The 1,050,359-nt window shown below is 39.1% G+C and overlaps 1 protein-coding gene and 2 long non-coding RNA genes across 8 annotated transcripts; 1 reads left to right on the top strand and 2 right to left on the bottom strand.

The window, feature by feature from the left end:
- Positions 1-343,818: 343,818 nt before the first annotated feature.
- Positions 343,819-1,035,508, top strand: CTNND2 (catenin delta 2). 6 transcript variants are annotated; one of them, XM_054816775.1, is made up of 23 exons: positions 343,819-344,271; positions 471,364-471,497; positions 606,597-606,709; positions 708,966-709,000; positions 709,455-709,571; positions 732,078-732,250; positions 741,185-741,317; positions 763,268-763,462; positions 781,644-781,896; positions 858,377-858,509; positions 881,626-881,839; positions 897,546-897,729; positions 931,423-931,540; positions 938,183-938,368; positions 948,954-949,127; positions 960,563-960,713; positions 994,316-994,526; positions 997,902-997,986; positions 1,004,376-1,004,501; positions 1,017,901-1,018,027; positions 1,022,062-1,022,193; positions 1,029,737-1,029,810; positions 1,033,116-1,035,508. In XM_054816775.1, exons 1-23 carry the CDS (start codon positions 344,235-344,237, stop codon positions 1,033,374-1,033,376), a joined length of 3,366 nt encoding a protein of 1,121 aa, XP_054672750.1. In that variant the 5' UTR covers positions 343,819-344,234; the 3' UTR covers positions 1,033,377-1,035,508. The 6 variants fall into 6 exon arrangements, with proteins under 6 accessions (XP_054672750.1, XP_054672746.1, XP_054672748.1 ...); XM_054816771.1 differs by having other exon boundaries at positions 740,747-741,317; XM_054816773.1 differs by lacking the exon at positions 1,004,376-1,004,501 and having other exon boundaries at positions 740,747-741,317.
- On the bottom strand, positions 625,878-644,506 carry LOC129202980 (uncharacterized). The gene is made up of 4 exons (XR_008575882.1): positions 643,818-644,506; positions 637,446-637,587; positions 631,180-631,228; positions 625,878-626,055 (listed from the first exon to the last, which is right to left on the bottom strand). It is a non-coding gene; the product is annotated as an uncharacterized LOC129202980 (long non-coding RNA).
- On the bottom strand, positions 730,089-741,359 carry LOC129202981 (uncharacterized). The gene is made up of 3 exons (XR_008575883.1): positions 741,226-741,359; positions 733,386-733,572; positions 730,089-731,082 (listed from the first exon to the last, which is right to left on the bottom strand). It is a non-coding gene; the product is annotated as an uncharacterized LOC129202981 (long non-coding RNA).
- Positions 1,035,509-1,050,359: the final 14,851 nt, after the last annotated feature.

The raw sequence follows: 1,050,359 nt of genomic DNA, 5'->3' as shown, positions 1-1,050,359 counted from the left end.
ATATATTGCTTGCTCTCTGGACATGAACTAATTGCTTTTTCCTAACAGCTTGACAGAGATGTATAGCTTTTCCTTAGTTTATCTTGTGCCGTAATCTCTTCTGCAGTTTTGGATCTCCAGTTCTGATCACTGTCTGAGGTCTTATAATGGGTTGTTGTCTATCTATCTGAATCATTAATTCAATATAACGGATAGTTGTCTATCATCGGAGTTGATATCCAATAATGGATAGTTGTCTGAGTCATTAATTCAATATAAGTAATAATCAAAGGATTCTGTTTGTGTATGTAGTCTCTAATGAAACATGTATTTTATAACAGGCTCATATTTCTGTTGAGGTGTTATAATCTTTAACCTTACTAGATACAATTTCATAACTAACTCTCTCATCCTAACAAATCTATTAGCATTTTTAGTTTCACGTAACTTTCTGAATATTGTTATGTGCTGCAATTCTCTTTCTCAAAGAGTCTCTGTGCTCCTAGATAGGTGTCAGATCCTTGCTTGAATACTTTCAAGACTGCAACACTTCCTGATGTTCCAGCTCCTTGGGAATTCTGTTTCCTTCCCCTGTCTCTCTAGGGTAAGATCAGAATAACATTGTCCTTTCTGTGACCATGCTCTCCTGGAATATCAGTGAGTGGTAACGTGTTCTTGAAGAAAGAGCTTAACTGGATTCACAGTAAAAGCAAACGCTGGAGCTACTGCAAAATCTAAAATTCTGTTGCAGCCAGACTGCTCTTAGGGGCTCAGCAATTTTATGTGCACTACAAGGGAATGTAGGTAATCTCCCCGTTATTTTAGTAACATGAAAATTGTTGACATCAGCATCCTTTTAAGTCTTGGCCTTCACAGTTAGTGGGAAGTTGGTTGGAAAATAGTTGTCTAGTTGCTTTATGCATAAATACCAAGTCAAAAAGTGATGTTTGCTGCACTGAAGCAAGGCTCGGTATGACCTGATTCTGCATCACACCTAAGTCTTCCAGCACTCTGAAGACTGCTGGATGTTTGTAGCTGTACAGACTAACTGTGACAGCACATAGTCTACCTAGTGGAAAATGGTTGAGACAGCATTTGATTTTTCCTGGGGTAAAGAGATTAACACAATATAGTGCATAAACACTGCACTGAAAAACACATAAATAATCTCATTTTACAAGTCATAGAAAACAATGTAATTTGCATTTTGTCCATTTATTTAGCAGCAGCAGCATTAAATAACTTCCATGTTTTCCACAGAGAAGTTTGAAGCTCAGTAGTCTTTGGAAATGAATGTGAACCCTTTCAGCATATTGTCTGTTTCTCTATATCCATACTTTGGGTTTGTCTCAAGTGAGTATACACTGCCTTCACACTGAGTCTTACAGCTCCTTGACAGAATGGATTTACTTTATGAGCACCGTTAAAAATATTTGGCTGCCCCTTTTTCACAGTTTGGTTGTTTTCCAGAGCTGCTTATGCAGAGTTGCTGTTTCTGTCAGATGAAATATACAGGCACGTTACCTTGTCTGACAGAAACAGTAAGCATCAAGGGTTTCCTGAGAAGAAACATCAATATGCAGCATGTGAAGTTTCACATTTCCCAACACTACTAATTACATTATCACCTTAACATTGTCTTCTAATAATAGCTATTACTGAAATGTGTACTGCTGTTTGTCGTCTTTAAAGATAATTCATCTGACAGACTGCACAGCTCTTTTATCTCAGCCATTGCCTTAAAGTGACTCAGAGCCTATTCCAGATGAATCAATGGCAATAATCCAATTTACTTCAATGGTGGGAAGGTTAGAACCAGAGTGACAGGAAAAATGTCCTCCCTATACATATAGTATGATGGGACTTAACATTAGTGTTTTCAAATTGTGTTCTTGGAGGGGTTTTTTGCAACCTGCAACAAAGATAAGTAGGGCAGCTGTCATGAAAAGTGAAGTTTATTGCACTGAAAAGATTCCATGTTATACCCAATCTTAGTTATCTATTCAGAGACTTTTTTTAAATTGTGGCTGATATGTATCGTTTGCTTCTGAGAGGGAAAGGATGTAGTAACTAATGAGAGGGCAGCAATATACGGTAAATGAAAAAGACAAACCATTCTGTGGATGAATATGAAAGAGACAACTTGTTCTGCCTACAAAGGTATGTTTTATATATATATGAATGTTATATATATGTATGCTCTGCAGAATAGGTAGTGAATTCAGGAAGTGACTAAAGGAACAAATGCAACCAAGTGCAGCACAGTGTTTCCAGGATACTTTGAAGATACCAAAGGTTCATGAAGTACATGCACACAGTGGTTCATAGCAAGTGGCACGAGTGGTCAACAAGCAGCCTGAATGAAATAATCTGTGCTGAAAAGTCTAGATAAAATCCCGAAATACTATCAGTAGGAATAAATGGAAAATTATGGATGCTGAACACATTGAGGAAGAACATCAACGTCTAAGACTAACTTGCACATAAGCATAATTTCCAAAAATGTCTGTTTCACAGTTTAACTGGAAAAGCGGAGAACTAATGGTATAGAAAATACAAAGTTTTATTAAAACCTGCTGTTAAAATATCTAAGAGAAGCCAGAAACAACTGCAAATTTAGCAGGGAGAGGAACTGGATGTATCAAGGGTGAGAGTTACACTGGAATCTGACCTAAGGCGTCTAAGGCACGGCAGCACATAAAGCTCTGCATGAGTGAGGTGGAATGAAGAAAATGTAAAAGAAATCTTGGCATCTTGCTGGAAGAATATGGCAAGAGCTACTGAAGTAAGACTGGAGCAACAGGAAAATCAATGGAGCACAAAACCATGAAAGCCCAAGGAAGCAATAGGTAAGCCATAAATAAATTGCAGTGTTTGAAAACACTTCAGTGATCAAAGGGGGAGGAGAGCAGAGAGAACATCTTTGGGCATAGCCAGCCCCAGTTTATTGGTGAACACTAAGAAAGTAGTTCGGAAGAATTTGAGAGGTGAAAACAGCACACTGCTTATTTTTCCTGACATTATAGAGAATTAGAGTGAAGAATGTAAACTGAGAGCTTGGACAACAACTGTTAAGTATACACAAACCAGGACTGTAATAAAGATTCTGAATTCAGTTAACAGTCAATCATGTTTGGAAAGCCCTTAAACTCTGAAATTCTGCACTAGATGCAGAATAAAAGAATGTAATTTTTCGTGCAATTATTCACCCTCTGCTCCTTTCCTTGAGTACCAACAGAGCTGACACCAAACTGCTTAATGCCTCTGAATGATCACTTCATATCACAGCTTTTCCTTCTTCACCCTATAGAAATCTCGTTAAATAACCAGTTGTGTCCTGGTAACTTGTTTGTGTTTAGCAAACATTAGTTATTATGCTCTAACACTTTACAGTGCACAGTTTACAAACTACAGAAGGCTGTTACACACAAATTTTAAAAATGTAAAGGTCTGCAATACCCATGTTTCTGAACTCTTCCTAAATGAGTATCTTTCAAGTCATACACACCAATTCTTTCAGCATAACAATTATTTTAAAGCTCTGCTGCCCCTAGTTTTTTCCATAATTTCCATAATTGCATAACAACAGGGATTTAACATCCTGTGATACTTAATGTGGATTTTCTTAACAAAACTCATATAGAATGTGTTGATATAGGCATGTCAGCTATAACACACAAAAACATGGAAAGGATTAGAAACATAATAACATTTCAGGTGTACTCTTGAGCAGGAGAGAAACTGAAGCTACCACACCGTGATACAGAAGCCTATTGCCATTGCAATTACTGTAGCTTCTCCATAAAAAGAGCAGAGTTCAAGTCTATTAGTTATGCCACAGATTAAAGAGCAAGTCAGGCTTGTCTACACTGTGTAATACTGCTCCTCCTAAATATCTTATAGTACATACTACAACTACTTAGACTGCACTAGGATTTCAGAGAGGTTATTAGATTTATTAGTCCTGCTGGAAAATAAACAAACTGAAACAGTATCTTGAAAGTAATGAAGTATCTGTTGACTTTCTTCCCACAACCTGTTTGTTAGTACTGTAGTTTAACTGCCCTTGTCTAATAGCTAAGGATAGCATAAATATACAAAATATACTAATTTTCATATGAGTGGCTCAGTAGGATAGAACATACATACCCTGTCATTTATCTACCATTCAGAAAATTAACTCATTACATATAGTTGGAAGGACTGACATTTAGGGGAAACAAGGTTCAGTTTCTCAAAACAGCTAAGAAAACCATAATATTTAAGTTTATCAATCCATTTGGAAAAGAAGTAGGAGTTTCTCTAGTGGTAGTGGGTTTGGTTTTAGTCTCTTTTGTAATTTTTTAAATTATTTTTTTCCTGAAAATAACTCTTATAGCCAATGGTTCTCATTTAGAAAGATGTTAGACTGATCAGAAGCTCTCATACTAATTGCATTATATGACTATTTTAGGTGCATGGACAGCATAGTGAAGGCAAACCTCTTGAAATATTTTATAAGAACAAAATGGAAGAAACAATCTTGGACCCATTACAATAAAAAATTGTCATTGAGGAGGAGGAGGTTTAGATGGCTTGGGTTTTCATGGGGATGCAAAGCAAGATTGATGTCTTTTCCTTTGGCAGAACACAAAGCAGTACCAAAGAAGATAAACTGAGTATATGAAATTTGTTATATCACCCTTAAGATTTATTTCTATAGAAATGTTCTTAATGTTGAATATTTCCTTTGATTCAAGGAATCTATTATATTCCAACTATTTTCATGAAGACTGCCTAGACTGCTAAGGCTTGCAGTTTTAGGCACTAAAGATTGCCTGTTGTGCCAGGTGGTATAATGGAGGGTATAGATAGATTCTGGAGATTGTAGCTTCAATTCTCTGCTCCATTACCAGCTACCTTTTTTTTTTTTTTTTTTTTTTTAAATGTATCACACAACAGGGTTGTCTGTTCTAAGGGGAGAAGAGGTGGGAAAGATCAAACAGGGTGAAGCACGCAAGAAACTCCATTTTAGAAAAGCCCTGATCAGTTTGATGAAGACATACCCAAATGCAGCCTTACAGACTCACCTTCTGCCTTGTCCTCTCTGGAACATCTTGGTTCATACTTGGTTATTAGAAAGTTTGAAATGTGGAAGGAAGTAGCAGCATCCTACAGAATAAGTCATGGCTACATCAAAGAGCCTTTCATTGCTAAAAGATTACTGGAATTTGGATGAGATTGTGTTGAAAAGTCTGGTCAGCTTCAGCCCATGTCTCATCTCAGGCTGAAGTGCTTGAAATAGCCCTGAGGTTTCCTATGCCAAACCTACTGTGCGCAATCCGTGTGGCTGAACAGCATGTGTGTACAACCTGTGGCTGAATAGTAATGATGTCCTTGTCAAGCTGTGGTTAGTACAACCTCTACTAAACTGCACAATGTTAGTTGCAATCTCCATGTAGAATGTATTATGCTCACAAGTTGTACGACGGCATTGCAGCAGGCTTCTGTTGGCTAATGGATCACCTAAGTGAAATGACTGGGAAGATTGCCGCTGAATTCCCATTTGACAAATGTCTTAATCATAAAATGTAATAAAAAATGTCACTTCCGCCTGTGGTGCCTATACTTGGAGAATGGTGGCCTTGTCACACCAAGGTTAAATTACGTAGATAAGCAGCAAAGTAATTAATGGTGACTTACAGTCACCTACCATAATTATCATTATCACTTGTGGTCCCACTGTTTCTGATTATAGCAGTGTAGTATTTTTTCATAGCATTAAAATTCAGTCTACATTGTACTGTGAATAAACTCATGTCAAATGCATCAGTGGTGTCTGATACACAGGGACAGTTTTTAAGGTATTCTCTCAGATTTACTGTAGATATTAATGTTCATTTTTTAAGTGGCTGTGGAACCAGTTAAAAAGTTGAAGTGCAAAATAAAGAGAGGAAAAAAAGAAATTAACATGAAACATTCAACATTGAATCCAGTGAAAGATGCTTTTTGCAAGCAACCTTGAAATGATTGTAGAATTTAACAATTTTAAGCAATCTGGATTTTCAGTTATATAACAAAATGGAATTTGAATTTTCCTTGTTGATAAATCTGAATTGTTGGATTTTGCATATATGTTTATGTAAATATACTTAGAAACACTGAAATCATATCAGTTTCTAAAACGACATTTGACAAGTAAAAAGTCTTGACATGAAAACTTTCTCATGTTACTGCGAGACCCTTTTCTCTTATTTTCCACATATAACCATTGCATTAATCAAGGTTTGCTTGTGACAGACCTTGCTGAGGATAACTGCCAACCCATAACATAATACCAACTATGAAAATATCGTATGAGACTATTGCTGTTTCTCTAATGGTCAGATGTTACAGCTAGTTATCATTGATGCAACACCTCTGGAGACTGACAGCTTTGCCTTGTGCCTAAGACTGTTGTAGCGTCAGGACGGAAGCAAATACACATCTAACACATAGAACGCATGATATCAATGCAATTTGTTTAGTTACAGAGATGAGGAAAATTGTAGCATCTTTAAAAATAAAAAGAAACATATTTTTCAATATCTGAATATTTTATACTTTGTCTTGTATGTCAACAATATAACTAAGACGAAATCACTGTTATTCTGTTTCTGATAAAACCATTAAATGACCCTCAGCAAAACAAAAGGTCCTACACTATCTCAAGTGGCATGAATCCATATATATGTATCTAACAGAAATAGCTATGCCAGTGTATAGTCAAGGTGCATTACGTTCTAAGAAGTAATCAGCGATGCTGTTTACCCCTTCAATAGATAACTCTTAATAGGATAACTTCACTTAAAAAGTCTTATGTAAATAGGCTCACAGCTTGAAAAACGATGAGCATTTAGGTCTGCAGATACTCCTGTAACCCACATTCATTTGAAAAAATATGGCTTTATTTATGGATGCTCTTTCAAAAAGTCAAGTTTTCATCTCAAAGAAGATGAAGATATGACTTTTTTTTTTTTCCTCCCATCCCTCATGCATACAGGCTTTGTTTTCTCCATGTTACCTAAAGAAGCCTTTCTGTTTTCTTTTTTCCACATTTTGGAGCACAAATTTATTAATTGCTTTTCCTCACAATTTCAGAAAATTTACAGTCACTTTTCAGAACTCTATGAAGATCAACTAGGCCAAACCAGAAGAAATGAGAAGGTAATAGACTCTTCTATATGCAGTTTAACCCTTCACAAAAGGAAGGAAATCACAGAACATTAGTAGTGACAATGGCAATACTTTGATTTTGATATAAAAAATAAGGAACACCTATGATTAAGAAAGCATTGATGGTCACAGCAGGTGCAACTGTTGCCTTATTCTTTCCTTCTAATTTTTGTTATTCCTGTCACAAAGAAATGTTAAAGAAGAGACTGATGAGGAGAGTAGGAATGTGCTCCTAAAACTTTGTTTTTAATATAACTGACATAATTTTTGTTTTGTGTTCTGGTTTGTCTTTTTGTTGTGTTTCTTGTTGTTGGGGTTTTTTTGTAACATGGTTTGCCTTTCCACTGAGCAATAGCAAACTGTTGGGTTTTAACAGGATAGCTTCCTCAGGAGGAAAATTGCTCATGTAAAGTGTCAAAATATTTTAGTTCACATACAACAATTCTCAGAGTGATGGTCAAGCAAACAACAATTAAGTCTCTCCTTTTTTGTTCCTCATTTAAATGTCAGTGCAGATGTCCCGTCTGAAGAGACAAAAGTCATCTCAGGAAAGAAAATTAGTCAAAAACAAATAAACAAAAACTTCTGAAAGTATTTCTCTTTCTTTTTCAAAGTTTCCTTTCTCTCTAGGGGCTTTTCAGTCATTCTGCATTTAATATTTCCTGATTGTGTGAGCCTTGATGAACAATAAAAGTTGCCCAAACAAAGATGATCCAACAAAGGGAAGTTACATGACTTTGGGCACTATGTAAAGTAATGAAGACTTTGGAAAACTATTTAAGAATTTCAAACAATGTAGCTGAGAAGTTGGGTGTTTTTTGCTAAATACTGGTGATGGTTAACAAATCTGTGTAAGATTCTAAGAAATCACAGACCAAGGCCACAATAGCTATTGAAACAGAGACTGCTCACAGATTAGTATGAATACATGGTGCTACTTCCCGAAAAAAAAAGAAAAAATATCTTCTATCACTATCTGACATTTACTTCTGCAAGTTTATTCATTCTCTGTCATTCAAAGGGGTTCTTGTAGCTATCTCCAATATGCAGCAGGAGGTTGTCTGACAGAGCAACAGGAAAACATGCAGGACTGATAAAATTTTATTTATTCTAAGTGATTTGAAAGAATGTGGTAACCTAAATATTCCATACAGATGACAGGAAAGAAATAATTCTGTGAAAAATTATGCCCTTCCAGAATGATCTTGGTAACTTTTAAGGACCAGATAATTAATAATAGATTTTCTTGACACTACTTTGTCAGTTTGATTTATGTAGATTTAAAAAACAGATACATTTATTCTTGGAGGTTAATCGTAATTTCAAGTATTGATTTTCTTACCCAAGAACATGACCATTTTTTAAATCAAACATTATCTTGAAAAGTTTCTTAAACTTTATTTTTTCTTCTGCTTAGAGTCAGTTAATTTTTTTAACTTAAAAAAATCTCTTCATTTTTAATCTTAAATGTAATCCTATAAGAAATAGAAGAGGAGGTTCTTTTAATAAATCAGAGACTATATAACCCTTAAACTAGCAAAGTATATGTCCTGATTTCAGCTAAGATAAAGTTAATTTTCTTCCTAGAAGCAGGTACAGTGCTGTGTTTTGGTGCAATATCATACCAGCTGAGACTCTCTGATTCCCATCCATAAACTGATTCATCGACTGGAGAGCGAAGTGATCAGCCAGACTCGTTCACCCTGTAATAGTGCTACATGGCCAGTGAGAAAATATAACAGAGAGCAGAGACTGACAGTAGAGTATCATGGCCTGAATGAAGTCACGCCAATGATGAGTGCTGCTGTGCCAGACGTGCTGGAAATTCAGTATGAACTGGAGTCAAAGGCAGCCAAGTGGTACGCCATAACTGATATCACAAATGCATTTTTCTCAATCCGTTTGGCAGCGGAGTGCAGGCCACAGTTTGCCTTCACGTGGAGGGGCGTCCACTATACCTGGAAATGTCCCAAGGGTGGAAACACAGCCCCGCCATTTGCTATGGGCTGATCCAGGCTGCATCGGAACAGGGTGAAGCTCTCGAGCACCTGTAATACATTGACAACATCATTGTATGGGGCAATGCAGCAGTAGAAGTTTCTGAGAAAGGGAAGAAAATAGTTCAATCCCTTCTGAAAGCCAGTTTTGCCATGAAACAAAGTCAAGGGACCTGCACAAGAGATTCAGTTTTTAGGAATAAAATGGCAAGATGGATGCCATGAATCCCAATGGATGTGATCAACAAAATATCAGCTATGTTTCCACCAACTAACAAAAAGGAAACACTAGCTTTCTTAGGTGTTGTGTTTTTCTGGAAAATACCTATTCCAAATTACAGTCTGACTGTAAGCCTTCTCTGTCAGGTGACCCAGAAGAATAATGATTTCAAATGGGGCCCTGAGCAATGACAAACCTTTGAATAAATGAAAAAGGAAATAGTTCATGCAGTAGCCCTTGGGCCAGTCCAGGCAGAACCAGATGTGAAAAATGTGCTGTACACCACAGCTGGGGAGAATGGCCCTACCTGGGGTCTCTGGCAGAAAGCACCAGGGGAGACTCGAGGCCAACCCCTGGGATTTTGGAGTCAGGGATACAGCAGATCTGAGGCCCACTGCGCTCCAACTGAAAAGGAGATATTGGCAGCATATGAAGGGGTTCGAGCTGCTTCAGAAATGATTGGTACTGAAGCACAGCTCCTCCTGGCACCCTGACTGCTGGCGCTGGGCTGGATGTTCAAAGAGAGGGCCCCTTCTACACACCATGCAGCTAGTGCTACATGGAGTCAGTGGGCCGCACTGATCACACAGCAGGCTTGAATAAGAAACCCCAATCGTCCAGGAATTCTGGAAGTGATCATGGACTGGCCAGAAGGCAAAGATTTCAGAATATCACCAGAGGAGGAGGTGACGCGTGCTGAAGAGGCCCCGCTGTATAATAAACTACCAGAAAATGAGAAGCAATATGCCCTGTTCACTGACGGGTCCTGTCGCATTAGGGGAAAGCATTGGAGGTGGAAGCCTGCTGTATGGAGTCCTATACAACAAGTCAGCAGAAACTGCTGAAGGAGAATGTAAATTGAGCCAGTTTGTGGAAATGAAAGCCATCCAGCTGGCTCTAGACATTGCTGAATGAGAAAAGTTGCTGATGCTCTACCTCTATACCAACTCATGGATGGTGGCAAATGCCCTGTGGAGTTGATTATAGCAATGGAAGCAGAGCAACTGGCAATGCAGAGGCAAACCCATATGGGCTGCCCCACTGTGGCAAGATATTGCTGCCTGGGTAGAGACCTAATTGTAACAAGCAGTTAAAGCCTCTCCGGTATGTAGGACAATGGTTGAAATTTAAATATGAGGAGGCCTGGCAGATTGATTACATCACACTCCCACAAACCTGCCAAGGCAAGCATTACATACAATGGTGGAAGCAATCACCACATGGCTGGAAACATATCCCGTGCCCCATGCCACCACCCAGAACACTATCCTGGGCCTTGAAAAGCAAGTCCTGTGGCAACATGGCACCCCAGAAAGAACTGAGTCAGACAATGGGACTCATTTCCAAAACAACCTCAGAGACACCTGGGCCAAAGAGTGTGACATTGAGTGTGTGTATCACATCCCCTGTCATGCACCAACCTCTGGGAAAATCAAATGATACAATGGACTGCTAAAGACTACACTGAGAGCAATGGGTGGTGGGACCTTCAAACATTGGGATACACATTTAGCAAAAGCCACCTGCATAGTCAACACTAGGGGATCTACCAACTAAGCTGGCCCCTTCCAATCAAAACTTTTACAGTCTGTAGAAGGAGATAAAGTCCCCATGGTGCACATAAAGAATATTTTAGGGAAGGCAGCCTGGGTCAGCCCTGCTTCAGGCAAAAGCAAACCCATCCATGGGACTGCTTTTGCTCAAGGACCTGGGTGTACTTGGTGAGTAATGTGGAAGGATGGGGAAGTCCAATGTGTCCGTCAGGCGGATTTGATTTTGGATGAGAATAATAAATGAATTAAATTGTATGAAATTAATTGCTAAATAACCCTGCCATTGTATGTCATCACTACTATAGTTGCTATATGCCATATCAATGATATTACAGTAAGAATCACCTAGATTAATGAAAAATGAACTTTGATGAAACCGAGCAAAGTGCAGTGGTGATGGAACCATAACTGGCTTTAGCATGCAACAGTCCAATACCACACACCATCTCTCCTGCCCTGAAAGACTGTTATGACATTTGGAGCCCAAAGTCATCGACTAAATGAACTGCACAGACATTTTAGAGGGATGGCCCATAGACTAAGGGAATGATATATCTGTGTGTATATATCAAAAGACAGGAAAAGTGGGGGTGATTAACTGGAATGTGTTGGGAAGTTTGGGACCTGGGTGTGACATAGATGGTACAGAATAAGGGGTGAATATTGTCATAGCTTTGGCTGGAATAGGGTTTATTTTCTTCCTAGTAGCAGGTATAGTGCTGTGTTTTGATTTAGGGTGAGAATAATGTTGATAACACACTGTTATTTTGGTTCTTGCTAGGCAATGTTTACACTAAGTCAAAGACTTTTCAGCTTCTCATACTGCCCTGCCATCAAGGAGAATGGTGGTGCACAAGAAGCTGGGAGGGGACACGGCCAGGACAGCTGACCCCAACTGGCCAAAGGGATATTCCATACCATATGACCTCATGCTCAGTGTAAAAACTGGGGGAAGCTGGCCAGGGGTTTGGACCACAGCTCGGGAACGAGCTGGGCATCAGTGGTTTGCAGGTGGTGAGCTATTGTGCTGGGCTTCACTTTGCTGTTGTTGTTGTTATTGCCTTCCATCTCTGTCATATTAAACTGTCTTTATCTCAGCCTACAAGTTTTATGGTTTTTTTCCCCAATTGTCTCCCACATCCCACTGGGGATGGCGAGTGAGTGAACAGCTGTGCAGTTTTAACTGCCTCCCGGGTTAAACCACAACAGTGTATTAAAAAAACCCAACGACAACCACCTTGCACAATTCTGTCTAAAAACTTCTCATAAGAATAATTACAAGTTATTTGTTCATCTCTTATTATCATCACAGACTTTTAAAAACTAGAATGCAAAGCTCTTAATTTGTACACACAGAATTTGTACTCTGGAAGGTTGAAGTTAGGAACCTGACCAACCCTGGCATTTTCTGATCCTCAGGAATGATAGACTAACAGTCCCCCTGTGGTCCATGAAAGATCGTGGCAAATCCCTGAAAAGCAAGGCAAAGCCTGAGGATATTTTTGTCTGAAGACTGAACAATAAATAGAGGGATAAAGGAAGAAATCCTGTAGCCTTCTGTTTTCCAGCCCTGAAGATTCTGCTGCCATGAATCTCCAGCCATGCGATTCTTTTCCTACCAACTGTCAGCCTGACCTTCGTTTGCACAAAGGCTGTGTTTGTGATGGCACCATTGGGAATGTATTGCTTTAGCTATTAAATGTGTAGACTTCTGAGCTGATTTTTTTTTTTTTTAACTCTTCTTCCTGTTAGAATACAAGGTGCATATTAGGGGCAAGTCTCAGTAAACTTGAAGAGAGAGTGGAGCTTAATATAACAGGTCTTGACTGAAATTCTTCTGATCTCATTAACTTTTGCTGTAAAGTTATTGTTTGCAGGACTTGTGTTTATCTTGAATTTTGAACTCTGATGTTAGTTGAAAAGGCTGGCTTATTTTTTCTCTGACTGTCTGATGCCCTACACAGATGTAAGTGCTGCTAGTTCCTAACGGTGTTTCTGTAACAGATCTGATGAATGGTCTAAATTTTGTAATATTCAACCTATCCATGGTTCTTTGCCCCAAAACCTTTAATAGGTGCTTCTGGCAGACGTGATTTTTTCTACACCCCTCCTTCACCACATTAATCTGAGATGTCAGAGAGAACTGAGGTGAAAATGCTGAGCCAAACTAAGACGTCACAGCCCATGACTTTTTTGTGTCTATGTGCAGAAGAAGAGATGTGAAAAACATCCAGATGTTATGGTCAATTTTCTTTTATGGTCATTTTAACTTTTTTAGGGATTTTACTTAACGGTAGAAGTCACGTTCCTACTTTAATGGAAAACTCAATAAGGTGGGCTTCGTTGCCTCATAATAATGAAAAGGGAATGTCTGTTACAGAAATCCTATTAATATCTAGCCAATCATTATGTTGGTCTATAGTTTGTGACCATACTTACCTAATATGAGATTTTGTTTACTTGCATGTATTATTAAAATCCCAAATTAATATAGAAGTTTAATAACTATTTCTTCATGAAGCTTGTGCCTGTTCAAAACCATTATATGCCACACTTAAAGACTGGCATCAGATGAAGACACAAGGAAATAAGCATGTTTCTGCTTTATATATTGCTTGTTACTTTTTAAAGTTTTAGTGGAAGTCAGTGTTCTAAAAGACTTTTGCCCTTTTAAGTGATTGCGTTTGACTTTCTTAACACCAGAAGTTTTTAAAGGAAAATGAACATGTTTGTACTTGTGACTGATTCGAGTACTCTGTAAATAACAATTTCTCATAATACCTTGAATTTGCTTTGAAGATTCATATGCTCTATTTCATTCCCTAACATAACATTTGCATACAAATGTTTTCCACATTACTGACTGCCCACTGTATATCTGTAAAAAGATAACCTTTCACTTGTTAGTGACATTTCTAGATTCTTTTAATATATGATGTAGCTTGTTTAATACTTTCAAGAAACAAAATGATGATACATACTGGTTTTATTCTGCTTAAAGAATTTAGTTTTCTTTTTTTTCAGTTGTGCTTCTCTCTCACACTGTTTCAGTGCTAGTTCGTGTCTTACAGCACAGTCCTCAAGCCTATTCATTTCATCTCAGCTCTTCTACTTGCAGATTCTTCCTAGGCTCTGTTATTCTTTTCCAATTTCAGAACAACATGGTAGTGATGAAAGTCATCTTTGCGAGGCCTTGCTTTGCTTTACTATACACCTTAACAGGAGTAAACTCAGTAGAGTGTTAAAAGATTTTAAGATAATTTTCTGTAGTCAACAGCTGTTCTTGTTTTGCAGAGGGTGTGATTTGGTCCAACAGAGGGACATTTATGGTGTCTTACGCTTGTGCTCTTCCCGGTCCTGGTTTATCACAGTAGCTCAATGAAATCACTGAAGTTAAATAGGCATAACACTGTAGAGACATAGTGATGAATTAGGTTTTTACTGTAGTCGTGCAGAGCAGTTCAGACAACTCCAGAGATAATAAAGTATGTTGTTCTCAGAATTTGGGAATCAATCTAAAGTTTGTTCTGTAAGCTTTAAGATTCTCAGCTTGATTGGTCAGTTATATTGGTTTTTTGGTGGGTTTTTTAGGTTTTAACAAGTTTTGGGGGTTTTTAGTTGTTTTTAGTTATCAAGTATAGCTTTGTATAGGACACTGCCACGACTGTTGCATTGTGCGTCTGTGTGGAGCCTAAACATCTGGGGAGCTCAATCAGAACAAATAGAGGGTAGAGAGAGAAAGAACGAGCTATGTAACCGTTTCTTACTTGTCAGTTTTTAACTCTACCAAAAATGAAGGAGTACAAACTTCCTGAGAACACTGAAAGGCAGAGTTGTTAATCTTACACAAAGTATTTAACATCGGGTTGAATCTAACACATCTGGGGTTTTGGCAAAGGACAAACAGTATAGATTGCCTCAGTATGCCAGGCAGCATCACTGATCATTTGATAAATCTATTTAGATTGCAATTGTGGTTAGTGCAATTCATGTCATTAATAGTAAAAATAATAGTAAAATTTGAAATATTTATGATGGATTTATAAATATGTGCCTTGATCTGTAAAGAAGTGCAAATGGAAACTTAGCATACAAATTTAAAGAGAAGAAACAAAAGCTTTCTTTTGACACCAGTCAAAATCAAAAGGGTAAATATAACCTCTTTACCATATAAATACATGGAATATATCTGCAAAGAAAATAATGATGTTATAGTAGAATTTGGCATGCCTGTGCTGGTCTAATCAAGCTAGTATAGATAATAGCAGTAGTGTTGATTTACTGAGAAGACTGAGAGGGATGTTATTGCATCCATAAATCTAGGCTTCTTCCTTCTTTACCCCATCATGTGATCTGGTGCCACAGCAGAACTCAAACCATATGCTGATATTCCCATCAGAACTGCACCCATCTTTGTATTATGAGATTACTTTTGTAAAATATTTTGTGAACCAAGTAAGGGTCTTAATGCAAGAAAATGTCTTGCTGACATTCCTGGAGTGAGTGGGAGGAAGAGTCCATGGTGGTAGTCCACTGTCATACCTAGTTTTTAGTTTGCATAACGTAGGGTATAGCACTTTGTTATGCCTCCTACAGCATCCAAGGATGTCCTTTGTATACAGGCATGTAAAAAGCTAGTCTTTTAAGGTCCACTGTGATGCAAATGGGGAAAGAACAAGACACCAGTCTTTTTTCAAACACAGGAAAGTTGAAGGCATAAAAATTTGTGTCCTCATATGGATATTTCTCATCATACTGCTAACCACAGCACAAAATAAAATGTGTCAACAGTCATTTTGTTTCTTTACGTCAAAGAATATTTTGTACAACTGGAAAAGGGAGTAGGAGGTATAGGTCTGTGGTTCTGCTGCATCTGTCAGCTTAGATTGCCTTTAAAGTATCCAGTGATACACGTAAAAAACACAGACTATCCTGTGTGTTTATGAGAAAAGGTAAAGGGTGCAAAGAGAGACACACAAGTGATTTTTCTGTACCTGGAACAATTATATTTTATGTGAACAATATAAAAAATGAGTAAGCTGCGATGAATGATTCACCTAAAAAAAACCAAAAACAAAATAATAAAAAAACCCCCACCAAAAAAACAACAAACAGCAGGAGGCTAGTCTGCTTTGCATCGTCAGTCTGTGTTAAGCAACTGGGAACCGACAGCCATAAGGGGAAAGTATTCCACTTCCTTAGGATACTGAGCTTCAACTGATTTCTGTTTAAGGTTGTGAGGATTCAACACTTAAGACAGTTAATGTCACCTGCTCAGAAAGACATTTGCAGCAAGTTGAGGGGGCTTGAAGGACATTGTGTGATTTGTCCTCAGTTCTGATTTCTCACCTAACATAAATTTTGGGGACTTGGTCACTCAGTACGTGAGAGCCCTCCTTAAGACTTCATTCTAATGCAGAACTAAGGAGGATGTTTCTAGCAGTCCAAAGCTGAAATAAAAAGTCGTTCTGAGCCCGCATCTTCTTCTACTGTCATTTTTGTACTTTTATGCACCAGGTTAGTGGCTATTTTTGAATAGCTAGTGTCTGTATGAGCTCCCCTCCTACTCCTTCTTTATTTAATTTCAGGGGTCTTGGTTCCACCTGGATGTGGAATAGGAGAGATTTTTGCAGCATATCTTACATGGATCTTGTCAGGATCTATTTACAGATCTTAAAACAAAAACCTCAGAAAATATGCTGTTGCTCTGGAGCTCTGTTTCAATTTCTGGTAGTTTTTGAAGTCTTATCTTTCTACTCATTTTGTGGCCATTCCTGGTTTGATTTTGGATTTTGCAGAGTTTTCTGTTTAAAACAAAGGCTTACGCAATCATGTTGTTTCTGGCTGTTTGCATATGCTGTAACAAAAGACTGCTGAGTAATGACTAGCAGTTTTCTCTTTTAAGTCCACACAAAACAATCTGTCCACAAACCTCCAGATCTGTAAGTGCAATTCCCCTGGCATTTTCAGCCTCTTTCCTATAAAATAATAGGGGTTTTTTTTTCAGGAAAATGCAGCAGTTTGTGCATGTGCCATAGCACAGTTGCTACAGTAAATAGGAGTAATTAATATTCTTAATCCCTTAAATGTCAAACTAAGAAAACTGTTTTCACCACCAGAAAAATACTGTTACTATACCATTCTTTTAGCTGTACTATAAATAGCAGGAATTACAAACTTCAGTGTTGACTGGGTATGCAATTGTATTAAGTAGCGATGGGAAAAAGTTCAGCTCAGACTATAACAGTTTTCCTGCTCTTTGTATGATGCAAATGAGAATCTGTACTTTGGTGCTGAATGATTTTCAGTTTGGTTGCTGAATGGTTTTGCTGATTCAGCATTAAGAAAAAAAATGCTGAATCTTGCATGATTTTTTACTGTTTCTGTCCACTGTACATTACCTTTCCGACTAGTGCCTTAGGGATGATATGAACGGTATATAAATATACAGTTTGAAAATATTTTCCTTTGATGTTGAAGAAAAGACTCAGTGTGGGACCTGTGAATAAAACATTTTCCCCCCTCTGAACTTACAGTTCAAGTGGTTCTCCTTTGTCTTCAGCATGAGGTCAGACTTCTGCTTCTGCTTTTGTACTTGCAATAGGTACAGAACTCCTGAAACACAATCCATGAAAATAATTTTCTAAACTGAAGTGCATTGCTAAACAGCCTGGTTTTAGTCAAACAGGCTATCCAGGGTACAACCGGACATTCAAATGGTGAATCTAATGAGGCAATGGAGACATCTGACTTATGCCATGTTACTTGGAGAATACTACCAAAGGTGCTAAGTCACTTAACTCTAGGGCTAATCTTGAACTTGTAAGAAATTGTTGTTGTTTTAATGCTTCCAAATTTCCTTTCCCTACCAAATAAAAAAACTTTCCTTTTTTTCATTTCATATTTTTATTGAGAAGCTAACTCATCTGGATGTAGCCAAAAGTGAATGATGTTTCAGCAGTTTCTCATGAAATCTGATTTCACTGTAGGCCCCCAAAGTACTCAAACCATGATGAGTGCTAGCTGCTCCCCTTTATCTGCAGTTAGCTATAGCCCTGAAAAGAACCCTGTATTCTCCCTGTTGCATAATCCATTGTTCTTATATTTACTGAGTTTGTGAACTTATTTATATTGAAATAAATATAGTATCCCTGAGGACATGAAATCTTTGTGAAACATCAGGACTACATTATTATCGTTGTTCAGATACCTCTTTCTGTTTACATTACCCTATGAGTCATATAGTATTAGCTTTCTCTGGAGCATTTATTTTCTATGAAACCTGCAGAAACACCCACTCATATATGGCATTACTTCACCAAATCCTATTCCTTCTAGCAATTTTTCATGTTATATTTTTCATGGATAGTGATATTGAATTGTCTAACACAATTTCTTCTTTTTTTTCTTATTACTGATTTTTCATTAGCAACCAGGGTTACAAGAAAAAGAAAAGGATTAGCTCAAAGTAATGGCTAGAAGGAACAATTGAACTTATGCATGTGGGAAAACAAAAGCAAAAAAAAAAAAATTTCCCCAGCAATGTGGTGTTGCAGGGTGCTTATTTTGGGTTGTTTTGTTTTGTTCTGTTTTTCTTTTCCCAAGGCAAGGTTCAGATGTATGAGAACAACAGCATTAGCCTTAGCAAAAGATTTGCTTTATCAACCAAAAATTACTGGAAAATGTGTTTTGCAGTAACTATGTTGCAAACCAGAAAAAGCAGGTTAAATACCAAGAAGAAGAACAAAGAATAAAATACATTCATGAATAGTTCAGTGAAAAAAAGAAGTCAATATGTTTTACTTATATCTGTAACCTTTTTAATATTTCAATTTATAAATGTTTGGCTAAGTCATTGTTTATTTACAAGAGTATGTGGGGGGAGAGGGTGGAAATGAAGAGATTACTTGCAAATTCACCACATTTTTACTGGTTTTAGAAATATTTTAGGAAGTCTTTTATTATCTACACAATATATTTAAAAATTGTGAGTATGAGAATTCTTTTATAGCACAAATTGTTATTAAATTAATGTGATCAGTGAAATAACAAACAGTTAATAGCCATTTAAAATAGCAAAGAGCAAATATTCTAGAGCTGAAAAATAGACCAGGGTTTAAAACTTGCTGCAAAAATGCACCTCAAATTGCAAAGAAGAGAAAGAAGCTCTATCTGCAAATACTGCATAAGCAGAGGAAAATATTCACTTTTGAAAATGTTCACATCTTTGAGCATATTTGAATTGGCATGCTTGTGTATGGTTCATGAATATGTTTGTTCTGTAAGAATTCCAAATCTACTACGATAGTGTGCATGCCATATCGGGACTTCCACTGAAGCCAACTAACATTCCTAGATAAACTCTTATTAACAACTTTTTTTTTTCTCTTTTTGTTCAATGAAATGCATTTGTATGTGTAATGCCATAAATGAATCTGACTTGTTTAAGAATGATGTTATAGCACATCCTAATGATGTCCCTGTTTTCTTTTGAATGTGATAGAAAAGCATCATTATTTAGAAATTCATGAAAACTAAAAGAGCCTTCAGATATTTTTAAACGTTTTAAAGCAAGATGTTGCAAGAATATATAAACATGGGATATTATTTTTATGGCATTATATGCAAAAAGGTTTCTCGTTCTGTAAGAAACAGTCTTACAAAATGGACCTGTTAATCTTGACATGCAGTATCTACATCTGTATATAAAATTCATTGAAAATTCAGTAAACACACTGAAGGCACAAGATAAGAGTTGAAAGTTTCAGAAGAAATGGGAATTATACACACTACTGAGCACAATAAATCAACAATATGGAAATTGTCCAGTATAAAAATAAACTCTTTTTCAAATACCCTGAATGCAAGTAAGCTATATAATATATAACAGAGAGATAATTGGATTGCATTGCAATCCAGATTAAAAAAAATAAATCTTGTAAATTCTTAAGAGTGATGTTATCCATTCCCCATAAGTCTTGGAAATGATGACACACCTGGATTTCCAAGTATCAGCTGAAAGAAACAACAGTAGTCTCAACAACATAGTGTAAAAGAAAGCTCCCTTCCATTTTCACTTTTTAACTACTTTTCTTCTTGAAGGAAATCAGGGGACATTCATGGCCTGTAGAGGAGGGAGGAAGTAAAGGTATAAGAACAGATATACTATATGAAAGCAAGAAGTCTGCCTAATCACTATTTTGTGGCCAAAACTAGAAGCTTAGAGAAGATGATGAAGCAGTGTAAATATACAGTGATGCATCCTCAGGATTCTCCAGGCTGAAAAGATTAAAGATTTGGAGATTCCATGCATTATAAATGATCTTTGGTTTTACTTACATAAATACTAGTGTTTTTTACAGTACACTCTTATTCCATGAACTTATCTGATTGATTAATGAACTCATAGCAAAGAATTCTTCAGCTTAATTACAGCGTGCCAGGAAAACCACCTCCATCTGATTGTTTTGAACCTGTCACCTCCTGGCTTTAATTGACGTTGTCATTACCTGTACTGGAGGAGAGTGAAACGTATTTCCTAATTGGCTTTTCCGTGCTGCTCATGATTTTAAAAATCTCTATCCTCTTCCTCTTTCCTCTTACTTTTCTCTCTGTCAAGATTTAGAAACAAACGAATGAACCCACAACACCTATGTATAGAAGTGTTTGATATGGAATTCATTCTAGACCTTCAGTCATCCTTGACACCCTTCTCTGAACCATTTTCAGTATTATCTGCTTTCTCACGAGAAAATACAAGAATGCTACAAGGTCTTGAAGATGGGAGAGAGACCTGGATATATACAATGGCAAAATAATGATCTTTTGTCTCCTAATAAAGTGCTTGGATTGATGTAGCAAGGAGACAACATAAACTACTCTGAAGATCATTATATCCTCCATGGAACTTCTTGTGTCTGGTGTTAAATAAGGCTATCACATTAGGTTGCTAATTACAAATTTTTTGAAGGAGTGGAAACTTGTTCAATTTCTCTCTCTCTCGACTGACGTATCACATTGTTCTTATTGAAAACTTAGGTCCTATTCTTTTCAAATACCAAATGTCTTGCTTAAATTGTACCTCTGCAAGTTTCCCATCTAGTAGTTTAATCTCAGACCAATTTTAATACATAATTGCAATTGATGCAGATATTTCACTCTCTCAAAGTGTAGCTGGTGGTAGCAGGGCCAGTCACACTTGAAACTAGATGGCACAAAATGTTTTCAAAAGAGACGTGCTAAACACCAGTTAAATGTCCGTGGTTTCAGGAGCAACTGAATAGACTAAGGTAATTTCTTTGGTAATTCCCCATGATCCTCCTCAAAATGTCAGTCCATGTCCTCCGAGAGTTAAAATAGACAAGTTTTGTGTTAACAGTTGTGCTTTGTCAAAAAAACAGCAAGTTTGGGAGCTTTGAGACTGAGCTACTTTTTGCTCAGTGACACTAGAACAATACTCAGCCCTACCCTTAAAGAAGGAGCAGAGTCATCTCGCAGTTGTGCAGCAGCACAATGTAAGCGAAACACTGTGACTACAACCATATTTCACGAGGAGGGCTAGCTCTGCCTGAACGATGCATTATACAGTATTAGACAAAAATGAATATGTCATATCCTATAAGTACATAAAACACGCACAAGGGGCAGAAAACATATGGCAAACTTCTCCATGTTACCTGAATGCCTAAATGAGTTCTTAGACGTACCAGATTTTATGTGGCTTAGAACAACTCAGTAATATGCTTTCTCATGCACACATTCACACACACACCCCCCAGTAACATCCCACAGCACTGAGATTTTCTGTTACTAGGCGCACTCAGGCTCAGGAAGCCTTTTTTCTAGAAACACAGCATTGCTACTCCTCTACTATAGTTTTCAAGTTGTTGGGTTTTTTGTTTGGTTTTGGTTTTTTTCATCTCCTGGTAACAGAAAATAAACTGACTTTTCATTTAGCGTTTATCAAATTGTATATTCTTTTAGCTGGTACATGATTTTTTTATAATTTTAGATTGCCAGATTTATTTGTAATTAATTGTATTTAAATCCTTTAAGCCTGCTGCATCAATTAGGAGTAATCTCCTTGCTCTGTCTTATAAAACCACATCCAAACATGAACTGTTCTTAGGAGAATCTGTGACAGAGTGGTTCCAGGGACAATTATTTACTACATCCATCATTTATGTCTGACTCACTGTAGGTATCTCAGGGGGCACTGAACGATGCACTGAAGACCAAAGTCACCAGCCTCACAGTGTTGCTATCTGTACATCTTGTCTTTAAATCCTAACCAAGTATTTCGTTCCCTGGCTGCCCCTGACTTTCTATGTCACGGACCTGTCTTGTTCACATTCACATCTCCGTAAGGTTGTTTTCTGATTGTACTTTGATCTGTAAAAGTGATTCTTTTTTCCTACTTACAGAGTCTTTCTGTAGGCCTCCTAACCTAATAATCTGGAGGCAGCTATATCTTCTATGCCAATACATTATTTATAATCTAATAATATAGTTGTTTGTACATAGTAACAGATGGTGTGGCCTTTCTCGCCTACAATATAACATTTCTTTATGTTTGTTTTAAACAGAGTTTTATTACTGTGTTACTGCAAGGCAAAGGACAGTTTTGAATTTTTGTTTTAGAGCTCTAAAGGGAATCTTTTTAAGCTGGAGCACTTTTTATAGCGCTCTTTTCACATCAGCCACCATGCCTCCTCCAACTCCTCTCTGTCCTTCCTTTCCTCTCCTTCATCACTTCAGAAGAGGGGCCCTCTCCCAAAATCCCATTTCCCAGTCCCACACATGTGCCATTCCATTCACCAGATCAGATGCTTCAGAAGAGGGCGGAAAACCCCACATCTTTGCTGCTGTAACTGATGCTGACTCCTTACCCTCAACTCCAGCTTATGGAAATCCACCTTTCATATTCGCTCATCTTTTTGCAGCCACAACTATTATATTCATGCAAGCCATTAAATAAGCCAGCTTGCAAGAAACTCAGAAATCAACATGAGCAGGGGGAGGGATCATGTTCTAAGAGCAAACTTCTTTTCTTTTTTTTTTTTTTTTAATATAGCAGTGTAATTGTTCACACTGTTAGGTGGCACTAGAAGTAAGACTTCAACACTAATACCAAATATTGACTTAAGATAAAATTAAAAAAATTAGCAATGCTTTATGGACAAATTAGAAAGAGTTTTTGTTGCTGATGGATTTTTTTACTGGCCTAGAAAGTAATGGATTTTTTTTACTTTTTTTTTTTGTTCTCATGAGCTTTCTATCAGCTACTGCTTCAGGTCATAATAAATCAACTTGGTCCATTAGAGACAGATCAAGGGAATGTTTTAAGGCATAATTTTGAGAAGTTAAGAACAAGACCTCGATTCTATAGGTAATGATGCCTGGCTCAGACTGAAACTAGAACAGGATATCTGTTGAATTCATATTTGATACATTAATTTACAAAAATACTTCACAAAGGAATATCATTACAATTTAGATAGTCTTTATTTTTGGAGTTTTGTGACTGTCAGTCATAGTTGCTTATGCTTCCAATCTTAACGAGTAACGTATGCCAAAAATTGTTACCACCATGAGCTTCCTACTTTTAACATGCTTGCTCTTTGCTTAAACTCAGCTGTGGTGTAAATGGGAAGAATAAGAAGAGACGTAAGAAAAAAATTTGCAGTTTTCTTCCTCGCACAGACTGGTGCTCAGCCCTGTGACCTCTGTAGTTCATACTGTCTAGACTGCATAGAGTAATAGTAGTCTTTCTAAAGAGAGACTTGTTTGCAGTTATTTGTCCTGTGCTTTTTCCATCAGTTTGGGTGTGAAGTGCAGGCATCAAACTATAAGGCTGAGGGTAATATTTTGGCATTTGAATGCAAGTTTCCAGTTTTTCAGTTTAAATTGAAAAGGTATGTAGAAATTAATTTATTTACCCCAAATAGTTCAGCTGGTGGCAACTTGTATCCAAAAGCAGATGACCATAACAACCAAAGTCTGTCTCCAAATCTGTTATCCCTGTTTACTCACATAAGTCTTTGATTATCAGTGCGGTTCTCTTAAAAACATCGGTTTTACTTGTTTACAAGAAAAAAAGGGTTATGAAAGTAATAAAATGCATTTTGTCCTTCATTGTATTATTGAGAGTATGGTTTAACACTGTTACATTTCTAAATTGAGGCAAGATGAAATTTCTAAACATGCCAAATATACTATTTCTTGTTTGCTCCTCATTCAGCCTTCATTTTCTGATAGATTATTTGCCCACCCATACAATTCAGATGAGGTAAAAAAGAGTAAGAAGTTTTTAGTTTCTATAAGCTGTTACTCAGAGGAAGGTACTGGTTTTGTAATGTTAGTTCTGATACTGTAATGGTTACTTTGTGAATTAGCTTTTTCTACAGATTTTACATTCACATTTAGCGTGTTTAGATCCTGCTGAAGATTTTAAAAAACATACATATTCTAGATACCATGTATGGTGTCTACAAATCTGGCAAGTCATAAATGCACTAAGGCTTTGAATAGCAGTTATGTTTTGAAATTGAATCTTTATTTTTCATCCTTCCCTCTTAAAAAATGTATTTTAAGTGCTATTTTATAGCTCTTCCTTAAATACTATTTCATAACACTTCCTGTGCTTCAAATTAATACATTTGAATCTGGTAAATCAAAGTTGACACAAAATTCATAGCGGAATAGATGAAACAATTAATAATGGTGCTTTTCTTAGATCGGTAATAGTCCTAAAATAACAATTAGTATGCAAAATAAAGCCAGCCATGAAATCCTGGTACACAAACAGTCAATGGCAAGGATTTAACTAAATATTTGCAAAAAAGTCATAGCAGCTTGACTTGAAAACTATCAACTGTAAGGTCCCCAGATTTGGAATAGATATTTACTTACAGAATCTGTCATTCCTGACTTCCTAATATGTCCTTTTTGTATAATTTATTTCATTTGTGGCCTTATTAGACATAAATATTTTCTGCCTTCATTACACCATTGGTAAAATGAACTTGATATTTCTTTTTCTTTCTCCTAGGTATTAAAAAGATGATCCTGGAATATGTTTGTACAGATAATGAATGACAAACAATCTTAAATTTCTTTCTATTGTCATAGGTAGACAGATCTCTACCTATCTCTACTAGGCAAAGAAAAATAATCTAATAACTAAGATAAAGAAGGTAGAAACAGGTATTGGCAGCCTGCTTTAATTTTCAACACATTCCTGGTGCTATCCGGACAGTGATCTCCTCAGTAAGGCTAATGGATTTACTGAGCAAATCGGTAAAAATGAAAATCACCTGTAGAGTTAGTGGATATATACAGCATATTAGACAAGTTTAAAGGCAGGAAACTAGGTGAAAATAAATAGTCAGCCTTCATGTTGAAAGCAGTTAGCAGTGAAGTCGTGCTAGAGGGTCAATACAGATATCTGTAAAATCATGAGAGGCTGGAGAAAGTGAATAGGGAAAAACGGTTCACTTTCTGTTCCAACACAAAAAACAGATGATGTCATCTGAATGTAGCTAATGGTAGGTTCTAAACAAAATAAGGAATAACATTTTTTATAGAACATGGAGGTAAACTGCAGAACACTTTGCCACAGCTCACTGGGGATACCAAAAGTATATGTGACAGATAGAAGTCCAGCATGAGTTTCTCTTTGTGTAAAAGTGATTTAATGAAAAGGAGTTAAGAATAAGAAAGCATGTTCTATGAGTTGGGGGATAATACATTGTACATCTTTTCTTGTACCTCTCTGGAGTTTTTTGGCTAATAACAAGATAAGCAACCATGTCTTATTTATGTCATTATTTGTAGTTTGGCCATTGTTTACACTGCTCATGACCAAATGTAGTGCAACTTGGGTAAAACAGTACTGTTTGATAGTGGTATATATCAATAGCTCCCAGTACATACATTTTTAACATCTGTAGATTTTCAGTGTCGCATTTATACATTGGTAAGTCTGTAAGCTCTTGTGGCACTGCACCTCCAGTGGCTTATTGACTGCTGGTTAGGCAAAATGATCTGCTGTGGAATTGCTGAAGGATATTTCAGTTCTGCTACACTGAAATACCTTCAATTTCTACAGTGCAGTAGTACTTGATGTTTACTAAAATTTATTAGGTTTAGCCTCTTTGGGTACCCTAAACATTTTCTCCATTTTCTTATTTCAGATAAAGATAACAGTTAAGAATTTGCTTGTTTAGGAACTTGGAAGATTGGTTGGTTGGTTGGTTTTTGTTTGGTAGGCTTCTAGCTATATGATTACACCAGTGCTGATGGCTATCAGACACTAGTCTAACGATAGTGCTGATACACTATCGTTATCAGTGTATTGGATAAACCATTGATTGGGTAATTGCTATGCTCCTGATGCAGGCATATACAAAGGTATCTATATTTATAATGATTAATCATTGTATACCAATGATTAATGTCAGTTAAGTTTTGCTTGTAAGTTTATAGCAGCCTGTGTTGGGTTTGCGTGGCAAGGTTTTGGTAGCAGGGGGGGCTACAGGGGTGGCTTCTGTGAGAAGCTGCTAGAAGCTTCCCCTGCGTCTGACAGAGCCAATGCCAGCCGGCTCCAAGATGGACCCGCCGCTGGCCAAGGCCAAGCCCATCAGCGCCTCTGTGATAACATATTTAAGAAGGAAAAAACAAGTTAGAAAGAGCTTTTGCAGCTGGAGAGAGGAGTGAGAAGATGTAAGAAACTCTGCAGACACCAAGGTCAGTGCAGAAGGAGGGGCAGGAGGTGCTCCAGGCGCCGGAGCAGAGATCCCCCTGCAGCCCGTGGTGAAGACCATGGTGAAGCAGGGATCCCCCTGCAGCCCATGGAGGAAAGATGAGGGGGTGTAGAGATTCCACTTACAGCCCATGGAGGACCCCACGCTGGAGCAGGTGGAGGCACCTGAAGGAGGCTGTGGCCCATGGGAAGCCCACGCTGGAGCAACTTCCAGGCCGGACCGGTGGACCCGTGCAGAGGGGAGCCCACGCCAGGGCAGGTTTGCTGGCAGGACTTGTGACCCCGTGAGGGACCTACGCTGGAGCAGTCTGTTCCTGAAGGTCTGCACCCCATGGGAGAGGGCCACGCTGGAGCAGGGGAACGATGAGAGAAGTCCTCCCCCTGAGGATGAAGAAGCGGCAGAAACACCGTGTGATGAACTGACCGTAACCCCCATTCCCCATCCCCCTCTGCCGCTGAGGGGGGGAAGGTTGAAGCCGGGAGTGAAGTTGAGCCCGGGAAGATGGGAGGGGTGGGGGGAGGTGTTTTAAGAGTTGATTTTATTTTCTCATTCCTCTACTCTGTTTTACCTAGTAATAAATTAGATGAATTCCCTCTCTAAGTTCGGTCTGTTTTGCTCGTGAGAACAATTACTGAGTGATCTCTCCCTGTCCTTATCTCGACCCACAAGCATTTCGTTATGCCTTTTCTCCCCTGTTTGGTGAATGAGGGGAGTGAGAGAGCGGCTCTGGTGGGCACCTGGCCTCCAGACAGGGTCAACCCACCACACAGCCGCAACAGAAATTCTTGTAGTCCTAAGGTACTCAGAAGACATAGATGTGAAAAATAGTTTTATAGTTACTGAGTATGAAGTGTACAGTCATTATGTAAATTACTTCCCTTAGCAAATAAAAGTTTAGGGATTTACATAATTGAGATATGTCTGCAGTTATGGATCAGTAACTGTATAGCACCCTGTCAGTGTGACGGGATGAAACTAATATGCTTAAGTATAACCTGAAAAAAATTTGCGTCTATTCAACTCATCCTTGTTCTTTTCAATTTTCTAGTCGAAACTACTGATAAAAATTTTTGAGGAGGAGATGGAGGGCAAAAAAAAGGAATAAATTCTGCTGTTGATCCAGGACATATCTTAGCTGTACTCTTTGATAGGCTTTGGACAGTCAGTTGACCTTTTTCTCCTAATACCTCCCAGCATTCATGTACTTCAGAAATGACGGCTTTTTGCTTGTTTTAGCTATACTTATTCTTATGAACATAGTGTTTATTATCTTTCTCACTGTAATGTCAAATTGAAAGGCAAACATTTGCTGTGCTATTGCCATCTCCTTTCAGTATATCAAAGGCTTAAACTATAAACTCTCTATATACTTAAGGTTCCTAATCATATGAAGTGAAGTTGGATATCACTGTTCTTTGTCAAGCTAATACCAGCCAGAAAGCAGACAATAAGGTCACTTCAGGTAAGATCAGTACAATTGATCTTTCTTTATTGGTTTGGATGGCCTCAGTGAGGTCACTAAGGGAAAGATGCTGCTGACCAGTGGCTGTTACAACCTATGAAATAGGAAAAGTGTTGTGGATCATGAGTAGAGCAATAACAGTTTTGCCTAGAAATGGAAATTTAATTCTCAACGTACAGTTAATGAGACCATTATCGTGTTCTCCATAGTTCTGAACACTTAGAGGCTGTTGTGTTGAATTCTAACTGATTTGTATCATTATGTTCTGTAAATGATGGAAATTAGCATAAATCGCCTGAAATGTGCCATCTGAAATGCAGTGCAGAGTGATGCTGAGGATATTGTCTTTCCACTTTGCAAAGCATTAGAATATAATGACTTTGTATCCCTTGTGCTAATATTCCATGTATGTAAATGTTAAATGCTGCCAACGAAAATTATAAAGTAGAAAAGTTTGTTTGCTTTATGTTATATTCATCCTGGTAATGAGCGATAAATTGTGTTAGGCAGGAAAAACACTGCTGGTTAAAGAGGCACAAAATGCATGAATAGAAAGTATAGTTCATACAGTTCCATATGCTGGCTAAACTCAGTGTAAGGAATTTAACGGTAACATATTTTTCTAAGAAGTGATGTTTGTGATGAAAAGGAATCTAATGTCAACGTTTTTCTCTCAGGCTTTGGGAGTAAGGCAAGGAATCATAAGCTTGCACACAATTCTTTATGGGTAACTGCTTGTTATTAAAGTTTCTCTTGGAGAGAGCTTGAAAAACTCCTTGGGAAAAAAAATGTCATCCGTATATTATTTTCACATATACTTAGGAAATTTGTAATGGTTAAAAAAAAAAAAAAAGGTGAAGTGAGTTGAATGCTCTGAAGAACAGTGATTGTGCAGTTACCATATAGGATTGATTTAACTTTGACTACATTTGGACTGGTGCTACATAAAGCAAAAAACAGTCAGTGAATCTTTTCATGTAATGATAGAGAAATTTGAACACTCCTCTGAAATTTTAGATTTGTCCTCTTTCATCAACCTGCTAAGATTCCCGTTAAAATATTACATTCATCATCAAGGCTCCTTTATTTTAAGCTCCTTTGCCTTATCCTCCCAACTTATGGTAAGGAAAAGATAGGAAAAAGAGAAAGACAATTTTGTCTCCACACAAGTATGTATGTAATTGTACAGGCATATCACAAGTTTCTATATGCTACTAGCTGCTCACCCACCTATAATTTCTAGCAGACATACCAACCGTCTTCTTCCAGAGTTAGCTCTACCTTAAAAAACTGTGAACATGAATCTCTTCATAGTTTCTTCTGTTTTCTCAAAACCTTATAAAACAAAGTCTTGCCTTCAAATTGCATATAAAAGCAAACTTGAAACCTCAGGAAAAAAATAATAAGACTTTCTGCATTACAACATGAGTTAAAAATATTTCTCCCTTTCATCTAGCTTTCCTGTTACCATTGAAGCAATGCACCCAATACTATACAAGCTATAGAATACTTATTTTGTCAAATTTATTAGCAGCATAAAAAAAAACTTTACTAATTAGCTCTACTGAAGAACCTCATATTTTCATAGCTTTCCATATTTCCCCTTTCATTTCTGAATGGTTTTAAAGTTGTATATTGGTTATAGTATAAATTTCTTCAGTACAAAATCTGATTTATTTGATATAGGCTTTGACTGCCTAAAACTGCAGTTCCCATTTACTAAAAATTTAACATAATTTTTAATGCACTACTACATATAGTAAAAGAAACAGACAAAAAAAATCTATGGAACATGTACTGAAAGTTTAGTCTCCTCATATCCATTTGGAAGGCACAATATACCTAAGACTTGGTTTATGAAATCACTGTAGTTGTTATTAACAGTGAGAGAAGGTGTTCTTGCTCCTTCTATTCTTCATTACATAGATAGCACTTGTTCCTTGTACTCTTTATTACAAACACAGCATTTTGAAAGTTGTGAGGTGAATGTTCTTGGACTTAAAAAATCAGAAATACGTAGCAACTTTGTCTATAAGACTTCATGCTCCATACTCATGACAATATTACCCAAGAGTGTCTTACATGAATTTTCTTCTTTGTCACCTAGGGGAAATGTATATACTTGTTCTTCACTTTTGATAGCTGTATTTTTTTCAAGAGTCTAGGATGCACGGTTTATTTTACTGTTTCCTCTTTTATTTTAAATTTTCATTGGAGAGCTTTTCATTTTCTTCCTATTTCAGAATAGTCTGGTAGTCTCAATAAGGTCTCAGACCTTCAAAAAGCAGGCAAACAAACAAAAATAAAATAATTAAAGAAAAAATAAATCCAAAAGTCCAGTGAAATGAAGCTTCTTTACTTTTTGTCTGACCATAATTTACATTTTAGCAGCTACAAGTAAGAGGTACTGCTGAAAATACTGTATAATTCTCCATAAATTGTGATTTAATATTAAAGTGATACTCTTGAGAGCATCCCTCAACAATACATGTTTTTTCAAACTTTATTTACATTAAAATTCTTTGGAGGAGTCAACAGACATGTGGATAAGAAAATTCTTTTTCATATAGCCTACTTGAATTTACAAAAAAAATTTTAATAGTGTCTCTCACCAAAAGCTTTCAAGGAAAGTTGACAGCTGGAGTATGAGAGGGAAGGATTAAAAAACAGAATTAAACCAAATAAAAAAATGTTGACGTGATGAGAAATAGAAGCAAGAACAGGTCAGTTCACATCATGAATGAAGTCATAGAATCATAGAATGGTTTGGGTTGGAAGGGACCTCAAAGATCACCTAGTTCCAACCCCCCTGCCATGGGCAGGGACACCCTCCACTAGACCACGTTGCCCAAAGCCCCATCCAACCTGGCCTTGAACACTTCCAGGGAGGGGGCAGCCACAGTTTCTCTGGGCAACCTGTTCCAATGCCTCACCACCCTCATAGTGAAGTATTTCTTCCTAATATCTCATCTAAATCTACCCTTTTTTAGTTTAAAGCCATTACACCTCATCCTATCACTACACTCCCTGATAAACAGTCCCTCACCAGCTTTCCTGTAGGCCCCTTCAGGTACTGAAAGGCTGCAGTAAGGTTTCCTTGGAGCCTTCTCTTCTCCAGGCTGAACAACCCTAACCCTCTCAGCCTGGCTTCGTGAGAGAGGTGCTCCAGCCCCCCGATCATCTTCATGGCTCTCCTCTGGACATGCTCCGACAGCTCCATGCCCTTCTTATGTTGGGGGGCCCAGAGCTGAACAGAGTACTCCAGGTGAGGTTTCACAAGAGCAGAGGGAGAGCCCAGATAGGGGCCTCCCTGCTTTTGATGCAGCCCAGGACACGGTTGGCTTTCTGGGCTGCAAGTGTACATCGCCAACTCATATACAACTTCTCATCCACCAACACCCCCAAGTCCTTCTCCTCAGGGCTGCTCTCAATCCTTTCTCTGACCAGCCTGTATTGGGGCTTGGCATTGCGCTGACCCAAGTGCAGGACCTTCCACTTAGACTTGTCGAACTTCACGAGTTTTTCACAGGCCCACCTCTCAAGCCTGTCAGGATCCCTCTGGATGGCATCCCTTCCCTCCAGCATGTCGACTTCACCACACAGCTTGGTGTCGTCAGCCAACTTGCTGAGGGTGCACTCAATCCCACTTTCCATGTCGTCAACAAAGATGTTAAACAGCGCCAGTCCCAACTCTAGCCCCTGAGGAGTGCCACTTGTCGCTGGTTTTCGCTGGATATTAAGCCATTGACTGCAACTCTTTGAGTTTGACCATCCAACCTGATCTTCTCCTAAAATGGATGTGTCCTGGTTTCAGTTGTGACAGAAATAATTTTCTTTCTTTCTAGTAGCTGGTATAATGCTGTGGGTTTTATTTAGTATGAGAATAATGTTGATAATGCACTGATGTTTTCAGTTGTTCCTGGATAGCTGTAGTGTCTACACTAAGTCAAGGACTTCTGAGCTTCTCATGCCCTGCCAGGTGCACAAGAAGCTGGAAGCGCACAGCCGGGACAGCTGGCCCAGGCTGAGAACAGGGATATTCCCTACTATATAACATCATGGATTATTGTTATTATTGTTATTACTATCATTATTATTCTCTTCCTTTGTTATCCTAGTAAACTGTCTTTATCTCAATCCACAAGGTTTTTTCCCCTCCTGGCAGGGGGGATGGGTGAGTGAGCAGCTGTGTGGTGCTTAGTTACCAACTGGGGTTAAACCATGACAGGGTGGTTCGTCATTCTCCCAGTCCCTGCCTTTGTCTTCTGTGACTTGGGCAGTATGGCTTGAGCACTTGCTGGAGAAGACTGAGGCAAAAAAGTCATTGAATACCTCAGACTTCTCCATATCGCAGTGTGGTGGGTTGACCCTGGCTGGGGGCCAGGTGCCCACCAGACCCGCTCTATCACTCCCCTCCTTCACTAGACAGGGGAGAAAAGGTATAACGAAATGCTTGTGGGTCGAGATAAGGACAGGGAGAGATCATTCACTAGTTATTGTCACGAGCAAAACAGACTGAACCTAGAGAGGGAATTCATCTAATTTATTACTAAGCAAAACAGAGTAGAGGAATGAGAAATAAAATCAACTCTTAAAACACCTCCCCCCACCCCTCCCATCTTCCCGGGCTCAACTTCACTCCCGGCTTCAACCTCTGCCCCCCTCAGCGGCACAGGGGGACGGGGAATGGGGGTTACGGTCAGTTCATCTCACGTTGTTTCTGCTGCTTCTTCATCCTCAGGGGGAGGACTCCTCTCATCGTTCCCCTGCTCCAGCATGGAGTCCCTCTCACGGGGTGCAGACCTTCAGGAGAAAACTGCTCCAGTGTGGGGTCCCTCACGGGGTCACAAGTCCTGCCAGCAAACCTGCCCTGGCGTGGGCTCCCCTCTTCACGGGTCCACCGGTCCGGCCAGGAACTTGCTCCAGCACAGGCTTCCCATGGGCCACAGCCTCCTTCAGGTGCCTCCACCTGCTCCGGCATGGGGTCCTCCACAGGCTGCAGGGGGAATCTCTACACCCCCTCATCCTTCCTCCATGGGCTGCAGGGGGACAGCCTGCTTCACCATGGTCTTCACCACGGGCTGCAGGGGGATCTCTGCTCTGGCGCCTGGAGCACCTCCTGCCCCTCCATCTGCACTGACCTTGGTGTCTGCAGAGTTTCTTACATCTTCTCACTCCTCTCTCTGGCTGCAAAAGCTCTTTCTAACTTGTTTTTTCCTTCTTAAATATGTTATCACAGAGGCGCTGATTGGCTTGGCTTTGGCCAGCAGCAGGTCCTCTCTAAGTTCGGTCTGTTTTGCTCGTGACAACAATTAGTGAGTGATCTCTCCCTGTCCTTATCTCAACCCACAAGCTTTTGTTATACCTTTTCTCCCCTGTTTGGTGAATGAGGGGAGTGATAGAGCGGCTCTGGTGGGGACCTGGCCCCCAGCCAGGGTCAACCCACCACAGTCCTGCAGGCGTGCACACGTTTCCAATTCCTTTCATTTATTCCCCATGCTACATGCGTTTGCATAAAGGCATTTAAGTCAGGCCTCCAATGAAGCTGACTTACTGGCTGGAGTGGGTGGAATTCCTTTGTGCTGCACTTCATGTGCTCTCCTGCTGACCTGTGATCCTTCTCCCAGCTCTGGGCATGTATTGCTGGTAGTGGCATCAAACTGTTAGGAGTGGGATGGATTGAGGCTCCCCTTCCCCACCAACTTGAGTTTAAAGCCCTCTTCACGAGCTTGGCAAGCCTATGACCAAAGATGCTCTTCCCCTTCTCTGACAGATGGACCCCATCAGCCCTCAGTAGACCAGGTTTCTCAAAATGAGTCCCATGGTCTAAGCAGATGAACCTCTGGCTGTGGCACCCGTCCTGTAACCATTTGCTGATTTGCCAGTGTGTTGGGTTTGCGTGGCAAGGTTTTGGTAGTGGGGGAGCTACAGGGGTGGCTTCTGTGAGAAGCTGCTAGAAGCTCCCCTTGTGTCTGACGGAGCCAATGCCAGCCGGCTCTAAGACGGGCCCGCCGCTGGCCAAGGCCAAGCCAATCATCGCCTCTGTGATAACATATTTAAGAAGAAGAAAAAACACTGAGAGAGAGAGCTTTTGCAGCCGGAGAGAGGCTTGAGAAGATGTAAGAAACTCTGCAGACACCAAGGTCAGTGCAGAACGAGGGGGAGGAGGTGCTCCAGGCGCCGGAGCAGAGATCCCCCTGCAGCCCGTGGTGAAGACCATGGTGAAGCAGGCTGTCCCCCTGCAGCCCATGGAGGAAGGATGAGGGGGTGTAGAGATTCCCCCTGCAGCCCGTGGAGGCCCCCACGCCGGAGCAGGTGGAGGCACCTGAAGGAGGCTGTGGCCCATGGGAAGCCCACGCTGGAGCAAGTTCCTGGCAGGACCTGTGGACCCGTGAAGAGGGGAGCCCACGCCAGGGCAGGTTTGCTGGCAGGACTTATGACCCCGTGGGGGACCCCACGCTGGAGCAGTTTGCTCCTGAAGGTCTGCACCCCGTGAGAGGGACTCCATGCTGGAGCAGGGGAACGATGAGAGGAGTCCTCCCCCTGAGGATGAAGAAGCAGCAGAAACAACGTGTGATGAACTGACCGTAACCCCCATTCCCCATCCCCCTGTGCCACTGAGGGGGGAGGAGGTTGAAGCCGGGAGTGAAGTTGAGCCCGGGAAGATGGGAGGGGTGGGGGGAGGTGTTTTAAGAGTTGATTTTATTTTCTCATTCCTCTACTCTGTTTTGCTTAGTAATAAATTAGATGAATTACCTCTCTAAGTTCGGTCTGTTTTGCTCGTGACAACAATTAGTGAGTGATCTCTCCCTGTCCTTATCTCGACCCACAAGCATTTCGTTATGCCTTTTCTCCCCTGTCTAGTGAAGGAAGGGAGTGATAGAGCGGGTCTGGTGGGCACCTGGCCTCCAGCCAGGATCAACTCACCACAGCCAGATTCAACTAACCCTTTTCAACCCCTTCCCTTTGACCAGGAGGATTGATGAAAAAGCTACCTGCACTCCAGAGTCCCTTACTGCTCCTCCCAGGGCTCTGTAATCCTTTTTGATTCTCCTCAGCCTGCTCCTGGCTGTATCACTGATGCCCATGTGAAACAACAACACCTGCTAATAGTCAGTGGACTGTATGAGACATGCTAGTCTCTTGGTGATATCCCTGATCTGAGCCCCCAGCAAGCAGCACACCTCTATAAAAAGTGCGTCAGGTTGTACCTCTAAGAAGAGAGTCACCTACTGCTATCACCCATTGCCTTTTCTTACTTGCACTGGTTGTTATCTGGGGAGCAGGTCGGGCTGCCTTACTCAGCTTCAGCGTCTCTCCTGATGTGGTGGGGTTTTTCCTCTTCAGTCTGCAGAGCGGTAAAGTGGTTCTGCAAGGGCACCTCAGGCTTCGGGGGAAGTCTCTTTCTCCTGCTGGTCCTTGCCATTGAAAGCTTCCAATCTTCTGTATTATTGCCCCCCCTTCTCTTCTGTGTGTGCCAGTGGGGGAGCATTTGGCTGTTTGGCTGTGGGCTCTGGGTCCACTGCAGACTGCACTTGGAACCAGCTATCTACGTCCCACAAGGATCTGTAGGGACCTGTGCCATTAAAAAGTAAAGCACATAAAAAAGGACTGAATAGTGAGACAATAAGTTTTTTTGACAATACCAAATTATCAGGATAGTAAAGAAAGGCTGACTGTCAAGAACTGCAGAAAGACTTTAGAAGACTGAGCATTAAAGTGGCAGGTGAAATTTACTGCACGTAAATGCAAAAGACCTTACAGTGTGCAAAAACAATCCCAGCTTCACATATAAAAAAAGGGTACTAACTTAAAAGTTATTACTGTAGAGGACAGGTTAGGACAGACAGTTTCTTGAAAATTCAGGTTAGTCATGTCATTTGTGGTCACTTGATGAGAATTAGTCATAGTCATAAAAGCAAATCAAATTCTAAAAGTTAGTAGGGCAGAAACAGAGAAGAAAACTAAGAACAATGCTATATTGTACAAATCTATGATCCACCTGCATTTTTGGGTGCTGTATGCAGTTTCTTAACTAGTACCTTCATCTCAAAATGGATATATTAGAACTGGAGAAGATTCAGGGCAAGTTAAGAGGTATAACTAAAGGTGTGTGTGTAAAGAAGAGTTAAATAAGACCATTCAGCTTAACTGAGAAGGTCTATACTTTTTCTGATAAAGGGGGCTAGAAAATCATGAGTGAGGTAGACAGCATAGACCAATTATCTGGTATTACCATGAAGGAATTAAGGGGATATCAAATAAGCTAGAAAGATGAAAGTATAAAATGTCTGCTCTCATGCTCTGTTAAATATTATAATTAATAAAATAGATTATATAATTAGTGTAATTATTATTATGTCTAAGAGGCCTAGCTATGGATCAGTGTACATCTAAGTGTATTAAAATAGAAAAACAACTTCCTTCATTTATAACATGGTAATCTTCCCTCTGTATTTCTAGGTAGCAAATACTCTATGTCCCCACTATGCTAAAAGTTACTAGTCTTCATTTTAATGTGAAAATGGTTATCTTTAAACTGTTTTTGAAAATTCTTCCTGAAGATTTAGAAAGAGTTCCTACAGCTTTGATTTCTTTTAATATCTGGACTGATTTAAATATGTTTTAAAGTCCTGAAATGAATGTAAATGAAAATTACAACCAAAACAGCAAGAATGATTGATTTCAGTTGAAACTGTAGCCATATTTATCCAGCAAGTGTATGGTAATTTTACAGTATCATACTGAATTCAGAGCAAGTTATTGATTTGAATGCAGACAATTTATGCATTTGGAAGAAATTGTATACATACGTTGCAGTGCTACACTACCAGTTAGCGAGACACTGATAATAAATTCTTTGATATTATCAGAGTGATAATACCTAGTCTTCACGAATCTCCTTTGTCTTCATCCACGCTTTTGTAAGTTAGCAACTTGCAAGATATCTTAGCACTTGTTTGTCTCATCTGGCTTTTGAGGAGTAACACATGACAGCACACAAGCTACTAGCATATGGCTGTCATTTACAAGGTCTGAGCTAATTGCAGTATACTATCCTTTTATAAGCACCAGTGCATACTAGAATCTGTGGCTACTTCTTCAGGATTCTAAACTGAATAGAAATTAAACAAAAGATATAGTTAAAATACTTTGCAACATCAGAACATGTGGAATTCAAGTGGTCTCAGGATTAGATACCCATCCAAAAGAACAGGAAGGATGCAGACATCTTCTTATTCCCTTGTGTGGTACTCTTCAAAACCACCAAATGTGATTTCTTTTTAAGTCTGAATTTATTCAGGTCACAAAATGCCACCATAATAGTTTGATACTTCAAGTTCTGGGAGGGGAAAGACACATTCCTTGAGTTCAGCTCTGTTGTGTCCTTTCAGTGGAATTTGAGAAATATTTTGAATAGCAAGGATAGGCTTAAACAGTTTCCCTCAATAAAATACTTTCTATCTTTTTAAAGTGGTATTAAGTGGCAGGTATTGCTATTACTTTTAAGGTCTTATGCAATTGATATGGAAGGGGTCTGCAAAAGGGACAAAGTTGCATATTACTTCCCAACCCAGGTAATACATCAGACTGTTCAAGAATGAACGAGAACTTGCACAGCATGCGTGAGGTGCTTGGCCAACCATGGCTTTTAACAAGGTGGAGGAGGAGACAGAGCTTTTTATGCCAAAAAACCCACACATAGAAAATAAGCAAAAAGTCAAGAATGCAGTTATAAGAACAAAAGAAAAATTAACGAATAGTACCTGTAGTTCCATACTAACTGGAACGATGTTTCTAATTGTGAGTAAAGGTGGGTGTCCTTGCTGACAGCTTCCTACTGTGTTCATGGAAATAGAACTTGGTACCTCCTTAATCCATAAACAGGATTGCCTTGAATCCACTTCCCGTTTATCATTTCCTGATGCTTACCTGCCCCCAAATTTGTAGCTGATTCATAGGTTAATAATCTAACTCATTGATTAATAACCCAATACAAATGTTCTGTGAAATAAACATACTTTATAGCTTTATCAGACTCTTATTTTAGATTCTCTTATTTTTAGGGTTCAGGTAGATTTTTTTTTTTTTTAGCTCTTTTTTAGCAGTGATTTTGAACTTTATTACTAAAATAATGAACTTGAAATGTTTTCCTGATAGTGCTAAGCCATGACTTCAAAGGTCTAGGAATGCCTGCTGAATGCCAGTGGGAGCTGTAAGAGGTTAGATCTACAGTTTCTCCTGGCCCTTTACAGGACCACATCATCTTTATATTTCTCAAAATGTGGTCTTACATAACATGCCTTTCTCTGCTGTACTCACTCCATTTTTTTATAAGGAAGACAAAAAAATAAATTGCAAATATATTTTCCCATTTTAAGGGAAACATTTTAAAATTAAAAAAAATATTTGGTTTTATTTAGTGTGCATGTTGTATTTTCTTCTTATAGTCCGCTGGGCTGGCTGAGGTCTGCTCCCAGTACCTAATCGTGACATCAAAATGGACTACTTTATTCCAGAAGTCCAAAAGTGTATGAGTCAAGCAAGCCTCACTTCCTTCAAAAAATATTCAGAGATAAATCCATATATAAAAAAAAATATCCTAAAGCCAAATGTGTGGTTTTGTTATGCTAACAGAATAAGAGTTAACTTAAAAAATACCTGATTACTACCTCTAAAATTGTAAATTTGAAAGTTCAGTTGTGCAATCAAAAGTCTGTTTTCATTCATTTTACTGACATACAGAAAAACAATACCACTAAAAGCAGTAGTTGTGGATCCCTATAGATAACTGGAATGTCAGCCTTAATTGTTCCTTGGATTTCTGTTTTCTTCAAAAAATTACATAGGGCATTAAAAAAGGCATGGGAAACTCTTTTGTTTGTTTGTTTGTTTAAGAGAAAAATAGTCTCAGCGTAGTATTTCCCTTGTTTACATCACATAAAAACCCCAAAAGCTTGGGATGGTTTTGGAAGTTTAGCTTCAAGGACTGCACCAGGCTATCTGGGATGAAAGTGTCTGGGGAACGTGAGATAAAGCAAAGTACCAGCATTTCCACTGCCCATGTGTATGTCTATGTTTACATATATACTGTAACATTTGTAGCAACCGAGGTAGAATTCAACTGCATTGGGGGAAAAGGAGGAAAGATAAAAGCAAATAAATCTTCCTGAAGATCTGAAAATCTTCATAAAACCCCCCAAGAATTTTGCCACACATTAAGGGGATTCATTAAATTACCCTGGAAAAAAGCTGACACATACTGTTTCAGTTAGCAATGAAAGGTCAAACATAGACACTTTGGATCATATATTGATGCTGAAGTGCTTTCTCTGGGCGACTGAGGCCTCATCCACTTCAGCAGCGTGTCCAATTAGAGGTACAAAATGCCAGCCTCAGTGACTGTGGTCAGGCACATTAAAAAGTGGCCAGTGTCACCTCTCCTGGCTGATGATCTGTCTCATTTTCCAGAATACAAAAAGTCTTGACCTCATTTACTTACAGTGAAGAAAAAAATGGAAACTGTGAAAGAGAACCACATGTCTTTTTAAGAGACAAAATGATGACATAAACAGGAAAATTACGGTTAGTGGTAGGGCATACATATTGGGCAGTTCCTGTTCAGCTTTTGACCACTGAGAAAGACTGGCGCTGATGGCACTTCTCCAGCTGAGAATCATCGTGAGGATGGGATCTCCTTTGCACAGAGTCTGTGGGTCCACTTCCCTTCTCCCCACCCACTGCAAGGGATTTGGCATAGGAAGAAGAAAGCGTTTCAGAAGGAGAACGGTTAAGCTTCAGCAATTGCCTAGTCATCTTTGGGAAACCAGCTACACCTTCGTCGGGGCTACGCTGCTCCGCAACTGGAGAGCTGTATGCGGTCCCTCGATACACAGTCACTAACTTCGCTTTTTGTAACCTGCGCAGTTTGGAGCCAGTGAAGAATTCATCCCTGTTTCATTTGTTTTATAAGAAGAAGTAAACATATGTTTTAAAGAGAGATGAAATAAGCAAATTTGGACAATCAAGTCTATATGCTTAGGTATTTTTAGTATAAATGAATACTATATGTTTGATCAGTCTGTGTCCAAATCCAGATGTAGAATGATCTTTTAGCATGAACATTTTTCAGAAATTCTGTTCAACAATAAACCTGTTCTGTAGTTTCTCTGACATGTAGAAAACAAAGTCAAAATAACAACAGTAGCGCATAGTGAAAGAGTCCATTGAACCACAGATCAAGTTGTTGTCAAGAATATATATTAATTTATATTCTGTAAGCAAAAGTTGTTTTCTTATGTTGACTGTGAAGTACATTATATTCTTGTACATTCATTTGTTCGGTTTTCCCCTTCCAGTGCTTTTATTTCAAAGACAATATGATAAACAAAGACACTGTTGCTTAGCAACTTTAAATATTTCCTTTTTAAACTGAATGCTTATAGTTTGAAATACAATGTAAGTTCATTGTACACTGTATGATAAGTTATTGGAAAATAATTAGCTTCCTCTTTCTAGGACTTATTTCTCAGAAACACATTTTATGGGTTATTGTATCTACTATTTGTCTTGGGAAAAGGAATTTGTCTAAACTATATTCATGTACAGAGATTTCATTAAAAAGGCAATTTATTATCATACATATTGAACAATTAATTTTTAAGTAATTAACATTTAAGTAAAATTTGTTTTCTTTGATGTGTATTGAACAATCTTAAATCAGTAGACTTCTATAGTTTAAACGTACTCCATGTAGCGTGACTCCAGCTTGTATCTCTCTGAGTACCCAATGATATAACCTGTTCATGCTGTATAGTTACACTTTGAACATTTTGGCGTTTTGTGAAATAATAGGCTAGACTTTTAGTTAATTATCAGTTCAGTTATACTGAAGTCAGAAGCCATTCATTTTCTTCTAGCAGAAGGTGTCCCAACAGTTTTTGCCTGCTAATGAAATCAACCTGCTACTAGGGGCTAGTAGGGATATAAGACCACTAGTACAAGTAGGGATATGTGGTTGTTGTTATTTTTACTATCCTTCTTACTTAGAATGTTCTTCTGTATATCCTGAAATTATTTTTTGCAAAAGAAAGACTATATGCAGATGAGTCTATTTTCGAGGAATTAGAAGCCATGTGTTTGTTTAATTCATATCTTGTATGCTAGTTAAAAGTTAAAAATTGACCATGCCTACTGCTCATTTTTAAATCCTTCCTGGAAACAGATTTAGGTAGTAAGATTCTAAAATACAAACCAGCAGACACAGACTTTTCCTCCTCACTGGTAAATCACACTTATAGTTTGGATTTTTGAAAAATCTTTTGCATTCCTTTTTTTAGGGAGAATGAGGTATCTGAATTTTGATGGATTTATAAGTCACTATTGTGAATAGAAGTGAGACTTTCAGTGGAAGAAGAAAATTATGGAAGATTGCTGCATTGTGATAAAAAAGATTTTCAGTATAGGGAAGTGAGAATGGATGAAGGAAACAAGGAAATGCTTATTTAGGGCTCATATTAAACCCGGATGCTGTCACATTATGGTATCTATATCAAAGAAAGGGAAAGGGCATTAGTTCATTATCATATAATACTATGCAACTTCTGTATAAGTGTTAATTACTGTATTTTGGGCATTTATAAACAAACCAAGTATTCCCCACATAGTAAGAAGTTGGCAGTAATTTAATAGGCAAAGATGAAAACTATTTCTTCCAATTATTAAATATCTTGAAAGGCAGTTTAGATAGTTTGAATTGCTGGGCTTCTCTTTGCTGAATTTCTCTTTGAAGAAAACTAGATCTTCAGTTAACTACCTGGCAGAAGGGCAAAGTTTTGTAGATTATCCTTTCTCAACACCAGCAGTTTAATCCATGCATCATGGCATAGGTAACTCTGGAATTTTGTATCCCCTGGGTTAGAATCACTAATTATGTTTTCCTCAATAACTTTTCTTTTTTTTCTAAGTGAAGAAGGAGATAGCTTTCTTAATTTTGAATAAGAATTGGTAATTTTTACCAATATATTTTTGCTTTCATTTCCTTCTGACTTCAAAGGGTAGAGCAATTTCTAAATAAATTAAGACATAAGAAGCAAAAATGTTGTTAGTACTTTCTTTGATCAGAAATTGCAGACATGAAATAAGTATAGATTGGAAATACTTCCTCTTTGAGTCATTAATCGTCTCTTAAAATTTGGTGACAATTACTGCCTAACAGTTGTACAATTCTGTGCGCAGCCATCCACTTCTTACTGATGCTAGAATCCATTAAAGGGAATAAAATTGTGGAAGCTAGCATTCTTGATTTAGAAAATGGACTATCAAATTGAAGAAAGCTGAGCTGCAGTATCGTTAAGTTGCCTAACATCGAAATGTCAAGCAGAAGCCCAATTAAAATAAAGCAAAAAAATGTTATTTATTTTAGTTTCAACTTACACAGTTTTCTGAGTTGGTTAACAGCTAGATTTGATCAAATGTCAGTAACACCAAATATCAGTAACACAACAAAATACTATTATCAGTGCTGGCAGCTAGGATCATCATTCCAGAGCTAATGATGAATACAAACATTTTGAAGCTTAGGATATTTTTACCTGGCAAGTCTTTGAGTAACTTTTTAAAAATCAGTACTTTCTCTTTTTCTCTTTTTTTCTTTCATTTTTTCTTCTTTTTTTTCTTTTGTTTTTCTGAAAAGTCATTATAAGATGAATAGATATTCTGCAGTATGATTGTTTCATACCAGACTCTCTACATTCTGATCTCTGTTTGCAATATAATTTTGTATGGCTTGACATTAGCTCTCTGTAGATATTTTGCATAAGTCAAGAAATGCCATTTGCCCAGGAAAAAAAAAAGCATCTTGTGATTCAAGAGAAGTGCCTAAAGCTATAAGGAAAATTAATCTTGCAGTTTCTCTTAAGCCATATTTATCATGAACATCATAATTAACCATTTAGCTCAGATTGCCTAGCAGCCCCTGCCATCCTTGTAGTTCTGCTTCACAACTTTTCATGAGCCCGAACTGGCTGCTGGTTGCACACCTGCATGCACCTTTCTCCATCTGGATGTATTTTGCTTAGCTCAGGAGTTTTCCCTAGAGAACATTTGCAGCAGTTCTAGAGTACATGCATTCCTATTCTTCAGCTTAGCTGCAATAATTTTTCTTGTCTTCTACCTGAAAGAAAAAAAAAAGAGAATGCAAGAATACTTTTCTGTATAGGGTACTATTCTCACAATGGAAGAGAACCTAAAATATTATGTTAACATTTTTTCTTGAAAAACAGAATGGGATATAAATTTGGCATGACAAGTTGGTGTAGAAGAGGAAGGGTAACTCATGCAGCTTTGGTTGATGGAGGAAGACATGAAAGATGGTTCCACATGTTCATACAGAAACTTCCTGATTTAGGGACTTCTATGAGTAAACAACTGACATCTTTTCAAAACTTAACTTTGTAATGTGATGAACTGATATTTGGTAACCTCACTAATGTACCTCTATTGGTGTTGTAGAGAAGGTGAATTTCTGTTTTAGAGGTCCTTCAAGAAATTGTTGCCATCAGTTCCCAGGATTTTGGAGTACTGACCAGATGCCCATGAGCACTAGTTCATTCCTGTGGAGTGGCTGCACATTAGGCACTTTGCATCATCAGCTCCTGTTCCCTGATTTCAGTTAAGTTCTGGCTCAAACCTGATATAGCTGAAATACAGATCAGATTGCTGTTGGGCTAACCCTTATGGGCACACAGACACACTGTAATGGATATATGTTAGACCATTAAGCTCCATCATCATGAAAAAAGCCATCGCACACCTGAACTTTCCCCAGTGAGAGAAGCTCTCACTTCTGGAGCGCAGCACTCTTGCTCCCACAAATTTCAAAAAGGTGCTGGCAGCTGGTGAGTCTGGAGTCATAATCCAGGAGGTGAATGGAGAAAAGGCACTCTGTTCTGGACCAGAGCACATACCCTGCCAAAGGCACTACATGCCCTAAGCAAACCACTCATAGAATGGGGCAAGAGGAGACCATGTGGTGTCAAGAGGCAGAAAGAAACCATGAGGCAGTCCACCTCAACCTCCCACGCTGTCTTCCACTTTACCAGGGGAGTCCTGACCCACTGACTGGGACCTCCGGCTAAGATACAGGAAATTTAAACTGGGGAAAGGGTAGGGTACACGTCTGTCTAAGTGCTGGTGTTCTGCTTCTTGCTACCCAAATCAGTGACTGGCGGTTTGTGGTGGCTGGCAAAAAATTAAGTAAAATTACATTCCCAAAATCCTTTCTCAATGACATACGGTCCCATTATTTCCTCCCTCTCCTTTTTTACCTGGATTTTTCTATTTGTCTTTCTTCTGATTGAGTTCATATTTACTTGCAGTGAGGCAAAGTTTTTGCCTACAAAATGCTGAGCATTGTACAAAAGAAAAATTATAGACAGCAAATATTCATTCACGATGGTTAGTTTTCATATAGGTAGGTTACCTTACATAATTTTTAAAACTCAGCTGTTTTCTCCAAGAGATTCTAGAGAAATGGTACTTTTTAAATTGGTATTTTTCTGTTCTTGTTGTTTTAAAAGTAGAACCAGTTAGCACACTTTCCAGAGAAATATTTTTACAAACCATTCTTCAAGAGTGATAGAAACAGGTTTCAGGAAAGAGTCTAGAAGATATGCTTTCTCCTGGTTGTTTTGTGTCTTTCTTCCTGTATCCCCCAGCCTGCCAATCTTGAAACAGTTTCCCTTCTGTGCTCAAAACAACTTCACATTAAAAAATACCATATTCTATTTCTAAGGCCAAGATTACATTTTTATTCATATGAAACTTTAATTTTCAAATTTTTTGTTCACAAAACCTTTGTGGCTTTCTGTTTGTTTTTTTGTTGTTTGTTTGTTTTTTAAGTTATATTTTAGTTCAGGAGTATTTTCAAAATCCGAAGTTTGTGATATGACAAAAACATTGTTTAAATAATAACAGGACCACTGTATTTCACAATCATTGAGATAGAATTCTAACACAGAAGACAGAAAAACGGACAATGAGAAAAGAACCATGCATTTAACACAGCATGAAAATAAGATGTCATTAAAATTAACAGTGAGTTTTCCACTAGAAATAACAGGATGTATATTTCTGAACACTTATCTCTTTATGTGTATTAATATCCTTTTTTTTTAGTTTCCTATGACAATAGGGTAATATTGCTATAGAGAAAAATTGTAGAAGAAAGGGCCTAGAGGCCAAATAAAACATGCAGCTCACAGAAAGGAAGCAGATGCAGCAACTGAGTGAACATTTGTGCTTACTCAACTTGAACGTGTGTTCAGTAAATATTTGCAGCCATATTAGAAGGGATTGAATACTTAACTTGAGATTCAGATCACACACAATAATCTTCTAAAACCAGGAAATCTCAAAATACCAACAGATAAAGAAGATATAATTGACTTCTGATGAACAGAAAAACTAACAGAAAAAGAATGAAATATTGCAGAGTCACAATTTGGGAAAAATGGAATTTCTGAGATAGTGATTTGAGAAAATTATTGTTTCAAAACCAAACTTAAATTTATGTCTTTGAGTCATTGTTTTATTGAAGTCAACAGTTGTTAGGATGAGATTATCTATACGATTTAAAAGATTTAAAATATTTAATGTGCTTATATATTTCACATTCTTCACTCTTTAAGGTTTTATTGGGTTTTCTCTTCATTGACTTGTGGTACCAACACCTAGTTTTAGTCATGAAATGATTAAGTAGAGATTATTTAAATGTGTTGTAAAAGGAAATGCATTGCTTAACCACGTCCATGGTGTCTGGTGCAAGACCTATCATTTGGACTATGTTTCAGCATTTATTACCGAGCTTCAAAACCAGAAGTTACATATACATATTGCGCCTTTAAGTGAGAACATCTTCAGTGTTCTCCCATCTTGCCACTGCTTCCCACCACCTGTCCTTAATAGAGTAGTATTTTCTTTTCTCTTCTGGCTCTGTCCTTCCCTCTAAGTACCAACTCACACACCTTGTACTCCCTACCATTACTTTCGTGGTCTTTCAGTGACCAACCTCAAGGATTTATTTTCCCTATTCTACACTCACAAAATCTCTCTCATATTATCTCCAAATAATCAGCCCTAGAACACCTCTCTCAGGTTCTAATAAGTGACCAGAGGAAGGGAGCAGTTACCTGCATATCCAAAGAAAGAATTTCACAGGAACTATCTGGTATAGATTTCCTGATATGACACAGTCTGTATGTATGTAGGATATCTCTGCACTCTGGGGTCTTTAATGGATTGTAAAATGGATTTGCAAAATAATAAAAAAATCTTTTTCCTTTTAGCGGCAGCATCAACAACAATTTAGCCCATGCGTCTTTTATTAACTAAGTACCAAGTTGTATTAGAAACTGTTTACACAGTATAGGCAAAGTATTTCTCACCACAGGGACACCCTGGTCCTGAAAAACTGCAGATCTCTGAAGGCAGCAGCTCTTGTACTTAAGAAATCTTCTGCTTATTGAAATTTTCTCGTTAAAATTTTTTGATGCATTTGCTTATTCATTTGTCCATGCTTATGTTTGCTTATTGCTTCTGTAGCAAAGTGATGGAAAACGGTGCCTTGGGAGACCCTTTGAAGCTCCCAGTAAAGTTCAGTTCCTCAGAATACTCTGCTGAAGTTTCTCATCTTTCCTTTTATTTCTCTCATTAGATGGAATAGAGTCCATTTGCAGTTAATACTTTACATTTGTGAGACACAAAATTCTGGAAAATTAAAATATATAGGTTTTTCTAAGTTTGCCACCTTCCCTAACAGTTTCAAATGAGTATTGGTTATGAAAAACTTTAGAAATGTCCAAAAAGAAAACTGGAACCAAAAAGTAATGCTACAGTCATTTTGCAGTCTCTCTTCTAGTCCTTCTTTAATTTTGTGCCTGAAAAAAAAATAAAAATAAATAAAATCCTTGAAATTTTGAATGCAAAATAACCTTCAAAATGAGAGATTTTCTTCTCAAAGTGGCCAATAATATGCCATTTTCATACTTTTTCCCCCAACATTAAAGATTTGTAAGTTGTTTCATTTTGAGTAAATCCCAATTTTCTGACTAAAAATATCTTTCTAAATTTAAAAAAAAATCATTTCTTAATGTATCAATTTTTATTTTATCTTCCTTCCCTATCTCTATTTGTGAGATCCATGTTCTGCCTTTATTCATGCAAGCTGCTTCTTACATCTATGTGGTAGAGTTCATGGATATGTTTTTTTTCTCTTCCCTCTCCTGTCTCCTTCATAATGTCATGAATGCGTCTATGAAGCACTTTACATTCTTTTGGATTCTGAAAAGATAAATCTGTAACTATTCTGCTTTCATTTTAGATTTTTTTCTTTTTTTTTTTTTGAGGTGGTACTCTACGGAGTGTTAAGGGTCACAGCAGATAAGCTAAGTTGCAAATTGAATTTTTTCTTATCCATATATTTATCTTTCAGCATTTCCTTTTTCATTGGGTCCTGCAGAAATATATATTTAATTCTTCCCATTCATTCATCAGTGTTAGCTCATCATTCAGATGAATCAGAAGTCTGCTCCTAGAAAGGAAAAATGCATGTCATATGTTTTATTAAAAAGTAAGCTCTTTGAGTTTTGATCCTTTTTATTGCAGCTGAAGGGAAAGATGTTTGCTCTGAACAAAAAGGAAAAATAATGATGAAGTCTTTATGAGAAAATGAAACACCTACTGGGAATTAAATGACAGACAGTAGAAAGGCTTCTTTTGTGAAGCTGTTGTATCTCCTCCCAAGAGGCTGAAATCGTCTTATTTGGCTTCCGGGAGGTACCACACAGAATTATTTCTGCCCTAAGAGAAAACTTTCCATTAATTTGAAATGATTTAATGTTGAAGTTTTCGTACCCACAGTGATAAAGGCTAGAACAATTCTCCCTGCAGGCTATCAAAATATGCAAGTATCATTTCTACGTGATTTCAAAATGTATGCCTGCATCTGTGTGTGGTATGTACACAGAACAGAAGCTACAATAAACTATAGGTTCAGATTCTTAAGTGGTGGTAGCTGTCATCATCTTACAGGTTTTATATACTGGAAAAACTGATATGATATTTTAAGATAATGTCACCCACTCTAATTAGACAAATCAGGAAACTTTCTAATTAAAAAATAATTATGAAAAGTAGAAGAAATTTCAGGGCTGAATGGCATAATTTTCTAAGGCACTACAGTGAAAAACAACTGAGTGCCCAGAATGTACTCTTAATGTGATCTAGCAATTATGTGTTTCTCACCTTCTCTAAGACTTGAGGAGGCTACTTTGCTTTCAAACATAAAGCCATACAGAATAATTTTATATTCTACAGACCCTTCCTCTGACTGTCCCTTTGATGATGCTCTAAATAGTATGGGTCTTTCTGTATTACCTATCCACTGTGAAGAGATAAGGGCTGAATAATATTCATGAGTTCAGAATAAACTCCACTAGACAACACCTAGTAATTTCTAAAAGTATGAGAAGGCTAGATATTCCCTTTTTCTTTGCACAAAAGACAGTATCAAGTATTTCACTGTATGGACTAAAAACCCATGTTAGGACACCATCTTTAAAACCTTGGTGTCTTTCCTTCCTATCCCTCTCTAAAGTTTTGGCTAGAAGGTCTTTCAGTCAAATTTGACCAGTCATGATTATAATGCATTCCATGTATACCATGTGCAACAAAATAACAGGACAGAATTTCATTTCTCAAAATAAATTTCTCATTATTAATAGAACTACTGCAAGAAATGGTGCAAGTGGGCTGGCTGCCTTAGTAAGCTTGCAATCTGTCTGGCTAGTTTGGTGTTTCCCTCAGGTTTTTCACCGCTGCTGGTTGTACTCTTCACTCTAGTATCAATGATACTTGCTACAATCATAATTTTTTAGAAGTTATCAGTTTAGTTTTCTTAAACCAGCAACTCATAAGAGTTAATCAAAGAACAAGTGAATGGTGGTTTCTATAAACTACAGCTTGTCTCATGTAGGATTCATCAAAATCAGGAAAGACTAACGAACTTCTTTTTCCCTTCTGAGATTTATTTGCTATTTCAGACAGTTTCCAGAATACACTCTATTGTCATTTGCAGGTCTGCACAGCATTCAAAAGCAGTTAATTGAATTTGTACTCGGTATAATTTGATTCTTACTGTGGCAACATAAATCAAATGGAATTTCTTCTGCTTCCTGATTGGATGAAAACGACTTAGATTCTGTTGTGAAAATGCTGTCTTTATGTATATAATTACTTTTTCTTCCTTCCTTTTAAAATTTGCAGGTTTAGGAACATTTTTCTTAGTAAGTTCATTTCCTAGGACAGTTTCAGAAAAAAAACCAAACCACAAAGTAATGGACACAACAAAGCTATTTGAACTTTACATCTGAAGAAACATTAAAGGAAAATATTTTAGCAAAAGCTTCCCAAGGTTACTGGTAAAACACACAGTGTGTACTAAAGAACTAGGAAAAGATGAAAAATATTTAGTTCTCCAAAATCTATGTGTGTGTATATGTGAGTGTGCATGTGTGCTTTAGAAATAGTTGGAAAATATTTGAAGGATAGTCAGAGAACAGGTACTAATTATTCTTTTTGTATCACTATAGTACTACGTGTGATTAATTAATTTGTTTCTGGTGTTTTTCTTGGAGGAGAACAAATGCATCCATAAAACATGAGGCAATGATGTCAGATTTAGGAATGCTTTATTACACGTGAATGTTCATATACTAGGGGTTTTTTTGTTTTGAATTACAGTCAGATTGTTCTGTTCTGGAAATTCCTTACTCCTTTGAGTTCCTTGATCATAAGAACATAAAATTCCCTGTCAATAAGGATTTGAGAGATTTTTACTCCTTAGGATCATACAATAATTTGGGTTGTAAGGGACCTCCAGTGGCCATCTACTCCATCCTCCTGTTTTATTTTACTTTGTATGGAAATAGTCTTTAGTGTCAACTGATTAATATTCTAGTAGTTTTAAGATGGGACTTTTGTAGAATAGACAAACAAATGAAAAATTAAAGTCTTAAATTTGTATTTAAAATGTTAACATTTTAAGTAGAAGCGATGCAAAATAAGGGAAAGTAAAGGAAAGGGTGTTGCATTTAGTTGACTAATCTGTGTAACTATCCTTAAGGGACCCTATTCATGAATCAGTTCTGTAGTCTGATGCTTACTGTGTAATTACACACAACAAAATGATCCCTGCCCCCAGGGCTTTTTAAGCTGTATAATCTACACACAAGAGAGTCAAAGGTACACAATAATACACACAACTTTAATAATCAACATGACCAATCCTTTCACACATCATCAAACTAATGATTATCATGGGTTTTATAAAAATCCACAACAAAGTAGTGTATGAAGAGATGGTTTTTAAGAAGATGGATGGTGGAGAAGTTTGTAAATATTGATACAGAACTTCTGTGGTAGGTTGATCTGCTCTGGCTGCCAGACGCCACCCAGCTGCTCTCTCACTACCCCTCCTCAATAGGAAAGGGGAGGACAGTATGATGGAAAAGCTCATGGGTTGAGATGAAGACAGGGAGATCACCAATCAGTTACTATCACAGGCAAAAAATGCTTGACATTGGGAAAAATTCATTTAATTTATAGGCAATTAAAAATAGAGTTGGACCATGAGAAACAAAGACAAAACGTAAACTACCTTCTCCCAACCAAGCTCCCTTTCTTCCCAGGCTCAGCTTTGCTCCATCATCCCCAACTCCTCTACCTCCTCCCCCCTGAGTGGCAGAGAGGGATGGGGAATGGGGCACTGCAGTCAGTCCATTACAGCTCCTCTCTGTCTCTCCTTCCTCCTCACGTGCAGGTCTGGAAAGGGCCGCAGGGGCACCTCAGCGGGGGCGCCTGGAGCCCCTCCTGCCCTCCTCCTGCTCTCCCCTCGGGGCTCGCAGGGCTGTTTCTCACCCCGTTTCCCTCAGCCCTGGCTGCCGGGCAGCGCTTTGCCCTTTCTTACCCAGGCTTTCCCCGAGGCGCCTGCCTGTGGCTGAGGGGCTCAGCTGTGCCCTGTGGTGGGGCCCTTGGAGCCGGCTGGAACCGGCTGTATCCGGCACTGGGCAGCCCCGGCCGCTCCACACAGGGGCCGCACCTGCAGGCCTCCCACTCCCAAAACCTTGCCGCATAAACCCAAAGCAATTTCTCAAAGATGTAAGAATATAATACCAAAGGCATGAAGATTAAAAACAACAACCCCCCCCCCAAAAAAAACCCAAAAAACCCCCCCAACAACAAAAAAATAACCAACCAACCAAAAAACCCCACAGACTATCTAGAGGTTGAATATTGGCTTCATGGGATAATTGGAGTCCAAAGTCACACTCTTCATACAAGTGGAGACGATATATGACATAGGATAGATGAAGGATAGTGAAAGCAAAGATAAGCAGTTTCTTTGAGCGTAGTGCAAAATAGCAAGACAGTGGAAGAGGACAGAGAGAGGCATAAAAAGTCTAAAGCCAACTGGGAAAACAGTCTTTGTTGCAATGTTCTAAATAGATTAGAAGAGAAAGATTTAATTTTTTTTTTTTTTGCCAAGGCCCTGTTGTAGAAAATTCAGATGCAAATGGGACTCTGAACAACTTTTAGCTATGTATTTGAAGAGAAAAAGTCGTTGCTTATATACGTGTCCTGGTTTTGGCTGAGATAGAGTTAGTTTTCTTTATAGTAGCTAGTATGGGGCTGCGTTTTGGATTTGTGCTGAAAACAGTGTTAATAATAGAGATGGTTTTCTTACATGGAGATGTTTTTGTTGTTGTTGAGCAGTGCTTACACAGAGCCAAGGCCTTTGCTGCTTCTCACACCACCCCACCAGCGAGGAGGCTTGGGGTGCACAAGGAGTTGGGAGGGGACACAGCTGGGACAGCTGACCCAGACTGACTAAAAGGGATATTGCCTTTCTGGTCAGAAAGACAGTAATATAAACTCAATTTGATTTTTTTTTTTATTCATCTAGGTCTGGACTTCTAATCAACAAGGATTTCATGTTATTTGTTGACAAATTTTGCTTTTTAACTTGATTTCTCTAGGCATTTCAACATACAGCTCTATACCACCATCTTCATGGCCTGTTTTTTTTTTTGTTTGTTTGTTTGTTTTTCTCATGTATTCTTTATGTTGTAATCTAGCACTGTCATGCTTACTCCCCACCTTCTACCAGGTGTTAGATATGTCTATTAGGTTTACCCTCACTAAGGATAATGAAGTTTTCCCAATAGATTTCTTTGGTTTAATAGCCTTTCCATAGGTTTCTGTATATCAACAAATTGTTCTGTTGTTTTGCATTCTCTTTACATGGTATTTTGTCATCTTTACCATTTGATTGTTGCCATGCTCTGGTCTTTCCTCAGCCTGTTACTTTACTCTCTGAGGTTGCCTCTTTCTACATGCATAGGCTTTCTCCCACTCTTCGGCTTGAAGACTTGATTCCAACCTTCTTAATTTAAAACACCAGAAACTTGGGTTTCTTATCGGTCAGATCTTGTTCCATCTTTGCAAGCTTTTTTTATTCCAAAAGTACCCCCACAACAAGATCAATCTCAACATCTCTTCATATACCATTGTGATGGGTTGACAAAAAGATTTATTGTCTACTTCCCATCATCAGGTGATGCCCAGCCACTTCCTGGGAAGTAGGCAGTATGCATAGTGATTGTTATGGAAGACAAGCTCCTTAATAATGAATGCCCCTTCTCCTCCTTCTTTCTCTTAGCTTTTATTGCTGAGCAGGACATCATGTGGTGCAGAACATCCCTTTGGTCAGTTTGGGTCAGCTGTCCTGGCTATGTCCCCTCCCAGGCTCTTGCCCACCCACAGCCTACTGGCCTTTGGTGAGGAGTGGGGAAGGGGCCAAAACATTTGTGTGTTATCAACACCATTTTAGCTACAAGTACAAAGCACAGCACTATGAGGGCTGCTGTGGGGAAAGTTAACTCCATCCCAGCCAGACCAAATACTACTATGTTCTCAAGGAAAAACTTAAATCTTACCTTTCTGCCTCCCTACTGGCTATATAATTGTGTCTGGAACATTTAGTGTATGTCTGATATGGGCTTTTTGGTCTTCAGTTTAAACCTGACAAATCAAAGTTTTTCTGAGAACCTCCCTCCTTCCTATACTTTAGCATCTGTGCAGCCTGTAACCATAAGCCCATCCTAATATTACTTCTACAGCCTATTCAGACACCTTGGAACCTCTGCCACTTGTGTAATTTTTACGGAAATCGCTGTGTAGTCCTTTCTCGAGTCTATTTGTCTGATGAATGCTTTGTGTAACACAACAAGCTGCTTCTTCCATTTGATCGTAATCCCTTCTTTCAGGGGTGTATCTTTGATACATAATCTTGGGCTGGACACAGCACTGGAATAATTTTCCCTTGTAGAAGATACCATCCTACAAGATTAAAGTGGGATTCTTAAAGGAATTATTGGTCAGTGATGTCTGCAAACTTGTCGTTAATAAACTTTTCAATTTCCCTGAACTTCTTCAGGTCAGTAACCTTGGTCTCAAGGCACAGATGTGTACCTCAAAGGATGATAAGCAGTCTACACAATTTACAAGCACATAGCATTCCCCTTCCCCCACCAATAATACATATGACACTTAATTCAGTTAACTTGGAAATCTATTCTCTTGAAGGGTTTCTAAGTGGTCATTTTACCTATTTCAAATGAAGAGCGATTACTTTAGCTAACCTAAAGTATCCAGCTGATCTAGCTGACTTTTCTTAGTAAATTTGTCCATCAAGTTAGGGAAGGAGAGTCTTTTGGACTTCATTCTCCTCCCATTGCTCCATTCATTCCATGTTAAAAATCCTTTTTCAGCTCATTAAGATCCAGGCTTTCTTTACTGCTGATCTTCACTTGACCAAGATGGCTTTGATCTGCTTCAATGCTATATTTATGGCAATATATGTGGCAAATGTGTGGTTGAGTCCACACGTCAGCCAGATTCTTTCTTGACTGTTTTGCCCACCCCTACATCATTATAGATTTATAACACCTTGGATCTTTTTCAGTGACAGGTCAAGTCCTCAGGTACAATGGCGATCATAATTCTCAAGGTACTGAAGGTTTACAGCTTACTTCTTCAGCTTCTCTGTGCAAGGCAGACTGTTGTATGTACAACCTCTCCTCAGCTAAGTTTATATTAAAAAATTTGGTAGTGTTTTAGTCTGGTATCTTACATCTTTAATGAGTGGTTTTGCTTGAAGTTAGAGAATTTAATTTGCTAGCTCGACATATTTAAACTAGATTAGATCCTCCTTTGATAAGGAAGCCTTAAAGAAATTAATGAGATTGTGAACTTCTTTTTTGTCCCTAGCTTCACTTTGCAAGGAAACACAATTTATAAAATGAATGAAAAGTTACTCTGAGAAAACACCAGGACATCCCTTGGGACAAAAAAATCCTACATTCCACAGTTGCAGTTACATTATGCATTGAGATGGACTACATCTATTCAGAACAACAATGGACTATGAGCAATAAAGCAGAATCATCTATCTGATCTCTGCCTCCTCCCATCTGCTGCAGAAACTTCATGCATATTTCTGCCCTGCTCTCATCCCGAGGGTGCTGAACTGCAGCACTTGCATAGGTATTCTGTGAAGTCAGTCTAGCCAGCTAGATGAACGGAGTCATTTGTCTTGGGGAATCTTCTGCTTTGGCATCAGGTAAAAATTAAGTCAATAATCTACTTTGACACGGTGATCCCAGGATAATTCCTCATTTTTGGTATTCTAGATGCCTAATATGTGACATATGTCTGTGTTCTGCCCAGTCAGCTACAACCAGTTAGAGAACAATTCACCTGAATATTTAAATATACAAGAAAATGTCATTAAAGCCACATGGCTAAATCAGATCTTCAAAACACATTAAAAATCCTTTTTTCTAACTGCACAATCTTGGCATCTGTAGATACTCAGTTTGAAGTGTACATTGCACCTGTGTCCTGATTTCAGCTGAAATAATAGAGTTAATTTTCTTTCTAGTAGCTGATATAGTGCTGTGGTTTGGATTTAGTGTGAGAATAACATTGATAATACACTGATGTATTTAGTTGTTGCTAGGTAGTTGTAGTGCCTACACTAAGTTAAGCACTTCTGAGCTTCCCCCGCCCTGCCAGGTGCACAAGAAGCTGGGAGAGCACAGCCAGGACAGCTGGCCCAGGCTGGCCAAAGGGATAACGTCATGCTCTGTATATAACTGGGGAAGCTAGCTGGAAGGCAGATTCACCGCTCAGAAAAAGACTGGGCATCGGGTTGTTTTTTTCTGCATGTGGTGAGCAATTGTATTTGTGCATATTATTACTATTATTATTGTTGTTGTTGTTGTTGTTGTTGTTTTGTTGTTGTTTTGTTACTGTTGTTGCTGTTATTACTATTATTGTTATTATTCTCTTCCTTTGTTATCTTATTAAACTGTCTTTATCTCAACCCATGAAGTTTTTTGTCCCTAGCTTCACTTGGGAGGGGAGGGGTGAGCCAGCAGCTGTGTGGTGCTTAGTTACAGGCTGGGGTTAAACAATGACACCCTACCTCAAGAAAGCAAGATCACATAGTGGTACTCTTGAGTATGTATTTTCTCTTCTTCTTTATCTCTGATTTTCTGTGTTGCTTGCTTTTTTACAATTTTAATAATTTTACTTTTAAATTGTAACAAGCCTGTTGGATGGTATGGTATTGTAGCATTTTTAAGAGTCTTTATTCAAAGAGGAAATCATGCACATTTGATGTTCTCATGGCACACCACAAAGGGCAGAGCTGTTATTTCTGTGGCACTTGGTGGACAATAGAAAGGCACTAGGACTTTAGCTCCCCAACACTCACCAGAACCTTACTAGACTGGGCATCCTGCCCATCACTACAAATCTATTAGAACTACACAATTATGTCAGCAAAGGTATTGGCACCTTTATTCATGATAGGATTCAATACAAATATGAGCTCTTCCTAGGTAGAAGGTGTTGCTTCACAGTACAAAAATCAGCTCCTGCTATTGTTTTTGATGAGGTGGTCTATTGTCATAAGGTACGCTGATAGTGATTTAGAATTGGGTATAACAGTTCATCAATAGTCAATTTTTTCTACAATATAGTGCATGTACGGGAGCCAAAGGGGACTTCAAAGAAATGCTCCAAGTTTCTGAAGATTATTCTTTAAGATCCCTCTTTTTGGGAAATCAAGTCTCCAAAATATTTCATCTCTGAGTAAAGCTTATTACATTGTGTCCTCCCATTTTGGATGGGAACCAAAGCAATTAAAATGAAATAGCAACATGACAGTAACATTTGGTCCTTGCATTTTACCAGTGCAAACATGTCTTTGTGTATATAGTTATTTTAGATTTACACCACTGTACGAGAATGTATGAATTGAAACACTCAGCAGAGATTAGCTTGAGAAACTTCTTTTTTAATAAGGAAGACTTTTTGTAATAGTGGCTGCTTGAGAAAGAGTACATTGTTTCAGAAATTCAGACAAAATAGAAAAAATTGTTAAAGATCCTGACTTTTGGCACTGTAATTTTTTCATTTGCTTGAACAGTTCACATCCTGCTGTTTTTCAGGAGTATGGCAGAATGCATTAGGTCTACACTTTTCTTATTTTAAAAAGCCGTGTTTTACAATTAAATGAAAAAGGTAAACTAATTTAAGGATCATATTGTTTCTTGTTTGCAGCCTGCAACAGTCACGTCTGTCTCTCAGTTGTGGCTAGTGCCCTCGGAAGACTGCTGACTGACAATCTCTTGTACATGAATAAGCTTTAATGATCTACAAACCTTTCTTGAGCAAAACTATCAGAGAGAAAGCTGAGAAGGCTGATCCTCCTTACCCAATACATTGAAAAATACTGTAGAAGAGCAACAATGCCTTGTCATGAAATTGTTATGGTTTAATGAAAATATTATGTAAATGAAGAACATTAGATGACCTCTTCAGAGCCCTTCCAACCACAATTATTTTGTGATGGAGAAAAAAGATAAAGTAGTTATTTCCAGGAAATGACTTAAAAAGGAATTTTTCCCGCCTCCTGCCATTAAACCTAAAATAGGTATTTAGAGGTCTCTGGATCTCTCCTTAGGGTGATTGCCATAGGAATGAAGGGCTTGAGGAAGATTTCACATTCTTTCTCTTCCAGAAGGTGAAATCTTTATTCTCCTTTTTATTCTCCAGCAGAAAAGTTCCTTAAAGACAAAGAAATAGAATGTAATTCATTAATAAATATAAATAAAAAATAATTTAAAATATATAATTCATAGATAGCTATGTAGATACTATAATTTGGTTATGAATACAGATAGACAAATATAAAAGCCCTTGACAAGTCTGTAACACCACCAGTTTGAAAAGAGCAGAAAAGCACTCTCTGAAATGGACAGACTCTTTACCTAAAACAGACTTAATGTCTTGACTTTCATTAAAAATATCTGAGTTTACTTGAATTTTACAGAATCACAGGATTGTTGGAGTTGGAAGGGACCAATGGGCTTGTGAAATCTCCATCCTTCAACATACTAAAAACTAAACAAGACAAGGCCTTGAGCAACCTGATCGATTTTAAACTTATCCCTGCTTAGAGCTGGAGTTTCAATGATCTTCAGAGGTCCTTTCCAAACTCATTAATTATATGCTTCTATAAACTTTGTGTCAAGTCCATTTTTATTGAAAAAATTAAGTGTAATGTTGATAATGACATGAAAATTTTGAGTTCCCTCTGACTATAGTGCTTTGAGGGTATTTTACTTTTATAAAAAATTACCTTATTTTGAAAGATAAACCAGATTTATTGCTGCAAGTGATCATTCAGACTGCATATAGAAAAACTGCTACAAAGGCAGTTTATTGTCATATATTTATTGCCAGTAATTTCTTGTGAACAGAATTTTTTTTACTTTATTATATTAAGAAACACATATTTTTAGTAATTTAGTGCTTGAAAGAATTCCAGATCTCAGGATAGCTGCTAAGAAGGGAAAGCAAAAATCTGCAATGATAGAGGCAGTTTCCAAATTAAGAAAAAAAGTCTGTTTCTTAATAAGCAGTTTCAAATTTTCAGAGCCTGCAGAATAAATCTCTGATCAAATCAAGGGAGCATATTTTGCCTATTTATGTGAGAAAATGACCAGAAAATTTAAAAACCCCTTGAACTGTAGATGTGTATGACCCTAAATTTTTTTTGTGAGGTTTTGTTTCTAATCTTCTATGTCTCTCCAAAGTGTTTGTATTCATACTGTGAATTCAATGCACTTGGAAGAGTATTGACCCTACAGTTGTTTCAGTTGTTCACATTCCAGATTCAGATGCTATGATGGTGCTTGAGATTAATGTGTACGTTTTATGAATACAAATGTTTTAAATAAAGTTTTCTCATACACTTTTATTGCAGCAGGTTTATGGTTACAGCTTATATTCATATATTTCAACCTAGTATGTTTTTTAATAGCAGCATTTGTGAAACTGAACTTTATTTTAAAATATGCATTCATTAAAATTTATACATTCATGCATAATTTGCATTATAGGTATAGTCTCAGTAAAAAGATAACATGTCTAATATCAAGTATCACTACTTTAATACAATCACCAATGGCTCATCCATCTTGAGATATCACCAATTCAACCTTTGTCTTAAATTTGCAGATTCTTTCTTGTCCTAGTTTCAGCTGAGAGAGAGTTGCCCAACTGGCAACTAAGCCCCACACTAAGTAACTAACTAAGCTCGATCACTCCCTGCTGGTGGAATGAGGGAGAAAATCAGAAGGGTAAAAGTGAGAAAACTCATGGGTTGAGATAAAGACAATTTAACAGGTAAAGCAAAAGCTGCACACACAGGCAAAGCAAAGCAAGGAATTAATTCACCACTTCCCATGGGCAGGCAGGTGTTCAGCCATCTCCAGGAAAGCAGGGCTCCATCACGGGTAACGGTGACTTGGGAAGACAAACGCCATCACTCTGAACGTGTCCCCCATGCCGCCTTCTTCCCCCAGCTTTCTATGCTGACTGTGATGTCATATGGTGTGGAATATCCTTTGGTCAATTTGGGTCAGCTGTCCTGGCTGTGTCCCCTCCCAAATTTTTGTGCACCCCCAACCTCCTTGCTGGTGGGGTGGTGTGAGAAGCAGCAAAGGCCTTGGCTCTGTGTAAGCACTGCTCAGCAGTAACGAAAACATCTCGGTGTTACCAACACAGTTTCCAGCACAAATCCAAAACACAGCCCCATACTAGCTACTGTAAAGAAAATTAACTCTATTCCAGTCAAAACCAGCACATTTCTGAACAGCATTTCACTAATATTGTGGTTAAGGTTGTCCTGTGGACTTTCCCTATTTTAGCAGGTATGCTTTTTTTAATGAACCAGGAAATTTTGCAAGGACAAGGAAAGGAACAGAAGAAGCTGAGGAATGGAAATAAATCTCCTTCTCAGATTAATGCAGGAGTATCTTTAAAAGAAAGTACTAACAGCCATAGAGCTGGAGCTCCTGACTTTTTCAGCTCAATAGTGAAAGATTCAAATGAACAGACAATGTGGTTCTCTTTATGGTAAAAACTCAGAATAGAGGAAGGAGTAGAGGATAGTTCTGAACTAAAGAAAGAGTCTGTTCATATGTGTAGTGAAATGAGAGGTTTAACCTGGAGATCAAACCTTGATCATGTAATGTCTAACTTACAAAAAAAAAATGAAGCCTACAACTTCTGTGAATAGTACAGGCAGCAGGGCCAAGAAAGTTCTAGAGAAGACATTATAGCACTCCTGAGTGATGAAAAAGAAGAAATCTAGCATCACTGAAACCTTCTTTCTTGTTCTCTGCTAGAAATAAATGCAGTAAAGTATCTTGAGTGTATTAAAGTATCTATTCATACACACCTAATCTAGAGGAAAAACACTTGCAGAAATGTACCTTGTACTTGTAGGTATGAAGCAGTGGCCTTCAGAAGGTCACAAATTCTTGAAAAATTAATTCCTTGTCATACTATAACAGGGAATGTCTTTGCCAGAAGTAAGCTGTGGTAACAGAGATTTCTAGAACAATGCGAATTACTTGCTGATAGGGAAATTAAGGATTTTCTTTCATGGGGATGATTAACAAATTCCTCATAGACTTGCATCACTGGAGAAACTTCATAGAACTTTTATCTTCAGAATTAGAGATAGAATTTGTCTTTTTGCCTTTCAGGTTAGATCATAAAAGAATCACTGAAATATGCCAGAACAGTAGTAGAAAACTTTCACATCCACAGCCTTAAATGAATACACTGAGGCATAACAGAGACGGAAAGATGGATGATCTTGCAATACGTGAAAGAAAGTAGAGTCTAAGGAGGAAGAAGTACTGTCTAGCAGAAGAAAATCATGTAAAGAATAATGAAAGAATAAAAAGACTTTCAGTTTAGCCACAGGAAGTCTTTTTCACCAGAAGGGTAATGCAGAACCGAAACAGGTTACCCAGAGAGGCTGCGGATTCTCTGTCCTTGGTGGTTTTTAAGACTCAGCTAGACAAAGCCATGTCTGACCTGATGCAGTCTTGGTTTAGTCCCTTTTTGAGTTTGAGAATGGACTTAATGACCTCCAGAATTCCCTTCATACTGCTACTTCTGTGACTTTATGAAAAAATAGGAATGTGGATTATTTGAAAAGAGGGCAGATAATAGGAGTTGGAGGGGAGTGAATGACAAAACAATATGGGGGGGAAAAATAGAAATGGTAAGATTGGTAGAGTACAGCAGAGATTTAAGAATTGCCTTCTCATTCCCTAATCCTTCATCAAAATGAAATTGTCCTGATTCTAGGTGTGGCTAAAATCCTTTATCTCTTTTTCAGAATAGATAAAAGCAGCTTGTACTCCCATAGGGCTTTCGAAGTTTCAACGTCATCAGAAATTTAATTTAACAAATGGACTAAGAATGGTAAAAACATATTCATGAAAAGAAAAAATTGCTGAAGAGCATAAAATATTCTTGGGTAGCTGACCATAGATAATTTCAACCCCACCAGATGTTTAAGTGTGCAATATAACATCAGGAATATGCCTAGCAAACAGTTTCTATTTGCTATGGGACTGGGGTTTACAGCAAAGACTTCTGTTTGGAAAGCCTTTAATTCTTATTTAACACCCCCCCTTACATCAGGATTGGACCATTAGAGTACCTCTTCTTGTGAAGGAGAATAAACACAGTAGGGTTCACTACGGTCCAGTGTGAGGGAACAGGCTGATGTTTACACTGTCAACCAGCTAGACAGAAAATTCTTCTCAAGAACAGTATTAGAAAATGCCCTGGTTCTGTCCATTGTAAAATAGATGCTACATTATATGGAGTTTGTTATTTGACAAAACCTTAAACTAAATGAAGAATAGTACTAATCTGTTATTAATAGGTTGAAAATAAAAATTATCATATGGTACTCCTGGAAGCACTAGAGTCCAAACATCTAAAATTAGTCAACATTATAACTTTTTATGTTTTTATATGGGTAGTAATAACATTGGAATTGCCTAATAAAATGTTACTTTAGAGAAATAAATAAAATTAACTAAAATTATTTTGAAAGATTGATTCTACTCTAAATTTAATTGGAGAGATGATAATAAATTTTTTTTTCAAATATTTGGGAAACCTTATTTTAGGGAATAGGTTGAAATCTTAAATACTATATTTAAGTATTCTTAAGTTTACATGTTAATTAAATATTTGAGCACTTTGTAAACTAAGATCTAATCACTAAGTCACCAACCTAGACTGATTATGTCTTCATCCTTTTTCACAGGTAATTGAAACAAAACTTTCAAGCTTAGGCTTGAATATAGCAAATTTGCCATAGTAGTTCAGCATTATATAGTTTTCCTCATACAAAGCATTACATATTTATTTAAGTATTTCAGAATGTTTAATTGGGATATGTACAGTATCTATAGTCTTTATCAGCTGTTAGTGAAATTTAACAAGTTCAGATCATGAACATTGTAAGCAATTGTTCTTTCGGGGGCATGAAGCATATAAAAAAAAAGGAATATAAATATAGAATACGACATTCTCTAATAGAGTATAACAGAGCATAGAGACAATTAAATAGATTGAAATGTAGTGAAATAGAAAATAAAAGCTAGGAAAGGCAAGGAGGGACATGTCATCATTATCTATTATCAAATTATGAAATGTTTCTAACTTGTCACTGGTAACTTTTCATTGTGTGAAAATAACAAAACAGAATTTACCAGCCTTTTATCTTCTTTTAAACTACATTTCTTAAAGATAAATGAGTAGAAAATAGTCCAAAGAAGAGGGATCAGAGATTTAGCAAATATGATCTACAACAGATTAAGCATGTCTATCAATATGTGAAAAATTGTTTTAAAAAAAAATGTAGTAGTTTACTCCAATTTGTGCGTATCCCTGAATATGCACACATACTAAGGTACTACAGAAAGGCCTTAGGAAGGTAAACTACCACAGTGAGATGTCTCTGGAGGATTTTTCAGAACAGATGAGACAAATATCTATGTAGTGTATCCCAGCGCATCATAGAGTTTTGATTTGCATAAGCTTGAAGACTAAATCGGAAGTAGAATTTATTTTTATGAACCAAATATGAGTTATTTCAAGCATTATCACTACTATTTAGATATTTAGATTTGTAGTAGATTTTTTTTTTTAATTTAGTTACTCTGTGTCTTCAATGTAGTGAAGCCTTAAAAGCTACTACTTTTTGTTTGCCTCTGTGTTTTTGAGCAAAGTTCATAAAACAATAATTAAAAATATAGTAATGTAAAATAACTGGTCACTATATTAAAGTTGTTAAACGCTCTTGAAAGCTAAGGAGGGGAGTGTGTGTGTGTGTGACTGAGATTTTATCACTGTGTGTTTGTACTTACTTTCAAACTTAGAAAACTCTGAACGAACCAATATTTTGCAAACTATCTTCATGCTCGGTCTTTTTTGTGCTATGGACTTTTTCTTAAATGTTCTAAAAAGGGCACTTGTCAGTGCGATTGTTCACATTTTTCTTCTCATTTTATGCAACTAAAGAATGCTAGTCATTAAGCTCAGGTCTCAAGTGGCATACTTCAGATTGTGACTTTCACAAATTGGATGGGGATGTTGGATGTGAAATGAATAGAGAGTGTGACAGCTATTCATTTTAATGAAGAATTTTTAAAGTCCCATGGATGACTTCCTTTATTAACATAGTACTCAGACTTAAACTTTTACTAAAATATAATTTTTTTATATTGATACTAGTAGTAGACAATATTGAAGTAGAAAATACATTTTCCTCACTGTACCATTAATTTAACAAGTGCAAAAGTTTTGCTCTACTAAGCACTTCTCCATATGTTAAATAGCATTGTGACTTCAAATTACTAAACCAATGTGAAACAATGCTATTCACTCTATGATATTTGGCTCTTCTGTCATTGAATCTTTATGGGAGAAGTAAGTTTCTGTATGCATATCATGAATTGTACTCTTATAGACAATTAAGATGAAAAGTTGTACATAAAAAGGACCGAACACATTCAGTGATCAAGGCAGTACACACACACTTTTTAAAAATGCATATAATTCTATGAATATGTAGACTTAGTCTAAATATGTTAAAACTACAAGTTCCCATGTAATGACAGAATTAAGTCTGAGAGCATTATTAAATGGCATCAGAATGTAGCATTAAAAAAAAAAAAGAATTCAAACTGTCAAAGAATCATAAATTCTATAAAATACATAGATATCACACACACAACCAGGATTTGCATTTCTCTTTGATGTACGGAACCTCACTGAGGAAATGAATACTGTCCTGATTAGATTTTCCAATTGTCTGTTGAGAACATCAGCTTTGATCAAGAATAGAGTTGCTTGGAAATACTTAGAGTAGAATGTGAAGAAATCAGATCATTCTTGTCACATCATTATGGAGTGATGTTTTAAATTCAAATTTAAAAGATACATCAGGAATAATGGCCATGACAATAATACCTGGCATAAACAAAAAAAGCAGCTGGAGAGCTTTCTGTAGTTTGTTTGTAGGATGTAAACAGAAGCACCTGCCATTTACAGAAAAAACAGATAGGTTTCAATATATACCAGATCTCCTGCTAAGTTTAGAAAAGAAAAATGTTGCAACTTTTTTTAATATTAAACCATTAGCTTATTAAAGTGATTTACAACTTTTAATAGCAGCTATTTACTTCAAAGTAAATTATATGTATATGATAATGCAAATATATAAGTATCTAGATTCTGTGTTCCTGTTTAGTCAGTAGGGACTAGTTAGCTAGGTAAATGCTACATAACCCAGAGTAATCATGAATGAATTTTAACCTAATGAGACACTCAGTCTTCTGAAGAAACCTTTGTCTTAATATGTTGCTTACTAAGAAACACCTACTCCGGCATATTCAGGGGAAAAAATTGCTATCAGCACAAAGCAAATTTTTCTCAAACCTTATGAAGTTTAGCGTTGTGTCAGATTACTGTAATGTCGCAAATAACCTCAGTAATTTTCAACCCTACTTTTTTTCAGCTGTAGAAACAGAACAAGGCACAAAGCCTTGACTTGACATGACATGACAAGAAAATGGCCTAAACCATGTTGTTCACACAGAATTATAAGAAAACAAGGAACCAAGACATGCATTTTTCATAGTCTTGAAAACTGTACAAGTAGAAGCTACGTCTAGTAGCAGGCAGGTATAAAACTCATGTAAAAAATGAAAGGAGTGAAAAAGCACCTGCTGAAAGTATGTTTTTAAAAAATTTATATAAAGTTGAGGTATTAGCTGATCATAATCTTAACAGTTCCTGCCTGGTCTATTTATTTAATTTTTTTTTTAATAAGGGAGAAGAGCTTAAATGTTTGACAATATCTGTGTTGTGGGATATGGAAAAGAGTAAATATTGTGTAAAAAAGAAATGGCAAAAATTTCACATGAAACTAGCTCTTCCATGTAATTATACCTATACTAAGCATATATTCTCACTGGTTAATCACTGGACTCCAGTCTGCCAGCACATCTGTTATTATTCAGCTACATTCCTTCCTATTGCCTGTGTACATAGATTTCATGCAGAATCGAGGAACAATCAGATTTGTGTGGAACAGAATTGTAAATCAGTAAAAAATTAGTGAAATTTCTCAAAAATATTTGAATTCACTTTCTTACGCAACAGAGCATTTTAAATGTTCAAAGAAATATTTATCATTAGATAGCTTAAGCAACTAGCTTTAGTTATGAAACCCATTGGTTTTTCTTATGCACTGTGTGAGGTAGTACTTGGTGATTATACAGCAAATTCAACTAAAGTGGAATTTACATTCCTGATTTTCATTTGGACTAGTATCCATTAACTATATCACCATGTACTATTATGGATTCCTGTGATCAGAAATGTCTGTGTGATTGTAAACTACAATTTATTTCCATAAATGAGAGTTTCTGAAAGAAGATTAAGTTATCTAAACAAAGAAAGAAACAAATGAAACAAACAAACAAACAAACAAATGGTATACCATATACTGCTATAAAGGTATGTTCACAATTTGAGGAGTATCCTGAATAGTTGATAGGCACTGTCTGTAAATAGAACAATAGAACTGAAAATTGACGATCAATGATGAGGAAAGGTAAAAATGAACAAATCTTGAAACCCCTGCAAATGGGATCAAGCTATTTAAGAGGAGGGAATAATGGAAATACTTTTGCCTTGATGTGTGCAAGTCAGTGTTTTGCAGAAGTAAGTCTAGCAAAAACTAGATATGAAACAAACAAATACACACATCGCTCACTCAAATCGTTTGGAACAGGTCCTTACCAGGGAGACATAATATTTCTTGTAGACAGAAGAATAGAACGTAATAGTTCTAGCATTCCAAAACCAAGGTCATTTTGTATATAATTACCTTAAGATGACAAATGAATACCAACAGTAGTGGAATAAAGTAGGCAAAGTAAACCAGACTTGTTTTTCCTTAATGAATATAAGTTGCATTTTAATAAGGGGTAATATTTTTCCTCAAATCAAAACAGACATTGGATATATAATAAGCGTTTCATAGCACCTCTACACATTGCAGAAACTGAAAATACCTACCTGAACTGTGAGTTCAAATATGTTGATTTTTTTTTATTAATGTATTGATTTATCCATTAAAATATTTGACTTTATGATATTTTTGATACTTAATAATTCTGCTGTAATTATTCTGATACTGTCCTGCACAGACACAAAAAGTAAATCATTAACAGTAACTTTTTTCTGTGATGGATATCAGTGTCTATATTGCATGAAGGACTTCAGTAAGAGTCAGAACCTGCAGGATTTACCTGAAGATGTGAAACAGGAGGTAGGGAAAAGCTGTTGAAAACACAGGTTCTGGCAGTACAGTGGGATGAATAGTGGATTGGCATCCTCGCCTGGAAGTATGGAAATGGGGTAGGGTGAAGGACTGTCCCACAGTTTAAGTCAAATTCTCCAGTTAGCTAAATGAAAGCAAGAAAGGAAGTATGTTTGTGATACCCCTGTCCAGATAAAACTGTTATTCTCCTCCTTACTACATTACTGATCCCAATAAACTGAGAGAGCTTCTGCATGAAGTGCTTACTGATATAGTTATTCTTCAGTAACATAATAGGCCTCCTAAATAACTCAGCTTTTTAAAGAATATGATTTTTTATATCTGTAATACTCTAATGGTATGAGGTGATGCAGCAGTATGGTATTGCCACCATCAAAGCAGTACTCTTTCAGGTAAAGCAGTTAAAGTTGTATCAAAAACACCAGCTGGTAGATGCTTGGTGATTTGCATTCAAAAAGGTAAGTGAGGTTTACCACATATATCAAACTAATATGAAATTGAATTCAAAAAAAACGTCCCTCAAATCACAAGTTGGAATGCACAAAATAGTGATTTGGGGATATTACCTTGGTCATTGACAAAATTAATAGCAAGCTTTCATAATTCAACTATATTTCTTTAATCAATACATGTGATGTAAATTTGTTATTTGCCAAACAAAAATACAAGCACTGCTGATGGAGGTCATGCCAAAACAGACAGATCCAAAGCCAAATGTTTACTTTAATCACCTATCACAGGTCTTAGTTGCATGTGATAAATAGAGTGCAGAAACGTTCTTGCTATCCTTGAAATGATTCCACTTACTCAGTTAGGAGCATATAGGGGTGATTTGATTTGCTTTCTGAAAAACTCATCAGGATTTCAAGGAAAATTAGGAAAACTTTCAGGATTCCACTGATTACTTCCCTCCACTAAGTACTAATTCTTTATTACTATTCAACATCTTACCATTTAGTCACTTTTTTTAATCTGTGCAAGATCTTCCCTCTATTCCATAGTTACTGAGTTTTCGTAAGAGCCTTTGGCTCCAAAGAGCCTCGGATTTCTCTTTGGATTAGAAATTCAAGACTATAGTATCCAGATCACCCTTTCTCATGGACTTCCTTTCCCTTTCAGAGAAGTCCCATAGGTTTGTGGAGCAGTACTTCTTTTTGCCAATGCCATGCTCACTCTTTCTCCCTCTCGGTACATTGTTTTTATCTAGGTGTCCGTTATTTCTTTTTCTCATGTTTTCCACTTATTTGTCCAATAGAGTCTTGCAAGAATGTAGTTGCCAAGATTACCTTTGGAATGCATTTAAAAGATAGCATCGTATTTGCCATACTCCAAGGCGGTTTTAAGTAAGATGTTTTAAATTCGTCACTAGTAATTTGGCTATTTCACCCAAATTGTTCCTTTAAACTCTTGGGTTAATACCCCTCAGTACTGGCCGTGTATCTCTTCCATTTTTATCTCTTTACTCTGTAACTTCTCCCAGGCAATCACTTCAAGTTTAGATAGATCCTCTGAACAGATTTCAGCATTAGAGTCCCCACTGCTTTTTCCACAGAGAACATCATTGATAAGAATGGATTTAGCTCCTCTGCAATGCTTTTTTGTGTCCTGATTATCCATTCTTCCTGCAGACTCTCTGGCAGCCTTACTGATCTTTGACGTGTTTGGAGGAGGGTCTGTTATTTTTTTATTCCTTTTGTTTAGATATTCCTCAAAATTTTAGTGTTCATTTATTTGTTTATTATGCCCTTTCTGCAAGACTTGAGCTTTTCTACTTTCTTCATTTGGAAGCAATTTCAGATTTTTGAAGAATGTCTTCTTGCTTCCAATAACTTCCCTTACCCTCTTGCTTAGCCTTTTCATGTTTCTTTCATCCTGTCTTAAGCCTTTCCACCTGCAGACATTTAAGTGTCTTAGCTGGCCCTTGCAGCTCTTTGACAATTTCCTCATTTTAATGCAGTGTCCCTTTTTTGAGATTGAGTTCATTTACATACATAACAATTGCTGTTATGGTTGAGGAGGCACTCTAACATATTGAAGTACATCCTGCATTCTACTCGGGACCGACTGAAAGACTGCATGTTTTCTTGTGAAGCCTCTAGCCAGTTGCTAGTCATTGGTAGCGCATAAAAATGTGGTCTCTGCATTAGAGCCCGATATGACATTTGTCTAGTCTAGATGGAGTCAAGTCGCCCATGACTGCTGTATTTCCTGCCTCTAATCTCTGTAAGCAGATCACAATCAGTTTCACCATCCTGTGATATCAGGAAAATAGATTAAAAAATATACTCTTCCTATCTAGGACCTGGCATTTCAATTTATTTATATTCTGTTATCCTCTGAGGTAAGTAGTTTTTCATATATGCTGAACTTCAGCATTACTCTTGTATGTTTTGGAACCCAATTCCGGTCTCACACTGATCAGAGAAATATTCAGCATCCTATTATATGTGTCTTTATTTAGGGCTAGACTAAGTAGATCATCCACACAATTTCTTAAACTTCCCATTTTGATGCAGAAGCATAAGTACTGCTGCTTTGATTCTTGTCTTCACATCCTGTATGAACAGCACTCTGCCATTCCTAATTTCTCTGCTTGAGTACTGAGTGTGCATGTCTTCTTCCATAACAGAAGCAGCATTCCAAACTGTGTGATATTCAGCTTTGGGAAGCTTTCCTCCACTCTTCAGCTCGGAAAAGTAACTCACCTTTTTGTTATTTATTTCAGGCAGGAGAAACCTGGTTATCCTATCACTGAGCTAAAATCCATTTCTTCTGTATAGGTGCTCTTTAATCCACTGTGTCCCTGGTTTATGATGAACCCAAGTTGTTACTCTTGCACCTACTAAGCCAGACAGTAAGATTCTTCATCTCCTTCGGAACATATCACTAACGCAGGTGTACCGGCTGTCATCTTTCTTCTGAAGTGTCTGAATTTACCTCCAGATTCTTTCTCTTGCTCTTCTCTGTCAGCAGTACCCATGTAAAATGTGATTGCTGGCTTCTCTCCAGAACTTACTAGGGTGAATCCAGATTCCTTATGAGATCAGACACTTCTGTAATCAACAGACAAGTCACTATACAGTACTCTCTGGGATGAGAGGCTGTTGAAATAGCATCTTCTACCACTAAAGTTCTTTCCAGCTTGAGTTTCTGATTCCAAAGAGATGTCCTCAGAGCAAGAGGTTAAATGGCTGTCTTTTAATAAGGAAAGGAACACTCTTGTCTCCCAGAGGGATTATTTCCCCTTTCTTCAGTTTGATGTCCTCTTCCCAGAAGATGGGACTGCTATCTTGAATTTGATTCTGCTGTGTGATGTTCCTGAAAATATCTATGAAACTCTACTGTCTTTCTGAGCACAGGGGATTGTTTGCTTTGAGAATAACCTGCTCAATGGTGTTATTAAGCTTACTGTGAGCGAACCCCTCCAGTTCAGCTACTCTGCTTTCAAGAGCTAGAATGTCCTCTGCGGACTACAAGTGGTCTGTACTATACATATATTTGTGCTATGTTTTCAGGAGGCGGTGATAGCAATGAAGTGAATAATTTTTTTATACTATCTACAAGTCCAGTTAGGGCTTTTTTGAATTGCAAATATTATTTTTCAATTTTTTGTCATTGACACCATTATTAATATTATTCACTGTTAGTTTGCTTTTATGCCAATAAGTTAGAACTAAGGATTGAAAACATGCACCTCTTCACCTTAAACTATGACGTCTGCTGTTATTATAACTCATAGCTTGGTAAATCTGCATGCATGTATTACCATAAGACATAAATAAGTTCTCAGATTTAGGAGCTCATGGGCCAAATGTAGTCCCCAGAAGTGCAAAGGGTTTTTTCCCTTGCTATCCTATCTCTCCATGCTTTGTTTTTTATGCTTTGAAGGTCCAAAATGTTACCTATCATTATCCAATGGATATATTCAGTTCTAGCCTGTTCACAGCAGTCAGCAGAGCACTCACTCATATTCTAGCATCTCACTCACCCTAGAGAGGAATGATGGGTTGCCTAACAGCAATTCTTATTCAAGATGATATCAGGCCTATGCAAGCTTCCTTGTCAAGGTCAATTCTCAATAAATAACAAAAAGTAGCATCAGTCTGCAGAAAAATACTTTCCTGCAAATCACCACTAACTTAGTTTTGCGTTAAATCATATAAATGTTAACTTGAACATGTAATTAAAATGTATTGAAGAGAACTTTCAGAAGGCAAACAACTGACAAACTATGCCTACTATGATCAGTTCACTTTTTAATGTGATTTATTAGCTATCAAGTAAGACTGTCTAACAACTAGAGAAAGCAGTTACTGTCAACAGCAGAAACCTCTGTTCAACCTCTAACAAAGTGAACACATTAAAACACCAATCTGACTATTGCTTCCCAGTAAAATTTATTTGGAGTAAAATAAAAGCATTTGTAGATTTTAGACTCCCTTAGAATGATTTAGTGAAACCTTATGGCGAGACGTAGTAAAAAGGCAGAGAAATCTGATACTGTGAAATTTTCAGTGAAAGGAAAAATAAAAGAAACTTTTAGAAAAGGTATATTCTTCTTTTCACATGAAAAGACTCTAAGGAAATAAGCACTGAATATTTTCTTTTATTAGCAAAGTAGGCTCCATTAAAATGTGATTTGACAGTAGATATGAATGCAAGCACATGCCTGGATAACGCTTTATACTTCAAAGTTGGAAATAACTTCACTAGATATTTCTTTTCTTCCCAAATTTCCATCACTGTGTTCACAGAGCTGATTCTTCTTTCCATCACTGAACCCTAATTCAAGAATCAACCAAAGTGCCAGTTGTCCTGTCTGTATCCACACTATATCTTCTAATCAAGTCTGGAATGTCCCCCAGAAGCCAAACTGAAACTTTTTTCTAAATGCAGTATAGATTTCTGAATGATAACAGTCATGAGTCAAACCAAGATACCAGCTATCAATCTCAATTTACTACCTGAGAGGTGATGAGGAACAAATTAAATTCTTCTTGACTTTAAGTAATCATATCAGGCTACTGCTTCCCTTCCAGTAAAGATCAAACTGATTATTGATAAAACACAGTACAGGTGAACTCATTTGATTTTGTGATGAAAAAGAGTAGACTAACATGCCACTAGTTAGAGTTGACAGAGATTGATGGAAAATGTAACCACTCCATTTCAATGCAAAGTCCAATAGGCAGTAATTTTTGTTCTATTGGTGATGTTAATAGAAAATCTTTGCTTTCCTGCAGGACATGAATGGCTTCATAAGAATTTATTTGTTTTGAGCCACACATGGAGTTGAACAAGATTAACCCAGGAAGGTACAGCTAGTTATCTAGACATAGATACAGATTAGGAGGTTTGTTGGGCCCAAGTCTTAGTTAATACTCAAAGATATACCCCACAGAGATATAGCAATTTGATACACACCAGCCCACAGGACATGAAGGGGTAATCTAAAAAAAAAAAAAAAAAATTTCATTAGATTTCATTTTTCTTCTGTGTAATTTCAGTGTCACAGGTGTGAATACATGGTTGGCTTGTACATAATGTCAAACCTTACTTTTAAATAAAGATGAGACTGATTGATTATTTCATTTTTTGCCCTTTCAGGAGGAGAAAGACAGCTTGTCATGAAAAATAAAACCAGTTGCCATTCTTGTTCTGACAGTGAAAAAAACATACAATAATTTCCTTTTTTATTTCTGTCAACCTAGCAGTTGCTTACTGTTTAAGTGAGATGAGGGGAAACTCTTACATTAAAAATAAACTACTGATCAAGGCTGGTAGCATAAATTCTTAGCTTTTTTACTTTCTATAGCATAACTGTGATTGTATTATTTTAAAATTCCTTGCCATTATATCCATCAAAACTAAACTGAGTGCATACTGGGATGGGGTTTTGTTTGGTTTGGTTTGGTTTGGTTTTGCTTTGTTTTGTTTTCTTTTGTTATCTATAGCCCTCACTCAGAGCAGTTTTGTTTCTGATAGAGGTAAGCATCTACACAAATTCAAAACAGCCAGACCACTGTTCCTACTAGTACCACTAGCAATTTCCAGGTTAAATTTCACCAAAAGCATGTTTGCCTGTGAAGAGAAATTTGAGGCTCATTTTAGAAGTTTTTTCAAATTGTAGCAGACAGCAGCTTGTTGTTCACCTGATGACATTTCACGTTTTTGGTATATTGTCCTACATACAGTTAGTTTTCCAAATTCTTCTAAAAAAAAGCAGAATCATCCTGATCATACCTGAATATTGCATTGTTTATATAAGCACCTGACAAGAAATGTGAGTTCCTTTATGGTCTTTATAACTTGGGAATCTGTTGGCTTGATTCATGTCTCTCTTGCTCAAGTTCGGTCATTTACCTCAAGGTAGAATATCAGACAGATAATTCAATAGCTTAGTTGCTAATGATTGTATCCCGTGATCTATCATCTTAGCTTACTTTCTATTCTTTGACATTGACATTATCTGGTTATTACAAGAGCCTCTTCTACTGATATACAAAAATTACACAAAATCAGTATTCATCTTACCTCAGTAACTTGGCTGCAACTGACAGAAAGTGAAAGTAATTTTTGAAGGAAAATAAGAATTTGAATGCTACTTCATGAAAAGAATGTAGTATGCTTTGACAGAGCCTTTTTTTTAAAAATAATATGTGTTCACAGACTTCGTCCTGCAAATTAGAAAAAACTTTCTGAAACCAGTCAGGTTTAGAGGTTCTAAGAACCTCCAATACTGCAGGTAGGTTTTCACCTAGATGCATATATAAACAGACACCAAGGAGCTTGCAACTCACAACAGAAGTTTCATGATCTCTTACAGGAGTAAATACAATGCAACATAATAAAAATTGTGGAATATAAGTTCTCTGGCGTTACATTTACATTATATGAGAGAACCCAGAATTTTATGTCACACAATGTGAAGCGTACATAAAAATATCTCCTTGGCTTATGGAAAACAAGCAAGTTCAATTAATTTGAATTAGAATGCCAAATTATAGCAGAAGACAGCTGACTAGAAAGGAGGGATTCATTTTCTGTTCTCTCTCCCAGAGGAGGCTGGTTTTGGTTTGTGTTTTATTTAAATAAAGGAAAAAGAAAGCTGGAAACTTACCTTTATCTTGAGCAGCAGCAGGAGGTTTTGGAATATGGAAAACATTGCTGAGAATTATGGAAATTATATTATAATATATAACATACTTTGAAAGAAAAATAGTTTCTCATCCTCCTAACAAAGCCAGAAGTATCTGTTCATGATACACTCATATACACGTACCCCTTGTTTTTACACATTGAATCAATCTCCCAGGTTATTGTTCTTAAATATGTGGAGTGACAACAGTTTATGTTCATACACATAATATATTTCAACACCTGAAGGCTGGGGGCAGGGGGGGAGAGTTCTCTTTGTTTTGCAGTACTCAAACCCTTGGGTGTGGGAAATGCAGTTGAGATTTCCTGCCTGAGGTTGCTGCTGATACAGCTTACTGTCTGATTCTCACTTACAATAGAAAGACTAAACCTACACTGTGAAGGGTGATACATTTAGATATTGCAGTAAATTGAGATGTTATCCTTATAAAACTGTTATAAATGTTCCAAGTTACGTCCAAAATACAATAAAGGCAGTAGATATGCTTTGAACCTGCTGATCTGTGACTGTGAGGAATAAAATCTAATCCATAATTAGATTTGTACAGATTTGGTATTTTCAAGCAGTTAATACAAAATTTTAGGGGTTTTTTCCTACCTACCTGGAGCAGATCAAGGGCGATATAAGTAATCTAGTCCAAGTAGAACAGACTAGATCCTGTGCAGACTGATGCAGAACTGTTGCAACTATGGATGGATATTTAGAAATTGCTCTTAAACCAAGCAAAATTATTTAGAAAAAATAATCTTTTAGACACAGAATGATTTGACCTGTACTGCTCGACGTAAAAGGAAGCTCAGAAAAGAATAGCAAATGAATTCTTCCTTTATTGTGAATATCTCAAAGTAGATTATATATTAAATGATAACAGTAAAAATTTTACTTTCTCTATTTTATAAGAATTTCTTCACTTGGCTTACATTTTGCGCTAGGAAAACTCCCTCAGTCTATTTACAGAGTTAGTACAACTTAGGGTACAAAAATCCTTATTTGTATGAAACAAACACACCAAAAATTAGAGAAATACATCTATCCGATAAATCTGTGTACTGCCATAAAGAAGGGATAAGGGATACTTTCTCCCCTCTCCTCCACAAAGCCCTTTCCTATTTACAGCACCTGTAACAACAAGGGACATCACATGGGACAGTAAGAGAAAACTTTTGTTTTCCCTTCCTATTTTGTGTGGTGATATTAATGAAGTTTTGGTCTGGCCACATCTGGGAGACATGAGCTGCCAAATATTTGGTATTAATAAAGTAGGGTGTTATTCTATTGGCCTTGAAGTATTTCTCCAGAGTAATTTCAGATATATATAAGAAGACATGCATAAACACAGTTTCTGCTGTGGTCTAACAGGGCTTAGGATTGTTTTGTATTCATGTCCAGAAATCATATTTCTAAGGTATTTTTCCAACTCAATTGCTATTTAAAAATTAGCTCTGCTATCCTGTATAACAAAACCAATTCCTTGTTTTGTGGAAATATCTCTTCTTAGATTAACTAAACAGAAACTATTCCTCTGCTGAAGAAGAGTTCTTAAGGTTAGCAGGAGTCTATTAGCTGTTGTTCGTTTTCCAATTTAATCTTCTCTGAAAGGTTTTCAAAGATACAGTGCTTTCTCATTCACAGACCTTAAATTTATATGAAAATATGTTGTAATTTTGCTTTGGAGCTGGTACTTATTGGAAGAAGAGGGTTTTTTTCTGGAAAATTGTTTAACAAAGTTTGAAATATTGTGACTATATTATGCATAGAAACTTCATAGATTGGGTCAGTTTACTGCCAAGCCATCTAATACCATGCTAATATCATAAGAATGCTTTCTTTTGCCTGGAGCTCCTGGTGGATCTATAGAACGCAGCATGAAATCTAGTTTTTATTTCATTTCTTCTCGAGTTCAATCCTTCTGTTTTAGATATATATATATATATTTAGCATCTGTAAATGTCTGTGCCTCAGGTCTGTCTCAGTTTTCTCACTGTGATGATTGAAGTTATAAATGTATATGTCAGAATTTACTTTAAAGTGTAATGACATGACAACCGCCTAAAACTTTTATCAGTGTTGTGGTCTAAGCCCAGCAGGCAGCTAAGCCCCACACAGCCCCTCAAAATCCAAAACACAGCACCATACCATTTCCCCAGGGAGGTGGTGGAGTCACCGTCCCTGGAGGTGTTCAAAAAGTGTGTAGACGTGGCACTTCGGGACATGGGCTAGTAGACATGGTGGTGTTGGGTTGACAGTTGGACTTTATGGTCCTAGAGGTCTTTTCCAACCTTAAAGATTCTATGATTCTATACAAGGTAACCAGATACAGTACAAGCTGGTTTTGAAGTTCTTATAACATTGAAACAAAGCTGTCAGAGTAGTTAATGCACTTGCTCCACAGGTACAGAGTGTTGCACACAGAATGTTGGGACAGGTTCAAATGCACAAAGATTTATTAGTGCGGTCTATAGCTGACACCAAACAGCCGTTCTAATGGTGAAAGTTGCTTTGAGGCATTAAAAAAAGAAAGAAAAGAGAAAGAAGAAAAGAGAAAGAGAGAGAAATGAAATGGAATACTCTTCCCAGTGGCCAGTCTTGAAGCAACAGGGAACCCCAGACAAACATCCTTCCCTGTGTGTCTTCTCTGATGCAGCAGGTGATTCCCCCCATAATACTTCTCCTATAGCGACTATACAGTTTCCATCAGGCCCTGCTCAACCTCCCGGCTGGTTGTTGCTGCTTATGAAGCTGCCAGGAGCCCCTAGATGAGGGGCAGGTACTGCACACAGCTTGGCTCTTAACCTCTCTGGATGCATCTTACTGTCCCCACTAATACAACCAAGGGGTAGCGTGGGGCGGCAGCGAGACCGGGAGGTGGGAAGAAGGGTCATTCTTACACCAATGGCAACTGCTTCCCATGAGAAGCCACAGCAGCGACACTACTGAGTTTGTGGGAGCAAGGCCGTGGGAATAACAGCACCAAAACAACAGCATGAGAAAAACATAGGGAAAACAGTGTCACAGAAGCTGTGGAAAATGCTGCCACACCAGCTTGGGCGAAGAGGTACAGAGCTGGCAGGTTGTAGAGTGGGAAGAGTGAAGGCCCTTAGCAATGCAAAAGGCTAAGGCACCTAAGGGACTGTTAAACAACAGGCTGGTAACACCTGAAGAATAAAACATTCTTTCCTAGCTGGAGAGGAGGGTGAGGACAGAAAGGAGAGTTGAGATCGTGTAAAATGATGGCATGGTTTTTTCAGTTTGGGGTTTTTTTTCCCCCCGCCTAGTAGAAAAATATGGAATTGTTTGGAACTACTGCATGCTTTAAACAGAACTGAATAAAATTCTAAATGCCTACCTAATTTGTACAAACTAATCAATCGAAAGGCTGAGGGTCATTTTGTGGAACAAAGTTTGAAATACTCGTTTTGAAAAGTGGAGACTTTTTTTATAGTTTGACATTGAATTGCACCTGCCTAGAGTGCTGCAGGCAATTATGGTTCAATCAGCTAATATTGTCTTTCTTCTTTGAGGACAGCATCTCCCATAACCTACCAAGCACAAGGTAAAACAATGTATTATGGAAATCTACATAGCCAAAAAGAGAAAATGAGGCATGAACTATATGAACTGAAGATACCTGGAAGACATACAGTTTATATTTACTGTTTCTATTTAATTTTTTATATTAGATATTGTATTTAGATAAATCAAAGTTCAGTTTTGTCATTGCAACACACCTAATAAATTTTCTGTTGAAAAATCATAGCAAATTTTTTTCTATCACATTTACTGTTAAGATTAATCTTATATTAGGAACCTAAAATTTCTGTTTAGAAAACATATTCTAAGTTTTACAAAGAGTGTCACACAGACATCAAGAGATTTTATAAAATCAGGAATTCATAGTTAATTTCTGTTTCTTGATACTTCAGCTATTATCTTCTTTTGTTGGTGCCAACATGCTTTATGTACAGAGAAGTCATGTTATTTGCTTTCATTTAAGGTGTCAAACTGTTAACCTGATTTGCAGCTCTTCCGTAGACGTATGAATAGCATCCTGTGATCCAGGTCACTGCCTCTGGGTCACCAAAGGTGGAATTTTATATGACTAGGTAAAAGAAGATTGCTTACTTCACAATATTGTGACTCTTTAAATTACATTGTCTGTGTACATGACAGGGCAATCTTTGATTTTATATTATTAGCCAAAAACAACACCCAAACATTAGAGACCCTGTTCCTTTTTTTTCTTTTGAATGGCAACTGTGATAAAACTCAGAAGGTGTTACAGTGTGAATTGGAACACGTATGTAAGTAAAGTTCCTTTAAAATATGAGGGGTCAAAGTTAAAATAAGAAGTTCCACTGAGTATGGATTTTTTGAGGCACGTACCTTCATCAGGGAAGAGGAAAGAGAGTTGGACTGTGGTGAGTGCTTTCAGTTTCAGCAGTCAGTGCTTGGGGACACACCACTGCTATGCTCACACCAGTTTTCCGGAAATTTAACTCCCACCTCTAACAGGTGATGTCTTCTTCCATGTCCTTCATAATGATTATAAAAAGTGCTTGCTACCTTGTCTTCCATTATCCCACATTAAGCAGAAGCAGTCTGGATATGAGAAGGACAGAGACATTCCTTGTACAAACTGCTTTATGCAGTAAATAAGAATCACAATTGTCAGCTGCCACAGATAGCAAAGCTTGTCATGGTAGATATTATAGATGCATACCATGATTCATACAATCACTGGGTAGTTCAAGCTTGGAAGGGATCTCAGGAGGTCATCCAGTCTGACCTCTTACTCAAAGAAGGGTCACCTATGAGGTCAGGCCAAGTTGCTCAGAGATTTACCCAGTCAGGTCTTAAAAACCTCCTGGAGACTGCACATCCTCTCTGGGCAACCAGTTCAAATGCTTACCTGTCATCATGGTGAAGATGAACAATTTTCTCCTCCTTTCAGATATGAAAACAAATTGAAAATAAAGCCATGAGTTTATCCAAGAACAATAACTTGGTCTACATTTTTCTACTGAGCTGTGAAAAATACATTATTTTTTCCAAGACCAAACTCTACTTTTTAGATCATTTTACTTTTTCATATGTTCCTGTTTCCCTAAAGTTAAAAAACAAAACAAAACAAAACAAAACAAAAAACCTGTAAAAATTAATTTCATCATATTCTTGGATCCATTATTGCACAAAAGTAGTTCTTGAAGTATGCCTGTTATCTGGGATTTAATGTCTAAGTTCTTGTGCCTGGGGGCTTGCTTCGCTTGTTTGTCTCATGCTCTGTGTGTTTATTTTGTTATGTGCCATAGGATTTCAGCATACCACAGTACCGAGAAATGTACTCACTCTTCATATTCTTCATTTTAAAAAGTCAACAGTTTGTTATGGCTTTCTAATTTTCAGAAAGTGGACAATTACAGAGAACCACAGCCACTCCATTTGAATTTCCTGTCATGTGTTATGTCTTTCTAGCTGTATTCTTAGCCATACTCACAAATACTCAGCTAATAATGTTTATTGGCTACTAGAATAATGCAGCTAGGAAAGAGAATGTCTACTGTCTTTTAAAAATGTGTATTTCAATCAACATTTGCAGCATGTTTTAAAGGTAATACAGGCTTGCAGCTGTATCGTCTGAAGGTATCCAAAATTTTCATGGATAAACCACAGCAAATAGTCCTTTTGACTATTGTCATTTAAGAAAACAAGAAGGACAAAAGTGAGATTTTTTTATTTAAAATGTTTATCTGTCTGAATTTCTCTTTTTGCTACTAAGTCTGCAGCATTTGTTAAATGAGATGATACATTTAATACCTAACTGACATTAATAAAAAGTACTTCATTGTACTGCAGATTTAGAAAGGTTCTATAGGCTGGACATTACGTGATATGACTGGAACAATCTCTGGTTATCACCTTTAGATGGATACAAGGAGTCAGTGATACAGCATAGATTTAATATCCTATTACTGCTAATTAGGTTTGCTTCACTTGCTTCACTTTCTTTTGCATCCTTGTCCTATAACTTGTCTTGTCCTTGATAGATGTAGGTGTCTAGAGACGAAATACGGTCATTGCCAGATATACTCCTGCTTTCATCAAGTGAAAGTTCTTTAAATGTTTTATAGCTCATTCTTTGCCTCTTCTGCTGTACAGACTGCTGTATTAAAATGATACAGTAATGGTAATATCTGTTTAGGTACAGCATGTAATACATCAGCTTAGTAACTCCTTTGCCATCAAATAATGCTTATCTAGGACCATAAAGACAGAGGTTTTATTTTCCTCTGCAAGTGTGTGACCTCTCTACCAATTATCCCAGGCTCAAGATCAGCCAGGCAGCAAGAGAAACAGCATGAGACAATGGCTCAGTGCTGAAGAGAAGCCTAAACATTTCCCAAAAAAACAACGGGCTGCATCTTTACCAGGCAGGGGGTCAGTATCATCAGCAAAGGATGAATGGTTACCTACTGCGGGATAACCAAGGTTTCAGAAGCATCCAAAGCTTTTCTGCTGCTCCAAAAGCTTACCACTGTTTAACAGCTGTCACAAGAAGACTAATGACCGCAGGGAATGCATCACGTTTCCCATCTCTGAGACAGCAATGTACGTATCTATCATTCTATATATAGATTGAAAGATACACACATTCGTTTGTGGGGTTTTTTCACTACTGTTATTCACCAATGGCAGTATTAAAAATGGAAAAAAAAAGAGACATAGTTCCAATGAGTATGATTTGAGAGGGACAAGATGCACAAGGTTAATGAATCAAAGGCAATGAAAACCTAAATAACACTTTTAGATGTAAAATAGATGTATACGATATACCCATGAAGAAGTCTAAATGCAAATAATAGGGTTCACTTAAGTCACTGAAAATCAGAATAGAAATAAAATATATAATGTAGTAGTCTAAATTATAAACCAAATTTGTGTTATAATTTTTGGTACTGATGTCCACACAAGCTTGCGCAGGTCTTGTGATGGTGAACACAGACAGTAAATTGTCAATGAGGTTTAAGTTTAATGTATTTCAGATTTAACTTTTTTATCCTTCTACTACATATATATAGAAATCAGTAAAAGTCTCTCTTTTCTTACAGAACTTATTTTTCAGTCTGTTCTTGTAGTACGTAAGTACAATTGTAAATTGTACCTTATTTACAAAACACTTAGAAAAAGTTAGAGGAGCTTACTGGTGAACAGGAACCTTTTTTCTGAGATTGGGCAGGGGTTTTTTGGGTTTTGGTATTGGGTTTGGGTTTTTTAAGGCTCTTTGGGACATGGGACACTTTGACTGCATCTTCTTTACTTAGGTAAATGAGGATGTGCTTTGGGGTTGCCCTTTGCCTATAGCTGTGCATATAGACTACACTACATAGTTTTGCTCTATCGATTGCTTTTTATCAGACAAGTTTTTTTGTTTTGGTTTTGTTTTCTTTTGTTTTTACGAAGTCCATACGTATCCTTACTGGTAAGGAAATAGGGACTGATTTATTAGATGATTTGTCCAAATTTCCATCATATATTCACTGACTAAGACTCTAAAATTTCAGTTTTCTGACTTCTGCTTATATATTGTCCTGCAGAAAAGCTGTTCAATAATATTTGTAGTCCCAAGTATGACTCCCATATACATCTCAAATGCAGAGACGTGATTCTACATGCAGCACGTCACAGGCCTCCAGCATCTAGAACCTGCACTGGTGGACACCTGTTTCACACCTTGGAAGGGAGAAATAAGGATTTACCTCTGTGTGAATCAACTGTGGGGACTGATGCCTATCAGATTGTTCCCTGAGCAGGTGCAAAAAAGCCATAATGTCTTTTAAAAAGCATAACATCTTCAAAACTGTTTTCTGCACTGTGAGTTTCAAGTCATTAATTAGTGTCAGTTCAGACCTTCACTCTTCCAGGGTAAATGGAATTGGATTTTCTAGCTAACAAGTGCTAGAAGTCATGTCTTGTCTACCCCATTGGACAGTACAAGACAAATTTCCAAAACTCATCTCCTTCAGTTTGAGAGTTCTAGGCTCTATCTTCAACCTGTAAAACTGAAATAAGAGTTTTTTCACTTTGCAGCAGCATTGTGAAAATGAACTTTGTAATGCTTACAAAACACGGGTACCATGGAAATGACCAACATATAATCAATTAAATAGATGTATGATTCTTTGGTCTTCATGAGACAAAACTTTTTCTAATTAGAATTTATAAACATTTCACAAATAAGAAGAAATTAAGATTTCAAATTTTGGCAAACAAATATTGCCTAGTCTCCTGTCTCTTGCAATTTGCCAGGTAATGGTAGCTTAGCTGTATGCTCAAGACAGATTATTTCACAGTGTGCAATGACCTGCTTTTCAAAAATGTCTTAATAATGTCTATCATGATATCCTTTCCCTCTTTTATGAAAAGTTACTTCAAAATTTTCACTCTCATATGCCTTTTAATTTTTTACTGATATGACCTTCCCTTTAAGATCATGATGATGATGATGATGATGATTACTACTACTACTATTATTATTATTATTATGTGTTGATGGTAGCTGTTTGTCTGAATCAAAGTAAATATTTTGAAATTTTTCTTATATTTTATTGTCTTTCTATAATAAACTGAGTTAAAACATGATAGATGTGAAAAAGGCAAAAGTAAAAAAGTTGTTAGCTTCTTTAGGAAACATTAGAGGAAAGAGTCTTGCTACTGTTATGATTAAATGAGGGCAAATTTGGACAAAGGAACCATATTTCTGCTTGTACGGTGAGGGTATAAGGAAGACATTGCACCTTTAAGCACAGCACAACAACATGTGACCCTAAATGATTATTTGCAGGAGTGATTTGACTGCTTCCTGACCACCGTGGAGCAGACTGTGGCCACTGCAGGGAAGCTATGAGATTCAAAGTAGCTCCTTGCTTTCTTATGGTGACTATGAAGTGATCTGTGTACAGATGGGGCAGGTTAAGGATTTAAGTCATGATCTGATCCTTTTAGCTGAATACACACTGGTTCAAGTTTAAAGTTTGTGGACAGGCACAACTGAGTTTGTAACTGAGGAAAAAAAAATGAGATTACCAAGGATTTGATCAAAGATCCTGATACCCGTTTTATGTCTTCCCATTTCCTCATATGAGCTTTTGATTACAAAGCGCTCAGATTGGAATTTTCAAGTCAGTTAACAAAAAGAATGTGTTTGTAAGGAGACAGGAGAGAAATTCAGTTAGGAAAACCTTCCTTAGTTTCCCTTGCCATCTTGCATATAGACTAAAGATTTGAATATTGGAATTCTGAAATACTTGATCCACAAATCGGGAAGAATGTGTTGTAATCAAGAATGGAAAGTGGAAGTAAATGGAGGAATGGAAGGAGGAATCATGCATACTAATAATCATGTTTGTATGGCTTATGATGGTTGGTCACATGAAGAGCAGTTAATAGTATTACACCTCTGGCTTTTGAAATACAAAACAGCAGTGAAAGTCATCCTAAGATGACTATATAAGATTTTTATATAAAGCTGCATTATGTCTCACGGAGGATGGGTAACCTGTCCAATATTTGACTCAAAGGTAACAAAAGAATTTAGCCAGGAGTAGGGTAATCCTTTGCCATGCAAACAGAAAAGTAGAGTGGAACTTCATCCTAGACAGATGAGTATTTTGCAACTGAAAGCAAAGTAGGTAAATAGTGACTGATGGAAGCTGCTGGAAGAACAATCCAGTTGGTGCCAAAGGCACCTTCTGGTGCAAAATACTGTTGCCATATTTGTCATGTGTTTGAAGCAAAGCAATGTGAAATTACAGTGTTTAATTTTCCTCTTATGCCTTACCTTTGGCATCTCCTAACTATATTATACAATCAAAACAGGGAATAGAGCCTAAAGGCGATGAAAACTCTTGTTGCTGCTCTCTAAGCCTTGATGCATATGTTTCTGAAATACAGAAGAAGTTTACAAAATGAATTTTGGTTTATACAATGGCTGAAGAGGTTTCACCACCTTTGAGCAGGTAGTGAAATAGGGGTCTCTGTTTATGTGTAAGAGAAACAGAAAATGAAAGACTTCTCTTAAATCATTAAGAGTCATATAAGCCTCTCTTTAGGGGAAAAGTGATGCTGAAATTTAGATCAAAGTGTAACTGCAGATTCATTACTTCAGAAAGGGCCAAAAGCTCATTTTACTGTATAACTGGAGCTGCTAAACAGCTGTAGATGGGACTGCATGTATCCGTTACTATAAAACAACCTATGCTCCTATGCTCTGTAAAAATCAGAAAGGCCTGATCCTTGGGTGTAGATCAAGCAAATTAGTTACATTAAAGATATTTAATCTGGTGATGTTCAGTTTGAACAGAACGTTATTACTTGTTTAACTCACCTTCATGTTTAAAGTGAAAACAACTACAAGAAATGAAATATTGCTTAAAATATTCAGGGCAGCAGCATATGCCTCAAGAGATAAGACTTTCACTGTTAGTTTAATTAAGAGACCAAAAAGCAAGCTTCAAGTGTTATTTACAGGTTCTTGACATATTCACTAATGAATCATAGGATGCTGTAAAGGTTATTCTGCCTATTACAAAAGAAGTGCACAATAATTGTTTTTTAACTAATTTACTTTCTTCGCAAAGTTTTATTCCATTCATGATAGATCAATGTGCTTGAAATGGGAAACAAAGATTCTTTTTTTACTGTTTCAGTTAGCTAGCTAGCCAGCTTCATATGCGAGATAGAGTACAATGGTACATTGCTGTTCATTGTTGTACATTAAGGAGTTAAGCATACTACCAGTACAATTTTTACTGCTCTGTATTTTCCAGCACACTTAATATATTTTTAGGAATATCAGGAATGTTTGGTGCCACTGCCAGCACACCAGATAATGAAGGATTTCCAAAATCCAATACATTCTTTGCTTTACTGCAATCAATCTTTATTCTTTCTTTATTTCTATTATCAACCTGATTGGTTTCTTTTTCCATTAAGACTTTTCTCATGCACACAAATACACTCTTTCTTCAGTATTTATCTGTTGCATTAGGCAATCTCTCAGATAAAACAAAACAAGAAACAACTCTTCTTTTCCAAGTAAGTGATTCCATATAGAGATGATAGTGCATCCTGCATCTGATATAAGGGGTGCTAGTCAATGTATAGCAGCATCTGTGTTAGCATTATGTCAGATTTTAAAGTAACAGCTCTAAATACAACATGCCTTACATAATAATGTGTTGCTCATCTTCTTCTGCCTTCTGAAGAACAGGCATCAGCTTACTTCAGCTGTGGCTTGCTACAGAAGGACAGATTTTGAGATACAGTATTTATAGTTCTTGTTTTTATTTAGAGTGCTGTCTAGATTAGATAGCCAACATTAGAGAGCTATTGACTTGTCTCTATGAGCAAAGAGCCTAACTGCACCAGAAGATCAAAGATTCTGTATTTTTCTGTTTGAAACATCTTTGTTTTTTCTCCCTTATTAAAGGGAGGGGGAAGAGATGATTTTATAATAATTCATGATTAAAATATCATTTGTATTATTCATATTAAAAATAAAAAATTAAAACCTTGTCTCTCTTCACATCACCAGCAATTAAAGGTTAAGATTTTATCTGAAAAAAATGACTGACCATACTGGGCACTGAAGGGAGAAACAGCCACCTGAGCTAATCTGAGCTGTACAGACTCAGAGGAAAGGAAGAAAAGCTAACATTCAAAACCTATTTCAAGGGTGACTGTAAATAGCAAATTGGATACAGCTTGTGGTAAAGTGTGGCTGGAAAAAGGCCATACCTCTCCCTGCTGAGGTCCTTAGATACATTTCCATGTCTGCTTCAGTTTCCCTGCATTTTGTGCAGGGATCCAGATTTATCAGTCTCCGGCAGCCAGCAAGGGTACAGAAAAAAACTGGAGGGAATTACATTTCCCTCAGCAGCAGGTGGTTTCCCTCTGGCAAGAGATTTTCTGAGGACCATAAATGGGCCCATTTAATTTCCAGCAATGTTCTAAAAGCTGTGTTTAGTTTTGGAGGAGACTCTCTTCAGCTCAGACACTCATTCTGATGTATTTGTGTCAGGTTGTGCCATGGAAGATTCAGTTACAGTCAAAATTAATGGATTGTATCCTCTCCACCTGCCCCATAGCCTCTTCCACCAGCTGTAAGCTTGTCCACATTAGGAGCTGTACCACATCTGCAAGCACCTCTTCCCTCCAAGGGAGACAGGGCAGTGAAGAGCTCCTTCCACAAGCCAAAAAGAGAAAATTAGGATAGAAAAAGAACTGGCTTTAAAGTCAGGAGACCACTTTTTTTAAGACTGCATGCCTCTGACAACAAGGATCAGAAATACTATCATTTATCTGTGTGTGTCACATGACAAATTCTTGATAAAAAAGAAATACATTGAGGAGTGAGTCAAAACAGCACAGAATAGGTAACTTGCTGTCTGCGGGTCTCCCAAAATACTCTGTGTAAATTAAGCTGTTGTTTTCTACCCGTATACTCCCTTGCCACATGCACTCATCTGGATGAAATTATTTCTGCTTGTGGACGAAAACACGAATGGGCAGTTTTTATCAAAAGCCTTCAGCCAGATATGCTCCAGAGTGCCTTAGGTTTGAGGACCTACTTTGTGCGGAGAGGACTTTGTACAAGAGGAAAAAAAAACAACAAGCCAAACAACAAAACACCTCTTTTTATTTCTCTGTCATTCAGATCCCACTGTACATTGTTTATAAATAATTGTGATCACATCTGAGAGACTCGACTTCATTACAAAATTTTGCTCCTAACTGAAATAAAGTACAGAACTAAAAATTTTGGTTAAAGTTTAAGAGCAAAACCAAGTGCTATCTAAATGAAAAATGAGATTTATTTTAAACAAACAAACAAAAAATCAAACACAAATTATTCTTATAGATCCTACTCTTTCACACAGGTGTATTTTCAACACCTTTTGGTTAGTTCTGACTATGGCTTCCACATCTTTCCCTCTCTTCTTTTGACAGAGAATGAGAAGCAAACGCCTTCTTGAATCCCAAAGTGAATAGACAGGAAAGCAGAATAAGCCAAAGGGATGATGTGTAATTTCTTTCCCATACAATATATTTTAACATCTTTGTGGTATTTTTCATGACCACTGAAAAAAGTAGATGTGAAACAGCAGTTTGAATACTGCATAGGACTTTCTGAATAGAAAGCTGTAACTCTCATGGTAGATTTGGATGTTTCTCTAACCATTCACATTAAAAAAAGTCAGTTCTCCACTTGGATTTAAAATGAAGACCTAAATGAAGCAATTATTGTTTTCTGAGCCCCAAAAGAGCAATTACGCTTACTTTGTAAGCTAATATAAAGTCTGTAATTTAAATACAAACTTTAAATGGGTGAAGCATGCTTTGAATTCTTCTACAATATGCTTATTACAGGTATGTAAATTACAGTCTAGGAAAAAACAAAAAAGTAACTCTCAATAGTAGAGTTCTCAGAATAGTAAAGGAGAGATGCAGTATACTAAAAATTTCATTATGGTATCAGTAGTTGGCCTTGGAAACGGGCCTTGGAAATGTAGATCTAATCAGGTGAATCTTCACCTGAAGGAAGGATAATCTTTATTTATTTGCTCTTTTGTACTTCTAATATTAGCACATAATTCTCACAAATATTTGAAAGCTAAGAAAGAATTCCTCTATCAAGAAAGAAAAATAGGAAAATCTGAAGAATGCTGACAGTATAGCTATGGTCATCACATGGAAATCTACTAGGCAATCCCTTGCATTTTTAATGAAATATTCATCAATTGATTTCAAGAAGTGGCATTGCTTTTCTTCAGAATCCAAAGAAAGATAGAGTAAATAATATATAGAAAATATAGAAGATTGCTGAATTAATAGGTAATTAACATTGTTATAGGATTTTATTTTTACTCTCAATATTAAAAATTCCACTAACATGGTACTACTAAAAAATGTACTGTCCAAAAAACATGAAAATATAGCAGCATCTAGTTGTGAATATTCTTTTATTGAATAGTGGAATCTACAGATCTCACCTATCTAGAAGGAAAATCAGATTATCCAGAAGCGACAGAAGTGGAAATTAAAAGGCTCATGGATTCTTGTCATTAAATGACACTTGCTTTGCTCTGTAGTGATAGCAAGTAGAGGTTCCTCTCTGCCTCAAAGTTAATATAACAATTATTTATTTTGTAAAAGTTGATTTGATAGTAGAAGTTGCCTCAGATGGAGGGAACCTATGTGAAGAAAATACTTGCAGGATGCCAAAGGCTGCCAGCTGTTGTTCTTCAAGATGCAAACAGGCACAGATATTCAGATATTCAGTAGAATGGGAGCTATGGAGCTATTCAAAAAGTGAGGTTTTTTGTTAATTTTATGTGGCATGGATACATTTTTCACAGGAATTTTTTCACTGTGTGTAAAATGGATCATCAGGATAGCATCCTTTAAAAACAAACATTAATGCAATATTATGTACAGTCTTGGACAGCTGGTACTGGGTAATTTCAACAATTTTAGAGAAACAGAGGGGAATGTTTTTAAATTGAAAAGTTGCTACAGAGAAAGCTGTTGTTTCATGCACATTTTTCCATCTTCTTTGGAATTTCCTTCAGTGCCAACCACACTGCCATGTGCTCATGATAGTTGAGTCTATTTGGATTTGTTGAGGGTGTAATATCTTATCTTGCTTTTCTTCTGGAGTCTTCAAAACTTTATGAAACTTGTTTAGAAGTTGCTGCGTATTCTGTTCTTCAGTTCCCTAGCAGGGAAAAAACATACTCTGTTTCATATTCTTATGCACAATGTAGGGGTGCTTTCTTTAATATAGAACTATTTACTAGAATTCAGACTTCTCTAGAAAATTTACTAGCTTCAGACTTCTTTCTTTGCATTTTGTAACTTTGTGGCTACGTAAGATTCACCCTAGTTTGAATTTCTTTTCATACTGTCATGCTGCTCTTGGTGTGCAAAGGGGAGGAACAACTTATTAACAGCTTTCTCTATGTTCCCACTGACCATTGTTCTCATTTGGCTGAGCCAAGGATTTCATATCCTTAGGCAGAGAGAGAATTTAACAAAGAAAGTTTTTCCTCTGTATTCGGTCTGGCTGGGATGAACATAACTTTCCACAGCAGCCCTCGTAGTATTGTGCTTTCTATTTGTAGCTGATGGAAAGTAGAGAGTAAGTCAGAGGGCTGGAGCACCTCTCCTGTGAAGACAGACTGAGAGAGTTGGGGTTGTTCAGCCTGCAGAAGAGAAGGCTCTGGGGAGACCTAAATGCAGCCTTCCAGTACCTGAAGGGGCCTACAGGAAAGATGGTGAGGGACTGTTCATCAGGGAGTGTAGTGACAGGACAAGGGGTAATGGGTTTAAGCTGAAGGAGGGTCGATTTAGATTAGATGTTAGAAAGAAATTCTTCACTATGAGGGTGGTGAGACACTGGAACAGGTTGCCCAGAGAAGTTGTGGAGGCCCCCTCCCTGGAAGTGTTCAAGGCCAGGTTGGATGGGGCTTTGGGTAACGTGGTCTAGTGGAGGGTGTCCCTGCCCATGGCAGGGGGGTTGGAACTAGGTGATCTTTAAGGTCCCTTCCAACCCAAACCATTCTATGATTCTGTGGTCTTATGAATCATTTTGCTTTACTTTTCTTCCACACTTGGCATTTGCTTTTCTTTATTAAACTGACTTTATCTTGGCCCATGAGTTTTTCATCTTATTTTCTCCCTCTGTCCCACTGAGGAGAGGGAGTGAGAGAGCAGCTTGTTGGGCACCTGGAGGCCAGCCAAAGTCAACTCACCACATCCTCCCATGTCAACATATTATATCTCCTAATACAATCTATTGTAGGAGATGGAGTAGGCTTGTTACATAGCTATGTTGTAAGTGCATGTAGGGTATAGCAGAAGGACCTTTCATTCTGAAGACTTCCAAGAGGTTTTGGACAATGTTCAGAGCACCATCAGGCAAAGGTACCTGCCAGCTCCACCAGTAGAAGCCATTTAGGCATATCAGCCTGGGGCTTCACACAAGCCATCTAGGTTCTCATAATTTTGGAGACAGCACAGCACATTAAAAAACATGTTGGCATTTATTCTGGACTCCTGGTAGACCATGAAAAAAAAAAATTCATTTGTAACAAGTCCATGTGCATAGGAACTTCATAGATGCCATTCTTAGATCTATTTTAGATATCTTATCCATTCATAGATCTATCTTTACTTGTAGTGTCGCAAAAATTTGAAGTCTGAGAGCATCTTTTACAAAAGCTTGTGATACACCCCTTTCTCGTTTCAACTAGTGTCTTTTGCTTCCATGACACAAGAGAGATCTGTTGCTTTGACTCTGGAAATGGAACTAATATTTGGAACTAATATTCCTATTACACTTGACTGAAGCTCTGCCACTCGGTGGCATGGGAGTAGAATTAGGGCCACCGTATGTTAACGGTTCTTTTACTGTGTAGTATTCACTATAATTAAAGTAACTAAGAACTTGTTTTTTAGAGGCATGCTGAATCCAAGATGACTCAACACGTAGCTTCAAAGCAAACTAGCTAAATGTGTATGTTTGTATAACTTCGTTCAGTGGTATGATTCAGTTTTCTTTAGACTGGAAATAAGAATAAACAAAATTACAGACATTTCCATCCTAAAGTACTGTTTCTATGCAAGGCTTTGTTGTTGCTTAAGTAATATAAAAGTTAAACCAGGTCATTTTTCTTCAGTGTGTCTACCTAGACAAGGCTTAAATGATTGTTTTTGGCAAGCATGTCATCACATGATAAAATTCATGTTGTGATTAGGGTGGATGTAGGCATTTATCTTCTGCTGACAGCTTCAGACAAAAGGAAGATAAGTGAAGCTATTGTAATTGTAAAGTGACCTTTCCGCTTTAAGGATATTGACAGCTATCCTCTTACTTCTATACAGTATATTTGCCATCATGATAATTAGGCTTTTGTTAGTCTATTGTTGGTTTTTATACTTACAGTGCTCTCTCTTGAAATGTTTGTAGATTTCATCTGGTTTCCTCAAGATAACATTTACTATGTACCTCACAAAATGTCAGCAAATAGTAGTACATGTTTTCTTAAAAGGACTCTTGCTTTTTTTATGTTCATATCAAGCCATAATTTTGCTGACCAGAAAAAAATATGCTCTTTCTTTTTCAGTTTTAAGAAATGTTTTCTTCTTTTATATCCCTTTGGGATCCATCTGGTTAGAATGCAGAAGAGTAGACCAACTGCAAAGATTCATGTATAAAATAAGAAGGCATAAAAATGTCTCTTAAATACAAGAAAATTAAGCTGTATTTGCAACTCAATTTTCACAAACTGCTTAAAAACTCAGGCAGCTAGAGGATGGAAACATTTATTTTGTGATTTTTAAAATAAAGCTTATCTTACTGCAAGCTTGTGATGGGGGCTGTTATTCATTTTTCCAGTGACAGAGTGCCAAAAAGTGCTAGACAGTAAGGAGTAGACTTGAATTTGATTTGGCAACCAGTCAGGTAACTAAGAAAACCCTGTTACATTTCTGTTGTTCAAGTACGCATGAATAAATACGTCTTTCTGCCCTGCTACTCACACTTTAGATGGGATTTCTGGTAAGGTGCTGCCACTGGGCATAGTTATGGCCTGACTTGCCAACATCTTGGTCAGTATCACTGAATAAATGCAAGGATTATCCTGATTTACTGCAGCTGTAAACCATCAGAAATTTACCATCCTTCTTTCCTCAGGGGAAGGAGGAATTTTGACTTAACGGTTTGGCTTAAGTCGTAAACTAGATGTTAATGTAACTCGTCTTTGACAATGCCACCCTGTGGTAGTCAAGTTGATCCACTGCTGCCCAGAAATAGAGCTCAGCAAATAATTCACGGGGATTCTCCCTCAGCTTCTACAGTATATGTGACTACCCTGCTGTTTCACAGCATAAATACATTATTTGTTTGTTTGACAACTAACTTGTAAGTGACTGCTATTTGGATTGTTCATGTATGATGACTTGTGAATAAACAGACAAATCCCATGCCTGAGAAGAAATGCTATAGTCAATGAGAAGATGCTTTCCCCATAAATTTTGCCTTCCTTGTATTGTTAGAACACCGCTACTTCAACACTAGCATTATAATTTATCAACATATATTTATGATTAAATTTTAGACCATTTTAATCTCTTTATAGAGAGATTGCCTCCTATTCTGTTGTGAGTAAAGTGACTTTAACAGCAAAAGATTTTCAAAGGCACAGGTACCTCAATCAAAATCCATTGAACTTCAGATAAGGAACTTAGAGGGAAGGTAAGCTCTTCTACATTTTACTTTGATTTTTATCTTTACATACTGTGTATATGATTTGATTCATGCTAGAATCTAAAAAAAAAAAAAAAAATTTAAGAAAGCACTCTAAAATGTATCTTCAGGAAAATATTCCTGAAGCTATTCCAACAGTTTTTAGCTTTCCAAGTCAGCTACAGATGTGGAAACATAACTGTCTCTTTAGAACGATATATTATATAAAATTGCTTACATTCCTCCGTTTATGATGAAGAAAACATCCTATATGCTATAAAGACACCGACAGTAAAATTCACTGAAAAAACGCTTTCCTTATTTCGTCATAAAATATCCTTATTTATGTCTGATGTGCCATGGAAGAACTTGTTTACAACAATTTCCCTTTTATAAATCCCAGGAATAAGAGCCATTTATTTTCTTAATAACTGGTAATCATTGATCCTTTGCATCAAATATGTAGTCTTACCTTCCTTTTGTACATGTAGACTTCAAAGTTTTTCATTTCTTCAATATTTTAATTACTTTCCATATACTTCTAGTATGTTTGATGCCTTCTTTTTTTAAAAGACCATCAGTAATATTTGACAGTAGGCTACTGTCAGGCTACCGTAGAAAGGGGAAGGTTACTGGATTTATTAACATGAGAATATTGTATGCCAACAATGACGGGCTTAATGTGTGATAAGGACCATGTGTCAATACACCCTCTACCCAAAAGCATCACTCTGTTCATACAGACGGAGCCTCTCAGAACCACTGAAAGACCCCAGGTCGCATGAATCATACATTGTCAGCTGCTGTTACTTTATTTGCCTTAAGAAGGAGCTGTCTTCTGTCAATGAGAGTGCTTGCCAAGGAAAGAAAGAAGCAGATATAAAGAAAAATTAATTCTTTTACTTTCAGATCCTTAAAGGGCTCTCTGCAATTGGAATTCTGACTGAAATTCTGCAGCTGTGGAGAGCCAGATAGGTGCTTACAGATCATTTTGTATAGTGGTGTTCAGGATTTTGATACACATTACTCATTTGTTTACTCTTTGGATCATCCTTATAGACTCCGTTTGCTGTTGTTGGAGGCAGACAGATAGAAAAATATACATGCATATAAAATCTTTATGGACAGCAGACCATATACAGTAAAATTCATGAGATAATCTATGCCTTACCTGGAAATATTGACAATCAGTCCAAATTGTGTTATTTTTTTCTTTCAAATCTAGCAAAGGAAGACCAAAAAACATGTCTGTTTGCTTTCATAAAAAGTCCTTATTAGGGAAAGGATAGAAGGTAGATCACATTATTGGCAAACACTATAGCAATATGCAGTTTAATTCGCCAGGTACAATCATGGTATTTTAAAGTTTATTTTTCCACTTAGGAAAAAACCAAACCAACCAATGTGGATTTTTTTTTTTCTTTGATACTATGATCTGGACACCTATGCCAGGGACACAGGCAAACTCATAAAATTTAGATCTGGAACTGGATGCACGCTTCTTCAAAAACTGCAAGGATCTAACACTGGAAGTTAGGATCAACTATTGCTTCAGTTTCATATGCATATTCTAACTACCTGCCTTTTATGAAGAACAGACAGGATTAATTTGGCCTTGCACTGTCAATATATCACTGCCTGTAGTCAAAATTGAAGTAGTTTATGCATAATATTATAAAAGAATTTGTCATGCGCTGTGATGTTTACACTTGCTACATGCATTTGCTCAAAGAGCCTGCCATTCCTTAGGGTAATTCCTCTATTCTTATGGCAGTAAACAGTGAGGGAGGAACGAAAAGAGAAGTATATAAGTTGCCTAAAAGTCTCATCCAACTTCTCGTTAAATCTATACTTTGAAACTGTCAATGCCAAAAGCTATGATATAATGTATAAGAAGAATACGGAATTATCCATGCAGAAAACATAAAGAAATGTGAGTCTAAAGATGAGTTTTAGAGTAGTTACTTATTCCAGATAGCAGTCTCTATAAAATGATATTTTCCCTGATGCCAGTAATTTTAACAATAAAAGTGAAAGGATAACAAATTGGTCTTTAAAGGTGACAATGTGGTGATTGAAATGAGTGATGTTCCTAAACACATAAAGCAGCAAGAGCTTTTCTTCTGTCTTTAGTGGTATATAAATCAGTCTTGCAGAGCCAGATCCAGAATTTTTTTTCTCATGATTAGAAGATCCTTTATATATAAACAGATTCCTGTAAAAATAAAAGACATTTGGCTGACTAATGTCTTAGCATGGCCACAAACAATATTGCTGTCTCACCTGTTGTGATATATATAAGCAATAAAATTGAAATTGGTCATTCTCGGTTAATAAAACATATTCCTTCAAGAATGTAAAACTGAAAACAAACTCAATACATTAACTTTTAAATTACTGTCTGGAGACTCCACTTTATGACTGTGGGAGGAGTTCAACAAAACACTTCTGTAGATTTCTTTTTTTCTTGGAGAGGGATCAGATTTGGTGATATCCAAGCATTCTGCAAGATCACTACAGATTTGCCTGATGTAGCAAAATAGCTGCTAATAACATTCAATGTTAATACATTGAATCTATAAGGAAATAGTCTAGATTTTTCTCTCTCAGATGTCATCTTTGCAAAATGATATTGTTAAAATGAAACCTGTGTTTTGTTGAGGAAAATTCTTCTGATGCAATTTCTTTTTTTATAATTGCATTGAAAGAAAAAGTCAGATGTTTTTTAGTCCCCACAGCAGAATGAGATTTTATGGTCCATTCACTGCAAGAACTGTTTCCCCGAATGTTTTAATTCCAGGAACAGTCATTCAGTTTTGATGGGCAAGTTGATAAGAACAAGAGGGAAAGCATTTTGCTGATCTATCAGTATAGGTGAGCAACCTCCCATTTTAAAAAATAAATTTTAGAAATGTAATCAGATAACTATGTCCCACAAAGGACACAGCAAGCCATACCCAGTGAAACTTATTAGAGAAATATCTACCAGAGCTAGAAGTATCCATATTCAGAATCATAAAGATATTTTAATACAAAGAGAAGAAAGAGGAGGAAATTTCAGAGATGGACTCTGAAAAGTAAACAATTTTTTGGCAATAAAAATAGTTAGCTCAAACCAAATTTCAGACAGCAGCAGTTCTTGAATTTTTCACATACTTGGGTCTGGAGCTCCATCCTCTTTTGCAGACGCAAAATGGCGAGGTAACAAGTATTTGGACTTTTGTGCTTGTGAACTATGATACAACAAGATATTCTTCTGCTTATCTTGCATCTCTTTTCTTACAGCCTGATTGCACTGATCTTCCAAAGCATTGCTTAGGATCCCGAAGCAAGTGTTAAACAATTGTCTATAGTTTTCTCCTGATTACTTTCTACTTTAATTTGGCTTATCAGTCCTCTTCATGTTCTTTACTTTTCAGTGATACAGTCCAGAGACTGTCCAGCAGTCTCAGTGGGTTGAAGACGTGGGAGTTAATGCTATACAGCCCTGTAGTTTGGCTTTCCATATTTACTTTTGATTCCCATAGTCCCTGGTACAAGACTGATTTTTTTTTCTTTTAATGCACACACTTTCTTAACTACTAGATCTAATCAGATTATCTTCTTTACTGTTGTGCTAGCTGATAAACTATACCAGTGATACTAAAATAATATGCACATTTCTGCCTCAGCCAATCTTTTCTTTTTCATTGGCTTGTTCACTTACACACTTTTACATCTGTTTTATGGGGATTAGCTTTAACTCTGAACATTTACTTATATAGAGCTGTAAGTGAACAGAAGGTCAAAGAGAAGAAAGAGGAAGAATTCACAAGAAAGAAAACTAGAAAAACTAGCTATAAGGGCTTGTAGAGACCCTGTCTATGTAAAGATGAGTTACCCCTATAATGTACAGGGCAATTTCTTTCCTAAAAGCTTCTTTCATTTTACTTTTGTACCTTTGCCCTGACTCAAACTTTCATCTCTTTTTTTCCAAAGAGTCTATTACTTAATCTTCTCATTTCTCCATTAATCATTTGGCTCCAGCAACATTCAGTGCTGCCAGGAATTTAAACCTTTTCCTGTGTTGGCTATGATTCTTAGCCTTGCTGACAGGTCTAAAATATAGCCTCTTGCAGTCTATATAAGGATGAGAAGTGTAATGATGTTTGAACAACAGTGTGATCTGGAGTTTGAGCTTTGAGCTTTGTGAATTCAGATTTTAACACAACACTTTTCTTTTTCCCACGTAAAGACAAAGGAGCAGCCCTGATGCAAGACTGGGGATCTTCAGCTACTCACCGCAATATCTGCTCTTAGAACCAAAAAGATATGCACGTGCTCATGAGGGGGTGAGAACACAATATCAGTTTGACTGTATGCTAAGGGCTAGATTGTGTCTTGAAAAACAGGAAGGAGAAACACAACAGCAAGGTTCCTTAAGGAATAATGGTAGACTTGTTTCTAAGAATTTTTAGGACAAGTCAGAATGCTGTGAGGCTGCAATTCTGCCTTTGTTTCATACTGCCTCTTCAGTTATCCCCAAACAGCTAGAAGATTACACAATTCCAGTGTCTAAGCAAACTGGGTTAAATATTCAGAAAGGTTTAAGAGGTCAGATTTTTCCTTATATTTGATGCTTGCAGATGAGTTGTGTTCCAAAAAAATCAGTGCACTGAGTACTATGCTCTTAAATGTACGCAGGATTCAGCCTGGAAAATCTGAAACCTGGAAGTTAGTATTAAGGCATGATTCTTGGGGCATGGAGCAAGAGGCTAGCTACCTCTGTACTGGTGAATTCAAGCACATACAGAAATGTCTGTGGGCATGAATTTGGCCTGTGCTAACTACTGCCTTCCCAAAGAATTCCCAAGCCCACTTTGACAGCTAAAATGTAATCACAGAAAATCACAGAATCATTCATGTTGGAAGGTATCACAGAGAAAAACTATTAATTTTGCATAGTTTAAACCAAGAGCAGGTTTGAAATGGTCTATTAGTTTGCTAATGACATGTAATTAACCAGCAATCAATGAACTATACATGCAGGATGAATATTGGTGATATAACTGATAAAGCAGAACACTAGACATTTACAAAATGTTAATAAATCCGTACAAATTTCTAAACACATCTCTATAACCAATCCCAAGGCGTTCTAATCACACACATATGCACAGTGTTACATGCACAACCCCTGCCTAACAGCACGTGTGGGATAGAGGTACCCCCCTGCCCTGTCTGGGTGTGTAGGTTCCCGTGCTTGTACCCACGTCCTGCGGGAGCTGTGGGTGCTCTCACCTTGCAGGACCCCATGCTGCTCCCTGCAGCTGGTGAGGCTGCACCCATGAGCTCATTGCACACCAGGAGGTGTAGGTCCTTGCTTGTGGTAGCCTGTTTTGTTGTCCCCTGGCCAGAGACCAGGCAGATCATGGCACCTGACCAGACTGCTCTGCCTGGCCAAGGCGGAGGTGTGATGCAAACAAGATGACTTCTAGCAGTGTCAAAACAGGTTTTTACTGTTGCTGTGTCTACTCCAAGGTCTCTACTGACAGGCTACAACTTGTCATGATTCTTTTATATTTCTTCTAACTCTGACTCCTGCTTCGTTTCAGAAGTGCCTCTGTAATTCCTTGGTTATTCTTTTTCCAGCTTATGTCTGTCTTCCTATTTTACGTGATTAGTTGGGGGCTGATAGTTGTCTTTCTATTTAAAACAATGAACTGTGGGCAAATGCTCTCTAGTTTTGCATATTCAACCCAGAACGCACATTAAATAGCCTCATGTTCTTAACAGATGCTGTTATCATCCAGGCCATTTGACAAGGGTAGACTGTGAAAGCACCCCACAAAAGAGACCTTGTGAAACCATCTAGTCCAACCATATGCTTAAAACAGGTTCAACATGCAACTCAGATCAGATTGCTTAGGGTTTTGTCCAGTTAGGTCTTGGAAACTTCCAGAGCTGGAGATTAAACAATCTCTTGGGGCAACTTGCTCCAGTTCTTAATTATATTTAGCAATTTTTTCCTTGTATCTACTTGGAACCTGCCCTGTCATAATTTAAGACCATTGCTGCTTGTCTTCCAGTCATGCACCTCAGTAAAGAGCTTGGCTCTGTCTTCTCAACGACTTCCTTATAGGACTTGGAAGGCTACCAGCAGGTCTGCTCAAAGCCATCTCTTCTTCAGGCTGTACAAGCCCAGTTCCCTCAGCTTCTCCTCGCATGGCACATGCTCCAGCTCCCAACCTTCTTGAGGGCCCTCCAGCGGACACATGCAAGTTTTTCAATGTTTTTCTTGTACTGGAGGGCTCAAAGCTAGGTGCAATGCTTAGGACATGGTCTTGCAAGTGTTAAGTAAAGGGGATTCATCATTTCACAGTGACATTACTTCCCAGAAATATTGCCCAGGATGCTGCTGGCCGCCTTTGCTGCCAGAGCACACTGCCCACTCATGTTTTGCTAGGGCCTTTTCAGTGAATCTGATCTCTGGTCACTACACTGTAACAGTGCAGGGAGTATGTCTGTTCCTAGTGTAGGACTCTGCATTTGTCCATCTTCAATTTAAAAATGTTCTCGTCAGCTCATTCTTTTATCCTGTCTAGGTCCATCTGAGTGGCAGCCCTGCCTTTGAGTGGATTGACTGCACATCCAGTTTGTTGTCCACATTCTGGGGAGCATTCCTGTTTGCTTCTATAGATGTTACTATGCCACTTCGATGTCCTCATTCTCCCACTGCCCTCCAACAGTGTCACAGTAGGCATGACAACTTCATGTGTTCATCCAATGTGATAAGAAGACACCGGAGAGCAGCAGATGTCTGAGCTACACACCAAGAAAGGGTTTAGTTTCTGCATAGGCTGAAGAAGATACAAAAAGTCATGTAGCCTGAACGTTATCAACAAAAGGGGGAGCAACAGGACTTTCAGGAGCTGGAGTGTCCCAAGGCATGCTGGCAGCTGTTGTGGGCTGTGTGCTGGAGTACTGAAACCTCACCAGGGACTGCAGACCTAGGAAGGGTGGGGGGAGGCTGTTGCATAAGAAGAGGAAGGTGTGATAACAGCAGATAATGGCAGAACATGGCAGACATGATTTACTCAACAATTGTATTTCTGAATAGTCACAAAAGCCTGCAGAATATGTTCTTTGTCAGGATCTGTGTGAGCTAATTTTCAGTCTGATCAAGGCTGACTTGTTTTGGGAAACAGGAAGTTAAAATCACATAGAAGAGGCTATTCCATGCTGGTGGCATCAGTGACGATGTTCCTGAAAATGTTTAACTTACTAGTGTAAATGCAAACTGTATGCCTTTTTTTTCTTAATTCCTTTTCCTTCAATCACACTGTGCAGTACCTCAAGACCCATGTTTTCTCAAACATTCTCTTAAATTGATTGTCAGTGGAGACTAAATTCTGACTTACATGTGTGGCAAACCATTGGGATGCAGTGGGAAATTACACTGAAAGATGAAATTGTAAACTGAATTTTTGTTTAGAAATACTACAATATAATTCCTTTTACAGTATAAATAATACAGCAGTGAGACTGCTTATTTCCTCAGAATACTTTGTTTATATATTATCAGCAGCTGAGTTCAGTAGACAGAAAATACAGTTTTCTTTCAAAGACTGACAGTTCCATGCAAGTCCAGTGATCAAAAATTCCCAAGGGGAAAGAGTTTCTATTCCCTTTGTGTAGAAAAATGAAAAAAAGCATAAGACATATATCACCCACTCACACCTCCTCTAGGGATATTTGGAGAGGCAGTCTAGCAATCAGAGCTGATGAGCAGTGGATTTTTCACTTCAGAGGAGAAGCCAAAGTTTTGCATTTCATCCCCTTTTTGAAATGGAAACTAGAAGTGCAACCACATTTTCCATCTGAAAATTTCCAGGCAGCTCTAATACCTGTATATGAACTTAGACACTGGGAGGGTAATGGAAACCCAGGAAGGCTCAGCAAAGGAAAACATCTCTTACTCAAGAGCTCATTTTTCAGCAGCCAGGCCTCTATTCAAAAGGACTGGCTGCTTGTTACTGCTCTCCCATGAGATATGTGTTGCTGCATGTTGCACAGACGATAAGAAACAGTGCTGACTGAGACAACTTTTCTCAGAGACATGACATAGAGGACACACTGTAAGAAATGCCATAACTAATCAATTTACCGTGAATGTCACAGAGGTGGCCTTACAGCAAAAACAAAGATCTTCAGTACAGGAGCAGAGGTGAGCAAACTCTGGTTAGCCTTTCTTTCGTCCCTCCACAAAACAAATACTTGGTGCAACTTTAAAGTGGATTCTGTGGTTATTCCTCCTGGCAGAACCAGAGTGTCTGGAAGGCTCCTATCTAGGCTGCATCTCATCAGATGCCCCTAAGACTCTTGAGCAACATTACTGGTTATTGAGTTTGAGGCTTGCTTGATTAATTGTCATTATTTTGTACAATATTTTCTGTACTAACTAGCATGACTGACACTGTGAAGATCTGGGCAAAAGAGGAAACTTTGATTTGCAGTAACCATGTCTGCTAGTCAGTGAAAATTTTGCAACTACTCAGAAGAGTTGACTGTATTAACATGAAATATGCTAGTACACGTGCCTTTGTGTAGAGGGAATAGTCTAGATGCATGTAATGTCTTGTTATTTTATGTTAATAGAAACCTAGTAAGAATGGGACATTAATAAGGTACAGACATAGCTGACACAATATAAAATAGCACCAAGAGATTTTGAGGTATTATAGTCGTTTCCAGAGAAGACCTGTTCATGCCTGCTATCTTCTTTTCAGGATTTCCTACCAAGTATTAAAATCCTTTACCTACTCCAGCTGTAGCCTGTCACCTTTTCTGTCAAGCTCTGCGTTATATAAAGATAAGGTCAACCTTTTAGAGACCGTTTGGGTGGTAAATTAGATAGTGCAATGTGTGGACTCTTTCAGGGGGTAAATGCACCTTCCTTCCTTTGAGGATTGATAGTAGGAACTAATGCCTGTAAAATGAAAAATAGGGTGCTGAAAACAAATGTGAATTTTATGTCTTCCTCCACGTTATGATTATGAGTGTCACTGTGCAGATGTTAATCCAGAGCAGGCAATGCCTGTCTCAGCCCAGTGAGCCTTGTCAGCTGAGGTCGGATAGGAGCTTGCAGCTGGGGAGGGTCAAGCTGGTGAATGAGAAGGAAAAGCTTGCTGAGACCGTAATCCCTTCCCTCATGTCAAAACAGATTTGAGCTATTGTTCAGCCTGTGGAACCTCTATTACCTTTAGAAGTCATTCTCTTTGAAAGCATTCAGAAGCCTATGGATGGGAAACTTGAAATGAGCACAGTTTAAAGGAATTCACCTGTGTCACTTCAAGGAGAGAACAGCCTGTGCCCTACAGTTATGAACATAAAACACAGGCACAGTTAAAGTCCACTGCTTTATGAGTTTTGGTGTCAGAATAATAGCAATCATATCAATTTTTCTAATTGTTATCTTTTAACATATAAAGAAAGGTAATTATTTGCCTTAATCTTGGTCTGAGGGGTAAAGTTCCTTTAGTTATTGATGGAAGCAGTACATGTGAATGAGATATAAGCTGCCAAGCATAACCATAATGCACAGCTGAAAAGGTCTGCTAAGTGAGACAAGAAACCCAGAAGAAAATTAGAATCCATTGCAGGATGAGTACAGCCCACATAAGGGATTAAAAAAAGACAAAAGGTTGGAAAGTATCACTGTAGACTGAAGAGAGCTCAAAGGTTATATGGAAGAAGGGATGCCACATGAGAAATAGCTCCTAAGGCTGGCCATATATGAGCTTATGACTTCTAGGAAGCTAAATATTAGCTTTGTAAAGGGGAGTAGAGGACACAGGAGTTTGGAGACCAATCCATCTTCTTTAGACCAAAGACCAGTAAGGCCTAAGCAGGCTTTTTCTTGCTCTCTGAAATCACTGTTATGCCGAGACAATTATCAGCATTTAGTGAATATAAATTACTAGCAAGTACATGAGTATCAGTCAACACAGCTAAAGTAAAAATTGATGAAGTGATTTGATAAAAATCACAAAATGTCTAGGTCTAATGGTCATAAAATAAAGGGGTATATGGTCCATTTCAAAGAATCCAAAGGAATGGCTTGTTTGAGTTTACAAGAAAATTAGGTACATATGCTGGTTCTCAGATCAGGGCCATAATTCTCAGCTGTATAATTTAAAAAAGCTTCTAGGTAGAAGGAGAAGAGAGGATAACACATTTTATTCCTTGGTGGGAATGATCCTAGGAGACTTGATCTCATAGAAGTTGATGGAGAAACAGAGGAGAACAGAGCAGAGCAAAGGCAGGTTATTGCTTTTGTTTGTAAGTGTACTGAATTGTCTCTGTTTTCAGCTTGTTTGGGGAAGAAAAGAGAAGAAAAAATAAAGAAAAAGGATTTATCAAGAGATTTTGAGTGTGATACTGCCCAGTTGACAGGAAATGTTTTTGCTCCTCTCCTCTCTTCTTTTACACCCTCTTCCTTTACACTCCCCATCCCAAGAGAGTCTTTTTCACCTCACAGGAAGAACAAGGCTAAAATCTAATTCCAATGCTGAAATGATATTATAAGAACTTTAGTAGATCTGAGCAACCACAGAAACTCCTAGCGTCTGTGAAGGCTGCAAGTAAGGTTTTCAGGTTGCAAAAAGGAATGTAGAAAATAATACAAACAAAATAAACAAACAAAAAATAAGGGAAAATCCAACATAAAAAAAAAAAAAACCCAAAACAAAACAGAAGAGGTAGCTGGCTTACATGTCAAATTTCCTTAAGAGTTACATGGGATTTTTTCAATATTAGTAAGAATAAATAGTCCATCTGAAAACCCAGTGGAACTCAGAGTCTCACAAAAGACTGATGGAAATTAAATTGGAAAGTTCCTGCTGTCTTACTGGTGATAGTTTCATATAAGGACCTCTTTGAAAGTGTAGCAGTGAGAAAGATGGATGATGAACAAGAGAGATTTAAATCACCTTATTGGTGTTGAAAATTTACATTTTGCCAGTACATTTTCCAGTAAACCAGCAGTAAACCCAGGACCATCTTATTCACCATTTCAATGACATTACCATGTTATTCCAATGCATCTATTACCATAGTTTTTACCTCCTTTATTAGAGATTAATCAGGTCAAACGCCAGCACATGCAGATCAACTTTCGCAGATTTGTGGAAGCCACTCTTGAGCCACTGAAGTCTGCAGAGACTCTTGTAGAAAGTAGGAACTACTTATGTGTCAGCTTTTAAAAGGGATCCTTAGCAATTACTATTGTCAGAGGTAATCTTCAGTGGTAGGAGAACTGAAATGGACCCCAATATAAATGCCCACATTCCTTCTTCTACCATGATCCTGAAAGGCTCGCATTGGGCGTGTGTTGTGTAAGTCAACACATCGTCACCAGTATTCCATACAATACTACCTTCAGTATCTAGAATTGCAAATAATGTGGTTTCCTTGGAAACGTTTCCTGCAAAAAAGATGTATGCTTAAATTTGACTGTCAGTGAATCAGCACAACCTCAATGGAGGGGCTAACAGAATTGGAGGCACATGGCACAAACCCACTTCTCTGATGGTAACACATTCCTGTTGCTGAGTTGCACTGAGATAGCTGGTCTACATTCTACAATTGAAAGGATGAAGAATTAGAAAAACCACCAGGTGATGCATGGAACAAAAAAGCAAAATACCTTTAGTTTCTATTATGGAAACTTCCATAAAATACATTGATTACAGAAGTTGAGAGGGAAAGGGAGAGGCAGAAGGAGAGAGAAATTGTAATATTACCTGAAATAAAATCATCTCAATTGTTCCACTCTGTGTGGACAGACTGGTAACATCTTTCAGTGTATTGCAAAAAATGCAGTCAAAGAAGGATCAAAGCTACCTTTTGAAACTTCAAATTTCAAAGGGCACATGAGCCCTATGACTGACTTCAGATTAAACTAGACAGCTGCCTACCAGATCTAAAAGAAGTTAACTTCTACCAGTAGCGGTCACAACTTTCACAAAATTATCTGAGACTCAGCTTGAGAAAACTGACAGTCTTATGTCCCATCAAATAAATGCCCACAGTATACCAATAAAAACATGTAATATTTGTTGTGACGTGTATTCCTAGAATCAGATTAAGAATTCAATTTCAAATAAGATTAATGCAACTGAGCTGTGCTTTGTATGGGACAAAATAATGATTCCAAATATTTAACCAGTCTACAATTGTAAGTTCAGGCAGGTGTCCAAAAAAATCAGTCCTAATCAAGACACGGACTGAAGAGTACCAGAAATTCTAATACCTTCCTGAGAAGCTGCAATGGCTCAACTGAAGAAGGCTTTTTTATACTAATGGCAAAAGTGAAAATGCAGTTATCAGATACCTTAGTTTGGTGCAGAAAGGCAAGGAGCAATGTCAACCAATTGATTTTGTAAAAAGATCAGCTTTTTAAAGTAAGTAAAGGAGCACCTCAACATTTGGCTATGGCAACAGATATTATTAAGGGAACAAAACCACAGCAAGGGATTAAATTTGAAATCAGATAATGTTAAAAATACTAAGGAAAAAGGATCTTGCCTTCTTCCATCATGCAGAAAGACCCTATGTTATTACTGACAAAATGTTCTCTTCCATCTAGTGTCTATGCTCACTTGAGAAATAGAAGGCAATTGAAGAGGTAAAACCCTTGTCTCATCAAGTCTTCTTCTGAACAGAGTGAAAAGTTCTTTTCTCCCTTTTTTGTCCTTTTTTTTACAGCAACCTTCCCTGCTTCCTTGGGATGGGGGGGAAGTGGCATTTTATTTGTTCAAAGCCCTGCCAGTTCACAACACTGAATTAATAGGCTAAAATTAATTTGTCCATTGGTCAAGCCTTCTTGGAAAAATCAATCACATTCAACTAAAAAACCTTTCATTTTAAAGTAGTGAACTTTAAATTTATATAAGGAAAGGCAAAATATTCTCTAGAATACACAAAGTTTTAACTTCTTCCTAGTGAAACAATCTCAGTCCTGCATTGGGTTGTAGAACCTTTATAGGCCTGTAATGTAATTCAGGTGCAGCACGATCTGCATGAAAGTGGTGGCATCAGTGGTTGATAGAACTCATCGATAGTGTACTATTTTTTCATTGAAATTGTGAAGATTAACCTACAGGAGTAGTGAGGTTAGAAAGCTTTTGTCCCAAACCCAAGGAAGTAGAATATTTTTGTGGGGGCAACAAGGACAAACTCTGAACTTATATATCAAATTATTGCATACTGTATATGTGATAAACTTAGATACGTGCTTGGAACTGTGAATGATACTAGCACTCTGATAACATTGCAAATAATATATATGGCTACGGCAAATACATTGGTTCCTAGCCCCAAATTAATGACTAATGTTATGTAGAATTTCAGTTCTGTCTCCCAGTACTGTATTTAGTGCAAGATGGGAGCTAAACCAAAAATAAGATTCAAATTTTATCCATCTTGAAAAAAATGAAGACTCTATGGTATTTTTATACTATGTAGTTCAGTGTATAGTGAGCCATAAATTCAGAAATATCTATAGAATGGTGCTGTTTATGAAAGAATAAATCTACAATCTTGTTTTCTTACAGTGTACTCCTTGTTCAAAGGAATCTATGGTACTTTTCATTAAGGGCACTGAGTTATCACGTGGTTACATCACTCTAAGATAGTATTTTTCTGTCATTTTATCTTATTGTTGCCAACTCTAAAACCCATTTGCTTTGATAAGAAACATCACAAAAGAATGTTCAGCAAATCAACACTGTCCAGACTCCAGCCATTTAATTATATATACTTTCCGCTGTACCTCATGATGATAGACTGTCATCCGTAAGGTGAAGAATAGAGAAAACTGAGAGACTTATTTTTTATTTATCTGACAAAGATACATATCTCTGATAGCATCACTTTTATTCTAGAAGCATATTATCTCAGCCTGGAAGACTGACAGCATGCTTCTCCTGGTTTCACTCATCGGTCTGAAGATTTTTCATGGCCTTGGCCTCTGTCTTTTTGTGAAAGACAGCTATACGTCTAACAGGACAACAGAAGTGCAACTTTATTGTTTCAGTGAACTCCCAGAAGTGTAAGAAAGACTTCATGTCAATGTTTTAAGCACATTCACTTTGAGTGCGGAGGGAAGGGGAGGAGTGTTTTGTCTGTTAAGATTTGAAAGTCTCTGAAGCTTGATAGTAATGTGTATGTCTCTTTCCAGCACATAGTAACAAAAATCACACAAGTGCACATATGGCAAGATAGGGTCCATGAGTGTGTGCTACCCTGAGTTCTGTTACAAGAGTGGAGCCCAGAAAAGTCTGTAGAAAAAAAGAGTTCTGCAGAAAGAAGGGGACCCACATTGCACACTGTAGTGGCTGAGGCTAGCTGACGACTGCTAACAATCAGCCCATTGTGGATCGGGAATGTGTAATTAGGGAAGTACAGAAAAATGCCTGATCTTCACCACTGGCACCTTTTTACCCCTCTACCATGTTGGTACTAGCAATGTTTTTCCCCGAGTGTATGGAAAGGCTTGGCATCAGGATACAACTTTAGTGAGGAAAACTCACTAAACTCAGCCTATATCCTGTGGGTTTGCAGAGACTGAACTACAGCTTGCAGACTTTTTTGGCAGTTAGAACAAACTAAACCCACTGAAGTTCACATGAGCTGGCTACAGCAGCATCATGAGGTTTGCAAAAGGAACTAGAGGAAAAACAACAATCCAAAATAATTTCTGTACCTGTTTCTGAAGTAACAGCTCACCAACATCATGGTACTCTCAAAGACTGGAGCCAATATAATGAAAGATTCAAGTGATGCATGTTGCAGACTCATTGCTGTTACCATTCAAGGACATTTTTAACTCATTGCTGAAGCTGAAGAATTAACTTTTCAAGCATGCTAAAGTTACAGAGGTATTCAAGCTGTTACTTCCAAGCATAACTCTACTTTCAATTTTCAGTGACAACTGCTCCCCCTTTAAAAAAAAAAAAAAACAAAAACGGAACTCAAATATCTCCCATCTTGTTTGCACAATAGCTGTGACATCATGTTGGAGATGATTTTGCTCCTGATGCTGTTGGAAAAGAAGCCTACAAAAGCCTTCATTTTTATCTAGAGTACATTTCTATGGTAAAGTCAAGTTTATATTCTTATCTTAATTTTTACCATTCACAAACCACCTAAACTACAAAACAGTGGGCAAATATTTAACATTTAAGGCAACACTAAGATTATGTACTGTGTAAGGCAGGGGTAACCTTTCTTTCCCATTTTACGGTAGTTAAGGTTGGAAGTGAGCACAGGGGCTGTTTCCTAGATATTGCTGCCACCAGTTGTGTTATATTGGATGACTTCTCAGAAGAGACGAGGAGACAGTTTGAGAACAGGGAAGAGCCTTGGTTCCCACCTACCTGTTCACTCCCACCTATCTGGAGAACCCATGTAGTAATAATGAAAATCTTAGAAATGGCTGCAATAAGTGCAAGAAATGTGCTTTACTGAGCTACTTACTGGTAGCGTGCGGACTCTCAACAGCACTTGCAACAGATTTTTAACTACTTCATCAGAGCTCTACCTTTTCCGGCCAATTCAGTGACAAGTCAGCAGCCATATGTTTTGTTCTGTGCTGAGGCTACAGCTGAAATACATTCACTTATTTCAAATGGGATCTATGCTGTTGCAAGATTGTCTGATCTGGAAGCCAAGAGAATGAAATAAGCATAGGAGAGGCAGGGCAGAGAAACAAGGTGGGAGAGAAAAAGTTATTCTGAAACCTTTTAAAGTATCTTAAAGTGAAGACTTAGTGCAAATTCGTGAAGCTGCTGAGAGCAGATAACAGCCAATTCCCAGCTTCAACAGAATGGAACTTATTTGAACAAGGAACACTGTGAGTCAGTCAGCATCCAGTCTGCTGGGGCCAGCTGACCACTTAGGGTGTCTAGAACAAATTTCAGTCAGAATTCAGTTCTTGCCTTCTTTTATGTAACTTTTCACTCACTTCTGCCCACACAGTGTGCTATTTAAACAGCAGTGTAAGATACAGCTGCATGAATCATATACAGACTATTCCCAATTAGTGGGGAAACGTGAGGGTCCCTGAAACAGATCTTATCCATAGAAAGTGCTAATATAAAGTAGAGATTTAGAATTGGATTCGGCTTAACCATCATGCAAATGTCCCTATGGAAGCAAGAAAGAGGACATACATAAGACACATATACTAAAAAATAAAAAGACAGCAGAGAGCTAGCTTTGTGCCAGGCCTGTCTTCACCAAAAGGCCTACCTGGTTAGACAGGCAACGCGTGCGAGACATAATACAGCAGTGCTAGCACCATGCATCCAGAAATCGTGCTGGTTGCCCCACACATCAAGTCATAACAACGGCTAGAAAAAAGTAAAGAATTTTCAATACAATAATGTTGGATTCAAAATCTTTCTTGGTGTTCAGCCTTCAGAATTCGTACTCTTGAGTAACTAACTCTTCTGTGACTCTGAAACTTGCCTTGCTTTTAGTTCAGAACAATTTGTCATTAAAGAATAAAATCATATCATGGGTCGTAATGTGCAAGTTCACAGTGTAAATGTTGTTTTACAAATCACAAGAGAATTTCAGGGTGATGACCCAAAGAGAGACTATAACGTCAGCTTGTTCTCTGTCTCCTTTGTGAATAGTTGTCACTCAGTATTACTCGTTTATGTTTTTCCATGTTCTTTCAGGTTAAAGAGCAAAAACAGTATAAAAAGATTCATCTTACACTTCGGTCCAGATTGTAATAAAATGTTCCAAATATTGACTGCTACGCAAAATCCAGCTGCTTTTGTAATATTGTCTCTGAGGATTTGAGGAGTAACAGCTCTCGTAGCTCTTTTCTGCTCTGATGCCTTCACAGGGCCAAGGGTTAAGACTGTGATCATATGGTAAGAACAAGGTAGATAGAAACAAACTTTCTCCTGTATATGCATACAGAAAATGTCTGGGGAATGCAAGCCACTGCTGCTATGCCAAGTGTGGACCTCCCTGAACTACATGACAACATACTTCTTTCCTTGACTACATGACAGCATAGTTCTTTCCTTGACTTTGCACCTACAAGATACCATGAAAGAGTACGTTGCTTCTCCAGACACAATACAGGGAGAGGAGGAACAATATACAGTCAGTTTTTAACACAAAAATCTGAAACTTTTTTATGTGTAAAAATTATTAGGTAAAGGAAACCATAATATTTACTTTTTATTCAGCCACTCAGGTGTAAATCCATTAAATTTCACGGAAGTATATAACTTCTCTCTAAATTTAGACAAAGTGGTACCAGAAGGTATCCGGATGATAACCTGTCTTGAAAGGAAAATTTAAATGGCTGTCCCTGTTGGGACTTTATCCCTGCCTATAAGAGCTGTGAGACTGGTGTCATAAACCAATGTTCCTGAGTGTGATTTCTTTCTGATAGTAAATATACGTTCCAAAGCATGCTTTCATGAACTGCGTGAGAAAACTTGTCCGTGCTTTTAAGTGTAGTGAAAGCCATAGATACTGCCCAGAGTCTATACCTATGTGCTTTAGGTCCAAATCTTATTACGGGGAGATATTTTTAATTTTAATGGTACTGTATATGCAAAATATAAAGAAAAGCTCTGTAGCTATGAATCAAGTTTTGTTGGTTGGTTGGTTGGTCTCTTCTTTTTTTTTTTTTTTTTTTTCATCTCTCTTCTTTCCTATGTTTCAAAACTCCAGGTTTGGCCTTATTCTTTTACAGGACATGTTCCTGTTTCTTTAATCTTGGGAGCTTCTTTTTTTCTTTTCTAATTCTTAGGTAACTTTGTTCCTTTTTTATTTCCCCCCCCACCTCAGACATCTTATTCTTCTCATCTTGATTCATTCCTTTCTTCAGTGCCTCCTGTAGTGAAATTCATAATTATTTTTACTCATTATTTCATTGAAATTTATAATCAATTATTTACATTATTTAGGTTGGTATGCTTTTTATATTTATTTTATTTTCTCAGATGATCTCTGCCCTGAACAAGGATAATGCAATATCCTTTGACATCTTTCAATTTGTATCCCAAACTCAGAGAAAAGTGTTGAAATTTTTCTCTGAATTTTTTTTTTTTTAAATCAATCTTTTTTATTTAAGCTTTACTGTGGCTTGGCAACATATTGTTTCCCTGGTTTTGTTTTTCTTAAAAATGTACTGTCACATTCTAGAACTGTGCAAAAAGTCAGGCAGCAAGGAACTGGAAAAAGATCTTATTAGAAAAGTTATAGTGAAGCAAGTAATTCTTCCTTGATCCTTGATCATTGCCATATAGTAAACATCTAGTTTCCTTTTTCTTTTTTTATTGTTTTAAAATAGTTTACTGAGGTGGAACTTCAGAAGAAATAATCAGTAGTGGACAGGTAACTCACAGTTCAAGTAATTCTTGCCCTTTCTGTTTGCGTTTGGCTTTGGTTTTTTGTTGGGTTTTTATCCGCTTCTTCCTTTCTTTTCCTATTTCACTTAAAATGTGAATGTCACTAAGGAATATAAGTGAGCACAAAAGAGTTCTTTTCCAGTTTTGACTTTTCGCTTGTTTTTCAGATTTCTTCCCCAGCTTCCTTCTTCACAAATGGGAAATATAGAAAGAAAAAATGGAAAGAAAAAAAAAAAAGAGAAAGTAAAGCACAAACACCAAACCACTTTTTTCAGCTTTTTCATCTGAACTAAATGCAGCATATTTGAATATGAAAAAAAAATTACAAAAATTAAAATTTTTCAATGGTGATTTTTTGAACTACAAAGGATAATATTTTCATGAATAATTGGTTTCCTCACCAAGACATGCAATTCACCTTTAACAGGGAAATTTTCTGGATAAAAAAGTTGTAATGTTTTAACAGTTCACATGAAGTTTTATTGATAATAAAGGCCAAAAGGAGAAAAAGAAGTTGTAAGTGGTAACATTTTCTTTATTTGTTTATGCGTTCCACAGGGCCAGGAAACTCAGAAAGATGTTTTCATACACTCATAATGTTTTGGCTGTTGTTTATTGTCACCACTGATCTTGCACACTGCTCACTGATGGAAAATTGTAGTATCTGATCTAGGAACAGCTAAATATGCATTGACTGTAATCTGACTTTTCCTGTGTTATAAATGTCATATGCTGAATTACATAATCTAAAAATATTCAAATTGTCTTAAAGTAATAACAGATTTCAAACATACTAGAAATATTTCTAATTTAAAGGTTGGAGAGTAGTTACATCAGTTTTAAAGCATGAGGTTTCCACTTTATTTCAGCTCTATTTGACTGAGAACATGCACTGCAAGAAGTTACTGACATTACAAAGATCCAATCAGGTTGTACAGTATTTGATGATTGCACTTAACATTGATTGACCAAAATATATTTAATTTCATTTTAAGCAGGTAATTTGGAGGTAACGGATCAAATGGGACATTCTTGCCCTAGATAAGATGGTGGCATGATGTGAAAAATTATTTTTTCTAAGCTCTTAATAAGTCAATGGAAGATTAGACTACAGCCTGCCATTTCCTGGCAGTTCATCCCATACCTTCACCATTAACCTGACTGCCATTATGTAGGGAATACTTGGGGTTTTGGGTTTGGGGTTTTTTTTGTTTTGGGGTGTTTGGGTGTTTTGGTTTTTTTTTCAGCAGGCTGCTGAAGCTCTGAACCTGTAGAAACTGACACTGCAATCTTATAAGATTGTTTAATTTTGCTAACTTTTATGATTCTGATAATCTCTAAAGCAGCAAAAATCTAAGAGAGGGTTCTTGAGAAAGTACATGAAATTGAGAAAAAAAATTCTTGCTGAAAGTAAAACATAAATCATAAGAATGTACTTGTGTGCATAGGAAAGCATCTTTATGAAGGTTCAGGGAAGATTTTACTCTTTTGTGCCCAACAAAACTATAGGGGTTTTTTTTCCTTTTTATCATGTAACCAGCTTTAAAAAGACACTGAATCATGTTACTGACTACTTTTTCCAACATTACTGCTGAAGTATGATAGTGATGACTAAGTGACTATTAAAATTCTCTCCCCAGTTCAAATAACCAGAGTTCATATTAGTGTCCAAGAGTCAAAGAAATAGACAAGATACACATTTTTGCAGTGACTACATAACTAAAAATCTTTGCATATTAATGATATTAATATTAATGAATATTAATGGTTTTCAAGAGATAGTGATGTCATCAGCAATATGCCATTTTTGGTTTGCATTGCAGTTTTAAAAGTGCCTTTGGATAACAATCTGATGCTGAACTGAAAGTCTCTGCTAGAGGTAGAGAAAAGATTTGAAGGACTTTTCAACATTTCTGTCTGCACCCTGCCTATACTTATCCCCTTTTCCACCTCTGTTCTATTGCTTTCACTTTTAACTTTTCAGTCTTAGCCAAGGAAGTGAATTATAAGCTCAGCTGGTTCAAATCACTATAGTCATTACAACAGAAACATTCGACACCAGGGAACAAATAGTATTTCATTATAATTAGGATTTGTCAATATTACAAACACGAACTGTACAGAATTTGATTAAAGTGCTGCTGTGTCCTGACCTGGTTGTGAGGTGATTCTAATTTGCAGTGTAGACAGTTGGCCTTCTTTTTCCCTTTATAACCTTCTCCAGTCCATTAATGATAATGGGATCCGATTCTTTCCATTTTATTTTGGTGAGGAGGTTGGAGGTGTGCACCATGGAGAGCTGCTGAATTACTGTCACGTGACCCAAAACAATCAACAAGAACATAGTACAGTAAATTTCATTTTCAACATTCGATTTTAATCCATAATGTTACACTACATGACCAGATAAAGAGCTAGTTTAATATTAATTTTATGCTCTTCTTATCAAGGTTTCTTACCCTGTTCGATCTGCATGTTAGCAAATTCAGTTGTTTCAGCTGTTTCTCAGTAATTTCTGTGAAGTGCTTTACCAGTTATGCTTATCTCTATGTTTTCATTTTCCTGATCTTAAAGTACTTCATTTTTAATAACATTTTGCCTTATTTACTTCCAGGAAAAAATAAACAGAACAACAGACCCTATGGAAACAGGAAAGTGTTTTATGTCTCAGACAACATAAAATGATATGCCACCTGTGGATCAAAAAAAAAAAAAGAAACATTAAAACCAGCATTTTGTTTCTATCCTAAATAGCTTTAAAGCAGGGTCAGTTTCTGGACTGCTGCAGGTATGGATACCCATAAAGGTACAGAGCATTTAAAGTAAATCACTGTCTCTGATTATACGGTGACTGTGTTCACAACCCTTGACATCATGTGCTGTTGCACCAGTTTATGATAACAGCACATCAAGCCCAGACTACCTAGAAAATGTGGGAACCTTATGAAATACCTTGTTAACAGTTTACTTCGAGTGTTCACCATTCAGAGTGAAAGTCCCTCATGAGTGGTTTACCACAAGGGTCCGTGATGGGAACAATACTATTTAATATCTTCATCAGTTACATAGGCAGTGGGACTGAGTACAAACTCAGCAAGTTTGCAGATGACACCAAGCTGAGTGGTACAGCTAATGCTTGAAGGAAAGGGTGCCATCCAGAGGGACCTTGACAGGCTTGAGAGGTGGGCCCATGCAAACCTCATAAAAATCAGCAAGTCCAAGTGCAAGGTCCTGCATCTGGGTCGGGGAAAACCCAAATATCAGTACAGTCTGGAGGATGAAGGGATTGAGAGCAGCCCTGAGGAGAGGAACTTCAGGGTGTTAGAGGATGAGAAGCTCAACATGAGGCAGCAATGTGCACTTGCAGCCCAGAAAGCCAACTGTGTCCTGGGCTGCATCAAAAGAAGCGTGACCAGCAGGTCGAGGGAGGTGATTCTGCCCCTCTACTCCACTCTGGTGAGACCCCAGTACTGGAGTACTGCATCCAGCTCTGAGACCCCTGGAACAAGAAAGACATGGACCTGTTAGAGCAGGTTGAGAGGAGGGCCACACAAATGATCGGAGGGCTGGAACATCTTGCCTATGAGGAAAAGCTGAGACAACTTGAGGTTGTTCAGCCTGGAGAAGAGAAGGCTCCAAGGACATGCTATTGCAGCCTTTCAATATATAAAGAAGGCTTATAAGAAATATGTAGAAAGACTTTTTACCAAATCTTGTAGTGACAGGACAAGGGACAATGGTTTTAAACTGGAAGAGGTTAATTTTAGATTAGATATAAGGAAGAAATTTTTTACCATGAGGGTGGTGAGGCACTGGAACAGGTTTCCCAGAGAAGTTGTGGATGTCCCATCCCTGGAAGTGTTCAAAGTCAGGTTGGATGGGGCTTTGAACAATCTGATCTAGTGAAAGATGTCCCTGCCAACCCAAACCATTCTATGATTCTATGAAAGAGATGGAAGAGGTAAATTCTAGATAAATTGTAGGAATAAATGAATAAACAGGAAATACAATAAGAACTAAAGCTGTTGAGAAAAAATATAGGAAAATATTGTCAAAAACTCTTGTGCTTTTGGAATAAAATGCTTTGGGTCTTAATTAAACTGAAACTAAAGATAAAATGAATGTTAGCTTAAGCAAAAGAATATTTAGATTTAGTCCCATGAAATTGGAGGTTTAACAAGTTTAAATGGTGATTCTTGATCTTCATTTTGTTACATACTTTGATTTTTTTAAAATGACAGAAGTCAAGACAAATCTCAGTCCTATGCCAAAAATCAGTATTTTACATGTGTGTGGATTTATATGCACATGAGTGTGTGCATGTATGAATATAAGGCAAGACAGAAAGGCAAAGAGAAAATTAAATCCAAAATGCATTTTTTTGTAAAATCTTAAATTCTGTACCTTATCAGTTTTTACTTAGGAGGGAAGTACTTCATAATCTACTCTTTCTGGAGATTTCAAACCCCCTTTCACAGGTCTCTAACTGTAATAAATCCATATTTCAAAACAGAAAAAGAAAAAAGAAAGTAACATTGGGAGAACATATAAAATTGAACAAATATGTATTTAATGAAATGCAAAGGCTTTGTAATTAGTTGCCTGTTACAAAATGATATTAATATCTTGTATTGCTCTTATGAATAGCAAAAAATTGGAATGTGGCAAAGCATAGGAAAGTATAAGAGTCATCATTTTGGTCAAGACTGCAGAAATTGTGAAATCACTGTTTTTACACATGCTCAGAACATGTTACATTCTGAGGCTGCAGTCTAAACAAGTGAAGGAAGGTGAAAAACATATTGTGTTATAAAGGATGCATTTTAGAAGCAAGTACAGTTTTAGAATTAAATTATAAGCCTCAGGTAAAGAGGTTGTGGGTTTTTATCCTTGTTTAGGTAATGCAAGCTATTAACTGCCATGAGAACTCTTTCCATACAAAAAAAGAGGGACTTGAAGCCCCTTTTGTGATCTTAGGAAACTCATTTGACTTCTGTGGATGAAATCCTGGCCTCATTCATTGAGGTCAAACTGCTGTTGAGTTTAGGATTTCTTTTGCAGTGTCCAACTTCTGCATCTGCATGCTGGAGATAAAACTAATTCTATACATCAAAGGGATGGTAAGAGACTTAATTCATTAATTGTTCTAAATTGCTTTGAGGTCTTCGGATAAATGCTGTGGAGTTGGTATTAATTTATTCGATTTATAAAAGCCAGTAGTAACTATTCACACCAGGTATAGCACACAGTTGCAAAAATTAACATTATTAATTATGTGTCAGAGCCTTGAGTTTTCCCCCTGTTCCCCACTGGGGTTTGGCTGCCTGTGCTCAAGGCCAGCTCTGATCTGGTGCAGCTGCGGGACGCAGGGTCGGAGTGCTGGGAAAAGAGCTTGGAGAGAAAAGGCTGTGAGAAGCCTTTTTGGCATCCTGCTCCTCTTTGCACAAGAGGTGCTTTTAAGCCAAGATGCTTAGCCTTGTATTTGCCAGAGCTATCTTACAGCTTTGCCTGTGGTCACCCACATGTCTTGCTGCTCCTGACCTGTGGACTTGAATTTCCAGCTTGACCTTGGACATGGCTGGTGGCTATGGGCTAGCCTGGTGATCTGAACTGTCAGCTGAACCCAGTCACTGGACCTGCTCTTTTTTCTTCAGTACCGTGGTACTATGCCCTTTAACTTTGAGGGTCCTGCCCCTCCTGCCCTGCTGTAACTCACCTGCTGGCTTGCCTTCTCTTCTGGAGTAGCTGGTTCCTGCTGCCCTCTGACTCTACAGCACATACCATGAACTGCTCATCACCCCCCCCGCCTTTGAAAATAAACACAGTCATCATGTGTGGTAATAAAAGACAATCTATTGTGGGGATCTAATAATAGTACCCTGGGGGTTTTTTTTCTAAAAAATATTCCCCTAGGTTGTTACAAAATCTGGAACAACTTCTCAAAATAGACATTACAAAAAATATCTCCTTTCTTCTGCTTGAGAAATAGAATTTTATTGCATATCCAGAAAGTAAAAGATCGCAACTCTATCTTTGCATTGTCCAGGTGGTTGACTGGATGATGGAACCCTAATACTGATATCTTAGTGTGTTTTGTTTTGAATGCTTCAGAAGACAGAAGCTTAAACCAACCCTTAGATCCAAGGAGACATAAACTTAGTGAACACTTGTGACTCCACTCTTGTTTTTAAAAAGTGTTAGTAGTTTCATAACTACTGTGTGCAAGAGGTACTTCCAATGAACTTCAGTAAGTTAAACTGTTTGTTTGTTGGGGGTTTTTTTTTAAAAAAGTGATCATCTAAACTATCTTGCTGCATTGCAATGCACTAATTAATATTGTGGCTGTAAGGAAATTTTTTTGTGTAATTTGCTTAGTCAATGAAATGGAGAGAAAGACTCTACAAGAGAATTTAGCACTTTGAAATATTAGCCAAATTATCTATCAACATCTTGTTTTTTCATGGGTGGAGATGGAAGCACAAGGAATTGACCAGATGGAGCAGAACAGATGAAGGACAAAGAGAAAAAACTTTGCTAATGCTTTCTGTGAATTTTCAGAAACTTCTTCATACACACTTCATTTGCTGGGAGTTCTGCAACTTTGTGGATCATGCAAGAGTTGCCAATGTCAGTGTAATATAAGATATATCCATGATATTAAAAGGACCAGATCTTGTAACATCCATACAAGATTTTCTGCTAAATTGTTTTCTTTGGGGACCACGCAGCTGGAAGCCTATTTCCCAGAAATACCCAGTAGAGAGACAATTCTGTAGTGACTGATTTGGAAAAAGATGGACTTTAAGAAGTAATGAAATTCAAGATTAATACAGTAATACAGATGCAACCCAGACTGTTACCAGAAGAGAGTAATGTAGTTGAAAAAAAAAAAAAATCACACATTTATCATGTAACCCACATAAGCAGATGACACTTTTCGTCCTCGTAATAACAAAGTGCTCTGTGTATGAACTGGATCTCAGACATCTTCCTGTGAAATTCACTGGGACAGCAGAAGACCAAGACATCAAAGTTTTTCATTAAAGATCAAACACCAACTCATATGTCATATGCTTAAAATGCTTCAAGATGCTCTTCTTTAACTGAAGAAAAAAATACAGTATAGTGATCATTTAAACAGAAATTATGAGTGAAATTCCATTTTTGCTTTGTTTGGTTTTATTTATGAAATTGTTTTACAGGTTTTGACAGTAATCATTGCAGGTGATAATTGCCAGAATGTCAACATACGCAAGAATTCAGCTGAGTTATTTGTACTCTAAAATCACATAAACAGCAAATTTAAGGTATTTTGCATGTAGCTACCATTGCTTTCTCTTCTGACCACACCAACCATACTCATTCTAGCTACTAAGCACCTCCTGAAAGTCCAGACTTTCCTAGCTTGTTTTGGCTTTAGATCTCAGACTTTTCTGGAACTTTTCGGTTGTGTGTGTTTTCTTATAGCTACATGCATTAGCCTGCACTGCCTCTTACCTGAAATACACAAGCAGGAAACATTTGTTTCTTGCTTTGCAGCCCAAACTCTCAATTTTTGTAGCTTTCTCAATTAGACGTTTACTATGTAATCTGGAAATTATTTTTGTCTCTGTATATCTTTCCCGAGTATTACAACAAATCATAAAAAATGGGAGTATTTTTGGAAAGAAACACTTTTCTTATTAACAGCCAGAGCAGCTGCAATGCTGCCTGAGCTGCTTACAGGAAGCAACCTTTCACAGTTCTGGTTTCGTGCCATTTGCAGCAGGACAGACTGGCAATGATAAGCTGATAAACAAAGTGATTTGTTTTGTTCTTCAACTCCATTTATCCAAGTCATGCTCCAACACCAGTCCTCCAATAGTTGGCTGTGCCAACTTCAAGGGCTTCTCTCTGCTGCACTGTCAGTCAGTCTTATTAACCCTTTGTGCTGAAACTCTCACCTCATGACTGAAACACAGGGGATGCCAGTCCTATATTATCAAGGACAATGTGCTTTTTCCCTTAATTCCAGTGAAGGAGTGGGCTTTTTAGCTACTTAGTTAGTTAGCGTTTTGTAGACTTTACAGAACTTTAACTTCCATGCCACATACTTGGTTTAGTTAATGATTACCCTGTTGACAATTCGTGCAGAGCCACTAGGTGGATGATGACGGGATTTTTCTGAGCTGAACAAGTAATGAGGAAATATTCTGGCAAAAAGTCAACTACTTCATAATCCATTAGGGAAGATAGAAAAATATATCTGTCAGTTTCACACACTGTGCAGTACATTTCATGCAGGTTCGAACATTATTATTTCTCATTCAGAAACTTGAAAACAGAGGTACAGAAGGTACCCTTCCCACTCCCCAGTTATTCACAATTTAATTCAGTAAAATCATTTAAACTGCATATCACATTGGGAAAAAAAAAAAAATGTTCCAATTAAGTAATTGTCAGAGTTTCTTGAAGTTATATCCACAGACAATTGTTTTTATTAGATGAATTTCCAGAATAATACCTGCCAGTATCATCCAAAGCATTTGAATGCTAAAAGAACGTTCTGTAATGAGGTTGACTATATGAAAGCTTTAATAAAATAGGACTGTTGGAGAATTGTAAGCCCCACGGATGAATGCATACATCATGGTAAGAGAGAAATTCTTGTAATTAGGTTTACCAGTCCATTTAAGAATGAGGTCAAACGTCGCCATTCAGCTCTTTCCATATGTATAGCAGTAAAAAAAAAGTATAACCACTAAAAGCTACCAACAAACCCTACTAAATCACATACATACATACATAAAATTGGTAACCAATCATGAAAAGAGCCATTTTGCAATGCTACAAATTTGTGTCATAAATGCTACACCAGTTTAAAAAATGTCCTTTTTATAAGAGTGTATGCTTTGTTGTTTGCCCCAATACTGTTGTAAACATCCCCTTTACAGTATTGATGGGATGTACAGTACAGTTACTGTACTTTGGAAAGAAGTTATTTTGCTGGAAATTAAATACATGAATTTAAGAGTTTTACAAATACTGTAAAATTTCATACAGTTTAAATCTGTCACAACAAATTTCTATAACAGGTTGTATTTTTTGATGTGAACTGGAATTTTTATTATAAATTGAGTGACGGGTACATGAAAGGGAATATAACAGTCTACAGTTCTTTCCAATATCTGACAAAAAAAACTACAGCAAAGTGAAATGCACAGCTAACATACGCTGATAATGAAGAAAACAAATCTTTGAAGAATTACAATGCTGTAGTTGCTTTTTAAACAACTTTTGCAATTTTTTTTTTTTTTTTTTAATAAACATCCGTACCATTATAAGGAGGTCCACGGAGAATACAGAATACCCTTATTCATGGTCTCTAAACTGTACTCCAGGAATAGTATTGCACAAATTATTTTCCCATTAGCCTTTGCAAAACTGATAGAATCATAGAATGATTTGGGTTGGAAGGAACCTTAAAGATCATCTAGTTCCAACTCCCCTGCCATGGTAATTCTCTATTCTGGCAAGAATCTTGTCTAAACAGTGGAAGAATCAAACTCATAGGAACAGTGGCTGCCTCTCCTTCTGCCTTCCTCACTATAAGGAAAGTGAGCATTGCGTGTGTCTACTTTCCTAAAAGATCAGTATTTAGTAACAGGTGAATCCTTTGCTAGCAGGGAAAACAACGTTAGCTAACTCTAAAGGTGGCACATTACTGAAATTTTTAGTATAGACTTTTTTGTTTCTACCTTTTTTTCTAGAACATAACGGGACCTCATTGACCTCCAGTCAAGGCAATTGTCATTTAAAGGAATGACAGTGATGATTATCTATCATTTTCTTGGTTTAGATATAGAGAAAAGCCAAGATTTAATTAGCAAGGTGTAAGAAACAGAAGGGGAGGAGGTGTTATTCAGATACAAGCCTGACACCCATATCAAACTAGTCCTTAACCTCTGCAGCTGGTCAAATGAGATGAACTATCCAGGGAAACAAAGTGGATGCATGTGGTCTGTATGCTATAGAGGGAGAACCATATACCTAAATATCTTTGTACAGATTATGATAGCAGGAAAAGGAAAAAGAGAGTACGACTCGGGAGTGCTAAGGCTAGACTACATTGACACTATTCAATCAGATCTCTCAGCATGTAACATGAACCTTTTTTATGCCCACTTACGGCTTCTTACCAATAAAACAAATGATGGTAGTAAGTATGTGGCTAGAATTAGCCACATATATACTGGAACAACATAAGCAAAATCTTTGGGAGGGGACAAGGAAAGAAGAGAACTCAATGTCCAAATAACAGAAATCACAGCACCTTAGCTACGGTTTGTAAAGTGGAATTCTAAAAGTTACCAATTCTCTGGAGAGTAAAAACCTGGAGTGCTTTAACACACATAGAACCAAATGTTTCTTCAGCAAGAATTGAACAGAATAGCAAGGCTACTGGATGTGTCAGTAGAATTTTGCTGACTGCATGAGTTCAGTCAAATTTAGGTAAAATGCTTTTGTTTCGATGTTCAGGATTTTCTTGGTTGGTAGTGCTTCCTACTATAAGGTGTTGATCTCTTTCCCTGAGATTCTCTTAACCTGTAGTGAACACGCTTGAAAACTGTGAGAAAGCCACATCTCCAATCACTTGTAAAATTATTAAGAGTGGCATCATATCTGTCCATCCTGATATCATCATTTTAATGTTACAATGCTCTGTCCTTTTGAAGATCAGTGGAAGAGTCTGAAAAGAAAGAGGAAGTGACTGCTGATGTGGGAAGATGAGCTGAAGGAGAAAGAAGGGATCACTCCGGATCAGACAGTCTGAAAGAAGAAACTGATTGAGGTAAAGGAACTGCATTGGCAATACCTTTTCAGACATGAAAAGTTGGGAAGGGGAAAGATGAGTAGTCAGAAACATTGTTAGGGAAGAGGGGGAGTGAAACTGTGTGCAAAAGACTCAAAATTGAAGAAATATAAGGTGGGAAAGGCAGAAACATAGGAATGGTTTTGATGAGCCATGTTGAAGACAGAGCTTCAACAGAGCTATGGAAGAGGAAAAGAAAGAAAAAATATTGAGAGGAGAAGAAATGGTATCTTAGAAGAAGGACCAAACAAAATATTGCTATGATCACTCACGTAATGAACTCTATGTTTTGTGCTGTTTTTTCTTAAATGTGAGTTTCTGGAGACTTCTAAGGACAGGAATGGTCCCTGGGGAGCAATTGAGTTTGTTCATCATGAGCAAAGGTTTTAGGACATTTAGCATGCAGCGGGGAAAGGAGAGAAGGAGGATTCTCCTCAGAGGAGAAGCAAGTAGCCTGATAACCCTCAGAGATGACTGAAGGACCAATCTTGAACATGCTGAGTTTGCTACAGTTTCAAAAATAATTAAGTTGCCTAAAACCACTCCTGGAAGGAAAAACATCATGGACAGGGTTAGCTGTAAACCCTTCTTTACTTCTGTTCAGTCTGATCTAATTTGAACTTTCTCTATTTAAAAAGTTAATTACTTTTCTATAATAAAAGCAGATTTTTCTGAGCTTAACCTTTCTAGTCTTCATTGGGGGCTCACTACAGGGTATCTATGTCAAAGGTCTGATGACTCAGGTTATGGTATGTTTTTGAAAGACACTGAATTTATTTACAGGAATGCAGAGCAAATGTCTGTGGAAAGACATGGGGTGGAATAGAGAAGATTTTTTTTTTTTTTTTTTTTTTGAAAGCTATAATCTCACCTGGAGATTCTGCTTTAGATTGTATGTTGAATTCAAATAGTGTGGATCCTTATGTAGAGCAACTTTGATTAAGTCCTCAGTTGGATTATTCTGGATTTACATTATTTTAACGTATGTTCACCTATTACTATGCTGAATTGATGTGAACACAGTTTTTTTTCAGTAGGATCTATGAAATGTAGTTGCCTGAGACAAATCTGTTCACGGTGTACATCAGGGTTTGATCCCCTGGGTCATCTGTCAGCAGTATCCATTACTGACACAGCAGTGGATAGTTATATATCACAGTGCCATCTCAGCTTTTTGCCTCTCCTTGGTCTCAGGGTTATTGTTGCAACACTTCAGATAATTCTTTATGTAGTGGTTCGCTTTTAAAAAATGATGGGTGTTACAACTCAGAAACATTTATCTTAACATGTTTCCTCTGTTCACATATTTGTTATACCTAATGTAGCACAGGGTGAAATAATGTTTTTCTAACTACGGATTTATGAGCAAAAATCCTTACAGTATTAATGGAAAGGATGTGCATAAATTCCCTTGTGCACTGATGGCATTATATTTCCCAGAACGTATGTGCATTGCATGTTGTTTGGTGCTTTGCTTGGCTAGAATCCTCCCAGCCGTTTCTTCAATCCTCTCAAATTCAAGCCATTAAGGTACCATCACATGCACAGGGAGATATTTCTGAAAAACTTTCACATAGCTACTGTTGCTAGGTAAATCACTCCCTTGACATCCATGTGTTTAGATATGCTTCTCACTTTCTTTGTCTCAGATCTGACACAGTGACATGACTTTGGGGGTGGGGGTAAGAAGAGATGCGTGCAGCCAAAGCAACTGCTGAACCATGGGAATAAAAGAAATAAAGTTAATTTCTTTGAGGTATTTTAAATATGTCTTAATTATATCTGGACAAAACTTATTGATACATTGGCTAGATATTCTTCAAGTGCAAGGGTAAAGAACAGCAGTTTCAGCTAGAAAGACATGTAAGCATAGGTCAGTTCTGGCACTACCTAATTGTTTAGAAATTACACTTTCCAAGCTGAACTTGTCTGTAAGTTTTTCACTCCTAATGTACTTCTAATCCATACTTACATGTGTTTTATGCACCTATGTTTATACATGTCTGCATTTAGGACAGTTTTAGATGATGTAAACAATGCAACAAATTATTTGTCCATGTCCTGAACTTGAAAGCTCCAGTTTCAAAACTGAGACATCGGCATTGATTTCTGACTGTTAGGATTTATGGAAGGAATACATAAGATAGGCTAAGGAACAAAAAAGACAAAACATTGTTTGAAAAATACGTGGGTGGTGAATGAGAGAGGGAAACCTCTTTTTCATAAAGGGAATAATAGATTCAGTTGACCTTTGATATTCTACAATAGTCATCTAGACATTATCCTCAGAGCCTTGGAATTAAACAGGCTTGCAGTAGCACATTAGTTCTAATACTGACTTTCTGTACAAGGGTAAAATTGACCCTTTGTGAATGTTCAATGTACTTTTAACTGTCCTGGTGATATTTCTAATGGATCAGTTACCATTCACAGAAAGCAAGATGCATCTCACAGCTTTTATAGAGATTACTTAGCCAAACCTTTTCAAAAAGTACATGAAAACCTGAGGATTTAGCTCTTAGACTATTATGTAAACAGTAGTGGAAAAAATCTTTTCTAGAACTGATAGATAAAATAAAAGTAAAGTTCTAGACCAGCTCATTATTTAAAGAAGATTTTAATGAAAACATGACAAGGTAGTTCATGTGATCTCAATCTTCTTTCCTCAAAAGTCTTTCTAATTTTTACCCTGAACCATTCGATCAACTTCTTCCTTTTCTGTAAGCCAAAAATAGTAAGTTCAGAAGCAAGAATACATGTTGAGAGACTTGAAATGTTTGATTTGCAGAGCCAAAGATGTTATTAGTAATTAGGATTTTTTATGTCACCTTGTCACTTACCAATAAACCCCTGCAATGGAAGAAGTCTCAGAGGAGATGGGCAAGGAGGATGTGCCCATGAAGCCCATGCAGGCTGTGACTGACCACAGCTGCTGCACAGAAGCTGACTGTATCTCAACACAGGGGACCAGAAAGATGCCTTTGTTTTAGATAAAGAGCTACCAACAGTTCAGTGCATCAACTAGTGGTGTAAATGTTTCCCCCTGAGTTCATTAAAGGACTGTGAATGTCCCCTGAGTTATCCAGACCAGCATGGGGAGAGTGAATACGTGGCTCAGCCCAACACAGGGTATAAAAACTAAACAACTAACAAAAGTATTTCAAAGGCAGCAATGGGCATTATCTGGCTTCAACCCACGTTTTCGTTCCCAGCAACTGGGGACATCCACCATCGTGATGGTGAGTATATTATAGAGACCGGTAATGGGTACCACATTGGTACTGCGATTGAACCATGTTCTGCAATTGCTATTTTTCGCTAAATGTAACTTACATTTGTATTGTGTTTTCAGTATATTTCTTATCACTCTGCTAAATTGGAAATCCCATGTAACATCAACTGTCTTCAGACAAGTAAATTTGATATTAAACATTACACCCTCCACTCATGGAATATCTAAAAGAACCTGGTTAGAGAGTGTTGGATTCTGACACACTGATTTCCTGCTTATTAAGCATTTGATTTCTCTCTGTTAATGTTCTATTTGTGAATGTTTAAATTTTAGTTACATTCATAATAGCATAACTAGTAATAACATAACTGAGTATTTTTATGCATGCACACACACGTATGTGCTATATACCTAACTCTATGAATTAAAAACGCTAATTAACATAAGCCACATACTTTAGTATTTTTCATCATGATCTCCCAACGTGACATTTTTAAGGAATCAAAGCACTGCTGCCAGAATTATATTTTTTCCTGCTTTCTCAGTGTCTACATTTATCTTCACAAGCTGCCCATCTCCAACATAAAATCCGGTAACTTCAGTGTTGTCACTTGTATCAGTATTTTTCCACTTTGAGGTTTAATTTCTCTGATAGAAGTAGTATCTCAATTTTATGATATTTTTTTTTTAGCCTTACTGATTAAAGACAATGTAACCTTCCGAATCTGAATCTTTTCATTCAGCGGTTTTATCCACTGGCAAAAGAAAAGCTTAAACTAAACTGGGATAAAAAAAATGCAACTGAGTAACTTAAATGCCCATTAATTTCAAAGTGGTTTGAAAAGTGCTACTGACTAACTTATATGGGACATAAAATATTTATTGATATTTAAAAATAACTAGAAGGGAAGAAGATTCTCTAGACTTAACCCTTCAGCATTTTCTGAAATACATCATATCATATTACAAATAAGAAAGCATTCTTCTGAATAAAAATAAGAAAGCAAAAAAAATATTTGTCCATAAAGTACCATCTGAAGCTTGTAAATCTTTGTAAGATCTTCAAACATCCCCAGACTTACCAACAAAAGATGCGTGGTCTCTTTTCCATCGTCTCCATCTCCCACCCTATGCCTTTCTAAAGCCTTTGGCTTGCTATTGCTGAAGGGCAATCAGTTCTGGATTTGAATGGAGGTACGGACAAGATCCTGATAATCCTGTAAGTGTGCAGGGAGGAAACAGCCCTGGAGATCTCCCCCTGGCCCCCGACTGACACCTCTGGGCTGCTGCTCGGCGCAGAGCAGGATCCCGCCGTGCCTGCTGCTTCCCCGCTGCGTGGGCAAGCTCACGGCTGGGCAGTACCAGGCAAACGGCTCCTCTGGGACGGCTGGGAGGAAGAACTCGGTCCTCATTCACCACGAGCACCAGAGTTACTAGTTTCACAGGTCTGCCTATGCATACGTATGCCCTGTGCCTAGGGCTTATCAGCCACCAGCCAAAAGCTCCATCAGGGTTTGGGGTTTTTTTTCACTGTGTATATTCTCAATGCATTAGTAAAGCATGTAACGTCCAGATATTCTTCACTGAGGAGTGCCGGTTGTGATTTAAGGTAATTTGAGAACAATGTGATATTTCTATTGGGTCTGGCAACTCTGTAAACCAACAAATGTTACCTCTTGTTCCAACAAGCAACGAAAAGGCAGTCTTCAACTTTGGCAAATAAGAATCACAAAGAGAAGTGTCCAGAGTTTGTTATTTATGCAGGGGATTGATAAGCTTTAAAACTAATCTTAATTTAGAAGACAGGACCCCAGAGTATTCAATTCCTTTGCTGAACACTTTCGGGTACTCTTAATAGCAGCAAGCTAGAGAAAGAAATATAGTGATATCATACAAATTGTCCACTTAGTATTTGTGGCTACTTAACAGACTTCATTAGGAGCACAAATAATGGCTTTATACGGCAGCAAGCGCAGTTCAGTTTACATAACAGGAAATAGAAGAAGAAATAGAACAGAATAGGAAATAAGGCTATGTCTGCAAAGACTGCAAATTCTCCGTCATTCAAGATCTTTGGGAAGAGGTTGTATAGCACTATCTGTCAGGAATTTTGTAGGTGCAGCTGACCCTGCTTTAGGGTAAGGGAATTAAATACAAGACCTTATTTACAGTGTTTCAACAGTCAGCTCTCAGGAACTGTAATGCAGATTTTCCAACAGCAGACCAGAAGCAACATGAAAAGCTAAAAGCTGGGTTAATTTGAATTACATGTGCCAAGTAATGAGAGGTAACAGCATTTGGCTTTTAAAAAGGAGTGTGGCATTAATCCTTCATAGTGCTTTTGAATTTATATAGCACTTTTCATCTCAGAGCACTTTGCACATTATTCGGTGCATCACTGGAAAGGAGTTTCTTCTGAATTGGCCTGGGGCAAGGATAGCAAAAGCAACTATATACAACTGAAACCCTGTGCTGTTCAACATTTTTAAAAAATTATTATTATTTTGAATCTTCCAACATGGGCTTTCTATAGAACTTAAAGTATCTACCTTACAGGCATGAAATAAATAAACTCTGCTTGTATATTGATGTTTGGATTCAAGGATATTATTTAGTATTTGTTATTGCTGTAGGAGTCCTCATCACAAGTTGTTTGCAGCTATGCTAGACATAAAAATATGTGTTGTTTTTGTTTTTTACTTTAAACCATATATTGTTTAAAAAGAAAAACAGAAAATGTAAAGCAACAGAGACATTCATGAATGCTCTAAGAATGAGCAATCATGAGACACCAGCTGTGTACCTCTGTGGAGTATTTCTGTAGGAAAACTGAGAGGGTTTGGGTTTGTTTTGTTTTGGTTTGGTTTTTAGAAGGGTTTTCACTGTGGATACCAAATTGGTTGTCCGTTTATTTATGAGTTTACAAAGAGCTTGCCACAAACCCAGGAACAGAATGTCAGCAAAAGTAAGGGTAGTTCTTAGAAAGAAAATTATTAAATTGGCAGTAAAGGTTCGGCATTGCTGAAGTGGAAGAAAGAATCAACATCCCAGTAGTGTGCAAGAAATTCTGGGGAGAATATGCTGTGAAAAAAAAAAAAAAACAACAGTTGTTTGACACATTTGACAATACCAGTCCTTATGATTTCTGCTTAAACAGGACAATTTTAGTTGTATATAAAAGGGAATTTCTTGAGATTGGAAAAGGAAGATGGCAGTACAGAAATCATCAACTGATGAAAATATTCTCCATAAAATTGTTTGTTGGAATAAAGAATCAAGTTTGAATTTTAAATACATTTTAAGGGAAGGAACAGGTTCCATCAGAAGTCTCATTCTCAGGTTGCATGGCTTCACTGTAGTGTAATCACTAACCTTGGACTTTAGGTCCATTTCAGAAAGCTTTACTTTTTTTTTTAGTTTCCCTGAGATATTATGCATCTGATTATTTCTTTAGTCTGTTCTTGTGTAGGATCTACTCTACATATGTTCTCTTTCTTCATAACTTTCAGTTTATGCCCCCCAAGAAATTTCTTACTACTTTTTCAGCCTGTAAGATGTCAATCTTGATTGTATTCTGGGCAATATGAAACTTGACTACAGGAAGGAATAACAATTCCTACTGTGTAAAACAGCTCTGCCTTCATCCACATAGAAAAATAAAAGGATAATATTTGTGGAATACTTTATTTTCCCAGCTTCCCAAAATTACTCAAATTCTTCTTCTCCATCCATCTCCGCATTTATCCAGTAGATACTGAATGCACGTGCAACTACCTAGTGAGAAGGATCCATGTTGGTTTTGGGGTTTTGGGGTTTTCAGGGGAAAGGGGTAATTCCCTGGGCAATGGTGAAAAATCATCTGTTTCTTTCTTAGTTTACTTACCTATATTTACATTTTCAAAGCACTGTAGAGTCAATTGATAATTGTCCTCACTTTTGCGGGAAAACCTATTGCTGTTATTCCAGCCTTACAGAAACAAAGAGAAATGGTGACTAATCAGTAGGATTTACTGCACTGACAGTTTTTGTGTCTTTCTGTGTTTAATTACACAAGCGCTGACTTTGATTCTCTTCTAAAGACCCATTTTAGTTAAAATGAAATTTGCCTGGGATGAATGAAACAATTCTTGTTGACCTCGGTTGATTTTGTCATCAGACTGAGTGTGTGAAATAAAATCTAGCATATTTTTTTCCATACAAGCACCTTTTCTTTGGGAGGTTTTGTGGGTTTTTTTCATTAGTCAGCTGTTTTTTTACTATTCCTTCTTGGTATTCTTGTGATAAAAACTGTCTTAAAATCACTTAGAAAGCACTTAGAAACCTTGGTAAACTTCTATTCAGTGTCACGTAGTGTTCTAAATTAAAAACTGCCAATAAGTATCCTTTGAATATTTAATAGTAATAATCATGGCAAATGTTATCATTCCACTAATTATTTGGGTTTGTATCTGTTTGTCTTGTGATGTATAAAATGTATATTCCAGGTGCCTCTTGGAAAAGCTGAAGATTTCCTAAGGCAGAGTATTAAAATAGTACAGGACTTATCACATGACTTTCTTTACCTTGGGCAAAAAAAAATAGACCATAGCGAGGTCCTTGACATTTATCAGATACTGCTTTTTCAAGTTCAAGTGAGCTGGATATTCTTCAAGGGTGTTTAAAAATGGCAGAACTATGAAGAGATTTACTACTATACAGCCCCATCACCACTCTGATTACAGCTAGTGGGAGTTTTGAGTAAGCAAGGGCTGTAGAGTCAAGTCCACAGTGTTAACAAAACATTGGAGGGAGAAGAATGAAAGTACTTAATGACACAAACACTTCTGTGAAAACTTTGCCATCATTGTGTTCTTGAGTGAAAAATATTCTAAATCAGCTGTAAGGCTTTTTAGAAGTGCACATGAGCTGGGAAAGGCCAAACACTGCCCTTGGTTTGTGTGCTCTCTGCTCAAGCCTGGCCATGGTCAGGTCAGAGTGTTTCCTTTAGCAATGCACTAGGCTTAGAATCATAGAATCATTTAGGCTGTCAAAGACCCTTAAGATCATTGAGTCCAACCGTTAACCTAGCACTGCCAAGTCCAGCACTAAACCATGTCCCCAAGCACCACATCTACGCGCCTTTTAAATACCTCCAGGTGACTCAACCACTTCCCTGGGCAGCCTGTTCCAATGCTTGACAACCTTTTTGGTGAAGAATTTTTTCCTAATATCCAATCTAAACCTCCCCTGGCACAGCTTGAGGCCATTTCCTCTTGTCCTATCCCTTGCTACTTGAGAGAAGAGACCAACACCCACCTTGCTACAACCTTCTTTCAGGTAGTTGTAGAGAGTGATAAGGTCTCCCCTCAGCCTCCTTTTCTCCAGGCTAACCAATCTCAGTTCCCTCAGCCACCCCTCATAAGACTTGTGCTCTAGACCCTTCACCAGCTTCGTTGCTCTTCTTTGGACACACTCCAGCACCTCAATGTCCTTCTTGTACTGAGGGCCCCAGAACTGAACACAGTATTCAAGACACGACCTCACCAGTGCCAAGTACAGGGAACAATCACTTCCCTAGTCCTGCTGACCATACTATTTCTGACACAAGCCAGGCCTTCTTGGCCACCTGGGCACGCTGCTGGCTCATATTCAGCCAGCTGTCTACCCTGGGGATGGAGGAGCTGAGCCATTACCTCATCCCTATCTTTCAAAACAGTGGGTTAACCAAGAAATGAAGCCTATAAATGTTTTCTGAAGTCTACAATTTTAAATTAAATCTCATTAATCATAAATTAAATCCAGGTAAACCTCCTGAAGTAATTCTGCCTTGCTGACTATTGATAATTTATCTGAGACTGAAGATTACAGTCCTAACCTGGAGGATCAGAGCTGTGCAAACAAAACAAAGAGCCTACATGCCTTCCTCATGCAGTACTCTGCAGAGGTGCCAGAGGACAAATATTGTGCACTAGATAGATAGTATTAAAAGGCTTTCTCATTTTCTGTTCCTCAGAGTTTGACTTTATTTCATGTCATGGTGAATACTTACACGCAAAGAATTAGAAATAGGCATGGGCTAAAAAGTTTCTAAAAGGATGACGATAGTCCTCCATTGATCTCTATTTTAGCAACCCACCAAAACTACCACTCTTATTTTAATGTGTATCTGACATTTAGATAAGAGGCCAGGGAGAAAAACTGACAATGTGATGTTGGTTAGATGTGGAAAATAGTTACCAAATGAAGATAAAGATACCATTATCTGCACTAATATTTTTGGTCATGCATGGAATCATGGAATGGTTTGGGTTGGAAGGGACCTCAAAGATCATCTAGTTCCAGCCCCCCTGCCATGGGCAGGGACACCCTCCACTAGACCAGGTTGCCCAAAGCCCCATCCAACCTGGCCTTGAACACTTCCAGGGAGGGGGTTTCCACAACCTCTCTGGGCAACCTGTTCCAGTGCCTCACCACCCTCATAGAGAAGAATTTCTTCCTAATATCTAATCTAAATCTGCCCTCTTTTAGCTTAAACCCATTACCCCTTGTCCTATCACTACACTCCCTGATAAACAGTCCCTCTCCAACTTCCTTGTAGGCCCCCTTCAGGTACTGGAAGGCTGCTATAAGATCTCCCTGGAGCCTTCTCTTCTCCAGGCTGAACCACCCCAACTCTCTCAGTCTGTCCTCATAGGAGAGGTGCTCCAGCCCTCTGATCATCTTCGTGGCCCTCCTCTGGACTCGCTCCAACAGCTCCATGTCCTTCTTATGTTGGGGGCCCCAGATCTGGAGGTAATACTCCAGGTGGGATGTCACAAGAGTGGGGTAAAGGGGCAGAATCACCTCCCTCAACCTGCTGGTCACACCTCTTTTGATGCAGCCCAGGACCCAGTTGGCTTTCTGGGCTGCAAGTGCACACTGTCAACTCATGTTGAGCTTTTCATTAATCAATACCCTCAAGTCCTTCTCCTCAGGACTACCTTCAATCCATTCTCCGCCCAGCCTGTAGTTGTGCTTAGGAGTGCCCCAACCCTTGTTGAACTTCATGTGGTTCACTGGCTCTACCTCTCAAGCCTGTCAAGGTACCTCTGGATGACATCCCTTCCCTCCAGCATGTCGACCACACCACACAGCTTGGTGTCATCAGGAAACTTGCTGAGGGTGCACTCGATCCCACTGACCATGTTGCTGACAAAGATGTTGAACAGTGCCAATCTCAATACCAACCTCTGAGGAATGCGACTTGTCACTGTTCTCCACTTGGACATTGAACCATTGACCACAACTCTTTGAGTGCAGCCATCCAGCCAATTCCTTATCCACTGAGTGATCCATCCATCAAATCCATGTCTCTCCAATTTAGAGACAAGGATGTCGTGCAGGACAGTGTCAAATCCTTTGCACACATCCAGGTAGATGATATCAGTTGCTTTTCCCTTATCCACCAAAGCTGTAGCCCCATTGTAGGCGACCACCAAATTTGTTATGCAAGATATGCCCTTAGTGAAGCCACGTTGGCTGTTACCAATCACCTCCTTATTTTCTGTGTGCCTTAGCATAGTTTCAAGGATGATCTGCTCCATGATCTTGTCAGGCACAGAGGTGAGACTGACTGGACTGTAGTTCCCAGGGTCTTCCTTTTTTCCCTTTTTAAAAATGGGTGTTATGTTTCCCCTTTTCCAGTCAGTGGGAACTTCACCGTACTGCCATGACTTCTGAAATATGATGGATAGTAACTTAGCAACTTCATCTGCCAGTTGCCTCAGGACCCACAGATGCATCTCCTCAGGTCCCATGGACTTGTGCACCTTCAGGTTCCTCAGATCTTCTAGAGCCTGATCTTCTCTTACAGTGAGTGGTTCTTCATTCTCCTAGTCCCTGCTTTTGCCTTCTGCAACTTGGGCAGTGTGGCTAGAGCGCTCAGTGGAGAAGACTCAAGCAAAAAAATTGTTGAGTACCTCAGCCTTCTCCATATCCCAAGTAACCTGCTCTCCCATGTCCTTTCAGAGAGGGCCCACATTTTCCCTAGTCTTCCTTTTATCACCAACTGCATTGGGTTTGCATGGCAAGATTTTGGTAGTGGGGGAGCTACAGAGATGGCTTCTGCAAGAAGTTGCTAGAAGCTTCTTCTATGTCCAATAGAACCAATACCAAGCCAATCAGCAACGGGGGTAGCACCTCTAGTATAACGTATTTAATAAGGAAAAAAAAAAAAAAGCCGAGCAGCAGCATTGTGCAGTGGAGAGAGGAGTGAGAATATATGAGAGGAACAACTCTGCAGACACCAAAGTCTAAACAAGAAGGGGGAGGAGGTGCACCAGGTGCCAGAGCAAAGATTCCCCTGCAGCCCATGGAGAAGACCATGGTAAGGCAAGCTGTCCCCTTGCAGCCCATGGAGGTTAACAATGGAACAGAAATTCACTTGCAGCCCATGGAGGACTCCATGCTGAATCAGGTGGTGAAGAACTGCAGCCCATGGGAAGGACTCATATTGGAGAAGTTCATGGAGGACTGTCTCCCATGGGAGGGGCCCCATGCTGGAGCAGCGGAAGAGTGTGAGGAGTCATCCCCCTGAGGAGGAAGGATCGGCAGAGACAACGTGTGATGAACTGACCACAACCCCCATTCCCCGTCCCACTGTGCTGCTGGAGGGCAGGAGGGAGAGAAAACTGGGAGTGAAGTTAAGCCTGGGAAGAAGGGAGAGGTGGAGGGAAGGTGTTTAAAGACTTGGTTTTATTTCTCATTACTCTATTCTGATTTGTTCAGTAATAAATTAAATTAATTTTCCCGAGTTGAGTCTGTTTTGCCCTTGATGGTAATTGGTGAGTGATCTCTCTCTGTCCTTGTCTTAGCCCACGAGCCTTTCGTTACATTTTCTCTCCCCTGTCCAGTTGAGGACAGCAATGATAGAGCAGATTTGGTGGGCACCTGGCATCCAGGTGGGCAACCCACCACACCAACATACCTTGTTGCCCTTGATGTCCCTGGCCAGATTTAATTCTATCAGGGCTTTAGCTTTCCTGACCTGATCCCTGGCTGCTAAAACAATTTCTCTGTATTCCTCCCAGGCTACCTGCCCTTGCTTCCACCCTCTGTAGGCTTACTTTTTGTGTTTGACTTTACCCAGGAGTTCCTTGTTCATCCATGCAGGCCTCTGGGCACGCTTGCCTGACTTCCTGTTCGCTGGGATGCATCTCTCCTGAGCTTGGAGGAGATGATTCTTGAATATTAACCAGCTTTCTTGGGCCCCTATTCCCTCCAGGGCTTTGTCCCATGGGACTCTACCAAGCAGATCCCTGAAGAGGCCAAAGTCTGCTCTCCTGAAGTCCAGGGTAGTGAGCTTGCTGAGTGCCCTCCTCACTGCCCTGAGGATCTTGAACTCTGTCATTCATGGACACTGCAGCCAAGGCTGCCCTTGAGCTTCACATTCTCCACCAGCCCCTCCTTGTTGGCAAGAACAAGGTCCAGCATTGCAACTCTCCTCATTGGCTCCTCTATCACTTAGAGAAGGAAGTTATTATCATCAATGCATTCCAGGAACCTCCTGGATTGCTTATGCCCTGCTGTGTTGTCCCTCCAACAGATATCAGAGTGGTTAAGTTCCCCCATGAGGACCAGGGCTTGTGAACGTGAAGCTACTCCTATCTGCCTGTAGAGGGCTTCATCTGCTCGGTCTTCCTGGTCGGGTGGCCTGTAGCAGATCCCCATTATAGTGTCCCCTGTCCCTGCCCTCCCTTTAATCCTGACCCATAAGCTCTTGGTCAGCCCCTCATCCATCCCCAGGTGGAGCTCCATGCACTCCAGCTGGTCATTGACATAGAGGGTGACATGCCCTCCTCATTTGCCCTGCCTGGCCTTCCTAAAGAGCCTGCATCCTTCCATTCCACCACTCCAGTCACAGGAGCCATCCCACCATGTCTCTGTGATGTCAATAAGATCCTAGCCCTGCAGGTTTGTGCACTTCTCTAACTCCTCTTGTTTATTTATGCAGCATAGATGATTTGCAGTTTGCACAGACCCATTTTTAGTAGGAAGCCGAAACTGTAGCTGTCTACTAGATTGTACTCATCAAAAGACCAGAGCAATCCACAGCCTCGTGTTTCCTTTTGAGTAGGAAAAAAAGCACTGCAGTCAGAAGGCTGGGATAAAATGAGCGCTGCTATGGTATACATCCTTGTCATAGCTGGGGAAGCTCAGCTTCCAGAAAACAGTTAATCTGTCAATTTTAACAATGTTCGTGCTGTCGTAGCTATGCCCTCCGAAATGTTTTACTGTGCTGTGGATCAGTTGTATTGAACGTACTCATTTTTGTTTATCTACACTAATCAGCCTCACTTAGCATTTAAAGCAGAATAGTTCAAGTATGCTCATAAAAGTACAGCTTTGCTGTTGAGGCAGTTATTGCTGTCTCATAAATTTTCACTTAACTGGCTGTACTTTCTGAAATGTATTCTCTGCAATGGCCTTGTTACTGCCACAATATAATTTTGGTTTTAAGTTGATGCATGTTTTAAAAATTGTACTATTATATCTCCTGATATTGACAAAACATCTTATGCTCCTGGACTCTGCCATGCCCTCTTTAATGTACGCCAGGATTGGACACAGACCACTCCGCTCAGTTTTATTCATTTAGTGGAGAACCTTTAAATATACTCTCTGTGAAGAGCAGGTTCCCCAAGCCATGCACAAAGGCCGAATCTCTTACCAGGATTTCTTCGTACACGGAGCATCTTTCCTGACTGTATCCTGATCCAGGTATCTGGAGCAGTTATGTGAGCTGTTTGTAGGGCAGACTGTTTTTCTAATGATATTCTTCATCTGTTTGAAGTCAAAGTCTCAGTATTATTTTTTTTAAACTTGTGCTTCAGGACATTCTTTGTTAGTGTAATCTGTTAATCTGTTAAATGGTTTTGGTTTTGGTTTTCTGTGATTTTCAAGATCTGCTTATTTCATTTTCTTTAGTCACAAGGAAGATAGCAGTTAAACCCAATGTATTAAATGTAAATAATAAAGGGAAGGGGGAAGGGGGGAGGGGGGAGGGGGGAGGGGGGGGGGAGGGGAGGGGAGGGGAGGGGAGGGGAGGAGGAGGGGAGGGGAGGGGAGGGGAGGGGAGGGGAGGGGAGGGGAGGGGAGGGGAGGGGAGGGGAGGGGAGGGGAGGGGAGGGGAGGGGAGGGGAGGGGAGGGGAGGGGAGGGGAGGGAAGGGAAGGGAAGGGAAGGGAAGGGAAGGGAAGGGAAGGGAAGGGAAGGGAAGGGAAGGGAAGGGAAGGGAAGGGAAGGGAAGGGAAGGGAAGGGAAGGGAAGGGAAGGGAAGGGAAGGGAAGGGAAGGGAAGGGAAGGGAAGGGAAGGGAAGGGAAGGGAAGGGAAGGGAAGGGAAGGGAAGGGAAGGGAAGGGAAGGGAAGGGAAGGGGGTGTATTCCTTTGATTGATAGATATTCTCTCTGTATAAAATTTTAAAGATTTCATGAGAGTGCAGTAGGCTTCCTAGCAATGAAAAAAAAAAAATCCTGAAGCTAGCATTTCAGGACTTTGTGTTATCTCTTCTTTTTGCCATACTAGAAAATTTTAAAAAGTAGTGACACTGTTTCAAATATTCATAGGGTAAAATGTTTTACAGTTGATTTATTATATAAGTTTTTGAGTTGCTGCAGAGGAACTTGTATGGGTGCTTTTAACAGTAGGACTGAATTACTGCCTGATGAGAAACCCTTTCTTTAGTGGAAACCTCAATGGAGCTTCAACAGAAAGTTTTTCTTTACTTCACATGAAACTGTGAAAAAGATCTTTCCATAAACTCTGATGTAATCTACCTGCAGTACTTTGTCCTTTCATCATAACACTTTGATGACTATTTGGATCTTTCCATGATTTTCCTGCAGAGCTCTATTTCATATAAAATAGACATTCACTGCTGTGAATTTTTAGAAAATATTTTCTAGTCTTTCCTCAAAGTTTTAATATTTTGGCAAACATGGCTTTGACAGTTGCGACAGTTTTGAGAACAACATCTATTGAAGAGGCAGCGCTGATTACAAAACAATTACTCCAATAATTCCAACAATATGTAAAATTCTATCTATAGATTTAAGCAGGTAACTGGTCATATTGACATCCATTGGCATATTCAGAAGACTTAAATTGTACATAAACTTGGAAGATTTGCTAGACGGTCACTTAAAGAAATTGTTGAAAAGTGTGAGAATGTCCTAGTACATAGCCAGGTCTATATCAAGGTTAAGAATCTTTAATGCGTTTCTTATTATTTCTGTCACTGTACTGTTAGAGATTGCCTGGTTTCTATATTGTTAGAAGTGCTAAATATGCGTTAAACTTTCTGTCATACGGACTGTAAGAGCCTACCTGATGTCACCCTAGCCATATTCCTCAGCTACCAGTTACAAGGAAATTGTCCTGGTTCTGGCGAGGACAGAGTTAATTTCACAAGGAGCCAGGACACCTCACCCAAGCTGGCTGGGGCGATATTGCATACCATGTGATGTCATGCTCACCACAAAAGGGGGCTAGTCGGGCAGGGGCGGGTTAGGACAGGGGCGGTTTCAGCGTGGCTCCGGGACGGGCTGAGCGTCCGGTCGGTTGGTCGGTCGGTCAGTCAGTCAGTCAGTCAGTCCGGGGATGGGTAAATTGTTCTTTATTATCACCCATTGTGAATATCTGTTATCAGTACTGTTGTTGATTGTTTCCCTCTCCCTTGCCAGCCCAGTAAACTGCCCTTATCCCAACCCTCGAGGCTTTGCCATTGTTTTTCCGTTTCCCCTCCCCATCCCGCCAGGGGAGGGGTGAGCGAGCGGCACGTGGCGCTCAGCTGCCAGCTGGGGCTAAACTACGTCAGAAATAAAAATGTCTGAAAATTTAAAATTTTTAAAAAAAACACCAAAAAAACCCTCCTATTGTTTGAAAGGGCTTTTTCACTGTTCTGTTCTTTTGATCTGCAAAATGCCTGAAGCATTTAGCAGAGGTTTGGAATTTTTAATTTTAACAAATATTCTCTTTTTTTAAATTAAACAATAAAACTTTACTAAGCATAGCAAGAAATGAAAACTTCACAAAACTACTCTTACGAAGTTTAGATAGCAAACAACTCTTGAGCTGTAATATTACATCATTCAAAGTTTCCTTCTGATCATTCTCTAGAAAGACTGTTGTCTACTCACAAACTGCGGAGTCCGCAGGTCAGTTCTATTTGGTTTAGTTGATTTAGAAATTGTAGGCCTTTGCACAGGGAAACTGCCATTGGAAATTATTGTTGCCACACTTGTTGCTAGGTGTAGTAAATCTTCTCTGGCTAAGTCTGGCTAGCTAATTAATGAAACACACCTTTTGATTAATTTGATGGAAACTTACAAAAATTATCAGTATGACATTACATACTGAACTGTTCTCTACTTAATCCTAAACTTCTCAGATTTTACATACTTAAGAAAATATGAAGGCATTTAATCAATATGGATTTATGTTGAGCTTAGTAAGTGTCCACACTCCAGACAACAGAGGTAAGCTAATTCTTTCTTTTAGGAGCTTATTATTTTATGCCCATATCCTATAAAAATATGCATGTATCTTTACCTTTAAAGAAAGACCTTTAAAGAATGACCTTTGAAATAATCCCATTGAGATCAAGAATGGTAGGGAGCCTAGGAGGAAAAGAACAAGTCAGATATACAGCATTTCTGTTCATACTTAAAATCAACTGTATTAGTTAACTGTGTGTTTGCCATCTCTGTTCCTAAACATTTATTTTTCCCTTCAGCACCCCTTGTGAATCAAAATCTGAATAAACGCATAATGATTTCCTGTCACGTACACTGGACATTAACTTCAGAGTTTTGTTCAGTGTTTTGTTCAGAGTGTTTAAACATTATTAGCTTCTCTGTATTTATCATACAGTTCTGCTTACATGGAAATGGGAACTCTTATGACATCGAACTAGGCCTTTACTTCTTGTAAAATAGCAATTTGATTTTCTGAGTAAGCTACTATTTCCCTAATTTTGTCAGAGTCCCATAAATAGGGATTCCCACTAGGGCACTGGGTCCAAAGAAATTGTTTTAAATCAATCAATCACGTTCATGCAACAGTTTCTTGAACAAGACTTTCTCTGTAATTGATGACAGCAGTGGAAAATGGCCCAGGTAAGTGGGTATGAGAGAGGCAGTCTGAGAGGGAATACTATTCCTGGACCTTATTCTTTTTGTTGCTGGCTGCTAAAAGAGTATCTTGCAGAAGAGAAAGCATCTTTATTTTTAGTGATAGTGAAAGCACTGTCAAAACAGGGGTAGCAATCGGCATTTACATTTTCTCTCACCTGAAGAAATATTGAGTGATTTTCAAATTTGCGAGCACTTTGGGACAATACATATCATGTCAGGCAAAAATCTATTCACTTGACTAGATCCATAAATAGAGATGAGCACCAAGTTGAAAACATAACTTCTCAAGCCCTCTTCTTCCCTGCCATCTAACTTTCCTAGACAGTCAAGAGCATGCTTTTATCGTACAGCATGATGCAGATCAGAGACCTAAAACGAGCACCCAAAAGCTGCCTCTGGCGTTGCAAGCACTACAACTTCATCAGCTTGGACTGAAATGATTTAACTATTCTACGTTTGGACTGCATTGCAGAAACATACTTGAAGTGTCATCAGAAAAGTTCCTTTAAATCATGCTATGCATATGTATAACTGTACACACTCATGACCTGCCTTGATGGCACCAGGCCACTGTCACTTAACTGCTGACAAGCACTTCATGTGCTGGACTGCACTGCCTCTTGTGTGCAGCCCCATGGTATTTCACCTGAGCACTCCCCATGAAATTAGGCAACAGTACCAAAGAAGCCACCACTTCTAGCCCAAGCAGCTTGAGCACCTCTGAGATCTGGCTTAAGCAACATACAGAGTTCAATGCACAGGAAAAGATTATATGCAGTCTGCACCATTTTCTGTCACTCTGCATAAGTCAGAATGATGTGCTCATCTCCAACAAGAGTGGAAGTCAAGCCAGTTTTATTTATATTTTTGTTTCTCCATAACCAACCAGAACACTGAAATCTTCATTGTAACTCAACTCAGACTTTCACATTGATGTCATGTGTCATTTCAGATGACTTCTTTGACAGCCTAACTGACATTTCCTTCTACTAAGTCTGTAAATTTGTATTGTTTGACCTAATCGATACCTGTCCAGTTAACAGTTCTGATACAGAAGTACATGAAGTTGCTTTTATCTTAATTATCTCCTGAATCAGTTCGGGTAATCTAAATTTACCACTTCAGCCTATATCTTCTTCTCTCCTCCATCCTTCTCCTGCTGCAGCCCTGGAAACGCAGTCCATCTGTTCTTTGCTATTATAACATTGCAATTTAAAATTGTACCTGAAGCTGGTTGGTTTGTTGGTTGGTTTGTTTCCCCTTGATGCCAGTGTTTAACATTTAACACTTGGGGCTACAGAAGAGGTGGAAGTCAATCATTGATACTTGCAGTGTTTAATGTTTGAGTGTTTCATCTAAATCCTGCAGGAAAAGTACCCACTCTAATCTGTATGCTTAATTACAATATAAATAGAATTTTAATTACTATAACCAGAAACATTGGTTTTATTCTAATATCATGAGGTAACATCAACAAAATCCCATGTAATACCATCAGTACTGCCCCACTGCAGTGTTAAAGCAACCCTAACAGCATTAACTATTGGGCATTTTTCAGGCTAGAAACATATTGGATTCCCTAGGTATCAGTTTAAGGATTGCATTATTTCTCCTTCCAGCTTAATCACTCCATACACACCTCATCTTGCTTGACTGAGAGTTTTGACTGTGCACAGTTTACTTTTATGTTCTCCAGGAAATTTAGGGGAAGATGGTATCATCTCTACCCCCAACCCAAATAAGTTCTCAGTCTGTTCAATCAGCAGTCAAAGAGATTAAGATAATTTACCTTAAATTAAATTTTATAACTTCTAGTACTCTGTTCTTGAATGATTTCTGAATTATTATGGCAGGGAACTAACTTAAGTAATAATACATATATATAATATATATATAATTGTTTACTATTTATTTATTCAGAAAAGTACGTTGATCATGAAAGCAGGTGACTACAGTTCAGTCTGAGCTGCTCCATGTTACCAGATTTATTTTCTAGCTTGAAGGATAAATTACGTTCTTTTATTATGTCTAATAGGCAAGTTGCAAATCTCTTGCTGCAGTATTCCAGGATTTATTTTATTGTAAATAACTCCTAACATGATTTAACTGAGAAATAAAAAGTTACCTCTGTTCTCTCCTCTATTAAATTATTTTCTCACATCCTAAATAATGATTCACTTGTCCACACAAAAACATTTTCTAAAATTTACTCTTTCCTATGTGCATCATGAATTACTAACTTTTGCTATTGTGATAAGACTCAGTGTATTTACCTCATTAATATTAGGATACACAATGCAACAGTCATTAATTTAGCACTGCTTGAGATAAAATGACATCTCTTCTGTTTCAATCATATAATTGTCTTAAGTATTGCAGTGTTAACTACATTACAAATGTTGGCTTGAGTTTCAGCTTTAGTATCTTTTTATTGACAGCTATAAGACACAGCTACTAATATAACAGTAGCATACAGGTTAATCTTTTCATATTTATTTTCTAACATTATAATAAAATGAAAACTTTATTTAGAACTGAATAAGCTGCCGATAGCACAGATGCTTTGTGCTTCAGTTTACTACCCATCTGCTCTTTGGCACTAGAGGTATGGACCTTGTATGGGGTACACTTAGAAGTGTGTTCTCAACAGAGTGCATTGAGAATTTTGTATGCAACTTGCTGAAACTTGACTTGGAAATTACAGCTGTCAGCTTACCTCACTAAGATGAGAATACCCTCTTCCACAAGGCAGAAGAGGTATTTTTGAAACTCAGGTATGCTAGTCTCTGTGTTCTTCTCAATGAAGATGGTAGATTGAAAGGAAATAAGACATGCCATATAGTTTTTTCTATCATCATAAAATAAAAATGTTGTATTTATGTCTGTCCTCATTCTAATTTTGACACCCCATAAAATATATTACTGAGAATTGCATGAGCACAAATTGTCCTGGTGATAACTGTATATTATTCCCCTTTAGTAAAGTCTGATCTCTTATAAGAGCCTATGCGCTCGAAATTGTTGGGTCAGAGTAAAACAGAGCTAAAGAATAATTATAATGTAAATGTAAGCAACATTTTAGAAGAAAAGATCAGAGTAGCTGATCAATAGATTAAGTGTGAACAGAAAGAACTGATTCCACTTTAAAAAAAAATAAAAAAAAGTTTGGGTGATTGAAAAATGGGAAGATCTAGAGTGTAACAGATGGCCTTGAAAAGCAGAGTGGAAATTCACTGCAACAGAATTGCATCAATAAGATATAGAAAAGACCAAAGGCAGTAGACAGCTATGGAAAAGTGAGTAAGTTCTGGTGGTAAACACTAAAAGTGAGCAGCAGCACAGCAGGAGAAGCCACGGAAGAGAGGGATGAATTGTGCAGGTTACCATCAAATACTGTCTGCTGTGTTGTATGGCTGAAGAGAAGACCGTAAAGAGTTGTTTAGATGATGTTAGAGAGATGAGGTGCAGCATCCCAATTGCACAGACCAGGAGTTTTATTCTTACAGGTGTATTAGCTAGGACTTGAAAGATACAGCACACACAATTGATATGTTTTAGTTACCTGTCAAAAGGGCAGCTTAGACCTGCTGAGGAACTGTACACACGGGCAGAATGCCTCTACGAGATGAGTACTATTAACACTTTACTAGCTAGCTTACAACTGTTTGCACGTGACTTTTGTACGTTTCAGCTCTGTGTTTCAAGAATTTGTACTGTGTTGAATTCACCTAGTACAGAGAAGGTACCTGAAGGACATAAATTAGTGAAGCTGTTTATTTTTTGCCAAGCTTCCAACTATGAAGGAGAGAACTATTATTTGCTCTGCACTGGATTGTACTGGAGTAATTTATTCATATTCATGAATATGTGAATACCTTCAGTCTGTGTTTTGTTCCTGCCATTATCTGATTACTTCAGGGTCTTTTTCTGGTTCCATTTTCCTGAAGCTTTTCAAACACAGATGTTTAAGGGTAGTTTGGTGCTTAATTGCTGTGGAAAATCTGTGAAATACCATTGTAATAGATATTAAATACAGTCTTTCTCAATTTGGGATTTTTCAGTACTGACTTCTGTGAAGAAAGGTGAGCAGTCTGGGTCAGATTGCTGGATAGATACATTTAAACACAAGACTTCAAGGAAAGACGCTGTGCTAACCGAAGATGCAGAGGTTCTGTACCCATCCCTCCTATGATACTCAGGATCAAAAGGAACTGTATCAGCTTTCCTGCTCTTGCTTTTAGAAATGCAGCTCTAAAAGTTCAATTTGCTTTTGTTATTTAATGGCTATGCAAGACTTGTGATCATACAAGCATTGTACGGTTTTAAGAAAGAAAAGAACATTTTGATTTCATATTCTGTCTTTTACGCTTGGAAATGGTGAGTTGTCCCTTACTGACATCTGCCTTTGATTATCATTCATCCCAATGCACAGACAACCTGTTGGAATTGTGCATTAATAGTGCAGCATGTACAGAAGGATGTCACCAGGGTTTTCACAGATAATAAGCTTTTTAACATATCTGTCTGATTTCAAATATAAACCTGAAAAGATATTAATGACCTTGCTCCTAACCTGGAATAAAGTGAGATATTCATTTGTTGCAAATTGGTACAGCTTTGACTGTTTGGCACTAACCTGATTTGCACATAAAAAGAGTCTGGCCCAGCGATGGTAAATGTATTTCCTGCACCATTTTAGCTGTTTGTTCTTGTTTCATCCCTGATCCTGTGTTTGGGTAACATGAAAAAGAAATTCAGAAATACTGTACTCATGACTTGGAGAAGATTTGTTTACCTTGGCTGGCAGATTCCATCCTCATGGGTGAATTATAACTCCCACTGAATTTTCACTCCCACTAAAATCTTGGAAAAGAAGGGCAGGATAGCTTTCAGAATTTATCTTGCAAATAAATGGGAGGGCCGCTTGCTGGCAAAGGAATAATAACATAGCTAATTGTGAAGAGGTACATTCTGGTTTAATTCAAATACAGCATTGTCTACCCACATACCAAGAAATTTTCAGTAGCATCTTGCTCACCATGTATCCACGCAGACATTTGAAGGCTGTGTACTTTTGTGTAGCAGGCAAGCACCGAGTGTCTTGTTCCATGCTGTGAGGATCTGCGCCTCTGTACCGTTAACAAAATCTATTTCATTATAGTAACAACATTACTCTGCAGTTGTAACCATGAAAAGAGCTGAATCATGTTCCCCTGAATGTTTCCCTGTATTTACAAGGCCTCCTACAACGCAGCTGACTAACACAACAGCGAACACTTAATAGTAAGGGCAGTGCCCCGGCCAGCGATGGGTGTTGCTGTGAGAATGACCCAGAGGGAGCAAGTGCATCTCTGGGACTGTGGAGTGAGCTGCAGGTAGCAGGGAAGCCTTTTTCCTTCTCTGTCTCGAAATCTTGTTTTGCTGCTTTTTTTTTTTTTCCTTTTTTTTTTGGGGGGGGGGGGGGTGGAGAGGGAGGGAGAAGGGGCCAAGAGGAATGGTTAGTAATTTTTCAGAAAATGACAAGCACGATTTTCACTTCTGGAGGAAGATGCGGAGAAATACACAAATATTTGGGAAGGTAAAGCAACAGCTGAGTCTGCTTGTGTTTTGGTAATGAAAGTGCCATTTTTTATTTTCTTTTTTCAGCTGTGGCAAGGCCAAGAGTGAAGGAAAATAACATGGGCTAAAATGTATCAAGAAAGCCATTAACTTTGAAATGTGACAGAATGATCCAGGACCTCTGCAACTGTGGTGGTCTCCAGCCTGAAGACTTTCCTACTTGATGAAAGAACAGGGACGTGATGAAGAAAGGAAGGTCAGCCATTTCTGACCAGAGGTGGATTCTCTCTCCTGCCAATTCTGTCCCCCACCCAGTGCCATGTGGCAACTGGTGCACCAGTTCTCTGCTGGGCAGCAGTGAGGCCGGCTGGTCCCAAAAGGACGGGACAGTCAGGGCTGGCGGTGCCTTCACGGCCATGAGGCTGCCAGCCAGGTTCTGTCTCGTGTAGACTTTTAATTAGGAGTATGTTTCACTGATAGCGATGGATTTTGTGAATCATCTATGTTGTTTCTGATGTTACATAGGAATAAGGCAAGATTTTTCAAGCAGTATAAATGACTGACATACTAACTGCCCATAATTGCCCATGATTTCATCTGCTTTCAGTATAAATTTAGTAATATTTAAATCTCTTCACCTTTGGAAGTAAGCTGTGTTAGGTCCCCAGTCAGCTATGGACAGAAATTAGTTCTGGGTGCTTCTTTGCAAAGCTATCCGTCAGTGAGGTGACTAATAACTAGGATGGTCTCCAGCTAATGGCACTGTATCGTGACTATGAACTCTGTGAACTTTTTCTAACAGTTAAATTTTTTTTTTTTAGTGTTTTGGACTTCAGCTACATCCTTTTTGCCTTATAATCAGACTTATGCAAGTTGTAGACCACACATGGTGGAGTGATACTTTTGTACGTAATGAAGGATGAAAAGAGCTATGTGAATTTTCCTCCTGCTAGAACACTAATTCTTGCCTCACTTAATTCTAAATTGTAATGTGTAACAGTGAGAGAGCTTAAATATGGAAATAAATGACCCAGCAACATAGTAGTTGTTTCCTTGTTTTCAGTCAAGGTATTTTTCTAAAACATTTGTTGGAACTAAATCAGAAATTAAAGATTTGATAATGAAATGAACAGATGAAGTTCTGTTCCCTGCAGGCTGCAGGAGGAGACTAGATTAATCTGGATCACAATGAGCACTTTGAGTGTTAAATGCTGTCAATGAAATTGAAAATTAATTGTACATAGTCACGCTAGTAATTAGAAAGATTGAGAAGGTTTTGTTACATCTCCAGAATGTCTGGCAATTTGCTTTTATAGGTCATAGGATATCATTTGTCATGCTCACTGGATGCCAAAACAGATTTTAGTGGGAATACTGATTTTGTGCTTTGACATTTGTTTTGGAAGAGGGAGAGGAAAGAGGTCACTTGTTTGATTTCATTTATTTACAGCCACCCAGACAGACTGATCGAACTTGGCTCTGTTGCGTGGTAACTTTCACTGCTGTCTCCATGTGACAAGACCCTGAGGTGGCCTAAGTTTTAGATGGGTCTGAGGAGACTCTTATCTTTAGACCAAAAGCTCTAAAATAAATTTGTATTTGAACATAAGCTAAAACCCCCAAAGTTTTGTAAATAGACTAACCAGAATGAGTTGGAACAGGAACAAACCTAGTTCTTTTCTTTCAAGCTTGCTCTTAGTCAAGAACATCTGCTTTATTTTTTTTTTTTTTTTGATTGCAACAATCTCTTTAACGTCTCCTCTAAGTCTCCAGATAAAGTTTCTTTTTTTTTTTTTTTTTTTTTAATTACGTCTGTGCTCTGGCCATGTTTCTGCTGCCTGCTTCTGTCAGCAGTCTCTGTTGCGCTCCAGACACACAGCTGGCTGAACGCTCCTTCCTGGGCTCCCCTACCTCGCGCTCAAGGAAGTATTTTTTGTCTTTGTCTGAACATACTCCATAGCAAGCGAAGGTGAAGTCTCCCATGGTGATCTGCACATTTCCCACCCTTTTAGCCATCATTTTGCTGTTGCTTCTGGTTAAACTAAGTGAGAGTGCTAGCAAGGAGGAGTTCATATGTTTTTAATGGACTGATAGATGAATCACATATCCTGAACATCCATTTGCTTTGTACTGTAATTTAACAACCTGCGTTGTCTCTATAAGAAAATATTTTTGCAGTTGACATGTTTTTCAGTGCCTAAATTTTAGGTTCCTAAAACCACCTTAAGCTTCCAAAATAAGGCATAACATTGTTTAAGGATTATTTTTTTGACAAAGTAATTAGTCTTCATTTTAAGTTTCCTAAATAAATTGCATGTCCTGATACTAGTTTTCACATAGCCATTGGATTAAAACTCCAAGTTCAATAAAATAAAAGTAAAAAGTAATAAACTATCTTTCCAAATCTACAAAGAAATAACAGAATATCTTTTGGTCAAGTACATTTTTAGCACTCACTTAAATTTTCAGGCAACTCACATTACAGCTTTCATTATGCATTCATATATGATTTTTTTCACAAATTCACACATTCAAGATTAAAAACATAAAATTTTTTTGTCCCATATTATTTTATTATTATAATAGAGTGCTTTGGAAAGTTATGTGTTTATGACCGTGTTCTGTAACCAAAGCATAAGACTGTTCCACCCATGTAGCAGAAGCATACTTCTTCTAAGGTAAGTAAATAGACATAAGTACACCAAGATAATGCGATCCATGGCAATGCATATGTATACATTTTCACCAAAGCCTAAACGCTGAACTCTGGAAGGATTTGCTTGTGTTTATGCCTACAGTAAAATCTGCATGGTAGATGAGTGGGAATTTTAGGGTCCACTCCTAGAGCCATATTTCCTGTGTTCTTTAACTTCACCTACCTGATGTGATCTCCTGGGGTTTTCAGACAGAAACAGAGGAGACAGAAAGCTCATGATTTCATAACGTAGTATGTAAAGCGATGTCGCCTTGTTGGAGGGAAAGGGGAATACTAGACTTACAAACATAGTTATGTTACACTTATGTAACTGTTCTATGTATGTATATACTAACTTTCTATGTATGTATGTACTAACTATACATTTGTGTAGTGTGTTGCTATACCAACATAGTTAAACTTAGGACTTCCAGTGAAACACTCCTTCAAAAGTTTGTTGTTGGCACCAAACAAAAAACGACTTGCACTTTTGGAGAAGGGAAAGTATTTTATACCTGCTTTGTATTGGGTTCTATGGAGCATATGGCTCTTAAACAAGGCAGGAAAAGTCACAGAAGCTGAATAAACAGCTTGTACATCTACTTGTTTTTACAAAGAAATCAATGTACATTTCAATGAATTTAAGTTTAGGCAGACAGATGAGGAAATACTAAGTTAAAAATCAGTAGGGAAGCCATTAATACACAGACAAAGGTAAAAATTGATGCAACTTTCTGTCTGATGGCTCATCAAACACAGGATTTTGGAGTTAACAGCTAAACACTTGGTACGGATTCTGATTAGGCCTGTTCAAGATCAGTTTTTCCCTTCTTATTCTAAATCAGTTTTTGAAAAATTTCATAAGCCTGAGAGGCCATTCTTTGTTTAGTGAAACACATCACACATCAATCTTCTACACACTGTTAAGCTTTCTTACATACTTACCCTGCAACAAAAATGAAGGTAGATTGCACCTGCAGATGTGAATGTGGACACTTCATTAGATACACTAATGGTCCCATTTACCAAGCACATTTCAATACAATTAAAATATGCTTCCAACAGAATGTGGGATAAATTAGTCATGAGCTGGTATGAGACACAGGGTAGGTTCAAACGCAATGCATCTTATATATGAACCTAATTTCTACTTCCCCGGGTTTTGGTTTTCTCCCTTTAAAATGCAAACCTTTCAGCCCTAGAGGCATAGTTCCTAGCTGTTAGCTGTTGTACAGAACCTTAGCATTTTTGGTTCATTAAAGGCATCTAATCCTGTACACCGTGCTTAACTTGACCTGTGAGTGAACACTACTGTGAGTATCAGCATCACGGTGTTTCATCAATCCAAGAAGCAGTTTTGCTGGACTGTGGTCCTCCTGTCTCCTCCATTTCCTTCTCAAAAAAAAAAAAAAAAAAAAGGACTCATCTTCGTATGGACCTACCCAGGAATCCGAGCCCCCCCCCAAGGTACTTACAGACAGAAGCATCCTTTCTGAATTTGTCTTGTAAAATTGCAATCATCCCTTGGAGTGTCCTCTGCAGCTCTCTTCTCACGAGAGAATCTTTTTTTGTGGCATCGTTTTCCATGTACAGAACCTGCAAAGCCTTGTTATGCCGTGCCTAAAGCTTTGATGTGGTTATTGTACATCTCTTGCCTGACACTTCCAATATGGAAATTACCATTTAGAATCGGTTTTAGTACCTTGATCAAATAAACCTGTGCTTTCAGATTAGTGGACATGATCCTTTATAACTTGCATGGGGATTGTATCCAGAGGCGTGTGTCAGAATCTCATTTTCTTGGCCACTGTGCAGACATACCATAAAAGACCACAATCTCTCTTAGAATGAGTGTGTGTAAAATGTGAAAACGCAGCATGGGTTGGCAAGAATGAGGTAGCAGTGAAAGCAAGCAAATTGCTGTGACATTACTGAAGTCTCAACCTTACTCTGCTTAGATGTTGTCAGTATGCAGCACACTCTGTACTACTGTTTTGGGGTTGCGTGGCAAGGTTTTGGTAGTGGCGGGGGGCTACAGGGGTGGCTTCTGTGAGAAGCTGCTAGAAGCTTCCCCATGTCTGACAGAGCCAATGCCAGCCGGCTCCAAGACGGACCCGCTGCTGGCCAAGGCCAAGCCCATCAGCACCTCTGTGATAACATATTTAAGAAGGGAAAAAACAAGCTAGAGAGAGCTTTTGCAGCCGGAGAGAGGAGTGAGAAGATGTAAGAAACTCTGCAGACACCAAGGTCAGTGCAGAAGGAGGGGGAGGAGGTGCTCCAGGCGCTGGAGCAGAGATCCCCCTGCAGCCCGTGGTGAAGGCCATGGTGAAGCAGGCTGTCCCCCTGCAGCCCATGGAGGAAGGATGAGGGGGTGTAGAGATTCCACCTGCAGCCCATGGAGGACCCCACGCCGGAGCAGGTGGAGGCACCTGAAGGAGGCTGTGGCCTGTGGGAAGCCCACGCTGGAGCAAGTTCCTGGCCGGACCGGTGGACCCGTGAAGAGGGGAGCCCACGCCAGGGCAGGTTTGCTGGCAGGACTTGTGACCCCGTGGGGGACCCCACACTGGAGCAGTTTGCTCCTGAAGGTCTGCACCCCGTGAGAGGGACTCCATGCTGGAGCAGGGGAACGATGAGAGGAGTCCTCCCCCTGAGGATGAAGAAGCGGCAGAAACACCGTGAGATGAACTGACCGTAACCCCCACTCCCCGTCCCCCTGTGCCGCTGAGGGGGGGAAGGTTGAAGCCGGGAGTGAAGTTGAGCCTGGGAAGATGGGAGGGGTGGGGGGAGGTGTTTTAAGAGTTGATTTCATTTTCTCATTCCTCTACTCTGTTTTGCCTAGTAATAAATTAGATGAATTCCCTCTCTAAGTTTGGTCTGTTTTGCTCATGACGATAATTAGTGAGTGATCTCTCCCTGTCCTTATCTCGACCTGCAAGCATTTCGTTATGCCTTTTCTCCCTTGTTTAGTGAATGAGGGGAGTGAGAGAGCGGCTCTGGTGGGCACCTGGCCCCCAGCCAGGGTCAACCCACCACAACTACACAAAGAAATTTGTAAATACGCACATCACTCCTATTGATAATTGGCATAAACACAAGATTTTTGCAACCCTTTTCAGAAGGATTAAAACTTTAGTTTTAGCATAAGCACAACAGAAAAATAAGAGCTTTATTTTCTGTGGGGTGGGTGGGGTTTTTTTTGTTGGGTTTTTTGGGGGGTTTTTTGTGACTTGAAATAGTAAGAATTCTGTTTTACATATAGATTCAGATTTGGGTCTTTAAAGTGTTTAAACTGCTATAAATTAATCTAAAAAATAAAAGCATTCGCAGCGCTAGGGAAACCCTGTCAGAGGCACCAGATGCTAGACTTGTACATATTCTTCAAAAGCAATCAGTCTACTTCTGAAAACCACTTCTAAGATCTCCTCTTATGACGAAACTACTATTTTTTTTTCCCCCAGGAGCTCCTTAGGAGAAGCTTTTCTTCTTTCAAGTACAGTTTCCTGTTCACAGAGATTAAAAATGCACTATACTGATAACAAGTACAGGTCTTCTGAGTTGGTGTTGTTTAGGCAAGCCCAGGCCTGATCACTTCTTGGTCTTTTGTGTGGGTAGTGACCGTGACTGAATGAATTTGGCACCTCAGTCCAGTTATCAATGAAATGTATCTTTTTCACAGGAAAAAAACAACAGTATTGTCACCTCTCCAAGTAACTGCCTTAGAGAAGTAAAGCTCTGAATGAAATTGTCAGGTGGAACTTTTTCCTTGAGTGTTTTGATACCTTACATCTGTCCTATACCCCACAAAATACCTGTTATCAACAACCTTATTAAAGCGTTTCAGTTGAAAACATAGCCAAGCGCCAGCTTGCCGCATTTCTTTTTTCTATAAAAACTCTTCTTACATAAAAATACTCTTACTATTTATTTAGTCAGATGAAACATTGTTTCTGTATAGCTTGTATTGTGGGTAAAACATCAACATATATGCCTGAGCACCGGAAAAAAACCAACACAGTAAGATTTACAACGCTGTCCCACAGACATCTGACTGATGAGAAATGGTTGCAGGCATTTGTCTCAAATCATGAAAAAGGCACAGCCGTAATACAATTAATGCATAATCTTATCTTTGTAAGTACATTAAATTGTAGTGTAGCGGGTAATCTCGTTTGTTAATGATAATTGCCTTATTCCTAAAGCTAGCTATGCCGGATTAGTGATTAAACTATGCTTTCCATGCTGAGTAGTCTGAGAAAATGTATTTTTTTTGTTTCTCTTCTGTTCACACTGAATTCATTTCTATAAATATATATATCATTAAATCACTGCCTTTTTCAAAATCTTTTATAAAACGTGAAAAGAGCACTTGAAGAGAGGTCTTCTGGGAGGCGCCTTTGAGTACTCATCAATCTAATCTTATGTTTAAAGATCTGTTTTCAAAATCCCACTAGGATTCAGTATACCTCGGATTTAACGATGTTTAAATTCATTTCAGTTCTCCTGGATGAGAAGCATCACTGCTTGTACTTGAAATTTGAGATTAGCTTGGACCAACCATGATTAATATGAAATAAACTAAAACAAACAAGCAAGCAAACAGGGTTTTTTTTGTTTTCTAGAAAAGCCCGCCCAAAATTTTTAGGAGCTTTCTCATTGCTTGGCTGGCCCAGCAGTCCTAACCCTCACATATTTCGTATTAAAAAATTAGCATCGGATTGGCTTGTGTATCTCAGCTTGCATCCTAAAAGGCTCTGTTATAAGTTCTCGGGATGGGACAGATGGGAGATTTAAAAAGCAATATTAAAAGCTGAATAGCAGGAAAACATTAGTGGGGATCAAGACATTTTGCAACAGAGGTATCTAGCTGCCTTTTGTGTTGTCTCCTGTAATATTAGTAATTTCTAGATAAGTAGCTTGCTATTACTGAAATCCTAATTAAAGTCCATTGCTATGAGTTTTATTCTTGTCTACTTTGTACTTATGCATTTGTGCATAACTAGGCATATGAGGTTTACTTTTTAAGGTTTCTTAGAAACGTTGCCTATGGCTTGCTGACATATGTGTAGAGTCAGAAACTGCTCTAAAAGAGCAGCAGCAAAACACTTCCTGCTGCTATACCCTAATGGAGTAATCAGAACAAACACCAAGGAAATAAATTCTTTTAGTCTTGAACAGACTTGTCAGTGAAATTGCACAACCTTTGATTTTTTTTCTCCCTTAAAATAAAGCAAATAAGGCTCCTTGAGTGTCTGTTGTGATGACAGTATTTAAGATGGTTTTGGAATATAATTTGTAAAATTTTTTTGTATTTTCAGCTTTATAGCTGCTTCTGTCTGTAAATAACTGGTCTCTGGAACTAAAGTTGGAACACACAGAGAAAAGGGTTTTCTCATGTCAATTAAATTAAAAAGGCTTTGTCAGCTCCATAAAAAAAGTATTTAATGCATGAACTAAGCTGTATTTAATTGGTTAAGTTTGTGAGTGCTCTGAAGTGAAAGCACAGTATCAATCTTAAATTATATTATTAATATAGATGATGTCTCTATTACATTATTTGTGAATATTTATAATAAGTAAACCTTTTCAAGCTTGACTCATAATCATAAGCAAATTTATATCATAACTCTTTTAAGAATAATCAGAACTCCACTTTTTTTTTTTTTTTGTAAAAGCAGACCAAATTACTCCATCTCTAATGCCACAGTTCTTTTAAAAATATGAAACAGTAAAATTAATACCCAGATTTTTTTTTTAATCACTCTATTATTTTAAGGAAAAATGATCACTTCAGCTAGCTATGAAAAGAAGAATGTCATCATATTAGCATGTGATGACATGTTAATATTGTCTGCCTGATTCAAATCTACTCCTTCTGTAATGCCAATCCTGCTGTCCTAAGGAAGCTTAATTTAAAGGGCTATTAGTTCTGTATACTTACACCTTGGAAATCATATATTCTGTGATTTTTCTGCATACAGTTACCGCTCTTCCTGTACTAGTGATAAAAATTAAATTTAGATCTTATATATCCAGGTAGGTGTTAAAAAAAGCTTAGGAAACTGAGTACCTGCTGAAAGAGAGTACATTTTTCTTCACTAAGTGCCACAACTGACACATTTTGAAATTTTTGTGTATCCATTACTGAAATATTTTTGTTATTCATATAAATGTCCAAGCACATTTTTAAACATCTTAATCACATTTTCTTTTATATTTATTTTTATTTTAATATTTATTGCCATGGCTTCATTGCACCCATAGCTTTTGTATTATGGGAGAAAGTGTAGAAGCAATCATGATACAGAAAATCACACATGGCCAAATTCAAGTAAATCTGTATGAGGTAATATTCATCTTTATGTCTGAGCTAACACTGCTTCATCGTTCAAGGGAATACTGGTGACTGAAGGTAATCCTTTCATACTGAGCATCCTATGGTATGTTACACTTTTTTGTTTCAAGGACCTGTTCTTTTTATTTTTGACTCTTCTTTTTATTGATAATTGATCACTCTTTTTGAATAATTTGTGCAAGACCATGCAAAACTGTGATGACAAACAATGTAAAAATCTATCAGTAAATCAAAAAAGCTACCAAAAAGCAATCTACAATAAAGAAGTTTCTTTGGGAAACAAACTTGAAAACAAGAATCCCCTTAAATTAGATTTCCAGCCTCACTCACATATTTTAGACCTAGAGCACAGCAGAAAGATACCAGTAATGTGGGAAATCTGAGGTTTGGATCAGTTCCTAAGTTTTCTTTGTTGCATATCTTGGAGGTCAAAGTACTCACTGTTTTAGGAAGGCACAAAACTATTGGAAATCAATGAAAAGGCTTAGACTTCAATGAAGCTAAGTTCTGTAAGAGCATCGTGCTTATCCCTTGGATTGTAGTGAGTTGTCATGCCAGCTGACTCTCACAGTCTCATTATGAGTATTTTGGCTCCATATCCCCGCACTGCTTCTTTTCTTGTTCTCTGTTCGCACTGTAAAAGTGTAACTAACTCACACCCTTTTTTTTTTTTTTTTTCCTTCCCTTTGGTAACACTGTAGACATTCCTAGTGTGAAGCAAATATGTAAGCAGCATAATCCTGGAGCAAAATCATAAAAGGCCTTGTTGGTTTTTTTCAGCTGCCCTGGATAGCTTGTTTTACAGATTGTCCTGTATCACATTTCTGAAAAATATCAGAGAATACTAAAGATGTTCAACACAAATGTAATTTCCATGGTAAAATTGTAAGGTTACAGTGAAGCTGGTTTATTCACTGGAAATTTGTCTATGTGTATTTTGTGCTCTTTTTCCTGTTTCCTTTACCCTTTGGTTTGCATGACATGTTAGATAGCTTGATGTATATATTCAAACAAATTTCTTCTTTCCAGAAATTGTTTGGTATCTGTTCGCCCTTGTTGCTCATCCCCCCTTGATTTCAGTGATGTCATGAAACACCATCCGTTGCCGTGGCAACGATCAGCGGTGTGTGGCGTGAGCTGCGATGATTACAGGTCTGCACTGCTCCCATGTTTTTTCCAGTCAGTTCACAGAAACATCTTTTGTTCCACAGTATATTCCAAGTTGTGTTATTAACACGCTTAACCAATTTTGTACCTATATAAGTGCCTGTCACTGCAGAACATACATTCCCCAAAGGGCTTCCCGTACACCCTTTTGTGTACGTGCAGACACACTACTTGATCTAGCATTTGTGCCTTTGAGTGGCATTTCCTTGTATGTGTGGAGAAGGGCATGTGGAAGGGTTAATTTCTCATGTGAAACAGCACTTAAGTAAATTCATGGTCCCAGACCTAAAGGCAAACAGGCCCAAGCAGGAAGAATAGGGCAAGTTGTGAGTAGTTATTAAATGAGGGGGAGAACGCTGCGCAGGGAGCTTTCCCTTAACAAACACTGTCACAGAAATCCTCCTCTTTTTTTTTTCTTTTCTTTTTAAGAACAAAGGTTGAGCTGTGATTTACAACCCACATCCATGTTCTGAAAAGAGAGAATTTCCTGACGACGTCTCTGCCTGCAGAAGAACTCCGATTCAGCTGTTGGAGACACACAGCCGCGGCTCAACCTTTCTCACGTGGCATGTAGCAAACATTTCTTTCTAAGCTTATTTAGTTACAGTTGTCACTTGGAGGGAAGGTGGACAGAAAAGCTCATTCTGCTTAATTTTGGGGTCATCAATGCCTCATACCAAGATGTAGCTGTGAGCTCTCATGCACAATTTATTAACGTGAAATAAGCTCAGCTAGCATTTATCTGCACTTTTGCATTGGGTTAGCAAATTCTTTTGTCAAATTGTTCCCAAATGCTTGCCAAGCACAGTAAAAAAAAAACCATAAAGTTTTCTGCTTGCCAAGTATTTACCTAAATCTCCCTCCCCAAACTTTATGACCATGATATGTAGTATCTTTTGTACGTAGTATCTTTTGGAAAATTGAGGGGGGGAAGAATACAAATTTTCTATCCATTCCTTGTCCTCCTTAAGTGCATCACTAAATTTACCTTTCGATCCCCAACCCACCCAAAAGCCTCATGAAAAGTGTTGAACAAAACCTGCATAGGTGAGAAACAAGACCAGTGGGAGGAAGCGTTCTGCTACGTGGTGCAGAGGTGCAACACTCCTGTACCTCGGCAACGCTGTCAGGGAAAGGATCTGTGCGTGGCTTCTTATATATGCTTCTTGTTTTCAGAGCCGTGGGACTGAAAATATGTTTAGTTTAGCAAATCATGTGGTGCGAAAGAGCGGATGCATAGAGCAAAAGAGTTGGCGTACTCCTGCAGCACATCTTCCAGTTTTGATGCAACCAAAAGGTTGCAAAAGGGGAGAGTTTGCTCACTTGAGACCAAAGTACAGCAAATGGGGACAATGAGATTCACTTCAGAAATGTTTTTCTCATCTGAATTGAAATTTGACCCTGAATTGAAAGCTGCCCAGAGATGTTACAGCCCCTGTCGCTAGTGCCTTTTTTTAAAGGAAAGCCATTTTGTTTGTCGTTGGTTTTTAGTTTAAAAAACCAAAAGTGTTATGTGCTCACATTCTTTGGGTAACACTTGAACGACCCTGAACCATGCCTCATCATATGTTTTGTTCCCATATTTAGATTACAGGCATCTAGGGCACTTAAAATATTTCAGGGATTTTCTTTGTCCCCAAAGAGAAACTTTAAATATATTTGAAAAAGATCATGAAATAATAATTTTAATGCTATATAAACATTCCTAGCATAGTATCTTAAAACACTAATTGAAGAAAATACTTTGCGTTCATTTCTTCATTCACCCTTTACTCTCAAAATGGAAGCCTTAGGGAAAGAAACCTGCCTTTTTAAAAAAGCAAGTCAGCCAAACAATTCCTCTCTATGTTCTTTCCCCTTAAAAAAACCTACAAGAAATCGTCATAAATATGTGACGAAATCTGTCAATTAATTTGGCCAGTTTCTATTACTGTTTTAAAATTCAGTGAGAAAAGGAAGGATTTATTGCTCCTCTGCTGGAATCAAAGATACTCTTTGGTAAGCAGTGATCTTTCTTTATGCCTCTCAGAAAACAGTTTACCTTGAGATCAGTGTACATTTTAAATTGCATAATGGAGTTTATATATATATATACACACACACACACACTCGTACACATTGTTCCTGATTTAACCACTGGCTCTCATTTTCTTCTCCAGTCTTTTGTTCCTTGACAGTACGGAGGTGAACTGCTATGAGAATTAGAAGTTTAGAAATAACTTTTTAATGTCCAAAGGATATGAACTTTTCAAGCACTGGTTTTATTTTTCTTTGGTAAGGAAGGTGAACTGCATTGTTTATTTCCACTAATTCCTTATGCTCCTAGGTATGAACAAATGTTGTCTGCTCCTGGACTGCAGGTGAAGGCTGCTTTCTCTCATTTATTTCCATCTTCTCTATCTGTTGCTTTTCTAAGGCTAGAAATAAAAAAGGAAGAATAAAGGACATCCTTACATATCCTATGGTAAACTGTCCTCTTTCTTCTAAATTTCTGTTCTTCCTGAGTCTCAACAGTATTTCAATGGGAATCATGTGCTTGCATATATGGAGAGAGAACAACAGTATTTGTGCATGAGTGTTAGTCATGAATTCATTTGGGATTTTGACAAAAAATTGTAACTAGTCATGTATCTAAGAATGGTGATGCCCTAACACATCAATTAATTATACAATAGAATGAAATCATAGAACCATCACTGATTATTTCCCTGTCTAAATGTTTGGCATTTAATCAATGAAATGAGACTCTACCAAAACCCAGATACTGATGTAAATTAGCCTGGTTCTTTCCACTGAATTACACATTTTTGGGTCGTGCTTCTCCTTGTCATTTCCAGCATGTGTCCTGTGGAACCAAAGCAGTTAGTGTGTGTTAGTTAGTTAGTTAGTTAGTTAGTTAGACCTTTGCAGGCCTCACTACTCGGTAAACATTTGCAGCACAATTTAACTAACAAAGGAGTGGGTTATTTGTAAAAGGATGCACTGTTGCTGTTGTTATTTCCCATACCCTGTGTGTCCAGCACAGTTTTGGTGAAGAACAGGTTGTGTAACCTAATAGTACGCAAGGTAACTGCTCCACACGGGCAGAGCTGGCGTTGGCGGAGTCCTGCTCTGCTGCCCTGTGTTCCCTCCCACAGCTACAGGAAAAAAACTGCTTCTGCTCTGAGCACATCTCAGTCGCAATTCCAGCTATTTCTGTGACAGCCTTTTGCCACTAAGGAACCAAAAATATCTGTTCAAAATAATGCCTGTCTGAGTGTAGGCTGATACTAAGTCAAACTAGCAGGAAAGGGGTAGTTCCCAAAGACAAGGTAACGTCACTTTACTCCGACCACTGGTGTGAAGACCGGGTAAATACCTGATGACATTCATGCACCTGTACTGATGCAAGGGCTCGCAAGGGAGCAGAGCAGGCGTTATGGCTGTGCTCTTTTTCTTCACCCTCTTAATATCATTTCAAGCAATTGATCATCCACTGGGAAAAGAGCATGTAGGAAATTTTCCACGTGTGTTGTGACTGCAATTAGCTGGAGTTCTGAGTGAGGAGCAAATTGCTGGAGCCTATTAGCATAATTAATACACAAACAATACTAAACAAATATTTTGCATTTTAACAAGCATTTCCTCAGCTAGGATAAATGAACCAATACATATCTTTTTTAAAATCGTGGCTGTCTCAGTAGCAGTTGTGGCAAGACAGTTTTGCTGTTTGTATTCTGGCTGGGGAAGAATACCGCTCTCCCTTGCCATGGAGCGACTTATTATGTAAATATCACAGCGCTCCTAGTCCCTACTAAACTCCACTTAAGATGTGCTGAAGGTCTGCTGGTCTATATCGTAGTAACAGCGAAGTATCAAAGCATTATTACTAGATCAGCTACTTGCTGTTGGGAGGGGGAGGTGCTGTGCCGATGGTTTAAAAGATTTTACTTTCCATGTCAGAGCTAGCTGAATCCACAGGAGAGAAAGACTTAAAATGTATCATCTGTTCCCCTAATAATGATGCTTTATCTCTTTCAAATGAGGAAAAATGTTTAATGCAAATGGCTGTCTGCATGAAAGATACTATTATATGGCACACTTGGGATTTCCTCAGAGACCTGTATACTATAACTAGGTGCCCCAGGTGATGTTAACTTTTTGACTAAAGTATTGAAATTTTCTCCTGAAGAACAAAGGGTATCATTTCAGCAGATTTGTATACTTCACTGGGTTTTTTATATTTAATTTGTCAAGTTCATCTTTGTAACCAAAATTTTTTGCATTGAATTTTTGGCTTGTATTTTGTATTTTCTTCTTTCTAGCTTTTTTTGAACTGTTTACAAAACCTGTCTGTCTTTCTCTCATATAACCCAAGGAACTGATAGCTACTAATAAATATTCCCCTTAAAAAGAAGTAATGAAATAACCTTTTGGCTAAAATGAGAGAGAGAAAATAAAATAAAATAAAATAAAATAAAATAAAATAAAATAAAATAAAATAAAATAAAATAAAATAAAATAAAATAAAATAAATAAAAAACTTATAAATTTCGACTTCCAGATATTTTGCCTTTTACCTTGATTTCCTAAAACTTCATCAAGGTAGTACTCCACAGTTACAGAAGTAGTATAACCTGAAGACACACAGCAAACACATCTCATGCAAAATTGCAATTATTACGTATCATAAATAAATCTGATTGCAAAAGCAGGATCTTCTATCGATACTTTGACTTCAGGATACCTTTCAATTTGTTATTTCTCACATTAGTCAGAGTAATTCCCGTAAGTCTATCAAAAAATAGAGCCATACTGCAGCTTACATCAATAATCAGATAGTAAGCAGCTCTAGCTGTCACTCCTTTTTTTGAAAACTGGTCAGTAATTTCCTCTCTGCTGTGAAAGCATTAAAAAAAATTTATTTTTTCTTTCTTAATTATAATTTCATTCATCAAGGAACTACTAGGTTTTTATCTATAGAATGCATACTCTTATTTTTAATACTTTATGTGGGTTTTCCACCACCAGGTATTAAGCACCCTTAGATGCTCTTGCAAACAGAACTTAAGATGTAGGTTAGAAATTCCACTGTTTTCCTGTGTTTAAGAAAACAGGCAATAAGCTTTATTGGGTAAGGCAGAAACACGAATCTAAGTAACTATGATATTTCCACCAGCTGGAATTTGCATATATATTTTTCTTATTACTATTTTTATCAAGAAAAATAACCCACAGGAAAAAAAAAGCAATTATTTAAAATTCACATTGACTGAAATTTTTTTCTGCAATGATTTTATATGGATAGTTGAAATTTGGTTATATAAAGCCTCTATTTAAGGAAAATAATTAAAAAAATAATAATAATTGTTCCAGTTCAGAAAACTGTTTATTCAGAAACATTTTGTTTCATTATTGAAAATGTTGGAATATTTAGTCTATATGGAAAAGATAATTTTGCACCCTGTTTTAGAGACATATTCTTAAAATCTATATTAAATGTTTAACTTTTCCTTCCTGATTCTCCTCAGAATAACAATTTGCAATTTTGGTCAGTGTTACTTAATTCCAGTCCAGTTAGACCTATCTGCGATGCAAAAATAAGACAGGATTTATGGTTTTCTTGTCCTAACAGTAAAGTACCCCAGGGAAGGCAAAGCTTCTACTTAGCTAAGCAGAAGAGTTAAACTTGGCTGTTGTCTTTTTCAGCTCTACATTCTTGTGACAATACTGAAAATCTCTCTTTAGTGAATATCACTTCGAACCAAAATTGGCAATATATGGTAGAACCGATCCTATTAAGGCATTCACAGCAAAGCAAACCAAAGACTGCTTCAGCCTTATTTGACTTAATCTCTCCCATTAACAAACAGAACAAATCAGTGTAAGAGATACAGCAAATACGGCCAAGAAATGGTACAATGGAAGAGCTTTCTGCTTTTGATATGTGACAGTCTCCACTACCTTCTTTTTTTAGGATGGATTATAAATTTAAAAATACTTATAAATTAAATTTAAAAGTGAGTTTAGAAGCCTAGTTATAACAATTTAGAAGACAAAGAGGAATATCAGATAATTCCACAATTAAGCAAAAGTAAATAGACAAAATTCTGGGCTGTAAAGGTGTCCAAGCATTTACATTCTAGCATTCTGTAACCTCAGAATTATAAAACTACGTTAGATGTTTTTAAAATCTTTTACAAAGAAATAAAGAGTATTGGAATTTGAGTATCGGAGGGAAACAAAACAAAACAAAACAAAACAAAACAAAATAAAATACAAACCAAGCAACCTTTTAATGTGCTTGAGGACTTAGTATAATTACATTTTTAATCCACAAGCTAAGTATACTTTGCTGTATTTGTTACCTTCATTAGGACTTCATACATGGCCATGAAAATGATCAGAGGGCTGGAGCACCTCTCCTACGAAGACAGGCTGAGAGAGCTGGGGTTCTTCTGTGTGGGGAAGAGAAGGCTCCGGGGAGACCTTATTGTGGCCTTTCAATATATAAAGGGCACTTATAAGAAATGTGTAGAGATTCTTTTTACCAGGGCCTGTAGTGACAGGACAAGGGGAAATGGTTTTAAACTGAAAGAGTGTAGATTTAGATTGGACATAAGGAAGAAGTTTTTTATGATGAGGGTGGTGAGATACTGGAACAGGTTGCAGATGCTCACCCCTGGAAGGATTCAAGGTCAGGTTGGATGGGGCTTTAGCAACCTGATCTTACAGAAGACAACTCTGCCCATGGCAGGGTAGTTGGACTAGATGATCTTTAAAGGTCCCTTCCAACCCAAATCATTCTATGATTCTATGATTTTATGACTTAAATTTTTTTCCAGTAAAGCTTGAGAACAAGAGACAGAGAAATTCCAATAAATGCAAACTGTCTTGAGTTCCTTTTGAACATTCCAGCTGTTATTAATAAAGAATGAATTCACCAAAATCTACTAACTGGAATCCAGTGAATGATTACTGAAAGACACAGTATTCTTTAGTATCAACTTTTTGGTTGTTTGGTTGTTTTTTTAAAGGGACTCCCATTTAGCCTCTTGTACCTTCCATTTTTGCATGCACAGGGTTTTATAGAATTGTATTATGCTACACTCTGAGTAAACTAAATAAATCAAAGTGTTCTTTCTTGAAACATTTTTTCTTCAATTTGATTGAGAAAAAAGCAAATTAAGAGTAAATCACTAGTGTTTGGACTAGCTGCTTTCCACTCAGACTAAAACCTATTAACTAGAACTGGGGTTCAGGTTTTGTATTGGGTTTGCATGGCAAGGTTTCAGGGGGTGGGGGTGGGGGGAGGAGATGTGCACAGGTGGCTTCTGTGCGAAGAGACCAGGGGCTGCCCCCATGTCAGAAACGGCCGGTTCCAGCTGGCTCCAAAACAAACCCACCACTGGCCAAAAGCTGCACCCATCAGCAACTCTGGTGGAGCTTCTGTGATAACATATTTAAGAAAGAGTAAAAAATGCTTCACAGCAGCTGTGTGAGAGAGAAATGACAAAAACGTGAGAGAAACAACTCTGCAGACACCAAAGGGAGAGAAGGAGGAGGGAGAGGAGGCGCTCCAGGCACCCGAGCAGAGATTCCCTTGCAGCTCCTAGAGAGACCATGGTGGAACAGGTGTTCCCCTGCGGCTCATAGAGAGACCACATCAAAAAAGATACCACCCTGCATCCAGTGGAGAGACCATGCTGGAGTGGGTGGATATGCCCTGAAGGAAACTGCAGCCCATGGAGAGCCCATGGAGAGCCCATGCAGGAGCAGTCTCCTGGCAGGAACTGCAGCCCGTGGAGAGGAGCCCACACAGAAGCAGGTTTTCTGGCAGCAGCTGTGGCCCATGGAGGACCCACGCTGCAGTGGTCCATTCTTGAAGGACTGCACCCCATGGAAAGGACCCACACTGGGGCAGTTTATGAAGAAGTGCAGTCCATGGGAAGGACCCATGTTGGAGAAGTTCCTGAAGAATTGTATCCCATGGGAGTGACCCCACACTGGAGCAGGGCAACCACCTCAGGGAGGAGGAGAAGGGGTAGAAGAGTCAGGAGTGGAGCTGAGCTTGGGAAGATGGGTTTGGGGGGAAGGTGGGTTTAGTTTTGGTTTTGTTTCTCACTATCCTACTCTATTTTTAATTGGCAATAAATTAATCTTCCCCATGTCCAGTCTGTTTTGCTCATGACAGTAACTGATGAGTGATCTCTCTGTCCTTATCTTAACCCATGAGGTTTTTTATTTATTTTCTCTGCCTGTCCTGCTGAGAAGGGGGTTGAGAGAGCAGCTTGGTGGGCATCTGGCAGCCAGCCAAGGTTAACCTATCACAGATTTACACGAGAGAAGAGAGGTGAATAATTATTGCTTACCTAAAGTGTGTGTGTGGCTTGTATTTTGCTTTTACTGTGTTAATATTTGTACTTCTTTCTAGTTATGCTGGAAAAGTGTTATGTTGCATCTTTTCGGTCTTTTAAAAGACTGTTTTAGAGTAATATTTGTTTTAGTCACAAATCCTTGCTTTTTCCATTAAAATCATAGAATCATAGAATGTTTTGGGTTGGAAGGGACCTCGAAAATCATCTAGTACTTTACTTCATAAATTATTTTCATTAGTTACAGGTTTGTAAGCTTCAATAATGCAGTAGGTATGACAGAAGAAACCTCTTCTTAAGAGATTAAAAATTAATCAATTTCCTGATCACTGGATTGAAATACTGCAAATTCTTGGATAGTTTATGTTCTGGGTTTCAACCTTCCTCATTTTTCTTTTAGTACTCTCCGTTCCCACCCAGACATTAATGTGTTTGGCAATCATTATTATTTTCATCTTACCTAAGAAGATTTGAAACTTTGGTTCTGCAGCAGCTGACGCTCCCACATCCAGCTATTCTCTGCTCAAGAGCTGGTTCTGCTGCCTCAGTACTTTCCTGGGTTTCATTCCGCACCTGCCCCACAATCTTGGGGTGATACGTTCTGCCTCTCATGACCTTTTTCCTCTCCTCCTAATATTCTCCACCCACTTCTGGAGGGATCGGGACAGAGAAGCAATATCCCCCTCCCTTGCCCCCAAACGTCTGGACTGCAGGGAGGGCAGGGGAAGCATCTCCCCGGGGTGGAAGTGAGTGGGAAGGATGGGAGAGCTGCTGGGCTCATTGCAGTCCCCCTTTCGCAGCTTGTAAGAGCAGCACTAGGCCGCTAAGCTGGAGTTCATTCTGCTTGCCAAACAGGTCTAATCAGATGCCTCCACCTTGAGAGGCAGTAGACTGGGGCTAAACATCAACCTGAGGAGTTGTCTTCCACCTTCCCAGTAATTATTGATTATTTGTTCACAGTTCCCACAGAAACGCAGATTTTCTTCTCAAAGTTTGTTTACATGAACGGAAGGTAACTTACTTTAGACATAAGGAAAAACTGCGTAGTTTTTCTAGATGATAAATCCTTTTGGGGATGCTCTCTCCTAAGAGAGGGATGTTTAAAACAAATACTGGTTGTCTATTAAGATACAGAAACCCAGCAAGTAAACAGAACTTTGTTTTTAATATTTGGTGCTGGTTGCACCACTCTTGTAAATCTATGTTTAAACAGTCGCATTACATGAAGCGATCACTAAGTCAGATAAGGAAAAGTTGTCTTGTACCAAAATACTGGACAGTTAGCCTTCTCAATTTTTTCACTCTTAATTAGTGCCCACCACAATAGACCAGACTGTAGAAGAGTTGGAGTATAGGCCAAATCTGCTACAGCAATTTCTATTCCTGCTTAAATGCTACCTCTTGCTATCAAAAGCTAGAAACTGCAAATGCATTAGCTGAAGGCCAGATCTTGGGGAAATATATTTGAAATTTAACAGCAGTCATGAGGTTGACATACTGAAAAGGGACTTTGGGATGGTTGGAAAGCGATAAAAATGGGCAAGTGAATTCAGAAAGCCAACTATTCAGAAGCCAACTGCTTTCATAACAAAAAGAAACTTCAGTTAGAGGAGCCATTTTTAATAAGAATATCGTTTGCAGGAAGAAAATTGTATGAACTAATGGAAGCTCAGTATGAACTTAATCCTTAGACTGAAAGGGTGGAAAATATAAGAACTTGTGGCTTGTCCTATTAGGAGTGAGAGTTAATGTGACCATTCTGCAGACATATCCACAGCATGTTAATCACTGGCCATCTTTCAGAAGAAAGAATAACACCTCCTTCCTACTAAAAAAAGAAGTTAAAAAAAAAAAGGAAAAAATGATGTTTTTCTATCATGTGTTAATGTTGCACTATCTCTAAGGATTTCAAAGTTATTCTGAGAAAAGTCAAGCTCCGAGGACTTTAAGGATTCAGATTGGCAAAGGATTTGTGGAAGAAAAGCACAGAACTCATAAAATTAATTAAAAAATGAATAAATATTGCAACCACAGGCAATGAGTTGTCTTTTGAGACCAGACTGGAATTATTTCTGTCCCTTGATGCATAACTTTATTTTTGCATTTTTGTTTCTTGATTCAGAAGTACTAGAAATGTGATATAAAATTGGGCAGTTAGGTGATGACCTAGGACCCTAGAGAAATTAATGTCTCTCAAGTATTTTTTAATATTTCTTGCTAAAACAGTTGGGGTCCCATTAACTCTGCTGCATGTTACCTTCCTATATGACTGCTGGCGGTCACCAGAAGATACTTCTGATTCCTATGATATCAAATCATCCTAGACCATAAGGGTTCTTCAGATTCATGGGAAAAGCATGCTGTGGAGTGGGGCACTTGTAATGCTGTTCAAATACCCAGGATTTCCTTAACATATCCCTGTGTGACAACTGGCTTGATATTAGCCAGTAATCTTGAAAATCACCCTTAGGTCAAGTGAACTAAGGTAAAATATAAGTGAAGGTATTAATTTACCACATCCAAAATAATAATCAAATTTAGAAATATACATTAAGATAAAAGTGAAGCAATTTAAAAAAAAAAAAAAAGACTTGTTATTCACTTTAAACCAAAATTATGTTTAAAATGTCTCTTTTTTGATTCACAGGGATTTTCTTTTCACAAATGCCTGGCACTGCAGGCTGTGCACCTCAGACAATAGCATTCATTGCTGAAGCATGCTGGTTTTACAAACTATTTCTGGCTTCTTCTCAGGGTCACCCAGAGGTTCTACTCAAATTTGGTGTTTTATTATCAAAATGTAATCCAACCACCAGTAAAACCCTTCACTGCCTTCCTCTGCTGACAAAGACTACAGTTTCATATTGGGTTTCATTCAGCAGCACACTGCCCAATTCCCATATTCTTCTCAAGCCAGTTATTCCCCCACACATGGCACCATCTCTGATTTTTACTGGCTCTTGGTGGTTGAGGCTGGACACAACAGATGCCATCCCCTTTGAAAGATGGTAGATCTAGAGTGGTGGAGTCTGCAAGGGTAATTTTCAATGTTTGCTGTAGCGTGGGAAGCAATGATTCCTTATGATTTTGATGCTGAGGCAAGTAGTCTGCTTTTCAGCATTGTCTAACAGCCTTTACTGAAACTGTCCTCAGCCTTGACCTCTTGTTCCTAGATCCGCATCTCTTTCATATTCCCAGAATTGTAAGGATGGATTCACCTGAAGTTTTTGTGCTCTTTCTTTTGCAAAAAATGAAACTGTGGCCTAATTTAACAAGTCAAAGGAATGTAGGAAATTGATGAGGTTCTTGATCTGTATTTCTCGTTTCTTGTGGATTATGACCTATCGCTATAGTTCTTAAATCTGTTTTAAGGTAACAGGAAGCCTTTGGTAGCCTACGTTGCATGCAGCTAGCTTTATGTGTGTTCCCATGGACTAAACTTCTACACCATTGTTGTTTGCAACAGTTGAGAGTGGATTTGAATTTCATTCCATTTCTAAAGTTGAATGAACATAACTGGGGTTTGTAGGTGGCAGTCTTCCAAGACAGATGGACATCTGTCATTTACAGCAGGACAAGGTTTGGGTGTGGACCACCAGGTATAATTTTTGTTAATACTTAATATTTGCCTAGGCACTATGAACTGGAAGGTTTATATTGTGTACAATAATATCAACTTGAAAGGACATATTTGGAAATAGTCTTTGGGAAGTCTACTGAGTATGAAGTAAATATAAATAAATGAGCAGAGGAAAACATTCAGATTGCTTTAATTTGGACCATGTATTTGTTTTGGGAAAGTGTGAGGGAGATATATGTGTGCTAAATAGTTTTATTTTACATATTATATCTTGCAGATATAAAGGATCATATATTTCTAGCTACTTAGCCTTTCACTAACAAAGAGAATATATTAAAGTCCCTGAGCACTGAAGAAAAGCATTAAAAATGGAAGGCAACGGTGCGGTATGACCTATCAGTATAAAATTGCAGTATAATATTGCAGCAGTAAATATTAATTCATTGCCTCAGGACTATTAAATGTTCTGATTTATTTCAGCACAAGGTCTTTGCACTTATTTAACATTTACATCTATGTACGTTGGTTTGAACAACAGCAAATTACAACTGTAGCATCTAACTGCTCCTTTATGTTGAATTTATAGTTGTGCAACACCTGCACTAAAGCTGGAAAGAAAATGAGACTGAGGCAGAAGAACCATGTGGGAAGGGTGTGGTACAGGGAAAGGGGTGGATGCTGATTCAGGGGCATATGGCCGGATAAGCAGACACGAAGAGAGCGCTTGCATTTGCTGTATAAGGAGAGAAGAGACATTAATTTGGCCTACGTTTTGTTTAGTACTAAGTCCACATGTGGAAACGTAAGTGTCGTTCAGAAACAACATGAAGTATTTGCAAAGAGGTGCGGCTGAACTGAACAGACTATTCCAAGACTCCTGTTTCTTGATTTTTCAGTTTCATCCTTTGCCACCGCAGACACATCCAAAAATCTATAAAAAAGGAATATGAGTTATTTCTTTTTAGAATGGTAACAGTGCCAATAACATACTGAGGAAGTCAAAAAGACAATGAGATCAGGAAGCACAGTATCAGTAGAGGATTTAGCTTACCTTGCTACAGACTGGAGGAAGACAACACTGAAGCCTAATGCTAAGGCTGAAGTTTTAGATACACATCGTGACTCCTCCATGAAGTTAACAAAAAGAGAAATCCAGCACAGCTGTACACAGTTTTCAACAGAGGAACCACAAGAAAATGAGGAAACTAACAGGAGCAGTCAAAAAAGAAAAATATTTGAAAGCAACATGGAAACTGTATTGGAGCCATAGAGCAAAAACACACCACCTGTCAACAAAGACTTGAGAAATGACAAAGAGAAATAGCTAAACAGCAATATAAAGAAACCTAATTAAGAAGGCATTTTCCCAAAAATTTAGTTTGTGCCCAAGAAAATATCATAAACTCCAACAGGCTCAGTGTAAAAGCACAGCGAGATGGATCACAAACACATCTGAAGAACAACTTGGAAAAGTTCAAAAACTGATGCTACACATTTTTTCAAATACAACAGAAGGAGGAAGCTTTCCAGAGTATCTGCAGAGATAATAGAAAAACTGAGACATAGAAAGAATGTCCTAAATAGACAAATGTTATAATATTGATTTTTCTTTTTTTTCTTGTTTTTTTACATCCGTGTTAACTATGGAGGAGTTTGAGGTGTAGAAGCAGGGACCCTTCTTTTCAGAGTATGTGTCAGAGGCTTTGTCTAAAATTGAAGTATTGGCAGAAAAGGTTATGGATCAAGGAGACGATGTGAGCAATAACAAATCACCAGGAACAGATGGCTTCTGCCCCAGAGTTCTGAGGGAACTCAAGTGTGAAATAGCCAAACTACAAACTGTAGTGTGTAGAAAACTGACACAGTGTCAGAGGACTGGAAAGCGGTTAAAACAATGCCAATTTTTTAAAAAGAGCTCCAGGGGAACTACGGATGAATAAAGACTGGAATTAAGGGACATATGGATAAATACGAGATGTCACAAACCTACTGGAGTTCTTTGAAAAGACTAACGTGCATTTAGATGAAGGAGATCTGACTACCATTCCTTTGGATATGCAGAGAGCTTTCACTCACGTACCTCACCAAAGGTTTTAAAGAAAACTAAATGGGGAAAGTACTTTTAAGGGTGAATGCTAATCAAAAAGTAGGAAACAGACAACAGGCGTAAATGAACAACCATCCTAGCTGTGGAAGACAGTTCACTGCAGAATCTCCATGGAGATCTATGCTGGGTTCTTTGGTGCTCAACATATTCACGTTCGTTCTGGAAAAGGGAGGTGAATACTGAAACGGCAGAAGTTGCTGATACTGTTAAGCTCTTCAGGGGAGTAAAGATGATGTCCAGCTGTGAAAAACTGCAAAAAGTGAATGACTGGGAACTGAACTGACAGCTGACAGGCAGTGTAGACAACTGTGAGTTAAGTCAAAATCCCTGTCTGTACTCCTTTCCTTCCAAGAACCAAATCCTATCCTGCAGCAGGAAGAATGCAGCATAGGTTAGAAAATGACCTCCCTGATTCTCCACCTCCCAGATTCTCAAATTTTATACTCCATATGTGTACTGCAGCTATCTTGAAACAGTTGTAAAATAAATGTACTGGACCTGATCCTTATTCACTTGGTAGAAAAAGAACAAACCTTAAAGGAGGAACAAGCACTTAAACCATTGCCTGCCTGTGAAAATACGTGGATGATTTGGTCTTTTCCTCCCAGGCCTTCACTCATGGCAGTTGCAAACATGACTCACTTCATTGTGACTGTGTTAGGATTCAACCATGATCCGTACATTTTTATGATGGCAAAATGCAAATCTCTGAAAGATTTTTCATTTTCTTTTCTTCTTTACATCTGAAGGGGAGAGTAAAATGACAGACAGGGCTAAATTACTTGCTTTTCACGTGTGGAAGCACTTAATTGCTGTATGGCGTGGTTAAAAGCAGAGAGAATATACTGTCAAATTACTTTGCTTTACTGATTGGAACCCAAACTCTGTGAAAAGGCTGCAGAAGCAAAATGCCATGGGGAAGAGGAGGGGCAAGAATGACCGTCAGGTATAAAATTCGAGTTGGAGCATTATGCATTGACTGTGCAATTTCTGAAATAAATTACTTTATGTATAACTTTCCATACCTATTTTTAAAGCAACATGGAAACTGATGGTGTAAGACATTAACACTATATTCATTGCTCAGGTGAAAGCATTAGACAGACCTGAGAGTTTTATTTTAGCTGCCACGCATTTATTCAAAACCACTACAGTGTCAAATATTCACCTGTGTTCTGACATGATCTTTTCCTTTCTTAGTTTAAAATGAAAGAGAGTCCTTAGATACAAGTATATAGGTAAAGAGAGTTAAAAATACAGTCCTTGGTCAGAACTGTTTTCACCTACGTTTGTGTTCTGCGCTACTATTAAGCTTCATGAGCTCCACAGTTAGGTGTCTGTTCTAAAATTGGATAATCTTTTTGTTGGCTGTTGGCAAAAGATGACATGAATGGAAATAACAGTCAAAGTAGACCATTATGTGTGTGTACCTGAGGTTATGTGTGCATGGTTATAGAAAGTATTTAATACATCCTAATTTTCACATTTGATTGCATTTTATGGGAATTAATAGTCCATTTAGTATGACAAAATTCAGTAGTTGATACAACAGAACAGTTTTCAAGACAGTGGACTCAGTATGAGTAAACCTTATTTCTTAAACATTAATTTCAGCCAAATTCTTTGTGGACAGCTTGATTCAATATGCAGTTTAAATACATTTTGTTGGGCAATGAAGGAGGTTGAAGAGCTGCCACTCATGTTGACTGATTTTTGTTACTCTTTTAAAATTATTTTGATGGAAACTAATGCTGCAAATAAATCTCTGTCCTAATGCTCTTACTTATTTATGGTATAAGTGCAGGATTAAACTCAGGATTATCAGGAGCTATTAACTGTGGAGAAAATAGTCTGAATATTCTGAGCTTTTATATTTCTCCATCTTCGCATTTTTATAGCTCATTAGTTGTAGGACTCAAAAGACATATCTGCGTTGCTGTAATGTGTGGCGGGTCTGTGAAGTTTCATAATGGCCTATGTAGATTATGACTGTAATCAAGCCAGGAGACCAAGTATCGTATACAGTAAGCACATATGCATACAGTGATGCAGTCATACATTTTGGTTTAGGCCTGTGGCAAGAGCAGTGGAATTTGAGTTGCAAATGACATTTAAGGATGAAATTAAAATTTGTCCTATAGTTGTAATCATGGAACAGCTGTGTCAGGGCTGTGCTCGCATCCACATCTGGTCCATTTATGTCATTAACTCCTCAGCTAATAACTTCCCAGTTATTCAGTTGAATAGATGAGGCATAGGACTAATTTGGGACAATAGACCAACTTCAGATCAAGTGATTGACTGAACTCCTGGCCACCTTCATAATTACGTACTAGAGTAGTTGCTGCGGCCCCTACGACTGCCCTGGAAATCCCCCTCCAGGCAGCTCCTTCTGTACCCAGGCCAACTGGTACGTTTCAGTGTGTTCATTAACATCCTGGGTGGAGAATCTGGCCATCCCAGAGAGACACATCCCATCCAGAGACTCCCAGAGAGTTGCTGATGCAGCAATTACCATTGTACATAGGTTAGAAACTTGTAAATACTCCGTGAAAATGCCTCTACAAGTGCAAAAATGGTTAAGTAAAAAGGTCTCTGTGCAGTAAAGTAGTTCGGACGTGTTTTGTACATCATTTAGTAAATTATTAACAATACATCATGCATGTGGAGAAATCTCAAAGAATTGTAGGCCAGCTGGATAAGGGTTAAGCAGCATAGCAGTTCAGGGAGTCTCACCTGATCCAGCTGAAAGCACCATAAAATTTCTCACACTGTAGTTCCTTCAGTGTGTTCCTGACCAGACCTTTTTCCAGTCAGAAAAGAGTTGTGAAAAATCAATATGTCCACCATTAAAGTATTGTTATTCCTTCCTTAAACAGAAAGGTACTAACTCTATTACTTCTTTAATAGTAATTGCTTGCATTCTATATTATGAGGTACACTCTAAATAGTAGTACCACAACTTTCACAATAATCAAATCTACGTACCACAGATTTAAGATGGATGTTCTGTAATAAATTTAAAAAAAGGTATCATTACTATTACATTTTAATAGTACCTCCATTTAACAGCTACCAACAGGACCTTTCAGTAGAGAAATATTCCATGCTTTCTTTTGTGGTTTAAGAAAAAAAAATCTCTTTTGAAGATTCAAACCTGAAAAGTGTATAATAGACTAACATTATACAGATAAATGTGCGAGACAATTATAACTGAAAAAAAGCAGTGTATCAGCCAGTATCACCTCTAGTGATAATCAGTCTAGAAATAATGATGAACAGAACAAATAAAGCTTTTCCTTGATTGATCTTTAGTGTTTCTGATTAACTCAAAATTGACTTTTCTTTTATGCCAGTCTAGCACCATGAAACGGAGGTGTAACCAGGCAACGTGCCATATTACTCAGAACTGAAACGTTGTTTATACAAAGGAAGAATCAAGTTCAGGAGATGAGGCAATTAACTTAAGATGTTGCATTTAACTTATTTTATGATTATTAAACTAGTGCTAACTAAAACTGATCTTGTTGGGAGAGAAGGATGTGATAATGATTTCCCTTTCAAAAAGAAGACCTGAAAGTAATGGCATAAAGAGGCTTTCTATTGTTACTTATCCTTTCAAATCCAATTAATGAAGCTATTAGGAGTCAAGTTAAAACCAGCAAAGAGGTGAGACTTCATGCAACATTTAGCAACCTTTCCAGAGGTTGTGAAAATAAGACTACATTAGTTTGAAAGTCTGGTTCATGGGAAGAGAAATCCTATCAGTACCTTGGGTTCATGACACTTAAAAGGTTGGAAGGTATTAAGAGGAAATATCTTGTATTCTTGCCCTGGCTTTACTCTTTCCTGACTATTAGTACATGCCTACTTTGCTTGTTTTCTCTTGCCAATGCAAAGAAGATACTTCTCTAACATATCCTCAGAGATCTCCCTGAGAATGAGGTTATAAAAGATATCAGAGGGGGGGGAAAAAAAGTGTTCAAGACAACAAATTGGGGGTGGGGGTGGGGGAGGCAACGAATGAACCTTCACGTCAAAGGCTCAAAAGCAAAAGAATGAGGAACCCCAAAAGATAACCCAAAAAACAGACACCCCCCCAGCAGCACCTCCTGCTCCCTGAAGAGTCCGAGGAGCCGACCGACGGGCACAGCTGGAAGGAGGATTCTGAGGTGGGGGAACCGTTGGTCTGACCCATTTCTGTGTAGCCTGCTGAAGTGCGTTATGAGCTCATATTGTCTGTTATCTGTGTGAACTCAGAACAGTTCCCAGTGGGACAGTACTTAAGTTGACAAAGACAAAGTGCGTGTGTTGGCAGATCCGGCAGTGGGGCTGCAGGCTGAATGGGCTATGACGAGAAAGGTGATTCTAGTTGTCCGCACCAGAGCAGGATCTTCTTTCTTAGAAAAGAGATTGATGACGTACAGAACTCTGAAGGTGAGGTAGACGTGAAGATGTTTTCCTTGGTTATCCAGGTTCCCACTACAAGTGGTTGATATGCCTAGCCACATAGCTTTGGGCTTTTTTTGATTGCTTGGGGGTTTTTTACAGAACAGTAAGTAGAAGTTTTTCAGTGACTCAGAGAGGTCAGTTCATTTTAACTTACTTCTATGAAGGATGTGTGAAATATCCAAGACAGTAAAAAAAGACGAAGCCAGATATTCCACTGGTGTTAATAAGACTTACTTTAAATTACACCATTGAGGTCTTTGATCTTACAATATCATTAGGTAGCTACAAACTGTCTTTTTTTAAAGATGATACTATTTTTATCTTAGAGCACTCGGTATAGATATTCTTATGGATTTGTTTCACTTGCTGAACACACATGCAATAAGGAGGTCGGTTTGTCACAAACTAGGTGCATTTTTTAACATTACTTTTCTTGATTTCTCATATTCCTTTTTTTTTTTTTTCTACAGTAAGTCTTTATTCAATACCAGAAAGCTTATATAATTGCAAGGGACTGTAATAATTAGACACTCAGGATTGAGAGCATTGCAAGCTTAGCTGCTTTGCTGGTAGAGTAGGGATGCTTTGTAGTATAAAATCTTCAAACTTAATTTATTTTTGGTAGTCATTCTGTTTCTTCATCTGTGTTTCTTGTGTTGTCAGCCACAAGGAAAAAAATAAAAAAGCTACTTTCAGTTACACAGGTGATTGTTGTTGCATATAATGGACATGAAAATGCTAAACTTATCACATCTAGTTCAGGAGCAGGATCCAAATATGGTTCTTCCATGATTCAGGTGAAATAAGACATCCAGTTAATTAATAGCAAGTAATTCAGCTTTTTCTTTTCCCCCCCCATTCTTTTAACATTAGTATCAAATGAACCTGAGGTTGAAGAATCAAAAGCATTACTAAAGAACTACACTGAAACAAAGTCTTGCAGAATACTAAGGTGTACAGAATAAAAATTCAGCTAGCATGTTTATTAAAAAAAATCAGAGTTAATAGCCATATCAAAACTTTTTTTCTGGAAATTTTCAACAACATTAATTTCAAAATTGTATGAAAAAAATCTTGTAGAACTCTGCTATTGGCCCAGCTTCTATGCCTACCTAGCAAAAGTAGGTTGTTTTGGTTGGGTTGGTTTGGGGGGGGGGGGTGGTAGATTTAGCATTGGTTTATAGAATATTGGAATTTTTCTGAAAGGTGTTCATGAAGGTGGCAATGAAAGAACTTTGTCAATGACTATCTGCAGCTAGGATTCCATCCAGCAATAATTTTAGCGTGTCCTTTTTCCCCACTGTAGGATTGTTCCATACAATATTTTCTAACGTATTGGTCTTGCTTGAGTTTCTTCAAGCAATGAGCCTTTCACCATTCTGCAGTCTGACAGAAATAGCTGTGGTAAGGATTTCTTTAATCTTAAATTCTAGCTAATAATGGTTAGCATTTGGACTAGTCACTTCATTCAGGAATTATATAATTTGCAATAATATTATTTTTTATTTTCATTAAAGTGCAATGATACTTTTAAAATGCAGTCCTACCTTCTATCTTTATTAGTTGCTAACTTGAAAGGAACTGCAGATAAGGCACAATCAGCTCACTTGAACAAGTTCATAAGTAGGGTTGAAAGTAACAATTACAAATGAGAGACCTGGGAGCTTAATTCTGCACCATTAGAACCACTGAGTATTTGGCTTTGGATCAAGCATCAAATTTATATTTACTGTCAAGGAGCAGAATGTAGAGAGAGCTGCTGGAAGTATTTAAAATAGAACTTAAAAGTAGAATAAAATGGCACTTAATGTACTAAATCTCAAACACTGTGTGCATATGCAATTCAACCTTCTACCACAATCAGTGTAGATTTCTTAGGGGCTATGATTTCTTCTTACTATGTATAGGAAGGGTGAACTTCCCTTCTGTTGCAGATTTTAATCCTTCTTTCATGGTGTTTACAGGTTTCACACCAGTTACTATGAGTTGAGGTGTCCCACAGTGACCATACGTAAACACAAATTCAAATATCACCTGTTGATTTCCAGTTTCTTTTTTCCATATTTCTTACATTCCTCGTATCATTCAGAGTATGTTGTTGAGAGATTTCAGTTTAAATATGTGATGTACTTCACGCCTTGGCCATTGCCTCCCTCTTGTTTTTTTTCAGTATTACTGTCTCCCCCTGCCCCCCAAGCATGTTTCCTTTCCTTTTCTTTCTCCTTATGACTAGCTATCTTGTTTTATTAATTTTAACCATAATTCAAACCTTTCTGACTCGTATTGTATTTTATTTATTTGATAAATCCAGAATGAAAAAATAATCCGTTCAGCCTTTGTTAGAGAGTCTTCTATCTCAGTCTACTGTTCGATATCATTACACTTTGCATTGAACTGTCAACAAGATATCTGTATTTTCGTGATATAATGATACAATGACACAAATTGATCTCTTTTCAAATTGTTGAGGTGATATTCTCTAATATTTCAATAAAATTTGAATAGTCTGATGCATTGCATTCATTCAATATTGTCTTCTGTAATCTGTTGAAGGAGAAATTATTTACCCATCAACTAATTTATAGAACTGTGCATTTACTTACTCAGAGTTTAATTTCTTCCCTCTGTCCTGATTCTCTCAAATCATTTATACTTAATTTTATTGCCATGATCATTTTCATAAGAAGTCTTTTAGTCATAATATGTCATAATAAAATTATCGGAAACCAGAATATTTCAGGAGGAGGACACAATAAATTTACCCTCCACTAACCACTAAAAGCAGTCTTTCTCTGGTGAAGACAGATGTAGCAGTTAGTTTCCCTTCTCATTTAGTCTTCAGTCTTAGTATTCTTTCAGATTCCTCTGTCACCAATATTCTTATAAAAGCCAATATATTTGTTTGGCATTTTAATAAAACCATACCCCTTGTCTTATTTTAACTGTATTATTTTCTAGGAATTTCTACTACAATCTGTGGGAAAAAAAGTGGGGGGGGGATGTTGTTTTGGGTACTTTTTACAATGAACATTGAGAAGAAACATTGGCCTTTCAGCAAGTAGTTATGTTTGTCTTTTTCCATGTATTTTGAATTTAAATATCTTTTTTGTCCTTCAGTTTTATTATGAGGAGTCATTTCAGTACTGTTGCTCTTCCACAATTAGTGGAGTTTTACTGGATTTTGATAGATATGTGCTTTGAAATGTTAATATAGTTCAATATTTATTTTCATATTTTTAATATAAGTTAAAATGTATATACGGTATTTACTTATTTATGTACTTGCAGAGGAGGTACTCACCTCCTATCCTTATTGTTTCTTATAATAATGTTGATCAGTTTAAAACTCCCTTTGTTTTTCAATATGTTCTTATCTACCTAAAGCAATTTGCAATATGTTTCTGAAAACTGTACTTTCCAGAGAGGTGACATATCCTACGTAATGCTTTGGAACAGACTGAATTGGCTACATAAAAATTTATTCTATGCTTTCTAAACGTTTTTGTTTAAACCACATTTGAATTTCACATATGGAGGATCATCATGTTAGATCTATTGGGGAAAATAAAACTGTTAAACCGAATAGTCTATTTTTATGACAAAAAGATGGAATCTGACACATAATGAAGAAAAGATGTCTGCAAGAAATGTACTCTGTTTACTGAGTCAACATAGCAACAGGGTGAGAATGAGCTTATTTCAATGTCATTTTAATTTAATTGTTTCTTTCAGTGGAATCAAATTCCTGAAATAATGTGATGCATCTGTGAAAAAGGCAAATCCAATCCTAAGATGCTCCAGGCAAAACATTTCCAAGAGAAGTAAGGAAGTATTAGTGCTATTGTGTAAGGTCCCACTCCAAACTCATCTGGAAAACTGTAAAGTTCTAATCAGCCATCTCCAAGAAAAAATTGACAAAATGGGAAGAGGTACACAGAAGGGCAATGAGGAACATCAGGGGAATGAAGAGCCTGTGCTTGGAGAGGATTCTGGCAGAAGAGCACAGCTTGTTTGAGCAAAATAAAGGTTGAAAAGGGGTATGATTACTATCCTGGAATACATCACAAGGGGAGATCTTAGAAGAGAGAAGAGCTGTTAAAGCTAAATATCAGTGTTGGCACAAACACAAATGGGAATGGACTGGCTTTAATTAAATTTAGCACAGATATTGCAAAATGCCTGACCATCAGAATAAAGAAGTTCTGAAAAAGCTCTCACACCAGAGAAAAGGGCCAAAAATCTATTTTTAAGAGAGTGTTTAATCAGTATTATGAAGGGACTTAACTGGATGTATACGATTGCAGGGTCTTAGTGAGTTGCCTGACTGCTAAATATGCTTGCCTGTATCATCATGGTATCATACAATTAAATTTAAAAAAAAAAAAGCTAAAATTGCTCTCAGTTTCAATATGATATTTGGAGTGATTCTGTTTGAGGTACTTTGATTTTGAATGATTCTCTTTTACCTACAACTGATGTATTTTGTGCTGGTTTTGACTCTGAAGAAACCTAAGAATACCTTCCACTTGCTTTCAATGATCAACATTATTTTTTAAACTCTCATTCTAGTTGTACCTTATAAGATGTACTAGTTTACCACCACTTGTTCCTGCAGGTTTTTGTTCCCTTCTGCCCATATGCTAAACTAAGGGGAAGAATGTAAAATTTCAGAAGAGGTGTGGAATTTCCTTAGGTGAACACACAGATTACCATTTTTTGAAGACCACTGTTATGCTGTTTTAAGCTCAAATTCATTGCATATTGAAATCCAGAAGATACATAACCAAGCAACAGCCAAAGGGCAGGTTCCTGAAAAAAATTATTGCATTTCCAATAGTGATAAGTGTCCATCATTTTACACTGAAATCAGGATTATATTTTGGATACTGTCATATTGTAGTGAGTAGCTGCTGGTTTAAATCTATATACTAAAAGACAAACCATGTGAGGTTTGAGATGTACTTGTAAGGTTTCCTCTCTTGGCAACAATTTTCCACTGCATAATCAAATTGTCAGTAAAGTGGCAAGTAAATGAGTAGGAAGGATCCATATGTTTAACAAACAGTGTTAAGATTTTGACTTTGAATAATTTCCAATGTACTTTGTTCATCGACTAATAAAAAACACTTTTGGAAGAGAAACACAGAAGAATTCACTCAGTTCTGAAGTTAATATCATAATCCACGCAATGATTATGCTCAAAATTCTTGAGAGACTTGCATTAGCAAATGCACTGAATGTGTCTGGTTTGAGTATCCTAGACCTTTCACACACGCATCACCAGAACAGGAGTAGGGGGAGGTCAGTCTTCTGTTGCGTCTGTCTTTCTGTTCAGCGTGCCACAAAATACCAAGGAAACAGAGATTCCAGAGGCCAAACATACTGTTGATGCAGATACCAGATATGAAGATGAAATCTGTCAGATATATTTTCAGCTCTTCCATAAAGCTTAGTTCCTGAGCTCCGTCAAATATCATAGGAATGCTTCATCCCTCAAAATCTTGCTATTGTAAAATATTTGAGGCATGTTCTGAAACTTCAGCAAAGCGAATACAGGTGACTGACTGAAATATAATACCATCAATAGTTTCTGAGAAGTGCAAAGGCACAGGATAGGTAAAAGCTTAAAGCTCCCCTACCAAAATTATACAACGTAAAGACTTTCAAGAAACTGCGTTTTGTCTGGTACCAGTCACTCAATTCTGAGTGGACAGAAGACACAGTGAATATATGCCACACAACAGGAATTAGTTGCTCTCAACTCCACCAGCTACCATTATATCTTTCCAGTACCGCTGAATTCCATTAAATTGTATCTTAATTCAAAATAGGATCTGTAAAGTATTAGTTGCGATCTCTGAGTCACGATGCATTTCTGATCCACCAGTAGTGCCGTGTTGCTCGGCGGTATTGGCTGACTCATCTGCAACCTCGGCCCTTAGGGTTGCCCCTCAATCTTCAGGCTTCTGTCCGGTAGTTTATCTGTCAAAACAGGATGATTTCTGTCTGACCTACTTAAATATTGCCAATTCATGTGTTTAAAGCACCATGACATGAAACTAGTTCATTAACTTTAAGTGCAGCAGTGATGTGATAGAAGCACTTGTGATGAATGGAAGTGTCCAAAACATGGGTGAAAAAATCATATTCGTTTTCACTTTAAGTATTATTCCTATTAACTAGAAAAATCAGATCATCAGACAGTTAGTGTCTGTTACTCATATATCGCAGTTGAGATTTAAGTATACAAATAGAACTTACACCTTTGTAACATTTATCGAGCACACTAACTGAAAAAATGATAGAATGGGTATATGCATATATGTGTGTGTGTCTATATATGCATATAAAATGTTGTTGCTTTCAAACAGAAATTCTAAAAATAGTACTTAAGTTCCTGATATCTAAATGAATCTTCTATCTTTCAAAATTGTACCACTGTCTGGTTTTTTGCTTTGCAGGGGGCTAGTCATTGAAGGCAGTTGCCAGTATTTTTTTAAAAACTTTCATGCTAAATATTAACTTATGATACCTTCTGGAGGTACTAATTTCTGAAAATGCTGACCATGGCTGGAAAAGCAGAGTAGTGTTCAAAGCAGTAACACATTCTAACACAGTGCAGCCTTTCATAAAAATGTGCAAGGAGGTTCACGAACTACTCGAGAAGATGGCAAAAAGCATTATCACTGAATTAAATGAAAGAGGTTTTTTGTCAGATATTTACAAACAGAAATGTTTGGAATGTTTTGCCAAATATTTTTGAATGTTTGTTCATAGAAATATAAGAATGAAATCAGTCTTCAGTGGGCAGAATAGATTTGTAGAGTTCAGGGATAAATTGTAACATGCCAGGATCACTCCTCTGTTATCCTTTTGTGTTCCAGGTGAAAGTTCTTACAGGTCCTGTTTCGTGCCTAATTTCTAATCTGGTATTTCTTCCACCTACATCTTGCCATTCAGTGCTGAAGCTTTTGCTTCTTTCACCCACATCACTCTACCACAGATCACATGTTTATCTCTAACACTCCACTTGTCTTTCACAGATTCCCATTATATTAAGACCGTTCCTTTCCCAGCCTCTTCATCCTGCTAATAACCTTTCTTTTCCTCTCAAAGACATTATCTTGTTAATCCTTCTTTCTAGAACTCTTTCCTATGTCTCCTGAATTTATGGTCCTGGACAAAAATAAATTAATTAATTAAGATCAAAGTTTTTAAATCACAGAACATTAATGTGTATCTAAATGCGTTTTTTAAAAGCTATACTTGTTTGCCAGACAAATTAGAGAGAGCCATAAATCTGTACATGCCCCTGTGAAATCACTTTATTTTTTCCAGTTAATCTATCTTCTATATTCTCAGTAGCAGTAATGCTCCAAAATAAAACTCCATATATATATATATATTTATATAGCTTTTTTTTTTTTTAGGAAATTCTACCTGTCAAATGGGGTGTCTTTCTTAGTTTTTCTGTATTGTTTTTACCTCTTGCTTTAAATCAGATGAATCTAAATGCTTGTAAGGCTCATGCATCAGAAATGAGAAGAGAGTGCAATTACAAATGTGGTGTAAAGCCACATCTAAAGATCATAGAAAATCAGACTTCAGGATACTTCACAATTTACACTTACTCCAAGGATAGTCAAAATTAATCTACCCTTAAATTAAATTACAGTTAGCTCACTCGAACCTTGACTTTTTCAAAAACTTCATTGCATTATCCCCACTCAAAAAATATTTGCCACAGATTTTCTATAGTGTCAACTCGCTTCTTTACACAGCATGAAAAATGGTGTGTGTTTGTAATGTTGTGGGTTTGATTCTGACCTTTTCCTAAGAAATTTTAGAGAGGAATGTTTACTGTTCACATACAGCCATACGATGTATGTGCCAGCACAATGTCTACAGCACTGCTTCGGAGGAACACATAGAAACTTCACAGCCAATTATTATCCAACAAACTTCCCTAGGGGGAAAAAACCCAAACAAACAGACAAACAAACAAACAAAACCAACCACCAAACCAAAAAACTCTTAGGGGAGCTACTGCTTTTTTTTCTTCTGTTCAAGCCATATGGAAAATAATGCTGGAAGAATTCGTGTAGTTTCTCGCACTGAGATATATTGCACAGATTACTCCCCTACAAAATGGCCATTCAGCATTGCCAACTGATATTAAACACTTTTTTTTAATGTCATCCTATATCTCAGATGACGAATGATTCTTAATGTGTGAACTTTTAGAAAGCTTGACTTCATGAAATGCGAGCAGTTTTCCTTTAAGCTACACGAAAATGTCACTTCCCTCCTCTCAGCATGCTGGACAGATGCAATGTCATGTGGAAATGAGATCTGGGCCTTAAAAACAATTCTGTGTCTACAGGATTTTTGAAAACTGAAATATGTGGCAAGTACCTTGATGACAGGCAGCATGAAAGAGAGGAGATCTTTGAAAGAAATTTCAGCTAACAAAGATGAAACTTTTAAAAAGACAAGATACATTTGAAATGCAATAAATTATTTCCTTAGCAAAGAAATAGATTTTTTTTTAAATGGTCTGCTGGCAAATTATAACACATACACAGGTCAATGGCAAAATTCTATTCACTTTAACGGGATCAGAATTACAAGTTTATTCACAGCCTTTTTATAAGCATCTGCTAATTATGTTTCATTGAGATGTTTAATCTCTATTTGCTGCTTCCTAAATGGGAGCTCATTTAGCTCATAACTTGATTTTTCTCTGACAGTATCTTGTGTCTTGGAATATTTCTATGAAATGAGGTTGAGGTATAATTACTTACTTTTAATGTATGAAGCAGCACATATCTTAATACATCATTAAGACCTTAAACATCTTAAATTCATTCAATATTAGTATATTTTTTCTGACACAATTTCATCAGAATTGCTAATCCTAAAAATTATCTGTATCATCTGTTCTCACCTTAACAAAGACATATCTTTTTCTGCCTAACTTTCTAGTTCTTCAACTTATCTCCAAGAAATTGCACTATACTGCAGTTTAAGAATAAATTGTGTCATGATAAATTAAAAATAAGCTCCTGCTACAATAATACACTTTACTTGTCTTTTTATTATAATAACAAAGAAAATGTTATATTAGCTATTACCGAATGCAAATATTTTGTGCAACCTTCCAATATTTGCTTCATAATAATCACGCTATGTGAAAATAACAGTACATTGTGCTATTTACTGAAAACATTGAGAAGAACCAGCTGGTCAATTAGAGAAAAATGCCATCGATCTTTCAGTATAAAAAATATTTTATTCAAGCCAGAATCTCTAATTTGAAACATGCTAGTAAGCCTTCCAAAATGTACAGGAAGGATAAAAGTAATTCTGTGTAAATGCTATTTTCTCTAAGACTTCTTTCTTAGGCATGTTCTTTGTTTTCTCTGGATATTCCCAAGAGAAGCAAAGCCATTCCTATCTCTGTGAAACTGGTTCAACCATGTGTTGGGTTTGTGTGGCAAGGTTTTGGTAGTGGGGGGGCTACAGGGGTGGCTTCTGTGAGAAGCTGCTAGAAGCTCCCCCTGTGTCTGATAGAGCCAATGCCAGCCGGCTCCAAGACGGACCCGCCGCTGGCCAAGGCCGAGCCCATCAGCAACAGTGGTAGCACCTCTGGGGTAACACAGTTAAGACAGGGTGGGAGGTGGGGAGAGGAAACCTGCACAACTGCAGCCGGAGAGAGGAGTGAGAAGATGTGAGAGGAACAAACCTGCAGACACCAAGGTCAGTGCAGAAAGAGGGGGAGGAGGTGATCCAGGTGCTGGAGCAGAGATTCCCCTGCAGCAGCCCATGGAGAAGATGATGGTGAGGCAGGCTGTCCTCCTGCAGTCCATGGAGGGGCTTAATGGTGGAGCAGATATCCACCTGAAGCCCCTGGAGGACCCTGCGCCGGAGCAGCTGGAGGCACCTGAAAGAAGCTGTGACTCCATGGGAAGCCCACGCTGGAGTAGGTTTGCTGGCAGGACTTGTGACCCCATGGAAGGGACCCACTCTGGAGCAGCTCATGAAGAACTGCAGCCCATGGGAAGGACACACATTGGAGAAGTTCATGGAAGACTGTCTCCCATGGGAAGGACCCAACGCTGGAGCAGGGGCAGAGTGTGAGGAGTCCTCCCCCTGAGGAGGAAGGAGCAGCAGAGACAACGTGTGATGAACTGACCACAACCCCCATTCCCCGTCCCACTGTGCCACTGGTGGGGAGGAGGGAGAGAAATCGGGAGTGAAGTTAAGCCCAGAAAGAAGGAAGGGGTGGGGGGAAGGTGTTTTAAGATTTAGTTTTTATTTATCTTTACCCTTCTCTGATTTGATTGGCAATAAATTAAATTAATTTTCCTGAGTTGAGTCTGTTTTGCCCATGACGGTAGTTGGCGAGTGATCTCTCCCTGTCCTTATCTCGACCCAGGAGCCTTTTGTTACATTTTCTCTCCCCTGCCCAGCTGAGGAGGGCAGTGACAGAGCGCCTTTGGTGGGCACCTGGCCTCCAGCCAGGGTCGACCAACAACAGACCATACAGCTAGAAACAGATTCCTCTGATTTTTGCTATTATTTTTTTCATTGTCTGCTAGAAAAAGGAAAACTGCTACCTTATTTGGTACCTGAATATTCCTTTCTACATAGCAATAAAGCCTTGTCCTAACCAAGATGAACAATGGTCTGTACTTCAAAAATCATGACTGACCTCTGAGCCACACTGTTAAAGACCATGCAAAGATAAAATTTTTCGAGTGGAATTCAGCTGCTGTGTATGTGTTATTCCAACTATGCATGTATGGTGACGGATGCACCTCTGCAGCTCTGATTTATATTTCAGTTCAGCACTGCAGTACCCAACTGCCTTAATTTAAAAACATATATAAATTTGTCATTCTAAAATGAAAAGATGCAAAAAGGATAGGGATGAGAGTATCAAACTGACATCCATTTGTAATGAAACCAAAGGATTGAAGTTCACCATTCTTGAAGTGAAAGATTAATCCATCCATTTGCTCCCTCTACTTTTTTTGTTTGAACGTATCTAGGGAGAAATTAAAGAGTGAGATGATACTAAGTCCATTAAATATGTTACCGTGATCTTAGAGAAGTAGAGAAATACTTTTTGTCATGTCATTTTCTGGCTGCAACCTCTGTTTAGCTCATGTTGGGATGATAAGGTGCTGTTGCTTCTGCTGCTTCTGCATCTGAGAAGTGTTATCGCCATCTGAGTTGTGTTTCTGGGATCTGTGATGAATCCAAGTCATGTTTCCACTGGGTGGAAAACTTTGCTGCTTTATAGGGACTGTCCATCGCACATAAAGGTGAGTATGCAGAAGAAATAAATATGTGCTTCCCTGCCCATAACTCTACCTGGTCCTGCTGGGGTTTGGTGGCATCCCCTTCCCACTCCCACAAAGGAGTGGTAACAACATGACACTGGAATATGGCCTTTATCTCAGGGTATACATTCTTCAGAGCCCAGGAGCCTGGAAAAAAAACCCATAAATTCCTTTCCTAGTGGGAAGAGTCAAAGCTACCGTTGATACCACTTTTCACTTATACCTTTTGGAGTTGGGATTCAGCCCTGCCTGCCTTCTGAACCAAAAATATTAACATTCGGACTGATGAACTGGACAACTATACGCTGAGTTTGATGAAACATTCATCAATTTTACATTACACTTGTTAAAAAAAAAATCAAGGGCAAAACAGCAACCTCTCCTTATCATCAAATCATAGAATGATGGAATCACAGAATCATAGAATGGTTTGGGTTGGAAGGGACCTTAAAGACCATCTAGTTCCAACCCCCCTGCCATGGGCAGGGACACCCTCCACTAGACCACGTTGCCCAAAGCCCCATCCAACCTGGCCTTGAACACTGCCAGGGAGAGGGCATCCACAACTTCTCTGGGCAACCTGTTCCAGTGCCTCACCACCCTCACAGGAAAGAATTTCTTCCTTATAGCTAGTCTAAACCTTCCCTCCTTCAACTTAAAGGCATTATCCCTTGTCCTATCACAACAGGGTCTTGTAAACAGTCCCTCTCTAACTTCCTTGTAGGCCCCCTTCAGGTACTGGAAGGCTGCTCTAAGGTATCCCCGGAGCCTTCTTTTCTCCAGGCCAAGCAAGCCTAACTCTCTCAGCCTGTCTTCATAGGAGACGTGCTCCAACCCCCAATCATCTTTGTGGCCTGGACCCGCTCCAACAGCTCCATGTCCTTCTTATGTTGGGGGCCCTACAGCTGGATGCAGCAGTCCAGGTGGAGTCTCACAAAAGCAGAGTACAGGGGCAGGATCACCTCCCTTCACCTGCTGGTCACGCTGCTTCTGATGTAGCCCAGGACACGGTTGGCTCTCCGGGCTGCAAGCGCACACTGCCAGGTGTTGTTGAGCTTCTCATCCACCAACACTCCCAAGTCCTTCTCCTCAAGGCTGCTCTCACTCCATTCCTCGCCCAGCCTATAGCTGTGCTTGGGATTGCCCCGACCCAGATGCAGGACTTTGCACTTGGTCTTGTTGAACTTCATGAGGTTTGCACGGGCCCACCTCTCCAGCCTGTCAAGGTCCCTCTGGATGGCATCCCCTCCCTCCAGCATGTCGACCACACCACACAGCTTGTTATTGGCAAACTTGCTGAGGGTGCACTCGATCCCACTGTCCATGTTGCCGACAAAGATGTTAAACAGCGCTGGTTCCAGTGCCGACCCCTGATGAACATCACTCATCACTGGTCTTCACTTGGACATCAAGCCATTCACCACAACTCTTTGAGTACGACCATCCAGCCAATTCCTTATCCACCGAGTGGTCCATCTGTCAAATCCATGTCTCTTCAATTTAGAGACAAGGATGTTATGCAGGACAGTGTCAAATGCTTTGCATAAGTTTAGTAATTTGAATAATTACAAAATCATTCAAATCATCAAACCAAAATTTATCAACACCAAAGGTACAGCCACCAATTTTCCAGACCCTGGTCACATGTCTGATCTTGGCCATGCTGACTGTAGCACTGGGGAGGTGCAGTCTTCTCAACATGTCAGGCCTCAGCAGAGTAACCTTTACCAGTAGCAATGCAGGAAGAGGTTTTTACTTACCTTGAGTATATTAGTACCACAGGTGTTGCAAATACAGAAGATTCTGGAAAAAGGGTGATGAGGAAAACACCTATCATAGAAAATGTCAGTCCCAAATTCCTTCTTACTTCAGGAAGAGCTACACTAGAAAAATCCTATCCTTCAGCTCAGTGCTCTTCTTGCATATGCTCCTGGCAATTGTCTTTGTCCCAGTAGATGAACTCCGCTCTACTGGAAAAGCTTTTCCTCTTCCTTCCCTTTATCTCTTGTATTCAGGGTGTTACACAAGGTGCGATTTTTAGTCTGGAAGTGGCTGATGCTGGTGACTTTTCTTTGGATGTGTTTGGGAGGAGACATAAAAAAGGCTTGCTCTTCCTGATTAATATCTGGAAACACAGAAGAGTGCACCCATCCCCTCATCCACCTTTACCTCAGCTGCTTGCATTGCAAAGCCAAAGCTCACAGCCTGTGTATGAAGAGGTTTGGATTGCACTCCTTCCCTTTCACTTTTTTGTCTCAGTGAATATTCACTACTTATTGCTAAGGTATAGTGTGAACTTGTGATGGCCTTCTGTTGAGAAAAAATAGTGGGAGCCTGGCATGTCAACTGCTATTCTTAAAGCAAAAGAGTCGATGTGTTATCACCATGTAGCTGAGTCATTTCTTTTGAATAAATCTATATGCTGAAGACCAGCTGCTTGTATTTGGTCAGTGCAGGACTGACAAAGATGGTTTCTCTATGGAGACTTGCCTCTCATCATCCTAAGTAGTTTGCTATAAGTTGTGAAGATTTTCTGTATTTGCTAGGCTTTGCTCAGTCTCCAGCTCATGAGTCCTGCTGCCTCTCCCAAGAGCCACAGAATGGAGTCCTGGATGAGTTCGGGTTGCCAGGGACATCTGGGTGTCGTCTCGTCCCTCTCATCACTCAGAGCAGGGCAGCTTAGATTAGGTTCCAAAGGGCATTCGAGAGTCTTGACCTGCCTAGTTTGGCATTCTCCTGAAATGGAGATTCCAGCATTCAGTCCCACTGATGGGTCAGATACAGTCATCACAAGGAGTGAGTCATGGCTTTTCTTTAGTATTTTTTCCATAATTTTGTTTTAAATGTTCTATCCAGAAAGTCTGCATGATGTGGAGGTTCTTACGTTCCTTTAAACAATTCCTCACTTATTCTGCATATGAGGAGAGCAAATAATGCTAAATATCTATATATATATTCTATATGCAATATATATTTTTATATATTCATATTTATTGGCAGGGGAAATTGTTTTGAATTACCCTTTTATTTGCTTTTTTTTTTAAATTGCAATTCTTTTACAGTAGCTATCATAAATGGTCAGTTAGAATAACTAGAGAGAAAGCAAGCTACCAGATAGCAAAGCAATGGGAATATCAATTGCAATATTAACTTTCAATTAACATTTAAATTTGTTATAATATCTATTATTCTGATTACCAAAATAATTACCAGCTATAAACTCCAGTTCTAGTCATAAATAATGAAAAGATATATATGTCTTTTAAGAAAACAAATTAAGCATACAACAATCCTATATTGAGTAATAATGGAAAAAAAAAACCCTAAACAAGATTGAAAAACACATAAAATAGATAAATGACTTTACATGTATGCATTTTTTCATTTTATAAAAATCTTGAAATCCTGATGCTTTTTGGTTCCGAAGAAAAACATTTTTACAAATAGTATTTACTTTATACCTATCATACGTATTATGTATAACATATGTTCAATATGATATGTGTTGGTGATATATGTGTATACAGGTATCGTGTATATCTTACATATATGCTATGGATATATCTTGTATGATATAACATATATGTATATATACATATATATTCTCTCTGTGTGTATGTTTAAATATCAGAGTCCTACAGACTACAAATTTTTAACTTGCATAATTTTAAAAATAGTAATATGATTAGCAAAATTCAAGTCATTATCATGCCTTTTTGTTGGTACCCCCTTGAAAGAAAGTTTATTTCTGGTAAATCAGTGTTACCTGTGGCACTTTGGATTGAAATGAAAGTGTCTTCCCAGTCTTATCAGAAATTTATTATCACAGCAATTTCTGAAGTAATATCACATCCACATAGGACTGGAGACAAAGATAATGTCTTGAATATCAAATACCTATATTTTTTTTAAAATCATAATCTAGATTTTTATGTGTCATGTTCTGATAATGGACTTTGGGTCCCAAACAATTTAGGGCATACGGTTGAAACTCTTCAAATTCTCAGTTCACATCAAGCAATTAAAAGAAATTATTAATAGAGGAAATCTGAGGAGATTTCTTTTTTTAAAATATAGCCATTCAGAAAGTGGCAGCAAAAGCAGTCAGACTGAACAGAACTTCAAGATCAGGATGCCTGCAACACAAAAAAAAAACCCAGCTAAAATTCACAGTGTAATTTCCTTTCACTTCATTTCTTCTTTGGACTCTGTAATTCAGAATAAATGAAATTTAGATTACAGTAGCTAAATCTCTGCCCTTCATAAGAAAATCAGGGAAAAGCTATGAGATTTTCAAGAAATAAAGGCAGAGAATCAGTTAACAGAAGATACATATACTTAGAAAAATTTTAACCAAGTCAGGATTGCAAGACAATGGCCAGGGTGAGAGAACATGAACTACAAGGCAGTTTCAGAATGCATGTAATTTTACTGAGCCATTAATAGGATCTACCTTCTCTATTTTTGCCACTTCAGCCACATTTTTCACCATTAACATCACTTCATCACTTTGCACAGCAAATATGGCTGCAGCAGGTGAGAATCAGTAGAATAGAAAGCTCTTCAATGTTAATTGGTGAAAAATTAAGTGTGTAAATCACCATGAATTCTGTTCCTTCAAGGATAAAGCAGAACATAAGTTACCTGTTTTCTGATTTTGTATGCCAGTAAGCTGATATTTTGCCTCACTTAATTTATGATTTGTTTCTTGATTATGAACCTTTGAGAAAGGCTATGAATGTGTGTGAAACAAATTGATTATCATGGAAAGAAAGATGCATTCTGCTTTGGAGAAAAAAAGGAAGAAAAAAAAAAGATCAAAATAAAAAAGCTGAATTGAGCTAGCTCTGCAATAATTTGACATTCCAGGATAGGTATCTGAGTATCAAGTACAGACTAAACCCACTGCTCAAGCGTATCGTGCCCACACCTCCCTCTCTCCCTTCCCTTCTGTTCAGTTCTCACACAGACGATAAAACCTACTACACCCGTGACCGTGCCACTGCTGGAGACTTTGGTCTGGGATTTCCCTTCGGCCCCCAGTTTGTCACCATTTTCTGCATAGTATTCTTAGACTTATCCAAAAGTTGGGAGTTAGGAACCTAACTCATAAGGTTTATTAGACAGTCATAAGGTTTATTAGACTTACCAGATCCTCCCACACATAGGCTGGAATCATCCCTTTACAATGGGCTGAGCTTCCAGCTCCCACATCTAAAATGGGTGGTTTGGTACTTGCTTTGCTAGATTGTCATAGAGGGATAACTCTCTTCCTTTTTGTCATCTTCTTCACCCCTTTGCTGTCTTTTAGCTGAGGCTTCTGAGCATCCTATGGAATCTTTCTCCAGGTATTTCTGTTGTTGAGAACAGGACTGGTTATTGAGTAATGCTCTATGCTCAAAAGCAAACACTTCCCAAGAAGCCTGCAAGTGGCTAATGCACATTGCAGTGGCATTACCAGTGCAATGCGTAAATGCCAGTCAGCTCAGAAGTTTCTGGTCAGCTTAAACTGGGGACTGCAAAGGTAGTCCTGCTAAGAAACTATCAAATCTCTGCAAAACTTTCAAACTTTTACTGGTAACACTCAGATTCTTGAGCCTACCGACGCAATACCAGGGTGTTCAAAATGAAGCCATTAACACAATTACAAAAAATTCAAAAGTCAAATAAGTTAGCTTGACTAAGACTCAGCCTTATTTTGTGCTACTTCAGGATTTAATCAACAAGATTTTCTGGCTCAGTAAGATCAGCAGAAAATAAACCCATCAGGATTAGCCCCTGTAAGAAAACTATTAACCTTTGTTTAAATGCACACTGATTTAGGACTCAAAGTGGTAAACAGGAGTTACAGAAGATTGCTGTGAGCATTAAAGAGTGGAAGTTTAGCAGTCATTCTCTACATTTAGAACAAGTAATCTCCATCATAAACTCTCTCAGCGCTAATTGTGGGAGCAGTTACTCAGGCTTCAGCGATGTGGAAATGAATGAAAACAGTTTATGAAAAGCTACATTTTGTTCATTTTTGAGCCAGAAGGAAAGTGTCAAAGAACCAAATCATTAAATTTTAAAAATTAATAGATTTGTTTTGACATTTCAGGTTTGGGTGCTGTAATTTTTGCCAGAATTTATGATTAACGGAACACAAATCTTACAGACATAAGCAGCTAAAATTGAATATTTCTCTGGGCATGTTACACATGTGCAGTCCAGTGCAAACATTGGTACAGTAAACCGATATGGTCATTGTTTCTTGTTTCTTTGGGTTTTTCAAGAATATACGTCAACACTTCCCTTCTATTAAGCCCCATCATTGTTATTTTCAGTTCATGGTTTCATGAGTACTAGGAAAGTGTCAAGTGTTTGTTTCCTTAAATAGAAACTCATACTGCCCTAATTATTTAAGTTGCTAAATTAAACATTAAATAAACTTATATCATTGTTTCCTGGGATAAGCAAGTTCGCCAGAGGATATTGAGGCATAACGAGCAGGTCGAGGGAGGTAATTTTCCCCCTCTACTCCACTCTCATGAGACCCCACCTGGAGCACTGTGTTCAGCTCTGAGGCCCCAAAATAAGAAGGACATGGAGCTGTTGGAGGGAGTCCAGAGGAGGGCCACAAAGCTGATCAGAGGGCTGGAGCACCTTTCCCATGAAGACAGGCTGAGAGAGCTGGAGTTGTTCAGCCTGGAGAAGAGAAGGCTCCAGGGAGACCTTATAGCAGCCTTCCAGTACCTGAAGGGGCCTACAGGAAAGCTGGAGAGGGACTGTTTACAAGGGCTTGGAGTGACAGGAAAAGGGGCAATGGCCTTAAGCTGAAGGAAGGTCAATTTAGACTAGATGTTAGAAAGAAATTCTTCACTGTGAGAGTGGTGAGGTACTGGAACAGGTTGCCCAGAGAAGCTGTGGCTGCCCCATCCCTGGAAGTGTTCAAGGCCAGGTTGGATGGGGCTTTGGGCAGCGTGGTCTAGTGGAGGGTGTCCCTGCCCACGGCAGGGGGGTTGGAACTATATGATCTTTAAGGTCCCTTCCAACCCAAACCATTCTATGATTCTGTGATTCTATAATTCTCTGATATTGGTTGTGTTTGGAGTGCTTGTCTGGAAGGACATTGAATATCGTGGAAAAAGCATGCCTATTGTCATTCCATTAATTAATGGATTAATTCAAAATACTGGTGTTTCTGAGATGATTCTAATACATCTAGGAATCAGAAGTCCTGTTTGTAGGAAGGGGAACAAAACTTCTTCCTGGAGCATGGTAGGCTTGCGAAAACAAGAAGATTAAAGGTATAGCCAGGCATTATTGCAGAGTGAGGAGAAAATCAGAAAATACTCGGATTCCTTTTGAAACATTTAGCCTGCCAACAGCTTGCAAACAAACTTTTCTCAGAAAATTTCAATGTCTTCTAACTTTAGGTGAGATAGAAATAACTAGAAGATCAAGCAATACTTTCAGTTCTGGTTAAAGTACAAAAGTTTAAGAGTGTTCATTTTTCCTGATTTTTTTAAAAAAAATAAAATCCCGTTTTGAAGTCTAAACTTTTCCCTCTTATTCTCTAAGTATATAGATGAACATATCTGTAAATGTTTACCCATTAAAGCTGACAATTAGAACTGAAAGTCACTTGTACAATGGGCATATTTTCTTCTTGGCAAAGAGGGCAGAATGACTAATTCTGTCACGTCACATGACAGTGCTACAGCACCTGAGATTACATGAGCAGCTGTCTGTTCAAAATGGAGATAACCAAAAAGGAATTTTAACCTCCCCCATTGACTTTAGGGGGTGATTAAGTCAAGTGATTTGCAAGTGGAATGTTATTTCACCATTCCTGGAGATTCAGTCAAAGACAATATGTACTGTGTGATGTCATTTTTTATCTACATAAGCACTTGAAAATGGACGCATTTAGATGAACAATTCGGAAGCTTGCTTTTATCTTTCATACTACCATTCTGTACCAAGGGCAGGATATACACTGTTTTTTTAATGTGCTACTAACATGACATTTTATTTTTTTTCTCCAACTAATTCAACAGTTTGGACTTTTCAGACTGTGATTCAGTAAAGCTCTAAAAATATTCCTGAACAGATTTCACTAAACCATATACATGTTCAGTTATGCTTGTTAATCCTAATCGTCTGTTAGATATGAATGAATATATTTTGATCTTTAAAGCTAGAAAGACATTATAGGAATTCTTTTGGAAAATAAATTTACTCTAACAGCTATTTCCTAAAACAGCAATGAGAAAACATAATTTACAATTACAATGCTGAGCTCTTAGAGTTGGCATTGTTGCTCTGACACACAGAAAGGCCCCTGAGATTAATTATCTACTGTAAAATATCACTGTGTATCTTTGTGCTTCTTTTACTCCTTAAATAACTAGTTTAAAGACATAGTAACTGACTAGATTTTTTTTTTTTTTTAGGTACCTAGACAGGTCCATGTAGTATTTTTCAGTTAATTTGGTGGCTTTTCTTTAGACATTCACTCGTAAGTGCTTGTTCTTTAAGATTACTGAGGTGTACTTTTTTTGATTAACAGCTCAAACCCATGGATTCTCACCATGAGCCAAATTACCATAACTGTATTATTCCCTTATAGCATGAGTCACCAAAGCATGTGCCATTCATGTGGAGTTCAAATTATTCTGTCAGGCATTCAAATTTGAAATATCTGAACTTCAGTTTGCTATATTTCATATTATCTTTTGAATTAATCATTCTTGCTAGGTGTTTCCTCCATCTATTTAATTTTTTTTAGTTATTGAGTTGTTCTACATAAATTATTAATTGCTATGGAAATTCAGACAAAGGGCATACCAGGGAAGATAAAAAGAGTATCTGGCTTTGGGAATTGGCAATGGGAATGGAAATCTTTCCTTTGCTAAAACACTGATATAAATTATCTGCAACATAGTCAGGAAAATGTTTTGATCCAGAATTGTCCTGAATGTGAAAGGTTCCTGAACCTGTGGAAAGCCTCATTTTCTTCAAAGCAATTCTGCCTAACCCTAGGACAAACTCTGCATTTTCTGGCCAAGTTCATCTCTGGGATCAAGGAGAGGAGGGAAAGAAAGAGGGAAAGATTTTTGTTAGTCCTCCACTGAATGCTGCTCAGTTGAACTGAGGAATACAGCACAGCAGTATTTGTAACAGCATGATACAGTAATAACCTCATTAAGTAGCTTGGAATATGCTACTATTAATATTTATTCTTTCAAATAAATGTGGAGCTTTTTCTGCTGTATAAAGAGATTCTGCAGTATAAACAGGTTCTTCTTGCAATTCTTCGGTTTTACCTGGAAAAGAAATGTTACCATCTCCTGGGGTTTTCTTTGGATTTAAAGAAAGCCCTAAGGTTTCCTTTGAAGGGGGATTCCTGGAGACTGGCTGGTATTCAATGACTTTCAGAGTGCAGGGTTTAAACTGACGGAGACAATCTTATAAGAAGTGGAGCTGTTAACTCACATCCTTTCCTTCCATAGATCATAGTCCAATAGATGAGTAATTGAATGTTTTTACTTCAGATGTTTCATATATTGCAACCGTAGTTATTCTGGCAGGTTTAGGTACGCCGTTAATATCAGCAGAGCATTTTGCTTGTTTCCGTATGTGCTTAAGTTCAATATTTTAATTCTAATAGTTTATTTTCATATTCTGATGGTAATTGTGTTAGGGATACCTCTAAGATATGAGTAAAAAATACTGCTGTATTTCTCTTAATGACTATCTATATCACCAGTGTATCAAAAAATTTAATATTATCTATACTTTTCTGAAAATGATTAAAGAACTGGTTCTGAAAAAAAATAAATTGGCTTATAAAAATGTTATACCTTGCACATTTGGAATACTGATGTATGCAGAAGAATTTCTTGCAGTGCAGGCCAAAATCTTTAGCCTTGATAAGGTAGATATTTCACTGTCTTATCGGAGTGCCTCTGAGCAAGTAATTCACAGTCTTCAAGGAATAATCCCATGAGCCTTCAGTAGAGCAGTAAATATTTACTCTTTTCTTTAGAAATTATGTTGCACTGGCTAAGCAGGAAAGGTTGCCTCATGGAGGGACAATAATAGTGAGGGAGCAGGAGGAAATGATGCAGTTAAGATACTCATAAGTGCTTGATAAAGAGGGTGGGTAACAAGGTTATGAAGTTTGCAGTGAAAAAAATCTCTCGGGTGACAGTCCAAATTAAAACTGACTCTGAAGAACTGCATCAGGATCTTATGATGCGGAATAAAAATCGCAAATGGAATTGTACATCCGCATAAGAAAAATAAAACATGGGAGCACAGACAGCACCATACACAGGTTCAAAATTAGCTACTACTGCTTAGGAAGGAGATCTTAATCATTGTGGATATCACCTCACTGCTCACAGGGTGTTCAAAATCATTACAGAAATCAAAACAGAAATTAGCAATATCCCACTGTACAAATTCATTGCTACCACATCTTGTTACTGCTGACAGTTCTTGATTGTCCAACCTCCCCATTGTCCATGACTACAGAAAAGGTAGCAAGGACGGTCAGAAGTATACAGTGCTTTCCACAGAAGAGAAGAAACCAATTGCAATACTTCTGCCTAAAGAGAGGAAAATTGAGAGATATCATGAAATCATGAACAATACAGAGAAAGTGAGTAAGGAATTCACTTTCTGCTTAAATGGTCCTTAAACCATTGAGTAACAGAAGCTATTAAGTCAGACCAAAAAGATACCCGAGTTGTATTTTTCTCTTTTTCTTAAACTCCGATAAAACCAGTATGTGCTGCCTACACTTTTGATGTGAGAATCACGATACTTCTCCTGCAGTCTTTCAGGATAAACCTGCTCCAGCGCGGGCTGTCCACGGGCTCTGTTCCCTCAGGGAATAACCACCTGCGCAGTGAGGTTCTCCAGGGACTGCAGTCTGGATACCAGCTCCACCACGGGTCCTCTCCAGGGGCTGCAGGGAAACACCTGCTCCACCAGGGTCTCTGCAGGGGCCACTGGGGAATCTCTGCTTGGGGGCCTGGAGCCCCTCCCGCCCTCCTCCTGCTCTCCCCTCGGGGCTCACAAGGAAGTTTCTCACACTTTTTCCCTCATCCCTCACTGCCTCTCCTCACTGAGGCCGCCCCTGCAGCCCCTCGCTGCTTCACACCTGCACTAAATACAATTACTTACTTTCCAAGTACTTGAGGTCAGAATTCTTTAAAAACATTCCTTACATTATTTTAATTAGATTATGTGACTGAAAGTTGATATCTTATAATTTTTAAATAATGAAATCTGTGTAATTCGATATAGAAATCTCCTAGCTTGCTTCAATACTTCTTAAAAAATACTACATATTACTTTACAGATTACCCCCCTTTTGCTGTACCCACCTTCTTTGACTGTACTTGTTTGTTATTTTGTGGCCCAAAATTTTTAGGTTTTTGTCAACATGGAACATTCTTTTCAATTATTCCCTCACATCTGTATGATGTATTCTAATCTCATGTTTTGTTGAGCAATTATGTCAATTGAGCAATAATGGTACAGAATAAAGTAGCTAAAAGATATTCAGATATCATTTTTCAACCTTTCTTCTCAGTATTCACCATATTATGTTCTTTAGTTGACACAGTAAAATACAGTAAATCTTTACAATTTTTTAAATTTTAAAAATGACAGAGTCCTGGCTTCTGCTGAAGTCATGATTTTTCTAGAGATTTCTCTTACGCCCCAATTTTAATCTATATATGTTCTTCAAAGATATAACGATCTCTTCCATGACTTTTTGGTGACAAATGGTACTCAATTTTTTTCAGAACTTGAAAAAAATTTCTAAAAATGCATATTCACAAAGAAGGCTTCACTAGAACTTCTAACTTCCTCCCTCCAATGTTTCATTTAGTCTTTCATAGCAGATGTGTCTAAGTACTGTCTAAATGCTCGAGGAATGATCACAAGTCAGAAGAAAAACTAAGTCCTTTCACTAATTATAAATATCAGTGATATGAAGATCTCAGTGACCTACAGTTCCATAAAAAGTCTCTGATTATTTCAAGTAATAAGCCAATTAATACACTCAGATTATTAATGAATAATGTATGAGAAGAAAAATAGAAAGCATTACTGTCTTCGAAGAGCTTGCTTGCTCTAGTCAAAGATCTTTTTTAAAGATCAGTTACTGTACATCAATACCTTTTTAGATGAAATACCACTGTCAGCTACATGAAGCTTTCCATAAGAGCCAGAGCTAGTAAATTACAACTGTGAACAGCCTGATCAAGAAATGTCTGACGGAAATTCAACATCTGCTTGATGTTGTGCAACACTGAATTAAAGAAAAACGCTAAATGAATATAAGCTTGGACTCCAGCACTGGTGTACAATCAGAGATTTTTATATCGTACTTTTTGTGTTTTCCTTCTAAGAGTCTTAGGAGGCTTTCGGATGATCAGGAACAGCTCAGTGCAGAGCTGTTCTTGCATCTCACCAGTACTAAGTGAGCCTCTTACATATTGTATCTCAGGAAAGAGCAACCTGAAAAATACATGCTGTGATTTCTTGTTTTACCATAATGTGTAACATATGCCCCCTTTGTTGTTTCTAGTTTTCTTTATTGACAGTTTTAATTTCAGTGCCTTTCCTGCCAAAATGAAAGTCATATTTTATATTAATTACATGCTAGAGCTATGACAATTTAAAGGCACAAAAGTAACATCTGGTAGATAAAGATCAACTAAGAAACTGGCATAACCACTACATGGCAAGAAAGCAACGTGCACAGAAGTTCCCTGGTGAGGACACAGATTTTCTATCTGAAAAGAGCTTATAAGGTAAGAACACCTTTTATACAACTCAAAGCTACCAACATTTGTTGCACAGCTAAAACTGACTTTTTCCTCTGCAATCAGATGTAATTTTCTCCAACTTTTCCTCTTAGAGGTAACAAAGAAATTGATAGTTTTCTCTTTTTCACTGCTGTAAATTTTGGGGCTCTTGACTACTTTGGGGAATAAAGTGTTTTGAGATTCCTGTATGTGGTTCATCCTCAACTTCTTCAGAAGTTCTAGTATTTTCTGATACTTTTACTAAAGTTTAACAAAGATGCAGCTATGAACTATATTACTACAAGCACCAATCCTCTTTAACTTTTAATTTAACTCTATCTGAATTCTGTAGCAATTCAAAGAAATCCCAAATGTTTTAATTTTTTCCAAAATTGTTTGTTGATTCAGTGAAATTACAGGTATGCACATATTATTCCTTACCATGCAGCGTCTCCACTGGAGCTGGAACAACCTGCTTTTTTCTGAATCAATCGATCTTCTTCTCAAAGGTAAAGTTTGAAAACACAGAATAATTCATGCTGGAAGGGACTTCAGGAGGTCATATATTCCAATCCTCTGCTCATGAAAGTCATAGGGTAAGGCTGCAAACCAAACTTCCTGTATTCTGAGGACTGTTTGACCTAAATCCTGCGTGGGGTTTCAATGTTGTTCTTGGGATTTTGAGAGTTACACATCCATTTCAGGAAAACTCGTAAAGTTGTTTAATTTATTGTCTTCAATATCATCTGAACTATTGTCATGTTTAATGGCAACTTTTTAAAGTGTAGAATCAGCTGGTTACTTCTTGCTGAAGAAAGCCAAAGGATGTTCAAAAATTCCCGTCTTTTGGGAAGTTTCTCAGGTATCTAGGTTCTTGTTTGATGAAATATGATTCACTAGATGGAAAATAAGAATGTTACTATACACCTCCGGTTTTGTGCCCAGTGTTCTCCAATGTTTGAAAATTCTTCTAACTGCTTATTTTTAAAGATACATTAATATTTTCTTTGGATGAAGGAAGAATTTCTTTGAACTATTAAATGCTTTTTAATTCCTATAAATAATATGAAAAATATATTCAGAAAAAAAGTACCCACTTTAAAAATAACTGAGATTAGAGTAACACAGAAATCAATCTCTTTCTCTATTGCACACATATCTGCACACATACCTTCCTTAAAGCACAGTCAAAAATTTCAGAGCCTAATGAAACCCAAAATTAATTTAGATATATATAAATTATGTTGTGCAAATGAAATTAATATTTTTTCCAGATATTCATTTCATAATTTATCATATTACACAGCTTCTCATTTGTTAATGTATTGTATAGTCTGGGGGAGGGACAGCTGCTGAGTAATTTCCAGAACTTCTCTGACTTCTTTTCACAGGCTTGCTCCTTCCAGTTAGACTATAAGCCAAACCTCTCCCTATTCTGAACTTGTTTCTTTTCCTTCCATCTCCATCCACCCTCAAAGTCCAGCAGGTTCACTAAAAGCTTCCGGGGAAAAAAGCTAAATTTCAACAGAAAGCATAGATATGAAAGGAGTCACAGAATCACAGAATCACAGAATCACAGAATCACAGAATCACAGAATCACAGAATCATGGGGGTTGGAAGGGACCTCTGGAGATCACCTAGTCCAACCTCCCCCCGCTAAAGCAGGATCACCTAGAGCAGGTTGCGCAGGATCACATCCAGGTGGGTTTTGAATATCTCCAGAGAAGGAGACTCCACAACCTCTCTGGGCAGCCTGTCCCAGTGCTCGGTCACCCTCAGAGTAAAGAAGTTTCTCCTCATGTTCAGATGGAACTTCCTGTGTTCCAGTTTGTGCCCGTTGCCCCTTGTCCTGTCACTGGGCACCACTGGAAAGAGTCTGACCTCATCCTCTTGACACCCGCCCTTTAGATATTTATAAGCATTGATGAGATCCCCTCTCAGTCTTCTCTTCTCCAGGCTAAACAGACCCAGCTCTCTCAGCCTTTCCTCATACGAGAGATGCTCCAGTCCCCTCATCATCCTCGTAGCCCTCCGCTGGACTCTCTCCAGTAGTTACCTGTCTGTCTTGAACTGGGGAGCCCAGAACTGGACACAGAACTCCAGATGTGGCCTCGCCAGGGCAGAGTAGAGGGGGAGGATAACCTCCCTCCACCTGCTGGCCACCCTCTTCTGAATGCACCCCAGGATGCCATTGGACTTCCTGGCCACAAGAGCACATTGCCAGTTCATGGATAACTTGTTGTCCACCAAGACTCCCAGGTCTTTCTCTGCAGAGCTGCTTCCCAGCAGGTCAACCCCTAACCTTTACTGGTGCATGGGGTTATTCCTCCCTAGGTGCAGGACCCTACACTCGCCCTTGTTGAATTTTACCTGGTTCCTCTTTGCCCAACTCTCCAGCCTGTCCATGTCTTGCTGAATGGCAGTGCAGCCTTCTGGCATATCAGCCACTCCTCCCAGTTTAGTATCATCAGCAAACTTGCTGAGGGTACACTCTGTCCCCTCATCCAGGTCACTGATGAGTATGTTGAATAAAACTGGGCCCAGTACCGACCCCTGGAGCACACCACTAGCTACAGGCCTCCAACTAGATTCTACGCTGCTTGTCACAACCCTCTGAGCTCTGCCATTCAGCCAGTTCTCAACCCATCTCACTGCCCACTCATCTAACCCACATTTCCTAAGCTTACCTATGAGGATGTTGTGGGAGATGGTGTCAAAAGCCTTCCTGAAGTCAAGGTAGATGACATCTACTGCACTCCCTTCATCCACCCAGCCAGTCATGCCATCATAAAGGAGTCAAAGACCTCCTCAAACTCTGGTGAGAAAGGGTAGTGTAAGCTACATTGCCAAGTTAAATACAGGAAAGCTTCCAGAGGGAGACAGTGGGAACAATGCCAGAATTTAGCTAAAGTTGGGATTGAAAGCATAGGACAAGAGAAGATAATTAAAAATCTCAGAGCTAACCTATTTCCTTACCTCTTCTATTATGGTCTCTGTGGACCATCTCTGTAAAGGCTGAGATAAGCATTTGATGGATCTGTGTAGGTTCCATGGGGTTTTGACAGCAAAATGACAGCAAGAAAAAAAAAAAAGTTTGATGAACTATGGGAATTTTTTTAGTGTTAAATAACCGGATAGGTAAACAGGGATTGTGGAAACGAAGCCTTGAGCTACGAGAATATTATTGCACCAAACAGTGGCCTTGTATGTCACTAGGCTCCCTATGAGTTTACTCACACTGAAGCTCTCTGCAAAGCATATTATTTTGCAGTGAGGATATCTGGCAGCAGCATGCTTTGTCTCAGAACTCAGTGATGTACTGACATAGTAGTGGTGTTACAAGCCAGTAAAGCTTTATACTGCTACTCTTCCCTCGGGTAGCCAGAAGCAGCTCCAGACAAGTTTTGCAAACTTAAACAGTACTCACCAACAGTTATTTCCACTTTGTTCTGCATTGTCTGAGCCAGCTATAAGTTCTGTCTCACTTTGCTGAAATAATAACCCTTAAGCATATGGCATGTTAAAAGTAACTCACATGTTGCTTTTAACTTTTCCTGGTTTATACATACATTGCTAACTCAGTACAGAATGATTTTGCTTAATGTATATACAAGTTCAGAACAACATGTATACATTCTTGTGAAATTATCTGATTAGTTCATACAGTCCTTGCTTATTCATTAAAATGAGAAATTATTTTAATCTGTTTTACCAGAACAGCTGCAGGACTCCTAAATACATCTACGTGAATATTAGCATTTGCATCGTGTGTGACCAAAGGAGTGATATATGGGTCACTTCATCTGAAATGCAAAAAACACATAGCGACACAAACCTTTGAGTTCTAAATGCATAGCAGTTCTCTCTTTTCTACATAAATTTTCTAAATAAGAAAGAGAAGGATAGGACTTTCCACTGGAGACCATGGAGAAAGACTGGAGCAAAGAGGACCTACCCTTGGTGGAAGATAAGGTCAGAGAATACTTAAGCAAACTGAACGTATATAAGTCCATAGACCCTGATGGGATGCACCCACAAGTGCCGAGGGAGTTGGCTGAAGTCATTACAGGGCCACTCTCTATAATCTTTCAATGATTGTGGTGACTGGGAGACATGCCTGAGGACTGAAGGAAAGCAAATCTCATTGCTATCTTCAAAAAGAGCAAGGAGGATGCAGGAAACTACAGACTGGTCAACCTCACCTTGATCCCTATGAAGGTGATGGAGCAAGTAATCTTGAAAACCATTTCCAGGCACATGAAAAACAAGGTCATCAAGAGTAGTCAGCATGGATTTACAAATGGGAAGTCATGCTTTACCATATTGATAAGCTTGTGTGATAAAATGACTGGCTTTGGAGAAAAGCAGCAGATATTGTCTACCTAGATTTCAGTAAGGCTTTCAATGCTGTCTGCCATAAGATCCTTATAAAGAAACTGATGAAGCATGGGCTGGATGAGTTGACAGTGAGTTGGACTGAAGTCTGGCTGCACTGCTGGGCCCAGAGGGTGATAATCAGTGGAACAAAGTCTATTTGGAGGCCAGTAACTAGTGGTGTTACCCAGGGGTCAACACTGGGTCCAATCCTGTTCAACATCTTCATTAATGATACAGATGATTGGACAGATTGTGCCCTCAGCAAGTTTGCAGATGACACTGCTTAATTACCTTACATTACAATAATTTTTATTAAATGGCATGCATGGAGACAATTTATCCTAATCCAACACTGTTTTTAGTACTGTGTACATTACCAGATTATTTCATTTCCCTACAGTGATAATTAGCACAAGTTATGAGGTAAACTTAATCTTATGTTGAGTAAACAATTCTTCGAGTAAACATCTGTTCATGCAATCATAAGTAAATGAGGTAGATGTTTGATACCAAGCTTTTTTTTTCCTTTCTTTCTTTCTCACACCCCTCACTACCTGATTCTAGAAATGCCAGCAATTAGCAGTTAAGATCATCTTTATGCTTTTTCCATTCCACTAAAAAGTAACATTTCTGAGTGTATTATAAAGAAGTAGTGATTTAGACATCAACTGAAAGATCAACTGGTTCCTGGATGATGGCAACTGTTTTTGACTCTACCACATGGCTTGCACTGTGTTTTAAAGATAGAAGGTTATTTTCTCCTGTCGATTACTGTCATGAAAAATCCAGTAGTGCTCCGATGGATGGCAAAGTTTAAACTTTTTAAAGGCATTTTACTTTTTCAAGAATTGTCAGTGAACCACAGGGAACAACTGTGTGCCTCTACCCCGCCTCCAGATCTATAATGTTCTTGCTCCCCAAGGACTCCTTGCTTCTGCTCCAGCTATATGTCTAGACTCATGGAAGGTCAGAGACATAGAGAGGTTGACACAAGGACAGCAGGTCCTTGGCAAGACAAGGCCTGGAGAGTAAGTATGATCTCAGACTGTGGTGCAGTGTTGATTAGCAGAAAATAGTCCTTTCACAATGCAATGTTAGAATTAGAAGGAAATATTTTGGCTTGACTGAAAATCCACTTGACAATGCATTCTTTCTCCCCACCCTGCCCTGACCATTTCTGAAGTGCCTGCTAGGTGTCCAGTGGTAGACATAATAAGAACATGCTCCTATAAAGCCAAGAGCAAAATACCATTTGGAATTCTAACTGGGAATATATTTGAGAAATTATTTGTGCCCTAGGTGATTTCTTTATTTATTAATTTATTTTTAGATAAAGTGTGAAAGAGAAGGATATAGTGCTGATTGTGTGAAATGTGTTCTATAGGGAGTATTTAAAAAAAATGTACAAAGTTAAGGAAATTTACAACTCAAAATCTAGACTAGTGGTTTCTGACCTTTAGCTTGGAGATAAAGTTGCTTACAACACATTTTGAAGTTGTTACCAGCCACTGGAAATTAGAATGAGAAATAGACTATGATTGCTGTAGGATATGTTTAAACTTCAGTTTTCTTTCATGATTTAAAACAAGCCAGTGGGCTCAACTGGTGATTGCTAAATTGTGTACATTGCCACGCAAGTTAATGATGATGGCCATTGCAATCACGTGATGGAAGTCTCTTTACATTGTGCTACAGCTGTCCACTTGCACACTTGTTATGTCATTACACCAGGAATTATTATAGAAAATGGATACTCTGGAAAATTTATCTTACTGCTGCTACCATGTCTTCTGAGATCATTTTGCCCATTGTATCTTATGTCATTACTTCTATTCTTGCTGTGCAAACCAGAAGAGTGTCCGCTGAGAGAGCACCAGACAAACCTGGATATGTACATGTGCTGTACACTGATATCTTTTCAGATGAAGTTTTGGGTGACCTCATTATGATATGAGTACATTCGACAAACTTTTCCTGGCCATTGGTTGTTGTCCTTGACCTTCATTCAACTAGCTTTCATTTTCCTGAAACAGCACCATTCTACGTTTCTGTCAGAAGTTACTCAACCATGTTTCTCCAGGTGTTCCTACTGGGAAATTCTCCAGGCAGCAACTCTTCTTCCAGCATAATCAGACCAAAAATTCAATTTATTCCAGTCCCCAGGTTATCCTTCTGTGCTCCTAGAACTGGGATTACAACTTCTTCTTTTTCTTAGGTAGCAGCTGTAAGGCGTAACAAAATGCAATGTAGGACCAAATACTAAAACAGTTGTTTCCCAAAATGCAAGACCTGAGTTTTTATAGCTTTTCAAAGCCTTAGGCTTGCTAGGTTAAAAGACATTTTGGAAGAAAACATTGCAGGACTGTGGTGGGTTGACCCTGGCTGGAGGCCAGGTGCCCACCAGACCCACTCTCTCACTCCCCTCATTCACCAGACAGGGGAGAAAAGGCATAACGAAACGCTTGTGGGTCGAGATAAGGACAGGGAGAGATCACTCGCTAATTGTTCTCACGAGCAAAACAGACCGAACTTAGAGAGGGAATTCATCTAATTTATTACTAGGCAAAACAGAGTAGAGGAATGAGAAAATAAAATCAACTCTTAAAACACCTCCCCCCACCCCTCCCATCTTCCCAGGCTCAACTTCACTCCCGGCTTCAACCTTCCCCCCTCAGCGGCACAGGGGGATGGGGAATGGGGGTTACGGTCAGTTCATCACACATTGTTTCTGCCGCTTCTTCATCTTCAGGGGGAGGACTCCTCTCATCGTTCCCCTGCTCCAGCATGGAGTCCCTCTCACGGGAGACAGTCCTTCATGAACTGCTCCAATGTGAGTCCTTTCCATGGGCTACAGTTCTTCATGAACTGCTCTAGTGTGGGTCTCTCCCATGGGGTGCAGACCTTCAGGACCAGACTGCTCCAGCGTGGGTCCCCCATGGGGTCACAAGTCCTGCCAGCAAACCTGCTCCAGCCTGGGCTCCTCTCTCCACGGGGCCACCGGTCCGGCCAGGAACTTGCTCCAGTGTGGGCTTCCCATGGGCCGCAGCCTCCTTCAGGTGCCTCCACCTGCTCCGGTGTGGGGTCCTCCATGGGCTGCAGGTGGAATCTCTACACCCCCTCATCCTTCCTCCATGGGCTGCAGGGGGACAGCCTGCTTCACCATGGTCTTCACCACGGGCTGCAGGGGGATCTTTGCTCCGGCGCCTGGAGCTCCTCCTCCCCCTCCATCTGCACCGACCTTGGTGTCTGCAGAGTTTCTTACATCTTCTCACTCCTCTCTCCGGCTGCAAAAGCTCTCTCTCTCTAACTTGTTTTTTCCTTCTTAAATATGTTATCACAGAGGCGCTGATGGGCTCGGCCTTGGCCAGCGGTGGGTCCATCTTGGAGCCGGCTGGCATTGGCTCTATCAGACACAGCGGGAGCTTCTAGCAGCTTCTCACAGAAGCCACCCCTGTAGCCCCCCCGCTACCAAAACCTTGCCACGCAAACCCAACACAAGGACTCAAGTAGCAAAGGAGAACAGGAGCTTGCAGGCTGTTGGTTTATTATATTCTGTGGAGAGTGGTACGCAAACCAGGGTATCCTCTCATACATGATTTTTAATTTTTTTTTAATGTGACCAGAAAGTGGGGGTTTGTGTAACTTTCTTCCCTAGCATGTGACACATGCAATATGGGTCATCAGGTAATAAGATACTCTAAGTAACTCAGGTACCATTGCTCAGTACATTTTCCAGTGTCCCAGTTGAAGTTGGAAAATGCTAATGCAGGTAACTGAGACTGTAAAATCACACAAAAGATATGGGGGAATCAAAAATGTGAAACAAAATTATCAACAATAAAACAGAATAGACTCCAGAGCAGATCATTTTAATAAGTGAAGATATATTTTTCAGAGATACAGAGATTTCCAAGAGGACCATCTGGATTTCTCAGAAATTTTACAGAATTATTGCAATAAAACTTGAAACTTCACTGGTTCAGAATGAGCTATTGGTACTGTCATTTATGGTAAATTGAAGATTTCACACACCATGACATACAGTTAAAATATTATTGGGATTTTTATAAAAGAGTAAAATGAGGAAACACAATTGACTAAGAGAATTGTCTAAACAAAATTGTATTTAGTGAAGAACAGCATTCACTGAGATTTACACTTGAAGGATTTAGGCAGAATCATTGATATTTAACTGTCTGTTTCAAAGAACAATTCACGTAGTAGTCTGTGGAGACATTATGGGAGGAGCAGCCTTTCTTCCGGAAAAGAGAGGTGGCTTCAACTCTTCGATGACAAAGGTAATTGGACAACAAAGTGGAGACACCGATGCGTGGCTGGCGATGGGTTTAAGTTTGACTAGGTGATCTGTGATGTCCCCATGAAATCAAACTCTCAGCAAATGCCTAATGGTGTAATAAAAACAATGCCTTGAAAGAGTTGTGAGCTGAGCACGTTCTTGGGGCTTCTACAACATATGAGAGTAATAGGACTGAAATGGCTGGGAAAAAAAAAAGAAAATTGTCTCAGTGATTTTTATTGTGCTATTTTTATTTAGCTGAACAAATTCCTCTGTACCCACAGTTGTTACAAGGGGCCAGCTACTGTAAAAAAGTGAAGTTTATTTGAAGCTATGGTGCCTTTTAAGCCAAAGTGTTTCAAAACTGTTCAGAACAAGGAAATATTGTAGCTGATTTCAAACCTTGTTCTAAACAGGCCAGAGCACAGAGATGTACTGAAAATGCTGGTGCTGGCAGGAGGCTCTGGCAGTGGCATCAAGCAGATTTGGCACTACCTGTTTTGACGACGACGTTCAGCCTTCTGCATGCTTAATGTCTGTGTGAATGCGTGTGGAGAAGTACCTCTTTTAAGGAGTCACGACTCCCCTGAGTCTCCCACATTCCCTGGGTGTTCCCATCTGAACCGCTTCATATCCAGACAGCAGAGAAGCAGCTTGCTTTCAGATAAGAGCACAGAATATATTTGAAATTCTGGAAAGGGGGCTGTTTCAACCTGGTACAGACACTGTCCCAGCTGTCAAGCCCAAACAATGACAAAACAATGCAGAATTTCGTGGAGTTTTGATGCTCATCCAGAAACCATGGCAGCTGGGTTATCAGTAAAACACAGCGACAGAATTACCTTTTATAGTACTCTGCTGTACTCGATGTAAGGCCCTGAATATTTGTTATGAGACAAACCCAGTACTTTGCCAGTAGCAAATATCTGCTTTGAAGTTTCTGTAAAAATAGAGACTTAGTCTGACAATGGCTGGCAAGTGGCTGTCTTATCTCATAATACCTGCAGTTTAAACTAAGAGGATTGCAATTTCCAGTTCCAGTGACATAGTAGATGTTTTTTATTGGAAGGATGACTGCAGACTTTGGAAAACTCATCTAACATAAGTAATGGTAAAATTACCATAAAATTAGAAATATCTTAACATTGAAGTGGAAACATTTGAAATAAATTGGTCTAAAATCTGCATTTCCTTCACATCATGAAATAGGTATGTGTAGGACAAAAGTGAGAGGAATTATAGTATCTCCACCTATGTAAAAGGAAAATAAAAAATCTTATACTGTGTGGTTTGGTTTTCTGTTTTTAAACTTTGAAGCAAGAAAGTAAGATTCCTTAAGTGCCAGATATGCAGGATTTTCCACAGACCTTATTTGCATTTAGTCAAGCTTACTTCTCCTGAATTAATGTGGCTTTGTCAGAAGAGCAGCCAGAAGATCTATTCAATGAAGAGGTTTTCCTTGTATGTTTTAAAGCTCTGAAACCCAAAAAAGCTGCTCACACCACCACATGCCGTGGCCTGGGCAGCCCTCAGGCTTCTCTTTACAGCAGTTGATGTTGTAATAGATGGCTTTATGCACTACCACCGTTGACACAGTTTTCCAATGTGGTTTGGTTGCAAGAAGCAGAATTCTTTATAACCGAATAACCAGTTCTGCAAGGAAACAACATAACATGTTCCACAGTCCAGATCTATATTCAATATAGAAACTCCAATATTCAAAATCCATGATTTGAGAGTATTTACAAGTGTAGTGAAATTCTTCATCCTGTCTTCCTGCATAAACGAATCTTTGCATTTCAAATTTATTGCAATGAATGGTTATGAGAAGTCTTTCTAGTGGGCAGAAATATTAATCATACTTGCAAAACATAAAAGGCAGTTGGAATGAAACTGGGCTATTAATGAAGATGATTTTAAATCCAGAGCACCTTTAATTGCATGGATTTCCATAATATTACAGATCTCAGATGGTGGTTGTTAAGAAACAGTCACCTGAGCATTTGAATTATGTAACTGTTACTGCACAGAATAGTTAATTTTAAATCTAGTAATCAGAAGAATGCTATAAATACATATACATATGTTAAAAAAAAATCAGTGCAAGTGTTTCTTCCTCTGCAGCTACATGTTTTAATCATTATAGTTGAATACAACAAAATTTGTGGAGAAAAGTGTTACCTTTTATTAGCTTAGCTGATGTTACTGGGAAAGACAGACATACCTTATTACATGTTATACCAGTCTGTGATATCAGACATGCCACTAATTTAAAGGGGGGGGGGCAGGAAACTGGAGCTATTAGGCAAATGACAGTTACCAAAAATCTAAATATTGGTTACAGAGATGTTTTTAGGGCTACTTCAAGTTTGGAAGAAATGAAAAATTAAGTATAATATGACATCAAGATTTTCCTCAGTGTTGTTCAAAGATGATGATCTAGCTGAATTCAGGCTTATTCCTGGAGGCACCGTCTTTATCAAAGTCACCACTTAATTCATTTCACCTTTCAAATGTGAAATTCATAACCACACTATGGAGTGAGACACGATGAGTGCCACCTTGTCCAACGGCAGCGCATGGTCCAGTCTGTTCTGATAGAAAGGGGTTGGGAAAAGGCAGTAAAGGGAAAAGTATGGAAACCTGCCAAGCCTGCTGAGCAGGAAGGTTAGCCAAGAATTAACTTGTTTCTTTATATGGGCAATTCAGGAGGAGATGAGTAATCCAGCTGAACTGTGCCAAAAGAAGTACAAAGGATGGGTGAAGATGATACTTCAATAAAGGCCTGTTGGAGGTTGTTCAATCTATCCTACCTTCCTCCCTTCAGATTAATTTTCTTGTAATTGAATTTCAAAAGAAAAGTGAGGATCAACTTTAAACAGTGTTGAAACTTTAAATTTAAAATTATTTTTATTTTTCATGTTTTTAACTACTTTGTACCGGGGGGTGGGGGGGGGTGGGGGTGGGGGTGGGGTGGGGCGGGGGGGTGTTCAATGTTACATATAATAAAATTATTTGTTGGTTTTTCTATTTTATTTTATTATTTCCTGATTTTTATTTTTTTTAGTGCAAAATCAAACAATAAAACATAAGAATATTGTCGCTCTCTTTATTTCCAGTAGATGAAATAATTTGCAGATTTTCATAGCACGGAATTTTTTTATCCATGAGTGGTTTTTACTGGTTTTCTTTACAAGTATTTTTATGTGTTCCTGTTGTAAGAAATAATGCGAGCATAGTTTGATGAGGAATAGCTAAGAAAAAATTGTAAGTGTTTCAGCTGGTAAAATAGTCCATAAAAATGAGGTTTGTACTTTTTTTGATCTTTCACGGTCTAAACTTTTGTGGTGGAGAATGCTGAAAGGATTTCTGAAATCAAAGCAATTTTCAATACCTAAATTCTAGAATTTCCAAAAGAAATAGTTTTGTGCTAGCACTATACTCTGGTTTTGCAGGGACTTAAAATTTGAACTGCTTATTTGAAACAATATGAATATATGTTGAGGTGAGACATAAGTCAGGATAATTTGAATCGTAACAGATATATTAATCTTATATGTATACATATAGAAATTGTACACATATATGTATTGACTATTAAAATTTCATTTAGCTAATATTAACTCTTAAATGTTCATTATAGAAAAGAAGGTGGATTAAAACTATTTTGGTATAACAGCTTAGAAAAATTACCATCTAAATCTAGTTCTAAGAAATGTCATTTACAGAACACTCAATACTGCTGTGAAAGTTTAAAAGCTTCTCGTACTTTCATATGACAGTTGTAACATTAGGGTGCATGAATGCTATACAGTATAAGAATATACTTTCTTCTTTCTATGCTTTCAGAAGCTGCATGAATGGGACACATATCCTTGTGATATCATGCATGACTCTTATAAGTGCATGAACATTGAATGGAATTTACACTGTACTATATTTATCAACCAAACGTTATGTACAGCAAGCTTCCTGTGTAATTTTGAGCTGTTATATGTGCACTACTAAGAGAAATTCAACATATTGTGCTCAGAAAAATTGTTGCAGCTGACTAAATATAGGATGTTGTTCCACAGCAGATAAAATGGTATTCTCAGAAACATGGGATAAAATCCTGTCCTCTCTGCTGTGTGTTCAGGAAAGGAACTGATTCAAGCCACCCAGACAAAACTACCTGCAAAAAAAAAATAATAAAAAAAAATGTCATAAGTCAAAATCCCTACACTACTTTGACCTTAAGAGTACAAATGTTAGTATAGTGGAGGGAAAGGCAACATATAGGGGAGGGAATGGCAACATATGGGGAGGAAAGAGGAAAAACTGAGAGTAACACTGCACTAGTCCTAACTTAGATTGCTGTAAATTGCCAGGCAGTTCTTCCTTGAGACTTTTGAAGAGGCTCGTCTCTGTGACGTTTTCTACGTTAAAATGAAGCTGTAAAATATAAGCTAAAGGAAAGGAACCAAGAATAATCCCTTATCATTTATTAAAAAATTGCTGTTCACTGTTTTTAAAAAAAAAATCTATATACTCACTACTCTTTTCTCCCCCCAAAAAATCAACTCAGAAAAACCAAGCTATCAACTCTAGTTAGCACATGAGAAGTCAATTAAACTTATAAGGATATGAGTGAAAAGTTTTCTCTTAGTCAAAAAACTGTCACTAAAAGGTACAGATTCAGGTCAGTCAAACATTTTACATGTTCTTTTTGAGTGGATTTGACAGGAAAATGCAATAAAAAAGGGTAAAAGCCCTTTTGGAAATGTTTTAAAATTTAAAAAATTCATCCTGAACAGGTTATTATGTCATCTTACTTAGCTAAGCTACTCAGATTAGTTATTCACTAACTTAAACTTGTACTATATGTTAGCATATGTATATGCATTAACTTACATCATTATTCAGAGTTGTTATATACTTATTCAGAATACACTAACAAAAGTGAAAAAAGAAAAAAGAACATTTTCAGAATTCTTTCTTGCCAGAAAAAAAAATATTAAAAAAAGAAATGGAATTCATATCCCAATAAAGCATTTGTTCTCCTTCCTCTTTTCATTGAAGTTTTTTGTTAGTAATTGCTTAATTACACTGCTCTGTGTAGTGTTTGACATGCCTTTAGTGTTCGGTTATTATCATGGAGAAAAAAGTGTTCCAACAACAGCCCATATATTTCTTCAAGAGCCTAATCAAAATACAGCTGATAGTCATGAGAAATTCAAATTAATCTGAATATAGTAAGTATTTCATATATACACTGTAAGAGATTTAATTTTAGAGAGAATATTCTGTGATGGCATTCCAAGCTAAAATGCCAACTTGAGCTTTGACAGTACACCGGCAACAGTGTCTTTCCAGGACTTATTGATCATGTGTGACCCTTTGTATTATTTAGTAGACAATGTATGTAGACAGACAGAAAAAATTAATATCTTGAAAGGTGCCTTTTACCTTGAGACGTGTTTTAAGTCTTAGCAAGCTGTTAAACTCTTCTGAATGGTATATATTAGGGATACTTTTGAACCAAAGGACTTCTTTTAAACATACTATAATAACACACTGTAATAACATACTGGAAGGCTTAGCTTTGAACGCTTGCAATAGAGAAGTGGAAGGTCCTTGTGCCAGGTTTTTGCTCAGGAGATCATGCATACATTTCAGAAGATTTTGCAGTCTAACAGAGGATGCTGTAGCAGTCCCTGCTCTTACGAAATAGAATTGAAATTACACAGTATATCTTTTTGTTGTTGTTGTTGTTGTTCTGGGAGTTTCTGAAAACACTGGGAAGCACAACAAATAGCTGGTTATAGCCTGTGCCTTGATGGGGCACCTGCCCCATGCGTACAGCCCTTGCGATTGATTCCTGTCGCACGCCAGCCTTCCTCTGTCAGGGTGAAGGAAATGTCACTACTCTTTAGGTCCGAGACCTACCAGTGCAGGCTAAGTTTCCAGTACCTTTCTTGGTCCATGGGACATAAAATTTGGGTATGATAGACACCCAAACCAGTGCGGTTGCCCTTCTGATCCTCTGCTTGTTTAGAAGTACCATGATCTTCCTTCCCTGCCACCATTACCCGCTTCCCAAGGCTCCCCATGTACTTAGATTCTTAAAGAACAAGCTGGCAATTAAAAAAAAAGATATAACCTTAGAAATTTCTTACTCTCAGACGTATTAGTTTGTAAGAAGACCCAAGGTTCCCACCAGGCTACTTCTGTATAAAGAGACAGTCACTGCATCTCCACAGAGAGACTGAATCCTCAGTGTCGAGCTTTAACCCCAGCTGGTAACTGAGCAGCACACAGCACTCGCTCACCCTCCCCCCACATCCCCCCAAGGGCATGGGGACGAGAATGGGAAAAAAACCTCATAGGCTGAGATAAAGACAGTTTAATAGGATAACAAAGGAAGATAATAATAATAATAATAATAACAATAATAACAATAACAACAATAATAATAACAATAATACAAGTGATGCGCAAATGTAATTGCTCACCACATGTGAAAGGAAAAAAAAGAAAACAGCCCGATGCCCGGTCTGTTACTGAACAGCGAATCTGCCTCCCGGCTCGCTTCCCCAGGTACATACGGAGCGTGACGCTGTGTGGCAGGGACTGTCCCTGTGGCCAGCCTGGGCCAGCTGTCCTGGCTGTGCTCTCCCAGCTTCTTGTGCAGGGTGTGGGAAGCTGAAAAGTCCTTGGCTTAGTGTAGGCACTGCAACTACCCAGCAACAACTACATACATCAGTGTGTTATCAACTTTATTCTCACACTAAATCCAAACCACAGCACTATACCGGATACTAGAAAGAAAATTAACACTGTCTCAGCTGAAACCAGGACACTCAGCTTTAGCTTAGAAAGAGTAATTCTGGTTTGATGGAACTCACTGTTGTTTGCTCTCTAGCATGCCCATTCCTCAAAACAAAGGAATGCCCTAATTCTAAAATATAGCTTATGTCACAATATAAAGGTGCAATGAAAATCAAAACTGGGTCTGAAATATATAATTCTGACCATACAGTAAGTCTCATTTAACTATTCAGTGCAGCACAGTCTTCATTCTCTGTTCCTGCACAGCATCAAATGTTGCAGACTTATTCCTTATTCCCTGTTTAAAGTGTAATTAAAAAAAGATCATGCCATATCCAGAGGTGCTAAAAAATGAAATAAAATAACTCTGAGTGACTGAGAGTGAGAAATCATTTGTTCAAAGAAATTGTTCTCTCATCATATGACCTATATTCTTCAAACAGTAATATGTATGTAAGATATAGGCCTGTATAAATATTGTTATATTTTTGTTGATAAGGAAAGCAGTCTTTGCAGGTTAGAGGTAGTAGATTAGATTTTAGCACCAAAGAGTGTTTGTTCAAATGTGATGAAACCCATTGGTGAAAAACAGGTTACAGTACTGGTTTAGCTATATTCTTTAAACAATCTAGTATTAAAATGCTAAAATTGAGATTATCACAGCACTTATTTTTTTTCTTTCAAATTACTTATATCACTTATTCCTGTTAATGTTGTATGTCATGTATATGTGGAAAGATTAAAACTCTTGCTGTCATTATTAAGTGCTGGGTTGCGCTCTACCTTTGGTGGATCATAAATACCCTTATTTTCCTTACTGTCTGTGAGGACTGCTGAAGGAGTCCTGTGCAATTTGTTCACTTCAAATTGTTGTTACAAAGTCTACAGTCGAAAACTCTAGAATTAGAGTTCAGAATTAAAACAATACTTGGGTTTTATTGGTTGGTTTTTTTTTTTCCTTGAATGAAAGCTTAAAAGCTTCACTGAGAGTTAGAAAACTTGTTTATCTGGACATCAGTGGGACTCATGCTACATTTATGTCAGAATAAAGCTCTAAGCTGTAAGATGTGCGGGCAAATATTAGGTTTCTGTGTATCAGCACCTATCTTTGCATTCACTTGGAGAAATCCTGAGTCCACTGAAACTGTAATTTGTTTCCACTAACTTGATGCCAGTCCATATTCTAACCTGAAACATGTCCCTCAATATATGCAATGTGGAGGTTACGGTATAGAGAAAATATGACAGAATTCAAGATAGTAGCTAATAGGAAAAGAATAAAATTTTGAGAAGCTTGCTTGCTTTAAGATGCTGCATCAGTCTCAAATGCATTACGCCCGATGATAAACCAATTGATTTCTAGGGGATTAAAACTCCATTCATGGCTCATCTTTGAATTTGAAAGATATAGTAGTGGATAAAGAAAGATACATTGCCAAGTAGGTTAAATTTGTTAAGTATATTTTCAAGGGCTTTACATGAAACAATAAATAGTCTACTGATGCATTGGCAGTTGAAAAGAAATAAATAAAAATATGTCAAAATGGAAAAGCAACCAAATAAAATAAAACAGATCACTTGAAAAAACCAACAAAGAATTTGTGTTTACTTGGGAAACTGTATTTTGAGAAATTTACTAGGATAGGAATGTCAAAACCTTAGCTGAGCAGAAGGCAAAAACTCAAGCCCTTTAAAACTGTTTTGACATACTGCACAACAGTTCTGTGAGCCCTTGAAGTGAGCGTCGGTCAGCGCTGAGCTACCGGCAGTGGTCTCACTGTCATCCCCCCGCGCTACTCTCGCCTCGCGTGTCAGCAGCATGCCTTCCTCCTCTCTTCTCCTGCACCAGGGAATGCCTCTGCTCCTGCTAAAGCTCAGCTGCTCTGCAGTGAGGAGCCTCGCTCATCAGGCCAGAGAGAAACGAGAAGTTCATGTTCAGGAAAACTAAAACCCAACATTACTGTAGCTTTACTTATTAAAGTGTTTATTTGGAGAGAGAGCCTCAGCCTTGCTCCCTCCTTCCTCCCCGGCGCCTTTTGTGAGTGATTTAAATTAATGGTTGCAATGGGCCTTCCTGTGATCTTACTTGCTCCTAAAAAATTTGTCTTCATAAACTAATTTGATATAGAAGGTGGCTAGTCCCTTGTCATATTCGTGATTTGAGCCGTTAGAGCTTTTGTTCTGAATATAAGTCCAAACCACGAGGCCCAGGACCCTTTTTGTGTAATAAGCTAGACTAAGAACAAGGTGAACAGTGTAGGGGCTGGAATGCAATCTGAAACATGGTATCTCTAGAAAAAAAAATTCCTACTTTTGCTTCCATTACTTTACTAATACTTTAGGCCAAATAGATTTTTTAAATTTAAAAATAAATTTCTCTTTTAGGTTAAAGCCTTTTCTTTTTTTGTGAGGTCAGTGTATTTGTTACCCTTTGCTGTTGATTAAAGAAACAGAAAATGAATGTAATAGTAAAATGTGAGAGACCTGCAAGTTCCCAATTTAACTGCAGCAGAACCTGAGATAAATATGTACATTTGCATATTTGTAACTCTAAAGCTTTTCTGGTAAACAGAATGAATGTTTCTGAGCTGTCCAGCTGCTTCAAGTAAGATTATTTGTACTGCATATGTTTAAATTAACCACAGAAGAAGGTTAATTCCGGTAGTATCCAGGAGCGATAGCTTCCTTTTTTTTGAACTGCAATTAGAGAATGAGGTATCCAATTTAGTCATTTATTCATTAGCAGAGTATAATAGACAAATGAAAGACACAAATTAATGTCTGCGATGTTATGTAAATAATGAAAAGTCTATTTTGCTGCCATAGTTATATTTTTGATGAGTAGACTAAGATAGTTTTCATTACATGAATATTACATTGTGCTGCCTGACTAAAACAATTAATCTAATTTTGGTGGAAGAAGGCATTGTGTTTATTTCAAAGAGATTGCAAAAGGTGATATGGAGAGCTAGTTTTGTTTCCCCTCGGTAGTATAATACGCCTTTGCAGTGACAAATGTAGTCCGGAAAGCAAAGCTAGGCATTGTGCCAGACTTGCAAGCACTGCACAAAAGGTTTGTTGTCTTGTTCCATCAGTTTTCACTCTAGGCAAAATTATTTTTGCCAAACACTGGATGTTACAGTTGAGTAGAAAAAAAGGGAGGTTAAAGAGCAAAGTTTAATGTGACTTATTTTCTTTGTTGTAGAACTGCTGCAAGTTTGCGAAGCACGGCAGTCTTGCTGAAATAAGTACACAATTAAGCAGGCTAGCAGGGAGAGTATGCTGGGCCCCTATTGCCCCTTCCCATTGAGGTGTCCTAAAACGGGATCACAAAATGAGGAAAGGATGAGGCACGTGTTTTCTTTATGGAACTCTTCTCACATCTTACCTTGTGTTTTACTGCACCTATGACAGTAGGATATGGCACAACCCATCTAAAAACAGATCCTGAAGTTTTGCTAAGTCTCACAGTTTTTAATGCTGTTTCTTGCTGATAAGACGGGGACAGGTCCCCTGAGCTCTGTGGAAGGAAGTCTCCATAGATCACATGGCTGCAGAGGTGAAACTGGTTTTCTTCCTATGCTTGATATCTTAGAAGCAGGGATGATTACCACTTTTTGGCCCTGGTATAATATAAACCTTTTTCTGTCTGCCATTAGCCACTAAGAGCATAAAATTATTTATAAATAATGTTTTGTTCCAGGAGCACTTCAGAATTTCCTGATCTGTAAGAAATAGACAAAAATTTGAAAGAAGTTAGCTCTGCTATCTATTAACCTTTCTGAGTTCTGCTTTCTCTTAATGTCCACAGATACTGTTTCTCATGCAAGTCATTTTCTGTAGCACATAATGCAAATTTATTGTGAAGCTGGACACCAGGGATAGGAATTGATTCCAGTTCACATCGCAGTTGGTTTAGGCTTTGTTGCTAATGCAGCGGAAAGTATAATTTCTTGATTTCTTCCAGTGGGCCACTTTCAAAAGGGCCAGCACTGTTTTGAAATAATTACGTGTATGTGTTTTTCTCTTTGACTGAATTTCTGAATTTTCTTTGTAGAATGCTATACTCTTTGAATTCTTTCTGCAACTTGTAACTTCCATGAGTTTGCAGATAGTCTGTGCTGGTCATTAGATTGTCACCATACACGTGAATGAAAAAATGTTTTTATTAACACATGGAAGTCATGTGATATTTGTGTTTTATATCTAATCCAAAAGATCCCTCATAGTGTGTGACTGGCTGCGTGTGTGCTGATCATCTGTGAAAAACTCATGTCTGAGGTTTGATTATCAAAGGTGCAGTGAGCACAGACAGCAACGTCCCTGTGTATCTATTCCTGGAAGTATAACAGTGTTTCTGTTATCATTGGTTTTTTGTGGAACTGATAAGGATTTAAACTGGATAGTATGGATGTCATTCGATCTGGGAGGGTTGCTAGGCTGTGGGGTTTTTTGTTGGGTTTTTTGTTTTTTTTTTTTGGGGGGGGGTGTTTTGGGGTTTTTTGGGTGGGGTTGTTTTGTTTGGGGGTTTTTTGGTTTTGTTTTGGGTTTTTTGTATTGCCAAAACTAAGGAAACACCCTGTCTCCAAATAGTTGAGAATATTTATATGCAGGTGACATTTCCATTTGGGCCCGCTCCCCCCTTCACCTCCAAGCTCTATGACGAGTAACTATGGAGTATCTGGTTATTTGGGAATTTTATGGATGTCTTTCCTTGTTGACTTTTTTCTTCTTGAAATAACCTGGAAAATTCTGCTTTTCTGGAAAATGTTAATGTATGTTGCCCATGTCCCATCTTTTCTTGCCAACGCAGCATGAGATATGAGATTTGTAATGCAATAGGATACCTGTGGAGTTCAATCTGACCTCATGCATTTGTATGAAGCTCATTTATCTGAAACACTCACTTCAAGAAACTTTTTGCTTGAGACTAATAGAAATTATATTGTCCAACTCTTGTTTTACAGATGAATGTTAAGGGCATTTTTCATCCAAATTTTCATTTTAATAGTATTAGCCTACTAATTGCTCTGATTTTTCAGCACTTCGGTGTTAGCCTTTGCAAGTTGCTGCTCCTTGCTAAATGATATGTGTTTTTAATGAAATAATGACTAATGCATCCTTTCCATGCATTTTCTGTTTTTTCCTACATGGAGAGAGCCAAAAGCAGAAAAAAACCTGAGGTGGCTGTGTAATGCCTGACTAAACAAACTGCTTTACATAACAGATTTCAAATTCTCAATTTATATTATTTTCTTACAGTATAGTGAAAGCAGGAATAACATTTATTTTATTCAAATTCATGTTAATTTAGGTTGGATTTGCTATTAATTTCTTCTGTCTTTGCATACAGACAGACAAACCAAGTAGAAGAGCAATACCAAAATGAAGAAGGGGTTGACCGTAACGAGGCATCTGAAAAGCTTTGCAGTCGATAGATTCTCTCTTTTAGCCCGAGCACTGAATGTAATGAGGAGCAGAGGGAGAGGGACAGGAGAAGAGCAGACACCTGCTGTCTCACTCTGCAGGTAGCAGTGCGTAGATGTCCAAGCCAGCTTTTAACTGTTGAGAATTTAAAACTGCATCCACGACAACCTCAGTGCAGGCTAATTCTCCTCCCTGGGGCAGACACACTCACTTTCCCGCCTTAACACAGGAGGTGGTTCAGGGAAGAACCAGATGGCGGGTTGTTCCCAGACTGGATTACTGTTTTGACATTCAGGTGGTTTGTTTTGGTAAAAGTGTCACTCGGGGCTGGTGTTTAAAAGGGTCTCCTCAGAGCCACTCATTCTTTCCCAAAGTAGAAATTCTGTTGAAGTAAACTAGGTAAAGTCCAAATAAATGCTTTAGGGTTATCAAAAAGTACATATGATCAAGAGGTCCACAACAGCTTGTTCTTTAGGCGGTTTGTGCCATGATCACAGGGGTGTGATAAAGCTGCGCTTCAACGATTAGGTAATATTTACAAAATGGCTTTCTTTCCTGCTTCTCACTGAGTAACCATTCATAAAACTGAAGCAAACTTTGATTTAGTTCTCAGTTTTTACCACGTCCTTGCCTAGGATAAGTTTCACTATTCACTACAATTTAACAACTCAGCACACGTAAATAGGAAATACATCTGGACCCAGAAATAACTGACTATTTTTCTTCTTTGGTAGCAAAATATATACTTTGAGAACTATCAAAGCACTGTTACTCTGGAGTGGCAGGTAACAGAAGGATAGCTGAAGTAGATCCAGAGGACATTTGCCAAGAAAATGCACATCCTTCCTGGTTTGAGCACCTTAAGTACTTGGGGAAATGCTTTTAAGCTAGAGCAGGCAATATTCCAGCTGCAAAATAAGAACTTTAAAGAGGTTTGATTAATTCGACACTCAGACTCGTACTATGTAATTATGTTTCTCTTGGCTGTTTGATTAAAGAAAGGAGTAAACCACTTCAGCATCAGAGGCATTAATATCCAACTGGTGGGAACTTAGTACTTCCTTCCATAGAGACAGTGATATAATCACTTGGTAGATAGGAAGTGGCATCTTTGTCTTTCAGTGTCACATTGTAACTAATGACAGCAAAAGCAAAGTTGTTTTGCCATGGCCAGCTTACTGAGTAAAAGAGGCTGAGTCATCTCTGCAGACAGTCAGAAAGTAGAGGTCTTCCTCCATAAGAGCTCTCTCATTCTGAAAGATTTGTGCCATGTTTTTCGACAGTAGACTGAAAAAAATTAAGCGAAAATAATTAACTCAAGACAAATAAGGAGATTGTAGCCAATGCAGAGACCTGTGACACTGATAAATTATAAATGGACCAATCAGGAAATAATTAACATTAGCTATACTATAACTATTAAACTATTAAATGCTATAATGAACAGTAGTATGTATTTATTACACTGTGATGGCATAGACACACGCAATTTTGCTTAAATGTGTAAGTAACATAATCATCAAAGAGGCAAACAAAGCTAGGTCTACTTGCACATGAAAGGCATCCAGACAACTAAAGCTGCCAGACAGATAACAAGATAAGCACAAGGGACATCCTTCCAAATACACAGGGGTGACTGACAAGAGAAAAAGATAAACAGTATGGGAGTAAAGGAGGACCTCTTTCCTCATTTGATGGGAGGACGCTAGCATAAACACATGAAGCACAAGAGAGGCGAACTAGAGGAACTGAAGGAAGACAAGCTCACTTCAGTTCTTTCTCTTGCTGACTAACTATCAAGCCTGATCAGTGGGACCACTGCATCTAAGAATGACCAAGGACTGTACCCATCAGTACTAACTATATGGCATCTGCTCCATGGTATTCAATACTCACAGCTAATTTAGAATGAGACTGTCAAAAGAGAAAGAGCTTTGCATATGTATTGGTGATGATTAATATTAAAATTTGACCATTAACAAGTGTGTTACTAATGAACAAATTGAGTAAAAGTTTATTTTTACAGTCCAAAGCCGGCCTGATTTTCCACTCTTCTAAACAGTTACATCATGATGTTTCTCTAGTTGATATATATATATATATACACATACATAGATGCATATATAGATCATATACATGCACATATGTAAAATATATACACATATGTTCAGAAGCAATAAGGTATTGAGCTATTTTCCCATTATAAGATAATTTACGCAAAAGGTACAGAGCTGTTTGGTAATATTTGGTATAAACATAGTATCATTTGCAAAGAAGAACTTCCACATTCTTGCAAGCTAGGACTTGCAACACCTGATGCTTAAATCTTAGGGTATAATTTAAAGCCCAATGGTGTTACAGCTCCTACCTGGAAAACATAACTGAACAGCATTAACATTTTTTTTCTTAAAGAACCTCCAAAGAAGGCCTGATTACCTCTGCCTGCCCTTCATACCACTGTTAGAACACTCCCCCTCCTGAGACACTCAGGATTCAAACCAGATATCTCATGTATCTTAGGAGCATTCCCTAATTTACTTCATTTTTATTCAGGAACTACTTAATACAAATTGCAAAAGCAAGTTGCTTTATTACTAGATTACAGAGGCAGGCTCTCACCACCATTATTGTGCCTGGATGCCATGAATCTTGAAAAGTCTTTCATACCCTTTCCCCAGTAGTAGCACAGCTGCTATTGTGAAGCAGCCTGACCATTCAGAGCTCTCCAGAACCACAGGAAATTGTCTTAAGAAGTGTGAGCTCAAACCAGTTCCAACTCAGGTGAGCATAAGCCCTTGGGCAAGTGCAGTAGTCATGTGTTTAACCCCGACCGGCAGCTAAACCCGGCTCAGCCACTCGCTCACTGCTCCCCCCTGGTGGGATGGGGGAGAGAATCAGAAGACTAAAAGTGAGAAAACTCCTGGGTTGAGATAAAGACAGTTTAACAGGTAAAGCAAAAGCCGCGCACACAAGCAAAGCAAAGCAAACCAAGGAATTCATTCACCACTTCCCATGGGCAGGCAGGTGTTCAGCCATCCCCAGGACAGCAGGGCTCCACCACGCGTAATGGTGACTTGGGAAGACAAACGCCATCGCTCCAAATGTCACCCCCTGCCTTCTTCTTCCCCCAGCTTTCTATGCTGAGCATGACATCATATGGTACGGCATATCCCTTTGGTCAGTTGGGGTCAGCTGTCCCGGCTGTGTCCCCTCCCAACTCCTTGTGCACCCCCAGCCTCCTCACTGGTGGGGTGGTGTGAGGAGGAGCAAAGGCCTTGGCTCTGTGTAAGCACTGCTCAGCAGTAACGAAAACATCCCATCCCAGTATTATCAACACTGTTTTCAGCACATATCCAAAATGTAGCATCATACTAGCTACTATAAAGAAAATTAACTCTATCCCAGCCAAAACCAGCACAGCATGATGGTATTTTCTTCCAGCATTTTTAAAAGGAGTTGTTGCAATAACATTTAGTGGGAAATCTGCCTGTGGGTTTCTGCCAAATCTGCTCTGAATCCACTCATGGTCCAGGACCTCGCTGGACCTTCATCTGCTTTCCCATGTGGTTGAAACAGAAAAGGAGGTGGCAAGTCATCCTAAGTGGGCAGCGTGCAGAATGAGAAAAGAAATACAGCAAACTTTCAAGGCAATCAGAAGCACACCCAGGAAGTGGTATTTTTTTGATATTGTATCTAACGCATGGATTATATGTGGGTTTCTTAATTCTCCCTAAGATGGAAGTGTTCAAGGCCAGGTTGGATGAGCAACCTGATCTAGTGGAACATGTCCTTTCCCATGGCAGGGGAGTTGGAACTAGATGATCTTTAAGGTCCCTTCCCACCAAAACCTTTCTAGGATTCTATGATTCTGTGACTTCTTTTTTTAATTGCTTTTGCTATAGAGAAGGAGGGATGTGAGCCTTTGCCACAGGATGGGCTAGGATTTACACACAGATTTATCAATCCTTAAACTTGCAGAGAGTTACACATAAGCTTAAGTGTTATTTACCTGAGTAAAACTTCTTGAAAGTAAGACCTGAAAAGAATCAGCTTGAAGTGAAAGAGATTATTTATAGAGGTAAACTCATATTTTAAGTTTTTTTTTAAGAGCATGCAACCTAGAAAAGCAGCATGATACGAAAACAACTCATTAGTCCAAAAGTAATCATAAAACTGAACCTTTGCCTTACACAGCTCTTCAATGAAACTGCATTGCTTAACTACTGTTTTCTAAAATATGCATAGATTTTACATGTATTTCAGTATAAATATTTAAACCATTTGATGGATATCTCCATCTGGTTGAGGCATGCTAGTTTTTCTGTTCCTATTCTGGCACCAATTATTGGCACTGAAATGTTTTTAAGCTGTGTTGCATTTAGGCCTAAATATATATATCACTTCATCTAGATTTAGGGCGTGAGGTATGTTAGAAGAATTTGAGAGGTCGAAACAGTTCTTAAAATTACTATCATCTACAGTACAGAGAATTTCAAATTGGAATCCAGGTTTCCACAATGATGGCATAATGCCCTGATTTATAATATGCTTGAAAAAAGTGTAATAGTAGCATCACAGTTACAGGCTTGGATGTTTAGAAACAGAATTTCACCTGTGATAGTCGTATTCGGGTGCCGAATCTTCAGAAGTCAGAGATCTACAAATCATATTTTGAGTTTCAGTTGAGTTGTGTACACACCTCTGTATCTTGACTCTTCACTTTCAATTACAAATAACATTTTCAAACTTATATTTTATAAAAGTTAAAAGATGTACTAAAACCTCTCACAAAAAAACCAGCCTGTGAAATCACAAAAACAAAGGCTTAAAGACCTGATATAGTAAAATGTTTAGCATCCTTAGCAGTCATTATTTTAGTGAGAGGGTTAAGGGCACTTACTGATTCACGACATTGGATTAAAGACTTCAGGCAATCATGGTATCATTTTTAGATGACTGTAAGTTTATACATCTAAATTTGAAGTCATCAGCTCCTTGGAAAAATTTGATCCTGATCTTACAAGCATCTTACAAATGTGTCTTTCTTTAGACTCACTGTCAGTTTGGATTTCATTTGTATCTTTAAGGTTTGACTTAGGCATATAGGTAAGGACAGCAGACTGGGCTCCATCATCATAAACAGTGATACCCAATGAAAGCGTCAAAACTACTTTCAAGAGAGAACATATTAGACGTGGTATTTAGGCTGAAGCAAACTCCTCCCTGATGCGCTGAAGTAGGAGTTGTCTGGATAACTTTTAGCAGATTACATACAGGAAAGCAGATTTCCAGTGCTCTGATCAGAATCCCTATTGGCAAACTGCAAGGAATAATAAAAAGCCCAATAAATAAGCTTTTACCATTACTAGTAAGCACAAGCTCAGTTCACAGCTGGCAGCGCAGGGACTCAAGATATGTCTGCCTGCCATGGCAGGAGCTGGATTTAGCCATGGCAGCAATTGCCTGGTGGCCACGTGCCTGTTGCTTCCCTGCACTGGCTTCACCCTGGGGGCGCCGGGGCTGCGGGAAGAGTAGCCACTGCAGGATACACGGACTCACTGGGAGACAAACAGCCCCTCTGGGACAGCTGCGCTGGGGAAAGTGTAGCACGTGGCTAACTAACTCTGCCTGGGGAGCAGTGAGAAGGAGGGACACTGTGACAAGACAATATATAAAAATAGCTCCTAGTTGAGGCCGAGGAGGAAGGGATCCCACCTATAAACATTGTATGCCCCATGGTGGAGAATTTGGGATGACAACTGCTCACTGTGTCGCCCATGATCTCTCTCTTTGAGGAAGGTGATCACTATTGATGTTAGTACCCACTAGGACATTACAAGGGTAAGCACAATACCCAAGAAAAGGAGCAGATATTCGGAGGCTTTCCTGTGTAACTCTTTCAGGGGTATTAGTCTTAATAAGGCTTTGCTGTATTAATTAGGACTATGCATGTTAACAGTGCCTAATGATAAATAACTGATATATTTTGATTAGACTGTTAAGATTTCAATTAGTTTATCAATGAATCCATGGCTTCATATGTATAGCATATTCCCTTTTGACTGTAACAGGATTTTGAGTATAATGAAAGTATTTCCAGCATTGTTACCGGCTGAATGAACACCATACTCAGCGAAAGTAATGTTGAACTTCATCAGATTTTGGTGAACTAACCAATAGAAGGAATTCAGGTAGAACACATTAGACATTTAAATGTTTGCACTAGGATTCTCTCAGGAAGCTAGACTGAACCGAGAAGAATGATAGGACTCAATAAATGGGCAGAAATGAGTAAACAAGATGACAGAGATCAGTTGGCCTGGGAGTACTATGGTGAAACGTGTATCAGATGTACAAGAATTTGCCTCATAATCTCCTCTCCCTGGTGCCCCAAAATTATCACATGATTGTGGTCTGCAAAATGAAGGAACACCTAATAATGAGGTTTCTCTAAAGCTAAGGCATTCAAAATCATCATCTAAAGGGAACAACAGCAGTTTTCATAATCACCCTGCTAGAAGACAGCCTGAAATATCACCTCTGAGAAGGCTGCTGCCGCCTTAGTGTGAACTTTCAGCAAAGGCATCTTGGTCATGCCAAGTTTCCTAATGTTGCATCTCCATATCAGGGATCGTGCGGCCTCATGGAGGTGACATAACTTGCTCCACAACACTGATCTTCTATTGACACATAAATGTGTTTTCTTCCACTGTCTTTAAACCAAGAAGAGTCAGTTTGAACACATAACTTACACATCAACTCAAAACAACTCAGGAACTGAAGAGAAAGGATCTGAAATCTTGCTTTACAACCAAAAAACTTGGTTATTCAACATCACAGAAAGCTGGTGAAACGAATCAATAGAATTGGAAGGCTGGTAAAATAGAAATAGTTTATTCAGGAAGCACGAGTAGGAAAAAAGGAAACCAATATTACACTGTAGAACAAGAATGCTTTGAAGTCACTCTCTGAAGTTGAGAAAGAGGTGAGAGGCAAATTTGTTGCATTTCTCTGGGTGAAGATAAAAGGAGAAAGAACAAAAGAAATATCCTTATCAAAAAGAAGCTGTAGATGAAATTTTTGATCAGGCAACAGCAGCAACCAAAGGATGACAGCGATGTGGGACTAAGTACCTAATTATTTATTGGAAAACAGTATGTAGGGCACAGTACTACAAAATCTATGGAGGGTGACTTTGGGTAGGGTAAATTAGAGAGATTCAAATGTGCAGAAAGTGATAAATTTCATCCTGGAGTACCTGATAAGTAATCGAGACCATTTCACAATTATTCTTGAAGAAATGGTTAGGGTGTGATATTTCAGGACTTTTACCCTCCCAAAGGAAACTCTATAAATGGAAAAAAAACGTAGATGATTAACTTTAAATTTATTGCTTCAACTTCTCTTCTCAAATCATTGAATAATCAATGTATAAACAACTGAACGACAACAACAGTAAAGAACATGCACTATTTCTGATTGTTGCAATTCCTTTTCGACAACATAACTGGCCTAGAAGAAAAGGATGAAGCAATACTAGTGACATATTTTGACCTCAGTAAGCTTGCTGGTACCAGCCCATGTGACATTTGTAACATTAGGAAGATCGGGTTAGATACTATGGCCTTAAGTCAAATCCCCAACTCAGTGTGTACTCTTAGAGTAGTAATGGTTCACTCATGAGCTGAGAAGATATTTCAGATAGATATCTGTAGGGATCAGGCTTGGCCAAGTTCTAATTGATATTTTAATTAATGGCTTGAAAGAAAGATTCAGGAAAATGTTTGTAACATTTGCAGAAAATGCCAGTCTAAATTGAGTGGCTAGTTCAAAAAACAAGACGGAAAATGAGGAGGTGGTTGGTGACAGCCAGCATGGGTACACTAAGGGCAAATTGTGCCTGACAAATATGGTGGCCTACGATGGGGTTATAGCATTGATAGATAAGGAAAGAGCAACTGATGTCATCTACCTGGACTTGTGTAAAGCATTTGACACTGTCCTGCATGACATCCTTGTCTCTAAATTGAAGAGACATGGATTTGACAGATGGACCACTCCATTGGACAGATGGACCACAGTTCATTGGCTCCTGCTATGTCTTTCTGAGTTGTAAAAGCTCACTCTCCTTTTCCAGGGCTGGTGTCAGGAAGAGGGGTGTATTCAGATTCTATTGGAGTGCCTCTTCCTCTTCAAGAACAAGATTTAGATCCTCTTATTATTTGAGACCTTGAGGAAAGCAAATTTCAAGGCAAAATGCTGTTTGGCTGATACAGGTTCATGCCAAAAAATAACCTTCTGCTGTCACATAGACCCAGTTTTGGGCTCAGGCCTCTAAATCTAACTATTGAACAGAAACCAGAAACAACCCACCTGATAAGTTTCCAGCTTTCATACTTTTCCCCTAGAAAGGGACTGCTTGTGTTGTTTAACCTTACTACACAGTGTTGCTCAGGGTTGAAAACTCAGTGCCCCTTATCTGGAAAAAAACAGTTCCAAGCTTTGCAAAATGACTCAAGGAGAACTCCACCTCTCTCACATGGCCATCCTTCACTTTTTTACTGGAGATTAAATAAACTTCTTCATTAACAAAGTGGTTAAGAATCTCACTTTCAGCAGCTACCAAACCCAGACTCCCAGAATAGCAGGAAGAGTGAGCAGAAAGTATTGCACTTTTTGCAGGCACAATATGTGTGTCTTTTTATGCCTGGCCTTTACTGCTTTCATAATGGCATGGGTAATTAAAGTCACCACAGGGCAGTAAGAGGCTGGAGAAAGGCCCAAGAAGACTGGACTTTTCTGGGTATGAGATCCTTCTCTTCTTAACCACTGAAAAGTAAGATCCAAATTAGTGGTTAGCTACAAATATTGTCGTGAGATCAATTATACACATGCTCCTGTTTGATTTTAGTGTCTGCTCTACTCTGGAGAGAGAACACCGTAACGTAGTAGTTAGCGGTCTGCATCTTTCTCAAAAGACAATAAATGGAGCAAATGCAGCTTCTTACAATTGAAACAACTGTTACAGAACGCGGGTGCTTTGTTGCAAGGATCCTGGCTGCCAAAGAAAATGGTCAATTTGGCTTCATACAATAAAACAGGCCACAATACCAATTTAGATCCTATCAATCCCAATTGTAATAGCTGGACCCTGCACTTGCTAGGGGAAAGATCATCACTAGATCACCCCTGATTTTATTAATACTATTAGCTGGTACGGCCCGCTGCTTGCCACAGACCTCTGCCTTCTGGTGCTAAAACTAAGTTTAGGGTAAGAGCCTGAAATTCTTTTCTTGTGTCAGCCATTTCCTTTGCTTTTCTTTCCTCCTCATTTCATTTCATTGCAATTCTTACCGGATTAATAGAGATTTGTGAAGCTGTTCCTGCTAACAAGAAACCTTATTTCTCCACAGAATTAAACTTGATACTCTACACACTTGGAAATTGTTCATTACTCTTTCTGTCTGTGAAGACAGTTTTTCTGGAGGCTATTTCTTCTGCTAGGAAGTGGGAGATTCACATGGTGGCAATCAATCCCTCTTACATTGTTTCCTTTATGAATAAGGTCTCTGTCACAATTTATCCCAGGTTCTACCTAAGGTGAAATAACTGACTTGGGACTAATCCAAGTCTGATGGAATCCGGACATTAATTTTTTTTTTTTTTCCCTGGTTTTATATTTCTGAGCTTAAGTCATTGTTTTTTCTGCATAGGCTCAATCTTCAGTCTCATTGCAATAAATTTCTAATTTGCTGAGTGATATCTCCTTTAACATCTTTCCCAAAGAATGCTCCTTAAAATAAAAAAGGAAAAAAAAAAAATCACCCACACTGCGAAACCATACATGGACATGTATTCAAAGGAGAAAAGTATCTGGAAATTTTAAAGGTATTTTATCCACAAACATATTAATTATTTATGCTTCTTCGCATCTTCCTCAGGATCTCGTTAGACACTTGGGACTCTGCTGAGATGAAACTGGGAATGTGCAGACTGCACCGCCCCATATACCCAAGTGTTAGATTAAAATGAGAAGAAAAGGTGGGGGGAAAAAAATTGTACCTGGATTTCTAGAAAGTATTAACAGAATTGTTGTTACAGTGTGGAATAATTGGTTTTCTCTACTTGCCAATACTGAAACCTTGGCAAAATACTGTGTGTATGTTGGCAGCAGAGGGAATTAAAAGAGCCTAGCAAGCAATGTAAGCTATTTGGTACACTGACCTGTAAGGACTGAGTCAAAAGATTTGAGTTATACTAGGTCCAGAATAGAAGACACTAAAAGAGGACACAAGTTTCCCTAGAAAACAAGCTTACTAAAAATGATCAGTCAGTTGTTCTCTATGTTGGTTGGTGGGTTGGTTTTTTTAGAGAGGGGACTGTTAAAGTATAATTATCATAGGTGATCAGTTATTAAGATAAGTTTTCCACCTGCAAGGTTAATTATAAACAGGAAAAAAGGTTTCTTGGGGACTTTATAAAATCTTTTTCACTGCAAATTTTTGTTAAAAGGAGATAGTCAAACAACTTTCAGGATATAGGTTCAGGTATATTTATCTTCTTTCATATAGGACAGACTGAATGGACCTCCTGAGGTCCCTTTGAGGCAAGTGTGTTTAGAGTTCTTTTAGATTTCTGCTTTCTTCTCAGCCTGTGTGAGAACCCTATATTGTGCTACAGCCTGATCATCATGAAGTAACTTGTGTTAAAGTTAATTCTTGTCAATCTCTAGTACTGCAGGAGCATTCAGATTGTAACATTGATAATCTAGATTTAGAGATGTTTTAAGATTGTTTGCAAGGCCAAAAAATATCCTCAAAGCAGTTCTTAATAGTTTCTTGCAGTCGTTCCCTGATTTTACTATCCCCAAATCAATAACAGTATACATTTTGTCTTTCTGCTTTTTAATATGAGGAAGCTAGATTATTTTCATTTCCCTTTTTTTAAGATTGGCTTTGTTCATTTTCAATAGACTCAGCGTGTTATTTCCTCTGAATAGATAGATTATTTTTTTCCTACACAAGGTATCACACTGTATCAGACATCTATTTCAAACAAATAACCTCTGAAGTTAATTTTTGTTTCTGGTAGATCTTTCTAATCTTTCTTTTAAAATAGAGAGTCAATAGCAAGGACAATCATTTCTACCCTTTGTTATTATTCTCACAGTCTCCTAAAACATCATATCTATCCAAACATTTCCATCGTTTGGATTAAAATATCTCTCTATACAGGATCTGAACTGATGATAATTTCTAGCAGCCAGAATCTATGCTTAAACCTCAAAAATGCTAAATAATTTTAACTACTGATACATAGATCATTCCTTGTCATTTTCTAGTGGTTGTTTAGTAACATAGAACTACTTAATTTGGGAGAATTGCTTTGAATATGATTACCCTTTTCTTCTGGAAAATGCAGAGTGAGAGTCTGGGAAAGAGGGAAAGCTGAGCCAGACTTGGAAGATGTCATCAGCAGAGTGTCTTGCAAGCCCTCCTGTCCTGGGCTGCGGAGCTTACCTGCCTACCTCGCTGGCTTGCAAATGAGAATAGGCTTCAGACTGAATGAAAACAGATCAGTGAAGTCATGCATGAATCACAGAAGATCTGCACGAGGGGAGGGCTTCTCACAACAAACCCTGTATATTCATTCATTTTTGTTAATGGGACTTCCTCTCAAAGTGCTCTTACCCAGACAGCAAAGTCGTCTCCTGACGTCAATACGCACATGCAACTTCACACTCAGTCTTTCAATCTTTTGTCCTCACAGAAGGATGTCTTTAGGATAAAGCTAAAGGGAACAGTGATAATGATTTAGGATAACCGTCTTTCCTGGAGGAAACAAAGGATAATAAAAAAATAAAGCACAAGGATTTCGATTCATTTTCAGCATTTCTGAAAGCAAGACTATTTTCTTTTTGTAGAGCACTTATTTTTCTCTTAAATGTATGTCTCTATTTTCCGCAAATAACCATTTCAGGTTTTGTGAACTCAGTCTTAAAACAGTCATTCTATAAAAACTCTCAGCGCTGCACAAATCTCTTTGACCAAAGAAGCCATTCTCGCCTGCCTCATATTTAAAATAGGAATTGATATAAAGTTTTGTGCAATAAATAGAGGCAAAAGAGCTCAGATATGATTAGGAAAAAAGTAGACCACGCAAGGTTTCTAAAACGGCAAGCTCACGCTACCACACCTGTAAGTACGTACTGTTCTGCACACAGACAATTTTTGTACACTTTTGTTGTTGTTGTTGAACTGCAAACTTTAAACTAGATTTGTGTTTTCCTGAAAGGTCAGCATCTTCCTCCAGAGGGAGCAACTGAACTGGGGTGATGATTTGGATGTTTCAGTCTTAATATTGATATCAGTAATGAAATCCTCTGCTGTTGATGATTTTTTTTTTCCCCACACTGTTTCAAGTGCTTTTAAGAAATGAGTTATGAAGTTTGCCCTATTTAATGTATTGCATCATAAACTTCAACACGCAAACATGTATTGGATAGGATTTTAAAACTAGAATGAGAAAACCCATTGGCATTGTGAAAGAAATAGCCGTATTTGCTAACAGCATCTTTTCCTCATGACCTGTACAGTGTGCAGCATTTAGAAAATGCAGTTGGATTTGTTGGTTTTGGGTTACTATATAAAACTAACTTCAACAGGTTGGAGACTATTTCAAAGACCTTTACATCTCAGGGTATGGAGATAACACTCTGTTAGGAGATGTTCTTCAAGATGCCGTTGTCATCAGTCAGGCAAAGGCAGTGTCTCCAGAATTTTTGAAAATATATTTAGAGTTTAGTGGAAGAGAAGAAATAATGGAAAAGCTCTCTCAACTTCCAACTCTTTCTAGTGATCTTTAAATATACCTCTAAATGATGACTTGTCTGGAATTTATTTACCTATTTTGCACAAAAAGATAGTTGGAAACAAATGGTTCTTTTCACTTCTCAGTTGTTCATTACAGACAGCTCTAAAAGTTAATGTCGAATTATTAGCAGATAAAGACAGAGTGTCAAGCTTCAAATAACTTTACTGTGGCACATCATTTCGTCAAATATTCTTAACGCAGTTTAATTTCTGTCCATAAAACTAGCAAACAGAAAATAGTTCATTCCTTTTTGCAATAGTGTAATAATGGGCAATTGTTGGAAATGCAACAATATTTCCATGGATGCCATTTTCATTTAAGTCTTTGTCCTTCTCAAGTAGAAGAGAAATTAATACATTGTCCTACCAAGATGTTGTAGTTTAGCTTTAGGTAAATCTTCAGTGATTATTTAACTTATTATTTTATTAACAGTCCTTTGATTTGTCTCCATTGACTTGATCGACTTTTGTTGGTTCTGTCATTCAGTTTTAGCTGGTGCTCCTAGCAATAAGGGGGAAAAAAGTCCCAGAGTCATTAGAAACTGTTATGTAGCTGGCTTAGTGATAGACTTCATTGGCATTCTGACAATTAACCACAAGCAATGGAAAAACCTCTTCTTTATAAATGATAGTCTTACTGCAGCAATTACCTCTAAAAATTCATAAAAACATCTCAGTTCACCCTTATGTGATTGATTACTCTCTCTGCTCACCATCACTTGTGTTTTCGGATAAGGCAGCCGAGACTCGATGCCCTGTAAAACCAATCTTTACTCCGCCATGGAGTAAACCAGTATTTACTCCACCATGTAGGAAATTAGCAATGTCTAAATAGCAAAGCATTGAATAAATGCAATGATATTTTTGGAGAACAGTCCTATTCAAGAAATAAATTTTCGCTTCAGTGGTGACAGAAGGCTTTTGTGCAGAGTTGTATAAAATATGAGGCATCTAGATATGTCTTCTGAGTTACAGTGAGGTGTCTTATCTTTGGTGTGCTTATAGCCACTTCCAGATACTTAAGAAAATGAGGCTATCTTTAATAATGCACAGAGCAGCTAATTTTTTTTTGTTCCATCCAGTGAACTCTTGGGTTTATTAATTGTTAGGATTCACTATATGTTAAATGCAAGGCAAGAAGTCATCTTAACTTTTAGCCATCAATTCCTAAATGCTGAAGTCAGGCTGCAGTGAGAGGCCTAATCATAATAATTAGCTTTGCACTCCTCAAGATTTACTGTGGCAGGGACAGTTTTATTCTGTAATGAACTCCTACAAAAAGGAACGCAACGAAAATGAGAGGCAGTGCATGACAGTGCAAAATGTTCTTTGGTCTTTTTAATATAATGACAGTTTTTTAAACCTTAATATTTTATATACATGCATGTGAAGACAATATTAGATTTTGTGAGTAGAGCTTAATAAGAGTTTCAAATCAAAAACTTGTTCTGTTGACCTAGGACAAAAGCTGAAGACTAAACTTCATTCTGAGCATACCTCTTAAAGATCTGAAAATCACAGCTGCTGAAAATATTTGGTTTTGAGTATAGCTTAGCTACTGGTCATGTTTTACACAATATGTTCAAGTCAGACTCTATTTTCAATTTTTGCTTCTCTGACTTCATTATTTTCCTAGGAATATTTTTTGATTTCATACTAAAGAACAGTTTTCTCACTACTAAAGATGCAGTACATCAAGATAATGACAGGTACAAGCATAAGTCATCACATTCTCTCAGCACATAATACATCCACCAGAACGTGATTTTTATCTGCACAGTTCTTCACTTCTCTAAAAAGCACAGGACAGAGTCATAAAGTCTACTTTCAGCAAGTGGTGATGGAGAAGTCAAGACGTGGGAAAAGCAAATTTTAACATTAAATAATCTTGCTGTATATTTAAATAGTTACATTTGATTTAATCCTTTGATTTTATTTTTTTTTTCAAATTGTATACAGCTTAACTGTAGGGATTTTTAATTAGTTTTTGTTGATTTTCCATCTGTTTTTATTTATTCAGAAAAATTTTTTTTCTTGTTTTATTTTCCACCATTCTATAGTATACATTTATGCTTCTGTTGTTATTTTTTATTTGCCAGAATATTTGAAAATATCAGACTGCAAATAAAAATACTTGTATAAACAGGTGACCTAATGCTATAGTTAAAAGGAGCAACTTCCACTAATTTCATTTTATGTGAAATCAATTATTCTGACACCTTGAAAATCCTCAATGTCTCACTTATTTTTTCTAAAGATGAGAGGATGTTCTTCTGTTTTCCCAGCTGCTGTAAATGTATTATTGCTTTCCATCAAATTTCATTTTTACAGGAGTGAACATCTACATTTTACCTGTATACATATATTAGGTTTTTATTGCCCCATATTAAAAGTTTACTCTTCATAGATTTGATATTCATGTCTGATTTTTTCTCTTTGAATTAATAGGTTATTACTCTCATTTCTGACTTCTTTAGCTATCTGTGGTCAAAACAACAACAACTGTACTTTTATTGTGTCAATGTATATGATGAGTATTTGATAATCAAATTTGCTTATGCCTTATTTGTATATTTTTTTAAGATTCTACACCGTCATGGGTGCCATAGTCCCTTGTGCTTCCCTTTTTCATAAAGATACATTTTTTCATAAGATGAAGCCAATCGAAAATTTTATTATGCTTTCTAAGAAAATTCCAAAGGAAAAATGTCCCCTGCTTTTTAGATATTTGGATGCTTGAAGTGAGCCTTTAATTATATCCCATGTGGAAAATAAGCTTCAGATCCACATCTGAGAAAAAAGGGACAAAATCATATCTACTCTCAGATACGGAATACCTTTACAATGCACGTATTTAATACATAAAAATGCACTCTAAAATCAGAAGTTAAATTTGAGAGACCCTGCCTGGTCTGCTAACAGAGAAAATTCCCTAGGTAACACAGCTTCAACGGCCAGTCAGCCCATGCGGCTACTGGCTCGAAACTTACATACTCAGTTAAAACCAGAGGAATCGGGCCAGGGAGGGCGAACCGTCTCCATTGCACTTCTGGCACATTCGTTTCATAAAGCACCAGCCGTAGGAAAGTTGCCACTGAGCAAAGCTTTGCTGTTGAAAAGGAGGACGTGATATGTTTGGAAAGAGAGATGAAGCATCCTGAATGGCATTAGCATTGGTCCTCCATTCTGGTCTGTGCGAGCCTTTCAAAACAGAAAGCACTGAGAAGAGTTAAGGCAAATTTTGCACTAATCTTTGCACGACTCTGTGTTGTGCAGTGTGGAGTCAAATGTCTGTCCCAGCAAATGCAAGATAAGTGTATGGAAAAAATTGAGAGGGTTTTTTTTTTTTTCTTTTTTTGGCATTTGAAACCTGAATGAAGATATAATGCAGTACAGAATACTGGGCACTCAGACTCAAAAGCCTTCAACCCAAAATTTTGTGAGCCAGTGTACAAGCTCTGTCTCCCTGTTATTGCAACAACTGGGATTTTCTGCACCCATTAAGTGTTTTGCAAAGCCAAGTGAAGAGAAAATCAAGTATGGAGTACAGCTATCCTTCCCCTCCTGCTTGAGTAACTGCGAATTCTATATAACTGAGAGCTACCAAGAGTTCCTAATAGTTGAGTACCACTGCTTACTAAAAGCGACCTGTAAGACTATTGAAAGAAAAAATTATTTTTCAATTGAAGTTTTTTGTATGGTGCAGTAAAACACAAGAATTAAGCCCTTCCAGGAATAAAGTGAGCAGCCTGTTAGAATTATTGCAGACGGAAGCTTTTCGTTACTGCAGGAGAGGAGAACTAACGAGCTAAATCCATAGTGAGTACCCCCAACCTCCTTCTCTGCAGGGTCTCAGCTACGGTCTCACACCAAGGGAAGCAGATGCAGGTCCTACAGGGGCTGTCTGGTCAGTTCTTTTGTGGTGTTGTCAACACAGCCTCGGGCTTCTGAGCCAGTGGTTCCTGCGGGCTGCGATGCAGCGCACCGGTGTGCTGCTCGAGCGGTGGCGCGGTGCCCCAGCAGCAGCCCGTGTGCTCTGCCTGCCCTTCAGCGCCCAGCGCTGCCCACAGCCTGGCAGCAACGAGAAGCCCAGGGGATCCAAGCAAACGAGTCTGTTGGGCAATAGGCCCCGCAGCCAGGCGTGAGGCTAGTGCTCCATTATTTGGGCAGGGGCCAGGGTAAGGCAGCACAAAGAGATCTGCTGTGTGCCTTCAATTTTAATTCAGAAAAATCACTGGCACAGGTGTACTTGTCAAAGCATTGTCCTTCACAATGTCCCTTAAAAAAAGATAGATTACTCTAGACACACAGACATGAAACACTACATCATAATAAGTGTCCCATAATTCAGTGACCGGGAGGAGAAAGCATATTGTTAACCATTTCAAAATACCAAATGGGAAGTTTAACTTTCTCATTCCTGTCTCAGGGTCTACCTAGAACTCTCTCACTCTCTTTGTCAGATGCACATGTTAAAATCTCTCCTTAAAGCATCTGAGATTGAGAACATTTTATGCAAAAAGAATTAACAGAATTAGGTGGAATGATTTTGATAGATGATTTGTGTGAAAGCCGGGTGCCATGAAAGCTGCTGGGAGTTTCAGTATTTATTCTGCAAGAATAAAGGTTATCCTTCCTGACATTTACTGGTGTGGTGGATTTGGCCCAGCTGACAGCCAAACACCCACCCAGCTGCCCATTCACTCCCAGGGGGACAGGGAGAAAAAATAGTAAGAACATGAATGAAAAAGCTTGTGCACCAAGGTAAAGACTGGAAGATTGCTTACCAGTTACCATTGTGGGCAAAACAGACTCAACTCAGCGAAAATTAACTTAATTTATTGCAAAATAAAGTAAATATTTCATTACTAATTTGAGTAGTGGGAAACAAAAAGACAGACACTTAAACACCTTTCCTTCCCCCTTTCCCAGGCTCAACTTCACTCCTTCACTCTTGATTCCTCTCTTCCCACCCTTGTCACCACCACAGTTTACCCTCAGCCCTTCATTGAGGACATAGGCAGAGAAAAGGGGATAGCAGGGGGTTAGGGTCAGCACATGGTGGTTTTTCTCCTTAAACTGCGCAGCTGTGACAGTTTCTGAGTCTTTATGTAGTGATCTTTATAAGTACAATCTGTGTGATATCTGTCTGTGCATATATATATATGTACTTACATATAATTTAAAATTTTGTAATTTTAAATTACTTTAAATGAGAACTATTTATTTTGTCTTCCAGAATCTGAATGGATAAGGTTAATTTGGTTTGTTCCATACAAATATATGTTGCAGTATTGTATAACTACTGTTGAATGACCTCTGTGCTTAGTACATATAAATCAAGGTATTTTCATGAAACGCATTCATTTCCTACCAACAGAGGGTCTGGTCAAAATATTTATTTCACAAGGCTATCCTAGTGAGAGACTTAAATAAATTGATCTAACCCTAATGTTGCCTATATACTCACCATATGCTTCAGCTTCTGAATAAAGGATCTGCTATCCCTCTGAGACTAGTTAGATGCAGTTAGCTTATCTTTCTTTCAGCTATCCTGTTTAAATTCTCTAATAACTAAACTCAACAATCAAATAAGACATGTATTTAACCGGCACAACAGAAAGCTTAGGATAAGCTGGCACAAATTCTGTGCTTACGCCAAAGCAAAGGAGACTCAGGGGTTATGTGCAAATCCTGTTCTCCATCCTGCCTGTAAATGAAATTCAAACCTTTCTTCATCTGGCTTTTCTATCCATAGAAGTGTTCTGTATATTGGTAGATGACAAAAGCATTGCTTATTGCTTTGCAACTGACACCTCTTTCACCTCAGGAATGCAAATGTTTCATGAGAGGTTCTAGCTCTTCACAACAATCAACGACTCTTGTTGACTTCCTGGAAGCTAATCATTGGTTGGAGGAGCATTTTTAGTATTTCATATTTTTAATATTTCTTCTTAATATCCTTGCTTGCCAATGTTCTTTTTTTTTTTTTTTTTTTTTTTTCTTAGCACTCTCTTTTCTGCTCCCCTTTTTGTTTTCCTGGATCAATTCACTTTTCCTGTCTTGTGCTTTCTCTTCACGGCCTGGTGTCCTGCTGCTGAGCAGTGCATTATCCAAAGGCATCCCTTCTTTCTCAGACTGCACCACAAAAGATTACTGCAGAAGGGTACATAGCTAGTGCTTTTATCAACAAGTAGATCGGTTATGTATGACACCTATAATACTTATATTGATCACATTCAGAGCCTGAATGAATAAAAACTCAACTACGGAACACGAAGGAACAAGACCAAGCCACCCAAATCCCAGCCTCTTGCCTTATCTTTGGCACCACTCTGCATAGTAACATTTTTCTTCCACATCTTTTGCATGTCTATGTCTTCCTCCTAAATTTATAATCTTCTACTCAGTTTCTTCTCAAAATTCTTCTTAGCTCTCTCCTTTACTTCTTGTGTCCTGTCCTATCTTATTTCCTCTTCATTCCAAATCTTTTCCTCTTGCTTCCAAATTCAAATTTCTTTGAGTCAGCTGGTTTCCTTACCACATCAGACACCAAATAACCTTTGCTACCCACAACTAGCATGTACTGCCAAAAATGTGAAGCTTTAATTTTAATGTATCTTACCTTCTAATGTTCCACTAGTAGTGATATTGTTGGGTGGATTATACGGACTGGGTTCTTTTTAAGGCTTTGTCTACAAAAGACTGTTTTAAATAACTTTTTTATTATGATAAAATCAAATGAGAGTATAACTAATCCCCACCACCACCACCCCTGCACAGTGTAAGTTATTTTCTTTTGTGAGCCCTGTGATTTTTTTTACATTTTTTATTTAGTCACATAATCACATTCTGAAATGATTGCTTGGCTCAGTACAGGGTGGGCTATTATGGTACTTTGTGAGAAACTTTCTGGATTTCTAAAATACAGGACTATTCTTTCCACAACATTCCATTTTTTTTCCCTCAAACCCCTACTACAATCAAATTTCTAATTTCATATAAATGTTAAAATCGGTTGCTAGACAACATGTAGGAATCACTTCTGAATGTGTGTAGGTGGCTTTTTAGGAGGCCCTTTAAGAGGCAAAAGATCACCAGCACAGTCATTCAGTTAGAATGAGGAAAGCAGTCATATAATTATTTATGCCTGGTATTTTGTTAAAATGTCTGTAGTTGATAGAATGGTATTCAGTTTGGACCTAGCCGAGGTGAACTGACTTGTAGGATCAGTTAGTATGACAAAAATTAACACAGTGTAACAGGGACTGCACACTTGAAATGTAATCATATTAAAAAGTATTGAAAATTCCAAGAGCAACAAGAAAAAACAATAACATTATTACTGAAGAGTACTATAGAGTACCAATACTGCAAAGTATTGCTATTGCTATCACTAAAGAGCTTTCAATTTAAGTAATGCAAGTAAGAAAAATTTTACATGTTCTGGACAATTGGTTAGGGAAAAAAATGGGATTTCCCAGAGAAATCATTTCATTGAAGTTTAGATGAAAGATCTAGAATGTGAATTAAGGACATATTAGAAGTTAATGTTCCGTTATTCAACCAGCAGACGGACAGTGTTGAGATCTGATTTGTCATGCCATCGAGCCTCAAAATTAAGGGCAGGTATTGTTAGTACTATAACATAGTCTATAACATAGCAAAAACAATCACAATAGCAAAACATAGAAAATAACATAGCAATTAATGTTTACGGGATGGGATCTGTTTTAAGCTGCTGTTTCTCAGACTCTCTGCACAGTTGGGCCTTCTTGGCCATAGATACCTTACCTGGTTGATCTTTCCCATGGCAGAAATATCTTGTTGCTTTTGTAATTAGTTAAATGCTTTCTAACTTTTAAAGCTGTGGCCAAAGCGGACAACTTCATAGCCTGCCTTATGAAAAAAAAAAACCCAAACTTGTCTTATGTCTTCAAACCAAGCCCCATGCATTGAAACACAGTCTTTGGGGTGCAGGTGCAGAGCAGGGATGCCCTGGTGACTCTAAGCTGGGTAGCTCCATGGAGTTTGTCAGCCAGAAAGGCTGATGACTGCTTGTGCTTCTCTAATCAGAGGGTACAAAGGCCCAGAGCATTATGTCATGATGTCATAGAAATATAAAGAAATAAGGTTGTAATAAGCTTTCTGATTCTGAGCTGAAGTTATATTTTGCTGTATAGCTGGATTCAGCCATAGGTAGAGAAAAGGAGGAACTGTGTGGTTTATTTTTCTCTTGCTGTAATTATCTCAACAAATGTGACTTCATATTGGTATTCGCACTCTTCCTTTGTGAGAAGAGTCACGAGTTCAGTTAATGATCGGCAAGCCCTCACCAAGAAAAGCACTGTTTACTCAGGACAGCAGCATTACAGTGAAAATGAGGTCTAAGTGCCTGTCTTGCTTAGGAGTGGTCTATTCATATCCCAAAGGAAATATAAATCTAAGTGTCTTCCCTGTGACTGTTCACTCATCTCCTGCCCAGATTTTGGCCTAACGCACCGCTCACACTAAGTCCTGATGTATGCTGGGAGCAGCACCGTCAGGTCAGTGCAAGAGCAACACATAGGCAGGACAGGATGGACGGGGAGGGATAAAGGTCATTATGCAGCTGTTACCACCTGCAGCTTGCTGTCTCCAGCAGCCATTGTCTCTTTTCATCCTTTACCCATACTAATTGCACAAAATTTCTTCGGTATCCGCTAATTTATGGAAGTGGTATAGACCAGACTTCCAAGCTGGGGGTTATAAACACACCAGCTTACCCAAAGAGGTTCTGAAGCAGATCCAACAGCAGCCGGGCTGCTCAGGGTTTTGTGCTTCCCCACGTGATATGGGCGACGTGCACTGCGAGGGAGAAGGAAGAAGGAGTGCTCCCATCCTTTGTGAGGTAACGGTTTTGCTCATTGGCGTGTGAGTTACAAGTTAGAGAACTTGTAGGTCATGAACTACTGAAGTGATGAATGAGTGAATTCAGGTTAGACTAGTCTGTACAAAGGAGATTGACCACAGATTTGATATGTTTGTTTTCCTTCCTCATGACTTCATAAAGTTTATTTTACAGAGTATGTTGTCCTGTAAATTTGAGAGATTTAAATGGACTATGACACTGCCCTTAGTGCTTGTTACACCTGCTACAGTCCCAGGCTAGTCATTTGCAAACAGTGTCTGTTTTTTCAGGACAAGACTGCCAATTCGGTAAGTTTTAAGTCCTATTTGCTCTTCTGCCTCTCTGACTACATTTAACTATTTCAGGTATTCCTTCTGGGGAGAGAAGATTTGGACAGTGACACTTCAAAAGACTCTTCACTTGCATGGTTTCACCACGAGGATGTGGTATTAACGGCTCCTAAATTTTCCAGACTCTTGAGGACTGTCATTTAGCTCACCGGCTTTCTTTTGGGCTTGCTGCTGACTGAATTCCTGGCTCCCTGGGTATTATTTATATCACTAACACAGTAGCCTTTTGCTGTTCTATAGCATCTGTCACATTGGGTATTGATCACTTAAATCCAGGAATATTAAAAACAAGGATTTATTCAGGTTTCCTGTAAGCTGTACCAATTCAATTATTCTTCATCTAAATAATTCACAAGTAAATAGAGCTTCTGTACTGCATACACCATCCACCCCCCCTTTACAAATTTCATTTTGCTAGCTTTTGTAATTGTTAACTTTCTGAATTCCTATATTTATAAGTGAAATCACCCCTTGCAATTTAACAGAAAAAGAACATTTCTTGTAACAGTCATTTCTGAAGTAGCAGTTGGTTTCTGTTCTCTGTATGGGAACTGGAGTTTTATTTAGGCAATGAATGTAATCCTCAACTAAATCTAGAAAATGTTGCTGTCAAATACTTATTCAGTGCTATTTCAGTACTATGATAATAAATTAAAATTGATAATAGCACATATTGCATCCTACTGAGGATACCTAAGAGATCTAAAAATGACAGTGACTTCAGCCACAAGAATCCTGTAAGCTATTACACACTTTAACAGGAAACAAATACACCATGTTATATGGCAAATTGGACCAAGATCCAAATAGAATTATTATTTTGTGGTTAAGGAATATGCTTTATTTCACTGTATAAAGTAGAAACAGTAGCTAATTTTCACTTGTTTGTGCTTTTATAATTTAAGGTAAATTTAAAACTGAGGGCTTTTTTCTGGTACCACTGCTGTGAATAATGTTGTCACAAACAGGATCACGTATTTTTTCAGGTCTTTATAGTTGATCAGACTATTAATTTCTTCTATCAAACCGTAGAACTGTACAGTTCCATCTCCACTTAACTAGGTAATATCCATCATTTTTCAGGCCATTACCTATAAACGAATAATGGAAAGGTTTTTCAGACAGTGAAGTAGCAAAACCTTGTCAAGACCCTAGAGTTTATTGGCTCAGTTTACAGAAACATGATGTGTTGTGGAAATTGAAGGAAGTATGCTAGAAAGCTGTGCTTCTCAAGATATCTGTTTATTGCAGTCTAGGAAATACTGGATCCTATTTAATTTGGGGATTATCCTTATTGGGACATGGACCTAAATAGGTATTTTTTTATTATGATTAATTTCATTTTGGTTTGTGGATTTATTTTTGTCTGGGTTAAGGGGTAAAATGCCACAACCTATTGAAGCTTTGACCAGGCCATGTGAGACTTGAAAATCAGCAGTAGTAGATGGTATGGTAATGACTTTTCCTTTTGAGTTTATCACAAAAAAATGCCTACTTCTTATCTTTAAGCAACATTTTGTTATCATTTTAGAGCATCTGAAATTTGACTTCAAGACTACCTTTTAGCAGTCTGTTTCTTTCCAGTGATTACTTCCAAATATGAGGTGAATATGTTATAACTTTCTTTAAAAATGAGGTAGAAGCTCAAATGTCAAGGATTATTTTTTTTTTCCATTCAAGGCAAAAGAGCACAAAGAATATCTACTTTATCTGGGGAAGATAAGCAGTGATAGAAGTTTCTGACTGTACTGTAACTATGCAAAACGTGGTAAACATGGTGAGTCATTTTTTTTCCAAAAGGATAGCTACAACGGTTAAGCAAATACCCATGAAAGACTTAAGTCTCAGTAGACCCTACAGAAAATATCACATAGAAGATTATTTTTTTTATTAGAAAGAAAATTTTGTCCTGTATTTACAAAACTCAAAACAGATCAAAAGACTGAATCACTTGTTCAGCTTTTTTGTCCTAAGAAGTGAGTCTTTTTTAATATATATTAACTTTTTCCAGTGAAAGTCAGGAAGTTTAAATAACACCTTGTCATCTATACTAATAGAAAGGCATAGATCACATTCCCATTGCAGATGAGGTTGCATAAAAATTTAGCTGCTGAACACTAAAGAGGCTCTTCTAAGCATGAGGAAACTAAGTCTTGCAGTAGTCCTACAACTTGATAAGATTTCATGGAGCACCATAAGACCTGAGACAAAGGTTCAGTTTGTTAACAGAACAACTGAGGATAGCATATTTTTCTTCTCAGAAATGACCATTATAGAATGGCATATTTCTTTTCTTTCCTTAGCTGCAGAAATTTCAGCAATTTAATGAAAAAAAAAAAAAACAACCAAACATAAAAGGCAGAGGGAAGCACATGAAATAAAAATGTTAACCCCGAAACCTTGATTTCAGCCATGTTGTAACCACTGTAAACACTTTCTTATCAGGAAAAAGATTATCACCCACACTTATGATAGCATGCTCAGATATTCAGATATTTATAGAACTTTAGCCGACAAAATCCTAGCAGATACTCTTGTGAATGCATTTTCCTTAGTTGGACAATTAATGATCTGCTGTCCGATTACTCTTTTTTAATAATGTGGTGGGAGTGATCTAATGTGTTATTTTTTGTTTTCCCTTTACACCCAGAATCTCAAAGGACAGTCCCCACAGCTAGTCTTACTAAGCCTGCAGTGATTTGTTAGCTATTCAGAGATATGGTTTCTAGGCCAGAGGGTGTGAGCTGGTTACATCCATACTGCTTGTAAGGTTCAAGTTTTGAGTTCAAACCAGTCCTCAACCTGTGGCAAATGTTTCCTTGCTTGGAGACTGACACTTCTCAAGCTGGTGAAAAACCCAGGAAGAAAGCACTAATAGAATTTATCCAAAGTAAATTCAAGCTCAGCCCTAAGGCCGCATAATACCATACTGAACTAATTAAAGTATGAAATAACAGACTGGAAAGAGTCCATTGAAGTATCACTGAAATGTCTAGCATCAGATATACATAAAGATACTGAGGGAATTGGATTTAATACGGATGAGAGAAGACTTGGGGGGGATCTAACTACAGCCATCCATTGCATTAAGGAGGGGTTGTGCAAAAGAGGGACCCAAAATAGTCTCAGAGCTGCACAATGAAAGGATGAGAGTCAATATTTATAGGCTGCAATAAAGAAATTCCAGTTGGACACAAGGAAAAGTTTCTTAACAAATGTAGTGGTCAAGTACCGGAACAGGTAGGCCACAGAGACTGTAAAATCTCCATGCTTAGAGATTTTCACAACTCATTTGGACAATGTCCTGAGCAAACTAATCTAGCTTAGAAGCTAGCCCTGCATTGCAAACTTGGGTCATCCCTTCCAAATTATTTTTTTTCTCTAATTTCTATGAAGTATGCCCTGAACAGCAATGTGGCCAGTTCTGGGCTCTCCAGTACAAGAGGTCTAAGGAGCTAGTGGACAGAGTCCAGCAAAGGACTACTAAGATGATGAAGGGACTTGAGCACCTCTCCTATAAGGAAAGTTCAAGAGAGTTGGGGCTGTTCAGCCTGGAGAAGAGAAGGCTCAGGATGCGATCTCGTCAATGTATATAAATACCTGAAGGGAAGATGCAAAGAAGAGAAGATGCTCTTTTCAGCGGTGCCCAGTGACAGGACCAGAGGCAAAGTGCACAAACTGAAACACAGGAAATTGCTTCTGAGCATCAGGAAACACTTTTTCACTGTGAAGGTGACTGAGCACTGACACAGGTTGCCCAGAGAGGTTGTGGTATCCCCATCCTTGGAGATATTCAAAAGCTACCTGGACACGGTCCTGGGCAATCAGTTCTAGGTGGTCCTGCTTGAGCAAGGGGGTTGGACCAGATGACCTCCAGAGGTCCCTTCCAACCTCAAACCTTCCATGATTTTGCAATATATGCTATGTTAAATAATTGTCCTGTTACTGTGTTGACAATACAGATTAATCCTGTGAGTTTCTCTTTTTTTCTTGGTTACATTTATAAATTAACTGAACGGCAATGGTACCCGATATTCAGTGAAAGTTTTTGTCCATTTTATAAATATGAAAGTTTTATTACATAGTTATTATTAATTACTTGACAATTAATTGCATAAATTTCAGTGAAAACAGGTGTACTGAGTATTCATGAGCTTTATAGGCTTTAACAGAATTACTTTTTAAAAGCGACATTTGTTTTAGTCATAGTAAGTCATTATTCTAGATAATTGTGGAAATGTCTTGCTAGATCCCTGAAAATATTATATAACCAAACTTTATAAATAAATTGAAGAACGCCTCCTTCCCTCTCTCCATCACAGCAAACTTTTCTCCTGTACTCAACAAAAATCCAAGAAAAAAATAATAAATCTGAGCTTCAAACTGAGATTCAAATTAAATGCACTTGGCAATCAAAATTTATTCCCAGTTTGAACTCTAATACAGAGTTCTATCAAGATTAGGTAATAATTTAAAGAAATAAAAACCAATGATATCTGCTGGTCCCTGTGTCAGTATCAGCAGTGCAATTAAATAATTGAACCGTTCTATCTTATGCTGTTTTCCCTGGAGTAATTAATGTTCAAATGGAAGCAAAACCAAATGCAAACCAAGCAACTGTATGTGACATGGTTAAGATAGCCTTAGGTATTATTTTTCTAATAGTGTTGGCTATAAAAAGGAAAAGGTCAAGTGAACATCTAGGTCTGTTAGTTAACAAGACTCTCAACTACAGTAGCTGTCTAGTATGCTTGCTGTCTGAAAAACTCTAAACTTGTTGGAAGTTCTCTCTTGTTTGTACTTTTTTCCTTCTTTTAATAGTTCTGGATGAGATAAACCAGAAGAATAAACAGAGCTTTTCTGAGGAATCCATAGGCAATTCACCAAGGTACACAACCTAAACATGAATTAAACAAACAGGTTGGCTGATAAGGATTCTTTTTTTTTTTTTTTAAAGCTGATTTGAATTTTTAAATAGGCTTTTTTTAGAATAATGTCCATTTATGTCTCTCTTAATTATTTCTTAGAAGTTTTTTACTACAAATGAAACTGAAGGATTAAGTACCTAGCATTTAATTCCTAGCACATTCCTTGGCACAGTTTTGGCCTGTGCCAAGTATCGTTCGCACCAGTGTGCAGTCCAAGGGATGGTATGGGCCAAGGACTCTTCCGAGTTGGCATTTTGTGTACGGCTTCCCAGGGAGTGCAGCATTGTGGACCTGCCTCTTGACTCCAGAGCCATAGAACTGACCCTGGCCTGTTTTGAGCTCTTCGTGTTGGTTCTACACCTTAAAGTCTGTAGCTGTCTGTGTTTCCTCCACTCATGAATTCCATACCTAAATTGTTGGTGCTGGATATACCTAGAGTTGCCTACCTACTACTGACAGAAGTGAGTGGCAAGGTTCCAGTCATTTTATTCCCATGTTGTCTGAGGCGTAAGACCCAACTCATCAGGATGTTCCTCCAGTTTCAGAGCAAGCAGCCTGAGTGGAATCATGGCTTCCACAGTTTTGGCACCCAATACTGCAGTTTTAGCCCCGATTCAAACTAAACCTCTCTCCTAGTAAATTTGAGCACATAAGAAGAGCTCAGCAGTTAGTCCCTAAAATGTTTCAGACTGGTAAAGTAAAAGCTAAGGTTTCAGGTTTTGAAAATTTGTACTACTTTCTATTGTCATCATAGGAAATGAAAGGCCTATTTCTGACTATATTAAAAGGAGACAATCAGGACGTGACCCAAGTACGTTTTTATTTGCAATAACAAAAACTTACACTTAGACAGTCAGGCTGCTTCATGTCTTGCTGCCTGCTCAGCAGTAAGAATGGAATCAAATTAAGTCTTTCCACTCATTTGTTTTTTTGTTATTTAACACCTGCCAAGTATTGCCAACCATAATTCCTCGGCTAGTGCCAGGATTTCTTAACTACATAGATAGGAAGAGACTGGTACATGATGTCCAGCATAGCTGTGAGTGTGAGAGTGATCATTCTTGTTTATCTATATATTTCAATTTTTTTTTTAGGAAATTATCTGCTTTCCTGAGAAAAAGAGATGAATTTAGTGTTCTGCTCTCTACGTACTCTTATTTCTCTTTTATTTATTTGTAACTGGGGCATTAAAACACTGAAAGGATTCTTCATTTTATTTTTATATGAGAGTATAAATACACACTACAATTGTTTCTCATGGATTCACAGTTCAATGAAACACTGAAGTGCTATATTTTTTACGTGACAATTTTGTAAGCTAAGCAGTAAAGTGGTCTGAAGGTCTGCTTGATTTGAAAGATAATTGCAAATACTCCTGAGTCTTTTAAGAATTGTGATTTATTACTGGGCAGCTTATATTTGAATTTATTAATAATATTCAGAAGTAATGCAAATTCTTGCCTATGAAGGATTCATGAAGACAGTGTTAGTGTTTTGTGACATGATGAAATGACAGCTTTCACTTCAGTGTATGCAAATTGCTATAAATATAGTGTGACACCTTTGCTTTGCTGTCAAAGGTTTTCCATCTGAAAATACGTCCAGTTCTCCCCTGCTGCTCAGTAAGACAAGCAGCATATTTTGGTTTCTGAGGAAAGCAACAGGGAACTACCATCTCAGTTTGCTGCTTTAAACACCTTTCTTTTGCTCCACTGACGCTAGTTCGTATGGAAAACAAGGCAACAATCAAGGTGGAGAATACAAAATGCAAAAGTATTTACAGAGGGTATCCAGAGTGATCAACATAAAAGTGGCAAGCCTGCTCTAGAAGTAAGTGAGCAGAGCGGAAGCTGATTTAGGAATGGGTTGAGATTAATGAGATACAAAATGACTAAGCAGATAAAGGGCCTAACTGAACTGAAAATGGCTGGGGAAGTGTAGGCTCCATATGGTTCCCAGTGCACTTCCTCTTTATTCATACAAGTATTCAGAAAGAGGCTGTGAAAAACAGTGCGGGAGGAACCCAGCGTCTCAGGAACACCATGGCCTCCTTCCAAGTTTCAGCAAAGACTTCAGTGCTTTGTTTCTGGATGTGTTAAGTCTCTCTCCAGGTGGACAGATCTCACTCTTGGTTCCTCCAGCAGGTTTCTGATCAAGCATCCCAGGAAAGTGCTAAGGGAATCTTACTCACGATGGTCTGACTTTTGCCTCAGTAGAGATGACAAGCAGTATATTCATTTTGGGGAAGATAATATCTGACACTGTAATGAAGATATACATTTAATTGAGGGAAGCATTTTTCAAACGTTTGGTACAAAAGATGGAAATTCCTTCACACGCACCAGTGGCTGGTGTTAAGACATAGCCTTTGTTTACTTTTAGCTTTAACCTCTCTCCCCTTTAAATTGTGCAGTAGTTTTACCCAAGTAAAGGCCATGAAACGACACTGCACCAGAACAGGAGCATGTCAGAGACTCCCTCCTGCAGTGCTGTACGGGCTGGGGGCTCCCCAGTCAGGAGCACGGTCGAGGTCCGTCCCACCACCCCAATCAGGGAGCAGGGCAGGCTGGGGGGGTGGAACCATGGGCAGCACCAGCCCCACGCATCGCACACCTCCCTGGGGAAGGGTCAAGGGATGTGAGAAGTTAGATGGGGCTAGAAACGCTTTCCCCAAGGAGATGAGGGGGAAGTTGGGACCAACAGGGGCCCGGGGCCATGGCACTCACCACAGTGCTACACAAGGTTGTGGAAAAGGCAACGGGACCTGGCTCCAGTTCCTCACTGTATCAAAATAATGTCAGCAAACTCCTACTGTTGCTAATGGTGCTGTCACTCTCCTTAAGGAAAAGTGAAGAATTCCAATCTGCTTTCTGTTTTGATCTGTTTCTAACAAATTATGTATTTTCGACTTATTTTTCACCCATTTTTGTTTCAAATTTTTTTTTTCTTTTTTTGTGAGTGCTTATTTAACTACTTCTCTTTGTTTATTACTGTTTACAATGCACTTTTGAACTTGTGTCTATAAATTGTATAGGCTAATGAATGTCCTTCATTTCCTTGGAATGTTTTCAAATATTATTTTCTGTAATCCTTAATGCTGAGCTTGCTTCTGCTACACTAATATTTACCAGACTGAAAACATAAAAATGTTTAGGATGGTTGATATAACATTTTTACAGCCTCTAGAATCTTTAAATCCTGATTTTGTATAAGAGAATAATATTGAAGTTGGAAGGTGGAGAAAGAGGGCTAAATTTTCAATTGTATTGTAAAAATCCTCTTTTATCTGTCCGAGGTATTCTTTCCCATAATGGATTGGGGGTTTATGTATTATCTTTTCCCTTAGCAAAGTGCTTATCCGTCCCCTGTCAAAGCAGATACAAAATCATTAGAACATGAGGAATTGGGCTCTCCTGCTTCACCATTAATATTACAGGCTGAATTGAAACAATTATAACAATTATGAAATTCAGTAACAAGGACAGGGATCCATACCCTTAAAATAAAGTATGAGTTGTGATTATAGTAACAGTGATTTCATTATAAAATTGAGTTGGGCCAATGATATGGCTTTGGCGGCTCTGGGGGACAGAGGTTGTTTCTTCTTTAGGATAGGATACTTTTGGCGCAAGCCATGCAATATTATAAATAGGATACTTCACTGGATTCAAACGAATTTGGATTTTCAGCATTTGATTAGGTCTTCATTTGTAAATGTAATGGCACCCAAAAGATCAGGTAAACTGTTACTACGAAATTTCAGACACAATGATAAAGATGCCATCTTTGTTCAGGCCAGAATTGGGTTTTTAGGCTTTTCTAGTTGGAAATGTGTTAACCAAAACTATAGAAAAAAGAGATGGGAGAATTTTGCTATAGGAAATCCAGCATTTCTTGTATTTAGTCTGGAGCTATAATTATACTGTAATACAAATATTGTCCCTTATTTATGACCAAGATGTTAACATAGCCATCGGTGGATGATAGTGTTATGTAAGTAATTAATTATTGAAAACTTAATATGTATTTGTACATGATACTTCCATTTACATATTTTTTTAACTTTTCTTTGGCTTTGTCTGGAAAATTGGACTATAAAATTATTTTCTCTCTGGTTTATGTACAAAGAAACAAAGGGCTCTTTTCTTTGAACCCATTACTCTTCTTTTGACCTGAAACACCTTCCTTGTGGCCGACACAGGCTTTTTTACTGAAATTCCACGTAAGATTTAAACCTAGTTCTTGGTTTCTATTTTAGCTGCTGCTTCTATCATTCAAAAACATTTAAATGGATTTAATCTTGTTTATAGATCTAGGATTTAATTTTCTATTTACTTTTTCTGGACATGGTGTTGCTAACCCTTTTGCAGAGAAGCTGGCTTATTGCTAAAGCTTTCCTCCATCCCTACTTATAGACTGCAAAGAGACAGACTTACTTACAAAGAACACTCCCATCACAAGTGTCTTTGAAGATGGTTTAGCAACAAGAGGAAGAGAAGGTGTGAAAGAGGATATAAATGTGTAGCTGTATAATTAAGAAGTCATATAGGAGATTAGAAATTGATTAGGAAAGGCAAGGGAGAATACAGAGTAGTACAATTTGGGTAAAACATATTGTGTGGCTATTCCTTTCCTTATTTGTATTCAACATATGAAGACCCAGAGAAAATACTGTCTCCCTGATGAGCTGTTAACACTAGCCAGTATTACCAATGAATAGATAATAGCTTCTGTCTAACACTGGAGGAGAATTAAATTTCAGTGTGCAATAGTATGTGTGTATATATATATATGAGTGTACAGTTATATTCATATAGATGCCTATAGTAATATTGTCGTGGTTTAACCCCAGCCAGTAACTAAGCACCACACAGCCACTTGCTCACCAATTTGCCCCCCAAGGAGATGGGGAGAAGAATGAGAAAAAAACACTCATGCTTGAGACAGTTTAATAGGATAACCAAGGAAGATGATGATGCTGATAACAATAATAGCAATAAGACAAGTGATGCACAAATGCAAGTGCTCACCACATGCGGAAGAAAATGCCCAGTCTGTTACTGAACAGTGAATCTGCCTCCCGGCTCGCTTCCCCAGGTACATACGGAGCGTGACGCTGTGTGGCAGGGACTGTCCCTGTGGGCAGCCTGGGCCAGCTGTCCTGGCTGTGCTCTCCCAGCTTCTTGTGCAGGGTGTGGGAAGCTGAAAAGTCCTTGGCTTAGTGTAGGCACTCCAACAACCTAACAACAACTGAAAACATCGGTGTGTTATCATTACTCTCATACTAATCCAAAACACAGCATTATTCCAGCCACTAGAGAGAAAATTAATTCTATATCTCAGCTGAAACCAGGACAAGTATATATATTAGTAAAGTATAATATAATCTATCCTATTAGTATAGTATATATGTGTTAGTATGTGTATATATACACACATACATTCAGGCAAAACCCTATAGTAACATAAATACATAATGTTATGTGTACTTGTAACATGTGTTTACTTATATGTAAAGAAATACACATATTTTTGCCTTTGAAAGTATAGCTAGCAACGGAATTATTTTGAGTTGCAGGTATCAGAATGGCTAAGGACATCACCTGTCCAAAACTCTGTTCGGATTGAATCTTTGTGTATGATCTGCCTCTGGTACACCAGCAGCTTGTTGCTGAAACAGAAGTGACTAAATCTAAATTTAGAAGAGGAGGGAGAAGGGAGCAACCTTCAACTGCTCCTTTTCCCCAAGTGCCAGACAGTCCTTGCGGTACCAGTTTATAGATGTCCATTTGCTTTAACTGATTTCTCAGTCTGAAAATTAAGGTTTCTACTGCTCATTATTCAGACTTTAGGAACTATGGAGATACTCAGGAGACTTCATAGCCAAAGCTACCTGTTAGTTAAAGCAGGAGTGAAATAATTCTTTTGTATGTTTAATGTTCTAGATTGGTATTTAAACTTACTCATCCTTCTGTAGCCAGCTGAAGTTTCTAGAACAGCTTTTAGTCAAATGATTACTGCCAAACATTTAAAAATTAATTTGTCTTGAATAAGACAGATTGGGGAGGTTCTTCAAGTGAAGGCACTCTACAAACTTCCTTGCCATACCTCCTACATATGAATTCATATATAAGCACAAATACTGGCATTTCTGAACTGAAAATTACCTTTCCCCAGAAGAAGTTAAAAAGTAAGACTTACACCTTTCTCGAAGTCTCTCATTTCTTCTAGGCAAATCCTTAACATGCTAAGCTCTTTTTCTCAAGCCTGCTAGCCACTATCCTGCCTCTTAGAGCTTCTCACGTTGCTTTTCACAGACTCTGGGAAATCAGGGATGCAGGCAAGAAAAGCCTGTGGAGGGATCCCTAGGGACCTGTGTAGGGCAGGCTATAGGAGCTGTCGCCTTGCAAGAAGGAAAGGTGGCACGTTGCCCTGCTGCCTGCAGTCTGGCTGTGGTACCACATGGAACTGGTTACAGAAAGTGAAAGTGAGACTTGGATGTGGGATGGGCAGGGTATCGGTTGAATTTAGAGGGGAGTAAGGGCTGAATGAAACTCTTAAAATGCTTAATAATGTAGAGAACTTGTAGAGAAAAAAGTAATGGACGACCCTTCTTCTTGGGAGAAAGAGTTTCGTGACCACATTGGTTGTATTGGCTGGAGGGATTTCACAGAACCATCGAAATATTAAATGTTCCCCACTCCCTGCATGACAAGTTGAAAGACTTAATCACAACTTCAAAATTTTTAACAAAATAACAAGGGGTATTTGCCACTAAAGCATATTTAAGAAAACAGGCAGGATATATAAAATAAAGTGGTTTCTTTCATTCAGTCTGGAGCTGTGCAGGTCTGTTAGTTGCATACTAGGGGATTGTGTAAGTGCACAGGCAATATTATACAAGTGTGTGGACCCAAAGAACATATGAAAGTAATTAAGATAATACATTTAAGGCTTTCGGAGACATGAACAGAGACTGTCTTCCCTGTTTCTCAGCTACTCTTTAACTTACAGTAGAAGACACTCTTGGTTTTGAGTTTATAAATAAAGTGAGTTTTAACCGTCTGTAAAGCTAGAATTGCTGGCACAAAAGCTGTTAAGTTTTTGAGGAATAACAATCTGGGGAGTCATTAAAAAGAATCCTGGAATGTCATAGAATAATCAAACATCATGATGGAGCATGCTGCAGTTGCTGTTTTTCAGAAGAAACTGCTTTCAACCAAATTTCCAGCACCACTTCCTGACACATCCCGCACGCTCTCTTGGGTCTCCGGTTCAATCCATTTTCTCCAGTACAGTTCAGGATGGGAGGGCTTGAAGCTGGTGTGATTACAGTGATGTGGTTAAGTCAATTGAAGCATATGAAAGTTTACAGAATTTCTGTCTTGTTTAAATAAAGCTTAATTTCATGGAAAAAAAAGCAAATGATCAGGGTTTACAGGCAAAGTTGGGAAGGCAGAGAAGGAAGAGGAATAAGAGTGGATATAGATTTAATTGTAACTGTCAAGCTTTGAAGACCTCACAAGTCATCTATAAGTGTGAAGAAAGGATTTACAAATCTACTCATTTTAATTTAGGATTTATTGGGATTATTTGTAAATTAATCATAGGAATTACGTATAGAAGGTAGGATTTATAAGCCTAGGGGAGGATTAAAAAGTATGATGTAGGATTAGTAAATCTATTGTATGTATATAAATATATTTCCAGAGTTCTAAAGCTATTACACATGTAAGCTAAATCATACAGTTAAATTAATGATGTCTAAATCAAAGCTGAGTAAAATACTTCTTTTTTTTAACCTACTGGCAACATAAGACAAGTTGGTACAAAGTCTAAAAAAGGAACATTAATGCATACAATTTATAGAATGAAGTCAATATGGAGTACATTTTACCAGTGTAAATATATGGGCGGAAGAAGCAGAGGTGATACTGAAATAGAGACTTCCCAGAACTGGTTTCGACTTTTGGAAACCTATCCAGCCGGAACAAAGCAGCAGTCCAAACCTATGTATTCAGTGGTCACACACATGACGATGAGGGGAAGTCGGGAGAGGGTAACTGAATAAAGCTAGGGAAGCCTGCATACATTCTCTTGACTAAGCCAATTAGAATAGATAATTCTCGTGACAGTGCAGTGATCAGAAATAACAGAGAATTTACACTACTAGCCTGATAACGAATTTGCCACCCACTGTAACTTTTGGATCTCTCCTCTTTTTTTCCTTCTCCTTAAATCCTAGACTAAGGGAAGACTGGCTTGGTAAGCAACTGACACTGAGTCATTTAAGCCTAAAGAACTGATTTCATCTTCCAGATGGGCTAAATAACCTGTAATGATAGCATGAGCAATTTAAGATTTTTAGTTGCACAGCTTTCTAGAACAAAAACCTTACATAAAGATAAAAATGAAAGCCTTGTAGTAACCTGCAACCATTCGGTAGAAGATACTGCAAAGTAGCAGTTACACTCAGATTTAAAATGCAAAAGAAAAACAACTGGCAGCGTTATCAGAACAATCTGAGCAATTTGACTCACACCACGAAAGTGTTTGAAATCTTCCTTGGCTGGCACTCAGATTGCATTTGCCAACTTGCAGCAAGTTGCTCAGATCTGCTCTGTGTTTGTAAACACCCTACAGATTTTATTTTTGTTCCGTTACACAATCTATTTTTATTCTGTTTTTAAATAAGCACAATATATAAGAGGGGAAGAGAAATCAAGGCAAATATGAGACAGAAAGACCTTTAAAGGAAGAAAGTAAATGAGGAAGAGGCCTTCATTATGTAGAAGTCTTAATGGTAGAAAAATCATAATTCTCTGTAATTAAGTGAAAGGGATTGCCTATTTAGGCTCCTATATGCAAACAAGCTTCACCAAAGTTTTAGATCTAAACAAATTAGTCAGCTGTTCCGCTTCATCCATTAATAATTCAACAAAAACAACTCAGGAAGAAGTGCAAGTTTCCCTTTTTCTAATGATGACTTTTGCACCAGTTCTAATTTTTCTTAATCACAGTGTAGTTGTCTGCCTGACTAAACAGACTGTGATGTAAAGGATCACCGCCTCAGGTCTCTCTAAGTCCTGTGACTAAAGCAGGATAGATTTTTAATATTCTTTATTCTTTGCTAAAGCTTATCTATTAAAGTACTATCTTTGGCTCAGGAAGTCCTGACTCACACGTTCAGTCTTCAGTAATTTCTGCTCTGAGGGAAAGTTGTATGATGTGCTTACCTTGGGTGTAGGTTTTTTTCCTCGTCATCTGTTTTTGATGACTGATGGAGACAGACTATTTGGCTAGACAGATGCGGGGTCTGACCTGGGATAGCTACTCTTACCTATTTTTTAAGTTTCTCACTGTTGGCTGCTTGTTTGCATTAGCCGTGACCAGTGCTTTTCACCACTGTGGCACAATGTGAAAAACTATGTGTGAAATGGATGGCTAGCCAGACTGACAGATTTACCTCTATGTACCTCTATCTGTTGACTCTTCTTAGCCCTTGAGGCTGAGAGGTTGTGAGATTAATTCAGCTCCCTCTTTGCATCAAGGGAATGTCTTAGTAAATTCCAGTAATGGACTCAATCACTTATTCTGCAAACGCATTCAATGGTCACAGAGTAAATGGAGGAACAGCTTCTCCTTTAAGTCACTGACAAGGTTTAAGATTCAAGGAAAGGCAGGACTTGATTGTGAGGATCCAGAATGAACTTGCAGAGTGGAAGTTAAGGAAAAATGCTGTTTCTTACTAAAAAAGAAGTTCTGACTCCAGATAATTGGAACTGAAGACTTAGGATGCCATTTTTGTAATTGAATTTTATATTTATTCCTTCTTTAAAATACAAAGGCATGAGAAACATACAAGCAAAGTGAAAACAATGAAGCAGCAAAAATTGCTTGAAACTGAAAGCCAAAACAGAGTAGCATTTAAGCATAAACAAGGATGAAAAGTTAGAATTGTGATACCTGACAGGTATTTACCTTCCCCCTTCCTGCTCTTTCTGCAGTGCAGTCGTATTTAAGAAGTAGCATGTTATCACTTCCCAGTCATCTGGAATGTTAAATCCTGCTTTATAGTGCTATTTTGCAAGAAACCAGACTGCGCCTTAAATATTTTCCTGTAGCTCCAAGTACCTTAAATTATTTCCGTCACGTGCATATATTGCAACTGCAAAGTGCAGGAAGACCATCGGTTAACAGCTCCCATCTGGTGCTAACCTTACTGCCTATTTCACTTATGCTGTCCCATTCTCTTCTTTTTGTGCTTTTGTTATATGCTCCTTTCTCCCCTATAAAAGGCAACTGAAGAGGGTTTCTTGCTTGCATCTGCTTTTCATAGGACTGTAGAATTGTAGAATCACACAATTATTTAGGTTGGAAAGGATCCCCAGAGGGCAATCTCATCCAACTCACTGCTCAAAGCAAGTCTCATTAGGTCATGTTGCCCAGGGCCATGTCCAGTAAAGTCTTGAACAGCTCCAAGGACAGTTTCTACAATCTCCCTGGACAACCTGTTCCTTTATTCTATCCCACCTTGTGGAAAACAAAAAATAATCCTTGATTTCTATCAGGTTATTTCTCCAGTTTGCCCAGGTCTCTGTGTCCTCCAACATATTGACCACTCCCTACAGTTTGTTGTCATCCACAAATTTGCTGAGACTGCAACCTGTCCCATCATTTAGGCTTCAACAGAGACATTAAAGTGTTCATCCCAGTACTGATCCATGATGATGTAACTAGTTACTGGCCATCAGCTGGACTTCACAATGATCATAACACTTTGAGACTGGCAGTCCAGCCAATTTTCCACCCACCTCTCCAGCCAGCCCATATCTCACCAATTTGGTGATAAGGATACTATGGCAGACTGTGTCAAAGGCTTTGCTAGATGAAGTATAAAACATCCACTGCCATCCTTCTGTCAGTCATGCTAGGTGTCTTATCATAAAAAGCCATGAGGTTGTTCAAGCATGATTTACCCTTCGTAAATCTGTGCTTGCTGCTGCTTGTCACCCTCTTGACCTTCATGTATTTGGAAATGGCTTCTAAGAGGACTTGCTCCATAATCTTCCCAGGGACCAAGGTAAGGCTGATCAGCCTGCTAACTGGATCCTCCTTCTTGCCTGTCTTGAAGACGGGTATGTCACTTGTCTTTTTCTAGTGATTAAGAACTTCTCCCAACTGTCATGACCATTAAAAGATGATAGAGAGCACCGTTGCAATGCTATCAGCCAGCTCTTTCAGCACTATAGGACACATCCCATCTGGTCCCAAGGGTTTGTGCATTTCTAGCTGGCTTACATGATCCCAGACTCCTCCTCTGCTGTGGGTTCTGCTTCACTCTTATAGACTCTGCTAGTGAGCTCAGGGACCTGGGATACCTGAGTAAATATTGTAATTTTTTCACTGATAAATATTACCAGTGAAGCTGAGGCAAAGAAGGAATTTTCCATACCCCTTGTCACTAGGTCTGCCACCCTAGTGGCGTCCAAAAATGGACCCGCTTCTTAGTCTTCCTTTAAGCTACCAATGTACTTACAAAATACTTTCACGCTGTCCTTCACCTCCTTTGCTATCTTCAACCCCAGCTGACCTTCAGCTTTTCTAGCTGCGTTCCTACACATGCAGGCAACACCTTTTTATTCTTTTTAAGCAGACGGTCCCTGTTTCCACCTTCTGTGTATTTCCTTATTGTGTCTGAGGTCAGATGGATGCTTCCTGTTCATCCATACTGGCCTTCTGCTGTGTTTGCTCAACTTTCTGCACATCGGAATGGACCATTCTTGCACTCTAAGGAGGCTGTCCTTGAAGCCTCCTCTGAAGCATCCGCTGAGGAGGCTGTCCCAGCTTTCCTGGGCCTTTGACATCCAGGCAAGTTTCCCAGGGGATTTTGCCAAGCAGGTCCATGAAGAGGTGAACATCTGCTCTTCTCAATTCCAAGGTTGTAATTCAGCTGTATGTGTTGCTTACTGCTCTCAGGATCTTAAACTTCAAGTTTCACAGTCACTGCAGCCAAGGCTGTCATTGACCTTAACATCTTCAGTCAGTCCTTATTTAGAAGTAATCGGTCCAACAAAACATTTGTCTTAGTTGATTCACTGATCACCTTCATTAAGAAATTGTCTTCTGTACATTCCAGAAGTCTCCTGGATCTCTTGCACCCTGCTGTATTGCTTTTCCAGAAGATATCAAGGTGGTTAAAGTGACCCATGATTATCAAGACCTGTGAATGTGAGGCTTTCTCCACCTCTTAAAAAAGACTTCATCTACCTTATCTTCTTGGTCAGAAGGTGTGTAACAGAGACTTACTACAACATTATCTTTCCCGGTCTGTCCTCTGCTTTTTACCCACAAGCACTCTCCTGGTTCTTCACCTGTCCCAATGAAAGCTCCATGCATGCAGGTCACTCCTTTGCATAGAGCACACCACCTCTTCCTTGCCTTCCAACCCTAACTTGTCTGAAGAACCCATATTCTCCCATTGTAGCACTCCAATCATGAGACCTATATCTCACCATGCCTCCATAATCCCAATGAAGTCAAAGCTTTGTAACTATGCATACACTTCTGTTTCCTCTTGCTTGCTCCCCATCATATGCACAGGCATTCACGATGAGCCTCAAGTCATGCTGCTTTCAAAATGGGAATGTGAGAGCCTCCTCTGTCATGCTGTCCCCTGGATATACCTGCTCTGCCCCTTGTGTCCTCACTTCTTTCCAAGTTATGGTAACACTGCCCCAACAAACATTAAAGTCCTCCTCACCAGGTTAGCAAGCCTGTTTGCAAAGATATTCTTGCCCCCCATGATCAGATCTACCCCATCCCAGCTCAGTAGTCCTCATTCTTCCAACAGGGTCCTATCATCACAACAAGCCAAAGGCCTACCTGCAACACAAGTCATTCAGTGAGGTCTTGATCTGAGGGATGACCCCACTTCCACTCAAGCCTTTCCTCTTCACTGTCAGGATTGAGAAGACACCACCAGGCTCCCCTTCACCACCCCTTCACCTCACCACAAGAGCTCTGTAATCACTCTTGGTATTCTCCAGTTTACCAGGTTAGCCCTTGCAACAACATTGTTGTAAACACGGAAGAGTAACAAGAGGAAAGAGTCCAAATGCTGGCCATTCCAAATCCTGGCTCCAGCAAGCACCAAACCTCCTGAGCTATCAGGTCAGGTCAGGTCAGCAGATAGGTCCTTCCATGCCCCGCAACAGCAAGTCTACTATAACTATCATTCACCTTTCCCTCTTCATATGCGCTGGTCAGCTGGCTCTGATGCATCCGTTGATGGATCTTATTTGTCCTCATCGCTACCTGTTCTGAAGCTGAAGATGTGCAGGTGAAGCAGGAACCAGGAGTCATAAGCTTCCATCTTGCTCCATCTTGACAGTCTGCTTCCACTGCTGGTTTGACTATGGCCTCTGGCTGTCCCTCCTTTATTGCTTTGTGTTGGCTTAGGCTCTCGTCTCTGCCAATTTTCTGTGAAGACCCAGTAGATCTCCTCTTCGTCCTCCCTGATGACACATAGCCTGCTCACGTCTTCCTTCCAGCTCCTTTATCAGGTGACTCAGTATCTCAATCAAGCGCATTTCCCACATGAGAGGTCTCCAGCACCAGGCATTCACCACAGCCCCACACCTGGACAGTGGTATCACTCCCATGGAGGTCTGTTGGGAAAGAGGCCCCCAAAGCATCAGTGTCGTTTGTACCAATGAGTGTACCCACAACACGCTGAAACCATCATTGCACAGTTTTCAAGCAGCCTCATGCAGTCTAGAGTAGATTTTCTGTGTCCTTCTGCACCCCTGCTGTGCCATAAGAACTGCTATACCTCTGGTGTGCTCAAAAAGCTGCAACAGCAGCGTTTCCTCCTCTGCTGCTCTGTAGCCTGGTTTGTCCTTGCTTCTTGGATATAGAGATAGTATCTGGACCTGGCAGCAAAGAGGAAATATGATATGTGAAGAACATGGGTTAGAAGAGGATTTCAACATAGGACATGAAAATTAAAAAAGGTGATAAGTGAAGTAATAATCCATTAACACTTCTCCGTCATTACAGCTAAGCCTTGTACCTAGAAAAATATGTCATATATTGCACTAAGTGCTATGGCTAATTTCACTGTTTTAGCAGTTTCTGTTTTGATGTGAATAGATTCCTTTGACATTCTTTACGAACCTTACTAGAACTGACCAATTTAAAAAGCCGTGTCACTGTTATGCTCAACTTTCCATCTGTCAACATAGCACTGGAAAACAGACTAAGGAAACCAAGGTTCCAGACCTTAATTACTCACAAATGTATTTGTATTGATTTATTGAACACATTGTTCGTGAGCTCTTGTTGCAAGGATTACACTGTTTGTGATCTTTTTACCTTTTTCCTGACACTTGCAAATCAAACATCTATTTGAAAGTCAAGAAAGCATGTTTACATTACTGTTGCAATCTGACAAAGCACACCTGTTATCCTCTCAATGGATAAATTAAACCACTGATAGACCTTGGAAGTAAGGCATGAAAGGGAAATGACAGTTATGTGAAATAACACGGAATATGAAATGTAGGAATGAAAACCTAAAAGTAAACAGCATGAAATACGGTGTATGAACATGTGTCAAACTTATGCAGCTTTGTGTTTGGATTAGTTATTCTATTTTTTAAGTAGGTACTTCAAAGATAGTGAAAAGCTTTTTGTCTGTGTGTCTTGATTTTTACCTCCTGACAATGACATTCTTTCATCTGAACTATGGGGAGAAGCAGTCCTGTGGAGCACTAGTAGTAAAATCATGAACAATGCCAAAAGTGAAAAGAAGTGAAAGAGGGTAGAGGAAAGAGCAAATGACCTATGACGAGCACAATCATACCCATCGTTTCTTAACAGATGCTTGTCAATCCCTTTCTTAAAAATTCCCAATGCCAGCCATTCCAAACCTTTCTCAGACAGTTTACCAATGTCTAAGTACACTTAACTTTTGAGTTTTCTTTATATCTAATAGAATCCTATTTCCTCCTGCAATTAAAGGTCCATACTATTTTCTACATTTTCTTTACAGTGAAAGTGCAGGACAGTTTATTTCCTTCTTCTGTGTGGCAACAAAGAACATTCAAAAAACATCACTGTGCCAAACTGGAAAAGAAAATAGGCAGGAGTTCATGAAAATTTATCTATTATAAATATCTAAAGGGTGGATGTCTAGAAGAAGGGGCCAGACTCTTTTCAGTGGTCCCCCTGACAGGACAAGGGGCAACGGGCACTAAACGGGAACACAGGAAGTTCCATCTCAATATGAGGAAAAACTTCTTCACTCTGAGGGTGACCGAGCACTGGGACAGGCTGCCCAGAGAGGTTGTGGAGTCTCCTTCTCTGGAGATATTCAAAACCCACCTGGATGTGATCCTGTGCAACCTGCTCTAGGTGATCCTGCTTTAGCAGAGGGGTTGGACCAGATGATCTCCAGAGGTCCCTTCCAACCCCTACCATTCTGTGATTCTGTGAAAAATCAGAATTTCAGAGTTAGGTACCTTTGCTACCTTTCAAATTATAACTTAAAGAACTTTATTCCATGGTACTTTTTTACTACAGTCATTTTTGAAAATTCTCAGTTGGGAAACTTTTTCTTGGTATGTTAATTTTGTTTGCTTCATAGTAACTTTAGTAAAAGTATCTTTAAAAATAGGCTGCTGTTTATTATTCATGATTTTGTACTCACTGTTTTTACAGACTACTGGGTCTGGCTGGGATGGAGTTAATTTTATTCGTAGCAGCCTGTATGGTGCTGTGTTTTGGACTTGTGACTAAAACAGTGTTGATAACACAGCAGTGTTTTGCCTATTGTTGAACAGTGCTTACACAGCATCGAGGCTTTCTCTTTTTCCCACTCTGTCACCCTAGTGAGTGGGCCGGGGGTGTGCAAAAAATTTGGAGGGAGCACAGCTGGGACAGCTGAGCCAAACTTACCAAAGGGATACTCCATATCACATGATATCATGCTCAGCTGGGGGAAAGACAGAGGAGTGGGGAACCTTGGAGTGGTGGCGTTTGTCTTCCCAAGTCACCGTTACGCGTGATGGAGCCCTGCTTTCCTGGGGATGGCTGAACACCTGCCTGCCCATGGGAAGTGGGGAATGAATGCCTTGGTTTGCTTGTGTGCGTGGCTTTTGCTTTACCTATTAAACTGTCTCTATCTCAGCCCACGAGTTTTCTTGCTTCTGCTCTTCCAATTCTCTTTGCCATCCCACTGAACAGGGAGTGAGCTGAGTTGGTGCTCAGCTGCTGGCTGGGGTCAACCCACCACACTGACAGTACATATCAGAAGATACATTGCCAATCACAAGAGTTTCCATCTAGATTTTTGCCCCACAGGAGTATGAATATCAAGGTCTTAGTAATTCTTAATGGCACTTTATTATTTACTTTTTTCCATTACTCTTTTCCCCCCACTTCAAGTGATATTACTGGGCAATTTAGGAGTAAAAGTCAAAATAAGCTTCATCCAGTGTGCTAGGTACCACCATAGTAGCTAGTGAAACTAGGCAAGCAATATGTACCTGAACGAACCCATACAATTACTAATAAAGACATTGTGAGGACACTTCCCCCAAAACAATCACACCATTGACTCCTCGGCATGGCCATTCTGGCAGAGCCTAGGAGTCCATCTCCCTGTTGGAGATAGACTCTCCAAGGCCACTCACCAGGGCTCCCAGTGCCAAAACTTCACTGAGGCTGTGCCTCTGCCTTGGGGAGGAGGTGTACAGCCATTTGGTGAGTAATCAGCGTACGTCCCAGCATTTCAACTTCTCAGTTAAGTTTTCACACCCCTTTCCTCATGTGCTTTCCTTTATATTCATCTACGTTGACTATCAGCTGACATTGTATTGCCTCTCAATTTCCCTCCTGCAATTTCACCAGCAATCCTTACATTTCATGTCTTGAATAACCTGGTAACATCAGCAGATTTTCTTACCTCTCTGCTTGTTCTCCTCATGGGTATTTGGGATTTTACTAACTAGCATAGTTCCTGCAGAAGGTGACTGCCGACTACCCTCCATTCCGAGGGTTGAAGATTTCATTTAATATCCTGTTTTCTACTCTATAAATAATTGTTGGACATGCTTGTACTTTTTCTCTTACTTCTTTCACATATTTATTTTCTTTAAATATCTTTTACGAAGGATTTTGTTGATTTTTTTTTCTGAAAATCCTTTGAATGAAGACTCAAGGACTATCTGGATTATAGGTACTAATATGGAATGTCCTACAATTAATAGGTACATTATGAAATGAGAAAGTAGACCAGGATTTAAAACCAACAACAAGTCATCTAAAAATATCAGTAATTAGGACCATACACTTGGCTGCCTCCTGCTGTATAAACTTGTGCCCCAAGTACTAAGTTTCATAGTTTTACTTAATGTCTAAAACTGCAGACTCATTACAGATACTAGTTTTATGGAATGTTGCAATCTTTCCCCCCTCCCCTCACTTCTTTACTTGGTAAAGACCATAAACTACTTGTCTCTCCCCTGCCCTTAGGAGACGGATACCCTACAGGCTCTTAGAAATGGAGTTGTTGAGAACTAGAAGTCACTCCCCAAAAATCTTTTCCACTTCACAGGTACCGGCTGCCTTATCTTTCAGAAATAGTCTAACTGATACATATCAAATTAAATTCCAATTGGGTCTTCCAAATTTGCTTTTAGTTTTGAAGTTTGTTTCTTCTGTTCACTGACCTGAAGAAGGATTTGTTTGCCTGCAACCTTGTCTGATTTTCTCTACTATGGCAGTGGATGTAATAAAAGAAGTGTTACCGCCGCTTGTAAATTTTGTCTGGCCTGTATCTTTATATTGTCATTGCAGCAGCAACACTACTATTATAAAGAGGTTATCCGTTTAAATTCGCTCAGCCAGAAGAAAACAAGGCCACCTTGTTTCTCACTCTTTAACTCAAAGATTACATACAGGATTACACAATACAAAATTTTCCCCTTAACTTCATTAATTCTGGAAAACACTATGTGAAGAAAATCACCATTTTATCTTTCATTTCCTTTCTATACAGATTTTTAGCCATGCAATGAGGTTTATGCTGCTGTTTTCCATAATTAACAACTCGTGATAATAAATGTACAAGAAAAAATGTATGGCTTGTCTTGTGTGCACCTTCAGTAAAAGGTTTATTTTCTAATATTTTAACAGTAAATATCAATAATCTACCATATTTTCTTTTTGATACACCAGCAGAATAAAAATTTGATAAGATTAAAAATTGGATAAAGACTGATGTTCTTTACAGACTTAAAATTCTCAATGAAACCAGTATGAGGTTTGGATAGCCAAGAGCTGTAAGAATAATTAGAATTCAGTGTTGCAAAAGGTACATTCTAGGTTTTCTTAGTGTTTGGTGATACTAATAACAGTGTTGCTGCTCTGATTTGCCTTGAGTTATGACTATGACTCCCAATATACTAAGTTTTTACTTCATTTTTAAAAAATGGCTGAGTGACAGAAATGGCTTTCTGGCCATACCTGACACTGTACTTCTCACATCTTCTACATGATTAAAAGTGAATGGAATTCTCTTTTACTCCTGCACACAACCGTAAGGTATGAGGCAGACTCTGAATTCAGTGTGATAAGTTCTTGTGGGATTTTAAAATATTTGCTTTTCACATTTATTTTGCATTTGTTTGGGGTTTGCATTTATTTTGCAGTAACCTATTTTCTTTGGGGATGTCTATTTGCTCTACAGAAGTTTCTAAACAGGACTTAGAACCTCATTTGTGTTTTAAAACATTCTTAAAAGAGGGATAAATAATTCAATTTTTTGCCAGAAAAATATATCAGCTACATACAATTTAATAATTTATCTAGTTTCCCATTAATGTGGTGTTCATCAGAAATCAGCAGGAGGAATCCATCTCTGGAAGGTGCAGTGAAAGTATTGAATCTAATTACTACATATAGCACACTGCATGTCAGCTTCTAGACAGCATCCCCAGCTAATTCTTGGGGTAAAAGAGGCATCGTGTGAAAAAAGGAATAGCTCAAATCTTCAGTGCTTAACTCTTGATGTATGCAAGTGTTTTTTCTTAGGAAGAAGTGGGCGTGAACAACATATGCTTTTATACACACATTTGTTACATTTTTAATTCTGGGACAAAGTGCAATATGGATCAGGCAGTGCTTTGTTTCCAGAGTGCTGAAGACTCACAGCTGAAGCAGATTTTCAAAAACCTCAGCAAAACTTTCAGGCGATTAAATACAGTCATCTTTTCTAGTACACAGCACCCACAAAGACTGTAATGTCCAATTTTTCAGAATAACTTAGCACCTTGTCTACTAGTCTATTTGGCAACCTGACCATTCATTTGGATACGTAAGTAAAACCTCGACCATTTAAAAAATCTGCACCTTCATATGCACAAGTTTTTTCTTGGGGTTCAGGACTGAAGACAGACCTGACTTTGAATTTTAGTATAGTCAAACAGCTGAAGTTTCTTCTGAATCAAGGGAATTCAGCTCCAGCACTGGAGAGTTAACATCAGATTTTCATTCCATTCACAGAGACAAGACTAATCTTTCCCAGTTTCCCTGATCTGTGAGCCATCAATAGAGACTAATTTTAGCTGACACTGGATTCCTATCCATTTCTGACACTCTGGGAGAGTATTAAGACATTAGTGACAATGAAGAATTACTTGTCTGCATAGCATGTTGTGTATTGCAGCATTCACTACATGCAATAAACTCTGAGCAGTGACAATGATGGCTTGATATGTACAAGACTTCAAAATTATTGATGTCACACACAGAATACCAGGTTTTAAGTGTGGCTCATCTTGTTACCCAATTTGTCACATCCTTGCACAGAATTAAGAACAGCATATTTGTCATATTACCTCATACCTCCATTGATATTTCCAAAATGATTTCACAAACATAAAACCATCCAAGCAATGCTGATAATTTTTAAATGCCTACCTATCTCGCTAATGTCTGCACTAAATTTACAGCAACAGATTTTACATTTTGTCTTCCATACTTAAACACTGCACATACAACCATAAAACCATTACTATTCCCTCATTTAAAAATAGATTACAGAAATACACAATCATAAAATCATAAATAGAATTTAACATTTTCAATCTTCTTTATGATTACTATGTTTTTTCCTTATAGGTCTACTTGTTTGAGGGTTTGCGTAAGGTGAGAAGCCTTGAAATATTAATATAGTTATAATTACAAACTTTTAATAATCTAACAGGATGTAAGATAAAAGCCACTTGAAGCTCTTTATAGCCTGAGGGACTATGTTGATTCCTTTTTGCACTCATTTCTCAGAGTATTAAAAATGCATTATTGGGAGTGCTCTGATAACTGCTTACATGTCTATTTATTCAACTCTACAATTGTTTATGTTAGAATTATGGACTCGGTTTCCTATTCAGACAGTTAGTTTGCTTGCTTGCTTGCTGAGTCTTGAAGCTATTTTAGTTCAAATTATGTTAGAGAATCACATACAAAAGAATTCTTTGTTCACAGCCTATCAGCAAAATAGAGAGGGCTTCAGAGGCATCTATAGCTCCAGGGGCCGGTAAATTAGGTCTTGACTGGAAAAATAAAAGGAATAAAAATTGTCATATGTAAGAGGGTGGATTGGATGTGCTGTCTTCCACTCACAGAAAGGAACTGTACTCTCTTATAAATTGAAAGTGTGTTTATTTTATATACTTTTTCAAAAAAATCACATATTCTTAAATAATAGGATCTACTCTAAGATAAAGTAGTCCTGTTTATACCCTTTCTGTGGCCCAGATTACATTTTCCTATGATGAAAGAAGTCAGACTAGAAATCCCTGCGAAATTTACATTATCCTGGCAACAATCCATTTTTGTACCAGCCATGAAAGATGTGGAGGAGAGTGGCTCCAGAGGGCCTAAATTTTGCCACACACTTATTGACATACAGCAGTACGGTCAGAAAACAGGACGTATTTGCTGAGGCTGTTTCAGAATAGAATGGTTTTCTGCTCTTCTTTCTCTGTTTCTGCCCTTTTTCAAAAGTCTGAAAATTGATTTGCAAGATATGCCTCTATTGAAGCAAGCACTGGAAGACAACTTTGGAAGGTATAAGCCAATGAAAATCCTGATATCATCAAAATGTTGCTTTTTGACCCTTACTCTTTTAATGATCATATTATGAAACTGATATCCCTTTAAATATTATTCAAAGAGTAGAACATATTTTAATTGTTTTCATATAGAGGTCTTATTAGCTATCCCATTTTCCTTAATATTTACATTTATCAGGCTGATGCATAGAAATAAGTGGAAATAATAAATTTAGCTTCATGTACAATTTTGATAGTTTGTTTTACATGGACCATTACTCTTCTGTGTTAATACAAGCTGTAGACAGTGGATTATTGTTAACTAAGTTGATTAACCCTTAATATTATAGTGAGACAGGATCTGATTTTAGTCATGTCTATGTAGGGCTGTTTGCAAAATTTTCTACATTGTTCTAAGTTGCAACTTCTATTTTTTCAGTGTTAACTTGCATGCATATTGTATGCACGCTACCCTTTAGTCCCAGTTAATAATGTTTCAATTTCTGCTTTCTTCCATTCACACTTCCCAGGGATGAGGATCCATTTTTAGTTTTATTCCAGAGCTCATTACAAAGACATTTTCTTTCAATCACTTTGAAGTTCTTTAAAAGATCAGAAACCTGTATCTGATTTATACATTTGCAAAAAAAAGCAGGAGGAATTTTGTTTTACTGGAAACACTGAAAAAAATATAATAGTATATAGGAAATATACCAGGTGCTAGTTTTGATTTATCTGTATTATACCCATGCATCTTTAAACCAGTATAAGTTACTTATTTAAAATTTGATATACCTGTTGAATTCATTAATGTAGTAAGCTAAAAACTCATTCTTTAATGCTTCATGTGGTGTTACTTTGGACCATGAAGGACGTTTCTAATTTAAGAATCTTTGTTGGAAGCTGTCAATCATAATTATAGATAGCTTTTCATTAGAGCAATGAGGTATTGGGTTTTTTCTACAATGATATGGGCCAATGCTTTTTCCCTAAAAAGTTTAATGCCTTTTTTTTGCTTCAATCTTCACATAAAGAAGGATATTCACAACCTAATATGTTAAACAATCAGTAGTGACAAGGAAATAGAAACAATGACAGAACAGGGAAAGAATAGGTTAATAAGCAATTAGATAAATCAGTCAGATTTCAGGGCAGATTTCAGGGTTTACTTTGGGGTGCTTAAAAGTCAGTCAAAGAAATGTTTTTATTGTTTAACTTTGGGAGCTACAGGAAGATAGACCTGATCTCGGAGGCAGGGGGGCTGAAACACAGCAGCTATATTTCAAACAAGGAAATAAAAAAAGGAAATCTGAGACTATTTAGCTTCAAACTTTGAAAGATATTAGTACTAATTAAGTAATTGGGCTCTGCATATGTAAAAGATGAGAGTATAACAAATGTCAGGCATGAATTTGCTGAGACTCAATGTCCTTCTTTGCCAGAATAACTGGCTTACTGAATGGAAGGAATGGCAAATAAAGCTTCATTTCATGATGGGACCATACTGTATGAAATTCCTATAAGCAAACTAGGAAAATATATTTTAGAAGAATCTGTTATGAAGTATATGAACTATTAGTAACACAAATTGCAAAGCAATTATCAAAAATTCATTGTCAATGGCTGAGCCATAACTATACCTACAGGCTCCAAGTACCATGACCAGTCTCATCTGGGGAGTCCATCCAGGCATGCTGTCCCCCAGTGACCTGAGAGCTGCATACAACGCCTGACCCTCTGCCTTGGTCCCTGCCTGATCTCCAGAGTGTGAACGCTCTGCTGTGCCACCTGCCTTCATGCTCTGCTCTGCTGTGCCACCTGCCTTCATGTTCTGACTTTGGGCCTCTCTCGTCACTACAGACATGTCTGCTGGGCACTGCACTGTGGCTGAAACCCGCTACTGTCATCAGACCTGCTCTGCTTACCATGCTCAGGTACTGTGGGACTGTACCCCTTTTTCGTGAGGTATCTCCCTGTCCTGGTTTTGGCTGGGACAGAGTCAATTTTTCTCACAGTAGCTAGTACAGGGTTGTGTTTTGGATTTGTGCTAGAAACAGTGTTGATAACACAGGTATGGTTTCGTTACTGCTGAGCAGTGCTTACACAGAGCCAAGGCCTCTTCTGCTCCTCACACCACCCCACCAGTGAGGGGGCTGGGGGTGCTCAAGGAGCTGGGAGGGGACACAGCTGGGACAGCTGACCCAGACTGACCAAAGGGATATTCCATACCATATGACATCATGCTCAGAGTGAAAGGGGTTTGGGGAAGAGGAGGGAAGGGCGTTCCAAGTGATGGCGTTTGTCTTCCCAAGTCACCGTTACACGTGATGGAGCCCTGCTGTCCTGGGGATGGCTGAACACCTGCCTGCCCATGGGAAGTGGTGAATTAATTCCTTGCTTTGCTTTGCTTGTGTGTGCGGCTTTTGCTTTCCCTATTAAACTGTCTTTGTCTCAACCCATGAGTTTTCTCACTTTCACTCTTTTATTCTCTCCCCCATCCCGCCGGGGAGAGTGAGCAAGCAGCTGCGTGGGGCTGAGTTGCCGGCTGGGGCTAAACCACGACACTGCCGCTGGCTGCCCTGGTGTCACCCTTGTCTTTCCTTGCAGAGCAACTTCACGCTGGCGGCTCCCTGACGGTCAGTGCAGGGATCATCTCAAGTGGAATCTGTTCTTCATACGCTTCCACTCTCCACAGCACTGAAAACATGCCAAAGATAAATGCAGTAGAAGTTATGAATACTTGGGAGATCCAAACTGGACAGGAGAATCAAATCCAAAAAGAATAATTAGGTCAGGGTCTGATATGCTGGGTATGGTCAAGAAAGGTGAGTTCCTCACTGGATCCAATGAATAGTGCTCCTCTCCTTCCAAATAAAAGAATTAGCTTAATCTCCATCATGTTCTGCTTGGCACAACAGTTCTTGCATATTTATAAACCTCAAAATAAAAAAAAGAAAATGCTTAAGCTACTGCAGAGCATCAGCTTGAAGAGTTTTAGAATGCTATCTGTGCCTTTAAATCAAGTTCTTTCTAACCAAAACTTAAAGTTAATATAGCTTTAATACACTGCTTAATAAAGTTAGTGCATTTTATGAAGGAAAATAACTTAGCTTTTTACCTTTCTAGGCCTGGACAACCTGTACAACCTTTTCTGAGATGAGCAGAAAGAGTATACAGATACGTCTTAAAATAACTGCTTTTGTGCTGAAGTTTTATTCTGAGTGTACCTGTGGATAATGGCTTCTCTGCTCAGTCCTGAACAGACAGTTTCAAAGTAAGTGTAGACTACCAAGAAACAGAAAGTGTCTTTCAGTCGTTAACCAAGATATAGCATGAAGGCATCATGGATCTTTTTTTTTTGGCCCGTACCATTTTCCACTCATTCTTGTAGATAACTCTAGAGTCAGACATTTTACAGTGATGCACGGCGGGAGAACACAAGACCACAGACACTGCCAGAAACTAGAGAGGGTCCAGCCTGATAAAAGAAAAAAAAAATCAAGGTCTGGAACAGGTTTCCCAGAGAGGGTTCACTGTTGAATGCTTTCAAGAACTAAGTGGGAAAGCCATGAGTAGCCTCGTCTGATATCACAGCTGACCATGCTTTAAGTAGGGTTTTGGACTAGAAACCTTCTGAGGTCCTTTCCAACCTGAGTTATCTTATGATCATACAACCAGCAGCTTTTCATATCACTGGCTAGGAGGGTTTTCCTCATGCCTCTGGTCTGTTTTTTAATGTACTTGATAATATAACCAAGTATGGATTACAGCCTGACGTTTTTCGTGAAGTTAAAATTCCCAACTTCTTACAGATTGTGAGCAAAAATGCTATGCACGGACATACTATTTTGGACCTAAAACAAGCTCACTAAGTGAGACAGCACTCATCTTACTTTGTATTCTCAATGACACCTTTCTGTGGCCAATTTAGTGTCTGTTGATGTCTGAATTGTATGTGTTGGTCTGCTGCTTTCTGGCTCTCAAGGCATCGTATAGATGAGTTACAGTACACCTGTGAGAGAATTCCTTTTGTTAAATAAACGGAAGTAAATATAGTCTTTTCTGTTTTGGCTTTCTCATTCATACTCATGTTTATTTTACTACCCTCTCAGCCTTTCTTTTTGCTCCCTGCTGCTAAGAAACAACTTTCTATATCAAAAGAGAAAACAGACCATCTCTTTATATGGCTTCTTACTTCCCCAAACCTTATTTTGACCTAAATGGAATTTTGGAGAGGAGGGGGGAAAAAAAAGTTATATTAGAAATGTTTAATATCTGGGCAGAGTGATAAATATATTTGGCAGGAGAGGGGAATAATTCACGTTTCTTTCTTCACACTAAGAAAGATCTTGCTAATATGATACCATAGAGAATTATCAGAGTTAAATTAAATAATACCTTAAAAATGAATTGGTGCTCTATAGACTGTTATTACTGAGATTCCACAGTTGCAGAGGTCTGTAGAGATACCCTCACAGCATCAAGAACTGACACCATATAGTAATACAAACTATATACAGTGACTGTAGTGAGTTAATTTCTTATTTGTTTCTCTAACACTAAATGAAGGACAGTTCTGTGATCCCTCACTTCCCGGTCTGCTTCCCAAAAATGTTAGTGATTTGAACAAAAAGGATTTAGAAAGAACAAGTTGCAGCATTTTCACATTCTTTCTATTTGTGGTGAAAGTTTGATCAAACCTGCCAAAAAATAAAACTTGATGTGGAGATGTCTGGGTTGTCATAACCATTCAGTCTTGGCCAGTTCTATAGCTGTAATGAATCTGTCTCAGCTGATCAGAGACCAGATGCTTTAGCAAGGTGTCATTTTCCAGTTTATATTTTTACTGTGATGTCTTATGCTTACATTTTGTTATCAAACTATTAATTACAAGTAAATATAGATAGCCAAAAAACATAAAAGTAAATGAGATTTCAAATGCATTCCTGCTTACTCTTCATAATTCACACAGACTTAGCCTTATTTATATAATACAAATATTCACTGACTGAATTATTTTGTTGAATCTTTTTAGTTTTTTAGATTTTTAGTAGATTTTTTAGATTTTCTGGCTATTAATAAATAACTTTTTCTTTCTTTCCTTGCATAAATCTTATTTCTCAAAAGAACGCAGTAATGTATCTATATCATCTATATCTATATAGTCATTCCCTAAATATGGCTAAAGATTTTCCAGAAACATCAAAGACTTAATTTTCTTGAAAAGCATATCTCAAAAGATGCAATAAAGCTAAATATTTCCCTGGAATATAAATATTTGTACTGCATGTAATAACTTCTGTTGGGAGTTATAAGCTAACCCTTGATACAGTCGCAATGTGCAGGAAAGCTTCCCTATCCAATTTCTGGCCCTTGTAAAAATGCTTCAATCCTTGCTACAATTGCCAGTTTGTACTACCAGTTTCCAGTATGCCTATATAGAAATAATCCGTTATCCACATTCTGGCGTCGTTATTCTCAGAGCATTGCTTAAGGTGTGACTCTCTATCTATAAGAAACTTTTGTCATGGCTGTAAGACAACTGTTGTGCTTTAGAGAGCACAGACACTTCTGAATATAATGTTTGGTGACTTTTACACGCTTTCATTATGAAGTATTTGGAAGACTGATTGAATGAGATGGGTAGGTTTGATGTGTTCCTAAAGCTATATCAGACGTAATGAGCTTGACCTTCAGATTCATAACAAAGACTTTGTTAGCTTATTCTTCAGATTTTTTTCTATACAAATTTAACCATTGTGACTGCATGGATGTGCAGATATTTCAACCCACTTGACCTTTTAGGGAGAGAGGAACCCTGTATAGTGGAATGCTTTTTATTTTGCTTCTTAAGTTATGTTGTAAAAAATTTATGATTCGAGACTTGGATATATTCTAGGAACTCAAAGAAGTAAAGCATCTATTTTTCTCTTCCTAAAGACAGCTGATAGGTCTACATTTCAAATTAAAGTGATGCCAACCAGGTAATGCTACAAGTAATTCTGTACAAAATTTTCCTTTTTTGCATTACAGAATTTCAAAGACAAATAAAATTTTAATCTGTCATTCTTAAATGAGTTATTTAAAAATATTTAAAGTTAAATAGCAAAAGAAGCATTGGAAGTCTATTATGAAACAGAAAAAACCCTCAGCAACAAAATCAGGAACCAGACACTGCACAGTTGGTCCCATTCCTAAGTAAATATTTGCAAGACAAACATAAGCAATGGTGAAAACAGTTGCAGATTACTTATATGAGAAAACTGAGAGCTGAGTAATTTTTCACACAAAATATGTTTGATTGAAAACTCTTCAGAGTAATTAAAATGCATAATTAAAGCGAGATGTGGTAAGATAGTCTTTGAAATGCCCAGACAAGCATCTAGTTGAAGGAACATGAAACAATATACAACACAGAATAGCATTATACATTAATATACCGTGATTCTCCTCCTTATGGTTAACATTTATTATCTATGGACTGTGTTGCTTTTAAGTATTGAAAAGTTCCTTGTCCTAACAATCCACTTAGAGGAATCATATTGCTCTTGTGATAAGAAATGATCTGATATATACAAATATTTAGAAAGGTTTTTCATTATTTCAACAAACATTACTGAAACCAACAAGTTATATGTAATCATTTACATTAATTTATTAATAATTAATTGTTGCTTTTTGCATTTAAATTATACAATCAACAGCAAAGCAACTGCTTTATGAAATAGAACTGATATGTGCATGCAACAAAGCATCATTGGAATTGAATGCAAAAAAACCATATTTCTTAGAAAGCTTTCTCATGCTCTTGTTACCATTTACTGTTCTCCACTACATGTCTTACATACTGGTACAAATCTAACTGTTCTATAATCATAATTACAATATAATTATTGCTTCTAATAAAAATTGTTTTAAGAAGAGCTGGGAGAAATTAGAAAATTTTAACATCTATTATTCTTACACTTTAGCAGGTGTACATAGTATATATGCACTTCAAAATCACTGCAAATAACTAATTGTTGAATATCTTTTGAAAACACAAATATATTATCAAATAATGCTTGCAATGTTTAGAGTTTCCCTACAAGAATTAAGATTCTAAAACAACGTTTACCTTTATAAATATACCCTTTCTGAAGACTAAGCAGTTTAATGTCTTTCAACAGAAAGTTGAACATCATAATTTTTAAGAAAAAGTGAAACCTAAAGGAAACAGTAAAAAGATTATGTAGTAAATTTAAAAGACAAGAAATTGTAAGTTAAAAATCCTCACACAATTTTACTTCTGCTTATTAGGGCTGTATTGGGTTTGTGTGGCAAGGTTTTGATAGTGGAGGGCTACCGTGCTGGCTTCTGCGAGAAGCTGCCAGAAGCTTCCTCCATGCCCGACAGAGCCAATGCCAGCCAGCTCCAAGATGGACCTGCTGTTGGCCAAAGCCGAGCCCATCAGCAACGGTGGTAAGTGCCTCTGGGGTAACAGTCAAGAAGGGCAGAGAAAAGCCACCAGGAACAATTGCAGCCAAAGAAAGGAGCGAGAACATGGGAGAGGAACAACCCTGCAGACACCAAGGTCTGTGAAGAAGGAGGGGGAGGAGGTGCTCCAGGCACCAGAGCAGAGATTCCCCTGCAGCAGCCCATAGAGAAGACTGTGGTGAAGCAGGTTGTCCCCCTGCAGCCCGTGGAGGGGGTTGATGGTGGAGCAGATATCCACTTGCAGCCTGTGCAGGACCCCACGCCGGAGCAGGTGGATGCCTGAAGGAGGCTGTGACCCCGTGGGAAGCCCTGGCAGGAGCTGTGGCCCCATGGAGAGAGGAGCCCACGCCAGAGCAGGTTTGCTGGCAGGACTTGTGACCCCGTGGAAGGGACCCACACTGGAGCAGCTCGTGAAGAACTGCAGCCCACGGGAAGGACTCACATTGGAGAAGTTGGTGGAGGACTGTCTCCTGTGGGAGGGACCCCATGCTGGAGCAGGGGCAGAGTGTGAGGAGTCCTCCCCCCGACGAGGAAGAAGCGGCAGAGACAACGTGTGATGAACTGACGGTAACCCCCATTCCCTGTCCCCCTGTGCCACAAGTGGGGAGGAGGGAGAGAAATCGGGAGTGAAGTTGAGCCCGGGAAGATGGGAGGGGTGGGGGGAGGGTGTTTTAAGATTTAGTTTTTACTTGTCATTATCCTTCTCTGATTTGATTGGCAATAAATAATTTTCCTGAGTTGAGTCTGTTTTGCCCATGATGGTAGTTGGTGAGTGATCTCTCCCTGTCCTTATCTCGACCCAGGAGCCTTTCGTTACATTTTCTCTCCCCTGCCCAGCTGAGGAGGGCAGTGACAGAGCAGCTTTGGTGGGCACCTGGCCTCCAGCCATGGTCAAGCCATCACAGGGCACATACTATAATTTTCCACAGTATTATACCTTTGTGTAGTCACCTACATGGATACAAAATTGATGGAAAAGCTCATCATTCTGATGAGGTTGTATTTTTTGCTGCTGTGTTGACCAAGTTATTTTTATCTCCCTCTGTATCATCATGTGTCATCTGTTTCCCAGGCTCATCAGAGCATATTCACCTAAAAAAAGTTATCTGCCATTCCACTGACATAGGGATTGCTGATATACTTGATTGTTCCTGCCCTCCTCCTCTTTTTGTGATCTTTTACATGAAAGATCTTAATTTCTAAGGTACTGAAGTGCTTTGTGATGCAGGGTATGTCAGTATGGCCCCTTCTAGATGAGATATTTATTAAATGTCTGTCTGTAATCATAGCTGGGTGGATTTGATGGGTCAGGAGGTCTTCCTGAGCACTATAGTCCTAAAACTAAATGTGATTACATAAGGTGCGAAGTAGTAAAGGATATTTAATTACTAAATCACATAGGCTATTATTCGTGAAGGCAGTGATGCATCATGAATAAGGCAGTGGAGCACACTGCTTTTATCCTCTCCTTTCAGTAAGCAAGGACATCTGCATCATTCCTCTGTAGGCTGTTTATCCCATCAGTGGGGATTGTTCTCGTGAGCGTAGTACAAATGAGATCCTTACTTATTCTTTTAAACAAGACGAGGGTCTAAAATGTATTGCCATAGCTGTTGTTAAAACAGGTATTTTCATCTTTCTTAAGCAATTTTTCTGAAACTCAGTCTGATGTTCTGCATGTATTAAAAGGTATTCTGTTCTGCTGATTATTTTTGGCATTCAGGCTATCTGCACTTTGCTGGGGCCGCAGGCCGATGACTGCCAAAGTCTTGGCCTGGGGTTAAGATACCTCAATGGACATGGAAAACTGCTGGACAAGAAAACCTCCTCGATGTAAACAGATGGATAGATGGGGATCCAACAAAAGTTACGGAAGTGCCGTGAAGGCATGGCTGGATTTCACTAGTGGTTCAGGAGTAGATATGCAAGAAACAGCCAAACTTCACAGGAGGTGAGCATGGGGGACCTTCGGGGAGGGGAATCTTGTAACGCCTAGGAAACCTAAGAAATCATGTCAGCAATACCCTATGTGGCTGAGATCACCTGGTTAACAGTATCAGAAATACCAAATTAGGATATAGATGTACCAGAACAGGGACTAATGGGGAGAAAAGTAATTAGGGATAGGTTATTTATTTGGTAGGGGTCAGTGGTAAAAAGGAAGAACCTAGGAGAGAAAAAAAGGGAATAGAAATCAGCAGCCAAGAATGCGATTGGGGCTATCTGGGTGGACCAGTCAGGCGGTCTCGGCGTTTGATTACCATACCTGGGGCAGGACAGCAAAACAGAACTGTTGTTCTGACCATATAAAATGTGGTGAACCTGCCTCTACGCTTAGGTGGACCAAGGGGATCCAGATACCTTTGCTTGCTAGCAGGGGAATGCCCAGGCAAGGCTCCTAGTGTCACCTTGTCAGCACCCCTTCCAGGCCTCACGGCACCAGCACTTTCCTCACAGCTTCCCAGTACACTTCCAGTCTGACTATAGGAAATATGTGATTAAAAGCCGGGAACAGGATATGGGTAAGGAGTACTCTCCTACGGCCTTGGGGCTGGTTTAGATGGATGCACTGTTGCAGATAAAGTTATATTAACACTGAATCAGCCCCTGGAAAGCGTAGAACAGCAGGACGGGAAAATTACATGAAATTATACATGAAAACCAGTCTTCTAGTTCTGTTCTGGTACTTTGCAGTCCAAGCACAATGAAAAGGTGAGAGGACTTAAGGATAGGTTTCCTTTGAATTCTTTCTTTGCTCTACTTACTTCATCCTGTTCTGCCTCCCTGTGATCTAAAAAAACACTGATTCTGTTTCCCCAAAGCACCAAAGAATTTTCCTAATCAAACAACCTTATAGCTGGATAATGCCCCAGCCCCTCCAATGCAAGTTTTTAAAGCCTTCAGCAGCTTCCACTGAGTTTCAGACTGTTTGATCCAGGACGATATGCTGAAGAAGTCTCCCTGGAGGACAGCTCTGCTTTTACACTCCTTCCCAGGCCTCCTCTACTGACCACTGCCCAGAAGAGGCTACTGAGTCAGGTTGCCTTTGGTCTGGTTCTGTACAGCTAGTAATAGATGCAAGGGAAGCCCTGTCAGCACATTTGCATTGATGGCTTACTTTCAGGAAGGCTCCTTGGAAGCTCCTGGCTCGATTTTACATTAGTCTAGGCATTGAGCAGATCCATGGATTTGAAGATGAACACTAATATTTCATATTCCATGCAGTCTCCTCCTCTCCTGCCTAATGGAAGTATTAAGAGGAAACGTCATGAAGCATTTCTCCCTTGGTAGTCTGCTAAAGGTTTTTCCAAATGTCAAGCTGGTCTGGGTGATTAGAGAAGATATACGATAGCACACCCTAAAAAGGCATTTTAGATGGGAAAAATGCATTAAAATACCTTAACCAGAAATTTGAAGATGAAGTTAAAACAAACACAAACTAGTCTTATGGAAGTGTGTTGAAAATACAAGCTTAAAAATTCTAAAATTTATAAAAGGTTCCATCCACTACACTACAGTCTAGGCAAACACTTAAAAAAATTATTGTCTCACCTGCCCACTAATGAAAGCAAACATCAAGGTAAATTAGATTTTTGTGTGTGTTTTTCCAGCGTAATGGCCAAATGCATCTTGGCTTCTTTTAATCTGACTACTCTGAAACCATTGTACGTAACGCAGTTAGTTAGACCTAAGCCGGACTAATGCAGCCGGTGTCTAGCCTGAGGTCAGTGGAGCACGGCTGTCCTTCTCCAGGGCCTGATGTCAAAACAGCAAAACATTTTGTGAACAGGTGAAGGTAAAATGCAATAATCTTTTCTCAGAGTAGCAACATCAGGGACAGGGACATGACATGATTTCTGAAGTGAGGAATATTTTTACTTAAATGTAATACCCTGCCTTTCAATGCTGACACTAAGTACCTTTTCCACAGAGTCCTTTATGGTTACCTGCATATGAAGTTAATACATTCAGTTTTCAGGAGTGTCATTCAGTCTCATGATGATCTGGATAACACACTATCAATTAATTAAGTTCAGAAACAAAGTAGAATTCTCTGAGCAATTATTTAATTTCTGCCCAAGCAAACCGACTTTAGCTAACATTGTGTATGTTTTCCTGTAGTTAGCTGTGCTTCAAACAAAAGACTATTCACATATACTCTGTATGGCTTTTTCCTCTCCCATCCCGCACATACTAAAACAGACTTTAAATAATATTGGATTTATCTGCACAGAATACATCCGGTAGAATGTGCTCAAGTACACAACATAAACAGTGCACATGATATACAGACAATTCTGTCAAGTATTGGTTAATACCTTTGCTGCATACACTGGAGAAGACTATTACAGCTAATACATGAAAACATTTATTGGCATCTATTTTTTTACATTTACTTTTTCACCCCAACACATTTACTTAAGATTTATGAGAAGCTTAGAAAATGGTTGAAGTTCCTCTGCATCCAGTATATTTTAACACGGTTTCTTTGGAGCAGCATGAAATAATAAATCAGAACACAATGAAACCAATTGTGCTACCTCCACCATATGCAAAAGCTGAAACATTTACAAATGCTGTTCTAACTACCTGACCGAGGGACGTGCATATATTTTCAGTATTGCTGCCTGAATCAGAATGCAATCATTCACAGTAGTAATCAATCTGCTTCAGCACTTGCTCATGTTTCTAGGCTCTCATAACCTTTTTTTATAATGCAACAAAATTTCAGCCTTATACGAAAGTAAAATGCAAATTCCAAATCTTTCGTTTGTAAAGGCTGTCTTTACTTGGAACACAGGTGCAAAATACTCACATATCAGTCCTTAGAGTTAGATAAAAACTTCAATTATTCTTATCATTTTTTGGTTGGTTTTGTTTGTCTGCTTGCTGAGGAATGGATTGCCTTTTTTCTCTTTTTCCTTAGCTTATTTTTAAGAAACATATTTATGACATCTTTTCAAAGGAAAAACTTATGTCAGACACTCTTCCAGGACTGATGTGCCAGCTCTTCTTTTTCTGCTGGAAAACTAAATACATATACGTGTAAATCTGTTTGTTTTTTCAAGTATTCTTTGGCTGTCTCAGTGAACAAACTGTAAAATACAGTTTTATCTTCCTCTTCCATGTCCGTTCCTATACATGTTATCTCATTTCCCAGTCTTTCAAAAGGAAAAATTTTTGCAAGGGAAAGATGTGCCATCAGGAGAATTAACAAGGATTATAACAAAAAATGTTCTCCTACATGGAAATGTATGATATGAAGAGGCACAGTCTGGTGGGTTGACCCTGTCTGGGGGCCAGGTGCCCACCAGAGCCGCTCTCTCACTCCCCTCATTCACCAGACAGGGGAGAAAAGGCATAACGAAATGCTTGTGGGTCGAGATAAGGACAGGGAGAGACCACTCACTAATTGTTCTCACGAGCAAAACAGACTGAACTTAGAGAGGGAATTCATCTAATTTATTACTAGGCAAAACAGAGTAGAGGAATGAGAAATAAAATCAACTCTTAAAACACCTCCCCCCACCCCTCCCATCTTCCCGGGCTCAACTTCACTCCCGGCTTCAACCTTCCCCCCTCAGCGGCACAGGGGGACGGGGAATGGGGGTTACGGTCAGTTCATCACACGTTGTTTCTGCTGCTTCTTCATCTTCAGGGGGAGGACTCCTCTCATCGGTCTCCTGCTCCAACATGGAGTCTCTCCCACGGGCTACAGTCCTTCACGAACTTCTCCAACATGGAGTCCCTCTCACAGGAGACAGTCTTCCACCAACTTCTCCAATGTTGAGTCCTTCCTATAGGGTGCAGACCTTCAGGAGCAAACTGCTCCAGCGTGGGTCCCCCACGGGGTCACAAGTCCTGCCAGCAAACCTGCTCCAGCCTGGGCTCCTCTCTCCACGGGGCCACAGGTCCGGCCAGGAACTTGCTCCAGCACAGGCTTCCCACAGGGTCACAGCCTCCTTCAGGTGCCTTTACCTGCTCCGGCGTGGGGTCCTCCACGGGCTGCAGGGGGAATCTCTACACCCCCTCATCCTTCCTCCATGGGCTGCAGGGGGACAGCCTGCTTCACCATGGTCTTCACCACAGGCTGCAGGGGGATCTCTGCTCCGGCGTCTGGAGCACCTCCTGCCCCTCCTTCTGCACTGACCTTGGTGTCTGCAGAGTTTCTTACATCTTCTCACTCCTCTCTCCGGCTGCAAAAGCTCCCTCTAACTTGTTTTTTCCCTTCTTAAATATGTTATCACAGAGGCGCTGATTGGCTTGGCCTTGGCCAGCAGCAGGTCCATCTTGGAGCCGGCTGGCATTGGCTCTGTCAGACACAGGGGAAGCTTCTAGCAGCTTCTCACAGAAGCCACCCCTGTAGCCCCCCCCACTACCAAAACCTTGCCACACAAACCCAACACACACAGTAAAAGTCTAGGGAGTCTATTAATTTGCCTTCCACTAACGTGAGCATAAGACAGCATTCAGCTGGTGTAACTCCTCACTGGGGATTACTTCTGAGTAGAGGTGTAGAATTTCAAGATTTTTTTTTAATTGCTGATCGCTTGTATTGTTTGGTACTTTCCTACAAGTAAATAGTCTTCAGAAGTTAATCTTTCCTAATCAAGATGATTTTGAATTATCTAAAGCAACTACGTGACCTATTGGAGTCAAGAAATTATCCCAGCTGAACCTCTTCTTAAGATTTCCTAGGAGAACTTCATTAAGGGAATATTAGAAGATCTAGGGAGCACTTTCTCTGTATCACATGGAACAATGAGTCAGAAAAAAAAGATTACTTCAGAAAAAAAGAAAAAAAAAGATTGATGCCTCAACTTTTTCACACAGCATGCTATTGCCAATTAGCATTCCCATTCTTTTCCACTATCATCAATAGATTTTTTTCAAACCTATTGTCAGGTTTTCAAATGTATTAGACAACTAGAATAGAACTTTTTTCCACCATGTATATACTGAATTAATTTCTTCAAAATTTTCATAATTCATATGTTCTAATCCCTTTTATTATTTTGTCATCTCTTTTGAATTCTCAATGTATTGATATAAAGTTTTATGATGAACTATGCCAATCTGTAAGTTTCCACATTTTTCTTTCTCCTTTTTGATAAATCAAGGTAGTTCTGAGAAAATATGTCTATGAAGCCCAATCTCCAGAATGGTGACGCTAGCTAATATCTCAAAAGTCACAAGTTTTGCACCAAGAACTCTGAAACATCCCTTGCTTTGCCATCAGAAATAATGCTCACATTCCTAAAACAAATAAAAAGGGAAAAGACAGTCAAGGGAACAATAGTGCTTTCAAAAATCAAGTGTTAATTAATTTTAATGAAGCCTTCAATTTTTTCAGATCAAATGAAGAAAGTTCAGACCTTAACTGTTTATAATTACAACTACTGTAGAAAATAATTCACAAGTTTTCAACTTGACCATCCACAGGCATTTTGAAGAAGGTGCCAGGTGCTTTTTATAGATGTTTGTGTTTAAGGCAAATAAAAGTTTCTAAGGAGCAGAGTACAACATCGGTAATAAAAATTCTATGTGTAAATATAGGATTTCTTGTTGATAAAAGGGCATACATTCAGAAATATGAATACAAGGGGCATGGAGAGAGAAAAATCAACAACATGGGAGGAATTTCAATTGACACAAAAAGATGGGGAATTGTACACAACACTATGAATGTAATTTCTTTTGATTGTATTTATGGTAAAAGAAACCATAAATGTAGTGAACGGTTTTAACTAAGATGGGTTGAAAAGGGCAACTAACAGAAGGGCTTGCATCCTAAAATTAGCTAAAGTCACTATGGCTTTGACAAATTCTTCCAGTCTAAGTCACTTGCATGGAAAACTGAGATGTCAAGAGCTAATGAAGATCACATCTCAAAAATGTAAATTTTCAAATTCATATAAGTTATGTTAATATAGTCACTTAACATTTGGGATGATTATTCTCATATAGGATCCCACCGGGATCCTATGTTGCTCTGCCCTCAACTACAGCAATTACTCTCTTCCTCGCATTATTTTCCTGCTTTTTCCTTTGTGGTAATTGAGTAGATGGGAAAACTGATATTTCTTTGCATGTTATTAGCCATAGATCTTAGAACAGAAGTCCAAATGCAGGAAGGTGTAAGGTAGCATTATCATTTAGAAGCCAAGGGATGTGGCAGTGTAAAAATTGAGGATATTTGTCAATAGGATGAAGAATTTTTGAGGATGGATCTTGCTTAACTTCATATATCAGGTCTAAGCTACTTCAGAGAGAAATGAATCATTCTTTGAAGGGTCCTGCCTCTCCCCATGAGATGTAAAGGTAGTCTTAAGCACCAGAAAAGACTTGGTGCTTAAGTAAAGGTCAGCAAGATTTATCAAGTTCTAAATTACTGAATGTAAGCAACTGATTCTATGCTCTTTATTTGGCTTCATCGTTTTTTAAAGTTACCAAACCGAACAGTGTTTGTATATCACATTACAACGTTCTGATCATTATGGTTGCTATGGAAACTTAGCTCAAGTTTTATCAATATAGACTCAAATAATTGAATTCTGATTAAGCACAGTAGGAGAAAGAAGAGCTCACACCACACCCTTATACTTCAAAGCAAATTACTAGGTCATGAGTCCAGGCATGCAGGAACAGGACCTTCGGATACTCCCACCGCTCCCATCAAGGTGCAGCTGAACAGGAGTGAAGGCTACAGAGGCCAATGGCTATGAGTCTCAGTTGGTACATGCTGTTGGTAAAGTACTGCAATAATTTCTTCTGCCTACTGCGCTTCTCTGCAGGATGGAAATGGAGCTTCTGGAGCCTTGCAACAGCAGTGAGGGCCTGGATACAGCTGCAGAGTTATCCATTGTTCCATCTCACAGCTACAGCCTTGCCCCTAAATGTAATGTTGATTTAATGTAGTTTTGTGAAATCTTATTTGCATAATTAGCTCTAATTATCAAATAACTAGGTGCATAAATTCAGTGGGGGAAAAAAGAAAAGAAACGTTAAACACTTACAATATTTTCTATCTGTGGAAAGGCACAGGTTTTCAAGCCAGCACTACAAAAATTCAGTGCAGTAATTAATGATTTAGAACAGAATATAAGCAGAAAAGAGTCAGATCTCAAATGATTAAAAAGGGTTTGGGCCTGCAGCAGTAGAATGCATCGTAAAGGTTTCCAGGGCTGCTAGGTAAAGGCAAGAGATTGTGAAGTATTTGCCATGGGAAGACAATGTTAACAAGTACAATGCAATGCATACCGCGAAGGTTAAGATGAGCAGCTTGTGCATACTGTGGGGTACATGCCATTGCTCAGGCACAGCCATTCGGGAAACAGAACTGGGTACCAGTTACACAGCTCAGCTGCAGTACAGTGCTCAGTCCTGGTCATCTTAATTAAGAAGGGAAACAGTGCATAAGGAGTAGGCTCAGTAACAGTTGATGCGAACCTGTAGAAGCAGTGAAAAATCACAAAAGAAGCTTTTCTGAAATGCGTCTGTTTATTTTAGTGAAGAATAAAAATGTATTGTAGTATCAAACAAAACAACGAATACCAGCGAGAAGAAAAGGCAGAAAATTATAATTCCCTTTGCTATTTCTTTTAAGAGACAAAAACGGGTAGTTAATTTGGTGCCACTGTGTGTCATTCACTGAAAGAACTCCTTGCCACAAAATATCACTGGGACAAAGGTTTTATTTGAAAGTAGAAGGGAATATGATGCTTACATGCTTAGTGAGTACTTCTGTAGTTAAATTCTAAGCAGAATTTTAAAGCAGAAAAGTTTGTAAACTGACTCTTCAGGCATAAATGATCAAATGTGCTTCCATCATGTGCCACTTCTAGACTCTTTCTTCTGGATTATTTCATGCTGGCAAATATCAAACACAGCATTACCAGGTTATGGTTAGCAGTATAGTTAATTAGTAATGGTCTCCAACCCTTTCTCCGATTTGTTAACTCCTTTATTTCTATGATGATCTCAAATCACAACAATCCCTATGATACTGTAATTACGTATTAAATTGATCAGCAACAAATGAGCAAAGAAGAAAATCCCATGAGGTATAATTCTTTACCAAGTTTTATGATGGAAAAAAATTTGCTAATTTATTTAAAAATATGGAAAATTATTATATAAATTACATACTAGAACAGTCAAGCATAGCTGTGTGGGGGATAGCAAGTTTGTGAAGTACTTTTTGGTTTTTTTCCTTTTGACAAAGATCAGAACAACCCTGGTCTAACTGTGCTCCTCAACATAGATTCAACCTGATCTTGTACTGGAATCCAATTTCTGTGGAACACGGATAAGAACATGTAGCTGTCTCATAAGGATGCTGTGAGAATTAATTAGTGCATAAAAAGCTCAATGCTACAAGCAATATTTTTTTAAAAAGAGTTTTAAATGAGACAAAATACTGCTGCAAACTCATCAATAGCACAATATCAATCCAGAAGACAAATTTCCAAGGAAAGCAATAGGAATTCTGTGTCAATAGGAATCCAGATCAAGGACAAAGGAAATTAAGTGGATTGTTTTATGATCGATAAAACAATTAAGCCTTTTTTCTTTCTTTTTTTGGGGGGAGGGGAAGGGGGCACAGTGAGGAAGGTGAGTAGGGTTGTTGCCTGGTGTCAGAAGGCTCTGCATTCTTTGTCCCTCACTGAAATAATTTGATCTGGCCAGCAAGTGCTGTAACTAGCTTTACAGCTGATTTGTACGAACATGTTAACTGGCCGGTTGTCAGACAAAGAGAAAAGGTAAAACTCTTGTACTCAGAATGTGATCTTTCCCTCAAGGGGACACTAATTTGAACCTTCAACTTCTATGTGATAGTTTATTTTCATGAAGCTTGTAGGAACTTAATAGCTTTGAGTCCTCAGCTGCACTTTCAAATTTGGTTGAAATTGGATACTGGGTTCGAAAGTTGTTGGGGAGACTGACTGACTGACAGACAGATAAATGAACACGGACAACATGATTGCATAAAACTTTTCTTCTTAGGAAACCAGGATAAAAATAAACTCACATTATTATAACACCCAGTAGACTTTCAGAGTTGCTAAGAAAGCTTCCATAATTACAGTACTATACTCCTAAGGCTGTTTGAAGGTATATAATGGTTATAACTGTTATTCTTGTCTGACTGCCTGTGAAATTGCTGCATGTCACTCATTCCTAATGGCTGTTTAACAATTATTATTGTTGAATATGTGCAACCAACTGATTGTAGCTGGAAAAAACAAAAGGCAAGACGAAACAAAAATCTCAATATTCATTTAGGGTCGTCTTTACCGAGGTCTGTAAACAACACCTATTAACTCAGCTGGGAATATGATAAACCCTTATAAGCTGTGTAGTTAAAGTTCAATCCAAAAGAACTGAACTCTTACAGGAAAGCTCTCACAGGACAAGTCAATTGTAATTATTTTATGATGTCGCCTTTTGAGAATCAAGCAAATACTTGATTTTGAAGTACACCAGGAAAAGCTGAGGCCTTTTTGGTCATTTAATAGAATCCAAAAAGCCATTAAAATAAACTATGGTCCTCAAATGAATGTTTATTCATATTCTAAAGTGGCTTACTTCAAAGACTTTGAATTTTAAAATTCGTCTTTGCTGCATTCCAGTTGTTATTTTCAGTAAACAGATTGGCGCTTACCTGGAGGGAGAACATTTACCTGTAAAAATAACCCATTCCAATGAAATTATGAAGGTTATAATGCATGCAGCATTCAACAAAAGTAAGTCACCTTTCTGGAAAATCTCGGATGCTTGGTCTGATTAAATTATTTACCATGTGAAAAGAAAGGCCTGAGACAACTCACCCAAATGTAGATTTGCCTAGTGTTTGGTTTTGTCAGGGAAAAGAAACCCCTGCTGGAGGTGATGTGGACTCCACTGCTGGCATGAACGTTACAATTTGGGTACAATTTGGTCCAACATCACTGCAGCTTAACCCTGCACTAAATGTTTTTGAAAAATACCAAGAAATTTTTTTTTTATGTTTTTATCTCCTATTTTTCAGTAGCATGGCCATAAGATACAAACAGATCAGATCTTGTTCTTCTTTATGCTTATGGAAAGATTTCTATTGTCTATGGCAGAAGTCATACCTGCCTGAGTTTTATCATCTGTTTTCTCTTGTCTTGCAATTGTCAAGCACAGAACAGCTGAGCTGTAGTGGGAAGACAGTAGTGGGATAAAAAAAGGAATATTTTAGTTAATCAAATTCTCCATTTAGTTAAAATAACTTTGTCCATTCTTACTTATTGATTTACTTTGTGATATTTTTTTTCATCTCTTTAGTCCTGGTGCACGTCCAGTAGTTCAAAAACAAATTCTCTATCTGCTGATGAAGAACCTGGCATAGTGGCATTGCAACTGTACCCTAGAATAACATCAGATTCAAATGTTCTGCCCTTATCACTTTCTGGCGCTTTAGTCTCTCTCGTAACAAGCAGCAACCTGGAACACCAAACAAAGGGGGCTTTTTTACATCACTGGAGAAGGCTTGTTGTACTGTAATGATCCTCTCTGACCAAAACCTACAAATGATGCAATACAGTTCAGCTTACCTTATGTCTGAAACCAGCCCTTAATACTCATCATTACATTGGCTTTCCTGATGAGAGAGGCGTGGCATGTATTCCTGCATCTAACTCAGTTCAGCTACAGTTTTTGAATGAGTTTGCTACTAAGTGCAAATAAGAGACAAGATGTCAAACTTGAGGTAGAGACATTTTTCATGACTCTGTGTGTGTGTCTTTTTACATATATATATATATATATTTCATCTCCTGCTTGCATACATCCATTTCATCCAATGGCATCTCAGTGTTTTGCTTCTATTAAAAGACCTTGGAGGTGAGATTTTCTTTTTGATGAAGGACTATTCAGAGCTTAGTGTTTCCATATCTTAAACCATTCCACATTGAAAATATATACACTTTCCATCGCATGCCAGAAAGAAGACAATAAAACTGCCATAGCAGAATAGACTGCAAGGTAAGTAACTGTTTTCTAGTTCTTTAAGACAACTTGTAAAAAGAAAATGGGCAGTTTTTTATAACCATAGTTGAAAGACTTGATGTATTTATCTTGAAACCTGGAGGAATTTTTATATCATCAGTAAGTTCTGACCTATTGATCTGCCTTCCATCTGGTGACACCATTTATACTCATGCAGAGCACAATCAATATTATAGAAAAACCATATTTTTCCCGTATTACAGTGATATTTTAAGTGACAGTAAAGTCAAGGGAGAAGCCTTCAATAATAAAAAAAAATTTAAATAAGAAATATAGTTTGGGGTTTAATAGCTTGGCCATATTGATTTTTACCAGGGTTATTTGCCATATTTTACCATCAGAGGACCTGTCATCTCCACAAAAGCCATTTTTTTTTCCAATTAACTATTTTCAGTTGGATAAGCAAATAAGCATACTGAGGGTTTAGTATGCTTTCCTGAACTATAACAGGCCAAACTTTCCTACCCCAGGGTCCTGGCAAATTTCTGCCCCATATCCTCTGACTCTTTGGGATCCTTTAAGCTAAACATTTTTAAAAAATATGAAAAAATCCCAGTTCTTTCTCTAGTCTGAGCAGTGTAGACAAAGATGTTTCCATGCAGAGGTTGTGTTAGGAGGAGAGAAAGCAAGAGGATCAGAAAGAGTTTAGAGAAACATAGATTTAGATGCTGGTCTTAGGCAAAAACTCCTGTTCAACGGCTCAATACTGCAGAGGAACACGAAAAAACCCCAACGTCTCAGCCAGTCTGACCTGTAAGAAAAGTCCTTCCTCACTTCAAACCCAGCAACTGATGCTCCACAGAGTATGTCTCATGGGGTAAAGCTCACCTGAAAACACCGCTCAGATAGATGAGAACTTGACTATACCTTCACAGCTCTCACTGGCTATATCAATCCAGTACATACTGGAAAATAAAAAAGGACAGATAAACTTCCTCATATTGCTGTTGTCAAATTCACACCCTTGTAACAAGTTTGGGGGCAGGAGACCAGAGTGTGATAGAAATTCAGGTAGAAAATGCTAACTGGCCTTCAATATAGGGAAACAAAGAAATTGGCTTGGGCTACATGATTAGCAGTTTACGTAATCTAATTTAGAAAGCAGTAAATACCGAAAATAATAGCTTCTGGGGAGGTGAGAGGAACTTTATACATAGATGTCCAACTGTGAAGAAGACTGAGTCCAAGGTGGAACCACTATGCCCAGGGGTCAGGCTGCCCACAGACTCGGACATGTTGAGTGTCTGTGTGTCATGTTCCCCCAGATCTGTGATGCTGGTCACAGCTGGACTGCAGCGTCTCGATTATGGTGAGCAAGAAATCTGTGAGTGTTGTTGAACAGAAATCTTAGAATAGAAATTATTATTCACCTTCTATAGCTTATTAAATAAAATGGGCTTTATGTGTCACTGAGTGGTGTGGGTTCTGTTCTCATGTCCATCTGATTCGGATTTTCTCCAGGGCAGCACGAGAGCAAGAACAGCACAGCTGACATTTTGGGCCATTGGATTTGCTGAACATTATCTGAACACTGGTGCTGCCTCTTCTGGGGTTCCCCGTATTCATAGATGGCCAATATCTGATGCTTCAGAGGAAGAGGGGAGGCAAAATAAAACATAATTCAAAAGAAGGAAAAAAAATCTTTCTTGCCTCTGCAGTGCCACTCACATCAAAATTTGTTGTGTTGTTCCCTTACAAGAGTAGCTGGTCTTGTGAACAAATATCAAGAAATAATAATAATAAGCATTGCCTGAATGAAATGTCTATACAGATGACGTGAAATGCTGCAGCTCTACTTTATTCATCTAATTATAGCCCAGTGTACACATATGTGCTTTTAACCATTTCTTGGAGGACTTTGCAGCTCTCTGCTGAGGCACCGTGGCTTCATGCAACTCCAGAGAGACTGTGCAGTGCCCCGTCTCAGCTATCATTTTCTTCACTTTAAGAAGTCAGAGAAACTGCCAAGGAGTTCATCTTGCACAAAGTAGCTTGACTCCCTCTGGACCCTGAAGCAATCAGCATCAAGTGGTGAAATCCAAAAAAAAAAAAAAAAAAAAAAGAGATAACTCAGGTACAAAAGGTATACCTTAAAATTTAGGAAGAAAGAGAAAGGATTGTAATAGGTTGTCTGATATAGTTCTAACAGTCATCCATTGGGAATCGTAAATTCCCTGTAAACTTCACAGGAAGAACTGAAAGATTATTCATCTGAAACCAGTGAAGAAAAACACATCTGCAAGAGTAAAAACGAAAAGTGTTCACTTTGCAACAGCAATGAATTTATTAACTTCAAGAGGAAGCTGAAAGACACTGTCAGTACTGGATTTGTACCTGTGCACTGCACAACAAAAAGTAAGGGAGGTGGGGCAGCTGAAAGTTTTGCTGGGGCCTAAATAAGGAAACAGTCAGATTTGATACAATGAAAACTCAAGGTTTAAACCATTGGGGACATTTCCTGTAAAATGATAGAAAAACTAGACACTCCTTATTCCAAGACTGATTGTTTCTGTTTTGTTTTACTAGGCTCATTTTAGTTCTTTTGCTATTAAAGAGGAGATGGAGTGACATGGATAACAGGAAAAAAAAAAAAAATCCAATAGGTTTTGCCTGAACAAAAGAAAACCTCAGATTTAAGTGCAATTTTATGGGAAAGATAGACAAAGGCAAAACACTGATTTACCATGTGTTGTAAATATTTTAAAGTAATTGAAGAATGCCTTTCTTCCTACAGATTTATGAATGATGTCTTTATGCATAACTTTGTTCATTAAGCCAGAAATCTTCAGTGTTACACAAATGTCTGAACACATTTTCAAATTAATGAAGTGACTGTAACTTCCTTTGGATTAGAGACAACCAGCATTAACATGTAGGCCTGAATGACATTTACTTTAAAAGGGTATCTGAAAGAGCTTTCTAAAATAAACATGTTCAGGCTACCTTCCACTGTGTAAAAAAAAAGTATGAGGGTCGTCCGACTGCTTTGAAAATACCTGTAAAAATCAAGTAGGGCACTTGAAACATAGATTTATTTAAGAAAGTGAAAAGTAACAGAATCATTTTCACTTAAAAAAGCTTGAAATAGTTTTATCCTGTATTATTCTGTGTTTACAATAAAGTTACAGCCCAGCTCTTAGAAAGGTATTTGAGCTTGGATACTATGAAAAAGGGAAGATGTGAAGTACAGGAACAGTACAAGTCATGAAGCACTAGAGTAAAATGGGAGAGTTCTGTCATTATAATGAATGTTTAGACCCTGATATATGTTAATAGACTATTGGATTTAGGGTAAACAAACCTGCTCATAATGATCTAAGTTCCTTTTATTTCACCACCTGTTCTTACTTCAAATCTTAAACTTACCTTACAAATAAGACTTACCAACTCCAATACAGTGAGCATAACTGAAATAAATTTCAAATTTGCGATACCTTTGCTTATTTTCCAAACTAGAAATCATAATTAAGTATACTTGAACCGTATAACCTAACTGATGCTAAGACTTACTATTTCTGTTTTAAAGACTTTTACTCCCTGGGACCAGGTAGAATCTGGGAACAAGGACCCATTATCACATTTTCATCTTCACAGGAGATCTGCTTAAATCTATTGTGGACTGAATTCACAATAAGTGTGACTGTTTATGCATTCTGATAATAGATATAAATGGCATTTATCATGGCACAAATAGAAGCTCATCCCTGCATAAAGACAGCCTCTCTCGCAATGCTGATCATTCTCTCTGAAGCAACAGAGTTGAGGGAAGGAGATGGGGAGGAGATGACTATATATATGTATATATGATGAACACATTAACCAATAGCAACGCGATCCCATTTCATTATCTTCCTTCTGGATGTTTGATGATTTCCTTTTGTTCTGGTTCAGCGTGAGCTTAAGCAGAGCAGTGTAGCAGGCAAGATGCAGAGTGCTTCTACAGCTCTCAAATTCTGGCACTGTGTTTTTACCTCTGACACTTCCATGTGTCATTGGATTGTTCCTGTTTGAGAAAAGCAATAATGAAATTATTTTCTCATGGATAGCTGTCTTCAGTTTGGGTGGTACAGGTTTTTTTAAGTATTCCTGTTAAATCAACTTGTTGTTCAGAAGGTGTTGAACATCTTCATAGTTGTAGAAATGTGTAGATAGAACAATACCTTTTAATCTGTTACTAGCTAACATTAAAAGGTTTTTGCCCAATAGTGTTTGGTTAGATCTCATAGAAACTACGTAGACAAGACAATTGAAAGACAAGTTAATGTACAACAGCTTCACTTAGCTGGATTTTAATAGCGGCCTGTAGTCATCTGGATCGTCCCTCAGGAAGACAGATGTGATTGTCTGTATTTATCATCCCCCAGAAGAGCACCGCGTGGTGCTAGGCTTTAAGTTTGACATAACATTACAGTCAGGGAAGGGTTTGGAAAATAATCTTGTGACTCTGTCTTAGCGAAGGAGAGACCCGAGAGCTTTACTTGAATGTGGCCTTCACATTTTAAAAACCTATAGCCACTTCCTCACCCAGCTCTCACTGCCTTTGCCAGACAGACTCCTACATCGCAGCAGCCATTTAACTAATTTAATCTACCATATTCCACCAGTACAGAGAATGTCCACATATGAAATCAGCAAACATGAAGCAGACACTTCTCTGATGAATATCCTCTTGCGCAGTTAATGAGACAAAAATCTTACTCTCAGCTGAGTGAGATGGCAGCTGGGTTGCACAGCTTACCAAGAGCAAGGGACGGGCCCCTCTGGACCCACAACGTGCCAGGGTTTTCATGTCTGTGGGGTGCTTCTGTCTGAAGGGGTCAGTCACAGTAGCACAGGCATCCACAGTGTGAAAGTCAGCCGCATCTTCTTCTTCCTCTATGGATTATCTGCCTGGAAGACTACAGCCCTCAAGATGCAAGTTAGGGGAAGAGGATGGAGAGCTTTAATAAATTAGGACTCTCAGGATATTAGGTCAATATAAATATAGGCATTTAGAAATAACACATATTTATCATAATTTGCCCAGCAGTTTGCTGTTCACTTTAGAATTCTTTCAACATAAAATACATATAGATATAATGCTTTATGTAATACACCTTGGAAATAAACCTGGGTTTATGCTTGATATATCACAGTTTTAAAGAACTTTTATTAGTACTTAGTGGACCACACCTGTCCAAGCCTTAGCAAGAACCTTCTACAATTTTCCTTCTTTGGGTGATTTTTTCTCTTGTTTTGAAGGGATTTGAGAGGATACTGCAATATGTTTAAAACATTAACTCCAATTCAATCCTATATGCACTGATACTGTCTTGAGATGCCAGACTCTTTTCAGTGGTGCCCAGTGACAGGACAAGGGGCAACAGGCACAAATGGGAACACAGGAAGTTCCATCTCAATATGAGGAGAAACTTCTTCACTCTGAGGGTGACCGAGCACTGGAACAGGCTGCCCAGAGAGGTTGTGGAGTCTCCTTCTCTGGAGATATTCAAAACCCGCCTGGACATGATCCTGTGCAACCTGCTCTAGGTGATCCTGCTTTAGCAGGGGGGTTGGACTAGATGATCTCCAGAGGTCCCTTCCAACCCCTACCCTTCTGTGATTCTGTGATTCCGTGAGATAGTTTGATATCAATTAAACCAGTATAATTCTCACCCAAATAGAGCCCAGAAAAACTACTGTGAAGATTTATGTGGTCAGGAAAGTGGGATATCTTGCAACATACCCACTTACAACATAAAAGGAAACCATTTGAGTTATTTCTCATAAATTTCTCATGCTACAATCTTTCCTCTTTTTTTCAATTTTCCCCTCCTTTCCAATTTTACAATGTCATATTTCTTTTGTGTCTTATTTTTCACATTGGTGTGTGATTCGAAGATGTGAGTTAGTAGAATATTGGAAATGTCCACACAGACAGTGCTCTAAGAGAACTGAGTGGTTTTCAAATACCAAGAGGTATGCAGAGTAGTATATTGACCAAAAACTGGTTACAAACTATCCTGCATCAATGCATACAGAAGAGGAAGCCACAGTCACAGAACTACCTGTTTTATTATTGTATATTTTTCTTGCATTTGTACTTTGCAAAGTTGCACAGAACCGAACAAGTGAAACAGTTCTCCATACTGAATGCAAAATCCATCTGGCAAAATATTCCAGAACCATATTAGAAAAAAAAAAATTTCTTAGGAAATTTTTTTTTACTGCACCTGACAAAGATGTTGACAGTGGCTTCACAATACTAAAGGAGAATATGGAACCTGAAAGGAAATGCAGGAGACAAGAGAGTAAAGTGCTTGCTCCCTGATAGCCTGGGTGAACATCACATCTGTGTATGATTTTAAGATTCAATATCTAGACACTGTCAATGACAGATTTTTAGGTTTGGCCCAGACGAATGTGCAGGAATTGGTTCAAGTGATATCATTAGAAGTCACTGTGTAATGAATAACCACAGGACACTTGGATTTCAAAATCCTGAAGCTACTAAATCAAAAGGTCTACTGCTGATTGATTTTAAAAAGAGAAATCACATATAAATGAGAAAAGTTATTAGAAAAAGGTTAAAGAAATTAATCATTCCCAGTGGCACAGAGACTGGTATCACCATATGGCTTCTCAAAGTAAAGGTATACAACCTACTAGCAAAGACTTGAGAAAATCCGACAGGCTAGGAGCTATCATCAGAAAGGAAAATCCTTTAAAAACCTGAAACTGTTTTGAAATTTGGAAAATAGAAGGAATAGTAATCACTAAGAAGTCAGTTACATGTAAAACCACAAAATGGCAGCACTAAAAAAAAAGACTTTGAGAAACTATCTGCAGATATCACAAAAACAAAGAATAAATCAGTTTTCAAACAGATGAGGAAGAAGCCTTCTAGGGAGTCTGTAGCACAAGGAAATGAATCAATGCATGAAAAGAGCACACTGAGGAAAGGAGGCCATAGCAGAGAAGAAAAATTACTTGTTTATATCCCTGCTTAACATGGATAAATTCAGAAAGATTTCTGGGCTGAACCTTTTTTTTAACTGTAGACACATTAAATAATACACCCAACTGTCAGCAGAATAAGTTATTGAAGGAATAGATATAAATTAGGGTAAAAAATTTGCAAGACTGATTGGTATTTACCTTTGAGCTCTAGAGAGACTTGGAGATGAAACAAGTAAATCACAAACCTCTCTCTCAGAAACAGTGTGGAGGCGGAGGACCGACACACAGCTAATGTGACACCAATTATTTCAGAAGGCTGTAGGGGAATCCAAGGACTGACCAGCAGCTCAATGTGTCCAGCAGGTTAATTAGTTGAAACTGGCTGAAAAACAGAATTAATGTGTACCTGAATAAATACGAACCATTATGGTTCATAAATATGAACCATTAGGGAAGAGCAGTACGGCTTTTGCAAAGGAATAGCACTTCTCACAAATAGACAGTTCTCTGAAGTAGTCAGCAAGCCTCCAGACTGGAGCAAGCAGGCTGATTTAGTGCACCTTGACTTTGAAAAGGCGTTGAACAATGTCTCCTACCAAAGGCTCTCAAAGAAATGAAGATGACTGTGGAAAAGTGGACTAAAATGGGTGAATAAATTATTCATTAAGAGATAGAAAACAAGTGGCAGAAAAGTTTTCACGGGGGAGGAAGATTATCAGAAGAATCCCTCAGAGATTTGCACTTGACTCTATGATTTTTAATTTAGTCATTAATGATCTTGAAAAGAAGATGAGCAGTGAGGTGGAAAAGTCAGTCAATGTTAGTAAGTTATTTGGAACAATGTATATGAGCAATGGCTGCAAAAAATGCAAAAGAACTTCCTAGGAGTGACTGACCAGGTAACGAAATGGTGGGTGAATGTAGAGAAAGCAGAAGTCCACTTTATTACCTTAAATGTGCTTTAATTAATCTTTTGATAAATGAAATTTGTAGAAGTTAAATACAAAATTAAAGTCATCAACCCACTTCAGAAACAATACGGAACCCTTAGAAAACTCTCCAAAATGCTGCTTCAGTTCAAAATTAGTATTTGCAAATTGCATCTTTAAGTCTACAGATATGCTTCCCTTGATTTTCATGTTTTGGACAAAATGAACTAGACTGAAACACCTGATTTCTGCTCTATTATCTCTGGCTATGAAAACTTCTCAGGTAATATTATAATTTAAGTTTTATTTTACATGTGCATAAACCATTTGATATCTTTCCAATGTAAAGATCCGGAAACAATGTCTCAGTCATCATTAAGCTACTGCAACCTCTAATGATCTTTTAAAATAAATATATTGCAACTGTTTTACGAAACCAGGCCAACAGTAAGAGTACCTAATATATATCTTAAAGTAATGAATACAACCTTAAGCAAAAAAATCTCCTAAAACTGAACCTGAGAAACTTTTCTACATATTTCACCCCCACAGGGCACTTCAATCAATAGAAGTTCATGGAAACTGTTGTTTATGCATATTTTTCTGTCTAACAAAAAAAAGTTTGGTAATTTCTTTCTGAATAGCTTTGGTTCAGAGAATTTGCAGAAAGCCTGCACTGCTTGACCTCTCAGTAGGGACCACACAGGCGGTTGGGAACAGCTACACAGGATTATACACAAATTTCTTTATGACAAAAAAGGGGGGAAAAAGAAGGAAAAAGGAAGAGAAAAGATGCCTACCTGCCTAGGTCAGCTGAAAAAGCCACAAGTCACAGGCAAGTCATGCAAGCATGAGGAATACATGTAGCTGCAGCAACTGGTGTCAGCAGAGCCTCTCCAGGCAGGTGGCCACACGCAGCACCCAAGCTGTTGTCAGGCTCAGGAGCACAACTCCATCAAGGCTGGGCATGTCTATGGCAAAAATAAACTGGCATGAGAGCAAAGTCGTACTAGGAAAAATCCTCAGATGAACATTGGTTCCCCTTTTTCTGTCAGATCATCACTTTTTTATTTAGGGGACTGATAGAGCAAATAGATCCTCTTGTTATACTGAGAATTTGGAATTTTCTTATTTTATTATACCCTTTCAATATTTTATCTACACTATCTATGTATCCTGGGGTGCATTAAGAAGAGCGTGGCCAGCAGGTCGAGGGAGGTTATCCTCCCTCTCTACTCTGCCCTGGTGAGGCCACATCTGGAGTTCTGTGTCCAGTTCTGGGCTCCCCAGTTCAAGACAGACAGGGAGCTACTGGAGAGAGTCCAGCAGAGGCCTACGAGGATGATGAGGGGACTGGAGCATCTCTCGTATGAGGAAAGGCTGAGGGAGCTGGGTGTGTTTAGCCTGGAGAAGGGAAGACTGAGAGGGGATCTCATCAACGCTTATAAATATCTAAAGGGCGGGTGTCAAGAGGATGAGGTCAGACTCTTTCCAGTGGTGCCCAGTGACAGGACAAGGGGCAACGGGCACAAACTGGAACACAGGAAGTTCCATCTCAACATGAGGAGAAACTTCTTCACTCTGAGGGTGACCGAGCACTGGGACAGGCTGCCCAGAGAGGTTGTGGAGTCTCCTTCTCTGGAGATATTCAAAACCCGCCTGGACTCGATCCTGTGCAACCTGCTCTAGGTGATCCTGCTTTAGCAGGGGGGTTGGACCAGATGATCTCCAGAGGTCCCTTTCAACCCCTACCATTCTGTGATTCTGTGATTCTGTGACTCTCCTCAGTGGTGCCCAGTGCAGGACAAGAGATGGTGGGCACAAACTGAAATACAGGAAATTACATCTGAACACAAGAAAACACTTATAATGTGAAGGTGGTGAAAGACAGGTACAGGCTTCCCAGAGAAACGGTAGGGTCTCCATCCCTGGAGATATTTTCTAAGTACATGCTTATTTATGTTGCTCAGAGGTTCTAGAAGTTTATTTTCTTATCATTGTCTCATTTTTGGCATTGTAAGTAACAAACACATCTGAATATTGATGAACTAATTAGAGAGGTCAAGACTGGTGTCAGCCTGGGCTGCACTTATCATGGCCTGGTGGAATTCACAATCTTGAAGGATATGGGCCAGCTGAAGAGTAGAGTCAGGACCCTGAATTTTAGAAGAGCAAACTTTCAGTTAAGGAGCTAGTGGATGGGACCCCCTGAGAAACTGCTCTCAGGGATAAAGGAGCTGAACAAAGCTGGCAGCTCTTTGAGGATAGTTTTCTTAGAGCACAAGTGCTCTCGATTCCTATGTATAAGAAATCAGGAAAGGAAGGCAGGAGATCAGCATGGCTGAGTAAGTACCTCCTGGTCAAACTAAAGTGTAACAAGGAAATGCATACGCAATGGAACCAACAACATGTTTCCTGAGAAGGATAGAGGGATGCTGCCCAGATGTTTAGGGATGAGATCAGGAAAGATATGACACAGTCAGAGCTGAATTTGGCAAGGGATGCAATGAATAATAAGATGGACTTCTACACGTACATTGTCCAGAAAAGGAAGATTAAAGAAAATGTATCCATCCTGATAAATAAAACAGGACAACTGGTTACAACCAGCATGGAGAAGACTGAGGTACTCAACAATTTTTGTGCCTCAGTTTTCAGTGGTAATCTCTCTTCCCACATCTCTCAAGCCCCTGAACCTCAAGATAGGGTCTGGGGAATGAAGTCCTTCCCATTGTGGGAGAAGATCAGGTTTGAGACTATCTGAGAAACCTAAACATACATAATACATGTGACCTGATGAGATCCTGAGGGAATTAGCTGACAAGGCCTTCTATGATGGAATGACTGCAACAGTGGACAAGAGAAGAGCTACAAGTGTCATCTACCTGAACTCCTGTAAGGTATTTGATAAGGTCACAGTCATTGGCTCAATGTCCAAGTGGAAACCAGTAATGAGTGGTGTCCCTCAAGAGTCCATACCAGGAATAATACTATTTAATTTCTTCATCAGTGACATAGTGGGATTGAGTACACTCTCAGCAAGTTTGGAGATGACACCAAGCTGAGTGGTGCAGTTGATACGCTTCAGGGAAGGGATGCCATCCAGAGGGACCTTGACAGGCCTGAGGAGTGGGCCTGTACGAACCTCATGAAGTTCAACAAGTTGAACTGTAAGGTCCTGCACATGAGTCAGAGCAATACCCAGCATCAATACAGTCTGGGGGACAAATGGATTGAGAGAAGCCCTGAGGAGAAGGACTTTAGGATACCAGTGGATGAAAAATTGAACATGACCTGCACTTGCAGCCCAGAAAGCCAACCGTGTCCTGGGCTGCATCAAAAGAAGCGTGACCAGCAGGTCGAGGGAGGTGATCCTGCCCCTCTACTCCGCTCTCATGAGACCCCACCTGGAGTGCTGCATCCAGCTCTGGGGTCCTTAGTACAAGAAAGACATGGACCTGTTAGAGTAGGTCCAGAGGAGGACCACAGAAATGATCAGAAGAATGGAACACCTCTCCTACAAAGACAGGCTGAGTGAGTTGGGATTGCTCAGCCTGGAGAAGAGAAGGCTCGGGCGAGACCTTATAGCAGCCTTTCAGTTTATATAAACTGGACTTTTAAGAAAGATGGGGACAGACTTTTTAATAGGGCCTATAGTGACAGGACAAGGGACAGTGGTTTTAAGCTGAAGGAGGGTAGATTTAGATTAGATATAAGGAAGAAATTTTTTACGATGTGGGTGGTGAGGCGATGGAACAGGTTGCCCAGAGAAGCTGCGGATGCCCCATCATTGTAAGTGTTCAAAGTCATGTTGGACGGGGCTTTGAGCTACCTGATCTAACAGAAGATGTCCCTACCCATGGCAGAGTATTTGGACTAGATGATCTTTAGAGATCCCTTCCAACCCAAACCATTCCATGATTCTATGATTCTATGACCCGTAAAGTGACAATTGTATTAGTATACAACAACTTTTTGGTTCTTTAGGAAGAAACACACAGTAACATTGTAAATAATGAGATTTCCCCAAATGTTCACTTTTCTATGATCTTTCTCAAACTTATCTATGACTAATTCAAGTTGAGCATTTCTAAATATCTGCTCGTCATATATTACATTGTGCCTAAAAATGAAGAAAAAAAAGATAGCTAAATGCATATCAAGCATGCAGGGGACAACTAGATTAAAAAATATAGAAAAATATGCTTTGAAATAATAGCAATATTTAAAAAGAGTTTTAGGGAATAACCCGATGAACATTATCTAACACATGTAAACTAGATTAAAAAAATATAGAAAAATATGCTTTGCAATAATAATATTTAAAAAGAGTTTTAAGGAATAAACCGATGAACATTATCTAACACATATAAATAGCATTGACACTTTCTTATTTGGAGCCTGTATATTCAACCATGTAAACGATGCATATGTTTCTTCTTCCTTTTCTTAAGTTGATGTCCTCTCAGCTAAAATAATTTTGCTTAGAAGTGCTTGAAAAGTAGACCAATTTACAGAAATTACAGAATGTAATTGCCATCTAGTATTCCAGGCAGATTTGCCCATCCATGGGGAGAAAGAAATAGATAAGGGGGGAAAATAAAAGACAAGCAATGAGAAAGAAGTGGAATTATAGACTGCTGAGAAGAAAAACTACTGCTATCAGTCCTGCCAGTTCATGAGAAACTGATCTGCAATTCATGAATGTGACAAAACACATTCTCCTTACAAAACAATAAAACACAAAGACGACAGATAAATAGGGACATAAGGAAAGGTGCCCTGGCATACTCAGTGCAGAAGTGTGAATAGTATTTCCATTTAGGCAGATCCTTTGTGTGTTTCCAAAACAAGGGCATGAAGAATGCAGAAATAAGAAAAAAAAAATCACATTTTTACAACTGAAAAAATGAACCCCACAAAAATGAAGAGGTAAATGAAAAACTTTGAAGTGATATATAATCTACTGATAAGTGGGGAATCCTGGAAGCCTTGCATTTGAGAAACTATGAGAAAAACTTTACTTTTTTCTTGTAATCTAAGCTTCTTTCTAGCTGATAGAAGCTGAGATTCTTTTGTGTGGTTTCTATTATTGTTTTGCTTTTTTCATAAGAGTAGAGTTCCTGTGATCCTTTGTCTATGACTCCTTTTTTGTCTGTTTGCTCCAAAGTAACCAAGTGTCTTTTTTTCCTTCTTTGTATTCCCATGTCTTTAAATGCGTTGGATGGCAAATTGCTTTTGCTTCTCTCTGTTGGAAATGCAGGGGTGTTGTTTTGCTTTTGGAAGCAAAGAAAGGAAACTTCAAGGATCAGACTGAGCAGAGTTTTTATGATTCTAGGCATTTTAAAATCAAGTCAACTAATATATGTGTGGGCAAATAACGGAAGATTGACGAGGAGGATTATAAACACGCTCAAGTGACCTGCAGCTGAGGTGTAGAAAAGCACATATATCATAATAATTGTTCTTTAGCCTTGTGTGTTGGACAAGTAGAATGTTTGTGTTTCAATAGCATAGGCCTGTGAAAGACTTAGAGACACCCTGTTGAACATACTTGAGATTCCTGCCCTACTGTGGGAAAGATCAAAGCACAGTGGTAAACTACACCTGCACGAATCCCTGAAATACAGGTGAAAACAGCAGGTTCAGTGATCCTCTAGCATGGACCGAGCTCCGCAGTGCCTGCATCCCTACTTGTATGTCTTGCTGCCCAAGTGCTGCTCTGGGAATCCCCCGGTTGGTGAGGTAACGAAATAAATTTACTCCGTTCATTTCATCCATGGTTTTGCGGTTCTTCCTGCGTCCTGCCTGTGCCGGTTCACACAACATGCTATTGATTACTTATTCAAAAGCAAGTGTGGTACTCTTAACCGGTACTTTCAACTTTATCAACTTTGGCCTTTCACAGATTTTGGCATTACTTCTTCCTCCATGAGATTCTTGGTTCATTTTAAAACCCAGCTGTAGGACTTCTAGCCTTGGATCAACATTCTGTAGTTTCAGATTAACATGAGGAAGCAGGAGAATCTCTGATGGAAGAAGTCTTAAACAGCTATGCCCATGTGACATTGCAGAAAGCCTTATTCTAACATATTTGTCTGCTCAGTAAGACCTTTTTAGAGCATAATGGCATCACTGGTTCCAGAGCAAAAGTTCTGCGTGTTCTTGGGCATTAACGCTTCCATTACATGCTTTTTTCATCTCTTTTTCTCAGCTAACAAAATCCTTCTCCTTCTCATATCTGTATGCAGAACAAATAAGGGCAATATCTCAAAGGAATTTCAGTAACAGATTAAAAGTAATGTACGGGATCACAGTTATGTTGTACTTGTCCAAAATGAATAAAATGGAATTAATTTCAGATTTATAATCATGAGGAATGAGGCTAATGAAAGGCACTAATTATAATCCTTTGACGTGCTAAGCATAAAATAACTAAGTATGGATAATGTATAATGATTTTGATTAAGATCAAGAGCATAGGTTTTCAGGAAATGTTCCATGCAATGGAGAAGAGCCTATACCTTTAAAATTAGCAAAGACATCTGGCATATGAGATCTTCTATTTGGTCTCTGGAGATTATATTTTTCAATACTGCATTTTATATCGCTGTAGCAAGGCCAGGAAGAGATAACTGTCTAATCCCCATGCTTTGAATGTTCTTTGGAGCATCTTTTTTGACGAAAACTTTGACTCCTTTCACATCACAATATGTTCATTCTTTACAAACATTTAGCAAATTATTATTTTCTTAGAAATGCCTCCAAGTACTGATTTTAATTTAATATCTCAACTTTCTCTGGAAGAGTAAATTTTCACTTATATAAATGTTGCCACAAGAAAACTATAAAAGTTAGGTCTCCGTGCTGGAAACAGATATTCAGAATTAGACAAAGGTATGGAAAACTAGTCCATCTTAAAATTATAATATTGAATATTTACAAATAAGAGCAAACAAAAGCATTCAAAGAAATACTGAGGAAATCATGTAAATCAGAACCTCATTGATTAGCAAATGGAAGAGGAAAATTAGCTTGTTCTTTAACTGTTATTTCTGAAATGTGATTGAACCAACTTTACACTAAGGTCCATAGGAGCTTGTCAGCTTGCAATAAGTCTGTCAGCCCCCTTTTCTCTACTTGTACTATTATTTTAATATCTATTATCTAAAATATTGTTCCATGGTATATTGTCATACTCAGAACTCAAAAAGCCTCTCTGCAGAAATTATCTTCTGAGCATACCTAATTCTAGTAACCAGTCAGTGACAATTTGAAAAGGAATATCTCTGAAGAAGTTTGTTTGTTTTACCCTGCGAGTGCTCTTTACACTATCGTGTTAAGGAGTTTTTCTCTTTAAGTGATCAATTCATATAATAATACTGCTTGGGAGCTTTACAAAAGTATTTCTGAAATGAAACAGTTTCTTTAACAGCTGTTGAGGTTTGCACCAAACATTCCAATGCCCATTATCCTTTTTATGTGCAGTATTCTCCTGAACTAGCAGATGCAGTGATGGGCAGCAGGCTTTGCAGCCATGTCCTGTGGCCTGCTTATCTTTAGGTGCTGCGTCAAAAGCATGTTCTAAATGGCATGAGTGTCGCCTAATGGAAGAAAAGGTCTTTTAAAAAGTACATGTTTCCAAGTTGTTTTGCCAGTGTTGTATTTAGCTCTATTTTACAAACAGAGGATTAAATTCTTCCTCTTTTTTTTGGCAAAGTAAAGCTAAAGCTGGTGAAACTTGGCAGGGGTATGTGGACGGGGAGCAGCAGCATCTCTATTTATGTTCCATTCTCTGTGAAACCACAGAGTCTCTCAACCAACTTGCAGCTGTGTCAGGCTTTAACCAGTCTGCAGGAATTACGACAGGACAGGAAAGGACGGCAGCTGAAAGATGAACTGCTGTATAGTACACCTCAGGTGAAAACTTCCCAGGGTGCAAATAATGTCTCTGAGCAACATTAACAACCTCTGCACGTTTTCTGCCCAGCACTGAGGAGAACCCATGTTTGTGCAGCTCCCAAAGGCAAAGCAGCTTTGCTAGGTGACCAGAAATGGAGATCAGCTGAATATATCTTAAATCTCAAGTAGCAAAGCACTGAAGCGGGGGCTTATTCTCCACATAGCCCGACCACGCTGGGGAAGCCACGTTCCTTGGGTCTGGTAAGAATGAAGCATGTGCCGGAGCAATTTGTTGAACTGATGCTTCTGGGTTCATTGAAAGCAAACTAAGTAAATGAAAAATGTTGCATTAGCATTAATAAGCTTCAGAAACTAAAATCCTGTGATCTGCAGAGCATGAGCCTGATTTCACAGTAAATCGCCTCATTGCAGTTTTTGAGCTGAACAAATGTAATGAGATTAGCAACCTCCTTTCATGGATATTTCTCATTTCACAATATAAATGGATATGTATTGCCTATAGATTTATTCCTGTCTGTTCCTTACCACCAACTAGTAATTCCATCAGATGTGTATTCTTCTCTGATAATCCCTTGAAACTGGGTGGACTCAACTAAGCATTATGACTTGGAAAAGGTAACAGCTTTGAGTCAGTACTTCCAAGAATAAATTTGAAAAGACAGACATTTTTATTACTCCTGAACAGCAAAAACACTGATTAGATTGTGACATTCTGAATGAAGAAATTATGAAATGTTGGTAAGCAAGTGACATTACAAAATTCTGTTGAATTATTTCATTGATCAACATCTTGAAAGCCAAATTTGGCAGCATCAGTAGAATAAAGAAGCAGAGAGACTCACAAAAGAAAATATAACTCTTGAAGGACAAAGCTTCCTTTTCTGGACATGAAAAGATCTTAGTGAGAAAGCAAATCAAACTCTTGAGAAAATGAAAACTTCATTAAGAAATGAAAGCTGGCAGCAAAATAAAATTGTAAGCCAGGTTGCTCCTCTTATCCCTGTTGTGTCTTTAGCTGGATCAGAGGACTGGCTTGCTTTGAATAGCGTGCTCTGAACTGTCAAAAAACCTGTGGACACGCTCTGCATCACTTGGGACTTACCCAGCAGAGGAAGGAAGCTGAGGTGACAGGTCTCCGCTTCCAGCCTCACACTGCACCATGTGGCAGAGTCACAAGGGACAGTGTCCTAGGGGAGACAGCCAAAAGGTTTGTTTTATTCCATAAACCCTAAAGTATTCTTAAATGAATGCTAACAGAGAAGTGGGAAAGCAGCCTGCAGTCTTGGTACTGGGCAAACTGAGGATCTCCCATTCCAGTTTATCTGCAGATATACCAGTTGTAGTAGATTGTTTTGCACCAGCGGAGCATTGCAGAGGTGTCGCACTGGAGCAGTAAATCTAGCCCAGCATATTTCATTGTGGAAGGAACTGCTGAGCCTGACATTTGCATGACCTGTAAATTATATTGGTCTTCCTTATTTCACAGTAGACTAACCATGTTGGATGTCACCTCAGGGTGAAATGGGTATACTTGGGTATATTTATATGGTTTTGTGAAGGAACTGTAGTACCAAACATTTTGGTAGGAGAAATCTGCTCATAGCAACTCTGATTCTTGAAATAAGCAAAATTAACATTGAATAAATCCACATTTTGTTGGACAAAGGATCACGGGACTTGACAAATTATCTTGGCCTATCCTAGACATAGGTAACAAGGGGCTGTTTAGGTGCTTAAACATAGTCATCTAGCACCTTTTATGTGCCCAGAGGTATCTGAGAAATATATATGAGACAAACAGGGATAAGCACAGGGCCTGTTTTTCTTCTGGAGTGGCAACTGGAAGCTACACAGGATACACTGGGCTGAAACGGCACAGGAACCTACCTTCAGATACCTGAATAGCTCCCCTTTTGCTTATGGGAGAAAACAGGAGAAAATAAATCAGTTCAGCAAACCCAAATGCGTATACTGCCAGTTATAAAACTTTTGGCTGCAAGCACTGGCACTGATCACCTGCCAAGTGATTATTCTGAACCTTTAAAAAGAAAGCCACGAAGGATTTAATGTGGCACCAGTATTGAGATTATCAAACATATGCAGTGCCCTCCTTGCTTCACAGCGAAGCCATCCAGCCTGGCCCCTGAATTGCACAACGCGTGTTTTTGTTTGGCCAGGGGTGGCTGTGGGTGTTGGGGCGTGGGGAAGGAGGAAGGGAGTGCATGTCGCCCAAATGCCCCGGAGGGAACTGGGCTGCCGGTGATCTTCATTCCATCACTCCCACGTCACTCTTGCCTGTTCATCTGCTTGTCAGCCTCACCGCCCTCCTCCCTCGTTCCCCTCCATCCTCCTCACCATGGGGTGTATATCAAGGTGACGGCGAGGATTCTGGCTTCAAGGTCCAACGAAAAATCTTTCAGGGAAAAGACAGAGACTAGCTTGTCATTTGTAATTTTGTGTGAAAGGACGTTCCATATTTCAACAGGTTAGCCTCTCCTGTCTCATGAGATCGTTGGACACCACCTGCATAAGATAACAGATTCTTTCTAAACTGCTTGCAGGTTATTTACAACCAGTCACGCACAGTGATTAACCACACTTTTTTTCCACATTTTCTCACTCTGATTTTTTTAAACTTAATTTTTCACCTATTTTTGTCTGTGCTGCTCATTCTTCCTTCTGCCTTCTGTCTTTATCCTATTTCAGGAGCCTTTTTTTTTCTTTTTGGAAAGAGGACAACAGAAGAAAATATTGATAATTCTTTAAATGGGCCCTATCCTTAAGTGCTCTCACAGTAGCTATTGGTTGTTGGTTTGTTTTTTTTTCATTTGGATGTATTAGACAAGGACTAGGCAAGCATACACAGACTTAAAGGCTAGGTTGAATGGCAAGGTTGGTATTCTCATTTATACAGCTATCTTATGCAAGCTGGTAGATGAGCATCCACAGTGACATACATGTGATTTATGGCAATCCCAGCTGAACAGTAGCAGAATCCGTGCCAAAGACTACTTTTAAAAAGGAAAAGGAAGAGAAAATTTACTCCTTTCCCAAATGTGGAGTTTATTTTTAATTCATTCTACTTTGCATATACTGGAGTTATCCAGGAATAACTACAGAGTCATCAACAAACTTTATGCATAAAAGCATTATACAATACATATTATCAATGACTATGCAGTTATACACCTGGAATACAACATTTAAAAAAGATAAAAATGTTTCTTGTTTTGTTCATGTAAACTCCATTAAGCTTAAGTATATGAAAATATCTTTGACAAATTGAACTGTTTTGAAAATTGAAAAACACAACTCAGAATTGAAAAAGCTGAAAAACTAAATACATAATTCCTCTGCCTCTGTATCATTCAAGCAAGTTGAACAATTTATTTCCTATCAGCTCATCTCTTTTCTTCTCTGCCTGGCATAGTTTTCTTTTAACCATATGATCAATTTCACTCCCTGTTTTACATTAGCATTATGTAAAATTATTTTATTAGGTCCCTGTTTTCACTGTTTGCATACTATGTGCTTTAGATTTCATGTACATTTAACTTAGAATATGACATTTTGCAATATATTGTAATCTTCTATACTCTATTGTATCTTTGTTTAGTCATACACTATTAGTTACAGATATTTATTAGGATATATAATTACTATATGGTGGTATATATTTGTCAGTTGAATTCTCTCTGACTATCCATTAGAGGTAAGATCTTGTTAAAGAAAGCTATAATGAATTACATAAAATTTCATTTCATATCCTTCAGTTCTGCTAAAAATATTTTTTAGGTTGCTGCATAATTAACTTTTACCCCTCCTTAGGTACAGGCTGAAGTTCTCAAGGACCCACAAGATTAATGTACCATAGAACGTGCATCCTAAAGGAGAACGACATTACCGTTCAGCCTCTTATACTTCAGATGAGTCAATTATAAAATTTCAGTGACAACAACACTGCTAGTTTTTTTTACTTGAAGAGTGGCAAAATAATGAAGTGTTCCTTCCATTTTAATGCTTTCAGATACGTTTGTTGGAAGCACTAGATTCATACTGGATGCAGACTGAAAACTGATGAATTCAGAGAGCTTGTGAGGGAAGAACAAAACATGTTGGGACTGTGTTGGAGACAGTGGAACGAAGCAGGGGTCAAATAAGTCAATAGATTTATATGAGCATAAACAGAGCAGCAGGAAGAGAAAGGAGTTGGAGGAACCAGAAAGCAGCAGAAAGGAAATTTTAGGACTGAAGCACTGGGAAAGGAAATAAAAATGCAGGGAGAAAGAGACCTGAGTACAGTGTTAGGGCTGGCAGATTAGATATAGATTAATGAGTGCATACTCAGTCTAATTACTTTAATGTTAGTTTCAGTAGCTAAAATTAGGTACCTCTGGCCATTGCAATACCAGGATTTTGTAACTATTTGAGACTGAGTTTTAATAAACATATAGGTAAACAAACAGCCTCAACTAAGTAAAAAAATGGAAATCAAAATAAGGAAAGAAAAGTGTATCTTTTAATGTTTTGTTTAAAATTTATTTTTAGCCTGAGATCACGATTTATAATGGGTAGTCTTTCACACTTTTTTACATTGCAGTACAATGCATGTCACTGTCCTAAATGTATGTACAATGTCCCAAATAAATAATATTGACAAATAAAAATACTTCTTCAGCAAGCTAAGACAGGAGGCAGATCTGTGATCGGCATAACAGAAACCTATACCATATTTATGCAAACACATAAACGGAAGTAGAGTCAAAGGGACATTTTAGTTAAATGGTTGATTGTAAAGAATTTAAGGCTTGAACCAAACAAGTCTTTTTTCATGAGACATGGTAAAAATGTCCCAAAAGTTAACGTGTGTGGTTTGATATAGAGGATTGAGTTTTGGGATGGGCAGGAATTTTTACAACATTATAAGACAAATAAGTAAGAGTGAAAATGGAGGGATTATAAGTAATTTTAATTTCCCAAACATAGACCTACAGAATGAATGCACCAGTAGCAGCACATATCACATATGGTATCCTTGATATGATAAAAAAAAAAAATTCCTTTATCAAATAGTGAAGTTATAACAACAAAACATGATGCTGGTTTTATTTTTAGCGAGAGAAAATCTTGCAAAAGTGATAGCTTAGTATACCAGGAGTTCAAATTCAGTTGGAATTTTAGAAAAACAAACTTTGAGAAATACTGGAAATCTTCTAGCAAGGTTGCCTAGAATAATGAGTTCATGAGTTGAACTTGAAGAGGATGCAGAATCCTGTTGTGTCCCAAGTACTAGCATCACTTGGTGCTTGAATTTCAAGAAAAAAACCCAAACCCAACAAAGCGAAACCCTGACAGGACTACAGACTTCCTAGGATGATTAAGCAGTTGCAGAGATGAAGGGTAAGAATAGAGCATTCGAACATGGAAATAGGAATGTAGCAGTTTTCTACATCTAGGTAGTTTAAATATGCAGAAAAGACCAACAACCTTTTGTGGACTTAGATCTTGCAAAGAAAACGAAAAGATGACACTAATCTTTTCTTTAGCCATAAAGCGAGAAGTGAACAGAAAGAGTAAAACCAGCGTACTGCAGACCGACATTAGATGAAAGATAAAAATAATGAAGTACAACCAAATATTAAAAGATGATAAGGGGATCAGGTAAGAAAAGTGAGGCTAGAATGGAAACAACAATATATGGCATGGAAAAATATCTAGATTGCTCAGGATAACAAAAGGAGAGGCTGAAAGATCAACACGTGAAACCACAGGTATAAATACCTAAACGCTGCAGAATAGGGGAAACAACTTTAAACACCACCACCACCTTTTTGTGGGACTACACATTTATTCTAGAAATTGTTGCTCAAATTTTTCAATGACTTGGTTATTTTTCTGTAGTGTTACACTTTGTACTAGAGAAGTGATATGCATCATACAATAAAAGCTTTTTATATTCATATGGTATCATAAAACTGTAATACTGGAAATCTTTGGAGTATTAGGCACATAACTTTTCTTACAAGATACTGAGAAGCCAATTAAAATAAATATTTCTAACAAATCCCCACTGTTATCAATGAAAGAGTTCTTTTGCAGATATAAAATAAAGCTGTGCAGTTTTACAAGTGTGTCTCATAAACAACAACAAATTTGTCACTACTGCATCAATTAAACCGGATCAGTCCCAACAGTGTTGTCAAAAGATGATCCCCCTCCTTTCTGACAACTGTTAAACTCTCCTTTTTGCTGTTGTTCTTTTTTTAACCTACCTCACAATTCGTTAGCAATCTCTGTCATCCACACCTCATTTTGTAATTGTACAGGAGTCATGTAGCAGATGCTTAACTTAAATCTAGATCAGTGACATTCTCTGGATTAGATCCCTTCTCTGAGAAATCAGAAATATTAAAAAAAAAAAAAAAAAAGGAAAGAAGGAAAGAAAAGAGATTGGTCTGTCATGATCTACCTTTACTAAAACCATGTTGATAATGGGGATAATTGCATTTCCCTCTTTGTTCCTACTCACTCTTTCCTTCAAAATCTTAAAATAATGCCCAGTACTGAGGTATATTATCAGGGAGATTGTTGGTCGATAATTTTCCACATTTTCCGGAAAATAATCAAGCTGTTGAACAACATCAGGAGCAAGTTCTGAAATAGACAAATTTTCTTCCATGGAAAAAACCAAAACCAAACAAAACCAAAAACCCACAATGAAGATTGTTTTTGCTATTTTTTAATCCACTTGATAAAAGGAGCTCAAGAAATCCTGGTCATACTCTGGATTTATAAAAACTGTATTTATTACAGAACAGCACTGACATGTTCAGGGATTAAAGATTTTATTAGCTCTTGGTTCCTGCGTATTTTCGATTAGCCAATTTTAAGGCTAATGTTCACACAAATAACATTGGGGAATGCAAGAATATTTATCTAAGCTTGCTTGTGACTCTACAGACTACCATGGCATAAAAAGAGTGCACCTGAATTTAAAGTAAAAATTAGCTTCTTTCTTAGAAGATCTTTTCTTAAAAAGAAACAAAAAAGTTTGCTAAAAAAGCATTGTCAGAGATATTATAAGACGCAAGGAAGAGGAACCGAGAGCAACTAAGAAAACTGAGGTGAGGAAAATAGCCTTACTGTTACTTTTTCAGCAAAGTTCACATTCAAAGAGAAAGAGAAGTGAAAATAAAAGTTCATTGCTATTTTCACAACCCATCATTAGCTGACTGCAGATACTTGCATCTGCTAAAACCAGTGGCAAAATGCCTGTTGATTTTAAAGGGAACAGAATTTCGAAGTCCCTGTGAAAACAAACAAACAAACAAACAAACAAACAAACAACAACAACAAAAAAAAACCAACCTGGGGAGTTAAGGCATCGGACAAGCCTGGACAGAAAAAGAAAAAAAAAAAAAAACCCACAACAAAACTTTGCTCTCCTTGGTCACACCCACCAAATGTCGCACTCCACAATATAATGGAATACAGACACAGATACCCAAATTACTTGGAGTACTGGAATTGACACAGGAAAATCATAGCAGTGCTTTCCCTGAGATAATTTACCCTCTGTTTCCAGTACTGACATTCAGGACCTGAGAGATTTAGATGCCATTATCCTGTTGAAGTGTGATTTTCCTTTTCCTTTCTAAAGTCCTCCACACCATATTCATGAAACTACATATGATGGCTTAGTCGTTGCAGGGAATCTTGATTCTCAGCTACTATTTGTCTTGGAAAATCTGCTTCTATGAAACATCAGCTAAACCAGATGCCTCCCAGCTTAGACTGAGAGATCAGAAATGAAGTAATAGCTAGAAAATCACAGCATCCTCATGAAAGCTGGCAATGCAGCTAGCAACAGGAAACTTGAAACAGGGTGAGAACTCAGCTAACCGTGTGATTGCCAAGCAGATAGTCTGTGATACGCTGCATTCAGCAGGTATAAGTCTGAAAAATGCATACTCGATAGCAGAAAGCATATAGTAGCTGTGCTGAAAAGCAGCCAAAGCTTTCTAATCAGTCATCCAGTTTGAGGTAGGCCAAGTATTTTGTATGGCTACAAACGATGATCAGGGAACATTGATCTGTATGTCTTCAGATCAGTAAGACAGGTTACACCTACCTGTTATATTTTTTAACTCCATAACATACCTTAAGAAAAATACATTTTGGTCAGAGGAAATAAAAAGATATAAAAAGAAAGAATCTGGTCCAATTTTCCCTTGTTCATTGAAGTATCCATGTTGCGTGATATCATGGATCAGCTGCAGATAAACTAGCATACATTTGTGTAGGTCTTACTGTTTCCTCATGGTTTTTTAGAGATACACATTGCTATCCCATGGAAAACACATGCCAAAATAATCAAACAAGAATAAGAATGATTCCATGATACAAGAAAACAACTTTTTAAAGCCAACACTTTTTCAACACTTTTCTAAACTGCATTGCAGGAAGATTCTTTGGGTGTGTCTGACAGTTAAGTTTATGATGCAGGCATCAGAAATTAAAAAGGTTGCCCCAAGTTGCCCCAAACTTAAGGTAGATTCCTTAATATTTAAGAATACAGCAAGTCTAGCCTGATCCCATGACTCTTAGTGAAATCCCAAAACACAGAACACTTAACTACCTCTGAGTTTTGATCTCTGAAAGGTTCACGTGGATCGAACATAAACCAGATTCTTCTCCTGCAACAAATATACACAATTAGACAGAAAGCATTAAAATTAAATTAATGTGATGTAACCTTATGCACAAGAATTCAACTGCTAGTGAGTACATAGGGACAGAAAATAGAACCCATGGTCTCTACATTCAAAGACTCGTACACTTCTAGCTCAAGTATGAGAGCTAAAAGTGAATCTGTTGGTTGTATGAAAGTTTTGTCATGTACCTTAATTACTACCTTGCAGAACACAAGTGTAATTACCATCATATTCTTAGGGAGAAATTTCTTGCACAAATACATTTTGTACATTAAAGTTAATCACAGAATCCATAAATTACCACATGACTGAAATAAAAGATGAAGTCTCGTAAAGAGAAAACTATTGAGAATCACTTTCTATAATTTACTCAGTCATGTGATGACTTATAAGACATGGTATGGTCTCTAAATGTGGCAATAAATAAAAAGCGTAATGCTAGGAGAAGTGAGATTTTTTTTTTTTCCTTAATTTATTTTCATCCTGCTCTTTTCATTTCTAAAATATAAGGTAGTTTCAGCCAAAAGCTGCTCTGGGGTCTGAAGGACTGCAAAAATACTGTGTGCTTCACCATTCGGTGCCTATGAATGATTGTCTGAACCTGAATTCCCCAAATTTGTAGAAACAAAGATCAGGAAAAAGCCCATCTGAATGCACACATCTTCCTGACTATCTAACCCTCAAATCTATGGAACCATGGGCATATACTAATTTCCCAATGTACGTGTGATGAACAGTATGAGTCCCTGTCCTGAATTATAAGAATTTTATTTTGGACAAGGTCCATTTAAGCTATTTTTCCTCATGAGTGATCTGTCAGTATAAAACAATTGTTACATGCATAATTTTACTACAGTTGGCATTTTCAAATCCTCCATAATTTGTAACATAAAACTTGGAACACTTTCCAGAGAATCATAATTCAGAATGTTTTGCTGTCTACTGTCAATTTAAATCAAAACTAAAATTCCGCCTATTCTTACCTCTACCTTTTACTTCACATTCCGGTTTTTACTTTCTTATGCGTTATTTCCTACTGTATGTTGTACTTAATGAATGTAAATTGTGAGTTTTGAATTCAACTATGATTTAATCTTTTAGTTCTTAATATCCTGATATTTTCAGGCAGTAGGTGCTTTGTAACTGAACAAAGTAGGAAGGGTTCGGAATTTACATGAATCTGGCACAAAATACAGAATGTGATTGCCTGAGGAAAAGACAGGACATTAAAGATTATACACTGACAGCTAATCATGCGTAGCTGTTGATGAAGTACCTAGCTGTGCTTTACGGTACACAAAAATATATTGGAAGACCCATAAAAATGCCAGGAAACCGGTAAAATTTTCAGAACTGTTATATGTATGTGGGCGTTATCATTTTTTTTTCCACTAGAAAGTACAAGTTCATTTAAAGTTACTAATAAAAAATTGAATTCCTAAGTAGTTTTCCTAAGAGTAAGATCCACATTAAGTAAAATCCACATTGCAATATGAATATTTTAAGGAATATAGAAATTCAGAGTACCACCTGTTGGTGAAAAATAGAAGTAACTTGGTTTCCTGCTGAATGGTAGATGTCATGCTTTGGTGAAGAGCTGGAATCAGCCATGGTTCTTGACAATTTGCCAGGCTACATAATGTGAAGTAGAATTACAAGAAAACCTAGTTATTTATGATTTAATTATTTCAGGTTGATAATATGTAGTGCTGATTTAGCAAGCCACATTTCAAATACTTTGCAAACATTATCTAATTTGTTTATAAATATGTCTCTCTGGTTTGGGTTTTTATTTATGCCATACTTTGTTTTGGATAAATGTGTTAAATTAAAATTAGCCACCCCAATAAGCAATACAGTAAAAAAAAGAGAAGCAGTAGAATGTAAGAGGATTTAATGTAGCAGAGAGGCCATTCTAATAATAACTATTATGTCAAAATTGAGTTTTTGAAAGCTGCAGAACTGCAGGCCAGACTGTATCATTAAGGCACATCTGTGGAGATGGTAGAGAGAGGCTACTGAAAGCACTGAAAGATAGTTTTTTTCCCTAAAAGAGGTGTAACGCACACGTATCTTAGCCAGCCACCGAAGTCAGATAGGGACACAGTCACACAAACACACACAGGAAAATAAGCTGGCGCTTGAGCAGTGCGAAAGCTGCTGTAGTTTATAGCTGCTGCAAACGCCTCTGCCTGTTTACAGCACAGAGTTTTTCCGTGCATCTCCACACCACAGGCCAGGAGGTTTCTAATGGTACTCGGCTACAGTCAGCTTGAAAGGCTTGAAAGTTTTCCTCAAGTTTGTCGTTCCATGAGTTCGTGTCCTGGAGCAACCACAGATAGGAAATTCAATGTATCCTGTGTTAAAAACACAGCGTAAGTATCAGCTGACTTTTAACTTCTTTCAGATCTAAGAATATATCCGTCCACAAGGCCTGTTTTGTTTTACTAAACTGAGAGTGACGTTTCTTCTAACTCAAGTACATGAAATAAATAATAAACCAAATATGAAGGAAAAAAAGCATCTATTCAACAAATTATTCAAAGAACAGTACAGTCCATTTACTTTTCAGAACTTTACTTAAAATTTCTTCTAATTTTCAATGAATTTTGGCTAATTTTTCTTTAAAGCTTTATTTCACTAATCAGGAAGAAAAAAAATACAAAATTTCTGTAATGAAGTTGTCCTCATGATGGATTTAAATTAATTACAAGAAAAAAGGGGGACAAAGAGGTATATACTTGCACTCATTTTTTAAGCAATATTCTTTATCATAATGTAACTCAGATTTTAATTTACCTTGTCAATGTCTGCAACAGGGGTAGGCAGATTCTGACACCCAGGGACCAGATATCCTTGGAGTTAACAAAGCTTGCTAAAGCTTTCTCTTTTTTTGTTATTTTTAACTTGAAAGTTCTCAAAAAAAAATGCATATATCTAATCCTGCCTGGCTAAACATTTAGAGTTATGACCCAGGTCTTGGTCTGAGCAAACAAAAACTCAGAAAGAAAGAAGTGGCATATAAAGGCTTCTGCAGGCGTGCTTACAAAATAGCTAGCACGTCCCAATGCGTTCAGATGCCTCAGAAACTGCTCCAAGTAAAGAGGTGGCTGCTTCAGACCCTGGGTCACATCAAAATTGTCTGAAAGCATTTTTCCCATTGGTGTTCTGGTGTTTTGGATCGCCTTTACACGATCCTCCATCTCTGCCTGAAAGACACATGCAGTATATGTGCATGTCTGCATGCCTATGTACGTGTATATATACATATTTACATATACGTAGGTATACGGTACGTACATACAGACATACATAACTACTGTGTGTATGTATATGCTTACCACTGAGCAATAGGTACCGCTCCTGGGGCCCACTTTCTTGGCAGGCAGTCACTAACCTGTTAGTGCTGGAGTCTTTTACAGACCCGGCCGTCTCCTTCTAATGACCTCTCAGAAGCTCAGCCATCCAGTGCTGAGGCTCCAAATGCTTCACCGCCAAAAGAAAAAAAGAGAGGCAGACCGCATCTGAAATATTTCTCTCTACCGTATATACATGCTGCAATAAGAAGTGCATTATGTCAAGCTTGGCTTACGAACTCATTTTCACTATTCGACAGGATACAGTATCACTGGGATTTGCTGAAACCACTAAAAGTGTCTTTTGGGGAATGGAAGGTGCTAAGCACAGCTATAGCATATTTCATTTCATTTTTGAGCAAGGAATGCATCTTTCTTATGCTGCCACTGACACAAAAGTGAGTCTTTATTGCTGCTTAGAAAAAAAGGCTTCATAAGAATCTACTTGCCACTCGGACACATCTTTCTATGACTGTCAGGATCTTTAAAATAAACATGTGACTCCTGACGGCAAGCTTCAGCAAAAGAACTAGCCTACGTGCATATATCAATCAGTATATAGTAGTCAGTTTAAAACATATATATTGCTGGAGATGTTTTGTTATTTACTTCTTGTCACGAAATCATGACCTATAAGAATTCAACTTTTTCTGTATTTTCTCAATTCACTTACTAAAATATAACCGGGATCTATTTAATCTTATGTGGTCAATGAACATTGCAGTGCATTTTCACCACATTTGACAACTGGAATAAAAATAGGTATTTGTAGGTTTTTATTAATCAATTCATAGAGGGTCTACTACTTGTGACAATCAGAGGGCTTATTTTCTTCTTCCGTTGTTCAAACAAATGTTTTCTTTTACCAATAAGAGTAGACAAGAATGGGAATAACCACTTCAAATTTATCTAGACTAACAAGCACCCTAGATCTAGCAGAGGCCAATATCACATCTTTCAGGTAGAAAAGCTGCTAGGGATAAATAATTGAATGCTAGCAGTAAGATGAAAAAGATGAATATCACAAACAATACCTGACCGTATTTGGCCATTTCAATTGGCTAGTAATCCGAGCCAACGATTTGTTGGTACAATAAAAAGCAGGTGATGAAAATATCAAGAGGAAAAAAAAAAAATGAGTCTTCAACTAAGGCAAGCAGCTGGGTTGAATAGTTTCAAAAAGCAACGGCATTCTATTCTGAAAACTGTTGAGTTTTCTCACCCCACTTCCTACCAGCAACATGGTTCAAAGTCTCATTTTGTTAAAGAATATCTTCTTATTTCCAACCTAAACTTACTTGTGCACAGCATACAGCTATTTTTTTTTTTCTTGGACCAATATTATCTTTCAGCTTTAGAAATACCTCCACAGTTTTCACTCTAGAAAAGCAGAGAGGGAAGTGAGGATCTCTCACAGAGGGATCAAGTGTGTGTCATTCAGTCTTTGTTTAGTGAGACTGTTAAACCATAGTCTGTTAGTCACTGTTTGCAGAAAATTCTGCCCTTTCTCTGAGCAGTCTCTGTACTCCTTTTAATACAAATTCCATTTTCTTGAACACGGACAATCACAATATATGTAATGCTCTTCACAATGATTTTCTAGGGCCCTGCATTAATACTTACTCTCCTGCAAATTCTTCTGATATGTTTAATTACATTTCCTTTCTCTGGGCCACACCACACTGATAAATTATAACCCATCTTGATGAACTCAAACTTTTCTCCTCCACTGTCATTTCCTCTTCATGAACCTTTCATTTATAGAAGAAAATTATTTTATCAGTCCTTACTAGCAAGACCTTGTTATTGCATTTTATACCAATTTCTATTTGCCTCTCTAGTCTTAATTACTTTTTCTTTGACAATATATTCCAAGTTTTGCATACTGCAGAGGTCAAAGTAATTTATCTGCAGCTGCCTAGATAACTTCTTCCTTCTGAAAAGTTACTGCTTCATGAACTATTTTTGATGCCATACAACATCAGACTTTTAGTAAAAAATGTTGCAACCAGACTCGTTTGCGCACTTTCCTGTGTTTCTGTAGTCAGAAATTTAAAAACTGGAGGTAATCCATCCCACCAGGTAGTCTACTCATTATACCGAGGAGGTACCTGATGAGGAGGTACTGACCTCCTCAGTTTTTCATGTCATTTTATATGTCTGCTTCCACTTCCATGTCATTGTTCTCAGAGCCACCCTGCTCCTGCTACATATTCAGCAATGTCCCATTTTCTGCAAACAGAAGCAGAATGCTAATTTAGGCTGGAGCCACACCTGTAGTTATTTTGAACCCTTCTTCACTGACCAGGATGAGCTCAACTTCAGTTAATTATCACCTTCTTAACTTTCTGACCTCCCTGATAAGCTTCCTTGATAATCAATCTTATCTCTCTGTTTCATCCTTACAGATTTCCATTTTTTTTCTTAGTTTCCTGCTTCAGCTGTCTAGTTACCCAGCTAAATCTAGAGCTCTCCCCTGCAGAATTTCCCTCGTGCTTGGCAGCATACTCCAAGTACTCTGTGTACGTTTCCAGAGGCTTTGAATCTTTTCAGTCTGACCTCTCTGAATACCTTTATAAACCTCAAATCCACGATTTTGAACTAGAAAACATTATTCAGCAGCCTGTTTGTTTATCCTTCATTTAAATTTAAGCTGAACAAGCTCAAGGTATTGGATTGTGTGCCTAGTACTTATCAGCCTTCTGGAATAGCTTTATTTCTTGACGTTGTATCACTCTTCAGTGACAAAATCTCTCAGTTATCCCAAACAGAAATGACAGCGCTATTCTTACGAGTAATTTTTTCTGCTATCCATACCTGGGAAATTAAAAATCTGGTAAGTACACAAATATAAATACTTGTACTATTTATATAATATGAAGAACCACAGATTTAAATTCCTGGAATCTGTAGAATATTTTTATGTTGTTGCAGTGGTACTAATTTTTTGCAATCCTTTCCCAAAATTAGTTTAACTAATATCTTAATTCAGGGCCTCTTCTCTTTTTAACATCTAGCTCAGTCATGCTTGAGCCATTTCAGTGAGAATATTCGTCTTCGATAACAGCAATTTGAAGATTTTTCTTTGTTTCCATCAGCATCCTTTTTTTTTTTTTTTTCACCTTATATTCACCTTTCTTATTCTGTCTGGCAGGCAATTCATTTTTCCATTCTCTGATTCTGCTTTGGCTTCAGGATTGTCAGTTCTTTCCCAGAAGTCCCCAGTAGCAAAAACTTACACAGATTTGTGATGTTTGCAGGCCTTTACATTTCGCAAATATTTCACTTTCAGTTCTCTCTTACATTCTCTTTGACATCATTCATCTTTTGGGGGGATTTCTGCTCCAGTCTGCCTCCATTTTCTCCTTCCTCTCCTCTGCTGGAAAGAGTCTTCTTTCTCCTTGTCCTTGTCAGCCCGTCTCCTACCTGAGTCTCGTTTTACTTCTCCAGCACAGCAAAGCTTGCTCCTCAGGGAACGAAAAGACTTTTTCTTCTTTATATCAGGAATTAGCCAAGCCAGACCAGGGAAGAATTGTGACCTATTGGTTTGAGCCTGCATTCAGCAGTGAAGAGAGGGAAATATGGGAAGCTGCTGCTGGAGTGGGGTGAAGACTACATATGGCAGAGTCCCAGAAAGCAGCTGCTCTTTACTTCTGCTTAGCTCCTGTCAGTCATTTGTCATTAGTTGTCTTATTTAATTAACAGTTTATGCAATTATGGGACTAACAGTGCAGGCCTTAGTCAGGCAAGCCTCCTGCTGAGTTTTTAAAGTTACTTTTCTCCGAGTTTTTCCTTTCTAGATTTCAAGATCAATCACAAGAGAAATAATAGCTAGGTTCCCTCTCTTTTTTTATCTGGACTGATTCCCACACTATCTGTAATAAGCATTTTTAAACAACTTGTGTGAGCTCTAGGGTTCTGTACAGAAGCAACATCCTGAGTACATTACCGAATCACTTCTGTTTCAAAAAGGGATGAGGTCATTTTCTAGCTAAGTCCTAGCAAACTTCCAGTGTCAGGCATTACTTCAGAGTTTCACTAAAAGAGTTTAGTCATCAGCAAACATAGTAGCTTAGGTTCTTGAGATATAATATTAAGTTTTATATTTATGTAATAACACAAAGATAACCAACAATCTTCACCGTTTATGAGAAGCTTCTTTTGGTCCAGGTTTGACCCTTAGTCACTTTATGTAGTCTCCCGCATAATGGAGTAATTTCCTGATTAAACTTCCCAGAGCCTGGACCTTTGAACGACAGTGGAAATGACAAGGGAGACTCTAAGATTATTTGGAAATGTCAAGCCCAACAATGTAGCAGCAAGTACTTTCATTTTTTCAATTTTGTTAACTGTACCATTGAATCAGCTTTACACTGAGAAAATAACGGATCTATTTCTGATGACTGTAATAACTGAGGCTCATGAGGTCTATCCCAGTTGTGAGCTCAAGTGCTGCAAAGTCAATGAAAGTTTATAAAATGTTCTGATAACTGTTAATAACATATACTGAGGGGGGGAAAGTTCAAAAGAGAGAGAGAAAAGAGAGAAAAAATAACCTAAGAACAAATTATATCAGCCTGTGTATACCATAAAAGGACTGTATTGAAGCCACCTTTGGTAAAAAAAATCAGTGTGGAAATGAATTAACAAAAACTGGTGCATTGGAAACATGGTTCAACATCTGCCCTTAATCACTGCCTTTTTAATGGTCTTCAAAAAGGCAGTTTGAAAGGAACAGGTGAACACAAAATCCAACCATTAGGAAGGCAAATAACTCATTTTTTTCACTCCAGAGGCTTTGGCTTTTGTGAGCCCTGAACTTTCCTCCCTAAGGGTGTTACCAGATTAGCTCATTATAAAGTTAGCAAATACTCCTTCCTGATTAATGCAAGGCCTTCCTTCTCTGTTATCTTCCCAGGATCCAGGGGAAGGACTTTGGTGACAGAAGCTGCTGTGAATGAGCTCCAGCCTTGGATGTTAAAAGTCATACCAAAAAAAAAAAAAAAAATCATATTTCTCCATTACCAGATTTCACTTTCCCCATATGTGTTTATTTTCAAAGAAAGAAAGAAAGAAAGAAAGAAAGAAAGAAAGAGAAAATTACCATCTTTCAAAGAACTGAAAGCCAGAAATAGCCTCTTTTTTCCTATGACATATGTCCCTATGACACCATATTAGATTTTAACTAGTAGATTCTTATATAAAAAAAGTCTTTCATGCTTTTTGGCCATAGTTTTCACTTTTCTAATCTAGTTTAATTCTTTTTTTTTTTTAAATCATTATTTTTTTATTTTAACATGTATTTCCTAGTTTCTGTGAAACGGTAACTAAGTTCAAGTATCTCTACTTCCAACCTGTTTACCATCTGACACAGCGTTACAATGGAATTGCCATATGAATATTGATAATTCACAAGGCTTATTTATCCTTTTGGAATAAAGGCAGTTGTGTAGAAGCTCAAGTAAAACTGAGCAATCCAACGTGACTCCAGATCTGCTACATCATGCCACTGAACAAACCACCCTTCATGGGCTGTGGCAGAAGGTCTGAGGCTCTAGCAGAGACTTGGCTGAGAAATAAGAGGACATCAGACCGTGGAGACAAAGGACACTGTTCACACTGCAGCAGCTGTTGTCCAATCTACATTCATCCAGTCCTGGAAAAGTTTTTGCCCTTGCTTTCCTTGCCAGAATACAGCTGCTGCCGACTAATGAACGCTGCTCAGAATAACCACATTTTGCTGTAAACACAGACACTATGCTTTCCCCGTGACTACTGATAGAGAATGTAACTGAAATATAAGTTCTCTTTAAATAGCCCTATGATAGTTTAAAATAGATTTTAATTTGATAAACAGGTGGGGGGCTTATGGAGAACTATGCATTGTATACTTTCCTTTATAAGAATAGTGCAAAACAGTGAGGGTCTTACTGATGATATCTGAATAATAATTTCTGTTGGTTACAGGAGATTTCCAATTTTTCAGTGTAAAAGTTTACCATGGTATATGAAAAAAATGCCTCTTCCTTTCACATGTAGCAGGATTGCAGCACAAATACAACCCAAAGTGAAATTATTGTGAAATCATATGATCTTGTTAACGCTTCGTTAATTTCTCCATGAATTATTTACAAATCTCTGTTCCTTGGACGTGTTCCTCCCTGCCTACTGAATACATGATTCAGGTTATTTCACCTTCATAGAATCACAGAGTCATAGAATGGTTTGGGTTGGAAGGGACCTCAAAGACCATCTAGTTCCAACCCCCCTGCCATGGGCAGGGACACCCTCCACTAGACCACGTTGCCCAAAGCCCCATCCAACCTGGCCTTGAACACTTCCAGGTTGGATTCAGGTTATTTCACCTTCCTTTTGAATTATCATGCACTTCCCACAGTCTTGCCACAGTCTTATTTCTTACCACATTCAACCATTTATTCTTATGTTGTATTTTAGACAGAATTCATTCCAGGGCATATGACTCAACTTAAGAATTCAATTGCATTTTAGCAGGTAAAGTTTAAGAGTTTTGAGTCAGATGTATCACTGGGTAATTTTTACATCACTCAGTATAATATCACATATCAGTTTATAGTAATACACAGATCTCTTTATTATATGAATATATGGCTTGTCTCCTCCTTAGATGACACAACTATTTAAATCCTGTATTAAGAAGGATTTAAATAAACATATCTGCTTTATGATTGCTTGCTTTATGGTTGAAGGGAGTTCAGTTGGCTGGTTGTTCAGCTGTCATTCATCATCGTGAAACAGCACTGATATTTACTGGTTGTTGAACCTTCAACAAGCTTGGATATGCAGTATTTCCTTACCAGCTGACACTATGATATATTTAGTTGCTAGTAAATTTTTATTCTGCAACTAATGTTATGAGGCAATTTGGTTTCATATTCCTGAAAGTATGTATTACTGTAAAATGCAAGTACTAACTGGCCATGAATCGTTCATTTCTTAATGGCTTTAAATCATTGTGAAAATTGTTCAACTGAAATGATTTCACTTTTTTTTCAGCCTCTAATGTTCAAAGTGTATGATATTCTTTAGTTGCAAGAACTAAACTCCTTATTAAATGCTTTATATTAGCTCTGAGTTTATCATATTCAACATATTGTTCTTCTGTACCCAATACTTGCAAGATGTGATGGAGTTAAGTGATTTAAGTAGACTGAAAATGAGGAAAACTTCATTCTCTGCAGTGTGACCAACAACTCTCATACCTGAAGTTTATTGTCAGTATTTTCTCCTATATATAAAATTCTTCAACCAGACATCAGTTCCTAACAATGCTTAGCCAATTTGAATGAATTTTTCATTATATTCTGAAAAAAAGGTTGTGTGAAGTAATCTCCAAAGAGCACTGAGGTTTACATAAATGGAAGCTAAGATGATATTTCAGTTCAAATGAAACAACATATTGATTTTCCACAAGAATTCTGATTTTTGATTCAGCTATGCACTCACATGATGGTGCTATAGGAATATACTCATTCATGGATAGGGATCCTCAGACTTTTATCCATCAGGCTAAAATGGATGTTTAATGGACAAAACATCATGGTTCAGAAAAAAGGTAAAGCAGCAACCAACTGATTAAACACAGAAGGGATTTATGCAGTGTTTATAACATAATTCAGATTATGCTTTCAGGAAGTTGCTACAAAGGCCATCTTAGTCTGGAAAGGGTACAGAAGGAGCTGACAGAAAACATTCACCCAGAAAAATTCTTCTGTCATAGTTACTGGTTTTGCTCTTAGTCTTTGTTTTAATTTTAAAGATAAGAAAGAAGAGATTTGCAGTTAGCAGGAGAGGGTCTGTCTCATTGCAGGCAAGGTTTCTACACACACAAAAAAAGTAAAATAATAATTAAATAATTAAATAAAAATGATATTTTTATTTTGCTCAGGAAAATTGTTGATATGTCTGTTTTCTCTGTTTTCAAGAACTTTGAAGCACTGCTGTTCCCATAAGAACAGAAACTCTCCTTTGTACCTATAATACACAGACATATGCACACATGCACAAACACGCACACGCACCTGTTTATGCCTATCAGTTTATGAATAATTTCAGATAGATTTCAGATAAATCAGGAGTACTCATATTCTAAGCACTTTTGGGACTGGTACTACAAATGAGACCCTCTGACAAACACTGCAATTAGGGATTACAAGAAAATGGGAGGAAAGCATTGGAGAGGCTCTTTGCTTAGTCTGAAGGAGGCTAAGGAAAACAGCCGGAGTAATCCTGTGACATCTGTTGGGAAAGGCCTGGAAGGAAGAATATGGGTATGAGGTCTTTTTTAAGAGTAATGGAATACGAGATCTACAGAGATGAGAAGGAAATAAATAACAATAACGAGTGGACTGGGCAGGTAAAGTCCACTTGTTAGTCCTGCACTAAAGCATGATGGTAGAAGGGTCAAGGATGATAGAAGTGACCCTTTGGTGTGTTGTCAAATGCATTCACTCTCACTGAAGAGCCTGCCCAGGCACCACAAGAAGGTCTTTCTCTACCTCTTCTCATTAGTGAGGAATATCCAGGTAGATGATAGACAAATGCAGCGGGGAGAGTAAAGTAAAGATGAGGTTTCATTGTCTTTTGGAGAAATGATCTTGTTACCATGAGAATTTCTTGTGGCATAATAAAGGTGCTAGCACACATTAATTACTCATCAAGGAAAAAATTACAGTTTGATCATCCCCAGTGTAGGTATGTATGGAAAAAGGATGGTAGCTTCAACAGCAGAATACTAGCTCATGGTTTAGCTCATTGGCTCATTAAATATCCTTGAATTTTAACTTCCTCATTCTTCCCCCCCTCCCACCCACCCACCCCACCCCAGCATCTACATTTTTTAACATTGTAATCAAAATTGTGCATAAAAAAGAAGAAAAATCTGAGTTTGAACAATACTTTTTGTGTGGATTATAAGAACACATGGTTCCACCTTTTTTCAATCATTTTGTCCGAACAGACATGGGAGAAGACATGCAAATCTAGAATTTAAAGAAAATTTAGTGTAATGCAGTATCTAAGACAGAATGACAATTACCCAATTTCTTTTCAGTCATTAAAGAATAAAAGAGTTTCAATGATCATAAAGTAGAAGAACATGGAAATGAAATTTGACCTAGCAGAATATATGGAAGCATCTCTTGAGAACAAAAGACATTTTAGTAGATCATATAAAAAAGAGAGACAGACTGCTATACGGAGGAAGCAGAGATCAAATATATATGGAGGTATTTGGATGTTTAGGTGGCACTGAATGTTGTGAACGATTGTTACTCACTCTTCTCCAGGTGAGCAGCAGTCAGCCAGAAGCATCCTGTAAGCCACATCTGGTCCAGAAGCCACTTCTGAACTACGCTGATATGTCAAAAGCAGATAATGCTGCAGGCTCCTGAAATGAATTTTGATTCATAAGTAATGGAATACTTAATCACATTTTTGCTTAGGTTTTTGGTTGTAAATAAACATTTTAAAAATCAGATTGAGGTCACTGAGTGATAGGTTTATTCAGTAGGAAAGGACATTGGGAGACCGCCTATGCCCAACCTCCTTCTCGGAGCAGGCTCAATGTTCAATACAGACCAGACTGCTTTGGGCTTTGTCCAACCAGATCTTGAAAACCTCCTTGACGCTGTTTGAGATATCTGCCATATGAACAGCAGTAAAAGTGCTGTGAGAACTCTTTGGACATTTCCTTCTGGATTGATTCAGAAAAAGATTACCTCGGAGCTATTTCAGCAAGAAAGTTCCTTAGGAATTTTCCAGGGGATATCATTGTAGCAGAACTGCAGTGACACCTTCCCAGTCTAGGAAATGTGAATAGGTTACCTGCTCCTACTGTCTGTATTTGTTTATGAACCAGTGTTGCACATGCTGGTGAGGCAGGAGAAACATTTTGTTAAACACCTATCATTTTTCTTTGATCTCTAGAGTCTTTAGCAGGGCTCCTTTTTGGAATTACAGAAATACCCATAGCTTCTATTTTAGCAAAACATGCTTCCTGCACTGACATCAACCCATAGTCTGCTCTTAAGTATTTTGTTAAGTTGTTTTGCTGATGCAACCGTAGGCTACAGTTTTAGGGAAGCAGTTCTTCCTTAAGGAAATTAACAAAATTAAAATTGTCTGCTTGATCTTCATTCATAAATAGCAGACAGATGCTTGTTTTGGCACTACTTGGCTTTGATGCTCTTAAGAAGTGCTGTGTTACATTGTGAAAATTCAGGAAATGATTAAAATAAAAGGAATTCATAATACATTTATTTATCAGGTAGAGTTACTTTCTAAGACTTACATTATTTCTTCTTAAAATACATTCCCCTTTTCTAACATATGTCAGAATTAGGATCTATAAAAAATTAAAATTGGTAAGAAAACTTCTCTGTGACATGTATGGCATCACCTATAAAAGCACAGTAGAGTACAATTATTTAAGTGATTTTTCATCCCTGTGGGACATGAGATTCTTCTTCATGAAGAATAAAAGTTTGACCTAGGCTAAGGCAGTTCATAATATCACTAAATTGTAACTCATAACGTGACATGAACAAGTTCCAATTATCTTTTTTTCATCTTTCCAAAAAAAAGATGAATACTATTTTTAGCAAATGGAAGACAGTAATTACTTATATAAAAGAGAACTGGTACAAGACAAGGGTTGAACTGTTTCAAGGATTTCACTGTTTCATATGAAAATTCTTGAGGTGTTTAATTAATTGCAAAGCCATTTCCTCACATGTCAAAATGTATAGTTTATATCTTGTATGAATCTTAAATCTACTTCCTCTACATTAAACTCACTGAGAGCATGAAACTATAGCCTAATGCTTGTGCTTACAGGAAAGAAGCAAGTAATGTGTGGATGACAAGCAAGAACTAGAACTGAGGAAAACCTGATAATTTTCAGCCTATGGACCCATTCTTCCTATTTTCTATTTTTTTTAAACCTGGTAAATTCTGATTTTAGTTTTGAACTGGGGGAAAGCACAATTATAAAATGTAGTTGCTAAGTCACGGGTCTAAATGTAGAAACATGAATATCAATTTAGATATGTACTTTTAAATTTTCTTGATCTGGTTTATGTTAGAGAAGGTTACACTTGTGAAGAGAGAAATCTTGTGATCAAGTTCTGCAGTTCCTGTGCTTTAGCTGCTGAGATGGACATTCAACAAACTGCATCAAGAAAAACTGCACTGATGCTTTATGCTTGTAACAGTGAAATGGTAATTCTATTTTCAGCTCAAGTGGAGCCTTATAACTGGATATTCTATTCAAGAGCTTCTCAATCTTTTTTCCTCCTACATCTCAGTATATGTAATCACACTTTCCACAGCTTTCCATGACCCTACAGTCAACTCTTTGCAGCAACTCATCCTCAGATTCAGAAGTGGTCCAAGATATTTTCTGTATGTTTTCCAGCGACACAAAAGTAACACCCATGACCCCAACAAAAACACTGTTCTCTGCTCTGGTCATAGGACTAAGTAACTCATAAATTGAGATCTTCTGATCTACACAAAAATTGGCAGACTAGATGAGTTAGAGGAAATGCTGAAATACTTCAAGACTTTATCTCTTAAAAAAGCAGAGGGAGAAGTGTGAAGATCAAGCAGATGGAGATTGTCAAAAGCTTTTATTAATGTTTGATTTTATGTATCACACTATATGAGGCACTGATACACTCAATCTTTTTACTGCTCCAGATATACATTAGATTGGATCTGTGTTGTCTGGAATGGCTGATAAACATAAAACACCTTTTGTAATTGCAAGAAAAGAAGTAGTAAGAGTTATTACACAGGAAGAAGATTTATAATGCTGCCACAGGGCACATTACAAACAAACAGGAAAACAAATGAACATTAAAGGCCAGAAGATGATGACTTTATTGTTCTTCAAGGTCTGCCCTCACCATATGGTCTATCTAACAATCTATGATTGTTTTTACCTTTCCCAATTTTTTATAGTCCCTTTGTGTTACACACATAAAATGTTAGGAAAATTAACCACTGGCACATTCTGATAAGATGGTTTCCAAACATAAAATGAAAAACCTTTCAACATTTTTCCCTTTGAAAATAATACTGGCTTCATTTTGCGTCTAGATTGAAAAACCTTATTTGTTTTCTAGGAGCTGCCAAATGGTGTCCAAAATGATACCCGACTGTATCTCGCAACGCAAAAATATCTGTTCTAATGCAATCAGAAGCAAGTCCTGCCACTGCATCAAAAATCAGGTGGACAAGAGGGAAAAGAGGTCCTGCAGCAGAGGTGATAGCAGCTCACGTGCAGGCTACACACTCCCCACCGTTTGAGTACATCCAGAGCACGTATGGCCCATGCTCCATGTGGATGTCAGGACAAGGAAGTCTGACGAGTTCTCTCTTCTGACAGAAGAAGGATGGGAGGTCATACGGACCCTCAAAGACTTTCTTCTCAGATAAAATGTGGCAATATTTCACAGCCTGAGGCACGTAACACAGACATTCCTTCGTTGCTCACTCTTTGCGTGTATGACAGAACGAACTTAAGATCTTTTGTTTTCGTTGCATTGTATTTGTTAGAACAGTTTTGGGGTTTTTGTACAGGGAATGGTCATCTTTTCTCCAAAATTAATAACAAAGATTATTAATTACAAAAGATCAAGATACTGTGCCTTGCTAGATATCATTTATTATGTAAACACAGAGGTTATTTAATGCTTTCAGCATAAGGGGACCCACCCTTGTCCAGCAATACTGAATTCTGCAATTCTCTTAATTATAATAATTCTTAGAGGCCGTAGTGACAGCTTTTAATGAAGGAACAGCTGATCTGCTGTAGATGCATCAGTTGCCAGACTGACTCAACTTTCAAGCCACAATGAGCTGATGAGTCCCGCTTACGCGCATGTGTGTGTAAGTAATCAAAACAAAACCAGTCAGAAACGCTTATAAATGGAAATGCCAGCATTGGTCGTATCTGTAAATTCCCGCTCATGTAGTGATTCAGTTGGTAACCTCTAAGGTGTTTCTAGGTCTTGTCAAATGCTAGCTAGTATAATTGACTAGTATTAGCACTGTTTGCAAAACAGAGTTAATAAACTAGCAGTAGGGTTATAAAACAGACTTTATAAAAACAGGTGAGAGACAAAAAAAGGCATTAATGCTCTCTTAGACAAGGTTATTGTATTAATCTTAAAATATTTAATTGATAAACTCCAACAATTCAAATGACTCTACGTGCTGTGTAAATGAGATGTACAGCTAATTTAGGAAAAGCTAACTAACTCTGTATTTTATTAGCTATATATCTCCCTCTATTAAATTTGTATCTATATCTCATCTACTTCCATGTAGGCATCACCTAGGCATTCCGAAAGAATGTCACGTTACACGTGACTTGTAAGCCAGAGTCATATTTTCACGCAATCTTATAGTGCAGTGAAGAGGAAATCACTAAGAAGTGATCGATTTAACTAATGAATTCTTCAGTTATTTCAACCACAAGAAGAACTCAGGACGTGAAGACTAAATCAGATTGCTAAAGCTGGATACAAAATAACACAGGCAAGCATGTGGAAACAAAAGACGAAGGCATAAATGCCATGAAGCCAAGAAGACATATCACAGTAACAAATGCCCAGCATGACAGCAAAAGAGTAGGAAAAAAAAAAAGTCCTGGCTCATTACCCAACAGAGAACATTAACAGCTAAGAAAACCCATGTATTTCGTGCCCTTTTTGAATCTTGCCTCCCCAAAATCCTCCCGTCTGTCAGCATTGGCTTCCACAGTTGATTGCTTCACACCAGTGGGATAAGATCTCAGCCTAGAGCAAGAGGAAGACAGGTATGAATACATTTAGGTAAGATAACTGTTTGGAGATCAGCTGGCCCTGATAGATTTAATTCTAAAACATTTATGGAACTGGCTGAAATAAACACATCCACCAGCAGTTATTTTGGAAAATTCATAGGGACAAGGAGGAACCTAAATGCAGGCTAACCCTAAGAATGGTAAAAGGAAGCAAGCTGGAGGATTTCATGGGGATTTTACAGACTTTTCAGCTTCATTGTGGACCCTGAGTAACCTTGACACAAGTAACTAAACCATTTGCAAGTAGAGGAGACTGAAAAATTACAGGATTAACAGCAGTTAATGTGGATTTGTAAAAAATTAATGTGTCAAATCAGTATAATTTTATTCTGCAGTGGGTTAATGAGCCTCGTGGATAGAATGGAAAGACACAAACATAGAAACATGTTTCTTATCACGATAATAATGAAACTTCCAATGATGTCCTGCATGACACTCTGATAAGCAGGTTAGGGAGACATGACCTAGACAAAATTTATTACAGGATGATATGGATAAAATTTGCTACAACGTGGGTGTAAGTCTTGCTGGAAAAATTAATCAGAAGGGTACCTATCAATTAATTACCACCCACAGTAGAACAGGTCTGCCCAGAATCTGTTTTTACTGAAATCTTGACATTAATGAATTTGATACAGAAGTAAAAAGCAAGCTTCTTAAATGCACAAATGATGGAAAACCAGGTGAGGCTGCAAGTACGTTGAAACATAACATTAGAATTCAAAATGACTTTGACAAATTGCAGAAATGATCCGACAAAACAAGAAATTCAGCAGTGAGAAATGCAGCGTGCAGTTGTGCAAGTAAAAAGTGAAAAGCAACCTGTTAGAAATCAGTCCTATGGGAAGAGATAAACAATGTGAACATAAAAAGGTTACTCTCAGAGGATCCTTTTTGAAAGACAGTACACTTCTAACCCATCGATGTGTCCACATTGTGCACCTGTTATCTAGTCCTGTTCTCCATATACCATGAAAGCAGGAGAAAATTTAGTATCAACTATCTACACTAAATATTTTAGGCAAGGTAAGATCTAATTTGGGGTATTTAATAGCTTTAGATATACTTGGGAAAAGGATGAGATCTACTCTATGGAAAAATAATGCTAAAAAACCCAATAGTTATCTAGACAATAATGCTTCTTTATTAGGATTTTGAACCTGAGCAAGAGATACATGCCCTTTAAAATATTGCCTCCAGAAGCAATTGTTTCTTGCCTGGGTTTTTCAATGTGGAGCTGCAGTAGACCTGGTGGATATCTTGACCTCTAAATTGGCTGGCTGTGTTGGCATGTGGGGATGGACTTTAGAGGGAAATTACTTTAATCTATGGACTCTTAGGAATCTGAGATGAACAAAATCATCACCAATTTCTAGGAAGATACATTCTTTTTTGTGTTGTGTTATGTAAGATGCAATACTGGTCCTTTCCACGGGAGTTTTTAAGGTTTGTAGGCTGTAAAACTCTATGCCATTTAATTCAGAAACCATTTTTATTTATCCATGTATTTTTCTATATCTAGGAAAATTTCTGCTTTTCTGATGTAATTCTTGGAAAGGACAAAATGGCTTTAAATCTGACCTTCCTACTCTTTGACTCCTTTGAGCTCTAGATCGAAGAAGTCCCTCAAATCTATAGTGCATTCAAAATTCTGATTGCCTCAAGGTGAGGGAACAGGTCTGGCTTGTGTCATACAGAGACAGAACAGGGAAAGGTAAGCTGCCTCTGGGAAGGGGTTGGGATCTATAGAATATCTTGACAGGCTTTCTACAGCAGGCAAAAATGTTTTAATCAATCAAAAATGAGACAAAATTGTTCAGTTTGTTTTTTTTTTTTCTTCACATAACAGTGTGTGTTCATCAAGTATCCTCTTTCTGTAGGAGAAAATAATTATTGAAAACTGAGCTTTTCAATAATTTCAGATTGGCAGCTGAAGAACATCATGTGAAATGAAGTCTCATGTGCAACTTCTTCTCACATAAGGCACTAAAGCAGTGAAATTGCCAAGAAACAGCTCAAGAAGATACTCTGGGAAATGTAGAGTGTTGCAGCTAAAATATTCTGGCTTTCCTTTTTTTTTTTTTTTTTTTTTTCCTGAATACTAGGAGTTCTGTGCAGAATACAAAGAGTCTCTCAGTTGCTGTTGTAGAAAAGCTGTCAAAGCAGCACTAAAAGATCTGAAGATTACTGGGTATTTTAAAAGCCCACAGGACTGGAGTAATTCTTGAGTCTTCATGTTAAATTATGATATAATCCAAATGGCTAGTTATTTGTTGTTACCAGAGGTGTTTTTTCTTTTAATATCAGCGTATTTCTTCTACCAGTAAAATATCATGTAAAAATCAAAGTAAATTTCTGTAGCTGTTGCTCTCTTCAGAGTCTACAAAAGGTACATTGTATTGCTTAGAAGAACATTGGGTGATGTTATCATCAGAATCTTGTTAATAAATTACTCTAACAAAGAGGATTGACTTTATTTTTTGGTTGTAGAACAGTTTTCTTAAGCACATGAGCTCTAGTTGCTCAAACATGGCAGAATATTAATAAGTACTGTAAGGATATGTGGAAAGTAAAAGCTGTGTGAACTGTAAAGGATATGTAGATACCTGTAATGTAAGGACATTTCTTGAGAATATTGTTGAATAACAAAAAGAAGAGACAGAAAAAGTAATAAACCTCTCCTAGTTACACAGACCCTAAGGAATAAGAGATAACAGAGACAATATCAAAGACCAGATCTCTCAGGTCACAGATTGAGGGAACACAACTGAACGAAACACTCAAGGCCTTGGAGAGGTTCCACCAGCTTTTTGTAACTGGTAAGAAGGGGTGCAGAGGGGGTACAAGACTATCACGGGTTTCACAGGAAAAATAAAACCTATTCTCAGACCCTTTAAGGTGCTTATGAGAATGGGTGAAACTTATTACAGGACATTTAGGGGAAAGAACCAAAGGCAGGGAAAGAGTCACTGCCCTTGTCCAGCTGAGCTCCACACCTGATCGCTGCAGTGTGTCCTATCTTCTTGAGCCCTGTTCCCCACTCTTTTCTGTGTGGCCTTGCTCTCTGTGTGGAGGCATGTGGAGCTGACTCACTAGCACACTTCAAGCTGGACTAGCTGGCAAGTTGAAGAGACCAGAATCTCGAAAGATACAAAGTCAGACCTGGAAATGGGTTAAATGGGGCCATGGGTTTGGACATGGATCCTGGGCAGACCTTTCTGATCTAGGACCCACGAATTTAGGAGTGACTGAATGAAGAATGAAGGTTTATGCATGTCCACTAGTAAACTGATTATCTGGAGAGAGGGAATGGGACTGCACCATGTTGTTAATTTCTGTGTGAGTGCTGTTGGTGTTGATGCGGGTGCACACTTTGTCCATCTGTGTGGCCTGCTGTGTGCGTATTGTGCCTATGCGTCTATTGGGAATGCATGCTAAGCCTTGCTGACAAGTGATTCTACTGACAGGAACACCAGAAACAGACTGGGTAGGAGAAATCTCCTGGGCTTTAAACTACACTGGATTTGGCAACCCGTCATACATACCCCAAAATTCCTCAAGTAATAGCTATGTTATAACTTCTGTTCAAGAATGAGGAGGAGGAGGGGGAAGAGGCAGCAGTTTTGAATCGCCAGATGTATAATCTTCTTGTATTCTCACCTTTTAATTATACACTATCTTTCCATTAAGACACTGAAGATTAGGTACAGACAATGGACTACATGCTTCAAGGGAAACAGAGAGCTAAGTCTAAATGTATTGCTAACCAAGTAGTCATAGTTTCCTACATCTGCTTAAGAAAAATAGGGACATGATGATGGACAGAGAAAAAAAACAGGGTCCCTGAGAAAAAGCATGAAAGACTCTATAGTCTCTTAGGATAAAGGAATATGGCTTAGAGTCAATAGGGTACTGGAAATTAAATTTGACCTGAAAGTAGCAAGAGGTCTGTAGAGAGCTCAGTAGCACAAAGGAAAGAAATTTGAAGGATGACAGAGCTGGCTGTGGTAGACAATAACAGTGGAAAGAAATCAGGTGATGGTAGATCTACAGAGACAGGAAATCAAGAGCAAACGAGGCACCTGTGATACAGTAAGTGAAAGAGCTTTCCCCATTGCTCTGGAAGGCTAATGAAGCTCCACTATCTGCGCTGGTCTGAAAGAGTAGTCAGGACTGTTACCGTAATGGTCAGGAGTACATCATTTTGGCCATTCTCCACAACAAAATATAGCAATTTGCAGTATATGGGTTGCAACCTCACCTCTTCCAGTAACATCATGTTTCTTTGCCAATTACTCCTAAGAGGGAAAGCCGAGACCACCTGACAAACCAGTGTAAGAAGAGAAGCCTACCAGCATAACAGCCATAGTCAGTGCAGTCTTCTACATATAAAACTTAAATGAAAGATAAAATGTACATATTGTTCAAATTAACGCTCACCTTTTTAATACTTATAAACACACATTGCATTCTCTAAAGAGGTATTCTTTCTTTTGAGCTCTGTGTAAGAAAGCAAAGACTGTAGCTTTTAAAAAGGGGTTTTTTTAGCCACTATGGACTACTAAAATGACATAGCAGCAAGATAAGATCCCTCTCATCTTGGTCTTGTGGCTTCATAGTTTATTTTTACAAGAAACAGAGAGCCAGCTCTACAAAGTGAAAATCCATTCTAAACTTGAAATTCATATTAAGGGTATGAAGATCAGAGTCTACATTGTGTCAAAAAATTGCTTGATGCAGTATTAGGTTAAATGGGCACCAACCTTGTCAGTCACTCATTGGAACAGACAACAGGAAAAAAAGAATCCAAAGATGGCTAGTTGCTCACCAAGGTTTTTCTACACAGTATGTTCAAATTTCCAAAAGCACATTACTATTCTCTGCTGCTATGTAACAGCTGAAAAATCTCCCAGGCATCACAAAATAACATAAACATAACCAAAGGCCACCGAATCTAATACGATTTTCTAAATTGATATCTTAGAGTAAAAAAAAGGAAAAGATTTGCCATCTGAACTCTGTATGTGACGATAGTAACTTATTTTAGGGACACAGTTGACATGGGAAATGTCAAAGATTTTTTGTAACTTAGTTAAAAGGTTTTACCACTTTAAAAATAATCTTGCTGTTGAGTTTATCATAGCTGTCACAGCATACTTTTAACGTCTCTTCAATAGGACTGATGCTCAACTAACTATGCTACTTTTGAACACCTACATTTGTTCTCATAGCGTATGGCCACAGTAGAAGTTGTGGAATTCCAAAATCCAGCCAAAAGCACTGGCTAAATAATTTAAATAATTTAAATTAATTAGTTAATTTTCTAATTAATTCTAACATTTTTTATAATTCCTTGATTTAAAAAAGCAAATATTTACATTAGGATTTAGAAACATCTTCTTATTTCCTTCTTACTACTTTGTACTACTTTACAGCTTACTACTTCCTTTTACATTTTTCTCCTTGCATGAAAGGTAAGAGAATACAAAACTCAGTTATCTTTTCCTTTTTAATTTAAGCATGTGGTGCTGATAAAACATATCTTTCTGTTTTCCACTAAGTTAAAAATAACACAAGGGAGGTCAGGTGTGCAGTAATACAGAGATTTAAATAACAGGATTAGACAAAAACAAGCAGTTACTTTTTCAGCTGGAAAAGCATGGAGTAAGAAACTCAAGTCTTCCTGTTACCCTGAAACTGAAAGAGCAGGAGCAGAACAGGAAGTGGGAGAAAACACATCCTGCCACATGTGCTCCATGTATTTTCTTGACACATTTAAAAGCTGTGCTGAAAACTATCACAAAGAACATTAAAGGATAGTGACAGCCTTCGACAAAGGTACCAAGCCAGACAATTTATAATCATTTAAAGGTGGTTTCACTCATTTTTTTTATTATTTTTTTATTATTTCCATTTTTACAACATCATTGTGAAAATCTAATTTCCCAGGTAGAAAACCGTGATGCTGGAAACTTTCATAAGAAAAATTCAGCATTGTAGCTATCCATTGCACGCTCATCCGTTCTACTCTCAGGTGAATGGCCACTTAAACTGCAGCAATTGATGCTCCTTCATTGCTGAAAATTATTCTTTCTAAACAGGTTAGTGCATAGAAGTAAGATTACTACTGAAAACTCTATGGGATGATGACAAACACATCTCTCTCCAATACAAATCATATCAAGGACTAGAGATACCAAATTATGCAGGATGGCCTGTAGGGAAAAGCAGTAAGACTGGTTAACTTGCATGAACCAGGTGATGCGACTCAATCTGACGTTTTTTGAGACAAATTAGTTCTGGGGCCTGACAGAGGGAATTATCAGGTCAAAGCGTGAGACAATCAGGCATCTGCTTCACAGCTATGAAGTACAGAAGAGTTCAGCTGAGAAAAGAAAGGAAATGAAGAAGTTTTGGTTCTTGACCCACTTGGCTGAAATGCCCTCGTTCCAACAGGGAATATCTAGACTACTCACCGGTACAGTGTAAAGAGAGGAAAAATGGGGGTCAGTTTGCTGAGATCTATTAAGGTTACAAGACTGTTCACATTACATCTATATCAGCACTAAAGTTCGCAGTAGTTGCTGGGCCACAGTAGTACAGGGCAAGCTGGAGGACCTTGGGTCTACGTTGCAAACAGAGCTCTCTAGACAAGACCTGTCTATGACTTCAGCCTTGGTGCCACTCGTGGGGGAACCACTTTGAATGCACCAGGAGCGTACTCGAGAAACTCCAGGTATGGATGCAAGGAATATTACAAAGTGTCCTCCTGAACACTAAATCATTAATGTACATGCCACATCAGAAGACTAAGAAAAACCTTTGAAGAGCAGGACAATTCTTGCAAGGAGTCCTTGCTAACTGTTGTATACCCATGGAGCTTCAGTGGTTTGGGCGTTCAAAACAGTTGCTAGTGTAATTATCAAATGATACTGAGAAAAAGGATCTGAATAGGTGTCAGGTTAGACACTAGTCTCTTGAGCACTGGGAAAACAGATTAAAAGTCTCCAGGAACTTAAAGCCATGCTGGATGGAAAAACCAGAAGCACGTGACTTTTGGAATGCAATATTCATGGATTTAATAGACAAGGAAATTCAGTTTCATCTTTCCTGCTACTGACTAAATATAATAGAGAATAGATTAGAAAATGAGCCAGCAAGCCATAATTGCAAGATATGGCAAGTCATTCACTTAACTTCCAGGGTAAGTAATATCTCAGTCTTTACCGAGGTCTAACTGGATGCTGAATCTACTGGTTCCTTGAACTCTAACAGTCTTTCACATTGTGGAAAAACATGAAGTAAACCTCACACATAATTGGATTAAATAAAAGGATAATCAGTATAACAACATTTCACTAACTGTTATTCAAACAGCATAATTTTCTGAATCTGTGGCAAGATTTCTAATTGGCCTTTTCCGGGATGGTCTTTATTGTTGAACTGGACTTGCATGATGCATAGTGTATACAAGTACAGCGGAAAGGGAAAAGAATCCGAAAGGTACGATACAGTTTTATAAATGCTATACCTTAATCCTAAACACTTTTGCAGCTCTAAATGTATTAAGGGATGCATTCTGAGAATGGCTTGGCATTTCAACTGACACTAATAGGGATAAATGTGTTTTGAACTATTAAAACTAGATTGTAATTTTCAACTGAGTTGACATCGTACTGCTCGTAAGACTGGGTTCATGTGAAGATAGATTGAGATTACTTTCTTTCATGGGATTAGAGTTTAGAAAATGTTTCAGAACATTCAGCTCTTTGTATAGCCTGTACATGTATAGGATATGAACCTATAACAGCAAACTTTCTTTTACTGGATGCTGGAAAGAACAATTTTTACATTACACTAAATTTTGTTGCAACTTCTGGCCTTTCATCTTCTGAAAGACAATATACCAAAAAGTTTTAAAAAAACCCAAACAAAACCCCACATAAAACCCCCAAACCCTCTTTAATTCAGATGTGTTTAGTTGACAGGAATAATCAGCCACATTCGTTCTCACCCCCTTAGTATTTTCTGTATGTTTTTCCTTGGAGTTGAATAAAATTCCAACTGGCTTATTAATTGGGAACACTTAGATAAAGTCCTATTATTAAACAATGCAGTCCCCTTACTCTACCTTGAATAAGAGTGCTGATTGTTTGTGACTGAGACAGACAACTGAATTCAACAAAATTTTTACCTTTTTATATAATTTTACATGAAAATCCAAAATGCTGAAAATGCCGTATTTCTTAGGAAACTAACGGCAGCTATTAGCTAAATAATAATTCTTAAAATTATTTTTTAAAGTTGAGCAGGTCCAAAAAAGATTTTAACCCAGCTGTTTCAGAGAGAATTTGTTCATAACTGCCTATCTGATCATGTATGGATGAAGCTGGAAAGAAGAAATTCCCAGTCAGGTCCTAGGGAACTGAGAGTTGTCTTCAGTACCTCCAATCCAACTCTCCCAATGCAAATATAGCTTCATTTACAAAATCTGCAGGTACCGCAAATACAATTGTATCCTCCTATTGCCAGTCAAGCTTAGCACTTCAACAGTAATTTACTCATAACCAGACTGAGACAAAGCCAGCTGTGTCTCAGAATAGAAAATACCTTATATTTCTTTAAGAGACTACTGCTAAAAAATATTTCCATGAGATCAGGACACAAGCTTATGCAAATATAACTGTGCAAACATTCTTTTGTTATTTTATTTTTGTTTTCTAGAAAGCCATCCTCATCCCAGGATTTACATGTACTTTGCTGTTAGGTAAGCAATGTTGTACAAAATATTGTGTAAGAATTTAGGAAAAATGGAAAATAAAAATAATATTACTATAATTCAATGTTGACTTATTAAAGATAATGCCATAGTGAAATAAGAGAGAAGAAATTTGAATTAGTTATTTAAATTCATTCCCATTTTGGTTTCATTAAGACACCATACCGTGTGTCTCAAGAAACATGCTCTTTCCTATCTGAAATATAATTCAATGGATGTTGTCAATTTCTTTTAATAATTCCACTTTTAAGTAATTCTTAGAAAGTGATAAGACATTAATCACAATAGCTTCTTCAAAGTATTGCTCTAAACTTGAAAAACGAATTATGCTTAGCCGATTTTTCAGTTCATTAAAAAGGGCAAAAAACATGTTTGCCTGATTTTATTCCAGATTTGCTAAAGATTGCCTGAAACATTAATCTGTTTCATAAACCTAGTTTTACTTCAGTTACATTCTTAGCATGGACAGTTCCATTGACTTCAGTGTGACAAAGGACCCTGACCATGACAGAGGATCTCAGTAATCTTCATATGAAGTATACATTTAATTTTAGACATGATCTAAAAGTAAACAAGTCAAATCAGACAAGAAATGCTTTCCCTTCTGTCCAAAAACTCAGAAAACAAACTCCCAAACTCTGTTCCAAGAAGGTTTAAACTAAGATTAAATATGGTTTATACTGAGACAGAGCACACAGACACAACTAGTGCTTGGGTCTAGGTACCCCATCATTTAGATGCCTTGTCTAACTGCTGACCAATGGACTTTTCCCTGTGTTCTTCCACAGATAGCTTCATCCTTTACCTGAACACAAAACTTTCCACAAAGAAAAAGTTATATTTCTGGTTACCAGGATGGGAGAAGAATCACTGGCAACTAGCTATAGTAACATGCAACTCTTGAGCCTAAGCTTAAACAATTTGTTGTTGTTATTGTTCTTTATAATACAGTCATTTAGAAGACAAATTATCTGGAAATTCATTACTGGATTTAAATCTATTCATGTTACTACATTTTTTACTCTCTAAAATTTTTACTTGTCATTATTTTGACCAAATAGAAACTTAAGGCCTCGATAACCTTTGTAAATGTTACAGCCAAATATAAATGGTAAAGATGTTTTTACACCTCCTGCGATTGAAAATGTTTGCCTTGATATTATAATAATTTCCTTGTCTTTTTAAAGAAACAAACAAAACCAAACAAACCCTCAAGGAAGTTAACCAAGGATTAGGGTAGATACACCACTCCCAGGTACAGACCAGGTCAGCCTAAGATAACAGACTGCCTATATCAGAGCAGGCTGGGACTGACAAAAAAGGTGAACAGCCTCCAGCTATCTATGCTTTTGGCTTGTCAGAACAAGAGGCTTAGTCACTGAGAAAGAAGTAGGCAGGCAGTACCTACTATAGAGGGGGAAATCCCTGCCAGAAGTCGGTCCCACTCCTTTTTACCTTCTTTCCCCTCACTGCTCTCCCTTACCCTTCCTCCATGACAGCAGCAACGGGAGCAAAAAGCCATTTCTGGAGATCTGGTTTAGTTCCCTCGTCCCACTCTTTGTCCATATCCACAAGCAGGGCTCAGTCCTGGCCCTTTCTCTGACCTCCCCTGGGGTCAGAGAACGCTGGAAAGGTGATGCAGGGAGAATCAGGGGAGATAAACAGTAAGAGAAGGAGTGCCTCTGTGAATCTTGCGATGTCTTAAGATGAATGCCCTGTCATGAAAGATAGCAATGGGAAAGGAGGAAATCTTGTGAGAAAATCAGATGTCTTCAGATACGTCCCAGATTCCTGAACAACCCTTCTGCCTCCAGCCCTCACTTCCCCTACAGAGGGTCCTCATTGCTATATACCTCTATTACTACTATACTTCCAAGCTTCCAGACTAGTACTTATACATCAGTATACATACCTGGGTAACCGTTACGGTGTGGGGAGAGCCATGTGTCTTAGGTGCATCCTTCACTAGCACACTCTGCTCATCCTACAGTTAGGCCAGATGTGTACAATTCCCAAGGCCACAAAATGCCCCTATTACATGGCTGTATTTCAGCAGGAAGGAAAGGAGGACACAGCCTGTTTCTAGCCCTTCTGTCTCCTCTCCCTTTATTAACAGAGACCTTTCAGCTCTGAAGAAGAGAAGAGGTTGGGCTGCAGATGGTGGATCACATGATGCCATGGTGGATCTAGGATGCTATGACACCCAGTAATTTTATTATCAAGTACATTTTGAGGTTTAACAGTAAGATAATGACTCTAGGCACCTACTGGGTAATATAGTACTTTCAGTTCAGAATTATATGCCTATCTCTGGCTGGGAATCACAAACCCAACGTCTTGCATTTAACAGACATTATATTCTTCTTCCAGATGCAGATGATGAGATGCTTTTTTCTTTTCTCTTTCTCTGTGAAAGGGTAGCTGCTGGTGGGTCTCCCCTTACTCTGCAATACTTTGGAAGTTAGAACATCTTTCAAGAAACGAGAGCGCTGAGTTACATGTCTCATTAAGAGTTTCAGACTGGAAGATCACTCTGCTTCCCAGGAAAGAGCCCTAATCATCAAACAGTGGGCTAAGGCTACTGTGTAGGCATGTTTTTATACCTCCAGCTGCTAATTTTTCCAGCTTCAGACAGTCAGGGTAGGCCTGATACTGCTGTTACAAGTTTGGACAAAGACAGTTGTAGTGGGTTTACCCTGGCTGGAGGCCAGGTACACACCAAAGCTGCTCTGTCACTGCCCTCCTCAGCTGGGCAGGGGAGAGAAAATATAATGAAAGGCTCCTGGGTCGAGATAAGGACAGGGAGAGATCGTTCACCAATTACCATCACGGGCAAAACAGACTCAAGTTAGAAAAAAATTAATGTAATTTATTACTGACCAAAACAGAGTAGAGCAATGAGAAATAAAACCAAATCTTAAAACACCTTCCACCCATTCCTCCCTTCTTCCCAGGCTCAACTTCACTCCCAGTTTCTCTCCCTCCTCCCCACTTGTGGCACAGGGGGACAGGGAATGGGGGTTGTGGTCAGTTCATCACACGTTGTCTCTGCCGCTCCTTCCTCCTCAGGGGGAGGACTCCTCACACTCTGCCCCTGCTCCAGCGTGGGGTCCCTCCCACAGGAGACAGTCCTCCACCAACTTCTCCAACGTGAGTCCTTCCCATGGGCTGCGGTTCTTCACAAACTGCTCCAGCATGGGTCCCTTCCACGGGGTGCAGACCTTCAGGAGCAAACTGCTCCAGTGTGGGTCCCCCACAGGGTCACAACTCCTGCCAGCAAACCTGCTCCAGCCTGGGCTCCTCTCTCCATGGATCCACAGGTCCTGCCAGGAGCCTGCTCCAGCACGGGCTTCCCACAGGGTCACAGCCTCCTTCAGGTGCCTCCACCTGCTCCAGCATGGGGTCCTCCACAGGCTGCAGGTGCAATCTCTACACCCCCTCATCCTTCCTCCATGGGCTGCAGGGGAACAGCCTGCTTCACCATGGTCTTCACCATGGGCTGCTGCAGGGGAATCTCTGCTCCAGTGCCTGGAGCACCTCCTTCTTCACTGACCTTGGAGTCTGCAGAGTTGTGCCTCTCATCTTCTCACTCCTCTCTCTGGCTGCAAAAACTGCTGCTTCTTTCTTTTTTCCCTTCTTAACGATGTTATCCCAGAGGTGCTACCACTGTCACTGATGGGCTCGGCCTTGGCCAGTGGCAGGTCCATCTTGGAGCCAGCTGGCATTGGCTCTACCGGACCTGGGGAAAGCTTCTAGCAACTTCTCGCAGAAGCCACCTCTGTAGCCCTCCTTGCCATGCAAACCCAAAACAACAGGAGAGTCAACTTTTCTTCTTTCATGAGGGAAAGATTCAGATGGACAAACTATTAATTACTATATATTTGTTTACATATTTACTATTACAGTTTCTTGAATTGCTTAAGTAGGCTTCTCTAAATACTAATTTTCTCTCCTGTTGCTACAGTGCATCTTTGAGTAGATGAAAACAAGCATGCTTATTGTGAGGCTAGAGACAGCTGATAACTGAGCTGGCCTCAAGACAGCGCACGCAAAAATCTGCATTTAATCCTTCCCCAGGTAAGCAGCAAAGGTAAAATGAATAAAAGTTATGTAGGTGTAGTGGGTTGACCCTGGCTGCAGGCCAGGTGCCCACCAGAGCTGTTCTCTCACTCCCCTCATTCACTAAACGGGAGAAAAGGCATAACGAAATGCTTGTGGGTCGAGATAAGGACAGGGAGAGATCACTCACTAATTATCATCACGAGCAAAACAGACCGAACTTAGAGAGGGAATTCATCTAATTTATTACTAGGCAAAACAGAGTAGAGGAATGAGAAAATAAAATCAACTCTTAAAACACTTCCCCCCACCCCTCCTCCATCTTCCCAGGCTCAACTTCACTCCCGGCTTCAACCTCCTCCCCCTCAGCGGCACAGGGGGACGGGGAATGGGGGTTACGGTCAGTTCATCTCACGGTGTTTCTGCCGCTTCTTCATCCTCAGGGGGAGGACTCCTCTCATCGTTCCCCTGCTCCAGCATGGAGTCCCTCTCACGGGGTGCAGACCTTCAGGAGCAAACTGCTCCAGCGTGGGGTCCCCCACGGGGTCACAAGTCCTGCCAGCAAACCTGCCCTGGCATGGGCTCCCCTCTTCACGGGGCCACCGGTCCGGCCAGGAACTTGCTCCAGCGTGGGCTTCCCACGGGCCGCAGCCTCCTTCAGGTGCCTCCACCTGCTCCGATGTGGGGTCCTCCATGGGCTGCAGGTGGAATCTCTACACCCCCTCATCCTTCCTCCATGGGCTGCAGGGGGCAGCCTGCTTCACCATGGTCTTCACCACGGGCTGCAGGGGGATCTCTGCTCCGGCGCCTGGAGCTCTTCCTCCCCCTCCATCTGCACTGACCTTGGTGTCTGCAGAGTTTCTTACATCTTCTCACTCCTCTCTCCGGCTGCAAAAGCTCTCTCTCTCTAACTTGTTTTTTCCTTCTTAAATATGTTATCACAGAGGCGCTGATGGGCTTGGCCTTGGCCAGTGGCGGGTCCGTCTTGGAGCCGGCTGGCATTGGCTCTGTCAGACACAGGGGGAGCTTCTAGCAGCTTCTCACAGAAGCCACCCCTGTAGCCCCCCCCGCTACCAAAACCTTGCCACACAAACCCAACACAGTAGGGAAATAAAATAAAAGAAGACACCACAGGCAGAAAATAAGCCTTTCTGGCGCTGGACACAGCATGAGCAATGCAATTAAGAGAAGGCTCTCGAGAAACGAAACAAGGGTAACTTCACCTAAACCCCCAGTGAGGTGAAGCTCCCGCTTACAGGAGTGTTTGGGAAAGCTGCGAAAACGCCAAGCGAAAGGTGGCAGCAGCGAGTCGCTCTGCAACCCGACCGCGGCGGGAGCCCTACCGCTGTTGAGTCGGGCTAAACCCGCCCGCAGATACATCTTTCAAACCCGCCGCTGTTAATAAAGCGCCTGCTATGATTTATTCAGCCAACTACGCGGCCGTTCGGTAGCGGAACGGACGAGGTGTGACTGCCCGGGAGGATGAGAGCACGGGAGCCCACGCTCACCCGCGCCTTTTCCCGCGGGAGCGGCCAGCCGCCTCTCACACACCCGCAGGAGAGGCCGGTTTCGGCGGCGCGAAGCAGGTGCCGGGGGCCGTGGGTTCAGGCAGGCAAATAACCGGCTTGTAGGCGTTGCCCTGACGTCTCAGCCGAGTAAATGGCTTTCCCGATTGCTACGCTGATATTCAGATCGCTGCGAGCGTGAATTAGCAGTAATTGCCCCAGGCAATAAAAAGAAAAGAAAAAAATAAAATCGGTGTTTTTCCTCAGATACCAAAACTCCGCGCAGCAACTTAAAAGGATCAATGGAATGGCAACTTTCAGGTGAGTGCTGTAATTGCATTTCACACAAGTTTCTCAGTAAAGGGTTAAGCGCGTATAGGAGTAAACATGACTTCCATGTTCCTTACCCTCTTTGCTCGCAAGAAGACTTCTAAAAACATGGTAGACTTTCCACACAGGGTTCCCAAGGATGGGGAGAGAGAACCGAGGGAGAACCGAGCAGGGAAATAAGCTCTTGCTTCCCTGTTGCTTTTACCGTTTTGGTTAGCAGACCTCTAAGTTTCAGTCACCCAACCCAAGGCGGCAGGACCCTGCTGAGCGGCTGCTTCCCCCCCGCCCCGACGCCCGCCACCCCGCACCGGCTCCTCTCCCCCGGCCCAGGGCGCGCCCCTACACCGGCGCCCTCAGCCCGCCGCCCTGCCTCCCTCTCCCCCAGTAAACCAGAGCCCCACCGGCCGCGGGGGTTGGGGGGGGGAACGGGACACGGGGACGCGCCCCTCTGCGGCGAGGCCGCGGCTCCTCGAAGCGAGGCCGGGGTACCTGGCCCGGCCCCTCCCGGCGCAGGCGACGGCTCAGCGGGAGCGGGGCCGCCCGCCCCCATCCCCCCAGCGCCGGCTGCTCGGCCGCGGCGGGCGCGCTCCTGCTGGGGAGGGGACGGGGGAAGGGAGGGGCGGAGGCAGGCGGGGAGAGAGGGAGGGAGGCAGGGCGGGAGGGAGCGCGGCGGCAGATGCTGCGGCGGCGGCTGTGTCTCCTTCGGCCACATCCCGCGGCCGGTGCGCCCGCCAGGCGCGCTGCGCTACGGCGGCGCCGCGCAGCCTGCCCCAGCCGCCGCCGCCGCAGCGGCCCCGCACCTCGCCCGAGCGGCGGGGCGGTGGATGCCGAGCCCGCCTCGCCCCGGCAGCCAGCGGGCAGCTGTCCTGCGGCGGAGCCCCTCGGAGCCGGATCAGCGCGCTCGCACGGACACGGGGACACACGGGCGCACACGGGCACACACGCACGCCTGGGGGGGGGCAAGCCGAAGATGCTGCAGCTGGGCAAGGTCAGGACCTTGCGGTGAAGCCCGGGGCCGTCGCTCGCCCCCCCCCCCCCCCCATCTTTGCCTAGCGGACTGAGGATTTGCTGTTGGGTTTTGGTATATGTTTGGGAGAAAGCAGGCTGAACCGGCGACGATCGGTGAGTACGACAGGCACCGTAATGGTGCCAGGTTCCCCCCCACACACCCTTCCTGCTTGCGTGATATTTCTTCTTGGTGCGGGCTCCTGCACTGCTCCCCTCGGCGAGGCAGCCCGGCCGGGTTGGGCTGCTGGGGGCTGTGTTTGTGCCTTCAGCGGAGAGGTAACGAAGTGCGTTATTTTCCCTTGTTTCTTCCTCCCGCGCCTCCCCCCTCCCCATCTCTTTCCTCCCTTTCTTTCTATGTTAGTCGTTGCTTATGTAGGGCATCCGCGGCACCGTGTCTCCCGACGCCTTGCACTAATGTACTCGTTACGGCAATGAAGTCATGGGCCGGGGAGAAGGAGGAGGAGGAGGAAGGGGCCCGGGGACCCGCGGGCGGGGGGCAGTGCCCGGCCCTGCGCGGAGCCCGTGCGGGAGGTGCCGGCGCGATGGCCCGGGCCCTGGGGCGGCTCCGAGCGGCGGCTGCTGCGTGCGTGTGTGTGTCTCTGTGCGTGTGTGTGTGTATGTTCTTCCTTTGAAGCCACCGTCTGCGAAATCCTGCGCTCGAGGAGCGGGCGGAGGGGGGTGGGGAGGGGAGCCGCGATGTGCGCTGTGATGTTTCGTTGATCTATATTTAATGGCTGAAAGGAAAGATGCTTTTCTTTCCTTTACCCTTACCTTACTCTTATTCTGGTGTGTAATGTGCTTGCATCGATCGGTCAAAGCGTAGCTTCAGCTGAATCAAGTCACCACAGAGGAGGTGCAGCAGCAGCAGCACAGGCAGTACATGTAATACACAAATTCATCTGGCCGGCTCTCTTGGAGAAAAATAAAAAACCCCACACTGAAAAGGGATCATTTTAGAAACCATGTTAAATTTCTCCTGGAGGGACTGGGGGCACGAATATATGAAAGACTGGAATACAGGATCTTGTGCTGAGACATTTTCTTTCTCGTACTTTGAGTGTTAGGGTGTGCTTTGTTCAGATTTAGGGTGTCATGATTAACCCTCTGCATTATAGAAAAATATCCAAAACTTGCAGAAAATATTTAGAAATGTATAGGCCCCTTTAATAAACACCCAGCTGGTAACTTTATCGGCTGTAGTAACTGGTATTCGTGCCCCTTGAAACATGTATGCCTTTTTTATTGGCAATAACAAGATAAAGTAAAAACTTCATGTTGCAGTTTGATGGTCTGTATAGGTAGTCTGTATGTAAAGTGAAAACAGTGAGTTGGTCTGAGCTGTGGTTTGTAGCAAACCTCTCCATAGGGTACGTCAAGACTTAAGTACCTCGAGATAGCGAGAGGACTACCCAGAATTATATGGAGTTTATGTAAGTCTGCTGTGGGCTTTTGCAAAATCAAGAGAGAAAAATATTTTTGTCACCCTGTATTTCAGGATGTATTCATCCTGTCTTTAAAAAATGAACGGATTATCTAACTCATGTAGGCTGGGTTGATAATTTTCAAACAGCCTAGTTAGTTGGTTAGTGTGTAAATGACATGGCGTGAGAGAGTGAGGTGCAGGTCTCCAGGGAAAGCTGCTGCATATCCTGCTTTTGGGCCTCTGAGACTCAAATGGCTTTAGGGCTTTTGTGAGCCTATTTACCTTTACACAGGTTATCTGGGGAGGAGCCCCAACCCTAAACCCAAACCACCTAGGAAGACTGTGATACATAAGGAAAACTCAGCCATTCTGTGATGATCAAATACCCTTGTAAGAGTAATTCTGAGCCAAGTTGGTGGAGCTGTCTCTCTTCAGTCTGCGAATGACTTGACCCTGTGGGAGCCTTGACGGACTATCAGTCTGCATCCTGCAAAACTGCAGAGAACTCGCAGTAGATCATCCTCATTAGTAAAAAGTTGATTAATGGCTTGGGACTGCGTTGAATGTGATTATGTTGAGTGTTGTAGTACTGAAACAGGAGATAGCGTCTTGATCACGTTGTTCGGAGATGGTTTTTGCAGTCTGTTATATAAGAGAGGCTTGGGGAAAAAAAAAAAACGAGTAGCGGGCTGTGCTGTGTATATGTACCAAAGGAAATACCCCTCAAAGCTGCTGGTAGGAAGCAAAGTATTTATTTCTGAATGCCAGTTGCATGACTATTTGTGGATTGCAAGAAAGATGCTTTTGGGAGGCAACTCCAGCTTCGGTGGGAGTACTGTTTGTCAGGTACCTTAACGGACGTTAAAAGTGATAAATAGCTCATCAGTGACACGACTTTGTGACTTTTGCTGTGGTTTTTTGAGTAATGCTACTAAAATAATTTCATCCTCACATAATGAACTCTGACAGACAGCTGCACAAAATAGAAATAGTAGCAACTAAAAAAAAATGTTTGCATAATTCTCATTTGCATAATTTACCTTTGCTGATGGATGATATCGATTTAATGGTTGTGATTCAGTGTTAAGTATTTGTTTCTCAAGACACGTGTAAAATCAACTTATGCTACAAAGGGAGTGCCGGAGCAGCTTATTTTAAGGGTTTTAAGAAATGCATTTTTAGGTAGGGCTGTAGATTGGCATGTAAATGGAGCAGATAACAGAATCAGCAGAACTCATGAGTGTTAAATTTTGCACTAAATTTCAGATACATTTTCTATTTCATGGTTCAGTGTGATATGATTTTTAGAGCCTATCACTTGTGGAAATTCTAGCATATCTTTGTTAGGATTTCAAACATAGATTTCAACAATTCCTAGAAGCAACTGTTTTCAGGAGTATCAGCAAGATAGGGAAAATACATTATTACAGTACTCTTTACTTAAATAAGGACCTGTAGTTTTGATGCTTATTGATTGTGCTTGTAAGTCATAAAGAGTTTGATATTTCAAGTTACAGCTGAGATTTGACAAAAATGAAATTGATTGTTTCTCCCCTTTGAAGGTCTGAGTAAGATCTTATTACAGGACGCTTTTCAGATGCTTATTTAACTGTGCAATATTAAATTTAGTAGTCTAATTGTTAATAACATGTGAGTAAACAATAAACCTTAATGGAGGCAGCATTTTTAAATATGGTGCATTTATTTTTTAAATGACAGAATGACTCTGAAATAGGACTAAAACACATTTGCTTTTAATTAAGAGATTGATTCCCCCCCCCCCCCCCCCGACATTACACCTGCAAAAACATTTTTTTTCTTCCTTTTTTGATGGGGGCATGATGGGAAAAGTTATTTCTCTTATGCCAGTAGGAAATCTCCACACAGGATAGGTACGCAGTCTTCTGCCTATGCCCTGCAGAGCCACAGGACCCTTTGGCTAATGGCTGTTCTCTAGTTAGGCTCACTTGGAAAGAAGTCTGAATGCAGCGTGACGCACTGAAACCATTTCTTCGATCCCCTTGGAATGTGCTAACTCGGTGTCATGAATGGGTTGTAAAAGCAGATTGCCTGACCAGATTCTCTGGCAGTATGCTGGACAAAATTTAAGTTCAATAAAATTGAAAAGGAAATATGGTATCTGTTTATATGTAAACTGATAGCCATGTTAATAGATTTTTATTTTTTTTTTTTAGTTTCCAGTTTAGTGTGAAACTGAGAAATGGAGAAACATCTCATTATCTATGAGAGCAAGTATTTAATATTTGTTTAAATTGTTCTTGGCATGCTAACTTCTAGTGCATCCTTCCGGCTCTTAATCTGCCTGCTCTACTTTAGAAAATTCAATTATAGTAATAAGCAATAACTTCAAGAGACATAAAGCATGTCCTTTTGGCCACTGCCTATTTTATTGAAGTTTCTGGAAAAAAAACCAGGCTTCTAATGAAACTTTAAAACTTCATACTTCTCAAACCTACCAAAAAGGTGGTAACTTTTAAAATTTTGTATATAAAATAATCATGTTTGATGTTACATTTTATTATGGCTTATTACATTAGGCATAATAGTTCTACTGTATAGGAAACCATTATTTTCCACTTACTTTCATTCGTTTTGAGAAGCCACAAATATGCGAAGTCCACTTTGAGTAGTAACATCCAAAATCAAGAACATCTGAGAGCCAAAGGGGCTTTTCATAAATGGTTCTCTAGGGCAAGATTTTGCATTTCCCCCTCCTGTTTTTTATACCTCCCCCTCCCCCCTTTTTTTTTCTTGCCAAGTTTGCAATTGATTTCTTCATCTCCCAAAAATCTTCACAGTACAGCTATATACTTTTGGCCAAGAAAATTACTTCTGGAAACTGACAATAAAACTTTAATTTGTCTGCTTAGTGTAACATAAACGTATTCTTTTTTCAGTGATAGGTACTTTCTTGTGTCCTAATGCAGTCAATTATTGTTCAATTAAGTAACACCAAAATATCCCTTTAAGGCTGAATTTTTGAAGGGAGCCAAATGAAATTAGGCAGGTAGCATAAATAGGAATTCTGATGGGGTTCTTAATTGTTTTAAACCCGCTGGATGAGACTTAACTCTTACATGTTTATATCAGTTTAATTTATTTTAAATGTTTTGGGAAATAATTAGAAATAAATTTCAGTGTGGTGGTAGAAAATTGCTGTACCTTTTAGCACCACTAGGATTACTAAAACTTGTAGTAATCTGCGTTCTGTAAAGGTATATGCCTTTCATCACAACCAGCAGTTTGGAAGGGGGACTGGCAAGGGTCTTGTAGGTAACTCAAGGCTCCAGACAATGAATTTCAAGGAATGTATTGTATTTTAATTCCTGTTTCCCAAGAGAGTACTTCTACAATTTTTGAAGCTGGATATCTGAAAAGCAAGGAAATATGCATTGTATGTTGAAAACAGAACATATGAACCTTACAATTTTTGTTTATACGTTTCCACCAAAATACTGAAACTCAGGAGTGTGTGTATTTCTGGTATGTTAGCTGATCTACAGGTGTTTGTTTTGTTTTTTTAAAAATATTTACATTATTTTAGATTTATCCTAGGGAGGAGTCTAACTTCTCTGAAGATGACATACACAATTATGTGAATCAAGCTCTGGCATTCTGGTATTTTCTCCTAATGTATTTGGCTGGGTAGTAACCAGGTTTTTTTGAAAGCAGGTGGTTGTTGTCCCAGTCAAATTTGCTTGTTTAAAAATAATCGTTCCTCTTGCCAAGAGGCTGACTGTTGCTTTACCTGTTTGCCATATGGGAAGGCAAAAGCCTTTTCATGTGCATTTTTTGGCATGAAAAATGGCATGGCATTTGATATGGAGGTTCATATTCGGTGAAAAGCAGAGAGAGAAGGGAGAAGGCTAGGTTGGAGAAGGGTTATCTAAGGAAACAACAGCTTAAAGGTTTTCAGCAATGGAAATGGCTTAAGGTCAGACATGGAAAACCTGCCTTGTCTTGTGTTTTTAGAGAAATTGAGTTCTTTAAATAAACAGATACCTGAAAGCATTCTTAACACCATCTCTTTCTCACTTACATTTCTTACAAGAACTCAGGACAGCTTTCGAACACGCGTAATGGCATCATCTCATTTCTGAATGGCGCGATGCCTCTGAAAGTGAGATTCTGTGTGATCTAGAGGCTGAGGTCTCACGGAAAGTGGGAGTTGGGCTCCTAAATGGTGTAGATGCTAAATACAGAGTGGATAATCCAGTGAATTCTTGCAAATCAAAATCTAGGTCAGTCTATGAGCATTTTGACAAATTTTAACAAAATGATTAGTCATATTTGACACTTTCTGAATATTTCTGATGAAGAACCTGTATCCTTGATCGCCACATGATGGTAACCTGAACCTTCAGTTCAGTGCCTAGCCTTGTCTGACCTAATGTGCTTCGAAATGCAGTGAATGGAACAAAAAAGCTTTGGGTATTTAAAAAAAGTTTGTGCTTTAATGAAGGAGGTTGACAGTAAATGATGAATAGCATAGTTCTTGCTATTCTTACTGCAAATGGTTTTGAAGCTTGAGTTACAAGAACAATGTGACTTTATATGTGGATTTCCACTGCAGTGCTGATGTACATCATCTGGTGGTACAGGGGAAAACTTGGAAGTGACAGTACATCTCTTCTTTATAAGTATCAATAATATAGAAGGCCTAATGCATTCTCAAAATTTTTGTTAAAATTAAACCAACAGAAGACAGTTGGCTTCCGTTTTCTTTATTTCTGTCACTGAACCACGTTCATAGTATTAATGCCTAACAGAAGGATTTTTGAGTAACAGGGTTGGAAGTCCTGCTTAGGGATCACCAAGTTAATTCCCAAATGCCTCTCAACTATGTCTTTTCCAGAAGGTAAAGTTTGGTTCATTCTTGGAAAAACAGCATTTGTAATCTGGCACAGACCTTGTTAAGGATTAGCTACTACACATGCTTTTATTTTACTGATTACATACAGCATCCTATAGTTGAATGCATTTGAGTTGTGCAACACCATTTCCTCTTTTTCTCCTGTATAAATATGATGGTCCCTTAAAACTTTTTTAGGTTCACAAGTACATATTTTTGTTTGAAAGTGTTTCTTGGCAGCTTATTGCACTTATTTTCCACTTCTGACTTCTATTGTCTTTACAAAGAACAAGTAATGTATTGCACAAAGCCTCAAGGGTCTTGGGGGACTCTGACTTTAATCCCTTCAAAGAAGGATGGACAGGTTGAGCTTAATTAGAAACATGCATGTCTAATCAAAAGGTAAATTTAGAATTGCAAGTTTTAAGAACTGACATTAGAAACAGTCATGATACCAAGAAATCTTTTGCTTATAAATGGGGGCATTGAACAAAAGCCATAATATATCTGAGAAGCCTAATGCACTATTCGGTGAAGCAATTGTTTAATATTCTCAGGTAAATAGGTCTTTTTAGGATGTGTCCTTGCATGCTTTTTTCAATAAAACCAAATTCCAAAGCGTGCATTTCTGGTCAAATTAGGGAAGTTCGTTAGCCCAGCTCCACTGGGATCCTGTGCACTTAATTCTCAATGCTGGCTGTCATAATGAGCACTCGGAGGATGGGTAATGCTCCTCAGTTCAGAAAGGAACAGACATTTCCTTCTATTCTGCGTCAGCTTAGCATAGGTCTGCGCAGCAATTACTTTATGAGGATGAAATGCAAAGGTATGGTGTAAAACTTAACCTTTACATCTCTTCTTTGCCTTTTTGAGGTTGTTTTGATCAGTTGTCTTAAATGTCTCTGTAAATAATTTAATTAAAAGTAGCCAAGATTAATCAGCTTTGTAATTTTTACTTTTCTGTCTCTGAATCTAGGAGGTACAGTGCTTGTATAGGTCTTGCTGTCTGTTTTTTTTTTTTTTCCCCCAGTCTGTTTAGAGAGATGTGAATTTTTGGTAGCAATAAATATTTTTTCTATTTTATGTATGTTAATATAAAAAGACTTAAACTGAGCAGAGTAGACACCTGGTTTCGAATGGTAAAAACAAAATTCTAGACTTTGATTATGTTTTATGCCTTCAATTTAACTTAGAATGGCTAAAACTTTGTACAGTTAGCTTAAGTAAAGCAATTTAGTTTGATTTCCAAAATAAGATTTTTTTTTTAATTATTATTTTATCTTTTTAGCAAGTACAACATTAGTATTTGAGGAATATGCTATACCTGACACTTAATGCCAGCCAAGTGCCACATAAACTTGACCTACTTTTAGGACTTCGGGACATCTTGGATTTTTAAGATCTGGCATCTCTGACCTCGTGAACATGCTAGTGTCACTTCATTGGAAAGCCTACTGGGTAAAGTTACTTCAAAGAGCCTGATTTTCTTGTTTGTGTCTGAAATCCCTGTATATAATTTACTCACACCAGAACCGGCCGGCGAGGGGGAGCGGGGATTTCCTCTACAACGTTGCTCTGCCCACCGGAGTCCTCAGGCTGACATTGCTGATGGATTGCTCTGTCTGAGACTCTCTCAGCATGGTCTCCCCTCTAAAAATATCCATCGAGGAGCTACTTGGCTTTTGTGCTGGATCAGTGGTGACGACAATATTTCAGGTCCCCAAATGACAAATTGCTGGTGATCTATTGACAGAACAGACTTGGAGCAACGATGTTTGTCAAGGAGCCAAAGGCTCTGCAATATAAATTGCTTCTGCATTTTTTTTTTTTTTTTACCCTGTATCTAGTGTCCAAAGCAGAGAAAGAGATCTGGGATACTGTTAATAGCAAACCAAAACAAAAGTGTGGGGGAGGAAGACGGAGCCAGGAAGACAGGCTGGAAGGCACAATTGCTGTATTGTCAATGAATAGCAAAGATGATAATTCGATCTTTTAACATAGGCAGTTGAGCCAGTCTGATGATTTCTAGCAAATACTTTTAGAAATACATTTTCAGGAGAGTTTTATTTATAAAAGTGTATCAGATCTAATGGGACATCTTGCACAGATACAATAAGCAAAACACAGTTTGCACATGGTTACGAAATGCATATTCTACTCGTATGGTATAAGCAGGTATGGAATTAGTTGCACCTGTGTCAAATGTTAAAATTCCACTCTTGCATGTGTGTTATGTAACTTGGATATTAACCTCAAAAGCAATGTAATTTTGTATTTTCCTCCAGGCAATTGCCTCTTGTTGAATTTGGTAACAGAAATCCAACTGATTTAGCAGGAGGCCTGTGCTTTACAAGATGTACCTTAGTAAAAATATTTTTTTCTCTTTATTCAACCTTCTTTCACTTGACTCTTCAATAATTCAATAATCTGATGTTTGTCATGACACAGTTGTGGTTTTTTTTCTTTTTTTTTTTTAAAAAAAGAAAAGAAATTTACAGGTATTATAGTGTTACCAGAGTTTCAGGTGGGGGGAAAAAAATGGTGGAGGAGTGGGAAAGAGAAGGAAAAAATCAGAATGCTAGTTTGTTTAGCTAACTCATCTTACAGACATATCCTTCCTGACCTGTAGAACAGTGTAGTTCTGGAAGTATAGAGTTTGTTTACCTGATACTGTAGCATGCTTGTCAATAAATGGTATTGCTCTTCAGAAAGTCGTATAGACCTCTAAGCCAAGTAACTAAGATTATGGAAATATGTGTTCTTGGGAATGAAGCAATTATTTCTTCCCCTTCTGCTGTTTTTAAATTCACTTGTTCATAACATATTTAGCATGCCTTCAGTAAAATACCAGGACTGTAATAAAGAAGCAAGGACTCCCGATTTTTGAAGGGCTTAATATTCTCATAATAACATTTAAGTATCCATGCTTTTCAAATATTTTTCGGATAAATCTTTATTTCAACATGGTCTTTCGGTTCTACTTTGGATTTAGTAACTACATAGTATTGGCAGGTGGCCAAAAGTTAAGGGGTTTTGTCACATGGTTTTATTTAGGAGTGTCTAATTGGTAGTGCTATGCAATACAGTATATTTTTGCTTAACAAAAGAGAATGAGTGGTTGCTACAAAAAAGCTGAGTTGGCCAGGAGGAATGAGACAAGCTGAAAAGTGAAGCAGTCCCTAAAACTGAAATCTGAGGGAGAATGGGAAGGAAAAGAGTGATTGCTCTTGAGGTTACAAATTTAAAAGTATTTCCCTAATTGTTCTACCTCTTGTTCCACATTCTGAAATGCATTAGTCCTACACAGTGGACTGTAAGGATCCAGGTGAATCCTTACTCTATATAGCCTCTTGAACTGTTTTGTCTCTGGAGAAGTAGGTGCCAGGTTTTCTCCTCTGTGCACATTCAAGGTGGTGCTAGTTTGTGCTCTTTGTGGTTCCACTCTTCTTTCATGCTTACCTACCTATCCAGCAAAACCATGTGCTGGTAAATGCATTGTACACGTTAGGATGCTGTCACCCTGCAAATAAGCTATATTGGTGTTTACATTGAAACTAGGGTTAATGACTTTGACCTTTTAATGATGCGATTTAGTCTTCAGGTCTGGAATAAGCTATTGGACTTTAGGTTCAACTTTTTCTATTCATCTGAGAATAGAAGTGCAAGCTTTGGACACTGAGAACACATTTAGAAATACCCATTCTTCTGTATGTTTGTTGAATGCACATATATTAATATGTGGGATATTGTTATTTGAATAAACCTTGTAAAATAAAAATGAGAGAGAATTTGAACTCTGTAAATTTCCCTTCTTATTGCTAGGAAGCGTGGTGGCTACCTGAAACTCAGGTTAGATGAAGTTCTTCACTTTATTTTTAAAGTTTTCTTACAGTGAAACAACAAGACTTAATAACAGTACTTAATAACAGTTACAGTACAACTAAATTAAGTAGATGCTATAAGAGAGACAGACATACTTTAGGGTCTGTATCAAGGTGGAGAAAGATACGTAAAGGTAGAAATGTCTACGTAGAAGTGTGGTATGGGCTTTCAGTGGCTGCTCCCATTGAGAAGGGAGATCAGCGTCAGCAGTAAGTGGTAGCTGTGGCACCTCAGATATTGCCTGTGTAATTCATCAGGAATCTTGCCTGTTGGAATGGTGTGAGTTGAGACATATGGTTGGTTTTGGATCAGCTAAAGGAGGCAACATCACTGCGATAAATCCTCTACTGCTTCAATGGAGTTTGAGGATAGCTAAAATAATTTTAGTTTTGTATTCCATTACCTTCAATGTGCAACTTACAGTAGTTTATGTGAAAGGGTTAGAGACTTGTGATTTATTTCACAATACCAGGTTTTAGCTATAAAGTGTATTTCTGAAGCACAGCTATACATCTGCATTTCACAGGAACAGTTGGAGAAAGGAAGGCCAGCACAAAGCTTTTTCTTCTTTGCACATGAATCATTTTAGAGCTTCTTCAAAAAGGTGACTTACCTTGCTGAATGAATTTATAGAACATTGTGTAATGTTTCTCATGTTTTAATCTTCACCTTTTTCTGATACGTGTAGAAGAGAAGAATAAAAAGGGACTTGCAATTTAAGGTCTGAGTATTTATACATCCAAAACTTTAGAAGTTTGAAGATACATGCACAGTTTTTAATAATACCTAAATATGACATTCAAATATTACCTAAAACATAACAGACTTATAAAGAAGTACTTCCTGTCTCTTAAATTATTTATTTCATTCAGGCAGGCTTCCTCTTTTCTAAAGACTTTTTGTTCGGTTCTCTTGAAACAGTCAGTGATGGCCTAAATAGAATATCATGGAAGTTTCTGTGGCCTCATGAAATTCCGTCGTTGCTTTTTCTTAAAAAAAAAATACTTTAAATGTCTGGCATCTCTCTTGCTCTCTGACAGGATGTGAGTGCTATCACTTGTTAACAAATGTGCATGCGTTACATATTGCATCCCTCTACAGTTTATGATACTACTTTATACCCAAAATAATTTTATCATGCAAAAAGGTGTTGTCAAGGGGCTGAAGCTGCTACCTCTAGATGCAGGCTAGCTTGGGTGGAAGCCCCAGGAAACTCCTTCAGTTGTCCTGTTTGCAGCTCCCATTTCAAACTTTCTTATCATTATACTTACATGAAACCAAACTTCTCAATGTTTGTGTGGAAGTGTATGCACTTCTTACTGACGGTGAATTTCAGTAGGCTAATTTTGTTATGAAACTGGACCTCAGACCTAAGTTGCAACAGGACCTTGAAGCTAGTTGTAAATATCCCAGTGTTTCCTGCCTTGAAATACGGAATGAGCTCAACAGCTCTGAGTTAATCCGTGACCTTTTACAAGCAAATAACAAACACAGTCAGGACAATGCTTCAGCACTTTCTGCCTATGCAGAGTGGCATGTAACCAACTCCCTCCCAGGGCATGTTTAGAAAATTGCGTAGATTCGTTAACTGTACCATATATGAAAGCCCATATGCAAGAATGCTGATGGAGTAACAGACTGTAATACTAATTTATCAGTCATCAAGGAATCGGACATAGCGGTGGGTATTTATTTTGTACTACATCAGTGTTTTGAGAACTGAACTTAGATCACAACCCTGTTGAACTGGTGCTGTCCGAAACATACTCTCAAATGGTCCGTGTGCTGAAAAGTTCAAAAACCTAGCTAACACAGCTGCTGAAGGGAAAACAAGTCTAGAGAGATTGAAAACAGGTCAGGTACAAGCATGAAAATAAGATCCTGGTTGCTTATGTACTCTGTCTCCGAGACCATATAGCCCTTTCCATGTTGCTTAAGCAAATATTTCTCTCTTGTTATACTGCTCTCAGTGCATGGGTGGCATAAAACTAACTTTTGCCTGACTTCAGATGACATTTTCCCAAGCAGGTAACAACATGTTTTCTGTGTTTTAAGAGGCTTTTTTCCAAAACAGATAATGTCATTACTGAGCTTTTGTCCCTTCTTTAAAAAAATGAAAATAAGTAAAAAGGGAGTCATTTGGAGGGGGGAAAAGGAAGTGGGGAGTAAGGTAAATGGTACTAGGTCCCTTCTCCATGAGAAGTTTAAAGAACAAACCCAAAAGTCGCTTTTGCAGGAATAACGCATCTGTACAAGATATCAGCGAATGCTCTGCTGCTGGTCCCTTACTACAGCATAATACTACTTTACTAACACAGAGTGTGTAAGGAATGGTATTAAACTCATTTGTGAGCAGGAGCCTGTTGCTATTGTTCCGTCATGTACTAAGAGAGAGAACTGGACAGACAGCTTCCTTTCAAGCCTTGTCATGGTACCAGTAATAATTTCTTTCCAATCCTTTCCTTTTCCGTTTCAAGGAAGAAGCAGCAGTCTCAGAGCAGGAAGATGAAGGACAAATGTTTGAATTTCCTATATCCATAGGTTGTCGTCTTCAAATAGGGTCAAGTTGATATTGGAGTAATTAAAGATTCTTTCAGAAAAATAAGTAGCATAGGTAAGCCCTAAGATACATGGACAGTCTCTCAGCAATTTTCTCTCACTTTCACAAAACATTAAATGCTACTCTAATTCTTGTTTGTGCTGAAAATATCTCAGAGCTTTTAAGATGTTTTCTTAAAAGTGATCTTTCCTGACAGCATTTTTCTTGACATGCATTTTGTAAGGAGAAACAAACAAACAAACAAACCAGCCACAAAAGAAACAAAAAGGAAACAAAAGGGGAAGGGGCCAAGGTGGCTGAGCTCCCTAGGCTTTGACTCAGTGGATCAGAAGGTAACCATAGACTTTTCTTTGCACTTTGTATGTTAGGTAAATGTTGCCCTATCACTTCATGTGTTGGAAATGAAGTAAAATATCTCAACAAATACAGGTAATGACTTTGGTGACAAGAATGTATAGTGATGTTTTTGGGATTTATGGATTGTGTTTATTGTTCTGGAATAATTTACAGGTAGTAATATAATACACAATCAGAAATGCATTTAATGCAATATAATTTGAAAAAATAAAATTTGTAATATTTAACAAATTCCATGAAACATTAGTTGTAGCTTTTGTAGCTTCTGCTATTTCAGTTAAAATAATAATTAAGAAAAGGTTTGCTGAGCAAAATTAATTTATCAGAGAAATCTAATTTTCACAACTCTGATCCATTTATATACTTTCAGTCAGCCTTGATAGTATGGTCTATTGAAATGTACAATGAATTTTAGAACATCTGCCCTTTAATTATTCTAAATATCACTATCCTAAATGCATGTACATAAGGCGATTACTCCTTATATTTTTATACATTTCCCTTCTAGGAGCTGCTCAAAGCATGTCTTTGTTTTTCTTATCCATTGTTCCTCTAGGTTGTCAGATTACAATCAGCAAGACTTGTGTTGTTAAGAAACGACTTACACCTCAAAAGGGTAAATACAATGTGAATGACAATGGTATTTCCTACAGATATAATCTGAAGAGAAATTTCAGTTTAAAAATGTAGTTTCTAGGAGATAAGCTTGTTTACCAGTATGTGTGGATAAGGCAGAGTACATTATCTCCTTTATCCATGGTAGAGATAATTTTGGGGGTTTATGTGTTCAGAGGATGGTTTGACTTTGAATCTTTTTTTATTTTCTTTTTTTTTCCCTTTCTTCCAATAGGCTGTTCCACAGTTGAGCACCCTTCCCTGACATCACTTAGTCTCCTGCTCTCATGAGCTTTGTTCTAGGCTTCGTTACCTGTGTTTTCAGCTACTAGCTGGCTTGTTTGGGATTCTGCTTTTTGCTGAGTTAGGGCACAGGCTGTTGTTAGTGACAGAAAACCAGAGCTCACTCCTCATGACCGTGGTAACATGAAATTCTGTGGCAACTCATTATCGGTCTGTGATTATCAAGCTGTCTCAGAATGGTTCCAGTAGGGCTTTTCCTTTTATTCTGGTGTGAACTCTGTTACAGATGCAAGAATGTATCTGATCAAATGCTAATAAACAGCTGACTTGGGCTTCAGAATTAGCTTGTAGGCAACAGTGTATTTGCTCACTGAAGAGAGGAGGAGTTTGTACTGATCGGCTTCATCATGGCATCTGCCCATCACCTACATTAAAAATTCTACTTTTGTACTTGATGTAGGAGATTTAAAGTCTCTAATAATTATCTTTGAAAGGTTATGGCGATCAGGGGAGCTTCCTGAGGTCTGGAGGAAAGTGAACGTCATTCCTGCCTTCAAGAAGGATGATCTGGTGAACTACAGGCCAGTCAGCCTCACCTCAGTCCCTGGGAAGGTGGTGGAGCAAATCTTCCTGGAAATTATTTCCAAACATATGAAGGGCAAGAAGGTGATTGGGGGTAGTCAGCACCGATTTATGAAGGAGAAGACATGCTTTACCAGTCTGATAGCTTTCTATGATGAGATGACTATGGTGGATGAAGGGAGAGCAGTGAGTGTCATTTATCAGTGTCACTGACTTTTGACAGTCTCCCATAACATACTCGTAGACAAGCTCTTGAAGTGTGGATTAGATAAATGGACAGTGTCGCGGGCTGAAAACTGGCTGAACTGCTGGGCTCAAAGGATTGTGGTCAGCAGCATGAAGTCCAGCCGGAGGCCAGGCACTAATGGTGTATCCCAGGGGCTGATACCGTGTCCTACATTGTTTAACATCTTTGTGATCTGGGTGATGGGACAGAGTTACACTCAGCAAGTTTGCAGATGATACAAAACCTGAAGGAGTGGCTGATACGCCAGAGGATTGTGCGGATTGACAGGTTAACAAGTTGGAGAAAAGAGCTGACAGGAACCTTGTGAAGTTCAACGAAGGCAAAATGCCAAAGTTGGAATAACCTCTTGCACCAGTACATGCTGGGCCCAGCTGGGTGGAGAGCAGCTTTGCAGGGAAGGATCTGGGGTTCCTGTGGACGAGTTCAATACGAGCCAGCAGTGTGCTCTCATAACAGAGAAGACCCAACAGCTTCCTAGGCTGCATTAGGAAAAGCATCACCGTGAGGTGGAGGGATGTGACTCTGCTTCTATGCAGCACTGATGAGGCCGCATGTGGAGAACTGTGGACGGTTCTGCTGCGTTTCTAGATAATTCACAACTGTTCTTTGACTTCTGCTTTGGCATCGGAATTGTCTCAAAGAAATTCAGATATTAGTGGGCTGTAGTATCAGTTTAACTGTTACTTAACATCAAAGGAGAAACATGGCTTGAAACTGGGAATGAAAGCCATTTGGGACCAAGGAAGAGTCTTGGATTTGGGCCTGATGTATTCCCACTGACACTTGCTTCTAACACAGTAGGCAACTGGTTTCTCTGCAAGTGAGAGTCTTTGTATGGTCTTCAGATTGAACACTGGATGCGCCGATCATCCCAAGGATGTCAGTTGCATTGGTTACCATGGCTTGTCCAGCGTGCAGGAGAACTTTCTTGGCAGGCAGATGGCAAATGAATGTTCTGATGCTGCCTGAAGACTTAGATGTACCAGGATGTAAAGGAGCTCAAAGCTTTGCATGGTTTCTAGCAGGGCCCGTATGCCCGCAGCAAGGGTGTCTGCGTAGCACCATTCAGCTTTGCCTGAGACCAGCTCTTCTACATTCAAGAGCTAGTCTCCTGAAATTAAAAATTCACAGTAGCTAGAGCTGGATCCCTGAGGAGCCATCATAAGGATATTTCAAGAGTCTCATTACAGTTTTCTCCGAAGCAGACGCTGTATGATTTCGTTAGCAATTGGTCTTCATTTCATTTCACCAGTCACTGATATGGCAGTCTACTTCGAATAAAGTGATGTGTATGTCTCAAATTACTCTGATACTGGAACTGGAGAAGTATATACAGCATGCTTCCTCTTTTCTTTTGCTCCTGGCATACCCTGGACACCCTGATCAATTTTTTTTTTTTTAATTTGCTTTCTCAGCAAAACCAAGGAGACATGTTTGCAGCAAAAGACCAGTGGTCTCCGAGTTGGAAAGCTGTGGATTAATGGCTTGCAATTTCAAACTGTCCTAAAAATAAACACTTCACAGTTGGAATTTACATTTCTGCAATACCATTGATGATAGGAAATGCCTCTTTAATATTGAGATTATAGATTTTTTTCCCCCATTTTTTTTCATAATGAAGCTTCTAACATGAGTTATTGTTCTCTACTTTGTTTTGAGGAAGTTGCTTAAATCTGCACAACTGCTTGAAACACCCTGTATTTTCAGACTTACGGGGTGATGATAGCAGAAAATGAATGTTTAATGTTTGAGCACATTTGTCTTGGACCTGGAGAGCATGAGTTACTGAGATCTGAACAGGTAGTTCCTCATTATATAATATAGGAAGTTGCATCCTAACACCAACTTGATCAAAAAGTCAGAAGGCAGTTTTGTAATAGAAAGTCCTTTTCCCATCGTATTTTACATGGACAGGGTTTGGTGGGAAGGGAGAAGTGGCTAAGCAAATGATGGCAAATTGGATGATTAATACTGCTTTTATTCAGAGAACACGAATAAAATTTAAATTCCACTTTATATAAAAAAAATAATCTGTATGACAGTAAAGGTTTGGAATATTGTTTTACAGTGGTGCATATTTGGGTAATCTGTTATTTTGCTAGCTGTCTTTGATTTTCTTTTATTTTTTTTTTTTAAAAACTAAACAAAACATTAAATTTTATAAAGCTCCAGAGTTATGTGGTGGAAACTAGATTCCTCTGTCTTTTAACAGGGGAATATTAATTGTGTTGTGTTTTTGTAGTTTTTGTTCCTATGGACCCAGAATTCCTGGACTAATTGAATGAGATGAGCAATCTGATCACACAGAATGAAACCAGAATTGATTCTCTAATGTATTGGTTTTGCATTGTCACATAAACCTTTTTGTACCAGTCTCCACTGGTTACAGGCTTGAGTTCTGGATCGTAAGCGTTCCCAAAATTTATGATAATTATAATTATCTATCTTCTGAGTTATTCCTCTGTGGGAGCAAAACCTCTAGAGGGTGCCAAAAAACTGATTTTGGTTAAAGAAGCTGTTAGGTCCTGTACTACTAATGTCAGAAGTGTAGGTCAGAGGTCAGATCCTGAAAGCTCTTCCTGCTCTCAGTAATTCAGGTGCCTTAAAAATGCCTGCTCCCTTCATTTTTGGTTCTGAAGTCTTTCTACTCTGTGATGACAGTCTATTTTGTAGAGTTTTTTATATACTAGGCACTAACTGTATGATTGACAGGACTGGTTTTGGATTATTTAAAAAAAAACAAAACAAAACAAACCAACTTAATCTTTATTCATGTTTTCTACAAATGGGAAGAATGCATGATATTTCTAATGATGTCACACAGAGCATACACTAAGATAAATACTGTTTCTTTGACCAAGGCTTCCTATAACAGCAGGGTCTAGATGTCTATAAATTATAGATTTTCCCATTCCTTTGTAACTCTTAATCTTGCCCAACATCGTGCCCTTCACTATTGCCAGGTTTTCAAAAGCCCCAGCTAGCTTTAGGCACACGCTGCATTTAAAATTAAAGAAAAAAAAACAACAAGAGGGAGGGGAGGTGTTCAAAACTGGAGAAAGGTACAGAGTAGAAGCTCCAGCAACAGGTTGTCTAAGTAGTAACTCATAATTGACTTCCTGACATATAACCACAGTTTAAGAGAAACTAGACCAGATTTTTTTAAGAAACACCGTTTAATAGCAGTTAAACATGTACAACATGACAAAATATTGCCAGCTGGGCTATATATCAAGCAGTGTCACTGCCAATCAGCTGCAGCTAGTGATGAAGAGGACACTTTCAGAAGCAGTGGACTAGTAATTGCTCCTGCTGCACCTTGTCAGAGGCACAAAATTTGGTTTGTTTCTTGTCTCTCTCCATATAGGAGTGCCAAAAATACCTGGATATGTTCACATATTTTAGTTCGAAATATTCCTAGGAATTCTTCTCAACTGCAGCCTTGCGTACAACCTCAACAGACTTAAAGTGGTTGTAGATAGTAATGATGTGTGTCTTTAAAAATAAGGTGGTATATCAAAGTTGGAGTCATCAACACGGATTAAAAATTGGGGAAGAAGGTTCTTAGGGGTTTTATAGGTATTTGGAAGCTTCTGCTATATAAGATATGATTGTTTGGGAGTTTTGTATCTGACCTAGGACTATTTCCCTCACCCCTCAAGGTATGGGAAATCTTTGTATTCTGGTCAACACCGTCAAATCCTGTTCATATTTACTCTCAAAATTCTGTTGACATCAGTGGGACTATTTACATGAGTGAACCAAATAGGATTTGCCCCAAATTATATAATCTCCTAATGAATTTGATAATTTATATGTATTAACAGAGCATTTATAGTGAGTCATGATCAAGATCAATTTAGTCTATAGAAATTCTACTGCATGTAAGTTAATTACATGACCTGCCTAAAGAGGACTTCAAGAACATTGCAAAATTAAACGCCTGAAAAAAAGCTGTCTTAAAAAAAAAAATCAGCATGTATTCTTAAGTGGGGATGCTCATTTTGCTGAGTGCTGGGGAAATATGGTGAGAGAAGGCTAGCTAAAGAGAAAAGGTTGTCACGGTAAAATGTAGACTTGTTAGACTGGTGAGACTAGTGAATACAACTGATGTAATCAATTGGTTCTACCAAAAAGTTAAGATAGTTTTCTCTGGACTCCCATGACTAGCTTCAAAAATAAAATCTTGATTTCATTTCTAGGAAAGAGCAAAACTGGAGGATTAAGAAAAAAGGGAAAAGGGATGAATCTGTCCCAAACAAAATCACATGGTAGGCATTGGATTAAAAATTAGTTGAGTGATCTCCAAAAAAAACCCCAAAAACCCAGTTTAAGGATCCTCACCCTTCAGTGCAATCAGCTGAGACACTGCAAGTGTATTGAGAAGGATCTTATGGGAGTGAAACATGATCTAGAAAACACACCTGCAGATGATGATAAAGAAGCTTAAGCTATCTTTTGCCAGCTGAAGGGAGTAAATTGATTGCAGTCTGCTAGTACCTCACAGGGAAGTGATTTCTGTTGGAGGTCTTTGGGCTTTTTAATTTTGTAGGAAATAAAACAATGAGAGTTGGAGTTGGTGGTTAATATTAAACAAATTGATTTTAGATGTGAGTTTAGGCTTTTAATACTGGTAGTAGTTCATCATGGAAATAAAATTATCAAATGACGGTAGTCTTAATACATTTATTGAAGGCTATATATCTAAGATCTATAGTCAGATTGGTAAACTATTCTATTGTGGATATCAGATCAAATTATAGTATTTTCTTGCCTTACTAATGAATTCATTACTGAACTAATGCATTTCAGAGGTTATTATTTAAATTCTTCTCTGTTGCTTACTAGTGTTTAGTGTACTGGTTGTACATTCTGTCCTTCATTTTGGAAAAAACACTTGAAGCTCATTTATTTCTACTTACATTACCAGTGGTACTGGTGGTATTACATATATTACTGCTGGTTCTGGGATGATTCCAAGAGAATCATGTATTTGTAGGTACAGTAAACCCTGGTTTGTTTGTTCGTTGTTTTTTTTTTTCTCATTTCATGATGCTGGAATGTTAGAATCTTATAAATTTCAAGTTATGAACAAAATCTCATGTGCAGCCCTAAGGACCTGGTTCTTTCTCCATCTGAAATTCACGAACTATTGGAATTTCATCTTGCTGTCTAAATACTACTCAAAGCTAGCACCAGAAGGCATATCATAGCATTTGATTGCCTTTTCTGATTGTTTCTATATTTTTTACTTCTGTCCACTTCTTAAGAGTGTAAGGGAGAGTTTGCTTTAAATAGGATCCTTGCTAATATATGGTAAAAGGTACTGGAAGTATGCTTTTGATGATGCCCTATTTTGGTCTTTTGTCAATTTGTTTTGAAATATGTCTTGGAGCACTAAGGGTCATAAATGTTCCAAATTTTGGCTCACTTATTGCATAATGAATGTAGTAAGAGGGTTTTTAGGAAGAAAAATAAAGAAGTGTAACTGGTAACAAAATTTGCTGAAGCAGGAATTAGTTTCGCCTCTGCTACAGTTGTTTGCTAAGCTACAGAGGTGAATTTCTTCATAGTGTGTGTATGATGTCACCCAGTAAAACTGAGGAACGTGGGGAAGACCGAGCTGGGTGTGAAATTATGTGGGTTTTTTTGTAATAAATGTTTTTTGACAACTTTCTAAAATAATTCAACTACTTCAGTGAGGTAGCCTTAAAATGACGCCACCCTGTTCAGATGCTGACACAAGCACCTCTGCACCTTAGTGTAAGAATTACTCTATATAATGTTTTCCTTTTGCGGTAACTTCAGAACTTGTTCCTAAACCTGACTCTACAATCAATACAGTCTTAGTAAGTATTTTGGTACTTGGCAGTACCTGAATATCCAAATACCTGAAATAATACATGCCACTTGTTTATATTATTATTAAGAAACTAACTTGTGTTCGGAGGCTTAAGCTCTTCCATGCATCAGTACAGTGTAGGCTCGGGCAGCTGTGTAGAACACGGGTTTCAAACAGCCTTGATGCGTGGTGAGACCTAGTTTTGCAGTGTAAGAGTAAGCATGTCTGTCTCTTCTGCAGCTACGACTACTTATCTGGCTGGCACTTCTGAAACTTAATTTAGGTTTCTCAGGTGTGCTAATTAAACTTTATTAATTTTAAATGTCTTAACCATGTTATGAAGAGGAAGAGAGCGTTTGTTTATCTTTTAAAGGGGGGGGGGAAAGGGATTGATATTTCTAGTTTATTCTTCTCCAAATCCATTACTTAAGAAATAATTTCCTAAGATTGCAGTAGAAACTACAGACAACTTTTATAAAATCAGCTGTTAAAGACTAGTGAGTAGCTTTTGGTTTTTAACAACCTGCACACCTACAAGTTAAACTTTCATTCTTGGGTTTTAAGGTTTCTCTTTTCCAAGCCTTGATGTGTCTCCTATAGTATCCACTGGATTTGTAATTCTTGAGGGTAGAGAATTAGATTTCAGGTAATTTGTACAAATTCTGATACACAGAGATAGATTTATTACCAATATAAAGTCATAGCTCTCTCTTTATCATTAATTTCTGCCATATCAGTTTAGTGTTAAATCCTTATATCCTGGCATTCTACTTTTGGTAGTGCTGATTAATAGGTAATATTTTGTATCTACCTTCTAGGCCATTTCCCAGTGTTTATATCCATCTGTGATTATTTTGTTGTTTGTCAAGAGTGAGTCTTGTTACTTTTTTTTTATGGGCAAGGGGTGTGCGTACGTGCGTGTATTTAAACACCCAGTGGTGTCATTTACCTGTGCATTAGGAAGAACAAGCTAAATCTCCAAGGTAGTGAAGAACATCCTGGAATTATAAACCCTAACTGATGTGCGTGTGGGAAGTACTTGTGAGGCGCTTTTTGTTGTTGTTTGGTTGCTTGTTTTTTTTTTTAAGAGTTTTGACATTGGGATTGAAATCAAAGAACTTGAATTATGACTGTAGTAGTGAACTCAGTTCACACTAATTTTATTTATTTTTTAATATTTTATAGTATATTATTTAATTAGTAATATGACAGTAAGATGTTTATAATATAGTGAAATATATAGTGTTTAGAGTGTCTTCTCACACTTACAGTGGAGACATTTCAATTTTACTAAATTCCCACAAATGGCTCCTTTGCCAAGGTATTTACTAAAGTAAATCACAAGAAGTTACCTTGGCAAAGGAGCCATTTGTGGGAATTTAGTAAAATTCCAGTGGTTAGAAGTGCTTCTTGGGAAATTATACTACCTGTTACAAATAATGGGGAGCTTGTCAAACAACATAAATTTTGTAATTTGTAGTGTGCATTTTATTGCTTCCTAAATAAAGGGAACAGGTGGGCCCTTTGAGTGCCTGTGTCCAGCTCATTCCAAGGCAGCACACACGTTAGTCTTCTAAATCCTGGTTTTCCCCAAAATATAATGGCAATTGGTGATTATGTTTTCTCTGAAGAATAATGACCGATGTAACCTAAGCACTTTCAAATGATGCAGAAATGATTTGTTATATGATGATACGTGGTTTAGAACAAGGTGATTCTTTTAAGAGTGTAATGATGAAACCTGTCACTTTTTGGTGGTTTTTAATCGTTTACACTTGTAAATTGAAATGGATCAGATAATAATGAGGCTTCAGTATTTTTCCCTGAATTATAGTAGTGACAGCTCTTTAGTGAACTAGGAGTTCAGAAATAGAGCATCTCATAACTAATTGAGAAATGCACGTGCAAGTAGAAAATGATTCTTGTACTTATTTTTATACTCATGTTTTAACAGCTGCATATTTCAATTATGTGTGGCTAATTAGAAGCCTGGCTTAAAGGCAGTACTGCTTCTGGGGTTTTTAAAAGTACACTGGGATATTTATTACAAAAATAAAGTTCTGAGTTGATTTTCACTCTGCACTTCTTCCACGTCGCAAACAGTGCTTTGGTGCATGAATGCTCCATATTTGTCTCGAGGGATGTGGCGTTGCCTTTGGTTGTATTTTGGTTACTCAACTGCTTTTTTTTTTTTTTTTAATAGGATCCTTTTTTTCAGGGGATGCTAACGTGGTCCTATCATCACTGTATTTGGATTGTCAAGCTGTTGGCCTCTTAAAATAGACTCTTTATCTGTGGATATTTTTTAATTTTTTTTTTTGTAGTAATATGTGCACCCAAATATTTGTTTCAGAGAATTTGGAAGAAACTCTGACTGGTCTCCTGCTTGCTCCAAGCAGAAGTGAAGTCTCAATGTCTTAAGTAATTTTCACTATTTTCTGAAGGGCTCTGTGCTGGTGGACCTTGAGCAGTTCCTGCTAGTCAGAAAGTCAAGCGCTTGTTCTCTTGCTTCTTGCACTGTTCTCTGAGGTCTTTGGCTAAAGCATCAAAGCTTCTCTCTTAAGCAGTGGTAGCGTAGGTTTCCTTGAGCCGGTTTGGGCTTTGTCAAGAGAGATGTGGTTTTTATGCTGCTGTTGGGCTGTGTGGTCTGGATGAGTTGTGTCTTCTGAAAGGTGCAAGGACCAGCTTTGCACCGCAGTCTGGGTCTAGAACTGTCACTGCGGGGGGAAACTGCCGTGTCGAAGATGAGGCTTTCGGAAAGGGGAACTGAAGATGCTTTCTCGATTTATACAAATCATGCTTGAAGGAGCAATTGCAATGTCAGGTGAAATAAAAGAGCATTATGTAAGGGGTCTTGAAACATCCCCAAGCTGAAGTAATCAGGACAAGACTCAGTCTAGTTTGCTGACAGTTTGCTTTCTGCATTCTTCCTTATGGTAAATCTATTAAAATTCACTCTGACTTTAACAGAGGAGGTAGTGGACTCAGTGATTAACTGCTGGTGTTGTAAGACTAGCTTTATTTCGGAGTGAAATGGTATCTCTGACAATTTCATACAAATAAAATCTGCATCTTCCAAAAATACCCTTGTGAGAGTGTGAGATTTTTTTTTTTTTTTGAACCTGGTGAAATATGTTGATGTATGGGAAACAATAAGCAATATTGCCATATTTTTCAGCATTCAGAAATATAGTAGAAAGTTCAGCAAGAAGCACAGCAGACTATAAAAAGTAATTTGGATTCTGTTCAATTCTGTTTAAATAACCCCATTGTTAGTTCTAAATAAACACCCATTAATATAACACACTTGGCTATTAGTGGAGTTCATACTAGTTCAGAAAGGCATTTTAGCTATATTAGGGTGGGGGGTTTGGGGCGTTTTGTGTGGGGTTTGTTTTGTTTGTATTTGGTTGGTTGTTTTTTTAGCTTAGTCTAAGAAAAACTGCTTCTATCTTCAGAATAATTAATGCTTATGTTCTTGGTGCCCAAAGACACCTAATTCCACATAGGCACTTGCTGTGTGCAGTTGCAAAGAGTCATCACATCTTATGATTTATTTTTTTTTAAAGACATGTTAAGACCATCTCTTTGAGTGGATTAAGAACAGGCAAATAACTCACAAAAAGGCTACAGAAATGCTCAAGAGGAGAACAAAAGAACAAAGCCAGATTCAAACGTGATTTGAAATGACACTGGTAGAACTTTATTTTCACTTTTAGCATCCCGCTTATACAATTGTACTCTCTCCTGTGCACAGATAGCCATTGACTTCATAGGGGAAACTTGATAAACATGGACAGAATCAGGTCCACAAGCACTAACATCCTTTTTCATTAAGCATAAAATACAGTCTCTCCCAGATGTTTCAAACATTTTCATTGTCATCTTTTGAACCTGGTTTTGATGCAGATAATTAAAAGATTCATTGCTTACTTAGCAAATAGGGGAGAATAAGTGTTTTACAGTGTTTTTATTGTGCATGGCCAGATGTCACATTATCATGCTGTATTATTTTTCTTTGAGATTAATAGTGCTTTGTCTGTCTCCCAGATGCATGCTAAACACCTGCTAGTTTAATATCTGTCTAGGTCATTGTTATAGAAAGTCTTTTCACTACGTGTACGCTGTAAGGATCTCGCCTGTAAAATGGCTTTGCTCCGTTTTATGCTGCTTTTGTTTTTTTGGCCTTTAGAGGATATACGTACTGATTCGTGGAAACATCCTTGTCCGACATCTGTCAGAAAAGTCCTTATCTCCCTTCTCCCTCTTCTGGTGGTGAGAGGGCTCTTCTGTGTCTTCAAGCCCAATTTTACAGTGGATGTGAGAGAAGCAGCTGTTTCCCAGTTTGGCCAAAACCTCCGTGCCGATGCAGACATCGGGACGGAGAGTAACAGATCTGTCTCTTCCACCTACTAGTCCTGTCAGTGGAGAAGAGAGGTGTAAATTTCTTTTGCTATCCCTTTATCCTCTACATGGTGTTTCTGGCATCCATTTAGCTCATGAATAACTGCACCGCTTGTTTCGGATGCTCTTCACAGGGTCTTGCCAACAGCAGCGCTGTGAAATAAGCGTGGTTCATGTGAGGTGTCGTGGCTCCCCACTGGGCTCTCAGTGGCAGCACTCAGTGATAATAACATGGTCTTTTTGTTTTCACTCTGCTGCGGTTTAACAAGCCCGTGTGTAACGGTGGAGATTAATTCAGCTTTCTGTCTGCTGACTTGGGACAGCATTACAGCACTTTGCATTAGGAAGCTTAGGTTTATTATTATATGATGTAGTAGGATTTATCGTTGTTATTATTTTTTAGGTATAATTTGGCACAGGAAAGCTGTCAGGCTGCTTGGCTGTCTTTGGGAGGCTCTACCCCTTGATAATTAGGAAAGTAAAATATAAATTTAGGAACCTCTTTGTGCTCCGTAGTCCGATCAGTGTAAGTGTTTTGGCTGATTCCTACCAGGAGAATGACTACTTATGGTGGTGGTGCTAGTGATAATCCCAGACGGAGTAGGGCTCGAATCAAGAAAAAGCTACTCCTTCAAATGAGCCACATTTACTTAATTTAAACATTCCTATGGATGTTGCTTTTTGAAGTGGTGAGGGTATGTGTGCTGTTGCTGGTCTAGGGGAAAGGAAAATGAGCTGCTGTCCTCCTCAAGTCCATTACTGAGAAAGGCCGCAGCCTCTTTTCTCTCCTTGTAGAAGCTCCGGCTGTTGCTTCTCTGCCCAGGCAGCATGACGGGCTCTCTGGTCTCTTCTGTATGGGATCACCGGAACTGCTGCTGCTGGTTTAGAAAAGGTCTTCCATTTCCCAGCTCTTTCTAAGGTTTCAAGACTTCTTGCATCCATGTCCTGATCTCATGGCTTTTTCTTGCGGGGAGGAAGGGTACAAAAGAAAAAGTCTCAGCAGGATTTTTGCAGCTTTTAGTGGATGTCTCACTGTACAGTGGCTTCCTCGTTTTTAATGCGCTTTTGAAGTGCTTGGAGCTGATCAAAAATCATCATCTTCAGATATTTCAAGATGTGGTCTGTCTCAGACCCTCTGAAGAAGATATTTAGTTTTTTATCCCTCGTGAACCAGGATCTGTTCAACGCTGTTATTCTCGAATACCTCAACTGTAGAGGGCAAGAAAATTGCATGAAAATAATTTGTTTCCCCATTGTGGCCTGCGTTGTACTGGTGATGCTGCTGTTACAGCACTTTGGTCTTCCTGCCTCCCTTTCTGGGGGCTTGATCGCAGTGCTCTCTCCTGTCATGAAGGCAGAAAATTCACCTGCTTAACATGAAATTATAGAAGAAAATGCATAAATCTCCCATTCTGCAGCACTGCATAAAGATGGAATCTTACTTTCAATACTGCGAGATCTGCTGAGCTGTGATGCTCCTACAGTTATTAGTTCTGTTTTATTTTAATACCGTAGTGTAATGTCCACAGCCCAGATTACCTGCCTTTGCAATGAAATAAAAAAGATGGGGTGGAAGATCCATGTGCAGATCTGAGATATATGGGCAGATCTGCTTACCTCATTCCATAAAATGTTTTCAAAATTGCTGTGGAAATGTGGTGTAAGAGTTAGATGTTTGCTTTCGCTGATGAAGCTGGCATTTGTATTTGCTATGGTGGAGTTTATTGGGTTTGTTAATTAGTTTTACTATGTGATTGAGGCTGCTTCTGGTACCTACAAGTAGATAGGGACTGAAGTTGCCAAAAATCAGTTGTCGTTGCAGCTGCTTCCACTTTATGAAGAGATGGAGTGTATTTTTTTTCAGTCTCCGATGAGCGTATCTGTGATGCAGGAACAACACTTGCAGATAAACGCCAACTATTTGTCATTTGCATCCAGTTCAGACACTGTTCAGAAGTCAGTTAAAATTAGTCAAAATTAGTTCCTAAATGTTAAATTAAAATGTGTCCTTTCATTTAATGTCATATTTATCTTGAAGTTTGAGGAAGAACATGAAGTTGCATGTTACTACAGAGCTTTAATAAGCTTCTGCAGCTAATTTTTGGAAAATAGAAATCACTCCATCTGCTTGCTGTTATTTAGAAGTGTGTGATTTCTCAGGTGTCTAGGTGACAGAGCCAAGCTATTTTGGTGTGCACAGAGTAAACTCACGTTCAAATGTCAATATAAAGTTTCAAGTATACCTTTAAATAAATTCTCAACCTTCAACCTTTCATAAATTGAAATGATCTTTACCAGATATTAACTAATATTTTAGTATCACAAGTGTTGAAAAGGAATGGAAATTTGTTTTAGGGGCAAACATTTGAGATGTGGAGTTTCTGAAATCTTGATAAAATAGAAGAGTTAAATGAAATATTTTGTTTCTATAGCAGAGGCATTGCATTTCATGTATTATATGATTTTTAATATGGGAAAAAAATCATTTTGAAACATCACTTTATTCTGTGCCTTTCTTTTCAACGTGACATTTCACTGAGATTCAGATTTTTTTCCCCCACTCTAAAACTTAAATCCCACTTTGGTGTTCTAGCAAATAATTTTTGGCCAAGCAGAGGAACTGTGCTGCAAATAACTGCTTACGGTATTTTTTGAAACGTTTGGAGAAGGTGAAGCAAAGAGCTGTAAGGGTGAATATTCATCAAAGCAGCAAGCCTATTACATGGTCCATCAATGCGGTCAGGCGCCTTAGCTGGAGTCAGAAAGCAAAGGCCAGCTCTGCGTTTCCGTGTTTTGCTGGGCTTTTTGCTGATGTGAGGAGCTTGGGTTTCTGCTGTAGCTGTGAAATATGCCCTTTTCATATGTTCAGCAGAAAGTCTGTGGATCATATGAATCCTAACTTGCTAATATTTTGAAGGCTTGACAAGGGCTTACGTGAAGCGTAGGCTCTCGGCTGGGCCTCTTGGCTGAGGTGTATTTTACTCTGAGTATGAAAGGTATCCTCATATTTTTATTTTTTTTTATGTCATGTTGAAGGATGTAGATAGTTGGTGTAAACTGGGTCCTTTATATTTTTATCATGTTGCAAACCAAATAGCAATGTGTTTTAACTGAAGAGAATGTGCCTTTTGTCTTCTTCCCCTGGTAAGTCCCAGCGGTCTGCGCTCTCTTCAGGATGTGATAAAGTGAGTTTTTCTCTGAGGTGGTGGTCTCCTGTGTGAATTACCCATCTGGTGTATTAGATTACTGCCAGGTTTTGAAAATGCACTGGCTTCTGTTACCGGCTTTCCCTTTGCGTGTGCTGTTCCAGCGCACGTGGTGCTCAAGTGTAAGATGGAAGCATTTTGCTGGCTGGGGGATACCAGGTTCTTCCTGACCGATGGTGGAAGTCGTCTCTGCGTGTAATCCTGCTATTCTGGCACACCCAAAGTAAATCTGACCCGCTGAGACTATGCGGCTACCTACGGTGAACCCAGACGCGTTTGCCTCGCTGTTTGTGCGTGTAGGATGGAAGTAGTAAGGGAAGCACGTGGAGTTAATGGAATGTGACTGCGTTGAGCATGTAGCTCTGAGGTGACCAGAGCTTTTGACATCCATCTCCCTAGATCCTCCCCTCTTAGGAGGTCCTCAGAGAAGCCCAGATGACTTCTACATTAAGAAAGCATCAAGTTTTACTAGGAGGACAGACACCTCCTTGGTTAAAAAAAAGCTAAGTGACAGGCGTAAGGAGTAAAAGAGGAGGACTGTGCGTAACTTTTTTGTTGAAGCATGCCCTGGCAGGGAGAGCCCTTATGGCTGGGCTGAGCTCTTGTGGCAGCAAACTGCACGGTCCCATCTGATTTTGAGGAAGTTTTTTTTTCCATTTTACAATCCTGGAAGAAGTACTGTTTGTCATAAAGATCTTCAGTATAGGGTAGTAATGACTGGTAGGTCATTACTAAACGTTTACGAGTAGTGCTGGATTAACTTAGGCAAGATATTAGGCTAAGTAAGCGGCAAACTTTTTAATCTATTGTAAAATGATATATTTAATTTTGTTCTTACTGAGTATTTTAGTTGTTTAGGTGTTTTTTTTGTTTGGTTGTGGGGTTTTTTTTCCTTTGCATTCTTTGCAGTTTCTTCAGTGTTTTGTCTCTCTTTCCCTCTTTTTTTCTGTTTGCAGTTCTACATTTCTTTTTATGGTACCAATTTATAGTAAGTAAAGAGTGGCTGCTGCTGATTCTTAGCATCTGTAAATAATCTTTCATTGTTCAAGTGAAAGAGAGAGCTAATGGAGGAGTGACTGTGTATATACTGCCTAATGATCTCAGGCACTTCAGTTTAATTGTGGGTGTAGCTATTTACTCTCTAAATATTTAAAAGAATCAGAAAAATTACATTATGGGGAAAAAATGGTCTGCATATTGAGATGGTCATATAATGTTCAGATGTTTAAAAACTAGCATAAAAGTACTAAAATATCTTTTGAAATGGCTGATTCAATGACCAACTTCATCAGCTAGCATGTGCGTTGATTGTATGCTGTTTCCATTGTAAGCTTCAGAAAAAATACTGCTTATTTGCCAGTGATTTCTGTGTCTAGTGGGATCTTGTGGTAAATAAACCTGTGGAACACTGTGATACGGGGGTCATCAAGACTCTTACATTTTTTGCTGTGTACTTAATTAACCCCACTGTGCACTTCTTAAATTGAAGTGTACACAATCATGACTAAAGGAATACCACAATATAATTAGCAAAAATTATGTTGTGGTATTTTAAGGGTAATTTTACAATGAATGTAAGTTGTAAAGCAAATATCAAATCCTGTGTATTAGTTGGTATGTTACATGATCTGTGTAAAAAATATTTTCTCCTTTCTCTTTATTAATTAAAAAAAAGGAAAAGAGAAACTATGTATTTCTTTATAGCTGTCCAGAACCTTTTATATATGGTTTTAGTTTATACTGATGAATTGTGTCTATTTTGATTTTTATTATTGAGATGTTAGTGAGAAGATGAAAAAGGCTGACAGGTTGGTGGTTTTTTTTTTTTTGTTTTTTTCCTTTAAATGAGTGTTAAATGGTAGTGTAGTATGCTAGAAAGCCCTCCTCCCATCCCCCCCAAAAAACCCCTATCCCTGAACTCACAGAATGAATACTACTGGAATGACCATACAACTTGAACTTTGCTGAAAAATATTAGATAAACTGTTCTTTATGAGGCAGAGGAGGAGGTAGAGAAGGTAGTATAGGTCAGAACTCTTTATCTAGTGTAGAGGGTAAGCCATGCTACACACAAAAGATATTTGGCTGAAAAATTTAAAGATGTTTAAGCTTGATAAGAATACTAGTTACTGCTTATGTGGTATTGTAGTATTAAATTCAAAGTTTATAGGACTAATGAATTCAGGCTGTTGCTTCCAATTATGTTTTGACAGGATTTGTGTGACCTCCTCTCCCCTTTATGAGTTATGAGCAAAATTATTGGAGATCACAGAGAATGAATAAACTTTAGAACTACAATTCCGGTAGTTTTATTTCTCTAAATCTAAACTAATAGAAGTATATGAGGTTTTATGGGAGTGTTTGAACAGAACATGCCTTGCATATTTTAGCTGATTTATGGCCAGATACGCACACATCCAGGGAAAAATAAGGAGCTTGCTTCTCCTGTCTATCAAGATTGTACATGTTTCTTAAGAGGGGAGGGCGCAAAACCCCAACAAAACCCCAACCCCTCAGCCCCTAACTTATTTACTTTCCTTGATAAACTACGGTATTTCTTGAGCATGTTGGGCTTTACTTTGTACATTATTCATGCTGTCACTGTGCCTAGGGCTTCACTAAAGCTAATGAATAAATGCATCAGCTAGCTGCACAAGAAACCAGTTCAGCTGGAAGGCTGATTCTGAATTATATCAAGGAATGCTTGGAAAAGAATCAAGCAAACCGAAATACCTACATAGTTAGGGATTGTAAATTTGCAGATGGTGATAAAACTTTTAATATAAAGCTGCTGCTTCCGCCACTGTAATGCACTGTCCTGCATTTGGCCCTCTGCTCTCCTAATGTGACATGAGAAGCAAAAGCAGCAAAGTAGGTAGGCTGCAAGCAGTGAGTGCAGTGGGAGTCAGCTTTGTGTGCACGGGATTGTGGAAGTCTCTACTCTCTTGTGCCTGCCTGGTATCTTTCTGGAACAAAGTAGTGGACATGACAATGTTATTAAGTCCTCTCTCTTCTTATTGAAAAGGCTGATTATTTATATGAGGCATAAGTAACTGGTGATGAACTTGTGTTAAAAAAAAATAAATTAGATTTGGAGGGCAAAAAGATTACTAGGCCTTAAAAACTGTAAGTACGAGAGAATGTTTCCTTAGACAGGATTAAAACAGAAAATATGTCCTTATACTTCAGGGTGTCTGCTAAGTACAAAGGGATTAGGAAGAAAATTCTGTAAAAGGCTATTTGTTGCATGCTCACCCAAAATGGGTTTTATTTTTCAAAATATATCCTCCCATAGTTTCCTGTACTAGCCATGGACTGAGATGTAGCTGGACTAAATCAGTGGGGTCTGATCCCTCCTATTGCATGTGTAGAGGATTGCAGCAGCAGTCTCAAAGGTGATCTGGTGAGGGTTGTATGGATGTGGAAGCACCATGAGGAAAAAATTGCAGGAAAGGGGCCGTAGGAATGAACAGGTCTAAATGCAGCTTTTCCTGAGACTCGGGTCAAGAGACAAGGGACAGTGGTTAAGCCCTGGTGACCTTCAGGATAGAAAGGCTGATCACTGGCAGCTCCTGAAGGCTGCAAAAAGCCCACCCAGAGCTGCATGTGTCTACCATCCTGAGAGGAGGAGGACTCATCCTGGGAGCCCCTTGGCTCCCAAATCATCACGGGGGGCCCTGGATGGATGCCAGTGACACACTGAGCCTGCAGCCTCACTGCTGGGCAGGCTGCTCAGACCTATGTGTTTTGGTGTTGGTGAATGTTTGGGTATGAAAGTGAGAGTGGGAGTAAGACAGCTTTGTTTTAAAACAAAATCACCTTCCTCTCCTGTAAGATTTGCTACAGTAACACTGGGATAATGCAGCAGCATTTCCTACATACAGACAGCAATCAGCATCTGCTTGCCAGCGAACCATTGCATGCATTTCTCCTGACATAACTAAAGTTTATGGGAGTCTTATGGGGCCTCTGTGGGGCGTTGCATATGATCTCTGCAAATATCCCATCTGTGACCAGTTAAGCACTGGAAAAAAAAAACCAAAAGAAAACAGGGAAGCTCAGTCATCAAGATGTTATGCTTCTTCAGTACTTTGGTCCTGGAGCTGCTGCTTGTGTGGGTGGTGCTGCTTTGGGGGCTTGGGTGGGGTGTGAATAGGGAGGGGGTCATCTTGGTGTGTGTCTTCCTGCAGGAGACCCCTATGCAGTAGGTGTCACGTCAAAGCGATAGCAAAAGTTGTGTGTGGTTTTGTTTTAAATGAAGAATGGAGAAGGTTTTGCTGTATCTTCCGTGTAGGTTTTGACAGAAAGCTTTGGATGGCTTGTGGGGTTTACAGGACTCCATTCTTTTTGTTTGAATAGCTACATGCTTCTTTAAAAATTAAGGCTAGAGATAAATGATAAACAATATTTGTATTTTAGTCTTCTGGGGTCTACTGAGTGTGTAACTGTTAATTTCTTGCTCTGTTTTTTCCATTTCCTGCCATGGGTTGAGTGAATTAATAGGGAAAAAAATAATCAGTGGTTTGACTTGCATCCCTTTCCATGGTACTCTTTGTAAACAAGCTACTTCTCATGCATGGAGAATCCTTGCCTCTGTCACTGCTCGCTGTTGGGCTCTGGGAAGTCTTTTTAATTTTTTAAATTTTTTTTTTTTAGTTATTCCTTAGCTTGGGCTCTCATTGAGTTCTCTCACCTATGTGCTCCAGCACACGTGAAGATGCTTTGCTCTTCCAAAACAAGACGTAGTTGATTGTTTATACCATGAACACGTGGTAGCAGAATTTTCATAGGTCTGCGCAGGGGATGTGACAATGCCATGGTTCTACCTGAGTTTGTTTTCCTTAAGCAGTTGTAAAGACTTGACAGCCCTAGTGTGAGGAATTATGCATTCCTTTCTATCGTGCAGCTCGGAGGTGAAAAGTGTGATGTATACACTGTTCCCCAAAACTGCTGAAGTGTGTGCTGTGGATGTACATGTTGGCATAGTGAAAAAAAGTTGATCCACTGGGATGCCTGTGTAAGCCTTGCTTTACCTAGGTAGAATATTGTTTGGCATCATAGATCAGTCTGGATGAGTAGAATTTACTGAAGCAAATAGGCAGTGCAAAAACTTTTGTTGTTTACATGAATTGATGATGATTTGATGTAAGGAAATTAACTTGAAAATTTGATTCCAGATAATTCCTAAAAGTGTTAAATGTATTTTCACCAGCAGTAAACTGATTATTTGTTGGTCTGAGTCTAGACATCTGGTTTTTTTAGCTGCAGGGGCGTACACTTGAAATTTTCTTCGGTAGAGGAGAGATCTTTTTAAGAGATTCTGTTGGAAGTACATCCTAATGATGCTGAATGAATTCACTTGTCTGAACGGTACTATGGATAATCCATCCAATAATATATTTATTATGAAGATGTAAAGAATACAAGGTAAATTAATAATTAGCACACAATCAACCTTATGAAGTGTAAGCTTTTACTTACTGTCATTGTTCTTCCAGGTATCCTTATTTTCTTGCCAAAAATCAACATCATATTTTCTTTAAATTCTTTTAAAATACCATTTCCTACAACATTCAAGAAAGTTACTCTATGAGGATAATTATTCGTTATTCTACCAGGATTCAGAAAGAAGCTGTGTGTTATAGATCCTGAAGGAGGATGGGGGGAGACAAAGAAGAATTAGTGTTAAGTTGATCTGTCATTTTTCATTTGAACAGAAAACATTACTTTTCAGCTGGTTTCTTACCAGTTTTTCCTATACTAAGAGGACTCACATAGAATCATAGAATGGTTTGGTTTGGAAGGGACCTCAAAGATCATGTAGTTCCAACCCCCCTGCCATGGGCAGGGACACCCTCCACTAGACCACGTTGCCCAAAGCCTCATCCAACCTGGCCTTGAACACTTCCAGGGATGGGGTATCCACAGCTTCTCTGGGCAACCTGCTCCAGTGCCTCACCACCCTCACAGGAAAGAATTTCTTTCTAACATCTAATCTAAATCGACCCTCCTTCAGTTTAAACCCATTCCCCCTTGTCCTGTCACTACACTCCCTGATAAACAGCCCCTCACCAGCTTTCCTGTAGGCCCCGTCAGGTACTGGTAAGCTGCAATTAGATCTCCCCAGAGCCTTCTCTTGTCCAGGCTGAACAAGCCCAACTCTCTCAGCCTGTCCTCATAGGAGAGGTGCTCCATCTCTCTGATCATCTTTGTGGCCCTCCTCTGGACTCGCTCCAACAGCTCCATGTCTCTCCTGTACTGGGGACCCCAGAGCTGGACGCAGTACTCCAGGTGGGGTCTCACAAGAGTGGAGTAGAGGGGCAGGATCACCTCCCTCGACCTGCTGGTCACGCTTCTTTTGATGCAGCCCAGGACACGGTTGGCTTTCTGGGCTGCAAGCGCACACTGCTGGCTCATGTTGAGCTTCTCATCCACCAACACCCCCAAGTCCTTCTCCTCAGGGCTGCTTTCAATCCATTCGGTGCCCAGCCTATAGTCGTGCTTGGGATTGCGCCGACCCACGTGCAGGACCTTGCACTTGGTCTTGTTGAACTTCATGAGGTTCACACAGGCCCACCTCTCAAGCCCTGTCAAGGTCCCTCTGGATGGCATCCCTTCCCTCCAGCATGTCAACAGCACCACACAGCTTGGTGTCATCGGCAAACTTGCTGAGGGTGCACTTGATCCCGCTGTCCATGTCGCCCACAAAGATGTTGAACAGTGCCGGTCCCAGTACCGACCCCTGAGGAACGCCACTCATCACTGGTCTCCACTTGGACATTGAGCTGTTGACCACAACTCTTTGAGTGCGACCATCCAGCCAATTCCTTATCCACTGTGTGGTCCATCCATTGAATCCATGTCTCTCCAATTTAGAGACAAGGATGTCGTGCGGGATGGTGTCGAATGCCTTGCACAAGTCCAGGTAGATGATGTCAGTTGCCCTTCCCTTATCCACGGACGCTGTAACCCCATCACAGAAGGCCACCAAGTTTGTCAGGCATGATTTGCCCTTAGTGAAGCCGTGTTGGCTGTCACCAATCACCTCCTTATCTTCCATGTGCCTGAGCATAGTCTCCAGGAGGCTCTGCTCCATAATCTTGCCAGGCACGGAGGTGAGACTGACCGGCCTGTAGTTCTCTGGGTCTTCCTTTTTACCCTTCTTAAAAATGGGGGTTATGTTTCCCCTCTTCCAGTCGGCGGGAACTTCACTGGACTGCCACGACTTCTCAAACATGATGGCGAGTGGCCTGGCCACTTCATCCACCAGTTCCCTCAAGACCCTCGGATGCATCTCATCAGGTCCCATGGACTTGTGCACCTTCAGGTTCCTTAGATATTCTCGAACCTGATCTTCTCCTACAGTGGGTGGTTCTGCATTCTCCCAGTCCCTGCCTTCTGCGACCTGGGCAGTGTGGCTCAAGCATTTGCCAGTGAAGACTGAGGCAAAGAAGTCGTTGAGTACCTCAGCCTTCTCCATATCCTGGGTAACCAGGTCACCCATTTCATTCTGGAGGGGACCCACATTTTCCCTTGTCCCCTCTTATCACTGACACACCTACAGAAGCTTTTCTTGTTGTCCTTGACATCCCTGGCCAGACTAATTTCTGTCAGGGCTTTGGCTTTCCTAACCTGATCCCTGGCTGCTCAGACAGTTTCTCTGTATTCCTCCCAGGCTACCTGTCCTTGCTTCCACCCTCTGTAGGCTTCCTTTTTGTGTTTGACTTTGCCCAGGAGTTCCTTGTTCATCCACGGGGGCCTCTTGGTGGATTGCAGAGTTAAACTAATTTTAAATAAATTAATCAAGTGAATTGCCAGTGAGCTCTGGCACAGCTATAGGAGTATTAATAAATGAGATCATATTTAAAACCATACCTGGAAACAAAACATATACCCTTTGTATTGGTTGCATTTACTGCTGTTTCTTGGTTTGTATTTTTTTTTTTTTTTTAATTGGCTTGCTTTGATTCACTGAAGGTTTTTGTAGGAGGCTGGCCAATCTGCTGGTGACATTCAGGGATGGCACAAAATTACCAATCTGTTTCTTTGTTGTTGTATAGGCTGAAATATATTTTTTCAATTGACTGAGTACTTTTCGTTGATAACCACGCTAGTGACATAATTGTCACTACTAGTCAAATAAGAGCAGTGTCCCTCCTAACTCTTTTTTGCATGATGAAAATGCTGGAATTTTTTGTCACTTCCTGCATCTTCAGTATCTTTTGCTGAAAAGTGAGCTTTCTTTAGCACAAATCAGTATTTTGCACCTTGAAGAACTGGAATATTCTTTTAATATAGTTACTGCAAAAAACATTTCCATAAGAATTTAAGACAAAGATTTTGCTGTTAGTGGATCCTGTTTCTGTTTTTCTTCAGAGACGCTTTTGCGGGATAAAGATGCTAAGCTTTTTCATATTTTTATCTCTGAAAAACTTGATCTTTCTACGATATAAATATGTTTGATAAATGAATTAGATAATGAAGATTCAAACTAGTGACTAGGATACTAGTATATACAATAAGGAGTCCTATGTCACTTTGTGAGCACAGTTTTTTCTCCTGAAATGCTTGCATAGCAGAAAATATAAATTCACAAACTAGTCTTGAAGTATACAAATTGCTATAAAATATGGCCATCAAATAATTATGAAATATGGCTGTCAATAGAAAAAACACTTAACATGCCTATGGTTTTGAAACGATATTGATTTATGCTTTATAACCCACAGCTTACAGATGAAATGTTATCTTTTCCCCACATTTTAGCAGTGACAAAGACTTGCTTCCTCAGAGGTTTAGAAAAAAAGTCAAATTTTTGCTTTGAAAGCAAAATTAAAAGCTTGTCAGTATGTTGACAATCATAATTTTGGATTTTGGAGAATATTTCTCCACAAACAGGAATGTAGTTCTTTGCCTTGCTTTGGCCAGACAAGAACAGCTTTGGCCTTTTTAATTGGGGCAGAGTTGTATGTCAAATAGTACTTAAAATAAATCCTGTCTTGATGTTTAGAATGTATAAATCCTATCTGTTCATGACACTTGTGTGCTTAGGGACATATGCTTTGATGCCTTTAACTCTTACTCTGGCTTGTGATTCTTCCATACGTTATCTTCTTTTATATGCTCTAGGGAATTACTGCTGAAGGTGTGAATATCTGTGCAACATACAGCTGCCTCGCTAATGCTGTTTTCTGGATCCAGAGCTTTTATTCATTTTATTCATCTGTTGGGCTCTTGGCTGCTGAGTTTGGATGTACCTGGTGGCTGTGGGAGTTGAATTGTTCTCACAGTTTATGTGAAACTTCAGTTTCTCTTTGTTAGTGTTTTACCTTTCTTGTAGAATACCTGTTTTGTTAAGCACTGTTTTGAAGCTCTGAATATCCAATGTGTTTGCAGAGGTGGAAGGCTGTGGCAGTGTTTCCATTACGATGTGGTATCAGATTTTTTTCCATTTGTTCTTTTATGCCGTGTTGCAAAACATTGAGCTCTGTTTGGGCTCTTTTAATGCTATGAATGTCACAAGCTTTAATAATCTTTCAAACTTTTTTGCACATAATCTTTATTTCTGACATTGGAAATCTGGCAAATTCTAGGTCATTTCATTTTAAAACAATCCAAATGTTTGTAAATTGCTTGAAACACAGTTGGTATTAAAAAAAAAAAAGGCAATTATCTTTTACTGTCTAAAATAAACAACAAATTCTAAGAATCCTTTTATTCTAATTCCTTCATTTGGCTGTTTTGAAATAATTGCTGAAATATAATTTATCAAGGTCTTAACTGTACAAAAATCTTATATTTTAAAATGGTCTGATACCTTTGAATGGAAAGGCACGGCTGTCTCTGTGAATGATACATGTTATGTGAAGCAGTATAGCTTTCATGCTGTTCAGCATTGCTGACTTATTTCACGTAGACTTACTAGAGTCATTGAGTCTGGCTTCAATGGGACTTTGAACTGGTTTTAACTGGGCAGAATGTCCCAATTACTGAGATGCTGAAACGTATGGTACATCAACATGGTTCATTAAATAATGTACTTGCCTAGGGCTGAAGAAACTTTAGAGCGCTATCAAAAATCTATCCTATATAGTAGTCCTGTTATAGTAATATTTCTTGTGAGGTGATTGTTTGAAACTTACTCTGCTCTTGAATTCCCCACAGATCAATTACAGAACTTCTGTCTGAGATGGGGAATCGGGGAGACGAAAGCACAAGAGATTTATGCAGACATGGTCATATCCCAAATAACAGGATTTAAATCCACGAACCAGTCAGCACTAAGATGGAGAAGCAGTTGCTAGAGCTTTGTTAGGTCACTACTTGAACAACTTAGAAGTTTAAAAACAAAACCCAACCACCACCACCCCCAAAAAAACCAAACAAACCTCCCCCTCACCCCAACCACCAACACCTCAAAAAAATAACAAAAAACCCCCCACAACTGAAACCAGTGCTAGACAAAGCATCACTTTGCCCTATACAAGGGACATGCAAGGAGCTGTTCTGTCTTAGAAGCCAAATGTCTCCTCGGGCTTCATGAATGCTTCTTGGTGAGTGCCAGAATTTAGGAGGGAGTAAAAAGTATGCATGCTATTAATTGCAGTCAACATTCTACTGGTGTTCTTTGCTTTAAGCACAGAATTTTTAGAAGAATATATAATACCGCTGTCATGTAGGGCATGCCTCTCCCCACGTGGCAGTCAAACTCAATCACAGAGAATGGCATGGACCCACTGTACTTGCAGTAAATGTTTTCCTTAGTGAAAATGAAATTGCTTAGCTTGGCAGCATCTCTGGACTGAATCTTAAGATTAGAAACTTTAAGTTCATATTTGCATTGTGGAATATGAATACTAAGAGGGTTCTTGTGCTGCCAGTTCAGGCAGCATGGGACACAAAGAGTTTAGTATGATATGTTCTAACTTCTTTGAAAATAAGTGACCATAAAAAAAGTGACAAAAAAACTCCAGCCTGCATTGAACTGACAGTGCAAAATCTGTGTTTTATAAAATTGTTTGTCAATACTTATGATAAAGTATTATATTTCTCCTAGCTTATGAAATTTCTGTGAATTTTAGTACTGTAATCAGATTTTAGTTGCTGAAATATTTGGTTTTACGAATTGTTCAATGAATATTTCTTTAAAATGGATAGGCCTTTTCTCTTTAGTGTGACAGTTGCATTAATCTTTGTTTTGTCAGGTTTGTTATGGCAGTCGCAAGTATGGCGCTGTATTTCTTACAGTGGCGCCTTAAAAAGCACCGAGAGGATCGGGTCACGTTGCCAAGGGGTGCGGGGGGGAGTGATTCTCTTGGTCTGCAGTCTCAGTGTATGGGAAGATGAAACTGCGGCTGCCCACCTGCCCTGCCAGAGGCAGCCTCGTTTCTTTTGGGCTTGCGTCTCTCTCGTTCAGAGGTACTCCCATATCGGTTGAAGAATGACTGGGTTTTTGTGGCTTGCACGCTAAGCAGAGCATTAAGTGCGTCGTGGGCAATGAGTTGAGTTCCCAGGCTGGTCAGAGAGACCTGTCTGAAGCAGCTGTCTCCCAGGTAATTCCAGAAACACTGCTCTCTGGTTTTGTAGCGTGATTTTGTAAAACATTTGTGATCTTGGCAATGCGTGGCCAAGCCCAGTTGTTCAGCCTCACTTGGCAGAGCAGAGAGGTGTATGTTGTTGTAATAAAAAGCGGGTGTATGTCTTCAAGTAGATGAGATTTGTTAACCCTTTTACAAGCTTCTGTAGCAGCTGCATAACAACTGCATCCAGAAGAGAGAAATGATGAAACTGATGTCTGTATTTTCCAGTCTCTCTGCTGACAAATCGTGAGCAGAATGGATCCTGTTTACATCTCCACTAGAGGACATGATTTGTTTGGTTCAATACTGTTTTCTTTGAAATACTTTTAAAGAAAATGTAGAGCTAAATAACCACTATTTAGTAAGTGGATCACACGGGTAAGCTTGCTTAGAATTTCAAAGCAATTCCTGCAAACCAGCCTGAAACTGGTAGTAATGGAGTGGAGATTTTTTTTGGAAGAGTACGTTGTCTGAGTGAGCAGGTGTTTTCTTGATCTGGCCATTGGAGTAGTTCCCTGTAAATGGGAAGATACTTTTTCTTAGGATCTGGTTCTGGGAGGAAGGTCAGGTGTGTCTCTGTGCTACTGTGTTGAGGCGCAGAGGGGATTAATAGCGTTAATGAATTCACGGTAGTTTATAATAGTGTTCATAATAGTTCATTAATAGCAGTCTCAAGAAGTAAGATACATTTTAGTTTTTTTTTCTGTGATAAAGATGATCTTCTTACAACACTGAGGCACAACTTCATTATAACGATAAGTGTTAATACTTAATTTGTATTAAAGAATAAATTACAAAAGTGCATCCAAAAGAGTGTCCTGTAACAGACTTTGGAAAGTCTGCAGTACAGTTTCTTAAATAAACTTTTTTAAAACACTGGTGGCATGATATCAAAGGTGTTACGTAAAACTCATTAGTTGCTAATTTTTTTTAAATTAATACATATGCTTAAATTTAAAATCAGGGTAATTTTTAAATTGTGAGATTAAAGATTGGAATAACTTCAGAAAATACAAAATGAGTAACTTTTTAAGGATGAATTTTACCTTTCAGAGAAGTGTAAGAATTTGATAAACAGATAATTAATTCAGCAATTGATTACTGTAAGCTATTTGTACTGGAAGATTGAGACTTAAAGATTTCTTGTTAATTTTTTTTTTAAAATCTTTCAGGTATATGGAAGAATTTCCTTGTTTATCTGTGGGTCCTAAGTTACTGTATTAAGGAACAATAAAGTCTTTCAATTTTGTTTTCATTCTCTGTTGTTAAGGTGAGTTGTGTTGACATTTGAGCCTTTGTGTTTGGATAAATAGCTGGTTTATTTTGTAAATGGTAGAGAGACTGATAATATGTGTAGTTTAGTTGCTGTTCTTAAAGGCAAATATGATATTTTGCGGTTGGTTGTGCCTGTGTTTCACTGCTGCTTTCTAAAGGATTAAATCGCTTGGGTTGATTCTTTTCTCACGCTTCTGCACATGGTACAAATGTGGTTCTCTTTTTGGCCAGAATCGTCTTAATGTTGATATATTGATTCTTCATTGGAGAAGGAGATTTAGTTTAGGCATTACTCGGAAGTACAACATGAAGACTCTAATTTTCCTCCATTCCTTTCTTCTTTTTTTTTTTTTTGGCACCTGTTACAGCTATGCAAGTATTTTACCCCTTCATTTTGAAGGAAGAGAAGGATACATTCTTGCTGGTCTTTAGGAGCAGACAGGAGAGCAAATGGAAAGACTGTGCAACAATTAAAATTTTGCATTACACACAGGATGCACAGCAGACTGGATGCTCTCATGTGTATTTAACAGGTCTGGGAGGCAAGTCTCTGTCCAGACAGAAAGATCTTGACTAACCTCCATGTCTCTGCATCTTTACTCAAAGATGTTTTTTCAACTTTTCATCAGTTTATGAGTCGGTTAAATAAACAGGGGCACACAGTTCTAATGAAAATGAATGAAAATTGGGCATCCAGAATACTCGGTGATTCAGAGTCCCACCTTCCATTTCATGTTGTGATACTGAGTCCTTTCACTAAGTATAAGACATGGTGGTCTTGTGTGAGAAGGGGTTTTGCGGGAATTGCAGAGCTGTTGGTTGAGCGTGCCCTGCGCGGTCTGAAATACCGCTGACTTCACAACCGGCACAAGCTGCGCTGCACGCGGGTGTTGTTCAAAGGTCTCTTCCTTCAGATATGGTGGCCCTGACTTGGTCAAAAATACTGTCGTTACTGTCGATCTGTTGAATGTGTCAAGGTACAATGGCATTGCTAGATCCCACCACGAAAGCTGATGGTCTCTGGTTCAGTTGTTCTAGTTTAGTATTTGCAGACATGATGTAGGGAATCAGCACTTGGGATGAGTGCTCCAAGTATGTGGGATGAGACAACCTTTCTTGCCCTTTCTCTGAGGGACTCCATAACTCAGTTTCCATTGCTTTTGCCTTCTTGAGTATTTTTTTTGGCTAGCCATAAATGGTAATTTGTGTAGAGAAAAGATCCTGCTGACTGCAACTGCTTTGTATTTCTGCTGAGACCTTGCTGGAGTTTATAGTCAGCATTTTTACTATAGTGAAATTAATGTTTTATTGCTGCTTAATGTACAGGAAGTAAATCCCGTGGCAGAGTTGCTTGTTGCTTGCCACTTCTTAAAATTACTTTTTTTCTTCAGCTTGCTCTGTCATTCCCTGTAGAGAATGGTGCTTGTTCTCTGCTGTTGTAAGTGAATTGTGAGACTCCCACCCTGAGCCGTATTTCCTTCACATTTGTTTTGCGGCAAATGTTTTAGGTTGCCTGGCATCTTCCCCAGACCAATTAACATGAAAATCTGTCAAGAACAGTTCAAGCAAAAGAACCTAGCCTCTAACGTGTCAGACTACAGCGAGCAATTGCATTTTTGACAAAATTTAAGACAAGCATCTCTGCTGTTTAAATTATTATTCTATTTAGCTGAGATTTTCTTCTTCCTCACTGTTTACTGTCTGTCTGGCAAATGTATTCCCTAAATATAGGCAATGCTCAAGTACAATCTCTATTCCAAACATTTTAGAGCCTGTAATCTCCCCAATCAAATACCTGTCAGAGCCAGAATCAAATTTCTACAATCTCATTTTCCTCAGTCTCATGAACAGTAGAATTACTCCTCCATCACTGTAGGGAAAACAAGGAGGGCTGCTCTGTGGTGAGGCAGGGTTTTTTATGCCTGTGATTTCTCCATCTGTCCCTAGTCATAAAGTTGAGCCATTTTCCACTGCTTTAGGTGGGGTTATGGAAGCTGAACTGAGAAAGTCACTTACATGTTTCCCTGCTGTATTGGATGTTGTTAAGCCATAAAGATAAGGAGACATTTTAATTCATTTTTTGCAATAGCAATGGATTTTGCGGTAGCACCTAGAAAGTCTAGTCAAGGACAGTGTTACAAACATGTAAGAAAAAGTGCAGCCCCTCTCCAAGGAACTATGTCAAACTTCTCATCAGAGGTGGGCAAGAGATGGGCAAACTTGTTTCGAGTTCAGTAGCCTAAAGGAGTATTTTGCAGTGTGCCCTGGCAGCAGTGAAAGCTAACAGCATCCTGGACTATGTTAGGTCACCAGTGGAAGTGTTTAATTTCCCTTTTTCTTGGCGCTGATCAGACCCCACCTGGAATATTTTGTTGAGGTTTGGACACCACCTTCCCTCCTCCCTCCAGCCCAGTACACAAAAGATCGGCTGACTGAAATGTGTTCAGTGGAGGGCCACCAAAGCAGCTGAAGGCTGAAGAGTACATCCTGTGAGGAGAAGTTGAGGAAATGGAGCTTGTTCAGCCTCAAGAAGATACTTCAAGGAGGGGAGAACCTAATGGCAGCCTTCCAATACAGACAAGGATGCAATCAAGAAAACAGAGCTAAGGTCTTCACTGCGGTGCTTGGCCAGAAGATGAGTAACAATGTACGTAAATCAAGACAAGATGCTCAGACTTAAGGAGAAATACCCACTCACTGTGAGGATAATTAGGCATTGAAAGAGGTTTCCTAGCAAGGTTGTGGAATCTCTGTCCTCATGGTTTTCAAGTCCTGCCTGGCAAAGCCCGGAGCAACCTGGTCGGAATTAGGTGTTGATTCTGCTTTCTGCACGTTGGAGTAGATGACCACCTAAGTCCTTTCCAACGTGACTTATACAATGATTCTACGAACCAAGGAACATCTCAGGAAGCAGAATGTTTTGTGTCAAAGGTCATGGTTTATAGAAGATAGGCCTGCTTCCTTGTAGCTGATGAAGAAAAAGATGTCAAATAGTTTTCAATAGGCCACATTTCAGGTTTCTGAGAGTTTCATCCCCCTGACGACCAGAATTACGCAATGATCCAAACATATGGCAGTGATGAAGAAAGTACAGAAAATGGAGAAGAAAATATCAGAGGATGGGACAGCTTCCCTGTCAAGGGCTGATGGGTCATTGGGATATACAACCGAGAGAAGGGATAGCTGAGTAAGTGTAAGATAAATCCCAGCGAGCATGGAGGATATGACCTGGGAGCTCTTACCTCTCTTCCACGATCAGGCAACTACAGTCATGGAATTCAGTAACCAAGAAACAGGTTGAAAATACAAGAAAATGGTTCTCCCCTAATAAAGGTAGTTGAGAGGCACTGCTTCCTGCAGCTGTCAATTTAAAAATAAATAAATAATTCTCATGTTTTAAAAAAAAAAAAAAAAACAAACAAAACCACACAGAGAAGAAAAAAAAATCAACTGAGAACTGTTAAACAGGATTTTACCATAGACTTGGGAAGAGTATATGAGAGAAAACACTCGAGACAGGAGAGGACACCCTAACTGACGATAGATCTGCCACATCCTGGTTCAAGGATTTGTCTCTTACCTGAATGTGAATTGTAGCAGCTCATAATTTGCCAAACTTACAAACATTAGAAGTTCATGCTGTCACAGTCTGACAACTGATCAATGATTGATCAATACTGAGGATCTGGAATGATCATAAAGGCATGAAATCAAAAGGATATTTTTTACTGGAAGAGGGCACAGAGACAGTTTCCACCTTGCTGCTGGTTTTGTTGACATTCAGCGGTAGTTCAGCATTCCTTCTGGCAAAAACAGTGTTTTATCGTTGAATCGACAGAATTTGCATCCTGTTGTAATCTTTTTTTTTTCTTAACCAGAGGAAAAAAGTCCTATGAAGATGTCAATAGATATATATATATAGAAGCATTTAGCTCAGTAACTTTATGATACTTTGATGTAATATGGTCAGAAGGAAACTTTATTTCAGACTGCAAAAAATTATGCTTGGGCTACTTTGTCCTTTGGACCACACATCAAGCAGGAGTGAATGTCTACAAAGTGTTCAGTGTTTAGTCACATTCAATAATATTCAAGATCCAGTCTGTTACTGGACAATCTCAGTAGACAACTAAAGTCCAAATGCCAAGACAGTAAGCTTTTTAAATTAGCAAACTTTTGTCCGATGTGGTTGGTGGCAGTATGTAATAGACTATAGAAAATATCCAGTACAGAATCAAGGGAATATAATTTAACATAATGTGCTTTGAACGCTGCAAGTGAGCATAGGGTATGAGGGTATTGTAACAAATTTATTCACTGTAACTTCTTCTCAGTGTGTGTGTGATTTTTCAATCATCACAACATGTTTCAAGAACTGTGGATAGAGAACTGCTATAACAGCTTCTTCATATTTGAATAAATTTGTGATAATAGCAAATATGTGATGACTGCCTGAGATGTAGGAGCAGAACTCCAGAAATACTAATGAACTTCCAGAGCGTTATGCACTTTTTTCCCCACTTCTGATTCAATGTATATTAAATTTGCTCTCTGGATATAGCATCCAGCAGCTGCCTTTGGAAAGCACGTGGGTGGGATGCAGAGGACAGTGAAGGGGAAGTATAGACCTGACTGCATCTTCCAGAAACAGTTTTTTATAAAATGAAAACTTGAAGTGGTGACTATACTCCAGAAAAAGTTTTCTGAGGGAAGATAGGCTGTGTTTTGGCATGCTTTTTGTTGGTGTTTGACACACAGTTCTCATCTTCCCTTCAGTGCTACAGCAAATGTAGTAGTCACCATACTATGCCTGTGGCTGGAAGATGGCTGTCTTCCGCATGCTGCGTCCTTTGCATTATCTCTATATGGAGGTGCCAGAAAGTGTATGCATATATGCCTGCTACTTAATTGATGGCTTGGCTTTACTTGTTGGTGGCCTTTGTCTACTTAAATGCTCAGAGACCATGTTTCAGAAAGTTTGGCAGTCTTACCAAGATTGCTATCCCTAGAAAACAGACTTAATCAAAAGAACATCCAGATTTCAGCATTGGCATTGGCTGACAAATAAACAAAGAAGTTTTAAAATATCCTTAAGTCTGTTGTTAGTACAGTCTTTACGTGGCGTGACAAAAAGTGACATTAAATTATATTTTAAGCAAAAGAGGTAACACTTGGAAGAAACAAGTGCCTCTGTGTGTGTACTGTAAAACCAAAGATGTGCTGCAGTTAAGCAAATACACCCCTTTTTTCAGCTGGTTTTGGTCTCACATACTTAATCATCCATTTAAAAAAACCCATAAATCTAGTCAATGACAAAGGATTATGTCTATTACTGGATGACAGAAGTTCATAACTAACAAAATTTGGCTTTAATATAAGAACACCTAAATACAGTTATTCTATTGTGTTCACCTTATGCTTTCTACTTGAAAACACTTGCAGTGAAATGAAAGGTTGAAATATATAAGGTACATTGTACCAGCTTTTATTTAAAAAAATAAATAATTAAAAAAAATTCTATAGACATATTGTTTCCCAAAACTGTAAGCTCAGAGGTTTGTGTTCAGCTGTGAATAATCAACGGGCAAACACTCATTTCTAATTTTAGCATCCTTTATGCAACTGCATTATATAGAAAATGTGTTAAAGACTTTAGATGACTTTTATCTGTCTTTATATTGGAGGTCTCCATACCATATATAGTTTTCTGGTTTAGTATCAATTTCTGTGCACTAAACAGCTCTTGGTGGTCCCTAAGATGACATGTGGTTCAACTCAGATGATCATTATTTTATTTGTACATATTAATTAGAATTGCTTTTATTAAAAAAAACCCCAAAAACAAAACAAACACACAGACAAAAAAAACCCCCAAAGACCAAAAATATGAATTTAATAAATAGCCTGAAATAGCATAATGGGAATTTGTGGGAGTACTCTGAAATCATTTGGAGAAAGAAAAGAAAGTATTCTGAATAATGTCGTCTTTCACATATGAAGTCTGTTTCTGTTGAATGATCAAATGCTTGTTTTAAAATATTTCTGGGGATAATGAAATATTCTCAACAATGGAGTTGAGACATTTATGACAGACAGCTAATGTCAGATGAAGATGTGCATATTGACTAATTCTTATGAACCAGTTCATGTTATGTATATGTACTAAATGGCAAAATAGCTACTGAACTCTTGAGTGTTGCTGGTATGTTAACAGGTTGAGTTTGACAACAGGAGACATTTGAATGTATCTGCCACTAAAATATCTTCACTGTAATTTATTAGTGAGAATCAAAAATGACATCACTTTGCACAGGAAGATGACTTCTAGCTGAAGCCAACGTGGTTGTGTTGTCAGTGTCTATTAAATAAAGTTGAAGTAGCCCTGAGTAACAGAAGCACTGCTCTGGAATACGGGGAAAGGCACGCTGAAGCAATTGCTTACAGAAGATGTTAGTAAGTCAGTGTAATAATTGTGTATGTGCTGATTGTCAAAAATGTGACGAGTTTCAGTAACTTGCCCAAACTCACAATTTTGCTGGAAGAAAATTTTCATTTTGAAAGCCTGTGAGAGGTTTTGGTGGTTGGTGGGGGGTTTTTTTTGTGTGTTTGGGTTTTTTAAGATTTCTGCAAAGGTGTTAGTGAGAGAAGATAAATAGTAGGTACTGGGCACTCATTAAATACTTTTTGTTCTGCATTTAGAAATTAGTTGTTAGAGGAGTCTGACAAAGTCTTGTGTTCAAAACTAATTTCCTAATTTGCAAGATGATCATAATACTTTCAGCTGGCTGGTTGTGTGCATTTTACGGGACCCTCTGATTACAATTCTGTGTGACACTGGGAACTGGTTCTTTGAGCTTTTGTGCAGGGCAAAGCAGAGATGTTTTGAAGTCCTTTGGTGGTGTGGGTTGTTTTTTGTGGCGCAGTGGATATGTCAGTCCACTGTGATGAGGAGACAAGGACTCTGTGTGCCTCCACCAGAACCGCTTCTGGTCGCTGGGTGTGTTTAGTGATGTTTTGAAAAAGGAAACCTAAAAGATTTGCAAATGAAGGTGTGTGTGGGGGTTGAACATCCTTCGTATGTCAGATTCTTTCACTTCTGTTGCCTCTTCAAATGCAGTTTAAGATATGTACAACTTAAAAATTTATCAAGAAAAAGTATTCAATGCTAAACATTGTCTCACTGTCTCACTCTGTAGCTTTCTCACACTTCAAAGCTGTGCACATGAGAATATTTGTGGTTGACCTCATACAGAAGCTGCTGTCATATCAGGGCTTCAATTTATTATTCACCTTCCTCCTTGATGTCAGATATGACTGTGAAAACAGTGACTTATAGAGGCTATTGCAGAAACATGGTTAAAGGAATTCTTCAAGACTGCTCAATCCTTAACTTGATGTAACGGGGGAACTGGAAATTAATCTCTTTTTCTGTAACTCTTTTCTTGATCTTGACGGCTACTTTTCTCTTGCAGTGGTATGATACATCCTGGTAAGACTAACTACTACTAAGCAGTGGCATCAGCATAGCTTTCAAGCTATCTCTCACAAGAATCTTTCCTTTCTAATATCAAGGAACAACATATCTATAGTTACACTTATTAGTTCCCTTCATTTGCCTGTAGTTTGTATACAGTGAGTTTTGCTCTTCCTGTCTTTGTTGGTGTTTTTTGTGATGTTTCTTTGTTTCCTACTTTGTTATACCAAACTTGAGGAATTGGTTTTATTAACTGAGACATTAAAAAGAATCAGTGGGGTTGCTGGCTTGAGAAAGACTTGCAGGAACAGAACTTTAAATAGTTCTATAGAGGAAAAAATCTCAGAAATTTATATTCAGAACCTACTTGGCTGCTGCTTCTTGTCTGCTTTCCTTTGCTAAACATTTGGCAAAATTTTTGTTATTTTGTCAGCAATTACTTCTGTTCATCTATTGTTTCTAGTAACTGGATAATGATGATCAGGTATTTCCTTATGTCTTGCTTTTTTATGTGTGTGACACAAACTGTTGCGGTACTTGTGCCTTTATCAGAAATTGCTAGTCTGAGCTGCCAGTTACTGCAGGGGAATGACAAGAAGTGTTCTGTGGTTTAGTGGGTTGTTTTAGTTGGTTTGACAGATGAAATGGTGATACAATAAGCAGGGGGGAGAGATTGCATACTTAGCAAAACAGTTACACCTTTCTGAGCAAACACCTAGTCTCAGGAATCCTCCAGTAATTACTGAGGTTTTTTTGAGCTGACTCAGACTTTCCAGTGCCCAAGGAAAGGTGCACAGTGACTGTGGAACTGTTGCTTTTCTTCTTTTAAAGCCATTACTGAGCCTTTTTGTTCTAGTAATACCAGTGCGTAAAACAGTTAAAAAGTGTTTTCTCCACCTGGAAAAGACAGTATTTGTCTGTGAAAGAATGGAAGAGCTTAAGTTTCATAGCTGCAATATGAATATATAATTAATATTTCCCCATTGCCACTATAATAGAAATTAAATGGTAAACCAAAGCAAATTTTCTGTGAAATGTAATTGCAGAGAGAAAGCAGTGCTGCAGAACTGGAAGGTAGAGCATTTGTGAGAAATTTCCATTTAATTTCGTAATCTATTTGGTGAACAAGAGGGATATTTCTAATAAGGAGACATACAAGGAAAAAAAAAATCACAAACTATTAATTATCAGATATTTTAGTCCAATAAAATTGAGTTTTCTGAATGTTTTGCTCTTTCCTCAGCCTAAAGTAGGTTACGTTTTTGAGAAAATGCAAATATGCATGATGGCTCCGTGTCCTTCTAACTGATTGAGAAATTTTTTTGGGAAAATGCCTTAGGAGCATCCCATTCTTCTGTGTTCCTTGTTTCTGGGGAATATTCTTCTCCAGAAGAGACATGCATGTGGAGAGTGCCTGAGGGTTTTTATGAGACAGACCATTAGAGTGGTGCTTGGCACGTTTCTTCTGACTGGCCGTATGGGCTTGAGGTGAGGGTAGGAGTCAGCACATACTAGGGGAAAGAAATGGAGAGCTAAAGGGGTAACCACTTGGTTTTAGCATAATTTTTTGGTAAATGTTGGTTTTACACATGGGAGCACATAAGGACCAATAGATTGATCTGTCATGAGAAGTCAACAGGCAGTACTTCGCTACATTGATCTGTTCTGAGAACAGATACACAACACCGAAATTGCTGAGCTTCATGGTTAAGACTGTATTATATGGAAGGTCAGCTTCAAAGTTTTAGATGAATGTATTTACTTTCTCTGTAGGAAAAATGAAGGGTTATCTTCCATGTGAATACACCGTTTTTGTATGCATATGTTCAGTTTATTTTTCCTAATAAGATATTATTGGAGCTCTCATTACTGAGATAAAAATACATAATTTCTGTCTTTCATTTGCTATTTTGTTTAAGTATTCACTTCTTTTCCTGTTGTAAGGAAGAAAAAAAACTTGAACAGACAAAGCAAAGCGTATTAATGGAGAGATTTGGGGTTCAGAACAGTCAAGGGGTTCTGGAGCACAATGCTGGAGTGCCTCGGTATGTCTGTCTATAACCTCATGCCCTAAGGGAAGAGATCTACTGCAGTAGTTTGAGCGGGATCGAGCTATAATATGCTGCGGACCTCATTACCTTTTCTGCCTACTTTAAGTGGATAAATATGCTCTGGATGATTTTCAGTGGAATTAGGGTTTTTTCCCCTCATTACTCTGTTTTGTGAAATATACATTATTGTATTTTGTTTTGGTTTATTTTTAAAGACTTCCTTTCTTTCTTCCTTAAATTACATAATTCACTGTAGCATCCCTGGTAATTATTGCGTGGGTGAATTTGAGAGTAAGAATTCTTACCTTCTTAGAGCTGGGATTAAGATAGAGACAGAACTGGGGATGAGAAGAGAAAAACAAACCAATGAAGCTCACAATTTAAGGTCATAACAATATTGCTCACCATTTTTCATGCTACTCCTTCATTTAATATATGAATGTATCATGCACATCTATTGCCAGAAATAAAAATATAAAGGAGTATTGGGAATGCAAATAGTCCCTAAATTCTAGAGCTTGCCCTTTCTCCTGGAAGATTCAGCAGCATGGCCATGAGACAGCTGTTGTCACTTTTGATGTTAGTCCTTCGACCATTTCAGCAAGAATGATATCAACAGAGAGGGCTGTCACTACTGCTCTCTCCTGAGAGCAGCCTAAGGGGTGGTTGATGCAGAGATTTGTCTCCTGTAGCTGGTTTTGCAGCAATGGCATTAAGAGGGCTGCTAGATCCACACTGTAGTGATGGGTTTATGTTAAAGAATGATAATTTGTATTTAGGGCGTCATCTTGAAATAAAACAAGGAGGTACCAATCTGCCTCAAATTATGGCTAAGGATAAGACTGTTCATTACCCCTTAAGGAAAAAAATGTGTTGAAATAGAAATCTAAGCAGCTTGGGCTTCAGTTAGTTTCATTATATGCAATAGTATACGATTATCTTCATATTGTTTTCTTGTTGTCTCACACAGGCTTTTTAATCAGTTGCAACAGTAAAGTAAGATAAATCTTGTAAATTAAATGGGGAGAAACTATAGGTTTTAAATACTATTGTCTAAGAAGTTTGGGCAGGGGAAAGCAGTACTGCAGACTTCTTCAACTTTTGTATGACAAATTCCTGTACTGTTTAAAATTGATAGTACTTCCGCTGTTTCTTCTCAATTATGCTTGTACTGCGAAGAACATCTTCCTTGTCCAAATGAACTTAGTTTTATCATGTCAATGTGATTTTTTTAAAAAAGGAGATCTTGGATGGAAAAATCTGAGTTGGAAACTCGCCTTGCCCGTAAAGAGCAAGATGTTGTGTCCTGCTAATCGGCTGCGCTTGGGAAGATACTGGGGGGCGGAAAAAGCATGGGGAGCGTAAGCGAGAAGAGCTAGGGATGAAACACTTGACCCGTATCTAGGAGTCCATTGACTGCATCTTGTTCTTCTTATTTCCTTTCTATTCCACTCCTTTTAGTGGAGGAGGTGCTCAGGTGCTGTTGGCGCTATTGCAAGCTTTTGTGTTCTCAGTGGAGTTTGTTCTCCAGCTCTTTCTGCTACCACCATCTCTCCTGGGAATTGTCTTCATTGTTTGAACTTGGTGCATGGATGTGTGTGGTCTTTATTTTGAAAGTACTTCAGGATTTAATTTGTCACCTCTTTCATAAGCTCCTACTTAGAATATTTTATGGATAAACAAATGATTATCTTGGGAGGGTGAAATTTCACGTAGTGTACTCTTTGGCGTTGGTAGGATTTGGCTGAAGGGTATTTATAGGTTAACATCTGTCTCTTTAGTGAGTTTGGAAGAACTCTCTGTTCTCAGAGTGGGCCTTCTGTTGCAGGGAGTGAAAATGGTGGATCTGTCTCCAGTTATGAATAATAAGAACTGGAAGTGTGTAGGGACAGTTCTCTGATGGGTTAAAACACATTAAAATGTAGATTATTTCTGAAATTCTGTGATAAATGAGTCAGTTTTTGGGATGCTATTGATGTTGTGCAAAATATTTCCCTTAACAAATACTAATTTTGAATTTGTCTGTGTTGCTGCCATGTATAGGAAAAAAAAGAGCAATGAACTTGTCTTTCACAGCTGAAAATTGAACATTCTTGTTGATGACACAATGGTGTAAATTACTTGAGATTGATTGTGGAGGTAGAAGGCTGTTCTGCAAAACATGCACAATCGGAAAATATACTTTTACTAGAAAAGTTTTTAAACCTCTCTTTATAGTTGCATTTGGACTAGTATTCAGCAGCTCAGAGAAAACCTAGAATGTTAATATTTGCCACTCTCACTTTTTGCTTGTAGTTAAGGCCGCAGTAGTTCAAGTGTGTGTATGAGCAGGTTGAATAAGCAGAAGTAAAGTCAACTTCAGTGGTATTGTTTCATAACTGATATGTACATTGTGTATAAAATAACATTTTTTTCCTTCATTACAGTTAAGAGTAAAAGGAAATTATTAATTCATACAGAGAAGGATCAGTTTGTTGATATGAGTTCAATCTGTGATGCAAAGGTCAAAAATATTAATAGTTTCTACAAGTGGGAGATCTGATAGAGATTAAAAACCACTTATGTGGCAGGCTGGTACACTAATGTTACTAGCTTCCTAAAATACAGGAAGGAATTAGTCTTCCTAAGCTAACATACAGTTTACTTGATACCTTAAATTTTTAATTCTGTAAAATGAACTCCCAAGGATGGCAGAATCTGCGCTCTGCATAAAAATCCTGATACTGGGGTAAAGGTAATTCCCGAAAGTTCATTTTCAATATGTTCTTAGCTTTTAGTGTTCGTTCACCATTCATTCAAAATTATAAAACCTCGTGTTAAAGAAGTTAGGATGATTATCCACAGCAGGCAATCACATACATTTTCAGTGCAGTGAATGCATGCAAGCGTTTGTACTATTTACACACTCTGCACCCCTGTATTACATTCGATTGCATCAATGCAGTGTGCATCCCTTCTTTCCCAGGTAAAGGTTTGCAGGCAGCGCCCTGGGGTCAGTGCTCACGCTAGCTGAGGCTGGAAAAACGGATGCTGGTGGAGGTAGTGTGTGTTTTTTGGGTTTGGTGGTGGTTGGTTTTTCTGACGAAAGGACAGAGGAGGCACAAGGGGGGGCTGATGCTACTGTGCCACTCCACTACTTTGAAGGGAGAGCAGGCAAGGGGAGCACTGTTGGGAGAGGGCTGTGTGGTCTTCAGGAATACGGAAAGCAGAGGCTAAGCAATCATGGGTAGAAATGTGCAGTGTTACACTGAACCTCATGTAGCTTGTGGGTCAAAGCAGCACACTGCACGTGCGAAGCTAAGAATTTGTTAGTCTGATCAAGAAGTGTCATTTTAATTGGACCAGTAATACCAGGTTATCTTGGACTCAAAAAACCTCATTAACAATATGCTTAAAGTTGTTCATAAATGTCCTTGCATTGACTCCTTCTGTGTCATGCTCAGCCGTGCAACCTCCCCCTGGGTCCTGAGGTCAGTGGCATTGATCTTCAAGGACAGCGGGGCAGGGGACTGCCAGCATCCTCAGCTCTTCTCTGCGGGGAGTACGATACTGTCTGCGTGAGGGGGAAGCTTCCCCCTCGGCCTTGGGTCTGTTCTTATATATTTGCAATCTGTTCAGCCACTCTTCTTTTCTAAATGGCTCACAGGGCAATTGCACCAGGACTGCTTATTTCACGTAGACTTTTATCACAATATGGCTAAAGCGCATCATGGCAGAGTCAGCATTAAGCTGTTGCAAAGGAAGCTCCTGTTAAGCTGCAGAAAATAGGTCATTGCCAAGTCAGTGTCCAGCTATAGAAATAACCCTCCTGACCCTCTCCTGACGTTCAGCAATGTTTGCAGTTACAGCTGCAGCAGACCCGTGACCATTTAAAGCATTCCCTGGTGAAGCCCCGGGGCCCGAGTTGCGAAGCTGCCCGTGGGCTGGTGATGCCTGTTGCCGGGGCTGCAGCCCCAAAGAGGAGGGGCACGGTGGGGCACAGTGCGAGCACCCAGCCGAGGAGAGGACGTGCTCTGGCAGAGGATGCTGAGGCCAGGTGCAAAGAAAACATGACTTCACATCAGCAACGTATCAGAAGAGATTACCTGGCAATCCACACGTGGATTTATGAAAACCATTTGTTAGCCTGGGCCAGGTAGTAGCAGTTCGAAAAGTCACTTTTTTGCCTTGAGCTTGTGAACTGACCAGACCAATTTGAGCACACAAGAGAAAATCAAAGGTTGAAGCACATGTTGCCATTTTTGGTATTTTAAATCTTTGATTGCGCTTTAAGCCTTTAAGTTTAAAATGCCATTGATTTTCATTAGAAGGCTTTGTAATCTATTTCAGAACTGCTCTCTTAAAAAATAAAATCTATGTTGTTAAGGAGTTATACCGATTTCCTATTTTGGCCTCTTTCCAGTCTTATAAATTGGGACTTCATCAGGGCTACTGAACTGAAAGAGATTTTATAGAGAGTAACAAGCCATTAATAAGATCTTTGGCTTAAATAAGTCTTTAATTGCAGCTCTGTACAGATATGATAGAGGAAAAATCTTGCGGGTTTCTTAGTGCTGTAACTTAATATTGACTAATATTTCTTCTTTGAGAGAAATATATGATGGACTTTATTCTAAATATTTTAAAGGAAGTAGAAACAAATCTAGATCTTAGCTTTATTTCCTTAACCAAGTGTAACTCAGGCATTAATAGAACTTTTTTTCCAAATGTCTGTCAACTTAACGTTGTGTAGAAAACTTGATTTAGCAGTTTAGACCTCTAAATTATTAGAATAATCTACTTTAAGAAATTTTCAAGCCTCGTGAAAACCCTGTTAAATCTGTCTCCTCCCCCCACCTCCATCAGCTCCACTGCTGGGGGAAAAAAAGGTCTGCCCAGCTGAAGTATGAAAACGAGACAGCGTCTTTAATCAAACAGGTCTTAAAGGTTACTCTAAGTAGACTGCATTGATCCCCCCCATAATACCATAGTCATCTTTCTTTCAGTCTCCATATCTCATTGAAATACCTGAAGCAATTTTTGCCTGATAACTCTTATACAAGCTGTCTTTAAACAGCCTCCATAAGTCTCTGTATCAGCTATAATCTGTTCGTTTTCAGATTTTATTTGGAAAGGGCCCAGCTGAAAACATTTCCCCTCTCCCTTTCAACGAGCCTGTGAAAACAAGAGATTGAGAGGTGTCATGGTATGTTGCTGCAGAGCTGCCTGATACAGTGATACGTCTCTGGCTGATTAACGTAAGCACTACTCAATGTTGTATAATTGCTAATCCTCATATAACGAGGTAGTTATGCTGCTATGGCTCCCATGCCTCTGTCCTCCCTGCAAAACTATCCTGTCTCTTAATTCCAGAGTTTTCAAGTGACCATGTTATCCCTTGGGGACAAGGGTTATCTTTCTCAGGTGTAAGTGCAGGGCCCATTGTGGGGGCTCTTGAGCTTACAAATAGTGATCAGACTGGACTACTGGTTCCAGGCTTGAGACCTTTTAGTCCATTTGAGCAGCCTTTACAAATCCTTTTGGAGGTTATGCTCAGTTCTGAGGTGGACATATAGTTGATGTGACATTTCTCAAGGAAATGCAGCATTTTATTGATAACGAGCCATTTCTTCTATTGATGTGTCACTTGGCGATCACAGCAGTGACGTGGCTTTCAGTGGTAGTTTTTTGTCTGCGAGCTGGGATACATCTCAGGACATTGCAGTCAGTGTATATTGACACTTACAGTCAGAAAGCAGAGAAGTAGATCACTTAAGCCTATGTCGATAGTAGCTTGACTACCCGTTAACTGTACCAGCCAACAGCGAGATCTCCTGAGGCTGGCTTGTCTAAGTGGTGCTCCTGGCACATGTTGCAGCAGCTCTGGAGTAGTTAGTGACCAATGAGTGAGCAGTGCAAAATCAGGCCATGTCTTCTACATGTTGGAACGATTTATGTGTGGTTGAAGCTTAAATACAGAAAGCCCTGCGTGGAGTATAGCTTGCTTCAGCTGTTTGTTTGGACTAGGCAACAGGTTGGACAAACAATACTTGGGTATCTTTTCCCATGCACCTTTACAGTTATTAAAGTGTAAAAAGCTCAAATTTGTTACAGCAGACATTTAGTACATATGGCCTATAGATTTCTGACCTGTTTTCTGCCCAAGAAAACAGCTGGACTTTCTCCTTTGGAAGTAACTCAAATGCTGAACCTAATTAGCTCCCGTCCCAGATTGCTTTATCATTCTGACTTGGAAGTACTGCTCTTTGAAAAGAGGATATAGGATCTTTAATTGCTTCACCATTTAACCACAAATTAGCCAGTAAATTTGTAAATTAATAACTTCCAAGTTTATGTTCCAAATTAGACTTACCTAAGGAGTATTTGCATTATTACTTTATGCAGGTGGAATAATAACCTTAGCTAACTTGCACTCAACAGATTTTTCAGTTTAGATAAATCTGTTTAGACAAACAGAAAAGGCAGAGTGAGAAAATCTTATATCTCAAAATCTGAAGGTCTTAATTGAAATCTTCAAAATTCTTTATAGCTACTCCCCACCCCTAAGGTATGTAAAAATGACTTTACGTAGCACGCAGACAGAATCAAGGCCATTTCCCCACTCTTTGCCAAGAATCTTGAAAAAACGATATTACCCTAACTCTTCCGAGGGAGTCTGCGTCATCCCAGTCAATTTGTTCTGATACCATACCTTTGTAAAGCTTGTAAAAGTCAAGTAAAAAAAGAAAAAAAAAAATCTTGCTCTTAGGAGTGTTTTTGGCTGTGTATACAAATGTAGCTATGGAACGTGTATTTGCAACCAGTCAGTTGGTAAAGGAAAGAAAAATTAAAGGTCTGTAATTGAAGGCTGGAAATGATAATTATATTTCAGAGGTTAAAACTCAGAACTGATTGAGGTAATGGATAGTATTGGGGGTGGACACAGGGGTTGGGGCTTAAATGCTTCGATTAAAAGAAGAAACAAGACAAATGCTCACAGTCAAAACTCTTAAATGAAATGATGCATTAATTGTGAGAGTTAATGAATATCAGTAAATGAGTCGGAAAATTCTTCCCCAATCAGAACTTCACACTTGTTATCAGAATGACTCTCTTAAATTTTTAAGAAACTCTTGAGCCTTTGCCTACTTTGCATATGCCTTTATTATGCATAAAACTGACACTTGACAGGTTATGTGAGCCTCACGTGAATAATTTTTTTCAGCTTGTTCCCTTATAGTATCATAAACTCCTCAGAATTCCAAAACCATAACTGAATGTAACCATTGTTTCTTCAAAGCATATGGTAGTACTTACTCCTAAATTATTGGTGATATTGGTACAGCCTACTTTTCAGTCTACTTCTCAATCTTCCTTTCCTTTCTTCTCCTCACCATACCCCAAGCATGAGGCTGGAACAGGTTATCCACCATCAAGAAAAACATTTCTGTTATGTGACAGTGAATTGTCTCTGCTATTTGCAAAACTCATTTAAATGAGACACTACTAAAACCAAATAAAAACCCCAACCATCCAGCCAAAAAAACCCCCCACAAGAACCCCTCAGTTGAGTTTCAAAATTCAGTGCCCTGATCCTAGGAGGAAGAAAAGAGAAAGAGAAGGCAGGGACAAATATATTCCTTGCACAAAAGATATTGTGTACATAATTATTTATTAATTTATTTTTACATAGAGTAGGTACAGTGATTTTTATTTTTGGCATGAGACAAACTCAAAATATTTTATTGTAGGCTTGCAGCACGAACATTTGTGAAAGACACTATTAATTAAGTTTGAGTGTACGTATCAGAAGCTATCACTTAGCCTTAGGCGTGACCTTCCTTTCAGTGGGAACTTATTGAAATTAGTAGTTCTTATCAACCTTCCTTAAGACTTCTCAGCGGGTAGATGGATCACTTTGCATATTGGTATTGCAAGGCTCAACATGCTAGCTCCACTCAAATGGCTTTTACAAAGAGACATTGAACAAGACGCGTGTACTACTACCTTTAGAAGCAGATGGTTCCTTTTAGTACAGAGTTTCTTTTGGGCTTAAGCGTAACTATCAACACCTGAGCCTATGCTGTGACTTTTGAGCTAAAAAGGCTGCAAAAGATATGCCTGAACTGAAGAAGCTTTGTGGTGTGACTGTAGCAGTGGAACGTTGCTGACGAGTCTACTGCGGACTGAAATTTAATTTTGGATTCCTTTGTGGAATGAGTTATGCTGGCAAACCGGCAACTCTGCCTGCGTAACTGCTGCTATGGTGGGGGAAGTTTGTTGTTTTGGTTCTGGCAGCCAGTGGAAATAACTGTGGTGGTAAGAGATATTAGTATGAACATGCTCTGATTCGATTTAGGAACTGTCCACATATGTCATGGTAGTGAAATAGGATTTGGTTTGGGGTAAAGAACTTGGTGCATATGGCCTACTACAGTAATGTATATGCACATATTCAACCGAGGTTAGCTGATGGCAGAGCATTGGCCTATTAATTCATGCTTTCATGGAGACCTCACGTAAGCATTCTGAATTTCATTTACCCAGCAAGAATAATAAAAATGGTTACGTTTTCCCTGTTAACGGTTTGGCCGCTAAACTTTGTTCCATGAATAGCAGCACTGTTGTCAGATCCTCTACAGTCAAATTTCAAATGTTTTTGTGCCGTCAGTACCAATGTGGGGGACCACCTCTAGAAAGTTATGTAAGGCAGAGCATATAAGATGAAAAAAATGGATTATCTTCCACTACCACCCAGAGGAGAACTCCAAGTTATCTGTAGCAAGTTTATTAAGGAGATCAAGAAAGCTTATGAGTGTTGAATTTAATGATGAAGACATTATTTTGAAGTGTTGATAATCTGAAATCATAAATTACTTTGCACTGATACTGCCTTTAAATAGGAGAAGTTATATAACATTTGACAGAAGGAGTATTTAATACTAAATTAGCTTTTTAAGGAGCTATTGAATTGCTGAATAACACTGACATGGAAAACTATAAATTCTTCTCTAATGGGAAGAGATGCAAGAGGAATGAAACAGGGTGGGAGCTTGGAAGTGAAAGGTGAAGGTCAAGACCGATGGTTTGAACCAGGTAATAAGCAGTTGCCTGAGATGCTGCCTGTGCATGGTGTGGAATCCCGTTCACTGAAAACTTACCCCATAGTTACTTTTGCAGACCGATGGGAGGAGAGGAAGTCTGGCTGTCACCTGCCCTGACTGCAAGTGCCTCCAAGGTTGAGAACTCCAGAAGGGTGATGAGGAGCAATATGGAAACTACAGCGTTCTTTTGTTATTCATCTGTATCGCAGACCTCTTCAGTTCTTGGCTCAATTTAGAGCGGCCTTGCAGCTGCTGCCGCTTATGCAGTGGTGACAGTTCCTTGATAGCTGTGCAATTGCAGAGCTGCTCGAGTATGGCATACTCGTCTCTTCTGATGGCAGGAGCAGTTAGGATGGAGACTGGGTTTTTTTCGATCTCTATCCATATGCTTTATTCTTAGGTACGAAGAAACGCATATGACTAAGTATGCAACTAGAAAGTAAATAAACATCCTGAAAGCTGTGTAGGAGTCTATACAATTTTAAATATGTAGTTCGGTAGAATGGGGGAAATAATTGATATATAAAAAAAATGTATCTTCTTTTGTATAGCTATGATCAGATTTTTCTTTGTCTTTAGATTTGGTTAAGAAATGCAATATGGGATTTTTCACTGGATTTTTTGTTTCTAAATTTTCCTTGGAATATGTCATGGTAAATTATACTTTGCTGCAAAATGTAATGCTGTCTTATCTGTGCTACGGTCTTAATGTATAAATAGCATAGTCCCATGGACACTAGTACAGGTTTGCTCTGTAAAAGAAGGGTAAGTCTTGGATCGATCACCTGGCTCCAACAGCTTAATGAAAACTGGCAACTGGAGTCAAGCCTGTAAAAAAAACCACTGCTGCCTGTGTTTGATTCTCTCCACATCCCCTCCAAGGTGTTAAAGAAATTAGCCTCAGGGTTCAAGTAACTTTTTAATCTGAAAAGTGAACATCTTTTGAAAAGTGCTGTACTTTGGTGGCTTTCCACTGCAGAGGCAAGATAGCTATGGCTTCCCATCTGGTTATCGGTGCTGATTCTACTTGAGATCAAGTGATGCCACACAAATTGTGATCCCCTTGCACTTCCAAACAAGGGTTACTTGAGGTCTGAGTCACTACAGCTCCAGGAGGCGATTTCTGAACGTTTACCCTCAGGATTCTGTTTCCTAGAAGATAAGCATAATACAGTCTTTTCCTTTCAGTATTCCATCTTGTAACGTTAGTTTTTTCATTCTTTTTGAATGCACCCATTTCTAGGGTATCTGACGTGATCAGTGCTGACAGCCAAACTGACAGCAGCAGTTTAAGGAGATGGGGATGGCCATAAAGGGGAACGGGAAGCAGAACAATGATGGTGGGAAGTGGAGTTTGCTGGAAATGTTGAAATGGGGTTGTCTCTGTATTTTTAGGGTCAGGAGGAATGTAGGAGAAGGGGAAATTTGGCAGTGTGCAGCTGTAATTTTCCTGATCCTGTTGAAGACAGACTGAGCCATGTTGAGCACTGTATGGAAATATTAGTGTTTTAGAGTTTTTAATTAACAGCTATGGTGTTTTATAGACTCCTGAGAGGTAAAGCCCATACCTTTCTACCTGGTGACACAAGATTGTGTAGGACTGAGCTTTCAGACAAAGCTTGTGGATTTCATACAGGCATAAGAATTTGTCTACTCATATCAGCTTATCATATCTGAGCTGCATCAGGGGAAGTTCAGAATGGACATTAGGAAAAAGTTCTTCACTGAGAGGGTGGTTGGTCACTGGAACAGGCTCCCCAGGGAAGCAGTCATGGCACCAAGCCTGTCAGAGCTCAGGGAGCGTCTGGACAACACTCTTACTCATATGATTTAGTGTTAGGCAGTCCTGCAAGGAGCAGGGAGTTGGACTCAATGATCCTTATGGGTCCCTTCCAACTCGAGATATTCTATGATTTGCATTGGCCAAAAAAAAAAAAAAAAATTGCAAACACAGGTAGACATTAGGCTATTCTACTGAGTTTCTAGTCCTGTACATTTGGTCATATTCAAATTAAGTTGGGTGGACATGAACTTGGAAAGGCTAGTTAGTTATCTTTGCGTGTATGGCCTTGCTACTCACTAATTTATCAAGGCGAAGAATACATAGTGCATTATTTCTGTGTAGAAATCTTCACATCTGTGAAGATATGAGGATTAGCTTTCACCAATTACATTGTCATTTCCAACAGTTTGGCTTAATTTTTACATGTAATTCATATTTCACTAGATGTACTGAGTATGAAACTTTTCAACTTCTTCACTAAAAGGTTAAAAAACCCCAGAGCCATACTTATGGCCTAGCTAAAGATGTTCCAGATTACTGAAAATGTTCTGATTTCTCTAAGGACCGTATCCTCCTTTCAAATTTTCCATATCAGAGATGATGAGTGAGAGGTTCCTGGCAATTTCTTCAGCTTTTCTGTGTGCCATTAAGTAGCTTGTTATCTCTTTGTGCAACATTTAGTAGATAAAAGCATTTACAAATGAGAGCTTTTGTAAACAAAATAGGTAGCAGAGATGGGAGGGGCGAAGTGCCGAGCTGGAAATGTATAGAATTTGTTTCTGTAATGGGCTGGATATCAAGTTCTCTGTTGATTACAAACATCTGAAAGGGTTGGACGTGTGTGTTTACTACCTGACTAATACACCAGTGGCTCTCTCGGAAATGTGTGGTGGGAGAAGTAGGCAGTAGTTTGACAACTAAGAAAATGTTAGCAGCAATGAGAATAATACCACCAATGCTAAATAGTAATCCCTCTTTATTCGGACAGATACTATCTGCTGCTACCTTGCTGGGGAAAATCCTGGTGAGATAACACTGCCCCAATCTAGTAGGCATTCTCAGTCTTTTCCTTCCTAGTATCCTCTTGTGATGCCAATTTCAGAAAACTAAAGACAGTTATTGGAAGACCTTTGAATTTTGTTTTCCTGAGTCTAAGTTGGTAAGCTGAAGTGCTCCATGATGAATTTGTTTATAGTGAAAGGCTAATTGTAACAGGGAATACTTAGTAGAAGTGACCGGAAAATGTGTTAAATCTTAATTGTTTCCTTCTAGTTTCAAATTCAATTTTTGTCCATTTTAAAATTACTAAAATTAGTCTCATAAAAAACCCTCAACCTTCCGAGACCATATACAGTATCATACCTGCCCAAAGTGCTTGAAAGACTTGAGAAGGGAAGGATGAAGTCCATCTTGTTTATTTCAAATAGTGAGAAATCCAATTGCACTGTACCCTGCTCTGCCAACAAAAGTAGTTTGACTAAATCGAAGAGGGTCATAAAACGTGAGGAATGTGACAGATTGATGAGTAGGTTGAAAATGTTTATCCTGTAGAATACGGAGGCTTGGGCATGAAGACCATCATCAATCTGTAAAGCAAATGAGATAACTTGAGAAAAATGTGAGCTGAATGTGGCATAATTTAGTCATAAGAAGTAATTTACAAAGGCTTCTCATTTTTTTTCCATGAAGTCATTATGTTGGTGTTGGGTTGAATAAATGACTTTCATATCATGTTGTCAAAGATAGTTGTTGTAACCATTCACTACAAAAATGTGGCTCCTCTGTCCTCATTGTTTCTTATCACTGCCTGAGTGTTATTTCAGGATACGACGAGCGATATTTTCTGTGGAAATGTATCTGTTGTGAGTTTTCTCTGGGAGAGCCAGAAACAGGAGATAAGAAGGACTGGGGGCAAGGTGGGGATGGGATTGGGTCCCAACAATAAATAGGTGAGAAAAATTTTACAGAATCAGATGTGATAACACTTAATGATTGTTTTTTGTTGTTGTTGTTTGCTGCACTCTGTTCCATGGGGTACTGCAGAGTTTCAGAAGGACACTAACCTCCTTATTGTTAAGGAGAGTAATTTTATACAAATCCAGATCACAATTTTAGCAGTGCTGTGTGCCTGTGGAATGCACCCTTCTTCTTGCCTGTGGAAAGAATGAAACAAACCCCTTAGCATTACCTGTTTATGTAGTGACTAGGGATGTCACATCAGTAACCGTGAGCTTTTATGAGAGATGTGGCTATATTATTTGTAGCTCCTGGAACATTTATTTAGATTGATTCTATCAACTAAATGCAAGAAGCTAATTCTAATTGACTGCATTTAATGCAGTGTCACCTGAAGGTGTCTATATTGCTAAATTTAAACGTAAGCAAAATGACTTACATAGCCCAAGAGGAACGTCAGTGTATTTCTTTTCTGCTCTGCTTAGCAATTAAAGAGCAAATCTTTCAAGATTAGCTAGGTGCAATATGCTGCTACTCAGGTTTCTGTCTAGCATCAGGTATTGGCCGGTGCTGGAGGCTGCATGCTAGATTTCACAGAGCAGCAGTGTGATCTGCTATGACAAATCCTGCGAGTTCTTTTGGGGAAGTGGAAAGCTGCTCTCTTTGAACGCTGATGCATTCTCCACAGATTGTGTTTGTAGGTTTAGTGGCATGTCTATTTTTCTCCATCCTGCTTCATAGTAGTAACATTTCCCTCTCCAACTGTTGGTGTAGAAAAATTCTTCCACTTTTATGTTACTGTACATGTCGGCATGAATGCAGTTAGAAAGATGTAAGTACTTAGAAGGAAAGCAGCAAGGACGAGGAGAAACAGAGATACAAACCAATGAGGAATGCTTAAGTAGGGCTACTAAGTTTGCATGCCTATAGGCAGCCTATTTATTAATTAAAAATGAAGCAGGATTTGCTGAACTGTACCAGAAGCTGAGAAGTTAAGCAAGTACAATGAACTTACTCTGCTTCACCACTCCACAGTTATTGCCTGAAAACCACTCCAGTTAACTCATGTTTTGAAAAGGCTGCCGTGTGACATTACAGATGTTTCCTGGCTACCTAACCCAGGAAAGGCAACCCTAGGCACCAGAACATGCCGGAGGACACCCAGCTGGAAAGCAGCTTTGCAGAAAAAGACCTGAGGTTCTGGTGGACACCAAGTCGAACATGAGCCAGCAGTGTGCCTGTGATGCAAAGGCAACGAATGATATCCTGGGTTGCATTAGGAGTGCTGCCAGCAGGTCAAGGGAGGTGACCCTTCACCTCTGCTCAGCACTGGTGAGGCCACACCTGGAGCACTGGGTCTAGTTCTGGGCTCGCAAGTACAAGAGGTACATGGACATACTGGAGAGAGTGCAGCGAAGGGCCGTGAAGATGATGAAGGGATTGGAGCATCTCTCTTAGAAGGAAAGGCTGAGAGAGCTGGGACTGTTCAGGCTGGAGAAGAGAAGGCTCTGCAGGATCTTATCATTGTATATAAATACCTGAAAGGGGGGTACAAAGAAGACGGAGCCAGGCTCTTTGCAAGTGGTGCCCAGTGACAGGACCAGATGCAATGAGCACAAACTGAAACACAGGAGGTTCTCTCTGAATATCAGGAAACACTTTTTCACTGTGAGGGTGACCGAGCACTGGCACAGGTTGCCCAGAGAGGTTGTGGAGTCTCCCTCCTCAGAAATATTCAAAAGCTGTCTGGACGCAGACCTGGACAGCCCTGCTTGAGCAAGAGGGTTGGATCATATGAACTCCAGAGGTATCTGCCAACCTCAACCATTCTGTGTCCCTGTTAATCATACTTCTGAGTAGCTAAAAGTTCACCTGAACATTTTTTTAATTATTTTTGAGAAGAGCTGACTGAAATAGTGGCACAACTACCTCTTTATTAATTTTCTTAAAATCTATCATTTCAGAACTTTGGTAACAAAAATAATAAAATTATCACAGCACAGTACCAGAAGAAAACTGTTCTATTGCAGCATTGCCATGATGGAACAAAAATACAATTTCCTTTATGAAAAGGAAGGACCGGACCAAACAAATCAAGAGCAAAGGGGACAAGATTTTGCAATATCAGCCAAATCAGTAATGAATAACAAAAGGGAAAGAAGAGGATGTTAGACAATGCAGTGTTAAAGGCTCCTAGCTCTGTGAAAAGGAATAGGGACTCCATTTTTTAGAAGGATGACTTTGCAAATCTTTCCTTATGACTGTTTTTAGGACAATGCTTCAATGTTTTCAGAACTCATTGCAAAGAGGGAGCAAAAGATTATAAAAGAATTTAGGGATGGGGATGATGGAGATAATTTCATTCTTTATTTCTATCTAATGTCAATTCAAGGAACTTGGAAGCATAAAGGCAGCTTGGAGGATAATTGCAAGATGACAGGAATGAATCTGTATTAGAGATAAAACTTCCCAAACTTTGCTTTTATGTGAGGAAGATTCAAATTCGAAGTGTAGGTTGCTGATACAGTGAACATCATCTTGTACAATTTTCTTCCCTTCTTTTTTCTTCTCCTGTTGCAGTGTGGATTTAATTTCAAAACTTCACTCCCCATCCCCATTGCTGACAAGTTCTAATAAAATGAATGCTAAATCAGACACCCATTATGAGGCCAAAATACTATTTTCCATGTCTTGAATCAGTGCTTCCACTATTTGTGCGTGACAGTGGAATGAATACTATTCATGCTTAGTCTAGTTTTAATTCCAGGATGATGTTCTCAAACATTAATAGGAAAGAGGGTGGATTTTTTTTCCCCTTCTCCCCTACTTCACCCTCCAGCTGAAAGCAATTGTGTTTTCAACTCTAAAAATACAGAATAATTTTAAGTTAGAAAAAATATTCATTCTTAATTGTTATAAGTATGTACAGACAGATGTGGGATATGTATTTTAGGAAGTATCTGTGGTTTCACTGTGTCAGCAGCATATTGATCTATAAAACAATATTCTAAAGAGCGTGTAGGTTTTTTTTCTTTTTTAAGACTGGATGCACTGAATGTGAAAAATGACAGTAACATTAGCAAGGATGATACAGAGCGCAGTAAGCATCAGAACAAGGTGTCTGGAACTTTGTTATCATTACCTAAAACTTAACGCAGTATGCAAACCTCACACTTGTAATTAACTGGCATTTAGGAGGGGGGAAAAAGCTGTAAAGATTGTCAACAGAAAATAGCTGATGTCAGGGCTCACCTAGCAGAGAGCCTGGGTTGAGGTAAAGGGTGGTGGAAGCGGAGCAGGCAAACCTGATTTTTGGATGTTGTCACAGCCCTCCTAGAATGAGATCCTTGGAGAAGGGTGTGGGACGTTGAGGATTCTTGTTTGTCTTTTTGAAGGTTGAATGGTTTATGAAAGATCCCAGTTGACTTGTGCGATGGTTTCAGCCATCCACCCATGTGCTGACAGAATCTCAGAAGTTAAATGTTCATGGGGATGCCCTAGGACTTTTCCACCTATTGGTTAAAATTAAGGAACAGACTAGACCACAAGCACAGATACCTTGATCTGGATGTGATCTGTTCTAAATTTTCAGAATTGCCCGTGACTCAATAGCTACAAGACAAACACAATGATTTGTACTTCAAGGAATTCATTGGGAAGTGGCCTGGCACCTTGCAGACAGTTTTACTTAGAATTGATGGTTGAAAAAACCAGAAATGTTACTAGGTACCCTTTTTTTCCTTGAAACAACCAACCAACCTAATTTTTTCCCCCAGTCTCTGAGACAGATGTTTCTTTTTTGTTGTTGCATTTGGTGAACTTGAATCCAGCTAAACAGAGTAGATCAGTGGAATTTCTCATAAGAAATAAAATATGAATTGCATTATATTTCAAAGAGTGTATTCTAAATTAGTAAATATCTGAAACACCTGCACTGAATCAGGGATCCCTGCTTAAAAAAGACCCAATACTGGTGGCACAAATTTCTGTCTGTTTGATGATAGAATGTAATGCTTTACCATAATCTGCTTTCTCTGGTGCAAAAATTGTTTTAATGTATGTGTGCATGGGTAAATAATCCCAAAATACTTGTTCGTAGGGTAATGGATTGTTCTGTTCATTCAAGTGGTAGGTAAGGATGAAACAAGTGCAGATTTAGCTATATGATGTATATTTGCTTTAAAAAACAAACAAGCAAGCTCAAAAGCAGCATCAAGAAACCCCCTGAACCAAAACCCTCCAAAATGCCTACATTTTAGCCTCTCATTTATCCTTAACTGCATTTAATCAGCAGTTCGAATCTCCTCCAAGACTGTGCCTTCATGGGATTGCACAGCATATTGCACATGTAGAGGTAGAATAAAATAGACTTAGGTGTAATCATTTAACTTTATTTTCTCGTTGATTTTTTTTAAGGCTCTGTGAAATGATATTTTCAGTTTTATTGCCAAGCCATAACCAAAGTAAATCTGAAATATTATAATTCTGATATTAATGCTCACTACAAAAGAGGGAACTTTGTTTACTATGGTTTTTATTAAACCAAAAATTATTTGATATGTCTTCAGGGAAACATAACTTGAGCTTGAGTAATAGTGTCATCCTTTACTAAGATGCATTTATTTTGCTCAAGAATTGAGAGTCCTGCTCAAGAAGAGTTGGATACTTCTGTTCCAGTTCCTCCAAGGGCACTGCAGACACCCAAATTCTTGTAGCTTTGGGTGTAGCCTCATTTGGACCACATTTTGGGGGTTTTCCAAGAATGTAAATTATTCTAAAAATCTGGAAATGAAGCAGAAAGTCTGGGACATTCTGTAGCCTAGATTTTTTTTCCTTCTTTTTCTCTTATTTCCTTTTTATAACTACCCTTCTTTTTAGAAGTACAGCAATAGAGTAAGAAAAGTGGAAAAATCATTTGCAGGAGACAGTTTCAGGAAACGGGGAGTCGACCCTATTCATGCAGTTGTCTTTCCCTGAAATACTCGGAAAAAATCTGATTTAGACATTATTATATCTTCAAAGCAAGATGTAAGATGCCCACTGGTGAACAAACAGCCTTGTTAAACTGCTGCTATAGGTGATTAGCCTCTTTGTTAAAAGCTTGAAATGGATTTAGAATATCAATCCAGCTATTCCTGAGGTCCACCTCTTAATCTAGCAGACAAAGATAGTGTTTGTCTTGTTTATCTGTTCCTATATATTTATGGAGATCAAGATTTTCTGTAATCTACCAGCTTATTGATAATTGGCTTAAAAAAGTAAAGCTTTTTTTTCAGCCTAGAGGTGTTCCTGTGGTGCTCTGTCAGTGCACCTTTTTTGTACTATGGATGATATTCACCACGTGTTTGGCATTGGATTTATTAACTGTCTTTTCAGCGTCACTTCAGTTCATAGGTGTTACCTGTGTTCTTTCCCATTAAACAGAAAATTTCATTTCTGTATATACCTGGCAGTTTTATATCCATTTCGTGTGTGGTATGGTGGCTTTCTAGATCTATTTTCGTAACGTTTCAATGGACATGAAGGCATGTGCCCTTAGAGAACACCAACATTACTTCTGCTTTCAGCCAAGGAAAATTGTCCTTCTGTATTCTGTTCCTTATTTAATATAAAATGTTATCTTGATAGACACATAATTACTCTAATTATTTTACCAATAGAGCATTTACAGGGGTTATTCTTTTTATTCAGCCTACTTAGTATCTTAAGAACAGTTCTCAGTAATTTCACTTGCACAGTAAAATTAAATCTGCTATTCAGGGAAAAATTCTAAGCCACATTTTAACTTGCGCATATCAATTTATACAGCTATTTTTGGTTTTTATTGATTGATCTATTATATAGAACAGGTATGCTGCACTGAGGTTGCTTTGCATTACAATTGCAGGTAGGGATTTAGATCTATACTCAGGATTATCTCGGAGTGTGGAGGCAGGCAGCCTTTACTATGAGAACATGTGAGACTATCTGTCCTGTCTTTGGGGGGATTGGAGTTATACATCATTCTTCTCATGCTAGTAATTTTAGGTATGTAAGTGCTGCTGTAAATCTGGCACACTCGCCTCTGCCTTTAATCTAGCTTAGTCCTGCGTGTATTTGACTGCTTACATCTGTGAGGTTTAAATCAATACAATTTTTAGTAAAAGTAGTAACACCTGAGTTTGGTATCATGTTTCATTTGTAAACTGGGACTGCTACACAAATAGTCACATTTTATAAGTGAACCCCTCTTTGTGAGGGATTTAGGTCTAAGTATAATAAAATTGTTTTAAAAAGTCCATATATCAGTACTCTGGAGGACACTGACTTACCAGATGACACTGAAATCACATCGTAAATTGTGGGTGTAAACCTTAATCCAGTAATTTAAACCGACAGAGTTCCAAACGTGGGTCCCAATCTGTGTCCTGAATTGCTGTGTCAATTAAAAAACAAACAAAAAACCCTGGCGCTTTAAGGCTGTATTTCCAATTTTATGTAGTTATAAACGAGACAGATAACATAGTCATTATATAATTCTGAAGAACAGTCTATTTCCACAGATCAGGGCCTATACCTATTCATAACTGGAAGTGTAATGTAATTTCAAATAATGAAATTTCAAATATATTTCTTCTTCGGAGCATTTGTAGACTGTCAGATCTGTATGTTTTCATCCCAAGTCATCAGTTTTGAATCATATTTCTGGATGTATCTTAGCTTTCCTGAACAACCTTTTTAAATCAAAGGAACCCTCAATTTGACAAATGTTCACAGCAGAAAGAGGTGGCATTAAGGTCTTGGAGAATTTTACTGCATGTTCCATTGTAATGACTAGTCAAAGCTATGGTTGAAGCATGTGTTTTGAGCATATATTTTTCTATATACTTTATAGAGAAAATGGTGATGGTATGTATTCCCCTAACCTTAGTCTCTTAAATTTTGTGTTTGAAATCAGAGCTGATTTTAATCATGTTTCTAATTTGTAATCTACACTGAAATCTCTGCATCTCCTAAACAACCTAGGAGTGCCCTTTTTCTTTCACTTTTTTTTTTCCCCCTAATGAATGTGTAACGTTTTTCAGGCGTTGATCATTCACTGACTTTTTTTTTTTCTTACGGCAGTAGAAACATTTTCAGCAATTAGTTAATGTGAGGAGATCACTACCACAGCCTGATATTGACATTTGACTTTGCTAGAAAGAAATGAGGGAAGAGAGTAATAAATGCAGTCACAAACGTTTTCATGCTGATGGGATTTTTTAAAAATGTTTATTCCAGTCTTTTTGTAGACAAGTGTTTTGTTTGTCCTTGGGAATAAATGACTCAAAGTAAATGATCTAATACTTTTAGGTTTGGTTTTGTTTTTTTTTTTTACTAGTTGCAATACATAACCTAATGGAAACCTTTTTTAAAAAAGGAGGATTTAGCTCTTCAGGTGTGTTCTTAATTTTTTATTTGCTTCATTTTTCTTTTAGGTGCACAATTTAGCAGATAGCCACTGAAGTGATGTATTTTTAGCAAAGTAGATGGGCTGGTGTGTTTTGGATTATTCAGATCCTGTGGCTGGCAGCAATGAAGCATTAAGATGGAGTAACAGGCCTGTGCTGGTTAAAGGGCTGTCCTCTTCTCAAACTGCATGCATAATTTTGCCGTGTTTTGTTTCTCCCGTAAGACAATTTTGCTATCGGATATTACCGGTCCAGATGGTTCCAAATGTGAGACACAACTTTTTATACTGATGTTTTCCAAGTGTTTCCCTTGTCTCCACAGCTGTAGCAATTTCAGTTTTGACTGATTACTTTCCAGCCTTTGGTCGGTTTAGGCTGCTGTTGGAGGTTCTTGATGTGCTGTACATTAAACAGTGTTTTGAAGTTTGTTTGTATGATGGTAACTGGTACAGTGGAATCCATGTGGTAAAGCATTATTAGAATGTATCTGTGTCTTCCAACTTCTCTTACATTTGTCATTTTTAAAAACTTTCCATAAAAGTCATCCTGAAATAGTGACAGATTATTTTTTTTTTTCTATGAGAGCTTCTAAATGTGGTGTTATTTTTGGTTACTGAAAGATGAGTAGCTTAAATACCAAAGGTTAAAAGAAATACTCTTTGAAACCAACTAAAATACATCATTCCAAAGAACTTTTCTATAGAAAACTTACAGATTCACTTTCTTGTCCAAGAAAAATAACTATCATCATACAACTGTCTCCACAAATAATGCATCCAGTATTCTTTACACAGTTTAGGAAAAAATTGTTTCAGTGAAAAAGAAATTTGCCATGAGAACAGCCGGGCAGTGGGATTGGGTTGGGCAGCCTCCATCTCGGGGGGTTTTCAAGACCCAGATGGATAAAGCCCTGAACAACCTGGTCTGATCTCATAGCTGACCCTGCTTTGAGCAGGAGGTTGGCTTGATTGACTTCCTGAGGCCCCTTCCAACCTCATTTAGCCTTTGATTCTGTGAAATTCAGATGAGGTCACCTGCTGCTACTGGAAATGAAGTACGTGTGTTGTAGCACGTGCAGCGCTCTCTTAATCAGTTCTACCTTCTACAAGAATGGCTGAAGCGGGAGTAGGACACAAGAAAGGAACACGGGAAACGAAACAAGACGTAGTGCTTAGTGCAGGAAACCTTTCATCTCTGAATATTTAGATTTTTCCAGCTGCCTTCTGATGACAGGAAAGTTTGGTGGCCCTGGAATGTTGCTGTTCATCAAGCAAATGTAGGGAGTTAATATTGATTCCCAGTTTGTGAAAGGGTGGGTTAGCTGGTCGCAGGTCAAGGTGTGTCTTTGCAGTCCTCTGGGGGAAAAAGTGTGTGCTGTACTTGAAACAAATAGGAATTGAGATATATCTGGAGGAAGATGATGGATTTGTAGGTATTAAGAAGAGACGTACCAAGAGCTTGCTGCAGAATGCTGTCCAGAAAATCAAGAGAGGAGGAAGGGCCTGGAAAATCAATAAACTTGCTCTTTACTTGATATGCAGAGTTACTTTCTGAGATCTTTACATTTTTAATTTTTAGCAATTCTCGTTTAGTTTTGCTGGTGTGCAGTGTTCACTGTTTACTTTTATTAGCCACCCAGTCTTAACAGTAAGCATTTTTCTTGTAAACAGGAGAGCAGTTGGAGCCCAGGCTATAGAGTATTTAGAATAGTGTAAAACTTTACTTAATTTCCCTTGGCAAGCATGGCGATATACATAAGAGTTATTTAAAACAAATGGTTTTCACATTCTTTTATTTAAATGCCTAAGGCCATCTGCACAGGCAATGAAGAGTTCCCAGGGGTTTGGTTGTGGGTTTTTGCTTTTTGTTTTGTGGATCACTGTTGGTCTCATTTTTAGTGCAGTTGTTGCTACTCTTAGCATAGTGTCTGCGGTAGCCCTGGTCTAGTAGGATATAAAGAGTGACAGGAGGGGGAAAAAAAGACACATGGATTCTCCTCCCCCCCCGGCTCCATGACGGATGTTGGGGGCACTGGGAGAATTTGATGAGTAGGAGGGGTGTCCCTATGGGGAGAAGGAATCCCCATAACCCGAAGGAGCTGTCCTGTGTTCTTGTCCCCTGATGGTACGGGAGACGCCAGATGCACGGGGTGGTACGCAGCGCTCCATCCGTGACTCTGGTGCGTGTACACTTTGTGAATGTAAAGGTAATTCGGTGTTTGCCAGCAGACTGCTTTGTATTGCTGAATAGATGGAAACTACCATAAAAGTTCTTAGTTATTAGAGGATAAATAAAATGTGCTGTAGACACCTTGACATGTAGTCTGAGTCTTTGCTCAGGCTTCGCTTTTGCCACTCAGTATTAGTCTGTGTCTATACTTATTAAGGACCTTCATATTTTTAGCACAATGTATACCTGCCAGAGGCTTCTCAGAATATTTTGCTACCTACAACAGTGAGATCAATCAAGTAGGCTAAGATACTTTAGCAACTGTGTGTTACACTTAGCTTCTCAAGGTAATGAGCTGTCTGGTCTATTTGTTAGAAATGTCTGGTATGATCTCTAACAGGCTGTCCTTTACAAGAGAAGAGAAAATAACCTCTTAAAATTTGCATTTTGAAGGAAGTCTGTGAGAGAATATCTGATGTTTGAGAGTTTTCCATTGCATATTAAGAATTAAAATGCCACTAGTTTTGAGGGGCGGGAGGGGGAAAGTTGCTTACATTTCTTCTAAAAGCTGAATCTTTCCACCTAGTACCATGCTTCTCAGAAGCCTTGGCTGGACTTCCCTAGCAGTTGTGGGAAAAGACTTTCAAGTTTCTCACAAAACAAGACAATGATTGTTTTAAAATTGTTTATTTAAAGCACATTAATGAGAGAGATTGACTTTCATTTGGTGGAATTCCAAATCATGTAATGATCATTATCTTTGGTGAGTTGAGAAGTATTTTACCTTTTTAAACGCTTCAGGTGTTTAAAACTGAATGGGCAGAATCCTTGAGTGTACGTGAATGGGTAAAGTCTGTGTTTGGGAATTAATTGGTTGCTTCTGTGGGTAAGTGCTGGATAGTGGTATAAAAAAAAAAAATACTTGCCCTCTACTTCATTCTATTACAACAGTTCTTTGTTGGTAATGAATGCCGCCCTGAGGTGTAAAGGTGGGAAGCTACAGTGGAGCAGCCATCTCGTCCTCCTTTTCCTCCATTCTCATTATTCTTTGAAAATATTATGGACCTGTGCTTTAGAGCCCCTGAACAGTGAGCAAGTGAAGATACAGTTGGAGTAACACTCATGCCTCGGAACACTCATGTCTCAGGGCAATGCATGACCTTTTTTTTTTTTGTTGTAATTTGGAAAAGGTTGACAGAAACCAAACACGTGGGAGCAACTGATACCTTAGTCTGGAATGGGGTGGGCTGCAAACTGACCGTGGGATGATGTATCTTTGGTACCTGGAAAATCTAAATTTAGAAACCTTGAAAACAGAATTTTGATCCTAGATCAGTAGATTGACTTGCTGGAAGAAATAATAGATTAGATATTTATATACTAATATATTAAATATAAAATTAAATATATTAAATACAGGATAAAATGCAACTATTTTTTTGTTTTTTTTTTTTTTAAGCACCTACTTAGTTCTAAATGTTGAATAATTCATACTAGTGAATTACAAGACTTTAAAATATCTTTTGAAGTATGGGTTAGTGGATTTAGTCACCCAATTCTCTGCTCTCTATACTCTTGTGTTTCTAATTGAATTATTTACACATTACTTATTTCAGTGTTTTTAACTTTTCCTTGTTGTTCTGTTTCACTTGTAAATACTGTAAGCAATGCATATGAACACTTTTTTATTTGATGACTCTGCCCTTTCAAAATAGGAAGTTATATGATAAAAGGCACACTCCACATGCACCCCATTGAAGCGCGTGTGCGGGGTCAGTGCCCAGGGTGTTGGGGCGCATTATGGGTTGCAAGGGAAGGGCATTTCACGATCGCTCTGGCTGGTCAGTAGGTGAAGAGCCTCGGGAGCCAGGTTTGTGTGTGCTGAGCACCTGAAGGAGTTGGCTGCTGGCATGACCAGAGGGTCCAGGACAACTGCCAGAGAGACAGCGTGCTGGGGGGGGGTGGGGGGGTGTCTGCATGAGGCCACTGGGGACACGAAGATTGGGAGTCAAGTTTCTGGGCAGACCGAGTGTCTCGGGGCGGTTACTGGAGGGATGCACAGCGTGTGGTTCCCACTAGCAGACCCTCACCCCAATCTGCTAGAGTGGGGAACAAGGTGAGGCTGTTGGCCGGGTTCGTGTTTCCAGTTGACGGTTTACAACACCGAGAGGCGAGTGAGTTGCCCATGTTGCTGTCTGTACATGTCCACGTGGTGTTTTCACAACCGTATGAATTTGATGGAGGTTCACCTGGTAACTACTTGGCCTTTCTCTACAGGACTCCTTTCTCTTCCACTGTTGCTTGTTCATTACTGTGTAATTAGTTCTCTCTCAGTCTGGAACCCGGCAGTTGTCTGCGTGGGATCTGGTCCTGTCCCTGTTTTTTTCCCCACACCACCTTGAATTGTAACTCCTGCACTCACACAAGCTGCAAGTTTAATAACCACAGTCAGTCATCTAGGTGTTGGGAGTAACAGCGGATCAGATTGATGGGAACTGCACTCAAAATATCCTGCTCTTGTGAGTTACCGTTGACAACTATTCTCAGTATCATTTTCTGAAAAATTTTGTAGTTGCTTTTTTTTTTTTAATTTCCCTACACCATGTTTCTCTGGCTTCTTTTATGGTGATGTGAGATGGTGGAGGGATCAATCATTTTGATTCTGTTTGGATAATGTGGGGGCTGCTTTCACTGCAGTTACAGCCATGTTAATTTCTAAGGGAGAAGTCAAAAATCTTTTTGGGTTGCTGTATCTTCTCTGCTCCAAAATATTGCCGCTTGAGGTCCCTAGCTCATTTGGTGAGCTCAAAATACTTTGGTTCATCCCTAGTGCTGTCCTTCAGAAGTACAGTGCAGAATTTGCAGAAAAAATAAACATTCATATGAAAATTAGTTCAGGCAAACTGTTTATCAAGTAAAAGACGAGTTGTTTTTTTTTTTTAAAATGCAACAATATCAGAAATAACTTTGGTGCTCGCCTGTTATGTGGAACATTAGAATCAAAGTTACTGGTTATCACATTGAAGATACTCAAGACAGTGAAGCTGGTTGTAATTGAAAGCATATTTATATTAAATGGCAAATATGCTCATTTTTAATATACAGAAAAGCATTCATTAGAAAAAAGTAATTCATTTCTTTTGAATTGAATGCAATGTAAGTTTAATTTTCAGAACATTGCCTGGGGCAATGGTTTGACATTTTCTTGAAATTGATCTGATTAGTTCTCAGAATTATGCTGAGAAATGTCACTTACTATGGAAAATACCTTTTTAAGCAGTGACCCTCAGAAAAGAAAAATTATTTTTTTCTTTTTCTTCACAAATTGCTTTGTGCATTTCCGTGGCAAGGGCAACAGTTAGCTCTAATTGTATATCGAGCTTGTTTTTGTATGATTATGGAATCAATTCAGAATCTTAACAGAAAATGATATGGATTGAACCAAGACCATTGTGCCATTTTTGTGAAGGTGACCTTAAAGAGTGAGTGTAAAGGCCTTCAAGTTTAAAATTTCAACACTCTTCTGCTGTAATTCTTATGACACGAAGCTCAGAATTGCCCATGCAACGTCTCCCTTAAATGAAACAGGCTTTTTCATCTGAATTACTGGCATTGTATACACTCAGACATGGGTTTTGAATGAGTGAATAAATATAGTAGAGTTACATAGTATCATTTACAGGACTTGCTAATGTAAGTATTTTGCCTATACCATCATTCAGTACTATGGAGATTTCAGTGGACTTACTAGATCTTACTGGACAGTGAAATGCTATTTTAAAGTATGGTATTCAAATTCATATGGTTAAACAGCTGGTAAGATTTCCAGAGCTTAAAAACAAACTTTGGTTGTCAGATTTCATATGGTGAAAAGCTTAGGTTTCTGCCAAAAGTGCCGTTTTCACATCTGAATTGAGATTTGTGGTTGTTGTATACGGCAAGGACAGCAGAACGCATTGTCTGGAGGGATTTGGACCTCCTTGCTAGATCACTTCAGTAGAATAGTTTACTGTCTATTTTAATGCAGCTTCCTTTCTAATTAGAGGGGGTTTTTTACATGACAATAAAGTTGATATATCTTACTGCCATTTATCTCACGATGTTTAATGTTGTCATTGTAAACAAAGCACTATTTTCAGGGGACTTCAGTCTCTCCATTAAAAAGAGAATAGAAAGCCAGTTGGTTTTATTCCCCCAGGTTCTGGAAAATGTCATGTGTGCTTCCAATTAAAAAAAGTATTCATATTGAAGAAAAATTCTTTGCAGAGGAAAGAAGTTGCATTTGACTGGTATGAATAATGCAGGTTGCAGCACAGAAAGTGGTCTCTGCTAGAAGTGAGGGGAGCTCCTTTAAAATTCTAAGAACGACTTTGAACTTACTCTGAAGTGAACTCAACCTTGCACTGTGCTTGTTGCTAACGTTGATTTAAATGTTCATATGTTAATGCATATGTAAGTAGTTGGATGTGCAAATTGATGTATCTAAAATCCATTCTGACTCTTGTTATCTAAAAAGTCTGTGGCTTTATAATTTAAAAAAACCAAAGTATTTTCAGCATTCAGACACTTTGTGACAGAGGTCAGTACCTTTTTTTCTTCCTTCTCTGTAATTCCCAGATTTATAGATAGGGAAATGGAGAGGAGAAGCGAAAAAAATATTCACCCAAGCTGAATTAGGAAGGGCAGTGATAGTACCCAGGTCTCTGTAGTCCCAGTCATACGACCTTCCTTATTCATAATCAAATTCCCTTTCAAGCAATGTTAGTTTAAATTAAATAGAACTAGTCCTATCTCTAAGCTTCATTAAGGTGTCATTAAGAAACTAGGGAGATGAGAAAAGGATGTCAAGAGTTCCTTCAGCAGGACCTTAAATTCTGTTTATAAACCATAATGTAATTTCATATTCCAGTTTATTTAATTGTTAAGGACACTGGTTTCTATAGAACCTTTCTGAAACATAAAAATGCTACTTGTAGTCTAAAGGAGCTTTCCAAATTAAAAAAAAAACCAACACACACCAAAACCCAACAAAAAATCAGTTGAATGACTCATTTCCCCTTAAACATTTTTAGAGTCTGAAAACAACAAAAGAATTTTAATTGCAGGGCAAAAAATTTCTTAGATATAGTACTTGTTAGCTTGGAAAAATCATACATGTGACTGAAGTGTAGCTAGATGGAAGCTAGGATTTGGGACAAATAGCAAAATAATAAGTTTTCAGATGCTTTATTTTGATGCTAAATTATTATTATGATGTTATCATCATCCTGAAATATTCAAGGTATAGATTTGGCTTTGTGTGATATTGTGCTTTGGCGTGGCTTCTTTTTTTAATTTGTTTTTTGTTTAAACATAATAAAGTTTATAGTTTCAGGCTTTCATCCACAAGCAGGTCTAAAGACAGGTCAGAGAATTGTATGAGACAGCGGGGGGGGGTGTCTTTTAAAGGAAGAAGAGGAGAAAACGTAATGTTGGGGAGCTGTTTAAAACCAAGTGGTTGAAAACTGTTGACTTTTTGTTAGAAGTGAATCTGCAGCACCATATGTGAGCATTTTAAAGTAGTCTTTTTAATTACACAGTGTTTTAAAATTTGCAGCATATGCTTGTGTGTCGGGATGACAAATTGATGTCCACTAGGTTTTCACAACACTCGCAGGAGCAGGAGCTGCGCTCCAACATTGTGACTTTTTTTTTTTTTCTTTTTAAGTAATGGTAATGGCAAACTACAGGTGCTAGGAGGTAATGGCAAGGTGAGCACTGAGCAGGCATTTTGCCCTAAAGTTCGTATATTCCAAATTACCTGCAGTCCCTGTGAAATGTATGAAGGAACTACAGTTAAAGCTGTCTCCTTAATTTCTTTTGAAATTACTTTTCCAGCTGACTTTAATCATCTGAGAGGTAGAGGACTGAAGATGTGTCCTGGAAATGCATTGGTTTTTTCTTTGGTTTGGTTTGTTTTTCTCTGGAGAGGGAGCCCAGCCAATGTTGTCTTTGTTAGGCAGTCTCACCAATATGCCTTATCCCGGGCCAGTTCCTTCCCTGTTGCTGGAGGGGATAAACCACCTTTCATCTGCTTCTGCTCACTGCTTGCGCTATCTGCAGAGCTCTTGTTTTGAGGCATTTTTTTTATGCCTCTGGTAATCTGGGGTCTAAGCGATTGGCCGCCTTAATTTCCAGCGCAGCTAAATTCAGCCAGGAAGGCTAACAGCTCAAATCCAGGTATGGCTGTGATAAACTGTATATTGATTTAAAAAAGAAAAACAAAAAACCCCTAAAACACTTCTAACGTTTACTTCAGCGCTGTGATTTAGGAAGAGATGGCTCAAGGAACTGCATCTTCTTTTCTTCCCCTTCACTTTTCTGTGTTGTCTTGGCATTTTCCTTCTCTGCTTTCTGAATTCACAAGTTGGCTGTATTTAAGGAGCATCTTACCCCTCTTTATTTTACGATTTACTCTAAAGATAGGATATGCATTCGTTACATGTACAGTAAAACCTAATGAAGTGATATGAAACACTGGAGGCAACAATTTAACCGTCCCCAACAATGACACTTGCACACCAAGTGTGCTCTGTTTTCGTTGCGAGCATCAGTCGTGTTCTGAGCAGGCTTCAGCTGCGTTTAAAATACAAATGGCTCTGTGGTTCCTCGATGGAGCCACAAGGCTCTCTTGTTCCGGTCAGAATTTGTGCAAAAATTAGAAATCTGTGTCATTTAAGAAGTGCAAAAGTTATTTTGGACTGTCTCCATGTTTTTCATAATTTAGGCCCATTTAGATTCAGTATTCTTCATGAAGCAGATTGATGCTAACAGAGTGACACAGACTGAGTATGGGCAGTTACTAATGCAGGTGAAGGGTGAGCTCTTATTTAGGCTTCCATTTAGTCTCACTTGAGCTGATCCTTTTAGGAAGAGATTTCATCAGCTTCACTGCTCTCTAGGAAGAAACATGAAATCCTAATTGTGGGCTGAAAACTGGGCTACAGTATGATTAGAGAATGAGGTGGAAACTTACAGTGAGTGACCCAGTCTGCCGTAAGTTATTCATAATATGAAAGCCTGGGATGCAAGCTCTTTTTTTCTAAAAAGTTTCTTCCAAAGAACATGCAGTTTATTTATGCAGATGGGTTTAGCATCCAGAGAAAAGTCATGCCACAGGAGAAAGACTTAATAGGCATGGGTTTTAATTCTCGAATTCACTGGTATTTTACTACTGAAAGCCATTTATTTTCCATTGCTGTGCTGAGAAAAACACACCTGCAGTGTTCTCCCCATTTTTTTGGTTCTAGCAGAGAACCTGTGCCCCGATGCCTTTTGAAAACTTGCACGGCTCTTATTTTTAAGACTGGTGTTTCTAAGGTTTTCATAGGGTTTTGATCCTGAAAGCAGAAGCAAGAGGAAAGTAAACTTGCTAGCGTGTTGATTCAAGGAGAGATGTAGCCTCCAATCACCGTTCCCTCCCAGCTGTTTTCCTGGGGATCTGCTTTTCTTCCTGAGGAATTCAAGTGCGGTCCTGCAGCTTCTCAAGAGCAAACTGCCGCCTGTCAAGGTGCCTGCGACGTCTGGAGTGCCAATACTGCGGTTTCCCAAACCACTGCCGCCTTAACCCATGGTTGCTCGGGTGAGATGGCTTACTGGCCCGTAAGTGAGGGAGGCTCCTGGTAGTCCTTTCTTGTAGCCTCCTTCGTGCGGTAGAACAGTGAAATTCAGTTAGTGTGTAATGAGGGTTTTAAAGTAGATATGCACACACATATGGATATATATATGTGCATATAAACATATATGTAGTATGGAGGGTGTATTTACATGTATATGTGCTGGTTTTTTAAACTTAAAACCCTCTTGCATGGTGAATACATATGTTTCCCCTTCTTTAGTCATCCATTTTCTGTCTTAGTGATTGTACTTTTGCACTTGCTAGTATTTCCAGGAACAAGCTGTATATTACAACTACAAAACTGAAGCAATGGAAAAGAAGGAATACTTGTCATTATGTTGTTCCATCTTAGTTGTGGTTTAACCCCAGCTGGTAACTTAGCACCACGCAGCTGCTCACTTACTCCTCCCCCCTCCAAGGGGACAGGGAGGAGAATGAAAAAAGCTTGTGGGTTGAGGTAAAGACAGTTTAATAGGATAACAGAGGAAGGTAATTATAATAATGCTAATAAAACAAATGATGCACAAATGCAGTTGCTCACTGCATGCAGAAGGGAAAAAAAACCCCTAACCTGATGCCCAGTCTGTTACTGAACAGCAAATCTGCCTCCCGGCTCGCTTCCCCAGGTACATACGGAGCGTGACGCTGTGTGGCAGGGACTGTCCCTGTGGCCAGCCTGGGCCAGCTGTCCTGGCTGTGCTCTCCCAGCTTCTGCTGCACCTGGCAGGGCAGGGGAAGCTGAAAAGTCCTGGGCTTGGTGTAGGCACTGCAACTACCCAGCAACAATTGAAAACGTCAGTGTGTTACCAACATTATTCTCATACTAAGTCAAAAACTCAGCACTATATCGGCTACCAGAAAGAAAGTTAACTTTGTCTCAGTCAAAACCAGGAGAGTCTTCTAACAGGTGAAAGTAACATTCCCATCGCTTCCTCCTTATACATCATATTATAGCTGTACATTTCCCTTAGGATTTGCTACCATCGGAAATTCAAAGGTAAGAGTGATAGCCATGCCAGCAAGACTGAGGTGTTGACCTGCAGACGTGTGGTATCATAGTTTTATATTGTTTCATTTCCCATTGATTTCCCCTGTAGTAATTTTCAATCTAACTCTCTTAGTAAAAGCTTGACCAATTGATATTGAACGCGTAAGTATTTGTAATAGTTATGAAAAATTATTCTTCATCTCTGGTTAAGGTTTTACTCTCTGTCTTAAAGTATTTCCATTTCTGATGGGAAACTGTAAAAGTTAAGCAACTTAGGAGAAGTTTAACATCTCTTAATGCTTCAGCAGTGAATAAAGACTTCTTATCAAATGTCTTCCACTGATACAATAGCTTTGAAAATAACTTTAGTATTTAATGTGAATATTTCTTCAAATATTAAATATTCTAAGTTAGTATTTGACCTTATGCAAAAGTATAACAATTATAATAAAGGATCTACTTTAGCTGAGTGATTATACTGTCCTCATTCATGCATGTAGTTTGATTGACTTCGTTGGTCCTTCTCATCTGACTTAAGTCCTCTGCAATTTTAGCACCAAACTGATGGTATTATTTATTTCAAATCTTTTGCCTACATGTGTTGTTTTAAAAAAAAACCCAAAAACCAAAACATCCCAAACACATTTTTTTCTTTACCTTTATTTAAAACTTCCATATTTTTTCTGAAGTAATCACAATCCCTTTTTCTGAAAAGCATAAACAGATAAACTAATATAGAAGCATTTCATCAATATGGTGTTAGCTGTTCAAGCTGAATTTGAAAGCTACTCTCTTAGGATCTATGCAAGAATCAACTGCTATGTTATATATACTTTATTTTTATTGTATATTTCTATATAATTTAATATAAAAGGGGATGCTAATTTTGTTCCAGGTCTAATATTATGTAATAAATTGAGGAAACTAATCGGCTAGTGAATGGAAGTATCCCATCTTATTTAATCATCTAAATGGGTGTATTTTATTGTAGTCGAAGTACAGTTACTGTAATTCTTTATATGTGTGTACTTAAATTAAAATGCCCTGTGTTATAATTTGCTGGTGGTATGAAATGGAAAAAAAGATGCCTTAAGGTTTCCAAAACCTGACTTATGAGCGTAGTGATCATTTCAGGAAGTTCTATATAAAATTGCTTGATCTTTTTGTCATGCATTTTCCATTTAAGTCAGTGGAAGTTGTATAGCCAAAATCACACTGAATTCATTGCAAATCTAGGGCACGCTTAAGGGGCACTTCATCTGAGCAAAGAAATCATTGCTTTGACTGTGGCTGTGTTAAGTGAGAGATGGAAGTGAATAGCTTTTAGTTTATTGCTCATTTGAAAGCTGGAGGGAAAAATGGCCTTTGTCTACCTGCCAAGCTCTTCCCCTCCCCTGCCCAGACTTCCTAAAAATGCTCATTTGAAATCTGGCAGCAGTTACCTTTGATTTCTTTCAGTAGCTTTTCCAATTTTTTTTACAGCACTTCTTTTTTTCTTCCCCGCCCCTACCCCCCCTTTGTTCCTGTAATAAATTTGTTCTATTTTTAAAATATAGTAAGTAAAAACTACTGTGGTTTGAAACAGGCTCCAGAGAAAAAGTCACCTAATGATAATTTGATACTTAATTCAAAGTCTGATCACTAAGATGTACTCCTGAGTTGCTTTCTCTGTTTGGTGATATATGAACCTGTTAGGTTTCTTTAGGTAAATTGTAAAAGTCCTACCTTTATGAATCTACTATAATGGCATCTTACTGCAGATGCAGTTTAAGAGCATGTCATAATGTTGAAAAACAGTAATTGCATCTTGTAGCAAATTTGTGATCTCTAAATCTGTGGATCTGACACCTTATTGTTATGTAATTAAATGAGGAAAATGAAATTATGAAGTGTGGTGGTACCTTCAACAACAGTGGTTTTAATGCTGTGTTTGCTCTGAGACCAGCGTAAAGAACAGAAAATATTTGTTGTTTTCATGGCAGAGCATTAACTAACACAAGCTATTCTTAATAGAAGTAATCATGGGTTTATTGTGGTTTTGCATTTATTCTACTTTTTATTTCCTTCGTCAGTTTGGAATTTTTTGAGCTCTTGACGTCACCACGGATGTCAAGCAGGCAATTCTTGGAGACCTCAAGAGATTTGTTTTTATGGAGGAGGAAAAAAAAAAAAATCTTCTGTTTTTGTTTCTTCCAAGCTGTGTTATGATAAAGCACTTTCCATACTCAGGAGTTCCAATTAAATGTATAGCTAACTAAATGTGAAATCTTTCAAAGTCCTGCAACTCATTGCAAGGACAAATGAAAATGCTTTCTGAACAGTGTGTCTTGCTAGGTGATGTGGTGAACATGCCCGTTTGTACTTTGCCCAGGTAAGACAAGTGTTATTCCCATAGAGTTTTTAATGGCTTTTATGTTTGAGGTTGGGTGACTACTCACACCAGGAACAGAGGCAAGAAACAGTTTTCCAAGAATAGAAAAAGAAGCCAGGTTAGATGAGTTCAATCTCTGTAGCTGTTCGAACTGGATTCAGATTTTATTAGTGGGTGTGAAACTGAGAAGGAGGCATTGATGATAATAATAAACATGTGTCTAAGGGAAGAGACTCTGCAAAAGTTAAACTTTGGGGTGGGATTAGTTATGCGTTCCCAAGCTGTGCTTACTGTTTGCTGAACTCCTCTTACTTGCTGGATTTTGAGAAAATCAGGTAAAGCATTCCTGACACTTAAAGTCCTTTGCTAAATTAAATATATTCTCCTTATTGGAGTTGTTAGATATTTTAAGATGGTTATCTTGAAGCACTGTGCTTAATTTGCTTTTGTTTTGTTTTCCACAAAGCATGAAAGTAAACAATTATTGGCATCTCACAGTTATCTTGTCCTTTTCCCATTCTCCTTCCTTTAGGAGTAGTAAAGAAATGCATACTTTGGTTTCGTGAAGTTGAATTGGTATAATCCATGTGATAGTCCCTGGTTAAAACTAATAAATAAAATTGATACCAATTTGGAGATTGGTGTAACAGTCTTTATGGGTTATGTCTCTGTCATCTTTGGGCAGAATCCTCCTTGTAATGACATTGCAGAGAGTCCTGTAAAAACAGAAGAATCTGGTTTTGGCTGGCGTAACATCTCTTCTCCCATTCTTTTTACTTTGAGGGTCCTCTCAGCTAAGTTCTGATGTCATTTTACCTATTGCAGTCTTACATCCATCTCCATCTAAATCAAAACAACCCCTAAGAAACACTTGAATTCCAAGGATATAAAATAAGTAAGATGTACTCTTTGTTACTCCTAATTTTCTTTCATTAAAATGTTGACCAGTGAAATAGAAGGTTTTAGCAACATAATGACTTCTGTTTGATAAAGATGCTACTATAGATAATGATGCTGCCAGATAAATGTCAGTAGAGTATGAGACATTTTTCAAAAACAAATGTCAGGCCTCAGCTGATGTGCATATTGACCCAATAAAGTATTTCTTCATGAGTGTGGAAGGTGCTTATTTTTGCAGTAAGGGTAAGCCCGTTAAGATTATGGTTACTTAGGAGAGTTCGTTTCTCTTTTTGCCCTCATGATTAAAGAGCACGGACTACAGTTGTGCGGTTGCCTGACCCAGGAGTGCCCATGCGTATCTCTGTGCAGTGCAGCCTTCTGTTGACAATACATACGTGATGGGAGAATTTGGATGTATATGTAGGCGCAGAGTCATGCTCAAAATGCAGGGTAAATGTAGCAACAGACTTACCTATCATAAAAGCAATGTCTCTTCCGTAAGAAATGACATCCTCTGCTGGCAGCCGAGCCGGGAAGAAAATGGACCGATGGTGCAGGATTGGCAGTTTTCATGAAGGTCAGAGGTCTGATTGAAAGCTGGTAGCTTGTGATTTTTATACCGCTGTGATGGTATTTCATGATTAATACGCATTACAAAGTACTGTTTGAAATAATAGTGGTACAGAACTGACAGTCTTGGTTGGAAAAAAAATATTATTATATTAATTCTGGTAATTTCATAATCTGATAAATTTGAGTTAAGGAGGAGGGAAAGCTTTCTTCATAATGTGACTTAAATGCCTTTAAGGCCCTGTCCATATTATAGATAAGACATTTTTAGGCAAGGATTGTCTTCCTAGCAAAACAGCTTTATCTCCTATTAGTTCACTTAAGTGTTTTCAGAAATATTCTTCATACAGTTTCAAGTAAACAAAAAAAGAATGTTAAGACTTTTGAAGGCTACTATGTAAGAATGATGTATGTACGAATTATTTTACAGGACCCTACTTTGCAGCATCATTGATCTCTGTTTCAAAAGAATTATGATTTACAAGGCACAATAGATGTTTGATTTCCATGAGGTTTTATTGGATATTTCTGTATAAAATTAAGCCCATTTTTTAAGTCTCTCTGTCTCATTTTAAACAAAAGTCACAAATAGCTGCTTTAATCATCTTAGCTTATTCAAAACAAGAAAAAGATAAAACTAGTTTAACATCCAGTTTGGCTATTTTTGTCTTTGGTGTGGTTTTGGGGGGGGATGAGGTGTGTGTGGTTTTGGTTTCTTGATTGTTTGGTTTTGATTGTTTGGTGGGGGTCTTTAAATAGTGGCATTGTAGTCTTACCAAAAAATTATGTTTTCCCTTGGAAGCAATATTTAATTTAGGCAAACTAGTTTTCTGGAAGTAGCCACGCTTCTAACCCTTTTCAATTTATGATGTAAAATGTAAGTAGGTAATTGGATCATTGGGAGACATTTCATAAGAGTTAATATTTCATAAGGTGATGTGTGTTGGGTATGTTTAGAAAGTAACAATCACCACGCTATTTGTGTATACCTCTCAGTGGTATAAATTTCAGGTGTTAATGCTTCCTGTTAAAAGAGAAAATGAAGATACTGCCCACATTGCCTACAACTTGAAAGATCAGGACAAGAATGGCATCTGGGCAGTGAACGTAGCTGCAGGATGTCATAGCCTGTAGTCAGAAGGAAACCCGGTGAAGAGAAGTTTGTAATTCGTTCCGATTATAGCCAAGTTTGCTCTTGAATTCATTTCTGCCGGTAGCAAATCCCAGAGATACGTGTCATCTGCCAAGAATTCCCTCCTCCTGGCTGCGGAAAACACAGTGTTTGGAACCCGTCAAACACTTCGTGTGGCTGGGTTAGAGAAGGGTAGACAGTCGGTCTTCAAAAAGACATTGCTTCCAGGCCATTTGCAGTTGTATTGACTGCCCAGCACCGGGTATTTCACACAGACCGTGCGCCAGGTGTCAGAGCAGCAGCACAGCATAAAACACGCGTTGTATTTTTACCTCCCACGCATACCATGTTATAGATAACATGATAGAGTTTTTACAGCCAAGTCCTAGGCTAGAGCATCAGAAGTCACATTTCACTGACTTTTCTGTGTACTAAAGATACAAACAAACCCTCCATCCCCGACTTAGAGGTATCATGCGATCTTTTCACACTTTGTCATTTTTTAAAAATTACGTATAGGTCTAGGCTGAACAAATTCATTTTCCTGTCAACATTTTATCACTCCAAACAACAAACCTCTGTCAGACATTCTTATCAATCATGAATGCAGTGAAGTTCAGGGCCCTTGAAGAGGACTTGCCAAGGATGGAGTGATGCTTGATTTTTCATCTACTGCCTTTCTTCCCAAAGTAGAGGAGACAGATTGGGCTTCAGCGAGCAGAGCAAAAAACATCAGGTGTAAAAGCAGTATGTAGAAGCTTTCAAAAGCCGTGAATCAATATCTTGATATTTCCCAAGCTTTCGTTATGTTTGGGCAATGCTTTCTATTGTAAATTTGGCTGTATTTTATCAATATTCAAGATACTTTATAAAGCATTTCTAAATGTAAAATTTTAAATGTTAATATAATATGGGGATATCATTTTGGTCTACTTAAATCCCCTCTGTAGTAACAAAACCCTACTTGTAGTAACAGAAGTCTGGCAGTGATAACTGCTTTGCTAAGTTGACTTTAAATATTATTGCTATTTCTTCATTTGTCATAGAAATGTTATCTTTCTGAATAGCACTTGAGTTATTTATCAAGCAGCAGTTATAATTTAGATTAAAACCCAACATATCTGGCGCTCCCATAGTTAAGGAGGCTGTGATAGTGCATGATAGGCAGAATTTAAATTCCTTGACATTGAGATAAAAAAAAAAAATCAAAGATCATTATCAGTGTTGTGCTCTTTCAGTAAACCAGGCACATGTGGATTAAGTATCTGAACTTTATCCTATGTTCAGCTTAGATTGGCTTGTAAAATTTTGGTTGTTGTTATAGAATGCCCTACCCTTCTTTTGGGAAGACTTGCAAACTTCCCTCTGTCAATGATAAGCACTTCTGTGTGGAGCTGGGTAGGTCTTACCTAGGCAAAAGTGTTAGATCCTTAGTGGAAGATATTAGTGCCATTGAGAGGAATGTTTTTCCTTTGCAGAGCCTACAAGATTTGGTCCCACAGAAAGGGGGAAGCTGCCTTGCAGTGGCTAGCTGCTACTGCCTTGCTTAGCTGGTAAGAAAAAAGAGCCCTAGGCCTCTTAAGAAAAAGCAGGTACAATGTGAATTTTCTTGCTTTGAGATTTGCCTCAGACAAGCAAGTTGCTTTCTTTCGCCTTGTCTGCTTGTTTTCTTTGCTCCTCAAGATTGCCTGGCAGAGCAGCCCTGATCACGGTACTCCTTGCAACTCTTGGCCCACGTAAGCTTAGACTCTGCTTTCCAAAACCCCATGCCTTGCTTTTGCTCCCCTTGCTTATGCCTTCAAAATCATAATTCGTTGTGTTCCTGTTGCTCTCAGTCATGGTCTACTGCATAACCTCCGTGTTTACTTTGGCAGGGCTGCTATTATATTGACTGATGCTCTGCTGAGCAAGTGAGAGGAAGATGCCAAAATTGTAAAGTCATAAAGTTATGCAGTCATGATTTTGAACAAATGAATATATGCAGGGTGGCTTGAACGACTGTTGATTTAGTGTTACCATGTGGATTTTTTGTGGTCAAAGTCTTGGCTTTCTTTTTATTGATCACTCACTTTTGGGACAGGGGTAGTCACCAAACAAAGAATATATTTCAACAACCTTTGCTTTTGGGTGTGATTAATGTGTGCTTGGAATAACTTGCAATGAAGTGCTTCAATATGTATCCATACCCAGTATTATTTTTACAACCTGTGTTAAAATGACCTTAAACTTACTGATACAGAAAAGAAATCATGAGCAAATAGTGAAAATGAAGACAAAACAGTACGAAAGCTAACTGATCTTGAATACTATATAATATGCAGTTCATTTGTGCTGGATATTGTTTTCAGAATGATAACAAGTCTGAATGACATAGATGTTAGAATTACAACATAAATAGCCTCATGGTCAGGCTTGCCCCCCTCAATACTGTTACCTCTTTTGAAAGTAGTAGTGTAGTATTAATCAACAACCAAAATTGCTTTTGTAGTATTAACGCTACGAGAAAAGTAAAGGACTTTTGAGTATAGGAGTGGCAAGCTTAGAAAGGCATCTGGAATAGTGAATATTTTCAGCATGCCTTAGACCTGGGGAAGGGTTTCCCTTTAAGCAGGAGAAAGTCTTGTTGAAGCCAAAAGTTTGACCTTTGGACAGAAGTAGAAGGGAGCCTCCTCATTCCATTTTTGGAGTTGTGGTACAATTTTCTGTAATTCTTGTATTATAAGGACATCTGTTTACACATTTTTCTTTGGGAAAAATGTGTTTTTTAGAATCTCACCTGCTGTAAGAATTTTTTTACACCTCCTACCTTTGCATGGAGGTGATCAATAAGTTTATTACTGAGCTTACTTTGAAGAGCACCAGTGACAAAACTACTTGTGAGAACTTTCTTCTTTGGTAAGATATGAAAATACTATTGAGCATGCTCAACCGGTGTCCTGTATTTAAGCTGTTCATTTAGTGTTACATATATATATGTAAGAATATATAAAATGTGCATCTAAAGCATTCAGCAGTCTCATTTATGGAGCACTGCTTGTTTCCAGACTGGGAAAAGAATGGTGCTTTTCCTAAGGGGAAAAAATCCTTCTGTTCTCTGATTTTTCAAGGCTGGCAAAGCTCAGTGTTCTTTGTGATTCAGCTCTTAATGCCTTCCTTTTCCACCCATATAGGCTGAAGAGATGTACTATAGTACATTTTCAAGCATAGTTTTGTTGTGAAGTGCTAGTGGGTGAACTACTGCTAATACTCCCTCCTGTTTCTCTTCTGCATCTTCATTTGCTTCACCTTCATATAAGGCATCTTAGGAAAAACATTCTTGCTGGCTGGTATTTCTTAGTGGTAATGCTGCATACTTCTTTTTCTGTCCTTATTCTCTATAATTCTTCTGCCTGTCCAGGCAGTTTTTTGAAGCAGCTTACATAATATGTGGCTTGCTGTTCTGAATTGATTTTTTTTATTGTAAATTTTATTTGCTTATCTTTCCATCACTGATGTCTCCAAAAGTTCTTGTGCTGCAGATGGTAGCATTCTACAGGTGGCAGAATGTGAAGTGGTGTGCTGGGCTGGTGAAGAGTATTTTTTCAGTCCATTGTCAATGTTTTTTCTTTATCTTACTGTCTTTAGTAATTGTCTCATACTTGATACTTACTTTTGCATTGCCATTGCAGTCCTTGTGATGCAGAGAGAATGAGGTTTGAAGTGCCATTGATGTCGTCATCCATAAACATTTCATAGAGTGAAGCAAGGTGAGCTGTCCTGTAGAATCCCGTGTCACTAAGCTGCCTGCGTTTTAGACTATCCATGGGAGAAACACGACTTTGTGAGAGATCTGTTTCCTGGAAAAGCAAATAAATAAAATCCATAAATCCCATTCAGTTTGGAAATCACAGTTCTTGAACCATTTACCCTTTCCCTTTTATCCCAGAAAGTAACCAATGGTGTGGGGGGGAAAGTGTTTTTTGGTTTTTGTGGGGGTTTTTTTGGTTTGTTTTTTTTTTTTCCTTAAAAAAAGGGAAGAACAGCAGCTGAAAACCCCTGATATCTTCCTTTCTTTTCAAATCTGAAATACCTGAAGCAGGCTTCCCTCTCATGCCCCCAAACTTCATATTAGCATCATAAGAACCATCAGACCCAAAGTTGTCCATCTAGATATACTGAATCCTTTTGTCTCCTTTGTGTTCTGGAAAGCAATACATGTTCTCTTTCTGTTTTCCTTTCTTTTTGTTACCTATTTATATTTATATTTCTTCTTTTTCTTGGCAATTCATGGGGTTGTATTATGCATCAAATTACAAAACTTAAATTCTTCTATTGATGCGTTCTTAGTGCTGTTCTGTGACCAGACTGCTCAGTATTGCATTCATTTTTCATTTGGTTTGAGATAGTTGTAGCTAGTCCTAAAAGACTGCATTGTAGATTCAGCTTATTCAGAATATAAAGTACTTCTACTGGAGTACTGGAAAGACCAAATAATGAGAGGTGGCAGAGAGCCATCACTAGCAATCGGTGGATTTGTAAGGTGATGAAAATCTTAATTCATCTGCTACACAGATGCCAAGAAGAGCAAGAAGAGCTGCCTTCTTTCCATACCTTGTCTGAACTGAAACACAAGAGCAGGAATGTGAGTGATTATTTTGGAAAGCATGTGTTTCCAAAGGGTGTACTGTTTAATTTCCAATTTTAAGAAAAATTGACTAAAGAGGACAAAGGTTGGAGTGCTTGTCTGCTACTGAAAGGTATTGATCCAACCCAGAAATCATTGTGGGCTGAGGGGTATATGTTCAATATTTTGTCACCCTTTGCCCCTTTTTCCTGAGGGATGCTAGGAAAAAGGAGGCAAGACTCAGGGGTATCTTCTTCTCTTGATGGGCTCTCAGAGCCAAAGGTTGGAGACCTAAGGTCAGAACTATTTAGGTTTTCAGAATTGGTTTGCACTTGAGAGATTGTGGTGTGTGTATACATTCATTCATTCATACATACATACATATATACACATCAAACACAAAACTAGGAAAAATACTAGCCCCTGTGAAAAGCTGCAAGTCCGTAATTTGAGTTTCTTGTGCTGCCAAGGTGATAGCTCAGAGAAGGAACAGGGTGATGGTGTCATAGAACCATAGAATGGTTTGGGTTGGAAGGGACCTCAAAGCCCATCTAGTTCCAACCCCCCTGCTGTGGGCAGGGACACCCTCCACTAGACCAGGTTGCCCAAAGCCCCATCCAACCTGGCCTTGAACACTTCCAGGGATGGGGCATCCACAACTTCTCTGGGCAACCTGTTCCAGTGCCTCACCACTCTAATAGTAAAGAATTTTTTCCTTCTGTCCAATCTAAATGTATCCTCTTCAGTTTAAAACTGTTTCCCCTTGTCCTGTCACTACAGGCCCTTATAAAAAGTCTCTCTCCCTCTTTCTTATAAGCCCACTTTATATATAGAAAGGCCACAATAAGGTTTTCCTGGAGCCATCTCTGCTCCAGGCTGAACCACAGCAACTCTCTCAGCCTGTCTTCATAGGGGAGGTGTTCATTATAACAATGTTTGACAAATTTTCATGTGCAATGATTTTGGAAAATGCTTTTTTCCCTCAAATAGTGAATGAAATAGACTGATCAACTGTACCAAGTTTAATTTCCTCTTTAAAATAATTATAGCTGCAAAATCTACAATCCCACGTAATTTAAATATACATTTATTTAAAGTATTTTTTATTTATTTAAAAATAAAAATACATTTGCCAAATGATGAATTGGAATAATATCAGTGGGAGATCTTTTTAAAAAACCCTAATTATTTGAAGTAAGTACATATTTGTAAAGAACTGCAGAGCTAATTTAACTTTTTAATTTATATTGTTAACAGAAAAGCCTGGAAGGAGAAAACAGATACTTAATAGTATACTGTAAATATATATTTTTAGAAGTATATAAGCCAATGCCTTGCTTCTAATTTATTGATGTTATTACGCATAGTAGCTGTGGCCATGATCAGAATGAAATCTGATTATGTGAATTATTTTTGCTGGTGGAAAAGTGAAACAGGGTCAAAACATTATGCTCTAAGTCGTAATAAAATCTCTTCCTCTTAGCGAGCCATCCTGGTGGTATTGCTGAATGTAACCATGGAGGTCGGTGGTTGAAGAATGAATGTTAGCAGACAAAGTAGTGTAAGAAAATAATAGAAAGCCAAGTGAAGCCTGAACATGAAGTGAAGCCCAGTGCACGTTGCGGACAGTGGCCATGCTGGGCTTCGCATCAGGCTCCTGCTGTAACAGCATTTATGTAGCTGAGAGCCTTCCCTCTGGTCAAAACAGAAGAAAAAAGTATGTTTGAGATTTGATTTTTCTCCCCAAACAGTTTTTAACAGTAGGTACCCCAACTTTCAAAATATATTTTTCCTCAAAATTACTCAGACTCTGTGGAAGTAATTACAAAGAGTCTGTTTCTTGTCTGTCTGGCTTGGTTGGTTGAAATACTGCAGATTTACTGTATAGCTGAAGTAGAATTGGAGTGGGGGGAAATCATTGCCAAATTATAATCAGACTGAGATCATAAACTACTTTGGAACAATTTCCTCCTCTTTCCACTTTTTTTCTTTTTTCAGTGATGCTTTTATGAATTAATGATGCATGTGTGATGCTTTTATCTTATTAGTACTGCATGTGCATACGGCAAATGTCAGCTCAGGTGGCAAAGCTGGGGAACAGTATGTTTTGGTTCACTGCTTTATGCCACTGTATCCTGTCTAAAGGGAGACAAAAGAAACTGCATCTGCCCAGTTTGTTTATGTTTTTATGTTCTGTCAATATATGCTGGGTGAAAAGCCAAAATCGTGGTTCTCATTTGAAAGAATTGTCTTTGAAAGGTAGTTTCCTAAGATGCCGCCATTTATTTTGGATTGAAGTGCAAGTCCTACAACAGTTATTCTTTTTGTGCAAGCTTGAAAAAGACATGATAACATTTAAACCAATAGAATATGTGACATTTAAAGAATGTTATTCTTAATAGTAGGGTTTTTTTCCTCCCTTTTAAAGGGGATGAATGTGAACGTGCCCTTCTGTACACTTTTCTGGTTCTGGATTGAGCTTTGAATTCAAGATCTGGATTTTAAATTTAAACAGCCTTCAGTAGTGCCGTTGTAAATCTGGAGCTTCTTCATTAGAACTGACGATTTTAACGCATCATTCTCTGTCATGGAGTACTGCTTTTGTTATATTACCAGTCAGATGTTGATGCAAAGTAGCCATATCAGTTAGGACCCTTACTGACTCACCTACATAGAGTTAGTTTAAAAAATGTTGCTAGCAATACCTTCTGTTAATCACTTTATTTAGATTATAGGTGTGTTTTCCCTTCTCTTCTATTACTGATAGCCATCATCCTCGAACATCTACCTCACACTTCCTTCTATTTTATGTCAGTATAGAAATTAGTTTCTTCATCTGTGTTGAGCCCATCTATTGAAAGAAGATAAAGTGAACAAAGATAAACTGGAGGTAAACTGTCGGTATGTCCACTGACACCTTAGTGTTGCTGGAGGGAGATGCCTTTGTAACGCTGTCCACGTAGTCCAGTGCGTAACTATATTTCAGCAGCCCATGAACTGCGTGCCTTGTATGGGCTCTGATGGCAGACATTACCAGCTGGCACAGCCACACAGAGCCTAAAAATTGTTTTCTTTGTGTCATGATTGCTGGGGTTTTTTTTGTGGTTCGTTGGGGTTTTTTTGTTGTCTTTTTTTTTTTTTTTTTTAAAATGCTGCTCTGATGCTAGTTTCTGTTGTTGAAAATTTCCCTGGAGAAAATGTGGCTGTGTTTTGCACATTATTTGTGTAATATCCAAATTGACAGACAGCTTTAAGAACCCAGTTTGGCTACTCTTGTGGTAAGAACAATTTGTTTGTCCGGTGTTTGTAGCTGCTTTGTCTATGTTTACATATATAAAGCAAATTATTCGTAAGATATACCAAAACCCGATGATGTTTGCTTTGGTTTGTTAGAATTCTATGCAAGACCTTAAGGTATACCTTTGGATTTGCAGAAGAGACACATTGTGCTAAGTCACGTGTAAGTTTTGGGTTCATCATTTGCCTCAGGTAGATGCAATAGATATGACCAATCTTTTGACATTCCAAACTTTTTTTTTCTTTTTTTCTCTGTGATTCCTCCCCCAGTTTTCAGTTGAGATGTATTCTGTTTTGGTACTGGATTTTCAGTAGCTTCCTTTGAACTTAGGGCAAGAGTATTCAAGAACATTATTCTTCGTTTGTGCTTCATAGTGTAGATTTCAGCATTCTTTTAAAATACAATTTCTGCAGCTACAATTCCATCTACCCCAAGCTGTTGCAAAACAACTGTGGAAAAGTTTATTCTGCAAGCAAATGGTAAAAATCAGTGCCTAGTGTAACTGCTGTTTCACATCATGTTACGAAAATTATTACTTTATCTGCCTGAAGTGTTATAACCTCGTGTTGTTTGGAGGTGATCCTCACCATGGCCTTGTAGACATAAAAGCTTAACCAGCGCTCACGTAATTCTCTTGATGTCAACATACTTCAGCTTGTCAGACACCTGCCTCACTGTGCTTTGAGTTATAGCATTGGAAAGTGTTTTTTGTAAACATGCATTAAATCAGCAGTCTAACCCACCTTCAGGAATGGAGGTTGATAGGTACCTGCTCTGTTGTGAATGAGAACTTGTGCCCACAGCGCATCATCTCAGCTCTGCATCGTCAGCCGGGTGGGTTCCTGCTGGCGTGGTGGCTGGTGTGTCGCAACAGGTATGGGGCTGGGGGCAGGAGGAGAGCAGGGGAATTAAAAAAAAGGGAAGGAAATACTGTCAGTACCTCTTCCTCATGAGCACGTGAAGAAAGCAGAAATGCAAAAGGAAGACAGAAGAGAAGATTGTGTACCCTGTTGAGCTGTGGGAGCGAGTCCAGAGGAGGGCCACGAAGCTGATCAGAGGGCTGGAGCACCTCTCCTATGAGGACAGGCTGAGAGAGTTGGGGTTGTTCAGCCTGGAGAAGAGAAGGCTCTGGGGAGACCTTCTAGCAGCCTTCCAGTACCTGAAGGGGCCTACAGGAAAGTGGGAGAGGGACTGTTTATCAGGGAGTGCAGTGACAGGACAAGGGGTAATGGGTTTAAGCTGAAGGAGGGTCGATTTAGATTAGGTGTTAGAAAGAAATTCTTTCCTGTGAGAGTGGTGAGGCACTGGAACAGGTTGCCCAGAGAGGCTGTGGCTGCCCCCTCCCTGGAAGTGTTCAAGGCCAGGTTGGATGGGGCTTTGGGCAACGTGGTCTAGTGGAGGGTGTCCCTGCCCATGGCCGGGGGGTTGGAACTAGATGGTCTTTAAGGTTCCTTCCAACCCAAATCATTCTATGATTCCACCCTTCAGCAGAGGTTAGGGATTTATTATTTTAATTTGGACAAAAATTCAATTGCAAGTGTATGTGTACTTCAGACATGCATTTCAAATTACTTAGGCAGGGTTTTGAATTCAGCATTATTAAGAAAGCAGTTCTGTAGGTAGCATTATCATGTGCTAACATTTTTATCTTTTACCTGTAATTTCATAAGTTTTTCATCCTCTAGCAGAACTGGTATAGTCTGTTATGCACTGAGTACAAGATTTCTAATCTCATGGAATAAATTCATAGGCAGTTTTGTAAAAGCTGAAATACAAATTTATTCAAACTAGCTTAGTGAAGCAAATTTTTTGGGTTTCTGCTGGAAACAGAACATCTTGTATATCAGAGAACCAAATTATATATCTGATTATTTGAGAATTTGCATAGAAATAAGAAATTATGCAGAAATCAAAACATAATGTTCATTGGAGTTTGGACAAGGGCAGTAAAGAGACTTGGAGTTGCACAGAGTAGAAAATGAAAGCAAAATCTCTGAGTTACTCTGCTTCTGTTGAGATTATGTCCAAAGAAAGATTTCTTTTTTAATTTTCTTTTTATTCATCCTCCCCTCTTCCTTTTAGATATGCCTCTGAAAGGGAGCATTGCTATCCATTTATATGTGAGATGTTGCCCTTTAAATATCAGTGATAGTACTGGATATATCGAGAACCACGTAATTGATTGATTTTGAAGTTTGTTTTTTAATGCATCTTTATCTTCCTGAAATGTTTGTTTATGCTTGCACCTATAAGCAATGCTCAAGTGGATTTTAAGATAAGTAGGACTCCATCTCTATTTTTCTTGAAACACAGCTCATGGATGAAGTTTATACTAAGGGAAGAAAGCGAGCTGTTAGCCTATAAAAGTATCCATAGTTATATAAAACATGGATAGCATATAATTCTCTTGTTCACTCCTAGACAAAGAACAAGGATAAGATAGTGCCAGAGAAATTTTAAAGCCACCCACAGGCAGAGAACCATCATAGTATGACATATAACATCAGTGAATTGTTTTAGAAAAAGTTGTTACGGTCAAACTAGACATGATTCTGTAACTTGGCTTGTGCCATTCCTAGCCGAAGGAACAGTCTGAAACTTGCCTTTCAGTTTCATAGGAGAAAAATGAGACAGGCTCTCTGAATTAATTTTAATCACACTGAAATTTATTTCTTGGGAAAAGTACTAAATGTGTGAATCTTTCTTTTTTTAGAAATCATTTTTATGTCTTGCTGTCACTGGATGTGACTTTGCTTATGCATGTTAGATGATCTTAGAGATGTTAGATGAGCTCATGCATAAAGAGAGACGATGTAGAAGATGATACAAAGGTGAAGGGAGAGGCGTTAATTGCTGAAGCAAAAATGATGAGGGGAATTCTGTGGGAAGGTATATAGGAAGAGAGCAAATGTACCTGAGCCTTTCAATAAGGTAAACAAAAACTCTGAATGTGAGGGAGTCATAATGAAGTAACTTAAGCCATTTAGAAAGGGGATGTATGTCCTCAATACTTGAGAAGTATTCTGAAATAAATATAAGAGGATGAGAAGGGTAAACATCAGATCTGCAAAAGGGAAGATATGATAGGCAGGTCTATGTTTAAGCTCTCAGAAGTGTTGAAATGAAAAGCAAAGGACAGATTATAGTGGTGCTGTGAAGCAGATCTAAAAGGCAGCCCCAACTCCCTATGCTTGCAAGTCCTCAGGGGCTTAGGACAGTAGCTGAACTCGCTGCAGTGAAGGTCTAAATAGTCTGGACATCCCCATGGGTGAAAAACTTAAAAGGAAGTCTTAGCTGAAAGCCTTTGGGGATCTTGCTCTCTGGGTGGAGTCTGAGATGGCTGTGAAGCATCTGACAAATGACTAATTAAAACAAACCAGATTAACTCTTTGTGTTAAGGACAACTCTGTACTTTAAATGTGTGTGTAATCTTAGCTGAGGAGGAAAATTTATCAGATTTGAGGGCAAGGCACAGTGCCACCAGCTGACAGCCAAGGCAAGGGAGATCATAAAAGGGCATCATGCAACTAATTAGGGACTATGAGCCTACAAGGTGGTAGAGCCACCTTCTTAAATTCTTCATAAAGCAAATAATTACCTGTTGATGTTGGTACAGCTAAATAATGAGAAAGTAAAAATATGGCTGTAGTTCATGAACACAGGTTTGTAGCAGACAAAACATGGGATCACCATGGAATAAGGAATTGCCAATTAAAGATGAAAAGCAGAAAGGAATGCGTTTATATGAAGAAAAGGAGGAAAGAGAAACCAAAGAAAAACCAAACAAGCTCTATAAATACAAACCATGAAGTAATAATAGAGAAGTCTTTCTAAAAAGAGGAAATTATAAAGTGTAAAATAAAGAATTAGTGAATCTTATTTCATTCCAGCTATGGGACAGAGGTATAATTTTGTGGTAATTAAAAAAAAAAAAAGGCAAGAAATATTCCTCTCCCAGCCAAGCTTTTTTACTAGTAAGGTATGTAAAAGGTACAAAGGGAATTTTGCACAAATTACGTGCTTCATCTATATCCCCAGGGTGTGAAAGAGGGTGGAGAAAGAAGATGATTTCTTTATATCAGCCTTAGTGATGGAGAAAAGGGAAATACTAGAATTGCACTAAACAAGCCAGAAAAGTGATTTCCTATAGATAGCTGAAATAGCGTTATTAATATACTGTATTTCACCAGATCTGCCTCGCAACTGTGTAAAAGTGCTAAATGTTTCAAAAACGTTTAATCAAAGCACTAGACTTTGCAGTTGTTAATTATTTTCATTGAAAAGATACTTGGGGACTAAATATTCTTTGAAGATGAAAACTAGCATGCTTTTAGTAAAGGTAAATGAGGTTCTCGCTGCATACTGAATGGTAACGGTGGATATCTACCCAATATACCACAGCTAAGCGTTTCCCTAAGAAAATACTCAGCATAATGAACATTTTGGAATCAAAGCAAATTCCTAAGCTTTTGTAGAAGTGGATCTGATTCACTGTTAGAGGGAGACAGGCAAATCCCTGTTCTTCAGTGGTTTTCTTCAACTTGAATGTGTGTGGATCCTTTGCAGTGAAATGATAGGAGCCAGTGAGCCAAGGTCATCTTCTATGGCTTCCCGTTCCTTCTCTGATTTGTCTTTCAGTCTCTTGGTTAAAAGTCTGGCAGCTGTTTTCAGATGCTGGTTTCCTCAACAGCACCCTGCTTCAGGTCTGCCTTCAGTAGGAAGAGACTTTGCTGGGCCCCTGTGTGTCAGCTCTGGTGGAAATCTTCCATTGTTTATTGGTCTAATCAGTCCCGCTCTCTGCCTGGTCTCATTAGCTACTTTCAAAACGACAGGCTGCTGTCAGTAGTAATTTCATTATTTCTCTCTGTCTTGTGACAATCTGTTGACCACACTAAGTGCAAGTTACCTCACAGCAGTAATAAGTACTGTGTTACTTCAGTAAATGGTTTATTTGGGGTATGGTTTCCAAGCAGGCTTGACAGACTTCCCAGGTGGACTCCTTTACAGTTCTACAATCTCTGGATTGATTGATTTTTACCAGAAATTGACTTTGTAAGCACTCCCTTTAGGTTCTTGAAATACCATTTCAGCATACAGAAGGATATAGATTTCTGTCCAATAATGTTTTTGTCTTAATATCTGATGAAGACATTAGATTGTAACTGTTGACATCTTAGACTTCATTAGTTATTCTCCTGATGTTTGCTAATTACATGTTAGTTCTTTTCAAGTAAGCTATGTATTGTTTTTCTTGATCTCTAATAACACTGATTTCCTGACATGTTTCCCTCAGATCTAGTTGCTGTTATTCATGTTGGAGATTAGCTTTATTCTTATGACTGTGAACACCAATGTTTTCTGGATCATTATGTGCTATTAAATATGATGCACACTTTAGAATTGGTGCAGAAAAATTAGATTTGAAGTTCAGACCATATTTGTTCAAACCTCAACTCTGCACATAACAGAAATTTTCTTTACCTGGACTGGAAAAATTGCTGCTACGTATAGGTACATGTTTATGAACAAAGGTCATTTTTAAAGAAATCTGTATGAAGGTTTTCTAAACTTTTGTGGTGCTTTGTCAGTTCACAGAAACAGAGAATTCACTATTTAAAACAAAAGTGTATAATAAGTTTTGCAGTAAAATCTGATATCTGGGGAAGAATCTTTCTTTGGAAGACTTTTGCACAGTTTGCAGTACTTTATAGTATTTATATTTTTCTAAGGTAACCGTTTGATGTTGGTTTCAGAGGTCAGTATTAGAGAAGGCATTCCAAAATGACTCTTTTTTTTCCATTATACCAATTTTTGTGTGCTATGCTGAAATTCTCTTTTCTATTCAATGTAGTCTGCCCAACCAGCTGATCTCAAGGCTTGTCGTTGTAAAGAATAAGGAAGCACTGTCCCTGCCAATAAGCAAATAATAAGCATGGTAAAATGACTGTGTTTTGTCTTCTCTTTTTCTTAACAAAACCACAAAAAAAAGAAAAAAAAGGGAAAGTGTTATGAAGCAGCACGTTGTGGTGTTGCATTGCAAATTGTATTCAATTAAGAGAAATAATAATACTACATATCTGTAAATGCATCACAAACCATTTATACAGGCTTTTGTAAAGCTTAGCTTTATAGTAAGGTTTCATTGCATCTACTCATCTTTGTTACATATCATCTTCAGTATGCATCTTTTGGCGTACCTGTTTTTATACTTCAAACTGTTGATGAGTGAGAAATTTAGTTCCAGAAGAGAGAATTCATACAGTACCAATTCAGTCACTGTGTAAATCATTGCAATATTACCTCTCTTTGATAAATTATTTGATATCCCCCCCCCCTTATACCGAGATGTCTGATGTGGGCAGGAGGAGAATTTCATAAGAAATGGAATCATTCAAAGCTCTGATAATAGAGTGGTCTTTTATTTTCAGTCCAGCAGTTTGGATCTAGCTGACCATCGTTTATCGGTTGGCAGGTGTTGATGAATGTGTGTGTAGGACAACACAGAGCAGGCAGCAGATTGTGCACCACTGTTGATCCTGATGCACCTCTCTTACAGTCTTGTTCAAGAGGCCACAGGTTCACTGACTGTAGACAGAACTGTTTTCTTGTTCAGTGAACACAGCGCCTTCCTTCGTACTGGCTACGGGCTGTCTCAGACAGGCAGAAGCTTTGTAATGCAGCTAGAGTTTTAAAGAGAAATTATGAGGAGCCTGGTTTTCTACTGTCTGTTGTGTAAGATATGTGTGCTCAATTACCTTCATGCTCAGAGAATTATTATTTTTAGTATAAAAACTCATTATGTAAATAGTCAAGTAAAACCTCAGTTCTGAAGAAACCCTTGGCATTACAACTATCAATTTAAATCTCTATTCTCAATGACATGGTATGATCAGTTTGTTACTTGTACTTCGTGTATGTATAACTTTACTTACCCTGAATGTGCAATGTAAAAGTAGAATTTTAAGTACTATTAATATTATTTACATTTCTTTTTGCTGCAGATTTCTTGTTTTGGACCTTAGTTTCAAGATATCCAGTCCTAATTTCAAAAATTATCCTGATATTTTTTTTTTTCAAATTATATACATCATTATGCAACATGTGTCTCAAAAGCATTTGCACCTGAACACAAAAATAAAATATTGAACTGAAAGTTATAGCAAGGATTTGTTGTACGGGAAGAGCTCAGTTCCCATCCACCGGCTCAAATAGAGCTTAATAATGTGTGATTGTTCCAGTTGGTGTGCTTGTCTAATGTGACAGACTAATGGCGTTTTGCCTTGTAACTCCTCAGCACCAGCCCTTCTGAAGGAGACAACTTTGATTCACTCAGCATGTGCTCTGGCCACACTCCATTGCTTCCTATCAGTAATTCTGAGTATTTTGCTGGCCACTTCTGAAACTCTTGAGGCATGGAGTGTTTGGGAATCTTTTTTGCTCCCTTTTTGTGTACTTGCAACACCTAGTATTTGTTAGTAGGTCATGGATCCACTGGCTATGCTGCATGTCTGAATAGAAAAAGGAAAAAACAATTTGTTTTAATGAAATGGTAGAGTGAAAGTCTTAAGTGGTTCTTTTTAAATTACAGAAATTTAGTAAATTACAGAAACTTGTGCTTAGGAAATTAAGCACAATTTTGAAATAGTGTTTTTCCAAATATTCTTGAATTTACAGATGTTTTGTTTAAGCAACGTGGTTTGTATATAAAGTAATCCTAACTTATTAATTTAGTAAACTGTATAACTATGTGGGATCTTTCCAAAATTGCATTAAAATTCCCTGTTAGACCCTTTAAAAAAGGAGGGATAGAAGTCTGAATTTACTTTCATAGAAATCATTTTATCTCCTTGCTCACAAGAGATCAATTTATCAGTGGTATAGTTCTGAAGTTAAGTCAACATGCTTGCCAGTGTCAAGGTTTCTTTTATTTCTTTTTTTCATATTCATGTTGCTCAATTTGACTTGTGTTCCTGAGCTCATGTGGCTTTTGTCCATTTGATTAATAAGATTTGGTTTTGAGCCTTTGCAGCTTTCCATAGTTCATTGCATAAATCTCATGTAATTGCAGTGACGAAGGGATTGCAGCGCTCCTTTGTTTATACACTGTCCATTCCATATCTCCACAGCATGGAGTAAAAGTAAGCATCTCGTTTCCATAGAAACAAGTGTAATAAATTTTCTCTCATTTAGATGTGCACTGTGAAAACAATGGTTTTCCATGAAAAATGTGTAATTTTCCCACATATTAATCTGTGTTCTAGGAGTGGAGGGCTCAATTCAGCTACCTCGACATAGGTGCCTAATGCCATCTGAGACAGCCCTAGTTTTTGGGGTTCTGGCACAGCAGATAGGGTACAGGTCCTACAAGAGACTCCTCCTGGAGTCCCACCTGGAGGCGGGATTACCCAAAGGCCTCTCAAATGGCAGTAGGCACTCATGGTTACCTTTAGTGTAGTTATTTTTGAATTGAGTATTGTGAGAAGTCAACATAAAAAATAAAGAACTGCTGTACTGGATCTGACTGTCCTGCCCCTCACGGTTGCCTAAGATAAATGATCAGAGAGGAAGATCTGAAGGCAAGCACACATTACCTGTCTTTTTAGCAGAGTACCAGCCTCAGGGACTTCTCAGAAACAATATGGTTCTGTGTGTTTATTTAGTAATCTCAGTGCATTTTTCTCACCTGAAACCATGTACGTGTTTAGCAACTGCAGGATCATTTCACAAGGACTTCAACAGCTCAGTGGTGTACAAAGAGCCCCTTCCTTTTGTCTGTGTGTGACTTGCCACTGGCTCGTTTCATCTGCTGTCCCTGTTTGTCCTAATTCACCCTGTCTGCGCTACCCAGGGTTTTAGAGAGTTTTCTCATTCACACCCTCTGGTCTTTTCTGGACCAAAGAGTTCTGGCACGTGTCCTTGTTCCCTACGTGGGGGCCATTCTTTGCCTCTGCTTGTCTCTGTTGCCCTTCTCTGCCTTTCCAGTTCTCCTGTATCCTTTTAATGAAGGGGAACCAGAGCTGCTCACAATATTCAAGATGCAGGTGAAATATTGCTGTTTATTGCCTGGTTATTCAGACTTGTAAGGTCCTCTGCAGGAGGAGACCATTTTCCGTAATACTTCCAATTCAGTATCATTAGCAACTTTCATTGCCTCCTGTGATCCAGAAAAGGGAATGAGCGGTATGAATATGTTAAACACCCGAGCTCGCAACCCAGCTACCTCTGGGAATGTCAGTGGTCTCTATAGGAAGAGCTTACTCTCTATTTCTATTTGTTCTTTCTTATACAATTAGTCACTCACGGCAGGAGCTTCCATCCTATGTAATATCTCTCTAGTTTACCCAAAAACTTTCGATGAAGGACTTTAGAAAGGCCATAGCAACCTTGTATCCAGGTTGGGACATTACATCCCAGATGAGTGGTCTACTAGATGGATGAAAAAACTGTCTGGGTTGTCAGACCAGGGGTGTATCCTGTGCCCTTGTCTTGTTTAATTCTTCATCAGTGACATGGAGGAGGAGATGCAAGGCACTCTTGTCAAGTCTGTGGATGACAACAAGTTGTGAGGGGCAGTCAAGTCAAAGCACTCAGAGGCCTGGCTGCCATTCAGAAGAGCCTACACAGGCTTGAGGAGAGGGCTGACAGCGACCTTGGGAAACTAGGCAAATAACTTAGCCTTGAGCCTGGGATGAATAAATTCCTGCCATTGGTACCTCCTGGGCACTTGCTGGCTGGGGAGCAGCTCTGCTGAAACAGACCTGAAGGTCATGGTAGACAGCAACCTGAGCGTGAGCTGGCAGGGTGCCTTGGCAGCCAACAGCACCCTGGGCTGCATTAATAGGAGCACAGCCGGTAGATCGAGGGAGAAGTTTTTTCACTTTTACTCGGTGCTCATTAGACTATGCATGGACTACCGTGCACAGGTTCAGTGGATACCCCAGTACTGGAAAGACATCAGTGAACTGGGCCCCCTTCAGCACGGGCAGGTGTCTGTGGCAGGGTCACTTGCTCTGTGAGGAGAGGCTGAGAATTATGGCTTGTTCAGCCTGGAAGAGAGATGGCTTAGGGGGACCTAGCAACCACCACCTTCTATCTGTGAGGAAGTTACCAAGACCACCAAAGCAGGCTCCTCTGCTGATCTGCATGGCTGGAGGTTGATTCATTAACTGAGAGGAGATATTTTGACTTGACTGAAAGGGGAAAAAAAGTTCACTCTAAGTATAATTAAGCTGTGCAAGAGATTGCCTGGAGAGGCTGTAGGATCTTCATTCTTGGATGTTTCAAGAGCCAACTGAACAAAGCCCTGAACAACCTGGTGTCATGGTTTATCGCCAGCTGGTGACTGAGCACCACACAGCCGATCGCTTGCTCCCCCCCGACCCAGTAGGATGGGAAGGAAAATGGAAAAAAAAACCTTGTGGGTTGAGATAAGGACAGTTTAATTAGGATAAGAAAGGAAGAGAATAACAACAACAACAATTAAAACAGCTGATGAACAAATGCAATTGCTCACCACCTGCGGAGGAAAAAAACCCCTTAACATGATACCTAGTCTGTTTTAAAGCAGCAAATCTGCCTCCCAGCTAGCTTCCCCAGTTATATATGGAGCATGACGTCATATGGTATGGACTATCTCTTTGGTCAGTTGGGGTCAGCTGTCCCGGCTGTGTCCCCTCCCAACTCCTTGTGCACCCCCAGCCCCCTCACTGGTGGGGTGGTGTGAGGAGCAGCAAAGGCCTTGGCTCTGTGTGAGCACTGCTCAGCAGTAACGAAACCATCCCTGTGTTATCAACACTGTTTTCAGCACAAATCTGAAACACAGCCCCATACTAGCTAATGTGAAGAAAATTGACTCTATCCCAGCCAAAACCTGCACACCTGGTCTTGAAGGTAGATCATCTAGCTGAAGCAAATCTGCTTTGGTCAGGATGTTGGATAAGAAAACCTGCTGAGGTCCCTTCCGACCTGAATAATTAATTCTGTATGATCACTGTTCATTTTATACTTGCATATTTATTAATATCCACCTTCTTACTTGCATTTATTAATACCCAACTTCTTAGCTAAACACAAAATAATGTTTTTAAAAAATAATTTTTTTGTGGAGAATAGATTTATTCATGTTATCATTCAACACTCACTTGATTGAGTTCTTATATTTTAATAGACATAAGTAAGGAACAGGTAAAAATAATGTCATTTTTGTAAGGGATTCTAGTTTGGAATAAATTCTCCTCCCCTGCACTGGAGGAGTATTATATCATCTCCTTTTCAAAAGGAAAAAAACAATCAACTCTATCATAAATGCTGTATACTTTGCATAATTATTTTTGTACTGAATTTGCATGCACATATATTTCTGCTGAGACTAATATATGAAAAAATCTCTGGTGATACTTAATTCTGTGTATGAAACAGAAAAGGAATAGGAAAAATTTGGATGTTTTCATGTCAGGGACAATTTCTAGTACTGGATATTTATACTCATGTTTCCAGAAGAAGCTTGAATAACCTTCTGATTACATAGCATTTCCCTGATGAGCTTGTTTGTTGGTATATTTATTCTGCATCTCAGATGCAATTCATCTTACCTAATTTTAGCTACCTGGAAAGGTAGTCATTGAGTTTAAAATAGTTGCCTAGGCACCCGCTACAGGTAATAGAGATGATTCCGCCTCTCCCCAAACATGAGTCATCCTGTCTGCCTTAGAGGCTTGTCTTGTGATAGAATTAATCACTCTGCAGAAGCCCCTGTTTTACCCTACTAACTAGGAGACTACAGGCAGCTAGCTCTTAGTGGACAACTAGTTTTATGTGCTTATTTTGCAAATCTCTACATCCAGACTCATTCTGTGTTGTGTTTCCCGTCCCAAACATCACTGAAACACCTTGGAGGACTAGAAGTGAGCCCAACTAAAAAAAAAAATTTAATCTTAAATTCCTTAAATCCATCTTAGGGCTGTTGGTAGCTGATGCAAATTTTCATTTCTGTGTAGCATTTTGGAATCTATTCCAGCCGGAGCCCGAAGTGCAGATCTATACTTGCGTGATGACTTGTTGGAAACATGAAGTCAGTAACATAGGTTTCTCTTTTTCTGGATACAGAGTGGGTTGTTTGCAGGGAGTGGTGGTGCTTGCGTTTTGGGTTGTTGTTTGTTTGTGTACGTGTGTGGTTTTTCCATCGTCCCCTTCTCTGGATTTCTCACAGGAGACATTACTTCCCTTCTGACTTCAGTACTGGAGTCCAGTGGCAACCTCTGAGTTGTCAACAAAAGCCAGTGAAGCAACGTTTCATCTTGGGCCGTAGGATTCTTCCAGTATACTAAGAGCTAAATTCAGGCAGGAAGTGCTTATGCTTCTATTAAGCTTACTTCTGTCTTTTGGTTTCTATACCAAAATGAGGGACAGCAGTTGTTACACCGCTCCAGTTTACCCAGCCAGGCGATTTTAAGGACATTGCTGTTCAATGATTGGACAATAGTTCTTGTTCGAAAATAATAACGGTAAGAAATGTAGGCTGATCCGCATGAATATCTCTACTCCATGGTCCAGAGATTTATTTAAGCAGGGTAGGTATCCTTGGGAGACTGTGGAAACTGTAGAGGTGATGTGTGTGAGATAAGTCTCCAAACATGTTCTGGAATTTCCTTTTCTTTTGCTTCTTTCTCTTGATTACTGTCTAGATCCAACTGATAGATGTTGGATACATGTCTCTCCTCTTCTCCCTTGGCAATATGCGAGTCCCCTTCAGGACAGGACAGGTCAGGTCAGATATATGAGTTTGCATCCGCTTCAGATTAAATCAGATGAAATCTGAAGTATTACTACTTTCTTTTCTTTTGGAAAGTAATTGAAAGCAAGTTCGTTCTTCTAGCAGCGGAATTGAGTGTACTTCACAGAAAACTCATGTAATTCATAAGTACCTCTAAAAGCCCAACTTGAACTCACAGGCTAAAGGTGACAGTAATAATGCCTAGCGTTCAAAGACTGCCAATGAAAGCAATACCGGATCAGCTCAATATATAGAATGTATTTGATGATTTAAGGTATACAACAGGAAGCAGCCATCTATGGTGTTAATATCTGTCTTTGGTGGGCAACAGCATAGAAAGTGTTAAGAGGGTTCATTAGAATACCTGTTCTTTTGGGGTTGTATATTCAAACATCTCTAGCAAATTCTAACACCATTAATAAAGGAAATGGATAATCCTGAATACAGCAAATGAATAGCTATTTCTAGCCTTGTACAGTCTTTGTGTCTAGTATTTTCATCGGTAAATCTTGCAGAAGTTTGCAGATCATAAAACAATTAATGATTTGCTGCTATTTTAATGATTTTTAAATGCTTCTTTAATGATTTTAAAGAGTTGTGGAGAGTTTTGGGGTTTTGGGTTTGGTTTTTTTAAAATTTTTTTTAAGTGAAGGGCAAGATGGAAAACAGTCTTCATGAATAAATGGCTGTGAAGAGATCATGGAGTTCAAGTGGCTTCAGCTTTAAGTTCCTGTAAAGTGTATGAGGGGGCTTTAGAACTGTGAATATCCGCTGCTCCTCCTAGCTGGCTTTATTGCAGGCTGGTGAACTACCAGTTGAATTTCTTTTTCCTGTGCATGTTTGGACTAACAAGCCCCAAGTCTCTTATCAAATAACAGTATCAAATAACTTGTGAATAATGTTTTTGAATAATTTATTTTGTAGTCAGAAAATAATCGCATGTGTTAAATTCTGTGCTGGTTTGATTGAGCATACTGAATTCAGTAGAGATCTGTGTATTATCTTTTTATGGTATTTTTGCCTTGTCTTTTCTTAATTTGTACACTCCTTAGGCCAGTGTATCCTTAGTTGCAGCTGAAGACTCTAGATGCTCCTATAGTACAAAGAATAATTTTGCTGCTATGCCCTGTAGAACATAAACACTTCCAGAGCTTCCGCTTTTTTGAGAGACTTTTTTATAATGCAAACAGAAAAAGATAGTTTCCAGAAATACAATTCTTGGAAATGCCTGAACTGTTTAAGATTGGGGTATGTGTGTGTGCTTAATTAAGAGACAGCTGCTTGGATGGAGTATTTCAGTGAGCTTGTGAAAAGTGTGTAAGTGGCTCAAAATAGGACGTTAAAATAAGAAGTGCTAAGCACTGCTAGCTCTGCCTGCGACTAAAAGAGAAAGCTAGAAAGTAAGTTGTGAAACTCCCTGCAGCTTTACATCATGAAATAAGTGAATTCCACCAGAGCTGGTTTTGAAAACTGCTTCCAGCAAACTCGACTCCCTGCTGTTGCCGACTGCTTTCCTAGAAGCTGTGATGTCTCAGGTCTGCGCTGCGCACCTTCCCCCTCTGCCGCGGCTCTGTTTCGGGAGCACCTCTCACCTTGGTCGAGGGTGGGAGAGGGAAGAGGAGGCCCAGGGAGGAGTGGCACCTTCCCTGGTGGCTTCCTGCCCACATCCTTGGCCTCCTCCCCAGTATCATTGGATGCATCTCTGGCAGTACGTCCCTGAACGCGACATTTGCTGAACTAGTGCAAACTTTTTTATGATAAAGAAACTGGATTTTCCGTTACGAAGTGTAATTTGACAGGTTGAGCTTGTAAATAAAATCTTAAATACAGTTTAGATTCTGTAGATGCAAGCAGATTAAAGCGTCCTATAAATACATTTGTATAGCGTGTATGTAGGTAGTTAAAACTAGGTAACGTAGACGGCCGAAACAGCCATTGGAAAACATGTATAACTTTAAGCAATTGTGCGCATGTCTTTGCACGTGCAGTGAAATACATCTGCTTTGGGTGGACATTGCTGCTGTTCCAGCCATTTGACAGGGCAAAGGAGTTCAATGGCGTCATAAATCAACCTCGCAATGAAAATGAGGGACAGCAGTTGTTACACCCCTCCAGTTTACCCAGCCAGGCGATTTTAAAGACGTTGCTGTTGAATGATTGGACAATAGTTCTTGTTTGAAAATAATAATCTGAAAAGAAGGAATGGTAAAAGAAGTCAATCTACACAGAGGCTGGGATAGATTGCTACAGAAGTAGTCAATCTGTGAGAGAGTGGTTAAAAAAACCCAAACAAACTCAAACAAAACCAGAGTAGTGTAGGACTACAATAAATGGAAGAAGTAGATGCTGCAGGATATGTACTGAATTGGCTATATTGATTTCTTTTCTGTTACCACTAATAACTTTGATTTAGGAAAATAGAGTTACACGGTGTATAAAATTCCAGTACAGCTAAGTCACGGTAATTTTCAGTTCTATGCAACTAGCTGGTTTAAACACAAGGTACTGACTGAGGGAAGAGCTGACTTGCTTCTTATGCCTAGTTGCCACTACAACTTCATTATTGTTTCTGATATCTTAGTGTACCCTTTAATAATGGACCTATTGTTTAGGAACCAAAATCTGTTCTGGCATATGTTCTTGGTAAGTCCTGTCAAAGTAAACAAGGCCCTAAGAAAAGGCAGTGATATTATACTATTGTAAAAGAAAGCCCTAATTTTAGGCTTTTTAAGAAAATTATTGCAAATTCACTTGTCCGGAATACTTGTAGGTGCAATAAAAAAGTAATCATAATTAAAGGTCAACATAGTGGTGCTATGTTAGTTCAGCTCTTTATCCTAACAGAAAAAAGGGTCTAGTATCTCCTTTCCAGGAAAGCTTGTGGCTCTTCAGGCAGCACATCCCTAACATTGAAGTAAGAAATTTGATTGAGCTTCAGATAGTGCTGTGGGACCGCTCCTTTAGGTGAGTTATTGTGGCACTTCACTCTTAAGAATCACTTGACTGGCCTGTTGATGCCAGGTGAGGTTACTTTTCACTTGTGGCCTTGTAGGCAAAATGGCTGTGGATAAGCAAGACATTCTTCACAAATGCAGTTCAAACCATCAGCCTGAGTCTCCCTCATGCTTAAGTCTGTTCAGCTTGCATTTGGAGAAGTGTTGTATGTTTTCTTCCTAAGCAACAGCAAAATCCTTATGTTGGACTGCTTCTCATCTTGTATCGCTTAGCAGCAAAAATACTTCAGTGAACATTTTCTCCGCTTCCTACCTGGCACATTGTGACTGCCAGTTGCTTATAGTTACTAACTTCTCTCTGCTATTTCTGTACACCAATCTGAGTGTTCCCGTCGATATTTAAGATGCTATATGTTCTGTTGCCCTCTTTGGTCTCATATATGCTTTGTAGTCTTTCTAAGCTTTAGCACACTTATTAGATTTTATTTTGTACATCAGTTAGTTCCCTGAAACAAAGTTTCAAAGTCCCTTATCTGGAAGGATCAAAGGATGAAAAGTTCCAAGCTGATGGTGAAGGTGGGCAGGAATTCTTAAATGACCCTTAAAATAGTTGGCTCTGAGGGAGTTATGCAAAGATTTGTCTGTTTTTCCCCCCCAGCAATTTTTTTTGCTATCATTGAACAGATTATCCAGCTTGATGTACTGAGAACAGGAAGAATGTGCTCAACATATGTGTATAAAGATAACACTGTAAATTGATACCCTTTTAGTGTGTCAGACTGAAGACTGAAACTATCAGACTAATTACAGTCTTATACAACTTAAATACACATATTTTCATTCTTTTCTGTCAATTAGCTATCTCCTGGATAGTATCATTTGGGCTAGAAAGAAGCTAAAATAGTTTGAACAACTGTGTGAGGGGATTAGTATTCCAAACTTGCAGACGGATTAACTGAAAAGAACATGCAGTGACTGTTCTTTCTGAATCACAAGACACAACATACAAGTAAACATATAACCTCTTATTTTAGGTACTTTACTGTAAATTGCTCAGTTAATTCCACAACATCTGGCTGTAGGTTTTCATCACATTCTTATAATGATTGTCATTGTTGATTTAAGTGTATTCCAGTTAAATCCAAACTTTCAAATTTGGTTTGTATATGTAAAGTATACTTTGTGTAAAAAAAAAAAAAAAAAAAAAAAATTATGCATTCATGTAAGGACATCCGCCTCTGCTTTCTGGCAGGCAGAGATCCAGAGTCAGTTTTCTACTCTGCTGGCTTTTTTATGATTATGTTTCTAATGCACTTTATGAGTTGATGTGTCAGCAGAAATTTCTTTCAGTATTTATTTCTCTGAAAATCCAGATTCCATGCTCGGGACCACATAAAATATTCCTCTGTAAGCAGCTGAGAAAAATAGGATTGTACTGATGGAATTTCTGTTTTGTTTTCTTCATTAAATTGTACATACTGTCATATAGATCAAAAAAGTTTGACTCTTGGGAGAGCTGGATTCAACTCTGATCTGCATGAGATTTCTCTTGTATCTTAGGTGAGATACTCTGTACCTGTGCATGCTGCAAAAAGGAAACAGTAACATTTTCTTTTCTCAAGACTGCTGGGAAGGCTGATACAGTAACACTGCTTATATCCCCACTTTTAAGGTAACGAGGTAGGGCTGAGAAATTACTTTGAGAAAGTTTTCTGGCATCTCAGATGCACACAATGTCAGGAATGCTGTTGAATTTTGTGAAAAAATTAGGCAGATCCTTACAAATGTGCCATTTCATATGAATGGTTTAATTTTTTGTTTGGGTTTTTTTTGGGTAACTTATTTTTCATGTTTACTTGAGAAGTTTTTATTTTATCCTTTGTGCTTCTGTAAACTTGTAATTTCAGCTATACATTTCTTCTCTTGTCACTATTTTAGGAGTTACAGTTTTATGAGCAATCATGCACACAAAGGAAACTATGGCATTAGGACTAAGTCCATGTATATCCTAAAGCAGAACTGTGTGGATAACCTGTTACTTTGTCTTCTCTCAGACTTCTTAGCATTATACTTACCATTGCTTTCATATGAACATTTCATGTGTCTTCTGATCTAAAAGCTATATCCTTTTCTTATAACAAAAGTTTATTTATAGAAAAAGAAAATTTATATACATTTATATTTGTTTATACAAAATGAGATTTTCTTATAGACATCAACTGAAACATTTTCACTCACCACTGCTCAAATGTGACTATTAACCTGCTGAATAGGTGAGAGAAGGAGGGAGAAAGTGAACTGGACTTAATTATACTAAGCACAGAAAATGCAAAGAGCTGTACAGATATGACTTCAGAAGCAGTATATTGGGAGCAGTAAACCCCTCAGTTTTAAAAGTATATACAATCAAAACCTATCATCAGGAAATCAGGTTCTAGCCTGCCTGTTGTATTCTAATTTTTCCACTGATGATGAAATTGGCAAAGTATCTACCATTATGAGCTTCAACTCTAGAAGCTCATGTGGAAAGAACGTTTCTCAATGGAAGCTAGAAGTGGTCAGTAACAAGACCAATTCTTTGAAGAAGGCACAGAGGTTACCTAAAGGACATGACTCGAGGGTGAACAAACTGAATACCACAAGAAAGCTGGTGTGGGTATCCGGAAGAATCAAGTGCTGAGGTGGAGTTCCTATGTAAGAAATAGAAAGGATTTTGCACGTTGGCAGGATCAATGTAAAAGCATAATAAGCAGATCAGAAGAAGCTTAAGAAACAAGAAAAGTCATAAAAAGTTAATGGAAACTATTTAATATCTGGAGCAAGAAGCTTGGCTGTGAGTCTGTAGGGCTAGCAGTGAATAAAGACAGTTAGAGATTGTTGCCATTTAAGACCAAATGATAGTATGGAGTCTAGATGTATTTGGCTACCGAAACACTTTCATCACACGTATATGCAGTTTTAAGATTTGCATGATTTCACTGTTCCATGGGAGAGAGGACTTAGTCCAGGAGAAAAACTGGGCAGATTGGTGCAATGTGTCCTCACACACCTTCCCTTTTCCATGGGGGAGAGAGCGAAGTCCAGGAGAGAAGTCAGGTGGGTCAGCACAATGTTTCCAGCTGGGCTGTGTGCAGTTCTGGTGTGGGGTCGTGGGGTCCCCAAGGTGCACTCTGGTCTTCTCAGGTCCTCTGAGTGTTGGTGAGATGATCCCAAATTCCGGTGCAGGGTCATGACGTTCTCACCCCTCTTTTGTACTATGGTTTCCCACAATATTAAGTATCCTTAGTTACAGGATTGGGCAGGGAGTACTGTGGTGGTGATTAGTCCTTTCAGATGGTGCTCTTTTCTGATTTGCGGTTGCTGCTCACAATCTGCTTGTTCCAGATACTTCTGGACATGTTTGCATTTTTTGATGATCAACAGGCTGTTTGCATAGTTTGGCTATCTGTTCAGCACACAAAAAGTATTCTGTTCTTCGGGACTGGTGGTTGACTATGTTTCATCTGCTTTTGCCACAGCGAAGAGCTGGTTAACATTTACTGGTTTATGCTAACAGCTATCTTGAGAGATGCAAAGAGTGAAGAAAAACTGAGGGTGGTTTTTTTTTTCTTTTTCTTTTCAACTTTCTTTGCCATGAAGTATGTTTGGGAAGCTTCCCGTAACGCAACGTTCTTTGTAGGGATGCTGTAGGGTCTCATGATACTGTAAAGAGTTGATGAAGCCAAAACCCCAAAATAATGGATGACAGAAATTCATGTGAATAAATGTAAAATGATGCACTTACGGAGAAGCAGGAGAGTAAAACATCCCAACTTCACTTATAAAATTATGTATTCTGAGCTCATTTTACCACACAGGAATCTGATGGGGGATTTGGTGCTTTTTGTGGGGCTTGGGCTGTGTTCATAAGCCCATACCAAAAGGAATGAGGAGACAAGCAGCCATAGCTCTCATTGGGAGTGCTGCTCAGGACTCTGCCCGTCCACCAGACAGCTCTGCCAATATCACAGCAGCTGGATACTGTACGTGGGGGGAGAGAAAAGCATGGCAGTCGCTCTATCTGCAGACACACCTCCGCTCTTCAGGAAAATGCTAAGGAAATGTTTGATTGTCATGCTCACCTCAGGCTGGGGGAGGTGGATCCCGCCATTTAAAAGAGAAGACATCCTTACCCCGGCAGGTCCCTACTTCAGCATGTAGTGAACAAATGAGGAGGCTTCGTGCTCTTCTACCAGCTCTCTGATTAAGGGGTACAGCCATGAAAGGAGTTCCAGAGCGACTGCTGTCTTGGTTCCCTAGTGCAGCCCGAACTGCTAGACGTTGTTTGTGTCTGAAGGTTACTCTGGAGGTACATTGCACAGTGCTGTATGGGGCCTGGAAATATGCGTTCTGCTGTCTGGCTGTAATAAAAGTGAGATGTGAGGCAAAGAGGATCTGTGCAATTCAGTATGATATATATAAGTAAGCTCCTTAACTGTAGGAATTAGTGAGGAAGTAGATTAGTCCTGAGATTACACCAATACCAGAATTGTGTGTCCTACTTCAGGTTCAGAGCCATGGGAAACGTTAAGAGTAGTCAGCATGAATCAGCCTGCAATTTAAACTCAGAGTAGTAGTAATAAACAGTCTATTTTGGCACAGAACCGTAGTGGATTACTTGCCTCAGACTCAAAGGGCTGTGCTTTTGCCTCGCTGTTTCTGTTCTTTGTAATGAACGTGTGGGCTCAGGTGTTGCTGCCATTGACCCCATCCCTTGCACTACAAACTGGTTTAGTCTTACTACTCTTGGTGTTGGAGAGGAAGGAATTAGTTGTGTGTGTGATGGGTTGACCCTGGGCAGCAGCTGAGCCCCCACCCACTTGCTTGTTAACCGCCCCCCACAGCAGGATGGGGGAGAGAATTGGACAGGCAAAAGTGAGGGGAAAACCCTAGTGGGTCAAGATAAAGACAATTTAACAAGTTACTTTTTTTTTTTAAATTATTTTTCTTTCATAAGTGGTGCACAAGCACTCACTCGCCACCAGCAGACTGATGCCCAGCCAGTCCCCAAGCAACAGCGACTTTGGAGAAACTGCTCCCCAGTTTTATTGCTGAGCATGACATTATGTTGTATGGTGTGGAGTATCACTTTGGTCAGGTGGGGTCAGCTGGCCTTGCTGTGTCCCCTCCCAACGTCACTGGGGGGCAGAGCAAGAAACAGAGAAGGCCTTGATGCTGTGCAAGAACTGTTCAGCAGTAGCTGGAACGCTGTTTTCATCACAGATCTAAACCACAGCACCACCATATCAGCTTCTATAATGAAACTTAATTCCATCCCAACCAGACTCAGAACATGACATCATTTAAATTTTCAAGTCTCTCCTAGTCAATAAATGACCAATGAATGAAAAAAACCCCAACAAATGAACACCCCGTATTATGTTAGTGACCTACTCTTATGGTATCTAGGTCATACAAGATTTTAAGAATTCACTGTAGGAGTGCTTCTGGCTTTTGTTTGTAGATGTGTGTTTTGCTCTATATGCTTGAGGATATTGGCATTGTCACTGAAATAAGAACTCCCGTTCCCTCGGTAACACCAGCAAACAATATTCTCTTATTGGATTCAATGAATGGAACAATTTTGCTTGATTTATGAATAGACTTTTCAGCAAAACTGAAATCAATTATTGTAAATCCTCATGCCGAGATCTCTAAAATATTGGCAGGAGTATGAATTTTTATGTTGGTTTCTCATTGTGATCGTGTTGCTGACTCCGGCTGTGAAAGATTTTCATAATTTTAGGAGGTGTCTCAATTATCAGATGGTGCATCCTACCTAGTTAGGGTAAATTCTTACAGATTAGGTAGGTGGTTTCAATGAAGTAGGAATATGTTTAAGGCCAGCATGTAGTTTATCTGTCCTGATTAATCACTTGTTCAGTTGCTGTAATATATTGACAGAGAAGGGGGCTGGGGGCAGTTAACTGACACAGCGCTGTCTTTGTGGTTTGGGTCTCGTCTTTAAGTCTTCATGCACCCAGCATTAGTGCTGACTCAAGTTTGAGAGAAAAAAGCAAGAGATGCAAAATTGTGCCATCTTTCTTGTGCCTTTTTTTCAAAGCCCTTTGGGCCAAATGCTGTAGCTTTTCTCTCATACACGCTTCTGAGTTATCCTGCTAAAATAATTGGGAAGGTTTTAGGAATTTTTTTGTTTGATAATAATTCAAAGTACTTGAAATTTTAACTATTATAGAAAAAAGCAAAACTGCCTAGTTTTATGACATATTACTTGAGCGAAACAGTACTTAGCATGATCGTATTGAACTAAAACATTTGGAAGTGTTGTAGATGGCCTAAGCTCGAGGCAAGACTTTAGGTTTCATACAGCTTCCAGGTTTCTGACTCTGGTTCATGTAGATTGTGGTAGGAATATAGTAGATGCAGCCTGCAGAGACCTCGTATTGGCTGCTGTGTGCGTAAGACCCTTCATTTTGCTTCCTCTTTGGAGGGCAGGAAAACAGAGATGTTTTAATCAGACTTGGGGCAGGAGTAGGGAGTCTCTGAGGAAGGAACTTTTTCGCTGTTGAGGTGTAGCCTTTGGGTTGTTTCAGCAAATGCCTTTTTGAGTCAGGCTTCTGTGGAAAAGAAGGGAAAAGAAAGTTTCGTATACACTGGTTGTGTATATGCCAACATTTGTGTTTTCCATTTTAGGAATTACATATTTATCTATAGGACTTTAGGGTAGGATAAGTCAAGGAAAATGTTGGGGCACATTTGCCAATACAGCTTCTCTTAAGTCAGGTTTTAGACTACGGTTTTTATTATTTACTGTGGCAGGTTCTTTCTTATATTCTATCACACTTCTGCAAAGAGCAGGAGAAAAAAAAAAGGAACATGTTATGGTTTACTGAACTTCAACTTTTACTTTATCTAAAATTTAAAACCAACCAGAGGATTCTTTTTTATCCATTTAGAGGCCCCAAACACCTAAAAAGTACGGTCAAAATAACTCAGAATGCGACAGTTCAAGTCACAAAAGAAAACATGGGGGAGCTCACCTGTCTGAGTGAATGAACAGGTGACTGGATGGGTCCACAAAGAACAATCCCAAAAAGAAAACGGAGCCCTTGCTCTTTGGAAAGCCCCTGTGATGCATTAGCTAGAGTAAGAAGAGTGCTGACTTGATCCCTCATATCCCTGACCCCTAATTGAGCTTAAGCTTTTGCAAAGGTCTTTAAGATATCATGTCCCCTTCAACTAATCTATTTTCCCATCTAGTAATTTAAACATATGCTTTAGGATGTTGTGATAATTACTTAGGCAATCAGAAGAAATTTTCCCCTTGGAGGTATTTGGCAGGGTCTGGCAGATTTTCTTACCTTCCTGTTGACTCAGGAAATTATCAACCTATTTTTAAGAATACTTACCCAGCCACAAATTGTATCAAAGTGTCAGCAAAGATGGGACAGTAAAGGAAATCTACCATTTCAGTGGTTATGTGTGCAGGAGAAGGGAGGGCCCGTCTTTACAGACTTCCTACCCTGTTTCACTGTCACACAGCTGAAGGATTCAGCTTTATTGCAGAAATGTTTAATGCAACATTAGTAGATATCTGTACGGCTGTCTAGAGCCAATGCTGTCTCAGCCTTCAGTCACCTCCACAGTTTGACATTACCGAAGGAATGCAATAGGTCGTCTTTCTGCTGATGCTGATTCCTTGCATATCTAAATTCTCAGGCTTTGCCAATTTCTACTTCTTCCAGTTGGGATTTTGTTCCAAAAAACTACTGCAAACATCTTGGTTAGTCTAATGTACGTGATAATGTTTGAATTGGCTTTACAATATGCAATAATGAAAATGATTATTTTGGGTATTTTTTTCCTCCATATCTGCACCAAATATGACATGTGATATAGGGAATCATTTGCAAGAACTGCCAGGGCTATCATATTGTATGTTGTTCTGGCTCCTAACTTACACACTTACACCCACTGAATTCTTAGCTGATCGGAATGACTTGGTGAACACCATGAAAGCTGGTGGGTTTCTTGTTCATACATACAGTGCCAAATCTTTTTTTTTTTTTTTTTTTTTTTTTTTTTTGCTTACCACAGTTGTTAGAAGCTAGTGTGTTGGAGCTGTTGACAGCTGTAGGCTTTGAAATAACAACTGTCGTTCATATGCACAGGAGAAATAGAGGTTCCCTATAGCTATCATGCAATTATTATGTTGAAGAACATTGGAGTATTTTATGTATTTATTTTTTAATTAAAACCAGCTAGAAACAGGATCAGCATTAGTCCTTGCTTCTGAAATGTTGATATGAGTTACTGAAATTATAAACAGTAAATTTAAGTGTATCCCTAAACATGCAGTTTTAGGTTAAAAAAATGTATTCAAGTATTTTTGTTTTACAGTCAGTCCCCTTAATTTTGAAACAATAGCAAAAAAGTAAGAGCAAAGGAAGAGGAAAGTAGAGGAAAGGAAGCAAAAAATATTTCTAGGTGCATAATTGCATAGTGGATTACTGTAAGTGATTGGTTCTTATCCAAGGCTACTTCAGTGTCATTCATGGTTCTCCAGATTAGCACAGCAACAAGCCAAATTTGACTGCTGTGCAGTAAGACAGCATGACTTTTATAATGAATGCTCTCACTGATTAATGGTTCATTGTACAGGGAAAACCCACTGGGGAGCACATATTCCTTACTGCATTATCTTTTCAATTAAAGAAACATATTTGGATTTTGATTCCACTGATTTGATGCAGTTGCCAGTGTAGTGGGTAACTTTGCTTTTACCATAGATTTCCAGACATTGTGGAGGTGGTTTTTTGTTTGTTTGTTTTGTTTAACCTATCTACACTTTCTACCCATGAAAGGGTGATGTAACATTAGACTATGTAAATAGCATTAACAAAGTGACTTTTAAAGGATTATCAATCTAATATTTAAAAATGAAAGTCTGCCTCTTTAAGCAATATTCTCTTTTTCTTTAAGCATAGAGTATAAAAGAACCTATTAAAACAATGCAGTTTAAGTTGGAAAAGGACTGAAATGCTCAGTTTTACAGTTGATGCTGCTGCTTTTTCAGTTCTGGGGTTTTTTTGCAGTGTTCTACATGGATGCGGTGAATGAAGCACAGTGTTTCTGATGTGGAGGAGGAGGGGAATATAATCACTGAAAGGCAGATGCAGCCACCCCATCTGAGACAGTGGCAACATGTCATTGGTGAACTATGCCACCAAAATGCTTTTACCAGTGACGTCTTCATGGCTATACCTCATTAGTTTCCTACTTAGTAAATCTCTGCCCAGTATGATTAAAATATACATTAAAGCGTGTGTGCAAAATTAAACTTCCAAGTGAAACCACAGCATCTAACATTACCATTTTCATGCGCATTATAAATCATGTAAATACTTTGTTTTACCTAAGGATTTATATATAGTGTAGAATGTACCTCTGTGTATTGTGTATGTACCTCTATGCCTGAGTTCAGCCTGAACAGACTTTTGCAATTTGACCTTGGGACTAAGTTGGTTGTATTACCTCAGAGTAGGCATGAAATCCTGCTACAAGAAAGGGTGTCTGCCATCCAGCATCCACTGCCATCCCAAGGGTCACAGAAGGAATGTGGTCTTGCAATCTTTTATTTACCTGCTCTGAATGTTATGTTACTACTGTCTCTAGACATTTGTGGGATCTAGTCATAAAAATTTGTATCCATGTTTTTACATGTTGCTAAAATGTCCATGATGCATCTGTAAGAAAGGAATTAGATATATGGACCACCTCATCATTCATTTATGTTTGAATAGAATTTCATGAGAACAAGAAGGGGCTACCAGCCCAAAGTGTTTTGTGTCCCAGAAGAGTCCCAAGAACTCCCTGGAAAAAGTGAAGTTGCAGATATTCAAAAGAAATGCAAGAGAAATTAAAAAATCATTTTGAAATTTATATTGAGTACTTAGTTTGAGTAAGCATTTAAAAGTTAGCGAAACCTCTTGCTTTTTCAGTGTGTGTAGATGGCAAGACTTAGGAGGGCAGCTGAGGTCACTTGGTTTTTCAGGCTGGAGAACAGAAGGCTGAGGGGTGACCTCATTGCAGTCTACACCTTCCTCAAGGAGGGCAGCGGAGCAAGGGGTGCTGATCTCGTGTCTCCAGTGACCAGCCACAGGACACAAAGAAATGAAACGAAACTGCATCAGGGGAAGTTCAGATTGACATGAGGAAAAGGTTCTTCACTGAGAGGGTGTTTGGTCACTGGAACAGCTCCCCAGGGAAGTGGTCACGGCACCAAGCCCGTCAGAGCTCAAGGAGCGTCTGTATGATGCTCTTAGTCATACAGTTTAGTTTTAGGTAGTCCTGCGAGGAGCAGGGAGTTGGACTCAATGATTCTTATGGGTCCCTTCCAAATTGAGATATTGTATGATTCTAAGGTAGCTTTAAAAAAGAGGTTCTCCCCCTGTTCCCTTTTCTCCCTTTTCCCCTTAAGTGTTATGAGCTGTTACCATAAATATAACTTAACAGTGAAAATCAGCAAGTCATTTGAAAAAGTGCAATTACTTTTGAATGTGTGGTATTTCTATTTCAGCTCTTTGAAAAAGACCATTTTGAAATAATCTATCCTTTCTACTGTTTTGTTGCTTTGGTGTTCTTTAACTCCTTATCTAGAAAAATGAAAATTATGTAGTCTCGTTTTTACTGAGAGTCAGTCTCTCAGAGACTTATGACCTTATCATGTTAAGGTTCCAGGCATCGCAAAAATGTTTGTTTAGAAACAGCTTTTTCATTGGAATTCTGTAAATTTTGCACAGTGATAGTTTTGGGGCTGTTATAAGTATTAATACAGGGTACCTTTTGTGCTGAAATGGAAATGTGTGGCTTTCCATCAAGAAGGTGCCTTAACAAGAGGAAGTACAAATATCTGTATTTGAACTTGCAAAAGCCATAGCTTGAGTTCAGAGAGAAGCTGGGTTTAACTGTCTCAGAAGTGGCTTCTTTCTTTCTTACCTTCTGACTCAAGAACTAACACATTGACCCTCTCTGTCCCGTATATCTTAATAGTAATGCTTGAAGTAGGACTCAGGTCAGATTTTAAGTTTTTGATAAGTAGTTACATGACAAAAGTGATTTTTAACCTGCTTTTCCAAAGGTTTATGTAGTGGCTTTCTTAATGATATTAAATAATTTTTAATTCTGTTGACTGATTTTTTTTTTCAGATTTTACAAAGTGATCAAGGGCAAAAAGTTTAAAAACAAAACCAACAACAAAAAGTGAAACAAGAAAAACAATTTTTGTTGAAATCCGTTGCTATACGTAATGAGATGGATGCCTGACAGTTGGTTATGGATTATGGAATTATAGTAGGTAGATAGCAAAGAATAAAGAAGCGTTGCTGAAGTTATTTTGATGGGGAGTTAAAGTAACCAGTGTACCCACATAAGCTGTAGAGTTTCTTTTGATTCAGTTACTCCCTGAGCAGTGTTTGCCTGTCTGTATTCCAGATAATACTTTATGATGTTTATCATACTGGTTTTCCATAGCTATATAAAAGTAGGTTTTTTCCTTCTGTTTCTTATTTTGTCCAATAAATTTTTTTCAAATACTTCCACCACTGTACTTGATAGTGATTTAACAGGAATCTTAATCTGGTGAGGTTTTATATGGCTTTCATTGGCTCATGAGATGGTGACCATGGTAGTTCTCAGATGTAGATTATAGTTGTATAGTGTACACAACCGTAGATTGTATGTAACTATCCAGGAATCCATGTTGTCACAAGATAAAAACCAAACCAAAACCCCAAGCCATTTCTGCTGTCTACCTTTCTTGTTAAGTCAAAACCAGCTTGTGGGGTGTGGTGGGTTCACCTGCTCTGGCTGCCAGACCCCACCCAGCCGATTGCTCTCCCCAACAGGACAGGGAAGAAAATAAGATGGAAAAACTCCTGGATTGAGATACAGACAGGGAAGTCACTGACCAGTTACTGTCATGGGCAAGACAGACCAGACTTGGGGAAAATTCACTTAATTTATTGTCAGTTAAAATAGAATTGGACTGTGAGAAACAAAGAGAAAACCTAAAACACCTTCCCCATACCTCCTTTTTTTCCCAGGCTCAGCTTCACCCCTTCACCCCCAACTCCCGTACTTCCTCCTCCCCGTGCCCTGAGCAGCAATGGGGAATAGAGGGGGCTGCGGTCAGTCCATACCAGCTCCTCTCTACCTCTTCTTCCTCCTCACACTTCTCCCTGCTCTGGGCCTTCCCACGGGCTGCAGGGAAACACCCGCCCCACCGGGGTCTCTCCCGGGGCCGCAGGGGCACCTCAGCGGGGGGCCTGGAGCCCCTCCTGCCCTCCTCCCGCTCTCCCCCCGGGGCTCGCAGGGCTGTTTCTCACCCGGTTTCCCTCAGCCCTGGCTGCCAGGCAGCGCTTTGCCCTTTCTTACCCAGGCTTTCCCCGAGGCGCCCGCCCGTGGCTGAGGGGCTCAGCTGTGCCCTGCGGTGGGGCCCTTGGAGCCGGCTGGAACCGGCTGTGTCCGGCACCGGGCAGCCCCAGCCACTCCCCCCCACAGGGGCCGCACCTGCACCCGGTACGTGGGCAGGGGATGGTTTTGTTTGGATTTATAGGGTTGATTGGTTTTATTCATTAGAGAGAGGTAAAGTTTTTAGATACTCTTAGAAAGAAAAGGAAAAAGAAAAAAAAAGTCAAACTCCAGATAGAATTTTGCCATTGCTGTGGAGTACGGGAAGCCATGAATTATTTATGTCTGACTTCCCAGTGTGTTCCCAAAAGGCTAGCAGTATTTTTCCTGTTCATCTATCTATGATTGTCTAAGATTTTAATTTGATTCTCTCAGGAGCATGTATATGCTCTGATTTACAGAACCTCATTTGTATTTTTGTGACACTGATAGGAAATATTGTTGCTGTTGTGGAAATTAAATGCAGCAAATTTACTTTGTGTTGTAGTTACTCAGCTACGGTGTACTCTGTTAAGCTGCTTAATTTTTGTTTTTCTTCTCCTACTTGCTCTAATTTTCCTTTTGTGTTTAGTGCTAAGCTCCCATGAGCGTGGGTTAAAAGGCTATCAGCCAGCTGGTTTTATCAGGAAAAATGAAAAGAATTGGGGTAGCTTTTCTGGAGAAGAGAAGGCAGAGCAGAAGGAAAGGTACAGTGGTCATCATCGTGCGGGATAATGATTTTTTTGAAGAGGACTGGTGGAATAATTCTATTTTTTTGTGTGTGTGTATTAAACACTAAAGCAAGTTTCCTACTGGTAAGGCTGGTGGAGCCCTGAGACAGAGGCAGTGGCCGTGGGAGGCTGCAGGGAGGGAAGCTGTGGGGGGCTGGTTAAGCGTATTAAATATCCAGAATGACTTAGGAAAAAAATCTGTCTTGTCTAGAGATTTGGTAGTGCTCTAGGGGCTTGGAGGCCTATTTCAGCCTTATTTTTTGTAATTCTACAAGTTTTAAGTCCCGTTAAAACCTGAGAATGTCCAATTTCTTACGCTAAAGACCCAGCTAAATGACAGGTATACCTGCTCTCACTGAGCAGATGGACTGGTGCAAACGCGGGCTTTTGCTATGTTAGTGTTTGCTGTTGAAACACTATCACTGATTCATGTATGGGTTTTTTTAATATAACTGCCTTTGGTACAGTGGCTTCTCTATTGCTTGTGAAAACTCATTTTGTGTTTCCTTTCTATGTTCTATATTTGTGTAATGAAAAAATGTTGAAATATGTAATGTTAGCAGCTCAGCTGGATAACATCATGCTGTAGATTCAATGATACTAGCTTACTAAGTGCAATTGGCTGCAATCTATACCCCTCCAACAACTGTAATAATAAACTGGACTAATGAGGTAGATGTTAGAAATTATATTCTCTGTCCAGAAGGAATATTTTAATAGGTGCACAAAACATTACTTTTCTCTGTTTCTAGATGAAGATGACACACAGTGTGCTTTTATATATATATATATTTTTTTTTTTTTTCCTTTTTTTCTCTTTTGAGATCTGTACATTAAAAAAACCCAAAATCCTGGAAATATGCAGTGGGTTTAGAATATTATCTACTGTTCTGTCCAGAGTTTGAGCCTATTTGAACCAAGAACAATTTATTGTAGCAGATGATTGTGTAATAAGATTTTTTTTTCATATGAACTGATACTTACAAAATTGTAGGCTACTAAAGGAGTTTTTGATGTGTTCTTTGTTAGAAACAAAATGTTTACAAAAACTTACAGCCTAAAAATTTTCCCACCACCTTCCTAAACACCTAACAGCAACAGAAACCCACTGTGCCTCAGTGGGCCTCATTTGGATTTGCTCCCAGGGAGTGTCACAGGCCAAAACCAGTCTTTTGAGTCTGGGAATTTAATTTAATTAGATATATTGCCAATTAACGTAAGCTTTAAATTACTGATTTTGGTATTGAGAAATAAAGAAGGCAACCAATTAAATGAATGTGGAGAGGAGACACCTCTCCCTGTCCTGGTGTCACATCCCCTGGCTACATGTTAGACTTGATCCCTTCGGTGGGGTGACGGGTGAGGTCCTCCGACACAGGCCAGCCCTGCGGCAACCCCATCCCCAAACATGCACGCTTACGAAAACCCTCCCAATTTTACCTGATACGGAGAGGAAATGAGGGTCTCCTTGACCGCAGCCAAAGGCCTTCCCAGTAGTGTTTGTGTCTTCCTAGTCAGGCCAAGTAACTGTGTGCTGTGGTAGGGAGCTGGGGATGGGGGGAGCAGGTAGGTCCTCTTAATATTTCAGATGAAAATTTAAATGGACCTCAAATGATAGTTACTTGCAGAGCTGGGGGCAGGACTAAGGAGTTCTTGACTCCTAGTCTTGTTTAGTTTGCTGGGTTTTACCTCTTTGGGCTGGCGTTTACGGAAAGGCGGATTGAGCAGAGTCTCCCTGCCGGGGGTCAGGCAGCCCCGGAGGGGCAGGAGGACGAGCTGCGCAGGCAAAGGGGCTTTTTCCAGGGGGCTTCTTCACAACTGCAGAGAAAGCAATCCTGCAGCAGGGGAGCTGCTCTCAGCCAACCTGTCTGAAACTATTTAGCAGGCGCCCCATTCACAGCTCTGGTGTTTCTTCCCAACCCAGGGCAGTCGTGGGGAGGCTGTTCTTTGCGCTTCGTGCTGTTGTAGTTCCACGTGTCTCCCTGGTGAGTCGCTCCGATCGGGAAGCGTGGCTTCCCACTGCCCAGAGTGAGTATCTGCAAGGGCGGTAGGGCCGTTTCGTGTGTCCTTACTCATGTTCCTGAATCTTGCGGTCTCTTGCCTTCCTGTGCACAATTTTCAGCTGGACTTGACAGGCAAGAAGCAATGCACTCCAGTGTTTTCTGCGAATATAGCTCTACGAAATGAACTATTAGACCAGTTGTATTTTTTCAGGTAAATTGCACTACCAAACAGAAAATTACTTTGTTTTCTATTATGAAAATGCAATTAATAATTTAGTAAAAAAAAAAAAAAGAAAAAGAAAATAATTAGATTGTTTGAAGGTAAGATACTAGAAAAAGCATGTATATGTATGTGTATATGTCTTTTCTGTGGTACTTTACAAGACAGTAGCAAATTTAATTGTATGCCACGAACTAGGTAACTTGGTATAATAGAATCCGGTTCCTTTGTTGCACAAAATGAGAAAATATAATTCAGAAGTCCTTTTAGATTTATGTATTGGAATCATATGGAAGTTCTGTGCTGTGTACTTGTGATTGAAGGAGACAGCTATATCATCTGAGTTTTTAAAGATTAACTTCAAATAGTGTATGTATCGGGAGCCAGAGATTTGTCGTTTACCACTTTCAGTGTTTTGCTTACAAAAAGTGAGTTGTATGAAAATATGTAGCTTCTTTAATTAAAATGATATATAATCTCATGCTTCAATGTATTAACTAATCTAGCCTGACATGTAGGGAGACTTCTTTTATGAGAAATAACCAACTTTTTAATGAATAATCTGTAATTTCATGTTTTTGTCTTGCGTATATATGCCAGTGTCCTGAGCTTCAAGAAGCTTTGGGAAAAGACTGCCCCACTGGGCTGCGTGAGTGTTCTTGGGCAGCCTGTGGGCCAGTTCTCTTCCACAAAATAATTCTGGCCAGCTCTCACATGCACATGATCTTATCCTAACTCGCCTGTGCATAACCATGCAACCTGCCTCTCTGCTCCTTTACTTCTGGAGTGCAGCACAACTTGCCAGTAGAGATGTACCTATAGTGACGTTTACACAGAGATTGTACGCTATACCTTAGCCTTCAGAAAGATAAATCTTTCCACAGTCGTCACCACCATTTTTCTCTCTAAAAAAGAATACTAGAAATTCCTTCAAGTGCTAAGAATCTTTGGGTTTTTGTAACAGGTCTCAAAAATGGTATAACAGCTGGTGTGCTGTCTTTCTCAAAAATACTCTTGATAAAATGTTGTCAAAAATCACCTTCTAGACAGAAGAAAGGTGAAGTTAGTTACCTGGGCTTAAAATATAATACATATTAAATAATCATGCACATAAAAGTCAACACTAGATGTTTTATATTTCTCTCATGTTCATTTGTTGGCTTTCTGTTTGCAAAGCATTTCATGATTCATTGCTTTCATGATATTGTAATTTCATGTTGGATGCTGCCACTGGAATACTATACAAAAATCACAGCTGTAAATCATTTGAATCCTCTCCAAATGTACTGTGGTGAATATTTTGGAATAAGACTGGGAGATCATTTATTATTTTGTTTTATAATTAATTTAGAACTAGTTTTAGTTTTAAATAAGTGATATATTCATTCTATATTACAGAATAGAAGCATGTTCTACAATTTTTTTTCTTAAATTAGTATTATTATTCTTATATGTGTATGATTTCTTATATGCATCAGGTTTCTAATAACAGAATCATTATTTTGTTTTTGTATAAACTGCAGAAACTATGCCTGTTCCAGACCAGCCCTCGTCTTCTGACAAGACAAGTTCCCTTAGTCCTGTGTTGAACACATCCAATGGCGATGGCTCTGAAACTGAGACAACCTCTGCCATTCTAGCTTCAGTTAAAGAACAGGTATGCAAGTGCTGCATCCGCAGGCTAGAAAACCAATAATATGATTTTATGTTTTTTACAAAGGTTTCATAGGTGGTATCTGAATAATTTCATTAGCAAATGCATGTTGCAAAGAATATTTAGTTAAATATTTCTTCATGTCTTAGCGTATTTCCATGTGCTGTCCTACAGTAAATTTAATATAATTTAATTGAATTGTTCATTTTATTCTCCACTTTCACTCTTTACTGCGAGTGGTGGTTTTCAGAGATGCCTCTTTTTCTTGTTGGCAATCTGCATGTGGAGTTGCGGCATACAGGCATGGCATATAAGGACTATAGACAAATGAGTAGTTGTGGAGAAGACGTGTTATTCTATACTTTTTAGGTAAAAGGATTTATAAGAATCCTAGGATTTTAAAATTTAACATATACATGTTTTGGGGGTTTTTTGTGTGTAAAACTTCATGTGAGATTATTTTAGGGCAAAATTGGGTAGGGACAGAGGCTTTCAGGCTTGGATGATGAAAACCAAAAGTATTAGAAATTTTTGAAAGAAAGGTCTTCAGTGTGATTCTCTGCTCAATTCTAGTAAGACAGATATGGACATTTTCATGTAAATTTTTGTGGGCTGAGTGTCTAGGATTTTGCTTCGTGCCTCTTTGTACATCAGGAGATGGTCAATATTCCAGTTCGTGAAAACACCTGGTCTCTGTTGCTACCTCATTTGGCTCAACACCAGCAACAGATTATCCCTAAAAGAGATGTTAAAAGCTGCTTTTAGTCAGCTTTCTCCTTGCTGAAGGTGTCTAAATTGGTTGTCCAATTATACAGTAGTGATCTTTTGCCTAAGACATTTACTGCTTCTTTAGTAAAATTGGCTTTTATAAAAATTGGGCTTTTATAAAAATTGTCACTTTGCTCTTCATTTTTTAAATTTTTCTTTTGTACCAATTCTCTCCTTTGGGTGTTAAAGGTTAGTTATATTTTCTGGTTCTGAAAAGAGGAGTGCAAGAAAGGAAGGTTGTAACGTAGAGTTTTGTCTTAAGATTTGTGACGTGCTGTTGTATTGTAATTACCTATGGTTTAGATGTTTGTATGCATATTCTCTTCCAGGACAATAGCATTACTTGGGCATGTACCAGTGTTTCAGCCTGTGTTACAGTATTATTTTGAAGAAAAATACCTGCCTTAGCTTTTGACTGTCTGATGTTGAAAAAACGTACAGGGAAGTTAGATAGGTAGAAGATATGTTGCATCGTATTCTGCCCGTTAAAATGTGAAACACGGTATTGAATAGTGAGAAGTTCTCTGTTGTTGGGTTTTGTGATGATATTGCTAGTTTATACCTGGTCGTATATTTTGCAACTGAACCTCCTACCCTCATAAATCAGTGAATTGAGTACTAGAGAGAATTCATGCTGAATCCACTAGATGAAAAGGGTTTTAAGTGGTAAAATATTAGCAAGGCTATTTCTGATTCCTGTGAACCACAGCAAAAAGGAGTCTGTAATAAAGGAGTTGCGCATTCCCTTGTCACCAAGAACAGCCTAGCCATCTAACCTAAGGTACTGCCGAGTAACAAGATAATATCTTGAATTATTGTGGTACAGGGTACCAAAATTTCCCACGTGTTCTGTAAAGTAAACTTCTTTCTTGACAGATGATCTCTGGTCAGACCTGTCTTGAAGCTGGAAGACTGCACTAAGCTCAAAAATGAGACTGTTTTTTTGAGTTTGGTGGTTGGTTGGTGTGGGGGTTTTTTTGTTTGTTTGTTTTGTTTTGTTTTTTTTTTTAATCTGAATGCATTCCTCAGAGTATATGGTGACTTCAGTAAACTGGACTTAACGGCACACACTTAGGTTCAGTCACGCTCACTACTGGGGAAAGCCGTGTAACTCCAATATTCTGTTTTTATTTTGTAGTAAAGATTTGAAAGAAAAGAAAAGAAAACAAATCAAACCAAACCTGCTTTTGGGTGTTTTCTCTTCCCACAATGTTGTGTGTTTTGACAGACTTCCATTATTTAATGTTCTGTTGGAAGAATTCTAGGTAAGGCCACCATCCTGTGCTTTAAGCAGATGAAATGCATTAAATGGATTCTGCATTAGGGGAGTAAATGAAGTAAGTTTCTAACTGACTGTTCAGATGGATAGCCCTCTGCTTTTTAGAAGAAGGAATTAATTACTTTGCTGCCTGGTATATGATTTTGCTTTATGTGCCCTTTCACTGTAGCTGAAAATATACCTAGAGTTTTAGAAATATGAACAATTATTCAAAAGTACTGCTAATAAAGGAAAAGATGATTGAGTTCATAGTTAAGGTATGTTTTGATGAATCAAGTATGCTGCTTTTTTTTTTCATCTGCTGATGCTTAACTTTAAAAAGTTTCCTTTTTGTAATTCTCTCGGAACACTTGTGGCAACTTCTTGTGTTACTTATCATGAAATAACTGGAAAAGTATCTTTGAGTGAATGCAACAGGGTAAATTGTGGGATTTATGGTATCGATGACTGTAATAGGTGTTTGCAGTCTTTGGAGAGGGCAGGATACACGAAAGAAAGCACAGAGAAGAAGTCATACATGTTATATTTATTTGCTCTACTTAAATTTCCTATGTGAAACTAAATGATTTATTCAGAAAATCTGAAGCTTTGCTGTGCTTAGTTTGAAGAACACACATCCCTGCGCTGTCCTGTTTTGAGGAACAGATTTATTGGGTCCAAAAAATTTATTGGGTCTAAAAAATTGTGCTTGATATGTCACATGTAAAGTGGCATTCATGCTGGTCATGACTGGATCAGAAGATTTAACCACGTGCCTTTCAAGGTGAGGGTTTCTGTCAAAATAGAAATTGAAGCCTGTATTTTGTTGTTGAGGAGTTAGGTTGACTTGAGGAAATTCAAATCCTGAACTCCTTGCTTTAACGTATAAGCCATTTCATTTGTGTTTTATCTCTGAACAAGATTGCTGAATCACTTTTGGGTTTCAGACTTCTGAGATGCAATTGAGAAAAAGTGATGGATAAAGAATATGAATCTGGTTTTTACCCCGTGCTGCTAACTTTCTTAATGTCAGCAGGCACTGCTGGAGGGGAGGTTGGAATCATACACCATATGTCTGAGAAATCATGAGATGCCAGGCAGTGAACTTTGGCTTAGGTGTTTTCAAGCTGTCCTAATGAAGAGGAAGGGTTAATAACTTCTGTGAAAGTGAAAGCGTTTGGTGGGGAGTTTTTGTGGTTGGTTGGTTTGTTTGTTTTTAGGCAGTCTGAAACAAATTCTTTAAAGAGAAGTCATCAAGTAATGTTAAACTACTCGACAAATAGTTTCAGTTTTCCATGCTGTATAAAATCTGGTTAAATATCTGTGTATGACGAAGTATTTTTAATTTCTTATGATGTACTGACAAACACATTTGGCCCAAGGCTTCATAGGTTTTAGAAAACATAAGGCCATTTCTGTTTCTGCTTTGTCATCTGCTTTTGTATCTGTAAATATGGGAAAAATTCTTCAACAAACAAAGTGACGTATCAGGACTCTATGATTTGTGAGAACAGATGTGATAGATACAACTATTCTGCATAAAGTGTGATACTTTTCTGATTGGGAATTTCCACCTGTGCAAGAGACTTCTGATCCCACTTGGTTTTAAAAAATTCCTGGGAAGAGAGCTATTGATAATGCTGTTTTGAAGGTAGAAATAGCTGCTGGAGCACCTTGTGGGTAAATATGTAGCAAAGCTGATTCTCTTCCTGGAGGTCTCCAGGCGTATGTGTTCACAGTACTTTGGTTCTTGGCATACAGAAACTGCTCCCTTGGTAGCTGGGGAGGAATGTAGTGACCTAGCAGCGGCTTGGTTTTGGGCTCTTTTTTCATAAAAACACTTGGAGAACATGAGATAAAATAATTTCCTAAGATTGAGATCCATCTTGAAGCACTGACAACTATATTCAACTCAGAAATAGTATCTTACATTTGTTTTAGTATCTTTGTGACTCTAGTTCCCTTTACCATCTTAGTAAAGTTAGTTCTCTTAGTTTCAGAGAGCAGCTCTTTCTCTTTCAGAAAACTTATGCAAAGAACAAGTTGTGTTATGCTTAATATTTCTTTTGAATCCTTTTTAAATCTAGCTATTTCAAATAAAGATACTTGTTTCCAGATACCTGTCTTCATTTTCCCCTCTCTCCAGAAAAAACTTAGGCTCCAAGACTTATGTAATATTTCTCACACTGTTTAAATAAACGATTGATTAATGCGTTCTTTATATCATAGCGCTGATTCCAGAGACAACAGAAGTTTTTGGCTTTGAGATGGTTGCTGATAGGTCTTTTGGGGGTTTTGTTCGTTTAGTTTTGTTAAAATAAGAATGAGTGTGTCATCTTTAGGGTTAAAAATATTCAGCTTTACAAGACGTTTTTTTTTCTAAAGTAACTGCTGTTACTTTTAAATATCTGCCAAATTACCCATTAGAAAGCTACTCGTTTGTCAAGAAATTGTGGTTAAAACTAGTCTAAAAACACGTACAGGGTCATGACTGAGTGTTGTAAAGCATGTCAGTATTAAAGGATAATATACGTGACAAGTGAACTTGTATGTTAGGTGTTAGTACTCATCTGAAACAGGGTTATGTATGTTGTTCACAACTTACGTATATATATATATATAAGTAAAACTGCAGATAGGAATGGCTGTAGAAGTTGAAAGATTTAATTTCTTGGCTCTGCCAGATTGTTTTTCCCATGTCTTTATATCATGATTGAAGCTGCAGAACAAAATCACATATCTAGATGGATATTTCAATTCAGACTATTTTTTAGGGTTTTAAGGCCAGAAGATACTTGTGAAATCATCTAGTCTGATCAGGAGGTCATGACATTTCATAGAGTCATCCAAGTACTGGGCCCCAAGTCTGATGACAGAATGACTTTTGCAGCTGTTTTCCCTAATATAATGCATGCCATATTGTAATACATAATATTCACCAAAATAAAATCTCATTCTTGCCTTAGTAGAAGAGCCAGTAATTACTCTAGTAACCTTAAGTATTCTGTAACTTTTCTAAATAGGTTCAATTATGATATATTCATGTCTTGCTTCGCCTCAAACATCAGGCTCTATCTCTGCCTTTAAAAGTTTTAGCAGCTCTATTTCAGACCCATGTAATTATATTCAATCAATATATATTTCCTTCATCATCTCTCTAAGTAGCATGTCAATGTATTTACTTCCTTAGTTATAGAACTCCCTTGTTTCCAATGGGGTTTTAAAATATTCTTCCTTTTTGCCATTTTTTATTTTCATTAATACATTGATTTTAGATAAGAACTAGACTTGGCTGTATCATATGTTTTAAGTAGCACAAGTCTATACAGTGGATGCCATACTTCTAAGTTGCTGGATGGACCAACATATTATTAAAATATGAAGCTTTGTGAGTACAGCTAGTGCTTCCCAGGTACATCCTCAAGTTGATGGGAATTGCTTTTGAGATGTACGATTCCATTACTGGAAATAGGGAGTTGAGTGGAGAAGTTTTGAAGAGTGTCACCACAGTGGCTGGTGAAGAAGGAAATTATTTAATATGCTTACTATACACCCTGCTCTGTAGGATTCTCCAGTTCTTGATTTAGCCTGCGACTGGTTTCACGTAGCTCTTTGGAGCAGCTGTGAGTGTATTCATGTTGTGTTTCTCAGGAAACGGCATTTTAGAAGAATGGAGACTTGGACAAATAATTCCTATTCAGAACCCTGTATCCTGTAAGTCATGCCAAAGATGCTGTAGCCATAGTAGATGCAGTATGAAGAAACTAAAATTATTTCACTGATAAAAGAATGTGGTGATAATCCAAAATATGTATTTTGGGGATTGTTTGAAATGAGCTGGGAATGGAAAGGCTTCTGTGAAGATTTAGTGTGATAGAAGAGTATCGAGAGAATATATCCTCCCAGCAAAACCATCCTTGAAGAGAGGGAAGAAAATGCCAATTATCAGAATAAAATTAGAGTTAAATATGATGCTATTTTGACTTAAAGTAATGTTGAAAAATGAGTGGTTCAAAGGCAAGAATTTCAGAGAAGCTGTGTAGAATGCCACTTAGTGACAGCTCAGTCTAATGCTAATTTAAATCACTATTAAAGGCCAGCACAAAGAAAGGCAAAATATCCTTTCTTATCATACAGCCAGTATATGAACACGTTTGCTGATCTAGAAGCACTTAACATTTTTTTTTTTTCCATTACTGGAAGAATTTCAAATTTGGAATAAAGATACACTAAGAAAGTAATAATATTGATCTCAATTTCAATAAAATTTAAATTTTAGTATATTCAATTTCTAACATTTTAGCATATTACATTTTTAACATTTTAACATAATTGATTTCTTTTTCTCTGGTATCATTCATTAGGGCTTTTTTAAATGTAAAATATTTTCACACCTAAAACCGAGTCTTTTAAACAGCATAGTGGAATAGATTCTTGATCTCACCTTAAAGTCACTTGAGAGGGAGATCTAAATGAATTTAAAATAGTTGGAAGTGGCTAGCCGAGTTGTGCTTTTTCCTGTTCTGCCTCAGCTCCCTCTGTTGTACTGACAAACGTGGACTTTGGCAGCCATGTGGGGAATGGTGCTGGGGAGCTGAGTGAATTGGAAATAACCATCTGAAAAGATAAAGCGGCTACTTTGTGTTATGGAAGGTTGAATATGTTGTTTTCTTTTTTGACAAAGGGAGGTTGGATCAGTTTGCCAACTTGTTTTCAAGGACTGGGCTTTTTAGCACAGCTGTTGTAAAAATATACTTCAAGCCATGGCTTTAGTCAACTTTTTGTAGTATTTGGAATGATTCAGAAAGTCCAACATAACATCCCTATTTAAACATACAGGGGAACGGAGGTTCACCAACTGTGCCCCACTTCCTTGTCTAAAATGATGTTACAAACATGTTTCTGTATACTTTATGTTCCTGAGACTTAGCTATCTTACCTGTTTTCAGTATTTTTCTGTGCTTGAATTAAGCAATAGCCATCAATAGTAATTTTCACTTGCATACAAAATATATGACGCTGAGAGGTCTGTGGCCTTCAAAACCAGCATACCTCTTCTATAGAGAAAAGGTGCTGTTAAAAGACCAAACTGTGAACAATGCAGTTAGTGATTTTTTTTATCTATCTTCTCCAGAAATGAAAGAAAAACACTAAAAGCACTCTCCAGATTCCACAGTGACCCTTCTCTTTTAACTTGTCTTACCAGTACTTTTCACGCAGCTTGCTATTACAACTTCAGTTTTGAAAAGGATTTTTGAAGGAGATTTAATTTTTGTCATTGTTTTAGCAATTTTTGTTCTTTTATGTCATTCTGAAAACTTGAATACTCCTATTGTCTTTTCCCATCTGTTTTCTCACATGATGGCATTTTCTACTCCATCTAGAGTAAATGCTAAATGGAACTGTATCTTTCTGCGGGTAATTTAAATCTTTTGTATTCCTCGAAAAAACTGCTTAATGGGTAGTTGAATGCTATGCATGTTATGCATTGATAAAATATCTTACAATTCTGTTTATCCTCAAACAAGAAAACTAGAACCCCGCAAATGCTAAGCAAAGATTAAACTTAAGTCTACAACTGCGAGTTAAGGTACATTACTACTTAAATAAGTTTAAGCTTGACTTTGGCTGTGAGTTATGTAGTTATGACACTAATCCAGTCTAGAATCCCACAGTAAATTGATTTTAGTGGTGTAGCATGTACTTCTCTTTTTTTTTTCTTCTCTGGGGTGAAAATGAAATATTTATTTCTGAAATTTCTCGTGACAGAAACTTATTTTGTAGTTGCCTCTGATGAGAGCCTTTCCAGTGTGAAGGGATAAAAGGCCAGCAAAAGCCATTAATCTTAAAAAGAAGATTTGAAGATTTGGAGTAAAGTTCTAGACAAATTAATTGCTTAATTTATGATTCTTTCCCTCAAGCTTAACAATGCATTTTTGGTAGAACATCACTCACTTTCATCATGGAATCATAGAACGGTTGGGGTTGGAAGGGACCTCAGAGATCATCTAGTTCCAACCCCCCTGCCATGGGCAGGGACACCCTCCACTAGACCAGGTTGCCCAAAGCCCCATCCAACCTGGCCTTGAACACTTCCAGGGATGGGGCAGCCACAACCTCTCTGGGCAACCTGTTCCAGTGCCTCACCACCCTCAGTGTGATGAATTTTTTCCTTGTATCTATACCCTCCTTCAGCTTAAAGCTATTACCCCTTGTCCTATGACTACATGCCCTTGTAAATGGTCCCTCTCCAGCTTTCTTGTAGGCCCCTTCAGGTACTGGAAGGCTGCTAGAAGGTCTCCCCGAAGGCTTTTCTTCTCCAGGCTGAACAACTCTCTCAGCCTGTCTTCACAGGAGAGGTGCTCCAGCTGATCATCCTTGTGGCCCTCCTCTGGACTCACTCCAGCAGCTCAATGTCCTTCGTATGTTGGGGGCCCCAGAGCTGAACGCAGTACTCCAGGTGGGGTCTCACGAGAGTGGAGTAGAGGAGGAGAATCACCTCCCTTGACCGGCTGGTAACGCTGCTTTTGATGCAGCCCAGGATACGGTTGGCTTTCTGTGCTGCAGGTGCACATTGCAGGCTCATGTTGAGCTTCCCGTGCCCCAAAATCCCCAAGTCCTCCTCCTTAGGGCTGCTCTCAAAATACGTTGTTTCAATAGCTGTTTCAAAATGTGAGCCGTACTTCTCAAATTTTATCTCTGTTCCTTCAGTTGCCACATTTATTTTTCCTTGAGTCCTCATAAAGCATTATTCTTTACGTTTTTCAGACAGTCCCATCTCTTAAGCATAACTAGTAGCTGTCTGTGTTAAGCTCTCCTTCCTTGGGTATCTAGCACCCTCCAATATAATGATCTGATTAATCTGGAATGACATTTTGCTGGTTAGTATGGTGTTCTATCACTCTAACCTGCAATTCATGTTGCACTGTTATCCCATGGTCATGATTATCCATCTACCCCAACAGTAACACAGCGCAACTATGTGTCTGGCTCTGTAATTAAGATTTAAATCGAACCTTTTGTATACCATTCCCAACCTTTTCATCTAGGAAGCCTTTTAGTTTATATTCACATTGCTAAGCATTTTTCAACAATTTTTTTAATGGAAAAGAAAAGAAAAAGCAGAATTGAGAAGTGCTCTGACTTTATCTGTTCACTTCTATGTATTTCATAGTCTTCAGAGTCGTGATGTAAATAGGTATATTGAAGAATTGTACTGTATGCTTCCTTGAAACTGGTAAATGTTTTTTTCACCCTGATTCCAGCATAGCAACACATCTTGGTAAAATCCTATTTATATTTTTAGTGTATAATTATTTACTGAAGGACATCTGTGTTTCAGGTGTTACAACCCTGGAAAATACTATTTTTCTTTTTCAAAGTAGCTGAGGATTCCCCCTCCCCCCAATACTACCTTTTCTTTACGTAGTTACACCCATCTTTGTTCACTTCTTTGTCAATCTAGGTCATTATGTGTAGCTTTTGTTGACAGAGCACTTGAGAGTAAGTGCATCTAATAATATAAATAGGCTTGATTCTTCATAGTAAGTCAGCAGATTCACTTGAAAATTCTCAGTTTTGTGCTAGGTTTGATGAAATAGAAGGTTTATTGCATTCTTCTGTTGACCAGTAGCATAACACTTTTTAATGAATTGATGTCTTCAAAACTTTGACATTCTAGAATCGAATAATTTTGAATTAACACATGATTACTAATTTTGTTCGGAGGGGAAAAATGGACCCTTGAAACTATTGCTTTTCTGTAATTTTATTTTTTAAAACTCTTATTCTTATTTGACAAAGCAGTGCTTACACATGAAATTCTGCTCCAACACAGCTTATGCTGTTCTGTTTGTTCCAGGTCACAGAAAATAGAGGATACTGTTCCTCTCACTATATGTTTTCAGTAACCTGTGCTGTGAAAGCAGATGATTCTTTGGGTTACATTTTTGTTAGGTTACCATGAATTGTGGCAGGGACCAACCAAACTATGCATTCCTGCCACAATGTAAGGCAGCCTTCTGGTACAGCTCCAAGATGCTGTTCTACTGGCTAAAGATTTTAAGGCATGAAAAAACCTGTGATAGGTCATGTTTTCTGTATGACTGCAACTGCAGGAAGGGAATTTGGTGCAGCTCTAGCTGTAACACCTGCATGGGCACCCTTCTGAAACCTTTGAGTACTATGTATGCTGCTGCACTTTTATTCCTGTTGCTGCACCAACATTTTATTCCTGCTTTCATATTTTCTAGTAGGCTTTAAAGCCTTATTTAAATAGTGAATAAATTCTTGTGATTAAATTAACAACATAGTTTCATCTTATGCGCTTTCTGTGTGCACAATAAACGTATTACAAAACCAGATATAACACTAGGTAAGTGCCTCTGTCTCTGAAAGTAGGACTTGGACATACCACTGTGATGCGTATTGAGATTGAAAAGCATTGTGAGAGGTGTACATAACAGTGACGTTTCCCCACTGCATTCTAAAGATTTGTAAGCACCCCACAGCTTATATGCAGCACCAGCATCCCCTTTAGAGGTTTTCCATGCTGAGGCTGGATGATGGGCTGTAGAAAATGGACAGTTGTCCATAATAAATTTGATGGCCACTCAAACTGAGGTTTGACGCAGTGCCTGTTTGCTGATATTGAGTCAGCGTTGCTACTGGTGCTGTACTTTCATGTGCCAGATTCACTGTCAGACACAGAAATATAAATTCATTGATAGCATATGCGACAGTCATGCCTATCTAAATGCAGAAGAGCTAAGCTAAGTGAATAACTCAAATACAGTTATTTCCTTAGTAATAGGTGGATATTTAAAGGCTGGTGATAAGTACACTAAGTGCTTTTCATTTAATTTTAGAAAGTGAACTACAGTTTATTCCACAAATGTGTAAAAAACTGCCAAAACCCAAAGCAAACAAGAAACCTAAACAAAACCAAATGAAAAAGTACTTTCTGCATGAGTGGTGTGTGGATGATATGCATCTGTATTCCCTTATTTGGCGTGAGAAGTCATCCAATACTTAAAATCTTGGTAGATTGTTTCTGTGTAAGGGAGAGAGAATTGCCACTGTCAGGTTTAGTGCACTTTGGTTTGTGAAGAACACACCTAGTTGTGTTTCCTTTATGCATTGGGAATAAGAAAGGAATCTGTCTGGTTGTCATCAGTTCAGTCTGAACAGAAACCAATGTGTTTCCTCCCCTTTTCATCTATGATGAGATTCATGTGAAGCTTGCTCTTCTACCTGCATGACCACATCCAGTTTAGCTTCCGATTTTCTTGTGTTGACAACTGCATCTACTCCCTCTCAATCTGTGGTAATGCAAAGAGCTACTTTCTGGTTTCTTTCTCTTGAATGGTATGTAGTGTCCCTTGATGATTTTTTTTTTTAATATCTTTTATATAAAAGATAGGCTCTTAGTCTGTACTTATAATGCAAGATTTATAGGCATAGGTAATATCTTTGATGAGGCCAACTGTTAAAGGGAAAAAATATGCAAGCTTTTCTGTGGGTGTAACTTATGCAGCTGAATGTTTGCCCTTTTGATTTTTTCACCATTAGTTGTTCTAATAGCATGTACTCCTCATTGCAGGCCTTCCATGATGTGGAGATGTCATGATAACAAGTTCTAATGGGTTTTTTGGTTCATTTGGTAGAATATTAAAAACAAAAATAAATTGTTATTTCATAAATCTTGTGTTGTTAATATACATGGGCATTACTGCTGTAACTGCACTGTTTGCATAGTTCATGCATTTATGAATACAGTCAATGGCTCCTTCTAGTACAGCAGTGCACATGTATGCATACAGAGAAGTAGTCTTAATAAAAGCGTATTTATTTGTCTCTCTTCTGTTCAGTATTTTAGATATTTGTGAAAATATCTATTTTGTCAAACTTCTGTTTGAATGTTTTTTTCAGTTGTCCTTTTTGATTCCTAATCTGCATTACTAATCAGCATTACTTGAAAAGGGAGAAATAGGCATAGAGGTCCTTCCTCTCATCAGTGATTGTGGTGAGTGAGGGATGAATGGACTGACTTAAGAGTAGTGTGAATCTTCAGGTTAACATCGAAGAGGGTTGTATTAACATTGACAAAAATGCACATGTTACTTAAAATAATTCTGATTTTAATTTGAATATTCTTGACATATTCCTTCCTAGTTGAGTGTGTTTATTCTTAGCATTTGTTTTCTCGGTACGTGCTTGAAAGAGTCAATGTGTCCTTGAAGTTGTGGTCTAATACTGCCTTTTTTCCCTGGAGTTCAAGATTAATTGGTGTAGATAATACAATACTGTGCAAATTTCAAAATGTTTCTATTCATTACTGAAAAGCATAATACGAGAAAGCTCACTTCAATGCCATTCACTTTAATAACTGAATTAAAAAGATCATAAGCAGCTGTATTTTTTTTTAATGGCATATTAGTTATTTTATAGTAGGGAAAAACTTATCTGTTTTCATTTCTTTTTCTGCAAAGCTTCCTGAGACTTTTCAGAAATTTGTCATCTGCATTCCCTGCTGGATGAAAGTTTCAACATGGAATGCCTCATGATAATGAGGAAAAAGCCTACATCATTCCTTCAGAGAATATAGAATTTGATTTCTTACCTTATGCATATTCTGATCTAGAAGTTGAATGTAATTCTACTGTAGAGTGCTTCATATGGTAACTTTTCTTCCTCCTTCAGTATTTCCAGAGAAGGCAAATTGAAATTGGGAAGACCAAAGCCTATTTGGAGCTGAACTTGGGGGCATAAAGTAACAGGAAAGGATTCTGCAAGTACCTCCTTGAGGGAACTCAGGGAAATGTGAGTCCATGGGTGAATACTAGAGATAGTCTAATGGTGAACAACAGAGAAAAGGCAGAAATTTCCCATATTTTTTTAACAGTTCCCAAAGGACAGTAACACGGAGGAGCCACAGGTTAGGGACTGTTTAGAGGAAGTGGATGTATTTAGCTTCTTGGGGCTCTATGCCAAGATTGACAACAGCTCATACAGGTGATAGGATTGCAAGGCAGCTATTGTCCAGAAAAAACCCATGGTAATTGAGGAAAGTCCTGAGAACTGGAAGGAATCTAATGTTATACCAGCCTTTACGAAAGATAAGAACAGTCCAGGGATCTACAGGCTGTGTCAGGTCAGTGTCAGTCCCCAGAAAGATCATGGGACACATAATCTTGGCACCTGCCTCTGGACATGTGAAGGGCAAGAGGGTGAATAGGAAGAGTCAGCACAGATTTCTGAAGTACGTTTAGTCTTTTGCTAATCTGTTTGCATTCTACAATGAAATGTCTGACAATGTGAATGAGGGGAGCACATGTGATATGGTATAAATGTAGTTTTATTAAGACTTCTGATACCTTCTCCCACACTGTTGTCTACAGTAGGCTGAGGAAGCATGAGCTGGGTATTGCGTGGACTGAAAATTGGCTGGACTACTATGCTGAAAGGGTAGTATTCAATAACTTGACCAGTTAGCAGACAGTAGGAAGTAGAATACCTCAACGGTTGATCCTGGTACTCATGCTATTCAAGTCTTCAGTGACTTGGATGACAGAATTGAACAGAATGCACCCTCAGCAAAGTAGTGAATGATACTGAATTAGGGTGATACTTGGAAAACCAAAGTAGAGCTTCAGCCTTAAAGCATCTTAAAGTGAGGACTGAGCCAATAGGAAACTCATGTATTTAAAGAAGAGCAGACTGAAATTCTGCATCTGAGGTGGAACAACACCACACATCAGTCCAGGCTGGGAAGCACCTGGCCGAGTCACAGCCCTGATCAAAGTACCTGGGATCATTAAGAATGTCAAGCTGCATATGAGCCAGCGGTGTGCTTTCACTGCAGGCAAAACTGTGCACTGCGCTACGTTAGAAGGAAGGAGGAATGTGACTAGCAGACTGAAGGAAGCTGTTACTACCCCTACTTGGAGCTGGTAAAGATGCTCCTTGGACAATTGTGTGTCATTTTAGTAATCCCCAACACAGAGGGGATGTTTAGACACTGGAAATAGTGCAGTGGGGGGATACTACACTGATCAGAGGCCTAGACCACATGATGTGATGGGAGAGGTTAGGGAGCTGGGATTTTTAGGGAGCTGGGTCTGGTGAAGAAGAGGCTAAGGGGGTGATCTTAGGTTAGCCCGCAATATCTTCAAAGGGAGTGACAAAGATGATGGCACCAAACTTTTCTCAGTAGTGGCATACAGTTTAGCAAGAGGCAACAATAGCCATAAATTGCAGCTTAGGGAGTTCAGGCTGGACACAGGAAAACTTTTTCATGAAGAGGATACTGTAGTATCCAGAAAGGCTGTGACCTTGATCTTTTCCAATGTAGCCTCACATTTAGATTTGATATTCTTTTTGTCAAACTTCATATGACTAATCTGTTCTCTTCACAATCCCTTAGCTCCCTATTTTTTTGAATTGGGAGTAGTAATATTTACCTAAATTTCAGACAGTTTGCATGTATACGTACATGAGAGCCAGTATAGGTCCCTTAAGGGAGGTAGGGTGGGTTTTTTTCTGTGAGTTTCTTGTATCAGATTGCATATCTATTAAAGAGTAAAATACGTACTAAAACTATGTTACAAACTCTAATATGGGAAAGATTCCTATCTCGTGACAGCTGAACCTTTCCTCCATCGGATTCAGAACTAATTCATAGACGCTTCGCATCTCCCCATGTGACTTGGACCTCAAGTCACATAAAATGAGGCCAGTTATGCCTTCAGCAGAAAAATTAATCACCTCATAGTATGTGTATAGCATATAAATAGACTGGAAATCAGGGCAAGATATTCCCTATAAAGGAAACCAAGTGACTCTTCATGCTGCTGCAATAAGCTAGCTGTCTTTGATTGCTTGATCTCAGTGGCACACAGAACAGTCAACACTTTTTGAATGTATCATCAGGTCTGCAGGAGACTATTCTTTGGGTTAATCCTCAGATTCAGCAAGGTTTTTCTTGGTGTTTGTTCAGCTCTCTCTAGAGCTAAGGGAGAAATACAATGTAATAGTTGCAATAATGGATTTTAGGATATAGTACGTCGATTGTTATCTCTATAATACTGAAGTGGTTGCCATGAAAATAAATGATTGTTCAAGTAAGAGACAGTTTGTGTTCTTTTAGGGGTTACTCAGAGGATATTCCAGTGTCAAAATGCCAGATGAGGATTTCCTGCAACACAGGTGGCATGGTGGCCTGTTTCTGTCTACGTTATCTGACTATTTATACAGTAGCCATATCCCAATACCTGTTCTCTCCCTCCTTCCTTCCAGGTTAAATCCTGAGAAATGCTTGGTGCTTTAAAGAAAATCCATACTTAAACAGTCTTTGGTGGGCATCTTGTAGTTTACTGAGACATTATTCAGCAGTATTGTTTTAGCTTTTGTGCTTCTTTTACTGGATAGTTTCTTTCAATTCTGTGCTGTACCCTTTTGCCTCCAATGTATTTAAGCAGTGCCCAGAAGGGGGATGTAATAATAATGAAGTTTTCTGCAAAACCTGATGCAGCTTATATTGTCTACTGTACTATGTACTAGCGTTTTCTGCAGCAGTCTGTGTACAGTTGAAGTTTACTTTCTCCAGTTCCTTCTGCTGCATCACTGTTGGTAAAACTGAAGTATATTCTGCATTTTCATATGCTTCTAAAACTGTATTGTCTTCAATGAGTTTATGTAATTTTGACTGTTCACAGTACTTTTGCAATAGTTTTCTTGGTTACCACCTGAATGAACATGCTTTCTGTCTTAGATACCGCCTAGATTTGGATTACAGATGTCATCTGGTGTTGTGTTATTTTTTCAGTAGGTTGTGCTATTCTGAACACATTTCAAAATAGTTGAATGAAAGACTTGGAGCTTGTTAACAGAATGATTTTATATCAGGGTTAGGTTTTTAAACCTTGTTAGTTACGATATATTGGTTATTGCTGCACTTGTTATTTTTAGCCCTAATGAAGCCATAGTTCTGCAGAGCAAGAATTGCCACCCAGTTACCGTGTCTATGTTTTAATTTTGTTTCTTAAGGGAGATATATTTTATTGTAGAAGAAACTTGTGTATTGTATAAAAAGCTCATTTTTCTCCATTAGATTTTTTTTTTCCCCCAACACAGTAAAATCCTTTCCTATTGTTGGGACCTCCGGATGCTATCAAGCAATTTTTAAACAGAATGACTGAATCTTCAGTATCTTTGATGCTTTCATAGTAAGTTAACACAATCTCTAGAATGAAGTTGTTCTAAACAAGACTTCTTTATCAGCATACCCTGTGTAATGGAACAACACAGGTAATACACGTGTAGCCCTCTCTCAGTGGCTTGGCAGCCAGTCAGTGTCTGGGAAGGCTAAGACTGAGCTTGCGTTAATATGCCAAGTAAGACCTGAACTGGCTTCATGTGATCAGATAAATTCACCAGGTTTTCAAGCACTTGCAGTTTCAAAAGTAAAGAAATGAAAGAAAAGAAATGAATTGCTTCTAGATCCCAGCAGGTGTTGAATGGCTGACAGAAGTTTGGTGCTGTACCTGAATGAATAAAATCCAGTTGGTCTGAACTGTCTCTTCTTGACCTTTCATCTTTCCACAGTTCCTTAGGTGCAAGACTTGTTATATTTCAGTCTCCTGGGATTCAATTCCCTAAAACCTACCTTTTCTCCATTCTCCAAAGTTGCTACAGTGTCTTTGTTGGACCAAGCTTTATTCAGCCTTCTGAGCTGTGAAAGGTACTAAAGGTTTCCAGCTACAGGGATGTTAGAAATGAAATGGGACAAAAAGAAATGATAGAAAAGGAGGTCATAAAGCATGTCTAGTTGTCTGGTTATGCCAAATATGAAACGATCTTCCCTCTTGGGCAGGAAAGAGTTATTCAGTTCTTCGTCTGAGCTCCCAGTCATACCCTTGCTATACTTGTGGATCTGAGAAGTCCTTTCTCATGTACTTCCTTACCACAGAGGATACAGAGAACAGACTGACTCATGTGGCTGTTGAATAAGCAGCTGTATTCATTTGAATAGCTAGAAGTTAAATTTTCAACCTGTTTCTATGTAAATATAATTGGGAGAGGGGTCTAATCCTGCAGATCCCTGAGCATCACTAACAATACTCACCTGAGTATCATATTACAAGTAATGAAATTATTCATACGAGTTATTTGCAAGTCAGACAGCTTAGAGATTTGAGTTGAATCCTGGTTTTAATTCTGAAGAGCTGGCTTTGAAGACTGGGATTCAAATGATGTTGATGTTAATTATAAAAAAGGAACCACCATATGAAAGTATAAAAGCAATTTTAACATGTGCATTTCCAAATGTAAATGATGTAATATCCAAATCCTATGACTTTTTACATCATCTTCCTGTTTTTTCCTACTGCTGGAACTTATTTTCCTGTATGAAAAGAAAGTAGGCCATTGGATTTACATAATTTTAAATACAGCAAATAACCTGTTTGTAAATATTTTATACTGATAACACATTATATACCTTTAAGTATGTAGTATGTTGTTTGGCTTTCAGAGGAGTCTTGTCTAGTTTCTTACATGTTTCATACTTACGATGAGTCTCAAGGTTAAGACACCTGTATCTGTTGGGCTTGCAGAGAATTTGGCACTATTCTTTATATATTTTAAAAGACTGTAAAAAGCCAGTAGAGTGTGAAAAGGCTGGTGTGCTGCTGAAAAAAACCCTAAACTGAGAAATTAAATCAGTGCTTCAGCAGAGTTTTAAGAATGAGCATTTGTTGTTTCTTTCTTGGTAAAAAGTGCTTTTGGTTTTGTGTCTTTCAAGGTGGGTTTTCTAAGTCTTTTTTTTTTTTTAATGGCTAGAAAGAAATATCTGAAAGCAAATGATTAGCTAAGCATCCAGATTAATAGTTTAAAAATGGAAATATGTTATATATTTGTTCTCCTTTAGGAGGTTATTATTAAAATATCTGTATCTCAATAGAAAGTTAGTGTACAATTGACTTGGAGAAAATGGTGTGATGTGTAGGCTCAGCTAATGTTTTGAGTATTACTTGTCACTGAGTAACAAGGTTAATTTTCCTGTCTTATGATATAGTAAAATAGAATTAAACTCTCTGCAATCTTGAGCTCTATATTATGAGGTTCCAAATAGAATTGTGCAAATTTCTTTTTCCCCAAAACAAAGTACTACTGTTATTTTCCAAAAATGCTCAAGGTGGAATGTTTTGACCTCATGGAAATGTTTATCCCTTCTTCCTCTCTCCTTCTCTTTCAAGGTAACCTCTTACTCCTGACTAATCAGCATTTCCCAACAAAATATTTTAGTGCAATATTTTAAACTGAGTCTAATGATGAATGCAGCTAAGATTTTGTTATCTAATCACTTTGCAGAAGCAATTCTAGACCACACAACCCAATTCTGAAATGATAAGAAAGTGTAATATATATATATACACACACAGAGAAGATTATAAGTATTACCAGCCTACTGATATAAAAGAAGTTACAGTTGTTTATTAAACTTGAAGATGAAATTGTTTTCAGGGATCTTACTCATTAAATGCATTTCAAAATTTGATGTACTTAGTGAAAACAGCAAGGTTATTTTATCCCTGGTAGCATAGTAATGTTGTGGAAGAGTGAGCAAAATCCCTTTTGTTCTCATGCATCTGCTGTCTGATTTTTCTCTGATTTCTAAATGTTTGCATTCCGTCTTCACTTTCTCCTTTACAAGCTCATTGAATTTTATTAGTTATCACTGCAAGCCAAATGAAATAAAAGGAGTTGCACAGCTGCAGTGATACGAGTCTGAACTGCATCATCATCCTTACTTGCAGTAATATGCAAACAGGAAAAAAATGGGCTTGATTATAGATTTCAGGAACTTTGCCAGAACCAATATACAAGTGATTTCTTCAAAACTGAACCATTTTGAATTAGGAATCTAAAAACAAAACCTGAAAAAAATCAAGAAAAGATAGTCTCTTTTGTCACAGATGCTGAGCATTTCTTGTCCTCTGAAGTCAATGAGAAGTGTAGGCTCCCACTGTCTTTTAAAAATTGGAACAGTGTGCAGAAAGCTTCATTGATATTTATGTTATCTTACTCTAACAGAAGTGTATCTTAATGCACTTTAGTTGAGCTTGTGTAATTGTGGCAGAAATAGCTGTGGCTGAAAATTGGTATCGGATATCACAATAAAACCATTTATTTTTGGGTACATAGAAGTGTACAATTTAAGCTTCCAGAATGAGCCCTTTTGTACTCTGCAGTTCAGTAATTCCACGGTATTACAGGAGGCATAAAGACTGCAGTGAAGGGACATCTGTCCGGCAGGGTTGTACCTGTTCAACTGTTGCTTGTAATTCATATTTAGTGTGGGCAACTGCTAACATTTTCTTTTAGAAAAAGAAACCTGCCCATCTGAGGTTCTTTGGTGTGTTTAGTAAATAATTTTTCTGGGTTTCCTACTTCATAAGTTCACAAAAACTATGCCTGAAGATTTCAAGCTGATTTGCCTTGAGATTTTTCGCGGTGATGCTGCTTGACTTAAGCAGCACAGATCAAGGTAGCGTTGTAAACAGGTGGCAGTGGTACGTCTTTTGAGAATGGAATTACTTGGAAGAGTTCAAAGACAGTGTGTGCTTTCACGTGTGCAGCATGTCTATATTGACTTGCGTACCAGTCCTGTTACTCCAATGGAGTCACAAAATCACATTGTAGGTTAGGCTTTGCAGGTAGCTGATAGAGACGTGAAACGGCAAATATATTAAAGGAAATCATGGGACTGTGTATCTGCCATTAAGTACAGTTACCTTCAGCTTATAAAGCCAGGAAGAAAGGGCTCTGCTCGGAGAAGTTGCGGATGCCTTGAACACTTCCAGGGAGGGGGCCGGGTTGGATGGGGCTTTGGGCAACCTGGTCTAGTGGAGGATGTCCCTGCCCATGGCAGGGGGGTTGGAACTAGATGGTCTTTGAGGTCCCTTCCAACCCAAACCACTCTATGATTCTGTGACTGTATAGTTTGTGTACACACAAAAGGACATCGGGTACTCTTAGTGCAGAGCCATCCTAGGTTGAAGATAACAAAAGACTATTTAGCAGTAGAACAGCTGAAGGGATACACTGTTCAAAACCATACATTTTGCCTTCATTCAAAAAAAAGTTTTAAAGTTTTATGAACAGTTTTTGTCTGTCAGACATTGTGAAGTATGTAAAACTTAAAATTCATACTTTCAACATTTCCTGAGGTGTTGTGTCTGTAGAGTATTAAACAATAAATAGTCTTAAAAGTATTTCAGTTGTATTTTTAAATTTAAGAATTTTCTTCCTTAGCTATGGATTTTCTTGTACTGCAAAACTAAAACTATTTGAACCCCTCTTGTTGGGCTATGACAGCATAACACATGTTTAAGGACAGTAAAATAATAGATTAATAGTGCACTGGTTGTACTTCTGCCAGTAGGCAGAAGTCTTTATTTAAACTCATTAAAACAAATGAACTTGTTTTAATCTGATAAAACTAAATATCAGGAAACCAATTTTATAGGCATACACATGAAGTTACTGTGTAAACCATGGTAACAGTATCAGAAACAGGCATTAGCAAAATTTTCAGTCCCTGTGGCTTCCTTCTTTCAATACCCATTTCTCTAGATTTTGTACAAAACAGAACAATAATACATTTTTCGAACATGTATTTTGCATTTTTGCTTTAGACTCCCCAGAACCCCATTAAGATTGAAATATAATGTGATAATTTAAGTTATTTTTAAAGAAAATAATATGTAGCAATTTATTATTTGCTTTTTGGTCTTTAATTCCCAAGGTAATTAAATTAAAGTTTTGTTTCTTTAATATTTAAAAATAAAAAACAAGCAACAACTTGACCAGCTGTTTATCTCACCCCTCCCCACTTCTGTTAATGGCAGGTTTTGAAACTAAAGAGGAGGATTGAAGGAACAGTATCTGCCATCCAAATCTTTTCAGTATTTTGTTATGGGTTATTTTGGTTTTGTATGTATTTATACTTCATCTGCCTAGTATCAGTTTCAGTGAAACAAGCAAATATAGTAATAAACAAAGGAGGCATTTGGAAATAACATCTAAATATTTTATCTTTGCTTTTAGTAAAACACGAGAATTCAAATTATATTTTCCTGATTTGATTGTCATTTTTTTATGTTCTTGCCTGATGTTCCCGTGTATCCTGCAAGCAAACCTGTCAACAGTTTTTAAATATGCTTTCCTCCTACCTGTTGAATTTTAATAGGATGAAAGCTTTCAGTTGCTAAAATCAATCCTTGTTTGTTTGTTTTGTTAGAATAAGAAATTATGGCACTGTAGGAAAGAGGTTGTTGTATTCACTTGCTTGGAGAGTAGGGTAAATTTATTCCTACATGGAAATAAATAAATGAAAATGGAAGTTTATACAGATAATGTGCTTCTGTTTCAAGAGGGGAAAAAATATTGCAGTGCCCTTTTTTCTTTTTAATTTGGAATTTTACTCTTTGTTTCAATTCTTTAGGTAAGTTGTGGTTGATGCTTCAATTCCTGGATGAATACCTGGTACAGTCCTCAACGCAGCTAGCTAAACCCATTATCTCTGGCTGTTGTTGATACACTCTATGACAGTAAATGGTTTAACACTGAGAACACCACATACTTGACTGCCTCTTACAAGCTACCTGGGAAGAGGAAGCAAGACAGTGCACACGTGCTGCTGACTTGGTGTTACACTAAGCGTTGTGTTTCCTCTTTTTGCAGTATAACGTATAGCACCATCTCCTCCTTGGCTGACCTGTAAGGAGCAACCATTATATGACTGGGGAGAACAATATGCAGCTGGGTCTCTGGAGGATGAGGAACACTGAAATGTTTTGAGACTTGAACTTCATAGTATTATTAACTGTTATAATATGCCTTAGGATCGCTGAGGGGGCTGCATGGTTTGTTTCAAAGTTCACACATACTAGTTTTGTGCATACGCTGAAACCAGTGTATTTTCTGTCATGATTCACATGTGGAAACAGCTGATTGAATCTTTTGTTGCAGGAAACACTTGTATGTCACTGTTATACTCCATCAAGCAGAATGCTGTCAAAAGAATGTGAAAATTGGAATTTTACAGTACTACTTTAAACTTAACTGGAAAAGTGACAGTGTTTTCAGTGGCACTGATAGGTTCTATAGTAGCTCATGAAGAGAGTAGCTTCTGCTCTGACTCCTACAAGATTGTTCAGTGTAGGAAAGGGAAGAAAGACGCTCTCTTGCCTTGTGTTACCATCATGGTACCTACAGAAACAAGACTGTAATGATTTTTTTTTTTTTTTTTTTTGTATCGTGGGGGAGAGAGTCAGCTTCCTCCGGATAGGATAGGCCAACAAAAATACTTGCATTTTATTTTGGATTGCTTTTATTTAATCTTTCAGATTTTGAACTTAGGAATTCTCATTTTCATGCTTCCACATAAACATAGGCATGTCTTTTTTGATGAAAAATCAGATTTTTCTTGCAACTACCAGAGAGCAAAGGCAGCAGAGCTTTCAAGAAATGTGATATAAAATGAATGAAGGCTTCCATTTTTACCTACCTTTTGTAGTAGGTAGGGACAAAGTGTGAAGAATTTGCTGCATCACATTAGGAACAATAACAGTAGGATTTCTTAATATTTTTGAGAATTCTTCAGAAAGAATTCTGATTTACAGGGGAGATAACACTTCAGGGTTCATTATAGAATCTTAATCTAAGAAATAGCCTATAATGTGGTCTGAGCTTAGTTAATTTTTCTCAAATATTAGAATTCCTAGAATTACTGTCTGTATTTATGATAATTTATATACCAACTAAGCAAGTACTATTGTCTGTTAATGCATGTGTTTAACTTTATTAAAATTATTTCTTCGAAGTGGAGGTCAATTATTTTGAGGTATAAGTAAACCACTTTTGGTTTCTTTTAAGAGCTGCAATAGAGATAGATTGTACAAATGTAAATACAGTAAAAAGTGTGATTTCTTTAGATTAAACACAAGGTATAAAATGAGCATTTATTCTGCTTGATAGTATGAGTAGTAAATGACACATTATTAATCTTTGTCAGAAATAATATTTTTATATTTTTTGTAAAATAATTTCACAATAAAATAATTAAGATCAGAATGTGAAATAATTCCTAGTTTAGTTTCAAATAAGTCTAACCAAACTCTTAGCTAAAGAATTAAGCATTTCCATGGATACTACATATTTTTTTTAATTCCACTTATTTTGATCAAAAAATAAAATAAGGCAAAAATATTGCGATTGCTTGTGGAAGTTTTCTCAGAATGTTCTGGGAGATAAAGATAAAATAGCCACTGGAGCCACTTGTATTTTCAATTTTCAAGTCACACTGTTCATTTCTAGTGCTTTAAATAAACATGATCTTCAGCGTAGTGGGCGAAAGAATACCTTTTTCTTTTTTCCCCCTCACTTTTGTCATTGACCTAAATCTTTATATCATCGGAACACTGGCAGTGGCACCACTGCTTAAAAAAGATGTTAAATAACACTCCTTATGCCAGGTAATCAAATTGATAGCCCAGTCTTGCAAATCCTTGACGTGCAAAATCCATGATCAGTGTTGCACCCAGAAGCAGTGAGCAATGGTGTGCACCTGTGAGATGATTTTGGCTTTTGGGGAACACAAGAATGAGGCATTATTGATTCCACTCCCTTTATTATGGAGTCTATTAATTTTAGTAGTACTACTTTGGCGGGGGGGGGGGGGGGCAAGTTGTATGTATGTGTGTTGTGTTTGTTTTGGTGGGGGTGTTTTGTTTTGTTTTTAACTTAATATCGGCTTACCAAATTCATGTTTGGGTGTGTAAATAAATGATCTAATATCTGATAGTGGTGGGACATCTTGAAACTAGCCATATTAAGCATCTAGCAATTACCAAAAGTCAGTAATTCATATTTGAATGTAATGGGGAATCCAGTCTTTTTTTGATAGTAGCAGTATGTGGCAACAGGAAGGATTGGCCTCAAACTCTTTAGTGACTCTCAGAATTTTTTTTACAATATTTGGGGAGTTATTTAAAACAAAATATAAAGATGATCTCTCAAATGTTGTTCCTGCTCAATCGCTTTGTTTTCTTTCCTTCAGTGGTTTAAAAAGTTCAAAAGGTACTTCTGGTCTTTGCATTTCACAAACTATGAGTCTCTATAAAGTCTTAAGTTGGTGTTTATAATGCCCAAAATTCCCTTTAAACTTATATCTACAAAAGTATTCTTTTTTCATTCAGTATGTTCCACTTTGTTTCGAGTTACAATTGCAAGAGAAATCTTTAAGTCCCTGTTAGAAATAAATTAAACCATCACTCAACAGCAAACATTCATTGCCCCTACTAGAAAATTTGATTTAAAGTGTAATTTGCAATTAAACTAATATTTAACTTGCTGTCAAAGCTAAATTTAACTAACAGTCTTATTAGAAATGCTGACAGGCCAGCACAGGTACAGTTTTTAATCTAGTTTTCTGGATGCTGCTGTGCTTGTGCAGTAATCTCGAAACCTGAATACAGTGGCACAAATGGCAGAATTTTACCTGGGCAGAAAATAAAAATAGCATGACACCTGTCCATGATAGGCTAGAAAATAATTAAGCAAGCTGAAAATGGGTACCAATATTTTTTGCCGGTGCTACTGATTTGCTTCATTGTTTTATGGGGAAATGATAGACCTCAACTTGTCCAACTTTAAGAAACACAATAAGGAGCGGGAGACTTTTTGAGTGTCACTAAAATGAATGCATCTGAATGCTTGTTAAAATCAAGGTCAGCTTGATTCAGCTTACAAGCAATTAGTCTTGTGTTAGGTGGTGTTTTACCCCGGTGACCCAAGCACCTGGAAGGGTGGTGCTTGGTAGTAGTAGGAGATAGTACAGTCTTCTTGCTGAGGTAAGGGAATGTCCAAGTGGTGCTGAATACTCCAGTTGTTTTTACACATATTCCAGCTCTCTGCTAGTAAATAAATAAAGGCTGTCGCTAGGAATACACCCTGTGGTGGAGTATTCCTTAACTACTAAAATAGTCTTCTAAAGGGATGTACACAAATAACTTTGAGAGACCATAGTGCAGCATAACTCCTGAAAAAAGATAATAGTTCTTTATTCTGGTAGTAAAGGCCTATGTATTTTCACTTAAGTGCACTCTTTGCTTTTTCTGCTTTTATACCCCCTTATACAATCAGCTGCTTGTTACCTGAGATATGATGTGACTATCCTGCGTCAGGGTACCCTTGGAAACGCAGCTGTCCCCTGGAACACCTGTAGAAATAGATACCAAGGAGCTTAAGCACACACACACACGTGCCGGTGACTGCACAGGCGTAGGATAGCCCACGTATACCGTGGTCTATGTTGAACAAGACAGCATAAATGGGTTGGCTAATTCTGAGGTGACTCCTACTTAACTTCTGTGTGTGAAGCGCTCTGGGAACCAGAAAAGTTTATTTGCTCACACATGGCTTTTCAACTTAATTGGTCCCTTGTACATGCAACAAGACTGTTCTGATAAATCTCCATGGACATGAACTTTGGGTTCATGATTCAAATACCTAACGTGTTAATTAAGGCTCAGCTTTGGGTGTAAGCCACCTTGTTGGCTCTGTTTCAGTGTTGACCATCCTGGAGCACAGTTAGGCTTTGTAGAGGGGCCCTCAAGAAAGTTGACACCTTGTTCCTGATTCTCAGCTATCTCTGTTAAGAGCCGACTTACCTTTAGTACTGTGTGCTGATGGACACGGTTAAACCTGCCTATAGAAAACTGAGATTAGTCAGTGGGATGCTTACTCTCTTTGCAATTTTAACAATTAAGCGTATTCGTATCTGCAAAAAGAATACCGCTGCAAATCTCACCTGTGTGTCTAGTTGTTCCTGATGTATCACTGGGAAGCTGAGGAAGATTTGCATGCGTGTAACTTACAGATACGAAGCTGAAATGGTGCTTAGACAGTTTTTAAAAGACTGTGGAAGACAGTGCTAATAAGGAAATGTCATGTTGAAATGCAGTTTTCATTACATAGCTCATAGATTTTTAAATGCTTGTAACTTCCTCAAGTGCTTTTCAGGGGGCTGAAATTATTCCAGGCTCTGTTTCAACTTGAGGTCATTAATTTTTAAGCTTTTATTTTATTTTTTTATTTTTTTTAAAAAACCACCAAACTTCTTTATTTCAAATTACAGAAGGGAGATGCATTTATTTCATATTACAGACAAGAGATGCTTTTTTTTTTAACTAAAGCACTAAAAAGATAAAGCTTTTGTTTAAACCCTCCTTGTTTCATAGACTGTTTAGACCTTTGAATAGTAATCACCATATAAAGAAAACTGGTGCAATAACTCTAGGCTTTTCCTTGTAAAACACTGGGTTTTATGAGATATTAACTCTATAACTATTACATTGATTTGTATGTAAAGGAAAGACTGCTGAAATAGTTTTTGTGCAAGGCAGGCAAACCTAAAATACCAGTACAAAATTGAACTATGTATGAGTTGTGGTTCCGTAAAGTTTGACCTGTTTCGTTCACAAGTACTTTGTTGTAAAAGAAGTTATGCTCAAGTAGTTAGACTTGTAATGGATAGAAATTTAATTTACTCATTGATACTCAGTTTTCTAGAAATGCATGTTACAAAAGCAAAAGTTATGATTATTAGTAAAATGATATTCATTGAATATTTACAAAGTTGTTTCTTCTAGATTGTTGAAAATTTGCTATATAAAATTGTCCCATCATAATTATATTATATCCTACATATTAGAAGGTTTTCTGAATGAAATAACATCATCTCAGCACTTAGCACTTTCCAGGATTTAAAACACAACCCACATTTTGGGTTAAATCTAGAAGAGTTGGGCTCTTTGCCTTACTCAGGTATACTTCATTTTAAACAATATTTCATGACTTTTTTTTCTTTAAGAGAGTGCTATATGGATAGTACCTCTACATTTACCGAAGTCAGAACAAAACAAAAACACAACAAATGCACGCAGGAGTTTTCTCTAAATTACTTTTTTACAATTCAGACATAGGTAGCCTTTTCCTTAGAGATCATTAGCAGTGAGGTAAAAGTTAAATGAGGTCCCTAAGTGTAATGCTAGATAAGTACAAATACCATGGTGGATGGCATCGTGTATACAATGGAAGGGACTGTGTCGGCTGAAAACAGTGTAAGCATAAGCAGATTATTTTCTTTATATAGAGCAAACGGGGTGTTTCAGCCATTAATTCAGTGCAGCTTTCTAGTAAAAATGTGTATGTTTGGAATTTGGAGAAGGGGAACAGTATTGGCTATCAGACAGGTAACTTGAATGCCAGATTTCTGAGTGTGTATCATTGTATTTGGTTTGCAAAGACAATAGATAGCAATAACCAAATTTAAGTATGCTTTAACCATGTATCTTGTCCTTAATATAAGATGTAATTCAAATATTTTTTTTCAGGAGTCTGTGAACACAGGGCAGATAAAAGGATTGCAGCAAGGGGTTGTGGCAGTGCTCTCCCCATGATTTAATCCAGGATAATACACAATTACAAAGGGCTTCTCCCCACTTCTCTACTTTGCTGTGGGAGTGGCTGAAGCTGGAATTTTTTAGCCTACGTACTTAGTGAGACTGGTGAAAGAAATCACAGTTTGGATTTAAGCCTTAACAGTTTAGGCATCTGCGGGGAAAGTAATTTTAAGCATACAACTCTTAAATTTAAGCTGATTAACTACCCGGCTCTACTCCCTAATCTGGCATCCCTTTCAACATATAGGCCATCACTTTTAACTTCTTCACCCACAACATTTTTAAATCATCTTAGAAGCAGATAATAGTCAAATATTTAATACTTTTTCTCTTTTGTGCCTCTTTTTTGCTGTGTGTGTATTATGTGGACAGCAAAACCTAGCTGGTCATTTAGCTCAGTTTATATGTTAAATTATGCTCTCCCATTTACAGTGTCTTCAGCTGTTCACTCACAGCCCAAATTTAGGATTTACTCATCTCTCTGCCCATTTCTTCCACTTTAGTAAATCCACAGAGGATTATGATTGTCATATAGCAATAAAATAAAAAAAGGGAAAGGGAGACACTGAAGTCTTAGTCCCATGGGAAAACAGGGAGTCCAGCCTAAACACATATCTGAATACAGTTACATCCCACTGATTTTTAGGCTGTATTTCTTTGTTGAATGCTTATTCCTTATAGTACCCATAACATGTTACTGTCTGCAATGTGTATCTAGTAATTAGAACATGATGAGAGCCTCTGCTTAAGCCTTCAAGCAAAACAACACAATGCAACCCTCCAAACCCAACAAACTACTACAACAACCAAAAAAAAAAAAAAAAAATTGATCATTTCTTAACAGTCTCTCTTCCTCCTTCCCTCCCCTCCCCTCCCTCCTTCCCTCCCTTCACCACCCCCATCCCAAATTTGAATCACTGACACAACCCTTTGGAATATTAGTAGGCATGCAAATTTCAGAAGACTTATAAATTCTTCTTAAATTTAATCTTGGTTCTACTGAAGACAGAAGCACAAAGGGCTCTCGGATGAGAAGGCTTTTTCTAGAGATCTGTAAAGTGCAAAGACTTATTCAGCTCCATGACTGTACATCTCCTTTCCCAGTGCCGGGGCCACCTGTCCCAGGTAGCAATCCTGCCTGCTTTCCAGGCTTCACCCCCGTCTGCACCCAGAGAGCCCCTCAGGGGGCCTCTCCTGCTCCACCGCTCTCATCCACAGTGCAACGGGGCTGCGTTCCCTCCTGTGTGGAAGGGCAAGGGGAGGAGCTCACCTTTCCCGTACGCTGACGAGGAACGTGTGCCTTTGGAGGACAGGGCTATCGGATCTGAGTCCCTTGAAGCAGAAATGAAAAGGGCTCAAACACAGTGACAGGTCCTAGATGGTCTTTTTCCCTCACCCTCTGATGAGCACAAACCCAAGAATTGTACCCACCCTTTATCTTTCCCATTAACTTGCAATCCACTATCCAGCTGTCTTTCTGGACCTGGACATCAGACAGCTCTCAGCATGCTTGGGTGAAGCCCGTCATGTCCCGTGTGGGGGTCGAGATGTCTCTCTCACGTAATCATTGACTCAATCCTCCTTCAAAGGTACTATTTCCTCTCCTTTCCAAACCCTGCCTGTGGGCACAGGGTCCTGGGAAACCTTGTTAGTTTACCTTCAGGCTGGGGCAGAGAAGGCATCAGGTACCTCGATGTGTGTCTATATCTGCTGTCATTAAGTCATGCACCCTGTTCAACCATGGTCCCGTATTTTCCTTGTTCCACTTGTCACTAGTAATGTGGTGGTAGAAAGTTTTTTTTGTTGTATTGTTCAATTTCCGTTGTGAGTCCTATCTCTAGTTCAGCTTTGGCTTTTCGTGATACCGTCCGTGCATGCCCAGGCAATGTTTTCAAACTCTTCCTTTGTAGCTTGTCTCTGCTTCCATCTCCTGACAGAGGAGGGAGTTTTATTCCACAAATATTTAGCTTTAGTTACGTGAATGCTCTCTGCATGCGTGTGAAAACTGGGAAACTGCATATAAACTAGAAGCGGTTGCAGCCTGTGCTTTCACATGAGCAAAGGAGACTTTTAGATGGGCTTTCTCTCATCAGTTTCTACGTAACAGTTACTATGTGAAAAAATAGTACTAAATGATTCTATATGAAAGATGGGATATATGCAACGTGAAATGTTTGCTTTCTGTTATCATTTACCCTCAGCATCACTGGAGTGGCTGTAATTTAGCCCGGTTTATTTATAGATGCAGTACAACAAAGCTATGTTTGACTAGTGCTTTTAGCATTCCAGTCAGTAATAAAATTACTGAATCATAGTTCTGTTCTTTTTGGAACTTACTACTGATAATTATCATGGAGAAAAATATGGCTTGCTTTGGATTCTGTTTTCAAAAGTCCTATATATGAGTTTCGTATTGATGGACAGGGAAGTTGATGCCTTGAGGGCAAATAAATTTTTAAAATATATTTTTTTTCAGTTAAAAATCTCCTGGACTAAAATGCTGTAGCTATTGACACAGATTTGGAAATTTTACAGAAAATAAAGATATTTCAGAAGGAGACCTACATTAGGAAACTGGAAAACCTATATAGAAAAAGTTGACAGATTTTATTTTTTTTTTACCATTTGCAACTGCCTCACAAGTCTTTTATATATTGTATAATCACTGCATCTTAAATATAGACTATGCTAAAAAGGAGAAACACGGAAAATATCACTTACGTTCATTTGTAGTTGTTTTGTAGTAACTTCTCATATCTAGTGTGTCTCTACCTACCATTGTAATAACACATTTATCTTAAAGAATCACCAGTTATTCTGTTCCAAATGTTTATTATAATAATCTAAGTGATGTTCAATTACTATCTTATGGTATTCAATATGATTGTCATCCACATGATGATCAAATGTTTTCTTTTAATAGTGTCTTGTCAGTACCCACTCACAACAGAGCCAGTATGTTGTTTATTTGTTATGAAATACAGATGACATTAAGTGATATTGAATACTCCAGAATTCGTAGTTTTAGGGGAGTTATATAGTAATTTAGAAGAGTTATTCAGTGAATCAAATCAAGCCCATTACATATGGCAAGATATGTGCCTTATTTAGATAGAGGAAGTTTCAGCTATTTCTGTCTTTTCTAAAATTAGGTCAGCCATATTGTGGTATGAAAATGTACACTTAGGGCACCCATGTAACCTTAACAGCCCTATCACCCACACCCACAGAACCTGAACTGCTTTATCACAGCTGCTTTCCGAATGCAGTCTTCCATTTCACTGAAATCTTCAAGGCAGAATATATTTGAACTCAGGAATAGTTCTGTTTTTGTGTAGCAAAGCTTATGCCAGACTTAGAAGTTGGTTGTTACATAACTGAAAACATTTTGGTAAGTCACCATCATCCATAGATCTTGAAAAGGTATTCTGCTTTATGCTTTTAAAAGACAGATTTTGAAACCTGACTGGGGTTTTTGAATCTACAGAGAGCAGGGGTAGGTATTTGAGAAAGCAGTTACTGGTAATTGAATGTCAAAGTACCAGCTCTGTGTGCTAAATCAAGGTTAGCTCACAGAACATTAGTTAAAAATTTAGTGAAAAACATTAAAGGCACATCTATGCTGAAATCACCCTATGTGTTGACTAGAAGCTCTGGTGCTATGTCAGATGTTCTGTCCAGGCAGCAGTGTGATGGGGTGACACCTTCCAGCGCTGTTTGGGACATATGACCAGAGTACTGCAGAAATAGAATAGACATATGTAAAATAAATGGCAGAGCTTATCCGAGCGTGCCTCTCGAATGTCACACAGGTGTTAATTCAAGTAAAAGGAAAACCTGAAGAGCAGCAGCGTTGTAGTGAATGGTTCCAAAATCCTCAGTGTCACTGCTGATACCCCATAGCAGCTGCACGGCTGAGCAGCCAAGTGGATGTCACCATCTACTTTTGTAAATAAAAACTGGTAACCTCATCCATAGACCAGTATGGGTGAGCAGATATAAACACACAGTATGTGGGTTTTATGGACATGACTTGGGGGAGTGGGCTTAAAAGCAAGGAAGTGTGTAGGTATATCCTTGGTATAGCTATTCTCTTAGGATTTACTCGTATTAATAGTAGAGCTGCAGTGCATATGCTAATATTCTTGGAGTGCAAGTGTCAGCTGTCAGCCACAGAATACCTTAAACTCAGCTGATAATTGATTCATCTGAACTCTGTCATACTGTAGAAAATGAGATCGCTTCAGTTCTGTGCTGTCAAGCTCTGTGCTGTTAAAAAGCCTAAGGAAACTATTCTTTTTGTTTTCCTGATGGATTTTAAAGTTTGTTCATGTCAATTGGTAATCTTTAGATTGTGAGAATGCAGACTGCAGGTCTGGCCTCACAACAGTCCCATTTAAATTTCTGGAGGTACCTGAGAACAGAATTGTATTTGCCAAATTTTCAGTATTTTTCGTGCAACACCACCCCCCACCCCCTGACCTCCCGCCATCCTTTAGGATCTTCACTGGCATAAACTGTAGATTTGCGTGAACGTGTCGATAGCCAGTTTTCTACCTTTTCTAAGCCAGGGAAGGCTGAAAAGTGCTGTCCTGACTAAGGTGTAAAATAATTTTTGCTGCAGAAAAGGCTACTCTACGGTTGCATGATTGTTTAGAATAGGAAATCCGATGTCTGTATTACTCATTGAAGTACAAGGCTACTTTAGAAAATATTCTTCAAAAATATTTGTGTGACAGGTTATCCCAATACATGAAATACAACGTTGGCTTGTAAATTTAGCATTTCAGTCTTAAAATACCCACATTCATATTTTAGATTTGGGTTTACATATTTCTGCTAAAACTTACTGTTTAGTCTACATGTAGGCAAGGCTTGGATGAGGGGTTATTTGCTTTCGCTTTGTAAGTTTTCTTCATGTGCTTTGCCAGTGAGGAAACACAACTGTTATCTGTAGTAGTCAGAAGTAGCTTGGATATTCAGAATAATGTAACTACATGAATAAAAGGAAAATGAAATGTTCGTGTAACTGAGAACATACTTTTTTCAAAAACTGAAAGAAAACATGGAATTTTCAAACTTGGTTTCTAAAGTCCTGAGCTTCTGCCTAGGCACTGAAATATCTGCATCAAGAAATTGGTATTGATTTTGGTTAGTTAACTCCACAATAGCATTGATATCAGTGGATACTGTGAGTGCTTCATATTTTAAAATCAGCCTATATACTTGGTGAATAAGGAAGGATCCACAAGCCTAAATTAAGACATCAAGCTCTGATAATTCGGGATGAAGAGAACATTGATTCTTTTCATAGGTTGTGCTTGTTGTGTAGCTACAGCCATGTTCTGATAAAACATAGTCGTCAAATCCCAGACTGACCTCTGCTCCTTTCAGGTTCACTAGCCAAATTAATAACTCTTGTATGATATTTCCTAGCTCCTCTTCTTGATTCTGGTTCCCTGCCCTGCCATTAAGTCTTTTGATAAAGGAAATCAGCTATTACTGAAAGGGCCTACAACTATACTTAATATAGAGAATTTTTGGTTTACGTATTGAAGTGTGGTAAAAACTAACAAAAACATGATTAATTAAAAAAACACAAACAAAAAACATGCAATTTTTTATTTTGACAGTAATTACATACAAATTCCAGATATCAAAGTATCTCCGTAGCAATACCTTGCAAATTAGACCAGGATTAAACTACATAAAACCAGTAGACATCTTTGAAAGTATTCACAGATTAGTTTAAATTTGTTGTTAAAAAGATATAACATGAAATTTTCTGTGGAAGGTGTTAAATTTTGTGTCTTGATCCAGTCATTTCAATCTGGCATGGAACACTATCTTTACCCCTCTGTAAAAGATGCAATATAGTCATTCATGGAGTATGCTAAGTAAATGCATCTGCTGCCTTATTGTGGATAATAGCTTGATCTTGGATCTTAGCAACTATGTTTTGACCGTCTGTGGGAAGAGAGGGTATAAAGTATGTGTCACAGAGTGGCGCTGAGCAATTGTTTGGAGTAAAATGGGATTAGAGAGTAAATCCTACCTCTATAGCACTGACTGACAGACTTCATAGTGTGGGGAAACAAGATAAGGGGTAATGAAGAGAAAGAGTTTTTCTCCTGTATTGCGTTTTTCCTCAATGGTCACGATTTCTTTTTTTTTTTTTTTTCTTTTTCCCTCAGTATGGCTTAATTTAACTCATAACTTAACTCCTTCTACCAAAGAGGACTTAGTTTTGTGGCCAAAAAAGGGAGACCCATGTGCTCAGCTGGAAAATTTACATGATGCTTGCATCTGTGTTACTCCTAAAACATACTGTCTTTAAAGGCCGAGGTACATACCTAAGGATGCTGAGAGGTAGAATGCTCATTCTCTGCCTTTGTTTGCATGCAATAAATTTCCTTTGTATAAAGAGCTTCAAAATGGAGTTTATGTGAGGTAAACAGTGGATGTAATGTGTGAGTAGATATAATAGTATGTCCACTGGTGATGCTACTAGATTTTTTTAGGGCATATTTTTAACAGAGTTGTTACCCATCTTTGTGTTAAAAATTTAAAATAGTTCAATACTATCTGGTTTCTGGAAGTTTTTATATGCATCTTGGCTATAATGAAAACACCAGGGTTATTTAGGGGTTTTTATTTATAAAGGACCTGTGCTTAACTGCCTCTAGAAATGAAATCATATATCTATATTGTCTTCTTTTTATTTTGGTTAATCTTGTAATCTTATTGCTTTGTTAATGAATTTGTTTAGAAGCTACACTGAACACCCACTTAATAGTCTTTGGATTTCATTTTATCAATTAATGTTAGTAATGCTGTACTTAAGACCACACTAGAGTTGATATTATATCAATATCATGTTCTGGCCTCAAATTATCTACCTATATAAGGTTTATTGTAGCTGAATATTTGTGTTTTATTTTACTACCTAGGAAAATAATGATTGTTAAATTATTTGTACATCTCAGATTGATCAGGAATTGTTTTGATCAGTTCTCCCTAGTTAAATTAATATCCTTACTATTTTTCTAAAGATTCAGAATTTCTACCAGTAAACTGCGATATGAATAGTTTTGAAGCTTGACTGAAAAAGTAATTTCCATTGCTTTGTTCACTTACATTAGAAATGGTTTCTCAGTGACCTAGGTTTCAAAAGACTCAACTCTTTTAACTTTGGGAATTTGCGTAGGAGTGTCTGAATTCTTCTGGGTTTATCTGTTGTGGTTTGGTTTGTTTGTTGTTGTTTGCCTGTAATGATGTAATCATGGTGAATTCTGTTTCCTTAAGAGGCTTTTTAATTTAAGGAAGCATGCCAGAGACTTCAGCTTTTTGACTTCTTAAGCAGATTCAGAAAATATCTCAATGATTTCAGAAAATTGTTGCCTCTTCCATTATTTTGATAACTTTGATGAGTAAGATGATGATAGATTCGTATTTCACGATAAGCTAACATAATTTGCTGAACTTAAACTGCAGTATCAGCCCAAGAAAAAACCAGTAAGCCTTTTCTAAATAACGACGGGCGGCCTGAGGCCCGAGAGCACGACGTGACAGTTGTGAGGCGCGTACGAATTTCCCACACGGGCGGCGGCGGTTCTGCCTTTTGTTGAGACTGGCTGGTACCGCAGATGCTCTGGCATCCTGTGGCAGTCTCACGTGTCTGTGCGACCATCCCCTCCTGTTAACTCAAGCTGCATCTTTCCATGTGGGATGGTAGTACGGAAAACACATACTTTTTTGTTCCTTTAATGTATCAGTTTGGATCCCATGCAACAGAGTTTAGTAGCGGTCAGCCGCTTATCTTTCCTCTCCTTCTACCCAACATTTCCAAAGTTACAATTACACATCTGAAGTAGGAAGAGGCCAATCTTTACTGTGTAAGCTGTGTATGTTACCAAATATTTCGACAAATAATCTGCTTAAGTTTTTCTTTCTGCTTTTGGAGTATGTGGGTAACCTAAGAGTTTGTGTGTGATCTGAATCTTCTCTTAAATAGAACATACTAAAAGGCAGGGGAAAGAAAGAACGAGTTTGTCCCAAAAGCTTCCTGAATGCTCTTCGATACAGGTCCCCTGTCTTGTGTATCAGCAAAAGATATGCACGCTAAAAGCAACTATTTCAGCATACTTATTGGACGGACTGAATTGTTATACTAATTTACATGCCAGAATGAGTCACATTTACTTCTGCCGCTATGCAATTCAAATATGTGTCCAGAGTAGTTAATCATGAAAGGGCTCAAAGTTAGGGCAGAATGTAACAAGATTAGGTTGGTTACTTACCAGCCAAAAATCAATAAAAGAGAATCTAATTATCACTTGAACTCTGTCCTTGTCAAATCAGTTGTGAATTAAAAAGGCCAATATCCTAAGGCACAGCATAATAGATAAAATAAACTTTGAAACCTGTTTCAGGAAGGAAATACGATTTTCTTTCTACTTGAATAACATGAAGACATGTGATGTACATCCCCATACTTTGTGTTCCTTGTAAACTAATGAACCAAAGTAAGCAACCTGTTAATTCTCAGTGTCAAAATTTATGCTTAATAAACCAACACTTTTATTCTTACGTGATGATACTAAATTAATGCAGAAAGATGGATCCAGGAAAAAAAAAAAAAAAAACCACAACACCCACAATGCATAAGACTCATATCTGATTTTAATTGAGTTTCAGGGGTTCATTGTGTGTAGTACAGCCTTCAGGAAAGTCTAAAGTATTCTATTAATTTGCAGGATTGTATGGGAGAATGTCCACTTATTCTGAAAGAAATCCCCCCTTCTTTAGTTACAGTGTTTCAACTTGTCATGACAACAACAAGTCAAAGTCATTGGAATAGACCATCTTTTTCAAGTTACAATTATTGTGAATTCCTTGAACCTATACTTTAGTTCCTTAAATTTTCTTGCTTTCTCATGTAATTGAAGCTACTTAGGCATTTTTGGGGGATATACCTAGCCCTTCCTGTAGAGGTTTTTGTGTGTACATAAGAAGAACTACCTGTGAAGGAAATTCAACTTCTCAGGGTTTCTTAGGAGATGGGAAACAACCTTCTAAGATTGCATGTTTAAGATCATAAAATAGACAAGAGAAGTGTTAGAAACTGATTTTTTTGCTTGTCTACACGAATCTTGTGTAAAATTTCGTAGCTAGAATTAAAATGGTGTTTTGCTTTAGAGAACAAGTTAAGTAGTTAAAGAAGAGCAAGAGAATAAACAGATTTTTCTCTGTGATTTTTATTCTTGGTGATGTTTCAACTTTGCCAGCTCTCTGCATCTTGCTTAGGACTGATTTCAACTAGATTTCTTCACAATCTCTCACTTTGTCATGACTTCTACAGTAATAATCCCAATAGCTTTAAATTTTTAATGGTACTATTACTGGTTTCAGAACTAGTTACAAGGGAATGTCCCATTCTCACTGGATTGCTGCTTCCCACAAATAAACTTCTTTTTTATCTGATATGCTGGAAGGCAGCTGACAGCTTCAAACAGAAATTCAGAGGAAGCTTCTGGAGAGGGGGACACTAGACTGGGTTATAGGTGCCCATGTTCAGCATAACCATGGCACATTTCTCCTATTAGAAGAGATTGCTCTTGACCGTTCTGTGTCTTAAAAAAGACCAGCCAGCAAATGAACAAAAAAAGTTGTTCTAGCTACCCAGTGTGTGAACAGAACTGTTGGTTGTAAAGAGCTGTATGTATTTTCTCAGTTATTGCCCAGTAGTAGTCCAATGAAACACTTTGTGAAAGTCAAAGTTTTATTTAAATCCTGTAGTAAAAAAAGTGGTCTGCTGGACATACCCGAAGTCTTCCAATAAAGTAGCTTGCTGCAGTCCTCCTATTTTGTAGCCCATAGTAATGGCATTGTACTGAGGTATTATGGAACATAGATTGATTTTGTTTGTAAGATGGATATAAAGGAGAATAGAAACCTAAGTGCCAATTATCATCCATAGAATTTGGAGTTAATAAATTAGCAAATAATGATGAAGAGGAATACAACATTTGTGTCTGCCTTAAGCTTATTATATTCTATAATGGGTACAGATTTTGCATAACTGTGGGACTGGAGCCTGGAAAAGTGAGGAAAAAACAACAACCTTGAGAAGTCTGCTTCATCTGTTACACTTAAATTAAAACATTTAGTGTGAAGAAAGAGTGACTGAGGTTTTGCGGGACCGTTGGTTTTTGCCTCTTATCTTTTGAAAGATGTGTTGTAATTGTAACACTCAAATGATCTGATTTTATCCTTATTAAATTTTCTTCTCAGAGAGGTCATAGCATTCTATTCTCAGAAATGCAAAGTACTATGGTTTCGGGTGGTGTAAGATTTGGGTTTTTTTCCCCCAAGCCTCTCATAGGTAGAATTTGCTCAGATTTGTTTAAAGTGAGAAATCTTTTATTTTGTTGTAGCTGTTTCTTATTTTCTTATTACTCTTCTTTAGGTAACTTGCTGTAGCAAGTTCTTGGGTTTTAGTTCTGTTTTTCTTTGGTTCTCTCCTGGTCTTTTATAAGCATCAACCAATTTAGGTCTTGGAGATGTCTGGTAGAATGTATTGTCAAATGTAGGTCCATTGGTCATTGTATTGTTCCATCTTTCAACAGTATTACTTCTGATCAGGTGAGTTAGTACTCTGAACTCTGGCTTTGAACTTGTATTTTACACATCTTTCTTACATGTTTTGCATAGCTCAACCTCAGCCTGTCTTCCTGAATCTCACTCCATCAAACTTCGTTGTTAAATATTACATTGAACTTTTTTGAGCATCAATTGACACAGTTGTTCAAGGTGTTGTGATTCCTGTTCCTGTGTTAGGCTCACATCATTTGCTTCAAGTAACTGTCTTAGGTACTAATTATCTTCCTAAACACTTAGATAGCATTTACTGTATAGTTGCCCCTTGCACGTATAAGTGCTTCAATAAAATGCAGATTATACACATTGAAGCGAACCCGTCACATTTGGCCTATGAACTACAATGGAAATCATTAAGTGGGGTCATTGTGAGAAGTTACCAAAGCCTTTTATAAGATTATTGCAAAAAAAGACACAGAAGAAAGGTGAGAAATGGAGTGTGTTAATTTTAATTAAGATACAAGGAACGTGTGTCATTTAAGAATATTAACACATTCAAGAGAGAGCTGAATACAATTGCAAGTGATAAAGTAGACCGATAGAACAAGGCAATAAAAATGCTTCAAAATAGAGAAAATCATAGCTTTTCAGATCAGCTCTAAGGAAGATGTCAAATCAAAGTGGGAGGCAAAATATCTCAGGATCACAGATTTATTAAAATTTACTTATATAATTTTGAAAATTTTAGTTCTCTATGCAAATAAAATTATTTGGTGGGTGACTTCATAGGTGACTTAAATTTCAACTTTAGAAGAGAAGGGCTTGATAAAATGACTCAAAAAACCGAAAACCTAATTTCAGGCCCCATATATGTAATCATGAAGTGGCTTAGATACAGTATAATCTGTTAAAGCTTTCAGAAATTCCACATTAAAACAACTGTCAATTTTTGTTGTCATCTTAGCAGGGCTTTCAGAAACTGCTATCGAGTTCCATAGTTAAGAAAAGAGTTGGCGTAAGCCAGGTGTAGCTGGTATGCATATTCACTGTGCCAAATTAAAAGCAAAAAATAACTGGTTGTATCCTACCACTGTTGAGTGGTAACTCCTACTTGAGGGTCTTTTTGTATGAAAAAAAATAAATCAATCACTTTTTTAGAACTTTGCAAAATTGATGGGAAGGTTTTTTTTCCCCCCCTTTCATGACTCAATGCCGTAATAAGTCAATAGGGATAAGGATGATGTTTTTTTCCCAATTTCATACTGAGAATAAGCAGTAAATTCAAGAGCCTACATCTTAGTTGTGTGGCCAAATCACAAAAAAGAAAATTGCTTTACTTTTCTTATGATGCAAATTTATTTTAATCTGGTGAAGTACAAACTTTGATGTTTAAATGTCAAAGAATGTGATTCAGTACCAATTTTAAAAGTGCAAATTGATTTATATGATAAAAAAATAAAGATTGGGACTGTTGGCTAAGCTAACTCAAGTATGTCCACAACTGCCCTTTCTTCCCAGTTTGCTGTTCCGTGACTTGAAGTGGCTGATCTGAGCTCCTCTTAGGTATCATTTCAGGGAAAGAGCGTGCTACAAAAGCTTGAGACAGAAAAGGTATTAGTTTTTCATCTAATTCCAGGGCAGTTTCTGACAGAGGCAGGCAGGCTCAGTCCTGGTACTGAGCGTGACACTGAGCTGTTTCGCACAAGCAGGAAATCTGACCTTGGCGGTATACGAGGTGACCACTACTTCAGGGTGAATCACTTTTTTTTTTCTTTTTTTTCTTTTTTCTTTTTTTTCTTTTTTTCTTTTTTTCTTTTTTTCTTTTTTTTCCCTTTTTTTTCTGTTTTTTTCTTTTTTTTTTTGCATTCTGCTGGGCCTGAGCCCTGCCTCCGGGAGTTACTATCACCCACTTTCTTCTGCTGAGCTGCTCTGCAGAAGCGCATGGCGTACACAGCTTGGGTGGGAAAGGTGCTTGAGCTGAAGGTGAATGTGAGAGCTCTTGTGTTCCATTGACTTCCACCAGCTGAAGACTGTTTTGAAATTGGGCAGCTGGTGAACACACCTTCCCCTTCAGGAAGCTTCAGTGTCCCAGTGAATGTTTACTATGGCCTCTACAAGAAGATTTGAAGTCACTTTATTTCCTGATATCATACGGACTTCTCCAGAGGCTGGTGTCCTTCTGGAGTTGCTCTTCAGCATTGTTACCTTTATACAGCTTTCTTCTACCCCAGTTTTTGGACTTTTGCTGAAGGAGTGACCTGTTATTACCTCTGCAGATTACAAAAAGCTCATGTTTATTGGCAGATGCATGAGGAGGAGGAGGCACTAGCTCTCTATTGCCTTCTCCACGTATGTTTCCTGGGATTTTACACTTGCATCTCTTCCCTGGTTAGTGGATCCTGGAAATGTTTAGGTTACTTGTTTAAGGTTGCCAATGAATGCAGGCCACTTTCTGTTCTGGGGTAGTGAAGAAGAGCAACTGAGGCAGGCAGAAGCGCTTTCTCTTGCTGATCCCTGCAGTGTATGGGACAGAAGGGGAAGCAAGCAAGATAGATGGAATATAAGACTGAACATTCAGGGTAATATACAGCATACAAACACTTTTTTGAATTTGCTGGATCATACGGGAATTGTGACCCCAGGAAGGGCTGGAATGATAAAGCAGAATTGTAGAATCGTTTTGGTTGGAAAAGACCTTTAAGATCATCAAGTGCAATTGTTAACCTAGCACTGCCAAGTCCAACCACTAAACCATGTCCCTAAGCACCACATCTACACGTCTTTTAAATACCTCTGGGGATGGGGACTCAACCACTTCCCTGGGCAGCCTGTTCCAGTGCTTGACAACCCTTTCATTGAAGAAATTTTTCCTAATATCCAATCTAACCTCCCCTGGTGCAATTTGAGGCCGCTTTCTCTTATCCTATTGCTTGTGACTTGGGAGAAGACCAACACGCGCCTGGCTACAGCCTCCTTTCAGCAGTTGTAGAGAGCGATAAGGTCTCCCCTCAGCCTCCTTTTCTCCAGGCTAAACAGCCCCAGTTCCCTCAGCCACTTCTCACAGGATTTGTGCTCTAGACCCTTTGTCAGAAGTTAAGGAAAGAGAAGGCTGGTGCCCTGTATGAATAAAAAATTGTTTTCTGAGTTTGGCAAGGTGGGGTAGGATACACGTTGAGTATTTTGAGCCTCTAGCAAAATACGAGCCATTAGTACTTTCTTTTACTCTCTTCCCAAGTTATATTCTATACATGTTGCTTCTCCAAAATACTGCAGGTGGTGCATTGGACTTCTCTGTTTCCTCGATATAAGAATACATATTATCATTAGAGGAAGAGGATCCAATGCTCTTTCTGCTCTTATTATTCTTCAGCTTTCAAACTATTTATGTTGAAAAAAGAACAAACTGACCCCCCAAATAACCTAAAGCAAAACAAAAAGTCCATCAACAAAGCAAGTTCAAGAAATGCATGTGCCAGAAAGCTTGCCTCGATAGATTTGAAATAGGGAGGAAATTAGATACTCCAACCTTAGCCTTATTAGCCTCTTGTTGCTGACCACTTCTGAGGTTAAGGTTTATTTTTTCTCAGCGTTTGCTGAAGAATGTATTTTTTTTTTTTTTTAAACTAGAAAGGTCCTGATTTATTGGGTTTTTTTCATGGTTGCTCTTTATCATATGAACTACAACTATTGCCTGTTCCCCCCAACTTCTTAAACAATTCTCTGAAGGAAAGAAATGCCTGAAATGAAAGATGAGAGGGCAAGATTACCATTTTACCCTAATGCAGATTGGAGCTGGGAGGGTAGCTGAGGTGAGTGGAAAATATGGGTATAAAACCAGGATGAAATGAGGTCCAGATCAAAATCACAAGCAGCTTTTGAAAGCAGGCTGGAGGCCCAGGCCAATTCAGGTTTTTGTAGTGCATTTACATTTTTTTGAGGATGTTACCAGGATTTGGAAATGATTGTTACAAATTTGGTTTCTAATAGCTTACATTTATGAAAGGAAATTTTGGATTCTCTATTTTATTTGTTGTTTTGCTTTTTATGTGGGACTTTTTTTTTCTTTTTTCTTCTCTCCCCTTCTTCCCTTGGAGATGATATCTAGAGAAATGGTACAGTGGTACTTTTAACTGGATGGTTTAAACTTGGCACCTGATACAGATATCAGGACAATAAGCTTCTTAAAGAATTTAGCTAGTTTTCTGTTTGCTGTTTTATATTTCCCTTGCAAGGACATCTCTGAAATTCTTGGTGATACAGGGGAAGTGCAATGTCATCTCATCGCCATCTGTTTATTAATAGCTAATAGTATGTGTGGCTATGTAGAAGCATTCTGTGGTAAGCTGTACTTATGCTAAATAGGATTGATTTAGATGATTTTATAAACCTTCCTCTTGTAGCATAGGGAGCAGCTACTCAGACACCCAGCTAGCTTGCTTAAATATTTTGCTTATAGTGTTTACGTCATATCCACTATGTAGTATGAATATGTAGTATGGCTCATCGAGATGCAAGTTGATTCACCAGCAGTGAGCTACAGATGGTCTATTATTGAATTACAAAGTAACAGTGGGAAGGCAGGGACAATAATTATGGTATTTACCTGCACAGGGGCCAGCAAGCTGTTCAGAGCTAGTTGCATGTGAGGCAGCCTTACTGTTTTGCACACTAAACACTATTTTTTTTGTTCACTTACTGGAAATCGGGAGGCGACTGAGAAAAAGAAGCCCTTTCCACGATGGGTTAGCATAGAGTAAAAGCCCATTAAGGGCATTGCTCAAATTTCTACTTCTATACCAAGGATTCCAGGCAGTATGTAAATAGTTAGTCAAAGCTAACATTATGCAGATTGTAGCCATGTATGTAGCATTTCAGCGTATGATGTGAGCAATTTCATATAGAAAAAAATGTGAAATGTGGTTTGCTACAATTTAGCTCAGTATCTAACAAACCAAATACATTTTTGTCCTTTTTATAATTTTTGATACATTCTCATGTAGTGTGCTTTTGTATTTCTAATCTAACTGCAGTATAGATAAGCACTTCACAAACATATTCATCATAAGAAGGATGAAACAAGTATGTAGCAATGTATAGGTATTATAACAAAGTACAATTTACAATTGAGTAGGAGAAGAACTATTTTTGACAGAAGATAACATCTAAGCAATTAGCTGGGAAGATGGTCTATCACATCATTTTAAATGTATTTTGATGACTGTGTCTTATAATTTTAATCCTTTTTTATATCAAAGTTTAGGTAGAAATGAATTACACAAACTTGTTTTCTTTTTAGCAGTCTGACTACCTGTTTGAAAAATGTCTATGGGAGAACAAACTCCCCAAGGTGCTTTTCAGAATGTCTTCTATGTTAGAAAACAGCAGAAAGCCTGATAACTCAGTAGTTTTTATTGACTGACTGCTTGTGCAGTTCTGTCTCTCTTGGTGGATGGAATTTTGTCTCAAATTCCCTTGAGTTTACTCAAGTGGCAGAATTACGCAGGCCTGTTCAATGTTACCAGGTGCACCCAATTTTTCTCTCTTTAAATAATTCACTGTGTTTTGAAACTGTTTTTGTAAACAACATCTGAGAGTACAAGACGGCTCGTATTTGCTATTCTTTGCTTAGAAATGTCACTCAATCACACATTTGATTTCATAGTTTAAGTAAGAATTTAATATTAAGCGCATGCCCCAAATTCTGCTTTGTGCATAATGTGTTGAGCCAAACAGATGCATATAGTATGTGCTTATGTATTTTATTTCACTGGAACCACAGTAACTAATATTTTACCCTAGATTAAAGCCTTTTGTTTTACTTTATTGTCTCAAAAATCACAATTTAAGGCATGAAGACTTGGAGAGGATGATCAATTGGATGGCATGTTAGTTGTGGCTAATGACTTTAAATGGAAGAAGCTTTTTAAAATGGTGGAAAATGACTGATGTAAAATACAGCATATTCTTCTCACTTTTTTTCTTATAGTCAAAATACTCCCCCCAAGCTACTGCAGATGGTTACAGTCTTTTTTTCAAACTTTTTTTGTCTTGCATTTCCACAGCATTAGGCTTGATTATTTCTGTTGAATCGCTTTAGGGAACCCAACATCAACACTCATTTGCAATATCGAAGTACGATGATGCAGTGTGATAGCTTGTTCTCAAAAGAAGGTCATTATTTTTTCTTTAACCCTTCATATAGGAATTCTATAGCCAGACCTATTATCAATAGTGCCAGTAGCTCCTTTTTAGTAAGAGGGAGGCTGCTGTTGGCAAAGGTTTAATACAAGCTTTCATGGTGTATTTAGTTTGTATGTCTTTTTCTGTATTAACATAATTCCATGCAGTATTGGATACTGTTTCTATTGTTCATTTAAAGATTAATATAATCTGTCATTTCATATTGTTTCATTTGGTTTGTTTCATAGAATCATTAAAAAATTGAGCTAGAGGAGACCTATGAGGTCATCTCATTCATCCCTGGAGTCCAAAGGCAGAAGTAACTCTACAACTAAATTATTATTGCCATTAAGTAAAATGTCACTTTTCAATTCAAACTTTCCCTGCCGCAAATGTTTGATTAGCTCGATCGTGACCAATTTGCATGTTCTTTCTCCTATGTAGCAGTATCAGCAGTGCTGCAGTTTTAAGTTAGTCTGCCTCAACTGTGTTTTCAACTAGTACAGCGAGTGATAGAGATATTGCATCCTGTCTCTTTCTATCTTCCAGTAAATTATTAGGGGGGCACAGAATTCATATGAGCATTAATATTTTAAGCACTTAGCCAAACCTATGCTTTTCAGTTCTGCTATTTTAATAATAATATTAATATAATCATTATGTAGTCGTAATTGCTTATAATAACCATTGTTTCAGTGGCACTCTGTTCTCAACCCTTCATAAAATCCTAAAAAAACCCCCATACCTTGGTGGCTCCCCAAATTTTTCAAACTTAGTCAAGGCAAACAAAACAATTCTGAATTTAAAACCTGAAGAAAGGAAAAAAAGGAGGCGTTGTTGCCAAGGAGAAAAAAAGCAGTATTTTTAAGATAACTTAATTTTTTAAAAAACAGTGTTTTCAAAAAGTGAGAATGGGAGACATGATAATAGGTACCCACCCCCCCCCACCGCAAAGAACCAAGAGGGAAAATAGTAAGTTTAGTATACATGGAAAAATATATGACCAGGAGAATGTCAGGTTAAATGAGAGAAGAGAGAAGAAATATATAAGCAAGCTTATTTTGGCATCTTGAAGCATTAGTATTTTCAAAAAGGTTGTTACTAGTAGCAGTATAAGAAGCTCATGAGTGGGGCTGCTGAACAAAGTATACGCACTACTTAAGCACTGAGTTTGTGTGTTGATTCAAGAAGGAATCTCCCTGAAGAGTAGAATAGCTTTTGTCTTGTCTTAGGTTCAGAGAGAACCTAAAAAAAGATGAAGGAAGAGTTAGTAGCACTGTTGGTGAAAGGACAAGGAAGGAAACGCGCAGTCATCTTTTCAGTTGTATCTTTATGTAATCACACTTCAAATGTCATGTGAAAATGTTAATAGAAAGCCTACTAACATGTAGGATGTTATTCTCTTATTTTCTTGGATATCATAAAAAGGAGATTGGTGTTTATTGCATTCCTTCCCCCCCCCCCCCCATTTCAGTTTCTCCTTCCTTCATTAATCCCATTTTATTTCAGACATAAACATCAGTAGTGGCATGCTGTCATATCACAGTCTCTAGAAGTCTTAAAGCTTCTTTGTATCAGCTTTATGCAAGTGCTCTGTGTTTCTATGTTACTGTCACCTGTTCTCATCTATGTAGAATTTTCAGTGCTTATCATTTCTAGTAATGAAAACTACTACTTGAAAAGGTTTCTTTATGAGGAACAATATCTGGTATTTGTAATATTTATAAGAATAAAAAAAATTCTAAGTTCTGGGGTTTTTTTATCTTATGTTTTACATTACTTCACAGTACATACATATTACCTGCCAAGATTATACACGTAGATGTGCAGTGCCCCTTCTGACACACTGCTCTTTCTAGTTGTGATTTGGTTTATGCAGATTGCTAATAAGATTGCAGAAAATGAGGTTACACTTGGAATTTCTTTTATAAATTGTAGTCATTGGTGCACTCCATATGTCTTCTGTATTCAGATCTTTCTGTAATGTTAGGTTATTCTTTGTCATGGTTCCATTATCTGCACGCTTGCTTCAATGCCTTTTTACTTTCCTATATAGAAAACACTGTTGGTGGTCTAAGTCTGTGTAAGTTTTCCAGATGGTATTCAGGTTGGAAGGCATCTCAGGAGGACTTTACTCCAACCTCCTACTCAATCAGGCATTTGTCCTTCATGTCCCAGAAACTTGCTCCAAGAGGACTTGCTCCATGATTTTCCCTTGGGCTGAAGTGAGGCTGACTGGCTTTGCTATGACATCAGCCAGCCTTTTCAGCAGCCTTGGATGCAGTGCAACTTGCTTAAGTAGAGTTCTCACAAGTAATCCCTTACCTGAATATCATTCACTGCTGGCAATTTCTCTCCTCCTTTAACCGTGCTTCTCAGCACAGAAGCCCAGGAGCCTCCGCAGTATCCACTGGTGCTTCCCACCCACCGCGTTCAACCACAGTCCCACATTTTCTTTGTTTAACCTTTTAATGTAGCAGTAGAAGATCTTGCTAGCTGGGAGCTCTGCAAGTTGCTACCCAGGGAGAGGAGGAGGCAGTGGAAAGGGGACTAAAGAACTGTGAGAGCAGCAGTCACTGTTCAGGAGAAAGGGGGAGAGGCTTTGCCTGCTAGCAGATCTGCAAGTAGGTGCTGTGAGAGAGAATGGAAAGAAGAGACTTGAAAAAAGATGTGAAAGTAGTGGCCACGGCTTGGGGGAGAGAGGTAAATTTCTTGATAAGGTTAAACCAAGGGAAGAACCAGCTAATCAGGCCTGTGGAAAAGAATCCTCTCAACAAGGAAGTCTTTTTCTCCCTCTTTCCAGTGAGAGAAGAGCTTCCATCCTATTTCCCACACTGTATCCAACTCTCAGGAGGTATCACCTGTCTGTCCTATGAGTGACTATGTTTCTCCCACCTTATGATGGATCATCAGCATGCAAAGGGTCATACTTATGGTCTGAAGAATCTTCACAGAAGAACAACTTCTGTTCTAGAAAGTATTTCTGCACACAAAGGAGGCAGTGGCCAAGTGCCTGGGTGCACCTAGCACTACGCAGAGACTAAAGCGAGCTACACATTGAGTGACCATGCCCCTCCCAACTCACGATGATCCATTGACGTATTTTGGTCTGTGCTTTCTGTGTCAGCCACTTGCCCCACGTTGTCCCCACACCCCCAAGGATAAATATGTAAGGAAGGCATGTAGGAGTAATACTTCAGTGATGGATGGCGTGGCCTTTGCAGGTTCTCCTACATGGCAAGCCTGGCAGTTTGAGTTCAAACAACCTGCAGAGCTCAGGGATGTGCTCCAAGTAAGCTGGAGGGTTCAGTGATGTGGTCCTATCTGAAGCCCTTTTTTTATAGATTAAAGTCTGCCTTAGTGACCTCAAAATATGATTATTGTTCCTGGTTTTCAAGAAAGCTGGCATAATCTTTTTTGGTTTTGTGAAACATTCGTCTCATACTAGACTGCAGTCATAAGTTAGAAACTTGTTGGTGCTGTCAGCAAGCTGAGCTACTGCCCAGGACACTTGCAGCCCTCTTGGAGAGTTTAAGATTCGTAAGTAGTATCATATTGTTGGGACACCAACTTGCACCTCTGTTTTTCCAAGAGTGGGAAGAGGTAGCCATTGACTGATAGGATAGAAGAGAGTTGAAAGTAGAAAGGGATAATAAATTACAGTAGCAAAAATGAAGTTTAGCGAGGGGTGTTTGCAGTAGAAGAAAGGGCAGGTAAAGAAAATAAAGGATTTCAGACTAGAAATGTATGTGACTGAAGAAGGAGCAGCAAAGTTGAAGAACGAGTTGAGGACTCTTGGTCATTGGCAGTCGCTTTGTATGGTGGTGGAACCTCCTCATGTTTGCAACGGTTTAATAACTTCTAGTGGTGCTGAAGTTGCATGTGGTGGTGTCAGCTCTACATGAGTTCAGCTCTAACAATCCCCATCAAAGTTGTAGAGCACTTTGGTACAGTACTTCTAGTTTAATTTTCTAAAATCTAATTTGTTCACAAAACTGCTCCAAGCACTGAGAGAGCACGTAGAAAGTGCAGTGAAGTGAATCAGAGGATTTGGTTTGAGACTTCACTGTCCAAATGGGATTGCTAATGTATTCACAGCCTTTCTTAGGAAAAAAGAAAATGCAAAAAAGCAGATTTTGCTTGTATGCTTGTATTCTACCAACAGAATGGAGAAATTACCATTTGTGGTAAATAAATAAATAAAAAACAAACACAAAACATCTCTGTTTAATTAAGTTTTTCTAGATATTATTTTTCTTAAATACTTGTTCAAGTGTTGGACTTCCAACACCCCTGCTTTGTTTTTATTTCCTTTACTCTTGCTTTCACTGTGTTGTTTCCAGCAATTTAAGCTGTTTAATGGGTTTACACAGCTTTAAATTGCATTTGAATCACAGGCTCGGATCATAATATGCATGACTAAAAATGTACATTTACATAAATTTGTCTGTTTTTCTCCTTACAGTTTACTGTACAAACATGAAATATTTTTTTCAAGCTAAAAAGGTCACTTCATTTATATCTGACATCTTTGTTCTGACATTTGAATTTCTCCATTCATTTAAGAAAGCAGAGTGTCAGCTGTGTGCAAGCTAGTCATCAAGAGACAAAAATTGTGTTTTAAAATGAGATAGTAGTTCAAACTAGTTGAGCCATGGCCAATTCTCACTCCTTGTCTTCTTGACTTCATATTCTAAGGTAACTTGTTTTGTATTACAATAGAACGAATGCTGCTCTAAAATAAAGACTGAAGAAAACATGGAATTAAATCAACTTTCTGGCCTTCATAACTTTACTCTCTCCCAGTCAATGTCATTTGTTTGATACTTTTTCTTTGTACAGACTAATTAATTGTTTGCAAAGCACTTTTCAGCTAAGTATTAAATAAATGCTTAATGTTGTTTTTACAAGTATATTTATTTGTAATTCACTCATTTAATTGACCTCTATTTTACCACAGCTCATAATAACAATCAATTGAAGCCTTTTTCAGCCTTCATTGATCTTCTGTCGTCCCACACTATGTGTTTTCTAACTGTTTTTCATCTCAGATCCTTTCAGAAGTTAGGAATAAACCTAAAATTGGTCAAACATTTTCGCTTCCCCATCCTTTTGTCAAGCTAGGCACAGAATTGTAAGATTTTTACAGTATTTCATCTACAGAAATTCAGAATAAGGGCCGTACAGCTTAAAGAGTGATGACCCTAATCAATTGAAGTGAAATATACCAGAACTGTGATATTTTATCAGTCTGTTTGAGAGGAGTGCAAAAACACCTCAGGTGTTTTGTTCTCTTCAGTGGTAAAAGTGAAGTGAAATAGTCTAATAACTTGTATTTGTCACACAGGGAATAACTGGTCAGTTCTATATTTTGGCTGCAACACCCTACAGCAGAAATAAATTTCCAAGAAATATTTTCATCTCTTCTGTCATAATTTTTTTTTTATTTTTTTGTTTTATTGCAGTACTCCTTAAAATGTTAGCTTCATAATATCCATCATGGTGTCCTCAGCCAGACTAAGGACAAACTAAACTTGTTTAATACTTATTGTTTTTTTTTTTAAAAAAAAGAAAAAGATATTTTAGCTCAGTTTCGTGGGGTTCTTCTTCATAGACTTGCACAGGTGATTTGCCATTGATCATGTTGATGTTTTCGACAACTTATTTTCCAAGATCTGTTCCACGTTTGGTATTTATGACCTTGCTTATTACTTGTCAAAGTAATGAACTTGAAGCTGGAATAGTTTTACTTTTAATGGCAGATTACACTTGGAGTAGGGATGCATTTTATGTCAGCTATGTTTATTAAAATGAAAATTCCCAATTATGCCATTCTTTTTCTGATATTTATTCTTGTGAATAATTTGGAACAGTAAAAACCTGCTTATGTGCATGATAGGATACATCAGAATTTTATGGCACGAAAAAGAACAGCATCTTGGGAAGCTGGCTAAGAGCAAAATGAGAGGGGCCTATCAAGATGAGTGAGAAAGACAAAAGAAATGCAAAGACTTAAAATATCAGTGGGTGAGGTAGGGTTTAAGGTTTCTTTCATCTGTGATCATCTTCCAGAGTTACAAGTAGCTCAGAAAATCATGACTAGAAAAACCATCCTGCCACAGCAAATACCGACCGGCAAAAGGAAAAGAGAGAACGCCCAGAGCTCTCAGATCATAAGTGTGGAGAGGTTACTTTTTAAGCTTCAGTTAATGATTCAGAGATCCTTTCTGCATCTGACCTATTAAATAAAGGTTAATGAAGTGATCTGTCTAAAATATTATATTATTAATTATTAGATTGAAATGGATTAAAATCTAAGTCAATAGGAATGATGGGTGCTGTTTCTAAATAGCTGATTTCATAGCAGTGAAAACCATTGTAAGGCACATTATCTGGAAGACAGTACTTAAACAAGAAAAGGAAGTAATAATTGGGAAGCAATTAATTTTCAAGGTAACTAGGAAATAATGCTGGTTAGAACTGGAATAGAAAAGAACAGCAAGAAGAAAAATGCAATCTGAAGCCAGTTTAGAAATATATATGTTTTTCTGTCTATATACACATCTAAATAGATAAAAAGTTCAAGTTATTGGATGTAAATACAATCAGAAGGAATCTGAGAAATTTAGAAAACTTAGTAAGTAGTAAGAAATATAAACAGAAATGTAATTAGCTAAGCTAAGGCAACAAAAAAGTGTTTTTTGAAGGGTAATAGTTGATATTATACAGCATGTTCTCAGTCAAAAAGTTACTTCATTTAACAGTTTTTTTTTAAAAATTGTTATTACTACTATTACTACACAATTCAAAGGGGAAATAGAATCACTGCTATTTCATCAGGATTTTTAGAAGCAACATGATTGTTTTGGTTTTTGGGGTTTTTTTGCATTGATAAAGGTGACAGCGATGGTAGAACAGGATTTCCTAATACATGTGATTTGATACTACCTCTGTATTGAGAAATCAAAATGGCACACATTAAATATATTAAAAACCAGATGTTTGATGAATATCAAAATTATTAGGGAAAAGCTATCAAATGTTTTGATGTCTAGTGGACAGCAAGTAACTTTGGCTCTTCTTTTTGTCAGGATTTTTTTTGGTATTGTCCCAGATGACAAAATCAACTTGCTGTTTTAGATATTTGCAGGTACCTTAAGGATGAAAACTACAATTGGAAAGGACTTATTGTTGGTAAAGGAGTCATCATGACTGGTAAATTTACAGACAGGTTATCTCAGAAGGGACAAAGAACAAGCGATACATCATATATATCTGTATCGATTATATATATATATATATACACACACACATATATAGTATATACAAAGATTTCAGACCATGCTTAGAAATACTCTGCTGCTTTTGTGGAAATGATTGAAAGTCATGATGGGACAGGTCCTAGTGTGACTCTGGAGCCAAAAGAGATTATTTAGTTGGAGTGGTTATTTTAACAGTGTCTTTGTTTTTTTAATTCAAGTCCTACAGAAGTATGCTAACCGGTTCTTAGGCATCAGTAGTTCAGGAAAGATGCTGATAAACTTAAGAGCATTTACAGAATGAGAACCAAAGGTTTAGAAAAATTTTCTCTGTCGTGAAAGATTCAAGAAACTTGATCTGATTAGCTTATCAAGCGGATGATTAAAGGTAGACATACATGCCTGGGAAAAAGATATCTGATAACAGGGTTAATCTGCAGTCCACCAGAAGTAAATCACCCAGACTCTGGAAAGTTCGAACTCAGGTAACAAATTGTTAGTGGTAAAGGTAAGTAAGGTTTGGTAAACCTTTTGTAAAAATTATCACATATGTACCATAAGATTATTCTACTGTGTGTGCTGTATTTTAAAATGAAAGTGCTTCATTCAGAGAAACCTTGTAAGTTCTTTTATTTTGGAAGCCAAAGTGAATATAGTTACTTGTTACAAAATTTTTCTTCAGTCCAACAAACTTGAGAAGTAATATTAATAAAATCTCAAATGTCACTGTTCAAAATAATTTTTTTTAGACAGTAATCCTTCGTAATACAAAAAGATTAGGTACACTGATTTAAAGCAGTGCAATTTGTACTTAATATAAGTAATGTTCTGCCACACTAGTGCAAAGATCCACCTGCCTTGGTATCCTGTCTTCAAAACCAGTCATAAACACATATCTAGAAAAAGGAATATGAGAGAGTAACTACATACTGATACTTCCTCAGGATGCTTTTTACTTCCTGGACCAGAAGTGGTGCATTTTGAATTTTTCTCCCCTTAAACTCATGTACATTTTTATCAGCTAATGTATTCTCAGTCCTTCCACAACTTCAGTGTGTCTTGTCAGAAGAACCACTACCTTATTTTGAATCAGCCACGACTCTACATTTGATAATCGCTTGGTCTTGTACTGGAATAGAAATTCCTTATTTACTCTTCTTCAGTCATATTTCCTTTTTAGACTTTCTATTTTTCTATCTTGCTTGCTTGCTCTTCAAATAGTTATTCTGCATTTCTGAGCTTCCTATTACTCATCTGACGTTATGGTCTCTCATTTTTTAAAAGAAGAGGGGACCAGATCTGAATAGTAATCAAGATGACCAGGTGAGTTTCCTGACTGCTTCCCGGTGACAAAAAACTCGATCATCCTCTTTGAAATATTTACTGAAAAGTTACAATGATCTCAAACTTGTATCACAACCGAAGAAATTCTCTTATAGAGCCAGGACCTTCCTCTTACAGAGAAAATAGACTTTTGCGGCCACAGTAATTTCTCAAAAAGCTGAAGGCACAGAATCTCAGAAAATAAGTTTTGATGCATTCTACACAAACAACAGATAATTACAATAAGGAACAGAATTTTGTTTTCAATGCATTTTTAAATAATTTAAGCTAAATTCTTACCCAATACAATGATGTTGCTGAAATCACTGTGATTGATTGCAGTGCATTTGTCAAATTCATGGATAACCTGTGCAATTGTCTCGATCCAATGTTGGGGAGGTTTCGATATGATCCCAAGAGCGAGATTAAGATGCAAATGAGGTCAAATGCCATATACCGGAAACAGTTTTTATTATGAAAGAAGGTAAACGATAAGAGCGATAGGATAGAGCAGAAAAGAAAGGCAGAAAACCAAGCAAGACTCTGGGATAGAATCACAAGAATAGTCACCGCCACGGATCCACAGCGTCTTGGGGGGGGGGGTGGGTGGGGTGGGTTCCAAATCTCATTCTGCGGCAGTGGGCGAAGGCATGCACCCCCTCATCTTGGCAGTTCCTTTTTATATCGGTGGTGGCTTTCACGACAACAGCACGTACGACATGGCTCCGCGTTCCTCCACATGTGCACATGCTTCTTGCAGTTCCAGCCCTGTTCTTCACGCGACTGTCATCTGACTCAGCGGCGCATGGCCCCACAGGGCGTTTTTCGTAAGTTGAAAGTCTCTACAACTCTGTAATTGTCCTTATCACACTCAGTAGCCAGAGGGGTTTTCTGCTTGAGCAAGCGATCTTTGAGACATATGTTCTTATAGTCCAGTCTCTCACAGCGATAGTGTCCACAGTCAAGTCCATCCCTCAGTCTAGAGCCCATCTATATGTTGCATCTCTTCCTTGATGGCCTGAGGTGTCATGGGCCTGCTGAGCTATAAATGATTCACCCTTATGTTGCTAGTCCAAATCCACCTGAGCCACTTCAATCTGAGCAGCCTGATCCACCTGCTGGTTGTTTTGATGTTCCTCAGTGGCCCAACTCTTGGGTACGTGAGCATCTACATGATGTACTTTTACAACCAGCTTCTCTAGCCAGGCAGCAATATCTTGCCACAATGGGGCAGCCCAGGTGGGTTTGCCTCTGTGCTGCCACTTGCTCCGCTTCCACTGCTGTAACCACCCCCACAGGGCATTGGCCACCATCCACGAGTCAGTGTAGAGGTAGAGCACTGGCCACTTTTCTCTATCAGCAATATCTAAAGCCAACTCGATGGCTTTCAGCTTGGCAAACTGACTCGATTTACTTTCTTCTTCAACAGCTTCTATGTCGTGTCGTGTAGGACTCCATACAGCAGTCTTCCACCTCCAGTGTTTTCCTGCAATGCAACAGGACCCATCAGTGAACAGTGCATATTGCTTCTCATTTTCTAGCAGTTCTAGTGGGGCCTCTTCAGCACGCATGACCTCCTCCCTGGCAACATTCCGAAATCTTTGCCTTCTGGCCAGTCTGTGATCACTTCCAGAATTCCTGGCCGATTGGGGTTTCCTACTCGAGCCCGCTGTGTGATCAGTGCAGCCCACTGACTCCACGTACCATCAGTTACATGGTGTGTAGAAAGGGTCCCTCTCTTTGACCCCTTGGCACCAGCGGTCAGGGTGCCAGGAGGAGCTGTGCTTCAATACCAATCATTTCTGAAGCAGCTCAAACCCCTTCATATGCTGCCAATATCTCCTTTTCAGTTGGAGCGTAGTGGGCCTCAGATCCACTGTATCCCTGACTCCAAAATCCCAGGGGCTGGCCTTGAGTCTCCCCTGGTGCTTTCTGCCAGAGACTCCAGGTAGGGCCATGCACCCTGGCTGCTGTATAGAGCACATTTTTCACATCTGGTTCTGCCCATGGTGGCCCAAGGGCGACTGCATGGACGATTTCATATTTAACTTGTTCAAAAGCTTGTTGTTGCCCTAGGGCCCTATTTGAAATCACTCTTGTTCCGGGTCACCTGATAGAGAGGGCTTACAATCAGACTATAATTTGGAATATGGATCTGCCAAAAACCCACAACACCTAAGAAAGCTTGTGTTTCTCTTTTGTTGGTTGGTGGAGACAAAGCTGCTATTTTGTTGATCACGTCTGTTGGGATCTGATGACATCCATCTTGCCATTTTATTCCTAAAAAATGGATCTCCTTATGATCAAGAGGATCATAAATACGATCAGGCTTTCCACTTCCTCTGGGGAACTGCCCGCGGGAAACTGGAGTGACATTTTTCCTGGAAGAATCCCTTTCTGTGATTGTTTTTCCTTGCAGCTCATGTACTCATGCCTGTAGGGTCAAGGTGGGTTTTTCATCCCACTTCCTCATGTCCTCTCTGCGATCATGCAGGTAAAACCACAGGGTGCCTCATGGTGTGTACCCTCTAGATCCTCTTTCTTGAGCAGGGGAACTTTTATTCCTAACAGCTGAGATACTGGTTCGTACAGGTGGGGAATAAGACATATTCTCTTTGAGTTGCTGGACCTTCTGGGACAGTTTCTCCACAGCTGAGACGAGGGAGGAGGAGAGACTTTATTTGTGTTACTGTAGTCTGCCAGGTGCTTCATCCACTGTTGGTGCCTCTTTGCCTTTCCCATCCATTACTGCCAATGAGTTGGTGTACAACGGTGGTGCGTGCTGTAGAAACTTCCCGCACGTGGGTTGTGTGCATTGGACTTCATCAGCATCTGTGGGTAACTGCGTGCTGTCCGGGTCACAATAAACCATCTCCCATATGGCTAATTCCCTCAGGTACCGGATGCCTCGTTCCATGGTGGTCCACTTGCCTGGATGGCATACAACATCTTCACTGAAGGGATATCTTTCCCTCATGCTTGAAAGAAATTGCCTTCAGAGGCTGAGAGCTTGTGTCTTTTTCCCAGTAGCCTCCCAGCTGCTTGGCCTCCATGCCCTCTAATTCCAGGCTACTGGCCACGTTATCCCAGCATCGGAGCAGCCACATAACGACGTGCTCACCTGGATTGCGGCTGAAATATTTTCTCATATCTCACAGCCTACTCAAGGACAGAGATTGGGTGATTACCTCTGGTTCCGGCTCTTCCTCCTGTTCTTGTGATGATCTTGGTTCATCGTCATCCTTCACTAAGCAAACTGATATTTTGTGTGTTTCTTCTTGTGTGTAGGGGCCACTGATACTGGTACAGGTTGTTTTTTTGGCTCAGCTGTAGTGCCTGTCACCGGGGTTTGAGTAGCTACAGTGCCTGTTGCAGGGGTTTGGGTATCCGCAGTGCCTGTCTGTTTTTCCTCTCTTCCCCCTGAAGGTGCTGCCTACTATCGAGCAGTGTTTAGTAGATAGTGGCCAGGGCCCAGCACCGTGCGGTAAGTTTTGTCTCCTTGGAATTGCCACAGCATTTTTCTTTCAAATATTCTAGTACTTCATCAAGGTCCTGTACTTGTTTCGGGAGTGAAGTTCCAAACCATTGGGGGTGAGAAGGTCTCTAGATACCCACCCATATTCTTCCACATGCCATGCCACTCATGACTGTTCAGCCTCAGGGCAAATTTCTGAGTGGTATTCTTAAAAGAATTTTTTGTAGCCCTAAACAAAACCTGAAACACATTCAGGAGACCTAGCAATAGGAACATGCTGGCCTGAACATTCCAAGGGTATTCAAAATTTGCAAAAGCTGTTGTAACCAGCCTGAAGGGAAAAGAGGAGGTGAAAAAGCAGGAGAAAGTATCCCCCCCCCACCCCCCCTGTCTTCCTCATAGATTGAGTGTGATTATTAATCAGTTCCAAGAGATGTTGTCCAAGGGACAGACATGACATCAATGCCACATACAAATACCAGCTTAACCTCATGATCAGTGATGTTATCTTATCATAAGTCGATATCCCACAGTACAACAAAATGAGAATCCTGATCCCTCTTCCAGAGGTGATAAACAGCACTGCAGGGAATACGTACAGCAAGTAAGGATTTACATAACACAACCATGTGAACAAACAAAGCACCATTGTAATCAACAACTATTGAACTAATACAGTAAATGTGTAACAACAACTTTGTTTTAACATGCTCTGGTCAGATCTGTCATCACCTCAACCCTTTGTGCCCCACGTTGGGCACCAAAAAGCACTGTTTAGCCCCAGCCAGCAGCTGAGCACCACGCGGCTGCTTGCTCACTCCTCCCATCCCACTGGGTTGGAAAAGAGAATCGGAAAAAAAAGGCAAAGTCTTGTGGGTTGAGATAAAGACAGTTTACTAAGACAGCAAAGGGAGAGGAAAATAACAACAACGGTACTCATAAAAGAGTATACAAAGCAGGCGATAACACAATGCAATTTGTTCACTGCCCAGAACCTGATGCCCATCCCATCCCCAAGCAGCAGCCCATCGTCCCTGGCCACCCTCCCCTTTATATACTGAGCATGACATCATATGGTATGGAATATCCCTTTGGCTAGTTCAGGTCAGCTGTGCTGGCTCTGTCCCCTCCCGGCTTCTTGTGAAGATTAACTCCATCCCAGCAAAAAACCAGGACAGTCCTCAACCTCACTATGTAAAACCTTCCTTGTTCATTTCCGTATTTAATAGTTATATCCATATTTAGCTATTTTTAAGTGAAAATGAAATGTGTCTTAATGGTTACCAACTAAAGGAAGTAAACTCTCTTGAAGGATATAAAGAAACCCACAGAAAATAAGTTTAAAAACTTAGTGACTTAATTTCATTTTGATTTAAATGAAAGAACCATGAACAAGCCTAAAAAGCTTCCTTTGTATACTACAATTGATATTTATGCATAAAGGTGCTTGAAAGATGTAGAATACCTAAGAGGGAACATTTAAAAGGGCAATTTAAATAATTCTTTAGAACTTCAAATAAATACGAGATTGTTTTGAGATTTTACAAGTTGAATTGGCAGTCTTGGCCAAGACAGAAGTGAAAATTTAATCTTTTTATTTCGCAGCAAATGGTAGGGAAGTGATAAGCCTGATGTGTAGGGTTTTTTGTTTTGGGTTTGGGTTGGGTTGATTTTTTTCTATGTGTGCGTGTGTATGTGTGGATGCTCGGATTTTTTTTTGCTTTTTACATGCATAATTCACAAACTGCTGCGGGGGTTTAACCAAATCCAAACATACCTGTATAAGACAAATATATAAATAAATAAAATTTGGTTTTGAGCCAGTGAGTGTATTAGGAAGTTTACATTTTGAATGTGGTAAGTTATGAGAGGAACAATAAATCTTACGAATGACATTTTAACTCTGATTTTTACACAAAAATCTCTGATTGCCAGGGTGTTTCTGTCCGTATAAAAAGATTGCAAAGCTTTAAAAAGAAGGGAAATCAAGGATGTCTTTTTTCCCCTTTTTAAAAAGATTTGCTATCTTTTTGTAATCTTACCCATCATATGATTGCAAAAAAAAAAAATTAATAGACTCTGGACAAGATTTGTTCATCTTTATTAAAATATTTTATTGTGGATTTGTTGGTTTGTTTTTTTTTTTTTTTCTTTTGGGAATTCAGGTATTTATAATTTCTCAATAAAAGAAAAAATGTAACAAGGAATGGAATATAATCTACACTTCAGATAGGGATGTTGGGTTTTTTTTAACATTTTTGACACTTCTACGAAACTGAGGACTGATGTTTGCCATTGAAATCAGAGTACAAGATTGTTCCTTTAATGAGGCTGTCCCTGGTGGAGATCTGATTTTGCATTTTGTCCTAGATCATAAACTTGGTGAGCTCAGCTGTTTATTTGCAACATGCCAACCCAGAAAGAATTCTAAGAGAACTGTTTGAAGAAAACACTCTGCTGATGATATTAAGCCCGTGTCATCATATAAAATTGGTAAAGAAGGTGTATCTAGTGGGGGCGTGGGAGGGAAAGTTGGCACTAGATACACGTATATAGGAGTTTGTCGCTGAAAAAAAGACAAGCAACAGAAAGAATACATTGCTTTCCAAACGGGGGGATAAAGAATAATACCAAAAGGCCTATTCCTGCAAGCGTCACACTTCATTATATTCACAGGCTAGTTGCCCAGGATAGATTCATTTGATTTAGGTATTTAAAGTTGATTGGAAAATAATATAATACTTCCAGTCTTAAGGTTTAGACGCTATTGTGAGGTTCTTGTAGTTCTATTTTCATATTATAAAATATGAGTATAATCTAATCAACAAATGTAACTAGGTATTATAAAATCAAGCTTTAACCTATTCTGTCTTTGGATTGTGTGATGACTTACTCATTTAAACTAGTCCATTATACCTTGGTAGTAAAAATTCATTCAAGTAGATAATTATAAAAGTAATAAGAAAATCTGGCAGGAAGCAAAAGCAGAAAAAAGAACAGTGGTTTCAAACACTGAACAGTTGGCACAAAAAATGTATGTGTGACAGCTAAACACAGAATAAGGACAAAGACAAGCAACTCTTGTTCATTATGTTTCCACAAACGATCTCACAAGCACAACAGCTTAGCAGGAGCTTCTTGGTGCACACGGCGGGGTCTAGCTGGTACCAAGAATATGCTGTCCAAGGGGCTGTGCGAGGGCATTGTCAGCCTATTCCCTTCACTACAAGAAATCCTGAGTGAACTCCAAGGTGGGACTCCGAGTTACAGCATATTGCAGTGTTGGACGCCGGATAGCATCCTCTTGAGAAGAATGATTGAGCTGGAATGAGTGTTTTCTTAAATAGGTAAGAGGGAAATAGAAAGTTAACAGACAGGAGTGTGCACAGGGAACAGTGTAGTGAAAAACTAGTAAGAGTAGAGACAATAATGTGTGAGGGGAGAATAAGTAAGCGTTGCCATTTGATCTGGGACTCACTTCCAGTGATGCCAATGAATGTCCCGTTCTGACTCCGTGCTAATCAAAGCTGGCAGGATTCTCTGGCAGAGGCAGATACAGGGCAGCACAAAAAGCCAGAAGTGGCTGCTTCTTATGCAGGGAAATTCCCTCTCAGAAATGGGAACCAGACATCATGGCAGTATAACCTAAGCCACAAATGCAATTTCAGTCTCAGATGCAGAATGCTGAATGATCAATAAAGTCAAAACCTACACTGGACTTAAAAAATTACTGGCTATGAGTCAAGTATGATAAATACAGCTCATTTGAGAGAGCACCTAGAATTTAATATAAGAAAAATGGATTCTGTAAGCACTAGTAGGAAAATACTTGTCTTCAGAAAAACAGACTCTGAAAGAGTGTGGAATGAGGTGAGGAAAACTCAATAAGATCTGAAAAATCCGTATTGGAAGGTAAAGAGATATTTAAAAGTGTTGAGTAATCCATACTTTGAAGTCATATTGAAAACCTAAAATATCTCAGAAAGCAACAGAAAAAATTGTGGCTTAGCAGAATTAAGAACACATGGAGAACATTAAAATGCAAATAAATAAGGAAAGTGGCCAAAGACTATTAGTTAGTATTAATGTTGTAGAATAAGCATAAAGAATGAAATAGAGAACAAATAAACTGATGACAGTAACCATGAAAGGTAGGTTTTCTAATTGGAAGGAGAAGCTGAGAAAAAAGAGAAGCTAGTCACCACACAGAGAGGCTTAAATGTGTATTATTAAGGCTGAAGATGTGCCGTGAGGTGGCTTGTTAATTATAGAGGATAAATATGGATATATTGCAAGTAAGCATTGATTTTGAGAGGCCGGGGGCTAAAATCACAGAAGAAATGGTCACGCAATTTAAGAGAAAAAATAGAACTATAGTAGTTCATAATAGTGACCAAATCTGTTGCTGTGGTTTGAGTTTCCATACGAGCTCTCTTTCTTCTCTGTAAGATCAGTAGTCTTGCTCCTGTCAGCTGTTCGTGCTCCTACTTACCCTACCTTCTCTGCTTGTGTGCAGTTTAATGCTAGTGTGCTCCTCCGTCTGGCAGGATGTATGTCAAGGTAGGTTTCTTGCCCTGAAAGTATTGCTAGAAATAGCTGAAAATTGTTATCAATCCTGTATAAATGTAGTCAAATACAATTCAGGAGAAGAGTTGTAAAAATCTCAGGCACTGAGAGCTGGTCTGAGTACGGGTCCCTCTCATTTTCTTTTCCATTCTAACACTAACTCAAATAGCCTTGGCCGCTTAAAAATTGCATGTGGAGAAAATGTGCCAGAGGGCTTGGGTATCTGTTGAGAACATGGGCCAACTTACTTACTGCCTGAAACTATACAGTGCTAGCAAAAGACGCAAGAAACAAGTACAGAAATTCTGTGCAGAGACCTGAGATGCAGTACAGTGAGAATAGATACAGCCTTAATTAAATATATACACAATCTGCAAAGTATCTAATGTTGAAAAAAACCCTGTTCAGCTCTCACTTGATGTTATGAGGTTTAATTAAATATGTGATACAATGCTTGATGTTTCTTAGATGGCACAACAGTTGTCTGAAGGGAGAGAAAAATTAAGAGACAATATCCCAAAGCCTCTACTTTTAGAAAATCTTTGGAAATCTGTTTTAAAGATGTGGCAGAATAATACCTTGTAAAACAGTTTGATAAAGGATATCCAGCATGAATTCAGGCAGAAGAGGTCATGCTGAACTAATCTGAGTTCTTTGGAGATATTAGTGGTAAGAAAGTTAAGGAAAATTTAGAGATGTAGCATCCTTCCATTTCAAGAAGAATTTGACAGGCTTTCACATCAGAGATAAATGCCTGTGGAAAGAACTCTGGAGTAGGAGGTAAATGAAGATGCTGGTAGAAAATTATTTGAAAGTAAGGAAATGGGAACTTTGTGAATTTTGGAGAAGTTGAATGACATTCCCTGGTCATTCTATTGTATGAAACTTTGACAATAGGATCAAATATGATATTATTCATTTTCAAAAAGCTTGAGGAAAGAGAGAAGAGGTCACTTGGGGTTATTAAATGAGTTGCTCAAAACTTGAGTCATTGGGATTAAGATTTGCCAGGAACCTATTTATGTTCACACTCAGATAATCTTTTACATGACCACACCACAATTTTCCACAGCATTTGCCTTCTTTAATGTACAAAGTGTTTAGTATTCACTTGGCTATTCAGTAATTTGCTTTACCTTCATTCAGCCTCAGGTCCTATTAATTATTACCACTGACTTGTGGTTTGAGATAGATTTTTTAATTTCCTCATTGGCTTTTCCATGACAGTTTCCAATAGCACGTAATCTACTACAATGGAAGAATATAAGTTCTGTCTTTCAGTGATGGGGAACTGAGGCACCGAGCAATTACAGTCAAAGATGCCTTATTTATATTATCAATCTGAGGTGCCTAGAACATGACCTTTTATTGTACTTAATTTATACAGCATTTTTTATATTCAAAGCACAACTTCTATTTACTTAGGATGAAGCAGTGAGGAACATGCAACTTGTGATGACTGCCTCTGAAAAGCTTTAAATTTATTAAAATCTAAATTAGTCTAGTACAGCATTTGATATCCTGAACTATCTAGCTATCCTGTCTATTCATGCATTAAAACTAAAGGAAAGAGTGTAAATTATAACTTCCTCAACAAATAAGGAAGAAAATAGTCTTGCTGACTGTAGAACTTGGATATCCCCAGGATTCTTTGAAATAGGCAGATTTCCCTTGTTAAAAAAAACCTATTATAACTCATTGAACATTTTTGGTGATAATTCCTAATTTTGAAAGAATTGCTTTGCAATCTTGATAATAGCATTTTGATGTATCTTTCCTCTATTTGTAGATGGGAAAGTTTTCCAAAGGTAAGTGAGAAAGTACCTTTCAGTATGTGGCAACATGCTGACACCTATAGATCTGGGACCGACACATCCCCTGTACAGGCTTCTCTTACTGAAGCTGAGGAGGCAACTGACAGCAATTGCAATTCTATGCATAGATCAACACTGAGGACATAGGTATTTCTTGGGTATTTCCTGGCAGATCACTGATGATGTTCAGCAGCGTATAGAACCTTCCAAGACCTACATGGGATTTTGTGATTAGTGTGCACAGGCACAAACCACGCAAACATGATGTTTTGATGTTCTGGTATTAGGCAGGACCAGTTCATAAGTTGGACAAGATGCCTCTTTCTGATTCTGTGAGCTGCTGAATGAGATGCAGCACATCTTTTCTCTTTGCGCAGCCTTGTGGTTTGCCATCACCAGTTTATTCCGTTACTGCTCCTATCACTACGTTCTTCAAAAGTTTGTTTTCTATGGGTAGCAGAGCTTATACAAGACAGAATATGAGATGATGTATTAGGTCTTTGCCATTATCTCTTGCTGATATATTTCTCCTTGCTACTATCAATCACCATCTCTGTTCATTAGAAATTACAAATAATAGAGCTTATTTGAGTTACCAGTTGACGTGTTGAGATTAAAGCTTCTATTACTGCAGTTCTGACTAACGTCATGCATGTAGTAGCATTCACTTTAAAACAATTTTCAAGCTTCCTGGTTTTCTTATATTGAAGTTTGAAGAAAAAAATTTGTACAGACTGTTTAGAGGGATTATCATACTTAGATCTGACAAACATAAAAGGAAACATTTTGTTTGTTCAGAAAGATTTTTTTAGTGTGCGATATCTTTCCTTTATAGCACTTGCTGAGGTTGAGTTATTCATGAAGGCACCAAGCTGTGTGGTATGGGGAGCTGGGCTTTGGTTTCCTTCTCCTTCACTGTCCCAGATCCATGTATGTTATGTATGAGGGAGCATAAGAGGTTTTCTTCATCAGCATGGCCCAAGGGAAGCTTAAACAAGACAGGAAGGTAGACTTAGGAAAAGCAGCAAGTACTCTTCTGTTTTCCCTGCCAGAAGAGTGAATACCTAGTGTGGAAGAATCGTGATAATTGCTCTCGGTGTCAGTGTAATCCACTTGAATAAGAAAGGCTTTCAAGCGAGGAGGATTCAAGATCACCCCTCTGCTCTAAGCACATCAGAGTTTTCCGTGATAATTTTGGTTCATATTCAAATGTAGCCGTTAAAGAGATTTCTCAAAAATCTTCATTCAGGTATCTCGTGGAGACATAAAAATTTAAAAGAAAAGCACATGATTTCTTTCTGAAAAAATCCCCTTTAAAGTAGCATTCTGTTAACTGTAACAGTAGTAGATGCTAAAACTGGTAAGGAGGGGTATTTCCTGACCATTTCTCCTGTCAGATTTTTTGGAAAATATTCTTTGAATCTGATACGTATCATGCTTAATTTGTATCTAACACTATCATTTTGCAGGGGGGAAAAAAGTTTTGTGTTGTGAGGGTGACCACGTACTGGCTCAGAGAGGTTGTGGAGTCATTCACCTTGGGGATATTCAAAAGTCGTGGTCCTCGGCAATCGGCTCTAAGTGGCCCAGCTTGAGCAGGGGCTTGGACCAGATGACCCCCAGAGGTCCCTGCCAACATCAACCATTCTGTGGTTCTGTGGTTCTGTGGAAAAATATGAAAATCAGTTCAACTGCTGCTGATTTCTGAAATGGGATGTAACACTTCTGTTTCAAAAGATAATACGGTACAATTTTAAAAGTGCATAGTATTAAAATCTGTTGTTTCCACAAAGTCAGTAACACATAAATGGTCCCATGGTAATGTGATGTAACTGCTTTCAGTTTCTACAGTAAGATAATGCTACTGTTTCTTATTTCCAAAGAAAAACTGTTAGATACTTCGTCATCATCTCCTTCCACTCTGAAGTCCAGGCCTGGCTGGAAGAAAGTAGTATTTTTATCGTTATGCCGGTTTATAATCGTTCTGCTTAACTCTATCGAAATGTTGTACTTTCCTTGTCATTGTCCCTTCAAAGAAGTCTGTAGACTTTATCTACTTGGAGTGCAACATCTGGAAGAAAAAGACTCTCATATCTTTAAATTGGATCTGACAAACTCGACCTCTGATTTTAATTGAAGCCCTTTGGGACTCATATAATAAAGCTGGTGTATTACACTGTTGTTGTTATGTCAGCACAGGATGAACAGGAGATACAAACATGTAAACCAAGGTGGGGTTTTCTTCATTTTTTAGAAGCTTAATTTCATCTAATTGTTGGTTGTGGTTAACATTGGGTGTAGGAGTATAAATAAAGAGATCACTTCTCCTTCAAGCTTCAGATATCAAGTCATGGATACCAGTTCCTTGAATATCATCTAATTCATACCTTTTGTTGTAAAATTTTTATCTGTCCCACTTAAATGGTGTTTCTGTCTTTGCAATGACTTCTGTCATGAGAGAGATTATTCCCTGCAAAATATTATGTTACTGCAATACATAAAAGGCAAAACAGGGCATGATTTTTTACACTTGTGTGGCATATATATCTCCTGGTTTATTTAATGCAGGAACTGAACTAATAAATAAACAAAGGAATCGAAAGCCATAAAACATTATTTTCTGGGGGAAAAAAAAACCCCTTGTGTAAAACATACAACTACTTAGAAATATTTTAGAATTATGGCTGTTTATATACTGTGTTCCCTTGCTTCGAGGCACATTTGCCATAGATTTTTCCCTGGGGCAATTCAGGTTTAACATTCTTAAAATTACAAATTGGCAACAGAATGCACAGACAGAGAGGCAATGTGCATTTCTGCAATAGACATTAATCAAAGGTGTCAATTGTAGGTATTTGAAAAAAAAAGATATGGGCTCATGTTGTGAGAAAGCATTAGCAAAATGAAAGCCTTGAAGATGTTGTAGTTACTGAATCTACAAAATCTGTTGTTTACTTCTGGGGTTGCCTCAGGTGTGCAGAAAATCTCTTAGAAAGTTCAGCTGATAAAATTTAATCTTTTAATTTCTCTCTATATATGGTGTCTGTTGTCATATTTGTTGGACTTCTGGTCTTGCAAAATATTAATCTAAAAAATTTAAAAAGTGACAGCCATGCTTGGGTCCTTTAAGTTGAGTCGTTAAGACATCATCTTGAGGACTTGGACAGTTTGACTGTTTGTATGGTTTTTTAGTGTTGAGTTGTGTGCTATCACATAAGCAAAGCTAGTATTTCTCTTAAGTTACAGTGATAAACTCTATGAATGAAAATCGTCACATCACCATTTTGATGAGTCAGGCTTAACCGAAGCTTTCTTCCGATCAAAAGATAGTGCTGTTAAGTAAGTATTTGTGTTGTAATCATCCATCTGGAGTCATTAGAAGTCTATTTCAAGAATTAGCTGTGTAACAAGTTTTAGGGTAGGGGTTTGGGATTTCGTTTGGCTTGTTGATTTTGTTTTTCACAAAATGGACAAGGCAGGGAAAGGGAAAGAAGGGAAGCAGGGAGGGAGGGAAAGGACGGAAAAGAAAAGAAGGAGGGAGGGAGGAACTGGAGCTATGAGAAGTCTCGGGCCAGTCACTGGTCTTCAGTTACAATTTTGGAGTGCTTTCATTCAGATGGTATTTAATTTACTCTTTCACACTGTTTCAAGATCTTAAAAAAAATGTTTTTTGCCTTACTGAAAAAGATGTATATAAAAAGCAATCATCTCCTTCCTTTGTCATTTTTCTTCAGTAAAAACAGGAAGATATCTTTACAGATTTCAGACTGAACCTCTGTGCATTGACTCATGTGAAATGAATGTCACATCCTATATTCATTCGGGTTTATACTTCACAATTTGTTCAGGTTGTTAAAGTTCTGGAATTCATTGCTAGTCTTCTGGTTCTTCGTATTATCCCAGGACAAAAGGAATGACCTCTATGGGTGATTTCATTTTATTGTTGTTTTCTACATGGGTTGATGATGGCAGCCCATGGGGCTGAGACACTGAAGCTTAAACAGTAAAGCTCTCTTCAAGGATGAAGCAGTAAAAAGTGAGGGGATTTTTTCTTTCATTATAAGTAAGGAAAATGGTTAGACTTGATGAGTTTCAGCAATGAAATTGGTGAGCTGGAAAATTTCAGTCAGGTGAGAGGGCCTTCTTCTCCAGTCAATTTTTGGAGGCTGCTTGATGGAATATGTCTGTTTAAATAGAAACTCAGGGTCTAGAAGGAAGATTTTATTGAGTATGTCATATTTGTGTTATAAAAGAAACTCTTCTTGAAGTTTAGAAGACAATTTGCCTCTAGGGAGTCTTTGGAAAATAAGATTATTTTTTATTTTTTAATAGAGAAAGTCTTTAGGAGTATTAGAAAAGAAGCTGACTTTTTCAGCACTCACAATTTTGATTTTAGAAAATTATTGGCTCAATAACTGCCTGAGGCAGGAAACCAAATTATTTTGCTGTATTCCAGAAAAGTGTAATTACAATATTTATTTCCAAGTATGTTTGTTAGGAAACAATTTGACTGAGTTTTATTACTTTCCCTGTAAAGGGAGAACCAAAACTAAGGTTGGTATGAACAGGTACAACTGATACTGACCCCATGCTTGAAAAAGCTCAAGAACTAAAAAAACTAGACCAGGTAGCCCAAAGCCCCATCCAACCTGGCCTTGAACACTTCCAGGGATGGGGCCTCCACAGCCTCTCTGGGCAACCTGTTCCAGTGCCTCACCACCCTCACAGGAAAGAATTTCTTCCTAACATCTAATCTAAATCTATCCTCCTTTAGCTTAAAGCCTTTACCCCTTGTCCTATCACTACAGGTGTTGGTAGAAAGTTTCTTTCTGTCTGTCTTATAATCCTCCTTTATGTATTGAAGAGGAATCGACCTCTGGGCTAAGTAGGAGGTGGCAGGATGACAATGGCTGAGAAGAGTGGAGCTGTCCTGGACATGAGTGGTTGTTAAATTTAGTGGACATTGATGCGCAATTCAAATGTACAAGAAGTCATTCAGAAGTAAGAAGCAAAACCAGTGTTACAAGCTTGCATGCCCATGGTAGTCAACTAAATAAAAGTTCTAAGTGTAAATGAAGATAAGCCCCTGAATTGTGTGTATTTCACCTTTTTCTATCACTGTGTCAACTGAACTGAAGATTCCGGCTTGTAATCACACACCAGCGCCCTAGCAGAGGCCCGGGTCAGCTTCCCCAGCAAATAAGCCATGTTTAGTTCCATGTCTTTGCAACCCATCATTATTTGAACATTGAAGAGAAGTACGTCCAATAAAATTATATCCACGTAACCTTCTTTTCAAAACTTTCACTTCTTCTTGCATGTTATGTAAGAACACTGCCAGCATTTAAATAAGGAAAGTTTTCTGTTTATTCCAGCCGGTATAGATATTTCAATAACTGAGATTTATTTACATGGGAAAACTTTGTCAGCTGCTAAATACTGAGATAAATGGAATCAGTGATTTCTTTTGTCAGTAGTCAGGAAGAAATGGTTTATTGCAGTACTTTTCCATGCATAGGGTTGTTCTCGCGACCAAGGCCAGTATTCCAAAGTTTGTCAAAATTTACCTAACCGCTTGCCTTGTCACAGGGCTTGTGTGGTGGGAGTCAGTTTAATGTGGTTTATTTTAGGATCAGTAGTCTTATTTTTATCAGGTTTTTCAAACGTATGGAGTTAGTTTATTAGCAAAAAGTGAGAAATGTACCAGCAAGCCAGGAAACTTGAGAGTTTCCCTGCTGAGCTTAATATAAGAGCAGTTCTCACTCCACAGGGGCGCTTCATTTTCTGCTAGCTAATGTCCACATGGTGGGCTTTTTTTTCATTTAGTAAAGAAGATATTTTTAAAATCTGCTTCAGAGCCCATTAACAATTGGAGGAAAGCTTTTGAGGTCATGCTAGAAGTAAAACATTTACTTAAGTGCTTTCTTGAATCTGAGCCTTATGTGCTGACCCCAGAAATACGGATTCTAATTTTACACCTGCAGGAGCTAGTATTGCAGGTGAAGGTTGCCATAATGTCTAAAAATAAGTTAATGGTATTATAAATAAGCCACATCTGTTACAGGAATGAGGAGTAAAGACTAGGCTGCTTTGGACCACCCACTGCAATACTGGGTAATCTTACATGAAAAGTCACAGCAAGGGTCTTAAAATTTAGTAGTCTCAGACTGTAATGTAGCGTTTCTGTGACACTTCTCAGGTTATGAACAGCCTGGCTGCTTCTGTAACACATCAATTACCTGTCATTCACAAAGAATTTTTTTTCTAGTCAGTGAGAATTTGCTTAAAATAGTATGTAATACTATTTCTTTTCTTAGAGAATTTATTTAATTGGAGTATCTTGTAAACCTAGAATAGGGAATTTCTTCCTTAAATGCCTTTTTAAGCACCTTTATTGTTACATAATAGCAATTTTAAGTTTCGCACTGTTATCTGGCCTCAAGCCATAGGCTTGGCTAGTCCTTACCCGCAATATTATTCCTTCATGGCTGTATTTTAATTTCTGTAAATTAAAAAAAATAAAATAATAATTTTTCTTTCTCTGCTTCCCTAAAAAGGTTTCCATGTGGGATGGGAGGAGTATTTCCTTCCTTGTAAGAGAAAGCTGCAAGATATAAAATCCCTTCATATCTTCATATAAGAAGTCTTTCACGGATCCCTTTTAGTTAGAATTCTCAGCCCTTACTTGTAATTATAAAATATATATTTTTCAAACACAAATCTAGTGATTTTTCTCTTACATGGGATCTCCTAAATTGCAGGAGCATGGCAGTAATTAACTTGGAGGGGGATAAAATTAGTGAATGGTGTTTTCAATAACACCTTTTCTAATTTGATTTTAAAAAATAATTGCATCATAAAAGGTATTTCAGAAGCCTGTGGAAACACTGCCATGTGTGTTGATTTCCTAGTGTGTATGATCCACTTTTAAAGCGATGGAGTTAAAAGCGTCATGCTTGAAATGTATTCCAGTCCGTTGTGAAGCAGTTTCTCATCTCGTGACAGGCCACTCTATTGTCTGAAATCCCTTTGGGGTCCCAGTAATGGCAACAGACAATATTCTTGGTCTGTTAATCATTGAGATGCCAATTCAGAATACAATTAGAAGCACTTTAACATACCCTTAAAACCCAATAAAGCCAATTGAAACTAACTATGTGTTTAAACGCTTTGCTGCAATGAAGACTAAAGGAATTAGAGGCAGGCTATCTGAATGCTTGTAAAGTTTCTCTGAGCTGAACCAAGCATTGCAAAAGCAACTTAAATTCTTCCCTTCTCTTCAGTTCCACTATGAGGTTCAGCAATACAAACCCGAGTTCAAAAGTGACCAGCATTTATTTCCCGTTATTTCCCTATTAGTCTAGAACACGGAGGCTGGTTTCCTGGCTAGCAGCTTGTGGTTTGTTGTAATAAATATATACTGCACCTCTTGGCACCTTCTAGCAAGGATAACTGATAACTTTTCTGGTGCAAGAAATGGTCAAAGTGTTGCTGGTCCAAGCAAGTTTTTCCCTTCAGTGATAATGCATCTGTACAGACTGTCATCTTTCTGGATTTCTGTGGGGCAGTGCAGATGCACTCGCTAAGTAAACTGACCATGGCTCGGGGGAATAATATCTATGTAGGAGGGTTCTTACTTGATTTTCAGTTTGGGAAAAATTGCAGGGCTTCAGCTGTGGCAACTGACATGGCGAACCCATTTTTGTACACGTGTAAGCGTACACTATTGCCTCTTTTCTTTCTTTTGGTGGAAAGAGTGAAATAATACACAAGAGAATATATATATAAAATATATGATATAGGAAGCTAATACACCAGGCTAGGATTCAGCATTTCCTGAGTTATTTAGGTCTTGTTACCTAGCAATGGCAAAAGTAATACTTTCTCACCTAATATGTGGTGAAGTAGTTCCATGATTTAAGAGTTTCAATATCCCAAACTGCAACCTAGCACTGAATTATAAACCTTTTAAACAGAATCCCTCGTATATGATAGAGTGTACATCAGAAGTAGTGAATACTGACCATCTTTTCCAAAGGAGAATGAAGTAGAAGACATTTGAGTGAAAAATACTTTGCCATTGCTGAGATTGAGCTAAGATTCCTACTTTTCCCTCTCATATTTGAAGATGCAATTTAAGACTATCTGATCTGGTGGAAATATGGCACAATTAAACTTCTTTGCTTTCTGATCACTTGCAAGTTGAGTGTCCTTGCAGTTCTCTACCTGAGTGCTTCAAATGTAATGAATGAATATTAATGAAAACTTCTAATGAATTTAGATCATGCAATGTGTTTGAACATTAGATTATATCTTTGAAAAAACTTCAGTTAGAACAATGAGAAAGAATTCTGTGCTGAAACTTGATCCTAAATTTATGTATATTAGGTTCATTTCTTATTATGTTAGAAGTTCATTAGGTTTCACAGAACACGTATTCTGCAGTAGAACTCTGTTTTTGTAAAGGATTTACTGACAAGTGTCAACAAAGTTCCTTTCCACTTCTTAAATTAAAATTAAGTTTATTGCAATTGTTAATGTTCGGCTATGGTTGCTTTTTAAAAACCAAAATAACTATGATGAATTTATGACCATATTAAAAAGGTAGTTGATAATTTATATGGTAAATGAAATCTGGCTCCTCACAAAAGGAAATGAAAATGCTGACTTTGTGCTAATTCCTGCCATCTTTATTCACAGTGTCTTATACCTTATTCTACATTAAAGCTCTAGCAGAGAGACTTGGACTACTTGCCTAGAAAAGCAATTACCTTTATAAATGAAAATGACAGAGTCTCTTCTTAAATAAACATGAATAATCCTTCCACTGGTTCAGAAAGCTGAACGTACAGGTGCCATCTTATCCTCGCATAACAGTTTGTTAAAATAAAAAACCCCTTTTCATTCACCATTTCAAAGGCCTGATTAAGCTACAGTTATTTTCATATTTCTTGCTCTCTTTATTCTGGGATTTAATTCATAGGTAAGTAATAGGTATTACAACAATTTAGGATGAACTTTCTAATTTTTGCATGAACAGATCAGTAAAGTAGTCTTTTCAAATAAGATAAGCCTTTGCAATTACTGTTGCAATTAAAGTTTCATAAAACCAGCAGGACTTTTTGCAATACTTTTCAGTGCAGACATTTTGTTTCAACCAAAAATAATATCCATATTTGAAACAGTAAAAAAACCTAGGTAAACCCACAATAGGTTGCATTCTAGATGAAATGGTACTTTATGTGTATCCTATTTCTGGTTTGGCAAAATCTGTCAGACTATCGTATCCTATTAATCAAGTCATTTTCATTGTCTTTCATTGATTCATCTCTTGATTTAACTATTAATGAGGATTTTCATATTATGCAGAGGAGGATCCAAAGTAAAGCACTTACTCTTCCAACTGTATGGTATTTTTAATTTCTGGTTTTCTCTTAAAGGAAAGAGAAAGATTAAATGGCAAGGTTTAGCCCCTCATATTTTTGTAGTTCTGCACTATGACAAAGAAGAAATCAGCTGAATTTCCCAGAGTTTCACGAACTATTTTATCTTTCCTCCATATCATAATATATTGTCTTTAGATAACAGGATTGTCTTGCCTGAATTCAACTGGCCAAATTCATACTGGAGCAATTTCTTTAAAAAAAATAAAAGTTATTCTTAACTGAAACTGTGGCTGACCCATACAGATCCCAAGGTTCTGCAAAAGGATGTCATGAACACAAGGCGGCAACGGCTAAGGCACAGCTTGCAGTATAAAAAATCCAGTCATAATTACTGCATAGGTACAGGTGTCCTGCCATGGTTGGGAAATATCATTCCCCAGTCTCCTTAGAAACCATGTTGGGGAAAGAGAAACAGTTTTGCCAGGTTCCTTAAGACTTTAACCCATTTCCCGCAAAGCTTAAGATCTGCCAGGCACAAGTCTGAAATTCAGTGCTAGGCACTGAGTGCACTTTGGTGCTGCCATCTGCACTGGGCACCTCTGCAAAGTTGGCCATGCCTGGGAAGACGACATCATCACAAAGTAGTGGGCAACCTGCCATAGCTACTGGGGTTGATCCTGCTTGGATTATAAACAGTCGGTAGTCACCAGCCTGGCCTGGTTGTGAGCTCAGGGTGACAGTCCAAGTGACAGAAGCAAGGCCAGGATGGGTGAGCTTACTGACATCAGGGCTAAAACCTTCTCTGTGGAACTGTCCCTTCATTTTCCTTATGAACTCATGCCTTAACTTCCTTAGCAGACTTCAAATTTCTAGGTAACCTGAAACCTGATCTTTAAACACAGGAAAAAAAAATGTGTATGTATATCTGAAATTTTCAGTAATATCCATTTCTTCAGTGTGAGACTTCAAAAAGTCTTCTTCCTTGGTATTGGAACTTTACGCGTCCCATCCCAAACTGCCTTGTCACCTGAATCCCATTTATGAGTCCCTTCTCTCCCGTCCTGTTCTGTCTGCCCTTTATCCCTGCAGATGTAAAGGAGGATTACCTGAGGAACTCAACATCGTATAAAGCAATCTGAAAACTCATAAAGCGTATGAAAGTGTTTTCATTAAAATCACAACTGCAGTTGATAGTCTTTGAATGTGCAGCCCTACACTCCTGCCTGCAAGGACTTCGGGTGAGCATCAGTAAATAAAGAATCAGAAAAATGGAGATGTCACAGCCAAATTTAGTTTTCAGTGGAAAAACTCCTGCCTCCTGGGTCAGTACATGAAGCTTACTTGTTTTCAGTCATATCTTAATCAAGCTGTATATCCAAAAGCATTTAGATATATCCTAATGGTCTCCAAAAATTAACGAGCCAGCTTGGGCTCAATGAGTTACACAGATGAATAGATACAGAAGTCAGTGATCCAGTTAAAAAGACCCATAGTGGTCTCTGTAAATTCTGTACTGTCACATACTGCTCTTTCTTCTTCTTTTCTTTTACTATTTCTTTACTAGAGGGAAAATGCATCCATTTATTCCCAACATCAGCTGTTATATTTTTATTAAGCCATTCTATTTCACCAGAAAGTCCCTGAAGGGACAATTCTTACCACGGTTCTTTGCCTTGGGCAGGCTTCAGTACATTAGCCCCAGAGGCCTCCAAAAGCTGTACCCTATTTCTCATCCCCAGAATGACCCGGACGTGAAATTTTCTCTCAGATATCATGGAGGCCAGAACAGCAGACTGAATTCAGCTGTTTTTAAAAGAGCATAAACCAGGGCTGGTTTTGAAAGAACATGTGTTGGGTAGTTTGTGTAAGGTCACCAGTGAGCCAAGCTGGGCTGGACACCCACTGAAATGGGTCTCGTAACCTGAATATCACTGTGTTTTTACTGTGCTAGGGAATTATGGAGGACATGTTGACCTGAAGCATCTTCCTTTGTGCCACTATGAAGGCTAGTGAAGCTGATTGTATCTAGCAGCCAAACCAGACTCCATTCCCAGCAGTAGCTGGTGTAACTGCTTTTGCCCCCCTGAGCAAGTACGCTGCAGGATGTGGGTGCAGCCCCCCAAAACCACAGAATGGGTGTCCAGGATCTGTCACTGTTGGCCATCCTTTGTGCTGTCTGGTATGATAGAGCATGTTCTTTGTGACCCTTGTCTTGAGAGTCATCTGCCAGGGCCTAGGTGGCCTCAACGTGCTGGACCCTCCCTTGTGGCAGCTGCAGTCTCTATCTGAGCATCTGTTGTTGACTCCACTGAGAAGGGATGTTGACTGAGCTGCCATTGAAGAGCTGCCCATGCAGAAATGTGCCTTGTAGGCTCCTATGCCTCTGGCCAGGAAAAAACCCGATCCAGTGCCCACCCCATTATCCACATTTAGCTCTGGATTCTGCATGTCCCATTAGGCAGTCTTCCTAGGCAGTCCGTTAGACTTCTCAGAAAATACTCCCCGTCAGAGGTGGTAATCAGCTGTTTTATCCTTGTCCCTATTGACTTGGCTCAACAGCCAAGGTGCTGTGGGAGCAGTCTTTCCCTTTCTGCCAGCCATTCTGTTCAAATTAAAAATACTAATCAGACTGATGTTTTTCCTGCCTTTGACTGATCCGGTATTGCACAAGATTTAAAGTCTTGTTTTGGTTAAGTAGTCCAAAAGCAGATTCTACAGGAGCTGGAGCTGAATTCTCCATCATCCCTCACACCCCGTAATCCAGTAAATATGATTTTGGCATTAGCAGTACAAGGCCACAGGCACGGTGCTGACTTGACAGCGCATGGTCTCAGCATGGGTCTGGCCCTGCCTTAGCAGGAGCTGGTTTTAGCCATGGCAGCAACTGCCTGGTGGCCACGTGCCCGTGTCCTCCCTTCACTGGCGTCGCTCTGGGAGCTCCTGGGCAGGGGGCTGGCACCCCCACCCAGTCACTGTGGGACAGACAGCCCCTCCGGGGTAACGGGGCTGGGGAGGGCAGCCTGCAGCTCCCACACTTCGCCTGGGAAGCAGGGAGGAGGAGGAGGCAGGCTGTGGTAAGAAAATGTATAATAGCCCCAAGTAGATCCCAAGACTTAGGAAGAAGAGAGCCCTCGCTGCGAACATTGTACTGCTTTCAGCAAGTACCTCAGGATGCCCATAACTTTTGTGTCTCTCTCTCCATTCATCTTGAAGACTGAAACTGTCAACCTTAGGACGTAGAGGAACATGGAAAGGGTGAGCACAGCCCCAGAGAAAAGCAGTAGGTTTTCTTTAGACTGTTAAGACTGTTAAAACATTAAATGGACTAACAACATTTTAAGTGTAACTCCCTCACTAAAGCATGTCCAGCTGCATCAGCTGGGAACATAGATGGTGGCATCCAGCTGAGATAGATGAGGGCTGGCACTAGAGCAGATTCCTAACGCAACTTGGGTTTGCGTGTCAGGACCCCTCTCAACAGGAGAGGGATGAACTTTCAGCCTGGTCAATACCCCCCAGTCCTCCCAGTTGTATTGAATCGAATACTGCGACCTAGCTTTCAGCTGTGGTATTTTTACCTTGGCACTTTGGGCTCCCCTTTTTTGGATACATTATTCAAAACTATCTGCAATATGCTGAATGGCAGCATCCAAGCTGTATTTGGATGGTAACAAAAAATTCCACTACAGATTTTAAACAATATGGCAATCTGTTGATTTGTAACATAGATTTTAAATATACCACAAAATGGATCCAAAAGTTCTAGTTTTTCTCGAAGACAGGAAATGTGATCTGCCATGTATCTCTTCTCCTAGCCTTAGCCTACACAATAGGCCCAAATTTTTACTGTTTAAAGTTTGCCTGAGCATCTATTTAGAAGAACATTTGAGCTTTTTTTTAAGTTGATGGAACTAGTTGTTGAAGCTATTGTTCTTGTAGCTATCATGATACTATCACGACTCAAATTCTTTCTCTCCTTCCTTCCTCTTACCTCTACATCCTGTGTTGTCTTGAGGGTAAATTGCAGTGATGAGGAGCTGCACCTTCTCTAAATTAAAGCAGTTCCAGCAGGAATGCGATCTGTATGCCAGCATTCCTCTAGCAGTTTGTTTTCTTTTCTCAAGATACCATTTCAAGTGACCTATATCATAGGTTGGTTAGGGTGACATGACATATCATCTATTCAGGAGGAAACTGTGCTTCATTAATTTAGCATCTTTGTTGATTATGAACTCCATTTACTATTTTAGTAATTATTTCCCAAGAGCTACTTCACCATTGCTTGGAATTTTTCCTGAATTAATCTGCTGAAAAAAGCTGTTCTAATTGCTTTAACATTTCAACAATCTATGCAATGGATCCACTTTAAAAGTTCATTCAAATTTATAATTATTGCCACTTCAACCAATATTCTCTATTTCGTGCACTTACAATGAGGAAATGCCAGTGTTACTGATAATAGCATTAACCCTTACAGCATGTTTGAGCTGTAAGTAACTCTATATATGAAAAAAATTATTTGTTAGAACGTTTTAACCTAGGGTCATCTACTTGGATGCAAAAGCTTTCCTTGAATTAAAATGTACCTGGTAAATAGGACATACTACTTATATTTTAGTATGACAAAAATACTTCACAGTATTTTTGTAGCTAATTTTCTTTTAAGTAACTAAGTTCCTGTATGTTTTACTATTTTAATTGTCAAAAATTTAATTCATTTCAATGGATTTCACTCCTTTCTCAGTTAAGATCAAAACTCCTGTAAGAGTAGTCTCTGCTACTTCTTGCTGATGCATTCCTCCAATTCCCATGTAAACTGGTGAGGGCTCCACTTTGGCAGAATAGTCAGATGGGAGAACAGTCAGTTCCAGCATTTAGTACTATTTTTTTGTTTGTTTGCTCATTTTTAGCAGCCAGCTTAGTCGTTATAGGTATTGACTGGTATTTGTTGTTAAGTTCACCTCTGCAATCATGCAGGACTCCTGTCTAAAAATCAGTCTTACAGTCTAGCTGTATAACCAGATTTTATTTATCCTGCAGTACACCACTGTTGCGAAGTAAAATATACACTGACCTTTTTAGTGATGTAAATAGGGAATTTGTTGTACGTAATACCCTCCCAAGACAAAGGTAGGTTTATTGTGTGCTACAATAACAACTATTTCAGCCAAGGAATAAGAAATAAGAAAAAAACTGTAAACCTTAATGTTGCCAACCTGACCACATAATACAGTGATACGATAATAAGCAGCAGTATTGAACATAATGTTTTCTGCAATATTAGATAATTTATTTCAATATGAAATAGATTTGTTCTGTTAATAATTATAAACAACTTTGCTCTCATATTCTGTCCACATAACACTGAATGCCTGAAATTCTGTCTACTAAAATGCAAGCAAATAAACAGCTGGTCCTTACCAGGTGTGTTGGGTTTGCGTGGCAAGGTTTTGGTAGCGGGGGGTCTACAGGGGTGGCTTCTGTGAGAAGCTGCTAGAAGCTCCCCCTGTGTCTGACAGAGCCAATGCCAGCCGGCTCTAAGACGGGCCCACCGCTGGCCAAGGCCGAGCCCATCAGCACCTCTGTGATAACATATTTAAGAAGAAGAAAAACACTTGGAGAGAGAGAGCTTTTGCAGCCGGAGAGAGGAGTGAGAAGATGTAAGAAACTCTGCAGACACCAAGGTCAGTGCAGAAGGAGGGGGAGGAGGAGCTCCAGGCGCCGGAGCAGAGATCCCCCTGCAGCCCGTGGTGAAGGCCATGGTGAAGCAGGCTGTCCCCCTGCAGCCCATGGAGGAAGGATGAGGGGGTGTAGAGATTCCACCTGCAGCCCGTGGAGGACCCCACGCTGGAGCAGGTGGAGGCACCTGAAGGAGGCTGTGGCCTGTGGGAAGCCCACGCTGGAGCAAGTTCCAGGCCGGACTGGTGGCCCCGTGAAGAGGGGAGCCCATGCCAGGGCAGGTTTGCTGGCAGGACTTGTGACCTTGTGGGGGACCCCACGCTGGAGCAGTTTGGTCCTGAGGGTCTGCAGCCCGTGAGAGGGACTCCATGCTGGAGCAGGGGAACGATGAGAGGAGTCCTCCCCCTGAGGATGAAGAAGCGGCAGAAACACCGTGTGATGAACTGACCGAAACCCCCATTCCCCGTCCCCCTGTGCCGCTGAGGGGGGGAATGTTGAAGCCGGGAGTGAAGTTGAGCCCGGGAAGGATGGGAGGGGTGGGGGGAAGTGTTTTAAGAGTTGATTTTATTTTCTCATTCCTCTACTCTGTTTTGCCTAGTAATAAATTAGATGAATTCCCTCTCTAAGTTTGGTCTGTTTTGCTCGTGATGATAATTAGTGAGTGATCTCTCCCTGTCCTTATCTCGACCTGCAAGCATTTCGTTATGCCTTTTCTCCCCTGTTTAGTGAATGAGGGGAGTGAGAGAGCGGCTCTGGTGGGCACCTGGCCTCCAGCCAGGGTCAAACCACGTCACCAGGGCAAAAATAGGAGAAATTCAGTTACTTTTCCATCCTTCCATTTCCTACTGACAGCGTCTTCAAGTTATATTTTGTCCATCCAAAAGTAGGTAAGCTAAGCTTCGCTCTTGTCCTAGCCTAATTCAGTTTCATTCTTTCATTTGTTTGTTTATTTTAATTGATTTGTTGGCAATTTCAGCAGATGTCATTATGTGACTATGTGCTGATGAGTCTAACTTTTGCAAAAGACTTGGAGTGAGATTTATGAGAGTGAAAAATAATCATGCTGGTTTCAGTATACTGGGTAATACAATTTTCTTTCATTTTTGCTTTGACAGTGAAATAGGAGCTTTCAGCAGGATTTTCAGCCCTATCTTTACTGTACAACACAAATTTAGGCTTTGTTTCTCACTATATTTTTTATATGTATAGTGTTGATCATTACTGTGAATGTTTTACAGATCAAAACTTGGATCATCTCCAACACTTTGTAATATGTTGAATTCCCATAAGGATAAAGGTGTGTTCTGTTAAGCTGATTTATGTGAGAAAAAAAAAAAAAATTGTACTATTTTCCCCCCAAAGAAGTGGAAGTAAACTGAATAACAGTATCTTTGTAAGAAATCTTTGTAGAAATAGAGCAAGATATAAGAGTGAGACACAGAGTAAGATATGAGAAGTCTAAAAGGAAAGCTGGCTTGCTGTACACCATTCTTTTTAAAGGGTCTTGGTTGGAGTAGGGAGCAGCTGTACTTAAAGGCGTTTCATCTTGTGCATATTTGGTGGGTGGGCAGGCATGATTTATAAGGCGAATGCTTGTAATGTGAATGTGTCAGGCTTGACATGCTGAGAAGAGAGAGGAGAGAGACCCTGAAGAGCAGAAGTACTTTGGTCTAAAAGGTACTTTGAAAGTTTTTGGGTTGGATTATTCTAAACACAGGCTTTCACATTCTTTCACCATTGTAAGGGCAAAATATTTCCCATATAGGATCCCAGACAGAAGTTGTCTAAATATTTTCAAAAAGTTTCATTCATAGATAGCATACTGTCGTCTTTTGTTACAGTCAAATCTTGAAAATGGTACCTCTTGGGCACAGCTGCTGGATTTGTTACTCAACACTTGAAGGACTTAGCTTTGTATTCTGGCTTTCAAATTAAAAAATCAAATTGTTATTAAATTATATAGTGAATTATTGCTTAACACAAATATAAAGGGAGAAACTAAAAAAAAAGTAAAAACCTACTATGGGCAAGGTATCTTAAGCTTCAAGAAAAAATGTTGCTGCTTGATATATATGCATGCGGGAACCAGTCTTCATGCTGCATTCACTCTAAATGTATATACTTTAATTCTGTACTTTCGTGTACTGATACTTGCTGAAGTATTACATGAGAAAAGACTGAACACACACTATGTCTGCTAAACTGAAATATCTCAGTAATGTTTTCTACACTCACAAATTAACTCAAATTTCACTTGACTGAAAAAATAATACTGAAAAATACCTTCTACACATAGTTAGTAGGCAGTTTTGGGGAAACAAGTTGTTAAGAAAAAGTGCTTACTGCATTTCAGCTTGTCTGATGAGAGCTTTTCATATATTTTTCTGAATATCCTCCATCATTACAGGCTTGACAGAATTTTGCTGTGGTCTATCACTGTTAATTCTCCAAATCCACTAGTATCATGCCAAATAAAGTACCTAGGGGTCCTGGTGGACACCAAGTTGAACGTGAGCCAGCAATGGGCCCTTGTGGCAAATGGTATCCGGGGCTGCATTAGGCAGAGCGTTGCCAGCAGGTCAATGGAGGTGATCCTTACCCTCTGCTCAGCACTGGTTTGGCCACACCTGGAGTGCTGGGTCCAGTTCTGGACTCCCCCGTACAAGAGGTACATAGACATACCGGAGAGAGTGCAGAGAAGGGCCACCAAGGCAATTAAGGAGCTGCAGCATCTCTCACGTGAGGAGAAGTTGGGAGAGCTGGGACTGTTCAGGCTGGAGAAGAGAAGGCTCAGGGAGGATCTCATCCATGTATATAAATACCTGAAAGGAAGAGGGCAAAGAGGAGGGAGTTCGATGCTTTTCAGTGGTACCCAGGGACAGGACCAGAGGCAATGGGCACAAACTGAAACACAGGAGGTTCTCTCTGAGTATCAGGGGACACTTTTTCACTGTGAGGATGACTGAGCGCTGGCACAGGTTGCCAGAGAGGTTCTGGAGTCTCCCTCCTTGGAGATATTCAAAAGCCATCTGGACAGTCCTGGGCAGCTGGCTCTAGGTGGCCCTGCTTGAGCGGGGGGGTTGGACCACATGACCTCCAGAGGTCCCTGACAACCTCAGCCTTTCTGTGATGCTGTAAAGATGCCTGCCTTGCATGGTTAGGGCCTTTGTCTGGTCTATCCAGGGATCTTAGCTTCTTGCACTGGGATAAATATTCACTCATTTTTTACAATCAGCACAATTTAGGCAGCTGACATTCTAGGCACACATGCAAACTCATAAAGCATACTGTGAACTAACAAACAGTCATGATCTGTCACGAATTCCCAACAGGAGGAAAAGGCTGACTGATGAAACTATTTGCCAACCCTTTCATTGGCTCACCTGTTCTGGTAGTGTCCTTTTGCTGGAGGTAGAGAGTAATTTTCTTGTTACAAAGGGAATTACTGTGAGACCTCAAAAGGTGTGCTGCAAGATAGCATGCTGTCTCAAGATAGCTATTTTAGTCACTTGACAGAGTGGTGTAATCAAAAGATTATGCAGTAACAGCAAGACTGTTGATGCATGTGCACTGCCACCATTTATTTTATGCTCTTGATAAATGATTGAGCAGGACAGCCTATGGGGCCAGTGCAGCTGGATGCCCAGATCTAGTGATGCGGATGGAGGGCAGAACTTCGGAGCTTTCATACCTGCTGTTACACGCTTCTTTTTGCAGGTGTGGCTGTTGCTTCTCTTCTCCCAGTTGTAAAATGGAGGATTTTCTGTCCATTGTGTCATAAGGATGAATTAGTTGACAGTTAGAAAAAGTTTCAAAGAGGAATGTTAATAGGCCAGTGTTAAATCTAAGACATGAGAGAGCACAATCTACTTGGTTTTTATCTGAGCAATCTCACTGATCTCAGAGAGCCAAATTCCTTTTCTACTAAGTGAAATCCTGGGAGGTGAAAAACCTCTACAGCTTGCATTTGAAAATTTGATTTAAAATCTATCTGACCATGATTTCTGAACGGTGGCATGATGAATTAAATCAAAGGCAGCTGATCATATGACTTGATTTTCCCTTCTGAGTACTCAGCAACTCTCACTGAAGTCAAGAGGAAATGTGCAAAGTTTTTTTGTTTGATTTTTTTTTCTTTTAAATAGGGTCACTTAAACAGCTGCTTCAAGTATGGATTTAAGAAGCTAACTTTGGTTATCTTGGCTTCTCAGAATATTAAAAAAATTAAGAAGGGCTTTCATTATATAGGGAAAGCATAATGTGCCTTCTCTGAAGACTTCGTCCATAAATAAACTCTTTTAAGCAGGACCTAATATTACTATCAAAATGAATAGCGTCTGCTGCTATAGCAGGTGTTTGAAAGGCAAAGAGTGGCACCAATAGGCATAATTCAAAGTTCACTGAAATCGGTGGAAGAAAAATGTATATATTTTTATTAAGTTCTGTATTTTAGCTAGAACTTTACAAGTGCATATATGCATTGATTCATTTTAAAATTAAATATCAACAATGTTAACATACTTTTTAATCACTACAATATTCTTCTGAAAAGTCAGGTTTATAAATAAAGTATAGATGAAAAGAGGACTTCATTAGAATGATTAAGTAGTTTCAGTATGTAGGGCTTGACTACGGTATGTAGGCGGGGCTTGTGCAAATAACCTGAATCCCAGGGGTGGACTCTAATGCCACAAGACACATCTTGTCTTCAAAGTCCATCAGCAGAAACCCCATGGACACAGAAGCTGTCTGTGCAACGCCCAGGTCTCCTGTGACCACAGAAGTAATGCACACCGGGGTGCGTAAGCTGTTGGGATTGCACAGAAAGTGCAGCCATATGTGCTGCTTTCCCAGCCCTTGCGGAGGAAGTGGGGAGAGGAGAAGCTTGCCTTTCTGACTGCCGGGCCCCCCCATTAACCTCCAGATAGTTTCGTTGCAGCTGTGCTGAAATGTATTCCATACACCAGCTGTCAGCCTAATGTAACTTGAAATGGGCTGCTGTAATAAACCATTATCAAAGCACTTGAGGAGAATGTGAGCCTTGACCTTATCTGGATAATTATCTAATAGAGTGCACAGAGTGATCCCTTTAATTGGTGTTGTCATCCTTTGCGGCCATACTAGAACGTGCTGGCTTGAGCAGTTACCCATTCCTAGGGTGTCGTCGTATTTTTAATGCCAACCTCTCTGTTATAGTTCTGTAGCTTTTGCTATAGATGAGAATTGCACAGGATTGTTAAATGAATTTTATTAGGAGCATTTTAAAAATTCTGTTATTTAAATTGTTTGCTAAACTGACTCCAGCCAGTTCTTATGATTACTATTCTTTTAGACTGTCATGTAAGAAATTCCTGAACAATATAACGAGCTTTGGTGATGGTCAGCAGACTGTCAAAATGCAGGTCCGCTTGGTCAAGACAAGTTTTTCACCCCTTCATGACCCACTGTCATCATGTGAGGAAGAGGCTCAGCTATTCTAGGACACAAATTTGCACGTTTTGCTTACCATCCAAAACCAAATATTTGCACAAAGGATGGATTAGTAGGGTTCAGCAGTATCGTTGAATCATACAGTCATAGAGTGGTTTGGGTTGGAAGGGACCTCGAAGATCATCTAGTTCCAACCCCCCTGCCATGGGCAGGGACACCCTCCACTAGACCAGGTTGCCCAAAGCCCCATCCAACCTGGCCTTGAACACTTCCAGGGATGGGGCAGCCACAGCTTCTCTGGGCAACCTGCTCCAGTGCCTCACCACCCTCACAGTAAGGAGTTTCTTCCTAATGTCTAATCTAAATCTGCCCTTGCGCTATCACTCCATGCCCTTGTAAACAGTCCCTCTCCAGCTTTCTTGTAGGCCCCCTTCAGGTACTGGAAGGCTGCAATAAGGTCTCCCCAGAGTCTTCTCCAGGCTGAACAACCCCAACTCTCTCAGCCTGTCTTCATAGGACAGGTGCTCCAGCCCTCTGATCATCTTTGTGGCCCTTCTCTGGACTTGCTCCATCAGGTCCCATGGACTTGTGCACCTTCAGGTTCCTTAGATATTCTCGAACCTGATCTTCTACGGTGGGCAGTTCTGCATTCTCCCAGTCCCTGCCTCTGCCTTCTGTGACTTGGGTGGTGTGGCTAGAGCACTTGCTGGTGAAGACTGAAGCAAAAAAGTCATTGAGTACCTCAGCCTTCTCCATATCCTGGGTAAACAGGTCTCCCATTTCCTTCTGGAGAGGCCCACATTTTCCCTAGTCTTCCTTTTATCACTGACATACCTATAGAAACTGTTCTTGTTGTCCTTGATTTCCCTGGCTGGATTTAATTCTATCAGGGCTTTAGCTTTCCTAACCTGATCCCTGGCTGCTAAAACAATTTCTTTGTATTCCTCCCAGGCTACCTGCCCTTGCTTCCACCCTCTGTAGGCTTACTTTTTTTGTTTGACTTTACCCAGGAGTTCCTTGTTCATCCATGGGGGCCTCTGGGCACGCTTGCCTGACTTCCTGTTCGCTGGGATGCATCTCTCCTGAGCTTGGAGGAGATGACCCTTGAATACTAACCAGCTTTCTTGGGCCCCTATTCCCTCCAGGACTTTGTCCCATGGTACTCTACCAAGCAGATCCCTGAAGAGGCCAAAGTCTGCCCTCCTGAAGTCCAGGGTAGTGAGCTTGCTGTGCGCCCTCCTCGCTGCCCTGAGGATCTTGAACTCTGTCATTTCATGGTCACTGCAGTCAAGGCTGCCCTTGAGCTTCACATTCTCCACCAGCCCCTCCTTGTTGGCAAGAACAAGGTCCAGCATGGCAACTCTCCTCATTGGCTCCTTTATGACTCAGAGAAGGAAGTTATCATCAATGTGTTTCAGAAACCTCCTGGGTTTCTTGTCCCTCCAACAGATATCAGGGTGGTTGAAGGCCCCCATGAGGGCCAGGGCTTGTGAACGTGAGGCTGCTCCTATCTGCCTGTAGAGGGCTTCATCTGCTCGGTCTTCCTGGTCGGGTGGCCTGTAGCAGATCCCCGCTATAGTGTCCCCTTGTCCCTGCCCTCCCTTTAATCCTGACCCATAAGCTCTTGGTCAGCCCCTCATCCATCCCCAGGTGGAGCTCCATGCACTCCAGCTGGTCATTGACATAGAGGGTGACATGCCCTCCTCATTTGCCCTGCCTGGCCTTCCTAAAGAGCCTGCATCCTTCCATTCCACCACTCCAGTCACAGGAGCCATCCCACCATGTCTCTGTGATGTCAATAAGATCCTAGCCCTGCAGGCGTGTGCACGTTTCCAGCTCCTCTTGTTCATTCCCCATGCTGCGTGCGTTTGCATTGAGGCATTTCACTCGGGCCCCCACTGAAGCTGACTGGCTGGCTGGAGTGGCTGGGATGCCTCTGAGGTATTTCACCACTGTTTCCCTGTTGGCTCCTATTACCTCAGGAGCCCCTGGCTCATCTCGGTAAGACTTGAGGTGTGCTGCAGTGTGTCCGGCACGTCTCTGAGCAACGGGCTGAGGGCTGTCGCTGGCACCGCGTCCCTCTAACCTTGGCGTGTCATCCCGCAGCTTGTCGCTGTGGTAGTATCCCCCTCCCCCTTGAAGCCCACTTTATAGGACGTCTATAACAATTTGTTTCCTCTGGTTTGGTGAATGGCGGCAAAGAAAAGGACCCAAACAGTTTCTCATTGAGTTATTTTAAGATCTTTGAACAACTTTGGGTTTTGATGTCCAAAGAGGACATTTTCTGAGGATCTATATGTGCAGATGGAGGGGTTAGTTTTTAAGTTATTGTTTACTTCTGTTCTGTTTCTCAGCTGCTTTCCGTTCCAAGTTCATGTAGTGGGAAAGACAATGGCACTCTTTCTTAAGTAGCAAAATACATTATCAGTTCCCCTTACAGGAACTCAGATTTTTTGGACCATGAAAAAATTCTGCTGGTGTTCATGTGTTAGTCATATAAATATACTGAACTGTAATTTAGAATGTAACTGAAACTTAATCTTCTCCGAAAGGAGTATTTCATAATCTGTATTGCTGTCATGTTTCTGGTCCATATTGGATTCTGAAAGGTCAGATTCTGGAAAGCAAAATCCGTGGTTTTAATGTATGCTGTTTTCTGACAATACATTGGACAATTTTTTACTGAATAATTATGGTACTGAAATAATACTATTTCATTTTTTACCTTACCAAGAAGCCCTGCTCTAGCCTGTAGTCTTAGACTGTCAGCTTTGTATGTCTCTCAGAATCAGGTGCTCAGAGTGTTCTCATTAGAAATGTTTATGATTTATTTCATGCTCTCAGCAATTTTTTCTTAATGTATTATGAAAATACTCCAATCATTCCTTTATGCTGGCAAGTTTATGTCAACGTAAGTTACTTTTAGTTGGTTACTGTATTTTCCTAATGAATAATTTAATCCATTCTATTAATACACTGAAATATTAGTAGTTTTTCACTTGCACCCAATGAGAGAGAGATTGCAGATGTGAGTAGCAACTCATATTTCAGACTCTGGGAAGAATGGAAACTGAATGCACTGCAGGTTTTTAAAAATGGTTGTTGATAACAAAGGCCTTTGATTTTTTTTGCATGCATATAAATGGAAATACAATGCAAAGATTGTCGTTATTTCAACAAAGTAAAGATTTAAAATGTAGCAAACAATCCCATTGTGCCAGTGCTGTAAAAATAAAGTAAGTGTATGAGTGAGTACTGATGTAGGTCATTTCAGCTGCTCTCCATATTCATTGTGACAGTTATTGAAATAGCTGGAGGCAGAGTGGTTACTGATACACTATACTGTATTTAGAGTTTTAGATGCTATGGCATCAAAAGCAAGACCACTGGGAGCACTTAAAAAGATATTGGTGATACAGAGGTTGAATGTTATCCTGAGAGAAGAGATAATGATTCTTATTATGTGATGTTTTTTTTTTGTTACTATTGTTGTTATGACACTTAATTTCTCTGTTCCCCGGTTCTCCACACTTCCCCACTTAATGGGGTGCGTAAGGAGGAATACATAAGAAATGGTTAGATACTCAGATATTACTGTGAAAGAGATCATTTAGCCCCACCTAAATCATAATCCTAAACTTGTTACATGGATGAGGCAATCAAGGATGGAAGTTGTCATGCTGGGTACTGGGCAGACAGAAAGTAATAAAGAGCTCCTGTCCTATCCTGAGCAGTTTGCTGGCCACACAGTTAAAACACGTGTAGCATGAGGGGTGCACCGAACAAGAGTAACGGGAAATATTGTGGAAGTTCCGTGATTATATTTTATTTGAGTAGGGAAGTGGTTGGATGGAGACAAACACTGAGAGGGAGAGAGATGATGACAGAAAGGAAAACACACAGAGTGATGAAAGTGTGGGGTACAGCGAAGGAACAGGGAGTCAATGCAGGTCTGGTCTGACTACACTGGTCTGCACTTACCATTTGGCTCAGTTTTTCATGCAGTTTTCCCTGGGGAAAAAGAGGGGAGGGAGTTACAAGAACTGTAGTGATTGTTACTGGACTACATTTTTATCTAATGGAAAATACTCATTTTTTAACACAGCACTTACACAGGAATAAATTCATTTGAGAAATGGGCTCTTTTTTTTTTTTTTTTTAGCACAGGCCACAATTTCAGGAGTATTAAATAATATATGCAATTACCAGAGAACTGGGATATTCTCAGAAATACTTCCTGTGTGGAAATAAATATTATAGCTTAGAAACAGATATACAGGCCTCTGAAATTCATGCAAATCTTCTCACTTCACATCGAGTCTGATGCCTAGGTAGACAAATTTCACATTGCTGCAGATTTGTATCTCCTTGATAAGTAAAACAGAACAGTTGAAAGGATGCTTGGGAATATTGTAAATAAAGGGCATGTAGCAAGACCTTTCAGCCAGTGTTTGTAGTTAAAGGTGAAAAAAGGGTAGGTTTCATGATGGCTGATTAAGTTTGGAGTTTTACCATGCCTGCAACTTAATAGCAGTTATAAGTAGTCAAGACGGATTGTGAATAGTATGTTCTATTAATATTATTTTAAAAGACCATGTTCTTGACTGTAACTCTTTCTTTATGACTATTTTTTCTGAAAATTGCCTTCATTTTTACTGAAGTGAGGAAAAATATTTCATCTGTACTCTCATGTAACAAATACGGGTTGCAGGTTTACTAAGATCTGTATTTCACAATCACGGCTTTAGCCCTAGCATAGGCAGCTGTGCAAATGGAGCTTGAAACTTTTGGTCAAGGTGCCAGTCTGATTCCATGGTGTGCATAGAGCACTGTACCCCAAAAGCAAAATCAAATGTGATTTTTCTTTTGTACCAGTTATTAGTTATGCTGCCTTAATCTTGCAGCTCTTGGGATCTTCATGAGCCTTCTGTTGCAAGATAAAAGCAAGATTTAATTTGACATTGACTTGACTTTCAGATAACTCCATTTTTTAGCAGCGAGTAGGTAAGATTTTTAAATGCACTTGAATAAAATTGGTACTCTGTGCTAATTCTCATTAGAGGATTAAACTATAAGCATTTTATGAAGTTATTCTTTATAAAGTTATTTTTATCAAGTTATTTTTAATCAACAGAAGAAAAAATTAGAGGAACTCAAAATAGAGGAAAGTGCCATTATTCAGAAGCTTCCAACCAGGAAATTATTTGTCTACTTTGAATAGAAAAAACCAAGGACTCTATATAGAGAGCATGCTGGGTAAACGGTATTCAAAATTCTTTCTTCTGGGCCCTCTAATAAAAAATTCACCTGAAACATACTTTTTTTGGTCATTATTCTCTATAATGTGAGGAATTTGAGTTTGGAGAGGAGGTGTGTTGCACTTTCTTCCTCTTCTTTTTCTTTCCCACTTCATCTATGAAAACTGCCAGAATTTGCACTGCTGATCTGGGTTTGTTCCATATGAGGGTGAAAATCTACCTGCGTGCAACAGGGCAGTGAAGTGGCTGTTGAAGAATATACCAGTAAAAGCCTTATCATAGAATCATAGAATCATAGAATCATAGAATGGTTTGGGTTGGAAGGGACGTCGAAGATCATCTAGTTCCAACCCCCCTGCCATGGGCAGGGACACCCTCCACTAGACCACGTTGCCCAAAGCCCCATCCAACCTGGTCTTAGACACTTCCTTGTGATTTAAAGATTACTTTTTTTTTCCCTTGAAAAAATGCCATTGTTTTTCGTATGTATCCTGGACAAAGGTAACCACATACTTCATAGCGGTATTCTTTCTGTTCTGTTGAGTTGCGTAAGATGTTTTTATCTTACCTTTTACCCTGCTGTGATAAAAATCACCTCTCTTCCATATCTCATCTTATGTCTAGTCCCAGTGGCCCATGTACTGTCCTGGGAGGATGCAAAAGAAATAGCTTCCTTTCTGAAAAAGCAGTGTGACCTGACTAGCCTCAGATGGCTAAGGGTGCGGGAACGGAGTGGTTCAGGAAGGAGAATCGCAGTGGCCGAGCGACGAGGATGAAACTAGAACGCTCTGCGCTTCTTATCGGGAGGAGAGAGAAGGCAAGCAGCGCTGGAGCTAGAAAAGCAAATGGTGATGGTGGGAAGAGACTAGGAAGGAAACTGATTTACCAGGGAAGGGAAACAACTTCAAATACTTTAATGTTGAATCAGAATGATTTTGTGCTTATTTATATTCTGATAAGGAGAACCTGAGCTGTTTTAATCTAATAATAGTAGATGGCAGCCCCGGTCAAATATGCTATTTAGAGAGCAGCGACCACATAGTATATGTACAGGTATTAAAAACTGGGCCCAGTGAGTGAGGTAGTTGTGAGCTAGTTAAAAAGTGATGTAAAATGATACTAGCTGTTACAAATAATAACTTGCTATTGGTTGCTATATAGTTACTTCCCATTCGAAGCATATGGTATATATCCCTTTTTTGCTTCAGTCACAGTGCTGCTTTTGTATTCAAGCTTAATATACTGTTAACAGGTCATATAAATCTATTGAATTAAAAGATACTGTGTACAACAATTTGTTTTAATTACAAAATATCACATGTTCTATTTAACTGTGGGTTTAATGAATGGCTATTTAATTAAGGGCTTTAAATCAGGTAATCAGTTTGCATCACTGGGCAACAAGTAATCAGTTTATAACATGCAGTTGAACAGTCAAAAGGAGCAATAGGCAAACCTTTCGCTGCTAGTGTTTATTGGCTAATTAGATAACGTGGACTCTGGGGTACATATGAAACTGGGAATAGATGGTAGGTAGGAAGGACGCCAGAGGAGGGTACTTGGCAGGGCTTGATGAAGCCATGAAAATGTTGATAGAGGCTTGTCATACAATTCACTGTGTAAACTATAACAATTCACTGTGTAAACTATACTACATTTGGAAGCAGAATGTCTTTATACCTTTGCCTATCTTTGGTAAATATGTTACAACTCTAATAATGAGACATTAAAAGTATTTATTTTTGGCTAAGAAATAAAAGAACACATCAGTTAAAATTTTCTTTTATGTGGTAGTATTAAATTTTAATTTTTTTTCCTGGTTTGCTTTCTCTTTCTAGTTCTGTCATGTCTTAAATGATTTCTGGTTGAATGAAATTGATTACACATTTCCATGAAAAACCTACTGTTTACATCTGTACCTTTCAGACCACAGGCAATAATTGAGTATACTCACAAACTAAGGGTGATACACCTTCTAAAGGTGTAGTGAGGTAAAAAAGGCTTTTCTATCTGCTTAGTCTGCCTACCCAATTGTATTTATGATTATAAACAACTGTCTTCATATGATATCTCTGCTGTCATCCATTCAGATTTTGATTTAATAGATTGTAAGGATAAAGGGGGCCATTCTGATAATCCATGATGCATTTTGTAGGCCATAAGATCTCAGCCAGCAATCCTAGTATTTGTCTCAAAAGCTGTGGCTGATCTTTTGAATCATTTCAGAAAGACAGTCAATCTAAAAATAGGAAGTGATGCATAATCCACTACAATCCTGGGAAATTATTCTAATATTTTATTTCCTCTGTTGTTAAAGGCTTACATCTTATTTCTCAATTTGTTTTGCTTTCCTTCAGCTGAGCCTAGATGAACTGTCAACTAAAGAGCTTTTCCTTCTCATGTAGACCCTATTTATATACCATAGCTGAAACACTTCATACTGTTTCTTCCAAGTAATATTTTTAAATAGGTAATTCCTAAAGGTTACAACTCCAAAGAATTGTTCGGGAAATGCTAGTGGTTTGTAAAACGTATTCTAGTTCAGCTGAGACCAAAGCCAAGCATGATCCTTAACTGAATATGAGGAAGTGTCATGGATTTGGTTATTAGTTTTACCTTTAAGGCTTTTAGATTCATAAACCAAATTGAAATCTGATACTCACCACATGCATATGAATCAATTCTTTTTTTTTCTTTTTTTTCCCTTTTTTTTTTCCTTTCTGTTTAAGTTATGGCAAATAGAGGTTTTACATTTAGACTTTGAGAACAGATTTCTTCTCTCCCTCATCAGAAAACAGCAGAGTTATCATGATGGTGCATGTGTGCAAGACATGCAAGTCATACTACATTATAAATAAGGGCAATAATATTGCATATATTAAAGTTCTTGTACTGTGTTCCTTTTTTCATGGCCTATTAATAAAGCCTTTCTTTTCCTTTTCCTTTTCATTTTGATGGGGCAGCGGAGGATGATTTTTTTATGTGTAGGAGTTTTGGAAGGGGGGATTAGAAGGTTTTATTTTGCTGTTCTTCCAGATACAACTTCAAAATATGTATTTCTTCATAGCAATCTAACAATGCCTGCACAAAATACTGCATCTTTACAGTATGCTGACTGAAGAAATTGTTTTTGAACTTTTGTAGCTATTTTAGATTGGGTCTTGTGTCTTGACTTTCTGCTCAGATTACAATAGCAATTTTAACACATTCAATGGCTATTTGAATGAATTATAAAAATGGAAAGAAATGAAGATGAATTGGAGTCTTGAGTTTAGGTGAATCACGCTTAGGCGTAATTTAAAAAGAGCTGCAATTTTAATTCTGCTTAATAAGAGCCCAGCAGCATCTGTAGTAGAAGAAAAATGTATCACTGATCCTAACACCTTTCACTGTCTTAATGGACTAGCATTTTGCAGTAAGGACCACCTATAGGTGGCACCAAGAGTAAATATTACAGGAGCTCCACAGGAAAAGTCATAGCTTTAGAATCCAGCATATTTGTGATTGTATAGAAGCAGTACTCAATGACTTCCCGAATATTTTTACAGTGTTATGGTATTTTTATTAATTGTTATTGGAAAAAATTGAAATCCTTCATCTGACCTCAACTGAATGTAGAAATTGGGGACTAGATTCAGGTTGTATTTGGCCTAAATGGCCTTTGGCTTAATTTTTATCTTTCTAGTCTGTTGGTCTTTTGACAGTTCTGGAGAGCGTACCTTCTCCCAGCAGCAAGCAACAACATCTCACAGCTCTCAACTCCTGTGTATGCAGCTGCAAAAGATGCTGGGCTGTAACATTGTCCCAGATGTTCTTCCTTTCCCCCAGCTGCATCCTGGTTTTCCTGGTGCGCTAGCAAAACCTTTCTGGGGTAAAACAAAGGAGTTATGTCAAGGATGCTCCTGGCACTGTAATTTTTCTTTATGGCTTTCTTACCCCCACTCTGTGCAATGAAATGCTCTGAGACGTGCTGGGAAGCAGCATCAGCCTTTGAGGCAGTGTGGCCATTGGTGTTTGTGATTAGTACATGCATCACTATATTTTTGCTGTCAGTCTTTTTGTCCAAATTGGCTCAGCATCCCCAGCCGTAAAGCTTGCAATGCCAATTGGAACCATCAGCATCATTAATAATGTTATGTTACTTTCCATCTTCGACTCCAAATATAATAACCAAGCAGAAAAATGTCAGTAGAAACTGCACAAAGGAGTCTGTCCCAGCATTATTCACCTTCATAAGTCAAAGTAACATGACATTACATTCAATGTAAAGAGAAGTCAAGCTCAGACTAGAGCAGCACTCTAGAGATTAGTACAAAGATGGAAAGCCCATATTACAAGTTTTTCTGTTATGTCTCAGGTAAGGTAAAAACCAACAGTATTAAGGCAATATAATGTGTGAAATATAAAGAACTAAAATTTTGCAAGGTAACTGGTAACTGTTTTCATTTTTAAATTTACCTTTAAATGTTGAGTTGTGAAATAATAAGCACAGTATGACAGTACAAAAATGAATGGGTGAAAAAATGTTAAAAGACTGAAAAAATTTGCACAATGCTGTTGGAAGCCTTCATAAAAATGAAAAGATCTGCTTAGTCTAAAGTTACAGGTATATTCTGAAAGTATTCTTTCAGCTATCCTTCCAAAAGGTGTGACTGGCACTGTTTTTCCATTGCAAATGTTTGTATCGCTAAACTGTGTGTAGCACAGTGCTAAGTGAATGATGCAAGAGGTACATAATAATGAAATTATATTCCTCTCTTTTTTTAGTGTGATATGAACTGATAAAAGACCAGAGGCCCCAATTCAGCATAGGAATTATCACCACTTCACTCGTTCTTATGAAAATGCATTTTACTATGTGGAAATTGGGAGAGTTTAGAAGTACGTGCTTGTGTGAGTAATTCACAGAACTTCTTAGATTTTTGTAGTTTCCTTAGTCTTTTACTATGACCTCAGTCTTTACTTTCATTCATAACTTGAACAGAAAACATCTTGCAAAACATGTAACATGGTGAATGGTCGTTTGCCAACGCCCTGGTGCGTGGAGCTCACCTTCGCAGGCAAACAGATTTGTGTGTGTAGATTGCACACCAGAGGTTCAAAGAGCCTCTGAAATAAAAAAAAGAGGAAAAGGTTGAGGTACAAATATTTAAATTTAATTTGTGCATGGCAAATTTTTGACATTGCACGTCTACTGTAGTTTTTCCAAGCACTTCACTTCTTCTAGCAGCATTGATCCTGTAAATAGGGAGAAATGGTATTTTAGTGTTGTTTTTTGGGAGAGTGAGAGGGCTCTCATGGTTGTTGAGGTCAGGCCATGAGAGAGGAAGGAGAGAAGAAAGGAAAGCTTCGTTTTTTCAGGAAGTTGCCGTCAGAGTACATGTCTTTTTTGATGTTGGCTTGAATACTGTTTTCATCACACAGATAAACTTTCCTTTCTTACTATTTATTTCCTATGGTATGACTTCAAGCAACAAAGTTTTCTATGCAAGAGATAAATACACAAGTGTGTTTTTATTCTTTGCTATCCTTCTCTCCGAGACTAAGTCTCAAATACCTACCAGCTAAATCAAACATCTTTGTTACAGAAGCAGTTATGAAGGTATTTGAGGTTTCTATCTCCAGTGATATAGCAGCAGATGACAAAACGTATGGGCCACAAACAAGTATTCTTTGAATCTTCTATGCCATAGCAATTTGTCCTTAATTAGACACTCAGCAGTATGCTTGGAGTTTCTTTGTTTTATGCAAAATCCTGAATTGAAAAATTACCTGGCATTTTTAGGTGCAATATAATTTAATAGGTTTGTGAAATAGTCATCTTAATTAGAAAGAAGTATTGCATAGTAGCTCCCTAGTCTTACATGTGAACTTTATACAATTTTAGATTTAAGCGAAGGAAAAGCATAGTTGCCCTTACTTTAGTATGCAGAAAAATAATTAGAGAGACACTAATAGAAACACTAAAAGCTGTGAGAGACAGGGGCAAGAAACTGGAAAAGGCATACTAAGTAAAATAACTTCAAAATGTTAGGTCACAAAGAGTCAGGAAAAAAAAAAGCAAGCAAATGCTTTCTGCAGCTAGCCTTGTGTTCGGTACTAAACTCTGCCTACCTCGTTACCCCCCCCTTTGGTTCATTAACAGTACCTCTGTCATCAAGAGACAAAAACCTCAGAGAAGGCCTTGCCCTTTTGAATGACTGAGATTTGCTATTCATGCTCTTCCCCATGATGTTCACAGTCTTTGGTGTCAGGTTCCCAAAATGTTTCAAAGCCCCCAAGATGGACCCCAAGAAAAGATGTTGCTTGTGAATTGGTGAACGGTTTAAGGAATTCAGCTGACATCCAAGATGATGTTTCCAAGTCATCATCCTGTTCAGTGAAAGACTACCGACAAGCAAGGCAACAAGCACTTGCTCGTGATTTCCTGCAGTAGTGCTACCAGTGACTATCTCACAGGCCATGGGAGCTGGGGAAACAGCCTCCCTGGGCTCTACGCCCTCCTTACTCGCTGCTTTCAATTACATTCCCACAGGCTAAGTAATTTGTTTTAGGCTTATGAAGCACTGTGAATTAATCTCCAGACTGACTTTATTCCACTACTTACTGCTAAACAGCTGGCAAAAGACTTTTCTTTTAACTGAACCATTCCTTATTTTCTCATTGTCTTCAGTAACATGAAGGAGCAGAAATGTGGACATGATTATGAATTATGATTATCACTTATTTACATCTGCTTGAAATTCTAGATTCTTGAGTAGTCTGCTTGTTTTACTCAGTATGAGAAAAATCTTTTCATTAAAACCCCACAACTTTTTGATAATTCTTTTGTTATGTCTTTCTGTATTAATGCATTTTCTAAGAACATAGTATTTTGAGGTGGTTGTCACATATTACCTGCTAGAAAGCTGTATTACCTACAGCTATAAGTAGGGTTATATTTTGTAAATTCTAATCTGGATTAATCTCTACGTATCCTTTGCATAAAGATTTCTTTTGAAGTATAGAAAAGGTAATTTACGTGGGTGCAACACTTTCTGCTTGTATATTTAATCCTGGGATGCGTATGGCAGCTGTGCATGCATACTGATATTGCATAAACATTTACCTGTTTCAGACCTTACAAAATGTGTAAGTCTAACTTCTTTCCATGATCATTTATTCTGAGTTGAAAAGTTTATTTGCATTGATTTTTATTGTTAAAGTAAGTAAAGGCCAAGTTGCATGCTGTCTAAGCTATGCGGGTCTATTAGAATCAGTTCTTCTTTTGTTCTCCAAAATAGCTCCAGCTGACATGTCTGGGATATGCCTGCATGTGAGTGAGAGCAGAATTGCTCTCCCTAGGTTACGGGGAACACAATGCAGTCCGTAAGTGGAAGAAGAACAGTGTGTGACAGTTTAGGTTTGGGGTTTTTTTAGTTTAGGAATGTGCAGTAGGTGTCTCCTTCCTCATAATGAAGGAAATTTAAAAAGTCATTTCCCCAAATGCATGCGGAAATCTCAAGATTCTTTCAGGCAGCTATAATTGCTTTTCTTCATGCAGCAAGCCCCTGTTCTCTGTCATACCCTCAGTCGTAGTGTCCATAACTTCCTAGCTGAGAGAAATTCTGTCACTAGCAAAGCGTAGAAGGCAGCTTCATTTATAGTAATTAGGCCCTATCGACTATTTTGTGAACACACCGAAAAGCCAACCCTTTTGCTCTGGAGGCCAAGGGGAGGAGACAGTCTTCCCTGAGATATGGCTGTTGTCAGGTATTTTAAAGATGTTTTGAGAGGCATGAGTTAGGGAAGATTTTAGCTGTTCTTTTTATAAATGTATACAGCCAGAAAAGGTTCTCATTAGGAGGGTTAGCTTTCTTCCTCTAGTAAGACATCCCGGGAAATGCATTGCTGTCTTTCCTTGCCCACTCCCACCAGATACTTTGAACGTAGGTGGGTTTGAGCTCTTACGTGGGTCTTTATAACTTTGCATCTTCCAGTTTATAGAGGTAATGTGGTCCCAAATATCAGAGTAAGTTCCTAGACCAAACAACCTCTTAGTTATCATTAGGTAGTTTCCACTAATGTTTTCTACACAGTGTATCAGCTTGGTTTACTGGTAGCTATAAACATATCACAGGAGCGCAGCTGCTTGAAAAGCTTGGGAACAGATTTTGAATTTAACACTCACAGGCAAGGTGTAAAGGCTGACAGACAGCCCAGCATGGGTCAGGGCACAAGCAGAAACTCTTGCAAAATACGATGCCAAAAAAGGAAAGGAGATAATAAATTTGCATCTCTGCATGGGAAGAGGCAGTGGCCAAAATCTCTTGAAATTTGTGAAGGGGGAGAAGACGACAGCTCAGTGGAGCACTCCGTGCACAGAAAAGTAATTATCCACTAGGTCGAAGTTACTCATGGCTGACTGGGCAGGTAAAGGTGGGGTGAAGGATACCGTAGGCAGTGATATGTATTGTCACCTTTCAAAAATAAAAGAGATGCTGTAGAACTGCACCCTGCTTGGGGAGGATGCTGCCCTGCCCATGCTGCAGGCACCCTCTCCCTCCCCCCGTGCAGCCCCAGGCCTGCTGCTCCCTGGGCCTCACTGGAGCCGGCGCTGGGTGCCCCAGGCAGAGCTGAAACGGAGCCCCTGGGCCCACGGGCAGGGGTGCGGGTGGGGGTCCCCGGTGGGCAGCGAAGGTCTGGTGCTGCAGCCCGCTGGTCTGATGCGCAAAATGCTAGGTCTGGCTTCCAGGCTGAACTGAGGTGGTTGGGTGTTTTGGGGGCATGGGGGTTTTTGGGGTGCTGAGTGCCCTGTGCCATATTTTTAAGTGTAAAGAGGCAATTAGAAAGCAACTTGGATTTAAAAAAATGTACCACTGTTGTTCATACTTGCTACATTATGAGCAGCTAGCAACATAGTCTCCAATAGTGTGTACAGAAAAGGCAGTAGGTGTTTTTTCTCCCCAAAATATTGTTGGGTTTGTTTGAGGGACAGGCAGAGAGATAACATGCCAGCAGAGAGCATAGTGTGCTTGCAGAGTATTGCTGGGATTTTTGTGGTGTTTCTTAAGGGAACTGGACTCAGCCTAAAGAGAGGGAGGTGAGAAAAGTGAAAGGGAAGGAAAAGGTAAAGGGAGAGGTTGAGGAGAGAGGAGGAAAAAGATGGAGCTGCAGAGCGAAGGCACAGTGTGGAAAGGATGTTATCTAAAGATAGCATTTGTGAGTGAGTTATTAGAGTGAATGCATGGTCGAGCAGAAGTTTAAGTCACTTAATTGGTCTGTTAATCACTGGCCAAGTTGCTTTCTATCGGGCATGCATAACAGTGTTCCTTGTTTTTTTCAGCAAATATTTAAAAAAAAAAGTTCTACAGATAGAATTTGAGGCCTTGAATATTTGGTGTCATAGTATGTGAGCATGCCTCCATATGTTCCTGTTTTACAGATTCATTATATCCTTAATAAAAGTTATGAAACAGGTGCACTGTATGCTTTCGGGGGGGGGGGGAACAAACCAAACCCCAAACACCTCTATCTTTATCTCATTACAAGCCTAAACTAAAATCCCAATAGCCAAGCAGTCATGATTGTCCCAAAGAATTCTCTGAAATACATTTGTTTTGTACCTGATATGATTGCTGTAGCAAGTGAAGGTTAATGTGCCTGCCACCCCAAAAGGAATGGTGGGCACAGTCATTAACAAATACCTCTCTCTCTTTTCTGTTAGTATCAATGGCTCAAATACCTCCCTGAACATCAGGTTCGCTCCCTGCTTTTTATCTGTTCCCCTTTTCTTCCTCAGCCTCCAGGACTCCTTCTAATCAGGTTAACTTGTTTTCATTTGTGGCAATCATTCGTCAATTTATTCTGAGAACTTCCACAGCCAATACAGAAATCCATTAAATCTATATAACAGGTTAATCTCAACTAATAATTACTCATTAATCTTCCTGGAAATACACATTTTCTTCAGCCTATTGCCAAGTCACAAGCCTGGGAAAAAAAGTGAAGTATTTAATCTGTTTTGTAAAGTTTGTTAATGACAAATTCTGGCTGACAGATTGAAAAATTAGGTCCACTGTGTTGGGGTGCATTCAGTTTAAAAAAGTGATTAACTGTATGCCAAGCTGTCAAAGAAATTTTGCATGAAAAAAGAGAAGTTGTTAACATTATGTCTGTGCCCAATGATTTCATAATGTCAGTTTTAAATATACATGGAAAAAAAATAAATCAGCAGCATACAGCCATTTTCAAAAAGTGGAGTTTTGAAACTATCAAGAGAAGCCTGAAACAGCTCTTATAGTCCCTCACACCCTCCCCCAATTTTCCCCAATGTATGTGTGACTTTAAAAACACTTTTATTTTCCCTCTAAAATGTTAGTTAGATCTGCTTGCTAATTGAATTGAACACAGACTTTGACTTTCCTGGAGAGCTCCTCCTTATTCTTGCCCTCCCATCAAACCACGGCTGCATCCTGGGCGGTTCTGTTTTCCAGTGCAGCTGGATTCGCTGACACAGGTAGGTCATAGCCTAGGATGATTCGGAAGTCCCACACTTGCTAAATAATTCAACCTATTTTATGGCTATTTGCTTAATATCCCATTTCTGCAGAGTTGGTAAAGTGTCTGACAAAAGGTCAAATTGATTGCGCAGCTTCTTTCTGTTGAACTTAACTTCTGCTGCTTGTTGGTGCTGCTCCCAGTATATCTTCACTTCTGATTGATTTTCTTAATTCAAAAATTGACATAAAAACTCTTTTCTAATGAAAAGCCTGTTTGTCAATATTCTCCACTCCCTCTATGGATTTCTGTTACGTTTTAATTTTGATTACTAGCTCCTGACCTGTTTATATTCCGGTTTGCTTGAAAACCCAAATTTTTTTTCTCCCTATAAAATACTACATTCGCTCTCATCTTCTATATCACACCATGCTCTTTGGCGAAAGGCATAATTTCATTTTCAGGATCTTTTTGGGACAAGCTAACAGCGTCATGTTAACAGACCAGTAGAGTATTTTTAAATTCAGAAATAGGAGAAAAATAACCTGTTGTGAGCAGCAAGTCTTTGTTCCTGGTCAGAGATGAATTCCCAGATAAAAGGATATATTTCTTCTTTGCCTTGTGACACAAAGTCAGACTTAAAAAGCCTTCTACTTGTTCAAAGTGACTCGGAAGCTGAAGAAGTGACACTATGTAAGACTGTGTATGACACACAGTGCTGCTGTGTGCTTGTTCTGCGGATTCAAAGTACCCCTTTAGTTCTTGAACTCTTTTTAGTGTGATAGAAAACCCTTCATAATGTTTGACTATTACAAAGCTTCAGCATCACAGGTGTTGAACTTTACCTTATGTTTGTGTACATCATACAAGTGAAATTGGGTTATAGACATTGTTTTGTGTTGTGATGAATTATTTCTGTCACAGATCACCACACCAGCAATAGAGTACACAGTTGTAATAACACATTTTCATATTCCATTTGTTATTTCCAATATTGATTTAATCTTTTTCTGATACAGCATTTTTTCCCTTGGACTTACTTTGCTGTTGAATAAAGCAACTTTGAGGTTTCCTTTATTTGAAGAATAATTTTTAACTAAAAAATTCTGTATTTGAAGGGAAAACAGCACACATTACCCAGTCCTCTGAGATTTTATACAACTGAGCATATCGTCTCGTTAATTTGGTTTTCCATGGTTCTGTATTGTCAGGCAAGCTGTTGAGGTGACATGTAATAGGAATTCAGTTGTGACAGAAGCACCTGCCCTTCTTTCATTCCCTTAACTGTTGTGCAAAATGCTGGTCTCCTAGAACAGCGGATCTAACAACCAGGTTTCCTCTGCTAATGCAGAAGATCATTCCTCATGTGGGTACCATGGACCCCTTCTTCATCAGCTCTTCAGTGTAATATGGCTAGTTAGGAAAGAAAGGTCTTTCACTGCCTGTGATGTGATGTTTCTTTTTGCATTCCTCTGATATTTTGAGCTAGCATTATGTGTCAGAATGATGCAAAGTGAGACTTTGAACTCTGAATCAGCAAGGACGATCAAATTTTGGTTGATCAGGAAATCTTTACTAGCAACTTTTTGATGTGAAAGGGAAATGAGTTGGCAGTCTTCCTTCTTATCCTAATGCATTGTATAGAGCACTGCTGGGCATCTAGTGGATTTTTCTGATGCAGTGGACAGGCCACTGATTTATTCTGGAAGAGTTAGTCAGCAGTCATACCTATCAGTGCACCAGTTCTTCTGGTTTAACTATAGCAGTTCAAGATGAAATATTGTTAACAAATTACAGACTGCAAACTATTTCTCATTTGTGTTTATAGCAATACACCCATAAATGCACATAGATTATAGAAATAGAATATTCCTTGGGGAGGAGTGTCTCCAATTTCTCCTATTTTCACTGCATAGATCAACAACCAAGATTTGAAAACAAGAGGGGAAAAAATTTCCCTGGCATCACGGCTTCTGTGCCCGCTTTCATACTTGCATTAAAGCTTTTAAATAGTATAGAGTGCTAAATAGTATAGAATAGCATTGACCATTGAGCTTTGCCTGTGAGAGGCAGGGGGTATGGGTTTCTCAAAATTAAGTTTAACTATCAGGCCCTGTGGTTTTGATGGTGACAGAATCAACAACAGAAAAAAAATGCAGATCACACTGTTTGAAAAAGGCTACTTCTTTTTGGCCCTTTTTTACCCATCCCACCTCTCCTTCTTTAATACGGTGCTCAGAGCAGCTTTCTGTAACAAGGCTCTGCACAGACCAGGTGATGTTGCAGACACCCATGTTCTCTCGTGAATCTGGGATTATCTTCAGCAGGCCTGTTTAGGTACAGTTTCCACTGACATTAGCAGAGTTTATCCAAGATGGATTTGATTCTATTTTGTTAGCATTTATAGAAGGATGAGAAAATGGGTGGGTGGATGGTCCCTTTTGGACAGGGACAAGGGAAAGCATGAGTTAGAAAAGAGTAATTCTAACTTCAGATAGGAAAGGAAAATAGGAGATACAAGTCCCCAAGACTGGGGGAACAAAATATATTCCCATTTACTTTCTATTAAGGATTCAAAATACGCACAGCAGCAGAAATAACTACTCTGTACAATCTAAAAATCACAGGTAGTCAGAAATTAGGTGGCAGACAAGTCAATTACCAAGAATAAAGCTAAAATTTTATGTGTGATATGAAGTGATTCTAGCATCTGTGCATTTACCAATCTACCCGTAGCTCTGTCATTGTTGGACACCTGCAGGTTTCATTGTGGCAGGTGCTTGCCTTTTCCACTACATATAACCCTCTTTTTTAAGAGTTTGCTGGTCATTTCCATCAGTGGGAGAGGTATTTTATGAACCTTATAAAAGGGACTGCTTGTCAGTCTAGGAATGATAAAACATATTGCCTCCAGATTACGAGTTCTGAAAATGAAGCTGGCTGAAGGTAGTAGGGGAAGTGTTTTCATACTGCAAATGGAGATGTTAACATACCTACCTCATAGCAACATTATAAGATGTTTCATACTGCTTTTAAAATAGTCAGCACAAAAAAAAGAAATAGAAAAGAATTACCTCCACAGTAGGAAAACAGCTGAAAGGGAAAAAGCTGTTATGTGGGTAAATGTAAATTTTGGCAAAAGGTAAAATCCTTTTTTCTTTTTTTCAGAATTCACCTGTATTTTCAATGTTAGACTTTATCATACTGTCCCAGCAGATCACACTTCCCGATTTGATTGTCTTCAAGGATAACCTTACTTTTAAAACAGAAAACATGACATACAGTTAGTTAAACTATGTAGCTGTTAGAAATCTGGTAAGAAACTTCCAATGTTCTTTTTAAATTGCAAATCTTCATTTTCAAAAATTTTCTGAACAAAGTATCCAGAAAATCCTTTTGTAACTCGGAGAAACCACCTCTAACCCAATTAGTTGGGATTTTGGTACAGTAGTTCCATAAGCATTAGCTCTCCATGGTAATTCTAGTTGACCTAAATCTGTTCCTGCAGGAATCAGAGTGAGTTTTACTTCTGGTTTCCAGGAAGACATGGAAGTGGCCAACCCTTCTCAAATTGTTTTGTTTTCTACTGAATGACTTAAAAGTGGCTCATATTCTGCAAAAGTCTTACTGGGTGTTGACAGACTTTCAATTTCTATTCAAGGAATACTTACAAAGCTGATAGAAAATGGTAGTAAATGTCTTGGTAGCTCTTTTAACAAAATTGGTTATCAAATATTCAAGTGCTTAGGCATGTTCTCTTCTTTCTTAATGTTACTGAATTGGTTATTCCCACAGACAGTGAAACAGAATATGTCTCTGTGACATAAGACTCTGTGGCCTGTAGTATTTTTTAAAAAGAAATCTGCTATTCATTAGTGTTGCAGAACATAAAGAGCAAAAGTTAGTGGAAATAAATGCTGTATGCTACTGTCTATTCAGACCCCGAGAAAGGCTTGCTTCATTTATTATGCAAGAACAAAATTCCCTGTTTACACTGTTTGCCTGAGCCGAGTGTGTCATGGAAGAGAAATTGTAGGGATGCACAATATCACACAAAACCCTTACTTGTTCTTAGAGTGCTCTTCCCCACGGGGTTACCAAATCAAGAGAGAAACTTGAGTAAAACGCAGTAGGGGATTGTGACACAGACCTGGGCTTCTGAAATACGTCTGAGGTTTTGCAGTACTTGGAGTGCTATTTTCTGGTAACTTTAATGTCACAAACCAGAAAATGTTAGTAGAGAAAACGGAAAGATTCTGGAGCAATCCCTGTCTGCATATTATGCATAGGTTGTCAAGTGGAGGAACAGTTAAATATGCTGTTGAAAGCGTTTAGTAGGGGAAAAAAAGAAAAAAAAAAAAAGACAACTCAGTATAGAAACCACTACCAAATTAATCCAGTAAATATTTCTGTGACTTTAAATGAAATAATCTTGTTTCTGCTTTGTACAGCAATTTATCCTGCGCGTGCATCCTATTGTCTCACTGGAGGCATTAAGGAGAGCAGAAGCTAACCCTTATCTCTGGCCTTAGCACGGCTCCCTCGCAATGTTTACAGATTTATCTCTTCTGAAGAACATAGATTTGAGTATTGATGTTCTTCATTCAAATTATAAAGAATCCACCTAGTCGCTACACGTGTGATGTTTGGAGATGTTTTATGTGATTCTTGAAGAACCAGTGTGAAAAGGATGAGAATGTGCATTTGTGTGGTTTCAAGTGAGGTTGTGGACGTTAGTGTAAAAACACTGAATCGTGGTTCAGAGAGAGCCAGTCATGTGCTGCCTAAGCAATAGAAAGACCCTGCACCTAAACTCCTTTCTCATTATACTAACTTAAAGGTGGTTTTCTGTGAGTAAGTATTAGTGGAAAGCCTAAAATACGTTACAGGATTTCCTTCTACTTTTCCCTGTCCAAACTCTCGAAGTTTGCACAGCCTCAGCTGCGCTTCAGCTTTGACAATAAGTCAAACATCAAGGGAGCACTTTGATCAATTTTAAGTGTATAGGAGTTTTTATGATTCAGAAAAAGTACATATTCTAACGATGGGAAGGTTATATGGGTTTGGAATGAAAATAGTTTTTTCTGCTTTCATCAACCAGTTTTATGAGCTAGGATCTTTATATAAAGATAGCGATCTGTACAAATGTCAAATTATTGAGCAACTCTTTCATGAATATGTGACAAGCCATTTTAATACCAATCACTGATCTTGGCAATGAGAGTGAAATCCCTTTGAATTTTGTTACGTTGAATTACTATTAAATATACTGCAAAATTGTGTGTGTGTTGTGCACTGCTGCAGTAGATGCAATGACTTTATAGTACCTGTTTTCTTATTTTTTCAGCAGAGCTTTCCTGAGACGGTGATGCATATTAGCACATTGAAATGAAACAGGATGGCCATTCACAGTATTTCAATGAAAGAGAACATGCTCAGACTGCTGTATAATTAATTACCCCTTGGAGATATTATTTCATGTGGAGTAGATTTTCTTCTATTAAATTGCCATTTATTTGTGACCTTTAATTTATCATAAACAGTCTTCTTTCTACATTCTAGGCAGCAACGGAGAACAACAAATTGTTGCATTGCTCTCCTTAAATGACACTTACAGCTTGGCAGAGTTACAAGGAAGCTAGTAGGTTTGCCATTCAGGAGCTAAAATAAAGGGGTTTACAACGTAATTTTCCATCCATTGCCCCCAGCAACATTTTACCTCCTTGAAATTTTAGAAATAGAGTTAACTGTTGGGTTTTCCCCTTCCAAAAGTTTCTGGGACAAGTAGCCATTTGTGTCCTTTTTTTAAATTATTATTGCATTGGCCTCAGCAGGTGTTTAAGAGAAGTTTCTAATGCCAAACCTCTGAACCTGCTTAGCTATTTTCTGTTTCTTCCCTCTGTCCACTTTTTTTTTGGGGGGGGGGGGGAGTTGAGGGCAGCCCCTGTACTTACATCTGCCCCAGGGAGCGTGCATAAACCCAGGGAAGGTTGGTAGAAGCCGAGTCAGTGGTTTTTTCCCCTTCAGACCCTGAAACGTCTCCCTCCCTTCCTCAGTGCATATACTATGTCCTGTCAAATCAAGCAAAACTGACCTCAGCTTCACTGTGACATTTCCAGAGAAGAGTACTGAAATGTGCACTGAAATTTTATGACTCCCAATCAGTCATGATAAATATTAATGATAGTGGATGTTATGTATGTGGTCACTGTGGTTCACAAAAGGGGAGCGGCTCTGTGTAAGTAGAAAGGAGCCGTTTCTTTAAGGTCTGGATTGAATCTGGAATTTAAAGAAAAGGCTAAAATGCAAGCCTCTAGTCCAATCCATCAGCCTTTTACCTAAGCATTGGCAGCAAATAGTGAAGGCTGTGTGCTATGACATTTTTAAAAATTAAAATGGGTATAATAATCATATTTAGTTTCATTATACCCATTAGGAAGGACTGACTTTGGAGTCTAAGCTGATCCGGTTTATTCACACGAAGCATTTGAAATGAAGCTCGTATTTACGTGAAGGAAAGGGAAGGCTATTTTTCCTTGACAGGATCTTTGTGTACAAGATAATCCAACGGCTGTTTTCCTCCAGTGTTCAGGCCGCACAGGTGCTGGCCAACAGAAATGGGCAGAATGGATAAGGCACTTTAGCAAGAAATCCTCAGAGGCAAGTTAAGCCATTTTAACTTCAGCAAAATAGTTGAATTACTTCACCATTTGCACGGTGCCGAAGAACGGCAGAACCTTTTACAAGCATAATGACGTCTACGGGGGTCTCTGACGGGGTTGTAGGAGTTCGTCACGAACATTGCTTGAGCCTCGTTTCTCGATCCGCGACCCCAGACCCCTCAGACTTCAGGGGTACGAAGAGTCTTGCCGAGTTCAGCGGGAGTAATCCCGTACGTGAAGTTGGTACTTGTGATGGTGGTGGAGCCTCGGAGCCGCCCGTGCCGGGGGCCAGGCCGGGCTTTTACCCTCGAGCTTTTAACCTTGCCATGCACTGCTGCACGTCCTTCTAAAAATTTGAGTAAAAGTCTTGTTTTCTAGATGCCTGCATATTTAAGACAAAAGTTTCATAGCTTCAGGTCATGCAGTCTGCAAGGCAGAAATTTAAAAGAAAAATAATAAAAAACCCCTATGCCCCAAAATACACTGCTTTGTGTTAGAAGAGACTGATAAGCTAAAGAGTGCGGGTTTTAATTAATTCAGTGTGAAGTTATGCTATGCTGAGGTTCTGTAGTAGCATATTGACTTCTGCTCTCAATTAGAAAACCTAAATAAAAATACATATGCATGAAGATTGATTGGCACTCGGGGTGGGGGGGGGAGAAAAAGAAAAAGCTGAAAATTTACGGCAGGGCCCCGGGCAGGGGCCAGCAGCATCTGCCGGGCTCAGCGTTTTGGCCGCCCAGGCTGCATTGAAATCGCTGTTGTCGCTGCAGCTTGAAGGCGGGCTCCCGGCCCCGTGTCGCGAGGGATGTTCCCCCCCCCCCATCCCAGTCGCGATCGCTGCGGTGCGGCCGCGGCACAGCCGCGGGTTTTGTTGGGGGAACGGGCGGGGCCTACGGCGATGAGGTGTTGCATGAATGAGGGCGATGGGGGGCTCGGCCCGCGGTTGCCATGGAGACCTTTGTGCCTGGCGGAGCGCGCCTCCCACCCCCCCCCCCCCCTCACTCCCCCCGCGCCCGGCCTGCCCTGCCCGCGCTGCCCCGCTGGCCCGGCGGCAGCTGCCCGCGCCCGGGCCTCGCCTCCCGCCCGCCCGCCCGCCGCGGAGTGCCTTGGAAATACAGGAAAGCAGCGAAAGGGCTGGGGTTTGTTGTTGTTGTTATCGTCGTCTTTCCGAGCGTTCAGAATGGCCGGCAGCGTTGGCCGGCTCATTTTTTTTTCAAGTTTCTTTTTCTAAGTGGTAAAGGAGAAAAAAACAAAATTAAAATAAAAAATAATGACTAGACCTGCTTGAGCTGCTGCTCCGGAGAGGAGGGAAACTCAGCTCAGCTTTGAGGAGACTTGCCAGAGCGAATGCCGAAGTGATTAAGGAGGTTAATTTACAAGCGGGCGACAAAGGTAAAGAGTTAAAGATGGATCATTTGTTTGGGGCTGCTTTGTAATGCGTTTGTTTGAGGTGAAATGAGAGATTTCGTGCAAAGGTCTATAACTTGTTTTAAACGTCACTTCTGAATGGCTTAGAGGCATTTCTGAACCTCAGAATGCTTTAAATCTGGTTACACAGGGGCGTATAGGTAACATAATTGCTAGATTTTAAAGCCCACGTGAAATGCTGTCTAACTTGTGGCTGTAGGTTTTGGTCGGGTTTTTTTGGGGTTTTTTGGGTTTTTTTGGGTTTTTTTTTTGTTGTTGTTGTTTTTTAATCAAACGGAGTTCTTGGCTCAAAAAGAGGGAGAAATGAGTATTTTAAAGTCCATTAAAGACTAGAAAGTAAACGTTACTCTTTAGAGAAAGTGTCTTGTTTTCCCCAAACGTTTCATGTCCTTACTCAGCAACACTTTATTTGACTGTGGTTACTTCTTTTTTCAAGTTGTCTAAAGCAAAGATTTAAGAAAATCAGTAATTCCCCTGAGATAAAATAATTTTAAAGACTAATTTTTCGTGTACAAAAATCTGCTTTTGTAGATGCATACTTTGAGCTTATAGACCTGTTGTTTTGTACTTTTACCTTAGAAAAATCTTCTCAGTAAATACTATGTACTCAACCCTAGTGATCGATATTTTTTTTTTTTCCCCAGACTGTAGTCTCAAATAGGTGAGAATGGGATTTGCATCTCTTACAATTATGTTTAACCTTTAAGTCTTTAGTAAGCTTTCCAGGTAGACTTTTGTGTAGATGGGTCAGCTAATTTGAAATTCATTACAGAAGATTAGTGAAAATAATGCATGGTTATGACCTCCTAGTTTCATCTGGTGCTGCTCAAGTCCCAGGGAAATGTGACTGACTGATTAAAGGATTAAATAAATGAATTTCATGTGCAAGTCAGTTATGTGAAAAAGTCCCAATAGCCTTTTCTGACACAGATCTGTATACTTGTTAAGGTAACAGTTTATTTACTGGTTTGATCTTTTGGCTGAATTAAAATGAAATCTCTCAAATGCAAAAACAACCCCCTGTGTCTAGTGCTTCCTACAAAAAAAAAGGGGGGTATAGAGCAGATTGTCTTGAATCAGGAATAAGATGTAAAATCACTGCAGGAATATGTTGTTTCGAAGTAACACTGGTTACTAGTTTACTTACTGCATTTGTCAGATTAAATGAATAAGCATGTACCCTTCAAAATGAATAAAACATATGGCTTTGAGGGAATTCTGTTTTGAGATAACTGTTAATTTTTATTAGTTAAATTTGGAAACAAAAGGTTTTTTTCTGTATCAGTCTAATTTAACTGCTCGGTCTTAAACTAAGGGCTGTTTTTCTTTTTTTTTTCTTTTTTTAAAGAGTATTCCAGAGTATTCAGCCTGAAAAATCTTAACTTCACGTGTTCTGATCCTTAATAGACCAATATAACTTCCTTAATTGCTTCAAGATCAGGAACTAATTTTATCTCTAAAAGAGTTTAGTAAAACTAATTTGATGTTTGACTGGCATTCAGTAGTTTAAATTCTTTGCCCAGCTGATCCAGGCTTGTTCCTAGCTGATCCTGCTAGTCCTGTTAACTAATTCGTGCCACTGGATTGAATTGAGTAAGACTGCTTAACTAATTATGTGGCACCTTTGAGTTGACTGTCGTGTCTCAAAGCATGCTCGTTACTGTGGATTCTTTGAGTAGCTTTTTAATTGCATACAATTTATTCTTAGTGGCATCTGAAGTCAAACATCCAGAAACCTGTTCTCCTCTTCTCCCCTTTAAGCTACACTGCGTAAAGACCGCAGTTAGTCTTGGCCGTGGGAAGAGCATTAAAGCGGCTCAGAAACAGTTTTGAAGGGACTTGTGAAGCCCATGGTGACAGAGCAGTACCAGAAGTTGTTTTAGCAGTTAATTCCAGTCTCCTTTTCTAAAGCCCTCTGAGTCAGGTGTAGAAATACAAATTCAGTGAAGTCCCTAATAGAGTGTGCTCATGGTGGAACCTCCTGTGGTTGATAAATATTTAAAGAAGCTGAAAGTTGGTGATACATTTTAAATGCACTGCTAAACTGAGATACTTCATGGTCCTTTGCATACACATTTGCATTATTCATTTGTGCTGTGCAGGTAGATAATGGGCCAAATCTATTTTTGGTATTACTCCACTGATTTCTGAGTAACTGAACTAATCCAACCATACATGTACATCTTGATTTTTGGAAGTTCAAGGCAAAGTTGGAATTACTTCAGTGATTTTATTATACAGGTAAAAGTTGTTTATGTACAAGCAAATGATGTTCAGTAGCTTAGGCATTCTTTCATTAAAATAACTGTAAGCAGAAGGTATAATTTATTTTTTTCTTTTCCTTTAAACCAAACAACCCCAAACATCCACAACTAACAAGCAACAAACTTGTTCAGTCTTCTAGTTACTGAATTCTAAAGTGAGTGACAGAAAGATAGGATGAAACAGCTTTCTGTCATTGGTAAAAATTCATCCTAATAACCTGCTAAAGTAGAAGACCTTGAGACACTTCTTTGTAGCATGATACTTAATTAAAGTAGAAACTCTCTCTCCGTATTTTAAGCAGCCTTCCATACAATGGGTCTGTGATACTAACACATGCTACACTTGTGGGTGTGCACGTATACAAATACATATGCATACAAGCTGTATACATGTCTGTACTTTAAGTATATTAGGGACTTGCTTTAAGCTATGGGGAGAGGCAGAGGTAGCAGAAAAACTACATGTCAGTCAAGGTAAGGCTCTCCTTACACACCCTGTGTTTAATCCTTTCTAATTACGGTGCATATGGCCAAGTTATTCAGCAAAGGTCCTTGATTTTATGGCGGTGTGGTGGAGCAAATCAGAACTTGAGAGTCAATAAGAAAAATGTCTATAAATTTAGTAATTTACGTGGGAATTATCACAATTGTGTATAGTTTGTATTTAGCCAGTTCTAAAAGTTTTATTCTGAGTGGATTGAAACATATTGAAGCCAAATAACTTTCACAGCTTTAGAAGCTGTCAGAGAAGCTAAAAGTTGGGACACCTCTTGAGAGCTGGGCCTGTGCGAACCGCATGAAGTTCAACAAGGCCAAGTGCAAGGTCCTGCACGTGGGTCGGGGCAATCCCAAGCACAACTACAGGCTGGGTGAGGAATGGCTTGAGGGCAGCCCTGAGGAGAAGGACTTGGGGGTATTGGTGGATGAGAAGCTCAACAACACCTGGCAACGCATGCTTGCAGCCCAGAAAGCCAACCCTGTTCTGGACTGCATCAAAAGAAGCGTGACCAGCAGGTCAAGGGAGGTGATCCTGCCCCTCTACTCCTCTCTTGTGAGACCCCACCTGGAGTACTGCGTCCAGCTCTGGGGTCCCCAGTACAAGAAGGACATGGAGCTGTTGGAGTGAGTCCAGAGAAGGGCCGTGAAGCTGATCAGAGGGCTGGAGCACCTCTCCTGTGAGGACAGGCTGAGAGAGTTGGGGTTGTTCAGCCTGGAGAAGAGAAGGCTCCAGGGAGACCTTATAGCAGCCTTCCAGTACCTGAAGGGGCCTACAGGAAAGCTGGAGAGGGACTGTTTATCAGGGAGTGCAGTGACAGGACAAGGGGTAATGGGTTTAAACTAAAAGAGGGCAGATTTAGATTAGACATTAGGAAGAAATTCTTTCCTGTAAGGCTGGTGAGGCACTGGAACAGGTTGCCCAGAGAAGCTGTGGCTGCCCCCTCCCTGGAAGTGTTCAAGGCCAGGTTGGATGGGGCTTTGGGCAACCTGGTCTAGTGGAGGGTGTCCCTGCCCGTGGCAGGGGGGTTGGAACTGGATGGTCTTTGAGGTCCCTTCCAACCCCAACCATTCTATGATTCTATGATCCCTCCCTTCTGTGCTAGGAAAGGCTGTAAAAGTCTACTGAGACTGCAATAAGCAGACAGTTTCTGATAAAACTAGATGCAGAGAAATAGCATATTTTTTGAACTGTTGAGTTATAACATTAAATCACTTGGAGATCAACAGACACTCAGACAGATGTCATCATGTTGGGTTTTTTCCTAGTTGTGGCCTCAGTTTTCCTGGTAGTGATGAATACTGATGTTTTTCTTTAAAGGAAAATTTGCGTTCTTCCAAATAGTAGTATCACTGAGCATGTGTGCACCATGTGTTAAGATACTTTGATTGTGTAATAAAGAAATTAATACTGATTATTAACATTCTCTTAGGGTTGTACAGATGTTGTGTAAGGTTATCTACATCTGGAGTGGTAGCAAATTGTTTGTTTGGAAACTGAGGACAGCTGCCTTTGCTCTCTGGTATATACAGGCTCTTATGCTGGCATATGCACAGGGCTATTTCAGCTGAAACGTGTACCCTTTCCTTGTTAGAGTTGCACGAACAGTGGCTTGAAGTGGCATCTGGCTGCCATGGTGAGAAAAAGGTAGACTGCTTATCCAGCCTGCAGGATTGCCCAGCAGACTGTATAGAAAGTAACGGCATCTTCGTTACAGCCTTGATTGTGCAGTTGCTCATTTCTATTTTGTGAAACCACTGCACAACTGGAATTGGTAGTAAATCTGAAGTCTAACATGGTTGAGTTAGCCTCTGCCGCTTGACTTTTCACTCTTTTTTTTTTTTTTTTGAGTGACTATTGGTAAGCTTATTTCAACAGCAACAGGCGGTTCTATTTTTGATTTTTTACCTGAGCTGACTTGGCTGAGTTTGCTTTTCTGTGTCTCCAACTCTTTCAGCTTTTCTGAAGTGTCAGTTTATGAATGTGGAAAAGGGACATGCCAAAACCTGGTACAAATTCTGTTGCATAGAGGATTAAGATTAATACATCATCAATAATATCAGAGGGGTGTTGCTGACTAAAATGTAGATAACAACATAAAAGTGAAAAGGTGATACTACACACTTGTAGTTTTTTTGCTGATATTTTAATGGCTTATCTTCAGAAGGGTCAATATTTTATCACTGGGCCCAGTCTAGCATGAACCTTCTAATGCTTTTGCCTTTTAGACTGTCAAAGCGGTTAGTTCTCACAAGCTGGCCTTTAAGCAATAGAAAAGTCAACCTCTTGCTAGAAACCTGTAACGTAGAAAACCTCAAAAATTCTTCTCCTGCAAGAGATGATTAATTGTCAATAAAAAAAGCAAAAGAATTAAAATAAGATCTGCTAGCAGAGATTTTAAACAAACAAAAAACCACCCAAAATCCCAACAAACACTTTAGCAATTTCTTCTTCTTTTTTTTCTTTTCTTCAAGGTTGCTCTGTTACACGTCTGCCCTGCCCTGATTTCAGATTAGATTTCCTTTGGCTCCACAGCTGACTCTCCCAACTGGCTTTGGATGTGCTGAAACTTTAATACCCAAATTTCAGGTTGAGAATCGAGCACAGCAATGGCTCGATGTCGGCATTCTGTGAGGAGCGAGTTCTCATCTTTGTGCTTGGGCTGTGCTCCTTTTCTCCAGCTCACTCTGCACAGCAGCTCAGTTATTTTTCATTGTTCAAGGCCATTATCTGTGCACAGCCCTATACTCCTAGGCTATGACTCTTTTTAAATAATGTCCCACCTAACTGATACTCAGTTACATAGGTAAAGACTTATTCCGGAGTCCTTCAAAAAAGCTACTGTTAGCCCAGTCCCTGCCATTATCTGGGGGGAGAACTGGTCCTCAGTTCTCATATGAAATTCAGGGAGGAAAGTTTGTGGCTGCTGAGTCAGAGGAAATATTTTTAGTTATTTATCTCTAGTATTCTTTTTTTTTTTTTCCTAATGAAATCAATGATATGCAGCAAAAGCCGGAACAAGTTCTGAGATAGTTTAAAATGAGATATCAAGATCTACTGAAATTACTGAAACTTGACTGACTTGGAGGAGGTAAGTCTGTGCTGGGTTGCTTTATGGTACCCTTGTAGTTGTGGAAGAGACTTTCCTGAGCTTCCAGAATTCATAGGTTTTGTTGTGCTTTTGCTGAAACTAAGTTACATTACTGCTTTAAGTAATTTCGGACATAGTAAACTAAACCACGTATTGGCATATCCTATGGAGGAGGTGAAATGTCACCAGCTTTATCTACATAAATTGTGTTTGAAATCATTCACTCAGAATGATGTGATTAAAAGAGGGGAAAAAAAAAAAAAAAAGGACTTCTAGCTCAGATATTGGTCCTTCCAACCACAGGAAAAGGCTGTTCTTATTTTAAGAAAGCAGTAAAAATACATAGGCAGTCTGAAGCAAAAATGAAATTGAGAAGGATTACAGATCCATCACATCTTCAATGACACCCAAAGCACCTTTCCAGTGTCCTTGTATGCATCTCAGTAGTAGGCTCCATTGAAATGGAATGGATCAACAGCCTGGGGAAAAGTTCATCTTTTTCCTCTGGACTATGGCAATACACTATTTGGAGGATTATCTGAAAACATTCCTTAAAACTTAGAGGATTTCCTTTCACAGATAAGCCCTTGTGATAACACCTTCCTGAAACTTATATCTTTAGGCTGTCTTCTTTATTATGTCGAGATTTTTTTTAAAGTTTGCCAGTTTATTCATGTGTCAGTGATGACTTGCATACAAACACCATAGCATTGCTTCAGAGCATACACATCACACGTGTGAATTTCTCTCTTTGCAGAAAATGTCACCTGTACTAATACTGTGGAAACAGCAATAGTCTGCCATGTATGTGAATTTATGTTTATACCCTTGCCACCTGGGAAGACACAAGACATCTCAGCCTTGTGAATGCGCTGGGTGATATGCTTGGTGATGTTTGAGGAAAAATATGGGGAATAACTTTGGCTGTGGCTCTTTTGTCATCCATTTTCCTGCAGGTGCATGCATTAAGATATGAGTGGTAGTGTTTCATAAGATAAGATGCTTACTGTTTTAATTAGCAGCAAAATTGTTTGGACTGTAAGCTATTGTTACTGTATGTAGACAAGTAAGTTACAAAAACGCCCACCCATCACTTGCAAGTGCTCTGGGCAGCAAGGGACAGCAATGGTCAGCTCACCAGGCCGTTTCTGTTACTGACGGGATGTTCAGGAACAAGGCTGGTAAGTTTGTTTGTATGGTGCATCATCTGAGCTAAAAAAATCTTGGCATCCCTGACTTTGAGTTTGCACTTCTGCACTTTTCTAGAAAGTACAAATCCAGAAGCAACTTTGCAAGTTTGGTTAGTCTGCCAAACAGGCAACATTTTGGGGAGCCAGGGAGATGACCTCGCAGGCTAGATCTAGTCCTTGGAGTGCTGACTGGCTGCCTCCACTGTGGTGTATGTAAATGATGAGTCAGTAAAAGCGTATTAAGGATACCAGGAGGGCACGCTGAAGAGGTGCTGTAGGAATTTTTGCATTTGTTCTCAAGCAGTTTGAGTATATGCAGCCATTTTTTGGTTCAAAAATACAGGAGTGACAAGGAAACAGTCAGTCATTCCCATGCTCCATAGCAGACCACGGCAAGTCACGTAAGGGGTATGCGTCCAATATACTGTGGAAGCACAGCCTATCCAGATAGAATTTGCCCAAACAGATATCCAGAGTCTAAAAGGCTTTTTATGGTTAAACCTTTTGTCCTGACGGGACCTCCTGGCCCTATCTTCACATTGCTATGACAGGAAACAGACTGAGCCCAAGTTTTAATTAATACTGGCTCTTGAAAAACAGAAATACTGTCCATGAAAGCAGTGGAATTCCTATTTGGACATAGGCATGTTCTCCAAGCTCTCATACAATCTACTTGTGCAAGTTTTTTTCTTTTCTCCCTTTAAACTGCTATTTTTAATGTTCATGGGATGCTTTAAAACAATAATTAGCCATTTGGTTATCTGGGGTGAAAAATCAGTTGCAGATTTGAGAGAGTCAGCATAAGAACTCTGCATTTTCTGACTGATTTTTCTGAATGACAGAGTAGGTTTATTTAAAAAACAAACAACATGCTATTCCATCTAGAAATGAATATATCTTGGAAGGGAATCTGAAGAAATGAAGTCCATACATAGGAGCCCAGTCATTAATGTTTACCAGCACTGTCGTTACTGCTGCAGGATACCTTGCTGTCATAACATAATATTTTTTATATATTATGGAATTAATGCTCATTATGATTTTTGTCATTCACCTCATGCTATTCTTAGTTGAAGTTTTGAAACACACACCAGTAAGGCACAGTATAACTGTGAAAAGCAGGGGGGGTTATTTATTTATTTTTAAAATTAGGTTGAAAACTGAGTTAAAAAAATCAGTTTGGCCCAGTTTGCCAAAACATCTGCAGAATTCACAAACACCTTGTTGGCTGAGTCCAGCAGCAGGAGAAGCTGTAGTCGATCAGTTCTGCCCTCTTCAGCAGGTGTAATAACCAGTTGATGGAAATTGCAATACATGGTTTCAGGGGATGTGGATAATGCCTCCAGATGATGGCAACATCAACAAAGTATATATATTAAAAAAAAAAAAAACATGGGCAGACGTCTGCGTTATCTGTCTACATGGATACATGTACTTAAATTCACTGTAATGGAGTTTATCTACTGTCACGTTGTGCTTTGCTCTGTTACAGAGAAGGATTTTATGGTAGGCTGCTAATCTTACAAAACAGTCCACCTGTTGCAGCAGCCATGTTTTGCAATGTCTTAGCTGTGAATTTTTTGACTTTTTTTTTTTTTTTTAAATCTTTCTTGCCAAACGTATTTCAGTGTTAGTTTTGTCTACAGTGGGATGAATTGCCTTGTGCTTTTGGCATGTAGAAGGCTATTCTTGAGGTGAGACTGGATACTTCAGACCTTCACAGACAGAAAGAAGATAAATTACACCCTTTTAAAACTTAACCCTTAAAAACCCATAAAAAAACCCGCTTCTAGGTTTATGTGACTGAATGACTTTTACTTTTGGTTTTTGTTTTCTACTGTGTGTTTGCCAGGAGTATAGTCACTTCTGAAATTACCAAAACTGACTAAGCCTGATCAATAGAATATTAAAATACATCAATAATTATTAAAAATATTTAGTCAGATTGTTAAATTATTAGTTACTGTTCTTCAGGTTTATTTATGTGTAAATGAAAGCGGTGGTGAATCCAGCTGTCCTGTAATCAGAAGGTCCTTGCTGTCGATATGCAGATATGGATACAGCGTCCCATGTCTGTTATCTGCTCCAGTCTCTTCTCTCTTCATTCCCACTACTAGAACTCTTTAAAATTCTGAATCATCATGGCTTGCAAATTTAGATTCAATGCTTTGTAAGATTAATTCAAAAATGTATCAAACTGTAATTTTGAAGCTGATGTGAGCATTTAAAGAAAAGGGGTTCTATCTGTTATTCATTTAATGCAGCATGAAATTAACATCTGAATCGAATAGCAAAATTTTAGTAAATAAGATCCAGTATCTATTGTGAGGCCTTATTATTCTGTATACATGGTAATATTTTCAAAGCGTAATTTTTTTTTCTTCCTAAGCTGCTCGAAATGTTTCCCCCTGTTTTTCAACATGGCATTGTGTGTTGATGTTTGTAATTAGATCATTTGCATACAGCGGTTGTCATTAAAAAGTTGGCATTTTCAGTAGTTACAATGTCACAGTATCTGAGTTATCCAAAGCTTCCCCATTTCTAAATATTTAAAATTATAATTTAGATCACATAGTTCTCATCATGCTAACCATTATTTTCGGTGTTATTTCTCACATGACTGCTTCTCAGGCTCAAGTTTGTTTTGCTGTAAATAATTTTGTAGTTCCATTTTAGTGGGATTCTAACCGTAGAGTAGTTTTTTTAGGTAAAACATAGTTGCAAGTTATTTTCCTGGAGTCCTGTATCCAGAGCCATGTGCACTCAGCTGCTACGGAGATGCCTGTCATCCTCTCTTCCTGAGAAACAGACAGATGACCATGGTACCCAACATGCCCAAAGTAGTGGTGTGCATAAAACTGTCTGTAAACTCACTAGCGGGGACAAAGCCTATTTCACCTCATTGAGAAATGTGCTCTGTAAATTCAGGAAAGGAAGCTAACATCCTAAAAAAAAATGGGTATCCCCTTCAGCACCCCTCCTGGAGGTTTTGTTCCGCTCTGTGTCCAGTACTGACAAGAATCAAGCTGCCAAACTTCGTAACAGAATTAGGGTTGGTTTTACAGGCTGCCTCTTGGCTGTAGAGACTATACCTTATGTTTATGGTAGTACCGAATCTGAAAGGGCTCCCTGCTCCTCTCCTGTGTCCAACATGAACTGGTAGAACAAAAGATAGAAACTGTTTGCAGCATGGAGATACGAAGCTGCTTAAAGGGAAGGGACCTGATTTACAGATGCTGAATTTGCAAAATCCTTCTGTCTAAGTGAAGGGGCTTGCACTTCCAAAAAAAAGATGTAGAAAGTGGTTAGAGACACTTTATATTCCAATGATGCTGTCAAAGACATCCCAAACATTGTTACAAGGTCTCTGCCCACTTTCATGAATGTATTCAAGGGAGGGAATGCTGTATTTCTTTCTCTCTGTCTCTCTCTTTCTGACTTTGCTTTACAGTGGACATGAGCCAGAGAAATGTCTCTCTCGGTCAATGCAGTCTCTTGTTTGAGGAAATGAAGTAGAGTGACTACAGTCAGTGCATCCCATTAAATTATTTCTTTCATTCTAATTCCCGTGACTTTTCTTTTGGAAATGATATATACTTTGCCAGCTATGTAATATGAAAAATCAGTCTTTACCAAGTAGAAATCAAGCTTTAGGAATGGGAAAAGTAACGCAATAATAAGAAAGCTTCAGTAGAGGTGGAATTTGGGTTAAAATCCTGACTTTGGTACACTAAATATGTACTCTCTTCCTTTTTAAGCCAAAGAGGAAATAATTTCATAAATTTCCAACACTTGATAAGTATCAGTTTGATGTCACATTTTGCTTGTCAGGTGGTTGGATAATCTAAAATACGGAAGGAATAGACAGCAGAACAGGCCCAGAAAATTAAGTAGACTTTCTTCTATTCTTACAGTTTAGCATTGCAAATGTTGCTGGTACTTGTGTATTCCAGGCTGCTGAGACTCCCCTCGAAAGGGTCTGAATCAAAGGAGCCAGCCTTATTCAGCAAAGAGGCTTCTCAGGACTATATCCAGTGTAGCTTCTCGGACAGAGTAGGGAAAGTTAGTGTTTTGCATGGGACATGCTGTTATTGAAATTGGAGAGTGTCCATGAACAGAGGAATGAACCTTGCAAGGTAAGACAAGATGGACCATCCGTGATCAATTCAGAAAATACAATAACATTCTCCCATATAACTTTTCATATAATTGGACATCCTATCCATTCCAAGCCCTCAGGCGCACAACGAAAAAGTTATACCTCTCACACTGGTCAGAATGGGAAAACTCATAGAAATTCTCTCTTTTACTGCAGAGGTGTTCTGGGAAGGAGAGTAATTTTAATGGCACAGAAAGTTACTGTGAGCATGGTAACTGTCTAGCCAAATCTTTCTGCTTCTGGGGTGACGTGTGTTTGCTTCAGTAACCTTGGTAATGTGAGTTGCAGACAGGGCTATGCCCATTAATCCTATGCACCAGAGCATGCTGGAGGCCACCCAGCTGGCAAGTAGCTTTGCAGAAAGGGACTTATGGGTCCTGGTGGACACCAAGTTGAACGTGAGCCAGAAACGTGCCCTTGTGACAAAGGCAGCAAATGGTATCCAGGGCTGCATTGGGCAAAGTGCTGCCAGCAGGTGGAGGGAGGTGATCCTTCCCCTCTGCTCAGCACTGGTGAGGCCGCACCTGGAGCACTGGGTCCAGTTCTGGGCTTCTCAGTTCAAGATAGATATAGACATATTGGAGGGTGTCCAGCAAAGGCCCACAAAGGTGATGAAGAGACTGGAGCACCTCTCCTATGAGGGAAGGCTGAGAGAGCTGGGACTGTTCAGGCTGGAGAAGAGAAGGCTCAGGGAGGATCTCATCCATGTATATAAATACCTGAAAGGAAGAGGGCAAAGAGGAGGGAGTTCGATGGTTTTCAGTGGTACCCAGGGACAGGACCAGAGGCAATGGGCACAAACTGAAACACAGGAGGTTCTCTCTGAATATCAGTAAACACTTTTTTTTGCTGTGAGGATGACTGAGCACAGGCACAGGTTGCCCAGAGAGATTCTGGAGTCTCCCTCCTTGGAGATATTCAAAGCCATCTGGACAGTCCTGGGCAGCTGGCTCTAGGTGGCCCTGCTTGAGCGGGGGGGTTGGACCACATGACCTCCAGAGGTCCCTGACAACCTCAGCCTTTCTGTGATGCTGTAAAGATGCCTGCCTTGCATGGTTAGGGCCTTTGTGTGGTGCTGACACATTGCATGGTTGTTTGTGAACAGGTTGGGGTTCAGAAGTTGCCAGAGTAATCTTGTGTCTTTGATATGTTGTGCAAGCATAGATTGCAATTCCACATTCTCATTATTTCAGGCTAGCCAGGATCATTCAGAAGTGTCACATTTCATCTCGCTTCTGTCTCTGAGACATTCAACTGTGTAAATCATATGGCTTTGACAAAATAATCCCAACACATAGACAGTCCTGAGATGCTGAAAAATCCAGTTAAGATGTTCGTACCATGGGTTTGGTGTTGGTGATTTGTGAAGTTAAAATGAAGTCTCTTCATGATGTTTCAATTCATGGCAAGTGCACATCTCTACTTCCCCTTAACCAGGGAGCAGCCAGAAATGCATCTGCTACAGAATTGCAGGCAATGTTCTCTAAGATGGCCTGGGAGGGGAGGAGAGCCAAGCGCTTTCTGGCCATCGCGGATCTCCTTCCACTTACGTGCACAACCAAGCACTTGGACCGCCGTGTCGCCCGTGTTTGAACCACAGCAGCTCTCATCAGACACGAAGGGAGGTTTCCAGGCTGCGTGGTACTACCTGTACCTTCAGTCCCTCCCAGGCATCGCAGGCTGCGTGGTCAGCTTCGCTCCTGGCCCTAATTTCTCAGAGTGCCTTGTCCAGGGAGGAGAGAGGGAGCTGTCTTGGGGCTGGGGGTTCTCCTTGCCTCCCTCCCTGACCGCTTTGGAGTGGTTTTCCTGGAGCTGCCATGGAAATGGTGCCTGTGGTCGCAGAAGAGGGAATGTGTGTGGCATTCAGCTGCTCCCAGGTGTGGGGAGCAGAGAGCCCACATTTTACCCAGCCCAAGTTCCCACTGCAGGGAGGGACAGCGGATTTAAGATGGGCGATAGGGAGGAGAACAGATGTGGCTCTAAACCACAGCTCAGAGACCACGGCTGGCAATCAATTCGAACCCCCTTTCTGCCATTAAATTCACTTAAAGAACTAAATTTAAAATTGAGTATGTGCTGGCTTGTTTTTATTTACTTTGCCTTTCCTTTTCAATACTGTGATACCATGAACCGATCTGTTCTGAAAAGGGAGTTGCAAGTCCTACCTGCTCGTTCTGCACTCAGGGCTGGGGGCTTTAGCGATGTGCACTGTATGTGCCAGGTCTTGGACAAAATCGATGGGGTTATCAGCACTGGTAGAAGGTTCCTGCATTCATCACAGTGGATAGATAGTTTTAATAGCTGCATTTTGCTGTAATAAAGGCTTGAATTTCAGATGACTTCCACAGTAATGTCAATGACACAACACAAGTTGATTCATTCATTATTATTACTCTCTTTCTGTTTTTTTCTTTCCCTGGATTCAATGAAAGTAACAATGATTCCTGTGTCTCTCATTTTGTAAATGTATCATAGAAGTAACTATATCCCTCCTGTAAGGAATATCCCTGTAGAGATGCTTCTCTCCATTTTAATCCACTTACAGTTTCCTGAACAGTGTTTTGGTGGCACCTGACTAGTTTTTGAACGGAAATCTGCCCTGTAATTGTCGAAGCAGCACCGTTTCTTTAGTGAGGCTTGGTAATTCTGGAGTACGGCAAGTGTTGATTGTATGTTTGATCTCCCAGAGCCATAACCACAAATCCAGTCCAGTGTATTTAATTCTTTTGTTCCATTCACTGTTTTACTTAGAATGAGTAGTGCAAATCTGGGAGTCTTTTTGTTTGTTTATTTGAGGACTTAATAGCAAAACTATTTTGTGTTTTATTGGAAAAATGGCCCAGATTCCCAAATTGGATGTTTTATGGATGAAAATCTGCTATTATATAAAAAAAACCTGATTCGTTATATTTTCTGGTTTCTGTTTTGTGGCAATAGATGTGTTTCCCTAATGAGAATGGCCGTTGTTGGTCATACAACTTGTCTCCACTGATGACCATAAGTATATACTGAAGGAAGAGTAAGAACAGGGCAAGAATATATGATACTGTCTCCTAATACTCAAAACCCACCTGTTTTCAGATTTCCACAACCTAGTGAAGTTATGATGTGCTTAGTAACCATCAAAAGCATGTCTGTTAAATAAAGAACCATCTTTCATCTGTTTTCAAGTCTGGCTCCTATTTGCTTCATTTGCTATGTCCTCCTCCTTGTTTTGGAAGAGCCAGTGAGTATGCCATGTGGGATCTTGTAGACCTCTGCCATGTCCTCATTTCCAGACTGAAGATTCCCAACTTCATTGTTCTTGTACAGAATCCATTTCATACCTTTAATTATCCTTGCAGCCCTTTTTTCTGTCTTTTCAGTTCTTCAGTTGTGGGAAGAGTTGAACTTCACACAATTTTCAAGATGCTAGCACACCATGAATTTATTCAGTGGCATAAGACTGTTGGTGCTTGTGTCTTGGTAGGAAAGCTCGTGATCCAGTGGTAGTGACGTGACACTCCTGTGGCAGCCCATGGGGCTGTTCCTGGGATGACAGAGGCATTGACCAGCCAGAGCTCCTGCGTGGGGATGTGGCCATTCAGGTGAGGGACAGTGGGGAGGTCCTGGTACTTCTTGCTGGGCTGAGCAGGGTGGGGACCTCACCTGTGGGACTTGTTGCCTGATGGACCACAAAGCTGGCAGGCATAGAACCTGCAGGCAGAGCTCAGCAGGTTATTCTGCAGTAAGGGGAGTGAGCAGGAAACTAGAAGGCTGTCAAGCAGCGATGCTGCAGGGGTAAGGGCCAAGGCCTCAGTGTGCAGCCAAGAGAAGACCAGAAGCAGGCTTAAACAGGGAGAGAACAGCAATGCACAGAACAAGGCGCCCTGGAAGCTTGTGACCTGTGGTAGCAAGGCAGCAGCTCTCCCTTCATCTGTAAAAAATTCAGCTGAAGAACAGATAGGGAGTCCTGGGAACAGACTGGAAGGATGAACACTTTACCCTCGAAGAGACAACTAGGCCAACACCTCAACAGGTCTAACTTGTCAGGGAAGAGAAGTACTGAGTATTAACAGCAGGAGACTCCCTTTGTGGTAAACTGAGGGTACATGTCTGCTGACCTGACACGAAGTCATGTGAAGTTTGCTGCTGGCCTGGAGTCAAAATACAGCCGAAATCCTACACATATAGGCAGCCAAGACTCATCAAGTCCGAGGACTTGCTGCTCTTCCGTATGGGAAACAATGATGCTGCAAAGTGTGATCTGGAAAAAATTCACCAGGACTGTAGAGTCTTTAGGGTTACAGTAAAGGAGACAGGTGGTCAGGTTGTTTTCTCCTCAGTCTTGCCAGGGAAGGGTACAGGCAGAAGCAGGCATATTGTTTAGGTCAACACCTAGCTGTGTAGCTGGTGTCACTGACAGTCTTTTTCCTTCCATGGTCAAGGGACTATGATCTACCAAGCGAAGAGATCCACTTTTCAAAGTGCAAGGATGCCTTTGCCAATAGACTGGGGAACAATGAAGTGGACTTAAAATGATGGTTAAGGCAGAGTGGAGACAATCAAGGCTGGAGGGTACAAGGTGAAAGCATGTGTGGAGCACAGCTGTAGGGGAGACTACCGCATTCAGAGACAAGGAGCAGATGGCACATCATCTCAAGTGCCTGTGCATCAATCCTCACATCCTGGGGAAGAAAACAGAAGAAATGTTCCTTGTACAGTCAGAGTTACGATGTCATTGGGATTACAGTAACTCAGTGGGAGAGCTCATGTGTCTGGAGTCCTGCAATGGACAGTTAAGACCATAAGGAAAGACAGAAAATGTAGAGGATGAGTAGGAGAGAAGAAAGGCTTGTGCACTGTGTAAAAGAACAGTTTTAATAAACAGAGGCCAACTGTGGTCTGTAGAGTGCTTTTGGGTCAAAATCAGAGCCACTGAGAGAGACCTCATGGTGTCTGCTACAGACCTGGATCAGGAAGAAGAGGTGGATGAAGCCTTCTTCCTTTACCTCCAAGAGGCCTCAGGTCTGCAAGCCCTGGTTCTCCAAAGGGAATTCAACCATCCTGATATTTACTGGGAAAGCAACACAGTGGTGCATAAGCAATCTGGGAGATTTCATGCATGCGTTGAGGACAGATTTTTAGTGTAGTCAGTGGATGGGTCAGCTAGGAACAGTGCTGTTCTGGACTGAATGCTTACTAATAAAGACATGTTTGAAGATACGAATGTCAACAGCAGCGCTGGCTGCAGCAACTGCAGGAGTGTAGAGGCCAAGGGGCTTGAGGAGGACAAGGGATAAAATAAAGACCTGGACTTCAGAAGAGCAGATTTCAACTCACTCAGGGAACTGTTAGGAGGGATCCAACAGCAGTCTATCTTAGAGGGCAAAGCAGCTCAGGAATTTTGGGAGTTTTCCCAATACAGCTGCTTCTTGAAGCACAAAACCAGTCTATCCTCCTAAGCAGGAAAAGGAGCAGACATAAAAAGAAATCAGTTGGAAAAAACACCAAGCTACTAAGAGAGCTCAAATGAAAAAAATGAGCACTAGAGCAGTGCAGAAGGGGGCAAACTCCCAAAGAGGAATATAGAAATACTGCTTCAGTGTGCAGAGGTGCAATTAGGAAGGCAAAAGCTCGACTGGAGCTCAAACTAGTGAGAGATAACAACAATGACATAAAAGTTTCTGGAGATGTGTTAGTAGGAACCAGAAGTACAAGAAAGATGTAGGCCTGCAGCTGAATAGGGCTAGCAAGTTCATCAAAAATGGCGTAGGAAAGGCTGAGGCACTCAGCCTGTCTTCACAGGTAATGTCAGGCGCCAAAACTCTGTCAAGAAGCAACGATGAAGCAAACTGCAAACCACTGATAGTAGAAGAGGGTCAAGTGAGGGACCATCTGTACAAATTGGACAGGTACAACTCCTGTGTGACCAGATAGGATGCAACCGAGAGGGTTGGCTGATACTATCATAAAACTACTCCTTAACATCTTTGAAGGGTCATGGAAATAAGGGGAAATCCCATGTATCTGGAAAAGAACAAATATCACAGCCATCTACAAAAAGGGCAGAAAGTTAGATCCAGGAAACTACAGAACAGTCAGCCGTGTGTTTCTGGAAGAAAGTATGCAACTCATGGAGGCATTTCCAGTCAGTTGAAGGGCACGTGAAGTTAGGATTGGTTTTGTTCCACAAGGGTCACCTTCTACTTATCTACAGGGAATTTCATCTCCCATTTTGTGTCCTGCTTTTTCAGGCTGTGGAAACATCCTTCTAAAATTCTCAGTTGTTGCTTTTCAGTGTGGAACAGAGAACCAGAACTTCACTGGTGGACCCCTTCAACTGTGAGAATTTACCACTTATTTCTAGTCTTGTCCTCCTATTTAAGAAGGTACTTATCCATACAGAAACCTTCTGGATTCATGTTTATATCGGTGTCCTCTAATTCTGTTCCATGTTATAGGCTCCACTAATTTGACTTGATATGACTGGCTTGCTGCTCTGTAGTCTTATAGATCTCTCTGGAAACTGGCATAGCATTTGATGTCTTTCAGTTCTTGGGTTCTACATCTGTTTTAAGCTATGTATTTTCTAGTTCTTTCAGAACTCTTGAGTGAATACCATATGATCTAATTTGTTAATGTTTGTTTTGTCAAGTTGTTTCACAACCTATTCTACAGTCACTTAATTTCATGCAGATCCTCTGATAAGACTCCCTCAGTGAGTTCTTAGCATGGCAATTTCCCATGGAATAGCAAAAACCTTTCTGAAGGATTCAGATTCATTTCTCTTCAATGATCCCTTTTATATCCTGATCACCCAGTGGCTCTACAGACTCTCCAGGCAACTTCTTGCTCCTGATGCATTTGAAGAAGGATTTGTTGTTAGCTTGATGCCTTTGGCTGTTTGTTCTGTAGAACCATATTGTGCTGTCTTGTGTTTTTCTATTTAACCTGTCAGCATTTATGGTCCTTAATTTTCTTCATTTCTTCATTTGAAGATGATTTCAGCTTTCAGAAAGAGAGGTTTTGTTTCTAACAACTTCCTTTGCCCTCCTGTTTAACTGTGCTAACTTCTTTTTGTTACATCTTAAGCTTTTCTTGACACACTGCATTGGCCCTGTGCTTCCATTATGGGGGCATTAAGTAGTTTCCATGCCTAAGAGGACTTAAATCTTAGCTTTAAACAAACTTTTTGATTTTTTTGTTACATATTTTCTCTTTTTATTTGGCTCATAACTGGCAGATTTTCTGCCTTCCATAGGGATGTTGGATCTGAGCACAGAATGATGACTTAAACAGTGGCTTCTTGGCTGCAAAATGTCAAACTATCTTTTGTGGATTACCTGAGACCAAGTCAAGAATTGCATCTTTTCTTGTGGGCATCCTAAGAAGCTGTCTATGTTCCATGTCTGTCTGGTTTTTTTTTTTGACTGTACAAACTACTGTGGTACTTGAAGATTCCCAGAACTATCACATTTTGTAGCCTTCTTTCAAAATATGTCTCTGTCTTGATAGACAGCCAGCACTGCCACCTCCATTCTGTGTCAACCCATATAAGTTCTTTTGATTCAGTGAGATTGCTTATTTAATTTGATTCTAAGCCTTTCCTTATCTTTGTCCATACTACAAATGTTATCCTGAACTGCATGTTCCTTACCTATTTGTTTTCAAACACGTAATTTTTAGACTGTAATTTCATTATGAAAACCTTTTTAGTTTGCTCAAAAGATGAGCTATTCATACCAGAAATTAGGAGAATGAGATCATAATGGTACTTCCTAAAACTAACATTTTCATTACTAATTGCTTTTCTCTTTCATAAGAAACAATATGAATCTGTTGGGAATTTCCTTAATCTGAGGTATTTCTGCAGGGTAGCCAGAAAAGGAATGAATTGCCTAATTATTTTACTAGTTCTCTTCTTACTAATAAAAGATGTAATAAAAGAGGAAAGATTCAAAAGCATAGTTTTGGCTATCAAAGTTCACTGCCGCTGCCACAGAATCATCTGTGGGAGAAAATGTGCAAATCTTGAGGGTTTGCGGTCCTTGAGTTCAAATTTTAGCCCATGATGTTTGAAAGGCTGTTTTTTTTCCCCTTAATACTTAATAGTAGTAGGAATAATTAAATTATTTGCCTAATCAATGTACTGTTTGCTAGAACACTAGATTTTTTTTGTTTGCAAACATCCCTGTATTTCTGCTGAATTTCCTTACAGTTTCATTGTAATCCTCTATTTATTTGAAAATCCATCCACATTCAGTAGGTGTAGCAAACTGAGTCTTGCAAGTATGCAGAAAATCAAGCTTCTCTGTTGTCAGAAAAGAAAAGAAAAGCCAAAATCCTATAGGTATTAATTTGCATTCAGTAGGTTGCCCTAAAAAAACCAACAACCGCCCATCTTGCTTTATTAGATAACTTTTGAATCCCTTACTAACATACTAATGACTAGCTCTTTAATAGCTACTCATGGCAATATTCAGATATAGTATCCTAATTAATTCAGAGATTCAAGGATAATTGCAAATTATGGAGTCTGTTCTTGGATATGCTGCACTGACAATCTATGTATGGATTGAGAAATCAGTCTCACTTATATGGCAAGGAAAATCAAACGAGAAAATTGTTCACCAGAATAATTTCTCCAGTGGAAGCAGGAGAAGATTAAGGGACTAGGTGTCTCTAATCTCTTAGACCGTTCTGGACAAGTTAAAGGTAATGATGTATAACGCTGGCTCTCCATCTGTATGCAGTGCCTAGGATGACCTGTATCTTCAAAACTCTGGAAAGGAGAACTAGTTTAGAGACATATAAATATGGAACTGGAGAATCCCATGAATAAAATGCTGGAGAAGACTATAGATCTCTAAACAAGTGTATAGACTACACAAAAAGTGTTGTGTGTTACCGATATCCACATATGTTGGTGTGTATACTGACACCTCTGTAGCTATTGCTGGCATCTTGGCATAATGCCCATCAGACCGCAGATCACAGGAAGAAAGGGAGTCTAGAAGCTGAGTATGTTGTCAGACTCAAAAAAGTGCTTCAATGTCTAGAACGTTTTCAGAAGTTTCACTTTTTGAAATCACATTGTTTCACTTTTTTAGCTTCTCACGTCTTTGAACCCTACAAATTATTTTTACGTCATAATAAAGCATCTTCCAGCTGCAACAGGACTGTGTTGTGCTTTTCAGAACAAAATTACCCTACAGATATGTATTGGAAAATCAAGATAAAAGGCATCACTCCACAGTTCTGTCTGATATATTAGATGTGCTGAACAAGCAAAGTCAGGCTCCAAAAACTGCTAATGTAAATGGAATTATCCTTTTCTTTTCTACTTAGATGTACTAAATCTTTGTGCCTGGACAACTGAGAACTAAACGAGAATTACAGACTGGGGCCAGTGTAACACTGAAGAGTCAGGGTCTGTTACTAAACTTTGCTACTAAACTGTTTCTCTCACTGTCCTTGGAGAAGATCCACCATCTCTGAGGTTTTGTTTTGCTCCCACATTGAGCTTTACAATTAATAGCAATAAGCCCTAAAGCAAGTCAAAGCTAGTGAGTTAGAAAGTCAATTTATCTCCTTAAATTGCTGCTGCAGAAGGAGGAGAAGCAAAGGTATGCGATTAGAAACCTCTTAGTAGTTCTAATCCTGTCCTAACACTTCAAGGCTTTTACTTACACTTTATTACTTTGGAGACCGAAGTAGTTTGCATGGGAGGAAGTAGAATAGCACAGCAATCATGGTGGGTGATAAACCATTGGGAGTCTTGGCAAGGGATGCGAAAACTAGGGAGAAGGAGAAGAAAGGAGTGAGCTAAAAGACTAATGCTGAATACAAAACAGAGAGAATTAAAAATGGGATAAAAAAGGACCAGGCAATTTGTGACAGAAAAATGGAGATAATTTGAATAACTTTGGTGATTGTGCTGGAGAAGAAATAATACAATTTCCCTAGGAACAGAAGTCCAGGCAATTGGGCAGTGTGCCTTCAGAGAGCAAGGCTTGCCTGTAACTCACAGAGGATCAGGGCAGTGTGCCTGGAGAGCTGAAACATGCAACTGAATGCAATTGTGACCTCATTTGTATCAGGGTCCTAAAAATAGAAAATAAAATAGGGTTTGATTTCTATAAACGTTGTTAAAGGCATGAAGGGGACTTCTTTGAAATAATCTTACATGAAAAAGAAGGAATAGTTTATTTTTAAACACCATAATCAGACAAACTAGTTCTTTACCCCATAAATAATCCATATGCGTGGTAGCCCAGATACCATGCTAATCTCCTGTGAAGAAGCATGGGATTGCTAAAACCCTCAGATCAGGTGAGAGAATGAGCTAGAGAAATACAGGTTCAGGCTGATAAAATTCTAGCATTTACATCAAGTCAAATGTATCTTTATGTAAGCGTGATGATGATCAGAGAGTTTGATATCCACTGATGTCTAATCCATAATACAGATTGGCATAAAGCCTTGGAAAAATTTCCAGAACTCATTAGTTCTAGGATCATGGAAAAACTAGGTTAAAAGAGACCTCTGGAGGTCTACTCGAAGTAGGTCTAGCTTCAATGTTAGATCAGATGTCCACTTGACTTTGAAAATCTCCAAGAATGGAGATTCTACAACCTAACTGGGCAACCTGTTCCAGTGTTTAACCACCCTTACTGTGTTGTTAGGTTTTGGGGTTTGTGGGGTTTTTTGTTTGTTTGTTGATTTGTGTGGTTTTACTTATATCCAATCAGAATTTACCTCATTGCAACTTGTGACTGTTGCCTTTGTCCATTTGCTGTATACCTCTGACAAGAGCCTGGTGATGTCTTCACTATAATCCTCCATCAAGAAGTAAAAGTCTGCAATTAGGTCTTCCCTTGACCTTCTCTTCTCCATGCTAAACAAACCAGATTCCTTCAGCTTCTTGTACAACGTGTGCTTCAGTCTTCTGACTATCTGGGTGGCCCTTTGGTCGTGCTTCAAAATCTTGTCATATTTCTTTGTCCTGGTGGCCTAAAACCAGGCACGGTACTCAAGATACAGCTTCAGGAGTACCAAGTAAAAGGGAATAATTACTTCCTTCTGCTAGCCGGCTCTCTTGCTAGTGCAGTGAAATAAGTGGTTGGCCATCATCACCACAGGAAGGCACTGCTGAGTCGCAACTTGTTGTCCACCAGATCCCCAGGTCCTTTCTGTGGAGATGCTGTACTCTTACATGGGATTCCATCCTCCGTGTGGGACTTTTCATTTTTCTTTCTTGAACTTCACGATTCTATCATTGGCCTGTACCTCCAACTTGTCAAGGTTTCTCTGAATGGCAGTCCTGCCCTCCAATGTATGAATTGCTTCCTTCAGGTTAGTGTTACTGGTAAACTTGCAGTTGCATATAGGTGGGATCATAGCTGTTCACAAGTTGTTGGGTTTTTTTAATCTTTTTTTTTTTTTTTTGGCCTCCATGAAGGTCCTGCAACAACATATCTACCACTGAGTTTTTGGATTTGCCACCTCTCTGCTGATCTGATTATTACTTTGTTGTCAGCTTTTTCCCCTCACTGCCATGTTATTCAGTGAAAAGGGAGAATGAAACTCTGGAGTGAAAAAGGGTAAGAACAGTACAAGTGAAAACACAGTGCAACAGTGGAGGAAGTAGAGAAGCTGGAAGAATGGAATGGTACACAATAAAGCCCAGTTTTGAAGCTTCTGAACACCATTCAGAGTCAGGTGGATAGGGGCATTGCTAGTGATGTTTTTATCCTGTTTGAAAGCATCAAGAAATTCTGTTTTCCTTCTAGGTACATGATGGGCTGTCAGGTCTGATTTGTGTCCGATGCTGTCCCTAGATTTCTGCAAGTTAAACTTCCCTAGATTTTGCTATTTTCCTCAGGAAGTATGTGCCCCAATTTTAGCTGCTCATGTGTGTCCGGTACGATAGGTTAAGAATAGTTTGTTGTCAACACTGCTCTAAGTAACGGCCTTTACTTGGAGTTTATAGATGTGCAGTATATGGAATTACGCGTGATGCCATAGGATGTGCATAGCAATATACACATACTACTTGTGACGTTAATTGAGGAACAGTTTTTCTTTTTTAATAGGTTACAGCAAGATAGAGCCAGTGTTGTACATTTCCATAGCCTATGCACTTTACGAAGTTCCGTGGTTTCTAAGATACTCCTATGAAAGACTTCAATCCAGGAGACGATTTATTTGTTTGTGTAGCTGTAATCAGGCTTTCTCTGTTCATCTCACCAGGGATTCCCAGCCTTACCTCAGTGCTGTTATTTGTCTGTATTTGAAGATTCAAATGATCATCAGTGCACCAATTTGTTTTTCTATAGCATATTTACAGTCAAAAGCTAAACGCTTTTCCTCTTTTAATGTTATGACCTTAAGATTCTTGGGAATTCAATAAATCCACAAGGCTGTTCAGCCTAAATTTAGATATATTCTTTTTTTGTATCAGCTGTTTTTTACTATCTCTACTGATTTTGCAGTGTCTTTTGCTCAGCATCAATAAACATCTCTCTGTGAAGGGATTGAAGGATTGCGTTAAGATTGTAAAGGACAGAGTAAAGTGAGATCAGCTCTGAATATCAGCCAAATTTCTTTTGACCTGTTTCACCCCTCCCAACATTCAAATGGGTCAGTAGAGACAACCCAGCAGATAGAAAGCATAAAAATAACCAAATACCCTCTTACTTGGCGTGCCCTGAGCTCAGGAGTTCATAACCTGTCCTAAGGCTGTGAAGATTTCCATCGGGCTTACTCAGTTTCTGGACCACTGTGAAACGTATGACCTTACTCAAGTCTTACTTAATGCTTGAAGTTTTGGTGTCTGCAGAGGGTAGGTAAAATATAAATCTCATACAGAAAAGGCAAATACGTACAATTGCCATCTATGGGATAATGAATATTTTTTACCAAAAAACCTCATGGTGACAAATGCCACTTTTAAACATAAATTGCTTCAGGCCTTAGCAGATAGATACTTTTTTTATCACTTCAAAACAATTTGATAAAGTTATCATGAAGTTCCTCCCTTTCAAAGCTACTCTCTTGAGTAATTTCTCTGGATTACTCTCGTGATTATCTCTAATCTTTCTGTTGGCTTCCCAGTCCCGCACCCTTTCTGGTGCTAAGTGCTAAGGACTGCCAGACTGGTCATTTCAGCTTTGCAGTGCCTTTTCATGTGCACTTCCTTTGCATGATCACCTTTTGTAGCACGGTCCATGAAGCTGCACTTGACGTGACATTACTTAAATTAATTTTGATGTTGCAACGTAGTGTCTGCAGTTCTTCATTCTGCAATTGTCTTGACAAGAGATTTGCATAATCAGTGGGTAGGAATTTGTTTTTAATTTTGATGTTCTGATTAGCTTGATTCAGATAAATAATAGAAGGTTGTGAAGATAACACAACATGGCATGAACTGGTGAAAATGATTGTAAATAGAACAAATAAGACAAAGGATGGAGTCAGGTTCAATGGTTATTTTTATAAAATGTAAGCAAATACTATTTCTAGTTTCTGTCGTCTTGCACTGTGACAGCTGCTTAAAATCTAAACATATGGCTTTATTCAAATATTAGTCACTCTCACTGCTTCCCGAACAAAGAGAAGGAAGCTTATTAATTTTTTTTGTGCCAGGGATTCTTGATAGGGAGGGATAGTGGACTCTCCTGCCTCTTACTTGAATTCTTCTTTTATTCCAAAGGCAAACCTGTGGACCTGCACCTTTGTCATCACATGAGGGAATACCTAACACAGTTGTTTGTTAAATTTAATGTAGAGGATAATTCTGAGGTAATAATTGTTTGGCTCTGCCCCTTCACATATCCCACCCCCCCCACACCTTCCATCTCCTTCCTTCCATCCCTAGCTTTTGATGGCACCTGACAGAAGACAATTAAGGCAGAAATAGCAGCAATTAAATCCAGCTAGTAATGAAGTTACTGTTCAACTATTCTAGCAATTTCCATGCATTAGAAACCCAAGTTTATTTTTTTCTTAAGTGATCCAGCACATCCCAGCTTCCTGGGTGAGGAGGAATATGCACACAAGTGTCCTTTTCCATTTTTCTCTGCAGGGCAGGACTTAAATAATGCGGGCAGTGAAACCAGAAAACATTAATTTCTGCATCTGAAGAAGAGCAGAGTTCCCTCAGTAAGGGACCAATTATTGAGAGAGAGAGAGGCTGCTTAAACTGATCATTTTAGGGCATCTGCTAGAGTAGCAATTTGTATAGTAGGACTGAAAGAGATTAGTGGAGGATGAGTCATGAAGTATGCTAGGAAATGAAAGAAAGATGGAATGCAGAAGAGTACAGAAAGGAATAAGTAGGAAAGAAAGATAAATACAGAGTCAAGAGTAGGAAAGTATATTTTGGAGACTAGAATCATGAGCAAAAAATGTTCTGTAATCAAAGTATTCATGACATAAGGGTATTTGTTGGGGAAATGCAGAAGTGTCTGGGAAGTAGTCAACCAGAGTGATTAACTGAAGGAATGTGAAGCACCGAAAATATATGAGAAGATACATAATCCAGATAGCAGAAGAAAAGAGAAAGGCAAAAGAATCTTTACTTTTAAAGTAGTTCAATAAAATAGGTTTTGGGGCATTTCTAGGTTTAGTTGACTTGGGATAGCATGTACAAGAGGGAGCTAGAGAGAGGTTGTTGGCACACCTACTAGAGTAAAAGGACACAGTAAGCTGCACTTGTCTGTCTGGGAAAAGGCAAATGACAGCACGGACAGTCGGGAGCGTTAGCTCCTGAGTCCTTGATTCTTACGTTCTCTGAGTAAAGTTATGAGGACAGCTGCATCTTCTCACTAGGCAGGTAAGGCATGTCTGACCTGCCTCTCCTGCGATGGCGGGCAGTGAAGCTGGCTGGATGAAAATGTATGCTAAGCGTCAAGATGTGCATTGATATCATTGTCATGATAGAATCAAGTAACTTTAAAAATGCAGTGCAACAGAATAGCTGTTAAAAATGTTGCTTTTATTTTGAAAGTAAACTTCATGCTCTGATTGGTTTTGTTTGGTATTTTATAGCATCAACATTTCTCAGTGCTTTCATGCTTTGATATAAGCATGCTAACATAGCAGATACTATACCACTTTGATTTTATGTTCTTCAAAACTTTAGTAATATTTCTGTTACAATCTTTTCTACAGTAAGGGTATTACTTAATGCAAACAAGGCCAGGATTTGAGTAAGAACTCTTGGAAAGTTTATCAATGGTCTCTTCAGCTATTCAGACAATTGATTCTACTAGGTGAGAGAAAAATGCTCTCTTGTGAAGTAGGCATGTCTGAAATAGGTGATTATTATTAGATGATTTTTAATAGTCCTATCTACAAACAACAATGAAAAAGACATTTCTGAGTACTACAAAACCGTGCAGAGAATATTGTTAACTATGATTACTAATGCACTATTAACATTCAGTGAGCAGTGATGTTTTGCTCTTTACAGCAATCTGACTCTTGATGGTATTCTTGTACTCTGGATAGTCTTGCTTGGAATAATGAATACAGAGTTTAGTAGTCTTTGTCAAATAGTCAGTGGCAATTTAAGTATACACCAGCTATTTCATGCTGTACATAACCTGTGTGGACTCTCTCCCTTACTTGTAGTGGAGAACAGAAGTTATTCATGTCAATAACAAGAGAAACAAAGGGGAATGATCTGGCTGAATTAGGTAGAACAATCACCAGCCGTTTCCTTCTTCCATTTCAATTATGGGTTGCCTCGTTTCAGAGATTTGAAAAGTTTAATGCCTCCATTTACCCTTGGCTTCCTGGTCAGAGGTTTTAGGTAGTAGATAGAATGAAGACTACTCCTACCAATTTCTTCCTTTCTCTTAAATATCCATTTCCTCAGTGGCACTTGGTGGACATAAGTCATGACCCAAGTAATTTCCAGTACCATTTTTCTGCTAGACAAGACATTGCTGGGGAGTTATTCAAGGGACTCTCTGCCATACCTCTGAATTATGGGGAGGTCCTTTTTGAAAGAAAAGGGAAAGAAAGAGATAATATGTGCATTTGTGTGGAGATAGGAATAATTTAACAAGTGGATTCTCAAAATATTTCTCCCTCAGCCTTCAACAAACCCAAAGAAAAGGAGAAAGAGAGCTGTTGTTGTATACCTGTGAAAATGACTTAATGTAACTATAACCATCTTATCTGGTGGGACTGGTTTGGCTTCCTTGACAGAATAAAAGGAAATACATTCAATTAGCGGTAGGATTTTTAACACAGCTTTTGTCCAAAACTACTTGAGTTTCCCTTCTGTACATCATTAAATGAAAAAATTAAACTCTGTTCAGTCCATAACAACACACCTTCAATTTAGTTTATTTCACTAGTGTGTACTACGATGGTTGTCTTTTTGAGTACAAAAGCTTTTGTCACCACATAATCATCTGCAGAACTTTTTTTTTTTTTATGTAACAAATTGTTCTTGTTTGTGATCATACTTAGATCAGCTTGTTAGGAACACATTTGTATGCTGTTAAGAGGTCTACAGGAACTATGAATGATTTTGACGTAGACCTAAAGTGTTCAATGTATTTAGAAATTCCATTCTGATAAACCAGTTCATTCTACAACATATATCATTAGGGTGAATGAAGGAACGAGTAGGTGTTACTACAAAAATCAGGGCTGCAAATGTGTTAAAAAGGGGGGAAAAAAAAAAAGAAAAGGCTTTCCTATAAGATATTATACTAACAGTTCTTGCACAAATTATAATTTTATGTACTGAAATTCCTTCTTAATCTCAAGAGAAGTCAAAACAAATGGTTTAATTTATTTTTTCAGGAACTGCAGTTTGAGAGACTGACTCGAGAACTTGAGGCTGAACGTCAGATTGTAGCTAGCCAGCTGGAGAGATGTAAGCTTGGATCGGAAACTGGAAGCATGAGCAGCATTAGGTAATGTATGAGTTGTTAATTTCTTTGTAATGTAAATAATTTTGTTGCTGTTAGGAATTACTACTGAGAACAAGATTGCTCATCTTTTTGTAAAAATATATACACCAGGGAGCAAGAGATTTTAGTAGAGTTTGAAAATTTGCATTTTGATCTGGTTTTTAAAAAGAAAATTTCAGGAGGAGGCCTAATTTCATGCAATTTGGTATCTGGTTTGTCCAGTAACAAAATAGTGGTCACATTTGAAATTCATTGATTTGCTGTGGTCTGAATGGATTAGCAGCAAAACTCCTGTTTCCACTACCAATACAGCTGTAATTTTCAGCCAGAGCATTTTAGCTTCTGTCCTGGTTTCAGCTGGGATAGAGTTAATTTTCTTCCTAGCAGCTGATATACTGCTGCGTTTTGGATTTAATAGGAAAATGATGTTGATAACACACTAATGTTTTAGTTGTTGCTAAGCAGTGTTTACAATTACATCAAGGACACTTTGGTTTCCCAGGCCCTGCCAGCGAGGAGGCAGGAGCCTTCCTCATGAGGTGCTTGAGAAGCTGGGAGGGGACACAGCCAGGACAGCTGACCCCAGCTGGCCAAAGGGATATTCCATACCGTATGATGTCATGCTTAGTATATAAGCTGGGGTGGAGTTGATCGGGGAGGGCCGTTGCTCAGGAACTAGCTGGGCATCGGTCTGCAGGTGGTGAGCAGTTGTGCTGTGCATCACTTGTTTTGTATATTCTTTTATCATCATCATATCTTCCTTTTCTGTCATATTAAACTGCCTTTGTCTCAACCCATGAGTTTTACCTTTTTTTGATTCTCTCCCCCATCCCACTGTGGGGAGGGAGTGAACAAACAAATGGCTGTGTGGTTGTTTTAGCTGCCTGGGGGTTAAACCACAACAGTCCTTTCTCCATATAGGAGTCGCCTCCAGAGGCTGAGGGTTTGTGCATTTTTCCCAATAGCCTTGTCAATGCCCCCTTCCCTAGACAGGGGTCCTAGCTGCTTGGCTTCCCTACCCTCTAATTCTAGGCTACTGGCCCTGCTATCTCAGCATCGGAACAGCCAGGTGATGATGTGCTCACCTGGATGATGGCTGAAATCTTTTTGCATGTTTGCAGAGATGTATTGATAAGTTTTGTGAACCTGTTCTATCATAAATTCATCACTGAAGGTATTAAAAGTTTTAGAGATAATTACTTAAAGCTGCTGACCTGACATCAAAATGTAATGATAAGATATGAGTCACTCTTTTTTTAAACATTGGCTTTCTTCAACTTAAGAAATTGTTCTGGTACGTTGTTTGGATGACAGCGAGATTATTTAAGAAATTGTAAGGATCTCTTGGTCAGTTCGGTGCAAGTAAAGATTTTGTAGTTTTGAGCTTCTTGATACTAGTTTCTTTGTTTTCTGTGGTGAACATAATAAATGAAATATGATAGTACTTGACTTTCAAGGATTAAGCAAAATAATATTGCATAGACATATCTTCTGGTTTTATCAGTGGAAATATGAAGTGTGATAGCTTTTGAATACATAAGATTAAGTATGATATGCCAAGCTTAGTGCCAAGTTTTGTGTGATGCTGGTAGAAAAACTAAAAAAAAAAAAACAAACAAACACTGCTGGAAGAAGCTCTTCCTCAGTTTAAGCAATTCAGACTACACTTCAATCAAATAAATGATTGTTTTCCATGATAAATAGGAAATAATTATTCAGTAGAATGCCAAAGATGAGACAAAAATGCTGAATGTAACAGTTCACTTAAAACGGAAGTCAGAAGAATCTTTCACTAATTCAGCAGAAGCTGCCCATGAAGTTGACTTAAATATAGAATCATAAAATCATAGAATAGTTTGACCTGGAAGGGACCTTAAAGACCATCTAGTTCCAACGCCCCTGCTGTGGGCAGGGACACCCTCCACTAGACCAGGTTGCCCAAAGCCCCATCCAACCTGGCCTTGAACACTTCCAGGGAAGGGGCAGCCACAACCTCTCTGGGCAACCTGTTCCAGTACCTCACCACCCTCATAGAGAAGAATTTCTTCTTAATATCTAATCTAAATCTGCTTTCTTTCAGCTTAAACCCATTACCCCTTGTCCTGTCACTACACTCCCTGATAAACAGTCCCTCACCAGCTTTCCTGTAGGCCCCTTCAGGTACTGGAAGGCCGCAATTAGATCTCCCCAGAGCCTTCTCCTCTCCAGGCTGAACAACCCCAACTCTCTCAGCCTGTCCTCATAGGAGAGGTGCTCCAGCCCTCTGATCAGCTTCATGGCCCTCCTCTGGACTCGCTCCAACAGCTCCATGTCTCTCCTGTACTGGGGTCCCCAGAGCTGGACACAGTACTCCAGGTGGGGTCTCACAAGAGCGGAGTAAAGGGGCAGGATCACCTCCCTCAACCTGCTGGTCACGCCTCTTTTGATGCAGCCCAGGACACGGTTGGCTTTCTGGGCTGCAAGCGCACACTGCCGGCTCATGTTGAGCTTCTCATCCACCAACACCCCCAAGTCCTTCTCCTCAGGGCTGCTCTCAAGCCATTCTCCTCCCAGCCTGTAGTTGTGCTTGGGATTGCTCCAACCCATGTGCACGACCTTGCGTTTGGCCTTGTTGAACGTCATGAGATTCGCACAGGCCCATCTCTCAAGCCTGTCAAGGTACCTCTGGATGGCAATATAAAAATGTAAACATTCTTAATAAATCATGTGAGAATTAACTCCCTAAGATAAATTCTTACTTTATATAATCTTCCCTATTGACTAGACTTATATTAACATTAGAGAAACTGTATCACATAGAGTTATTTAAGCACAGAGTAGTTAATACTGGGCAATGCAGTACAGTGCTATATTTGCACCTTAAGTGCACTTCCCCATCACTTTAAATTTCAAGTATGGTATGACTGCATTTCAGAAAAGATATCTGAACTATCTGTGAGTAAGACTGAGCCATGTTTGAATACTACTGTTATTTTAGGATTATTCCTAATATTCAGCCAGTGATATGGAGGTTAGGAAATTTGTTCTTTGGAAGGAAATGTTTTTTTGGTGAACTTCTTTCCTATTGGAAAAGTTATACTTTTGAGTCATCAGTGGTGTAAAGGTCACTCGCCTGTTTCTTAAGAGACTCCAGTTATTTTGAGAAGTTTAATATTTTGACTGCTTAGCTCTCTGTGGAATAAACTATACCTAGAATAACAAGAGATTTCATGCAAATTTTTGACATCTGCAATTTGTCCCAGAAATGATTTACATATGCGAGTTTAAAATTTCTAGTGTTTCAACTAAAAACATTTTAAGAAATACTTAAAATGCTGTTGTCAAGAAGAAGAATTGAAAGCTTACAGTTAGATAGCTGTTCTTAGGCTTGTTAAGTGATTTAAAAAGGAAATCAATAATAATATTTTTTGTGTTGGTTTATTGTTTCTCCCATACATTAAATGAGCTTTAATTTTCTGTTAGTTTTAAAAATACTAAATCATTATGGGAGGGGGAAGTAGGACTAACACAAATATTGGAACACTTGGAAGATAAAAAATTATGTAGCGGAATAATGTGTGTTAAGAAAAAAAGTATCTAACTTCTTACAGTATTTTGGAGTCGGGGGTGGGGGCAGAAGAGGCTTTCTTAAAAATACTTTTTTTTATACATATGATCCCCTGTGAAGCTAAGCTTTTTAGACGTACCTGCTTTAAAACAAGGCGATTAACTTCATAATGAATAGTAAATGCTTTAAAATTAAGTTTCTTACTGATACAGGGTAATTTGAAGATTTTGCCATCTCTATTTTTTTCAGCTACTGAATAATTAATTGTTTTAAGCATGCTTTTCTGGAGGAACACAATCTAAAATCAGAACTTCTAGCTGTTATTACTAAGCTTTTATTGGTAAAAAACTTTTTAAAACAATCTTTAAATCAATTGCATTTATACTGTCATATACTGTCATTATTCAAAGAGAAATCCTACCTGTAAGTCTCCAGTAGAAGTGAATATACATCCTTCAGTTATGTCACCATTGTCTGATGACACCTAAGTTTATTATTCATATGCTTTCCCTTAACAAGGAATAATCAAACTGGACTGATTGTAATCAGCATATTTTAATATTGGGAAGTTAGATGGTTTTTTGCCACTTTAAAATAGTTCATTCAAAATATCTAAAAGGAATTTTTCTTGTTAACATTTGTTACCTATGTCTGTTAGTACCCAAATATCTGAAACAGTACATGCAGCAGCTATCTCTATGTGCAAATTGAGTCAGGCTAAACCAGTTTACAGTGGTGTTTTCTGCCATACCTTGGTCTAATATCTTAAAACAACTGCAGATATACATAATGAGTACTTACAGTGCCCTTCATTTGGAGGTACCAGGAAAATTGTTCTCAGCTTTACCCCTTGGGATAGTAGTTTCATGGAGTCTTCCCATATGTCTTAACACTGTGCCCTTGAAACCAGGTTTTTAGGAACATGCTAAAGGGCTGTTATTTCTGGTTTCAATTCTGCTTTCTGTACGCATCTTGCATAGTTTGACGCTTGGCCCATAAGGAGTTGTGTATCCATCTGTACCGTGAAGCTCCATGTGGCTCAATTTTCAGTCGTTAAGGACTTCCTATATAACCTTTTCTTGTCACAGAGATTGGGATCCAGAAAGTAGCGTGAGGTGAATTTGCACTGCACAGCGCAACTCGGCACAGTTACGCAGCGTAAATCCGTGGCAGGAATCGCTGTATCTTATGCTGGTTAGCTCCGTAGCTCCAAGCCTGGTGAGAGGCAGGTCTAAGTAGCCAGGAAGGAATCTGGCATTCGTAGTTCCTGTGATAAAGTGATATCTCTGTACTGTAGTTTGCCTGTAGACATGTCAGTTTGTTCAGAAGATAATGGATTAGCCAGAACTGACTGCTCTGTTCAAAGCTCTGATTGCAACAAATCTTGCTCAACTAAAGGGACACAAACGTTCTTCCACAGAACCATTCGCTAACCCTGAAGAATTGATTTTGGGCATACAAGGAAACGCCACAGCTTTAATAGTGTTCATCACTTCTGTGCCTACCTATCTCACAGCTGGGCCCCATCAAAATACCCACAGTAAATCTTCTTTGTCATATCCTTGATCGACGGTCATTTTTCTAGAGGGTTTGCGGACTGTATTCACTAGGAATTGTACCAAAAGGACTCGAGTGCCTTCTCTTCAGGAACAGGTTCTTGCCTGTGAATCAAAGGGAGCATCAATGGCTTCTGATAAAGCTGAACAAAATGCTTAGACCATGAAGTAGGACAAAAATTCGGGAATTCTTCCATGTCACAATGTTTCCATGTTGGCAAACTCTGAGCAGTTCATTACTCAGCCTACTGAGTATTAAAATTTCATCATACATTGCATAAGGAGCCTAGTTGTGTTCTGTACTGCTCTATTGCTCTGGCTGAGCTGCTTATTCCATCTGAGCCAGATCCACCAGTCCGTCACTCCTGTTTGTACGGAGGGCAGTTAGATGCCTGCATATCTTTGAGGTGTTCAGTCTCTGATAATTTTAAGCACATATTAATGTATTTCAAATTTCTGAATTTCCCATGACCACATCATGTAGTTCCTCAAGACAGAAGCTGATGAAAGTGAGAGTGGTTTTTTTCCTTCCAGAGATGAAAACAAAATCTCCAACGCACTTTGAAGACTCAGCTACATGTTTTCATGTTTTCTTTTGAAAGAATTCAGAGGAAATAGTGCCACAGAATGGGAAGACTGAACAAGCAAGAAAATAGATTGCATGCGTATACATGTAACATATATGGATGCTGTGTCTTTACACAAACAAATATCCTTTGGACTTCATTGAAGAACTGTACTTACCTGTTAGTAAATCCTTAAAACTTTAAAATAAGTTTCTGTTTCACATTCTTTATCACTGTTTTTATGTGAGCAACTTATGTTTGTTTACTTATTTTTTGATGGAGCCTTACCGTTTGAACTCAGGAATGTAGCTCAAGCATAGCCTACTCTTTTTCTTTGAACATATAGTTCAAAAATTCTACTGCAGGCAGTAGAATTTTTCTCAACTGAATTTCAACCCCCCACTGAAATTAGTAGAAGTGATTTGCCATTTGCTATTGAACGTTTCTTGAAAAGACTGATATTTTTGCATGAGTGTCCTAAGCAACATACTAAAGTTTCTGTATTTTACAGGTAGCAAAAATAGAATCTAATTTACTCAATTGCATAGAAGGCTTACCTGCTCTGTATATGCTTTCTTCAACGTAGTAATCTCTCTTGGAGATGCATGTATTACTCACACTTTATTACTGGGGAAACTGGTGTTTTACTTAGGAGGATATAGTTTCTGCAAATTCCCTGAAAAAAAAGTCCAGCAGGTCTGACTGATAAACCCATGAGATCCATCATTTCAAGAACATTCAAGAGATAGATGAAATGCACTGTGACATAGGGAGACAATTTCTACTGTCTTGGTCAAATAAATAAAATTGCAGTTACAAAGTTTTCCTGTACAGCTGCAGGTGTTAGGTCTAATTTAGGCTACTTGTACAAGTATATATAACAGTCTTTGTAGATATTTAATATTAGGGGTTGACAAATCCAGTAGCCCAGAAGAGGTGAGGCTGCCATAGCCTAGACCCGCACAGGCTGGAGAAATCGACTGAGTGGAACCTTATGAAGTTGAAATTTATAAACGAAAACAAATGCAAATTCCTGCATCTAGGGTGGTGTAACCCCATGTGACAGCACAGCCAAGGGCTGCCTAGATAGAACAGCATTACAGAAAAACACTTGCAGGACCTCTTCAACAACTAACTGAACATGAGTCAGAAGTGTGTCCTTGCAGCAAAGGTAGCGAGCTACATCCTGGGCTGCAGTAGCAAAAATGGAGCCAGCAGATCAAGGCAAGTGACTCCTCCCTTCTGTTTGAAACTCATGAGGCTACATCTTGAGTACCATATCCAGTTTTGGGCTCCCCAGTACGAGAAAGACATTAGCATGCTGGAGCAAGTTCAGTGCAGGGCTGCCAAGAAGGCTGGAAGCCAGAGCACATGGTGTATGAGGGGAAGCTGAGGGAACAAGGGGTTTTGGCCTTGAGGAGAGATGGGTCAGGAGGGGTCTTTGTCTAAAACAGGTAGTGGGAGAATACAGAGAAGACAAGGCAAGACTGTTCTCAGAGGTGCATTGTAGTAGAATGAGAGGTCATAGACACAAGTTGGGACGTGGAAAATTCTGACCAGATGTAAGGAAAACATTATTCTCCATGAGTTTGGTTAAACACTGGAACAGGTCGCACTGGGAGGCTGTAGAGTTTCCATCTTTGGACATACTAAAAACATGACTGTATAAGGTCCTAAACAACTTGATCTGGTTGGACCTGCTTTGACCTGTGGTTGGACTAGGTGACCTCCAGATGTCCCTTTCCACCAAAGTTTTTCACAGAATCACAGAATGGTAGGGGATGGAAGGGACCTCTGGAGATCATCTAGTCCAACCCCCCCTGCTAAAGCAGGATCACCTAGAGCAGGTTGCACAGGATTGAGTCCGGGCAGGTTTTGAATATCTCCAGAGAAGGAGACTCCACAACCTCTCTGGGCAGCCTGTCCCAGTGCTCGGTCACCCTCAGAGTAAAGAAGTTTCTCCTCATGTTGAGTTGGAACTTCCTGTGTTCCCATTTGTGCCCGTTGCCCCTTGTCCTGTCACTGGGCACCACTGGAAAGAGTCTGGCCCCATCCTCTTGACACCCACCCTTTAGATATTTCTAAGCGTTGATGAGATCCCCTCTCAGTCTTCTCTTCTCCAGACAGAAGAAACAGACCCAGCTCTCTCAGCCTTTCCTCCTAAGAGAGATGCTCCAGTCCCCTCATCATCCTCATAGATTTCTATGCTTTTATTATTATTTCCACATAAATACTAGGGAAATAGTTATAGTAGAATTCTATTTTTTTTTCATCTTTTTTTTCAAGTGTTTCTCTCTAATCTAAACCAATGAATATATGGTTTGCTTTTGACCATGAATGTAGGTATTAAAAAAACAAAGTTGAAAAATACATGGTTGGTGTGGACTCTAGAGCAAAATCTGAGCCAAAAGAAAAATATATGTTTCTATTATATTAGGAGAGCAGAACAGTTGTTTGTATGCAAAGAGTTTGGTCTACAGTCACATTTAGAATATAGTCCAACTTTCAAGTAAAATTTATACACCATCATTATTGGAAAACTGTTTTGCCTGCATTGTAGTTCTTCATCAACTCAGCATGCTATCAGATAAACGTGTTAAACTTTTTCGCATTGCTCTGGTTACAATGATGTCTCCAAAGGCTACTGGGAAGCTTCTAAATTTATAACAAAAATTAAAAAAACCCTTTTAATTAAATTTAAATTAGAAAGCTAACTTGTAAAAAGAAAAATTGCACAACAATTATTTCAGAGCATAAATAAAAAGCATCAATATTTTATCATTACTTATGAAAATGCCAAGTGTAATTTTTGTACTTGCTTTTTAAACATAAGCCAATAGCATGATATTAATAGTCACTACATTCAAGAAGTGTAGTCAGACTTTTAAAAGTCATGTTCTTTAAGATGAGTGGTGTTTCACCAGTGGACAGAGAAGATTTTGACTAAACTTCTGGCCGCAAATGTCATAGCTCAAAACTCCATCTCATTCTCGAATGTGTGTTTGCTCAGTAGTTCAGAAGCTGAATAAGCTTAAAGTTTTGTCACACATTGTTGCTCACCTTTATTGTGGATTGTGTGAAGCTTAACAAGTCAACTAAATTAATCAAAAAGTTTATCTGTAATAAAATAAAAAATCGGCAATAAAAGCATGCGGGGTTTTGAAAATGTGAGTTTCTGAAAATGCTCCTCACAAATTCTACAAGTCTGAATATTTAGCTGTGGTAATGTAGTATTTTTTGCGGTTTGGGGTTTTGGGGGGTTGGTTTGTTGTTGTTTTTTTTTTTCTCCCCATTATGTCACGATGATTTTATGTTGCTATAAGCGACCAGGTCAGGCAGAGTCCTTTAGAAAGATGCAGAGATTGCTCCACTCCTGAAGAGCAACTGAACTTAGTCAGGAAGGGAAGATGTCAGAGAATTCAGGGTACAGCATGCAAAGGAATTACAATTAAAAGCAGGAAATCTCCAGTTTGTGCACAGACTAACAAGGTATGTGAGTTCATACACAGCCTGCAGCGAACAGGATGGAGCAGCCAGGCAAACCTCAGAGTAATGGAGTGAAATTTCTAAGGGCCAAGTGCTACTGTCTGCATCAACTCAAAATGTTCTTCAGTTGGCTAAAACCAAGTGACAAAGCAAAGACACAGCTGTGAAGACACATGGGTTAGAGAAGAGTGGGATATAAACCTTTAGTTGTCTGGAGAAGAGGGCTGTGTGTGTTTTTTCTGAGATTTTTTTTTTTTTTAATAAACGTTAAGTTTCTATTTTCTACTCTCATAAAAGTTGTGTGGGAAAATGGAAGTTATGCCTTTCAGTTGTCTTTGAAAAAGATCTATGTACATCCATCCCAAAGTTCTGAACTAGTTTGGGATCCTCTAACAGGTCAGAAATGTTTAGCAGCAGTACATTTTAAGGGCAGCATCTATTCACAGGTGATTTCCTTTTTAGTTAGTGAATATATGACAAAAAAGAACAATTCTTTTTCTTAGTATTTTACTTTTTCATTTGCAGTCAAGAACATCTTAAAAGGGTTTCTCTTAGTGAAAAGGAGGTTAACAAGTCCCTCCAAAATCTGTAATAAACATGCTTTCTCTTCAGTCATCAAATTTTACCCTAGAGCTTTATGTTTAACAGGAACTGCTGACAGCAGAAGAGGTGTAAGTACAGTATATATAATTTCCCTCTTTCTCAGAAGTGTTATGCAGAATCCATGGAAAACACTGTTGGTAAATATGAAGAATCATTTACTTTGCAGAAGTAGATAAACTGAGTCAAATGAGAAATCAGAGAAAGGAGACTGCTTTGTTTTGTTTTGTTCATTCAAACCTCATCAGCTTATAGCTGTGTCTGCATTAGCAGGGGTGCAGCACAATTCTTGTGGCTCAGCAGAAAGAAACACATGCTTCTGAGAACACAGCATCATATCGTAATTGCTTTGAGGGGATTTATAACAGACTTTAGTTTGGTCCCGTGGATTGGCCTGCCATTAGTTATTGAAGTAAAGCTAGGCTCCTGGAGAGCCTTTTCCAGGTTAGTTTCTGAAAACAGTTGGTGTGCCACGAGACCACTTCATGATGCAAACTAAAGCTTGGGAAGTGGAAAAGAGCAGGGTGTTTGCTTCAAAGATGCATTGTCACTTTGATGGACAGTGCTAATGTCAGTGGAACGGGTACTGAACATCATTGTCCCTTAGAATGCCTCAGTGTGGGGGGAACAGAAGGAAGATGTTGCACTGGACCTGTTGATATTCATTTGTGTCACTTGATTCACGTCGATACTGCGTCTTATTTGATGGCTGTTCCATTTTAAAACCCCTGAACAGGTATAAAATTGACGTTAGATTTTGAATAGGAAAACTAAAGTGAAAGGTGGGCCATGCACACAATGATGTTTTCAGGCAACTCAAATCTGTCTACATTGATGAGGAATGTTTTGTCAATGCTAAGCATGGTACTATCATCTGATATATTTCCAGATCTCGTATAAAGCTGATCACGCATTTTTTGGCTTGTAGTAAAACAGAGTATCCTGGTAAAAACATGTTGCAGGTTTCAAAGTAGTAGAGAGAAAAAAAAAAACCCAAAACATTCTGTACTAGGAAGCCAGCTTTCTTGTAGAATGGTCGTCCATCTTTGGTTGTAATGCTACTAAGCCAGCATGAGAATGAAATGAACTGGAAGGAAACATTGAATTAGATCAAAATGGTGGGAAAATGTGCAAGTGTTTGTTATATCATAATGTTTTTTTGAAATCTTTACATTATTTGAGTTCTTTGCTATCTGTAAAAGGCATAATAATTTTAAAAAAAAAAAAGTAAAAAAATCCCCACCCAAAGACCTCAACCAAAAACAAACCAAAAAACCCCCCAAAACCAGAGAGATTTGCTTAGAAAAAGTTGAAGAGATGGTATTTTTGTTACATTCAAAGTCCTTGAAGAGTTCATTTGGGTAATCTTGGAAGAAACTGAAGCAGCCTTTGACCACAACTTAAGAATGAACAGTGTGGTTTGAATGCTTGGCCACTTTAAAAAAGTGCGTTTTTTTCCCATGTCAGTTTTCAGTCTATAGCTTACCTAAGTCATTTAGGAATTCTTCTCCCCTGTGCCATTATCTTCTCCAACAATCTACTTGCCTACCACAGAAATTGTAGGTGCTGGGTTGCTAGCTGATTGATGATGGTCACTGTGCTAACGTGTGTCAGCTAAGTAAGAGCTGGAACCCAGCACTTCTGAAAATCTGTCTACTGGTTTACAGACCTAAATGGAGCATTTAGGCACTTCTGAAATCTTTACTTAGAAATAAGAGTTTTGTGAAATACAGTAAGTTGTCAAGAAGTGGAATGGACAGATTCTGCTTGTTCTGGTAACTATTACAATGTACCAAGCCTAATTTCCTACGCCAGATTGACATCAATAGTTGATGTTGCTGGCTTCATGTGTACTACCATCTGTAAGAGTGTTAAGGTCAGAGAATATGGTTTAGAAGTAAGAGAAAGTGATTAGGTAAATACTGAGGTTAGTATTTTCAGTACTCCTGCTTCAGCTTGTACTTGCTATCTCTTGATCTTTCGGCATCACCTAGTCCAAGGTGATGGACTCTGTATCCTGTTAGACTGAGTCAATAAATTAGTTTGAGACCATTACCAAAAAAGGAAGATTTGAAGAAAATGTTCATTATATGAAATAAATTGCGGTTGGAGCAGTTAGTACAACTCAGATTAATAATGTGATTAGTTAATTATGTTGTGCAGATTGACAGTTTATTAGATTAAAACATCAGACTTGTGATCTGATCATTCAGATCAACCTGATTAACTTTGGGCCTGTCTGTACTCACTATATGAAAGTCCAGTATTTAGGGAAACGGTTAAAAAAATACTGAGAAGAAGTTGGTACAAAAGCAAGAAATTGAGATGAAGTAAAAAGTTGTACAACTTTTTTTGTATTTCCATTAATATAGCATTTGTGGGGTCTTTGTGTTGGTCTCCATAGTGAGGTGCATCAAGAAAAGAGATTAGTCCTGTTGATCCTCTACAGGGTACTAACTGGTTTCACAGTTTTGCAGCAGATAAGCTTCTGTTGCTGAAAGGGAAATTTCCAGCAAATGCCCAAGTAATCAGAGTTGGTGTGATTTTCTTTTTCACAGTACATCCATATCTTTTACAATAGTATTATGGGTCGTATCATTCCCAGATAGATATATCTCTGAAGGCACCAACTCCAACAAGACTTTTAAACCACCCCCTCCACAGATGCTCTCCCTCTTCTTCTGCTTGCCAAGTACCCTCCTGAGATATCACCTCCGTGAGAGCAGTAACACAGTAATATTTAGCATTGCCAAACTCATAACGCTGGCATGCTTGTGAAATTAAGGTATCGGATTTTATTTTAATCTCATCAAAGTTACTGCAGAGAAGCTATGACAATAAGGATATAGATATTTTTCTCTTTGGTGCCCTAAGAAAAGGTCTTACAGGCTGAAAGCCTTATCTGGGGCTGCCAGGTGGCACTTCTTTCTTAGCTTGCCTTTCATTATTTCTTCTGTTTCACTAATACCAGGAAAAGGAAAAAAAAAAAACCAAACCCACAAAAAAGTAGATTGACAACAACACAAAAACCAGCAGGTACTTTACATACCAACATTTACTGATATGTAAGTCAATGAAGACTGTACTCCATATGGTATTCTCTACCTTAGCTCACTGCTGGCATGATACTAAGTTATCTGACAACTCTTTCTAATTATTGCATTCACAATTTAAATGTCTTATTGCAAGCCTGACACTTGAATATTGCACTAATTTGAAATAAACATGGAAATACTGATCTCAGGAAATATATTTTTCTTAATGTAAAACTTGGTTATGTCTTATGGAGTGAGGTTCTGTGTTCAGACTAATTTTCACAAGCCATTTGTTGAAAAATTAGAGCAGTAGGAGTTTGCCATTAAGGACAGATAAGCACTGTAATAGATTGCCTAAGGAGACTGTAAAAACTATCATTCGGAGCTTAAGGACATGTAGAATATCTATCAAGAATGGGACACGAGTGACAAGACTATTTCTCTAGCCCTTCTAGCTCTCCTTTTTATGATACCTTGCTGGGCTCTGCTTTAATCATTTGACAGCATTCTTTTTGTCCCCATCCTTACTTATCAGATGTTGAACTGTTTGGAGGAAGGAGCTTGGATAAGAAAGATAGGTTTGGAGGAAGACAAGATTGAGGACAATGCTGAGGGAAAGTGCCTTGCTATTACAGAGGTCTTGGATTTAGAGTGTTTGCAGGAAAGTTTGATAAACCTTGTCTGGGAAAGTTCATTTTTAGTGCTTATTGCTTGTGGGTCAAAGGTACTAGATACCGTTTTTGTGATAGCTTAAAAGTAGCTGGTTTACAGCTGAGAACAAATTCTGTAACGCAGTGGCAGTATTGAATGGCCATGGACAATTGATGTCAAACACTGAAACAGAAGTAAGGTATCCAAGGTGCTTCAAGGAGTCTGTTCTGAAGAATCATGGACAGAGACTGTAGTAGTGTCTGTCATTAATGTTGCCTGCTGGTTTGTATTAAACCAAGATTTCAGTTGTTCCTTATTTGCCAAGCTGTGCCTTTCAGGTTGAATATTTCCTTTTCAACCTTCTAGGATGAATATTTCCTTCTCAAGGTGCACATACTGAGGTTTTGAAGGGAATTTCAACTAATGATCATCATCATTTTTGTTGTTACAGATTTGTGTCAAAAGGCCTTGCTATTAACAGGGGAACTAAACGTACCTTTGCACAGAGCTTCAGAGATAAATCTCAATTTTCCTACAATGCTTGTTGCTGTTTACCTAATCTGGTGTACGATGGGGCAGAATACTGGAGCTGGGAGGGCAGTCTCTTCAGTGTTATCCCATCCTTCCCTCCATGTTGCCAGGGTAAGGAGGGGTCCTTCTGAGTCCAATGACAAAAGGTGCAGAAGCATATCTTCAGGGGCATTTAGCATCCCAGTTACATGTGTGTATGGGGGGAAAAGTTGGGGAGGAGGAACCTTTGATTCAAAATGTAGATGAGGCATCTGGAAGAACCCAGATTCAGTCTGTAAAATGAAAATTTGTATTTAATGGTCACACACCAGAATCAGAGGGTCTGGGAGGTGAAGGGTGGGATGGAGCAGGATGAAGAAGGTGAAGCAGGGGCAGAGTCTAGAGAAGAGCAGGACAGGAGGATAAGGCAGAGCAATCAGGGAGCCATATTATGCTCTGCTTACAGTTGGAGGACCAAAGACTAAGGTTGAAAATACCCATTTATCCTGGCTACTTAATCTGAGAAATCTAGGATTAATTGCCAAAACCAGAGATCTTACTGGCTTCATTTGCTGCTATGAGTGTTCTGTATGTCAGTTCCTGATCTGGTTATTAGGATCCCTGCATATCTGGAAGGCTGTACAGAGAAATGAGAAGCAGAGGATACCTGACAGGGATTCAAACGAATCTCTACAACAACAGAACTAGGCAGCAGAAGTTGATACAATTCCACTGGATTGCCTTCAGCTATTATAAGCAGATAGTTATTTTTTTTCCTGATGCACATTTTGCAAGTTATGAAATTCCATTGGCCCTGTAGACAACAGCGTCCCTCCACACAAACATGATTTATCCCCAGAGCAGTTTTAGAGATGAAACGGTCATGAAACAGAAGCTGTGTAATGATGCATTTGTATAAGGAATAAGTCAAAATGCAGCCAGCTGAAGGCTTCCCAGACCTCCAGACAAACCCTTCTTTTTGTTCCACAGATGAAGACAAAGCCTATCTTGTTGCTGTTCTTGAGGAAACAAATTCAATTTTGTGTTGACTTGCAAAGAAATAATGCAGTCAGGCATAGCATTTTCTCTCCCTTCACCACCCCTACCTTCTGCTTCTCACCATCTGAGCTTGTGTAGGTGACCTTGACTTTCTTGCGCATCCTCTCTTTTGATACCTTTCTTCTTCTCTATTGCCTAAGTTTATATTCCACCTAACTCAGTGAACCCAGCAGTTTTGCCGAAATGAAGCCCTTACCTCCTGCTCTCAGCACTTCCTTGCTTTGGCAAGTCCTGATCACTTTTGACCGAGTGCAGATATAGGAACAGTTACTAATGCTTCCTGCCAAAACCTCATCCAGGCTAGTTTATCTGTCCCTAACAAATGGCTAAGTTACTTTTCATAGAATCATAGAATGGTTTGGGTTGGAAGGAACCTTAAAGACCATCTAGTTCCAACCCCCCTGCCATGGGCAGGGACACCCTCCACTAGACCACGTTGCCCAAAGCCCCATCCAGCCTGGCCTTGAACACTTCCAGGGAGGGGGCATCCACAACCTCTCTGGGCAACCTGTTCCAGTGCCTCACCACTCTCACAGGAAAGAATTTCTTTCTGACATCTAATCTAAATCTGCCCTCTTTTAGCTTAAACCCATTCCCCCTTGTCCTACCACTACACTCCCTGATAAACAGTCCCTCTCCAGCTTTCCTGTAGGCCCCTTCAGGTACTGGAAGGCTGCTAGAAGGTCTCCCCGGAGCCTTCTCTTCTCCAGGCTGAACAACCCCAACTTTCTCAGCCTGTCCTCATAGGAGAGGTGCTCCAGCCCTCTGATCAGCTTTGTGGCCCTCCTCTGGACTCGCTCCAACAGCTCCATGTCCTTCTTGTACTGGGGCCCCCAGAGCTGGACGCAGTACTCCAGGTGGGGTCTCACCAGAGTGGAGTAGAGGGGCAGGATCACCTCCCTCGACCTGCTGGTCACGCCTCTTTTGATGCAGCCCAGGACACGGTTGGCTTTCTGGGCTGCAGGCGCACACTGCTGGCTCATGTTGAGCTTCTCATCCACCAACACCCCCAAGTCCTTCTCCTCAGGGCTGCTCTCAAGCCATTCCTCGCCCAGCCTATAGTTGTGCTTGGGATTGCCCCGACCCACATGCAGGACCTTGCACTTGGCCATGTTGAACTTCATGAGGTTCTCGTGGGCCCACCTCTCCAGCCTGTCAAGGTCCCTCTGGATGGCATCCCTTCCCTCGAGCATGTCGACCACACCACACAGCTTGGTGTCATCAGCAAACTTGCTGAGGGTGCACTCGATCCCGCTGTCCATGTCGCCAACAAAGATGTTGAACAGTGCCGGTCCCAGTACTGACCCCTGAGGAACGCCACTCATCACTGGTCTCCACTTGGACATTGAGCTGTTGACCACAACTCTTCGAGTGTGACCAGCCAGCCAATTCCTTATCCACCGAGTGGTCCATCCATTGAATCCATGTCTCTAAATTGGAGAGACAAGGATGTCGTGCGGGACGGTGTCGAATGCCTTGCACAAGTCCAGGTAGATGATGTCAGTTGCCCTTCCCTTATCCACGGACGCTGTAACCCCATCATAGAAGGCCACCAAGTTTGTCAGGCATGATTTGCCCCTCGTGAAGCCGTGTTGGCTGTCACCAATCACCTCCTTATCTTCCATGTGCCTGAGCATAGTCTCCAGGAGGGTCTGCTCCATAATCTTGCCAGGCACGGAGGTGAGACTGACCAGCCTGTAGTTCTCTGGGTCTTCCTTTTTACCCTTCTTAAAAATGGGGGTTATGTTTCCCCTCTTCCAGTCGGCGGGAACTTCACTGGACTGCCACGACTTCTCAAACATGATGGCGAGTGGCCTGGCCACTTCATCCACCAGTTCCCCCAAGACCCGCGGATGCATCTCATCAGGTCCCATGGACTTGTGCACGTTCAGGTTCCTTAGATATTCTTGAACCTGATCTTCTCCTACAGCGGGCGGTTCTGCATTCTCCCAGTCCCTGCCTTCTGCGACCTGGGCAGTGTGGCTCAAGGATTTGCCAGTGAAGACTGAGGCAAAGAAGTCGTTGAGTACCTCAGCCTTCTCCATATCCTGGGTAACCAGGTCACCCATTTCATTCTGGAGGGGACCCACATTTTCCCTTGTCCCCTCTTATCACTGACACACCTACAGAAGCTTTTCTTGTTGTCCTTGACATCCCTGGCCAGACTAATTTCTGTCAGGGCTTTGGCTTTCCTAACCTGATCCCTGGCTGCTCAGACAGTTTCTCTGTATTCCTCCCAGGCTACCTGTCCTTGCTTCCACCCTCTGTAGGCTTCCTTTTTTTGTTTGACTTTGCCCAGGAGTTCCTTGTTCATCCACGGGGGCCTCTTGGTGGTTTTGCTTGACTTCCTCTTGTGCATTAAGCTGGCTTTGTTTGGGTTCTTGGTTGTAATAAAAGCATAGCTGTTTTTCAGTTCAATCTTTTAAGAAACCGGAGATTTTCAATAAAAATGCATTAGTGCATTAGAAAAATGCATTAGAAGTTATAGATGTCTCATCAGTCATAGCTTTCAAAAATACACTCATCTCAACAGTAGTAATTTCTGCTGTCACATTGAAAGTGGATCCTGTGTCTTACCATGATCTGTCTTCATACAAAATAATTTTGTTGTATTTAGCTGTAGTGTTTGATACAGGAAATTTAAGACTTATTAGTTCACTTTGAAAAGAGTTTGGGGTTTTTTGGGGTCTTTTTTTCCCTTACTTTAGAAATTAGAAGTGCTATTACTCTTAAATTATTAGGTGGTCTCTCCTTGTTCGTATGTGATAATGTGCAGAGGATTTGGTCCTGATTTTCCTTTGTATTTTCTATATACTTCTGAGGGACTGACATAAACATTTTAATGGTGTTGCTTCAACGCTGACCGCTCTGTAGTGGAAACTGAGCTATGCATTCCTTGATACTTGAGTATATCGAATATCAAAAGTGCACAGGAAGTGTTACTAATTTATGTCGTTGAATTCCAGGAACAGCATGAATGAACACAGTTCTATTTCCACAGGCATCTCATGATTTGATAGCAAGGTGCTTTGAATGGCTGATGTTGTGCACTCTCTAGGCATGTTGCCATTTCAGCTGTTAAGGAAGATTTTATAGATTTTAATACGTTAAACTTAAAGGGGCTTTTTTAAATCCCTTGTGCTTTCAGCTCATAGTAGATGTAGTCTCAGTTACTGCTAATTGTGAATAAATATTCTGCCTCCTTCTGACCTTCCTCTACCTCTTTTATTTTCACCTTGTTCCTGCACACTGCTAATTTGCGCAAACAAAGATTTAATTTAATAAAAAAAAAAAAAAGACTTTTGCACTCCAGCTCTCAGCTCTGTACTTCTTCAGTCTCTGTATAGAAATATCCTCCAACTTCCCAGGTATAGAGAAGGATGATATAGTACAACTTTTACATTTATATCTGCTCTGTTACCTTGAAAGAACTAGACCAAGATTAAATATTTGTATTTTTTTCATTTAAATATTCTTTCTGCATTTTATTTTGTAAGTCTTCACCATAAATGTTATCACACAGATGGCTATGAATATAGCTGCAATAGGATTAGCATCAGACTGAGTACAGCGTGAGGTTTGCCTAATTTCAAGTATCCTGTGAAAGTTACCTTAAAGGTTCCCAGTATAGCTACTGATTTTTTTGACTGTATTCACGAATGGCTAACAGGAACCAGTGACTACTGTGAAAGAAATGTCTTTAGCTGAGATAAAAATACTTTCTTCAAAGCTTATTAAAAAAAAAGAAAAAAACATAGGTCCCAAATATTTGGTAGAAATGTTCTAGGTTCAGTGGGGGCTTCAGCTAGCTTCAAAGTAATGGCATTCCTCCCCCCCCCCGCCCCCAATCAGACATCAGTTTCAAGAGGACTAACTGCCTAGCAGGTTCTGTGGATTCTGGCCAGTGTTTCTGCACCAGCATCCCTACTGGCTTACAGCAGCATTCTCTGAACTTTTTTGATCGTGCATCCCTATCAGTAAAACATTTTTGAGCATGCACATGCGATATATGGATATTTAATTATTTATAGATTATATACATGTACTACTGTACTAATATATTATGAACCTTATAAAACATAAAGTAAACAAGTCAAAAAGGATGAGATAAAAATGAAAGAAATACTATTTTTATTTTCTTTTTATGTATTAAATGTTTGTATTTAAATGTATTTTCTTCTTGCATGCCAGTAACTTGTCTTGCGCCGTGCCTGGCGTGTGCGCAGCCCACTTGGGAGACCACTGGCGTGGAGGAGTACTGATCTCACGATGGTAATCGCTTTTCCGCTGAGGTGTCCGATTGAAACCTGGTAGAAGCAACCCTGCTTTAGGTCAGGCCCTGGAAGAACAGAGTCAAAGACATCCGTGTTGGTGAGATACCTTTGCTGGCTGAAAGCAAGGAAGCTGTAGGGCCGTGAAGGATAACACTGGCAGATGGGAGTCGTCCCCCCCGCCCCCCCATTTAGGCCCTCTGAAGGCTGCAGTCTTCCTTTCGTCGTATCGGGCACCGTATAGAGAATGCAGCAGGAACAGTCACACCAAAAGTTTTAGTTTTCTTCTTTTCCCCTTCCTGTCACTGCCTTCTTTCCCCATTCTCCCTTTGTGAGAGAGAGACATCATTAATCCTTAATTTTTGGCTCAGGTTTATGGGTTTACTGAATAGTATACACACAGTTATCTTCACAATGAGTTAGTGTTGCACCTGGGGTTTAACTCCTGGTGCTTAGGTGATCTTGCCCGCCAAAGCCAAGTAGTTGCCTGTGCTGGAATACCTTCCCTTCCGTAAGCTGAGGCATATATAGTTGCGATGGTATAATGCAGTTAATCATTCCTTTTTACTTCTGTATTACTCATTATGAAATTTGTTTACTCTAAAAAACAGTTTTTTAAGTAGTATTTTAGTTTAAACCCATTTCAACCACTTCAACCTAATGCAATAACAGCATTTCAACAACATCAATCTGGAGGCATTAGTCGATATTGAGTCACTTTTAGTCAAAATGCTAGACTAGTAGATACAGAACATTACAAGAATTTTCTTTATTACACTCACACAACTGATCCAATTATAATCAGTGCTTTGTAGTTCAGCTATCCAATTTTCCCCTTCTAGTTGATTAACAGAGAGCTCTGGCAGATCTTTGGAAGTTCATGGCCAAATAATTTGTCAATGAAATGTAGTGTATGTAAATTGATAAATGTAACTGTTAGGAGGAAATAATCATTGCAAGTTGCTGATGAGAACAGAAGACCCTATTAATAATTCAAAGTAATCATCACCTCCACTTTCTGTCCTAATCTGCTAAATATATTACATCACAATATATGGCGTTTTCCTTCCTAGGGATATGCAAACGTCAGGGCATAAATGACTTCATATATGAAAAGCTTTTGCAAAAAGCTTTCTAATTTTCTCTGTCCAGTCCACATTAATCCTGTTGAAGAAATGAGCAAAACAGATACAGCTTATCCACACGTAATGGTGTTTATAAATCTGCTCTTGAAAAGGGAGGTGTCGCTTATGCAGTAAATTACAGAAGTCAATGTGAAACAGTTTCTGTAGCAGCATTTACGTTTCCTAGACTTTTTTTTTTTCTGATTTAAAAAAAATACTCAAAGTTAGATGTCGAAAGAGTAGTACTTTTATTATTGGGTATTCTTTTCTCATCCACCTCTTCTCCTTTTCAAGGCCTTCACCTTCCTTGAGTCTTTATTTTTGGCTCTAATCAGAAGTTATAGAAATAACAAAAGATTGTGCGTTACCCTCCTTAGCACTATAAGAATCTGATTGTACTACTACAGCTCAATTTTGTTCCGAGTCTGAACTGTGTTTTAAATCCATGTAAATGTTGCCACAGCCAACTTTACTCATAAAATCTGTCTTAGCACCTACAAAATGAAGAATTAACCAAAAATCTTTTTCATGCCTTCTGGTTTAATTTTTACATAGGGTTCCACTTAAATCACTTAGCTTTTTTCTTTACTGTTCCATATAGCAGAGTAAGTAACAAAATAAAAATAAAAGAAAATCCGTTAATGCCTCTCTAAATGTCTTTATTTTAGTGGCTCAGAAATACACAACTCTTTCAAGATTAATCTCTTTTTCTGCAGTGAGGCACTGATAATACATTGCTTTATTCCTTTGCACTGAATATAGATGATGACAGTTTATATTCAGCTTAAAAACCAGACCCCAATAACAGAAAGGGATATTGATGTCATTACAATAAATGCCCTTGTTCATGTTACTAAGAGAATCTGTGACATGAACCTCCTAACATCAACGATGTTTAAATAACCATGATTTTATTCCTCGATGAGTAAAAGTTAAAGAAAACCCTGGTACCATGCATAATATAAACCTTGTCAGGTTTTGATTATTTAAAGCATTTGCTGAAAACATAGACTATGGATGACTTTTGTTTTGTTTAAAATGAGGCACAGTATACACAGTGAAGAGATATAATTGTGGCTAGTCATTTAGAAAGACAGTATAGTTAATGTACAGCTTTCTGCATTAATGCTGACTTTAGTGAAAAACAGGACTACATTTACCAGAGTATTTTAACAGTGGCACATCATTCATTAAGAGTGCAACCAGCCTGGGGTACAATTTCTTGGATCTACTGTTTTTTTTTTTTCTTTATCCTGTTATAATTTAAAGCTATATTAAGTGATGCTAAGCAGTAATAATGCTAAATAGTCTTAATCTAATCCAATGATTAAGATAGGATTTTAAAGGTTTATTTTGCATTTTTTATTCAAATTGTAGAGGAAGAGGCTGTTTTAATATCACTATTTTGCTGTTCAGTGTTCAAGTGGCTTGAATTTAGCTTGTAAAATATAAGAGTAGGTATCTTTCATCAAAGAAACTACGAGAAGCGTTTCTTATGTGACGCGTGAGGTAGGATGGAGTCTAACGCAGAGCAGGTTGGTAGCTGGATCAGGACTGGTTACGCCAAGACAGATAGTAACTGAAACGCCCTTGGGTCGAGCAGGACCTTCCTGCCCCAATGCTGTGTGAGCCGCTCATGTTGACACGTTCTTGCACTACAAACGCCCAACAGGCGTTAATGTGCTGTAGTTCTGAGCTGACGTTTTGTTTCTTATTCAACATAGTTGATGATGTAAACAAGGAGGAATTACAATTAATCTGCTATACACTTTTTGGGGGGGTATAAACCATGACTTGATAGTCTCCTTCTCTGGAGATACTCAAAACCCGCCTGGATGTGATCCTGTGCAACCTGCTGTAGGTGATCCTGCTTTAGCAGGGGGGTTGGACTAGGTGATCTCCAGAGGTCCCTTCCATCCCCTACCCTTCTGTGATTCTGTGGTTCTGTCTTAATATAATTTTCTGGCCTTCTTGCAATCTAATATTTTCTACTGCTTCCATATTTTTCTTAACATTTCAGTTCTGATTTAGCTTCTTGTCATATTTATAGCTGTTCCTTCTCTCCCTCCTTTTCTGTCATTGATACTAGAAAGCTGTAGATATTTTGATGAGCAGTGATCTATTCCATATGATTCAATGGTTTTGCCACCCTGGAATGTCTGATGAGGTAAATAATTTATTTTACTGGAGTGATGTCATATTCATGAGTTTCAGGACCAGAGGACCCTGAAGTCTTAATAACTGTAATTCCTTACCAATTAACTCTCTCTGAAAAATCAGATGTGTCTAAAAGGACAGAGATCTTTTTCTCTGTTGATCATCGCTGGTACTCAGCTGATCTAGGAATAGATACAAGACTTTCCAATCTACCATCTTCAGTTAAATCAGAATCCCCTTCTGACTTTCTCTTTTGGCTTTTGGACATATTTCATCCTTTGCTTCTACAGCAATAATCAATGACTTTGTGTCCTTAAGCTTTATCGTCATTTCATGACAATGAAAAATATGTACACAGTCTTCTATGTGTTCTGCTAACCATTCAATAATGATTCCCAGGTCAGAATCTGGGGCTGCAAGACTAGAAGTAATAAAATTTGGAAAAGATGATAACGCTGTCATAGATGCCTGCAGTCTGAGTGAATAAAGTACTTCCATGAAGGTCTGTCAAAATATTACATGCTATGTTTCTTGATAATAGCTATAAATAGAATATTATATGCAAACACATGCACTTACTGCAGCTGACATTTTATAAGTTTCAATGAAATGTGCTTGCCTTCCTCCCTTAGGCTCCTTTGAATTGCTCAATCTGAAAGTATTGCACCAATGTTGCTAAAGTTTGCAAGTAATTAGTCAAAAAATTAACTCGTTAAATCCGTTTCGACTGATGTTTAATTTTACTGCAGCTAAATCTCAAAGAGGAATACTGTACAATGTGACTTGTAACAGGCAGGAGGACTTTTAATGGACGATACAAATCCTGCAGCTGGTCTTTAATTCAGTGACCTCTCATTAATTTCAAAGGTATTGCTTGGCTAAAGAACTTAGAAAATGACCTTTGATTTTGGCTGTTCAAATTACTAGTGGAGCAGTTGCATCATCCTTATGGAAAAGAACTATGGAAGTAAAAATAAAGATACTAAATGCCTGGTTAAAAGTACATTCTGTAGATTTGCTTCTAGATTGATTTTCACAAGCTTGGCAATATCTACTTTGACTTACTATGCCATGGTTAGAGGTTAATCTCAAAAAATCCCCACCTTACAGCATTGGTTTGACATTGGTCCTTCTCGTAAGATGGAATTGCAAGAGAATGTAGAGGCTTTGAAAAGGCCAATACAATCACAGCTAAATTTAAACAGTATGTATTAGATTACAAGTTCTCTTTTGTGGAACTTCGGCCCCTTGAAAATCTGTAGGAATAAGATTTTGAAGAGTTTCAAGGCAGAAATTCAAGGTCATTTTCTGTCGGACCATTTTTATATCAGAAAGGTGAAATCTTAATTGCTTTTCATAACATAATTTGCACAGAGATTAATATTGAAGTTTTACTTCTCTGTTGAATTGTCATGCTTCTTTTTAAAAGGATGGGGTCTAGATGCTGTACCCCATGGAAACAAGTTGCTTTCCTTCTTTCAGTTCTTTCATTAGATGGTCCCACATGCAGGGGAAAGGGGCGGGGGGGGGGGGGGGAAGCTTTATTTGCATGGAGGAAGGGAAGATTTCAGGGACTGAATGAAGCCTTCAGTTCTGCCAAGACATCCATTCTCTTCTGTGGCATCAGTGCTCTGCCAAGATTGTCACACTGTGATACCTCCTTTATTTTTAAGTCGGAGACTTTCTAAAACTAGGATCTTTTAGGTCTACGGGTTTGCAGGATGATAGCATGAAGCCTGATGGGAAAGATTTCCCCATCAACTACTGCTCGGAAAAGCTTCGCCTATTCTCTTTGAGCAGAAAGCTTGCAATGAAAGAAATGGGGAGGGGGGGAAGGAGCAATGAATGTGGAATAAAGTTTCTTTACTTATTTGACAGGACACTATGTGCAGTCAGTGTGACTTTTCTTACCTCTTCCACTGTCATCTTGATGGCCTTTTGGTAGCATCAGGGGGCAAAACTATTAAAATTAAGACAAAAAGATACAAATACATGAGGACAGACAGTGTCTTGTGGGAAATACAGCATCTAAAATGGCATTGCTTACTTTTTGAACTCGGTTCAAAATGCCTTCAAATGCCACTGTCAATTGCATTGTGTTTTTTAAATGATGCTGATGTTTAAAAAAAGAACTATAGGGAAAATCAAGATTAAAACAAACTCACTGCATTATTAGAAGTTATGGAAACCATAGGGATTTCAGAATATTACTATGAGAAGAGAAATGTCTTACTGCTCAAATTCAATTTGTTTCAAAGTTGCGGCACATGATTTTTTTTTCATATTTCAGCTAAGTTCATAAGCTACAGAATAATTACTAAAGGAAATATATTTTACATAAGTAGCTGCTTTTTTCTGTTTCCTAGAAACAAAATCATGCTTTTAATTAACAAAAATAATATCAGGTGTTTCTTTAAAAGGGTATTGCGAGTCATTAGTGATTTTCAGGTTTTCTCTGAGATTTTGAACATGTAGTAACTAAAAAAAACGAAAGGCTCAAGTGTTACAAATAATTCATAACTCTTTAATGAGTTCTCAATTACATTCAAAGTTACAGTATTTTGGATACTATGAATTGCTCTGCTTATGAATATTACATTGAAGCTGTGTGGTGGGTTGACCGTGGCAGGATGTCAGGTGCCCCCCAAAGCTGCTCTGTCACTGCCCTCGTCAGCTGGGCAGGGGAGGGAAAATACAACGAAAGGCTCCTGGGTCGACATAAGGACAGGGAGAGATCACTCACCAGTTACCGTTACGGGCAAAACAGACTCGACTTGGGGAAAAATTAATTTAATTTATTGCCAATCAAATCAGAGTGGCATAATGAAAAACAAAACCAAATCTTAAAATACATTCCTCCCACCAGTCACAGAATGACAGAAGGGTAGGGGTTGGAAGGGACCTCTGGAGATCATCTGGTCCAACCCCCCTGCTAAAGCAGGATCACCTAGAGCAGGTTGCACAGGATCGAGTCCGGGCAGGTTTTGAATATCTCCAGAGAAGGAGACTCCACAACCTCTCTGGGCAGCCTGTCCCAGTGCTCGGTCACCCTCAGAGTAAAGAAGTTTCTCCTCATGTTGAGATGGAACTTCCTGTGTTCCCATTTGTGCCCATTGCCCCTTGTCCTGTGACTGGGCACCACTGGAAAGAGTCTGGCCCCATCCTCTTGACACCCGCCCTTTAGATATTTCTAAGCGTTGATGAGAATCCCCTCTCGGTCTTCTCTTCTCCAGACAGAAGAAACAGACCCAGCTCTCTCAGCCTTTCCTCCTAAGAGAGATGCTCCAGTCCCCTCATCATCCTCGTAGCCCTCCCTTCTTCCTGGCCTAACTTCACATTTCTCTCTCTCCTCCCCCCAGCGACACAGGGGGACAGGGAATGGGGGTTGTGGTCAGTTCATCACACGTTGTCTCTGCCGCTCCTTCCTCCTCAGGGGGAGGACTCCTCACACTCTGCCCCTGCTCCAGCGTGGGGTCCCTCCCACGGGAGACAGTCTTCCACCAACTTCTCCAACGTGTGTCCTTCCCATGGGCTGCAGTTCTTCATGAACTGCTCCAGTGTGGGTCCCCCACGGGGTCACAAGTCTTGCTTCTAGCAACTTCTCGCAGAAGCCATACCTGTAGCCCCCCACCCCGCTACCAAAACCTTGCCACACAAATCCAACACAACCTGTTGTCTTGATTAAAAAATACCGTCTAAATTTATTTTTATTTAAGGGTTTATAGTAAAATATCTTCCGTGTGGAACTCACTGTTTTTAACTACTAATATTTTGAGTGTAGACTTTTAGAATACTCTGTTCTTGAAATCCTAGGTCATGTGACAGTTTAGAGAGAAAATTGAGTTTCTACCCTGCAGAGTCTGAACACACCGAGACTGTAACTGCAGGCTGCATGCTGATATGAATGATACTCTGATTGAGGGAACAGAGTGGTCAGCCACTTAGAGGTATCCATAGACCCTGGCTGTATTTACCCTGCGGGGTCATTGTGTCTCATTGCATTTGTCCGCCAGCTGTCCAGACATGGAGTGCTGGGTGTCTGGTTGTAGCTCCATCACGGCTCGTTTAGGCAAGTTTCTTTCAAGTGGAAACCAAGGAGTGCGGGGTTATAGTGCACGCCCATATCTCATTGTAACCGGCCGTCTGGTTACAGTCAGTCTCAATGGTTAGGAAGGACTCCTGGGTCCACAGGCTCTGATATACCCCTTGTTTCTGTGGTTTTGTTGGCCTCTGCAACTGTTCTTACGTGTTATACTGGTGTTTATCATCCCAAAAGTACTAACATCTCTTCTAACTTTGAACTCTGCTGAGAACACCAACTGTTCTTTTTGGTTCTTCTTTCACTTATGAATTTTTCATTGTTTTAATCTGTATTTTGCACTTGGAACTTTTAAATTATGCTTGTTCTTGTATAATGCTAAAGAAATACCAGTGACAGTTACTGTTCTGTAGCAAGGCGCCCATCATTGCTCCCTTGTACGTAGGATACCTTTGTATTACAATGTAAATGGTGTTAAGGAAAGATTGCTTTTCAATGGAAGCTACTGACCGTAAATATGAGGCTTTGACAGACATTTTTAGAGAGTACATTTAAAGGAGAACTCCTCTATCAAATGAAAAGGCCAGGAATTATTTAATGAGGACTATTTAAGTATTCTCTGAAATAATTAGACCTGAAAAGCCTTTCTGAATGTATTCCGGTGCATTACCTGCAGAAAATGTATACTGCTTCCCTGCTGGATAACGTGGCTGATTTTTACCAAGTGTTGCAGCCAAGTGACAATATATTTGTTCTCTGTGAGCTTTGTACAAGATGACTGCACTTGCAGACTGGCTGTGAGAGTGACAGTGACACAGAACTTGCTTTTGAGTTTGCTTATGTTACTCTATAAATGTATAGGCAGGTTGTGCTTGAAATGAATGTGTTAACGTTACATTGCTATATACTGGTATCTTTAATGTCATTTCCATTTCATTACTCTATCCAGAACAATTTAAGTTACCTATGATAGTGTTCTTTGTCTGCTGTCAACATAGTATCAGTAAGGCATTCAGAGGCCAGTGGTAGTAAATGAAGAGTGTGAATATCTATGCCCCCACCTGCAAGATAAATTTACAGAATGGTGCACTAGTAATGCTCAAGTTTCTAGAAAATTTTCTATGTCTGTTCTGGGGACTAGCCTTTAGCTAGAAAATGTAGGACACAGACTGAACATCAGCGTCGTGAGGGCACGGAGCCATTTTGTAGGTGTACCTCTTTCCAGTCCTGTCTCTGTATGAACATTGAACACCTGTTGTAGGTATCCTTGTCTCCATTCCTGTGTATGGCCCTGTCACCTGGATGGACCTTGGACATATGTTACAGGTAGCTTGTTTCCTGGATGGACCTCTTGGACATGCACTATAGCTTGTCTTCAGTCCTGTCCCCAGTCCTGTCTCCTGATGCTCATGATGGAAGTCCCTAGATGGATCCTGGACCTGATGGATTACTTCACTGTTGTGGGAACTGTTGATAGACTCTGTTACCTCCACCCCGCTCTGCTCAATTTCTTGGCTGAAGTGAGGAACCTTGGCACCATGCAATGTGGGACACAGAGCAGATCAAAGATGTGTCCCTGAATGTTTCTTCACAAGGGTCTTCTGTGGGGTTCAGCAATGCCGGAAAGTTCACTCTTCTTGAGTACTTTCCCCTGTGGTGATCTTGGGTCGAGGGTGTAGGTATCCAAAGGAGTGGAAAGCTCAGTGCTTTGTTCCCACGTGAAAATGATCTCAGGATCTCTGTACTAGAGATACGTCTGGTTTGCTACACCCAAGGTCTAGTGGCTGTTTAGGGTCTTTAAAGACCAGGGCTTTCATCTTCATGAGGAGAATGCAGCACTGGGTCAGCTCCCACATTGCAGTGCAGAATGAGAAGCACTACAGAGTAGCTCCAAGCCCCTAAACCTTTCAAGGGCCTTTTGGGTGGCATGTGAACATTAAGCAAGTTTGGTATACCTCAGGGACAATGTTTTCAGCTAAGTTTCCTCCTAAAAGAATCTAGTTTGCATGCACCGTAGCTATTCTGCAAACTGAAGCAACATTCAGTGGGGCCATTACTTCATGGATTCACTTCAAAATCATACTACTGCTTCAGACTGAAAGAGTAACATAGATGGAGCTTTAGGACATGAGTTCATATTATGCTTAGTTTGGTCTAACAACTGCCACGGAGAGGAGCAGTAGCTCTCTCATCCTCACATCGCTTTTTGTGTGCTCCTTGTTTGAGTTTGACTTGTTACGGTAAACCTTGCCTGCTTGGAGGGAAAGCTAACTCATGAAAACCTGCGAGTTTTCCCTCAGATCAGCAAGCTGATGGGAGTCACTACGGAGTTGCACAATTGCTAAATTTAACACAAGGGAAGAGGCAGAAGAGTGGGGAGAATGCAGGTCCACCCCCTCTGGCCTCCGCCTGCTGTTAGATTGAATTAAGTATAATATGAAACTACACCCTGAAGGAGAAGCATGTGAGTTTATTCAGAGAAGATTATGACTGTTGCTGCTGGTTGAGAATTCACACAGCTGAGGATTCACTGTTTAAAAAATGTGATGGAATTCCCCAAATCATTCAGGGGGTTTTTTTTGCAGCAGATAATAAATGTTTTCAGGTGTCTTGTGGAGGTCTTTCCTGACAAATGGGCAAACATTGCATGTGTATTTGGCTGTCCTCATTTTACTTGTTGTCTTTCTCAAAAGAATGGAAGAATTTCAGAAAGTCACAGCAAACTGTTACATATCAGCATGATATTCATAAGCAGATACAGTAGCAAATGCACCACTAAGTTTATGCTTGTTTTATTGGTCTTTCCAAAATCTTTAGATCAGTTTTAGTATGAGGTCAATTCGCTTACCAGTTTTGATTTCTTTTTGTCTATCTGTACTTAGAAGATGATAAAAATTGAAATCGCACATAATATTTTTCTACCTATACTTTAAAAAACTCACATTCTCTGCTTTCTTTCAAATCCATTTGTCTTTTTCTAAGGAAAAAACCCCTACTTAAAATACCATATTAGAACACCGCTCAGTCTGTGATTGAATCTGAGCCTCCTGGTGGAACTACTCTCACCTCACTTTAAAATAACTATACCAAAAGGCAAGAGAATATTCTATTCCCTAAATATACATTTTGTTAGAAATAAGGCTATCTAATTAGAGCATGTTAGTTCTGAAAAGTGTGAAGCCTCAGTGCTGGCGTATAGGCAGTTTAAAGTCGAAGTTCTAAAATCAAGTCTGCCCTTTGCATTTATGTACTGTAAGTTGTTTCTTTTTGCTTGTACACTAGCAGCTTTCAGAGATTTTTCTGCGTTGAACAGATACCATACAATCCCTCTAGGCTCCTAAGGGTTTGTGGTTGTTTTTTTCTTTTCCCCAGAGATTTCTCTGCAGTATGACCAAGGTCTGCTTTCTGCTCTGAGCAGAGCATCTCCCCTCTGTGCATTTCTCCCTGTCTGCCTCCCCCTGGAAGCCCTTCCTCCTCTCCCTGTGTCATTGCTCTAAATCTGAGTGCAGCAGCCGGGAAAGATAGCTAACCACACACACATTTAGCGAAAATAGCAGATAACATTTATGCATCACATTCAACAGCACAATGCATCCAACATACTGTTAGAGCATTCAGGAAAGAAGCAGATACCAAGGAAGGTCCTTTGGCCTCAATTATATCCTGCAGTTGTTGAGAGCTTGTAGCTAGGACAGTCCAGGTTTAGTGCTAGGTTTGTGTTAAATGACTATAACTAAATGCTTGGACAATTTAATGTATTTGATGTTTATTATATCCATTATATTAAACATCCTTTAGGAAAGTGAAATCTGATAAACAGGTCTGGATTCTGAAACCTTGGCTGATCTGATATTTCCATGGTTACCATTCATGAAACCAAAATGATTTCTCTCCAGGGGAAAATATCCATGTGAATATGTCCAGCAAGGTTGTGACAGGTTATATCAAAGTATATTAGTCTGTGTGATGGAGCTTTACCCAAGAATTACCACGGCAGTACTTCTGAAGACTGCTTAACTATTGTGCTAGAAATAGCTTTGGAGTCATCATATTTTTGGATTACAAAATATATTCCCCATGTGGTCATCATTTACAGTGACTTTGCATACATCGCATTTTATCATAAGCTAAATTTTACCGACTTGAAGGATGTCCCACGTCTATTTGTGACTGGTACCTCCTGCTCCTGACCTCTGGTGCCATCATCATTCTGCCGAGGATCCCCAAAGGTGACACTACTCTAAGGGACTCTTCTGGTTGCACTTCTGAGTTTCATCCAACTGAAAAAGCAGCATAAGCATGGCAGAACACATCAACAATAATGCAAGAAGAAACTAACCCAAGGAACCTCTCTGCACCTTTCTCCCTCTTGTGAGGAGTGAGCACTGGAACCGAGCTGCGCTCTCCGACTGGGCAGTGACCACCCCCCGGCGGCTGTCCCGTTTTCCAGAATCGGGGCAGTGGAAAGCATGGCTGGGCCTCTGAACCTGTGTGGATGATTCATCTTTTTTCCCGCCTTTGTGTGTGTATGTATACACTATTGATGCAGGTTTTTGTCCCAAGACTGCTCCCTACTTCAATCCCAAAGCTACTCTACACCTTCTTGCAGCTTATTTCAGTCTCTCTCTTGCATAGTAGTATTTTTTTTTTTCTTAAACTGGTTGAAAAAAGGAGCTAAGCCTGAAAAATTAAAACTGAGCCAACTGTAATTTTTCCTTTCTTATTTTAGTCAGCATAGAATTATACATGTCTCTGCAGTACAATATAAATCATTATCATCATTAACATTATCCTTAGGTAGGCAATTTGAGTGCTTTAAACCTGCCTCTCTCCAGTTGTTTTGTTCTGAGCTTTGGCTGCCCCTTGATACAAAGCCATGTTATAAGATCCCAGGGTTTCTTGCTTCATTGTAGAGAGCATCACATCTGAATGTGTATATGTAAATGTTAATGTTGTGCATATAAGTACTGCAGCTACCTAATTATTTTTATTGAAGCCATTTTATCACAACATGAATGAAAACAACTACTTTGTTAGTAAATCTAGTTATATTCCAGAATATATGTTGATGGTACAGCTAAACAAAATTTTTAATTAAATCATGCTGAGACTGTTGCTTCAGTTTAAAACATAGGTACATTCAAACCCTGACAGTTCATATTTCTATTGTAGCTAAAATTGCAGCAAAAGCATATAGCATGTCAGAGGACCGACATCATTGAAGAGGTAAGTGCTATGTAAAAGGAGTGAATATGGAGGAAAGTGACAATACTTCCATGATGTGTTGAGTTTGGGTGACATACCCGTTAGAGGGAAGACAGCAGGGCCATGGCCATGCCCACAGGTGTAGGAATCAGCTCTGAGGAGAAGTTTCTAAGACAGTTGTCGATCATACAGTATTGTGGAAATCCTCTAATGAAGAACTAAATATGCCAAATCCCCAAGTTCTGTGGGACCTGTGATGAGGACCTACAGTCCAGATGTCCTATTCTTGTTTTTCATGACTTCTAGACTTACATTTTCAAAAACTTCCACACTTTGTCCTATCTGTCAGGGTTACCTTGCAAAGAAGAGTTTCCAAGTGCAGAACAACTTTATCTGAAAGTGTGCTCTCAACTGCGTTAGCTGCTCAGTGCAGTGTCTGGTTTGTTTTTTTCCTCCTGAGGACAGATGCACTAACACCTGCACCAACAGGCACTGAATCTCAGGCCCCTTGGAGGCTCCTAAAGGAAGAGGGAAGAAAGGGACAGTTATGTAGAGCTGTGATGGCTCTGCAAACCTTTTCCAAACAGAAAGTAGAGGAAGCGTGGGTGTAGATCTGCAAGACAGCATCCTGGTCTTTTACTATAATGGCCAGTATAAATCAGTTTCAGTGTAGTAGTTCAAGTAATGACAGCATTCTCTGTTCCTGAAGGCAGAGCAAAATTGCTTTGAGGGTTCCAAATCCTCCATTCTACATCTTTTTTCACGGAACAAAATTTGTTCCATATATATATACATTTTCTTTCTCTGCCGTAATTTTTTTTTTCTTTAAATTTGAAAACAGAAAACAACCACTTTCTAAAGCCTAGCCTCTTTGGATGTCACGGGCTTGGGAGTGCAGCACGGGTAGGTGTAGCATCTGGCTTACGTGGGAGAAAGGGATGTGGATTAATTACAGTTCAAATAGGAAGAGCAGGTACTGTGAGAAAACCTGGTTTTAAATATAGGTAAATTTCATCTTTTAAAAACTTATGACACAGAACTGATGAATTCCTTATTCCTGAGTCCTTTCTCTTTCTAACCTGAGCAAACAAGTCAATCTCTGGTTTTCCTTAGCTCTTGAACCTCCACACTGATAGCTACAGCCTTTCCAAAGGGGCAGGAGAACCCCCCTTCTCTTTGCAACCTGTTGATGAATGTGGGGAAGGCGGATGCAGCTCCTGACCCTTTTTCTGGTTTTCAGAAATCTGTGTGGAAATCCCAGGCTTCCAGACCTCTCCTGCTTGTCTTTATCTGTTTCTCCTTGTGTTTTGTTACTATTTTATGAGGGGGAAGCTAGGAACTGAATAGAGAAAAACTAGGAGAGAGGAGGAGGCAGAGAAACGTAAACTGTTTAACAGTGAGGGGCTCAGGAATGCGGTGGCAGGGTAAGGAGGGTAAGTTAGGGGCGGGAGAGGGTACAGTAGGACTGGCTGAGCAAACACAGGAAGCCCATGGTGTACCAAAACTTAAGAAAAAAGTAACTTGAGATTACAAAAGGAACTAGGATAGGCGGATGGGAGCCAAAGGAGGTGGGTAGACAGATTAAAGATAGGGAAAACCTGTTTCAGCACAAAATGATGAATGTTAGACTCAAGATCTTGTTATCACTAAAAGGGAACACACCATATATGTCCAAACAGGAACTTATTGTTTGCCAATGTAATATTTTAATTGTCTGGAAGTCCATATTAACTAAATAAGAAAAATTTAAAATATCTTTTAAATTTGTATACAAGAGAAGCTTCCAGGTAGCTGCCCCTTCACTGTACTGCTCTGTGCATTCCTCCAATGTTCCTCTGGGTCCTGGGGCTGACAGCATCAGTCTTTCTGAAGAGGAAAAAGGGGACAATTACAACGAGTTTTCAGCAGTCTGAGGTCTTTGGTGAGGGAGATTCATGGTGGGGGTCCCTTTCTCCTCAGCCTTGGCTCTCTTTGGGGATATTTTTATGTAATGTCTTACCACAGCCTGCCTCCTCCTCCTCCCTGCTTCCCAGGCAAAGTGTGGGAGCTGCAGGCTGCCCTCCCCAGCCCCGTTACCCCGGAGGGGCTGTCTGTCCCACAGTGACTGGGTGGGGGTGCCAGCCCCCTGCCCGGGAGCTCCCAGAGCGACACCAGCGCAGGGAGGACACGGGCACATGGCCACCAGGCCATTGCTGCCATGGCTAAAACCAGCTCGACCCTGTGCTGCCAGCTGCCCACCAAGCCTCTGGCTTTGTGCTAGTGATGGCAAAAATCATATTTACGTAGCTCTTGGAGAACGGCTGAAGGAAGAGACAAAGATATAATCAAACTGGAAGAAAAAGCTCAGAAGCAAGCCTACCTGTTGCTATGCAGGGAGATTGGCTCTGACACTCTCCACCCCAAGAAACAAATACCAGAGTCAGTTAAGTGTATGCAGTACTTGTGGATTAAGAAGCCAGAGCTGGGGAGGGGATAGGACTGAGAAAAACAGCTTGGAACGATGAAGCAGAAGAGGTCAGGCTTGGAGAAGAGGCAGAGGAGCCTGGTGGAGTAGGAACCAACGTCCTTCCAGAGAGTGGGGTGGAGTGCAGGACTAATCCTGCACGTTCCCATTCCTTGCTGTCAGCATGTCTCTCTTGGGAAAGTATGTCCTGTCTTGATACAGGCAGAGCGTACCAGCCTTTAAATCTGTCAGCTACTCTACTAATTCAGAAGATTACAGAGCCAACGTAGAGAGCCCCATCAGGCTGTTGATCTGCATGGATCTCAGCATGATGCCATATTTGTGGAGTCAGTTGTGCAATAGGTAGCATCTGTGTGAAAGGTTACCCAAGGTAACAGTATTTTATACATTTTAAGTCACAAACCTTAATAACATGGTCAGGTGGTACTTTTCTACAAAGATTTGTGTCATTCTGTAAACAGGATGGATCAGCTCTAAGAATGGTTCAAAATTATTATGCAGTTTAAGGTATTAAGAAATTAAATATAAAAATAAATGAGTTGTATTATTCTAGGTATTCTGAAAAATGAGTTCCTAATCATCTTATATATGCATCTCTGAAAGCACACAGACCTCTCCACTCCTGTTTGCTTGCAGTAATAGGTTTTATTGTGTCATGTCAAGGTGCCTATAAGTTACAATATAAAGAAAAGTGATATTTCACCTGTGCTTTTGTTATATTTTGTATATACTTAAGAGAAGACAGTTGAATTTGGTATTCAGTCTGTGGCAATAGCCTCCTGCTGTTTCCTTTCTAGGAGCTGAAGAACTGATCAGCAAAAAATAATAGATGAGGATGAAGCCAGAACATGTATTCATAATGAGAGAAACAAGTTTTGTGTTGAGGCTATAGTGCAGGGATTTTGGTTCCGCTGTATTCAATGACTGGTAAAAGTAATAATAATTTTGTTTGATATTGGTACAGTAAAGCAAGTACTTAAGTTAGATGCATTTTGATTATCTTTCAGGAAAGATTAATTTGTCAACCCAGTCATCAATTTAACTTATCGGTAAATTGAGCTCAAAAAATATGACTCAGTACCCACACATATTTTAGGTTCAGTGTGAAAATACAAAGTAATATAAGTGTCACTGGTGGAGAGGCTTCACTAAGTTTTTGGGGTTTGGTTTGTTGTTTTTGTTGGGTGTTTTTTTAGAAAAAGGTCACTGCTGTGCCTTTTGGGAAGAAATCCTAGTGCATATACAGCTTTCTTTTGATGGTTTGATTAATCTCAAGATTGCTTACTGTGGCAGAGTAAGTGATTCAGGGATGACTGCTCAAACTCAATATTAACTCTCCAAAGAAGACATGTACCTTGCACATACTGGCTCTTCCCCTGTCTAGATCTTTTTGCTCTAGGCACGGAAAGTACAGCCAGCCTAATTCAGCTCTGAAATTGCAGAAAAAATGTTCCTATTCAGCTGTAATTGAAATGCCGAGATCGGGATAAGGGACCAAGAAAGGTAAAGGGGAGGGAGAAAGTTTATAACTCAAAATCTATTGTGGCAATGTTTGAAGGCATTTCTTTTGCTGACCTGCTGCCCAAGCACTTGAATTGTTTGCATTTTGGGGGGCCGAGGGGCCACCTTTCCTACGTGACTGCTGTGCCTTTGTTTTGAGCTAGCTGAGCCTTCTCATTTCTTCCCTGACCGTGGACACACCGCCCTCAGTGAGGCTGGGCTTCTCTGTGCTGTTTCGCTGCACGTGCTGTGATGTGCAGTGGTAGCGGGGGAGCCACGGACCGTTTGGTGAGGGCAATGACGGAAGCAGTTCACAAAATCAGCTCGGCAGCTCTGCACCGATGGCTCTGACTGGTTTTATGCATCCAGAGTAGTCTAAGAGATGTATTTAATGAGCTCAAATGTGTTCCAGTGGAAAAGCATGAAGGATGATTAGATGACCCATATTTTCTCTGATTTCACCCTTCTTTTATCAAGCCATGGTTCCAAGAACTTGTGCATTCCTACCATCACTGTGGGAAATGTACGTTTTGATGCCTACGTCAAGCACCAGGATTTGATGTATGGTGTTATTTTACGTTGTTAACTAACAGAAGGAAGAGAAGAATATATTCTGTTATATTCTATGGGGCAACTTTAAAATTGGCAACCCAGAAAGAATCAGAAAATGCAAATTTGCAAATTGTTCACTTGTCAAATGCCAGTGTCAGGATAGGGGCTGTAATCTACAGTAAATGTTAGATACTGTGCGGCACCGAGTGTTCTCAGTCGGTGCTTAGCACCACACTGCCTCTAGATGACTTTTTATCTGACAAAAGTGTTTCTCTGTTAAGAATTTAAAGTGCTTTGATTATTTTGATTGAATGGAACAGGATTATGGAGGCTATCTTCATCTCTCTATAGTGTGTTACAGCATATCACTTGTTTACTTGTCAAAATTGGTGTATTTTCTTGTTAATGTTAAATTTCGCTCAGGGTGGAGGAAATCTTGTACAGTTTTCTTGTGTATGTGACTTTGCTTTTGATGTCATTCAGATGGTGATACTGTAATTCACTAGTTATGTTCATTTGCTGTTTAACTGACCCAGTACTAAAATTTGATCCGCAGAAGACTTCCTTTGTGATCAGGCTAATCAGCACATTGGCAGTCTGTTCCTGTCGTGCGGGATCATCCCACACCACAAACAGTTGCGGGGAGCCGAGGTTCTTTTTTGCTCAACGTCAAGCTGAAGCAGTATAAATTCTGCTTTTGAAATGACTGTTCGAGAGGTTTTACTTTGCTGTTCTGCCAGCATCCCTTACAAAGGCTACAGTGTTTGAGTACAAAATAGTATTTCTTACCACTTAGCAGGATGCTCTTGGATTCTCTTCCCAGCTCAGCAGGGCTCTAACACGGTGCCAGACCTTTATTTTGTGGGTATCCGGTCTGTACTCCCAGTTCCAGCATCACTGTCAGCCCCAGCGAGGGATGTCTGGCCCTCAGGGCTGGGGAGCCGTGGGCAGAGCGTGCTAACAAGCCCGGCAGAGCAAGGGACTCACCAGCCGGGGCCCCATCCCGTGGTACCAAAGCAGGGCAGGTCTGGAGACAGGAATGAGGTTCAGAGGAAAGTAGAGATCGCACAAGGTTCAGTGAAGAGGTCAGGCAAGTTCCTGGTGATGAGGCAGCTCTAAGGTGAAGCCGGGAACACAAGTCAGCAAGTCGTGGTAGCCCAGAGACAGTAACCCAGGTGTCTCCAGTGATCACAAGGCAAGATCAGAACGATGAGGCAGTTCCCAGGTCAAACTGGGACGTTAGTCTCGGTCTGGATCAGTGGGGTGTGTGGCCAGGCACAGGCACGTGCAGGGCAGCTGCAGCGTAGCTCAGATGAGGGTCGAGCATGACAACCTCAGCTCAACAGCTGTTCCTGTGCAAAGGGTAGCGCAGCCACTGAGTCTTCTTCCAGGTTTCCCTTGAAAAGCTCTTCAAGGCTGGCCAAGGCGTCTCAGAGCTGGTCTTTGCCACACAAAGCTGGACTAGAGTGCATTGCAGTCCCAACAGTTACTGGGAAGTCTGATCTCTCTCACCTATAATGGTGATTAGAAAATATGCTCTTTTTATTAATGTTTAACCAAGAACGAACATTCCTGATACACCTCTGAAGACAATCTACCAGGATATCTTCTGTAGCACATGAAATTGGCAAGAACTATTAAAAAATGTAAGACAACAATGTAGGACAAGTATATTCCTTGTCCATACTATTTATCCACAGATCTATGACATTTAATCTCTGCTCTGTACGATCTCGGAGGCAGACCATGCATGTCAGTTAGTGACAACGCTTACATGAGAAACTCTGTTTCAGACTGCTGTTTTCTTTCAAGTGTCTGGAGACAGAGTAGCTTATTCCTGCCACAGAGCAAATCTAAAGGAAATTTTTAAGATCTTCAGGCCCCTGGACGTGCTTTTATCAGCAAAGAGGTATCTTTTCTTCTTACAGAAAATCACTGTCCATAGACCACCCCTCCCTCGTCTGCCATGGGGAAGGCAGTAGGTAGGGAATGGTAGAAGGCAAGCCAGGTGGTCTCTGTGGGGTGCCTGTGGTAATCACTTTCCTGACCCATGGAGGTTGAGTCAAACCATGAAAGCTCAGGTTAGGACAGGGGCTCCTCTTCTCTCCTTATTTACACTCTACATACCTCCAACAAAAATGTTTCTGTAAACCATTAACAGGACCTCAAATACTGAATTTACTAGATCTCGCACAGGTGCTGACCTTAGGATTAGCACAAGTGACATCATACATTCATGTCTGAATGCGTTCAGGTCTGAAACAAAACACCAAAAGGCTAAATGAAGGCTGCCTACGTCTTCATTTTTTAGGACTAGCCCTCCAAGTCCAACACGGTAGTAGTAGATTTTGTAGTGCAGCAAAAACTCTGCAGGAAGATTTTTCAAGGCAGTGTCTTGTGGGGATTTAGAGCAGAGCGAGTTGACTGCGATGCCTTGCACTGCCGTGGGCGAGCTGCACCTCCCATGCCATTCCTTCTGCAGGGTGGCGTTGGGAAGGGCTTCCTGTTTTCTGTGGGTGCGAACCATGGGGTAGGTTTTCCAGGCTGGAGTGGTCTCATCTGCCCTGGTGGGCTTGTGCTCTTGCCTCTCCTACCTGATGATTTTTGGGGTCCTGGGCATACTTCAGCGGGCAGGCTTTCAGAGGTGGAACGATATCTCTTCTGGCACTTGCTAAAAAGTGTGACTTGCCTCCAGGATGTAACAGAATACATATTTGGTGTCATGTTTTTGTGGACCTCATTACTCCAATCAAGGAGTGTTTTATGTAAGGCCTGTGCAAAGCTTTCTGTACATAATGGGGACATTCGGCAGGGAGTCTGCAGGGAACTGCTGGGGTATTTTTCCACTTCAAAGTTTCTTTGGCGTTCACACCAGCTAAAGGCACCAGCTGCTATTAAGGCTTGGGGTTTTTTTCTTATTTTCTCTGCTTTTGTTTCTCTGCAATTAAATAATTACCTTAATGAGAGATTTCCAGTTATTCTGATAATGTCTTGGGACAATGTTGAACTTCTGTGATCAACGGGAACTCTGGCAGGTCTTGGGATCTATTTACTGTAGCAGCAGCCCTTCTGTCATGCAGAAAAGTAACGAGAAACAGCCAAAAGCAGCGTAGAGCAATGACACAGCACAAAGCAGTTCAGTAAAAAACACAAAGTCCTTTAAATCAAAACTGTCCGTATGTTCAGTGAAGAGTTACAATGGGTGTCTCCATAATTTTTGTTTATTCATTTTTATTTATATTTTTTTTCTGACTGGATTAATGATGCATTGGAAAGGAGTCAGTAGGAAAACTCTGAAGGTTGTTTCATAGTAAAGAAAATAATTTCAAGATATTTATATAGTACAATTTACTTTGATAGGTTAATACATACTTGTCAGGAATAAAAAACCTATTTGTAGTTGTAAAATTGTTTTCTAGGTACTTGTTCTGAGTGGTACATGATTTGCATGTCAAGTTAAAACATTTTTGCTGCATGTGTTTTTTTTTTTAAAACTATTCCACTTAAGTACACTTGGAAAATTTTATTTTGAAATGGTGAGTGCATTCTAGCAATGCTACCAAATTCCAGGATTATTACAGTTAATACAGAACATTTTGTTGACTTTGTTTTGTGAAAGTGATGTTTTAGTAGTTTAAGAGCTGTGAAGGGATATGCAGCCCCAATTATTTTTGGAAAAAATTCTACAAAATCTAGAAGTGTTAGGACACCCAAATGATTCATAGAAGTAGTAGTGTATTGTCAAGGACAATGGACCTGAAACGCATATACAGGATAAAGTCTTTCTGACAATGAGATGATACCACCCCAGTACTCCAGCTTCTGTTTTATAAGAACCCACCACCCCATCTTTGCATTTGCAGCTTCTTAGAGGAAAAGGCATTCAGCCAAAAATTATGTGGGAGCTGGTTTGAAAACCGTGCATCAGAACAGAACCTTCATTTTACTGAAGTTATCTTGCCATTAGAAGATGTACATTGTAGGAGGCTGTGACAAGATCTCGAGTGAGATGAATAAGCCTAGTCTTCTTCCTTAAAATGAGCTCCCCAAAGAAGACCAAAAAGGCTTTTAAATGCAGGGGTGGGGGGAAGAAAAGAAAAAGAAAGCTAGAATACTTATCTTTTAAATACAAAAAACGCCAAGCGACTAGGAAAACCAGCACAGAAATGGAAGTGGTTCCCACTGTGTCATGGTACAGTGAATTAGTCCTTCTGGGTTTGCTTTATGCCAGCTCAGTGGCCTTGTGGTGTAGGGAGCCGCGAACATTTCCCCACCCTGCCACGGCTTGCTGTGTTTCCCCTACGTTCACCCTGGATGCTCCGGGGTCCCCCTGGCTCCCCCTCTTCCCCCCGCACCTCACATCCCGCCACGGCCACCTGCCCCACCGGGCAAGCCGTCTTTTGGCTTCACCCCTGGGTGTCCCTGCGGGGAGGCAGAGCTGCCAGCCCTGGCCAGCCTGGCCCCTTTGGGGAGCTCAGCGTACCCCCCCCCCCCCCGAGAGTTCGGTCCTTGCGGAGGTATGTGGCAATAGTTTTCCCCAACAGCCGCTGAATTACTTGGTGCGCAGCTGCTTGTTGCTTTCCAGCAATTGCTAAATCACAGTTCAGGCCGAGGCAAAACAACGCTGCCCTTGACTTCAGGAATAACAGGCTGCAGCCTTAATTATTCTTGAATTTAAAAGCCTACTGTTAGCACTAGACAATCAAAGAGAAGAATAATTTAATACTGTTCATGATACGGGCTTGCTGGTAACTGGCACTTTATAAAGCTGCTATTTCTTCATTTGAGCAATCTACCCTAGTTTTTGTGTAGTTCCACACTGCTTCTCCGGAGACAATGAGAGAGGAAAACTCCTAATTCCAAGCACAGGATTAGGGGAGGTTTTCCTCAGCGGCTCAAAGCAACTCCGACAGCTTTTCTCGGTGGCTGCCCTCTCCATGGTGTTGCACCACATCTGCTAATAAGGGTCCGCGCGGTACAGAGACTTGCTAGTGGAGGGAGGGGGGAAAAGGTGCCCTGTGCCGAACGGTTGCTCCAGTGACTTTCCGCAGCGTCTCACCAGCCCAGGCAGAAGCGGGCTGAGTAGCTGTCGGGACTGCGGCTTGACGGTATTTGCACTAAAAAGCTGGCACTGGCGTTACGTCTTGAATCTTTTGTACTTCTTCACAAGTTGAGTAAGATGAATTTGTCAAGTATCCGGTAAATAATTGGTAGAAATACTTCAAGTTGCGTATCGTTTTAGCTTGGCTGGGTTTTTTTCAACTATTACTTTACAGTTTGCCTGTGAGCAAAGTGACTGTGTCACCATTTTGTCTGCAGATTTTCAAATGGTTAGTTTGGCAGTGTTCTTTTAACTGTAGAAATCCTTAAATAAGTAGAGAAAAATATTATCTATTGCTAACAAACTTCATATTCAAATAGACTCTTTAAAAAATAAAATACAAGCCCTTTAATCGTAAGTTTTTTCCACTATTCTGCTCCTTGCCAATAGCCTCCACTCCTCAAATGTTTAGAAAACAGAATTTAAAAGAAAGTGCTTAAAAGATGGTTTTGAATTCTGACCCATGATGCTATTTACATGGTATCGCATATCAAAAGCCATTAAGCATTGGTAAACAGTTGAATATTTACCACAGAATTCATTTTAAGCATCTGTTTTTAAAACTGCACTGTACACCTGGACTCCCTGCATGTTTTCTTTGTTTCTGTTCTCACGTACAGACTGTGTGTCTAGATCCTGATAGTAATTGAACCATTTGATCGGTTTCTTATATATTCGGAACAAGAAAATATTTAGCTCTGAACAAGGAATTATTTAGCTATTCAAAATAATAAGTGATTCAGTGTTCTATTTGGGGTTGCTGTTTAAAGAAAACATTTTTTAATTTCTTTTTCCCAACTCGTAACAAATATATTGTGATTCCCATCAGTGGTGTTTAAACTATAAAATTTCAAGTGCTACCTATGTTGCCATTGATAACACTTGGAGACAAAGCAAACAAATACAATTGCATGGACTTAATTTTCCATAAAAAAGAAGGTTCAGCTGAACTCTCTAAGTACAGAAGAATGGGCAAAGAAAGGGGAACAAAAGCAAGTAGAAAACTGTAAGAAAAGTGTGTCTAAAAATTTACCTCTGAAATTTCCAGAAATGTTTTTCTTTGCTTTGCTAAAGTAAGGCATTATGTATGTAAAATCTTGAGCAAAAGAGTAGACTATAAAACCAGAGTAAAAATCAATGGCCACTTTTTACATTTCGTTTACAGTACCTTGCTGAAGATAAGGTAATACCAGCTCGTTCGAAAAACAAGGTACAAGAGAAAGAGTTTCTTGAGTTGAAGAGAAATCTCATATGGCTACATAGTTGAAATAAGTCTAGAAATTACATGTTGAAAGGTTTTTTGTTCCCTTTTTTTTAACAGATATTTGATATTGTTAATTAACAATGAACTATACATTTTATGCTATATCTCAATCTTTTAAAGTGGCCAAATAGGAACTAAGATGCCAGTCTACTCCCTGAAGACATCAATTGTATTTGAAAAATTTGAGCTCAGATTTTGTGATTTCTGACACTAGACTAGGAAAAAAACAGGATACAAAATATACAGAAGAAATTAACCTTTCCCCCACTGTAGACATCAGTTTTGAAGGCCTTGAGTTTTGAACTTAATAGCTTGGATTTCTAGGCCACTTTTACCCAGTTTTCTCTCCTTGTCCTGCTTTGTTAACAAAGCAGGTCTTTCTCAAAAACGGCCACTTTGTCTTCTAAGGTGACAGCAGCCTCTGGACAAGATTGAAGTCCATTGGCAATTAGTTCTTAATTTGAATGTTTGCACTTTAGTGACCAAATTTGGGAAGGTGCAACAAACTTATTTGATGCTGCTCTTATTTGAACAAATGGTTATCCATGATAGTCTGTTAAATACTCATTGTTAACCCTGTATTAGGTTGCAGACTGTCTCAAGATTCAAAGATATTAATGTCCAGTATGGGAATTAAAGCATAATGCAATTCAAAGGAGAGAAAAAATGCTTCACCAAGTATTTGAATTACAGGCTTGAAGCATTGAAATTTGCTAGTCTTTCTGCAATGCTTTTTACCTTCACTTTCTTTGCTTACCCTCTTTAACTTGATGATTAAAAAGAATTTTGCATTTATTTGGAAAACTGTGGACGTGGGATAATGCTGTTCCTTACAAAATGCACATTTTAGTTGTTTTTGTGCTTCAGTGACTTGAGCCTATATTTAGCATTATTGGTCTTTTCATCAAGAGGAGGTGACACACGATACCCACGGTACACGAAGTCTAGTCTATACTGCACAAGCGTAATAGGGCCAGCGCTTTTCAACAGCAGTCTGAACGTGCAATAGGTCCAGAGCTCTTGGGAAACATTACGGGGGGTTTTGAGCAAGCAGCTACTGTAAACATCCAGGAAATCAATTAGAATCATCATCTTACACTGGGACTCTGAACCGTCTTTCAGAGGAGAAGACATCAGTGCTTACAGACATGAGGGACCAAAAGGTGATGCCCATTTAAAGTCACTAATGTGTGAGTATTTTGGCACCCCATGACAACAGTTCAGAAAGTTTGAGTTGCCATTTTAATTCCGGTGCTGAAATTTTCTTCCATGCCAGTAGAGGTTGAGGGAGGCTCTCATGCATATAATTTGCAGCATTTCACCTTTATGAAGAGTGAAGAATATTTTTAATCAGATTGGCTTGTGTTTGACCATACCTGCACAAGATGACCACTTCGTCTTGTGTGTATGTCGATATACCTCATTTTTGCAGCAGGATCAGAACTTACATATGTGGAAAAAGAAAAAGCATGAAGATTAAAACTAAAAAAGAGAATAGAAAAAAATTACTTTTTTAGATAAAGAGGTGAGCGGGGAATATTACAAAGAAAAGATGCTAGAAGTTGCTCAGCTTTTAAAGAATTCTCATTTTTAAAATATTTCTAATTTTATTTGATTTTTTTATTTATTGTCCCTTTAAGTCTGTGTAAATATCCATCTGTTTAATTTTGCCAGTAGTAATTGTCATCAGTTTGGACATCTAAACCATCTCATTCTCATCTAGTTGAAACTAGATGATCTTTAAAGGTCCCTTCCAACCCAAACCATTCTATGATTCTATGACATTAGGAAAATACGTGTGACTGAATACCAGCTTGGCAGGTGAAAAAGGATGCAGTTATGCATGTTGTAGATTATGCTTATTGCTTGTAGTAATTTTTCTGATTTAAGAGAAAATAAAGTTTATTAAAAATGTCTAGTTCAAAAGAACAAATGTTGGGATAGTAGTGTACGTCTGCATTTCATGTTCGAGCAAATAGCTATAATATTTATTGATGACCACTCCGATTATATGTTGGGGGTCAATAGGAGAAAAGCTGAGAATAGCTACAATATAACAACAGGAAAAATATAAAATGATGCTTCCTATAGCTGTCTGTTAGCTATAGGAAGCTATAGCATGACAGTGATATGATAAAATAACTTTGAGTAGCTTCCAAAGCCACGCAACTTGGAGGTGCTTCCACAAAGAAGAAAGAGAAATAGAAATGAGTATGTATGGAGAATGCCTTTAGTTTTGACAAATTTTTCCTTCTGTAAAGATTAACTGCTGTTCATTTTACTTTTACAACCAGTGACTGACAAGAAACATTTCAGAAATGTAGATGCAACAAAAGGACTTGAATTTAATCCTTTCTGTAATTCCGGAGAGGAGCAGTAAGGCCTCGATTCAAGATAAGAGCTAATAGCATTTGTTTCAAGTTAAGTATATCTCCGAGTGCCATTTCTGCACTGAAATTTTCCTGATTTAACCCTGCAGTTACAGTCAAACAAAAGTTGAAACTCTTTCAATCATCACTCTTGATGCTACAGCTGCCAAGTCAAAATCATGGTCTTCAGCCCACATGCCTCAAGGGGAATAGCCAATTCATTTGCCAGTAGTGACTTCCAGAACTGTCATGGATTTAAGAATGAGGATTTTTTTCAGTCCATTTTTTGAGATAATAAACTAATTCAAAACCACTTTCTGACTGTGAGTCCTCAAGAGAGGGGAAGCGTGGAGTGTGAATTTGGACTGTAGTGGGAGTGATGGGTTTATACTGAGGAGAAAAAGGAAAACCTTACATTTCTGAGAAATTAGCTACAGTGAAATTAATGCATGACTATTTGACTTCAGTTTGTCATTATTCTCTGTACACAGAGGTTCCACTACCATGAGCAATATTTAGTTTTTGTGAAGTTATTTACTGTGTAATCCCATTTTGTAGTTTTGCTGGCTCGTAAATGTCATTAATGGTGGACGTTACAAGACTCAGTCATGTTTCAGCAGGCACTGTGTCTGTCAAGGTGACAAATTAGCCACTGAAAATTGCATGGAAGTCAGTGGATTTCATTGAAGTTATAGTTGTGTCTGACAGCACTGAATTTGGGACACTGTTCCAAAACACTGAAATATTGACATTAAATGTGTTGATGGCCATTGAGTCTATAGCCTTCAAGTAAATCCATCAGATAGGGAGTTATCTTGACCTCCTTAGGAGCCCTGTCCTGGATCAGTTAATCAAAACTTCATCACTGATGTGTGTGTGCTCAGCATGAAGCCCCAGGCTGGCAGGATTTTTATTTGAAAAACACACCTTGCAGCATAACAAACATGTTCCTTTTGAGGACCTGAAGGACACCTCACCAGTATCACACAAGACTGGTTATCCAGTGTGGACCCTTAAGCTATCTCAAATTTTTAAACACTGTAAAGAGCACACGAGGAAAGTGGTTGAAGGTGTTTATTATCCTGTTACTAAATGATCTTTTCCTTTCCAGTGTTTTGTCAGTATCTCAGTAAAAATTTTGCTCTTCTAGAGGACCTAAGTGAGTGAAACATAAGCGAACAGTAGGTATCTATTTTACATCTCAGTTGAAATGCTGAAATACTGAACTATTATATCAGGGAATAGAGGAAGATACTGTGACAAGAAAAATGATGCAATTGTTTCAAGGAATTTTAAATTCTTGGAAACTTAAATCGATGTTCATGACTCCTGTTTGTCTGAGAGAGAGAGTTGTCTTCCATACATCTGCTATTGGTTGTGCTGAGCTGAAACTGTCTCAGTGAAGAGAACTGTTAACAACTACTTCAGAAACTTCACTTCTACCAGCTTTTTAACGGTTCCAGAATGTGTATAATTCCTTTCTCCATAAGTGATTTTCATATTTCTAACTGCTTGTGTTTACTGAAAATTGTTCCTTGTTTTCTAGTAAAATTCTAGTTTGTACGCAGATGCTGTGCTGCAGGGCACACAATTAAATATCAGAATATACACTATTTGATTTATTCCTTCTATTAAAGTCAGAATTTTATGCCACTCTAAAAATTTGATTTGGTAGCAGTTCCTACTTTCCCAAATGTCAAATCTTATCCTTTCCTATCAATGTATTTAGATAGTGCTTGTGTACTTGCATTTGAAAGCAAAGAGATGTGCTACTGCAGTCTTTCTACTGCGGAAACGGAATTAGTTCAAAGAACTCCTTGAGTATAGGGACCAATGCTATTTAAACCTATTAGTTAACTAAGTAGCAGAGGTAGAGGCTTCAACATTACTGTGCTGGTTACCTCAGAAAGAAGGCAACCTTCCTCACCACCCTGAAGGGGTGCTGGGACACCAAAGCTATGCAAAGTTTTGTTGTCTTTCAGGTCAGATAGTTGGACATGAATGACTACGTTTATATTTTACTAAAGCATGAGGCATTGACAGCAAACATGGAGGCTTCTTTGATTGCATTTCTGAACTAGTTCAAATATTGCACGGAAATATTTTCACCAAAGTAAGGAGGTATAATTGCTGCAGTGACTCAGATTAAATTTACACAGTCTCTAGTGTATCGCAAATAGTTTACCTTACAGGTAAAAATTTCTGATACATACAGTAATGCGTACTAGACTGAGGACATTGCCTGTCATCTTTATTTAACATCAGTCTGGAGGGATGCAAAAGCTAGCAATAGAAAAACTCTTCACCTTAATAAATTAAAAAAAAAAAATAAAATGCACCCGTCATAAAAAGCAACCAAAAATAGATCAACTACCAGGACAAATATCAGTAAGATGGGAGGGCTCAGTATAGGATTGGAGAGAATGTTTAAAGCATCTGGTTTTGCTTCACTGGTTTCACAAGTTCGAATGAACTTTGCAATGTAACTTCACTTTTGGGATTCCAAGTCTGTGGTTCAGTGTAGACCTGGGTGAGTATCTGGCTTTTTTCTTCTTTCTTTTCTTTGCAGGGTGAGGGGGGATGTCTGTGGATGAAACATTTTTCATTACAGCACTAAGATACCTGTCTAGTCATTGCTGGCCAGATGTAGAAGGGTAGAGACTTAGTTTGTGATTTCATTTTGTGTGTAGCTGAGAGCACTGAGCCAGAGGAATGTTTTTCTCAGTTATCCTAAAAGGCATGAGCATATTCTCTGCCTCACACAGACACACACCTGTGCTGCATGCACAGGGTACGTCCACACTTGCCATTGTGTCTTATGCCTAAATGAAATGGAAGATCATGCAAAGTAGAAAATTCAGTTGTGAAAACATGGGAAAAAATATTATGGCTAATGTGAACAAGAACTAAAATTGGATATACAAAGTACATTAGGTAAATTAAGACAAATATAAAAAATTAGTGCATTAATCTCCTAATTAAGATTTTCAAAGTCTTGATAATGTTATCAATTCCTGTTGGTTTTAAAGAAGAGTTACAGGTCTAATTACTTTGAGCCTCTTTTGAAGCTAGAGAATTTGATGAATCATCTTAGATGCAAATGATTCTCTCATGAGAAAACAATTAAAAATAGTTGTACAAATATAAATTTCTTAATGTAAAATCTGAATTTCTGAGAATGCAAATAAAATTATAATAAAATTATTAATACAGTTATATAGTAGGAGGAAGGGATATAAAACAGAAGACAAAGATTTCACTTCTGAGGAAAAATCTAGAAATTAAGAGATAGAAGTCTAAGGAAACAAATATGTTGTTTGCTAACAAATATGTTGTTAGCAAGTACTAAATTTACAGCCCAGCAATTACATATTTGTTTTTATCCACTCCTAATGGACACATATTAATTAGCCTGACTAGATATTACCAATTTTTCCATTTATCTACAGGTTTGTGAAATAGCACTGTCTTACAGCTTTAAGTGTTATGTGTAATAATAGAGTAGATAATATTGAGGCAAGTTTTATAATTGCTGCATCCTGATTTATGCCTATATTTTCAGACACATCTTGTGAAAGTTTCTTAAATTTCACAAGTCACATCCAGCTGTTAGTTTTCATTATAGCAAAACATAATCTCGTCTCCTACACTGTGTTCTGTTACTTCCACTTTTTATATATTTGGGATAGAACCAAAGCATTAGTGTGAGAATTACATATAACTGTCAGGATAGTGGAGCATACTACAGTGTATAACGGAATTGTAAATAAGTTAACTGTGTGGAAGGAGAGCTGCATAACCTCCCTTTCCTGGTGCTGATGTTTCCGTGGAAGCTCCTCCTAGAATTTCCTGTTGCACTTTTGAAATAGCTGCCGTACAGCGCACATGATACAAGATGTTTGAGCTGATTTGAATACTTCAGTGAAGCTGCGTATTGTGTATGTCAGTGTGGAATTTAGATAAATGCCTTTATCCACCATGCCTTAACAAATCCTTCAAAAGATGTGCTGCCTTGTTAATCAATTGAGATTTGAGCAGGGATGGTTAATGTTCCATAGTCACAGTATAAGAAGCTGACATAGTGTTTAATTCACGGTATGTACAACTCTGAGTACAGACTTAAGAAATCACATGAGCTCAGTCAGTGTACATTCCTGGAAATGTCTCAGAACTAAATGCTTAATTAACATAAACTGCCTTGAAAGTCCCTTATGTTTGCTAATTCTTCATCTCAGCTTAGCTTCTCAGGAGATTTACATCACTTTTTTAAGGAACCTTTATAGTAAGAAAGTAGTATTCTGATACTTGGCTATCATTAATAACTAGGTAATTAGGCTATCATTAATAACTAAATAATTTAGCAAAGGAATGTGGACTATTGCATTCTTCCATGTTTTTTTTCCTGATGAGAGCAGAACAAGGAGGAAAAGAAGGGATGGAGAAAATTAATTTCTATGTTGTGGTTATCAACTGACAATGTTTTTTAGTGATCTCTGTTACTGAGAGAGTGGACTTGGTATGCAAATAAAGCTTGTAATCCTCTGACCCAGGAGGTTGTAGGGTATGTTAAAATACTCCATCGAAGAATTAATATAACTTTAAATACTGCAAAATTACTCACTTGTGTCAATTGGTACCATACAAGTCCTTGATCTTCATTGAAGAAATATATCCCCAAAATATATGTAGTAAGCCTAGAGGAAGTGAATGTTTGCAGCTATAATTTGTATTTGTCAATGTAGCATCTGCCAAGAAGTCAAGACATTGAACCGTCATTAAAAATGCAAATGAATTCTTATCTTTTCCAAACACTTGATAGTGGATGAGCTGTGATAAAGCTAGCTCTTTGCTACACAGTGCATAAATCTGCAAGCTGTGTCAATGTGAGATGGTTGTTGTAGGATCACTTAGGCTGATGCAAGCAGTAATGCAGTTCCCCAAACCTGGACCTCTGTTAAGCTGTATACTTTCTCTCATCAGAATTGTCTAGGTCTTTCACATATTGCTAAATATAATTTCATTTACTGAAATTATTTCTGAGGTGGGTGTTATCCCAAGGTCAGTTGATGTCTAATAAACAGCAGAAGCATCTCACAAGATTCAGGATGATGCCTAAGTAGTAAAAGGGTGAAGTTGCCACTCATGAACTGCATAAGGAAAATGGTTTATTAGAAGTTGAAATGGAAGGTTTTTTTAAAGAAAGCTATTGCATTATATGTCCACTATATGTAATTATATATATGCTCTTTAGAGTTTTAGGAAAAACTGAAGATTTATGTAGTTACAATACCTCTTAAATACACGCAAGATGTAATAGCTCGTAGCACAGTGGAGGATGATATAAATGGGACTCTATTATGACACCTTTCCTCTGCATAGGTTAGTGCCTAATCATGTTACAAACACAGCTTTAGCTGCATCTAGCAAAGCGTGCCACTCCGGAGAGTCTTTTAACCCCTTCTGGTTAATGGTTATTTCAGGTTTTTATTTCTCCATTTATGTTGTGGTCAGTCTGGTGATAAATCTGACTTGTCAAACAGCCTTAGTTCAGCTACTTCTTCTGGATTAAATGTGTAAATCTATTATTTGCTGTGTTTTGAATAACATACTGGTTCAGGTCTCATCTTTCACTTAGTATTGCCTTAATGGAACATTGTCTTTTAAAGAAATTAATGATAGCTTCACACTCTTCAAGTAGATCCTCAGCTTCTGCTTGGACAGCCTGTTGCTATGGGTTTCTTGTACCTGAAGTGTACCTGAAGTGATCAGATCATTTTCCAGTTCCTCAGCAAAAAACACCTGTTCTGGTGCTACCTTGACTGGCAATTTACATTTAAGGATGTGAGTTACATTGGACTTACAGAGAATTGAAGTCTTAGATGAACAAAGGTTTTAAGCAGTATGCTGTGATTTTGTCAAAATCAACCTGTTCATATGATTGTGATGTGTTTTTTAATTGTCCCCTTTCCCTCTGGTAAATGAAAAGGTCACCTCCATGCAATGCTTCGAGGTCTTCCTGGAGAGTCAGAGGGCTCTCTCAGCAATACTCTGGCCAGTCTTTTTTTTCATCTGAGAAGTATTTGTTTTCTGTACAGAGCATAGCAGTAAGTTGAGACAAACCACATTGTTTAAAAATACTAGTACATCTCTGTTAATTAATGTAAATGCCTTTCTGCTCTCCAGGACGGTGGGATAGGGAAGTGGAAACAGCCCTTTAGCGATTTTCATCCTGATTAAGAAATGTTCCTTCTTGATTCCAGAGTATTTGATCGTCTGGATGTACTTGCTGCACAGACACTCCTGGACACTACATTTGTTAAAAGATAGCCAGCTCGGAGGTCAGTCAGTCCACTGGCTCAGATCAGTCCAGGGTCTCAGCTGTGTTTGCCCAAACCTGGCAGTTTCTGGTCCATGGAGGGAACTGATAAATAAAGTCCTGGGTGTGCACACAGGCAGTGCCCTGATACCCAACCACGCTGCAATTAGAATTTCCTCTTTGTTTCACAGTTATAATTTAAGCTCCATAGATCTGGACACATATATTTTCCTGAAAATGCCCATCCTACATTAGCACTGTAGGGAAGTAGCATAAGACAGCTGTAGGGCAAACCCATTGAAAATGCATAGATATGTTAAAATCATTGCCACATCCATGACCATCACTTCTCTCTCTCCTGGAGGATGAAGGCACAAGTTGCAGTAAAATGGGTCTCATTCATGTTGCCAGAAATGTTTACGGTTTCCTCCTTTGCGATTTTCTTCTTTGGATTCCAGTTAACAACCTTGTCTGGGACAGGCTCAGATCTTTTTTCAAATGAGGCCCTAGGAGAAAATATGCCATGGGGCCACTATCAAAGAGGACTGGTACCTAGCCATTAGAAAGGTGGCTTTTATCCTTATCGCAGTTGTGGATAACATAAGCTCTTCAGTTTAAAGCTCATCTTTAAAGGTGGCAAGCCTGTGGAAACTTGTCTGTAAAAGGTTCCTAACTGTGGAACATGCCTCCCAGATGTTCTAGGAAAGTGACTTGACCTCAGATAGTGCATTACAATCAGTTAACACTGGAAATTAAAGAAAATTTCATCTTTTTCTAACAGACTTTTTAATCTTGGGATTTCTAGGAGCACATCTTACTTCTCATCTTCATTATAGCCGGGGAACTCACTTGTGAGAAGTGCCAGAGAAGGGGATAGGGATAAAAAGTACTAAATGTACCACTGTCTATTAGCCTTATAATGGTGATGTGAAAGAAAGTGACAAAATTTTGATGGATTTTTCTTTTCTGTAGATGTCTCCACAGCAACTGATTTATTTTTAAGGAAACTCTTGTGTTAACAGACAGTTAGGAAGAACCAATACTGCCTGGCTTTGTTTGAGTCACGACATTGGAGGATGCACACTCCAGAGCCTGCATGTGGACGTAGGGTTCACAGAATAACAAAGAGCTATGTTGAATCCTGGGAGCCATGCAGGATTTCAAAATTAGGAAATTTTGTGAATTTAAGGTGAGAAATGAGCTACACTAAGGAAGTTTTCATGAGGATAACATTCTGTCTTCTCTCATGTGTGTTAATCAATTCAATTCAAAAGCTAAGCCATTACTATTGGCCACTTCATGGGATGATAAAAGTACTGCTGTCTTTAAACCTTTAAACTCAAAACTATTGACACCTTTATTTTGGAAGAGCAATATTCCCTCTGAGCTTATATAGGATAAAACCATCATTAACTGGACTTTATACATTGTGCAAGGCAATCTTTGTTTAAGTACAAGATGAGAAAACCATGAATGTATATTAGCAAAGAGCAGTGAGGTAGTACCTCTTGTGAATAAAATGGCAGTAAAAGAGATTTTATTCTCCAAGTCAACAGTTCTACCCTCAGTCTGTATTTTGATGTTTTGCTTCTATAAATACATGTGATTATGTAGTTTCTGAAGATGTTCCTTGAATTAGGAGCTGTCCCAATTTTTCTTAAAAAAAAAAAAAGGAAATAATATCAGTATGATTCCTAAGGAAATCCGCAACAATAACACATTACAGAAAAATGAGATTCAGTGGAAGTATTAAGTAATACTAATTATCAAGCATTCCCATATTGCAGCCTGGGAAGCCTTTAGGTTGGTACTGAAAAAACAATGACAGTATTAGATTGCAGGTGAATGTTGCATTACCCTTTGACATACTGTCCCACCCATAAAATGGGCCTCCATGAATGAAACTTTGAGAAACCTTTTCTAAAAAGTTCTAGGGCACATTTCAGTATTGCCTCCATTGACTTTCAGGGGAGGAGAACTTGTTATGAGGAACGCATAATTAGAACATTATATATTTCTACCTGTTCACATTTCTGGGGTGGTGATATTGGAATGTTTTCCTTTCTGGTGTCTCAGAGACAAGAAAGACGTCTTGAAAGGTTCATTATTATTTAGGTGATATATATCAAACATTGTATGGGTGGTGAGCAACTGGGCAAATTCTACTGTCTGGCATATTTTGTAAAGAAAGTCACAGAGCGATAGGACAGTGATAATTCCATATTATGACCATCAGTCACAATACTGATAGTATGTTGCTGCAGTGATGAGAGTAGAGGGGTCTCATCAAAAAGTGAGTAGAAAACTTAGTTCCAGCTTATTGTTGGTTCCATCAGATAAACTACCAGAGTTAGATATTGTAACTAAAGCAATGCTAGACAAAAGCATTGTCAGAGACTGGTACTATTATAAAAATTCATAGTTAGATAGATTATGTACGTGAGGAATGTCAATAGTACATAAAATACTGTAGTAATTACCATTATTCTGTTAATATAGTGTCCATCTGCAGAAAATGGATTAATTTATGACCCAAATGTTATTGAAACTAATTAGCATAATGCTCTGGAAAGCTACAGAAGTAAATGTCATACAGAAATGATGCTTTATAGCTTGGAGAAAGTCTTCAAATATTTTGATGGTTACATATTGTCATCAACTCCCTATGGTTAGTACAGGATGCTTGCTTTTGGTACTGTGACACCAATGCCATATAATGTGCAAGTTTTCCTTCTGCCTACTTGATATCACAGAATGGTTGAGATTGGAAGGGACCTTTCAAGCTGGGCCACCTAGAGCCACTTGCCCATAACCATCTCCAGATGGCTCTTGAGTATCTCCAAAGATGGAGACACCACAACCTCTCTGGGCATCCTGTGCCAGTGCTCGCTCACCCTCACAGTAAAAAAGTGTCTCCTGATGTTCATACAGCACCTCCTGTGTTTCAGTTTGTGCCCATTTGCTCTTGTTCTGTCCCTGGGCACCACTGAAAAGAGCCTGGCTCCCTTTGCTTTGTGCCCTCCCTTCAGGTATTTATATACATTAATAAGATTCCCTCTGAGCCTTCTCTTCTCCAGGCTGAACAGTTACAGCTCTTATATCTGGTGACTTCCTTACTACAAGCCTATGCCCTTTGGGTGCCACTTGTTAACTTGAAACATTAATTTGCAAGGCAAATGATGCTTGAATTATATGGTAAAACATTGCAACAAGCATATAATATCTTAAAAAGCATTACTCATGATTTCTCTTTAAATTATTTTAAACATTTCTCCTAACCAACGTTATTTATTGGAGTAGAAGAGCTGGTTGCGTATTCTTCGTAATGGTCACCTAGAAGTAAAATTTGTATGTAACATAATATTACATCTTCCCCAGCTTATCTGTTTGGCTTGTCATGTTTGTGACTAGTCAATATAATCCGATCAAGGACCGCTTACCAACTTTATTATTGAACATTTGGTTCAATAATATTTGGAAAGTAGATTCAGAATGGTATATCCCGCATTGCAACTTCTCAGGTTTTAAATACTTAAGCAAACTTTGGACTTGAGGATCTTTTATTATTTTGGATATGTCAGGTCAAAACCTCGGCTGAGTAGGCGTATGCTTTCAGCCTTGAGTCTGAGTTTCTTCCTGTAAAAACAATCTTTGCTTACATCCCCATAGATACAAAAGATGGGATCTTGAAAGAAAAAAAGACAGTCTGACTCTGACTTTGTGCACCAATTGAATTGCTTGAATGTATCAATATTGATATATAATACAGGATTTCCTGGTATTGAGATAAAGAGTTTTAGTCAGTTAAATTTGGACAGTATACTGAAGTTTTTGGCTTTGTTTCCATGCAGCTCAGTATCAGAGCATTTTTCTACTCCTATGGCGCCTGGCATATTAATTACTAGCCTACTTTTGCAGTTATAGAATGTTGTATTTTGATCAATGGGAGATTTTAAATTCTGTTAATCGTGAGGGGTTTTTTTTTTTCCTTCCGTGTTTTGGGTTCTCTGTTTTCTCCTTTTCTTCCCTTACTTACAGAGGGGCTTAAGTACCACAGAGTGCTTACCTGCATCACATATATCCAAATCTAAAGGCAGCTGAGGAGGCATGAGTAATCCATGCAGAAACAAAGCTGTAGTAAGCTGTGACAGAGTTGTATTATAAATTGTGATTCATTACTTGGGTGTCATGCTATATCAGATAATTGATAATCTGATGCCTCTCTCATCCTGCACCCACACCCTAGGTTACAAAGAACTGAGCTGCCGAATAGCTGCTGTAGAAAAAGCCAGATGTGGGTATTCAGTGGAAAGAACGTGTTTCATTATTACCTTTCTACCCTGTACTCCATTTAATCACTTGTGACAATTGTCCTTTATGTCCTGCAGTTCTTTCCATTTTGCACACAGTTTTAAGTCCTGCATCTGAAATGGAATAACCGCATGCAACAGTACGGGCTGGGCCTGCCTGGGTAGAAAGCAGCTCAGGGGACCTGGGAGACAGCAAGTGGGACATAGAATCATAGAATCATAGAGTCATAGAATGGGTTGGGTTGGAAGGGACCACCAAGACCATCTAGTTCCAACCCCCCTGCCATGGGCAGGGACACCCTCCACTAGACCACGTTGCCCAAAGCCCCATCCAACCTGGCCTTGAACACTTCCAGGGATGGGGCATCCACAGCTTCTCTGGGCAACCTGTTCCAGTGCCTCACCACCCTCATGGTGAAGAATTTTTTCCTAATACCTAATCTAACTCTGCCCTCTTTTAGTTTAAACCCATCACCCCTCGTCGTATCACTACACTCCCCGATAAACAGTCCCTCACATGATCCAGCAGTGACAGAATGAAAGGCAATGGACACACTCTGCAACATGGGCAATTCTGATTAGATATTAGGACTTTTTTTTTATGTTTACCCCAAGAGTGGTCAGGTTTGGGAACAGGTGCGTGGTTCGGTTGTAGAATCTCCATCCTCAGAGATATTGAATCCTCACCTGAACACAACCCTGAGCATCCTGAGCTAATTGGACGTTCTCTGAGCAGAGAGTTGGGCTAAATGATCTCCAGAGGTCCTTTCCAACCCTTATTTCTCTATAGTTTCATGATACGCAAGGATGAGCCCCACAAAGGTAGCAGAAAGTAGCTAATGAAGCACCTTCATTTCATTGCTGAAGATGGAATAACAAATGATATTTTTTTCCATCATGCATATAATTTTCAATCTAAGTGAAGAAATCAAACCTAAATGAGATATATTTTTTAGAAAGTGCTTTTGAATTTTGCAACTTACACTATTTGTATGCCTAATGAATTTGCTCTTGAAAACATTTTAAACAGGTTTTTAGGACAGACCAGTGACTGACTCAAGTTTTAGATTTACAACCAGGGACATATGAGAGGCCTGAATTGTAGGGAGAAAATACTCAACACAAGTATTACATATACATGAGTTCTGGGTTTTTTTGGAATGTCTTAAAATGTAATTTAGACTGGATGATTTTAGGGGTCTCAAAACTGTATCCAAGGGTGAATAGGGCCACAACAAGAAGCACCTATTTTAAGAATATTAGGAGTGGTAATTTGTAAGAGAGACAATATGCAGGTTTCTGTTGCACCGTGGTTTATTATATTTTTCCTATGGAAGGAAATATAATACAACCCTTGTTTGCATATCAGGGGGTTGATATCTAGAAGGAGGGAGAAGACAGGGCTCTGATTCTGGCAATTCATTGGCAAGTTTTGCCTTTTGGAATCTGCCAGAAGTGCAGGACCCAACATCTGCATGGTATTGATCGAACTGATTTTTATTCATCCAATGTAACAGGGCAACTATATTGCTTATACACTCTTGTGTATATAAATAAATTTGTGTGTGTATATATATATATATATAAAATATAAATGTAAAACACTTATATGTTCTCCTGAGTAAAAAAAACCTGAATCCCAGCAGCAAAGTTCCCTGTAGGACTCACATGCTTTTAGGCTTAGAATCTAACAGATAACATCATAAATGTTCTCTGAGACATTTCCCTTCTGCCTACTCTAAATGTGATCTTATCTCAGGGAGTAAAATTATCCCAAAGGCAAGAAGGCGGCGGGGGGGAAAACACCACTGCATAAATGTCTCCCATAAGGCCGATAGGGAGGCATGAGCTTAATCTGTGGGGGTAACCCCGTTTACTGAAATATTCAAATGTTACCCTTTCATGTCCTGTAGTTTGGATATTGCTGAGCAGTATCATGTTGTGGCATTCATTTCTGCAGTTTTGGGTTGTTTTTTTTTCAATATGTGGCAGATACAGTACATGTTTACTTACAGCCCAAAACAACCAAGAGATGGCAGCACTGCTTTTAATATTCTGTGTGCACAATCTGCATTAAGTGGTACATCTGTCAATAATACTGTTGAACTTTTCTCTTCATACATGGTACACACTTTCACCGTTCAGTGAACAGGTCTTTCTTAACAAAAGACCTATTAAAATTCTCATCCTTGCTGCTAATGGAAATTGTCTTTTACCACTGCAAATTTGCATAATGCTGTATCATCTCTGCAGCAGGAAAAGCCTAGCAGACATAGGAACTCCAGTGAATATTTAAATGCCACAGGGCTACTTTGATCAGTGTGACTGAACAATCTCGCTTCATCATCTGCTTTGCTGCCCTGCAATTATTTCTGTTCCATTTTTACTCCAGAAAACATTTTTTTCCTTGCCAGGCAAGGTGTTTTAGAATATAAGACACTGATCTCTCCTTGTCTAGTGGTTTCTGTACTAGTGGTTTTAAATTCTTTCTACCTCTCTGAAATGAACATTAATCACTTCAGTTTAATACAAAAAAACCCCCAAGGGGACATAGCCATCAAAGACTTATTAACAGTGTCAGGAAATTGTTAGCGTTTTTATTAATCGTCCATAGACTGTATAAAATCACTTTGTTTCTTACACTGTGATGGTCATGTTTTATCACTATGCATATACAAAGACTCAAAAATTTTTAATTAACTAATTTTCTTTCATACTGTATTTTAAGCGATTTTTTTTTTAGCAAGTAGTAGACATCTGCGAAGGATGACAGAGTAAAAATGAGGTAATTAGAACTCCAAATGAAGTATTTGAATATTAAATGAAATAGGTTGTGCTACAGTGTGAGGTTTGATATTCTGCATATAAATATGAGCATTTTTTGGTTTATATTTAAAGAAGTCAATGACATGTATATGGCTGCAGTGTCAAAATTTCTCATTACAGATTTGGTCATGTTGAAAAGCGAAAAAAATTAGCTTGACCCTCCTAGAATCAACATCTATTTCTAGCAAACTGACTTTCAGATCACCTCTTACTGTCATTTTGCAAGAAAAATAAACAAGCAATATGCTGCTTGATCTTTCAGTTTTGGGGGTTGCGATTAATTTTTTAACACCTTCACTCTTGCCAAGATAGACTACATAAAACATTCTGAGAACGAGATTATGAGAATGACGTAATAAGAATTGGATATTGAATTGCATGCACAGAATTGCATGTCTGTGTATCTGCCTATACATGCAGGAAAAAAAAGTGAAAGTTCATAGGACTGAACTTTGTTTTTTGGCATTATTTGACAAAATACCTTCCCGTGTCTCTGCTGAGGAATACGCCCATTTCTGGCATTGCTGATCTTCAGTACTCACCTAACTGGATCTTACAGCAGTGGTGCTGAGTGGAATAGACCATCATTATTTTAAAATAAGCACTTTTAGGTTTTTTCTTACACAGAAAATATATAATCCAAAAGCTTAGCCATATTCAGAATTGGAGTCATGTTATTTCAGCATTTCTCTTTGCAACTGCTGTGGAAGTGCCTGTCACCAGGCAGCTTCTATAGTCGAATTTGCCAAATTGCACAGTGATAATTTTAAATAGTCAGTGGAAACCCTTTATTCAGATGCAGAAATGGTCAGGCCAGGAAGTCTTCTGTACAAAGCTAAGATAATTAGGTGATAATGTGCTGGAGTGATCTCCAGGAAGGGTGGTGAGAATCCAGCAGAACCATTTGGGGAGTCTCGCCTAAGCCGGTGAAGACACCGCTGCAGGGACGCTTGCAGAAGAGGCTCCTGTTTCCACTCAGACAGCAACTGGCCATTCTCTGTGTGAAATCTGGGTCTCCATTTGAGTGTTATCCAAAGCAAAGCATCTAAATTAATAAGTTTTGGGTTGTTTTTTAAGTAACTGTTTGCTAGTGTCTGTGCCTTACAACGTTACTGATATTTTCATTGACACAGACTAAGAGGGGACATGAGCTTTTTGTTGCAGGCTTGGCTTTGCACTGATGACAGCAAAAAGGTGGTGGATTAGGGCTGGTACCAAACCTAGAAGTGCACCAAGCACCTCCCTGGGGATGGGAATGGGCCGAGGCCAGGCCGGGACATGGAACCACAGGTGGGCCAGGCTGAGTGGGGCCCACTGCCGGGCAGAGCAGGGCTGTGGGTGGGCTGAAGGTCCTTTTGCGGTCCTGAGATGTCTGGTCAGCTCATAAACTGACCAGCCATGGTAACAGAAGACTTTGTTAGCAGCATCTTGTTGGAAAAGAACCCAGCTGCAAGTAGATATTACAGGCAGTACAATAAAATGTTTATACACCTTAGATATATTTTCAAAAACTGAAGCAGAAAATGAAGCAAAATGCTTTGTTATGCAATCAATATTGGTAAGTGGCAATGCTAAAGAAGGGTCACCGTGGCTTAACACTGCTGTAGGTATGTGTGGAGAGACCAATGGAGTAAAATCAGAGGGATGACAGTAGGGAGGCCAACTGAAATGAGCAACTCCTGTTTCCCTATTGACTGCCACATGAGTTTACCGCACTCAAAAAGGCCAAAATTCACAAAAAAGAATTGTTTGCAATTGGGCTGAAGAGATGCTGTCTTTTCCTTCAGTTTCCTTTTCATGTTTCCTTTCTCTCTTTTGTGAGTGGGAGGGTGCTGTCATTAATGAAGTAGAAGCCTCAGGAGAATTTGAACCTTTTCAAGGACTTCACAGTCCGACAGACTTTGACAGATGAAGACAAGTGGGAGAACACTGGAAGGTGTTTACCTGAATGGTGGTTAACAGGCCTGTCTACAGGCTAGGCCACGGACAGAGACATTAATTCCGTTAGTGGCTGTGTTTGAAATGTATTCGGGCCATACAGTAAGAAGAGCTTTGTGACAGTAATACTGGATTCTAAATTCACCACGAAGCCTAAAACCTTTTCAGAGCTTCACTGACTTGAAAGTGGCATCTCAGTTTCTCCATAACCTTCAGAGTTCAAAGGATTCTGCTATGAATAATACGGGTCTTGCTGTAAGCCAAATCAGAGAAAATGATAATAATAGTTAAGGCCTCAGTCATTATTTTAATTCATTATGTATTCATAATAGGTCCATCCACTGTTGCTAACTAAGCAGAAAATGCAGGCACTTTTAATAAATAAGGATGTAGTTGAGCAACTTAATTGGCAAATGACTTGAAACAAAGACCTGAAAGCATAAAATTGATCAAATCAAGATCGGTGAAAGGTACAACAAAATAGTTTGTGTTCACTGGTGGAAAAATAACTAGTGAAACAAAATCCTGAATAATCTTTAATGGCACTTGAAGTATGTCCAACAAACCAATAAAGTCCTTCATAACAGAGATGTGCAGTCATGCAATAAAGGAATTTAAATAGCATTGCAAAAAGTATTCCGAGTGTGACAGCAAAAGTTAACTCAAGAATTTAACTCTGATTTGGATTAATAAGAAAGCATTATTTTAACAGAAAATCTGCAAACTTGATTGCAGATGAAGAAAACAAAAATTCTAATAAGTAAATTCACATTATAAGTACTACAGTGTAAAGTTTTTAGGCTTTTAGGTTAAACTTTTTAGCCTCTTTATAGGTAGTAAGATTCAATTCTAATATTCATACTCCCCGCCCCCAAAAAGTTATAAACCTCTACAAAATTATATTTATGCAAAATATCTTTTTCATTTTCCTCTGTCTGATATGAAGCGATGAAAAAATGTCAAATACAGCATATGAAAGCAATTAGTCAAAAGGACAGATTTAAAGTGAAAACTCTCCAGCCTTAAAAAAACAAGTCTTTTGGTTTTCTTAAGTATTCAGAGAAGTACTTTGCAAATAAATTACAAAATATTAGTACAATTACAAGAAAGTCTCACTGTCTTTCCACGTGTAAAAACCAAGCTGAGTATAGAAGAAAATATCGTATATCATGGCAGTCTAACAGTCCTGAAGAAAACAGTTGAAAATACATACTGTAGAGAACCTCGATATGGAATATGCTTCCAAAGAAAGAAACAATAGATGCAATAGATTTTGTTTAAAAAAAGTGTTTCAGATGGCAAAATCTTTCATTAACATGCTTAAGGAAATCTCAGGTAAGAAAGAATGGGTCTTACTTCAGTTCCTGCAGAATTAGAACAAGTTGGGTCACCAGCAATTGCTGCTACGCTGACTGAGAAAGTACTGCCTCTGTAATGCTGTCGGTGCCTGGAGGTGTTTTATCTGACACCAGAGAGTGTCTTGCAAAGGGCACCTATGCACAGGAAACAGAGGGAAGGAGAGCTGTGAAACCTCATCAGCATCCCGCTGCGTGAGCTTCCCAAGTAGGATACAATTGAATTTTGGATACCAAGTGCTCACAACTCGCTGGCAGGCTGCACCATTACATCAAGCAGTAGACTTCAGCAAGGTAAAATAACTTAAAGGATTAAGTATTGACAGCTGTGTGTTTGATATATATTTATTGATACGTATTTGAATTTAGTTTTTGAATACATGTGGGCATGCTGTAGGGTAGGAGATGAGAAGGGGATCTTAGAAGGGACTAAAAGCAACTAACACAGAAGTAGAGCTAAACAGTTCACTGCTTAGTTGCCTTGGCAATAAGAAAAAAAATCAAGATCTTTGGCCTGCAGACAGCCCTTCAAAATTTGTACAATCCTGGTGAAATAAAAATCAAGTTAAGGTGTATTTCACAGTCAAAAGACAGGTCCAAGTTCAGACTTCAACAAGTCCTGCATTTTTAAAATGGAAAATGAAAACCTGTCTTTCTAAGAAGTATGCCTTCATCAAAGCAAACATAATAAAACTTCAGCAATATCGGTAATGCAAACCTTTCATGTACAAGTAAAATAAATTGAATTCTAAATTAATGACCCTTTCTCAGTAGTCTGAATCATAGCATGATGTTTTTGCACAAGAAAAACTACTATATTCAAATACTAGGCCACACAACAAATCTGTGTTGTTTGGTTTCCATCTTAGGAAGTATATTTACCCAGATTATGTGGGCTGCGTAGAAAAAGTAGTTTCACTTTGGGGAGCAAAAATCCTCCTTCAGGCTTTTCTATGTCAGTAACAATAACCTCAGGGTTGCAGTTGTCTCAATGGCTACGTTGATAATTTGTTATTTAGATTCTCTGGTTTTCTGTAGCTGGCTTAGCAGGTGACCTCAGATTTAAATTCTCTGGAGCAGGGACCATACATTTATATGTGCATGCACAGTGGGGATTTGATCTTGGCTGGAGCTGCAGGCTATGACTGTGATGTAAATGTCAAATCATAATAGAGTAAGCTCAGGCAATTTCTCTCAGAAATAAAACTTGCTGCTTTCAAATGTCACTAGGCTAAAGAAACTTCAGCGTAAACTAATGCTGAAGTCAGTGGAAAATACATTTATCCACAATGTAGCTTCAATATAAGTTATTAAATTGTAAGACATATTAAAATTTTATTAATCCAGTTATGCTGTATTCTTCATTCTAGCAGGACTACATCATTTGAGAGGAAAAAGCTTAATGGATGCCTATGGAATTGCCACACTTTTCTTCTGTCTCTTGCGCACTCTGCAAGTTTTGGCCAGGCATAGTCTATAAATAAATACATACATACATACCATAGTAACATCTCTAAACATAATCTTGTGTGTTAAATCAACCATAGTGCACACTCTCTTTTTAAAGAAGTCAAGTTCTCAAATATCTTCTAAATCATCAATGTGATTTCTGGCTCATCTTCCCTTGCTGCAATTTCAGAAAAAAGAATGTCACCTTTATGAGGAACGATAATAAGTTGGAAATATTTCATCAGTTGTTTAAACTCTTTAGAGCTACTTAGCCAGAATCTATACTAGCTATGGTGCAAATTAAATACAAAACATAAAACTTAGTAGTCCATTCTCAATGGGTGAATGGAAAGAACTCTTGTATGTATGATCCTGTTCACTTGTCTTGCAGGCAGCCTTTTACTCCTGGAGTATACCTTTTGTTTTTAGGCAGTTTAATTTGTTGCTGTAGTTGGAAGAAGTCACCATCTTCTCTCTTATGGGACTCGTTTGCAGAACAAAGTTAAGAATTTAAATGAGAATTATACTAGGAGTATGAAGAGAAAATTACATATGATATGAAGTACAGAAGTATATATTTGTGTCGATACATGGAATCATTTTGTTGTGTGGAATATGTATACAGTCACTCTCCTCATAACCATAAATGGTTAATGTTTGAACTTCATAGCAAATGACTATATAAAAATTAGGTACTGCTAATTTGGAATCACAGATACAAAGTCTATTTTCTTAAGTATCTGCCATGATAAACAGGAAAGAATTGAGAGAAAAATAAGGGAAGTCACAAAGTCTTACAGGATACAAAAGAAAAAGGTGTGCTGTGATTTTCTTATCTTTAGGTATACTGTTGCATATTTTGAAAAGTTTTGTCATTGACTTCCATGAAATTAAGTTGAGGCCTCTAGTACCGAGCTGATGCACACTGCGTTTGGGGGCTGATGTCTTAGATCATGAAAGATATCTGGTCTTACACCTGCTTTTTTCTTGATCTTAAAGCAGGTAAAGTTGGTTGGGTGCATACTTCATTGGATTCACTGGTATCGACACTTCAGTAAGCATTGCTGTCGCTCAGTACGGTTACAACCATAAGCTCCGACCTTTGAAGTGGACAAGCTGGGTCCTAAGGCACGACTCGATAGGTGTATCCACTATGGGTTTGTTCCATACACCTTTGTGAGAAAAGGGAAAAGTTAACAGGAGGAAGCACATCTCTGCCAAGTGAAGGCTTTTATGTAGTTCTGTCTACTTCTTCCTAGCTTACAAAAGGCTTTGTCTCAATAGCTTTGAATTAAATCTGTGTGGTGTGTGATGTCTTACATCTACCCTGATTTAGCTATGAAGCCTTAGCAAAGAGAAAAATTAATCGAATGTAGGTTCTTGCTGTTGTATCTAGCAGTGTTTTCCTGGCATGTTTCTCACTGAATGTGACTTGCAGAATAATGATAGGCCTTGAAAACACACAGTTGCACACTCACGTGCACATATATTACTAAGATGTAGCAGTCAGCATCAAGTTATGAAGATCTCAGTTGTATAATATAATAGATGTCCATATATATATATATAGCTATCACATATAATTCATCTCCTTACTGTAAGAAAAACAAATAGACCACTGTGTAAGAAATTCATCCACAACCAACTATTTCTGAAAAAACACTCTGTTATTTTTTAATCTGAAACTCCTAAGATACCTCCGAAGGGGTAGTGCCTTTAAACTGAAGGGGGGTAGATTTAGATTAGACATTAGGAAGAAATTCTTTATTGTGAGGGTGGTGAGGCACTGGAACAGGTTGCCCAGAGAAGCTGTGGCTGCCCCCTCCCTGGAAGTGTTCAAGGCCAGGTTGGATGGGGCTTTGGGCAACCTGGTCTAGTGGAGGGTGTCCCTGCCCACGGCAGGGGGGTTGGAACTAGGTGATCTTTGAGGTCCCTTCCAACCCAAACCATTCTATGACTCTATGATTTTTTTTCCTTATTTGGCTTTCAAATTGACAAAGCAGCTGCCAGAGGTTCTCCTGCATTGTGTTCATCTTCAGTTTCACTGAAGGATGCTAACCTGCATAAGGTTGTGTTGGTTCAATAGGTTATGTTTGTGTTTTGGTGTAACAGGAAGGTTCTGAGGGGAGAGCCTGCAATGGAGATGCAATCCGAGGCAGAAATGAAGAGTCTTACAGGTGTAACTGATAGGCTGCAGATTTATTTGTAACACAGTATGTCCATATAAAGAAGTAGGCCATATCTTGGGCAGACTGAAGATGAGTACTGAAATGCTATCATCCATTTAGGGAATGAGCTGGTCAAAGATTTGAGGCCGTAGCTAGTTGTGAAGGCCTCTGCACGTTTTCCCAAAGCTTTGAAGGTTGCAGCCTGTCACCACACTTTGCTCTGAGAGTTCCCTTCGGCCATCTGACCAAAAGAGCTGCTTTGCCGGTGAACCTACTAGTGTGAAGTTGCAGTGTGGGATGCTGCTTGTCTCGCTGAACAGTTACCATTCTCTTATTGCTCTGAAAAAAGGACAGAAAGTGAAAACAAAACCAAACAAACCTCAGGTTTTTAAAGGAAATTTCTCAAAAGGAAATTTCTTCTTGATCCCGTATTGCTTTTGGTGAGGAATTGTCTGATGGTGTGATTTCCACTTTTTAATTTGACGTAATTAAACTGGAGGAGTGGAGCTCAGGGAGGCATTGTTGATCTGTTCACTACAGAAATAAAATGGGCTACTCCCAAATGAGATTGGATAATCCATAATCCAATTTACCTTTAGTAAGGAAAGTTTCTTGGTGACTGTCTAAAGGAAAGTGTCCTTAACTGACTTCAGATCCCGTATCTGGCCACAGGAGTGAATGCTACCTGAAAAGACTAATTAGTCCTAGGATTAGAAGGTTGGTAAAAATAAAATGCATTTATTAATTTCAGAGCAAGAAATGTATATGAAATGAAGATAGAGGAAACAAGAGATTTACATAAAGGGGAGAGATGCATAGAAATGCTTTAAAAACATTGAAAGAACTGCAAAAGATGAAATAATTAACTAGAATTCAGAAAATCAGTATCATTGTCTCTGCAATAAAACTATCAGGATATCCCGCTAGTTTCAATATCCGCAAATTGTTATCCAGTGAAAAGAGACGTTCTCTCCTTCCGATAATTTTTATGCAAACAGTGAAAGAAAAATTTTAAAGCAATTTTTCTAAAGAGGTGGTGTATGTGGGAAATCCTACTGATTGTAATAGTTTCTGGTACAAATAATACAATGTGTTGATTTGAGCAAAGTGATTATTAACCTCAATCGATTTAGTACTAGTAAGGTTTCTTACCAGATGACCTGATACTGTTATGATTACTAGTCACTTCCTCGGAGTATTGTATTCCAGTGTCTCAAATCTATTTGTAAACTGAGCAACAAATGCTCCTTCTCTTTTTATTCATTAAGGTATTTGCCGTAGGTGAAAAAATCATACATGGACTTGATATTCAAATATTTTTTCCCTTTTAGCAAATATATCACAATTTCTAATAGCCATAATCATGATCAGTGATGTATCAATCACGGATGATCAGTAATTGTGATCATGGTTAGTGATGTACCTAATTCCCAAAATAAAATGTTACTGTGTCAGAAAATTACAGGTGAGAATTCTTATTTCAGTAAACAAGTGCATTTACCCCTCCTAGCTTCCCTCAAAATTAAAGTGTTTCATCCTCAGCCTACTTTAAAATTAGTTCTGGGACTTGTACAATTTGCGATAAGTAAGTTCTTGGGTTTTTCATTGGCTTTTACATATCCAAGCGTGATGTAGTCTTAAATCTTGATTTACTGACTGGCATTAGTACCTCTAACAAATCAATTAGCACAGAAACTCCTGCATTCCTAATCTGCATTTACTTTAAACAGTTTTCCGTTCAATCTAGAAAAGCTAATGAAAGATTTGAGACCTTTCCCCAAATTATTTTCCTTAGAATTTTACTATTTAAATCGGAGTCTAAGGGCTGAAGTGTCAAATAATGTGAAGACCATCCAAGATCTCTGGTATACTTCTCTTCTGCTTTGAAAGCTCTGTAAGTGAAGTCACCCAGTCAGCAGCTGAAGTTCTCTTGGCAGTTTTGATATTCATTTACTGGGAGTGCTACCAGGAACATGAAAGGTTCTCTGAAGAAAAAGTGGTGGTGGTGGTGTAGGACTCAAAGAAGGGGCTTGTGTGCCATCTGTAATGGCTGTTCTAATAAATTACCTCTCCTCCCAAAGCATGCCTTGCTTGAATGCAGAAAATAGACATTGTACTAGGATCTGAGTGGTTTAGAGGATGAGGTGTAGGTCAAAGATTGTCAAAAAAGCTGATCTCCTGCTGGTCTTCAATGTGAATCTTCATGTCTCTTACTTGCCCTAAGAAATAACTGCAAAGCATATTCACTCACTTTGGATCTGACTTCTTAAGCTTCCTGAAATACTTCTGCTTTCCATCCATACTTATGTGGTACATTTTGCTTAGCCAGGTACATCATTTGGTACATAGTAACAGTAAGATATCTCCATAAATCATTTTCTTCTTACACCCAATACTCTTCCAGCTTATCCGTATGGTTAGCAGGGCTCTTAAGTAGCAGAATACAGTATTCATCTGAGTAATGCCTTAAAAAAGCTGTAAAACCCCAATGCTCTTTTTTTCCCTCCCTCTGCAATTATGAACATGCGTTTCAAATTGATGTCACCTTGTCTGAAGCTTAAACATGATACGAATTTCACTGATTGTAAGCTGGCCCCTGTGGCCTCATGTTTCATACATGCGCTTCCAACAGCTATTCTCCAAGCTATGCTTCTTGCAGCTTTTTCGCATTCTCAGCTTGTGTTCTTTTCCTTACTATTATTTCCCAAGCTGCGACTCATGTTAATACGGTGATGGAAATGTCAGGCTAATTATCTGTGAGAACAGGTAATAGTTTGGAAGAGGGGAAAACAGTTACACCACAACAAAAGAGCTTACTGCTGTAAGGTTTGCCAACTCTACTTTGCTGAAGTGAATGGCATTCTTTCACTTTTTGAGGCAAGCATTGACATGTGTCAGTAAAATGCATAAAGGAAGGTGTTTATGGTTCCTAATTTTCCATCCTACAAGCAGTAGCATATTCACAACTGATACAGGAATCTCCATTCCAGAAAGGATAGAAGTGATTAAGAGTGAACACTGCATATTCATGTTCATGCCTGTAGATGTCCCTTGTGTTAGTAGAAAAGACCACAGTGTAGCAAACACTACAAAATCTGTGCTGCCAATTGTTTGTCTGGTTGGAAATTACTTTACTTCTCTAATACAAATGTTGCGCTGGGCTTAAGGTACAGTTGACACCTATTCAAGGGAATGTCTTCAACTAAGTCAAGAAAGTAGAGATTTAGATCTGCTGCGTCTGGATATTATCCCCTTAGAGCCAAAAGAGATGCCCTATCAGGTCTAACTTTCTACTTCTTAAGTCCAAGGACAGTAAGTATTTTGGGGAGAACAGTGGCTTTCCAGAAGAAGAAGGTACAAGAATACTAGGCCACTGTCCTGTTAGAAGGGACAGGAACAAAAGCCTTGCTGATAAGTGTCAATCAAACTTTCTGTCTGTGGTTTTTTATTTCTGAGAGAAATAATAGTTAGAAACATTTTTTTTAAACGCTTCTAGTTTGTAGTGTGGTAAGATGGGAACTTATTTAGTGAGGTGAATCAAGTTGGCATTATTTGAATATTAATGCAAGCCAGTTTCAAAAATCCTGCTCCATGGTCCTATAAATACATCTGTAACTAAAACATAGAAATTATTGGAGAAAAAAATGCGTGTTTCCGAATTCAATACAGTACTTAATTTTACCTTTAAAATCACCTAAAATATTTTCTTACTCGTTTATTGCGTAGGAAGGTGCATTTTTCAGGTGTTGAAAACTATAGAAGAAGTCCTATCTTCTATATACAGTACCATATTGGACCATTCTCTTACATGAATATTTTTGTAAATTGGTGAGAAGCAGGATGGTACAATTATATCCGATTACAATTAAAATGTTTAAATATAAAGAAAAGTAGTAAAATGACCACATTGGTGCTGTGGTTGTAATTCCCAAAAGATTTGGTACTACGACAGTACAAATGCAGGGCTAAGACTGAGGTCTAAGACTTTTGAGATATCAAAGACTGTAAGAAAGTTTGTTGGAAAGTAGATCTCAAGTTCAGCTAGGGGATAGAGGGTACTATGCTTATGGGTATTTTTTGCTCTTTACATCACATATCCAATTTTTTCCCCCCAGAACTTAGAAAAAAATACAAGTAGAAAAAAGACATAAAGTGGATCCTTTAAAGTGAAGTTGTTGTTGTCTGCAGTTAGTTAAAAATAGGCCTAAAATACAGCTGGGTGATTTTTCTCATTACTAAAACAAAACAGAACAAAAAATTTCCTCTGCCAAGTCACTTGGAAGTTATCGATGTAGTCTTATGTATTTTCTCTTCTCTCTTTTTAAAAAAGTGCCATCTTTAACCAGAGCAAATGAGTCTTAGTACAAGTTCATTTTAATACTTACTAGGTAAGCACTGGTTCATAACCTAAGCTTCAGGTGAACGTGTGGTATAAAGCACTAAAGAGGAATCAAATATTCATTATATACATTCAAGCATCTGTAATCACAAATGCATTCAACAGGAGATTTGAAAGTTCGGAGCACTTTTTAATCCTATGTTCAAATGCAAGACCTTTGGATATTTGTGTACTGAGGGCTAAAATCACAGTGCATCTTATTTATGCTTTTATGCTTTAGAAGGAAAAAAAAATCTTTAGTCTTCTAAAGATTTTGCCAGAGTTTCTAAGGTTTTAAATCTAAGTAACATTGCTACCACAGTAGAAAATCAAGTAAAAGTGGTATAGGGTTCACCTGTAAAGGCGTTTTAGATAGAAAAGGAATGTGTTATCCAAAATGTACATAATAATACTAAAATACTGGTTTTGAATAATCAAGGCAAATGCACTGGCTCTCCCCAAAGTTTCCTGTAACATATATAGGATGACCGGTCATCTTCTGATGTCTAAACACTGCATTCACACGGAACCTTAAAAACAATAAGCAGCTTATTCAAGACCTGGTGTCACAGTGGTAGAACACACAAGTTTGAGACAAAATCTGTGGTTCCTGATTGTATAGTGGTCATGAAGGTGAGCATAATGTTGAATAACTTGTAGTATAAAGCAAAATAAAAGTTTTGGTTCTTTTTCCATTTTGCTTCTTGAAATACCTCTAAGGGTTCTGCCTAGCTGTCATGGACTTACCTGTCTTGTTTTCCTGTGTTGAAAGTTTGTGCACATATCTCTTCTGACATCTATTAGCTGAGGGTCAAATCCTACAGCTTTGATAAAATCTTTGAGAATGAGTTGAGTTTTAGCTCAGTAAAAATGGAGTTTTGGCTTCAAGATTTGTCCTGAAATGCTTGAAGGATATTAAAACAGAGTCTTTGTAATTCTCAATGTGCAGAAAAAAGCCAGTGTAAGTCCAACTCAGGATAAGTTGTTATACTGAGGCCACGTAGCCAAATGTTTTTAAGGCCACCATAGTAATAATAATGATAATGTATCTTTTGGACAACTGTGGAAAGATGCACAGCTTGTAGTCTGTTTACATTTGATTGCAACTCATGTTTATGTTGATACCTTTAATTTTGTGTATGTAAGGGTCTGTAAGCTCATCTCTGGCATTTGTGGTTTGGACAGCAGAGTTAGCAGATGTCTCTCTCAGAGATCTGCTGAGTGTCCTTGGTTATGTCTGGAGTTTTTCGTGAGTGTGCTGAGCCCCGAAGAGTGTAAGTGGTGGTACTATGGACATAACTTGTCTTTTATTTACTGTGGCTGCGAGCCAAACCCCATGAGGTTAAGAGCTTCTCAGTGTGGTCTGAAACAGTCAGCATGCTGACTGGGGCATCGCTGGAATTCACAGCATGTTAGAACAGAGCTGTACACATCTAGTCACAGTTTAGGTCCATCACTGCAAGCTTCAGGAGGTCAGTTCTGTCTACCTGAGGCACACTGGCCTAAATCTTGTCCTGTGTATTAAAAACTGTACCAGATATCTCCCACCCATCTCCCAAAGGCCACCAGAAAAGGTGTTTGATGCTTGAGGTAAAAATGTATGAGAGCCAAGTTCAACTCATTTCCCCAATCTGCTAGGAAAATTTTCTAATGACCAGAGATATAAATTATTTTTGCTGAGATTTATTTTTATACTTCCTGTGATGGCTGTTCTACTATACACAGAACCGAAGATTCATTAGAGTGGAAAGAGGTCAAGGGACATTATTCTGACAGCTAGGGAGGTACCTGCATTCCTGTCTGTGCTTCCAGGACTCTTTCTGTACTGTGGTTTCAAGGACTGAGACATCAACATTAAAATGTAAAGCTTGGGGTGTTTTTGTTGGGTTTGGGTTTTTTTACTCCCTTATTGCCAACCCCATGTTTGCTAAAAGTGGACTTTTATTTGGATAAAGAAATATATTAACATAAATGGAAAGATGTCTTGTCATTGCTCGGATCGTAGTCGTGGGAAGTTAAGAGTACGGTTTGTGTTACTGAAATGGTTGTTAGAGGTTGCTGCCTCTCTGGAGGTTGTTCAGTAAGGACGGGACAGCGAGGTGAAAGTTTCTCACCTCCATCCAGGGCGCCTTCAAATAAAGGGAGTTTTCTCAACTCGAGATGATGCCTCTTACAGAATTTGAAGTAGTTTTACTGTGCAAAATATTCATATCTTAGAATAGTTGTTAGGATTTTAACCACTTTTTATCTATTAAATGTGATTTTTTAAAAAGTAACAGGCTTTCTGTTCAAAAGGTTTGTGTTTTTTTCTTTTAATCGTCAGCCGTGGATCTGTGGGTCTGTCTTACACGTCAGTGCTAGCGGGCTGGTGGCAACACACAAATGTCAGACTGGAGTTCTTAGGTTGTGAGGATCTGAGTTGCATTTGTCCCTTTTGTGGCCCTTGGGGGAAAAAAGGTAACTGTAACTTAGGCAAATGCATCTTTTACTGAGATCCAGGCCAGCATAGAGCTGTGCCCATTACCCACAGGTATACCTAGCTTTGCGTGGGTTGTAAGTATAAATTAACCGAGAAATTATTTTAGTTGCTCAAGAGAGCAGACCCAGAGTGAGTATAAGGCTTATGAGGAGGAATGGTAATTTCCTTCTCCCCTCAGCTTTTTTCTAAAATGAGAAGAGGACAAACCAGAAAGTTAGTAGTTACTTTCACAGAAGGAACATCACAGAGAAGAATGCTCATGTGACAGCACACAAATCTCTAGCATGAAAAACAAAATCAAAGCCTGTAAACTATTAAGCATTAGCATTTGAGCCAGATGTCATAAGATTAATTATCCTTATGAATCCTGTTTTTAAGGTTTTACAAGTGAAGTCTACAGTTTTCGTACAGTTAACAGTTCTAGTTCAATGCATTCAGTCTAATGGTTACATAGGGTTAGCCTGATCCTACAGAAGACAATCACACATTCCAAATAAAAGACCAAATGCCTTGAAGTAGATCACTCGGAGATAAACAGTATTAAAATGGAAGCACATCTGCCAAGTATCAGCTGTCAAAGCCCTGCAGCTATCTGAAACCAATCAAGTGTTAGAATAATCCGTTGTAGTGCACTTCATCTTTAAGTCTTTGTAATCATCCAGCCAATTTCATGAGCTACATGGAAGACCATAAGTACGTGTTGGTGATTATAATAATGCTTTAAGTGAAATCAGAAATAAATAATAGACACTTAATCTACAGCTATGAATTTTAGCACCTTATTTGATCATTATTTTCTAATTTTCCATTAATTCATAGTTTCCTGTGGCAGCTAAAAAACATTTATTCTTTCTGTATCTAGCTGAGAATTAAGAAAACTTGATGTAAATAGTCTAAACCTCTTACGCAAGTACATAGAGGACATAAATGATTCCAACATATGCGTTGTTGCACTTTTGTCCTTTAAAAATGTTTGTATAAGACTCTTTGCGGAGGGATAGGACAAGCTGTTTGCTAAGGTCCAAAGTCTAATTTTCAGCTTATCTAATTGTCAGCTCAGGTATCTGCTGTATTTGTGGGGGGGCTGCAAAAGTTGGATGACTGACTTGTACTCTGTCGTGGTCACTGAATAAAACTGAAAGCATTCTCTGATGGTTAGAGAAAAGGTTGATGATGAGAACTGGAAGACTGTCACATAGAACTGGAAGACAGTCTACGTGATATAAGAAAAGCCACTTCCTGGTGCTGCTTTTTCTTCTTTTCTCACCTCTTCCCTCCTCCTTCATCCATCGTCATATTATTTTAATACTTTATAGAGCAGAAACTGACCTTTTTTATGAAATAGTTCTAGCTTGTTTGGGCGTTCATAGAGCACTTGGGCACTGTGCTCTACAAACTAATTGCCTTTCCTATGCATTTGGTCACAAAAACAAGAGTTTCAGGCTGCTGGATTTTCCAGTGGGGCAGAATTCTGGTGGGGTAGAGAAGGTGCAGGAGGGAAGTTGAATGTGATGTCTAGGCCACATCCATCGAAACATTATAGATGCTATTGAAGTTTAAGAATCTTAGTAAGTATCAATGGCTAAAATTGTATCTAACCTTTGCCTTTGGTTTTCTGGTTTTCAGCATAATTGCTAAATCCTGTGGATGGGTAGACTATTTTCCCTGCTATGCGGATACGCATTGTGTGCAGTCTTTAAAAGTTTCATGGACACAAATGACCCTTTAAGTGTTCAGATCTGACCTCTCACTTATCTTAAGTCATTTAATTTCAGTCAGCCTATATGTATTTGAGTAGCATGTGTTTACCTCAACGTAATTTTCAGAGAAATGCAAACTCTTGGTTTATAGGCATTAAGGGATGGAGAGTCTGTTATTGTCCTTGATAGTTTGTAGCTCTAGTGGTTGGCTACCTTCATGAATATTTATGTCAGATTTTCAAAAAAAAAAAATTGCTATTGTAATGGTCTCCTGTTATGCTTTCTGTGCTAGAAGAAAACCCTAGTGCCTTGACTGGAAGAAATGGTTTTGTATATATTGTAATCAGAAAACCTCTCAATCTTCTTTTTTAACTGATCAAACTAAGCCTTTTAATCATACAGGTCATACAGAGGCATTTTCATAAGTTTAATTTGTATTATTCTTCACTTTCTTCTCCAGTCCTTTCAATGACCCCTTTTGAATTTGATCTCCGTAAGCAGTATTTCAATATCAAAAATATTTCTGAAAGCCTTCTACCAGAATAGAATTTTCTCTAGTATTTTTTTATTCTCTTTTTAGGTCCAAGGGTTTTATATTAGCTCTTCCTTCCACAGCATATCATTCTCAACTAGTTAGATGTTTAAGCATGACACCTAAAATCCTCTGACACTGTTTTTCCAAGATACATTCCCCATTCTGCAGGAAAGACCAGAATTCCTTGGCTGTAATAAAACACACTTACATCTAGAAAAGTAATCACAATCAGTCTTTCTACTTGTTCCACTCATATCTAACAATTTTGCCAATTCCAGTCATCAGCAAGCTTTTTAAAGTCATTATAGTTCTGAAGATGTCAGCTATTTCTCTACATGTGCTTTGATTCTGACCAGTCCTATTTTTCACCTGAAAATATTAATCAAAATGGCATTGTGGGAACTCTATCTACCATTACTCTTAAAAAAAGGAAACTTTAGATCTAAGAAGGCAATCAAATTAGTTTGACAATACCTATTCTTGGGAAAGTCATATTGACTGACATTTGGGACCAACTCTAGCTTGGTCAATGCAAACAGAAAATATCTCAATAGACCCATCAATAGTTTCAGCAAATGGAAGAATAATAAGGTAGACTCAAGCAAAAATTGTAAAAATCTTTCATCTAAATTTGATCTGTCTTCTCAGTGTGAGGAGAGCACAGACATCTTAGTCTACATTTGTTTCTCCTGGGTCTTGTTGTATAACCCCACAACAGAATTTCAGCTTCACAGCTGTTAATCAGGCATGATTTACTTCAGAATTTATGCTCGGAATAATATACTTTTTTTTTTGCCAGAATTTGCTAAGGCAATTTGCAGTTTTAACCAAGAGATGGTCTGCAAGTGATGTGAACAAAGTAGCTACATAGTCTAAAGCCTGGTGAAGCAGGGAGAAACTTGAGTACTTTGTTGAGTTGTGCCAATAACTTGTTCTTCATTTTAGATTCGAAGTATACATGGATGAAACATGAGTTGGGATGTAATTTTTGTTGAGGTTGTATATTGTCGAATATTACGTGCTAAGTAAACATGCAGTCGTTATGTTTAGAATTGTTAAATGTCTTACCAGGATACAGTCTTAAATATAAGTTACTAATTAGACTGTATGGTTTAAATTTCCTTGTGAATCTTAACATTTTCTGAGTGTAAATCATGCAAGAGATTAACCTTCAGCTTTTTTGAAATTCATTGAGACAGCAGGGTTTTGTAATCAGCATTTGAGATCACGGGCAAATGAACCAGTATTGGAATCACTGTAACTGCCCTTCACATGCTGTAGCTTTGTAAGATGTTGCATTGTCTATCCATTGTAAATAATTCACCTTTCTTTTAAAAAGATCCTGGAATAAATTAATCTGTTAATTGAATAAAGGCTTTCCTGAATTAAATTTTCCTGCTTCCATTAAAAAATCCAATCTTCTATTTTTCATTATTCAAACTATTAAATAGTTTGGACTGTATAATATATTAGATTCTCACATTCAAATCAGAGCAGTGTCAAGATTGCTTTTCGTTTGAGACAAACCTGTTTCTGTAGCTACACCTGCAGGAGTGCATGATGTGCATGGTGTTCAAAATGTTGGTGACAGTATCGAGTTCTGAGGGGAAAGGAGGCCAGCTTCCTTTTTTTTTTTTTTTTTAACCACCAGACTTAGTATTAGGAGACCATGCTTCCTATACCATGCTTGACAAAGGGACACAGTAGTAAGTTCAGCGGTTCCTACACTGAGTTACACTTGAGGACCGGTTGTGATGGGGTCACAGATCTAAGCAGGCTCTCCTTACTTGACAGCCCTGTCCAGGAGTTCAGCTAAGGAGATGTAGGTAGCAGCCATATGGCTTGGATTACCACACAGTATAGAATCTGGAGCTGAAAGGGTACAGGGACTTCTCTGGAAGGCTGCTGATAAGGGTGCATGATCCCCCTAAACAGTAAATACAAAGATTTGCCTATTTTTGCCAGGTCTGGTAAGCGATACTGTATTTGACATGGAGAGGAACAGTTGTTAGTAATTTATAATAAAGCCAAGACCTTTTGTTTTCCTTTTTCAATGAAATTCTTTCTTCCATGATCGAAAAGATAGCATCACAATTTTGCTGATTTAACAGGGTGAAGTACCATTCTTTTTGTTTATCTGAAATTGCCCAAAATACTTAAGAAACTGGGAGCATGTAGATAATGCTAGTGTCAATGTTACAGCTCTAGCGAAAATACAATATGAAAATTAAAGTGTTTGTACATGCATATAGTTTGCATTGGTGGGAACTCTACGTGTAATCACTTTTATTTTTCCTGGCGAGTGTGCTCGTAAGGAAAGAACAATACAGCATCACAGCACTTGGCGATACTCAGTGGTGATTAGCCTGATTGATTGTTATATGGTATTCACAATAAGTAACTTAAAAATATATATAATATTCAGAGATGCGAGCAGGAGAAAACAGGCTTTTCATCTGAACAACATAGCTTTTACCCTTCAGTATGCACTTACTGCTAACTGTTCAACAAATGGCCATTTATGCCTTTGTAAAACAGAATGTAGTTTCTTTTAAATGCCAATGTTCTGTCTTTTGTGAATAAGACATACAGTGATAATATATCTCACCATTCCTTAGCTTTAAGGAAACACTTGCAACACTGGCAAAGCTTGGTTTCTTCCCTTCGAAATTTTGATCCACCACGGAATATGGCTTGTTACTTCTCCTAGGAGTTTGTTCTCTCTAGCCAATAGGGGAGTTCAAGATTTCCACCCTGTCCAAAGTTGCCTGTTGAAACATTTAATTCCAATATAAATTTCTTAGCTTAATCTTTTAATTCAGGAAATGACACCCAAGGAGGGACGTGAGTTCTCTGGAGCAAATAAAATGCAATAGTTTCATCTAATGAATATGTTACAGATTTTTGCAGTTGGAGCTTAAGAAACACTGGGTAGTAAGTATTGTTATCCAAAAAATATTTCCCTAATTTTTTATTTAAAAAAAGTCCTTCAAACTATGTATATTTATTCTCAATCTGATTATGCAGTTTGAATTTTTTAGCCAAAATTCTCTTTGGCCTCCTCATACTGATTATGCTGCAAAATGCCTTCAAATATTAAAAAAAAAACCAAACAAACCAAACAATTTAAAAAAGTCAATAACCCATTTTAATATTTAGTACCTATAGATCTCTGCAGAAAAAGCTTTTTTTTTCCTGTCAGGTTAACTCTGGAGGCACTTATTCCATCCTTATGGGTTTTTTCCTTGCAATATTGCCGGCATCATTACTAAACATTTATGTACAGCTGTGCATGCACTGACATAATGATTTCACAATATTTTACAAGTGAGAAAAACTCGGTATTTGCATCTTTGGTAGCTTTATCCTGACTTCTGATAGATGCCTTTCTACCAGCAATACTTATGTACCACTCAGATTTCGGCCTTTATTATTTGATTCTGCTAGAAAACTGGAAATTTCCATATATAGTATTTGCTCTAATTGCCTCTGATTTGTCTTAATACATCACACAAATATCTAGAAACAACAGAAATATATGGACTTCATAAAGAGGATGTTAAATATAGGGAAGACTAAAATGCTCTGAATATTCAGGTACTATTTGGTAGCCTTGCTTATTTTCAAGACCCTACTCTAGGATGTCTTGTAACAGAGACAGAGAATATCTCCAGGCCTGCCTTGTGCTGAACTAAGACTGATAAACAAGGTGTCTTTCTTTAATTATTCTTATTTTTGTCTGCGGAGAAATTGAACTAAAACGACCCACTCATTTCTAATCCTCAGACCAGTTAGCTGAGGCGGCAGCCTTCCCAGTTTGGATTCCAATTTAGACAATAAAATGAGACCCTTATCCTATCATCTGCCTGTGCCCTGCTGAGTGCACTAGAAGAACATAGCTGTAAAAAATCAGGTGCTTTTAGGGAAGGAGTAATCATGGTAGGTATTTATTCAGTTCTGAGATTTAGAACCTAATAATGGAATATTTCGATTGTTTTAAATGATAAACAAGTTTATCTCAGAGTTGTAATTTTTTTTTTATTTTCTATACTGACATAACTCAGATACAAAAGATGCTATTTAGTAGCAACTACTCTTCTGATGAGAAGGGAGTGCTGGTGCCACGCTTTTCCTGAAAGAAAATATTTCTAATAGTACAAGTGTCAGGTAATGATTATTTTAATTTAAATCAACATTTCCAGAAAATTTTGACAAAGTTTTTGTTTTCTCTGTATATCTGATTTGAACAGATTATTTTTTAATACATAACAAAAATCTGGAATTTAAAAATATGTTGCTGTGTAGGGATTAGAATCATCATCATCATTTTATTTTTTTTACTTTTCAGAGTAGAAAGTGGAGACCATCTGTCTATTAATTTTTCCCCAAGTTCCAACTGTAATTATTTTGTAGTATCACATAACTTCATGTTTAAGCATTCCAATGTATGAAATATTTTATTTTTGACACACCTCAAGGGTATGCAAAAATATCTTTTACCCACTCAGTCTGGACTGAATGTTAACCTGTAGCTCACGGCTTAAATGTTTTTCTTCCTTGGCCAAGGTGCATCCTCAGTTTAAAAAAAAGTCTTCCATATCAGTTTTTTCTACACGTCTCAATTTAAATATTTGCAGAATGCAGTTAGCACAAAATTGACATTTATCATAAGACTGTTCTTGAAATATAAGATTTACTGAGCAATTTAGATGTGGGAGGAACCCAGCTTTCATCCTGGATGCATGATGTTCTGAAAATAGACATGGTATTTCCGATGATTGCTTATGATCCAGCTAAGTTGATATATGCTGGCAAGGGTTTTTGGGAGCTGCAAACATTCTTACTTTCAGGATGTCTCTTCTGAAATCAAATCTCCCTTTCTTCCAGCTGACCATTAGATGATGGGGCAATCACCTTTTCCAGCTCTGAAACTCAAAAGAACCTGAGTTCCAGGGCAGTGTGGTTCTGTTCAGGTTCCTTTTTAAGATTTGCTTGGGGTTGGATTTGATTTTGCAAATGTGAACATCATTTTCTGTCTTCTGAAAAATGTGTCTCTGTTGTCTTCCAAATATTTTTAATTTGAAAACTAATGATACAAAGTCTCCTTAATTAGGTCTCTGATTGTGATAGCAAACAGCAAGGCAGCAGGCAGAAGGGATGCGATGTTATTATAGAAAAATATAGTAGCTTAGATGGAAAATAAGAAAATTTGGAGTTTTTTGAACAGGTAGCTTTGCATAAATAAGACATATTTAGATATGAGCAGCTTATTGACAGATTAATAAAATACATAGTTACAAAACTATGTACTTACTAATGTTATTACCAATTATTAAAATAACTTATTAATGATATTAATATTATTTTAAAATAAGACATAACATTCTATTTATAGCAAAGTTAGAGTCTTATTACAGAAGGGCTTATAAGGATAACTTACATGACATTTTTTTCCTCATATGCAACCTCAGTACCAGATCAAAACGAAGCCATATGTCATTAAGGAGTCAGAGGGTGCTGTACCTGCCCGTAACACCCCTGTATTCTAATGGCAAGCGCAGTTTTGTGCGTTAGCTCTATATGATGTATAGCTACATACATTTGTTGGCAGGGACAAATATCACTTTGGCTTTAGCCATGGGGCAGGTGGAATTTGGAAACTTTGCAGACGGCTCGGACAGGTGGGGAAGCATGCTTCTTCACGGCGTGCTGAGCGGCACGGGCTGGCAAACCAAGAACCGAACCAGGCCTAGGCTTGAGAGTCAGAGAGCACCGCTGTCGGGGACGGTCCGTTAGGGTAAGTTTAGCTATGACACCAGTACCTTTCCATTCCTCTTCAGCTTTTACCTTCGGTGCCTCCAGAGGAGAGCTGAAGTAGTGAAAGTTACAGAAAGCACAAGACATTCTCGATGTCTAATTCTTCATTTTCAGGTCTGCATTGTGCCTAATGAGAAGCCAGCGAGGTAAGCTCAGCTTTTCTACAATGGCTGCAGTGGTTGAGTGCAGAGTATAAAGTTTCATACTTTCTCTGTATTGCACACGGCCACAAAGTTGCATGTAAATGTTGAAGACGATGATCTTTTAGGGGTTTTGTTAATTTATTTGCTTTTGTTTTGCACTTTTCACCATACCTCGGTTTAAGTTCTGTTTCAGAATTATCTGGTCTTGGTAATCTTGTTTTAGGGTAATCAGGTAATCTAGAAACTGTTTTCACCTTCTCTCTGTTCCTTCACAAAACACGAGTGTTTGCAAAATCACATAGAGGTCCCAATATACTCCATCTTTTTGGAAGTCTGATGTAAAATCACCGAATGTTTGAGGTGTCTGTTCCAACCTCACAGCTCAAAGTGGGGTCAACTAGACCAGGTTGCTCAAGGTTATGCCCAGTAGGGTTGGAAGATGGAGGCTCAGCAACCTCTCTGACCAACCTGTCCTAGTGTACTAACTGCGAAAGAGGTTTTCCTCATGTTTAAGTGGATTTTCTTCTATTTTAGTTTGTGCTCATTGCCTCTTATCCTCTCATTTGCCACCACTGAGAGGCCTGGCTCCATCTTCTTTGCTCCCTCCCATCACAATGATACACATTGATAAGATCCCCCTAAGCCTTCCCTTCTTGAAGCCTTTCTTGAATCTTTCCCGACTCTCTCAGCCTTTCCTTGTATGGCAGAGGCTCCAGTGCAATTGTCATCTTTGTGGCCCTTCACTGGGCTCACTCCAGTATGTCCATGTCCCTCTTGTACTGGGGAGCCCAGAACTGGGCACAGTGTACCAGATATGGCCACCAGTGCTGAGCAGAGAGAAGGATCACCTCCCTCAGCTCGCTGGCAATGGTTTTCCTGATGCAGCCCGAGGTGATGTTGGCCACCTCTTACTGCAAGGGCACACCACTGACTTATGTTCTACTTATTATCCAACAGGATCCTCAGGTCCTTCTCTGCAAAGCTGCTTTCTAGCTGGTTAGACCCCAGCCTGTGCTGGTGCATGGGGTTGTTCCTCCCCAAGTGTTGGACATGGCACACCCTTTGTTGAACGTCATGAGGTTTCTGTCAGCCCATTTCTTCAGTCTACTGAAGTCTCTCTGAATGACAGCACAAGCCTCTGGTCTCTCAGACATTTCTCACAATTTTGCATCATCTGTAACCTTGCTGAGGCTGCACTCTGTCCTGTCCTCTACATAATTATGATGGTCCAAATGCTTGTCTCCACACCGATACTAATCCGTGTGGTATTTTCACCCAGCTGCCTTTCCCTTGAGTTGAAGAAGAGAGGGGATAGATGTGCTGCACACAAACAACTGAAGAGTGCTTCTTAATTTCCTATAGTCCGACAAGGAGGGTCCAGAACAGCAGTTTGGATGTAGAGGGTATTAGACTTGTAAACTTAGTGAGACTAGTTATGAATGCAAATGTAAGTGTAGGATTTTCAGATGCAAGGTCTCATCGTGACTTCATTTTGAGCACCAAATTTCTCAGTTTTGGATCTGGCTCACTGAAAAGGAAGTAACCTCTAGCATGTGTTTCTGGTTTTCAGTATATTCCCCTTCCACCTCACACATGTAACCTCTCTCAAATTTACTATCTGTATCTGTATTTGATTCTGAAGTGAAGTATGTAGCTCATTCTGTCTAAATGTTTTATATGCATTGCATTAGAGAAATTTTAGGAGATAGTTATGTCCTGAAATTACTGCTGCTGTGTTTAAACTGTATCCTCCATATGTCAATACGTAATAGTTCACAGTTTCAGAGTTCATACTTAATGAACAATAAAAGCCTATTAAATGACCAACTTCTTGGAGATATGTTATTTTTGTCAAGAATATTCATTTATAGGTTATTCGTTTTAGTAGGCTCTATTTAAATGTTTCTGTAATTTGATTCAGGCTACAAAGGTCTTGGCCATAATTGTACTGACAGCTGTAGATCCAGTAATCCATTTGTATAAAAATCAAAGTATTACTCACAACCTTAAAGCTGTAAATTGATAAAGTGGTAGACTAAAATTTAAATGTGGAAGTCAGACAAAGAGAGAAAAAAAAGTTTATGACTGGAATATTTATAAGGTTAAACTAGTTTTAAATGTGATTCACACCGTGATGTGTGGAGTGATGGTAGCTTCAGAAATAAAATCAAATAAAAAACCCCATTAAAAAAACTCTCTTAGCTACTGATTGGGCCATATTCTAGTCTTATATAATTATTCAAATATTTTTTTTGCTGTAAATATGTGTAGAACTTGCTACATAGATTTGGCCAATTTGTAGAGAAAATAGTTTTGTGTTAGGTTTATTAGCCCGTGACTTCCATAGCCAAAGAGTATGACTGCCGAGTGGACTAGCTGCTGGCACATCAGGCAGGAGTGGGACCAGCAAGGTGTGCTGACCTTGCTACTGTGTTTGCCTCAGAAGTCGAGAGGAGTTCGTACTGGTAAGGCAGGCACTATTATTTGGCACTCCAGTGAAGAGCATTTTGCCCACATTCAGTTTGTCACTGAACAGGAAGGAAATGGAAATGCACTGAATTTAGCGTGGTAGGGTCAGAAAAGTATTTGCAGTAGCGCAGTATCTGCGCTGTGGTCACCCGTGGCTGGTGGCTCCGCTTTGCTGACGGGAGAAGCTGTTGCAGTTCTCTGGCACAGCTCTCTCCTGCGGGCTGTGAGGAGATGCTGCCACAGAGAAGCTATGACGCTTTTTCTGCTGGGCTGCTGGTGGAAAACAGGGACCTCTCCATTTCCTCGATGGTGACTTGTTAGATCGTCATACTCCCCAGAAGCACATAATTATGAGAGCGTCAGAATAGCTCTCGTGGATCTTGTCCAGAGTTCTGCCTTTGTTTGATTCAAACTTACTTCTCTGTGTAGTAGGCATATGTATAAACCCAAATTAGTCACATACTTCCATGTATCTCTACAAAATGTTGTCAGCAAGGCCATGCAATAAAGCCATATCGTAATTAATTCCCTCTGATATGTAGTGACTTTTCCCACATAAAACAGAGGTAGGTAGGTGACAAGTAACAGTGTATGCTGCAAAAAGATCTTTCTTTTGAAAGATGTTTGCATAATGTATGATTTTGCTTTTGTTCTGATGCAGTAAGTTAAGATGCAGAGCCAGGCAATGTACGCTGCAGCGGAGCAATATGGAGTCTGACAGCGGAAGCTGCGGGGTTCCTGCCAGGGGCAGGGAAGATGCAAAATAGGACGGGAGCAATTGGGGATATGAGGAGAAAGAAAGGTGAATTCAGGGCAGGTATCATCCACGTCATGGTAGGGCATGGCTCTCTGCGGACTTATTTTCAAGTGGTCAGTGCTTTCATAAAATAATAGGGCAGATGTCACGAATCCATTTGTGTAAACAGGTAAGCTTGAGCCCTGTGGAAGAAAGCAAAAAACTACAGAATAAGTGTGCGGTCAGCAGCCCCCATGAAGTTGAATTTGTCACACGTGGTAACTATGTCAAGTGCCCTGTAACAAGTAATAGACTGACAAGGAATGATTTTCTTTTTTTTTTTTTTTTACAGAAGTCTTAGGTTATTCTTTACTCTAATATAAACTTATAAAGGGCTTGAAGGAAAAAGGGGAAGAAGGCCATCTTCTGTCAGATAGCCCTGCGCTTTAGATAATGCCCCATTTGATCTTGGCAGGTTGTTCTTCTGCAGCCGTGAGAAAGGTTGCCCTGTCTGTCACACGCATACCTTGTGTCAGAGCTCTAACGAGTGAATTGCAGTGAAGGTAGGCTTGTTGTTGAGTTCAGGTTGCTTTTCAGGTGATGCCACATAGGTCTTGTTGCCCTCTGCTGAAGAGGAAATTGAAACAATTCTTTCTTATCAAATACATTGCCAAAAATGTAGTTCGACCCTGAGAAGATGTTATCATGGGCTGCTGCTTCTGCTGTCCCAGTGATTCCAGGTTATATTTTCACAGTTTAGAAGTAAAAATAGGGGTTACATTTTCCTTCTCTTTTTCCTACCTGAAATGCAACTTCAGACTGGATGTTAAATGCGGCCAGGCTTCTTACGCGTAATGGCCTGGTTAGGAGGACACCAGCAGTAATGCTGAGTACGCTGTACAAGCCAGAACAAGTCACCTGTTTTTTCCAAGTTGCATTGGCTCTAAGTTCACAGAAGTTAAATGTATGCGTCTAATATAAGTACTGACATGCTCAAAACATATCTGCTTCATATATTCGGAATCAAGTTACTTAATAAATAACTATTTTTAATGTCGTGTTTTGTGGGCAACTTCACTTGCATAGTAATTTATCTTCTTCAACTCCTACTGATTTGAGTAAAATCTGAACTGCTTAGGAAGAAATGAGAGGATCCATTAATTGTTTGAGATAAATATATTTATTCACTGGATAAATAGTATTTGGGATTCCAGTGGGCTCGGTCTTGTCACAGGTTCCATTAATGCTTTTTGTAATAGGCAGAAGATGGCAGTTCTAAATAGTTCTAAATAGTTCTAATAGTTCTAAAATAAAGGAAACAAAAAAGATCTGAAAACCCCCAAAGAACCCATGTTAAAGGTTTTCAGAAAGATTGCACTTCTAGTACAGGTGCAGTTAGCAGCAAACTTGCAGCTCTGTCAGAAGACCCTATTGCTTTGGGTTGGGGTGGGCAGGAATGACCTAGGCAGTCAAGCCACCATTTTCACAAACACCATCTGCCGTAGGAGAGTTTTCCTCATGCGGATTTACTGGGAAATCCTTCTTGATCCTTTTCCTCTAGTACTGACGATATGCTCACTCATGTGCTTGGGTGTTTCTGGATTCCCCCCGGGCTCCAGGTCAGCTTACCCTGTTAGCGAGGCAGGCGAGGGTGCTGCTGCGCTCCTTTTTTGTCAGCATCTCCATCTCCCTGCTCTGCAGCTGCCTGGCACTGACCCGCCACTCAGAGGAGTTGGTCTGTGATGGAGCGGGCTACTTTTTTTTCTTTTTTTTTTTTTTTTACTTAATTATACATTAATTCTTCAAAGCACTTCTGCTATTCTAAAGCAGGCTTTGTAGTGCACGTGAGTCTTGAGGAGACAGTTTTTCCTTCTAATACGGAAACATTAAAGGTGTTTCGGGCTCGCAGTGCTGCAGAAGAACATGTTTTAAAATTTAATCTGTCAATGGTGAAAACAATGATTTAAGGAAAAATAGGACAGAAAACTTTTATCCACTAGTAGTGTGCATCACCTAAACTTCACATGCAATTTGCCTAATAGTTTTTATTTTTAGATACAAGTTTTTATAAATAGCTACAAGATATTAACATCATGATAATTAAAATGTTGACTTTTGTAAACAAGTATGTTAGGGAATCATTTGAATGTTTACAATTGCCAAATTTCATTTTAGGCTCTCAAAAATATATATAACATTAGATTTAATATAAAGATTTGTACAAAGAGAGATGATTCTCAAGTACTCAAATGGGTCAATGCTTTGTCTGGGTACCTATATGTATGTGTACATACATATATGTGTAGATTAAGAGCTGCTTTCTCCCAGACTAGAGGCATATAGTTTCCTTGACTCCTGGAATCTGGAATTAAAACTAACTTTTATTTGTCATCATGGAAGATGAAAATATGCTGCAATGTGCAGATGAAATGTGCATATGCTATGGTGCTTATGGATACAAATAGCTATGCTTCTAATATAGCTTTGTGTCTATTCTTTACTGTCCTATGCTTTTTTCTCTTTTAATTACAGACAATGATTCCATGTCGAATAAAAGATTAATAAATATATTGGACCAAATAACGTTTTAACTTACTGTTTTATGCATGTAGTGGTAATTACAGTAAACCTTGGTTTCCTCAATGTCTTTCCATTTGACTATCCATATTATTGACATTACATTTTGGAGTAGTTTCTTAAAGACCTATTTGTGAGTTATAGAAGTTGTATTGCTATTATAAGTTCTATTTTATAGATGACCATAACGTATTTTCAGAATTCCTGCTTTCTTTCAGCAACTTGACCAAAAACTATTTCCTCATTTTTCATTATGGAGGGAGGGGAAAAAAAAAAAAGGTACTTTTCCAAGGAGAAGGAAGACAATTTTCAGTCTTAATTTCCTGAAAAAAATTGAATCCAATTCATGATAAGATGAGGCTGGAATTAACCTAAGGAACAAAAAGTCCAGTCTTATCTGATATCAGATAACTGCTTTAATACATTTCAGGTACTGATCTTGCCTCATCTTCAAATTGGCTGAATTTGTCTTACACACTCCTGTGGAAAACTATATTTCCCCAAGACTGATTTTTGAGTAATTCTGTGCCATTTCCCTCTTGCTCATCTTCAGTTTAACACCACTGGTTGTTGCTTGTCCGGCCTTTTTTATGCCCACTGTTCAAACCTTGTACTGTTTCCCACTTTATTTTTAAGCTATTAACTTGGCAGTGTTATCTGATAATGGGTTAAATGCCTGATGGAATTCCAGATATATTAGATCTACATTTCCATTCTTTATTCTTTGAGAGAAATTTACCATTTGATGTGCTGTGTGAAACCTTAGTAAAATCAAGTGCATTTATTACTTTTCCTGTTGACCATTACAATTGGAATTATTAGCAAATTTTTAAACTTTGGAGGTCAGCCTAGGCTTGAGTTGTGATTGGTTTAGTTTCTTTCCCCCTTTCTTAAATAGGTACAATACTTTGTAATGTCTCTTTAGAAGGTGCCATCCCCAGCTTGACAGATGAATAAAATCTGTGATTATCATAGTTATTTCAGTTTTGGACTGGAGATACATAGTTCGTCATGGGATGTAGAGTATACTGTATTCTTTGAATTCTCCTTACCATGATCCCTCAGTAGAACATCATTCTTATTGAAAACAGGCCGGATATAATTTTTGGCTCTATAGAAATCACTTTTATTCCAGTCTCATCCTAACTCCAAAGTTGTCCTGTATTGCAGTCAAAACTATACAGTTGTCCTGTACAGTTTTATGAGCTATATTGTTGAAAACAAGATTGTTGAAATAGTTTGACTGCTAGAGATTCTTAAAATTTTATCAGTGGTTTTTTTCATGTTTTCTTTATAGACTTTTTCCTTACTCATTATATTCTTTAAAATGGAAAAACATTAAGATCTGGACACAATTTTTAACAGTTGAAGCCTGGTAATACCCCCCAACCAGCGCCCATTGACCCTGCTTTGAGCAGGGGTTTGAACTAGATTGTTGGGAGTAAAAGGCTGTCTCTGCTTTTGACACTGACTGCCCTTAAGTTAACTTACAAATACTGTTCTTCCTCAAAATGGCCACAAAACACATTGCTTTCCTAATTGTTTTCAACTATAAGCTTTAGCATTTCGATACTGTGAGAAATTTATTTTGTCAAGTCCAGAACAGATTTTATGTGATTCATATGCAGGAAGAAAAAAAAATAAATCAGTCTCCTCTTTTTCATATTAGCTCTGTTTTGCCAGTGAAAACAGATTTAGCTTTTTGATTGGACTATGTCCGAGATGCACTGAACAAGTAATATAAAATTCTCAATTTTACAATTGGCTTTTAAACATACATTAAGATATTTGAAGAGAAGAAGTTGCAGAGTTAGCAAAATGATGGGATAACTCAGTTGAGAATGCCTCCAAATTTAATTTAGTGTAATTAGAGAAAAGAAAGATAAAATAAATGCAAAGCTGGTAACTTTTATTTTATGTATATGTAATATTTCTGATGATGGAACATGTGATTAGGATGGGCATGAAGGGAAAAGTATCACTTAGTGGCATGAGCTGCAGTGAAAATTAACTGAATTCTGGATCTACCAGCCATGGGGAAGAAAGAATTTTAATTAATTGTTTTGAACAAGTGATGTTGAGGCGTCCTAGAGAGGGATTTGGATAGGTGGCCAAGAACTTAATTTTCCTATGGTTCAGGAACCTTTTCGCCAAAACAAAGGGCTTTTAAAAAATTGTATCTGCCAATGTAAAGCTCAGCTAGTTACTTGAGATCTGTGTTTCATTTCCCTTGTTTGCTTTTTCAGCAGAGTCAGAGGAGAAAAATAGTGCTTTTACTTAACCTAATACAGTTTAATATTTTTCTGCGTAATTATACAGACTTGTCAGAAAGTACTAGATGGCCCCTTGAGCCGAATGAAGATCAGTGCCCTATCTTAACACTTTAAAGTGTTGCAACCTTTCCAATTTGAAATGCTTTGAGGACTGCAATAGGTAGAATTTGGTTTTATCAAGCAAGCTGTCTCAACAGTTGAATTCTTCCATTGGGAGGTTCTGAGATATGACCTCAGTGTTACCATAAGTGATAGACTAACTGGTCTCTTAATTTTTTACAAATGATAAAAGCATACAGCCAAGCCTCTTGTAATTTTTTTTTTTTAATGCAACATGAAGTCAGATTTGCAGGGAAAAATTTGGCGATAATTAAGTAACAAGTAGCTTTCACTACTGGTCCAATTTACTCTCCGCTTTGGTCTCCCCAATTTGTGGAGAGAAAGATGGTCTTTTTGGCAGCTTAAAGGAACAGTACTATGGGAATTCAAAGGTATGCTTTTGTTTTTCATGAATATTAGTAGGATTGCCCAAAACAGGAGTGAGAGAGCTGAATTACACAAGTTTTAGGAAACAAATCTGCCATTCAGCTGTAACAAAATCAGCTGCATGGTAATAGATGCAAACAAGGAGTTTGGTACTTGTTTTGCTATGCAGCCAGTGAGCAACAGATAGGTTATGGAAAAGCCAAACAGAAGAAGGAAGTCATGAGTGTAACTTCCAAGATCGACTGAGACCGATCGTCTTTTCATTTGATCTGATTTTGTCTAACTCTTACGACTAATGCAGCCCTTCGTGGTTTACCTGGCTGACAGACTTTAAAGTACAAGTCGGTGCACACAGGATCAGGAAATCATATTGCCAAAGTTCTCTTGCAAAGTTCTAACTCAATATTGAAATGTGAAGATTACGTACAGACACCAAGATGAAAAGATGCAATATTTAACTATCTTGTGGAACTTCATGTTCTAGATGTAGAGTAGAAACATGATTTCATCCTTTTGTTAACAACAAAATTTCAAAGGATCGTTTTTATTGTCAAGTAACTTTCACATCATTTTATATTGTAATATTCTGCTAAGAATAAAGATGATTCAGAATATTATTGCTCTCAGTATTACTAGTATAATATCTGGAAGATCATTTTCTTCAAGCTTCTACAAAGATATCCTGTTACTCTTTAGGAATAGACTCTTCAATACCTACATACAATTTTTTAAAAATAGAATTATAATGTATTTCTTACAGCTGTCTTAACCAAATGTCTGACTTATGAGCCTGTTTTTACATGCATAGTGTCTCCTGTGTTGTATTTCTTTAGTCACTGGTAGGCAATGAATAATGGAACAAATATTATTTTCTCAGGGAACTGATTCTCATTTTCCCCTCTGAGCCTTAGTGGTGGAAAAAGCCAGGATAAAAAGACTGTGTGCTTACAGCAAAGCTCCAAATCTGTCTAAAGGTTACATTTATTTTTTGTCAGATTGTATTAATACAGTTTTAGTCATTTTCAGTAATGAATGTGTGATTAAAGGTTATCCATATAGCTAAATAGCTGTTATTACCATGTGCCATTTTAGCTACTTGGATAATTTGTCAACCCTGTATACAAACAGACAGTTTACAAATAAGAATTTTTACTCCCACAGTTAAAATCATAAATCAATAGCAATTGTTCGGGGGTTGATCCAGCTGCTTATCACTCACCAAATAGGCCAAATTACCTTTACATTCACCCAACATTTTAGGTTAGAAAGTAGTTCTCTCCTGCCTTTACATGCATCCACTGAAATGTAAATTTAAGACTCATCATTTCTTGTATACGTGATTCTTGGTACTGCCTGCTTCTAGAACAACTGAGTTTCTCCAGTGCTCAGTGTTACTGGTGGTATGAAGTCTTAATTTGTGCAGTTGTGTGTGTACTACTTTATGTAACAATCACCAGGTTGCCAGCATCACAGATTAAGATTATTTCAAATACAGAACTGGAGGGACCATCCTGGCATATAGTCCAGTTCCTTGAAGCTGAAACTAATGTCAACGCTTTGCAATAAATTTATCAAACAGCCTTCTACAATCAGGTATGGTTTTTCCACCTCAACTCATTGGATGGGGATGGCTGCTTCCACGATGTTTTAGTACCTTTATTAAATTTCCAGCAAAAATTTCAATGCCCAGTTTGAACCTGCTTGTTCTTGTCCCACCTGTATGCTTCCTCTGAGTATTTCTTTTTCTCCTGTTGTTTAGCTTGGCTACATGATAGAATGTAGCTCCCTTGTTGTGCTCCCTTCTCAGACTTCAGTTGTGTCATGTAAGCTCATCAAACTCTTCTAACTTTATCTTTTACCAGTTTTTATTTTCTCTCTTAAAAAATGAGTATTAATTAAAAAAATTCTGAACAGCAGAATACTGAAAGAGTTTCCCGCATACCTTGCTACAACATTATGTCCAGGACAGTACTTTGAAGTTAGCCCAGCTTTAAGCGGGGACTGGACCAAATGATGCCCAGAGGTCATTCCAACCTAAATTATTCTATGATTATTCCTCCTTCATCTCAACAGAAAATAACTTGTTCAACACATCTATTAAACTTGGCTTTTCAAATGTACACTTCAAAATGTTTACTTAATCTTCCTTTAAAAAGGATCAGCAAAATCTTTCCTGCTCCCTGCAGAATCTTCTCCTTTTTTTCAGGGTTTCACGTCCACACATGTGGTGGAGAATACAGAAATAAAAGACAACATGTAAGGCAGAGATGACTACCATGCACTCTGTTCAATGTCAAAATTCAGACCATATATTAAAATTAAGAATATTCTTTGTTAGTTACAGGAGACTTCCTGCCACTGTGTCGGCACAGTAGGAGTTTGCTCCTGGCCCAAACAGGCATCAGCTGCAGGAAAGGGAATAGCAAAATCATCAGCTAAGTAAAAAGCAGAAACATCCTGGCTCTGTGTTTTCTTCTGTAGGAGGGGAGAAGGAATAGAAAGAAAAAGAGAGAATTGTTTACATGAAAAGAGGCAAAGGTGAAGAGCCCTGAAGGGGTTTCCTGGAAGGAGCTGAGTGAAGCTAATTTGAAGAGGCTGTAGGGGAGAGGAACTGGGAAGGGCTGTGATGTGCGATTTCAAACAGTGACAGGCTATGCGTGTGTTGGGAGTTTCCTGCGTGGAATGCGCTTTCTTCAAGGTGGAGGCCGTCCAGCTTCTGTCTGCATCATTTCCCTAAGGAAGTGCTGAAGTCAAAATGAATCATCCCTCAAAACCTAGAGAAAATCACTTTCATCTTAGTTCTCAAGGACAACACAGAACAAATATGGTAGCTGAACTAGTGATATAAAAGTGTAGTCATACTTCAGATAATTTACCTAAAACAATGGTCAGTGTGAGGCACTCAGCTTGATCTGCATCTTAAGGACTGAGTTTTGCGCAGAAGTGGTATCCTCCTGCAGTTTGTCTGAAATGAATAGATGAGGAGCTTCATGTTACTAGTGGGGTTTTACCTGCTCTAGCAGTTAGCTGTCCTAGGAAGAAATATTGCAGAACCTTCATGTACAGAAGTGAGTTTCCCTAAAGGAATTGTATTTATATTGCACCATATTTCTGTAGAGATTATTGTTCTGGTACCATAGACCAGAACCAAAAAGTTACAGAAAAAGTGTGTTGTAATGCTTATTTTTAGGTGACTGTCTCCAATCATCCATGGTTTGGGTTGAGTTCCTGTAGTGCTCACACAATGCATAGGGGACTATGTGCCTCAGAACAGAACCAATCTCAATTTGCTGAATATTTCTTACCCAACGTCAAAATGCTGGGCAGGATGTTTAAGCTACCTTACATGAAATTCAGTGTCACCTCTGGATCTTCAGTACCTTTTTCTGCTCCACTGGGAAACTGTCTTTCCTTTTGTGGATATTACTGTTACTCTTCAAAACTTGGTGCAAAGAGAAGGTAGTTGTAGTGCCATCTTTTATAAAGAACACCCTTAACTAAAATATTGTGTTTTTTTCTATACAGGATTGAGGTTTCATAGGAAAGATGCTTACACTCAACTTAGATACTGCTTTGATTTCTCACAAGTGAATAAAACAGGATTATCATAGAATCATAGAATCATCATAGAATGGTTTGGGCTGGAACGGACCTCAAAGACCATCTAGTTCCAACCCCCCTGCCACGGGCAGGGACACCCTCCACTAGACTAGGTTGCCCAAAGCCCCATCCAACCTGGCCTTGAACACTTCCAGGGAGGGGGCAGCCACAGCTTCTCTGGGCAACCTGCTCCAGTGCCTCACCACCCTCACAGTGAAGAATTTCTTCCTTCTGTCCAATCTAAATCTACTCTCTTTCAGCTTAAGGCCATTACCCCTTGTCCTATCACTCCATGCCCTTGTAAACAGTCCCTCTCCAACTTCCTTGTAGGCCCCTTCAGGTACTGGAAGGCTGCTGGAAGGTCTCCCTGGAGCCTTCTCTTCTCCAGGCTGAAGAAGTCCAACTCTCTCAGCCTGTCCTCATAGGAGAGGTGCTCCAGCCCTCTGATCATCTTCATGGCCCTCCCCTGGACTCATTCCAGCAGCTTGATGTCTTTCCTGTGCTGAGGACTCCAGAGCTGGACGCAGTACTCCAGGTGGGGTCTCACGAGAGCACAGCAGAGGGGCAGAATCACCTCCATTGACCTGCTGGTCACACTTCTGATGCAGCCCAGGATACGGTTGGCTTTCTGGGCTGCAAGCGCACACTGCCAGGTGTTGTTGAGCTTCTCGTCCACTAACACCCCCAAGTCCTTCTCCTCAGGGCTGCTTTCAAGCCATTCTCCACCCAGCCTGTAGATGTGCTTGGGATTGCCCCAACCCATGTGCAGGACCCTGCACTTGGTGTTGTTGAACTTCATGAGGTTCACATGGGCCCACCTCTCCAGCTTGTCAAGGTCCCTCTGGATGGCATCCCTTCCGTCCAGTGTGTTGACAACACCACGCAGCTTGGTGTCATCGGCAAACTTGCTGAGGGTGCACTCGATCCCACTGTCCATGTCGTCGACAAAGATGTTGAACAGTGCTGATCCCAGTACCAACCCCTGAGGAACGCCACTCATCACTGGTCTCCTCTTGGACATTGAGCTGTTGACCACAACTCTATGAGTGCGACCATCCAGCCAATTCCTTATCCACCAAGTGGTCCATCCATCGAATCCATGTCTCCCCAATTTAGAGACAAGGATGTCATGTGGGACAGTGTCAAATGCTTTGCACAAGTCCAGGTAGATGATGTCAGTTGCCCTTCCCTTATTCACCAACACTGTAATTCTGTCGTATGCAGCCACCAAATTTGTCAGGCACAATTTGCCCTTAGTGGAGCCACATTGGCTGTCTACACCTAGTTCTGTCACATTGTGCAGAAGTGCTTTAATAACCGAATTACTGGGGAAGAGGGAAGAGGGAAAGAAGAAACAGGACCTCATTTTATCCTTCAGGTGTTGTGTTGTTTTCTTTAAAGCATGACAACCATTACTGTATTTTCTGTGCAATCCTGTCTACACGGCATGCTTGAAGAATACAGTTTTACGGGTACTGATAGGCTGCGTTGTGATTTAGGCACTAAACTGCACAGTTGCCTCAAGGCAGAGATGATTTTACCTCTCCACTATTGCATTTCTCTAATTTGCAATTCCTGATTTATTTCTTGAGCACTTAAGTTCCTTCCAAATATTATCTTAGATGCTTGTTTTGTTTGGATCAGATCCAAATATCACCACTGGGGCTGAAGAAATATGGTAGTACACTACCATCTAAACTGCGATGCTGTGGAGAAGGGGCAAAATTTAAAATTTAAAGGAGGCTGAGGGGTGACCTCATTGCTCTCTACAGCTTCCTAAGGAGGGGAAGTGGAGAGGGAAGTGCCGATCTCTTCTCCCTGGTATCCAGTGATAGGACACATTGGGAACGGTTCAAAGCTGTGCCAGGGGAGGTTCAGACTGGACCTTAGGAAGCATTTCTTTACCAAGAGGGTGGTCGAACACTGGAACAAGCTTCCTAGAGAGGTGGTTGATGCCCCAAGTCTGTCAGTGTTTAAGAGGCATTTGGACAAAGCCCTTAACAACGTGCTTTAGCTTTTGGTCAGCCCTGAAGTGGTCAGGCAGTTGGACCAGATGGTCATTGTGGGTCCCTTCCAAATGAAATAGTTCGGTCTGGTGCAGTCCGGTCCAGTCCAGTCCAGTCCAGTCTATTCTATTCTATTCTGTTCTAAATGTGCTCCTGTTGACATGGTTCGGTTTTGGAAGTGAGCTCCTTTCTCAAACAAAAACAGGTTTGAAGCAAGCAGGAAGAACTAACATTATTACCTTAGCAGAAATCCAGCCCTGAGCCAATTCCTTCTTTTTGTAAACCATCATCCTTTTTCTTAATTAATTAATAAAGGAAAATTACAAAATGAAGTAATTTGATTTGATTTTAACTTCTCTAAATAAGAATATAAGAATGATGGTATTGATTCAGAGTTAGGGTCTATCTAGCCCAGTATCCTGTCTGGGATACGTAGGGGCCAGAAATGGACACTGAGGGAAGAGTGAGAATAGGGAAAACATGTAATACTTGTTTCCCTAATGTCATCATTGCTTTCAAGTTTAACGTTAAATAAAATATAACAAGTATTCACATCTGTTGCCCTGCAAACTCTTTTCCTTGGAATAGTAGAGCTTTGCAAGCTTCCACTGTGAAAGGCTTCTGTGTCTTCACTGTCACGCCAGTAACTATCTGCAGAACTGAAACTAAAGGAAACTGGCTGCTATTGCAAGCTAAGGAGCAAGTGTTTTATTTCCAGGTGGCTAAGTTCAATCAAAACTTCAGTAAGTGTTTTTTGGGGGTTTGTATATGTGAAATAAATTCAGTTAAACAAAAAAAAAATACTATAATTGATATTCCTGTTGACCATTTTAGGATTGATTGTCAAAAACTACAGGGAAACAGCCTGTATTATGCTCTCTCCTTTAAAGAGCAGCCTTTGCTGCCCGCTTTGCAAGCACCTAAGCAGCGCACTTTGTGGAACACAAGACCGCTGCTGGCTTTCTGTGCGTGCTCTGTACTTAAACAGTGCTCTTAGCAGTGTAGCACACTGAACTTGAAATCGCATTTAAATAAGAAGAAATAGAACAATTATTATTAAGCACAATCGGTATAGGAAAATTGGCCATAAATAGGACTGGAGCAGTTAAAAAGTTGCTTTTAAAGGAAAATCATGCCTGCAAACTCTTGCAAGTATTAAATGCAGAGGAAAGCATTGATCTTGGGACTGTTTTGAAAATTTGGCTGTGAATATTTCCCTGCATTTTTGGAAATAACTACAAAACATTCATAGCACAGCCACAAAGTTCTGCTATTGCTTTTTAAAGCCTAGGGAATAACAATAATGTGTCTGGGGAAAAAAAACATAGACAATTCTCTTTCTCTGTAGGAACTTGCAGCAAGGCCTTTCTAATTAAGGTGGGAATTAACCACCTGAATGGTTTTCTGGCATCTACAGCTAAGAAGAGTTTTGTCATAATTTAAACAGTCAGTTTGAAATTCACAGGGTAGGAAAGAGCAGCCATCAGTAAAATATCTGTGGATTTGTGGGGGGTGTTGTTTCCTTATTTTGGTTTGTTGGTTTTTTTCACATTTTCCGGGATTGTGGTAGGGGGATTGGATTAGGTTTGTTGGAACATCTGAAGGACTTCTTGATACAGTAGCCAAGTTGATACCACAGCTGACTAATAGAGTGGGCATAAATATTTGAGAGAGGTTACTGTGTCACATCTGTAGAGGTGACTACTGAAGTCAGAAATTTTGGTGTAATTTTAAATTGGGCAACAAAAAAAATCGCTCTTGGGGGTTGATCTTTTCTGTGGTGCTATATTGAGACGTTGGTACTTTTTCATGGGATTATTTAATGTAAAATTTATTTTAGATTTTCTTTTTCTTAGATAGTTGATACTAAAGATTGTTTACTATTTTGCAGATAACCTGAAGTGTACTGCTAATTTAAAATCTCCTTCTCCTTTGCTTTAGATGAAATATTAGTTTCTCAACCTCCTTACTTTTTGTGAAATGCTTCTGAATCTTTTTTCTTCCACCTTCCACATCCAGAATAGCAATTTAAAAATCAGTGAGACAGTATCTGCTTGTAATTATATACAGCGATGTTTGTGTGGCTCCATTGCAGAAATAATTGAAAGATCATGTGCTGATACAACTCCTTGTAAAAATACTTTCATAGCTGTTCTATAGTAGCATTAAATATAATTTCATGAATTGTTTTAGAAAACAATTAGACGAAATACTTTTGTGTAGCAGATAGCTATAGCACTTTCTCCAAAAATGAGTGACAACTGTAAACTGAATGACTTCACACAAAGAAGCAGCACACAAACCTTTCCTGGATAATTAAAGGAATACAAAAGTGTGAGTTTACCCTGGCAGCCTGTATGCCAGCTCCGTGATAAATCTAGAGGTGTGCCACAAAGAGTGAATGAAAGAAGACCTACATCTCTTCCTAGCAAGAACTGACTTTCTTTGCCATGGTGTTCTCCCGAGGAGCAGTAAGGCACATTTTAATCACCAAATCATATGGCCCGATGTGCATGTGCACTGATGTATATTTGTGCACAGGATAAGAAAAATGAAATTCCGCAGGCTGCATAATAAATACTATGCTAGAAGTGTATACAGTGCAGTGAACCTCCTTCTTGCACTGGATGGTTCAGAAGCTTATCAAGAGGCATTCATGTGAACGGAGTCAGGTCTCACATTAGGCCATGTAATGTCTAAAACTAAACCCAAGCGATTCTGCAAGTACCGCTGTCACCAGGTAGTGTGCTAAAGGTGTGTGCTGGGCTGGGGGTTTGATGTAAGTTGCCTTTGCCCCACCGTTGTCCCTGCTGCCAGGGCCACCAGTACGCTCCCGACTTGTGGGAGTTCAGCTGAGTCCAAGGTGCCCTTGCTGCTCCCCGGCGAAAAAAATTTGAAAGCGAATCCTTGGGTGTTTGTATGGGCCCTATGGCAACGCTGTCTGAGGATATCTCAGGCACTTTTTCTTCAGCCAAAGTTCTCAACAGCCTTCCCCACCTCTGGGTTACCTCCCATGAGGATTCTGGTTATGGTGGTTTTATGGAAACGTGGCTCATGAGCATGGTCCAGGAAAGCGGTATTTTGGTGTCACTTTGAGCATTCACCAAAACTGCTTTTGACTCCCGTAAATTGTGAGGAAAGGTGTTTGATGGTCATGCATAGCTCACCCCATTCTGCTGGTGCTGGCTGTTGTAGGACAGTACCATTGTCTCCACAGAGCCCATCTTGTCACGCTGGGTTCCTATCAAGTCTGTCTTGAAGAGGACACCCACTTCTTCTTTAGCTGTACTTGAGGAAAAAATAATGAAGGGTTCCAAAGGCCCGATTTGTTGCTTGTTTATAGACATACTGTAGCTCAAACTGGGATTTTTCTATCCATGCCTGAAAAGTGATAAACTTGACGTAAACAGATTGCTGGCAATAGTCAGACATCCTTTGCTGACCATAGGAACTCTGCATTTTCCCAACGCTTTGTGCTTCTGATCTTTCCACGTTGTGCAGAGACAGGTAGAGCTCCCCGAGCGCTCCATTCATGTGATGTTCCCCAAAACGGGCTCCCTGCGGCGTGCTGTGCTCACATCCCTTTTGGCCTCCTGGCGTGCAAGGTCACACACAGAAGGTTTCTCGCTGCTTTGGTGCCTTTATTACATGCGTGCAGAAATGGGAACATGTGAGTTCAGCTGGAATCAAGATGACCACTCTGTGGATATTTACTTTGCTTATTTTTGCCTGGGGAGGTGAAACAACTTTTACTGGAATATATCCTTGCATAGGTGGTTATTAAAGGTAGAGTTTTAGGCACAGCATTAGCGCATCCTTACAGAAGATAGGTCCATTAGCGTCAAGATGAACGTCCACAACTAAACATATGACAATATTCTTTTTCCTGTTTGGTTGAGGTTTTTGTTTGTTTGTTTGTTTGTTTGTTTGTTTTTTAGCATCATCTTCTCATTCTTAAGTTATTCTGCTTCCCTGGGATTTTCCTTTATTAAATCCTATTTTCTGAAGGCAGTAAAAGTATAGAAGAATCAAAGTGTTGTATCGTTGAATGGTGACACAGGATTCTTTATATCACTCAAATAAAAGTGGAACAATCGTCTTATTTGTACTAGAACATCTGAAGTAGATATAGGATGCAATGACTACCAATAATGAGAGAATACAGCAAATAAATCATAATAATTCTTCTGGTTTTAGGTTAAGGGAGGTAATAATTATACCTGCCTGAGTTCTCAGCTCATTAATATTCTATGCTACTATTTTTTAATAGTATACTAATGTAATTCTGGTTAAAATCTCCCTCTTCCCTCCTCAAACTCTAAGCTTGCTGCAGGTTTCCATAGTTCAGAACTTCTCAATAAAGTATTTTATTGCTCAGCTTCCTCAGTTGAAGTTAGTAAAGTTTGCAGACATATGATGAGGCACAGGAATATGCAGAAAAGTGGTTGATAATGAATTTGAAACCTTTTCTTTAGAAAAACTATAAAGTAGAAAGCTTTACTTTGCTGAACATGCTGAATATTTTATCAGGGGGAATACTTCTGTCTTTTTTTTTTTTTTGTCTTTTCATGTATTTGATGTGAGTATAGAGTCAGTTGTACTGATCTCTTGTGAAACTGGAAAACACCTAAAAGAAAAGCACACACACAAAAAAAGGCATTTTTATTCACTCAAGCAGGTTTGGCACAGTTGTGTGACAGCCCAAAGGCTCCCTGTATCGATATGTCAGGTTGCTTCAGTCAGGAATTCTTTTCAGGCCAAAAGCAGGAAAAGCTCATTTTTTAAAAAAACAGGTTAAGATAAAAAAAAAAGAAAAAAGGTTAAAAAAGGTACCAAAAAAAAAAAAAAAAGGCAAAAAAAAAAACCCCAGGGTATCTAAAGTTAAACTGTGTCAAATTCTAATAAGATTTTTCTAGGGAAACCCTTTATGTGTGTGTCTGCAAGACTGAGGCAGCTGTTTGTAACCAAGAAATGTCAGCTGTAACGTGCAACGATGTGGGACCATTCAAAAGCTAAAGAACATGAATTTAACTAGGGAAAACAACACTTTTCATACCAGAATATATTGATATCCTTGTAGGAGCAAATACATTTTTAATAGAGAATCATAGAATCACAGACTCATTTAGGTTGGAAAAGATGCTTAAGATCATCGAGTCCAACTGTTAACCTAGCATTGCCAAGTCCACCACTAAACCATGTCCCCAAGCACCACATCTACACATCTTTTAAATACCTCCAGGTGACTCAACCACTTCCCTGGGCAGCCTGTTCCACATTCGGTATGTTGAATAAGAAAGTAGCACGAAGATAAGAATGTTGATGGTGAATCTGTTACCCTGCCTATAAAAGTTAGAGTATTGATTCAAAGACCTTTACAGTAGTTGTGAGGAGAAGCTTGACTGAAACTGGAAAAGCTAAAATATAGCCAAAATGTATTGCAATCCTTTTTCAGAGCTTCCCGTCTAAGATTTCTTAAAATGAATACATTGGAATGTTTCTATGGATGTCAGACTGGTAATATTAGGGATCACTACTAATCAGCCACTAGTGATTGATTTAATACTATCTGTACTATGCCAATAATGAACTTCTACATTTTATACAAATTTATTGCTTAAAAAGGAATTCCTGGATATGGCAATTCACTCTTTATGCACAGACTTGATTTTCTTTTCTCACTGATTTGGATGAGGCAGCACAGTCTTTTACATCAGTGTGTTCTTGCCAGCAACATTTAGTAATTCATTCTGCCAGCAAGAATGCCACCTGAGATATTACTTTTTTTTCTGTCTTTTGAGGTGATATCTATCACATGGTAATCTGGATACTGGAAGAGTGACTGTATAGTGGAAAGTAATATATGGCTTATTATGGATGATGTGAATTGCAGAAAGGAAGACCTCTCTCAAGTCCCAATGTGTCGGCTGAAGCTGCAGTTGTTTAGTGATTTTGGAAATCAGGCAAAAGGAATTTACATTTGGAAAACACAGTTATTTCAAAAAGAGCCACTGTCCCTAGTCACCACCCACTAGGGCTCCATTTGAAAAGGTGATTTAAATTGAAGTAATTTCTTCCAGTTCAGGACTTTGCCATTGTTATTTGCCAGAGGACTCTGGCTATGTTTATCTTCTGTATTAACTTCAGTGGACTTGAATGCAAGCATTTTAGCTGAGTCTCTCATCGAAGGGCTAGCTTCTTAATCTGTGAAATCTCACTAGAGTATGTCAATATAAACCACAGATGGTAGATATTTGGAAATTGATGATGACATAGAGATTTGAATTTGTAAGGTTAACACTTTTGATGTCAGCTAGAAATTGAAAGTTCATTTTAGAACTATTTATATGTAAATTAGGCAATTATCATTTTTTTAAACACTATCAAATCTGATCAATAATTAACCCAAGTTCTTTTCCTGTAAAAAGAGACCTCCAAAAAGAAGTATTTAATTTCATTTACATTATTCTTGTTCAGAACACAGATACTAGGAGCTATATTCACATATTCATAAGAGATCCAGCATCTGTTGGGAAAAGGGAAAAATCCAAGAAAAATTCAAGATTTAAAATCCATTTACTCATTAAAAAGAGCATTTATTCTCAACATCAGGAAGAAATAAATTTATAGTTTGAAAATTTAAAATAATTTCTCTCTTTTTTTTTTACTGATGGATGCAACAGATGATTTTGTTCTCCCCTATAAATATCTTGTAAAAATGTACAGAAAAAATGTTTTAATCATGACTATAATAAAAGAATCAGTTCACTATTATCAAAAGAGTGATTATTACTGAGTGACTTCAATCCTTTTTGTATTCTTGGCATGTGAGAAAGGCCTATGTTGAAGCATAAACAGATCATGCCTTGGAGGAAAGTGTACTCATTGCCTAATTGAATATATCATTCATTTTATAGGAAAAAACCCTACCTAACCTATCCTCTAGTGTGCATGCTCATTATTTTAAAATTAAGACCTTCCATTGCTTGTACATAGAAGCACAAGCACATCTAAATTTACTCTCTTGTGTAGGCCAATTGAATTAACTTAGCTGCACATTTGAATAATATAAAAATGCACATAATGATCAGTAGAACCAGTAATCATTCTCATAATTTATTTTAGAAATCACATGTAACTGTTCACTTGAGAAAGCAATTCATAACTTTATCTATAAAAATGGAAAATCAGACAAATAGAAGAATCAAAAAAAGCTGCAAAATGTTAAAGTAGATGTGGTGCTCAGGGACACAGTTTAGTGGGGGACTTGACAGTGCTAGGTTAATGGTTAGAATTGATGATCTTAAAGGACTTTTACAACCAAAACAATTCTATGATTCTATTTTTTTACTTTGAAATCATGTAATTTGTATATCAAGACTAAGAAGGCAGTTTCTATATGTATGTTTTAAATTACTTAATTAAGAAGTGAAGATGCTTCCCTCCTGCTGAATGAATGCTGTGCAAGTCGTTAATTAAAAAATATATAAAATAATACTGGATATATTTTAAGTATGTTATTTATTCTTGAGTTCCCTTATTCTTAAATCAGTTCCTTCAGAATAGATTTAGATGTGAATATTGATGGGACACTACTGAATGAAATCATTAAAAAATAACACTTTTTTGTTTCTCTTTTCAGTTCAACAGAAGAGCAGTTTCACTGGCAAACACAAGGTAATATACTTATCTACATATATGTATTACGTATATTCTCGCCCAGAATGATCTTATTTCCTTAAGAAGATGGAAAGGAAAACATTTATTTATGCTTTTTTTTTTTTCATTGCTTATGTGTGAAAAACCTACTTAAACCTGGCAAAATTTGGCAAAAGTTGTTAGGGTTGACAAAAAGAATACCAAGATTAACACAGAGTTTTGAGAGGAGGCATTGCTAAATGTGTCTCTAACTTTTTTTTTAAGATTAGACATGAACTTTCTCATTTTGCTTCTATTAATCCAAGGCCACGCTTTCAAAGGATGGCATAATTTTCAATGTGGCCAGCTTCCCCTGAATATGTGATCTTGGTGTTTTCTCCATTCCTTCATCAGCTGTGAATGCTTCATCACATGTAACTGGTTTTACCTTTTGCCTTTCTTTTATGTTTTTATGTTGCTAATTTTATTACAGATGGTCAGAAGGATATAGAAGATGAGCTCACCACTGGTCTGGAGCTGGTGGACTCCTGTATTAGATCACTGCAGGAATCAGGGATACTGGATCCACAAGACTATTCAGCCAGTGAAAGTATGTTGCTACAAACGTGTTTTCTAGAACCCAGACATATTTGTAACATTTCATGTTTTAAAATTGAATGCATATCTTATAGTGTTTTTTTGATTATTTTCTGATATTGGCAGAAGACAGTGTAGTTGCAGGCAAATTGCCTCCTTGCCTTTGCAAGTTAATTTTTGGTTTTGTGTGTAATCGAGAGAATCTCATTGGTAGTTTGTGGGGAAAAAAATAGGTGGAATATATTTTAAGGAAAATATTTTGTAATTGCAGTATTGCTGTACTATACTATAAGGCTTTACGAGATACTATCCACAAGACTTGAGCATCGCCACTACAAAAGTAACTTTCAAACAGCACTTTTTCAGTATGCAAAAGTAATAAAGGGGAACGTAGTGTAGGGCTGTGAGTAATTCTGATGTCTCTTTGTAACCACTTGGCCAGGTAGCTGGTGCTCCTTAAGACTAAAATTTTCAAATGGGTACACAGACAGAAATAGTTAGGTGAACTTTTTAAAGATGACGCAGACGATGGCAGTTGTAGCCAGAAAGCTGAAGTCTTTTCTCAAAGGTTGGCTCACCGGTCACTTAGCAGCCATTCTGTTTGCAGAACTGTGCAGAGAGTGGATAGATCCTCTGCTAGGACCAGCCGTTGGGGAAGTGAATCAAGGCTAAACAACAGCAAAAGTGAACGAGGGACATGCCACTCAATGTATTGGTAGAGCAGATGTCTACAAACGCTTGTGCTCCTGAGTCACATAGACTGAGACAAAGTTTTCCAACAGGTTAACAGGTCTGTTATCAGATGTAGCACTAGATACTGAAAAAGCAGGTTAATTTGCTGTTTTCCTTTCCTTTTCTTCAGTCTCCTCTCTGATACTCTGTTCCCATCTGCCACAATATATACCCACTTTCACTTCACTCCTACTGCAGCTCCTGACACTACCTTGGCTTTTCAATTTTCTCTAGTATTCCTCCACATCTCCTTCCCTCTGCTCAGTTGAGCCATTTTTGTCTTTTTCAATCCCACGCTGCCCAGTACCCTCTGACTGAGTCACGTCTTTTGAGGTGGCTGCCCAAATTCAGCTTTCTCGAAACCAAAGGGGATGATCTCCCCTTGAGCTGGAAAGGCTAATGGAATGTGACAGCCACTTCTGCAAAACATCTCTAGCAACGACAAGTCATCACCCGAAATGTGGTCATCACGTGACGAAAGGAAGGCATTGCAGATTGAATGAAGAATTTTAATTTGTCATAACATTTTTTTTATTATTTTAAAACAAGATTTGCAGTAAAATTCACAGCCGACAAACCTGGGACAGTAGAAAATTTTTCACTTTCATGTGCACAAGATTTCTGGGCCAACAAAGTCACTAACACTTTTGTTAAGATGTTGCTTGATCTGAACTCAGTCATCTGTGTGATTAAGATCTGTTAGGACGTTGCTTGGTCTGAAGAAAATTGGGAAAACGTGATGCAATGTAAGCCCTTATAGTTTGCCCTGATTTTTTCTTCATTTGGGGGTGAGGAGAAACAGATTAAATGACTGGCATGATAAGGATTGCCTTCAAACTGTGATTCGACAGAAAAATTAAACTGGGTCGATGGCAATAGAGGAGATGGGAGGCAGGGAGGGGCTAGCTTGGATGAGAAACTGGCAGAAACGGGCTGAAGAGGTGGAAACCAAGAAAAAATATTAGGGAAAGATGAAGACAGTAGATCGAGAGAAATCTGGGTATGTGAAGAAAACTAGTACTAAAGCAAATTTCTGGGGAGTATCACAAAAAGGTAAGACACAAATAGGAATGCAGATAGATGGGAAGGAGAATAAGGAACGTGGGCAAATGGATAACAGTGGTGGAGAAGAGGAGCAATAGAGATGGGATTGTGTGTGGGACCATCAGGGGAGGAACTGAGATTTGTTGAAGCAGGAGGTCCAGTCAGAAAGTTGGGAGCTGAATTTGCTTGGTTGGGTGGTTTGTTCATGGGATCAGGAGTTAGGTCCAAAGAGAGGGAACAAGAGGGTGATGAGAATGATGTTTGAGAAAGGAAATAGCGATAGAGTTATGGACAGGACAGTAGCTGTCCCGAAGAAACATAGGTTTGGAGAGAACAGGCAGGTGCATGTGCTCACAAGGGAGCAGGCCTCCCCACAGAGCTGCAAGCTTGATCTTCTTCATTGTCAGGAAGTATTTGTGAAGCCTTTTGTCATGGTGCCCCATACTCCTCTGCGCCAGGCCCACCTTATAAAGAAACTAGATTGCTATTTGCCACTTACGGTTTTAATGAAGAATCAGATATATATGTCAAAGCTAACAGTTGCAGCTCTGCTAATCACTCATAAATGCAACTAGGATGTCATATACTGGATTTTCTGTTTGGTTTGGGGGTCTTTTTTCAATTTAGAGTAAAATATCACAAACATGTCAGACAGTTAAAATGTTACTGTGTTTGCAAAGTCAAAAGTACCAAAGTCAAGGCTGTCTGTACAACAAAATTGGAATTTCTTATGACTGCATTATAAAACAATTATTATCATGCCCTGTTTTGCACATTTTCTGTCCATGCCTCATTTACCCCAAAGCTAAGGCTTGGATTGCACAGCATACTAGAGGGGGATTTCATCTGGAGCACTTCTGACATCTCTAAGCAATGAGTAGAACACACATACTAAATGAAAACAAAAATCTCATATTTGACAGTTCAACTTTGCACTTAAAATTTAATTATATCCTTCCTTCCGTGTCTTACAGTTCTGATGTTATAGTTGTGAAGTCATTCAAATATCTTCTACTGACGGTTAGTTGTAGGTGTTCCCAGTTAGTCTGCAGGTGTCCTGAAAACAAACAGCTGTACCCAGACGCTGTGGAAGCACAGTCTCAAATATATGAAGTTTGATATAAAAGGAAGTTTAAAATTCACTCTGAAGTGTCTCACACACAGCATTTATATTTCATAGACACGTTCAGTCTTAATTCCTTCCATCTCCCAATAGGAAATGAGATCTGTATAAATGTCTCACTACACGGGTATTCTAAAAATTGTTATTTGCTATGTATTTGAAGTAAACGTTGAGCGTCATAGAATAAAAGGCAATTTAGTCTGGCATTTCATAACTTTTGAGCTCTTAACTTTACAATTTTTGACTGCATAGCTGTATTTTAAGTAACAAGGCTGACTCTGAGGAGAACATTTCCAGCCTGCCATGGCAGTTCTAGTCTAGTTGAGGCAGATTTTTTAAATCATCATATGAAAGCTTGCCCAGGGATGTGACCACAGCTTCTTTTTCTGAACTGTGCATGTCTAGTCTAACGAGGTAATCTATCAGTAGCTTTGCCTTTGTAGAGGATTAGTGTGTCTGTAGTCAGAATCTTTATGATTCGGTTTCACGCACCGTGATTTTCTCAGAATTAGTTTTACAAAGTCGTCACATAACAGGCAGCTGTTATAATACTCTAAATCCCAAACATCACTTCACATGTGCTATTCCTTTAGTAGCAAATAAAAGCCATTTAAAAAAAGGCTAATGGGACAAGTCACGTGAAAGGGGCTTACACAGGAGGGGTTCTGCATTGCTAATGGAGATGCTCACTAATTATCTTTACTGTGAATCAGCAAATAAAAATAATGCCAATATAGAAAGCTTTTATTAATTTGGTGAAATGCAAGAAGAGTGATCACTGTTTTTAAAGTAATAATTGCCAAAGACAAGCAGATTTGTAACTGCCATGGCAGGCTGGAAATGCTCTCCACGGAGTCAGCCTGAGAACTCTCATACAAGTTTTCTGTGATTGCGCTGACCCTGGGACAAGGTTATGTGCATCTGAGGGGAACTCCTGCATTGTTGCCCAAGTCTTTCTTCTGTCCCAACTCAGTATAAATTGGCTTCCCAAAACCATGTGTTTCCAGTTAGAAGCAAACAAACAAAATGTAAGGAAACTTCCAGAATTACGCAAGAAGCTGCAGCTGAGTTAAGACCTGAACCTACATCTCTGTTGTCCACTTCCCTGTACTGCAATGATTTCTCTTTGTCTTTACGTAGCTATAGATCTGTCACCACTATGTCACTCCAGTTTACATCAAACATGATCTGACACAGTTTTTGTGGAGTCAGAGGGGAGTTCAGCCTGTCCTAAGTGTTTGTGGGGATGCCACCAGCAGAACGACGGTGGTCCACGCATACCTTCAGCCCCTAAGGACGGGCAGGTACAGGCTGGTGCTAGTGGCAGTAGCCATTAGCTGCGGTGTGTCCCAGGGACCAGCCTGGTCCCTCAGTGTCACTGTGAGGGCACTCAATCCATCCTCCTCCCCACTGTACTTTGCTGTAACACCCGGCGTGGCAACCTGGAGCTGACTGCAGAGCTGGCTGCTCCTCTCTGAAACTATTTCTTCCCTCCACCATTATCTCTTTCTAATGGGAACTCAAAAATATTGCTCTTGCACAAACGAAGATAAATGTCGCTTTAAATAGGATCAGGGTAAAAACCAGACGTGTGAGAGCCAAGCTAATTGCATATAAGACACTGGAGCTGAGTCACGGGAGAGGGATGGGAATGCACAGTGACTGTAGGACCTGAAATCACTGGGGAAGGAAACATGCGGAGGAGTGAAATTTAGTTCAGAACAGAGATAATACTAGGGATGCTTCAGACAGATGTAAGCCACGGGAGTACTGAATAGTGACTGTAGCTCGGGAAATGTGTTTTCATGGCAGAATTGGTTAATTTAGTGGGGAAAGACATGTGAAAAAAAAAAACCAAAACATTTTGCAGGGACTGAGTATGTATTGTGGGGACCAAAAATTGAGATTTCAGAAGCTTGGGAAGATGGAGGATGAAGGAAACAAGACAGTTTTTTCCTCCCCTTCCCATCACTGCACCACTGCCTCAAAATCACACAACTACTTCAGATTCATGCCTGTTACTACCTAGTCAGTACACCTCCTTCATTTTGTTTTCTTTTGTTTTCTTCTTCCCCACCCCCCCCCACCCCCCATTACATGTGAGAACAACTGAAAAGGTAGAAAGCTTCATGGAAGGAAGGAGAGTGAACACAGATATGTAACTCTGTGTGAAGAAGGGTGATTGCTGAGGAGGTTTGTCGTTAAGGCTTGATGAGGTTGCAGTCTGGCCCACAGATAAGCGGGAAAGGTCCTGAGGAACTGCCCGAGGCCCCCAGATGTCCATCCTCTGTGACACAGAGAAACTGGAGGCCTCTGAGCAACCGTTAAGGACCAAATTACCTTTTCCTGGCAATGTTTGTAAATTTGCATTGTACAGATGGGTAGTATTTTGTCCTGTACTTCTTTCCCTCCCAGTGTTTCCCCTGTACCCCAGTCCCTGTGGGTCATTAGCATGCCACATCAGAGGACTGCCATGATACCAGCATGCAAACCATTTCTGAGATAATTAGCTGAAGCTCATCGAATCCTTACAGACTACATTGAACCCTTACAGGCTGCAGCGGTGGAGGCAGGCAACGGTTACTCCCTCTGTCATGGCATTAGCAAAACAAGGGTTAGAGGGACTGCTGAGATTACTGAGCAAATCCATTGGCACTTTCTTCCTAACTTAAACCGCAGGCTCAAATGTCTCCTAATCCAGAAGTCTCTAATTTTAATTTAAGGTATCTATACTTAAATCTTTCATGCTATTTCCTTTGCTTCAGTCTCCACAAAATGAGCATGAGACGGGTCTTAAAAGGATTATGGGACAGATTTCTGGAGCTTTTAGTGTTTGAGTTTCTAACTGAAACGGAATCATTTCACTATTTTTCTCTTGCTTAATCACTTCATGTGGCAACCTTCCTTCTTTGCTCTCTAAATCGATACTACAGACTGCAGCCACAAAGTTCTTGTTGACAAGGATCAGAAAATCTCTGGGATCAGTCTTCCAATTGTCTGATATTTCTTAAATGCTACATTTTAAATTTCAATTTTAAAATAAGTTGTTTATATTGGAATTGGAGTTTTCCCTACCTGACATTGACAGTACTCCTGATAAATTTTTTCCCCAAATTTTCTGAATATATTTTATTTATATCTGTGACCCTATTGTCCTGGTGCTCACGATTAATTACAGAATTCAGCACACTGATAAGGGAATATATACAATGTAGATTAAATAACACTGTCTTCTTGGCTAATGCCATTTCAGAGTGCACTTCACTGAGGCTAAATGTTGACAGAAATGCAGGCAGCTAAGGATGTCTCAGTCCTTCTGGGGAAGGAGAGGCATGGCTCACCGCTGAGGACTCAGTCCCACAATATATTAACTCCTTTAGTCACTTGAAACTATTTGCCCAAAATGCAGCACAAATGGGTAGTAGTACCATTTAGATGTCGATTTCCTTCTGAAGAATGACTTGTGTTACAAGAACAGATTATTTTTATCACATGAAATTATATATAGCTGTTGTATTAAACAGATGTGATTTTCACTGCAATAACCTAATTCTGAGGCTAAAAAGATGGTCTAAGCTCTTCTTTTATTCTCTTAATTCATTTTTGTTTCAGCAATTTTTTACAATAAGAGAGAGCCTCCTTACTCAGTGTGAAAGCAGATGTCCCAGTTTTAAAAGAGCACTCCTTGTTCAACCTTTATGATATTCATCCTTTATGAGCTGCTTTACTCATAGATTTTGAAAATGGATTGAAACAAAAAGGCACTATTTACACAATGAATGTGTAAAAGGATGTGTGTTTATGTGTTTTCCATCCCATAGCTCTTGCTTTGTGAAATTGCCACCTGTCAGATGGCTGACATGCTCAATGAGATGAAATTTGGCATCAGTGGACCTCACAATTTGTTGATAGATGAAGTTATTTCCATTTCATTATCTGCTCTGAGAGCCAGGGTGATCCAGCTGAGTCATTCTTTGTGCACACAAAGGAGGTGTTCTCGTGGGAGCTCCTGGTAAACACACACACTAATAAAATCATGTGCTCTTTGAGTACATTTCAGAACTGAAAAAAACTCCTAGGAAGTGTGCATGACCCTCTTTCATTTTAGGATTGGATTCTTTGGAGTAGGAGTGGCAGAAGTGCATGGCACAGATCACACCACCTTTCTTTCTGCTGCATTAATGCAAACCTGGCAGTTGTCTGACTCAACAGTTCTTAGCTCCTGATAAATCTCTCAGAGTATGAGGTCTGAGGAAATTTTGATTTATTGTTGAAACTTCTGTCAGTATTGTAATATATTCAGGGTAAATATTTATGGTTGGGCATTTTGGATGCCTCTTCCTATTCCATCCATCTCTTCTAATACAAGCCTTTTCAGTATCTTGGTTTCAAAACTTGGGGGTTTCAAAGTGATCTTTGCCCAATTTGCAATGGGGTAAATATTCTGAAAGGCGGACAGCTTTTGTTAAAGGGTGGTCTCACAGTTACTCGTTGTATGTTCTCACAGAGAAAGTTGTACAGAAATTGTCTCAACTGTGAGTCAAGTTCAGTCTTTTGAAGTAGTTGTTAAATACTTAGATTTCCGAGAAATGGGGATGAGATGTTGTTTCCTTTATCCACCTCCCCTTTCTGGCCCTAGTCACCCTAAGTGTGAGCATGAAATAATTATCATGTTATTTAATGTTGTAGTAGTCACTGGCTGGTAGCAAACACTGAGACCTGCTTCCAGAGGCAATCTCAGCAGGACATTTATGTCTTTACAAAATAGCTACCCATGTAAAGTTTCTGTAGATTCATCGCTAAACCCCGCTAAGACATTAAGAGTTGATAACATGAAGCAGGCTCTAGTGCTGACCTGAGAGGCAGCTCTTATATCTCAGCATCAGCGTTTACAGCCAGTGCTGCCTCAGGAAATGCTCCATCAGCGCTGAGCATCCTGAGCTTGGACTTTATTGTTCTCATCCTCTGTCGGACACAGAGCTCAAAGGTATTGAGAATAGCATGAGATGAAAAGATGTAGGCAGGAGGAGACCACTGCAAAGAGTCAAATGTAGGAGCAGAGCCACAGTACGGGCTCTCACCACTGGCATTCCTGGCAGACTTTGGTATCTGCTTCAGCAGCCATGGCCCACCGTGGGAATCTGATGGGAGTGTTGGGGACTGTGATTCAGGCCCAGCTGATCTCGTTCTCCTTTGGTTCGCTGCCAGTCTTCAGGTTCACGTGTGGTTGTTTACAGGCAGGAGGCCTGATGAAGGCCGAAGGAACCATCACCGTTGAGGGAAGCAGCCGTTGCTTTCCCTGGTTGCTCAGGGGTGGCACAGGGGCTGCTGCAGGGATTCAGTTCTTCTGCAGTAGGATGTCTGGGGGGGATTATAGGCTTCTCAGGGAGAAATTGCTAGAAGCTGCTGACAGGAATACTATTCAAAATGTGACAATCCAGTCCGTGCCCTTACTGTTGGACCTAAACTGCTGCAGGCTGCCTCTTGCAATTTCCTCTCCTCAGGAAGGAATCTCCAGCCAGAGACACTCACACCATCTTGGTATCTCTCCCTAGGCCTCTCCTTTCCTGTGCTCTCCCTCACCTTTTCTTGCTGTCTCATCTTTCCTTAAACTACCCATTACTGTCTTACCAGATCCTTATGTCTGTTGCTTCCCTTCTTGTTTCAATTCCAGTTTGTTTCCTTCTTGTTTCTTTCCCCAGTTCCTTTATCTTTTCTGTTCTCACACATCATGAAATAAAGCCTCTGTGTCTTGTCCCCAAAACAGATGATGATTCATCCTCAGAGGCAAAAAAAAAAACCAACCAAAACATATTTCCTGTGTAAAAATGGCCTTGCTATCCTCACTTTTTACATGCTTATGTAACTGCAAGTGAATCTGCATTGCTCATTGGTGTGTCATGTTGGGAGTCCAGAGGTAGCACTATGACAACATTGCAACCAAGTAATTTCTAATTTCCCTCCATTTCTGTACGGCAGCCTATAGGCTGACATTTTGTTTCAATGTGCTGTCACCTGCAGCATGTTTCTTGGAGTTTCCTTATTTTGGTTATGTCTACATGATGATATGTGCTTTTTTATATATAAATTCCGTATTGATATCATGGTACTACTTTATATCTCTGAGGTTGCTTGTCCTGAGATGAATCCGACTTTGGTACCTGGTGTCATTTTAAGCCGTGCAACTGACTTAAAATCCTTGCCTGAAGAAAACAAGTCCTCACAATCTAGCTTTATTACTGTAGTACAAAATATGAATGTCAGATTAACACAGGAGCAGTAACAGCAGGTAAAACATATATGGCGGGGGAAAATGGAAAGGTGAGAGTCGAGCCAGGAAAGCAGGAACAATTAGTAGCAACATCAAAGATGGAAAGGAGGTAGTGATCAGATTGTAATGCTTAGCCTGTGGCAAACACAAATCCTGCACAGGCAACCAGGTGTTCCCTGATCCACTGCAGGAAGCAGTTACTGAAACTCATTAGAAAATGACAGTGACTTATGGTAGCATCTGTAGGAGCAGAACAAAGAAAGACTTTTGGCATCCTAACCTACAACAAAAAGAACATCAGTAAATATTGTGTCTGTAGTACAGGCCAGGAAACAAAGGCACCCACATCCTCACGACAGACTGATAAACCACTCACCCTACTCGCGCCTTAGTGGCATGCCAGCGCCCGCACGCTCGGCACAGTCAGAAGTGCCAAGAGCTGCATCGTTCCGGGATCTGCCGATGCCAGTTCGTGAGCACAAGCAGTGTGTAGATGCAGCCTTCAAAAAGAGGTAGTTGGCTTGTTAGCCTGTGTAAAATGATGTATATGGAACAGAAAATTTTGGCAGGTATGGGTTTGGGTTTGATTTCTTCGGTACTATGCGCAGTTTACATAGCTCTCAATAAAGCAGGACTTTTGTGACCCCTGTGACAACATAGGGTAGGGAGTTGCCTCCATTTTTTCCACTCAGGCCTTATAAATGGAGAAATGCATTTTCTGAGTACAACATGGGAGCAGAGAGTAGTGCACATGTGTGGACACAGAAAGAGAAAGCAGAAGCAAAAGGCCGTACTTTCTGGTTTATGGCAGAGGAGTTTTTGGCAGATGAAAAAGATTGTCATAAAATTTTGACCTTTTTGACTTACTTCTTAATTGACTTCTGAGGCAGTGTTGAACACGTTCTGAACTGGCTCGCCTCAGAGACCAAATAACCATTTTCATTTGTGGACAGAAAAGATTCAAGATTTAAGCCTGCCAAAGGTCAGAAAAAAATGGAGTTCTGCTTTGCACAAGAAGAGGAAACCTGTTTGGTGCTAGTAGTTAAGCTCATAGAACAACATAATAGCATAATAGATCTACTGATGTCTTTTGTATTAGATCCATATATCTGTGAGTAGTTCTCGTGGTTTAACCCAGCTGGCAGCTAAAACAACCACACAGCCATTCGCTTACTCCCCCCGAGAGGGCAGGGGGAGAGAGTCAGGGGAAAAAAAGTAAAACTCATGGGTTGAGATAAAGACAGTTTAATATGACAGAAAAGGAAGATTATGATGATGGTGGTGATGATGATGATGATAATAATAACAATAGAATATATAAAATAAGTGATGCACAGCACAATTGCTCACCACCCGCAGACCACCAATGCCCAGCTAGTTCCTGAGCCGCGGTCTAAACCCCCAGCCAGCTTCTCCCATACTGAACATGACATCATACAGTATGGAATATCCCTTTGGCCAGCTGGGGTCAGCTGTCCTGTCTGTGTCCCCTCCCAACTTCTTGTGCACCCACAGCCCCCTTGCTGGTGGGGTGATGTGAGAAGCAGAAAAGGCCTTGACTTAGTGTAAATATTGCCTAGCAACAACCAAAATACCAGTGTGTTACCAACATTATTCTCATCCTAAATCCAAACCACAGCCCTGTACCTGCTACTAGGCAGAAAATTAACACTATCCCTGCCAAAACCAGGACAGTAGTTTTATATGCTTTATAGTCAGAAGCTGGTAGGAGCTTTTTTAATTGCTGTTATTTTTCAACAGTTTAATTTAGGTCTATCAGAAGAGATTTGTCTAATTTTTTTATTTCTGATAATGCATTCAGCTTCCATGTGAGTCATGTTTGTGTGATGTCTATAACCATCTGATCTTATTCCCTAGAAATAAAAAGAGAACACATTAGTTTAATACTATCAATAGCAGCTTTAGGCTGTGCTAGGCGCAGAGGGTGACTAGGAACACTTGACATTCACAGTTGGTCTTCAAAGGTATAAAATACTTCCAAAAAATGAGGATTTAATCATGCAAAATATGTTCTTAACTTACTTGGCTTTTTTTTTTTCTGTAAACAAAGAACACACTCCATTTTAAATGTAGTTATTCTTTGCAAAATGGGAGACTGATAATGAAAATACAAATTAAAAAATAACAATTATGTATGCCAAAATTCAGTGTTTCCCAAATGGAAACATGACAGTTCTTCTGAGTTGGAGCTTGCTGTCTGTGTTGCTGCATGCAGTGCCTCCTCCTGCATGCAAGTTTTCTTCTTGTGGTCACATTCAGAAATGTATCTAATTCCATTCAGAAGCCCAGTTCAGGTACTGTTCTCCTGTGGTTCCACAGTCTGATCTTTTAATGGATAGCAAACTTCTGTTACAGTGAAGTACTGTGTGACTTCTGCCAGTCCTACTACTGCGTACCACCTGCAGCGTTTCACAGAAGTAACATGGTCACCATCAGCAAATCAGGCCATTTGTGGAAAGAAGTGATTTGTATTCTTCATGTAGTTCACATCATGTTTACTTTAGGCCACTGAAGGTTTTGTTGGCAGAGGCTTCTTGTGGAGGTCTAACAAGAGCCAGCAGAAATTTTAATGCCAAAAGAGCTCCAGATCATCCTTAGAAATCCCTAGATGGAAGGCTAGAGGATATTATTCTTCCTCTTTGTGTCCTCCATAGTGCAGAAATGTAATTTAGTTATCCTTGCTGCCCGTCTTGTTCCTGTGTTGTTTCTATCTATTGCTCTTATAAAGCACATCATCTTAATGGCTGATGATAAATTATCTCTTCCAGAGACTACCTGATTTCGATATCTGCAGAGTTTAGCAAGCAATTATAAAATAAAATATGATTAATCTCCTACAAAAGAAGTTGTTTAATCTTGGGGTCATTGAAAAATTTGCAGTAGTAGGTTATCCTTGGTTTTAATCTAAATTTGGGATAGCTTTTACTATTAAAAAAAAAAAAAAAAAACCCCACAAAGACAAGGGCAACTTCTGTATTCTGAGCTTAAATATGTATAAACCCATTCTTGCTCAGTGCATGTCTTTAGATCTGGTTCTCTAGCATCTTCAGTAATTTCTCTCATTAGTAATGGAACTCTAGATTTTGTCCTACTCTCAAACTTGTTCCATGAGTCTGCTAATATTTCATATTTGCAATACGTTTCCTAACTTCCAGAAGACTTTTATGTAAACTCACTGGAAGTTCTATCATCTTTATCTTATATTGCCTACAAATTTTTACCATAAAAGCTATCTATCCCCGAAGAAATTCTTCCCCGTTAAATACTTCCTTACTAAGTTCAGCTATGGAAGAACTACTAATTTCTCTCTGGTTTTCTTCCTGTCCCTCACAGTTGCATAGTTAGCATATTTTAACCATTTTGGAACATGATTCTACCAAACACTTAAGAGAAGATCACATTTGCCACTCTGTAGTCCTAGTTCAATCACATGGGGATCTGTATTATTTGGAGGCACTTCATTAGCGTTATGCAGTAGCTGGAAACCTGGTAGTGTCAGGCGTCCTCTCTGAATTAGACATCGGTGCTACCTGCCCTGACTCTGGGATTTCAATATGATCATTAAAAAAACCCAACCTTTCAGTAATCAAAAAAGAATCATTTACTCTTGGGATGCAGGCCTTGTTTTTTTCTATGTGCTTCAAGTCTTATGTTTTTCTACTACTTCTTGTGGACATTTGTGGTGCTTTGCTATATCTTGGAGTACTGATTTATTATTTCAAATCCTAGCCAACACCTCCATTTTCCTCTTACAATAACGGCAGAATTTTTATCTGGTGTAGAAGCATAAGATAATCAGCATCAAATGAAACTATTTTCTATTCCCAGTTCACTTACTCTTGAAATAAAGTGTTGTTCATCTTTCATTCCAATAGTAATTAGGTCAGAGAGTTAGAAGGGATATCCTTGTATTGTTCCCTTACATAATGGTATCAGCCTAGTTTTTGCATCATTTCTTCAGATACATATCATTTATAGAATTCTTGGATGTAAATGAACTTATTCTACATTTCTGAATGCATTCCACCAATTCCCTTTTTCCAGTACCTAAGAATAGGTTCTCTAGCCCTTTTCTCTAAAGCCCTTTTCTGTCTCTGTAGGTAGAATATGTCTCTTAATGCTGGTAGAGCACAGTATTGCATATAAATTACTTTCCTTTTTTGTAAAACAAGTTTGTTTACAGGGTACTCATTTAAGAATTGCTGCCTCTTATCTAAAGAGATGTGTTTGTTTCCTAACAAGGGAGCTGCTTGTGATTTAGCATATAAAGTATTATCATTTATTTCTTCATTCTAAGTATGCCTTTGCTCCTCCCCTCCCTTTTTAGGGTATGGAATACCTATATTATATTGCAGTCTTGGCATTTTTTCTTGTAATATAAAGGTATTGATATCTTTAATATTTAATATCTCCTAGAAGGTAGATGTTTAAATATTTTACTGGTATTATTTTAGTACTAGTCCTGGATTTGGAGGGAGAATGGGGGCAATGCTTATTACTATTGTTATATTATAGCTACTTGTTACCTTCTGTTTGAGATCTTACTAACAGTTGGCTTTAAAGTCCTTCTTTTCCTACAGAATCTGTTTGATCTGTTTGTAGCTGACAGGATTTGCTTATGTCTTTAGATATTAAATTTTACCTTGGTTTAAGCTCTCCTTTTTCTGCCTGTAATTAAGAAAACATCTTCTTTTTATGATAGCCACAAAGGTCTTTCATCTAGTTCCCAGCGTTTTCACCCACTTGGAAAACAGGATATACCAGTGAGATGCCAAAGAATTTAGTATCACTGGGAACAGGTCCAACCACCTGGTCTTTAACTATCATCCCCTCTTCTTCACTGTCAAATACTGTGGAAGGACGCTGGCAGGTTACCATCAAGAGCTATCCCTGGTTTTATTGTTCTTTCAGTCTAGTTCCGGGATTCCCCCAGCATCCCAAATACAGTTGAACACTCAAAAATTGATGACCACTTTACAAATACCTTTCTGGATCTTTTATTACATCTTTTCCAATCATCCATTCCTTTGCAAAACTGGGCAACCAATACAACCCAGCTTTAGGAGTGGCTAGCAACTACTTAGCATGAGTACACACACCTAAATGAACTAACAAAAAAAAGTAGGCTTTAGGGTAGGAATCAATACTTCATGCTCAAACTAAATGCCCTGAGAGGCAGAAGAAACAGTAAGTGATGACTTTTTGGTATTTGAAATCCTTAATTAGGCAAATACTCACAGTTAGGAGATGGTTCCTCTAGCCGGGATGTGAGGCACCTCAACCTATTAACTCTGTAAATGAATGTTTAAAGGACATTAAAGAAGTTTTGCTGGTGCTTTCTTTCAACTGTTACCCAAATGAGCAAAGCAGGTTGAAGAATGTGTGAAGTGATTAATTACACTAATTAAAAACACTTTATTTACACTTACTCTATAATTTATCATTACTACTTCTGTCAGTTGATCGAAGGTGAGTGAAGTGTTGTTTATAATTGGTATGGGAGCTAATTAAATGTTCATTCGAGCACGTTTTGGTCTATTTCCTTTGTCAATTAGAACTGGCATTGCAATAGATGACTGACCAAATGGAAATGTATAACACAATAGTAGTGTTCCACTTTACTACTTACTTGGAGAAGCAAATGTGCCCCGGGAAGCCAACTGACTTGAAATCTTAAGGAGGGAAAAAAATCCTCTTTTCACTTACATGATATTTTTGCTGGGAACTTCACATGGAAAACTAAGTAACAAACATGCAATTAACTCATGGGGGCTGACTAGGTGTATGTTTCTGTAGTATGTAGTATAATTCTTTTAGCCAATTCAGAAGTAGTTATTGCATAGATTTAGAATCCTGAATTAATCATGCCATTATCTTGTAATAATATAGTACCATATGTAACTTGTCATTATACGGTAATTATTTTATAATTGAACAACTAGCAGATAATGTGTTATTGACTACTTGTTCCACGATAAATTCTGCTCTGTAATGTCATATATTAGTCTTGTTTCATAATTCAGCCTTTTGTTTGTTTGTTTTGAAGATTGACCATACTATTGCTATAGTATCATCTTGAATTGTTGCATACTGTGAAGCTACAATTTGTGAAGCATTTCATGAGATACTGCAGTCTAGGGATTAGGAAATGGGAGTAACTTCTCAGATGTTTGACTGGCGGACACTAGGGATAGGCTGTCATTGATATCCCCACAGGGAACGATTTCTTCAGTTTCTTTTTGTAAGTTCCTCTTTTACAAGAATCCCACATTCATCTGGCTATTTAGTTTTGTGACCCAGCAATGGTACCACAGTATAAGACAGAAAAAATACAAAGTTGTCTGAGTTTGGAATGGAGTTAATCCACAGATTCCTGTGCTTGCTTGTCCTGTAGGTAAAAATACATATCACAAATACTGATTGTACTTAAATCTTATCAGACTTCACATCATGTGTTTGTTTTTAAGTCTTCACTTGTGATCTAGTAATATTGCAAATAGCAAAATTTAATAGGATGTGCTTCTTTGCCCCCCACCTCTAATCAGTGTAAGGGTACTCGAACAGTCTCTCAGCACTTAGAAAACTGCTTAACTTCTGACACTAGTAAGCTCCTTAGAGCCCAAGTTCCTCCTGGGTTTCTTACTCTTCTGCTTGTGACCACTATGGGATATGATGCGGGTGAGCTCTGCTACCTGCGTGACACCAGCCACGGCCCTACCCTCTGGGGGAAGGGAAGAAAACGTGATGACTTGCCAGCTCTGATTCCCAAATTCCCTGGCTTTTCAACTAATGTCGGTGCTGATGCCTACATTTTGTAATCGCTCCAGTTGGCATTGATAACTAGTTATTGAATCAAAATTCAGTACTGTGCTGATGCACTTTGGTCTTTCTTTCTTGCTTTTGTTGTGGGTTGTTTTTTTGTTTGGTTTTTTTTTTTTTTTATAATGTAATCCTTTCTCTGCTTTAATTTGGGCATCACGCTGCATGGGGCTGTGGATCATGGTGGGCAGCTGAGCACCCACCTTCTCTTGGGATTTGCTTCTAAGGGAGTGAGGAAAGGAAAGCCACGTGCTGTATTCTTGGAGTCTGGCAGTGCCAGGGAGTGTTGAATCCCCTCTTGTCACAGGAGAACTAGCAGAAGGAAACATGCTTTTAAAATTTGGAGCAGTGGTGCTGACGTAGTTGGTCTGCTAAACATTTCTAATAATATAGCTACTCTTTTACCAGCATCATATTTGTTAAAAATTTATTTTATTCCGTACATTCAATTGCTACACTTTCTCTGTTAGCACACACTTTAATACACTTAGAATATCTTAAAACCTGATTTGACTCCTACTGAAATCGGCAATGGATTTGAATATAGTAGCCTTAGCCCTTGGCAGTTTCTGATCATACAAAAATGGACATTTTGGACATTTTTTCAATGTGTAACTTGGATTGATCTGATGAAATGTAGGTATAAAGACAGTTGCACAAGTGAATATAAATTTTTATGCTGAGGAACAGGATATCATTTAAAAGCAAAATACACTTTTTTCACACAATAGAAAGGTTCTTTTATCTAGTTTTAAGTATGCTGCAAAGTGTGGTTTGAAAAACAGGAAATCTAAGGGATGAGTCTCTCTAAATAGAGAAATATGGTAAAATAGTTACACTGGTGGCATTTTGTTGTTGTATTACCTTTTTTTTTTTACTTACTGGTCTGTAATATCTTGTCACTTCTTGCATAATAAGTAGAATAATTAGAAGTTTATGTGTATTTGTTCTATACTTGTAACTAATTTTTTGTTGCCTAAGCAAGCACTGGTGGAGCTAGAACTGTACATGCAGGTACTGGGAATTATCCTAGTATTCTGCTGTTCTGAAACAGCCATATAAAGTATTCCTGCATGCAAATACTCACTGTTCAAGAATAATTTAAAAAAAAATACCAAAATGAAAGTTTTAGGTTGTGATCTTTTTTTTTTTTTTTTTGCTTGGTTGTTTCGCTTTTGTTTTTTTTACGCTGAATGAAGGGAGAAGGAAGAGAAGATGGTCTGAAGAGAGCAGAAACAACAGGCAGAAGATTTTATTTCCAAAGAAAATACTGCTCTTGAAAATAAAAGGCCACGTTTTTGTAATTTCAATTATTTCTGCATTTTTGACCCAGCCATGGATGATAATAGTAACCTGGATTCTTTGTGTCACTTTGGTTTCCCATAATCAGCTGTTACTGTGATGTCCTTGAATTAATAATCTCATCGTTTAAGACCACTCGCTTCCTTGGTTTGATTTTTAAATAGCTACACTGCTCCTTATTGCAGCATTGCACATTGTATTGTTACTCAGAAAGAAAAACAGCGGCCCATGAAGAAATACCGCCAGTGCAATACCCTGTCCCTCACAGGTGAGGGGCACAGGAATAGCCCCAGCTGCACCTTGCGGGGCTCATTCTGCAACCTTTGCCTCCCGCTTCCCCCACTCCCCGCCGTGACAGAGGCAGGTAGATGCTGTGGAAGCTCTCCTTCTACTATGGCTTGTGACGGAGTCTGTAATGCACCAGTTTACATTTGTGGCCATATGCAACGCACTAAATGCCATGAATCAGGCTGTTGAGCGTAATGCCAGGCTATGCTTATTTTGTCGAATGCAATATGGCAGGAAGGTAGCACGCGTGGGCTTCACTGCTGCTCTCTTTAGTGATAGGACTCAGGGTAGGGGCGAGCCCTGCGCTGCATCTGCTCCTCTTCCCTGTTTTGCTTGAAGTAAGCGTGCCAGGTACTCTCAGGTGCTCCAAATCTCTTAAACTATTAGGTTTTTGAAAGAGAAAATTAAAAGCCATATAATAGCCAACCTAACTGCCAGTAAGAGGGGTGGGTAATATAAACTAATTAAAAGGGCTTCACAAGAAGCCTGTCTGTACTATTTTAATACAGGAGGAAAGTGGCACTGACTGAATCAGTGAAAATTTGGTACTATCCACTGTGAATAATCCAACACTAACATTCTTTCACAAGGAAATAGATTTTTTTTATGTGGTGGTAGAAAAAAAAAGGGGGAAAACAGGTAGTTATATCTTCACCATATGCTTAAATAGAAACAAAATCATAGAATCATAGAAGGACGGGACCTCAAGGATCATCTGGTCCAACCTTCCTTGGCAAAAGCTCCATCTAGATAAAAGCACCATCCAGACAAGATGGCCCAGCACCCCGTCCAGCCAAATCTTAGAAGTGTCCAATGTTGGGGAATCCACCACTTCCCTGTGGAGATTATTCCAATGGCTGATTGTTCTCATTGGGAAAAGTTTTCCTCGTGTCCAATCAGAATCTCCCCAGGAGTAACCTGCATCCCATTACCCCTTGTCTTTTCCATGTGACTCCTTTTTTACATCTTCTTTGTGGCCACCATTTAAGTACTGAACATGGTGATGAGATCTCCCCTAAGCCTTCTTTTCTCAAGGCTGAACAAACCCAATTATTTCAGCCTTTCCTCCTATGGCAGGCTTCCCAGTCCTTTGATCGTCTTCGTGGCCCTTCTCTGGACTCTCTCCAGCCTGTCCACATCTTTTTTGTATAGCAGGGACCAAAAATGAGCACAGTATTCAGGTGTGGCCTGACAAGCGCTGAGCAGAGTGGGATAATGACTTCTTTATCTCTGCCGGTGATGCCCTTGCTGATGCAACCCAACATCCTGTTGTCTTTGCCACTGCAGCACACTGTTCACTCATATTGAGCTCCTTGTCCACCAGGACCCCCAGGTCCCTTTCCACAGAGCTACTCCCCAGCCAGGTGGATCCCAGCTTGTGCTGCACTCCTGGATGATGTTTCCCCAGGTGCAAGACCTCACACTTGTCCTTGTTGAACTTCCTTGTTGCTCTCCCTTCCAAAGTGTTCCCTTCCCCCCTCAGCTTGGTATCATCCGCAAACTTCATTAGGGTGCACTTGATCCCATCATCCAGATCACACGTCAGTCACTGAGGGGAGCTGCTCCGGTGCTGGCCCGACCTGCAGCGGAGGGGCAGACCTTGGCGCACAGGGGGGTTTCCTGGGGCAGGGAAACGCCAGGGGAGTCGAGAGACCTGCCAGCTCTCTCGGGAGAAGATGATGAGGCCTGGACATTGTCAGAGCAATGGCGGGAGATTTAAAATGTAATACAAATTTTTAAAGCAATACTACAGATCCTCGGTATCTGCTAAACTAAACCTTCTGAAGCTGGAAGTGTTTGTTTTCAAGCTTATTTTACATTGAAGATTGGTAGTTAATTATATAGCATTAAGGGAACAAATAAGACTGAATTGTTCTAGTAGTTAACTAGTGATTTCCAGTGCCTAACTGAAAATAATAGAGAATTTCCAGCTGCCTTAACTCTTCTGAAAACAAGTGAAAAATAGTTGCATGAACACTTCCTTATACTAACACAACAGAGTTTAAATTTTTGCCAGGAAGAAACAGTAGTTTGTTGTCAAGCCATCAGCATATGGAAGTACACAAACAAACCGCTTTCTTCTCTTCTGAGTGAGCTGCGGGCTCTTCAGAAGGTTTGGTTTTGCCTTCAGATTGAAATCCCAAGAATGTTAATGAGAAAAGCAATCCATCTTTTCCCTGTCAGACCAGACAGGACTGCTTGTAGTCCCTAAATCCTGAAAAAGGAACTTGTTTCAAGATCACGCTGACTGATCTCAAATATATCTTGTAGTTTGTACACTTGATTTAGAATTGGTATTTACAGGTGAGCAGCCATCATTCTATTCTACGTTTGCTTGAGAAATGTGGGTTTATTTAAAATTTTAATATCTATCTGGCTGTCTCAAATGAATTTGTAATTACTTTATTGAAATGTATGTATGTTTTAATTGTTCATTACTGCTTGTTAAGGTACAGAATAAAAAATGCTATACAGTAGTTAGTGAACTTAAAACCATGTGCTCCAAAATTTTTACTAAGAATTTTTTTTTCTTTGGTTTGGGTAAGTTTCTTCAAGCGCATGGAAGTGTTTAGGCTAAATGGTGCAGGGAACCCATGTATGTGATTCTAGCTGGCTATGTAAATCCCCTAGCGAGCCATAGTAATATGAAAGGAACACTTGAAAGCCAGATGCAATGAAAATTTAAACATATTGAGTTCATAGCATGTGATAGTTTAATCATTATTTAAGCTTTAGAAATGTCACAGCATAATTACTTTCAGAATGAGTGCAAACACTTTCATGCACAAAAATTGCTTTCTTGCTGCAACTTTTGCCCCTCCTGGGAAAGTTATGCTTTTGTGAATTTTCTGAATTTAATCATGTCACTTGATCACATGCAAATTTTTAGTGAAAATTCAAAATCCAAAAGATTAAAATAAAGTCTACAGATATATTTTTAAATTAAGCCTGTATTTTTTTTATGTTCTTTAAAAAAATCTGTGAAAATATTTCTTTCATTCAGGAACAAAATTTGCAACAAAACCAGTTAAATGGAAAATGGTTAGTAAACCCTATTTGCAGAGTCAGGGAACGGAAAGCTATGAAATGTTGGATTTATAAGCACCCATGCAGAATTAAATTCAGCTCTCCTATGCATGTGATACATTTTTAATAACCTCACAGCACACGTGGAGCCCTGCCCCTTCTGTACATGTAAGGAAAATACAAGGACCAGAACTCACTTTCTAAATTTGTCCTATATCTGGAATATACTGATGAATGCAATTGACTTTACAGTATAAATTGCGTTGATATGTAAAATAGCGTCATAATCCCAGTCTACACTTAGATGCAAACACTTCCACTTTACGTAGCCTACTACGATTTGTTTATAATATGAGTGGTTCAGGTTGGATTTTGGAAAATATCAGTTATAATGGTTCTGCCATTTCTGAGAAACAGACTAGGGGAAAAAATACTCTGTGTTAATTTGGGGGTGGGGTTTTTGCACGTTTTCTAAGTGGATATCTTTTTGGAGCAGCTGTACATTCTCGTAGCAAAGACTTAAAGGTCATAAAATTTGGCCTTTGTATCAGGAATGTACTGGGAGTTATTTCTGGTAAAATTCATTGGAATTTTGCCATTATGAGTCTTTTTAAAACTGAACTTTTCACATGTTCTGTAGGAGCAAAATCAACTTAATCATTTTACATCCCTTAAGGTTTGTGTCACCTGCTATGCTCTCATGAGCTTGTTAGTGCTGACCAGAAGATGAACCTATCATCCCCGTGGAGCCGCTGAATATACTATAGACGATAGCTGTTGGGTTGAAGGTAGACTTCTTTGTAACTCATGCAGTGACCAAGGCATAACCCTCTTCTTTTCTCTCCTGTTGTATTTCACTTGCTGGGCCCGGACACCATGGAAGAGTAAGCTAGTTTACTGAAAATTAGAAGAGACTAAAATCAGTGAAGGCATGGGGAAAGATTAGGTGGGTATTCTTTAATGTAGCTCTTCGTGTACGGAGACAGAATGAGTTCACCATTAAAAGCGGTTGTGGGAGGTCATGTCTAAACCACACGACAGCATGGCGTAGGAAGAGCCTTTCCCTGTCCGATAAATGCTCTCGGGGCAAAAACTGGGGAATTTGCTATGGGTAAGTGTTAAGCTAAATGAGTTGTACGTTAACCTAATGAATATTAGAACATATTTTAGTTTCACAGAACAACTGAATAACGGTGAGAAATGACACTGTTCACGCTCCCGACATGCCCTTCAGTCTGGCAGCCCCGATTTAGGCTCGCTGCCTGCATTTGGCTCTCCTGCCACGCAGTGCTGTGATGGGGAAGATAAGATAGGCTGACGAAACAGTCATCAAAGATTCACTGAGATGAGGGCGAGTCCTACATGATGAGAGGAGCTATTAATATTTTACAGGCTGCCATCCATCCCTACAGGCACCAAAGTATTACATCACCGTGTGTACAGGACAGAGTGGCAGTAATCAATAGATCTAATGTGCTGGGGGCCCAGGGAGGGACAAGTTAGCATTTCCCATGCGGAACGACTGGATATAATTAAGTGAAACAAACAAGGCTTATCCTTAGAAAAAAAGAAAACTCATCAACTATTCTGAGCTGGAAACCAAGACTTCTTTATCAACTAGTACAGTTGGGTTTGTTTAGGCTTAGAATTTCTTCACCAGTCAAAACCATACGTTTTTTGCAAAGAAAGCAACGTGGTCTGTAGCTTGAACGCAATAATAATGATGACTGAGTGGTAAAGAAACAATTGTATGTGATTTTTATTACTGAAAAGCCAAACTGTGAAAAGCTGAAGCCACATACGTCTGATAATTTCGAGGCTCGCTGGACAGATAATAGAGGTATGCCCTTCCCCTGAGACTTTCTGACTGCTCTCAAATCCTGTCCCCGCAGGGCCCAGCCTCCTCTCCCAGAGCGCGCTCCAGCTCAATTCCAAACCTGAAGGGTCCTTCCAGTACTCGGCCAGCTACCACAGCAACCAGACCCTCGCCCTGGGTGAAACAGCGGCCGCCCAGCTCCCGGCTCGCAGCGGTCAGGCCAGAGGTGCCATCCAGAGCTACAGCCAGGTACGTGTGCTGAGCATCGCGGGTCTCTCGCACCTGAAATCGTGTGGGGTAGCTCCCAGCAGACAGAGCTGTTCGGTGCCCGCCGGCGGATGAACGTCTGCCTTTACCTTCCGTCTCGTTCAATTGCATCTGCAGCGAGGTGGAATTACTGCCTTGATTTGCCTAACTCTAAAGTGGGTTGACTTGCATAGTAATAAAATAATCCTGATTAAAAAGGAGATTAGCATGCCAGTTTTACTTACTCGCACATATATTTTGGTGATAGCGTGTTTAGGCATTTAAGATTAAAAATTTCTGTGAATGTGCTGATTAGGAGCCCTAAGGTCTAGGACCTCCCTGCATTGGTATCAGGATATTATTGAAAGCACTAAGTGCCAGCAAATAAAACTAAAGCCAGGCTGACACAGGATGTGAAACCTGCTTGGGATACCATGCATCGCCTGGTGCCGTGGCCTAGTCCCAAGTGTAAGAATCATTTTTTGCCTTTCCCCCCCCCCCATATTGTAAGACAAGCGACTTATCAGACAGCCACCTATACTTTTCAAACATTTTGAAAGATTGTTTCAGATACTCATGAAAACTTTATCAATCTCTCCTCCTGTCTAAACGATCCCTCCCAGCTCTGAAACGTAACCCTCTCACCTTCTGTGCTTTTCACTGCAACATCAAAGCCTCTCACTGGGAAGTTAAGCTTCAGTTTAGACAAAAATTTCTGGAGGCATTCATGCTTATGTACATAAACAAAGTCTGACTGGGTTTCGTTGGTCAGCTCAGGTTATTTTCTCTGTTTAGATGTTAACTGCCCCAGCAAGGCAGACCATCTCAGTTTGACACTCGGACACTTTACAATTCAGGATTCTGTAGAAGTGAGTAGTATTTGAATTTCAAAGCCTTAAATTGCTAAGAGATTTCAAATATTATATAGTCATTGCACAGCTTGTGGGATACTGAGAGACATACAATATTCTATTCTCTCAATTTGCTCAGAAAAGCTCCCTGTCCTCTAAGACTGAAAAATTAAATAAAGCACAGTTAAATTTAATTTCAAATTGGGTAGGTACTTTTTTTTTTCTTTTATAAAGGGTTTAAAATAAGCTTGCATAGTAGTAAGGCCTCGGGGTTTTTCTGTGCTTACCAAAGAGGACCTCCCTGATGTTCTTTGGGATTGGAGCCAGCAGGAGAGCAGGATTCCAGGTGGAAAGAAAAAGGAGGCTATAATATCCAGTTGTAGCCTGGGCAGATGTCATCAGGAGTTGTGCTTTGTGCAAAGCATCGTACCCTGGGGGTTAGCGTGAAAGGGTGTGATGCATTCTTAAAGGAGGCTAGAAAAAGTAAAAAGATGATGGAAAAGGAACAGGTTATGAGAGCAACAGAGCAACAGAAAAGCTCCCTCTCTTCTAAGACTGAAAAATTAAATAAAGGAAGGAAAAAGAATCTTAAAAAAAGGCAGGAAGGGAAAGTGTGCAATTGTCTAGAAGCAGTGATATTCTTAATATAAATTTTATCATACTCATTGACAGAAAAGGATGAATTTATGGAGAGCAGAAAAAATAATCATCTAGACTTCTTTCATTGAAATTACACTGAACAGCCATTGCTTAGATCTGAAAAGCTCTCATGAACCATCTACTTCACAGAGAACTGGTTACTTTCTGAAAGATAACTAATAAGTTAGTTAAGACAACCTTTCCTATCCTTTTTTTTCTTGGTAGGAGATGGCAGAAAATAGGCTTTCTTCCTGTGTTCCACCAGATTGTATGATAGATGTTCCTGCAGGAAAATAATTCACAGAACATAATAATTTTTCACACCATCATCCTGCAAAGGATGCTTGACGACTTCAGGTCAATTAAAATATATCTTGAAAATATTAACAAACTGCCATATAAACTATGAATTAATACCATAAAAAGCATATAAAGGAGGTTTTAAAAGTGGTAAACAAGAAAGAGAAGAGTCAAAAGTTAAAATTAAAAGTTCTGAATATGACCATTACTGATCCCACAATTAAGGAGGAAAAAAGTCAATCCTTGGAATTGTTTTGCTATCCCTATTATAATTAAAATAAGCCTCAGGAGTCAAAACTGCTTAGATTGTGATAATTTCCTTTGGTATTTGTGTGCAAGGAATATAGCTATCTCTGAACATGAATGATAGCCCAAATGCGTGGAAAAAATATGTAAATAGTCCCAAGGCCAGCTGTGACAGCAAGAACAATTTCTGAAAATGCAATTGTATAAAAAAGAGAAACTAATTAGTCTTGGGACTTCCTGTATAGTGCTGCAAAGTGCAATCTAACATTTTTGTCAATTTGGAGGACTTCATTATAGATCATAGAGGTTTTTTTCACTGCTTTGAGTACTTTAGAACACAAAACTTTTTTCTTCTAAATGCTACTGGAATAGGATTTCTTAGCAACCACTGCTCCTCTGGCAGGGAATTACAGTTTTCCCGCTGAAAAGAGCTTTTCAGACTTGGTGTCCAGATCCTGATATATCCTGTATTAACTGATTCAGGTTATTTGTGAAGAGTCAGAGCTCTTATAACAAAAAGTAGCAGATGAGGTACTCAAAAGTGAATCTTCTATTTGGACAATGTAATTTGTGAAAAACTGGTTGATTGGGTTTACTCTCATCTTGAGAATGGTCAGCTTACATTGTAGATATCATAGGAATATAAAGCATAGAATGTACTACAAATAGTGGTTTTCCACATGCTCTGCCATGTATTTGCAGGGGGAGGGGAAAGGAAGTGAAACTAGTTCACATTTCTGGATGAGGACTTTTTTAGCTTCTGGTGATGCTGTGGTCTTTTCAGAGGCTGAGACAGCAACAGAGGTAAATCCCGACTGCGTATTATCCTATGCTCCTGAAGCTTCTGGGCTGAACAGGCTGGCATAGATTTTGAAAACCCTTTAAAACAAAAAGTAGATGGAAAACAAAGGTAATAATTAAAAAAAAAAAAGCCTTGAAAAATCATTTAACAGCTAATTTTCTAACTTGTCTCCTTTTTCCTACAAACAAGTCATAAGTTTGGCATTCATCAGACCAGCACACCTCACTAGCCCTGTTTAGAATATTAGCAAATGAGTACAAGAATGTGCTCAGATGTCAAGCAAAAACCGTATACTGGCCTTCTTCAGTTACTCATGGCTCTTCCTGCCATCAGTCATCTGTGCCACAAGGTGGTAGGCTGCTTGATAATCTACCCAGACAAAATCCAAAGTAAGGACTTCCCATCTGGTAGGATGTGGCAGATGATGATGTGTTTAAAACTGGATTCCAAATATGAACATGAGAATTTTTCTGTCATTAAAAGAAGCAGATGAAATCTTAAAACCGATTACTCTTACTATGACACTCGCAGAAAACAATTCACTAGTATAGCTTATGGGAATGAAGAATTGATCTGCATAATGCTGGTTTGATCCTACCATGGGTGATGACTGCAGCTTTCATTGCTGCTTTAAAACCAGAGACTGACCGTCTCTGGAACTCTGAGAGGATCTCACACAATTCTGTCCGTGGATGTAGAAGACTATGATGGTATTACCTACCTTCATCTTTACGTATGACCTTTGAGATTAGGATCAGGTAGGCTGACAAGTTTTACCACTAGTGTTGGGGTGTATTTTGCAAACACAGTATAGCCATGACCTTTGTGATAAAATCAGGAGAAACAGTTGGAATAAGCCACATTGGAAAGATCCAGAGGTATAATCTGGCATCTGTTATCACATAAGTGCATTTGAACATAGGTAACATCTTTCTAGTTAGGTCAGGAACATACAAATGACAGCAAAGCAGTCCTGCAGAAGAAAGACCCTTCCACAGGTGCTGCCCGAGGACTGAAATCTGCATCCCAAAGACCAGAGAAGGTTAAGCATTTTCCATACCCTCTTCTTGCCCTTTGTGTGATAGAGGCATTGGACTAGAGCAGTGTGATACCTTGAGTGAAGGTTCTTTGGGCTGACAGAAAAAAAATAGCCCCCAGTAGACTGGCAAGTCTTGCAGTCACTGAAAGAGCACAGAGCGTCACTGAGATTGTGAAACAGAGCTGGGCCCTTAATAGACCACCCGTGTCTCTTGAAAACCCTCGTAAGGATGATCACGTTTGCCGCCTATAAATACAAGTTCATCCAGACCTAAGATGGGCATGCAGACTTACTCAAATGTAACATAACATTTCAGTTTCTTCTGTTATCTGTCAGAGAAATATACAGGACATTGAGCACAAACTGTCATTTCTTAAGGGTAACTGGTACCATGATTCAAATTTTCCAGCATTTTCCTGGAAATTCTATCATTATCTCATTACCAAGAAATGACTATGAAGCCTTTTCTGTTCTTAGTTCTGTTTCTAAGACTCAGCAGTTGCATTGACAGAAGTTCTGTTTCTTAGCACCTGTGAATTATGAAGCATAGATGCACAAAACCTACCAGGTTTTGGTTTTGTGTTTTGGCATGCCTAAGAAGAAAATAGTTTGAAAGGATTTTACATGATATACCAAACAGATCTGCTGCATCTGCTAACACATTCATAATGGTCATCTTGTCCTCTGAGACTTTTGCTATTCAAGTTTTGCTGGTCTTACACATCCTTTTTCGCCTCTGGAAGCAATCTCCAATAATCAACATGCTGATGTTTCAGTAATTAGCAGCTGACGCCAAAGTTTTGCTTAAGCTGTCTAGCCATCTAGGATTTTGTAATTCCTTGTCCATGAAAAATTTTCAGCAGAATAAATAATTCGACACAGTTATTTGCCCTTCTCAATTCCACTTCATAAACCAGAAATCTTGTATTGCAGTCTTTCATTTAATCTTTTTTGGTTAAAGTTCTGATTTAATTATAAAGAAGAAAAAAAAAAAAAAAGCTGATGTCCTGAAAGTTAGTGCATTAAATGCATGAATTACAGTGGGCAAACAACAGTTAGACTGTTCTCTAGTCTACTATAACCTAACTGGACACCGTTAGTAATTTTCTCTATAGAGCTCTGCAGATCTCGTTTTGTCCATATCAGTAGAGAATGATCTTTCTAGTAAGATTAAATGGGAAAGAAAGTATTTTCATAGCTGTATTGATGTTCTCCTTTTTTCCCACATATTTCTGCTGTTAAAAAGGCTATATCAGAATCCATGTATTGAATCCAAATAAGTAAATCAGGCTCCTTTTCTTTGGGATACCAAAAAAAAGTAAATATCTGAGTCTTAGAATAGATATTGATAGGGCTATAGTAGGAAAGTCCTTGATTTTTGTTCACATCTATGAAGTAGATTGATGGAGGAGGACATAACAACTGGGAAGCACATTTGCTCTCAATTTATTAGTTTAAACACAGTTTCATTACCGGGTTGACAACAATCATGGATAAATGGAAAAATAAGGGAAAAATACCATTGTAGTTCATGATTCCATATGAAGTCACATTGCAGGATGAACAATGGCATGTCTGTGCAGTTGTCTTAAGCAACAGACAGGGAGAAACACAGGGAGAAACTAAACCACATTTTGCCTCTGAAAACATGAGTGGAGAATGGGACTGTACGCTTGGCCCTTTGAAAAAACATAAGAACCTCACAGTAAATTGAAGACAGGTCTGAGATTAGTCACATCCTAGAAAATACTGCATGCTAATGTTTTCATTGCAATCTGTTCATCCAAAAGTTCTCTCCTTCACACAGAGCAAACGCTTAGTTTTTTAGGAAGTGCTATACACTGCGTTTTTAATTAAGCATTTAATCCTAGTGTCCCACCACTACACCTTCTTCCCTGTAACAGACAATCATGAAGTGGGATTTTTGTTGTTGTTGTTTTGAATTAGTACTTGCAGAATGCCTGCAGCTTTATAGAGATTTATTAGGAATATGGGATAATAGTGGTTTACTTGAAATCAATTACTCTAAATCCTTGACACATCAAGCAGTGTAGAAGTAGATTAGGGAAAGAAATTTTGTATACATGATGACAGTGCTTGCCTAAAATCCTTATGATCAATGGCAAACTAAGTTGCCAGTGCGTTAGCAGTGTGTTGCAGAAGACAGTGGTAACATTGCAGAAGACTGTATTTTGGAACAACGTTGAATATTATAAAATACATTATTATGCCACTTAACAGTCCAAAAGGTAAAATTTATTACCAATATCAACTGATAACGTAGCTGGTTCAAACGACCTTTCGTCATGTGCAAAACTTGCTCTGTCCATGTTGTCTTAAATCTTGCCAGCCTGCTTCTGTTTTATAAAAGTTGTTACCATACAGTTTAAACCTGGAAAATGAAAACTGTACTCCTGTCAAATACATTATTGGACAGTCAGTTGCAGATTAGCCTTTCTTTCCAGTTTAAAGCAGAGACGGTAAGTAGCTCAGCATGAAAGTAGCTTTTAAAAATTCGTTGATGTGCCCTGGGTCTGCCTTCCTGCGTTTTGTTAGGAGTCTTTCAAATGAGCTTGTTGGCCATTTATGAAAATTTCGAGGCTCCTGCCTGAGGCTGTGGTGTTTGTAAGTCATGGCCACAATCAGAACAGTCCAACTCAACAGCGAGCAGGCTACTTAGACCTGTGATCCCCTTGCCCACCCGGGACTTACCATACAGAACAGCTGGAGGGAACAGTTTACATTCACCTTCAGGGTGCAAAACCTCCCGAAGCCAGTGAGGTTTGGGTCTGGCAGTGCTCCCTTGAGACGCCTGAATGCTGCGAGTGCTGGTAGCTTCCATGCTACTAACAACTAGCAGCAAAGCACCAAGAGCAGCTCCTCCAAACCCTTGCTTCTTGTCCCTGTCTAGGAAAATACATATTCTTCCCCCAGATGCAAAGCATTTAAGGTGAGGGGCAGGGCTCCAAAAGTAAACAAAAAAGGACAGAAAAATTTCCAGTGGGCGTCCATAGGAAGAAGTACACATTTCTGGCATTTTGAACCTCATTTATGCTTTGCTCCAATTAGTTGTTTTATCTTGTCCTCAGTTCCTTTATTGGGTATCCTAGTGAAAATAAATCAAGTTTCATACCAGGAACACAGTGCTTTACTTGCTTTTTTCCTATAGGATGCTGCTAAAAAACCACATTGCTATTGAAATGTGAAACAAAGCTGCTGTCGGCACTCGCCACACCTCTTTGAACTGAGTCGCTAAATTCATTATTCACATTTTAAAGGCTTTTCTCGCTAAGGAAATCAGTAGCCAAGAGGTGTGCTTGGGCAAAGCACTGGTCAGACCGATTGAAACTGCGCTGTCAACTCCCGGGAGCTGGAGTGCTCTCTGAGGTTTCAAGTAAATCCCCTGCATAACCAGGGAAAAAAAAAAATATCTGAAACAAGAGTGTGTCTTCCAACAAAACGCTGAGCTCTCGCTCACTGCGGGGCGCAGTTATTAGAGGATTTTAATGTTCACAGATGATCTCTTGAGCCTAAGATCCCCGATAAAAAAGGGGCAGCCTCCTGCGCGTAAGGGCGAGCTCCATCCTTTGCGGCTCCAGAAGCGGCTCAGGCACAACACTGAAATTTCTAATAGGCAGCATCTGCCCAGGATTTTCGCTCGCCCCCCCCCGCCCCCGTTACCGGGCTGAAGGGGAACTTCGCGCTGCCCTGCCCGCGGCTGGCGGGCCCCGAGGCCGGCGGGGCAGAGGCGGCCGGCGGCGCTGGGCGGTGCGGTGCGGTCCCCCCATCCCCATGCAGATTCCCCGCTGGATGCGGCCCGGGGGAGGGCGCAGTCCCGGCAGCTCCTCCCGTGCCCTCCTGCCCCTTTGTGCCGCGTAAATAAATACGAGGCGAACGCCTGCCGTGCAGCCGTGCCGGGGCTCGGCGTGAACCGACCCGGGCTTCCCCTGCGGCGTGGGTGATGCTTTTCCCCTCCGCTTCTTCACGAGAGGACGGGGCTGAGGCGAGCGCCGCGATTCTATCGCCGGAGGGGCCGGTCGCGCCCTGTCGCGCCGGCGGCGGCAACAGCAACAGCAGCAAAACCCGGGGGCGGTGTCAGTTCGGCGCGGTGCCTCTCCTCGTACGGACAGCGATCTCTTTTCGATGCGGAAAGTTACCCGGTTAAAGCCCTTTCCGTGGCTTCAGCTGCTCTTTTCTAATGTACGCAGAATAAAAGTTTGGGGGTGGTGGGCTATTTAATCATTTATTTATTTAAACTCGGGCTAACCTATGCCTGGTTTAAGGGTAGGTCTGTGAGCGCGTTACGGAGCAGGAGACTCCGGAGCGGTTCGCCCTTACAGCCGGGTGCCGACTTCATCCGTGACGCGGAGTTTTTACGCCGCTCAGCCCGAGCCGGCAGCCGGTTTTTCCCTCAAAGGCTGAAAATGCTTTAGCAGATTAACGACTCCTTTAATCCCGAGGGCGCTGGGTGCCGGCCTGCTTTCAGGTCAAAGGGGGCTGCGTGCGGCTTGGGGAGGGGTGCCCTCCGGTGAGCGAGCCCCCTCGCCCCGCCCCGAGCAGGGCCGGGGGAGCCGGGCGCCCCCCGCCGCCCCCGCTGACACCTCTGCCTTTCCTTCCCGCAGCAGGGCCCGGGGGGCCGCGGCGCCCACCCGGGCGGCCCGGAGCCGCCACCGCCGCCGCCCGCCGCCCCGCAGCCGCGGGAGCCCTTCGCGCCCAGCCACGGCAGCGCCTTCCACCTGCCCGAGCCCCAGCACGCCGCCGCGCTCTACTACGCCAGCTCCACGCTGCCGGCGCAGCGGGTGAGCTCCCCGCTGCCCGCCCAGCCCGGCGGCTCCCCCACCAAGCTGCCGCGGGCCGGCTCCGCCGCCGAGGGCGCCGCCTACGCCACCGCGCAGCGCCTCTCCTCCCCGAAGCAGTCCCCCAGCCGCCTGGCCAAGTCCTACAGCACCAGCTCGCCCATCAACATCGTCGTCTCCTCGGCGGGACTGTCGCCGTCCCCCATCCGAGTGACCTCCCCGCCCACCGTCCAGTCTAACATTTCCTCCTCTCCTATCCACCAGTTAAGCTCCACCATCGGCACTTACGCCACCCTGTCGCCTACCAAGCGGCTGGTTCACGCTGCCGATCAGTACAGCAAGCACTCCCAGGAGCTGTACGCCACCGCCACCCTGCAGAGACCCGGCTCCCTCGCAGGTAAATCGCGGCCGGCAGCGCCTCGGGTCCGCGGCTGCGGAGGAGGGGGAAGGGGGGTGGGGTGGGGGAATGCTCGGTGCCGCCGCGCCCGCGGAGGGAAGGGGGGGCGAGGGAGGAGGAACGGCGACCCGCCGGCCCCCGGGCGGCAGCGTCCCGCCAAGCTGCGGCGTCTCCCGGGGCGCGGTGACGCGGCTGCCGGCCGAGGAGAGGAAGGAGTGGGGTGGGTTTGACAGAAAACCGGTTTGGGGGGAATTGTGGTTTCCATTCCGGCAGCGGTAAGTGGGGAGAGGCAGGTTGCCTGCCTGCCTGCCTGCTGCTTTAACAAAGTACCTGACTTCTCCCGGCTCGTCCCGTGTTGCCGGTGCCGGGCAGGTGTGCTTGGTGTCGGGAGGGTGCGGGGCTCGGAGCGCCGGGCGCCGGGCGCCGAGCGCCTTGCTCTTACCCACGGTTCGGGTGGGGAGCGTGTTACTATGGTGAATCCCTTCTCTGCCGCGATCCAAAACTGTGAGCCTTTTGCAGAGAATTGCTCTTCCCCGGATTTACAGGCGGTTCTGGGGTATTTGACAAGTTTGGGGTTACCTAGCAGGAACTCCCGGTGTACCAAGTTGTGCCGAGTAACAGGTAGTGGTTATTTGGCTCCCAGTGCTCTTTAGGGAATAGGCGGTTACACCTGATTTAATGTCTCTCTAACTGCGGACTTTGAACAGATCCTGGAAGTGAGGTAGTGGTGCGCTGTGCTGTAAACCATCTCTCTGCTAAACTGAGCATCCTTCAGGGGTGGGTTTTTTTGTGTTCTCAAAATTTCCAGTTTCATTGCTATAGTAACAGCTGCTATGCTCATATGTTCTCTTGTGTGACATAAATAGATTTGAAGATAAATAGGATACATAAAGAGGTTTGGCTGTGTTTATCAGGCAGGTACACAAGTTTCCTACTGGAGTCGAAACCTCTTCTCATCCCCCTTTCTCCTCTCACCCATCTCCCATCCCCTGCTCCAGCAGTGGTTCCCATCCTATATAGTTCCACTGTGTCTAAACATACAGTTTAAATTAACTGATAACAAAACATAGTATTAATGTATCTCCTTGTAAGAACTGTTTGATGGGGATTTTTTTCCTATTTAAAGGGTGGGGATTTGAAAACTTTTTTTGGTTATGTAACGTTACATTTGAAGTTCAGCATGTGAACTGCTAAATGATGTCAAAAACAAGATCTCAGGACACTTACATCAATCTTGTCAAATATTCAGTCTCAAATTACAAAGTGGTTTATTTAGCAATTGTATTAGTATAATATTTAATAGCTGTGGCCAAGTGTGTTGGACTACAGTGGGGAGAAGGTATTATGCTGCCTTCGTAAAGTGGAAATGTAGAATTGCCACGGACTTTGTGTTTTAGGGAGTTTTGCAACTTCATCCTATAGCAAGAGTTGGTTGAGTCCAAATAGGCATGGAGGGAACTGTCAGCGTCAAAGGAACAGAGGATAATTCAGTTTAAAACTTAGATACCTGTGGGTATATAACTACCAGTATTTCCCTGATTTTTTTTTTCTTTACCTTTGTTCTAGAATAGAAGTCTTTGCTTCACAAAGTTTCTAACAGGCACAGTCCGTATTTCTCTTTATGTACTTTTAGCATTGGAATTTGTATTGGACTGGGAGTTTGGTTTTGGCTTTTGAAGAAGGCATCTTTTATAGCATTGCAGCATTAAACCTGTGATGATAGCTCAAAACTTGTTCTGTAGGGCTTAAGGCCCATCATGATGACTCTGAAGTGCTACAGTCTTAGAGAAGCTGCTCGTCCTATGCTAGACCCAAGTTGCAACATGGATTTGGACTTTTGGGGACTTTTTGGCCAATAGTGGTTGTACAGGTATTCCTAATAGGGTTTTCTACTTCAATTTGAATACAAGTTAAGAGACTAGCATTCATTTTCTTGGATTGCTTTTAAATAAAAGCTTTTGATAAGACTTCTTCTGCATCTTGGGTAACATAGGTGCTTCCCTCCCTCCCTGTTTTTAGGATCCACTGCGAGGAGTTGCTTGTCACTGATTTATGGCTCAGGTGAAAGAAAAGCTTATAGATACATGCATTTAAGAAATGGCTGGTGTATTTTTGTGTGGATTTTAGCATGGAAGGGGAATAGTGATTGATCCTTTGAACTTGCTATTAAGTTTGTAAAAATTAGTAAAGCAACACTAACTTTTCCAGCTGTTGCGCTAATCAGAACACAAGCTTCTGAGTTACTCTATCTCATAGGGGTTTGCTTTTAAGATATGCAAAAAAATCTCAGTGTCTTATTTTATAACAAATGGAAAATCCTGTAACTTGAATAAGTATTAGGTGACAGACATGCAGAGATAGTATTGCTACTTTAAAAAAAAAAAAAGTGGAAGCAACAGCTTGTTAGTAAATACCGGGTTTTTTTTCCAGGCTGGTGACAAGCCTTTCAAGTAGTCCCTGAAAGGAGCTCTACCACATGACCCATTCTTTTGCAAAAGTTTCCTATTGTGTGCTCCCACCCCTTATTTTCCATTACCATTCTGTAGCAGGGTCCCCGTGGCCTCCAGCCATCTCGGAGTTACACATTTGCTAGCAGTGTTAAGTGCCTGACTAATCTTCTAGACTTTCACTGGATTCACTGAAGTCAACTATACAGAGGCTTAAAATTAACGTATTCTGTAGATGTAATGGATGCTACTAAAGCAATCTTGGTTTTGTTTTGTGGCTTTTTTTCTATAGGCGTTTTTGCTCAGAACAGGTTTGGTATTTGAGCTGTAAGTAGAGTATATTATTGCAGGAGTTGTCCAGTCATTGTGTTAGAAATCAAACCCATTGAGAAGGACAGCAAAAAGCTAATGTTCAATAAATGAGATTTTTGCTTCTTGTTCACAACATCCAAAGATGGGTTGGTTGGTTTGTTTTTTTTTACTTCAAGAGAGGAGGAGGAGCAGTGGAGAGTAGTTGTCCCATTGCACTGATTGATGGTTTACCTACTGTGATTAATGTGAAGTTGCATTGGTAGGTATGTGTCATCATAGGGATGATGTTACTCAATGCAATCTTTTTTTATCTCCAGGAAGAAAACATATTTTTTGGTAGTAATTACTGGGGATAGAAATAATGCATTTCTTTTAATTTTTTTGCATAATATTAGAAATTTGTACTGGAGCTATCTAGTTCATGAATACTACTGGATCTCAGTGTGCTAAACAAACCCAAGTGATATCAGTACCAGGGCTAGATGTTTAAAAGACAAGACCTTCAGATCTGATCTTTTTTTTCTTTTTAATTGTAATTGAAAATGTGCAATACAAACACGGATTGCCCAAAACTGAATCTGTGTAAGATTCAATTGAAGAGATGGCATTATTTATATTAATTTCCTACAAACTCAATTATGAAACAACTTGAAATTATAAAACTAGCAATTCTTAGGCTGCATCCTGAATTTAAAATAAGACGTGCAACAGCATGCAATGACTCAGTTTTAACCGAGTAACCTTAGAAACGTCTTCAGAAATGGGTTTTAGTCTAGTTATACTTGAACTGCATGTATGGGTGTGTGTGTACGTGTGTATATAGTGGTTCTTGAGAGTGTTCACTTGCTGTGTTTATTCTTCGTCTAGCTGCTTCATTGGTATGATCTGCAATTACAGTTTTGGAAGTTGTTTTCCAATCTGCACTGCTCCAAAGCGTACTTGACTGACTGTTCAAGCAGCAATCTGAATCCAGAAAGCACGGTTTGTATATATCTTCTTGCAGCTTCTGCACCTGGACTGAGCTGTGGAGTGCTGCTGGGAGCCAAACTTGCCAAAGCAGCCCATTTTGCCTGGAAGGAGAAATGTGTAGGACAGCAGGCAGCAGAGATATGGGAAAATCCTTTCAGGAGGCAGGTCATCTCGCAGGTGCCCACTCTTCATGATCCTCTGAAGCATCTCCTGCAGGCCAGAATCACATAGACATAGACGATACTAAAGCAGTAGTGGGTTTGCTTAGGAGCAAAGGGAGAGGAGGCAGTGAAGGAGTGTTATTGAGGTAGTTTGTGCCTCAGGGCATGTGACAGGGGAGCAGCCCTGGTGTTGCAGAGCCACTCCTGCCTCTTCACCCGGGCTTACTGAAGACAAGGAACGCATAAGACAATGACAGGTAATTTTATGCGTTGCCTTATTACAAAAAAACTAAAAAGAAAATAAATATGCTTTGAAGACAGCATCATGCTCCGTCAGCTGTACTAAAAGGTTAGGTTTAAGAAATGAGTGTGAATCACTTTGTATAATGTTAGGTGGAAAGAATATTATGCAGCTACACTTCATGTGGTGGTGTTCCACTGGAACAAGAGCTGCAGCATCCCTCAGACAGCCCTGGTGCCACTGCTGAAAACTTCAGTGCTCAGCCTCGTGTTTGCAACCACACGCTTCTTTCAGGTCCTGGTAAAATAAAAAAGAAAAGGTATTTGTCCTTTCTGAGGTAGGACTGTTCGTATGCATGTGTAATATTAATACTAAAATAGCACTGGTTTGTAAAAATGTGGCATGGGTTAATATATAGAATATGTTTTCCACTCTTTATTGAGCAAAGAGTTCTAAGTTTATCGGGGTCTTAACTGGTTCCTTCTGCTCCTTCACCTGTCTTGTCTCGTTCTTCCCTCTTTTTGCTGCGGACGTTCCTTTTGTAGGTAAGGAAGGTACAAGCAAAGTGTTAACCTAGAGCCAAAGTGGATCTAAATCACCCCACAATTAAAAGTTCTTTGTGCCTAAAATCCCCACCTGAGACACAGGGCTGACCTGTCTAGATGTGATGTGCAGTTGTACTTCAAGGCCAAGTTGGATGAGGCTTTGGGCAACCTGGTCTAGTGGAGGGTGTCCCTGCCCATGGCAGGGGGGTTGGAACTAGATGGTCTTTGAGGTCCCTTTTAACCCAAACCATTCTATGATTCTGTGATTCTTTGGACAGGTGAGGAAGGAAAGTCTTTGGATTTTTTGGCTTTGGAACTTGGACTATCAGTACGATTGATCATAACAAAAAGGACATTCAGTTGTTTCCCTTAGCTATTTTTCTTGTATTTTTGAAGAATCCCGTGAGTATTTCTTTTATAGGGAGAACAAAATTGCTTCATTAATTTTATCCAAAATAGTTTTCTATAGATTTTTTCCTAAGTTTGTTTGTTTGTTTGTTTGTTCTTTTCATTAGCTAGAAAATTCCTTTATCTGCTATCAGAGCCTTTACACATGAGAACATTGTTAATGCCCTTTTGTTCTGGGACAGACAGTGCAGTCATAGGATAATTTTTTTCTCCTACTCTTGTTTGTTTTGATCCTCTTTCAGACAAGAAAACAAAACAAAATATTTTGAGGCATCTAGTAATATTTCAGTTATTAATCAGAGACTTAGAAAGATACCAATTTATAAGTTATTTGTTTCTGCATTGTAACCTGGAGGTTAGAAGTTCTGATGTTGGTCTTGGAGCTGATACACAACTTGATGTTCACTTTTCTTTGTTGCTACTTCTCCTTATTCCTTCAGCGATATTTATGTCATTAATTGTTACAACTGAAACATTTACAATAGTGCTCAATTCACACTTAAACGGTATTCAAAAAGGAGAGTCTACAGCAATAAAGTAGAAGAAATAAGACGGATGTCTTTGAAATATCTTATTGCCATGATTTTTGTTACTGTGTCTTTCAAATCTAGCTTACATGAAATAAATTTGCTCATAGGAGAGGGATAATTGACAAGAGCTGAAAATGGAGGCCCCATGGACATAGATATGTCTTTGAGCTAATGAACTTGAGCTTTGACTTCTTGTGTGAGCAAACGCTACAGATATCATAGAGCCATAGAATGGTTTGGGTTGGAAGGGACCTCAAAGATCATCTAGTTCCAACTCCTCTGCCACGGGCAGGGACACCCTCTACTAGACCATGTTGCCCAAAGCCCCATCCAACCTGGCCTTGAACACTTCCAGGGATGGGGCAGCCACAGCTTCTCTGGGCAACCTGTTCCAGTGCCTCACCACCCTCACAGGAAAGAATTTCTTCCTAATATCTCATCTAAATCTATCCTCTTTCAGCTTAAAGCCCTTACCCCTTGTCCTATCACTGCATGCTCTTGTAAAGCATCCCTCTCCGGCTTTCTTGTAAGCCCCCTTCGGGAAGGCTGCAATAAGGTCTCCCGGGAGCCTTCTCTTCTCCAGGCTGAACAACCCCAACTCTCTCAGCCTGTCCTCACAGGAGAGGTGCTCCAGCCCTCTGATCAGCTTCACGGCCCTTCTCTGGACTCACTCCAACAGCTCCATGTCCTTCTTGTACTGGGGACCCCAGAGCTGGAGGCAGTACTCCAGGCGGGGTCTTGCAAGAGTGGAGTAGAGGGGCAGGATCACCTACCTCGACCTGCTGGCCACACTTCTTTTGATGCAGCCCAGGATATGGCTGGCCTCCTGGGCTGCAAGCATACATTGCTGGGTCATGTCCAGCTTTTCATCCACTGGTTACCCCCAAGTCCTTCTTGGCAGGGCTGCTCTCAATCCCTTCATCCCCCAGCCTGTAGATGTGCTTGGGATTGCCCTGACCCATGTGCAGGACCTTGCACTTGGCCTTGCTGAACTTCATGCGGTTCACGTGGGCCCACCTCTCCAGCCTGTCAAGGTCCCTCTGGATGGCATCCCTTCCCTCCAGTGTGTCGACCACACCACGCGGCTTGGTGTCATCGGCAAACTTGCTGAGGGTGCACTCGATCCCGCTGTCCATGTCACAGACAAAGATGTTGAACAGTGCTGATCCCAGTACCAACCCCTTGAGGAACGCCACTCGTCACTGGTCTCCTCTTGGACATCGAGCTGTTGACTGCAGCTCTTTGAGTGCGACCATCCAGCCAATTTCTATATGTCCAAACTTGAGTCCTGTTCTCATACTGACTATAACCTTTCCTTTTGCTTCCTGTTCTTGGTATGGGAAATGATTTGACTGATCCTTCTGATGGTCTTTGAGCAGTGTGAAATGTAATAATATTGCAAAATAGAAGCTTTTAGGCAAAGAAAACCTGTATGCAGCATTGCTGAAAATAGATTCAACTGGTATGAAGCTGCAACTATTTTAACTGACTGTGGGAAGCTTGAGTGGCAGTGGCTGTTTCTGGGCTTTTAGGTGAATGTAACATCAGATACGCTTCTGGTTAGTACTGAACCTCGTGCTGTTGCTTGTTACCACACAACCGGGCGTGCAGTTTCTGGCCTCTGGTCCTGGACTTCAGCAGTGTGCCTAAGAAGGCCAGGATACAAATGGAAGCATGCAAGCCACTAGAAGGAATTTCTTAAGCATCAGAGCAGAGTTTAAAAAGTCTGTGCTTGTATACCTGCTAAAAAGCACAAGAAGGAGTTGAAGTTGGCAAAAAGCTAGAGTCAGTGTCTGTAACTGAAAGATGATTAATCCAAGGAGCTGGAATTCTTCTGTCAGCTTTTCATGGCTGCTGAAATCCAATGAAATACGTGAAGTTGAAGAGCAGTGTTTGGGAGCTTACCTTTTTTTTAGAGCAATGGAAATACATTAGCTAGTGTTGGCACTCCAGTTCATACAGCCGTGTCTTGCTTATGTTGATTTGTATTTTTAGTGTGTGAGATTACAGGAAGAGGCTGGGGCCTCAGGAACTGTGGTATGCCTAAACTTCTGGGTCTGGGTCTTGAGGGCGTGCTAATGAGGCTGAGTCATGTCTGTGCCTGTTACCACCCCTTTTACCCTCAGGTCTGAATGGTGTCCTCACATACCTGTTGTCCTCTTCAGTGGCCAGGAGCATGATTCTGGGTCCTCCCAAAGGTCTTTGGCCTCGAACTCACTTGTTCAGAGCAGAAGAGAGTGCTGTTGTATGGGACAGGGAGTATTAGGCAAGGGGAAGGTCCCCTTCCACTCAAATTTCTGATACCCAGGCTTTTGTGGCATCAGTGAAAATATTTGCTTGTGCTATGTGATCTAAATTGGGATGACTATGTTCGTCTCGCTTGTGCACTGGGCAAAGGCAGCACATGTGGAAGCTCAGGGTCTGAAACTCCACTGCAAGACCTTATCCAATAGCCTGTAAATGTTTGTCACAAAATTTGCAATAAATAGTGACACATCTTTCGTCCCTCATGATCTTCGGATATTTAAGAGAAGTGAGAACATGCCCTTCATTTTTACTGTGGTGGAAAACTTCATCCTTTCCAGTTGCTGTGGCACACAAACTGTTTGCAGTAGATGGAGTAGGGGAGATCTGGAAAGTCAGTACACTGCTCATCAGTAATGTAAGCATTCATTTGTTGGGATATCTAATAGCTTTTTGGTGGTTGTGTGCGCACAGCAGCTTTGAAGCAGTGCAGGTACCTCTGATCAAACATAAAGCAACTAACTATGGCAGGAAGAAGATTGCAAACTGGGGAGGTGAGGAAGGCTCCCTTTATTTAAGGCCAAAACTTGGAAGGGGAGCTACCCGTGCTGAGATGCAATGTACTCACAGGTAAAATACGTTAGCTGTTAGTGGTGGCTGCCAGAAACCGCACTGCACCAAATTCACTCTATGAGCAATCATGGGAGCTAAATGAGGCAATTTTTTTTTAATTGTAGGGTCAAACTTGAAGATCACCTAGGTATGGACCCAGAACAGACAGAATACTTGTTTTTATAAAAGTGGTATTACAGAGGGCAGAGAGATATTGTCTAATGATAATGAATTCATGGAACTGTATATTATCATAAGTGGGTAGAAGCAAAAGTCAGAATTTAATACGCCGAAACGAGAAGGACCAAGTGATGACTAATCTTACAATTATAAGGCATGGCATATGAAGCTGCCAGTTGGATGACATAGATTTTTAATAAGTACATCAAGTTGCAACTTGTAGCGTGTAAGGAAAGAATAGAAAAGTGCCATATTAATTTGAATACAAGTGGTCTTAAATCTCAGGCACTTTTCTGAGGAATGTTTTGCATACGCTTTTCTGTATTTATCTCTTCCATAGGGTATGTCTATATCTTGCCTTTTGGCCCCTCACCCTCCCCCTCCAACCCAGGTGTGAACCATCCCTTTTATCAGCTAGCCAGCTGTGCTGCTGTCCTCTCGGGCAGTAAAAGCTTTTGATCATAGGACTAACGCTCTCCCTGGGTTTAACGAGTGTTGCCTGGGAGGAAAGCAGGGATGGGGAAGGAGCTGTTGCCCTCTGATACTGGGGCAGATTTTCTGCAACTGGAGAGCAAAAGGACTCCTCTCCATGGGGTCCTTCCCTGAGCATCCCAGTTCAGCAGGGATGCAGTCATGTTTGTGTTTGCTCACCAAAAGGTGCCATGAGCTCTTCAAAGGCTTTGTCTGAAAGTCCTGGGAGTGTGATCTGCGAAGGAGGGTGAGTTGGACTCTTTCAGATATTTGGGGGGCAGAGGGAGAGAAGGTGGAGGGAGATGAGACAACAGCCCTTTGCACGTTTGGGACTAACATGTCCTGAAGAAAGGGAGGACTGAGTAAAAGAAAAATTGCAGACCAGCTAATCTCAGGGCTTTGTTGGACATTACAACAAAAGCTGATAGAAAGGATAATGCAAGACGTGAAGGTGGTAAATGGTTAATGGGATAATTTGCAACGTAAGTTCACCAAAATCAGATTGTGCTGGAATAACCTACTTACTGACCTTTTCTTAGATTATGTCTGATGTCTTTCTGTTTCCTGTAAGGGCTCTGAGCACGCACTTTCTGTAGTGCCACTTGGGAAATGTGTAGTTAAGCTAGAGAAGATGGATATTCTTGCAAGAGTGTAGTTGGGCAAGGATCTGGGCAAAGCAGCATTGTCAGTTTGTCATTTTGAGAATGAAATTAATGGAAAGGCAGGATGTTACTAATAAAGTCCTGCAAGGGGAACTCTTTCGGCCACTTGAAAATTGCTTTTTCATTTTATTATCTTGGCACTAAACCCTGAAATATGCCAAGGAAGCTTTTTAATAGTGGAATTTTCTGAAGAAAGGAAGGTAATTCTTGGGTAGAAAGAGTTTTGCAGATCAGAGGGAGAGAATAGAATTGGAGCCAAGCTAATAACGTACCTAATAGCTATTTACAGATTAAGGATCTTTGGCTGAAAACAAGAGTAGGAAAAGACCTGTGTGACCTGCTTGACTGCAGTACGTCTCAGCGACCTGTAGTAGGAACATAATAGAATATTTCACGGCCTAATCACATAACAAGCGAAATTGGGAGCGTTAGGTATGGTTAGGACTTCATCTGGGGAACTGTATACAGCTGTGACCCTCTGTGGGCCCTTCTTCTCTCCTGAACTGATCTGCCTGGATAATCATGAAATTAAGCCGCCTGTTGTACATAGACCCGACTTAGTGTGTTTCCCTCTTTTCTTAACAGAGGAAGGGCTGCTAGCTTACGTAGCTGCTATTAGTAAATGGATGTTATACATCGAGACTGCTGAATCCTGGTCAGAATAAGGAACTTGATGAAGGATTTGCCGGCCTTTTTTCAAAGACAAGATCAGTCAAGTCCCTGGCAGCTTTTAAGATAGCAGCATCTGACCAAGGAGGGAGTGAGGGCAAAAGATACCATATGAGTGGCTTGTTTTCAGCAGCAGGCTTTGCTTTTAGGGCTTTGACTAACCAGCCACGATGTGTTTGGCTTGTATGGAGTCACATTTCCCTCGAAGAACTGAAACTGGTAGCCATGTTGAAGATCGAGTGACTCATGAGCCATGGTTGCACTTTGTCTGGTCCCTGACCAAGCTTCAAAGTTTTCAAGGCTTATTCATCAAAATTTTGCATTTCTTTTAGTCTGAAGTTGGAGTTGTTGTCTAGCTCACGTCATCCTTGTCTGTGTTGCACCTTGAGCTGCTTTTGGCAAGAATCTGAAGCTAATGCTGAACATAACTGAGCAGTCTTCTCCAAAGTGATCTAATTTGTGTCCTGCCCTGCTTAAGATCCTATCTTGTGAGTCTGGGAATTCAAGGATTAAGTGTCTTAGCTGAGAATCTCTTTCTCTCTGAAGTTTATCAAGATTGTGATGGATTGCACGTCACTGCTTTTCTCAGTCTGCAGTAGGTTTCAGACTGCTTTTGTATAATCAGGCAAAACTCAGTGCAAATGTCTTCAGCCAGCCATGTGATCGCGGAAGTGTTGGTTTCACAGGTGAGGCAACCATTTGAGATGCAAATGATGCCGATTTGCATTTATGAATAACCAGGAACTAATTGTGGGACAGTTCAGAATCCCTCAAGTGTTTGTCACCTTTGGACTAACACGCATCTCATTCTTCTAATTGAAAGCACTGTTAAAGCCCTTTTTGAAGCTGAACCCTTCCAGTGGTTTATTGCAAACTGCTGTGAACACATTGCTTATGTTTCTTATCCTAGGTCTGCTTTCCTTTTGCCGGTGACCTTCTGGTCACCATTTGTCTCTTGCAGTATTTGTGATGGCTGTGTCTTTTGAGCATGGAGCCCCTGCTTGAGTGACAGGACTCTTTCAGCTTACAGTCCTTTCCTTGCCATGCTTTTCAGGGATAATCTGAATTTGTGAGATTTATGGCACGTTGCAAAATCTGTTGTGCTGGTTTTGCTTCTTGTCTTGTCTTGTCTCTTTTTTTTTTTTTTTTTTTTGCTTTAACTAAGTTTGTGGGAAAAAATCTATAGCCATCCATTTCCTTTTTTCCTTGCTGTTTGTTGTGGAAGGATTTATGTAAGATATTTTTCTGAGTTTTTGGAAGTTGGATACTAAGCGCTTACTATTGTGTGATTGCTATATTAGTAAGCATAATGAATTAAGAGAGAAAACTTTATTTTATGGGATACAATGATTATTCCAGCATAAACTTTGTTTAAATCCTTAAGCTCCTCATGATCACAGTGTTAACAGCATTATTCTTCTTTGTCTCTACATTCAGCATTTCTTTTTTTTTTAAAATTTATTTAGAGCAAGCTTGTTAGGATTGCTTTAGATTATAATGATTTTAATAATAGATTGCTTTAAGTGTTTTAGCAGAGGTCTCGATATATATGTGATAGGAACAACCTAAAACCAGCTTGAGTAATGCTATGATCTATTGAACATAATTGTAAAAGTGGATAATTGCTGGTCTAAACTTTTTTACAGGCATAACTAAATTCTTTAGTTAGATTGTATTCAAATTGATTATGTATACATTTAACAAAATCTCTATGTTTTCACTCTTGTATTTTAAAGGCAATGAGTCTCAAATTGATAGTGAAAACTTGATGAGTCATATACTGTGTTACAGAATATCCAAAGAGATCTTCCCTTTCTTAAATGTGGCATTGAAAGACAAAAATAATGAATGCCGTTTGTTTTCGGGTCCCCCCCCCCCCCGAAATGTCACAGACATATACTTCAGGTCTTGGTGAATTCTAGAAACCGGGGATTGCAAGCAAATGCTCATTGAGGACAAGAAAGCCGCTGGGAGGAGAAAATGTTTAATATTCTATCAAAGATGACTTTACATAAAAGAACAAATGCTATCTGATGCTTTTCTCCATTCTCTCAGTGAAATGCAAGTTTGAGTACAAAGTGTTACAGATAAAATCTCCCAAAGTTAATATTGTTCACATGTCTAATAATATGCAATCTCATTGTAAAAGGAATAACGAAAGATAAGTTGCAAACACTCTTCTGTGGGCAAACCCCAGACATAGTGTCTTGGATTTCAACTGCATGTATCAGAGACTGGAACATAGATTTGCAAAAGAAGTATGCACAATATTCATCATAAATGAACACTTTTTTTTAAAAGATGCACGCATGGTCAGGATTCATTGGAACTACCTATTTGCATTTGCCCTGTGAGTGTGAAAACCACGTGTTGGAACTGTGAAGTCCCAGGAATGACAGTACAATTAGATCAAAAATTCAGCTAGCAAAAGCTAGCTGAGGAATACTGTAGGTGGACAGACTTGACACTTCATTACCCAAGCGAGTTTTGTTTTCTGGTGTTACCCTTCCCACAGTGTTACACAGCAACTGTTCTCCCTTTGGGGGGGGAGAACTGTTCCACAACACGCATTCCTTAACAAATTTTCTGTGCCAGTCTTGAGGCCTTCACTTCTAGTTGGATTTAAACTGTAGATACTCTTTCTGTTCCGTGTTCAGGGAGCAGTCGATGCGGGAAGGCTTTCCCCTTCCCCCTGCACCAGAGCTGCTGTGAGAACTTGCTCCGTTGAAGGTTGACTGAGCCGATGCTCGGTTTGGGGGAAGGGTTGTGAGTTGCTGGGTTTTTTAGATGCTGTGCTTTTCCACGATGTTAAACATGATCAGAAAGTTAAGTTTTCACTGGCGGGCATCGGTGGAATCGTGCCTGATTTGTTTTTCTGGAGGCAGCAATGCTTTTTAGCAAATCATTCTTGCTGCTGGAAGCGGCCTCTAGCCCTGCAAAGATCTGTGGGGTTTTGGATGTTTGGTCTACGCCGCTGCTTAGCGGGCAGAAATGGGGTCCCCGAGTCTGCCTTGATATGGCCTCGTGCCTCGGGGAGGAAGGAGGACCCAGCTTTGGGGAATTAAAGGCACACTGTTCTTTGGAGTTGCAGTCCTTGTCAGAGAAGTGCTGACTGTAGGGTTTCACAAAATATCCCATAGAAGTGGTGGGGGTTTTTTCTGGATATTTACTTCTGGGGCACGTCTCGCCGAATGCACTGGTGTTTCCGTTGCTTTACTTGCCGAGTTGCATGTATTGCCACAGCACCTGCTTTAGCATAGAGCCCGTGGTGCAACACAAGCTTTTACAATTCACGATTTGAAATAATAAACTTTTATCTTTTCTAAGATGAAGACGTTTAGCAACACTTCCAAGAAGACCTCTTCTGCTACAAAGCCTTGATGCTATTTTCAATTGTCGCGAAGCCGTGGTGAGCTATCGGAGCAGCACGTGCGCGGCTGCTTGGCATAACACCCTCCTATTGCCTCTCGCACCCTCGGCCAGCACCGTTAGTGAGCAGGGAAGTTAGAAACAGTGATTTGGATCGCCGGATAGCAGTATCTCTTCCCATCGTGCATAGGACTTCTTTCCCCTTTTTTATAAAATGTGCAGGGTTGAGGGGAAGGGAAGAGGCAGAGCTTAAGAGGGGGGGGAAGCACCCAGTGTGATCATTCAGTTAATAGTGTAAAAATAAAAATTAAAAAATTTATCTATCATTTGCTGCCTTGCTAAAGGCAAGTCGTTGTTGGTGCATGGTAGCAATTGGTTTGGGGGAGTTTTTGGTTTTGGTTCTTTCTTCAGTGACAGTTCCCTAGATCAGAAATGAAATGGGAATTATCTCCCTGAACTTGTCTGTCACATTTAATCTGCTGTTTCTTCCTGGCTATCTTTGCCTCTTATCTCTTTGCTCCTACTCACACTTCTCTTCTTCCACTAACAATTTTTTTTTTTTTTTTTGATAAAATGTTTTAAGTAGGTGAATGCTTTTCAACAGAATGAGGACAGTAGGAGGAAAAAGAAAATGCTTATGAGGCAACACAAATTTACATTGTGGGGTTTTTTTCTGTTTTTCCTAGACTCGTAGAATTAAAATAACTGGTACAATACTTTGCAGGAAAGTCACATTGCATGACTAGAAAGTAAGCATAGACAACTTAAGAAAATATTTTTAGTTTTATTTCTCTTTTAAATATACTTAGGAGTGTAATTAATTTCAATACTTGTTTAAAAACTAGTTTAAATGGGATAAAAAAAAATCCAGATACTTTTTATAAGACTTTATACTCTTATAAACTTTATGAAATGATTTTTAAAGTTTATTTTGGGCTCATTTATTACACTTAAAATCTTTTTTTCCTTCGCCCCCTCCCCCTCCCTTATTTTTAGCGCTGATGTGAAACGTGCTAACCCTAGGTCAGAGGCTGGTTTTGCAGTGTCCCTTAAGCAGCCAAAGCCAATCTGTTTTGAGGAGACTTTCCTAAGATTAAGTAATCTGATTAATGGACAAATTATGTCTGGGAAATTGGACAGTGTGAGCCATACTGCTGAACGTGACAGTATCCTGACAGTGAAACTGCTAATAGGTTTGACAGTGCAATGATAGTTTACAAGAAATACTCCAGGCTGTGCAGCATATTACACTTTAATCTTTTAAGTAGAAAACCTGAGGAAAAGCAGTCTAGGATACTGAGAGGTGAGGCAAGTCTGTTCCTTCAGTTCTGGGGGCTTGTATGTTGTAGCACATACAGCTTGTATGTTGTAGCACATATATGTCGTGGTGATCTCCTGTGCTGTGGACTGGGGATACCAGACTGGCATGTTCATTTTTCTTTGGGACGCCCAGAGTTGGACATAAGTTGAGAGGCATCACGTGTAATCAGTCAATTCAGTGATGGCGTTATTTCCTTCTTTGTACAAATAGTCCTGAGTCATGGACAGAATAGTGTAGTGAGAATAGAAAAAAAGTATAAAGACAAAAATGAGTTTAATTCTGAACATTCATTAGTTATTCTTTAATTTTAATATTTGGGGAAAGAAAAACCTCAGACCCAAATTGATACATTTGGGGGGGGGGGTGTGTGCCTGTAAAATCTAAACAGGTAAGAAACCTGTGTTTAAAAAAAAAACTCTAAACCCAATTAAAAGGAATTCACCCCAGACTGTGTTTTGGTTCTGGCGAATGCAGATCGTTGGCATGCTGGAGACACAAGCTGACATACCCAAGGTGTGCATTAGCTGGTACTGCCATATGGCCTCTCATGTCTTACTGGCTAATTTAACCATCTGTCATGTCTTAACAATTTGTATTTGCTTTCAGTATTTAAGTTAGATATGTTTTCTTCTCGTTGGTACCATACTTTTCATCACACAGTGCTGATATATTCCCATTATTTGAGTTTTATTAGTTTTATTTATAGTAACATTTGTTGTAGATCATGCTGTCATTTTCCAATGTTGTGAGTAGAAGATGCATGTATTCAGACAAGCATTTTGGAAAAGTTTCTGCATAAATTTTTGGCAAAAGAAGTCAATATCAAAATTCTAGCTATGAGTGTTTGATTCGTTCTCCTTCTTCCCCCTGTTCACTTCTAATTCTACACTTGGATTCACATCAACTTCTTTACTACATAAAATAAACCAGGTTAGTGCCTGTAAGATAGATTACATCTGAGTTCAGAGTAAAAATCGTACTATTCATGCCCTCTTTCTCACACGTTGCTTTTTCAGATTTACAGTGAAGCTATGACCTGATGTACTCTATATTTTATTTTTTTTTTATATGGACAGTAGAATTTCAGGGCAAGCATCTAAGAGAAATTAATGTCAAAAAGGGTTTTCAGCCTTGATGTGCCATTTAAATCAAGAAGTTCTTTCAGTCCTTGGAAAAGCATGCAGCATACCAAAGCTACAAAATTGCAGTGATTCTCTTCTAGTTTTTGTACCTGCAGTCTCTTGTCTCACTGATGGGCTTATTACAATTTTACCATCATGTGGGGTCAGTTTTTCTTGTGGGTTGTTTTTTTTTTTTAATTTGTAATCTAAGAAAAACTCGGCGCAAAATACATGAGCAATGCTCTCATTATATTTGAAATTAAAAATCTATACAGCCAGTTGTGGATGGTCAATCCTCTTTGTTAGAGAATCAAATTTCCTGAGTGCAATGTGTTATAGTGTGTTCAGAGTCTGAGTTTGATAGTTAGAGCCTCAGGTAGCCAGAGGTATACTACATGTTGAAATGTGCGGGGTTGCAACCAAGTTAAGTGGTGCAAGCACGTTACTGATAAGTGGTAATATAATGGTCATTGTGCTTCATCCTCAGCCCACGTCTCATTAATGATGTTCCTGAATGGAACATAAGGAAACTGCTTAACAGGACTCTTGATTAATCTATTTTGTGATGGAGGATTTTTAAATGAGGGCTGAATGGTTTTTCTGGTCAAATCTGGATGTTTTTCTTCATGTTGAGATAATCACTTGCATATTTCATGTTTCCAATGAGCTCTTAAATCCTGGAGAGGAGGGCAATACCATACATTCTTGATATTAGAGATGTTTGGAGAGTATCATGAATTTGTAGGGCTCCTCCTTTGGGCTGCAGCAAGGCAGGATGACCGCTTGTAAAGGCTTTCACAGGAGGCACAAATAAAAACTGCTCAGGCTTTATTAAAGGATATGCAAATGCCTGTGTATCCATTTGTTTGAATAGTTTTAATGTCTTCAGTTTCTTGAAATGAAAAATGCTGCCAATATAGTGGTTTACTTTATTGACCTAAACTGTCAGATTAGCAGTGTCATTCAAATGTGTCTGTTGTGTTTATTTCCATGACAGCCTGAGCAAGCTTTGAAGAGCAATTAGGGATTATTTTGTGTATTTCTCTCATGTTAAACTTGTCTGATTACAGTATTTTTCTTCCTGTGGAAAGTGAGACTTTGTCAAAAAACCACGTTTTCCTAGGAAACAACCATTTCCCTATACTACTGAGGAACATACCAGAATAATTTAGAAACCTTCAGCTAGTAGGGTTTGTTTGTTGGGGTTTTTTAAGTGTAAAGGGTGGAGATCATCTTTTTGATCCAATTAGGTAGGACTACAATCTTCCTGGGTTCTTTCTATTGCCCATCTTGAATGTGGGTTTAGAGCAAAGGTGGTGGGAATGTGATATCTTCATCTGATAAAACTTCTGGCCGGTTCTAGGTTATCATCATTGCCCTAATCTGATTCACTTGGCTGGGGGCTCACCAGATACCCGTGCTGGAGCCTGACCACGGTCGGTCTACTTTTACAGACTCCAGAGATGCAGAAGAAGGGGCATTCCACTTTCTATCAGGTTTCAGTTTTGGAGACTTCAGGAGACAGAGAAGACTCTTTTCTGTATGCTTTGTTCTTAGAGTTAATCAGTTTCTGTTTAAAAGAATAAATGTACCCCATTTTGATTTTTTTTTGTTTTTTACTTGTCTGCTTCACTTTTGATGCCTCTTGCAGCTATTCTGGAGCCTTTTAGTCTTCTCCATACTTTCTGCTGTGATGCATCTCCAGCACTGCAATCAAATAATTTCTCAGTCTTTTGTGAAACTAAAGATTGGACTGTTTGAGCAATTAATTATCAAGTGGTTTCTTCAGCCCCTAAAAAATGGTTTAGCTGCTCTTGATGGTTTTGGTTTGGTTTTTAATCTAGAAGGGAGAAAAAACTGCACTCCTTCACAACCATGGTCATAAGAGTTCTGTTTCTACTCTGATGCTAAATACATCATCTGTAATTAACGGCTTGCAGAACTGTAAATGTAATAATGACCTGTCTTTGAATGGGTTTGATGCCTTATACTTCCCCAAAGGAAAAATAGCATTGCAGCTATTCCTATAATAGGAAGGGGGATGAGTCCATTTTCAGAATATGTAGGAGAGTTGTGTGTGGCCTTGGTACACATCACGGCTTTGGTTTCAAGCAACCCAGAGTGGTGCAGCGTTATTAGTGGGGTGAAGGGGTGGCGGCTGGCTGAGAACAGGCTTTGGACAAGTGCAGGTTGGGTTGATCCACGTGTACGTGATGCCTCTAGGTTTAGGGAAAACACTTCTGAGGGCGATGAGCCTCCTTGAATGCGAGGACGCTAATGGGCCTTGGTAATCCGATGTTTTATTGCTTCCTGGTAGGATATTGATTGCTGCTTTTCCGTTCTGACCTTGTTGCTTTTCCAACCTCTGTGAGCTTTAGACTGCATTAATGCAAGGTTTTTTTGAAGCAGATGATACGGATCAGCTTGCAGCTTCACGTAGTAAAGGATGTAGCTGTTTGCTGCTAACCCAAGATGCAGGCAGGAGGTGTGATATACCTCTCTGTTTCTCTGTGGCATCAGTTCTTTGAGTTCACAGTCTTTGTTTTGATTGTCTTAACCATCTTTTCAGTGTCTTCCAAAGTAGCAGCAAAAGACAGTGGAGGGGCTGAGTGTGTAGATGAGGTAGGATCCAGTTGTCTGAAATCCATCACACTTCCTGCTTTTAAGATATAAAAATCTACAAGTCTTGCTGACTTCAGCTGTAATCGTGTGTTAGTTTTTCTGAAAGTTACCTGTTTGAGCTTTACTGGATATGATAGAGCACTGGCAACAAAGATAACTTGGTATAATAGCCCTTGGTTAGTTGATTTAATATTTAAATAAAACATGCAATAAACACCCGTTGTCCTAAGTTGAGACTTGAGTAAATCAATACATGTAAGAATTTTAAAAGTGATGGAAAAGAGATTTTAATCGAAAACAGAACTTGCTGTTCCAGTTTTTGAAATACCAACTTAATAGAAACATTTAAGAATTATGGTGGTGTTCTGTCTTTTTATGTATTTTTAAACTAGGTTTAAGAACTTTAAAGGGTACTAGTATTTTGTGTTTATTTCCAAACTATCAGATATCAATATTTAGTGTAGTGAAATTACATATTTAGGTCTGTAGAAAAGAATCAGTTTTGCTTGAAATGAAAGGTGTTCGAGACATGCTCTAGAAAGTGTATTTGTGGTCTGATGGCTTTAATTTCTGAGATTTGAGAGTGGTTATGTTTTTAAAAAGAAATTATTGTAATTACCTGTTGAAATATTTGTTTCCTTGAAATGTTAGAGGGATTGTGACAGTTACTCCCTGATAGAGTTTTAACTCTCGAGCCTTTTTTTGAGGTGTTGATCCATAATCTTGTTATTGAGGTGGCTTCAAGTTATTTCTAGATTGCCACTTAGCTGGTTTTGGGCAAGTTACGCTGGTTTTCTTTTATTGTTTGTCACATCTTCCTGGTCTTATTTCTTGAACTGTAATGTGTTTTGGTCAAGAAGTTTCTCTGGTTGTACGTATGTTTACTGTTTAGTACAGTAGTGTTACAATCTTAATTACATGTACAGTATGTAAATAAACGTCTGTTTAATATTAGCATAATAAACCAATTCTAAACTTCCTAGTTTTAGCACCTGGCAGATGCAGAACTGTCGGTAGAAGGAGGTTGTCTTGAGCCCACCTCACCAGAAGACTAGCATAACCGTTTGAGAACATGTTAGTATTTGGGTTATACTGACACTAAATTCAATGGGAAAAATCTTTCGGTTCATTGGAAGCAGGATTAAAAAGAAAATCTGTTCTGAAGAGCATTGTTAATTCGTAAATGGACAAAAGAATTGTAGTATTTACAGAGGGGGGTGTAATTCTTTATTCTGTGGCAAGTCTGGTTTGTTGATGCAGTGTTGAACCTCCAAAATGTTGCCCTCAATTTTTCTATATTTTTTTTTTCTCTGAATACAGATTGAACCAAGTACGCAGTGAAATTAGGACATAATTGTAACAGGCTGTATTTTAGGCCACTCTGAAGGATACTAGACTTCGGTGGAGCTATTTGGCTGTTCTGAGAATCAGTCTCAAAGATGCAGGGTTAAAGAGCGTTTTGAAAATATGGACCGTGAAGAATTTAATTCTGTCATAGTAATATCAACTTCCTGGATAATTGCAGTAGTTATAGATAAAATATGTCTTTGGGTTTCTTGGCAAACTTTCTAGTAAGAGGAACAACAGAATTGCTTGCACTGGTGTGCTAATGGCAAGTCAGTCTGAAAAATGTTTGAAGGGAAAAATATGCAAATAGGGTATTCCACTGAAAATATGCATGCAAGTTGAAAAATTTGGAAGAAAACACGTATATGGCACAAGCTGATTAGAAAGAAGGAAATGGCATAAATTATTCTTTTCCTCCAGACAACTTGTATTAACGTTTAAGTCACGTTGTGTCTATGTATCTTTCTCATTTCTGTCCTGTGTTGCTGTGACACACTACTTTATATCTATGCTTTGCGCTTTAAAAATATTTAGCGTTTGTTTATGCATCAAAAGCACTGCTGACACAGTGAATGTGGTAGAGATTTTCAGCAGGAGTGGCCACACTGGTGGTCTGAGCAGGACAAGCTAAGCCAGTAGAACATGGCCCACATCTGGGGCTTTAACCTCACCAGGAGTATCAGCAAGGGGCGTAATAGTGGTATCTTGGATTGCTTTTCTAAACATTTAAATAGTGTGTTACCACTTTATGGTGTAGTCCTAATCTTTGTCAAGTGTTGCTGGTGTACTTGCTCAATTATTGCCTTCAAAATGTGTAATTTTTGTACGGCTTCCCCGTGACTCTCCGTGGGAGCCTTGCTAACGGACCACAGAACTGAAGTACATAAGTGACAAAAGTAAAACAGCTGGAAATGCACAAATCTCTTTTTAAAATATCATGATAGAAAATATTACTTTTAATAGTAGAATAATGTTTTAATACAATCCCAGTTGATCTTGTTATTTACAAAAAAAAAAGAGCTGTATCCTTAAAATAGTTTTTTTCCAGGAGGCAGGTTTAATTCATTCATTCTCAGAAGACATTTAAGTTGTAGAAAGTCTTAGCAATGTGAATTTTGAGTGCAAAATGTTGATAAGGCACAACCGTTCTATTGTACTTTAGTGAAGCGGCAAGATCACCCTTCATATAATTATGTCTGTTCACTGGCTTTAGCTTATTTCATTTGTAGATCTTAAGATATGGGCATAACACGTGCAACTAGTTCTGACTACTGCTTCTTTCTTCTTCCCCATTCCTGGTTCTTCTGTGGACCCCTTTGGTAGGGCATTCCTGGATAGCACAGGATTTATTTTTTTTTTCTTGATTTATTTGGGTGGGTTTCTTGCTTTTGTGAGGGGGGGTGGGTTTTTTTGGTCTCTGTTTAAGAGGAGGTGGTATCACGATACCTATCTCTCCAAAATATGTAGTTTTCTTGGAAGAAATGAGGTTTTGGGGTAGATGAAAGCAGCTGGGTGAAGTGACTGAAGTGATTAACTGGAGCTGTTGCTGCCCTTGCATGCCGTTTCTGTTTGTATGTTGAAAACATTTATTTCTTTGTTGGGGGAGGGGGAGGGTTGTGTGTTTAAGTGCTGCTTTCAAGTAAACTTTATCAAAAGTCAGATGCTGTATTTGTCACTATTTTTCTTTCTCTTAAATGTCTCTCATAAATCTATTTGCAGCTGGGTCTCGGGCATCTTACAGCAGCCAGCATAGCCACCTTGGCTCCGAGTTAAGGGCACTGCAGTCTCCAGAGCACCATATAGATCCTATTTACGAAGACAGAGTTTATCAGAAGCCCCCTATGAGGAGTCTCAGCCAGAGTCAGGGGGACCCTCTGCAACCAGCACACACAGGCACATACCGCACTAGTACAGGTAGGTGGATGTAACTTGCATGATTGTCTTTTTATGAGATATACCTTATTCTTCAGTACTAACTCTTCTCCTCTTTCTGATGTGATAAACAAAATGTATTATGTGCTTGCCAGTCAAATAATGTGCAGATGGCAGCTATCAATAGAACGCCAAAGACAGGCACAGAGCAGAGAAATATTTAATGTTGTGCTATATGTACAGTAGGTTAAGCTAATTTGGGGAAGGGGCTTACTCATAAGGAGAGAGAGAATATTTTTATTAATCTTGTGTATTGTCTTTGAGGAAAAACTTGTTGTCTCTGAAGAAATTGCCAGCTTCCTTTGCTTGCAGATGTAATTTGTGTGTTGCAAAGGGACTGCAAAGTTCCTTCCACATGAAGCTAAAGGATTGTTCACTCGCTTCTGAAGTGAATCATACCTAAACGCTCCTTCCTGTCTCCTGCAGAGGTACGCTTAGGTATAGGTACACAGACATAAAATTGAACTATGGCATAGAGAGAAGCTGTTAGCATCGCTGGCTTGTCCATAAATAATAATGATTGTCCATGAAATGCGTTGGTGTACAAGTCCTACTTGCAGAATGTCCTCTCAACCAAATGAAATACAGCTGTATGTTGGAACCCACAAATAGATCACAAATCAACAGGGATATTTATGGTATTTAATGCACAAAATAATTAGAGTACATAAATGCTACAGCCAAAATAGCCTAAAGCAGATGTAGAAAGAACTTGCCTTAGGAATTGTAAGTATTTCTGGTGTTTTATCTTTGCTCTGTTTATCAAAGAGGGAAAATTATGTCCATTCTCAGATCACTCCCATTTTCATCAAGGAAAAGTTAAGTGTACTTTTTGGAGCAAGATATTTTGCTTTCTTTTAATACTTTATTTTTTTATTTTTAAAACCATTTCTCCAAGGGCAAAGCTGGCAGTTTTTGCATGTCCAAAAATTTCTGTTGCTTTATGCAAGTTCTGAGTGTTCAGAGTACAGGAGAAAATCCTTAAAAAGAAGTTTTTCCACAGGATTCTCTAGTTAAATACCTGTAACAGCTTTATACTTTTTGAAGAACACTATTACACAATTTCCTTCCTGTTAAAGAAACTACTGTAGTATATGTTTTTTGTGGAATCATACGCGTATATGAGAAAAGATTTACTCTTTTTTTTTTTTTTTTTTTTTTTTCATGAAAGGGACAAGTCCTCTGCCTAAATCATTGAGCAGCAGAGGCAGTGACAGTGATCAAAGCAGCTATTTATATTGAACTTTAAAGCCCTGTGTTCCATGTGTGGCCACCTCATATTTCCTATATGATGCTCTCTTTCCCAGTCATGCCCTGAAGAGGGTTTCTTGTTTCACTTGCAAAATATCCCTTGGTTCTCTGTGCTGAAGTAGCAGGCTGTCCTGTGACTGTAATCTTCGCAGCACATCCGTAAGGAAGGAAACCCTGTCAACATAGATCACAATTATAGTGAATGAAACGGGGACGCAGGATGTTCATGGGTAATACCTGAAGATGGGTTCTCAGAAGGGAAAAAAAAGATACGCTGATTTGGGGTAGCAGAAACGGGCCCTGTGAAGGTGAATTTTGTTTTGCCGTTAGGCGTACGGATTTGAACATTGCCCCAGGCTCTTTCCAAAGAACGACCCCATCGGTTGGGTTGATCCTCCCTCGCTTTCCCCCTCCACCTCAGTCATCAGGGTCAGGGGGGAATAAAAGCAGATGGATGCGTGCCAGGCCAATTACTCCGTTGCTCTGTCGATAGCTGTTAGCTGCGGATGCTGTCAGCCTTTCGCACAACCAGGCTGAAGAGCTGTCAGTGCTCAGAGGGAATTTTGGGCTGGATCGGATCAGCTCTGGGACTCCTCCTGCCTCTACCACAAATGCTCGTAGGAACATTTCCTTTCTGATGGAGAGCATACTTTTTTTTTCTCCCCCTCAAATTAGCAGAAAGGAGGGGAAGGAGTTCAACTGAAGTTTGGCACGTATAGCTTTTTATTTCTTCATTGGTTTGTCGTGTTTTTTATTGCAGGACTGAATAGCTATTTGGTGTAAGATATGATAATAAGATATGAGAGATGTAGATTGCTGTGTACTCCTTGAAGATACGTGCCAAGGGTTCATGGCCTGTAACTTCTGTGTGCATGAATTGCACTGGGGTGGGAGGGGGTGTGGGGAGCTTTAAGACTTCAGCGTGCCCCTTTATAGACCATAGTTGACATTCTTTTGTCTATTACAACAGTAGCTTTAATCATGAAGGTAGTGCATGCTTCTCCACATCTGATGGAGAAAAAAGGGAAGGCAAGCTTACACTAAGGGCTTTGTCCAAAGCATGTTTTGGGTTTTTTTGCTGTGCAGCTACCATTGCCTATTAGAAACAAAAATTAATGCTAGTTATGCTTGCAAACCATTCACTTTTGTATTTGGTTTTGGTTTTGTGTTTGGGGTTTTTGGGGGTTTTTTTGCTGTTATTTGTTTTGTTTTGTTTGATTTTGTTTTTTTAAGGAGAACTTTCTTCCTGAATTTGAAAGCTTCACTTAATTTGGAAGATTGACTTACAGAGTAGAATTTTTTTTTTCTTTTTTTTAATATACACATCACCTCTTTCTATTTTGTGAGCTCTTAAATACTTATTACATTCAGGAATGTTTACACAACTAAGGATAAAGCCCGCTCAGTCTTTCATCCTCTAGGTGAATCAACATTCAGTGAGCAGAATTCAATAAGCTAAAATTTCTCTACGGGGTAAACTAAATTAAGTTTGTTCAATTTACTCACTGTTTTTTGGGTGATGGTTTTGGTTTGTGGGTTTTTTTAACTTTCGTATTTTCCTTGTATTTCACTCGTGAATGAAATGCATGACAATAGTTCTGCACCTGGGGCACTGTAGAAGATAAGATACAAAAAGTAGGAGCTTACTGACCCTCTCACTTACTAGCATAACTTTAGATAGGGGCAGGATAGATTCTTCATTGCTTTGTGGTTTAAATTATGGCCAGGTGTGTTACTGTCATGCTGTCTAAGCTAAAAATAATCTTCCAAACTTGACAGCAGTAGCTGCATAGGCTTTTTTGGTTGGTAGCTTTTACTTAACAATCCCTTTTGGTCTTCAAAGGGTAATGCCTTCTGTCATATAAAAAGTACCAGCCCAAACTTTTGTGCTAAAAGTAGCAAGAAACGTGAAATTCTACTTTTGAAATGGAAATTCACAAAAGATGAGCTTGGAGGGAGTACTCAGACATAATACAAATAATGAATTAATTTACTTACTGAATAGCAACTTACAACTTATATTTGTAACCCAACTAAATAACACTAGTAATTTTTGTTCAGGCAGGTGTGTTACTTATTTTCCTTATAAGCCTAAAGGCCTTGCATTATTAATTTAAATACTAAGTTAAAGATAGTAGAGAGAAGCTTATTTGGTGGCATGTTTACATGAACGCCACTGGAATTTGAAGAGGGCTATTATGACTTGAGGGAGGAAGGATTACCTTTCAGCCAGACTCAGACACAGAATCGGCAATCGCTCGCTTATTTGCAGAATTAGAAGTTTGGACTAGGGATTTAGTCCGTAGTTATTGGTATTTACTTCACACTGAACGTGAAACAAGTCCAAGCAGGCAAAATCTTGCTATTTTGCAAGCCAGGGGTTTGTGTAGTTGCCTTGAGAAGAAAGCAGCTTTGCTGCTCAGGTTCAGAACATGCAGAGCACTCACGCTTTAAGCGCACTCGCTGGTTTCGGGGGCTGCGGGTGAGTATCTTTGTCCCCGGCCTCACCCAAGTGGCAGGGATGAACCAGCAATTGTGCACCGGAGGAGTGACCCTGCCCTCCTCAGCTCTGTGAAGGACATACGCATCTCACTGGCATCAGGGGAACCTTGACAGCCTTGAAGAAAGCTTAAGGATTGCCTCGGGATGCACAGCCTGAGAACGGTCTCTGCCTCTGGCCCCCGAAGGTCACCATGGGGAAGCCCTCGTGGCACAACTCAATCGTGGGAAGTCTAGCAGCTTTGCATGGTTACGTGGCCAGTTGGCGTTAGTTTTGAGTGCTGGGTGCGCAGAGCTGAAGTGCCTCCTGGATGAAGACAGGGCACACAAGGCACTGAGGACTCTTCTGTGCTTCCCAGAGAGAGGAGGAAAGGGTTAGGAAAAGGAAGAGTAGGGTCCATAGCTGATATTGCTGAAATTAAAAAGAGGATCCTGAAATGAAAGATTTATTGAAAAGGGGTTCAATAGTGAAAGGATAAGCAGTCGACGTTTGCATTGCCTCTGAAGAGTGGCTTAGTGCAGGACTCAAAGGGTTTACCAAGCATGCTCTTGCAATGGGTTATCTGTCAGGAAGCGTGTCTGGCGCAGGGGCACTCCTGCAGCGCTTCTCGTGCTACCTCCAAAGCTGCCCGACATCCCTGTGTGTGCGGGCGGTTGCCAGGCTGCCCTCCAGCTTCTCTGATGGCCTCTTCTCCTTCAGGTCGGCTCTCCTCGAGGTTCCTGCTACTGATGCTTGGTTGGTTCCACCAGTGCACCACCACCTCTGAAGGTGTCTGTTACCAAAAGCTGTGCTGCCACAGGCCTAGGTGCCGTGGTGGAGAGTGCTGATCAAAAAGAAGAGACCTGTGAAATTCATGATGGCAGGTGCAAACCAGAAACATGGCTCTTGGCAAGCCGGGTTCCCGTGCAGAGGGAGAGCGCTGTCAGGAGAGCTGCAGAGAGTCAAGTGGGCTCCTTTTCAGAGGGAAGAGTTATCTGTTGCTTCTGGCCATGGTTTCTGTTCAAGCACTTGCCAGCAGCCAGGAAAACTATTTCTTTGTCCTGTAATGCAGCTCAGGAAAAACTGATGAAAGTGAGAATTACCGTAGTGTTTCTGGACAGATGCTGTCCTCCTCCACCTTCCTTCCCACTCCTGCCTGGTCCTTCATTTGTTGAAGGAAAGGAGTCTGCTCCGAGGGATGCCTTATGTCAAGCGCTGCTCCTAGTTATTTGTAACGTTGTCTTTCTCCTGTAAAAGTGTGACCCACCAGCTCCTTGCCTCTGCCCTGCCTTCCCTCTGCTGCCGGCATGGTGGGGCAGAGACCTCACCTTGCTCTGGGAGGGAGAGCCGCTCTACTGCCTGACGGCTCTGCCTTGCCAGCGGTCTGTGGGAACAGTAACAGCTGAGTAGGTGCACGTCAAATTTTTTTCATTTTTTTTTTCAGTTGAGATTTTTACAGCAAGTATGGAGAAGGGTGTTGCATGGACTGCTTAATGCTGCTTCCAAATACCCAAGTACTTTATTTGCTGCCTGTTTTTTTTGCTGGTCCAGCTTAGGCTTTCTTTAATTCTCAATGTTTTGATATGTCTCTTAGCTCCTTTGTTGTCCCATACAAATGGAGCGCGAGGCTACAAAGGTTGCATGGATTGAGCCAAAGTACATCATCTTCACAAGATTGTAAATATTTGTCTTTATATATCATAAAGTACTGGATATGTTTGATATTTTTAGGAGGAATTATTTAGGAATTACTTATTTAGGATATTTCAAGGAGGAAATTTTTTTCATATTGTGAAGCAGTTTTCCAATATTTGAAAAATTGGCCATGTGAAAAAAGCTAGACATCCCTATCCTATAAAGTGATTTATTCTTTCAAGAATACCTAAGCCTGCTCTATTGCAGTTGTGTGGCATCACAAATGGATAGTGGCTTTCTGTGTCTGCTTGTACAAATAAACTGTTCTTCAACCACTTTTCAGGGTTTTAACCTTATACTTTGAAGCTTTTAAGTTTTTGGTTGGTTGATTTTTTTTAATTTTTTTTTTTCCTAGTGGTTATGAAGTAGTTTATAACAGTATCATAGAATAGTTTGGGTTGGAAGGGACCTTTAAAGACCATCTAGTCCAACCCCCCCTGCAATGAGCAGGGACATCTTCAACTAGATCAGGTTTCTCAGAGCCCCATCCCACCTGGCCTTGAACACTTCCAGGGATGAAGTGCCTCTCTGGGCAACCTGTTAGAACAGGTTGGAACAGGTGAGCACTGGAGTGCCTCACCACCCTCATTGTAGAAAACTTCTTCCTTATAGCTAATATGAATCTACCCTCTTCTAGTTTAAAACCATTACCCCTTGTCCTGCTATTGCAACAGGCCCTGCTAAAAAGTTTGTCCCCATCTTTCTTATATGCCCCCTTCAGGTACTGGAAGGCTGCTAGAAGGTCTCCCCGGAGCCTTCTCTTCTCCAGGCTGAACAATCCCAACTCTCTCAGCCTGTCCTCATAGGAGAGGTGCTACGGCCCTCTGATCAGCTTCGTGGCCCTCCTCTGGACTCGCTCCAACAGGTCCATGTCCTTCTTATGTTGGGGGCCACAGGGGTGGATGCAGTACTCCAGGTGGGGTCTCACAAGGGCAGAGTAGAGGGGCAGAACCACCTCCTTTGACCTGCTGGTCACACCTCTTTTGATGCAGCCCAGGATATGGCTGGTCGCCTGGGCTGCGAGTGCACGTTGCCAGCTCACATCCAGCTTTTCATCCGCTGGTTACCCCCAAGTCCTTCTTGACAGGGCTACTCTCAATCCCTTCATCCCCCAGCCTGTATTGATACCAGGGGTTGCCCCAACCCATGTGCAGGTCCTTCTACTTGGTATGCAGTATTTAGATGCTATTTGAGAGTGGGTTTTTTTGAACTTTGCTTTGAGAGTTATCTTTTTATTAGTTCTTTACAATACCTTATAGCAAGTAATCCCTTGTTAAGCTGTTCTGTTTAGCTGTTTCAAATCACTGAAGTTGTCCAGGACTTAAATACGCTGAAAGAAATTTAGAAAATCAACACGGCGTTCTTATGTTGAAATAGGACTGTGTAAAAATGACATTGTGGGACTCCAATTTTAATGGCATGATGAGCCCCATATAGAGGGCTTGGTTCACAGCTTTCTACACCTGCAAGGTGTGCAACCGTAACTTCAGCTCTGGGAGTGAGACTCTGAGTTTGAGCCTTGCACGTCACCAGTGGCAGATTCCGTAGGACAGTTTATATCCCCACAGCTTATAGCCCCACAGCTCTCTCTTCCTTTCTCAGGTTGTTAGTATTGCTTCTCAGCATAGAACTGGGATTTAGTTAACCAGATGTATCAGTTGTCATTCCATAGACTTCAGATTAATGTATAAAAGGAATTTTAAGGGGGTTAGAGGAAAAAAAAAGTTTTTTCTGTATACATGCAATTTTTTTTTTCTTTAGTTCTTAGAGTGAGCATCAATGAGTATATTGGTATAGTTTACATTCAGAGCAGCATCTAGCTGTTAACGAAAAGCTACTTGTTACATGCTGTAACATCCTCGTTACATCCTGTATTACAAATACTTCATTTGAAAGTAAAAAGGAGAACTTTGGTTTCAAATATATTTTTTTCTTTATTTGGCTTTAAAGTTGTTAGTTCAGGCAAAAAGGAGGAGCAACAGAAAAATCAGCTTTGACTTGCCCCATTTGGATTAAACCTTTTGTCCATTATACTGCTTCTCGAATCTGTATTTATTCAGTCCTGCAGTGCAATAGGTTATAAATACTAAACATCACTTCTTTCTGCTTAGGTTGTGGGGTTTTTTTCTGGTTGGAGGACAGGTTGGTTTGTTTTGTTTTTGGTTTTGTCACAAGCTGATGTGCTGTGCAGAGGCATACTGTGATGCCACAGCTGCAGATTAATTGAGGATCATGCTGGTAAATCACACAGCATGGAGTTCTGGCTATAGGACATAATGTTTTCAGGAAAATTAAAAAGAAAAATTATTCCTACCACTGCATCTCTATTAGTTCGGTAATGTTGTGATAATAGACCTGGATTCCTAACTGACATCCACTTGATAACATTGCTTTGGGAGAGAGAATTATAGGAAACAAGCAGGGAACAAATCTTCAGTACAAAGTAAATTGAGCACAAAATACCTTAGCGATCTGCATAGTGAATAACAAATCGCCTCAAAGCAATGCAAAGTCATAATCCCATTTCATTCGACAGATCCGGGGTGTCTGGTATAGCCTTATCTGTGTCATATTCTTGTGTATATGTCTTTAGGTTATTCTTTTTCTGGGTACAATGAGGAAAAATTAAAAAAATCTATTTCCTTCCTATAAAAATTTTGGCAGGAGTATAGTAAAAGACGTTGTTGTCAGCTTTGGTGGTGTCCAGTGGTTGCTGTAAAGCTGTGGACAAGAGCAGTGAGAAAGAGAGGGAAGTGACAGGAGGAGAAAACCCTGCAGAACTACCTTTGTAATCTGTGAGCAATATCCCCCTTACAGCGGAGAAGCATTTCTCCAAATAAGATATTCATGGCTTCAAAGTATTGAGCCCATAGTTGGGTTCCATAGAGAAATCGTACCCATCTGACGACAGCCCAGATTTCACCGTCGCTCGGAACAGAAACCTTTTAAAATGGTCAGTATCCACAGCCTCCTTTCTTGGTCCTGTGAACAAGATACCTCTAGGGGCCTGTGGTTTGTATTTTCTAATTCTTCTTCCCTCTTTTTTAATAGAAGGATGACTTAGAGCATGTCTGAGCTTCTCAGATGTCCCTTGACTTTTGCCACCTATTGAGGGAGAAGCGCGATTATAAAATCTTGGTCAGGGAAGTACATACCCTGTAAATCTCATCTGCCGCTACTGGGAAAACGCAGTGTCTGCTCTGTGCCGCAAACTATCTGTGTATTTATCATCTGTTTACCATACAGGGGTAGTCTCGGGTTAAAGCCTGGTCACATTAGACTTTAGTGATGCAGGACTATGTCCATTCTCTTTTATTTACTTCAGTGTTGTGTAGAAATACGAGGTTGTCATTCATGAAATAAGAAGCAATTCAAACACCTTTCATAAATCTCCGTCTTGTAAATCTTTTGCTGAACAAAACCACAATGCTGTGCCTGAGGTAACTACCCAGTAATGTCTTCAAGGCGATTAATGCTTTTGTTAGGGGATCATGCTTTCTGCAGCATTATATTTAAAGGCACTCTTAAAAATTGCCAGCCTGTTGTTATTTTTATTTTTTTTTAACTCAAGCTGTAATCTTTTTTATATAAGACTGTCTATTTTTAGAGATAGTATCTATCATAATTTCAGCAGTTTATGCGTAGGGCTGGAGTTTTTGTGAGTACAGCAAGTATTCAAAGATGTTAGCTTTTACTATAATGGGTCCAGCAACTTTAAAACTATCATTTGCAGAAGTTAGGTTAATATTTAAGGAGTACATATCGCATGGTCTGGCACTGGAATACAAATGGGGTTAACTTAATAGTAAAATAACTCTACTCCAGAGTGGAAACTATTAATTAAAATAGCTGAAGCTCAGTAAGGTGTTCTAAAAAAATACCAATTAATAGCCATTTTATTACTTAGAGTTATAGCATACTAAATAGGGAGAAGTCAAAATCTGAAGGAGAAGACATCCATGTCCTTGGTGGCTGTAGCATGATGCAGTGCAGTCTGTTAATCCGTTTTTTGTCTCATAATATTTGTACATTTCTTTATAATAATTGTGACTTTCATCCATGTGTTCTGTTTTATGTTGGCCAGCTGGCAGGAAACTTTTGACAGAAAGATTTCAAGAGAAGGTGAATTTGGAGTGAAAACAGAAATTTAGTTGCAGTAGGCTAGTCTACGTGCAGTAGTACGGTCTGCGTGGTTTTGCCGTGATCGGGTTTTATAATCGTTGTGGTCATTATGTCCCACGTGCACAATGTGAAACAAAGAGGAGGAAAGTGATGTGTGTGTCTTGTGTAGTGCCATTGCTCAGGGTTGAATTTTATCTCCAGTGAGGAAACTGGCATGATGAGTTTTAGTATCTCAAATTCTGAAGGGGCAGTTGCTTTTAAGGGCCTTGGCAGTTGTTACTTTCTCTGTTTAAATGGCCATGTAACAAGTGAATTAAACTGCATGTTCTCCCCAAATTGAGGGATGCCACTTGGAGACACAAGAGACAATCTGAGAAAAGGTCTTGGCATAACACCTTTGGCAGCCAAAGTTGGCATCCAATTATCACATTTTGTGGATGCACCAATTTTTTTGTGCAGAGCAGCATCAGTGACAAGTGCTAGAAGCTGAGTCTGAGACTGGAAATTGCATGTATTAGTGGAGATTAAAATCTGGCAGACTTAAAATTCAGTCAGTTCTTGGACGTGGGAAGGAGTATTACATTTTTTAAAACTGAAAACTTGAAAAACATGGCTTTTGCCCTGTTTGGTTGTAAAGAAGGAAGGAAGTCACTCCTGCCTTGAGTCAGAGTTGGGAATCTGAGGTAATTAAAACTATGTAGTTGCTTGTGGAATCCTAATATCTGCATAAAACCTCGATGTCCCCTCAGATTACATGGATTTCAAAATGATGCTTTGGCCATGTACAGTTTTGAGATACAGGCTGTGTTACCGTGATGGACATGCTGTAACTCTGGAACCTGATGGTGAAGGACGACTGGAAGGAAGGATGCAGAATTTGAGAAGGTTGTGGGTGTGGGGACATGAGGTTGGGTGCAGCAGTGAAGCCTTGTGACAGTCCTGGCTGTGGAAGAGGCTGCGTGCAAGCTGTGACATCAAGTTTCACTGAAGTGCATCGAGCACAATTGCAAATAAACTTTGATCGGAACTCATTCATCTCAGGCACCACAGCTATTGAACTGAAATACAAATTTCTAAGATACAAACTTTGTCACCTTTGCTGCTCACTGAATTACTTGTCTACATATTTCTTCATTAAAATTCGCTTTAGAGGTACAAAAATCCTTATAGATGACCTTATTCATAAGGTATGTCTTTGCTTCCATTGCTAACCCTAATGGAGCTAGGTGATTTCAGAATCATACCAGCTAATTACATACTTGAACCCATAAATAAAATAATTACTAATAAAGAAATGCCAAGTCTAAATTGGTGATTAAGAAAGTTATTCCGTACGTTAAGGGTTAGGCAGTGGCAGTTATACATCCTCCCCCAATGGGACTGTTCAATAAAAGAAAAAAATCTAAAACATGCAGTTTAAACAAAAAATAAGAGGAAACTAAAACACAGCCAATGTGAGAATGTGCAAACTGAACTGGAACAATATAGACAAAAGGAACCTTCAAAGTGACCAGGTACCAGCTGTTCTGTAAATAGACGACTAGCTCAGAAGCTGAGGAAGCGGTATTTTCTTTCACTGATTCTTTCTGCGTTACGGAAAAGCATCAGTTTCTAAGCAAAGGAATGTTCAGCCTTAGTGTAACAATTACTGTCAGATCTAGGGAACGCTCTTGGAGAATTGAAATGAAAGGATACATCAGTGCAGTAGCAACTTCAGTTCTGCAGTCTTAAAAGATTGTCAGTTTTTGCATTGGAAGAGGATTTATTAAACATGACAATATGCAGAACACAAGTGATGTTTCCTTGGTTTCTACAAAGCAAGGAGTTGTTCTCCCACAAAGCAGTGGCATGTAAATATAGCGATGGGCAGGAGATGATTTTAAGATTTTTTGAAACAATCAAATAGCAAATGGGTAATAATTAATTATTGGAGCATACAATCACTTTAAGCGTAGTGAAGATCACGAAGATACTCAGTGCTCCGCAGCTGCCAGCAGTGGGAATGAACCTGGTAACTGATTCAGAGGTGCAGCGAGTATTTCCCATAGGAATAACAGCATAGCGGCTAAACAGCTACCTCTGGTTTTGAAGGTGGGATGGGAAAGTATGAGCAACGTAAATCTCCTGTGATGCCATCTGGAAGGGACACGGATGTTGCTTTGATTAAAAAGGCTTTTTCCTTACCATGTCATGGAAGCATGTGATGATAAAAATATTACTGAATACATGCTTGCAACAGCATGTAGACACACTAATTACAAGGAGGTGTGACAGCCAGGTATAACCAGTACCTGAGAAAATTGTGACTAACATGTTTGTGGGTGGAAGAGAGACCTTTATTGCGGATTACCATGCTGTTCAGTATCTATTTCTTTTGTTTGCTTGCGTGATGTTGTGTTCCCTTAAAAAGACATACCTGGTACAGCAGGGAGACGGGCTATTTGCCGTGCCCAGCTGTTGAAGGCGCTGAGCTGAGCGTGGTGGAGCTGACTAGAGGGAAGGAGTTGCATCTCCCCCAGGATAACGGCATTTTGTATATCTGGAGAGAGGTGGAGCCAGCAGAAAGAATTCAGGGGAGCAAGGTTAGCTGAGTCTTTGAGGCATAACTAGAAATCCCTGAGAGAGGGAGAGGCCATGGAGGTAATAGAAGGAAAGAGGCTTTTCCAATTGGCTGTGTGGAGCTCGATGCAACCCTGGGAGCTCTAAAAGGTTGATGCGTTGAGAGCAAAGGTTGGCTGGATGGGGAAGAGCCCTTGTAAGGGTAGCAGGGAAGATTTGCTTACAGGTTCTTTTTATTTCTCTCTGTCTGAGAATTTGGAAACTGGAGTTTTCTGATTGCAAGATTAGCAAATAAATAGGACAAAAAAAAGTGTGCGGACAAGCGAGGGAGAAGAAAATGGAAAAGGAGTAGAAAGTTGCCATAGTTTTGACTGTATTTTTCCTGGTTTGACTATAAGAATTTATGTAGCAAAGTCCTCAAGCTAGGTAGAACTTCTGTGGCATTGATATTTGTGTAAGGTCCTGCAAGCCCTCTATTCTGAAATCCTTCAGTGATTTGTTGTTGTTGTTGTTGTTGTTGTTCAGTTTGTGTGTTTGAAGTACGAAATTCTTTGTGCGTGTGTACTTTGAACAGAGGATATGATAGTGCCTTCATAAAATCTTAACTGCCTTAGAGGTAGTTGCTAATATCAACTACAGGTTTGGGAGGTTTTCCCCTCTTTGAGTAAATATTTTCAGGTTTCCCCAACCATATATTTCTCTAAAATCATACAGTGTAGAAAAATGCTGCTAAAAGTAACTTCTAAGCAAATTTATTACTATTATATATGTACTAACATACACATTGAACAGTGTTCAACTTGACTGCTTGTGCTTGTTACTTTGGATTGCTGATTTGCTCCTAGTCTGACTGTAGTCTATTTTGTTAAACTCCTATTGCAAAAAAGCTGGTGCATGCTCCAAAACACTGACTTAACATTTAGAGATAATGTTTGTATCCCCCAAACTTGATGAATTCTGTTTCCTAATTGACAGAGAATGCACTGTGTTATTTTTATGGTGTATTAGGTGGGAAAAGTATATGGTTTATAAAACTTCCTATATATTTGCTACCAACAGAATGCACTGCATTTGTATCATTTATGAACTCATGGAGGGATGGCGGACATACCTTGCACTGAAAGGACATCTTACTGGGATCCAATTTTCAGCTTTCACATGAGAGTAAGAATCAACTGCAGGTGCAAATCAGTGGGAAAAAAATAATAAAAAAAAAATTGTGAAATCTGTAGGAAAGGCACAAGGAGAAGGTTAACACAGGAACTGAATGTCTAGTATAGCATAATAAAAGGAAAATTTTACAAGCTAATATCCACAAGTCAAACAGCAGCATTAGCTAGGTAATTTTCAGCAAGAAGGTGTAACAAGATAAGTCTCATAAATGAGTTTATCCTTTCTGAAGGTCTGATCCTACGTATATTGACTGGGCAAAATGTCCTCTGAGTTTTAGAAAGTCTGAACTTCTTAGCAGTTCTTACGTGAATTTGGTCTCCCTAAGATACTTAAGTGTGGTGCAGTAGTATCCCTGCCTAAATCAACATGTTCTTGCTTTTGGGGTTTTGTTAGATGTTTCTAGAGATGTTACAGATTTGAAAATTAGATACAAAATCTGAACGTGAATTTCTAAGCTGAATATCTCATTATGAGCCTGTGATCACATTTAGAGATACAGCTAAATTTTCAACATCTAATTAAAGTTGCTGCATCTTTGTTGATACTATGCAAAAGCTGTAGAAAATTATAAAGGCCAGCTTCTTTACATGCTATTTCTGCAATCAAGGCAACCATAATCAGGGCATACAGCAGATCTTTGGAGGGTTTTCACTATAGTTAACAGGGTCTTCTCGTTCTCTTTGGCAAAGATTTATAAGAACATATTAAATGTCTGTGTGGTACCCCAGATGCTCAGTTTTCTGGGGATGTGATTTTGGTGCTGCAGTAGTGAAGGGTTGAGATGATACGGTATTTTTAAGGTATTAATGACATGCCAAATTTAAACAAGATTTTAAAAGAAATCTTTAGGTGACAAACTGAAATCTCTTCACTGAGACTATAGTTCTTGATTTGCACACTTGGAAATTCTCAATTAAACCCCTTCCTCTAGCCAAAATTAAAATTCTCCTCCTCAGGCATGGTTCTTATATTGAAGTTTAAAATTTCATGACTGTATAGAGATTTATTGGCCTCCCACCGAGCACGTTATTTGCTATACCCAGTATTTGCTAGCCGCAGCAGAGAGCGGGTGCTGTGACCTTGCCGTCAGCCTGAGCCAGCCCCCGCGTTGCAGGATGTGGTCTGTGTGAGCCCCCCTCGCGTGCACAGAGTGGGGTGTTTGGAAGGGGCAGCTGGGTGCCAGCCGCCCTCTCCCCGTGCCTTTGCGAGGCCGCTGTGCCCAGAGGTCCCAGGAAGGAGCCACAGGTGGGCTGACCAGTGCGGACAGAGCAGAACTTGAGACTTATTTGTGTGACATCAACCACTGAACTTCCTTCTAAGTTTTTAAAAAGTTAGGGGCAGCAGTCACTATTAAAAATGGTGCTTTCATGGGTCATCCCTTAGGTAAAGCAAGATAAAGGAGGAAAAAAGGTTTTGAGGCCTTCTGTTTCTTTTATTTTAATCTTAATCTCGGTTTCGGGACTGTTGAGGACCAGAAGCAGGTCTAGTTTTGTGGATACCTTTACCTCCAAGCTTCTTGTTCAGTCAACGAGGTGTCACGGTGTCCACAAAACTAGGCCTGCTTCTTCAGAGTCTGGTCATGACTTTTGCTTTTACCTCGATGCAGAGGCAGAATAGGATCTGCCGTAGACCCAGGGCAACGTGACTTAGCCATGATCCTGCTTCAGGTAGGCCAGGTCCCAGGAAGGCTGGGCTGGTGGCTGGTGCTGGGAGGTGGGAAAGAAGTCCATTTCTCCAGAAACAGCACTTGTGTCACAACTCCTTCCCACCGCTCTCTTCCCTTGCTGGGGCGAACCCCTGATCCTTGTCGAAGTAGTGTTGCATCGTACCTACGCTGACCTGATTCTGGTCGATGTGCAGCTGGCTTGGATTTGAGAGAAGTCAAATGCGAAAGTTAGAGGAAGGGGTAAGCGTTTTCAATTTAAAGACACGTAAAAAGGTTGCATGACCATCTGCAAACGTAGCTGGTACATGAACGCTTTCTGGTCCGCTCCCCGTGTGTGCCTTCTGGATGCCCTTGCACTCGCTGAAGATTGGCGGTTGCTGGGTGAGGCAAATGGACTTCTGAATTTATTTATTTTAATAGACATAATCGCTATGGCTTTACTTTTTTAATAGCCAAATAGAAGGGAGATCTCCACAGGCAGAAAGTTTGCCATAGCCTGAAGAGCCACGCTTCAGTCAGTAAGTCTGGCTGCCAAAAGGATTTGTTTGAGCAGGAGTAATAGATTGGTAGGAGGTGGCTTTGCTTCAGTTTTTACATAAAATTATTTGTGTAAAAATGTCTGCTAAAGCTTAACCCTTTCACAGTCCGTGAAGGTGGCTGGAGTCAAGTAGATGTAGAAGTTATTCTGAAGTATTGGTTGTTTGGGGTTTTTTGTTTTTTTCTTTTAATTGATCTGGCTGACACTGGCCAAACAAGCTTATTTGAGAATGTTTAACTAAGTCATAGATTTGTCTCATGCTCATGTTCTGACTATGGTACTTCTGTGTTCATTGTGATAAAATTCAAAAGGAAGTAACAGTCTGCTAGGAAGATAATTTGAGAAATGAATCAGAGTGACTCAAAAAGCATGTAGGTGTTAGGGTGACAGCTAGTTTCAATTCATATAAATACCTATTTTGATAACAAGACAAAGGAGAAAATAGAAAGAAAAGTTTTCAAAGAATTTAAAAACAAACATGATTTCCATTGAACTGTCTTGCAAAGGAGAGGAAGGGAAATACAGTGGAATACTTTGCAAAGCAATCTACATTAGAATGAAGTTCGTGTTTTCAGCAGTGTTAGCGTTGTAAGGTTTTTTTTCAATTCCCCATATAATGTGTCAAAAGCTAGCAGCATATACTGCATAGTGACAGTATTTGAGAGTATGCCATGTCAGTATACAATTACACTTTTGCTTTTTCACTTGAAAATATTTCCAGTATTTTCTCTAACTTATTTTGTTGCTCTTTTTCTCACAAGGAACCCAATTTCGGTTTTGAACTGTGTGTATTATCTGCTAAAATGTGATGTTTTCCTTATGTCTTACTAACACTGAATTTAGCATGATTTGTGCATGGGATGTTTCAGTATGCTGATGTGGTTATTGCATTTTAACTGATGCAGTGTTACAAAAAGGTCTGTATGTGTCCTATTACCTTATTTCTTGAGGAAATATATACTAGCAATTAAACAAAAGCAATACTTTTAAAATGTTGCTATATATGTAAGTTAACATCACAGAATAATTTGGGTTGGAAGGGACTTCTAAAGACCATCTAGTCCAACCCCCCTGCCATGGGCAGGGACACCCTTCACTAGACCAGGTTGCCCAAAGCCTCATCCAACCTGGCCTTGAAAACTCCCAATGATGGGGCAGTAGATAAATGGGTGATTTCACTTATCTATATTTGTAACAAAGTTATAAGACAATATTTGTTATTGTAAAGTTATATACTTCAGAACCATAAGAAAAAAATGAAAATAAGGCAAAAATTTGATACAAATCTAAAATTCTTAGATGTTGTAACTTTTGACAAGTACTAGGTCAGACAAACTGTTGCAACTGTATTTAAAACTCACTGTATTTAATTTTCTGACACTGAGATAAAATGCTTAAAGTCCCTTTCATGGTCCTGTAATATATTAAAAAATACTTATTTTCTTAAAATGTAAATGTGCATGTTAATGAGAAATGATTGGGAAATCTGTTATGAAAACCTGTCTCTTGAATATATGGTTTTACCTACAGTCTTGCATATGAATTTGACCCAGCTAAAAATAGTCCTGCACCTGAGCCCACTCCTGTTGGCAAAAGTATTCTTGTTGTCTTGGGACAGTGGGAAATGGGAACCACCATGAGTTTGTGTGCCACTTCAGACAGTCTAAATTTCCTTCTGAGCAGATCCAACATTTAATTTCTATTTGTTTCCAGGCCAGAGATCATGTGGATATTGGTCCTCTGGCCCTTACAGTGAGAATCCATTTTCCATTAACTGGACTTTGGTTAAAAAATATTGCACATTTAATAAGGCTCATAAAGCAGACTGGATGTCCAGTACTCAGTGCTGTAACAGAAAGATAATAGGCTACAAGAGAGATTAATAAGAGTTTTGAGTCACAAAAGCATTAAGTCAGTTTAAATCTATAGGTTAAGCAGCTCAACACTGGTAATGCATTAATCTCGAGCTGCAGTGCGTGAGCACAGCCGTTGTTGGCGTGCATTGAGACATCTCCATGATCACCTTGTGCTTAGCGCTCTTTCAGACTCAGCAGTAGCAGTCCCCTGAGTCTTACTTAAGGTGAAATATGCAGAAGAATGGTTAACGAAGCATACTTGGCTACTCTCAGTAGCAGGTGTCTGATTTTACTGCTTTATGGGTACCAACCAGAACTATAAATCTGGGGTGGCCGTAGCTGTCTGTTTCTTCTGCCACAGAGCCATCTGTCCCAGTTGGAGTCTTGAGCCTGGTTTGACCCTCCTTCTGCTGGTGGATCTGCCTGACTTCCACCCCTGTAAGGGCTGCAAAAGCCTCACTCGGTGGTGGTTGTGAATCTTAGCTTGACTAGTCCCATGCTGCTTCTGTGCTTTTTTCATTTCAGGCTAGCGCAGTTAAAACCCCAAGTGAAAAGCACTGCTACGGTCTGTTTAACTGGTGTAAAGGTCTTCTAGTCCAGAAGTGGCATGCCATTTAGAAATTCATTTGACGGTTATTTACTTCAGTGGTTTTGAAAATGACAATGTTGTTTGTTTGTGTTTTTTTTTCTCATTCTTTTTGAACCCCTGTTTTATATGTGTGTGGTTTTGGTTCGTTTGGTTTTTTTCCTCTGCCTAGACCTGGTTAACCATTTCTGTGAACAGGTCCTCAATTTTTTACTTTGTCCCTACTTTCCTGTCGTAGCCCCATCTTCCCCTGGTGTCGACTCCGTACCCTTACAGCGCACAGGCAGTCAACACGGCACACAGAACGCAACAGTGACCTTCCAGAGGGCCAGCTATGCGGCCGGCCCAGCCTCCAATTACGCAGACCCCTACCGACAGCTGCAGTATTGTCCTTCTGTTGAATCACCATACAGCAAATCTGGGCCAGCCATCCCACCTGAAGGGACCTTGGCTAGGTCACCTTCCATTGATAGCATTCAGAAAGATCCCAGGTGGGTGAAACCTTCATTGTCTACTATTTCTTGCTCATGCAGAGGTTTGTAATCGCGGTTTGCTTTGTTTGTTTCTGCTGTTGAATATATAAAAGAAAAAAAATACGCCATGATTGTACATGAAAGATTTTGTTTGCATAACAGCTTTGTCCTAATGCTTTACCTTGGAGGGCTCTCATGAGCTCTTCTGTGAAATGAAATGGTCGGTGTGGTCTTGAATATGTGTGTTTAGCCTGCCTTCAGTAGTGCCACCACTCAAAAGCTTATGAAAAGTAATTTTCTCTGAGAATGGGAGGGTGGTATGACTGTTTTGATTCTGTAACCATTGTGGATTGAATTTTCAAGTTGTTCCTTGGGCAGAAGTTGTTACAGTTGTTGGTTTGTCTGCAGTTAATATTCATAAAAATTGCAGAAAAGGATATTCTGGTATTGGGCAAGGAGACCGAGCAATGTGAAAGCAAAACGTAATCAGGCCTATGCTTCACCCTGTGTTGTGCAGGCTTCCCATGCCAGCATCTGGTAGCAGAATGTATGTACTGCACTTTGCAGAAATGGTGCATGCTTTTTAAATATATAGCACAGCTTTTCATGTTGCTGTGAGGCACGGCCATCCTCATATACCTAGGGAAGGTGCAAGGAGGAAACTTTATAACCATACATACCTAGCAGGCAGGCAGAGACAGAGAATTTTCTGGCAAATGATTTGACTTCCATTATGACAGCAATGGAAGTGCTGACTGTAATCCTCAGTGCACTTGGTGATTTTGTTCAGTTTTCTAATGGAAAAGAAAGCAAGTATCTTTGATAACTTAAGTTTAAACTTGTTGAAAATGTTTATTTATACAAGGTATTTCTATGGCAGATGGTGGGATGTATTTATTTGTGTTACCTGTAATTTAATGATAGGAGAGCCCAAAAATTTGCTCCCAACAATAATGCTGGAGGTGTTTAAGCAACAATTTGAAGAGACTTCTTTCCCTTCTTTAAAAAACAAATACTCACAACCTATCTCTTTACTTGTTTAGCATTGTAGCAGTTCTCTCTGTCTCTCCAGCTGGGAACACAACAGCAGCTAAATTTTGTGGTACATCAGAAAGATCACTGCTTGCAGCTGCTTCAGCCATTGCAGTTTTACTCGTTAAGAAAATTTCTGTCTTCGACCTTTTTTTTTTTTTTTTCCCCCTTAGCATTGTCTCCAGAAGTTTTAAAAAATACAAAATGAATTCCTCCCCTTCTTCTCTTCTTCCCCCTGCCCCAGAGCAAACATTGGTAACCAGAGGGAAACAGTCTTTTTCTGAAACCTTGGTATTTTGATATATTTGAATACCAGAATATAAAAGCCCATGGAGGAAAGAGAACTTTGCTTTGTAATTGTCTCATGTTCAAACTTAAAGAAAATTACACTAGGAGTGCACTAAACCAGAGGAGAAATTACTGTAATCTGTATGAAATGTTCTTAGAAGCATGATGAAGCAGTAGTCTCTTTAGAGAGAAAAGACATATTTACAGTATCTCTACAGGTGCTAGACATAATACCTTTTTAAGAAAAGGTTATCTTTGGTTACTCTGCTGTCGCTTCACGACTGTTACTCAGCTGCTGTATAGGATATGTGCTTGTAAAAGATTTCCTCTGGCAAATTTTTCATTTGCCTGTTTTTTTGGTTGGTTCTTGCCAAATTATATTTGTGAGTTCATGAGTATGGAATTCTTTAGGTAAAGTAAATTCTTTAGGTAAAGTTAGGAGCAAGGAGGCGTCGAGGTATGAATTGAACTTGTTAAGCTCTTTAGAGGAGATCATTGAATATTATTACTAATTACTATTAGATGGATTGGGATTTTTCACAAAATAACTTTTGTAAAAGAGGTTTACATTACTGTTGATCCCATTCATTTTATCCATGGGATGTGCTCTTACTTAGTGTTGCTGCCCTTACTTGTTGGTTGAAATAATTCTTATAAAGCAATGTCAGAAGCACTCCTGATTATGTTGTGCTTTAGCACCCAGAAGCTCTAGTCCACCAAGGCAGACTGGCTTGTGAAACTATCTGTGGCCTACAGCATCATTCAGCTATTGGAAGGACATTGAAAAACTGGAAGGAGTTTGGAGAAAAGCAACAGAAGCAACCAGGAGACTTTTCACATGTTGATTTCTATGGATAGACTACAAACGTGGATAAATGACAAGTGTGGAAAGGAGGGGGCAGGAGACTTTCCACATGCTTGAAAAAATTTTACAGAAGGACCGAAATTATTTAGGGTAGTACACGTGAGGTATAATGAGAAGTGCTGGCTTTAATTAGGAAAAGGAAAAGATGGCCTAAATACCAGAAAGACTTTCAGTGGTGCTGTTAAGTTGCATTGTATTCCTCAAAGGGTTATCATTTATACCTTAGACAACAAGAAAAAAATAAACATGTTGGTCAGTGGATGGACTTTGTCAACCGATAAGTTTTGAGTTTCCTTACAGAGCAATTACTGCTTTGGTCGGTTGGATTTTTGTGACTGACACGAATCATGGAGGGGAATGGCAGGCGTCATTTTCAGACACTGAGCCTACCTGTCCAACCACAGGTCCAAGCAAAGGCTCACTGGCAGAGGAAAAAACAGCAAGACAAAAGCATATTAATTGCAGGCTTTTGATTAGCGTTTGCTATATGTCAGTCAGCTCCAGATGAGAAATAGATACCCAGAAGAGAACATTCTCATCCTAATAAGCAATTAGAGTTCCGAAAACTGAACATTATTTTCTGGAATCTTCAGGCAGAATTTCCATCTGAAGACCCAGACAAATGGTTGGCAGCCACTGATGTAGTTGACAATTTTTTCCATTGTTTTCACTGTGTAGTTTGGATTACTAATACTCCAGTTTTACATACATGTTTTCAGCTGACATTTGGCAAATAAAATTTTAGCTCAACATCTGTTCTGCATCATCCAACTGTCATAAAATGCAGTTTAATGTTCACTAACTTAAAGTTTAGGAAAAAAACTTTTTAAAAAGTATCAAGATATTTATTACCAAGTTTGTGGTAGGGGATAATTTTTCATTTATGCAGGTAGACTGTTAGCTGAGATGAGTTCATATAACAGGTAGTAAAAAAACTGTATACATCTATACTGATGGAGAGTCTGAGGCTTTGTTATTTAAAAAGTAAATGAGCCCTTTATCGCCCTTCAGAAATAAAACTTAAGTTCTATGTATGGAAAATGGAAAAGTTGAATATCAAAGATAATTTACAGATTGATTCTTCATAGCAGTCTTTATGTTTACTTCATGTCAAAAAAGGAAGAGAAGTATGCAGTAGGGCTGTGATATAAACTGTTTCATGCTAGAATCTCTTATATGAAAAAGTGGCATAGGGAGGGAAAGAATACAGTATTTATTTTCTAATTGTTGTCTTGCTTATGGCTCCTACTGAACTGTGAATGAGAGAAGTTATGAGAATTTCGAAGTGTCAGAAACACACGTTCATGTGATGTTTTCCAGCCTACTTTCATTTAAGAAAGATTAATCAGTCTCTTGGCACCAACAAATTATCTAACGTTTGTCCATTCCTAGACTTCAGGGGAACTGAAGAGCCCTACAAATAGAAATCCTGGTATCCAATTGTCAATTTGTGTGCCTTCCAATATTTACTCCAAAATACAAACCTCACAAATGTGTGTAAATTACTTAAATTTTGAGGTTTTAACCTACTAAGAAGCCATGTACATGTACTGCTGCTGATAAATCACATCCTGCATAACAGATGAAAAATACATAATTTTCACATCTTTCAGTTAAAGTCATATCAATGACGGTTTGCAGTAACAGTGCTTTTGCTTGTTTATGGACTCACTGTGTCTGGTTTGATGAATTGAGTCAACATGTTTCCTTCATTGTTTTGTGATTTCTCTTCTTACCTGTTTTTATTGACACGCCTGCTTGTGCACATCTTCTCCTGCAAAGAAGCTGGCAAGAAGCCAAGTTAACAGCAAGAATTTTGTAGAATACACTCCATTAAGGCTATCAAAATGAATTTCAGTGTACAAATGTCCATTTTCATATTGCATTGAATTATATTGATCTACACTTGCAATTTGCCTTTATGGCATCCCCTTTCCCAACATACATGTTTCAGAACCTTTAAAACTATTTATTCAGAAGAAATGGTGTAATTTGGTGAATGAAGCTGTAAAGGGTTCGTTCTTCATTATAGACTGGACTGCAGTAATGATTTGGCTCTTGTTTAAAAAAAAAAAAAAAGAAATCCAAAACCCACTAGCAGTAGAATCATGTTGCAACTTTACAAGAAAACAAAATTTTTCAATCAAGCTATTTCATAGTGGTGCTCACCTTTAGAACTGTCTGGTTATAGGTCAACATAGAGACAGAGTTTTCCAGGTATTGCATGATTTAACTGTAATCCCCTGAGACGTTTCTGCTCTGTTCTGCACTTTCGGAGTCAACTTTCCATTTCATTACCTCTGCTGCCCTTAATTTCCTGCTAAGCAGAAGATGACAGTGCTGTCTGTCTATCTTCTAAACTTTTAAATTGGCTTCCTTTCCACTTATGAAAGGAAATAAATTAGATCAGAACATTTGTGTGAACTGTTAGTTTCAATTTTTTGTTCTCCCCAAAAATACGGTCCATTTTTAAAACACAAGCTATAGAGCTTTTTTTTTTTCTGCAGGAGAGGTGATAGAAATAAAATAAACTGCAGTTAAATTTCTGTGTTCCAGTAAAACTGCTTATGAGATTAGCACACAGAGTTTGGAATGTGGCTTGTTTCTGCAGGAGCTTTCACCATATATGTAATATTGCTTCGTTCCAAGGATTGTCTTAGTGTTAATATTGTTAGTCTACTGTAAACATGAATAGGAGCCAAGCGCTCGAACAGTGTGACAAGGTAAGAAAATCACAGTGTAAACCTGCATGTGTGGGAGGTTGGACATCTTTGTGGAAACATGTCTGATATCTTCTTTGGGAAGGGTTGTCATCTTCAGAAAGAAACTTCTGGTGAGGTAGAAGGCCTTGCAGTGATTACAGCACAGCTGGTGGCAACACTTTGCAGCACTGCCGTGGAGAGTCCTGAGATGTGAGCTTGGCTCTTCAGAATCCAGAGGGCTGTTGGTGGGTCTCTGGCATAACTCTATAACCCAAGAGGTAGAAGATTGAAGTTCATATTCCTGGCCTGAATGGGACAGAACAGGGCTTGGAGATGTATCTCCCCGCTTTTATACAATACAATGTGTGGTAGGCAGCTCTCCTTTTCTGTTTTCAAAGGTCCCTCTTACCCTTACCTGAAATTAAGGGTAAAGTAAAGGGGGACGTGATTCTCCAAAGATGGTGGTGGTGAGAAAGCCATGGGAAACATACTTGTAGTGGATCAGAGCATATAAATGTTTGGCAATGTAGGCTTACCTCCAGAAGTAAATGCTTCAACTTCCTAGATCCTGCTAAAAACTTGCTAAGAATTTTTGGCATAAAGCGTACATGGGCCAGGTCCCTTCTAGTGGTAGAACCAAGTGGATGCTGTTTGAATGCTCATTTTGTAGCTCTGTGTTTTAAGTGCCTTTCATTCAGCAAGGAAATACCTGGTTTATTTTCCTACAAATTGTACAGTCTCTCAGGCTTTAATATATACTGCACTGAATATGAAAAACTGACCCTAAAAGAAAGTAAAATTGAACAGTCTAAACAGCACAAAAATACACCCAATTCAAAATTAGGAAGTCTAGCGCAAATTGCAATTCTTCATACAGATCTTTCTACACGGAAGGCATGAGTTTTTACTTAGCACAAAATAGTTTTGAGAAACATAGCAGATGTGATAAACAGAAATCTGTTTCCCCTTCCTGCTGTAGGTAACTAAAGATGAAGCCTGCTTCCTTATAAATAGGTGAGATAGGATTCATAGACTACCCTACAATCTGCTAATTTGGGATTTCAGACTTAGAAATCTTGGTTGGAAAAGACTCTCATAACAAATGTTTAGTCCCAGCTTCAGCACGGCAAAAAACTCAAGAAACTAAGTCATCCAGGCAAGTATCGGCTTGTGGTGAAGTGGAGGAGCGGTACCCAGAACTTGGAAAACTTATGTTATTGTGTGGGTGAACACATTCCTGTATATGCCAGCAGTTCTGTCTCTCCAGTGCTTCCACTGGGGTACAGCAAATGAGATTGAGTATGCACAAAAGCATCACTTGTATTTGCTATTTTTTTTCTCTCTAGAATTAGCTCCTTGTTGTTTATCGGTCTCCTTTCTCTGGGAAATGCTTGGGGGAAAAAAAACCCCGAAGCGTACTCCACAGGAATAAAGTCTCTGTGCTTTTAGCTCATGAGGCACTAGTAGCCGCTTTCTCTCACGTGACTAGTACCATTTTATTGACAGTGCAGGAGGCCACTCCATTTTGTTGCCATCCTGTCTTTAAAGAAATCTGATCCTATCATTAACAAACCTGCCCTACTGTAATCACAGAACATCACAATTTCAGGATATCACACTAACATGGACAGTGCTGGTCCATGTAGTTTGAGTAATGAGTCTGTCCAGAAGTGCTTACAGTTCCTAAGCCATCAACAGAGTAGAACAGGTTATATGTAGCCATTTTATTTCCTAAGTTATTTATGCAGTATACAGGGTATAATTTTGAGAGAGATGATGCCTCATCTCTTGTTTTGATCTGAAAGTTTAGCTCTTATAATCCTCTACCTCTACCAGAAGGTAATTCCTTTCCTTTGTCCTGGAGGGAGAGAAGTGGATGTGATGGGCGGACTGTTCAGTGGATGAGGAATTGGCTGGATGGTCACACGCAGAGGGTAGTGGTCAATGGCGCAATGTCCAGATGGAGATTGGTGATGAGTGGTGTCCCTCGGGGTTCATATTGGGACCAATAATGTTTAATATCTTCATCGACAACGAGTGGGATCGAGTGTGCCCTCAGCAAGTTTGCAGACAACACCAAGCTGAGTGGTGCAGTTGACATGCCTAAAGGATGGGATGCTATCCAAGGAGACCTGGACAAGCTGGAGAAGTGGGCCCATGTGAACCTCATGAGGTTCAACAATGCCAAGTACAAGGTCCTGCACATGGGTTGGGGCAACCCCTGATGTCAATACAGGCTGAGGGATGAAGAGATGGAGAGTAGCCCTGTCAAGAAGGGCTTGGGGCTAACCAGCGGATGAAAAGCTGGACGTGAGCTGGCAACGTGCACTCGCAGCCCAGAAGGCCAACAGTATCTTGGGCCGCATCAAAAGGAGCGTGACGAGCAGGTCAAAGGAGGTGGTTTTGCCCCTCTGCTCCTCTCTCATGAGACCTCGCCTGGAGTACTGTGTCCACCTCTGGGGGCCCCAGTACAAGAAGGACATGGAGCTGTTGGAGCGAGTCCAGAGGAGGGCCATGAAGACGATCAGAGGGCCGGAGCACCTCTCCTATGAGGACAGGCTGAGAGAGTTGGGAATGTTCAGCCTGGAGAAGAGAAGGCTCCGGGGGAGACCTTCTAGCAGCCTTCCAGTACTTAAAGGGGGCATATAAGAAAGATGGGGACAAACTTTTTAGCAGGGCCTGTTGCAATAGCAGGACAAGGGGTAATGGTTTTAAACTAAAAGAGGGTAGATTCATATTAGCTATAAGGAAGAAGTGTTTTTACGATGAGGGTGGTGAGGCACTGGAACAGGTTGCCCAGAGAGGTGGTAGATGCCCCATCCCTGGAAGTGTTCAAGGCCAGGTGGGATAGGGCTCTGAGAAACCTGATCTAGTTGAAGATGTCCCTGCTCATTGCAGGGGGGGTTGGACTAGATGGTCTTTAAAGGTCCCTTCCAACCCAAACTATTCTATGATTCTAAGTGAAAACCACTTATGTACTTGTCAATGAACAGGGCATTCTGGAGGACAGTGGCAGGAGCTCCACGTAGTGTTGATAAGTGCTCATCTAATAATTGGAGGCGGGGGAGACCAATGTATCCTCTGTGGACAATTTTTTTCCCCCCAATAATGATGGTTTACCACTTGAAGAACAGCAACAAAGCCCTTTCCACTGTTTCTTTTTTAATCTGTTGTTCATCCAGGAAGAGGCAGGTGGACAGTGTACCTCATCCTCATACCATTCATAGCTCATTTCTGGTTCTTAAAGAGCATTACTGAGCTGCTAATGGTGAATATACATCTCAGTGCAGTTTCTGCCTTTGTTTGCCACACATTTTACTCAGTATCCTGTGGCTCATTTGCAAACTTTGACAGATGCAGAATATGCGTGGTGCCTTTCTGTGATGACAGACTGTAAGAGCCAGAAAATGCTGTAAGTGTATTTTTCAACCAGACATTAAAAACATGGAGAAGAACCATACTTCCAGGCTTTACTGGGCTCATGTAAGCTGTTACGATCTCCTGGCAAGATAAGCCACATAAGAAGCTTCTCAGTAGTAACTCTTGGACATCTCATCAGCCAAATGGATAATAATGATCTTACTGTTTACAGGGATGGTGAGAGTAAGTTAAATTTGTAAGGTGCTTTGAAGTTCAAAGGATAATCTTGCTCTTACTTCTATGGGAAACATGATGGGAGGAAGGGAAGAAAAACGTATTAGGTAGAGAAGATGAATGCAGAACATCTTCAGGAAGCTTGCTAAAATCAGGACATAGTGTCAAATTTTCTCATTAAAAAAAGGCAACTGAAAATCATCCTTAATGCTGAGAAGTAAATTGCTGTGCAGAGGTTGTTAGTGTCTGAAGCTGGACCTTAGTGGGATGTTGCACAACAATTTTCTAGGCAGGAAACAAAAGCCAGCTAATTTTGTAGCCGTTGCACAAAAATTCGTCATTGAGAGTGCAGAATTCTGTAAAAGAGTAATACCAAGAGTTTGCTGAAATAATGTTTCTAGTGTAGAGTTTAGCTTGAAATGATGAAGGGATGGAATGATTGACAACTTTTGTTTCTAGCAGAAGGTCATAGCATTGATAAACTAAAAGCCTGACTTCACAAACCCTAGCTTTATGTAGATAAAATATGTTGGATGGGAACAGACCAATCTCTGCCAGCTCATTCAATATCAGAGCCCAATGTGCAGTCCAGCCCCTAGCCTTTCCTTCTCCAGTGTATCGCCGTTCCTCTGGCAGTCTCCACCACCTTCACCTAGATCTTCCTTTCTCACCCTGCTCTGCTGCCCCACCCCAGCAGCTCAGTGAACAAGTGAGGTTCAGAGGTGCATCGCAGTTCTTAGCATTAAGCACGTGGTTTCCTAGGAAGCAAGAGCCACCACCGATCCCATAGAAATCCTATAGCCATTGTGGAAAGGAAACTCCTAGTCTCTAGAATTACTGTGAAATATTTGATCTTTTTACTTGTGGGTTTTTTGGGGGGTTGGTTTGGGGTTTTTTGGGGGATTGTGGGTTTTTTTGGTTGGTTGGGTTTTTTAAGCCACTGCAGCAACAGTGGGATCATTTGCTGTTTAGCCTGTCACCCACCTCTAAAAATTTGGGGATCATGATTATCTTCACCATGTAATGAAGCGGAGGGATCTGGATAGTTGAAGACCTTGAAGGAAATGGAAAGGTTTTCCAAAAGGAGGACAGAGTGAGATCTCTAGGTTTCCTTGACATACCAAAGGTAAAAACCTAGAGGAGGAAAGTACTTGTGGGGAAAGGAGGAGCTGTGCAAACTCTGGCCCAAGGTAAAACAAGTAATTTACTTCAGGAAATGAGCAAAATCTAGGCAAGTTGAAAGAATAAAGTATTTGCATTTAGTTTTTTAGTCTTTAAAAGTCATTTGAAGTTAGCTTGATAATCCTTTTGTTCCATACCAGGACATGATGTATTTGGTTCATATGCTACATTTCAAAGACGAGGGCTTATTTTTGGTTTTATGCTGTTTGATGCTATGTTTTCCCTTCTGCCTCCCTGCGTTTGAGCATTTTGAATATAAAAACTCAGTTTGAAAGTTTGGCCCTGATAGCTGATGAGACTAAAGAAAAGTGATAGTGTGTGCGTGTGTGTTGGTGGAAGTGGGAGGAATGAATACTGACAACGCAGGTGTAAAACTGTTTCTTGGTAAACGCGACTCCCTTACCTTCCTGTTAGTCAGGATCATGTCGTGTTTCCGTGTTACCCTCTCACAGAAGCTGTGCTGATCATTCAGCCTCACTTGTTCCAGCTCTTGTAACTTGTATGAAAAGGGGTCCCTCTAAGTCCTGGAAAGATTCAGAAACTACATTTCCTATAGCTGCTTTTTCTGTAATTTCATTGTCCTTAAACTATGAAGGCTCAATAACCTCTCTCAAACCACTGCAAACTAACTCAGTGTTTGCAGTTCTGTAGTCCTGGCTGTCTCTTTACAGAAGCAACAATATGGTTTCTGCCTGGGACTTCTGTATGCCTCCAAATATCAGCAAGGTTATTTCCACAGCAGTTTTGCAGCATGGGGTTCTCCTATTTTTGATTTATAGATGGTTGAAGTGCACAATATCACGTGACCTTCACGTATCAAACAATTTCTGGCAAAGAGCTGACCTTAAATCACCTGGGTCAGAACACAACAACAAAAAAAGGTTTTTTCTATTTTATTTCTTAATATGTGTCAAAAATGAAGCAGGAAGGTGCTCCAGGGGTGGATTCCTCTGGCCTAAGGCCCAAGATGGTGTGTAAGATGTTAAGTGTAATGTTCATGACCCAGGATTTTCCCACTAGCAAGGCACTGACACGGGTGGAAAATTACCACAGCACTTTTCCTTGGCCACAAGGTGACACGAGTGACCACCGTCCCCGTCGGTGCGCTCATTGGAGGGTACCTGCCTGGGGGACTGACGATGCGGGGGGAAACGGTGCTGACTGGAGACCTGCAGCTCCCAGGCCCCTTGTATTAAGAGCAGAGCGATGCTGTTTGTGCAGCCAGGCATCGCCAGGCGTGGGGGGCACGGGGTGGGCCAGTATCGCTCGCCAGCAGCGGAGGATGGAGCTGCTGCGTTGCAAGGAGGACCCGAGGGAACCACAGCGGTGAAGACTGGGGGATGCCTGCAAGGACTCTGGGCAGAGGGTGAGCCTGGAGCAACCTACAGGTTTTTGTATTTCTTTGGAGTTGATGCTTTCCCATCGGCTGAATTAAATTGCTGCTCTCCCTTTTCTGGTTCAATATTTTGAGCTCAGTGTCTCTGAAATGCAAGCGTGTGGTTAGTTATTTGCTTGCAGAGAGTCAGGGTATCTGGGCCAACTCACAACAGATATTTTGCTTTTAATAAAGTTCAGTCGGAGACGTAAAATATTTGAACTATATTAGATGCAATTTGCATCCAGTGATTCACAAATAAAAGCTGTCTTTTGTTCAGTGATATGATCCTGTAACTACGTAGGTGTTCGTATTGCTACACCTAAATTTATGGTCTTGAATGGCCTTAAAATGGATGGCAGGTTTTTTTTCCCCCTGCAAGAAGTTGACTTTTGTGTAAGGATTACCCTTTTTATGCCTTTTTGAGTTTTCTGTATAGTTCTGTGAGTCCTTCCAATAGCTTTTAATAAGGAAGACTTGACATTTTTCTGCATCGACGTGGTTGCCAAGTGTCCTGTAAAGCTCTGGCTGCACACAGATTGGTGCACAAAGGATTCTTTAGATGTGTTGATATTAGATAGCTTTTTTTCAGGAAAAAGTGGGAGAAGGGGGCTTGATTTCTCCTGTAGCTTTACCATCCTAGCTGAGAATGGAGTTTGCCATGGGTAGCCAAATCACAAGACTTCTGTTTAGGCAAAGATTTTCCTCTCATGTAGAAATTCTTTTAAATACATAAAATCTTCTCTGCGGGATGAAATCTTTTTTGCATAGTCTTCTCTAGTGGGTTTTTCTTTTTTTCATTTGTCAACAGCTACATTTTTAAATGAAATTTTATCCTAAACTGTAAAGGTTTTATCTGCAGCCACTAAGGAATAACAGATCCTATCAGCCGCTGCATTTTCTGTGGCACGACTCCAGCAACCATCTGTTACCTTTCTGCTTCTGCACAACTGACACACCAGAATCTCCCCCACAAAAAAAGAAAAAAAACAATGAACCAACCAAAAAAACCCACACACCCCCAAAAAAAGAAAAATAAACAAAAAACCCCCCACCAAAACAAACAAACCAACCAACAGAGCAATGCCACACAAAAGCTTCCTTCTGAAGTTTGTCAGATTATATACATTATTCCAGTAAAAACGCGGGTCCAGTTCTCGGGCCTGGTAGGAGAAACTTCCGGGCAGTTTGGTTGTGCTGTGTAGGACGGAGGGGGCCTTTTCACAGGGGGAACTTCCGAAGTGGAACTTCCTCGTGCGAACGACAGCAAGCCTGCTGCACGCTTTCTGCACTCGCAACGCAATCCTCCATTTCTCCATGGGTGGCTGTGAGTATCTTAAAGGCGAGTCAGAAGGGTGATGACACTGTTCTTTTAATTGCCTTAAATTATGTTTCTGCCGAAGGCGTCTCCCAGGAGGAGGACAGGTTTGAGAGGAGAGGGGTTACCGCGTTCAGGTTTGGCTGCTCTGCCACGTTGTAACGTCGTCGGAGCTTTTGTGCTGTCGACAAATGTGCGCACGTGGCTATTTCATGGAGAAATTCAAGAGCTGATGTCTCAAAACGCACACTGAACGCCTCTCCGTCTTTTCCTTTCCAATTACGGGTGCTCGCTGATTCAGTTTTCAAGTCAGCTAGGTGGAAATACTGTCGTTGAGGAGCCTGTTTATCACCCCCTGTACGCCTGTAATCATACCGGTTGTACGCACGGGTGCAGTGAAACCGGCCTAAGAGTTTCTGATCCCCCGGCAGGTTCATTGCTCAGCTAGACTTGCCTCATAATAATAAAGTGAAGAGCTTCTCAGAGTAAATGTGAATGCAGAAGCCTTTTCTGGTCCCGTTATGTATTCATTGACATAAAGATCATTTTGTTACTGAACTTAGATCTTGTTTCCCTTTGTTATTTTAAAATAAAATCAGAATGTGGCTTAGATTTTGCTTTTCGGTCATGTTAAACATGACTTAGTTTCACTCAGTTTTAGTGAAATGTTTTGTGTTATTTTATTTTTTAAAATTAACTGTAAGCATGGGAAAGGAGTCATGAACTGTTTTTCAAGATTTCATGATGAGGAAAAGTCTGCACTTCATTGCTTTTTAGAAAAAAACAGTGTTTTGGAAGGGTGAAGGGAAGAACTGGTAGGACTTTTTTCTTCAGAAGAGTGTTTATGGGGAAAAAACAGGAAAAACAATCTATGCATCAATCTCTAAAATTCCTTGCAGAGTATTATTTATATTGCCTCTATACAATTAAGAATAGAATGGATGACAGAGGAATGATAGAGCTGGTAGGTGACAGCGGAGACATGCAAAATAGTGCAGGTAGCCTGTCATGCTTTCATTGACAATTTCACTGTAGCCTGAAGGATAATGAAATGTGCAAAATACATTTCAGAAACATTTTAAAATAAACTATTTATGAGCTCACTAACATCTCTAACTTCTTTGGAAACTGGAACGTGATATTGATTTAGTTCCTTGGTATCGCAGGCTTGGGAAAGCTAGGCTCATGGCGCTCCTGGTTGTGCTGAATATAAGCAATATAAGCTAAATCTTGCAGCCTTTTCAAAGAGGAAATTCCATTTACTTTGTAACATAACTTTAAAGAGAGTAAATGCAGCAATGCAAAGAAACTTCTAAATGAAAATTTGACAGTGAGTCTTAATCAACAATAGTTAAGAGGCAAATTTATTATTTTTTGGGGGGCGCCATTTTCATAAGAAAATGAAGAAGATAAAACTTTCATGTGGCATTTTATCAGATTAAGATGAAAACTAGTGAATTTTAGAAATTCAGTGACTGTAGTTTGAGGTTCAACATTTGTTCTCAGTACAGGCAGAGACTGGGGTTTTACCAATGTATTTTTCTCTATTTTGTGAAACTGCCCATGTAGGGGGGAAATGTTTAAAAGGCACTGTTGTCAAGTTCACACAATATGTGCAAGGAGAAATACACACAGAAAACCTTCGCAGCCCGTTTCCTCTAAAATGCTCTTGTAGTTTCCCCTGTATCTCTGTTGAATGCAACAGCTGAGTCTCTCAGCCTGTTCACAACAGCTAGAAGCAGTTCAGAGTTTGTCTTTTTTTATTGTTTTCAGACAAATAAAATTGCTTGATTCAAATGAGAAAATAACATTTCTTGGATAATAACTGTCTATTAAAATAACTTATCACTCAGATGCTAAGATGTCGATGTAACAAGAGAAGCATTTTCTACTGCCAACATCTCTGTAGAGTAAGGATTTTGTTTCAATCTGGATGTCATGGATCCAGCTTTAAATTTTTAATTGAACCTATAGAGAAACATGTTTTAGATTTTATTTCTTTTTAGTAAGACTGAAGTTTGAACTCATTTCACAGTGGTAAAAAAGAAAAGCAAATAAACTTTTAGTGGAGTGAGTAGTAGTTTTCATATGCTGGCATTTGGTTTTGGTTAGTAACTTCAGAAAAATAATAATGCTCTTTTGAAATGAAAGCCAGAAAAAAGAATGAAAACTAAACAGAGTAAATGTAGCTTTTGAGTTTTGTGGGAATTCAAAGACTTATTGAGTGTTTAGAAAGCTCAGAGGGAAGAGAGATGGCTGCTTTCAGCTGAGTGGTGTAGCATTGTAAAAAAAATTATCTCTGACTTCATTTCTTTTACCTCAGGGAAAGAACATTTTGGAAAGAACATTTGCTTCCTCGTTCTCCCCAAACCCATGTAAAATTTAGGCTTTGTAATACTGAATTCTCTTAGGATCCTATTGAAAAGGAGACTGGTGTGAAGATTTATGTATTTCTCTCAATGTATGCATGTGATAGCGATAATGATGCAACTCCTGTGTGAAGATGCAACTTGGAATCGAGGCTATTGAAAATGCTCAGTGAATTACCAGCATGCATTACTTTTTAATATGTAAAACAAAGGTAAAAACATGGATTTGTGTTGCTGTTTCTGCACATCATGCTAGTATTTAAATGGTTCAGTGGTTTCATTTTGCTGTACATGCATAAAATTGCTGTACATTACATAAAATTGCACGTGTCTGTTCCAAAAAGCTCATGTTCAATTTGAAATTAAGGTGGACTGATGAAGAACAAGAGAAAGTAAAAAAGAAGGCAAGAAGGCAGCGTTAAAAATAAAAGCAGTTAAATTGTTTAGTTATGCCAATAGATTTACTTCTCTGAATCAGTTAAAAGCTTTTATTCTTCACAAGTAATTATTGGTATCCCTGGACTGCATTTCACTGTTATTCTGGTAAGCGCGTCTCAGTAGAAAACCCAAGGATTAAGAAAGGGGGTAGTTTCTTTCTTCACGGGTCAGCCATGAAAGCCTGTAGGAAGGATGCCGTGTGAAAATTGCAAATCTTTTTGGAAGATGAGGACAAATATGTGCTCAAGGTTGGTGTTAAAAGAGCATTTCAAAGAGTGCAGCAAAGAGTAGAACTGTGAAGGACCTTGGACGTCTGTGAAAACTGTGTGGAAAATGTAGCCAACTATACTCAACAATCTCATGCTGTCATCTTGTAAAAATCAAAATTGCTGTGAAAGCTTGGTTGCTGGGATAACAAAACCCCACGTCTTTCAAATAGGCTAACAATGTAAATGCTCAAGTATCAAGTCTAGTCAACTAACTCAGGAAGAAAAAAAAAACCTGTTTTCTTTACCACTCCACACTTAGCATTTGCTAAGTTTAGCTTACTATATATACATATGAATATATGTTTGTATATATATGTATGCATATAGTATTAAGTAGGGCTGTTAGGTTCTGTACCTGTTGGCTATGAAATGTCTCAGAAAGCAGAAGTGCAGAGCACAGAATTTCCACAGTGACAGGACACTGGAAGACCTCCTGCCTCGACCCAGCCTATAATCTTATGCAGTCTGTAGGAACTTTAGTCTTTGTGTATGTAGTGTAAACACAAACTATATATATACACACACAAAATTATATATAATACGTATACATATAGAGAATGCATAATCCATGTATACATGGCATGGAGCTGTATGCTGTCAGCCTGTGTGTTTAGGTGGGGATATGGGGCAGAGGAGAAGGGTGTGATTTTTGTTCAGAGGCATGTCAGATTTCTTTGTTTTATAAGAAATAGGATGGGTACAGTGTGAGTGGAGTCTCCTTGCCAATACAGCTAGCTGCTGCTGAAATTCGTTGTGTAAATGTTGATAAGGACTTGGCCTGATGTAGACCCCAGCTTCTCCCACGCTTTTCACACAGAAGTCTCATGTTCAAAGGACAGGGTCTTTCCAGTGCTGCCTCCAGAAAGGATATGTGGTTGTTACTTGTGTTCTGTATTTCAGGTAGAGCCATTGCCTCTATCCTTGTATGGTCTTCTCTATCTGCTTTTGAAATTATGAGCTCAGGAGCCATGAATTTAACATACCCAAATTCAGTTGCAACAGTTAGTGTTATTGATGCCATTGGGATTTGCTTGTTTATGAAGTGGAAACTGCAGTATCGTTTAATTCGGTTGTATTTGTGATATCTTTTGGTGACAGACATCTCAATGAATGGACATGTTCATTTTCAGTATTTTAGTAACAAGCAAGTTACAGATAATGCCATGATTTTTCTGTGGTTTCAAATAGAGAGAAAAAGTATGAATGTTTTGTTTAAAACAAATAAAAGTAATCCGCGTATTCAAAACCAAATACTTTTATTGCCCTGATTCCACATTATTGAGTTGTAGCTTAATACTTTACCTTGGACATTGCGTATACTAACACAAATCAGGTTCAGTGATTAACCACACTGACACATGCTGCACCAAATTACTTCTGCACATGTATTATATGAAGAACCAAAATATATGATAGGTGTAATTCTGAGAGTGACAAGGACTCTTCTGACTTGGTTTATGTCAGCTGGTTTGTCTAAGAAAGCCTGGCATCTTACTCGGGGTGTGATATTTGGAAGCTCTACCCCAGCAGAGCTGATGTGTAAGATTGAAGTTCTCTATCTTTGTTTCATGACTGAGTTTATGATAAAAAGGAAAGTAGCTTTCCAGTTCAAAAGAGGTAAGGGAGTAAATAAGTTTTGTTTTAGTCCTAGCTAATTTGCTTGCTAGGAGATGTTGCTGCTCTTGGAGGACTTACAAATGAGACCTGAACTTGCCTAAACTCTAAAGAGTATTAATACTCTTTAGAGTATTACTTTTTAAAAAGTAATAATAATCTTTGTATTAAATACGTATATGTATTTATTACATATGTCACATATATGTGACCAAATCTTTCCTTGTGAAAACAGCAGTTTGCATATAGGACTGCAAAGTTAGTATTTTCAAATGAGATTTAATTGTTGGCTGATACGGTGCTGTTTCATGTCAGCTTTGTTTTTATGTTTGAATTGAGCAGAACTATATTTTATTTTTATTTTTTTAAGGACAGTTATCCTTGATTAGGGTTAAAATTCCTTTTGCTGAGGAGTTGTGGAATAATTTAAAATGATTGCATATTGCATCACATAAGAAGGTGGTTCCTTCTTTTGGGTAGGAAGCAGACTCCCGACATGCTTAATGGAGAATTATATTTTATAGCCTCTTAGGGAAGACTACTCTCCATGGAAGCTTGAGAAATTAGGAGAAGTAATAAAACCAAATTTTGCTGCTTTTTTTTAATTATTTTTTTGAGGAATACTGGGGAATCTCAAAAACCCTGCAATAATACAAAACTAGTAAGAGTCAAGTGAAGAATCCCCCTCGTGTGTTACCCCACCTGCAAATGAAAGACTTTAGTCTCTGAAGTCCTTAGAATAGATATTTTCTTCCTGTCATGTTCACTTGTTTGACACTTTAACTCGACGTAGTTGAGTGATCTTTAGCAAGTAACTAAAAATACGTGAGAGAGAGACAGATATAAAACTAGTATGAATTAAAATGGCCGTAAGATTGACATGGAAACGTTTCTTCTAAATTTGTCAAAGGGAAGAGCAGAAAAATGCTTAAGACCTAAAGCAGACTTGCATGTGAACTCCAAAAGCAATATTCCTAGTTGCTGTTTTCATCCTAAGAGGTATGTCTGACTCCTAGGCTTCTGAACCCTTCAAACATGAAGTATGACCTACAGGACATGGAATTTTCTAACAGTTGCGTGAGCTGCAGCATGCATGTGTCCTGCCAAATAACGCTTCCTTGGAACGGCAATTGGTGTTTGCCTTTGTTTCCCCTTTCTTCTCATTTCTGGAGTCTCTAGTACTGTGCTGTGTGCCAGGGTGCACAGCCGTCTCTTCAGCCATGGTTTTCAACTGTTAAAGCGTTCTCTGCTTCAAATGGGAATTCTGTCCCCTTGCTTCATCCGCAAACTTTTTATTTATCTCTCACAAAGCAGGATGCAAAGATAACTACTAACTTCTCAGAGAGGAGGAGTTCAGAGCAGAATTTCACTACGGCTATGTAAAGTGCCGTGAGCAGCTAGGAGAGTGAAGCTGAACTCGTATTTGCTTACGTGCAAGGAAGGGTGGAAGAGGCAGCGTGATGATACTTTGCCTGTGAAGTGTAAGGCTTTATTGCCTCATTGTTCAGAATAACTCATAAATTACAACTTAACTTTGGTACTGGAAGAGAGACGCATACTTGCCATGGGGCATATTCCTTGCTATACTACATACAGTACGCCTGTGCTATAGCAAGCTTTGGTCCCCGACTTGAATTTTCCTTACTGGCAGTTCCCTAGCTGGCAGAGCCTGAAGTTGTCAGGAGCAAGTCTAACAGGGGCAACCAGGTTGGAGTTGGTAGAAGCAGCTGTGACTGTTGACAGTAAGCTGCTGTTGAGAAATTATTTATGGATTAGTTAATGGTAAAAGATCTTTGTGTGTGTCAGACTTGTGGGAGACAACACTGGAAATGATGGCTGGATTTCATTTATCAGAGTTACTGGATTTGTATTGTATAACTAAAAAACTTATCCTCACTTCACCTTAGAGTTTGGTGAGTATAGGCATATTATAGTGATGACTAAAAGGTGCACAAAACCTGATTATAACGTGGGTGGTGTTTTATAGGTAGGGGAAAAAAAATTCACATTGGGTTACTTGGTCTTTGAGCTGGCTGAGGCTGCTTAGGGCACGATGTATTTTTTTGCTTTCCTCCCTCCCCCTGTCTACTCTACAAATTGTAGTAAGACTGGAGCAGAATTGGAGAGACATGCGATTTATGGTATGCCATATGGAATGCCATATGGAAGAAAAGAAAAAAAAATAAAGCAGAGATCAGGAATTTTCTGTCATGGAAAGCTAATGAATATTTTCAGAGTTAAGGCTGACCTGAAAGCAGCGACTTGACGTTGCAGTTACTCGCTTTAGGTTATATCAAGCTGACAGTCTCAGTAACTTTGGAAGTCCTGCCGAAGTATTCTATGATTCAAAAAAAACCAACAGCAAGGGATGAAGTCTGCCCTTCCCCATAGAAGGGCACTCACCGAGGGGTCTGAGGGTTTTCCCTGCAACAGATTAGTGAAGTTGAAGATAATACAAAACCATGAATTATTAAAATATGTCATTCCTGAAGGTTTACTGTTCTCAAAGTTACTTTGATGTGTTCTGAGATGAATTGTCTTTGCATCTTCATTCTGAATTTACAAAACAATTTGAATATTCTAAATGATTTCAGACAAATTTCAATTTGTTCTATATTTTGTCTTTTTATATGGTCGAAGAAGCACATAGATGCATTTGGTAAGGAAAGTGCCCTTCTACAGCTTTTTATGACTAAAGGACGAGTTGTACAATTGGATTTCAGTCGTTGCATTGTAAAATATTAAGCTGTGCTTTCAAATACATGAATAAAGTTTTTGTTTAATAGAATTTGCCTGTGGAGAGTATCTGAGGAGTATCTGGAGTATAAAATGCTGAGAGGAGGAGGTTTCTTAATGCTTTCACATAGAATGGCTTTCTTCTTCACAAGGTGATTTACTGTATAACTTCAACTTCGCTGTTTGTTTTGATGACAGTTTACACTTTTCTGTGAAGTAGTAGCTACTAACTTGACAAGAAATTTCATCCACTGACTGTTTGCCAAAGTTTTGTTTCCAGTAAATAAAACATAATAAGCAAAATAGGAGGAACCCCCCAAATCCTTACAGTTTCTGGAAATTAGATGTTCATTTTCATGGAACCTGATTGGAGTGGGAGGGAAGAGTGATGCAGTAACAAACCACATCTGAGATGTCTTTGAAGGAAAAATTAATCCCTGCTTGCAGTCACTTACATAGTAATTCTTTTGATATCAAGTTGATCATACTGATTTAAAGGTTTTGTGAGTGTCATGAGCACTCAGGATAGCAAAGCTACCTAATCAAAATCAGAGTTTCTTTTTTGTTTACGTATTGCTGAGGTGTAGATACTCTTGCTAATAAGTCCCTATCAGAGCAACCTGAATCAGTTGGAAATTAATGACTTTATGTGGTGTAATCATTTACTTATTTAAATTGGTTCATACCTATATATTTCATTGAAGTTAATTTACCCAGCTTTTTTTAAGGGAGATTAGATGGTATAAATGTCTGAGTATTTCTCAGGCCTTGTGAGATCTCCATTTTATTTACAAAATTTACGTTTTATGTTTAAACACTTACTCGATCATAACTCATCTGTAACAGAAGGTATAGTGTCTGATTCATGAGAAATACTCTAAAATTTACTGGTCCACAGATATAAAACAGCATAGAAATTGCTTTCAACCTCTCTCTTAAGTTTCTAGTGTTGAAGAGGATGCCACCTTTCACTAAAGGTAAGCGTACAGTACTGTTACTGTTGCACAGGCAGCATAAATAATATAATACAAACCTGAGCCAGGCAGCCTGGGTTTTGATAACAGTGTGCAGAACCAAGATTGTTCTGCAAAGCAATCCAAAAAATGAGGCTATCAATTGCTGCCTCAGTGGGTAGGTGAGGTAGCACCTGAAAGCTAGTTCGAATTGTCAGCATAAACTCTAGCTTGTCCGTACTCTGAAATTACTGAATTCTCCAATGAAAATTGTCGTAGATTGTCAAGAAAATCTATTTGCTGTATGTGAAAGATACCTGTCTCTGGGACTTCCAGAGGACAGTATTGGAATACATGCTGGTATTTAGAGAGTATATTATTTCTAGAGTGGGTTGATTCTGAATCTGCACACTTTATCAACCTTACTATCTACTGTTGTCTTCAGCAGAAAACTGATCGTGCTAAGGGAAGTGATACATGGATGTGTGTGGGTACGTGTGTGTGTATCACAGAAACGGGCTTAACCTGGAAGTCCAAGAAAGGATGTGATGGAAAGGAATTACAGAGAAGGAAAAGGGGGGGATAAAAAAGGCATGTGGCACCCCTCATCTTCCGTTTGTACTGTCTCATGCAGAGCTCAGCCTGTGTCGTGTCACAGGATGGCCGTTGTGTATATTGATCCAGTATGGCTTGTAAAAAACCAGTCGTGATTTAGAATGGAATCATAGAATAATTTGGACTAGAAGGGACCTTAAAGATCATGTAGTTCCACACACACCCGCCTCCCGCCGTGGGCAGGGACAATTTAGTATGCAATAGTTTTTGTTTAGGTATTTTCCTGTTTAAACCATACCCATGAAACAAAACGCTGCTTTTCTGATTGTTATATACACGAGTTTTTTAAACAGATTGCAGTTTTATTTTCAGTACTTTGAGATAAGTCATATTTTTTACATGATCCATTTCATGTGTTCTTGTTTGTTATTCTACAGCCATGCCTGCAAATCTGTGATCCACGTTGCTTTTATTGTCACCAATTGCTTCAGGCCCAGTGATATTTACCTATTCCCCTTTATCCCCTTATCTGTTAATTGGAAAATTCCTCAGAAATTTCTTGAGGTACTATTATATTAACTCATTGTAACAGGTAGGAAGTCATATTACTTTATGCTTCTAGTTCATGTACAGAACTTTACTAGAGAGATGCCTCAGGATGAACTCATCCTGTAATTGTTAATGGTGTTTTGAGAAGTGGGATAAGGGGCTGACCTGGAGTATTTTGTTTGAGATTTATTTTCATTGGTGGAGAGTGCCTTCTTAAAGTGGTGGTTTGTTTTTTTGTTTTTTTTTTTTTTTTTTTTTACTGATTTGGGTTTGGTTTTTTAAAATTTTTAGATTGCTTGACAGAGTTTCATTTTAAATTCTGGTGTCTGCTAGGCTTTATAGTGGTTAAATATCTGCTTTATGTCTCCATAGAGCTTTGGGAATAGCGATGTTGTCTTTAGTACAAATGAGTTGTGGCCTTCCAAATTTCAGTTGCATTGTTCAGCCATGCATGATTATAAGATCAACTGGAGAGAAAAAAAAAACTGTACTGCATATGAGTTCTTGTTGTCCAACTTTCATAAAAACCTGTTGGGTTTGTGCTATGTACCTGTCACTTTGGCCACAGGTGAAATGCAGACATGCATTAAATGCAGACATGCAGGTAGTCTATTGGTAGTAAAAAAAAAAATAAGGATGAAAAGGCTGAACACTGTGATTTGAATTAAAAAAACCCCACATCAGTTTTAACTGTGTTCCTATTACAAGTTCTGATGTTTAAGAACCTTTGCTATCCAGGATGGGAGTATCATCTCATTTGAAAAGTAGGCACCACAACACTTACAGGTTTGTTAGACAGCACATTGAAAATTATCCATTTATTGTTGTAGTAAGCCAATTTCTTCTCATACCCATATCTCGCTCTACCCATACATTGAAAAAGATGAACTAGAGTTCAGATCAAAAAAAAGTGTTGGCTTTTTCAGATTTATAATTGACTTCGTATTATTAAACTGAAAATCCTGTGGGATACTAGAGTTTATCCTGAACAACTGTTCCTTAGTGGCCATCTGGATTTTTAGACGATAAAACAATGTACTCATTTTTTCTAACACTCTGATATTCTGGAGTACAGTGCAAGATCCATATTAAAATCAATTTCCCTAGGGGGCTTCCCCATCATCTGTCTCTTTTACACCCTTCCACCACAGTATTTGTTGTGCCCTGCTTACAGATTTTGCTTATATAAATTCCAAAAGAGAAAACATGGGAAAAAATGAAGCTTCAAGGGTTTTAGATTGATAATGCTTAGGAAGCTTGTTAGCTACGTGGCCTCCTGCCTGTCTATTGCAAGATGTTACTAGGGAATGCTTTTTAAGATTACTTCAGTTTTTCTAATACATTATTCGTCACAGAGGGGTTTTTTTGTCTAGATTGCCTATCTTGATTGCATCCTTTAACAACAGTGTGACTGATCTAAAAGATCCTGACCACAGAAACCGTTTTGTTATAAGGAGAGGAAATAGGTACAGCACTACAGACTGAAGCGTTACACCGACAAAATCAGCATAGGGAGTTCAATCCTGATGGAAGTGAAACTGCCCGTAAGTCAGCAGCGCCTGGTTCGTTTGTGTGGGGACTGAGTAAGGTCCGAATGACCCGAGGGCTCTGAGCTACACTGGCAGGCTTGCACCCTCTTAGTCACAATTGGAATATGTGCCTGCTATGCTTCCTATCATTCAGCTTCAGTTGACATAATTATGTCAAGTTTAGATTGGATCTTAGGAAAAATTTCTTCACCAAAAGGGTTGTCAAGCACTGGAACAGGCTGCCCCGGAAGTGCTTGAGTCCCCATCCCTGGAGGTATTTAAAAGACAAGTAGATGTGGTGCTTGGGGACATGGTTTAGTGGTGGACTTGGCAGTGCTAGGTTAACAGTTGGACTTGATGATCTTAAAGGTCTTTTCCAACCAAAACAATTCTATGATTCTACGATTTAATCTCCAGACTCAAATTTGGGTGCGTAATGTGGAAATCAGGTGGCATAATATCTCTGTAAAAAATATGACTTATCTCTGTATGGTTGCTTCAAGCTGAGCTACTGTGACGCTGAGTCCTCCTGTTCTAGGATAACCTCTCTTTCCTGCTTGACCAGTGGTGGTAAAGAATGCTAATGGATCAGTCAGAAGAGCTGGTCTGTGAGAATCCAGAATCTGAAGTGGAAAAGCTTTGCTGCAATCGCTCCTCAGCTTGTATACCCTCATTCTGCTCAGGGAAGATGATGTTGAGGGTTCATCGTTACTTCACTGCTGTATAAATCTCCCAAGACAGCTGCTGTAGAGTGCTTTCAGCTTGGAGCTTAGTGAAGCAAAGTCATCACTGACCAAACATTTTCTCAGGCCAGAGTCAAAACATTTTTCAAGTACATCACACTTTTCAGGGGAAAAAAAAAATAAAACAAGACTCCTAGCCAAAATTCATATGCAGGCAGTGATAAAGTGGCAAGGAACATGACATCTTCCTGGAAAATCCTTTTCCGAAGGACCTTAAGGGTGGAATATTACTCTATTTCCTCCCTGGTTCTCTATCAGATGATGAAAAGGAGTCAATCTGAGGATGCTGACAAGGCCTTAGAAAATAACATGGGTTATTAAAAAAGAGTCTGATTTTCTGAGATCTGTAAGGATTGGAGGAGGGAGAAGGCACGAAAAGTGTACTAAAGCATCTACCCTAAAATATTACTTCCTTTTGCAATTATATATCTTTTCTTTGACAAAAGTGAGCACTTAGATTGTAAAATGTAATTCCTTATGACAAACATTCTGAGGATGTTTTTATCTCTAAAATTGCAACTGTCCTAAAGATATCCAGAAGATTTAGCCAGATAAAATAGAAGACTAGAATAATGCCACAATAAGATCTTTTTTTCAGAGTCCAAAACAGTCCTTGTCCCTGGAGTCCACCTGCTGTCAGAAATGCCGCTGTCACTAAAGGGAGAAGGCTAGTCAAGAAATGCTAGATGTTGCAACTCGTTGAAGCCTAGATTTGTTAAAGACTGTTAAGAATGAGTAAAAATGAGAGAAATGAGTGCTTCAAAGTTAGTGCATTTTCTTTAAGTCTATTTTTCCACAGCCATAGTATCTGTTGTTTCTTCCAGTTCAGGGAAACAATGATAGTTGAACTCTACAAAAGGTTTTTATACAAAAGCAAATGTTCCTGTGCTTCTATAGCTTAGTGAAGGAAGGATATTACTGGTTAAAGAGAAAATTATTTAGCAATGAGCAAGAGACGAGCCTGTCCTTGCAGGCTAGTGGTCTGTCTGAAACAAGGTCACATCATCAGCTACGTTAGGTGGGTAAATGCCCAGCTTCTGAACTTAAGGGATAACTGTTCCACAAAGGAGCTATCTCGGCCTGTTTTCTGCGCTGAAGTTGCCATACGTTTCTTTTGAGGTGATGAGAAATACTTACTAGTTTACTGTTACGGAGATCCCCCCTTAGCTGCTAGAAATGTTACAGATCAGGTACTAGAAAAATGTTCAGGGCTCTGGTTCTTGTCCTCATTTACATATGTGCACGCGCATAAACGTGTGTGTAAGAAAAAGGCGAGGAATGCAGATCTTGCTTAAGAGGTTGATCAAGCTAACAAAGAAGCTTTAGCATCTCTTGCTGGCACAGTCTCTTAAAAAGGTCAGCTGATGCCAGGGGCCTGATAGAATATTATTTGCATATTCACATCAGACCACACCATTAGCAATTTCTTTGCTTTTCCTATAAAGATTGTTGTTGATACTGAATACCAGTATGCATAATCTGGATCTTTGTTTGCTGTCAGGTACAGTTTAAGGATTCATAATTTCCTAAAGCAACGTCCTCAGTAGTCTTGCAAGAAATTATTTTAAATCTTTCCATTTAAGTTGAAGTGAGACTTCCATGGTGTCCTGTTATGAGAAAGCGACAGAGATGTAGAATCTTTCTAAGAAAAGTCTTGGCCATACAATAGTTTTTGAAGATTGGAGACAGACAGATATCTGTACACTAATGGTGTCTACACAGCTAGATGCTAAAGCAGCATTTGCAGCTTATTTACACTTAGAGGCATGATGCTATTCATATAAAGATAAGGAAGAAGCAAATCTGAAAGCAGCGTAAGTTTGTATGGAGGTGGCTGTTCTTGAGGAATTAAGCTTGCTTCTCTTTGGAAGGATCTCCTGACGGTCATCACCATGCTTGGTGTGTGTGTGCTGTGTATGACTGTGAAGTTTGCTTGGGGTATGTGCACTATAGACCGGTCCCTCAGTGAAAGGAGAAGAAGGGGAACTGGTCAGGACTTAGGGAGAAGACGAAGAGGGTGTGACCCAGTTATGTGTTCCTAAGAGTAAGACTGAAATGCCTGAGGTGTTTGCAAGGACTGTGGAGGTGGACTGAAAGCGAGAATCTTGGACAATTACTATGATCCGTGTTCAGAGTGGATGCAATCAGGTACCATGGATACTCTTAAAAAATGGCATTTGGTTTGATGCGGGCCATTAATTTTGAATAATAAATTTTAAACCACATTAAAAATTGCATTAATAACTTGTGTATAAAAGAAGGTGCATAATATTTTCTTATTTTTTTTCTTCACCTTTCACCGGGAATGTCTTCTTGCAGGCATTTGTTTTGATTGGCAAAAGTTGTAACTATAGCCAAGGAAGAGCATCGTCATGCTCTGCAAGGCTTTGAATTCACTAATGCTGATGTTGTTAAAATCAGTTGTCACTTAAGGGCTGAGAGAAGCCAACTTAGACACCCTTTTTAAGACAAGATACTGCTAATCAAACTAATTCTAAAAAGTGCACAATTAAATATTGTGCTAACTTCCCTGTTTTCCATTGTAGATCTTTTATGCAGCCTTTTTTATTTAATAAAGATCATCCTCAGTAGGTTTCAAATATGCGTATACTGCATGATTTGCCTTTATTATAGGGTGCAAGGGCAGCTGAGATTATAAGAACTGGTGTGTGATAACAGTACCCAAAGTAGTATTGTTAAAGTGGATATATGTCTGTCTGTTACACAGTGGCTGCTTGCATGATGCTTTTTGTACCATTACTAAACATGCAAGAGATTTTTTTTTTTCCCCTCTTCTCAAATTGCTGTCAACGTCTGAGATTTTAAATGGGGTCTGTACACGCGTAGCATTCTGAAAGAGAAAGCAAGGTAACATCAGAATTACAATTCTAAGTTAGATCAAAGGTCTGTTTGAGCCCTGTATCCCCTCTGACGGAGGCCAACACTAAGACGCCTGGGGAAGAGGACAGAGCAAGCCTGCTGCTGTTACGCAGAATGCCTTTGCAGTCCCCAACAGGGATCATAAGCCAGGAACCTGGCAGCTTTGCACTTAGTACTCCTCTATGGACTTGTCATTCCTGAACGTGCCTAATCTCTCTTTAAACACATGTAAGCTTTAGCATCTGTCATGTGACAAGGAGTTTTTCAGTTTATATGCACCTTGTGTGAAGATTTCTTTTGAAACTTCCACTTGATAGTTTCATTTGACATCCCTTAGTTCTTGTACTGAACATAGCCATAAAAAATAGATCCCTATGCCCCTTTCCAGGCCAGTCATAATTGTGTAGATCTCTACCACACATCCTGTAACTCATTGCTTTTCCAGGTTGAGGCATTCCCCGTGTATTTACTAGTATGTACTATGGAAGCTGCTCCTTAACTTCTAGTGCTCCCTGCCAGCCTTCTCTATTTTTATTAAGGTAGGTTACTTCATTATTTTTGTGAGAGGGAGATTGAAACCATGCACATCATTCACGATATAGGTGTACCATAGATATGTATGCTAAGATAATGATGATGACTCCTTTCTCTTATATTATTTTCCTAATAATTCACATTCATATTGATTTCACAGATGTTTCAGAGTATTGAGCTGATGCTTTCTTAGAACTCTGCTATAATCCAAGTTTTTTGCTTCTTTGGAAAAATAACGCACTCCTTGGCTTCTCCACAAGATTCCAGTGGCTTGTGTGGTTGTATGTGCTCATTAACTCAGTTTCTTAGAACAGTTTCTAAAAATATGGCCAGGGTTTTACAGGCCTGTGGTTCCCCACATGCCTCCTGCAGCACTGTTCTTTTTTAATTAGCATTACTTTACCTGCCTCCCAGTTACTTAATACACATATATCTTTAAGCGGGAGTTCACACACTCCAGCTAGTGATACTCTTATTTCACTCTTGCGTTCTTTTGCTGTGTTGGGGCACGTGCCATCTGAGAATCATAGAACAGTTTGGGTTGAAAGGGACCTCCAAAGATCATCTAGTCCACCCTGCCTCCAACGCACAGGGACATCTTCAACTAGATCAGGTTGCTCAAAGCCTTGTCCAACCTGACCTTGAACGTTTCCAGGGATGGGGCATCTACCACTGCTCGGGGCAACCATTGTAAAAAATTTCTTCCTTGTGTCTAGTCTGAATCTACCTTCTTTTAGTTTAAAACCATTACCCCTTGTCCTATCACAACAGGCCCTGCTGAAAAGTTTGTCCTCATCTTTCTTATAAGCCCCATTTAAGTACTGAAAGGCTGCTAGAAGGTCTCCCTGGAGCCTTCTCTTCTCCAGCCTGATCAACCCCAACTCTCTCAGCTTGTCCTCATTGGAGGGGTGCTCCAGCCCTCTGATCATCTTTGTGGCCCTCCTCTGGACTCACTCCAATGGGTCCATGTCCTTTTTATGTTGGGGGCCTCAGAGCTGGACACAGTACTCCAGGTGGGATCTTATGAGAGAGGAGTAGAGGGGAAGACTCATCTCCCTTGACCTGCTGGCCATGCTTCTTTTGATGCAATCCAGGATACGGTTGGCCTTCAGGGCTGCAAGCGTGCATTGTTGGCTCATGCCCAGCTTTTCATCCACAAGTACCCCCAAGTCCTTTTTGGCAGGGCTACTCTTCATCTCTTCATCCCCCAGCCTGTATTGATACCGGGGCTTGCCCCAACCCATATGCAGGACCTTGAACTTGGCCTTGTTCAACCTCATGAGGCTTTGTAGTGGTTTAGCCCAAGCTGGCAGCTAAGCCCCACACAGCTGCTCACTTACTCCCCACCCTGGTGGTGGGATGGGGAGAGAATCAGAAGAGTGAAAGTGTGAAAACTCATGGGTTGAGATAAAGACAGTTTAATAGGGAAAGCAAAAGCCGCGCACAGAAGCAAAGCAAGACAAGGAATTCATTCATGTCTTCCCATGGGCAGGCAGGCGTTCAGCCATCTCCAGGAAAGCAGGGCTCCATCACGGATAACAGTGACTTGGGAAGACAAACACCATCACTCCGAATGTCCCTCCTCCCCTCCTTCCTTTTCCCCAGGCCCCTTATGTGCTGAGCATGATGCCATATGGTGTGGAATATCCCTTGGACCCCTTTGGGGTCAGCTGTCCCAGCTATGTCTCCTTCCAGCTTCTTGTGCACCCCCAGCCACGCTGCTGGTGGGGTGGCGTGAGAAGCAGAAAAGGCCTTGGCTCTGTGTAAGCACTGCTCAACAATAACAAAAATGTTTCTATATAGCAAAAACATCTCTATTATCAACACTGTTTTCAACACAAATCCAAAGCATAGCCCCATTCTAGCTACTATGAAAAAAATTAAGTCAGCTGAAACCAGGACAAGGTCACGTGGGCCCACTTCTTATGATTGTCCAGGTCCCCCTGGATGCCATCACATCCCTCAGGTGTGTCAGTCACATCACTCAGCTTGGTGTTGTCTGCAAATTTGCTGAGGGTGCACTTGATCCTGCTATGTCACTGATGAACATATTAAACATTACTGGTCCCAGTACAGACCCCTGAGGGACACTACTTCTCACCGATCTCCATCTGGACATTGAGCCATTGACCACTACTTTCTAGATGTAACCATCCAACCAATTCCTCATCCACCAAACAGTCCACCCATCAAATCCATGTATTTCCAATTTAGAGAGAATGATATTGTGGGGGATGGTGTGAAGGTCCTTACAGAAGTCCAGATAGATGACATTCGTAGCTCTTTCCTTGTCCACTGATATAGTCATTCCATCATTAGAAGGCCACTAGGTGGTCAGGCAAGATTTGCCCTTGGTGAAACCGTGCTATCTCAAATCACCTCCCTGTCTTCTATGTGCCTTAGCATAGCTTCTAGGAGGATCTGTTTCATGATCGTCCCAGGCACAGAGGTGAGGCTGTCAGGTCAGTAGTTCTACCCTTTTTAAAAATGTGTGCAATGTTTCCCTTTTTCCAGTCGCTTGGGGCTTCACCTGACTGCCATGATTTTTCAAATACCATGGAGAGTGGCTTGACAACTGCATCAGCCAATTCCCTCAGCACTCTGGGACACTTCTTATCAGGTCCCACACACTTATGTATGTTCAGGTTTCTCAGGTGGTCATGAACCTGGTATCTCTTACAGTGGGAGAGACTTTGTTCCCCCAGTCCCTGTCTTACAGTCCATCCACTCAAGAGTGGGAAGAGAGATTGCCAGTGAAGACTGAGGCAAAAAAGTTGTTGAGTACCTCAGCCTTCTCATCTGTCACCTGTTTGCCAGTCTTGCTCATTGGGGGGTACGCTTTCTTTCACCTTCTTTTTCTAGCTGATATATGTGTAGAAGCCCTTCTTATTATTCTTTGTATCCCTTGCCAAGTTCAGCTCCAGCTGCCCTTTAGCCTTCCTGACCCCATCCCTACACAACCGGGCAGCATCCCTATACTGTTCCCAGGATACCTGTCCCTGCGTCCACTGCCTGTGCATTTCCCTCTTGCCCTTTAGTTTGACCAGCAGGTCTTGACTCATCCATCCCAGTCTCTTCCCTTCCTTTCCAGATTTCTTACACCTGGGGATTGAGAGCTCTTGTGCTCTACAGAAAGTGTCCTTAAAGATCTGTCAGCTCTGTTCTGCTCCCTTGTCCCTGGGGGCAGTTTCCCAGGGGGTTCTATTGACTAACTCCTTGAACAGCTGGACATGGCACTTTCATTGTCCTGTGTTTCATCTAGTTGTTCCATCCCCTTTTCTGTGGCATTGAATTTGAGACCGTTTTCTTAGCGAGTTCATTAGAAAGAGCTTGTTGAACTTTCCCACATTGAACACAGAAATAATGAATACATGCAGTTCCTCTGCTCTTGTCTTCATCTTCATGAATGTTATTTTTATACCTTGCTTTTTGGACACATACTCCTCAGCAGTGTTTTCAGCTCTTGATATGTGCTTGAAAAAGAATTTATCATTGGCTTCTATACCTTCTGAAAGTTGTTCTTGAGCTACTATTTTGGCCACTGTTTTGACCTGCCTCATTTTCTACATTTGACCTGTTAGTTCATGGTATTTTCTTTTCCTTGTTTAAACACAATTCCAAATTTTCTGAAGACTGCTTTCTAAATCTCTAATTATGCCCTTTTCCCTGCTGTTTAGCCATGATAACTTTTTTTTAGTTTATGTTCATTTGTCTCAAACTTCAGTATAGTGTACTAAACAGTGCTAAATCTTGACAGATGGTAGAGACCATTAGCTGCTGCTCTTAACCCCTTTTTAGCAAGCTGCGTCATTTTCCTCTGCTTGAAATCAAACACAACTGTAGTGATGTCTTCGGGGTTTTGCTCCTGCAAAGATGTTTAATCTGTGTATACTTCATGATTTCTTGGTGGATGGTTTTATTGACTGTGATATTGTAGGCTAGACCTTTGTACAAGTGAGGACCAACAGAGATGTTACACTGCCTACATTGATTAGCAAAGACTAGTCCTTCCATACAACAACTTTGCCAATGTGTAAATATTAATGTTAGCATCACCTTCCCCCTTTCAATGGTCGAGATGTACATTTTGTTAGGAGTGTGGGTTTTGTCTCCTCAGGATTTCTGTGTTTGCTGTGCTTGTCACAGTTGCTGTCACCCTTCCGGCTGGTGACTGGTAGTGTAGTCCTAACAGTGCACCTATCTTCTCTGGGCTTGGAGTTTCAGTTTCTATGGTTTTACATCATTGCCTGACATAGTTTGCTAAGTTGGTCTGAGTCTAACCTGTCTCCAGCAGATAGAGCCGTGCAGTTTTTCTGACCATCACAGTGAACGGGCTTATCTGAACGCTATTTAAATTTCAAAGATCAATATTACTTAGTGTTAACACTGTGTCACATGGAAGGACCAAAGAAGTGGCATGTCTTAGTATTTCCATTACTGACATCTGTTTAATGAATACATATTTATAAACAAAATACTAACAAAAATCAGAGGCTGAGAATGCCAGCCTATATAACTTTTTTGAATTGTTCATATGAGATGTGAAGAATTTTATATTGTGTTTACCTTCTGTAAATAAATAAAAGTACTTTCATTTCACACGTTATATTTACTTGGCTTTTTAATAAATTTATAGAACTTTTACGCCTATTTTCTATGTCTGTAGGATACATTCTTATATTGGCTGCCTTTTTATGGAACAATTTTCTGTTACTTGAAAGTCTTTAGAAACTTGAGAAATAAGTTAATTAGTGACAGTGGGTTGGTTTGGAGTGAGTATTCCCCACACAGAACATCCATTGACATCAGAATTACTAATTTATTTTTTTTTTTTTAGCTTTAAGAGGTTTTAAAATTACTTGCCCATGGAGTTAATGAAACAGGACTGTAAAGTAACCTGTCTAGTGTAATGGGTCTTTCTGGTATAAGTTAGGGGCATGTGAAGCAAAAGATGATTGGAAACAGTCACTGTGGATTTACTTAGGGTAAATCATGCCTGACCAGTGTGCTTGACTTCTCTGATAAACTGACTAGATTTGAGAATGGGAGAAAAACAGTGCATGTCATTTACTTTGACTTTAGCAAGGCTTTCAACAACATCTCCCACAGTATTTTTTTATCCGCATTAGGACACTATGGTCTGGATGAGACGAGCTCAACGAGTAGAAAGCTGGTTTTATGATCAGGCTCAGAGGGTAGTGATTAAACAACATACTATACCTGAAGACCAGTAGCAAGTGGAATATCCTGGGACCTGTCCTGCTTAATGTTTTTATCAATAACCTGGTGGAAGTAATAGAGAACACTCTACTCAGATTCGCAGGTGACACCAAATTAGGGTGACCAGTTGATGCCCGTGCCATCCAGGGAGACCTAGACAGGCCGTAAGAACGGCCCAGCAGAGGAACCTTAGGAAATTCAAGGAGGACAGATGCCAAGTCCTGCCCATGCAATGACTCAGGCTGATGCCTGGCTGGGAGCAGCTCTGCGGGAAGGGACCTGGGGCCTTGGCAGACACAGGCTGAGCGAGAGCCAGCAGTGTGCCCTGGCTGCAGGGACGGCCAACAGCGCCCTGGGCTGTGCTAACAGGGGCACGGCCAGGACATCAGGGGAGGTGGTTATCCCTCTCTACCTAGGACTTGTTTGGCCATGTGTGAATTACTGTGCTCAGTTTTGCACACACGCCCCACCTGATACAGGAGAGAGACATCAACCTAGAGCAAGTTCAGCAGAGGGGACACCGTAGATGGGCAGGGGGCTAAAACATGCGTCCTGTGAAGAGACTCTGAATGGGGCTTATTGAGGAGGCTTTGGAGGGACCTAATGATGGCTGTCCAGTGCCTAAGAGGATGTTATTGAGAAGAGTTTTCACAGTGGTGCATGGTAGATGGCCAAGAGGGAGGCAAAGGTTGAAACAGGAGAGGTGCAGGCCTGATATAGGAAAAGCTTTTTTTACCACAAGGACACTCATGCAGTGGAACAGGTTGCCCAGAGAGGTGCCGCAGTTTCCGTCCTTGGAGATTTTCAAGATGTGTCAAGTTTAAGCCCTGGGCAAATTAGTCTGAAGCTCACCCTGCTTTGGACAGGAGGTGGGACTAGATGCTCACACTCAGGTGCTCTCCTGCCACCTTTACCCATGGCAGGAGACTCGAGTCAGTGACCTTCTGAGGCCCCAGTTCCTTGGCTCTTTGAGAGGCTAGTCAAGACTTAATCAGGTGCTATTCTGCAAGGAGGCAGTATTAAAGTGAGACCACAGAGAAATATTACCTTACGACTACTGTGCATTTTACTGGAGCTGCTATTTTGGCTTTTCCTAATTTGTGCAGTAGCTAAGCGAAACCCTTTCCCATACTTTCTGGAAGAATAGAGATAGCAAGGATAAAGCTCCAGTGGATAGAGAAGTTGTCGGACTGGAAGCAAGGGAGTCTGTAGATATTTTTACAGGGAGGTTAAGGGGGCTGCATACTATAAATTGTGAAGGTGTGACAGGAGATATCAAAACTGATATAATTAGGAGCAGTTTAGCTATCTGTAAAATTTGTTTACAGTTGCCATCCTAACCATCTGTTCTCTTTCCTTGTGTTGTAGTCAGTTCGGGTGGATGATATTCTGTAATGGGTGAAAGGTTTTTTAAAGTATTGTTTATGTCTCTGCATATACATTTATAGAGTACATCTTATAATGAGGCCTAGGTCCCATCGGTGCTATTTGGGGATGCCGCTGTAGTAACAATGATATATTACATGCTGTTAATGCTGTGTTTGCAAAGCTTTTCCAGTTAAAGTTGTTATGCAAATGCAAGTTGCCTCCTTTCCCCATCTGGTTGTTTGCATACAGGCTATGGCATGCTTTTCAGTGAAATAATTTTTGGTGTTATCTTTTTAAAAGGCTTATCTTTAATGTTTGCAGGGGGAGGGGAGGACTTCTGTCATAGCGAGTCATAATGTCCCTCGACAGGAATTGCCATCAGTGCCTGGACTTCTTGGATATACAACTCTGTGCTCTAGTACTTGAGCTGATGGGTAATTGACAGGAACAGTGTTATGGTTTACACTCACTTGCTGGTTAGGGTATGGAGACTACTGTTTAACATGAAGAATCACAGCTGCTTTCTGGGTGGTCGAGTAGTATTAGGAGCCTAGAATAGGTGTTTAGTTCCAGACACAATATTGCAGTGTGCTTCAGCGTGATGGACAGGAAAACATGCAAGATTTGACTGGATCTGGATTCTGAACTGCCCTCTGATCCATAGGCTTGGTTCCTCCAGATCATCTGTAGGAGACCAGAGACAGCTTTTTCCCCTGTATCTCAGAGAGAGCTTCACCATGCAGACTTGCCACTCTAACACCCATCACAGGGACCAAAGGATGACCAAAAGGGGTGGAGAATCAGGTGTCAATTTTTGAAGATGAAAGGTAAATTCCATTCTGTGCAGGCATTAACATCAATTGAAAAAGCAAAATCTTCACTAAGACTTGCAGAGTTAAGGTTATCTGAGATTTAATGCACTGTTATGGATATCTTTTATTTCATTGCAGTTTTTATCAGGATTTGTCAGTCTCATATTTACCCATGACCAATCTATTTGAGGGCCCATTCTGAGTGTTTATGATAGTTACTTCACAACATAGTATTCACTTAAGAGTAATTACATCTTCTAATTTCATTTTTACAAAGTATTAGGAGTTTAATTTAACATCTATGAAAGAATGTGTTCTCACAGTTTTCCTTGAATATGAGGAACATGACTATGGAACAAATCATGCTGAGTCTGGGGTTACATGGTCCCCTCTGAACAAAATAACAAGCAAAACATTTCTGCTAGCATTAATAACTACTTGCTGTAGTGTTTAATCTTGTAGAAGCTAACCCAATGGGTTTTTGTCATCCAACCTAAATGACTCTTGTGCATTTGATGCAAGACAAGTCCCAGCAGCTGTGATCAGCACTTCAAGCAAAGATACAATAAACCTTTCTGCAGTTTCAGCTAGAGATATATTACCTTCCTCTAGGATCACAGTATGTGGTTTTCCTTAGTAATGGGGTTTTTAATTATATTTATAATTGATTGACTATGATGCAAGCTTAATATGATTGTGGGGCCAAATCACAAGAAGTTTCAAAAGCTGGTGTATACTATGGACTCAGTATCAAAATGCGTTTATTTCCTCATAGAGGGCTCGGGCTTCCCCCCCTTTTTGTGTATTTTGGTAGATATTAAACACCTGTTAAATATCTTGTATTTATAAGAACCCCACAGGATGAATTTAGTGTAAGAATCCTAATAACATGTTAAGGGATGCAATCCAGCACCCAGGATAAGTTTTCACATATTAGCAGAGTACACAGATGCAGAAATACCACATGGTTTGATGACTCTGCTCCCCTTAATACATACTACTGGAGGAAGTTGTATATAATTATGTATGTGTATATACATATGCATATATACGTATAGTTGTATACATATTTTTAATATATGTACAGTATCTGTATTTATATCTATTATATATATTCTTTTTAATATATATTATGTATGTTTTTTCCCAGAGGGACTGACGCTGTGAAGTTAGTATTCACGCTTGGCAAGGAGCTCATGGTATTGCTGTCCTTTCATTGATGTTCTGCTTTACCATTTCTAGTTGTTGGTTCTGAAATACTAATAGTGTTAAGGGATTAAAAGAACAAAGCCAAATTTTCTTTAAAGCAGACTTTTGATAACTAAACGTACAGGACTGCGAATCCTCAATAATTTATTTTATCTCTAAGGAGCAAACCAGGAAACACATATAAGGCAGATATTCAGATCTGTTTGTGAGATACCATCATTCCATAATTCACATCCTATTCCACTACCACAGTAGTTTATGGTGAAGTGGGTCACACAATTCTGACAGAAAAATTTGTCCATGGTTTAGGAAAACTGTGTTGGATTCCTTCTTACTGTCACAACATGGACAGATGTTAGAGAGAAAAAAGGTCAAGATTAACTTAAAGTGTGGTATTATGATATTTCAACATACTTTACATGTTCAAAGCACTTTGGTAACTTCCACTAATGTATAAGTGTATAATATGTAAAGCATCTCGATATTTTATAAGGGAATTAGTAGTTAAAATGGTAAATATGATTTAAAAAAATTACTAGTCTTCCATTTTAAAAGGCAATCTAAGGATGAACGAGTATTGACTATATGTCTGTCCCTACAGCATATGTTGTAGCCTCAGGGGCTGAAAACCTGTAGCTCTGTCATGTGGAAACACTGAATAACCTACATGGAAAAAAAAATAGAATGAGAAATAATCAATTTGCATAGTTTATTTGATTTAATATTTAATGTGCATTATGAGTGTCTGAAATCAAATACTGGCAGTAATTTGTTATGGAAAGATAATTGAGTTTATGTATGATTTTTTGTGTCCTGTATGTTTCTGGTGGTACTGGTCGAAGAAGAAATGTAATAGAAATTTTGCATAATTTGGAATAAAATTTTCACTTTGGTGGTTTTTTATATTTTTTTTAAACATCATAAAAGCAGGTCGTTTTATAAGTACTGTAGGAGTTAACTATTCTTAATGAGAGTTAAGCGTCTTTTATATCATTTCCTTCCTGTTTATATGAGAACAGGCAAATATTAATCACTGCTGAAATTATTTTTTTTCAACAGGCCAGAGAATCCTTAAGAGACAAGTGCTTGTTATGACAAAAAGATGTTTTAACCTACTGAATGTTTTCATTTGTCCCTCTAATCCCATTGTGCAAGTCACCTTAGTGCTATAAGTGGTTGCAATTACACAGAGCTTCCAAGTAGCTTTAGTAGTTTAAGTTATGTAATGTAATTGGATTGTTAAAAATTTTTTAGTAGGAAGAAACAGTTTGTATTGCTTTGTCTGTTCCTTAATTATAAGAAGAAATTCAAATTAAATCTTTGCCTGTTCAGTCATAATCAGATGACACAATAAACATACATCTTAAGGTGAAACATTTGAGATGGGAAGTATTTGGTGTTCCTTTCTCATGTGAATAGGCTTTTCTTACACAACTAGTCATTATCAGTTCAAGAGATTTGCTTCTTCAAAGACTCATTAATGTTAATAAGGATTTTGGGATCGATGCATATATTTCTCTGAAAGAAAAGGTAAATGAAACACATTTGATGAGTTTTATTTCTGTACCACTGCTGGCCAAGAAACTTAGAAGCATGGTGTCCCTTTCAGCCCAAGCTATTCTATGATTCTGTGTGATATGGTTAGATAGGTCATTTACAGTAAGAAAATCTTTCCTTTTCTCTCTCAAAAAAAAAAAAAAAAGGAAAAAATAATAAAATTTTAAGTCCTTTTTTAATCTATTCTATTAAGCAAAAAAAATGGCATTATCCCACCATGTTTACCTCTAAAGGATCAAGAACTGAATTTGTTACTTGCATGTTGCTGCAGAAATTATGTACCATCATAGAAAGAAATCAATATTTTATATCTCATGGAGTAAACATTATTAAATTCTTCAATCATTAAAGCGGAAACAATTTAGTACTGTTTTAATAACTCTGAAGTATATAAGCACTAAGACTGATAATGCAATGTTAATTCTAACTAGAAAAACTTTATATAGGCCAAATAGAAGATGGCTACCTGTCCTGGTTTCAGCAGGGATAGAGTTAATTTTCTTCCTAGCAGCTGGTATAGTGCTGTGTTTTAGATTTAGGATGAGAATAGTGTTGAGAACACACTGATGTTTTAGTTGTTGCCAAGCAATCAGAGACTTTTCAGCTTCTCATACTGGCCTGCCAATGAGAAAGTGAGGGGTGCACAAGAACCTGGGAAGGGGGACAGCCAGGACAGCTGACCCAAACTGACCAAGGGGATATCCCGTACCATATGACATCATGCTCAGTATATAACTGAGGATTGGCACTAGTTGGAACGCAGGAAATTTGGATTAAGTACAAAGATTTATTTATCTATCATGCAGTTCAAATATGCAACACAACCACAGAATTGTGGCTACTCAGCTGGGTAAGGTCCTGTGGAGCCTAGTCTAACTAGGTCTGCTTTGAGTGGGGCTTGGACTAAATGACTTACCAAGGTTCCTTCCAACTTAAAGTTTTCTGTGTTTCTATGACTGTTCTTCGCAAATTTGATGTTGTCCACAAACTTGATGGAGGTGCATTTTATTTTCTCCTCTATGTCTTTAATAAAGATATTAAAGAGGATAGATCCTGACAAGCTCCACTTGTAACAAAGTTTCCAGTCAAGTACAAATTAAGGCCACTTAGGTAGATAACATCCCAGCTTGATGCTATGGCACACCATGTCAAATCCTTGCTAAAATCAATGTGAATGATATTCATGGCTCTCTTCATTCACAAATCTAGTCATTTCATTCCAGAAGATAATGATGATGTCAAACATGATTGCCCTTGGCTTGTTATTCCTAATAAACTGCTTCTCATTTATGTGCCTAGAAGTGGCTTTCAAGACAACTTACTCCATGGGTTTTCCAGGTGCCAAAGAAAGGCTTACTAGCCTGTAGTACCCTGGTTTGTCACCTTGCCATTTTTAAAATACCAGTGTAGTACTTTCTCTTGTCCAGTTATTGAGGACCTCAGCCAATCTCCATGCCATGACAAAGAGCAGCCTTTCAGTGCCATCAGCAAGCTCTCTCAGCACCATCATGTGCATTCTCTCTAGTCCCATGGGCTTGTATGGGTTTAAATTTGTCAAGTAATTCCTGACTTGATCCTCTTCTGCTGCTGTTTCTCTCCTCCTTGAAACCTTGCCCCAGACACAGAACTCTGGGAGACCTTGTTGGTGAAGACTAAGACAAAGAAGGCATCAGGTGCCTCGACCTTATCTGTGCCTGTGATTACTGATTTAGCAGTAAGCTTGCATTTTCCTTGTTCGTCCTTTTAATGTTAATGTAGCAATAGGAGCTGTTCTCATTGTCTTTGACATTGCACATCTCAACTGAAGCTCATCTTTAGCTTTCCTAACAGCACCCATGCACGTTGAGGCAGTATTTCTGCATTCCTCCTTCCATAGCCTGTCCTCACTTCCATCTCATGTATACATCCATGTTACACTGGAGCTCAGTGGTGAGTTCCTCAAGCTTTTTACTTGGTACACTCACAAATAATCTTGGCTTGTGATCTGTTCAATATAAAAAGTTGAGATTTTTTTCTGGTTGTTGCAACTGTTGTCCTGTGACAAAAGCTGAGGAAAAAATGCTAACAATAAATCAGTTAATTACCCTTCATTCTCCTTGTTTAAATTAATTTCACAAGTAAATGAGTATTAATAAGGACATATGTCTGGAATTTTCTGAGGAGCTTCAACCAAGTTTTCAGTGATAACCTCATGCGTGCTTTGTTTCTTTGTGTAACATTCATGCCTGTACTGAAAAATTGAAGACTGTTTCAATGATACTCTTCAAACCTGAGAAAAATTAGAAAAATATGACCTGTCTGGAAGAAATTAGATAGAGGAGGTGTAGCCTTTCTGTGTCTGCGTACCATTTGATGCTGTCTGTCATGAATTCACAGTAGCTGAAACAAAAATTTGATCTCATAAGGAAAAAAAAAATCTAAACACTGTTTAAAGAATAAAAGATAAGACAGCAATGTAGAGATAGACAGCAAAGCATATGGTGCCAGGAGCTTGATGCTAGGAACAGTCCCGCTCTCTGTCTTCATTATTAATCTGGAAAGAGTGCAAACATATGCTAACTTTAATTTTATGTTTTATTTTGCATAGATGGAATCTTATAAATTGAAGAATCTTGTAGTTACCAGTCAGGACAGAGGACAATGTGATTAGGCACAATTATTTTTTTATTAAAAAAACCAAAGGCAAAATAGTATTTAACTTAAAAATTACAAAATAATGTAATTAGGGGGAAATGAGCCAAATTTATTTATTTAAAGACAGAGACATTCATGTCGGAAATAGTGGTACTGGAAGAGACCCTTGGGATTCCTTCTCTGGGGCTGCAGGATGGGAGCGCAGAGAGCTGCCTTCCAGAGCCATCCGCTCACCGATGAAGGCAGAAGGAACTGCCCTTTCCTGCAAAGACGTGTGGCTGTTCTGCAAAAGGGGGGAAACAGGTCAAATTGGGATGTAAGGAAGACGAGTAGACTCTGTGACAGTTTTGAGCAAACATAGACTTTTTGCTTTTAGTGATTTGTAATGTAAGTAGTCAGTGCCTCTGCACTTAAACAAATCAAAGTTCAAGGGCTGTGTTAAAATTTCACAGGGAAGAAAGGAAACCAGCATATGGCTTAATCCTTCACTGCTCTAAGGATGTCCTGGAAGGTTAGGAGCATGGCTAAGGTGTTCCGGAGTCTTAAGCAGAACAGAGGCTACAGGCAGCCATTGAATTTGGTCATTTTGCAATGTGAGAGTGGCATCTGAACATGTTTAAAAATGTGAACAGCGGTTAAGAGCAAAACAGATAAGTCACGCAGCAGTTCATCAGCACGCAGCTAGCTAGCAGCGTAACTGGAGCTGTTTTATAGCAGCTCAGAATGCCAAGTGTGTTTCTTGCACTGATTTTCTTTCAGGCATCAAGTGCTAGCCTGCCAACACTGTGGTGAATGAATCTGGGGAATAGACAGAGACCAGAATTTCCCAGTGACCCAGTGGAATAATTTCAGAGCTTAAGCTCTGTGATCTACTTTTCCTCACCTGTATTTTCATGTATTTCTTTTAAAACTTTTGTTCAAACAGTTAGTAGATATAAAAAAATAGAGAATAATTAAATAATGACCTCTGCTGCATTTGGGGTTATACCTGACATTTGCTTAATATTTTCTAGTATATCTTGCTGGGTTTATTCCCTATAGCATCTTAAAACTTTGTTTCTATAATACGTATTGAGCAAGCACTTCTTAGCATTTAGCAACTAATGTTAGCTTAATATTTAATAAGTATGAGTTCATTAAATGTTAAATTAATAATTACTAATAAATACAAATCCAGAAAATGAAGATATAATGAGATTGTTGATACCAAATTGTTTTTCTGTTTTAAATGAATCCTACAGGAAAGTTCAACAGCCATTGCATGCTGTGTTCCTGTAACAATTTCCTCTGAAGATTTTTTTTTTAAGAAACAGTCATTGCACAGTAAGCTGGACAGCTTTTTATGTAGCATGTGTAACATAGCATTTGTATGAGTTACTTCCTACAGGGATTGTTCTAGAATAGCAGTCATGCACTTAAAAAATTACTTTAATTCACAATATATACAATTACAGATTCAGGAGTATATATCCAGCAAAACACTTTCACATTACAGATTTAATAATAAATTTCTGATGTGATTTCATTTCCACTGCAGATGACCTTTGTGTTGCTTGAAATCATGGAGCTGCCGTTTGAGGAACTGTTGCTTGGCATCTTAAAACATCTTGCTGTGATTATAACTGAGTGGGAGTAACACATGAACAAGTTGGAATGTACTTAAAAAATCTAGCACCATAGTAATTAAGTGAAAGAAATTGATCAGCTGGTATAACAATAGGCAAATAATTACTGAAAAGGCAAGCTTCGCGTGCATCTATTAACGAGGCTAATCCAGATAATCTTGGGATTTCTCTTAGGTGGTTTTACAGTTTTTGAGGTTAGCTTTAAAAAATTCCTTTTCTCCAGTCAGATTAAGGAACTTACCTGATATGTGCTAGTTTTCATTTTCATATTTTGACTTTTTCTATAATCTCTTTGGTTGTCTCTCAAAATGCAATGATTCCTCAAGCCAAAACTGCTCAGTCACAATGAAAATGTTAAACATCAGTAAGATTTTTGCCTTTTAGGATGAAAAGCCCTAGACCATCCAAAGAATATCAGGGAACTAGTGTTCTCTCTGGTATTGTTATGGATGAATTTTTGTGTCTTGACATCTTCCGTGGAGTAACTAAGAGTCTCCTCTCCATGCTTGCAGTTGTTGAACATCAGAACACACCAGCCTGATTCAACAGGAAAGAAATAATGAGAGTTCAAGCAATGGCCCCAGTTAGAATTACTTCTCAGACTTCTGCATGTTGTGATTTACTTTGGGTAAAAATAAAAATATATTAACATACAATATATATAGGAAGTCTTGAAAATAGAGTAGAGCTTTGATTTAGTTGCTTACATATGTGTAGTTTATTTCCACGTACTTCACTAAAGTAGACTAAATACAAAAGATCAAATGCGACCATATCAAACAGGTCAAAATCATTTAAATCAGAGAGGCTTAGGTACTTCAAAAAAGGGTGCCAGCTCTGTATTGAGGGTTCCAGATACTATCCAGGTTAACTCAGCTGCAGTACATGAGATTTCATGTTTCAAGATGGCACTTAATGATCTCGATCTCTTTTCTCTCACTCTGAATTGAGGTTGGTGAACATCAACTTGATTGATAGAGGTAGCATCAGTGCTGGAAATCCACAAAAATGACTTAGTAATTTGTCTGGCATTTCACCTGGTTGCTCAGTTGTAATCGTAACAGTTTAATGACTTGTTCAGTAATGAAGAGGATTTGGGGCCTTTTTTGACTACAAGGTATGGAAAGGGCGTTCAGCTGGGATTAGTGTATAATCTGAGTGAATTTTGGAAGCATACGTTTAAGTTTCACAAAGTACGTCGTTTTGATTTCCATAAGTAGTTACTAGAGGGTTGAAAAAGTAGCTAAAATACTGTGATTGTTAACAGTCGTTCATGATGGTCAGTAGACGTTTATTTCAGCCTGCCGCCTTCTAAATTGTATTCGCTGATTAACGTATGCCAGTGATCTCATTTTACCACTTGCAGTCACTAGTTAGCATAAGCTCAACTGAAGTTTTTAAGAAGTGTCTCAAGCTTTTTTTTTAAATAGTTTCAGATAGCCTTAGATACTGATTTTTGTTACTTGAGTAGCTAAATACTTTGACTATTGAACTGTTTAGCAATCATGCAAGTTGTACAAAATCTCTAAATGGGAAGCACCAAGAAGCTAAACTCCTTACCTGGTTTATTACTTTAGAGTTTCTTGCTATTCTTTTCTTTTCTCCCATTTGTCCCTTTCCCCTTGTTTTTTTCACAGCAGTACTTTTTTCTGAAGGTTTCATAATCTTCAGCTTTTGCAAATCATTTGTTTGTAAAGATTTGACAATTGCTGCTTTGGTAACAAATCAGCAAGTATTCATTAATCACTGCCTGGAGTTCCTTATTGTTCGCTGTATATCTTTACACAACAAAGATTAGAAAATGGCGATTAGTTCAACAAAAGCATTCTTAATGTGACTCTCGCTTTAACACGTAGTATTGCTTTCTCCTCCTATCAGCTTGTGCATCCATCTCTTCAGACTTTATCATTTTTGCAGGCATGTGCCAGCTGCATGTTCCGATACAGCCTTTCTAAGAATGGTGCTGGGAATGCAACGGGCGAGAGGGTAGCTTTGCCTTTTGAGTCAGCTTCTGATTCAGAGCCCAGAGTGATGGTAGGGGAGTGCCAGCAGAGAGAGAGAAAAACCAAAGCCCTGACTCTTTTTAGTCATTAACAGTCTCTGGCTTTATTTGTTCCTTCTCTGAGATTATTAGCTAGCTCCAAAGTCTATTCTAGCCTTACGCTGAAATAATGATGTGCTCTTTCTGAGCGTTTGGAAACTGTATTAGGTAACTGTTGAGTCCCATTTCAGATGTGACCTTATTCTTAAACCACACCATTTTATCCATCTCAGTAAATTGATATTTATAAAGTATTTTCAGCTCTTGGAATGAAATGAGAAATGCACAAAAATTCCTAAAGCTCTCCATTCATAGATTCTAATTGACTTTGCACATTGCAAAACAATTTAAATACTGCATTGCTGTTATCTTCACCTCTTTGGAAATGGTTCTTCCATTACTGAGTTATCTCATGGATGTGATACAATCAGTGCTTTAAATGCCTCCTGAATTCCCCTTCACTACACCATAGTTGGGAAAGATTTTACTATTTTATCTGCCTGTAGTTAGAATCACATCATTTCGCTATGCCTATCTTGAGCTGATGATCTAAGCCCGCTCTTGAATTCTTCTTCATTCTCCAACTTCACGAGCTTCCGTGCTTTATAGATGAACAGATTTCAAAGACCTCAGAAGTGCTTCTTGAAAATTAACTTTTCTCATATTTTTAGCTCCTTTTTACCTTTCCTCAGGCTTCTTTTGATAGATGATTTGCACTACCATAGTGCTTTCCTAACAGAGCATTCATACTGCGTTAAGTATCTTAGCTACCCTTTTTATTAAGACAGTCTTTCTGTTCTTCTGTAGTTCCCTTCTCTGAAGTTGAGTGAGAGACTATGGAGGATATTCTGGCCTTCATTTTTTACATAGGGATGTTGAACCAAAGCACATTCTGGTCACTTAGGGAATGGGTCTTCAGCTGCAAGAGTTCAAACAAGAGCTTGCATGCCATCAGAATCAACCGTTGCACCTTCTGTTATGGACTCCTTAAGCAGGAGTTTTACTATTTCTTTCAAATGAGCTCCATCCCTCCAGTACAGGCTTCTTGTTTCCAGCATCTAATGTCTCATACAGAAGAGTCTCCACTCCATAATGAATAGGAAACCTCACTTTTTAGCCAAGCTTCTTTGCATTTCTGTTTGTTTACAGTCCTCTGTGGTATACAAGTACATTACTACATGGAAGACCTTGTCTTCAGCTTCCCTTGCAGGGTCCTAGATTGTCTCTCTAAAACCTTTCTCTTGCCTTTTCCCTGTGCTACTCGTACCCATGGAGAGCAGAAGTGCAGGCTTCTCAAACCCAATGCTTCTTCCCTGGTGATCCAGAACCTTTGTGCCTTTCATATGACTTTTGCATCCAGCAAGCAAGTGAATTCGTTCTGCCATCTGGTCTTGCAAACTCACCTGACCCCTGTTTCCTGGGTGCCAATCCCACGGGTCCTTGGTTCCAGAACAGAAGGGTATATGGCCATCTTTGGATAGCAAGGCCTCAGCGCTGCAGTCATTACCCCATCATAGGTCTAATGCCATGCCCTCCTGCTTACATGATGCCATGGGGATTAGTCTGGACTTGATCTTGTTTTGTGATGTTCCTGAAAGGCTCCTCTATCAGTCTGATCATCCTCTTTCTCAGAGGACTTGGTTTCTGTATATGGAGACCAGACTGCTCACCAGTGTCTGTGAAAGTGCTACATGTGACCCATGGGCTGTGTTTCTCTGAGTTCCTTCAGTCCATCCCCCTCAAATAAGCTCCCAAAGACACTGTCCACATCATGGTGCATCCAGGCTGCTTTGCTAGGGGGCAAGTGTTTGTAAATGGGGTGTGCAACACACACCTTGCTGGAGCTCTATCTTTATTTTTCTGTCTGGGTGCATAACAGTGGATCTTTAAGATGGTTTCTGTATCAGTGATTCACCTGACTGGCAAATGTCCCCCTGGATCCAAACTTCCTTTTAACTTCGCAGCTCACTTCCATTTATGTTTCCAACAGCTCTGCTCACTCTATGCTAGGACTTGCCTTGGTCCAGCAAGGGCTTCTTGCCCTGCTTCTAGTTTCAGATTTTCAGCTCATCTTCCTTCCCTCCCTCCTTCCTGCCACCCCACTGCTTTCCTGAGTGAGTTTCTGTCCTTGATCTTACTCACAAAATTCAGAGATAAGACTTTTCGTTGATTCAAGAGGGACAAAACAAAAACATGTAAATATTTTATGTTGCACAAAGTAATATATTCACATAACATATCTTTAATTGCTGGGAAAAAAACCTAGATTCTGTTTTGTTGTGGGTTATTTGTTTGGTGTTTTTTTTTAAATAGGAAGAGCATTAAACAATATGCCATAGCCAAAACAGAATTTCTGACACTTTTTATTTCAATTTAAACAAGCAATTTACTGGGGGGAATTGTATTAGGGACTTTCTTGTCTTTAAGCGTCAATTATAAAATACACAAAATACAAAAACCCCAATAGATCACACCTTCCCTAGTTTGAGGAAAGCAGACCAAAACCAGCTACATCCTCTGATCAGGAATCAGTGACACTTAAGGGAGAGTCAGGCCACATCTTGAGGTTGTCTTGCTGCCCTTATCCATAGCACGCACGTTGATCTACAGTCACCCCATTTTTGAGGGTATTCTTGGAATTGGCAAGGCTTGGGTGGGTCCATCTTCTTTGGGACATCTCTGAATTTGCTCCCTAGGCATTTCCAATTATCTCCCTTGAACTCTGAGACCAGAATGAAAGAAATTGTTATCAAGAGCACCGGGTTGTTGACTGGACCATGCCAACATACATCTGTCCCGTGTTAGCTCTTCGTGTGGACAGTTTATTGCTCCCAGAAACTGTGACCTTGGCCTCACTGGACTGAATAGCTTTAACCACTTAGGATCATTGGAGCAAAACTCCATGATCCTTGACACAAATAAGCAAGGTGCATGTGCAGTCTTACCCTATTACACCAAGAAATTCCCAGTTTAACTGAAGGTGGTTCGGTGGGTCAGTTCTGCAATTGCCTTGAAGCATCCTAAGCTGTGAATAGCTATTGTGGTCCTTCAGGTATTTCACAGAAACTCTTCCTGAGCTTTCACCGCCATGTTTTGTTTTCTGTTACTGTGGCTGCGTATGTGTGTTTGGTTGCAGTATAATTGTACGTTATTCTGTTCTCTTTTGCTCAGAATAGGTGACTTGTGTTTTCAAAGACATTTTGTGTCAGAATGAGTTTTGCGTAAGGAAGGATACGTAGCTGCTGAACACTGAATGATTCAGCAGTGTTCCAACAGAACAGACTTTGACATATAGATGTGCAAATGACATGAGTTTTTCCAATATACAAGACTTAAAATATTGATTCATTTACTTATCCCTGTTTTTTCTTGCTTTATTTATTCACTCATAGCCTGGATGTTTTCCTAAAGGAATGTTTCAGACTTATTAATTATAAATGGCAGGGGGGTTGAAACTAGATGATCTGTAAGGTCCCTTCCAATCCAAAGCATTCTGTGATTTTGTGATAAATTTCCTGCAATAAATAAATAAATCTTCTGTGACCAATGTTTCATTATGATTGCCTTGATGTTTGTTTGTACTGCGGAAAACTGAACAAAGATCTGTAATTTTGGTGTTTCTTAGCCTCCAAATTCTCTGTCTGGCTACTTAAATATTTTAGTAGTGTGTTGGGGGTTTTATATATTTGTATGAAATCTATAATTTGTTAGGAATTAGTTTTGCATTTCATACTGCGCCTCATGAAATGTGACTCAAATTAATTCACATATTTTCAGTTTGAGTGTTGTCATCTCTTCCAAGAGCTTGTTGAAAGGCTTTAAATTAGGCATCATTATTAAAGCTTGTGTTTTAGGTTGTGGAAAAATACAGTTTTTGAAAAGAATATCTGTATCTGATCGTTCTAAATGAGATATCCTTATTAAAAAAATGGAAGAGGGCGTGAGGAAGCATAGCAAAGAAAGCCATGCACAATACTTGTTTGGAAGCCTTCCTTGCAGTACCTTGGGAGAAAGACAAGATAAAAAAATATAAAAGAAACTAGAAGAGTCAATAAGTAAAATACTTGTATTACATACAAATTGATAATGTGTTTGAAAACGAATGTGAAGAAGCAATGATGAAGAATGATAGTGGATGGCAAATCAGATATTTGAGAGGTACGATATTTGAGCTACAGTACTTTGCAAGACTTTTTTTGTGGCCAAGTGCAAAAAAATGCATTTCTTGAAAGCTAAACAGGGTAACATGCAAGAAAAATATTCTTCAGAATTAATCAGAAGATGGACAGGCACCCTCTGTGCATTAAATTTAACACAGGAAAGCAAAAGCTAATTAAAATTTTCTGTATGGATTGTTGTTTGCAAGAATTTTGCTATTCCTTTGGGTATCGAGAGTGTAATTGTTTTCCAGTTCATCTGAGAAACATTTGCTGAAAGAATGTAAATAATTGTGTTTATCTAAATCAAATTTTTACTCTTCATTGAAGAAGCAAATTGCAAAACCTGAAAATAATAGGGAAGCAGATCACATAAACCTTTGTTGCTGTTAAAAAGAAATTGATGAAGTTTCTCATTAACTTAAAATGAATAATAAAATATATAATTGGAATTACTTTTACAATTTGACTTCTCACAGTGCAGTTTATGACATTTTTTTCAATGGAAAGACCAAAGCAGGAAAAACAAAGTTCAATGTATTAGAAGTGAGCTATTAGTAAACAGAGATGAGCACTACATAGAGGGAATTACATCCCTGAAGCACTGCATGCTTGCATAGCTCAATACTGAGGGTGTAGCTTCTCTAAAAATCAGATATTTTTCTTCTCTCTTTTAGTACATTGTTCCAGAAATTACTGTAATGTTTAGTCTTGTGCTTGTGTTCTTTTAGCTAGCTCTTTTTTCATCATGTTGTTAATCCGAATTATATCTGCTGTCAGGAAAGAATCTGCTTCTTATTCAGACAATAAGGTTTGCCAAGACTTATATGTCATCTGTGTCTGCATAATTCCTTGAGGAGATAGAAGAACTTGGAATGATGAGAGTGCCTCAATCTGACTTACTTAGAAAATTTTTCCTCTCCCTTAAAATATTTACAAACTCTATGTGAAGAAGCACAAGATAGGACTAGTAAGAAATTCTGTTTCACAGTATTTAGAATAAAAAAGTTCTTCGCTGTTCAACCATTAACCTTGAATTTTATTTCAAATTTTGCATTTAAAAATACTGAGAAATTTTCTTTTTGAGATACCATGTTACATTTGATCTTTTTTGCCCTGGTATGCACTGAGCCATATATGAAACCAGTGTTCTCAAACGTGGAAGTCAATTCCTTTAATCCCAGCCCACTGTCCAGTGGATACAAAGTACTTCTCAAGTTATCAATGAAATTCCAAACCAGAGATGTCTTCTCTGATTTTGATTTTTCTTCAAAGATTTTTTTATAACTTTAATAATTAGGCAATTTTTAGAAGTAGGAAGAATGTGAATGCAACATTTAAACATCGTTAATCACAAAGTGAATCTGTCTAGTGAATAGATCTGAGACTGATTCATATGTCAAAGTAGTTTGTCATTTGTGGAGGAGACAGGACATGATAAGAAATTAGAATTTTTGTTTGTAAAATTTTAAAATTAATAATGTATTTTTATGAAACTAACTTGAAAATCTGACATAATAGTAAATCCTAACCTTTACTAAAATACTTTCTATCATTTAAAAGCAAGCAGGGTTTAGGGATTGTCCACAAAGTAATGCACTAAACCTGCTAGATTCAATGAGTCTAGTACGAGGTTTTACATCATATCATCCGTAACACAGGATAAACATTTCCAAGCCTACCCATAGCATCCATCTCAATCTTTTATTTTACTCCTTTTCTCATGACAAAGAGCGAGAGGGAAATCTTGATCTGTGAGGCTTCCAGGTTTCCCATGCTTTCATATGCTCCAACTTACAAAGGAAATTTCCAGGTTTCCTTTGCTGCTGAAGAGGTGATTTGTCATTCGGTAACGTCGCTGTGAGAAGCACTAAGCACTGTCAGTGCTACCTGGTGACTTAGTTGCTCCCTTACCCCACGCTACCTCAGATCCGATTCCTCCAGTTCTTAGTGGCAGAAACGTACATGCCAGTTCTCAATCCATAGCCAGCTCTTTACCTGGGAAAATATCACCTCTGATCAGTTAAAGTGATACAAGTTTCTGGAGTCTGATATCCTGAAATCAAGTTAGGCAAAGCTTAGAAATGGCAAGAGCTTACGTAGGATGGAGAGCAACATAATAAAGCAGTTCAGTGAGAATGCTCTCGGTATAGGATTGCTCATGCAGACTTTGCCAATAGTCAATTCAACCTGTGAATCACAGTGTTTGTTACACTAGAAGAACATTTATTTCTTCCTGAATTTCCTTGCCAGCACAGCAATTCCCATCAAAACATCTGAAGAGCAAGTGAAGTTTTCACTTTCCCTCCTTCTTCTTTTTGAGGGAGGGGGAAATCAACTTACCATAGGATCTATCTCAAAATGTGGTATCAGTGGCAAAACTTGGGGAGCAAATACTGAATTAGGAGTAACAAATTGCCAGAACTAGATATTGTTCATCCAAGAGTAGTAAGAGCACTCAGAAACCAAGTAGCCAGGCTGTAGGCTATAGTGTGATGATCATTTCCTCTTTTAGCCCCTAGAAACTGTCTGATGTGGTGCCTGTTTTCTCAAAGGGCTTCAAAGTCGATCTAAGCAGCTCAAATCTGTATCACATTTGCATCAAACTAATAGAAATGGCAATGAAAAAAATTGTGATGCCACACCAAAAGCAGATGAAATTAATTTTGGGTAAATATGAAGTGATGTATGTGGAAAAAATCCTGACTTCACATATACAGTGATGCGTTTGAAGCTGATGGTCTTGTGGTGATAACAGGTTGTTCCATTAAAATCGCCATTGGTGGTCAATAACAACAATAAGAAGGAGGAGGTGCTTGGAAGGAGTGGCTGAGACAAAGCATTAGCCCAATCCAGAATGGCTTTTCCTACTTTGTAATACATAACTCAGCATGGCATTTTTGACAACTCCAATTTAGATTAACTAGTTGTTTAGCATTTCAAATGTAAGTCCTGAATTGCCTCATGAATTCGCCAGTGTCATCTCCTGCCTGGTGCAGGTCTCTTTCTCTTCATCAGACCTTCCAATGTCATGCTGCAAACTTCGAAAGAATACACGGAGATCTTGGTTTTACTGAAATAACAAGGATCTTCAGGCCACAGCCCTTGATGACAACCGTTTCATCACTCTGAACATACTGTAGATTAATATTACCATTTGTGAGTAAAATAAGTAGGGGATTAATTTATATATTTCATATTCTTTTTAGATCCAAAAGATAAAAAATGGTTTGATGCCATGTATCAGGAGAATCAGAAGGTGCCCATTCTTCCGTTACTGCTATTTTCAAAACTATGAGCCTTAATTGGTGGTGCAATAACAGGTTTTTGTCCATATGCAATACTTCACAAAGTTTTCTTAAATTCTAATCCACCAGTAAGCCGTATTTTCTTACTAGAGAATCTTTCCACTCATCAAGTTGGGCCTTTGTTGTTAAATTAAATTACCGAGATTTGCTACATGCTGTCCTTTCTTCTGTGGAAGTGTTAATCCTTACATCTGTCACCTGAGCTTTTGCTTTGTGAGTCCTAAATGACGTTAACAAGTGTGCCCCGAATAGCCTTGCAGGTGATAACTGTGGTTCTCCACGATCCACTGCCATTTTCCATACGGCCCCAACAGTGCCAGGCTAACTTAAGACATTTGATTTATATACAAGTACAGTGACCCAGCTACATGATCCACAGCAGTGTTCGACATTTCTAAATGTAGGATAAGACTGAAGATTTTAGAAAAACGTAATTGCTAGATAAAATGTACATTTGCACAATGAAAACACTACCAAAAAAAAAAAAAAAAAAAAGACCTACTAGAAAATCTAAATACTCATTCATGCTGTTTGTGGTAGAGATAAATTTTAATGTCTTCACACTCCAGAGCAGCAAAAAAATCCATTAGCACAGATTCTCACAGTCATTGACTGTGTGGGAAGATACAGATGGGGTTTTTTTTCTTCACTGCAACAATATCAACTAACAGCAGGAGCCGAAACATACTATGTCATGTCAACCTGAAACAAATTAGGATTTAAGAATCTAATAAAGTCGGGATGGCTCAGTAGTGCAGTTTGCTAACAGAATGTCATTGCACACAAATGGCGTGTGCTCAGAGTTGGGTAGCTCTGGCAGTTAAAATACACACGTTTCCCTCCTGAGCCGAAATGCCAGCAGCTACCACACTGCGGGTTTTAGTGCGATACGCTGATCCCAAATTTTCCTTGGCACTGGGTGGTGAAAGAGCTGTATGGCCAAACAATTGAACTGAACTTAAGTGCCGTTAAGAAAAATACCTGGTAATCTGTCAGAAGCTTAAAAACTGCTGGGTTCAGTGGTTACCGTACTGCAACTGACTGAAACCGATTCAGATAAAAGCATGTTGATATATTCTGTGCTATACTTAATGACAGTGTTTTTAAAAATCTTACTAGTTTTTTTTCTTAAGAACTAAAGTATTAATTGTATCAATTTTGCATATTATTTCTACTACAGTGAGAAAGAAACCAGAAAAGTAATGGGAAGACTTTTCATTTTATTACCAAGAAATGTAAACGTTTGCATTTTTGCTTCATATATGGCCAGGGCTAAGAAACATTTAAGAGCTAAATAGCTCCCTATGCAAGTGTCTTAAATCTGATTTGAATTCATGGTCACAGCCACGTATGTACAGTCTGAAAGAAAAATTTGGATATAGACATGTTAATGGCATATACTGTCCCTCTTGTTTTATTAGTGAGAGAAGAAAACTCACGTAAGCATGTGCTGTATCAGCAACAGGCAGTTGATATAATTCCAAATTCAGAATACTCTCGAGTAAATATTGCAAATGCAAAGCCATGTTATCCTTCCAAAAACTGGCTGTCCTCAACTCAATTGTTTTGTGAAGCAGGACACAGGTCTCTTGTTCCCGGGTGTCAGCAGTGCGTGTTAGAATGCTTGGCACGGACTCGGCTCCTCTGTGCAAGGGTGGTAGCAGTTTGACGTCCTTCCTGTTGCAAAGATACTGTTTAAACTGCTGTGTTTAGAAACGTAAAGGTTGTTATGCCTTAGATGCTAGTTTTTCATCCACTTCAGACAACTCTCTGTTCTTGAATTAGCTTAAAAATGTGAAAAGTATTTGAACATCAGCGTCATATATAACCTAAAATAAATGTTTTTACAACTATTTTTCCCATAAAATAGAAAAGGCATGTTCAATATATGTTAGAAAAACTTCAGATCTTCAGGGTCCAGTTGACTGATGCAGAAAGACATCTTTTGGTTTTGTTCTTGTTTCACTTAACCTCCAGTGTACAGGTTTGTGCTTTTTTAAAGCTAATTGATGGTAAAGCTGGTGATGCTGTATTTTTTCCCCCTATTTCTGTGCCTGACTAGACAGCTGGACCTTATTATCTTCTAGTATACTGATATTTCCACAAAATTTAGCAGTATTAATTGTTGGTTTCAGTGTGCGTGGAGAGATATTTGAAAGAAAATAAAGTGTCTGTAACTTGTAAGGTTTTCTGTATCTGTACCTAAGATAGATCGCTATTTAAAGGAGAAGAAAATTCATCTCTGCTCCTTTCACGTCCTTTGCCGAAATAAAAGCAGTGGCAGACCTTCTATATGGAAAGTGAATGTTCTGTTTAAAGACAAAAAAGTAGAGTACAAGTTTATAGGGAAATGTAGAAATCCTAGTGATTAACTGAAGAAAACTTCATGCAGCACACATTTTCCAGGCTGATTGAACATTTCAGTGCTCCTTGGGGACGTTTTATGGCACCACTTTCTTGTGTCTTAGGAGCTGCTGGTACTGCCTTGGCATCCTCTGCCAAGGTTCAGAAAGCTGTCCCAGGACTGCAGTGTTCTGCAGATAATTGCTACTTCTCCCACTGGATTTTACGGAATTAAAATCTGGTAACTCCCTGCTCTGCATAAATGGTTTGCTACCTTTTCCATGTCCTTTCATCTACCAATGGTAGGAATGTTCTTAGAGCAGATAGTTACAGAAGTTTTTTGTTTTCATTTGGGGAAGGGAGAATAGCTGGGGGTTTTTTTGTCTGCTTACCATGTCTATACCCACCTTTGAAATGGGAATTTGGGTATCAACAGATACTTGAAGGCCAACTTGCTCTGAATATACCTTACATGGAGTCTTTACAGAAAGCAAGTCATTATTTAATATTTCCGTGTAGTCCTTCGGCTAGTCCTTAGCTTCCGGCACTGCCAAATGAATCTCACATCTTACAGAGAACCGTAAGGTTTCTTAAGCTGTTTCACTCTCATTGTCACTCAGTTGTGTGCTGGATGGTCTTACTTCTGACGTCCCATCTGAGTTTCAGCAATAGTGAGCCTTGAAACATCATTATACAGTATGGTTCAAAACAGATCACATGAAAATATTCATAATTATTACTTAGTACTCTGCCTCCATTACAGCTCTAGGAAGCGTTTGAATTCTTATGGATTTTTAATTTCTGGGATTTCATTACAAACATTAAAAATGTCTCAAGATTTTTATATGATTCTAGAAAACCTCTGAAGGTTGTAGCATAGAGGGAGAGATGTGACATTCTGCAGCTTTGGTGTTACCTAGTTGTGGATGCCATGCCCTTTTTTAGCTTTTTTTGTTAAAGAGCAATTTCATTGCGCTCTCAAATTTCATGAGCTGTTATCTCTACAAAGTGGGATTGGCTAAAACTGCTCTGATCATTTCAGCAGCTACTTCGGTCAGTGCACCTCTAAGGGCTGGACACCCCTGATCCAGTTCCAGTCGTGGTCTGGGTGGGCAGATGCAGGTTTCCTTCCAGAGCAACGTTCAGCAGCTTGGGCAGGCTCCTGGCTGACTTCTCCTCTGGGCTTCACATGGCATGTGGCATTCATGGATAATAATTTATCTGAGTGTTGCCTTCTCCTCAGTTCAAATGCAGCTTTGGACTGTTTAGATTATGCTGAATCATCACAGTAAGCTATGGTATAGTTCTTCAATTTAACACTTTGATGTGTGGGGAACTACCTGTCAATTAGTCCAGTCATACATGGAGATCATGGGCATTTGGCTATCCATGAAAAAAACAGGCAGTGGGTATGTTTTAAATGTTCAGGGCTCATAACTTGACCTCACATTATGCCTTTTCGAGCAGTTTTTCCTTAAAATCTTTACTCTGAAATGCGTAGAAGGCAGGAAGAAGATAGGCCTGCAGTATGTCAATAAACTCTTAAAGTTAGGGAAACATTGCTTGGCTCATGAGTTTTATGGTCAACTGAAGATAGCCTTGGAAAGACATAGGAGAAGGTTTAATGTGGTAATAAATGTGTTCTTAATGATTACTTACCAGAACTGTGAATAAAACAAGATCGAAAATAGCTTGATTAATTCAGTTACTTCTTGATCGATAAGAAGTGTTACTTCTTGATCGATACCCCAGAGCACTTCTACCAAACTTGGGTCCTCCTTCCAGGATCAGTTAATTACTCATGAAATAGGCATTCAGCATATTTGATCTCCAACTCTTAAAAGTCTTCTTCAGGATAACAGAAAAGTACTGTGGTGGGTTAAGCCTGGCTGGGGGCCAGGTGCCCACCAGAGCCGCTCTCTCACTCCCCTCATTCACTAAACAGGGGAGAAAAAGCGTAACGAAATGCTTGTAGGTCGAGATAAGGACAGGGAGAGATCACTCAGTAATTATCGTCACGAGCAAAACAGACCAAACTTAGAGAGGGAATTCATCTAATTTATTACTAGGCAAAAGAGAGTAGAGGAATGAGAAAATAAAATCAACTCTTAAAACACTTCCCCCCACCCCTCCCATCTTCCCGGGCTCAACTTCACTCCCGGCTTCAACCTCCTCCCCCTCAGCGGCACAGGGGGACGGGGAGTGGGGGTTACGGTCAGTTCATCTCATGGTGTTTCTGCCGCTTCTTCATCCTCAGGGGGAGGACTCCTCTCATCGTTCCCCTGCTCCAGCATGGAGTCCCTCTCACGGGGTGCAGACCTTCAGGAGCAAACTGCTCCAGCGTGGGGTCCCCCACGGGGTCACAAGTCCTGCCAGCAAACCTGCCCTGGCGTGGGCTCCCCTCTTCACGGGTCCACCGGTCCGGCCTGGAACTTGCTCCAGCGTGGGCTTCCCACGGTCCGCAGCCTCCTTCAGGTGCCTCCACCTGCTCCGGCGTGGGGTCCTCCACGGGCTGCAGGTGGAATCTCTACACCCCCTCATCCTTCCTCCATGGGCTGCAGGGGGACAGCCTGCTTCACCATGGTCTTCACCACGGGCTGCAGGGGGATCTCTGCTCCGGCGCCTGGAGCTCCTCCTCCCCCTCCATCTGCACTGACCTTGGTGTCTGCAGAGTTTCTTACATCTTCTCACTCCTCTCTCTGGCTGCAAAAGCTCTCTCTCTCTAAGTGTTTTTCTTCTTCTTAAATATGTTATCACAGAGGCGCTGATTGGCTTGGCCTTGGCCAGCGGCGGGCCCGTCTTGGAGCCGGCTGGCATTGGCTCTGTCAGACACAGGGGGAGCTTCTAGCAGCTTCTCACAGAAGCCACCCCTGTAGCCCCCCCGCTACCAAAACCTTGCCACGCAAACCCAACACAAGTACATACTGGTTCTCCCTCATTTGCATTGTACTTTCCTTATGACCAGGCCCCTGAGAGTCTGATGCTGTGCCTTGTACAGTTGTAGATACCATTTATGAATAAAGTACGTTAGACAAAATGCAACATCAAACTCTGACACATAAATTGCAATTAATAAAATATGCGGCAATGAATTTCAATTAAAAAAGAAATTCTGATAATTTAATTTTGTTATCACTTAAAATAGAATAAAACATGCCATGTAAGTATGTGGCTTCAGTATAAAAATTAAAATGTCTGAAAAGTAAATCTAGTGCTCAGCAATCATGTTAACTGCAGTTTTAACAGTTCAAAATGTTATCCCTTTTTGACCCAGAAAGAAATTGATGCCAAGGCTAGCAGCATTCTCTAGAAATGTTTCTTACCTGGTTGTAGTGGATGGTGAAAGTGTTTTGATGGAAGATGGTGGGAGTAGTATTTAGATGTTTACCAGTTGGTAAACAATTGAGACAGCTGAATAGGTGATGATAAAGGCTGATAGGTATTGGTGAGTCTGGTGAGTGGTATCAGATAAATACTCAGCCATACTGTTTGCACATCCCAGACCCATTCAAGATTTGACATAAAATTGCTCTTGAGAACATGTAACGTAAACCCCAACTTTTCAAGCAGATGAGTCTTCCTTTTGACATCTCAGTATTGATGAGTCATTCCATTATCACATTAAAAACCAAGAGCAACTCTAACTTGCTAAAACAGTCATGAAACCTTCCCAAGTGTTCAGCTGTGAGAGGCATTCACGTATTTTATTGACGTCTTGGTAAGAGAACGGGTAAAATTCTGGCTTAAGGTGTCATTTTCTTAAGTGCTATCCTCAGTGAGTATTTGTGATTGACCAATTGTGCAGCTCCATGCACTGGGATTATTATTAGTAAACTGAGGGAATTTTTTTATGCCTCTCTCTCTGTCTTTATATATGTATTGTGTATATATTCTCCAGTCAGCGTCAGTTCTCAGTACTGGGATGTGAGGAACCTATTGCAAGAAAATTCAATTTTTAGGCCAAGAGAAAAACACCTGACAACGTAAATGAAAACCAGAACCTCTTTAGGCATGTGAAACGAATTGCCTTTTACTAGGCTTCTCTCATTTTCTTTTTGCACAGTGCTTGCTTAACAAATTGTAGTCAATAATCTGCCTCCTGATGGTTCTTTTGTCTTCGATCTTCACCCTCTTTAAAACCATCCAAGTCTCAGTGACTACTCTGCACCTCTGTGGCAGCACTGGTAATAATATTTTGCCCTGGACTTAGTGATTTTTACAGCAAGCTCTCAAAAATCTTTTGGAAAAAAAGTCTTTTTTTTGGAAAAAAATCTTTTGGAAGAGCGTTTCAGAAGGGTCTTTTTTATAGGTAGCAAAACAGATGTATAGAGAGTTGAAATGACATGGAAAAGATAACAATACATTCATGCCTCCCATTTCCTTGTCTCTTGCTGTGCTTACTCTGCATGATCTCTGCCTGACCTACAGTGTTTTTTTCTTAGTTTAATTCATTGAGTTTGTGGATGTGAGTATATTGCTTTGCTTTTATCTCATGTCTTCAAGCCATAACTCTTTATCTTCTGACTCAAAGCTGCAGGACTGAAGGCTGAAGCTGAATTTCTTTCTTCTCTTCTCAGTGCTCTGATGCTCTGGAAGGAAAAATTGGCAGAGCTGAATAGCTGTCAAGAAGAAAGAACGAGACAAACATAGCAGACCAAGATTTTCAAAATTGGCTAGTAATTTTAGAGGCACTAATTTTGGGTGCACAGTTTGACAAAGGAGACTCATTTACAGCCAGGCCTGTGTAGTTTGGCAGCCAAAATCATTAACATCTTTTGATAATCTCGGTTACCTTAGTTTTGGGTTGGTTTTTTTTTAGATAACCTGATTTTAAACAGACAGCAAAAATGAAATTATATTAGAAAAGGTAATTAAAGTCTCTTGGAAATTATGACTAATTTTATTGCTTGTGGTCTTAACTATAACAAGAAAAGTCAACCTTCTACAAAAGGTTATTACTTGGCTTCTGACAAGCTAGCTTTTAATTTCTGACCCGTTTAACTCCAGTTCAAGGTGTGGCTTTAAACAAAAGGCTGAGCTGCTGTTGGGTTTGTGTTGCAAACTGATGGGAGCTGCAAAGCTGTGGCCACAAGCAGAGCTGCCTGGTGCTGGTTGGAACAGGCAACAAGATGCCTGTCCCGAGAGCATCCTCCTAGGCAGCCCTGGGCTGCAACGCCAAACAGGTTTCACAGGTGGGGAACTAGTTAGCCGTGGCCTCGCTGCCTCTCCCCCCGCTTCTGCTAACGGGGGGGTTGCCTCAAAATCGGATTGCATCACTCCCGGGGGGAAGGCAGAATGAGCAGCAGGGCAGCTTCCTGGGGCATCTTCTTCAGTTTTCCTTGTGCTTTTGAAACCTCTTGAGCTGGCTGTGCTTATAGAGTCTGGAGACAGTAGTTGATGCATCATTTATATGTCTGAATAAAAATAAAAGTTAATTTATAACCTCATTTATGATGTATTTCCTTATCTTAAATTCTAATCAAGCAGAGTTTGCCTAGTTGTACATACTGCTAAGAAAGCAGCAAGTTGAAATAGGTATTGCCAGTTTGTTTTCTGCCAATAACTGATTTATCAGTTTCCGTTACTCTGAATTTATGTTGAATTTGTAGGACATCTCCTCACATGTTACATTTCGGCCACAGGAGTCAGTGGCTGATTAGCATGCAGAGATCATGTTGGTCCTGGTCTTGCTTAATAGTACTAACCTCAAAATAAAAAGTTAATTAGAGCGAGTAAAGTTATTAAAAGTGCCTATGTGATTTAAAAGCTGAAGTCTACATTTTCAGGAGAGTCTTAGGCATTTTGGAAACCTGATTAAATTAAAATCCTTTATGAGGTTACATGAAAATAGGACTTTGGCTTTAAACCACCTTGGTGATTTTGAAAATCTTACTCAATGTCTTTCATTATCTCACATAATAAATGGTAATCTTCCCAGGTGAAATTATCTTTATACCATTAGTAACTATGGAAGAGTACAAGAACATCATTACCAACAGCATATATTTAGTCAAAATCCTTCACAGAATCCAAGAGCACTTCAGCTAACAGTTCATTTTAAACTACCAGTATTTAGAAACAGTTAGATGAAGACACAAGCAAGTACATTTTTCATTTTAGTTCTTCACGTGGCTGTCTGTGTTGCGGTAGAGGTTACGTTTCATGGCTCAGACATATAAACCTGATACACGCTGACACCCAACGCATCGCAGGCTTAGGCAGGAGAAGAACAAGCTGAGTCAGAGGGTTGCTGAGGGGAGGCAGAGCCTTTCCTCCAAAACTTGTCCTTCGTATCAAGCATTGCAGTACTCAGGTGATGTTGTCCACATATCTCCAAATACATGTTGTCCACCTTGGCCCGTAGAAAACTAGTTTGGTGGTGTCAGCCCAAGGACCAGGGAATAAAGTGTCCATAAGAGGCCTGGTTGCTATTAACTGGGATTCTTGCTGCTAAATCCTCACCAGGAAACAAAAGACTAAACAACCCTGGAGACCGATCCTGTCTTTTCACCTGCAGTGATTCTTCAGTGGGAATTAACTACCCATGCTTAAAGTAATGTAACAGATGCAAGACCATGCGCATTTTCTTTTTGAAGGAAACTAATACACTGAATGGGATAATGAGTAATCTGCTGGCTGCCCTTGGTGAGGGGGATGAGATGCAGTGACACGGGATGAAGGAGTTGCGAAGGTCGTGGGATCACTTCTAGTGATGTGGCTGAGGGACATCTCAAGCCCTTTTTTGCTTATCTTCTGCGAAAGCATCTTCAGATGCTTGTTATAGTTCAGATAGTATTGAGTTCCTATTCTGTTTTACGTGTACTATCTTGATAATATAATAGGTGTTTAATGCAGTACTGCCTCTCTCCCTTTTTCTACTTGTCTAGAATATCCTTGGTATTTAAGACCAACCCTTATGTCAGCTTCTTTATTAAAGAATGTGCTGTGGAAATTATGCTAATTAAGCTGGAGTGTAATTATGGGCTAGAAAGATTATTTCACAGTCAGAATTGAATTGTTGTAGATAAATGTGCATTAACTTAATAGTGTGCAGCTAATTAGTTTTGCTATTTACTTGTAGAAGTTTAAAAAAAAGATGTAATCAGTTATACAAAAGCTTGAGCAATGAATATATCGCAAAGCCAATGGGAAGCGTACTCTGAATCTCGCTTTAATTATTGTTTTGCTGAATTTTTCTCGGTTTTCCTATTCTGAAATTACAATGGACACAAGTAGCTAATTAACATACTTTATTTCTACTTAAAATATATATTGTACAAGTAAAATGTATGGTTGCCAGTTTGACAGTTATATATCTGTAATTCATACTAAAGTGATTACAACATCAGGGTGTCTTGTGCTTTCCGCAAAAAGTAAAATATTTTGGATCTCATGGTGTAGGAAATGAAGGTAGAGAATTTACTTGCTGTGCATATCTGACTTTAGTTTGTATGTTTGTCATCAAGCTGAAATTTGTGTTTAGTATGTTTTAAGGGAGGAAAGAGCTAAGCACGCACTTACACACCAGCCACATATACACTAAATACCACTTACAATATTGCAGGTGCATAGTCACAATAAAGTACTGAAAACCAAAGAGCGCAGAATTATTTGACCTCCATCTGAAAGACTGAAAGTCTTGAGGAGTTTGCCAACAAACATGGCATTTTGTATGTTCCAAAAATACTCATGTTTGCTGTGTGTCTCAGACATTCATGAGTGTGAAAAGGCGGCTGCAGAACATCCTCCTTGATGTAAATTAGTATCAGCTTCTGGGGAAATCTAATATAGTAATTTGATTTGTGCGTGTAAATTCATAGATAGAAATTCTTTATAAGCCACCTGTGAGCATAATATTTCTTCCATGGACTTCGGAGTGAAAGACACTCCAGTGTAAATTAAAGTAGTGGTTAAAAAATGCAATTTCAAACTGCTGTGTGGTGTGCTCTGAACTTCATCTGCAATGTAGCCTAGAGAGCTTTGCTGTATGATCACCTTTCTTTATGCTCAAATGAAAAAAACATAGAAGAGCAAGATATTTTTATGAAAAGGAAAAAAAAATATTTCAATAGCCTATATAGTGATTTTTCCATTAATAAATAAATAATGCCTGGTATAATATCCTCTGTTGCAGAACAGTTCCGTGGCTTTTCCACACTGAGTTTTAATGAGACTGCGTATCAGTTTCATTTTTATCAAGTTATATCAAGGACACTGGCTCCTATGTGACTTCATATTTGCCATTAGAAGAAAACTTATGAACAGTGAGCAATGACACAGACCTAAAAAAATCTCAGATTTTTCCCACTCCCTACCTCCCCTTGTGCAAACACCACAGCTGAAAATCTGTGAAGTTTGTTGTGTTTGAAGTTGACTTTGAAATTTGCTGCAGCAATTTGAAATATGAATTTCAAAATCATACATATTTGTCCTAAGATAATCAAAAATGTAAAATTAAGGATGTGTAAGAAACGTATTTTTTCTGCTTGCAGAGACTAGTGGCTATTAAAAAAGTAAAGGAAAGGGAAAGGAAAAAAAAAAATCAAAGGTTTCTTCTGTATCATGCATGACAGGCGGTTGGATGCCAGCCTAGACAGAGAGCTCTTGCGTCTGTTTGGTGCAATCATGCTCGTGTCTTCCATGGAACGGGTTATGCTGTCCAGCCCTTGATCTGAGTGTATCCCAGGGGAGGAGAGGGAAGGAAATAAATGGTTATCAGAATGCGTTCGGTGTCTGTGAATGAGGGTTGATAGAGGTGACTGGCACCACCTGTCCTTACAGTTTTCATCACTCTAGAAAATGAACCCACTATTCATTTCTGGAAGCGTTTCAGAGCAAAATCTGATTTCTTAAGTGATAATCTACTCAAAAGCGAATAGAGTGATACAGGGTACACATACTACATGACTTGGACATACAGCAGAATCAATGCTGAAGTCTTTAACCATGGTTTAAACTACTTTTAATTAGAAACATATTGGAAGTCTATTTTATAAACAACTATGATACCAGTTGCTTAGTTGTATGTAACCATGATGTGAGCTCGGTCGCTGAAGTCTGAGGCAATCATTCATGTTAGAGCTATTGGTTGTAAATACTGTATGTTTTTATAGCTGGAGTCGATGTTGTCAGCTGAGCACATAGAGGACAGTTTCAAAGTCGGGGGGAGTGGCGTTGTCCTTTCAGCTTGAACAAGGAAAGATGGAGGCAAAAAGGTTGCCTAAAGTCTGAAAAGGAATTAGCTCTGAGATGGACAAGGGAAAGGTGCAATTCAGAGTCTGTACTTTTTGCAGTTGGCAGAATATATTGCAGGGCATCACACACCAGCTGAACTCTTGGATCAGTTACGGTGATGGGCACTGTAATTCAGTATATCAGATGAAAAATCCCACCCAGAACTTGTTGTATGGCAATAAGTACGATACAACTAGCAACTAAGTTCCATACAAGTAACTCCTCCTTCTTCTGTAGGTAGCTGTACTTCCACAGGCTGAGGAAAGATTTTTGATAGGTTATGGCACATATTTTCCCCTCAATATATTCAAGTTTCAAAGACCTTTTTAAGATATTGATTCTTATTTCTAAATGACAGGTCCTTGGCAGTATTTCTCTCATTCGTTAATAAGGGCAATTGTCCTGAATCAATAGCGTGATTATTTTCTGCAGTGGATTTATTAGATATGTACAGCAGTTCACAGTTCAGCTAGAAACATTTCTGCAGAAGTGCTGTGCAGAACAGTGTGCAGCCTTATTCTTTTTGTAAAGGATAGAAAAGTCGTGTCCCAGGTGTAACCTGATAGGATGGCAACTAAGAGAGGAGCTGGTTTTCCCCGTTCAAAGGATGTTTTTCTGTGAGTTACATTTTACTGAGGTAAAACTATCAATTATACATGTGAGATGTCTATTTTACGTTTATTTAAAATCTACAGCCTACTTTTGCATTGAACTCTGAATATTGTCCATGTAAAGTAATTCTTCTCTCAGTCAGCTTTTGCAATATGTTTTTTAGGTAAGACAGGCTTTTCTTGGTCTGGTTTTGTTGCTGGCACGGCAGATGAGGGTTGTGGATTTCCCTGGTGGTGCAGAGCACTGGTAGTACTTTCTGTTGGGCGTATCTGTCTGTAGACAAGCTCGTCATTCTTCTGGCTTTTGTGTCATTGTGGAGACTCTCTGGGTTATCCTGTGGCCCAAACAGAGAACAGAGATGTTACCATGCTAGATACCCAGCTAGAAACCATCATTTCTCCATTTACTTCCCCTTGCAAGTGCCGAAGTACAGCCTTGTTTTCTGATTTAGCACTCTGAAAAGTGGGATACATATTACGTTTGTTGGTGCTTTGAGTAGAATAGGACAAGGTTGAAATATCCTGTTAGAAACAACAAAAAAAAAAGCGCACCCCTTCTGAATGGAGATGTATGACAATTCTCCTTTTTTTTTTTTCCCATTTATAAACTCCTCTCATCGTTCCCCTGCTCCAGCATGGAGTCCCTCTCACGGGGTGCAGACCTTCAGGAGCAAACTGCTCCAGCGTGGGGTCCCCCACGGGGTCACAAGTCCTGCCAGCAAACCTGCCCTGGCGTGGGCTCCCCTCTTCACGGGTCCACCAGTCCGGCCTGGAACTTGCTCCAGCGTGGGCTTCCCATGGGCCGCAGCCTCCTTCAGGTGCCTCCACCTGCTCTGGCGTGGGGTCCTCCACGGGCTGCAGGGGGAATCTCTACACCCCCTCATCCTTCCTCCATGGGCTGCAGGGGGACAGCCTGCTTCACCATGGTCTTCACCACGGGCTGCAGGGGGATCTCTGCTCCGGCGCCTGGAGCTCCTCCTCCCCCTCCATCTGCACTGACCTTGGTGTCTGCAGAGTTTCTTACATCTTCTCACTCCTCTCTCTGGCTGCAAAAGCTCTCTCTCTCTAAGTGTTTTTCTTCTTCTTAAATATGTTATCACAGAGGCGCTGATTGGCTTGGCCTTGGCCGGCTGGCATTGGCTCTATCAATCAGACACAGGGGGAGCTTCTAGCAGCTTCTCACAGAAGCCACCCCTGTAGCCCCCCCTGCTACCAAAACCTTGCCACGCAAACCCAACACAAAACTGAAACTGTTGTTAGGGTCAACAAAATCTGAGATTGATTAAAATCTCCCTACACGAGGCCATGTTTAGCTTGAGCAATGTGTGCTGCAGCATTCGTGCTAAATAGCAGGAGACTTGCAGTCAGAGATTGGCTTTGATGGCCCAGAAGGTCTCCTGTTGTCCTACACTCCCCTGATATACCATCCAGATCCTCTGCATTTTTATATTCTTGAAAATCTTTTGCAGTCAGCTAACAGTGAATCAGTGTATTCAGTTCAGAGAGTTGAAAACTAGGGCTGAGGGTTTAGTAGTGGCTCTTCTAACTTTTGCCAGCTTTTTTTATTTTTCCCCTGTGAGAGAGGCATGTAAGCGCTGTCTCTCTTTACCCATGCCTGAGATGAAGATGATGATATCTATGTACTGCATTGGGAGAGTTCCCTACAATTTCTACCATGCTTTGAAGTAGATGAAAGGCATGTGATGGGAAGTAGCAATAGTATTTGAGTGTCACGACTCATTACTGGTGGATATTTTTCCTTCCATCCAACACCTTTCAATTTGAGCAATTTTTTAACAATTTGACTCTTCTGTTATTGATCCTACGAATTTTCTGTTTCCTGAGTGTCGTGGTTTTACCCCAGCCGGCAGCTAAGCACCACGCAGCCGCTCACTCGCTCCCCCCCCATCGGGATGGGGGAGAGAATTGGAAAAGTTAAAGTGAGAAAACTCGTGGGTTGAGATAAAGACATTTTAATAGGTAAAGCAAAAGCCGCGCGCACAAGCAAAGCAAAGCAAGGAATTCATTCACCACTCCCCATGGGCAGGCAGGTGTTCAGCCATCTCCAGGGAAGCAGGGCCCTGTCACGCGTAACGGTTACTTGGGAAGACAAACGCCATCACTCCGAACGCCGCCGCCCCCCCCTTCTCTTCCCCCCAAGCTCCTTATAAACTGAGCATGACGTCATATGGTATGGAATATCCCTTTGGTCAGTTTGGGTCACCTGTCCTGTCTGTCTCCTCCCAACTTCTTGTGCACTCCCAGCCATCCCGCTGGCAGGGCAGTGCAAGAAGCAGAAAAGGCCTTGGCCCTGTGTAAACACTGCTCAACAATAAGTCCATAGAACAAAAACATCTCTATATTATCAACACTGTCTCCAGCACAAATCCAAAACATATCCTCACACTAGCTACTATGAAGAAAATCAACCCTCTCAGCTAAAACCAGGACACTGAGTGTCAAGTATATCTTGCATTATTACATTGTTTTGGTGGCTGTACATTGAGATACATGAAGCTAGCATGCAGGAGACCAGTTTTTTTCACATTTAATGGAAACTGAAATAAAGGCAGCAAAGAAAAGCCATTAGTCTGCATCCCTTTGACAAGAAGATCAAATTCAAGTGCATTTATAGAATTGTACAGCTTGCAGGTTTAATGAACAGAATTAGTTCCTCTGCTTCACTACAAGATTGAAGAGCAGTCCAGTTCTAAAACAAGAAAATGAGAACTGTTTGTTGTTTGATTTTTTTTTAATTCAGTATTAGAAATTTATGTGGGTTTTTCACTTGGCTTTCCAGACTTGGTGTTTTGAGTGTTTCAGGGAAAATTCTGGGGCTTATCAATTTGTATGGTATTTTGAGTCACCTTAAGTTTTATTGTTTAATATTCATTATTTAAGCATCAAAAGATTGTCTGTTTTGAAGAGTTTACTGTGCTCAGAAAGACAGGGAGTGCTGCAAAGTGTTAGATAGGTAAGAACGATGCCTTGGCATGTATGTGTGGAGATAAGGTGATGCTGCCATGCAGTGACAAAGTACGCCAATAATGCACTTGATGGAGCAATCACTAAGGAATGAGATAGCACAAGATATTTATGATTAATACTTTCCAATACTTCAGATGGACACCCTTTCCTTGCCCCCACCCCAGCTGTAAAAAGTATTTCTGCAGCTTGTGCTAAACTGTATGCACTGTTGGCGTTTCCTATTGCCTGCTATTTGCACACATAGAGAACACCCAGTTTCTGGTTGTAATGCTCCCTCCTTCCCCATTGCAGTCTGAAGGTTACCCAGATGGCGATCTGCCCATTCTTTTTATTTGCAGTTAGGAGGGAAACATCCAGTTTCATTGCTTTTTTATATCCCCAAACCTGAAAAAGCTTGAGTTTCCATCCTCCCTGCTGGTGAAGGGTAGAAGCAGTTCTCCTTTCACTGCCCTGTGACTTGGGAGATCTGCTGCGGCCAGAAGCTCGATCAAGCAGAGAGAGCAACGGGGAGAGAGGATCCATGTGTTGTCACGTCTGTTATCGTGAAACTCATTGTGCTTAATAACATGGCATTAAAGGCTCAGGCTGGAGAAAAGTGGAGTGCCCCAAAACCTTTTGGGTACTCTTGTGGTGGTGGTTCTTTCAAATAATAATGTGGATGCTCCGAGGCTTTCAGGGAGTATTGAGTGCACCAGCTTCCTTTCCTGCAGATGAGCATGGTTTGAATTGTTAACGTTGGTGCGGTTAGGCTAATGCTAAATTGCTCCTGCTTTTTTGTTTTTTTTTTTTTCTTATAGCTGCAATGATTAGGTGTCTTAATGTGTGTGTGGAAAGAAAATAAGTATCTTCTCTAAAGTGCTCCTCCTGTTTCCCTAGGAAAATCAGAGTTTCGTGGAGTAACATTTGTTCTTTGGAAAGCATACATTTCTCCATGGCCAGGTGGGAGCAGGATCTCAAAAGCTTTTTTCTTCTGTTGTTGAAATACAGGAAGGTTTAAGATCCTCTGAATGGGAACACTAGTTCTAGAAAAGGAGACAATATTGATTTACAGGTCTCCAGAGACAGAGAATCTATCAAACCTCGGAGAAAGACATTAAAGTGAATGACTGTGTCTGACAAAGTAAGTCAGTGACACAGCCAAGGCTGGAATCCCTTAGGTCTGTCTACTGTTTTAATCTCCTGTCTACGTTTCCACCTTTCTGATCTATGAGGAACGCGTATCCACATCTGTAACAGCTGTTCTGCTGCTGAGCAACATTTCACAATCTCCTGAAATCTTCCCTGTTGAAGTGTGAACTCCTGTATACAGAGAGAAGGAAGCATAAGCTGGTCTCTCAGGGAAGGGTTAACTTGGCATATTTTCACAGCTGCAATGTATTAAGTGTAAGACCCTTCTGTAGTAGGGGGTCAGAAAAATGTTATGCGTTGCAGGGAGAAAGAAGATAAATTAGGCAGCTTGAAGTCATCTTGATAGCTTACCTAATTCGCCTCTTACTCACCTTTGCAGAAACAGTCTGTGTATATGCAAATGCCTGCAGAGGAAGAGATAAAACAAGATTTTCAAGACTGTTTCAGCTCAACAGCCTCAAAAGATGAATGCCACTTTCTTAAAAAAAAAAAAAAACAACCACCACCAAAAAACCCACCACAATAACAAACCATTAAACAAACCAAATAGTACAAATGGCAAAATTAAAGATATCCTAAAGCACTGCAGTCCCTAATTTTTCTCTGCTCGCAACCCCACAGTCTAGAGGAGAGAGAACTTTATACCAGCTATAGCAGGGTATGGCTTCCTCAGCACTCAGCCAACTTTTTTCTTAAAAGCTCCCTCACTGGGAGCGAGGGAATTACATATTTATAGGTCAGTAGTGATAGTGTGAAAGATTATTTCATAAAGGTTCATAAATATATGTCAATTAAAAAGACATTTGTAAATGAAATCGGGGTAGTGTTGAGCAGATAATACTTACACCTCTGAATGTCATGGGTTTGTATTGGAGGCAGTAACCTAGAGCTGTAAATAGTACCACGTGGGCCAGCACCATTAGATAATCTTTACTGAACTGTATCATCTTTAAAATATTTTCCTCTTAAGATGAAAACGTACAGACAGTTCAGCTCCAGACCATTTTTGTTCTGTTGAAGTAGTTCTCACCTTGCCTCTTCACAAGCTCCTTCCTCTGGTTTTCTTATTTTAAAATCTAAATCACAGGTAGTAATGTAAAATCAGAAAAGTGATGCCTGATCCGAGACCATATAAAGGATACAAAGGCAGAACGGCAGGAGGGTATATTTGCCATTGTACAAATCAGTTTTAGCCTTTTGCTGTATCAGAGAGGTGATTTTTTCAAGTGCTGGATTAGCCCTGAGACCTCAGGTTTATGGTTCTGTTAAAGACCTGGGACATGCTGAGCATCTCCGTTGCTGCTTGGCAGAGCTGGGCGGGAATCCTGTGCACCTGCCACAGCACATTCTCCTCTGCACCTCATTAGCAGACCCAAATACCTTGTAAAAAACACATTTATGATGAATCCATATAAGCACTGCTGCATGGTGGTTCTGGTTTAGGCCACGTGAAAGTGTAAAGCAAGGAAAATGTCATAACCCGAGAGCAGCGTCCAGGTTTTTGGCATGATTGCCACATGTTTGTACAGCTGTTTTACATTCAGCTGTGCTAAATCTGAAATCTAGGAAAGACGTAAGCTGCATGCTTAACTGAAAATAAAGTATATGTTGAAGTGCAATCAAACGTTGTTAATTGCTCATGTATTATACACTTAAATATTTAAATGGTGCACTGCCAGAATGCAAAGTGTTGCCCATTTGCATCAGTGAAATTGTTGATCCGGTAAAGTGGGTCCAGGTATGGCAAATAGTATCCTAACACCGTCTGTACTAATAGGTCACAGTATACCTGGGTAAATAGATCTGGTGTGTCACTCAAATGAAAATCAGTAACTGTTGGGCCAAGCATGTCTTTCTGATGTTTGCCTGCTCAAGTGCTGACAAGATCTGAAATCAACTTTTCCCATATCTCAAGTGTCATTAGACTCTGTAGTGAAATGCTTCACCCTCTTTCTGATTCCATTTGTACCATTTGTATAATTTTTTGCCTGCAAATTAAATTTACAGTTGTGCATGTATTAAAAAAAAACGGCAACTCAGCAATGAAGAGGGTATTGCAATCATTTTTTAATGTTACAAAGCCTTTTGGCAAGCACACTGCTCTAACGATAGCAGCTCTTGAGAAAGTGTTAGCAACTCCATTAGCGGAAGAAAAAAATAGCGAAGATTTGTGAGCTGCAAGGGTTGCAGGTTTGGTGCGATGTTTACATTTACTCTGATTGCATGACACTGGATGCATTTGCATCAGTCATACGGAGCACCCCACGCAGGCTGCAGTTTTCAGGTTGGAAGAAACAATAACATAGATGCATTTCTTTGTTTCATTACAACTTAGATTTTTACTCAGAGAAGATACATCTATGGTGCCTTTTCTCTGTCCTTACTTCTGCTGCTTCCAATTTAGCCTAAACTATGTCAGATTACTTTGTTCCTAACTTTTCCAGTAGTCTGCATTTGGTTTATCTTCTTTGAGAGGAGAAAACAGAATTACAGGGAGCTCTCTGCTGATAAGGGTCCATTGCTGCCTTAAGGGGTTTGTATTAGGCCCAAACCTGCTGTTACTGCATCTTGTGCATAAATATGTTGTTCATATCAGCGCGGGGCTGAAGATGAAGGTGATCAGTTGCTTGTTGTACACTTGTTTGGCCAAGTCTGACTAGAGAAGACAACGTGGTGAAGGGTTTTGAGGGTTTTCTGAGATGAGTGGAACACAGATTGACATCTCTGTGTTTTATTTCCTAAAACTGTATGCTAAAGATACCCAATATTCATGTGTTACATTTTCAAAGCAAATATAGTAGTTCTACCTCCTCTTAAACTGTAGCAGGTCATTCAGACCAGGATGACAATCTGTATATATGTATGTGCTTCATATGGTGAAGTATGTTTGAAAAAAGGGAAAATACTTCAAGGAAATACTTCAAATTAAACTCCCAATAAATTAATTGTAATAAGTACGCATTCGCTTTTGTTTGCCCAGCTGTCATAGAATCACAGAAAGAAAATGAGGGAATAAGCTGTTAGATGGCTTGTTCCTCCTTATATCACAATCCTTATGTGTGGATTGTGTTTAGGTATTTTTGATTTTTTTTTACTAATTACGTTTAACATCTTGTGTTTGCTCTTTTTAAATGTACTGAGATGAAGTCCTTAGAGAGAGATTCCTGTAGTACTGGTATATTCCCTTCCAAGTATTTTAATAGAAGTAAATTCCTCCCTTTAAACATGGGAGGTAGTTCTTTCTTTGATCTTCTCTTGGCTCTTGATTTGTTCTCCTCGTGTTTGATCCTGAGCTACATGTAGGGTTTTTTTTCCTAGTACTACCAGAAAATCATTCTCACAGCTCTCCTTTCAGAAAAGAGGCAAAAGAGATTTTCAGGTTTTATTTCTTGAACAGGGGGGCTGGGGGGAGGAAACAGGGAAGGGGAGAGGGGCAAAAAGAAGAGTATCTATCTGTGGGCATAAGTTCAGTAAAAAGTCTTATAGACTGACATTAGCAATGCCACAATGTATATGAGTTAGAAATCTAAGAAAGATTATCAGATTGTATTGTCTTTCCCTTTGAGGACCACTTCATATATGAAAACCTCTCTTTCACCAGTCTAGGACTGTCTCACACATACGCATGCGTATTAGGACAGGCAGGCGCATGCTGACAAGTCTGGTTTAAACATACAGTTTTGTAATAAATATATCTAAAAATTGTGCATTCTCTTTTCTTTGATAAACGCTTGGTGGTGGTTCAGTCTTTGTCAAGCATATGGCTCTTTATAGCAGGCGTCTTCAGAGCGCTGCCTTTGGGGAATGCTGCTGAGACGGGAATAGCTCCGGGTGTCAGTGCTTGTCTGTGCCAACTGCTTGATCAGATGTGATCTGCTCTAATAATGTAAATCAGATATAAGAACCCAAGCTCTCGTGAGATTCACCGTGACCAATGGATGAGAGTAGAGAGAGCCATCACACCTGCTTCTCCAGTGCTGCGTAGAATCGATCGGTATCCTTAGTTACCAACTGGAGACCTCTGCTTTTAAAACTTCTGCTGTAGCCTTTTTAAAATCAGTGCGGATATAGATGTAACGGGAATCTTGGTTTTGCTTTTCTGTGTGTCATCAGCACTTGCAGTAGCAGAAAAAGAAAATTCTGGCATAATTCAAGCAAATATCTAGATGTGGTACTTACTCTGTATTCAGGCGCACCTTTAGCTGATCCCGCGTAGCCAGTGCACTCAGCTGTGTTACTATCTCCCTTAAGCCTGCATCTCCTTTACTTTCTGACATGCGATAGGACGGCAGGAGCTGTATTCAAGTCAGCCTGGATTTCTGGGTGCTACTGCTTCTGCTGCTCAATTTGAGAGTTGTTGTGGCTCATGTCCAGCTCCTTGTTGATTCTCTTCAGTTGTTCACAGATAAAATGAAGCCTATTGTGATAGTCTAGGCATACATATTGCCAGCTCACATATAATTCAGCGTTCCCCTTTGGGTCCTCTTCCACCTCTGGAACAGTAGCCTGCTGTAATCCATGCAACATCTGCCTTAGTCACCACTTCAAGCTAAAACCTTCTGCAGGATTCAAAATGAGACCAACCCTACATTCCTAGAGCACAGTTTCCATCAAAGAAAGAAGGTGGAACACCTTGGCATGCTTTGGTCAGTCTTCTCAGATGAGGGTGCTTCCTAGGAATAAGGCACCTTTACAACCTGCTGGAATATTTGGAGTGCACGGGAAATGCTGCTTTCCAGCCAAAGCTGTGAGGTTCTTGCACAGCTGTGGTTCATGTGTGGAAAACCTCCACACGACCACCAGAAGCCTTTAGCTGACCTGAGCAGCTTAGTGTTGGTATTCCAAGGGAAACGGACGCAATAGCGGAAGATCTTGAATGAACAGGTGCGAGCTTACTCTTCATTTTTGGATCAACTACACAAACACGGTTTGATAACCTTCTCAAAAATTGCATGCCATGCACCTCCTCAGAATTACTTCAGCCTTCTGGCTTGTTTCACCATCTGTGTGGATCACCTCACTCAGATCTTGTAAGCATGGGGATGTTAATAGAGGACACAGGCTTAGCTAGTGTTTGTTTAGGATATCCACTACAGTTTCAAATTTTGCTTAATTCTACTTTATAATTTTACTAGGGATTGGATCCTCATATGTTGCCAGTTTAACTAATTTCCATGTGGCACAATATCAGATGTTTCACAGAAGTGGAGGTAGATTTGATTTTCATTGTTCTTCTCCCTTTCTTTAATCTGACCCTTATGTTCATCAGGTACTGACCCTACTACTGCTTTTTCTTGGTAGGCAGTAAAAGATATTTTGCTATCTAATTTCAGTTACCTTTCCTGGGTAGAACCCAGTTTATTCCAGCTCCCGGTAAAACATACCTTCTTTCCCAACAAGATTTTTTTCTCTTACTTTGTTTTTGGCCCTCTATTTTAATATGTATTTAATATGGGGTTTGTGGTCATATAAGGTATGCTTGGAGCCGTGGCCTGAAAGTTCCCCCACATTTATGCAAAATGTTCCAGACAGTTTTGTACCTTTGCCTTCAAGAAACTCCAGTCCTCCTCCCTTCTCAAGACCTCTGCCAGTTGACTTCATTAAGTAGCCTTCCTGACTTTTCATAATTAAGCTAAATTTTAAAAAAAATCAATATTTAAATTTTTTAAGTAAATGTTGTTAATAGAGCCGCAAGCTTGCTGTTCTTAAAAAAATTCCTCTCTTTCTCTAGCTCACTTGCCACCTATGAGAGACTTGTATAAAACAAATGAAAAATTGAAACCCCTGGAAACTAGTGCTTCTTGCCCTGAAGGCTGCTAAAATTATCAGAATTATTCAAGCAGCCTTCACTGTTGACAGAAGTTTTTGTTTGTTTTATATAGCAACCGTATTTCATTTAGAAGCTACTAAAAATATAATCATCTTAGAGACCATCTGCTTGAAATGACAGTGCATACTAGGGCTAAATTTTGAAACTTTTTTCCCTGCTTTGTTCATTATCTCTCCTAAAAGTGGTTACATGACAAACTCAGTGTTCAGTGCGAAGGGTTTCTTTTCTGAATTAATTTTCTGCTTACGTCCAATGTGCACACAACCATTTCCATCAAGTATTCATACATTACTTATTGGCTAACTCTTCTTCTGGGAGATCAGAGGGGAAAAGTAGGCATAGCCTTGTTTTCATATGTAAATACCAGGTTCATCAGAACAATTAACTGTACCTTTGATGAAGGGACATTTTCCTTTTGCCCCCTCATTGCCTCTTCTGGTCTGGATTCCAGGACCAGAGGAAGAAGAACCTGAGCTGGTTGTCAGGCACCATGATGTACTGCTGCACTTAGCGGGCTTTTGGTTTGTTTGTTTTCTGTTCAAGTAATACACGTATTATGAAGGAGGAAATTTCCTTTGGGAGAGAATTTGGTGAGAGAAGTTCCAGCACTTTGAAATATAGTTATTTGGTGTAAAACAACTCATTTCAAATGTTTCTCCATGTTGTCTTGTCATACAAGCTGTTTTTTTCCGGTATTTTGTATCCTCTCCAAAATACCAACACCTGCACTTGGCATCTAGGCTTGAAAATGAGAATAAATTAGCAGTGGAGCTAGGATAATTCATTTGTCTTCAGGAAGATTGGTGGGTTGGTTGGGGTTTTGTTTCAAAATATTTTCTGGAAGATGCCTCTGGTTGGTTGAGAGCCATGTATATAGGAGGCAGGTCTACTGTGTTTGAAGAACCTGTTAACGTGTTAACATGGTTAACTGTAAGAAAGCAAGTACAAGAGGAAGCTAACACACCAAATAACACTGTTTCTATCACCTCTGTCAATTTAGGATTTGTTTATGGGTTTGTACTACCCATTCTTAAATAGAAATAAGTGCTTAACCAAGAATCACTTCCTTTTCACCTGTTAAGAGAGTCATAGTAAGCTGGCATCCATAGAAAATGTGGTGTTTGTCATCTTCAGCTGCCGAAGTTTCTAGCCTTCCCTAATACCTTTTACAACGTTGTCTGACTTTTCAACATATCTTCCTGAACATATGCAAAAGTTCTCTTGTAGAAGCTTTCTACCAGTCTATATCATCGCAAGATTCATTGGAATAGTCCATATGTGATTTATTATTACATCTTCATGGTTTCTTTGTATTAAACACTTAATGTGAAATCTAATATTCATGAGTTTATACCTATTTTGTCAGAATTAGCCACTGAAATTCTGAGTGTATTTTTTTACATCTCCTATTTATATTCTGGATCGTCATAAAGATGCAACTGTAATGACAGTGTGGCAAACATCCCATATGAGAAGAGAACAGACAATGCCTCTGTCCTGTAGTAATTCATTATTATTGTAAAATGAATCTTGTTTCAGTGACACATCTTGCAGAACTCTTGTGCTTTAAGTGTGAGATGCCTGATTTTACTTGAGACAGACTGCAGAGCTACTGTAAGCATTACTCAAATGCAGGTGAATACTCCCAGTGACATACATACACGTGGCCTCAGTGCAGCAGAATCCCCATAATTTGGGAAGGAAACTAATGATCAGGAATATTTATTTCAAATATTATAGGTGGACTCTGCAACAGCTTTTGTGGGTTTTTTTGGAAATGAGCTCCCAGGTGATGGTGGTAACTGCAACAGAGAACCTGCAGAAGACCTACAACCTTTTTCACATGTCACCTCTTTCCCCTGATTTCCCTCTATTACCTTGTACGCGTAGCATTAGATGGAAGATGGTGAAAATATTTATATGGCAAGAAAAAGAAGTAGCTCTTAGGGAAAAGGCATGTGAGAATTAAGTATCTTATGCAGGGTGGCTGTGTGCATGTCTGGCTTTTGGGACACAAAGTCCAAAGCCATCTTCATGAATGATTTTACCCTTAAACACAGAGGGGAAAAATTTACCTGAAGTGACAGATTGATTTGAAGTTCAGTTCTGGAAGCTGCAGAATACCTGCTGAGGGTTGTTCAACACGCTTGGATTCAGTTGCTTCATTTGATGCTAATGATGTTTCATGCTTTGTTGGATTAAAGAAAAGTGCGGAGACCGAGTCTTTGTATTTGCCTAGCTGCTTTAGATTGAGTAGTATGAATGAAGATGTAAAAGTAATCCGACGTATAAGTGTGTGTTGTATAATTGTAAAATTACAGAATCACAGGGCTGAGGTTGGAAGGGACCACTGGAGGTCATCTGGTCCATCCCCCCAGCTCGAGCTGGGCCAGAACTGTGTAATAGTTTTACACTGAGCATGGACCGTATCTGGAAAAAATAAACCAAAAGACAAAATAGGTCATTGTTTTCTGTATAAGAGCAATTTATATAAAATAAAGAGTGCAGTAAGTAAAAAGGACTTTTTGACAAACTAGCATTTCATAGCAAACCATTTGTGGTTCTGATTCTAGCCTCTATATTTTAATTCTAATAGGGCAAGTATAATGGTATGAGCAGTATCTTCTTTCTTATATTAAGATTTCATATACCATTTTTATTTAGGAAACTTCAGCATTCCATAAAGTTATTTAGTGTAATTATATTTACATAACCTTTTTTTTTCCAGAGAAATGCAGTTTAAAATGAAAAATAGCTTCATATTTGATTTGTTTGCTTTGAATACAATGGGAGAAAAAATCAAGATTTTACTTAGACATGTCTGTCTTCTTCGTTGGCCCAACTGTTGCCACATTTATCCACTACTATCAGAATTTTTGTTGAATCTTTCTTGTTTGTTTTCACACAGAGAGTTTGGATGGCGAGATCCAGAGCTTCCAGAAGTTATACAGATGTTACAGCATCAGTTTCCCTCAGTACAGTCCAATGCTGCAGCCTACTTACAACACCTCTGTTTCGGAGACAATAAAATAAAAGCAGAGGTAAGATTTATGAACCCTTTTTTCAGCAGCGATGCTGTCTGCCATTTATCATCACCAATTATTTATATGTGCTTTAAAAAGAGTTACAAAAGAAATCATGTATGTATGTCTGGACCCATTTTACTCAAGCTTTCACTTAAGTCATTTGTTACCATTAGAGGAAGTAAAAAATGCATATAATATTTGAATATTTTGATTGATTGTATACCATTTAAACACTGTATCAGTAGTTGTTCAGTAAACAGCTAGTCTTGGTCCCACTGAAGCATACAGGCATTTCCTTAGGATTTTCAAAGAGAAATGTTTGGACACTAAATACAAACACAGAAGATGAAAATTAAGCAAAAGGATTCTGAATCAAAGCCTGCTTTGATGTATAATTGCGTGAATAGAGTTTAATTTCACTGGCTTTGCAGCTGGAACCATGATCGTTGGTCTATGATCTTGAAATTCAGCGCAGATTGTATCTAGAATGTAATTCAAACGGCAATATAGACTTTGTTGTGTACCTGTAGCTGATCGGTACTTCTTGCGTGCTTGTTCCCTGTGGTTAATGGGACCAGTTCAGCTTTTGGCACAAGTTAAAACAGAAGGCAGGCAGCTCTGAGGGATCTTACAAACACACAGGAGTCAATTAAAATTGAATGAGTGAAGCTGTTAGCAGCCCCAGCTGCCTCCCCTGGCCCTCTCAGAGATACTGCTAATCAGGGACATGCGGTGCGCACATAAATCTGTGCCTGTACTGGCATCCTTTAGCCTGGTATGTAAAGGTGAACTGAGATCTGGATCTGCTATTGCTTATTTGTCAGAGCTGTGCAGTGATGTTGGCTTGCTACCGCTTCATTATCCTCAGCACACACCACTCCGTGGGTCTAGCCGGCTATAGCGGCTTTCCCTTCTAGGCTTGTTCACGCTGAGGAAATTGCCGAGTGAGTAAGTAAGTATGTGGTCTGCTGGCACTGGCAGAACTGCACTGGTTGCATACATCACCGCAGGCATCTTAGAACTAATAATAAAAAAATATTTACATGAATGTTAAAATGAAGGATGTTTGTGCACTGGAAAAGAGAACTCTGTTACAGGTATTGCTGAAAATTTTAACTGCACACTCTCCCCATACTCTTTTTTCATCCTTATTCACAAATTAGTTTTTCAATAAAAGAATTGATTAATCTCTGAGAAAGGCAGTTAAATGATTAGAGCAATTTATTCGGTGTACAATCTGTGCTTCCTCCTGTTAGCCATAGATTGAGAGCCCTTAGGTAGCTATCACATTTGAGAGAAGATGGTTTGATTTTTCGTTGCTAACCATTTAGGGAAAAAGAAGACTGATTGTTGTTGATCTAACCTTGTCCCACTAGGACATCAGCCTTTGTAAGCTTCAGGCTCACAAGCTGGAAGGGCGAAGGTAAGTATATAAAACAGTAGAGCACTAGGCAGTTCTCTGAGCTGCTTCTCTGAAAAAGGGTAACAGATAAAATGAGGATTTCCCCCCTTCATTTGTTTTGATTCAGGGTTTTGATATATTCCTCACTCTGTAATACATAAACTGTCTTTGGAAACAAGCCTAAAATACTTTTTTTTTTTTTTTTTTTTTTAAAACAGTCCACTTGAGAATATGCTTTCAGACTTCTGGTACTGTGGATTTTTCTAAGACAGAAAATGAGAAGTATTGTGTACTTTTCTAATGCTTTATGAAGCTTTTAGACTAGAGCATCCAACGTTAGCAAACTATTTTATCTCTGTATCTATCTATCTGTCTGTCTGTCTGTCTGTCTATCTATCTATCTATCTATCTACCAACCTATAGTATTTAATGGTAAGTCCTGTTGTGTTTAGGCCATGATTCAGCAGAGCACTTAAACAGTTTCTGTGTTTGTTTGTTGGAATCAGGGTCTACCTGAAGCTCATCTGCTTGAGCTCTCCACTGAATAAGAATTTCTTGATGATCCTTTTGTGTGAGGAGTTCAAAATCCTCTTGATAAGGGGATATCACAGCAAATATCCCAGATTCTTGCTAGGCTTATGCCCAGTCAGAGAAACGTGAGTGGTGCTGATGAACCCACCTGGGACAACTCGTGTGCTAAGTGTTAAAGATGTGTCTGAATTATGACTTGAACTAAGACCTAAATAATAGAACGTGATATCAAAATTCACTCTTCTGCAGAGTATATGTGTTGCAGTTGTGTGTTGTGGCCAGTCCCCCCCCGTCTAGGAACAACCACATTTAATATCCAATTCCTTCTTCATGGAGAGCAGAGCGGTAGTTCTGCCGTACACGGTCACAGGGAAATGCACCAGCTTGGACACAAGGTGCAGGGAAAAGAAGCACCAGGACACATCCTGATTTTCATTTTCCGTGCAGCCTCTTGTCAAATTAATAATTACAAAGTTTGGAAGTCCAGTTGTAAGTTTGAGATTACAAAGCTGAAAAATTCCAGTTGTTTCTAAGCACAGACAACTGTGCTCTTTTACCAAATGCCTGGCTTCAGCATAGCAAATGACAGCTGTCTTGGTGGTCTTTCAAATCCTGGAGAAAGGAAAAATATAAGAATGTGTAAGTTAAGAAAACTGCTGGTATTTTGTACGCCTGGCAGGCACGGAGGAAAAAGCAAATTGAATTCATTAAGTAATTTATTAAGTGTTAATGTGTAATATGCACTTGAACATACACACACACACACAGAATGAATAATATTGTGCAACAGTTTAGTTTATTTACTAGTTGCATTGAATTTGAAATGCAATGCAGTTGTTAAAGTTTCAACTCTGGAGTTATCTGACAGAAAAAAATAACAGTCATTTACCTTTATCACTAACGAGCATCAAATTGTCACACTGCAATGAATGGCTATTTTATCCAGAATTTATGGAAATAACTGTCCTGAAATACTTTCTTTGATTCTTTTAAGCGTGATTTATACAGTATTGCCTACCAAAAAGGTGAATAATGATCTTTCCTCTGATCCTTACCATTCTTTCCATCTTCTAAGTTTCGTTTTTGTAGTAGTGGTAAACTTGTCTTACTCTCATAAGAGTTTAGTGGGATTTGTATGAAGTTCTTCCTCAGATACTTGGTAGGACAAAGGCCTTTATATTCCTTTTGAGTAGAACAGTGTCAACTAAAATTTAGACAGAGAATAGCAGCTATGACTATATGCATTTCTGACATTCCTGACACCTTTTATGGTTCTACCATTATGTTTTTCTCTTCTAAAATATTTTAATTTCTGTGGCTGATGTGTGGAACACTGCCCCTTGCTTCCTCTGTCCTCCCCATGAAAAGAAATACTCTATAGAAGACAACTATGAGAAATAATTCAGTCAGAAACATTTGAAGTATGGCTAGGGAAACGAGAGATCTTTTTCCCTTCATGACCGTGTTCTTTACAGTATGTGTTATTTCTAAAACATGTGTTGATCACAGATGTCCTTCTGAATTTGATGATACCACTCTAAATGTACCTTTATTGCTACATAAACACCCTGCTCAGTCTTTTATGCAGCAATTCTCTCAGACCAATGAGGTCTGCAAATGCCCTTCTCTAACTCACAGGACTTTCAAACAAAGTTGGTAACTCTTTATGTGAAGATACTCCAGGCTGGCTAGTAAGGGGTCAGAAGTCATTTACTTTTTCACAAAAAACTGCTGGAGTGAATTATGTTTTATATTTCTGGTATAATTTTTTATTTTTCCCGTTCCAGCCCTGAACATACCAGTACGGCGATAGGTAAATGTGATCAACACTGACCGCTGATGAAGATGGCGGTGTTATTTCTTGCTGATGCTGCCACTTCTATGCTGCTCAAAACCATTCAGTGCTAGTCTTTAGTCAAAAGTATGATTGTAACTGCTGCTCTTACCTAAAAGTTTTCCTCAAGTGCTACTTCTGAGTCTCTGAGTATTGCTGGCTGCAAGACAGACACTACATCTGCTGTCAGAAGTGCTTCTCATTCTCTACCTTTATTCCTTGTGCTTGGTGCTTACGTGGTAAACAGATATCAGAATGGAGTTGAAGAAATTGTATTATTTTTGCTAATATCTGATGGTTGGATTTTTCATCGCCCATTGAGCAGTTACCAGTCCTCACTGAAGATATCACATACGTGAAAGGGGAGATAGGGAGGCAGAAGGCTAAAGTTCGTAAAAATTACCAGGCAGCCCATTACAATTAGGCATAATAAATCTGAAATTCAGAATCTCAGAATACTTTAGGGATTCATTATATAAATTATTCTTTCATTGATGACAGTGAAGAATGCAACTAAAAGGCAAAAGGAAAGGAGGAAAGAAGTTTTGATCAGCTATTTGAAGGTGAATGAAAAGTTGATCGGGCAGAAGAGCACAAGAAGGCCCTTTCAGATGGCATTTTCTCCTTAGGAGAGGGCTCTTACACCAACAATGGTGAGATTGTGTGCAGAGGCAGAGTAGCTGGTCCTGGGTGCCAAGAAGGAACAGGCAGGGGATATAGGAAAAGAGAAGCATTTTAAAATACTCAGCAGAGAACATTTCTTTAAAAGAGCACATTCTATTAAACACAGGATTCATTCTTCCACAGCAATTTTTCTTCCTATAATCACAGCTTACTCCTTTGTATGAGGTCACCATATAAAAGGATTGAATTGTGCAGTTTCACACGCCAACACCATTTTGCTCTCATGGAAAATGGCAGCCTGCCATCAGCTGCAAAGGTGTAACAGGTCACTCGGGGGTTTTGGCACCAATGATTCCTTTCTGCAAGCTAGGAAATTAATTTTTGCCATCAAAACCACAGCACTTGAGGTTCTCATCTCAGGAAAGTTGTGCAAAGATGCCAAATAAAAGAACAGTAACTACTTCACTGTCCTGCCTGAAGCCTTCCCTTGCAAACTTAATAAACTTCGCTGGATCAGATAGTTTCCTCTTTATCTTGGAGAGCATTCCCATATACTCACTTCACACAGTCTTAGAAAAAAAGTATCAGTCCAGATGTTATTGCATGATGTTCTAAAAAAATGAGTGATTGCACGCTGAAAGCAATTGTTTTCCAAACTTGCTCAAAACCATCATTTACATTTATTTTGTCATTAATCTTAAAAGTGTTTCTGCATTTTCTTCTGTGAGTTCTTCAGAATGTGCCCAGAATCCTTTTAACACAATACCACCACTCTTTCATATGTCAGGCAGCATGCATAGACTATACTAACCTCTTCTTTATCTTCATTATTTTTATACTTATGTTGCTCTCTATTATTATTAATGAGGGCTTGTTAAATATACATCTTTCTTTCTCATCCTCTGGTCCATCTGATTGAAATGGAGTATGAATATGAGCCATATAAGAAAAAATATGTCATCATATAATGTTATTGTTGTCATCTTCCAGGATATATTTTATTCTCACCTGTATCTCTTTTACATTTATAATTCATATAATTGCAGTGTTGTAGTAACTTCGATGTCGTCCATAGTGCTGCTAGATCCATGATGGTCAAGGTTACGTACTCAACCGTTTCTAGCATGGCTTTGTCTCATGGAATACTTACACTTAGTATGGGGTGATGGACAGACAGTCCATGATGTTGCTTTTAGACCTGCTGGCTAATGCTGACAGAATTTTTCATAACATTTGAAGGATCCAGAAGGAGGGTTGGAGATGCTGTCATCATTCTTGAAGGATATCTTGATTTTATTTCTACAGTGTTCTGCAAGATTTCCCTCTGTTTCCAGAAGGGGTCCCAGAGAAAACGGAATATCTTTCTTTTCCAATGTGTTTGAAGAAGAAACACAGTTTGGCATTCACCTTCCCATAGCCTTCCTCTTCTCTCTGTCTTTTTCTTCTATAAATCTCTTCACTTAAAAGCTGGAATTTGGCTTGTCCGGTGATGATACTGTCAGTTTTCCATTGAGGGCAGAATGTAAACTCCTTTAATCTCTGCATGCAAGATGATATAGACATGGTATTTAATTTAAATGAAAGAAGTATCTCATAGGTGGTACTGAAAAGTAATGTAAAAATTGCAGAGAGACTCTCAAACATTTGTTGAGCGTGCATTTTAGCGCAGACAATGATTGCATACTTTTGGAGATATGCTTCCCTGTTCAGTTATAAACATTTTATTAGTACTTTGATAACCATAGTTTTCATATGTTAAACATGTGTTTGAGAAATATTTCCCTAAATGGCTTCACAAGGGATTTACTATTTTAATGATGATTGTTTATACAAAGGGGTGCTTGCCTGCACCCGATTCCCAAAATGAGCACTGATTTGTTCATGCTTTTGCTTACCTCCGTTTAGATGACTGCATGCAGGACGCTTTGGTCTATGCCCCCATCTCCCTGGGCAGTTGTATTCACCTGTGCGAGTGAATGTCAAACAGTCCCTTTCAAGTACACTTTCTGTGCCATTTTTGCTGGTAGAAACTACTCTAATGAAGTACAGCGGTACCGTACGAGAGCCTGTCGCTAGTGAGGATCCCGTATCGCGTGTCCAGCCCCGTGGAGCACGAACCGCCATGGTCTCCTTCGGGCAACTTTCTCACTTCCCTCGGGCTCGGAAGGGAGGGTGCAAGGCTGCCTCCCGGCCATCTTTCTGTCTCCAGTTTGCCTGGCTCCGCGGGTCTGGTGGCATTCTTGCAGTTGCATTCATTTAGAGTGGAAGATGTCTTTTCATTCATCTGATTGGGAGATTCATAAAACACAGACTTGAAACAGATGAAGGCTGAATCCTCTATTTTGTTAGATTTATAGAAACAAAGACATTTTTCCCATGATCAAGATTTCATCACTGATACACTAACTATGGCTTGTCTCTCTTTCTTTCCATAGGAGATTTTTTGAGAGCAACCTTTGTTTTCTACTATTGTTGGTTCTTTTTTTTTTTTTTTTTTTCAAATCATCCCCTTTGATCCCATCTTCAGACCTATATAACCTCTCATAATCTCTCTGCTCCCTTCCATTTTATTTATTCCAGCAGTCAGTGGCTTGAGATGTATTTCTGTGTTAAGGCAGGCAGATGTAAATGGTCTATTTCTGCAGAGTATAACAATGATTTCTGCACTTCAAGCCCTTCTCTGCTGATAAGTGTGCAGGAAAGTATATTCGATAGCATTTCAGTAACTGCAGCGCTAGTTCGAAATGTCTAATATGTCTGCTTTGGATGTCCCTTTATGCTATCTCCATTATACCCTCTCTCCTCTTTTAGTTTGAATTGCGTGAATCAAAGCAGCACTAACTCATCATCTGTAATACAGCCCTGTGGCCGAACATTTTCCCTTTTTAATAGGAACTAAAACAGATGAGGCAGAAATGGCTGCATGGGTCTTGACACAATAGTCTATGTTAACGCTGTTGTTAAGACCACTTACACTCTTAATGGTCTTAAAACATTATTATTTAGAATAATGCTAATAAAAAACACACTTTCATTCACAAGCATTGAAGTATTGTAATTCTGTTTCTCTCCCAATCTCGAGTCCAACACCGAGTTACTAAATCAAATTTATCAGAATATATCAATCTGGTTTTGTCTTGCTAATAAATTGTCTTTATTTTGCTAATAAATTCCAGAAACATGGTTAACCATAAAATGATAGGCCTTTTCACTTTTTTTTTTTTTTTTTTAAAAAAAAAGCATAAAAGCCCACCTTCTAGCAGGGAATTAAATCTTAAACTGATAGTCTTGCTTTCAAAAGCATTTCTGAATGCATTTCTCCATTCAGCTTCACCATCTAATTTATGCACTATCATTTTATGACATTTATCTCTCCTGACGATGGAGTGCGTGTCTCTGTTTTGTGCACAGACTTTACATTTATTAAGACTGAGTATTAATGAATGTCACTGAGTGCTGTGCTGTGCCTCCGCAATCTGTGCTGTCTGTATCACAGAAGGAGTGGCATTGTACACTCTGGGATCCCTCTGTGGTCATTTAACCATGGTTATTCTTGATTTCACCATCAGGATACTTTGCCTGAATTATAATAATGATTTACTACGCACCTGGCATATATTTTACTTGATGTAAGATTAGGAAGATATTAGAGGTGTTAAATACGTGAAGTAACGACAAGCCCCACCGGAGTAACATTCAGTTAAAAGAGGAAATTGAAGAGTTAAGATGTTAACTGAAGACTGCACAGCAAAGTAGCGGCAGATTGCGAGGACCAGTTCTTGTCTTTTACTCCTCTGCTCTGCTAAAGATCTTGATTAATGCCTTGGGCTTATTGCATTCACATTTCAAAAATAATCCTCTTGAAAAATAGCCTCAACTGGGAATAAAGTGTCAGTCCTGTAAAGCAATGTGGTTTCAAAAATAAGTAAACAAGAGTGTATTATTTCATAAACGTAATTGAACATCTAGTCATGGTTGTTTCTTCTGAGTTAATGCTAGGCAAGCAAAAATGAAGCATTTTGCTTGCTGCCTTCCCATTGTTTTCAGTCATTTTATAACGTTACATCATTGTCTCTCATCTCACAAAGCGACTGAATCAATGAATTTACAAAGTGACTGAAAACATAATTATTTTGTAAAAAGTGGGTGTAATATTGAGAATATGTATCTGTGTTTTTACACACCCCCCCACACAGCTTTACACTGCTTTCATGTTCCCCCCCCGCTCTGTTATTCCCTTTCCAGGGAAGAGCCAAATGGACAAAATTTTGCCCACTCTTCCCAGAAATTCCTCTTTAAGGTACATTTTTCTATGAAGCTAACAAGTAGTTAACAATGATTGTTTAGAGCCAAAGCAAACCAAATTTTTTTTTTTTTAATTATTAACGACTGTCCCTGCTTCGCTGCTGTTGTCTGAGCTATCCTGTTTACGCACTACACGGCAAACTGCTAACAGGGTCTGCAAACGTCTTTGGGGTGCTGAGTCTGACCTCTGTTTTGCTGCCTTTGAGGGGCCCGGCACTGGTCGTCTTCTGGGGTGAAGGGGGTGAGTGAGGTCTTGAACAAAACCTGTCTGGACCTCCTGTTTGTCTGGGTTTAGCACTCGCTCCTGCAGTGTCTGCCTTGCAGGGGATGACAATACTGGCTAAAGGTTTCTGTCTTCTTCAGCCCTGGCCAGCCAGAGTTTGCCTCTGAGTGAGTAACCACGTACAAGAGAATTTTAGGCAATAAATTCAATTAGCTGGCAGTAATACTTTTCACGCAGTTAGGAGGAGAGAAAAATAACTCGGTATTATGTGCGCAAGATGAATGCCTTCATGCTACTTTCTATGGCACGCGGCAGATGCAGGAAGAGCATTGCACCGTGTCGTGAATCTCTCTCCGCTGGTCTGAGGAAAAAATGTCTTGGTTGTGTTACAACATTTGTAAAAGCTGTATCTTTGGTATTTGAAAATATTAGGCAGTAGGGAAGGAAAGGTAATACACACTGAATGACAGTGTCATTTGACATAAGTAACATGATGTTCCCACATTTTGAATGGACAATAAATATATTTGGAACTTTTTCAAGCAGTATAACGTTTTAGTATATGTGCCATGGATTTCTTTCTATTCATAACTCTTCTGCCAATTGCTTCTCTGATTTATTACGCTGATGTATGAATGCAGGGGATTGCTTTCCTATTGTAGAGCGTATTTTTTATTGCTGTTCTCATCATACAGTGAGCCACAGTAAGACTTTGCACACTATATATAGAAATAAAATTACCTAGATTTATATCAATATCTGTAATTTGATGCTTTCTCAACATATCCGTACTAAAAAGGTTAGCAGCAAAATTATTTCAATAAGGTGAATTGTAGTCGTGATAAAAAGGCCACAGCGATGAAACATCTAAGGGAAAGACCATCAGCTGATCTCCAAAGCGTGTTTAAAAATACAAAGAGATGGCTGTTGCTAAGCTGCCGAGGGTGGTTACAGCAGAAGGCACAGGTTTGTAGAGGCATAAGGACACCTAAAGCTCTAAAATTAAAATGCCTACCTGTCTATCCAGCCACCGCAGAAAACTACTTGAAGTCACTGGAACCGGAGGGTCCTTTATGTAATCTCAGAATCAACTTACAGCACTGTCCTGCTCCTCTAGGGTTTACGCTGGTATAACTCAAGAGTATGACTCATACCACATAAGGAGTAAAAGAAAAAACAAGACAATTAAAAACAAGATATAAAAAATTATCCATTTTGAAAGCCTGAAATTTTTTACATTTTTTACTGGTTGTGGGCCAGACTCTTTCCTTCTCCTCATCCTGGAAAAAGTACTACTTACTGATAAATGGCTGACGTTTCTAAGGCTGATAAGTTGTAGAGACCTAGGTTCAGGCAGAGATGGAAATGTGTTAGATCTGTGAGATACAGCTTGAAAAGTTATGTGGAATATCATAACATTTTTTAGTTTCACAAAGAGATTTGATTTGTTCCTGGATACTCCTCTGTATAAAAAGTAGGGACTGCAATGCCCACTATAAGGATCATTTAACATATATAAAGAAATAGTTCATGCAAAATGATAAATGACACAATAGGTTCGAATCAGCCCCTAATATTTGAGCTGTTGCTGCTGCCGGAGTCGCTGAAGAGCGGGTGGGAATGGTGCCCACCAGTGTCAGCAGCGCTGCCGGACCTGGCTCTTGGCTTCACTGGACTCAGACGTACCGCAGGCACGTGGTTAACCAAGCAAGGCCCTAATGAAAGGGACGCGCTCCTTACTCCACACACAAAGGTATTACAGGGTTTAGGGTGAGGTGTTTTGTTTTTTTTTTTTTTTCTGAAACTGCTACTTTGCTGTTACTTTCCTATTCTTACGTCCAGGAGCAACTGAAAAATTGCTGCAACTCACAAGCTTTATAGAGTAGTAAGTAGATGAGTCCATTGGCAGTGAGGTGGCACTATTTTCGATGGTTATTTTTGCTTGTTCCTCATTTCTGTATGCTTTTTCTGTATTCTGCTAATTGCAAAGGAGAGGTCTTGAGTTATGCTGGACAGCTTTTGGAAAGTGTCGTCTGAAGCTTATTGGCAGTCCAACAAGCACATGGAAGGTTAGGTGTCAGGAAAGCAATAGAGAACGAAACAGAGAACGTTGCTGGGGCCTTCTGCAAGTCCGTCTTGTGCATGTCCTGGATGCTGCGTGAAGTTCTGGTCCTCCCCTATTTCAAAGACTATAGGAGATTTAGGAAAAAATCAGAAGAAAGTTGTGGATTTTAGAAGGCAAAGAGAACCTGAGCTACTCAAAGGGAAAACAATACTCAAATCAGTACAAGTACATTTATATGTATACACACACACATTATAATACATACTTTTTATATATAATTTTGCATATTGTACTGTGGATATCACGAAATACGTTAGATATCAGGCAGGTTTACTTGTGCTGACTTTTACTCCGTTTGTAATACAGAAACGGGGAGACAGAGGAAAGATCCTGCAGTGCAGTTTTGCACTGGTGGAACTCTTTAATTTCAGGTCGTAGTTGTAGCTGTGCCACAGCCTGTCTTTGTGATTTCAGGCAAATAATTTAATTTTCTCTGCCTGAGTTTCTATTAGCAAAACTTCCTACCAAAGAGGGGTGTTACGAGAATGCATTCATTAGCTTTTCAGACAGTAACTGGCTCCCCAAATACTTCAGCTTTGAGACAGAAAGTTGTCATGTGACTGAGAGACTCTCTGGAGGACAATACATCAGCTATAAGGAGAGAATACCTCTTGTTTAAATCGCAGTAGAGAATGTCGTGGGAGCAGAGGTCATCAGGGGGCAGTATGAGGCTTGATCTAATAAATTGTAAATGTATTTTTAATCTGAGAAGAAGTGGCGTGTTGTTTAATTCTGTGAGGCAAACTATCTGAGATAGCTACAGCAAGCATCCAAAAAGGATTGTTTTGAATTTCCAATTAGAGCTGAAACATCAGATAGAGTTGTTCTGTTGTTCGGGCTTAAATGACTGAAAAAAAAGAATGTTCTGTGGTCTTACTGGTGACCACCTCATTCCAAGATGGTATTTGTGCTCACATTGACTAAATCCCACTAATAATACACTTAACTGAATATAGTTAACTATAGCTACAGAAATGTTCGTCTAACGCTAAGTTGATGTCCTCTGTTACTGTTGGAATATTTGAAGTACTGACCTACTGCATTCGTCTAAAAAACTTACTTTTTCTTTACGTAAAAAAAACCTGTTGAATTTGCTGTATCTTGTTTAACTTCACTAGGAATCTGGTTATAGGGATACCAAGATGGTTTTAGGTGAAGTATGTATGTTGATTTTTTCCCCCAATAATAAATGTAACCCTTCATTCTCAAATAGATGCTTAATTCGTTTTAAATACCAGAAAGTCAATGATCCAAACCCTTGTCGTTAATCATCATTTTTCATTTAACTTCAGACACTACTAGATCAGTGCTTGAGTAATGCCAGTGTCTTTTGCATCCTAAATTAATATTACCATTGCATTATCTATAAAGTGCACACTCCTGAACCTTCTTTAGTATTGTGTCTTTTTTGGCTGTTTCAAAAAGCAAAGACCCCAAATTAAAATCAATTAATTACAGTACCTTCTAAGGGCTTTGGCTTGTGTGTGTTTTTCCTAATTTGTGTTCTTCAGTGTTAGTTTATACCCGCAGTGATTCAAAAGCTGAGAAGCTTGCTTAATGCAGGTCAGTGCAGATCTGTTCATCTTAGGAGACAGTGCTTTTAACAGTGGGATTGAAAATCGCTTTTCTGCTACCTTCACAGTCAGACAAGCACTTTAGGTCGGCTCTACGCCTGCAGTTAGGAGAGTTATTTGTATGATCCCATTAAAGCTTGATGTTTAGATTTAGAAGAGGATGCTTGTGTCTGCCTACAAATTAATGTTTTTTAAGAGCATTAGGGTAAACTGCTTTACTATTATAGGTAACTTATACCTAGCCAGAGATTTTTTTTTTAGTGAAAAATAAAAACATGCTAAAACCTTGATTTATAATAGGCATAGCCTTCCTACTGAGCATGTAAAACAAAATGTATCACAGTGCAGAATACATTAAGGCCTACTGACTGAGGAGGCAGCACGTTTGTTCATACCTTTTCAGGGCAATTTTAGAACATAATTTTGAGTCTCCTTCTGTTCACAACATGTTTTCCAGTCTCTGTTAACACCATACATAGATCCCATGATCTAAAGAAGTCACTTAAGAGACACAGGGAAAAACAAATGCACATTCAGTTAGAGAAATAGAATATTCACTCCCAGAAAACAAGCTTCTCAGTATTGACCCCATGTTGTGTGTCCTCAGGTGTCACACAGCTGTTCCTCCAAACACCTACCTGATTTCTGCGGACACAGAAAAAAGAACCCCTTCCATCTCCATGTGCTGCAGTTTTGCACACAGAAAGTAATTCTTCTTTAACTTAAAGCGGAATGTGGTATATGTACAGTGGTTGAATTTATTTAAATTATGCCTGTTTACAGCTTTATGTTTCCTTTGTGTCAGATCTAACAAGTCCTTAATGACACTTCTACAAAACCGTTCGTAAATGGGACCTAGATCCAAACTCTGATTCAGATTCCTTAAACAAATTAGACTTCAGAGCTAATGCAGCAATTTGCATAACATTCCACTCTATTTTAAGCTAAAATTGCTCAGCACTTTTTTAAACTTGCAGCAAATTACTTTGCTAATGAGACTGAATTACCCTATGATGTTACAGGTAAATTTGTCTGTAATAAATCTCTCATGTGTTTGCAATGAGCGGATTTTGTATTGTCTACCTGCTGTTCCATAGGCACATCAGTCGAAATAGTGGAGAGGACTTAAAGTTTGAACCAGTACGATTTATCTTAAGAGACATATTGTACTAAATACTATTCCCATATTCAGTTTTGGTGGAGATTTGTTTTCTTCCCTTCACATCCACTTTAAGTTTTAGGAGTCAGCCCTCTGAAACTAGCTAGCAATCAGGCTGCTCGTCTTCCAAACCCTTCTCCGAAAAACACAGCGGTTTTTTTTCCCCTTAGATAAAAGCCATTTTAGTAACGTAAAACAGACAAAGATAAGTTAACAGGGAGGTCTTGTGGAGAGGAATTGGAATTGCAGTAAGTCAGTCCAGAAATGTAATTTTTTTTTTAATACCGTGTATAACTGGTCAGTGCAGTCAAGTTGCTGTGGGGGCGGCAGCCTCTCAGACTTTGCTGGAGCGCCCGCAGCAGTGTGCTCAGACGGCGAGCCCGGGAGGAGCAGGGCGGCCAGAGTCAAGGAGCATCTCGGAAACGCCACGCTGCTTGCAAGCGTCGAAAAATGCTTTTGACATTGGGTTCTGCTCACTTGGAGCTTCTCCTTCCCGCACCCGTGGAACAGAATTGCTCGGAATCCATTCACGTGTGAAATAATAAGCACTTACTCTGCTAGTTAGAAAATCGGCATCTAAGAACGTTAAAACCAATTATTACGAAACATTTCCAGAAGCAGACTTAAATTGAATCGTCCTTTTAATTTAGGGTTTATTGGATGTATACCATCACCTGTGCTAGCAGTCATTTATTTTTCAGTTCCGTTCCATATGTAACACAGTGGCATTAAAAATAATTGCATGTGCTTAAACACTTGTGTTTTGATATATTGAAACAAGTTTTCTTAATAATGGAAATGTCACAGAATAAGTGGTGGATGATGCAGTGTGTTATGTCAGTTAAGCTGGCAATTAATATCTATGATGTCTAAAAAGGCTTGATTGTTGTTAGATTCCCTTCACCTCCTTTGGATGAAGAGTTACTCAAAAGTGATTATTAAGAAAGATGTGGAAAGTAAGCATTTAACCATGAATTAATCTTCAAATTAGGACTGTGGAGCTGTTAGTAGTGGAACACTTAAAGTCTTATTGGGAACAGGAGTTTGTGTTATTTTAGAAACACTGTCAGTCTCTAACAATTTTTGTCACCTATCTTTAATCCTCTTCTGTTTCCATTATATTTAACTTTGTTAGGCTGGGTAGTCACAATTAAATGCAGAAGAGGATGTTCCAGTTATACCTACTGGCAAAATTTGAACAATATCTCAGATACCCACTTGCTGAGTATAAATAGAAGAGGAAGGGTGTTTTGGTTTCTATCACAGCAGTATTTTTAGGCTGTGTTGGAATACTTCATTATCTAACAGTCTTTGGCTAAACTGTTTAAAACTTGAAGCTTCACTTTTCTTCCTTTCTGGACCTCTAGCTCTGCTTTTTACAGCCTTCTGAGGGCTGGAAGAGGCAATACCCATTATGCAGTGATTAACAGAAAGGGTTTTGCTTCTCTTCTTCGCTGCTGGGAGGAATAGAACAATTTTCATTTCAAAATAAAGTTCAAAACTGTAGTAACAGTCAAAAGAGCTAACGTCTATTTGCTTTGACTTTGCTTCTGCTGTTGTAAAGCCATAAGCAACAGCCAGATTCCAGGGCCAGTTTTCTGACACCTTGATACGAAGAAAGATCACTCGCGTGTATTTTATTCACATTTGAGAAGTTATCTGGCCTTCTAAATGTGAGAAAATAATACTTTTGATCGTAAGTCAAAGCGTGAATTCTGCTCAGTCTGACAGTCCCGATTATCCTCACTTTCCGGGCAAGCCTTCCCCATCCCCAGGGAAGCAAGCCAGTCGAGTTTTCACATCCAATTGTTAGACTTTAAACAGAGAGCCCGGAGGAACAGCATGGCTTCTGTGCTGAATCAGTGACAGGTAGCATGTTTTGTCAATTAAGGTCATGGACTGTAATGCTGTTAGTGCTTACATCTGACAATAATTCAGTTTCAAGCTGTGTTAAGATTTGTGCATGCTTTGGCATGCATTTGTCATGAAAAGTAAAAGGTAAATAAGACAACTGCAATATTTTCTACAATACTTACTCTGTAATTTTATTTTTTTTTTATTTACTTCCTGAGAGGTCCCATGTTCATAAATTGTCCTTCTTTCAGCAGTTCTTTTTATAGCACAGAAAGTATCCGTTGACCAGAGTAGTCTCAAAAAGAGTAAAGGTTATATTTAACCAGTGTAATACAAAGCAGGGAGAAGATACCAAGACCTGTAGATCCAGACATCTTTCCCAAAGGAAGCTAAATATACCTCGGGAGAGGTCTCTGGATTTTTTTTTCTTTTAACAGAGATCTGTGTTAGATCCATTAACTACAACGTATCCTTTGTATAAGAGTAGTGCTTGAATGCTGCATGAACCACCTGCTCCCATCTGTGGGGTTAGTGTTACTTGTCTGCGGAGTGATGGGGACCAAACTCTTAACTTCTGCTTGGAGATGGAGCAGGATGTGTTACGGCATTGCATCAGAAGGTGGGCACTTCTCAGTTAGACTAGCTTATCAAGCCAGCTGGTGATTTCTCTTGTTCTGTATCTTTCAGTAAATATGACGTAAGGCTGAACATGTAACCCAGTTAAAATTTCAAGTATAGTGTAGTATATGCTAACCTAAATTACACAGCTACAAAACCAATACAATAAATGAATGAGAAATTAATCAGATGTGGATCATCCTAGAAATAGAAGCTCCCCTGTTAATTTTGTTAGGTATGTATGTTAAAGAAGCTTAGGTCACACAGCAGATCTACATGAGAACAGTGCCTGCACAGGCACGCCATGCACACAAAGCAGCACTCAGGGAAAAATGAACAATGGTACGTGGTCCTCAATCTCCAGCTAATCGGGCTCAAAGCTTGCTGGCAGGTCTCATGTCATACACACGCAGACACAAAGAGGTCTCTCTGGCAACTGGCTCAGATCTTTGGTCTGCCTAGTAGCACATCCTCAGACCCTGGTCTCACCGGTATCTATCCCCTAGATGTACGGTGTCTCTGATGGCTCTTTCACACGTCTCCTATCCTGCTCATTGGCTACTGCAGCTCGAGGTTCACTAGCACTATGCCGATCCAGAATGTAATCCATCCTCATCCAGGACAATTGTTAGGAATTAGGTTTGATAAGAAAATAAAACAGACTGCAGTGATCAGGCGCAGGGTTTGGCTGGACAAGCATACTGAAGCACAACTTATAACTGATGAGCCTCTTTCATGACACTCTTCTGTTTTCTCATGTTGTTCCTCCCCCATGCATTTGGATGTCTCCCTTTTTCTTGTGCCATTCTGCTAAACATTCCATAAGCTTTGCACGTTGCCACAATCCCCGGAAAGCATCCCATAAGCATGCTCTTACACTGACAAGATGTCCTCACAAAACAGGTGTCCTTACATTCCAGGTATCTATATACCTTTCACATCCTACATTTCTTTTCCTTGTACGCATCCGTCCAATCTCTTGTATCAATTAGAAGACCAAGCTGTCAAATAATTCATGTGCTAAAGTCATACAATAATCAAGTTTATATGTATTGTTTCAGACATATCATCAATGTATTATTGACCTGCTTTACCAATGTATGTGCTTCAGGCTGGTGTGGTGGGTTGACCCTGGCTGGAGGCCAGGTGCCCACCAGAGCCGCTCTCTCACTCCCCTCATTCACTAAACAGGGGAGAAAAGGCATAACGAAATGCTTGTAGGTCGAGATAAGGACAGGGAGAGATCACTCACTAATTATCGTCACGAGCAAAACAGACCAAACTTAGAGAGGGAATTCATCTAATTTATTACTAGGCAAAACAGAGTAGAGGAATGAGAAAATAAAATCAACTCTTAAAACACTTCCCCCCACCCCTCCCATCTTCCCGGGCTCAACTTCACTCCCGGCTTCAACCTTCCCCCCCTCAGCGGCACAGGGGGACGGGGAATGGGGGTTTCGGTCAGTTCATCTCACGGTGTTTCTGCCGCTTCTTCATCCTCAGGGGGAGGACTCCTCTCATCGTTCCCCTGCTCCAGCATGGAGTCCCTCTCACGGGGTGCAGACCTTCAGGAGCAAACTGCTCCAGCGTGGGGTCCCCCACGGGGTCACAAGTCCTGCCAGCAAACCTGCCCTGGCGTGGGCTCCCCTCTTCACGGGGCCACCAGTCCGGCCTGGAACTTGCTCCAGCGTGGGCTTCCCACAGGCCGCAGCCTCCTTCAGGTGCCTCCACCTGCTCCGATGTGGGGTCCTCCATGGGCTGCAGGTGGAATCTCTACACCCCCTCATCCTTCCTCCATGGGCTGCAGGGGGACAGCCTGCTTCACCATGGTCTTCACCACGGGCTGCAGGGGGATCTCTGCTCCGGCGCCTGGAGCACCTCTTCCCCCTCCTTCTGCACTGACCTTGGTGTCTGCAGAGTTTCTTACATCTTCTCACTCCCCTCTCTGGCTGCAAAAGCTCTCCCTCTAAGTGTTTTTCCTCTTCTTAAATATGTTATCACAGAGGCGCTGATTGGCTTGGCCTTGGCCAGCGGCGGGCCTGTCTTGGAGCCGGCTGGCATTGGCTCTGTCAGACACAGGGGGAGCTTCTAGCAGCTTCTCACAGAAGCCACCCCTGTAGCCCCCCCGCTACCAAAACCTTGCCATGCAAACCCAACACAGCTGGTCACGTGTAACTCCTGGTAGATTAAATATCTAACAGTCCACTGTCATGGAAAATTTGTTGTGGTAACCACACTCTGAACTGATCTTGGCTTCTTGACTGCTGAAGCCAAATCCATTGAATCAAAAGTCAGCCTTGAAACTGTTAAATTACATTTCTCAAAGGCTCTTGGCATGGGACATCCAGGCTGCCCTTATTAGGACATGGATAACATCTTCACTGCTTCCAGCACTGGTCCGAACACCTTCTCGAGCCCCAATTCACTTTGTATCTGCATACTGTGGATACAAATATGTTCCCAGATGCAATGCAAAACCAAACTTCATACAATGCCAGAGGAGAAAACTCTGGAATCATGCTGATGTAAGTGCACTCTTATCTGTCTGTGGACCAGAAAGTCTGGCACCTTTTCCTGTCCTGGCTGTCTGTGTCATGGTATCATGGGACTTGACCAGAGCAAGTTCTTCTGACCAGCAAGTGGACAGTAACATTAATGGAGGATCAACTTAAAGAAAAGTTTAAAAAATTGCTGGAAAAAGAAGACACGTGTTTCATCAAAGGAAAGCAGCTTTGTGCATTCTTTCCTGGAAAATTTTTTGTGACAAAACTTACGTAATCTCCATTCTTTCACCTCTTACTTTGATCAGCACAGGTTTACACTGAGTTGTTGTTAAGAAAGCCCAACAGAATGAATTCAGACTTATGCATCCTGGAATTCCCGGTCCTGATGATAGGATTTTCCATACATTCTATAATGCCATGTGTGAAAGAACCCAGCCTGATATATTTATTTAGCAACTCTCTAACAGCATCTTCCGAAGACATACACAAAACATATCTAGTGAGGAAAAAAAGGCAAGAACTTTCAGAAATTAACGATGTCCATGGATTAGAAACATCACAACACAGATTCACCCAGCATTTTTAATACTTCTAGTCTGATCCTCTTTTTTTTTCTTTTTTAATTTTGAGAAGAGACAGCATAAAAAAGGGACAATATATTCAAGACAGGAAGAATAAGCTTTATGGCATGCCTGAGCGAACTCAGTTGTGCTGCAGAGTTGAAGGTAATTCTTTGGACTTCAGAAGTGGCTACTCTGGGACCGGTCTGTGTGAGAACAGAGTTGGTCTCCTGTATCTCCTGGTAACTTGGTACTATGCTGATTATGTGGTTGTAGCAGGCAAGCAGGCTCCGGCGTATTCTATTTTCTTTTTCTCCTAGATGTAGCAAGGCAGCAGCCACTGAAGTGTCAATAAATATTAGATTAAGAAATGTTCTCTTCATATAAAGTCAGGAGAGAGACAGAAGTATCTATCAAAAGTCCTTTGGAGGAGTGGGATTTGATGCCCCATTGGCGAAAATTGATGTTTATCCACCCATTGCAGTATTCTTGGCAAAGACATTTGGCAGTAGCGCTGCTGCTGAACTCACTGGAGCCATGACAACTTAGCTCGGCTGAGATCTGCCCCTAGAGACTCATTAGGTCAGAATCGTCCTCCAAGCCACGGATCTAACTCTATAAAGGACTTGAACAAAGACATTCATTCCCTTTACCTCAGTTTCCATAAATGTAAATAGATTCTGGTAACATCCATCACAGTGTCATAATTTGTCAGGCGTAGTTAAACCTGCTAGAGAGTATAGTATTAAACAGCTATATAGATATGTGATGGAAACACAAAGATGGAGTGAGACTTCTGTTGGAGAAACAAAACCAAAGCGAGACAGTAATCCAGATAAAGAACAGCACCAGAAACTGAGCTCCCAGTTGTGAAGAATAAGCTTCATCTCTGCCTGCATGACACAGCCACTTTGCCAAGTATCTGAGCCTCGAAATTCAAAGAAAGTTTGCCAAATAAGTCTTGTCTTTCCCAGGTAAGAATAGGTTCTTTCTTGAGTAGAATTTAAGAAATTTCGTCAAGTTAGGTAACGTGTTTTGTAACATCCGTTTCATTTCTGTTGTATTACCCGTATTTTTTTTTTCTGACAGAAACACATTTTGGATGAATATTTAATGCCCTTGCTTTTAAGAAAGTATCTTTGAATCACTTCAGTCAGCTGCGTGAGCTGCATACTAGTGTGCTGTCAGATACCATGACTGAAAAGGGAGGGTGCAGCTCAGGAATGCCGACCTGAATGTGGCAGAACCAGACATTTTCCCTTAGAAAGGAGCAGAAGATGGCAAAACCTGTTGCCTGAGAGTGTCCACAAGAGAAACTAGGAAGGAGCCTGAGATGCCGCTTGGCTGTGTCTGAGAGGGAGCGTGGGGAAAGCAGCACAGGCACAGCCTGCCTCTGAACGGAGGCAGAGCCCTCTGGGTCTTCAGATGAATTATAGTGCACTGAATGATTTTTCCTACAAAGTTAATACTTTTTCTCATTCAGAATCTTTTTTTTTTACCACTGAAGCAATTAAAATATTAATTCAGCATATTGTGCTTTAAAAATCTAAACCACAAAGATCAGCAGGCGTGTTTTCATTCTGTCGTTCCTGATATTACTCATCATACCAGAACAACTCATGTATTTTTTAACTGCGTTCTTTTTTCCATCAGATCTTGTTTCTTTTCGGAGGTAGAAGTGTGAAGCTCAGTGGTTGGTTCACCTTTTGTGGAGCTGATGCATAAATTTTTGTTCCTAGTCTGTTTCAATAAATGTCATCTATTTTGTTATGTAGGTGGCTCTTCATGTATTATGCTTGGGTTTGAGAATCTGGTTAGTAGAGGAAGTGAACATATTTTAATCTGAAGATTAAATGGTGATGGATCGTAAAAACAAGCCAACAACCAGCCCTACTCCCTACCCCTCCCAGATAAACTTGGTAATTTTTTCTTAGCTTGGAAAGGAGAACATTATTTCATTGCAAGTCATCCTGCTCACATGGGTAGAGTTTTGACCAATGAGATGTATTGCAACGCCTTTTCTCTTTGATTTGTTTTTCTGGTTTCCGAACTGAAAGATGTCATGATTTGCCTGAGCAGCAGAAGCATGGGCTCTCAAAAAGATCAATGAACTTTTCCACCTGAAGCTGATACTTTGTACCAATGTCTGTTCACGTATTCACTGTGTGTAGTGCTGGCTGCTGTATATTGCTCAGAAAGCTGGATGTAATATACTGATATAATGCCTATTTAAGGGAAAATATTTTAGTTTATCTCTAAACACTCACTTTGGCTTTTAGCCCAAAGCTGTGTGGTAACTGTATGCACATTATAACATTGTAATTTAATACTGTAACATCTCAGTATATACAATTTTTAACTACAAAACTGATCTATTACTGCATCTATCTGTTATTATAAAAATAGGAATATGCCAGATAAGCTGGTAGAAGAAAGAGAGAACTTCTATTTTATCAATAAGTAATTTTGAACAGTTTGATTTTGGAACCGCAAAGGCTGAATAATTTTTCAGTCTTTATTTGCAGTGAAGCTTGTGTTAGATTCATGAAATGCCATACATGGATTATGCTTAAATATTTTGAAGTTAGTAGATAGAGCATAAATTTCTAATAAATTTGTGTGCTTTGTTTAACCATTTCCTACTCCCAAGCCTCCCCCCTGTGAAGAGCCCCAAGAACTCATATGCCCATGCAAGAGCAACTACACAAAGATTTCAAAACGTTGTCATCATAAAGTTTGATTCTAAAATTAATGCCTCACCTTTCTCTGCAATTTTGAGAACACTCTATAGCTGTCTCTCTTTTAATGTTTTAGGGAAAATATTACTAGAAGTGGTAAAATGGCCAGCTGAAGCTCCTGGCTTGCTTTGCTCCTCAGCCAACAACACACATGGAGAAACTTTTTGACAGACATGTCTATATAACTTACTTGAAGCTAAAACATTATACTCCTTGTATATTAGTTATGAATCAGTCTAGTTTCTTAAAATTAGATCCAAGACTGATTACTGTTTGAGGAGCAAATAGTGCCAGAGAACACGAAGGATGGATTTGTGGCAAACAGATTTTATAAGTATTTTGTGGTATTCTTTACTTTCTTGATCATTTGCCTCAAACATTTGTGTGCTTTTTCTAGAATGATATTTTATATAAGATATTCCATGAGAAATTGATTTCGTAGGCCACCTTAGGAATGAACAAAACTTCTGTGTCTGCGTCACTTAAAGGTCTCCCTCAATCGTAACAGAACAAGCTTTCCATGATTTATCCATCATCCTTGTCTTTATGTTTGTGTAGACTTACTCCTTTTCTTTTCATCTTTGCCTTTCCCAGTTTTGTTAATATAACATCCTTACAGAGACTACAGTAGCTGCTCACATTCCAAGTAATTAAATGTGCAAGGAGGGACTCCTAAAAACTTTATTGCATTAAGTGCGTTTTTGTGTTTGCCGTGGTCTTGTGGTTTTTCCTCTAGCTTGCGATGTGTTACGCTCCAAAGCAGATGATGTTTCTCCAACGCAGGAGAAACCCTTGCCAAGGCAAACTTTGCTGAACCTTGAGAAATCTTACTGAGGCAACTCTCATGACTAACTTTTGGCAAATTTTACAAAGGTTCAGGTTTGTCATCGTACAGTTATATTGTCACAGAAAAAATAATATGAGGAATCAAAGCAGTGTAACTTAGCAGCTTTGCAGGGCTACCAGCATACTTTTGCTGGAGCATCGCCCGCATAAACTACAGCTTAATTATGTTGGGTAGCATGTTTAGTGCTGGCATTCATTCCCTAATTTTATGATTATCACTTTGGCCTGTTTCAGATAAGAAGACAAGGCGGAATACAATTACTGGTGGACCTATTGGACCATCGGATGACAGAAGTCCACCGTAGTGCCTGTGGAGCTTTGAGAAACTTGGTATATGGGAAGGCAAATGATGACAACAAAATTGCTCTGAAAAACTGTGGTGGTATCCCAGCATTAGTACGGTTACTCCGCAAGACTACAGATTTGGAAATCAGAGAACTGGTCACAGGTTTGATTCTTTCAGTATTTTTTATTCTGGTCACAGGTTTGAATCTTTCAATATTTTTTGTTCAAACTCTATATAGGCCATGCAAGCACAGTTCTGTGCTGTGTGCCACTTGCTCCATCAGTAAGTCTTCTTTTTATTACCTTCTTCTTTGCTGTAGCAAAACACTTTCAAGCCCTTTGGATATAGGTAATGTATGAATTGCTTTATTCGGTACTACGCAGACAGTTCACTGGTTCAGGCATGGTTTCTGGTTACGGTTGCTGGTCACTCTGTTCTTGATAAGCCGTGAATGCTCGTGCAGGAGATGTGCTCCATACACAGGTCCTACCATTAGTCGTGCTCTGCTCTTCCTGCTGTCTGGTGTAGGGCTGCACATGCAGAAGTCAGATTTTACTGAATTTTCTTAGAAGCTGTTAATAATTTCTTCTATATCCTATATAGTGAGAAGGAGGATTTGGTGGGTTTTTTTACTTTTTTTGTGGTTATGATAGGAGAATAGAAAAGCAGGTTGGATGGATGGACAGCATCCTCTTCTGAAGCCTTTTTTCTGAAATTTGATAGCCTGCTATGTGATGTATGTTAGTCGCAGGCCATGCTGGTAGTGGTAAAGTTGATTTCTTTTCTCAATATAGTAGAATCTGATCTTTTTAAGGTTGTTTGGACCTTTTCCCTTACGAAGTTAAAGTTGGGCTTTTTTCATAAATACAGAAATACTGTCAAACAGCACCTATCTGAAATGTTTGGAGATTTCTTTCCCCTAAGCTATCCCATTTAAAACCCCAAAAGGAAGCTAGATGGTTGTTTTCTTTTGCTTTTTCACTTTGTAATTTCATTCTGCTTGGTTGCTGACGTCAACGTGGTGATTAATATAATGCTACAAATAAAAAATCTTAAGATGTTTTCATTATCCTATTTTACAATGCCTGTATTTCCATTATGATTTTCCTGCTAAAATATGTAAGAAGAGTTCTCATTTCTGTCATAGAAGCATCACAGTACAAACTATCATCTGTGTTTCTTCAGAAATTACTTACCCTTGTGGGTCAGGCCTTGTTTAGGATACAATTCATAAGATTATTGTCCTTTGGTTGACTCCAGATTCCTTCCTTGAGAGTGTCTGAATAAATGGCATAATGTAGATTTTTATATTTAGTTTTGTTTCTTAGTTACTAACAGCTATCGCCTCATACTTGTTAGGCAGGATTAATGGGGCAGAGATACTGGGTTACAGGAGCTCAGATGATGCCTCCTGCAGAGTGACAGAATTACTGACAGATCTAATAAAGTATAACCACCGCTTCGGATTCAACATACTTGTTTGTCTGTTGGTTATGTTGTCTGTGTCCTGGCTCTAGGGAACATTCTGCCTATTTATTCTGAGTGGTAAGTGGCAAACTGCTAATGAACATCAGCAGTACACCTCAGCAGTCACAGCGGCACTTCCCATGCTGTCTGTAGGCTGAACACATAGTGTCATTAGGTCATTTAAAGAACAGGTACTAGGCTACAGTTTACATTCCTTCCATTGCACAGTATGTGGCTAAATTTTCATGAATTCCCACAGAACGAAAGGATATGTTTGCTAGCATGCCCTCAGACTGTTATTACCGAGAAGAGTAGGTACTGACCATCAATGGAAGGCAGTAACCAGCCTTTGTACAGGTAGGTGCAGCTCCCAGGGATGGTGAGCATCAGGTGCGCTGGACATCTCTGAAGGGGGAGCAGAGCAAGATGGTGACCCTAAGGAATAGAATCAAAGTCAGTGGTATTTCAAGATTTTATTCCTGGACCTGGTTTTGTATTGGGTTTTTTCATTTGTTTTTAATAGCCAGTACGTCCCAGAAGGCCACTGCTTGCCCTGGCTGGGTTTTGTGCCTTTCAGAATGCACATCACTGGCCCTTGCTTTAAAAATGCAAACCTGGTAGTGGTAATGTTCTGCAAAGCTCCTTTTGAAAGCGACGCTCGTAGCTGCACCTCTCATCTTGCATCTCAGGAAGCAGGCTGGAATCGTGCATCTGAATCAGTTCTCATTTGCTTTTTTGTAAAGTGTTGTAGTGTGACGGCTGCCCCAGTTAAATTCCTTCCCTGTGTCCTTTCTGGGGAAGAAAAGATAGCTCCTGCAGCAGCTGCCTCAGCAATGAAAAAAAGTTGGCTTGGTGGTGGGCACAAGGGAAAATAAAAGAAGTTCCTCCTGCTTCCCATCAGCCTTCCTGAGTTGAGGAGGGAGGAAGATAGTTATTTCAGTAGTGCCACCATAGCCTGAAGGACGTACAGAGAAAATAATAGCAAATGTGTGGTTTAGGAGTAAACAGAATACCTTGAGCCTTCCCCTCTCATGTTCACTGTGCATCCTGTCCACCTAAAAGCTGTTCTTGTTTGTTACTTCTAGAGAGGGCACAAAGTTCCTGAAGTTCCTGCCTGAGGAATTCATATATACAGCTGTGACGGCTGCCCCTAAATACTCCTCCAGCGTTTGTCCTCAGAGCACTTCTCTTAGGTGGGGAAGTGTCATTATCTCCATCGTACGGATGGGGAACTGAGCCTATCAAGTCTAAATGACCTGTCCAGGAATTTGGCAAGAGTAAGGTGTGAATCACTCTGAGTAGGCACTTAGCTGCAAGGGAAGAAATATGGGCAGGAGAGGTTTTTAGCAGCTCAATTTGTCTGAACAGTAGTGAAGCATTCACCCCCTGCCTCAAGTACCGTGAAGCACATGCCCGCCAGAGCAAAAGTTACGATGTTAGTTCCTTCCTCAAACATGCACATTTTCTTCCTTCTTGTTGCTTCTCTCTAAGGAGATTACAATTTCAATTTCCAGCTATCTCAAGACTGGGTTTGGAAGGATATTTAAAGCTGCAGACCAGCTTTCTATCGCAGTAGCTCCATGCTTGTCAGGATTGCCTTCAGTGCCGTTTGTGGCTTTTCCTCTTTTCCAGAGATTTTTCTGCCATAATCTCTCCAAAATGGAGTTTTTCATTTTTTCCCTTATCTCATCTTTCTCCTCCTTGGTAGCAGAGGACTCAGGCTAATATTGGAAAACTATACCATGCTCAAATTTTTTGGATTGGACAAGCTGAACCTTATTGCAAAGTGATAGAGCTTCAAGGCTTTCCCACATGGAGCAAATGGTTTCAGTGCAGGCTCACATGTAGAAGCCATGAGGGAAGTTTGCTGCCTGGCTGTTATGAAATTAAATGGTGTTAATGCCCAGGATATACTTCCTGAAATATTGAAAGTTTACTCTTTCAGAAACACTTCCACAATCACTGGTTTTTTTACCCGGATAAGCTGAAGTGTACCAAGGAATATATACATTTACACAGAGGTGAAATATGCTGATAGACATAGAGATTTCAGCACGGCCTGCGGCCTCTCGTAATTTCCAGAGAGTCAAGGAGAACCCGAATTAGAATGTCTTGTTTCATGTAGGTCTGTAAATGAAAAGAAGTCGGTATGAGCTGGATGCACTGTATTTAATTAAGCCATCCTTTCACCCCAGCGCTGCGCTACTAGGTTCCACAGTAGCTCCTGTTAATGGGAAAAAATAAAAGCCTTCTATTTTAGAACAATTAAATGTTAACACTTTCCCAATAAATATAAATAGACAAGAGCACAGTACAAAATTAGCACAGATTCCGCAGATGGTAGAAAAAAATGTTTTCACTTCTTAATAATGAAGATGAGTAGCTGATTTGTGACTCCTTTGCCTTTCCAGTGTTAAAGTTAATTATGAACCCTTCCACAAAATTCAATTTTAGCATTATTTTTATTTGTTTTACTATCAGGAAAAAAAAAGGACATGAAAAACGTGAACTGTTAGCAAGGATAACAGAGGAATCCTGTTGATGCCTTGCAGAGAAGGTGAGGTCAAGCAGCTGTTGCTAGATTCTACCTACACCGGCTCCTTGTTCCATCAGCTCCACCTGCTAACTGGGTACCTGTCTCAGACAAAATGATTTAAACTGCTATTCTTCTCATTTTGACAGACAAAATCCATCACAACTAGAAACACAGTTTCTACCTATGAACAATAACCTAGGTGAATTAGAAAAATCTCCATTTAAAGAGGCCCTTTATGTGGCTGTATAACCCATTTTCAAACTATATACCATATTTGATTGAAAGGTAAAAGGGGATGATCCACTTTTAGAAAGCACAAGTTGATAAAGAAATATAGCTATAAATAATGACAGAGGAATGGTTTTTTCCCTGTGCTAGCAGCCAGCCTGCTGCTTATTTTGTTTGACATTACTGTGTTGGAGATTTAACTATTGTCTACTGAAAATATATAAATTATGAAAGTTGCCACATTTACAAAAAAATTTAAAAAGCATAAGCTATCTAACACTCTACACATATACTATATATAGATAGATAGATGTAGACTCTGTATATTTCATTCACATTTTTATTCACTGAATCAAAAAGCATATATTCCATTCCTGCAAAATATTGTAAGACGTTTCATACATAATGTTCCTTTCAAAGAAGCACTAGTTGTCCAAGTGTGTTTGGCCCATGGTCAGATTGGACAGGAAGAATTTTTCTTTCACTTCCCAGATTTTGGACTCCAATATTCATTAATGTTGTCTTTAATTTCAGCTGTGGCCAGTTTGTGTTTTGGCTTGGTTGGTCCTCTGTTGTCACCTCGTGTTATGCAACATTATTACATAGTTGATTTACGTTTCTTTTCTGTTTTTAGTAGATGCCACGTGTTTATAATGAGGCATTTATAACCTTATAGATAGTCTGTCAGCGTTACTGAAAGCAATTATATGTTGTCCTCCTTATATCTACCTGGTTTGAGGTAACTGCTGCAGTTTAAACCTCCTTTTGATTGCATACTGCTTATTAGTATGTGCATAAATTGTTGGCAGGTTGGTCAAGACACTCCAGAAGGTCCTTTCCAGCCTTCTATGTGTCTTTGCTAATCAGTGTAATTGCGAGTTAGTGAGCCTGCAGTGATGTGTAAAGCAGGTTTAAGGGAGTATTCTATTTAAATGGACCTTTTGGCTTACTTCAGTGGAAGATTTATTATGATTTTATTTTTATTAGGTAATTCTGGCCAGTTTTCTAGAACTTTTAACTTCCTAGTACAATGGTAATTCTTCTGTTGGGGGTTCCTAAAGCCAAAATCACACGCCTGTAGTTGTTTCCTATGTGTGATGTTATTTTCTAATTGGACTTTGTAAGGTGTTATACTTGTGATTTTTTTATATAGTAAATCCTGTTTAACAATATTATGGCAAAGGGCTGACTATTTAGTACTTAGGATCTTGAAGCAGTTTATCAATTTAATAATTTTGTGCAAAAGTGCCCTTGACATTAGCTTAGTTACTGGAGTGTGTAAACACAGATGTGAAATTTTATTGTGATAGAAACTTATCGTTTAGAGGTGGCAACTATTTGTAGCCCTATTGCTCTTTGGAAATTTGATTTGAAAATGAGTAAAGGCTGTTTTCTCCCACTCTGCGGGGACTTTCCCACAGACTTAAGTAAAGAAGAATCAAACTCTTCCATGAGTTGCATACCTACAGTATTTCACCTTGATGTCATTCTTCAAATCTCTATTATTTCCCTTTTTTTTTTTTTGCAGGTTTACATTTGATGTTGTTCCAGTGTTGATCATAGTAAATATCCCATTTCTTAATTATATTCAAGTTTTGTAAAGGAGGCCTGGCCAGTGAAAGTCCTAATTAATTAGCAGCTTTTGATATTTGGTATAAAAAAATAGGTAGGAAGATAAATATGTGAAGTGGGTTGCTTTTGGAACCAAACGGAGGATTTTGGCATTACATTAACTGAAATTAGATTATAAAGATACAATATGTTTGAGGTTCAGATACGTACCCAGACTTTTCGAACAGACAATGTGAAAAGCCATCTATGTGCTTAAATTGTCGTGATGGCGTAACCATGGTAATACTGCTGCTGCAAGGTTGATGTAAATTTAGTTCAATATAGGATTAGCTAAGACAATAAGACTGCCAAATGTCATTTGGGGAACATAACTCTATGTAGTTAAAGAAAATGGAGAAATGGGATAAAAGTAGAAAGTATACAAATGCCCCTTAGGATGCTGCTCTGTGAATTAGCTTCTCCTCTGCCTCCAACATCCAGTCACTATGACCTGTCAAGTCAAGGAAATTAGGAAGGTTGAGCGTGGAGATCGATAGCTGCTAGAACAAAACACGGCTTTCAGAAGTGCTTGTTTTGGTTTTTGGCAAGAAAAGACGTTCATTCATTTCTTGCTTAGTTTTGCCTCTACAGATAAGCAAATTCCCTGTAATAACTTTAAACAAGTGTTTCAAGGAACTTAGCAAACACAGATGCAGGTGACTTACAGACTTTAAGCTTAATTATTTTTTAAATAATAGATTTAGGATAAGATTCACAAGTTTCAAATCTACTTGCTTAGGCACTAAAATGTGCTTGTATATTGTAAGTGCTTTTCATTCAAAAGGGAGATTTGAAGGGTACTAGCTCTAATAAATCTTTCCTACTCTTTCTTTAAATGAATGTAATTGTAAGTACAATATCCTGCCACAATCAATTATAAGCGTTGATTAAATCTCTTGTACTAATTTACTTTTAATTAGGTGTTTTAAATAACAGTTGTTTTCAACATTAATAAAATTATTTGTGTGCTGAAAATTTGTATCTCTACTCGGGATTGAAACCAATGACTGAATGAGGAATTACGTATTATAGTTTCTTCAGTATTTCTTTCTTCAAGTACAAAAGCCTTTTCAGTTCCCAAAGGTTACGTAATTGTTGGACTCCCTCCCATTGCTTGAGATACTTTCAGTCAAGGTATTCTTCAACCTGTGCCCTGAGTTTTGTGAGCCAGTGAGAATTTCATATAATATGCCAAACTCCATCAAGTCTCCTGCAAGTCTCAGATTGCAGTAAAAGCACACATTTTGTCTCGCAGCTCAGACTTTGCATAGAATAGTTTATGGTTCCTTGGCGTTACATTTAAAATCTTGTAATGGGGAGAAGAGGAAAAAAAGGATTTGTTAAACGCAGAAAAACTACTTGTCACTGCTACAAACCCTCTGGCCTGTTACTCGCAATAGCAATGGCAATGGCAATGGCATGGTTAGGGGGCTACAGGGCCACCCCAAAAATCGGTTACTGTAAGGTTTTACAGAGAGTCTTCAAAAATCGCTCTTACGTCATCATAATTTTTAGAAAATACTTTAAATATCTATTTGTGCTTCTCCAGACTAATAAGCTGACGTTTCACAGTCAGTGGATGTGCTAGAACAAGGCAGAGCCGCGTAAGGAGGAGCGCTGTTGTACTTCACAGTACGATTCTACAGTCTGGCAAAGTTCACATTTTAGATTTTAGCATGACCTACAGAAAGCATTGACATCATTTCTAGAAATGTAGAAGTAATTTCCAGACAAATTCAGAGCAGGAATTAATTGGCATTTTATAAAGGATTCCTATGAGCCCATTATGCAATCACTTCCTGAGACACCGAATCTTTGTAGCCGTTTTCCTTGCAAACCAGGAAGGTAAAAGGCTGTACAGCTTACACCCGTAAGCTGTTGGGAAGCTAATTTCCAACCTATAGGCTATGACATCTTCAAGACATTCCAGAGCCGTTCAAAACACATCCTATTTATAGCTCATACGTAATGGTAACTCTGAAAGTAATTTAATAAATTGTGTAATTTTGCTTCAGAAATGATGCTGTCTTATCAAATAACACTTATGCAAACCATATTGACAGTTCAACTGAATCATTTTATACAAAATCTATTACAATTTACTGTCTAATTATAAAACAATCTTTGCCCCCTTTCTCAATATGCTATCACTATTTTGGCTCTGAAAATGGGAAAACCCACTGATAGGATTTGTTGTACTCATAAAGATTCATTCTCAACTTTTTTATGAATTACCAGATTAACTGCTTCACTCCCTGCTGCTCACAGTTAAATAAGGAGAGGTTTTAAAAGAGATGCTTTCTAAAATCATCTGCCTTTCTTTCTTAGCAATAGCCTGGGACACTGATTTGTTGTGTAAGGTGCTACGTTCCAAGTGCTGTTATAGGTAAAAGGGAACGTCCTGATAAAACATGGGTACAAAACCTACCTCAGTTTGGCAGTGCCTGTTTGCCTGGAGGTGAACGGGGAAGAGCCAGAACAAGTCACCAGGCTGCCGCGGTGCCGGCTGGGAGCAGTGCGATGGGATCCCTCTGTCCTCCCTCTCAGGGGTCTGCTTGGGGCTGGTTTCATTAGTTTTCCCATCACAGCCTGCCTCCTTCTTGCTTCTCAGGCAAATTCCCACTCACCTGTCCGGAATTTATGACACTCAGTGCCAGCACGAAACCCGAGGCAGTCCCTTTTTGCTCTCCTTTTCTCTCTGGCACTGGGATCACTCCCATGTATGAACCACATCTCCTTCCAAGTCGAAAAGGGAAAAATTTTAACCTTGTACAATCAGTAAGATGCATCTTCTATGAAAAATTCATTCAAGTTATTCTGATTCATATGGCAGTGAAACCGGTTTCATCATTTGCTTGTTCGTATACTACATAAACGATTTTCATATTTATTTATTTTTTACTTTGGTCAAATCTAAGTTGAAGAGGAAATATCAAACAAGGCAATCTGGAGTGATAAATAGAGGACATCTGTTGCAGCATATGGCTTGACATAACTGCTGCATTGAACTTTTCCAGCAAGTAGTAATCCTTTGGAAAAATTCAGCTGGGCATGTAATGTTGATGCCCCTGCCTAAATGATGAAGTATTAAAACACTTGAGGTTTAAAACCACTCTGTAGTTTGAAAAGTTTGCCATTTGCAACACAGAATACTTTAATTTTATTTTCCAAATAGTTTTTGTTTAGAAACAGATCTGAGTATTTCACTTTTTTGTTTACAAAGTGAAAGCTTTGTGTAGGGGTTTTTTAGCAACTGTACACCGAGCCTTTTCATTTTGCATGTAGATGCAACTTCATAGATAGGACTAACTTCCTAATTGGTTCTTGTGAGAAAGGAGTTTGGTACTTAGAGCTGTGACTTGATGTTCAGTTTTAAGTATAACATTTTTCTTCTCTGTATTAGGGTCTGTTACCAAACATATAGTTCGATTTTTGCGTGCTAGAAAAAAATTCTTCAGTAAAATATATGTGCATGCATTGAAAAGTCTTTCCATTCATATATGCATCCCTGTTTGATTTCCTTGTTTTCTAATAAAGTATTTAATTGGGAATGATATTGCCATTAGTCATGTATTAGGATGAAATTTTGCTTGGAAACAGTTGATTTATTTTTTTCCTGTGTTGCTCTCACTTAGAATGAATTGCTTTTGGTTTGGCTTCTGTGGTCCGTGGGACCAGTTCAATTTCATTTAGGAAAACAAGTTAAGCAGGAGCCACTGATCTTTTCGCAGTAACTTAAGTCACCTCTTTTAGTAATTCTTCTACTGTCTAACATTAAAGCTAATAACTTGTCTGACAGTTCTCTTCCACAGTTATACGTTATTTTAAAGTGTACAGCAGAAAGAAAGCAGCAACGTTGGGTCAAAATTCAGTGCTGTTGAGAAGAATACAGACTGTTCCAGTTAATGCAATAGCATTTGGACAGAATTTGTTTGCAAGCAATCTTAAAATCGGTCCCTCCTTTTTGTTTTAATGAAATCCTAGATGCAGTTTTGGAATGAAAAGAGCAGTAATTGAGAAAGAAACAGCTTTTCAGAGGAAATGCTTATATTATATTATATGTAGTCATGTACTTAGATGTGGTCAAATTCAAGCTGTGTTTGTTTGCAAATAATAAAAAACCCCAATAATCTTTATTCTCTGTGGAAGTTTTTGCTTTGTAAGACTATGAGTGGCTGGAAAAGGGAAAAAGACTTCGTATGGCTGCAGCTTCGCTTACTGGTCCTTCAGCTCCTGCCTGCTGATGACTTTCACTGAAACCCGGTCCTTCTCACTTTGCACTTTTCATGGGTCATCTTACACACAGACAGAAAACCACCTCTGTGCATGTAAAAAGTGAGCTACAGGAAGGTCTGCATAGGTATTCATTCAGTAACCGGATAGTATTTCAAGAAAATTGGTGAAACTTCCTCCTCTGTTATGCGAATTTTAAACTTATTTTCATCGTGTGCTTTTAAGGAGCTGTCCTATGAGCTGTGAATTGTTCAGGTGCCAGAATTCAAATCAGCCACTTTTGGTTTCCTACAGAAAGTCTGTTACCGAGACCAATTCCTCACCTTGATGGTTGAGCTAGCTGTGAAGTCTTCTTGCGCTTATTGCTAAGAAATGGTGTCGTGGTTGGTATTCAGCATCTTTTGCACCTATCAGTTAGGTTTTCCTGAAGTTGTGGGGTAGCCTGTGTGCTGCTTAAACACCAGTTGCATTTAAGCAGATGTACATTTTTCAGCCGGAGAAATGATTTCATCTCCATCCCTGCCTTGAGCTCAGCAGAAGTGATGCAATACATCAGGAGTCCCCACCCTGCTGCCCCGGAGCGGATCCAGCTCTGCAGAGCAGCGATGCAATTACAGGGGGCTCCGCCTGTCAAAGCTGCTGTAAGAGCCAGCAAATGACTTTTCTAGAGCTTGAGAGCTTGGGGTGGAAGATGTTTTTCCTAAGAACTCCAGCAAAAGATCCCTTGCACTTGGCTTCTGTGCGGGGTATTTAGGTTTCAGATTTCAATCTTAAATGTCATTTTCATGAGGGAAACTCCCTGCAGTGCCCTGTGCCTTCAGCATATAGACAAAAAAGCCTGGCAAAGCTGTGTTCACTCTTACTGGGATGCAGGGTCTCCCAGCTCTACCATACGGCACTCTGCATCAGTCCATGAGCAAACCGTTAAATTAAGGTGGAAAAGAAAAACCTGGATGAGTTGGAAGACTTTCAGATTTTTATTTTTAACAAAGAATATCAATTAAGCAAAATCTTAGTATAAATTTTAGGCTGACTTAACCATACCAAGTTGAGAAGAATCACAGTCTTGTTTCTCCCAATAATATGTGTTTACTTACGATCCTTTTATCCTATGATTTATTTGGCAAAGTACATTTTTTGGATCACAATGAAAAAATAATGTAGTGGCACTGTGGCAGGGGCAATGCTTTTTGGAAAAGCTAACTTTTCCAGTTTCTTGGTTTCCATTCATATTTGTAGTCTAAATTGCTCTAAAGGGCTTTTTTGTATGTATCAAAGTCATAATTTGAGGTAGCATTAAATCATGCAGTGAATAATTGTTAAGACTTTCATGATTTTGCACATGCTCTCTTGCTAGGGTGATATTCTTGCATGGAAGTATATGATCTCTATTTTCTTAACTTTGAGTGGAGTAAGGATAGCATGTGGCTTATCAACTCTTTAGCTGTATCTGACTATAGATACACATATGCGAGTATCAGTTCTAAGTAAAACACTAGCTAAAAAAATGCATTGAAGAGTTTAATCAGGATGAGTTTGAGCTCCAGCCTGATTCAGAGATGATGGGGTTTTTGGCTCAGACTGTTCCATTAAATTAAGTGTCTTCAAATTTTTTAGGTATTTTGCTTTGCTTCTTTAGGGTAAGTGATGTATCTATTGCAATAGCTTAAATTAATTTACGTAAAAAGGAGCGCTGATTCTAAGCTGAAAGCATTGTGGGTATATTCTGTCTGCTGAGCAGTAGTAGCATCTCATCAGCCTGGATTATGCTTTTAAAAGGGTTGTTCTTGTCTTCAGTCTTCTGCACTTTGACTAAGAGAAAGATAAAGCAAAGTTTTCCTGGTTCTGTGTTCTCTCAGTTCCCTCATCCAGTGGCAACAAACTTAAATTGCCTTAACTAAGATCTGTTTGTAGTTTTCCTGATGAACTACAGCAGTACAGTTAAGTCTTTGAAAAGGTTGATTATAACCTTTTTCAAAATTTATAACCAGTTTTTAAATTTAATTGTCATTATCTGTGAAAGGCCTTCTTAGAAAAGATGATTTACATTTAGTGCGTTAAATAACCAGTTGAATGTGTGTAGATGCGTGCCCTCTGATAAGCCACTCCAGAAGGTGTAACTTGGTACAGCAAGATCTCCGTAGCTGGCATTCCCATAGCCTCCTCTAACAGTCCTTCATCGGATGTCTGCAAGACTGGTAATTCGTACTCAGACCCAGAATCCATCTTCCAACTGGAACCAGCTGAATGCTTTCAGTACCAGTTTCTCCTTAGTTTTAACCTCAAACTTTGTCCATGCACGTCAGTTTGTATTATCTAAGGGTGAAAATCTTCAACCTGCAAATAGACATGATCAGTCTGATGTAGCTATTTTGCTCTTTGTACATAGCATCCAACACAACGTAAAGTGATCTGCAAATGGGAAGACAAAATGCCTACTCTGAATGCATCACAACCTTAAAAGCAAAGAGGAAATAAGATACTATGAACACAAGTGATTAAGACAGTGCTCAATGTTCCTTATTTCCCCTTCTCTCCCAAGAGTCAGTCTATGGATGCTAAACTGTTGAGTTGTACTACTGAGCTGTTGGATTCACAGCTCTCTTCCAATCCATATACAGCAGGATGGGATCCACTATTTGTGAGGAATCACTGGTATGCCGCGTCCCGTCACTTCCCTTCCTGCGGGCAGCTGATGACACACAAATGATTCAGGGAGCAGTCAAGGCACCTCTGAAGCTATTCCAGACTTGCTTATTGTGCTCAGAAACCTGATTCAGTCAGGGCTTTCGGAGTAAGGTGGCAAATTATCTCAGTGACCAGCTCCTTACTATAGTCTTAAAGGGCATGTAATGCAGACATGCTTGAAAAATAACCTTCACAGTCATCTAGAGAAGAGGTAGCTCCATAATGGAAGGTGCCTCAGGTAAAAGATGTATTTTTTTTATCAATTCTCCTTGCAAAGCCAAGGGAATGGATCATCTTCTTAGACCCCACATAAATCTAGCTTGAGGTTGTCCTCAGCAAAAGTAATGGGAAGTGAATTGCCGGTGCCCTTTCATAATTGCAAATCCTTAATTAAGGAAGGGTACAAGGAGGCACTTAAAATGTCAACCGCAGCGAGTAGCAGACTCCACTACTTGTGATAATAAACTATAACTTGTCAGACTAAAATTGTTTTTTTCATTAATGTGGTTGGTAGCATTCAAAGACTGAGATAAAAGACATTGTTCTAGGGTGGAAGAAGATTATCTTACTCCTTAAAACTGTGTGTGAGGTGCAAAAACTTTGAAGACGGTGTCAGGCTTACTGGGCAGTGCCTTTTTGCTTGATTCTGCCTTGACTTACAATCATTTTAGAAGAAGGCAGAACAGCTAATTTAGTCTGGTGATCTCTTCATCCTTTTGCTGTGAAGGGTGAATATGTAGGTGAAACCAGATTCTGCTTTTTGGCTCTTGGGTGAATATGTAGGTTTTGATTTAGATTTGGAGCTCACCTGTTACTCTGGCAGTTTATTGAGCAAAAGCTCATGTGCAGTGTCAAGTGGATTTTAAATAGAGAAAAAGGGCTTAAAGAATATTTCTCAGCATCTCAACTATTGCTTAATACCAACTTATCATGATGTTTATGTGAGTTTACTTTTAATTAGCAGGAACCTAGAGTGAATACAAAATAGTGTATACATACATATTTTTAAGCATTTTGCTCTACAGGGCTCTTATGTTTGCTTCCTTTGTATGTTTTTTTCTGCTTTTCCAGTTTATGACTAGTTCTTGAACCCCAGAGTACTGTTTTGTTGCCATCAAAGCACTCTTTTCTGCTTCACTTCCAAAACAGGACTTCTTCACAAAAAAAGCAACACGTTGTCTTGCATAAGAACTAAAGTGGACCTGAAGGGATAGATTTGCATCCCGATTCTCTACTTCTATATACCATGCACATCATTTACACCTGTCTAGATAAATGTAAAAAAAGGCAACCACATTGGTTTTTTTGTACTGACTAAAACCAGCAAAATACTAGGTATTTCAGGAATAGTAGATGGGCCAATAAAGCTTGCCAAGAACAGGTCATAGAGAAGCGAGTATAAATATCTTTATGAAGGTCTTACAGTATTACTTTTCATAAAGGCATTCAGAACAGAATTCAAAGACTCCTTTCCCTTTAAAGCAGCAATTCGTAAGTGAAAAAAAAGAAGAATAGTGTTCTTCTGTTGTTTTGCGTGGTTTTTTGGTCTGTAGCTGAAGTCTGACAGTTTCTGCCTGTTTACCACATACAGATTATTTTAAACTTTTTGGGTTTTTTTACTGGTATGCTAAGCAAAAATTTTCACTTAAACTGCATAGCTGTCTTTGCATACAGTTCCATATAAAATAATCAAAACATGAAATTGTATAACTGAAACAGTCTCTCCATAGAGGTAATTCATTTTAAAAGGAAACCAAAAACTGTAGGTTGATTCCTGTTAATTACACCTCTCCTTCAAAAGAAAGCCTTGAGCAAGTGGCGTTCTTGCTGCTTATCTTCATAAAAGTCTGACTCTACGCTCATAAGGTCTTCAGCAGTTTCCTCCCACCACCACTCACTTTTCATAGTTCATATTTGTAACCTCATGTCTACGCTGATGAGAATCTTTGTGCTGGGCGAAACTCAAGGTTAGGTGTGGGGCCGGGCTACTGGCGCTACGGGAAGGAGAGCAGGAAGGAGTAAGGGTGGGCTCTAGAGAAGAGGACGTGTGTTGGCAAGGTGAGCGGGACGAAGGGGCAGGTTTGCTCTTACCCATGCTCCTGGGAGGGCACAGGGCAAAACCAAAGCCCACTGCTTCGTCAGAGCGGCGTACTGCCCTCCGGATTCCCCCTGCACTAGTAGCTGCCCGGGCTCACGGTGCAGCACAAAAATCAAATGTGCTTTTCCAGCAAATGCACAAATATATACGAGGGAATGAAAATCAGGGTCTCCTTTGCCCCCAGCAATTTCTTGCCTGCTTTCTGTGTGGCGCATCTGCAGTGGGGCTGACCCTTGCGGCTGTGCTCAGAAAGCTTTGGCTCTTGATTGTTCTTCCTTTTCTTTGACACATTATGATTTTTAACCAAAGGGGTTTTTTTAAATTCCGGTAAATCTCCTTGTGAGTTGCACCATTAAGCTTGTTTCTGTGCAAATACGGTAGTATTCTGTAACTTTGTATAGTAAAATATTTATGAAATAAAATCTGGCTTGTTGAAGGCCAGGATAATACCATATGACTTTCTCAGGTTGTGAAGGAAGTCTTTTTGCTTGTAGTACCAACTAGCCTAGGCAGTACATTCTCTTTCATTACATTGACGATCACAGAAGGAGTTGGGCATTTGTTCTCTCAATGTGTATCTATCAACAGTGATAGTCTTAGTGTAAGTCAGAACCTGCTTTCTGCTAGTGGTTTTTATTGTTTTTATTTAGAAGGCAGAAGTCCGAAATCCAAGCTCTAAAAAAGTATATGTAATACTGCTTCATTCCACATGTGGTTCACGGCCTAAATAGATCTAGATCATAACCAGCTGCTCAGTTTGAAGCTTAGCTCTGAGAAATTTGCAATGTTGCTGTGACTACTTGTGTATTCACAACTGTATTCCCATTGCAAAAGTCTGCAAGTATCGTTCAGCCCCATTTACAACAGTCTTATTTTTTTCTTGACATAAACAGCTTTATCAAGCACACCAATGCTGTGAAATGTTTTGTTTTGTTTTGTTTTTTTAAAATGAAAACTATTCATTTTTTGCAAAAGTGGTAATTATTCGTCATTTGGGTTTTTTGTAGGAGTTCTCTGGAATCTATCCTCCTGTGATGCACTGAAAATGCCAATCATCCAGGATGCCCTCGCAGTGTTGACCAATGCAGTGATCATCCCTCACTCTGGATGGGAAAACTCTCCGCTCCAGGATGATCATAAAATTCAACTCCATTCATCACAGGTGCTGCGCAATGCCACTGGGTGCCTAAGGTGAGTACTGCAAAATGTTTGCTTTGCCCTAATCACCTTGCTTTGGCTTGAATTGTTATTTCTCATTCTTAGGCATCTGTAAAGTAAATAACTGGTTTGTGTGTCAGCAAAGACAATGAATGACTTTCAGTGCTGTAAACTTAATGGTGGAAATTAATTAGAAAACAAGCTTCAGGCCATTCAAAAAACAATCTCTAGAAGCGCTGCTGTGGGTTTTCCATTTTTCTTAACAGCTTTGACCAATCTTCTCATTCAAGCTTGTATATTACAGATGTTTTTCTCCTTGTAGATTTGTCCCATTTTCCCAGTTGCTTAAGTGAAGTCAATATGTTCTCACTACTACACCCAATTTAATCAGCACAAAAAGTAATGAAGATCCTCAAAAAAGTAACATGCCTTACGGGTTCCAGATGCCATTGCTGGAGTTATGATAAATATATAAAGTAGATTTTTTCTCCTTTGTGAAGATGAGAAATGGATTTCAATAAGAGACCAACCAATTTAACATTGTGCAACTAGAATACTTAAACAGATCCTTAACAAGTATGGCATTTATTTATATTTATATTTGTATTTGTATGCCAGACTTGTAGATGCAACACCAAGGTGCACTTATATCAATACGTGCAACATGATCTGTCTGTTCCTAAAAATCACTGTAGCTGTGAGAATGAAAATAGGATGAGTAAGAAGAGTTTCTGGTCTGACAAAGCCTTACAAAAGGATTGAGTCATAACACTTTCTGAATTCCAATCCATATCACTTTGTGGAAATATTGTAACGTAATAGGCAAGTTCTTTTAAGCATTTGTTTTGGTTTTTTTCTCCTTGTATATTGGAGATTCTGTAATCTATCTCAGAGATATGAAAATAAATTAGTTAATATTTTTACATACATTCCAGAAAAATTGTTAGAAGAATAGTATGTATCAGTAATACAATCTATGTTGTATGCTGCATCCAAAGCAGATATCCATCAAAGAACTCAATAAAAAAAAACCAAAAAACATTGATTAGGAGGCAAAGTAAAAGAGCAGTATTTTTTACATATCTATAGCAAGCACCTTTTTCTCTTTGTGCTGTTTCATCAAATGAAATATCTCCCTTTCAGAAGTAATACCTAAAAAGTTTAAGTGAAAAAGTGATAATTGTTGATGGTTTATATGGAATCAGAAGAGAATGAAATATAGAAGGCAATAACTTCCATATTGCAAATATACTTGTATTGGACCTGAAAGCAAGTATGTATATGTGAATACCAGCTATGTTGGGATAAGTGCCTGAAGTTAGGTATTTGTATACAAGCTGTATTGATTTTGAAAAGAATTTGGTAGTATAATTGTGTTGCATTACATTCAAATCACTAGGAAAAAAGTTGCTCAAATCATTGTGACAGAAGTCATTCCATAAAGACATGTACCGTGTTATATTTTTCACACTTCTGATGTTCAACCTGTCTCAGTTTAAAAGCTGCCTCTGAAAGAAGTGTCCATTATTAATTTGGGGCTTCACGGTGCCCCTTATCTGAACAGGCATGTTCAGTGTTGGTCTCCCCTACACCATAAGCTCTGTCTTCCTGTTAATTTTTCCCAACTGCTTCTCAGGGACTGATGTCCATCCCCGATCCTGCAAACCTCAGTTCATCCTACCTCATAGTTAATGGATTCGTTGCATATTGGTCTTGAAATCTTTCTTTTTTCTTTCTTTTTTTTTTTTTTTTTTTTTTTTGGTGAGTGTATGTGCACGCCCATTTGCAAACTGATGTGAGCTTACTGTAGCCTGCACTCTGGGTCAGCCTGAGGACATGTGGCCACATGAGAATGGTACGTTGCCTGATCTAATACACACTGCTTTGCAGCAAGGCTTACTACCAAGTGCTTGATGGTACGCTGTCATAGCAGAATGGCTTCTGGTCAGCTCGTGCAAAATAAGCTCATATCTGCCTGCAAAAGACTGTGCATATTATGACTCTTGAACCCTTCCCAGGTAGCTGTAATAATTCGAATGGCTGTCCTGAGCAAGTTGGTCTTCCTTCTAAATCCAGGCTCTTCAACCATAGTATGGCTTTTTACTGTCTTTCTGATCTCAAACCCTCCTTATTTCCCAGATGCATCTTGCTCTCCTCTCTAACTGCTTCAGATATTTATTTGGCCTTCATCCATCTTCTTTAGATAATTGCATCCCACTTAGCCTGTGTGGATGCTCTTTGGCAGAGCCAGAACATTTGGAGAGGGTTGAACTGACTTTTGCTTCACACCAGCAGGAGCTTTCTGGTTCACCTTTCCCCAGTCACTGTTGAAAGTCTCTCTTTCTCTTTGAACAAAATGTTAAGTTTGAGTTTGTGCAAAGGAGAAAAGTGTAAGTTGACCTCTGAAATGGTGACTGGATTCTTGTGTTGTATTCAGCTAAGATGATGGGGCTGTAGGGTGGAGGAAACAGTGAATGTCAGAAAGCAAAGATTAGAAAGCTCTTGTGTTTTACTGGAGATGAGTGGAGTAGCACATGCTCTGTGCAGGTAGTACCTTAGCTAGCATTCCTCAAATACCCACCACCCCCAATGAAACGAACAGCTCTCACGCTCTCCACTTGTGACTAGTTACAAACCTCGTATTCCCATTTCAAGATCTCACCGGACAGGGAGGTGATGAAAAGCAAGAATATGTAATGGCATTGCTGGCGGAGACGTTGCTGTGCTTACCTGGTAAATGGAAAGTCCATTGTCATCTTCCATGGGATAATTTCTTCTAAGAGTATGGTTTGATTGTCCTCCGCCGTTTTCTTTTTCTCCTTTTGTTTAAGTTGTACTGAAGTTGTTTTAAAGGGACACCAGTCAATATCAGTTGCATCAGGATTATCGGTGATGGTGTTCAGTATCATAGGAAAAGCAGTGGTCTTCAGAATACTTGACAGATGTTTCTAAATCTCTAATGTTGACAGGTTTCAGAGACATCAGGTTCTATTACCTAAGGTTTAATGCTAACAAATATGCTAGGAGGCTTCTTTTTTTCAGTCTTCTGTAACTTTGGCTTTTTGATGCATTCACTGTTGAAAGCTTTAAATAATATCTGATAGGTGCTGTAATACAATCCATCCCATATACAACGCTAATACATAGTTTGCAATGGCCATTATGTCAGAATAGTCAGATCTTTGTTTTGTGATTTTTCACTACAGTATATGAATTATTATTCTTTCTGCTGATCTTCCCTTTTCTCAGTTTGTTGATGAGAGTTTCTTATGCTTTTTCAATTTAGAAGTCGCTTATTAACTACAATTTTAGTATTCTTTTCTGCTTATTCATTATCATTCTTAAGCAAGTTCTTATTAGATTTAAAATTATGCTCTGTGGGACCAGTACCGCGACTCCAGTCACACAGTAATCCAGTTGAAATCAGTATGAAATCATATGAAAAACAGCAGCAAAATCAGACCTTCTTTTCCTGTTATAACCTTCTTTTCCTGTTATTTTCTTCTTTCCTGAAAGAGGTTGTTTACAAACTGCACTTTGCATACTTTTGTGATTTGGGGGGGTGGGGGGGAAGCTTTAATACAATATTGTACTAATTAATTTCACATAATTTGAATACATTGAAATGGATTAGATAATTCAAAGCTCTAAATACTGCATTATACCTATGACTTCTAAATTTAGTCTTAATATTCATCTTTCATAAATTGCCAGACCTCAGTGTGACGTGTTAGAGTAATCACCCAATTTACTTGCCTCCCCACTGAGATACTAGTACCTTACCTCATTAAGCTCTGTGAAAGTTTGACTTTTTTCCTTTTAGATTTGAGCTGCAACTGCTTTATTTGTGTTAGGGAAATGCTGTATCTTTGGTTTATAGTTTGTGATTAATTTAGACTTATTAGGGAAAGCCAAGTGAAAACTGAATTTTGAATCCCAGTTAGTTATAGGGGGGTTTACAATCCCTAATCTGAAATTCAGAAATCAAGAGGAGACACATTGTACAAGGTTGTCTTAACCTGAAGTGTCAAGCTTACTTAGCACCAAACTAGATGTTTGGGCCAAAGTCCAAAGACTATCCGAAACAATCCCGGACAAAATCTTTTCAATAGTTTTTGTCTTGATAGACAGTCTAGAGCCTTGGTTTTTTCTATGAATTTAAGTTGAAGTTAAGTTAATAGAATCTCATTTGAGGATTTTAAGGAATTTTAAGCATTTACTGCTTTAAGATTCTAATCTGATTTTAGATCAATAATCATAAAATGCTGTTTTCTTTCTTCCATGTTCTATTTAATTTTTCATCATACACCAAAGGTACAGGGGCAATTGTGAAAATCAAAGCTCTATTAAAATATGTATCTTCCCACCCCATTAGTTGGTTAGTAATTGTATGGGAGAGTAACTCAAGGATTTTTGTTTATAAAGCCCCATACCTTTCAGATTTTCATACTTCATAATTTCATACTTGTCAAACCTTTCACAAAATACCATGAATTATTTTTCAACTGAAAAAATACATGGCAAGCTCTCAGAGTACAAAAGCACGGGGGAAAAGTGCTTTTAAAACATGAATTGAATGTAACTGACCCAGCAGTATTTTGTGGCTAAATCAACTTTTTGAATGAAACAAATTACCTTGTTAAATTGTGTAAACAATGTGTGAAGCCGGAATATCACATGTTTTTAACTGTTTTATGGATGAATGATCTGTTTCACAGTCATTTACAGCTAATGCATTTATCCCACTGTCTTATTTCTGCTCCAGTTCTCTTCTAAGCATCCAAAGTCTATTGGTTCCTATTCTTAGGAACTTCTATAATCTGTTTTGAATATAACGTTCTGCTGCATACTGACAAAAGAAAATGTGGGCACAGCATAAAATAAATAGCACAGACTGTATATCCATCATCTGTTTAGTTTCTTAAGAAACATACGTATATATGAAGAAACATTCTTTTATACATATATATATGAAACATGTTTCTTAAGAAACTAAACTGATACACGTACATATGCTTATGTGTTTATGTGTGTATATGCATAGAGATATAAAAGGGCTGATTATTGAATCTAAAATGTGTTTCTTTCTTTACTGACTGGTGCAAGTTCTGAATATCTTCAGTTGGGTATAAATGGAGCTGGCTTCTTACAGTAGGACCAGGACCTTTGCTGCTGATTCTATGATTCTCCTCCTGTCAGCCGAAGAGTCACATTTTGTCCATCACTGTGTGTGCTGCAGTGGTTATAGAGATGTTGGACTTGCCAGCCCATCTCTGTATCTCCCTTGCCTCTTCTAGAACCCAGGAGCTCTTCTCAGGCTGGCCTTGCAATCTTGTGCATCAGGTAAAAAGAAAGCCCATGCTCCATTAAGGAGCCTGTCAGAATCAAAATTAGGACAAAACTCATATTAATTGTGTATTATTTCCACTGGCAGCCTACTCAAGGGAGGGACTTCTACTACACACAGTTCCAGCAAGGAAGAGGCATGGGAGAGAGACAACCACCTAGAGGGATACTGAGGCAGGGTTATCCACTTGTAGAGGATAGGAAGCTCTCCAAGTCCAAACCCACAAATTTTCCTTCTCTTAGCCTCTTCAAATCCAGTCTTATCCTGGAGAAAGGGATAATCACCACTGTTCTTGTCTTTTTAATACTTTTTGAGCTGTTAAAATTACAAAGCTGGTGTAATTAACATACAAGGATCTTCACATCAGTAGTTTTGATACCATTTATTTAGCTACATTCCATGAATGTCTTGTGGTGAAACACACCTTATATTTTACACAGTCTGCAGAGTTGCACACCATGTGTTAAAGCTCATTTGGCCACAACTAGGATGTTGAATCAAGTTAGTGAGTCCCTAAACTCCAGGGTTACCCTGGCTATGCTGGTGTGTCTGTTGTTAAACACGCACCCTCCTGACAGCTCTCCTCAGCTTGGAAATTGCTCTAGGGCCCGGAGTTGGAAGTGCGTGCAGAGGAAAGCCTTGTCAAGAAGCTAAGGAAAAGCTTAGCTTTAATGTCGGATTTGGTGAAGTTCAATCCCTTTCCACTAAAACTTAAATTCTTATTAAAATTACACCATTTATGCTCCTGGGCCCAAGCAACGACAAGTTGTGGAGGAGCTGAGGGGCTCATGTCAACTCTCCATTATTTTGAAGAAACCAAGAAGGATTCCTGACATGGACTGTATGAAGGACTACCAGATAATTTCCATTTTAATATAAATGAAGGGATCTTGATCACAACTTCTCGGTCTTGTCCTTCCAGGTTAAACCTGAATGGCATACTGCTTACTTGCAAATGTATTAGCTCAGAAGTTCTGTATTACTTGTACATGATGAATTTTGAAAAACTGTTTTTAATACCCAAGTACCATACGGGAACATAGTTCACAGGAGGGAAGAGTAGCTGAACTGCAGTTTCTTTTCTTTTAAAACAAGATAGAAAGGAATAAACTCTAAGTTGCGTTTACCTAATGGCAGGCATTTTAATCAATGAGTAAGTGTCTATATAAGAGCCCGGTTTTTAGAGGCTTTGAGTATTTCTAGGCAATCACTGACTTAACAGCTCTGACAATCATTTGTAGCTTTGTTGTTCTTGATGATGAGTTTAAGTGTCAAATTTCAGGCACCCCAATTCAAAACTTTCAGACAGGCTGCTTTCATGGGCGTGAACTATGCCAAATGTATTTTTAGAAAGGCCTAAAACTTTCACTAGCTCATGTGTAAATGTTCATGGCCATATTCCTAGTCTTCCAACTACAAACCAAAACGGGAAGAATCACAGGAAATAAATAAGAGTCAGTCTACTGCGGAAAATGTATTTCACCTTTTCAAGAAGCTGAAAGGTCTAGTCTAGAAAAAAGCCACAAACCAATCGGAGAGGCCACAACGATTGCATCTCAGTTAAGCATAAAGTTTCAAAAACGAATTTCTGCAAGATATGAGAGAGATTGTTCCTTACTGAATATTGCGATCGTTCAGAAATGTAGCTAAAATAAAAATCTAATGTTAAGATCCGGGGAGAGAGGGAGATTTTAGTAGAAATAGATCAGTGTCCTCTGATTGTTGCTGTAATATTTTTATTCAGAAGATACTCAAGGGAAAAGTACCAATAGAATTAAATGTGTAGCTGTGTCAGATACTTAAGCACCCCACTTTTTCTTCACAGTGCAGTTACTCCTACTTTGCATATTCATGAACAAATTTATAAGGTTTATACAAGGTCATACTGTATTAATTATAGCAGTGGTATTCAAACAGCACTCTGAAGTTTAATGCTTTTTCAGCATTGCTGGTAAAAGCATTACGTCAACCCATCAAATTGATGATACAAATTCCACATAGCTCTGGAAGTTCATTCTGGGCTCAAATTGATCAAAATCTCAACTAGAAATTTTATTTTTAAACTGATGTCATGGAATGCCTTTTGTATTCCCCTTTGGACTTAAAAATAGTACAGCATAATTCAAGACATTTTTTGCTGTCCTATACTTAAAAACTTGTAACAAGCTTTGATGGCATACCTCCTTCCTCCATCATTTTACCTGGTAAGAGAAGCTGGGCTGCTCTGCCTTAATCTACCTTCAAATGCAGAAGGAACTCCCAATGTATTGATTTTGCACTGAGATAGCCAAAAGGTGATCTGTCAAGATCCATCTTCAAATTATTTTTTAAGTGATTCCTGGGCAAACAAGAAAACTCATTCGTATTTCAATGGGGCTTCATGTTTGGATACAAATTAGAAATATTGGACCTATATGTCACAGTCTGATAATTTAGGACCTAGCTGAATGTTAGTTCCTGTTCTTCAACCAGGATCTTTTATTCTCTTTAACATGAATGCTTGTGGGGTTTTCGAGAAAAAAACCATCAACTTAACTGGATATCATACCCAGTTATAAGTATTTATTTGTTGCTATGGCAGGAGTGTGTTCTTCCTGTAATTTACTAATTTACTGTTGCTGGAAATTATACATGCACATATGAAAAGAATGAATGTGCCTCGGTACCTTTGCTTTCATCTTATGATATTCTTAGGCTCAGCGATGATGACAAAACTATCAGCTGCTGCCTCTGAGGCTGAATGGCTTATGGTGTACCCTAGCCTTGGATTAGGGAGGTGCTGAATATCTCACGTATGTTTTGCATGACTGACTATTTTCCCAGATTTTGGTGGTTTTAATTCCTTTCAGGTTGAGTTCCTGCTGTTAACTGGTGCCTAATGTGAAAATTAAATGTCCGCTCATATTTACATGGTTAGGTGGTGTTAATTTACATTTCCTTCTGTCAGAGGTTTAAGCCGTGTGGATCAGAATGCTGTGAAGAAAGTGAAATTGTTTTGTGAAAAGGCTTAGATTCTGTGGGTTTTCTTCATTTCAGAACAGTTTTTGTTTATGCAGTGGTGAGTGTTAACTTGGCAGACAGTGTAATAAAGCATGGTCTGAATCCTGGTGGCCTGCTGACTTCATTTGGGTTGACTCCAAGTCCGGCTGACTACAACAGCCCTCCTTCTCGCTGGCCAGCTGCAGAGCTGAGTATCGCAGTGGCACAGCGATTCTCTTCGGGAAGAGTCCCCAGGCCTGTGTGGCACCGCATGTATTTTAGAACGTGTCAGCACGTCCATGCGGTCCCTGCGTGGGACGCTGAAGAGATGGAGCCAGTTCTGTCTCAACTGTGTAGGCCCATTGGGAAGAATCAGAAGGGCCACAGGTGTCAGTGGGAACCAGCGTGTACCTCTGTTGTTGCTTTGCTGACTGTCCAAAAGCGTGGGTAGTCCTTTTCGAATGGGTACTTTGAAAAACTGGTGTAGTCTGGCTCCACAGAAAATACTCTTTGTCTCAGCATGAGAGAAAAAATGATTGTGACAATTCTGTAGCACCGCTCATGTTCATGGTGACTGATGAGAGAGGATGATGTTTTATTTACCCATGGAAAACGAGAAGCACAGCATCCAGAGTTTGTATGTCCACTCAATTCCATCACAGATAAAAATACGATATTCAGTAAGGTTGAGGTTCGTTGGTGCTTCTCACTCGATTTGCATATTAACTAGCTTTTCTCCTCTTAAAACTGTTTGCATTACAAGGTGATATAAAAAAGGAGCATATGAAAGCACATGGCCCTGCATAGTAAAGAAAAGGCAGGGTGTACTTGTGCAGCTTTCCCTCATTACCTGACAGACTGCTTCAGATCTGAAGAAACTTCCCCTAGGAGTGAGATCATTTGGTCTCTTTGCTTAAGTTGAGGATTTTCAATGGAGATACCTGTTTGAAGTACGCTGAGCTTGCTTCATCCTTCTGGATAAGCCAGCCAACATCACAGAGTAAACATTTTATCACTCACTTTCAGGATGTTTTGGGCATGTGAACTGTCTCACTTCAAGCACAAGAGTAATTAATGCCGGCAGCTCAAGTGGAGCCAGTGCTCAAGTCTTTTGCTGTGAGCAGGCTTTGATGGCATTCCACATTTCTGCAAGTTGGTGAGCTACTGAGCGCTCGTGAGAAACGCTCTCCCGTAATATCCTTCACACTGAAGCCCTAAGACCCGCAGTCCCCACTAACCACACTTACAAACTTAGTTATTTTTATCTGATTTGGAAATATCTTCCCAGGAAGCCTCCTGATGAAATAAGTAAATAAATAAAAATACAGCTCTTGTGGGGTGTGATGAGTGCCAAGCCTGCTTAGTTTACAGTTCACTTACAATGTCTGAGCTGAAGACTGAAAAGCAGCAAATCATTTCTGGATGACATCTTTTGTGAAACTGTGCCCAGTGAGCGTTGAGCTTCTGTTCGTATTGTCACTACACCTCTCCGTAGAGGAGTTTTAGCACTTTCTAAGATGTTTTCTTAAGTAGAGAGGACAATCTAGTAAGAACACTTTGAGAAAGAAAGATGAAGTCCATTACTTGCAATCAAGTGGATTTTCCCCTTTCTGAGAGCAAAGTGGACAGTTAATTTGAGGGTAGAGTGAGACTTTTAGAAAGACTGAAGTAAAAAGCATGTGATGGCCATCACTAATTCAGTTTCACCAGTTTTATCCAATTTGAATATTTCTCTGGACATGATAAAGACTAACGCTCGCACACGTGGTGTGAGAGGGTTCAAAGCTAGGGCAAGGTGCCGGGCGATGCTTATTTCCCCTGTAGCTCACTGATGCCCACACAGCCTTGTGGACGCTGCCTCAGAAAGGCAACGACAGAACATGACGAGAGGATTTTCCTGTCTTCTGTCAGCAAAGTCTGTGCTAAGTTTCTGTCTAGTATGGCAAACAGGGTGGAGGACTTCCCTCTTTAAACATGAATTAAACAAAGATATTAGAGGTTTGTGGGGTTTAGGGTTTTTTCCTATTGCCTTCCCTAAATTAGCTTCATGTTGTATTTTGAAGCTTTTTATTCCTGTTGATAAAATTTCCTTAGGAAAGAAAGAACACATTCTTTTTTTTTAAAAAAAAAGGAATAATAATCCTGTATTTTAACTGCATCTGCATGTACTATATAAAAACATTTAACATCTGCCTGATAGTATTTTTAGCTAGGATTGCACACTACATACAGAGGATTTCCGCAACAAAGTACTTCTGAAGTATTCATCCTAGTGTAGCTTTTTTACTTTCACAGCTCATTTATTTTTGTCAGGTACTCATTTATTACAGTTAGTTGGTTACAGCTTCAGCGTTTTCTCTTGAAGGACAGTAGCATTGTGAAATACCTCCTCCTCTTCCCCTGCTGTCATTCATCCATCTTTATATCTGATTTACTATGCGCAGAAGTACAATACTTGGAAAGTGTTTCAAACGAGATAGTCATGAAAGGGCACAATGTAAGTATTGTGTATATACAATGTGTGGGTTTTGGGTTTTTTTAATCCCCTAATGAAGTAAAAATACATAATAAAATAGAGAATAAAAATATTTTATTTACGAAAATGATGGATGAGGCTTTGGGCAACCTGGTCTAGTGGAGGGTGTCCTTGCCCATGGCAGGAGGGTTGGAACTGGATGGTCTTTGAGGTTCCTTCCAACCCAAACCATTCTGTGATTCTGTGATCAACTGGGACAAATTTAAGAAGGAAGATGCAGCTTTATTAACTTCACATCAAGTACAGTGATGTAACTACGGTGATGTCTCCTATGCTAGACATCATCTATCTTGAAAACAGCGCAGTCCTCCTTAGCCCATTCCTTGGCACAATCGTGTCACCCTTCCCTGTCACGAGGTTGCAGAGGTTACTGAGGACAACAGCTCAGTAACTAATCCACACACGGGCACAGGATCCACCAGCAAAACCAGCTGGAGCGTGGCTGCCACTGGGATCACCAGCGCTGCAGTGGGGGGAAGGGAAATTCACATGCGTGGTGCATTTTTCTGAACTGAAATTTTACATGATTTACAGGAATGATGTGGGAATTATTATTTGTTTGTACAGTAACAATGTGTTTGCTTTTTTGTTTTGCTTTGGCTTTCCTTTTCAGAGGACTGATAATTTTGGTTTTGCCATCAATTAATTAGATTGTAGAAAAGTGGACTAAAAGAGGCACTGAAATAATCCCAAATTTCCCAGAATATTTTTTTTTTTGATTGAGGGGGGTTTTTTGTTTGGGTTTTAATCAGGCAAACTGAGGTACCCAAAGTTACGTAGGTAGCACCTCCACCTTGGAGGACTTCAGGGAAATCAATCACCTTCCTTTGATTATAAAAGTAATTTGTGAGTTGTTTTAGGTGGCTTGCTTACCTAGGCACCTGAATGAAGTACTGATTGTTCAGAGACATACTACTACTATATGTCACATTTGTGTATACACATGTATTGGGTTTGCGTGGCAAGGTTTTGGTAGCGGCAGGGGGGGTGGGCTACAGAGGTGGCTTCCCCTGTGTCTGATAGAGCCAATGCCAGCCAGCTCCAAGATGGACCTGCCGCTGGCCAAGGCCAAGCCAGTCAGTGCCTCTGTGATAACATATTTAAGAAGGGAAAAAACAAGTTACAGGGAGCTTTTGCAGCCGGAGAGAGGAGTGAGAAGATGTAAGAAACTCTGCAGACACCAAGGTCAGTGCAGATGGAGGGGGAGGAGGAGCTCCAGGCGCCGGAGCGGAGATCCCCCTGCAGCCCCTGGAGAAGACCATGGTGAGGCAGGCTGTCCCCCTGCAGCCCATGGAGGAAGGATGAGGGGGTGTAGAGATTCCACCTGCAGCCCATGGAGGACCCCACGCCGGAGCAGGTGGAGGCACCTGAAGGAGGCTGTGGCCTGTGGGAAGCCCACGCTGGAGCAAGTTCCTGGCCGGACCGGTGGACCCGTGAAGAGGGGAGCCCACGCCAGGGCAGGTTTGCTGGCAGGACTTGTGACCCCGTGGGGGACCCACACTGGAGCAGTCTGCTCCTGAAGGTCTGCACCCCATGGAAGGGACCCACGCTGGAGCAGTTCATGAAGGACTGCAGCCCGTGGGAGAGACTCACATTGGAGCAGTTCATGAAGGACTGTCTCCCATGAGAAGGACTCCATGTTGGAGCAGGGGAACGATGAGAGGAGTCCTCCCCCTGAGGAGGAAGGAGCGGCAGAGACAACGTGTGATGAACTGACCGTAACCCCCATTCCCCGTCCCCCTGTGCCGCTGAGGGGGGGAAGGTTGAAGCCGGGAGTGAAGTTGAGCCTGGGAAGATGGGAGGGGTGGGGGGAGGTGTTTTAAGATTTCATTTTATTTCTCATTCCTCTACTCTGTTTTGCTCGGTAATAAATTAGGTGAATTTTTCTTTAAGTTCAGTCTGTTTTGCCCATGACAGTAATTAGTGAGTGATCTCTCCCTGTCCTTATCTCGACCCAGCAAGCTTTTCATTATACTTTCTCTCCCCTGTCTAGTGAATGAGGGGAGTGAGAGAGCGGCTCTGGTGGGCACCTGGCCCCCAGCCAGGGTCAACCCACCACAGCAGAGATGACTTGTAAATAATCAGTTTGTTTTACCATTTTCTCCTCCAAATGTATAGGTACTTTAAATACTTTGATATTCTTATTATCTATAATGAAAATAAGCATTACTTGCTAAAAAACCGGAAAGACATGTGTGCATCTGTGTGGGGGTTTGTATGTGTTTATATAGCTATATCCTTTCTTTTTTCGGTACTCTTTGGCCTGAATAACAGCAGTTGGTAGTATTTCTTTTAAGAACGTGGAAAGTGACTGCATTAGCACAAACGTTTTATTCTAGAATCGTGGCTGCATATATCATGAAACACATGGAAAGCATTAACTGATTAATTATCCCCCATAATTCTCCGACATATCTCTGTCTAGACTATAATGCATGCAGTATTGCTTCTGCCAGGGTTACGTTTTGCTTGACCTTATGGCAGACATACAGTGTAATTACTAAATGGGGGCTAATTTATGTAAACAAATGTTAGTTTTTCATAGCATGAGCCCTATCATTATGTTTTATTGCTAGTGGATGTGTTATGTAGTCAGCTATTCTTCAAGGGCTTGGGTAGACCATTATTGTAAATTATCTTTATACTGTAAACTCTAAAGGCTTAGAGTTTACAAAGTGAAAGTATCGTAATCCCCAGATATGATTTTTGTTTCCTCTCTGACAAGTATGTGAGAACTTCATTTGATCATGCTTTAGCAAAGTAAATATATCTTACTTTGTATAAAAGTACTCAAATTATTTTCTAGTTAGTACACAGAGAGTTTGGGGGATGCTAATCCAAACTGCATCTTGTATTATCAGATATAATAGGTAAAAACAAATACACAGGAACTGGAATGTATTTAGTACTTTGATAACTGTCATGTACTGCCCTTCATCTATCAAAAACCTTAGAGGTAGCTGCCCTGCAGTGAGAGTAATTTTCCATAGCACCTTATAAGCCAAGCTAACCTAATGGCTCCCATTCTTAAATCAAGTGCAGGAATGTGTTATGAGAGTAACAGTGGAACTGTCCACCAGTTTTCTTCTTGGTTTCCAGTAATACCAACAGTACCTTTTCCTTCCTTCTTTCGCATTCTTACAAAAAGAAAGAAAAAAGGAGATTGATCGTGTTTACAATGACATCTTCATAGCTGGAATTTTTCTTGGTGCAGACATGCAGCGGTTTTGGGAATGTGACTCTTGGCAGGCATCTAAGCTTACTCATTCCTTTCCTGCTTAATCATTTCACACTTACTCCTCTCTGTTGGAGGTCTGTCCTTGTGCTGTTTATTTTGTGAAGTTCATGTGTTCAGTAAAAAATAAATGGTTAACCTATGTTATCAATAGTAAATATTTGTTCATGCTCAGAATCTGCAGTGAGAAACAGAACGGTTTCCAGCAGATGCCAGTTTGGAGTTTGCTCTTTTCATCGTTTGTGTGAAGTGAATTCAGTGGCCTCAGCACAATTCCTGCTCCTGTCTCAGTCAAAGCAATACTACTGTTGTCAGTCCTTGATGCCCAGGCAGGAAACGCGAATGATGTTGGCAGTAGGAGTGGAAGGCTGTCTTGCAGCACTGGGTAGGTGCACCTGCAGCAGCTTGGCATCGGCACGTTGAGCCAGTAGTACAGACTATTGCAGTTGGTAGAAACCTCCTGTGGGCCTGGACTATACGTTTACATTGTTATTCTCAACTATAGTGGCATACTTCCCACTTTAATTTTGTTATTAACTATACCTGTCTTTGCTTTGATCATTCCTCCTGACAGCAGCACTGATGTATCCACGGCAGTTAAAAATTCAATGGATTAGGTTTTTTTAAGCCTCTGTGGAGCTGCTTCATAGGAGAAGGATGCTCACCGAATTCATTAAAACTCGGTGAGAACTTGGGAACAAACCACGTGCTGTACAGGAAGACTGGAAATGATGGCAGAATGCTCACTTGGGTAAACAGGAAGCTTCCTGAAGCAGAAAAAGAGACCAAGGAGTGTAAACCAGAACAACAAAGGAGTATGAAAAGCCTTGGTTCTGCACTTGGGGATGAAATGAGGAAGATGAAAGCCCAGCTGGAGCCAGCTAGGAACATAAAGGGTCACAGCAGGGGGTTTTACAGGCATATGTATCCTGAAAGCTGGGGGGAAATGTGAGTCCATTGATACATGGGGAAGACAAATTAGTGATGGACAAGAGGACTGAAGACATCAACACCTTTTGTGTCTCAGTTTTAACAGGCAAATCCTGCTCCGAGACTCCTGTACATTTCGGCATGTTTTAGGACAGAGGAGGAGAAGTCAGCAATGGGCATGCAACAGGTTAAGGACTATTTAAAGAAATAGATATATTCAGATCCATGAAATTGGATGGAATTTACCCAAGGATACTGCAAGAGAAGCTGGTCGATACGGTTCTGAGGCATCTATCATGCTGGTATTTGAGGAAAGTGTGTGACGGCTAGAGAAAGGCTAAAAATGTATCTGTCTTTGAGGAGAACAAAAAGGACAGTCTGGGGACTACCTTTACCTCAGACCCTGGGAAAAACATGAAGCATAAGTTTTTGGAATCCATTTCCAAACATGTGAAAGAGGAAAAGTCAGCATGGATTTACCTGTGGCAAATCACACTTAATGAGTCTGATTGCCTTGTATGATAAAGTGTCTGGCCACATGGATGAATGGAGAGCACTGAGACAATATCCCATCACTTTATTAAGTGTTTTATCAGTGCAGGCTGGAAACCCTGTGGCTGAGCAGCATGCCTTTTGAAAAGAAACTGGGGTTTATAGAGGGCACCAAAATGAACATGACCCAACAATGTGTTCTCATCATGAGTAAGGCAGACTGGGGTACATCTGTGGCCAGCAGGTCCACAGAAGGTTTTTCCCCTTTATTCAGTACTGGTGTGGCCCCATCTGCAATACTGTGTCCAGCTTTGGGCCCACCCAGTTCAACAGAGATGTTCAGAAACTGGAGAAGGTGCAGGGAAGAGGTCACAAGTTTCAGCCTAGAAGGTTCAAAGTGGACGTTATGCTTTATCAGGAAGGTGGTGTAACACTGGAAAGAGAGGTGGTGGGGTGTCCATCCTTTGATGTCTTCAAGGCTCTCTAACGAAATCACTGACCTTGTCTTGTGTTGGCGATAGTCCTTCCTCAGGCAGGAAGCTGGACTTGGATGACTTCCCACACATTCCTTCCACCCACCATTTCTGAGATTCTGTGAGTGACTCCGGAGTTTCAAGTCAAGCCTCCAGAAAATGAGGAATACAGAAATTGCAAGCTCTGAAACAAAATCTGGAAGAGAATGAAATTCCCTTACCTCCTTTCCCTTCTCAGGGCCATTATTTCTCTTCCCTTACATTGGTCATGGAGTACTTGCTGACAGAGATGAGCAGGTTAACCAAAACCAACCCCTTCTAGAGTGTAACTCTGATTCACATCAAATAGGTCCATCCAGTGCAGTAGATGTGGCATGAGTCCTATGGGGGTGAAAAGTGACAGTATAGACAACATATCACCATCATTCTGTAAAAGGGGGTTGAATTACAGTTGCAGAGGCCAGCTTAATTTTGGTATTACTTAAGTTTTCAGTGCTTGACTTTCTAACCATACTGTTCTGTAAAGTATTTTATAACTCATAATGATGAACTGATTAGCAATTGCAAGTATAATTACTTTCAAACGTCAGCCAAACAGCTAGGAAAAGATTTGTATTTGAAACATCTTTTTTAATTACAGTAGTGTAGGTTAATGAGTGTTCATTTGGTTTCCCTTAATTTTTGTTAGGACTAGTTTTAAATCATAGAATAGTTTATGAAGTAAATAAAGTTCTGTGAATTAGTAAGTGGTATTTTGATTGGATTTCAAATTGAAACGTGTAGTTATGACATTGGACATATGTAATACGATGTTTTTTTAAATAGACTCTGTTGCACACACTGCAGAATTAAATAATCGCCATGACTTGAAACACTAAGCAGACAGTTTGAAGACAAGGTATTTAAGTGGCATTTAATTCTCAAAGTAAGAATTCCTTTCAGACACATAGTAAAGGGAGATATGCTTGTTGCTCTTCGCATAAATATCATTGCATAATCACTCTAGAAAACTTAATTTTAATGAAACTGACTGTGGAATGGCTGAAAACTCTCTGGAAATGAATTCTGAAGTGTACTGTTTGTGTATTATAGTAGCATTATGAAACACACCACAGGTATCTGCTACTTGAATTTGGTGGCAAAACTGCCTACTCTGTGGTGTTAAGTGCCCAGCTAGAGAGGGGGTCCTGCTGCCGAGCCCCCCATGGAGACCCCCCTGGCTGACGGCAGAGGAGCGGGGCCAGGCTGCCCGTGGAGCGGGCTGCTCTTCTCTTTGGGAGGGTGGACAGAGTGATGCGCTCTTTGTGGAAGGACATTTTCAGCTTGTTTGTGAGGCAGCACATTGCCTTGGTTGAATGAATTTTTATTCATCCCATAAGCAATGTGTATTTTTCTTTTAATTAAATTTCGTTCTTTGCTGGCTGTCACAGAGTGGAAGTCAAAAATACAGTGTGACAATGGAAAGGAGAGAAGTGGGATTAAAAAAACAGATCAGAAAGACATTGACGAAACAATTTTTCTGGAAGAAAAAGGCTGGGGTTTTTTGTCAGTTAGTAACTACCACTTTTTCAAATACATGTTTATGATGAAAAGAGCACAAACAATCTCAGAATTTCAGTTACAAGCTGCTGTTCGTAATTTTTTACAGCAAGACGAAATTGCAGTCAGAGAAAAGTATTGACCATTAGAATGGCAATGTCTAAAGTGCCATTTACAAGTCTCTAAAATCAATTAAGTCCCCTGAAAATTGAGGTAAAACTTCAAAATTCTATGATCAGGCAAGAGTGCAGATATGGTTGGTGAGAAGTAGGCTTAAGGTTTAAATTGAAGCTGGGTATAGGTTACTTCCGCTTATTGTGACTGGGCTAAACCTGTGTTGTAACCAAGAGTTTTGTCTTAGGGACTTGTCTATGAGCAGAAAGCAAAGAACTGCAGAATAGTTGTTTCCCAGTAATTCTCCCTGTGAATACTGTCATGGTAGACCACATGTCCCCAGAAGTTGTTAGTGCAGGATAAATACTCCATATGAAATTCAAATAACTTTTCCCTAAACTTTCTCCAGCAGAAGAGTCCAAGAACAGGCTCTGTGTTCCTGGTGTGTTTGGTGGCACCCATCAGTGCCAGTGGGTGTTTCTAGAGCGCGGGTGTACAGCTCTTCCCTTCATCTAAACGCTGGTATGGTTTCATACAGCTAAGAAGTGCGTTCCCACAGCTGTGCTCAGAGGGACACTTACCTGCTGCCGGCATCCAAGGATGCAGGGAAAGGCGCTTGTACACGGCAGAGCCCAAGTCATCGTCTCATCCTCATTACGGTGGGGAGCAGAGGCTGAGCCTCGGCTGAGGCCCCTCCAGTACCTGTACCCCACATGGTACGAGAGGTGTAGGGCCTTCAGCAGCATAAAAGCCCATAGAACAAAATCCGCAGGATGGAGAAGAAAATATGGAACTGATGTGACCTTCCAGTCTATGCATACAAAAAATTATCTGAACAGCTGATTTTAAACATGACACAGTTTTGGCTTGTGGTTTAGTGAGGAGCTGAGATTCAGGGGATCTCAGATGGGGACCATATACTTTGCACTTGCAGAAGACAATGAATTTCAGCCTAGTCCAGTTAAGCATGCAGGTCTTCGGGCGTTCGGATTAATAGACCTTTAACCAAAAGTGCTACTCAGTCTTCGGTGGCTTCAGGAGCGGAAAGAGAAGGAATATCAAGAACAGTATAGCAAGACTGAGAGAGTCAGCTACCTATTGAATTGTGTCAGAGAGCAGCAGGAGCAGAGCTGCTCCCCAGCGTCAGTGAGCTGGGAGCTGAGGGTGGCTGGGACGTGGACAGGCAATGCCCTCACCAGCGGGCTCAGCCAGGGGAGCAGAGCTGGGGGCAGCAGTGGGTCCTGTTGGCACTCCAGGGTGCATCAGGCAACAGCAAGGATCAAGTCAGGTCCACGGCCAAGGCAGGAAATCCAAATAATGAACCAGAAACAGGGCTGGGGACCAGCACTGCTGCAGCATCCCTGGGACAGGGACAAGGCTCTGGGCTCGGCTGCAGGAGGGTCCTGGGCCATGGGCGCTGCTACGTAAAGCTGGTGGGTGAGTAAGTAGGAATGTGAAAAAATGAGGTAAATCAAATAATACAGAAGTGGTAGGAATGGTTTTAATCATAATTAATAAATTGCAGGGTAATTCTGCCTTTCTCGATGCAGTGTCTGTAAATGAATCATCTCGCACAAAACAGACAGGTAGTTTATCAGTTACGATCACGTGAGCCTCCTGTATCCCTCCTGCTCTGGGCAGAAAGATAACTCAAGCACAAGGAACTGGAACATTGCAATACTTGATTCATGCAGTTATCATCTTGATGGAGTGTCATTTTACCAGAGCCACCTGTTCAGGATGGGAAAAAAAAATCCACCAGTATTTGGTATTAGGATATTTATTTCAGCAAGATTTGGCAATGGAAATCAGCTCTGAGCTGGGGAGTAAGCGCTGAGCTTCCCAAAGCTGTATTAAATAGTTTGCACTCTTTTATACCTAATATAGGACATTTTACTGTTATTCTGGGAATTGTGTTTGCACTGTGCCGGAGGAAGCTATGTTGTTGAGTAACTGACAATTAACTGAGAACGGTAAAATAATAATTACAAAATTAGAATGAGTGTTTATTCATAAAAGAACAGACACCTTTATAAGCTGTAATTATCTTTTTGCTAATTTGGTCTCTGACTGGCACACAAAGCATACAAAGGATGAAACTCTTCCCAGGCATAACACCGCTACAGTCAAAGCTCTGTGTTAGAGGTGAGGTTTGTATGCTGAGTGTGTTGTAAAAACAGGTCACACGGGAGCAAGTCTGATGGTGCTGAGGATCTGTCACTCTGGGAATGCTTAGCTGTCAACTAAAGAATAATCATCACAGCTGCAGAAATCCCTTAGTGTAGGAATAATTATCAGGAGATTGAGGCCAAAGGTTGCCACAGCATCAGTAACTTTGTACTTGAAAACAGCTCTCAACTTTGTCTGGTGGCTCAGTTTGCATAATTGTCCCCCCAAAACCGTTATTGTTGTTGGTCACTCGTGGGTTTTTAGAACACAAATACACTCTGCCCCTTGGCCCAAAGAACATATAGTACAGCCCCTATGTAAGGTGAGACTTGATGGAAATAAGATGCACGAAAGTGATCATGAGATAAAGAACACAATGATTCTGCAGAAGCCTTAGTCAGTCAGATAGATACACACAGCTCCTGCAAAGTCCATTTTTGGGGGGGAGGAAGGGCTGGGGTGGGGGGTGTCCTCTTCTTTCACTGCATACAAGCGTTTTGGTTCAATTTATAGGTAGAATCAGGAAGAAGCAAATACAGTAACATGCTAAATGTGTACATTTGCAGATGGGATGGTAAAATATCTGAAGGCAAGCATAATAGTACAGCTCATGGCAAAGCAAATGACAAAGTGGATGAAGAGACCCTGGGTTGTTGTTTAACCCTAGCCGGCAACTATCCCCATGCAGCCACTCGCTCACTCCCTGGCTGGAGTAAATCGGAAAAGAGAACGTGAGAAAACTCCTGGGCTGAGACAAAGACAGTTCAATAGGGAAAGCAAAAGCCACGCACACAAGCAAAGCAAAGCAAGGAATTCGTTCACCACTTCCCATGGGCAGGCAGGTGTTCAGCCATCCCCAGGAAAGCAGGACTTCATCACGGGTAACGGTGACTTGGGAAGACAAACGCCATCACTCCGAATGTCCTCCCCTTCCTTCTTCTTCCCCCAGCTTTCTATGCTGAGCGTGACGTCATATGGTGTGGAATATGCCTTTGGTCAGTTGGGGTCAGCTGTCCCAGCTGTGTCCCCTCCCAGCTCCTTGTGCACCCCCAGCTACTCGCTGGTGGGGTGGTGTGAGAAGCAGCAAAGGCCTTGGCTCTGTGCGAGCAGTGCTCAGCAGTAACGAAACCATCCCTGTGTTATCAACACTGTTTTCAGCACAAATCCAAAACACAGCCCCATACTAGATACTCTTTGCCAGCCAAAACAGCACAAACTACTACTATTCATGCAAGAGTTTCATGAGCATCTTGAGACACTGATGGGAAGTTTGAATTTGGTGTTTAGTTTAACAGGAACGAGTGAATTGACTCAAAGCGTATGTGTTAAAATGGAAAGGGAAAAAATGAAATCTCTGGCAATAAGTAATCTCTGCCCACTCCCCCCCCCTCACCCCCCCACCCCCCCCCCCCAGGAATTACTGTGACGTACAACAGAGTTGGACACCAAGGCAGAGCAGTGTAGGGTTTTGTAAGAGGTTCGTTTCGGCAGAAGAGCCAAGTTGTCAGACACCATCCCTGGGGTATAAGCCAGAGGAGTAGACGACATTGACAATAGTGCTAGTAGCAGAGAGGTTTTGTTCGTCGTTTTATACAGCATGGACCGGGTGGGGATAAGTAGGGTTGTGGTAGAGGGATTCCCTTCTTTTTTTACAGGTTATTTCACGCAGCAGTGATGCACAATGACTCATTAGGCTGAAGGGCACGCTAGAGGGTCAGTTCTTTCATCATCTCTTAGTATGCACATAAAGCCGTTTGGAGATAGGATGAAGTGACCTAATCTGAGGTAGGATACACACTCCGGCAATTTCAGGTTAACTGTCATGAAAATAGGACATGAACATACATATTTATTTATTATGCTGAGGGCGCATTTAGCCAAAGCATAGGAATTACAGTTCATTATGCGTCACATTATATTTTTTTACAATTAGGCAATTTATGATAATGGAATTTTTTTAACAGGTATTTAGTTTAAAAAATCATAACACTGTGAGATGTTACTAGTGGGAAGCAGCATAGATACCTTGATGCTTTTAATGGAGTTAAAGCAAAAATGTGAGAAAATTGAGGGGAGAGATGGTTCTAGAACTAGCAAAATGCAATTTCACAGAAACAGTATCATAATAATGAATTTTGTGAAAAGAAAGAAATAGCAAGAGCAAATAATAAATGAATTTTGAGACGCCTAACTGAAAATCATGAAGGAAGTGCTGGTAATATAGAGCATGTGGATAATGACAGAAAAACAAAAGGTGGAACTAATGACTAGTAACTAGTCTAGATTAGGAACAAGGAGAAATGCAATATAAGACAGCATTTCTAAGGAATTTTAGTTTGGTAGAGGAGAAAGATGCCTATCAAGTTTGCAGAGAGACTCCAGCCAGAGAAATATCCGTAGCAGTCAACTCACTGAGAGTATCACACAGTTGAAAAGGATGTGACTTCTACTGTTCTGTGCTATGCTGTAACTTAATTTGTTTCATTCACAGTAGTCTTTCATACTTTCTAATATTCTAATGAGTGTTCTGCTTTGTGACTTCTTATCCTCTGTATTAAAATTTCTAAGTAGCTGATCAGAAAGAGATGAACCTAATAATCTAATGGACTGATTGGTGTTTTAATTAATTGAGCTCATCTGATTAGTCAACAACCAAAGCTGATTTACCATCCTTTCTTCTCAAGGCTCTGCACTGATAATGTTTTTTTCAAGACTGTAAAATAGATGCAGGAGAGCACTTGAAACTCAGATGTGACAGGGAGATTGCTTTGTAGGTTAGGGGAATCATCTTACTTAAGCAATCACCATCCTATTTGTTTGTTCCTCCAGGCTGATAGGATTGCTTATTGCTAGTCATGTATTTTTTTCTGGAACCTAATCTTTATTCATAGGATTTTCAGACTGGTAACTGCTAAATATAACTATTTACATTGTTTACGGTCTGATTTTGGTGGTGATCTTTTTCCTTTGATTCTGAAACCAGAGCAAAAGAACTGTATAACTTTACAATATTTTGATTTATGAGAACTGAGAAGAAGAGCATGACAAATAATTCTTTTAAAAATTTCAAACTCAAGGGCACATGCAAACAGACTTACTGAGCTTAGGTGCCTACAGAAGTATATTAGAGGAATGTGCAATATGTTGTAATACCTGATCCAAAACTCTTTGTTTTGGTTTAGTGACAACAGTGTCAATTTAAAAATCAGCATATCAAATGGACAATTGAAAATGAGGACATAAAAAGTAGAATCTTATGTCAAAGTGGAACCCAGAATGTGTCTGTAATGGCATTATTTGTATTCATATTTGTACAACTAGAAAGACACATCTGAATTGTCCTCTAGCCCAAGTGGAATGGTTGTCTAACACAGAATGAGAAACCAAAGTGACAGTGTCATGAGATCTTGTCCCAAGATTTAAACTAGTTTGCCCTCATACAGGTGCTATTCTGAGTTAATACGTATGGAATAAGCTCTATTTTTCTTTTTATTTAAGATACGGCTTTCATATTTGCATAGACACACACTCACGTCTATATATAGTCAAACTAGGAGATCTCATTTTAGCTTGCCTCCATTTCAAAGTGTCTACTTGTTTGGGAACGTAATTGTCTGCCCAGTTGACTGTAAAATTACTGGGTTTATACCTCAATCATAGATTTGTCTTTTTATGTCATCTTGTAGAAGGAACTTGACAGTTGTGGCACAGGGCTTTTTAGTGCACAGGTTTGGTTGCCCTCAGCTGAATTTGTGTGACTAAAACTTTAGGAGGTCCTTCAAATATATGGCCAATGGGTCTATTTGGCATATGGACTTTCTTCCATGTAACAGGCTGTTCACTGGATATTTAAACTGCCTGCTTCATCTGGGAGACTGACTGACTCATAGCTGTTTCATTCGTATGTATGAACAAAAAAGGAGACCCAAGTAATAACATCAGCAAGATTGGGACCTATAATTTACTAATTAAAACACTTCTTTCTTTTATACTGGACAATTAAGAGAATGTATGGACAACAGATGAGACTCACTGGAATCCTAGACAGTCAAATGACTGAGAATGCAGATATTCGACTTCAAATCACTTTCCTTTTTGCTTCCATGGGGTAGCACAGCCATATTCTTTCAGCAAAGACTTGTTCTGAGCATGCTGGAGACCAGATTCTAAGTGCCTTATTAAAATGGAGCAGAGGATGACTCCAGAGAGTACAAACTCTCAGGACTTCTTGGGTTCATAATTTCTTTACAGAGGGAAAAAAGGAGGTGCAAACTAGTTTTTTAAGAAAGCAAGATACTTAACAAATAAACTTCAAAAAAGCATAATCCAGAGTCAATTTTCTGTGGAGTTTGGTGGTGGGTTTGGCGGGGGGGTGGGTGTGCTGATTACAAAAACTATAGTTGTGAAACTTTTTCCGATTTTTTGGTTTTGGAGTTTTATTAAATAAGCGAACTGCTCCATTTGGAAAAGTGTCATGCTTATTTTTAACTGTTAATTTTATGTGATGGTCTGGTCCTTTCCTATTACTCTAGAGACAAATATATCTTCCATACCTAGGACATGCCTGCTAGCACTAAACAATACAGAGTAAAACCTGGAAGCAGGTCAGGAATGCATTTTGGCCCCGTGTTGGATTCTGAACTTGCACTTTTATCATAATCAACTCAGGTATTCAAAATATTTCCGAGTGTATAGAAAAGAGGCTTGCGTGTATCCCTGAAAAACACGTGAGCTATGCTGGGAATAAGCCAAGGGGAAAGAACTGTCAAAATCAAGAGGTTTTGTTTTCATTTGTTAGTACTAGTTGTTCTTAAGCAAGGTCAAATACATCTGAGAATGGCAAGAAATTTCACACACTATGTGAAGTTGGCTAAATTCCTTTCACAAGTTACAGGTATGAAAGAAAATCCTTTTCCCCAGCTGTTGTATATGTTAAAATTTTGGCTGAAGGAGAGTGATTTTTCTTTACGAGATTAAAATTATATTAGAGAAATAACATTCAAAGGATTTTATAAAGTGATCTCAGTATTGTAAGACTTGCTGATAAATACAGTCAGAATAATATTTTTAAACACTTAGTAAATTACTGTCCTTTATAGACAGTATATTTCTCTGATGCTTATTCTGAACTCTAAAGCATTTTGCCTGATTCTTTTCAATTGTTCTTATGAATGCAGTTATAATGCCAAGTTTTTTCTGAGAATATAGCTCACAAAAAATAAGGGGAATATTTTTCTTCTTGTGGAAGTATTTTTCTGAGCACAGCTCATACAAGACAGAGACTTTCCCACAGGACTAAACAGGACAAATACAGAATTCATCTTTTAGTGGAAGAGAAAAGTAGACATAGAAATGTTGAAGAAATAACCTGAATTTTAATACTTTAGAAATAGCTTGAACAGTTAATGTAGAGCAAGGCAATTAAGAACATCAAAACAGACCAATTTGTAAGTATTTGAAGAAAATAATCTGTTAAATAATAGGTAGAATGAGGTTAATTGAAATCCATTTATGTCTGATCAATGGTTTTGTTCTGAGTAAGGTAACAAGTTGAGCAGGAAAATGAAAAAACAGGAGAGACTATTTTACACTACTGAAGCATCTGACACAATATTTTTGAGTTTTCACAGTGGCCAGAGTAGATGACCAGGAAGGAGAAATTAGACCAGGAATAATTCCTCAGAGTATGCTCCCCACCAGCCACGTAGGTGTTTCTCTGGGTGTTGGTATGGGAGGGGTACTGCCTGTATTTAACAGCCTCAGTGGCATCCTTCTCCACAGATTTGTCCTGTTGCTCTTGTGTTCATGCAAATGTTAAAAGCTGCAGCGTCCTCTGGCAAGAAATTCTGTAGAACAGAAGTACCTGAGCTAATGCTGGAACAGTAAGTATAGTGCAAGGAACAACATGGCTGTGCCAGTGTTTGTGCTAAGTTGGTCGGCTGTGTGGAGAAGCAGTCAGTGAGAAGCTGGTGAGAGAGCCAGCCATGGTAGTCTTGTAGGTCTTTCAGAGCTAGCTTCTGTGTCTTCACTGGCAGCTCTACTGTGCCTTGCAGGTGCACCTCCATTTCTTCCAGTACTAGCAGTGGGGGACCAGAAACCTCTCTGGACTGTACACATCCTTTCTTCTTCCATACTCAGCTGTGCTTATTACTGTACAGAATAATAGCATTTAACAAAAGTTAGGAAGTGTATGTCGCTCAGACCATCAGCTCTGAGTACGGATTCAGAAGCCATTGCTAAAATGCTGTACGTCTCCTCCTTCTTCTCCAGCTGTTGGACGGCTATTCAGATTGCCTGTTCTCTCTGGGAAACTGAACGTCACCTTGGTCTTTCATTTGTACATAAGATCAAAAGAAGAGACACAAAGTGGTTTTCAGGGTTAAATGCAGGTTTCTGAATTCATGAGGCTGGTGCCTTTTCAGGTTCACTTATCCTCTTTGCCCTTTTGCTGGCTCCCAGTCTTCCTGAAACAGATGGTTTTAATAACTTAGTAGATTTCTTTTCTGTGAACTTGCCTCTCTTCGAGCCCGTATGCACTTTTGTCAGCCACAGCTGCTTCTGGGCAGGACATCTACAGGTCAACTTCACTCAACTACCATCCTTTTTTTGTTTTAAGCCTTCCTTGTCTAGTTCCATCTGGTGACACCTAGTTTTCAACTGAAATTAAAAGTTGATTTCTATCCATCTTCTCCGTGACCATACTGACTTCATAAATTTTGTTTATATTGTCCTGCTATCAATCAATCTGCTCCTTATCTAACATGCTTATTTCTTATGCATTTCATCTTCAGAGCACAAAGGTAGGATTGTGAATCAGCCCTTTTGACTCCACCTAGCAGTTCTTATTTATTCCTATGTCCACTACTTCTGTATTTTATTATGGTTCACTATATTTTATTCTTATTTAAATTCATACAACCTTGTGCTTTTCAGTGGAAGAGGCAGCCATTCGAAAGTCTTAGGATTGGGCAGTTTATTGTGCTCCCTCAGATAAGGAGGGTAAAGGAAAGGCTCTACTGAAAACAGAAATCTGTTTTTCCTCATCTCTAGATTTCCTGCACTCCCTGGGCATGAGAGAGCAGCTATGTGATGCTTGGCTGCTGGCGGGGCCACCACACCACACCACACTTGTGCACATTTTTAACAGAAGTAGAGCCCCATTGATGTTCAAAGCATCTGATTAAAATCTGGGAAGAAATTGAGTTGGAAATGTAATGATTCCAAATGGGGAAAAATGTCTTCACATTGACATCTTTAAACTGTTCCCAAGCAGCTTCTTCCCAAGGGCAGTAGGGGGGACAATATTTCAGCTCTTGCAAACGGAAGGAACACTGGACAAACTGACTTTCACCTCCTGCAGGTAATGCATTAAAAGCGGTATAGACATAAACAGCTGAGCATTAATGAATGCAATGATTTTTATGGAGCCAGATACTACATGTCAGAGAAATGAAATACCAAATCACAAATTTGCTGCAGATGGGATTTTTTTATACCATAATATGAAACATGTACTGAATGCACTATATGTATTTCTGTGCACAGTATGTAAATAGAAGTTGCACTTCAAATGAAAACATACAGCAAAATGGGAGGGAGTGGGAGTTAGAAATACTTTTTGTTTCTTTCAGATGAGACTAGGGTTCATTATACCATGAACCCTTACCAAAAATACTTTATGCCATAAAATTTAGTTGGGTTTTGGGGGGGCGACAATTTATTTTAAGATGTTTATTGTTGTTTATGTTCTTTTCAACAACATATCTCTTAAAAACATCTCAGAATAACCAAAAATGATGTTAGAAGTGAATTGCTTCACGGATCCCACAGAGCAGTCATTAAAAAAAGGTGTATTGAGCCTAAGGATTGGACATGCAGAAGCATAGCAGGAAAAGCTACCCTGTTGAGTGCTTGACTTGGTAGGCTAATTGCTCTGATGTTTTGAAAATTAAAGGTATGGCTGAATAATCAAAGCTAAATCACATTGTCATAATATTGGACAGAAAGGTTAATAACCAAGACTGTGTCCACATTAGACTGTCAGATATTTGTCTAATTGCAAAGTATGCCTTTAAAGTGAAGTGAATACCTAAGAGATAAAGATCTGGGGCCAAATTCCTTGTTGATATAAAATGGTCTTGCTTCCTTAATTACAACTGAGCTATTCCAATTAGTAAGAGAGAATTTGCCCCAACACCAGTGTTATTCTTAATCCACATGAAGGATTGATTAATTATTACTCCTCTGAAGACCAACTTACAGATAAAGAAGGCTATTGCTGATACTAAGAACATTTAGCAAGAAGTCTTGCTAATGTTGCTAATACTGCATTGAACTGTCATTCAAATTGGGCAAAACTGCAAGGGGGATCTGTGGCAGTGACTGAAAAAATATTTTCATTTATTATTACTTTCAAACAATAAGCTGATCTTGTGGTCACTAAAAGCCTAACACTTAGAAACTCTTAATAATGAAGATGCACCATCTTGTGTTTTCTTATTTTTTGCCTCGCTGCTTTGTTTAAATTTGTATGTTGTCTGAGAAATAACTATTCTGATCAGCTAGTTTAGTTTTCAGCAGTAAGGGATGACTAAAAAAAGTTTTAGTGTGCAAATAATGATAAAAAAATTAGAATTTGTCTAAAGTTTACAGTAGTAACCATAACTACTACAGCTAATCTATTTAATGTATGTCCAAAGGCTGCACGGAATACTTACAGATAAGCCCATGTGACTCAAGGTCTACTCCGTTATAAAAAGCCCTTAAAACTGAATAGTTGTCAATGGACTGCTGATGACTGTGAGCACACTTGCTGGATACGTGCATGGTGCTGGTTGCTTCGTTTTGCTGTCACTGTTCCTGTATTAGACCCTTGCAGCAAAGAGCCTGAATGCTTCTAGAAACATCTGGAAGTACACAGAAAAATAGCTCTTACATGATCATCTGCTACAGCTCAGAGACTCATCACCATTCACTGCAGCCTGTGATGGGACTGGGGATGCCAGCTTGCCACCGAGGCACGGCTGTGTCCCTGAAGGAGAATGCTTAGCCAATCAGGCAGAAGTAAAAATAGGCAGCATCTAAGAGAGCACATGTAGAGGAGACCAGTATCAGGGATTTTTAATTTGTTTTTTTATGTATGTCTTTTAAAGATGAGTATGTAGTGCATCAGTTGCAGCTCTGTTATTCAGTATTCTCCTGAGGGCTTTTCCCTTGCAAGGTAAACATAAACATGGTTCCTACAACATTAACGGAGTTTTTTGAATTCTGGGTTTATATAAATTTTTCCCTCTTTCTGTGAAAAATCTCTTTTTGGTGGCTGTTATAACAAGTAGAAAGACGAAAAAGATTGAGGCTGTTATGATTAGTCCCTCTTACACAAAACTTTTTGGAATAAAGGTGTACTTTGGACGCATCTGAAGTTTCATACCAAAGATAACTTCTGCATTCCACCTGATGTAGGATATTGTCCTTCTTGTGTCTGTCCTTTCTTATATCACATCAGTCCATAGCAAAAATGTTACATATACTTGATATTAAACATGCTTTCTCTTTTTATTGACCCATCTCAATTTCATCTTTGCTAAATACAGATTATTTGTTCTCAACGATTATCCTACACGACTGCAGTGAGATCTGCAGACCTGCAGCTGGTACAGGAAAGGTCATACTACTTCATGTGACTTGAGCGTGCTCAAGGAGGGCGGTTGCTTCTGTAGATACTTTAATTCTGTCTTTGAGATTTGTAGAACTGCCACAGGGAGTAATATCAACATCTTGCTAAATATTCCCATATCCAGAGGGCATGCCTCTCAGCACATTGGCTTTCTGGATGATCTTTCCATAGAATTCAATGTCCCTCCCCTGGATAAGGCAGGTGAACTTAGTTATCCTAGAGTCATAAGGATATTGGTCAAAACCTCCATGTATAAGCGTATGGAAAATGACCCTAAAGGAGGAAGAAATTACTCGGCACCACTCATCTTCCCCTAACTCAAATCCCACCAGTTATATTGAATAACTGAGGTAAGTACCAGGGTTGACAGGGATCAGGTATGTGTTGCACAGTGCATTCCTTTATACCGTAGCCTTCATATCGATAGAGCATTGGATTGTATGTTTGGAGGATCATGCCTGCTTTTAGTTATCAGGTGGTGACATTAATAGCTCTGACACATCCTTCCATAAAACTGAAGCTGGATTATTGTAGTTCTCTTTCAATTCCTAGATTATTAGCAAAATCAATCTGCCGTTTGCTCAGAAAACAGCAGTATGATGAGCCATGGGTCTAAGCTTTTATTCTGACTATCCGTTCTTGGTGTTCCTCTCCTGAGAAGAAGCTGTTTACGTTAGCTGGTTTTTGGAGGTCTGAGTGGGACCTTCTGACTAAACTGAGAGTTATTCTTCAGCACTCTGTATTCTTGGTATTCCTGTGTGACTGGATTCCATTTGAAATTAATTTTACTGGTTTATGGAGGTCTAAAGGACTCCTTGTCCTGTTAGATTCAAAACGTCAGCCTACACCTCACATATACCCTGTGAGTAGAGTTTCCACAAAGAATCAAAATCTACCAGGCAATCAAGGTTTTGCTAGGCTGCCTTTACGATGGAAAAGTATTTTTTCCTGAAAACCTGTGCATTGTATCTCCATGTCTCTTTAAAAATCCAGAAAACGTGGTTCCACCTGTTGGGAGACTGATACAGGAGAAGTATGTGCTTACTTATTGGGACATTTTACCAACAGTAGATACTAACAATGCTCCAGTTTAAGGTTTGCACAGTGACCTGTAAATTCACAAATGGCAAATCATGCCTTACTCCCTGTCACACTGACAGCTACAGTGTGTTTGAGTTAACAATGAGAAATAAGAAAATTAAGATGGCAGTGTTTTCTTTGACAGCTCAAGTAATCTGGAACTTGCTTCTCTTTCACAGAACTACATAGCCTGAACATGGTGATATTAGAGACCTTCTGTGAAAGATCTCAGTTAACAATGATTCCTTGAACAGAGGTGAAATGGGAATAGTTAGATAATAGGATATATTCCTTATTAAATAATCAAATTATGATTTCTGCCAAAATGTTGATGCAAGGTTTGGATTTGTCTTGGTTTTTAAGCTATTTCTCATGTCAGCAAATAACACCAAATCTGGAGAGGACTGTAGTAGCTATGAGCCAGTGCAGAAACTAGACAGAGACTTTTAAAAGAAAAGGAAAAGCAGTCACGGGAATTCGGTGTATCCACCTCTTGATTACAGAAGTAACTGGAGCATAATGGGGAACAGAAGAACTGAACTCAACAGCTCCTGCACACGGGGCAAAGAAATGCATTGTCTGTGCAAGATGTGCCCCTAGAGTGTCTGTATTACTTTGTATAAAGGCCTCATATTCTTTATTTGGCTGGAAATGAAAGGGGCAGACAGCTCACAGCTCAGGGACTATAAGGTTGTCTGCATTGCTGTCTTGGTGAGGAGGAGTTTCTGATGAACTTGGAGAGGAGCTGAGAGGCTGCCAGTCTCTGCAGGCTCTGGAGACTCAAGGTGACATGCATTTGGCCATGCTAGAGAGAAGGAGAAATCACCTCAATGAAAAGATCAGGGAGAATGTATCTCTCCATTTCTACTGATGTCTGAGTCTGTATATTTTAAAAGTTTGCACTCGGTATATGTAACTGCACAAAATGAAGGAGCCTGGACACATTATGTTAGTACAGACTGTTAGATCTAGTTCTGTTTAAAATGATTCAGTAATATTTCAGCTTTTTTTTTTTTATAGTGGTGCAAGGAAAGGTGGTGTGCTGAGAACACTTCCTCAGCATCCTCCTGTTGTAATTTGTGCAGTTACTGAAGGGTGGGAGAGTAGGATTTCAGATAAAAGAAGTCCTCTAATCACGCTTTTCCTCACTGCCCACCCCTCAATGCACTTTTTGGATCCATGATTCTGCTTTTCCTACGTGTGCTGCCCTTCAGGAAGTTCAGGTGGAGCTGTTGCCTTTAATAAGGGGACGGTCTACTCAAAATACACTTTAGGCAGAGCCCCCAGCCCTGCAAATATAGGGCACAGGCCCTCTTTGGGGGAAGGAAGGAGGGAGGGAGAGAGCACGCATGCCAATGGAAGACTTTTTCTAGGTGATGGTCTCCAGACCTGATGCTCCAGATGAGAGAAGAGTGTCTCCCCATGAATAGGAGGAAAACCCCTTATGTGCTGCTTATCGCAGCAGAGAGAGAGAGGGGAAGAGGTATGCAGTTCATGGACCAGAAGAAGAACAAAACAACACAAAACTTGCAAGCCATTATGAAGGGCATACTTCTGATGTGTAATGTGGGGTGAACTGGGGAATCTCAAGGAGAATGGACAGCGTGAATTTGTGTGCTAGGGAGATAAAGGAATTCATTCTAGTGCTCTTGGGCTGTATGGTTTTTGTTGGGCTGTCTGCAGAGGTGAAGGGAACAGTATTGAATTAATTGGGGCAGCTTACGTGTGGGTGGGTAGAACTAATTAGGACTGTGTGGGGATGCAAGTATAGATGGAAAATCATGTGTGTTTAGGGAACAGAATCAATTAGGAACTTGCTTTGGAAGGGCTGGGGGATTGTCATGTTATAAGATTATTTGATTAGGAAAACTCTTTGGTGCTTTGGGGGAACGGAAATGTGGGTTTTGTTGGATTTTTTTTTTTTTTTTAGATGATAGGCAGAACAGAATGAAGTGGGTAGAGCAAAGACAGAATTGAAAGGAAACCTATCCTTAAGTCCTCTCACCTTTCTCCATCTAGAATGCATTAAAGATGGAAAAAGGACAAGAATCCTGGGAGGGGGGAATGAAAAGGCAGTTGAAAGGCATAAGAGGAAGAAAATGCCAATGGCTTTCTTTCTGTTTCCATACATTGGCACGAAGTATGTAGTGTGCTCTTTTCTGTTCTTCTTTTGTATAAACTTTAGGACTGGGGAGAGAGGAGCTACGGAGAAGCTACCTCCGCAGAGGGTTGTCTTCCCCTACCAAAGGAGACTATGTGAAAAGTTTTACTCCATTCCTGAGATTGATATTTCACCCATTTCCAAATCAAAGCTGCCGTGCAAATTTGAATGTAATTTTTTCTCAGGGAGTCTTGATGCTAACAAATGTAGATTCTATTTATATATGGTCATTCATACATATTTGTTTCTTTATATAGCAGTATTTTGAACTTTATGACAAATAATGTTTTCTAGTAAATTTTGCTTTAATTGTGTTTTTATAAATGTGTTCAGAAGGCCCTCTGGCCCTGTTTGAGGAACACAATTATTATAATAAGCTGAGGTTTTAAATTTTGCAATGTAAAACAACTTCTAAGTAACTATGTAAAGAGAAGATTGAGGCATTAATGTTCTCTCAAAATGAGAGAGAAAAGGAAACACTCATGTGAAATGAGAAGCAAGCAATACCAGGTGTTTTATGTTATGCTTTGATAATATTTTTCTCTCAGGTTAAGAGCCCTAACTACTGGGCTCTTCGAATCCTAGGAGACTTCTTTGGCAAAACCTCTAGACTTTTCAAAGCCTGATTTACATGTACCTATGCACATTTTAAAAACACTTTCTCAGAAATATAAAACCCACTTTTTTAAAAAAAAAAAAAAAGGAAAAGTGATCAGCCCTTCTCCAAATTTTAGTAGGCCGTGAGTCTCCCAGCTCAGGCAGGCGCATGCTGCTTGGCCTCTCAGCCCCTTCCTGTGGAGGCCCTGATGACTTCCATTTGTTCCCCTCTGCGTTACATTTCCTGAGCTCATTCACAGCTGTCTTCATTATTCACAGCTCTGAACTGATGAAAGGAGGGAAAAAACAAAACCAAAACCCATCAAGTGTTTTATCTGTGTGCTAATTGTGAGGAGGTTTCAGGAGGGGAGGTGGTGACCCTTGCTGTTGCCTTGCAGGAATGTCAGCTCTGCTGGAGAGGAGGCCCGCAGAAGAATGAGGGAGTGTGATGGCCTGACGGATGCGTTGCTGTACGTGATCCAGTCTGCTCTGGGGAGCAGTGAAATTGATAGTAAGGTTTGTTATCTTTGTCTTTTCAGGAGCAAGAAATCCAGGTATTTGGGGTGCATCAGGACTGTAAAGTGACAGTTGTTTGGTTGGTTTTGTTTAAATGCATTGTGAAGGATACCTTAACAAAGCATAATTTAGCTATTCTTTTCCTTTCTCTTCTGTTGAGTTGTGTATTTTTGTGTGCTAAGTGTTGGATTTGTGTCTACCTGTGTAGTGTGCACAGGTAAACATGCCATTCTCTCACTTGAATTCTCAAGGGAGAAAATATGATACTGATTTAAGAAAAGCAAATATGTCATATTTCATGTAAACTTCCTTACATTACCTGGCCAGGTTTACCTTAAAATTGATTTTCAGTACCAGTATGAGACAGAGCTAATAACAGTGAGGTAAGCTTATAAGGCAAACAAATAAACGAGCAAAAAAAATGGGCAATTAATAGGCAGTTTTGCAGTACTACCAACATTATTTCCTCTTTGAAGAGGATCAATGAATGCTTTCAGTAACAACTGTTTTAAGACACATTTTTATGTCAACTTTACTTTGCTGAAAGTACTAGGATATGAAAATGCTTCTCCAAAGGTAAAAGGCACTGCCTCATTAAAAAGATTTCAAGCATTTACAAATTGAAGACGTGTAATGCATTGAATTATTCCACAGAAGAAGAAAAAGGCTAGTTTTGAATACCTTTTGCTTTCAGTATATGGTGCTGAATTAATTACAGTTGCTGCTCTAGGGCACCCTTGGTCCATTTGCAAACCCCTGATAATTCATAGAATCATAGAATGGTTTGGGTTGGAGGGGACCTCAAAGATCATCTAGTTCCAATCCCCCTGCCATGGGCAGGGACACCCTCCACTAGACCACGTTGCCCAAAGCCCCATCCAACCTGGCCTTAAATGCTTCCGGGGATGGGGCCTCCACAACCTCTGTGGGCAACCTGTTCCAGTGCCTCACCACCCTCACAGGAAAGAATTTCTTTCTAACATCTAATCTAAATTGACCCTCCTTCAGCTTAAACCCATTACCCCTTGTCCTGTCACTACACTCCCTGATAAACAGTCCCTCTCCAGCTTTCCTGTAGGACCCTTCAGGTACTGGAAGGCCGCAATTAGATCTCCCCAGAGCCTTCTCTTCTCCAGGCTGAACAACCCCAACTCTCTCAGCCTGTCCTCATAGGAGAGGTGCTCCAGCCCTCTGATCAGCTTTGTGGCCCTCCTCTGGACTCGCTCCAACAGCTCCATGTCTCTCCTGTACTGGGGCCCCCAGAGCTGGACGCAGTACTCCAGGTGGGGTCTCACAAGAGCGGAGTAGAGGGGCAGGATCACCTCCCTCGACCTGCTGGTCACGCCCCTTTTGATGCAGCCCAGGACATGGTTGGCTTTCTGGGCTGCAGGCGCACACTGCCGGCTCACGTTGAGCTTCTCATCAATCGATACCCCCAAGTCCTTCTCCTCAGGGCTGCTTTCAATCCATTCCTCGCCCAGCCTATAGTCGTGCTTGGGATTGCGCCAACCCACGTGCAGGACCTTGCACTTGGCCATGTTGAACTTCATGAGGTTCTCATGGGCCCACCTCTCCAGCCTGTCAAGGTCCCTCTGGATGGCATCCCTTCCCTCCAGCGTGTCGACCACACCACACAGCTTGGTGTCATCAGCAAACTTGCTGAGGGTGCACTCGATCCCATTGTCCATGTCGCCGACAAAGATGTTGAACAGTGCCGGTCTCAGTACCGACCCCTGAGGAACGCCACTCATCACTGGTCTCCACTTGGACATTGAGCCGTTGACCACAACTCTTCGAGTGCGACCATCCAGCCAATTCCTTATCCACCGAGTGGTCCATCCATTGAATCCATGTCTCTCCAATTTAGACACAAGGATGTCGTGCGGGACGGTGTCGAATGCCTTGCACAAGTCCAGGTAGATGATGTCAGTTGCCCTTCCCTTATCCACGGATGCTGTAACCCCATCATAAAAGGCCACCAAGTTTGTCAGGCATGATTTGCCCTTAGTGAAGCCGTGTTGGCTGTCACCAATCACCTCCTTATCTTCCATGTGCCTGAGCATAGTCTCCAGAAGGGTCTGCTCCATAATCTTGCCAGGCACGGAGGTGAGACTGACCGGCCTGTAGTTCCCTGGGTCTTCCTTTTTTTTCCCTTCTTAAAAATGGGGATTATGTTTCCCCTTTTCCAGTTGGCGGGAACTTCGCCAGACTGCCACGACTTCTCAAATGTGATGGAGAGTGGCCTGGCCACTTCATCCACCAGTTCCCTCAAGACCCACGGATGCATCTCATCAGGTCCCATGGACTTGTGCGCTTTCAGGTTCCTTAGATATTCTCGAACCTGATCTTCTCCTACAGTGGGTGGTTCTGCATTCTCCCAGTCCCTGCCTTCTGCAACCTGGGCAGTGTGGCTCAAGGATTTGCCAGTGAAGACTGAGGCAAACAAGTCGTTGAGTACCTCAGCCTTCTCCATATCCTGGCTAACCAGGTCACCCGTTTCATTCTGGAGGGGACCCACATTTTCCCTCGTCCTCCTTTATCACTGTCATACCTGTAGAAGCTTTTCTTGTTGTCCTTGACATCCCTGGCCAGACTAACTTATGTCAGGGCTTTGGCTTTCCTAACCTGATCCCTGGCTGCTCAGACAGTTTCTCTGTATTCCTGCCAGGCTACCTGTCCTTGCTTCCACCCTCTGTAGGCTTCCTTTTTGTGTTTGACTTTGCCCAGGAGTTCCTTGTTCATCCATGGGGGCCTCTTGGTGTTTTTGCTTGACTTGCTCTTTGTTGGGATGCATCTCTCCTGAGGTTGGAGGAGGTGACCCTTGAATATTAGCAAGCTGTCTTGGGCCCCTCTTCCTTCCAGGGCTTTGTCCCATGGGACTCTACCAAGCAGATCCCTGAAGAGGCCAAAGTCTGCTCTCCTGAAGTCCGGGGTATTGAGCTTGCTGTGTGCCCTCCTCGCTGCCCTGAGGATCCTGAATTCCACCATCTCGTGGTCATTGCAGCCAAGGCTGCCCTTGAGCTTGACGTCCCCTACCAGGCCCTTCTTATTGGTGAGAATAAGGTCCAGCATGGCACCTCTCCTCGTGGGCTCCTCTATCACTTGGAGGAGAAAGTTGTCATCGACACGTTCCAGGAACTTCCTGGATTGCTTGCGCTCAGCTGCATTGTCCCTCCGACAGATGTCAGGGTGGTTGAAGTCCCCCATAAGGACCAGGGCTTGTGATCATGAGGCTGCTCCTATCTGCCTATAGAGGGCTTCATCTGCTCAGTCCCCCTGGTCAGGTGGCCTGTAGCAGATCCCCACTATAGTGTCCCCTGTCCCTGCCCTCCCTTTAATCCTGACCCATAGGCTCTCGGTGGGCTCCTCATCCATCCCCAGGTGGAGCTCCATGCACTCCAGCAGGTCACTGACATAGAGGGCAACGCCCCCTCCTTGTCTGCCCTGCCTGTCCTTCCTAAAGAGCCTGTACCCTTCCATCCAATTGCAGGAGAGCAGCAGCCTTTTACACAACAAAGTTTTAAAGCCCACTGTGTGTGTGCTTTGAATGATCTTTTACAGATAGTTTTCCATGAATGTCTGTGGGTTTATAGGTTGGAGAGGGATAACCTTCAGAACTTCCTGGTTGTTAGCCTGAACCAGATAGGTGAAATTTGCCCGTGCCTTCAGGGGAGGCAAAGAGGAATGATGAGGGGCTTGTAGCATGTGGTGTTGGGATAGCAGTGTGGTTTTGTGTTTTAAGAACAAAAAACCACCCCAAAAAAACCCACCACCCATTAGTCTCTGACCAGTTTTCCATTTGCAACAGTTTAGCAGATGACGGAGGACCGAGGCAGCCCAGCCACAAGGTAGGCACCACGCTTGCAGCAGGATTCAGAGCAAACTCAGCGGCATCTGCAGCCAGCTGCCTCCCACCCCTCCCTGTCACCTGTGCCAAGCAGTCACCAAACGTGGGGCCAGTTTTAGCTTCGTTAGCTTCGGAAGGAGAAGTTAGAGGGGCTTCACTGGAACAGAGTGGGGGGAGGAGGAAGAAGTAAGTCAGTTTATGACCCTTCTCACAGCTCAGCTGCTTTTTCAGCAGCTTCTTTATAGGTGACTCGACTGATTTCAAGATTATTTTACTGTTAAAAGGGCTAAATAAGAAGCACAGTAAGCTCCCTGTTTTGCCTTTATCATTCATATAGACTGTTAGTTAAACTCTCATTTGTAGCTGTTATGACTGGTAAAAACTGCAGGCTAAGGCGTATGGAAGAAAAAATGAGAACGTGAGCAGAAAGTTATTGTCCCTGCCTTAGTAGTTTTAACCTCTTGTCTAACAGCTCCTTAACTGTATGACATAAAGCAGTTGTGCAGCTAAATACAGAACAGTATAGTGTAGCCTCTTACCTTACATCTTTATCCCAAAGTAGAATGTAATTTTACTTAAATACTTAAATCAGTGGTTCTAAATCACTTTTTAATCTAGTTTCAGAAATGGTGCTCATAACAAAAAATGGGTTTTGTTGTTTTGTTTGTTTGTTTTTCCAAATGCCATGGCTGTTGCCCTATTGGTAATTTTGTAACAGTGACTAAAAACTGAAATACTGAAAAACAGGTCCTTGCTCTTGCAGGCTCTGAAAGAGGATGGGGGATTTGCAAGCACATGTGGAGTTGTTGTTAAAGTCATTCCTCATGTTTGCCAAGTTAAGAGCCCATAAATCTTGGCAGCATTACAAGCATCTTAGCAGCAGTGTTTCTTATAAAAGTTTAATAAGAAAAAGCTATGCTAATTCAAGTGAAAGTGTTAAAAATGAGTGACTTGGACATGGTTACCCGACAAAGTTACTGTTCATAATTTTAATTTGATCCATTAAAGTAGAAAGACTACGGAACACATACTTAGTCCCCATATGATGAAAATGAAAAATGTCTGTAGGAATGAGGAATACAAGGACCCTTGAATGTTCAAAGCTACAAGTCAAGAAAGAGTGAAGTCTGTCCAACTGCATGACTAGATGCAGCTTTCTTGGCTTCAGCAGTTCACCTTAGTGAAGGTGTCAGTTGCATTTGAGCCTCGGAAGTTTGCTTATCAGTCTTTCGTTTGAGGTAACATCCTTGTGGTGGACTCAGCTTATTTGGTTTTGACGTAACGAGAATTTTAGGTGCAAAAACTATTGTTTCTAAAAAGGAGAATTAAAATTTAGAACCCTAATCAAGAAATGCAAAACTTTAGCACGCTGCGGCTGTGCAGAAGTAAATATTAGCAAGGGTGAATAAAATTCACGTATGGAAATCTTAAAGGAAAGTAAAAAAGGCAGCAGACTTTTCAAAAAAATTCATAGTCACTATGAAGTCTGCAAAGATTTCGTGTATGAAAGGTTTACTGAGGGCACTTTCTACACACACATATATAGTTCTACATGCGTTTATGAATTTGACTGGAGATTTCAAATTAGTACAAGTGTAATGTGAAATGTCATCGATGTTGAAAAATACATAAATAACCCTGTCTAGATGAGTCCGAGTTCAATATCATCTCTGGAACTTAATGTCATTGCAAAAACCGTGTGCCAAATTCTTACCCAGCATAAGCTCATACAGTATATCAAAGTAAATGAATTCTTGTCTGTTTGCCTCACTGATGAATACAGCAGAGTAAGACGGAGCCGAAAGCCTCACAGTCATTCTGTTCTGGGTTAATGGAGCAACAGAGCTGGGATGTAGTGACTATCACTTTTTATCTCCATGGAGCACTAGGAACGGTTGAAATAAACATAGACAGACACAGACTGGCTTTTTTAACCATGCTTTCCCTGCCTCCAGAAAATTAAGCTCATATCCTTCTTATTAGGGATAGTCAAACCAGATTGAACCAACTACATGAGTAGTCTTCAAGCAAGTCTAAACTGAACTTCTTTTAGGCTTGCAGAAACTATGTTGAATTGTCAGTGAATTTTTCATCCGCTGGGTCTCACTCCATTTCTGGATTCCTGCCAGCATCTTCTACAGAAGGCACAACCTATTAGGGGGACAAGTGGATGAAAGGGAAAGGCTGCCCACAAGGTATCTGCAGCCTGGCTAGAAGCAGTAAAAGCAGCAAGACGCAATTTCTAGTCTTACTTCTGGAACTCGAGAAACATCATCTGTTCATGCTACAAGTACTTGTGAAATGGAACTTGGATCCCATTTTTCTGGTAATTTACATAGAATTGATGCCAGAAAAAGGCTATTTCTGGTTTGTTTTTTTTTTTTAAAAAAAAAAAAAACCACAACCTATTGCCATTTTCTATTCATAGCATTTTCTATGCACCGAGGTGGGAGATTGCTGACATTCTGTGTGTGTTCAGGTTCTCTCGATCACTTTTTACCTCAGCTTCTGTTTCACATGAGGCTCCAGTGTGAAATTCAGAATGAAAATAGAAAAACTCACAAAAAAATATTGTCCAGGCTACTGATTTCGTTCTATAAAAATTTCTAAATCTCTTAAGCTATGGTTACCTGCGGAACACTCAGAAATTAGCAGGTAAGAATTGTGCTAGGAAAATGTACATGCAAAGATCGATGATATGTCTTCTGCTTTGTATGCAGAGTGAGCAAGGGACGATTTTAACTTTTTTGTGGTTTTGTTTTCTGTATTTTATTTCTTTTTGTCACGCTCTTCAGACCGTTGAAAACTGTGTGTGCATTTTGAGGAACCTCTCATACAGGCTAGCTGCAGAAACATCTCAGGGACAGCAGATGGGAACAGATGAACTTGATGGATTACTCTGTGGTGATGCCAATGGAAAAGACGCAGAGAGTTCAGGGTGCTGGGGGAAGAAGAAGAAGAAAAAGAAATCACAAGATCAGGTAATGAAAGTTACTTGCAGCTGTGTTGCGAGTAGTTGAAGTGCCCATCATTTAAAATATCAATAATTAATGCACTGCATTAGATATAAAGTGCATGATGCATAATATACAAAACCATTGCCTTTGATTAGTTGAGAGCTTACGGCTCTGGATTAATGAAATATGTTTGCTTGAGAAAGTTGCACATGACATGGTAGCACCTGGAAACTGTAGTCATGAATGCCATAAATACTGTAAACTGCTCAGTCTTTTAAAGGAAGCCATTTATTATGAAAAATCTTAACATTCAGATGTAATCAGCATATACTTTATACTGTACCTCCACACAACCACGCATGTGTGTAGAGAGGCCTTGATGCAAGCAAGCATCAGGCTTACATTTGTATAGTTACTTACTTGGAAGTTAGTCTTGTACTTTGCCTCTACACGTTGAAAGAAAACTGTACAGGACTGAATCAAGCAATATGAGTGAATGCTAAAAAAGCATGCGTATTTTGGTATATTTAGTGTCATTACCAAGGAAAGATTGAGAAGTACAGTTCTGATAGTTTCCTCAAGTTATTTGAGGTGCTGCAGGATTTTATTTTAGGTTGGTTGACTTTCAAAGTGTATTTATCTCCTTGCTTTTCCGTTAACAGCTTAAAATTTGGGGAATGCTGACAGTGATATTAGAGAGAAAGATATTGTCATATCAGTACACACACTAAATAGCAATGAGTATGGCTACTGGTTTATGAAATTTTTCAAATGACCTGTGCTGGCAGCAGGTAGTTCTCCATCTCTTCCTAGACCTAGTCTTTTCCATTGCCATTTATTTCTATTTCAGATTGCTCAAAGAAAATATTAATTTGAGTAAGCGATTAGGCACAGAGGGTATTTGAATAAATGATGTAAACCAGTATCGGAAATATTCCTGAGTTCATAAAGGCAAATTGTGTTAATGTGGAAAAGTTATAGGAACATTAAGAAGCTAAGATTCAGGTACTGAAAAATGCAGTGCTCATGACTAGTAAGATTTTAATTTCACCTACTCTTCTAGTTATACACTGCAGTCATCAGATAACTTGAATTTATTATGGCCTTTTGTTGAGGTTCCCATATTAGGCTACAGTGAGATAAAAAGTGCCAAAGCAAACTAATATTACCCCATAAAGCAATCATCATCCCTGTTCCTGAATTAACAGTTCCCACATGCTATGCTTGCAGTTATTCAAAGTGCAGGAACAAAAACAGCATGTCTGGGTATGAGTGGGTCATACCGCAACTCGCCTTACTCGTTTGATGCTCTGTTTACCAACACGCACGCGTGTGCGCTCATACACGCATTATATAAAGTCTTTTTCAACTCTTTTATATTCCTTCTGTGATTTCTGGATCTTGGCTTCATATTTTTAACTCTGTACCACTGACTGTTTCATTGTTGCTGTCAGGCTTCTCTGTACTTTAAAGGTTCCCTGTAGAAGATCTTTCTCCTCCTCCAGGCCAAAGAACTAACCTCTTTTGACTGATTTCCTTTACAATATACGTGCTTCTGCCTGCTCTTACATACCTTTTGTCTGTTTCTAGGAATGTTCATTATCAGCATGGTAAAGGTCTCCTCAGATCTGCTTGTGTTTGCCTAATGGAAGGGTTTAATAACATTTTTAAAATCCAAAGAAAAGTGAAATTATGTGCATATTTTTAGGTTTATGTTTACTAGGCTTTTCTGTGGCAAGGAAATAAATTTAGTCTTTCCAGAACTAATTTTGTGGTATACAGAGCCACTTTGCCTTACAAACATTAGAAATATTTTTCTAATTATTTTTCTTCTTTCATCTTATTTCCTTTAAATCTGGATAGCCTACCCCATCGTGCCATATACCAGTTCTCACCTGTGGCTATTGTTCAGTTCAGGAGTTTAAGGGAGCCTTGTGAGCCTTCTATAGAGGGCATTACTCTCACGTCATGATCCCTGACTGTTGTTGACTATACTCAACACTTTAAAATATGATGTCAAGTTAACTAGAATGCTACTGAAACTGAAGCCTATCAGTAAGATCATCATGCCAGAAACAGCTCTCCCAAGTTACTCTCCTAAATGGAAAAGAAAAACAGAAGAATGTTTTTATGTAACTGTGCCTTTGTATTAATAGCATGGAGCTTGACCGCAAGCTCAAACTGGGGTAAGGGTAAAGGTAATTTTTTTGTCCAATTATTTTGCAAAAATGAGCATACAACTATATTCAATTTGCTTTCTTTCTGGAAACCACCCAGTCCAATTATGTAAAAAAACCCCAAAACCGAAAAAATCCCACCCACATTCATTCTGCTGCTTTGATTCTGTCGTTGTTTTGTGGTTTTTCAGGACCCCAGTATGTTCCTTACTACTAAAAAGTAGGAGTAACTGGAAAGCCAGATCACGTTCTTCTTCTGGACAGTGTCACAGTCAAGAATACTCTATTTACCATTTCTCTGTGTGTCAAGAAAAGTCAGTATTCTTGGGTGGTTTGTTGGGGCTCTTTTTTTCCAGGGAAGAGTCTTTAACAACAGGATCATCTTGTGTTTCTCAGGTTATTCAGAATTCACCCCATCTAAACTAAGCTCATCAACTTTTTCTGCAACTTGTAGGACAATGTTTTCACATGTCCTTTCCACCATACGTTGTCTCCCTGTGTGCTGACTGCTGCCCTGTATATTGCACATGTACATATTCTTTTATGGTAATCTCATCGCTTTTCTCCACGACTTTTAACATTTTTCCAGGTAATGCCTTTCATAATCTCTTTTCAATTGCAGTGCTTAAGCTGTTACCTGCTGCTTGTTCTGTCCCTCAGAACAGATCTCATGCTGTCCTCAAGATGCTGTTTTTAGAGTGCTCATTCCTCTAAGTGCCTCAGCAGGGAAGCATTTATCCTCTGAAATATCTTATAGTTCTGAAGATCATGCTCATGATGGACGGTGTTTTACACATAAATAAACCAAGGCATACCTATGGAATCTGCATAGGATGCAATAATTTAAAACACCTGAAATACATAAAGCATAGCACACCATCATGGATTTGGAACCTGTGGAAGGAAACCTCAAAGAAGCGGAAGATAAGAAAGATATAAAAGTAGTCAGTTACCCAGGTGCCCCATGAAGACACAACATTGAGCTTCAGGCCATTTTTGATACATTGTTCATGCTAGAAAATACAAACCTAGTTACCTATCAGAAAAGTTCTTCACAAATATATAAAAAAAAAACCCAAAACTTTCTTTAGGCTCCTTATTATTGTCACTTACAGATACAGAAAGCAGAGTTCAACCTAGTATTAAAACTCCAGGCATTTACTGGTGTGATTCCTGTAATACTTGTTCGTTTTGCCTGTCCTGTCACATCGCTAAGAGTTGTGACACCTTGGTACAAGGGAGTGGTTTCCAGTTCTGCAGCCCGCTACGTTTTATGACCCCAGAAAATATGTTGAGGGTATAGGTATCATTCTGTTTCAGCAGTGCCATGGGGTTCTTGTATAATAAAATAGACTGTTTCAGTCTTCCTCAGAATATAAGGTTTACAAAACAGCATGGAGAAAAAAATGTTCAGATTTTAGTGAATGTAATTTTCAAATTTTCCTTTTACAGTATATTTTTTCAGTCCTTCACTTAGTTTCTCAGGTGTGTATTTTCTTGAACTCCTTCTGAGGTGACCGATATGGGCATTTATGGGGTGGTCTTTAATTTTTAAATAAAAGTATTCAACTTATTTAAAAAGTACTAGTAGCAAAACTACTGTAATTGGGCGATAATAACAGATGTATCATTTCAGATAGTGGATGGGGATGAAGTTGCAGTTTTCTGTAGTTTAAAAAAAAAATCCCATACACAGGGAGTTTGTTTCTTAAATCATAAAACAGGAGAAACCTTCTGTAACATTAAAGTCACTTTCTCATTGGTATTGTATGTAAAGAAAATAGAAGTTAACTTCTTTATTTTATGATTTAAGAAACAATTATCACTGTTTTTCTAGGTTATAGTTCAGTTGGTAAGTTTCTTGAGAAGAACAGAGCTGAGTGGTAATATCAAATGTGCTTTTCTTTGAAAGACTTTTCAAGAAGAAATTGGAATATGTTTTTCATTAATGACATCAGTTGTAAATACCAATGGCAACTTTCCTACATCTTGAAATCAAATAAGAGATGTTTCTTTGTTCAGTTCATAGTTAAGTCTAATGTCACCTTTCAAATGACTTTACTTAAGGAGTTCCCTTAGGATCACAGGTAACAAGTGTTCTTTTCATTTCAGAATAAAGGTGGGTTTTGTTAAACGAGCCCACAGTCCTTCCTCTCTTTCACTCTTTAACAGGGCTCAGACAGGTACCTGAGGTGTGTGCTTTGTCACACAAGTTTAATGCCGAAAGAAACCAAAACCTTCTAAAGATTTGCAACAAAAGCCAAATATAGCATTGGTATTATGTACAGAAAAACGAAAAGCAAAATTCCTATATAGGCTTCAGGAAAGATAAGTGAGATGCACCAGTCTTCACTTCTGTCTCCGATCCCAAGGACTGTAATTCCCTGTCACTGCTGTTTATGTTCTCTCTGCTGCTTACCTGTGATCAGCTGTTACTGAGCCCTCACCACATAAAGCTCCCCAGCTGTAGACGCCTTCACCTCTGACTAGGGCATCATAGGCATTCACCTCTCTGCCTTGCATTGTGTCACTTTTCAGATGGAAATAAATTTTTCTACTTTGGAAAATTTTGTCGCTTCTGTTGGTATTCTCACTGCTGCCAGCTGGTTTATTCTTTGAGCTCTATGAGAAACAAGGACTAGGACAAAAAGCAGATAGGGAAAATAACTTGTATGGCCCAATTTCAGTAAAAAATTCAAGGATTTGTCATTAATCCTTATTTTATTTCTTGTTATGCAGCCCATTATATACACATGCAGCACTACTTAATTTCTTTCCCTTTCTTCATGAAGAAGAAACGGGCTGACTGGTTGGCTTCATGCTCCTCTCGAGTTCCCCATCTGTGATCATTCTTGTCAGCCCAGAATCTAGCCCAACATCTGATTTTTGATTGGAAGTGGCACTTTTGAAATGAGTCTGACCTTCTCTTTCACCTTCTGTCAGGAGCCTTAAGGTATAACAGCAACATTTCAAGTTATATATCATTATGAATTGACTGGCACAGCTCTTTTGCATGCTAGCTAAATGGGCTATAAATTCTTCTATCCAGGTGAAATAGCAGATTTAAGGCAATAATATTTCAAAAAGAATAAAAAATAAAGCTGTCAGATATGCCTTTTCATGTGGCGAGACCACTATTTTACCAAGTATATTTCAGTACTCTACCAAGCTGTACTAAATTAATAAGCACAGAAACAGAGAAATGGTGGTGGCTCCTGGTTTTAGCTAATAATCTAAACTGAGATTAGGGATGTAAGACTTTGTTGCCAGTATGTTCTGTTTCGGGAGGATATTATTTCCACTTGTTGCGTCGTTATCTTGCAGAAGATGATTATGCCAAATGTTGTTTAGCAAGAAATCAACTATTGAGCAGCTCCTTACAGAGCTTCTTAGCAACCATTTCTAAATTCTTGCTTGCCTACACAGAAACATCTCATATACCCTGGGAATCTCTCAGTATCATATATGACCAAGTTGTTTTCAAAGTCAAGACTACAGGGTTATTAAAAGAAATTTGTATTTGTCAATTTGTGGAATATTGTGCAAAGGCCATTAGCTTCAGCTTCCTATGGAGGAGCGAGGGGTGAGGAGGAGATGTGGTGAGATGCCAAGGATTGCTGTCCCTGGATTGAACTCCATCCTGTTTTATTTGGAAGGGGTCTGGTTTTAAGCAAAGACAAAATGGACAAATCAAATGAAATTATTTTTCTTAGCTAAGCATAATAATATAAAAAAGTTGCATAAAGGCATTGACAATTATTTTAAGAATGTAATATAGAATCTGGAGTATAATTTAGATTTATTCATATCTCAGATTAATAATAAAGATTCCAAACAATGGAATGTTTTGAAAGCATTCCAAACACCTTTCCCAAAATTGTAAACATTGTTGCATCAAATTGGGGAGGTTACCATTACTTATCCAATAAACTTTATCCAAAAATTTCCCAGTTTTTTTGGCAGCACATGTTTCTGGACCACAGCAGCATTTCCCTCTCCCAACCTACTCCTGTAGTCTCTGTGTAAGTAGACACTTTTACTTATATTTACCACCCTTCTTCAGGCCTGGATGTCTAAGCTGAAATTTGACTTGATTTAAATAGTGGCATTCCTGCCTCCTTTATATAGCTGCATGGATTCCCATCACCCCTGACAGCAAGCTCTGTGATTTTGTTGAATTTTTGTTGTTTTACTTTAGATTTCTGCTCTTGACAGCATTGGTCAATGCAGCTCTTGGGCAATGGTTCCCATAAGAAATTGTTGGATTGACATGCCTAGGGACAGCTGGCATAGATTTCCATGGACACTGGATATGCAGGATGAGAAACCATTGTCCTCTGGGGGGTGGGGGAGAGAGGGAGCTGTTTGTTTAAAAGTCTTTGAAATGTCAAAAATGCATTTGGTGAGGACTGTTACAATTTTTGTATAATTTTTTTTACTGCTGATACAAAGAACACAGCTACAGCACGATCCTAGACATTTGAGATAGTCTGATAATTGATCAAGATCGTTTTAGTAATTGCTGAGGTGTTTGGGTTTTTTTTTTCCTTAGATTTTCTTTTTTTATCAGTGGTATTTTGCATAGGCTAGGGGAAATAAAAATACCCATGTTTAATACAAGAAAATAAAACACTTGTTATCACAGGGAAAAAACCTGTTGTCGTGTGACACTCCTTAATAACAAACCCTTCCAACTAGAGGCTGTTAGTGCAAAAAACAAAATATAGATAATGCATTGCTCTGAGTTGAAGCCTTTTCTGGTATTCAGTACAATTACGCTATAAACATGGATTTGCTTTCATTAAAATGAGAAAAAAGGTGATGGGTGATCTGTTGTGTGGCATGGGGAAGCATCTAGACGAGTGATCTTTTTCTCCTCTCAAAGTTCCTTAGTAATGTGAAAACTTCAGAAACTTTATTAGAGTACTCTTATTCTCAAAAGTCTGGTGTTCTTTAAGATCTTTATATTTGGCTTTTTATTATTCTTGACTTTCATCCTTTCTTTGCACTGGTTTCAGGAAATTATAGATTTGTATCTCAGCCACATAACGAAGAGTTTGTCAGCTTCAACCACAATATATGTGGGTAATTTCAGCTGAAGGAGGGAAGCGTGGAAGGAATATTTGTTTATGACTTTTTATTTCCTCCTTAGCATAAGCTAAGAAGAATAATTGGATATGGTCATCCACTTTTTCAGAGGCTCCTATCACATCCACAGCCTGTATCAGATAGGTCTTACTGATCTTTCCTGATGGTCTGCGGCAATACAGTAACTGTTACAGTAATTCATTGGGTAGAGTCATTTAGTACGCTGCCTCAGTTCATTAATACTGAGCAATGTGAACTACAAAGCAACTTCTGCCATGCCTTAGCCAACATTTGAGAAAATGGACTGTAATACCATTTTGAGGAAAATACATTTTTTTTTCACTCAGCTAATTGATGTTTATATTTGTGAAGTACCAAATGGGGTGAAGATCAGGAAATTCTCCTTTGCAATAGCTTCTTTTCTGACCTGTGTCAGTGCTGCATGCCCTGCAACAGTTGGGCTGTACAGCTGCAGGCACTGGTCTCAGCTACACGGAAGATGCCAGAAGCCATTAAGCCCTTCAGTGAAGTGTTAGCTGAGATCACGCACGCAGGAGCAGAGAGGAGCTGAAACATGGAGACAGGGAGTGCATGACCGGTCATGGTTGCTTGTGCCCTCTACCTCCCAGAAAGCAGCCACAGGAGCATCTTTTCTATCACCCTTTATCACACAACCTCGAAGAGGCTACCATAGGCACAGCATGTATGTCATGCGTGGTTTGCAGTGACACCCTCCCTAGCGTGCCACTGAGGTGCTCTGGGCACGCACACCGTGTCTGAAGAATAGTGCAGAACGTTATCCAATGTCACTGGATTTACTGCACCTTCACCGCACACGCAGGTGTGGTACCAATGACTTCCATCACCCTTACAAAGACCATGAGGCATCACAGTGTCTTGAGAAAAATGTCTTCCCCCGCAGTTGGTGATAAATTAATCCAATCACGTGCTAAAAGTGAGTAGCAAGAAGGACAGGGAAGTGCAGTAATTTGTCTCACTTTTTTTTTTAAAATGTTTTCTCATTACTGGGCAGAATGGCAAAACCACATTAAATATTAATGCAAGTATCATTTCTAGTGCTTTATAAGTACCAGCATAGCATGAACATATATACAGGTCTTTTTAGAATAGCTGATTTTCAGCAGTCTTTGGGACTGAAAATACCCGAGTTTAAAAAAAAAAGTTATATCCCCACATGTGCACCAAAAAAATGTATTGGGTCGATCTGATACATTTGATACATTATATGCATTTATTCCCTGAAATAATGTAATAAATACACTCTGCAAGCACTGTTCAATTGCATAATGTGTCCATAATTTGTGCAAATTGAAACGAGATGGATGAAGACCTGAATTTGTGCCCTTGGACATCACAAGTCGTTCATTAGTGGACTTACTAAGGTACAAAACCCAAATCTGGTGTGAGGTCAGGTTTGACCTGTAAGACATGTTTCTCATTTGTTTTGCAAAAAATTCTGACAGCGCAAATGATTGAATTCTGAGTTAAAATAGGAAGCAGGTTTTTATGTATTTTTTATGAGCTGACGAGAAGTCATTTCTGGCAAGGATGGTGATTTATATGGAGAAAAAAGGAGAATTGAGTTGCATACAGTGAAATCAACCTATTGGTTTAAAGGCAGAAATGTATTTAAAAAATTCAAAGGCACAGCCCTATAATAGTGTCATTGGAAAGGATTGTTTCTCCAGAAGGCAATTTTCCTGTAGTCTTTCAACCACCACTGGGTATTGCTGTGCCAGTTCTTTTAAACTGTGGTGACTTTTGTCCAGTGCAGCGAGTTTCATCTCTGAGCAGCTTTCTGGTTCTTTCTTTATCAGTAACTGCTCATGTGTATTAAATGGTCCCACTAGCTTTCCATGTTGCTAGTTTTTCTGCTTTAATCTAGAAAAATAGTGTTCTGGATTCTCAGTGGTAGTTATCTAGCAAAACTTTGCTAAAATTAGGCTATGTTAGTTGTTATTAGATAAGACTTGATTGATTGTTCCTTAAATTATGTGTAGGTTCTTAAAGTTAGCTTAAATGAAATGATGATTTATACTTCCTGAAAACAAGAGAATCTAGGTCTTTTCCCAGTGCAAGTATCGTTGTGTTGACTCATAACTAATTAAATCAGCTAGGAAAATTAACTGTTGCAGATATAAGCAAGGAGTTAATTTGGCCTGTGCTATCTTTGTATGTCTAGTAGATGTTTAATGTTATGATATGCATTTTTTATCTACATCATCACAGTAAATTCTAATGCATGGCATTAAAAGGTTTACTTTGTATCATATTGTGCAATCAGTATGTGTCAGAGGTGTTAGAAAAGAGATTGTATTAAAAAGTTGGGGCTTGTTTTTCACACTGGTATTAAGGCTATGAATTTTCTAAATCCCTCTATCTGTTCAAAGCAAAGAAAAATATGTATTACATATATAGATAAGAATCACATTTAAGATATCATTAAAAGTGCATTCCACATCTTTTGTTTTTAAAAAGTTAAAAAAAGTCCTTGGATTACCTTCTTTTTAAGATGTTTCATGCTTAGGTGCAAATATTGTGTATTCCACTGGAGAGGTGAATCACTGTTCTGGAATAAAGTTTCTCTTTCTGGTAGAAGTGGGTTTTGTGCAGTAACCTGCTTGTTGTCCAGGTGTTAATATTGCCCATTTTGGATATCAGACTAGGATTATTTTCATGGCAAAACTCTGTATGCAATGAGAGGAAGAGTCTGTTTTGTAAGAGGTGGTTCCACCTATTACATCAGAGTCTCAGACTGTATGGCTGGCTGGCTGTATGGCTGAACGTCTCCAGAACTCACACACTGAGAAGCCAGAAGTTGTTGAGCAGTTGGAGAAGACTTGTCACACTTGGGCCTTTCAAGGGATAGAGGTCTCATGGCCTTGCATGATTTAGTTTTCCACATTAGTGTTTCATTTTGTTTTTTTCTTCTCATGAGGAGAGAGAGGATGCAGAGAACTGAGCAGGATATGAAAAAGGAAATTCTCTTCATATGCAACTTCTAGATTTGCCTCTTAAGATATGTTCATGTTCACTGGGCTTCTGTTCCCACCCAAAAAAATAAATGCAGCGCAAAATGTTTTTGTTATGTCAGCTAGCTAAAACACTGTGATTTCTGCCAGTGCTGTAGTTCCTCTGTAAGAAGTGTTGAGTAGTAAATTTGGTTTCTCTATGAAGAATCATGTGATACGCTAAAATTGAGAACAACTGCTCGCGGGCAGATGCCTTCACACACGCACTCGTAGATGTTACAGCTTCAACTGAGGCAATTCTCAAGTATTTCACTGTTCCTTGCTGACAATCTGATTTGTACTTTCCAACAGTGGGATGGCGTAGGACCTCTCCCAGACTGTGCAGAACCACCCAAAGGAATCCAGATGCTGTGGCACCCTTCAATAGTCAAACCCTACCTCACACTTCTTTCTGAGTGCTCAAATCCAGACACGCTGGAGGGGGCAGCAGGGGCACTGCAGAATTTGGCTGCTGGGAGTTGGAAGGTAGGAATATTAACCTGATACATCTTTCTTTTCAGTTCAGAAAAACCCCTACAGATGACAGCACATTGGTGATATAAATCTATCTGAATCCTCCTGGTAGTGGGATAACCCTCTGTTTTCACAGAACTATCTGCAGTCACATTTGAGATAGTATTTTAAGTAAGTCCTCTGAATTGATACAGCTAGTCAGGTCATAGGACAAGTCAAGTCAGCATACAGCAGTGAAAATCACCTTGGTCAAATCAAGTATGAAAAATTACCACTGAAAACCAATATTGAAATGAGGAAAAGCAGCATCTTTATGAATCCATGGTGACAGACTCATAAGAAATGAGCCAAAAATATCACTGGTGACAATCAAATGAAACCATATTGTTTTGTCACTGCGGAAACTGGTTGACATTCTGTCTCTTAAGGGAAAGCAGGCAAGAGTATAGCAAGTTATAAATCATGTGACACCAACACAAGAAATCTAACCATCTTCTTTTTTTAAAAATAAAAAAATAATAATATACATCAACAATATGATTAAATATGTACAATGAGCAAGGAAATGCTCAATCAAGGCACTCCATTCCAGCTAATCCTACTTTTCAATTATAGTAAAAAAATCCATTTTTCTCTCTCATACTGTTTGCAGTGAATTGAGAAAAAATTTAAGAACTCATTTGTTAGATTTTGAAAATAATTCTAGATTAAAACAAATCAGTAAACTTCAAGATAACAGTTGAGCCTGGTTTACTTTTTAGGGCAATTCCTTCATCCCTTTCCTGACAGTAAACTGGTTTGATTGGGTGAAGGTACCAACTGTCTAATCCTATTTTACAAATATAATGCATTGATTTTAAGTTAACTCTCAGTGGGGATTTTTCACAGTTACTATGAAAACACACATGTATGGGGAAATGCAATTATCAAAGTGAGGTCTCAGAAGGTATCCTGTTTGGTTTTAAGCATTTGGGCATTCTTATCTGATATGTAAACATCAATTTAATTAGGCATTTATTTTGAAATGATAGCCATGACACTAATAAATTGGGGTTTATTTTTTCCATAAAGTTTTATTGGAAGTTGAGTTGACACATTCAGTAAATCTTCAAAGGAATGTGATTTTTTTCTTTCGAGCACTGTGTTCCACCAAATTTCTAAAATGCCTTGGACTATTGCATTCAGTGGCCTATGAAATGAGTAACAAAGTATTCGTCCAGTGATTTTTATCCTACAAAGTGCTACGTATATCCTGTGCCTGAAAATCATTATACTTTTATTATTCTCATATTGTAGACCACATCAGATTGTGTAATCCTGGCACTGAAACACGATAAATGTATTTTATCCATCTGGGAATGGGTGTAGTCCTGATCCAAATGAGAAAACAATGCATGCATATTTGCCAGGACTATTAGGAGTGCTAAAATCCAGGTGGTGCCCCTTCTCCCATTTCTAATAAATCTGGATGCCTGTCATCCATTAGTTGGCAGAAGTGTGCAAGGAGAGGAAGGAAGGCTCCACAGAGCTCTTTGGAAAGTGTCGGGTTAGACAAACTGATGTGAACTTTGATACTATCCACGCCGATACCGTAGGAAGAGCTTAGTTGTTCTCGTGTTGCTCTATTTTTCTAAAGTTTCACCAATTCCATTACAAGTGATATTCAGACACAGAATGAATATCCTTAATTTCACATGTCATACTAGCCATTTTTGTGAGGGGAGTAATCCTCTTTGGGGATTACATAAGCATTGATGTTTCCACCTTTTGACCTCTCTTTGCTGCAGACGTCTGGTTATAAAATGATTGAAATCAAAGATAGAAAACTCTTAAAGGAAGAGGTTATCCCTAAGGGAGATTTTAATTTTTTTAGTTCCTCCAAGAAATCGTAATTGTATAAAGAATGGGAAAAGATTTTTTTTTTTAACTTGAAATCTTTTAAGAAAAACTTTATGATAGACTGAAAGAGAGAAAAAGAGCAAACTCCATTAAAGTAAATAACATTGCTATTAATAGCAATAGAAATTGTGGGGTTTTTTTTCCAATTAGCATTATTTTAATGCCAGAAGAATCCCAGAATATATGAGGCAGGCAGTGCACCAGGCATGCTCACACACTTCTTAAGATACAGCCTCATCTGGAAAAAAATACAGTGCAGTTGATATACTTGCATAATTCTTTTCTAGCTGTTTCACCCTTTTGGTTCCTCTGGTATAAAGCTGTCTAATCCTCTTCAGTGACCAAGAGGTAACACTGTAACACGGGCAGTGCTTAACCAATGCCATTATGAAAGGAAAGTGAGCAGATAAAAGGAAGCCTGAATAATTTAAAAAAAAAAAAAATTGTGTAGGGGATTTAGATAAATGTCTGCTACTAGAATTAACAGATGATATGTGTCTAAATCCGCTAGACTGCTTTTGAGAATTTCAAACACAAAAAGCAGCAGTACATAGCTTTAATTATTAATAGCTGAGAGAGGCTGAAAGTTTTCATTATTTCAGGGAATATAGTTTCTCATTGATGCAATCACATAAAATCAACACATGCACATAATAAATCTTAATCTATAGGACATTTTTAGCGCTGTTTCAGTTGCAGGAATTCCTTCCAAAGCCCAATACTAACAAAAACGAAAAAAGTGTGATGTACATATATTTGCATATAATTTTTCTATGTCAAGATAAAACACTTTGGGCCAGAGTCTTGCCACATATTACCCCTCTGCAAAGTAAACTTGGGGTTTTTTTACAATGACTAATACAATATTTGGTCTGTGTAATTATTATTAGAACCAAGACAATTTATAACGAATCAAAAAAGGAGCATATTGGTGACAAGCACATTAACAGGTCCAAATGAAAGTTTACCGGTAAAACAAGATACTGATCTGAGGTACGAGGAAGGATATTTTCCATGCAAAAATTTAAGCTGGGATAGATCACATCTGTGTATCTTGACTGTGATGTATTTTCTGGTTCTGAAGAAGAGATTGACAGCTTATATACAAAGCAGAACTAATTTTGGAAGAGGTTGTTTCAGGTGAATATGGAAGTTCATTCATCTCACTCTTCTGCACCAAGACATCATTACATAGGGAGGACACTGGTATTGGAATCTGAAGGAAGCAAACCCATTCCTTTCAGGGAAAAATACATGTGTATCCTCACAGATCTCTCTTTTTTTGTTCATTTACTTATTTGATGCATCTGTGCATAATATGAATGGCCCTTCTGGAATAATATATATAGAGACGTCCAAATATGTATGCCTTTGGGGAGGATTTGACAGATTAAAGTTTTCCCCATCACTACCAGGACACCACTTTGTTTAAGGTCTGACTGCTGCTTTGTGCAGTGGCCTGTGATACCAGCAGTTGGTCACTGCGTGTCCCCCTCCTGATGGGGTTGATGGCCACTAACAGTACGCACTCCGAGTACGTGCGCAACCTGACAGCCTATGGGTCAGGCTGTCAGCGTTGTAGGTGCATGTATGCATCTACCCCTTTCTGCAGAACTCAGCTGCTACCTGGAGTTGGGTGGGTTTCTGTTTGAGGGGAGTCATTGCTTCCCAAAATGTTTTCTCCCATCAGATCCCTTATCCTAAACTTCCTACGTGTAGACAGAGCAAGCATAAAAAGGGTGGCCTTTGGTTTTGTTTTCTTTCATTGCCACTCTGAGATACATTTTTTTTCCAAAAGTAGACTTTTTCTAATTATACTTAATGTGAACTTGTATTTTAAAGCTGCTTAGTAATACGAAATAAAAATCTAGGCAAATATATTCCTCATCAAGCTTAGCTGGAGTTTTCTCTGAGCAAATAAGGCTTGAGACAGGCCTTTGGAAGCAGTGAAGACTCTTTACTTTAGGTACCTGCTTTCATTGGGAGCTCTGTTAGTTTTCTTTGCCATTTAATTTGGGTTTTGCCAAGTTTGTGCACAAATAAAAATAGGTTTGTTGACTCACTCAGCTGTATTCTGAAGACACTTGTCTGCTTATTAAGAAATTTCTCTCACTATAATACCTCAAACCTGAAGTCCTTTCTGCAACCTCATATTGTTATTTATTTTAATACCTTGAATTTAAAAAAAAATATGAGATTTAAAATTACAAGACTCATCCCATAAAAGGAAATCTACCTAGATCTTTTTATATATAGTCTGGCATCGGTATTTTTCCTTAGATGGTGGGAATAAAAGTGGCAAGGTTTTGGGTTTTGGGTGGGGTTTTTTTGGGTTGTTTTTTTTTTTAGTTTTCACCTTGGTCAATAGGCTATTAATACATTAAATCTACTGAGCATGTAAAAAGTTATATGCAAAATGTCCTAGAGTTAACGATGTCAAGAATCCAAGGTTATGTCCCTTCTGAACAAAATTTCCCTCTCAGGAAGAAAGGAGATATTGGGATATCTGTATATTACTATAGCTCTCTATATATCTGATAGCTAAAATGAGGCTGATGCCAGTTTATCTGCCAGAGACGTTTCTACAATACCTGTTGCAATGAACTCATAGAATCACAGAAGGGCTAAGGTTGGCAGGGACCTCTGGAGGTCATCTGGTCCAACTCCCTGCTCAAGCAGGGTCACCTAGAGCCAGTTGCCCAGGACCATGTCTAGACAGGTTTTTTTAATGTCTCCAAGGATGGAGACTCCACAACCTCTCTGGACAACCTGTGCCAGTGCTCGGTCACTCTCACAGTGAAAAAGCAGTTCCTGATGTTCTGCAAACCTCCTGTGTGTGTTTGTTCCCACTACCTCTTGTCCTACAATACTACCTTTTCTATTACATGCAGTTAAAAACACAGTGTTGTCACCACAAGTAGGATTTCCTTAGTTTTGTCAAACCCTTAAAAATAATTTCTTCATTCATATGATCATGTTTTGTTTTAAAATACTATAACTTATATAGGTGATACATATCTTTTAAAATCAGGCAACAAGTTCTACTCCGTTTTTGTTGGCAATGTAATGGCTTACATTAGAACAGGTAGCACACTGGCTCTGGGCCTTGGTTAGTCCCTTCTGTGTGCCCAGTCTTCTGTCCCAGTTGCTTTTCAGGCTTTACAAACTTCTGTCATCTGCTTTAATGATAGGATGGCCATCTTCATTTTCCTGAGCGTCTGTTAGTTCCTTGGGCTCCTTAACATCAGGAACAAGTGCAGCTCTGTTTAAGTCTTGCAATCGCGTGAGGCCATAGCATTCCTTGGCTACTTCTTTCTACCGCTTTTCCTTTCACTTCCATGTTTGATCATACTCAGCAGGGAATGACGAGGCTCTTTGGTTAGACAACTGAATGTCCCTGCCTTTGATCCCCAAGAGGTACAATACCCACATGAATGGGGTTTATGGGTCATTGGCCTGATCTCTTGAGATAGCTAGATGAGATCTCGGTCTTTGTTCCTTAGGCAAGTAACTACATTTATTTTCTTAATTCCATCCTAGAGAAATCTGAGCCTCATGGGAGCAAGAGCTCCATTAAGTAAATTATTAGATAAGGAAACTGAAAACATAAAAGGGAGTGATTCAGTCACAAGGTCAGTGCAGCTACTTCAAAAGGTAGTATGAAAAGAGTTTCAAGCTCCCTACCATCCGGACACTTGCAGATAATGAGTAATTATTGTCTAAAGCAGCAGACATCTAGGTTATCAATCTTCCTCTTATCAGGGTAGGACATATTGTGGGTTCCTTGCCAGACTTTTCTGATGACTCTAGTTATTTACATATTAACCCTTTGGAATTTCATTGGGCTGTTCCAGGAGGAAGTTTTTTTTTATTACAGTGAAAAGGTTTTCATTCACTTCCTCCAAAATATCAATCTTACAAATCCTTATGTGACAGGATAAAGAAGACCACTTATAACACATCACCTAATCAACAAAGACAAACTTTTTAAATAACCAATGCATTATTCTGTCAGGAATTCTTACTTGGGTGGAATCCCCCCTATAGAAGAGGCAACATCAATTAATAGAGAAACATTAGAAGGGAAAACAAGATCCAAGGGACAGGACAATAATCAAGAAGCAAGACCCGCTGTAAACACCTGTACTACAGACATCATGAGGAGATCAGCATGGGTATCAGTTAGTGGAATGGGGAGCACAGTAGCTCATGGTGAATTCATGCTCAAAGTACTTCCTTACTATACTCAAGTCACTTTGCTTCCCATGAGATGTGTCACTTTTGTCTTAAAGCCTCTCTTTTTTAATTATATTAGGTACAATGTTTGGAAAAGTCATTGTAATTTCTCTCAGATCATTTTGAATACACAGTACATACTTGTACTGCAGAACCAAGAATGACAAGGTGTTAGGGCAGTTCCTTCTGAGCTTTACATTCCTCAGACTTTTAAGATATCTTCTGTTAACAACATTTTAGTTTTCTCTTATTTATTTATTTAATTTTATATCTTTACCCACCAGAATTTTTCCTTTCTTTTTAAGCTTGACTAAGGGTGTGGAGCAAGAGGAAAGTACCTAGTTAATACTTTTCTCTTGTCCCAGAACAGAGACGTAGAGAACTTATTAGGGTCTTGCCAGATGGGATCGTTTCTGAGAACAAAACACTGCAGTCGGAGAGCAGAAAAAGTCCCTGGAAAGTGCTTGGACTCTTCAGAAACTGCAGAAAGATAACCAAGTTTGCAGAGCCTTGCTCTCTGTCAGGTGACTTGAGTAAAGTAGAACTGTAATTTTCTAAATGGAGTGTAAAAATACTCTCTTTATTTCCTGATGCATGCACTACATTGAGTATGATCAGACAAAGAAGAATATTGTTCTTTGATTACTGGTCGGATCTTTGATTATTCAACATGCAGTTCTCATCTGTGGTCTATTGTTCCACTACTGTTGGCAGACAGCCTCTTTCTAAGCCTCTCCTAGCAAGTTCTGAGTCTCTCTAATCTTCCTGGTTCTTTTGGTAATTTAGTTTGCTTTGTCATGCATGCTGTCCTGATTTGGCTTTCACTTTGTAGTTTATGTCTCAGCAATACCCTTTAGTATTCAGTATCTCAAGTCTTTGAGTCAAGGTGTTGACCTGTACCGCTACAGTGCAAATTCTAGTCAAAACTGAAGTATGTGGTGGTGAAATATTCTGGAGGTACTCCAATAATGCTGATGTCAATGGCAGGAAAGTGAATCCATTCAAAATATCAAGTGTATACAATTGTTGGTGTTCCTTGGGTAGGTTTTGTGGGTTTATTTTGGTAGGTTTTTTTTCTTTTTCATTTTGTGCTGGAAATGTCTTCATTTTCTAGTTTGGTCTCCTGTGGTGACGCTTCACAGGAGAATAAAGAAAACCATATGAAACACTGAAAGGAATTAACTGGCTAAATGTTTTTCAATTTTTCTGAAAAAAATAAATGTTTTATCTAGATTAATTACTCTTTTGTTGACTTTCAGCCTAATGTAATCTTAATCCCTAGAGGCATTCAGCTCTGGAAAGGGTCCTTTATAACAATAACTGTGATAAACTAAAAAAATAATTTTCCAGTTTACTGTATTTTCTACTTAATTACCATGACAAAAATAAAAAGGAGACTACTAATGAAAGTGGACACAGAGATGCACTAGATACCTTCAAAGTGATGTATAGTAGTTATGCCCCCTGAATTCAATTATCTGTAAAGAGTATTCATGCACAGATTGTGGCTCCTGTGCTTGTCTCTGATAATTTAGCTGCAATCTGATACAACAATAATGATTTTATTTTATTTTTTGGCTCCTTGTTCCCTCTAATGTTTTTGCTGTTCCCATAGGAGCCCATTCTCTTTACAGACTGAATAGTTATTTGATCGTTGACACTGCCACTGATTTGTGGAGTAACAGGATGATTAAATGTATTGGCAGAGTGCCTCATTTACCTACTGACAGGCAACAAACCCTTTGTCTCTTTTTTTTTTATGATTTTTCATCTCTTCTTTTTTATACTTCACTGCGCTCAAATTAGCAATTGACCTGCAATGTGGAAATGCAGGCGTGTTTCACGATGGCTTTAGGCAAACAAAAGGATGATCAGTATACGCAAGAGCGAATCAATTTTTCCATTCTCTGCGAGAATAAAATAGCTGTTTTGAGGCATCTCAATTTGAGCATTCCTGAAATCCGCAAAGCGCAACGTAATTGCTTGCAGAGACTTGTCCTAATTGGCAGCTTAAGAAAAGAGACACAGACAGTTCTTACCATTTTCCACATTGAAAGTTCTCCGGAGACTGTTGAAACAATTAATAGACGTTTCTGTCTTTGTGCCTAAGGTGCATGACTTGAAAATGCAGATGAAATGATAGCAAATCACACATCGAGGAGTCTGTGAACTTTTCCCCAAGCGGATGGCATTCTCTGGAAAGAGAGAGATGGGGGGAAAGAATGCACAGGGGAGAGGAGAGGTTTCATACATTCTTTTCTCTCTTTCTCCCATTATTTTATGTGTGTGTGTGTATGTGCGTCTGTAAAACATTATATCTGAATTTTTCCCCTATGAAAACTTCGGAGCTGTATTTTTTACTATTGTGATGAAATTAATTGGCTCATTATGGATACTGTAGGCTTGCATGTAATTTATTCAGTAAGGAGGTGTATATTTTCTCTTTTTTTCATACTGAGTTATTTCAGTGTTTCTCCTACAATGTCTTCTGCTCTCCCTAAGGTTAAAAAACCCATTTCTTAATTTGTTTCTTCTAGACTTTTGTTTTGGAATGGATGATGAAAGTACTACAACCCAAGAAGTCTGTTTTAAACCTGGGTTTCATAAAACAAGTGCTTATGTTTTCCCTTGATAGTTGACTAAAAGAAAAATCAAAGTAAAACTGTTTACTGAGGTTTTAATATGGAGGTTTTTATACTATAGCGAATAATCTGTAAGATCATTTTAGATTCTCTCTGGTATTGAATAAACATAAGTAAGATTTTTTTAGAAACAAACTCTCCCACTGATTCCCCATGTAATCCGTATCGGAGGCACTACATCCGTGATGTCCCTTTGCAATGAACGACAGCATCTTTCAATATACTGTCTGCTAGCTTGAACTTTCACCTCAACCAGCAGGCTCACTCCTTTCTCAAAACAGTCTCACTGCTACCATGAACTCTCACTCCGACAGTCACCTTGTAATCACAGCAAACACAGTGGAGGCCTCCCCTGGGAGAGGTGTAGAAAATACAGTGATGGGAGTCTTTAAGTGGAAAAAGCTATTGCTTTGGGTACTCACAGCTGCTGGTGAGAGTGTGTTTAACTGGCAGGTAAATATATCTTTATTAAAACAGGAAGCTTAGATTAATTTGGTGTTCTCATAGCATCCTTTGTATTCAATATCCCATTAAAATCAAGGTATAGGAAAGACATTGTTTTTCAGCAGATACTTGCAATTAAAATCACTGATCCTTAAGATGCATTTTAGCTCTGTATCTGATGATTGCCCTGTACACTGGTTCTAGAGAAGAGACTAGAGGAGAGATCATAGAATAAGATCAATCAAGAATCCTGCTACCACTTCTCTCACCTAAGAGCTATTTGTTTTGCTGAAGAAAGTGATGGTACATTTACATTTTAGACACATTACTGTCCTCAGTGATGCTGAGAACCCCATGTCCCATTTACCTGACTGGAAAGCTTCTTGTAACCATTATCACTTTTGTCTACAGCAAAGTCCAGCCAGCTAGCTTTTGTTATGCGTGGTTACTACAGAGGAGAAATAATAAAATAATATTCTTTAAATGCTGTTTTATTTTCCTTTTTCCCAAGTTCCCTTGAATGACATCACCTGAAAGAAATTTACACTCCATATATTGCAACCTTGCAGCCCTTGTCTGTCTTTGTATCTACTGGTCTTATCAGAAAATACATTCTGGCTTTTGCTGTTCAGGGCATCTATCTATAGTATAAACAGAGGCTAGCTTTTAAAGTGAGCACTTCAGCTGCGGTAAGTAGTGGCCACATGCAGAGGTTAAGCATGGTCTGCTGACAGCATGTGTGCTTACTATTTCCTAATGCTTTATTTCATGGAAACTGTTTTTACTCTTTCTGTTTATGGAGAAATGCTATTGCAATGTAACTGTTCTTTAAGGAATGTTTGTCAAAAGAGAAGGGTCACCATGATCTGAAAATCCTAAGGCTTATCATCCTGGTTTCTGAAATACTTGAAATATTTCAAAGGCTAAGGGCTTCCAGAACTTTGTCTTCACCTTCCAAGTATGATGGCAGAATAAGCATCCATGCCATAGCACTGAAGGGAGGGAGAAGCTCTGCTTCAATAAATTCCTTTCACATATCAGTACAAGAGGCATGAACATGGGCTTTATGAAAACTGCAGAGGAGAGTTCAGGATGTGGGAAGGAATATATGCCTAGTAGATGGCTTGTTTTGAAGCAAGCTGTGCTAAGTAGACCTGCAGGTGTCCGAGCCTCTCAAACTTGGCAATACCCATAGATTTTAAAACCACACAGCCACAGTTTTGGTCTCATTTGTATTTTTCCAACTTCTGGACCTAACAACGAAATGAAAAAGAGGATAGCGTAGTTAACCTTTCATCCCTTCAGATGCTGGGAACTCCAAGTTTTGCAGCATTGGACGGACGTCCTAGTCAGGGCATGGCACGTTGCGCAGATCCCATCCACGGAGAGCTTCATTGGCATGAAGCTCTCTTTAGAGCTCTTGGAGATTTTCTTAGAAGTAAACAACTCTATTCATCACTTCTACTGTCAAACATAAAGCATGTTCACATGAGAACATGCTGCTTCACTTTGAGATAAAGACAAGGGCATGGCAGCGATGTCATGACCAGCCGCCAAGTGGGAGATGCTTACAGGCTTCTCCAATACGATCAGCCACTGGCTTTATCCTGCAGCCAGGCGGTACATGCAGCACGACACAGCACAGGCCTGCACCTGCCTCAGGTCAACTCTTAGGTGAATCTCTAACTCCGCAATATACAATAGTTGTTCAGTTAGGACCACTGCAGGTGCCAAAACCAGATGTATAGTTGTCCTCATTTTTCCTTCCAAAAAAGTTGACAATCACAAGAGAAATTATAACAGTATTCTCATGTTTTTAGACTGAATAGTTCTTATGGTAATAACAAAGAAATAGGCAGACCTCTTGAACATATTTTGTAATACAAATTTTGTTGGTTTAGTAGTGAACAAGCATCATTAGGTGTTGCATAGGAAATGCTGATGCAAAGCAAGTGGTCTGCAGACTTGGGCTATAAAAATGTAAACAGGTGTGCTAGGAGTAAAGTCAATTCATCATTTAATTTCTCTGCCACCATAAAAAATTACTGCAGAGTTCCAAATCAAGTGGTTGCCTAGCATCATAAATGCAATTATTTCCCCTCTTTCGAGTTTGCATTCACATGCTTTTGTTACCCCTTACTCTGTATCTGTTATAACCTCAGATGCCTTGCTTTCTGTAGTGGATTTCTCACTCTCTTCTTCACGCTCTGCTACATGTCTTTACAGTGGTCAGTGTATATCCGTGCTGCTGTCCGCAAAGAAAAAGGATTGCCAATCCTGGTGGAACTGCTTCGAATAGACAATGACCGGGTGGTATGTGCAGTCGCTACAGCTTTACGAAACATGGCCTTAGATGTCAGAAATAAGGAGTTAATAGGTATGTTCTTTCCAAGCAATCTATATATTCTGTGGCTTTGGGTTTGTTTTTTTCCAGTTTGCAGCAGAATGAGCACAATGAAAACAATTATTCTCACATTTCTAGCACAATTTCTTTAATTCTTTCTCTAATGTGTCATATTCAGATTTTATGTGACAGCTTAGTGCTGTATTGCAAGGAATTGTTAAATTAATTAAACATCATGCAATGTTTCATGATCTCTCATACAGTAATCTCCAGCAGAAAAACAATGGCTTTGTTCTGCTTTAGCACTTCATTCCCAGGCTGGCAGTAGCACTTGCATCTTCCAGATCAAGGATCTAAGCAGAGCAGCCACTCCTAATCCTCAGATTATCTATTACAAGTAATTTTGGGGTCATGAAGTGACAAATCTTAAAAATTTTAAGATGGTGCCAGGAATTTACTGGGCAGATTAGTAGATCCAGCAAGAGAACTGGGACGTGCTTGATTCACACACACATATGCAGTGAAGGAAGAGGACGATAATTTACTTAAATAATTGTTGCCCCTGAATTCTGATGGAATGGTAAGCAAACATCTTGGGTGTTGGGTTTTTTTTAATTTTGCAGGTTTAGGTTTTCAGTGGGGTTTTCTAGCTGAAATTAATCCAAACACTGTGGATCGTTGAACTTTTATTTTCATGCTCTGTCTTTGAAAAATAATCACTTCCTTGATTTTGAACTATTTCAACAGTCATGACAAAATTATTCCTACTTTTTCTTTACATTAAAAGCATATTTTTTATTCATTTTTGCTAACGTGTTAATTTGTTATCATTGCAGCATACTTCTCCTCCTCTGCTTTTAATTACAGAATTCCACAAATAGATACTTTGATCATAATGTTTTATTTTTTTGTATCCAGTGCTATCTCAGGGCTAGTGCTTCATTACAGCGGTGCTCTGTGGGTTGTTAAAACAAGGCAACCACTCCTCTCACATATTGCACAGACTAAAGAGACTTCACTGACAAAATGTTGTAAAGCAAACAGAGGTAGAAGTTGGTATAGTGGAATAGTGGAAATAGTTGGTATAGTGTAAAACCTGTTGTAATTGCCATGGGATTGAACTCAAGACTGATGCTTTACCTGCAAGACCAGGCTGCTTGTTCAGCTTTTGCTCATGTTATAGTCGATAAAATTGGCATGAAATTAGATTCGGTTTATGTATTGTTTTCAGCTTTCAGGAAACAGGTTGCTGCTTGTGTGTTCTTAGCCGTTTGTTGTTGTTTTCTAGGAATTTTAAAGTAGAAATTACTTGAAGCAAGTATATCGGGCCATCAAATCTGGATTAATAACAGACTTTTTTTTTCCTCTCATGATCCCACCTCCACGTTCAGCCTACAGCATGTCATAGTCTCTTATTTAGCATCTTATTCCTTTATTTGTGGGACTTCCTGTACAGGGTTCACAAACCATATTCATACTGAGTTGTCTTCTATGTTCTCTTATCCCTACTTATTGACATCACAAAAAACTCTTTACAGTTGAATTTACAGAGTATAAATGTGGTTTGTAATGTTGTGAATTAGACTATATATGGTTGCCTTTTTTGTGCTTTGATCATTAGTTTTTAATTGAAAGTTTTATTTCCTTCCCAAATCTGCAAATTTCATTTAGGAAAGTGAGGCTATACATGTGAAACTGAGCTGTCTTAATATGATGTGCCACTCAAAATACTGGATAAATGATGGATAAGCTTGCACAACTTCATCATTTCAATATTTTATTAAATTCTTGGAGAACATGTGATATAAACAAAGATGAATTTTAAAAAAGTAGGAAAAGTCTGTTGAAAATAATTACCTAATAAATTTATTCATGTAGCCAACTTGTAATCGCTGTACAGTCCTGCTCAGATTTAAGTAATTCATGGGGTGATTCTGGGGAATTGTACTTCATAACTGCAATACAAATTTGCTACAGTTTAAAAAAAGTCCAAACATGCCAATATCACAGGGAAGTTATGACAATAATTCCTGAACCATTTCAGCTGTGATCTTTATATCTTAATTTCTTCGGCTTTCATCATTGAACTTCAAAGAAACAGTAATAATAGTCATTATTTCTCTTGTTCCTGAATATTTTTTAGCAAATAGGGCATATCATAGAGCTGATTTTCAGAAATGCTAAACACCTGGAGTGGTCAAGGATTTCAACTCATGTTGTAGGCGGTCCATTTTTGTGAATATTACAGTTCCACATGTTCTACAATGCCTTAGCTGTTGCTATGGAAAGGAGGACTCAAAAGGGACTTCTTCAGGTTAGTCGCTCAAGCATCTTTCTGCCTAAGCAGAATTGACATCCTGTTTATCTTTCCTCTTTGCAGTTTTTGTTTGTCCTTCATAGTCTTGTGGTGACAAACTCTACTTCACAAACTGGAATTTCCCCCTTAAGATAACCTTTTTAAAGGTGAATTTTCCAACTGTATATATAGTAAAATTACATAAGTAGAATTAAGTTTTTTAATGCATTTATAAAGCATTCTTTTCAGTGGTGCTGTGGTTCCATTCCCGGCTGACAAATTTTTACTGAAGTGTGCCAGAGAATGAAATATTTCTTGATGCTGCTGCTGCCAAGCAGCCCATAACTCAGTGTTGAGGCATCTGGCAAATATATCAGAAAGCTTGCTAAAATCCGGACTCACCTGTACCAAACTGCAAAACAAACAAAAAGACCCCTTTTTTAAAATGGCTAGAAGTTTCTTTCTAGACTTCATTGAATTGGCCAGTCTAGTTTGTTTTTCACATAGATCTATCAAGTGTGTTGTTATATTGCTAAAGGTTGGTGCCAGGCTTCTCTTGTAATTTATCTGAACCATCCCCATAACAGCATTTTTTTTTATTTACAGTGAGGTCTTCTTTCTGGGTTTCATTTCAGGCATGCTCCATGTCCTTAAAAGGACTCTCTTTTTTCTCCTCCTCCATCGCTTTTGCATTGTGCCATGTGTCTCTAGGCCGAGACAGCGGGCATATTCATCTTTCTCCTTCCCAAAATTAAATTGCACTCAACGACATGGTGAACCTGGCCTACTTAGTACTGGCACTAGGTAATCCAGCAAGTGGTTTTCCCTCCTCGTGTGTACTGCCCACGTGTGTTCCTGGTCACAGTCAGACCACATTCATTTTCCGCTTGCCTTTCAGGACCCTTGTCTGCATGAAATAGTACCCACCCTATGCTGCTTCCCAAGAGTGCACCCCATGGGAAGGTTTATCAGCCTTTTCTCTCTCCCAGCAGTGCCACAGCTGAGGGAAGTGGTGCTTTGGGTCTTGAAAAGAACCACTGCTGATATTACCTGTTTTGGTCTTTGGTCTTTTGGTCTTCAGCAGTCTACGCTGCACGGCACCCCTGTGTCCCTCCGTACCCCAGCATCTTCCTGCTGCTTTTCATGTGCTCTGTAAGCATTTTGGAATGCTTGTTTTCCTTCCTCAAAGCAAGTTCTGTCTCTGCTAAGCTTCTCCACAGGGCCATTAGCTTCTCCCCCCACCCCCACTAGATGCCTCTGAGTTGGCAAAAAATCTTTTTTTTTTTGCTTTTGATCGTTCACTTAGGTAGAAGAAAATCACTTTTGTCCCACAGGTCCTCCAAGAGCTTTGTTGATGATGTCTGTGCAGTTATGTCATCCCCATGTTCCTTCCTTCTTCCTTTATTGTTCCCTCTCTCTCAAAAAAAAGGGGGGAGGAGGAAGTAGAATAACAAACCCACCCTTCTGTGCCCCTCAGCACTATATAGGTGCCTTAATTTGAGAATATGGCATTATTCTCCTTCCCCCAGGAATGTCGTTTTTAATTGAGGCTTACCTGCAGATCTGCTGCTTCTGGCAGTGCCACGGCAGGATGCCATCAGACCAGCGCCTTGCACGGAGCAGTCCCACTACCTTCCCTACAGTGAGCACACCTACAGACTTTTATTCTCTAAGGCCATGCTTTGTTGGAATGATGTCAAAAAATTGCTAACATAGAATAAGGTTTTTTGCTTTAAATGGAGGAAACTTGGATCGGCTGGGTGGGGCAGGAAGGCTTAAAAATAAATCCATCTCCTGTAAACAGCATCTTTGCAGGATGAATTGTTTCCTCACAGGCTGCTCCAGCAACCTTCAGTGGCTTTCTAATTCAAACACCTTCCACACAGTCCTCTGGGCTTCTAGGAGACTTCCTGTGGATCATCTGAGCCTGCACTGTAGACCTGTGTCTCACTTTAGATGAAATCTCTTTTCCTCGCTGGAGTCTCCCAGCCAGCACCAGTGCAGCAGCCTCCCTCCTTGCTAGTCCTTCTCCCCCCTCTGCATGTGAGAAGGCTTTCCAAACCGAGATTCCCTATTCGATCTTGGGGAACAAGCCAGCTTCATCTTTCTTTTATCTGAAACACAGCCAGCAGTTTTCTCTCTGCTGCCATCCATGACCTCTTTAAGAAAAGAGATAATGAAGCATACAATTAATTGAAAACTATGTGACTTGTTATTCTACCTACACAAGCAGGTACAGACTGTCCCTGTCAGTGAAATTTTTAAAGAATGAATCTCTGTCCCCAAAATTTGCATTTGCATTGTTCTCATATATGCACAGCATTTACCTTTGATTTTAAATGACAATTATTGTGGCATTTTAAAGTGCAGTAGGTGGTCTTTCAGAAGAGTTAAGCTGATTTTTCAAGCTGCTCCAGATGAGAAATTTGTCATCATTCATGTACAGCAGAGTATGTACACTATAGAATTTGCCCTCTTGACGTACAATTTGGAACTTGTATTAGTGTTGCATTTCATACTGTTTAGTGATAAGTCCACAGGATATGGGCTTTGGAGTGAATGCAGAGCTGGAGGTAAAATTTGTAAAATTTCTATGCACAGTTTTGTGCTTCAGGTCCTTCTGTCAGTTTTCTCTTATCCTGACTGGTTTCTAATGCTATTCTGGGTCAATGTTGATTGAGAGAAGTATTGTAGTAGTAATTCAAGAGCGCCATTCTTTCCCTTGGCTTCTTGGCCTGGATTTTAGTGGTTAAATAAAAGATGTTTTTAGAGACTGGAAGTATTTTGATCACTCACCCTTGGAAAAAAAGGAGGACAATTCTACCTAAGGGTTTTTATTGACTTCTGTGTAGAAGATATGTCCGTATGTATCTCTTCCCTTAAAATGTGTAGAGAATTGATGTGTCTATTCAGGGCTCTAGATTCTAGGGAGTTTGATGGTATAAATTGAAGTGTTGCCATTTTTAAGACATCTTTTTTGTGGCTATCGCTTTAAAAGCATGATTCAGATAAGCGAAGTTAGTGGGACAATGTCTGCTGCCTTCACAAGCTTTTGAATCAAGTCCTCAAACAGGGCCTGTAGCAGGGGTAATTTTTTCATAATTGTTCCTGAGTTGAGGGGTGCAGCGTGTCAGTACTGAATTGCTCTCAATTCACTACTCATCTGTTGGTAATGCAGTTATAAGATATACACAAACTTCAAGGATAGCATATCAATTAAATTGTTATTTAATGTGTGTTGGAACCCGCTTAATCTTTCTAGGTGTCTAAAAGTTCATTGCCCAATATAAGATACCTGTATTGGTGTACTCCCTTATAGCTGATTGAGAGAGACATCCAGAAAGTGATTCAATTTATCTAACATGCGATAAAATGGATCTCACCCTGTATTACTGTCTCACCATTGTTGAGTGATGAAAAAATTCTAGGGAATGCGTAAATTGCTGCCTTGCCATCTCATGAGCAATGTGCATCTATTTGGGTGCCTGAAATAACTGGTGTTTGTTTCAAAGTTTTATTGCTAAACTTGAGATAGTTTGATTGAAATATATATCAGGAGTTCACAACTCTAATGAATTGTTAGACTCGCAGAATAATTCAGGTTGGAAGGAACCTCAGGAGGTCATCTTGCCCAGCCCTGCACTCAAAGCAGGGTCAGGTATGTTATTTCAAAGTGTGATATTGATTTACATTTGGAAAGATTTGCTTTTAGCTGTTAGGCTGAAAACACGTCAGAAACACATATTTGCATTCTCACAGCAGAATGTGACTCTTCTGGAGCATAAATAACTACATGGGGTTCTCCTGTCTTAGAACATGGGCACTTTTTAAGACCATAACTTTGTTTCAGTATTAGTAATAAATCCAAGTGAAAACAGTGTTGACTTTTGTAGTTACAAGAACAGCAGCTATATGAAATTCTATGTCCTAGTAATGTACATTGATAGAGAATATGGGGATGGGTTGGGAGATGATTAAATCAAATATGCAGCTTTCATCCCACTTAGACTGTCTACGTGCAGTTTTCTCTCCCTTTTAAATGTGAGCACTTCTGAATTTCTCTCACATAGATCTGCAAGGATCTGGAAGACACTGAATTTTTTTATTGAATTTTTAATTGACTTATAAAGTATCTTAGTCACTGAAATGTTAAATTGACATAAATTCACAATGCACAAGATGCCAGAAAGCATTAATCAGGAATGGTAGACATTTGTTTGGAAGAAGGTGAAGACAGAATATATGCTGCAATTTGTTTAATTTGTGTCAGGTTTTATTGCACTTCATTTGTTGTGTTTAATAGTTGAGCTGTGCAAAACCTATAATACAATAAACAGATACCTGAATAAGAAGAGGCTCTCATCAAGAAGTTGATTTAGGAAATGGAAGATATGGTCATGTATTAATAACTGGTGCTCCTTACTCTATATCAATGAAGAGAAAAATGTAGGTTAGAGTGGTAAATGCATAATTAAGCTCTGATGTTTTATAACACCTGTATGGCAAAGTCCAGACTCCCTGGTTTCTAGTGCTGTATACATAAGTTGGCTGAGAATTTAAACTGATAAAAGTTTAAATCTTAAATATTTTTACCATTACAGTGTAAAAGCCTTCTGTCAAGGAGATTTTGACTTTTCATGTGCCTTCAGCCATTGCCTGCATTGCCTTTTCATCCAGCTTATCTCAAATATATTTCTGACAAACAAACCTGGTAGTTATAGAAGTTAGGAAAAGTTTCCTTCCTCAGTCATTTCTTATTAACAGCCTCAAGTGAGGGGATTTAGGGGGAAAAACAGGGTTGGTAAATCTGAATTCTCATTTTTAATATCAAAGTCAAGATCGAGCATTTTCAAGACTAGATTAAGTCTTTTGTGTCTGAACTTCCCTATTGCCTAAGTATGGCTGTCTGGATCTGGAGGGATTTTTCTCTACCATGAACCATCTTAAAAAACTTGTGTTTCAGCTAGTTGGGTAGGCTTCTGCCAAGGACAGCAGAGAGAAAATGGCACCTCTAGCTGTTCATCCCACTCGCCTCTATCACCTAAAGTCTTGGATCTTAAGGTGGAATGGGTCCTGTGTGACAACCTAGAGAAGCAGCCAGAGACTCGGTGGCTAACTTTTGGGGGACTGAAGATAAGCGTGTAGTATCCTATCAGAAGTTGTTCTGATAATGCAAAAAAAGTATTGTCCTGCTCTCCTTTAATTAGCTCGGTAGACTTTGCAAGGTCAAATAGTGAAAAAGCACTAAAATTTTTCATTGTCACTCAAAACAACAGAAATAACTGTATACAGGCTCAGATCTAGGAGAACAAAGAATGCCACTTTCACAGATCTGGTTTTCATTGTTATGCCAAGTCAAAGAATCACACAACATTTCATCTCCATAAAATAAGATCAAGATGCTTGACAGTACTAACCACAGCCCAGCCCCAGGTCAGCTATTCCTCGTAGTTGAATAACCTGTGCGGAAATACCTGGAAAATGCCTGTGTTTCTATTTCAAACGCCCGAGTCTCAAGAAACTCATCTTCAGTATTGCACCATGACAGCTTATCTAGATGATAGTGGTAATTTTAAATGATGCCATGTTTATAAACCTTAAAGCCATTATTATGGGTCTTATAAGTTTGTATTCACGTTCAGTATTGCTTAAGATTAAATTCTGAGTGCAAGTAATAAAAGTTGCAGAATCTTGCGCAGGTGGCCCAGGAAAGCCTAGATTCAGTGTGACTGCCAAGAAAAACCAACACCAAAAAATAAGCAGCCAACAGATGTGCCTTTTTACTTCATCAATATGCATTTCACACATAAGAAAGTGCCCCAACCTGCACCTTACATTTTATTTGGGATAAACAATTTGTGTTTGGTTCTGTTCTTCTGCACAAGGTAGAAAGCAATTAAGCTGTAACTGTATCCACTTTTCTCACTCAGAATATTGACATTACAAACAATTCAATACTAATTTTCATCTCTGTTTCTCAGTATGTTCATGCTCCGAAGTGCTACTTATCTTTTGAAAATTCAGTAATGTTCTTAAAAGTGCATATAATTTAGTCGCATATTCCATAAAACCTACAAAGGTAGAAATGCAAATGTCACAAACTACCAATTCTTAGAAATACTTTTAAATCCATGAGGAATTATCTTAAATCTGCAAATCGGTTTTGAAAATCGAAGTTTTGTGACAGCCTTACATTAACAGATAAGTGTATGAAAACAGATGTTTCCAGCCTGTTCTGTATTGGCTTCAATTCATGGAACAGTGAGCTAGTTTTATGCCATGTAAGATGCAAAATAACCTTTTTTCCTGAAATCCTTATCAACTTAAGCAATTTTCAAATGATATAAATTATATATATGGCATTTTTTACTAAAAGCACTTTTCTTTGAAGAAACTAGAACTCCTGTCCTATTTATGACACATGTCAGTGAGGGAGAGTAGAACATGGCAGGTGAATTAGCATTTGATAGAGGAAAGTAACATCCATTTCTTCTCACATGTGAAGACCCTGGGGACAGGGCACTGTAGTTGCAAAGGATGTGGGAGTTGGAGCTGAGAAGGGCAAAAAGCAAAAAAAAAAAAAAAAAAAGAGGAAAAAATGAGTGTCAAAAAAATTTGTTTAAGCTATCTACAGATTGCTTCCAGTCATATTAATAGTAATTTTCTCTGTGCATCTTCATCCTTGCACCATAAACTAGTTCCAAAATACAAGTGATCCTAGTGCTGCTCTTTGACAGTTATAAAAACGGAACTCAGTCTCGTACTTGTTGGTTTCTGCATGGCATCTTCGGATGCCACTGTTTTCTTACAGAATAACTGTTCTTCATGAAGTACTTTGATGCAGGATTGCTTGCTTGTAAGAACTAAGTCATACACTAGTTGTTTCCATCATTTATTATGGGTTTTAGTGTTAAAGGCTTTTGTTTCAGATAATATTATTAAAGCTTCAAATATCCTTTTGATTACAGAAAGCAGAATAATGGTCTTTTGCTGCAGCCTTTACAAATTAATTCTCGTGTTTCCTCATGAATATCGTACCTTTAGGTGCATGTAGTATCTCTAAAACCGCACTGTCTGGGACTGGCTGGAAGCACTGTCACTACGTGTTACCTTTCTTGTTGCTTATTTCTGGGGTTCTTTTGGATACTAGTTGAATAGGTGTCAGACTAAATCAGCTTGCACCCCTACTTAACAAGCAATTTTTTAAAAAAATCCAAATGCTTATAACTGCTGGGATTGAATAGCAGTGGTTTTGTAATACGCAGTTACAAAATACTGAAAGGGTAAGAAGTTCTCATCATCTGAGATAAGTGAGGAAATAATCCATTTGCTGAGGGGCCTTATTATCATAATTCCATAAGGTAAATCTGTGATTCTGGTACTTAATATCTCAATGGACTCAATTAAACAAAAATAAATTTAGTTTTCCTCCCAAGGAGAGCCTGGAGAACCCTTAGAATCAGTTTCAAAACCCCATTGATCTCTCCATGGCATCTCTATGAAATTATTTGAAATCTAGTATTACTGATACAATCTTTAGTATTATTATGTTTTTCATTTTCCTTTTGCTTCCTCTTGTGGCTGTGTTATGCAAGAGATTGTGCGAACATGAAAGAGATACAATGACTACCCCCTAGAGTTAGCAATTTTATATATGTATACTACTTTATGATAGATCAGACTTCCAGAATTGATCTAAGAAAGCATTTATATGCATTACTGTTTAAACCCATGTTTTTTATGTAGAAATGTAATATGTGTAATGCAAATTGAAAGATCAGGATAAGACAAAAGAAAACAGCACTTTGTTAAAAATTATAATTGAAGGCATTTCTCTTTTCAAAAGAAACGAGATAATTGAATATTTTCGATATGATCCCTCCTGTACTCCTGAATGAAGATTTTGAACAAACTTATCAGAGAACCACCTCCAAAGAGATTGTTTTGAGAATTTTCAGTAGATTGTGGACCCCTGCCCTACAGAAGGAAATGGAAATAAAATCTGTGTTGTTGCTGGTGGTTTATAAATCCCGATGAATGCGCAGGGAAAGAATCACCAACAAAATTCAAAAGTTACTTATCTTTGTGGGCAGTCTTAACTGTTAAGTACTTGCTAACAGCCTGGGATACATACACTATGAAATTCGTGTGGGTACCAGTTTACCTCCTTTTAGTCCATGTAAGCCTGGAAGGTTAAGTTACCCAGTTAACTTAAGAAAATGCATTTAAAAAATAAACTTACTTTCTCAGTTTGTAGGGAAAGCTTCAGTCTGCCAGCACAACAAAAGGCAGAATTTGGTCTTACTGAATCTTGGAAGGGACCTCCAGAGGTCAGCTAGTCCAACCTCCTGCTCAAGGAAGGTCCAGTAAGAGCAGGTTGTGAAGGACCTTTCCCAGCTGATGAAGGGATGGAGATTCCTCAGCCTCCCTCGGCAACCTGTATTGTTTGACCTCCCACATGGTTAAAATTTTCTTCCTTTTATCAGTTGGAATTTCCTGTATTCCAGCTTGTGTTCTTTGCCTCTTTTTCTTAGACTGTGGAACTCCGAGATGAGCCTGACTCCATCTTCTCTACACCGTCCTATTAAGTAGTTTTAGCCAACAGTAAGATCTCTCCTTAACCTTCTCTTAAGGCCCAGAAAATGCAATTCTTGTATGCCATGTGTTTCAGCCCCCGACTGTCTTTGTGGTACTCCACTGAACTTGTTCCAGTATTGCAATGTCTTCCTTGCACTGGATGCAGTCTACCGTCAGAATCATTTGAGTCTATAGGAGGAGTCATTTCTGTGTTAGACTTTATCTAACACAGCCCGGGATGTAGTTGGCTTTCTTTGCTGCAAGGGCACATTGTGGACTCATTCTTAGCTTTTCCACTAGCACCTCTGGGTTTTGGAGTTTTTTTGAAAACCTGCTTTCCAACTAGTTGACTCCTGACCTGTGCTGGTGCCGGGGGTTATTTCATCTTGAGTGCAGGACTTTACATTTGCCTTTGTTGAACTTGGAAGGTTCCTGTCCAGCTGTCCATCTGAATAGCAGTCCTACCGTCCAGTATATTGACTACTGCTCCCAACATCATATTGTCCACAGCTTTTCTGAGAATGCTTTCTATCCTATCATTCAGGTTGTTAATGAAGATGTTAAACAGTGTTGCCCCCAGTATCACCACCTGTGGGACACCACTAGCAACCATCTGCTAGTTGGATATCATACTGGTGATCACCACCTTTTGAGCCCAGCACTCCAGCTAGTTTTCCACCCACCATATCACCCATTTATCTGGTCAAAATCTCAGTAAGAATGCTGTAGTGAGTAAAAAGTGGGTAAGCTGACGCGTTTGTTATTTCAAGCCATGCAGAGTAAACTCTGTAATTCCTAAATTAGAAGTGGATAAACACGATTTAACTGTGTTTAACCTCAGTGACATCATTGCATATACTTAAGTTACTTCAGGACAAGTTTCACCAAATTTTAAACCACAATTTCAGTGTCACAATGTCTAAGAAACAGGGTCAAATCATCTTATTGTGGAATCAAGGCCATAATAGGATACTTGCCACTGAATTCACTTAGACACACTATTGCTTTATTTACCAGAGAGGAAATTAATAGCTCAAAATGTTGCATTTTTAGTAAGGCACTGTACTTGCAGATTTCTAAAGGAAAATACTGTGGAATGTCTTTAAGTTTGTCTTTGGAATTGGTTGCTTCAAAATCAGTGGAAATAAATGTAGTTTCCTTAGTGTTTAGTAGTGATTATTAAACTAATCTTAGTAATCACATGTAGACTAACAGATTCTGATCTGATATGTAATTCAATTACATAGCAATAACATTAATTTTAAATTATATATACACACAAAATATATATGTGTGTGTTTGTATGTATGTATGCATGTATGTAGATTTTAATCCAACTTTTTACTTGCATCAAAGAGGAAGAAGTGTGTTGGGGAATACACATGCATATGGAAGGGTACTCCATTAATTTAAAAAACCACATATTATGGCACACAATTGCAACAACCTCAATAAAATCTTGTAGCTGTCAGCTTAATCTTATTCTCATGGAAGCTAAAACGAATTTTTCCATCAAATTCCTGAGAAGCAGGATTCAACTCAGAGTAACAACGCAGCATTATTAAGGTAGAGTGAGTAGGCTGCATAGGTGCTAATCATTGTAACAATGTCAAACAATGGTGAGGTCTACTTTAAATCAATGAGTTAAGTATGAGAGCAGCAACAGTGAAAGTACGACTGGTTTTTACCATGTTAGTAACATCTGGGTAAAATTTTTAGGTGCTTGATAGTGAATTAAGAACTGAATTTTTCCTTTCAGTCATGACATAGGCTCTAAGCAACTGTTTTAAAGGGACTAATAATCTGTTTTGAAAAACGGAGTTGGATGCTAGTTCAGTCACTTTGGTCCTTTGAAAATGTTGCACTTTCCCCAGTAAGTGTATTTCATAGGAATAAATTCTTATTAAACTATTGTATTATATATAACAGTTCCTTTTTTAATAGTGGAACTTCTATTTTCACTCTAAATTATCAGTTCTCAATTGATTGACTTAGCATGTTTAGGAAATTACAGGTCCCTTACATTAGACATGGTAACTCACCCCGAGGCAGCCAGTGGCAGAAGATATTCCTGCTCCTAAGCTCCCTCCAGGCTCTCATTAACACATCACGTCTGCAGTCAAACCACTTGTGTGAGTCAGCACTGCCTGACTTATAGGTTAAAATAAGCTGAGTGAGCAAAAAATTACTTTTTCCTGTCATAGACAAAATTTTTTTAAACAGAATGAGCTCAAACAAGTCACATGAGCGGCCAACATGACGGATGAAAAAATCTGACTTGGCTCAGTAGTGCTTGTGAGGCTCAAAATGTGGTCATTATCTGATGAAATTTAATACTTGTATACTAGATGTCTGCCCACACCCTGAAAGTTGTTTTATTTTGTTAGAAACCAGCCACCGTAAGTCCTACCATAGTATTACTGCACCATTGTAAACTGTTACTATAGTACAAACCCTCCCTCCTCTCTCCTCCCTGCACCCAAAAAAAAGCCAATTTTGGTAATTCCTTCATGTCTCTACTAGAAAATTAGAATAACAAAACAGATAAGCTGCATTCCTCAGCCAGACAGAAGCAGGGTACTTTGGAATATGATGATATCAGATAGGCTGGCAAGCCAGCGTGTATAATTTCCTTATACAGGTATTAAATCTTGAGCAGTTAAAGGTGTTATCCTCTGTTGTACAATACTGTACTGCAATGTCTAACTCAGGCCCCAAAGAAAAGGGCATGTCTCCTTCTCTCTTTTGAGGCACTAACAATCCAAGATACCGAGTACATCACAAGCAAAGCCTTTGAGACGGGGGTTCTGAAGATGGATTTTTGTGCATTATCCACTGTAGTTAAATCCATTCTTCTGCCTTGGGATTGAATATGTATATGCCTTATGCTGAAGAGCTCAGCCTCTTCCTAGGGAGACTGAAACTCATCTCATTCACTTGTAGCCCTATTTAAGCATCTTTCATTCTCTGGCACTTTTCTGATAAGCTATCCTCAGCTTACGGAAACTTCAAAGCTGAGGCAAAGTTATTAAAAAGAGAAAGAAAAACGAACTGCACCTTTAGTTCAAGCTTCAAACAAGACAAAAATTGATTAAGAGTCAGAGATTAGCTTGGTTGTAACCATTTCCACATTCTTATGGAAATCAAATGTCTCTTTCATTAGCCTTTTTATTCTAAAATCTATTTAAAACTTAAGACATCAGTAACTATTAGCCTGGCAGTATTAATAAGTCACTGCAATTAGAAACCCTGTGGCTAGAGATTTGTTGTAGAGTTGCCACTGAAGTAAACAGAATTAAATGGTTTAGAAAGGAAACACAACAAAATCACATCTAGAAGTTAGAAGAGATAATTTGTTCTCTAGGTTTGTTCAGTTATTCCGCATCAGGAAAACCTTTAAGACTTAGATGTCTTCTTGAGTTGGTCGTTGGTCTGTCTTGCCTTGGCTTCCTTAACTGTAAATGAATAATCACGTGTCTTTGTCATTGCCAGGGACAATTAGTGCGCAGAAAATGCCTAGAGATCATCAACTATAAAAGGCACTATAAGAAGCAAATTGTTATTACAAAATGGATGGAAGTACTTTCAGAAGCGGTAGTACTAATCTGAGAGCTAGGATGACGTGAGCTTGGTTTATTACCAGTCCTGGGGACCAGCTTAGATTAGATTGCGGCGGGAGCCCTGAAGAAAGCATCCAAGGTGAGCTGTTCACACACACAAGATTAGTATCTTGCTGGAAAGAGCAGTGCCCTGGAGTATTAGCCCTTGAGTGTGTGCATAACTCTTGCAGAATAGGTGAGTCAGAGCAGGCACCTACTCCATCTGGCAACGGCAGCAGCTGACCCAGAAGCCATGATTGCCAAATCACCTGAAGGCGGTGAACAAAGAGAAAAAATATCCCCTGGATTATGAAGAGGAGTAGAAGGAGATGAGATAGCTCTCTCTTCTTCTTCTCCTGATCCTTAAAGAAAGGGAGCAGACAACATGGAGAGTAAGAAAAGAAGGATAGTAGTCAAATGAACTTGGGGAATTGTGCGGTTTGAAAATGTGAGGAAAACAGATTCAGAGACCTGGATCTGGTGACTCAGGTTGCTGAATCTGCCATTTCTTTCATCTCTCTTGCTTCTTTTCTTGAACCTCTTTTTTTCCCTTTCTTCAAATACCAGGAAGTTATGTGGTACATTCGTTTTGCAAGGTCATGTTGCTTTATCTTCCAACCAGTGCACTGCACACATTCACAAGCTAAGAGGGTACTTTGTCTAAGAAGTATATTTACAGGGCCCCAGAACCACAGAGACCATGAGCGAAGGTATCAAATCATTATGATCCTGAGGAAGATGAAGAGTATTACTGAAAGCAGCTCTCATACTTTGATCGCAGGAGTTTTGAAAATAAGCAGTCTGCACAGGTTCCTGCCAGCCATCATTCTGAGCCCACTTAACCAATAAATTTGCAGAATCAGATGAATTTCACCAAGTATTCTAAGGGGAAACTAACTGCTGAATCAATGGATAGGCCTGTCGGTGAAAAGTGCTATGAGCCAATCCCTCAAGTAACAAGTCCTCCTCCTATTCTGTCCATACATTATACACAACCTCAGTCAATTAATAGTCCTGTCCTGTCTCTCCCAGCACATCACAAGCCTGAACTTTCTGAATGTAACTCCGTGTCTGACCCTCCTCCACTTCAGAATATGCCAGCAATTTTCAAATCCTTTAGATCTTACAACTGCTTTGCAATAAAACCTTATGCTAGTGCTGCAAGGCCCTTTGAGCACAAGTTTCAAAGTCCTAAACCCAAACATAATCTCTTGACAAATGAAGCTCAACATAAACCAGAGTTTCCATCAAAATCTCCCAGTTCTCATCAACCAGTTTTGAAAGCACACAGCTCATTGCAGCCGCCTGAGTTCAGCAGTGGAATGGATACCTTCACTGTACAGGTTTGACAAGCCTAAATATCAAGCAAATAATGTTAATGCTGTGCCTAAAGCCATTCCTGTAGGCCCTTCAGCAGTTGAGCATAGAAGGAAGACAACATACACTTGCAGCCACAGCAAGAGGTGTATTTAACAGCAATGGTGGTGTATTGAGCTCTATAGAGCCCAGAGTTAGTATTTTTATACCAGAAGGAGCCATTCCAGAGGGAACAGCAAGAAATCTATTTTTAAAGTCTGCAGAGACAACAGTATACTTCCACCTTTGGACGAAGAGAGAGGTGAAATGCTTCTTAGCCCCTTGGTAGTGTGGGCCTCATGGGCTAAAATTCCTGAAGCCAGTGGAGCTGCGCCTGCCATATTGTGGCCCGAAAACCTGGCAGAAAACAAGTCTTTTCCTGGGGATCCAAACTATCTTGTTGGAGCAAGCTGTCTCAGTCCTAATTGACCACTTATAAATATTAAGTTAGCTAACTGAGTAAATAATGTGAAACTGAGATGGACCTTACATATAAATTTAACCACTGTATTTCAAGGCCAGAAAGAGAAGTTTGCAAGTGTAAATTCAGAAACCACGAAAAATACCAGCTGAACCATTTCTTTAAAATCTTCTGATTTTGGACGCTTGGCTCGCAGTTTTCTTTGTTCTAGTTCCATATAGGAACTGTTGCAGTAGGCCATAAGAAGATGTTATCCCGAACATGCAGTGGGGCCATATGTTAAAGGACCCTTATCTTTCTGTCTTGTCTTGATGATCTGCAGCCTCCAATAGAAGCCTTCTCTGCCATACATCTAGTCATTCATGAAGACAATCAGTAAGAATGATGCCGTTGCAATACAGTACCACAAAGATGACAGCATTATACCTTGTTTGCAGATTAAAGATGTATAGAGTAGTTGAAGATATTATTGAAGCTGAGATAGCAATCAGTTTGGTCTGTCTTCCTAGTTATTCTTGTTGCTTTCATTTGGTGTCATTCTAGTTGGTCCATATCTTTCCTGAATTTCAGCATTCAGAATAGTTGTGGTATTCCTCCATAGGCGTTGCACAGAGGAACATATTATCTATATGTTCTGCCAGGAATAATTATTAATACACTCCTGTATAGCTGTCTTTCTCACAGCAACCTATCTTGTAACATGTGCCTATCTCCTGCTCCTCACGGTCTTCCTGATCCTTTTCTGCAGAGTTATTACTCAGTAGGTGGTTCTTCATTCTGTATTTCTGCAGATAATCATCTCCTGCCTGTGTATAATATTATCCATTTGCCTTTAGTGAATTTGGTCTTCCTAAATCAAGACAACTGAATTCTAAACCAGTCTTTTGAACTTTTTTCAGCCCCTGTCCTTTTCTCTTTCACCAGCCATACCACTGACTGTGACACTGGATGGATACAGACCCAGCAAAGAAGATTGTCTACAGAACTTAATTTATACATTTTCTACAGAATTCATTTGATACATGCTTCTGTTCAGTGACGAACCATTGGTAACTGTTCTGAATAGGACCATCCAAACATTTTTCATCCTATTTGCATCAGTTCCTGGTAGCTTTCTCATGAGAGTGTTATGTGAGACTGCTCTTGTAGGCTTTACTGATATCAAGATAAGTGAGATCAACAAACTTTCATCCATGAGACCTTCTGCTACAGGATATTTTCTTTTAACCACAAAATGTACAAATATACCATATTTTACTGCTGCATTTGCATTTTAAGAGGTGCAAGTACCAATAGGTTACCAAAAAAAAAAAAAAACCCCTCTTGAAACATTGTAAGGGACCTCATGTTACTGCTGTCATGATTTTGAATAGTCTGCTCTTCATTTCTGAGTTCTTTCTGTATTGTTCTTCATTCCTGCAGACTGCGTGTCTGCAAGGATAAAGGCTAACATTATGAGAGTAAACTCCAGCTGCTTTATCAGTGCATTCCTCCCAGGGACATACTCTTATGCCCACTTTTCTCCCAAATTACAAAATGTTTGAAAACTAGCATCAAGTTTCAGTTGCCATGACAAAAGAAGCATAGGTTTTTGAGACAGCTAAAACATGAATTAATTTAAAATCTTAATGTACTAGTGGTTTGTGTTGAAGAAAGATTTGGATGTTAAAGGCATCTGCAGCTGCATAGTAGTATGTGCATGTACCAATACACAGAAACCATCTTATTTTCCATTCCTGTTCTATCAATAAATACATATTTTGTGCTCTGTATTAGCTAATCTTTCCAGTCGCATACTGTTGCTGCCTCCATATCCCAGAATGTGTTCATATCAGAAATAATGCAGTCCATTGTGGTCTTTATGTAGGCAAAATTATGTTTCAAAATTGTAGTGGGACAAGAGACTAAACATGCATGTGCACACATGAAGAGACACATTCATTGTATTTAAATATTAATTTCGTTATGAATAGTAGCCTTTTTAGCAAGAGAGCAGCAAAGGGACTATATGTGCCATCCAGTGTATTATGTCAACTATATCAGATATATTACATGTATTTTTTAAACAGCCATCTTCTATTGATATGCAGTTGTCTTCTGTTTTTGCATTGCATTGGTTTTGCATTAGCTTTGGGCAGGGAAGTTGGACTAGACAAACTCCAGATGTCCTTTCCAACCTCAGTTATTCTGATTCTAGATGTAATTATTAAACTTATTTGGTATTAATACAAACATTTTTTCATGTGTATCTAAACCCAAATACTTCTATGAATTATAAGGAGAGCATTATCTGACTCAGTCTCTGAAAGGAAAAGTAATTCCAGGACAAAGAGAACTTGAACATAAATGACAGATTTATCTACTTTAATTTGTTTTCAGAAGAGGATTTCATAGCTCAGAAGTGGGCCACATTCCAAGATATTCTCCAGGATGTTTACTTTTAATATTTGAAGTAAATATGTACTGAGGATATATTTCAGACATTTTCAAAGATAAGAATATGCTTGTCAATAAATCTGAAAGCTAAATATCCAGTAGAATATCACATAATTGCTAAGAGTGTGCTTTAAATTAATGATTTTTCAAGAATCTTTTCCATATGGTTTGTCCGCTATAAATTTCATACAACAGGACTGCAAATATTTTTTATACTGCTGATTATATAAGGAGTTCCTGTTTAAAGGAGCGCGTGGCTACACAATATTGCTGTTAACTGCGTCTCACTCAAAAGCTGATATGCCAAGACTAATATTCTCTCTCCTTCCCTCATTTTTTTGCACAAAAGTTTCATTTATCTGAGTGGAATTTTTTTGAAGAGTAGGACTATGATATTTAAGATCCATTGAGTTTAGTGATGCCATTTAAATAGAGTATTTAGCATAATTGTCAAAGGAAAGACCAGTGCCATTTGCAAGTGCATTGCATCAGATCCATCACTGTCCTCCAGCTGCTTTACACTGGATTTGATTCATAAGCAGGAATTTTAATTGGGTGTTTCTGCTAAGTCAAATAAGCTGGGAACCAGCTTGTGCTGCAGAAACACCATGGCTAATGGGAGCAAAATCTTTAATTTTCTCACATAGTGAAGACTAATGTTTGCTTGAGACAGTGATAAATGAAGCCTTACCTCACTGCTCCTGCTCAGTTTTATGAGAGCAAGATCATGCCAAAAAACTGTGATTTCTTTTTTGACAATTATAAATACTTCTTGTGGCAATTTATTTTCTTATTTTACCAGATAATTCATTATTGTTTTTTGTTATGGGCTTGGACTTTGTGATACTGGGGTCAGAGATTAGAGTTTGGGATTGGGGTGGGGGTAGAGTTAGGAGTCAGGCATAGGGTTAGTGGTCAGAGTTAGGGTAAAGGCTTAACAAATGTGGTCTGACAATTGATGTCTCATCACCTGAATCCCCCTTACAGCCACAAAATCACCCTTCCTTGTTGGCTCAGCTCTCTCACACCCTTCACGTTTTCATGTGCCAGCCTCCAGCTCCTGCTTACTCAAGTGCTGAAGCACAAAGACCCCCAAGGCCCTGCCATGTCACCCTGGCCTCCTTTCTTCTGTCCTCCCTCTGGCTGCCTGCAAACACATTCTATTGCCTCACAATGCCTGACCAATCAGCTTCCACCTCACAAATGCCTGCCTGCTTCCCTGGCAGCTTCTGCCAGCACAGCTGTCCTCACAGCTGACACCACAGCTCCGGCCTGTCGCCCCCATCTCTGCTTCAATGGCCTGGCTTTCCCCCCGGGCCTCTGCCTGCCTCCCAGGCACAGGCACCTGAGAGCCGGGGTAAATGTGCAGGGCCACGAAGGAGGGGTTGGGCTTAGGTTTTGATCTTCTGCACCGGGTTAGGGTGAGGGAGTTGAGCTCGCCTGTCAGGGGTTAGGCTTTGGAGTTAGAGAAGGGCTTTGGGAGAGGATTGGGTAAGCAGTTAGGGTATAGGTTGGGGGTTGAGTCAGAATTAGTAGTGAGGGCTAGGGTTAGGGACAGCAATAGCAATTTAAGGCTAGTGACTAGGCCAAGGGTTTCGGGTGGGGATGAGATAAAGGGTTAGGGTTTTGGTCTTTGGCTTTGCAATAGGGCTTGGTGTTAGGGATTAGAGATGGGTACTGGGGTAAGGGTTAGGGCCTGGGTTATGAGGTCTTAGGGTTAGTGGCCAAAGTTAGGGTAGCGACCTAAATGTGGTCTCACATTCGCTGTACAGACTACATTGCTATCACTTTAATTGCCAAGAAAAATCTAAAAAAATCCACGAGTCAGCAGCGTGCCCCAGCAGCAAAAGGTGCCAACAGCCTCCTGGGCTGTGTTAGGAGTGTTAGCAGCAGGTTGATGGAGGTGATTATTCCCCTCAGCACTGGTGAGGCCACACCTAGAGTGATGGGCCCAGTTCTGGGCTTCCCAGTACAAGAGAGACATGGATATAATGGAGAAAGTCCAGTGAAGGGCCTTAAGGATGATCATGGGGCTGGAGCATCTGTCCTTTGAGGAGACGCTGAGAGAGCAGGGTCTGTTCAGCCTGGAGAAGAGGAGGCTCAGAGTAATCTTACCCATGTATCTAAATGTCTGATGGGAGGGTGTAAAGAGGACAGAGCCAGGCTCTTGGTGATGCCCAGTGTCAGGACAAGGGGTCATGGGCACAAATTGAAGTACAAAAAATTCCACATGAATATGAAAAAACACCAAGCTGACCCTACTTTGAGCAGAGTGGTTGAACCAGATGTTCTCTAGAGGATCCTGACGACCTCAAGTGTTTTATGATTTATAAGGAAATTATTTACATCAATTTTTGTTTCATTTTTGTTTGCAGAAGTGTCAAGGTCCACAGTCAAGTATTACTAAGCTAGGCACCTCGTTCATGCATGGTTGCATCTCAACTTTATACACTTAGCCCTTTGGGAAACAGAAGCAGAGGTGGGCTAGTCTTTCTAACATTGGGAACTTAGTCTTTTACATAATCAGTGAATTACCCTGTTAGTTTATGGTTGTCCTTGCATTTTATTCAAGATACAGGCTCTGTATTTCCTTCTCAAAACTCTGAGAAGTTCTCTACAATCCTGAGAAAGAGAAAAAACCTCCTAGTCCAAGTTTACAGATTTTGCAGCATAAGGCAGTAATTCAGCTCTGTGTACCAAAAGAATGTGCAGTGGTGGTGTTTAGACTTCACCTGCTGTTTGGTAGATCTAATGGGCAACATGAGGAAAATAAATTGCCTCATTACTTACTCCTCTCAGGAGAAAACTTACAGGATGTCTTAGATTGTGTGCTACTCAGGGTGCTCTTAAAGTGGTATGTTTTATACATTATTTGGATTTCATAACTCAGGATTATTCTAGCAAATAATCAGTGCTAATTTTAATTAGAGGAAAATGCATACTATTAGCATGAGTCATATATTTGTGTGCAAAATTTTTCAAGGTGACACAACAGTTGCTGTCACAAAGGTAACATGATATTCTGCAAATTTAATGTATCATTTGCAGTGGAGCAGTCTATCAAGAAATAGTTTACATTTGGGAATATTGTCCTCTGAATCCCCTGTGGTTAGGTCAGCATTGTGTCTGACCTCTTGCCTGTTCTGACTGAGAGCATTTATTTTTCTGCTTCGTTTTTTGTTGTTGTTGTTGTTGTTAAGTCTTTTCTAGCACTTCAAACCTGATCTCCCATCCTTCCCCTGCAATGCAGAGTGTGGTTTATATTCTGCCATGTCACAGCAAAGTAGCAAAGCTGCTGAGTACAAGGAAGATTTTCACTCTGACTCCACCCTAGTCTTTCAGATCGCTCTGATCATTTAGAATTAGGTGTGTAGAGCTGGGGAGCCAGCTGGTCTCCAGAAGATTCTCTTTTCCTCAAGTCTGCAGAGAGGAAAAGACTTTTGGAAGACTTGCCCAATTCTCCCCCTCTCCTTGGGAGTAGCAGAGATAAGCCAGCATTGCAGAGGTCTTCGAGCGGTGAACTTGAAGGATCTAAGAGGTTATGGGCTTTGCCTTAAGCAGATATCCTCTGTCCAACTTGATTTCCAAGAAGGAGATCAAGTCTGACATATCAACTCTAATGTGTCGACTCTCTGATTCTTGCTGTGTGGGCAATTGCATCCTCATAGAGGTAAGAGAAGGAAATTCAGTGAGTGCACAGTCCTGAGAATCCTCCCTCTGTGTGTTGCTCAGATGTAGGTGAGCAGCTGTGACTCAGGTTTAAAAAACAATAACCTAGTGACACAGAGCATGCTCAAATGGGTGTCTGGAGGCAAGGTTTCTTTGAGGACCACTAGAGAAAAGACTTAATCAGCTACTAGCCTGAAGATGCCACCTGGAGCTGTTACCTTGAAAGGAACAGCAAGTAGCACAACCCAAAACCAAGTCACATTGTGAACCCTTTGACTCCCACCTCCTGAGGAAGCACAAACAGAACTGTGCTGTAGTAGATCTGTACTCTGATGGAGGAGTTGGGACTAGGATTCATTTGTCACAATTTCTTTAAACGCAGCTAATAACGAGCTGTACAACAAAGAAAAGCTGAGGAAGTTTCTTATGAGAGAGGTAAAAACTAGACATGTTGTAGTCGAAACAAAAAATAATACATACATTAGGTAAGGAAGGTTATCAGATGCATTTTTGCCCTTCCCATGAGCATACAAAGTTTATATTCACTCTGCACCATATCCTTCCTTACATACCTATTGTATTCAGGCCTTAAATTGTAGTAGCCTCAGGTGAATTGAAATATAAAACTACAATATAATTTGCTCTTTTCAAATGACTGTTGCTAAGAACACAAAGCACTCTGTCGAGAACAGGAATTAAACTGAGTCAGAACATTAGTATTTTCTGCAAAATCAATTGACCTCTAAAAAATAGCTAAAACTGACTACCTGTCCACTTTCTGCATGACCAGTGTGAGAGACCACATTGCTAATAATTGTACCTAGCTTCATTACTACGGCAGATCTTTGTATGGTCTGTTTTAGTTACACTGATGCATTAGCAGTTCAGCTGATGGACACTGTGTCTTCATGAGGTCTTTGCTAACAATTCCAAATTGCAGGAAAAAAGCAAATACTGTATTGTACTCTTACCCTTTCATGGATAAATTGTCTTTGAAGCTTTTAAAAATATTTTTAAACATTTAGGACTTTTTCTTTTGCTGTTCTTTCACTTGTTCTTTTTCTTTTCCTTTCTGTCCTTCTCCCCAACATTGACATCTGTGAAATTAGTGTATGGGTTCACTGAGCCTTAGATAGTAACCAGGATTTTGTTATTAAATATAAACGATTTTATTGTATGGCACACAATAAAGCAATGTGAAGTACTGATATGTATCCTCAGTATTGTTTTGCCATCATGCACAGATTAATTATCTTAACTGCTCCACGTTAATGATAAGTAATGTTTCGACATTGCAGTAATTAAGGAATATATCAATATTACAGTATGACTTGGAGTGGTTTTGATATTTGTTGGAAGAGTTGTTTTCAAAAGACACTGTCTCTTTACTGTTATTTATTGAGCTAACACATTTACATCTATACATTTTATTTAATCTTTAATAACAGACTGTATCATGAGGATCCATTTTGAGTTTATTTCTCTTAACATTTTAACGTACATCTCTAAACATAAGAATTTTTGTACGTTTCACCATCATGTTGTAACTTCGTATAAAGGCATGCAAAAATAATCAGTCTTTCAGACCATACAATGGGGACAAATTTGTTCATGAGTTTCAGGCAATATTCTAACACAAGTGAAGAAGAAGAAGAATAGTAGCAAATAAATAGCAATTGCTTCATGGACAGTTAAAGCAGGATAATGTCTAGTTGCAATTCACGCTGGATATATCAGTCGCCTGTCAGAATCTTGTTCGGTTTACCAAAGTAAAAAAGGAAAGGTACTTCTTTATGAATCCAATTTAATACCTTTTGACATTAGTAGACAGGCTCATTAATTTCAATGGGTGTTGGATCAGGGCATAGATCTTGAAGCCTAAACTTATTTTTCCAAAAATAGATTACATTCTTATTTCTTCATTATGGCCTAATTTAAAGTCCCTTGAATCAGACTATTAACAAAATATTATTCTATCTCAGAAAATAATACACATAAAACTAAAATTCCACTCAACACTCACATAGCACTTTTCCTCTTCAAAGCACTTTAGAAGCACTGATTAATCGTAACATTAATTAAACGACTATGTTTTTTATAATTCAGCTTTCCAAAAGCTTTATTCTCTGCAGGGAGCAAGGAGGAGGATAGCAAGGGACTAAAACCAGCTCCAGTAATCAGAAAACTTAGCCTGCAGCAATTAAACTGAGGAATCACTTCCCTTTGCAGAATCTTTTTTACCTTGGGCTAGTGGAAAGATGAAAAGGAAAGATGACAGTGCAGTCTAAACGAGGAATAAATCTGTTGGTGTGTAAAGGAGCTGATTAATTAGATATATTTGCACTACCTGGGTCAATTGGTAGGCTAACAGCTCCTTTCCATGCCTTTTCCAATTTGTATACCTGGCAGGAAATGTAAACAAAATGAATTAAAAAGGAAGTTATTTGAGTGATTGCCCACATGAACTCCATCCATTTACGTGCAAGATCAAATTCCTTGGATCCAAGAACAAGAAAGCCTGGGTCTGTCATTTTTGTTCCCAACCAACCTACCAAAGCTGAGACCGCAAGGGAGACAGCCAAAGCCACCATCCAAATCCTTTATTCTGGCCAGGGGAGAGGGAACGCCATAAAAGCAGTAATATCTGTGGTTTGTGACAGCTTACCTTAATAAATGCTGCTGCTTCCTTTGGTGCTGAGTGTGACAGATAGAAGCATATTGGTGGTTTTGGCATTAGCTCCAATGAAGCCAGCTGAAGTGCTTCTGCATGCGAAGCGTAGACATAGATCTAGCCTTTAAAGCACATGTTGGGACAGATATGCTGTATGTTTATGACCAGCTAAAAAGAGCCCTGGAAGTTCTTTTATCTCTAGGTCTTGAGACAACTGCTAATATAAAGCCTGAATATCTGCAGTCTTGCTGTGTGAGAGAAATGCACAATATGAAGGTATTCAATTGAGAAAGGAGTAAAATCAGTAGTAGAAGCAACAGTTGATTAAATAGTTGTTTATGGAATTGAGGTACACAAAAGAGACAACAAGAGTAGTACAAAAGCAATGGCTTTTAAACACACTGGTACTTTCAAGTCTAAAATCTATGTTTGCAAGCTAGCTAAAATTTCCTTTAGTTCAGAACATTAAAGAGCAGGAGCCAGGGGGAGTGGGGAGGGGAGTCATGGGCATGCAGGGGTGTGACAAAAACAGGATCTAGCTGAGCATCAAACTGAAGGTGTTTAAACCAATATGAGGAGAGGATGGAAAAGCTTGGCAGACAAGGCAGATGCAGAGACCTGCATTAAATATCAGATATGCAAGAGATGGCGAAGGAACATGAAAGCTTAGCGGTTAAGACCTAAAGGGCTGAGGGGGTTACAGCTCAAGGAAGAAAAAATATCAGTCATGTAATGGAGGGGAGAGGGGGCAGCCCTGATAAGGTGAGTTGAAAGCAAGAAAAATGATCAGCCAGAGGGGGGCAGGAAATACATGAAATAGAAAAGTTACGTTTCTAGAAGCAGAGAAGCTGAAAGAAGGTGGCTGGGTTAAAACGCTGCTTCAGGAAAGTAAGTCTGTGAAGGATCATGGATCTGAGAAAGCAATTTGCTGAAAAGGAATGATTGCATTGCACCCAGTTGTGATTTCCCATGGCACGTTCAGGGTGAAAATACCAAAATGCTTCTCTTCTGTCTTTGTTTAATGCTACTAGCTCCTATACATAGTGCTCTTCCATTCCTGTTATGGCTGTGCCCTTTGTCATTCCTAGTTTTCCTCATGTCATACCTTTCTCTTGCAAAATACAGAACCAGCATCTTTCATCTTTTTTTAAAAAAAAAGCTTCTATATTGGTTATCCTTTCAGATATTTGATTCTTTTACCAGTAAATCTCAATTGACATTGCCAACACAGATATTGGTGGTTCATGTACTTTCATTGCTCTATGAAAGTCTGAGGGTTTCTTCCCTGAGACTGTAAAAGACGACTATTCCTGCTCCCTGTAGGGCTTTATATGCTACACTACCTGTGGCTGAATTTATTCTTGATAAAAAAGATTTTAAAAAAAGAACACTAGTGAATGGCACATCACATACAATGCATCAGGGAAGATATTGTTCCCCTTTGTCGTGATCCATACCGAATACCAATCTTATATCTTGAAATCTTGCTGCCTGTCATCAGAGGTGGTGGAAAAGTGAGAAGAGTATATCGGTTTTCTGAGGGGAAGAGGGAATGTGAGACCTCCACCTGATCTTTTGCTCTGTCTCAGCAGCCATGAGCAAAGTGCACCTGGGTGCTTGGGGGTACAGGAGAGCCTGTGCGTGTAATGGGTTTTATTCTTTCTGTCTTCTCCAGAAATAATTTATCTCCACAGAGTCTTAAAATTTAAGTTCAAATAAACCTGCAAGGAGGTGAAATCCAGTATTGTTCTCTAGCTCAGAGCATTCATCCCAACTTAATTGGCAAGCTAGGCTTAATGTGGAGCAGCTAAAGCAGTGGCTCCAGCTCACGAGTTTTGAGGTGCTTACTCAAACTAGTCTAAGTTAACTCATCACTCATTCCCTTACAAATGATTAGGCTGAGATGATAATTTTTTTGATAGATATAATTGCAGTAGTGTAGTCAATTAACATTATGTAGTGAAATGTCTTCATATGTTTTACTCTGAAGTGCCAGAGTTTACAAATGTTTGTGCACATCCCTAACACAAAAAGTAAAATGACTTGGGTACCTAAAAAACATTTTTGGCCGAACATTGAGAATGAGATTCAGGTGCCTAAAGATAAGCATGAAACGTTAAAGACCATAGGGTATCCTACCTTGTCTCCATCTGCTTTTCTAGAAGACTGTGTATCTTCTATAGGTCTACTAACTCTGCACAGATATCTCAGATATCTAAGGGAATTTGAAAGTGCATTAGATCCCTGTGTTTGGACACATGAATTGCCCCCTACGTGCCTAAAAATGGTTTTACCTTTCCTTTTACACCTTAATCCTAAACTGATCCAAAATCCTCTGTTCTCTGACACTTGCTAGAAGGGGTGAGACCCATGCTTTTTGGGGCGCATGCTTTTCAGTCCTACTTCTCAGGTTTTTTTCCACTTTCCTCTTCCAATGCTACTTCATGCACAGTGGTCTTAGGAACAAGAAACTGATGTTGTGATGGGCAACACCACAGACCATGAGCTAGCACTGGTCAGGCCATGTGGGTTAGACAGTAGCCACTGCCTTTGAGTTTCAAAATCTGCTCTGTCAACAACTTAAGTCATGTCAAACCAGACGCCACCAGACAAAGGGAAGAGAGAGCAGCTGTATACAAACTCTTGTGACTTACAGTTCCTTCACATGTAATGTACGCTGCAGTTGTCAGTGCTAGAGACCATATGTTATGGAGTGGGGTGAACAGCAGTCACTGGCTCAGTGGCTGCAGTGGAAGGACTGGATGGAGGCAGTCATGTCATACAGTGCTGAGTGAGAGGGCATTAAACTTTGTGGTGGCTAATGACCCTTATTTCAGTTTGTGCTGCTCTGTCTTCTGAAATAGGGGTTCTCCTTTATAAACCAACATTGCCCCATCAGGCAGGTTATTTCTTGTTCTTGACTCACCTACACCTTTCCTGGTGCTCCCCAAAGTCTGAGGAGTCATCTACTCACAGGGACAAGTGTCTCTCAACCTCAGTGCTGCAGCCTTTCTTGCTTTCAAAAATACAACTTTTGTCTCCTTCCATCCGCTGCTTTTGCTGCTGACCCAACAGCTCTGACATTACCCTGCTTCATCTTCTTGGGTTTGCTTCCTTCTGTCCCCCACAAAATATTACAGGTGTTTGGCTCTAAGACCAAGAGTTCAGTATGTACTCTTCCAGTGTTCAGAGAAGGGACAGGGCCCTCTGGAATAGCGAAAGCTGGACCCTGAGGGGCACTTTCGGGTGCTACACTAGTGCTAATACTGATTATCAATTACACCTTAAAACAACAGTATCTGACAAGAGAAAGCATGGTGCACAAATGAACTATTTATCAAATACGGTAGTGGTATTTCTGCCACTGCTATCATGTGATGAATGCACTCTAATTTATTAGACTATATCAGTTGAATACACTGACTCATGATCAAAATTTGTTCCATCCGAATTAAGTAGACAGTTTTGGCACATTTATTAAGTAATGATTGAAAGTAATAATAAAAGCTCTCCCTATAATATTCTTTCCATAAAGATTGCGAAATGCTGTATTTTAATGCTATTAAAAACACAAGGATGATGAAAATGCACAAAAACACATATGTCTGGAAATTGAAGAGGAGCACACATGTTAGAATGAAGAGAACAAAATTCACATATATTGTGACACACAGACACCAGTAGATCTGGAATAGGATATCTGTAGCATTACAATAAAATATGGTGGCATTTTGCTATTTTTCTATTATCTGGCTACACGACGTGAATGAATGGGTATCTTTGAGGGGGAAAAAATGGTGATGTATTACTTTTATTAGAGCAAGCTCTACCTGTAGGACAGGGTTCTTAGTTTGAATTAATATCTGTTTGAGGTTTCTTGTGTTTTCAGTAGGTTAATTTTCCTAGTCTTGTTCTCTCAAACTAGGAACCATGTCAGAACTATTTAATAAATATGCCAATGTGTCAAAGTCATTTTTCAGAGATGAGTGAAAATGGAAATGAAGTCAATGGGGTTACATCAGCAGTGAATTTGTCTCAAGGCAATAGTAGGGAAATATTTCCGGAAGTGGAACCTTATCTGTGATGATTTTGCTCCTGTTAAATCTACCAGAAGAATAGTTTGCTCTATGGTTTTGCTCTGAAGGCAGAATCTCTCTTAGGACAGCTATCAGTTTGATCCTATGAAGGAAAAAGTTTCCTGAATTAAGCAAGGGAGGCATGTACTAAGGTACTAATCAGACTTTATCATGCCAAGTAAAAGGTTTTAAGTCTACATTGTTGAAATGTTTAGTAAACAAACGTTATCATCTCAGAGTCAAAGACTTAGTGTATGGCCATAGATGAATCCTGCTCTCAATATAAAAGTGATGGAAGTCTTATCTTAGAAAAATAAATTTTAAATGTGTAGTGTCACAAAAATGCTATCCCAAACACCTACAGGACAACTCCTTTCCTGTGACACTGCCCGCAAATTGTGGCTATGTAGTGTCTTTGTTCCTTCCTTTATGAGTGAAATTGAACAAATAAACATAATTTTTCCTCGTCAAGCTGGTGGTTATATTTAATCATATTACATAAATCCTCTTTAAAAGCATCAAATCAGTTTTGGGTCTTATAATGTGTAAAGTTTCTCAAATAACAAATCAATTTATTTGTAGATCGAAGCAGTTCTGTATGAACCCTAACGAAAATTAACACTATTTATTTTTAATATCATTCTCACACACATCCTCCTCTCTTCCCAGCACCCTCATCGATTCTCACTTCTTCAGCTCAGGGAGGCTTCTTGAGCTGCAGGTTGAATTCCTCAGCCTTCCTACTAGTAGTGCTAGATAAAACTTTGCTGACATTACAGGACTAGTTTCCATTATAGGTTTCAGTCTGCTTTCAGAAGAGGTTCTTAACATCGAAAAAATAATTTTAAATGCAAACACTCTGCAAATTGTAACATACGCTAATGCAAAAGTCAAGGATCGCATGTATTGTTAGCTGTGTTGGGCTGATGTAGCAGTAGCTGTGCTTTCGTTGGCATTGCTCGACATTTACACCACTCTAAACTAGAGCAGGCTTTCTTCTATAGCAATGCTAGAAAACATGACTCTTCTTCATGTCTGTTGTAAAGCAGCAGGAACATAATTGAGATAAGAGAAGTTAACTAATAGCTGATTTTTTTCTATGAATGTAGTACAGTAATTTATTAACTAACTATGTAAAACTATATGTATAGTTTTAGAAAACAGATTTGGAATGCAAGCAAGTTACTGTGAAATGTTTTCTGCAGTATAAAGAATAGTCCTCAACTTTTAACTTTCATGACTTAACTCTATATTAAAGCAAATTTACTACTGTTTCAATATAAGTTCATATGTTTTGAATTAAGTTAAATTAGTGACACATTTTTTATAGCTAAGGCAGGTTTTTTTCTCATCCCAAATATATTTTCAAATAGCTAACAAAGTGTTTGAAGTACTAAAACCACAGAAAATCTATTAACAGTTCCACTTGTTAATAGATTTTAAGACCATGTAAACAGTGGCTTAGATCAACTCTATAGCACAGCCACTCCCCTCTTCTTCCAGCTAGTGTGCCACCTTTTTCTGGTGAACCTCTGGAAGGACAGTTTGAGCCGTGATGCCCATCTGTGCAGGTCAGTTGCTTTACCTGCATGTGTGAGCAGCTCGGTTGGAGGTGGCAGTTCTGCCTCTTGCTGCACCTTGGGGACAGAGTGGGGAGGAGGAAGAAGCCTGTCTGCCCCATCGGCAGCACCTGGCCTGGCATAGTAATACAGGTTCTGAGAGGGGGGTCTTCAAACTGGACACCAGCTTGCATAGCTGCCACAGCTGTAGTATGCTGACTAGATTTTAGATGTACAAAATGTGCACTGTGAGTCTTCTGGCACTTTCTATCCAAAGGCTAAGTTTGATGCAAATTCTAGGGAAAAAAACCGAAACCACTCAGAATACATTTTTGTTTAAATATGTAACTGATAAAGAACTGAATAGTAGTATTAAGCTGGAATTACTACAGCTGCTCAGAATAACTGATGCCGTACTGTCTCATTGTTACGTGTTACCTATAAAAAGCCTAGTTTCCTGATTTGAAGTATCTAACACTGATTTGATTTTCTCATGCCTAAGTATGTGCGCAGTAGAAATACTAGAACTGTTGAGCATTAACATGTCCAGAATGCTTATACCATGTTTGACTGTGTTTATTTTAGTTTTCCTACTGAGCTTTTCCTGATAGCTCCAAAGCCTTAATTCATTGTAAGAAGCATCTTGTGTGTTTAGGCATGTGTACGGGCATGAATGCTAGTGCCTGGAATGCTAGGCGAGGTCCAGGAGAGAAATCCGTTTGGGGCAGCCATCCAGATTTCCTTATACCCACAGCCAAGGCACATAGTCTTTGGCTGCTAATGGAATGATCATTGTCATCTGGTTCCACCAGAGGACTGCGACAGTGAGATGCTCCGTTGCACTTTAAGTGAGGTACAAAAGGAAAACGGAACATTGGTCTGTTCTGGATGTGTGTACAGGGAGAAGCAGAACGTCTCACCGATCTGATTTATCTACTTGTACATACTCCTGACCAGTGGTGGACAGTGCATTAGAAGAGTAAAAGCTGCAGCAAATGATGGTTTATTTTATTTTTTTGATACACAAGCTTAATTTACTATATGCTACAGCCTGAAGTAGGCACCATAAGTGATAAGCAACTATTAATGCGTTCATATTACATACAACAAACAGATGCAGATGAAAATAGCATTTCAGGCTGTTCCTGAACCGTGTTTCATACATTTGTAGGGGGAAAAAAGAATTTCAGTTTGCTCAAACAAACCATTTCAAAAAGAAAAAAATATGTTAACACCCGTACTATATCTGATATTAATACTATTGCTGAAAAGCTGATAATGCAAATGACCAATTAAATATTAAGTTCAAAGAAGTAAAAATGTTTTGAGGACAAGAGTTGTATCTGAATTGCAGCACACCAGTAAGATTCAAATCCTACTGTACACATTTGGTTGGTAATGTTATGCTTTTCTATAATCAGTAGTGGTTTTACATGATAGAGAGTTTCTAAGATCTCATATTACCACAAAATCTATTTGATAACCTTTAAGTGTAACATTCTGGTACAGACATTTTTGGTTTTATCTCTACTAAGAATATTTTGTTCCAAATGACTGGCTGTATGTCTACCACAGCAGGCAAAATTGTGAGAAATAAAAATAATTTAACATTTGATAGTTAAGATGTGATTTTCCTCTTACCTCTGCTTTGAGATATGGACACACACAACTGAATTTATGAATTCAGAAATAAGATTTTTAATAAGTACTCATAAATACTAATTGATCAGAATTTAAGTTATAAAAAATCTGATTAAATTATCATATTATATACAATAATCATACCTGATTATTTCATTCATAAAATGTGATGTAGATGAGATTACTAATTATATTTATTTTTCCCAGTTTTCCTGTCCTTTTCATCCTACATGATACACTCTCATGGTGATTGCTGTATGCAAATTCCTAGCACAGCTGCACTGAAGGTGATTCAGAGTTGTTTCACTGACCTCAGCAACAACTTTGCCAGGCCCTCGCTCTCTCTGATCTTGTCTTCATTGTGTTGAAGGACTGAGCTGCCATTTTACCGTAATAGTGACCCTCTAGAACTGGTGTGAGGCTTCTCATTTATCTGGAAGCTTCCGTTGCTGGTGTGAACCTTGCCCTACATTTTTTTTATATATATATATAATTTTTATTATTTTTTTTTAAAGCATTACGTGACTTTCAGGTGCAATTTAAAAAAAATCATTGAAACATGAAAAAGGTTATTAGAATCAACAACATTTCTGTTTCATGTCCTCAGTTCAATGTGAACATTTTAAAAAATCATTGCACCTTTTGTTTCTAGAAGTTAGCATTATATAAAATAACTCCTTACTAATTATCAGACAGGAACAGATGTCAGAAAGGCTTCCTTTCTGGTCAGTACCATGCATACAACTAAGGATGCAGTCCAGTGTCATCTCTGAGTACTGAATAAGCAATAAAGTCATAGAAACACTAATAAACCCAGTTAAATTACTGCATGTAGTACAGAATTAACCTTGTTCAGTGAACCTGGTCCTTCAGAGAAGACTTTTTCACAAATAACAGCAATGTCATTGGCTTTGCAGTCACTGTAGTGTTTTTAAGAACCGATGCACATTTTATTTATGGTAACTTGAGTTATGAGTTGTGTGATGGGAGATAAGAACTTGCCAAGCTCTGTAAGTTGTGGTATTCAGGTTATCTTTATACATATACTTGGCCTTTACTATCACCATTTCATTCTCCTAAGGACATGATGAGGCCACACTTGAAGTCTCCAACTGATTTAATATGGAAATGCTAACAGAGTCCCTAATGTGTGAAATGTTTGAACATGCAATCGTATAAATGTGGCTTGCTCCAAAATAGTATCAGTAGCCAATTAGATTACATGCAGTGATGCAAATAGTGCTAATAGTCTTGCGTGTTTTCCCTGTACTTCTTCTCCGTCACCCTTTATTGCTCTATCTTCTGAATTCTCCCTTCATTTTCTTTCAACAAAGGCAAGTATGCCATGAGGGATCTGGTCCACCGACTGCCAGGCGCTAACAACAGCAACAGCTCAGCAAGCAAGGCCATGTCTGATGACACCGTTACTGCCATTTGCTGCACTCTGCATGAAGTCATCACTAAAAACATGGAGAATGCCAAGGCCTTACGAGACGCAGGCGGCATTGAGAAACTGGTTGGCATATCTAAGAGTAAAGGAGACAAGTATGTTTTGCAAATCACCTTGCACCTTTTTTTAACATCTCCAGTAGTTATTACTAGTCCTGAATGTGTTTGCCTCCTCTGTGCAATCGTGAGTTGAATACTTTAGTTTCAGCAGAAATCATATGCCCAGTGTGAAAGGTGACAAGAAACAGACAATACCAATAGCAATAGTCTCTGCTGTGGTTTATTTTTGATGTACTGACAGCAGTGCATGAAGCAGTTTAAGGAAGAGTAATTATCTACAGTAACTGCTACCTCTAAGCACTTCCAGAAGATCTTGAAAAACATTAGGGACCAGAGCTGTTGGCCTGAACCTTGCAGAAGCGGTGACGTGCAGGTGGAGGGATCCTGTGAAAGGAAGGGACCTCAACGCAGTTCTGTTACTGCTCCTCTTGCTCTGGAAATGAAGAACATAAAGTCACTGTCCCTCTTCACAGCACCCTTTTCTCTGCCACCAGCTGCTGGTAAGGTGGAGCATAGTAGAAACATGGGTCCATGGATTTTCCCAGCACCTTGCTTCTGAGAGACCATTAGGATACCTGCAGGCTACTTTGTGAGGCACCAAAACATGCAAAAAACTTACACATGACTGTGACATTTTCAGAGCAGCTATGGTTTCATCTTGTCTGTTTTCCTATGTACACACTCTTCATGAAGAGTTCACTCTTTATCCTTCTTTTGCCTAAAACAGATAGCCTGGTTCTCATATTTGTCAACCTGCAGAAGTATAGTGCAATGGGACTATGGCAGTTTGAAAACAAAAAGCCTTCACTGTAGTGTACAAAACCCATCAGTCCACCTACTCGAAGCTGTCATCATACAGCCTACTGCAGCATCAGAGCTCTAAAAGAGCCCCACAAAACCAGGCCACAACTTGAAGGAAAGATTTATGCACCCTACATTTGGTATGAGAACTTATGCTCACCTATGTGATCGGAGCATTGCCAATATAATTTAATCACATTTCTTTTCTTCTATTGTCACCATTTTCTTTTCATACCAAATTCATTACTGAAACATTCTCACATTCCAATTATAAGGGGTAAATGTAGTAGTGTAACAAAGTATGTGACTGCAGTCGTGGGAACTCCCCATGCTCTGCCGATTTATTTACATTTGCATTTTTATTATTATTAAATCTATTTAAAATTTTTATTTATATTTTCTAGATCAAATGTACTGATATTGCAAGCAGGTTTTTATCCATTTCCTTAAGCTGAATATGTCTTTCCTCAGAGTAATGCATTTGTCTACCTGTTCGTTATCTGGTAGAGAATATAAATACCTGTTGAGTCTGGAATTTTCGAAGTATCACTGGCAGTTTTAGGAGGATCCAAGGGTATAATTCCCTGTCTAAGTATCCCGCATAACTGTGAAGGACGTCTGTGTTGAATGCGAGTATTTAGCCCAGGAAGTGTTGAGTAATTCCAAAATGCCCTCTGAAATCATGATACATACCCCTTCTCTCAAGTACTTTAAGTTGCAGTCCTGTGTTATTACTGTTACAGGTGACACAGTTCTAGAACAAGAAACCCCGTCAACTCACAGTGCTGCAAATGCCCATCTTAATTGAAAGTTTCATTTTTCAACTTTCAGAAATGTTAGTATTCTGCACCATTGCCTTGGTTTCGTTTCTTATAGGTAATCCATTGTTTAAAAATCGGAATCACTAGTTGTTGGGCTGATGAGAAATTCTGGCATACTCAGTTTAATACAGTAAAGTACTTCAGTATGAATTTATCTTGTCCAGTATGAAGTGTCTGCTTCTGCAAGTGCAGGATAGTAGCCTGGTCATGCATCCTGGTATGTGTCAGTGCCAGGAGTGTGGGGCTGGCCCTGCTAGCCTTTGGAACATGGCAGGGCTTGAGCACTGTCCCTCTATGACAGCACGAGAGAACTGGTGTTCATAAGGTCATATTGGCCAAGCTCATACTGGCTTCGCAAAGCTGCTGTTTCTCCTCAGTACTCACGGTATGGTTGACACAGTTATTTTTCTGGTTACTCCATGCTACCAGCACCCCATCCCTACAGCTGGGAAAAAATTAGGCTTGAAAGCATTTATCAAATTCCTGCTTATTTACCAATTACCCACCTACTGCTGTTCTCTGGATGAGAAATGGAAGGGGAAAAAAAAAGAAGGACCAGATAAATTACTAAGAAAATAGTGTATAAGTTAATTGAATCATTTGTGTCATGAGCATTGCTTTATCAGCTTGAGTGTCAGCCCACCAGTAGTCCTTCTCGGGGGTCACAGGATGCACCAGAGCCTGACCCCTGAGAATACTTCCTGCCCAAACCAGTAACATATGCTGCTGGTTTTCTGGTTTCTCTTTGGTTTTGCAATCCATGTGCCTTTTCTGAATAAAACATGAATCACTTCAATGACTTCCCCAAACTCCATCAAACCCTCAGTCCAGATTTTGGCCTTTGCAAGGTTTTCTAGTGCTCTACTGCTTTATGTGTATTCCTGGCACAGCACAAGGACTTAACTACACAGTGTATGCTTCCTCAATGGGCTGGGTTATCTTCCCAGTCCTCTTCTATTTGACCCTTCTACACTGAGCTGAATATTCTCTGATATAATTTTTTATAGATTTTTTTTTAAAGTTACCTATCTCAAGAGGAACATATGACTCCAACTGATTGTAACAATAGTTTAGAGCTTCTTTGAAAAGTTTTCCAAAGACAAAGTGCATGTGAAGTTACATGTGGTTTTCAACATGACATTACATTGCCGTCATTAAAAGGTAATGGTGTGAGCAAGATGCAAGTCCTCATTTGGATTCCTACTGAAATTTGTCATGACTTTTTATAATCAGTTGTATTTCTGCATCTTGGCTCTGCACTTCAAAACCAGTTCTCATCACCCATCTGGAGTGTTTCTTTTGGCCACTACTAAGAGGCGCTTAATGCGTTGAGCACACTGTCATGAGTTGAAGTTTGGCAGCTTACAGAGAAAGAAACTCTGGCTCTAACTTCTTGGTCCTTTGTGCCAAAAGTTGTAGCCAGGACATCTTCTTAGATGTACATAATACCAGTTGGGTCCTCAACAGTTTTGCTAATTGCTGCCTCTCCCATTCCTCTTATTATGCTCTCAGCATGAATCCTTGTTCTCAATGTGCTGAGGGACACACATTTTGCTCCTCACTGAATAATTCGTAATATAGAAATGAAATGTATTGCCCTTGCTAAAAAACACATTGATCTCCAAGATGCCAACCAAAGAACTTATGGTACATTTGAAACACACTTTAGTTGTGGGTTTAAATCCATAGCAATGCATTTGAAAATTGGGATGAATGGAGTCTTGTATTTAACAGTCTCTTTCTCACTCTTTCTTTCTTTCTCTCCCTTTTTAATATATGTGTGTAACAGGCATTCGCCAAAAGTGGTGAAAGCAGCATCTCAGGTCCTCAATAGTATGTGGCAGTACAGAGACCTGAGAAGTCTCTACAAGAAGGTAAGGCCTGGGTTTTTTCTAAATTTACCGTCTTTCATATGGTTACCCAAATTTGGAGGCTGAGAGAATTTATACCAAAACATTTATGTGAACTGGAAATTCACCTAGAGTTTAAAATTTCAGATACTTGGAGCTATGAGTTTTTCTCTCATCTCTACTTTTAACATAGAAATACCTTTTGAAAATATGTGTGGTGGTGAAAAGGGGATGTGAATTTGATTTTCAAAAAAATTCATACAAAAAGTACTGGATCTGACAGCCCTGGAGAATTAAGTCCTCTCTTCATAGAACAAACTTATGCAAGCTCTCCTACTGTACCTTTCCTTCTTACACCTCCCCACCCTGTCCTGAGGAGGTTACCACATTTCCAGCACTTCAGCTCCCAAATTTCCTCATGAGATTGTAAACAAGAGTATCTGAAGGAGTGGTGCCTAGGGACCAGTTACATGTGGAGCTGAGCTGAAACTTGATAGCTTCACTTCCAATCCGCTGGCAGACAGTAGCATCATATACTTGGTTTTCAGTCTGTGGAGTCTGTAGTACCATACCATTCCCACAGGCCTGCTAACCTCTTAAAAACGAATCACAATACAATCCTGTGAAATAACATCCTGTATAGCTTTAAAAACATAAGTGTCTACTTAGTAAATGACAACTTTTAAAGTAATTGTTGCTGAATATTTCCAAACTGAATTACACTCCATGTGACTACTACCCTGCAGATTTAGTTCTCAAAGGTCATCTTGCTGCATGGAATTTCACAGCTGATCTAATTGATATTTGTATTTGTAATATCAGTAAAGAGAGCTAAGACTTCATGTGGCACAAAAGTTCAGGTCCTAGTTAGGGCTGAGGCATAAGAATGGTGAAGGAGGGAAGTTCATAGCAGCGTAGTCTGTGCTGGGTGTATTTTGCACAAGAAAAGAATTTAGTTACATGACATGTATGCACGAAATCTCAAAACTGGCAGAAGCTGACCTTCTGTTGGAAATGCTGTTCTTTTGTGTGCCTCATCCCTGTTTGTGTCAAGTGTGAGGAGTAAGGAAGACGATTATTGAGTCTCTCCCATTGTTCACTTCCAGTATTTTCAATCAATCTTGGCAGCCCTAGGGATACCATATGCGAAGATGTTCCAAGTAACGAGCTGGTACTCAATGTCCCATTAAGAGGTGGGAACAAACATGAGCTAGAGTAGGCTTTTCTTGACACAAGGCAGTCACACACTGAAAGTGTGCATAGCCTGACTTCTGTGCATGTGGGTGGCTGCACTGTAGAGGCTGAACTTTATTGCACCATAATCTCTTAGAGGTTCTTACAATGTCTGGCTCATTTCCAACCTTCTGTCTGTGTATATATGCTGTGATGGAAAAGCAGTTTCTGGGGTTGCTCCATGCATGAGGTAATCTATATGCTGTATGGCTTCTGAGTATGCTGCTATGTAAAGGACATTCTGATGGCTGCCAGTGCGAATGCCTGATAATGTACTTACATCCTAAGCATGCTTGGGTACTAAGTACCTTGCATGCTTAAAAGAACATTTTCTGCAGCCACAAATACATAGTTGTGGTATGGAAAATAGGGCAGGCTAGCCTTTGAGGTAGCTTCCAGGACACTCATAGCAGACAGATTGCCTATATTGTCAGGAAGTATTTTATTAATCTCTATATTGGCTAATTCTTACAGGCTTCACAAAACCTTAAAATGAAGGTCAGTCTCTACTGCATATTCATTATATGCCATTACATATGCTGCTAAAGCATTGTATAAATATGGTTTCTTTTCATCAAAGTGTTCAGATAGTTAATTTAAGGTACTCCTTTTTGTTAAAAGTCATAAAGTAATCTTTATAAAATCCATAATATTTATTAAACTTGCTGGTAATAGGCTGACTGTTGTGCTGGCTGTCTGGGTTTCACCACTGTTGGGAAAATAATGTTTTTATCATAAGAAAATTAGAAAAGTTTGCATTATACTAATAATCAGCTGGTTATGTAATATAAAGATACTGGGTCAATGCAATCTTTACTTTCTCCCATTAAAATACATATGCTTGTAAAAACAAGCGAACATGCAGTTGATAGTATAATGTGATCCGCACTTTGCAGTCTCTCGCACTCTTGCACAGCCTTTTTTGAAGTGCAAGTAAATCCCATTGTATAACCCATCAGCAATTTCTTCTTGTGTACTAAAGTACCTATACAATTACTGTCAAAGAATTGGTGGCCTACAGAGAGGCACAATTTTGTATTGTAATACAAGGAAATTACAAGCATCACATTGCTTGTAAGAAAAAGTAGCAGCACTTACCTTCCTTACTGTTTGAGAAACAGTGTGACCAAATAGTTTGAATTGTGGTATATTTTAGAGCTACATGTTTACAGTAGAGTAAGTAAGGAGAGAGAAAAAGAAGTAGTATCCTTTCTATTAATGGGGAAAGAAGGCAATAGATGTTTACTGGTGATACAGCAGTAGTATATTTAGTCCAAATATGACTATATCAGCAAAACCATGAAAACCTTGTTCATTTTTCTAATTTTGCTCAACGTTACAGGAATCATCCCATAGCTGGCAGAATGTAAACTGCACTGACAGAAAGTCCATCCAGAGCTGGAGATTGGTGTGGTCACACCTAATGACTTGTCACACCTCTGAAGGACCAAAAGCCCAGAAGCGCATAGTCACCAATATCCCACTTAGAGCACTCCTTGATAAACTCCTGTCTGTGAGCAGAGAGAAGTGTGGGAGTCAGAAACTACTCCCCCACCTGCTGCCCGTAGCTGGGCTATACCCTAAACAGGGTATATGCAATGCTTCCTGCCTGCTCCAATCCCATCATGGGTGAGCAAGCTCTTCAGCTTTAACTAAGGCTATAACATTAATATGCCTATGGAGTGAAACCTAAATTAAGCATCCTGTAAGGATACTGTCAAAATCAACTGTTGCATAAAAAGTAACCCAAATTTAACATATTTCAGGGTGCTAGCTTCAGCTATGTTGCTTAAGAAGAATAGAGGTGTGCACAAATTTCATTGTGCTGCTCAGTGTCTGAGAGATAATTGCCTGTTTCTCTGGTCCATTCAAGGCCAAAAACTGCAGCAGCACCTGCAACAATTCAGTTAACTTCATTGACCAAATCAAGCAATGTACCCTGTCTCAAGGTCGTAGTATATCTGGCTAAGAATACAAACAGTATCTTTTGACAACACAAAAATGTAAGGTCCTATCCCTCTTTTTTATCCTGGAAAATGCAAAATTATTCCACAAGTCAGTGAGATAGAAAGCATAGAAAATTAAATCTGGTAAGCCACATTAAGCTAGAGATACACGTGGTTCTGGAAAAAGAGTTTCAGGCTCTGTGTTGTGTTTAAAAATAAAGACAAGAGAGATGGACAGAACAAACCCTGCAAGCAATGTAGCTCCAACAGTCCAGAGCTCAGAGTTCTGGTACGCAGGAACTTCTCTGCAGTGGGCTGATCCTGTACCCAATGAAAGCAATGAGAAGGGCCTATTGATTTCATAGGTCCTTTCTGTAAGGCCTCAAAAGCAAGAGCTGGAACTTTTGCAGAAAATAGAACCTTACTGGGGAGACAGGCTAAGCAGTCTGCAGCATCCGATGTGTTCTGGTATTCCCAAGATCCTATCAAAAATAAGTATTGAAGGTTTGTGTGTTGCTTTTGTTCAGTTTGCTGGAACAGGAACATTATGCCCATTTATTAATAGCTAATACAACAGGAGTTACACTCTTCGAACTGTTGGTCTGTCCTTTCAAATAGCTTTTTATTTTCTAGAAAACATGCTCAGGTTGAGACTAGTTTTTCTGGCACAGAATGATGGGTAGACTCTAATTCCTACAGCTTGAGTTGCAAACTCAAGGAAGAGGAGGGGGCATTGGCTTTGTTGTCTCAGTTTCCACTTGGAAAGCTCTCTAAGTCCACAATACCTTATGCACTGTGTTTGCAGAGCGATGTCACTCTCCGTGCGCTCCTCTGACAGGTACTATCCAGTACACTAGGATTTCCAGTTCGTAGCTGTGTTCTGGCTTTAGCAGGACGCATAGACTTGTTAGGCTGGGCTGGCATGGAAAAGGCACAGAAAGTCAGTGTTCAGATCTGTGAGTAAGGTGACAGTGTTTACTGTCCTTTATAGGCTTATGCTTTGGGGAAAAAAGGATTTCACTCCCTGGTATGCTTAATTTGGCACTATCCTAACACAGTCCATCAAGGAAAACTTAGAAAAAGGATAAATGTTTCCAGTCCTAAAATTATAGGAAAAAAAACCCTTGACAGACCAAGAGGAAGCAATTAATTCAGTCATCCCAGAAGTTTAATTTGCAGGTACTTCATCATGGAAAAGTTCACAGGGAATAGTCTTTAGTATGATGAGCAATAGCTGAAATATAGAAATCTAAGCTGAAAACTTCCCACCAAGAGGAAAACAAGGTTCAGGTTCAGCCCCATAGAAACAGTGTTTAGATGATTTAGTGTGATTAATTTCTAAATACTGCTAAAGCTTACAAGAAAGAAGTGATCATCACATTTTTTCATCAGTATATGAAATACTGTCTCCCAAAGAGTGACTTTAAAGTCATGTCATTTTCTAACTTCTTTGTTGTGTACAAATAAGACTTAGATATTGCCATAAATGATCATTTATCTGCCTCTGGTTTTGGGAGTCCGTTCTGAAATACTTAAAATCTGATTTTCAAAAGTGCTTAATGGTTCCATAGTCCTGTGGGTGGGTCAGTGCCTCAGCACTTACGAAAAACAGGTAGGGGAGCTGTCCCACTTATCCTTGTGCGTCAGACTCATGGTACACCCCACTTGTTCACCTGTCTTGGTAACCTGTACAGTCAGTGGGAGAATTAAGTGCTGCTTACAGTCTCCAGTGAGAGGCACTGTCCCATTTGTGTTTAGCTACCTAAGCAAGGTGAAAGCAGCTACTGTGGTGATTCTTTAAAGACACCTATTTCCAAGTGAGGAACACTGGACTCCACTCCAGTTTTTAGGATATTAGCTGGTTGAAGATTGGGGGACACTTTGGAGACCACAGATGTGACTGTAAGAGAGCAGATTTCCATTAGCTGGTAAACTCTATTTCAATATTCAAGAAAATAAACTACTGCTCTTAAACACAGATAGCTTGTTAAATGACATGAGGAAATTTGAGCAAAAGGGTTGTGCTAAATGTTAACATGAAAGAAAATTTATTAGCTAAACCCTAGCTGCAATTAGCATTAAATGTGTGTAATATTAAAGAGCTGGCAGAACTGTCAGGAAGAATATGTTTTCTATTAATTGGTTTGCTTTGCCTAACTATTTAGGCTCCATCAAAATATGTTGACATTCTATCATTATGTTTACACTTATTCTATCTTCCAGTATATGAGTAGAGATCACAATGAATTTGCAGAAATTATTTTTCTTTTCCATTTATTACCGTAGGTTTCTGTTCTGCATGTAATAATAGAAATGTTTGTCCTATTCACCTGCCATATGAATAAAAATACAACCAATTATTTGAAACCAGGGAGGCTGTTAAAGGCAGTTGTCCTTCAGTGTGTAGTGTGCCATTTACAACAGGGATACTATTGTGACAAGCTTTTAATGAAGTCAGAGTAGTCACTCTGAAGATGGCCTTGTCTGTCATTCGCTGGAAAAGATATTTAGAATTGCCCAAAGCCTTAGAAGCAGTTAAGCCAGTCAGGATCTAGAAGAGGACTGTCTCTTCATGTGACTTTCAGAATAATAAAATGATGACTTTGTGAGAAGGTCCTTTATTGCTAAATGTTCCATGAAAATTGCCAGCAATAAACTTCAAAACTCTAGTCAAGGAGTTTTAGAATCTAAACTCCTTTCTTAAGTAAAATATACCTACTCACCCTTTAAAAATGTTAATTACATCGTGCTATCATGTAGACTTGGAACACATAATTTGGATTTTCTTCTGGAAAGGTTATCGTCAGTCAGACATCCCCCCCAAAAGATGCTGTCTTTAGGTTAAATTTGTCTAGTCAAAAAGTCTGTGCAGAACTTAAACCCTACATTAAGGATCTAAATTCCAAATCCAGAACATAATAGTTCCTCAAAAAAGTGGCTTGATTTGAAGGAACTATTCATGTACTCGGATTGTTCATAAGCATATGTATTTTGCAGTGCTGATCTTTCAGTGGGGCTTAATTTATTTCTATACAAATGGCAAAGCCTTTTTCAGATTAATATGTCACCCTTTTAGAAAAAGGATGGATTAATTTAAGGTAAACCCCCCCACTGTAATATAAAACTAGATTGTCATTACAGAGAAGGCATTGTCTAGAGCCCATTTTTATATTAACTATGAAAATGCAAGTACCTGATTAATAAATGATTGACTGATTGATTGATTTATGGCAGTGGGCGGCCCCAAGCTTCAGTGTGACTGATGACAGAGGATTTTCACCAACCCACCACTCTGGGTCATGGCACGCTCAGCATACTCTCTCCCAGAGCCAAGAAACCAGAATCTATTCCCCAACCCAGGTATTCTGGCTGTCAGCTGACCAGTGTTGAATTGTTATGTTTCATGCATACTGAGATTTGTACCCAAAAGAGTTCCGCAGGAGACGTTTGAATCAAAAGTAACAAAGCCTTACTAGAGTATATGTTTTAAAATTATACAGTTTCATTCACTGAACCCTGTAGGTTCTAGATGGAAAGCGTCTCGCTTCACTTAGTAGAGCAATCCCATTCATTTCAGCCGAGTGAGGAAGGTGTGCAGACTTGTGCTCTCTCTGAGGACGGTGTATGCCAGAGAGAGGGGCAAATGCATTACATTCAGTTCCCTGACAAGCTTTCTAGCATTTCAGTAATCTCTTTGTTGATTGTCTGAACCTTTCGAACAGAAAGGCGGTTATTGATAAGCACTATGTTGCAATAGCAGATTAAATTTATCAAGCACTTTGCTTTATTTTCTGGCCCAATGGCATCTTTCAGAAAAAAAAAAAAAACAATAGCTGTGTAATTCAGTAAGAGGAGCCCAGGTAAACTAGGATATCTATAGAAAAATCAGTGTGTCCAGGAGTTATTTAAATTCTTAAAATGCTAATTTTCAAAATCTCTATTACTAAGAACAATGGAAATTCCCTTCAGACATAAGTACAGTAGATGAGAATTAGCACAACTGGGCTTTTTTTTTATTAGAGGCACTATTTAATTTTAGGTACTAAAATTCCATTTCCTTAACCAAGTGTAGTCCTTTGTTTTCCTCCTAATGTTTTTTCATAATAAAAAGTGACTCTGTTGCAAAACCAAAATACCTTCTGCATATGCACAGCATTCAAGTAAATCCATGTAGAAACCTTTATATATATATATGTCTGTGTATTATTTCTGATAAAATATGTAGAGAAAGTAGGAATTTACATTTTTTTTACTGGTCACACAGGACACAGTAGTTATGCTATTTCTTTCAGTGTATTTTTTTCCTACTAAATTTGCCTGGAAGAGAGAAGACATCAGAGAAGATCTCATTTTTAAGTACTTTAGACATAAATATTTTTCAAGGTTAGGGTAAATGCTTTTAATCTCTAGCTAACAGGAATATGATATTTAAAACGCCCAGCTTTTCATCATCTCATATATGACATTACTTTCTTTTGTTAAGCGGGAATTAAGCAAAGTCCTAAATTGATTTTAAATAAAGGAAATGTGGAAATTTTCTGTGGAATTAACATATTTAAGCCTTTTTAAAGCATCATCTGAGTAATGTTGGAAGATAGAGATTCTATAACCAATATAGCAAAAAAAATTATAGTCTTCAAATATATACTTTCTCTCTCTTTTTTTCTTTTTGTTTCAATCTTTCTTGCCTAAAAACATGTTATTCATATTTAAGTGAGCATTTAAAATGTGGCTTTTTATCAAATGGCAATGCTGTTAAATACTTAATCGTAAAATTGTCATTGGTTTCAGTACCAAAGAAAAAGTTGGTATTACTGGGTTTTGTGTGTGTGTTTTGAATTATTATGAATTCTTCATTTTATGCTATATATTAGTTTCCAGTGTTCATGTAAGATAGGTTTCCCTTTCCCAATGGACATGCGAATATGAAGTATTTCTTCATTTATTACCTTGTCCCTGCCTGCAGCAGGGGGGTTGGAACTAGATGATCTTTAAGGTCCCTTCCCACCCAAACCATTCTATGATTCTATGATTCATTAAAGCAAAGGCATATTTTCTATTCTGCAGGAAATAATAGGTAGTAGCTGCAAACCAAAGAATATTCTGTTAATTTTTTCACATTCTTTCTTAGAGCTTCTTCAGTGAGGAATAATACATTAGCCTGGAATTTTGTTTTTCTTTTTACCTTGATGCTACTTTTTTCAACACAGTTACCACTAGGCTACCTCACTGTATAGTATAAACTTATCATTTAAATTACCTTCTCCTTTGTTTGCATATGCCTTCCCAGGGATTGTTTTTTAAAGAATCATTCAAAACTTTGTCAAGTAAATTTTAACGTTTGTGGCTTTTTCATTGCCAGTTGCCTGCTTAAGCAATATCCTCTTTGCCTATACAATAAGAATTTACATATCATGAGAAAAATAATGAAGCCTAAACAGGAAATTGTGCAAATAAATTGAGCTGAGCTATACAGGTAAAAAATTTTGGCATATGCAAAAGTATTCAGAAGTATTTACACATGGAAAAATTGTGTATAAACAATTGAATAATTGAATTTATTTTTTTTTATAGAGAGAAGAGGGAGAGAGATTCTCAGCATTTAGCATAACAAATATATTAAGTGTCTTCAACTAGCTATATTATCATTCTAAATCATGTGGCTAATTTTAAGAAGAACAGTTTAGGAAAAAAAGACAATATATCTAAAATATTACAAAATGTTAAGTCAAACAATGTTTTTCCAATTTTATTTTAATACAAATAATTATCACTGCACTTGTGCAGTCAAGTAGATTGTGTTCTGATTTTCTTAGCTTATCCATCATATCAAGTAATATTTTTCCTAGTTCCTTCTAACTCCCTTTGAGTTTGTTAAAAGTACCAGACAATACTAGAAAGAGAAGGGATTGCCATTATGTTGTTACTGATTTTTTATATTTTGCATGGCCTAAAGAGGGTAGAAAATCTTTTGGAATCCAAAATATTAATGTTCTTACATATATGACAGTGACAACACGATGCAGTATCAAAATTTGTGTTTCTGCATCAATTGTTTTCAAATGTTTTATGCTTCTGAATTCCATCATGTTTACTGTATAATAGACTTCATTTATTTTAATCATTTTGCATTTTACATTGTTAAATTCTTTGTGATACTCTCAACAAAGGTTTATTTGCTCTGCAGTATCACCTACCATTCCTTTAGTCACGTTTCAGTTATTTCAGTATTTATATGTTTCTTTCTAAAACATTTTGCAGGTTTACTATTGTATTTAAAATATTAGCAGTAATCTAAGATACAGACTGCGCTGAATTGAAGATTCAATACTGACAATAGTATTTTGATGAGGACAGTCCTGCATAGCTGCAGCAAGACCTTGCCCATGCTTACAATATTTTGGTGAGGGCTTTTTTACTGAATGGTATCCAAAAAAATCAGATGTGATGACTAAGCTCAATTAAAGCCAGACTAATCACCCCACTCCTTGCAAACACCTGTATGTCTGTGTGATGATGTATCAGCTTTTTTGCTGGTAAATGTGCATATATATATTTATATGCATATATGTATATACATATATGTGCATATATGTATATATACACATGAATATGGGTGTGCGTATGTAATATGTACTCACGACACTGCATGGACCTTGGAGACACTGCCTTTAAGCATGATGTCTGAACAAGGAGAGCCTGGGAATACCTAAAGGAATAAACCTGAATGGTTTGAGCTATGAGCTTAGAAAATACCTGCAGCTATGCTTGACTGTTGCTTTCCCCATGAGGGCCTTAAAGGCATGATAGTGCTTTCCTTTAACATTCAGCATTGTAGCTAGCGGTAATTCAACAACCAGACTTAGCAGTAATTCTTCTAAATCATCAGTAAGTGGTGTGTGGAAGCTAACGCCATTCTCATCCGAAACCTGCTAGACTCAAGAGGTGCTAAACAAGAAAGAAAAGCATCAAAGTTTGTCCAAACAGTTCTCTAGGATAAGCCATACATATATATGATGCTAAAGCATCGTTAGCATTGATAGTGAGTCTCATGGTAAGCTCTAGCTGACTTATGTGGGAACCACTGGGTATTTTTCACTTGAAAACCCAAGTCCATTTTAAGGTTACTAAGTACAGATTCAGAAGAGAGAAATTTAATCTCATAGTTGTGTAAAGTCTGTCTCTAAAGTACTCCACCTTTTGAACTTCTCTGAAGAAAAGAAAATTTGAAATGCAGCCCAGGAGTCAGTATCTTTGACTTAGAGCCTTCTTTCTGAAGTGAATTGTGTAACTGAAGTTTCTGAAATATCCTTAGGGTAGAGATACGAGCAGGCATCCAGAATCTGGAGGGTTATGCATAAGTGGAAGGTCACATCTGCAGAATTTTTCTTCTCAAAAGCACAGTTCCTCAGAATAAGATTGGATTTTAATACTTGAATGCAAAGTAGATACCTAAGAAAATTATCTGCATGTCCTTTGGGACTGGGTACATTTTTAGTCCACTTAAATAATGTATTAAAATTTTTAAAACAAATATAAATAACATTAATTAATGGCAAACAAAGTTTATCTGGGTTCAGATATAAGATACTGAAAAAAATCCAGAAGTCTTTAGAAAGACTTTCAAAAGTCTTTTAAAGATACATGCTAAGAGAAACCATTTTTAATTCTTGTCAATCTTTTTCTCCAAAATTCATTCAAGGAACATGATCTGTACCATTCAGAACTAAATATCATTTTTAGTTAACTTGTATGCTTGATGTTTGCATATCTAGGTTCAGAAACAGATAAAAGCACATGTATAGTAAAGAGTATGGGTGAGAAACTTGGTTTCTCCCAACAGACTTGATCTGGTATGTTGGATGACTACTTATAGTTTTGCAAATTAATCAGATCAGTAGAACTTTTACTAGTAGTAATAGCACATGCAAGAAGCACAGAGGGGATGGAAATGAAATTAAATTTATTATTATGGTAATCAAAGCATGTTTTCTTTTCAGAGGTGAATAGTGTAACTGTATTGGTCTGATGCATAACACTGGGCATCTTTTGCTGATGCTCCTCTGTGGTGCTGTACTTACACTACCATTCTCCTCGTTCCTCTGGGATTAATAATGTTTGTTTAACGTGGCCAGTACATGTAAATTCAATCGAAGTTCGACGAAATATTAAGCTGGTGCATCAATATCCTACTTTCAGTTCTTTGCTGTTCTTACATGATCTATGGGTGGGGAAAAAATGCTGGGAGGTCCTTCTCATTTCTTCCCTCTTTGCTTTCTAAAACTGCTAAGAGAATTCAAAAATGGCCTAAATATGCCTGCCATTTCAGACTCGAAGAAGAAAATCTTGTGTTTTGCAAGAAGTCTCTTTTGTAGTATGTGTGCTTTGTTCTGAATTGTTTTACTTCATTTACTAGCTGATACACTTCATCTTGATAAAAGATAGCTTCTTCTTCCTGCAGAAAGTAGAAATGAAAGGTTTCACTGGCAGTTTCTAAAATGTTTTTATTACTTTTAATTTTACAAAGTGCTTTTAGAGAAAGCTGTGGTTCCTCTAAAATGAGAGCTGTAGGTTTTGGTGCAACAGTGTGTTCCTGTTGGAGTTAACAATACCAAAGCTCTTATTTACCAAATAAGAAACTCTTAAAGGTATTCAAAAAAGAATATACATTTCTCATCATTAATGTCTAAATGTGTTGGTAAACTACATGTTCAAAGCAGCATATCCGTAAAACTCACACAGCTTAGCAATAATCACTGGGATCTCTGAGTCTTTAGTTTAAGTGTATTTGTGCAAGAACTTTTAACCTAAAACCAAGGACAGCATGAGTTTATCTAATGATTTTTCCAAATAGATGCTGATTCCACATTCGTCAGGCAGCTACACATTTGAATAAATTGATCCCCAGCTTTCAGCCACATTACCACTCTTCAGGAAGCACGAAGTCCTAATGGCTCTTGATCACAGTTGGCATCATCAGTTGTACCATGTTCTTCACCATAAGAGACAACAGTGCGAATTTTATTCTGATGATGATTTTTTCTTGTTTTACGTTCACAGGTATAATCGAAGAGTTGTATTTTATGATTTAATGCATGCAAAGTAAGAGTAAGAGGTATTGATTGGTTTCTAGTCTTTGTAAGGACAGTAGTCTTAAGAAACTGACCCTGAGCATAAAGTAATATTTGTCCTACCCCTGAGATTTTGTGGCCAAGAGCCATAGTTTGCATTTCTAGGGCATAAACATGCTAAGATAAGGGCAGAAACACGTTAAGATAGGTGAAATTGCATTACTGGAATGAAAATGACAAGTCAAAAATTACTGTAAACACTTTCTTGGATGCAAGGGGTTTTGTGCATACAAGATACAAGCAAAAATAATTCTTTGTGATTCTGACGATTTAAATTATAGCTTATATACCTTATGCAGGGGAAAATAGGAGAAGATTAGAAATTCTAGCTGAAGGGCCAAATACTGCCTTCATTTCTTCTAAAATATATTAAAAAAAAATTATTTCTGTTTAAGAGGCAAAGTGATGCTTTGAAAAATGAATTTATTTCATTTTATTGCAGTGTTTTGAAAGGTTTATTATTTAGCTGCATATAACCTCAGCAAAATGAATAATGAACTCTGCCGTATCTGAAGTCTTGTCCTTCATGCTTTGCCTCACATACGATTCCCTTTTCTTATAGCTATTTTATTCATCAGATTAGATCTTGTCATCTTTGCAATTCGCACAACAGGAAATCAATAATTAATTATGGACAGGTAAAGCAATGCCTCAGTGATTTCCTGAAACATCCCAGAGTTGCACTATATAAAACAACCGGGGATAGTTAGCTAGCTGTTTCTCACTTGGATAGATTTGGCAAGCAATTAGCATCTCTCTCTCTTATCGTGTGTCTCTTCATAGCTAAAATCAAAGGATGAGATGTAAAATTATGGTAGAAGATATGTGATTAGAAAATGATAACACTGCACACAAAAAAAAGCATTTGAAGAAGAGAAAACTGGCCAAGGCCATCTGTGGTATTTTGAAAGAAAAAAATTGGATGATACTCTCAGAAGAATATAGTACCTCAGGCTCTGCAATGACAAGAGGAAAACAGGGAGAGAAAATATTCCAAATGATTTTGGGGTGGAATGCTGACAATGGTAGAATAATGGCTTTGCGTTCAGAGGAGCTGAGATGGAGGCTGGGAGGTACACATCTTGTTTCGAAAAGAATGAGTTTAACAACTGATTCTGAAAATGTCACTTTAAAGAGCCTACAGAAAACTTAATAATCCTCATCCAGTGCCAGACAGTTTTGCTGTGGTTAATGACTGTTTGACTAGGAGCCCTTCTTAAAGCCTCCTGCTGCCCTAAATACGTATCTCTCAGCTTCTTAAGCAATTGAACTTCTGCTGTGTCTGCAATGCAGAAACGGTCACTTAGAAGTAAAAGCCATTTGTTCTCTGAAATTCAGAGTAAAAAGGAGAGGCGTGGTGATGAGCCCACCGCTCATCATAAGAAAGGAAATTGAAGGGGTGCGTGTGTGTATCTCACAGCCGTGCCAGCCGGGGAGTGGCGAGGCAGCCCCCCCCAGCGTCAGGCACTGAGGCAGGGGCTGAGAGCCCCTGGGAGAGGCGGCTGCTGCAGCGGCAGCTCTGCTGCCCAGCTGCCTTGGTCCTTCCCTGCCTGCTCAGCCACCGCTGCTCTTTGCCTTGGCTCAAGTGATGGCACTGCTCCTGGTGCTCTCAGCACTCGGGGGTCTCCGTCCTCTCCCCTCGGTTATATCTGTTCAAGGGAGGAGCGAGTGGTCTTCATCCCAGTGGCCTTCATCCCAGGCTCGCACAGGGGCAGGTGTCGTACTCCCAATGTAACCTGTAACCAGTAAGCAACTGGCATTGTTATCAGAAGGCATGGGAAGCAGACTATTTTCCTTTAACCACTTCAGCTAAGTGGCTGTACTGTGAGCAACTCCTGCACCTTTATCCAAATTATTATAATATTTTTAAATTCCCCAAACTTGAATGATTTCTCTGCTTTAAGTAATTTTCTGGCTTTCATAAGGTGTGGAAATAAGACTATAAACATAAATACTAAAATCCTCAAATTAAGATGAGCTTCAGTGATCTGTGTCTTCACTTTGTTGATTTTGAGGGCCTGGCTTGTAACTCTTTGGGAGAGGAGAGGAAACAGGACAGTTGGAGTCAGCAGCCCTTTGTCTTTTGAAGCCACTGATTTCCACTCGCAGACTTAATGTAGAATTAGTTTGAAGGATTTAACCCAAACCGCAACGACTGCCGAGTAAGCTGTGAGAATGCCAAGATGTTCCAGACTTAATCCCTACTCTGCTGTTCAACAATGTATCTTGAGTTCCCGCTTTGGAAGCAAAAGACAAAATCCTAGGAGTAAAAATGTCAATATTCTGCTTATGATTGTTTGTAGCTTTGCTAATGTCAGTAAAAAAACATTGGTGAAATAGATTTATTCAGAATACATCATAAAGCAGATCAATGCCCAAAAGTTCTCTGCTGGTTTTGAGTTTTCCTGGAAACAATGCAAGCAAATCCAGAAAGGACAACCCTTTCAGGAATTGTTTACTGATAATAGGATTTGGCACTGTAAATTCAAAGAAAAAATGAAAGAACACCTTTATTTTTAATATAGATAGTTTATCTAAAACTACTCGTTCTGGTTTTCAAATGTGTTTCTAGAGTTGCTGAAGTTGTTAAGAATTTAGTTGAAATCCCTCTTCCAAAGTAAACATGCTTCAAGCAGAAAGGCAGGGGCTTTTTTAGAGAACAGCCATCTCTCTATCTGTCCTTCAGCAGCTGACAGCTCCTTGTCAGCTACTGTGGTGGGACGCAGGCAGTAGTCCTGCTGGAAGACTCAGTATTCGGAGTGGGAGATGATTTGGCCTTGTTGCCGTGGGGCTGGCAGAGGGAAAGAAGTCAGGCTCGGTATCTCTGTTGAGAAGCACTGGGAAATGTATTTATTCTTCCTTTTGTATTTAAAGAAAATAATATGATCCCGGGTTGTAAAGCCTAATGATAAGTGTGGTGGTTGGTGAACATTTAAACTACATTATTTCAAAAATCCCATTTAAGACCTCCGTGAGATACGTATGTGGATCACCCCGACCTTGTTACCATTTTCTTTTTCTCACCGCAGTCAAGTCATGCACGTAACTTTCATATGTCAATGTATGTAGATAATTTGATCCAGTTCTAATTTCTGTTATGTCTTATTAGTGTTGTGACAACAAATTCCCAGTGAAGAATTGCCCAGACCTGTGTAAGTCTGATGAGCCTTGACTTAATTCACATCAGATTTATCTTTTACTCTAGACAGTGTCACACTGGTGCACACCAGTCAGGATGTTTCATTTAACCTGACAGCAGTGCTTCAGCTTGCGAAAGATGCAACACCAGCAACTCAGAGCACTGTCTGGCTGAGTTTCAAAGCAAGTAGATCCTACGTTACGTTCTTACAGGCACTTTGCCTTGTTGTGTATCACCTACTTGTAACACGGTGGTGGGTCTAGTTACCGAATCCTGCAAGTGGTTGCCTATCAAAACTTCACATTTCTACAGCTTATTACCATTACAGGAGCAGTTATTATTACAATTAATTCCTGGAACCAGTAAAATGCTGGCTTACAGGTAAGGAAGTAGAATGACAAAACAAGTCTGGTCCTGTGTGCTTCAAGTCATTTGGAAAAATGTCTATTAAGTCACAAGAGGATCGGCCCTGAAGCAAGAAGTAGCATGCTGGAGAGTTTGTAAACTTGAGGGAGGCAGGACACAATAGTATCTGTAGTTTCTGAGGTTTAAGCTGTTACTGGATTTATTGCATCATTTTTGGTTTTTTTCCCTAGTGGGATCTCTCTGCTTCCGAGAAGGTGCTCTCTCTCTTCCTGACAGTGTTGGGACATCAGTGGCCAGGAGTCAGGGCAGACTATGCTCTGCAGCATGGCAAGATAGTCATGGGCATGCAGCCACAGTACAGTTTTTCTAAACCACTCGGGGCTTTTTAGGCCAGTGTCTTCTGAGCAGCTGATCAGCATAATCAGTCAGAGGGGAGGGCTTGTGCTTATTTTTGCTGTGTGGCTGTTAGTACGTGAGCTGATGTGGGGTTTCCTTCTGAGCAGATGCTGTGAGGTCACCCAGGCTGGTCACCTCGATGTATCTGGTCCCCTGTCTTTCTCTCTTGTCTCTGAATTCTTCACGCAGGAGCTCTGGTTTCCTGTTGTGTCCGCATGGTGTCAGTTCCCATCAGGGCTTAATTTCATTCAGTCTTCATAGCGTTACTGTACAACAAGGAAGAAAATGGTGTGTCTGATACCACCCGCTTCCACAAATCAGCTCCTCAAGTCAAGGACTCCCACTACCAGAGAGTTCTGAAACTTTGAAATTCTCGCAAACACAATAGGAAAGTGCTTTCTCTTTTCCCCTACATTTTAAACACAAAAAGAATAATGTGGTAAACCTAACTTATATTTTCATAAGATGCAATAGGTGTTTGGCACAGTAAGTTTAGTCACCCTGACAAAATAATTATTTCCCATGGGCCTGAAGAAAATTGCTTATTTTCAAAATGACTTAAAGTTGAGCAGTGACCTGTTCCCTCCTTAAACCCAGTAAAAAGTGATCAGTGAGACTGCGATACTACTTTTTTTTTTCTTCAGTGGTTATCCAAATCTAATCCCTGCAGCTTTTGCGAGAACGTATCACTGGAAACACATCACTGCCAATCAAGCTTTAACGTCTGGACTTTATGGAGTATAATAGAGGGAGAATACATACATTCATTATAGTGAAAATATAGAGAAATGCCCAGTAGAAGATACCTTGGAAGAGACAATAGGGACGTATAATGGTATTTCTGTACTCTGGTTGTTCTGTGCCCTCCTGCAGTGTGCAGTTGCCACCTATTAATTAATTGCTGCCAGTTAACAAAGGCATCCATTCTGTAACAGAATAGCATTGAATTTCTTTCCGATCTGTCAGATCTTTTTATCTTACTCTTCCTCTCCTAGATCACGTTTGTAGTTGGTAAATTGGTTTCTGAAATGCAGTCTCACACACTTTGCTTTTGAGTTAGCTTTCTTCTCTGCAGGACACTGCTATATACTGTACCTTTAAGTACCCAAATCAATTTAATTAAATTTCATTACAGGCACTAGAGCTGAAACAAACTAATGGAAGCAGCCATCATGTCAGGTGGTATTTATCTCGGCATTAAATTGAAAATACTCCCTTTAGGCTCTTAAAAATTAGTTTCAATATTTAACGCTAATAGCTTTTGGAATTGTTGATGGGCATAGTTTTAATGAATTTGTTACAAACTGTTTACCTTTGCAAGGGAAGAAGCTTGTTCCTTGCAGCACAGGAGAGCTAGAGACAGATGACTTAAAAGTATTAGGGCTTTGAAATACTGTGAGGTCTGGGAGCTGCCCAAAAGGCGGTTGATACTCTGCAGAACAAAACTGGTGCCACACGCTCTTCCTGTAGAATCCGTGGGACTGTGCAGATAACGGGGATTTATTTCATCCACTTCCCATCAGAGCCAGGGTCCACGTATTAATGTAAACAATACAGTGGAACAGAGAACAGGAATAAAGGTTTAGAGTAAGATTCAGGTCACTTTTTTTCTGACCCACATGCCGGGGATGTGAGGGAAGCAAGAGTGCAAAAGGAGAGTCTGCCGGGCCATGCAGGCATCCAGATCCACAAAGCTTTTTCACAAGGCATTTCTGAATTGCACTCTGTAAACGTGGCTGATGTCTTCTCCTTTTGCAGGCAGACAGTAATAAATAGTCTGTTCCTTTCCCTTTTATCAGATCTAGAGTCTGTCCTCTAGGTATCTTCCTCTTTAGCTGTCTGTTTAAAAGAAAATAAATGATCAGAAAACTACTAACAGAGTGAATTATAGAGAGTCACCTTTCTGGTAAGCACTTCTGACCCCAGAGAAGGAGGAAGAAGGGAACCATTTTTTTTCAGCAGGATAAGGGCAGGGGCTTCTCACATGTTTCTTACTTCATTTTTATAGTAGAGAAATCACTGTGCAAGTTATTATTAACAGGAGATGTAAAAATAACAAGTATGTTATTTACAGTCTTGATGCTTGGATAAGATTATTGGACTTAAGCTATTCATTATGATTATAGCTATAAACTAATAGTTCTTAAAATATATGCATTATATATATACATATTACATCTAATGTATATGTGTATATATTTTTTTCTTTTAAACTTAGGACTGAGATACATGCACGTTTATACAAATGCATTACGTAAGGAGTACAGGCACTCAGAATCTGTAATTAGGTGTCACCTCTGTCTATCCTAATTGACTCATAACAATTCCCTCTGCATCAGGTATGAATATCTTTTGTCCTTCTGCTGTTTTTGAAAGAGAAAGGTGTCACAGTCTCGCTGAGTTCTGTTTCTTAAAAGTTTAGTGGAAGAGGGATTTTCAAGCCATTTTCTCTTGCAATTCCAAGAGGTAGTTTCCCCGTGGTTTCTGTGGAGGGAACAAAGTCAGAGACATGCCTTGGGCAAAGGCAGAGGGTGGGAGCGGGTGGGATTCAGAGGTGGATGTCGGAGTAGCCTGAGGTAGGGGGTGAGAATATTCTTTACTACCCCAATGGAGAATTAGTTTCCTATAAGCAAGAGGAAAATTCCACCTGCTTTTTGGTAGCATTTTATGGTGTTTGGTTTTATTCAGCATTTCATCGCAAAAATTTTGTTTAGCACCATGTCAGGTGCTTGACTCAATTTCCACTGAGCGTAACAGAAAGTAGGCATTTTTAGAAGGCTTATGCCTTCAGTGCAAGACTGGGAAAACTCTGTGTTACTGATTTAGATTTAACAATAAGCAGTGATAAAGACAGTTAAAATCTGTCAATACTTTGAGACATTTGAAATACTGTCATTTAATAAGAGCACTAACCAAAAGTCAATTTATTTACTCATGATACTTTCAAAGTATTTCTAATATCCTTTTAAAAATTTAAAGTACATTATTTTGGATTATTGGATTATATTATGGTACAGGAACAAAACATGAATGATTTAAACTCCTTTTATTTCTGAGCTAGCTGTTTCCAGTGTTTGTATTACTTTGGTTCTTTTTTTTAAATACACCACCATTGCCACAGTTTTAAATAGAAGGTATAGGATTTCTTTCTGTACATCTTGGAGAAAAATGCAACGAGGAAATGCATTGATTCTTTCTCTCTTATGTGTGAACAAATGGGCAGTTAATATAACTAGACTATTGATACCCAAACAGTTACAATAATTTTGATAATGCTGGGGCTTCCCCATCTACTTACTCCAAAATTTCCTTATAAGATAGGAATGATTTAAAGCAAAAACTGATTTTCACCATGAAAACAAGCAGTCTTATGATTTGAAAATATTTTCAGGGCCAGAATGCCATTTGCAATGTGAAAACAGAGGCACAGAAAAAGAACTATTAAACAAATAGCCTAAAAAGTTGTTCAGTGTTTTCATAACTTCAGTCTTTCTGAAATGTGTTATTTTACAGAACTTTCTGCATTTTAATTTTTCTCCTGGTGTGTCAGTACAGTCAGCACATTGTATCCTGCACCGCTAAGATCATTTGCCACCCAGTGGCAGGAAGAAGATAGTAGCCTACTTCTGTATACGTAGTGAAAACACTAGAGGAAAATACTCTGTACTTAAAACGGGGAACTGAATGGCTTTTCCACTGACTGCTGTTGCAACGTTTGATGTTGCAGGATGGATGGTCACAGTATCACTTTGTAGCTTCATCTTCAACAATAGAAAGGGATCGGCAAAGACCGTACTCTTCATCACGCACGCCCTCCATCTCTCCCGTGCGCATGTCTCCTAACAACCGCTCAGGTAAGACAAGGCTTTCAGGACTGCAGTAAAGACAGAGGTAATCCATCACTGTCATTTTCCTTCTTTAAGCAGTGTCACTAGCATACGGATTTGTGGTGGAAGGGCACAAAATATATTCTTTAGTCTTAGCTGAATTATCTGTTCAAAACAGGAATTATGGGGGTTTTATTAACACCTTGTAAAGTTTTACAACAGAAAGAATATTCCATAACTTTTTGTTACCAATTCTTATGCAGTGTTTTGCTGATTGGGATTACCTGACTACAACTCAGGGCAGTGGTGTCCATTTGTAGTATGAGGAAATTCTGTCACTCACTTTGCTAGTCATGAAAACCACTAAGTTGTTTATAACGACTCTGCACACTTAGCAGAAGTTGAAGGATCTACATTATTTTTTTGTCAGCTTTTATTCTGATTATATGTGTATGTATATGTAAGTGTGCATACACATGCATATTAAGTTTCACAAAAGACTGACTACAGGTCTTCATGTAACATTGATGGCATATTTACACCAGCTATCACGAAGTCTGTATGATCCATACAATGAATTAATGTAAGTATCTCAACTTATGGCATGGTGTTAATTTTTCTATTCAGAAATCCGGGCATTTTCCCCTCAGCTTATTCTAAGGCAGAACATACCTTGGTTAGATAAAACCATTCCCGCTGAAAGTCTTCTAAGATAAACAGAGTGAAACAGTTAGCCTTTGAATGTGATTTTTACTACCTGTTCAACCAAATGCTGTCATTCCATAGGTATACCAAGAGTTTAGGATTCAAATTGCCCAAAATGATTATTGCCATCAGCATTGTGCCATAGTTTTGTTTTTAAGAAAATTGTTTTAATTATCTGGAAGCTGCATCTTAGTCCTGAAGAACAACCTCTGAGGAAATTTGAAAATGTAGCCAGAAATGCTACATTTAGTTTTCAAAATCTGCTATTACACAAGTCCGTAAAGAGTTCTTGTTCCTTTTTTCTTCTCCAAAATCTTGTTTTGACTGCAAGTGCAAGGCACTTGAAATGTCTGGCCCTGAGAGCTCAGTTCTGTCTTTGGCCAGAACTGTCTCCTCATTTCTGTTACTCTATTGCTCAAAAACATGCTTAAAGAAATTTTGGATGAAATCTTTCTGCCATCATCAGTTATCATAAGACTGGAAAAGAACGAATATAGTGGCTGTTTCTGAAAGAAGAGGAGCCAATATAATTACAGACCAGTCAGCTCAATTTCATTCAATAAAATTGTTGGAACAAATAATCACAATCTGAGCACCTCAAAGATAGTAGGAGCATAAGATACTGCTTAACTCTAGGACTATCTGTTTCTACATAGTAGTATAAGTTACTGTCTGTCTGGTAGTATCCGTATCAAATCCAAACATTGATATGATTTGTTGTTATAAAATTCCTGGTACAACATAGTTAAAGCACTTTGTGGATACTCAGTAAAAAAGCAGTAAGACTATTTTACACAAGATTTTTATGGGCAAGCTAGCAAACGGTCCAGAAAGTGTCACAAGTGGTAAGTACAAAACTGACTGAAAACCATTCGCAAAGAATGGGTATTGCTTATTGCCAAAGTGGAAGAATGCTTTGCTTGGGAGTTTGCCTTGGGCCCAGTACTCTTCAGGGGTTTCATTAATGACCCAGATAATATACAAAGGATGCCTATTACCTTTGCGGGTCACATCATAAACCTGGGAGAGGCTCGTGTACCTTGAAGGGCATTACTGGAATTAAGAGTGACCCTGAGAAATTTGAGAGACTGTCCAAAAGGAAAAAAAAGATCCCATCCTTTACAAATAAACTATAAGGAGAATACCTGGCTAGACGAAAGTCCTGTAGAAGTGATTTAGGGATTTTTGTCAGTTGCACACATGAATCAGGAGATGGAGAAATTGGGCTCTGAGGACCCACTGAATGGACTGTAATTGTTTAACTCGAATAAGAGACACAAGAGGGGGGCAGTGGGAAGAGTTATGTATAAAGTATTCAAGCACGTAACAGCCAGCTGTGAAGAGGAACAGCATGAACTTTCTCTACTTTCATAACAGACAAATGAAAATAATGAGCAACAAGGAGCCAGGCTAGACATCAGGGAACATTTCCTAACAGTAGGGAAACAAAGCACTGGAACAGACTGCTTGGAGCAGTTATGTGGTCTCTGTCATTAGAGATCTTCAGTTTTAGATGAAAATCTGTCAAGAATTATTTTGGTATACTGGATTCTACCTTGGGGTAAAGAGTTGAAGTAGATGAACTCACAGTGGCCCATTCATCCTTAGGACTTGGTGATAAGATGCTTTAACTAGTGTAGAGAGCTCTGTCTTCTTTTCTGTGTTCTTTAAGAATAAGAGAGAAAACCTTGATACCACTTTTCAGTCTAATGTCAACCAATGATTTTATGTCTGCTTCCAGTAAAAACTCTGAAAGAGGGCACTTCTGGATTTTAACACTTGCCAGAAAGCAGTTGTTCTCACATGGGAGGAGAGAGATAATTCCCACAGGGAACAGAGAGAGCTGATTTTGTCTTTATCAGTCAATTTTGTTCAAAACACCAGAGTGCTTAAAAGCATTACTAGAGTACGTGAAACAAAATGCATCCCTATACTAGCAACTTTTTCAAGGTTTGCATTCTGTTTTGTTCCCTGTTAAACTTCAAGTTGCCATTAGCTGATATGGTAATTTAATGTCATATTTCTTTATATCTACTGGATTAACAACTTCTTCAGAATTACATCACTATTGACAAGCAATTTAAAGGCAATCTCCAATCCTAATGGCTTAATAAAAAAAAAAGTCTGTCCTGCATTTGCTCTGTGACTTTCAGAGTCCAGGGCCAGCAGAACCAGTCTAAGCAGAACTCCGTATCACTTGTGCTTCCCTACTCCTTAATTACATATAAGTGCTTCCCTACTCCTTAACTAAAAGATGTAACATAGTTTAGAAATGCTGAAAGACATAAATCATGATCAAGCTTCACAAATGAGCTTGTCTTACATTTTTTTTTTTTTTTCCCTTTTCTTTAAGCAAGGACATTGTTATTGCTTTAGAGGTTCTTTTGACATATCTGGGTGGGGGCAGGGGAGGGAGTGGAAGTAAGCACTAGCACTTCATTTATTTTTGTACCATTGTGCTTTCATGAGGCTCTGGGGTGCTCTGCCACTTACCTTGTATTCCTTCCCCTGCCCTCCACAACAGGGAAAATTCATTGTATCTACCAACACCTAAATATATTGAAGGCCGTTTACTTGAAAGCCATTATTTTTTCCTCTGCTTTTCTCCTTTTCCTAAGCATCGCAAGCTCTAGGTCTTCATGATCAGTGCCAGTGATCACCTTCACATTCTCCAGCACTTGAGAATCAAGTACAAAACCAATTCTCCTCCTAGTCACCTCGTACTTTCCTCCTTTTAGCCATACCACGAGTATTGGTGATGAAGGATTTAGTTTTAATAATACCTTAAAGTAGTAGTTGTTTTAATGGCAATTGTTTAAAGACAGTTACCTTTAAATGTAAGGCATTCTTCACCATATATTTTCTATGAAAAACACCTTTCTTTTTTTCCTGTCCCCATTAGAATTATTTAATGGGTTTGTTTATTTTCAACAGAGAAGGGAAGAAAGCATTTTATAAGAGTTTTTCCACACAGTTGAAAGTTAATGGTCTTTTCAACAGAAATAAATTAACCATTTTGAGGAAAAAATGGAAATGCCTATACCGGCAAGTTTTGACAAATTAAAGAAATCAAAAAGCAGAAGGGGGGGGAAATATTATTATTGTTATTATTATTGTACTTTTTTCTTAAAGATCATCTTAGATGTTGGGTGTGAGGGAAAAAAGTGAAAAGTCCAGAGAGAAAAAGATGTTTGGAGTTGATCGTCTTTTTCTTCCATAATGTGGTAGTGTTTCTTCAAACAACTTCATGTTAGTATGGGAACAAATACAAACTTTACTAAAATGTTTACTCTAGAGTTAAATGCTACATTCAGTGATATGTGGTGAGAAAAAATAAATCCATTTTTATGATCTAGCAAGTGCCCCAGCCTCACCTCGGGAAATGATCAGCCTAAAAGAAAGAAAAACAGACTATGAATCAACTGGAACAAACGCCACTTACCATGGAAATAAAGGAGAACACACTTCTAGGAAAGACACCATGACAGGTGAGATTATGCTTACATAGCATATGTAAAAATCAGCTGTGGTAGACCACTGATTTTATAGGTTTAGCTGGGTTTACTGTACTACAGAGATGAGTCAACCTGCTTTGCTTGATTCCAAAGTTTTAGCCACCTTGAGAAGTACAACTGAAGAAATATTTTTATCTTAATAAATACAATGCTGTGTGAAAATGATTTATGAAGACTATGTTTCTTCACAAAAGAAAGGCTCTAAAAGCAATTTTACATTTCTTTTTAAGTTTGTTTTCATTTCAGAAGGAAGTTGGTAGCTGACTTTGAATTAACTAGTGTTGTTTCAGCAAGCATGACGATGGTTGAGCATGTGCGGTGATCCCTAACATCTGTCTTTTGCAGGGAATGGCTTTCCGGGACCAGTTAGCTTATTCTGCACGTCAGTCATTTCTAGCAATTTCAGTAGCAGTTTGTAAAGACTATCCCTTGGCTGATTTAAATGCAAAAATTTTCTCTGTGTTTGTTACGGCATCTATTGCAAGTTTCATGGAAAGCCTCTCTCCCCTAATGAGCTCATTAACCTGTTAGCATTTCAGTAATTACAAAATTTTGAGTGCTTTGCCTAGTACTGCACCTCTTTGTTAATTTTGGTCTCCATCACCATTGCACAGGTTTATATAACCTCTGTTGAACATTTTCTTACATTTATACACTGCTGAGCATCACAATGTCCTCTCCTCCAAATGCTACCTTGGAGCAAGTAAAAAATCACAATGAGGAGTCACTCTGCATTTTCTGAAAGCCTGTTACCTCTTCCCATGCCCCCTGTAGAGGTCTTGCTCAGAGAATGCCAGACTGGGTTGTCTTTGTGTTCCTTAGCTCACTGTGGACACCAGGAACGTGCTGACTCCATGTCAAGCCATCCGTACTAGCTTTCACAACTGTATTCAGGATATGATGATATTCATACTATATCTACTGTTCTGTATGCCATTGTGTAATCAAAACCTAAAGCCCAGCCTTTGAATTTGTGTGGAAATGCAATGCAGAACATTAATTAGCATGAAAGTGAAAATCTGAAGAAGAGGAATGACAGTCAAGAGCACTGGAAACCACAGAAGTGAGGAGTGTCCTGAATGGCGTCTGCAGCGTACTACATGAAATTGCTGCAGATTCAGTCAAGGTACTGATTTAACGTATCTGTAATATTTTGGATGTTTCATAGTCACTGCACAGGGTGGTTCTCTGAAACACTTCAGTGGTCCTTACTTGTGTCATTGTGAAGGACAGGACTGCGATTCTTTTCAGCTCTTTGTCAAGGATCCATGAAGAGGGAATCGCAGGAGTAAGAACAGCAGGCTGAAAAGACAGAAACATTAGTATTTTGTTCTAGTTGTATCTGCAAATTTAGAATACCAGATCATATCAGAAGGTTCACCAAAAAAGGGTTTCCATGTGGAAAATCTGTGTTTCCTTGCAGTTAGTTGCATATTTTTCCTTGTCTCTCTCCACACTAAAAAAATTGGGTGGATTTCCCCCCCCATCCCCTTTCATTTTATCTTTTGCTGTAGTGTTTTTCTTCTCCCGCTCCTGTTTCCCTTGTTTCCTTTCTCTTTCAATATAATTTTCAGAGTGTGAGGTTCATACTTCCCCAGCAACCTTTGCTCAACTTTGATTTTTGCATCATGTTTTCCTTTAATATCTGCTTGTATTTTGTCTGTTCCTATCGATCTTTTGGCTGGGCTTTTAGTAAGAAAACTTGGAACTCTCAGAATCACACTCAGCTATCAACTATTTTTCCAGCTACTGCTCTCAGTGGGAAAAATCAAAACCAAAATCAAATTGAAAATTGTAATAATGTTTCGCAATCTTACATTAAAAAAAAAAAGCCGGCGAGGGACTGTTTACAAGGGCATGTAGTGACAGGACAAGGGGTAATGGCTTTAAGCTGAAGGAGGGTAGATATAGATTAGATCTCAGGAAGAAATTCTTCACTGTGAGAGTGGTGAGGCACTGGAACAGGTTGCCCAGAGAAGCTGTGGCTGCCCCATCCCTGGAAGTGTTCAAGGCCAGGCTGGATGGGGCTTTGGGCAACCTGGTCTAGTGGAGGCAGGGGGGCTGGAACTAGATGATCTTTAAGGTCCCTTCCAACCCAAACCATTCTGTGATTCTGTGATTCTATGCCCATTGTACAAATGAATATGGAATTAACAAATCACTTTCTCTGTCTTTCAGATCACCAAATCTCTGCTCATTTGGTCTAAGCTCAAATTAAGCACCATTTTAAGAACAAAAGAAAATGACAGAAGGAGTCTTGCTTATCAACATTCAACGTGAAATTTGTGTGACATATTTGTAGCTCATTAAATAATAAATATTTCATTAAAGAACAATTTAAAATCAGTATTTGTGATTTTTAATTGTGAGACATTTTGGCTTTACTTGGATGGTCTAATACAAGTTCATGTAGCAAGTTCCTTGCATTGCCTATATTTCATTTGCTGCATTAGACAATGCACTACAGCTAATACATCCACAGAACCTCTGGGACTTAGATAAATGTTTTTTCAGGTTCCACCTGGCATATACACATTTTGAGCTGCTCTTGGTTTTTGTGTCAAGCTGATGTATTACACAAAGCTTTCTTTGACTTATGGATTTACACAGAGTGTAGAGCCACAGCTGTAGTCCCAATTTATCCATGACTGTCTCCATGCTCTTCTCCAAAGCTCTTCTCAGTTTATAGTTCAAATATTTTATGACCTCTTGGCTGGGACTGAAATGAAGGTTTTTTTGATGGATTTTCAAAGTAGAAATGTTGGCTACTTGCCATTGTGGGGAATTGTCAGGAAACCTCTGGGAAAAATGGAGACTCTATGAAGTAAGCAGTTCGGCTGAAGATGATAACTTATATTGATTTCACAAGGACAGCTAAAAAATAGAGGAACAATATCAAAGTTCTCATTGCCCTCTTCCCTTCACAGGTTTATGATACCTTGTATATTTACTATCCATCTTCTCTTCTCTGTAGAAAATAATAACCAATAATAAAATGTTATCACCTAAAGTATATTTTTAAGACAAAAACTATTATATTCCTTTAAAAAAAACCAGGAACTATGAGTGCGTGTGATAACGTTATTTATGTCGTGGTGTTCTCCTTCAGAACATGGAAGATTAGATTACTGTATACTGTCATGGGACTCCTACTCAAGTTTCTTTTCCTTTGTTAGTTCCCTCATCGAACTCATACGTACACCGCAGTCTGCACCCTGTATCTTCAGTTCCACCAGGAGAAACACCTTCTGATTAATTGATTTTCTTTTGGTTGTCAGGAATCAATCATCTACACTTCTGTCATTTAAACTTACTTGCAAGTCCCTGCACATTCAGAACACAACCACCCACCATCATCTGTTACAATAGCTACAGATGCTCAGGCTACTTGAACTTATTCTTACTTTAAGAAACTGTAATACACTGAAATCTTTTCTCATTCCCTTACCTCATCATTCATCGTGCAGGAAGGTGGCAGTGGTAGTGACAGGTAATGATCTCTGTTAGCCGAGATTTGTGAGGCACAGAAGCATTTTCCTTTACTGTCTTGAACTAAATGTTAGAAAATGGAGTCCTGCTGTTTATAGCAGAAAAAGTAGGTTATGCAATACCAGATGAGGTTGACTACCTGTCCAGCTGAGCTTTCCTTTCTTAATATCAGTCTGTGTTTGTGAGCGCAAAAGGCTAGCACCTTGTTATTTCAAAATGTCTGTAAATGTGTTCAGAATAAGTACTTACAAGAACTGAAAGCTGACTGTTAAACCGTGAATCAAATGACTGGGATATACAGGGCTGGCTTTGGTCAGTGATACCTTTGTCACATAAACCATTGAGTGACACGATTTTCAAAGTTGTCAGCTTTACAGAAAACTGCTGTGGGGAACTATATAATTTTTTTCTTTTAACCAAGATCACCTTGAAAACTGAACAGGGGAAAAAAAGCAGGTATTTTTCTATAATGTTCTTCATGCAATGCAACTTCAAAGTACAACAGGTTGATGATAGTACTCATTTTAGAACTTTCACAGTTTTGCCTAGTAAAATGTACCTCTTCAGTACTATCTTGTACTGAAGTTTAGATAGTGCGTAAAATACATACGCACACACTTTCATCACTCCTCAAATAATTTCATCTGCAGCTACAATTCTCACATCTCTGTAAGGTAGTGAGGCTGCTGGAAAACCTCCATCTCTTGCTCCTTGTACCCCTTTGCCTTCTTTTGCCGTACTTTAAAAAAGAAAGTTATTTCATTAACCTCTCTTTCTCTCTGTTTGATAATTTTATTATGATGGTACTTATACAATATTAACAGCAAAAATCAAGTACTAACCACACAATATCTGTCCCTTCATCTAGCTCATTCTCTCCCTTCTTTCTTTCATATTTGCCCTCTGCTTTTGGACAGCAAGAGTCAACTGCTCACTGAGGCATGGCAGAGCGGGAATGGAGTTCCCAGGGATGCCGCCTGCATGTTCAGAAGCAGGTACTGGAGCGGGGCTGCATGCGTTGCTAGCAGCTACATTGCTTGACTTACATTTCCTCCAGAGACAGAATTATCTCAGCCTCCCAGCTAGACTAAGCCAAGATTTCTTGTTCTTGAACTCTTGGCATTCATCTCCAAGCATCAGATGTGTCATTGTATTTCTTTTTATTACTTTAAGAAAAGAATTCTACTTTTTTTTCTTTTTTTTTTTGCATTTTAAACTTGTGAATTTGTATCCACATCACTGCAGTGAAATCAGCAATGCATACCTTGCAGCTATTTTCATAAGCTGAAATTATCCATTTTTCCATCACAGAATATGTGATCTGGGAGACTGTCAGTCTTCAATCTGGCATGTGACGATTCTGAGCACATCAGTGCAAATTTCACAGTAATGCATTGGACAGCTATGCACTAACTTTGGACTATTTCTGGATTTTCTAATAGTCTTGGCTATTAGTGGCACATACGTACCATGTGCCTCTTTGTATACCTGTTAAAAGGTGGGTAGGTCATGAGCCTCCTTAAAGTTTCTCTGATTGCCTGCAGGAACAACATATGAATTATTATGTGTCCACTTTGCTATTTTTTGTTAGATTCTTCATAAAACCCTCCAATGTTGCACCTTATACCAGTCTTTTATTCTTGTCATCAACCAACCATGAACAGTATTGTCCTGCCTGGACTGAATATGTTCAGTCACTCCTGACTGAAAACTTGCATGCATAAAACTTCAACATCGCTTATCTTCCCATTTCTATACATGAAAACAAAATGGTTACAAGTTCTTCCTCTGTTTATGAGTCCAACACCTTGTATGTCACTTTCATTTTTTTCAAGAAGTAGCGCTTCAGAAAATGGGTAGCTGAAACACTAAGTCTGAGTGTCTTTAGATCTTGAGAAGAGGAATTTCTATAACCCAACTTCTTCTAGCACTTTGTGGGGCAAGCAAAAAACTCAACAGCATAAAAAAAGATGGTATCAAGGAAAGATCTGTCAGTTGTACTACTGAGAGTCATGCCGTCATGAGACCCACCGTAAATAGCAATGCTGATGCGGATTCCTCTAATACCAAAGACTGCCATCAGGAGGGAGATTTTCAAACACTAAAGCAGAGGATGCAGCTGGAATATAAAAAACATTGAAATAACGGTCAAGTCGCATGCGTCACTCAGGTGACAAAATGCAGCCTGAACAGAGACAGCCTCTGCAGATCGACCCTTTGACACTAACATCTATGACCAAAGACAAACTACTCAAGCAGTCGTCATTTCCATCTGTTACTCGAGTTTGCATTCTTCCCACCTTCAAAGAAAGGATCCTGCTGCAGTCCCTGGAGACCTCCAGAGCTCTTATCCATTTCTTATACAGGACTATGCACTGTATCAATAGTTGCATCCAGCTCTTCAAGAAATGAGATTTTTCACCCCTATTAGTTATTGGTTATGAAGTGAAAAAATCTTCTTCCAGCTGTTAGGGCTGTTAGGGCTCATCACCCCACCATATGAGCCCTGTCTTTATGCTTTTTCAAGAACACGCTGGAGATCTTTAAGAACACCATCTGAGATCTGTAAAGGAGCAGCATGGAGCAGTGCACCAAAGTCTGACAAAAATTATACACCCAGCATGGAAACCATGGCAGATGTGAAGATCAAAATTGGCATGTTGCAATCAACTTTGACTGAAGACCGTGCCATTACTTTCTCCAGAGAGGGTGCGGTGGTGGGGGTTAAGATAGAGGCAGTTGCACGTGCTGGGGTCCATGCTAGCAGGTTACCAAAGGAAGAAAGAGTGGTTACTTCTTCAGTAACTGTGGTTCTTCTTAGTGATGTGACTAGCATGGATCCCATACCCGGCTTTCAGCTCTGATCCTCAGTCTACACCCTCAAAGGTTTTGAGTTATGAAGGTATTAAAAGGAACTCTTGGTGCCTCCAGGTTTTATACCATTGCACAGAGACCTGAGAGAAGTCGGTTGAGCAACGTGTTTCAATTCCACTGATGACTCTGATTCACAACTACTCAATTTTTACTTTCAGACACGTGCTTTTATAATGAGAGTCTTTGTGACAGCATCAAATCACTGGTTATAATGTCTGGAAAGTTAATAATGCATGCCCAGTAAGAACAGTGTGCAGCAGCCACACAAAATACTACCCTCATATTCTTTCAAATATGAGAAGTAAATACAATCTTTCTAGCCCTACCAGCAAACTAAGCTTCAGCTAGATAACCAAATCAAAGCGATCAGGGAAGTCAGCCTTGCAGGGAAAATCCTTAGCTTTTTATGTGCTTTGGCAGGGCGGGGTTGGGGGCAGGATGGGAAATAAACTTTTGTAAAACTGTATGATGTTATCCTTGTCTTTAGAATTACTTCTGATTTCAAACTCATAGCTCAGTTTCGTCCATGAATTTTAGTAGTAGGACATCTGAGAAAAAAAGTGACAGTAGTTCATGGATTTGAGACTAAGTTGGCCAGACCTCTTCAGTATAACTACATACTACTTTTTTGCATAACTCATTTTTCAGTTGCATTTAATCACTTTTCCCATGAGTAATTTCACCATGTAGCAAAAGCATTGTAGGATAAATAATCCAGGATTTGGTAAACATCATCCAACTGAAGTGAAAGGAAAGAAATGTTTCTTAATCTCAATGTTTACAACTGTTACCTGTTTAGTGTATGTGTGATATAAAATCCCATTCATAACCTGAAATATATTACTGAATGCTAGCTGTATATGAAATGATTTTGTTGATTTATATGTGAAGTGCACAAGGTTGATATGAATGTGACGTAGTGCCTGTTACCATTAGTAAGTGTATACCATGTACATGCATGTATACCAAAGCAAAGATTATGACTGTTTAGTGGGAGGAGGATAAAATAGAAGCCTGCAGATGCTTTTAAAGATTTTTGTGTATGGGAAACTGGTGCTGTATCATGTATTTAATGAAGCCTTCAGAATTCATTTTGATGTCAAAGAGATACATTTGGTAAACCTGCTTTTTCCTTCCTTTTTTCTCTCTCCAGCTCAGAACACTGGAATCTCAACTTTGTACAGGAATTCATATGGTGCACCTGCTGAAGATATCAAACATAACCAGGTAAGTAAGGAGACTAAAATGTTACTGTTCCAGATGGCAAAAGACCAGTGTAACATCTTGTATGGAAACTAAGAAAAATATTGCAAAGATTGATAAATCTAGATTGGAGGAACTGAGTCATCTGCTTGTGCAAATGCTAGCAATTCCACTGGCTTCAGACAAGCTACGTTCTTTATGTTAATGGATAATTTCAACCCAAGTTTCAAAAATTGTCCAACAGGTTATGACAGCCTATGCACAAAAATTATGTAAGGTGTTGAAGCCTGTAACTCCAAATGAAATCAAGAAGGCCTTGAGACCTGAATGCCTTAAAAGTTCTGGATACGGGTGACACAGACTACAAAAGCCAAGCTAATGTTAATGGGCCCTTCTACTGGCTCAGGTATCTCATGATGTCCTGTGCCGATGAATGTGGTTAAGTCCGGTCACATCTTACTACATGAGTATAGCCATTGTAAAATTTAACACGCTGCTGACACCACACGGCTCATGTGCTAAGGCATCTGCTAAGGCAGATACTCAAGTGTTGAACAGGCCAGGAAGAAGAACCCCCTGTATCTCTTGCAGGGACGTGTCACTATACTTAGGTGTAGCAAAAGCCCTCAGATTTGCCATTTAGTCACTCCAGAAGCATGATTGCAACAGGGCTTTTGGTTTGTTTTTTAATGCATGCATCAGGGCATGGGCAAGAGAAAATCTAGCACTTCATCAGCAAGGACACTTTCCCAGGTATACACATCCAAACCATTCGGTCTAGAACTTTGGGACTCTTTTAAAAATGTCCTGTCGCTGAAAACCAGAAAGCAAGCAGTAAGTACGTCTGGATAAGGTGTGCATTACAAAAATGTCATTGGCAGCACGGGTGCCAAGCTAATACACTCACAGAAAAAGTTGCAATACTGACGTGTGGCATTCATATAGCTGACATTTCCAGTATAGTATTCCCTCAGTCCCTGGGAAACAGCCATTTTTTGCATCCATAGGCTTTTCATAGAGTCATAGAATGGTTTGGGTTGGAAGGGACCTCAAAGCCCATCTAGTTCCAACCCCCCTGCCATGGGCAGGGACACCCTCCACTAGACCAGGTTGCCCAAAGCCCCATCCAACCTGGCCTTGAACACTTCCAGGGATGGGGCAGCCACAGCTTCTCTGGGCAACCTGTTCCAGTGCCTCACCACTCTCACAGGAAAGAATTTCTTCCTGAGATCTAATCTAAATCCACCCTTTTTCAGTTTAAAGCCTTTGCCCCTTGCCCTATCACTACGTGTCCCTGTAGTTTCATACATGCCCTTTTGTTTCATCATTATGTGTAATGCTACTTTATACTTAGTTATCACAACTTCCCTGTGTAATACACAAAAACTGCAGCGTTTTTCAACTGGAGAAATGAGACAAAAAAACATTTAAGGAAAGCATTTTAAATGATTAGTAGTATTGGACAGGTAAATGAATATTTAGTAAAATCAATAAAAAATATTTTCTCTGAAATTTTTTACTAATTACCTGAAATTTCAGTTTAAGAGACTGATATTTCGATTTTCATCCACAAATTTAAGAGGAGTTGCTGATATTTTATGCCCTCATTTCTCTTTATTGGTTTTGCTTTTTAACCAGCCAATATTTCCTGTGGTGCACCGTATTCTTTTTTTGTGTGAGCCAGTTCAGTGCACGAAGGTGTTCCTGCTTTTATTGCATTTAAAGAGATGAAGCCCTTCCAATTAACACAGTATTTAGAGAAAATAAGGATATGAAGTATTATAACAGCAGGTGCACTCTAACTGCAGTCATGACTCAACTAATTTGATTTTTGGGGTGAGAGTTTGAGCAAAAGCAAAACAAACAAACAAAAAACCTCACCAAAAACCAAAACCAATTTTCCACCTTTTCCCACTTGCTTTTTCAATGAAATGTCAGATTTATGATTGACATATCAGATGTAGTGTTCTTAGCTAGAAAGAACTCAGAAATACTACTTCAGTCCCCTATTTTCTGCTCAAAAATCGATCATCTCTACCTTTTTGGTATATAAATAGGTTGCTTAGTATCAAATTTTTCTCCTGTGTCCAAAATAGAACACCTGTGTTTGAATATATGAAATGAAACAAGGGTCTCAAGGTCCTGTACACCTTGATAGCAGTCCTAGAAACAGAAGCCAGGGTAGTTGTGCACCCTTCTGCTCTTCTAATACTGTGCCCAGTGTTGTAAGATCACTCGTAAGATGCTTAAAGGGCATGGGCAGCCTTTTGCACAGAGTCCCATACAGACCTGCTTTGAAAGAGTATCACAGAGTTTGGGACGTAGCAGTGCAAATGTTCCTCTTTTCTTGAAGGAGCATTAGTAACTCCTGCAGAGCCAGCAGGATCTGCAGACTCTTCTGACACCAGCATCTGAGCATCAGTATTCCCAGTGATGACCGTTTGAGGATTGAAAGGCTGTATCATTTTGCAGTCAAGAAGTCTGCCCAAACTTACAGAGGAAGCATAGAGTGAAAGGTAGTGTTCCACTAAGTTACTTAGCATGTGTTTCTAAATTTCAGATTTTAATTAAGTCCCAACTACAAAAATAGACTTACTAGGGCTGCTTGCAAAAAACTTTATGGCAGACTTAGGTTAGGGGACTGCCTGAAATTTTTTACTGCATATCATAATTATTTCAGCTTCAAGGCAACTTGCTGGAATGTAGCAGCAACACAAGATTACCACCACAAAGCGTTGAGGAGGTGGTAAGAAGATGGTTCAGCTTAAGAGTAGCAGAAGAACACATTGTAGGGCACTTAGCCTGAAATTTTCTCATGTCATTGCCCTGAAAACTATAAATGGTTCCTAAGGATATGGTGTCACTCTAAATCTCACTTGTGGCAAAGGCAGCTGCAAAATGTTTAGTGTCTTTATTGTCTTCCATTCAAATTCTTCAAGGCTGAGTTCTGGTCACCAATGTTTGCATTATATAGCTGCAAAATAGTCAGAAAGTTATATACAAGTTATAGTTAACGAAACTAATTGTAGGCTACACTGCTCAGGTCCAGATTTGAGTTACTTTTGAAGTAAATCAGCATCTGTTAGCAGCAATAACATTAAATAATAAACATATCTAATAACAATATTAAATAAAGAAATGTAATGAGAAGGCAAAGCTGTGGAATTAATTCACTACCAAGCGATAACTTGAACAGATGTTAAGATTACAAAGATAAACTTTATCTTTCCAGTATGATAAATAAACACAGAACGAGACTTACTCCTTCTTCACTCTTGTTGCCCGCAGTAAGTTGTATCTAACAGTCTGTGTGTATTGCTGTCTTTCAGGTTTCAACACAGCCAGTTCCACAGGAGCCCAGCAGAAAAGATTATGAACCATATCAGCCGTTTCAGAATTCAACAAGAAACTACGACGAGTCCTTCTTTGAGGACCAAGTGCATCATCGTCCACCTGCAAGTGAATACAACATGCACCTGGGACTAAAGTCAACTGGCAACTACGTCGACTTCTATTCAGCTGCTCGTCCCTATAGTGAACTTAACTATGAAACAAGCCACTATCCAGCCTCTCCCGACTCCTGGGTTTGAGACTTGGGCAGATACAAAAGCTCCAGGAACTGTGCATGTGCATGCATACCACAAGACATTTTTTTTCCTGCAAATTTAGTTTGTTAAAGCCTGTTCCATAGGAAGGCCCAGATAACCAGTATGGAAAAAAATTAAGAGATTTTTTTAGAAGGCTAAAAGATATGAAAGCTAAACCTGGGAGTAATTAGAAAGAAATATATATATACATATATATTTTACAGTGTGGGGCAACTTTACTGTTGGCCTGTAGAGTCTAAAGTTTGGTGCTGTATATTGAATGTGGCTGAAGGAAGGAGGGAGAACATGACAGTGGATGTGGGTCAAGAGTTAAGCACAAGTAACCGAGCAGCGTACATACTTTATGGGGAACAGCTTCTCACTCTTTGTTTAATATCCTCATTCATTGTGAATCTAGGCTTCAAGTTGCATTTGGGGTTTCCTCTGTACAGCAAGATGTTTCTTGCCTTTTGTTAATGCATTGTTGTAAAGTATTTGATGTACATTACAGATAAAAAAAAAACCCAAGTGCATTGTGTATATTACACCAATGCCACAGTGTTTCTTCATCTATGGTTCTAAATATTGCTTCAATTTCAAATTTTGAAAGATGTATGAATTTCCAGTTTTTTGTTTTCTTTTCCCCAGTGCGTTTTAACAAAAAAAAAATCAAAAAAAAATCAAAAAAACAAAAAGGAATATTTAGCAGTATTGTTCGTTCTGATATGTGAATTTGTTTGTGGCAACTAAAAAAAAAGGCATTCAGCAGTTTCTGACAATTAACATTCATCATTCCACACTCCTTGTCAACGAAGTGCTTTTTCACTGCCTAAAATTTTAGATGTAGATATTTGAAATAGATTTTTTTCATTTATACCAGTTTTCTTTATGATGATACAGTGTTAAAAGAAAATAAATTACAATTGATCTGTCATCCATATTTGCTAAGAATGTCTATTTCCAAGAACCAACCATACAAATACACATTCTTACTTGTGTGTGTCCACGTATGCATAGTATTCTGTGTGCGCGTGTGTATGTGTTTGAGTGTGTGCGTTTGTGTGGCGTAAGACTTCTTTTCATCCAATGTTTTCCTTGTTCAAGCTTCAATTTTTGTTTGATTTTCAGGTTTTTTTAAACAGTGGAAACTCCAGTATGTGCTTTCTCTTACTCACTTTCTTATCCATTGATAGCAATTCAAAATTGTTAGGCCACATGCTCACAAAGGAAGGGGTTGTCGGATTTTTTTCACTGACTCCTTCACCCTTAGGTGCCATTTCCTTTAAAATAGCATCTCTTGATCTTCTCTTGAGGAAATATCATTACTCTCCAGCCACCAACCAGCAAGTGCTCAAGGAAGGCAGAATTTGTTCTTGCCATCTCCCCGAGGGAATGGAAAACAAAGACCAAACAGACTTAAGTCTGGAGTCTCCAAACTCTTTGGGCTACAGAAGGCTCCAACTCCTGAACCATTAGGACAATCATTTCTTTTAACCCATACCAAAAAAAAAAAAAACCCAAAACCCAATACGCAATACGCAAAATACATTCCTCAAATATGAAAGATACCAACCATTTCTGTGCATTTAAAGTAAAACCCTGGGGGAACAAATGTAAGGGACAGAGGTTTTGGGGGTTTTTTTAAATTAAAAAATAGAAAAAGGAAGCTAGGCTAGGAGGCCAGAAGAGCTGGCGTATTCATCTTAGCTCTTGGAATTCTGGAAGTGAAATAAAGAATCTAGCATTTGTTCATTTCTTTGATTCAGGCAACCGTTCACAGTTTTCACAGCATAAGACCCACCACAAATGGAGTAGTTGTAAATTGCTCAAATTAAGGAATTTTATTTAGGTTGCAAACATTTCTGTGATTAGTCATTGTAATAGTCTTAACATCACCCGGCACACCTCTGGCTGTGCGCAGGGGGAGAAGTCTCTCGCAAGTCATCGCCTGCTCGATAGGACTCAGCCCGAGTAGTTCACGCAGGCGGGTATTGTGACGTAGAATTGGTTTATTGGTAATCTAGGACTATAGTTTAACCTTTTTTGGCAGCTTTTCCCAGTGTACGATATGTAACCTTATCTGCTCTTTGTAGTAAACAGGGGGAAAAAAAATCGCATGCAAAAAAATTTTTAACAAATTTAAGAAAGGGTGGGTGGGAGGGGCACAGTGGGCCAGATGTATAGTGAGGTAGATAAAATATTATTCATAGTTTTGGACACAGGTTGTTTATATTTTATTTATTACATTGATTTTAATAAGATAAGTGACATTTGCAGTGCTCTTTTGAACAAAGCACATTTTCAGTATAAAAACTTTTTTTTAATAAAGAATGTCACTCACAATTTGAAGTTCTTCTTGACCGCCTGATAACCACCAGGCTGTGCAGTTCTCCAGGCGCAGGATTGCCAACAGGCCGAGGGGATCCGTCATTCTGTTTGAAGTTCTTAGGACAGGAGGTTATTGTAAGTTGGATTTATTTCCATTCTCCAAACTACTGGAATGCCCACATTGCCCCCTTTCAGCTCCTCTTAGGAATTACTTGGAGTCAAGTGTTGACCATTGCTCAAGTGAGAGATTCTGGATCGATGAAGTGGCATAAAAAACCCTTTTGTCTATAGTTTGTGTTGTTTTGTTTCCATTCTTCTGTAGTGGCAAGTGCTCCGACTGGTAATGTTCACTCTTGCTGTACTGAGTTTTGAGAAGGTGTTGAATTACCTGGCGTCTTTTCCAGGCTTGGAAATCCAACACTGCTGCCATACTGAGCAAGATATGTGTGATGCATTCTTTTTAATATTGAGGAAAGTATCATTACCTATTGCTGTTCCCTTCATTCTTGTACTAGATCACACACAGAAATAGAGAAGAAACAAAACTGTTCCAAAAAATGTATAAAATGCAATTGATGTACTGTAAAATGTCGGATTTTTTTTTTTTTTAACAAGCTTCGTATTAGAATCTTGTTCAGCTGTGTAGAGCTATATAAATCTCACTGTTTTATTAAATGCTGTTTATGGTCTGGAAGGAATGGTTAACCTATCTCAAGATTAACAAATTTGCACTAACATGAGCAATATTGATTTGAAAAAAAAATATTAATTCAATATTTAAAAGATAAACTATGATTTTAAAGGTATATTAACACTGAAAATATACATTTTGACAAATAACATATTTAAGCCCAAAATATAAATGGTTGTGTCAGATAACACAAAAGAACTATAACAATATAGATTGAGAAAAAAATGTGTTTCACTGTACATGTTGCTAACATGTACAAAGACAAACTCATATTGACATATTTTCTATTAATAAATCCTACTGTATTGTGGAGAATCGCTGGTCATAGTGCAATATGTTTAAACTCAGAAGTTGACTGCATGGATTGATGCCTAGCTTCACACAGCCAACAAACCCCTGCCATTTATTTACTTTAAATATTAATCGGATAGCTAACTTACAGCCCTCGAGTTACTTGCTCCCCTCTCCCTCTCCATCTGGTTTATGAGCACAACCTCCTCTACGACAGCAAGCGAAGGGGAAAGGTATTTTTGAGAAGAGTGTCAACACCCAGTTCGCCCCTAATTATGGCTGCAAGAGCTCAGCTGCCACCGCTTTCAGAGAGATAGTTTATCTACACCTGTAGAAAAAACTAAAAAGCTCAAGGCTGGAGCCACTGGGTAGGAACACACTGTAAAAAATACGATCTTGGCCCCAATGTTACAGACTCCGCAGCCAAGAAACGGAGAGCGAGCCATTAATTTACTGGCGCGTTGCTAGGAGTGCCAGCGAGCAGTGCGTGCAAGGGCTCGGCAATAATTGTTTCCTGGGACGGGGTCGCGTTAGCCTGCAGAAGCGTCTTGCCGGGGTGACTTGCAAGTAAAATCAGAAATGCTGACTGGTTTTTTTATACCTCGGCAGAGCACAGGCTGTGCGAGCCAGCGTGCTGCAAGGGACGCTTTCTCAACTCCTCCGCCCCTGTTACTCACCCTCTCCAGGAGGCAGAAAGAGCTCGGAGTTTAGTGTTGTTGCTTGTATCACGGGGAGCGGTGAGAGGAGTGGGAGGGATGGAGACAGCAATGCGAAGGGGAGGAAGAAACAAACAAGGGGCCTAAAAATACAGAAACTCAGAGCTTGTGTGTCAAGACAGATACACGCCCGTAATTACTAACAGTGGAACGGGCCCAACAGATTTTATGCGCTGAGATCATCAAATACTACTAAGAAATTAATGCACTGAACATTTAATAGCAGCAACATGATGCCTGCTAATTTGCATGCTAGAAAAGCGGGAGTGAGCAGCAGAGGGAAATCACAGGTCACCGCTGGGCGCTTCCAGCTTCCGCCAGCAGATGTTGGGCCTGAGGGCAGCGGCTGCGTACTGCCATGAGGAGAGAGGAGGGGGATGAGACTCTTAAGCAAAGATCGTAAGACTAGATCCAAGACTTCACAACTAGGTCAAAAAGACATTAAGCAGCTAAAATAGAGGCAATTTTTTACAAACCCCCCTCCTCTCCACCCCACCAGCCTCAATGACAGAGTGTGGTCTCCCCAGTGGGTACGTGGAGGACACATGGAGGACAATCCATCCCATCAAGGACCAGATTGCAAAGGCCCTTTACTGTCACCTGGGCAATACCCGGCACATGTGTGGCTGAGCAGCCACCCGCGCTCAACGCTGCAGGTGCTGGGGCTGGGCTTGCCGAGAAGCAGCTCCAGCCACTTGCAATTTGAAGCCCAGCGTTTTCCCTGGAGGCCAGATGCGCACTGGCCTCTGCTAAAAAAATGTGCAGGGATGGCTCTTCTCTGGAGGACCAGCTAGTCTTTAAATAGCGGCCTAAAGCCAGTTCCAGACATTTAGGCTCAAAGTGGGAGATGTAAGTTTCATCCCCCATCAAGGGGATTGAAGCCTGCAGCTGATGCCTGTAGAGAGGGGGGCATCCTCGCCTTCCAAGCTGTTCTAAAAAACAAGTGAGAAAAGCAGTGACTATCATGTCTATTCATACGCCTGGGTTCGGAGCAGTTGCTCCACTCTTCTGAGGGCCAGCCCAATGGCTCCATCTAACACAAACACTTCAAGTTCTTTCTCTCCGATGCCCTCCCTGGGTTTTGCACCATCTCAACCGAGCCACTTTGTTCAAAAGATCAGCACACCGCAATCCTCTGCAAGCCCAGGAAGGCACCTGCATGAGTACTGCTGCCAGCCAGGCACAGTACTCTAGCGAGACACCATGTTAACGCATTATTCTTAAACCTAATTCCCAATGGAGCTCACTTTAGTATTTTTAATGTAATTTTAAAAGCTGTTTCCTTCCTCTATGGGCATTGGTATTGCTTTGCCAGAAGAAAGTGCATGCTAAACTCTTGCAAAGTGTAAACCTTTAGCTTATACCTAATTCTAAAGCCCAAAGAAGTCACCGGAAAGACTTCCCTCAGCTTCACCAAGCCATGGATCAGGCCCAAAGTGAAAACAGGCGTAGAGTCGGTGCAACCTTCTCAAAGGATGAGCACATCACGGCCACCCTAGCCAGCACACCAAAGGCTGCAACCTCCTAATAGCTAAAAGGAGAAAAAAAGCAAGTTATTTTCTAGTACCTGTCTGTCAAAATTTACTATAGAGCCTTTGGCTCTCTGTAATTTTATTTTCACTGCTTTAAGAGAGTGACTTAGATAAAAAATACTTGCAGTGTCTGATTGTTGCAGTTAATTTCAGTAGTCAGATAAGTAGTTTCAGACACTGAAATACCTTTCTTTTCCAGACAGGCAAAATGTGAAGTTTGCCACTAAATCTAGAAAAGCAAAATAGCAGTGGTTTGCTGATTCACTATTTTTCACAAATTCAATTAATATACGAATTCACATAAGCCTTTTTCATTTATACATAGCCCAGTGGCTATGGGGGTTGCTTTTTACATAATTTACTTATTTTACATGGATGTTATATAGGCAGAAAATGTTGATAACTAAACACGTCAAGACAATAACACATCAAGGCTGAAGAGAAAATGCATGGCAGAGAATTCAGGCTACTGTCTACAGACGCAAACAATTATTACCTCTGTTTGACATCAACTGATAGTGAAAAAAAGAAGAGCATCTACTGTATGGAGCCTAACATCTTCCATAGCAAATATAAGTCCCTTTTGAAAAAGACTTACACACTTTCCCTCAAAAAAACCTACCCCCAAACCTTTTCCGCTAAGCTACCCTGGGTTTGACTTTTTATTGGAAGAGCAGCAGAGGAAGAGAATTTGCATTATATGCAATATTTGAACAACGTTGTGTGTTGTTTTCATTTCTGCCCAAGGCTTGTGGATGTGAATAAGAAGGCCACTCACTGTAGCACTGTAACAGCATTAAGCAAATCAAAATATGCAAAATAACATCCACATTTAAAAATGCAAAAAACACCACTTCTAATACCCTGGCTACCGCTGCAGGCTCACCATCATGGGAAAGACAAGAAAAAAAAAAAAAAAAAAAGTGGCTGGTTCTTTTGAAATAACAACCTCCTGTTACACAGATACACCAGCGCTCACTCAATAGTTAAAAGAGTGACTGGTGCAAAAGCTGATCAGAAGAGACCCACGGACTTTGGGGTGCCTTCAACCGTGGGGCTGAGCAGGGCAAGCTGCGGCAGCGCTCGGGGCAGCCCACTGCCTGTGGGGCCACTTTGCAGCAGTTTGTCCTCTGCTTTACTTCAGTTAGAGTAGTTTAAGACATCACCTGTTTGTTTCATTGTTTGGTTTTTCCTTTGGTTCCTTTTTAATAGTGTAATAGTTGTTATGATCCACCCTGATTACCAAAACCCAGGTGCAGAGCCACCACGTGCACATCAGCAACTCATTCGGCTCTTGCAGTCACAGCTTAGCTGTGCTGGAGAAAAAGAAAAAAAAATCTCAGTTAGTAGAAACTGATAATTATGTGTCCTGAACAAAATTTGCAATTTTCTCAAATTTTAAAATAAAAAAACCTGGAAACTTTAATTATGCCTGGTTTGCTGGCACACTGAAGCACGGGCAGGAGCTCAGGCCCCTGAGCTAGGCTCAGGTCCGGGCACACCTCGAGAAGGTGTTTGAGCAGGAGGCTACAGACCGCCTGAGTGGGGAGGTGCTGCCCACGGGTTGTGCACAGGCTGCACCAAGGAGGAGGGCTCCGTGCCAGCGTATGGGCATCAGTAATGTCTTCTGACACTAAGGGAACATAAAGTCGGAAGCCAGAGACCAGGAGAATTAAAGCTGCCATTGTTAACACAGGGGAAAATGGGAGCTATCCTTCCCACAGCTACTGTCTGTGGTTTAGGCTTTTTTGGCTTAGGTTTTTGTTTGGGTTTTTTTTAAACTTTCAATAATTAGAGTTTAGGGCAACAGTATTTTTGATGTAAGTATCTGTGGAATGTGTTTTGACTAAGTAAAAAGAAAAGTGATGTTAATATCTAGAATTAAAAATTATGTTGGAGACAAGTTGTTTTGACTTCCTAAAATTTGATGTGTATGTGTAGGTTAAGACAATGATTTAGTTTAACAACACTGTGATGTAATGCAAATTATATACTCTAATAGACTATGAAATTCCAGATCTATCAGAGTGGCTGTGTATACGATACGTCGTTAATTAATGACTGTGCAAATCAGCAAAATTAAGGTTAAGCAGGTGTTAAAAGACAGGAGGATTTTGGAACTGCTTCCTCAAGTGGCAAATGATGGCTGTCATTTGTCTTGTCACTGCCATGCCACAGTTTAAGTGTGATGTTTGTCTGCTGTATTAACTTTGATTTAAAAAATAAAAGCAGTTTTATAAACCAGAACCACTTCGGTCATAGCTAAGCCTGCTCCGCTGAGCTAAAGGATGTAAAAAGTAGGAAATTAACCATATAATCTTTTACTGTGTTTCCAATACCATGTCCAGAAATCATGAATTACCCCAGAAAGACCGAGACTCTCTTACTTCCAGGGATTTACTCCGCGCCTTGCTGACGGCACTCACCGCCTCTCCCCAGGCCATCTGTCAAGGCGCCGATGGAGCCCCACAGTATGGCCAACGATATTTGCATGAAATCTCAGCAGAGAGCTATGTGTTCAGGAAGCAAAAACAGCAGGTCTGTGTCTTGCTACAACCAAAATCCTGATCCTTCTTCCAAGACCTTCATCCATCCCATGCAGTGCTGGAGGGCTGGAAGAGCAGAAAGGGGATGTGACCACCCTAACCCGCTGTTTGAAATAAATCACTGCCTGGAACTAGGGGCATATAAACCTGCTTAAAGATATCTTAGCTCCAGGGTTTTTGGTGTGTGGGCTCCAATGTAGTTTCATTATGTGATTTTTGGCTAAAAGGCAATAAAAGAGGAATTCTTCTACAGCAAGAACACTTTGGGGCTTAGACAAACCCACTGGAAACAGTAATTCAGGCACTAGTAACTACAACATACCAGATGCTACTCACTCTTCGGTGCTGTCTGGACAGATCTAGAGGCTGATGCCTAAAAGCAACCCTACCTGCAAAATTATTCCAGAGGAGTGACCAGAGGGCTGGCCCGTAACAGGTATAGCTGGTATTTGGCATTTCACTGTGCTTGGAAGGCATTTCTGCTGAAAAAAGACAGCACGCTGTAAAAGAGCAAAGGGTTTGTAGCTGTAGGAGCATGGATGGCTGGGCCACTTAGGTGCCTGGGGTGAGTAATTGCTCTAAGGTAGAGCAATAGCAGCCAGTCCTGGGATGCAAAAGTTACACTCTAAAAATGAAAACCATCAAACACCATTTTTTGCTCATGACTTTTAGAGTCAACCGTAAAGTGAAGAAGCTGTTCTAGGAGTGTCCTCTATGCAAAAGGACTTCATAGGTCCTAAGTGATATATGGATTTTGTGGCAAGATGAAATAATAGAAACAGCCAGCAGAGCTGGCTGGAGTAGCTGGCAGAGCAAGGCACAGCAAGGAGCACAGTTACATGCTGTCTTCATCTCCTTGTAGGTTCTCATTTTACTCCCTCTCAATAAAATATTTTAAGGCAATGGGTGCACCATGGCAAAGAGAGAAATTTAGCTTATCGAATGCAAAAAAGTTTTCAGCTTAATTTTTTCCTCATACCCCTGAAGGGCTGCTGCTGTTCCTGCCAATCAAGTCCTTGCAGACTTGACTAGTCGTTGTACCCAGGTGCATACGTAAGATAAGAAATACTGCCACCAAGAACTGAAGTCAGCTGAGGCTTCATGAAGTCAAACCAGTCTGATGTAATGGAAGCGACTTGCAAGGCAAAGGTCCTGAGATGGTTTAAAGTGCCCTCTGGAAAGAGAGCTCCCCTAATCACTGCATGGCTCACCATGGGGCAGCAATGGAGGGCAGCGCACCTACGGGAGAGACAGAGGTGCAATGAGTCTGTCAGGTCTTTGCACAACACTGGACAGCTGCCTGCCAAGCTGGACAGGCATTTTTCAATGTGTTTTCGGTGCCTTTGCTCTGGACAGGAGGTACCAGCCACTCTTACTGCCCCGGAGGAGACGGGACTGAGAAGAGCTTTGCAGCAGTTTGTCCTCTGGTGCAGTCCCAGCGAGCAGCCGTGTCTGGGCGGTGGTGGGACAGAAACGTGGCTCGTCCTGTGCAGGGGAGGGCAGTGGCAGAGGCGCAAGAGCTAAGGAGAGGCACGGGGCAACCAAGACTTCACTGAGCTCGGACACTGGGACAGAGATAGGCCAAGGTCAGCAAGGCTGTCAAGCACTAATAATAATATTAATGGCAATTATGCATTTGTATTAATAGTAAGTTTTAAACTCTATAACAATCACAGAATGTATTAAGCCTCAGGCCTTGTCTGGTCTTGAACCCATTTTAGCAATATTTGCAAAAATCATCCTAGAAACCTTTGTAACAGCAACTCTGTTATCCATCTTTAGTCGTCTTAGTATTTATATGTCTTAGCTGAGGATTAGCATAGCCTTGCATAATTGTGTGCTGTCAGCACGAGCGAAAATACTCATTCAAATACAGGAGGGATAAAGTATAACCGATTAGACTGAGTAGCAGACTGAGGCGTGTGATAAGTGAGGGAAGGAGCACACGAGCTGCATCCAAGGCCAACCCGATAAGCACCGCAGAGCACGGACGTGCCCACGAGCCGGCCAGCCTGAGGGGAAGTAACAGGGACTGGATGTTAACCTGGTTGGCAGCAGCTGTGTAAGGGAGACACTGCCGTGTCCCCCGCTGCAGGGATACCGCAAGAGGATGCTCTGGACAGAAGGAACGCCTGCCTGATATTTCTCAGGCCTGGCAAGATTAGGGAAGGAAAATTAGCTTAGCTTTGAGTGTGAGTCTGTTCTTCACACGTCTAAGATCTTGCTAAAATTACATCAAGAATCAGGAGGTATTCCAAGTGCCTGTTGTGCAGCACAGGCAGTACCCAAGACCTGTAAAACAGCGTAGCGTCTGTCCCCGTCCCAGAACGAAAGCTCACCAGAAGGTGAGTTGCTTCTCCCTAGCACACCTATGGCTGTGACTTTATAGGTAAGGACCTCAAAGATTATTTTAATAAGATATTGCTTTAGTCAGTTCTCAGCTGTCAAAGTCACAAAGCTGCTCAGCTTTGGTTTTGGCATACTTTGCTGGAAATAAAAAAATTCCTTGGGCAGACCTGTTAATGCAGGCTCAAACTTCAATAAAATCAGAAGCTTTCAGGAGAGGAAGATGCCGCATGGCACTCCTTCGTGCTGGAATGTGATTGGAAAGGACTTGGTAGTCTGTAGAGCAAAAGCCCTGTTGAAGGCTAGGTCAAGGTGAGGGGATGTCCGTGAGACAATTAAAGTATTGTGCTTCATCAGGTGGAGATTTTCCTATATTCAGCCTTTCTTATTGACCTCAGTTTTCTAAAAGCAGAATGAGAGGACCCGTTGTCTATGACCTGCTGAAGCTGACTCTGATTAGGACAGATGCTTTAAAGTATAGACAGGATTCAGTGTTGACAGATGAGATCAAATGCTGTTTTTCTTCTTTGTGCTCTTTATGCTGTTGTTATTGTACCTTGAAAGGATGATTAATGTTATTTTTATGTGTTTAATAATTGATTTGCATTATTTACTTATTTAATTTCTTTAATGTTGATAGAGCTACATAGTACAATATAGATTATATTGATTTTTCTGGAAACAAAATATTTGTCTGCAATTTCTATTAATTAACTGAAGACCTTTATGCCTTACAGTGATAATGAAATAATGCATAACTGGCTTTCTACAGCTTTCAGGAAGCATCAAGGATGAAGTGTGATCAATTCATAAAGTTCAATAGACACTGGAGATCTGTCTTTCTAAAACTGACTTAATTGTCTTCATATAAGTAAAAATGAGATCCTAAAACTAAATTTACATCAGAGGGTGCCTAGAGCTCCTAATCCTGGGTAAATCTTGGTCCCAGAATTCACTTGTTCATCCAATCGATCAAAGTCAATAAACATTTTGTGTTGCAGGGAGCATCTCTTGTTTTGGACTCCCCAGACATGATGAAGGCTAGAAGAGTAAGTTCTGAATTAGGACAAACATCCATTTTAATTGAGCTTTTGGGCTATATATGTGTTTTTTGAAAAGCACGTCCACAGAAACTTATTAAAGAGAGTTATTGCTTTTCAGTCCTGAAGGGAATCCACACTCATTAGAAAAATCTTTCTTGCCTGAGTCTGCACTGCAAACTGTGAAGAACCTGTATGGCAGTATCCCATGTCAGGCTTCACGGCTTACGGTCCACGATCCTTCTATAGCAAGGTAACTGCAGTCAATTATATCTGCTGGTTCTACCACCTGTTAGCACAGAAAGACTATTTTTTGTCAATATATTTTCCAGATGGATTCCTACAATGTGTCTGTGAGGACAGGTTGTTTTGCTATGTTAACTACAGTTTGAATGTGCGTTTTGTCCAACAACATAAGAAAGATAAGGCTGCAGCATTTGTCAAAATTACAGTTCAGTTTCTGCATATCATCCCTCCCACTAATTTAGCTCCCATTTCTTGTTAATATCCTACACAAGAATAATTCCTTTTTCATGAGGAAATGATCTTCCTACTTATCTGTTCTAAAGGGTTAAGTAGCTTTTTCATCATGCTTAGGAACATAACTGTAACCTTGAATTTTTCATAAAAGCCTTTCTCTCCTTCAAGGGCATGCTGACTAAATTCATCCAACTTTGTCGCTCTGATTTGCATATTAAAGAATTGTTTCTTCTTGCAGAAAAACAGTGTGAGCGAAATCCATGGCTTTTGATGCCAACCGTAAGCTAGATTAATGCTAGAGAAAATAATTACGGAGACCGAAATAATATATAACTTACTAGAGAACTAACAAGGCAGTAGCTAGTCAGAGGGTTAACTGCTTAGAGAGAGAGTTCTGTTTCAAAGGCTTTTATCTTCCAACAGATGTCTGTAAAATAAAGTTGTCGTGAAAATACCTAATACCTAAATACCATGCTGCATCTGTAGAGCTGAGCTGGGAGGGCATGGATTACCCACACAGAAAAACCACATCACAGAAAACAAGCATCCCAAAGCCAATATTTGGTGGCTGTATGCAGAACAAGTCGAGAGTTGGGTATACAGGCTGTGGGCTCTTCAAACAAAAAGACCAGCTTTTAGACCCTTTTGCCTCACAGTTAAAGCGCTGAAGTGGACCATATGATGTCTGTCTTATGAAGGATTTAGCATGCAGCCTGACTGATGGTCATAATCAGATTGATGTGGTTGTAAACTTGAGTGTCAAAGGTGTTGGAACAAAGCTCTTCGCTTCAAAAGATAGGTGGGAGACCCAAAGAGACACTCTACTGTCTGTCTATACATATGCTTTGCATACATACAGGTTGCATTTTTCCTGTTAAACGATGAGGAAACTAAACATGTCTATAATACATGTTATTTGCCTGTGTTTGAGAAGCCAAATACATTTCCCCTGTTTTTTGTATTCCCGAAGGGTACAGTACTTTACGATAATGACAGACGTTTTACAGCAGAGGCAAAAGTCATGAAAATTCTTCTGTCATGCAGTTTTCCTTGGTTGGAGTTAACAACATTTGCAGGTTCTTTACCATGTCTGTAGTCAACCATCTCCTACAAATTTACTTGCTGCTAAATCCTGTCCGAGTGTGAGGTCTATGGCCTCTCCTACAATTGTCTCTTTCACTGTCATATTAGGACTATCCTACTAGTACAGTCCTGAGGTGCATATATGCCACCCAAACAAAGTTCAAGCTTTTGGGTTTTTTTATCCCCCCACTTGTCTTTGACTGGAACAACCTAAGCTAAAATTCCCTCTTCCTTCTTTTTTTCCATTCACGGAGCAGCCACCCATTTGATCAACTAAATAGTATCATTTCCAGAAACTGAAGCATACTGATTTTCTACGCGGAGACTATCTTTAAAGAATAGAGTCAGTGTGAGCTGCACTTACACCATAGAGCTAAGGTGCAATGAAAAAGCGACCAGAAAGAGTCTGCTTCCTCTAAGGTCTCATCCTTTGCTTTTGTTTGTGGAGGATGCCTTTCACCATCTATGAAAGCTTTGATCTTACCACCAATCTCACTCATGAACTCATGCCTATGTAAGTGTTGCCATCATTAGCATTTAGCTAATGTGTCATCACAAGCTTTTGCGTGTCTCATTAAGTAACAGCACGTTCTGTGGTAGTTCTCTTCATATTTTCTCACTTCTGAGCACCTTTTTTGGGGACAGGTGGCACATACAAAGTTCTCCAAACCAACTTGCTTGTTCTTACTACATGAGCGTGTGTTTTTCCACTTCTACAAAGACCAGACCGATAGCTGTCTCTTTTCTGTAAGTTTCCAAGAAAATACACACAGCACGCTTTCCATTGGCTCCACTCTTTCCTACCATGAAACTGTCTAACACCTCTAAATTTCAGTTTCTTTACAGATGCTTTCAGTAATCTATGCCAAGGCTTCATATTCTGCAGCACCATTTCACTTGGATGATTTGTGCTGAGCTTAATACTTCTCCACATTTAAATATATGCTCTGCAAAGCTCTTACAACATTGGTTCAGTACTTTCTCTGACTTAGGAAAGCAATCAAACATGCCTTCCATAACAAGTCACTTCTGCAAGTGCATTGGCACTTCATCAAGAGACTTTCCTCACTTTCGTTTCCCTACCTGCTTTTATGACTTGCAACTTCTAAATACAGCCAATCTCATCCCGGTTGGATTTACATGATTTAAGTCCTCTCTTGCATTCTCTTTATGTGGTACTCTTGCAAAATAATCACTCCAAGCATTGCTAATTAATTCAGTATTCATTTCCAATATACCTTATTTACCTCTAACATAAGCAAGTGTGTTTGTATCCCTTATCATTTGTTCTGTTGCCTGGACGAGCTTGCAAATGATTTTTTTTTCTATGTATGTGTTGAGTCTTCCCCTCCCTGGAGAGCTGTAAAATTCACTGCTAACTCCACTTTTAGCTGACACTGCTCCTTTGGCTTCCTTTTCTCTTGTCATATTCTCACTGTTGAAGTGATTGTCCCCGTCTTTTCAAATCAACAGATACTTTTACTTGAGTTTTTCATAAACAAGCCTATTTTATTATCCAGTTCAGCTCCAATATTAGTATTGGGGAATTTTTGCGGAAAACTTACTGTTTCTAGGCTGTCCCATTTACCTTAATTTACCTGAAACAGACCACAGACCTCAGAGGTCTTGTTAGTATCACCTGGAGAATGGAGGCTACATGTACGCAAAAGGATATGTTCTTGTCACAGTGATTTTTCTGAGGTGGCAATGGTATTCTAGACAGCAATGAATTCCTTTGCCCCAGTGTCTGTAAGCAGCAAATCACTGTTACACAGATGAAGAATCAAGATAGTGCAAAGCACACAGGTGAACCTAACAAGCATTTAACAGATTTTATAAAATGCTCAGCACTGTAAAGCTTCAAATATAATTTTCATGGACAGATTTTTTTTTTCCAGAAGATCTCATTAGCAAACACGAGCTCCTTTTGAAAAATTGGTCCCTGATCTTTTTTCATGAAATATATCTTCTACCAAACAGCCGATGGCTGCACAGTATGTTTGTAGCAAAGCCAGAGAAACTGGGCACCATATCCTGACTCACTATGTTGTAGTTTTCCTACCCAAAATCCTCCACTGTGCAACCCTTGTTTTGTCTGGCTACCGTGCAGAAAATTCAACAAGAAAGCAGAGAAAAAAAATTGGCTTTCTGAAGAAGAGGAAAGATTAATCATCTCTGCAATGCCTCAGCATTGCAATGGAACATAATTTCAGTGGGGCAGCAGAAAGCATGTGTGCAACAGCCACTTGCAGCCAAGAAGAGAGAAGTGGGATAACCTCTAACCAGAACATCTAAAGCTCTGTCATTTCACTTGAATGTTAATTTAATTCTTTGACAAGGTTACCTTAATTAGTTGGCAGATGATAGAAAGAAACCTGACAGGTAAGCATAACCTGACAGGTCTTGAATCACTGCTCTCCCCTCTGCCTTTTCATTTTGCGGTGAAATTTGGACTAAAATATGCATTGCCGTGAGGCTAAATGTTGGCGTGAAAGTTCCTGCACCAGCTGTTATTTTCACTTTTAGGAGATTTTGGAGGCATACTTAGAATATTTTAACAACAATAACAACAACAGAAATGCGTAAGAGCTTAATTTTTAAAGGACCAAAGTCAAGTTTGACCTTTTCCAGATTTAGTCAGCAAATAGGAACTGACCTAGCCTTCTCAATTTGAGAACATTTATTTCTCTCCAAAAGGGTCTTCAGGTCTGGCAAAATATGAAAACGAAACAGTTTTCAGGGTCAGTGAGGAAAAAATGAAATAAGATGCATTTCAGGGAAGAAAAAAAAATCAACTGTGTAAATGTTTTTATTTTTATTATTTAAACAATTATACAGTCATTAATAGTACAATTCACTGTATAATTAGGACAGCAGACTTGTTCATTTTCAGCCTGCCTTCTCATAGTTAGAACTATCCCTGAGAAAATGGGCATTAGAGATACCATGCCTACGACTGCCACTGATGATTTGGGCTTCATCCTGCAGATATTTCTGCGCATACGTACCAGTGCCTACAGGAAGAGACCCACAGCTCAGCAGGATTGTGTGTAGGTGCTAAGTTGCACAGGGCTATGAACTATTTCCATGACGAGACTCCTAACTTCTGACTCTGTTTATGAAGTGTAAAATCTGCCTTCATAACCTGAAGGTGAACACAGCCCACAGTCTCCTTTCCTCCATCACTTCCAGCCAAATCAGTGGAATTTCTGTTTAAAACTGTTTTTTTCCCCTAAGTTGATCTGATTGTGTTCACTCCCTGGAATCCAAATGGACATGATATTTAAAACCTCAAAAACGCCTTTATGACCCTCCAGTTTCGTAACGTTCTTCTGAATGGTAGCGAGTGTGAGCAAAAGATGAAACGACAATGGAAAATCTGACGTGGAACAATTCAGGGCACTACAGCTCAGCTGTGTGCGTAGCGGTGTGGTAGGGTTTTCCTTTGTTACTTTTGTGTTACCTCAGCTGTAATGTTAGGCACTGCTCAGTAAAGCAGTTTGTAATTTTTCCGTTGAGACTTTTATAGCTTTCGGGCTCACCAAGCAGTCCTTTCTCTGACATCTCAAGTATATTATACTGACAACAGGTAACATCCTCTCGGCACAAGTCGTTCTTGTCTGAAATTTTGAACTTCTCACATATTTGACCACAGGTCAGGAATTTTTTATGTTGAGCTTAAGAAAATATTTTGCTTCAAATTATTCACTATTTATGAGTCTTGCCCAGTTTGGCCTAAGGGACATTCCTGTTTTCTATGTATTACAGAAATGACCTTGCTCAGCACTGGGTGTCTGCTGACTTTTCCAACAGAACCTGCTGTCAGAGGTTAGCACCTTAGTCACAAAACATCTGATACAGCAAACAACATCTCTTCTCGTGAAGGATACTGTTTCAGTGTGGAAACACTGCACTGCAGACTAGTCTCCACTT

Source organism: Grus americana, chromosome 2 (assembly GCF_028858705.1).
Source record: "Grus americana isolate bGruAme1 chromosome 2, bGruAme1.mat, whole genome shotgun sequence".
NCBI lineage: Eukaryota > Metazoa > Chordata > Aves > Gruiformes > Gruidae > Grus > Grus americana.
This window is presented reverse-complemented; position numbering and strand designations above follow the sequence as displayed.

Excerpts from the sequence above, each read along its gene's own strand:
- CTNND2 (XM_054816771.1), top strand. The coding sequence starts at position 344,235 with ATGTTTGGGAGAAAGCAGGCTGAACCGGCGACGATCG. Across the intron at positions 881,840-897,545 it reads AATCAGAGAACTGGTCACAG|GAGTTCTCTGGAATCTATCC; the intron begins GTTTGATTCTTT and ends GGTTTTTTGTAG. Across the intron at positions 1,004,502-1,017,900 it reads GAATCTATTCCCCAACCCAG|GATGGATGGTCACAGTATCA; the intron begins GTATTCTGGCTG and ends TTGATGTTGCAG.